The sequence below is a fragment of the Pan troglodytes genome, chromosome X (assembly GCF_028858775.2).
Source record: "Pan troglodytes isolate AG18354 chromosome X, NHGRI_mPanTro3-v2.0_pri, whole genome shotgun sequence".
NCBI lineage: Eukaryota > Metazoa > Chordata > Mammalia > Primates > Hominidae > Pan > Pan troglodytes.
Window position 1 is genome coordinate 145,861,273 of NC_072421.2, and position 1,120,943 is coordinate 146,982,215.

The following is a 1,120,943-nucleotide window of genomic DNA, read 5'->3' on the forward strand; positions in this document are numbered from 1 at the left end:
TCTATCAAATGATATAAAGCACATTTTATATCTTCTCCTGAACCTCCTTCTCTGCCCACAACTTGAGCAGGTCCATTCCATGTGCTGAAATGAACCTCCTAGCCAGGGCAAACACCTTAGCCTTGCCATACCTCCATCTCACCTTTAACTTGTGCCTTCTTGAATCTATCTTCTACTGATAATTTTCCATGTTAAACCACATAAAATGATAGCTATCCAATTAATTTAAAAGATCTAGGATTGAACAGAAGAAATATTAAGCTAATACACAGATTTAGAATCAAAAGAAATCAGGTCCAATGTCAACCCTCATAATAAGAGACCATGCTAAAATAAACCATAGGAGGTACAGTGCAAGTATTGGAGGGCATGACTACATTGGTTTTTTTTTTTTTTTTTTTTGATAATAAAAAGGCACCTAGTAGAGAGCCAATATTGGAGTCAAATTTACCTTATTTTCATGAATCTTTACACAACTATCTAAGCCACAGAACTTAAACACTTTATAGAAGCACACATGAGGTGCTTTTATTTGTAAAAATCTCCCCTACTTATGCAAAGAATATTGAATCTTATTTCCTTTCTATGTTTGGAATTCCGGCTAAGCTTATTTAAATCTTTACTGACTTACCTTTAAGCAGTATCTGATTTGAATGCTTCCATTGCCTAATGCTAATATTACATTTTTCTTGATGCTTTTGGTTTCGCCTTACTTCTTAGTCGGGTATGTCATTTTTAGAAATAGATGATCATAGTCAAAATAATGCAACAAGGGGTAAATATACACAGAGAAATGTTATTTTGCATTTTCTATAGATGATAAGACTATCCCAGGTATGCATGCACAGGACTAAGCAGGCATAATTTTCACCTTTTGAATATAGTATAATAAAGTCAATGCCTGATTATCTGTATGTACTGTATTTTTTTGTGAATTGTTTGCATTAATTTTAATGCCTCTATCAGCTTCCCACAACTCCATGCAACATTCCTCCAAATCAACTTCCCCCATTGACTGGAATTATTTACATTTTCATTTGCTGAAAATACTGACTTATAAAACACAATTAGGAAAGTAGGCTTAATTAAAAGACAAAGTATTCTAAGCTAAGATAGAGAACACATCCAAAGCCAAACAAATGACTTAGGGTTTTTGGACTTCTTGAGTTATCTGTACTACAATGCCCCTCTCTTTTATGGGTCATTGAGAGTTGGCTGTAATTTCCATTTGGTGTTAAATCATGAACGTATGAGTATATATAAGCCAAGAAGCATGTACATCATCCATATGGAGCTGTTACAGAAAATACCCTGCTGATGCTGAAACAGTGAAAATAGGAAGCCAATCTTGCTGGAACAGTAAAAATAAATGTGAAGATTGTGAAGATAAAAGACCAGAGTATAGAAAAGTTGACCTTAATTTTCTTATTTTTTTCTATGCTACTCATTGTTCTATTTTTCAAATAAAAATTGCTGTTGAATACAGAGATTTGCATAAAATTCATGAAAAGTTGCATGCTAGAGGGCAGAACAAGAGAGCTTTTCAGCATAAGTGCACATATTTGTATCTCTCAGAATAATTAGTCATAGTGAACCAAGCAAACTATGTTTTTACCGTGGTGAACATTGCAAACCATTATTCAGTTATCTGTGAAAACTTCAAATGCCCTTTTCAAACACTTTTTAAAAATAGAATAGTGAATCTGTGTATTTGAGAAAAATACAGATAAGAATATGCTATGTACTATCCAAGTAACTTATTAAGTCTTAAAAGAATTTTTCTTGGAGACTAAGCATCATATTTTGTAAAATTATACAGATTTAAAATGCAATAAGGTCATGTTTATCCTGCCGAAATTTGAAAACTGACATTGGTTTTAAACTTTGGTCAAATTTATTCTTGCTTTTTGACTGGGTCATTTTAGTAGTTCATTTAAAAATCATTCTAAGTAAAGTACAGTATTTGTTGTATTATTAAGGAGAATAAAGAGGAAAATCGAACAGTGAAATCTTTTTTATTTTTTCTATCATGGTTTTATTTGACTTTACATGGCTACATGGCTGAAATATCAAGGTTGGGTTATTTTTTGCATTATCTGTTTATCTTCCTTTTATAGATAAATAGCATTAGGATTTTGCTGTTGGCAAATCACCTCTTGCTTTTGATCATGATACAAGTTAACTCTCTAGCTTATGTCCAGCTAGAAAAAAAAAAAAGGAAACTAGCATAAGAATGGCAAATGCCATGGCTCACTCCTGTAATCCCAGCACTTTGGGAGGCCGATGTGGGTGCATCACGAGGTCAGGAGATCGAGACCATCCTGGCTAACACAGTGAAACCCTGTCTCTACTAAAAATACAAAAAAATTAGCCTGGCGTGGTGGTGGGCGCCTATAGTCCCAGCTACTTGAGAGGCTGAGGCAGGAGAATGGTGTGAACCCAGGAGGCAGAGCTTGCAGTGAGCCGAGATCGCGCCACTGCACTCCAGCCTGGGCGACAGAGCAAGACTCCATCTCAACAACAACAACAACAACAAAAAATGGCAAATGCCTTATTTATTGACAGAAAGAGTGGACCAAGACATTTGAAATCAGTTAATTCATCTGAAATAGTGGTCCCAGGTGGACCCAGATTTGAGACTTCAGTTCTATTTAGCACAACAGGGGTATAAACTAGTCAGAAATATATTATTTCAGAAACCTGAACCACAAAGTGGTCCAGGAAACAGCCTGCAAAGGTGGAAAGAGCAATGGATGAAGACTCAGGAAACCTAAGGTCAAGTCCTACTACTTTCACTAAGAAACAGGGAGACTTTGGCCAAGTCATTTCCCCTCTCTGAGCCTATGATTCTCATCTGCAAAGTAAGAACAATAATATGTCTTCTGTTTTCTTGGGAGGATAAAATCAAATCAAAGTTTTGCAAACAATAAAATGCCAGAGCTTTGTACTTTATTCTCAGTATTGAGAAAAAGTTTTGCTATTCTCCTATAAGAATGAACTATTGGTTGTTTATCTTTATGTCATGTGTAATATATAATTTGTTGTTGTTTAATAACTGTATAATGTTCCTATTCCACTAGGATGCCAGCTGGCATAGTTTACACTGAAGTCAAAACAGATAAATACAGAGATGAATCATATCAGAAAGAATAGTGGAAGCATTCGTAAGTGTTATATGTTAATGGTTATGCCCAAATCAGTTTCCATACCCAGTATTTCCATTAGGAATTTATGAAAAGTGGTTTGATTTCTTTGAGCTTCTAAATTCTATTTCGATGCCTTGTTGTTCCCTAATCCTAATTCCCTAATTTTGAAAGCCTATAAACCATCAACAGTCTTTACAATTCACGGACTAGAATATGCAGAGGGCACTGTGGGTATTCTCAAGTGGTGGCACTCAAAAAGGAACCAGGTCATTTTCTGTACTCATTTTTTTTTCAGTGACACAATGTTGCAGTGACATTATCAGTCTCTTAATCACTCAGTCAGACAATGTCACCATCTCTAAGCACTAAGCAAGCAACAGAGCACTATAGTTACGTAGGCTGTGCCTTGCTTGCATACTCCCTACACTTCCGCTGAGTACCCCACACCATCTTTCCAAATACACAAGTAGGGCTCTGTACCCCTTCCTTAAGCCAGAGGGTGTAAGTACAACAGAATGGTCAGAATGAGAAAAACTTTGAACTCCATATTTTGGTTATAGTAAGTAGTCTTAAAGTGTCAATGACAATTATTGTCATTTAGAAAGCATTTGGACTACAAGTATTCTTGGATGTCTTTCCTAGAACTGCTAGTGGCACCACTTAGCTATTTTGGAACCATTGGCATACACATTGTTGGCTGGAAAATTCAACAGCCATTTCCAACTGTCTTCTCCCTGCTTCCTACAGATGTTGGAAGGCTAGGTACTTATAGCTAGGTTTGGCCAGAATTTGTTTGAGACTTGGGGAAACTATTGTGGTTTCCTGATAACAAAGCACATGTGTCTTCTCCTTTTCATTCTTCCTGCTAAATTGAAGACATAATGTCTGAAGCTATAGCAGCCTTCATGTGACCATAAGGTGATAAAACCTCACCACACACACACACACACACACACACACACACACAAACACAAACCCAAAGGCCAAAACTTTGAGTGTAGCAGAATAAAGAGTTGGAAAGAGCCTGAATTCTTGAGGACACTGTTAAGCTGTTTGCTCAACAATGAGACTGCCTTACTTCATACTTAACAGTGAATATCCTCATAGATTCAAACTACTCATCATCCGGTATTAGTTACTTTCAACCTAAAGCTTTCCTAATGAATATAAGAAGTATTCATAGGGAATATTGCCAGTTTTAGAAAGGTGAATAACATTTTTCCTTAGAAATGCCCATGTCATCCATCACTTAGATTGCAAAAGCAAAAGATTAATAAAGTATATATGAAGGAGGAGCCTGACAGTAGAATTTTTTTATTAGACATCATTTTCATATCAAAAATTTTGAATTGTCCATTGCTAATGGAAAGTCCTCTCACCTCAAATTTAAATTCTTATCTTTTAATCTCTATTGAATTATAGCAATATTTTTGTTATTTTCTACCCTCCATAAAAGGGAGTAAACTTAGTATCTACAATGTTGGGATAAAAGGCATCTTTAAATCTCTAAAAAAAAAACATAAACAGACATCAAGTAGTAATTGTAGTACAGCAGCCTGCAACCTGCCTGCTAATGTAGCCTACAAAAATGACAAAAAAAGGAAAAAATGAATCAATATAAAAACCATGCCCTTATCATAGCTTAAGGACAGAGAATGCCCAAACTTCAAAGTAACTGTGAGTGAAAAGATAAAATTCACCTATTCCCAGAGTTTCATCTCTCTTGGTCCTGGCCCATGTCTGTCCTACTGTAAGGCTCTGTGGCCAGCAAAGGCAGACTGTAAACAAACAAACAAACAAACAACCTCAGGGAAGACAAATGAGGGAAGCTAGAAAAATGTGCTAAGTTTATTTTAAATCTACTTCCAGAAAGAGTAAGTCCACTTTAATCCCGAAAATACTAAAATAAAAAGTTTCTAGGAAGATGAGAACATGAACTATAAGGAGAGAACTTAAACTTATACATAATTAAAAGGGGCACATACGGTTTAAAGGAGTCAAGCACTCTTTAAGCAGGCAGGCATGATGTAAAAGAGCAGGCATGATATGAAGGAATTGGCTTCAAAACACATAGCTTTGGCAGGGAGAAGAAAAGTAAGAAGGAAAGGAAAAGAAATATTTGGCAATTGGGTAGTCAAAAGGAATACAAAGGCAAAGGGGGGAAATTTAGGGCCCTGCAAGACAAAAGAGAACCACATCATCTAAGCACTTACAACTCCCACATCACAACCAAAGTACCTGGTCCTTTCTATACTGACAAAAGAAGATGGCATTTAATTTGCAGTCTTATAAAAATAACTCAGTACCATAAAAATGAACAAAAGAAAACTGAAGTTAACAAAGCTATGACAGAAAATTAGGAAACAAAATATCATATATATGAACTGAGGAACCCCCCCCGAAAAAAAAACCTATGAATCATATAAAGAAGTAAGTCAACACACCAAATAGAATTAAATAAATTTAAACAAGCTTGTGAGGCTATAAAAAACTACCTTGAGTCAGAAAGTCAAACACTAAAAGTAGAAATGAACTAAACACTGGAAGAAATAAAGAGAGATGAGTAAACTCTGCAAATAAATGGAAGAAAAATACAAAATTATCTTATAAAAGAAGAATAAATTACAAGAGATCCAAGGGAGAAGGAATGGGTTGAAATGAAAATGTAATAAGGGGCATTGAAAAAAAAATGCAATAAGGGGCAGAGAAAAAAAAGCAAAAAGATTAAAAGACCACAAAATATAAGTAAAAAACAGTCAAAAGGAAGGTAGTGGAAATGGAAGAGAGGTAAAGAAGGAATAATATTTCTATTATTGGAGTCCCTGGAGAAAAAATGCAGAAACACTGAAACAGGACTAATATTTAAAACTATGAAACAAATATCTTCCCAGAAATAGAAAAATGCCTGAGTTGACCCACGAGTACTTAGGGAAATTAACAGAATTTTCAACTCTAAAACATGACCTGGTAACATGATTACATTTAAAAAATAAAAGTAAAATCTTCTAGGCCTCTAGGCAAAGCGATCGATTAACTTACAAAACAATTGGACTGGCACAGAATTTTCATAATCAACATACAAGCAGAACAGCAATGAAGCAGCATTTTGAAAATAAAATGCTCAATGAAATAAAGTATAAACCAATAATTGTACATATTAATACAATCAGGCTCTCCTTCAAGTTTCAAGACTAGAAAACCAGTTTTCAACATTCAATAATTTAAAGAATTTGATATTCATCACCTTGTTCTGTGGAATACACTAGGGGATAAGTTTCATCCAATCAAGTTATGACTGTGAAACTTCTGCAAAAGAACATATGGTGACATATTAAAACTATAAAAGTACAGCTAAGACAAAAAGTATGAGTGAGGGTGACATATACACACACAAAAATAATCTATTGTGATAAAGTGGAAATAATGTAACTAAAATTGAGAGGAGGAAGCGTGAAAGAAAAAATACAAAGGTCACTGCTATGTATTGAAGAATACAAATTGATTTTCTCTATTGTGTTTATTTTTTTCAATTGAATAGATCTTTCTTCTAATCTTTATTACTTACTTTCTTCTCTTAACTTTGCATCTAACTTGCTCTTTATTTTCTAGTTATTTAAGGTAGAATCAGGTTACTAACTTTAGATCTTTCTTCTTTTCTGATGTATACATTTAATGATATACATTTACCTCTGCGTGCTACATTAACTGCATCCCACAGATTTTGATATTCAGTATCAAAATGTATTCAGTTCAAAAGACTTTTTAATTTTTCTTCCAATTGCCTCTTTGATCTATGTGTTATTTAGAATGTGTTGTTTATTTTCCAAACATCTGGGTATTTTACAGATACCTTTTTGTTATTGATTTCTATATTAAGACCATTACAGTCCAAAAATACACTTGATTATTTCTATTCTTTCAAATGTGTTGAGCTGTTATTTCATGGTTCAGAATATGGCCTACCATGTGCACTTGGAAAGAATGTGTATTCCGCTGCTGCTGGGTAGAACATTCTATTAATATCAATGAGGTAAAGTTGGTTGATAGTGTTGTTCAGGTCATCTATATACTTTCCGATTTTCTGCCATCTTGTTTTATCAATAACTCAAAGAGGCATATTAAAGTCTTCCACTCTAAGTATGAATTTGTCTATTTCTCCTTTCAAATTGATCAGTCTTTTTGTCTCATGTATTTTGAAGCTCTGTTATTAGATGCATATACATTTTCTAATTGTTATGTCTTCTTGAAGAATTAACCATCATTATGTAATTTCCCTTTTTCCCTCTAATGATATTCTGAAGTCTACTTTGCCTGTAATTAATACAGTTTCCTTTTAGTTAATATTTGCATGATATATCTTTGTTCATCTTTTAATTTTAACTTAACCATTCATTTGTATTTAAGGTGGGTTTCTTATCAACACAAGGATATATATATATTAGTGCTAAAAGTCATAATTTAGAATACAAATATATGACTTATAAATATTTATGCACCAAATAAGACAGCAACCACCTTTATGAAGCAAAAAACACAGGAGATGGCATTAATAATGGGAGAGATTAATAAACTAATTCCAGTACAAGGCAGATCACATTGACAAAACATAAGCAAGGATAGAGAAAATCTAAACAACACAATCAATAAAGTGTATTTTATGGATATATATTGAATGTCCTTATAATAGCAAATACGCATTTTTCTGAATCAATTGTGGCACAGTCACAATACTGATCAATACTGGAATGTAAAGAATAGCTATACCGGCTTGGTTACATTTAGAAAAAGCTATAACAATAGTAAAAAGTAAAAATCAAGTAAAAATATTGCATGCAATACTCTAATCACAGTATAATGAAAGAAAACATTGTTATTTAAAAAGCCAGAAAATAGAAAAGGACCTTCAACCTGAAATTCAAAAAAATCTTTTTTTTTTTTTGAGACAGAGTCTTACTCTGTTGCCCAGGCTGGAGTGCAGTGGCACAATCTTGGCTCACTGCAACCTCTGCCTCCCAGGTTGAAGCGATTCTCCTGCCTCAGCCTCCCGAGGAGCTGGGACTACAGGCATGCACCACTATGCCTGGCTAATTTTTGTATTTTTAGTAGTGATGAGGTTTCATCATGTTATCCAGGCTTGTCTAAAACTCCTGACCTCAGGCCATCCACCCGCCTCAGCCTCCCAAAGTGCTGGGATTACAGGCATGAGCCACTGCACCTGGCCAACAACTCTTGAATATAAGAGAAAATGTAAATTGATGTTATAGAATTTAAAAATAAAATAATGACATTAAAAACATTTCTTATCAGAATCTATGGAATGCACTCAAAACAGTGAATTAGGGGATAATTCACTACATTATACACTTACTGATAAAAGTGGACATTTGAAAATAAATGAAATGCCCAGCTCTAAAAAACTAAAAGGAGAAACACTAATAAATAAACAACAAAGTAAACAAAAAAATGAACAAGGAAGAATGTAAAGTTAAAAATAGAAATTAATAAAGCAGAGAATAGAAAAAAGTAGGTCTAATTAATCATTAAAAATTATTGGGGATTTTTTTCTCAATGTTACCAAAACATCAAAATCAGTAACTAACTAAATAAAGAAACAAAGAAGGAAGTAAAATTGTGCAGAAAAAGAACTGATAAGAGGGAAGAAATTTAAATAAAATCTAAAGATACTACTTTTCAGACCTCTTTGTAAATACGTTGAAAACCTAGAAAAATGGGTAATTTTTAATGAAAATCCACTTACTAAAAATAAGCTCATTCAATATAGAAAACTTAAGCAGACCAATTTTCATAGGAATAGAGAAAGTTTTAAGGATTTATCTTATATTTTTAAAAAGTCACACTCAAATAGTTTTATAGAGGAACTCTACCAAGCTTTGAAATGTTAGATTGCCTCAATGGGCTATAAATTCTTTCTAAGCATTGAAAAGGAAGGAAAACTTTCTAATTACTTTCATGAAGTGAATATAACATAAGTAACTAAATCAGATGAATATAATATTAAGAAACTAAACTAGAGAATAGTATCACCTATGATTATAATGCAAAAATGATAAATAAAATATTAAATAGATTGCAATATCATATTATGAAAATAATATACCATAATCATGTGAGGTTTATTCCAGGCATGTAAGGTTGGTTCAACAATAGAATATTCATTAATATACTATATTAATAAATCTAAAAAATGCACAATTATGTCCATAGATGCTAAAAAAACCTTCAGCAAATTTCATTAATTTATAAAAATAAAACAAAACACTGAAGAAAACTAATTTAATATATGACAAAAGTGTTAAGTCACCAAGGTAAGATGGAATAAAGGACTTTCTCGTAGGTTGTTCTGGAAAAACTGGGAAGCCAATTGATGAAAAAGAAAAGATTAATTACATCCTCATTTCACATCAATAGACTCCAAATGGATCGGGATCCAAAGGTCGAAAATACAACCTTACAAGTACAAGAAGAATACTGAGAGAATTCTTCTTTAACCTTAAGGTAAACAAACTTTAAGACCCCAAATCCAGAGCCAAAAAAGAAAAGATTGATGAATTTGACTACATACAATTAAAAGATACATGAAAAATATTATATAAAAAGTCAAAGACATCTGATAAACAGGGAGAAATATATTTGCAACATATACTACAGACAAAAGACTTATATCCTTATGATATAAAAACTGTTAGAAATTGAGGAACAAAGCTTCTACACAACAAAAGAAACTATCAAATAGCAAACAAACAACCTACAGAATGGGAGAAGATATTTGCAAACTATGCATCCAACAAAGGCCTAATATCCAGAACCTAAGGGAACTTAAACAAATCAATAAGCAAAAACAATCCCATGAAAAAAATGGACAATGGACATGAAAAGACACTTCTCAAAAGAAGACATACAAATGGCCAGGAAATATATACGAAATGCTCAATATCATTAATCATCAGAGAAATTCAAATCAAAACCACAATGAGATACCATCTCACACCGGTCAGAATGGCTATTACTAAAATGTAAAAAAACAACAGATGCTGGCAAGGCTATGGAGAAAAGGGAATGCGTATACACTGGTGGTAGGAATGCAACTTAGTCCAGCCACTGTGGAAAGCAGTCTGGAGATTTCTCAGAGATCTTAAAATAGAGCTCCCATTCAACCCAGCAATCCCATTACTGGATATATACCCCAAAGAAAAGAAATCATTCCACCAAAAAATCATATGAATTCATAAGTTCATTGCCACGCTATTCACAATAGCAAAGACATGGAATCAACCCAGGTGCCAATTAATGTTTGATTGGAAAAAGAAAACATGGCACATATGCACCATGGAATATTATGCAGCCATAAAAAAGAAAAAAGATTATGTCTTTTGCAAGAACATGGATGGAGCTGGAGGCTATTATCATTAGCAAACTAATGTAGGAACAGAAAACCAAATACTGCATGTTCTCACTTACAAATAGGAACTAGCCATTGATCACACATGGTCATAAATATGGGAATAATAGACACTGTGGACAACTAATGGGTGTTTGGAGGGAGGGGTTTGGGTTTAAAAACCACCTATCAGGTACTATGATCACTACCTGGGTGGCGGGATTCACACTTCAAACCTCAGCATCATGTAATATTCCTATGTAACAAGCCTGCACATAAACCCCTTGTATCTAAAATAAAAGTTGAAATGAAAAAATTAAGGAACAAATGACCAAGACTTTGATAGGGATTGGGAAATAAGACAAGAAGAGGCAATGCACAAATACACACATACAAACACACACTTCCATACAGATACACACAGACACACACACGCTCTTCCTACTTCTGTCTGCCAGGACACCTGGGAGCAAGAATACCCCAGTAGCAATGAACACATCCAGTGCCCAGATCTTGGTCTCTAAACTCCTTGCTTCCGTAAAGGGAACCAGGAACTCTCAAAGAAGTGGTTGATTCTGGAGCTGGGGCAAAGAAAACACAAGATGATCCTGGAATATCTTGTGGTAATAAAAAATAAGGAAATGCTCAAAAAGGATGGATGCACATCAGAAGAAAACCACATTCCTTAATTAAACTAAAGAGCTTTTGCATGGCAAAAGGAACAGTCAGCAGAGTAAACAGACAACCCACAGAGTGGGAGAAAATCTTCACAGTGTATACATCTGACAAAGGCCTAATATCCAGATTCTACAACAAACTCCAACAAATTAGCAAAAAAATTAAAAAAAAAGTGGGCCAAGGACATGAATAGACAATTCTCAAAAGAAGATATACAAATGGCCAACAAACATATGAAAAAATGCTCAACATCACTAATGATCAGGGAAATGCAAATCAAAACCACAATGCGATACCACCTCACTCCTGCAGGAATGGCCATGATCAAAAAATCAAAAAACAGTAGATGTTGGCATGGATGCGGTGATGACCAGGGAACACTTCTACACTGCTGGTGGGAATGTAAACTAGTACAGCCACTATGGAAAACAGTGTCGAGATTCCTTAAAGAACTAAAAATAGAACTACCATTTGATCCAGCAATTCCACTACTGGGTATCTACCCAGAGGAAAATAAGTCATTATACGAAAAAGATACTTGCACATGCATGTTTATGGCGGCAAAATTCACAATAGCAAAAATATGGAACCCACCCAAATGCCCATCAATCAACAAGTGGATAAACTGTGATTATATATATATATATATACACACAAATATATATTAAATATATATTGTGATATATATGATATATAAATATGGAGCCAGCCCAAATGCCCATCAATCAATGAGTGGATAAATAAACTGTGATATATATATATATATATATATATATACACACACACACACACACACATATATATCATACATATCATGATATATATGATATATATATGATGGAATACTACTCAGCCATAAAAAGGAATGAATTAATGGCCTTTGCAGTGACCTGGATGAGATTGGAGACTATTATCCTAAGTGAAGTAACTCAGGAATGGAAAATCAAACATCTTATGTTCTCACTCATATGTGGGAGCTAAGCTATGAGAATGTAAAGGCTTATGAATGACACAGTGGACTTTGAGGACTCAGGGGGAAAGAGTGGGAAGGGGGTGAGGGATAAAAGACTACCAATTGGGTGCAGTGCATACTGCTCGGGTGATGGGTGCACCAAAATCTCACAAATCACCACTAAAGAACTTACTCAAGTAACCAAACACCACCTGTCCCCAGTAACCTATGGAAATAAAAAAATTAAAAAAAAAAAAAAGAAAGAAAGAAAATCAGATTCCAAAATGACAGCACTCCCAATGGCCAAAAATGGAACAGTTTGGAAATAAAATACATAATGATGATACTGGATTATAATTCATAGAATAAAATTAACATCCATGAATCCATATTGATATAAATAATTCAAAAAATGGGGAGACGGGTTGGGTAATTCATTCTAACAGAATAATACCAATTGATAAATGTAGAAGGAAAGAGAGAAATAGAAAATAACCACTAAAACATCACAGTAAGCTAGGCATTGTGGTGCATGCCTGTAGTCCCAATTACTTGGGAGGCTGAGGCAGAAAGATTGCTTGAGCCAAGGGGTTCAAGGCCAGCCTGGGCAACATAGCAAGACCCCATCTGTTAAAACAAACAAAGAACCAGCACAGTAAAGAAGAAATCTAGATGACCTAGAGTTTGTTGATGATTTTTTAGATATAACACCAAAGGCACAATCCATGAAAGAAAAAATTGATGAGCTGGGAATCATTAAAATAAAAAATATTCTGCTCTGTGAAAGACACTGTCAAGAGAATGACAAGGCAAGCCACTGATTGAGAGATAATATTTATAAAAAGAAATCTGATAAAAGACTGTTATTCAAAAGAAAACACAAAACAAGACTGAAATATGAGCCAAAGAACTTAACAGACATCTCACTAAAGAAGATATACAGATAATGAATAAGCATATAAGATGCTCCACATCATATTATCAGGGAAATACAAATTAAAACGATGAGATACCACTACACATCTATTCAAATAGCCAAAATCCAGAACGCTGACAACATCAAATGCTGGTGAGGATGTGGAACAGCAGTAACTCTCATTCATAGCTGGTGGGAATACAAAATGGTACAGACACTTTAGATGACATTTTGGCAAGTTCTTACATAACTAAACATACTCTTACCATAAGATCCGGCAATCGTGCTTCTTGTTATTTACCCAAAGGAGTTGAAAACTCATGTCCACACAAAAACCTGCACACAGATAATGTCTATTCATAATTGCCAAAACTTAGAAGCAACTAAGATGTCCTTCAGTGATTGAATGGATAAACTGTAGTATATCCAGATAATGGAACATTATTCAGTGCTAAAAAGAAATAAGCTATCAAGCCATAAAAAGATATGGAGGAAACTTAAATGCACATTACCATGTGAAAGAAGCCAATATGAAAAGGCTACATATTGCATGATTCCAACTGTATGACATTCTGGAAAAGGCAAACCTATGGAGACAGTAAAAAGACCAATGGTTGTCCAGGGTTAAGAAAGGAGGGAGGAATGAATAGGCAGAAAACAGGGGACTTTTAGGGCAGTGAAACTACTTTGTATGATACTGTAATGGTGGATATATGTCATTATACATTTGTCCAAACCCATTGAATGTACAATGCCAAGAGTGAATCCTAATGTAAACTATGGATCCTCGGTGATAATGATGTGTCAATGTAGGTTCATTGATTTCAACAAATGCACCACTCTGTGGAGGATGTTGATAATGGGGAAGGCTGTGTATGTGTGGAGACAGAAGGTATATGGAAAATCTCTGTACTGTCTGCTCAATTTTGCTGTGAAACTAAAAGTGTTCTAAAAATAAACTTTGTATAAAAATAAATAAATAGCTTTGGGCATATATAGTTTAAAAAGAAGTAAATACTTGCTTATCCCTAAAACTGGGGATGGTGAGAGCAAGCATGGAATAAGCAGAGAAGGGAATTCAAATTCATAACTATTAGGTTGGTGCAAAAATAATTGCAGTTTTTGCCATTACTTTTGATGACAGAAAGCCCAGCTACTTTTAAGCTAGGCACTGTTACAAATTTAATAGTCATTTTCCATTTCAACATCCCAAGAACCTGACTTGATATTTTGTAAGTGGACACAAAAGATGTTCAAAAATGTGTAGTGACTTGCTCAAGGTCACACAGCTCTTAAATTGGAAGATTTCTGGTAATACTTATTTTTTATGTTTATTTGTATTTTCTACATTTTCCTAGATTTAACATATATTTTGTTGGGGAATTTTTCAAATATCAAAGATATATTAAATTATTTGAATTTGTTTAGGTCTTTTAAAGCAATTGTTTAAATATTCCTAGAGTACTACATTAAATCAATAGAATTATAGAAAACTTGCTGCTCGAGCTATACTTTTTGCAGGTCAGTGAGCAGGTAAATCACTACTGCCTAGACATAGAAAAGGAAGGGATTGGGGATTCCAGTTGACCCTTGAACAACATGGATTTTAACTGTGAGGGGCCACTTATACGTGGACTTTATTCAGTATGTTACATCTAGTGTGCCCACCTCTCCTGCCTTCCCTTCTACTTCCTTCACCACTTCTGTCTCTGCCACCTCCCTTCTACTTCCTTCACCTCTTCTGTCTCTGCTACCTCCCTTCTACTTCCTTCACCTCTTCTGTCTCTGCTACCTCCCTTCTACTTCCTTCACCTCTTCTGTCTCTGCTACCTCCCTTCTACTTCCTTCACCTCTTCTGTCTCTGCTACCCATGAGACAGCAAGACCATCCCCTCCTCTTCCTCTTCATCCTCAGCCAACTCAATGTGAAGATGATGAGGATAAAGACCTTTATGATGACCCACTTCTGCTTAATGGAATAGTAAATATATTTTAAATATATTTTATCTTCCTTATGATAGTTTTACTAATACTTTATTTTCTCTAGCTTACCTTATAAGAATACAATATATAATATATATAACATACAAAATATGTTAATTTATTGTTTCAATTGTCAGTAAGGCTTCTGGTCAACAGTAGGCTATTAGTAGTTTAGTGTTGGGGCAGTCAAAGTTTATATGCAGATATTTAACTGTTCTAGGGGTTGGTGCTCCAACCCCTGTGTTGTTCAAGGGTCAAAGGTACTTTGAACCAGCTTAGTCCTCTATCATAACAGCCCCCCATAATGTAAGGCCTCCTCAGACTTGACAAACATGATGTTTAGGTCTTAATCAAACCCACTGATTAAAATGTTAAATTTGAATACAGAAGAGCTAATAGTGATCCCAGTATACCTCACCATAAGGACTTTTTTAGGTCCTGTGAAGAACTACAAAATCCGAGTCATTTTTGGTTATCAGCAGATAGTAAACTCATTTGGTTGTTCAAATCCCTCTCCTTCTTATGCTTCATTAGGTACTGACCCTTGACTCTCCATTGGAAAACACACTTAGGGAGACTGTGGGTAAAGGACTAGCTATAAGGAGACATTAAGCCGAAGTCTTCCAAAGCAATGTGGTGGAAAATGAGCTGTCAGTAAACCCTGGATCTTGTGTCATCCCGGCCCACTTTGTGACTTCAGCAAGGCTTTTGTCTTTTTGAGTCTTCTCACTTTCTAAATGAGGGATGTCCTGGAAAGGAGTGGAACATTACAGAGGAACAGGCCTCAATTTGAGTGTTGGCTCTGTGACCTATCAGCAGTGTGATGTTGAACAAGTTAGTTAAGTTCTTGAAGCCTTGGTTTCCTCACCTGCTGTGATGGTTAATTTTACATGTCAACTTGACTAAGCCATATGGGCAAAGATGTGAGGATAAACCGATTATTTTTATAGTCTCAAAGTATCTTCCACAAGGTATTTATTAATTACAAGGAGAAAATTACAGTGGAGAAAGCCAGCAGATACTTTATTAACGTTAATGCCACCAATGATAACATCACGAAATCCATGATGAGACATACTGAGAAGGTTACAGTATTACTTCTGTGATATTCTTGCCAAAAATGCATAGCCTCAATCTAATCATGAGAAAACATCAGATACACTCAAATTGAAAGACATTCTAAAAATAACTGACCAATATTATGAAAGTCAGGGACAGACTGAGTAACTATTTCAGACTGGAGAAGACTAGGGTGACAGGACAACTAAATGCAGTGTGGGATCCAGAATTGGATCTTCAGACAGAAAAAAAATGTCATGAGAGCAGAAAGTGGTGACATTTGGATAGTTTCTGCAGTTTAGTTACTAGTACTGTACCAATTGTAATTTGTATCAAAATACAAATAATTTGTATGATTATATAAGATATTTACACTAGGGGAGGCTGGGTGAAGGATAAATGGCAACTTTCTGTATTATTTTTGCAACTGCTCTGTATGCCTAAAGTTATTTCTTTTTTAAAAAAGTACAAATTAGAAAGACCTGCCCTTCTGAAGTATCATTCTGAGAAAAAATAAAGGAAAAAAAAGAAAAAGCATAATCATGTAAGTTAAAAAAAGACCAAAAACCCTGGACCTATCCCCCAGGAAATATAGTGAAAACCTGGGGTAAAGCACAGCCTTAAGCCTTCGAGAGGCTAAATATACAAACATAGATTCTTGCACTTTCATAGGTTCTGTTTGCTGACTTGAGTTGCTGCAATGGTTCTTTTATGATTCCTTGCTGTCTTTTCAATGTTGGTATGAATATATGGAGCCCTACATAGTTTGAATCAGGTGTAACAAGGACATCATCTCTGATTTCCCCACCCCTTTCAATTTCCTTCAACGGTTTTGTCCCCAGAATAGATTGCCTTTTCCACTTCTTCAAAGGGATATACCTCACTGAGAAGGTTTCTACTAATTTACATCTCTTAGATAATATAAGGCAGATTTTTGAGACCCAGTGGGGATTGGCCTTGGGAATTTCTGCAGAGAACCTACCCCAATCTGAATGCAGAATTAACCTCTTTTTATAAAAATTTTATATATATATATATTCATTTAAAAGGTAATACAGGAGCATTACAAAAATTTTTGGAAAACACAGAAAAATAGAAAAACAAATCACCCACATCTCACTCCCTCACCTCCCTCTGAAGACTATATTTACTTTTTGGTACATTTGCTTCCTTCCAGTCTTCTTCTTATGCATCTGTTTCATGTAGTTCAGACTTACGTTTATATGATTTCATACATTTTCCTTTCATAATAAAACATTTTTCAGGTTATTACAAACATAACTGTAATGGCTGAGTAATATTTCTTCATGTGGCTATTGTCTCAATCCTTTCTCCCCATTTTTTGATATTTCATTTGAAGGAATGCCTTGTTAGTTTGTGTGAGCTTGAGGAGTTGTGCTACTCTTCTAGAGGATTCTGACTACTGGTGTGTTTTCAGAAAAGGCATCGTGATGGAGAGGAATGAGCTCTAGGCTTGTAGCAGAAGACATGGGTTCAAATTTTGAGTTTTTAATAAAGCTTTTAAACTTCATTTGCTCATTGTTCTTTTCTGATCCGTTTCCTCAGTTGCAAAATGTCATAACTTATGCATAATCTTCAAGTTTCCCTTGAGTTGAAACATTCTATGATAAGATTATGTGTTTTCCTCTTGACTTGTTTGAGTTCCTTATATATTCTGGTCATTAAATCCTTGTTGGATGGATATTTTATAAATATTTTCTCCCATTCTGTAGGTTCTCTTTACTTTCTCTGTTTCCTTTGTTATGCTGAAGCTTTTTAGCTTGATATAATCCCATTGGTCTTTTTTTTTTTTTTTTTTTTTGCTTTTGTTGCCTGTTCTTTTGAAGTTTTATCAAAAAAAAAAAAAAATCTTTACCCAGACCAATATCCTGTAGTGTTTCCCTGATGTTTTCTTTTAGTGGTTCCATAGTTTCAGGTCTTAGATTTAAGTCTTTAATCCATTTTGAGTTGACTTTTTTGTATGATTAAAGACGGGAATCTAGTCTCACTCCTCTGCATATAGATTTCCAGTTTTCCCCGCACCATTTATCAAAGAAACTGTCCTTTGCCCAAAGTATGTTCTTGGCACCTTTGTCAAAAATGAGTTGGCAACAACTCAATAGTAAGAAACAAAACCAAATAATCTGACTAAAAATGGGCAAAAGACCTGCATAGACATTTCTCAAAAGAAGACATACAAATAGCCAGCAGGTATGTGAAAAGATGCTCAACATCAGTAATCATTAAGAAAATGCAAATCAAAACTACAATGAGATATCCTATCATCCCAGTTAAAAAGGCATTTATCTAAGAGACAGTTAGAATGGTTATTATAAAAAAAAGACAACAAATAGCAAATGCTGGTGAGGATGCAGAGAAAGGGAAGTGCTCATACACTGTTGCTGGAAATGTAAATTACTACAGCCACTGTGGAAAGCAGTATGGAAGTTCCTTACAAAACAACAGAACTACCACATGATCCAGCAATCCCACTGCTGAGTACATACCCAAAAGAAAGAAAATCAGTATATTGAAGACATCTGCACTCCCACATTTAGTGTAGCACTATTCACAATAGCCAAGATATGGGATCAACCTAAATATCTATCAATGGACGAATAGATAAAGCAAATGTGGTATATATACACAATGGAATATCATGCAGGCATAACAAATGAAACCTTGTCATTTACAGCAACATGGATGGAACTGAAGGTCATAGGTTAAGTGAAATAAGCCAGGCACAGAAAAACAAATATTGCGTGTTTTCACTCATATGTGGTAACTTAAAAAGTGGATCTCATGGAGATAAAGAATAGAATGGTGGTTAGCAGAGGCTTAGAGGTAAGGGGAGGTGGACTATAAAGAGAAGTTGGTTAATGGGTACCAAAATACAATTAGAAAGAAGGAATAAGTTCCAGTATTCAATAGTACAGTTAGGAGACTATAATTAATAACTTATTGTGTTTAATAATAATTTAAAATAGAAGAACTGGAATGTTTCCAACACAAAGAAAAGATAAATATTTAAGGTGATGGGTATCCCAATACCCTGATTTAATCATTACATATTGTATACAGGTACCAAAATATCAAATATACCCTCAAAATATATACTGGTATTATATATCAAAAAATTTTTAAATGTTTTTAGTCAAAATTTTTTATTCTGTTTTCAGCAATTTTTAAAATTTTACATGTCAATGAATCAATATTGATATTGATGTTTACATGTTAATGCTTCAACATTTATAGAGGACATGGTTATATAGTTCAAAGTGTCAGGAATTGCTACCTACATTTTTTGTCAGTAGGCATACTCTTCGGCACCTGGGACCTCTAAATGAACTCTTTACAATTTTTCTATATTATCCCCAGTTTGTATAGAAAGCCTCTGTTTACGCATCACAATAGCCTACATACTCTGAACCAAATTAATTGCTGACTGAGGTACTTTGGATGTCCAAGAGGAACGCTAGGCCCTTTCCTAATGGACTTATTGTTAGAAGTTTCTTCCTTATTTTATGTTTTTTTAAATAAATCTCACAGAGATTATAAACTTCTTGTTCCTATAAATGGTCCTGATGCCTGTTCAATCTTTAAAAAATGTTAACTATAAACAAAATTACTGCAGAAAGTTTCTATCATCTTTTTATCAGTGAACTTCTAGAAACTACACTTTGGTGAGTGCTATGTAATGGTTCTAACTGGCTGCTTGGAGGCCTGTAATAAAGGTTAATGCACTGAAAAACCTACTCATTTAAAATATGCTTTTGGTTAAAAGCAGACACTTTGGCCAAAACTGGGGCATGTGAAAATGGAAAGAAAATACTAGGTAACATTTCCATTCTTCATTAGCTCTTGAATATGAGATCAAAAGATTTTCTTCACACTCACATTTGCCTCTGATGTATTCGAGGTGAATGAGAAGAGTAAGCAAAAGTTTTGTCTGCTTCAGAGATAGAATATGGTTGCCATTTGACCTAGGTGAAACATTTTCCCATACACAATCCAGCAGATCAGAATGGGGAAGGCAGGATTCTATCGTCATAGAAGATTTGGGGAGGCAGAAGGGGGGCTGCATGTAGGACTTTACATATGCTACGTCAATGATACCATGTTGGAGAAAACACACATTACTAATGAGGATAATAGAAAATGAAAGTACAGCCAGAACATTTCCCATCCTAGTGCCTGCGGCCTTCTTTTGGGTTTTATTTTTTAACTGAGAATTACTTTGCCACCTTACACTCAATAGTGCCAGTATAATTTGTTCCAGGAAGGCATGCTTTAAATAAAGTGAATTGCATGTGTTTTCCAAGTAGAGCTGACCATTTTCTCTTTCAAGCAATGGTATGGCAAAGTGTCTACTTAACCTGGGACCTTAAACTGGGAGCTTAATGAACACTTCTTGAGGATAGTTGATTACACAGATAATCAATCCTCAAAAAAAGTAAATCATTCTCTTACAGAGTATTGGATGGAATTTTCATTTTTCTCCAAAGCATAAGTTTTTCCTTAATTTATGGTTCAAATGATAAATATTTTAAAACATAAAATGGTATAAGATGCAGTGGCTTAAGATTTCAAGACTGCATAATTTGAGTTTCAATTGAGACTTGGGGGATCTTCTTATGGTTTTGATTCATATAACTAGCTGTGCAATCTTGGTGAGTAACCTGAGCCTCCACTGGACTACAGATAATCAATAAGGTTCCTGGTAGTGCTGATATTCTATGATATTTTAAAAAACCCTATATGCTGGCAGAAAAGAAAAAGGCTATCTTGGGGCCATCACCCTGCTGAGAAATGTACATGACTAAAATGTCATCACTGATAAGTAAAGTCTCAAAGTATGGCCAGTTGACCTAAGAAGATGCTATTGAGTGAGGCACAAGTGCGACACCTGGAAGTGCAGCTGGGTGAGGGATATGGCCCTCTTCCAAGCTGTGGTCTCTCAGAAGATTGTGAAAGCATTTTGGCCTGGTTGGATCCCTCATAGCAATGCAAAGTAGACTATGGGGTGGAAATGGGCAGGCACTTTTTTGCCTGTTCACAACAGATCCCATTATCATTGGTGGTGGGTCCAGAGGCATCTCATTCATTGGGGAGGTTGCAGGTTTATGGAAGAAAGAGCCTGAGGGGGGCCACTGGGGTAGTGGTGAAAAGTCTCCTCAGCCATTTAACTGTTACAATCCAGGCCAACTCTGGGTCATCCTGATCATCCAGATCTGGTTTGACCTTTGTGAAAGGAGGAAGGATGAACCACCTAGTGGCAGAGAAGCATGGCCTCTTTGGAGCAGCAGTTCCCAGGAGGTGAAGTGATTAGGCAAAAGTTCTGGAGGCTGAGGCCTCTGCTCTCCTTTCACCCACAGAACAACACAGCCTAATTGTATCTCTGACGGCCATCACTGAGCCCAAGCATCAAAGTGTTCAAGAATAATTCAGAGCTTGAGGGGCTTACTGCATTCCATTTCCTGAAAATAAAAAGGCAGAAGCAGCTAAAAATTGACTTTAGGCAGTCATTTCATTTCTATTAATGACACCGCCAAGGATTTTATTGTTAGTAACTTATTAGAAAAATAAAAGTTTCTCACGATGCTAATAATCAGGATGCTTTAAACAAAGACACTGATTTAAATCCCTTTAAATGTTTCAGTATGAAAATCAATGATCTGAACTCCCTCCAAAAAATGATTACCACGTAGAAAGAAGTTTATATATCTTAATAAATATTACTTTAAAAGCATGAAAACTTGCAACTGGAACCCATGCCTGGTTAATATATACCCTTTTGTAAACAAACTAACAACAACAACAACAAAAACTAGAATAAAACATCCAAATATAGCTAGTACACTTAGCACTGCTGATGTCACCTAATGGGGAAGCCTCTAAGACATCAGCTCTAGGGATGATGAGAGCACACATTTATCTGGGGCTTTTTACCATTTACAAAGCACTCTCATATACATTAGGTTTCCTCTCTGGCCACTGGAAAAATGCTTGACTTCCCTCTGGAATCCAGTCCTTCGGCTCTGCAGAGCTGGCTCCAGGAAGAAACTGTTGGCAGCCACACTGCTGAATGGGTTGATGAGAGCAGCCCAGGGATAGCACTCGGAGCTCCAGGAAGTAGATTTCTCAATCACCATATCAGACATGGAGATTATTGATCTGGGCAATTCAGATGACTCTTCACTTTGCCTCCCTCATCATTATAAACTACCAATCTGCATTTGGCCATGGACTGGAGGTTATATAAAGGGACTTCAAATCAAGGAGCCATAGAATGCCAGAGCTGGACTGTTTCCCACTTCCTTAATTTATACACAAGAAAATGGAGCCCTCAAGAAGTTAGAAGAACTAGCCAGAGATTCGTCGTTGCATAGCAGCATAGTCATATGCAGAAGATAACTCCCTGTGGACACCTTACAGCCCACCAACATGTGTTCCCCAACAGTTGGCCAAAGAGGTTTCTTAGCCCTAGATTTATAATCTCCAGGAAAAAGCCCCATCTGAGTCTTCTTAAATGATGAAGCAAGAATTGCTCCACCATATTCTTGCTTCCTGTTGCCTATTAGATTGACTTTCATTAATACAAGGGCATGGCTCGGTCAACTGCCTTCCTCCAATTCAGCCACAGTTGAGATCAGGGAAATTGCACCATGAGAATTTTTTTTCTAATCCAACAGTTAACTGATGCCACTTCAGTCCCAAACTCCCAGGGTATTATAGTTCATCAGGGTGGCCCTGAGACTATAAACAACAATGTGGTAAGTAGAACAAGCACTGGATTTCATGCCCAGCCCCAGCTGCTCAGCTGTCCCACCATGTGCCCTTGGTGAAATCACTTTAACTTGTTTCCTCTACTGTCAAATGGAGAGTATGGTTAATTCTCTGCTTACCTCTCAGAGCTAAAGTGAGATGAAATACTTTGTGAATGCACAGTGGGGGTAGTATGGCAGTGTGGATTAGTACATGGGCTTTGCCAGCAAACCAGCTTAGGGACAAAACCTGGCTATGGCACTTATGAGCTCTGTGACTTTGAGTAAATACTCAGATTCTGTGAGCCTTGGCTTTCTCCTACAAAATAAGTAAGTACAATACTAGTATCTACCTCAGAGAATCATGCTGAGGAGTAAATGAAATAATGTATATACAATGCTTAGTACTGTGCCTGGTATATAGAGGCTCAATCAATGTTATCTCTTTTATGGTTATGCTAAATATGTAAAAGGAATTACAGCAACATATCATCTAAAATCAGAATAACGTGACCTTTCAAATACCATAAACCTAATGAAGCAGATGATTGACATAAGGTCAGATGGTGTTTGATATTTAGGACTTAGTAGGAATCCAGAGCCAGGGACTTTATAAGAGCTCTGAAATGGGATCATTACCTATGATAACCAGAAAACTCAAGTATAGGGTCTTTCAATCATGATGCATGATTGAGATCCAAAGTATAAATGGTAGAAACAGGAGTTGTGAAAAAAAATTACATATGCATATTCAGGAAGTTCAGAGAATTGTCCTGACCCAATTTGAAATCAACTCCTGAGATTGCTACCTATACAGAAGCTGGTTAGATAGATCCTGGAAGGGTCTACTATGTGTCAGATACCATCCTAGGCTTTGATGACATAGACTCAGGCCCTGCCCTCATAAGGCTTACAGTTTCCAGGGAGAACTGAGATTGAAATAGGCTGAGCACTGTGGCTCACGCCTGTAATCCTAACAGTTTGGGAGGCCGAGGCGGGTGGATCACTTGAAGCCAGGAGTTCGAGACCAGCTTGGCCAACATTGTGAAACCCCATCTCTACTAAAAAATACAAAAAAATTACTTGGACCTGGTGGCGTGTCCCTGCAATCCCAGCTACTGGGGAGGCTGAGGCAGGAGAACCTGGAAAGCGGAGGTTGCAGTGAGCTGAGATCGTACCACTGCCCACTGCACTCCAACCTGGGTGACAGAGTGGGACTCCGTCTCAAAAAAAAGAGAGAAAAGATTGAAGTATTTCTTTAGAAGAATCATTCTGGACATTGCAGCCCATGTGTGGAAACTGCCCCAAATTCAGAGTCATGTCACTCCATTCTAAACTCATGGCAGCACCAAGTGGCTCTGTCAGAAGAGGAGCCACGGTTATGAAAGGTGGTAGTCCCCATGGTGCCCATGGAATTCTTTCCAGCAAGCTTCCCCAAATGAGCTGTAACCTGGATCGTAATTTCTTCCTAAAAAGTAAGTCAGCCTGACAGCATACCAGGTCAGAAACAAATGCTTAATATTTTAAGTGGAAATCTGTGGTGTGACATGATGACATGTGTATCACACGTTGTCAATTTGTTCATTTCCTGTAACTGACATGCACAGTGCAACTTTCTTAAACTAATCCTAATTTTTAGACACTACCCGAACCTGCATGACAGTGCCTTTAGTACGACTGTACAAATGGAGGATTTCAAGTTCTTTGAAACAAAGATTAGTACCTGGAGACTACAAATTAAACTCCTTTAAAAGTAATTCAAGTCAAAAATCTCACTTTAGAAAATCTGAAAATCAGCATTTCTATAAAACCAATCCCTCTTAAAAACAATTTCTGGTTTTATCTCAATGGATTGGGGCATGGAGTCTCAGTTTTGATCCTTTCCTGTCAGAAAAGATGGCTTTCTGTTGGCCTACGGGTTCTCCCAGTAGGTTCCTTTTGGTTGGGGTTTTGTGACTAGGGGAAATTGGTGAGGCACTGGCAGGGGTGGGGGAGACAGTCAGAATGGGAGAAGCCAACAGAGGGAGAAGGCTCAGAGGGAGAGAAGGTTGTGCCTGCAGTTTCTAAAATATTCGGTTGAACTGAGAGTTCTGAAACTGGGGCCTGAGGTGGGTTTTGCTAGGTAAGAAAGGAGCTTTTCCAGCCAAAACAAAGGCATTAGGCTGGTGAGGGGGAGTATTCCACCATAGCTAAGATGCCATAGTGAGTGGAATGAGAGGGAAGCAACTGGATCCCCACCACAGGCTAGATGACAGCTAGATGACCCCAGTATGACAGCAGCAGTGGGCCCTCCCTCCAGATAGCCTTTTTATTTCCTCTTGCTACTGCCCTCCATGCAAAGTGCTTTCTCCACCCTCCTGCTAGCTTTTTGGTGGAGGAAGCATGGCTTGGATCCAGCATCCTGCCCACATATTTGAGGATTCATTGAAGAGCTGAGTTCTAGGGCCCCTGGCCCCATCAGAACCACGGATGCACAGAGTGAGGAGGGAAGGGAGAAAGCACACCTTGGATCAGAGAAGACAAAGCTTCTATCTTGCTCAGTAGCTGATGCTCAGTGAGCAGGTGCCAGGCCCGGGCCAAGAGGCCTCAGGGACAGCCTGGTCCCTTCAGTGTTGCCTGTCTTAACCTCATCTCTGTTTGAGGAGAGTGGCTAGGAAGTGGGGGCTCCTTCCACCCAACCCAACCTTCCTGCTTGGTTTTGATCTCAGGAAGGGAAAGCCCCTGCCCCTCATTTGAAGCAGCAGCCGGCACCACTTGTCTCTTCTCTCCTTCCCGCAGGCACTTCTGTTCATAGTGCTGCCTCTTGCTGGCTCCTTCTGCTTCTGCTTGGTCCTCCTGCTGATTGGGAAGAAAGTGCACCAGTGAGGTGATGGGGGGCTGGAACTCTTAAAGGGGCAGCTTTATTTCTGTTGAAAATTTGTTTGCCTGGCATGTTATTTTTTTTTCTATCTTTCCCCATTAAATACAATTTTGTGAGAAAAGTAAACCAGAAATAAAGTGACCATAATCACCATTTAAATGTTAATTGTAGATGTTCTGGCTTTCCTCTAAGGATTTTCAAGCAGATCAAGTACTAATGCTGGCAACGATCATCAGCAATCAAATCCAATTTGAGGATTTTTTACTGAAGGCATAAAGGTTGGGGGCCACAGATCTGAGCGAGGCCGTCCTTGTTGCTTTAAGGGCTCTCAGTCCAGGGCTGAATACTAGAATTCCATGAATAAATAAGGCACAGAGATAATTTGAAAATCCCCAGCACCATTTTTGCCAATAACTGTTTCTCCATAGAGTCTTTTTGACCAGAGGAGTTTACAGGTAGCTAAATCTACAAGCCACTTTGAGATGTAGTCTCCCCTTGGCTGCCCACTGGTTGATTTTCCATCAATCAACCAGTATCTGTTGAGGACTTGGTCCCATGCAAAGTAAATAGACATCTAAGCAAAGTCCCAGTGGATGCTTGAGTTGCAGAATCTTAGAGCCTTGTTTCTCTATGTTAATGATGTGCTTTCTTTGCCCCCGTAAAACAATGTGAAAGAGACCAGACCCTGGGCCCCTTGTAGCTCAAATGCTGAAGTCATTCATGCTTGGAGCTGAGGCACCTTCTACTGGCTCCAGCCCTGGAAGAGCTTCCCAGGTCCTAGGTTCTAATCTGGGATCCCCCTCTAGGGGAAATATCAGATCTTGAGCATTTTAATGTCTTAGGGTCTCTGTTTCTTCAGGAAAAAAATGAAGTTAAAAGCTATTTGGATGATTTTGGTAATATGAGATAATACTGTAGAAGCATATTCAAATAGAAGGGAGAATGTCAGAGAAGTATGAGCCAGAGGGCTGCTGGGTGTTTTATGGAGAAACTGAGGCCCAGATAAGTGACTTGCTTGGAGTCACACACAGAGCTACCGGCACCCTGCTCTGTCAGGGCTCAGTCAACTGTCCTTCCCAAGAGAGTTCTAGCCTTAGGATTTGAATAATGTGCCAATACTATTCCCTCTGTATAACGACACGAAGAAGGCAAATTACATGCCTAGGACTCCAGAATGCTCATGTCCTGAAATGCCAGAAACCGGTCCCGCCCCTTCCCACAGACCTTTCTCTGCACGGAGGCCAGGGAACCTTTCCCTCCAGGGAATTGGCTAAAGGGATCCACCCCTTCCTGGACCAGAGGTGGAGGTTGAAGGGAGTAGGAGGCTCGGTTAAACCCTCCACGTGCAGAAAGAGAATTTCAGGCCAGAAGGGAGACGGGCAGCCGGTGCGTGGGATACTGGGCACACACCCAGTGGTTTTCCCATTTCTCAGAGGAGGAGCTAGCAGAAGTCTTTTGCTCAAGGCACCTGGTGACCGTGCGAGGAAAGTGACAGTGGAACCCAGTTTAACAGTGTCCTAACCCCGAACTCAAGGACCACGCAAGGGCAGTCATTTGTTCCTATCCTTGCTGCCCACTGAATCCAGGGCCTATAGCTCGCTGACCTACTAGGTGCGCGCCTAAAGGCATGCCTGGAGGGCCTGGGTGCGGGCACGTGGAGCCACGGGGCTGGTGAAGGTGACCGCCTTCTCCTTCCTGGACCCGCGTGCTACGCACTACAGACCTGAGGGATGCTCAGGCCCGCAAAGTTTGCTCCACTACTCGGGGGCTCAAGGAGCTGTGCTTGAGGTGGCAGGGGGCGACCTTCAACCCCACGGCTGTTTGTGCTGTCTTTTCTAGTTCAAAACTAATTCCCAGTGGTGGGGGTGGGCTGGGCTTCAGAGAGGGGTCCCATTCCCGAAGCCCGCGTCCTGGTCCCGCCAGCCCACCTCCTGTATCCCTGCCACGGCCCCTGCGTCCCGGGTCCGGGTCCGGGTCGTCAGCTCTGTGGCCGCTCCCACTAGCTGATTTTGACAGTGGGGGGTGGGAGAGGGTTCCCGAAAGGCAGGGGCGGGCGCGGCGAGCCCCTGCCAGATCCGGGGATGATAACGTGCCTGCTCCATGTCGCGGCTTCTAGCTGTCCAGGCTCCGCCCCCTGTGAGTGTGTAAGTGTGTGATGCTGCCGCGGCCGCCGCCGCCGCCTGTGCAGCCGCTGCCGCCGCCGCCGCTGCCGCCCCGGCTGCCGCGCCGCGCCGCTGCCTCTGCCCCGGCCGCCCCCGCCGCCGCCGCCGCCGCCGGCCCGCAGCCAGCCAGGCGGGCGGCCCAGCCCGCCTGAGCCCGCAGCGGCTGCCGCCGCAGCGTCGGGTCGCTGGGTGCGCGGGCTACCGCGGACCGAGCGGACCCGAGTGGGCGACCAGGCGCTTGCCCGCCCAGTGCCACTGCCGCCGCTGCCTCTCCGGAGCACAGGACCAGACACCTCCAGCGCCCGCCGCTGCTGCCGATGCGGCCCGGACACTTTTAGCTGGGCGGGAGGGCTGGAGAGCCGGGCCGCCGAGAACCGCCAGCGAGCTGTGCCGAGAGCCGCGCCGACCCGCTGCGATCAGGGACAGGCGCCCGCCCGCCGCCGCCGCCTGGCCGCTATGGATCTATTCGACTTTTTCAGAGACTGGGACTTGGAGCAGCAGTGGTAGGTGTTGATTTTTGCCTTCTCCTTTGATGAGCGAGTCTCCTGGCGAAGTCTGAGGTTTTCGCCTTTGTTAAGAGGAGCTGGAGCTGTCGTGGGGGGCGCCCCGGACTCCCTCCCACTTGCTCTCAGCCACCTCTGGCCCCGGCCGCGCTGACTCCTAGGTCGGATGCCGGGGTGGGGGGAGGTGCGGGAAGAGGGAGGGATGCGGACCCGAAAGCGTCGCTTTGCGCTCCAAGTCTAAAGAGTTGCATTTGGCTCACATCGAATTCGGTGCCGCCCGAGGGCTGAACCGCACGACCTCCCAGGAGCTTTTCTCTCGGAGCGGCTTGCCGGTCTGGCCTCCTTGAGCCCCGGATGCCGCCCGCCCGAAATGCCTCAACTTTCCAGGTGCCCAACGCCCGCGGCGGGCCATGGGGGAAAGGCAACGGCCAGGTGCGGCCAGCAGCCCTCTGCTTCCTTGGGGGCCACCGCCCCCGCTGCCGCCACCTCCATCCCTGCGCTGCGCGGCGCGCACACCTTTCCTTCTGCCGACTCAGCCCAAGTTCCCTGCACTCCCGGGTGGAGCAGCGGCTTTGGGGGCCACCACTCAGGGGACCTTGGTTCGGGGCCGACTTCGGCGCTTGGCTTTCAAGACTGAGGGTTTTTGGAGTTGGCCCCCCAAATCCGCAGCTCTGATGTCAATGCACATTTAATTACCGGCTGGACCCCCTTCGGCCTCCCACTGGGAGGCAGCCGTAGTTTTTTGTAATGGACCTCCAGCTCAGATTCAAAGGTTGAGTCAGCTCTTCACAAAATACCCTAAACTTGTCGCTGAGACATTTTGAAAGATGGTAGAAAGGTGACTGGGGACCTGGAAAGTTGTTAACTCTCTTAGAGATGTGCGTGCGCGTGTGCATAAATACTGATATACATATCTATTAACTTTTCAAAAACTTCACCTACTACAAACATTATCACAGTTTATTTGTCATAATACTTAAACGTATCAGATTCCCCCCGCAGTCTAAGGAATTAGATGGGGAGGGGGCGCAGTGGTAACCCCTTAAAATTGCATTCTTGGTTATTGCCTTTTAAAATGTATTTAGAATGATCTGTAGTACCTACCAATAGTGCGAAATCTTTTGCAATGTTAAACTACTAGCGGCCGTTGGTTATGAATGCTGTGTATTTTTACAAGGATTTCCCCTGTTGATGTGATATTTTAGGCAATTTCCTTCTTTAAAAAAGGGTCATATGCTTAGCCAACAGCTTCATTATGCCAATCATGCCTCCTTTAGTTGCAAATCCAAGATAATCAGAACTTAAATACATTTTATTTTACAGCAATTCCGGATAAATCCTTGAAGCACAAATTATGCTGTATCAGTATTAATCTATAAGGCGTTTTGGATACCACGGTTTTATCAGCTCTGTAGAAATACATTGTTACATTAAAAAATGCTGTTATTTGAAAGTAAAAATTACAATAAAATTATTGCTCAATTAGATATTATGCTTCTGCACACAGCCTTTACTCTGCTTCACTAATTTATTTTGCAGACAACTGATAACCATAGCACTCTATTTGCATACAATTTGCCTAATATGTGGTGTGGGTTACATCGTTAATTTAACAGACATTGTTATAATTAATTTCATGGGTATAGTTCAAATGTTAAACATATACAAGGTATTAGGTTTTTAGAAACATGTTTTTTATATTAATTCCGGTTTAATCTTATGCATATGCAATTGCATATTTAAAGGGAATGGACTCTTTTATGTTTGATTTCTTTAAAAAAATGATAGGCTCCCTCACCCCTGTGGGAGGCTTTCTTTTTCTTATCTTAAGGAAAATGCAAAACCTTTTTTTCCTCCAGATCCCTAACTGAGACATATCAGTTAAGAAGCATAGACTTGGACACTTCGTGAATATTATGTGAAATACTGATTAATTAGTGTAACGCATCTGCATAAATAAGCCTGTCCTTTCCCTCTGTACATGATCCAGGAAAATTTCTCCTTCTTACTGCTCGTGAGTGGCACACTTCGTTATGCATCTCTGTTTATAAACATTTGTAATGTGGTTGTGCTTTTGTGTTTTGTATAGCTCCACAGAGAAAAGGAACATAAATGTGACAATAGTGGATGAACTAAAAAGCTTGACATTGTCTTGAGTGGAAATTGGTACCTTTCCCACTTCTCTTTGGAAGTCCAGAGCATGCCAGTTACGTGTTCATTATATGTTTACTTCCATTCCTTGGGAGTAAATAGCTACTTAAAGTGATGGCCTCCACTCCCCATGCCCCCAAGCCCCCAGGAGGGCCAAGAAAGGAAAAAAGACCAGCCAAGTTAACGATCTTATTTACCTTGAATTTATTCTTAACATTCACTTGTGGAACAGTAAGCTCTGAGCTGTCTCTACTGCAACCCTAGATGTCTGACAATAAATGGATCAGGACAGCTTAAAAACAAACTCATTTTCCTAGACATAATGAAGAAAGACTTTACATACACAGGCATATGTGTTATTTGCGAACACTTGACTGTAGTAAACAAAAAGTGTGTGCCCATTTATAAACACACACATTTGTTAGGGCAAATGCAAATGGAAAGGATGGGGTACTAATGATGCTGCAGTGTGCATGTTATGTGCAGTGTTTTGGAATGCTCACATGCCTAATGGAAAATACCACTGGATTTCACAAACTGCAAGAATAACTTAATGGGTCATGCTCTGGACTCGATTAAAGGGCCAAAGCTCAAGTTCTTTAAGATTCTTGGATGAATGAGCAATGTTCACCTGAGTCTGAATTTAATATAAACCATTCTGTGAAAGAAAAAAGATGGCACAGATGTCTGTCTGTGTGCATGAAAGACATCACTTGCTCTTAAAGAAAAAGATAAATTTTTAAAAAATCAAATTTCTTCATTTAAATCATTCCATAGACTTGTTTTTGGTAACCAAGTAAATGAATACTTGAGGTGACTGAAGATCAGGTAATGATGTCATTAATCCCCATTTAAGAGGGAAAAAAAGCAAATTCAGAGGGCCTACAAAATGTACAGCCTTTCAGTTCTGTAAGCACCTCCCACCCAGTATTGATTAGGTATTGCTTTGTGACAGGCCAAGGTTCTTTGTGGGGATGCTTACCTTTTCTTCATTGGAAGGAAGGAAAGGAAAGAAAAGAAAGAAAATACAGAAAGGGACACATTCTTAAAAAAAAAAAAAAGAAAAGAAAAGAAAAGAAAACCACCGTGATAGCAAAATCAGAACGTTCAAAAGCCTAGTTAAAATCGTAGTTAAGTGATTGTGACAGTGGCTGGCTTCTCACTGCAAGGGACAGCATCAATTGTTTGTAGTTTTTATGTGATGTCTCACAAATAGCCTAATTAGAGGCAAGCTTGCAAACGGGCAGTTATACAGGAAGAGACTTAAACTCACTAAACTGTTATATAAATAGAAAGTTCAAAGGTCTGTGTGGGGCTGTCAAGGCTGAGAAGGGGCCATGTGCCGGCCAGGCTTCTCCTCCTCCGGTAAAGGCAGCCCCCAGGGCCTGCCCCAGCAGTCCGAACTGCACTTTCCCCAGTTTTCTTCGACCTTGCGAGGGCGGGGCAGTGCCGGAGAAGGGGCGGGGGGCTGCTTTCTAGACAAAAGTGAACTGTTTCAGCTCCAGCCGGGCATGGCCCATGCACTGCAGCAACCCGGCTGCCTCCTCCTGTTCTGTGCGCACAGGTCTTCCGAGGCCTCGTTAGCTACAATCCTCCAGAAGAGCGGAACAGGACTGTTTATGGATGGGAAGGTGTGGGAGATGGGGGGAACACAACCTTTGCCAACTTGGAGATACTAGGGCTGTGGTGGGGTGGGGGGAGGGGAAGTCCTGTTTTGAATAAGGCCTAGAGATTCCCAGCATTTCTTGTTCTCTACCTCCATCCATTTATCTTTCCCGTTTTCCCTCTGTGGTCTCTTAAAAGGGAGACTGCCTATGGTCTGTTTTCTTTGCTAGTACAGTATGCATTCTCCCGTGTGTTTGAGCATTCATTCAACAAACCATTTTAGGTTGTGTTTCTTAAGGGAATGTGTGGGTAGGAGAAATTTAAGTTGGTGAAATTCACTAGTAAGGTCTCCTCCGCAACTCCCCAAACCCTCCAAAGAATAAAAGCTATCTCAGTACATCTTAAGAGGCACATCTATTGGACACGGAAGAAAATTATCTCATGGTACAAATCAGTTTAATGATACATGAATTGTTTTGCTAATGATTCAGTCAAGCATTTAACAGCTTTAAAATATACAAATCAAGGTAGAAAATGACTGCCTGGAAAATGAATCCATCATTATAGACATGAATGAGATTCCATACATTTAAGCATCCTGTAGATGGATACAAATTATATTGTATTTAAACATGCTAATTATTGTTGAATAGAAATGGCTTTAATGTACTAACCTTTAACATGAAATAAATGCCCGTGATTCTTAGCTAAGATTATTTTTGCATGCAAAATTTGCACTTATTTAACATAATTTCAAAATTGTAGAAGTCCAATGAAATGGCCTTCTCTGGAACAATTTAGAGCTGTGGCCTTAAGAGCTTGTAACTGTAGGTCATACCTCAAAGGGGAAAACTGCCATATACTTGATTAGCCTGTCATGTAGACAAAACAATTTTTGCTGCAGTGACTACATTTTTCACTTGTAATTTTGTTTTTCTTTTTCTGATTGCTGTTGGATAAAGAGAGATTTCAAAAACTTGCTTACTGATAAATGGAAAGAAATGTTACTGATTAAAGAACTCAAGACCAAACTTGAAGAAACCTTTTTGAGTGTGTGTGTCTGTGTGTGTGTGTGTGTGTGTTTTACCTGTGGTAGAACTCAACATTATCATTGCTACTATAATTTGAGTGTTTACTCTGTGCCACAAGCTTGGACTAAATTCTGTAAAGACTCAATTTCGTTTAATCCTTCCAACAACTTTCTGAGATAGGACCTGTTATGATCCCTGTTTTACAGATGAAGCAATGAAATCACACAGGTACTCACTCAGTGATGCAATCCAGGTTTCAGCATAGATGGAGCTGACTCCAGAGCCTGCATCATCAACAACTGACGTTTTGTCTGAACCTTTCCAACATGTGGAATGCTCTTCCACATGCTATCTCATTTGATCATTGTGAGTTAGAATGTTCAGGGGTTCTTGCCATTTTATTGAATGGCAAATTCATTCTTAGAGAGGTTGTGTGACTCACCTAAGTTCACACAGCCTGTTGGTAGTAGAGCTTGCTCAGAAAAATCCTCATCTGCCTATTTCCAAGTCAGGTGCCTTTCCACAAAAGATCATTGCCTATTATTTTTTGTGTGGATCCGAATATTTATTTAGCCGTCACTGAAACAAATGGATTGGATTGTGTATATTGTACTTGTGGAAAAAATCTGTGGAATTACCATGTAATTTGACCAGCCATGGAACTCTGCTTTTTCCTTTTAATTAGAAAGAGAACAGTCTATATACTGATACAATCTCTTAGCATGTCATTTATGGATGCCCCCTTCATGAAAATGTGAGAATGGAAAATTATATATATATATATATAAAGGAGACAAATCTCAAGTCCTTGAGAATTGTTCATTTAAATCTGAATGCTCAAATTTTGAAGATTTGATACTTGAACATAAAGAAGACCATGGTCTATTTTTTGGCTCATTTGGAGCCTCAAAACTGGAGGTGGGAAGTTGGTAACATTTCTTTCCAAAGCTTTCTAATCTTACCATATGTATTAATTGATTGGACCCTCACAATAACCTTAAAGGTTTGCTAGGATTGATATTTTAGCTTCATTTTGTAGATAATAAAACGGAAGTTCAGAGAGGTTAAGTTACTTGCCTGAATTTGCACAGTAGGTGAATAGTCTTAGGATACGTGTTTGTTGCTCTTTTCGCTGCATCACCACTGGTGCATTAAGTTGTTAATATTTAAATATCCACGTTGCTTCCTAGAGAATGGTGTGTCACCCTCTGGCATCATTTAGCACAGTGTTTTTCCATCAGAGGTACTCAATAAACATCTGTTGATTGATGTTACAGTCACATTCGACTCAAAGACTGTTCCATGCAAATGCAGGTCTCTTTCAAGGATAGTTACTTACTAAATCCTAGTGATAATACTGTCCCTCTGCCTGTGTGATTGTATATTAGTTATTTGTAATTCTTTTCATGTCTCTTAGCCAGTCTGATCTTTTTGCAGAAAATAAAGAGAATAACCAATGGATACAGAAGAAGATTAATAGGAAAAGGCAAAAATAGTATCCATGTAATTGGCATGTTTTTAAGAAACAGAATTTCTATGAATTCCAAGATATGTTTAGCCCAAAAGAAAAACGAGAGGAAAGAATATCTTTTAAGGTACAGCATTATAGGAATTAACGGACTGGTATTGTGTCTCAATCTGCATTGAGAACATTAATAAAGAATGTGTAACAAAAATCTGAGGAAAACATGAGTGGTTGGAGGGTTGGGATTCCTCCAGCTTTCCTTGAGTTTCAGTCTTTATGACTTGTATTTCATCATGAGAAGGCTGTTTTTCTACTTAACTGTAGCAGATCCACACCATAAATTATCATGACTGTTAAACAAAGGTCCAGCCCTGGGTTCTTCTAATGTAAAACTTTTATGTTACACTTTAATGAAATTTTATATGCATGTTCAAAGCAAGGCACACTTTACACCGTAGAGAGGGTGATGCACTGAATTGTTGAATTTATTTTGAAGTAAATCTTTTAGATGACCTTAGCGTCTAACATCTACCTACTTACTGAGCTGAAAAAAAGTTATCTGAGAGCTGAAAAAAATGACATGATTTAAGCAGAGCTGACAATAGCACTATAGCTAGAATGTGATTTTGATTATGGATTGCTTACTTTATGGGATGCTGTTTTTCAAACATACCTGTGTATTTTGCTTCATTTGAAAAATAAAATCAGCTAATGTTTCAAAGTAATCTTTGATTTGGTTCTTCAGTAGGTACGTTCTCTTATATGAAGGTGTAAAAGCCACACTTTGAGGAATAAGCTAAGGAAACAAGCTTTGTTTTCATTACAAAATCAAAATCACTCATCTGTTTATTTTTCCAATGCTTCTTTTGTTGGAGAAATAAAAGGCATTACTTCCATCCTATGGAGAACAGTTTGTTTTGTTAGATTTCCAAATAATAGTTCTCTGCATCATCTACCATCTTCAATGAAAACCAGATCTCAGTAGCAGATACTGGTTCACTTGGTGACCTTTATTAAACCATTTTCCTGGAGTCAGTTTTTGTGTTTTGTAGGCAACGTATCTCCTGGAAATAAATAGCTTTGAAATGGTTTCTTTTTTGTATAAGTAAAAAATAATATGCTACTTGTTTTGTAGTGGTGCTGAAATTGAAATCTCAGCTTTAACAATCATTGGAAGAAGTTGTTTGCTAAAATTGAGATGTCTTCTTGGTGTTTGGGTTTCTAGTATGGTTTGATCAAACCAACCAAGCAGATGGAATGTGTTGTTATAAGGTCATTTTAACCTGTAGACTATGGCAATATGTACATGACAACCTGACTATCTGTTGAACAATGAAAAATGCAATTACATAGGCTTTATTTCCCCCTTCAGGATGTCAGCCAACCAATTTTTTAATGAATTAATTTTCCAAAGGACTGATTGTTTTCATGCCAGGTCGGCACAACCACAGTGACTAAATTAGACTCAGTGTGATGGATGTTTCTGATGAAGTGCCGTGGAGAGTTCTCATCAATTTGCTATTATTTATTTGCTGCCAAAGTGCTTGGCTTTGGTGTGTAGACGTTAATCAGGTCGTAGAAGCTAGAGTTTTAAGGCTGGAGGGCCCCTTTGGATCATGTGATCCAAACTCCTCATTGTACACATAAGGAGACTGAGGCCCAGGATGGGAAAATGACTTGCCCAAGGACATCCAGTCAGTAATTGGCAAAGCCGGGTCAGGAGCCCTTGTACCCTGGTTCAGTGTTTGTCATCTCTCAAGAACTGTTTGTATTGCCTACCTACTCTGTGCCCAACACTCTGCTAGTCAGTCATTTTTAGGGAGAGATGAAAGGACCGTAGAAGATGACCTCCGGCCTCACAGAATTTACATTGGAATGTATAATTAGAATTAGGGAAATATTATGACATGGACTGTAAGTAAAATAGGAATTCTGGGAGAGAGAGAGAGAATGCAAGCTAAGTAGGCAAAACAGTCCTGGTCAAGGCCCATGAAACTCTTTTATTACTATTAGTGCAGTTCAGAGTGAAATGGAAATCCAGACATTTTTATTGTTTAGGGGACCCGGAGCATTGAATACTCAACATAAGACAATTGACTTTGGACTCTGAATTATCTGGTTTGACAGTAGCTCACATTCATCACATAATTGCCTGAGTCCTCTTTTGCTGTGTGAATGGAGTATTCTCGTTAACACAGACCAACATTTGCTGAGGGACAACCACAAAAGTCTCCCAAGAAGAGCTTTGGAAACATTTGTGCAAACATTCTTCAAAGAAATACCAAATGAACATGTGTTTTTTTCTGAAATAATTGAAACAAGTGTTTGTAAATTGGTACAATTGCTAGCAAAATGGCCATCTTTCAAAAGAAGGGTATATTGTAGCTCTTGAGATGTTCACAAATACATTGTTTCTTTTGCTCTTTCTCCTTTTCTAAAAATATAATTAACTATTTTGTTTGTTAGGTGTGTACCAATATTTTACCATTAGAATTTCTTTTTTCCTAAAAAGTGAGTTGGTGCCTTCGTACTGTGTGAATTGTGTTGACATCTGTGTTTACGATTAGCTGTTTGGCCACCAAGTAATTCTTTGCCTGGCTATGTCATTGTTCAAATCTCAACTCTATCTCTGGGAAGCTGCTAGTGAGCAGCAGACCTCCTGCTTCCTCCGTCCCTCAAACTCCCATACTCCTACCCAGTCTGTTCAGATGCCTGTCCTCTGTGCTTTCATACCTTCCTGAGCTGACTTCCACCTGGGCTGGATCCTGCTTTCTCCCTTCCCCAACTCTTCCCATGCAACTTTGTTGTTGTGAAAGATGAGAATGTGTCTTTTGTTTTTGTGTTCCCAGTCCCTGGCCCAGAATAATAACCTAATGCTGCCAGTTCAGAGTGCAGCATCATTCATTTATTCAGTTCATTCAGGCACTATGCTAGTTCTTCAAAATATTAAATCTAGCTGAGAAGACCTAAAAACAGTATTAATAGTAATAACTTAAGCTAATAATTACAGGTAACATTTCCTATGTTACAGGTTTTGATTTGTGTTATCCGATTTCTCTATTAACAGAGCAGGAAACTGGGGCAGAAGGGTTCAGCGACTTGCCCAAGGCCATACTGGTAGTATGTTGCTGAGCTTGAATTAATCCACAGGCCGTGTGAATCCTTAGCTTCTCTGCTAATCTATAAGGATACCCTAGGATAGATGCTATACTAGTGGCAAGCCCTGCTTGTGCTTGGGCGCTATAGTAGACTGGGCTAATGAGGACTTTACCACTCATCCTTAGTATTTACAAATTGGGTCTAAGTTCATTATCAAATATGAGGCATGACTTTCCAGATATCTACTCCAACAAGAGACACATAAGTCTGTTCCTCTTTGGTGTAAGTGGCAGATTCTGATCTTGGGAGGAAGGTATACTGGTTCATAAACCTGAACCTAATTCAAACTTGACAAGAATGTGAGCTCATTAAGGGTGGAGAGTTTTGTTGGTTTTATTCACTGCTGACACTGCAATGCTTAGAACAGTGTGTGGTGCACAGTAGGTGCTCAGTTATTTTTTGGTGAATAGGTAGATGGAATGATAGACAAAAACCTGCTTAATACTTTGTGTGATTAAATTTGTGAAGAGATAGCTCAAGAGGTGTAAGAATGAGGACCAAGAGAAGTGCTAAAATCACAATGAGCAGACAGGTGGGTACAGGTAGGTGTGTTGCCTTGCCTTCTGTACATACTTTTCTGAAATAGGATGCTTATAGAAATGTTATAAATTAAATGTTCTTTATGTGCATCTTGCCAGGAATACCGTAGGGAAGTCTTTGTTGATGAGCAAAATCTCTCCCAAACAGCCCTAAACTTATCAGATTTGTGTACAGCATTTTTAGATTTTAGATTTTTGTGTACAGCATTTTCTTGTCATGAGGTATACCTACATTTAATATCTGCAACAGTGCTTTAAGGGTAATTGTGCAGCCTTAAAAAAAAAAAGGTGTAGTAACTTGTTACCATCCCTGAATTGTAGCTTTCATCTAGTACAAAGGGGGGATAACAGACTTCAACATTTGCTGAGTATTTTTCTCCACGCTTTTGTAACGTTGTCTCCTCTTAGCTAGATGCCCGTTTGCTTAATAGTTCCCGCTTTGGAGGCTAACCTGGGATTTGAATTTTCCTAACATATATTTTTACATTGAACACATTTTCTATTTATGCCTCTGGAGGATTCAAATTACAATTTCATCCCAAGGATGTGCAGAAAAGTTTCCACACGTGCTGATTTTAAAGAAATCTATAAGATAATTTGGTAGGGAAAGAGGATTAGCATTTACAGAGCATTATGGCATATACTTTACAAACATCACCTCATTGAACAAGAACCCTAAAAAATAAGGGTTTTCACCCCCATTTTACAGACAAGAAAGATGAGAATCAGAGGGGTACACCCCTAACTTTCTCAAAGTCACATGATTAGCCAACAGCAGAGCCCCAAGTCCAACTCAGGTTTCTTGGGCCCAAAGACCACATCCCTTCTGCTATAACCTGCCTTCACAGAGTTGAAGATGAGCTGATAATGGAGTTTGTTGGGTACCTTCAATGTACTAAAAGTAATGTGGAAAAACACCCCTGAACATTATTTTATTATTTTCAAATTGCAAAATTAAAGGTGGCAGGATGCAGGTCAAGAAGATAGACAGAAACATGAGATGACAAAGAAATTTAGGAAATTTTAGTGGGAGTGAAACACCCAGCCAGTTAAATGAACCAGACTTTAAGGTACATACTAGGAGGACAGACTGTAGATAATTAATGGGTCTTTAATAAATTGGGTCTCATAATCAGAAATGAAACTTATCTGAATATTAATTACAGATCCAGAAAAAATGCAAGAGCCATGATGGACCTTTTTTAAAAAAATAACAGTTAAATGTTAACTATATCTCTTTTGCTACAATTAGGCATTTTGGCCATTTAGTTTTGAAGTTCTGTAACAGTTTAAACTTCAACAGTGCAAATATATTCAGACTGTAAGTGGTAAAACTTCCTGTCAAGAATGATGAAGACTGTTTTCATTGTATTCTGATTAGCATCATACTTAGAAATTACAGTGAAATGCCAATGAGCACTCTAATGCCATTGAAAAAGGACACCCACGACACACGTCTGCCATACATACTTTGGTAAGCAATTGCAGTGACTCATATACCTTGAACAAAAAATAGAAATTTGATCAACCTATTTCAAAAGGCTTGAAAGTTAAAGCGAATTCTAAATGTAGATTAGTAGCAAATGATGACAGCCAAGCCAGCATTACCTCAGTTGATTAATTTATAAGGATACTGGTCAATGATTTTACCCAACAGCTACGCATAGTAGAATCCTAATGGGATCTGTCTGTTAAAATTACATAAAGTAGGGCATTTGATTTATTTCATAGTTTCTCAGAGCTCAATTTTAACTTCATACAAATAATGCATTAGTCACCCAGGATAAATGACATGCTGAATACAGTTGTGATTTTGTCTGCTTCTCATAATCAGATTTAGCAAAGGATTACATCTGTCTCTGTAGTTTATTCCTATCCTAAACATTTGTAGGTAGAGTGGGATCTTTTCTCTTGTTTCATATCTCGTTAGATGACATCGGACCATCCAGCCCTTTCCCTGCCTCTGGGCTTCTGGAGTGTGTAAGGAAGATTCACTGATTTAGGGGTAGTACTAAGAACTACCACATCTACAGTGAGGCACATAGAAGGGTTTAAAGATGTTGCTACTCTAAATATATCATTAGGAGTATATCACTATCTATTTATATATTGCTGAACTATTTTATTTCATTTTTGAGATTTGGTTACATTCTTAAACCTGGAGTACATATTATTATAAAGCAAATTCAGTAAAATAACACTAAAATCATTCAAATGCGCTAAAGCAGGTGAAAATGTGGGGATCACCAAACTTTGCCTACGTGCCTATACTCCAAACCATCATCTCCCTCACCCTTGACCCTGGGGTTGGGAGAGTCTTTTCTTTGTGCTGTGAATGCTGCAGTAGCTGCTCCAGGGATGTACCTCTCTGAGCCTTACAGTGTCAACCCAAATATGATTTCAATGCCAAGACCTGGCTGACTTTTACACTCTGATCACCATTATTTCTGTCTTTTAGTAGCTTCATTGCCTTAATGGAGGACGGAAAGGTGAGTTTGCCCAACTGAAAAACTTTGAAATCTGTTCGGCCTACACTTGCACACCAAAATTAGAAGAAGGGGGAGGTTTTAAATTCGTGGCTGGCTGGAAATATGTGGGTTTATATTTTTAAGATGTAAAAAATATGATTAGGAGAAAGTTCTCAGAACTTCATGGACATCATGTAACTCTTAGAAAGTAAGGTAAATTATAAAATATGGGATAAGTTTTCTTAAATTGAACATAATCATAAAAATTCAAGGCAAAGCAACATATTCTGCAAAATTTATGAGATTTGAGGGTGGGGGAAGAGTTTGCAAAGCTTGACAACCTCCAGTGCATCTGACCTGGCACATTCCTGTTGGTAATGAGAACCTTATGGGGTGCTGGGCCTCGGTTTTCTTAGGCAGGGCCTGCTCCCCAAGGGTATCATAAATGATATGCGAGTCAGGAACTTCATGGCTCATGGTATTTCTCAGGGATATTTTAGTTAAGCTGTCCCACCCAGCTACAGTGGCAGAAGTTGGGAAGAGGGCCCACTCATAAATCTTTATTGAACTTTAATTAATTAATTAATTATTTGCCATTGTTCATAGGAATTTGAAAGGGAAAGACATATTGAATAACCATGCCTATCTGACTTTATAGAAATGGTCCAGGTTCTTGGGGTTAATGTGACTTTTATTATTTGATAGGCACGCATTTGTTTAACAATGACAGTAACCGGAAAACCACAGAAGTATAAATACCAGTAATGAAAAGTTCAATGCAAAGAGGAAAAAAAAAGAAGAAGAAAAAGTGCAATGCCAAAGTTAGGGCTATTTCTTCTGGTGTTTTCTTATGTTTTGTCTTTCCTTTTCTTTCCTTTTATTCCCACATGCCGTGAAAGTTTGGAGTTGGCCACAATCTCATTTGTGAATTTGGGCCTTCCACTGTAGGATGTGTAGGGTGGTCAGTCATGAAATGTGTATTTGTAAATACGTGTTTGTTCAAAGCAGTCTTAGCACCCGGATTTCCTGAACATAGTTCTGATATGGCTTTATTCTCAAAGGACTTCTAGCAGTGATGCTACATTTTGGTGGTGACCGTTGGAGGCAAGGAAATGTCCAAGTTGAATTGGTCTATGTGATGTTGATCCTTTAACTATGAGTGTTTACTGCCTTCCCTGGGAACTTGGAGCTTAGCCGACTTTAACAGCCATAGAAGACAAGCCTGATGTTACTTCTAAATACACAACCCTCAGTTCTCTATCACCTACCCTCCTCTTTCACTATCTTTTAAATTCCTGACATTTATTCATATAAACAGTTTAGTAGTTACTGTTTTATTTGGTTCCTTGAATAGGTCTGACAGCATTTGGAAAAAGACAGCTTATGATGTGGGCATCATGGTCTTATTTCACTGTCATCCTTTTAATTGTATTACTTACATCTGATAAATTTTCAGATTATTTTCTACCTTTTATTACTGATCTAGGATACTTATGGCAGTGTTTTGAAAGGTGAGAAACACAACACTGCTTTCTGAATTTTTTCTAAAGACTATGGTGCATTTTATGAGATAAATGTTTAAAAGGTTGTTATGAATGAGACAGCCTACACTGAATGACTGAGGAGACTGGACAAAATGAAACCTGATTTTAAAGGAAAAATAAGCCATTTTTACCTTCCGTAAGTTTACTTTGAAAGGGTAATAAACAAATTGTTTCCTCACTGGAAAAAAGGGAGGAAATAACATATTCGGGAGGCAGAAGCCTTTAATATCTTGCAGGCTGTTTGACTGTATTCTGAATTTCATGTCCAAAACTGTCGTTGCTAATGTAGATTTATGAACCATCATTTAAAAAAATCCAAGGAGGCATCTTGCATTTAAATTGTAGAATTATTAGACCTTAATTTTCAATGAAATGAAAAGACACTAGCAATTCGAGCTGTTTTGCTTTAGCTAATAAAGCCATACTTGTTTCTATTTCCAGTGTCTTATTTCCAGGAAGACTGAATTTTCATAAATAGACAATGGATAAGCAAGCCTTCTTAGCTTTAGTACTGATACTTTGTATCCCTCCATTATTTATTAACTGGACAATTAAGGCCCTCTGTGAGATACATTTTTTTTTCATAATGATAGTCTCCCATTTAAAAATAGAGTTGTAAAAATCATAAAAGCTATAACGATATAAAAAGAAATGTGATCAATTTTTATGAATCAGTGTGAACTAATTTCAGTGGTGTGCAGGCAAAATGGTGAATGCAGCTATGGCTCAGTTCTCGTGCAATGTATGATGTGTAAAGAAGAAAGGAGAATCTCCCGTTGGTTCTTTGCAATGGTTGCTCCTGATTCATGTCCCAGCAGTGGTATAGGATCTTAGAACTTCAGATCTGTAAAGGTCCTTAAGGGGGATGAGAGTGAGGCCAACCCCTAGTTCAGTCTCCCCACAAGTAATCATCCAGCTTCTGCTAGCCAAAAAACAAAAACAAAAACATAATGAGAATGAAACTGCCTCCTATGGTAGCAAATTTCTTCTTTTTTGGATAGGTCAGAACAAATTCCATTGTATGTGGGCAAAGAAGCCTTCTTTGAACTTCCAGCCCTTGGTTGCAGTTCTGCCCTGGAGACCACACAAAATAGTCTAAGCTCTTCAGTTCACGTCAGCCCTCCCAAGGTCAAAGGACAACTTGCCTATCTGTGTTCACTGTGTTCTCATTTTTTAGGGCAAAACGTCCCAAGCCAAGCTTGGAGAGACTTCAAGAAACTCTGTCTAGATATGCAGGTGGGAGGTGACTGGGCCCTAAAGGCTCTAACTCTATTTTTAGGTTACATAGAGCAGGGAGAGGCGTCTTTATCTCCTGCATATAAACTTTTTCGAGGGAACTTGGGCTGAGAAGCAGATATTCAACATCCTTTTCCCAGGAAAACACCCCTCCGGATATCCTCTCTAATTGCCACAATATGAGAACCCCAAAAGATCAAAAGGCTAACAGGAACGTTTCAAATAACTAATGTTGAAGCCTGATGCTTCCTGTGAAACCATACATCTCTCACTGTCACCATATTGGCATATACTTGGCAGATGACAATGGCCCTCAGAGTTGAGCAACTACTGCACGTCAGACACTCATCTGAACACTTTCCATACATAAACTATTAATACTTCCAGTAACCTTGCGAAGTAGTAGGCAAGCTTATTGCCATTTTTATGATGGGGAAATTGAGGCCCAAAGAGGTTGAGTCACTTGCTTAAGATCACATAAGTAAGTAGTAGAGCTGGGATTTGAACCCTGGCACTGTAACACTGAACTGTGATACAGCTTCTCAGAGATAAGTCTTGAGATGTTGCTCAACGCTGGCCCCCTCTGAACAAGCTACTACTTGGAAGTTATGAAAAGCCACTCTTCTGGCTGTGACCATCGTTTCATCCTGTAAGGGGGAGATTGGGTCCTAGTATTATTCATTCCACTCTGATACTACATCATTGAATAGCTACATTCTCTTTGCAGTCTATTTGGTAGCCGAGCACCAGCTTTGTGATGAGTGAAATCTTAAGTATAGTGCCTCCTGAAGAGAGGAATGGGCATTCATTCATTCGTTCATTCAACAAATATATTCTGGGTGTCTACCATTAGCCAGGCACTGGGGATATCATAGTGATATTTGTATAAATGGCCCCTGGAGTCAGACCATTAAATCCTTAAAGTAGAACAAGCAGTGGGAAAAAGTCCAATGTTTTTCTAAGATGCCCCAGATCATATCTGAAAATCCTTCTGGTGGCAGAGATTGTGGCACTTTAAGATGACAAAAACAGATACCCATTGCCCAATCCTACCCAGCCTTCTCTTCAGTACCACTGCCCTCGTTGCTTCATGCTGGAGATTTATGTGAATGAGATCAGCATAGGAGATGGAATTGGTCAAAACCACAGCAAATCCAATTTCAATGAAAGAGCTTGAGTCATCTGTCATATAAGGAAATGCATGGCACAGGGCATCTGGCTTTCTTTGTGGCTGCCAGGATGCCAAGCGGACCCAACACTCCCTTGAATGATTTTTTGTGTCTAGTACTCATTTTTTTCACTTGTTGTACAAGAGGCATCTTAAGTCAAAATCTAGCCCTTAGTACATTGTACCACATTGTTGATTACTGAAACCTTTCAGTCATTATTCAACAAATCATTTCTTGTACTGCACTATTGATTAGTTATTATAAAACCCTGAATTCAACTGTACAGTATTGGTTCTTTTTGCCAAAGGGACTCTAAATTAGAAAATAATTTTGATGGCTGGGCGTGGTGGCTCACGCCTGTAATCCCAGCACTTTGGGAGGCCGAGGCAGGCGGATCACGAGGTCAGGAGATCGAGACCATCCTGGCTAACACGGTGAAACCCCGTTTCTACTAAAAATACAAAAAAAAAAAAAAAATGAGCCAGGCATGGTGGCGGGCGCCTGTAGTCCCAGCTACTCAGGAGGCTGAGGCAGGAGAATGTTGTGAACCTGGGAGGCGGGGCTTGCAGTGAGCCAAGATCGCGCCACTCCACTCCAGCCTGGGCGACAGTGCACGACTCCGTCTCAAAAAAAAAAAAAAGAAAATAATTTTGTCAAATACTATTGTCACAGCTATTAATGGGGCATCCCAAGATGAATAGTTTCTTGCTACCAAATACCTTTTATAAATATTGCGTTTAGAATTGAGTCTAGAGATTCATCTTGACTTGGGGGGAAAGGTCTATTAAAAGGACTTTATATTCCATTTTGCTTTGGTCTGGTCTTGGCACGGGAGTGTGGATTTTGCTAGAAAAACCAAACACAGCCAGCTGTTTTCTTCCAGAGAGCCACCTTGACTATCAGTGTGGGTGTCAGATAACAGCCTTTGTGGTGAGAAGTGTATTGTATTTACTTGGGCGGTGGTCTCTAGTATTTGCAGTGCTTCATTGGCATGGTGTCTCACTCCTGCAAGAGAAGTTATCCACGACCATGGGTCATTTACTGTCTGTCAGGCGAGACATTTATAAACCAATGTCCTTTGTGTTCTGCCCTGAGCAATGACCCCTCATGTGACTGAGCTTTGATGGAGAAAGGAAAAAGTGGTGTGTTGTGTTTGGTCACTTTCCGCTTGAGTGGCAGTTACCTGGTAAAATTTAAGGTGGAGGAGTATGCATGTCTTGTGTTTAAGCAAAGACTGGATGACCCTTATTAGGAATGTTGCAGAAGGAATTCCAGCATTAGATAAAGGTTGAACTAGATGACCTTTGAGGTTGTTTGAGCTGCTGAGTTTTTATGATGCTTTAAAATCCCTTAGGAGAAAAGCTGCAGTGTAGACCATTGGCTGTGAATCCCAAGCTTGAAATTGTTGGAAAATGATGCTCAAATCAAATCACATTAAATTCACTTTAAAGTTTAGAAATATATGACTTAACAATATTTTGTCTGTTGTTGGTTGGAGTAAAGGGGAGAATAGGAGGAAGATTATTGCAACATAAAATACAACAAACCATGAAAACAGCATCATACATCAAAATTAAAATTTTTTTCTCAAAAAATTAAAAGGATTGGGAATGACTGACCTATATATTGCCTTATTTTTCTTTTTGGCTCATTTGTGAGCTCAACAACTCAAGCGTATTAATTACTGTTGCCTCCTATTGTCATTTTAATGGCACCTTATATAAATAGAGGCAGTGAAGCTAGTTGCTACTCTCCCAACACACCCCATTTTTTGCATTTCTGACGTAGTGCAGGGACCCTTCTCCATTTGGTTATTGGCATGCTTGTTACAGAAGTCAGTTAACTATTCTTCAGGTCAGAAGTGAGATGTTAGCATTCTCACAATGAAGAATATATGGTTATCTCCCTCTTATCTACTCACTTTCTGTGTGTTTTTAAAATAAAACCTAAGCATCTTCTTTGTTCATAGCATAATGGAATAAATATTACAGTCTTTGAACACATTCTTCGTGAAATCACTTGCAGCAATTTCTAGTGTTTGGTTTGTACTAGACATCTCCCACTCACGTAGACATGAAAATAATACGAAGCGGAAGAAACTACAAATGAAAAAAGAAAACCAGAAAGAGTGTTTACAAATTCAGAGAAGAATCTAAACTATTCTTGTGCTTATGCATTAACGGCACATACTGTGCACGTGACATCATTTAATGACATTAGAATGTGCCATTCGGAGACCCGAGGAAATAAGTTAATAAGAATGTTTACCTGTGCATATATACAGTGTGTATATATACATACATATGTACGTATACATACACGCTGTATATACAAACATATACAAACATATATATAAGCTAGTTGTAGAGTCTAGGCTTTTGTGAAACTTAAACTCTTAAGATATGTGGTCCTAATACCCCATACCACCTCTCCCCACTCCATATATACAAATAACCTTTCTTACTCTGTTAGCCTTTTTGTCTGGTTGAAGGCTGTTGTGTCTAAACATATTATGACATTTTGTTTTAAACATTTTTTTAGAATAAAATAATTAATGCTAGCTGCCCTGAAGATTTGTGCATTTAAAAGTAAAATAAAAGTATATAAATCTAGTTTACATCTGAGATGTTTCCAAGAGGGACTTTAACTATCTAACAATTAAAAAACTTGCAAAATCCCTTAATGTCCAAGATGGACACACCCAGCTGTATTCTGGGCCTGCTGCTTGTCTAGAACTATTTTCAAATGCTTTTGGATTCAGTGAAACCCGAAATGCATATTGCCTCAAGCCCTTTTTCCCTCTTTAACTTTGAGACCCCTGTGTATTTGGAAGGAAATGAAATACATATGTTTCTGATTTATTTACACTCATCAAAATGTTTTGTAAGAGCATTTGATGTTCTAGAAGCTTTTGTGAATTTTTGAAAATAAACTTTTGCAAACCTTCCTCACCACTCTCACTGCCGCTTTCCATAAAAAAGTCATATTTAGCTGAGGGTAAACAAATTGAAATGCCCAACAGGGTTGAGTTCAATTCTTTGTAGCTTAGGCAGAGTGTCCTGAGGGCTCCAGGTGGTAGGCACCGGGCTCCCACGTTTTTGTGCTGGCGTAACTGGGCTCAGCAGGTTGCAATACTCTTCTGGTTCTTCTTAACACTGGCCCAGCTGTTCTTTCTTTTGGATGCAATAGAAAGAATTTCCAAATAGATTTCAACTGAACAGAGAATTGACTGCTGTAACCAGAACTTTCACTGAACTCTGTAGAAGAAAGGCCTTTATCCTTATTTGTTATGTGAAATAAAATGTCTTAAGTGGGAATAACTTCCATATCTCACAGTGCCTTTTACTTCAGACTTTAGAGCTGTGTTAATAATTTTAATCGCTATACCTACAGTTCCTTCTTTTAAAAAAAAATTAAGGAATCTGATATACAGTAATCAGAAACAGTTTTGATCAATCTCTTTCATTGTGGCTGGTGGCTCTAGCCATTTTTGTAAAGTAATTTGTTTATGCTTACAATTACAAAGTGCTCTAATAGCCTTATTCTATAATGACCCAGACAGTGCCTCTGAGAAGAAGTCTTTGTGTGGAAGTCAAACAGTTTAGTGGAGCATAAAGACGGCAGACATTGCCAAGGCCAGGAAAGCCATTTATCAGTGCATGGCCTACTATGCACTGAAAATGAACTTGGATAGAAGCTACCTTAAGTCTACTTCCTTCTCACAGGGGTTTGGCTTGAGGGAAGCAGGCTTTCAGGGTTGCAGTCATATCAGTGCATCAGTGTGTCACCAGGTACCATTTGTGTGGAACCTCTGATAATGTCACTGTCACCATTCTTGCACCCTGTGCAACACAGAGGACTGGCCAATTACAAACCCAGGAAAGCTTCTAGTAATTATTCAAATTCATGGTACATTCAAGTATAACTTACAAACTGAATGTACCACATTCAGGTTCCACAGCTACCTGAAAAGCACACACACACACACACACACACACACACAGAGAGAGACTTTTGCCTGGATCTTGCAAAAAAGTTACCCTAAAAAATAATATGTCTACCTTTGGTGGTAACTAACACTGCAGCACATTTCGTAGGAGGTAGTTTTTGTTATCAAGATATACTTCCCGTCTATCTCATAAACCTTAAGAAGGTATTAGAAACAAATTACATTGCATAGTTTATATATCCATATCTCCAAGGATTTCTATATGTCAATAAAATGCCAATCATCAGATTTGTCCTGATGTGAAAGTCAGGGACAAAATGACCACCTAGCTTCTCAGTTGAGGGTACATGGAATTACGTATGAATATTTCAGATAAGATCAGATCTGATCATAAACTCTTATTTTTGTAGCATGCAAGTGTGTGGATAATGTGTAAAAAGGAAGACATAAGTCAAATGTGTCACATCTGAGATCTCTTGCACTGAGATTGAAAAGGCATTGCGTCCATGAAACAGCCCTTGTGCCGTCCAAAAGCACTGCTCCTTTCTCCTCAGTTGCATCGAATTTCTGTGGAACTCATACCATTGCCAGATTAGGGCAATCAACAGGGGCAGAGAACTTCAAATGAAACTTCCGCCACAGTGCAAGCATTTGTCACCATATTGTCGGTGAGCCAAAATCTTTCCCCTTTGTGCTGATGGCTAAACAAGAATACTCTCACAATCTCCCCTGTTGTTCTTTTTCTAAGTGTGCCCTGAAAAAGTTCTGATGCAAAATAGTCAAATCACAGCTGTTACTTGCTTGCCACCTGTCCTGACGACAAGAGGAAACATGGGTTGCACCTACTGGACCTAAAGTCTTCACTTCTTCTCCAAGGATTGCAGGTGTACAGCTCACTATATTTAACTATGTGGGCTGTCCCAGAGGGGGCTTGTGCATGCATTTGCATGGGCCAGAATGATCAGCTCTTGCCTCCAGTCCATCTGGTGATAGGGACAGTTTCACATTATATGTGTATTTTCGGGAACATTTTGTATTAAGAGGTGAGAGTGGACTTTCTGGGCATGGAATTGTTTGTTTATGGAAACAGGCATACATTGTGTCTACAAAGCAATAGGGAAAAGGCTTTGCGGGAAAACTTCAGTCCCTTCCTGCTTAGGGAACATGCTGTGGGAACCTTTTAAGTTTTTCTATTCACTATTTTACTGTTCTAGGTCTGCATTGAGTGGGAGTTAAATTTTAAATGCTCATCGGGTCTTTGCAAAGCCTTTTAGTATACAATTGCTGGTACAGTTGCTTATACAATTGTACAGTTGCACAACGATTACTTATGATTGATGTGTATTTAGATTGGCTTTGGCTAGGCAAGAGTGGTATCACAAAACCCTGCTCCAGTTTTGAAAAAAAACTACTTTATTAATATATTCCTATCTTGTTGATATTGTCATATTTATACGTTCATTTCTTGAAACTAAAGCCTTCTGGCACATCCATTTATAAACTATTCCAATAACTTAGTATAAAGATCTGCTCTACGTGATCACACATGTGGGCATGCAAACACTAATAAAAGGAGAAACTGAGGCAAGGAAATCATGCAAATTTCCTGAGGTCAAATTTTGTATTGTGATAGTACTGAGAATACGTCCTTGAAACAGGAATTCGACTCCAGTGACTAAAACACTTGCTCTCTGTAGCATCTTTGTGAAATGCAGGGGTGAGATATATGCATATATATCATCTTCATTAAGAGGAAAGTGAGATATTTATGGTAGCTGCTAATGTTAATATCAATTTTCAACATTAATAATAAAATGAGCAGAATGAAGCCAATAGATCCAGGTCCTGTATATGATTAAATTTATTTATTTTCATTTTTAAGTGAAAATGTTAAATCAATTGCATGATTTCCTTTGAATTTATAATAATGACATTATAAAACATATACATGTACATATACCCCATTCATGTAATTAAACAGATTCATCAAACATATTGTTGAAAAATCTTGGAAATGTGTGGGACAGAGGATTAATTAACTCAGAAGCATGTAAACTCTAAAAAGTTTGTTAATCTATTTTCATTATACATATGCTCTCCATGTATGATTTGTGACAGCTTAAGGACAGATGGCCGAGTAATTTACAACTCTGACTTCAATTATATACCGTGTTGTTCAAATGAAAATAGCTCTCTTGCAGCATAGATAGAGATGTTAGCAACCATTTATAAGACGTGTTTGGAAATTAGGATGAAAGACAAAGCCTGCTTTGTTTGATTTCATGCAAAAAAATTTAGAATGCCTGTTCATAAAATAATTTCCAAATATTAGTCTTTAGTTCTTGACAGTTTCAAAATTGTGCAAGTGTAAAATGGAATTATAACTGCTTTTCTTTTCTCTTTCATGTAGTTCATAGCAGATATTTCAACACTGTCGCTGCTCCAGAAAATCCTTGGATCCAGTTCCTCCAGATTGAGAAAGGAATGACATACTCTTTAGGGTAATCGTGTAGGCAGGGATGAGGAGAATGGTTGAAGAGAGAATTCTGTGTTTTGACTTGGAAAGGCACCCACTCCACCCTTGTATTTTCAAAGTGGCTCTTAGATGTCGGGCAGTATGATTCTCATTCAAAGCCTGGAACACCAAAGAAGAAACTCTGCATCTTGCCACTTAAACTTACTGTTAGCACTTCAGTACTGATGTACAGCTTTGGTTGAAGCCTCTCTCTCTCTCTCTCTCTCTCTCTGTGTGTGTGTGTGTGTGTGTGTGTGTGTGTGGTTTGAAAATTGTATCCCCCTTCAGACTATAACCTAGTCTTTTAATGTGCATGAGAAGGGTAAAAGTAAATATATGCCCCTATAGAGAAAAGGAGGTAATTTATTTATTGCTTTTCCATTTTTAATTTGCCCATTCTAAACAATGTTCCAGAAGGATTTGTATGACTTAATACTTTCCAGAAAATATTCTGTTTTTGTAGGCTAATGGTTCAGTTTACTTCTCATTTCTTCATTGCCTTTCAGATAAGTACTTCCACAGGAACTTAGCATTAAAATTTGCCTTTTCAAATGTACCATATGGAATTCCCAAAGGAAATAATTTTTAAAGTACCAGTCTCACTCAATTTGGCTGTAGAGCTGAGTTCTCTTCCTCTTACAACCCCCTTCCCCAATTTAAAACATTTTCATAAACTCAGAAACAGAGGAGCTAACAAGAATCTCTGGATCCATTAACATTCAGTCATGTAGAATTTCTCAGAATATTCCTATCTTAAAGAGGATGTGGAGACAACATTTGAATGGATGACATTATGTGTGTTTCAGAAGCCAGGTGTAAAGAGCACTTTTCCATACATTTTATATCTGAGTTACCAATGCCTCATCTTCCAGAGAGCAGGCAGTAGGCGGCATGTGTGTCCTGGGACACTGAGCTTGCCTTCCTTTACTAAGGGCTGTAACTGCCACATCACCATTTGGAGTCATGACTTGTAAAGTACTCAGTCTTCTTTGTTGACAACTGTTGTGGGCACCTCTCCCTTTTAAGTGTTCTAAAGGAACAAGTTCTGAGAAATTAGGTCAGTTGAATTTTCTAATATTTTTGGAATGTAAATTAACTGTACAAAAAGCTTCAACTGCAGTTGTAATTGTAGCTTGTTAAAAATGAAAAACAGAGATGTCAGAATTCTATTAGGAAAAAATAATTATAGTAATATTTTCCTGCTATATTGACCCTGCTAATTGTATAAAAGAAAGTACATTCAAACTTTAACTTATGTGTACGTGTGTGTGTGTGTGCATGTGCAGGAGAGAGAGAGAGGTGTTAGAGCCACCGGTTTGCTGAAGTAATAACTTTCCTTTTCTTCTTTTCTATAACCAAGCATAATATATAAAGAGAGCTTTGACATAACATTTAAAGTCTAAACTCCAGCCAATGTCAATATTATATAGCAAATATTGACTTTAATCAAAAAGGTCTGACTGATGTTACAGCTTATAAGAACAAACAAAATTGTAACACTTATCATTAAATTACCACTATAGAAATATGTAGATGATAATCTCAGCCCAGTGAATGAGCTGATTCTCAATAGATAATGGTCCCATTAGTCAGATATTATCCATTTAGCTTATCTATATTACTTAGAAATAGTTTATATTTAAATAACCAGAATAGAAGACTTCATAAATACACATTAGGTTGTGGGCTATAGATTTCAACACTATCTATCTATAGATAAAGCTATAAATAGATGAATATTGAATATAGTAATTTAACACTTAAGTAATTTTATAGTATCATTAAAAGGAATCACACTTGAGCCATTAATTGTAAGGATTTGAAATGTTAGAAAAAACAGTTGTGAAATTCACAGAGAAAGACAGGAAGAACATTCTAAACATCATCTATTTTGGAGATGGAAAACAACATTTGATTTCATGTATATATAATGTATCCCATAGTAGGGACTCAGTGTCAGTAGGCTGAGATAACATACGAGAAATCTGAAAGTTCTGACTGCTCTGTGTGCTTAGGACCTCCACAGGGTACCAGACTTTACCAACTTCAGGACTTCCACTAGTCTGAGTAGCCAGGGCACACCAGTCACAGCTCAGAGAGACACATCCTTAGGTTTGCTGAAAACACCTGTTTCTGAGAGCAATCATAGTATAATAGCTTTGACTCAATAAAGTGATCTTCCGTGAGCAAGAAGATCAGTTGGCAGAAACCGAATAGGAAATGTGGCACAAAAAACTTGGCACTCCACTATAAGAAATAACTTTACCTTTGTTAATTCATTTAATCGGCGTATTCTTATTTTATTTAATGAGTTATAATCCATTACTATCATCATTTATTTATTTATTGCTAAAATTTGAGGTAATTTTAGATTCACACATAGTTGCAAGAAAGAATATACAGAAGTCCTGTGTACTTTTATCCAGTTTTCCACAGTGGTAATATCTTGCGAAACTATAGTACAATACAACCTTGTTTTTTTTTTTTTTTTTTTTTTTGATGCACAAATTTTCCCAGACTTGACCAGTGGGAGCTGTTTCTAGCTGGCTCCTATGTCCTTTTGATTTTGAATCACTTCCTTAATTTCTGGAACAAAATACTTCAGGTTCACCTGGTACTTCCTCTGCTTCAGCCCTGGATTCATTTCTCTTAGAAGCCTAATTTCCTTTATTGGAAAATGGTACTTATAGAACAAGATATAGAACAAAATGGTACTTATAGAAAAGGGGATAGGTATACCTTTACTACCGGAGTGCCATTATTTCTAGGCCATCTCAGCAAATAGAGCTAGGAAATATATACACGTACATGCACATACACATACATGAACACACATCTATCTCTATTTCTATATCTGTTCATCTGTATATACAGTATATTAAAATATCATGATGTTATAATGATCTCACCAATTCCAATAAAACACCACATTCCAATCTTTCCCCTTTTCTTACCGGTAACTCCCTTCTCTAAAATTGAGAAATTTAGCTCACATGATCCACAATATACTTAGTTATTTAGTCAATCCTAATGTGCTAACCCCTAGCACTGTGAAAAATCAGTTCAGGTAAGAGTCATCAATGGATTGTAAAAGCAGTGGGTGAAAGTTTGAGGAGTAATGAAATATTTACATAATTTCTAAGTATTTCCCTACAAAATATTTATTAATTGCAAGGGGAAGAAGTAGCAAATTGGCAGTGGAGAAACCTGGCAGACACCACCTTAAGCAAGTGACCAAAGTGAGCATCATCAGGAATGAGACATGGAGACCTCCTGTGCCTCCTGATGAAATGCACTGAGGGGAACACAAGATCACTTTTGTGGCATTTCTGCCAATAGTACATAATCTGGATTTAACTATGAGGAAACATCAGACAATAAACCCAAATTGAGGCACATTCTACAAAATAAGTGCCCCTTTTCTTAAAAAAATGTCAAGATAGTGAAAAATAGAACTGGAGAAGTGCTCCAGGGTAAAGGAGGCTACAGAAACATGAAAACTAAATGCAAGGCATGAATTTAGATTGGATCTTGGACCCTTTCTTTCTTTTTTTTTCTATAAAGTATATTATTGAGACAGTTGGTGAAATCTAAATAAAGTTTGTAGGTTAGATAACAGTAGAATATCAACATCAATTTCCTGATTTTGATAATCATATTGTAGTTATGCAGGAGAATGTTCTTTTTTTAGGCGATACACAATGTTGGGTTTACGGGTAGGGGGCTATCATGACTGCCAATTAACACTACATGAAAGATATATAGGCTGTTTTAATATTCTTACAGCTTTTCTGGAAGTCTGAATTTTTTTTCAAAATAAAAATGTTTCAAAAAAACAAATGAGAAATGTTCCCCCGCCACCTCATCCTCATTCTATGCATTGACCTTTGTCATTTCCTGGACCAGTAATTGGGTCCCTTCTAAGTCACCTGAAACCATCTTGTTTGCTTGCCCTAACTCTAGTACTGGCTCAGATGAGCCTGCCTCTGTACCTCTGTATCCCATCTCTCCTGTTGATTTCTTCTCCTGACATCAGAAAACCATTTGAAGGACAGTATACACATTATCCTTTCCTTGACTCTTTTTAGCAGCTCTCCAATGACCATTTGCCTTTAGCTGACCCAAGAAAGTGATGCGCTGCTAACCATAGGTAGTGTCCTGTAATTGCAGATTTCAACTGTTTTCATATGCTTAGAGTAGCCTAAGGCAAGTAACAATCTGTGCTAGGAGAAGAGCAAAGACTACTGTAATTCACTTTACTTTTTAAATTTACCTCTGGAAAAGAAAGAACAAGAGAGCCAATAAAACTTGAGGGATTTGTTAATTTGTTAATTTGGTATTTGATTTGCCCTTACAGCTGTACCTCACCTTTTAGATATTTTTCTACTTTGGGAAAACTTTAGCACACTAGTCAATTATATATTATTTTAACTTCTCGAGGTGAGCTTCTCATTTAAAGGGAAACTGAGATCAATTCTTTTGTAAAATCAGTCATCACTTACTACTCTTGTTAAAGGAATTTTTTTCTGTGTTGATATGTCTTTAGTTGTGAAGTGCACATATATGTTATAGAAATTCTCATGGCGTTCCTGGTGTTCAGCCTTAGACCTTTGACAAACTCCTGGTAACATGGTCTCTTGAAAGGCAGAGTGGAAATTGGGGCTAGGCATGATGTTATGGCAATCATCTGGCTCAGGAAAGCTTCTGGAACTAGGGAGAGAAGTGCCTTCCCATTTACATTTTGGATTCACTCCAGTTCACATTTTGGATTCATTTCAGTTCATTAATTTTTTCCCTAAGCACTATAATACTTTAAAATAATAAATATTTCTAGAAGAAACAATCCGTTCTCAACTCACTTAAACCAGTGTATTCAAAAAGCCATATGAATGTTATTTTCATTCAGAAAATTACACATCTGGGTATGGAATTTGCTTCAACTTCAGCATGTTGAGTATAAGTGGTCCCTATTTTTTTTTAATAAAGGGCTTTTCTGTAGTTATCTGAGAACATTCATACAAATTTCTTTCAGATCATTGAAGTAAAAATTTTGATTTAATGCAGATAAGTTATTTTAAAGATTTTCCTTAAGAAACATCTTCTGTTTTCCTACTGTGCTCATAAAGTTGATAATCATAACTTAAGTTATATTGATACAAATTTTGTCCCAGATTCCAGATCTGAAATATCATCAATCATAAAGATTTATAAACAAACCAGTAAAAATAAGCCCATCTGTTTTCTACTCCAAGGGTGCTAATGGAGGTGCACACCAGTGTGATGTCCAGGACATTTTGTCTGCCTCCTTAGTTAATGAGAAAATCTGTGGTAGCCCAGTGCTGGCTTTGGTAGGTTGAGGGAGTGGACTGCCATGCATGACCCCATGACCCTTCCCATTCCATTGAAGTTTTTCTTCACCCATGATGACACGAGGCAGTGTGTTATCATTAAAGGGACACTGAGAGCATCTATCAGGCACCTTTTTTGTTCCTATGCAATGGGGCCTTTATGTACAAAAACAAAGTATAGGTAAACACAGCTACAGCAACTGGCTAATCAGTAAATGAGTAGATTGTGCTTGTGTTGACATTTCTGTTGTCAACCTAGTCATTTGTTTGTTTAAATGATGGTTGTTAACATATCAAAACTAAGCTTGAGAAAGTGATAAATTGGATACGTGTTTGTCCAATGGTTTCTGATGCAACATGATATTTTAGCAAAAACCTTCTGATGTGCGCAGATTCTCCGATGAGGTTCAAGGAGTAAATAAATTATTCTGAGGGTAGGAGTACTCCCACCACATGGCAACCTGCTTTGAGGCTTCTAGCACCCTCATCACCAGCTTTCCAAACCAAAGAATGAGGCTTCTGGAAAACCCACCCATATTTTACTAAGTGTCACCAGATGGTTGTAACGATTATTAAAACAAAATTGGAAATGGTTTTCCTCTGTTGTTGGGAATGAAGTGACATAAGTGGCTCTCTTGGAATGGCTAAAATGATAAGCAGCAAGTGGGTAGTCAGGAGTTTCTGGAGGTGCCCTGTTGCCCATTTGAATCTTAGCTTAACCATGTAATCCTGCGACTTTGGACAAGTCCCTTCCCCTCTTGGTGCCCTGGTTTCCTTATCTGTAAAAAAGGGTGGTTGTGCTTATCAGACAGGTTAATATGTGAAGGGGCTGAGAAGAGTGCCTGGCATGTGGCAATACCTGTGCCTACTTCATGGGGAAGTCAGGAGCATTAGATGACTTCATGTGTGTCAATTATCCAGGATGGTGTCTGACTCATATTGAGCACCCAAGAAATGTTATATCGCTACTGTTATCATTATTGTCATTCTCAGGTCATCTGTGGGCAGATTTGCCAGCCTTTTCCATTGAAGAGCAGATACTCAATATATGGTAGCTATTGTTAATATTATATAATATTATGCCTGGCACATAAGTGCTAAAAAATGTCAGTGTCACTACTATTTAAAATTGTTATCACATCATGAAAATGTCCAGGAATCTCCCATTTGGTTGAATTAAAACATTTTCCAAGTTAGGTGACTTGGCAAGTGTTGCCTTGGGGTGATTTTTGCAGACTGTTCATAACTCCAGTCTTTCATTCCCATCCCATGCCTTCCTCTTTTGATAGGAATTAATTCTATGCGTTGAGATTTCCTAAGTCTGGTGGCAATTCTTGTAAATTTGCTCCTTTTTTTTTTTTTCTTGCTTGCAATGTCTTATATAGTTAAGCTGCAATTCCCCACATCACCAGCAGGTGCTGAGGACTAACACATAATATGTTTCATTCTCGAATTTTTTAAGATTGGGAAGCTTGGAATTTAGGGAAAAAATAGTGTTATACTTAGGAAATGAGAATATTGGAAATTATATAAAATAAGTTGGACTACAACAAGTATATCCTATAGGTATGGTACCCTGACTATTCTTGAGAGAGAATTGAAAGCTTAAGACCATCCTGTTTTTGTCTGTTTAATCATTTACATTTAGCACATGTTTGGGTGGCTCTGCCAGGTGTTCAGCTGAGTGCTGTGGGACCGATGATGAGGAAAAAATGGAAAACAGACATTAACTTTGCCCTGGCTTTTTCTCTTTTTTAGGCATACAGACAGGAAAAATGGCCAGTGAATTGTTCATTAAGAAAAATATAACTTCTGTTTATTAAAATGGACTTTATTAAAATATATCAGAAAAATGAAAGCAAAAAATATATGGTAAAAGTATGAACATAACATTCAAATGCATCTTGGGATGATGAGGTAGAGGCAAACACAAGTCTTCCCCATCCCCCATCTGACACAGTCTTCACAAAGCACTGTATTTGCCAGGAGGACTGAATATTCGCCTTCACAAAAGAAGGCAATGAAATTTAGTACTGATCCAAATAAAATGAAATCCTATGTTCCAGAATTCTGAATATTTATTTTAGGTACAAGGTAAAGGGCAGGTTGGAAAAATGTGGCTTGTTTATCATCATTTCATAGAAGATACAGTAGGAAAACATTCAGCATTATGGAACACGAGATTTCATCTTCAGGAAAGTTGCCCCGAGTTCTACTGAGGCAAGAGGAATTCAAATATGCATTCATTTGTGCATGACTATTTATTATAGGTAATGCATGAAGTAGAAGGAGGAGCATGGGACCTCTCTGAGCCTCAGTGTCTTCATCTGTGTAATGGGGTTGTTGTGAGGCCCTAGGGCATAGTGTAGGTGAAAACGTTTGTAGACTATTAAGCAGCATACAAATGTGGAAGATGGTTAAGGGGTTAACGTTTTCCCAAATATTGAATTTATGTTTGTAAATGTATACAGCATCTATCTGTCTATATGTTAAGTTGGAAGTATTTGTATTTTTATTACCAGGAATCAGATATTTGACTGTTTTAACAGCTACACAAGTCAGCTGGATTTCCTCAGCTTTTATTTTTATGTATTTGTTTATTTTAGAATATTTGTATATACATATGAGAAGAATAAGTATTGATAGAAGATTATCTTTTTTTTTAAAAAAAGCAAAATATTGAACTAGCTCCTTCCTGTCTTATTTGTTCAACTGTTGTTAACATTCTTTAATGGGGGTTTTTAATCAGTTCATCATCATCACCAAAAGTACATCACTGAAATCTAGATTTAGTAAGCCCTACTAAGACAGAACATACAAATTGATATTTGTATGTTTTCTTGATTCCCATTTTGTGCAAGGCTAACTTAAGATGCCAGTGACTCACAAAACATATTGTTTAAACATGTTCAGATTGCTAACAGACCGTACTGTTATGCCTTTTAGATTCCAATAAACCATATGAAAATGCTAATTATTGAGTCTACATTAATTTGTATAAATTATGCAAATTGAGTAGCAATTAAGTATTACTGTAGTTGAGGTGGATTCCATGCCATTTTTTAACTTAATGTTGGACTGACACAGACTCCATTCACTAAAACAAATTGTTTTATTGTTGAGTGTTTACAAAGCAATTGCTGATGGTAATTGGTTGTAGATGACACTATTGTGCATTTCAGTAAGATTTATTTAACCATATGCACCACAACCAAAACACACAAACACAGGAAGAATGGTCAAGGAATGACTTTATGACAGTTCATTCAGAAAAAAACAGTTTCTGTCCATGAAAATAGGCATTCTTTAAGAAAGTTATTTTAGAAACAGACAAATAAGATAAAGGAAATCACTTGGAGAGATGTAGTTAAAGAACAATTGAAAGAAGTAGCATTTAGCAAGAAGTCAAGGCATCACATTCAGTGTTTTAAGCAGGATATTGGGAAGTAATTATAATTTTGGCTGCTTCCACAGTATATGGATGAGAAATTCAGCCCTGATTTGTTCAAACTAATTGTGTATACTTTTGCCATGGTGCACAATGATTCTATCCAAATTACTTAGACATAAACAAATATTGTAACCAAATTGTGAGCCTGGATGTGTGTGTGTGTGTGTGTGTGTGTGTGTGTGTGTATGTATTTAACAGTCGGTCAAACAGTGTCTTCATACTTTATCAAACATTAATTAGCTAAGTTATGAAGTGTTGGCATCTTGGGAGCAGCTTAGCCAATTTTTAGTGATGTTTCATAGAAGGCTAATTCTGGAAGAGATCATCTCAATCCATTATGTGGAAACCAGGAATTTGCAGTCATGCTCTATCACCACTGAACAGAACTCAAGGTCAATTATCTTCTGTCTCTGGGATTCAGAGTGGCTTTTGCAAATGTAAAGGTTATGCACATTGATGCAATAATTATGAAAGGAAAACAAATCTTTCCTTTCACCAAAAAGTGTTGTGTTAAAGTGTGCATAAATTATGATTCACAAATATAGTAATGGCTTTAAGGTTGAAATATGGTATCCAGGTGATTAGTAGATTGTGTTAACCTTTGATAATTTTTTTTTTTTTGAGACGGAGTCTTGCTCTGTTGCCCAGGCTGGAGTGCAGTGGTGCGACCTTGGCTTAATGCAAGCTCTGACTCCCGGGTTCACGACATTCTCCTGCCTCAGCCTCCCGAGTAGCTGGGACTACAGGCACCTGCCACCAAGCCCGGCTAATTTTTTGTATTTTTAGTAGAGACGGCGTTTCACCAGATTAGCCAGGATGGTCTCGATCTCCTGACCTCGTGATCTTCCCGCCTCGGCCTCCCAAAGTGCTGGGATTACAGGCATGAGCCACTGCACCTGGCCCGATAATTTGTTTTATGTTAGTTTCTCTAATCGGCGGTGGATTTGGAGAATCTAGATTGATGACAAGTGATCTTCCTGAAAATTGAACCAAAATAAAGAGAATATGTTATGAAATTTCTGCCAGGGTCATATTTATGCCATTATTCTAATAAGAACTTTAATAAGGCAGATCTAGAAATTGGTTTTACTGGCTTCATAAATTTGTCTTTCATAGTCTCCAACTCAATTTTCATTTGCTTTGACTTAAAATATATCAGCATTCTGAAAATTTTGAAGAGTGAATCATTAAATTCAATATTTATTACTTAATATCTTAATAATAAATGTTAAATCTCTTAATGGACTGTATTTCAAATACAGCTCACTAAGTCCTCTGGTTTTCTTTTAAAAACCATGCTTCAATGTAATTCCCATTGCCACTTTTGCCAGACATACTATTTCCCTGACAAATCTATTGAGGAAAAATGAAGTTTTAAAGCAAGGTCTGTGCTTGGAAAATCTAATTCACTCTAACTCACTAGGTCACTTAGAACCAAATGATTCAAATAGAATTCTACCTATAGCAAAACAATGGAAGCTGTACATAGGGATGTGAGTGAAAGCCTTGCTGCTTTTCTCAGATAGGATGATTGGGTGCAACAGTGGCCCAGCACTTAGCCACAAATCTGAAGACCCCTGCCTAGGACCAGCTTCATGGCTCTCGGCAAGCTGTCAAACTCTGTGCCTGAGTGTCCTCATCTGTGACTACCATGAAGATCAAATGATACACATAGGTGAAAGTTCTTTGGAATATGAAAAGGATGTAAAAATGACAAGAATTCAGACTTAGTTAATAGAGCAAGGCATTTAAAAGTTGGCATCACGTGTTTATTTTGGCTCAAACTGTGGCACTGCATAGTCTGCATTTGAATTCCAGAACTATCCATGTTGAGCTATGCAACCATGGACATGTCACATAGTTTTGTAGGCCCCAATTTCCACAGCTGTGAAATCGTGAAAATAACACTATCCACCTCATAAGGTTGTTGTAAAGGTTGAATAAAGTAATGTCTGGCACAAAAAAAGACTCTTAATAAAGGTTAGATGTTACTACTGGGATACATTGTATTAATGATGACAGAAAGAAAAACCACTATTCTTATTTTGCAAGTAATAGAAGATGTCTGACTAAGCTTTATTTCTTTTTGTATTCATTATCTTCCTTCCAGAAGTTTTGATCCTCAAAACTTTATTGAATTGTCCTGAGTATCCCACATTTGTCCATGTAGTTTTGTTTCATTTCTAAATCACATATCCAATCTTGTTACCTGCTTGCTGAATAGAATAGGATGGCTCCTCAAATGACACCCTGAGCTGTCGTATAAGGAAATGATAAAAGGTGTGGCTTTGTGGTCAGAGAGACATGGATTTGAATGCTAACTCTTCCCCTTACTCATCATGTGGCCTGGGTAAAGTTACTTAAATTCTCCATGCCTCAATTTCATCATTTGGAAAATGGAGGAAATCATAGCACCTAAGTCATAGGGTACTTGATTGTGAGGTAATTTACATGAGGACTTGGCGAATAATAGTCACTCAATATGAGAGCTGCTACCACCATCATTGTGGTTATTATGATGTGATTATTATGATTATTAAAAATTAAATCCAAACTCTTGAGTCTGACATTTAGAAGCCCTCTATAATGCGATCTACCTTTATTCTTTTCATTCCTTACAAAACAGTTTTTTTTGGTATTAGTATGGCCCAAATATTGCACGAGGCATACTTATATTAGCTAATCATTCATTATGTGTCTGAAATTCAAATTTAACTGGGCGTCCTGTGTTTTCATTGACTAAATCTGTCCACCCTACTCACACATCTATACCTCCCACCAGTACCTCCGCCTTACTTCCTGCCAGGGGACAGAAAGACTTCCAGGAAGGCAGAGTTTCCTAAATTTACCCATTTCTGAAGTCTCTACTCAAGGCGGCATTCAGGCCCTGTGCCGGGCATTGTAACAAGAAATATTTTTTATTATTTTTCTTTATTTATTTTTATTAACATTTGTTAATTCTTACTTCCCAAATATGTAGTGTATAGAAGATTGGTGGGCCTACTCACTTTCCCCATGGCTATAGCCTTAGTTACCCCAATCACTATCCTGCTCTGCAGCCCCCTAACTGTCATGGTGGTTCTCTGCCCTGGCTTCATCGTAGCTAGTGGCACCAGATTTTATGATGGTGTGACTCAGCATTGGCATGTTGTACAAAGCTCCTCTAGGCAATGCTGATGTGCAGCCAGGGTGCTGAATAATTGCTAGGCTTCTGCTTCAGGCTGTTCCTTCTGCCTAGAGTGCCCCCCTCATTCCCATTCCCACATTTTTTCTTTAAGAATTCGCACTTTGGGAGACCAAGGCAGGCGGATCACCAGGTCAAGAGATCGAGACCATCTGGCCAACATGGTGAAACCCCGTATCTACTAAAAATACAAAAATTAGCCGGGCATGGTGGTGCGCCCCTGCTACTCGGGAGGCTGAGGCAAGAGAATCGCTTGAACCCAGGAGGTGGAGGTTGCAGTGGGCCAAAGATTGCACCACTACACTCCAGCCTGGTGACGAGAGCGAGACTCTGTCTCAAAAAAAAAAAAAAAAAAGAATTCGACCATCCATTTAGACCCTAAACCGTATCACTTTATTCATCTTCCCCAGACTCAGCACTATCTGCCTTCCATCAGCAGGCAATCTTGTGCCTGGTTGTGGGTCCTGCAAGATTGGGAAGCCTGGAGGGCTGGGGGTGCCTGGTTGGATTTAGTGTCCCTTGCCCCAGTTCCCAGCACAGTCCCCTCAGCATTGCTGACAAGCCATTGATAGCTGCCCAATTGAAATGACTGCGATATAGAGGCCCAAACTTTCTATGAAGCTAATAGAGACAGAAACTCATTATAACTTTTCTAAGTACTTGTTTATGAAGAAACCTATGTAGATATCTAGTAATCATTTTATGCCAAATTGAGATAACTGTCAACTACCTGTGTTGAAACTTTAATAAAGAGAATAATAAATATCTTCATAGAAAACATTAACTATTATCAAGCTTTGATTTTTAGTTTTACGTTGCTATCCTAAGTCCGGTAAGGTTATTTCAAAACCCATAGAGGAGACATTGAAGTGACTTAATTGTTTAATTAGCAGTAGTGAACTTTGGGAATTTTGGTCTCTGTATGTGACTCCTAGACACCCATTGTGATATCTGCATTTTTGCTTAAAATAGATTAATAAGCCAATAGATTTTTTTTAGAAAATCTTTTCCCATTTCAGTGAACAGTGAAATCTGAATCTATAGCTTGCAACTGAAACTATTTTTCCCCAAAGCCATTGAGGGCTTTTACTCAGTCTGTTGTAAACAATTTATTGTTAAAGTCTTAGAATATTTGCATTTTAATTAAAGAAAATTTTAATTAAATTCTAAACTTTGCTCAGAAAAGGCAAGTTTGGGCAGCTAATGCATGGTAAGACGCCTATTCAGAGGTGACTTAAACTTCAGGAATTCTGTGTTTGGTGCCATTTAAATAGCAAAGGAATGTGTGTCTTTCTTGCTTAAAAATATTTCCCAGCGGCCTTTGGGGACCCTCCCCAGGAGCATACAAGAGGTTTGGAAAAGCTACAGACTGGTTAGATGTTGAGATGTTTTAGACAGACAGAGATGGATACAACAAATCTGATTGTCGTAGAGGTGGGGAAAGGGTTGGTGAAAGATGTTGCTTAGGAGAGAGGTACATATTAATAGGTACAAACATTTACTAAACACCTTCTATGTGCTGGGCACCAAGTTACCCTGAATTCAAAGATGAGTTTTGCCGAGATGATTTACGTGGTCCAGGTATAAGTTGATGAGAGAGCCTGCTCTGTGATGGGAGCTGTGGGAATGGAAAGGAAAGGAGGATAAATTTGTTTCTAAATTTTGATTTTTTAAGTTTTTTTTTTTTCTTTCTAGCTAATGCTTATATAATTGGAGCCTCTCGGATCCTGCCGTTATGCTCTAGGGCATATAGTTTGCAGTGTATGTTTTTGTTTATTTCCAGGACCTTTTACTGAGATCCATTCACTGTCAATCCCCTGGCTGCATGTGTTACTTTTCCTCCCTGCTGCTTAGCTCAGGGCTTCCGATAGAGCAGCTTCGTTTTGGGAGGTCAGGATAATGTTGCTGCCCCTTTGTTCTGTCCTCCTGAAATGAAGCGCTGATAGCAGAAGGTAAAAGGCAGTGGGTTAGGGAGAAGCAGAAATGGCCCCATCAGTCGCATCAAGATTAAACGATTCTCCCATCTAATGGTAGGAAATGAGGCGTTTTCTGCGAGCCAAACCCTGATAGCTGTGTCCTTGTGGTGCCGCACAGGACGTGCGGGGGTGTAGGTACTTTGTAATGAAGCAAGTTAAGAAATAGACTCAGACGTGGGCCATCCTTCCCCTCCCCTCAAGGGCAGACTTCAGTGTCATTGGACCAACCTTCTACGTAGTATCAAAACCTCTTATTCAGAAACACTGACGGGTATTTGACTGAATTCAAGAAAATGTACTGTTTCTAATCTTGTAACTGTTTATTAAGGAATAAAATCAAGCAAAATTATGAGGACATGTATTGGATGTTTCCCTGTGTGTAAGGCATTGTGCCTAATACAGTTGTTCTCAGGTATAGGTGAGCATTAGAGTCACTGGACTGCTAGAAGCGTGCAGATTGCTGGGCCTCACCCTAGAGTCTCTGCTTCAGTGTGTCTGGCGTGGGACTTGAGAAGCTCCCTTTCTGACAAGCTTCTAGGTGAAGGCCATGCTGCCGGTCCCTGGACCGCACTTGAAGTATGAGATTGAAGGGCAACTTACGAGGTCCATGCTTTCAAAACTTTAATGTACACAGAAATCGTTCAGGAATTTTGTAGAAATACAGATTATGCCTCAGAATATCTGGCGAAGCACTGACTAAATTTACCTGAAAGTTTAAGCAAAGCCTATTGATTTATTTGCCTGAAAATTGTGATTTATCAAAAACAGTATTTAAAAAGAAAATAAGCCTTTGATCACAAATAGCTACTGTTTCTTAAATCCTTCCTATGTGCAAGGCCTTGTGCCAAGTGCTTTGCATGTCTTGTCTTATTTAGTCATTACACTAACCTTATTAAAGTGAAGACAATCCCCGTTTTACAGATGAGAAAACTGAGGGCTCAGAGAGATTACTCAAGTCATACAGCTAAGTAAATGACAGATTCCAGATCTGAACCTAGGTGTGGCTGATTTTGAAGCCCCGTGACTTTTATACTACACTGTTTCTCTTAATAGCTACCCAAGATAGTTTCCACTCTGAAGACATTAATTTGATATTTAAACTGTCTACCCTACTGTCAGTTATGTTCCTTGCTGATCCTTCTTTGACTTGTCCTCTGCTGAGCAGAGTATTTATGGCTAGACCCAGATAAGCAGACAGGCTCTGCTAACCAGAAATTTAAAAAAAATTTTTTTCATTAAGCATGTGATGGGTTATACAGTTGTAATTTTTCTTACATTTTGGGCAAGCTTTAAATGTAGTATGCCCTATGAGAGTTACAGGAAGACAAAGTAATCTAATTCATTAAGCACTTATTATGTACCTTGTGCTTTAATATCTTTTTTATCTTGTAACTCTCTTAACCATCCTGAAGGTAGGAATTACCCTCCCCATTTTATGGATGATATTAGAGAAGTTTACTAACTTGTTTAGCATCACACAGCTAAACAGAGACTTGAATTGTGATTGGAAGCTGGCTATGTTAGATTTCTCAGCCATGCTATTTTCGTTAGATCATAGTGCCTCTCGGTTTCCTCATCTGTAAAATGAGGAGACTGATACTCATTATACAGGCAAATAATAATGTCTGACATAGATTAGGTGTTCAGCACATGGTAGCTATTTATTATTTTTATGAGAATCAACAAGAACTGGAAGCAACATAGATCCACAACATTGTACACCCTCATTTCTCTTTCTCTTGCTATTCTCTCCTCTTTCTGTTGTCCTCTCCCCTCCTCCCTTTCCCCACCCAACATTCTCTAAGATTGAACTATCTTTTTTTAAAAAAAAAATAAAACATTGAACTAGCTCCTTCCTGTCTTATTTGTTCAAGTGTTAACATTCTTTAATGGGGGTTTTTAGTCAGTTCATCATCATCACCAAAAGCACACCATTGAAATCTAGATTTAGTAAGCCCTACTAAGCCCTACTTAGGCTACAGTTTGGACACAGGGATTTTCAGGTCAGTAGTGTTCACCTTGACCCTCACAATTACAAAGAGGAGTGTCATTAGATTCCCATTAATTAAGGGTAAATGCTACCTGTCACTTTGAAAGTTTTGGTCTTAGAGTATGTCTGTATCTCTGCTTTAGAAAGACATGATTTAAGTTGCTAGATACAAGATGTCATTTCTTGTCTTTTCTCTTAGCCCTAAACATCAGCTTGCTTTAATTAGAAATAACAGTAAGGCATCTGCTGAAAGTATGTGCACTTTCATTAATCTAGGGTTACTCAAGAGAATGGCAAAGGGGTTTCTATATTACATTTGCTAATAAAGAGTATAAACAGTATTTCAAGATGAGGACTAAAATGAAATACCTAAAACCTTACCAGGTCCAGCTGGTTCATATTTACATTGCCAGAAGGAGGGATTAGAGAAGCACTGCAAAAGCGCAACACCTTCTGCATTCTTAAAATTAAAGGGACAAATTGTTATCTGAAATGAGCTGCAGGCCAGAGGGGGAAAGATAACCATATCAGCAGGAACAAAGGTTGTGGCTGACCAGCTAAAAAGTGACCTTTTTTTTTTTTTTTTCATGTTCTCAGAATCTAAAAATGGAATCCCATTAAAATGCATTAAAAATAGGAAAAAAAATAATATAAAAAAGCCAGTATAGTCGTAGATGCTAAATTTACACTTCCCACAACAGGGATTGTGCCTTAGTGTCATTCCCATCAACCCATCAACTGAGCTTCCCCCTAAGCAGACACCACTTCCTGGGAGTAAATGAAGCATTTTTGGGAGCTGCTCTCCCAGTTGGTCTCAGGCCACTAGGGTCCCATTCAGTTAGTTATTACTTCAGGACACTTACTGGTTCCCTAGTGGCCCCAAATAAATGATTGCAGCTCCTAAAAATCCTGACTTCCAGAAGTAGCTTGTGCATGAGGAGAATGTGCAAAACTCATGCAATGAGATAATTCTGAGGCTTCCAGAATCCTGTTACATCCAGTATAAAGCTGTGAAGCAGCCACAGTTGGTGTCTTTCGTTAGTAAAAATCATGGACATCCTTCAGGAAAGCAAAACTACCCTCTCACTGCTAGTTTCCTTCTCCATAGCCAAGACGCGAGAAAAAATAAATGTCTAAAAATTAGAGATCTTTCAGCTACGCCAGATGCCTTTGAAAAGAAACAACTCAGTCATTCAAACAGCCTGATTTTATGAGGTGACATTTTAGATTATGATATGACATTGCAGATTTGACATGATTGTGCTAATTGTGAGAAAATATGCTACTTTGATCAAACTAGAATGAAGGAAATAAAAAGACACTGTGGCTCAACTTGTAATAAAGAGCAGCTCATCCTCACAGCTTTGTGATTGTTGCTATAGTTATCTATTCAACATGGGATGCACAATACAGTTAACGTTTCATTACCAGTAGCCTGTTGCGTGCTTATTGTTAAAAGGAATTTAACATACAAGTTTTTGTATGTGTTGTTCGCCTAATTCTGATTCCTCGTGCTGACTGGCATGAGACAGGGAGCTGGATTGTATTAAACTGGTTTTATTGTGATGTGACTATGATGGATGTGACAAGGGCCTCTATTATTCGCTGGGGAGTGTGGCCGTTAATGAAGCCATTAGCTGAGCTAAGGCAAGTGAAGAAAATAGGGAAATTACCACTATTCTGAAGCCATTAAGTTGTAATCCACCACTTTCTCTCCTTACTCAAAAAGGCATCTTCTTTTTAAGGCCTCCCTGACTGTCCTTTAAAGATTCATTAATTCATTAACTTTCCAAGGAGATGGGGGTGGATAGCATAGTTGAAATTTTAATCAGTTCAGTGTATCATATTATTAACATTATGGCAGTGTCTGTGCTCATTGCTGGACCACATCAGGTTAATTTTAAACAAACCACATTACAGCAGATGTCTTTCTGTTCTATGCATAACAGAAGAGCTTCCATTTGTAGAGTACTTTAGATTTCACCATGCTCTTTTATGTTTGGTTGATACCCAGGGCAGGCACTATGTACCTCTGTTATACAGATGAGTGAACTGAGGCTTAGTGAGGCTAAAATAACCTGAGGGATGAAGATCAGCCAGCCACTAGATGGGCAGAAGTGGGTTTCACCCTTAAATTCTCACTGAACCTTTGTATTAGGAATCATGCTTTTCCCATGTATAGTCTCTGCTGGAAAAAAGAAAGCCTCTGGTGAGCACAAATCTTTTGAAAATGAATAACTTGTGTTTATTCTGTATTAAATGTTTAAAAATATTTATTTAGCTAATCAGGGATTTGCATCTTTTAAAAACAATGGCGGTGTGCTCTGTGCAAGTCATATATGTGATATACTACCCTGTGGGTGGTTTCAGTTTACTTATAAAACGTTTAGCTCAGTCAAGTTGGGTGATGTCTACTACTTGGCAAAGCAGAGTGTTCTTAAAGACACAAGCTTTGGCTCTACAGCCCTTAGAGAACCAACATTTCCCAAGCAGAAGTTAGGACAGTTTTTTCTTTAAAGGGATAGTGAGGTCAATTCTATGCTCAATCCTTGCCATGCTAAGAAAATTTGGGACCCAGAACCAGTGCCTTAGCACGTCCCCAAATTGATGCCTCTTCAAACCTATTTGTGTAGATATGTTGCACATATAATTGTTGCTACCTATTGCAAGGTCCAAATGGGTAAAGGATACACATTTTGATCTTCTATACTAGGATATTCTTGAGACCTCCTAAAAGGGAGCATGAAGAACTGAGGCTTGGCTGGCTGCTGGGCAGACCACTTTGCTTAGCAGCCATCCATGCAGACAGGTGCCCACAGGCTGAAGGGCTGTCAGGGGAAGACAGTCACAGGAAGGAAGGAAGTGGGATAGGAACTGAAACAAAGATTATTTCTCCTCATATATTTATGAGTTCCTCTACGTGGGCTAGAGCCTAGAGCGAGGAGAAACTCGGTATGTATTGTTAAACAGAATGGATAAAAGGAAGGGGACTGTGGCTTAAGAATTCATTGAGCAGTCTATCTTTTGGGTCATCCCCGTCTTCATCACAAGTAAGTCCACACCTGGAAATGGAACTTTTCCCTCCAAACCATAGAGTTGATCACCAGGGGGAGAGCTGTAATGAAATCTGTTTCTGAAACCAGTTGGCCTTACTGCTTCTGTGTGAGTTGGTGTTAGCAAATGGTTGCATGAAACCTTCCTGATGACTTACCATCCTCTAGAGGGCAGAGCCAGGACTGGATCCGGGCCTCCTAAATTGTAGACCCTGGTATTCAAAAGGGGGTCCATGGAACAGCAGCATCGACCTCTCTTGGTATAACTTGTTGGAAATGCCCAATGTCAGGTGCCAGCCAAACTTCCTGAATCTGAGTCTGCATTGTCAAAAGATCCCCAGGGAATGCATATGCACAATAAAGACTAAAGAGCCCTGCTGATAGGCTTGGTTCATTGAAATGTGAATCTTATGTGCAATGACTAAAGATTGTGTTCTTTTGCCTTACTTTTACAAAAGAAGAAGGGAACTGATCTTGATTGGACCCCCTACCCTGTGCCAGTAATTGAATGTGCCTGGCATCCTATATTTCTGCTTGTTCAACCTTCACAACTACCCTGGGAGATAAGCACTGTCTTCCTAATCTTATAGACAAGGAATTCTAAGCTGAAAAACAAAGTGACTTGCCCAAGGCCACAGGGTAATTGTCAAGGCTGGGGTTTGAACCCTAGTTTGTGTGATTTCAAAGCCTCCGCATGACAGCATGCTGTAGTAGAAAGCACAGAGAGAAAATCTGGAGATGCAATTGCCTAGTTCCTCGGGGAACATCTCTAGAGGATTGATTTTATTATTGTTGTTTAATAACCCTAATTATTTGAGTATATTTTTTGTAGTGGCTTACAGCATCTCTTGATAAACATGCAAGAATTGATATTTGGCAGTATTATGAAAAATAACATTGGTCTGTAACAGTGTTTTAAGTTTAGATACTTTTGTTTAATGATCTGCACGTCTTACTTTCAACTTTTTATTAACAGGGTTAAAGTAAGTGAACAACTCTTCTGCTCCTACCATCCATATCACTTATTTATTTTTGTTCCTCCATGTTCTGTGAAGGCAGAAGTCTTTTAAGCCTCAACAGCTAATTACCTCCCCTGGGAGAAAGCTGGGAAGACAAGAAACATCGAAAAGGTCAACTCAGTTTAAGCTGGTGATTTGCCACAATGTGAGGTGAGGTGGTCACTTTCGAACTTGGAGTGAATGGTCACTAAGCGGGGACCTTGCCAGGCAGCAAGATAAGGAACCTCCCAGGGCCACCCATTTACCTCAGGCCTTGTGTTTTATTTCATAGCCTGCTCGAATTCATTATATGGTTACATTTTTCCCAAACAAAATACTCACCGCTTAAATATAATCCAGTCCTTTCCAAGTTGAAATAATTTTGGGATTTGCCATTTGAATTACCCACAAGACATCTTTCCTATATACCCATGACTGTTTCTTAAAAGAATCCCAGCTGAGAAATGATTTGCTGCCCCAAGGAAACAAGCAGGTTTACATATCCCCATCCCCACCCCGCTTTCACTCTCTCTCTCTCTCTCTCTCTCTCTCTGATTTCTTCAACTCTTCCACTAGGGCCAATTGAGAATCCTCCCAATGTGTGAGTGTGCACACATGTGTCTCAGTTTGCCTCTGTCTTAGGGATTGGCGCTGCTGTAAAGCAGCCTTATAATGGGCAGATTTTCCTACATGTTGATTGTTAATGAGATTAATATTTTCTCCCTTGTTATGTAGGGCAATTCTGTATTAACAAGCTGTCATCTTTTTCTTTCTTACTGTGGGGCTTTCTCAACTGTCATGCCATCAGGCTCATGAGCCTTTCATGAGAAAGACATGGGTGTCTTATGAGTCCACTGAGCTCAGTCCACATGAACAGCCAGTCCAGTCACTGGCAGGATCTGTGGTACTGTGTTACAATCACCACAGTCATGAGTAAATTTGAGAGGAGATGCTGTGAGGCTATGCAAATATCCCATTGTTTCTTAGAGCTTCACCCACTAATTTTAGCATCCATTGATGAAAGTTGCCTGCAGGAATTATTACTATGGTGTTCTAATGATGATTTTCTATTTCCCTCCTTCCATCAACCTTTACTAATTTCTTCTGTGAAGAATCCCTTCTTCTATTTATGCATTATTCAATTTGTTTTTATAAGTTGGGAATCATGGATATTTATTTTCTTCTATGAGTTATAATCAAATACTGTTGTTATTTATTTTGTTGCTGAAATTGTTCTAGCTGTAGCTAGGGGTTTTCCACCCCCTTCATTTCTGGTTGAGAAACAGGCTGGAGAGGGGAATGCCTTGCCCAAGATCATGCCTTTGGAGACAGCACCAGGGTTAGAACACAGATCTCTTTTTGAACTCACAGTTCAGGCCTGTCTCCATTATACTGTGCCACTTTATGAAACACTGAAAAGTATCTAGGTACACTGTCTCACTTTGCTGTGCTTTTTGTTTATCTTTTGATTAATACAGTTTTGATTGTCCTTCGGAGTTGGGTACAGGAGGAAATTTTGGGTGTCAGCCTGCTGTGTTGGAAAGCCTTTTTGTCACAGACAAATAACTTCACTAGCTTGATCTACTGTAGAGTGGAATTTAAAATAAGCTGGATGCCTTTTGTATCCCTTTTAGGTTGTTATCCGATAATAAGACAGCATAGGTAGGGTGATCATGCATACTGGTTTGTCTTGAGTAGTCCTACTTAGTGCCTGTTTTTCAGGTGTAATCATCAGTAGTACCTTTTCCCCCTCAAAAGTGTGCATATTTTGATGATCAGTTATATGGTCACCCCAGTCCACTGGTTTTCACACTTTTGCTCCACATCAGAGTTACCTGGAGGGCTTAAATAAATTAAAAAAAAAGAGTCACCTCAAGGGCTTGTTAAACTACAGACAGCTGGATCCCACCCCCCAAATTTGTGATTCATTGGGTCTGGGGTGGGGCTTGAGAATGAGCGTTTCTAACACGCTCTAAGGTGCTGCAGGTGCTGCGTGATTAATGTGTTGATTAACATCAATAAATTTCTTAATATTGTAATATTTTACACGTTGACATGATGCTATGGAATAGATTTATATTAAAAACTCCTTACTTTTTCTACCTAGTAAATTATGTTTATAGAGATGTAGTGACTGACACAAAGGTAAGATAGTAGTAATAGCACTGCTAATTATATTGCTGTACATAAAAAATGACATCACTATTATCCAGCACTGTTAATAGTCCTAAATGGAGTTGGATATAGTACCCTTTTATTTGAATATACCCTCTAAATCTTGCTGAATCTTTTTCTTCCCTACAGATTTTAAATTTTGCATAGGCTCCATAGTTTTTATTTGAAGAGAAATGGAACTGGTAGGGGAGCCAGCATGATTTTCCACTCTTTATGGCACTGACTTTGGGATTGACACCTGCGCAGGTAGAGGACCTTTTTATCTGATAGGCTAAGGGCATAAACTGATCTCATGACTTTCTCTTTCATATAAAGGAGACACAAAAGATGCATGTGTGCATGCACACACACTACCAACTGTGATGATGACAACAAATTTCCTTTGTTTGCTTTTTCTTGGTAGCTTTTCGGTGACTGTCATATGCTTGCTTTCTGCATCACTTCCCCATCGTAGTAGAGGAGTATGTATGAAGAACACAATGTAAGAACTGAGTTTGAGACCCAATGTGTATCATTGTATCATGCTCTGTTTCCACATTGATATTTCCCTGACATTTCATTAATATTGTTTCATTAATACTGCTTCAATAGTATTATAAGCACAGCTCATTTTCTTCTTTGTGTATGCTGGAGAGAATCTCTTGGATGGGTACATCAATGGTTCTAATTATGTAATCAATAGTAAACCAAGTCTTGAGGCCCTGTGCCTCAGTGTTTCCTTCTCTGCAGGCCAGTATATTTAGTGTTTTTGTAGTATTGGGTTTAGATGTATGATACTGCTTTGTATTTGCTGTGGCCATATGCAAAAAAGATATTACTACTTTAGCACTGATTGGGTCTCAGTTATTTGTGTGTTATCATGCATGCATTTAATTGAGCAGCTACTACGTGCAAGGAGCTGTGAGAAATGAACATGAGGCCAAGATATTGACCTTGCCCTCAAGGAATTTACAGTCTTGTCAGAGAGATAATCCATACCCACAAACACCATAAAAAGCAGACAGAATTAAGAAGTATGAGAGCTACACAGAGATCATGACGGGAATTCAAAGAAAAAGTACTACTCCTTTCTTGCAGTGAAGGGTCCAGAGTGGCTCTGAGGTTCATTTTGTACATGAAGAGATGAGAAAGCACAATCTAAGTGGAAGATACAGGAGAAACACGGAAACAAACAAAAGAATATCCAGGGAACTGTTTGCAGATCCCTTTGTCTGGTTGCATGACACAGAATGTAGCAGAAAGCCATGAACTAGCTGAAAGTAAGAAGGATTTGGCTGGCTGCAGACAGGCAGTACCAAAACGTGAGGGCATACTAATTCACTGTGGGCCAGTTACTATGCTAGGGATCGTATATACCTTCTCTCATTTCATCCTCAAAATTTCTCTGAGGAAGGGAGTGCTTTTATTCTTTCCTTGTATTAAGGCCTATGAATATATTTCAGGAGAAGAGCTTCCAAAATACTTCCAATAAATATGTGGGATGGTTAAGCAATGGCACAACAAATTTAGTTGCCGTGACCTAGGTCTGTCCAAAGGCCCCTGTACAATTCAGAAGCTCTAAAGAGAGAAATATCAACTTCCCAAGTGTCCAGGTTTAATAACATTTGAACAAAGAAAAAGTCCTTCCTAGGAGACCTCCATTTCACCTGGAGGTATTTCCTTTCTATTAGTTCTACCTGTCTATCCACGTGTGTACCAAGAAGAGGGTCACTTTTTCCCCTTCATCCTGCACCTATCACTCTCCACTGCTCGTACCGCTAAGCTCTTTCATCATCCGACATTGACTTGTAATTTAACAGAGGCCATGTGCTAAGCAGGACATTGCAGTATTGGCTGGCCAGTTTGACTCAGCTGTCTTCCCACTGCAAGTCAATTGTTTTTGCCTGAAATTATTTCAGCAAGCTTTGTGCTGTATCTGTGTCACACTTTTGGCCAGTTTGTTAATGTAAGTGCTCCTTGGTAGTAGGAGTAAGATCAATTCCTGCTTTACCTACCTATGGCCCTTGGACAATACCCTCTACCCAGTGGGTTTCACCAACAGACACTTTGTGGTGGGCATATTGGCAAAAATGTTTGACTCCCAACCACTACTTCCCAAGGTTTTGCCATGCACAGAGCTCTCCTTATTTGCACAGTGGGGCTTTCTGTAACTGCAATGTCCATCCATGTCTAAGGATGCAGCCAAATAAAGAAGCTGCTTCCCTTTTATTTTTTTATTTTATTTTATTATTATTTTTTTGAGACAGAGTTTTACTCTGTTGCTCAGGCTGGAGTGCAGCGGTGCAGTCTTGGCTCACTGCAGCCTCCGCCTCCTGAGTTCAAGCGATTCTCCTGCCTCAGCCTCCTGAGTAGCTGGAATTACAGGCATGTGCCACCACACCAGGCTAATTTTTGTATTTTTACTAGAGATGGGGTTTCACCATGTTGGCTAGGCTGGTCTCGAACTCCTGACCTCAAGTGATCCACCCACCTCAGCCTCCCGAAGTGCTGGGATTACAGGCGTCAGCCACCGCACCTGGTCTGCCTCCCATTTACTTTAAAACATCTGTTTTAGTCTTCCAGTGTAGGCATGGTCATAAGGTGGGAATACCTTTAATAGTTAAAAATGGATTCTGACCAATTGGCTCATGAAATTAAACGAAGATAAATATACAATCTTCTTGGTATGTGTGCCGTAATATATACTGGCTAGATATATCTTTAATCATTTTTAAAGTATTGAAATATCATCTGTCATGAAAATAACTCTGCATTGCTATAAAATATTTGCTTTTTATGATTTTTTTGTTTTAGTTAAAAAGATTCATAGGCTAAAAGGAACTTTAAAGGTCATCAGATTTGTTCTCATAATCTAGGAATCGGCCATTCTAGGCGAGTGAAAATGTAGTTTGCTTCTAACAGTGTCCTGAAAAATAATTTTTCAACCTTGAGGTGGGGCTATGTCAACTATTTCCACATCCCATTCCTTGCTTGGAAATAGCAGAGACTCAACAAATATTCACTGAAAAAGCGAATGAGCCTTAAAGGAAATGCATTTAATTGGGTAGAAAGCAAATTCTGAACACATATTTGTAGAGTGAATGCATGGAAGGAGGAATGGACAGACAAGCCACTAGGAAATTTTCGGATATAGCTAACCTGATTTTCTCATGTTACAGATGAAATCAGTTTCTTCTTATTCAGTTTGCACAGTGTAAGTGAGTTTCCTCAACTAGTCATCATACCCTCTCTATTTGAAGGAAGTTATTAATTCTTCCCTCAGTCCCGTCTCTTCTGGCTGAGTAATCATAGCCTCGTTTACCTTTCCTCATAGGTTCATCTTCCCAAGCCTGTGAGAGTCTCTGTGGCTCTCTGATCCCCAAATGCATCATAATCCTCTCTCTGTTTTAGAGCCTAGGCCTAGATATGCCAATGTGAGATTTACAGAGGGATTAGTGAGCATTTTGTATCTAAACCTGGATGATGACAATCACAGACTTCATTAGTGCATAAAGAAAACCATAAGACAATAGGGGTTTTGTGGGATTTGTGGTGAGTTTTTTTCAAAATTATGTTTGACCACTCTTGGTCTTCTTTCCCCCAGTTGCTATTTCTGGAACTCACAGTTGTGATTAGACAGCATCAGAAAAGGAGGCTGCTACCTTTCACTCTTGGTTATTAAAAACAATATGTCTAATAGTTTATTATACATTTTCAAATAGCTTCCTCTAAAAACTGGAGAAAGATTTCTCCCGCCCCATACAATTCTGTGGCTCAGAGATTGTCTTTTAGCTAGAAATATTGATTTGCTGTTGTTTAGCCCCCAATGGATTGCTTCTTATCTCTAAGACTGGATTTTTGTTAGAATGAGAGTTGACAGAATTCAGATTTAGTCAAGTGAGGTGTGTCAGAGTTGGTAAAATGTTAAAGTTTGAGAACAAATTGGATATTAACTCAGGAAATTTTGTGTAAATTTTGTCAAAAGAAGTGATTTCAAGAATCAGGGCCTTTGTGGTGTATATTTGCAGAGAATAATTATTTAATTGCAGAAGATAATTATTTAAATGCCTGAGTCTCCTTTTGGGGGAGGAGAACTGATTTCCACAGATTTGTTTGTACAGATTCAGTCCTAAGGCAAACCTGAAATGAAAAATCAGTCCAAATTTTTAACAGAGAATTGCATCAGATTTGGTACATTCCTATACTGGATGATAATTAATTTTTCTTCTTTGTACTTTTTTGAAATTTCTAATTTTGTTTTACAGTGGCCCTGCATTACTTTTATACATGCTCATATAGCAAATAAAAAAAGACACAAACATGTATCAAATATGACCCCTATTTTATCAAATAAAAAAATCATATACAAATGCTCCCCCATCAAGCTATGATTTTTTGACCTTACAGTGGTTTGAAAGTGATAAGCATTCAGTAGAAACCATACTTCAAATTAGTAATTGAAATGCATTTTCAGCTTACAATATTTTCAACTTATGATGGGTTTATCGAGGGGCATCTGCGAATACGTATGTGCAGGAAAAAAACTAGAAGGAAATATACCAAAATGTATTGCGTTAATGGTTATTATCAGTGCTTGATAAGATTACAGGCTGCTTTCATGTATTTTTCATTCTTCTCTATATTGTTACAGTTTAAAGAACATGTATATGTGAATCAGGGTTTCTTAATCTTGGCACCACTGACATTTGCAGCCAAGTAACTCTTTGTTGTGAGGGGCCATCCTGATTATCATCCTGAGTTTCCCTGACCTAGATACACACTAGATAACAGAAACACCTATTCCTCCATAGGTGTGACAACCAAAAATGTCTTTGGACATTGCCTAATGTCTCTTGGGAGGGGGCAAAATCAGCCCTGTTTGAGAACCACTGATATAAATTAAACAAGTGTTTCTTTAGTAAGAAACTTTCAAGCCATATAGAAATAAAACTAAGGCTTAAATAACTACAAATAAGGTAAGCAACAACATGGCTCCCCTACACTACTCTCTTCTCTTTCCATTCTCAGTAGAATGAAAGTGTGGGATAATGGCCTGGTTGAAGTTTACAGAGTTGTCAGGCGATGAATGATTTTGATAAGCCACCAATTCCCTCCCCATAAAATAAATAGACTACATAAAGCAATATGGGCATAGAGATTTCTTATATGTTTAGGCACACAATTAGCACTTAATGTATGTTTGATAATAAGCAATGAAACTCTTACCAAATTAGTAGTAGAACTTATGGTCCTTCTCTACTCTAAACTCTCCTCCAGATGCTGGGAAGTGAAAAAAAAAAAAAAAAGAAGAAAGAAAGAAAGGAAAAGAGATTGGGCAAAAGTTGAGTTGCTTTCTGCCTGTGATCCTTGGAATCACAACTTTAAAAGTTTCGTTCTGGAGACCCTGTGTATTGCAAAGGTCCCATTCAAGGAGAGCACCTGTGCAGTAAAGGGTTAACCTAGCAAGCTTGGGGTGTTCCAACCCTGCATATTCCAAAAACAGGGCCAATCAAGGGCTTCTGGGAGATAACTTCTAGGTCCTTGGAATATTCTGCCTGATGAGAGGGTCTTTGTATACCTGGGGAGTTGAGCCGCACCAGATAGTTTATGCTAACAATGTGGGTTATGGTAGTGTCCTTGGGCCACTGTGTATCAGTTTGACCTCTGGAGGGGCTGGAGACTGAGTAACTAAAATCAGGCACGTGGGTGCTCCATGACTACTGACTAGTCCTCAATAAAAATCTGGACACCAATACTCCGGAGAGCTTTCCTGGTTGGAAATATTTTGTACATATTGTCACACATCATTGCTTGGGGAATTAAGCACTGTCTTTACTACTCTCCTGGGAGAGGAAAACTAGAAGCTTGTACTCAGTCTCTCATGGACCCCACCATGTGTACCTTTTTCCTTTGCTGATTTTAATCTGTATTCTTTCACTGTAATAAACCATAACCATGAGTATAGCAGTTTCTGTGACTTGAGTCCTTCTGGCAAAACATACTTGAGGGTGGTCTTGGGAACCCCTGACACAGCCACATGTCCTTTAACTCACAGAGAGTGATGGGGAAGGTCAGGGTTGAAGCGTGGTATGAAAACCCGAAAGCCTTGCCCAGTGTATGTCAACTCTGACTTGATGTACAGCTTGAACTGGCTATTTTGTCCTCTAGTAGGCAGGGTCTTCACAAGCCAGGTGAATGTTGGAACCCAAGGACCTGACTGGGGGGAAAGCTGCTCTTCATACCTGGGGTTCTATCCACCTGGGGAGGATATTGGTCAGTATCCCCTTCCCTGAGAATCAGACACATGTGTGCATTTGCCAGGGTTTCCCTTGCCAGGCAAGCATAGCAGAGGTATGGCCTTTAATTGCCTTTGGTTCTCAAAGTGTTCTGAGCAGTATACCTGAACCACTATGCTTGTTGGTCTGCTCACTTTGCTGTTTTGTTTTTTGAGTAGAGGGAATAGGTTTAATATTACAAAACAAGTCTTGGCTTGACAGCACAGATAGATGCCTTTGCATGAATGAAAAAGTCAAATCTGGGAGAATGGAGAATGGAAGGCCTTATAGCTTTAGATTTTTCTCTAACATGTTTTATTCAAAGCCTGTTTACCTCCGGATATGGAAATCGGGGACATCCTTTACTTAAAGCCTCTGCAGTGACAACAGCCTAAGTTAGGGCCCCAGCTCCATTCCAGGTATTTGTTGCTTGGTAGGAAGAAAATCAAAACAGTGAGAAATGAGTGGTTTTACCCATAGTAGCTTGATCCTGGTGGTCAGACAGGGAATGGCACCAAAGATCTGACAAATGGTGGGGATTTAAAAAATGCTCAGGATGGTTCTCCCCTCTGTGTCAGAACACATTATTTGAGGCTAAAAGGAGAGGAGACTCTTCTTTATGTACTTTTTAAATTGAACTGTAACTAATACACAATAAAATATATGGGTATTCAGTTCAGTGAGTTTTGACATTTGCTTACATCCAGGTAACTGCTACCCAAAACAAGACACAGACCAACTCTGTCCAATAGCAATATAATACAAGCCACATCTATAATTTTAAGTTTTTTTGCAGCCACATTAGAAAAGGTAAAAAGATACAGGTGAGATTAATTTTAACACTATATTTTCAATCCAGTGTATTTGAGTCATCATCATTTCAACACATAATTAACATAGAAATTATAATTAAAATTCACATTTTCTTTGTAACAAGTCTTTGTTACAAGCATATTTTATACTTACAACACATTTCATTCAGATGCCAATATTAAAAAAATTGTGGTAGAAAACACATAACAAATGTACTGTGGCCTTCTCTGAAAGGGGTATAAAGTGCTCAGGCTGTGAATGAGTACAGGCTTCTGGAACAGAGAGCTGTCCTTGGGTTTCACTTCCCAGTGACTTTGAATCCTGAATCCCTGTGGTCAGAAGGCAGACTCCTAGAACTTGATCTGAAGACCGAAACTGTACCTGAGCCTCTATCTGTGTCCTCAACTCATTCTTTGCTGTTTGTTTATTTCTTCCGTGTCCCCAGACCCTAACTTCCTTCCACTAATATTACTCAGAATTTGCCAATGAAGGACAATCTACAGGGTGCTCCCAAGAGAAAGGCATTGTAATCCCTGGAAGAACTTATAAGTCAGTGGAAGACACTTCCAGACACCATTAGAAACTATGACATAGCCCTCCGACTAGAGGAAGCCTATGGTTAGAGGAAGCTTCCTCAGGTTAGAGGAAGGTACAAACATGGAAGTATGGCTAGGAGTTGAGGATGCAAAGAGGAGGGTCTAAGAATGAATAGAGTGTGGATTAACTGTCAGATGGCCAGCTCTACTATTTATAGGCTGTGTCACCTTGAGCCAATTGCTTCATCTCTCTCGGCTTCTTTGCCATTATCTGCAAAACAGGGATAATACACATATTTACCAGAGCTGTCAAACATCAAACAAAAAAGAATATTAAACATTTGTTGCAATGACTGGCTCATTTGCTCACTCATTCATTCAACAGATATTTTAAAACATCAACCATATGCCAGGTGCTGGGCTAGTTGCTGGGGATACAGCAATAAAGTGAGGTAGGCGTGGTCTGTATTCTCTTAAAGTTTGACATCCAGTTGAGGAGTTAAATTAACAGTATTTATTATCATGGGGAGAGGCAGACATGAGAAAGGCCATGGTGCATGGTGCAGCTGAAGGAAAGTGAGAGGTTTAAATCAAGTTTACCTGTGCCTGGAGGGAGACAGGGCTGGAGGTTAGCAGAGGGTGATAAAACTGAAGGAGTTAGATTGGGTCCCCCATCACAGTCTCAATCCTGCTGAAAAAGTTTTGGAAATCTTCAATAAGTTTTCCAATATTTGGGATTATTCAAGTATTTTAATAAAACTAGAATAGACTATTGTTTCTTGTGGGGATAATGGAAGACACTCCAGTTTAATTTGCATTTGCCATGTCTTACCATCCTGATTTCAGACTCTTTAAGATTAGGGAGCATGCTATCCCTGAATCTTCCACCCAAACTGCTTTTGCAGTGTAGCTTAGACTTAGATTCTTCTTGACTCTCTGCATATGTTGGCCAGAACCGGGTCTGGCACAGAATGAATGTTCAATAGATGTGTGTTGAATGGCTGGATGGGAGAATGGATGGATGCCCAAGACGCTGGCAGAGTCAGTCTGGCTATTCCAGGCTCCTCCCACAGGTCAACCCCTGCCGAGAAGAGGCATCTTTCCATTCAACAGAAGGGGCCCTGGCCTAGAAGTTAAGATGTCTGGGTCTTAGCCCTGTCTCTGCCATTCATTTGCTTTGTGATCTTGGGCAAGTCACTTAACTCATCTGGGCCTGTTGCCCAACCTGCAAAACGAATGGGATCGCTTCTGTGTTTCACATTTCATGATCATCTGGCTCCCAAGGTTCATTTTCTACAGTCTCCTGGCCCCTGACACTCACATGTTGTGTAAGCTGCTCACTAGCCTATATTTTGTGGAACTGAGCTCAAGCCAATTAAAAACAGAGTACATTAACAAGAGTTTCAGTGAAGATGTCTGATCCCATTGTTGTTGCAAAGGATTAGTGAAGGGGCTGCGAGAGGATTATGGTCTCTGTTGAAACCTGTGTTTAATTATTCGTTCCTTTCTCTGTATTTTCATCATACACCCACTGAGTACTGACCATTGCTGTGCATGAAGAAGAGGAAGAATTAATCCTCATATGACCTCTATTTAAATGATACATTTTAGTTTTGACATAGAGTGATTCCAAGTTCTGCCCTGATAAGGCCAGTTTCCGCCACCTTTTCGATCTGTAACACGTTCTGCTTCCTGGTTTGAGCATCGGACTTGGATTTGTCAAGACATGTCCCTCAGCAATATCAGCATTTCTTTTTTGGGACAGTTACTGATTAAGCTCACAGCACTGGGGAGAAAGAACTGAACAGCTAGAAAGATGACAGCCAATGACTATAGGTTTCCCATCCCATTTTTGTCATCTCTCACAAAACTAAAATCACCATAAGAAATCTTTCTGCATATGTAAGAGTCTGTATTTTCAGCCTTGGAATATTCATTCAGTTTTTATGCATCTGATTATGCACATACCAATAACCCTCTAATTTATGGATGCTTGCTATTAGGTTTTGTTTAAATGAGTTCCTTCCAAAAGGAACCAGCCTTCTGTTCTAAAGAGACACGTAAACCACACGAGGTGAATTTTCCTACAACTGATTTCAAATGTGGAGTTTTCAGGGTGTAATTTAGATGTAGCTGTGGTGGTTTATGGCCACAGAAACTGTAGGTGTGTGTGTAGGAGGCTACATGGTGCTTACAAATGACTGGAAGCCAGAGAGCAGAGGGAGAGAGCCAGCGGTGGAGATTTTAGCTCAGTTTCACATCTCTACCCCAAGGCATTAGATGCCGCTAATTCTTCAAAAGCCAAAGATTTGTTTTACAGAAGAAATTCTGATTTGATTAAGATATTGCTTCCAGACCTAATGTTCCTTTAGCAAATCATGCCTACATCCATGATTAGAAAAAAACTGCATGTTATCTAAGCATAGAAAAGCCGCATGATTTGAAAGTATTCTACAGAAGTAACATTTAGTGTAATTACAGTACATTTAGATTAATTATAGCCGTGGTTCCGGGCGCCACCATACTTAAGGTTATATCAGCATTTTTGTTTTTAACCCTGCGTGGAGTAAGTTTATCCTCTGGCTGCATATTTTTTTACTCCAGAAAATATTTGAGTTCCACATAATGTGAGACCAAAATTGAATGGCCTTTTCTACTTTTAGGCTAACTTTAAAAAGATATAATTTCAGAGAGGCTATTCTCTTTAAGATTGCTGTTTTTCTATAGAATCTCAAAATAGGCAGAGATTAATTTTGAAAAAAATGAAAATGGTCATGATGCTTAGATAGGAAGTTGACTTGCTATAAATGGCTTGTGTTTCCCTTTGAAAGGCTTTCTAGCATTGGCCATGAAGTAAAACCTGGTTGACATTTAACTGCCATGTCTGTCCAGAACTTACCTATCTGACCTGAGTGTGTGGCTCCGTTCACATTGGGCCCTTAGGGAGGCACCATCTTATTCCAACAGTTCTACCTGACCAGGCAGGTAACGGTTTGAAATTTCATCTTTGTGAATGGTCTTTGGAATCTGTGGCTGGTTCTTTTTTAATATCATTTATTATAAACTCCAGATTTTCATTTCTTGATGGTAGTGGTGATTGTGATTTTTTTGAAACAACCAGAAAGTAATTTGGAGCAAGATTTGGTGAGTAAGGAGGCTGATAAGGTCGAATATAGGTTTTACTAAAAAATGAGCTGTGGCTCTAAGATAATGAGCCTAATTTTCATGCATGGTTCGTAACTGCAGCTGAAGGTAATTCCCTCAGAGCAGTTCTAAACATGGTTGAAGAATGCATGTCTCCTTGAGGGTGGTGTATAGTTTCCTCATAGTGTCGCTTCTAAGAGTCAGCATTTATTTAAATGTTAAATGTCTGGTAGTTTCTTTTATGAAGAGTCTCATTGTCTTATAGTTATACACCATGTAAATAAAGGGAGATTTCTTTAAATTCTAAGTATTGGACTGTAATGAAGCTAAAAATTGTTATGACTTACGGCCTATTTTGCTGTTGCTATAATAGAATACCAGAGACTGGGTAATCTATAAAGAACAGAGATTTATTTGTTACAGTTCTGGAGACTGGGATGTCCAAGATCAAGGAGCTGCATCTGGCAGAGCCTTCTTGCTGTGTCCTGCCATAGCAGAAGGTGGAAGAACGTGGTTCCTAACTGTAGCTGAAGGTAAATCCCTCAGAGAAAGAATGCATGAAAAAGAGAGAGAAAGAGAGAGAGCAAGGTGGGAGCAAGGAGAGTGCTGAACTCTTGAAGATATCACCTCTCAACACTCTTGCATTAGAGATTAAATTTCTAACTTTGGGGGAGACATTCAAACTATAACAACCTGTCACATATAATAAAGGCATTTCCTAAATCTATTATCTTTATACAAATCAATGGAAACATTCTCAAAAATATTTGTTAATGCTAGCTAATAGTTGGCATTTTATTGAGCACTTACCATTAGTCAGGCAGTGTGTTTCCCATGCTTTAACTGGTTTACCTATGACTTTTTGAGAACCTTAGAGACCCATCCTTTCAAATGGTGCCAATTATATTCACAGAGAGGTTAAATAACTTGTCCAAGGTACACAGCTTGTAAAATGCTGAGCTGGGATGCAAAGTCAGGCCAGTCTAACTCAGGGTCTGCACATTTTGCCACACCTGATGCTTCAATACATTTGATAAACACATGCATCCTGAGTAGAGCCACAGATTACTGCTTCCCAGCATTCTAGCTGTTCTCTTGGTTGATCAAGGCAAAAGGAAGGACTGTTCAGCTATTTATTACAGAGCAAGTTATATCAAATGAACAAAAGAATCAAGGCAAAAGCAGTGAATTTCTCCAGCCCTCGCTTGGTTTTATTTGTCTTTTCCCTTTCTATTTTGCCCTGCTAGGTTATATTTTACCTTTTCATGGTGGAGTTGTGCGGGCGAGTGGCTCTTATCAGGAACAAATGATGCCATAAATCCGGGCTAAAATCAATGAGGTTATGAGCTCTAAGAGTGAGATGCAGTTCTGTGGGCCCAAGTGTTTTCCCTTCTTAACATGCTGCACCTTTGAAGCCAGAAGCCAGAGGCTTGGGTGTTGTTCTATTCGCAGTTAGTTCTGTCATTTAGAGACATATATATAGCTGCTCTGTCACTGAGCTGGGTTCCCAATACCCATCTTCCCATTTTAAACCAGAGGAACGTCAAGAAGAAATAATAGAGAGTACATATGCTCTCATGCCTGTCTCCAAACGTATAAGAAAAGAGACAGAAAAGGAAGCGCCAAACAAAACCACCTTTTGGTAATAACACTGTAATGTAAAAATTATAGCCTGGAATTCTTGCAAATGGCTTCATCTTCCTCTCTTGGAGAGACTGGCACCATCTCTTTAGCCTTACTCAGCTAAAGGGAACTGATTTACCAGTGCCAAATGCATTAATTTAGTAAGAAAGAGAAAAATAGCAATGGATGCCATTCAATTTTCTGATGACTGGTTATGGCCATTTTATGAAGTACTGAATTCGCTTAGAGGAAACCCATGAACAGACACCAGGCATCCTAGGTAGTGGCTGTGAGCGAGAAACATGCCACTCAAATACTGTGTCTTCCATTCTCAGCTGTTGGTGCCCTTAGTGTGTGAGATAGTGGTAATAGGAGTGACCATTGAGATTTCCGCTCCAAAAAGACAGGTTCAATCCTGTAAGAGAAGCTAGTTTGGCAACTGGAGTTGGCCTATTCTAGTTGACTAGTTGGGAAAATGGACTTCTTTTCTACTCCCTCATCACACAGATTTCTTGGCTTGGGGAAGGGCCATTACTAGGGTCACAACATTTTAAAAATATCACTAATCAAGATGAATATTATTTTAATGTGGTATTTGTGAAAAATCAAGACGCATGCAGAAAAATCCACAATGAATAAACAATCTGATTTTTTTTTTTTAACTTTAAGTTCTGGGATACATGTGGAGAACGTTACAGGATTATTACATAGGTATACATGTGCCATGGTGGTGGTTTGCTGCACCCATCAACTCGTCATCTCCATTATGTATTTCTCCTAATGCTATCCCTTCTCTAGCCCCTCACCCCCTGACAGGCCCTGGTGTGTGATGTTCCCCTCCCTGTGTCCATGTGTTCTCATTGTTCAACACCCACTTATGAGTGAGAACATGCAGTGTTTGGTTTTCTGTTCCTGTGTTAGTTTGCTGAGAATGATGGTTTCCAGCGTCATCCATGTCCCTGCAAAGGACATGAGCTCATCCTTTTTTTATGGCTGCATAGTATTCCATGATGTATATGTGCCACATTTTCTTTATCCAGTCTATCATTGATGGGCATTTGGGTTGGTTCCAAGTCTTTGCTATTGTGAATAATGGTGCAGTAAACATACATGTGCATATGTCTTTATAGTAGAATGCTTTATAATCCTTTGGGTATATACCTAGTAATGGGATTGCTGGGTCAAATGGTATTTCTAGTTCTAGATCCTTGAGGAATTGCCACACTGTCTTCCACAATGGTTGAACTAATTTACACTCCCACCAACAGTGTAAAAGCATTCCTATTTCTCCACATCCTCTCCAGCATCTGTTGTTTCCTGACTTTTTAATGATTGCCATTCTAACTGGTATGAGATGGTATCTCATTGTGGTTTTTATTTGCATTTCTCTAATGACCAGTGATGGTGAGCTTTTTTTTCATATGTTTGTTGGCTGCAAAAATGTCTTTTTTTGAGAAGTGTCTGTTCGTATCCTTCACCCACTTTTTGATGGGGTTGTTTGTTTTTTTCTTCAAACTATACTACAAGGCTACAATAACCAAAACACCATGGTACTGGTACCAAAACAGATATATAGACCAACAGAACAGAACTGAGGCCTCAGAAATAATGCCACACATCTACAAGCATCTGATCTTTGACAAACCTGACAGAAACAAGCAATGGGGAAAGGATTCCCTGTTGGAAAAACTGGCTAGCCATATGCAGAAAACTGAAACTGGACCCCTTCCTTACACCTTATACAAAAATTAACTCAGGATGGATTAAAGACTTAAATGTAAGACCTAAAAATCATAAAAACCCTAGAAGAAAACCTAGGCAATACTATTCAGGACATAGACATGGGCAAAGACTTGATGACTAAAATGCCAAAAGCAACAGCAACAAAAGCCAAAATTGACAAATGGGATCTAATTAAACTGAAGAGCTTCTGCACAGCAAAAGAAACTATCATCAGAGTGAACAGGCAACCTACAGAATGGGAGAAAATTTTTGCAATCTATCCATCTAACAAACAGCTAATATCCAGAATGTACAAGGAACTTAAACAAATTTGTAAGAAAATATCTGATTTTTAAACAAAGACGGGATCTGTAACAGTGCCATTCTGAGCCATATTGAAGCCTGAGGCAAAAGGAAAAAATAAGACATTTCGATTTTTAACAGTATTGCATTAAAATTTCATTTATCTTGATGACAGTTTTTTTCTGGGGGGGGGGGGCACCTCCTGTTCTCCTCAAAGTCCAGCTCTAATGCTTTCTCTCTGGGGTTTTACCTGATTTTTCTCTGTACCCCTCACCACTTCAGTGTGAATGTATTTCACCTCTGGTCATCCATCAATACTTTCTGCAGATCTCCTTATGGTTTCTGCCATGGTAGACCATATTTTTTATGTATTTGAAGTATTTGCGTTTTTTGTAAGACAATGGCTTCCTTGAGGATGAAGTCTATGTCTTTTGCTTTTTGGATCCATAATGCCAGCCAGACATTTTGTAGGTAATAATAAACATATTTGTTGATTGTTAAAAACCAAAACATGAGTGAATGAATGAGTTAAATGAATAAATGAACATAACATTTGAGATTTCTTTTAGCATTTTATTAGTGGATTTACATTTCAACAATTTTCCTAAATATAACCTTGGGTCAGTTTTGACCCTTAATTTGGGAAATCAAAGTCCCCTGGAAAGAACTGGCTCTAGGGTATTTTCTCTTATAACCATCAGGCAGGGAGTCTTGTTTGCTAAATGGGTAATGATAAAGTCATCTTCATGAACCTATCCAAGCATTGAACTCATTTTCATTACATAGAAAACTCAAGAGCAATTCAGCATCAAATTAGTAAGTCTTAGGACAGAGATGATATTTTGCTGAGTGTCAGCTTTCAGTTGATGCTTCATTAAGCCTATCTGGCTTTATTCTAGGGTGTGGTCCTTATCCGGGTCCCTGCCTCAGAATCAGGAGTGGGGTGGGCTTCTCTTTCCAGATGCCAATCCTTACCTGTACCTCGTCTCACTCCTACTGAGCCAGGATCTCTACTGGTTGACTTCTTTGGTCCTAGAAGGAATGCAGTGGAATACACTGCAGCCCTTAGTAATCTAACCTAAATGGTCTGTGTGGCCAAGCTGTTTGGAAGCCTACTTTACTTTTTTGAGGGCTACATTTTCTTACCCATTTTTATGACAGTGATTCAGTGGTGAGTTTCTTTTAGCTGAAATGGTTCAACCAAGGGGAAATAATCTTTTTTACTAAAAGAAAAAAAAAAACAGAACCAGAGTGGGGCAAGTTATACAATATTCATGATCACTTCAAATTAGAGAAGTAAAAGTCAATGTTGAAGTGGCCCCTTGCATGTGGAGCTATTATGATTAGGATTCACGGTCTGTGAAATCTAATCCTAGTTGCAGGACACTGTGAAATTATTGAACTTACATATAGGAAAATGTTAATGAAAGTGGTGAGTTCCCACCCACTAACGTTGTTGCTTGTTTTAGAATTTAAGACAACAGTTATGCCAGCAAATGACAGCTTTGTTCTGTCTACCTGATGTCAAATGACTGGTCTGACTGATTTCTTTTTAAACCACATTTAATCAATTGTCAGGTCGCTTTGGCATCACACAGACACAGCCTGTGCTGTGCTGGGAGCTGTGTATTGATTTAGTGTTAAGAAGCCATGGCTGAATGGTGAGTAAAAGTCATGCAACACCAGAATATAAACCATGGAAAGAATGGAGACTCATAATCACAGACACTGCTGCTCAACTTTCCCAAGTTCTTCAGAAAAGTACAACCTCTAGTGTCTCCCCTGGGCTCCTTGTTTTCTGCAAGCAACTCTCCAAAAGATTTTAAACCTCACTCATAGCTACGGGTAACAAGCCACCAAAGGGCCTCAGTTTTGTCTTCTCATGTAAGCAGTCATTAAAACAATCTGTCTAACCATGCTTTCTTCCTTTGCTTCCCCAAGCCCTCTGGAAACCAAGGCTAGAGACATAGGTCAGCTTAACTATCCCAAAGAAAACCCCAAACAAACCTGAAGACAACTGAGTTCAGGCTGAAGGTGATTTCATTGTTATTCCCAAGAATAATAGATGTCTCCCTTCCTCTCTCTTCCTCTCTTTATTGCTTCCCCTATTTCTTTTCCTTTCTTGACCTCCTGAAAGGGGCCTGCCAAACTGGAGGCCCTGAACTAGGTACTGAGGGCTCAGTGGGGAACTTGATGCCTGGTTGCATGGAGTTTACATTTCAGTCAGGGTCTGCAGACATGAAAAAAGCCACAAAGAAAGGCACAATCCAGTTTCAGATTGCAATAAGTCATCAGAAGAAAGTAAAACAGGTTCCTGTAATGCAATTACAGAAGAGGAAGAGGCCGACTTTAGCCTTGGTTGTCTGAGAAGGCCCTGTTTGAGCCGAGGCCTGCAGGATGAGAGGAAGCTGGTCAAGTGTGGATCTTGGGGAAGCATTTCAAGGAGACAGCAGTGCAATTACAAAAGGCCCTGAGGCAGGGACATGCCTGGCTTGTTCACAGAATAAAACGAGCCTTGTTAAGGATGGTAACTTTATAGAGGATGAGGTTAGGGATGTAGGCAAGGATCAGACCTGTGGGTACTTCAAAGGGCCAGATAAGCAATTGGAATTTCATTCTACCTGCAATGGGAAGCGTTTGGAGGAGTTTAAGCATGGGCAGGGGGATCTGATTTACATTTTAAAGGGGCACATTGGCTGCTATGTGGGGAACAAAATGTAGGAAGGCAAAGAAGGCAGTGGAGGCCAGCTGGGAGGCTGTCATTGCAGTGGTGTGCACCAAGGTAGTGGCCATGGAAGGAGAGAGAGGTTGGAGGTGGAGTCCACAGAAGTTACTGATGGATCCTGTGTGTGTGTGTGCATGCTGGGGGTGATGGAGGTGAATGAAAGGGAGGAGTCCAGTATACCTTCTCAATTTTTGTGTTGAGCGGCCAAGAGGATAGTGGTGCCATTTGCTATGCTTTATGCTTATATAACTCGGACAGTCCATTGAGATGGTTTTTCACAAAGGACTAATCTTTGCCAAGTAAGTTTTATCTTTGGTGAGACAACAGTAAAATAAAACTATTTGCAGTACTCAAATGGTTGTCTTTTACTAGCAGATTCACACATTCATTTGTAGGATTTCTAACATCTGGGGACTGATTTTCAGCCTGGGTTATCTTCCAGACTGTGAGCTACTTGAGGGTAAATAAGACACTATATCTTATTTCTCCTGGTACTTCTAGTGTCAATGTCAGTGACCAGCACATGCCAGGTGTTTTATAAATGCTTGTTGAAAGGAAGAGAGGAAAGACAACTGACCCTCTCCAGAATTTGACTATCTTTTATTTCTAATGCTTATCATGACAATGAAGAGGACACAAAAAGGAAAATAAAATAAGGGCATCTCTGCAGATTAGGAAGAAAATTTCAATATATCCTGAAGGGAAGAAATATGATAGAACAAAACAACAGACATGCTGTAGATCACTTCTTCCCTCACTGTTGAAATATTCAATAAATCTATAGCAGCACTTACCTAACTGTCTGGTAGTATCTTAGTATTTAGGACTAAATTTCAACTCAGTTGATCCTTTGAATTCAATCCCAGATAAGTTTTAAATATATATGTTGTTCATGTCTGAGACACTTAGGATGACAGATATATTATCATTAGGCTATATTCAGTAACTAATAAAGAAATTATTAAGAAAGGGAAGTACAAAATGCCTATGTAATTGTAGAGGAGCTGCCTCATTCATTTGATGCAATAGAGTCAGTGAGCTGTCTGGAAGAAAAACTATTTTCCTCCAAAGCATTTGGTAGTTCCCTCTTGATTTGAAAAAAAAAAAAAAAATCAACGTTACTCTGCATGCCATTTTGGAGGCGTTTTGACATGGCCGAAACCTGCCTTTTTTCACCCCAGCCTCTGCTCTGCCATTTTACACCATTTTCCATTCTTAATTGCTTACTCTTCTGTGCCTTTAGTCTTGCTCTTCCAGTGGCCAGGAAGATATCTCCCTCACTTTCTCTACTTCAAGTAGCCTAATTATCCTTCAGTGCTCAGCTCAGATGCAGTCTCCCCTAAGCAGCCTTCCTGGACTTCCCCAGGCTGAATTCATACCTTCCTCCATGTTTCTTCTGCTTTGTATTATGTGCAGCTTTTATGGATGCCTCCTACAACTACATTGTATTTATCTTCCACAGTTCCTAGATAGCACATTCCACACAGTAATACTCAATAGAGGTTTATTGAATGCTTAAGTGGAATTGCTTTAATGTCATGGTCCTGTTTCTTATTGTCTTCCTCTGCATCAGAAGGAGGACATGTGGAATTGGCTGCTCTTTGCTTTTTACAGCAGGTCAAAATAAATGCAAGCTCTGACACATTACATGGAATTGAAATTAACAAGAAAGAGTATGATGCTTGTTATCAGTGGAATCATGGGCATGGTAGGAGAAAATTATGCTAGTGACAGGACTGCTAGTCTCAACCTAGGAAACTGGCAGTAGTTGGCTTTGTGGCTGCAGCCAAAGATTATACCATATTATATTAGTTGAATGGTTGAATATATATCTGTTCTTGAAGGAATAGTATGTAATCTCTAGTTTTTAAAATATATTTATGATAAGAACTCTGTTTCCCCTGTATTTTATTTTTCTTAGGTTGTTAAAAAAAACTACTGACATCTTTCAAACACTTTACTCAATATTCCCCCAAAAGCATCAGCAGCAAAAGTTTATGAATATTTTTATTAGAGATGATTTGGATTTTATTCCTGCAACACAGAGCTAGAAAAATTTTAAGGTCATTAGCCATAAGAGTTTTAAATACATTGTCATTTGAGTATGTTAGTTTTAGCTTCAAAGTTCTCTGTTATCTTTAGCTTTTCCCATTTTTAAGTTAATAATGATAAAAATAAATTTCATACTTATTAGCTTTTTTCATCCTAAGGTGTTTAACAAACCTTAGGGGTACAAATATAATGTGTAGCAATCCATATGCTTGCTCATAGGTTTATGGCCCTAAGAGCATCATTTGATCACAATTATTTTTGTTTCATTGACATTCCACACAATCAGCTGAAGAATTGGGTCCTAAGTTACTGGAAAAGTACAAGTAGAACCTCTTGTCTAGCCAGTTAACGTGTCTTTGAATATCTTTATTTCTATTCTTCCTTCCTTTCAACAACCCTTTGTTACATAACAGCTATGGTTGGGTTCAGAGCCCAAGACTAGGGGTATAAAGATCAACAAGGTTGTTAAAAGTTCATATATATAGATATAAAATATACACGCATATCTATGAGTTAGGTTAAAGGTATATATAAATATGTGCGTGTATAGTTAGAAGTATAAATGAGAAGTACATTGTCAGATGTGTATACATATCCTTAGTAATTTTAATTTCCTAATTGTTTACTCTCTGCCAGGCACTGTGCCAAATAGTTTATGTGCATCATCTCATTTAACACTTGCAACAACTCTGTGAGATATCATTATCGTATGGTGCAAATAAGAAAACCAAGACTCAGAAATATTATTATTATCTATTTTGCCCAAGTCTGTCAGCTAATAGTTGTCACAGTCAGGGTTGAAACCCAAATGTGTCTGACTTCCAAGCTCATTCTCTTTCCCTATGTTTGTAAGTGTCTCTGGTTGAATCAGATGCTGATTTCTTCCCAGAAGTCTAGATTCAGAATTAAAGGAACAAAAGAATGAAAGTATTAAAATGGTTGCTTGAATATCAAACCTGGATGGTCATGAATACCAAGGATCTATTTGTTTTATTTTATATATATGCTCTGGCAATCCTGCATTGGAGTAGAGAGTCAGTTCTCAGACAATAGTTCTCTATTTGAATCAGAGCAATGAAATGCAGCAATTCAGTGACAGTTGCATCCCCCTTAGGTTCCCCAACTGAAGACCACCTTCTGGCTGAATTACTTTATGGTGTGGTCCTTTTGGTACTTCAGTAGCTAAGAAAGTGTTTTCAGATTAATAAGATGTTGAAACACCAGATGAGCCATCAAGGGGCGTGCAAGGTCTCTATCCTTAAGAATCTCCATGTTGAGAAAACTGTTCATCCTAGATAGCTGAACCATTCACCTCTTGGGATCTTTGACAATTCTGTGATTTTTGCAAGACATGCACACTTATCAAGTTAATTTCACCTTAAGCCAAAATCTCCTTTGTAGCTCTTTATAACCAAAGTGCCAGCAAATCAACAAGGTGTCTCTGACAACCCTTGGACTGGATTAGACTCTCTATTAGGCACTTGTGGTACTTTTTGCTTCATAGTATTTCTTACTCTTATAGTTCAGTGATTATTTGTGTAATGCCTGTCTGCCATGCTGGACTATGAACTCCAGTTGGACACAGACTGTATTTGTAATGCTCAGTACTCCACCTTACCTGCGGTGCTTAACTTTGTGGCTGGCAAATAGCAGGAAGTCAATATATATTTATTGATGGAAGAATAAATGACTGAAATTTAATAGAAGACTGAACACATACAACCATGCAGCGGATTTAGTGTTGATTTATGCTACAGTGATTCTCATTCTTAATTTTTAAGCACACCCCTAGTTCAATACCTCTTTCATGACCTAACAGCTCTCGGGGTTTTATGTGATGGAGGGCAATTCTGTTTGCTTGGTGATTACAAGAGGACAGATACAATATTTACTAGCCTTAGCAATTCCTGAGCAAATGTGGTCCCTGGAGAAGGGAACATAGTAATAAAGCAGGGAAACCTAGCCGTTATCTTGAAGCAAAGCCACACAGGCATCAAGGCTGCAGCTCGCATTCCTGTGGTCTGGAGCTCTGGAGTTTTCAAGGGTTATTTATGGTGACACTGATGAGACACTTCATTTAAATACTGTAACTGCTGAAGTATCCCAGAATGAAAAACTCAGCTTACGGTGGAGTCAATACCTTGTTAATTCTTTTAACTCTCTGATATACCATTGTTTCAAGGATTTACACTAAAATACTTGAGTCTTGAGTCCTAAAATGACCCGAGAGAGATAAACTGACCATGGCTGCCTCCGGTACATAGGATTTGGTTTCTTAAAATGAAGCTCACTCTTATCTTTACTCAGCCCATTGTTCTTTAATTGGTCAAATGACGCTATAAATGAAGGACTTTGATAGCAAAAAATAAATGTTTTATACATTGCTAGAAAAAGCTTTAGGAGAAAATTTTAGCAAAAGAACAGATTCTTTCTTGTTTCTATAGAAACCAGTAGTGATCAGGAGGAGCGAGGTGTTCTTTTAAGCATACACATTAGTAAGGCCAGCTCAGCAGTCTCCAGCATACTGGAGAGCTGGAGTCAGAGACCCACTAGCTGGGGGAGTGCCTCTGTCTGAGTCCTTTTGATATCATTGGGAGTTGGGGACATCTTGCTGGAAATACCTGGTTCCTCATAGGCTGAGTAGGGTTGCAGTCCACAGTCACTCAGCATCACAGAGCCAGAAAGGTTTTTAAAGGAATCTCCTGTCAAAAGGGGAGGAAAAAGATAAACATAGGAAAGCTTTAATATCAGATGTCAACAGGCCTTTAAACGTGCTCTTTACCACTGAGCAATAAATACCCTGGTTGTGTCCTGACCAGATCACTTATAAACTGTCCAAAGTACGCATTCGAATCATTGGATTGTATGACAATTTGTTTCCCTTTTGGTCTGTCTACTTCCATAAAATCTTTAAAAAATGAAATTTGAATTAAATGTATCTTTTTAAGTTAAATTTCTAGAGCTGTTAGATTCCTGACAAGTGAATGTTGGACAAGACTTACAATCAAATTCCAAAGCAAATACTTTTCTAAAGCCTAATCAATACTACAGCTTTCAATGATTTCTCTAGTCTTTTAAATGAAGTTTAGGTCAAATGTAATGACAGGATGAAGCAGATGCATTTTGCTTCAACCTGACATGCCCCAGAAGGTAAGAGAAATATCTGGTAACTGACAAAAGAGTTTTCTGTTTGCTTGACATTTACTTTGTATGTAAACAATCCAGTATATTGGCGTGTCAATATATTAGTTAGTGGTGGCCTAAAACATGATGCGAATTTAGATAGTATTTCTTTCTGCTCACAAATATACACTCTTGATCAACAAGAGAACATTTATTGCAATCTTGCCTTGCAGTTGGCAGAGCAGAATGAATCATTTTGAAATATAAACTTCCTCAGATCTAAAATATATCACAGGAAAACACAAGACATAAGGGGAGTGGATTATGAAATAAAAGGAGCATATTTCATAGTCTATAGGTTATAATCATTAAAGATTGCCATTAGTAAGATGCTGGGCCAAATGTGTAAGACTACATTTGGTGAGCAGGTATGAAAAGCTCATGATTTCCTTGAAACTGTTCTTTGGAAGCAACACTGCATTGTGGAATGGTAAGAACTGGCCCCTTACTGGCTGTGTGACCTTGGGTAAGTCACTTTCCCTCTCTGACTTCAGTTTCCTCATCTGCAAAATGGTAGTAGTAAAAATGATGGTGATGGTGATAATGATCATGATGAGGAGGAGGAGGAGGAGGAGGAACAGAAGTAGGAATAGGAGGAAGAGGATTTCTCTATCTAGGGTTGTAAAATTTAGATAAGAAAATCTAGAAAACTCTGCATATAGAAGATGTACAATGTGAGTCATATTCCTTTCTACTTTCCCTAAGAACAAACCATGTTAGTACTTAACATTTCGCTTTTACCAAGCTTTTAGCGGTCGTTTCTTTGCTATTCAATGAGAACTGAAGTTTTGCTGAAATATGGGAAAAGTAACCAAACATCTCTAAAAAACAAAACAAAACAAACAAAAATACAAGGAGTAAGAAATATGCCATATGTTCTAGACACATTTTATTTCAGTTTTTTTCCCCTGGGTGTAGAGTTAGGGTGCAAAATCTATCAAATTCTTCTATTAATTTTAAATTAAGAAATGTGGAGATTTGCTATGTTAGAACCAAAGCTTTCCTGATTCTCTGAGGATAACTGTGTGTGTGTTTGACCTCTAGAGCTGAAGTCACGGTGTTATCCCCGTGTGACATTAGTGTTCAGAAGCTCTTTCTATGCATGGATAAATCTTGGTTGTCTAGCACAGGTTGTGAAACATAATAGGGGCCCATTAAATATTTGTTTAATGAATAAATGAAATTATTATGCAATAAAATTAAAAATGTAATGTTTACCAAACTAATCTCAGTGCATTTGTTTCAGTGATTTTTTCATACAATCATACGTGATATCAGACCACATGTAATATATATAAAAAGGATAGCTGTCAGTAAAATGGAAAGAATCCTTGTCTCCATCTCACTGGCTTGATTGATATATACTCATATCCAATATTTCCTATAGACAGGCTACCATAATTAATTTGATTATTCTTTCACATAATTTTGATGGATCAAGATGCAGACGATTTATAATTTCTACCAATCCAAAGTGTACAGTGTATGTTTATTTTGGTCTGTAATCTCCAAACAGTCATTGTCATCATCATCAAGCCTACTTTGAACCATACAAGCTACATAGTATCACATCTACATGGTTATAGACCCTCAGTATGCTTAAGATGAAATTTCATATCACCCAATAAGAAATCTTCATTATTTATTAAGAATGAGTCAGGAAGAGAAAGCAGTTGTGATTTCTTGGCTTATTTCTCTGACAACCTCTTCAATTTGAACCAAGCAATCATTACTCTTTTTTTAATACACACCACACACATAGGTGGATCAAGAGTTGAAGTCTCATAACATTTAGTAAAGTAGAAATACGCATCTTCGTAGAAGAAATGTGGAATGTGTACTTGTATTCTTCCTTTTCATTTCAAAGATAGTGCTGCTTACAACACTGATGATCTGGGCATGCAGATGTGACTGAAAGGGTCTGTGTAATGACAATCCTTCTACCTGAGACACAGGACGTTCTCCCTTTGCATAGGGCCTGGTGCTTTGTATTGGTTTCCTGGAGCTGCTGAAACAAAACACCACAAATTGGTGTGGCTTAGAACAATAGAAATGTTTTGTTTCCCAGTTCTAGAGGCTATAACTTCAAAATCAAGGTGTTGGGAGGGCTATCCTTCCTCCAAAGGTCCCAGGAAAGACGTGTTCCATGCCTCTTTCCTAGCTTCTGGTAACCGCATCCGTTCCTTGGATTGTTGATCCATCGCTCCAATCCTCCACCTTTACATGGCCATCTTCTTCCTGTGTCTTCCCATCCTCTTGCCTCTATGTGTGCCTATCTGTCTGTCCAAATGTCCCCTTTTTATAAGGATACTAGTCATATTGGATTAGGGCTGACCCTAAGACCCTCATCTTAACTTGATCACCGCTGAAAGATCCCTATTTCCAAATTAGGTTACATTCTGATGTGCTGAAGGTTAAGACTTAAACATATTTTTTTGGAGGGGGTGGAAACAATTCAATTCATAACAAATTTTCATACTAAAGTTTGTTCTTTGCAACTGCACCTCTGGCACTTGTGATATAGATGAAGCGTTAGCTCAAAAAACCCAACTGTATTCTTTGGAGCTGCTTTTCTGGGCAAGCCTGTGGACTACTTAATTGTCACCAAAGTTCTACCATTAGGCCACTTGACTTGAAGCCATGCTTCTGTGGATTCTTAAAGATGACACTTCTGCCCTCCTGCCTGTGATTGCTGTGCGTGATTAGCTGCAGCATTGCTTTCCAAATGTTCCAGAACTTGGCATTTCCAGTAATTTAGCTTGGACTGGTCTCTACTCTGCACCACCCGCTACCCCCAACTGCAGCTCATCTAGGTTCGTAAGTTTGACTGGGTCTGAAAGATATCAAGAAAATTTAAACTTTGGGGCACATTTTCGGTGGGAAAACAGATGGAAAAGCTGTATGGGAGTGTAAAGTAAAAGATTGTATTGATCAAAGAGAGGAATTCTAAAAGTCTTGTAGCTAAACTTATTCCTGTGGGAAAAGCTGCTAACCCAAATCCTCCTAGACAAATAATGCCAATTAAAAAAAGGCACTGAGTTCACTGGCTTAAAAGCAGGCATTCTCAAGATAGTATTATCATTTTAAAGCTTCTAAAAGCTTTCTGGGAAGCCTGAATCGGTTCATTGTCCTAAGGACAGATGGACACCTGATAAAGTATTTATGGCCCAATCTAACTAAGGATCAGCACAGGGTCAAAGGGCCAGTGATAATAGGACTAATATCTCTAGATCCACCTACATATAGGAAGCACTTTCTAAAAGTTATGAGAAAAAAGATTATTCAGCCTGAGGCATTAGCAACTATTTTGATTAAATATTGGTAGGGAGCTTAAAGGTCATCATCAAGTAAGTGAAAAGACACATCACAGAATGAGAAAAATATTTGTAAACCATAGATCTGATAACGTACTAGCATCCAGAAAAGACAAAAAAAAAAAAAAACTGTTACAAAATAATTCAATTAAAAATTGGCAAAGCATCTGAATAGATATTTATTCAAAGTAGATACACAAATGCTAATAAATACATGAAAAGACACTGAATATCTTAGTCATCAGGGAAATGCAAATATTAATAAAAACCATGAGACACCACTTCACACCCACTAGAATCACTATGCCCAAGAAGATACACAGCAACAAGTGTTGGCGAGGATGTAGAGAAATTAACACCCTTTGCTTGTGGAAATGTATTAAATAAAATTATGCAGACACTGTGGAAAACAATTTGGGAATTCCTCAAAAAGCTAAATATCGAATTTTCATGTGACCCAACAATTACGCTTCTGAGTATACATGGAATAATATTTAAGACATATGTCCACATAAAAACTTGTACTGGAGTGTTCATGGCAACATTACTTATCACAGCCAAAAGTGGAAATGACTCAAATATCCATCGACTGATGAATGGACAAACTAAATGTGGTCTATCTATACAAAGAATATTACTCAACCACAAAAGGAATGAAGTACTGATGTGTGTCACAACTTGCACTACAATTTGGATGAACATTGAAAACATTATGCTAAGTGAAAGAAAAAACAGACATAAAAGGTTACATATTATATGATTCAACTTATATAAAATACACATAATAGGCAAATTCATAGAGTGGTTGTCAGGGGCTGCTGGGAGGGGAGAATGTAGAGTGATTACTAATAGGTACAGGGTTTCTTTTTGAAGTAATAAAAATGTTCTGGAATTAGATACTGGTGTTTGTTGCACATCTCTGAATATGAAAGGACTACAGAATTATCGACTTTGAAATGGTAAATTGTATTATCTATGAATTATATCTCAGGAAAGTTTTTAGAAAAACAGTTTCACTAACTAGCTTTAACATTCACTGATGATTCTTTGAAACAGCAACTAGATATATTGTTTACAACTTAGACCAACAATTTTTATTTCAGAAAGAGTATTTTATCATTGGCATTTAGAATTGCTGCTGCATGGTGATGATAAATAGCAGACAGACTTAAAAATTGTTAGGGAAATTATGTTAGAAAACATTAATCACTCTAGTTTTGTAAGAATTCACCCAGCTTCCAGAAAAAGATACACAGGCTGGTTTCAGTGGTGGATCAACCAGCAATGACAGTCAAAACTTTGTAGTTTGCTGGCTTTTCGGTTGTAAGGTCAGCCATGTACTCCTTGAAGCCTCTGGAACCCTGATCCCCAGCACATCCACTAGAGGGGGAGCAAGGGAGACAGAAGAAACATGCAATGAGTGGTCTTGGGGTGGCTAAAAGCTTGGGGGAAATGCTATATGGAGTGGATAGGAATTTGAACTTCTAGACCAACGTATAGTTTCTGGATATTGTGAGTGTCTGTGGAATGCGATAATCGATACTAACCTCTTGGTCTTTAAAATGGTGATAAAGACTTTTTTTTTTGTTCTCAAGAATCACATGGAAAGCACCTTAAAATTAGAATCTGTTTGCATTGGACATCAGGGATCTTTTAAAATTACATTTTAAGAAAAAAACATGTGGAGGAAGGTTAAATTTGATGTGAACAATCCTTGAAAACCAACTGCAGACATTTAAGGTTAACATGTGTCTTATTCCCACAACATAGGCAACTTTAGTGTTTTTTGCAGTCATGGAAACAAGTTTGGGTTAAATGATATAGAGATTTGAAGCTTTACTCTTTGAAGTGAAGCTAAAAGATAGAACAAATGGAATATTTCTTGTATTTGGGGAGAAAGAAAAATCATGATTCCACAGTAAAGTTAGTATTAGCGGTCATGTTCCGATGTGACAATCCAAACTAGAAATGTGGGGCAAATTTCTATTTCTGAGACTCCAAATTAAAAATCTTGGAGCTGGATTTTTTCACCCTTAGCATCGTGTACTTTGCCTTGATAAGGAGGAGACAAAGGATAAGCCAACAATCTTTTAAGATAATAAATATAGAGAGATAGTTGAGATTTAACCCAATCTATATGTCTCACAGCAACATCAGGGGTTTTGATGACCTGAATCATCCAAAGAAAGAATAAATATTGCTCAGTAAGGATTTAATAACAACTAAATTTTTTTATTGTCTGAGTCATGGAAATCAGTAATCCTTGTCTATAGTGTACTGATGGCTCATGAAAACATTAATTCTCAACAATATATAGTCAATTCCCACCAATCCTAAAAGCAGATTATCTAATATGTAGATTATTTCTGGCCCTTCTGCCCTAGTGACAAAGGGAAAAGTCGGGCCTTTGTGAATGGATGTGATTGAATAGCTCTATAAGAGTTGGTGTCGACAAGGCCAAAGTTAGTGGATTCTTCATTATGATTCATGGCCTCTTGTAGTCAGAAACACCCAGCAAACTGAGCCATAACCACAGCTCTGGGTTTGGTTGCTTTGATCTTAGTCAATGACCTGGAAATCTTTCTTAATAATAGGAGCACACAGATTCATTCTGTAGCACAGCAAATTGTTTATTCTTGTTTGAGTCAAATTGTTTAGGGAAGGGGTTGTGACTGAGGATCTTACTTCTGGAGGCAAGGAATGGTGGGCTGAATTTATGGTACTTTTTCCTGCCCTGCCCTTGTGCTTCATGAAGATGATGGCACAACAGCTGTGGCCTTAGTCTTTACCCAACTGCTAATATCTAATAATAGTTACTACCATTTACTGGGTACTGGACTGTGACTTTTACTTACCTTGTCGTTTAACTCTCAAGAAAAAGCTAAGAAGTACACATTATTGTTTCCATTTCAGGGATGATGAAACTGAGAGTCTGAGAAGTCTGTATGTATAGTATCAGTAACTGCTTTCATTGGAATATTGTGCAGATTCATAAATACATACATAGTGCTGGGGTGGGTGTGTGTGTGTGTGTGTGTGAGTGTGTGAGACTGAGCACTGGGCACTGTGCCTGGGACAAGAGAAGCACTAAGTAAATGAGAGTCACATTTTTTTTGTCCGACATAGCACTGACTATTTTGCCAATGCCTACCTAGCAGATTCAATAGGTAATGGTTGAATTGAATTAAAATCTCACTAAATATTTTTCAGGTTGGCTTTCCTTCTGTAATTAGCTTTCTTACAATTTGAGTGGTAATTGGTTGATGGAAAGAATAATTAATAATAAAGGTTGTTTATTTGTGGGGTGAGCATTTATCACTGTTCTCATTTTCACTCTTTTCCATCAGCATTTAATTCACGAAAAGGAGTATAAGTTAACTATAGAGAAATTATATTACTGAATATTGAATGGCAATTACAATACATAATATGTTTTCCTTTTAATTAGCAAATAGACTGTTCATTATGTTTTAGATAATTGTTACATATCACTTCATTTTATTTCTTTATCATTTGTGGCAGGTGATTACGTTTCCACAGGGTATAATTTTTAATCACATTATTTTGAAATTTGATTGCAAGATTATGCAGTACAGAATTCAGTGTATTCAAATCACCCTGAATCTCTCACATTCTTTGCTTCTGGAAAATTTGCCCTTCTTTCTTCTTCCCTGAATATGTATGATAAGCAAGAATTCAAAATTAATGAAGCCCAGTACTGGTGTAAATCTCTCTAAATTGCTCATATTTAGAGATCTTTGAACTTGAACTCAGAAACTTCAACTTGTGTCCCATTGCAATAGCCATCTCTTTTAAAATCAGTCTTTTTTTGCTAATAAATGCAAATAATGTGTAAGTGCAAATAATAAATTTTATAATAAAATAGAATATAATATATAATTATTATCTGATATTATAATATTATATATATATAATAAATACAAATAATAACATCTCTGACTCCTCAAGGAGCTAAATAGCATGTGGTGTGTTGTTTCTAGCTTTCTTCTCTCCTGTCTTTGAGTAATTGAGCTGATCATGCCCATTGTTGCCTGCTATGGGATTGACACTGCAAGTTTAGCTATGACAAGAATTCAGTAGCAGTGTACAGGTTGCTTGAACACACACAGACCTCCCTGCTTCTGTTTTGGTAGTGTTTATAATGAAGGAAAGATCATAGGCAGCAGCACCTATTACAATTATTGTTATATTCAGGCATTGGCAGATATGGCACCCAGATGCTTTGCTGCAGTTTGTCTTAATAACTGGATTATCTGATTTCCTACAAGTTCTGCAATGACAAAGTGGCAGCCTTTGGGGGAAAGTTTCATAGAATGAGCACTGTTTTAGGCAAGGCAGCCAACTTAGTTTAAAATCAGATCCTATCAGAGGAATGAGCAGAGTCTACAATTATAGGTCATACAAAGATTGTGAAGATATTAAACGTGAAGCAAAACTCTTTAATTTCCTTACTTAATTTTGTTCTGAGGAGTTTAAATAATACTGCTTAATGCTATCAGGATGATGTCAGTACTTCGAGGAAATAACTTTCCTATTTAGACTTGGTCATGCAGTCTGTTTAACAGCTATTTCCTTTATAATGGCATGTTGCATTTCCCAGCATTCCTTAGGGCATGCAAGGAGAACGGCATGGTCTTCTTGAATAATTAATATGGTTTTCTGAGCAGTAGTCATGGAAACCCAAGCAGTGTCACATATTTGGATTATAAGAATTAGGCACATTTTGAATATAACGTTTAACCGAAAAGGTGGCTACCCACCAAAAACGAAAGTCTTTTTCCCAATTCCCCTAGTTTAGCGACATGAATGTGGTTTGGGGTGTGTGTGTGTGTGTGTGTGTGTGTGTGTGACAGAGAAAAACTAATCCTTGCTTCATAATACAATTATTTTTATATTTTTGTGTTTGAATTGCTTAATTGGTTCTCTTCGCTCTATTTTTGAATTCTCTGTTTAATTGAAATGTTTTCACATGCAAGCTTCTGTTTTCATACTTTATCTAGGGCTGCTCAGTCACAGGTTATTACTTTTTTATTAAAGAGAAAATGTAGAACTTAATTTACAATAAAATAGCATAGACCACTCACTGTCTTGAGTATCTCTAAGGTATCACATCCTTTCTAATGCTGCCCCAAACCTCTGATGTTATTAGGTTGTAAGATTTTCAAGTGTGTTAGACAATTGCTATTCATGAAAAAGCCTAGTGTTACTGCGAAGTTTCTAGACCTGCTCTATTAGACCAGTTGTATATATGGTTCTTTTATTTGTCTCAAAAAGTGTCTCTTCAGAATCAATATCGTCATTACCTTGGATGTGTGTGTGTGTGTGTGCACGCACACACGTGCGCACAAGTCAACCAGGCAATAGCAAAAAGCTATCATCCAGTCTTCAGTAATGGTGTACGTGAAAAGAATAAAAATAACTGGAAGTTATTTATAGAGTATAAACCCTCTGGTTTCATAAACCGTGTATGCTGCTATTTGCTCAGTTTTATTCCACAAACAACTGCAGTGTCTAAGGCTCCCAAACCTCTGCTTTCTTAGACTGATGAAGGAAGTGATTAGTAATACCATTAACAAATAACAGAAGAGTAAAAAGAATAAACGGAAGCAAAGATTTCTTTTTGTTACTACTTCTAGTTTTCTGCCTATTTAAAATTGTCTTTCTTACAGAAATGTGCCATCTCATGGAAGGAAGCCCACACATGTTTTAACTATTTTCTTTTGCACTTTCATTTGTTAAATGTGCGTAAATAGTGGGGATCTTCCTCGGAGCTCCAGATTTTTCTCTCATCTTACATTGATCCTTTCTCTATGGTGAATATGCTCCGCGGTATCATCTTTTTTCCCCCAAATGCCTTTGCAACAAGGTATTACTGTGTCTCACTTGCATTAGGGCCCACCTACTTTGCACCCCTGAGGCTGTGCCTGTGCTTTCGTTAGGATTCCAACTGCATCGCTGGCCAGGCTTCCATCCATCTGTTGATAAGTTGCAGCTCCTCTGCGATTCTTTTTGGAATTACCAGGCAAATACTGGACTGATGCTTCAGCAAATCCCCAAATTCTTTCTTTATTTTTATTTGGTCATGTGTTACACTTACTTTCACTCTTGGCCTTTAACTTTTCTGTGAACTGACTTAGTCAGAAAATTCCAATTGGAGGTGTCTTTTCTTATATCATTTTGCTTGTGCTTTTAGGTTTTGGAAATTTGTAGTCCTGTGCTTCTGAAGTTTACCTGTTTGCAAGGGCTTGTTGACTTAATCCCGTATTATCTCCACTTTATCCGTTAGGCTCTCTCCCTGACAGTCCCCTTGGTTGTTTCTTAAAGGCCAAACTCATTTTGATAACTTCCCAGCATCCTTCTTCTGCCTCATCATTTTTCTAGATTATTTCTTTGAGGACTCCACTTAAGAGTCATCTCTTCCTCTTTCATGGTACCAGCCCCTCCCAGTCTGAACCAAGTGCCCCATGTATAGACCATGGCATGACACTAATAGGTGTGTTGAAGGGATCAGCTTTTATGTTTCACCTGCTGCCTGAAAACTTTGAGGTTCTTGAAAACAAAGACTGTATGTTATTCATTTTTCTATCCTCAGACCTTTGTACATTGTTCATCACATAGTAGGTGCCCAATACATGTTCCTGGCAATGTTGGTCCCATGTTAAAGGTTGTTAGGCTGCTTCATTTTCTTACTGTGGATTATTTTTGTTATCTATAGATGCGTTCTGTTTTGGGGGAAAAAACATCATGGGATACTTGGAGACATATCTGTCATGTAACTAGCACTTTGCAGGGCAAAAATATTTGAATATGGACTGTGAAACATTGGTTGAACGAATTAGTTTTTTCTTTAATGTGTGGAGGGCATCCAGGGACATAAATGTTAGACTCTAGACTTTCAGGCGAATGTTTTAGAAAGGCACCCCTCCCCAGTGAAAATAAAGTCACCATTGTCACCTTAATTAATTACAAATAAAAAGGTCTTACTTTGAGATGGGTTCCACTAGAAAGGATGCCTTTTCCCAGAGGCTGAGCTCAGTTGCAGATTTTGTTTCTAGGCTACACATTAGCCACGCCTGTTAGCATGGCAGCTAAGTTGTTTTGAAGCATCAGACATTAGGGCTCTTGTAAACTTATAGAAAATGTGTCTATGATCAGGAATGTAAGCACTCTTTGAGTGATCCAGCAGCAGACAGAATCAAATAGTAATTTGGAATAAAAGCATTTTTGTTGTGATAATTAAGCACCATTGTTAGATTCCATACGCTGAACTGAAAACCCACGTATGTCTGTAATTGATGGCTGAAATGGTTGAATATAGCCTCCGTATTTGTTACCAGATTGGCTCCAATATATTTGGTCTGTAAATAACATTGGAGTAGTGCACACATCTATAGGGAGCTAAGTTTTACCTGAGATGCGCATGCACAATTTTCTCTGAGTTCAATGCAAGGCCAAACACAATTTAGTTTGGTGAATAACAGGCTTTTATCAGCAGCATGTATATCACAGCTGCACATGTTTTGAAAAATAAAGCGATTGTTGTCATTTGCCATAGTAAAAGAGAGTTGTCTGTTGTAATATATTCAAATGATGCTGTTAGTCATTTATGCCCCAACATAAATGCTGTTTCATGTTTGTTTTATTAAATATAGTAGTATTGAAAGAATATTTTGTTGCTCAAAGACCTACATGAAAACTGGACTAAATAAAATTAAGGAGCTATCACTGCATGCAGTGTGTGGAAACCAAGTAAGAAGTTTGATGTTTTGTTACTGTGACTGGAAAACTTGTCATGATACTGACAGCTGAGCTTTATTAAAGCATTTAATGTGCAAGATGGCCAAATAGACATGATAAAATATGAGGATTTCTTTAGAGTAAATAATTTGAGGTGCTATGAAGAACATGGAGGAGTGGCAGAATTCAGCCTGGAGTTCTTGTGTGTACTAAGAGTGAAAAAGGGAGGTAGGTCAGCGTCTCTTTTGCAGTCCAATTAAACTAATTTCCTTTGGGTCAGGCATCACTATTGTGCAGATAGTGCATGATTTTTAGAGATAACATGTAACTTTGCAACCCTCTCTGCTGCCAAGTTGGTAAGAGCTCAGAGACTGCAAACTGAGCTGAACATGCTATGCTGTTTATAAACCAAGGTGCATCTGTGGAAGTAGTACTTTAATACTTGTCCAAGTAGTGCTGCATTTGCCTGGATACACTTGCCCATTCATATCCAGGGGCTTTTTGCCCAGTGCCTCCTATTTGCCAGATGGCTGCTACTGGTTATGAGTCAGTGAAGCCTGTGGTTATCAAATTGAACTCAGCTTCTAGGAGGCTCTTAGGGGGCTTATCCTTGGAACCAGCCCATCCACCTTTTGTAAAAGAACCCCCAAGTAAAATATCTGTCATTGGATATTTATTTAAGGGGAAAATAGGTAAAATAAAATGAAAAATATTATCTTCCTATTCTTTTAGCCATGTCTCTTAGCACGGTAGCTAAGCTGTTTTGAAGCATCAGACATCAGAGCTCTTGTAAGTGTAAAGAAAATGTGTCTAGATCAGGAATGCAAGCACCCTTAGAGTGATCCAGCAGCAGACATAATCAAATAGTAATTTGAAATAAAAGGATTTTTGTTGTGATAATGAAGCACCATTTTTTCATTCAGATGAAGTTGTAGAAAAGACCAAAACAAAATTTTAAAGAAAATTATTTGAAGTTAGGCACATTTTTGAAGAAACAAGTTCATAACAGTTTTATATATATATATGTGTGTGTGTGTGTGTGTGTGTGTGTGTGTGTATGTGTGTGTATTTTTTAAAAATAAGCTCAGGTAAGTGGGTTGAAATAAAATAATTTTACTTCTTAATGTAAATAAATCAATTTTATACTATTATTATAGCTCTTAAAAAACTTTTTATTTTGACATACAGAAAGTTATAAGAATCATGGAAAGAATTCTCATATCCCCATTACCCAGATTCCTCCTATGTTGACATTTGTACCACATTGCTTCCTTCTTCCCTCTCTCTCACAAATATATACATATATGCACCTCCTACACACAAACATGTGTATATATACACGCATATATACGTATACGTATACACGTATATATACACATATGTATACGCATATATACACATACGGATACGCATATATACGTATACGTATACACACATATATACGTATACGTATACACACATGTACGTATACGTATACACACACATACACACATGTACGTATACGTATACACACATACACATGTACGTATACGTATACACACATACACATGTACGTATACGTATACACACATACACATGTACGTATACGTATACACACATACACATGTACGTATACGTATACACACATACACATGTACGTATACGTATACACACATACACATGTACGTATACGTATACACACATACACATGTACGTATACGTATACACACATACACATGTACGTATACGTATACACACATATATACATGTACGTATACGTATACACACATATATACATGTACGTATACGTATACACACATATATACATGTATGTATACGTATACACAAATACACTTTTTTCCTGACTTGTTTGAGAATAAGTCGCAGACATATTGAACATAAAGTTCAATGTATATTTACTAAAAATAAAGATTCTTTTACATAAGCACAGCATATTGATCAAAATCAGGAAGCTAACATTGGTACTAATCTATCTAAATACTTTAAAGGCTTTATTCAGATTTTGCCAATCGTTCCAATAATGTCCTTTAGAGCAAAAGAAAATCCAGGGTCACATGGTACATTGGGTTATTATGTTTCTTAAGTCTCCTTTAATCTGGGACGTTCCTCGCTCTGTCTTTGTTATTTCATGTCCTTGATATTTTTGAAAATACAGGGCAGTTATTTTGCAAAGTGTCCTTCATTTTGGGTTTGTCTTATTAGTTTTGTCTTTGTTAGTTTTCTAGTGATTAGAGTCGTATTATGTACTACTGGCAGGAATACCACAAAAGTGACGTTGTGTTCTTCTCAGTGCATCATTTTAGGAGGAACATTGTTGATTTGTCCCATTACTGGTGATGTTAACTTTGATCATTTGCTTAAGGTGGTAAGGTGATAGAAAGCTTGTCACGATAATGCCAGGTTTCTTCCCTATAAAGTTAGTATTTTTTTCTTTGTAAATAGTAAATATCTTGTAGGGAAGTACTTTGAGACTATGTAAATGATCTTGCTGCTCATCAAAATTTTACCCACAAACTAATTAAAAAATAAGAAGAACATATGAATATGCTAATTTCTTCAAAGAGCATATACAAATGTCCAATAAGCATATCTAAAGATGCTCAACATCATTAATCATCAGGGAAATGCAAACCAAAACCTCAAAATCAAAACCACCATGAGATACCACATCACATCTGCTAAAGTAACTATGCTTAAGAAGACACATAATAACAAATGCTGAAAAAGTGGAGAAGTTGGAATCTTCATTCATTGCTGCTGAGAACATACAATGGTATAGCCACTGTATAGAATGGTATAGCCACTGTATAGAAACAGTTTGGTAGTTCTTTAAAATGTTAAACATAGAGTTACCATATGACCCAGCAATTTTACTCCTAAGTATATACCCAAGAGAATCGAAAACATTTGCTCACACCAGAACTTGTACACAAATTTTTATAGCAGAACTAATCACAATAACCAAAAGGTAAAAGCATCCCAAATGTCTATCAACTGGTGAGTTCACAAACAAAATGTGATATATCCATATAATGGAATATTATTCAGCCACAAAAAAGGATGAAGTACTGATGCATGTTACAACTTGTACCTCAACTTGGACAACCTTGAAAACATTATGCTAAATGAAAGAAGGCAGACACAAAAGGCCACATATTGTATGATTCCATTTATGTAAAATGTGCAGAATAGACGAAGACACAGTGACAGAAGGTAAATTAGTGGTTGTAACTGTTTAGCGATGGAAGGATGGAGCACAACTGCTTAATGAGTACAGGGTTTCCTTGGGGTTAATAAATAGTGTTCTGGAATTAATAATGGTTATGGTTCCATAACCTTGTGAGTATACTAAAAACATCTAAATTATACACTTTAAAATAGTAAATTGTATGGTATGTGAATTGTATCTCAGTAAAGCCATTACAAAAACTGAAGTTTCCCTCACTAGATTTAGCATTCATTGACAATTCTGCTGAATCAATTATTATTGTGGTGGATGCCAAATGGTGATTTTTTTAAAAATAGGCTTTATTTTTAAGAGCATTTTTAGTTTCATAGCAAAATTGAGCAGAGGGTACAGAGATTTTCCATATGCACCCTGCCCCCATACATGTATAGCCACCCACCATAATAGTATCATGCATAGTAGTTTCTATGTCCTAAAAGTCCCTGCAAATGCTAAGTCCTCTTAGCAGATAGAGTTAGAAAATCCATGTGTATACATATGTTCATATATGCATATGTATATACACACATCTATTATATATTTTTTATCTTTCTTTCATACAGACTTCAATATAGACAAAGGCACACATTAAAAGCTACAAGTTTGTACTCATACTCTAATTTCCATCTGAGATAACAGGGTTCATTCTTTCTTTTTCCTTTTCCGTATTTATAACTCCTTTTTCTGACACTGAGAAACCTGAGTCCAATTATTCACTATATATTAACTAGTTAACTCAATTCTAGAATACACGGAAAAGTACTTTCAGAATTGCTAACCCATGACACTATGGAAAGGAGCCTACTAGCTAGTGTACAATATTTGCTTAGAGTTATTTTTGTCTTTAGCCTAAGGACATATAGTTTGAAGACTGTGTGCAAAAATCACTTACATTAGCTCTTAGTCGCCTTACGCCTCCACCCCCACTGTGGATATGTTTTTCATTTGAAATATACTTAAGTTTGCTTATTTCTGTTTGAATTCCTTTAAAATTTTGTTTTTTCACCTTTATTTTTTCTTTTCTTTTTGTAAAAAAAACACTGTGAAACATTAACATGCTTTCAAATGTCAGAACTTTTTCATTTAAAAAGGTATCCGGGATCTTACTCAACATCAGTTTATAGAGATCTTCCTCAGTTTAAAGCTTATTTTAATTAAATAAATCTCTAGTAGAGGAATTTTCAATAATGTATTGGTCTCTTTACAAGAAAAAAAAGTCATTTTATTTTCTGTTTTGAATTTTATTTTCAAATTCCTGGGTCTGAGAAACTGTTAAAATGGTGGCAGAGTATGTCCAAGGAAACATTAGCATTCAAGAGAGAAAACTAGGAAAATGACTGATGTAGTAATTAAATAATCAAGGAAGGTATTGAAAAACTGAATTTTATTGTGTCTGCTTGCCAGCTGTTAAAATGAGGAGCCCAGGTCAGCTTGACGTAGTTATTTGCCCCTGGAGTTAAATTAAATGATTTTTTTTTTTTTTTTTTTTGAGACGGAGTCTTGCTCTGTTGCTCAGGCTGGAGTGCAGTGGCCCGATCTCAGCTCACTGCAACCTCCACCTCCCGGGTTCAAGCGATTCTCCTGCCTCACCCTCCTGAGTAGCTGGGACTACGAGCACATTTTTTGTATTTTTAGTAGAGACGGAATTTCACCATGTTAGACAGGATGGTCCCGATCTTCTCCTGACCTCGTGATCCGCCCGCCTCGGCCTCCCATTGTGCTGGGATTACAGATGTGAGCCACCACGCGTGGCTGAAATGATCACTTTTTAACTCAATGCTTACTTAGTGGCAAGTGCTATTTAGGACATAAAAGAAACATGAGATTTGGCTGCTGACTTTACAGAACATCAGATCTAATTGGAGAAACCAACCAAACATGTACAAAAAGAAAATTAAATCTTTCCAAATTCAGGAAAATAGAGGTGCTGTTCCAGGATACTAAATAATTACTTGACTAAATGGATTGTCACTGCTTCCAAGGAAGCCCTGACTCCTCTGAGAGTAGTTCAAAGGTGAAGTACTCTGAGAACTGGATTGATCGGGGGATGTCTGAGGATGAGTTAGGGTTGAGATAATTTTTGGGAGGGCACATGGGTAGGTGAAAGGAACCAGGGATCTACTGCAGAAGGTAAGACAGCTACTGGGTACAAACATAGGTAGGACTGTCCAGTGGTTTTGATGAAAGAGCTAGAGCCAGACTCCCTGGATTTCACTATGGTCGTCCTGCCATTTATTAGCCCTACAATTGTGATCAAGTCACTCATTGCTCTAAGCATAAGTTACCCTCATCTATAAAATGGAGTGATAATAGTACCTGCCACCTAGAGATTTGTGAGACCAAAATAAGATAATCCGTTCAACTTTTAGCACAGTGCTTGGCACAGAGTACGCTCTCAATATACATTTGCTATTTATCATGCAAAAGCATGAGGGCAAGGAAGCATAAGATGTAATTTAAGAAGACTGAGTAGGCCGGGCGCGGTGGCTCACACCTGTATTCCCAGCACTTTGGGAGGCCGAGGCGGGCGGATCACGAGGTCAGGAGATCAAGACCATCCTGGCTAACATGGTGAAACCCCCTCTCTACTAAAAATACAAAAAAAATTAGCTGGGCGTGGTGGCAGGTGCCTGTATTCCCAGCTGCTCGGGTGGCTGAGGCAGGGGAATGGTGTGTACCCGGAAGGTGGAGCTTGCAGTGAGTGGAGATCACACCACTGCACTCCAGGCTGGGCGACAGAGCGAGACTCCGTCTCAAAAAAAAAAAAAAAAAAAAAGAAAAGACTGAGTAAACCAGTCTGATTGCATTAGAATGGTCAAGATGGGAGCAGTGGGAGTTAAAGCCCAAAATATATGTTGGGAACATACTACATTGTTGTGGAAGGAGCAGTATAGTAGTTAATACTTATATGCAACTTACTGTATGCTTGGCACTCATCAATGTGTTTTTATAAAATGTATATCAGTCCATTTCTGCCTCTCGCCAACCCTGTGAGAAAGGTATTATTATTATTATCCTCAATTTACTGGTGAGGGAAAATTGAGGCACAGAGATGCTAAGTAACTTGTCCAAGATCACACAGCTTCTAAGTGGAGAATCCTGGGTGCCAGGTCAAGGTGTATTAACTAGCCTTGAATTATAGGTTTATACATACTTGGAAAAACTTCTTTACCTCACTTCCAGAAGATGTGAATATGGAAGTGGAAGAATTAGTAGCAACAGTGGCAACGTTTATATTACCAGAAGATAATCTCAGCTGCGCCATGATGGAAATACATATTAGGCTTTTAGAATTTGTAGAGATTAATATTCCACAAGTGTTCATTTTAGGTAACATTAGCTTTCTTTCCTCTCATAAGTATACATTATTACAAGAGGATAATACTCAGATTGTTGAATTAGAGTGGTGATAAGTGTTTTAGTAAACCTATGGAAACACTTCTCAATCTGAGCTCTGTCAGTCTGCAAATTAAGCAAATATATACCCAGTTCATCTTTTCAGTGTAGTTTAAATATTTGAGACAAAGAATTCTTCAATATTTAGAGAATAGGACAGATATTGGACTAATAAGAGATGCTCCTCTGAATACTTTTACATATTTCATTGGTGACCAAAGTACTTTTTTATTATCTATATTATAATTGATATCAATAGACAGTTTAAACCATAGGATCACAGACTGATAGAGCAGGCCTTTAGAAATTTTCTGGCCCACTCTCTTCATTCGATCTAATGGGGTAGGCTTAGACAGCATCAATTACTTGCCCGAGGTCACACACTTAATACAGCCTCTCTTCCCTCCTTCCCTCCCTCGCTATCTCCTTCCTTTTTGGCTTCCTCCTCCTCTTCTTTTCTCCCTCCATCCTCCTTCCCCCTTCCATATTTTCTTCCAACAAACATTTGAAATTGGACACATTCTAGGTGCTAGACTCAATTCTGAGCACTGGAGACCCAACAATTTACGAGGTAAAAGTGTTCCTTGCTCTCATCACTCTAGCCTATACTCTTAATAACTATTTCTAGACTAGAGCTTATACACTACTCCATTACTCTGCTGAGGATTCACTGATTCAGATAATCTAGAAGGGGAGATACTTTCTGCATTAAACAAAAACAGTTGTAACATACAGCCAGCCTTTTGCATATTTTAGGGGATATGTACAAGAAGAGCTATTATTTTTACATTGATTCTAACAGTGTTTCCAAAGCCAGAAGGAGCCAACCACTCCAAAATTGAATGACCAATGGGAAATTACTTTTAAATATATTACTCATGATGAAAAAGCATGCATTTTAGTATATGAATATTTTATTAAGCAAAGTGCCTGTGACTGGCTCCAGAATTTTGTAATACTTAGTGTGAAATATGTAATAAATTGCATAATTGAAAAAAGAAAGGTGATTACAAAAACATGGCTTAAGGGGCTAATAACTCCTAGAAAGAGCACACCAATGCATAACTGCTTGAGCATTAGAATACTATATCTTGAAAAAGGCCTGTAGTGAAAGTTTGAGTTGAACCCTTAAAAGGAAACATCACGCTAAAGTTACCTTTATCTCTTTGCCAAAGGAAAGCGGTTGATTGTTGAAAAGTGGCTGAAGTTGATTGCATGGTCAGCCTGGCCCTAACGTACCCTTACAAATGAGACAGAAAATCCAGAGTTATATGCCCTCCAACTGAGAAAGCATATTTATTGACTTGAAGACATATTAGTTTTTCAGGCATGCTTAGAGATCTACTCTCTGTTTTCCTTAGGTATTATTCATTCTATGTATCTTCAAGTCCCGTAATTTCCCAGACACTCTGCATACTGTTTGCCCGTAGTAGGTGTCACATGTAGGTTTGCTGATAGCATTGATTTTGCATGGGTTTCAGCTTCCGCCAAAAGGCAGTCCTTCGAGCTCCTCTTTAGGGAGCATAGGTGTGCTTTTAACTGTGGTGGCTTCATTAGTCTTGGTCCCTTCAATGCCGTTAGTGGATTTTTAACAGAAGGAAACTAGCCTGCTCCCTTACTCTCTGCAGCACGGGTTCTTATGCAGTACATGTATTCACATGGGCCTTATACATACCACAGCTTTTCAAGTGAATGAAATGTCAACGTTAATCCAGAATTGGTGATATTTGTTCATATATGTAAAATGTAGACATTTCTAATACAATTATGTGGGTCTGTCAAAGTTACTCCTTGAAGTGACGTGTGTGAGTAGTGCCATTGCTTTAAGGGTGGCACTCACAAAACTGGCAGAGGCCATAGATGTGCAGCAGACAGTGAAGGTTTCACAGCTGTCACCTCATCAGGCCTCTTCTTTGTTAGTCCCTCCAACAAACCAGAGGGAAACTGTTTATGGAGGGCAGAGACGGGACTGATTCATGAATCCTGGATTCCAATGAAGATCATATTGAGTTTGTGGAGTCGTTCAGTGATTCAACTTGCAGAAACTATCATGTAGATTTTATTTCTCCAAAGCAATCATTCCTGTTCACATTTTTAAAAAAATCAAAATCTGAGTCTTACCTGATTGGTACACTTTCCTTCTACTGTGAAAGTTGTGCTTTAAGTAAAGGCAGCAATATCAAAACAGTATGCAATTTCTACTAGCTTACCAGTGTAGTCATGTTTGTATGGTCACCCCCATGCCACTGTCTTCTTCTTTTTGATCATCTGCTCTGGATTGTTTGAGAGAGCTTGAACCGGGCTAAACTAAAGTGACTCACAGCACTCCCTGGTGTTTCTATTGTGAGTCGGCGTCAGAACTTGTAGAACCGCAAAAACATACTCAGATTTCAGTTCTCCATGTTCACTTTAGAGATCACATGAGACACTATATGTTATTGAGTAAAAGAAACTGAATCCATGCCATGGATCCATATGGCATGTGGACAGTTAAGAGCTGAACTAGGTTGGCATTTGCAGCAGGGGAGTTGGAAAAGTGGCCTGATCATACCTAGCCAGCAGGTCTCTCGGTGCAGTGACAAGACAATCAAATTGGCAGGCTTTGAGAACTTTCCTCTTTCAGCATAAGGAGGGAGGGGGGCAGAGAGTCAGTGAGAGGCATTTAACTGTGCTGATGTGACTTTTTAAATTTGTTGCCACTGATGCCACGGACGTTAATTCTGGCAGGGTTAATTATGAGAAATTAAAAAGCTGCTCTGAACAGACTGTACCTTTCACACTCTGATAAAGCAGGCTCTGACATGAGAACATCTCTTCATTAATATCCATCCCCAAAGGGCTACTACATGCAGCATTTGGAATATGAATCTTGAACTTCCAGGGACAATGCAGGACACCATGGAGATAGGGTTCAGAGAAGGATGACTATGCTTCTTTTACATTTTCAGGAAAACACTGCAGTGCCTGCCTGGAAATCACCTGGCTGGTGACATTTGGAAAGGATAATTTATTTATTTGCTTGTTGGTATGTTATGAGTTTTGAAATATGATTTTAACTTCATTTCATGTAGACCTCACTGCATCAGGGCTCTCAGTGTCTCTGTGTAATTCATGCAAACACCAACAGGTAGGCTTGCAGAAGCCTTGTAATTGTTTACCATTTAGTATGTCACCCAAGTGGCTCTAGGGTATGCATTTGTTTCTCAGGAAAATTTCACCAGCTCCTTACACTAGGCACTTTTCCACCAGCCGAATATATTATACTAAATAGCAATCTTGTTACACCAAATACATTGCAGAAAGTAAACTGTGAAAAAATACCAGTATAAATAGTGCAACTCTAAGGCAGATGCTGGGGAAAAAATAAAAGCCTTCCTATACAATATGCTTAATTTGTATTATTGTAACCGGAAAGGCCATGTTTTGAAGGAAACTCACCTAGAAATGGAAGTAGGTAAAACAGTCAAATGCCGTAGCAGTGTTACCTTTCAGCAAAGATAAAGCCCTATTGTTCAATGGATTGGGAACTGAGAGCAGTCACAGAGCAGCTCTTCATGTTAGAGCTCTGTTCCAGAACACAAGTGTAGTTCCCCCTTAGTAAGGGCATCTGCTAATCATTACCACCAAACACGCAGTTGGAAAGACATTAAAATATATTACCTATTTTATACTGCAGAGCCGGCAGTGTGAACACAGAGCAGTTCTTGGATTTGCTGGCTCTCTGAGGAGCTGACAGCCATTGGCTGTTAGAAAAAACAAAATATGAAAATCCATCAATATGTAATTACCTCTTCTCTTTTGTCTGGAGATCATATTGCTCAAAGGGATATAATAAGGCACAACACTGTTATTCTGCCTCTGCATTCTGTTTCATGCATTTTCCTTCCTAGTGAGCGGGCACCTACCTAGGCCTTGCTTCTGATCGTCCACTAAGAGCTATTTGCATAGCCATAGTCTCTACATGCTTTTAGGCCTCCCTCCCTTTCTTCCTTTTTAATTTCTCAAGCCCCTGAGACATCAGTGGTTCTCTATGAGAAGCATCCTTGCCTCTTTATATTCTTAGCTAGGAAATGGGTGACAAACCCCAATGTTGCCTCATTCAGTACCTCAGGGCATCATACCACATGGAAGTGTTCTTGGTAGCACCCTAGTGGCTTTAAGAAATACCCACATACCCTTCTAGAAGAACCCAAGAATCATGAGGATAAGACAGAAAGGAGCCCAGGGGTTGCTAATTTCCAACACAAGGAGTTGCCTCATTTGTTGTATTTGTTTTCCTTAGGAAATGTTTCCTATTCCCAAGACCCAGTAAAATGAATATTTTTCATTATGATTTCATAGAGGGGTAAACATAGATGGGGAAAGAATCATATGTGCAAAATAACTGGATCGTAACTACTCTTGTGGTTTTTCCATTCAGAAAATACTTGTACACAGCAACTCATTGGAGGAGGGAGGTCGTGGTTTATTATATAATCCTGGTCTGCAATTTTCCTTAGATGCACAAGATGGTTGTTTCTGTTTCTCTTTGAATTACCCGTGTTGCCCTCTGGGTATTATATAAACGATGAACTTGTATGTTCATTGAAACATTAACAATCTTCATCCAAAATGTTTGGCATAATTTTTCTTCCTCTTGAACTCATTGCTTTTGCTGTGCTGCTGTCATTGGTAGTATCATCCAAATATAATATTGGACCTAAATGCCATCAGCAGACATGAGCCACAGGGAATAGGGCCATAGGTCATCATAATTATGTGAAATTTCTTGGGCACTGTTTACATGGAAGGAACACTTGACTATATGTGGAAGCTTGTCTACAAGTCAGTCTTCTGGCTTAACTCTAGGGTAAAGAGTTCCAAAGCTCTGGAGGCAGGAGACCTAGGTTCCAGGCCCAGCCCTGCTACTGATTTGTTCTGGGCCTTTAAGTTAATTAACCAACAAGAGCCTCAGTTTCTTTCTCTCCTTCAGGAATGGAGCTAATAATCATTTCTGCTCTGCTTTTGTTACTAAGCATCAAATGAAATGCTGTACAAGTGCTTTAGATACCAAAAAGTGCCACGCATATGCTGGTTATTCTTGTAGTTTGTATATTATTATCTAAGTCCATTATTTAATGGCTTCCAGACACAATCAACTCTTTCAAGGCATGGACTGGATTTATTCCATCATTAGCGAAGAAATTTCCTTTTCTGAGAGGGCCAAGATTACGTTTTGTGTAATCTTGCTTTCCATAGAAGTGACCACTTTCAAGTACTAATTTTACATGCACTTGAGCACTTGGCAAATAAAGTGAAACACTTTTTTAAAAAACATCTTTTCTTTTGGACAATTGTTGCAAAACCCTGATATATCATTTCTCATCAGGGTAAGGATATACACTGTTTTCAACTGCATTTCTTGTTTTCATCGAAAATGCAGCCCATTCACAACTTGTTCCTGTCTAAGGAAAAGGCTTGCACTGCTACATTTCCTCATTAGCTCTGCCTAAGACAAACTCCTGTGTCATGGCTAATGGAGCCTTTATGAGCTTTTTAGCCAAATGACTGATGTTTGCCTCGTTATGTCAGATCTGAGGGCACTCCTGGCATCTCTCTTTATTCCCTGTCTTACACCATCAATCGAGCAGCTGCCATGCACCCATGATCAGGCTGATTATGAAAATGTGCTCAGGAGCCTGATGACTCCAGTTGTTTTTTATCTGAAGAGGCCAGTAGATGCTGGCTAGAGCTTATAGTTATGTGAACAGCAGATTTTGTCCCAGGATTAGCAGGTGAGAATCACCGGAGCTGAGTCCATAGCAGCTAGGTGAGGGCCATGAAAACTAACATTGGTTTATTATAGAAGAAGCTCCTAGAAGGACTGGTTTTGGCCATTTTAGTCATTTTCCCATTTATCCCTTAGAAGATTATTTTGGCCTTTTCATTTTGGTTTCATGTCCTAGACAAGTTTATTATTCTCATGACCATGGGAAGAAAGCTTTTTAAACCCAAGGCCTGCTATAAAAAAAAAAAAGAGTATATTTTTCATAAGTGCACTTTTTAATGAAGATAAATATTTTTTATGGGGCACATCAAAATCCAGCTGTACCTTCATGAAGTTTCCCTGAATATATGATGACAGCTTTTATTTGCTGCTGAAATTAAAAGTGATCTGTGACCTTCTCTGATCCTGAGACTGTTACTGGCCTGGTAGAGTGGTCTGCAAATGATGGGGCTTGGGCTTCATTAGGGCACTGGCTTACTCCTGTGAGCTAGCTTGATGGGGTTAGGCCCTGAGGCACGTGGCCTTTGGATGGAGCTCAGCTAAGTGCCTCATCAGCAGGGAGTCAGCTCTATAACCTCCCAGCTGAGCCCAGGCAGGATGAGGTTGAAACAGCCTATTGTTTTTTCTCCTCTAGGCTTTTTTCCTTACCCCAAAGTAGCCCTGTGGCTTTTCTCTCTTTTCTTTCTTACCTAGTCTCCCTTTGTATCACCTTTTACTTGGAAAACCAGAAACCTGTATTATAATTTAGTTCAGAACCTCAGGTTGTTCTGAAGTGTTTGAAATAGATCGCTCTGCTGACCCTGGAGGGGAGCCCAGGCTGACCACACCAAAGGACATCCTCATGTGTTCAGGAAAACTTGGTGAGACTGTAGCTGGATCTTGATATGCTAATTTCTAGTCATTTCTGAGAAGCTGTGCATTCTCTAAACCAGCAAGTTCTTGGGGTGCTCAAACAAGTGAATGGGGGTAACAATTTTTATATTTGCTTAACACTTTTTATAATTAGTGTATCATGGTTGCGTTTCTAGCTACTGACAAGGAGTCTAGAACATGGGTGGAAGATAAAATACAATTCAAGGCCACCTGGGAGTGAAAGAGGAAGTTTGGCAAAGAACGTAAGTTTTGTAACCCTTGCCTAGTGTTAGAATCACCCAGAGAGGGTTGAGAACAAACCCATGTCCAGAATCCACACCTGAACAGTTAAGTCAGAATCACTTGGATGGACCCTGTATAGGAATGTTTTCAAAGCTTCCCATGTGATTTGAGTGTGCATGCAGCCAGAGATGAGACCACTGGTGTGGTAGAAGAAGCATGAACTTCTAAGTCAAAGATGGGAGTTTGAACCTTGTCTTGTCTCTGTGCCTTATTGGTACTGTGGACTTGGGAAAAATCATCTAACGTTTCTGTACCTCAGGATCTTCATCTGTAAAATGAGAATCAGAGTAATAGCTGCTATTTATTGAGTGCTTTCTTTGTACCAGCTATTGTGCTGAGCACATTACATGCATTCTTGTTTAATCTTCACAAAACCTCAAACAATTTGAGAGTACTGTAGTTATCTCCATTTTACAGATTTAGAAACTGAAGCTCAGAGAGTGTGAATAATTTGTCCAGGTTGTATGAACAATCAGCATGGAACCAGAACCCTTACCAGCTCGTGTTTACTCCAGAGTCCAAGCTTTTAACCATGATTCTAGAAAGAATGACCACCACCGAAACAATTTCTTCACAGGGATATGAATTAAGTGAGTTAATATATGTTTAAATACTCTGTAAACTGTGCATGGATATACATGTGGAAGTTGCATATTAGTAGTGGTAGGAGTAAAGAGAATAGGCTGGGAATTTCGGTTTATGAAACATCAGAGTCAGTTGAAAAGCTATAGACATGCAAGCAGAAGTGAGTGGGATGCGGCTAAGCATTTGTGGGCTCTTGTGGCTCGGTTAGAATTACAAGACAGCACTTTAGAACTGCTTAGCCTGAGCTAGTCAGGACTTACTCGGGTCTGGAATCAATTCAGAAATACATCTGGAACACCCTCCTGAGGACCTCTTTGCCTTTTGTTTATGTCTACTAAATTTCAGGTTCTTTCTCAGTTTACAGAAGTAACATCAGGCACATAATTCATGTTTTAAAAGAAGAGAGAAAGAGACGTGGTTGTCATATGTGAATTAGCTGCTTTGACTTTTTTAATAGTGGATTGATCACATGCCTCTAATTTAACTCCCTTTTAAAACCACACCAAAACTACAATAAGGGATTTTTTTTTTAAAGAAACTCAAAAGGACTGGAGATATGTGAGAGGAAATAACCAAATTTCAGAAGCTGGAAAGCATTTGAGCAAATATTAGCTGATTTAGCAGATCTGGAAATCCAAATCCTAGCAGTGGGAAAGCTTAGAATCAATACAGTTCACACTGCAGAACCTTCAAAAAGCCAAGGAATTGGTGATAGCAGATATCCCTTGAAGCAGGAGTGAAGAGGGTATAAAATATAGAGGATTGATTGAAAGCTGTGTAAGAAGTTAGATCCCCAATTCCTCTCCCTCACTCTTACTGCTCTTCCTTTCCCCAGCCTTGCAGAAAATGGAACTTTATTTTTTGGAGAGGATAAAACAGAGGTTTGTTGTCCTGGAGTACTTTTCTGGAAACATGGATTTTTAGTGAACAAATGCATACATCACCAGCTACACACAGGGACTGCCAGTTTGCTTCCACTAGAATGCTGGCAGCGAGGATTCACTGTGACATTCCAGAAAAAAAGAAGATAAAGAGAAAATTCCACAAGCCTCCAGAAAGAAGGAAGAAGGGAGGAAGGTAGGAGAGAGGGAGAGAATAGGTATCATGCAATGGGACAGAATAGCTTTGGATTTCACAGCAACACTTGAAACTCAAAGACAATCCTGAAGGAAAATAACTTCCACCTTAGTATTTCTACTTAGCCAAATTATCGTTAAAGTGGGAAGATAGGATAAAGACATTTTCAGACACTCAAGATCTCAGAAAAAAATTGACCTCTAACCAACTTTTTCTCAGTAACCTACAGAGGATGTATTTGTTCACCAAAGAGAAGGAATAAATAAAAGGAGAGGAAAGCATGTCTATAGGAAACAGGAGCCATAACACAGGAGAGAGGCCAAAGGAGTCTACCAGACAGTGGTGAAGAGAATCCCGATGTAGAGGGCAACCAGTTGAGGTTGAAGTAGGTCAGAAAGCTCTGAATGAAATTTATGAAGAAGATGAAATAGATAGCTAATGTGAGTAAATGTATTGACAGGATTTATGCAGCTAGTAGAGAGTTTAAGGTTGGATTAGTAATATGTGCATAGAAAAATGAGCCAAACATTAATAAAAAGCCAGTCATGATGATTGACTCCAAAAAGTTGCTCAGGAAAGGAAAATCCTAGTTTAGTACATGGCTTAGGTCTGAATAACATATACCGTCTAAAAATTGCAAAAATAAAAATTGATCTAACTAAACTTTTGATGTAAATATGTTGGGAAGATGGAGGGATGACAAGTATTCCAGTATGTAGTAGGGAAGGGGAAAGCAAGAAGGTCAACTAAATGCTCATTTTCCACAGAAGGAAGTCAATAGATAATACCTAAAAATAAAAAAATAGCAATCCAGTGTGTTTTTTTAGAGAAATGAAGGCAAATGCTCCAAGAATAAAATAAAGTTATAAGCAATTGCTTGTTGAGAAGAGGGAATAATCTAGGGGTGCAGTGCAGGGCTGGGAACTGCTTTGGGTCTTTAAGAAGCTTTGATAGGTAGTTGACTCTTGAAATCATCATATGTATACATCAATTTGATAAAAATCCCTAACATCTACTGTGCTCTTTGGCAAATACAACAATGAAAACTGCCTTGAGATAGAAAATGAAATGCACAAAGTAGTAATAGAAACTCCTTTCCTTGGTGTAGGAGATAAGATATATATACTCCTACTAAGCAGGTGATAGTTACAAAAGAAAGAAAGAAGTCCAACAGTAAAGAAGCAAAGCCTCCATCAAACTTTTATTTTGAAGGAAAAACAATCAAACACCAATGAAATGGGCTGTAGTACATCTGAAGGAACAAGAGCGCCGCCCGCCTCCAACCACTTCATGGCCACTTGTGCCCTGGTGTGACTGCCTAGTCAAGGGGCCAGGGAAGCTGCACAAAGACCCTTTCATCTAGCCAGGTCTCTCTCCTTAATTGCTTGCAAATCCAGTAGAGCTAACCCAAATACAATGGGTACTTGAGATGTAGCCTCTGAAAAGAGCATAAAGTGGGACGACTATGTTCCCATCTCCTCTGACGGTAGGAATCGGATTTCCCTGGAATTTCCCATTAGCCTCACTTTTTAGTATTTCAGCTCTCCCAATTAGGCCAAATAGTGATATGCTGAATGCTGGGGCAGATCCTAAATGTCAGTTAGCGAGGTTTAATGAAAGCAAAGAGCTCTGTGCACAGGAAAGTCATATTAACAGATATTTGTAGTCATTTGCATAATTGATGTGACTAAATAGTTTAATCAGGAGAATATTGGAAATATTTGTTACACTTTTAGCCTCCTTTTGTATTGCTCTAGGATAAAAACTGTGGAGATAACTGAAAGTATTGACTAACTCCTCAGGGGATGTGATATATCTTTTGACAATGAAAACTCCCAATAAATTCTCAGCACTACTAAGGAACAACTCAATGGACCATGTTAACACTTCCTATCTGTCTGTCACCAGACAACCACCAGGGGTTACTATAGCTAGGCTCTCTACAGAAAGAGTTATGACATCTGCTGGGGGGCAGATGAAGGGGTCTGGCTATTTTCTATGGTGAAGCTACAGTTAGTTAATTTGAAATTAATAATGCCTTAGTGGAGTTTACCAAAAACCTCTGCTTGTGGGGCCTTGCAACAAAGAGGAGAATGTTTAAGCCGAAAAATGCTTAATGTCTTTTAAAATCTCAAGTCGGGCTGTTTTTGTGTGTTACCCTATGAAAGGCCCTACGAGGCGGTGGAGGAGCTGAGGTGGGCAAAGAGGGGAGTGTGGTAATCTCAAAAAGCCCAGTGAGCTGGACAGCGATTTCCTTTCTCTGTGCCAGGTAAAATCAGCACATGAGCCCTTAATCGTTTGTTGTTCTAGGGTATTATTAAGTGAATACATTTTTCATGGCCCACCTGCTAGTGTAACTAATTAACAGCCATTCTCATTAATTACATTGATCAGGATCATAAAATAATTTCAAATTGCTGAGCATGATCAGCAGGACTAAAATGGTTTCACTTTAATCCCTTAATGATTTTTTCATGATTAATCAAACAGAATATATGTAGTTATTTGATCCACTTTTTTCATCTTAGAACTGCAACTCAGGGCAATTACAGTCGACATAAAGTTGATGCAAACAGAACTACGTTTCATGCAGTAGCTAATTAAGCAATAAGACACAATGGGGTGAGGGTATATGATTATCATGAGATAATCACCCCCCTGAGGAGTCACAGAGCAAAAGGTACAGTTGAGTACCTCTGCTCCCACAGGGCTGTGATTACCTTCGCATAACCACGTATCCCGCCGGCGCCTTATTGCTAATCGCAAACTCTTCGTTTTACACGGAAATAAACTGAGGAAAAATGACTTTCATCATAGGAAATGGCTTGCTGCGGTATAAAGGTTTCATGTATTAATAGTGACAACATTAATGCGTACTTTGGAAGGTGAAATAATCAATCATGCTGTTCTCACATCATCAATAGGAGTTGGGGGGATTTTAAATTGATGTTCATACTTTGAAGAGTATGTACATCTGGTAGTTTGGGTGTATGAAATGTAGTCTACAAATGCTCATACATCTAATAATTAATATTTGATTTAATTGGAAAGGTCTTGCTTTTAAGGTACTAGACATTTTTGAATGAAATTATAAAATAATAGTAAGGCAACTCATTTCCAAAGTCTAAAAAAGAGAAACAAATACATTTGCTAAATTTTGGCCATAATTCCTCAAATCACTGCCAGCATTAAAACTTTCACGCCATCTTCCAGCCAGCAACAAGATGTGACAATGGGAACACGAGGCCATTTAGGTGAAGGAGATAGTTCTGGCTCTGAGACATGGTTCGTCCCCTTCCCCCTCCCCATAAATGAATAAACAAAATAAAACCCAAACAAACAAAAACGAAGTAAAATGACCAATATCCTTCCTGTGCCATGGCCAGGTGGCAGGGTGAGAAGGCCCTGCTTCCTAGAGTGCCACCATCCCAAGGCACTAGCGTTCTCCTATCCTTGCCTGCACACTGCATGCCATGGGAAACCAGAATTCATTCCAACCACCAGACTTAGTTACTTCTTCATCTAGGAACAATAACGGTGTTAGAGCAGGGGTCACACAAAAGAAAAGCAAAATAAACAGATAAAAACCTACTACCCTTTCCAGCAACTTCCAAACAATACAGAGTAGAGATAGAATCTAATGGTTGACAAACATACCTTTGGCTACCCTGGCTGTGTAGTGTTTGCGTTTAATGTCTTGAACGATTTCGTTCTTGTTAACTATAAAGAGATCCCTTGTAAACTTTAATGATATTAATCAACTAAACTTCCCATTTATCATGAAAAATAACTATGTATCTGATTTATGCCTAAAACAATCAGATTTATTTCATTTCATGTTTCCCTTCTGTCGGGCTAAATAATTATGGCTTTCTCAAAAGTGGTTTCTTTAAAACTGTCTTTCTCTATTTTAACTCTAGAACGGTAACAGAGTAGGTAAATAGTTGTTGGCTTTTGAAGAGGTTCATCCAAATTTGCCCAAGTTTGTCTCAAAATTAGAATGCCTGGTTTAGCATCTGTGGACTTCCTGAAGGAAATGCAATCATGTACTTATTGTGACCCTGTGAAATGAATATAAATTGTGTCATATGCAGGATGCATTACTGACTTTATGACATGCATGCATTGAAAATTGAGTACGTCCTATATATAAAAGCATCCTTCAATTTCTTATATTATGTTTTTAAAGTAAGTCAGTTAACAATATGATGAATTGTAAAATATATATGTAAAACAACTGGACACCAGATGCAGGAATTTTCCTTAACATGTTGGTAAGTGAAGCTCTGTCTTTGAAAACAAGAGTCTCACTTTAACCTTGCTAAACATTCAATTCAAGCCATATGGCTTGATCAGTCCAAACATTTGACTTGATGTGGCTCTGCTTGGCATGGGGTTCTCTACCACAGAGAAGCAGTTTTTGTGGTCAGCGTTATGAATGACCAAGACTTTGCTGAAAAACAAAACAGGCAGAAGATATAGGCAATCAGTATGATCTTGAAACATTGGCTTCATACTGAGTCTGCTGGTCTCTCAGCTTATCTCGGGTTCACAGCAGCACTCAAGCTTACATTATGTATTACGAAGAGGAAATGTCAGTTATTAACTTAAGTAGCACAGGTACGAATTGTAAAAGGGCTTTTAAAGTGCCAAATGCTGGAAAAAGGAAATTAAATGTAGTTATTTATGATAGAGCTTTAGAAATACTTAGATTTGTTCTTGAAAGACCTGGCATTTAGATTTTAAATCATGTTCAGTCCTCGAACTTGAACAATTCATGCAAAAATAAGAATAAAGACATCTTCCCCTATAATCATCTAAGTGCATGTATGTGTATTTGGCCATGATTTCTGCTCCCCCATCCCCCAAAGCAATCAACCATCACAACTTTCTCCTTCAATAAAACATAACACTTTCTTCTGTCTGGTGAGTTGAAATGATGACAGGTGAAAAAATTGACAAGTGAAGGACATTTGTAAACCTCTTTCAATTGAGATCAATTTTTGGTTTTTGTGTATGTGTGACTCTTCCACATTTGGTGGATATCGTCTAGAGAGATCTTTGCACTTGTGAACATTGCAGGTGTTTTGATCTTTCCAAGCTAAGGAGACTTGGTAGTCTTGTGTGGAATTTAGCAACACAATAGGTCTTTAGATAGATAGTCCACATGGTATCAATGAAGTGCCATTTAGGAATTGCTCATTAGCCCAAACAAGTAGGAGGACAGCTTGGCGAGACAGATGGAAAAGGCTGCTTTAAGAAGGGATCAGAAAAGGCATTGCTCCTCTGCCGGCCTAAATCCACTAATCTGATGTTATTATTAGCGATAAGGAGCAGTAGCCAGAAGAAAATCTCATTCTCTACAAATGTCATTTAAATAGGACTCTGATATTTTGTGGTCAAGTCGACGGGCGTTATTCAAATACTGAGCACTTTATTTGTAAATGCAAGAGGGAAAGAAAAGCTTCGGTTCAGCAGTACTTAGGACGTCAGCTTACTAGTATTGATTAATCGTTCAGTAGTGGCAGCTGCTTCTTTATTAAATGTGCAGCTCACCATACAAAAGATACCAGGTGTAGGAAGTGTTTGTTGATAATTCACATTTTCTCACAATGTGGCAGAACCTACTCTTACTTGTTCAACTACTGTTCTTAGGAGTTCACCTCCTTCCATCTCCAGATGCCTGCCGCCCCCAAACTCCCTGTGCCTGCTCCCAAGTCAGTTAGTAGGCTGAGCCTCCTCCAAGCAGGCAGTGACTGCAACATTTAAAAAACATATTTGGAAATATTTTAAAAGTGTCCCAAGCTAAGTGTAGAGCAAATGCAAAGGCTCTGAGGTATGAATGAGCTTGGCAAGTTGAAGAAAGAGAAAGGAGGCCAGTATTGGCAAGAAGAGAGTAATTAAGTTGGAGAGTGGCATGAAATGATATAAAAGAAGTAGGGAGGACAGATACTGTAGGGCCTGGAAGGCCATGGAAAGGAGTTACATTTCATTCTGAGAGCGTTTCTTTTACATTTCTTTTTCTTTCCTTGTCATTGTTTTGCTCTTTGGGAAGATCTTGCTACTTAAGTACTAATTTCAATTATAGATGTAGCACATATATTGCTAATGAGTCATATTCTCAGAATTGTGAAACTACTTCTTACTTGGGGAATGAGGCAGCTTAAGAAGCTGAAAGAATTCTTTGAGACCACTAGAGGTACTGTTTAGCAAGATATCTGCTTCACAGAAATTGTACCCCAGCGAGGGCAAATATTTTCTGAAGTTTTCTAAAATATCTCACAGTCGGAGGTGAATTTACACTTTAGGAGAGCCTGGCATCTATGTAAATCGTCAATGAATTTATCCCAAATTCACCTTTAAGAAACAAAAGTCCAGTAAAAAAGCTTTCTAACTCTTTCCCATCCTTTAAGATCAATTTTAAGTTCATCTTCCTTTAGTATTATCCAGCTCTTTAAATTTTCTTGGCATTTAACTTCAGTGGCCCTCACTTGGCATTCAGTATAAATTAAGTGTGCATGTATTACAGGCATATCTTTTTTTTCTCCCTCCAATGAGAAAGTAGGAATTTCTTAAGGTTATATCTTTAGTACCTGAAATCCATATATTGTGAATTTTTGAGAACAATTTATTATAAAAGATTTTAAGTTCCATAAATCACTAAAATGTCTTATAAATGTCAATATTTTAATATCCCAGTGACAAACTCTATATGCCTCTTTCTGCAAACAGCATAAAAATGTTTTGTTAAATCCTATGTCCCCATTCAATAATGGTTTTATTGTGCTCATCAGGAAACATGGCCAATATATTGATTATTCATTCCTCATTAAATAAATTTCTTTTGAGTCATTACTGTGTGCTGCATATTCTGAATACTTGAGGATACAATAAATAACCAGACCAAACAACAAGTGATACTGTTATGAATTAAAAAACCTTGGCTACTAGACTAAGGATGCATGGGGTAAAGTGATGGAGTGAGGGCATTACCTTTAACAGGGTGCTCAGAGGAAGGCTTTTCAGAGGAGGTGCCATTTAAAAAGAGAGCTTGGAGAAAATTGTCCCATGCTAAGTGTATAGCAAATGCAAAGGCTCTGAGGTATGAATGAGCTCGGCAAGTTGGAGAAAGAGAAAGGAGGCCAGTATTGGCAAGAAAAGAGTAATTAAGTTGGAGAGTGGCATGAAATGAAATAAAAGAAGAAGGCGGGGACAGATATTGTACAGCCTGGCAGGCCATGGGAAAGAGTTAGATTTCATTCTGAGAGCAGTGGGAAGTTGTTGGAGAATTTAAGTCAGACAGTGGCAAGATTCGATTTATGCTTTTTTAATAAAAATGTAGTCCTCTTCCATATGGAGAATGGATTGGGGGGTGTGGGATTGGAGGGGGTGATAGCGGAGGATGAGAGAAGAGTTGGATGTTTATTATGGCAGTTTTCTAGGTGAGAGTTGATTCTGACTTGGGCCAGGGTCATAGAAATATAGATGGAGAGGAAGGGAATACATTTTGGAGGTAGGTAGATGAAATTTGCTCTTGGGGTTGAGTGAACAAAACGAACCAAGAAATGACTTGAGAGTGATTGTTGGGGCCATATAACGAGAAGAGGCTGAAGAACAGGCAATGTAGAGTAACAGTTAAGAGCTCCAATTTTGCCATGGAGCAGCCTTGGTTTTAATCCTTGGACATATTCTCTAAGCTTCATTTTCCTAATCTGTAAAAGGTGAATAATAGTAACCACTTCAAAAGTTTTTTTTTTTTTAATGGAATCTGTAAGGATTAATGCAGGTAAAATACTTAGCACAGTGTATCATAAATAATAAATGCTTAGTAGATAATTGCAAAGGAGTCTTAGGAGAGAAACAACTTTGGAAATTCATGTAAGTTATTTTTTTAATTACATAACTGATGGGACTTTCCCCTCTTCCAGTCTGAAGTTTCTGATTTGACACATTAAAAAGTCAAGAATATGTCTAGTGAGTCAAGGGTAATGTCAGCAGCACAGCTGGCTGTCTTGAAAGATTTGCCTCCACAAACCATAAGAAATAACAATATAGGAAAAGTAAATTCTACACTAAACCAAATTCTTTTAGGATAATTTGAAGACAGACAGTGTCAAATGTGAAATCACTATGTGTAAAGAGGAAAAAAAAATGTCACCAAATCTCAGTGTGTGATTTCATGATTCTTCCCTGACTCTGCTCTGATAAAAGACTTTGCAGTCAGCAAGGGGAGACTGAGAAAAACTTCAAAAAGGGTCGGTATGTGCAGAATTCCCTAAGTTCTTCTATGTTGAAAACTTTTATTTTCTCCTGTATTGGTATCTGAATAACAGACTGGCTAGATATAAAATCTAGCCACTTTCTTTCATTAGGTGTTTTTTTTTCCCCCATCATTGCCTTGGTTTTGAAAACTCTGATGCCAGTCTAATTCTTTTGTGTTCTGTAGCTTATTTTTATTTTAGGGGGAGACTTTGAGATGTTTATCATTATCTTTGAAATCTACTAGTTTTGCCACCAAATGCATTGAGCTGATCATTCAGGATACTTTCTCCAGATGCAGTGAGCCGTTTCAGTGGGTTGATTCAGATCTTTTTCTATTTCAGGAACATTTTCTTTTATTATAATTTTAATTATTAGCTCAGTTCCAGCATTTTTGTTTTTTTTTTCCAGGGACCCCAATAATATAAATGTAAAATAATTGTTTTTTGCCTTTCTTCCATTTACAATACATTATTCTGCTTCTTTTTGATTTTCTTATTTATGTAATTATCTTGGTTATTTTTCTATATTTCTTCGATGTCTCTTATTAAATTTCATTTGAATCTATTCTCCCTCGTGCACCTTGTAATTTATTCTTTATTTTTTAGATAACTTTGTCTATTTCATTTATTTATTGAGTTTCATTACTTACTTTTCGTTTATTCCTGGATTTTTTGGTACATCTCTAATTTTAGGTTTAGATTTCTGAGTCAAGGCAGATTTTCATATCTTCAAATGCTTTTTTAAGAATATTCTTTTTGAGTATTTTAAATCTTTTTATGTGTTGGTTTATAGTTTTCTTGTACTTTGCAATTGTTTCTTGGAAGATGGGTTTACTCAACTGAAATGTATAAAATTTCACTTCCTGTGCCATGACACATTCACAAAAATTGATTATATATTAGGTTTCATTGAAAACATGAATCATTTTTGTAAAGTACAAATAGTATAATACAAATAACACTCTCCAATTGCAATGCAATAAATTGAGAAACTGCTAACAAAATAAAAACTAGATTGTCACTTTCATCTAGAAATTTTAGTTTATTTTTTATTTTTATTTTTTAAGAGACAGGGTCTCGCTCTCTCACCCAGGCTAAAGTGCAGTGGCACGCTCATAGCTCACTGCAGCCTTGAATTCCTGGGCTTCAGCAGTCCTCCTACCTTGGCCTCTCAAAGTGCTGGAAGTAAACGCATGTGCCACTGCAAAAACTCCTGAATGAAAGAGGACATGCAAATTGAAATTACAGATTTAGAAGAAAGGAAAATAAAACACTACATATAAAAATCTATGAGATGCATTTAAAGCAAAGATTAGAGAGAGATTCATTTCATTGAACAATTTTACCAATAAAAATGAGAGTGGAAATCAATGGGAAAATGCCCAGTTCAAAATATTAGGAAAAGAATAACAAAGTACACCAAAAGAAAGCAAAAAGAAGGAATTTATGAAGACAAAATAGAAAATAATGAGGTAGAGAGCAGAACAATAGAGCAAATCTAATCAATAAATCAAAGTTCTGTGATTTTTAAATTATGCAAATAAACTATTAGCTAATTTAATGAAGAAAAAGAAGTAGAAAGGAAAACTATACAAAATAAGATATGACAAGAGGGAACTATCCTTTAGAGAAAAATAAGTTTTCAAAAATCACAAGTATTTACTTTTCAGATATCCACATAAAGTTGAAAACCTAGATAAAATCAATAATTTGCTAGAGAAATACACATTACCAAGACTGAGCTCACTTGATTTTAAAAGCTTAAACAGATCAATATCCATGAAAGGAATAGAGAAAGTTATGAATGAACTACTTCACAAAAAACACCAGGCCCTGATGATTTCACAGTTCCAAAACTACTCTGTGAATATTAGGGTTGAGCAAACTGTGAATATATGTTATTTGAATAACATATTAATATATGTGAATATACGATAATGAGCTTAGGTTTCTCACTGTTGGAAAAAGGAGTTACAAATAAGCAAAGGGGGAAGTCCAGATTGAAACTTGTGTTGGATTGTAATTGGAGGTATCAGTATGAACTCATGTTTGATAGGTGATAGATAAATAGATATAAACATGTATACATTCCCATTATTTCCTAGCTTGGTTTGCTGAGAGAGCCTAGAAGTAATGACATCCTCATAGTAATAAGCACACCTTGCACCCAGATCTTAATTTCTAAATACCATACTCCGATAAGTGAAATCAGGGTCTCTTGGTGAAGTAATTGAGTCTGGCACTGGGGCCAGAAAACTGTAAACTAAACCTATAATATCTTGTGATGCTAGAAATAAGGAAGTGTTGACAAACGATCAAGGTGTCAAAAGGACAAAGAACACAGGAGCCAGCACAAAAGAGCATCCAATGGTCAAATCATGGACAATTTAGATAACTAAATAAGCAGTGATAGTAACGGGTTATGATCCATAGAATGAAATAAATATCCATGAGTTCATACTGCTATGAATTAATGAGTGAGTGAATGAATGAAATACCAAGTCACCATTAGTGAAAGACCACTCTGTAATTATCGCAGGCAAGTTCAAACAATGAATATCAAAATCTATGGATGAATATTTGAGGAGAAACAGGGTGTTAGCATAGTCTGAAAATATCTCCCCCAAATTTAGACCAGTTAAAAAGGGAAAAAGAGTAACTTTAACAACTAAGATTATTGACATCTTGAACTCCCTGATGTGATGCACTGAGAAAAGTATGATAACTACAATATTACTTCTGTGATATTTGCCCAAAGGCATAACTCCACATATAATCATGATAAAACCTAGGATACACACAAATTGAGGAAACTTTTACAAAATAAATTACCAGGATTCATAAAAAGGCTCATGATCATGAAAGATGAAGAAAGATGAGGAATTAATTGTCACAGATTGGAGGAAACCAAGGAGACACAACTAAATGCAATGTAGAATCCAAGATAGGATTCTGTACAGAAAGAAGGACATTAGAGGAAAATCTTTTGAAATCGAGAAGAGTATTGTAGTTTAGTTCATTGTGTTTTATTAATGTTGATTTCCTTTTTTTTGATAATTCTATTAAGGTAATATAAGTTGCTAACACTAAGGAAAGGTAGTCAGAGAAGACACCTAAATTCTCTGTATTAAAGTCTAAAATTCTTTCAAAATAATTAAAAAAAAAAAAAGTCAAGTCAGCCTTGTGGATAGATTTGTAAAATTTTCTAAACCCAACCTGCTTTTTAGTAGCCTGCATATTTTCTATGGTGTTTCCAAGCCTTGTAGATGCTATAGCATGTGAAGGCTATATGCCAGATTTTTCAGTTTCTATACCATACAGGAATTACCAATTTTCAAACGATCACTTAGAACTAAAACTAGATTGTATGTAATTGAATCTTTGACGATTCAGTAGGCACTTCAGGACTTTGCAATACCTCTGGATCATGATTATAAACGTCAAATTATGGTTGTACAGCATAGGAGACTCACACAGAAGTGCCAATTAACAGAGATTCCTGGTTGATACAATGCCACATAAATGAGTGTTTTCCTAATTCAGGCCTGAATTAGTGAAAGTGAAATAAGGAACTTGCTCTCTTTTTTTAAAGCATTTACTCTAAACTCACTTGAGCTTGTTTCTGGGCATTACACAGCTCTCTTGCTCTAAGGCAATTATAAGAAATTGGCTTCGTGTGCCATGCAACATGTTTAGGGTCATAGATGACAAGATGTAAAGCAAGAAAATTGAGACCTTACTATAGGCTGAGTACTTCAAGATGAGGAAACAGAATCTCATAAAGGTAAAGTAACTGGCTCCCATGCTCACTAAGCTAGTAAAAGCTCTTGCCCAAATCTTCCAGATTCCGAAACTCAGGTTCCTTGAATTATCCAAGATTGTCTTTAGAATAGAGATATAAAATTATTTGAGAACTTGGCCTGTGATGTTGTTTTGCTGTGTCCCCACCCAAATCTCATCTTGAATAGTAGATCCCATAATCCCCATGTGTCATGGGAGGGACCTGGTTGGAGGTAATTTAATCGTGGGGGTGAGTTTTCCAGTGCTGTTTTCGTGATAGTGAATAAGTCTTACAAGATCTCATGGTTTTATAAAGGGCAGTTCCCCTGCACACACACTCTTGCCTGCCACCATGTAAGATGTGCCTTTGCTCCTCCTTCCCCTTTCGCCATGATTATGAGGCCTCCCCAGCCATGTGGAACTGTGAGTCCATTAAACCTCTTTTTCTTTAGAAATTACCCAGTATCGAGTATTTCTTCATAGCAGTACGAAAATGGACTAATACAGTCCATCTACATTAGAGGGCAACATCAAAGGGGCACACAACCACTCTATATAAATCCTGCAGGAATACCATTTCTCTCATCATTTGAAGATTTGTATCAATTAGTTTATGACAAGGAAACTTGATTTTATATTTAATTATAAGGAAAAAAATCTCTTTTAAAAATGGTTCTACAAATCTATCTGGTTTCTTTTTTTTAGAGAAGCTATATACTGGTAATGTGCCTGGCAGGCCATTGCTATCTCATCAGACCAAGAAGAGGGTTTGGACTCCCATTGTTGCCTATTTGCCATGTGCAGCTTTTCAACAGAATAATACAATGAGTATTCTGAGAAGTTGATGATACCTTGCCATATTCAGAACTGCTGCTAAAAGGGAATATTTAATATACCATGCAAAGAGGCAATTGTGTTTTGGAAACTAGAAGTCAGTGTAGAGCTATAATCTAGTTTTGTTGCACTTACCGAGGTCCAGGATAGAATATGACCCTTGAGAGTAGGGTGTTCTGTAAAAAGGGACAAAAAAGCCATGGTCTGGTATTGGATTATATAGTTTTGGGAGATGTATTCCAGGACTTACAGCACTGGTTTTGACATACCCCATTGTGTCAACAATTTTTTTTCCAAATGGCTTTATGAAGCTATCATAAGGTCCTCAAAGCAAAATTAATTTGAATTAGCATACACACAGTCACATAACTATACAGTACTTCTATAAAGAAATGGGAAAGATGTCATGAAATCTAAGAAGCACAGATATGGAATTGCATCTTCAGAATCCATGGAAAACTCTGGCTACCTGGTGACTTTTGTGTAGTTGCTTGGCTCTGGAGGAAGCTAAGGCTTATATTCTTTATTGGTAGGGGAGTCAGTGGAATACTTTATTTTAATTAATTAATTAATTTTTAGGGACAGGGTCTCACTCTGTCACCCTAGCTGGAGTGCAGTGGCGTGATTGTAGGTCACTGTAACCTCAGACTTAGCCATCCTCCCACTCCAGCCTCCCAAGTAGTTAGAACTACAGGCATGCACTACTCATGCCCCCATGCCAGCTAGTTAAAAAAAAAAAATTGATAGAGACGGGGTCTCACCATGTTACCTGGGCTAGGTGAAATATTTTAAACACTTCCTCAGACATCTCCAAAGTCTACATTTTACATTCTTGTCCTGAAATCCAATCTTAGTTTGTAATGGCGTATATGTGTAAAGATGCTTTTAACAACACGAATGTTTAGTGTGGCATAGAAAGTCCTTGAGCCAAATCCTGCCTTCAATGTGCACTTAAGTTTCCGTTAAAGGAGAGTGGCAACTGAGCTTATAGAGCTGAGGATAACAATTGAATTCTTTTATAAGAAATCAGGGTACTAGGAACTAGGATATTGAATTTCACTTTTACCCATGCTGACATTGACTTTCCTCTGGAGCATCACCAACTAGTGAGATCTAGTTCAGTTGCATGATTTTTTGTTTTTCTTCAGTGACCAAAATCCAGAGATACAAATCCAGGGCTTAGGGGGCTCGCATATAGATTTGCCATATTGCTGAGGGTCTGTGAGAGCTTAATCACTTTCATATTTTATTTATAAAGCAAATGTTCCATGACATTGAAACATTAAATGTATTATACTCAGTCATGTGCAATGTATAATTTTCTAAAATCTCTGATTAATTTAATATGGGTGATTTTCATTCTTTGATATGTGGCCTTGGTGTAATTTATAACAAGCTATAAATATTTGAAATGCCATGGAAATGTGGTTTGAGGAATAGTATTAACACCTGCCTTCTGTTCTAGTTGGGTTTTATTAAGTTCTGAATGTACATGGGTATGTTTCTGGGATATTATTTGAGCTGTGGTCTGTCTGTGTGTGTAGTGACTGGCTGAATTAAAAGGGGTTTTCCCTATTTTCTTAGCTTTTGATCTGAAACCAAGTCTAATTTTGGGAGTTTTATAGCAGCATTCCTTTTCTGTACTTTGTAATTCCCTGTAGAAGCAGAAATGCCAAAGTACTTTGCATGCTAACTCCTCTCCTTCTTACTCCACACACCCTTCCCAACTCAGTATGTGCATTATAACCAGGAAATAAATAACACGATCCCTGTTAAAGCCTGTACCCTGAGACACACACATTGGATATGGTCCTGGTGACATTCATCCTGTCATGGTATGGCTCAGCCAACCTGCCCAGGGAACTACAAGGATTGTCTTGAAATCTGATCCCTTCCTGCTTCCTTGGCAAGGCAGTTGAAAGGGGCAGCCTCTGAGCAAAGTGGCCTAAGCTTTGCCCCTCCCACATCCATCTTGTTCTTAGGAAGGGAAAGAGTGAGTGCAAAGCAGAGCCTGTGAAAGCTTTTGGCTTTCCCTGAGCACTTCCTGGTCTCCACTACTGAGTAATCTGAACCTCATGAACCTCACTTCCCTTATCTGTCAATGATGGGTGATAATAGTGCTTATCTCATAGGATCGTTTTAAGAATTAGAAATTGCCCATGTGAAGAGAGAGAGGGGGGTGGAAGAGTGAGAGCACTCATGCACACTTGGTACACAGTATGGGTGCATTGTTATTATCGCTGTAGTTCTTTCCCCTACTATTATTAATAATTCTAACTGTAAATGACTTGGTATTGAGTCACAGGTGGTGAAACTACCTGTTTGTTGCTCACTTGGCAGTTAACGGCCAATCCAGTAACAGAATGTGGGATTCCTGACTCCTACTTCGGGGTTTATTCTACCCGATCATGATGCTCTTTGCCCTCTTAGTATTCCATATTTAATGATATCTATGTTTTTGTGCATTTCCTTTCAAAACGATAAAAACCAAAGTGAAGCAAAACAGAAAACAAATATTCTTGCAAATAACATTTAGTGAGGGCAGAGGAAATTGTACTTCCCTTTTCTGTTTCTCCCCCTTTCATTCTGAGTGAGCCATAGTATTACACGTAAAAGTTGTGTAGCTGCATCTTTTTTCTTCTACAAGATGAGTGATTTATTATTTATGGAATTGGCTTGGGATTTATTTATGCAAGTGAACTTCTGCCATTCCAACTGCATTTCCAGTGGGTAATGTGCCTGGAGAGGTGTGGGGGTTGGTGACCAGGCCGCTGCTACAATCTGGCATTTGGGAAATGGCATCAGGTTATCTCCACTTAGTGACATTGGGCTCAACTGATCTTATCAGCCTTTCCAAAGACTGCTGTGTAATAGTTGAGGGTGAGAATAAAATATGTTTTAAAATATATTTTATTTCTCTATATAGGCATCACAATCCCTTTAAAAGGTATTCAGGGAGCTTGTTAAATGGGAAATAAAGCTAAGGAGGAAACAACGCTGAATGAATTATATTAGTTGACATTGAAAGCAGTAACTTATTAAAATAATGCTTTATAATTATTTTACTTAGCCCAATGTTTTTCAAATATTACTCTGTCTTCCCAGTATTCCTAGCAGAGACATGAAAAACAGGCCCATTTATCAACTATATGATGTGACGGTTAAATGGAAAGTTGGGCTAGATTTTCACTTGTGTGAATTTGCACCCTGGAAGTTGGACATTCATGATCAAGTGGTCTGGCAGGTAGGGGAAGCCCTGGGTGAATGGTTGTTGTTTTAGGCAGTGAGATATTTGGAAGGTAAGCTTTCTTTGGAGAAGCTGGCTTTGCTGTCTTGTCTCCAATTTGTTGAAATTAAACACTACATTCAGATAGTATGGTCTAATGGTTACAGTAATGTTTGTGAAGATGAGAAATGTATTTGTATACACATAAGATATATTAGTTTCCCATGGCTGCTGTAACAAATCATCACACACTTAGTGGCTTAACACAACACAAATTTATTTTCCCACAGTCCTGGAGTTCAGAAATCTAAAATGGGTTAGCAGGGTTACATTCCTTCTGGAGGCTCTAGGGGAAAATCCATGACAGCAACCCCTACCCAGTACGTTCCCAAACTCATCTTCCTTTGCTTCCTTAAAATTGCTCTTTCTTCAGACAGACTGAGACAATCACTGTGCCCTGAGTCGGCTGGTTGGACTCCTGTCTCTGAGCCTTACATAGTCTCCATTCTCCATCTTGGGAGGCTCCAGTTTCAACTCCTCCATGAAGCCTTGCTTGCCCACTCCAGCCTTCAAGAATTTCTCCTTTCCCTGAACCCACCCGTAGTGGGCCCAGCCACTCATTTGGCAGTTGTTAGGGAGTGTCTAAATCAGTTAATTGTCTTTATATATCAATGGGTCTTATTTTTCCAAATAATTATAATCTTGAGATCTGGGGCCATTCCTTGCACATTTGCATGCTTTCCACTCAGCATTTAGTACCTAGTAAGCCTTAAATACATATTTCTTGATAACAGCATGTGTGAATAGGGATTAACTTTGCAGGGCTTTTGTTCTGGGATTTATTTTCCTGTGCTATTAATCAGGCACTTCATGTCATTTAAATTTATTGACATTTAATTTCTTAGGAAACCCCCTCAGTCTACCATAGAGAATTATGTACTGACTCATTTTCATGACTGTGAAACTGTATGAAAGTTCATGTAAGTTTTGTGGTAAGCTATACACCATTTATAGTTCTGACAATAGCGACTTTTCCTAAGCCTCAGTCCATGTATCAGACTAGGCCTATTTAAAGAGAGTTCTTATCTATGGAGATTTTTCCTCCCTGCTTAAGATGTCTGAAACCTCTATTAACAAAGCCCTCTCTTCTTGTGCATTATACTTGTAAGGCATAATCTTTGTAATTTCCTCCAAGGATTTCCTCAATATGAAAGAGTAAACTGTTTTACCAAAGCTATTGAATATACATTGCTTTTCTAATAAGGTATTTTCCACCTGATACTGCTGTTGCTGCTGCCAAACTAAGAAGTATATGCAACCACGTTAGCAAATGAACATGCTTCTAAAAACAGACACTGCATATGTGGGAAAAACATTTCTAGAGACTTACAAGGTTAAAAGGAGACATGATCACCAGACCAATCCTAGGTTTGTGGCTTATGTAAGACCTGGTTGGTAAGCTGGTTATTGTCCTTGTGGCAGCCCAGTAACTGGAAGAAACAACATGCTAGCTAAGGCCAGACATTTTGTACAAGAGAATTTTCTGATTAGTAAGAAAAGATAACCAATGTGCAAATATTTGTGATCCAATTGGTGAAATTTCCCAAGTGCTTTTGAGACCTTGGAGAATGTGGCCTTCATGAAGTCATTCTTTGATTCTCTCTTTCCCCCTTTTTGAAACTTGGCTCTTGAAAAGGAGGGGGAGGGAAAAAGGAGGTGGTCAATCTTTTAGAGAAGTTACAAAATAATCACTGTAGTTGTGTCAAAGCTGCCCTTTGAGACTATAATAATGATCACATCATAGATTTTAAGGCAGTCTTTCACTCACAGTTTCTAAATTGGAGAGGCTTTTTCCAGGAGACTCAATAGTGACCATAAGGATTGTTGTTAGGCTTCATTATGGCCTGCTTCCATTTTACATCCCCTAATATATTAGGCCATAGAAATCAGAAGTGTGAATTCAGCCTTTCATTTATCATTGTACCTCCCCACTTATCGTTAAATCCTTAATTTTGAAGGCTCAAGTGGCCTATTGTGCTGGCAATTAGCCAATTGCAGGTGCAAAATCTTGATGGCATCCACAGGGAGGCCTTGGTGGGAATTGTCTGAAGAAATGGATCCGTCTTTATGCACTTGGATGCAGAATTTGTGAGGGGATGAGTGTAAAGAATATTAAATGCATAACAGATGACATCCCAGGAAAGAATTGCAAGTGAAAATGAATGTGAAATTGCTTGTCTACGGATTGATCTTCTTTGATTAGGCAAAAAAAGACCCTTCACTCTAAGCCCTTTACAATAGAAATACCCAGGATACAGTGGGAATGGAGACATTTAGATGTATACTCCATTGCCATCTGCCTAAAGAGTTCAATAATGGGGTGGCCTTCAATGCCTTTCCGTCTCCATTCAATACCAAGGCAGAATGTTCGGGCTTGGAATGTGAGCCCCAGCACAATTTAACCCCCAGCTTTATCTCCCATCACATGCCCTCATGAGCCCTGTGCTATAGTCTCCTGTTGTCATCTGAGCCATATCTCTCCCTCTCTCTCTGAATTTCCTTTCCCTGCTTTATATACTTTAACTGATCTGTAAAGATGCACATCAGGTCCTCATCACTTCTGAGAAACGTTTCCAGGTCATTCTAGCCAAAGATAAAATCTTTATCCACCACATTCCTGCTGCACTCTGTATCTCTGTTTTTGTACTTAGCCGTGAATTAGAGTGATTTATGTCTCATTGATGTGTGTACTCCTGTAAAACCTAGCTTGGTGCTTTGGCACTGGTTCATTAAATTAATAACAACTGTATATCCAGTTTAGGAAAAACTTGACATAAGAAAATCCTAGCACATTCTTCTAAATAAGATATGTAAGAATTGGCAACTCATTAACAACTTAATGGAGAGGCTAGGGGGACCATCAGAGATGGAGAGCTCAATTGTTAGGATAAACTACCAGTTGATGCAATTAGAAATGGAGACAGACCATTTTTAAAACTATAATCAAAGAGAAAGTGAGAATTGACTGATGATAGCTTAATTTACACACAATTTTGTGTATCTACAAGCTTTGCTTTATTTTTATTTTTTAGCTACACCTTTCTGAAATTTCTTGCATTGTTGTAGGTGGAAAGCTGAATTGGCCCTTTGAATGAGAGCAATGTCTGCTAATGCCATTTATGAATCTAATGCTAGAGGCCAGATTGAAGAAATGAGACACAGTATTCTATTTTCAACCACCTGGAGGTGTGATCCCTGCTTGGCAAGGTGAACATAGATGAGATGCACTTTTACCTCATCCTAGCCAGCAGGATTTGGAAAGACCAACCATCAGAGTCAGCAGATTCAAAACTACTATAGCAGGCCGCCTCCTCCATGTCTTTTCCCCCCTCCTTCCCTCCCTCTTTCCCTCCCTCCCTTCTCTTTCTTTTCCTTCCTTCCTTCCTTTCTTTCTTTCTCTCTCTCTTTCTTCCTTCCTTCCTTTCCTTTTCTTCCTTCTTTCCTTCTTTCTTTCTTTCTTTCTTTCTTTCTTTCTCTCTTTCTCTTCCTCTCTTTCTTTTTCTTGCCGTCTTTCTTTTCTGCCTTTCTTCCTCCCTTTCCTTCTTTCTTTTTCACCCTTATGTTTCTTTACAGGCAAAGATAAAGGACAAATCAGTTTTCCTTAATGAATAAATGACTCTATGCAAGAGAAAGGGGGAATGATCATTTAATAACTTTACATTATTTCCCCACACCTCCCTTATTTCTTTAGTCCCAAAGTGAACGTAAATTTCTGTTGGCTGGTATAATTTTTTGCCCGGCTCCAAAATGTTGTCATCGATTCTTGAAGGTTTGCAGCAAGTTTATATGTCTTTTGTCATCCAGCACAATTCATGCCTGCTTTTTCCTCCTGTGACTTCCATACTAGGGAGGATTAAAGCCCATTTTAGCCTAAGGAAAACAAAGTTAAGAGGGTAAAATATGCAGCATGCAGAATCAAGAAATGCAACAATGCACTCAGAAGCCAAGGGCTTACTCTCCTCAGCTAATGCACCATTTCAAGTCTCTGTCACTGGCCTTCTTGCACATAGAAGGTATGTGATAACTTTGAAAGAGATCGAATGGAATTTTACATTGACAGTGTCGTTTTGGTGGTTTAAAGTTTAGATGGAGTTGTCAAACCATTATCGTGGCTCTGCATCATAATCTCTAAAAGAAAATTACTGTATGTGAAATTAAAATGAATAGTTTCTGATTTTCCCATCTCTTTTCTATTCGTGCCTTTAGGGGGCCTTTAAGGACTAGAAGGCAGAATATTATGAAAGGAGATAGATATATTTATTCTACTCATGAGAAGGCCCAATGCTCTTGGCTTCGCCGCCTGTGAATCATCATGTCTTTCCTCCCTTGAAGGATAAATATGGCATTCATTCCAACCCATTTAGCCCATTATTCTTTTGTATATAAAATAGGTCCAATTAAGACATTCTTGTGTTAATTTCTGCATTCTATGTATGGGTAGAAAGAATTTAAAAATATCCATCACAGCAAATGTCTCAAAATGTTTCATGCATACTGAGCATACCACTCTTGCCCCCCTCCCCAACCCAAAGGCAATAATTCACCCAATCATGGAGATTTGTGATTTTGTGTTTTCCACTTACCTACATTAAGGCTCTGTGTATGCACAATTCAATATTTAGATGAAGCCATATATTTGTAAATATCTGGTGTTTTTACTAAAAGTTTTCATTTTTATCCAGATGTCTGACATCATAGAAAATCAGTCTAAGAATCTACTCTTTATATGTTAACTCATTCATGGTTATTCAAGCATACAAACAGAAAGAGACATGCTTACCTTGTTCTCGTCTGCATCCCCTGCCCCTCCTCAATGAGCGAGGGGGTGGGATCATCATGTTCTGAAGTGTCTCACTGAAATTTCATTATGTGTCTTCCACTGGTCATGGAAATTCATTAGACAAGCCACTCTGGGCTTTAATCTTCCATTTACTAGCCGTATGATCTTGGGAAAGTCATTGAACTTCTCTTTGGAGCTGGCTTCTTTAACTCATAAAAATGAAAAGAACCCAGGGAAGAGTTGGGATCTTATAATTGCCAAGACACCATTGCAACCCAAAGTTCTGTGAATTTCTTTACTTCTACCTTGTATGAAAATTAACAGTTGATGAATATTATTGTGCCAGTGTCCCTTGTGTTATAATTTAGCGTACTTTGAGGTTATGTTGACATCTTGTGTGTAAGTTGGTATACAATAACCAAAAACATTGTTTTCAAAATTTAAAATAAAAGGACAACATTTTCTTTTTTTTAATTTTATTATTATTATACTTTAAGTTTTAGGGTACATGTGCACAACGTGCAGGTTTGTTACATATGTGTACATGTGACATGTTGGTGTGCTGCACCCATAAACTCGTCATTTACATTAGATATATCTCCTAATGCTATCCCTTCCCCCTCCTCCCACCCCACAACAGGCCCGGTGTGTGATGTTCCCCTTCCTGTGTCCATGTGTTCTCATTGTTCAATTCCCACCTATGAGTGAGAACATGCGGTGTTTGGTTTTTTGTCCTTGCGACAGTTTGCTGAGAATGATGGTTTCTAGCTTCATCCATGTCCCTACAAAGGACATGAACTCGTCATTTTTATGGCTGCATAGTATTCCATGGTGTATATGTGCCACATTTTCTTAATCCAGTCTATCGTTGTTGGACATTTAGGTTAGTTCCAAGTCTTTGCTATTGTGAATAATGCCGCAATAAACATACGTGTGCATGTGTCTTTATAGCAGCATGATTTATAGTCCTTTGGGTATATACCCAGTAATGGGATGGCTGGGTCAAATGGTATTTCTAGTTCTAGATCCTTGAGGAATCGCCACACTGACCTCCACAATGGTTGAACGAGTTTACAGTCCCACCAACAGTGTAAAAGTGTTCCTATTTCTCCACATCCTCTCCAGCACCTGTTGTTTCCTGACTTTTTAATGATCACCATTCTAACTGGTGTGAGATGGTATCTCATAGTGGTTTTGATTTGCATTTCTCTGATGGCCAGTGATGATGAGCATTTTTTCATGTGTTTTTTGGCTGCATAAATGTCTTGTTTTGAAAGTGTCTGTTCATATCCTTCGCCCACTTTTTGATGGGGTTGTTTGTTTTTTTCTTGTAAATTTGTTTGAGTTCATTGTAGATTCTGGATATTAGCCCTTTGTCAGATGAGTAGATTGCAAAAATTTTCTCCCATTCTATAGGTTGCCTGTTCACTCTGATGGTAGTTTCTTTTGCTGTGCAGAAGCTCTTTAGTTGAATTAGATCCCATTTGTCAATTTTGGCTTTTGTTGCCATTGCTTTTGGTGTTGTAGACATGAAGTCCTTGCCCATGCAAAGACCCCTTGAATGTTGAGTGTTGCGTGTTGATGCAATTCACACTCGCCTTATGTTTACTCCTTGTAAAATCTTTCTTGTGTATACCTGTTCGATAGAATCAGCGTGTAAGAAGCTCATACAAAATATGTATCCTCAAGATCGTGTAATATTTGGTTACTAAAAAGATTCACTGCCAGAAGAGATACAACAAAGTTCCTCTGAATTATGAAGTAAAACTTTGATTTTAAAAATGTTGCTTTCCATTGAAAGGTATCTTTCCACAAGGGAGAACATGATGATAGATCTTTACACAGGAGTGACATCCAGGGAGAGCATTTAGGGTATATATACAATGAACCTTACTTATTTTCTCTTTCTCTCTCTCTGAGTGTATCTGTACATTTATATTTATGTGTGTATATATTTATGTATGAATAGCTATAGTTTATATTATTAGAAGATGAAAGTTATTTATAACCTGAATTATGTTATTTCTGTGACTAACTCTTTAAAAGTTCTAAATATCTGTTTGAGTCATTAAAAAAAATCTTATTTTCTTACCTAAGGGACACTTGAGGTTTATTGCCTGTGTTAGTCTGTTATCATGTTGCTATAAAGAACTGCCCAAGATTGGGTGATTCATAAAGGAAAGAGGTTTAATTGTCTCACAGTTCACAGGGCTGAGGAGGCCTCAGGAAACATACAGTCATGGTGGAAAGGGAAACAAACACATCCTTCTTCACATGGTGGCAGGAAGGAGAAGTGCCGACCAAAGGGGGAAAAGCTTCTTATAAAACCATCAGATTTTGTGAGAACTCACTCACTATCACAAGAACAGCATGAGAGTAACTGCCCCCATGATTCAATTATCTCCACCTCATCCTGACCTTGACACATGGGGATTATTATAATTGAAGGTGAGATTTGGGTGGGACACAGAGCCAAGCCATATCATAGCCTTGAGATTGAATGGATCTAATTTTAAAAAAATACCATTTCATTCCTTTACAAATATTTTCCTTTATGATGACATCAGCAGAAATTGATACAAGGTGGATTTTTGTAAGAGGGCTTCATGTTAGCTGGGACAGTTTATTTAGGCATGGTTATCATTTTCTTATGAAGGAAACAGATTGACCAAAGGGATTCTGCTATTCGTAGAAGTGAGCAAGTACTGAACGGGGAGAAATTTCTAGTCAAAATGGATGCCTACTGAACAAGACTTTTGGTACTGAAAGTGTATTATGTTGCACCTTTTGTCTTGCTCATGACCCTAGACCCCACTGCCTGATAACCACCAGAAGGAAAGAACTCCCTATGCCACTGAGTGAAGTTATGATGCAACCTGTCCAGAGACCAAAGAATATTAAATGAGAACACCCAAGGACACCAGAAAAAATGAGATAAACATTCTTTTCTTCCTGTTTCTTCCTCAGCTTCTTATATTCTATTTTCCTTCACTATGACCTATTATTCATCTTCAAAATCCCTCAAACTGGCAGTTTTGAAGGATTCCACAAGTAGCCTTGCATACAATCCCTCATGGCTTTCATAAAGACCGTGTCATTTGTCCTGCATGAGTCCCTCCTGACCTCTCTTATCCTGGGGCTACAGACTTTCTCCAAGATAGCTCAGGTGCTAATGTCAGCAAAACAAAGCTGATAATGATTGGTACTGTGTGTGGGAGTGCAGTCTGACTATTGAAACAGCACTAGAACAAGGACTTTGGACCAAATACATAGCTGAGCCCAGAGGTTGCATTATAAAAATGAAATCCCTCAACTTCCTTCCCGCACACACTTCACCTCATTTTGCTGGATGGCTCCAATGTCATTGATGAACATATTCTTTACCAGAGCTGTTAACAAATAGATTGAGAAAAAGTGGGTTTCATCTTTTATTCCTGTTATTAATCTTCCAAAAGTTGGTAAGATGTCCAGAAGATGAGAGATAGTTGGAAGATGGAATGCTGCATTAATTTAAGACCTCTGTGTTGATAGAATATTCCAGATATGCCTTCTGTAAACAACTGTATGGGAAAGATTTATCATAGTCCATGTATCTGAACTCCCAGTTGCATAAGCTACATACAGAAATCAAACGGATGATATGTACCCAAATATATAACAACAGTTTTTCTCCATCTTGCCTCCCTAGAGGACTTTCCCAAACCACAGTCTTGATGACTGCTATTTCACACTTTGGCTATGTGATTTTATGAGTTCTGTGTGATCTACCAGCATATTTTTGTTTGCTTTAGCAATTTTACCAAGAAATATGTAATTGAGATTATTGTCCTGACAAAGCATTTTCATCAGTGTGATTAGAAATACATAATTTTGAAGAGTGACAGTAATTGCCACCCCAATGTGTACGCACTTTTGAGCTTAGCTCAGAGGGACTAAGTCCTTAGAATGTCGATAACATGAGCGTGCAGATGTAGTCAGCATTGTCAAACTCCGGAGTTCAGTCTCAACAGAACTGTCACCAGGACTAGAGTCACAGGTGTCAGTTTTTCTTAGGGAAGAGTGTCTTGGGCCATTGGTTGCATAAAGTAAGGCTTGTCTCTCATTGCTACTCAGTAATCTAGTAAGTGATGTTCTTAGGAAGTCCATACTTTGTGGTTTGTGGCTAGCAAATGTGAAGGGAATGAGTTAGGTGGCAGGGGAGCTGTGTTTGTAATAAAGATTGTTTTCATTTTTCCAATAACTCTTCACCTTCGTACCATTGTTATTCATAATATGTGCCTTAGAACTCCCAAAATGTAAGGTAAGGACCTTTAAAAATATATCTTAATTCATTCATTTTAGAGAAACTGAAATGTACAAATTAGTGCATTTTATCTCTGCTGGTTAATTTCTGAATCCTTCATTATGCCCTGGGTTCAATTAAAAAAAATATATATATATTGTTCTTCTAGTGATTTTGGGGTTGTAATATAGACTGATCTTACTCTGGAAAAGACATTCTCATCAGAAGACCTGGATTCCAGGCTCTCTAATACTAATTTTGAGCATGTCTTTTTACGTATCCCTACCTTATCTTAGCTACTCCTCCCTACTGGGACTTTTATTTTTCCTCTAGGAGATTTCTGGAACTTGTTGCCTCCAAAGGAAAAGCAGTGCCTCTTTAACTCTGATTTTTAGCAATTGTAGTAACCACCCATTTCATGAAAACCTTTTATCAGAGCTGCCAACTCATACCATAAAGGATGGATTCACATTTTTCAACTCTTCTATTTTCTGGTCTGCCCTTTGTTGGTGATTTCAATGAGTATCAAAATAGAATCCTTGCACAAGTAACATAACTCTCAGATAGCAAAATGATGATAGAAAGCACTCTCAAAGGAGAGCTGTGCAAGGCAGTGAATGCCTTATGAGCCAAACAAGCACCTGAGTTTGGAAGAGACGATTCCAGGGAGCTGTCCTGGTCTAGCTGCCATAGCAGAAGTGATGGCAGGAGCTAAGGACATACCAATTTTTATGCTTTCCTGAATCATGGGATCTGTGATTAGAGCAAGAGCCCTTTTATTGGACGAGCTTGGGACAAGTTATTGGTTGGCTAATCAAAAAGTCATTTCAAGCAAGGAATTATTTAGAAATTTTAACATATAAAGCATTTTGTTTTAATGTGTATAATATATATACATTCATTTTCTAATTTTTGGTGGTCTTTTTTGGAGTATTGGATGGCTTATTGAAGTTCCATGTTGACTTTTTTTGTATAAACCACACCCTTTATCCATTTCCAGTTTAAGTTTCTTTGAAGTGGAACAGGGCTTACAGGCACTTGGGAAATGATCTCAGCAGTTTTTTAGTGATACATTTTAATCAAGTTTCTCTAGATATTCAGCTGAGTTTTTATAGAAACAGTAAGTCTGTTTTTCACTCATATTTAGTCAGTTTATCTTATATTTGTTTCAATTATGTAATCATAATAACAACTACAATTGGCATAAACTCTCCTGTGGTGAGAACGCAACTCAACTAACAAGAACATTGTGTTTCAGGCACTCTATTGAAGAGCCCATTAGCTGTGGATATTTAGCTTTTTTTGAGTAAAATGTGTTAGGATCATCCATTCATTTATTTATTATATTTAGTGAGCTACCTACTATGTGCCAGGTACTCTGCTAGGTGCTGGGAACATATTGGTGATGCAATAAAATGCCACTGACCAGAAGCTTACATTCTAGTGAGTGAGTCAGAAAGTAAACAAGTAAATATAGCTATAGAGGTTTGTCCTATTTACTTTAGTCTATTATGCATGATTTGCAATTACTAAATTATGATGTTAACATGTCAAGAGCATTAGGACTATACTGCTAATTTAACCTTGTTACTTTAACATCGTCAATTGTTTACTTGAAATCCAGCACCTGAGTGATTGAAAAGTTTCATATTCTCAAGCCTGAAAGAGTCAAAGTGAAGTGGGGCATTTTTGTCATGTGATACCTCCTGATGCTTATAAAGTAGATGCAAACAGCAGTTGAGGCAGCCCTTTGCGAAAGCTCTGACAATGATTTCTATTATTCAGTGCACATGGGTTGAGCTGTAGTAGTCAGGGTCCTTCAGAAAAAGAGAACCAGTAGGAGATAGTATAGTGTAGGTAAATAGAGGGAGAGAGAATTTTACTTTAAGGGATTGACACACAAAATTGTGGGAGTTGGCACATCTGAAGTCTGTAGGGAAGCCAAGAGGCTGGAAATTCAGGTAAGAGTTGATGTTGCAGTCCGGAGGCAGAACTTCTTTTCTGGGAAACCTTAGCCCTTGCTTGTGACACCTTCAACTGATTGGATGAGATCCACCCACATTATGGAAGGTTGACTTGACTTAGAGTCAACTTGTTGTGAACATTAATCACATCTACAAAATCCCTTCCCAGCGACACCTAAACTGGTTTTGACCAGCTGACTGGGGACCATAGCCTGGCCAACTTGATATCTGCAGTTTACCATCACAAGCACCTACTCTATAGGTGCAGCACTCAGTGCTGGGAGCTGACAGGCTCAGTTTCTATGCTCAAGAGCTCTAAGTCAAGACCGTCTGCCTTGAGTATCAGAACCCTACAATGTAGTAGGGAGTCAATTGCTATTGTCTCTTGCGATGTAGTCCCAGGCCAACCTGTGCCAGATTTCTGGCATAGGCTGTTTGCCTATTCCTGCCACTCTCCTTCCCATGCCACGTTCTCATTCACTTACTCCTTGAACTCAGCATATTATTTGGTAGCCATGGTTGTATAGTATTTTAACTGAGTTGTCACTAACCTTTTACTCCAACTACACTGTAAGCTCTTCAGGGACATTATGTGTTTGCATCCTGGCAAGGAGGCTGATGAAGATGAAGCAGGGGCTTGGTAGAAACAATTCAGGTGCAGTGTGTTGCCATTGATTCTAGTAGGAATTGCCCAGAGATTAAGAAATAAAAATAAAAAGTCATCAGATTAGTTCTAAAGGTTACAAAGATGGTATCATATAATATAAAGAAATCCACATGCTGTATTTTTCTGGGCAAACCATTGCTCTTTGCTGACCCTTAGTTTTCTCATATGTAAATGAAAGGGACAGATGAAGTGTTCTCTTTGCTCTAAAAGCCAGTGATTTTAATTGACTTCCATGCAGAAGACCATGAGTGTTATTTAGTATTGAAAGAATGGCAAACATTTGTTTTTTCTAAACCTTTGAAAGGCTTAGAGCTGGAAAGAAATTGTTCTTTTTAAGATCTGTGTGAATTGGTGTGCCTTAAAAAAGTGAAATGATGTGTTTGTATCTCCCATTCCACTGTGCCTAGCTTAGTGCCTGGCAGCAAGGAGGTGCATATTAATGTTTGAAGAAACTGACTGAAAGAAGAACTTAAATATTGGAGGGTTTATTTTAGTCCTAATATTTTATGTGAATGTATTATCACTTCCATTATATAGTTCATATATATGTCCCACTCAAACATTTGAATATATATATATATATATATATATATATATATATATATTTAACTTGGTCTAGAATTTAAACCACCTCAAATCATATGAGGAACAACAAGAGTTATGTTAATAAATATATAGGTAATAAAAATAAAAATAAACAGATAATCTGTTTGCATGGAAGACTCGTGTAGGTATTATGTATTAACATAAAATAACCACAGAGTTTCAAACTGCATCAAGCTAGAAAAGCAACTCCAGATTCATAGTCCCAAGTGTGAGCCTCTCCTATCCCAGTTCTTTTGAAAATTTCTGCCTCTTTCAACGTGAGGTTTCATAATTTGGCCAACACATGTGCCTTTAAAGCCTACAGGGTTGGTAGAAGGTCTGTGATGAGCTGGCAGTTTTGTTATTCAGATAGTGATTTTGTCACTGCAATTTGACAAAAACTACACATCTAATTTAATTTTTAAGATGTTTCCAAACCAGTAGCTCTAGACATAGCAAGCTAATGTCAAATAACATAGGCTTATTTTGTAAGGGCCAAGTCTTTAAATTTCTGACTTAGTGGGCAATTTTGAAGTGTCGAATAATGCATCTTCTCACAGTTAAGCTGCTTTGAATCAGCAGAGGTTTTGCAGTCCGCAGTCCCTTCCCCATCACCACGTCTAACCTCGTCACCAGCCACTTTTTATTTTGAACTCCTCTCCTTTAGCACCTAATTTTGTCATTCTGTATACACAAAACTATAATGATCTGGGTTAAAATGTGTTTGATTCCAACATAACTTAAAAAAAGCTTTCTCAGGATGTATCAGCATTGAAGTTGCTCCCATCTTTTAAAGCAATGCAGCCATATTACCAGCATTATTTTACTTTGTATACCTGCTTCAATATATATCTTATATTGCCTGTGCAGATATTTAACTTGCTGATCATAGCAAAATGAGTTTCAATTGATTTATGTATATTTTTTCTTTATGTATACATATACTTCTTATTGAACAATGATAACCAGAAGGAAAATAAGACTAGATTGTTGAAAATCAATGTAATTAGTGTTGATTTCTCTTTACATTTCTTTTTGTTTACATATCATTAGTATTTATAAAGCTAAAATAATATTCACAGTTACTTTCAATATAAGAGAAATTACTACTGCCAAAAACTAGACTATAGGGCACCCAAAATCCAGATGGGAAGTAAAATTTCTGTCACATGTCCAATTTTCCCCCAAATAGTAACAGTCCTTTTTATACTTGCACATCATCTGCATCCTAAACATGTATTCAGAAACATTGATGCGTCTAAGAATGGAGTTATAACAATTGTCCGAGGATGTCTGGAATTTAGTTTGTACTTAGCCCATAGCAAAATGCAAGTGAACATAAGAAAACCACTTCCAACATTTTGAGTCTCTAGTTATGAGCTCCATTTTCTCCATTGTTCTTTTTTTTTTTTTGCATGCTAATTAGATGAGTTTGTCTCTTGTGAATCTATCTCTGCAGGCTTCTGTACCATTTCCTTGTGTCTATGAGGGACCTGTCACTCTTCACTGACTTCATCTTAATAATTTGCTTTCCCTGGGGGCCTTGCTTGTCCACAGGGATTAGCTACTCCAAAGAAGGGATACCTAACTTGAGGCTGTAAGCTCAGCAGCCAGGCCCTGTCAATAGCTGTGAATAACTGACTTCTGGGCATTCAGCTGCACATGAGCTTCCAGAGGTGCAAGATTGATGTGTCCCCTGCTGGCTTAGCATGCTGGCCTGTCCTGAGACTAACGTGACTTGTAGAACTGTTACCTTGTCACTGACAGATTTGCTTAGTGGTGCTGACTTTTGGCCCCTTACTCCCCCCGCCAAAGAAAAGGTCAGTGCAGCAAAAGACATCTTCAAAGGACAGGAGAGTGGTCACTCTTTCCAGTCAGAAAGAGCATGTAGCTCAGTCAGCCTCATTATCGGTCACATCTGGCCTCCCACCAATTAGAGGATACTTCATTTAGTGATCTAGTGCTGCCTGTCCCTTCCTCCTCTGGACTGGATGGACATCAAAAACTTCAGATGCCAGTTACCTTTCTTTCATTTCTCTAGTCTTATTAATGTGTTACTTTAAAAAAGTCACACTTTCTTTCCTCCATCAGAAAAATGTCTTTGTTCCTAAAGATAGAGGATCCTTCAGCCACTCTAACTTAGAAGGGAAAGGTAAAATGCATTAGTTCAATTTAAGCACCAAAGACTGTTATCACCAATGACCTGTTTAAGCAGGGTGTATCATGGGGATTAATGACAGACTCAAGGGAGCTGATGACCCACAGCCAGACCAAAAGGCCATTAACCCCCATCAGTTATTTAATTCCTGGGGAAAACCCGTTTGGAGGTAATTATTGCTGTTATAAACTGGACAAAAAACAGAGGTGCACGAGTTATATTAATGAACCCTGATCATTTTATTTTATAATGTTAATCCAATAAAAAAGTAAATGGTTTTAAAAATTTGAGTTTCACTTTTTAATTTCTAAGGAAATGCTCCTTTGGAAAAATTGGTGGTGCCAAGAGAGGCCCAGCAGTTTGGTGGACTCTCCCCCTATTCTGTCTTCAATTCTTAATCTCAGACATGCTGAACTAAAGAGACATGGATGTCGGGTGGTATTGTCTTAGAGCAGCATATCTCTACCATTTACTCTTTGTGGTTATTTGTGTTAATATTTAGCCAGACAGGCCTTCTGCTTGCCAGCTTGCACCCAAGTCATTTTACTCTCCTGGTGCGAGTTCAGGTCTCTTCTTCACTCCCTCCTCTACTCCCACCTTTGTCAACCATATTTGGCAAGAATGTACTATGTCCAAGGTGCTGTGTTCTATTGGGTGTAGGTGACATGGATGCATATTTGATATTAAAGACAAAGAGGTTAGATGATAGGATTTCTGAGATGAAAGGGGGTGCATTAGTTTCCTAGGACGGCTGTAACAAATTGCCACAAACTTGGTGTCTTTAACAATGGTTATATTTTTTTCTTACGGTTCTGGAGGCCAAAAGTCTAAAATCAAGGTGTCCAGGGCCACACTAGCTCTGAAAGTTTTAGGAAAGAATTCTTCCTTGCTTCTTCCAGCTTCTCATGGTCCCAGGCATTCCTTGGCTTTTGGCTGCATTACTCCAATCTTTGTCTCCATCTTCACATGGCCTTCTCTGTGTCTCCAATCTCCCTCTCCTTTCTCTCGTAAGGGCACAAGTCAATGGATTTAGGACCCACCCTAAATTCAGAATGATTTCATCTTGAGATTCTTAATTTAATGCGGTGCTAAATACCGCATTTTCAAATAAGTTCACATTCACGGGTTCTGGGTGAACATATATTTTGGAGATCACTATTCAAAATACTATAAGACTGGGCATAGTGGTTCATGCCTGTAATCTCAGTGCTTTGGGAGACTAAGGCAGGAGATTGCTTGAGGCCAGGAGTTTGAGACCAGCCTGAGCAATATAGCACTCCATTTCCACAAAAATAAAAAATAAAAAAAAATAGCTAGACATGGTGTCATGCACCTGTAGTCCTAGCTACTCCAGAGACTGATGTTGGGGAATTACTTGAGCCCAGGAATTTGAGGCTCCAGTGAGCTATACCATGATCCCGCCATTGCACTCCAACCTGGGTGACAGAGCAAGATTCCATTTCTGAAAACAAAAACAAAAAGCCAAATGCTACAGGAAGCAAATTCCAGGCAGGATCATTAGAGAAGACTTAATAGAAGAAGTAACCTTTACATTTAGACATGTAGAAGAAAGGTTTTTCGAGGTGGAGAGAATATCATGAGGTCAGAGACACAAGACAAAGGAGGGATTGTGGCAAGGATGGAGTTGCAGAAGGATTGAATGGGGGTCAGCTTGCCCAGGCACAGAATGTAGAGGACAGAGGAGTGAGGGGCAAATTTAGGAGATGGGCATGGGCCATATTGTAACCATTGACCTGGGAAAGACTGAACACTGTAAAATAAGACAGGAGGCTTTAGAAATGCTTATAAGAGAAAGGTAATGAAAACAGGGCAGTAGCAATATCAATTGATAGGAAGGACTGGATTCTGAAGGTAAAATGAATGGTCTGGAAGCTTGTAGATTTCATAGATGGATGAATTAGTGTGAACAAAGAGCAGTAAAGGGAAGGAGGCAAAGATGATGCCCATATGTCATGTCTGTGTGACTGGGGGTTTGGTGAAATTGATTAAAGAAATGAGCAACACAGGACAAGGAGCAAGTTTGAGAAAAAAATTGTATCATATGAACTTTGAGACATTGGAGGGCCAGGCAGAAATGATCCTCTACTAGGTGAGATTTCAGGGCTTGAGTTCAAGGGGGTATCACAGGTGTCTTTTATGTAGATTTGGGTGTCTTTTGTGTAGAGCACCCTTCAAAGCTCTGAGATTGGCCAAGCTGGCCAAGGGAAAGCTTATGGTGTTCGAGAAAGAGCAAGCACAAGGAGAGCCTTGGGGACTTCCTCAATGGAAGGAGGAGAAGCCAAAGGTGGGAAAGGAGATCGTAAAGAAGAAGCCAGGGCAGCAGAATTCAGAGCTGGTGAGGCCCATTTTCCTGAAGCCAGGCAGGAAGGTGTCAGGAAAGTGGAACTGCTTTGAAGTGAGAGACTGGTGATGGGGGGACAACACTGTGAATGTACCTAATGCCACTGAGTTGGACACTTAAAAATGGTTAAAATGGCAAATTTTCTACTATATATTTTCTATTATATATTAATATACTTTAATTTGAATAAAATATTAATGTAATATACCAAAAAAGTGGAAATGATCAACAATGTCAAATACTGTGGATGAGTCTATGGAGATAACTGGGAAGAGAAAGCAAACTACTTTTAAAATATTTGCCAGAGAGAACCAACCATGATTAGAAAGGTTATTTAGTTATCCCCAATCATCCTGATTTAGTTGGCACTTTGAAAAACATGTTAGCATATTGGGTTACTTCTTGTGTTGAACACTTGGCATTATAAAAAATCATTGGTCTGGGACAGGTAGGTAACCAGAAAAAAAAAAAAAAAGAGAGATTTATTGGGCTATGAATGCATGGCCTCCTTAGAGCCAAAGTGGTCATACACATTGAAGCAGAGAAAGCTAGCTATGATATTTGTTTCTAGAAGTAAAATCCCAATTCTGATAGTTAATGATATGCTAATTGCTGTAAAGACATAGTGGCAGTTTCTTCAAGACTTTGACACCTTCTCCAGATTGATATAACAACTGCACTGTACTGGAAAGCTACATTCTGCTTTGGCAGATGAACGGTGGCAGTCTCTAGCAGGCATCTCTCATGGTTTGCTAAGATATCAGTTTGACTCTAACATTTTTTTTATGTGTTGGTTGGCATTGCCCATAGGAGTGAGCATTTGCTCTATAAGTAAATGTGACTTTTATCATAGTACTATTAGATATACTGAAATAAAATATGTATTTCCCAAAGTGTATCTCATTTTAAAGTAATTATCCAAGGAAAATAGAAACCTCATAAAGAATATTAATTGGCCTCAGGTGAATTACAACTATATGACAAGAGTTTGTGTGTGTGTGTGTGTGTGTGTGTGTGTGTTCTGAATGATCAGCGAGGTTGAAGGAATAGGGAGAAGATGATAATCTCTCTATGTCTCAGTTTTCTTATCTGTAAAATGAGGGGACAGGACAGTTTAGCCTCTGAAAGCGTACTTTCAACTGTAAATATTATGTGCTTCTAATATTGAGAATGGAACAGCAACAGACATGCCTAAAACTTTGAGATAAAGCTTTATATGCTTTCAAGTGGCAAATTGTTAGTTTACTTTAATGAATCCAAACTTTATGAAGTCAAATATTTGATTAATTGCATCATTAATCTGTTTCTATTAGCTGATTGAAACAAATTGTTTATTAATTTCCAGTTGGTAATATGTAAATTTATAATTTAATTAAAATCTCGTTATGTATTTTTTAAGACAAAAGGCACATTGGTACAGAGTTTGATGAGTGAGACACAGACAGTGCTATAGAATCAGTTCAGCTGCAAGAAAGACAATTTGTTACCAGGCTCTGTGCAGAGGGAGAGCTGGGCCTGGGGCCAAGCTACTGGGCCCACTTAGAATCACAAGGAAGCTTTTTATAGAATGTGAGTTCCCTTGAACACTGACATGCTTCCTCGGTGAGTCTGAAAATTAGAACTTTAGAAGTGAGAAGGCTTCTCAAGATTATCAGGCTCTAGTCCGGCTCCCTGTCAGGTATTTGAACCCACAACTCTTGAGCCTGTTCAGTGGGCCAAGCAAAGCTTGCTTCCCTGTGGATGGAACCAAACTCACCGTCATACACCTTCTTCTCTGTGAACCCCCAGGAAGTCTGCTTTATCTTCCCCAAGCTGTGCTTCAGAGATTGAAAGACAGAGCCCCTATGTGCCCTGAGTCTTGTCTTTTTAAAGGCAAAATATACCCAGGTTTTTAAACAAGTGTCCACAGAACAGCGTTGTGAGCCCACTCTGCTTTCCTTGAAGCTGATACATTCCATTTTACCTAGTTCCCTAGAGAGTACCAGACCCCACAGAAATGCCCCCTGTGTGGGGTCTTACCAGAGCTTCTCTGGTCAGGGTTACCAATTAAATGTATTTTCCGTAGAGACCTGTGTGCACGTTAGTGAAGCATCTTGATGAGGGAGGAGGTTTCTCACACAAAGGGCCTGAAGGTAGCCATTTCCCAGGGGGCATTAAAGTCCCTCACTGGGCTTAAAAATGTGCAGGGGCCCAAATCTTGGTGATTTGGTTTTGATTTTCTGGATAAATTTGGGGAGCAGTTATGAGTGAGATACCACAGATAAACATTTGCCTTTGCCTTTGTAGTGTAATTATTGACCATTTGGGGTAATATTTTTATTCCTTGTTTTCCTCAAAGACTTCCCTGATAGTTGCAGGTGGGAAACACTGAAGGTCACCTGGGTGCAGGTTCCAATGATGTTTCCAAGGTGGGAGACAGCTTGCCTCCGCCCATTGCCCTCACTCCCGCCTAACAGTAGAACGTTTAGGATGTTTCTTTTGGGCACTTCCCTCCACTGGAGGAACGGATCTTGCAGACGAATGTCCTCTCTTGCCGCTCCTGTGTCCATTCCTGTCCCCAGCCAGCCTGCCCTCCTTTCTATGTTTTATAACTTTTCTGGGCAGAAAGACAAGGAAACCTGCTGGTGGAGTCCAGAGAATACATTCATCCCTGCTAACCTTTACAGGTTCCCCTCTCATGACTGTTCATCAAATCTCTGGTTCAGCCTGACCTGTTCTTCATAGTTGCCATTCCACGGTTTTCCTCTTTCTGTGAGCTGAGGTTCTTACTTACCCCAACCTGGGCAGATGAATTCATCTTCTGTTTCTCTAAGGAGATCAAGGTCATTTGGCCATTTGGCATGAGTTTCATAATCTTTCTTCCTCTCCACCTGTCATAGTGATTCTCACTGCTTCCAAGTATTTGTCAATCTTCAGCCCCTTCTTACTTTCCCCCACAGAGTAAGAAGTATCCTGATGCCGTCCCAAATTGGTCTCTCATTCTTCATTCTGCCAGTGCATTTGAGCACCCACGAACAATGGGATGATATTTTCCTCTTTAGGTTAGTTGCAGGGTTCCAGAAGATTATACTTGTCTAAAGACTCAATACCAGAGAAGATATAGCCCAAATGGAATGTACCCTTTATCAGTCTAAGAAAGTAGTGAAATTATATTGATAAACGATTTGCAATTACATCTATAGAAGAGGAAAAAAGCTCTCAATTTTGCATACGATTGCTTTAAGAAAGTTTTTAGAGAGAGGAAATATATATGACTGTCATATATATATAAATATATATGACTGTCAAACACATACGTAGAAGTACAAGGGCAATGCGCAAGCCTGACTGATTGAACTGGGAAAGATATAGCAAGAAATTTTCAAATTCAGACAGTTTGGTACCTACACAGACTGTGAAGAGAAAAATAAGCCAAAGAGGCCAGCTCCCTATTATCCTTTCCCCACACAACAAGAAGGACAACAGAGAAATAAAAGGGGCCAGATGGCTGTAAAGTGAGTTGTAGGATACCTCATTGCTGAAGACTTCATTCTAGTCTGCAGCTAAGTGACATTTTTACTCAGAGCTCCATTGAAAGGCAGGGGGAGGAGGGCATGGGCCAGACGGGAGTTGTTGAGAAACCGGCTCATAACAGCCTTCCAGAGGAGTTAGGGAGGTAAGTGGGAGATAGCCTCAGAACAGCTCTTTTAATAACGGCCTAACATACTCTTGTGTTTTGGGAGATCACAAGGCATTCCACAAAGGCTCAGATCAGCTATGGTTCAAACTTCTGTTTGTGTGGATATGTGCAAGGTTGCCAGGGTACCATGCCAGAGCCATGCCCCAAGAACAGTAAGAGACCATGTAAGGCACAGATGAATAACATGTGTCTTAGTGTCTATTTAAAAGCCTACCTTTGTGAGAAGAGGGATTCTATTGAAATGCAGCCATCATTTTGGATTTCACTGGTCTATGAACCTGGTAGTGAGAGACTAAAAACGAATTTGTATTGAACTTGAATGTTAACTTAATAATCAAATAAATACCTTCATGTTTAATGCTTAAACAGAATTTCATTAAAATTTCTTTGACGTTAAGCCAAATTTTGAAGTGAATTGGAACTGGTTTGCATTTCTTAAATTGGTCTTTCTTTGGAAATAATGAAAAAGTGTTAGAGTCTTGGCCGAATTCCAGTGACTGTGACTCAACTTGTTAAAGTTAAATTTTAATATTTACACATTACATAGTATAATATTTATACTAGGCAACAGATTGGGTGTGTAGAATTCAAAATAGGATACACTTTGACTTGGAATTGCAGTGTGGTAGTCATTACACCCGGAGAATTGGGGGTTATCAAATACTGAGACTGAGGCAGCCCAAGCAAAGGAGTTTGAAATATAAACACTGCTAAGTGTGCAGTTCCAGCTTGTACTTATGTGTTGGTTTTCATGACAATGTGTGCTTTGTACTCTCGCCGATCATTGATTTTACTGTTGTTGAGATACTTAGGGGAAAGCTGGCTTGTACATGACACCATCTACTAGGTTGGATGATAATGTAGTCAGTGAGACTGCCAGTGACCTCCTCTCAGCCTGCCAGGAGCTAGGCTGGCTCACTACTGGAAAGTAGGAGAAGTTATGTAAAGATGAATGTAATCATAGAATCCCAGAATGTAAGAATTGCTTAGCACACTGGAAACTTTCCAGTACAAACTCCCTGTTTTACATGTGAGGAAGCTGAGGCCCAATAGGGTTAAATGATCTGCTCAAGGTCACTGAGCTAGTTAGTGATAGAAAGATGGAAACCCAGGTCTCCACTTCTAATCCAGATAGATTAACTACCCCTGAATAGAAACTCACATGTGGTTACCTGAGATTGATCTATTCGAAGATATAGAAATAAATAATGGAGAAACTCCTGGATCAAACATCCCTAGATTTTTTGGCAATGATGTTGTAAAGGGCATTCAAGAGTCATTTATAGTATAGAATGCAACTGGATGATACTGCAGTTCCTTTCAAAAGTCAGGGTTCCAGGAGTAATGTGAAAAAATAGCAGCAAATACAAGATGGTGTAGTATTAAACTCTGAGGTCTAGTGCCTAGAGGGCAAGGGACTCAACACAGTGCCCTTTCTCACCCAGTCACGATCATACACAAAGGGATTACCGGGCCAACTTGTTAGGTCATGGGCACCCTGAAACTAATCTTACTGCTTGTCTGAAAGAGGATTCGACACATTGGATGAAACGTGGGACAGTTTAACTGCATGACTACATGCAGCCTCTTCTACTCTGTGGTACTGTAATGTAAATCTGCCTGCCTCATCCCTCAATTGTGGATGTGCATATGCATGCGCACACACACACACGCATACACAAGCCTCATCAGCATTCACCGTACCCTTATATTCAGTCATATAATTGGCTTAATAGCGTCTTGTTGTCCCTAGAAGATAAAATTGAGACAACCACTTACAAAGAAAGCATTCTGTCAGTCACTTGGCCATTTAGTCTCCACATCCTTCTTTATTTAATAACTCTTTCTACCTTGTGCCAAACCTTGGGCTTTCTTTGGAGGGCTTCCAAGTTACTTTTTTCCTAAACTAATCCCACACAGTCTGGAATATGACAGCCTTTTCACATAGACTGGATTGCTTGCAGACACTATGTCCTGTTAAGTTTGTACTGATTCATGAGCATTTTAAGCGAAACTTCCAAAACTCATTTTATCTGTTCAGCCTCCTGTTTACAAACCACATGATATAAGAATGCTCTTTTCCCTTCCTCTTTCACCTTTCCTTTCTCCCATGAAAAAGTGAACTAAGATCAAGGGTCAGAATAACCCAAAGGGTGGTAGAGAGAAAAGAGCACTAAATGAAGAGTCAGGAGACTTGGGCTCTGGTCCAAGTCATGCCACTGACCGGGTGGATGACATTGGACAGTCGACTTCCCTTTCGTGTACCTGATCTTCCCTAAAATGGAAAATGATGCCTTTGATCTCAATACCCTCTAATAACCCTTTGATTGAAGGTTGTTTTCACGCTCAATTTTCTCCTGTTTTCAAGTTCCCAATTTGAACTACAATAAAGTGTTTCGCAGGTGTGTGGTGTCTTTTAGGGTAATTTTCCTTCTATTGGAAAATGTATCATCATCTCTATGGTTGCAATATCACTGAAACTCCTTATTATCAATAAAATGGATGGGTTAATATGTTAGATTTTATAAATGAGTAACCACAGATTTCATATGACTGTAATATGTAAACATGACAAATCTGTCTTTGTTGTGCTCAAGTAAAACGTAAGAGGGCAACTGGGGCCCCACTTATCTAGGGAAATTGAGCATCTAGTTATTTGAGGTAATTTAAGCGTCTTGTGTCAGACTCTTAAGCTACTTGCATATGAATAGAAAACATTTCCATGGTCACTTTTGGATGGTTACTTTTGCTGAGTTTTACAGAATAATAATACCTTACATCTCTATGTAAGTGGGACCTGTTCTCTCTTCTCTCCCTCTCTCAAACATCTAGTGTCTCTTCTCATAGAAATAACAAGCATAGAGATAAATGACGTGTATAAAGCAATTTGTCTTCAACAGGCATTTTCACATACCTTATCTTATTTGAGGGTCACAGCAATCCCCGGAGATACTTAACTGTTGAGAAGAGTCAGCCTTGCAGAGCTGAAGTGGCTCAACTCAGCTCTCATGGGCATTAAATGGCAGAGCAGGTGTGGATGACACAGGCCTTCAGGCTCTTCCCTTCCTCACCCAGTGGACACTCTTCATGTGTGAGGTGGTTCTGAGAAGAGACATTTGAAAGTTTTCATAAACCATTCTCATGCATTCATTTGCCTCAGGAAGAATTTTGAAGCCCTACTGTATGTCATGTAATGGTTTGAGGCACTAGGATGACCACAGTGAACAAACCATTATACCTGTGTTAGGCAAAATAATGCCCCGCCTCCCCCAAAATGTCCATGTCCATATATATATAATGTGAATACACTACAAGACAAAAGGGACTTTGCAGATGTGATTAAGTTAAGAATCTCTGGCTGGGGAGATTATCCTGGATTATCGTGGTGGGCCTAAAGTAATCATAAGGGCTCTAATAAAAGGAAGGCAGAAGGGTCAGAGTGAGAGAAGGAGATGTGATGAAACAAGTAGGGGTGAGAGAAAGAGAGATCTGAAGATGCTGTGCTGCTGGCCTTGAAGATAGAGGAACGGTCGCCAGCCAGGCAGTGAAGGTGGTCTCTACAAGCTGGAAGAGGCAAGGATATGGATTCTCCCCTGGAGCCTTCAGAAGGAACGCAGCTCTGCCAATACCTTGATTTTAGCTCAGTGAGACCTATTTCAGACTTCCTACTTCCAGAACTGAAAGAGAATAATTTTTTTGTTGTTTGAAGCCATTGCGTTTGTAGTAATTTGTTACTATGAAACTGATGTAATACCTGTCTCTAGTAACTCATTCTGTATTTGGGAGAATGGCAAATAAACAGCCCCATCAGAGAGGAATAAGTGACGTTGAAGAGAAGCTGCACAGTGTTGGGGACTGGAAACTCTGAATGCAGCCTGGATGAAAGGTGCAAGGCTTCCTCAAGGAGGCAACAAGGAAGATGAATCACAGATGTTTGGGCATTTCAGAAATTAGTGACTGGGGCACAGTTTTTTATGTGTCACTGTGCCCAGGGTAGGGCCACTCCAGAGGGAAATGAATAATAGCCTGAGGATTCTATTTACATTGAGGAGCAGGGGGCGGAGAAGTAGGGGGGCCCACCACTCATAGGATTCTGTATCCTGGCCCAGCATTAGTAGAGTTATCCTATCTGCTTCCATGGAATAAGCAAGCCCACAGCCTGGGCATCAATTATAGATCTGTGTAAAAGCTACATATATGCAATATGTATGAGTGTGTGGATATATATATATATAAATTTTTTTCATTTAGTACTCCCAGCATATATATCAGCATAATATTCGATATCCATTAACTTAGGGACACACTGTGGAATTTGAAACAGCTGAAGCTTGAAGTAGATCATATCCTTTCTTTCCAGTCTGTGTTGGATCATACATTACGATGAATAGAGGCAATTATAGGCAGATTCAATGACAGTGCTGCCATTTATTGGACTATAATTCCTCTAGCCAATCAGTGCTCTAAGTAACAATAAATTATGTTAAACTTCCAATATTACTTGAGCATGTCGAGGGCTATGGATCAATGAGTGTCTGATACTTGAAAAGCTTCAGCATTCAGTTCTTGTTGAATCTGTAATTAACAAATGAAACTAAACTAATCATAGTAAATTGTTCATTTGGCTACATTTTTGTTGTTGAGCACACTGAGTGCTGAGGAACAAGACTGTGAAGTGTTGCAGAGAGCATGGGCCTGCACTCTTCTATTTCAAGGTGCCCAACAGCAAATGAATGCATCTATCAAAGCATACGAATGGTGAGTTGCTGTGATAGAATGATTCATCCTTGCAGGATGCTGATTTATCTGGCTTGAACAGTATGTGTTAATAAGAGATTGTTTTATATTAAAAGGCAGAGTTTAATTTTGATAGATTGGCTAGCAATTTTCCAAGAAAATATCAGTAAACTGAGGGAGTTCTAAAAGTTGTGTGTGAAATGTGTGTGAAACAGGTAGAAAAAACTCCTGGTGGCTTATGTGAATCAAAATTTTTTCCACCTATTGTAAGTACCTTGGGAAAAAAAAAACAGACATAAAAGGCTTCAAAACTGCGCAGTTTAGATTTAAAGACACAGTTATTGGTAGATTGTCCCACTCAATTACTTAGTCTTTTTAGCTTTTGTGCCTGAAAAATGACTTCATCTTGTAAAAGGCAATTTACATTAATCCCGGAATAGTGCTTAGGATCTTTAAATATTTCAGAGAAGGGCACGCACTGGTTCCCACATACCAGCACACTGTTTGTGATGTTCATTAAAAATATTAGGGACCACAATGTTCAGAAACTACTTAGCATAGTTTTGTTGTACTAGTTAACTATGCACCAGTGATGCTCAATTGGGTCTTAGCATTAATACACTCATAATATACAGTGCACTGCTTCCATATGGTGCATTGGGTAGAAGCATATTAAACATATTACACAAACAGAGCTCAACACCTCACATATTATTGATCAACAATGCACCAATTAGACAATACAATGGTCATGAAAATCAACATTGGCATATGTGCCCCAGGTCCAGATTAAAGTAGATGGATGGGGAGAAATGAAAATAGAAAAGGGGAGATAATTAAACAGGATGGCATAAGGCCGCATAAGTTAGACTGTTACAACAAACCCAAAGGCACAGTTTTTTATTGTCCTGAGGCACAGCACTGAAACCAATATTGTTTAAGCTCTAAGTGACTTATTAAGTAGACCTAGAAAATTTCTACTTTTAGGCTAGTGCTGACCAATAGAAATATAATGTGGGCCACAGATACAAGCCACATATGTGAGTTTGAATTGCAGCCATATTAAAAAGGAGTATAAAGAAACAGATGAAATTAATACATTTTATTTTTACTCAATGTATGCAAAATATTTCATAATGGTGTCTGTATAAAATTATTAATGCTATATTTAATATTGTTTACATACTAAGCCTTTGAAATCTGTTATATATTTTACACTTACAGTACATCTTAATACAGACTAACCACATTTCCAGTGCTCAGATTGGCTAGTGGCTCAGATTGATCAGTGGAGTTTTGGATTATTTCATTACAATTGTATCTTATCCTCCGGTTTATTTTATGCTCCTTTGGATAACTGGGGTTTTTTTTTTAGAAGGCTGGGAGGGTGGGGTTGAATGTGTTAACTGCAGAGACAGAGCCTCAGAATAGTCCAGGAACTTGCCCCAGGTCACACAATCTCTAAATGGCAGAATCACTCTCGGAGGTCTTTCCACCACGTGACCTCCTCCTTCTAAAAGTCCATTCTTTGTATGTCCTTCCATATCCTTGTTTTCCATAAAACCACAATTATGATCTATTAGCTAGTCAATTAATAATGATAACCCATTGTATTAGTCTATTATTGTATTGCTGTAAAGAAATAGCTGAGACTGGGTATTTCAGTCCATTTTCACCCTGCTATAAAGACATTACCTGAGACTGGGTAATTTATAAAGGAAAGAGGTTTAATTGACTCACAGTTTCGCATGACAGGGGAGGCCCCTGAAAGTTACAACCATGGTGGAAGGAGAAGGGGAAGCAAGGCATGTCTTACATGGTGGCCCGGAGGGGAGAGAGCAGGGGAACTGCCACACTTGAAAACCATCAGATCTTGTGAGAACTCCCTCACAATCACGAGAGCAGCATGGGGGAAGCCACCCGCATGATCCAGTCACCCCCCAACCAGGTCCTTCCCTTGACACTTGGGGATTACAATTCAAGATGAGATTTGAGTGGGGACACAGAGCCAAAGCATATCACTTGGCGATTTATAAAGAAAAGAGGTTTAATTGGCTCACTGTTCTGCAGGCGGTTCACACATGGCTTGGCTTCTGGGGGAGGCCTCACGGAGCTTTTACTCATGGCAGAAGGCAAAGCAAGAGCAGGCACCTCACGTGGCAAAAGAAGGAGCAAGGGAGAGAGGGGAGGTGCCACACACTTAAACAACCAGATCTCATGAGAACTCATTCACTATGGCAAGTACAGCACCAAGCCATGAGGGATCTGCCCCCGTGACCTAAGCACCTCGTGAGATTTGGTGCTTTTTGTCAAATATCCAAACTATATCACCCAAAGAAAGCTACTCTCTAAAAACCTTAAAATAATGTCCCTTTGCTCTAACACTTAGGACCTCTTTCTACATTCTAGATGAACAGAATTTGAAAGCATTTTACAATGAGAGCAGGGGGTGGTATAGAAGAAAAATTAACTGCACCTGGACTCAGACAATCTGCATTCATATTCTGGTTTTGCCCCGCATTACCTGAGTGACAGTGAATGCTAAGCAGTCAGCCCTTCTGGGTCTCAGTGCCTTCATCTGTGAAATGGGAAGTCAGAGTGTCTGTCTGGCCTATTTCTCAAGATTGCTGCAAGTTTTGTGTAAGATCATATTTGTGTAAGGAATTGCTCAGTGAAAAGTACCATGCAAATGGAAGAGTCTGTTGCTTTTCAAAAGAGAAACATTTAAAAATCCCGGTATGCCCCATATTTATTCATTGTTTATTTGGTAATGACATCAATAATCTGTGAATTTACTCACCTTCAAAAAAAATTCAGCCATGACAGATAAGGCTAATATCATCTCAATATACCCCCAGCTCCGCCTGTCACTTGCTTAACTACCTACTGCTAGTTTGCTTGATACAAGCATTTAGTCAAAGAAAGAACATTTGTATTAAGGCCCAGTGCTAGATAGGAGACAAGCAATTGGTGCACACATAGTTTTGAATGGAAGGCTGAGCTGGTGACCCCAGGTAAGCAGAGGCCTCTCACCTCCACAACAGAAAACATTTGTGCCAATGGAATTGCTCCTGTGCTGCCACATATAACGTGTTTATTGTGTGTGTAAGGGTGTATGCATGTGTGTGTGCAGTGCCGAGGCTCAAGAATGAATTACGCACTAGTGGGTAAATCCAGTGGATCCACACAAGATGCAAAGGATAAACATGGCTCAAATTGAGTCCAAAAGAAAGAAGAAAAGCAAGCATTTTCTGTTTCATATTAATTGGTAGGATGTGGGCTTGTAAAATCCTCTGTGGCAGTATTTGGTGTGCCGAGAATGTTTTCTTTATTCAATGAGGATAGTAGAGGAGAAGAAAAATCTGCCACTAAACACTATCATACCACCTTAAGTAGTACTAAAGATAATGATTCTAATGCAGATAGAGAAAGGAGCTGCTATTTCATCAATGATAGTAAGTTTTGTTTATGAAATATTAAAATATTAAACTGCAAGGCATTGTCCATTTTTATTCACTGTTCTTCAGAGAGCAAATGCAAAGTTACAGAAGAATTTTATTAAAAATAGCTTGCCTAGAAGAAGCATTGTTAACCAAATTACTATCACTGATATCATTTACATGTGTCATGTTTCAAAAGAAGAGTGTGTTGTTTTAATTTGCTTTTTAAACACCACAACAAGGTCTCCAAACATTTAAATAAAACAGAAACAGTTCATTAGAACAGAAGAAAACTATCTGAATATACTGGTCACAACTTGCTTAAAGCATTTCTGACAGCAGCCCTCTGTTGAAGAGAAAATTGCACAAATTGCCAGTTATTATCATTTTTAATAAATAAGCCTTCTACCTTCTCCCTCCCTCCCTCCCTCTGGCTTCTATGTGATTGTGTTCAACAAGCATATTTTCAGTGGGACCGTTTCTATTACCAAGTGATTGAGCTCTGATTTACACATCAATTACCCACCTTCATGGAGATTTTCATGCTCCCCTAGCTGACATCAATGAAACATAACTGCGTAAACGCTTTATTTCATACCAGTTTTGGATAACTGAGACTGATAACTAATCATATCGAGAGACAACGTGCTATAATACACAAAACAATAAATATTTCCCTTTAAAAATCTCATCTATTCTTTATGAGTTAACCATTCACATGCTTATCTCAGTTGTCCATTTCTTCAAGGATCTTCCTGTCACTGCGTATCTCAAATGAAGTTAGGGTTTTACCCTAGAATACAAGCATTCGCAAAGGCCAAATTATCAGTTTCCAGCTTCCCCAAGGCGTAGAAATTCTTATTGTTTTCCTTCCAGTGTTGTAGATCTCTTGTTCACTCTTCCATGTTTGTCGCATGGTTTCATCTTTAATACCACTTCATTCATGTGTACTTGAATTAGCTGAAGTGTTCAAGTCCCAGCTGGAACACAGCTGGCTGATTTTGTTTCCTACCCCAAGCCAACCTGAGAGTGTTCCTATGGCACTTTCCTCATAAAGTTATAACATGTGTTACTCTGCACTGCAATTGTTTTGGAATGGATTTGCCTCTCCTGGGCTGTGAATTTCCCAAAAGCTTTTATTATGTCTTTTTTTTTCTTTTTTTCTGAGCACTAAACATGGTACCTGGCATGACATAGATATCCAGTAAGTGTTTGTTGATTAAATAGACAAATTAATGTATTAATTAATATTTTGTCAACATTTGTCACTGAACTTAGGTAGAAAAATATGTTAGCCTGTCATTTGTTCATTCATTCAGTTGAGAAATATTTATTTTGAGCTGAACACTGAGCTTGGCATGTTTCCAGATACATGGGCAGCAGAAATGCATTATTCCTCTCTAGTGACAGTTTCATTTAACACCCACAAGTTCTTTCAGACATAGCAGGAAAGGGGAGAAAGAAGAATGAGTTGGAAAGCCAAAGGAGAGTTGTGCTAGGTAGAGTAGAAGGGACAGGATTAGAATGAATGGAGTGCAATATAGAGTAAAAAAGACAAGGTCTAGATGATGTGCACACACTGTGAGGAGGCCTGGAGATTTCATTGTGAACCGGCTCAGAAATGCAGTCTGTAGGTGCATGCATTTGGTAGTTTGAAGTAAAGGTGTTGGCAGGGTTGGTTCCTTGTGACGAGTATTAGGAAGAATCTGCTAATTCTTCCTAATACCCCTGAAGTTTGAATGAAGTATGAAGTTTCTGGTAGTTTGTTGACAATATTTGGCATTCTTTGGCTTGTAGAAGTATCACTGTGATCTCTGCCTTTACCTTCACATAGAGTTCTCTCTGGGTTTCTGTTTTCACATCTTCTCCTCTTATAAGGATGCCAGTCTTATAGGATTAGGGGCCCGCCCTAGTCCAGTATGATTTTATTTTAACTAATTACATCTGAAATGACCCTGTTTCCAAATAATGTCATATTCTGAGGTACTGTGCATGAGAATCTCAACATAGGAATTGTGGGTTGATGCAATTTAACTCACAACAGGGTTACCCTGATTCTAGTCAGGCACCTTGTTAGGGCAAGAGGGAGAAGTGTAACCTAGGGAAGAGTCACACCTATAGGTCCACATGAGAAAGCAAGCCTACGGTCATAACAGTTTGCTGCTGCCCTACTTTCATACTCAGGCCGGGGCTCTGCAGGAGTGCATGGTAGAAGGAGGCAGGGCCAAAAGGTTAAGCCTATGGGGGGTAGAATTTGCCTGGGCAAAAATTAGTGAGTGCAAGTGGATCAAAGGGTTTGTTGAGATGTGAAAACAGAGTCAGCTTAAAATTGTCAATTATAAACTGCTCCTTAAGGGCATTAATTTCCTTAGTTTAAAAGTAATTAAGAATACTATTTCTGAGAAAATATTGTTTTAAATTAAGTAGTTATTGAAATTGCCTTGCTTATAGCTAAATGAAAATAAAACACCTTTTAAAAGTGTCACTTATGAGAAGCCAGAAGGTTATATTAAGACTTTGACTTGGAAAAGAATTCCTGATATTTAATGGGCGTAGAGAGGAAATACTTCAGGTAGCTTTTTCCTAATTTGAAAGACAGAGCTGATCTGTGTAAGTTGGCTGCAGAAGCAACTGGTATGGAACTTGGGACGTGGCGCATGGGATGAAGCCAGGACACATTGGGACAGGGCAAGGGCTCATCAAGAGCAGAGGGCCAAGCTAAGCCTTGGGCCACTGAGCAGGGTACTATGCCTGCCTCACTAGGGCAGGCAGGCCTGAGGAAAGAGGAAAAGGAGGAGGTGAAGGAAGAGGAAAAGGAAGACCTCATCGATGACATCAACTGTGTACTCCTGAGCAGCACCACAGATTCCATAAACTGAACCTTGCCTCAAGCCAGAATTCAAATAAACCGTGAAGTACTTTAGAGCCATCACAAGTATTCTAAGCTTGTCACTGCCTCTCTGCTTCCTTTCTCGTAAATCCATGGGACCATTTCTAGTTGTGGAAAGGATCCTCCTGAAGTAAATCAAGAATTAGATCTAGTAGCTCTTTAAAGCTCAGCATTAGTATCAACTTTGATTAATTTAGATAGGGAATTATAAATGAGATTGGTTCAAGTTGACAATAAAGAGTGAATGAAGAAATATTGGAAGAAACATGAAGAAACAGGAAATATATAAGAAATTGTTACCTCTGATTGGCAATGGGGAACAGGGTGGATGCTGACAAGAGTGGAAGTGGTAATGTTTTATGTCAATTTGATTTTTATGTACAGTAGTTTAAATTTTTGATCATATTCAAAAGTCATAAAATGTAAATGAATACATTTGCTATATTCACTATCCGATTACATATTTGCTTGGTTTTTGACATCCATTCAAGGCCCCTACTAGTCTTCAGGAAGTATTTTTATAAGCTTCCAAGTCATTCAGTTGTTTGCAGCTCTCTTGGTTTGGCCATGTTGAGTGTGGGGCACTTGTAAGGCACTGGTTTCTGTTACAAACGGGTCAATGAGCCATATGAAGTGATAGTGAAGCCTCATTTTTAATTAATAGGTCAGAACTAAAGTTATTTTAAAATGATTTTCTATAAAAATGGAAATCAGACATGTAATCTAAGAGCATGTTATTAGAGCAGAAAAGAAACTCAGGGATCCTTAGATATCTATTGTGCAATAGAGCTGTGGTAGGGTATGTGCATATGGAAGAGGACAAGGAAGTGCTTGACATGAGATTCAAGGAGATAAAATCAGACATTCCATAGTTGTAAAGGGATAACTGACACATTCTGAGCTGCTTGGGGGAGAAGCGAAGTAACACTTGTTGAGGAGATAGGCGCCCCTCTCAAGCAGTCAGGGATATTGGACCATATCTCTTAGCCAACAGTTATAGTGTATGAGGACAAAAGAATTCAATTTCACTGGAGAGGTTGCTTTTAGAGGACATTTAATTGGCATACAAAGTGGTTGATATGCTGAATACTGCTGCAGGCAGATGGGAAACTTTGGCTTGCTAGAGTCATGGTCATTCTATATGAAAGTGGCATTTCCATTAAAATGGAATCCCCTGAAAATGGAGTTTTAGTGCACTCTTACAATATTTTTGACAGTCAATATCCATTTGAGTGTCTACCTATGCTTGCTTTTCTGAGAAGAATGTAAACCATGCTCCAATAGCCCCTGAGAAGCCGAGATATTCTGAAGATAGTTAAGATCTTAGACATACCTTCTGGATCAATTGCACTGTGCACGTTGTGTGAGCAGGGCTTAAATATGTGGATGTGCCTCTCTGTGAATAGAGTGCCCTTCTCTTCTGTGAGTAAGACTAGAATCTTCTTTATGACCAAGAGGGTGGCCTCTGGATTCTGACAGCCCCAGCGGTTACTGTGTTTTTGTACCACTGACTAATTGTGTGGTGTTGAGCATGTTAACCTCCCTGTGTCTCATGTATCTCAGTTTCCTCATCCGCAAAATGAGGATGGTATACCACTTCAGAGTTTTTGTGAGGATTAAATAAGATAGTACTCATAAAAGTCCTGGAACAGTGGCTGGCATAAACAAGGAATCAACAGATAGGAACTATTAGTGTTATTGTTGTTCTTCTGCACAAGTCTATTCTTGTAATAACTGTTTTCACCTTCAAGGCACTTTTCCCAACATATACCAGCAATGTATATTTCTACATAGTAGAATACATTAGTTCCCTAAAGGTGTTTGGTCCTTGATTTTCCTTCATGAAATAAAAAGACAAATGATCTCTTCAGGTTAAGTTTGTCAGATTTTGATATGCCCAAATGGGTCAAATAAAAAAATTTATCTATTAATATAAAGACCAGGAGTTATTTTCCATGTGATGCCTGGGACTCACACTGTGAGATCCGGATGCAGTTGGTCCAATGTATGCCCTGAGCCTGGAGATTTATAAAATCTTCTCTGGATGATTCTGATAGGCAGCCAAAATTGTGAACCAAGTGATAGAAGAAATATTTAGAAACATTTACAATTTAAAGTTATTATTTTAAATTTCAGATCATTATTAATTTGTGAATTACATTTTTAAATTGACCAACTTAGTGTCTCTGTCTCAAAGGTCATATCTGAGTCTATAGAGAAAAATTTGTAAAGGATATCTAATGAAATTAACTTAATCTGTTACTAGAAAGACTTTAGACTTCAGCAACCATGAAATTTTGCTATGTTTTTACAGAGTAAAGAGGACCCAAAAGCTATAAAGAGATTTACATATCGCTTTATCAGGGTGTCAGTCATCTTATCTGTTAAATGTGAGCAGTCATTAGTAGTTTACAGAAGCCTTTTTTGATAACTATCATATGTAACCTTTACACTAACCATGCAGAGAAGACATAAAGTTGATTTTCATGTTCAAAGAAGGAAACTGAGGCTTTAAATGTAAAGCAATTTATTAATGAACAAGAAACTTGTAAGTGAAAGTGACAGAGCCTGTCCCAGATCATCTGAATCTGGATGCCATCTTTTTTGGACACACTGTAAAATTCCTTAAAGCTTTCTACCTGGGAACAACAGAATCTGTTTCTTTGATTGGCATCAGGTTAGGTTTTTACTAGGTTTTTACCACTTCTAAGTGTATTAAATTATCTTTGCAGCTTGAGTATTTGGTATTTGTTAGAGAGATGACAACGTCTTCTTGAGTGTTTGGTAGGCCAGTCAAAATAATTTTGTCCAAAGCCTAAGCCACACACTTTTTTTCAAAAAAGCAAATATGTTTTCCTTATGACATTTGCATTGTCCATTGCTTATTTATGTACAGAAAGGTTATTTGTGTTCAGTTGGAGGATGCAGTGACTTAAAAACCTCTGACCTTAAGGAGGGAAAAGTCTAATGGGAGACTTAGAGAATCCTGGTTAAATCATTAGAAGAAAACAAGATTGAGCCCTCTTAATGAGCACAGTATATCATAGGACCAGGAATATCCATACAGTGGAATATTATTTAACTATAAAGAGAAACGAAGTACTGACCCATGCTACAGTGTGGATGTACATTGAAAATAGTATGCTCAGTGAAAGAGGCCATGCACAAAAAACCACATGTTGCATAATTCCATGTATATGAAGTATCTAGAAGTGGCAAATTCATTCAGAGAGAAAGTAGATTAGTAGTTGCTTAGGGCTGGGCTGGATGGTAGGATTGCAGGACAGGATGATACCTGAAAGTGTACAGAGCCTCTTTTTGAGTTGATGAAAATATTCTAACATTATATCATGGTGATGCTTTCAAGACTCTGTGAATATGCTAAAAACCACTGAATTGTACACTTTAAATGGGTGAAATTGTAGCTATATTAGTTATATCTCAATCAAGCTGTTATTAATGAAAAGAGAGGACTAGAAAAGAAGCAAAGCAGGGGATACAGAAACAAGGTAGGAGGGATGGCTCTTGGGGGGTCTGCCTGACTTAATTGGAGGATGCTTAGACAGGCTTTGCAGATGGGCTGAATCTTTGCTTCCATTTTCAGAAATGGAGGGGATGAGGTAGTCCCAAGATGCTCCTACATTGAAATATTAAGCCTGTTTCTGCCAGGACTTCTGGACTATTGATGTCTACATAATTTTAAAAACCACAGATTTAAAGGAAAATCAAAAACAAATTGGAATGATCAGATGGGCAGCTGTCTAGAGCTAAAAACTTGTGTGTTTCTCACCTTTTCATTCTCTTCTTGATTATTTTTCATGAGAGACAGTGTTTGCAGGGAGATAGTTCATTTGCTGAAGAGAGTGGTGGTATGCTGAGTTCCTCATGAGTCCTGACGTTAAATATGGCTGAGGAGGTTCTACTGGTTTTAGAAATCCCTTTCCCAGGCCACTTACCTTCTATTCTTTTGCACACCTCCAGATCCAAGGTTCTTGTGTTTTTACTCTATATGTGTAAAATAATGATGGCCTGTTTTGAGCTGCTTTTCTAGTTTTGAATTTAGCACTTTACATAATGTGGGTTAAGTTTGAAAATATTGGATAGCAGAGATTTTCTTTTCTTAACAAAAAGAAGTTATGTAGAGATTAGATCAGTGTCAAATTCAAAATAGGACTAGGGATAGAAAAAGTATCACCTGACACTGTGGAACATATAACATGGATTAATATCTACACATGTTATAGAAGGCAGGGATGCATTCAGAAGAACCACAGGAAGTGAGTGATAGCTTATGTTTGTCCTTTGAGTGGATTAAATATGTATTTTTATGCTTTTGCAAAGGTATTAGCCAAATAAAGGTGTTTACTGTAGTTGGACTGGAAAACAAGTGAGGCTGAATTATTTACCTTCATGTACACCATTACTACAGTAAATCATATATTAGCAGTATTTTAAAACAAATTTATCATTTTAAAATATCAATTTTTTAAAGTTTCCCCAAGTGGCTTTGTAAAATAACCAAATTAGGTAAACAATGAGTATTAGCTTCATGAAATATATGAACCAAATGGACTGAAACTGGTTTTTACTCTCCCTCGCCCAGCCTCTTCCCCACAGATGCAGTTAATTTTTATAATCCCTTTAGGGTCTGTACATTTTGATATAAGGAAACTAGTGGTTTATCTATACTCGAATCTAAATTAAATCCCTAAAGTTTTTCCCTACTGCCAATTTCTAATAAAATGCAGTCCTAAGGAAAGGTGACCAATGGAGTGCACGTGAAACTCATCTTCATTCTGAAGTGTGATGGAAACACAGGAGGCAGAAGGGACAAACCATGTTGCTTGGGAATGTGAAAGCCTGAGTTCCAGCCTCCTAGTTCTCTGACAAACCCGCTGTGAGGCCCATTACCTTACCTTAGTTCTATTTCCTCATCTGTAAAATGAGGGCACTGCAACTAGATGATTGCTAAACTCTCTTCCTGTTATAAACAGTCTCTGTTGTAAAAGACTAGCCTGCATTGTCAGCCTGTGTGGGCTACCACTGTGCGCTAATGAAGACGGCATAATTGAACTTTCTAGATCTCACGGAATCTACATGTGCCCTGCATTTTATTGTCCCACCAATGAACCTGAGGCTTTTAATGAGCAAAATGAGAGTTATCTACATACAAGATAAGGTTCAAGTGTCTGAGAGAAGGAGAAGGCTAGGAGAAGATACTACATGTACTTGAAGATGGAAGAAACAGATTCAGATCTTCCTTTGCCACTAGCTTGATGACGGCTTGAGACAGCTCCCTCTGTTCATTTTTGGAGGGCCTTAGTTTCCTCTTTTGGAAATGAGGGCAGTTCCTCTGTTTGTGGTGGCTAGGGAAGCACACAGGTGGGTGAAATCACAGCTAATATAAAAATCCTGGGCCGGGTGCAGTTGGCTCATGCCTGTAATCCCAGCACTTTGGGAGGCCGAGACGGGTGGATCACCTGAGGTCAGGAGTTGGAGACCAGCCTGGTCAACATGGCAAAACCCTACCTCTACTAAAAATACAAAAAATTAGCCAGGCGTGGTGGCTGGTGCCTGTAATCCCAGCTACTTGGGAGGCTGAGGCAGGAGAATCGCTTGAACCCGGGAGGTGGATGTTGCAGTGAGCTGAGATTGCGCCATTGCACTCCAGCCTGGTCGACAAGAGGGAAAACTCCGTCAAAAAAAAAAAAAAAAGAAAAGAAAAAAAATCCTATGATAGAGAGAAGCTTCTCACCATCATGCCTTACACCAAGGTGATTAACAAAGTAGTTAAATGGAACTTGTTCTTCTTTCTGACCTTTTCCAGTCAGCTAGTGTGGATATCAATGAAATAGCGATTCCAAAAAGGTAACCTGGAGAGAGAGAAACCTAAGGCCTTTGGTTAATTCATAGTAAATTTGGTTTTGAGTGGTCAGTTTTTATATTATCATAATGTGACCAATTTTATTATATCCAGGAGAAAAAAGTTGGAAAAATATCCTAACTTGCTAAGAGTGATGAATCCTTGAGTTGAGCTTTTTGGCTTAACTTCTCAGTATGAACATGGGTTTTCATGCTGATTGATAGGATCAATTCATCCTGTCTTCATCACAGAATAAACTTGAATTGTTCATACCGATGATATGATGATTAATTCAGGTTTTTGGCTTGAGCATTTCTTTGTGGGCTATGGAGCTCTTTTTCCTTTGGAAAGCAGGCCTGGGTGTGTAAAGATGTATCAAATTATCAGGGGACAGACATATACTTTCCTGCAGCCTCTGCAGGGCTCACAGGTTCAAACACAACCTGCCTGAATCATAAGAAATTTAATTGAGTAGATAAAGAGGTCCTCATAATTATAAACTGCAGTAGGTATAACAAGAGGCTAAATACATAGCTGTGGTTTTAATTAGCTGGTGCTTCAAATTAGTAATGTTGGTTTCAGTCAGAAATCAGTGACGTTATAAACTGAAAGCCTCATCACCATGTAGTTCATTACTCATTAGACCTCACTGTGTGAAGCCTTCAATACAACGCCATGCTGAGCAAGAAAGGAAAAAGTTGGAGATATTTGGTTGCCTTCCAAGAGCAGTGGAGCTCTGTGGAGATTAAATTCATTCTCGCCAGAGATATGAGAATTAACTGTTCTTTGTTGGATGTGTTAACAAATGCAGCAGGCAGTTTTGCTTGCAACAGATAACACCCGCATGCACACTCAATCTGCTATTCAAATTTGTGTCTGGAATTTGGTAGCTAATGAACTGATGCAAAATGCAGCCAAGAGCCTCCTAACAAATCAAAGCCAGGGCTAAAGCACCGAAAGTGCCCTTACTGCTGATCGTTTGAAAGGTTGTCATGCAAGCTGAAGCACGTTTCCTTTTCTTCTCCTTCTCCTTTCTTTTTCCTTCAGGGTTTTAATTATATCTTTCCCTCGGAGAAGGAAGGTAGTTTGCAAAGCCAAGAGACCAAAGCACTTCAGTTCTCTTCATGGGAGAATTAAATGTGATCTATGGGCCTGTCATTCTTAGCTGTCAGGTGCACAAAATGAACAGATAGCTAGAAAACTGACATCCTGCTCGCATTACTCAGAAGGAAAAGACTTTGGTTCTTGTTTGTGTGTAGATACTAATCTGCTATGGAAAGCAAAGAAATTAAGTGTCCTTCTCCTTTGCAACAACCCTGCCCTCACTAAATATTGCTTTAACTTGTTACTCTACCCCCACCCCCATAACACCCAATCTTTCTTACATTTGGACAAATTGATGGGATTGGATTACACACAGCCAATTTATGGTGTTGAGGTACGGTCACAAGCGCCACACTTAACGGACTGAAGATGTTACTGTGCCTGATTGTTTCCATGTCAGTCTCAAACATGGAGACATTGAGACACACAGCAATTGTTTGGGGTTCTGAGTTCAACTTGTGAATGGAAATGAAAGATGATGCTAGAAAATCTAATACCTATGGAGGGCATCTGAGACTACAAATAATAGGCTGGCTTCCAGTATCTGGACTTGATATCTTCCTTGACAAGGCAAGGCCTAGATGTGGGGCCCTGGCTTTGGGTAGGACTCTGAAGGTTTTCTTTGCTTTACTCAGACAGTGATAACATTTGCTGGATATACTCGTGAATGGTCCAGTGAGCTTTAATGTACCTGACGTTTGTATTATGAAAGTGTAATGTGCATTTAAACATCCTATAAATGTTGTTGCTGTTTTTTAATGGAGAAATGAGTGTTCTTTATCCAGGAGATAAAGTTATCAAAGTCACTTTGAATTTGACCATTCAAGGATTCCTGTGAAGAAAAGTGGATGATTAAGTGTAGTGGCATTGTACACTCCATGTTTATCAACATCTAGTTAAGCTGCACAGATAGTTTATGTTCTAGGTTCTTTGAGCAAACTAGCCTACTAATGAAAGGTATTAAGGTTTCGGATATAGTCAAAGCCTGTCAACTGTAGTTTTATATCAGTAGATCTCTTATAATTCCTTTAGCTATTATGTTCATTTGCATGTCAATTATCTAATTAAGTCTTAACATGGGACTATTAACATGGGGAAGGAAACCAACATTTATCCAACACCTGCTAGGCATTTTATGTACATTTATGTAATTTAAATTTGCTCAGTGTATATATACTCACTTTGGGTAAGGTTAACATCAAAAGCATGAAAAAAGCCCAGTAAATAAAATAAGATACACCACTACGAGACTTAGATTATGGCTTAATTTGCAGTCTTGCATGATGAAGAAAATAATTGTTTTCTTAATAAGGAAGCATTCCATTCCATAAAACCAAAAGGCCTGGAATATATCTTAAATATTGTTTAGAAGCTTTTGATCCTCCAATGGGAAAGCCTGAAATGTGATGAGAGTCACAGTTAGTCTTTATAAAACATTTGTTCATTGAGGTCATTAAAGGCTTTTGACACCTCCTTTTTTTCATCCACAGTTAGTCATTTGTTATTCAAGTCAGACCCCTTTTTTTGTGAAGTTTCTCAAAAAGGCTTCCATTCACTTTTGAAGAAAACTGTGAGAAGACCAACACCACAACAACCAAACACAAAGAAGTGTAGGTGATTTGGTGATTTATTTTTTTGTGGACTTCTGAAAATGCCCTTAAATTCTCCTGTGAGTTCATCAAAACAAGCTCACTTTGGCTATGGGCTCAGGACAGAAATCCAATTTATCTTCAGCTCCGTACTTTGATAATTCCTTTCCCTTAGGACTTTGTGACATCTGTGGATTCTGAGCCCTAGGTAGTTGGCAACGCAATGTAACTTTAATTCAGTACCTTTCTGCACTGTGGGCTGACTTTTGGGGAGTATGTAATTGCTTATAATAATCAAAAAAGGACAAGGGAAGAGAATTTTGCTTTACTTGCTTGTCATGAATATCATTTCAAATAAGCAAGTTTTTGTTTTCTTCTTTATTCTGAAGAGCTGGTCAGGATCTTAAACTCAATAGGTGTAATGAAAAGGATTATCTGTTCTCTATGCAGTGTCAACTTGGGCAGCAAGTTGACTTGAATTTTTTTCTTATTATTGACAGCAAGGAAAATTTAAATGACTTGCATGATTAATTAATCTTTTTCTCTTTTTGTCTTTTCCTTTTCATATCAGTCACTATGAACAAGACCGTAGTGCACTTAAAAAAAGGGAATGGGAGCGGAGGAATCAAGAAGTCCAGCAAGAAGACGATCTCTTTTCTTCAGGCTTTGATCTTTTTGGGGAGCCATACAAGGTAGCTGAATATGTATGTAATTTTTCTTTCTGGAAAATGGTTGCTTGTTACATTTTTGAACTCACTAATCAACATTTAATTTATGTTTAAAGCACCCAACTCATTTCCAGGGGAATATATTTTACAAGTGAAATTTGTACATACACTGTATTTGAGGCAACTGCAAGTTTCTGACGAAGTCTTCAGAAACAAATTTCATCTTCTTTTGGGAGCACAGTATGATTGAAGAGAGACTTGTGAGACTTCCTGTCTCCAATGAGCCCCTCTCTGCCCAACACTTCCTACAGCAAGGAATGCCCCCTTGACACTTTCTACTGCTGTGATTGTCAGTAGGCAGCTCCTGAAGACTTCATCAGAATGTCAATGGAGATGTCTGTTTCTTTTCCCAATCAGTGTCATCCATTGCAAGGCCACTGTTTTTCTTTTCCATTTTAGGTTGTTAGCAGCTCTTCAGTGGTTTGAGTGCTCTTTGAAAATCATTGTTCTAGAATAAAGGAAAAAAGCCAATCATTTTTCCTGGTGGTTAATAATCATGGGTTAGAAGATTGTCTCAACCAGAGGGGGGTAGTATAGCTAGGTTGAATTTCTAGTGGTATTCTGACTAGTGTGTAGCTCCAATAATCATCAAACTGCTGTGTCTACAAGTATTGATTTTACAATGACTGCTTCTGAACTTTCTATTTGGGGTAGAGATGAGAGGCGACTGGGAAGAGATTATGATGGAAGAATCTTATTGAATTGCTGGCAGCTGGTTGGTTTTTATTGAAATGCAGTAGCAGTGTAATTTTCTGTAATAAAAATGATGTAAGAAGTACAACAATAGAGAAAATTTTCAAGAGCTGTGATTTTAGAAGAGTACCCTTTAAGGGACAGTGACTTCTGGAAAAGGAAAGTTCTTAAGGAAGACAGCATAGGCCCAAATACTACTTTGGGGTAGAGAGTAAGCTATTTGGATTGGTGACTGGTGAGACCAGGGTCTTGTTACCTTGTTCAAAGCAAGTAAGCAACTCTTGATTGAGACACTGCAGGAACTTTCAAGTTTGGTAAGCCTGATGAAGAAACTTAGGTCACCTAAGCTACTGGTTTTCAATCTGTCAGTAATAGTATGATCCCTAAAAAAGCAGTGTTCCCATATCAACAGGTTAATTTGTATACTACTTTGAAGGTATATATTTAGATATATAATTGGTTTAACAAACATTTATGAAGGTCTACTATGTGCTAGTCACTGCCTTACACCAGTGTACAAAGAGGAATAGTATAGTCTCTGTTTTCAAGGAGTTCCTAGTCGAGTGGCAGAGATCATTTGAAACAGTGATGGCATGCCTGCATGGTAACAGAGAGATAGCAAGGGAAAGATCAGCGAAGACTTTGTATTCAAACTCATTATGAAGAGCTTGAACATAATTTTTTACATGATGAAAAAAATCATTACAAATATTTAAGTCATGGTATGGCCAGGAAAAATGAACAGTTTAGAATGATGATGTTGGGCAGTGTGGACAGTGGGTCGGAGGGAGGAGAAACTAAGGAAAGATAAAGAAGCTATTGTAATTGATGAGGGAAGCTTATGTCAGGAATGATTTAAGGTAGAGTAAGGAAGTTGAAATTATGGAATTGGGTATCTAATTGCATGTGGGGAGTATGGAATAAGAATTAATGGTTCCCAAGTTTTTTATTTGAGAGGGTGGTGGTATCATGAACAAGTTGTTCAGGAGGAGAACATGGTTGCTGCTTGTAGAGAAAAAACAATTAATTTAGTTTTGAGTGCGTTGGCTTTGAGATGCTAGAGAGATATCAGGAGAGAGCTATCCAGAAGGCTTGGATATATGGGTCTGAAACTCATGGGAGTGGTCAAGGGAGAAGTTTAGCTGTTATTGTCTTATAGGTATCAGTGGAAGCTGTGAGAATGCCTACCATCACTGAAGAGATTATGGAGTAAAAAGGAGGACAAACAATTCTTGGGAGTAGCACCATTTAAGGGGTAAAAGAGGTGGTGAAAGCAGAGGCCAGGAAAGGAAACTCCAAAGGAATGATCAGAGTGGTAGGAAGAGAACTAGGAAAGAAAATTTAATAGAATCCTAGGGAACAAAGGAAGGATTTGCTGTGCCTCAGAGAGGTCAGGAAAGGTAAGAACTTTAAAGTGGCTGTTTGGATTTGGCAGTTAAGGAGTAATTGGTGACCTTATGGAGAGTTGTTTTATTTGTTGATGACAATGGTCATTGTGGGATGCCAAACTGCCGGGGGTTGGAGAATAAATGGGAAGTGGTTAAGTAAAGAAAGCGAGACAGTCAATGTAGATATGATCTTGAAGAAATGTTTTGCATGGAGGAAAAAAGAAAGAAAGATAAGTTAGAAGTAAAGGGAGGAATTATATAAAGGGAAGCTTTTTAGAAAAATGAGATAAACGTGAACATGTTTAGAGATTGATGGGAAGCAAATAACTTCAATGGTGAATGAGAAGGTGGAAGATACAGGAGAGAAGGGTGAGGCTAAGTTGAGCAAGGTCCCGGAGGAGATTAAAAATAATACAAGATGGAGAGCAGTTGAGGAATCATGAGCTATGGGGTAGAAGGTGGGAACAGAACATTAGAATGAGAACAAAGCAGGCGAGGGGAAGGAAGATTGGGGAAGTGCAAGAAATCAGGGCCTCCATTTTCTGCAGAAAACGGAGGAGAGGTCAAAGCACGGTAAGTGTCTTATCCTTTCTCAAGCTGAAGAAGGAATAAGGAGATAAGTTTTACATGTTATCTTTGGATGGGTTAGAAAAATGAGCTTTACTCAAAAGGTTTATTCTTAAAATCCAATGTCCACACTATCTTCAACATTATAATGAGGTGAAGAACTCTTGATTTATTCTCCCTTCATAATTTTAAGTCACGATGAATTGATGGTCTTGTACCTTTAAGGTAAATGCCATCTTTTCACAAGGCCTGTTATATAGATCCATTTTTTAAATGTTAGCAGTGTCTTTTTGAGTAGGCAGTTGAAAAAAATCTGTTATCAACATTTTCAGAAGTTTTGAAAGCCATCTGTCTTGATATTACAAGGGTACATCAAGTAGAGACATAGGTGGGAACATTTAGTATAGTGTGGGGCAGGGCCTATTGTGTGATTAGTAGGTTGTTACCTTTGTGCTTCCTGATGGGGAAAAACCTTGTTCTTTTTTTTTTTTTTTTTTCTGAGATGGAGTGTCGCTCTATCGCCCAGTCTAGAGTGCAGTGCGACTTACTGCAGCCTCTGCCTCCCATATTCAAGTGATTCTCCTGCCTCAACCTCCCAAGTAGCTGGAATTACAGGTGTGCACCACCATGTCCGACTAATTTTTGTATTCTTAGTAGAGATGGGGTTTCACCATGTTGGCAAGGCTGGTCTCAAACTCCTGGCCTCAGGTGATTGCCCACCTTGACCTCCCAAAGTGCTGGGATTACAGGCGTGAGCCACTGCGCCCGGCCAAAACCTTTGTTCTTAAGTCAAAACTGTGAAGGAAAAGAATAATGCTAGTGATTGGTGACCTAATAATTATTTTTCTTTCACCCTTGCTTTGATGATTGGTTGTTATCTTGAGCTGCATCCACATTCAGGTTTCCCTGGGAGAACACTGAGGAGTAACAGAGTACTAGAACTGATGTTGCACCTCCATAAGGCTCCCCAGACCAAGACTGGGCTGGATATCCTTGGAGTATCTGGACATGCCAGTGGTCATGGGAGTCCTAGAGCTGGCCCATGGTCCACTGGTAGAAACGAGGACATACCACAGCTCTTCCCTAAGGTAGCAGTGGGAGTGCTTATCAAATTTAGAATAAACATTCCTGATGGTGGGTCAAGACTTTCAGGAAAGTTCTTGCTACCCTGAAGCCTAAAACAAGGTCCAGTCACCTGTCCAATAGCGCCAGTGGTTCATAAATTAGCCAACATGAACACTGATCTCTAGGACCTATTATCCTTTCTTGGCAGAAAGATAAATGGTGATCTCTCATGTTCCTGGCTAATTTCTTTCCCTTCTTTTCTTTGCCTCTACCACTGCCAGAATGGAGAGAATGTTGGCCACCCCTAGATTTGGTTGGTAATAGGGAACTTCTCTCTTGGGCTGCTTTTGTAGCATATGATTTTCAAATTGGAGTTTGTGTTGTGCTTTTGAGAAGGATGTCTTCAAATGTGCCTGAAAAATATGAAGCCATTTGACTTGTCTAGGTTAGTGTACTAAGTTTGGTAAGGAACTGGCATGTAACAAGTGCATGCCAGCTTACTGTCTGCTAGGCACTGTGCTAGAGTTTTATGTGTATGCTCATTTAGTCCTTATAACAATGTGTGTGTTCATTTAGTCCTTATAACAACTGGGGTATGCAACTTTCCCATGTTTTCCGTGAGGAATTTTAACTCAGAGAAGCGAGATGGCTTCTTTGCATTTTCATATCCTTATACATGGCGAATTTAGACCTTGCATCCAGTTCTGTATGATTCCGTATCTGTAACAGGAAGTTATTTATCCTCTGACAGGATGTCAGAATACTTGATAAGCTTACCTGCTGGGTGATGGTGGAGAAGAAACTCCCTTTCTCTGATCCATAGGTTTTCTTTTTCGTTTCTGGATTGAATCATAGTAATTAATAAGAATAGTAATATTTTATGGCTCTTCATAGCCCAATGAGAATGAGGAAACTGAGGTGCAGAGAGGATTATTAAATGGCTTACCCAAGGTCATTTGTGTTGGGGCACATAGAGGTAGAGGCCAGATGGAGGCCAGAGCTACTCTGCTGACTCACATGGTTGTTTTAAGGATCACATGAAATAACCTGGGAAACCTTGCTTTGAAATCTGTAAGGTGCTACACAAATTCAGGTATTATCGTTATTATAATTAGAGTAAAGAAGTAAATAGAAACTTAGAGCTTAGAGAGATTAACTGCAAAAATACTAGAATTAGAAAAAGACAAATTACTAAATCACATGTTAGCCACAATAAAATAAAAGAAAAAAATGAGCTTCAAAACTTGAATTATTTTGCTACTTGTATTAAAAAGAAATACTAGGGTACAATAGCCTCCTAGCACATTAGTCTTGCATGCAATGAAATTATACTACTGATTTGTAGATAGCATTAGAAACAAACTGAGGGAAGTTTGCATTTCCTGAAGTAATGAGAGGCAAAAAAGCTTAAATGAGGGAATGCTGTTAGTCATGAGCCACAAACCAGACATGTAATTTATGCCTGAAAATACTTGGAAAATGCATTTCCTGATGATAGAGAAATTGTGATTACTTAGAAAATAATGGCTGCAGAGGTTACCTTTAAAGAATCAACCAATTATCTAGACCGGGAAGTAAAGAATTAGCCAAATTGAAAGAAGCATATAATTGATTGAAATGGCTGAATTTCATTTTTGTCATGTTTATAATGTTCAATCAAGATTACCAAGAATATTTTGCTCCTTAATAGGATTACTGAGACTCTGGAGGGTGAAAAAGAACATTTAGTATGAATCAGAAGTTGCTACGGTGTATAATGAGAGTACATTGTGTAGGTGTGTATAAATGTATTTCAGGCCCCATTGGGTTTTCTATCCAGTGGTTCTCATATCTCCATCTTGAGAAATTTAAAAGCTGATTGACAGTTACCCACCTCCAGTGGTGGGAAGGTAGAGTGCTTACTCTGGCGACCTGGACTGGACTACTAATTATGTGCTGATTGTTGAATGGTGAACTTCTTGAGGCTCTGTGTCCATGTGTCCTCTGTGCGTAACCCTGCCTCAGGAGGGTCTCAAATTTACCAGTGTCTGTCTTAAGAACTACTACAATAATTCCTACTTGTAGCCACAGAACATCTGTTATGCAAACCATATGGATCTTCCTTCAATCAGCAACTCAGAAAGCATCACCAGTGAACTCAACCTTGAACTGTGTGCTATACATTTCCTGTCACACGTCCTTCCTTCTGAGACAATTGCTCTATGAGGAAACTAGTCTAAGGGAGATGACATCCCTCTATTTCTCCAGGTTATCACAGCTTCACTCCTGTGTCATTACTGTGCAAGAAAGCTGCACGCCTGGATTGTATTAGCCTAGACCTCTAAGTCCACATGCAGGCATGCTTTCACTGAGTTAGTCATCATAAGAAAAAGCCACATGAAGACATATTTGCATCATTTTGGAAAATGAGGCCCCAAAAAGTGTTACATTGCTCAAGTGTTCTTGTAAAAATATCAGTGAGAGGAATTCCTTTTCACATTTTATTATCAGACAACCATTTGTCTCATTTAATGAATTAGGATATGCTTCTTTCGACGAAAGATAATTCTATAACCTACGAGCTTTTCCTTTTTGCCTTAGCTACCAGGAAACTCAAAGTTCAATTTAATGTTCAATCATAGTAACGAAGTTAGCATGATTTTTGCCTTCCATTATGTACCTTTGACTTCAGCCATTGCAAATTCTTTATTTTGATATAGACAGGGTATGAATTTTAATTTATCCTGTTCAATTCTGTAAAAATTTATTGAGTATTTGATTAGCACAAGACATGGTGCTACATCTTGGGTATATAAAAAGAAGTGAAATGTAGTCTCTGACCTTTAAGAACTCATGGTTTTATTCAAGAAAAGATATCATAAGTGTAGTATACACTGTGTAGTAGAAGGTTGATTTTCTAGACTTATTGAGAGAAATTTCAATTTTCCTCTAATTTTGTTCACATAGACACAGTGTTAGACATTGGCCAGTTTAGAAATTCTTTTAATTTCAAGTATATTTTTAAAACCTAGATATGGAAAACTATATCTAAGCTTGCTTCAGAAACCCAGATCATTATAAGTAAATGTCAATGAAGAGACATTACAAAGTAGGCAAGCTTCTCCCTACTGAGGACAAGATGAACCTCTTTTATTTACTCCTGAAACAAGAACAGGAATTTGACTAGCTTGCTTGTAAGCAAATGAGCTTTCACATTCTTGAGTCCTGATTGTGTTTCCCTAAGGAGACTACAATGACTTCTCAGGGCATGGAGGTATTACAGTGGTCTCTATGACACCTAGGGAGAAGGTTCTGATTTTGCAGAGCTCTGTTTCTGTGAAAGCCAGATAATGAAATGAAGGCATTCCAATGGGAAGTGAAATGGTATTGTTTTCCCTTGTTGAGTCAGATCATTGAATATGGCCAGATATCACTGTTCATGAGGCAAACATCTGACCCAAGAGGTAATCTGTTTGACAGGCCAAAACAACCTACAAATGTTTAAAGCTTGCATCAGATTCTTGTTGGACCCTCAGCACAATGAAATTTCTTTGTTTTAAATTTAGAGATTGAACAGGGAGCCTGGTTTTGGCTACTGTCCATGTGGTTCATTGTGCAACTCAGTTGAAGGAGACCACTATATACAAAGAGTTTATTCTTGTCTGGGCTAAAAAGTAATTCCTGCCATTAAAAATGACAAACCTAGAGACTTTTAGGAAATAAAAGTGACTTCTACCCATCTATAACTTTTAAATATATCTTTCAGATGTACTTTTGAAAACAGAGTGATTATTCAGCTGAGGATTATACAGAATGTTAATTGTTTAATCACTACTTCAGTACTAAGGTTGCGTATGATGCAATATATGATTGGAGGATAAGCAAACTAAAATTGACATATAGTTATTTGACTTCTAAAAATATCTGTCCCTGACAGAGCTCCCTTAGCATATGTTTAGCATACTTTTCCTTAATCTTTGAAATTTATATTTCTCCTATTGCCCTCATTTCTTTGGAAGTGTCTCATATGGTTTCACACACACATGGTATGAGTTAAATACTTTTTACGGTATATAGAGATGGTGCTGATAATGAGGCCAAGGTTACTGGTTTGATTCTCTCTCTGTTCCTTCTTGGTATCATTTGCTGGTTCCTCATCTTCTCTCAGTCTCTTAAAGGTTGATGCTTCCCAGGGTTCTCTGCCAATGCGTATCTTCTCATTCTATGTTTTCTTTCCCCAGACGACTTCACCCATTTCTAGCACTTCGCCCTCTAGCCATCTGCATATCCTCCCATCTTCACATACAAAGGAAAACACACAGCCTTAGACTGAGATGCTAGCCCTGGATAGGTATACTCCCTGTGTACACTAGGAGACTGGGCTGTGTTAAGGGCATGTGAAAAATCTTAGATGTTAAACAACTATCTTCAGCAGAGAGTGTACCAATGGTTAGATGGTCACTCCCTCCTGTGCACTGAAAATGTGCCCATGGCTTCTGGGACTTGAAGGCCACATAGGGTGGTATTTTTCCCATCCAGTGGCCCAGTTGCCAGATGGCTCCTTGAATACTGGTAGCCTTCTATCATTGCAACATCTTGGGCCAGGATAGTGCAGCCTAGGTACAAAAAGGTCCTTTGGCTTTCTGAATTCAGCAGCTTGTTTTGATAACCTCTTTGGCATATAAAGAGAATAAAGAAAGTCACTTTTGGGGGTGAACAACTGAGCTTTCATCAAAGTCATTTCCAAGTATACAGCTACCCACCATTTTTTAGTCATGATAACTTTGCTTTATGTATTACAAAAACCCATGCAGGAGCATAATTATTTTAAAAACAATCACAGCCATTTTAATAGAACAAATACATCCTACAGGGGGTGGTGTAGCTGGTATACTGATTGTCCATAAAATGAGTTGGTTGCCTCTCTAACTGCTATACATTAGGCTAACATCACTTTGAAAAGATAACTTTGTTTTGGTTTCCTTAAACAACAGTTTAAATACTTGAATAAATTTTCCTTAATCATTGAAAAGACACAGAAGGGCTTGAGTCACTGTTGATGAACAATTGCATCATTTCAAAGTAAATGAGTGTGAATCATCAATATGTAAACACAGTCATTCCAGAATATACAGGCAAACACTAGTAATTCATACAGTTCTTTGATTAGAAGGAATCAGATTCATTTTAGTCATGAGTTAGCTCAATTAGATGCTGTTTAATTCCATTCCTGTCGTAAACTTATTATAGTCATGGTAGCACAATTTAACTGATTTTCTTATCCAATAGCCTAAGCCTTTTTCATGGTATAATGTGGTGCAAAGGCTGATATGTCAAAAATTTATATAGGTAGAAAATTCCATTATAACTCCAATGATTGGTAAGCAGAAGTTGTTAATCACAATGTAGAATGTAGCAATTCAGCTCATCTGTCACAGAATAAGTTATTTTTCTAATAAAATTAATAAATGATGTAATTTAAAAGTTTTTCTCAATGAACATGTTTAAGGACTGGCTAGGGAGTATAAAAATGTTAATCATACCCGCTCATTCCAGAAGCTTTTTCAATAGTGTTCTTGATTTTTTTTCTTACATAGCACATGAAAAGCATGAAATTATATGGCAGCAAGACATATTTAAAGAACCCCGTATGATAGTCTACTTAGGGCATCTGTTTGAAACATTAACATTAGGAAACACAAACCTATTCATTCTCTCTCCTCCCACCCCCATCTTTTTGTTATTTTAGACAAACAAAGGTGATGCACTTGCCAACCGAGTCCAGAACACGCTTGGAAACTATGATGAAATGAAGGATTTGCTAACTAACCATTCTAATCAGAATCACCTAGTGGGAATTCCAAAGAATTCTGTGCCCCAGAATCCCAACAACAAAAATGAACCAAGCTTTTTTCCAGAACAAAAGAACAGAATAATTCCACCTCACCAGGATAATACCCATCCTTCAGCACCAATGCCTCCACCTTCTGTTGTGATACTGAATTCAACTCTAATACACAGCAACAGAAAATCAAAACCTGAGTGGTCACGTGATAGTCATAACCCTAGCACTGTACTGGCAAGCCAGGCCAGTGGTCAGCCAAACAAGATGCAGACTTTGACACAGGACCAGTCTCAAGCCAAACTGGAAGACTTCTTTGTCTACCCAGCTGAACAGCCCCAGATTGGAGAAGCTGAAGAGTCAAACCCATCTGCAAAGGAAGACAGTAACCCTAATTCTAGTGGAGAAGATGCTTTCAAAGAAATCTTTCAATCCAATTCACCAGAAGAATCTGAATTTGCCGTGCAAGCGCCTGGGTCTCCCCTAGTGGCTTCCTCTTTATTAGCTCCTAGCAGTGGCCTTTCAGTTCAAAACTTCCCACCAGGGCTTTACTGCAAAACAAGCATGGGGCAGCAAAAGCCAACTGCATACGTCAGACCCATGGATGGCCAGGACCAGGCACCGGACATCTCACCAACACTGAAACCTTCAATTGAATTTGAGAACAGCTTTGGGAATCTGTCATTTGGAACACTCTTGGATGGAAAACCCAGTGCAGCCAGTTCAAAGACTAAACTGCCAAAGTTCACCATCCTCCAAACAAGTGAAGTAAGTAATTTTTAAAGTTTTGTTTGGTTTCACTTTTTTTTAGTTCTCTGCTCTAACCTCTATAATCCAGTATTCACAAGCAGGTCTCATTTACCTTAATGAGCTGTATAGGATACTCTTCAAGTTCAGGGTCTGAATTTTGATCTTCTGTCACTTGTGACATAACTGATTAACACGCTGCAAATAGAGTTAAATCTCCATAATTTGGAATGACAGAAGACAAGGTCGGTCTGACTGAAAGAATGACAAGTTGGAGTTATAAAATAGTTTCATAAAATACAGTTGTGGTAATACTATGTATAAATTAATAACATTTGAGATTATAATTGGTCATAAGTAGTATGAGGTTCATGAGAAGATTGCGAGTCACTATATGCCTTCACTACTCAGTAGCATATTCTAAACCTAAAATACAGAAGTTCCTTAAAGTAGAAGAATGTGGAACTGTGGTTTGCTGGAACCTGAAGTAGAAGGCGTTCTTTAAGAATTTTAGTTTCTTGAGTGATTACAGAGCTATTCCTTGGCAAGATCTTAATGTAATCTCCCGTATCCATCAATCTTCCCTTCTGCATCTCCTTCCTCCACAGGTATCTACATAGCCCTTTTATTCTACTTTCATCCTTTCTGTCAAAGCAAAAAGCATTACGAGCAACCAAAAGCCCACTGGTTTAGAATGAGTAAATATCCTACCCATCTCAGGAATCATTGCCTTGTAAAAGAGAAGTCCAGAGGCACCAAAGCCTCTTCTAAGGAATGAATCGCTAATGATTGGATTCCAGGCCTTGTGGCCCCTGGGTGGGGGTCATGCATGGTGCTGCCTCTCAGACCCTACCATGTAAGCGGCTGTCTACTGCACCTCAAGCGTTTGATTGGAAGAAGCCACTGCCTTTAGATTGGATTCCTGTCACTGGTGACTAAAGGCTTGAAATAACACAGAGGAAGAAAGTAGGGTTAAATTCTTACTCAATAGGAGTGACAGGCAGTCTGTCTGAATGGTTGTAGATTCCAAGTTAGTGGTATCTGAGTTAGAGAAGTGTGACCCTATAAGCACCCTGGCTCTCCTTCCTTTATTTATCCTCAGCAGATGCGGTGATTTCAGAGGACGATGGGAACATAAAGGGAGGGAGGCCTGGGGCTGTTGACTATGTTTTCTGAATGTATGTTTTTAATATTGTTTCATTTCTGAGGCAGTTTTGCTTTTTGTATCATCATTCATCAAGTCTTGTCAAGCTTCCTCTTAAGTATCTCTCTAGTCTGTCATCTCTACCCCCACTGCCTTTGAACCACCTGTGAGCCTTCAGTGGACTGCTGTGAGAGCCCCTCTTGACTGGTGTCCTTCCCTCTAGTCTCACCTCTCTTCCATACCATCCATGCAGGCTCATCTAACAGGCAGATCTGACCATGTCACTCCCTGCTTTTGATTATTCAGTACCTTCTCATCACTTCCAGGGAAAAGTCCAAATTTCTTAGTCACACATACAAGGCTCTTCACCCTTTAGTTTCATACTCCTTTTTTGGCTACATATTTCACTACTTCTTCATGTGCAGTTGAAATCCCAGCCATATGGGACTACCTGTGGTTCCCTGTCATGTCATGCTTTATCACGCTTCCTTGCTTTTTGGCTTGCTGTCCCCTCAGCCTAGAATGTCTTTCCCCACCCTCCCTTGTCTTCCTGGTGAAGTCCTGTTTCTCCTTCAGGTCTGGTCAGTTGTCACCTTCTCTGTGAAAGCTTCCCTGATCCCCTCAGCTTAATTAAAAACTCCTTTGTCTTGGCTCCTCTAGCACCTTCTATATGCCCTGATTGGCACCGACTCCATTGTATTGTAGTGATTTAGTTATGTTTCTATCTCCTCTACTAGACTGTGAGCTCACTAAGAGCAAGGAATACCTCATTCTCTCTGTATCCCAAGCGCCTAGCAAATACTTAGCACATAGTAGATACTCAATAAATGTTTGTTGAATGAATGAATTTCAAAAATGGTTACTTGATTACATTTTCTAAGCCACAATGTTAATCAAATAACATGCACAAATGTGAACAATTGCTAGGAAATCCATCATGAGTTATATCTTTTTCAGTTGTATTCTGTCTGCCTGTTTCTTACTCTGTTCTGCTCCTGTTCTGTCACTGAGAAATCCTAGCCATAATTTCTACTGAATGACTTAATACAGGCTTTAATACTTAAAAACCAAAAAAGAGATCTGCTTTGAAAAAGTACAAGTATAATGGGAGGTGGGGATATCATTCTTGTTTCTTCTTTTGCCCTGGTATCTGCTGCTGTTCCCTCCTTACACAGCCAGAACTGATCTGGAAATAGCACTGCCCCATAAAGCAGTCTGTCAGCCTGTTTCCATACCTCATTAGTAGAGTGACAAATCACAGACCCAGCGAAATCCACTCTGTTGTAATTCTCTCTCTTATACATTCACAAAATGGCTGACCCAGATTCAGAAATGACTTCATGCTTTCACTCAGTGCTCTGGCACACCAACGAGAGGTACATTTTCAAAGACAGTCTGAGCTGTCATCAGCTCTGGAGACGATTATCCCAGGAGCAGCCTATGTGCTTGCAGCCTTTGGTGATGGTACAAACAGACCTTGCTAGAGCTCTGTATGAAAAATGGGCCAGGTGCAATAAAGTCATGATAGGAGATCGGTGAAGAAAGTATTTATTTTAAAATATGGGTTTCAAGGAAGGATTTGACAGAAGAGTAGAGAGAAGCTTAAAGCCCTAAAGTCAGGGGCATATACAGAACCCAAGGGTAATGTGAAAACCAAAAGTAGGAGGAAAGGAAAAGAGAGGTTACACGGCCCAACAAGAGAGCTTAGAAGGGTGCAGATTAAAATGCAGGCATAAATATAGACAGGGAGGAGCATTATGGAGCTTTGAACCTAATGGAATTTATGTGGCTAAAACTCTGACCAAGTCTGAAAATTCACCCTATTAAATCTTGATGCACTTTTCAAAAGCACTTAGCATTAGAATTCAGCCCCAGTTCCTGGCGCCAAGAAGTTTCAGGCACTGGGTTCTGGGTCTCTAGTCAGTGTAGCCGTCTTTGATGAGTGGTAGCATTACTCTGAGTTATTACCAAAAAGGCTTATCCGTGGAGCAATCACAGTATTTCTTTGAGTATTCTCAACTTTTTCCCTGGCTTTAGTGACAGGAGGTTGATGAGTGTTAGTGAAGTGCATTTGTGGGGAGGGTGAAGCAGGATGGGTTGAATGGCCAGAAAACAGACAACATTCTAAGCTATACAAATAAGCAGATAACATTATATTTATGAATTGAGAGATCACAAACTATTATTGAAATGTGATGTGCAAGTGTGTGTGCCCATGTTTCTTTATGTGTCCACATGTTGAGTATATAGTGGGGAAATTTTTATTTTTTATCCTTGAAACATTTCCATGCTTCTTAGAATTTCTGTATCAACAATAAGGATATTAGAAGTATAACCAACTTTATTGCAAAAGGTCAGCTTTTCAATTGAGGCATGTCATTTTAACAAATAGTTTGTTTAAAAACTTTATGTTGGCCGGGTGCAGTGGCTCACGCCTGTAATCCCAGCACTTTGGGAGGTTGAGATGGGCGGATCATGAAGTCAAGAGATCTAGACCATCCTGGCCAACATGGTGAAACCCCGTCTCTACCAAAAATACAAAAAATAGCTGGCCATGGTGGCACACACCTGTAGTCCCAGCTACTCGGGAGGCTGAGGCAGGAGAATAGCTTGAACCCGGGAGGCAGAGGTTGCAGTGAGCCGAGGTTGCACCACTGCACTCCAGCCTGGTGACAAAGCTGGACTCTGTCTCAAAAATAAATAAATAAATAAATAAATAAATAAATAACAAAACTTCATGTCATAGAGTTTATTAACATTCCTGGCAACAACAACAACAAAATGCTGATGTGTTCTGCAGTTGGGTTTAGAAGAATTTTCTCGGAACTGCATCTGAAAACAGTAAAAGGCCTATTTATATCAAGTGGAAACTGAGGGTTGCTTGCAGATGGTGCTTTATTAGGAAATGAATTTGTTAATAAACGTAGCTTTATACATGATTTCTTTACAGAAATTTTTGTTTATTTTTACCTTAGGATAAAAATCTGCTGGTGTAGACAGCTCTGCATTTTGGTGCAATTTGTTATTAGTATAGCTTGCCAAGTAAATAATCACATGCACATGAAAGGATTGATATCACATATTAAATGTCTCCATCCTAAGTCAGTAAGCTTTTGAAAGTACAAAACTAACGTGTAGAGTGTCATATCCCTAAAGGGCCATTTGCTTTACATGCTGCTCTTGGCTGTGATCTAAGGCTATCTGAGGCTCCAATTGCCACAAAACTAGTGGCCTTAGAAAACTTTAATAGAAATGGTGTGGGATTTGTCTGTAGCTTATTTTAGTGGTTAGCTTTGTCAACCAGCTGAAAAATTATTGCTCACATTTGTGACTGTGCCTGTTTTGTTTCACACCCTATGCAGTGAACACTGTGAGTATAATTACCTTTATTTATTGTGAGTTAGATAGTAAACTCAGGTCCCTTGTGTGAGAACTGCAGAGAATGCTAGGATATTACCATTGATGTTCTAGATATGTCCATGCAGCTACACAGAAATGAGACAGCTGCTTCAATGAATGGAAGGCCATCCAGTTGCTGTTTACAACTCATGCTAAGAATTTTTCACTTGACATATTAGTCTGTTTTCATGCTGCTGATAAAGACGTACCTGAGTCTGGGCATTTACAAAAGAAAGATATTTAATGGACTTACAGTTCCACGTGGCTGGGGAGGCCTCACAATCATGGTGGAAGGTGAGAGGCATATCTCACATTATGGCAGACAAGAGAGGAGAGCTTGTGCAGGGAAACTCCCCCTTATAATAACCATCAGACCTTGTGATACTTACTAACTGTCATGAGAACATCACAGCAAAGACCTTCTCCCATGATTCAATTACTTCCTATTAGGTTCCTCCCACAAAGCATGGGAATTATGGGAGTTACAATTCAAGATAAGATTTGGGTGGGGACACAGCCAAACCATATTAATCCACCCCCAGCCCCTCCCAAATCTCATGTCCTCACATTTCAAATCCAATCATGCCTTCCCAACAGTACCCCAAAGTCTTAACTCATTTCAGCATTAACTCAAAAGTCCACAGTCTAAAGTCTAATCTGAATCAATGCAAGTCCCTTCCGCTTATGAGTCCATAAATTCAAAAGCAAGTTAGTTACTTTCTGGATACAATGGAGGTACAGGCATTGGGTAAATACAGCTATTCCAAATGGGAGAAATTGGCCAAAACAAAGGGGCTACAGGCCCCATGCAAGTCCAAAATCCAGCAGGGCCGTCAAACCTTAAAGCTCCAAAATGATCTCCTTTGACTCCGTGTCTCACATCCAGGTCATGCTGATGCAAGAGGTGGGTTCCCATGGTCTTGGACAGCTCTGCCCCTGTGGCTTTGCAGGGCGTAGCCCCCCTCCTGGCTGCTTTCATGGGCTGGCATTGAGTGTCTGTGGCTTTTCCAGGTGCATGGTGCAAGCTGTTGATGGATCTACCATTCTGGGGTCTGGAGGTTGGTGGCCTTCTTCTCACAGCTCCACTAGGTGGTGCCCCAACAGGGACTCTGTGGCAGCTCTGACCCCACATTTCCCTTTCACATTGTCCTAGCAGAGGTTCTCCATGGGCGCCCCACCTCTGCAGTGAACTTCTGCCTGGGTATCCAAGCATTTCCATACATCCTCTGAAATCTAGGTGGAGGTTCCCAAACGTCAGTTCTTGACTTCTCTGCACCTGCAGGCTCAACACCATGTGGAAGCTGCCAAGATGTTGGGTTCCATTCTCTGAAACAACAGCCCAAGCTTGGCCCCTTTTAGCCATGGCTGGAGCAACTAGAATGCAGGGTACCAAGTCCCTAGGCTGCACAGAGCAGAGGGCCCTGGGCCTGGCCTATGAAACCATCATTTCCTCCTAGGCCTCCTGGCCTGTGATGGGAGGGGCTGCTGTGAAGACCTCTGACATGCCCTGGAGACATTTTCCCTATTGTCTTGAGGGTTAACATTCGGCTCCTTGTTACTTATGCAAATTTCTGCAGCCGGCTTGAATTTCTCCTCAGAAAATGTGATTTTCTTTTCTATTGCATTGTCAAGCTGCAAATTTTCCAAACTTTTATGCTGTGTTTCCCTTTTGAAATGGAATGCCTTTAACGACACCCAAGCCCCCTCTTGAATGCTTTGCTGCATAGAAATTTCTTCTGCCAGGTACCCTAAATCATCTCTCTTAAGTTCAAAGTTCCATAAGTCTCTAGGGCTGGGGCAAAATGCCACCAGTCTCTTTGCTAAAACGTAACAAGAGTCACCTTTGCTCCAGTCCCCAACAAGTAACTCATCTCCATCTGAGACCACCTCACCCTGGATTTCATTGTCCATATCATTATCAGCATTTTGGTCAAAGTCAATCAACAAGTCTCTAGGAAGTTCCAAACTTTCCTGCATTTTCCTATCTTATTCTGAGCCCTCCAAACTGTTCCAATCTCTGCCTGTTACCCAGTTCCAAAGTTGCTTCCACATTTTCATGTATCTTTTCAGCAGCACCCCACTCCTGGTACCAATTTCCTGTATTAGTCCATTTTCATGCTGCCGATAAAGACATATCTGAGACTGGGCAGTTTACAAAAGAAAGATTTAACGGACTTACAGTTCCATGTGGCTGGGGAGGCCTCACAATTGTAGCAGTAAGTTAAAGACACGTTTCTCATGGCAACAGACAAGAGAAGAGAGCTTGTGCAGGGAAACTCCCCCTTATAATAACCATCAGATCTCGTGAGACTTACGGACTATCACGAGAACAGCACAGGAAAGACCTGCCCCCATGATTCAATTACATCCCACCAGATTCCTCCCATGAAGCATGGGAATTGTGGGAGTTACAATTCAAGATGAGATTTGGGTGGGGACACAGCCAAACCATATCACTTGAGGTATATCACCAGTTTATTTTTTTGTGCATTCTTATGAAAATACAATAGTACTGAGTCCAAGGCTATATCTGGGCTATTTCCAAACCCATCAAAATGAAGGGATAACTTTATACTTTTAGGGTGCCAGAAAAGACTCTTGAACTTAGTATTTGTCTTATAGCTGTGTGGAATCTAGAAAGCTTTGTACCTTCTTCTCTGCTAGTCCATCCCCTGGTAGTTGCATTTTGTTTATGCTTTTTTACTAACTCTTCCAACTCACTGGTCTCATTGGTATTCAAATTCATTTTCTTATCATATTCCTCCTAACTTTCTCTTCATATTCCCCCTAACTTTAGTGTCTCCCTAAGCTAAATGAAGTTGTCTCCAACTGAACATGTGTAGTTGATAGTAATACAAATAGAATACCTGGCTTTGCATTCTTTGTGATGGGAAGGTTGGAGATGCTAAAAGAGAAGTGATTAGGAAAGGTGTCCTGAGGAGGGGAGACTGAGACCATTCTCACAATAGCAGGAGTGATTTGTCAGTCAGGGACACATAGAGGTAACCAGGGAGGGTTTCACAGAGAATGAATGGGAAGTTTGTTTTGAACTTGGCCTTTAATATTGGGTGGTATTAGAGTAGTTCAAGAGGAATCTGGAGAGCAGTTCATATGTGTGCATATTAGTCATATTAGTGATGGATAGAGATAATAGCATATACAGAAAGGGGAAGTGAGTAAAATGTGAAGTATATTCTAAGGATAAGCCAGTTTATCTGCAGCTGCGGGTATGTGGGACCAAAGTGAGAGAGCTCAAAAGCCAGACTGTCACTTATCTTGAATTTGTAGGCAATGTGGCAACCAGAGTGTAATGCTGAACTTGACACGCTACTTTCCCTGTCATCCTAGCAGACCTAGGAATTCTCTCAAGACCATTGCCTTCATCAATTCAAGCAGTAATTTCTGAGCTTTCCCAGGTTTGTTCTCTACTTCCCTACAAGAAAGGACATCTCAATTCTTCTCTTGTAACCATCCATTCTTTTTCAGTGTGCTTCCCCAAGGATTTTTCTAAAGTAATGCCGAACTGGCTATTTTATACCATACTTTTCTTCCCTTGGAGTCCTTGTCCTCCGTTCACCCCCTTTCTCTTCCATTTTTTTCATTGGCATTAGTCAAACTCAGAGATAGATCTCAAGGATGGCTTCTTAAAGAGTATGCAAATACTTGGGATTTTTTTCTTTCTTTTTCCTCAAGTCCTCTTCTTTCTCCTATGTATTTTTTTTTTCTTTTCTAAGGCTGTATGCAAGTGGTTCTAGCCATCAGCATCCTAAAACAATGTCAGTGATTTCAACATGCCATTGTGTAGGTAGATCAGAGTATTTGGTTTCAGTGCATCTTTCTTGGTGCACTTTGCTTTTAAAGCCTCTGTCATTGTTTAACACTTTTTTTGGTTGGAAAGAAACCAAAAGATTGATTTATTCTTACTCTGTTTTAACAAAATTTAATTCTTATGTTATACACATTTCTGTCATCATTATTAATAATGATGCAATTTAAAACAGCACTATTTGATAATTTTAGTGATTCTTCATGAGGCAGTTGAAAATAAATCTCTACTTTGGAAAGTGTGAAATATTGCAAAGCATAGTTTTAATGAGGTATACTGAGATGTGGGTTTCTCTTCTGGCCTGAACTTTGTTTGTAAAATTAAGAGAGTTATTTTGCCTTTCTAGGGCTTTTGTCACATGAGGAGATTAGACTAACTCATTGGTGGGGTTGCTTACAGCTCTAAATCTTCTCTTTGTAGTTAAGCCCAAACCTATCTTGTTTGTATAGTAATTTCAGCCATTATCTCCCCCACCCATAACCCTCTAGGAGTATCCACAGTAGAACAGCATGAAGGGATCTGAGCCCTGCCTGCACACATTCAGAACAGTTTCTGACTTTGTAAGACTAGGTAAATATGGGAAGACTCAAATTGGATCTTTTTAGGGATTGACTACCAATTCAGCTGGGGTATTCTTATATTTCACCTTTTTTTTTTTTAAGGTAACAGCTATATGCTGCATTTTACCAGAAAGTACCAAACTGTAGACTCAGCACATAGCCTCCTAATCCTTTTGTCACCACCCACTAAAATAATGAAAGATAGAGAACTCCTATTTTCACATTACTTCTAGGAAAATATTTTGACAGATTCAGTATGCAGTAAAATGGTAAGCTTTTGTTACGTGTGTTCCAAATCATCTTGTTATCACTGGATATATCGATTAGTTCAGTACTTTCTGAGCCAGTCATAAAAAAAGACTTCTCTCGTTCTGCATGAAAGAATAAGAGAAATTGAAAGGTAGATAACCATATTGATTCAACCCAAATAGTAAATGCAAGGGGCTTTAGACATAAGTCATAAATCTCTTTATGGGAGTTGTAAGTCTGTTTGGTATTTTCTATTTGACATGAAAGAAAATAATCTCTAATTAACCATCATTTTAAAGTGAACTATGCTTTGATTTGAGTTTATAATACAGGTGCCAATAACATAAACCTGTTACCTTTATACTTTGTAGTTTACAAATGCCTTCATATGTCTTATCTTGATCCAGTTCTAACGGGGTCTGGAATTATCATAATTTTCTTTTCTGCAGAAACTTAGTCTCGGAGAGGCTAAGCGTCACTTGCCTAAAGGCACACAGCCAGCAAATGGCTATGGCAGGACCAGGACCCAGGCTTTTAGTGATACTTCCACGTGGCATTTGGTGTATGGTGTGCTACTGTATATGTATGGGTTAATTTTCTAAAAGTAGCTCCTCTACTGGCACGTAAAGGGCAAGAGAATAATGAGCTGAATCCAGCTTAAGTTAAAATTCCCTTCTTAGGTTCATATTTCAAAAGTCTGGACCAAACACACCAAAAAGAGCAATTTTTCTTGTGGTATTACAGGTTATAGTCATGTGTTTTTCATTTACAAATATGGTGAGAAGTAGTGTTTTTGCAATATTCCTAAATGAGTAACATATGACACAACTTGTTAGAGGACTTTTTCTTGGTTCATAAAGTTTCTGAGTTTTTGTGTCTTTAGTGGGATGACTTTATCAGAAATCCTCAGACAACACAGCTAAAATCTAAATTTCTGTGGTTGAAACACAGCCACCCTCAAGAGAAACCTTAGATGTAAATGAGAGGTCAGTAAAAAGTGGGTATGAAACTAATTGCTATAGAGGGAGTAAGACTTCTCTCAATTGTTTGAGCCCCTGAAAAATAGATTAATTTAAAAAAACTGTCTAGGATCATCAAATTGCAAAAGTAGTTAGCAAGGAACAGACAGAATTTGTGACATTTATTCATAGACACTAAATGGGTGAGTGTCGCTCTACCTCAGCAAAAGAATGCAGATGGTCCATAGATAATCTACTTCAAAAAATAACTGTGAAAATAAATGAACTAAGTAGCTGTGAAAGTTCTCTGAAAAATGTGCAAGACTCTGCAAATGGGAGGCATATTAGTTTCCTGTAGCTGCAACAGAATATCACAACTGAGTGGCTTAAAACAAGAGATTTATTTGCTCACACTTCTGGAGACCAGGAGTCCAAAAAGATGCCACACTCATTCCCAATACTCTAGAGAGAATATTTCTTTGCTTTTAAGTAGCTTCTGGTGGCCCCAGGCATTTCTTGGCTTGTGGCAGCATCATGACAATCTCTGCGTGCATCTTCACATGGTCTTCTTCTAGGTGTGTCTCTCTGTGTCCTCTTCTTCTAAGGACATCAGTTATTGGATTTAGGACCCACCTTATATCCCAGATGATTCATGTCTAGATCCTTAACTACCTCCATCTGAAAATACTATACATATATCCAAAAAGGTCACATTCTGAGGTACTGAGTGGACATGAGTTTTTAGGGACTAGTATTCAACCCTGTATAAGAGAGGTCATTCTTCCCACTTTTCAGACTAAGAATAGAGGGAGTCTATGCTGTGCTCAATGTGAAAAGCCTAAGCCAGTCTTTTGGAGGGAGGTGGGCTTCTCCACCTCAGAACTGACTTCAGGTTTAGTCCACAATGCTTCTGAGCCAAATCTTTAAGCTGTTCAACTTGACTGCGACTATGAGAAAGACAATGGCTCTGGATAAACTGTTAAAATATAATTGTGCAAAAATGAGATTTAAAAATCTTTTAGGGAAGTATAAAGTTTCTTTTCACTTAGATAATAGATAAAAAATAATTTATTAGTACAAATTGACTTTTTTGTGAGCTAGAGCTAGGTGGGCAAACCTTTTCTGAAAAATAATTATTTTCTACTATACGGGCTATATGGTCTGTCTGTCACAAATACTTATCTCTGCTATTGTAGCATGAAAACAACCAAAGACAGTACATAAATGAATGGATATGGGTGTGTGCCAATAAAATTTGATATATGGATACTGAAGCTTGAATATCACATATGTCCATGTGTCATGAAATATTCTTTTCCTCTTTTACAAACATCTTAACAGTGTAAAAAATACTCTTAACTTGGGAGCCAAACCACATCAGGCAGTGGGCTGGATTTGGCTGGCAAAACTTAGTTTGCTGACCCCTGGGCTAGATCTAGACAAAGTTTCACACAGCAGAACACATTTTGCTTCTTGTGCCTATTATCAACAGGAAGATGGTTTTTAGAAAGTGGGGAAAGTCAGTTTTGTTCTTGTACAGAGCAAAATCCTAGAGTCAGGAGAGGTATCTATAGTCAAGGAAGAACTGGCCAAGGGAGTCGAGGCTCTCCCAGGTCTAGGCCTACAGACAGGTGGATGTAAATGTTGTGTACCCAGGATTTGAAATACTCTTTAACACCACAAATCTCACCCTCTATTCAAGAGAATCTTTTTTTCTTAGTGACTTATAGGGTGAAGGTCATTTTACCTTTTGCTTCCTTAGAATTAGAGTGTCTGGACTCCCAGCGCAGGAAACCATTTGCATACCCAGTCTTGGACTCAGAATCACAAGATGTAAAAGAGGTGGCCACAGAGATAACTGCTAAAAGGAAGCCAGCCCTATTATTTTATCTAAGGAGAAGGTGGCCTAGGCCAAACCCAATTGACATTCTGGAATCCCCTATAGATCAGAAGGACAAAAGCATGTATTTGACTTGGGTGTGGGGAGGTAGAGATTTCTAAGATTCTTGGAAAAACAAGTCCTCTTGTATAGCCTACGACTTTGAGTCAAATTAGGTGAAAGGGTTGATGGTCTGTGGCAGCCCCTACAGGCTTTGCATAGCTGATGTGTAGGGGTGTTTTAGTATGTGCATGCACGTATGCATGTGTTAGGTGTCCATGTGTCTCTTTGGGGAGGGGGTGCTGAGAAAGCCAGTGGACTTCTGGAGGAGGCTAGAAATTATGGCATTCTTGGTACTTTCTGAAATTTTTGCCCAGCAGGCAGGGAGATATCTAGGTTCCTAAGTGATGTAGAATGAAGGAGAAATAACAGACAGGATCTGTTTAGTTAAGGCTTTAAAGATGAGGTGAGGTTCAGCAAGGGCTTTGGGAAACACATGGGTTGATGGAGAAAAAAAAAAAAAAGGAGGCTGTATCTTAGATGTAATGAACTGCATAAAGCCTTGAAAGTTAGCGGGGCTGTAAGGTCCATGCTTCCTATGAATGGGATCATGTCACTCACATCTTAAAGTAGGTATCATAGAAGAATGCTCCAATGATGTTGCAGTTTCATGAAGAAGTTTGGTGTTGGGAGAAGTAGCTGCTATGCTGTATAGTTTCAAAGTCACTGTTCTCATAGAAAACAGGGTGAATTATGACTTCCAGAGTCAGTTAAGGAGATGGCCCCAGTTCTAGATTGAACCTATGCTTTGGCCTTCCTCTGCTTGTCAGGTTCTCTTATTCATCCAGACCTTGAAGTGAACTTACTGGGGAAGCTGATTTCCTCTGGGACATCCAGAAACGCCTTCCTTGGGCATCTGCTGGATATGGAGACCAGGATGTTCATCCTGAGTGGGGTCTGACTAAATGTTCTCTCCTGTGTGTTGAGACCCCCAAAACTGCCTTTCTGCAGTTCTACTCTATTTAACTTGAATAAATGTGGCCTTCAGATTCTTGGGAAGATAAGAAGCTCTAACTTCCCTTCCCAGTCAAGATTGATGGATAAAAAGGGCCTACACCAGAGATGTAAGCCTGAACCCACAATCCACATATATTGTAATAAATCTAGAAGGAGTGGTCTTATTCAATACTGGAGGAAAGCATTTAGCTCAAGGACAAACATTTTAAAAAACCTAGTGTAACATTTTGAGTGAGTAGTTCACACTGAGTTTGATACTATGAATTGTGATTTTTTTTTTTTTTTTTGAGACGGAGTCTCATTCTGTCACCCAGGCTGGAGTGCAGTGGCACCGTCTTGGCTCACTGCAAGCTCCGCCTCCCAGGTTCACGCCATTCTCCGGCCTCAGCCTCCCAAGTAGCTGGGACTACAGACACCCACCACCACGCCCGGCTTATTTTCGTATTTTTAGTAGAGACAGGGTTTCACCATGATCTCGATCTCCTGACCTCGTGATCCACCCGCCTCAGCCTCCCAAAGTGCTGGGATTACAGGCATGAGCCACCACGCCCGGCCTGTGATTTTTTTAAACTCTGAAAATATTATCTTACAGACTGTTGGAAAGATTCACTCGATACCTGTAAAATCCAGTATTTTCTTTTATTCATTCATTTACCGAATTTGCATTGAGTGCCCATTGTGTGCCAGGTACCATGCCAGAAGCTGGAAAACTGAGATGATGACATGTTGCCTTATCTTAGGTAGCTTAAGTCCAGGGATATAGACACAAAAACAGAAAAGCCACAGTGAAGTATAATAGAACAGTGTTTGGTATTCTCTTTAAGCAGACAAAGAATAGCTATCTGAGGTGTTTAGAAAAGCTTTTTCAAGGAGGTAGTAACTTGAGGCTAGCTCTTGGAGTATGATTGGAAGTTTTCTTGGTGAAGAAGTGGAAATATAAGCTTTCCTGCAATGTAAACCCACATCAAGTTGTAAATTGGCTTGATGGCTTCTGGGATTCATGAGACACAAGAGTCAGCTGTGTTTGGAGAGAAAAAGGAAGATTGGTTGGGAAGACTCGGGGCTTGGTATCACCTCTACATGATGGGGAGTCTTTTAAATCATTAAAAGGTAAAGGGTATAAGGTATAATCATGGTAAATAATGTTTCAGAAAAGCCATCTTGACAGTATGATTGGCAGGGGAGTTGGGGGAAGGGAGTAACATGTTAGGGCTGGTGAGATTCGAGGCAGAAAGATTGAAAAGGCTGTTGAAATATTCCAGGCCAGAAATGCTAGCAATTTGAATTAGGGTCATTTCTGAGATAGATTTTTAAGTCTGATTCAATGGAAATCAGTGATTAATTAGATGGGCCATTGAAAGGAAGCCCACATAGAGGAATTTAAAATGATGCTGAGGTTTCTAGCTTGGGCAAGCAGTGGATGGTGATACCATTACCCAAGATTCCTTTCTTTGACACTGAGAGCTTCAGAAAGCAGGTAAGTTTTTCCCTTTATCTCTTTTATTGTCATGCTGTCATGATATAGGCTTTGAATGTCATGATATTTGATTAATGTTTGCACAGTGCTTCTTGTTGTAAAGCTATGTACAAAAAATGATCATTTCCTTATGCTTCATTGAAAGATTTATTTCTTACAAATGGCCTTTTTGGTTCACCACTTAAAAATTAATGTCTTACCTCAGAGAGGTTTGATAGTACTTTAGAGAGCATGGGAAAATATGCTGAATATTTTCTTAGAAATCATAGAAGTGATAAGTTTCTATTAGTAATGCAGTATATTAAATATTAAATTATGTTTTGTCTTTTGTAGTTTTTGAAGTCAAATGAACACATTACCAGTTGAATTTATCTTGTACTGATAGCTGTGGACTTTTCTATGATACTTCCTGACTTTGTTTCTTTTAGACTGAAGCTGGCTACACAGGGAACATGTTTACAATGGAGAGTGGGAATGACTTTGCACTCAGTACTATTCTCTCCCTCAGTCCCTATGATAAAATATTGATGGAGAAATCGCATCCTTTGATTTTGGTGGAGTTGGTGTAGGGTTGTTCTGACTATCTGTATATAAATTGTTACCTCAAAAACTGTTTGACTCAGCTCCCCTGCCTTTATTTGGTGACCATGGACATTGCCTTTTAGTTAAGATCAGTGAATTTCTGGTGGTAGAAGCAGGAGGAAAGAGTGGAATTGAATGTACAATATTTTTGCACTCCATAGTTCCTAGGATTGCAATTATGTTTTTTTCAAATATAGAGAAATTAATCATAATGTATTTACTTGACTTTACTTATGCAGTCAGTCTCAGTTCTCAACTATTTGAAATACTCTGTAACTCCCATATACTTTTGTATTTGGAAATTGCTGTAAACACAGAGATTTTGAGATCTGAAAGCTTCACTTCTTGCAATGAAGAATATAGAAGCCTGGCAAGAGAAGGCCTCACCAAATGCCTCACCTTGGCTAATTACAGAACTGAGCCTTGAACTCTCCACCCACAAATCTGGGCATTAAGTGAAAAGAAAAAAAAATCAGCATTTTGAAGAACAGCTTATATTCTGTTAATTCACATGAATTGAAAGAGCAGTACTCTGAGAAAACGGAATCATTATTTTCTTTGAGTGGGGGCCAAGGAGTGGCAGTAAGACTGTGGAGGTGATAGTGGTACTATTTATAAAATTACAGATTCTTGATTCTGAGAGGGCTCTGCAAAGCCAGCCAGTCCAATTGGCTTAATAGAAACACATTAGTCTGCTTTTAGGCTGCATATTCCTCACTCAGGAATGAGAAACTCCTGAAAAGTCACAGGTGAAACCTTCATCTGAGAGAGCTTGCATCAAAAATAATCAAGTGCAGTGTGGAACTTGGCCATTTTCCATAACCCAAAGATACATATAAAAGTTCCTTAGTTGGTAGGCTCCAGCAAACATATTAGCCATATGAAAAAGCAACATCTAACTTCTATATTTTGACTTATGAAGGAAAAGGCCTCCCTGTCACATAAATATGTTCATTTCACCTCCTGTGGGGAAAAGAAAGGAAATTGTAGCTACAGTGTGTTATTGAATCTTCCTGAAATTAGCCTTTAGAGTTTTAGAGTTTGGTAAGATTGAACGATTGACTGCCAATGCCTTCCACACACAAAAAACAAAAAAGTATTCTATGTTTGCATCAACACTCGTTCAATGCTGAAATACAGCTAGTCAAAACCCATGTTAAAGTTTTTCATATATTACATAATGCCGCTGTATAATACATTAAAATACATACTGGATTGGAGATAAATTACTGAAGAAATACCAGATTTCGTTTGTAGGTTTTAACTGCAACATAATTCATTGTGTGATTTACATAGGTAGACATAAGTACATTTCTTTCCAAACTATATAGCAATATACGTATAAAAGCTATAAAGTAAAAAAAGCAAAACCATACTAGATGACTGCTGAGAAAAGATGAATGTTAATTTTTTAAGTAGCAATCTGATAGTAATTTTAAATAGCAATCTGATAGTAAACATGATACAAGAGGAAAGGTTTTACTAATAGACATTTAAAAATTATGTCTTCATAAATCAAGAGGATATATTACTTAGAGCTAGAAATAACAGTGCCGTGCTTCCTGTTTTGAATAAGCCATTATGCATTTTTGTCTTTGCATCCCTATTTAATTTGTACAGTGTTATTTATTCCAATAATTAGTGTTAACTTTCTTGGCAGTAGGCGTTATAATTACCTTTAAAATTTAAATGGGATAAAAATGCCTTGAGAACATGGTTTAGGAAAACTCTTAGTATTTATTTTCACTTGTCTCTTTAATTATTCATTTATGTAGTATTTGAAAGAAAATCTTGAGAAATGGAAGGCCACTGACAGAATTACTTCCCAGATGAGCAGACTTGGTTTTTCAGTTGGTTGGGTGACATTCTGGACTGCTGAGGCATTAGTGATGCCAAATGGAAGCTCTACTACCCGTTCAACATTGCCAATCTAAATACATTTCACTTAGAACAGCACAGGCCACTTTTTCTTATTCTCTTTCTTCTGAAAGTAAGTCATTATTTAAAATAAGCCATTATTCTGAAAATAAGCCATTCACATGACTTCTGATTTCAAATATACATATGCAGGTGATTATTTTCCTAAATATATAAATTAATTTGAAACTAGTTTATAATCTTGATAAATGCTGTAACTCTGAATAAGCATACTAGTCTCCAAGAAAATCAATGTTTCAAAAGGTGGAAGGGATAAATCTAGCCTGTCCTCAGCCATTAAAAAGTACACAAGCAATGTCAAGGTAAGGTTGACAGTATTCATTCGTTTATTATGTATTGAGCACATCTACATGCATAATATAGTTTTAATCTTTACAGGGGGATCCAAAAACTTTAGAAGAAGAGATGACTGGATTTTTGCCAATTCCAGTCATAATACCTGGCACAGAATAGGTGCTCATTAAATACATGCTGAATAAGTGAATACATCCCCTGGAGAGCTGAAGAGTTCATAGCATATCTGAAGCAATTAGACAATAATAATAAGAAAATGTGTATGCAGTTGTGTGATAACAAGTTATAAAATCAGGGTATTGCATGTGCAGGCCTTTCTTGAAGATGACGGCCCAGAGATTGACCAGAAACAAGTCTGACATTTGAGGAAGTTAGCCTTCTAGGTGAGAGGAGTTAGATAATCAAAGATCAAGAGTAGGAGTAAGCGTGGTTTCGGTAGGTAACAACCAGTCACTAAGTTAAAAAAAAAATCAACTTCGTTTGACCTTTATCAAGCACTTATCATATGCAGAGTATGGTGCTAGGGCTTTGAGAGACACAAAATTGGAAAAGATTGTGTTCTGCCTTCAAGAAACGTACGTCTAGCAGGACAATTTTGATATATTCACAATAACAGCAAAGCAACAAAATGAAGTAAAAAATCAGGGTTGCAGGAGAGTTCAGAGTACCCTGGGAGCCCAGAGCAGAGAGAGGTGCATGCTGGCAGGTGGATTTAGGATGGCTCTAGGGAAGTATGGTATTGGCATCTGCACTAAGCCCTACAAGACACTGGGATGAAATCATGGGCATTCATAAACTTTTGGGGACTTCATCCTTTCTGAGAAGCTGGTAAAATCTCTACCCCCATGTCTCAGAAAAATGTGACTTGGAAATACTCAAACCATTTTTCATGCAATTGCTTAGGCTTCCTGAAGTCAAACTGTGGACCTCCAAGGGAATCCGTATACCCAGAGTTGAGACCTTTGGGGTAGTGAGAGAAAACTTGCTTTGGAAAGGGATAGAGCCATATTTAAATTGCAACTGCTACCTTTAGCTTTGTGATTTGGACAAGTTTCTCAAGCCTTCAGAGTCTCAATTTCCTCATCTGTAAAACAAGGATAATAATACTTACTTGAGATTATTTTAGCATAGAACAAGTTAACAGAAATCACCGGATCACACCAGGCACCAAACACATTCTACTTTTCACAATACCTTGGGGCTGCTTATGTTTTATTGAGAGCAGGGGAGTTGGCTGCATAGCTGGGTTATTATCAAGTGCTGTCTTTTTTCTATCCTTTCCTACCAATTAACAGATTATTTGTATTTTAGAATAATCCTCAACATGCAAAACTTTATGAGTACACAGGGCGAAATTAACTGAGAAATATCCCACACTGGATTCTTAGGATAAGAACACCAGAAAATGAGCCTAAATGTTCAGTTGTAATGTTGATGATCACAGTGTGCTAAAAGGTGTGTGTGTGTGTGTCAGTGTGTGTGTGTGAGAGAGAGAATGAAGAAAGGAAAGAAGAAAGAAAGAAAGAAAGAAAGAGAAAGAAAGACAGAGAAGAGAAAAAGAAAGAGAAAGAAAGAAAGAGAAAGAAAGACAGAGAAGAGAAAAAGAAAGAGAAAGAAAGAAAGAGAAAGAAAGACAGAGAAGAGAAAAAGAAAGAGAAAGAAAGAAAGAAAGAGAAAGAAAGACAGAGAAGAGAAAAAGAAAGAGAAAGAAAGGAAAGAAAAAGAGAAAGAAAGAAAGAAACAAAGAAAGAAGGAAAGAAAGAAAGAAGAAAGAAAGGAAGAAAGAAAGAGGAATGGAATGTTAAAATGGGACTTTAGTAGTGTCTCTGTTTTTATTTTCCCCACCAGAGGGCTTTGGGCTTTCTTAGGCCTCAGGTATTTCCATCTTCATGTATTTCCCCATGGTTTGTTTTGATTTACTGATGGACGGCTCAAGATTTTGGTAGAAACATGCATACTCACAAAGAAACACACAAACACACACATACACATGCACAAAAGCATGCATAATAACAGAATAAAAGCAGCAGGTGACAAATACATACTTTAGCTGTTGTACAAACTTATAATGTAGCTTTACAAACATGATTTTTAGTGAAGAAATAAAAGAAGGGTAGTGATGGGTGGTTAGGTTTAGAATCAAAAGTTACTCAGCTGGTTGTTGTACAGGTGACTCAGTTTGGCTTTGTATACTGTGAACGTTTTGATTGCAGGGCTTAAAAATATGTAATCCTAATTTTAAGAAAACTAATGGAATAAACACTCATTATGCACACAAAAGCCCTTCCATTCAGCTTTTCATTGCTTTGCAGTTATTTTCTCCAAAATAAAATGAGTAATTATTTGGAAGTACTTTCAGCACATGCACCATGTGGGCTAAGCTTGTTCCCGACATCTGCAATCCTTTGAATGAAAGTGCCAAAGGCCTCCTGCCACCGTGGGCCACAGCCAAGTGTCATGTGAACCTGAGTCTCACAGGTTACGTGGGAAATAAAGGACAGCCAGACCAGCCCGCTTCTGGGAAAGATGCAAAATGCAGGAACTAGAGAACAGCGATGAGGTGTTTTTGGAGACTAGGCACCAAGTACGTATATCTTATGTTTAAGGATGGGTGGACAGGTGAATGGATGGATGGATGGATGGATGGATGGATGGATGGATGGATGGATTGATGGACATTTCAATCAAGCCTAAGGACATAGTAAGTTTAGGATCTACATAATGGCTCACCAGGGCATGCTAATTTACTTACATAAAAAAGGAATCTTTTTCAAAATATTATACTTGTGATTTGGTTTACCAACAGTTAACATTCTATATTTTTTAGCAAAAACGTATTAAAAATGTTCCTAACTTGTATTATTTGGATGTGTTTTTTTTCTTGTACTGTGAAATTCCAAAAAGTTTACTTGGATAGATAAATACCTAAACCTCATGTCTTTGGTAGAGTATATCAGGGAATTGTGGTGCTCAGGAAATGGCAGATATTATTCTCATTATTATTATTGTTAGAAGGACAAATAGTTCTAGAGTATCAGGAAATGAGAGTGGATATAGCGTGGTAACACTCATGTCTGAGGTGACCTGAGTAGAGACATCAACAGAGGACTTTGCCATCATCTAGCTGATGAGTTGTGTGGTCTTGGATTTTCTTGTGTTGGTTACACATACACTGAGCAGGTTGCGTCTACCCTCTGAGCTGACTTTCTCAGCTGTATCAGAGGGAGAAGTAATCTTTGCTTTTTACTTTCTTTAAAAGGCTGTGTGACTATGTCCTGAGGTTGTGGATTGTGAGTGCTGTGTAGACTGTGAAGTGTTTCGTGCTTGCAAGATGAGGGCTTCATACATCTTCAGTAGAGCTCCCCAGATGCTTTTATCTGTGCAATTAAAATTACATATGTGTTCTTTTCAATTTCTATAGTTGCAAAAATGAATGTATCAGTCTACGTAGTACTCAATGACAGAATGGATTTACTTTTAAAATACCATGTTTTGAGCTCTAGCTTTGCATATTTATGAACTTCTGGAGTTGTCCATGTGGATGTTTCCTATGCTACCCTGCTTTCTTGCGAATGAAGAGGTCTGAAATGCTTCTGGAGTACTTCTATGTCAGTTTTGCTTATATGCATTTAACATGTTGGTCTTACAGGGGAGACATGTCTTTTTTAAGTATAAAGTACGTATTTCTGGCCTTTTTCTTCCTTCTCTATTGATAAGTTGTAACTGCAGTTTTTGTTTGTAGGCTTTCCAAGCCTCGTGATTTTTCATCTGATTCAACCTTTCTCTTGACAAAACACCAGCCTCAAATGCTTTGCACATTCCTGGTCAAGGCTTAGACTTGCACCCTTCCCTACTGGCAAGAGACTTTTAGTTGGCTTGTTGCCTCTCGGAAGACTACTTTCATTGCATCACTGACTTTTTTTTGGCTTTGGAGGCTTGGGGAACTATTTAGAGCATTTATTTATATGAGGCAACATTGCCCAACAGAAAGTTACTTTCTGTGGACTTTCCATCATTAAGATGAATTTGTGCCTGGTATACATTAATTTCACCCATACTTAATATCTCAGAAGTTACCCTGTGAGACAGCCTGTGCAAACATTTTAAATGAAATAGATCTATGTACAATCTAGGTCTGAAAGGCATTAAAAGTTTTTAAAGTGTCGTCATTAGAGAAGAAGCTATGGAGGCTACTTTTAATAAGAGTTATGACAAAAGACATGTCTCTGACATAAGACCAACATGTTAAATGCACAGAAGCAAAATTAAGAATAGATTATTATTGTCATAAACTAATTAATGCATATTATTGGCCCTTACTAATCAGAGGCTTTCAAATTAGAAATAGTTAGCTCTGAGATTTCTGACATTTTTGAATTTAGCAATGTCCAGCAGTGATAATTTTGAAGGAAGCTATTGGTTGGCCTTTAAGTTTGTACCTTCAGCTTCAAATTCAGCAAGTTCATGCAATATTATATGGGAGCCTCGGTAGATTTTACTGAAAATGTGATACATTTCTTCAAAAAAGTTTTAAAAGGCAGTATTTCAAGTTTGATTGATAAAGGAAGTACCCATAAGTTAATGAGGCAGTCCCAGTTTCTAACCTGGGCCCTTTCTTATAAGCACAAATTTCTGTAACTGCTCAAAATAGCACTTAGGCACTTAGAACAAATATATACCTGGCCCACCTACACACCTATTTGATTTTCTAAATGTTGGAGCTAAGCTCCTAAGATTGCAAATGAACCTCAATAAGCAAGTATCAATGTAAAGAATAAGCACCCCAGTAGCTAAATTGAGAAGTGCAATTGTAATTATTTGGTGAAATAGAAATCAGGTCATTGCAGCTGCACATTGTCGTAGAATAAGCTCAAAAGGAAAATGTCTTCATTTTGACTAACATTGCCATATTTTAACTTTGGGATTGTTATAACTTGTTTTTTCACAGGTATTATCTGTATTATGTGTGTTTAGGAATCAAAGCAGTTCTTACATTTCAACAGCTAGGTAAAAATAAATGTGTGTAATTGTTGAAAAGTATTTTTAGTGTTTAAGGAGAAAGCAATGCTTTTTTGATTTAAGTAGCATAACTCAGGCTGGATTCCGCAGTAGACATCCCTGACTATAGACATTTCTGTAGGCAATTAAGTGCAAATTAAGCATGCTAAGACCCAAATTAGAGTCAAATCTGATGTGAGCCAATTTACTCTGAACCACAGTCCTGGAGTGAGAAGTGATCTGCTAGGTTGCTGCTTAGCTCAGATCTTGGTGCTACCTCCACTGGGACGGGAGGAAAAGGGGAGATGGAAGGAAGAACAATGACCAGTGGCTTAAAGTAATTTAATAATTAACTTTCCACATTGGTTAATTTGTGCATTATTTACACAAAACCAGAAAAACATTTTTAACCTAGTGAATTATCTCTGCCCATAGCAGGAATTATTGGAGGATGCCACAGGAATATACAGGGCTATTGAAAGCATCTACTTAGAGCCTTTAAAGCTTGAACCATGATAGCAGAAATGGTGACTTTATTTTTATAAAAACTTGAATTTTTGTTTTTTAAAATATTCTATTAAGCATTCAGTATTATCATTAACTAAATGACATTCCCAAACTCTAGAATGGGAGAGTAATTTCTCAGTGGAGAAATAGCTATTCTTATACATAATAAACAACAACGATTCTGGTGAAATACTATTGTAGATAGGAACCATTTAGGAGCCAATGTTCATGTATATGTAATAGTTTCAGAATCTAATGTTCAGAATTTCCAAATATCTCCCGTTTTCTGCATAGCTACCTCCCAGACCCGTATCAAAATATCACTTAATCTTCATTTTTTTTAAATTACCGGTCTATTTATCTCTTTTGTAAATTTTCAGGACTTTGACATAGAATGTGTCCAGGTGAAAATATATTACATTGTCTCTCTCTTTCTCTCTGTCTCAATCTCTTTCTTTCTTTCTCTCTCTCTCTCTATCTCTCTCTCACACACACAGACACACACACACACATACATACATATACACACACTCCTATCTGTAACCATTTTTCTTCTTTCTTTTCTTCTCAGGAGATTTTAAGCAAAAACAGCTATGAATTTTTCTATTTAACAAATGCCAACATGGAATTCAGTAGTATATTAACAGTGGAAATTTTGAAGTCTGTGAATTTTTTTTAGCAAAGCCTAAGTGAATCTGTGAGAACTAATAAACATGATAACAAAATGTTGCATCTCATTAATTGTTTTTATTCTGACAAATTCCTGATGATTTCATATATATTTGAGACAATCCAGAAATCGAGCAATGGGGTGAAACCATTGATCTTATTTTACATATGCTGAATGAAAGGCCCAGGAAGAGAGAGATGCCGTAATTGACAACAGTTCTTCTGACTCTCACATAAATGTATGCAGCAGCAGTGCCCTTGTCTTTTGTTCTTCCTTCATTTAGACTGAGTCAATCCATCAGCACACATTGATTGAGCACCTACTCTGTGCTAGATAGTGATAGGGTGACTGTATGAGTTATTGTTCTGAGCAGGACAGTTTTGAAAGTGAAAAGGGGCATAAACCAGTGAAACAGATGCCCGACTCCAGCTGAGGGACCTTTGACAAGTGACTTAGCCTCTTTCAGTCCATTTCCTCAACTGGGGATGATGATAATATATGTATCAAGTGGCATGTGTATAGTGCCTACCAGTACCTGCTACACACAGTAGGCCCTCCAGAAGGTTTTGATTTCTTCCTCTTTCCTGGAAGCATTCCTACTTCTGGAATCCTGGGTGTTTTTGTCCAATACTTAATGGCATTTACTGAATGCTGCCTCCTATTGGGGTCGTTTGGGTGCATGCCTGTATTCTGTTAGTGCTGTTTAGACCAGAATTTCTTGGAGAGCTGGGTCTATGTCTTTTTATCTTTGCATTTACTCTGATGCTGCTAGTTAATTAATTAATTCACTAGCTATTTATTGAATACTGTCATTTAGCAAATAATATATATATTTAAGATGAGTACAGAAAGATAGGCAAGTAAAACAAACCTGTGTCAAATGAAAAAATAAGAACCTGTGGAGCTTAAAGGATTGATATAGTCTCTATAGATACTTTAACGCTTAAGCAGTGGCTTGTGACTCTAGGGGAATTTTCCTGACTACATTCAGATGTGCAAAGCATCAGTTTTGTTGTCATATATGTTGGCATTTTCATTGGAACAAGAAGATAATAAATACAAATAACCATCTCTATATCATAGGGTTTCCTTTTTTAAAACCAACAAATTATCAGGTTTCAGTTTCAACTATTAAAACAATCTTGCCAAGAACTTATTTTTAAACCTGTAATTTTGTCAATTTTGAGATTTATTTCAATTTTTTTAGATGTCCAAAAAATAATTTATGCAGATTACAAGATCTAGTTTTCACATGAAGGTATCCTTGTTTCTTTATTTTTAATTCAAATCAATTAGGTACATATCAATGTGTTGATTTGGTAGCAGAAAATATAATATGTAATACCTTTCATACTAGAAAAAATGTTGAAGGGCATATTTTCAAATGTCATTTAGCTGATGAGATTTAGAGTTTTCTACATATTTACTTCTTAAGATGATATTGGTACTTAAGTAAGAGCTCATTATTTTAAAGCCTTTGATTTCCCTTCTGCTTGATCCTTCTGTGAAACCAGAAGCTTGTGTCTCTAGCTTCCTAGTCTCTTTTTATGCAATGTGGATTTTTTTTTGGTATGTGTAGTACAACCAAGGATGTCAGGAGGTGTGTCGCTTTGTTTAATACACATTGATGTTTAAACATTTAAATATTGCTAAAGAAAACCAGCTGGCAAATAATTTAGATGTATGTATGGTAAGTCATTCCTTTTTCCTCTTTCTCCGCTTATCCCCATCTCTTTCCCTTCTTTCTGTATTTGATAGCTACTATGCACTAGACATCAGATATGTATATGCAGCTGCCTTGTACACATCTCTATTTGGATGTTCCCATTGGGACCTCATATTCATAATAATTAACACTGAACAGCTGATGGCGCTACTATCTATGCCAGAAGCCTGGAATCACCTACAATCCCTCCCCCTCCCTCGTGTTCTATAGCCTATCAATCACCAAATCCTACCTTCCTCATTTACTTTGAAACTGTATTTCCAACACTTTGGCCATCACCTTACAACAGGTAAGCATCATGACTCAGCTGATTTCTGCTGCTGGTTTTCTTACCTCTGGCCCCACACTGCTGAACCCCTGCCTTCTCCACGTTGCAGCCAGACTGATCTCTTAGTGCCACCCATTGCCTAAAGAAAGAAGTCAAACCTCTGGAGATCCCCTTGTGACCTGGCCCTTGCTGCCCTTGCCAGCTTCTTCTAACTTACTGCCTTCCAGCTATATGAAGTGTGCCATCATACTTTTACCAGCTAATCTCAGTTTACTCTTGATATCCTTTGGGAAGACTTCTCAAAGCAGGTATTCCTCTTTTCTGTTCCTGCAGTTTTTGTAGTCCTTACGCCACTGAAACTCGTCTCACATTCTATTTTGATTGCCTGTTTACATATGTTACTCTCCCAATAGCCTGGAAACTCCTTGAGGGCAAGGAGTAAAGTGAAATTAATTTATCATTGTATCCCTTGTACCTAGCACAGAACGTAGCACTTAAGTAGGGGCCTAATAAATATAGTCATGAATCACTTAACAACAGGGATGCGTTCTGAGAAGTGCATCATTAGACAATTTATCATTTTGTGAAATATGATGGAGTGCACTTACACAAACCTAGATGGCATAGCATACCACACACCTAGGTTGTATGGCATATCCTATTGCTCCTAGTCTACAAACCTGTATGGCAAGCGACTATACTAAATACTATAGGCAACTGTAACACAATGGTAAGTATTTGTGTATCTAAACATATCTAAACATTGAAAAGGTACAGTAAAAATACATTATTATAATCTTATGAGGCCACCATGACATATGTGGTTGGTTGTTGACTGAAATGACTGTACTTGCTGTAGTGTTCCTTGTTGTATTAGTTTGTTAGGTTGGCTATAACAAAGTATGTACTACAGCCTGTGTGGTTTAAGCAAAAGAAACACATTTTCTCCCAGCTCTGGAAGCTAGAACACTGAGACAAAGGTGTGGACAGTGTTGGTTTCTTCTGAGCCCCCTCTTCTTGGCTTGTAGGTTGCCATCTTCTTTCTGTGTCTTCACATGATCTTCCTGTGCAAGTCTGTGTCCTAATCTCTTCTTGTAAGGACATCAATTAGATTGTGTTAGGGCCCACTCTGATTACCTTGTTTTGCCTTTATCACCTTTCTTAAGGCCTTATGTCCCAAAACAGTGACATTCTGAGGCAGTGGGGGTTAGGATTTCAACGTACAAATTTGGAAGGAGGCGACAAAACTCAGCCCATTGCACTTGCCCTTCAGATATTTTCAGACTAGTGCTTGATTGTCCTGAAGGCCTGTCTTACGAGATATGAATAGAAATGTTTGGAGTGGGATTTTCACAATGGCCTCCTGGAGTGTCTGTGGTTGGGAAGGTCCCAGGTTTTAAGTGTGTGTGGTCCCCAGGACCACTCCTGGGCAATGAGTTTCTCTTTTTCTAGTTCATGGATTCAACTGGTTTGATTGCTTAAGGAGCAATGATGATAGGCTGTGTTCAGGAAATCAGAGTTGAACAGATGTCTTTTGGTAATATTGGCTATACTGCCAGATCTGAGGGCTTTTCCTTTACTTTCAGTGCCCAGTGAATGATATTATAACTGTTTAGAATGTGACTATTATCAGAATGCAAACATGTTTGAAAAACTTTACCCTTAGCTTCTCTGAATTGACTTACTACTGTTAAGGCAAACTTGGATACTCAGAAAGTATTTGGCTGGCTTTGTTGCATTTTCACCTTCTTGATGAATGGAATCTATTAGTTATTTGCTTATTCAGAAACATGTAAATCATCTATAGCCGATTCTCTCTGTGTTTGACTGACTGACATTGTCTGCCATCTCTCAAGTATTCTTTCTGTATATAAAATCCTAGACTCCTGTGCAGTTTAAATATAAAATTAAAATGTTACCAAAAGACTCAGGTATTTTCAGCCTGGCCTGACAGCCCATCTTATGGAAGGCCTGTTTGAACTGATGGGCCCTTGATGTCAGCAGACCCAGACTTTTCCTTTTCAGGTCAGAGGAAAGAAAGTGTCTAGAATCATAGATCTTACAGAGAAAAGAGGCTACTTGCCTGCACTGCAGTTTGTAGTGAGGGACTGTTGTGATCAAATAATCAGGAAAGAGCATGCCTCAAATTGTCAGAATGTGTAATCATTTTATGCCAAGTCAAGGATAACTCAGTAACTGAGCAAAAAGCTTTTTGTTTTCCAGTTAACTAGTTAGTTACAACCCGCTCTCTGGCAGTGTGGACCATAGAATCATAGAACCACAGAGAATGTAGCAGTAAGGACCCATAGATACCATCTAGTCAAAACCTCATTTAGACATTTAGGGAAATTGAGGCCTAAAGAAGAGAATGAACTTACTCAGGACTATGTGTTGGGCCAGAGACTGAGCTGGCACCTGCATTTAGGTCTCCTGACCCTCAGTCCAGTCTCCTTTCTTCATTATATCAGAGTGTTTAGGCCTCTGCCAGCCATCTCACCATTTAGAGGCACTATGGCTTACCATCTCAGTTGAGAGGCAAGAATGTTTAGCAGTTAAGAGCATGTGCTCAGGGGCTAAACTGCCCAGATTTGTATCCCCTACTGGCTCTATGACATTCAGCAAGGCACTTCCTGTCTGTATGAGTTTGTTAGCATTACCAGAACAAAGTACCACAGACTTGGTGGCTTAAACAACAGAAATTTACTTCCCCACAATTTTGGAGGCTAGTAGTCTAAAATAAAGGTGTCAGCAGGGTTGGTATCCTCTGAAGGTCTCTCTCCTTGGCTTGTAGATAGCCACATTCTCCCCATGTCTTCTTGTGGTCTTCCCCTGTGTGTATCTTAATCTCTTGTTCTTAGAAGGGCATTAGTCATTTTGGATTAGGGCCCACCCATATTCCCTCATTTAATTTTAATTACCTATTTAAAGACCCTATCTCTAAACATAGTCACAATCTGAGGTAGTGGATGTTAGGACATTCATATATGAATTGGAAGGGGGCACAATTCAGCCCATAACCGTGTGTCTACGCCTCAGTTATCTTATCAACAAAACAGGGATGATAATAGATTCTACCCCAAAAGGGTGTGAAGATTAAATGAATTGGTCCAACATAGAATGCCTAGAACAGTGGTAGTGTGGGTTGTTAGTTCATAAACTGACAACAACAGAATCTAGGATTTTCATTTCATTCGCAAGTATGAAATCTAAGTGTTTAAAATGTCAAAACATTTTTCCTACTTTCATTTACTTATTCAACAGTTGTTTATTTTATATTTGTGTATCTTATATTGTGGTAGTTGCCATTCTGGTCTGAAGAAACTCATAGTCTAGAGCGGAGACACATGATTACAATGTGTACAAAGTGCAATGAAATCTGAGCAGGGAGTCACTAAGAAGAACTAATTTGACCTAGGAGAATCTAAAAGGCTTCCTGGAGGATGTGAGTGAGTAGCCAAATCATGAAGTGTGAGTAGGAATTGGTCAGCAAGCCAAATGCAGGAAAAAATTTAGACCTAGGGCACAGCATGAATAAAGTCTAGGGAATGTGGTGGTGAGTGGACCCAATGTAGTTTGGTACAGCTGGAGTATCAGCTGTGTTGGGGAAAGTGGTATGTGATGAGACTGGACATTTTGCCATGCTCAGTAGGTTAGACTCATATTCTGTACGTTGAAGCTGGCTAATAGTGATGGCTGACATTGCTAATTGATTACATCACTCATTCTCACTAATCCTGATTGAGACCTTAAAATCCATCTCAACACAGCTGTTTAGGCAACCATCACCACTCAACTGGAGTTGGCCTGTATCCCAGCTGTAGACAGTGACAATTATTAACGAATAAAATTAAGTCAGAAATATTCATTTTACCTAAAACTACTAGACTTGAGATTATTAGTTTAAAACTTCATAGTTCCTTAGGTTGCAAAAATGTTCTCTTTTTTTTTGCCTGATTTGTAGATGTGATAGGAACATTCCTTGGAAGAACTGTAAGTAGATAACATATAGTAAATTGGGTTTACAATGATTTTCTAAAAAAAGGAAAAAAGATAAAACTGTCTCACATTTTGATCTGAATTTATCAGGCTCTTGAAGTTCAATGAAATTTTCAGATACATCATCATATCATGACCATTGGAATCTTGGCCTAAAACTCAGCATCGGAAAGTTTCAAGGAATAATACGTCTTAGCGTTTTTGCTTCTACTAAGGGATACATGATTTTCCTCAAGAATGCAAACAAAGCACAATCTTTAGTATTGCCCTCTATCGTAATAAGGCAAGCATTTAGGACTGGATGTATTGGTCAGCATTACTGATTTGTGTCACAAGACCCACAGTATTCCAGAAAACTTGACCTGCTTTTCTGTGTGCCATCTTAATACTTATGTTTTTGTTCACAAAAGAAAAGGTTCCTGTTAGGGAGATAAACTAGATTAAAATGATTATTCTCAGTTTTGGTGAGTTGTATACAATTTTTATAAATCATGTGCTATTCATTTCTGGCAAGATAAAGTCATTTATTTTGTGTCATACATATAATTATATATAAGCATATAAAACTTACATGTAGTTGCATGTTCTATTTGCTTTCTTAGGTTTTCTCTTATATGTGTGCAGAGACAAAGGATGGTATCAATGAAGCCATCTCAGGTCAGTTTCTTGAGGAAATTGATTCTGAGATGAAGATTTTTGCATGTGGGAAGGTTCTTGGGGAGTGCATTTATGGTCAACACTTGTGAAGGAGTAAAGAAAATGAAATGACTCTTTAGAGTTGTCCTGAATGAGGCAAGGTGCCAGGGTTTTTGTTTTTGTTTTTGTTTTTGAGACAGAGTCTCGCTCTGTCACCCAGGCTGGAGTGCAGTGGCACGATCTCGGCTCACTACAAGCTCCACCTCCTGGGTTTAAGCCATTCTCCTGCCTCAGCCTTCCGAGTAGCTGGGACTACAGGCGCCTGCCACCAGGCTGGCTATTTTTTTGTATTTTTAGTAGAGACGGGGGTTTCACCGTATTAGCCAGGATGGTCTCGAACTCCTGACCTCGTGATCCACCCGCCTCGACCTCCCAAAGTGCTGGGATTACTGGCATGAGCCACTGTGCCCGGCCAAGGTGCCAGGTTTTTAAGCCCCTGCATCAACTAGTAATTGGATGTGGGCTGTCCCAGGAAGTAGGCACAACTTTGAGTCAGGAGCTTTCTTAGGGTAAGGGAAATTCTTGGAAAGGTGACTCAGTGGAGGGCAGCCAGCAGCCCACTCTCCCAGAAGATGAAAGAATTAGTGTTTCTGCTCAGAAAGAGGCAGGGATCTGGGACACTTGGAACACACCATGGACGTGTTCATCTGGACAAATATGAATATCCTTTGCATCTTATGGAAACCTGTTTTTACATTGATGGTGGTACATTTAATAGATGTTTAGCTTATGATTTCCCATGTCTAATTTTAGTTCTTCTACCACTTCTCTCCAGAGCGGTCTGATATATGCTTCTTTTGCTTATATTGTCTTCAGTTGACTCAACTTGATGTCTGTTTCTGGCTCTGGCCTCCTGGACTAAGCCACATAACAAAAGGCCATCATTTGCTGTATATTGATATAATTCTCCCTTCTGTACACATCAGATCTTGTCCGCCCAAGGAAAGGAAGTTAGATTGCCCAGAAACAATCAGTCGTTTCAATGGAATGCCTGTTCCTGGCCTCACCTGGCAATAAGTTATTATGTGGCATGAATTTACAATGAATTCAACTTCCTTTCCTCTTGCCATACTTCAAAGTGAAAGTAAAAAGCTGAGTCCCATTTAAGAACCAACCCAAATGTCCAACAATGATAGACTGGGTTAAGAAAATGTGGCACATATACACCATGGAATACTATGCAGCCGTAAAAAATGATGAGTTCATGTCCTTTGTAGGGACATGGATGAAATTGGAAACCATCATTCTCAGTAAACTATCACAAGAACAAAAAACCAAACACCGCATATTCTCACTCATAGGTGAGAATTGAACAATGAGAACACATGGACACAGGAAGGGGAACATCACACTCTGGGGACTGTTGTGGGGTGGGGGGGGGAGGGATAGCATTGGGAGATATACCTAATGCTAGAGACAAGTTAGTGGGTGCAGCGCACCAGCATGTCACATATATACACATGTAACTAACCAGCACATTTTGCACAGGTACCCTAAAACTTAAAGTATAATAATTAAAAAAAAAAGAATGAAACACCAGCAGACAGGAAGCTGTCCAATTGGCTAGGACCAACTTATTGATGATGCCTTATGAAGAAGGCTTTATTAGATGGAGAGGACTCTCAACTCAAGGGTGTGGGACTATTGCATACAATTTAATGTCCATCAACTTTGCTAGATAGGGGATGGAGGAGGGTCAAGTGGAGTTCATAAAGTTCAATAGCTACAATAAGTAAATTTTTTAGTGTTTTCAGTCTTAAAAGAAAACATTGGCTTTGTTGTGCCCAAATCATCTGTGGTTTGTTTGCATGTTTTGCTGCTTTAACTCCAAGAGATAAATGTACATAAGCACTATGTGTTCATCCTGCTAATGTCATTTAATTTAATGAGTTTAGAAAAATTACTTGATTAACCTTTTATAGTAAGGGTTTTGAGAATTTATGTTTACATTTTAAATTTGAAAATAAAATAATCTATCTTCAACCATGAACAAGGTATCATAAAGCACTTTTTTTTTTTTTTTTTTTGAGATGGAGTCTCGCTCTGTCGCCCAGGCTGGAGTGCAGTGGCGCGATCTCTGCTCACTGCAACCTCCGTCTCCCGGGTTCAAGCAATTCTCCTGCCTCAGCCTCCTGAGTAGTGGGGATTACAGGCGCCCGCCACCACGCTCGGCTAATTTTTTTGTCTTTAGTAGGGACAGGGTTTCACCATTTTGGCAAGGCTGGTCTCGAACTCCTGACCTCAGGTGATCCACCTGCCTCTGCCTCCCAAAGTCCTGGGATTACAGATGTGAGCCACCACGCCTGGCCTTCATAAAGCACAATTTTAACTACCATCCAGCCATTCCAGTTACCATTTGTGTGGGCTAGGTTTTACTTTTAGCTTCATTTCAACTTCACCAATAATCTTTTGAGAGCCTATTAAGTACAAATTGTATTTGTATGGTCAGGCCCCATCTGGTGACAGAGAGACTATGCATTTGGATGTTGCTGACACCTGGTCATGATGGAATCTGTGCCATTGGAAACAGAGGCCCAAGTATGTCTGAGATAATGACACTCTAGTGTAATGCATGTATATAGAATCCGAAGACAGGCCTGATGAATAACAATACCATCTGACAGCAAATAATCAACGCAGGAAATTTAGGCCACAACAGCTTGCTTGCTCTTTACACTGTCATGGTTGATTGGTTATTCTCATCACCCTTTGTTTAAAATCATTTCAGAATTAATTGGCATTCATTAACGAAAGTCTTTGCAGTGGAATTGCAGAAACAGTCATTAATGTAGCTAATAAACATAAAAAAGAAAAAAGGTCCTATTACTGGGTCCCTACAGGCTGTTAACTAACATTTTGAATAAGAATACATAAACATAAATTAAACATTTTTCAAACTGCTAAGAATGTGGGAATTTCACATGGTGGTCTGTAATAATGCTTTGAACTAATTTGTTCCTTTTTTAACATGTAGTTTAGAGAAAGTGATTCTGTTTAGAAATTATTATCGTGGGTGATCTCTCAGAGAAGCCAGGGCAAAGCCAAAGGTAAGCCATCTTATCAACCAATAGATTTTAACTAAAACTAGAGCACTCAAATGTAAGTATGACAATAACAAAGTCTAACATCATGGAGTTATTTGATCACTTAGTAGGTAGGTTTCTAAGGTATAAACCTTAATGAGATTTAGAAAAGCACTCATTCCACAAGACAAAGAAACAAATCTTTCCTTTCAAGAAGTAATGCTTTATTGATCAGGTGCCTCAGTTTTGGTTTATCAGTGTTGCATAATGTTGTATAATGTTGCCATTAGAACAAACTCCAGAGAACATCCACATTATTTTGGAATGATGAAATGGTGCCGACTTCTGTTTCAGTTCAAGGGCCTAGGGCTTATAAATATTTTCAAATTAGTTCTCACTCATAGGTGGGAATTGAACAATGAGAACACTTGGGCACAGGAAGGGGAGCATCACACACCGGGGACTGTTGTGGGGTGGGGGGAGAGGGGAGGGATAGCATTAGGAGATATACCTAACGTAAATGAGGAGTTAATGGGTGCAGCACACCAACATGGCACATGTATACATATGTAACAAACCTGCACGTTGTGCACATGTACCCTAAAACTTAAAGTATAATAATAAATAAATAAATAATATTTTCAAATTAGCTTCTGACTCATATCTTTATCTTCATATACATAGCTCTGGTTAACTCCAAAATGTGCACCATTCTAGCAGAGCCTGGATAGAAAATCCATCAAATTTTCTTATTCTTCTGTAACATGACTAGGCATTTCCAGTTATCCAAAGGGAAATGGAAAAAATGGCATAAAGTTTTAAAACTTTACTTTCCTATTTAAAGGATATTTGTGTCACATGTCAGTGTTGTGTTTTTAAGAACAAGACAAGGTATGGAGAGAGTCTGTGCTCTAACACCAAATACAGTAGAAACTCCCTTAACTCATCACCCAATTCAAAATTTGCAAGATTAACCAACACTCTCTGAACCCTGTGGGAAGTATGCTGACTGCTGCCCATGATATATACATTGTTGGCCAGAGGCAATTTTTGGGTAGACTGCCACTTCTGCTCCCAAAAGTTGAATTGGATGGCTAGTGGGGGCTAGTTGTGTTTGCTCCCAACCCTGTTAATGCCAGTCATACATATTATTGTAGTTATGTAATTAAATTTAGTATTGCATAAACCAAAGAAAAATGAGTGGAAAAGAAGAAAGTTGTTTCCCCTATAAAATGAATGTTTTGGAAAAGTTTAGTGGTATCAGTTTCCTATTTCTTCTCAAATGTCTTTAAGTTCCTACTCCACTTTCAGGAATCTCAAATGAGCAACCTTAGAGCATGTATTGTAGATGTGTATGTTGTGGAAATCCAGTCAGTGAGTCTGTACTCAAAGGCCTTGGCCTTGAGTTAAAAGATTTACAATTTTATGGATGAAGTTATAATATAATTTTTAATATACCAAATGTTGTGATACCCCATTTAAATACAATCCTTTGATTTGATGGCCAACTGAGGGTTATAATCAATTCCAGTTGAAAGAGCTTCTCCTCTAACTGGAGAGTATCACCATTGTAGGCTGAGATTTACTGTCTCAAATGAATAATCAGTATTGAGCGTTATAGATCTTGCCTTTATGTCCTGCTACTACATCTACAGCAGATGGGTCAGGCAATTTACCAATCCGATCTCCTCAGGCACATTTCTTTCCCTAGGCCATTGTTCATACCATTTTTCCTTATATACAATGTTCCTTCTGTCCCCACTTTTTTCAATCTTTCCCCTTCCTCTTCAACAGGAGACATTTATCTAATTCCTAGTTCCCATTAGAAAAAAAAAAGAGCCAATTTAGGTAAATTTATAATTCTGAACTTTGGTTATTTGAGGTTATTTGATGTATCATCTTCATACTTGAGTAGCTGAGGTCATGGGTCTGCAAGCACCTGGTGGGGTTGTTGTATACAGGATGCAACAGAGTCCAGCCCAGGGCTCTGAGCCTTTTCTACATGGAAAATGATTTTACTGCATTTATAAATGATATGACTATAGCTGGTTTGAAATATATGTCATAGCTTTAGGCTAGAAAAATGTTTTGTTAATGTATTTGAATGTAAAATACCAGGACAGGTAATTTATAATGGGATATTGATACACTTTTAACAAATTCCAGATCTCCTCAGAAGTGCAAATGTTGAATGTATTGCAACCATGTATAATTGTATTATGGCAATAAACATATACGTGTGTGTCTAGAGTACACATGTCATTGCAGGTGTCATAGTACAGTGGATTTGTATTGAACTTTGACTAAAGTCAGTCCTGATTTCATTTAAAAAATTGTGTTAACCTTTGGTAATTAGAATATAAAACCAGGAAGACTCAAAATTGTTAGTCTAACTTTTGCTTATTGACTAGAACATCTAAATGGCTTTAGGCATCACAAAAGTATAAAAAAGTGGCTTCCTATTGGGTCTTTGATCCATTTTAATTTATTTTTGATGCTGTATGCAGTTTCTGAATATCTTTTGTGGCTTGTAATAAAATAGCCACAGTGCAATTTTGCATGTATGTCAAGCGACGCGTGACCTGCTATGCAAATTTAATACCAAGGTGCCAAAGCTGAATTCATAATGTTTCTCAGCTACAGAGCTGTTTAAGGCAGTTTAGAAATCAATGAATATGTAATATGAAGGTGATAAGACCTAAATAAAAACCCTATTTATCTACTATGAAAAAGTATTTATACACAGAATACTTAGCACATGCAAAAAAATGGACAGAGTTTCCAATTATATGGTTTGCATAAACAAATGTTAAACTGCGTGCTCTGAATAGATAATAATGTGGCCAGTCCCTCTGCATTGTGCTTTAAACTTTGAAAATGTTTACAGATGTGTTTCCCCTCTTAAGATATAAATAAAACAAAATGTGCAGCTGAAGCAGTGGGATCTAGTCTGAGTTCTAGTGTTTTTGTTTTTGTTTTTTTTCTGTATTTTATGTTAGCCTAGATTCTATACTTGATATAGGGCTGAACTTCTTTAATACCAGGGTAAGCAGACATGTGTTTTATGAAGTCTTGTGCTTTATTTTGCAATAAGAAAGATCAACTGACAGTGATTGATTAAAGTGAGAAAATTCTAATAACCCAGGTTACTGTAGAATGTGTAATATTATTTGGATCTGAACTTCTGATATGCCACTATTTAAATCTATATGATGCTATTGTTTCTGTTGGAGTGGTTATGCCATAATTCTGGTAAACATTTGAGGAGTTTGTACAGTAGCTGACTACAGTGTGAGAAGAGATTAACAGGGAAGACAGGACTTGATTGATGGGAGTCAGTCCTGGCTTTTTATCATGGGAAAAATATATTTGTGCTTCTACCCAGAGAGAAGGATAAAGCAAGTGAGTGTGTTTTTGTATGTGCAATGTGTGTGCTTACATGCATATGGAAGTGCACATATGTATACCTGCACATGCATGCATTCACACATACACTCAGTCTGTACTGTTTATGACGCCCCTGCGAGTCAGATTCCAGACACATTTATATCCTCTGGTTTAGAGTAAGCTGCTACGATAATGACAAATAGTGTTTAGAGCAGTCAAGGAAAATGTAGGGGTGATATTTGAAAATAGCATCTATAATGCCATCTGGGTGGTGCTGATACTTTGGAGAGCATGGAATACACCTATCTAGAGGGCAAGTGCTCTCAAAACAAAGTCAGAAGAAGGTCTATATGGTAGGGAAAGTCATGACTCTTGGTAGATAATGATGAACTTTCACTCAGGGTCTGTATTTAGGTCTTTGAAGGAGGAAAATCAGTTTCTAGAAATTTAGCTCAGTTAAAGCCACAGTTGGTCCTTAGATAAGCTGCCAGAATAGACACCACAGCTAGAAAACTGATGGGTCCCTGTCTTTGAATTTTTACTTGCCATATGTTTCCTTTGGATAGCAGCATACTCAATAAGAATGCTTAAAAACCAGACAGTAATTCTAAGGAAGGCCAAAATAAAGAGCAAGTATAAGTATATCCGATCAAATGTCAATGTTTTAATGTTAAATTTTATTTAGATTGTTTTGGGCCATTGTATTTTCTTTTAAAAAGCTTAAACACACAGTAATTTATGCATTTCACCTGAAGGTTACATATCGTTTTACAAATGGGATGTGATTTCAGGCACTGTTCATCCTGTTTAAGAAATGGAGAAACTGTCAGGGTATGTGATGTGATTCTCAAAATATCAGTGACATATTTGGGTTGTGGAGACTGGTGAAATGGAGATGTGGCAATTACCAGGGTCATTTCAACAACGGAGACAGCTAAACTTGATAATTCAGACAAAAAATTATCTACCTTGGCCACTTTCGTTGAGCAGATGAACTAAAAAGTTGCCAAATCTCAACTTCCTGATGCTGTGTTCAAACCAGCCTTCCCTGCAACAGGACCAGGCAAGCAGGCTGACTCCCAGGGCAGACTCTTGTTCTACTTAGCTTAATTAAATGTGCCAGGCACCCGAAGTGGTGGAATTACCCAAGGGAGTATTTGAGCCCCATATTGATCCAAAGGAAGGGAGTACTGTTGAAGTGTGTGTGTGCGTGTGTGTGTGTGTGTGTGTGTGTGTGTGTGTGTGTGGTGATTGCGGGGGGATTCTATTCTGAAGTGCCCACCATGTTTCTAAAAGAGCCTCGGTCCTGACACTGAGGCACTCCATCCTCCAGAAGCTCTACTCCCCTGATATGTTCTTTCCAATAAGCTCTTCTGTCCTTGGCTTTTTGCAGATGCTGCCGTGAAGAGGAAGTTAATAACAGGTGTTTTGGAATATAACTACAGAAAAGCATTAAAAATTGTTGTTGTTGTTGTTTAGAAAGAACATCTGTAGACTCAATTATTTTTCAAGATTCTAATTTACTGCTGTGCAAACTACAGGGCAAATTATATTATATGTATTTAGCCCTACTCTGTTGCTATACTCCTGAGAATTTAATTGGCAAGCAAATGTCCTGTCAAAATGCCTTCTGTGGCTGGAAATCTTTCTAGCTCTTAGAGATTATAAGGCTCAAAATTAACTAGAATTCCCCTAATAAAATTTCAGTTTATGATTTGGGGCCTTTGCCCTTTGTATTCTGTGAGAACTTTTTGGTAGGTATGATGGGAGAGAGAGAGAGAGAGAGAGAGAGAGAATGTGTGTGTGTGAGTGTGTTTTGTGCCCATGTGCACATGTGCCCACACCATTATGGTAAATTGCCTTGGTGGATTCCACTCAGCTGTGTAAAAATCTGTAATTCTGGCAGGAACAATTATATCATGTCCATAATATTGAAATAGACCTCCTAGGTTTAGAGAAAAGTGGTTTTTCGCAGACAGAATTGTGTTCTAAGGGATGTGCTAGTAAGCATTTTGATGAGCACAAGCTTATGTGTGGAAAATGTTCGACCCATCTCTCAACGCCTGGTGGAACACTCACTAGTTTTAACATTTAAAGTGCTTTTTAAAAATGGCACTTTAAAGAATCATATAGGGTCCTCCATCTGTTCTGATATCCATTCCTTCATAGATAAGAAAAATATGTTCATTGTTCTAGAATTCATTGCCATGATAAATGACAAAATTTCCAGGGAATTTATATAATGTCCAAATGAGGAAAGCCAATCCAAGAAGAATCTGCATTGAAAATATAACCATTATTTCCAACCATTATCCATGATTTTGGATGTTCAAAAATAGGAACAAAATTTTGAAATTATTTTAATACTCTAGAGAATAGCACTATTTTCCTGAAGAAACATTTTTCTAGAATCGTTGCTTTAGAATGTAGTTTTCAGTGCATCTTTATTGGGAACACATTGTGGTACACTCACACACTTAGTTTTAACCCTGAAGTGTAATTTACTTGGCACTTAAATTGATTTTATTTGTGGTTGTATGTCTGTGAATTAGTCTGTAACTTACTGTGAAATTTGCCATCTCTGCCGTGATCAACCCATGAAATTTATCATCTGTCTCTCTGATTTACACAAAACTCCATTTATAATCATCAAACCCAATTTACAAGTGAACAGTATTAAACTAAAATTCTGAACATTGAAGCATTTTGACATTGTATTTGCTGTGCATTGAAAAAGTAAATTACAAGTGTGAACCATGTATAGATATTTTGACATTTATATTTTTAGGTTTCATTTGATCTTAAGTGTGCCATTATTGTGAATTCATTTGCTATTACTGGAAAAGTACTTAATATAATGGATTCATTAGGTATCCACGTGGATGTCACATTTTTTATATATGTTCTACTATAATTTTACTTCAATTCTGCTCTAGAATTGGTTGATGGATTCTCTCATAACTATAGTTCATTTCTAAACATCTAAAACTCCTAACTAAATTTTCTCATACTTAAAATTGTTTAGCTATATGGCTTGGAAATAGGAAATTTTACTTGGTCCTTGTCAGAAATATTGAGTAATGGCAGTTCCATTAGAATGGCGTTCATTGTTGATAACTGGGAACAATGTGGTGCAAATGGTGTTAAAGAGACTTTCGTGAGGAGGAAAAGAAAAGAAATGCCATTTCCAGGTAAGTTTTTCTGCATCTTTTTTGGTAAATGCCACCATACCGAGCCCTCATTTGTTCTTGTCTTTTCTTAATGCTTTATCTGTTCCTTCAGTGCTGCAATCAGGCACAGGTGGTTCCCTTCACCAAGTGAATGAATATTTAGTGCTGTCAGGAGTGTCCCATGAAAAAGCCCTTCCAGATATCTCCAAACTAGGCTGATTTGTCATTTCTGAACAGGGGATTCCTGTGAGTCACTTCTACACTTAAGCGAAACCTAACCAGCAGAATTACCTAACACTGCAGTTCAAGCCCATATGATTAGTGATGAATCTTCCTAGGGCATTTTAAACAAAAGTGGCTTCATATCCAATTGTACTGGAAAGGGCAGACAGTCTGCATCAAAGCTTTGGATTGTTGAGAAACAATAGCATACGGTTATGATTTTAGCTTGTTTGTACAGCTACAGTGAACTGTTTGCTCGAGATACGATTTCGGGTAAACAAGCCCCTCTAGACTCACTTGGAAAAGCGAACAAGTTCATTGAAACTCTTTGCCTATTAGGCTCAGGAAGAAAATTGAGGCTGAAATCTGCCAATATTTATAATAGAGTATTTGATTCAGTTGTTTTATCTTATAGTAAAACCAGTGAGAAGAGACAAAGAATTTGAGGGACCAGAACAGACAAAAGTACACATAAAAGTATGTTTAATAAAGGCATAGTGTCAAGGCATTTAGACCTCTCTATCCTACCTTCAGCATTTCCTGTTACCTTTAACAATGTGGTGATTCTCCACTCTAATATCAACTGCAATCTTCTAATTTCAGGAATAAATTGCATACAAAAGTTATTTTCATATTACAGGGCCCGGAAGACAAAGGAATGCCAAGCCTGGACCAAGATATTCAGATTATAATTTGTTTTCTTTTTCTAAATCCTCACTAACCATGAACCATTTCTCCCATTCATGAACTGGTAACAGGTGTCATGCCAAATGATTCTTTTAAAAATAATATCTGTTTCCCACGTTTCAGGTGTGTGCATATCCCAGGAAAAATAATTGTCTGATTTATATGGATCCCCCAAGGTACATTAAACTTGGATATTAAAACAGTAGGTTTATTCTAGGTGAGGCATGGATTTAGAAGTTTAGTTTTTGTTTCAGAGTTTTTGAGAGTAAATCTCTTGCTTTAGAATTACTGATGCAGTGGAACAGACAGCGTATCAATGGTTGATTCTAAGGTAATAGAATTTAATACAGCTCACTGTATGGTTCACAGCCTTTTCCTCTACCCTCTTCTTGCTACCTATGCTAATCCTTCCCAAATCCTATCTCCTGTCCACACTTAGATTTCTAACTTTATTTTATATTTCCACCTGGATACCCCACACATAGTAAAAAACTCACTAATTTTATTCTGAAGAGTTTCACTTATTAGTTATAATTATTAATGGAACCTTAAATAGGCCAGAAAAATAGAACTCCATCTTCTTTTTTATTGAGACAGGATCTTGCTCTGTTGCCCAGGCTGGAGTGCAATGGCACAGTCATGGCTCAGTGCAGCCTTGACGTCGACTTCCTGGGCTCAAATGATCCTTGCACCTCAGCCTCCCAAGTAGCTGGGACTACAGGTGCATGCCACCACACCCTGCTAATATATATATTATAAATATATGCCTATAATTATATATATATATTATATATATATTTATATATGCCTATGATTAGGGTGACTGCAAGTGGTTTTGGAACATAATTTATTTTCAGAAATTTTGTATGTTGGGTGAAATAGGAAGTATTGGAAATCCTATATATATGTGTGTGTATATATATATTTATATATATGTGTGTATGTATATATTTATATATATATGTGTAGATATATATTTATATATATGTGTAGATATATATTTATATATGTGTATATATATTTATATATGTGTATATATTTATGTATATGTGTGTATATATATTTATATATGTGTGTATATATATTTATATATGTGTGTATATATATTTATATATATGTGTATATATATTTTTTATATATATATATAAAATTTTTTTTTGAGACATAGTCTTGCTCTGACGTGCAGGCTGGAGTGCAGTGGCACGATCTCAGCTCACTGCAACCTCCACTTCCCAGGTTGAAACAATTCTCCTGCTTCAGCCTCCCGAGTAGCTGGGACTACAGGTGTGAGCCACCACACCCGGCTAATTTTTGTACTTTTAGTAGAGATGGGGTTTCACCATGTTAGCCAGGCTGGTCTTGAACTCCTGACCTCAGGCAATCCACCCGCCTCGGCCTCCCAAAGTGCTAGGATTACAGGTGTGAGCCACCACACCCGGCCTATTATTTTTATTATTATTTGTAGAGATGAGGATCTCACTATGTTGCCCAAGCTGGACTCCAACTCCTGACCTCAAGCAATCCTCCCACCTCAGCCTCCCAAAGTATTGAGATTAGAAGCAAGAGCTACCGTGCCCGGCCCCCATCTTCCTTTATAACATAATTTGTTTCACACAGGCACCCAAGTTCAAAACCCTACCTTCAACAGCCAATCCAGTACTGCCTGACAATTTACCAATTTATGATGCATTCCTCTTTGGATATTTTAAATATTTTAATTGTAACATATATCCCACTTCAATTCTTATTCTGATACTTCTACCTTTTCTTCTATAATGTGTATTCCTTGAATAGATCATTTATTATATTCATCATGGTATCCCCACTCCCCAACACAGTATCATTTACACAGTGAGTACGTCATAAATGTTTGTGAATCAAGTCAACTGGAATCAAATGGAATCCAAGTATATAATTGCACAAAGTCAAGGTGCCACAGTCAAGACCTCATAGCAGAAGCAGTACACTTCTTAGTGGTTAACATGGGATGTAGTGATCAAAGAGCAAACAGAATCTTAGCCAGGAGAAAGTGTATTATTTTCCAAAAGGGCAGTGATCACGTTGCAGTTGACTCTATACTGTTAAGACTGTGCCACAGGAGTTTACTGAGGACTGCGTGCCACAGTTAAAGGCACCATAAACTGGAATGAGTTGAGAAGAATGTGAGCAGAGGACTTTGAGCTTTTTCATGTGAAGCCAAGTCAGATAACTTAGGGAACAACGGAGTTTTCATCATATATCTGACAGTCTGTTGAATGGAAGGGAAGAGTAATATGGCTTGTTCTATGTGGGTATAAGGAATGAAGTCCCCATCAACTGATGAAAACTTCATCAAGGCCAGTATTGGCTGAGTGGTCAATAATGTGTGCCTCATCTTGAGTTAGAGGAAGTATGAGTTTTCTGTCACAGAAAGTGTGTAAAGAGAGGCTAGAGAAGCTCTTGAGAGGGGATGATTCATAGAGGAGTCAAGTATAAGATGAGGACCCTCATCAACTAGAGGTCTACAATTAAGAGATCCTTCTGACTGTGCAATCCTGGGGCTCTATACATTCACAGAATTAGGAGATCCTTCTAACTATGCAATCCTGGGGCTCTATACATTTGGGAGGAGCCCTCCTTATCATCTCATAAAATATTTGTGAACTTCAGTTTTAGTTGTACATTTTGATCCTCTGTAAATCAACTGCACTTCTTAAACCCTTAACTTATTTATTCTAGCTTCTGATATCACTCCCTTCACTTCAGTGCAAGAATCATTTGTGCTCTCCAGTAATTAACTCCAAAATCTTGTTTCTCAGAGCCTTGCATTAAAATTGCATTTTCAGAGGTGAGTGCTTCTGGTAGCCATTCTAGCTACAGTTCTTACTGGGAAACTATATGGACATGATGTCTGCCATTTGGGAACCTGTCCATTCAGCAAGAAAACAAGTGATTCACCTTTGCATATGGAGCAATAGAATTGTAGGCCAGAGGAACTGTTGATAGCTTCTGTCAAGGGTTCTCCCACCATTGAATCCACCAGCATCACTATTGCCAAAAAGCTATCTGCCGTGGTAAACTCAGCTATTTAAAACTTTGAGAAAGCTCACATGTCATACGACATTCATGGCACACGCTTCCACTACTGTAATACCTTCACTTTATTGGAGTTGTCCCAGATACATTTAAGTACCTGTGTGATTCCTTTTCCAGATCAAGAATGTTCAAATTAGGATCAAGAGGGTGTGTTGATGTGATAGCCCGCACCAGAATATAAGGATGCTCTTTCTTTGAGGCTTGGAATAAAATGAAAGAGAGATCACTTGAAATGCTTATGGCTTCCTATGCCCTTATTTCAGCTTTACTGACCATTTGCAAGGATGTTCCATAGTTCATGAATGCAACTCACATTTGAGTGTAGTGGGGAAAAATCATTGGCCAATTTAAAAAGTCATTGTCTGCAAATGTTTTGACTGAGTTATGCCTAAACAGAAGATTCTCTTTTTAGGATAGATATCATTCTTTCATCCTGTCTGGTGTTAGAGCCAAGCTGCTTCTTTCAGTAGTCTATCGTTTCTTTTGAGGACAGAGATTATGTCTTGTCTTTCACTATGTAGACATAGCTTATCAGAGTCTCTTGTACTCATAGTAATGGCTTTGGACCCATTTACTAGATTGAATGGTTTGAATTTGTTTTGGAAAGTTGTGATCTGTTCTAGTTTTTATTTCAGTTTTAGTTTCATAACAATAGCTCTGATTTGCAAATTGGAAGAATCTAGACTGTTAGAAGACTGTCAAAATAGAATGTGAATATACAGAGACACCATCTAATTCTCATTTCTAGGGATAGTAACATGGTAAGTTCTAATGTTGCCCTAAATACATATTTTTGAGGAGTTGAAATCATTCTGCTTGCTGTATTTGTACAGAGATATCTTTTATTCAGTTTTATCTATTCGTTGTAGAGACTAAAATCTGTGTATTGTAGGCATTAACATATTAATCTTTTTAAGTTCTCCAGAATAGAATCTTTTTGGCACTTTCATGTTTGGAAATTATAACTTGTAATTAGGCATATTATCACTTTATAGAAAAATAATATATCACTACAGAACTGAAAATAATATATATATTTTTTTCCTTTTTTTTTTGTCATTTGGGGGAAGGAACGTGTTTTACATTGAGTATCTCTTATTTGCCAAAAAGTGTGGGAAGTTTTTTTGTATACATCATTTCATTTAATTTTTGTGATTCTTTGAAGCAGGTGTTATCATCATCCCAATTTTATTAATGTTCAAACTGAGTCTCCAAGGGATTAAAGTATCTGGCTTGAGGTCATAGAATAAAGGATTTAAACTAAAAATCTGTCCAGTTTCCAAACCAATGTTTCTTTAAACTACAATAAATCCATGCAATTGGGCTTGTTGTCTGTGGCATCGTGCTTTGTATTAGTGTTTTACTTTTGATCCAATGTCATCATTAGAATTTTGCAATGCCTCTCATTTATTCTAAGAATAGCTCATATTTAAAGAAATGCAGAAAGAATGGCCACTCAAATTTTAATGGTGGTAATGTTAGAGGACAGAATTGCAAATGATTCATCACAAATATAAAATAAGCACATGAAATAAAAAGAACAAAGCATACTGTTGGAATTACCCTGCAGCCCCCTAAATCTTTTAAATCCTACTAACTTGCAACCACAATTGTTGGCTTATTCTTGTTAGTACTCCAGTATTTCAATTGTTGTTTTTTAATGCTTGCTCACTCATTGTTGCAAAATGTTCTGGTAATTGGATCTTTAAAAAATCTTCAGAATATTATAGATGAGCTTGTTTGCAAATGTGCACATATTAGAGTCTGAACTGTGCACTTTAACCATTCTAGAGATATTGAAAACATGCTAGAAAGTTATGTCATGGAATAAAAAGGAGCTAAATCAAAGATTTAAGCTGCCTCCTGTCACTCCATTAGAGACAACTACTCACATGTACCATTGTGGTCTAAGTGAAAGGTAAATCTTACAAGTAATAGCTTTATTCTCATATTCTTTGATCAGCTGAACTCAGTTGGAACTATATAAGCAACAAAAAAATCCCCAGCAGGTTAAATCTTTGCCTTTCTTCTAATCTAAATGAAAATATTACAGTCACTAGAAGTATGGCAATATGGTGCAAAATGGATCACTTCAGGTCAAGATTTCATGGGTCAACTTGTTTGTTTAAATGTAGTCCCAGATACTCGAGCGACTGAGGCAGGAGAATCACTTGAACCTGGGAGGCGGAGGTTGCAGTGAGCCAAGATCGCGCCACCGCACTCCAGCCTGGGTGATAGAGTGAGACTCCGTCTCAAAAACAAAACAAAACAAAACAAAATTAGACAAATGCTACATTAATGTTTGGGTGGTAAGATTCTATTTTGAAGTCTGAAGTTTGCAGATATGCCTATAGATTTTTGGAGTTTACCACTTTCTTATTCTGTATCACTAATGAAATATTTTAAATTACTATATATTTTACCATTTTTCTGTATTTAGTAAGAAATTTGCATTTTTGATTTGATGTAACAAAGGTTTTAATGTAATTTATGTTAGATTTTGCATTTTTTTCATTACCATTGTACTTTTAACCTGACGGAATGACTGATCTCTTTGTATTAGTATTGTGAATAATCATGTGAAATGTTTTGAGACAGAGTATTATATTTGTGAATATAATTTTATGGCTTTTTCACTTAGTAAGAACCTTTCTATTATTGTGGAAAACTAAGAAAATTGCTTTCTGCTGTACAATCTGGCATTCATTGTAGATTAAAGCTTATTTTTCTGTGAATAAAACTTATTCAATAAAATACTAAAAAAATTTTTTTAGGCTAATCAAATTTTGAATTGACTGCCTTGCCAAATGTGCCAGTCATTTAACTGCCTCCCTGACCACTTTTAACTTGAATGGGAAAAGATAGGATTAGAATGACTATTTTTAAGGATGTCTCTTACACATCCTTGGCACCTAGAACAGTCGTTGGCACACAATAAATGTCAATGTATTGAATGTATAAATTAGTGTGTTTAATGTGAGTGCTCACCAAGGGAAAAACACAATATGTTATTTGTCACCTCTGCAAAATTATAATCGTACCTATCTCATAGAGTTACAGTATAAGGATAAAATTATATAATCATGTTAAATCCTTTGAGTAGTGTATGATACATTGTAATCACTCAGTAAATATTACAGTGTAAAGTACATAGTAGAGGATTTGCTTTTTACAATGACTTTGCTGTTTGAACTGTGAGATACACACATACACACACTCGCAGGCAAGTGCACACACATAGACAGTGTGGCACGGTAGAAAGGGTAGCATACTAGTGGTCAGGAGAACTGGATTGAATACTTATTCCAAAGTTTGCATGTTCTCTGAAGTCAGGAAGGCATTATTACTTATCTCGCTTCCATTGTCTGGCCTGTAAAATGGGAATTGTAATACTTGAACTGCTGGAAGGCAGGGTTTTAAGATAAACTCTCTTTAGAGGGCTTTTCAAAGGTACTTAATGGCCCTGAGTCAATGATAAACCTAGTATAAATTGAGAAAGCCTAAAATAAGAATAGGTTCATGACCTATGAATACTTAATCTAAAAATCATCACTTAATGATGATGATCACAGAACCTAGAATAGTCATGGGCTATTTAAACTGGAAAAATCCCTTACTCAACAGATTCGGAAATGGAGACCCTGTTAAATAAAGTAAATTGCCCAAAGCCAGACACAATTTCTAAGAGGAAGATTCCAATTAGAAATTACGCATTCAACTAGTGATGAAATTGATCAGGTTGTTCTCATTGCATAACTGACTTGGATTAAAAAATGGCACAACAGAACTGAAGACAAATAAGGCTCTTAAAATATATGCAGTGATAAAATGGATCTCTTTCAAAATGGATGATTCTCTGCACCCTTCCTCTCTGCCTCCCTACATAGCAGTTTCCATCCATCACATAGGCAATATAGACTTGAGAGCAATACTTATAATTTTTCTAGGCTTCTGCTCCATCTTTCTGCTTAGACAAATGGAAACATTTAAATTCTTATGATTTTATAAATAACATAGCATTACACATTTATTCTTGTGGCAAAACATATATAACATCAAATTTACCATTTTAACCATTTTTAGTGTACAATTCAGTGGCATTAAGTATGTTTGCAATATTGTGTAACCGTCATCATTATCTATTTCCAAAATTTTACTTTTTGGTCACCTGAAACAAAAAGTCTAATATAAAACACATTGAGAAATAAAATATATGTTGATTTTTGGAAAATTTGTTAGAGTAGTGCATTAACCTCATGTAGATAATTTGCACAATGGGTTTATGTTTCTTTTTCTGTTAAATTCAGTTTAAACCATGATTTATTTGCCCTAGGTATATGTCATAGCCCTTGGAGGCAAATTTCACATATTTTTGAGTCTGTGAAATAGTACTAGTTTCATAGGTTGGGCCAAGGTCAGTTGACTGGATGAACTGTAAGAATTATCTATCTTAAAAATAATGGCTGGACTGGGCTCATTTTAATACTCTTACTGATCACCATTTTCATATATTGTTTAATTATTTAGAAACCTTTTTCTGTAATGAATTACACCTGATTAAATTATTTGCATTACCATGTGTTTAAATGTGCCAACCATAGTCAAATATTATCATTAAAATGCTTAATTTGCCAAGTATAGAGTCAAGAGCAACTCAGTAAATAAAGGATGAAGAAATTTTCTCTATGTAGAATAGTTTTTCCTTTGCTTGAATATATCATAGTTAAAAATTTTTCTAATGGAGAACAAAGGCTAGAATCCAATTCAGCTCTTGAAAAAAAATCATTTTGTAAAATGGATAAACTGCCATTTTTCTTACCCAGTGATTCATCATGTATTTCTAAATTCTGATAAGAATTGTTACAAGTCTTTTCTCTAGCATTATTAGAAAATCTACATTATTATGTATGACAGACCATGTCAAAATAATTGTGTGTGGGACTAGTCTAGGTTAAGGGGAATCGTATTTGATGTTACTAATTTTCACATTATTTCACCTATAAAAATTCTTCTAGCAGCAAAAGTTTTATTGCACTGTATTTCAGAGTCTCTAATTTATTCATGGGATAAATGTTTCATATAATGAATTTTCAAGTAAATGTATTCTGAAATTCATGCATAACCGTGCCTGCTCTAAAACTATAAAAATTTGGTTAAAATTGAGGCATCTCCTCATTCCCCTTGGAAAGTATATTGGGGAACCTGGAAGATTTTATGCTAATGAAGGCAATATGGTTCAGCTTTTCTTTTTATCCAATATATTTCTTTTATTGAGTTCAAACCATTGTCCTAATTAATAACTTTAAATGGAAGCACTTCATCAATTGTATTGAGGCACTACTACTGCTTAAAAGGTAGTATGTGCTAGGCCCATCCTGTGTCATTCAACACATGCCTTGTGATAGAGAAATATGTTCTACATTTTCTTCTGAATATTTTGTGTGGTTTAAGAGCCCTCTGCCATATGATCTTGTATCTGCCTTTCTTCCCTCACTCACTCCCTGCTTCATCTCCTCCTTTGGATTTTTGTAGTAGTGGTGGTGGTTGCTCATCTCGATGCTGTGCTACAGTCTGTGGACATTGGTAAGGAGCATCTCTCTGGTGTGATCCACACACAATAAACAGACATGAATACAAGTAATGGTTTAAAGTATGCAGTCACATCTGCCTCCATCTTCACATGGAAGGGTGGTCTGAGGTTATTCTGGCAGGATTTTATTCTACTATTTGTTCAATTTGCCAATGTAAGAGATAAACATAGGATTTGGAAGTATAGAGTCTATGTTTATCCTCAATACCAAGAATTCTTGTGCCTTGGGAATGTTGCCGTATGCCAAACCCAAGGTATTATATTTAAAGATTAAGTTCCTGAAAAACCCTCATTTTCAAAGAATAACATTATATTGCATTTGTAAAGTTGTAAAGTAGAATTTCATATATAAAAAAATCTGTATTCACTCCCCTCAAGACAGCGAAGAAGGTCACTTTTCCTAGGGAAAAGAACAACACAAATTTTAAAAGATCACACAGTGTATGTTTCTTTGCCTAGACAGCCTCTTTGGTTTGGAATCCTTCCCTGAAAGATGGGCAGTGATCAGACTGGGCAACCCCTCCCTCAATTAAAAATAAAGAAAAAACAGTCTATTATGTGTAGTTTTTAATGAGTATAAAACTCAATATGCAATGAATTCAATATACAATGAAATGTCAGAAATACAATATATAATGAAATGTTTCATTTGAAGAGAGAGGCTGTTGTGCATTTATACTCATTCATTCATTCACGCATTCAGCAACATTTATTGTGTACCTACTATGGACTGGTCACTTTTCTAGGTTCTAGGGACATAATAATGAATAAAACAAGTCAGGACTCTGCCGTCTTCAAACTTGCATCCTTGGAGCGGTGGCAGATGGGTATCAGAGAATAATGAAAATAAGTGTGTAAAATATAAAATATGTAGGATGATGACAAGTGCTATTAAAAACATGAAATCAGGGAGGGTGTTAGAGAATGGCTCAGGGGCTCAATTTCTAAGAGTGGTTAGGAGAGGCCTAACTGATGTGACATTTGAACAAAGACTTGAAGGAGGTGAGGAAGCAAGCCATGGACTATGTGTGGGAAGAGCCTTCCAAACAAGGGGAACAGCAAGTGCAAAGGATGTCTGAAAAATATAAAGAGGCCATAGAGGCTGGAGCAGAGTACTCAAAGGGGAGAATGGCAGCAGATGAGACAGGGAGGGGAAGGTTGTTTCCATTTTGGGTAGGTAGAGAACAGGTCTTGGAGCAGCATCTTGCAGACCATTTATAAGGGCCATGGATTTTACTCTAAGTGAGATGGAGAGCTGTTGAAGGGTTTTGAGCAGCACGAGTGAGGCACCTTTGCATGGCACTTTGGTGGTTATAGAAATGCATCAAATTTTGTCATTTCTCTTGATGTGATATAGTAAACTTCGATAATGGGATTTTATAAAACTCATGTCTCTTAGGGCTAGCACCTTCAGTGTTGGGGGAGGTTGGTCTTGCAGTGAAGAATGCACAATGTGCCCTGATTAAATAATTAGCAATAAATTTTACAGAAAATACCTTCAGTATAGGATTTCCAGTACTTCCTATTTCACCCAACATACAAAATTTCTGAAAAATAAATTATGTTCCAAAACCACTTGCAGTCAGCCTAATTATAGGCATCTATATCTCTTCTATCCATTGGCAGGAATAAACTTGAAAAGGCTGCCCACTTATTGAGTCTTGAGTCCAAAAATCAATGTGAGGTAGTCAGTTCTCAAATAAAAGAGATTGGGAAGAAAGCAGGAAGAGGATTGAAAAATTGGCCTCCTCAGAAATGCACGAAGGGGACATTTGCAGTCTTAAGGGGCATATTTCCTAGTAGCATGTCTTGTAGGGGCCCTACTGAGGTAAATGAGTTAATCTTAGTCTGTTTAAAAAGTTCCATTATAATGGTTCTTTCAGGGTATGAAAATGCAAAGAAGTGAATCTTTCAATGACCAGATGCATAGAAGCATGTTTTAAATGACTGCAATGTAATTGATATATGCTGCCATCAGTTGTGACCCAGGTAATAGTGCAGCTAAAATAATTTCAAGTGGGTCAAGATATCCCTGGAGTACTTCCTGCAGTGTTATAAAAATCTCCCAGCAATGTATCTTAAGTTCTGTAAATCATGTTAAACTTAATGAAACCTTCTGCAAGAGCATTCCATTTCTATGATGCATTTAACTGCAGTTGTTGACATGTTGTATCTTAATTGAAGAAATATGTAAACTTTTGATTAATTGCTTGTGGTACCAGGAATATAAAATATACTGACCACTTTTTTAAAGTAAGATTTAGGGTATGTGTCTTTATGTATAATTGATTACTCCCTAATTAATTAAAACATGCTCCTTTAGACTTTGTTTTCCATCTCAGACTAATATTTGCATTCCTATGTTGTGGATTTAGTTTATGATGCTTATTTTTTAAGATAGAAAACTCTGAAATTCAAGGCTGACCTGCAGTATGTTCATCATGTTTATTCTTACTGCTTTGGCACAGTTGAGTTTGATAATAATAATGCTAGCTTAGTTCAGTCAGATTCAGTGCCCTTGGAGTACCTACTCTGTGCAGTACTGTGTTTTGTGGAAGTCGTGCAGTGTCTTCAATTGAACAAGTATATACCATGGCTACAACACAGAAAATTTACTGAGAACCAAAATGTTATGCCAATGGCCTGTCGATAGTCTCCTTCCTCCTAAGATGTCGCCTCCAGAATGTCAGGAGCTTCCTCTGTCTCATTCACTTCTGTATCCCTAGCCAGATTGACACATCAAATTAACCATCATAGTGCTGGACACAGAGTAAATGCTTACTGCATATTTGTTGAAAGAATGAATAAATGTGAGAACAAACATTTGCTATGTACCTACTGTGTGCAGGGGTCTAGGCCAAGTAGGTCACAGTCCCTCCTATTGAGTAGTTTAGTCTTGATGATGTGGGAAATGAGGCTGAAGACAGAAATCAGAGAAACAAAAATAAAATAAAGGGAAGAGGAGAGTGAAAGTTCAAAAATGAGTTGATGGTGTCTGCCAGGAAAAACCAGGAATGCCGTCACTGCAGAGGTGGGGTTCAAGGAAGCATCCCAGGACCTTGAACAGCAGACCTTGAACACCAGGATGAAGCGTAGTCTGGCTGGGAGAATGCCGTTGATAGAAGCGCTAACAAGGGAAAGGACACATTATGTTTGCAGAGCAGCAAGTGATCTGAGTTTCTTATCAAGCAATTTATAAAAATGTAGGCATGTTCCTTATCAAGCAATTAGTAAGCATGTTCTTCTAGCACCTTTAATGTCACTAGATTTAGTTTCTGGTTAGGTGTACAAGCAAAGGGGAAGAAGTTCAGCAAGTAATCCATCAAGAAAGCCCCAGATCAACACATATATGTACACCATTCCACTCCCACTAGTGTGTGCTCGCTGGCACACACAGACATACACACACACATGCGTGCATGCTCCGGATGATTCCAAGCATAGCTCTCTCCTGTCGCTGCCAGACTTGACCTCTTCTAACGATGGGGAGCAGACCACAGAGAAGTCTCTTGCACATATCCCAATATGAGGATGATAGGGGCCATTTGAACACATATGTCCAAAGAGAAACCACGAGGTTTTAATTGTGGTCAAAAACATTCTACTTATAGACTTGAATCCAGATGGATGAATTCACTGCTCAACAGCATAGGTATGAATTTGTTTAATCAACTTCGTAAGAACCAAGTCAAGTTCAGATACACTTACTTTGCAGTCTAATTTTCTAGGGGTCCCAAAGTTTTAATACAATCATCTTCTCTGATTTCCCACAGGAAATGATGATCCCATACATTTAAAATGTTTTAATTATTCAAGGAATACAGGAATACATGATTAAACACAAACACTACAGATAAGCCTCAAGTGCCCTTTTGCTTCTGTCTGAAATTCTTGTCCCTTCTCCTGCTTTTGTAGGTAAAAACTGCTATGAATTTGATGCCTTCAAAGCATCATTTCTCTCTCTCTCTGTGTGTGTGTGTGTGTATTCACAACCACATTATATATATTATTTTGCATAGGTGCATTTTACATAAATGGTTATATATACATATATATGTGTATGTGTCTGTGTGTACATATATAGTAAGTGTTGCTGTTTTCAGCTAACTATATGTCATAGTAATCTACTGGCTTTAACTCAATCCTTTGACCAGCTGTCCCAAATTCTAGGCTATTAAATATGATAATGCACTGTTTATTGTACCATCCCCTTGTTGGAGGACACTGGAGTTGTTTCCAGTTTTTTGGCTGTTGGAAACAGTGCTACACTTAACACATTTCTATACTATACTCCTAGTGCCCCCAGGGAAGAATCAAAAGAGAGAACGTTGGACCCTACAACTTAATTTTAAACAAATGTCTTCTGATAGAAGAATCTATGCCAGTGTAAGATGAGCTTCCTTATTTCCTTAACTTCCTATTTCAGGTGATATGAATGACCTTGGTTGGGGGAGTGTTTCTAGATTTGTCATTATTGGTCCTACATATATTTTCCCATGACATACAGGGTGGCAGGCCATTTTCTCTCTGAGTTTACTATGGATGGCTCTGCTACAGTGTCTTGTTTTAATTACTCAAGGAATTACAACTCAAGGTGTTGAAACTGCATATCAGAGGGGATTTCTAAATGCAGGGAGCCCCTCTCTCAGTTACCTTATCTATATATACTCTTACATAGGAATAGTGACTTACTTCTTGCTCTCCCCACTCACCACAGATGCCTCTTGTGGCCTCTGTCTTCCTTCTTTTTCTCACAAATAGTTCTTGGACACCTTTATGTGCCACACACTATTGTAGACACTGGGGATCCATCAAGGAACACAGCAAACTAAATTCTTGCCCATGTGGAGGTTATATTTTAGAGGGAGGAGACAGATAATAAATGATAAGCACAATAAGGAAAGTATAGTATGTTCAAGCATGCTAAGTGCTAGAGGAAAAAAAGGAAAAGAGTCTGGCAATTCTGCAAAAAGTTAAAGATAAAGATATCATATAACTCAACAGTTACACTTCTAGGTATACATTTAAGAGAACTGAAACCATACGTCCACACAGAAAAATGGCACGCAGATGTTCATAATAGCATTATTCATAATAGCCCCAAAGTGGAAACATCTCAAATCTCCATCAATGGACAAACGAATACACAAAATATGGTCTATCCATACAGTGGAATATTATTCAGCCATGTAAATGAATGAAGTACGAATACATACCACAGCATAGATGAACCATAACAACATTAGGCCAACTGAAAGAGGTTTGAAACAAAACGTCACATATATTATTTCATTAATATGAAACATTCAGAAATTGGCAAGTCCCTAGAGACAGAAAGCAGCTTATCAGTTACCAGAGGCTAGGGGATGGGGAACACAGAGTAACTGCTTAATATGTAGAGTCTCTCCTTTTCGGGTGATGAAAATGTTTAAGAATCAGACAGTGGTGATGTTCACTTAACATTGTGAGTGTACTTAATGCCACTGAATTACACACTTAAAAATGGTTGGTGTTTAATTTTATGTCTTGTAGTGTTACCTAAATTTAAAAAAATGGAGCAGGTCAAGGAGGACCTGTATTGCAGAATTGGAGTGCAATTTTGAAGGGTATCACTGAACAGGTGCCATCTGAGCTGCAAACATACCAGGTAGCGGGGGCAGCCATTCAAAGGGTCATAAGAAGGGGCATTGCCTGGTGTGTTCAGAGAACAGGAAGGAGGCAATGTGCCTGGATGTGAGTAAAGGAAGGGCAATAGGAACAGAGGCAGCCTTGGTCTTCCTCATTCACCTGCTGTTTTAGACACCACTGGCTGCAATTGCCCACAGTTAGTTACCTGCCCAAAGTTGCAGTGATGATGGTACTGGCAGTGGTGAGGAAAAGAAGGGAAAAGGCAGAAAAATCACTCCAGATACTTCCCAAGGCCCAGAATTTGATCATACATTATTTCTTTTGACTATGAGTTTCCTTTACATGATATTTCCCCTTAGTTTTTTTTTTTTTAACATAGAATGCATTTTTCAGTAACACTTTATCTCATACAAAGGAGTGTGGACTTACCTTTTGTAACATCAGTGAAGAAAGGTTAAGGTTCCCAACAATTTAAAGGATTATTATTTCAGTGAATCTCTATGTGAGAATAAATTAAATAAAACAGACATGCAAAAGAAAAAGTGAATTCATTTAGAGAGAGATCATGTCCCTCTGTTCTCAGATGCTTTTGAAGAAAACATAATCATGGATAATCATCCACTGTTGCATTCTCAGGTCTCCTCTGACCCCACAAAATGAGCTTAGGGCCATCATTTCCTTTTCAGAAACACTTATAAATAATTGAGCGAGGCAATGATGTGAACTGGGAAGGGCAATGGACCTAGGACTAGAAGCGTGGATTTGGGGCCCAACACTTGTATTTATAATTTGTACAACCTTGGGCAAGACACCTAACCTCAGAGCTGCAGGTTCTTTATCTTCAAGTTAGAAATGATATCATCCCTACCTATCTAACTGGGTCGCCGTGAAGTTCATATGAATCAAAGGTATATAACTGCTTTGAAAAGTACAATTTCATAAATAGAAAGTACTACTATTAGTCTTCAAACATAAAAGTGGTTATCAAGAAAACCTAAAACCTCTCTCCTTCTATGTGTGTTTGCATATTTATAATTTTTTTTTATTTTATGATAGTACACATGTGGAGTCTCTGAGCCCCTTGAGAAAAGGGAAACCTGTTTTATTCATCTCTGTATCCCTGGCACTGAGCAGAGTTCTATACACACAGTAGGAGCATAGTTAGTTAGGCTAGGTTGAGTGAATGGATAAATAAACCAACTGTATTTTGAATTATTCTCATGAGGTAATGGTTTACAGTGTCCCACGATTTACCATGCACACTGTTTGATAGTTTGAGTATTCAGGTGTCTAAGAATGGATGGAGGAAGCTAACAAAACAGAGTTTAAATTGAGATGATGTCATAATTAGCTTATTTATTGTGACCTAGAATAAAGAACATGGTGATTCCACAACAGTTTTGGGGCAGTCTGGGATATTAAGGTGAGTTTTGGTTGTGGCAACCCAGAGGAAGGTTGCAGTGGCCCATCTATCTATCCCAGATGTAAGATATCCTTCACCCCTCTTTCTTGATCCATGAAGTTCAAAAGGAGGCACCAAGCATTTCCGTCCTTCTTCAGGATGAAGGTAGGCAATATGAGTTGGCTGTAGAAGGTCTACAATCAGCCAATGGCTTAACAAGTAGCTCTTCTCTCTCTTTACAAATGAGTCCTGATTACAGTGAGGTATTTCCTTTGGCTTAAAGCTATCCAAAGCACTGATTTAAATACAGTTCCTTAGAGGTAAAATTGTATGGATTTCCTTCTCACTAAGTAAGGAAACTGAGACAAACACCAGTTAAAGGCCTCAGGGTAGTCAGAATGCTTCACTGACTGTCCCTTTTGGAACTAAGGACAACCAGAGCATAATGGATTGGATCTGAGATTCTCACATCAGAAAGTGAACAGAAGAAAACTGAATGTCATTCTGAGACTTCAGTAAAGGATAATGTCCATTTTCTCGTCTACCAAATAGGGATAATTATCTCTAACTTACTAAGTGGTTGTGGGGATCAAAACAAACAACGATAACAAAACAGCCTATTTGTCTGCTATTTAAGTGCTCACATGTTCCAGAATGGATGGTGCAGGCCAACAACATGGGGCTGAGTTTGAAGTCAGAATTAGCTTCTTTATTATCAGCTAGATTTGTTGCTTTCTAACCAGCAACAATGACAACAAAACTTAGCATATGGAGGGGCCCAGCAGAGCTCCTGGCATGTAGTAGGTGCTCACTGAATGTTAAGAAATACAGACCTATAATGAGGGATGCTTGGCAATGGGTATGTAGAATGCTAAAGATAACCACTCACTTTGCCCATTTACATCAGTTAGACCATTGCCACCATTTGCACTCCCAGCCTCTTCCATTCCCCCAACTCTACTCTATTTCCCTCTGTGTTCTCTTGTGTCTTTCTCTAATTTTTTTCAACTCTCACTTTTTTTCCTCCCCTACTTTTTGCTTGGTTCCTCAGTGAGATCTATGAGCATAATATACTCCAACTACAGTAATTCACCTTGCTGAAGTGGCTGCTGAGTTCTGCTTTGAAGGAAATTTACTTATTTAATTTTGGTGGGGGGAAGTTGTGGCTGGACCACTTACAGAAATGTAGGTCTAGTTTTCTGGGAATGTTTAAAGAAATCATGCGCGGATGTACATTGTCTTCCTCCCTCTCTCCTTCCTTCCCTTCCTTTCTTCCTTTCTTCTTTCCTCATTCCCATCCTCCCCCTTTCTTCCTTCCTTCCTTCAATCAATCATATATCCATATTCATATATAGATATATATATTTAATCTTTTACCTGTAACTCTTGCCAATTCTATCTTCATTTTTCCCCTTTGGGCTTATGAGTATTTATAGTTGGTGCTCCATAAATGTTTATTATGAGTAACAATGATAATAGTGATGATAGAAAGAGCAACACATGTGCTATTCCTCAGTGCTTTTTATCTCATGTACAAAATTAAACACTAATGTTGCCATCAGTTACTCCCAAAAAGATGGTGGAAGCATATTTGTTAGTAATATTTTGATAATAACTATATAAACAGATATTTGTCATGCTATTCTGACTCCTACATCTTCATTCACAGAAGAGCATTTTATTTACATTGTCAAGTAAGAGGGTGGCAATTTAAGTGAGACTTGCAATTTATCACTTGCTTTGCTTTCCAAGGCAAGTCCTAGGAGTTGCATTTTTGAAATGGATCTAGAATCATTCTTTTCTAAGTGTTTTCAAATATACTCAGAAGGATAAAACAGATCTCTATATCCATATCTCATATTTCTATGGAGGGTTCATAGAGATATTTGTCCTCCATAGAGATATGAGATATAGATATTACCTGCACTTGCACCCTGGAATATTTTCCTTGCCTCAGGTAGTTTAGTTGATTGAAAGCCACCAGGGTTTATAACATGTCTGTCTAACTGCCTCTTGACATTATAGGCTTAAAGTCTATGTGTAAAGAATCCACTTGGTGGAGGGCAACTTTCTTTTGGGTGTATATTTTACAATCAAAGTGAGATATTCCAAAATGCAAAGGAAAATATATGTACAGAAAGAAACATGACACTGAACAAAATTGGACAAGCCTGACAAAAAATAGGTGTGGATAAATGAAAACTTGAACCTGGCAGTGAAGAGCACATGATTTGGAGTGGGCCAACACTGGCTCTACCATTTATTTGCTTTGGAACACTGGGGAAAGTCCTTCTCTGGTCCTCAGTTTCCTCACATGTGAAATGGGGATAATAATCGTCTCTACCTCATAGTGTCATTGTGAGTCACAAATGAAACAAATGCATGGAAAATCATTGTGCGGATAACATGAAATAATATTTATCTAGTGCTTAGCAGATAGAACATTGGATAAATAGGGGCAGTTATCACTATTATCCTATCAGACAGGTTGTCTGTGTCAGCCCTTCGTTAGGATGGCATCATCTGCCTAGGACCAACAGTGGAGGGCAGTGAAGAGGCATGATTTTATTTGACTATTTCAATTAATAAGTGTATCAGGTTGCTAGTGCTGCTGTAACATTGTACCACAAACCAGGTGGCTTAAATAACAAACATTTATTGTCTCATAGTTCTGGAGACTAGAAGACTGCAGTGATGGCAGGGCCATGGTCCATTTGAAGCCCCTAGGGGAAGATACTTCCTTACATTTTCCAGATTTTGGTAGCCCCGGGCGTTGCCGTAGCACTTCAGTGTCTGTCACCATTGTCACATGATATTCTTCTCTGCATGGGTGTGTGTCGATGCCCAAATTTCCCTCTTCTCATAAGGACATCAGTCATATTGGATTTAGAGTGCACCCTACTCTAGTAACTGTTCATCTTAACCTCACAAATTAATCTGCAGTGGCCCCGTTCAAAAATAAGGTCATATACACAGGTACCAGAGGTTAGGATTTCAACACATCTTTTGAGGGTGGGAACGCAGTTCAACTCATAACAGCAAGTATCTGTTAAGGTCTTATAGTATACTAGATGCTGATCTTGATATGGAAGGACTGGTCAGAAGGGCAGAGGAAAGAGGGCTTTAAATGAGGGAAATTGTGTGAGTTCTGGTTCAGGAACAACAACAACAACAACAAAAACCCACAAGATTTTGTTCAGCAAGTAACACTGTGTTGTCAGAGTATGGATTTCCCAGTGAGCATGGTGGGTAGAGTTGCTGAGAAGACAGGCTAAGTGACACGTATCCACGCCTTCTGATATTTGGGGTTGCGCTGGCTCTTTTTTTGTCTTATTCCCCCTCTTAAAGAATGGCCCTTCCCTCCACTCAGGCTCGCAAGAACTCAACCAGCGAGACCTTGTAATTTCCTACCTCTTCTCATCTTCATGTGAGATGTCCTCTTTCATCAATCACTGTAGGCTGTCAAGCTGACCTGTGCCTGCATCATTACTGCTTGGAACATGGCAATGACTTCTTTCTAACTTGTTTTTCTGTTTCCAGTCCCTTCTCCCTAGTTGGTCCTCCATACTATGGCATATCTGAACATGTCAACACTCTGCTAAAAACTCCATCAATGATTGTCCAACACTAACATGATGAAATTCAAACTCCTTAGTTTAGCATAAATGCCTAATATGCCTACTCCCTCAATTCTTAGCCATCCTGCAGTGCCATTACAATGAACTACCACTGTAGCATCTCAACTGCCCCAACGTGTGTCATGCCTCACTACCTTTGTATACCCCAGTCCTCTGGGCAATGTTCTCTTCCTTTCTCTCCCTTTACCATCTTGCTAGCTCTTTCTCAAGTCTTCACCACTCAAGTATTACCTTCTCCAGGAAGCCCTCCTTGATCTAGTGTCTAGTCTGAGATAGGTTCTCATTTTTCTCATGCTTCATGAGTATAGGGCTGTGGTCAATCCTCTACCTTGTCATATAGCACAGTGTACCACAATCCCTAATTACCGTGCTTTTCCACTCCACCACACAATGAGAAGTGTGGCTTGCAAAGGCCTATGGCTCATGTCTCTCTGTAGCCCCCATGCTGAGTGCTGGGCCTAGCCCAGGGCAGAAGGCCAATTTAAATGTTCATGGGCTGGACAGTAGAAAGGTAGCAGGCTAGCCAACCTCAAGGCCTGGGAGTTACCTCTGAGATGATTGATTCCCTAACGTCCTCTGGCAAAAATGTAGATCAAAATATCTCTTCTACCACATACAAACACTTTGATAAGGGAGAAATTTAATGCAACTGAGAGATACGGAGACAAACTTTCTAATTATACAGCTCACGGGCCTGGCATTTGGCAGGGATCATGTGAAGCATTCACTTTTCTCTATTTTAAGTCACCATTTCCCAAAGTTGAATTATTGAGAGCACATTAGGCAGAAGATGAGGAGTAAGAATAAAAAAAAAAATAACTTCAGTAGACAATCACCTTGTAAACATCTTGAGATGAGGCTGGCTATTAAACAGGAACGTTCGGCACCAACTGAAGCTCAGGCGAGTTTAGCCAAGCAAATCAATGCAAGTTAATCTTCCAGTGTCAGCTGGCTGAGTTTTGGACTAGTGATGAATGCCTTGACTGGAAAGATGAAATGCTGGAATGCCAGCCAGTGTTCTGACAGCTACAGATGGTGCCAATTACTGCCAGTGGAGCCTGTCCTGCTGTGAGCCCAAGATGTCTGATTTGTGGCCACAGGAAAATGAAAAAGAGGCCTTCCAGCTGGGCCTGTCACCTGTCCTTCTGTCCTTTATTGTTCTGTAACCAAAATTGTATTCAGGTTTGAAAACCTTTTTTTTTTTCTTTTTTTCTTTCTTTTTTTTTTTTTTTTTTTTTTTTGGTGATGATGGTTGGGGGCATTGGACATGGGGCGGAAACAGGAACAATGTTACTCATGTTAATCATACAGCCATGCTCATTGCCAAGCGTATGCCTGAGGAGGTGAAGCAAGTCACTACCAAGGTTGGCCACTTCTTCCCATCCCGTTCCTAGCAAACAAAAGACTGTCAATTAACCTGAAACATGGAGAAAAGCAAATGAAAATAGCCCCAAGGCTCATGATGGCCATGGGATTTTGTACACATAAGCATGATCTATCGTATCTTTTGAGGACGATGTTTCTGCTAGGAAGATTGCTGTGCCTCTCTCCTATGGCAGACCTCAGAACTGGGTTCTCCTTGTGTTTAGGCCATGGTAACAAATGAACTCAGGTACATGTTTGGAGTCTAACACCCAATGGCCCTCTACTGTGCTCATCCTTTGAGAGAGTAGGCTGCACTCAAACTTTAGAGGTATCCAACAATGATACCTTGGCATAAATTGCATAAATTGCATCCTCATTGTAAGAGTAACAATATAAAAAATAATAAAATCAACAACAATATCTGCAGTCACATTCATTTATTGAGAACTTATGATGAATAAAATATTAGACCAGGTCTTTTACCTACTTTGCCCTTAATCATTTTAACAAAATTGCCTGAGAGATATTACTATCCCATTTTACAAATGAAGGCACTGAGTAACAGAGAGGTTGAATGGCTTGCCCAAGGCCACAGAATTACTGAGTGATGCCACCTAGATTTGAACACAATTCTCCAAATCTTACAAGGGAGTACAACCAAGAAGTGAAAAGAATACTATTACTTTCATGTCGTATAGTTAGAGTAAGGTGTTCAATTCATGTTGGAATGAGCATAAAGGAGCTAACGCTAAGCGCTTTAGTAGTAGTGGAATAGCAATAGGGAGGACAGAAGCAACAGCAGAGTTAGTAATTAATACATCATTTAGACTTTTACTATTATTACTGTTAGCCAAGTTTTGCTTCCAGTAGGTCACCACTGAATATTATGGTTCTGGTCCTAGATAATGGATAGATAATACTAGGCACACGGGTAGTTTTTTTGTGAAGCAGGCAAGGACATAGGGTCAGCTGGTACCCAGTTTGAGTCAAGAAGAGACATCAGCCTAGTCTAGTTGTCAAGCCATAGGGTGGCATTTGACTCTTACAGCACACCTAAAGAAAGCCACTCTAGCCATATCCATCAATAATTCCATCAGTCCTTGGAGAACCCTTCGGAGGCAGTGTGAGGAATGGAAAAGTCAGTCCCAAAAGCCCTACCCCCACAGGGACCCTGTGAGCAGTGTCACTCCTGCATGGCCTAATCTTCTGCTCCACATCAACTGAACTCTCTTAACCTGGATGTTGTCCTCCATCCAGTGTGATTTCCTAGGAGGTGGAGTGGGTTCTGGGATCCTCTTACCAGGATTTGGTCTGGAAGATCAGGTACTCTAATAAAAGACCATTTCCTCCTTTAATAAAACATGGAGCACAAACAGGCTCCAGTGCCCTCAGAGGAAATCCCAAGACAACACAGTTTCTTAAAAGGCACTTCCTCCAACTTTGTGGGCAAGCAGAGATTAGAGTTTGGGTCCTAAGAAAACTTAGCTTACTAAGATATGGCTGGTGCCTCTAGAACACTTTTACTTCTCTGACATAATGTCCGTCTTTGATAAACTTTCAGTGCATTTCTCCCTTTTCCTGTTTTCTTACTCAACACAAATCGTCATTGACTGCACTTCGACGTTTCTTTCTGTCTTTGTCGAGACATCTGTGATCTCTAATTGATTTCTTCTCCAAAAGACAATTGATTATAAAAACTTAAGTGACTCAAAATTATTTTACTTGTAATACTTTAAATTATTATGGATAGTATATCTTGGCCACTTTAGTTTGCAGTCCTGGCTTTTCAAGATGGCCAAGAGTTTCTTGAAGAACTAGCAACAAATCAGAATGATTTTTTAGTTTTAAAAGAACTTTATATTTTTAAAAAATAGAGTGTTGAAGGGCTATAGGCCAGTTTTCCTCAGTAATTTCCATGTGGCGATTGTTTAGGGGTTTTCCAAGACCACCCAGTATTCATTGACTTGCTAGAAGGACTTGTGGAACTTAACATGCAGTCAAACTCAAGACTGAGAGACACAACAAGAATAAATATTACAGCAAGATCAATAAAGGAAAAGACACATCAAGAAGAGTCTTGAGGAATCCATGTGCAGGCTTCCTATGCTCTATCCCTGCCATGAGGGGCCGCACAGCAAGCTCTCACCATAGCAACAAAAATGCAGCCACATACGTGCAATATTTCTTTCCAGGAAAATCCATTTGAGACTTAGCGTCCAAGGTTTTTACTGGGGTCTGGTCACAGAGGCCCACTCTGCCTAGCAACTACCAAAATTTCAGATTCCCAGAGGGAAAACCAATTTAGGGCCCCAGGTGGGCAAAACAGTCTTGTCACGGAGGGGAAATTTCTTATCGGTATAGGGAACTGTTTACCAGTCAAGTGCCCAGACTTCAGCCGAAGACCAACCTTATAAAAAAGCCTTTCTAAGGAGAGCAGTCTCAGGCCTGCTACTTTAAACTCTGTTCTGCACATACCATCCTTTTGTTCCTTGGCCAAGGTATCTTTATAGCAAAATCACTATCAGTATGACCCCATTTGGCAGGGTGAGACTAACCTGCAGTATTGATCTCAGTCGTGTCTTTTAGGGGTCATGGATTTAGCCAGTTAAAACAAATCCCACCAATCACAAAGGTCTGTGTTAAAAAGCCAGGTGGCTTCCTTCTTAAGTTTTTGTATGAACCATTTTGATCTGGCCTGGGGTATTGATTTAGGTGTAGCACAGCTCTGGCAGTGTGTTGGCAGTTGACCCAAAAACCTTGCAAGCCTGAAGTGGTATCCAGATAGCCAGGGCACACACAAGAAACACAATCCCCCAGGGCACACATGGTCCCCATGCAGACACACAACTTAACAATTGTTAGGGCATCCTGGGCAGTACAGATTAACAGAGCCCCCAGTGTGGCCTCCCACCCAAAAAAGATGTGGCAGGCATCCTTTTTCTTGTGCTTTCTGAAAGGCGGAAGCAATGCTTTATAGTCAGATTTAAATGTTTATTTATTTATTTCAAATTAATAATGACCTATAATCATTGGCTTTATTTAAGCATAATAAAATGGAAATCTGCTTTTTTTGTTTTAGAGTTATCTGACTGGAATAACCTAACTGCTAAAAGCTTCTAAATTAAGATGGACAAAATTTTTTTTTCATTTTATTAAATATGTCCTATAGGAATTGAGCTATTTTGCTCTCAACTTCAAACACAAATATTTATCAAATTTTAAGATTCATTTAACAATCGAATTCTACCAGCAGACAAATAGCCTTATAAAATGACCCTCAGCATCTGGGAAGCATGTCACAGTTGTGCATGTTGTATTTCCACCATATCACTTTGCAGAATTGATAGTTTCTGCTCCAAATGACTATGAATGCTAAATTGCGCTCTCGTAAATGGGAAATTGGCTTATACATTAGAACTTTTGGAAATAAAGATAAATGGAGAGAGTGAAAAGGAGGTCAATGATGATACAGTGCTTTACACTTTGCAAAACACTGTCTCATAGATTCTCACAATTGTCGTCTGAGGTTGGCATTCTCATTGTCACTTTAAAAGTGAAAAAAAAAATGAGTTTGGAACACGTTGAAAATCACTCTAAATAAACGAGTAGCAATGTATAGAATTAAAGATAGATATTCTGACTCCCAACTCTACCTTTTGAGCTACTATTAATACCACATGGCTAGCTAGCTTTTAAGCCTTCAGCCTCTCATCTTGCTTCAGCATGGAAATTGTACAGCACTAGGGTAAGCCTAGCTGACAATTTGCTAGTGTTCTTTATAGCCTTATAGTGTCTCAAGGCTGATGTTTCTGTTGCAGATGTTCCTCACTTCTTTGATTCAAGATCAAGAGAGTCCCGATAAAAAGATACTGTATTTTGTATGTTTTCTGTAATTGATGGTGTTGATGTCTTTGGTGTTAATACATGAGTGCTTTTGAAGAGCCATTAGAACAGGGAAAAAGTTGCAAGACACAAGTCTCAACTTAACACTATTCCGAGACACTAACTAGTTAATCATTTGACTGTACATAACTAGCTGAGCTTGGGCGTGGCATGCAATTCTCACTCCAAAAAGAGCTGCTGCCACAGCGTCATCGGGTTTACTGTCCATTTTCCTTTGTTGTAGGCTGTTTCACAGCAAATCTTTAGCCTTAGCCTTCCCTGGGACTGGCTTCTTGTTAAAGAAATCTCTGCTGTCTACTGAACTCATTTTCATTTCCTGCCAGCAAGAAGAGAGGGGATAAAACTGGTGCAATCCATAGGCCATAGGCCCCAAGTGGACAGTTTTCTGTAGAGCTGAAGCAGACGATGGGTGGGTTTATGTAACATTAAACCCAGGTGGGTACTTACCCACTTTGCCTTGGTGCAACATGTTTTGGACTTGGCACAAATTAGTGTGTTTGTCTTTCATTCTACTTGCCTACTAGCCAGCAAGGATACTCTATTTTCATTTTGAAATTTCACCTGGCAGATCCTTAAAAGTCACCAGAGGACTTTTCCTGAGTAATAAAAAGCAACTTTTATTGAAAACTAATTACTTTTTCCGATGAATATGCCAGCTGTTTAAAAGTGCTGCAGTCATGTTAAAGCACATTTTAATAGTGTACTTGCAAATGCAGATCCAGGCGTGAAATGCTTTTTGACAGTAACTTGTAAGCACCTTATTCCAATATACCTCTATGCCTAGTTACATGCAGGTCTGGAAATCTGATAAATGCCAAAAAATATCCACTAGGTGAGTAAATCAGTTATTTGAAAATGGGCACATATTATAAAGTTCACTATATAACTAACAGGTTCCCCCTGCTTAGGAATGAAGACTGACAGAAGAAATGCATACCATTATTCATCGAGCAATTTTAAGCTTTTAGAAGGGAGTAGGACTGAATTACTTGGGAAGGTTGCGGTTATTCTGGGTATACTTGGGTTTGTGTGTCACTCTGCATCTTTGCCTGTGTCTACACACGTAGTTGTGTATTCCCTGTGTTCTGGGCTCCACACTAACCACTGAGATATGTATGAAACACTAAAATGAATTAAACATTGTCTTTGCCTGCCAGGAATTTACAGCTTCATGGGGTGAATCAGAAGAGAGACAAGAACAGAAATGTAAACAAGACAGAATTATGCACGTGTGAAATAGAGGCTTAAGGGATATCTTGGACTTACACAAAGCCTGGTGTACATTCTGACTTAAGGGACCAAAGAAGAGCGTGATAATAGAGGTCCCATTTGAGCTAGGTCTTCAAGGATGAAAATGGCAATGGTTAGTGGAATGTAGAGAAAGGACATTTTTCATTCTTTGAAGGAATAATAACAAAGACACCAAAGAATAAAGGGGCATGGTCTGGAAGGGAGAATAGCAAAGGAGATGAGGCTGGATGGAGCAGATGACAGAAAGTCTCAATGTGACACTACAGACGTTATTTTCTTTTCTGTTTAGATTTGTGAGAGGGAGAATGGATTTGCTCTCTGTTGAGTCTAGGCCTGTGAAAAGGGAACTGGCATACCCAGGCTTTCATTCTGGTGGAGAGTAGAAAATGAATTGGAGAGACAGGGAATAGACAAGACTAGAGACAGGGAAACAGACCAGTTAGGAGCTATAACAATAGTTCAGGGAAGGGACGACAAGGGTTTGAAAGGGGCATTAAAACAATTATCCAGTGAATTTAATCAATGCAGAGAGTGATCTGGCTAATTCGGGGAGTTGGGAAGGAGGCACTTTACTCTCAATTGCTTGTTTTTATTGGCTTGACTTGGCCAGATAATTGTCTCAACTTTCCACTTTGCTATGCCTATGTCACCGCCACTGTATAGTTTGGACAAATTGCTTAGTATCTCTAGGTTTCATTTTCACCAGCTGTAAAATAGTGATGATAATTCTTGCTACCAATGGTAATTACCTCATAGGAATGTTCTACGCATTTGTGTGAGTGGTAGCATATCCGTGGCATGCAATAATCATTAATAAGATTTCTAATACTTCTACTAATGTGCTTGAAGATCTTCTGAAAAGTCAACACGCCCAAATACTAAAACACTTGAAGTGATAAAAGGGTGACTCCATTTGGTTAAGCAATAATCCCTGATGGCCTCTCTTTAATTTGCAAATCCTCTCTGATTTAATTCAAAATTTTTATTTTATAACATAAATGTAATATCCAAAGTTGTCTTAAGAACCTTTCTAGGATTTTTGCAGCAGATTGGAGGCTGCTTTCCACCAGCTCCAAAGCTGTTCCAAACACCAAAGATTTCCTAGATGATGAGTTTGCCTGTCTGTCTGCAGGTAACAGTTGAAGTCCAGAGGTGTTTTAGAGTTTAGCAGTGTCCTTTATTGATGACCTAAGGACCCAGTGACAGAAATAAGTTTTGTTATTTTTCTAAATCATGATGAAAACTTTAAGAAAAAAATGCCTTTGTTGACTGACCTCAGACTATTGTAGAGTGTTAAGAAAATTAGGGGAAGATTTAGATGACATTTTCTTTCAGGAAGTCAGCCTACTCCTCCCCCAACCTCTACTCCACAAAACAAAACTGCACATTCATGAGATGCACATGCATTGACATGATCCGAACTATGTTCTTCAGAACATCTGGGCTTGGTTGGCCAGTATTAGCCGTACTTACAAAACAAAACACCCAAAGCCAATGTTGCATGTCAGTTCTACTACTAACAAGCAAACAAGTGAAACCATTCCTGGGGCTTAAAACTAGTTCACCAGGAAATTCAGGCAAGTGAGAATTGAGCTCCCCATTGCCAGTGCAGCTTTCTGATGGTGGTGTGGTCTCAGGAAGCCAAGCTGTGGAAGACAGAAGCTCCATTTCAGCTATTAACAGCCTAGATGTTGAAGCATGTTATTCCAGGATGAGGTGTTTGGCAGCCAGGAAGATTGTGTACATAAATCTGGGCAAGACTTTAAAGGCCTCTGTCTCAGATCAGCTCTTTCTGACAAGTCATTTCAGTGAGACCATTTCAAGGTATGGCATCCAGTTCCTTGAGTGACCTAAATCTCCCCGATGCTGCTCTACCCCCAAAAAGATCCCAAAGAATTCATTTCTATCTATGCCTAGCCAAGTGTCTTAGACCAATTTATAGAGACGAGTTCTGCTGCACGTGTCCACACCTCAGAGTTTAGCAGTAACAAGCCAGGCTGTATGTATCTTTTCCCAGCTGGTCTTGGCAAAGCACCAGTCCCAAAGGACCTAAACTGAAGTGGCAACGTTTGATTTATCTAAATGAGTTGCTTTCATAGGAATGGGAAGATTTTCTCTGTGAGTGTGTGGGGCTGGCCCTCACTTGATATCTGACTACAGGTTCACTTTTTATACTCCATCCCCAAGCATCTGGGAAATTGCATTTTCCTTCAAAGTGCAACCCCTACCTTTTCTCAGAAATAACAGAAGAAAGGAAGCATTTCGGACAAAGCACTTACTTTTGAACAAGTTAGAAAACTCTAAAATTTTAGAAGGAAGAGTTTAAAAACCACTGGATACAGAGTCAGAAGGCTCATGGTTCAAGAGAAAATTCTGCCATTTTAAAAACTACTGTGATTTTGGGGTAAGTCACTTCAGTATTCTGATCTTGTTTAGCTTCTTATGTATAGAATGGGAGTACCTAGTACCTGCTTCACCAGCCTCTCAGCATTGCTTAGAGGGCCAGAGGAGGTGATCCATGTACTCATTCTTTGAAAAATATAAAGGATTGCTTATTTGGAAGTTTCTTTTTGGGATGTGGTATGCTTTATGAGCAAAAGGCCCATAATTGTCCAGATTAACTACCTGTCACTAGAGGCAGAAATAATTCAATAACTCAGCAGCCCACTCTCTTATTCAAACAACACTGAATGACATGTTTGTGGCTTCCTTTTCCTTGTATATAAATAGCACCAGCTTCAAAATGATTTGATCTTTGGTCAAGAGGTTATTACTGACTCTGATTTAGAGATACAATTAACTTCCCATCAATAACTGTGTTCAACCTAAAATAATTATAATAATAAATATTATTTTCTTGGCAAGATTTTTGTCTGGAGGTAGGGTTCACTGTTTTACCCTTGTAAGTGAGCTGCTGAGAATGAAGTAATAAAAATTAGTTATTTTGACTACTCATGCAACATTGTCTGCCTGCTTGGCGTTATGTGTTAAGAACATTTAATTAAGGATGGGTGAAATTGTCATTCATTTATTTATTAAAATATTTGTGACACAACACCCACATCTCCAGTACTGTCATCTTAGGTACTAAGTACTGTAGGATTTTTCTGCCCTCACACGTTGTATCCCTTTAAATCTAGTATACTTTTCCTTCTTTTGTGCATTCATTCATTCATTCATCCTTTCATTCATTCATCTCCTTAATAAATATTGGAATGAACCCTTTTTCTGTCTGAGAAACTGTGTTAGGGCTCTGGAAGTTGGAACTCCGTAGGCTTGCCCATGATAAGACACCTGACACAAAGGAGACAATAAAGTAATTTTTATGAAAAATAAAAAATTAAAATATTACTGATGAGCAAAAATACATATTTTATCCAAGCAAAAGCCATACTTTCTGAAACTCCACGATTTGTGCTTTTGTGCTTGTACATTTTACTTTTTTTCCTTTACAGTGCTGCCACTGAGTTAACATATGAATAGATGCACAACCCACCAGTGGATATAATTAATGCTTGGAAATTGTGGCTTTCAGAAAGTCCCACCAAGCACAGGAAAATGTCTTAATTTGACAGTGGGCCTGACCAAATGCTAGTTTGTTTGGAAAGACAAAACTAGCCAGTTATGCAGTGTATGGTCTATAATCTGACAGAAGGAGACCAAAACCTACCTAGCTATTTCCATCCAGTGGCCTTGGTTCCAACAATAGTGCCATTTACAGCAAGACTATTAAATATCCTTGCATGGCATCACCTTATATAAACATAGTGGTGAGGGACCAGAAGCCTGGGGACAGAACATGTGCTGCAGCCCTCTGTCCACCCAGTGGGGACCTTCCAGGCCACATTAGACTCACACAGGGAGGGTGATGAAGTGCTTGCTCCGCACTTTATTTGCCTCTAGTTGTAGTCTATGGATTCCTTTCCTGTAATAGGCACTTGTTTGGCTACTGTACTTGAGCTGTTGTATGATTTCAGCTCAGGAGTTTGGATGCAGTAGCCGGCGAGGACTATGAACGTAGTAGTGAGAGACCAGCCATTGAAAATGGAAGAGGAAAGGAATAGTTAATAGGCATATATTATGTGCTTGGCACTCTGTTAGGCCTTTATGCACATTATCTCATGTGTACCTCCCAACAATACTATGAACAATACTATGAAGCTAGTATTGTATCCCTACTGTGTTGCAGAGAGAACAGCCACTTTCTCAAAGCCACACAGTAAAGCATGGAGCCAGGATACCATCCCAAGTATTCCACCATATGCTTTATTCAATTCGCCACACTGACTACTACATTATCTTCCTTTGTTGAATCAGGAAATGACGTATATGATATCTACTGAAGATGGGTCATTCTCTTGTTTGTCTTAGGCTAACCAGTGTCACAATTTTGAAAATGTTAACTAAAAACATTTTAGGAATCTTAAAAAGTCTATCTCAATATTTATGAATAAGAGTCCCCCTTCCTCACCACTTCCACCAAATAACAGAGGCAGTGAAACCCAATGTCTACTAAATGGTTCTTTATAAACATGTTTTTTCATAAATTTTGTGCATTTGTATTTTTTGTGTACCTTCAGCTGGTTTGAGTATGTACGGAGACACAGGTGTGAGAACTGGAAGAACACTGAAAGATCATCTAGCATGTTTGACAGATGCAGAAATTTAGATCCAGAGAAGGAGACTGTTATTCTCTCCAAAATCACCCAGCAAGCAAGTGAAAACACTAGAACTTCACCTTGAAGAAAATGTCATTGTGTGCCTATAGCTATAAATTAGGTCGCCCAGACTTATTAGGCATCGATTCATATAAGAATAGACCCTTAGTTTTGCAGAGGTTTGACAGATATGCACAAGTGGCTTGCTTGGGAATTGCATGTATCTCAGGCTTTAAAGCAAGAGATGGCATGTTATCTTTGATGCTGGAAAGACCAAAGACCCAGGAAAATAATTTTTCATCCAAGAATGTGCAAACAAATAGTTTCTCAGATTCTCTGATGCACAGTTCTCTTTGAGAGTCTGTGTATATTTATGCACATATCCACCTTTAGTTATTCTTTCTTTCACTCCTATGTTTAGCTTTTAGGAATTTAAACAATGTGCAATTTTTGTTTTGTTTTGTTTTGCATTTCATTAAGGCACATGAAGACTATGTTGGAACACTTGGGCTAAAATGTGGTTCTACCATATAGTTTATCAATTTTAAACAGGTCAAATATTGGTACATATGAGAATATTAAAATTTGTTGTTCTAGTACCTCCATCTTTTTTCCTGCTTATGTAAACAAATGAATGCAATTCATTGAGATTTCTTTATAGTAAAAGTAAGTGAATAGTACAAATAAGTTTCTGTTTTTTTTGGAGTACCTAAATATTTATTTTATTTTATTTTTCTTTAAGTTATTGGGGTACAGGTGGTATTTGGTTGCATGAGTAAGTTTTTTAGAGGTGATTTGTGAGATTTTGGTGCACCTATTACCCGAGCAGTATACACTGCACCCTATTTGTAGTCTTTTATCCCTCACCCCTCTCCCACTCTTCCCCGCAAGTCCCCAAAGTCCATTGTATCATTCTTATGCCTTTGTGTCCTCATAGTTTAGCTCCCACATATCAGTGAGGACATACAATTTTTGTTTTTCCATTCCTGAGTTACTTCACTTAGAATAATAGTCTCCAGTCTCATCCAGATCAGTGCAAATACTGTTAATTCATTCCTTTTTATGGCTGCATAGTATTCAATTGTATATCTATACCACAATTTCTTTATCTACTCATTGATTGATGGGCATTTGGGTTGGTTCCATGATTTTGCAATTGTAAATTGTGCTGCTATAAACATGCATGTGTGAGTATCTTTTTCCAATAATGATCTGTTTTCCTCTGGTTAGATACCCAGTAGTGGGATTGCTGGATCAAATGGTAGTTCTACTTTTAGTTCTTTAAGGAATCTCCACACTGTTTTCCATAGTGGCTATACTAGTTTATATTCCCACCAGCAGTGTAGAAGTGTTCCCTGGTCACCGTATCCATGCCAACATCTACTGTTTTTTGATTTTTTGATCATGGCCATTCTTGCAGGAGTGAGGTGGTATCGCATTGTGCTTTTGATTTGCATTTCCCTGATCATTAGTGATGTTGAGCATTTTTTTCATATGTTTGTTGGTCATTTGTATATCTTCTTTTGAGAATTGTCTATTCATGTCCTTAGCCCACTTTTTGATGGGATTTTTTTTTTCTTACTGATTTGTTTGAGTTCGTTGTAGATTCTGGATATTAGTCCTTTGTTAGATGTATACATTGTGAAGATTTTCTCCCACTCTGTGGGTTGTCTGTTTACTCTGCTGACTGTTCCTTTTGCCATGCAAAAGCTCTCTAGTTTAATTAGGTCCCAGCTATTTATCTTTGTTTTTATTGCATTTGCTTTGGGTTCTTGGTCATTAAATCTTTGCCTAAGCCAATGTCTGGAAGGGTTTTTCCAATGTTATCTTCTAGAATTTTTATAGTTTCAGGTCTTAGATTTAAGTTCTTAATCCATCTTGAGTTGATTTTTGTATAACGTGACAGATGAGGCTCCAGTTTCATTATCCTACATATGGCTAGCTAATTATCCCAGCACCATTTGTTGAAAAGGGTGTCTTTTCCCCACTTTGTGATTTTGTTTGCTCTGTAGAAGATCAGTTGGGTGTGAGTATTTGGGTTAATTTCTAGGTTCTCTATTTTGTTCCATTGGTCTCTGTGCCTATTTTTATAGCAGTACCACACTGTTTTGGTGACCATGGCCTTATAATATAGCTTGAAATCAGGTAGTGTGATGCCTCCAGATTTGTTCTTTTTGCTTAGTCTTGCGTTGGCTGTGCAGGCTCCTTTTTGGTTCCATATGAATTTTAGAATTGTTTTTTTCTAATTCTGTGAAGCATGATGGTGGTATTTTAATGGAGATTGTGTTGAATTTGTAGATTGCTTTCGGCAGTATGCTCGTTTTTATAATATTGATTCTACCCATCCATAAGCATGGAATGTGTTTTCATTTGTTTGTGTCATCTATGATTTCTTTCAGCAGTGTTTTGTAGTTTTCCTTGTAGATGTTTTTTTCTCCTTTGTTAGGTATATTCCTAAGTATTTTATTTTATTTTTGCAGCTATTGTAAAAGGGGTTGAGTTCTTGATTTGATTCTTTGCTTGGTCGCTGTGGTGTATAGCAGAGCTACTGATTTGTGTACATTAATCTTGTATCTGGAAACTTTGTTGAATTCTTTTATCAGTTCAAGGAGCTTTCTGGAGGAGTCCTTAGGGTTTTCAAAGTAAATGATCATATCATCAGCAAACAGTTGACAGTTTGACTTTCCCTTTACCGATTTGGATGCACTCTATTTCTTTCTCTTGTCTGATTACTCTGGCTAGGGCTTCCAGTACTATGTTGAAGAGGAGTGGTGAGAGTGGGCATACTTGTCTTGTTCCAGCTCTCAGAGTGAATGCTTTCAACTTTTCCCCATTCAGTATTATGTTGGCTGTGGGTTTGTCATAGATGGCTTTTATTACATTAAGGTATGTTCCTTGTATGCCAATTTTGCTGAGAGTTTTAATCATCAAGGGATGTTGGGTTTTGCTGAATGCTTTTTCTGCATCTATTGAGATGATCATGTGATTTTTGTTTTTAATTCTGTTTATGTGGTTTGTCACATTAGTTGATTTGCATATGTTAAACCATCCCTGCATCTGTGGTGTGAAACCCACTAGATCATGGTGGATTATCTTTTTAATATGTTGTCGGATTCGGTTAGCTAGTGTTTTGTTAAGGATTTTAGCATCTATATTCATCAAGGATATCGGTCTGTAGTTTTCTTTTTGGTTATGTCCTTTCCTGGTTTTAGTATTAGGGTGCTGCTGGCTTCATAGAATGAATTAGGGAGGGTTCTTTCTTTCTCTATCTTGTGGAATAGTGTCAAAAGGATTGGTACCAATTCTTCTTTAAATGTCTGGTAGAATTCTGCTGTGAATCCGTCTGGTCCTGGACTTTTTTTTTTGTCGGTAATTTTTTAATTACCATTTCAATCTCACTGCTTGTTATTGGTCTGTTAAGAGTATCTAATACTTCCTGATTTAAGCTAGGAGGGTTGTATTGTTCCAGGAATTTATCCATCTCTTCTAGGTTTTCTAGTTTATGTGTGTAAAAGTGTTCATAGTAGCCTTGAATGATCTTCTGTATTTCAGTGGTGTCAGTTGTAATATCTTCTGTTTCACTTCTTAGTGGGGTTATTTGGATTTTCTCTCTTCTTTTCTTGGTTAATCTTGCTAATGGTCTATCAAGTTTATTTATCTTTTCAAAGAACCAACTCTTTGTTTCATTTATCTTTTGAATTTTTTTTTTTTGTTTCAATTTCATTTAGTTCTCCTCTGATCTTGGTTATTTTCTTTCTCCTGCTGGGTTTTGGTTTGGTTTGTTCTTGTTTCTCTAGTTCCTTGAGGTGTGACCTTAGATTTTCTGTTTGTGCTCTTTCAGACTTTTTGATGTAGGTGTTTAGGGCTATGAACTTTCCTCTTGGCACCACCTTTGCTGTATCCCAGAAGTTTTGATAGGTTGTGTCATTATTGTCATTCAGTTCAAAGAATTTGTGAATTTCCATCTTGATTTCGTTTTTGACCCCATGCTCATTCAGGAGCAGGTTATTTAATTTCCATGTATTTGCATGTATTTGAAGGTTCCTTTTGGAGTTGATTTCCAGTTTTATTCCACCATGGTCTGAGAGAGTACTTGATATAATTTCAATTTTCTTAAATGTATTGAGGCTCATTTTGTGGCCTATCACTTGGTCAATCTTGAAACTTCCATGCACTGTTGAATAGAATGCGTATTCTACAGTTGTTGGATGAAATGTTCTGTATGTATCTGTTAAGTCCATTTGTTCCAAGGTATAGCTTAAATCCATTGTTTCTTTGTTGACTTTCTGTCTTGATGACCTGTCTAGTGCTGTCAGTGGAGTATTGAAGTCCCCCACTATTATTGTGTTGCTGTCTATCTCATTTCTTAGGTCTATTAGTAATCATTTTATAAATTTGGGACCTCCAGTGTTAGGTGCATATACTTTTAGGATTGTGTTATTTTCCTGTTGGACAAGGCCTTTTTCCATTATATAATGTCCCTCTCTGTCTCTTTTAACTGCCATTGCTTTAAAATTTCTTTTGTCTGATTCTAAGTATAGCTACCCCCTGCTTTACCCCCTGCTTGCTTTTGGTGTCCATTTGCATGAAATGCCTTTTTTCACCCCTTTACTTGAAGTTTATGTGGGTCCTTATGTCTTAGGTGAGTCTCCTGAAGGCAGCAGACAGTTGGTGACTTCTTATCCATTCTGCGTTTCTGTGTCTTTTAAGTGGAGCATTTAGGCCATTTACATTCAATGTTAGTATTGAAATGTGAGGTACTGTTGCATTCATCATGCTCCTTGTTGCCTGTGTACTTTTTTTTAGTTTTTTCTTTTTGGTTTTTAACTTGTATTTTCGTTTTATAGGTCCTGTGTAATTTATGCTTTAAAGAGGTGCTGTTTTGATGTGTTTCCAGAATTTGTTTCAAGATTTAGATCTCCTTTTAGCAGTTCTTATAGTGGTGGCTTGGTAATGGCGAATTCTCTCAGCATTTGTTTGTCTGAAAAAGACTGTATCTTTCCTTCATATATGATGTGTACTTTCACTGGATACAAAATTCTTGGCTGATAATTGTTTTGTTTGAGGAGGCTGAAGATAGGGCCCCAATCCCTTCTAGCTTGTAGGGTTTCTGCTGAGAAATCTACTGTTAATCTGATAGATTTTCCTTCATAGGTTATCTGGTGCTTCTGTCTCACCACTCTTAAGATTTTTTCCTTCATCCTAACTTTGGATAACCCAATGACAATGTGCCTAGGTGAGGATCTTTTTGTGATGAACTTCCTAGGTGTTCTTTGTGCTTCTTGTATATGCATGTCTAGATCTCTAGCAAGGCCAGGGAAGTTTTCCTCGGTCATTCCCCCAAATATGTTTTCCAAGCTTTTAGAATTGTCTTCTTCCTGAGGAACACTGATTATTCTTAGGTTCGGTCATTTATCGTAATCCCAGACTTCTTGGAGGCTTTGTTCATATTTTCTTATTCTTTTTTTCTTTGTCTTTGTTGGATTGAGCTAATTTGAAGACCTTGTCTTTGAGCTCTGAATTTCTTTTTTTTTTTTTTTTTTTTTTTTTTTTGAGACGGAGTCTCGCTCTGTCGCCCAGGCTGGAGTGCAGTGGCGCGATCTCGGCTCACTGCAAGCTCCGCCTCCCGGGTTCACGCCATTCTCCTGCCTCAGCCTCCCGAGTAGCTGGGACTACAGGCGCCCGCTACCACGCCCGGCTAATTTTTTGTATTTTTAGTAGAGACGGGGTTTCACCGTGTTAGCCAGGATGGTCTCGATCTCCTGACCTCGTGATCCGCCCGCCTCGGCCTCCCAAAGTGCTGGGATTACAGGCGTGAGCCACCGCGCCCGGCCTGAGCTCTGAATTTCTTTCTTCTACTTGTTCAATTCTATTGCTGAGACTTTCCAGAGCATTTCACATTTCTAAAAGTGTGTCCAAAGTTTCCTGAATTTTTTATTGTTTTTTATTTAAGCTATCTATTTCCTTGAATACTTCTCCCTTCACTTCTTGTATCATTTTTTGGATTTCCTTTCATTGGGCTTTGCCTTTGGTCCTTCCCTGATTGGCTTAATAACTAACCTTCTGAATTCTTTTTCAGGTAAATCAGGTGCGTATTATTGGTTTGGATCCACTGCTGGTGAACTAGTTTGATATTTGGGGGTGTTGAAGATCCTTGTTTTGTCACATTACCAGGGTTGGTTTTCTGGTTCCTTCTCATTTGGGTAGGCTCTGTCAGAGGGAAGGTCTAAGGGCTGAAGGCTATTGTTCAGATTCTTTTGTCCCACGGGGTGCTCCCTTGATGTAGTACTCTCCCCTTTTTCCTGGGGATGTGGCTTCCTGTAAGCCAAACTGCAGTGATTGTTGTCTCTCTTCTGGTTCTAGCCACCCAGTGAATCTACCCAGCTCCAGGCTGGTACTGGGGATTGTCTGCACAGAGTCCTGTGATGTGAACTGTCTATGGGTCTCTCACCCGTGGATACCAGCGCCTGTTCCGGTAGAGGTGATGGAGGGTGCAATGGACTCTGTGAGGGCCCTTAGCTTTGGTGATTTAATGCTCTGTTTTTGTGCTGGTTGACCTCCTGCCAGGAGGTGGTGCCTTACAGAAAGCATCAGCTGTAGAGAGGGATTGGTAGTGGGCTGGGCCCTAGAACTCCCAAGATTAAATGCCCTTTGTCTTCCACTACCAGGGTGGATAGAGAAGGACCATCAGGTGGGGTGGGACTAGGTGTGTCTGAGCTCAGACTCCTTGGGTGGGTCTTCCTGTGACTGCTGTGGGGGATGGGGGTGAGATTCCCAAGTCACTGGAGTTATGTACCTAGGAGTATTATGGCTGCCTCTGCTGAGTCTTGCAGGTAGTCAGGGAAGTGGGGGAAAGCTGGCAGTCACAGGCCTCACCTAGCTCCCACGCAAACTGAATGGTCGGTCTCACCCCCACTGTGCCTCCCCCAACAGCCCCAAGTCTGTTTCCAGAGGAAGGGCGAGACGGACTTGAAAACTTGCCCGAGGCTTTCCTCCTCTCAGCTGCTAAAGAAAAGGGCTTTTTAGTTCTTCACCCTGCCTGTGAAGTCTGCTTGCAGGATTCGCGCCCTCCCCTGGGTTCTGGCCAGGAGGCTTCTCACCCCATTCAAATTGTTACAAAGTCCAGCTAAAGAATTCCTTCTCCCTATGGAGTTTTACACCCTGCTCCTCTGGCCAATCTCTCAGTGGATCCCTGTGGTGTCAGGCAAGAATGGGCTGCTTGGGGACCCAGCGAGCTCTCAGGACCTTTCTGCTGCTTCCTCTACCCCTGTATTTCACTTGGCTCGGCTCTCTAACTTGACTCAGCTGCAGGTAAAGTTGGAAACTTCTCCTGGAAACAGACCTTCAGCTTTTCCTGTGGGAGTGTGTATTCAGGAGAGGAGGGTCTCCCTTTCCTACTTCCACAGTTGAGGCACTCACAGTATTTGGGGTGTCTCCCGGGTCCTGCAGGAGCAGTCTCCTTCCTTCAGAGGGTCTGTGGGTCCTCTCAGGATTGCTGGTTTGTTCTTGCATTCAATCTGGAGCTAAAATTCACAATGCTAGCCTCTGCATGCTGCTCTGTCTGGAGCTGCAATCTAGTCCTGCCTCCCATCCACCATGATCCCCGCAAGTAAGTTTCAAGTAGTGTCCATAAGTTACAATCAAGATGATAACTCCATACACTTCAAGCCAAGACTTCTATTAATCTTTTATATATTAAAATACAAATCATAATTTAGCAATGTTTACTGAACATATTTCTGCGAAGAAATCTCTTACTAGTTTCTGGATGAAAATTATACTTGATTGTGTCCTCCCAAAACTTGGACCTACCCATGTTTGTTAAAATAGGAAAGGAGAAAGTAAGATTTTGGTTTAATCATTCTATTATGTATGAGTTTGTAGGAGGTATTAGACATTATCTGTTTCAAGTACAATAAAAAGCTCTAAAATAAATGTAAGCATTTCAGTTTTAGTTTGCTGAGGAATATAGCATGCTATAGTGGAGTAATTACTGCATCAGAGTCAGAATCCATTGAACTTCTGTTTTTCTGTCTATAAAGTAAAAATGGGACTAATAGAATCCCTAAAATTCTATCACGTTGTTGGAAAACTTGCATGTGCTTTGCAGGTAAGGGATTTAAGAACGATATTTGCTGTAAAAAATGTGAGATGAGTATTATTTTCCCGCAGGAATAGGATGACCGGTTGCTAAATATCAGTGGGTTATGTTCTCTATTCCTAGACTTCCCATTTCCTTCATGAACTCTTATCAGTCCATCTTTCTGCAATCACTCAAGAGGTCTGTATGTGCTTTCCAAATTTCTTCTCTTGGCTTCAGAAATTTTATTTGGGTTTTGTTCCAGCTTATATTTTATTTGTTTATGTAAAACTTGTCTCTACTCCTCTTCCTTTTTACTTCTTTTTGTGATTTGCTGCTATTTTGTGTTTCTTGACAGAGGTAAGTCATGTATTGTTCACCTGTTTATAGCTCTATTTCTAGCCAGCTCCTTCTGTCTAAACGTTCAGGCTCACTTTCTCTCTCTAAAACTGACTTTAAAACTAATATTTTCTTTTCAGCTTGCAGTTCAGTATGTCTGTAAAGTTTTTGTGATACTATTTTCTCACGGACCAGAGATAAACAAATGGTATTACATTATAATGCTCTAATACAATCAACTGTTGCATGAATGAGGTGTTTTTCAATGAGTAACAATATTTGTCAAGCAGGTATAATTCCATTCTGACTAATGGAAAGAATTTTGTGTCCTTCAATTGATGAAAGTGAAGATTTTACAGATCAAAGTTTTAATTAAAAAAATGACTACTGAAAATTGCAATGCCTGCAAGTGTTTAAATATAGCATAGGAGCTTCTGGAGATACACATACACAAATAATTTTTCTTATTATGTACAGATATTTTGTTCTTCATGGCTTGTTAAACAATGAAAATGAACATTCGGTAATGATATTTAAATTTTGTTTGATGGGTGGGTATGTTTGTGAGTGTGTGTATCGTGATGGGGAGTGGGTGAGTGCACTTGATTTATTTCCTATTTTCTTCTTGTTTCTGCTCCTTGCATTTTGCTGGAGGACCCTGAATGCTTTATTTTCTCAACCATGTCTACTCCCCCAGTGACAAAGAACATTGAGGAACTACATGAATAGAAAAGGCAAGAGCTCTAATGAGGTCTTTAAAAAGGACTCCATTGGGTGGTCAGAGTAGGGTGTAATAGTTGTTTGATTTAAAATGAAGTCCTTAATGGCGTCTATCACTAATACATTCTGAATTGATTGTGGGAGTGTGGAATGCTTGCAAAGAATGGAGAAAACTGCCAAATACAGACTGAATTTGTTTGAAAGGCTTTTAAAAGAGGGGGCAGAAACATAAGTAAATATGTGTATATGAAATATATAGAAGGAAATGGGTAACTGTGTGCATATGTTACTATTTTCTACCGTGGTAGGATTTCTGTATAGAAACAGCCCAAGGAATCATATCTCTAATTTTTTACATTATATGCCGAAAGAAAGGTGTAATTAATGGTGCTAAGAATCCAAGCAGAATACCCTTATATTTTTCAAATTGATACCTTCTACCTCATCTCATTTAATGCTCACAATAGGCCTGTGAAGTAGAGGCTCCTGTGAAGATAGAGATCCTGAGTCTCAGCACGGTTAAGTAGCAGTCTGCCTTGGATTACACAGCCAATGAGTGGAAGGGCTGAGGATAAAACATGGCTCATAACCAAGTGTCCTTGTCTATTTTTTGTAATAAAATTGTAATATTTTATTATGATAATTTAGTTAAGAATCTTGCATGTATGTAAACGTGTGAAGAAGAAAACAAGTTAAGGCATAATGTCATCACCCAGCAATATCAACTACTAATGTTTGGTTTATTTCCTTTCAGATGCATGCATGGGTAGACAGAAGACAAGAATTGAGGTTATCATTGCAATCAGAGTTTTGCGCCTTGTTTTCCTCCTTGTAATACAATATGAGCTTTTCATCATGTCATTAGATAGTCTTTAGAATTATAATTTTAAACTCCCAATGCCTTTCTCCTGGTTCATGCCACCCCTTTTTAAAGGAATTCATCCATCATTGGTGACAGTCCAAAATGGAAAGATGACACATGCCAGCGATCTAAGAGCCTTCTAATACTCATGATCATATTGTCATGGGGAGGTGTCACTTTAGTGAGTTTTGTTTTGTTTTTATTTTTTGTTCTGTTTCATGTTTTTCACAGAGGGATGGAGAGAAAGGCCTCTAAGCTGTTAGGTTTTAAAGCAGACCCTGCTTCCATTTTTAATCCTAGACTTGTCATGATTTTCTCTCTGTGATTTATCTATAAAGTAGGAGTGCCCCTCACTGGTGAGGGAAGGATTCAATGAAGATTCAGGATCCCTTAATATGTAGGACTTTGGCTGAGGAAATAAAGGATAGGCTAGGATTTTTCAAGTTGTCTCTACCATGGCACAGGGAATAGTGAGTCTTGTGCCTGGCTCCCGAGTTAGGTGGATGTGTTGGTGGATTATTGCTCTTGTAAATATCCTTCTGTATATATCCTTTGGTAAATTAACAGGTGGTCAGCACTCCTAGGTTTCCATGTTCCTTTAATTCTCATTGCCATATAACTCAGAGCCAGTCATTTCCTCAATCTGGTTTCATCTCTAAAATGAAGATGTTGGATTAGCTGATCTCCTTATTCCTACAAGTTCTAAAATTGTTGTACATCTATTGTATGCTGTTCAGTAAATGGATGACCAGACATGAGCCCTCTAATGCAGCTCCACAGGCAGTGATGGGGAAGTAGAAAACATTTTCTAATTTCCATTAACCCCTTCCCCCATCTACTCTATCTCCGGAATTATATTTTTAGAAGCCAAGTGCTTCTTGACTTTTTGCAAAACAATATTTTGATGACTTAATTTAATATAGGTCAGCAACATATGGACTCTATTTTACTTGAAATGTCCACTGGTTTAAAAATGAAACAAAGATTTTGGCAAATGTTTTTAAAAGTATCTTGAAACTTAACCCAGGTTTTCCGTGCCTATGCCTTTATATGAATGTGATTATTGTTCTTGTCTCTTTAAATACTGAAGCCTGCAGTGCCTATTACAATTACATGTCCACTAAAGAACAAGTAGGCATCAGCTGACAATCATACTGCATTTTTATTATTATTATTATTGTTATTATTTTTAGACAGAGTCTGACTCTGTCGCCAACGCTGGGGTGTAGTGGTGCGATCTCGGTTCACTGCAACCTCTGCCTCTTGCGTTCAAGCAATTCTCCCACCTCAGCCTCCCGAGTAGCTGGGACTACAGGTGCCTGCCACCACGCCCGGCTAATTTATGTATTTTTAGTAGAGACAGGGTTTTGCCATGTTGGCCAGGCTGGTCTTGAACTCCTGACCTCAAGTGATCCACCCGCCTCAGCCTTCCTAAGTGCTGGGATTACAGTTGTGAGCCACCGCACCCAGCCCATAGTGCATTATTGAAAGGGAAAAACGCCTGCATAAGCAAGCACAGTGTAGCTTATAAATTAAAAAATAGTAGCCAAAGCAAAAAGAAGAAATATCAGTTGAAACAGCTACTTTATTAGTAATGTGTGATAGTGCTATAGGCAGACAAGTAGCAATAGTCTTCTACTTACATATATTCTTAATTAATCTTGAAACCCTGACAGGCTTTTCACTGAAAATTCCATTTTGCTCCTTTGGATATCAGACCCTGTTTGTAAGATGCTATTTAGTTTTCTCCTAGCTACAGCCTAACCTTTTCTCTCTCAAGCCTTTTAAAAATGAATATTTCATAGCATAATTTGCCTTCCTTTGTAACTAGAGTGTTTTGGAAAGCTACGAATAAGAAAACACAGGTTGCAAAGCCAGGCAGAATCCCTCCTCTTACTTCTATTGTATCAGTCAGAATGTTGGTTTTTCTAAAGGGATCAAAGCCATTTGTCTGTTGGAGCACATTAAACCCCTGCCTAAAGGATTTAGGCTACTGTTTTCTCTTCCAGAAAGGAATTACCACAACCATACAAGTCAGCATAGTAAGAAGCTAAGAACATTTTGTCAATTCTCCCATCCATTCATTCATTCACTCATTCTGCGTTTCCTGCAACTTCCTATCCTGGGCAGGAGACAGATAAGTAAATAAGCAGTGATGATACCAGGCTTTCTAATAGAGGGATGATGCAAGGAGGGGCTTACTGCCATCAGGCAAGTTTTCTCTAGCCAATTCCTTTCTGGCAGACTGGGGGCCAATTCACTGGTAGAGACTAGTTGGGATTGACATACCAATGAGGTAGAAACAGATTGTACCAAAGCATGGAAATGCAAAATGATCTGGCCCACTTTGGAAAGAAATTCAGCATGTGTAGTCATTGACATGGTGGCAGAGAGGTAGATGGACTGGGGACGGGGTTCCTAGATACAGAGAAGCATTAGATATTTGATTATTTCTTTAAGAAAAATACAAATAATTTTCAATGACCCCATGATTTCTACACGAAGCTCTCCTGACTCACACACCCAGAGACATTTATGTCAATAAAGGTTATTGTTGGCAGTAACCAAGACTCCTCATGAACTCCTATTCACCCTTCAAGACCTAGCTTAAATAGCACTTTTGTAAGGAAGCTTCCCTTGATCCTGACTTCATGTCCCCTCTCAGAGCACTGCTCAAACATCATCTTTTGCGCTAGGCTGACTTGCCTATATTGCTCACCATTGTATCTCAAAGTTCAACATGGTGCCTGGCCCCTAGAAGGAGCTTGACAAATAATTTTTGAATGAACAAAAGAATATATATTATGCCCATTAAAACTCTATGAAGGATACAGGTACAACCTTGAGCACTCACGCAAAAAAAAAAATATTGTAGCTAAAAGAGTAAATGGAAGTAACACAATTTGAATCTTTATTATAAGACATTTAACTTAAAAGCACCAAGTTGAAAGTTTTTGGTTTTTGATTCGTCTTTCAAAGCCCAGAGTCACTTTCCAAATAATCTGCCTGGGACTGTTTTGTTGTTTACACATCTCTTTATTTTTTTTCCTGCTGTTATTTTCATTAACAACAAATATTTTAATATCATACTAAACTGAGCTACATTAGATCAACTCGAAATCTTTTAGACTCTCAAAAGCTGGGCATTACATATTCAAAACAGGACCTAATGTTTCAGAGCTTCATATTCTACTATAATTATATGGTTCAATGCAAGTGATTATATCTCTTCTTCAGTAACGGGCTGAAAAGTTTTGGTTTGCTGGTTCCCTCATAATTTACTGCCTAGGTATAATAGGCCAGTCTTGCGGAAAAAAAGATGATAAATGATGCTGGCTAGGAATCATAGATTTATTAAATTTCTATCAAACAGTGCAACAAAAAAAATCTGCTTAAGTTAGAAATGGGCTCAAATTTTTTAATCAAAATTCATGAGTCCTGATGCTTGGTTCAGTAGGTCCAAGGAAGGCTTGAATTGAAGACTGATTAAAGAAAATAAAAGGCTTATTTGAAGTAATTTTTCAATGACGGCTTTTAATTGGATGTTAAATCAAATTCTTATCTGCCTTTCTGCAGATAGCACATTATATAAAATACAGTTAGCGGCACTACCACTGTAACGGATACACTGAATAACAATTGACTTCTCACTTTACACTGAGAGGGTAGAAGGGCTGTGTTTGTCAGCCTGTCAGAAATTAAGTATGTAAATTAATGCTTAAGTGTATGAATATGAATATGATTTACAAGAGGCTTGGAGTATTGTTGGGGAAAATACTGAAGTTTTTCTTTCCCCTTCAAGGTTAACAAGTACTCAGTGACCTTTACAGACAGCGTGCAGCCATGAGTGTGTTAGTGTGTGTACCCACCTGTGCATTTTGCCAGTGAGCTTGGGCTGGGAGCTTAAATACTCCCGAAGAGCAAATACCGGACTCATTCTCTAATGTCCCTTTCTGCCATCCATGAGTGTCAGCCCATAAAAGCAATTTCATTAGCATTTCCTCATTTTCCAATATAAGCAGTCAGTGTGGTACTAATAATGGGTCCTTATCCATCCTTTGCAGAGGATGGGTATTGTGCCCTGTGGAGGGAAGATGGGCTACCTTGACTGGGGGGCTCAGAGAGCACCCTGGCCAGCATATGTAAGCACTTGAGACCCTATTTGGGAAAAATGGTTGGCATTCCTGAAAAAATGCTTAACCTTTTGCAGGCCATAGTGGGGACGGGGATGGAACAAATTCATCTCTCACAGCTGACTGAGATGAGGTTGGTTTGCAAGAGTTAATGGAACTTTTGTTAAGTACTGAATTAACTCCCAGGATAGCGTCTGCAGATTGAGGGAATGGAGTTTGCATAGAATGGTTTTCTCACATACATTTTTAATGGTAGATCTTTAGTAGACAGCTCATTAATTTCATGATTCATTACCATGAATAATATCCTTTAGGTTTGGGAAAATTTTCTCCCATTTTTATTCTAATTTTTGGAGGAACTGTAAAAGCTGTGCTTCACAGAATTTAAAAAGGGGAAACCCCAGTACATAGTTTAGTTACAAATACATATTAGTTTCTCTGTTGCCCTAAACAGAATAGCTTCTATGTTGGCTTTCCATGTTTGAATACACACAATATCATCATTTTGCTGATTGAGAATTATTATTTAAACTAGTGAAATTTACGTTGCCTTCCTAAATAGTCTTTTTTTTTTTTTTTTAAGTTTAGAAACAGAGTCTAGCTCCATCACCCAGGCTGGAGTGCAATGACGTGATCATAGCTCACTATAGCATCGGACTCCTGGGCTCAACAGATCCTCCCACTTCAGCCTTCCAAGTAGCTGGGACTTCAGGTGCATGCCACCGTTCCCAGCTTGTCTGTTCCATTGCATATTTTCTTTACCACTTTTAGAGTAAAGTTATTTTAATTGACAAATTCTAAATTGCATTAATAATAATAATACCTACATCTGCTATATATTGAGTGCCTCATTTGGATCAGGCTGGTTACTTGATATTGATGGTTAACAGCAGCTTGTGGTGAGTCCTGTAGCGCCTGAGGAATATTCCAAGGCCATATGGTCAGAAGTGGCCCAGCAGGCATTGCAGCCCCACTTGGATTGACCCCAGACCCTACGTGCTGCACCATAATGTAGCATGCTTCTCTCCGTCAAATCTTCACAGCACTTGCAAGGTAGTTGGCATTAAGCATCTTTTACAGATGATGAAACTGAGGCTCAGGAATGGTAAGTAATCCAGAACACAATTAAGACATTGGTGAGAAATTTGAGCAAAAAGTATTTCCATTTCTACCCTTCACCCACTGCCTCCTCCTCACCTTACACCGTGAGCACTTTCTCCACCATGATGCTGAGGGCCTGCACCCCTTATTTATTTATTTATTTATTTATTTATTTATTTATTTATTTATTTTTAAGACAGAGTTTCACTCTTGTTGCCCAGGCTGGAGTGCAATGGTGAATTCTCGGCTCACTGCAACCTCCGTTCCCCGGGTTCAAGCGATTCTCCTGCCTCAGCCTCCCGAGTAGCTGGGATTACAGGTGCCCGCCATCACACCTGACTAATTTTTTTGTATTTTTAGTAGAGACGGGGTTTCACCATGTTGGCCAGGCTGGTCTCGAACTCCTGACCTCAGGTGATTTGCCTGCCTCGGCCTCCCAAAGTGCTTGGATTACAGGCGGAGCCAGTGCGCCCAGCCGCCTGCACCCTTAACGTTTATTCAGAGACTCCTATGCAGTCGTCTTTTCTGGGACCTCATCTTTGTTGGTTTTATTTTCTGGGGGGAATAGCATTTGACATTTTCCCATCCTTCTTTTGAAGACTCTTGACATTGTATTTTCTTGGCTGTCATCCCACCTGTCTGTCTGTGATTTGCTGTTTTTCCCTTCCATCCCTCAGAATGAGGTATCATTTCAGTACTTTAACTTTGAGCCTTCTCAGTAATCAGATGTAGTCATTCTCTTATCCAGTCATTTCTTACTGTGCCATCTCTCCCAGACTGCTGTCTCACACTTCTAGCCATGCTCTACTTGTGTCAGATTTGGATTTAAATCTGGATCCTATGCAACCCTGGAAAAGTCAATGAACATTTCTATGTCTCTTCATTTGTAAACTGGGAATAATAATAGTTTTTCATAGTGTTAAATGAAGTGTAATATTTATAGGGTTAAATAGTTCTTGCAAAGATTAAAAAAAATGAGATGGTGAAACTGGAGAACTGAGTACAGTGGCTTGCACATAATAAGCAGTCAGCAAATGGTAACTCTTGTTCTTGTTACTAGCATCCACTTTTGGGTCACATGGCACAACTTGCCTTGCATTGTCATTCTTAATGACCATATCTTGTCTCCGTGAGAGACCATGAGCAACTTGAAGCTGTAGATATCCATATATCATTCTGCCTCAATCAAAAGGTATATTCTTGTCTTGTCTTTTGATAACAAGCATTTAGAGTGGTTTATTTTCATTCTGTGAGCTGAGTATAACAATTTATACTTATTTCCAAATTCTCCAGTGTTTGCTGACTATAATTGAAACCACATAAAGATACTCTGTTTAAATCCCATAAGTAATAATTCTGTGCTAACAACATTTTTGAATATTTCAAGGAAATAGCCAGTTTCTCCAGAGAATTGCTAGTATCACCAACATTTTTGGTGAAGTTTCTGTCTTAGTTTGTTTACTTTTGTAGCCAGTTTGAAATGCTAGATGTGGACTGCTGTGGACAGGGTAAAAACCAACAACAAAGTTCTCTAGCTAGTTCATTACCTTCATTATGATGTATGTGAGAGCTAGATTATTCCCTCTATGCAATAGTTGTGTTTTCTAAATGAGGGAGTTGCTTTGGGAATGAGGGGCCTGTGGTACTTCTAGAGCATTCAGGATTTCCAGATTTGTAAACAGTTATGCACAATCTTATGATGCCCTACTCACCATGACAGAGAACATATGGCCAGACTGGCCTTTCTGTAGGAGAAAGCACATTACAGGATAAGAGTGTGCTAAGCAACCTGTAGTAGACAGGGCTTGTTCTCTGGAGAAATCTGCCTATTGTGATTGTGTGGGCATGTCAGTGGACACGAGGAGTTTCTGATTAGAAAGCCCATCTTGTCCTGGGTAGCCAAATAGCAGGTGCTTAAAAAATGGTGGTATTGACAGCCATCACCATTTCTTAACTAGGCCTCATGGATTCTGCCTAGTTAATTTGCCTGCTTTCTCTGACATGATTTATTTGTTCACTCTCCGTGCATGTTGCTTATTTCAACTGGGGTTGCTGTAACAAAGTACCGTAAACTAGAAGGCTTATAAACATTAGAAATTTATTTCTCACTGTTCCAGAGGCTGAGAAGTCCCAGATCACAGCGCCAGCAGATTTGATGTCTAGTGATGTCCTCTTACATTCTTAGTATCTTCTTGCGGCAATCCTCATGTGGCAGAAAATGCAGAAAAGCAAGGCAGCTCTCTGAAGCCTCTTTTATCGGGGTACCAATCCCATTCATGAAGGAGGAGCCCTCATGACCTAATCACCTCCCAAGGGCAACATCTTCTAATACCATAGTATTGAGGGTGAGGATTTCAACATATGAATTTGGGGGAATGTAAACATTCAGACTATAGTACATGTACTATTCCCACTGCCAGGAATACCATCCTATTTTCCCTGCTAATAATCGACTCTACCTTTGACAACAGAGCAAACAAGTTATAATATGAACTTTGTTAGTCATTGTCTTTTATCTGCTGCTGGGCTTTTCACCTACCTTTGTATCCAGTACTTACCAGGATGTCCTGAACCCAGGATGAGCTCTCTTAATGTCTGCGGAAGGAAGGAAGACAAGGGAGGAGAAGTGGGCAATTTAGTCAAACCACTGGGGAATCAAACAACTTGTTAATAATCCCAACTGTGGAGTTTGTCCATCTAGTTCTAGTCCTGAATAGCATCCCAATTTTTTAAAACATGAATTTCAAGTGAGAGAATGTCATGTTCACATTAGTATTGAATGAGCCACAGCACGTCCCTGATTTAATTATGTTGTGTGAAAATTTAAGTAGTGATGTAAGAACATATCGCTTTGGGGACATTTGCTGTTTTTTAATTTAACCTTTGTGGCAGCAGAAACCATCTCCTCAATGAAGACCCCTAATGAAAGCTGGCAGAAATTCGTGTTTTTATTTTAACTTCATGGAAGAAAAATAGTATGTTACTTACATAATGTTTCTAATTATAGCTTTTTCGTTATACTATTTTAATTGTCTTCTTAAATGCAATATTTGACATGCTGCCAGGAACTTCTCAATGATTTCTTCATTGAGCAAAGGGTTTTTAGACATCAGCTACGTTTCTTAAAACTGTACACTTTCGCAACATTAAAACTCAATCTTTTCTCCCAGAGTCATGTTGCATCTTATATTCCTCCCTTCCCAGGACACATCATGCCCCTTTGCATAAATATGGAGGGTGAGGTAGGGAGAACTTGAGCAGCCATTTGTAAGGCTCACTTCTTTTTAAGCTTTAAGACCTTGGGGATGTTGTGATGATATAGCTGTTTGTCTGTGGGGGAGGAAATAGGATTCAATGAAATGAAACCATACCAGAATCACTCAACTCCACATTTTTATAGTATGCATAATCTGCTTTTTTTCTGGAAGTCATGAAAGATGTTCTTTATTTCTTGTTTTACAAAAATAGCTGCCTCTGGGTATCGATAATACTAGTTTAAATTCTTCAAAAGAATCCATGAATTGTAACTGCTCTGATAGTTCTGCAGCTATTTTTTAATTTGTATTTTTGCTGAGAAAATTATAAGCTGTGGAGTAAATTTTAAGTGCAATTATATACCCCTGGAGGAAACTTTTGAGGCAGTATCATAAATGGACTTATGAGGCAACCTCCTGATAATATGGGACAGCTGATTCCATAACATATGCATCTGGTCTTACATGCTTTGGCACATTTTCATTTATCTCATTAAATCCATTCTGACACATTTTTCATGTAATAGCTTTTCTGATAACTTCGGTTTGTAAAACATTAATATTGTATCTTTTGGGGGAAGACAATGATGTCTCTGTTTTAATCTCCTGTAGCTATGATGTGTATCCTGCACTTTACCGAGTGGCAGAAGGCACAGCTTGTCACTGTTAATTGTGACTGGGATATGTTGTTGATGCTGAGACTCTATCCAATGTCCTGAACTGAAAAGTTTTCCATAGACCACTGACAAAAATAGGCCATGGAGTCTGTGTTCCTTCAGTTTAGTTCTACATTCCATGAAAGCCACTACTACCTGGCCTGTTGCTTAGCCTTTCAGACATCTCTCCCATTCCTTCTGAATACATAATTGGCTCTCAATCTTACTACGTATGTCTAGCTAAGGGGTGCAGAATACGAACTCCAGAGCCTCCCAATATTTAGGCAAATTCTTTTGCACTTGAGGGAGCAAGGCGGTAAGTGGGGGTTTGATCAAGAGCTTCCCATCCAATCAATCATGGCTATGATCAAAAGTAGACCACAAAAGAGGAAGGCATAATGATAAGATTCCAAATCACTGAACCTACTAAAACTATTTTCCAAATCCTATTAGAAGAGCACTAACATACAAAACACATTGATTATACAATAGATGCCATTATGCCACATACAATATGCAATAAACACAAGTAACCATGCTATGTAACACTTTTTATCTCTACTAATCTAATAAGCAAGCTCTAACAAGCATTAATTCAACAGTAAGTACCAATAATTGTGTTAGGCTTCTTAGAATCCTAAGAAACTTTGGAGGATTGATTTGGTTTTCCATGTATTTTTAAAGTCTTTTTTTTTTCTCTGGGAAACATGAGCTGATAACTGTTTTCTTCCCGTCAATACATTTCCCTGTAGCAAAGACCATCAGGAAGGCATGAAGAGGGCAGGAAATTTATTTGCTTTGAGGATCCAGAAGCTATCTATGGGCTCCTTCTAGGGATCCAAACATCTGACCTTTCTTAATCTCAACTAATGGAACGAGTCACCTTTCACCTCTTCTTCCTGTGTGGCCCCTCCCACTATTCCTTTTCCCTACACCAGGAGGATAGAGTCCTGTTACAGAATCCATTCAATGTTTGGATGTTGATTATACATTGTTGAAGGAACAATTAACCATTGTTACAAGGGGATGTATAAAGTGCTGAAAAGTGGTGACTTGTGATTAGAGGTGTTCCCCTTCTTTCTTGTTGAGAGACTGTTCAATTCAACTGTACTATTAAAGAACACAAGAGGAATAATACACGTAACCCCTGCCCTCCGGAAGCTCATAATCTATTATGAAGACTAAGATAAATATACAAAGGATTACAATGAAATAAATAACAGGACTCTTTCTTATAACATCTTTAAGGATTCTGAATAAGTTGAATGAAGGCATCAACATGCTGATTGAGTTCATGCCCTCATAGATGGGCTTTTCATGTTGATTGTAGTGGTGATTACGTTTTGTAACTGTCCTAGCGAGTGTAGGAGTCAAAGAGATAGATGAATATTTGAAACTTCCTGATTGCTTTTCATCTTGGCATCAGGTTATCATTTTACTTGCACTTATACCAGAAACTCCCATGTTCAAACACTTCCTTCCATATTATGTATTTAGCCTTATCTTGATTATGACTGAAACTGCGTTTGTCACTTTTGTTTTCAAATCATCGTGACGCTGAGACAGTTCAATGCTTTGTATGTGCTTAATTATGATATTGAGTTACAGAAAAACGTTTCACTTTTTTTTCCAATTTGCCTTAATCAGGGCCTTAAGTCTGACCTAGCTCTGAGTCTTGTTGTATTTGCTCCTCAGCGAAATAGCAAAGCAGTCCCTGTTCAGGTTACACTAAATCACAAAGTGATGTGGGGGTGACAGGTTCTGCAGCAAGTTAGAATCACATGCTGTTAGGTTTTTGCCTGTATGGATCAAATTCTTACAGAAAAATAAGAAAAAGTGGAGGTCACTGCATATGTCCAGATACTCTGAAGTGAAATGACAGCATTAGAGTGACAGTATCTTATTCTTCAGACAAAGGAATTATACAGAATTTCTAATTAGAAAATCAAAAATACTCAAACATTATTTAAATTATCATACGGTAAAATATCCAGTGATTATCTGTTATCTATCTATCTATCTATCTATCTATCTATCTATCTATCTATCTATCCATTCGTCCATCTTTCTGCTTCTGTTTACTGAGCCATCATATGAGATGTTTCATAAATTTTGCTTGGAACACCCAAATATCTTCCCTGAAACAAATATGCTGTTGGTCATCTGAGCCCTTTGCTCCTTCAAGGAAAATTAGTGGGGCAGAACAACTGAAGTTGAAACACTGGCTAGTTTTAATGTTTATAATTAGAGATTGTTTACAAGCTTGATGGACTGGACCTGAGCCAGGAAACTATTAAAAGAGGCTGGGCCCATATCATTGTGGAGCAATGTAGGATAGGGGATTCATATAAAATAGGCTTTAGAATATAACAGCCTGCATTCACATTCAGGAACTGTCTCTTTCTAGCTGTAAGGAAGATATTTAACTGCCCTGAGTCTCACTTCCATTATCTGCAAAATGGGAACAATAATAGTGCCTACCTTAGAGGGTTCTTTAGGATCACATGAAATAAACCATGTGAAGTGCTTAGCACAAAAATTGGCTGTGCTGTATATGTGCTAACATTTATATAGAGCTGGCTTGGTGTAAGAACGGCACTGGCTAAGATTGGTGGGAGGTAAGAACAGTTAGCAAATTAATACAGTGAGCTTCTCTCCTTGTGCTGTGCACCTTGAACTGGGAATGATCTCATATGAAAGACTTAACTGTGCTTTCCACTTTGCTGGTGAATTATGAGAATTCTGAACTTTATGATTTTGGAATGTGAACATTTCATTTGATAGTGGTGATTTGTGTCCTTTATAATCTGCAAATAATCAACCTATTTATTTGAAATTAAAAAGAAGACAATTCAAGAATTGACTTATTTCCCTCTGACATCTCGGTAGTAGTACATTTGAATCTTCATTCATTCACCATGTCTAACTCATATAAAAACCTGCCCAAGCATGATGAATGAAGGTATAGTTTTGAATTTTAAAAATAAAATATATGAAACAGATGTTTGCAGCAAGCTTCCTCACTTTCTGGATGATTAGATATACATGGTGCTGACTGAATATTTTGTGGGCTCATCTGGCAGCTTAAGCACAAAGTGCATGCTTGCAAGTTAGCAACTAGAATATAAGAAGTTGAGACACATAAATGTAGTAAGTGAATAAAAGTGGAACTTTTGATTTCTCAAGTCATTACATTTGACCTGTTGACCCCTGGTCAGGGTGGGAGTTCATAAATGACAGAGAACAACAACATAACATGAGCACATGGAGTCCAAAAAAAGGGTCAGGTGGGGAACATAATATGAGGAGGGTGAATTTTAAAATCATATTCAATTTAAATTCATTCTGATATATTTAGAAAATGTTCAGTTCTGTAATAATCTTACCTCAAGGTATAACATAGTACTGGCCGCCATGGCCAGGATTGTATTAAAGTTCCATTTGGTATAGACCAGGAGCTTACAAATTACAAATGCTTGTTTTTACAAATAAAGTACTGTCAGCACACAAATATACCCATTCATTTACATATTGTCCATAGTTGCTTTTGCACTGCAAGGGTAGAGTTGAATAGTTGTGACAGAGACCATACAGCCCACAAAGCTGAAAATGTAGTATTTGGTCTTTCGCGGGAAAGTTTGCTGACTGCGATTTTAGAGGAACAAGAAAAAAGTTATCAGACACATATATGCCTATATGTGTGTCTATGTATATGTGTGTACTGTATGTGTGTGTATACCCATATATATAAAAATACAATTTAAAGCACCGTATATACATATTAATTAGAAAATTATAAAGAGTACTATACCATGCTACTAGCATGGTAGTTGGCTCTCAGTAGGTGCCCAGTGAATGAGAGTTATTAGAATTAAAAATAGTCTGCATAAAAAATAACCTAGATTAGATCTTTAAAAAGTGTTTTGGATCAGCAAGGACTATTTTATAAAGAAAGTGAGGAGCAGGAAGACTTGTTCATTTCTGGTAAAATGAGAACTAACCCCAATCTTTACTCTTCTTTGCCAAAATTGAACACAATCATTGACTTAATAAGACTTAAAAATCCTCAAACCATTTTAAAAATCTATCTTTCACTCTTATTTTTGTTCTTATGCTTTATAATTATTCAAAAAAGTTAAACTCTCATGCATCTCTCTGCTTTATAAGCTGGGAAGAGAACCAGCAATATCAAAAAACAAAAGTCCGTTCTCATAACAACTGTAATTTTGTCAAAACATGCAATGTCCTAAATGCTACCACGGAGCTCATTCGGAGTAAATTCATATATTTAGATGAGGTCAGGTGACATTGATAACTAGCTGAGTAATCCATTTTCCATTTGGCCTGCTGTTATTAAAAAGTACATATTTGCATTATTTAGCATGATCCTATGTAGGGCAAAGCCTCACACTGAGCAATCTGGTTGATTCCTGTGTATTGTATTTGAGCAAAAGACCATGTAGGTAGGGGCAGAATGCAAGAAGCAGAGTATGAAGCTCTTGAGAGTAATGTATAGAACAATTTTCTGAGGCCAAATGTTAGCTTGGAAAATTTGAGAGAAGAACTGTCAATCTAAATGTCAGGTTATTTGAAACAACATGATTCTTAAGACACAGAAACACGTTTCTCAAATATTGGATAGCTGTTTTTGTGATTTTGCTTGTTTAGTTTTAAGGTTGGCCCTTTGGCAGACATTTCCTGTAACTTTTTTAAAATAAAAGTGATAGAAGTTGATTGTGGAACATTGGGAAACTGCAGAAATGAATAAAAACTAGAATGAAAATCACCCATAATCTCATGAATAAGCAATAACCACTGTAGATAGCTCGGTGATATCTATGTCTCTATCTGGTTATTTATCTCCCCAAAACAGAATCATAATATGTATGTGGTTTTCTGTCATGCCTTTTTGAGCATTTTCACTTATCATTAATTTTTAAAACTTGAAGGAAGACCTTCTATAAATATTATAGAACATGATTACATTTTTGATTTAACATTTCCCCTTTTGTTGAACATTTAGACATTTCCATTCTTTGGTATTGTAAATAGAGCTGCAATAAACAGCATTTTGCATGAATCATTTCATGCATATTTAGCTTTTCTCCCTTAGGATAAAATCCTGGAAGTGGAATGATTGGATCAGAGAGTATGAACATTTTTAAGTCTATTGATACATATTTCCCAACTGTCCTGAGATTCCCAACTGAGCTGGGATTATAGGGGTCCGCCACAACGCCCGACTAATTTTTGTATTTTTAGTAGAGACTGGGTTTCACCATGTTGGCCAGGCTGGTCTTGAACTCCTGACCTCAGGTGATCCACCCACCCCAGCCTCCCAAACCGCTGGGATTACAGGCGTGAGCCACTGCACCCAGCCAAGAATATGTTTTAAGGAGTACCAACAACAGTCCTGAATTTTCGATGCTAAACTCGGCAGTCCTGGGCAGATGAGAACAGTTGGTCATTCTATTTTGCTTTGTGTCGCCTAGACATAGGACTTAAATCCCGGAAATGTCACGACTTTGGGTTTAGAATTTGAGAGAATCTTTACAGAAAGCTGCATTTCTGTGGGAAAGTCACTCGTTTAGTTCACATGATCCTAGAAAATATGTACACAATTATAAACCATTCTACTTTCTCTTAGGTTTTTGTACTAGACTTAACTATGTGCATGACATTCAGGGTTCTGATTTCTTTTGAATTATGAAATAAACATGTTTATACCCAAACAAGAAAGAATGAAGAGTTGTATTTCCCAAGAAATATTGTAGAATGAGTTCAAGGATTATTACTGAGATAAGAAAGGTTGAATGCAGTGTGACAATGAAGGCCCAGTGAATTCAGAGAAGCAAAATGGTTCTGAAAAGTGACATTTTCTCACATAGTCCTCTCTGCTGACATTATTGTAACCACTGAATGCACAGTGCAAGCATGGTGTTGATTTTAAATCACAGTCAGAGAAATTGGGGCTGGACACGTTTTTCATTATGTTTTGAGGATAGAAGGATCATTATGTTATCCTAGGAATAGTTTTGTTAATGGAAATGCCTCTGATTCTCCCTAGATCTATCATAAATAGATTAAAATAGCTTCAGCAGCATTTATCCTGTGCTTCATTTCACTTCCACGATGTACTGTGATTATGACAATGCCTGAACTGTGTCTGAGAATTGTAAGTTACATTCAGCCTGGAATAAGAAATTATTGTCCCACCAAGTAAATCCAGTAATGCCATCAACTTTTTAGGCACATTGTGAAAGCAATTGTGAATTAATACTTGCTTTGAGCCACAGTAGACAGAGTAGAGAGTGGACAATTCACCTGAAAGAGCTTTTTCACTTTTCTAACAAATGCATCTGCCCAAAAGCCATTTTGACTCTTTTCATAATATTAATGTTTTAAAATTAAAAATAAAACATTGAAACTAAGTCATTTGTGATTTTCTTTGTTCCAATTTACCATAGTTGGAATTTTCATCAGATTGGAAAAATAATTCACGCCCAAGGTAACAGTTACTATGCCAGGTTTAATAACGAAGCTTTGAACCCACCCAAATCAGGATTTAGAATGGAAACAGTGACACACCTCCTGAAAGCTTTAAGCAGCATTGAATGGAGCTGCTTAAAAAGCCAGACTGGAGTTTTCTATGGGCCTTCTTAAAAAGAACTGCAATCCCTGCCTGGTTACAGAAAGCAGTATACAAGACAAATAAGAAATACTACCTTTCTTTCTTCTTTTCTGATAGAATTCACAAAAATTTCCTCAAGCTTTCAACAGTGTCTCTGTCAGTGGCTCCTCAGGAAGAAGGATGGCCTTCAGGCATCATCAAATATTCACAGGGAAGGAGGTTTTTAAGAATTGTAGTGCCAATTGCATGCTCACAGCTGGACTGACTCAATGGGTTATGAGACAATGGAAGGGCAAGTTTTTAGTGATATTGAGGAGAAGCAAAATCAGTGAAAATAAATTGGAAATTTCCGTTGTGTAAAACAGTGAAGTATGCTGAGGTATAGAAGTGCATGCCTAGAGTTTGTATTGTTCATCTATTTGAACAAGTGCCTTAAGTGAGGCATTGTTGGATAGTTTGTCAATATAATAAATAGTATACACAGCTTTTATTAAAACATGAAGTCATGTCCTTAGAATATAACTAGGTAAGATTTTAACATATTCCTGTGTTAAGCTGACATTCAATGCCAAGTCTAAAAATATTGAACATAAACACCTCTATTTGCCAATAGATTTAAGTGCAACTCTTCTGCATTGGGCTCTTTCCATGTTACCTCATCTATTTATGTGGCCCTAGAAAGAATGTGTGAAGAAAGCAGTCTTACATTTAAGAACACTATTCCTATGTATTCTGACCTCAGTTTCCTTATATGTAAAATGAACTTTATATCTCTACTATTTAATGAATTTGTTGTGACAATCAAGGGTTATGATCAAGGGTAACATTGATCCTGTGTTTCACTTTACTTCCTCAATGTACAAAAATATAGCTGGACGAAAGTATGGGTAGGTATAGCTTTGACCAGTATGGAAATATCTGGCTATTTGGAAACATTGAGAGATTTTTCTTTCTTTTTTTATTGTTTTAAACTACTATTTAGAACTATTATGTAACATTTTACAGATAGAATAGTTGGGGGGAAAAGTCACTGTACTTGTCACTTAGGCCTGTGGGTGTATATGGGGAGGTCATTTACAAACAATTACTAAAGAGGTAGATGATTTTGATGGCATATCACTCAACTGTCCTCCAGTTTTTTTTGTTTTTTTTTTTTTTAATAAAAACTTGGCCCATTATTTCGCCAATTGAAAACATTCGCAATCCAGTCTACCTTGATTTTCTGTGTCAACTCCCCATGGCTGATTAGCTCTTTAGACTGCAAACTCATTCATTTGTTTATTCAATGAATGTTTACAGAGTCCTGACTCTATGTCAGGCATGATATCAGGTGCTGGTACTACAGCAGTGAACACAACAGACACCTTCTGTATCCTCATGGAATGTAAGCTGTGTGTCTTTTCTGTTGTGGCTGCCCAAATGCCTAGCATAGTGCCTGTTGCATAGTAGATCTTAGTGAGAGTGAGATTTGCTGATGGGTGACAGATGATAGAGTGAATCAGTATATTATTTAAAAAGTGAGCTACAATAGTTCCCTGCAAGTGTAGACTTTGTAAGCTCCAAACACTATTCTCTGCCAATAATGAACCTCACTATATATATGTGCATGTATATGTGTGTGTGTGTATGTGTGTGTGTATATATATAGATAGATAGATAGATAGATATAGATATATATAGATATATATTTTAGGAGAACTGTTGATTATTTTTACGTTTTTAAAATTTCAATAGGTTTTGGGGGAACAAGTGGTGTTTGGTTACATGAATAAATTTTTTAGTGGTGATTTCTGTGATTTTGGTGCACCCATCACCGAGCAGTGTACACTGTACCCAATGTGTAGTCTTTTATCCCTCACCCTCTCCTACCCTTTCCCCTGAGTCCCCAGAGTTCATTGTATCATTCTTATGCCTTTGCATCCTCGTAGCTTAGCTCCCACTTATAAGAGAGAACATACGATGCTTAGTTTTCCATTCCTGAGTTACTTCACTTAGAATAATGGTCTCCAATTCCATCCAGGTAGCTGCGAATGCCATTATTTTGTTCCTTTTTATGGCTGAGTAGTATTCTATGGTATATATATATATATATATATATATATATACACATGCACACATATATATGCTTAGTGATATATATATATTATGTGTATACATATGTATATGTGTGTGTGTGTGTGTGTATATATATATATATATATATATATATATATATATATATATATAACATTTTCATTATGCATTCATTGATTCATGGCCATTTGAGCTGGTTCCATATTTTTGCAATTCCAAATGGTGCTGCTTAAGCTAGATCTGCCATGCATATAACATCTCATTGTGAAGATCCAGGAAAGCAAGTTCCCTCAGATCGCTGAGGATAGTTGACTGATTCTCATTTCGTGTACCCCATGCATCTTATAACTTCTCAGGAGCCCCTCTGTGCTCTGGCTGCTAGGGAACTGACTGCTCTTTGTGACCCACTTGGACTAAATATCCAGGCTCTCTAAGAAAGTACTTGTGCTACTTAATCTTGGCCTGATCTCACCATCCATATTTCTTACAGTTTTAAACATTATTGTATTGTGTTTATATCCACAAACTGCCTGACATCTATTTTGTGACAGAACAGGATTGAACATGTAAAATATAAAAATGCATGTGGCACGAGGTCACTGATCTTACAGCCCAGGCTGACGACACTTTTTCTGAATAGCTAACTTCTAGAACTCTGTGTTTGCTTTGCTGAATTACTGTATATTTTAAAATAAATATACCATGTCCCTTCTCAAAACAACAAATATTGATTTCAAAAAGCTTTTTTTAGTTTTGAGAATCTCAAAGCATTTTATAGGTTAAAGGTATCTAGACTTGACCATACTTTTCTGCTAAAATTTATCCAGCAGTACTTGACATTGTGTTGAGCACTGATAAAGTATTTAGTGAATTTAATTATACTCCATATTTTACTTCCTGGGCTTTTCCACGGGAGTACAAATCAAAATCAAAATCTTAGTCTCTGAGATATGTGTAGAACATGTTAATCGAGTATTAACCCTCAGGTTGGCTTTCATCTCTGCATCCTAGAACCAGTATTAGTTTTAGGATGCTATATTCCAAACAGTTTCTACTTGAAGGAATGGGAAGAGATTGCTGCAGGGGTAATTTCTTATCTTCCACCTGATTTTTTTTTTTTAGAGAGAAGTAGGTGATATGGCATGGTGACTCTAGTTATTAACAATGTGTTGTATACTTGAAAATTGCTAAGAGACATTGTAAGTGTTCTCACCACAAATAACTAATACGTATGTGAGATAATACGAAAAAACGAAAGAAAGAATAGAAAGGTAGGTGGAACATAAAAGAACAACAGCCAACATTGAGGAATATAGAAATCCACCTGATTATTTTTATGAAGTGGCACAGTAGAAAATTAGTAAGATAAATTGAGGATGAATGCAAGGATGCTCCAGTTCTGGACCTCCAGAAGGACAGCTTTGAATCTCAACTGATTTTTATTTCTACCACTGTTTCTATATTGGTGCCAGTTGGAAGCATAGCATGCAAGGTGTCACCCAATAAACGAATTTGGCCAGGGAATAAACTAACAACGATAACGTTTTCCTGGAAGCTAAGGGAGTAATTAGAGCAATGACTTTTAGAGACTTCATTTCAGAAAAGTTCATGCTTTAATATTCAAATAATTACATTAATCTGTAGATTAGTCAGCTGAAATATTAAATTTTTTGGCACAAGCTTAATGAAAATTGTCATAATGGTGCCAAAAAGAAATCTTATGGCTGCCTTTTAAATACCAAAGAAATTCTCCATTGTTGTGATAAAATACAGATGTGGCATAGAAAGAAACTTGCATGGTGAGCAGAAATAGAATATATAATTAGAACAAAGAGGGCTTAAATCAAATTAATCTTCATCTGACAGGAACAGTTACATTTACATCATTGAGTGCAAAGTCATAGCCAAAATTGAAATTAGAAACAGATAATTATGATAAGAGAGGACACTTATGCTGACTTTTCTCATGCATAATTGGAGAGCATACAAAATGCAATGCTGGTTCTAATTAGAATTAACATTAAAAGATGCCAGTTTTGATGAATTCTGGGTTTTGCCATAAAATAAGTTGTCTAAATAATTAAACTATGGACATGCAAATTTGTTTGCCTGTTTGTTGTTTGTTCAAGATACAACTTTAATAGTATCAGTGATATGAATGCTGTTAATTTCTTTTGTCAATGTCATATTGTAATTTTGTTGGCTTTGTTTTATTTCTATTTTTCTTGAGAATCTGATTTAATTCTTAAAAGTCCATCATTCATTTCTGTCTGCAAAGTCTCTTTTCATACGTGTACTTACATATACACGTGCCTTATAAAAATACAGAGTTTAATTGTTCACTTGGCATGTATGAAAAGAGTGTGTATGACAGTTTCAGAAATGCAGATGTCTAAAGACTCTGTGATACAATCCTGCTTTTTTCACCTTGGAGTTCAAATGTGCTATTTCTGAATGGTTGTACTCAAAGGGAAAATGCGCATCCCATTGACAAATTCTTTTTGAAATATTTCTTCCCGAATTATTTACTAGAATCAACCCCTTGACTGGGGGACTTTTCCAACAATCCTAGCAGTTGAGAAAAGCAGGGGCAGGTGTTGGCCATCATCTTGGGGCTTCATTAATTCATGGTAGGTGCTTCACAACTCTGTAGTCTTTGCTTTTCTTTCATTGTTGTCGTTTTTAAAAACTTTTATTCATAGAGATGGGCTTTCGCTATAGAGTTGTTGCCCAAGCTGGCCAACAACTCCTGGGCCCGAGCGATCCTCACGCCTCGACCTCCCAAAGTGCTGGGATTACAGGCATGAGCCACCATGCCCGGCCAATCTTAGCTTTTCTTTACCTCTTGTTCTGTTACTCTTTTCTTATTTTCTTTTTTCTTCTTCCCTTTTCCTTCTCCAAGGTGAAGCTTCCAGTCTCTTCAGTAGTAGTAGTGGGTTTGGCTGTTTAACTAAATCTCCAGGGGCTCTTGGGAGCAATTTCATTCTTTTCCATTAAATTCATTCTGTCATACAATGATGCATATTATTGTAGATTGTGAAACTCCTAATTTCATTTTTCTTGGAACTGCATGAGTTTCTGTCAGGAGAAGTGGACCCAGACCAACCAATGAAAATGCATTTCAAAGCTCCTTAATTCTTGATTTTGGATAAAGAGTTTTTCTCTGCATAAACAAAATAGATCTTAGTTGTATAGCATACAGCATTTCTGGCTAGGGTAACATTGAATGCCTTTCCACCTAGGGCTCTTTAAAACCCTGTGAAGGATTAGATTAAAACCTTGTGAAGGTTGTAGGTTTCCTTCCTAAGAAAGTCTTTATTTATTTATTTATTTTTATTTTATTTATTGTTATTATACTTTAAGTTTTAGGGTACATGTGCACAACGTGCAGGTTAGTTACATATGTATACATGTGCCATGCTGGTGTGCTGCACCCACTAACTCGTCATCTAGCATTAGGTATATCTCCCAATGCTATCCCTCCCCCCTCCCCCCACCCCACAACAGTCCCCAGAGTGTGATGTTCCCCTTCCTGTGTCCATGTGTTCTCATTGTTCAATTCCCATCTATGAGTGAGAACATGCGGTGTTTGGTTTTTTGTTCTTGCGATAGTTTACTGAGAATGATGATTTCCAATTTCATCCATGTCCCTACAAAGGACATGAACTCATCATTTTTTATGGCTGCATAGTATTCCATGGTGTATATGTGCCACATTTTCTTGATCCCGTCTATCATTGTTGGACATTTGGGTTGGTTCCAAGTCTTTGCTATTGTGAATAGTGCCTCAATAAGCATATGTGTGCATGTGTCTTTATAGCAGCATGATTTATAGTCCTTTGGGTATATACCCAGTATAGGAATGGCTGGGTCAAATGGTATTTCTAGTTCTAGATCCCTGAGGAATCGCCACACTGACTTCCACAAGGGTTGAACTAGTTTACAGTCCCACCAACAGTGTAAAAGTGTTCCTATTTCTCCACTTCCTCTCCAGCACCTGTTGTTTCCTGACTTTTTAATGATAGCCATTCTAACTGGTGTGAGATGGTATCTCATTGTGGTTTTGATTTGCATTTCTCTGACGGCCAGTGATGGTGAGCATTTTTTCATGTGTTTTTTGGCTGCATAAATGTCTTCTTTTGAGAAGTGTCTTTTCATGTCCTTCGCCCACTTTTTGATGGGGTTGTTTGTTTTTTTCTTGTAAATTTGTTTGAGTTCATTGTAGATTCTGGATATTAGCCCTTTGTCAGATGAGTAGGTTGTGAAAATTTTCTCCCATTTTGTAGGTTGCCTGTTCACTGTGATGGTAGTTTCTTTTGCTGTGCAGAAGCTCTTTAGTTTAATTAGATCCCATTTGAACGTCTTTATAAGCAAGGAGGATTCTGATCCGTCAAGGATTATTTAGAGTGATGCTGCCTGAGGTTTCTCCAATTCTATGACCCTGATCATTGTCAGATTTCTTGTTGATTTAGTGTTCTCTCAAAATTTCCCAGTACTCAGAAGTGCCAAAAGAAACATCAAAGTGTGGATTCTCTCTTGAATCTTGGTTGTAGTATCTTTCCTTAGCTTTCACATTTTTCTTTGAATTGTATTTTTATTTGTTTGGTTCATTTTGGTCTAAGGGCTGGGGTAAAGGGCAAAGGAGAAAGACATTTCATTTTAGGGACCACAGTAGAATGATACTTGAAATGCCATTTTAATATAACTTCTCAGATAACTGTTTTGTACAGGTAAAACAGTTGTTGCCAGGATGAATTATATAAATGATTCATTTATTGTATATTATGTTAAATAAAGGTAACATGGAAGAGGGAAAGGATTTTAAACATCCAAATAAAAATCATAATTTCTCATAAGAAGCTCCAGTTTTTATTGTTAATGTGGTTGGATGATGTATGTTAAATAATTGTTGATTAAAAGGTAGTTGTAAAAGCTAAACATTAATAACTTAAATAACAGGATTTTAGTTGAGAAGATGATGTCATGGAACAGAGTGTGATTGTGATGCAACAAGTGGCATCAATGTGACCATGTCAGGAAGATTTCTGTTTCTAAAATGCAAACAAAGCATTTCAAATGATAGACTCAAAAGAGCACTTTCAATTGAGATATTTAGTCATATAGGCTGATTTGCTTCAACCTGAATGCAAAGTTTCTCAGGGAATTTGCCCCTGAAAGCCACTAGCAACCTAAAGCTCAGTCTTAAGACAGAAAAGCATCCTAAACCCTGTGATTTCATAATATCCTTGTAACCACATGCTGAAAAACTAATTTGCTAGGAACTTAAAAGGGTTGACAAACAAATTACAGCCATCTTGATAGGGGGTGATTATTGGCATTACCAACTCAGTTGGGTATTCTTAATGAAATAAGACAGCTTTATTTTCACAACTTGCCTTGAAATGTAGGTGAAGGATATTTAATGCTTTTAAATTAGCAATATTATGTAGTTACATAGCACTTCACATTTGCACATATCATTGAAGTCAACTCCATTTCTTTTTCCTTCAAAGACTTCTGGGAAGTACGTCAGGATAACCAGGCCCATTGTATGGAAGGCATAATTGTAACATGTGCTCTATCTGATGAGCCTTGCCTATGTAATCTGAACTCTTACATACTATGGCCATCCGCCCTGGGAGGCTGACTGGTGCCTACTGCCGCCTTATGCCTCCTCCATGCTGTCACTTCTGCTTGGAATACTTGACTGTTTCCACTTACTTCCTCTGCCTGGTGAACTTTTATTCATCCTACGAGAGACTGATCAAATTTGTCTCTCTTCTGAAGTTTGTTCTGCCCCTTTTCAGCCCTTTTCTGAACCCCTCAATCACCCTCACCCCCAAATCCAGCAGTTAGTCCTTCTCTTTCCTAGTTCAAACTCCCTCTGTTCTGTTCTTATGGCTACTATGGCATCTATCACGCTGTAATATAGTGATCTCGTCACATATGCTTCCTGCACTTGGCTGGCCTGGGACATGTGTCCAGGTTACCTGCAAATGTCTCCTCTCCTGAAGAAGAAAACTAAGAGTCCTTAATTAAATGCAGTTCACACCTCCTTGACGTCACTTCCAGGCCTTCAGACGTGAAGCCTGCTGTTAACTACTCCTGCTGTTCTTGCTGACAATTTTATGGAGGATCTTTAAGGGCTTTCACACTGGGCCAAAAATGTGTGCATATGCATACACACACACACGCACACCCATAAACACAGATATTTGCAAGTTAATGTGATCTGCAAGACCTTTCAGTTTGAGAAGAATAATAGCTTTGGCTATAGAGAAGCTATTCCCATAGCTATCACATACAGAATAAATTAAAGTTACCTTCTAAGGCACAGGTTAGGGAGGGAAAACAGCATTTTGGGATCATTCACCAAAAGGTCTTTGCTGTGGCAGAAAGTTATGAGGACATGTTTTTGTTCATTGTTTTTCTCATTTGTTGTACAACTGGCCATTAAATTGTAGGTGGTTCCTCCCAGCCGACAGTCCCATCTGTGTCCTGGATGGTGGCAAGTTTGTGATGGTTCAAGATCAAGTTCAAGATTCAGATCAAGAATCAGATCTTGCCAAAATGTCACTTCTTTTTTATTTCAACTTTTCTCATTTAATTCCTTTGAAGTAGATGTTATTCTTCCTCATTTAAAGGTGACAAAATTGAGACTTTGAAGGGACAAGGAGCTTGACATGTGTACAGCTAGAGTTTTATGCCCATTGGACTGAGCCTTGAAACTGTGCAACCTCTCATTTCTTTCCACAGAATGGAGCAGGGACCCTGCTTGAAGAAAACTTGGTAGATGAAAAATGATATTATAAGACAAATACATTAGAGTTTTTATTTTTAAAAGGCTTACTATAGAAGTCTTTACAATTTGGACTTGCTTTGTGGAAGGCAAGATGTGCCTTCCTTCTGAAGAGGTTCCATTGAATACATTGGGTAAAAGGCAGCTATAGTGTCATGAAGGCTGCCAGCAGGCATGGAGTGTGAGTGGTTTTCATGAGTGTGAGTGGTTTTCATGAATAGCAAGAATACAAACCTGTAACAGAAGAAACTAAGGTAACAGGGTAACAGGCAGCAGGGACAATGATGTATTTTTATTCCCTATCGATAAACTGTTGAACACTTTTACAATACACTGTTCTTTATGTTCCTCAGAATGTGTCACTGGGAAGCTCAGTTGGAAATGTAGAGCCATTTCTTAGTACGTAATGGACTAAGACCTCAGTCTTGCCCCTCCATCCTCAACTTGGCTCCTGTTTCGCTCTGGGGTCTTTGGTTTCAATGAGAATCCAGAACAGACGTTCTGAATGTTTTGGGAGAGAGCCAGAGCCGCTGGAGTAGTATGGAAAATGATGCTTCTCAGACTCAGGACTCTAAATTAATAGAACAGATTCCAAACCCAGACCCCTTCTCCTTAACTTGATATTATATTTCAGACTGACTCCCAGGAAGAATCCCCAGATTTCCAGCTGCTGAAATGGGCAGTTACAGACAAAGAAGTGCATTTTGCAAACCAATAAAAATGGTTCCATAGCATTCTGATCTCTGCTGCTGGGGGCAGAGCTTTCCATGGAAAGATATGCCGTCTTTAGAAGTCCAGTTATCAGCAATTTCACAGGGGCCAATTCAAAGCCTTTCCAGATTATTCAGTCTTCCACCCATCTGACATACATTTGCTGAGTGCCTACTATATGCGAGTACTGTGCTAAACATCAGTGATGATGTGTGATGGGGGAAAAACTGCAAAGGACAAACATTTATCATGATTGGATTAGACACTGCCTTGGTGTGGCTTGCAGATTAGGAGAGAAAATCATGCGTGTGGCATGATATTCACACAAGCATCTATAGCTCAAGGTAGAAACTGCTAGGAGAGGTATAGATTAACTCCAGCCAGTGTTGCTGGGGATGGCTTCAGAAGCAGAAGATTATATTTGAGAAAAATCAGCAGCTCATTCTATACGTGGACATCCTGAATTTGAAAACTGATATTTTCTTATATCAAATGACACAAATAAAATTGTTACTCCTAGATACACTTTAATCCTGTTTGGCAGGGTCCCACACACTTGAAATATCAGTGGGATTTGTAATTGTAAAGTTGGGGGTATCATTCCAAGAGCAGGAGATACTACAAATGGAGGAAATGTTAATAAAAACATGGACAAAGAGGTAGAAACTTGTGCAAATTTAAATCACATAATAAGTGATATTGTACAGCAGTCCATAATCTATTGATAACTGGGAGGGATTTTCCTGGCTCCTGTCGTCTGGAAGGGCCTCACACAAGTCTTCAACAGAACATATGAAGAGCTGGGAGAAAGCCTCTCACTCCTTTGTGAGGATGGTAAAACATGTTTTAATGCAGATACTTCCTTGATCTGCTTATGATGACCTTTCTGTTGCTGAAATTATTTGAAGCTTAATATGGTGTAAATGTATTTCACTGCAGGAGTATTGGTGCAGAAAAGAGTTAACATCGCAGTACCGAAACTGCAGTTTCCTGAAGCGCCTGCTTACAAGATTGGCCTGTGGCTGGCCTCTGGGAATATGGCTTTGAAAATGTTCCCTAACGGAAAAATGTGGCTCACTGTGCCTCAATTGTTTGTACAAACGTTGTGATTCATGCTGAATACCTGCTTTCTTTCACAGGATCTGGAATTTTTGTACGTGCTAGGCAGAAGGTGCCTATGTGGCTAGTCCCAAATGTAAAGATTCAGTGCTAATTCTATAATGCGCTTCCCTGAGCAGAACTTCTCATGAGATGGAGAGAACACAAGGAAGCCCGCATATGGATTCCTCCAGACTCTGCCTATTTCTTTTTTCCTTATTTTCCTATCATAAGCCTTAGTCGTGAGTGAACTATATGTTGAATTCCATGGGTGTTCCTAGTGATTCTCCAAATGTGTGGGTGGTCTTATGGACCCTGCCAAACATAATTAAAGTGTATCTAGGAGTAACTATCTTCTTTGTGTTATTTGAGAGAAGAAAATACCAGTTTTCAAATTCAGGATGTCCAGTTATAGAATGTGCAGCTGATTTTTCACAAACAGAATCAAGACCTGCATTTCCTCCTTATATTCATTTTCTCCTTCTCTTTTCCATGTGTAATTGCAAGAGAATGGCCCCTGATTTTTATATTGAACTGCCTAGTAATGAGCATTCCTCCAACACACTGAATTCTCAGAAAAGAAGCCCTTTCAGGCTTGTGACCATCTTGTCTCTGTTGTGATTGGCAGTAATCCAAGTAAAGACAGTAGTAAATATGTTTTCTCCTTTCACACCAGGTGATCCTCAGTGAATCTGATTGTTGACTCATTTGCTCTCTCACTGTAACAGATGTTGCTTTTGGAGATGGAAATCAATGTTACAAAGTATTAACAAGGGGAGAACTTACAAGAAAGTGAACCTAAATGATTCTTTGCTGATTTAATACAGCCTGATCTTGGCCTGTTATGTCAGATTTTGCAAACAGATTTTAAAGGGTGTAATTTTAAGTAGGAAATTAGTTCTGTGACGTGTATATATGCATCCCAGATAGCCAAGAGTAGTGAAAGTAGGAAGACGAGACCCCAGTTTGAAATGTAAAGACAGATGGAAAGTTTACTTGAAAAAGAAACCTGCAAGATTCATGCAAGACTGGATGTAGGCAGGAGACTATTGGCCCTACAAATGTGTTTTTTGACCCATAATAGGTTACAGCCTGATTTAATAGGTCACATTTCACTGCCTTTATGGGCATCCTTACATCTTCTTTTCAGGGTAATTATCTCAACACACATCTGATGTGGCAAGGTAATTGACTCTTGCTTTTGTACAGTTATAGGTTAATGAACCAGACTGACTTTTTTAGACCAAATCACTCATGTTTTGTTTTTGAAATGAAATAGAAATGTATTTAGAAGGCAATGTTTGATACATTAAAAATTCTCAGATGGCTGACAACTTTGATTTCTCATCCTTTATGCATCACAGTGTGTAGCCATGAAGAAAGGATTATAGAGGCATCTGAAAGCAGCTTGGATGTTTGAAATTTAGAATCCAAGAGGAAAGAATGGCAAAATGATGCTTTTGATGAGTTTAACGTTGGCTGTATAGAACACCATGTGATTATTATAGAAGAGTGGCTTACATTTTCAAAGTTGTTTTTTTTCTTTCTTTCTTTTTTTCTTTCTTTCTTTTTTTTTTTTTTTTTTGACCAGAGCCCCCTATGATTTTCAGGTATAATATGTGGTTACTTTAAATTTTCAGTTAAAGTTCTTTCCAAAAGTCTGTTTCAGATGCAATTTGTTTGTCCTCTGATGAAGCTGCATAAATATTTCTTTATTAATAATTTCTAAGTGGAGGCAGTAAAGATATTGAAACTTAGAATTGAGATTGAGAAAACAAATGCCTTATCATTTATTTTACATTGTCATGGAGTTAGCCCTATGGAATCACCAACAAAAAATGAGCAGCAAATAATAACTAATAATTCAACCATTGATAAAGAAGCAACTCATTATGTATAGCATAATCATTTTTGTTTAAAAAATGCTTGAATAACATAGACACAGAGAGGGGAACAACACACACCAGGACCTGTTGGGAGAGGGAACTTAGAGGTCAGGTGCAGCAAACCACCATGGCACAAATATACCTATGTAACAAATCTGCACGTGCTGCATATGTATCCCATGTTTTTAGGAGAAATGAAGAAAACATAAAAATAAAGATAAAAAAGAAAGTAAAAAAATAAAAAATATATTGCATTTGATTAACAGAAAGAAAAACACTTGAATATATAAAAAATACTAGAAGACCATACACCAAGATGTTAAATCTAGTAATTTCTAAGTGAAGAAGCCATGGATTCTTCTTTTAAAATATATTTCCTGAATCATATTTAGATATCATGAAATTTTTGTTATAAGATGAAAGAAAATATATGTATCTCTTTTAAAAAGTAATAATTAGTGCAGGGAGGTCTGAAAATAATAGTGACTATATATTTCATTGTGGTTACATCTTTTTCCCCAAATCTTCATGAGAAGAAAGTAATCCTCCAAAGAATTCTGTTTCCAGCTCTTATTAACTAGCCTCTTAAAACCAGTTGAGGGCCAGGGCAATTTAACAAGCATTTGTGAAGAGGGTAGCCTCCTGAGTAGTAAATGAGATTCATCTTGGAAATATGCAAAATTTGGGAGAGAATTAATCAGAGTGACAAATGCAAACGATGAGTATGCTATAGAGATGTAAAGATGCTGTTCAAAAAGGAAGGAAGGAAAGGACGGAGGGAGGGAGGAAGGAAGGAAGGAAAGGAAGGAAGGAAGGAAAGAAGGAACGAAGGAAGGAAAGAGAGAAAGAAAGAAAGAAAGAAAGAAAGAAAGAAAGAAAGAAAGAAAGAAAGAAAGAAAGAAAGAGAACATTGTCAAAGGTTTAGTGGTAGAATTAGCTCTCATTTCAGGAGCCCTTAAAGCTGGGAAGAAGAGGATTCCAAATGCGCAGGGAACTGGGTCTCTTATAGAAAATCTGAGCTACAAGTTGTTCATTTTGCAAAATGTCAGAATCTAGGAGAAGTGTGACCACCATGCTCCAATAAGTTATTTCATAGACATTCTTAAGGTTTTTGGAGAACACCACCATTTCCAAGAATTTCCTCTGAATGAAGAATTAGGGCTCATCTTGAGTTATTACAAGTATAACTAGCAGCACATACTCATCAGAAATGCCAAGTCAGGGTGACTGCCTAGATCCTATAATTTTAAACTCACTTGCCATTATTAGTTTACATGCCAACTTTTCCCAAAAATGAATCAGGTCAGCCAAAAAGTTAAAATAATGTCAGCAAAAACAATTCAAACAATTCAAGTAAATGATTAAAGACTTATAAAAAATTATTTAGCGCAAGAGGAAAGAGACATACCAGGAACCTCACATACAATCACCATCCAAAGTTGAGTACTTAATTTAGCACTGGTAATCTTTTTAGCATGAGATAGATGTCATATCCTCCTTGTATGAGCACAGACTGACGTGGAAGAAAACAAGAGTTCGGAAAGATTTGTCTAACACCCTATAGATTCATACTGGTTTCCTGTGCTTGATGAGCACTTTAATAATTTTATCTCTTCCTCTCCTTTTCCCTCTTCCTTTCCACTCTGCTGAATTCATATTCTACATTCCTCTCTTATTTACCAGCCTCTCTGTGTGTTTCCCCGGAGATATACATAATTTCACTCCTGCTATTCTAACAAACATGGCCGCTGCTCAAAAAAAAATTCCTAATAGCAACCTGTGCAATTCTTCCAGAATACTCACTCTCTCCGTCTTACTTATATTTTTGTGAATATGTTGGTTTTGCTTGGGGAAAATTTTGTTTCTTTGGGCTCAGATCAGTACATGGGGGCTGCAGTTTATAGCTAACTGGACAGGCTGTTCTCTGTAAAACAGTAGCCCAATGCTGTGCTTATTCTTTGGTCAAATGGCAGAAAAGATTAAAAACAATGATTGTTTCATCATGTAATGAACTTATGGGATCTTTTGAGTGATTAAAATGAGTGAGGTGGACTTTATTGGACTTGAACCGGCAGAGTAATTTTTATTAATTGTGTAGTTAAGCTCTTTTGCTTGATTATTTGTAATTATGCATAACCAACACATCCTTATTTTGAATGTTTATTCATGCAAATGGATACACCTTTACTGAAAAGCTCTACAAAGTAGTATAGCCCTCTTTCTTCATTTAGATACGTTTGATAATCAGGGGATATATTTGTTATAAAAATTGATTAGGTGGCCAGGAAAGAGTCTTATATCTATCTTGGTTTATAATTTTTTCCTATAAGTTCTGTGTAATATGCATGTTTTACCTATAAGTTCTGTATAATATGCATGTTCTACTCTGGTATCTGAAAATAGCTTATAAAATTAGAACTATCGAAACAGACAAGCTGGAATAATAATGACCTGTGTGCTGGCATGCACTTTGCCTTCTTTGACAGCACTTGGTAAGTGCTATATAAATGTTAGCATTTATTGTTTTTACTTAAACTTTTCACATTGAATCTGTGAGGTAGACATGGTTAGCCCCATTTGCCAGTGAAGCAAAGTGAGGACCAAGGTTATATAGTTTCTCTATGGCAAGTGTAACAAATTACCAAAAACTGGGTAACTTAAAATAACAGAAATTTGTCATCTCCTAGTTTTGAAGGTTAGAAGTCCAAAATCAAGGTGACTGTGGAACTTTCCAGAAGCTTTTGGGGAGAATCTTTCCTTGCCTCTTTTAGCTTCTGGTAGCTGCTGGCAGTCTTTGGCTTGTGGCCTCATTGCTCCAATCTGTGCCTCTATCTTCACATCGATTTCTTCTCTGTATGTTTTGTGTGTCTTCTATTCTTCTCCTTGTGTCTGTCCCCAAACTCCCTCTGCCTCTCTCTTATAAGGATATGGGTGATTATATTTAGGGCCTACCAGATAATTCAGGATAAATGCATCCTCTCAAGATCCTTAACTTTTTTCTTTTCATGTACTTTAAGTTCTGGGATACATGTGCAGAACATGCAGGTTTGTCACATAGGTATACATGTGCCATGGTGGTTTGCTGCACCCATCAACCTGTCATTTACATTAGGTATTTCTCCTGATGCTCTCCCTCCCCTTGCCCCCCACACCCCAACAGGCCCGAGTGCGTGATGGCCCCCTCCCTGTGTCCATGTGTTCTCATTGTTCAACTCCCACTTATGAGTGAGAACATGCAGTGTTTGGTTTTCTCTTCCTTTGTTAGTTTGCTGAGAATGATGGTTTCCAGCTTCATCCATGTCCCTGCAAAGGACATGAACTCATTCATTTTTATGGCTGCATAGTATTCCATGGTGTATATGTACCACATTTTCTTTATCCAATCTAACATTAATGGGCATTTGGGCTGGTTCCAAGTCTTTCCTATTGTGAATAGTGCTGCAATAAACATATGTGTGTATGTGTCATTATAGTAGAATGATTTATAATCCTTTGGGTATATACCCAGTAATGGGATAGCTGGGTCAAATGGTATTTCTGGTTCTAGATCCTTGAGGAATCGCCACACTGTCTTCCACAATGGTTGAACTAATTTACACTCCCACCAACAGTGTAAAAGCATTCCTATTTCTCCACACTCTCTCCAGCATCTGTTGTTTCCTTACTTGTTAATGATTGCCATTCTAACTGGTGTGAGATGGTATCTCATTGTGGTTTTGATTTGCATTTCTCTAATGATCAGTGATGATTAGCTTTTTTTCATGTTTGTTGGCTGCATAAAGGTCTTCTTCTGAAAAGTGTCTGTTCCTATACTTGGCCCACTTTTTGATGGGGTTGTTTTTTTTTCTCAAAACTTGTTTAAGTTCCTTGTAGATTCTGGATATTAGCCCTTTGTCAGATGGATAGATTGCAAAATATTTCTCCCATTCTGTAGGTTGCCTGTTCACTCTGATGATAGTTTCTTGTGCTGTGCAGAAGCTTTTTAGTTGAATTAGATCCCATTTGTCAATTTTGGCTTCTGTTGCCATTGCTTTTGGTGTTTTAGTCATAAAGTCTTTGCCCATGCCTCTGTCCTGAATGGTATTGCCTAGGTTTTCTTCTAGGGTTTTTACGGTTTTAGGTCTTATATTTCAATCTTTAATCCATCTTGAGTTGATTTTTGTATACAGTTTAAGGAAGGGGGTCCAGTTTCAGTTTTCTGCATATGGCTAGCCAGTTTTCCCAACACCATTTATTAAATAGGGAATCCTTTCCCCATTGCTTGTTTTTCTCATGTTTGTCAAAGTTCAGATGGTTGTAGATGTGTGGTGTTATTTCTGAGGCCTCTATTCTGTTCCATTGGTTATATATCTGTTTTGGTACCAGTGCCATGCTGTTTTAGTTACTGTAGCCTTGTAGTATAGTTTGAAGTCAGGTAGTGTGATGCCTCCAGCTTTGTTCCTTTTGCTTAGGATTGTCTTGGCTATACGGGCTCTTTTTTGGTTCCATATGAAATTTAAAGTAGTTTTTTCTAATTCTGTGAAGAAAGTCAATGGTAGCTTGATGGGAATAGCATTGAATCTATAAATTACGTTGGGCAGTATGGCCATTTTCAGGATATTAATTCTTCCTATCCATGAGCATGGAATATTTTTCCATTTGTGTCCTCTCTTATTTCTTTGAGCAGTGGTTTATAGTTCTCCTTGAGTAGGTCCTTCACATCCCTTGTAAGTTGTATTCCTAGGTATTTTATTCTTTTTGTAGAATTGTGAATGGGAATTCACTCATGATTTGGCTCTCTGTTTGTCTATTATTGATGTATAGAAATGCTTGTGATTTTCACACATCGATTTTGTATCCTGAGACTTTGTTGAAGTTGCTTATCAACTTAAGAAGATTTTGGGCTGAGATGATAGGGTTTTCTAAATATGAAGTCATGTCATTTGCAAACAGAGATAATTTGACTTCCTCTCTTCCTGTTTGGATACACTTTATTTCTTTCTCTTGCCTGATTGCCCTGGCCAGAAATTCCAACACTATGTTGAATAGGAGTGGTGAGAGAGGGCATCCTTGTCTTGTGCCAATTTTCAAAGGGAATGCTTCCAGCTTTTGCCCATTCAGTATGATATTGTCTGTGGTTTTGTCATAAATAGCTCTTATTATCTTGAGGTATGTTCCATTAATACCTAGTTTATTGAGTGTTTTTAGCATGAAGCAGTGTTGAATTTTATCAAAGGCCTTTTCTGCATCTATGGAGATAACCATGTGGTTTTTGTCATTGGTTCTGTTTATGTGATGGATCCCGTTTACTGTTTTGCGTATGTTGAACTAGCCTTGCATCCCAGGGATGAAGCCGACTTGATCGTGGTGGATAAGCTTTTTGATGTGCTGCTGGATTCGGTTTGCCAGCAGTTTATTGAGGATTTTTCCATCGATGTTCGTGAGGGATATTGGCCTGAAATTTTCTTTTTTTGTTGTGTCTCTGCCAGGTTTTTGAATCAGGATGATGACAGTGTCATAGAATGAGTTAGGGAGGAGTCCTTTTTTTTCTGTTGTTTGGAATGATTTCAGAAGGAATGGTACCAGCTCCTCTTTGTACCTCTGGTGGAATTGGGCTGTGAATCTGTCTGGTCCTGGGCTTTTTATTTTTTAATTTTTTGGTTGGTAGTCTATTAATTACTGTCTCAATTTCAGAATTTGTTATTGGTCTATTCAGGGATTCAGTTTCTTCCTGGTTTATGTGTCCAGGAACTTATTCATTTCTTCTAGATTTTCTAGTTTATTTGCGTAGAGGGTTTTATAGTATTCTCTGATGATAGTTTTTATTTCAGTGGGATCAGTGGTGATCTCCCCTTTATCATTTTTTATTGTGTCGATTTGATTCTTCTCTCTTTTCTTCTTTATTAGTCTGGCTAGTGATCTATCTATTTTGTTAATCTTTTCAAAAAACCAGCTCCTGAATTCATTTATTTTTTTGAAGGGTTTTTCGTGTCTCTATCTCTTTCAGTTCTGCTCTGATCTTAGTTATTTCTTGTCTTCTGCTAGCTTTTGAATTTGTTTGCTCTTGCCTCTCTAGGTTTTTTAATTGTGATGTCAATTTTAGATCTTCCTCACTTTCTCCTGTGGGCATTTAGTGCTATAAATTTCCCTCTAAACACTGCTTTATCTGTGTCCCAGAGATTCTGGTACATTGTGTCTTTGTTCTCATTGGTTTCAAAAAACTTACTTATTTCTGCCCTGATTTTGTTATTTACCCAGTCATCATTCAGGAGCAGGTTGTTCAGTTTCTGTGTAGTTGTGCGGTTTTCAGTGAGTTTCTTAATCCTGAGTTCTAATTTGATTGCACTGTGGTCTGAGAGTCTGTTTGTTATGATTTTCATTCTTTTGCATTTGCTGAGGAGTGTTTTACTTCTATTTATGTGGTCGATTTTAGAATAAGTGCTTTGTGGTGCTGACAAAAATGTATATTCTGTTGATTTGAGGTAGAGAGTTCTGTAGATGTCAATTAGGTCCACTTGGTCCAGAGTTGAGTTTAAGTCCTGAATATCCTTGTTAATTCTCTGTCTCATTGATCTGTCTAATATTGACAGTGGGGTGTTAAAGCGTCCCACTATTATTGTGTGGGAGTCTAAGTCTCTTTGTAGGTCTCTAAGAACTTGCTTTATGAATCTGGGTGCTCCTGTATTGGGTGCATATATATTTAGGATAGTTAGCTCTTCTTGTTGCATTTTTTTTTGCTTTCAATTTGCTTGATAAATATTCCTTCATCCCTTTATTTTGAGCCTATGTGTGTCTTTGCACGTGAGATGGGCCTCCTGAATACAGCACACCAATGCGTCTTGACTCTTTATCCAGTTTGTCAATCTGTGTCTTTTAATTGGGGCATTTAGCCCGTTTACATTTAAGGTTAATATTGTTATATGTGAATTTGATCCTGTCGTTACGATTCTAGCTGGTTATTTTGCCCATTGGTTGGTGCAGTTTCTTCATAGTGTTGATGGTCTTTACATTTTGGTTTGTTTTTGCAGTGGCTGCTACCAGTTTTTCCTTTCCATATTTAGTGCTTCCTTCAGGAGCTCTTGTAAGGCAGGCCTGGTGGTGACAAAATCCCTCAGCATTTGCTTGTCTGTAAAGCATTTTATTTCTCCTTCACTTATGAAGCTTAGTTTGGCTGGATATGAAATTCTGGGTTGAAAATCCTTTTCTTTAAGAATGTTGAATATTGGCCCCCACTCTCTTCTGGCTTTTAGGGTTTCTGCAGAGAGATCTGCTGTTAATCGAATAGGCTTCCCTTTGTGGGTAACCCAACCTTTCTCTCTGGCTGCCCTTAACATTTTTTCCTTCATTTCAACCTTGGTGAATCTGATGATTATGTATCTTGGGGTTGCTCTTCTCAAGGAGTATCTTAGCAGTGTTCTCTGTATTTCCTGAATTTAAATGTTGGCCTGTCTTTGTAGGTTGGGGAGGTTCTCCTGGATAATATCCTGAAGTGTGTTTTCCAACTTGGTTCCATTCTCTCCTGCACTTTCAGGTACATCAATCAAACGTCCGTTTGGTCTTTTCACATAGTTCCATATTTCTTGGAGGCTTTGTTCATTACTTTTCATTATTTTTTCTCTAATCTTGTCTTCATGCTTTATTTCATTAAGTTGATCTTCAGTCTCTGATATCTTTTCTTCAGCTTTATCAATTTGGCTGTTGATACTTGTGAATGCTTCACAAAGTTCTCTTGCTGTGTTTTTCAGCTCCATAAGGTCATTTATGTTCTTCTCTAAACCAGTTATTCTAGTTAGCAATTCCTCTAGCCTTTTTTCAAGGTTCTTAGCTTCCTTGCATTAGGTTAGAACATGCTCCTTTAGCTCGGAGGAGTTTGTTATTACCCAGCTTCTGACGCCTACTTCTGTCAATTCGTCAAACTTATTCTTTGTCCAGTTTTGTTCCCTTGCTGGCGAGGAGTTGTGATCCTTTGGAAGAGAAGAGGCATTCTGGTTTTTGGAATTTTCAGCCATTTTGCACTGGTTTTTCCTCATTCTTCATGGATTTATCTACCTTCAGTCTTTGCTGTTGGTGAACTTCGGATGGAGTTTTTGCATGGTCATCCTTTTTGTGGATGTTGATGCTATTGCTTTCTGTTTGTTAGTTTTCTTCTAACAGGCCCCTCTTCTGCAGATCTGCTGGAGTTTGCTGGGGTTTTCCGCCAGACTCTGTTTGCCTGGGTATCACCAGCGGAGGCTTCAGAACAGCAAAGATTGCTGCCCGTTCCTTCCTCTGGAAGCTTCGTCCCAGAAGGGCACCCGCTAGATTCCAGCTGGAGCTCTCCTGTATGAGGTGTCTGTCAACTCCTGCTGGGAGGTGTCAGGGACCCACTTGAGGAGGCAGTCTGTCCCTTAGCAGAGCTCTAACGCTGTGCTGGGAGATCCACTGCTCTCTTCAGAGCCTGCAGGCAGGAACGTTTAAGTCTGCTGAAGCTGCGCCCACAGCTGCCCCTTCTCCCAGTTGCTCTGTCCCAGGGAGATGGGAGTTTTATATATAAACCCCTGACTGGGGCTTTTGCCTTTCTTTTAGAGATCCCCTGCCCAGAGAGGAGGAATGTAAATAGGCAGTCTGACTATACCGGCTTTGTGGTGCTATGGTGGGCTCTGCCCAGTCCAAACTTTGTGGTGGCTTTGTTTACACTGTGAGAGGAAAACTGCCTACTCAGTCCTCAGTAATGGCATCCCAGGTCGACTTCAGACTGCTGTGCTGGGGCATTGAGAATTTCAAGCCAGTAGATCTTAGCTTGCTGAGATCCATGGGGGTGGGATCCACTGAGCAAGACCACTTGGCTCCCTGGCTTCAGCCTTCTTTCCAGGGGAGTGAATGGTTCTGTCTCGCTGGCATTCCAGGTGCCACTGGGATATGAAGAAAAAGCTCTTGCAGCTAGCTCGGTGTCTGCCCAGATGGCCACCCAGTTTTGTGCTTGAAACCCAGGGCCCTTGTGGTGTAGGCACCCGAGGGAATCTCCTGGTCTGTGGGTTGCAAAGACCATGGGAAAAGCATAGTATCTGGGCTGGATAGCACCGCCCCTCACAGCTTCCTTTAGTTAGGGGAGGGAGTTCCCTGACCCCTTGCACTTCCAGGATGAGGCGACGCCCCATCCTGCTTCTGCTCGCCATCCTTGGGCTGCACCCACTGTCTAACCAGTCCCAATGAGATGAACTGGGTACCTCAGTTGGAAATGCAGAAATCACCTGCCTTCTGCATTGGTCTCACTGGGAGCTGCAGACCAGAGCTGTTCCTATTTGGACATCTTGCCTGGGGAGTCTTTAAGATCCTCAATCACATTTTTTCCATATAAAGTAATATAAGTTAATGTTCACAGATTCCAGGGATTTGACGTGGACATATCTTTTGGGAACCATTTTCTGATCTTCCACAAAGGATATCCAACCAATAAGTGACAGAGCTGAGATGATTAACTGAAATTTAGGTATCTTGATAGACAAGCCTGTGTTCTTCTAATCCTATAGCAAACTACCCCTATCTCTGCTCTAGAATAAATTTGGAGACCAGTCAATGTTACGTCTACATTTTGGAAGTTAGGAACTGAGTCCCCAAAAGGAGAGATGTTTTGATATCTGGTTAAGAAATATTAATAACAAACAAAAAGACAAATCAGATTCACAGTTAATAGAGCAGGATGGTTTTTCCCATTTCTCTTTAAGGAATTAAGGATTTTGCTTGGTATGTTTTATTTTAAAGACTTCTGGATATTATTTGGATTAAACTAAGCTAAAAATAATATTTTATTTTATTATGCATTTTAGTGAGCTTATTATCAGTAATATGTTTAGCATAAAATTTATTAGTGACATGCCCTTTAATTTAGCCTAATTGGTGCTAATTTAGTTAGATTGCATTAAATTACACCATTTAATGTAGTTATACGTGGGTCAAGAAATTTATTTCAAGAACTTGGGTAATGTTTCATGAAACTGAACAGTAAAAAACGGCATCTAGGTGGCTGAAAAATGCAATGTTCCAAAATAATAGTTTTCCTGAAGTCTTGTTAGAAAGGCACACAGATCTTGTCTTCCATCTCTACTCATTTTCCCAATCTGTAAAAATTAGCTAAAGTATAAATCAGGAAAAGGGGACTGACGCTCATAAGGATACTGGAATCTTTACAGACGATCCTTGCTCCAGCCTTCATTTCTGATTCACTGTGTTAGGGAGCAAATAACATTGAAAAAGAGAAAGAGGCTGTTTTCTATCCTCAATCTTTATGTCTTCCTTTTTGGATTTTGTTGGTTAGGTGATGGAAGTAGGATGCTACTGATATTTCCCCCTCGGTGGTATAAAGAAAAAAGCCAATTTATGTTCAGAAAACACATACACAAAAACAAAACACTTTGCCAATGTGCAGCCTGAGCCATTTTCTCAGACTCTGTTTTAACCACCATGAACCACCAAGAGGTTTGGGTGAGGTTTTATGAAGACATAAAGATCAAGGATGGGAAACAACCATTTTTTTTTTATTTTTTGATGTTATTTGTTACTTAACATAGCAAATCAGAAATGAAGGCTGGGAAAAGGTTTATTTGTAAAGATTCCGGTACACTTACAAGTGTTAATCTCCTTTTCCTGACTTGTATTTTAGTTAGTTTTTACAGATTGGGAAAATAAGCGGAGATTGTCTTTCAGGGGATCTTTCCTTGCCCACTTGTTCCTCTCATTTCTGTTAACTCTGTCAGTTCCAAACATCTCCTATAGACAACTAAATGGTTGCTGTAACACTACTGGAGCTCATTCTAGAACTTAATAACCATCCCAAGATATGATTTTTTTTTAGCTTGTCTCTAGAAGGAAGCATTGCCTTGGTCTTGAGGGGAGGTGGATCTGCAATAATCCTAATTTGACCCATAGGTGGCTTTTTCTGCAGTTTGCCTTCAGATAGCTAACAAATGAGGGCAGACTTGCAGAAGTATAGACAGATTTGACAGAGACAGAACACTTCTCTTAAGGGGACCTGTGAGAGTACAGGTGAACCAAGCATCAGATTCCACAGGCCTTTTGAACTAAGGGGGCATCACACAGTATTAGCAGTAGCCCTGGGTCTCTCCATGTGTTTGCAGCACAATTGAGCTGCTGCCTCTCCTCCTTAGCTTTCTATAGTTCTGGGAGCAAATGCCCCACAGCCCAATTGGTTTTGCCATTTTGCAAGTTAGAAACTCAAGCCTTCAGTGAATTTCCTCTCCAGTGGCTGAGGAGATACCAACATGGCTAGGGGGTGACAGGAGTTCAGAGTAGATTAAGGAAACTTCCCTAATGCCAGAGAACTTGGAAGGTGTGCCAGCCATTGCTGTCAATGTCCAACAATGCTGCCACCCCTAAGCAGACAGGCTGTGAGTACCACCTGGTTACTGCCACTGCCTTTTTGGGTCTCTTCCTTGCCAGAGGCAGCTGAGGTAACGTCTTTGTTCAGCCCCTAGTGCTAAGCTCTTGTGTTACTGAACCCAAGACTCAAGAAAAATGGGACTTAATTAGGAAAAGCTGCAGGGAGCCATCAAAGTGTCAGCAGCATTTTGAAGGAGAGACAAGAGGAAGTTGGGGATACTCTGGAGTCGGAAAGGCCAAAGGATAGTGTACAGGCTGGCAGCATTATGGCAGGGGTGCCTGTGTTGGCAAAACCCCAGGGCTGAATACCTTGATGAGGTGAAGCGTTCCCCAGTACCTAATGCTACGGTGCATTAAGGATGAGATAGTTCTCACTGAGTACTGTTCCTTGTAATAATAAAATTAATTTGACCATTTGGAACAAGATTTATAATGAGCCTCATCCAAGCCTCTAAATATGCATATTCCACTTTGGAACTGTACATAATTGCTCAATTGCACCTGCAAATCATGTTGTTAGCTCACTAATTATTCAAATAGTGGGGGCAATTCCACAATTGTGTATGTAATTGTGTTAATTGTTAATGCAGTTAGGTACAGGTGCACCGTGACTAATTACACATGCAGAAGCGGCTCCCAAACGGCTCACTGTCTCCATGCACGGGCTGCCCCTCTCGGAGACAGACATAAGTGGGTGACACAAACAAAGCCATAGGCCATCAGTGGGGGTCCATCTGGCAAGGCTTTCACTTGGGAGCCGCATATACATTTGGGAAACAATCAGGTCTTTGACTGAATTCAGCTGTTTTTGCTTTCGCTTCTCTTGTTCCCCCCCTTCCCCCAAGGCAGTGAGAGGCTTGGGGCACCGGGCTCCTGAGCTTGTGTGAGTATGTGTGTACGCATGCGCATGCACATATACACAGAGTCACACAGAAACTAGTTTGTAGGGCTCGCTCTACTCATCTTTTTGCTGATAGTTCCCTTGCCTGATGAGATTAGCTTTTAGTCCTGGATTTTATTACTATCTTTCTCTGTCATCCATATGGTTTCAGGAATCAAGTTTATCTGTACCCAGTATCAGGATATTTATGCCATTTTCAGGGTAAGAGATGCAGCCTGGGAGGTGAAATTTAGGTGATTTCTGGGACATTCTTATGGCTTATGTCAATGGGACCAGAATAGGGACTGCTGCCACATTTATACTTTACCTATTTCCTCATTTCTTCACCCAGGTCGGCCTCATTTTGTGGCTTGGTGCACAGCATTAGTAACAGCCTTCCTGGCTACAAGACATGTCTGAAAACTGGTGAAGTAGCTCTTCTGTGTCTGTGGGTCAGGGGCTGGTTGCATATCTCATGCTGTGGAAGGTATGCTATAGATATGTTCCCCAAATTTTAAGACTGACTTCTAGCAGCCATCAACATGTACTTATTGTTTTGACTTTGTGCTCTGTAAGCCTAGCTCTGGGGAACTGGCTCTCTCATAAGAATACCCTCCCTGCTATAAGGAAGGCAGGTCAGCTGTAAAAAATTAATTAGCACTGGCTTGGAAGCTCAATGCCAAAAGGAAAATAAGCCACACTTAAGACAAATCAGTCTGTGACTAAAAAAGGAGAATATTTTGAGGGAGCACTGAAGTTACGAGTAAGGGAATCCACGCAAATTGGCCTCATACAGGCAGAAGCAATTCACTCTGCATCACTGTTGGACAAGGAACAGAATTGACTCACTTCGTACCCAGGTCTCTGTCCCAGCAAGGTGCCCAGTGTAACATAGGGATAATGTAGAACTCACATCACAGGATCGTTGTGAATGTTAAATGAGATAATCTTTGTAGGGCACTTAGCACCATGCCTAGCCCATATTAAGTATTTAGTAAATGTGACTGTATCATTACTGTCATTATTGTTATTGCTGTAATTATTTCTACTGTTGTCCTTTTACTCAATAAATATGTGAAATTAACCCTGCACTGCTGTTGCCTCCCCACCCCACCCTGGCCAGTCATTAACTCTGCCCTCCTGCCATTGAGTATTGTTCATGCCTTCCTCTTGTCATTTTCTATAGTCTGCCTTGTAGTACAGGCATTCATGTATTTGTCTTCACCCACTAACTAGGCTATATGACTGAATTAATTTGCTAGGGCTGCCATAACAAAGTACCACAACTTGGGTGGCTTAAACAACAGAACTTCATTGCCTCACAGCCTGGAGGCTAGAATTCCAAGGTCAAGCTTTTGGCAGTGTTAGTATCTTCGGAGGACTGTGAGAGAAAATCAGATCCAGATCTCTCATTGGCTTGTAGATCGCCATCTTATCCATTCTTGTGTCCGCATATCCCCTTCCCTCTATGCGTATCTTTGTATACATTTCTACATTTTATAAGGCCACCAGTTATATTGGATTAGGTCCCAGCCTAGTGAAATCATTTTAACTTTATTACCTCAGTAAAGGCCCTATAACTAAAGAAGGTCACACTGTGAGGTACTGGGGGTTAGGAATTCAACATGAACTTTGGGGGAACTCAACTGAACCCAAACAATCACCATCAACAATATAGTCTGCATTTTATTTGTGTTTGAAACTCCTACAATGATGTCCAGTACAGTGCCTGGACTATATTTGAAGAAGCAATGGGCCTGATGTGGTAGAAGTTGACAGGCCTGGGTTCTAATCTCTTTTCTCCCCACCCACGGACCAGTTAGCCAGTCTGAGTCTAATTCTCTATCTAAATGTGAGGCTCCTCATTCCTACCTTAATGGGAGTAATAAGCACTAATGATTATATACATGCAAAGTACCCGCACATATTAGATGCTCAATAAAGTTAGTTATTACTCAAATTTTTGCTGAGTAAACTAACGAACAAATAATGTCTGTAGGAGTGATTGAAACCTACATATCTAGTCACAACTGTTAGCCAGAATTAAGTTTTTAACATCTTTCTTAAGTTGGCCTCTTTTTCATTTCCTTTCATGGTTTTTTACCTAGTCCGTGTGTAATGGAAAGAAATTAATGCCCTGGTTTGGAATGGTGTGAGCAGCCAGCCAACTTTCTGAACCAATTTTGTGAGGAACAATCAACATTGTGGCTGTGTGTGTGTGTGTGTGTATGTGTGTGTATACATACGTTTATTTGGACAGTCCAAGTTGCCTTTTTAGGTGTGATATTTAATTTGTGAATTGGAAAATCCAGTTTATCACTTCAAATTAAAATTTGTCTATTAAACTTCAGAAATGTATGTAATTTGTAAGAAAATATTCCCAATGACAACACTATATCTAAGGCCATGATGTCCAGTAGTTAGGAAACAGAAAATAGGCACTTGTCCAGAAACGAGGAGAATTCAAAGTTCACATTGACATTGTTCTTCATTATAGTTTCAGTTCAGTAACACAAGAGTGTCAAAATCAAATCCAATTTCCTTTTGCCTGCTCGTCTCAACATTGCAACAGTGGCTTAATGTGCATTATTTGCTACTTGGTTGACATAGATGGGAAAATCAGTAACACCAAACAGCCAACCTCATAATCACTGATTTTTTCACACTGTGTCAGTTGCAGTAAATCACAGAGATATAGATACGTATATTTGTCATGTTGAAGGTGATTAAAAGATGTTGAATCTGTAATCACTACAATGAAAGAGATTGTCATCAATAAAAAGACTCTAGAGCAAGGGAGTTATATTGATCTGAGCATAGGAATTTGCAAACTCTCTTTCTCAGTATCTTGCCCTTCCAGAATTGTAAAAGATACAGTAGCACATTTTGTGGAAGAAGGTTCATATTTTAGTTCAGAGCACTTTTTTCATTTTCAGCTTCCAGGTCCTAATGTGGACCTTCTCAGTGGATGGCTACATTGTCATTCATGTTATCTAAAAGTTGATCTATATCTCCCTACTAAGCTCAGCTTCCATGCATTTGGCCGCACATCCTAACTGGGTTAGGCATCATGGAAAAATCATTTGGAGGAGAGAGGGAGCTATAGAGACTGTTTATTTTCATTCAGAATTATCCACTGGCTGCAATTGGTTTCATACTAATTCTATAAAGCAGTATAGAATTGTGAGTAAAAATGCATACTAAACAACTTAATGCAATAAAAATGAAGCAAGAACACTGTACTTACATTAAGTTTTCTCTTTTCAGCAGTTACATAGAGCCACGTATCAAGAACATATGTCTGGGTGGGCCCCCATTAATATAAAATTTGCATTATTGCAGGTCAGAGGGTCCATCGCTATTTATATTGGGGCCTAAGCCAACATTATGTGTGCCAAGTCTGTGCACCTTCCCACTGTCCTGCCTCTGTTCTCACCACCCTCTTCTTTATGCTTGGGTGGTCATATTTTGAAATTTCCCCAGGACCAGTTTATCATGCAGTCACGTTTCTCATCACATCTGAAGGATGTTGTGCTTCGCATGGTAATGAGGCCCTCTTTGTTTCAGCTGCTGCACTGCTCTCAGTAACTCCCATCAGTTCCTGCAGTCTGAGGGCTAGTGCTGTGATGGTAGCGTGTGGAGGGTCTCTCAGGGAAAACAGCTTGCTTATTACTTGGTTGGGTTTTCAAAAACAGATTTAAATCAGTTTCAGGTTTTAAGCTGTTATGTTTACTCTGGTTTTTTAATGCATGAAAACAATTTATGAGCATCAGTTGCAAGCCTTGGGTGGTTATGTTTGTCCAGATTATTGTGCCCATGTATACAACTCACTGCATATTTTCAAAAGAGGCTGAACCAAGTTACCGACACTCACTTGAACATGTTCTAAAGAAAGAAATGACACTCCTGGATGGCATTAATTTATTTACGGATCTATTAACTGTGATAGTGTATTTCTCACCAGAATTGCTGAAGAATATTATTTTCTGTCTTCTTTCAAAGTGATTATTATTTGGTTTCAAATTGCTTTAAATTGCATCCAAAGAACATGTTTCCTCCATAGAGATATAGTCTGTCAATTTTATAAAATATGTGCCCATGCCTTATCTCAGCTAATTAAGCATCTAGTCCTGCAATTCTTATCTAGACCCAAGGAAATTATGAGAATTTGATGCAGTAAAAGGATGACAGGATTGAGTTTGTTTTCCCATTAGCTGATTATACCACGATTCCAACAAAATCTATGTCCCCTGAATTTGGACAGAAATACTGCCTATTACCAAAGATAATGATTTCACTGAAAAACTCTCTGAGATCTTATGAATCACACTTGTAAACTCATATAACATAGAAGCCAGAATAGACCAAATACACTAGAGAGGGAATCAGGACCCTTCATTTCATAGTGAGGAGACTTTAGCCCAGAGACCATAGGTGATTCACCAAAGGCACACAACTAGGTAAATGAAACTTGATTTAAAAAGTGGACCCTGACTGCCAGAATAAATAGAGAGGTATGGTCCCTGTGATATATTTTGAGGCTGTCAAAGGTTGCCTTGACAGAATGGAGAATGCCTGACAGGCCAACATTTACCAAGTGTTCTTAATGAAGGAATACCATGTTCCCCTGAAAGGAATCATCAATTGTAGAGTATTATAAAATGACTTTCTCTTGGCATTCTTAATCGGTATAATCAATACATTTTATCTCAATTTACAGTCTTACACATCTGGGAGGGGTGCAAAACCTGGAATACCTGCTTTTCCAGCCTTTTCAATTCATAGGTGAAGAACCTGACAGAGATCTAAAGAGGGGGAAGTATAACCAGGATATTCTGACCTCAGCTGCTGGGCTCTTTATTATGGGTCACCCCTCTTCTTTCACAGTGAACCTCCCATTTAAAAAATGGCCCATTATGAGATTTACTTATTGTCCAACTTAGCACTCTGAAAACAGAGAGCTGTAAGAATAAGTCCATTGATATGTTGAATTGCCCAAACAGTGGTACTGGTTGTCAAATGGTTAGCTCGGCCTTGCTGGTCAGAACGGCAATTATTAAAAAGTCAAGAAATAACAGTTGCTGGTCAGGTTGTGGAGAAATTAGAACGCTTTAATACTGTTTAATACTGTTGGTGGGAATGTGTATTTTTTCAACCATTGTAGAAGACAGTGTGGTGATTCCTCAAAGATCTAGAACAAGAAATACCATTTGACCCAGCAATTCCATTACTGGGTATATAACCAAATGAATATAAATCATTCTATTACAAAGATACATGTACATGTATGTTCATTGCAGCACTATTCACAATAGCAAAGACATGGAATCAACCCAAATGCCCATCAATGATAGACTGGATAAAGAAAGTGTGGTATGTATACACCATGGAATACTATGTAGCCATAAAAAGAAATGAGATAATGTCCTTTGCAGGGACATGGATGGAGTTGGAAGCCATTATCCTCTGCAAAGTAACACAGGAACAGAAAACCAAACACTGCATGTTCTTACTTATAAATGGGAGCTGAACAATGAGAACATATGGACACAGGGAGGGGAACAGCACTCACTGGGGCCTGTTGGGGGTGGGGTTGGGGGAGGGAGACCATTAGGAAAAATAGCTAATGCATGCTGAGTTTAATACCTAGGTGGTGGGTTGATAGGTGCAAAAAATCACCATGGCACATGTTTACCTATGTAACAAACCTGCACATCCTGAACATGTACCCCAGAACTTAAAATAAAAATAAAAAGATTGAGGGAGCATTTTAAAGGAGACCAAATTGCAAGGTCTATGCACTTTGAAAGCTTTGGGAGATAATACTGGAAAGAGCAGGTTTTCTCTCATTAGAGCTAAATGGAACCAACCAACCAGTAGTTAGTCCATTAGACAGAACTCGTGAGAAATGCAGCTTTTGAAAAATTAAGCTTTAAAATTCCCATAAGGAGGACCCATTTTACCATTAAATTGTCAATTGCAGGTCAATACATATTATTCTATGTATACTCTCACATAGACTTTCACATACGCAGAGAGAAACACTAAAGTTGCTATATTAGTCTGTTCTCATGCTGCTAATAAAGACATACCCCAAACTGGGTAATTTATAAAGGAAAGAGGTTTAATTGACTCACAGCACCACATGGCTGGAGAGGCCTCACAATCATGATGGAAGGTGAATGAGGAGCAAAGTCACATCTAACATGGTGGCAGGCAAGAGCATGTGCAGGGGAACTCCCCATTATAAAACCATCAGATCTCATGAGACTTATTCACTGTCATGGGAACAGCACAGAAAAGACCTGTCCCCCATGATTAAATTAACTCCCACCAGGTCCCTCCCATGACATGTGGGAATTATGGGAGCTACAATTCAAGAAGAAATGTGGGTGGGCACACAGCCAAACCATATCAGTTGCAAATTCAGAAATCCATAGCAGGTCAATTAATTGTTTTAAAACTTCCGCTCTTGAATTACTTGTCTTTATTCAACAGCCTCAAGATAATCTTAGCTTCTCGTTTGATTTAATCTGTTATGCAAAAAATAGCACGAAGTCCTCTTATGGCTGTTTTAATCAGTTGCTTTTTGAGATTTTATAAAATAGCCAATTGAGCTCCACATTGTATTTTTTGTATGATTAATTTGAAGTGATTGTATTGGCCATAGTGGTTATGAATGCAAGGAAATAATAATCTTATCTTGCTTATGTTACTGAGCTGGGTGTATATAACTTTATGCTCATCGGAGCAATGGACAAATTGGGCTCATCGAACTGCAACTTACATTTTCATGATCATTCCATTGTATTATATTGGTACAACAAAGGAATTTTGCAAAATAAAAATAATGAAACATCTTATATTTCAGTAGTGGCTACTAGATTTATATATACATATAAATATAAATTCCTATTTGATAATATAGTTGGGAACCAGTTTTTTTGTACAGTGATTAAGAACATGGGTTTGAAGTCTTACAGACATGGTTTTGTTTCTTGGCTTTATCACATATCAACTGTGGAACCTTGGGAAAATTACTGAGCCTCTATGAACCTCACTTTCATCATCTACACCATGGCGACAATAATGCCTGTAGCTTAGAGTTGTCATGTAGAATAAGCAAGATAAAGGATAGGCCTGGTACACCTAAATGCTCAAAAAGCATGTCCTATAAAAATAACCATTTATATACAAAAATTAGCCGGGCATGGTGGCACATGCCTGTAATCCCAGCTATTCAGGAGGCTGAGGCAGGAGAATTGCTTGAACTCAGGAGGCGGAGATTGCAGTGAGCCGAGAGCGTGCCACTGCACTCCAGCCTGGGCGATAAGAGCGAGACTCCGTCTCCAAAAAATAAAAATAAAAATAAGATATAACCATTCTTATGACTGTTTTAACACAAAAGTGATAACAAAGGGCCTTGCTGACACAAGTTATTTTCATTTTTGTACCTTACCTTTAACTCAGTATACTATTAAGCATTCAGTTGGGAAAATAATTATGTAAAATGGCAGTGCTAAGAGGGTCTTTATATAGAATTCTGTGTGCCCTGGAGGCATTTGTGAAAAAGTGTTTTCTCTAGGATGGACTAAGCCTGAAGGTTACTGTTAGGCTATGATTTGGCTGATGGCATGTACCACAATGCCTAATTAGGGAACCCCATTGAAAGCGATCATTTTCTCTTTGATGCGGCCTTTCCATTTAAAGGTTGAATATTAGGGTTACATGAATGAAACTAGACAAAAAAAGAAAGAAAGAAGACAGGAAATTTCCTACACTTTCAGAAACACAGCTCACAGACAACCTTAGGAAGGAGGCATGCCTGGGTCCTTTACAGGAGTGGGGCATTTGCAGCTGCTCTAATGTATATCTCCCCAGAAATTAATAAGTACTATTATTTTCTGCACTTAAATCATAACTTACAAAATAGGTTTATTCATCCAACTTTCTCTTCTCAGTACTTCCAAATTGCTAGCATTATATTTTCTCATCTCCTTGTTTTGAACATGGCTATGACCTCCTACACACTAGCTAACCTCACCTCTACAGCTAAAGATTCTAAGGAGGAGCTGCAGCCCTTTGCCTAACATAACATACCTGGAACTAGGCAAAGCTGTATTCTGACTTCTGGATGGTCCAGTCTTTGGCAGCGTGGGTGGGGGAGGGCAGGGCCTACACTGCTGGGTAACTGGAGAGCAAGTGCATCAAAAAGGTGCCCACAGACTTTGCCTCCCTTTTATGTAACTTCTGTTCTTGCTTTCACACTGCTTTTTTGGACATCTTTTTGTCACAGCTTTAACAATTACCCCATCATCACAGTATTTAGAATTTTTTGAAGAGATACTATGTTTTCAGAAGATACTGTTTTCAGAAGTAAGGTGGGGCACAACTCCTCTCCTCTCCTCCACCCCTGCTGCTTCCCAAGAGAATACAGAAGAGACTTTGTAGGACTTCCAATAGAAGAAGCTCGATTAGAGCTTCTTGAGTTGCTGAATTAAATCGTAATCAATTCAGTGGAACCAAATGGAATCATGAAGTAACAAATCCCCTGTCATGAGAGTCATGTCAGCAGTACTTGTATGATATGATGACAGGACTTGGATTGATCAGATGGTTTAAGGTTAATCCCATACCTTCCATTCACATGGTTATGTGACCTTGGGCAAATCATTTCACCTCTGTGCACTGTATTTGTCTTCATCTTTAAAATGGGACAGAAGGTAGAACGCTGGAGTATATAATCCCCGGGGCCTTTTCTCTGTCAGGAGCCTGTATAGGAGATGAGCGTATCCACTCATTTCTGGACAGGCAACTCAAAAGTATTCCATTGAGAATGAACAAGCAGCATTAGCTTTGCATGTGAATGATGGCACATTTATTATCAGATTTATTTCATGTATTACCTGTCCTTCCCCTCCCTGTCTTCCAACAGATTTAGTAGATCTCAGTCAGTTTTAAAGCTTTCGGCCTCTGCTGCACCTGTAGTAACTGTCTGCCAGAGGCAGCCCTTTTTCAAAGTCCCTATCTTACTGTAAGTAACCAGAATTTCTAAAGATGGAAGGGTTGCCCCTGCCAACTCCATTTCACTGTTTCTCTATTTCTTGAAAGGAGCAATGAAAGGGAGATGGTATCCCATGTTGAATAAGCAAGTGTCTGCCTTCATTCCAGCCTTGTCATGGCTCCAGTAAGCTCATTTCATCACAAATTTATGACTCCTAAAATCAATATTGACTGTGGATGTTGGGGGGAGGACAATTTTGAGGGCACATCTGAATTACCAGTGAACCCATAGGAATTCCCTTCAGTTGGGTGAAAAATGATCAAGAAACAAAAGCTAAAGGAGGAGTCAAGGAGTACAGCATCAAGGTGCTGAACTCATTGTTAAACCTGAGTCCTTAGTGCTTAGCAACTCTGAAGTCCTGGATGGAGGAAAGACTTGGTCTGTTTGTGATAACAGCAGGTGCTTTCCAAGGTACAGACTGTCTGAGTCATTGTAGAGGCAACATTCTCTCAAGATCTTCTTCACTTTCAAGTTTTCAACATGCCATTTTGCAGGTTCCTTTTTAGACTATCAGTATTTTGCCTTTGATGTTGATGGTCAGCTTGGAATTTGTAATAACATTATTTACCATATAACAGGGATAAATAATCTTTCATCTTGCAGAGGCAGGGGTGGGGGGTTCATGGCAGTTTATCAAATTGACTCCTGGATTGCTATGGCTCTAGTGGGAACTACATGGATAAATCTATGTTAAACAACAGCAGCATGAAATAGTGGAAGAAACACTGGATTGTTTAGCCAAAAACCCAGGGGCTAGTCTCCACCACCTCTGACTAGCCATAAAACTTCAGACAAATCCTGCAACCTTTTGAAGCCTCACTTCTTTTTCATCTTAAAAAATGAAACTCATTTTATCTTATTTGCCTACTTCAGAAGATTGTTGTAAGCAACAAATGATACTGGGAGGGGGATAACAGATGGAGAGGATGTGAAAGGACTTTGTAACCTGGCAAGGACTCTAAATTTCCAAGGAATGATTTCTATTAGCGATGGTCTTAGTAGCAGTAATTGAAGATATTCTTTATATCATCCTCATATATAAATTCCCTCATTCCCCTTTGTTTTCATATGCCACCAGGGTTCTGTTCTTAAAGTTTTGAATTAAGGGGTAAATATCTTCACTTTAAGGATTTAGGAGATGTCTCTCATGGGGTTAGATTATCATTTATAAAGAACTGAAACTGAGGATCTTGAAAATGCTAATTGTAAAGCTTATCATTACAGAGTAGATGTTAGATGCTGCCCTGAAACTTTGTAGCATCCTGATAAGGTATAATGCTTTCCTTTTCAGCATAGATTGCAAAATGAAGGGTAAAACATTTAGAAATTAATAAAGCATATTTATAAAAAATATACCTGGCCATGCGCAGTAGATCATGCTTGTAATCCCAGCACTTTGGGAGGCTAAGGCTGGCAGATCATGAGGTCAGGAGATCAAGACCATGCTGGCTAACACGGTGAAACCCCGACTCTACTAATAATACAAAAAAATTAGCCAGGTGTGGTGACATGCGCCTGTAGTCCCAGCTACTCGGGAGGTTGAGGCAGGAGAACCGCTTGAACCCAGGTGGTGGAGGTTGCAGTGAGCCGAGATCCCGCCATTGCACTCCAACCTGGGCGACAGAGTGAGACTGTCTCAAAAAAAAAAAAAAACAATATATATATATATATATATATATATATATATATACACACACACACACCTAAGTGTCAGACTAGATAATTTCAAGATTAGTGTGATCATAATAAATTTTTATTTACCAAATACCCTCAGCCTAGAGCTTTTCAGGTAACCAATTAAATGCACACTAAGTATTACTAATTGCATTATTTAAATTGGTATATTATTTTAGGTTTAGAAGGTCCCTCTTCTTCATGATAATGCATTTTCATGAAGAAAGACCTTAAAGCTGATTCTAAGATCTTCAAATAACACGTCATAGTGTAGTATATGTTGGTGAGTTTATTTATCTTGAGTTGGGAGCTTTTATAGATTCCAGCTATATGTCTTCACCACAAATCTTGTTGTTGTTTTTTTTTTTTTTTGTGCTGATGGCATGAGTGAGAATAAATGGAAGTTGTGGAGTCTGTGAAGGCCACTGGAGGGAAATTTCCCAATCTCCTAATATATCAGTGTCTCTTCCTGTCTGTTTCTGATGGGGTCCTACAGCAGGTCAACATCCTTAGGTAAAGAAAAGCTTCCTAAGAGTTAGCAGCAGTCATTGAAAGTAAATTAATGAAACCCTGCATCTGCTGATCTATTTGACAAGAAGAAATTCTGGCTGCCAACAGTTAGAAACCACTAGAAGTAATCTCCATTGGAAACCGGGCTTCGACTTTCTGCCCTGGGCTGCCCAAAGTATTGCATTAGACAATGCGAAAGTAAGTTGAACTTTGAATTATAATTTCAATGACTGTCTAGCGAAATGGATTCATGCTCTGACACTGCACCTTTGAGGCTGTGGGTTGGTTCACATAAGATAAAAATCTGTCTGGCCTGACAGTTGAAAAGGTCGCAAGAACGCTTGATGTCTGATGGTCTCAGTGTATTGCCAAATCTTGATTAAAATGGAAGACTTAGGAACAATTATGTTTTTTTCTTTCAAAATAATCTTTTCAAACAGAGCCATTTCTACATGTTTTGGCTTGAAGTTTATTGACTTAGCAAAGTATCGATTATATTTTCACTACCATTTAGCAATAACCTCATACTTAACATGAAGCTCTCACATAGTTGAGATACTTTGGCCTTGGGGCCAACACGTTATTTTTGAAAATGACATCTAATTGTCATTGTAGTATGTTTGGTATTAAAACTTGAACTATCTACATTTTAATGCTTCCACTTTAGCTCTAAAGCACGTTGCCTGTCATCTGTTTTCGTTATGAAAATACTTGCAGGAATGGCTTAACATTTTTACTTCTGTAGATCATGCAGGCTCTGTACCTGTGAAATGTGTAGCTTTTAATTTTAGATTAGAGACTTCTACTAGCTAGAGATTAACACAAGTTGAATCTTTCAAATTAATCTGCTTTTGGGCCACAGATTGACAGACTTAACAGACACGAGTCACCTTAAAGACTGGATTCTAAGCCAACCCGCTTGTTTTACATCTGGGAAAACTGTGACTTGCCCAAAGTCATACAGTTTGTCACTGAACCAATAGAGTTTCTTCAAGACAATCAGTTCAAGTATATTAAACAGTATCTCATGAAGTGCTAAAGGAATCCTGAGGGCAGGGACAAAGTGTTACATATAGATGTCCACCATACTCAGAGGAACTCTGTTCAGATTAATCTACCACATTTTCTGTTCTTAGCCAATTACATTTCACTATGCCAAAAATAAGGTACTTTCAGGAAACTACTTTCTGTCTTTTCCAAATGCCAAAGTCACTCTCTATCTGAATTTTTTCTCTTATTCAAAGTTAAGGTCCTGTCTTACTTCCTTGCTTGACCACCAGATCCATGGACAGTTTTTCCTTTCGTGACTTTCTATTAAAGTTATTGTCAGAGCCATGCATCTGGCTTTTTAAAATATGATCACCACATAAACTGGATTTCCAGGATAGCCCTGATTTCAATTCATTCTCCCCATAAATTGGTATTCTAGAAATTCCCATATTTGGCCATGTAAATCACGTCATGCAAGCTGACTTTGGTACCCACTGAAAGAAAATTTTTTTTCTGCCAATGTGCCTCATTTAGGGATCAAAAAAAGATATCTAACAGTGCTAACATGCACTGTAATTCCTCACTTTAGATATGCGGGTCTTGTCTACTCGTCTATAGTATACCCTCCCTGTCTTAGTCTGTCTTGTGCTTCTATAACAGAATACCTGAGACTGGGTAATTTATAATGAACAGAAATTTATTGGCTCACAGTTTTAGAAATTGAGAAGTCCAATATCAAGATGTCAGCATCTGGCACAGGCCTTCTTTCTGCATTATAACATGGTAGAAGGCATCACATGGAAGAAGTTGGAGGTTGGGGAGAGAGAGAGAGAGTGAGAGAGACAGAGAGAGAAGCAGAAACAAAAGAGTGCCAAACTTGTCATTTTATCAGGAACCCACTCCCATGATAATGACATTAATTTATTCATGAGGGCAGAGCCCCCATAGCCTAATCAACCCTAAGGGCCCCACCTCTGAATACTGTTACAGTGGCAATTAAATTTCAACATGACGTTTTGAAAGGACAAACATTCAAGCCATAGCACTCCCTGTGGACAGCCATTGTTTATCATGTACTGCATTTTACCTAATGCTTAGCTTAGTGCACTGTGCATACTGAGGGTGCAATGCATATTTGTCATTTGGGATTATTTCCTCTACATGAACAGATTTTCCAAACGCCAAATTTAGAAGTACTGCAACACATTAATTCTGGTCAAGAGTAGGTCTGGTTAGTTCATTAAGAGTTTATTTTATCAGTAATGTGTTGTGCTTGTACCTGAAATTATAAATGCCTGCCAGGTATCTGTTTATCCTACATACTTCCACAACTCAGAAATAATCAATACCTTGTTTTCTTGTGGATGCGAGAAAAGTTAGGATCACTGATGCTGGGTATATGCTGTCCACGTTAATTGGCATAGACCGTTAGGCTTCATAAACCATGGTACACCATGTATCACTCCTTCTTTGATCTTCAGCATAAAATTCAATGGGCTTGAGATGCTCCACAGAGCTGGCCCACATTTAATGTCACAGACCCTTTATGACACACACTATGTCTATTTCAGGGGTCAGTTTTTGCAGAGTGATTTTCTGGAAAAGTGCCATGCCCTTCCATGAGCCAAGAATTTCAGTGTCTCATAAATGGTGGACAGACAGGACCTTGGGGCCATCTCTCCAGCTAACAGAAGATACTAAGTAAGGCCCAGGGGAAGTTTAAGAAACAAACTTCTTGTGTTTGTTCTATTGATTTTCTTGCCAACAAGAAGTGTAACAAATTGTGATGTTTCCAAATAAAAAGCATCAGGAATAAGCTGCAATTTTATTGAGTGATTTCCTGGACACACATGCAGGTGCATTTTGGAAGAGGCTGGATATAGTCAGACACAGGTAACAAAGCCAGGTCACTTAACAAAGCAGGAAAGATAAGGGCCACGGTTGCAAATCATTATTTATAATCAAACAAAATGGTAATTTTGCCAACACTCCCTTCTCAAATATAAGACCATCATCATGGTAATCAAACTATTACTCTGACACAGTTTACTTATCAGGAGACCAATCTGAGATTGATGACCTGAAAATGGAGGTTGTCTTTCAATTCATTTGAAATGCAAACCGAGTAGACAACCTATACCTACTGTGGCATATTTTTAAAGCAAAATCAGGCACCTACATTGACCTCCTATTTACATTTCTTTGAGAAGAAAAGAAAATCACATAAAAGCTATCAAGAAACACATTTCACAGCAGGCAAATTAATTGGTTTTACAGTATTTGAATGGAGGGTTTGTCAAATAAAACATGCCGTGACAGTTAATAGTGTCATTTAGAGCCAGAAAATTATTGGCTTATTTGTTATTGGATAAAAGGAAGGCAAACATTTTGTATTAGAAAGTTTTAATGTGTTTAAAATCCTCATTAGGGATTAATGGACATGCTTGCTTAGCATAGCGCCTCATTAATTTGAGGCTAAACAGTTACTTCTGTGTTTCAATCTCAGTGTTGTTTCTTAACATTTTTTTTTTACTTCTCTTTAATTAGATCTTGCATTTGAGTTTGGTCTCTACACCATTGGAGATGTAGATTTAATTAATGAGATTTATAAATCTAATGAAAGTGAGTTATTCTTAGCTATCGTTTCATTTTAGTGAGCAGTTAAACCACATGTAAGTGGGCGCAGATCTAAGAGATTTCAGAAGTACAGAAAAAATGTGAACTTCCCTGAATATATTTAGCTGTGTCACTTGGCATTAATAGATAAAAGTGTTTTAATTAGAGTCATAAATAATAGGGGAGCTGGCGAGGATTCAGTTCCCATGCACATGGCTTGTTCTTTAGGATCATCACTGTCAAAGAAGAGCAATTGTAACTCTGTTTCTGTGGAATTTCAGTGTCATCCACTGGCAATTAAGACAATCCTAAGTGCGGAGTATAGAGAGTCAATAAGGCGCCAAGTTCGTTAGAGGTTAGTACAAAAGTAGAGCCACTTTCTATCAAGTGTATTCTGTTGTCACTGTTTTATTGAGGGCATCTGTGGGTATGATTTATAAAGTCTATTCCATTTACATTGCTTTAAGAGGAATTTAGTTAAAGGAAAAACTGATATCTGAGTTTTTGGTTTTCAAAAAGACGTTTAAATCATTAGTTATTTATTTGTAAGAAGACCATTGTAGTTTCTTTAGGGCGAGGGATTGTGAATGTCAAGGTAAGTCCTTTTTTTTCTAAAAGATTTTCAAAAAATAAGAGCCAAAGGTACATATTTAAAAGCTTCTTTTTTAAACGGGGTTATGGAACTTAATTTAAGACCCCATAATATACCTGTGGCAATGCCTTCAGAAATTACCAGAAAAAACTGAACTCCCACTTTTTTTTTCCCATGAGGAAGTCCTTGTATCTTAGACACTGTAAATGATTTGAAGAACTTGTCAGTCCAAGACACATAAAAGATAATCGTATTTTAAAATACTACATGATAGCAATCACATATTAAATGTGTAAAATGCTTGCTTGAATACAAAATATTTCAATGATTAAAAATAGCTCTTCTTTAAACAATTCAGAAACTCTGTCTAATGTTCTAAAGGAATGATTTCTCTCAGGAGGATATGAGTTAATCGAGTTCTCTGTGCTCCCAAAGAGACAGAGTAGCATTCAGTTAGGCCCAGGGGAGATCCTCAAGCCTTGGGGCTTAAATTTGGCCCTGGGCTTAATTTCATCTGGCCTTCTGGATAATATTACAGGAGTCACTACGGTGGAGTCCTGGTCATTAGTCCTACTCCTGCGCTTTCTGCTTATTGCAGTCAGAATGAAGCCTCTTCTAGATTAGAGTATTTGGAGAACTGTGAACTATGGTTAATTAATCAGTGTTGGAAAAAGCAGAAGCTAACAGTGAGGAGCAGTGTCACCTTCTTCCAAATCATCAGAGCTACTTGGCCTCCAACTCCCTTCTTTCTCCCCGCCTCCTTATCCCTTCTATTATACTTCCCTAGCAAGTCTATGATCCATGTTTCTGTTTTCGAAGACAACTATTCCAACCTTTCTTTTCTCTTCCAATTTCCAGTAACCACACCCCACTCTCAGCTGATGATCTTGCCGCATACTTCATAGAGAAAAATAAGATACAATCAGACAAGTACCATCTCATCTTCTCATCTTTAATTTCTCCAACCCAGCTGCTTATGTACCTAGGCACTCTGCCTTCCCTCCTGTTACAATGGAAGAAGTGTACAGAAGTGTCCATGTTCCTATTTCAGGCCAACCTCTTCAGTTGTGTCTTGATCGACTCCCTCCTTATCAAGGACTTTGCTTTTACAATCATCCACTTTCTCTTTTGCCACACTTTTTCCCTCTTCACTGAGTTCTACGCATCAAGTATATAAATATATCTTAATATCATCCCTCTTATAAAAACAAAACCAAACAAAAACCTTGACTCCACATCACCACTTTATATTATTTCATTTCTCCACCTCCTTTCACAGTAGGAATTGTTTATTCACTCTCTCCACCTCTGCCCCTTCCACTCTCTCCTCAATACACAATCAGGTTTACATCCCCACCATGCTGCTGAAACAGCTATGATCGAGGATACAAATGACCTAGATATTGCTAAAGCCAATGGCCTATTCTGCAGCCTCATCCTTATTTAATGGCCAGTTTTTCCTGGAAGCACTTTTTCTTCTAGGCTATTGTGACCCCATGCTTGCTTCCATACACACTTTAAGAATTCATTTTTGGCTTTGGAATACATGACATGTCATAGATAATATGCTATGCTATGCGGAGTGTGGCCTCCTGGCAAAAGGACTACTACATATAGCAAAATACATAAAATAGGAAAGAATAAAGCAGAGTGTTAATAAAATCGTAGAATCCAAAAGATGTGTGAAAGATCGCATAACCCGGTGACCAGCCCAAAGTGAAAGTGTTGTTATTCTGTGGCAACATAGGAAAAGTAAGATAATGATGTGTGTGTGTGTGCCAGTATGTTTGATGTTAGCATAAATTTAACTGTTCTGTATTTTGAACAAACTGGCCTTTATTCTGAGATTATGCCTTATTAACCTTTTGGATGTTATAATGTTCTTTTACAAAATAATAGTGCCAATGGTGGATTTTGTTTTGTAATGCCCTTATTGATAAAAGAAAAAGTTAGTAATCTTATACATATCCCTCATTATTTTTGTACTGTTATGTGAAATACAAAACACTGGGTACTCGGAATATATTCTCATGCCTTCACTGTATAGGCTGTTTAGGCTGCAGGCTGGCGAGTGAAGTGAATTGTCCCAAATTACACAGCTAATTAGTGGTGGAGCTTGGACACATAACTACTGTTTCCTGTCAGGTTTTTTCGCTACTTTATAAGATTTGTTACCTGAAAGTGAGATCACTGCTTTGTAATTGTTTACTTTCTCTATATTATGAGAGTGTGCTATGATCTTTGAAGAGGTCAAGAGCATACTACAACTTTAAAAACTCTAACATTTACTCTTTAATTGACAGAATTCAAAGGTGAACTTGCCTCCTGATATATCTTTTTTATGTATTTAGATAATGTATTAGTTCACTCTAGTTTGTACATCTCTAGTTTTGCAGTCTTCTCTTTTATTATGAGAGATTATTATGCACCTGCACACAAGACAGTCATTACCATTAATGGCAGTACACTAAGTAGGGATTAAGTGGAATCTAGATTTTGATCCTAAATGGTCTTTGGTTGCAGTACTAGGACTTTGGGACAGAAGTGGGTATCCTGTAGGCCCTGAGGAGTTGGCTGCTTACCTAGGAATTTCAGAAGGAAAAGACCAGGGCCAGAAGATCTGAGGATTGTAGGACAGGCACCAAAAGAAGAAAGAAGGTCAGGAAGAGCATAGGCAAGAGAGGGCAAGCAAGTGGGGTCAGAGTCACGGAGGCTGGCAAAGAGAAGTAGGAGACAGCTTGAGTCTGATCCCAGAATGATGGAATCATAGCAAGAAGCCTAGAGACTCTAAGTTGGAGATCTGTCCCTGTGGAACTGGGCTGGAAGACCCTACTCAGCCGGGGTATGAGTCTGGGTAGCTGCAGCAGCAGTAACCAGAATGGCCTCACTGACTAGCCCAGGGGACTTGAGACAGGGCATCCTTGAGGGAATGTGAGCCAGGCAGCAAGGTGCTTCCAGATAGGTTCTTGATTTCTAACAGTAATATTTCTAGATGTTTACCTTGTTTTTGTCGAAGACTGTAATATACCCTCATTCCCCCCATCTCCTTTTATAGCTCACTTTTCTATCGAAACTAGTTATTAGACCAAATAAATGAACAGTGAGTTAATGGCTATTCAGAGCCCACTGAATTAAGTACTCTTCACTTGAAATTCCATCTGCCATTAGGTACTCTCAGCTGATGATGGGCCTTTCTGCATATGCATTCCACCGTTGCCCATACCTAATGTAATCACTGAAGAGACGTCCTCATAATGAAGCATGTCACTCACCCCTCCTCCACCCTTCTCATCCCCACTCTCCCTTATCTCTGTTGTCATATCCACTTAAGTCCCATCTCCAGCCTCCTTTTTCACCTTTAATGAGAGCCAGCAGATGGAAAAGCAGCCTGAGACTCTTTACACACTGGGACCCTGAATAGGATTCAGTAATTAGCAACATTCATAAGATGTCATGGGAGCCAGTTTACAAGGCAACCAAACTATCTCCTCAGTGGTTCCAAGGCTCAGAGTACTGACACCCTTCTAAGGACTTTTGAGAGAACTTAGCATACAAAGTGCTGATGGAGACTTAACATGCACCCCCTACTAGGCTAAGGTACTTTTATAAACCTCACTTCATTTCAACATCACAAAAATCCTAGAAGTGGATTTTTAAAACTTTTTCTTACATAGGTAGGGATACAGAGGCTCAAACAAGTTCGAGTGGCTTGCCCAAGGTCATAAAGCAAGTTGAACTTCAGAAATAGGATTGAAATCCAGTTCTATGGAGCCTCAAAGACCAGGCTCTTTCCACTGCCCCTTAGAGCCCCCAGAAAACACAGTAAATTATCTCATTCATTTGCTCAAAGAAATAAAAGTTCATGGTTACCTTTTAGTTTTATGTTCATGTATGATTCCAAACAAAGGGTCATTTCCTGTATTTGGCTTAAAAAGACATGTGTTAAATTATTTTGATCTTCATGCTCTACTTTTTGTTCTTTTTGTACTTTTTTGGTGCATATTACCTTGTTTTACATGAAGTATTTTGACCAGGAGACTTACTTAAAAACTGGCCAGAAGCAGTATTTTAAAGTAAACACCAGCTCTTTGGATGCCCAGGATTTTTGCTGTATTAAAATGAAATTGGAAGATGAGCTGGTTAGCTGGACCATGTAACTGTTGTGAAATCGTTTTTGTTTTGATTAAAGTTATATTACCCGAGGACTTCTGTCTACAGCTTATGCAATATTAACTGTTCCCGTTTAATCATAGACTCATGAATACAAACTAGAATAGGGACGGTTAAGGTGAGGCAGGAAGCAAGGGACAGACAGATCCTAATGTGAACTGAGTTTGTAGTTTTCCAAATTCATTTTGGAAAACTGGGACTCCCTGGATAGAGACATAGGGGATTTCATAATGCATGCAAATAAGAACTTCAGAGGCTGCTGTCCTCTGTTTTTACAAATTACCAACGATGGGAATTACAAATTTTAAAAAGATTGAAAACTCATTTGGTAGTACAGTATCATAACCTGAGTTTTTATTTTATTAGTAATTCTGCGTCAGGGGACTTCTGTGTACCATAAATCAATCATGGGGATAAATGGGGAAGTTTGTTAATGAAAGTACAAACGGAATTAGTTTGGAAGCCACCATCAGTGTCTGTTGTGGATATTGGTTAACTGGGCCCAGTTATTTAATTTGCAATTAAACTTTTGATTTTTAAGTTTTACTTTGAGAAAGTGTTTGTCAAGGTGGAATATGCCTAGACTAGTGGACTATGATTGCCAGCTTTGTGGGACCGCCCTCAGGATGATTTTATGGGAAAAAATGACCTGTCTTCTCTCACAATCCCTTGGTAATAATATACTCAGAGGCATGCATTGAGCTCCTCTGGATTAACCATGTGTTGATCATTATTCTATTAATGTTTTACGTTAATCTCCATGTTTTCTATTAGTGATGGCTGCTGCTTATGTCTCTCAATGCCACTATCAGGGTGTTTTTCATATCTTGTATTACCCTAATCGCTAAGAAGTATGCTCCAAACTGATTAATTCCAGAATGATTAAAACATCCTATGCAATTCATTTATTGTTGCTGCAGTTAATTGAATATTTGATGATTTAAAGGTACCCTGATTATTTCATAAGATATGTATTTATCACCAGGCAGATAATTTGTGTGTGGTCTCTCTGTGGCTACATGGGGTGGCAGCCTGCACTGTCAGATGCAGAGAGGGTAGGCACTTGTGAGGGTTCTCAGTAAACTCACCACCTGCCTGATGTGCACCTCCCTTCCCTGGCCCTCAGAGGACCACGTCCGTGCCCAGCACAAGAGGGTCGTCTGGGGCCAGGAGTGAGAGCACAGCCTCCCCTGTGTGTCGTGCAGCTTGCTTTCTGCTCCAGGAGGAGGGGGCGGAGAGGGGGAATGAGAAAGGACGCTGCAGCTCTGAGTGGCTAACTTGCGCTTTGTGGACTATCTGAATACTCAAGAGTGGATTTAAAGAGAGGAGAAGGTGCCTCGGGAATTAAGCAGCAGCTTGGCAACTCAACGGGCAGCAGTTCTAATCCCAGTGCCACCACTAGCTCTCTTTCTCAGTCTCTGTCTTTCACACCTGTCCGAGTAACTCCTCCAGAATTACTGCGAAGACGTGTGGGTGTGTGTGAGAGAGAAAGAGAAAGAGAGTGCAAGAGAATAGCATTTGGGGCCGAGCCCCAGCCTTAGCTCAGCTTTCTTCCAGTGTGCAGAGTGACCCTGGTGCATCTCCGCAGGGGGCTCAGTGACTGAAGTGGCCTCAGGTGGCCCCATCACTTCTCAGCCATGTCGAATCCTTGGCCTCTCACTCCCATATGGAGCGAGGACTACGGTGGGGACCTCAACGGCTGGGAGCTTCTGTCTGACATGGCAGTGTCGGTGAACCCGGTAGGTACCCTTTCCCTGGCACTTAAATCAGACCTCCTGTTTGGTCTTGTCTGTTTCCCCGTAAATGTTGTCTCCTCAATTTGCGTGGAGTCTTGAAGGCAGAAATGATGCTGTCTTCAATGTCTTTAAATCCTCCCTCTTGGCACCATCCTGAGCACAGTGTGAGCTCAATCAGGATTTGTTGTCTAAAGAAATAAATGGGAGAGCTGATGAATAGGCGGACAGGCGAATGAATGCGATCCTATTACCCTTGTCATGACTACCTTACAATGTATGTCCCAGTGGGTTTCTAATTGTTTGTTTTCCTATCCCATCTAGACATTTAACTCTGAGAGAAAGAACCTGAGACTCCGAGTGATTTGTATTACCAACTCTCCATGCTTTGCACTGTGCTAGGCACGTAGGAAATATTTGCTGGTTAATTAAAAAGCACTTGCAGGAAGGAAAAGCACTTGCGGTTCAAATGTGGTTGTCTTACGGAGAAAACAGCAGTGGGCCCGGGCTAGATGAATTTGCGGAACTAGTAACTTCATGAGAATGCTGGATTTTAGTGTTTTCTAAAGAAAAATATCTAATCACTGAGTGTGAATGCATATTTATTTGACTGTTCTTGCCTTTAGAGTTCTCTGTCTGTCCTGAGTGCTGCCGACTCCAATAGTCAGTCATTATTAGATGTGCTGCAAAGCTCCAGAGTCCACAACTCTTTCTCTTCTGACAGTATTTCCTCCCATAAAGAAGTGGATATTTATATTTCAAAGAGTAGAGATGATATTTTCAGTTGGCAAGAGTGAGTCAAATCTTAGTTTGAAAAGACGAGAAGACAGGACTTAAGAAAAGTAAGGAGAACAACAGGACAAGGGGTAATGTATTGGGCTTTGCGGATTACAAAGCACATTCACATCACTTATTTCACAGGATGCTCACAGAAACCCCGTGAGATTTAAAAAAGGATGGGTATTACTATTATTCTTTCCTTTTCTTTTACATTTGGAAAAACTAGAACTCAGAAAGGTACAGTTATTAAGTCCTGTTCCCAAGTGGTAGGGCCAGGACTCCCTCCCAACCCTTTTGACTCATCAGCAGGTGCTCTTGCTGTGTCTGCATATCACTGATATATTTTCACTGTGATTTAAAAATTAACACTGATGTGTTTGCGTGGGAAAAGGCGAACAAAGACCTTTTCATGAGACTGGGCCATACATTTTTAGCCTAGGCTGCCCACTCTAATACAATACAACAATGATATTGAAGATTTAAGCCTTTCTTATAATCCTTTGACCTTTGTATTTGGGGAATGTATTTGTTAGAAGTTCAAGAACTCTCTTGGAAAATACAGTTGCTGCAGCACTGAACAATGGAGTGAGATTGTATTTGCAGTTGAGAATTACCAGTTTAGTTGTATAATCATATAAACATGTTAGACCAGCATCTTCCAGTGTATATTCTGCAAACATTCATTGTGTGGAATAACAGTAGTTATTAATTGGAAAATAAAACAAGCAAACAAACAATCAAACAACTAAAACTAAAAACCCAAGACTGAAGCCAAGGAAGTTGGGAATGTACTTTATTAAAAATTTTAGACAGGTGTCTCACAGCTTTTTATTTGCATCATGGATCTCCAAAGGGGGATACAATATGGGTTGCAGCATTTCCCATACTTCTTTGAACACAGAACCTTCCATTTTGCATAACTAGTGTCCATGGGATGGTCACCTTTTTGTACTTCCCCAGAGCTTATAGTTGTGCATTAACTATGTGATTCTTCATATTCACCTTCCTATTGAGCCTGTAAACTCCATGAGTGAGGAAACTGTGTCTCCTCTTGCTTCCCATTGTATCTCTGCCTAGCACCAAGTGGCACAGTCTTTGGCTCTCCAAAATTATTTGTTGAATGAATGAATGAATTGTGCTACACCAAATCACCAGTGGTTCTCTATATGAAACCTGTATTTTAGATTCTTTACAAGGTATGCCCAGCCAACTTAAGTCTTTTCTTCTACTGTTTCTTCTACCTAGTATTAGAGTATTATTGTTATCAGAAGGATGACTGTATAAATTTGTCATCCAAACTGGAGGACATTTTTGAGAGGGAAAGGGAATACTATCAATAATTACACAGATAAGAAGTGTAACCTGGGGCTATACTGGGCCATCTAGAATTGATAGCCCTTCATTATTGGTGACTGTCTCAGGCTGTCTCCCCTATTTGGGATTTTGGGCCTCTTGGAGCAGGGACTTTTCCATGTAGAAGGTCTTCAATAAATACTGGTTGTAATTAATACATGTACAGAAGTGACCATAATGCTGTTTGAAGATTTGCTGTATTGTTTAACTTGTAGTTTTTACAGGTGAGGAAATCTAGTGCCATATTCTATTCTTCATTTCCCCAAGTATAGTTGAGTCCATACTTCAGTCTGTTGGGGAGTTAATAATCGTCCTTGCAAGAGGCCTGGGCAATGTCAATGTAATGGCAGTGCTCTCTTAACAGGATTGGGCTTTCATCTTTCAAGGCAGTGAATGAGAGACCCACTGTTCTTACCAGAGCAGGCAGGAAGCAGATGTGATCGGATTGCAATCCTGGAGAGGGTGAAGGTGTGAAGGGGAGTTAGGAATGTTTGGGGGATGCCTAAAACCTGCACAGATAATGTAGTGATCAGCAGAGATTTTTCTAGATGGTTGCCTGACTCTCAAGTTCCTGATCATGCACTGTCTTACAGCTGGTTTCTTATTTTGTTATCTCGCTTCTTGCTTTCACTGACTATAAAGCACCTGCAGGAAAGGGCTATGGGCCTGACATGGAGTAAACCCTCAGTACATTTCTGCTAGTGACTTGAATCTTGATTCATTAGGAAGGTGTCACACTGGGAAAAATGGATCATGGGATTCACTGAGTATACTTCTGAGACTTTTTCTAACTGCCAAGGCAAGCATGCAATTTACACAGGCCGTTATCCTTAGTGTTTTGTAGGTGCCTAGTTGGACTCCCAAGTTCAAAAAGAACTCAATTTAATCACAAAAGTGTTTCGTATAGGCCTTATATTTTTAATGAATAATATACAAAAGTATGTCAGAGGGTCAAAGATGCCTTAAAGATCACGAGATCAAGCTCTCTTTGGATAGATGAGCAAAGAGAAGCCCCAGGGGATGGGGGATGGGTCAGTGCCTGAAAGCAAATCAGTGACAGAACAAGGAGTCACTTTATTTCTGCACCATGCACTGCGATCTTACCGCTTCATTAAAGTAAAACAAAATTAGCCATTTGCAGATATTCTTTTGTATTTAATAGGAAAAAATTGATAGCTAGATTTTCTTGCTTTACAGTTTGTCCTACAGAGTAAACTATTATACAAGAAGAAGAAGTAGATTGTGCCTAATGTTTTCTGTTTATTTTGTTTCAGGTAAGCCTTCCCAGTGATCCAAGCTGTGTTGAAGAAATCTTGCGGGTGAGTTTAAACCTTTATTTTTGTGCCTTTTAATAATGAAGCAATCTATCTGCTTAAGCTGTTTAAAGTAATTACTGTTCTGTTTCAAGGAGTTTCATGATGGGGAATCCTGACATTCTACTTCAAGACCCTTCTGCTTATTCCAGTGGCCTCATTTCTTGCCTGTCTTCTTTCCATTTTGTAATCAAGCTAGTCTTCTAATATCACTAAGCTTCTGCCCTATCCATTCCTATATCCTTCTCAGACAGAGACTTACCACCTTCTTTAGGAAACGTTCCCTGTTCAAGCACCATACCCTAAACCTTTGCCTTTTACCTTTCTGGGATCTCAGCTCAATCTCACTGCTGCTGCCCACTACGTGGAACATGGTTACCGAGATTGATTGTGGCCTATAATAAGGGGAAGAGATGTGGGAATGGGAGAGGAGGAGAAGATGAGAGACTTGAAAATGATGGCATGTTGTGGAAAGTGTTACTTATGGAAGTGAGTGAATGCCTTGAGGGCAGAACAAAGTTGAAAGAATGGCTATAATCTCTTCTGAAGTAAACAATCAAACCAAAAGAAGAAACCAAAGTTAAGCAAGAAAAACATATCTGTCTGCTCTCTCTGGCCATTGGCATCATAAGGCAGTATGGAATCTCAAGAATAGGAGTCATGGTAATGAGCTCCTGAGCTCCTGTCCTGGCTCTACCATTTGTCACTTCTGTGACCTTGGACAGATGACTTTATCTCTCTGAATCTCCTTTCCTCGTCTGTAAAAGAGGACAATAATACCTGCCCTAACTCCCTTATAGGCTACCAAGTGGTATATAAATGCTGGCTATTGTGATAAATGATGACCAGTGTAGTCATGTAAAAACCATGAAGGCTTTCTATCTGGGAAAGAAAATAATCTATGTGCCAGTGAAAATTTGGCACCCCCTTTCCTCAGTTACCAAAGTCACTCCAACTCCCTCCTGATCCCCCTCTCCCAGTAAGTGCCTTCTCAGCAGCCCAGTGTTTGAAGCAAGCCCTGAGAAAATGCAGCCAAAGGAATAGTCGAGAGCCAAAAGCTGTTTACCATTGAAATGGCTTGCCACCCGGAGTATACCTGATGTACACATTCGTGCACCTGTTGCAGCCCAAGAACATTGTTCTTGACTATTAAAGAGATGAGTCAGTCATATCGCTTTGATCAACGATGAGACTATATGGATTAGGGCAGGGGTTCCCAATCCCAAGTCAATGGACTGGTACCATGTGTTCCTCATGAGAATGTAATGCCTTGATGATCTCAGGTGGAACAGTTTCATCCAAAACCAACTCCCCACCCCTACTCCCACTCCCTACCCCCTCATCTGCGGAAAAATTGTCTTCCATGAAACCAGTGCCTGGTGTTAAAAAGGTTGGGGACTGCTAGATTAGGACTATGCTGACTACTTTGGTAAGATAAGAACCCAGCAACCCCTCAGTCATCTGTCTCAGGGGCCCGACGTTTTGGGTGGAGACGAGGCAGCTGTTATGAGCACCACAAAAGGAATGCACACTGGGAACTCAGGCCTTTCCCATTGGGAAAATACATTCAGTCCTTGCTCACTTGTCAACAGCCTTCCTTAACAGAAGGTAATAACATTGAAAGAAATGTCTTACTCTGCTCTAGATAGTAACCTTGTTATTCCTTTCTTCTCCGAGTCACGAGCATAAATAAACTCAGTGGCCTTTTTATAAACTCCCAAAGGAATGCCAGGCATATCTCAAAATCTCACTAATTTGTCACAATCGAAATTACGTACTTAAAAGCAACCCAGCCCTGGTGCCTAGGTGGTTATGTGACTAAATGCAGGAAGGAGGGTGAACACCTGGCTGAGGCTGGCGACACCAGTCTCCTAAAGGAGCCACTTAGAGAAACAACAGAATTTCACTTACACATGGAAAGAAAAGAAGCAGGTTGCCTTAATAGGCTCACAAAAGATAGCATGCTTTGAGAAAGTAACAAAAGTCCTTCTGTTATTCTTGAAAGAGAATCTAGAGAAATGTCTCTTTTTTTTTGAAGGGCTATAGATTGTATAGAATTCTTTTTTTTTTTTTTCCAACAACGCTGTTAATGAGTGGGCCTTCCTTTATTAAAGAAAGAATGTTTCATTCCCCATGCTTCGAATAAAAATAAGCTTTCTGAAATTTGTGTCCCCAATTTTATGACTAATTGTTAAATTTTTATAGACCACCTTGCATGTCACAATAGAGCATGCTTGTTGGGCTTTTTGTCTTAATTACACATTCATGTTCCTTTTGGTTTGAGGGCCTTAGAGGCCTGTGACGGGTTCCGCAGTAAATTTGTCACCTCATTCCCCATAAACCCCTTTCTTAGGGAAAAGTACATTTTATCTTTCTCCCTACCTCTCCTGGCCATGCTCGCTGCTTTTCAAACTAAGCAGAGGCCCAAACACTGTCATCTCTCCTCACTGAGGGGAGCTATGCAGAGGAAGGAGCACTAGCCCCGGAGTGGAGGAGCTGGCTTCCAGTTGCTCATGAGATTCCCTTATTTCCTAGCTGTGTTGCTTTTCAGTTTCTTCATCTAGAAGCATGGGCTAGTTATTACCCCGCCCATCTCTCTACCCACCTCCAATGAAGGAATATTTAAATTATACACATTGTTTGCATCTGCACCATGAAAATCTGAGTCCATTTGCTCTCCCAACTTTCCCACCTCCCTGATCCCCCTTTTTTCCCTCCACAGCCTGGCAAGCAAACACATACAAACCCACTTCATCTCACATGGGGACAGACTTCTTTTATTAACCAAATGCAACACAACCAGCCTTTCCCCACTCTCAGCCCCTCAATCCTCCAGGCTATGGAAATACTTTTGCCTTATGTGTTTTGTTATGGCCCCCTTTCTCAAAATGCTGTCCAAATTCAAGCCAGTTGGTTTCTCTTGAAAGCCCCTCTCACCATTCATCTGGCAATGTTCTCAGCTCCCCTTCAAACCTGTGGGTCCACTTTTCTTTCTTTGCCCCCCTGGGCAAAGTGCTATAATATGCTGGAGCCCACCTTGTCTGGTCTTCCAGCAATTTTCTTCTTGCCCTCATGCCCTCACAGATGCAATCAGATTATAACAGGCTAACTTGACCTGATGTGTCAACCTTATTTTCCTATAGCAGGTGACGGATTTTCAAAGCACTTGAACCTCGTTGTCTTATTTGGTCATAAGGAGTAAGGTAGTTTCTTATTATTTCATGAAATCGAAGTCCAGAGAGGTTAAATGACCTGCAGTCCAGGGTGGGGCTGGTATGTGGCAGAAGTAAAATGGTATCTGGCCTTTGTTTTCTAAATCTAGTGATCTTTGCACTACACCCAACTCTCAATCACCCTGTCACAAATCTAGAGTGAGAATCTCTGGATGTTAAACAAACTTGCTTCAGACAGTAGCTGACATTTCCAGCAACTTTAAGAATACCAGCAAACCAACATAATTTGAACAGATCTTAGAAATTAATTCTTCTTTTTTGTCATTCTTTAATATTTTGAATCTCATTTCAAATAATAATAAAACAATAGCAAATTTTCTTCTAATAATAAAACAACTGATAATAGTAATGTGTTGTCTATTGCATGTCAGGCACAGTTCATAAGCACATTATGTCTTTGAACCTTTACAATAACCCTCAAAAATTGTATTATTAGTCATGCTTTACAGAATAGTAAAGAGTGAAAGTCAGAGAGGTGAAGTAATTTGCCTCAGGTCACAGTTCTCCAAGTCTCTGACAAGAGTCATACTATCCGTTCTTCTGGTCCTGTTGGCTTATCTGAATTCATTCTTATTTAACAGGCTCCAGTCTGCTTTATGATTAACATTATAGTGGATTCAACCACCAATTCATTTCAGCTTCTGTTGTTTCCTCAATTTGTACAAATTCAGTTATGCCAGAATAATTTAAGTAGTTTTTTGAACAAACTAGAATTCACTGGCCTACAACACCTTTCCACCAAACTGACCTTCTCCCACAAAATGAGCTGTACGAATTCAGGTGTCTTTGCTCCTTTTCAGGCATATTATCGCTTATTGTGAATTTTACAAATCAGAAACTTAAAGGCAGCAATCTGTGCAATGCATCCCAGCTTTTACACTTGCTTCCGTCAGCATGCTGTTTACTCTTTAGAGTCAAGCTACCCTCACGTGCAAACGGAAATGAAAAATAATAACAGCTCTGGCCACAGTGATGGCATTTTGCAGTTACAATTCATCAATCATGTGAGGGATTCCTAGGCAGCTCATCTGTAATAATATGGGTACCAGCAGCAGCTTCTTTTCTGAGCTCTACGGGGTTTTATGGATCCTAGAGTAATCATTTCTGGAAGAGTTAAGCCAAGGAGAGCAGCATGCTCTAAATGCTACTAGCTAAGGATGGATGCTCAATGATTATTTGTTCTACAGTAGTATGATTTATTTGTTCATAGCAAGAATTTACTTTAAAAAATCAAGAAACTATCAAATCCTTTCTGGAATCAAAAATGCAGATAGAGCATTTCTTTTAGATTTGATGCTAAACAGATTGTCTCTCCTAGCAAAGCACCTTCTGTGGTTGATAATTTCATAGGCAAACATCTGTAAGGGTAATTCAGTGTTTATGAGGGATGCTGAATTTGCTAGCTAGGATTTAGGGAACTTGATTTGATAAACTGTATCTTCTTACAGATTTCTTCCTGCCATATGGATCAGGTTGGTAAACACCTACTTGGCCACCTCTTTTTGATTACAGTATGATCTGTGTTTACAGCATTCTAAATTATGGCAATTCTACTTATTAAGCTTGTGTTTTAGTTAACAGTTTTAGCATGGAAAAAAATTACCAAATATTTACAGGGCAGTGCTTGTTATTTTATTTTTATTTTTTAACAGGGAAATAAATGAAAAAGCCCATCTTGCAAGTAAGAAAAAAAAATGGATCAGGGAACAAAATTGGTCGGACAATTATGTCTGAAAGGAAATTTGATTATATTATCATAACTATGCAGCATAATCAAGCACCTTTCAGTAGAATTTCTTTTATAAATTTAACCAATAATTAGGCAATTGATTTTATATCCTGTCAAATTAATGTATAAATAATGTTCAACTTGGATTCATGCAAACGATTTTCTATATAGCTGTCTTAAATAGGAATCCTTCTGGAATGTTTCAGAAAGCATGTATCTTATTTGGATGTGGACTTTTAAAATTATAGTTTCTTGAAATAGTAATATAGTGTTCCGCCCAAGAAAGACAATTCCTAAATATAATTTAGACTATAATTAATGTTAACATTGATGGAGTCAAATAAATGAACTAACTAATGATTGTGCCCTTTGCTAATCTGATGACTAGTTCTTACCTAATGGCACTGGGAAATATGTAAATTTGTCAGCAGGTGAAAATGCCCTTGACTGGGTAAATTATGTGCAGTATTACCTTTTCTGAAGCTAATTCAAAGCACTAATGGACTTAATACGTAGCATGCATATGTGAGGTGAGCTATTCATGGAACCAAATTAGCTCATAAGAGATATTATCCATTATATGCCTCCTAGTAATCATTTCCTCTTTTCTCAAACACAAACCAACCCAGAAGAAAGATGCTAAATTTAATTATAACAACTTTATGTGAACAATGCAGGTAAGCCATCCAGTGTGCTTCCAAATGCACTTAGAACCTGTCAAGCAGTTTAAATATTTTTATATGGAATCTAGGGGTTTGCAGCTAATATATGAGGTGAATTTTAAATGATTTTACAGACGTCATTGGGAAAGTGAGTAATATGAGTAATGAGGTGACTGGGCCAGTGAATCATGGGAACCTGTCAAACATGGGGAGATGTCAGGGAAGAGGTGATATCAAATAGAAGTAACTTAGCAACCCAGCATTTAGCTGTCCAGAGAATGAGCAAGAGTAGCCCCTTTAAAATAGCTGAGTAAATTTATCAGTTCCTGTATATCTTAGGTATGCTATAAAAATAAGTCTGTTCTCTGTCAACCTGTTTCTTTTTGTGAATATGGTGATTTGTGATTTTCTATTGAATTGGATGAAAGCAGGTGAGAATTTAGGCCATGTGTAGAATTTACACCTGTTTTCTGTATCTTGGGTGTAAGGAGAGAGTAATGAAACAACACATTGGTTTGCCAAAAAGCATTCTAAGCTTATCTGAAAGAAGTAACAGCTTCCAACTGTTGTCTAAGAACCAGCATTTTTGTACTAGCTTTGCTAGTGGGATTGGGCTGGGGAAAGGAGAAGTAATGCAAGGAAGTTAACCATTCCACTTGCATCTGTGTAAAGGTGAAACCCGGGTCTCTGCAAAACACATTGAGGAAGTAGCCTCTTGGAATCAATTTGGTAGGCATCTCCCAGTTTTGAAATGAAAGAAAGAAGGAAAGAATAAAACAAGGCTTGTCCCTTCTCTCGTTTGTCATTAGAAGCATTCAGGAGAATGAGAAAAATAAACTGAAACTCCATAATTGATGTAACTAAAGGGTATCCATAAGCCTGACTCACAATTTATTTTGTGAAGGTCAAACAGGGAAGAAGCCAATAAGTGATTCCCATGGTCTTGGATTTGTGGCATAGTAGATGAAAGAAACACTGATTTTCAGAATAAGTGGAACATGGTGAAAAGCAAAAACAGTATTAGAATAATAAGAATGGGCATTAAAGTTGGAGATGGGAGCTTCCATGGACCAAGTTTGGGACACAGTCTTGAGAAGTAGGGAAGGCAGGACTGAATGAGAAATTACATAAATGATCCATATTTGTGGAAGGCACTTTGTTAGTGAGGCAAGGTGGATGAATGAGATGCTGCTTTGCAAGTAGCCTGTAGGGCTGATGTTTATTGATAACAGAGAAGTAAAGCCTGAAAGCATTTGGGCACACAGCCTTGTATTCCGAAGAGAATTCCTGCTAGTCTGGAATTCAGCCACAGCCCTGACTGGTCCTGGAAGAACTCTTGACATGAAAAAAAAATAGTAATAAAAAAGAATCACCACAAGATCTATGCAAAAAAAAAAAATACACAAAAAAGCATGTGAGAAAAGTGTACCAGAAAAACAATATTTTTATGGAAAAATTAAAGCTGTGACCAACATAGTGGCATGAATTTGTTAAAACCATGAAGCAATTTTATCTGAAAAGACAAGAACAAACTCAGTGATACAGGAACTTAAAGATTCTATTTAAAAAATAGATAAATCAGGAGGTGTGAATTAATGAATTATGAACAGAAAATCATTATAATTAATTAATTCAAGATCCTTTTCCCAAATAAAACAATAATACAATAAAATAGATACTTGGTTACTTAACGCCATCAAGAAAAAAGGGAAAACACTAATACATAAAACAAGAACTAATAAACAGAAATAACCTCAGATACAGAGAAAACTAAGAGAATAATGAGTAGCAATTTTCTCAGCTCTGTACAAATAAATATAAACCGGTGGATGAAATGGATGGTTTTTCTAGTGAAATGTAATTGACAGAGATTAACTCCAGAAAACACAGAAAATGTAAACAGGCTTATAGCCATCAATGAAATGAAGACTCTCCCCACCCCTTAACAAAAGCGTCACTCCCAGATGGGATTTCGTGAGGAAATTAAACTAAACTTTCACAAAATATGACAGTATAACTTTTACATGACATAGAACAAAAAGAAAAATTTGCAAAGTACTTTTTAGAAAAGCCAATCTAGCTTTTATTTTGATACTAAAATCTGACAAAAATAGAACACAAAAAAGAAAATTGCATAATAGTATCATTTATGATTATTGTTGCAAAGCTCCTTAATGAAATACTAACAAACAGAATCAGACAGCACTTTAAAGGATATACAATATCACCAAGTGGGTTTTATTCCAGGAGTGTAAAACTGGTTCAGTGTTAAGAAATCCATTTGTATAATGCCTTTTACAAAGAGAATAAAAAAAGAAAAATTACACAGTCATCTTCATTTAGATGAAAAAAGACACTTGACAAAACTGAATACACATTCTTGATAAAATAGAAATAAGTGGAAACATATTTAATGTGATAAAATATATCCACCTTAACCCAAAGGCTAGTATCACATTTCATGGAGAAACTCTGAAAGCATTCTCATTATAGTCAAGAAAAAGACTAGATGTTCTTTATACCACTATCATTTTATGTTTTTCTGGAGGTTAGCCAAGACAATTAAATATGTAAAGAATAAGAGGCATTAAAGTGAGAGATAATGCTTAAAATGGTTACTATTTGTACATTATACATATATTGTTTTCCTGGAAACCAGAAACAAATTAACTGAAAACACTATTATGACTAATACACAAATTCAGCAAAGTTGCTGTGTGCAAAATAAATGTATGGCAAAAAATAGTCTTTACATATAAAGCAAGCAACTATAAGATGTAATGGGCAAAAAAATCCTTTTACACCTTATGAATTGATGTAACAAGAATTGCGTCAGAGCTGTATAAACAAACTAAGTCACTATGAGAGATGCCAAAGAATACTTCAATAAAAAGGCATACAATTCCTGAAAAGGAAGACAATGTCACAGACGTTTGTGTTCTCCCTAAGTTAATCTTGGATCCTTACCTCACGCCATACAAAAACATTACTTCTAGATGTATTAAAGATTAAAAACAAAAACATAAAATATTAGAAGTATATATGGAAGATTTTAATTTATTTTTAATTTTCTGATCAAGTCTCATAATTAGATGGCAGGGATAAGAAGCAGTCAGGGGAAAGTTCAGAGGTTAGAGGAGACTGGAGAATGAAAGAGTAATTGAAAGAGAGAGAAGTCTCTCACTCTAAGGGAATATAGTAAGATTATGAGGCAACATCAAGGCTCCAGGTGATATTGAAGATATTATATTTATACAGGTTTCAATCTGTAGATTATATAATTTCCTCCAGTAGTGCTTATTTCATTACCCAGAGACCACAGGCTAATGGGTCGATGACAGCCTGGAGGCCTTAGAGAGGTTGAAAATTGCCCTGAATCATATATTCATATGGTTATGAAGCAGCTAACACAGAATTGGAACTCATGTTGGCCTGAATCCAAAGTACATACTAATAGTAGTACCACTTACCTAGCATTTTTTTGTACCTGGCACTGTTAGAAGAATTTCACATATAGTAACTCATATAATCACTATATCAATGCCGAGAAGCAAGTACTATTATCATCCCCTTGTTAGATAATGATGTGGAAGTACTCTGAGCTTAAGTGACTTTCTAAGTTTGACAGCTAACCAGTGGCAGAGCCAAAATTTCAAACCAAGCAGTTTTTGGTGATTATGAATAATGTGGGTATTAATAATTATATACAGATTTTTGCATGAACACATGTTTTCATTTATCTTTGGAATATACCTAGGAGTGGGATCGCAGAGTCATATGCTTAGAGTATGTTTAAATTTATAAAAACCATACTAAATTGCTTTTAGAGTGGCTGTACTATTTTGCATTTACACCAGCCAAGTATGAAAGACCACTTACTCAGCATGTACTTATTTCCCATTTGTATATCTTTTTTGATGAAGTGTCTGTTCAAATCATTTACTCATTTACTAAATCAGGTTGTCTATTACCTTATAAATGAATCTTGAGAGCTTTTATTGTTTCTGGACATAAGTCATTTGTCAGATATGTGATTTGCAAATATTTTCTCTCGGGCTGTGGCTTGTCTTTTCATTCTCTTGGTGATATCCTTCTAAGAGCAAAATTTCTTAATTTTGATAAAATCCAATTTATCTTTGTTTCATGTTATGGATTATTATTTTGCTGTCAAGTCGAAGAACTTTTGGGTTAATTCAAGGTCAAAAAAATTCTCCCATGTTTTATTCTAAGAGTTTTATTTAAGTCTTCATTTTGGATTAATTTTTATGTGTGATGTGAGGTATAGGTTGAGATTTACATTATGTTCCAGCACGATTTATTGAAAAGATTGTATTTAATCTTTCTCCATTGAATTGCTTTTGCATTTTTGTAAAAAGTCAATTGACCATATTTGTGTGGGTCTACTTCTTGACTCTCCAGTCTCTTCTACTTGTCTGTGTCCTTGACCTTTCACTAATACCATAATGTCTTAATTTCTGTAGATATTGTAAGTCTGAAAATAGCATAATGTGAATCTTCCAACTTTGTTCTTTTCCTAAAATGGTTTAGCTATCCTAGTTCCTTTTCCTTTCCATACAAATTTTAGATATATTATTTATATTTACAAAGAATTCTGCTTAAATGTTGGCTAGTATTGCATTACATCTATAAATCAATTTTGAGGGAATTAACACCTTTACTGTGTGCATCTTTCATCTCATGGATGTGGTCAATGTGCCTCTCCATTTATTTGGGTTGGCTACTCTATTTTTAGAGGGACACTGGTAATCTATAATCCCACTTTAGAAAATTCATGCTATGAGAAAAATCCAAGCTCCTAGAAAAACTATGTGAACAAAATTATTCATTACACAATTCTTTGTAATAGCAAAAAATGCTACTATATATTTAACAATAGGAGAATAGTTAAGCAAACTCAGATTTATACATTCAGAATCATAACCAACCATTAAAAAGATGGCTTTGCTGATGATGTAACAACATGAGGAAAAATTATGAGATAATGTTTACTGAAATAACCAGAATATAACATTTTATGTACTTAAGTATTATATCTCTATAAAAAATGACTAAAAAGAAACTGAAGGAAAATATTTTGAAATGATAGTTCTTATTTTGTTAGAGTTAGAATTATGGGTGAGTTTCTTCTTTTTTATATTTTCTCAATTTCTATAATTTATATTACTTTCATAAAAATATTTAAGAGGCAATTTACTCATGTAACAAACATGCATGTTTACCCCCTGAACTTAAATAAAAATGAAAAAACAATTTAAGAGTTATATTGCTGAACTAAAATGCACTTAGCAAAGAGTAACCAGGATAGTGGGTAGTTTCCAAACTGGAACGTCTAAAGAGATAGACTAGATTAAACAGCAGAAAATTGAACTAGAAGAGGGAGCAGGCTGTGGCTGCCTGAGAGACTACCCTGTGGAAGCAAGAGACTCAGAGGCTGCATTTGGGATAGAAGGCCTCAAATGGTGGGATCCAACTTTTGAGGGACACTTATAGAGGGATAAATATTAGGGCAATACAAGCAAGAATGTTCTGGGGGGTGGGGCATCATGGTTAAGACAGTAGAGCTCAGCTCTTCTCCCTTGCTGAATGTTTTTGGGTAAATTAACCTTTTCGTACCTCATTTACAAAAGTGAGATAATATGCCCTAATTCTCAGAATTATAGGGACAATTAAATGAGATGATGCATATGAAACCTCTGGGATAGTGCTTGGAGCACTCAATTAGATCCTTCCTTTCTCCCCTGTTCTAATTGGTAGATCTGTCCAAGGGTAGAAGGAGGTGAGGTCTTTGTCACTGAAAGTGTTCAATAGAGGCACTGTGCTCCCCCAGTACCTAGAGGATAAACTTCCAAACCCAGATCTTGGCAGTCAAAGTCCTTCCTTTATGTCACCACTCATGCCTACCTCACATATTGCCAATGCTCCCAACTGTGTGCCCTTTTCCACATCCATTGCAGACTTCTCCCCCTTTATCAAATGTGCCATCTCCTCCTCTGCCTCTGTGTGTTGCCCCCTCCCTCTGCCTGTGATCTCATCCACTCCTGTCTTTGTCTGGTGACCTCCTATTTACACCATGTAAGATCCACCACAGAGATCACAGATATTAATGAATTAATTTCTCTATCTGTCTTCTAGGTCCCCATAGCAATTTTTATATATCTACACTTGGCCTTTGTATGTGTGTATGTTGGGGAGTTGCCTCTTATGGTAGAATGTGAGGTCCATTAGGTCATAGTCTGTGTGGAAATCCTTATTCTGTCTCTTTGGCCAATTCCAGAAGGCCCCCCCACATACATGCACACAAAGGTGACAAGTGTAGGTGCATAAAAAGTGCATAGATTAGATGTAATGTGTTTATTAAATGACTTAAATTTTTAGAGGAATGGTTAGAGAAAATGACCTCATAGTGTTATTTCCACCCAAGGTACAATAATGATTTGATTTTCCATGAAAATATTACAAGTTAATAAGCAGATAATAGTGCTTATTGAGTAGAATAATTATACAAATATTAGGCATTTTAATGACTCCATTTCTTATTTCTCCAAATGATATATTATCACCATTTGTGTGCTTTTTCCATTGCCAATTTCTTTTTAAGAAGGGCAAAATGCCGCATGCAGCTCCAATCATTTAGATGTGTCTGGATTCTTGGAAACTTGACTACCCTATGTTCTCCTAGAAATGGACCGTGAGAGCTTGCTTGGAGGTTGTAGCAGGGAAGCACAGCTGCTCCTATACCTTTGACCTAAGAAGGATTCAACTCTATAGATAAGCAGTGGTAAGAGCGAGAAATGACACCCATCTAGCCAGCCAGATCAGTTGAATCAATCCTGACGTTCAGTGGGGTAACAGATGTCGCAGCCAGATAGTCATCACATCCTCAATTGCAAATTATTATTTAATACCATTGTTATAGTCCATTTTTAATATTGTTCCTCAAAATACAATAATGCTAGCATTATCAATTTAAACAAGGTACTGAATAAAGACAGGGCCCCATATGCTACTACAATGGGAGAGATTTTCAAATCTCTCAAATAATGTTTTGGCACTATTCACTGTGCTTATTATCACTGTGATCACAAGAAAAGAGCTTCCACAAGATGTGTTTTCTTCTCTAAAGTGATTCCTCCAGGGTGTGTGTGTGTGTGTGTGTGTGTGTGTGTGTGTGTGTGTGGCTGATAGCCTGTAAGTTGCTTCCATTAAACACTCCATTCCCCAAAGCCTTTCATTATTGGAATGAACACACTAACACGAACAGACTCATCCTGCTCTTTTCCTGGCAACATGTTAACTGGAAATTGCAGAATCATAAAATAAATAACTAAGGCCAATCATCTAAAACCAAGGTGTAAAAACAGCATCCTGGCTGTCTGGGCCTCTGATTATTTTCTATTCAACTCCCTTACTACTTCTCAGGACCTGTTGGGTTCAGAGGATACCTGAAAAGCTAGTCTATCCTCCAACTTTGCAGCCTCCTCACTGCTCTTTAATCCAGGAGCTCCCAGCACATCCTCACACCCCTAGTGCTTTTGATGCAAAAGTGAATAGCAGGTCTGACACCTGGAGAATCCACCCTGATGTTGTTAGAGCCTGGTCTGCTCCTGTCCTGTGTTACAGAGTGGAGACCATGCAGCATCGGCCTTTGAAAGAACTGGGATTAAGATGAAAACAATGTGCCAGTGACACTGGACCAGACATCAAGAGACCTCAGAGCTAGTTCTGACCCTGCCACTACCTTATTCTGTGACCCTTGGCTAGTCTCTTAACCATTGTGTGCTTCAGGTTCTCCATCTGTAAAGTGTTGAATTTTTTGCACTCTCCAGTACAGAAACACCAACCACATGTGGCTGGCTATTTGAATTTAAATTAATTAAATTTTAACAAAATAAAAGTTCAGTTCCTCATCCATTTCAAGTTCTCATTAGTTACATGTGGCCAGTGTTTGCCATATTAGACAACACAAAACTCAATATTTCCATCACTGTAGAAAGATACAGTGAACAGAACTGCCCCAGATATCTCTTCAGATTTGCTCTAGGTTTTTATTCTGAGTTTTATCATCAAATAAAATCAAATATTGTTTTACCTTCTAGACTGTGTATTCTAGACTGTGTTTAGAGTATATCTGATTAATTTATTTCCTCCTGAGTCTTATATACAATACATTGATCAAATTCAACTCTGGTTCTGAGCAGTGCCCCTACTATATAAGACAGAACAGAAAATAAGTCTGAGTAGGTAGAAAAAGATACAGCAAGTATTCCCACAAAAGAGAGAAGACCAGAGAAGTTTCAGGCATATGCCTGGTTTGTTGGGCAATGCAGGGACCCATGTACTCCTAACTCAGGCCTCAGACAAAGTGTCTTTCCCTATGTTCAATAACATTAATAATGCTTTCATCCCTAGGCTCTGGAAATAAGAGGGTACATCAGACCGTTGAATGGCCCTTTTAGGAGAGAAATGGTACTATAAAAACCCAGGAATTGATTCATATTTGCTTCCTCTCTCTCTCTCTCTCTCTCTCTCTCTCTTCCTCTCTTCCTCTCTCACTCTCTCTTCCCTGCACTCTTCAGCTTTTCCATCTCTTTAGACATCCACCTAAGGTGCATCATTAAAGGAAGTACCACAGCAGCACTTGGACAGCTCCAGTGGCTTAATTGTCCCATTTCTTCATTAAGGGGAGTTGCTTACCTACACCTTGCACAGGGGCTTGAGATCTGGATTATTAACGTTAAAATGGACTGAGTCCTGAGAAAAGCCATTCATTGTACAAACTTTCAGTTATGTAGGGTAAATAAATTCTGAAGATGTACTGTATTATATACTCAAAATTTACTAAAAGAGTGGACCTTAAATATTCTCACAACATTTAAACAACAAATAAAGGTAGCTATGTGAGTTGGTGGACATATTAATTAGCTTGATTATGGCAATCATTTTACAATGTATACATACATCAGAACCTCACACTGTATACCATAAATATATATTAATAATTTATTTTGTCGGTTATACCTCCATAAAGTTCGAGAATAAAAAGCCATTACTTGGAATGCATTCTGGTGACAAGGGAAATTTAATAAATTCGTGCCTCTCCTTAGGGATCGGCTTATTTTTACTGACTTGCCATTTGGATTGTGTGACCCTCACACTTGCCATTGGGTTGCGTGTGGCATGAGTAAGGGCAGTGGTTTCAAAACAATTATAAGTTGGGTTCTGTGGTTCATGCCTGTAATCCCAGCACTTTGGGAGGCTGAGGTGAGAGGACTGCTTGAGACCAGGAGTTCAAGACCAGCCTGGGGCAACAAAAGGAGACCCACATGTCTATAAAAATAAGTTAATTGGCTGGGTGTGGTGGTGCACACCTGTAGTCTCAGCTACTCAGGGAGGCTGAGGTAGGAGGATTGCTTGAGCCCAGGAGTTGGAGGCTGCAGTGAGCCACGATCACACCATTGCACACTACTCACTCTGAGGTGACAGACAGAGTGAGACCTCATCTCTAAAACCACACACACACACACACACACACACAAAATGATGATAATGTACTTCTTTATACCAAATTATAATGGACTTCCAGAAAGGTGAGGGAGCTTTGTTTCTGCTACATGATTGGAGTGTTCCCTTTTGGAAAACCTGTCCTATGGAGTATGGTGGTGCCCAAAGCCTAGAGCTCAAAGCCGGACACCTGGGCAGAGGTCCTTGAGCTGCATGACATTGTCTCCAAAACTCAGTTATCTGACCTATGAAATGAGAACAAGAAAAACTACTTCTCTGTATTATTGAGTGGATTAAATATGGTAACATACATGAAACAGTGAATTCTAACCCCCAAATACATACAAGCTCCTATTGGATTGTTATTGTGACTCTTCTTGTTATTCAGAAATTCCAAATATTTTCAAAGGGTAACTTTGAATTTCATATTTCAACCCTTCACAGACTCTCTATGTGATTTGGCCAAGGAGTTTAGATTGCCCCTGTGATTTTCTTGAATATTAAATATGTAAGCTCCTTTCATGTCTTTAATAGAGTAGTTTTTTTTTTTCATTTTTGACCACTCCATAGTTCATAAGGCACATTGCAGCTTTTCAAATTGTCAAATTTGTTTAATTAGCCCAGAGACCCTGCCCGGTTGGTTTTTGTCAGCTGTATAGCAGTCTCTGTGGGTGGCTTGCAAATCTCTGACCAGGGTTTTTTTTTTTTTTAATCATTTTGCACATTTCTTTCCTTCTTTAATACAAATCAAGGAGAGACTAGATGAGCAGGAGGCAGTGGTGGGGGTGGGAGTAGGAAGGCAACGTGCTGTGGCACTGGTTGCCAACTGGCTTTTGGACAAGAGTTACAAATTGATTACAAGTAACAGTTGGAATCCCAGGCCTGAGAGATCCAGGTTTGTGAGTGTGTTGCGGGTGGGGTAGAGTTCTCCTTGAGCTATTTATTTACTTCAAGACCGATGTTTCATTTGCACACTGAAACCTTCCTAGGTAAGGGTTTGACATTGTTCCCTTTGAATCTTCTATTTGGTGCTTTGCTAAATTTATAGCCAGGAGTAAACGTATTGATCTGGTTACCCAAAAAGATGTTTTAGGCCAAAAGAAAGGTAGAGGTTTAAAGAGGATTTAGAGACATCCACTGGCAGTGGATTCTCAGAGGGTTATTAGGGAAGCTTGCAAGGGGCGGGGGGTGGGGGTAATTGGAATGCACCCCTTCCTTATGGTGAGTAAATGTTTTGAAGTACAAATGTGGATGCCCTAAAAGATGTCAATGGGAAACTATTAATAAGAGAAACTTTTATAATAGTCTTCTTGTGTGATTGTTACCTTTTAATTAAAAAAAAAAAGACTTGGTAGTGAAATCCAATAATCAGATTGGATTGATGTTTAACAAATACTTAGTATAAAATATCAGATATGAATCAATAGCTACTTGTAGCTTATGCTGGCAAGTGGCTGTTTATATCAAGGCAGAGAGGGACCTGCTTTCCTGGGTTTAACATAGGATTGAAGCTTTATAGCATGCCTGTGGGGCCACATTTTTGTACATACCACTGGCCCCCAGTGTTCATATTGAGTTTAGAAAGTTCTCCTTCTTCATCAGTCAAATATCCTTTTAGAAAAAGATATGCCTCTCACTTGTGCTGTGATTTTGCCACTGTTAATATGGAATACAGATGCTATTTATTTTCTGTTATTTGGGGAATTGTAGAGAAAAACGAATCTGGGGAGAGGAGTGACTGTCCAGGCATTCAGAAATACTCAACCTATTAGGGGCTTGGAATACTTGGAGGGGGCTTTCTGAATCAATTTCACTGTGACTTAGTAGTGGTTTTGATGTTGTTAAATTCAGACTACTGCAAGGAATTTGATACCTCTGTTGGTTTATTTTTATTTTTATTGAGGGGTATCTGTGGATGGGGGGCGGGAGAGAGGGCCTGGTGTTCAGTAGTTAGACTGACATCTTGTGATAGATTTGTTAGTTAATTTCATGTGAATGGGACAAACCAGTTCTCTTTCCTGCCCCTGGCACTGTGATTCTAAGATTGAAATAGCTGTTTCAGAGGAAAGACAATTCCATGCAAATCATATTGGATGGAGTTTCAGCTGTATTAGCGGCCTGGTACCTTATTTTTACTGAGCTCAGGAATAATGAAAGACCAAAGCTATAGCCAAGTTCTTCACTGGAGGCTTCTTTCCACGAAAATAGATATTACTTCTTTATTCCCCAGCAATTGAGCTTTTGTCCCTTCTAAAAGTAGTTGTCATGAACTCCTCATTACCATTTTTCTTAACGTGATAAGTGTAAACTACAAGAAAGCTATCATGTTTGAAAAGCTACAGCAGCCCTTAGAAATGGAATACTAACATGCCTTGTGTACTTCTTTGAAAGGACTTAGACTGAGGATTGTGTGAAATGTATCCTTCTGCCCCCCTTTGCCTAGAGTTGTCATTCTCTAGTACCTTTCACTTATAGCATAAGCTGGCTTTCTAAAGGACTGCTGTGTTGTTGCATTGACACCATATCTCTCCAACAATGTGAAATCAACAAATCCCTTTGGCATTTCTGAAACATATAACAAATTGTGCATTATTCTCTAAAAAAAAATCAACTTTGATGGGCTTATTTTATTTCTACTTCGAATGGTAACTGGTAATTGTTATTACCTTACTTTCATTCCAATTATCAATACTCTAGCTACAGAGAGTACCACCAGACCCTGTACCGGGACCTAGTCTAGCCTCCCGGCTGTTAGATACCTTGCAAGGAGTATAGACACTCAATAAATGTTTTCTGAATGAATGAAATTAAATATAGATTATTAGAAATGGTGCTGGAGGAGAAGCCAATGAAAGTGTGTGAGTTTTATCAAGTTGGTTTGCCTGAGCTGGTGCTAAAGGAGCAAATTGGAAGGTAACCATTAAGAAACATCTCATGCTGTGAGGATATAGCATGTCATTCCATCTTTTGAAGTGACTGTGAAAGGAAAAAAAAAACATGGCTGTAGTATTATGAAAGCCTGGCGAATTATCTCAAATCAGTATATTTTAAGTGATGGTCGTTGGATGTAGTTGACGGCAAAATAATTTGAAACAGAAGAGCTGGAAATTCAACATTGCAATTAAAAATCACTTTTGAAAAGAGTTACAATGATCTGATGTCAAAATTAGCTTAAGAATGTAAGAAACAATTTCAAGGGTTAGAAATGTTAAGAACTGGCCCTCAAGAAACCCCAGAATCCTCACATACCTGAACTGGACCACTTAGAAAAAGCCCTCTAACTTGATTCCCTTTTTGATACTGCTCTTTGCAGAACACTTTCTCAGTGGCCAGTTCTTACATTTCTAAGCTTTGATATTGTGTTAATTTTGCCTGTACCAAACAAGGCAAACAATTCGGTGTTGTTCAATCTGATGACATTTCCTAGTGGGGTGTTCAGTCTTCTATTCTGACTGGTTCAACCTAATTTAGACAAAGACAAAGGTATTAATAAAGATTAAAATTTACAAGGCAATCGTGTTTAGGGAATCAAATACCATTAGTTGGATGGGCCATGGCCTGAGGTTGCTGCTGCTGAAACCTTTTGCTGAACTAAAAAGGTCTGGTTGAATTCTGCCCAGTATATCACTATAGTGTTCTGTTCCCTTGTATTTACCTTTGGAGACCTTTCTTTGCAGTGTCTGAATGTAGAATGCCTGAGGAGTAACTGGGCCAAAAAAAGTTGCATGAATAGGCCCTGCACATGGTCATATATGTTCTTGTTGTATTCAGTGGGTGAAATGGAATTGATTGCATCTGGCAATGGCAAGAAGATGGCTTGATTGATTGCCTGATTGAGTACACAGTGGAGATTCAGAATACTGATCACTATACTTCCCAATTGTACATTATAATGAGGGCTCTTTTTCAATGGAACCCTGGTTTGGGGGCTGCCAGGATGAAGGCAGCCAATGTGAGCTGAACTTTTTGCATGTACAGATTCTCCTCCTGGGTCCGAAGGAGAATATTTCCAGATTCCCTTAAACAACTGCCAGCACTAAAGAGTTTGAATACAGAATTCCATTATTTATTTGAAGAAACATCGCCAGGGTTTTTATACCATGCCATTTAAATCATAAGTTAGTGTTAGAAACTTTTAAAAGAATTGCATTTTGCATTGACCCATTGTTATGCCATGGCCAAGAAGTTATGTTTAATGTAACCGTTGATTTTACACTTCCTCTCTATGAGCACTTGCATGGAAATCAGAGGAGCAATCTCAGGAGACTGTCTTAACAGCATTCCAAACAGAAGAATATTCATTCAATTGAATGGAACAGAGTTTTGACCACTAGAAAAGCTTGGCAGGAATGGCTAGTGATCAAGCCTAGGAAAGTCTATGGTTCCACTGTTGTTAGATTTTCTAAGAGTTCAGCAAACAATCAGACAAATTGGGCTGTTAGCTGTCTCACTGTGAGACAATAGGCTCCCCTCAGCATGTTTCCCCCACCCCATCCCTGGGAGAATGACAAATTTCCTTAGTCAATTTAGTCAGCCGTGTTTATATGTCATGCAAAACAACTGCTCCAGATTCAGTTTTGCATCTTCTCATATATATCTTTGACTTTACAGAAGTAAAGTGTATGATTATCTGATTAGGTAAAGCAGTACAGATGGTTCACAACACCCACTCCGCCACCTTTTAGGAATCCCTTTTCACTGCTCTAGGCAGAGGACATTTCGCCTTCAGAGATGAACTGCTCACTGCCTTCTAAGACAGTAGGCTCCATGATTGGAAACCTCAAATGATTGGAAATTCTTTAGTAGTTTGAGCTAAAATTGGTCCCCTGATAACTTTACCCATACAGCCAGTCCTAAACTCTTGGTCCACAAAGCAGGTCTCAAATCTCTTTCATGTGAAAGACTTTCATGGATTTAAAGACACTCCTCACTCTCCCTTTTCTGTGGACTAAACTTTCCCTGTTTCTTTAATGTGTATGTATACATGAGATGAGCTTTCCAAGCTCTTACCATTCAGATAGCTGTCCCTTAGAGGTATTGCAGTATTCCCATGCCCCCACTGAGATGGGACATCCAGGAGAGCACTCTGAGAGGGCCCTGAGAGGAAAAAGATCAGTAGTTCTTCCCACATGCCCTACTTCCCTCTAAGGGAATTTCATTTGGAACAGCCAAGCTCCCTGACCCTGAGCAAAGGGCCCCTGTCCTTCCGAAGCCTGCCTGAGGGGGCCTAGTAGGAGAAACAGGTAAGTTCCTGTGTCTGTAGAGGCTGTACAGCAGCCTGGCTACATTCTGGCACACCACACTGGGAGCAGCAGCCTGTGCAGATCACATCCAGCCCCCTGAATCCTTTTACAAATGGCTGTGTGGCTCCCTCCATGGGCCCATCTATTGGGGGAACCTGCCCCCGATAATTCATCATTATTTCACATAGGTTCTTTTCTATTTCCATAAGTGTCGGCCTGTCTGAGAAATAAAGGGAGAGAGTACAAAGAGAGAAGTTTTTAAAGCTGGGTGTCTGGGGCAGACATCACATGTCGGCAGGTTCCGTGATGCCCCCCAAGCTGCAAAACCAGCAAGTTTTTATTAGTTATTTTCAAAAGAGGAGGGAGTGCACAAATAGGGTGTGGGTCACAGAGATCACATGCTTCACAAGGTAATAAAATGTCACAAGGCAAATGGAGGCAGGGCAAGATCACAGGACCAGGGTGAAATTAAAATTACTATGAAGTTTCAGGCATGCATTGTCATTGATAACATCTTATCAGGTGACAGGGTTTGAGAGCAGACAACTGGTCTGACCAAAATTTATTAAGCGGGAATTTCCTCATCCTAATAAGCCTGGGAGCGCTATGGGATACCCGGGCTTATTTCATTCCTTATCTACAACTGTAAAAAAAAAAAAGACAGACTTTCCCAAAGAGGCCATTTTAGAGGCCTCCCCTTGGGAATGCATTCTCCTTCTCAGGGATGTTCCTTGCTGAGAAAAAGAATTCAGTGATATTTTCCTATTTGCTTTTGAAAGAAGAGAAATATGGCTCTGTTGCACCCGGCCCACAGGTGGCCAGACTTTAAGGTTATCTCCCTTGTTCCTTGAACATCGCTGTTATCCTGTTCTTTTTTCAAGGTGCCCAGATTTCATATTGTTCAAACACACATGCTCTACAAACAATTTGCTCAGTTAACACAATCATCACAGGGTCCTGAGGCGACATTCATCCTCAGCTTACGAAGATGACAGGATTAAGAGATTAAAGTAAAGACAGGCATAGGAAATCACAAGAGTATTGATTGGGGAAGTGATAAATGTCCATTAAATCTTCACAATTTACGTTCAGAGACTGCAGTAAAGACAGGCATAAGAAATTATAAAAGTATTAATTGGGGGAACTAATAAATGTCCATGAAATCTTCACAATTTATGTTCTTCTGCCATGGCTTCAGCTGGTCCCTCCATTTGGGGTCCCTGACTTCCCACAACACCCATCTTAACCCTACTCCTGCTATTGTTGTCCATTTCCTATTAACACCCCCACTGCTGCTGCAGATAAGGGTGCTAATGCCCTGCCTGGCTTTGCTCTCCTATCAGGGAGGAGCAGAGCATCCTACAGGCTGGTTAGCAATTGATAGCAGATTGAAGGTCAAGGAAGGATTTGTTTGCTGTTCTCCTGAACCCTAGCCCCAGGGCAGCCCTTTCTAGGCATCCTAAGGGCACTTGCGCCTTATTCCCTTGCAACCTGGTGCTTAGCTGCTTCATTCCCCCTTTTCTGGCTCCTCACAGAACTGTCAGGAACCATGGATACAAAGGGTCTAAATCATTCATTCAAACAAATTAGGTTTTTCTGGTAAGTCATTAACACCTCCTCTATACACACACACATACACACACACACACATATGTGTTTTTGTAAATGCATAAGGACCTTTAGATAAAGAAACAGATTCAGCAGTCTAATAACAAGACCTCACTCACATAAATGTTTTCAGGTTTAATTTAGTTTTGGTGACGGAAAGATGCTGATGTTTCTTCATCCTTAGTCTGTGGTGATTTGTAAAGCTACTCAGTAGGATACCTTTTGGGAGTACACTATCTGTAAAGCAAAACTAAAAAATAAAAGAAGGAAGGAAAAGAAAAACTGAAGGAAGGAGGGAGGAAGGAAGGAAGCAAGGAAGGGAGGGCCCCTCCAATGGAAGTCAGACACCAAGGTTAGTTACCATGACTCAGTTACCATGACTTGTGAGTCATTTACTTCTGATTTCCTGTGAAAATATTGATAAACTTGAACCCAATTTTGCAGATGTATTCTTCTATTCAACCGTATTTTTATTTGAGCCACTCAGCTATTCACGCTTATTCTTAATCACAAGAATTTGTGAATACTTCCAAAATTGCATTTATTACGTTCTTGGTATTTTAGTAGAGGGAAGGGAGAAAGGTGTATGCAAGCTCCATCTTGAGCCTTGGGCAGATCCCAAGCTGCCTGGTTGCTAAGCCAAGGCATGCAGGCTCATACTGACAATGCCATAGCCATACCTGTGGGGCTGGTAGCAATGAGCTTTGAATGTGTACAACACTATATGGTTTACAAAGCCCTTACACAATTATTCATTTGCTTTCCCTTATGCCAAGCCTGTGAGGTAGGCAGAACAGGTAGAATCAGAGATGAACAGTATTGCTAACTGGGAGAACTAGAAGCCATCCAAGTCAAAGCCCACATGTTGTAAGCAGGAAAGCTGAGGCCCAGAATGGACAAGCAACTTGACCAGGGCCACCCACATAGCTTTTGGCAGAGCTAGGCTTGAGTTAAGTTCTCCCTATCTTAATACTTAGTCCATGTTGCTTTTGGGGCTCTCTCTGACTATAACAACAACAATGAAATATGTGAACTATCATCATCATTTGCATTCATTAAGGTGGTCATTTGAAAAATCGCCCTAATCATCTCTTCAGTTTGAGCTCTTTTACAGTAAGTACCTTAATATTTATGCTTAACCTAAACACACTATTTGAACAGCTACTATGTGCCAAGTATAATGATAGCCTGTAAAAGGGATACACACACACACTCGCACACACATAAACACACATGTGTGTTCAAAAACACTGCTCCTCTCACTTCAACTATTGAAGCCTTTTCCAAATGCCTAGCACAGTGACTTTCCCCACCACCTTATTCTCTGCACCTTTGCTCATTCCCCTCTCAAGGTGATTCGCATGTCAGGCAGTGAACGCTTCAAAAAGAGGTCCTTGACTTTATCATTTCCATGTCCCAGTGACTGGCTTATAATGGCTACACACGCCTGTAATCCCAGCACTTTGGGAGGCTGAGGCAGACTGATCACAAGGTCAGGAGTTTGAGACTAGCCTGGCCAATATGGTGAAACCCTGTCTCTACTAAAAAATACAAAAATTAGCCTAGCATGGTGGCACACACCTGTAGTCCCAGCTACTTGGGAGGCTGAGGCAGGAGAATCGCTGGAACCTGGGAGGCACAGGTTGCAGTGAGCCAATATGGCGCCACTGCACTCCAGCCTGGGTGACAGAGTGAGACTCCATCTCAAAAAAATAAAAAAAAATAAAAAATAAAAAATTAGTAGAACAAATGCAAAGAATCCACCAAACAGATCTGCCATTTGCTGTGTGACCTTGGACAAGTCACTTTACCTCTTTGTGCTTCAATTCCTTGTCTGTGAAAAGGATGTGAGGCTAATCCCTGCCTGTTTAGTTTCTGGTACAAAAAGACCAACCAATTACTTACTACACACTAGGCAGGAGAGATACAAAGGTGAATAAGGTGAGGCTTGTGACAACATACTAGTTACTTGAGATAACAGCTATTCAGGTAGCTGTGTGTTAGATGAGTACAGGATCCATTTGAGATTAGCAAAGCCTGGAACACAGACTGTCTTCTGCCCTTCAGCCTGTGGCATACCCAGCTTTCGTGTCTAAATTGGGCAAAGCAAGGATACCTGCAAGTGGTTTTGGATTTGTTTTGAGTCCTAGACATGAGCTATTGTTTGGATAATATGGTGGAAAATTGAGCCTTTTGTGATTTTGTGGGGTTTGACTTTGGAGTCTTCATATCACATTAATATAAGTGTCTTCCTATTGTTAGAAGTCATGTAGAATGCTCTATCACTTATGAAATCCATTCTTTGCCAAATACTAAAAGATAAAACAGTATTCCTTAGTCTTTTCTTCATTATCCATGTTAGTCAGTCTTACAGAGGGAGACATATTTGTTATAGTGGAAAGTGTGCACTCTTGTACCAGTAATCAAACTTCACTTGCTACTAAATGTAAGGCTGTGTATAAGTGACCTCACCTCTTGGAACCCCCATTACCTCAGTTGCCCGTTGGGAATATGAATCCTTGCTTTCTCTCTCTCTCTCTCTCTCTCTCAAAGGATCAAAGGATCCCAAACATAAAGCAGTGCTTCTTTGTGGAAGTTCAGACCAGTCTCAGATGTGTGTGTGTGTGTGTGTGTGTGTGTGTGTGTGTGTGTGTAACTTATTTTTGTTAAAAGAGAAGTGATTGTTGGTGTTGTGTACAGGTACTCATCATTGGATCCTGTTATAAAAGCTGTGGCAACATTTTGGGAGCAGGGGCTCATCCCTACCTGATGACTGGGTGAAGGATTAGTAAAGTTGGGTAAGAATGCATAGGTGTCTGATCTTAGGAATAGCAAGAACATAAACTAGATTAATATCCTTCAAGTGTTAATGAAAAGGATAACAATGGAATATCTGCTGTGAGTGTGCCACACTTTACAAGTCTAATTCATTTTGAGAAGTGAAAGAGCTTGCTTGCTCCGAAGTCCTTTGCAGAAGATATTCTTTCAGGAAATTATATTCCTTTCAACTACATCCTGCCTACTGTAATAAAATGCATCAGCGGTAACATGGACTCAGTGTGCTGTTTCATGAAATTTCACATTTTCAAATACAGTTTGAAATCAGTTGTAACTGAAAATGTAGAAGTTTGTGCAGTTCCATGTGGATTAGCTAACAGGGCAGTGCACTCCACTGGTAATTCAAGATAATCAGATTCTGCCTCCGAGTAAATACAGAAAACCTAGGGGAAAAGGTACACTTTTGCGAAGTGACTTTATTCTTCCCGGTGTCTGAAACACCTTTTAATAAACCCAGAGGCACACCTCTAAAATCAGTGGTGAAAGGGGATAAAACTAAGCCTCTAATCAATTTAGGCATACCCAGTAGTTGCTGAAAACAGACAACACTCCTTTTCCTGGAAGAGACTTACCTGCTGTTTTATTGACTCTGGCTAAATATGAACTATATTTTATTTATTTTGAGAAAAAAATTATTTTAATTGACAAAAATTGTATATACTTATGGGGTAAAACATGATGTTTTGATATGTGTATACATTGTGGAATGATTACATCAAGTTAATTTACATATCCATCACCTCACATACTTTTTTTTTTTTTTTTGAGATGGAGTCTCGCTCTCTCACCAGGATGGAGTGCAGTGGCACAATCTTGACACACTGCAACCTCCACCTCCCAGGTTCAAGCAATTCTCCTGCCTCAGCCTCCCGAGTAGCTGGGACTATAGGCGCGCGCCACCACGCCCAACTAACTTTTGTATTTTTAGTAGAGACGGGGTTTCACTATGTTGGCCAGGATGGTCTCGATCTCTTGACCTCGTGATCCACCCACCTCGGGCTCCCAAAGTGTTGGAATTACAGGCCACCATACCCAGTCCACCTCACATACTTTTTTTATGGTGAGAACATTTAAACTCTGTCTTAGCAATTTTCAAGTATACAGTACATTATTACTATTAAAAACTATAGTCACCGTGTTATGCAGCCGATCTTCAGAACTTACTCCTTCAAACTGAAACTTTGTACTCTTATACCAACAGCTCCCCCATCCCAAGCTATATATTTTAAATGATCTGACTATTTTGGAGACCAGTCTTAATCAGGAAAAACCATCTAAATTGTAAAAGAGATCACTGAGTATTTTTAAAACTCAGAGTAATTAGAATTACTGTTGTCACATATATTTACTTTGCGGCCAGTTTTGATGAATACATGAGTAGGATTTGTCATGAATGTTATCAACTGGATACAAATGCACAACTCAAAAACACTTGGAAGTAGTCTATCTCTTAAGTAGGTTAAGCATCTCCTCGAAATTGTGTATGCATTTTTAATGTAGTTACCTCCTCCTTTTTAAATAGTGCTAGGTAAAATTCAATCTTTGTCAGAATAATACTTACAAATTCTGCTTCAGCAGTGCCACTGTGAATGAATCTGTGAAGTATCTCCTTGCATTACAGCTCTTCATACATCAAAGACTCTTTTTGAACTGAGTAATTATAGAAGGAAAAAAAACCTTGTTTTAGTGCTACCTGAGAGTTCTTATTAATATTACCTTTGAAATGACTAATTATGTTACTTATAAAGACTGGAAAAAAAACAAGTATTATGTAACTTACTCATTAAAAAAGACTTTCATAAATTTTGATCCCCTCCATCCTTCCCCAAATCCCTACTTTATTTCTATCATGACTTTTTTTTTAATGCTTAATGGTTCTATATGAAAATGATGACTCCAACACATACTGACTCCCTCCTGCTTCACAAAACTTATCATCTTTCTGTTGCTGGGATTTTGAGCATGTGATTCAATTATCCTTGCTCTTAGCGTAAAGCATGTTGGCCACATGCCCTAAGACTCAAGTAAGATTTGAACAGCACCTCTTTCAAACTGAGTATTTGAAAGAGCTGAGAGGGTGCCCCTGCTGATAACAGAGGGTGGGAGCCTAAGGGGCTTTTCCTGTTTTGAGACTTGAACTCACAGATACACTGTCTATGTGTATGGCTGTGTGGAACCGAGCTACCAATCACATAGTAACCTTCTCTATGAATGAGAAAGAATTCCCCTCAGCGGCTTCATCTTTGCACGGAAAAACCCACAGTATGTGCATCATGGGTCACTAACTGTTGGGCTGTATCAAGAGAAGATGAGTATCAGAAGGCAGCGACAGTACTGTCCTCCCTTGAGCTGACAGATCACACCTGGAACAGGATACCATGAGTTACAAGAGCCCCAGGCAATCTGGAGTTCCTCCTGGAAGCACCAACAATAGTGACAGTGTACAGAAATTGAGCATTAGAAGAAAAGTTGAAGGTTCCCAATAAATGAATGAACAAGCTGAGAAGGTCTCAGCCTGGAGAAGAGACGATGCCAGGGAATAGGATTACTATCTTCCAACAACTGAAGGCTTGTCATTCAAAAGAAGGAGGAGATGCATTCTGTGCAGCTCCAAAGTACAGTCTATAAGTAGAAGTTCCTGGGGGACAAGTTTTTAACTCACAAAAAAGGAAGAATAGCCTGATCATGCTGTCTCAACATGGAGCAGGCTACTTCAAGCAGTAGCAAGCTCCCTGTCACTGGCAGTTTGCAAGCATCTGCTGGATGGTCCAAATGACTTTAAATTCACCTTAAATATTAGGTCAGTTAAGTTAGTATTTATAAAGGACCTACACTGTTTAGTGCTAAGAAAGGGCTTGATTTTTTAATTGCCGTGAAATAAAGTTCCTTTATTTTTCCTCATTAGGAGATGACCCATTCCTGGCCTACTCCTCTCACTTCCATGCATACTGCTGGACACTCTGAGCAGAGCACCTTTTCCATCCCAGGACAGGTCAGTTCTCTTCCTTCCTGCATTTTTCTTTGTCTTATTTTAATTATACCAATCTTCCAACTGGATTCTCAGTGGCAAAAATGGCCTTGGTCTTCTAGTGCCATAAAATCTAGACTCTCTCTCTTGCCCCTCAGAATAGCAATATAAAAATAATTTTTATTGAAAGTGAGTCTTTAAAACAAAATACACACAGATACCGGCATGCGTGTCTTACTCCATAGGGTGTTGCCACTGTCCAAGTCGCTGTGCCTAGAACAGATGAGACAGAGATTGAATAACTCGTCCCTTAAGAAATATCAAATAGATGATGGAACAGCAATGTTCAAGATTTTAAAGTTACAAAACCTGTACTCTTTAATGAACTGATTTTCATTTTTATCACCTTCCAGTTCTTGCTCACAAGCAGACAGATCTTTACAAAACACCACATCACACTGACAGAGCTTTATCTTCTACAGTTCTATTGTCAAATGTTTAGTATTATTTTTATTTACCTTCTCTCAGCAAGAGTTGCTTTATTGCCATCACTTTTTAAAATGTCTAGACATGGCTATTCTAACATACTTTAAAAATATATATAATGTCTTCCTTTCTTCCTCCATTCCTTTCTTCCTTCCATCCATTTATTCAGAAATCATTTACTGAGAAGATACAGTGGGCTTAAAGGTAGGGGTGAAGAAAAACCGTCTACATGCTATCACATAGATCACAAAACAATGTAGTAAATGTCTTCATAGAGAAGACAAGACTCAGAGTCGTATCAAACACTCCCCTGGGGAGTTGAGGAAGTGCTCACCACTGAGGTGGAAACATTTAGAGGATGATTAAGACTCTGACAGGTGAAGAAGGGGCCAAGAGAAGAATACCGCATGCATAAGACTAGTGTGAGCAAGGTCATGAGAGATGAGGGATCATGCTGTAGTGCATGGTGATATAAGGTCTCAAGTGGCAGGATTAAAGTTTGTGTGATGGGGAGTGGAAAGAGAGGAAACCTGGGCAAATAGGTGCATATTTGGAAAACGCCTTGGATACCACGTCAAGGAGTTTGGACTTTATTTGTGGAAGGAGAAACACCCAAAGGAGAAACCCTTAGATTTTAGGGTCATGATTTTGAAAGTAACACTGATCTAAACTTTGCTTAATGATCTTCCTTCACCTATGAAAGAGGTCAGAACTAAACGAACAGCTAATCTCACTGTCCCAGTATGGGTGTGTGCTATTCCTTTTTGCATTCACACCCACCCTTTTTAGGCTTCTGTTCTCCTTCCCCCTGGCATCTCCAGCAAAGGGAGTTATCCATCCAGTTCAGGTCCAACACTTGTACAGCAATTGCAGTGTTTTCAGCTGGGTTCTCCAATTTTGAAGATAATTTGTGCAAGTTGCAATTTTGACATTTGCAAGTGTATACAATAGAACTGTTGTTTAAATGGGCTTTTATAGTTAAGTGCACAATTTGAAATCAGGCACAGTTTGCATTTTCTGCCAATTATCTGTGCTACCATCAACCCCATGACAAAGGTAGAAGCAAGTGGACTAAAATGGTGAAAGCAAGAAGTCTACACACCCACTCCTGTCTCATTTGATTCCTGCCAAAACGTTGGTTTGAAAGAAAAGTACACTTTAAATAACAACCAACACATACAATGGCACCATGTGCCTCACGTCATTCTAAGCACTTAATATATAGTAAATAATTTAATCCCCACTACAACCCAAAGAGATTGGTAATTTTACTACCCCGGTTTACAGAGGAGGAAACATGGTAGTTAAGTAATGTGCTCAGGATTATCCAGTTTATAAATAAGGGAACCAGTACTTAGATCCAGGTGTTCCTGGCACCAGCGGTCATACTGTCTCTCTGTATATCTTTTATCACACAGGCCCACTGATGCCCCAGTTCAAATTGTATCTTCCAAAACATGGCCATCCCCATATGTAACAAAGGTGATTTCCCTTTCCTCAGTGCTTCCACCAGAATTAGGTGACAGCATCCTTTCAGAAAGCATCAGTTTCTTACATCCATGACAGAGCTTGCCCAGAGGAAAGAGTGCTGTCTTAAGAGCTGCCTTCCCAGCTGCTTTTAATCCTGGCACTGCCATTTGCTTGCTGTGTGGTCCTGTTCAAGTTCCTCTAAACCTCTGTTTCCCCATCTGTGTTGGGGCGTGGTGTGTGTGTGTGTGTGTGTGTGTGTGTGTGTGTGTGTGTGTGTGTGTATACACTATATAATCCCAATGGATTTTCTAGGTAAAATAGTTGATGATTCTGTAAGCTTACTAAAACAAATACAGTTGAAAATTCTCAACTTCCTTAAGCTTACTTATCAATTTCAAATTGAAAATGCCATGTTTTCTCATAGACGATGAAAAACCTCACAAGGAAGGGAGTAAGTGCATGCCAAGTAGAATTGAGAGAATAATCATATCCTCAGCAGAAGTTTAATAAAGTTCTCCTGGAGGTGAACATCCTCTAGAACAGAGGTTGGCAAACTATGGCCCATAGGTTTTTACATCTTTAAAGGGTTAACATTTTCAAAAGAAAAATAACATGTTATTCTGAATAATATTCACATGAGTGTGGAATTCAAATGTCAGTGTCTATAAATCAAGCTTTCTTGGAACCCAGTCACACCCACTTATTTACGCATTGTCCATGACTGCTTGCACACTACAATGGCAGAGTCCAGTTAATTATGACAAAGATGGTATGTCTCCCGATGCCTAAAACATCTACTGTCTGGCCCTTTGCAGGAAAAGTTAGCTGACCCTTGCTCTCGAATCTAGATCCTTTAGGAACTTCTGATTTTAGGATTATTGTCAAGGCTATTGCTTAAAAGAACCTCATATAAGTTTGTGAAAAGAACTTGGCATCATTATATTCTACTGCAAAAATTACATATATGACATGTCTATGAAAGAAATGCATAAAGCAAAGCCAGACATTTAAAATAAATTTGTATTATTTGTTGTGCATTAACAATTACTGTGAGAACTGTGCAGATTATTTCTACAACCAAGCTATTTCCAACTGGGGCTGGATATGTATGTAAAGTAACTTTGGTGATATACAAAGGTGTTTCATTTGTTTTGATTTGATTTCTAGTTTAAGAAATGTGAAATCCAATGCATAATAATCAAAACATCATATGTACCTCATAAACACATACACCTACTATGTACCAAAAAATTAAAAATTAAAAAATAAAGTAAAAAGAAGTGTGAAATTCAGTTTAACATTAAAAATTGTATCAAGAATAAATATCAGTTACTCCAATTCAGTGAATAACACAATCTTCCAGTTTGCTGTATGCATTGTTGCACTGATGGTCTGGAAGAACTGATTGTTTAGGTGTAAAGTCCAAAACATTTGGATGAAGGTTAAAAATTCAGGCATAAGACCAGTACAAAGATGGCCTGCATGTTTTACTCTCTGATCAGATATTTGGCTTAATTGACTTTGGAACTTGTCATTTAATTTCCTGGAGGTATACAAGCCCAAACTCATCCTGTACCTTTGTAATGAAATCCCTTAAATAGTAACAGATAAAAATACTTGTATATAGTTACAGAGATATACATGGTTAACAAGTCATTTATTTGACACTCTGGAAAATGAGATGTTCTGGATAATTAAAATTATTGGATAACTGAAGGTTATTATTCTATAGGAATCATGCAGTATAAATTATTTTGAAGTGTAATTAATATTTTCCTGACTTCTTTTAAAGATTATATCAAGCATGCTTTACTCTTTCTTGATAACTTATATATTATGATGAGTGTAAGTTATTGTAGTATGTGTAATATTATACTATGCTGCAATTATGTTCTCAGGGTCTATTAAGACAGGTGGGAATGCTTGCCTCTATATTAAATGACTGGAGATTCTTGTGCTTTTTAAGTTCAGACTTTTCTGTGTCATTTTTGTGGGCTCCTTTGCTATTGGTTTTCACCTGTCAATTTTCTCAGTGCCTGTGCCTCTAGAACTATTTCCCCTTCCTTGCCATCTGTGATTTGAAAATAAGTGGGAATCATTTGAGTCCTTTGTCAAAAGACAGTTCTCTACCAGGGAGAGCACAGAAGCCTCTGAGCAGCAAACTATATGGGCTTTGTGACAGACAGTTCTTTCTCTAAGAGGCCTTTTCTGCCTCTTGTTGAGTTTGTGGTAATCTTCTGGAGTGGTGATCTTGCCAGAAGACAAACCTCTTGAGCAACAGAATCATACTAAATAGATGGGAAATTTCACTTTTGATTAAAGCAAAGTGTTATAGTTCTTGCTTACTTTTTATAAAAGATAATGCTGTGAGCCTAGTTTTCATCTACAGGGGGTCAATATTAGGCTTAATAAATAGATTACTTGGAACAATGATTGATATAACTAATTCTTGTATTTACTTGAATTCATTGTCTCCAGTTTCTGGAATGCCTGTATTGCGGTTTGTACCATTTCTCTTCCATCCACACAGTGCCATGTGTGCTCTGAACGTTACTGTAATGCTTTTGCCTTCAAGTTTTGTCAGTATCCACACAGGTGTGCCACACTCCAAGCAAGGCAGCATGTGCAAATCTGGATTTCTCAAAACAGTGAATGAATTGTGTATAGTGTGACTTTCAAATCAAATTTAAATTCCTTTAAATAACACAGTCCACTAACATTTCACATTGCTTCCTATACTTCGACAGACTTGCAATGTAGTTTTAAGAACACTTCTTATATATAAAATGAGGTACATCTGTGCACATGTGTCATAGAAAGTTGGATCTGTTTCTATAAAAGGGAAAAACTGGGCAGATCTATTAATTATCATTTTGTTTACAGTTTTACAAAAAACATGATCATCTGTTTGAACCAAGTCCTCTTTATTCCTTTAGAGGCATCGTTTTCCAGCTAAGTGAGAAATTATACACTTCAATTTCACACATATGGGTCATTTGTTCCCATGTTACACACATTTCCAAATAGATACCAGTCTTACTTATAATTTTGATTAAATGGCAGTTATGATCATGTTGCATAATTTTGATTAAATGGCAGTTATGATCATGTTGCAGCAGGTTTGGCTGGCAAATGTTTATCCTTCAAATAGAGCTATAGACAAAAGCCTAATTAATGGAATTGTTAACAGCAGCTTCCTGTTTGCAAACATTAGTCAACTATATCTTCAGCAATAATTAATATACCTCTTACTCTCCTTGTGTCATTTAACTAATGTTTGTGTCATATATATTATTCCTTATAGGAATCGCAGCATCTGACCCCAGGATTCACCTTACAAAGTAAGTGGTTTTGAAAATCCTTCTTAGTCCAAACATCCATGTCCTCTGCTCCCTCATTTTTTCCTTTTTCCTACTTAAAATCATTAAAACATGAAAGAACAACAATAACAAAAAGTTATTTTAATTGTTAATTTTTAGCTCTCAGAAATAAGTGAGAAGATGTAAAGTTTGTCTTTCTGTATCTGGCCTTTTTCACTTAACATAATGACTTCCAGTCCCGTGATATATCTAACTGGTTCCCCCCTCTCTTTTTTTTTTTAATCTGTTACTTATCTCAAGAAGGTAACTCGGGGGACTGCATGTTTGGAGATCAATTTAATTCAGAATAATCATTTGACAGTAGGAACATGAACAGTAATTGTTTATATCTTTTCTTTTCAGAGTGGAATGACCCAACCACCAGAGCTTCTACAAAGTCAGTATCTTTCAAATCGTGAGTAGTTGGATCTCCAAATCAGGCCTTTTTGGGGATATTTGGCAAGGAAACAGTGCCTCAATGCTGATCTAATCTTGTTCTCTCCTCTGCTCCTTGAAACTATGAACCTTGACTCATAATAATATGTAGTTTGGTTGGGGTGGGGGGAGAATCAAATTTCCCATTGTCTTAGTCTACTTGGACTGCTATAACAAATACTATAAACAACATGGCTTATAAACAACAGAAATTTACTTCCCATAGTTTTGGAGCCTGAGAAGTTTGAGATCAATGCACCAGCATAAAGGGTATCTTGTGAGGGACCATTTCCTCATAGAAAGCTGTTTTCTTACTCTAATCCCACATGGTAGAAGGGGTGAGGGGTCTCTCTCAGGCCTCCTCTTATAAGGGCACTAATCCCATTCATGAGGGCTCAACTCTCATGTCATGATCCCCTCCCCAAATACCCATGTCCTAATACTATCACCTTGGGGGTGAGGATTTTAGCATATTAATTTTGGAGTAATACAAACAGATTATAGGACCCATAATAAGTAAATAACAGTAAAAGTTAATGAGATCACCATTAAGTTCTCTAAGTTTGTAAATACAGACCAGGTCAATACCTGGGATATGAAAACAACTGTGATTTCAGTGAAAAAATAAATCTCTAGATGGCTTGTTTCCCACATTTTAACTAGTTCAAACGCTGTATAGTATCAGCTAAAGACATTATTTTACACAATATTCAGTCACCACTGACTAGGATGGACGAGGGAATCTAAGCAGCCATGATTGGACATGAAATGTTGAGTGGATTGCTATGGCCAGTCAGCCCAAGACCTCACTATTTGCAGGTCATCAGGCACCTGTATATTAAAGGCAAACAAGGGCATCCAGGAAGAGCCGGAATAAGATATTACATGATGGTAGGTTGAAGTTCAGAAGCCAGGGCCCTGCAATTCATTCAGCACTGTCTTCATTTTTTATTAATGCTAACTGAAGGAGGGGTTTGGAAAACCAATTTCCTCATATTAACTATCGTAGATTTTCTAATATCCATTTGTCCAAGAGAGTATCAAGGGAGTATTATTTCTCTCACAACTTCTTTCATACCTAATAATAGAAAATGGAAGTCGATTTTTTTGTGTAATAGGCACATACTTGGAATTTTTCAAAATGAAATAATTTATGACATTCAAGTGGCCTAATGGCACACTTGAAGTGAATTGCTCACCTTTTGGAAGATCATGAATAATTGCATAAAAAAACTGGGAATGACTCCCAAATAGACTGAGGATTTGAGAAAGTAAGTGGCATTTCTACGTTCTTGGTGCAGTGCAGTAGCAAAGCCCCAAAGCCCTGACCCCATCACTGGTCCATTTATTTGCTTTTCTAGACTGATCTGTGCCTTCTAATTCAAAGTTCAATTTCAACAACCAAGAATTCTCAATTTTAAGAAGCAAGAAAAAACAAGAGAAGGGGATAATAAAACCATAATCCCGATTTAAGGACCGAATTATATGAAAACACAAAAATCAAAATCATCTTTGATGCTGTACGTTTTAGCTTTTCCACTAATCACATTTTGAATTGCCCTCCCCCTTGTTATTCTAGGAAACAATAGATCTAATCCTCCCTGCTTTCACTCCTGCCTCACTTCATCCCCATTAAAAAGTCAATAAGATTCACACACATACACATACACACACACACACACACACACACACACTCACATGCATTTAGGAAATCAACACAAGTTTCCAAACTTGAAAAAAATATAAAAATATATTTTCCTATGTAAAATTATCTTACTCCTAAAGCAAGAGTATTAGGCTCCCACTGTGAAATATGCTGCTTTCCATATATACCATAGAATGCAATGTTTCAGTAGTTTGTAACTAACAGAAATAAACTCGTCAATTGTGGTTTATAGTTAGAGGCTGCATTTCCAGAGAACAGCACTTCGTAGCACAGTAATATATAGTGTAGTCAATACAACTAAAATACTCTATATGAAGCATCAGTAAAACTAGAAGACACTGAGTCCATTTTATGAATGAGCTCCTCTCTTTTTGTCTGTTTGATCTAAAGTCCAAGCACCATCCATCAGATTTTAGCTGCAATAAGTTCCCTTCTTACCGTAGGGTATGGGTTTAACATAGGACAGATCAGAATTGTAATAAAGTTATTTTTATTTTTAGCTTCCAACTTATCGGCTTAGCCATTACTATCATTCTCCCACATTTAACTACAGTGTGCTTTTTAAACCACCTCCTAGGATTTTCCATTTGGCAGGGTAATCCTCCAGGTGATTAAGATTATTCTGAGTGCAGACAGACTGCTAATGCCTGCACCTTGGTGAGAAGCAGCCTGTAAGTCAGCCGTGATGCAGGAAAGACCCAAGGCCAGAAAGTGTCCCAAGCACACTCCTGACACTTAGTGCAGTAAAGAGAGATTAGAGTCTTGTAAAACAGAATCCCTTAATTACTGGGACACTTCATTACTTTTCCTCATCTTGGCCTGTTTTCCCTGGTTGACAAAATGCAGATCTTCCATTGGAGTATGCATTGTTTATAAGGACTATACACATGGGCACCAGGTCTGAAAACATTGGCCACAGTGTGCCTGAGTATAAACTTGCAACTAGCCAGTCTCCCTCTTTCTTTTTGACAATTACTGCTGTCTCTGAGCCTGACCCCAACAATATGACTGGCTTTTTGGAAAACTGGGTATTTTCCTTCTCAGTATAGTGCATTGGCATACAGTGCTTTTTATCAGTGTCCATTCATGCCATGACATCCTACCTGCTTCAGCTGGAACTCTGAATGCTTATGAGGCAAGAGTACTGAATTGGGGAAGTTTGGAGACCTAGGTTTAATCCCCTCCTTTGTGTCAGTTGTGTTATTGTGGGGGAAAGCACTGACCTAGTATCCAGAAGATATGAGGTTAAATCACAGGAGAATTTATTTTTATTTTAAACTATACAGACAGAGTCTGTTAAAGGGAATTAAACAAATTAATGAGTATATGTGTCTACACATGCAGGTACACCAACAAACACTTGTCAGTGTTCAAATTTAAGCAGTTATACTTTTTAGTAATTAAATCTAGCAACATAAAAATGCATTTAACTTTAATCATTAATACTTTCTGGAGGAGAAAAGACCAGAAGTTGGTCTCCCACCCCTCAGCCTCTATGATTCTGTGCTCTGTTACAGTCTTGGAACAGGCCCCACCTAGGTCTTCTTAATCAAACGGAGTTTCTAATCTCCCCCAAAAATGTCTCTGTCCCAAAAAAGAGGGTGAAGCGTGGGCATAAGAAGGTGAAATTGTAGTTCTCAGGGCTGTGGAGTTGTATGTTTACACAGTAATATCATGGCTGTCTATTCTGTCTCAAAGAGATCTTTTTATTTCAATGACAGGATTCAGACTGTGAATGGACTCACCAGACATTGTGTTGCTTTGTAGTTTCTCTTTCTTTTTCTTTGTTTTTCCCCAAGATAGAGTCTCGCTCTGTCCCCCAGGCTGGAGTGCAGTGGCAGGATCTCGGCTCACTATAAGCTCCACCTCCCGGGTTCACGCCATTCTCCTGCCTCAGCCTCCTATGTAGCTGGGACTACAGGTGCCCGCCACCTGTAGTTTCTTAATGAAGTTATTAAAGAGCAGTGAGGGAGAAAACAGAAACCAAGGTGAAGAACTTGGATTTTCTTTATTCAGTTGGATTGATTCATCCAGTGTATTATAAATCTTGCCACTTACCTGTCAGTTCAGTGGCCTTCCCAAATGCATGACCTTGTTGGTCTTTTATGGGACATCATACATAGGAATAGATAAGATGTTATTAAGTTGCCCCGAAAAGGACTTTCAGGCAGGTTCCATGAACTCAAGGGTGTACATCCAGTTAGTTCTTAACTTCAGTTTTGTGAGGACTGTTGAGGAGATGGCAGCTCCAAATATTAAGCTCCTTTGTAAAACTTGGTTGTTAGCATTTGGACTATGTCCAGGTGGAAACCATCCAGACCCCCATTTAACTGAGCAGCTCCTGTGTTTTAAACCATGCTGTCGAGAATGCCTGGATAGTTTCCATAAAATCTTAATATAGCCATAATGTTGTTTTTTTTTTATAAAACCAGTTTGCCAACTTATGGTATTAACTATATGTTTAAAAACATCCAAACTCTGGATCCAGAGAGTTGATGGAAGGTCTTATGGAGACAGATTGGTTGAGGCCAGCCTGAGTTTACATGTGGGTGGTTGTTATGCATGTCACATGAAGACATCCTTGATTGTAGCAATAGTTAGGAAGAGAGGGCACTATACTATCACAGGAATGACAGACACAAATAATAATTATTGTGCTGTTGAGAACAGGTGCCAGGTGCTTTTATGTACATTGCCTTATTAAACTTGCCAGGCATCGTGGAGGTGCTCCCAATTATTCCCATCTTACAGATGAGCAAAGTAAAGCTAGAATAACAGTCCTTCCTCCTGAAGTGTACACAGTCCAGTAGGAAGACAGACTGGCCATGCCCACTTATTTTGAATGGATATTTTGGCTACAAACATACAGAAGAGCCCTCTGAGTCATAATGCTCCTCAGTGAGAAAGTTTGAATGCAGGCTAAGGGCCCTGTGAGTTCAAAGCTGTCTCTCATCCTGCTGAGTTGCCTTTCCTCACGGGATTTGATAAGTTCAGGGATTTAGTATGCCAAAGTTTTCCTTTTGTACCTGGACACAACATTCCCACAACCTGGTGGGATGCAGTCCCACAAGAAATTATACCGCTCTGTTTTCGATGACACAAAACTGGGTCAAAATTGTTTTATGTAATGAAAATGTCATTCTTTCTAAAGTTTTCTGTAAGTGCTATGAAAATTTCATTACCAAAGAGAATAGAAAGACTGTGAGGATGTTTTCCAGATTGCTATAACCAATACAGGAATTATATTATTTTTAGATCAATTTTGAAAATATTTTTGCTAAAAAACAATTGATATTCATTACAACCCTGGCCATCCTTTTACCAAAGCCTTCATCACTGGAAATGTTTCCTTCGAGATTTTGATTTGAAATTTAAGAACTGCAATGCATTATTGCAGAGCAATAACCCACTTTCTAGCAATTTCATATATTCTTCCCCATGTAGATGTTTGATCTGCTACTTGGATGCAATTTTGGTAGCAAAGTGACTGTGTAATGGGGCAAGGAAGAAATGACTGTTATTTTCTTAATCAGATTAATTCTTAATCAGAATACATGATTTGGTACTTGGAATTTAAAAATACTGCTAATCAGTTTGAGGCTTATAAAAGCCAAACTAACTCTCCTGATAAACTGGTAATCTTGGTAACTTTACTAGTTGCAGACATTTTGGTTTTTAAATCAAGAAGTATACCAACTCTTGCTTTTAGCTTGTCTTGTATGCCCTGCATCTCTGAGCTTGCCAAATTTTCCTAAGGAGTTAATATATTTTTGGAAGTTCTCCACTGCATCAGGGGCAGCCACCTGGGAGCAGAGAAAACAAAATTTGGCAGCCTGTTCAAGCTGTGAATTAAAGGTAATTCACAGTTTGAAATGAATCAGCGTGTGGTCCTTGAGAAGAGTAATCAGACATCAAGAGGATTTTATGTTGAGGATTGTATATTGGCTAATGTGACAACAAGCAATATTGGCATTTGGAATGTTTGCATCAAGAAGCACTGAAGCTGCCGGGGCTTGATGGGTACCAAGATCTAAAATGGGGGCTCCCTTCAAAGAGAGCTGTAGATTTACATTTCTATCACAAAAGCTGAAAACAAAGATGGGTTGGCTCAGCCATCATAGTTGAAAGATTAGATCTGATTTTTGTGGTGGTGTTCATGGACCTAAGTCTATCATAGGATTTGTGTATCTCAGATGGCTTTTGAGACACCTCTCTAATGGAAAGCAAATGTCTCTCTCTCTCCCTCTCCCCACCTCCCCCCCTCCACCCGACCACCCCTCTCTCTCCTTCTCTCTTTTCTGTCTGGGAAAAGGCAAACATAGCTTCCTTTCTACTAGATTTCATTTTTTTTTTCAACAAATATGCATTCAGTGTCTACTATATGTAAGGTTCTGGGCTAAAACACTGGTAACTCAGGGTGAAACACTGCACATCATTGTCTCAAGGAATTCATGGTCTAGTGAAGATAAGACTAGCACCGACAATGCCAGCAACCCAACTAACTCATACTTATTGAGTGCCTACTATGTGCCAGGCACTTCCCATGCACTTTTTATCCTTACAAGCAATCCCATGGGGTTCATCATCATTATAGTGTACAGAAGTAGAAACCCAGCTCAGAGACATTGAGTGAGTTGCTCAAAGTGGCACAGTAACAAAGAGGGAGGCAGAACAGGACTGACTCGAGAACATATGCTCTTAACTTACACTAAAGCCATCCCATGAGTCATTTGGAGGTGGCTTTACTGATTTGCAGTCAGGTGTGATCTTGCCCAGGCATTAGGCCAAAATGGACTAACCACAATGCAAGCCAAAATGGCAATGCCATTTTGGTTTAAAACAGGGGAAGTATTAGATCTAAATATTATAACTGAGTTAGGTCTTGCATATACTACACATGCTGACATGGACACTGAAGACAGATCTGTCCTCAACTCAGGGCCTGCATCCAGATTGTGTCACCAGGACTCTAGAATATTCCCTTCAGTGAGGCTGAAGGATCTATTCCTGTAAGAGACTTAGACCATCACAAAAATAAAATTCATATAAGATTGATTTTGGTGGCATATCCCTTCAGAAATGTCCATTGTGCCACATTAAAGTGAAGAGAAAACTAATATTTGGGTCTATTTTTATAAGAGACTCATCCATTGCCTTTCATGCTTACCAACTTGTTTGATAATTAGAAAGTGGCTTTATATCCTCATGGTGAAATAATTTTCAAAAATATCCCCATCTGTTATCAACCACAGCGGCATATTTCCAAATTCTCCTCAGCATTTTTAAACAGTAACTGGGAGTGAAGCAAATAATGCTGGTGGAAGGCACTGAAATTAATAAGCAAGGGACCAAAGTTAAAAAAAATTCACTTGTATAATTGAATGTAATGTTGTGATAACACACCCCCCACACACACACACATGCATACATATGCTCTGTATCCCAGAACAGTAGGTCACTCTAATGTTGTCTGATCTAATGAGATGCACACATAGACATATGCACACTCTTTTTTCAGTTATTACATTGTAAAGTGCTATGATCAGAGATACTTTTCATGTGCACAGTGAATGATAATTTTAACACACTTTCACACAATACATTAGCCCATGTGAGTGGCACAGCATTCCTGTTAGATAGCCAATTGAAAAGAAACCAAGCATAGGGAGGGGAAGATATTTTCCTAAAGTCCTCCACCTAGGGAGTGGCAGGGCTGGGACTAGAAGCCAGGATTCTGCATCCTCAGAATATGCTGCCTTGTCCCCAGATTCCCCAGATGGCTGCAGGGCCAGAACTCATCAGAGTCCTGACAAGTCTTCCAGGCCCAGATGAAGAACATATAACAGCAGTGTAGACAAGCTCCATGGATTATGCTTAGAATTTATAAAGAAACAAACAAACAAAATCCAACTGAGACTGGAGTAGAAGAGAAGAAATATCTACTTCTGAACTATTCATTTTGTTTTTCCCTCCTATCAAGCATCTCACAAACAGCCAGATCCTTTACCACAGTTACGTTACTGGGAATGTTAGGTTTAAATAGTCTGCTCTTGACACCTTCTCAGAGTTGCTTAAAGCCCCTCCATTTTACACTGACGAGTAGGGAGCAGTGTTGGTAGAATACTGCAGATGCACACAAAATTACAGCTGTAAAATCAGTTGAAGAATCTGACAAATGCCTTTCTTTGTGGTTCATCCACCCGCTTTAACAATGTGGACCAAAAAAGGAAAAGGTCTCAAAGCTATTTGATTGACATCTACAAATATGCTGCCAAGACTGGAACAGAGTAGGTGGGATGGAGTAGATGGGGTTGGGGTAGGTCTTCTGAAAACCAAAAGAATAAAATTTATTTTCTTTGCTACCCTGTGGTTTTTTGACACTGAAGATCTACAGTACAACCCCATAGTACATGCCTTGTCCTTGCCAAAGGTTCTAGGGTACCTGAGAGAGCAATAAGTGAGAGAAAAGTATCCAGAGAAGAGTAGAAGCTAACGATTTAGCAACCTATAACTCTGACAGCTCCATTGCCTAATTTCTGGAGTTACTTGTTTTGGCATAAGAAGCCCACTTTATAAAGATTCCAGATGGAGATTTCAATTTTGTAACTACATAGAATATTTCTTCTTTTTTTCTTTTTTTTTTAACTTTTATTTTAGGTTTGGGGGTACATGTGACACGGGGGTTTGTTATACATATTGTTTCATCAACAAGTTATAAAGCCCAGTACTCAATAGTTATCTTTTCTGCTCCCCTCCCTCCTCACACCCTCTCCTCTCAAGTAGACCCCAGTATCTGCTGCTTGATTCTGTGTGTTCATAAGTTCTTAACATTTAGCTTCCACCTGTAAGTGAGAACATGCAGTATTTGGTTTTCTGTTCCTGTGCTAGTTTGCTAAGGATAATAGCCTCCAGCTCCATCCATGTTTCTGCAGAAGACATGATGTCCTTCTTTTATATGGCTGCATAGCATTCCATGGGATATATGTGCCACATTTTCTTTATACAATCTGTCTTTGATGGGCATTTAGGTTGATTCCATGACTTTGGTATTGTGAATAGTGCTGCAATGAACATACGTGTGCGTGTGTCTTTATGGTACAATGATTTATATTCCTCTGGGTATATAACCAGTAATGAGATTGCTAGGTCGAATGGTAGTTCTGCTTTTAGCTCTTTGAGGAATCACCATACTGCTTTCCACAATGGTTGAACTAATTTACACTCCCACCAGCAGTGTGTAAGTGTTCCCTTTTCTCCATAACCTCACCAGCAGCTGGTTTTTTTTTTTTTTTTTTACTTTTAAATAATAGCCATTCTAACTGGTGTGAGAACATAGAATATTTTTATATTTTTCAAAAGAAAAATCTTTTAAAGTACCTATTCCTCATAATATATGGAAATTGTCTAGGCCATCTAAAAATTGAAAGGGTCATTCTAGGTTTCTCCAAAATAATTTTTGTATATCACATGGTACAGAAGGAAACGAAGAAAACAATCTGGATGTGAGCAGTATTCTTGGGTAATTGCAACCACCACTTTTGGCACCTACTATATACCTGGCACCATGAAATATTTTATAAGCATCAGCTATTTCATGCTCACAGCAACCTCGTGAGATAGATTTCGCTATCTCCATCGCCATCGTCACCACTATCATCACTCCCAGGATTGTACTCTCAAGGGCTCAGAGAGAATGCCAAACACCTGTGGCTGCACAGCCAATGCTGGTAGTCATATTTGAAGTCAGGCCTGCTTGGTGCTCTTTCCACTGTGCAATTTCACTGGTTCACTTGTTTAATCACCTTCTAGGCTCATAATGTCTCTGAGAGGTTGATAAGATTAAACTGATTTTATGGAGAAGGAAATTTCGTCCCAGAACAGTTAAATGACTTGCTCAAGATCACACAGCTAGTTGTTGAGGGAGATGAAATTTCACTCCAGGATTCTTGGATTACAAAATTCAAACCTTTTTTAATACCCTGTTTGCCTCACCCACATAAAGTTTCAATTGAACTCTTATTATTTGTTAAATACGAAGGAAAAATAACAAAATAATCTTAATAATACTACTTTCTAGTTCTTTGGCATTATGTGTTTTCTACACATATTGTTATATAACACATAATATATATTGTTATATTGTTAAATCTTTTAGATTTGGTCTTCACTCAATTTCTGGAGCAAGGAGACAGGGGAGGGAGCCATTATTGTCCTAGAGAGGTCACAGATGTGGGGCATCCATTTCTGAGTGGCTTAAGTTCCAGCGCTCTCACTCCCCTGTCATGTGACTTGATGAATTTATTTGGTGCTTTTCTGAGCCTTTGTTTCTTCATATAATAAAACAGAGATGATATATTACTCAGACTCTGTAGTGAATTGTGTTGTCAACAGATGAGCTCATGAATGAGCTTTGCAGTCACCTGCTCTCATTGGTTCTCTTTCCATGTTAGAAGTGAGGAAAGTCATGCCCAGGTGACCTAAGTGAGGCGTCCCAGCTCACACAGGTAATAGTGTTGCCAAAGCTCAGTCCTGTTTCTTGACTCCTAGTTGAGTGCTATTTTTGCTAATCTTGGCCATTATTTTTCAAAAGTGTTCTGTCAATGCAGTTTAAATCAAAAAATCAACTGCCAATGCTATCAGAGAGCGATAGACTTAAAATCAATAACTATGTGTGCCACTCCTCTCCTAATTAGATATCCCCAGCATGTTTCTGGATGTTTCATGCTGCTGAGAAGAGTGACTGCATTTTTCCACTCAATTATACCCAAGGAAACATTGTTCAATTTAGTAATAGTTTTAGCACTTGTAGAAGAATTTGAAAACTTTAGAAAAATCTCATACGTTTTACAATCTCACTGTCTTAGAGAATGGGATTTGGGACTAGGTCTACCCTTTGTCTTCATGCTTTTATGCAGCGCTTTAAAATTTTGATATTGAAGAGGGCCTGAAACTGGGTGACCCGTGTTGCCCTTTACTACTGGATTAAAATTTCAGGTTGCTACTATGGTAACCGTACCTTGAAAATTAGATCCTGACAGAGTCACTAAGAAATGTAAAAGTGCACTGCTGCCATGAACTTTGAAGAAAGGTTGCATACAATTGTCAGCGACAGCCTCTTAATTGAAATAATCTGCCTTTCCCATCTGCTAGAAAGAGTTTGTGTGTCTTGGGGAGAAGGGACAAAAAGATTATATCTTGATGGATTTTTTAACACAAAAATGGCTGTAGTTCGAAGCAGAGCTGTTTTCTGCATGAAATTTAAATCAACTTCAGCTCAATTTATGCTATTCAGAAAGAAATGTGATACTCAGTATTCACGGTGGCAAGAAGCCAAGATACACAGTAAAGATGTAACGATACTGAGAGAAGATACTGCTGGGGATCTATCCCAGAAAAACCCCAGTGGCCCCAGGGTCCAAATGGCAACCTCTTTCAAACCACAGATTTCTGTGCCCAGGCTTCTGGGAAGTTGGGGAATGCAGAGCAGCCGCATGACAGACTTTCAGATCAAGAGGGCCAGCAGTCACTGATTTGCTTAGTGGCATAAAAGCTGAGATCATATTGATGCTCCCAGAGCCAGGGAAATGAAACAAGCAACATAGGCTCTCTTGGCATTCAGGAACATGAGGGTGAGTGGCACTTGCAATTTCAGGAATTCCTTTGTGCATGTCTTTCCCAAGGCAAGCACATCACGGTGTGTCTGGCTTTATAATTAGTTGTGGCTGTATCTGTGTTTCCATAACAGGACTTTTGTTGTTGTTGTTATTGGGCCTTTTTCTTTTCTTTATTTTCTTCGACATTCTTATAAAAGGATTTTGATTTGTGCTTCTAATGCCACACATAGAAAATGACTCTTTAACTCTCTGAAGGTCTCAAAAATTTCAGACCAAAAGTGATGTTCTCACTCTGAGAATGTTGGTATACTATTTTGCACACAACAGATATCAAATATTAAATCTATTGGACAATATCAAGTAGTTGGGACTGAGGGATGTGGAGCCATAGCAATTCTCACCACCTAGTGGTGGGACAGTACCTTGAGGGGTAGTTCTATCTAAAGACTTTGGGTAGAATCGCCTCTCACCTCATTTGCGAGTCTCTTCATTTTGGTTTGGTCAGCGTGGGTACTAAGGAGACTGTGATAGTGATGACTGAATTGTGATATACTTCCAAACCCAAGAAATGCCCATGAAAGCCCAACAAAGACATATCACCAGTCTTCTACCTGTGAGGACTGTGGAACCACAGGTAGCAGGATGTTTGACTCTCCTGAACATAATAGTTTCACAAATCTATTTACCTGAGTGGAAGGGGTGGTATCCACTCCCCTATTTCTTCAGCAGCCGGTACAGGAAGAACCTACTACACAACAGATAACCAGAAAATATTCTTGAGTGTAAAGTGAAAGAATGATCCAGAAGGTGTCACTTGCTCTGACGTAACTTTTTTTTTAAATATTGTATTCTTATATTTGTTAATCCATATTTTAAAAGTAGTATCGTAAGAAGAAATATGAATGCATGCATGTGTGCATATGTGTGCTCATATGTATGTGGCTGGAAAGCAAATACAATGCAGAATTTGAAGTGGACAGGCTCTGTAGCTGGAATGGCTGGGTTCAAATCCCAGCTCCACCATCTTTTAGCCATGTGATCTTGGTCAAGTTACTTAACCTCTCTATCACTCAGTTTCCTCATCTGTAAAATGGTGAGTAGTAATAGCACCTACATGATACGATTAAATGATTGAAGTGCTTATCACAGTGCCTGGTACATAGGAATTTTTTGATAAACACTTTTATTAATCATGTTCGTGATTATTGCGGTCATGATCACTGAGTCTTTTGAGTGAGTGCTGTTTGTACTACATTCCAATCTTCAGTCACTTGGGAAGCCTTTCACTCTATTCCCTGACTTGTCCCAGAGGTCTCCAGTTGGAGAAAGACCTCTCCAGAAAGAGCAAACCTGGACTACATTGAACATTTCCTCGGCTCACCTGCCTACCCCAGTCCCAGAGGATAAAAACAAAGAATGGCTAGAACGTCTTAAATGTATAGATATTTGGTACTAGGCACAGTCTTCTCGTTCTTGGAGCTCAACACAGCATCTTATCCCAGTCACAATTGTACTCTTAGTTTGTAGTTATTTCTAAAAATAAAAGCTAGGACTTATTAAGTGCCAAGCACTATGCTGAGTGTTTTATATCCACTAGCTAATTGACTGTTTACAACCCAGTGAGATGTAGACACTACCGTTACCCACATTTTACAAATGAAGAACTGGGTTTCATGACTTGAAGCTAAATTTTTATAGCCAGTAATGATGGATTCATTACTTGAACTTATGTCTGGTTGACTCCAGTAAGAGACCCCTTAACCCTGGCCCTGCTGCCTACCCATGGACTCTCCAATCTCAGAGTCCACCTGGACTTGATTGTCTTGGGAAATGGCACCACCTCCTCAGAGGTAGTGGAGCAAATACAAGAATACAAGAGGGAGGAAACAATGGAGGACAGGAATTTGGCCAGAGATATTCTCTGCTCCTGAGTCCCAAAACATCCTCTCACATTTTGTAAAATCACCACTGGGATAATTTGCTGAGTCATAATTTTTAATTCTGTGGTTCACATATATATGAAAAACTGCTTTTGAAATATATAACAAGCATGTTGTCAATTTTCTAATCAGGTGGAACAAATTCTTTTCTTTATTCCCAGTTTTTGCATGCATAAAGGAAGTCGTCTGAATAAGAAAACATGTCAATAAAATTTCATGGAATAGCCTCTGCCATTCTGTGAAATAAACATTCCATTCCCTTGCCTGGGCAAATTGTTCCTGTTGCTGCATATCTACTTCTGTTTCCTTGGTCTAAAAAGACACTTCAGACTCTGCCTTTAATTACGATAAGGCTTGACTATTAACCCTTGAGAATTAACCTTATTTTTGCTAGGAGGGAAGGTAAAATAACATTTAAATTGGTTTTGAGAGTAGGAATGGAATCTCAGAAGACACACTAATGTAGAATACACTGTATATCAAAATATATAAGTGCATAGTTGTAACAGTGGCTTAGTAAACATATTGCTGAGTGAACTATGAAAAATAATTCACCAAGGTACTGTTTCCCATACTCCTAAGCACTAAGTTAAGAGAGTAATGCCATAAAGTACATATGCACTGTTTAAAAATATTTGTGTGTTTTTTAAAGAATACTTTCTTCAGGCCCAATAGACGAATCATTTTTTCTTCCCTTGCTAAAATGTACACTGTAAGGAATTTAACTAAGTGGTATATTAAGTGAGGGTCTAAAATAGTTGTAGAAGATAACAATTCTGAGCAAAGAAATGTCTTTAGCAATTTGATTCTGAATGCAACATAAATTAACTTTATAAAATAGAATTAAAAGAAGTTCAGTTATAGCTTTCCAATTTTTCATATAATTTAGCATTTCATACTCATTGTGTTTGCTACTGGCACTTTTATTATAAAAGCCTGAAACTGCAGGTCAAATGAGTACTTATGTGGATATAAATACACTGATTTTTGTTTTTCAGAGAGAGATCTTTCTCTGAACAACATGATTTATCCAAGTTAAGAGACTACCTCTGTGGAAGAGCAACTCTCTTGAAAACCATTCTTTACATAAGGTTTTATGCAAAACTCCTAGAAACCTCTTCAAAAATTATAGAATAATAGGAGGTGTTCCTAAGCTTTCAACCCTCCAATGCTCTTGCTTAAATTTTAGATCTCAACTAAAGTAACTTGACTTTTCAAATTATGTTTCAATTCAGGTTTGTTGTCTTTTAATTCCATATTAAAAAGTTTAATGAGATTAGGATGAGAAGAGAGGGGAGATGATAAGGCAGTTCATTATGCACATCAAAGCATTTCAAAACATATCGGGTTTAAAGCCATTAAATAATTTCCCAAATTTGAACCTGTGGTATAAAACTCTTTTTTTAGTCTAATTCCAATAACGTAAATGGGATACATGAGGAAAGATTTCAAAGCAACGTTTCTTATAAATAGAATTTCAATAGCTTCTCCTTTTAAAAGGAAAGCAAGGGGTAGAGTGGATGAATCATGACAGTCTCCCATAATGAGAAAACAGAGAAAATGCACATTCACATGCCCACCCTATTATGGTGTAGTTTGGCTGCATGATGGTTATTACTGAATGATTATAATACACAATTTTACATGGGAGATAAAAAGAAAATCATATATAGATGTTTTCCCACTTGAAGCAAACCTCTCACAGAAATTCTAGCATATATTTCCATACAGATAAAAAGGTAGTTTTTCACCCTTAAAAAGAATCCTTCACTTTGAAAATGATTCACCATAGTTTCCCTCTAAATAGTAAGCTCATCTCATGCATTTACAATATGGTTTGATTTTCAAAACATCAATTTACATGCACTTTCCAGTAACAAATCTATTGTGCCATGTGATGCTTACTTGTATAGGATAAAAAAGCAAAAGTATTTTTTCTAATTAATACACAATATTATAAGGTACAACATACAAATATCAATTCGTTTTGTTCAAACTAATAATAAGTACTTGGAAATGGAGATGCAAGAAAACCCCACTTCATTCACAACAGTTATATGGATTTACATTAAAAAACTATAAAATAACACCGAAGTACATAAACAAGGTTTGAAAGAACTAGAAAGGTATATATGTTCTCATAGCAGAAGTGTTATAGTGTTATTTCTCCCAAAATTAATTTATAATGCAATTCCAATTAGAATTCCTCAAAATGATTCTTTTTGGCATGAGACAAATTATTGTATAGTTCATATACTAAAAGGGTAAATGCTCAACCATAGTAAATGAAAAGAAAGAACAGTAGAAAAGATTTTCATTACTAGATATATGAAAAAACTACAATACGCTTTAATAAAATCAATACATTATTAGCATGAAAATAGATACTAGATCAACAGAAGAGACAATTCAATCTCTCTCCCTATATATGTATGTAATATGTAACAACAGCATTACATTGATTCAAAGAGAAAAAAATTGATATGTAATGATGATACTGACACTACTAGGTCTCCATTTAGAAGAAAACAAAGGTAGTTTCCTATCACATTTAAATATATTAAAGTAGGAAGAGAATGAGAAAAAATAACTAATGGTTACTGGGCTTAATATCTGGATGATTAAATAATATGTACAATAAACCCCCATGACAGGAGTTTACCTACCTAACAAACCTGCACTTGTACCCCTGAAATGAAAATAAAAGTTAAAAAAGATACAAATATAAAATATAAAACAACAACAATGAAAATACCTTTAGTAAAAATGCTTGGAACTCTGTTTCTACAATCTAGGGGAGAGGGTCCTTCTTAATTAAGTCAGAAATCCAGAAGTTCTAAAAGATGAATAACTATAAACAACTGAAATATAACATTTGTATTGAAAAAGATGCCATGTTTCTATAAACAAATGGAATTTTCCTACATACAATGAAATGAAAGTTTGTATGAATAAAAATTAAGTTTTTATGAAGAATAAAATAAAAACAGAAAAACAAATGTAGACAAATATTTGTTTAAAAATTATTAAAATGTATAATTAAAAATTAAAATATTTAATTAAAAATTAAAAACACTATATAGCACATCTGACATGCCAAGCAGTATTCTAAGCTCTTTACCTGTTTTATGTCGTTTATTCTTTTTTAATTAATTGATTTTTTTTTATTATACTGTAAGTTCTAGGGTACATGTGCACAATGTGCAGGTTTGATGCATAGGTATACATGTGCCATGTTGGTTTGCTGCACCCATCAGCTCATCATTTACAGTAGGTATTTCTCCTAATGCTATCCCATGCACTTTCCAGTAACAAATCTATGGTGCCAAGTGATGCTTACTTGTATAGGATAAAAAAGGAGAAGTATTTTTTTAAAAAATTTGAGTCGATAGTTTATAGTTTGCTTGTCTTTAATATTAACTATTTATAGTCCAGCAGATTTTGCTAACACAAGTTGAGATGGAGATGCCACTGGCTGCCTAAAAGCTAATTCTGTAAAGCTCATTCTTGATTATCAAAATGCCGTATTTCAGCAGCAGCCGATCAAATACGGCCTTGTTCTTGTTCTCATGGGAATCTAATCCTTGAGTCCCTTCTTTCCCCTTAAATTTGTCTGGTTCACAGACACATTCCATGAGCTGAAAATCTAACAATAAATTGAGAAAATTAGATCAGTTTGCATAACATTTGAAAAGGAATGTAACCTTTGTTTGCACAATATTCACAGCCAAGGTAAAATGGACAGATCAGTAACTGGAAGTGTGGTGTAGCACCTCACAGAACATGAATTCTCTAAAGAACCCTGGCAACCCATGTGAAAATGTTACGTGGAATCATCATTTTGAATAGAGCAAAATAACGCTGGAAAAGAGCTAGGGCTGAGCTCTGCGGCATCATTTGAGATCTATGCATCCAGAAACTATAAGCACATCTTGAATACAGAAGACGCACCTCCCTGCTTTCACTGTAATATTTTAAATAGTGTGCTGGCTGGCTTTGCTTTTTAAAACAAACGTGTTTAATCTTTGTTAGGGTGAGGGTGAAACCACACAGGAACATTTACAGCAATATGTAAATTGACATTATATGGCTTTTCTACTCTCCTAAGAAACTTTATTAGGGGAAGTCACTTTTTTTCTGCATAGAAATAGCAGCCCCTAAAATATATCTAAGCAGTTAAGGCTTCACCCCAACAGCTTGAGTAAACACATTTTTTTAACTTTCCCATGGAATTCAACTTTGAAGGTTTTACATAAGGTAATTCTGAAGTGGTTGTACAGAGTTAATCCTGGATCTTTTATTTATAAAGCATTAATTTCAGACTTTTTAAAAAATGTAATTTTCTCAGATAATTTCTGAGAACAAATTGAGCTTCTAAGATTTAAAAAGAAAAGATCCAATTGTGTTTATTTGTGGCCACCAAGCAGGTCAGTGGGAGAATCATGTGTGTGTCACTAAGTGATTATTTTGAGAAATTGAGTATACTGACTCTCATCTTCTAATTGAAAATTGCGTTGCTGCTGTGCTTTTTTAAAAGTTACTTATTAATATCAGACAACTTTCCTTGGAAGCTTAGGCTATATGGTCTTATTTATGCCATGCAAATGATGTGAATAGTTGAGGCAAATAAAATCAGAGGAAAAGAAAATAACCTTATTTTTCTATCAATTATGTGTATGTGTGAGGCAAAATTATTTTAAGTGTGAAATATTTAGATTCTCTTTTTCTAAATCCTTTATCATGAAATAGTTACTATGAAATATTAATTGGTATTCAGCAAAAAAGGGAATTATATGATCCAACATATTTGGGAAACAGCGGGTTAAAAAAACTAACAAGTCTTTTCATTGTAGGAATTCTTTGAGCCTTTAATATGCAAATACTCACTGTGTTTCTACAAGAGGGGTGTAGAATATGAAGTGTTTTTCAAACTAACTTGGCTATAGAATTTTTTTTCCCAGAATCTCTACCAACATGATGTGGAATAATTTGGGCCTCTCCAATCTAGATAACTACACCATTATAGAGTTCTTTGTGCATAGGTAGACTCAGCTTCAATATCTACCTGGAGTATGGATGCTCATTATCTTTTATCTTGCCATCTTCACTCCACCTTTACTCCAGTTGCCCCGCCACATCTGAAAATACATTTTAAATCAAATATCCCTTATAGGCAGCTTAGTGAAATTACAGATAATTTGTATTTCAAAATTTTGGGGGCTTTATTTTTGTATTGATAATATGGAGGGTGTTCTGAAATTCCACCAACTTTCACCCAGATTTCTTTTGTGAGGAGCCTTTTGTCTGTTTTTTCTCCCCCCTCAGACCACCTGCAACTGTAAGTTGTCTCCGGGGTGGCTGGCTGGGATCATCTTCCTTCACTGTGAAGAGAAAAGCTGGCTGAATAGAGACAAAAACACTGCATACTCACTGAACATTCTTGGGAGATAATTTGCTGCCATGTTTTATAAAACCAGGGACTGGATGTGCTTAAGAGCTTTTTATTAAATATTGCCAAGAGAGATAATAGTCCTATTATTCGGGTGACTTTTGAGACCATTCTGAATGCTAGTGTTATTGAAAATGCAGTAATGAAGTCAACTCTCAAATCTAAGCATGTGGATCGTCCACTTCAGACTGTGTCTTCCCTAGCTGGCTTGTTGAGGCCACTCAGCCCAGCTCTGGGCTGCCTTCCTCTGCCCTCTGTGGGAATGTGTTTTGAGAATGCAAACACGCATAACATTAGACTGAGAAAAAATGCAATTAAGAAGATATTTTTTAAAAAATGATGGGAGGAGGTGATGCATTATACACAATCCAGAGTCTAAAGGAAAGGACTACCCATTATGCCCTCATTTTCTGTGCACTGCTTGGCTCTATTAACACCAGTAATCCAGAGCTGATACAGTCCCTCCGAAACAGCCAAATTATATTTTCAGCAAGGCCAAGAATGTGTCCTTTATTTAAGCACTTTCTTGATAACTGATCTATTATGAGAAGCATTTACTACATAGTTAAACTGGCAAGAACTAGAATTTCTGGTTTTCTGATCTACACACTTAAAGCAAATACGTTTCTGTGTACACAGTACTTCATTTAATTATCATTTTAATTACTTTATTGACTTAAACATTAGTATTGAACACATTTTACAACAACAATGAATACACAAGCAATTTATAATTGTCATTATTTCTTATCTCATTCACATTATCTGAAGCTTGATAGCAGATAATTAGTTGATTGAATATGAAAACACCCAAAATATTGTTGGGTAGCAGATATGAGCTCCAATTAGTTGACTCTTTCTTCCCTCACCAATTACATATTTTTTTATATTTATTTCTGGTATATACTTAATATTTATAATACGCATGTTTGGAATTTGTACAGAGGGAGATGGCTCAGTGATTGTATTTGGACTATATTGTAACAGCTACCTTATCATATCTATGAAGACAAATATTGAAATTTTTATTTCTGGAATTAACATTTTACTTTAGAGTTTCTCATTAATCATTACTTTTGTTTATTTTATGTATGGTGTTAGAGACATGATTTGAAAATATTTTTTCTCAGCAAACTGGGTAGGGTTAAATTTAGAAACTTGACAATAGAAGAACTATCTACAGAAAATACCAAAGATGAAAATGCAAAATGCTGAGAGGCTGGTACAAAAGTACAGTTTACAAGACTGTACTCTCCTTGAGGTTGGAAGCTGCTGGAGAAAAGTGGCTGACGGTCTCACACCTCATCTAGCTAAACTCACTTTCCATTATCTTGGTTACCTGCACTATGAAGTGGCCATTCAACTTTATTTAATGTTTGCAAAATCTGGCTGATTGATTGCCTATTCACTGAGGTCTGGGGAACCTCAGATTGAAACATTATCCAGGCAGTAGCAACATGTACTTTTTCAAGGGCATTTAAAGGAATACTAGTAAACTTCCGGTGGGTATTCCAAGTCTAGATTTATGGTTATTCTTTGAGGAAATACCAAGAGTAAGTAGAGATACCTGGCTTATCTTGTAAAATTGAGGTAATCATTTTGTAGGGATGCTTTTCACTGTTAGTTGAGCCTTCTCTTGCTGTTGCAATTTTATTTGTCCACAGGGAGAAAATGGGTAGGGTGGGAACAATGCTAGGAATCCGGGTAGCAGTGTGTGAAGAAATGTATGTTTTCATCTACAAAGAGAAGATAAATTAAATTCTTAGAAGTCAGAAGATTCTTATGTTTGCTGTAAGATAAAATTCTGCTGACAAATCCACCTCAGGTGGACCTGGCTTTGGGGAGGAAGGTCCTTAATTTGCTTTTCTCCCCAAATTCTGATGAAAGCCAAGAGAAAAATCAATTAACCAGTATCAAACTAGGGCTCAAAGATGCCCTGATGTGGCACTGCATGTTCATTGGTAAGCCTCAGTGTACTGTGAGCAAGTCGTCATCATTTGGTGCGTGGCTGATGAGAGATATTTAACTCAAAGAGAAGTGGCATAATCGTTGAATTTGACTCTGCCAGTTGACTTACCCTGAAAGCCCAGAGTGTATTGGCTTCAAATGGTTAACTGATACAATTTTCAACAGAATATTCTCCTCCAACTGGTTGGAGATCCAACTCAGTGACTTGAGATTAGCTGAAAGGTGGAAAGGCTTCTCTGCCTCTGTAACTTCTGTTTTAGCAATGGATAACTAGGAGTTTTGTTGGTGGTATGGTTAATATAGATAACAGGCATTTCTTTTGGGCAGGAGAGCCTTGCTATTTGAGGTGAAGCCCAATGGCTTGACTTTCCCCCAAATTCCACAAACACAACCATATAAACAGATTTTTTTCCCATGAACTCCATTCTAGTGTCCTAGAAACAGGTAGATTTATGCAGATTAATTTGGCATAGTACAGCAAATTGCTGCTGTGAGATATATCATAGAATTACTTCCTAGCTCAGGCTAGCTAATGGCTAGAATGAAATAAAACATAAAAATACATTTACATAGATTGTTTTATAAGTCTGATAAAGCTTTTTGTTACCTACCACTGGAACTGGACGTGTTTTTGCAAGCAGCATAAGGGTTGTTCATGTAATACTTTCATTATTTCCAGCAAGTGTAAAACAAAATAAAAACAAGAACATTGAATTTAGCCGCCATTAACTACCATTAACTGTAATTTTTCCTGACAAGCTCTCTCTCATCTGATGATGAGTGAAACGCTGGGAAAAGCCGACTGAAAAATTGTATAAACGTTGATGAAATATGCCCTTGTATTTTAAGCATGCCCAGTTCAGACATTTAAAATGGAGCAATTTATAATGTGTTAGCAGTCAGAACTCCATCATGTTTTAAATAAATTTATTTTTCTACTTCTTGTGAGACTCTAAGTCACTCTAAGAAGACTCATGACATTTCACTGTACAAGGTAGGTCACAAATTGAATAATGTGAAATAACTTTATTAGAGAACTGAAGAAAATGATATGGCAATAATGTGTTTTACAGTAAAATTTGATAGCCCTCTAAAGATCAATGAGTGTGTTTGTTTACTTTGAAGTGAAAGGACAAAGGCTTCATAATGGAATTCAGAGAAATGCCTGAATTAAAGGCATCATTGCCAGATAAAATGGCTTTCCTAGTCTGTGGTGAATTCAGAAAACCTACCACGTACTTTGCAGTAGAAAGAATAGCCTAGGTACTGTCTGTGATAATATGTCATTATAAAGCTGCCCTAGAATGAATGAAAGTCCTCTTGTGGCCACACAGAATAAAACAAGCTGCAAGTCACAAGGTTCTTGTCCTGTCCCAAACATTGATTGAAAGGGCACTTTATAAAGGGAGAAAGAAACAGCGGGGGCACCCTCATTTGCATCACCAAACCCTAATGATGGAGGCGCTTTTATGGACACACTGTGTACACAGAATAGGTTCAATTAAAAAGAAGCCATTTTACACTGGCCTTTACCCCACCAGGATTTTTTTTTAAAGACAAAACAAAGACCATTTATCTGGGTAACAATACATTACTTTAAAAAATGAGGCAGAGTGTAGAACATAGGGTAGGCAAGAGGCGTGGGTCTCCCATGGTTTTATCTTTGCCACTTCTTTTCTTAGCCAGTACACTGTAGACGTCATGAAAGCATATCTTTGTCAAAATAAGGTAAATATGAATGACGATTGGAGTAGGCAGGAATCTTGTAGCTGACCCTGACTAGGAAGAGCAAGATTCAGAACTTCACTTGAGTTTAAAATGAAGTTCCATTAGCAGGGACCAAAATGAATTGCTGTCTGATAATTCTGGCCTCGATAAAACGAGTTGGGCATTTGAGTTCAATGCCTATGGACAGATGTTCCACAGACAAAAAACGAGGCTCTTAATTGGCACTAATTAGCACCCTTGTTGGCAGGGAGAGATTGACAAGGTTATTTCTATGGCACTTCCCCTGCTGACTCCCATAGCTGTTCTTTCCAGGATAAGGGGAGAGCAATGTAGGTAAACTTATGCTCTTAGCCTTCAAGGATTATTTGTGCCCCCAAACAAAGACAGTCTTCGCATTTCTAAGCTGTCAACTTAGTAAGATTCTTTGCCTAGGATATACATTGGCTTTTATTTTTAATTAAATAAAGTGTAATTAGTAGGAAACAATCAATACGGTAGAGTGACAAGCACTTTTATGTTGGTTTGTTTGTCCCTGCTTAAAGAAGCAGAAGCAAAAAGAAAAAAAGAAAGAAGCTGTATTAAGGATGAGAAAAACAATCTAAGCACATTATAGATGTTAACACTAGTAGAGAACAAAGAAGGTGTTTTATACTGGCACAAATTCCTGCAACCTGCTGTGCAATACATCTTTTCAATGCTTTGTTTATAATCACCTTCATCTGTAAAATGGGAAAATGCCACCAGCCTCCCGAGAGGGCTAAAGTCTGTAAAGAACCTGGATGTCCTGGGGCATAAAGGTGTCTTATAATTATAAGCTATCTCTAAAATGAGTAGCATGCTGAAGGAACTGTGGCTGCATTCTAATATACATTAAGCAGAGCTATATGGAAGTATGCTTTAAGTTTCTGCAAATGCTTCTCTCTCTATAATTGCAAAGTTGAGAATTATGCAAAAGTAGTTATTTTGCATTTATTCAATTTAGTGCTAATAAGGAATTCAAAGAATGGATTAAAGTCATTTTTAGTAACTTGACAGATTTTTGTATACTGTAGCATGATGGTGTACATTGCTGAAGAGCTGGAGAGGCTCTTAAATCTAGACTAAGCCCATTTATTTTTCTAGGAAAACCGAGGGATTCGATATCCAGAACTAGATTCAAAGAATGCTCATCAACAACACACATGTGGTAGAAATCATGTGTGGGAATGGGGCAGCTGGATGGCAGGTTCCTGAGAAGCAGAGCCTGACATAGGCATTCCTGTGAATTAACTCTAAAGAAAAAGAAATCTGTAAGGAAGTGAAGAGAACAAGTGGGATGGTGGGCTTGGCTGCAGCTTGATCCCATGAGGAGTCCTAGAGCATGAACCAAATCACAGAGTTGTCCCACACTGAGGCAAGATGGGTCCAGCCGTTTGGCTGGATACTGGCTGAACGCATTCCTGTCATTTGGATAGGGGTTTCCCATCCAAGAGCAAAGTGGCTTTCCTTCTGCCAAGGGCAAGTATCTGGAGAAGGGCCCACCTGGAGGTCCCTGGAGAAGGACCCACAATAGCTAGAGCATCTGTGCACCAGTCTGGTAAAAGAGATGAGGGAAGGGCCATGCTACCAGCCTTCACTACAGGGCTAAGTTTGGTAGAGCCAGGTAGCTTCCTATCTAAGCAAGGCCTTTTGTTTCCTGAGCAACTTTCAGAAGAGCACAGTGTTGACAGAGCAGAATAAAGCCCATCCTTAGATAGTGAAATTTTTAAAAAGTATCCTTTGATAATTAGCAACAGTATGCACATAGATGAGCTAAGCAATATTTTCTTTGATGCGAACAGTCCTTCTTGAAGTACAAGAAGGCAACACAGATGTTCATTCGGCTTCTTATGTGTTCAGATACTATGGAAACAGAATTCCCAGTTCCTCAAACAAAACATTCTCATTCATACCTGTCCATACTTGCATGTGCCTCCTGTGTCATGCCTCTGCCTGTGGTACTCTGGAATCCTTGTCTTCTATTCACTTCTCAAGATTGCACACCAGCATAAATTCCTAGGTGAAGACTTCCTAGAACACAGGTCCACACAATGAAAAAGTCACTACAGAGGCTATGTAAATATTCCAAGTTCCAAAGACAAAGGGATTTCCAGTACTTCCTCAAGGCCATCTCTCATAGCTTAGATTTCCTGTCCACACCCTGGAACCTAAAGCCTAGGCTCCTCTCAGTTCACTCACATTCTTTGCCCCTGAAGGCATTTTCCTTGTCACCAAGCACCTACTACAATTGAAGAGGGTACAGTCAGTCCCAAGCAGCCCTACCAGGTTTCTCTTACCTCCTCACCATGGATGCCTGGTATCCCTTCCTCATCAGCATTCTCTGATGCTGACACTGGATCCCATCCAAGAGCCATACACTGTGCTGGTACATCACAATGCCAACCACCCTTTTTACATACTCTTAAAACAACCACCACCAGATTCCCCCAGCTCTTCTTCCCCCAAGGCCACAAAAATCTGCAGACTCCATGCATCCCAACAGTGATTTTCAGAGACTGTGACTTCTGTTGCCCTTGAAGAATCCTAATTAGGGGAATTGCCTGGCCGAAGTTATGCTTTAGAATGATTACTGAAGCCATAGTGAGAGATCTTGAAGGCTTGAAATAGGTAGGGATAGAGAAGAGAGGACAGACTGGAGAAAGGTATGATATCTGTGTTCCCATCAATGGATTTGAGTAACTGACAAGATGTGTGAAGTGAGAAAGAGAATAGAAGTGTTAAAATGATCAAGCTTGCTTGCTTGATAATTTGGGTAGGTGGTAATACAATAGAGATATCTTAGTCAATTTGTACTGCTATAACAAAATACCTAAGACTGGGTAGTTTATAAAGAAGAGAAATTTATTTCTTCACAGTTCTGGAGGCTAGAAGTCCAAGACCAAGACACCAGCAGGTTCAGTTGTCTGGTGAGCACGTGTTATCTGCTTCCAAGATAATGCCTTGTTGCTGCTTCCCTAGGAGGGATGAATGCTGTGTCCTTACATGCTAGATAGAACAAAATGGCAAAAATGGCTTAACAGGTTCCCTCCAGCCTTTTATAAGGCACTAATCCCATGTTTAAGGGCAGAGCCCTCATGGCCTAGTCACCTCCTAAAGGGTCCACCTTTTAATACTGTTGCACTGGGGATTAGGTTTCAACATGAATTTTGAAGGAGACACAAACATGCAAACCATGGCAGATGCAAAAGTAAAGCAGAAGAATTAACATGGATTAAACTCAAAAACATTATGCTAAGTGAAATATAATATGCTAAAAGCCACATATTATATGAGTCCCTTCATAAGACATATCTAGAATAGGCAAATCAATAGAGACAGAAAGCAGATTAGAGGTTGCCCAGGGATGGAGGGTGGAGGGGATAGAGGGATTGGGAAAATGATAGCTAAAAGTTACAGGGTTTCATTCTGGAGTGGTGAAAATGTTCCTGAACTAGATCATGGTGATGGCTGGACAACACTGCAAAGATACTAAAAAGCACAGAATAGTCCATTTTAAAAGATAAATGTTATATGTATTTTATTACAAAATAAGTAGATAGATTAAAAATAAAACAAAATAAATGAAGGAATGCATACATACATACATACTTAAACTGGTAGGAGGGACATGCCAGAGATGGTGAGCTCAGTTTTAGCTTTCTTAGGCTTGAGGCATTTGTGGAACATTGTGGTGGAACTGGATTTAGGTGCCAGGAGCTCAAAAGAGCGTTATAGCTGTCAGGGCTGTAAATACATTGCCTCAGCCCACCCATTTTGGAGAGCTGGGAAGGTAGGAACTGGGGCAAAGCCCTGTATTAGTTTCCTGGGGCTGCTATAACAGAGTACCACAAGTTGGAAGGCTTAAAGCAACAGGAATGTCCTGTCTTCCTAACTTCCAGATGTTAGAAGTCCAATAACAAGGAGTTGGTTCCTTCTTAGGATGTAAGAGAAGGATCTGTTCCAGGCCTCCCTCCTTGGCTTGTAGACATCTGTCTTCTCTCTCCCTGAGTCTCTTCACATACTCATCCTTCTATGGGTGACCGTATGCAAATTGCCCCTTTTTATAAGGACACCAGTCATATCGGATTAGGGATCACCGTAAGGACCTCAAGACCTTATCTCCAAATAAGACCACATTCTGAAATACTGGGGGTTAGGGCTTCAACACATGAGTTTTAGGTAGGAACGCAATTCACCCCCTAACAAGCCCATTTCCTGAATTTCCCTTTTCTGAATGGCAGCAATTTTAACGATCCTCCAGTTGCAGTAGTAATCAGCTGCACAGTTCTGTCCCATCCTACGTAGAGGGAATTTAGGGGTACTTACCCCCAAAACCACTCTGGAGCTTCTGTCCATTCTTCTGCAATCTCTGAGAATAACATGGACTTAGGGAGCTGACTAAGAGTCATCTGCCTGCAGTCATTTTCAAATAACATTGTTATTGCAATTACCAAGTTGAGAAAAGCCTGCCCAACCACTACTTGGGCAATTGATAAGGTAATGAAAAAAACAAACAGATTTACTTTTTTATGTGAAGACAAAATGTTTGTAGGAAGCAGCTCTCACATTCTTTGTAAGCAGCTCTGCTCTGTGGATTTTCTCCGCATCTTTGACCAAGCCTGGCTTGTGACCATCTTGTTTTCCTATGGTAGTTCATTCTCTGTTTCTGTGGTGGGACACTGTGCCAAGAGAACTCGCTCAAGACCAAGAGACAGATCAGGCTGTTGTTCCACATTTTCTTTCCACTAAATCACAGTTTTCTTTCAAGGGAAGGTGGCTATTGTGAAGCTGTCAAACTAGCTGTTAAATGGGTTGAAGTGAAGGCTCCTATTAACAACAGCAGCTATCTCTGTCACATTCAAGTTCTGCAGACAGTTACAAGGCAATTTGGCCCTGATAGGTGGGCTATTAAAAATAACAAAAGGCAAGAAGAATGAGAGAGGAACACCCTTTTTACTTCCTGGTCTCAAAACTAAGGGGGCAACTGAATATTTCACACATGGACCTAGCCTGCAGTTAGTGTGGCCTTCATAATCTCACAGGGACAAGGCATCCTCCCTCCCTGGGTGTTTTCCTTTAGCCAGGTCTGGGAATGGAAGGTGGCAGTGGGGGAGACAGCAACAAGGTCTCTATCAAGTTCAAGGCGGCCAAAGAGTTCTGAATGCTGATCATAATTGGAAACAGTGTCACTGGTGAGGGCAGTATGTGTGCTGTGTGTGTGTGGTTGTGGAGAGCGGGTGGGGGGCAGTGATGATGCCCTCTGCATGAGAAAGAGCAGTGTGGACAGTTTTACAGTGTCATATCCAAGACTGTGAAGGTTAGACGACAGACAACCGGAAGAGAATTAAAGGGAAATTATCTCTCAGCTTAAGGGAGCCCCAACTTAAATTGGATTTGTGAGTTAACATTTGCCTTACTGTAGGAGTTACATACCAGTACAGGGCCCTGATAGGAGCCTGGCTACCTAACCCCTCGTGTCATGGTTTGGAAAATCAATTAGCCAGTGAAGGACCCAGCCTTGCGTAGACTCAGCAGAGGAGAAACTGCTGCAACCCAGGCAGTCTGCACCTCTGACTAGCAAGAATGGACACCTTTTTCTTCTGTTGAAATAGATTCAGAGTCCCATTTTGCCTGTACTTAATGAATTCATATATAACATGATCCTTACCCCAGCTTCTTCTGTAATCACTAAAATGTGAGCCTCCTTCCATCAGCCCTCACATCATATTAGAGCAACTCATCCAAATTGGCAGCCCACATTAACCACATGCCTGCCTGTGGGTTTTATTGCGAATGCGGGCAGGTGATTTGTATTGTTGCGAGGAACATTGCACAGACAGATTCCTTCTTTACTACCCTCAGGTTTGGAAATTCCAAAGTCAGGGAGGAGGAGAAGAGTCTTTGCCCACAGGATCTTGGCTTGGTCTCCACCCCATCCAGACAGCTGTCTCTTTAATATAATGCTTTGTCTCTCCTGGAAAGGACAAAGCTCTTTTCCCTTGGTGAGGCTTCTGCTGGTCATATCAATTGCAGTTTTAATGTAGGGAAAAAATACAGTGAGAAAGAGATTAGGCAGGAAAAAATAGCTCTTTTTCTCTGTGTTTTTCTTGGCAGATATGTCTAGGAATGCATTGGAGACCTTCTGCCATACTTCGTTATGTAGGACAGTAAGCAGAGTGGTTAGGGACATGGGCTTTGGAATCAGGCCACTGTGGATTGCCAGACCAGCTCTCCGTTCTTCTCTTGTCCAGCTGTGAGACTTTTTTTTTAAAAAAAAGACGGCTCTGTTTAGATGCATATAACATAAAACTTACCATTGTAAACTATACAATTCAGTGTTTTCTAGTATATTCACAGAGTTGTGAAACCATCACCACTATCTAATTCTAGAATATTTTCATCACCCCGAAAGAATCTTCATAACATTAGCAGTCACTCCCCTTGCCCCATCCCCCCAAGCCCTGGCAACCAGTCTCTTTCTGTCTCTACAGATTTGCCTGTTTTAGACATTTCATATGAAAGGAATCATGTGATATGTGGCCTTTGGTGACTGGTTTATTGCACTTGGCATAATATTTTCAAGGCTTATTCATGTTGTACCATGTGTCAGTACTTTCTTCCTTTTTATAGCTGAATAATCATTCATTTCATGGATCTATCACATCATGTTTATCCATTCCATCAGTTCATTGACATTTGTGCTGTTTCTACTTTATGTCTATTCCACAATGGTTAATGATGTTGAGCATCTTTTCATCTGCTTATTGGCCATTTGTCTTTCTGTGTCTGTCAGTCTGGGCTGCTATAACAAGAATCCCATAGGCTGGGTGGCTTAAACAACAAACACTTGTTTCTCACGTAAGTGGTGGTTGGGAAGTCCATGATCAGGATGCCAGTATGGTTGGGTTCTCATAAAAACCCTCATCCTGATATCCTCACATGGTAGAAAGAGAATGAAAGGAAGCAAGGTCTCTTGGGTCTCTTCTTAGAAGGTCTCTAATCCCATCATGAGTATTCAACCGTTATGACCCAGCCACCTCCCAAAGACTCCACCTCCTAATATCATCACATTGTGGATTAGAGTTTCAACTCTATATGACTTTGAGGGAGGGGGACACACAAACATTCAGTCCACAGTGGTATCTTCTGTGGAAAAATGTATATTCAGATCCTTCAGCCCTCACATCGTATTAGAGCAACTCATCTAAATTGGCAGCCCACATTAACCACATGCCTGCCTGTGGGTTTTATTGGGAATGGGGACAGGTGATTTATACTGTTGAGAGGGACATTGCACAGAGACATTCCTTCTTTACTACCCTCAGGTTTGGAAATTCCAAAGTCAGGGAGGAGGAGAAGAGTCTTTGCCCATAGGATCTTGCCTTACTGCAGGAGTTACACACCAGTACAGGGCCCCGATAGGAGCCCGGCTATCTAACCTCTCGTGTCATGGTTTGGAAAATCAATTAGCCAGTGAAGGACTGGGCCTTGCATAGACTCAGCAGAGGAGAAACTGCTGCAACCCAGGCAGTCTGCAATCCAGGCAGTGTGCACCTCTGATCAGCAAGAATGGACACCTTTTTCTTCTGTTGAAATAGATTCAGACTCTTTAATTGGGTTACTTATCATTTTATTGCTGAGTTTCCAGGGTTCCTTATAAATTCTGGATACTAGATCCTTATCAGATTTATGACCCACAAATATTTTCTCCCATTCTGTGTTTTCTTCTTAACTTTTTTAAACCTGAATTTCCTCACTTGAACAGAGAAAATACCAGTATAACCTCCCAAATTTCATGGAAAGAGTCAATGAAGTGATCCATTAGCGCACTTAGAGAAATGAATGTCTGGCACACATTAAGCTTACCTCAATAAGTCTTAGTTATTATTAGCTAGTATTGGCTGACTTGGATTTATTGTGAGACAGAGGCAAGGTGTAAGCCCTCAAGTCATAATTGTACATCTGACAGGTGTGATGTGAAAGGTTCAAAGTGCTTTGATTGAACTAACATGTTATTCCTAGGATGATTGGAGCAATTTTATTTGAGGGACTACATTTTTATTCTGAATAGATTTCCTAGTTCTAGATATTAAATACTAAGTCTTGGCCAGTATTGGGGTCTGCTATTCTCCACGTATCTATATTTACAGTTCTTTCTGATTCTATCTAGACAGCTAGTTACCTATCTATCAAGAATGTGAGTCTATGAATAATAGGATAGAAATAGCCAAGTTCTGGGGCAAGTACTCAGAATTGGCACCCTCTTACCTGAAGCCAAATCAGGAAAGAATAGAGCTCCAATTTCACAAGATGTTCATCCACTATATGTAAAACCTACTCTCATGTCTCTCTGTTGTTGCTTAAACTGCTTTCTTCAACCAGAGACCTGGTGATTTCCTCTACAGTGATTCTTTTAAGGCTGCTTCTAAATACATTGATATAAGAACCAGGCTCCAGTTTGCCTTAATATCAGTAATAGTGGAAGCAGTGGCATTTATCAAGTGCTCACGACGAACTCTTTTCACATAGTATTTCAGCTAATCTTTGCAACAACCGTCCAAAGTTGTTATAACTAGCCTTGTTTTAGAGACGAAAAAAAAAATGGCGACTCAGAGAGGTCAATTAGTTTGCCCAGATTCGTACACTTAGTAAATGCAAGAGCACAGGCTGGACCTGTAGTCTATTCAGCTCCCAACCCTTTGCTATTTCCTTTACATATTGTTACCCCTAAGGAAATTGAATTACAGAGCCCTTGATTGTTAGACAACTGAGTTATCTCCGTGTTTCAGAATTAGAAAGCCAATCCTTTCTAATTCGTTAGTATATGGTAATACAGAACAGTTTAGATAAGTGTGTCATTTGTTGACAGTGGCCCTCCCTTTTCTTGAGAATCCTCCTCTCCGGTTCAGTTTTTCTTTATGAGTCAGTGGCAGTGCTAAGATGATGGCCTTACGTGTGTTCAGCAGGGTCACAGGAATAAGAAAGACTCATGGTATATTGGTGAGCTACAGAGAATTCATTTGCCGCAAGTTGAAATTTGGAGAGAGATGGCCAAAATGACTCAACATGGTTGGCTTTCCACATCAATGTAATTGTGCCATGTGCTATAATTTATAGTGTAAACAAGTTTCCTGCAAAAGCTAAATATATCATGCAACTCATTTAACATGCACAGAAGGAGCCATTAAATTATTTCAGTCCCGTTACTCAAAATGTTCAGAAAATTCCTCTGTATTAGAGCCAGTGCAGGATTGGCTCTGCAGCCAAGTGCATCAACATAAATGTTGAATTCTCAGAAGGAAATGCATGCCTCATACTGTTACTTAGGGAAAATATATGCCCAGACATTGTGGAGCCCCTTCTGAAACAATTCTCATTTTGTTAAAACAATACTATCAAATTTTCAATCAGGTTATAAAGCATCTCTGCATTTATAAAGCTTGCAGACAATTGTGAATATCAATAAAAAGGTGATGTGTTTTTAAAAGATTAATAATTTATGAACCATGGAAATGGAAACTGAGGCTTTTTATGTCATTTTCTAATTTTGTCTACCTACGTGGAGAGAATGCCTTGTGGAAGCCATATGTGATGCCTTAAAACTGTTTAAATTGGAGTAATTATCAGAACAAATGGTGTCATTGGATGATATTAGTCTGTTTGTGTTCCTTCTGTCTACCCAATGAATCAACATTAATACATATTTTTAAAAACATTTGAAACATGGTCATCTGTGGTTTCTTTTTTGTTTTAAGGTACGTTTAAAAATTGATCTAACCTTCCATACGTACTAAAATATAACTTAGATTGAGAGTTTGCAGTTACATATTCCTTATGCAAAAAGGGAGTATCCTTCTCTACTTAGCTGTTAAAGAGTTTGGATAAGGGATGGATATAAAATTTTGTCAAGTATATTTTTGGCCTCTATTGAGGTGATCATCTGGTTTTCATCATTTTATTTGTTGATGACGTGCTATGTTCTACAAATAGACATTTCATTATCAAAATGTTTTAGCACCTCTGGAATGATACTAGATTAATATTTGATGATATATAGTTCAGTTGCATTTTAGGTAGATTTGAATTTTCAAGATTTGAAAAAGTTGATATAGTAATATTAAAAAGGTTCTCATTATTAAAAACATGATCTACTTCTGTTTCTGGCATGCAAAAGCTATTTGTGGCAAATATACAGTTACTTTCCTTTTTTCGATTTTTACTTTAACATGAGAACACATTTCTCTAGTTTGCCTTGTTTCCAAATAAAATGACATCTGATGTGTCAGGATAATTCAAGCTCAACTATCTTGAGCCAGTAATCACAGATGATAAAGATTGGGTGATTCCTATGTGCTAGGGGTTTGAAGTGAGATATTGCATTTAATAGTTATAGCAATTCTATAAGACACTCAGAAGTTCAAGGGATTTGATCTGAGGTGACACAGATAGTCAGAGTTTGAACTTGGGTCTATCTGACTGCAGTGCAAGCTCTATTGCTACACTGAGCTTTTCAGTGCACTCAGTAGCCACACACAAGTCAATTAGCTTTGCAAAGTGGAAAGTTACTGGTCTCTGAGGACTCTGAATATTGGCTAGTTCTTATGGATGTGTGTGCCCTTGGACCCAACATGTTACATGATGAGCTCTGGCTAGCTTAGCATGCATGCATCACCCCAGCAGAGAAACAAGTCCATTAGCTATTGTTCTGTTTATGGTAATGATACTACCAGCCTTTGTTAGAATTTAAATGTGGACAGCACATTCACAATGAGACCTTAGTAAATGAGAGTTATGTTCAGCAGGTCACCAGGATCTGAAACTCAGGTCTTGTAAGGAGTAGTTATCAACTTACAGGGATGTCTGGTGGTGTGGGGGAGCACTTTTACCATGGCACCCTGGAGAACCTGCAGGTATCCAAATAGGCCACATAAGCAGAGGCTTGAACCACAGCTAATCTGAGCCTTGGTGGAACATCCAGTGATCCTCCCAGAACAAGAGAGGACAAGAAGATTGTGAGATGTACTTTAAGGCCATCCCCCACTCACTTCCCTATCTCCTTTGGAATGCTATCATGAGACAGTTTCCCATCACCTCCTAGGTTCCGTTGAGGAGTTTTCTGTCCTGCCCTCCACTGAATAGAACTCTAGCCTATACAACTGCTAAGCCAAAGTCTAAAATTGACTCCTCAGCTACAGTGTGTCCTATAACTTGGTCTTCAGTCATCTGGCCTCTTTTGGTTGGTATCCTCCTTTTTGGTGTGTGGGACAAGAGTCGGGGGTCAGCTGGCACCTTTGGCAATTCTTCTTTTATTTTATTTCAAGCCTAGTTTAGTAAGTACTAAACTATCTGTATCTAAAAGTGGACCTGCATCTTTATTGGTTGAATTAGCCAGGCCTTGGCCTTGACCTTGCCCTGTCTTGTATGTGTGTGTAACAGGAGGTACTCATACTCATCTGCTGGAATGCTCACAGGGGTCCTGGGCTACATGTGCCCAAGAAGGTCTATCCAGCTCTACAGAGTTAAAATACTGTCAATATGGGTTAGAAAGCAATCTACCTCTTCCCCTAAACCAGAGTGTGGAGAGTGATTTTGATGCAGCCAAAAGAGCTGAGCATACAAATCAGGTGGGATTTCTATAAATAACTGAGCAACAATGCTGTCAACATTTTAGTTGGGCCTACATTGTCAGGCCTGAATGTTTTGCTTAAATAATCTGAAATAAAATGTGAATTCTTTATGCATCAGCATAAGGGAAATCCTATTTCCTGTGTCAATTCAGGTAAACAGGCCTTCTTGACAACCTTTCTCTGGAAATGGGTTTGAGAAATGGTTTAAAGCACTCCAAGCTAAAGTGTTCTGTTATCAGCAGCTGAAAATTTGCCATGCATCACATAGGACTAAGAATTGGTCCTTGCCCCCATTGAGTTTAATGTAAGACACAATGGCTGTCAGCAGGTATGAGTTGTAGTGCACTTAACAGCGACTTAGTATTTCAGTTGTTTTGGACAGCTTCCTTAGATAGATATTAATGGACCAACTCCATAAAGGAGTTATTTCCTTAATCATTTGACAATTAGGAGCTGATGTGAAGAGATGAGTAATGAAGTACGCTTTGTGATTGTACTTTGGAGGTAGCCACAGGGGTTTTTTATATCTAATCTGCTGTAGTTGCTCTAAGAAGGTGAAGGGAGACTGAGAGGGGCAATTCCAAAAGGAATTCTGCCTTTCCTCATCACTTGAGAATGGAAGCTAACCAGTGACTGGGTTGGTCTCCAAAGAGAATGCTGAGTACTAGAGACACTCTTCTGCCTGATAGAGAAAGGTCCTAGCTTAAGTCCTCACTTGGCATCTGAGCCTTATCAAAATGAAGAGACATTTGATAGACAGGCAGCCTAGTGTGAGGGAAGGCTTTGATGTCTGGTGGAATTCCTGATTTAAATTCAGTGTTCTTAGACAACCTTGAATGTTAGGATCATCAGTGTCCAAATTCAGTTGACTCCAATTCTGAAATGTCTCTAGAATCTGGTCTCCACTATTTTTACTGTCTGTGCCCTGACCCAGGCCACCAACCTGTGTTACCTGGAGTACTACGATGGCAGTCTAACTGGTTTCCTTGCTGCCTCCTTCTTTCAGTCAATCTATATTCTTTACTTCCTGAAATCTCACCGGCAAATACCAAGCCTCGTATATGGTCTTGAATGAATTCCTATTCCTCCACTTGGATGACTTTCCATATCACCCAGTATGACTCAAAGGAAATTCTTTCAAGATGACTTGTACCGCCCTACCAAAGAGCAGAACATCAGCTATCAGGGTCCATACTTGAAATTTTTTTTAAAGATAAAAGATTCTGTGTTCTCCCTTGGAATTATCCCCGCATTTGTTTTCAGGCCCAGGTTGATCTACTGAGTTATGGTCTTCTCTGGGGAAATTCACTCTTAGATGTTTTAACACACACACTTCTAAAAAATGATACAAGACTGTTTCGTTGTGAGTAACATTTTCTTGAAAGCCATCTGAATTCTATTAGACACTTTGTCATTTGCATGATAACTTGAGTTTCCACATTGGGAGGACATTGTATAACCCAGAGAAATATACTAAGAAAATGAAAATCAAATCCAAAATAGTGACAGTAGAGCAGAAAATTGGTATTGTGATGAATGTATGTGACCAATTCTAAGGAATTCCAAGGTTGAAGAGGTGACAGTTGATTGATTCAAGTCATATACGTCAGGGTTCATACTATTAGCTTTGGCTTGTGTATACAATATAGACATAGATTCATATGTATCACATATGCACCCAGACAAAAGGATAGTTACTCTACTATTCTCCTACTGTTGTTTGAGAACTCAGCACTGTAGGCTGTCAGGCTATGTGGCACTTTCTGAATCTCTGAGATACATATTATTTTTATTCCCATTGCATAGAGGAGAAAACTGAGGTTCAGAGAGGGTAGGTAAATTAAGCTCAAGTTCTCTTATTAAATCCTATGCAATATCGATGGAGTCACAACCATCTCCATAAAATGAGGAATCTTAACTAGATGAGTTGTTTTTAGGCTTTGTTCCTGCAAATACCTGGGAGTTAACAAAACAAACTACTTTAATCTTATTTGAGGTTTCCTGTAAGGTTTCATTTGGCTACACAAGAAAAGATTTTTTGAGTTTAAGAGTTTGAAAATCATTGGCTTAAAGCAAGGGTCAGCAAACTCTATTTTGATAAAGACCTAGATAATAAATGTTTTAAGCCTTCGTTTGGTAGCAACTACTCAACCTGGCCATTGTAGCTCAAAAGCAGCCGTGGATGATATATAATGAATGGGAGTGGCTGTAGTCCAATAACACTTTATTTATGGATAATGAAATCTAAGTTCCATATAAATTTTTATGTGTCGTGAAATATTATTCTTCTTTTGATTTTTTTACACATTTAAAAATGAAAAAAAAAACTGTTCTAAAATCATAAGCAGTACAGAAACAGACGGAAGGCTGCTTTGGGCTGAGGCCTTCAGTTGGCCAATCCCTAGACTAGATGGCCCCTAAGGGAACTCCTAGTTCTCACACTAAGGAGCCCAATTAATCTTATGAAATACCTATTTTCTGAACCCCTTGGAAAGCCATCAGCTACAGAAGACAATCTTTATCAGGCCCACGTGCCCATGGCAGGATGCATGTTTAGACCCTGCCTGTGGGCACAGTGGTTGGCACTGGGCTAGGGGTCCACCCCTGATAGATCTTGGAGATTTGTTCCTATAGAGTATAATACAGATTTTCAAACTGGTTGTCACTGCCACAGCCCTCAGACAGGGATTCTGTAGGATTCCCAGTGAGGTGGTGGCCACTGAATCAAAGTTTTAAGTTAAAACCTTAGGAAAATGAAATGTAGCTCCTCCTAAGGGGAAAAAACAGCCTGAGCACCTTTACTGCAGGGAAGAAGAATGAATTCCCTGAAAAATATCACCTCCTCTTCCTTATCACCTGCCTTCCTACCAACAAATGATTCAATGCTGTGGAGACTACAAAGCACTAGATAGGAAAATATATAACTCTCTGAGTAATTCTAAACCAGTCATGTTTTATTTCTTTTAGATTACTTTATGAAGAGGAAGTGCCCTTTAAGGAGTCAAGAGGGCTAAGTTACTATTCTAGAAGAGGGACCAGAGTAAGACTCTGCCTAATGAGAACATGCAAGCCCTCTCTAGGCTGTGTTATTATCCTCAAAGTCAATTGTGTCATTCATTTGGGCCATCAGAAACTTACTCTGATTGCTATGAACTCTGGGGTATTTAGAAAGACAATAATAATTTAAACCAGTAACCAGAAGACCCCAAACTCATTGGGCCAGAAGTTATAGCTCTATGTTTTAGTTAAGAGCTTAAAACCTGAGTGTAATAGCCTCCTCCCTCTCCTATATGACAGAGGTAGCAACACTGGTTCTGTCTCCAACATCATTACAAGTCTAGTCTCTGAGTGTGGACTATAGAGAGCAAGACTCCAGCTGCAAGGTAGAAGGTACAGGAAAGCACGTGGCAACTCCTAACTGGCAGATCATTCTCACAATTAAAGGTATTGAACAATAGAAAGGTATTGTTAGCTACCTATCAGAAAAAACATGTATGACCATATGTTAGGAATGTTGCAGTTCTCTCCACTAGGTGACACAGTGACATGGTGAAAGAGACAGCACTCTCAAGTACTTCCAACTGGAAGAGTACATCTGAGAATCAGTCACCAGCATTGCAGCTAGCACCGTAGATACCTTGAAGCTGGAATCTAGCCAGTATCAAGTGCTGCTGTCTGCCAAGAGGAACACCATTTTGTAGTTCACAAAAAGGCACTGTGTAGGCTTGCAAGTCCTGAGAACAACTCAGTGTCCCAACGGTTGTTTCTGAGCAAGGATTCTGGATCAACTAGGAGCCTATTATGCCCAGTCTTGCACGCAAACTTCAGAGACAGATGTGTGTTGGAACAGCTTCCTGAGAGTGACAGGCCTAAAGACACGGTGCTCAAGGTGAGCACAACTTCAAGTGGGGGGTTGCCCTTGGTTCATTTCTCTGGATCAGCAGGTAGCTTCCCAGGTATAAAGGTCAGAACATCGGGGCCACTCATTTTTTTCTGAACTCTCACTTGGTACGGTCTGGATGTTTCCTCTTGCAACTGTCTTTCAAATTTCTGGGATAACTTAAGCACTCCAAGAGGATCTAAGAAAACCCAAGACAGATCTGATGGATTTAGGCCATTTCTAGAAGAGTAAACCAAAGCTCCGAAACTTTCCAAACTCCTTTATAGTCTTTGAACCTCTCCTTATTTGGTCATGGTTTCCAATGATGTGTGGGGCCTGATACCTCTGCCAGCCTCTAGGTTAACACATCAGCTTTTAAAAATTATTATTCCCACCTCTACAACAAAATTCCTTTGACAATAATAATAACAATATCAATAGTAACCAAGATGAAAGTGATAGCTGGTAGCTGTATTGGCTCCTAGGCAATTTGTATAAACTTTATTTTCTAATTCTAAAAATTGTCCAGAGTAGGTATTATTATTGCCCATTTTAACATATAGAAAATTGAGATTCAAAAGATCTTATTTACTGTATTAAAAAAAAAATCCGTTAGGAATTCCTGTATTTGAACTCAGATCTGTTTGGCTCTCGAGACCTTGCTCTTAAGTCCATGCTGACTCAACCAGGGGCTTCTTCCTGCAGCCTTCTATAATGTTTCAAGCCCTCTATTTTTCCCTCTTCAAAATCATCTAAGCATTCCACTATGTAAATTGGCAAGGTTTTTGGAGAGTGATCTTATGATTTTCTGGTTATCATTCACATGGGACCTGTCATGTCATAGTGCACTAGAATGTTTCAGTGCAAAGAGCCCTTGGAGGCCACTAGGTTCAGCTTGAAGCTCAGAAAACCAAGGACAAAGATCTTCTTTTGGTCCATTCCATCTCATCCAAATTTCACTATCTGAGCTTTTATAGGATCATCTCCTCAGGGCAAGAACTTGGTTTTTTGTTCACAGTTTTATAGATTATTCTATGTCTCAATACTACAAATTATAGGTCATAGTAAAACTAAAAACAGCATTTTTACACCAAGATGAACATTGTGGATGACTAGACCCTGAACAGACAACAAACTTCACTAAGGAGGTCTAATTGGTTCTGTTTTCACCTAATTGAAAAGTTGAAGAACAATGTCTGTTTTTTTTAAGATCACACACACAGGCATACATTTATATGAGCAATTTTTTTCACATTATGTGTCATGAATTTGTCTATGGAATTATAACCTCATGAAAAGAGATTACCATTTTTCTGCTGAGACGACCTTAACTGCATTGGGTGTGAATGGTGCTGCTATAATAATTAAATCTAAAATCTTTCATAATCCTACGCTTTCCCTAGAGTAATGTTCAGCATTAGCCAAGGATGAAAATGCAAACAAGTACATGTATATTCAATAATAAAGCTTAATAGGTCAGGGAAGAAGAGGAATGAAATGAATGCCTGGTTCCTCCAGAGATAACTAATAGTAATTTGCTTCCTAGTTACTTCTTTGACTTGTGTTTACTGGGACTTAAATGTATGCATCAGATTTTCCTTTATTAACATCCAAATCCATACCAAGCTTGTTGCATGGTGGGGGTGTGGGGAGGTTGTTTAATGTGGATCGCTATTTCCAGAACTGTACATTGGAGTGCATTTCATCTCCATGTTAAAAATCATATAATGTTGATTGGAGAGTAAAATAACTGCTGAGCTCAGACCTCTGTGCTCTGACTCTGGATGTGCTACTTCTACCTGAAGGAGAGAAACCAGAAGACCACAAGCACATTTCTACATCTGGCCTTGAGATGCCCTTAGACATTTCCCAAGTCATCATGGATTACCTTCAGATTGTTCAGAAAATTAAAAGGAGAGGAGCGAAGGCACACAGAAACTTCTGCTTCTGATTACTTTTTAATAGTATTAATGAAGTCCATTATTTCCAACTGAGATAGCTTTCCAAATTAATGGTGCCCCGCATTATTAGTTTTGTGCTTTCATAATGCACTTTCACATGCATTAGCTCCTGTTATGCTCACCACCACCCTCCTGTGATGGAACCAAAGTGTTATCCCATTGAACAGATGAGGGACACAGATGAACCTCAGAGCTGGTAAGTTACCCCAGATATCGGGGCTTATGATTAGCCAGCAATTGAGTCCCAGTATCTTGACTCCATGCTAATGTTTTCTGAGGTTTCTGTTATTGCTGTCAATTTTATTGAATATACCATCTTTTATAAGTTGTACACTCTAGGAAAACCTTGTATACTCCCAATTCTAGCTGGAGATGATCTAGGTTCCACGTTTGCCTCCGTGATTTCTAGCTGTGTGTTCACAAGCAAGCTCCTTAACCTGTCTAAACCTCAGAGTCTCCATCTGAAAAATGCAGCTGTAACATCATCTCCTTCATAGAAGTATTGTGAGGACCAAATTCCGTGCTGCTGGTCAAATACTTAGTTAGGACTTTCTCTGTCTCTGAAAATTGACCCTCTAAATGCAGGAATTATTTACCATTTCTTTTGCTGAATACTTGGATATAAATTAACACATAGACATTCCCTAGATGTATTGAGATACACACACACACACACACACGGAAAGTAAAGCCATTTATAATAACAAGCATAGGTAGTTTGTAAATATTTGAGTTCTATAGCTTATGAGAATGATACAGTCTTCATTTCCCACAATGTGTTGTAAAGAATTATTTGTTAAGAGTCAGAAGTCTGCAACTGCAAAAGAAATACCAAGATACATTTTTTCTCCTTCTCTAAGATCTTCAAAACATCCATTAGTCTCTTGAAGGACAGTCATAAATCCTGCAAATTTAGTTTATCCGAAAGCCACTCTAACAGTTGTCCTTCCCAGCAATCATCCTTTATATCAGTCTTTGGTTTGCAGACCTCAGTGTACACATTCTAGTGTTATGTGACTGAGCATGAAAGTGGGGGAGCTGTGCTTTTTTTGGAGAGTTATTGGATATCCACTCTGCCCTGACTCTCCTTTCAATATTTGAACATAACCTCGGAAGTAACTTTCCCCCTATTTATCAAATTAGAAGCTTCCTTTTCCCTTCTGGCTTCTCTTCTGGAAAAACACCCAAGTGGGATTACAGAGATGGAAATTTTAGGAGTGGCTCCAGCACTAACTATTAATAGCTGGGTGAGCTTCAGCAAAGCAATTCACCTCTCTGAATCTTTCCTTCCTTGTCTGCAAAATGAGGCCAGTAGACTCTATCATTTGTGGGAAGATGCTGTGAAGCACAGTGAGGTGAAAATGCTGCACCCTCTGCCCTCATGGGAATTACGGACTAGTGGGGAGAGATTCAGTGGAAAGCTGTGCTGTGATCCAGCTGGAGCTGAGGGTTGGGTAGAGGAAAAAAATATTCTTCCTGAGATGAGAGTTCTTTCTAGAAAGCTTTTGTACAGAAAGTGGGATCACTGGGCTACAAAGGATAAATAGGATTTCCAGAGGTAAGAAAGAGATTTCTAGCCCTGGAGCTGAGCCTGATGCAGAGCCTAGATGCAAGAAAGAGCAATATATGCATAGGAAATGGTCATTGGTCCAGAGAGGCTGAGACTGTCCCTTCTTGAAGCCTAAGGATGAGGTATAAAGTTATATATAATAAATAAAAATATGAACACCAATAGGTCTTTAAAGACAGTGTAGCTGGAATTTTAAGATAATAAGCTATTCGTCCTGCTGTAGCTCACACTTGGAGAGGATGCCACTGGAATTAATATCCCTATAGAAACAAAAGGCTTTGTGGCTCCATAAACAATCTTGAAAGTGCTAGTTCATCACCAAAATCCAGACCACTCATTTTTCAGGTGCCTTGCCTTAGGAGAGAAAGATTTCTTATCCACATCATGAGCTTACATCTCTCAGATCAAATTTTACAGGAAGAGATCGGTCATATATCAGAAGGTTAATGACTAGCCATTTCTCTCCCAGCTCTTTTGCGGCCACCCAGCTACCCAGCAGCAGAGGGCACTGAAAGGCAGTGCAGGTTCACTGTGCCTTTTACCTCCGTCATCCAGAGAGACCCAGCAGGCTTTGACAACAGCCTCCAGAGCTAGGGACGGTTATCATGCCCCTCTTCTTTCATGGGAAACTCTGAGCACCTTGTCCTGTAGAGATCCAGTGCCACATCCCACATACACAGTGATTGATCAGTACATTTATTGCACTTTTAGTAGTAAAAATGTATAGAATCCAGTCATCTCTGGAGATGCTGAAATAGTATTTTCCCCTTGATTTAGGGGAAGGTAGAGAGGGAAGATATGTGCAAATATGATATAAATATAAGAGCTCAAATATCTAATTAGCTGAAACAATCTTGGTTCCCTCTACACCTTTGAAGGATTTGCAGCTGTCAGATTGTAGCTCCAATACTTTATTCTCATTGCAAGATGTATCCGAGGATGATTTAGAAAATATGCCTTCTAACTCAAACACCACTCTGATCTCTTTGTAGGATGCTTGAGGATGACCTGAAGCTGAGCAGTGATGAAGATGACCTTGAGCCTGTGAAGACCTTGACCACTCAGTGCACTGCCACTGAGCTCTACCAGGTTAGAAGAGCTTAGGGCTTTGTTTTGGGACTAAGAGGGGAGCAGGAGGAACTGGAATGGCTTTGACATGCTTTGACATGCGCAAACTTCCCCATGCTTTATCTCTGGGCTTTGGAGAGAGGGAAAGAAGCAAAGATGAGCATAGTGTTCTGGAACAGGTCAAATCAGTTCAAACTTTCATTAAAGCTATAGGAAGGAGATGCAGAGCTCTTTAAAACTGCTTTCAACCCCCTCCCATCTCTCTCTCTGTTCCATACACAAATGCTGGTCAGTGGTAAGCAATAGAGATTGTCTTGCCCTCTCTTGGACTACTTATTGTCTTGGGTGAGGTATAATTTTCATTTGGTGACTCTGGTGTGAGGCTTGGAACCCATACTCATTAATTTAGATATAAATGTGATGCTTCATTCACCTTTCCCAGATGCACCATTTCAGAATGCAGCTGAGAATCAATACGCAACATCTTGCCATTAAATGAACCTTTAGGCAGAAGACATTTGGCAAAAACTTGCGGCTGCCCTTGTATCCTTCTATCCCACATTTTAAGCATTTACAGTATTTTACCACCAAATGAGATGGCAGGAATGTGTGTTTTCAGCATTTCAATGAGACTGGACTTTATGATTTGAAAAGGCCAAGTATCATGTATGACTCATGAGAATGGCAACCTAGTGTGTGGTGTCAATGATGCTTGCACATTTTCTCCTTGAGAGACAACTGTCTCGAATGTGGGGTCCTTCTGGGTGTGCTTATCACCTCAAGTGAGGAATGCAGAAGGATTGCCTTTCTTTAAATCCAGTACCTGACCAAGATCTTCCTACAGTGAAGTCTGCTACATTATAAAACAGACTGTTTAAAGGAATGCTCATGCACTCGTATTTCAAGAGAGTTAACAAATATGGAATTCCATGTTCATTGAACATTTCATGAGGAAGAGCCTACAAAGAAAAGCTTAGGAAAAATTATCAAGGCTCAGCTACTCTATTCTCATCTACAGCTGTTTACCACACTAGAACTCCTACCATTCTGGTATACTTTAAAAATCAAATCCATCTTCAACGTTATGTGGCCAAAACTTTTGCCTACTTTACTTTCTCCACTTTCTTGTGCTTGAATTTTAATAATATGTAAAAAATAATTGCATCTTTGCAAGTTTAGTGCTTTATCAAGAACAACCACAGGGTAAGTGCAGACTACATAGTGCTGGCCTAAGCCAATTTCACAACTGTTTCCCAAGGGCTTGCTGTACATTTACTGAATGCAAGCTGTCTCCCTCCTACTTGAGTTGGGCTTCATAGCAAATGTAAAATGCACACTTAATTTCCAAAAATTGTCATTTCTCCTTCACACATTTAATACGCCAATAGCAGGAGCATCATATTTGTAAGTAAAACAAAAGCAAAAATGAAAACATTCTAGATCATTGATTTTGACAGATAAAAAGTTGCCTTTTAATGGAAATGTTTAAAGTAGAATTCAATAATAATTGAAAGTAGATTTTGCACATTGACTTCCTCTTTATGTAATTATATGAATGTAATCTACTTTTTAACTTATAAAGTTATTTTCTGTATTTATCTCAAAATTGGCAAAGGGTCTGTTGGCCTGAATCATCTGAGTTTTAGGGTATGTTCACTGACTTTTTGTAAGTGCTGAGACTCTCAGATGATCAGGATTGGTGGGTTGGAACCTTTTTATGACATGTTGCCGCTAGTCATGATGTCTTCCTCAAAAAGGCTTAGGTTCTCAGTGAAAATTTGATGGGGAGATTGAACTAGGGGCTCTAAGGTGAGGCAAAATGACAACTTATTCCCTCTAGCTGAGTCCTAGGAGCAAGATGTAGGCACAAGGTTATAAACATTTGCAAATGAACCCTCCTTGTAGAGTTTGAAGATGAGTTACAAGGCCTGGAAGGCTATAGACCAAAAGAGAATGCTTGTGCAGTAGTGGCAGCAGTAATACTAGCAATGTTTGCAGAGCTCTGCTTTTAGGATGCATAATGTCGTTTTGTAAAAGTAAATGGGTTGAAATAATTTTCTTTTTTTATTGCGGCAAAATTCACATAACATAAAATTAACCATTTTAAAGTGTTCAGTTCTGTGACACTTAATACAATCACAAGACTGTGCGTCCATCCCAGTTCCAGAATTTTTCATCACTCCAAGTGGAAACTCCATACCCATTAAACAGTTCCTCCCCATTTCCCCCTCCCACTAACCCCGACAACTGCTAATCTACTTTTTGTCTCTATGGATTTGTCTATTTCATGTAACTGGAATCCTATAATATGTGACCTTTTTTGTCTGGCTTCTTTCACTCACCATAATGTTTTCTTGGTTGTTCGATGTCATGTATCAGTACTTCGTTTTGTTTTATGGCTAAGTAGCATTCCATTGTATGCATAAACCACATTTTCTTTATCTACTCATCATTTGATGGACATTTTGGTTGTTTCCAACTTTTGGCTACTGTGAATAGTGCTACGGTGAAGATTTGTATATAAGTTTCACATGGACATGTTTTCTTTCTGGTGTGTACCTAGAAGTGGAATTGATGAGTCACATGGTAATTCTACAGTTAACTTATAGAGAAATCACCAAAATCATTTTGTTTTAGATAATATAGTGCCATGCATATAACATAGTACTGTTCACTCATCTTTGAATTGGGACAGTCATACCTCCAGCACCATCATAAGGAGGAGTACTGAGACTACCGTATTTGGAACCACTCTTGCTCTATGCCAGGCACAAGCTAGGTGTGGTGTCTCATTTGAACCTTACAGCAAACCTTAGCAGTAGGTTTGGGCCTCCTGGCTGAGCAAAAGAATTGCGGAGTCGTTCCATTTGTGGCAGAATGATTGGGGAGAAAGCATACAGACAAATGAATTGGTCCATAAAACTGTGCTCAAGAGCCCAGACAACACTGCTGGTTTCAGCTGACATAATAGTTAGAAATGGCTCAGAACCCAGTGGCTGCATTCGTGCAGACATAGTCCAATAAAAAAGCCATTTGCTTTCTGGAGACGTCCCCAAATCATCTCATCCATAATCATCACACCTTGACTCATTTGAAGAAACTCAAATTATCCAGGTGTAGTGAGTACACAGCAATCTTTTTCAAACAGTATCTAAGAGCTTATAATGTGGGCTTAGAGCATAAGCATCCCCAAGAGAATACATTTCAAATACATGTATGAAAATGAAACACAGGATCAAGTTGTGTCAGCTTCTAAACTGGCATTTGGGTACCGAGTATCTTACAATCAGAACAGCCTCCCCTTTTTCTGCTACTTCCACCTTCCACAGCAGTGTTAGCCATGCTGAGCCAGGTGACAGGTCATGTGCACAAACACAAGCAGAGCAAGTAGGGTATGTTTAAATGCTAAATATTATTCCCTCAAATGGGAAAATGGAACATGAGTCCAGAATGGGGGAATTATAATATATAAATTAAAGATGCCAAATGGTCAGCCATAGAGACTCATGATCATAAGAAAACATTTTTAACAGAAGATTTTACCTTCGAATGACTCTTTAAAGTCAGAGATATATAATCACACATGTACATGGCTTCAATGAAGACACGATAGTGATTGCAGCCTGAAAATACCTGTTAAAACTTTGTGTTTTCTCTCCAGTCCTCTACTGCATTTGACTTTCTTGGTTGGGACTATTTGGGCAGCAGACATATGCATGCTGTTTTCTAAGGTGGTGGGACAATGCTGGGACAGTGTAGGAGAGTGTGTGAGAGTATAGCTGTATTGTTACACGGACATGGCTTTGAATTCTAGCTCTGCCACTCTGAAACTGGTTGACCTTGGGCAAAGACCTAAGTACCTATAAAATAGAGGTAAAAATAGCACCTTCTTCATTGGGTCATGCTGGGGATTCAATGATTAGGTCAATCAATACAGGCAAAAGCACCTGATGCTATGCTTAGCACATAGTAAGTACTCACCACTTTACGTGATAATAATCATCATTGTTATGGGTGCTACTAATGATCTAAAAAGCTTCACATTCTTTGAGATGCTACATATATTTACTTTCCCTTTTCTTGTAAGGAATGGGATGTTAAAGACAGCTGCTGGGTTTTCTATCCTGTATATGGCAAACTTGAATGAAAATGTCTGTCATCCTAAAGTTTATTAGCTGTGTGCCTGGCCATGAGTAATTTTAAATGTAGATATTAAGAACATAGTTTTTGGAATAAAGAAGCCTGGGGTTTAATCCCAGGCCTCAAATACTAGCTGTATACTAGCTGTATGGCATTGGGAAAGTTGTTTAACATCTCTAAGTCTCAGATCTCTTACCAGTAGACTGGAATAAACCAGCCTTGTCTAACTCATAGGAGTATTGTAAGGATCAAGTGAAGACAGTGTATAAGAAAATGCCTTGAACTACAAAATAGGTGGTTACTCTTCCTTGTGGTCCTTTTAAACATTAACTGGCAGCCCTCTCTTTAGTATCCATAGGGAAATAGACATAGCCCTTCATTTTGGCCTAGGTATCCATAGGGATCTGTTAGGAACTGCATTGCATGTCTTAACTGGCCCCCAAAGGCAGCCATCAGATATGAATGACCTTAACTTTCCTTTAAGCCCTGACAACTTTTAAACTAGAGATCCCAGAAAGAAAGGCTAGGTTGCCAATGATCTGCACCAAGTCCTCCAGGAAATGATGTGTCTCCAAAAGAGTTTTTCTTCCAAGGATTGGCATGGGTGGAGAGTTGATTCATACCCTTCTATTGCAGTTCTTACCTTCTCTTTCTGAGCTTATGCTGTGCCCTAGAGAAAGGCTTGAAGGCTCTTCTAGGATGCTATACTCACCTTGGCTGTCTCTCAGGAGCTATCCCTGAATGGGAGATAAATAACTATTTGAAGTTGACATTAGACATTGCAAACATCCAGAACAGTGTTGGAATTAGACATAGTGCTATGTACTTAGTGTCTGAATAAACATATGTGCTGCAATGTATTTTTTAAGTTTGATATCAATGGCATGGTTGAGATTTGGGGGCCACATGATGTCTATTACCTGGCTGACTACATTTTTTGCTTCTCAGCTGCCACTGGTGGCATCATAGATATAAAATCCAGCCCTGGCCTTCCCCATGAAACACTTATTGAATTTCCATTTTCAAGCCAGTCCTCCAGGGTAGGCAGAGATGGCCACTGGGGTTTGGCTAGGGAGTGGCCTGACCCAGGAGGACAGACGTTTTGGGAGTGGGAATATGTTATGTTCTCTGTATGCCCCTGCCTCATACCACTAAACCTCTGGTTTTTCTTTTTGTCAGTTTTTCTTTTCGTTTTTCTCGAGGTTAAAGGAACCCCTGAAAATCAGGAGTTAAACCTGGAATCAATTTTCATTTACAGCTGAGAAGCAGTTATTGATGCTATGCTTGCAGTTCAATAAAAGATCTAAAGATATAGACCTTGTGCTTCTCTTTCAATATAAGCAGCCTAATCAGTCTCAAATGTTTTTTTAACAAAGAAATTGTATCGACAGGTTTATTAAAATTGCTGTCTTTAAAGTTTTAAACTATCCGCAATTTGACTTATTCCAAAGGCTTCTAGAATGTGTGGCGGGCAAACTCCAAAGCTCCCTCCAGCACATGTTCTTAGAGCCAGGTAAACATCTGCTTAATGTCTAATTGAGTGATATTATGATGTCTGATTTCCACAGCCCTAAACATGTAGTCTGGTGTCCACAGGTAGCGGGATGGCTTGTGATGCCTGGGTTCTGAAGCCTAGTTAGATCTGGCCATGGCTGTCTCATGCCCCAGTTAGCTCACATTGGCATTAGAAGCAGCAGACTTTAGAAATCTAAAAGCCATAAAAGAGATGGGTCTTGTTAGAAACTTCCTTTAGGGCATTATAACATTAATAACATCTTATTAATATGAATTAGATTGAAATATTAGATGACTTCATTTAGCACAGTTAGAAGTTCAGAAAACATTTGATATGACTGAAAATGTTCAATTAGTGACCAGGTTCACTAAAAGACCCTACTTAAAGCTTGGAGTAGTAGGCTAGTGCTTTAAAAACAGAACTGAACCATTAAAATTTTCTTTGAACACAAAACATTCTAATGTGTTGTGTCTGGGCACGTGATTGTGAGTAGCTCCAGTGTACCCAATTTTATTTAACCCCATCTTATTTCTTTTTCTGCCAAAGAAGTATGCTGGTATTCTGTGAAATGTTCACTTAATTGAAAGCATATTAATTACTGGAGATGTATGGACTTTCCAACTAGACACTAGTAGCAGAGTTGCACCTTAAGCATATGAGCATTTACAGAAAACAATAATCTTCTTAGATCTTCCCCTCCACTTCATAGTTTTGTTTTTTCTTTTTTTAAATCTTCAGATTACTAATTACCGAACACAAAAAAGTTGCTTTTAATCCAGTTTCTTTAATCCAGGTCTTATATTTGATCCATTTTGATTTGTTTGTTGTTTGGTGGTGGTCATGGTCATGGTTGTTGTTCTTGTTGAGCGAGCTTACTGGCCTGGTTGCTATTTGAGAATTTCAAATGAAATAATTACATAGCCACCGAAGACCCAAACATTCTGGCAGCTTTGGGATGTGTTCCTGATACCTGTGATGCACACTGAACTTTCAGAACCTAGTAGCCACATTAACTTGAAAGCCCGCATTTATATTTTAAGTTTGCTAATGAAAAAGATGCAATGAATTTTACTCCTGCTATCAGCTGGCTCTTTTGAAGTTGGTGTGCTGTATAGAATACATTACTTGTGACAACAGATACTCTTCCCTGCTGTAATCGGTCCTATTTTGTAGCCACAGTTCTCCCTCATCATACTGAACAAGTTGTTACCTCCCCAAGGTTTCTCTGCATTTCTATTTACTTTGTTATCAGCAGAAAGGCTGGGGAAAGCCTCTTCAGTAATGACATCGATACGACACACACAGCAAGAGAGGTCAGCCTGTCAGAGCTCTAGAAACAGCAGATGGATTAGGATGAACCTGGGTGCAAAATAACTTTGATAGAGTCTTTTAATGTAAACAGTTTATCTGTCATTGCCTTTCATTGAAATCCCTCACAGAATGATAGCATTCGGGCCGTTAAGGTTACAGAATGTAGCTGAATAAAACCCATACATTGTCATACTCAAACTCTCCACCAATTAGAGAATGAGAGGACATTTTAATTTATTCATTAAAGACAGGAGAGTAAATAGGATAACATATAAGGTTAATAGAATAACATTGGCCTTCATATTCCCAAGATTGTATTTCCCATTTGGCTATATTAGCACAGAGACTAGATTAATAAGAAACTGCTTAGGGCTTGTATGATGTGGTTTTTAATATGCTTGAGACAAGTCTGTGACTGTTTAGAAACCTGTGTGCTGAATTTTTTTATTACAATTAGGTCTTCTCCTTTAGTACCAATTTTTTTGACTTGTAATCTATATACAATAGAATGCTCTGAGCATACAGAGATGCATAGAAGTGTAATGTTTTTATGTATTGTGCTTATCTCATGGTCAGTAATGACCAAATACTGGCTAATGTTTAATAAACTTTATGAATTATCCAACTACGAGCATTTCAGTTGCAAAGCCAATAGCTCTTTTGCTTAGCTTAGCACTTTTCTACAATGACCTTAAGTCAGACACTGGTGAGGGTATGTTGCTTGCCCCAAGATCCAAACAGAAACAAAAATGGATATGATCTGTCATTTCAAAATAGATAATTCTCATATATGACAGGGATGACCACAGCCTTTTCACCCACAAAGAGCACACAGCACATATATGGTTCTGTAAAGAGTGTGGCAGTGAGAGAGCAGCCACCTCTGGAAAGCTGGGGACCACTAAGTACAGATTTCAGTTGAAGTGCCTGGAGAAAAGAGTCCTCATCATGTTGCCCTTTCTGGGCTGGAGGAAGTGACTGGACATCACTGGTCCTTTCTTCACTCAAACCCCACCCTCTGTTTGGTCCAAGCACATTCTTTTCCTTAAGTTTCTTCATCATCCCAATTAGGGTCCTAATCCATTCTTGCAGCCTGGAAGTTTCACTCTGGAGTCATCCGTAAGTCAGTCCCAGGAAATGCACCATGTGTGCCTAACTTCATTGGTAGTTTCCAAGCCTTGAGTTTAATCAGGGTTCTAGAATATACCTAGAACAGTATGCACATCTCAAGCAAAAGTTATATAATGAAACACTTTGCCACTTTGAAAAAGTAAGATTTTGAAATTTATATTCTGTCTTGAAAAATTTACTGGGGCTTTGGTTTAGGGCTCAAGAATGCTTAACTCTACCCCCTCCCCCCCAGATATCTGTCATCTGCTAAAAAAGTCACCAGGCAGGCTGAAAACACCAAGGACCTTGTTCTGCCTGGAAAACTGAATTGATATTTTCTTAAGCAGCTATATTTACTTTTATCTTTATTTATCAAGAGCAAAGGGCATAAGCATTGTAAGTGCACAGAAGAGTTTCCAAATTTGAGATTAACCTATCCAACATTAACCATTCAAAATACAGGTGGATGGGCAGAAAAAAGAAACAAAACTTTCCAAAATGTATGGGGCCACATAACTCGTATTTCACACAGCAAAAATTTCATAGGAGTCTTTGGAACATTTTACTAAAAATGTATAAACTTGCTAAAGCTAGTTTATTGTTAATGGAGGTCGACTAAAGCTTCATATTTAACCCTGAATCATATATATGTGTGTGTTTCTCAAAAAACTAAAAATAGAACTACTATATGACCCAACAATCTCACTACTGGGTAGTTTTCCAAAGTAAAGAAAATCAGTATATTAAAGGAATACTTGCACCACCATGTTTATTGCTGCACAAGTCACAATAGCTAAGATATGGAATCAATCTAAATGTTCATCAACAGACAAATGGTTAAAATGTGAGATATATATATATATATATATACACAAAATTGATTACTATTTAGCCATAAAAGAGTATAAAATCCTGTCATTTCTGGCAACATTGCTGCAAAAGCAAGTAGGGCTTTAGTTCTTCCCCCTCCTGTGGAGTCTGCAGTCCGGATTCATGCCCTTCCCCAAGTTCTGGCCAGGAGATTTCTCAATGGGTTCAAATTGTTACAAAGTTCAGCTGGAGGTTTCCGTAGCCTTTTCCTGTAGCCTTTTCCGAGTGCCTCTAGCAGCCCTGCTAAAGGACCTCTGTGAGGCAAAGCTGAAATTGCTTACTGGGGGGGGCCAGCAAGCCCACAGGGCTTTTCCCACTGCTTCCTCTACCCCGGTATTTTGCTAGCAGGGGTATTGTGCTTACAATAAAAATGGCTACATTTTTATTGTAGGGATACAGGGAACCAAGTTACAATTGGCAACATTAAATTCACACAGACAATGAGGGAAAGAGAGTAAAAGTGTACAGACCAAGTGTGTTAATACCCATGTAATTTTATTTGAATATTGACATAAGTGACACCCACCCACCACCTTAAACACACACATATAAATGAAGTCTGCAATAACATCCTTTTGTCTTATTGACAACAAGTATGGCCATGCTACTATATGACTGTATTTGTGGTGTTCTGGCTGTGAACAGTGTACTCTGTGAGTGAGTGAGTGTGTGTGTGTGTGTGTGTGTAAGAGAGGGAGGGGGAGGGGAGAGAGAGAGAGAGATACAGAGATACCGAAACAAATAGAAATTCTGTGCATTACTGATTGGCACACCACTGCCCTCACCTATGGATGTGTCTGTTCCAATCCCATATGCTCTGTTGTGTTCCTCTGTGAAGAGTAGTGCAGTGGTACTTGTGATAATTCCTCAGAAAAGTGGAAGAACCTGGCCTCTTATATCCTCATTTTCCCTCTTCTTCTCCCCTCTGTATCTTCTCACCTCTGCTGCCCAACCATTCTTACCTCTCTAATATTTCTTCTCCCAGCCCTCACTTGGAGCAGAATCACAGCATGAGCTCAGGTTCTTAAAGACAGCAATTAGGTTCACCTTCAAGCCTCTGAGCCACGAACCTGCCTGGTAACGTGGAGAAAACTTTATAGTGAGTGAGAGCATCCCTATGACCAGGCATGTCCCAGAATCCCCGAGCCTAGCCTTCAGAATCCTCTGGGCATAAACATGGACTCGAGGGTCATTAAGTCTTAGTAAGTCTTTATTCCTCTTTACTGCATCTGCAGAGAAACAACGTGCTAGATACAACTCCTTAGCTCAGGGGAGCAGATGTGTTATGAAATGAGGGGAAGGGCACTATCCTGAAGAGGGAGGAATCTGTTTGGGGGATGATGTTAATTCAGCTTCCCTCGGGAGCCATGAAAACATTGATTTTGTACCATTAAGTCTTCACAGTGTGACCATGAAACTGTTCTCAGCAACTTTTCTGTTTTAATATATTTGTGTAAATCCTGATGTAGTTTCACAACTGTTACAATTGAGGCTTCAAAAGATGAAGGAGAAGACATCTAAAATAGGCACATTAGACTGTGTGGTACAACTCTGTTTATTGGCAGTGTGCATGCCTGCAGATAATGGCAGCAACTATCTTCCAACCCAGCAAGATTCTCCTTCTCAGTCTATAACTAATGGTGAACAGATACAGTATTTGGAGAGAGGCTTGCATGTGTTTCAGCTCTTTTGGCAGAAAGTGAAGAAAATTCCACATTTTTTTTCTGATAAAACATATTATATTGTCCCTTCCAGCCAGAGCAGAAGTAGTGTTTCCTGAGAGGCTCCCTTCCTGAATGATGATAGGGTGGACCTGATAGTACTACCAGGACATGCTACAGAGCCTGGTTTTCCTGACTAGAGTTAGAAATAGACTGAGGGAAAATTTAGTACATTAGACAATTAGATGGTATTTTTTGCCTCCTAGTTCAGACTATTTTGAGTTGTTAGCACAGAAATAGTAATGCTGTCTGTGGTCCAAGAGACATTCTGCTTTGATCGGCCATGTTCTCGTGTTCATTACTTCTCTTTTGATTAACGAGAAAGTAACTCCCTAGCTTCCTGTTTCTCCCTCATTGTGTCCATCTTCCTTATTGTATCCACATTTATCTTCCCAAATCAAGTCTGACTCTATCCAGTTTCTGCTTAAAATTCCTTCCCTTGAACCCTACATTCTCCATTGTATACTACAGACTTTATGTAATAAAGGGCAAACACCATTGTTGCCAAGGACATTGTTGCCAAGTCCTTCACTCAATATTCAATCACACATATATATGATTCAGGGCTAAATATGAAGCCTTAGTCCACCATATATATATATGAAAAATATATATATCCATATGTGTGTATATATATAAATACATGTATTTATATATATCCATATGTATATAATCCTTTTAGATATATGTGAAATACTCCTGTGTGTGTATTAAAATATAGAATACCAGACCTTAAAATGACCATAGAGAGTTTTTACTCCAGCTTTCTAATTTTATCAATAAGGAAACTGAGATACAAAGCAGTCAGTTAGTATTTAGTATATAAATAAAAATGTAGTCTCATTACCCAGAGTATAATGTGTTCCAAAGGGATAGGAAGCCTTATCACACTAGCAGGTTAATGATAAAGATATTTTATCAGTATTTCCTGCCAATTAGGTTTTTGAATACGTAACTGAGTACCTACTATGTACTAATAATACACTTCCCATTTCTTCCGGTTATGCATGGTAGGGAGAAAACCTCTATTAGGCATTGATTGTCTCTCACTAAAAGATACATGTCATTTTGTGAGGTGTGCCCCCTTAGCATCAGGGGCAAGAGGGCTCAGATTGGTTAGGGGATAGAAAATTGAATTTTCAAACCCACAAACCCCAGGGGAACAGAGTGACCAAGTGCCACTTACATTGGGCCTCCTGACTGGGGAAAAATAAACACCTCAATGCAATACTGAAGTGCTTGGCTGGCATCTGCATATTTACTCCACTTAGAGAATGATTAGTGTCAACAGATGACTTTGTGGGTGAAACATGCTTCTTCACCAAAGACAGTACATTTTTCATTAAGTTACAATAAACCAAACCTTAGTTATAAAGGAAATTTCCAATTGACAAATGGATCTTGCCAAAGGATTTTCTATCCAGCAACATAGCCAGAGTGAAGGGAGCAAGTCTTTATGGAGCGCAGGCACTTCTGAATGCTGTTATCACGTCATCTTTGGGCTGGATGCTCACAAAACTCTGGCTTCCATGGCAGTGAAATGCACATGCAGGTACAAGTAGTACCTGCTATTCAGTGGCTGTTCAACTGGCTGTGGCAGGGTCTTGAATGGCAGTGTGAGTGAAATTGATATTTACTCAATGAGCAATGGGAAGCCATGAAGGATTATGACAATGAGAGCAATGTGATCAAAGTGGAGCCTTAGGAGGATTCATCTTGAAGTAGAACATAAAATAGATTTAGAATAGGGAGACCAGTAGAGAAGTGAGGTGGCAGTGGCCATAGTCCTGGTGAGAGGCAATACAAATCAAGTTAGCAGTAGTTGCAGGAGGAGTGAGGAAGGCACAGGTAGCTACAAGCCTTCTTCCAGAAAGTGGGATGGGAAATTCACCCTGTGAATGCTGCTCCAGACTCCCTCCTCTTCGGAGTGTAAACAAGAGCCTTACATTCAGTTGCAGGATGAATTGAGATGCACATCAGCCTGGAGCTCAGCTCTTCCTCCAGAGGCTTATTTTTTCCCTCCATACAGAGCTTAGTGTCCTCTGGCACATTTTCATGCCCAGAGCATAATGTCCAGGCCTATGAGTTTGCCTAGTCATTCTTGATTCATTTATCTCATCAATGTTTAAGTGACTATTAAGTGCAAGACTTAGTTCTATCCACTGAGAACAAATTTTCCCCAACCTCTGCCTGTCAAAAGTATGTTCCTGCCCCTGTTACGTATAGCAAAGACCTATTTCATTGATTATTAGAAAAGAATGAATAAAGTTAAAATGTGGAAAGCCCAGTGATCTAAAGATAGGTAACATGTTTTTGCTTCCTAGAGGTTCAAGGTTCAAATACAGAATGTTTCCATGCACGTTTTCAGGCATCCATAATAATGGTTAGTGTTTTCCTAAAGATTATAATCCCTGTATGACAAGTCAGAAATTCAGGCATCCAGGTGTTGCAAAATCTTGAGTGACATTTTGTCCTCTTAATCTGCCACCCTTGGCTGTGTGTGCTTAATGCCAGCTGGGGTTTAGCCTACAGGATACATTGTCTTTTGCCATTTTACTCATTCCAGTGAAATCTATTTAAATGCTGTAATTAAGCGATTCATTTTTATATTTAAGCAAGTGCTGTCAGTATATGTCTCTTCAATTGTTTTAGCCAATTCTGTTGGTATTGATTTTAGGCCATCTGAATACCCTAATGATGAGTTCATTTGTTAATAAAAGAGTTTCTCTTCTGAACTTAAGCAATCGATGCAATTTACCAATACATGCTGCTAGGTTAGGGTATAGCTGTGCCCCACAGAACAATCATGTGAAAAAAAATTAAATCCAAAACAAAACAAAGAAACACAAAACCAATGCAATTAAGGTTTTTCTGTCTTTTTCCATGTTGTTGAATACCCAGTTATTTGAAATTATCTGAATGATTGGCTTTTCCCTTTTGATTAAGAAATGTAAAAACCCAGTTTGGATGTATCTGCTAGTAGAATGAAAGGAAAATGCATATGAAATGGAAATGTAAAAGGCATATAGAGCAATACTAATAAAATCACATTTTATGCTTGACTGACAGTATTATTATTGATTATGGAAGAAACGAAGACCTGAGTCCACTGCCACAATATCTCTAGGCCATCCAAATGTTCACTTTGACAGTCTCAACATACAGGAAACATATTGCATTAGATTTGTTTTCTGTAAAAGGAGGGGGATAATGTCATAAGTCTGACTGTTCAGAGCATGCTTCTTATAACCCCCAAAAGATTCTCACATTTTATATATATATATATATATAACCCCCAAAAGATTCTCTACATTTTCTATAAATATGTATTTTTAGTCCAATAGACATGTATATTTATACATGTCTATTGGACTAGAATAGCAATTAATTGAGTATAATCTCTGAGACAGAATTACCTTGCTAAAGAATTTTGAAGAAGTGTTATCATTATAAAGAAAATGGCTGGCAAGTTTTCTAAGCACCTTTTATGTCATATTTTATCCTTAAGGAAATATGATATCATGTATGCCACGTGGATGGGACTCAAGAGACAGCAACTGTCTTTCCTTCCTTCCTTCTTTCTTTCTACCTATTTTTTTGTAATAGTGCTATATGATATGGTTTATGTAATTCAACATGGTTCCTGGGTTACTTGAGCTTTAGTGCAGCACAAGGATTCTCTATATAAAAGAAAGACAAGGTTCTTATTTTCAGGAACATAGGTTTAGCGAGTGAGCAAATCTGAGCCTGTCTGTAGCCACATCATCCCTCCAAAGGAAATAAATGTGCTGATAATGAGAGAGGAGTCACCTCAGAAATGCTCCTTGGAATCAGAGAAGTTCCTTCTTCCTTGCATTTAATTTCTCAAGATACCCCATGACAGAGGTGGCCCATGTAGAATGGGAGCTTCAGGGCTTCCCCATCCTCAGGGTCCAATGTTAATAAAAAAGTAAAGAGCCCATCTGATGGAGTGAAGTGTGGAAGGAGGGGCTACTAAAGGAGAGATCAACTGGAAAATACGGAATCATCCTAGGCTTCCTTGGAAACACAGAGAAAGAGAGAGAAAAGAGAGAAAGAAAAGTAGAGAGAAAGAGAGGTCTGTAGAATCTAAACATATCAAAGTCTTCTGTGAATAGCACTTTCCAGACAGAAGCATTCTATTCACTCCAGAACCACTACTGATATGGAGAGTAGAAGATAGTGGTTCCTATAATCCTCATTGGAATAACTACGTAGGTTTCATACCACAATGTGGCCTCTACTCAGTAAGCCCATAAACTATCTGGCTGTAAAAATCTATGCATGAACAACTGTGTAGAAAGCAGTCACAATCAAGGTGCACTGCATTTGCATATCATGTTGCAGCTTCCAGAGCACTGTTGTCAATGTTGGCTACTCACAACCACCGTTGCTGTAGAAAAGGCAGGAATTATTATCTTTATTTTTAAAATGAAGAAACTGATGCTCAAAGGTGTTTAGTACTTGCCAATAGGGTAAGTGGCAAATCTGGGACTAGAACCCAGGTTTTTAACATTTCTGGCACAGCACTGTCTCCACTCTAGCCTATTACCTCTCATCACACCATACTGGAGTACATTCTCTAACATTTTAATTTCTTTTATTGTTTTTTTCTTATACTAGAGCTTCCTCAATTGTGAGATAAGTATCATGATAGGGAACCATGGCACCAAAGAAGGAGAATATAGGTTTTTAAAAGCATATAGACGTTATAAATTAAAGCAGCATAACTGTTAACTCTCCAGCCTCCATTTTCCAATCAGTTTAAATTACTTTAATGTATGTTTTTAAACTTAAAATTAGCTGCAATCCCAATATGTAACTGTCTTGATGTTTGGTGAATTGTGCTATGTCATTTCCTTTTAATTTTCCTCCTTTTGCAGTGTGTCTCACATTCTGGCAAGTGTATCTGGAACTTGGGATGGTCTTCTTATGTCCCATCATTTCAAAAGAGAAATTCTCTCTTTGTGTATCTTGTAGAATAATTCACATATCATTTGCACATAAATAATTAAAATTTTTTCCTCAAAGTCTCTTAATGTAATAATTCCTCATAGCATGCCTAAAACAACATCAAATTACAGTGAAAGCATAGTAACACATTGCGAGCTTTTTCTCATATGGCAAGGTTCTCTGCCATCATTTACTCTACCATCATTTACTTGCCATCATTTACTTGAGAGATTCAAGGTGATGAGCACACAAGAGGATGACACGAGGACATCTGACTAGAGCTGTTGGGACATCAGAATGATCGCAAGTTAATTTCCAAAGAAAAGAGAACCTCTCAGCATAGACATTTTCAATCAATAGCCAGGCAACCCAGAAAAAATAATTTGAAGGAAGTTATTTTCCTATGTTGGCTCTATAAAAAGATGTACGTTTCAAAGAAACTGGCCTCAAACATGATCACGTTCCTCCTGATCAGAGAAAAATAACTGGGTCTAATTGACAGTTCCAAAGCATAGAGCAGAGAGGGTATTTTCAAAAAACATGCCTCCGAATCAAAGGGAGGATAAGCAATGTCACTTTGATTTTTCCCTCTTCCTGTCTCCTGCCAGTGGCAAGCTCATCCTATCACATCCAGCATGCTTTAAAAGGAAACCACTTGAACACAGCACCCATTACTTTGTGATAACCTAAGTCTTCTAGAACAGACTTATCTGGATTCTAAGGGATTGAAAAAAGTGGATTCACATGATTTCCACAGTGACATGTCTTCAGCCTACTAGTATATCTTATTGCAAACCAGCCAGGCTTGGGAGAGAAAAGGGTTTTTTAAAAAAAAGGCAGATGTGAGTGTGCATGTATGTACAGACTGGGTCCTGCTGCTGTAGGAAAGGTGCATGGCAGTCCCCACTTCTTGCCAGCACTGCTTCTCCCTTTGTTCTTCTAACGTGGGAGAATCTGCAGGATGAGTGAGGTTCGCATCCTCTGTACATGGACTGCAAATGGACAGCAAATGGACAAGTTTTCATGTCCAAGATACATGTGACAGATGAGTTGGGCCAGCCAGACACATATTTCTTGTTTTCTCATTTTCACCTCTTACCTCATTCCTTAGCTTTTTTCCTATTCTAGCACTTGCCAAAATTCAACCTCAGGCGCAGATGGTGAGAAAATGATTTTTGCCTACCAAGCCAAAGAAAGTGCCCAAATATTAATGGTTATTTATCTAGAAACAGAATCTGAGACTTAGTAAATGGAAGCATGGATTTCCAGCACTAACATCTAAAATTTGGAAGTGTTTTATTCAGTTGTTATGCATAGAGGTCTTCAGTATGTTGAATATCACTTGTCACCCAGAATGTCAAGTCCAGAGTTAGATTATATGTTGTCTCTGCTAAAAGTGGTTGCCTCTGTATTCTAATTTACAGCAGTATTCTCTTCTCTGTAGCCCTTACCCACCTCCAAGATTCACAAAGATCCCCAAACAGATACTTTTTTAAAGGATCTGAACAACCCTGAGGTTGTCAAATGGCTGCTTCAATGCTCTTTTTATCAAACATAACGTCTATAGCCTGAAAAAGTCTACGGGAGTACAAGTTTGGTTCTGATTACATAATTATGCTACAGAAATATGAAAAAAAAATCATCACTGAAACCCTCCAGGTGCTTAAACAGTTTGATAGACTGTAGCCATTCTGCCATCAGCACCCCCAGCTGTGTTGCTTAGCAACATTTTAATTCCAGAAGAATCGAAGGAGATGAAATCCCTGTGGAGAAGGAAACAGAAATAAGAGGGCTGTTGACAGATGATCTGAGTTGTTTCTTCTAATATACTGTGAAGATCACTAGCTCTTTTCATGAATGATAAATGGACTGTACACAGATCAATGGGTTCAGCACTAAACTGGAACCAGGCTCCATGTCTAAGGCAATGCAGGCCGAGAGGCCCAGAGATTTCCTCATTTCTATGATTTGGTGTATATTTTCTTAAAGGTTCCACAGGAGGAAATTGATCTGAGTATTCAGTCATTCCTTGCCCTTCTGTGGTGTCGGCTAATAAAAATGATTTTAGAAAGGGACACTCGACTTTCTATCATGGTGGAAGTATGGCCAGATGTCAGTAGTAGTGCTAGGGTGAGCAGTTCCCTACCACAAATCTAAAAATCCAGGATATGCCCATGACCATTCCGTCTGCATCTGTTTCCTTAACCTGTCATTACAACCCAAGCAGGTCCAAACACGGTAAGAGTGAAAGGTGGGAAGAGAGGGACCCTAGTTATACACCCAGAAGTCCACTTTTATGGTCCCTGATGAACTTTCTAGGCAGCCCTCACAATATCCACCTCACAATTTCCACCTGTATTGGAAAGCTGCACTTGGACAGGTAACCATGTTTCCCAGGAGAAGAAAATTGCTTTCTGAGTCTCCAGTCTGCTTATCTACAGCACCTTGTTTCGGTTAGCTCCTTATGTTTCTGAAGAGCATTTTATATTGCTTATTGTTTTGGTAGCTAGTTGCAATGATTATGCCTGCTAATATTGTCTAATTGCATTTTTTCTTCTGTTTACAGGCTGTTGAAAAGGCAAAACCTAGGAATAATCCTGTGAAGTAAGTTATTATTTTTATTAGTTGCAAATGTTAATTTTAATGGACTCGATGCATGTGAAAAAATAAGGTCATAAAAGAGACCTTGGATTTTGAGTTAATCTCTATTCATGACAATTTAAAGACAAAAACAAAACAAGCCAAAAAAATCCTCCAATGAGCAGGGACCAGCTTATATTTTTCCCTGTGCTCCTGATGAAGAAATGCCCCAAGTTGTACCCAGTTTACATAAATTAATATGTGCAATCCATGAATAGCTGCCAAATACGATTATAATCATATTCAATACATAATACTTCAAGCCTTTGGGTTTTGCACATGCTAAAAAGATTACATTTTTAATTGCAAACCTTGGACCTATGACAGAGACATAAATGACTAAAAGTGTGCCAAGTGATTTCCAGCCACGTGGGGAGGTTTGGCACCTTGGCATCAAGGCCTCAATACTCTGTTAATGAAAAGCTCATAAAATATACTTAACTAAAGGCTTTTCTTTTTTGTTTTAGCTAACAGAAAGCAATTCCCAAGGCATTTTATGAGATACTCTTAAATCATAAGCAAGCTACACAGACCTCCTTTAAATATAGTACATCTTAGACATCCTGTCTCTTCCAGAAGGGAGACTTTCAAATTAAGAAGGATGGCTGTCTTGTCATTTGGTTTGTAACATCTGATTGCAGTGTTACAATGCATGCTAGTCCTGCCAGCTCTGTGGCTGAGGGAGGACTTTCTCTATTTGCTGGGCTGTTATAGGTCTGGTAATATCACATCTCAAGGAACTATGTTTTAATTTATTTTGGCTGACTTCCATTATAGTTGGTACCAAATACAGAAATGGAGAGTACATAGATTTTTAAGTTTCTGGGAGAATGGATCAGCTAATGCCGACAAGAAATGTTTTTGTTTTGTATAATAAAATAACTAAATTTCCAGAGCACCAGGGTAGCATTTAGCATACCATTAAATCCAAGCCCTAGTACGTTTTTCCAAAAGGTGTTGTGTACTTTGCTTTTAAGTTTCATTTTTCTTAGGCCAAAGAATATTCCCTATCAGGCTCTGTAACATCTAGAGGGGCATCCGTAGTCTGGAGATATATTATGTTGTAGTCTTATGGAAGTATTTGTAGTAGCTGAGGTTTTGTCAGGTCGTGCAGTTGGGGGTTGAAATCTTCTCTGCAGCCTGATTTCTTTTCCGTCTGAATGCCCTAAAGGCTCCTCCACTGTGAGCCTGTGGCTGGCAAGCTCGGAGAATTAGGGGATGGTGCTAATGAGGCCAGGGTCAGGGCTTTTGTCCCTGGGTGGGCGATTAGTGATCTTCTTTCCTGCAGTTCAACTGCACTCCTCCCTCCAGTCCGCCTGCATGCAGATGTGTGCCCCAGGTCATAAGGAGTGGGGCTAGGGCTGGAGGAATGTAAATCAAGGCCCTCAATGGCAAATGTCTCCAAGCTCCAGCCCTCCCAATAGGAAGTGATGCCCAAGTTGCATTTTTGCATGCATAGAATAGCCCATTGGCAGTGTTTGGGGTTGCATTTAATTCTATTATAATGGCCTAGAAGCAGGACCTGTTTTCTCTTTGCTCCTTGTGAGAATTTGACCCTACAGTAATTGTATTTTTATGAGTTCTTATTAATTCACAGTGCAGACTCTATCTAATGTCTAGCGTTTTGAGGAATGTTATAAAAAGAAGGAACAGAAACTAGAAGAGTCAAAGGATTATTGAGCTTTGTGCTTTAAATATATTTGAAAATCCGCTTAGTAATAAACCTAAGTCATAACCAACTGGTAGGTGTTTAGAATTGTCTTCTAATTAAGTAAGATACTGTTCTCAGAATGAGTTTGGGTTCATGATACCAAACTCAGCACTTGAAGAAGGAGACTTCCTCAAGACCTCAGCTCAGAAACAAAAACTCCACAGCAGGGTTCAGTTGCTCTGCCTGACAGGAGAACAGAGTCAAAGTTTTTAAAAAGTTTTATATATAGTGGTCCTTTTGCCATTTCTGATGACATGGAAGGCATCCCTCTTGAGGAAATCTCAACTGCACAACCCTACTATGCCCCCAATTCAGCAGGAAGCAGTTAGAGCAGTCGTTGGCCAACCTCCCCAACAGCACTTGGGTTTTCCCATTGAGAGGGGGACTGAGAGACAGGACTAGCTGGATTTCCCAGGCCAACTAAGAATTCCTAAGCCTAGCTGGGGAAGGTGACCACACCCTCCTTTAAACACAGAGCTTGTAACTCAGCTCACACCCGACCAATCAGGTAGTAAAGAGAGCTCACTAAAATACCAATTAGGCTAAAAACAGGAGGTAAAGAAATAATCAAATCATCTATCGCCTGAGAGCACAGGGGGAGGGACAATGATCGGGATATAAACCCAGGCATTTGAGCCAGATCAGGTAACCCTCTTTGGGTCCCCTCACACTGTATGGGAGCTCTGTTTTCACTCTATTAAATCTTGCAACTGCACACTCTTCTGGTCCATGTTTGTTCTGGCTCAAGCTGTGCTTTTCCTCACCGTCCACCACTGCTGAATGCCGCCATTGCAGACCCACCCTTGACTTCCACCCCTCCGGATCCGGCAGAGTGTCCGCTGCACTCCTGATCCAGCGAGGCACCCATTGCCACTCCCGATTGGGCTAAAGGCTTGCCATTGTTCCTGCACAGCTAAGTGCCTGGGTTCATCCTAATCAGGCTGAACACTGGTCGCTGGGTTCCACGGTTCTCTTCCATGACCCACAGCTTCTAATAGAGCTATAACACTCACCACATGGCCCAAGGTTCCATTCGTTGGAATCCATGAGGTCAAGAACCCCAGGTCAGAGAATAAAAGGCCCACCCCATCTTGGGAGTGGCCACCACCATCTTGGGAGCTTGAAGAACAAAGATCCCCCCGGTAACACTAGAGAATTTCAGTTACACACAATGCACTGGAACCCCAAATAGAGTAAAGATTCAATACAAGTTTACGGAATGAATAAGTAAACAAATTGGACATATCCCAGAAAACAGGGATTATTCCAGGAAAATAGGTTTCTTCCAGGAACCTAGCCTGCAGGCTTGGTAAGGCTGGTGGATCTCTTCTAGTAGAGTGTCACCATCATGTTAAAAGAACATGTGTATTGTAACTAACCAAGTGGTCCAGTCCTATCGGGCGAAATTCACCCCCGATATTTCATGTAGGTTCTTTTCTGTTTTCCCTAAGTGTCGGCTGGTCTGAGACATAAAGGGAAAGAGTACAAAAGAGAGAAGTTTTAAAGCTAGGTGTCCGGGGGGGACATCACATGTCAGCAGGTTCTGTGATGCCGCCCAAGCCGCAAAACCAGCAAGTTTTTATTAGTGATTTTCAAAAGGGGAGGGAGTGTACGAATAGGGTGTGGGTCACAGAGATCACATTCTTCACAAGGTAGTAGAATATCACAAAGCAAATGGAGGCAGGGCGAGATCACAGGACCACAGGACTGGGGCAAAATTAAAATTGCTAATGAAGTTTCAGGCATGCATTGTCATTGATAACATCTTATCAGGAGACAGGGTTTGAGAGCAGACAACCAGTCTGACCAAAATTTATTAGGCGGGAATTTCCTCATCCTAATAAGCCTGGGAGCGCTATGGGAGACTGGGCCTTATTTCCTCCCACAGCTATGACTGTAAAAGATAGCCACCCCCAAAGCGACCATTTCAGAGGCCTCCCCTCAAGGACGCATTCTCTTTCTCGGGGATGTCCCTTGCTGAGAAAAATAATTCAGCAATATTTCTCCCATTTGCTTTTGAAAGTAGAGAAATATGGCTCTGTTCTGCCTGGCTCACCAGCGGTCAGAGTTTAAGGTTATCTCTCTTGTTCCCTGAACATTGCTGTTATCCTGTTCTTTTTTCAAGGTGCCCAGATTTCATATTGTTCAAACACACATGCTCTACAAACAATTTGTGCAGTTAACGCAATCATTACAGGGTCCTGAGGTGACATACATCCTCCTCAGCTTTCGAAGATGATGGGATTAAGAGATTAAAGTAAAGACAGGCATAGGAAATCATAAGGGTATTGATTGGGGAAGTGATAAGTGTCCATGAAGTCTTCACAATTTATATTCAGAGATTGCAGTAAAGACAGGCGTAAGAAATTATAAAAGTATTAATTTGGGGAACAAATAAATGTCCATGAAATCTTCACAATTTATGTTCTTCTACCATGGCTTCGGCCAGTCCCTCCATTCGGGGTCCCTGACTTCCCGCAACACAGTCCCTGTTATTCTTGACTCATGCCACATGTAAAAATGTTCCTACATTGCTCTGGTTCTTTCTAGCTGTTCTTTTTCTGACCAGTTCCTTGTTTGATCTCATATCAAGAAATAACATTTGATTGTATTTTTGAGCATACAATGAAAATTGTGTACAGTTTTACTGGAAAACAGAGGCCCAGCGGCATCATTTACAACTCAAGTATGAACACAAATTGGTAAATATGAACATGTGTGTGGTTTCATATAGCCCTTTGGTGTAGAATTTGGCAAATGGTTGAAGAAAATCAAAAGAAGAACATTTCTTGACATGTGAAAATTATATGAAATTCAAATTTCAGTAAGCATAAATAAAGTTTTATTGGAACACAGCCACACTCATTCATTTCCATATTGTCTGTGGCTGCTTTTGTGCTACAATGGCAGAGTTGAGTAGTTGTGACATAAAATGTATGTAGCCTACAAAGCTGTACATTTTTACCATCTGGCCCCTTATAGAAAGTTTGTGGACTCCTGCTCTAGTTGGTGAGGTAGAAAAAAGCATTAAGCTTTTTTGTGATGCTGAAGGTTAAACTATCAATCCTTTCTCCTTTGGCCTTTAAAACAGTGAGTTTTAATGAGCCCTTATTGTGTGTTTAGGACTTTCTAGGGTTGATGTGCCACTTAATTCTCATTCAGAGCAAACAGATTCGCTCTTCACTCACTACCTTTGAAAATCATATGGATATGAGATCCATTGACAGGGCATTGATGCCTCAGAAACAAATGAACACATAGAACACATATCTAGGGCATACTGCTAGCCTTCCAAATTGTGTGTAGATGGATTTATTGCAAAGGGCATATTAATTTTCTAAAATTCTGTCACTTCCACATCTAACTAAGGCTAAATTAGCTTTCGGTTATGGTGCTGGTAAATAAACTTATTAGTGTATGGCTAGTAAGTTTCTAAAAGTTTTGCCTCCCTCCCCCTATTTCTTAACCACTCTTTCAATTTATTTTTAATACTTCCATGGTTGTAAGCTGCTTCTTTCGTTGCCATAGGGAGACTGTGATATACAGTAATTATGCTCCATATAAAAAAGAAATTAAATATATGCCTAGTGAATGTAAGCACATAATGTACCTGGATACACTAATGCCATTTCCTTGAAACATTAAATATTACCTCTGAGGGTAAGACTCAAACATGAGTGTTCTTAAGATCACTGATCAGGACAAGGGAAACCTGGTCTATTTCTCACTATACTGGAACCATACTGTTATCAGAGCTTGATTAGTATGTTCAAATTATGGCTCTTTAATGTGTCAGAAAGACTTTCACTTGTATTTTAATGCTCTGCAGCAGTCATCTCCAAGATTTCATTGTGACAGCAAGGCCTGAGAGATGTACAGATTTCTTCCACCATATGTGACTTATCACATACATTTTTTTCAAAAACACATTTCTGTTATTAAGACATATGTGATAGTACATTTCTGAAAATGTGAATTGCTTTTGGCTAAAAGCCATGCACTAATAAGTTGAGTTAAATCTAACCAAGGTTGACATCTGTTACCAAAAGAGAGAGAGAAAGAAACAGAGAGAGAGAGAGAGCATGCACACACTGTTGTCAAGCATAAAATTCTTCCCTGCTTTTACACTTTAACAACATTAAACAATGTGATGGTTGTCTTTCACAATTCAGGATCAGAATCCACTCTGCGTAGGAAATTACGTTTTTTTAGGACCTGATTCATCATAGATATGGTGCTTTCATTAGTGAAAATGACAAATAGCCACAAAAATTTTCCTGACTATGATATTTGCACATTATTCATTTATTCATCTGATGAATATTTATTTAGGTTCTACAACATTCTGGGAACTGTGATAGGTGCTGAGGAAATTAAAAGTAAATCTGACACAGGTCCTACCCTTGAGGAGTTTAGAGTCTAGCAGAAAAGATAAAATCGGTTTGTAAAAAATTAAATACAAGATATATGGGGAGAGAAATGTTTGTTAAGTGGGGAACAGATAAAGTACAGGGAGGCTCTAAGAACAAAAAATGCTTCTAGTTAACACTGTCAAAGATGGAAGGGACAATGGGGGAGGAGAAAACATTTGCACCAGGATTTTAAGGACTGCTGGTTTGCGACACTGGTGCTGAGGTATGGCAAGGGAAAGCAAGGAGCCCAGGATGCCTGATGGGGTGCAGGCAGTGAAAGACCAGGTTGGAAACCAAGGCTGAGTAGAAATGGTAGCTTAGGGCCCTCAGAGCTCACCCAGATGAAAGAGATTCACATGGTAGAGTCAAATGGCATTAAAGAGCTCTTCACTTGGTACTGAATGTGAATTATCCATCAGTCCCCTAATTATTAAACACAAAGGATTGATAGACCTGGGTTCTAGTCTTGAATCTGATATTAGTTTGTAGTATGAAATTGCATGCATCACCTCCTTGTTATAGGCCTCAGCTAGATTATTTATATGGACATTCCACTTCTTTAAAAAAGTCAAAGCCTGGAAATCTGTTTTATGATTATACTCATTTTAGAACAATATTAGCCCTGTTAGTTCGATGTAGATTCATGCATGCACATAAATTTTATATATATATATATATATATGTGTGTGTGTGTGTGTGTGTTTATGTGTGTATAATGCATCTGTATTTAACTCCACACACACACGTGCACACACATAATGCCTTTCCCCACCATTTTCACCTTTTACATTTGTGGAATAAAGGACAAGAAGACACATCATTAGAGTTTAAAAAAGATATCTTAGGTAGAAAATAAGTGTGGCTCCAAAGACACTTGGTAAAGCCTTTGAAATGGCCCCCGAGGACCAAAGGTAATTTTGCATTTGGAGTCCATATCTCTTGTGATGTTCTTGTATACATGCACATCACAGACATGCAGAATGTCAGTCAGTTAAGTCACCATTCTGAATAAGGCAGTGGAATCTGATTTGTGTTCTGCCAAACAAGTTTTGTGGGATTTTCTCCTTGAGAATAAAAGGCTCCAGCACCAAGAAGTTTTGGCATCTTCTATCATATCCCTTCCCTGGAGCATCACTGTGCACATTCACATAATGTAGGCTCAAAGAAGGAGTTCTGTTTAGGTTTGTCTTACCTAAGGATTCCCAAATGTGTTTGACCAGAGGATATCTTTGTCTGGCAGGGCAAATGTTTCATGAAACACAAAATCGAGTGTTGTTGCTAACAATAAAGTGGCTTCATTCCATTTAAAAATCTTTAATTCCACATTTGTTGGCAAGGTCACAGAGAAAAGGGACACTTGTACACTGCTGGTGGGAGTGTAAATTAGTTCAGCCGTTGTGGATAGTAATGTGGCAAATCCTCAAAGAACTTAAAACAGAATTACTATTCGGCCCAACAATCCCATTTTTGGATATATACCCAAAGGAATATAAATCATTCTACCGTAGAGATATATGCACGTGTATGTTCATTGCAGCACTATTGACAATAGCAAATACATGGAATCAACCTAAATCCCCATCCATGGAAGACTGGGTAAAGAAAATATGGTGTATATACACCGTGGAATACTATGCAGCCATAAAAATGAATGAAATTATGTAGTTTGCAACAACATGGACAGAGCTGGAGGCCATTATCCTAAGCAAAGTAATGCAGGAACAGAAAACCAAATACTGCATTATTTTTTAAAATTTTACTTTAAGTTCTGGTATACATGTGCAGAACATGCAGGTTTGTTACATAGGTATACGTGTGCCGTGGTCATTTGCTGCGCATATTGACCCATCCTCTAGGTTCCCTCCCCTAGCCCTCCACGCCCCCATCAGGCCCTGGTGTGTGTGTTCCCCTCCCTGTGTCCACGTGTTCTCATTGTTCAACTCCCACTTATGAGTGAGAACATAAATACTGCATATTTTTAGTGGGAGCTAAACAATGAGAACAATGGACACTACGAAAGGAACAACAGACAACTGGGCCTATCTCAGGGTGGAGGGTGGGAAGAGGGAGAGGATTAGAAATAAATACCTACCAGATACTATGCTTATTACCTGAGTGATGAAATAATCTATAAATCCAACCCCCATTACATGCAGTTTACCTATATAACAAACCTGCACATGTACCCCTGAACCTAAAATAAAAGTTTTCTAAAAAAAGAAAATGAATTGACTGTAAATGCTTAGATTTATTTCTCGATTCTCTATTCTGTGCCATTCTTCTGTGTGGCTCCTATGTCTCTTTTACAGTGTGACACTGTAAGTTGTTTTTATGGATTGTAAATGCCCTGAGACACAGTCCTCAATGAAGGTATAGGAAATTTTGGGGTGGGTCCCACCGAGTGAGATACATGAAGCTAAGGTAGTCCCCAGTGAGCTTCATCAGATCAGTGGGCAAAATGCCCAGTCCACTCATTTCAAGATAATGAGGCACCCTCAACAATGTGCTTCCTACATCCTCCCCAAACCTCTAGTCAATCTCTAACTGGCTCTCGCCAATTTAAGGACAATTAATGGAGAGATACCAATAACATCTCTCTCTAAATAGCTGCATAAAATAAATTGGGCTCTTAATGTTGTTCAGATAGACACAGTTGGATGCAACAGGTTCCAGCAATCATCCTCACAGCTAATGAAATTTGCACAAATGTCTGAACACCTTCCTTTTCATTGGTATTTGGATTTGTACCATCTAGGCAATCTCAGATGAGAAAACTGAGACCCAAAGAGCAAACTGCCCAGAACCCCAAGTTTCCAGGAACTCTACAGTTTTTACCAACTCCCTCTCAGGACACACATGTCCACTTTCCATGCCTAGAAATGTGTTATTGGTTTTTTCAGTTGTATTATGTAACTTTATTTAACAATTTATTTTCTTAGAACATGACACCAAATGTGTCAAAAATTAATGAATCATCAGATTTGCAGGTTCTTTAACAATTATGCCAACTTCAATTATATTAAATTTATATCTGTAAGGATAAGTTTCTTCAAAACTTCAAACACATTAGTTGCCAAATTACCATCACTCATATTTCCAAAAGTTTTATGAGAACCTTTTCTCTTTAGGTGTTAAATTAATACCCTAATAACCATAGGGATAAAATAGAAACAGAAAGCACCCATTTATTGGTGAATCTGATGGACCTCAACTAAGCCAGCAAATGTGGAATTAAACCATTTTAAAGGGAACTAAACCATGTTATTTTTAGTATCAACATTCATAAAATACTGCCTGGTCCACGTGTTAGTTTCTAACTCTGTCCTTCTTAGTGTTTGCTGTTTAGACAAGAATGGACAACGCTGTTTAATCTGCCCACATAAGTCAGCTCAGTTTTGGGTACATAAGAGTTACACCTAGAATTTTATTTCAATATTGCCGTGTAGTGATCTTTCAGTAAACTGTCAAAAATGTAGAGTCACATAGCTAACCTGCTAGAATTCAAGCAAGCCACACATTTGCTCTTTTAACAAACAATAATGATGTCCCTACTATGTGCCAGACACAGTTAATAGAGAGATTAGTTAAATAAGATCTCTACTGTGAGAGTCCCCACACACTGGTAGGGAAAGACAAAGCCATTACACTACAGAATAGGTCATTTGTATGATTGAAGCATGTGTAGCATTCTATGGGACAGAGATGAAGGAGGGAGTGACTGCTGAGAGTGAGCTCTCCCTATCTCAGCAGGAGCCCCCCAGTGAACAGTGGGGAGAGGCCTTTCAAGAGAGCAGAACAACATTTTCAAAAGGCACTAAGAGAAGAAAGCAGATGCTGTGTTGTGTGCAATGTCTGGTACTTAGAGGCAGCTGGGGCGGGGGGTGGCATTTTTCACAGTAGCGGAAAATACCAAGTGTGTGAGTTGTAGAATAGAAAAGAAAGGAAAGAGTTGTTGCATGTGCCAGTATACCTAAAGCATCACACTGCCAAATATTAATACTTGGGCCCTACTTTTGGTATTAGGAGGAGAGCAGTGTAGTGTGGGTGAAACTAACAAAATGCTGGAAAGGATTCTTTTATTCTAGAAAGTTAAAGGTTAGAGTTAGGGAGAGATTATAAGGTGCTCTTTTTAAACTGTTTGCAAATAAATAGACACATCAAATCCTTTCTGATTATATCTAGCTAATCCTTCTCTGTGGACTTTTATGTAAATCTCAGCTCATATAGAGTTCCTGTAAGCATTCAGCTGTTCCCTTGTGGCTTCATGAACCCTTGATTATTTCTTGCATTTTTCAAAATGTTTCTTTCATACAGTTCCTTTCACATTACACAAATGTCTAGGCTACACTAAGATATAGTATTTTAGGCATGACACAAAACACTATTATTTTAGCTTCAGTTTCTGAATTCACTTCACAGACATAAAATTTCTTTCTGAATGTATTTTTGTCAGCCCAAAACATAAGCACAGTAGGGCTATTTTTATTTCTAGGGAAATGATGCATGCCCCCATGGTGACTATAGACAGGGGTCCAAACAGTAAATCAGTCCTCTGTCGACCGCAGAATGCGTTCAGAGTCAAGAGCCTGAGGTAGTAAGTTATTATTCAGTTGACTACTAGTTTGGGGGGACTGAGAACTACAGAAATGACTCATTTTGGCCAGGGCCTCAAATAGGAAACAAATAGTATCTGCTTTCTTAAAGCTTTTGCCTAAATCAACAGGAGTTAACTAGAGAGCCACCATTGAAAAAGAAAAAAAAGTAAATCATTCTTCCACAAGAAAATGTTTTTATTTGTAGAATTTACAGCATAGGGGTATATTACATGTCATGATAATCCAGTTTTTATATGCACATGTGTTTATATACTCTATATCAGCATACCCTCATGCACCATGGTAATTTAAATCCAAGACAGAATTGTTCCCCTTGTTGGGGCAGGCAGAGGCAGCCATAACTAAAAGAAGGTCTCAAATCTTTTTCTCAATTCTCATTCCTTTTCCAATTTGTTTACTGTCTTCTGCACCTCTCAGCACCATACTGTCACAACAAGTGGGTCCCACGTACTTGGGGAAAGCATTTCAGAAAACTGTTGTGGCTTATATTCCTCCATGGAAGCCTGGCAAAGGGAGCTCAGGGCAGCCAAAGAGCTCCTTCGTACTCATTCATGTTTGCATTATCAAACGCTGCAGTGCGGTTGCTGGGGATCTGCTAATAATAGCATCTACATCTAAAATCACAACTTATTCATCTCTCTCACGAGCTGGAGATGTGTGTAACTTCCAACACTGGCTAGGTGAAAGTTTAACTTGACTCATACCATGTTGCGCAGGTTTAATAGCAAATTAGACATGTTAGAAAACTTGCTTTAAATATATATGTGGATGTGTATATATACTCTCTACATATACATTGTACACTCACATATAATTTAAGCTTCACCTATTTCCAAACAGGGATGTAACATAATTGAAACAAGATTGTAGAGGAGAATGTTTAAAGAAAACAGAAGAACCTATTTCCAAACACTGCAGAAACATCTGTTTACATATGTGATGGAACTAGAAAAAGCTATGTGTTTTTAAAATCAACACCCAAATAAGGGCCGCCCTTACAATGACACAGCAGAGCACAGCTGTGCCCTTCCTGCAATGATGCTGTTGTGGTGCACAGCCCGTTGGGAGATCCCCTTGGAGAGTGCGGTCAAACCATGTATGAGGTTGTTCTCCTGGTCTTAGTGTTGGGTAATAGACTTTTGAATGTGGTTTTAACTGTTTTTTGTTTGTTTGTTTGTTTGTTTGTTTTGAGACGGATACTCGCTCTGTCACCCAGGCTGGAGTGCAGTGGCGTGATCTCGGCTCACTGCAAGCTCCGCCTCCCGGGTTCACGCCATTCTCCTGCCTCAGCCTCCCGAGGAGCTGGGACTACAGGCGCCCGCCACCACGCCCGGCTAATTTTTTGTATTTTTGGTAGAGACGGGGTTTCACCAGATTAGCCAGGATGGTCTCGATCTCCTGACCTTGTGATCTTCCCGCCTCGGCCTCCCAAAGTGCTGGGATTACAGGCTTGAGCCACCGTGCCCGGCGGGTTTTAACTTTTAAAAACTAATCTAAGATGGTGATTCGGAGCCATGGATGTTGAAAACCAGTTGTAAATAAAAGCAGTTAATGTGGTTCAAAATAAGAATGATTTCTTCTTGCACATAGTGAATGCCTTGAAGAGGAATTTTACAAGGCTTTGAGCAGGAATAACAATATTGGACCACCGCTGTATACAAAATAGCATACAACCTATACACGCTCACTCTCTTTACCCTACTTTATTTTTTCTCTTAAGTACTCATCATTCTCTCTCTCTCACTCTGTCCCTTTCTCTCTCTCTCTCCATGTTTTGAAGTGTCACCTCCCACAAGAATGTAAGGTCCATACAAGTGAGAATATTGTTTTAGTCACTGCTGTAACCCTAGCATCTCAAACAGTAGCTATCATATAACAACAGCTCAGTATCTTGAATGAGTAAGTGCAAGCATCTAAGGATATCACTTTAAAGTTCAACCGTTCTAGTTTAGTTTGAGTATGCGTTTAGTCTTAGAATAAGTATGATTTTGTGCTGCCCTTTGGAAATCATACTGAACTAATTATTAACCATTGGGTAAATTATTTGCTTTTGTTGGAAAGGAATAGAGTTTTATTTTATAATAATCTATATTCCATATTAGCTTTATTCTGAGCCATCATAAAGCTAGTTTTACTGTTATTAATAGAGCTAGAATTTGACCCTCCAAGTGATTCTTCTGGTGTATATCCACCTTCATACTTTTGATTCATTCCCTCTACAAATTGAAAAGAGGAGGCACAGGAGTGAAGATGTCAGCCTCCCTATGAATGGGGGTTAGTGCATGCGTAGTTATATTTGATGTATGTCATTAGGCATTTTCAAGAATGATAGAAGTCAAATTTTCATAACATGGGACAAGGAAACAAAAACATCATGAAGTTAACAGTTGAAAACACATGCAATTTTCTATTTTTGAAAGGCATCTTGATCCTCAGAAATCTTCAGGATTGGACACACAGCAGCCAGTTTCAGAACCCTCACACTTGTCCTCTTCTTTGGAGTTATGAAGTCTGAGATGCATCTGATACTTCCCTTTTGTCCTTCCTGCGATACTCCACTATCACAGGACTAAAAAGCATTCAGCAGCTTTTCCCATTGGCCAATAGTTGGAGAAGTTGGATGGCTCCAAAGCTCTAAGGGAGCTGCCCTTAAGCAAGGCTTGACTCACTGTCACGGACGTTTCTAGCCACAAGGTCTAGGCAATATCTCTGCAAAGTGGTTAAACTAAACAAGCTTTCTTTAATTTTATATGCTTCTCATGAATATGTAAGTCATTAAATCCCTTGGTCACATCTCAGTGATGGGGTAAAAATATATCTCTCTTAATATTGAAGTGTACAAAACAAACAAACAAACAAACAAACAAAACCCAAGACCGTGTTACAGGAAATAACATTGCTACAAGGTTAATTTTGCCTCATACAGCGTTTCCTAGAACTGAATTGCCTGATCTCCTCCCTCAGGGGTTGCGCCAATGCTTGCAATAACCAAGGCTGATTTTATTGGAAAATCACTTCTAGATGAAGAACATACTCCAGAGGAGATTTTGTATGGGACAAACTGGTTTCTGGTGCCAGTGTCATGTTATCCAGGTTAGCACTCTTTGAGTTCCCAATCTTTCTGTTCATTCAGGCAGCACATTCATTAGCAACCCTTAAAACAGGGTAGAATAACTAGACATATCAGGGAATTTACTTTAAATTGTTTTCAAGACTTATTGGCTAGCAGGCCAGTATTCAAATTGTAGCTCTTAACATGCACATTGAATGTTTTACTAGTAGTGGTGAGACTCGCGGTAGTTTTTATTTCAGATGCTTAACAGATAACTCTTTAACATAATATAGGACACTCAAAGATCCTGCCGAATTGGGAAGAATTATGGAAGGTAGATTGATAGGAGAGAGTATGATGGTACTGAGTAGTGAAGATCTCATGTTACCTTTGTAGGCACAGCTTATCAAACAGGCATTTCCTGTTAGTTGGCTTTTTTAATTATAAAAAGAATCCATAGTTATCTTGACAGCACAGCGTAGCACAACTCACCCGGAGACACAAATTCGGAAATATACCCCAGCTTCCAAACTTCACCAAGTGGAAATGGAGAATATTATAAATGGAATACATTGAGCCTCCAGGAGGAAGGAAAGGGAGGAGGAAATTGATAGAGAAGCCACACATCAGCGAACTCTGGTGACCTTGGGATGACATTAATTCTAGAGGCTAGAGGACAGATACTCAAAAGCTGATTTGATTCAAGATGGGATACTTGGAGAAAAATCCAGAAAGGATAGTTTTATGAACAAGAGAGGGAAACAGCATATATCTCATCAAAGTACAGACTGCATCTGATCTTCGAGCTTCTTAGGCAAAACCTACAATAAGAAGGAGAGAAACGAACCCCCTGTTGTCTTCCTTTTGAAAGTCTCTCTGCCTGGGCCACTCACCAAAGCACAAGAAAACTTGTTCAGAGACAATGTACCTAATGCCTACTTCTAGATTTGTAATAATTCAGACATTAATGTAGAAAGCCAAAATGTCTGTCTATGCTGACTCATTGGTACCTTCCTTTTATGAATTTTGTGTCCAGATTACTATTATTTACTCTAACTGAGAGAGGGAAAGTAAAACAATTCCCAAGATTCGGCACTGACACAAAGCTTTTTAACTACTGATATAGGTGGCATATGGCTTAATACTTGGGTTTTCAGCAATCAAAAAGCAACCCTGTGCAATATCACCGTAGCTCAGTTCCCAGTGGGCATAAGAGATGATTAGATATATTGAGTTCTTTGTGTCATTCAAAGAATAAAGAATCTCATACACATTGGTGTTAGCTTCCTCTCACTTCATTTCAATTTTCAATAACCAGTGTCATCACTTGTAACAGTTTCTTCATAATGAAACCTCATGTCGAATTGGATTTGTCTTTCAAGTGAAAGCATATTGGGAAGCCTTCTGAAACCTGATCCTTGAAATAATTGTTACTGCTATAAAATTTTTACATATATATATAAATATATAATTTATTTATTTCAAATTCCCCAAATAAGAATAATATAGAAAATGAATAATAAAAACAAAATTATGACATTTGAAAAAAGTTATAGGTTCACTTTTCATATTTGACAAGTCTGGGGGAAGAAGTGCTCTGGTTAATCCAAATAATTTGGTTAATAGAGCTACCACATATAGAGAGAATGATTTTCAAGGAATTAGAAGGCTATATACCCTTAATAAAAAAAAAGAAAAAGAAACAATGTGATCCATAATATAATCTTTTCTAATTCAGAAAGACCATATAAGACTATCACTGTGAATAGTTCTCATTGTGCCATTTGCACAGAAATTCTGATTACTCAAAAGTTCTAGGTGTTTGGACACAATCATGCTCAGTCTCATTTTCCAGAACATCAAATTATGTTTTGGATTTGGTAGTTTGGTGTTAAATCACACCTTTGCTCTACGTGGCTTCCTACCACCTCAACAAAACTATAGTCAATCACACAGTGATGTAAAAAAAAACATATGGTAGTGCCTGCACAAATTCTACAGTGTCCAGGTTAAGTCAAGCATTGCCTAGACATTTTGTCTCCTACTTTCCCAACAAGAAGATAGTTGAATTGGGGTAGTTTTTCTATAGATTATAGATTATTGAGAGTAGAACTCCCCCAAGGCTTTTTAGTGGTATAGATGACTGAAATCCAGACATATTGATCCTTGTAACATTTGGAGTGACAAGGGGTAGGAGCCCTGAACCTCTTGACTGCAAACCATCATGTTAGTTTATCCTGACATACTATTCCAATTCTTTCCTTTGTGGGCCAATATTTGTAAAAGGTTAGGAATTACTATCCTAGGGATTTAGGTGTTGCATATCCATGTTCATTTTTGAAATTAAAATTCTATAAAGCAAGGTAAAGTACTCAGATGGTAAAAGCTTTAAAGTCATGGTTCTCTCTTCCTTCAGCCAATTTGATGAGCTAAATAAGCATTTCTTAAAGTATTGTCCATGAATGGTGTTTTGAGGGATGTCAATAGGTATTGTGAAGGACAAAAATGTGTATGTCTTTGGGGTGTGTGTGTGAGTGTGTGTGTGTGTGTGCGTGCGTGTGTGTGTGTGTATTTGGTGGAGGGTGGTTAAATAAGTATGGGAAATTCTGAGTTTTAAAATTTTTCTTCTAAGTTGAATTTTGAGCCCTTAATGTTACATTGTGCACCTCTAAGATGGGGGACGTAGTTTATTGTTGTGTTTCCATAGCTTATTTGACCCTAGAAGCTTTTTGCCTATGGAATATCAGAATCAACTTTGAGACATGCTGGAATGAGTAAAGTTGAGTTGTGTTGGTGATTTCAACGCATCAGTGGGTTAAGGAAAGTCATTGTCATGTAAGGCTACCCCTAACTGAGCCAGAAGCAAAAATGTCTTTAGGCAACATGTTTCTGGCATATGGAGCCACTGCAGCAAACCCTGGAAGGTTCACCAGCCTATCAATGGGGCCACTAAGCTGGACAGTGGTCCTAAGCAGGGAGTCTTTAAGCCACAGCCTCATTGCAAGCAGGTAAATTGAGCTAAAAAGTTGGAGATTTATGGTTCAACTAATTAGGTGATTATGAATACTCATATTGGCTAGGTCAGCATCGTTAGTAATGTCTATTCCTCTGTTAAAACTTTCCCCATGGTAGACATATAAAGTGGGGATTTTGAGATCATTACACAATTTTAACAGCTTTATTGAGATATAATTCACATACCATACAGTTCACTGATTTATACAATTCATTGGCTTATATATTCACAGATTTTTGTAACAATCACCGCAATCAATTTTAGAACATTTCTCTCACCCCCCAAGGGAGCCCTGTACCCGTTAAGCAGTCACTCCTCATTTCTCCCTCCAGTAAGCCTTGACCAGTAAACTACTTTCTGTCTCTATGGATTCACTTATTCTGGATATTTCATAAAAATGGAATCATACAGTATGTAACCTTTTGTGTCTGTTTCTTTCACTTAGTATGTTCTCAAAGTTCATCCATGTTTTGGCATGGGTTAGAACCACTAGCTGATTCTAACTAGGGAATGTTACTAGGAAAAAAAGAATGGTCTTCCCTTTTCTACATTCCAAATGTATAGGGAGAAGGAATTTGATGGCATTTTAAGAACATTGAGAGATATTGAAACAAAAGTAAATGATAACTTGATACATTCTGATGCTTAAGATAAAATGACTCTATTATGTGGATCCTTCTCAAAAGCATTGAACATCTTGTGGATTAGTTTTTAGTAAGCTGGTGTTAAGTATGAATGGTGTTCTTCAAGTCTGTAAACTATTCGTCCTACTTGCAAAACAAGGAGGTGGTGTGGCTATTGTATCACATATCTATGGCTTCCCAATTCATATTCTTACATCTGGCAATTTCCTATTTTATGAAATATTTTAATATGGCAAACTCATTTCAATTACACAGTCATTATAAGTTTTGCCAAGGTTGAGTATGGATCGTTTTGTGTTCATTAGAGCACAAAATTAGAATTTTCATTGCTGCAACCATAAACACCATTGGCACAAAGGATTTGAGCATTTTCTCATAAAATCTTGGACAACTGATAATTGTTGTTTTCCCTGTTTTTCAGCATATTTTAATTTTTTGAAACTATTTTCTGTATTTCCTCCCCTGGTATATTTCTTTTGGCCTAGAAATGATTCTCTTCCAAACGGATGATGTCGCACACGATGCATGAACTAGTGAACACAGAGAGCACCATCCCTAGAGTCAGGGGAAGGAGCATAAATTATTTCTTTAATTTTCTCAGCTTTAGTTGGTCCAAAGTCTGGCAGTTAGACCTGAGTAAGTCTGGAAAAACCGTCTGGCACACCTACATCTGTTCTCACATTTGCCAATCAGGATTTATCAAAAATCAATGGCTCAAAAACATGAAGCTCTTGAGAGGTGCTAATTTGTGGCTAAAGAATAATTCAAATGCAGCACCATTTGGTCTTCATGGAATATGGTTTCGATTTTGGGAAATTCAATGACTGTTTCATCTTGCTCTCTTATATTCTCTGTTAAAAGAAGGAAAACTGGAAAGTAGTTCTAATCTAAGGACTTTATTTCCCCTACATTTGTCCCTTTGGAAATTTGGAGTAACTTTGCCAAGGGGATTTAGATACATCAGTGCTATTTATTTATTAATGGTCACTCATACATCCCTGATCTCTTCCTACTTATCAGGATGTTCTCAGCAAAACACCAACACTTGATTCTGTTTTTCACTTACCATCCCTTTTCTCCAACCCTCTGCCTGATATTCGAAGTCAATCACCTATGAAGAAGGTGACTCCCATTCCTCTCCCTCCAAGGCAGCAAAGAGGAGATAACATTCATTATTCATTGCAATGTTTCCACTTTGCCAAGATGTATTCTCTTACTTCAAATTCAGAACAGCTTATTGGCTTCTGGGAGTTCAACAGCCATGGGTGGAGGAACATGTTCATTAGAGGAAGCACATGACTCTGCCAGATTTAACTGACAGATTTTGAAGCTGGAGCAAGCAATTGGCTGACACTCTTCAGGCATGAATGTCCTTTGGCTCGTGCTGTGCTCATTGTTACACAGGTGCTCCTTATAAAGTACGTGCACATTTCTAACATAAAACCAATAATGTCATTCACATACCAAAAACTATAGAGAGCTTATGCCCCCGTGACAAATTTGAGATGGGAGCAATCTACACTATGATGTATATGTATAGTATGATGCATATGTAACTGACTAGATTATACTTTGATACAGTTAGATTGCATTTATCAGACTTTGTAGATTTGGAGATTAAAATGATTTGCTTTTGAACCTCATATGCTTGGGACAAGAGGTTTTGTCTCTGAAAGCCAAAAGCGTCTTGTCAAAAGGTCGGTTCCTTAATATTGCTTCTAAAGTCAGCTTTATGATGTCAGGTATAGAGTACAAACATTAAACTCTACTACTGTTTGCAAAAATTTTGAAATGGAAAGATACCAAACCATATTTAGCTCACTAGTAAGTAAAACCCAAAGTGTGTGTGATATATAAAATATGGGCATATGTTAAAAAAAAAACATGATGTATATTAGCAGAGTTGAACTGGGTCCCACAGATACAGCATAGATAATAGAAAAATACTTCGACTTCTAAGAAAACACTCAATTGTTTGCTTTGTAGGATGTATATAGTCTTTGCCTAGAAGAGTTTTATTCTCTGTGAGGGAATCCACAGTGTACCAAATATTCCCTCTTGCAGGATCACAAATCACTTTCTAAATCCAACCAAAAGCTTCTCTGATTGCATGTGTTTATGAGGCTGGTGAGTGTCCAGGCCTTTGAAGAAGGAAGACTGTTTGGGTATATTTGTTACAGAAAAAGGAAGTTATGGAGGTTTCTCTGGAGCTGTTTATCTTTTGTGAAAAAGTAGAATATGTCAAAATAGAGCCACAGCTTAAACTCTGGCAGTTCCCAGCAAATAAACGAGGCCTAATTATATGTAGGACTTCAGCTCTATTTAAATCAATAATAACAATGGAAATGACCACCAGATTTTTAATTTTTCTATAAAAAGTGAATTGAATGTCAGCTTCATATACTTTGGATGAGCCTCAACTCTTCCTAGAGTGGAATAGCAACTATAGGAAATCAAAATGTAAAACCTTTTTACTATATGGACTTTGATTTTCTTCAGGGACAGAATTAACCACCAAAGATAATGATTAAACCTACCAGCTAATGAAAAGACAATAGTGAGATAGTGAGATTTGTAGAAAACTCATCATGTATATGCATGGGTGTGCATGTGTGTGGGGGTGTTTGTATACACTTTTAGCAAACATCGGTTTTCTTTCACTGGAGGCAAATCTGCCTAAATTCAGGGTTCTTACCTGAAGCCTATGCCTTCCATGCAGATGAACAATGCTAGATGTTATGAGATTATGAAAAATGGAGATAACTTGGACAATTAGTATCTCTTCCAAGGAAAACATTCTCCTTAATTTGATGCATGTGAATGGCAATGTGTTGAGCCTCTACTCTGCTAGACACAGTAGGGAATTCCAAAATGAGGAAGCCAACACCTGCCTATAGGGGCATTAGAGGTTAGGTGGGGCGGGATCAGGGAAAGGAGGAATTCAGACACACAGCTTCTTCTACTTCCAGATAGATGCCAACCCAAGTATGACACAGAATAACTTTTAAAATGTTAGAATTAGGCCAAAATTCCCCACAAATCCTTCTAGTTTCAACAACCTTTGGGTAATATAGGCTTACACTGCTTCTGTTGAGTTCTAATGTCTACACACTTTATCTACCTCACATTTTGCCAGAAGGTTCTTTGTAGGCTGAATATCAGCAGACAGCCCAGCCAGATCTACTCAATAAGTGAATGCATATAACAAGACACTTGCACAGACATCTAAATCTAACCATTCCATCAAACAGTAATAAAAAGTAAATCTGCATGATATTAGATCAGATTATTTTAATGATTTCCTTTTAAGAGCAGCTGTCCAGTTTGCATACATCCCTTCTTGAATCAAAAGAAGGGGGGGAATGCATGAGCACTATGGCTCCACACAGTTCTAATCCTGTCTAATCTGTAAATCCCTATCTGATAATGTGTAGCTTCCTGTCAGTAGATAGCCATAGGGATAAACTTAAGAATATTCAGCGGTGTTATCCCAAATCTTAAAGAAACCATTATACCGATGAGATGTTATCATCTTTATTTTTAGAGAAAATTTTGAAGACCAGAAAATAATTTGAACTTTTTAACCAGCTTATAGAGTTAGTGCCTAGAACACAGTAGGTATTTAATGTTTGTTTAAATGATTGAATGCAAGAAATATTAAAGAAAACCTCAGCCTATAGGACAACATTTCCACAGTGTGTGTTACAGGTACACTTGTCCCAAGGGATGCTAAGAAGTCAGCAGTTTGGTGTTCCAAACAGTTACTTCCATAACAGAATGCTGGCTGATGGCTCTGGCCTTGGGAGTTCAAGCCTCCTGTAAGGCTTTCAAAGAACCTAGGTTACAAGAGGCATAGCCTGGAGTAGTGAGGGGCACAGTGTTTGGGTTCAAATCCCAGCTCTGTCACTTCCTCACTGGGTAGTTTGGGGCAAGTTGCTTTAGCTCTCTTTGTTTCCCTTCCCTCATCTGTGTAATGGGGATAATGATAGAATGTGCCTTATAGTGTTGTGATGGAGATTAAATGAGGTGATATGTGTAAGGCAGCTGGAATAGTGTAGCTATGCAAGCCTTCGGTATGATGTTCATTCCCATATTGGATAGCCTACCAGCTGGGTTCAATGGCAAGAGTTCCATACCTGGTGTAAGAAGACCTGGATTTGAAATCTGGTTAGCTTTGTGGCCGTGGGCAATTTCTTTAACTTTTCTTAGCCTTAGTTTCCTTGTTTCTAAAATGAAATAATGCTTCCTATGACTGCTGTGAGGATTAAAAAAGAGAATTAAATGAGATTCTATGTGTACAAAAATCCCTGGCATATGGTAAGTGCTGGATAAGTATCTTCTGAGTCTGCTGGATGAGGGTCCTTAGAGCAATGGCCCCCACACCCAGCCACGCTTAAGCTGATCTGACATTCCTGGTATTTTTCTTGCCTTATCTTGCAGCTCTACTGCTTCCCATGTACTGTGCATTATGTAGAGAGTAAGTCCAGAGGTGGGGAAGCATCAAGGCTGTACTGGAAGTTCCATTTTAGGCCGAGGCTTGCTATGTCATAAAAGAAAATAACAAAGTATGTGTTGGTATCTTTTGCCAAGAGCGACCTAAACACATCAAAGCCTGACAGTTCTATTTATTTGGTCTCTTCTGAGATGAAAAGGGGTGAATGGAAATTCTTGCACTCCACCTCACACTGGTTGCATGAGCTCCCTCTCCACCACTGACAGTGGCCAGCTGATGGTATAGTTTAGGAGGGAGAGTCTCCCTCCACCCTAGTCATTACTCTTGTTGGGGATCTGTGTGAAATCAATTTCACTGCAGAGCAGGAATGGAAGTAGCCGTGAATTCCATAGTTTCTAAATGAAGACACAGCATATGGAGAATACAGAGTGGAATTTATAGCTCATAATTACACAGGATATGTTGTCGGTCAAGTCCATCTTGCTGGTGTTCACAGCAATCCACTCCTGCCCACATTAAAGCATTGCCAAATTGCAATAACCTCCTGGCCATTTTCCCAGTGATTGAACCTTGCACACCACTTCAATCCATATTCGTCGATTTTCGTCAATAAAATGAAAGCTTATTGGTGGATCTATTTGGGTGACCTCTTAGAATAAAAGCCTCAGTGTCACATGGAAAAAACAGCTTATGAATTCTGCTCTGATGCTCTAATAGAAAGAAATACAAAGCATTTAGCAGGTGCCCACCTCACAGTTCTACTTTTCCCCAGATATTTTCAGATTTTCCAACCCTGAGACCTAAGGCGTCACTTTCTCTAGTGATTGTGTTTGAGGTTTTTTATGAATTCTCATTATCGGTTTACCTTTTGGTGCCACTCTGAGTAATGTTAGGATTTTTTCTTATGGTATGCCTGAGACTTAAACTTTACAATTTATCCAGAAAGCTAATACATTTTGGAAAAAAGAGAAATTGGGACCTTGAGCATGGACATTTATCAGTAACTACTAATGCTATGACTAGTGAATTATTTAGAGAGAGGCAGGGAGTATGGCTGAGGCAGGGTTCAAGGCAGAGAATATGTGTTGGCAGAAACCTTATAGCAGTCAGACTAAATAAGCTTAATAATTTTCTTTTCTTATTTAAACAAATAACACTTTTACTGTAAATCATTCCTCCCTGTTTTCTTCTCTCCCTTTCTCTCTTTTATCTTGTTTTTCTTTTTTGCTGCATGTCTGCCTCTCCTTCTCTTTCCTGTTTCCTCACAGTCCTCTCTTTCTTTTCCTTTCCTTTTTTTTTTCTGTCGTACATTCTCACACTCTACCCACCAGGGCTCAAACTCCACTATAGTCTCATTAGACTGTAGTTTATAGAAGGAAAGTAAAGATACCTGGAGGCTAGGCTAAAGGGAAGGGTCCTCCAGCTATTCTCTTGTGCTCGATTATTATTTTGAACACTAAACAGCAATTCACTCACAGGCAAGAGGGATGTGGCATTCTGCATTCTACTGAGATGTTGACTTCTTTCATGGAGTGTCATGAACACTGTTTATTACCAAAGCACTGTCAAACTCCCTATTTTTGGAGATGGAATAAATGATGTTACAATGTTTTTACACATTCACTATTGAATTGTACTTTATTTAAATAAAACAACATTGGGGAAGGAATCATTAAGTATATCAAACTGGCATCTTTCAGGTGGTATTTCCATGTGCTGAGTTACTGAAATGAATGCAGAGATGATCAGGGATTTTCACTGTATTCCTGAAGATACAGATGGTATCCAGCATCTCCTCAATGAAGCCTTTGGCTCTGTTTTTCATAAGGTTCCCACTCTGTTCATATGAAGTAGTGTATCTTAAATATAAACCTATCATCAGGTTTAGCAAATCAATACCATAAGAGTGTGAAATGTTCCCCAGAACTCTCTACGAGGGCATTTCACAGTAAAAGCAATTGAAAAAGAAGCTGCAATGGAATATCTTATGAGATAGCCATTTAGATAACAAAAGGGCCATAAAAGTCACAAGCAGTTTGTGTGAAGCAAGGTTCATAATATAACCATACAGGACTGGAAAGAAAGAGGAAAATTGCAAACCAATTTGTGGTTATAGCTTTTTCTGTCAATTCTACTGGGATTTAAAACTTGTAAAAGGTAGAAACTTCTGCCAGCTTACATTATGTAGAGAGACTGTGATAACCATAATCACAGTAGCCAAACAAACACCAATTATTTGAAGCCAATAAAGTCTTTATTAACTTCAAAGCAATTAGTGCTTCTTGGATTTATTAAGCCACAGAATGAGAAGATGCCACCCAAGACCATTTGTCAGCAACAAATTTGGGAGTCATCCCGGGATGCTTCATTTACACATTTCAAAATGGTTTTGCAATTGAAGGATGAATACTTTGAAGTTGAGCAGAAGAAAGAGCGGCCCTGCTTTGGGGAGCCCATAGAGGCTCCAAGATGGCACTCAGAAGCAGGCCCTGTTTGGTATTTAATGCTGTCAGACAACCTACCATGTCCATCATTTCAGGCTCTGCACACCCAGCTAGCTTTCTCAAAGCAATTGCAGTAATAATTGCTGTCTATACTGAGGGCCTGCTGGGCACAACAATTTCTATATGCATCATCTCTAATCAGTTCATCGGCTCTGCAAGGCCTTATTCTCTTCTTATAGATGAGGAAACTGAGGCTGAGAAAAGTTAATTACTAGTAGTTGAGAATGGAACCCAAGGTTGCTTGGTTACCTCACTTGTGATCTTGCCAGGTTCCTCCTTCATTTGATGAGTCAGTTGATAGCCAGAGCCACACCACACACATTTTTCTACTTGAGTCACGTTGGCATTACCAAATTGAGACTAATCTTCATGTCCTCTTAGACTGGAGGCAGGAGCTGACAGATCTCCTGGCTATATGTAATTCTGTATTTCTTGCTCTAGCTTTAAATTAATCTCTCCCAAACAGTAAGAAAACTAATTAGATTACAATTGCAAGTCTTTTAGCATGTATCTTTATGATTCACTGTTGATTATAAGCTGATGCACAGCCAATCTATCCAGATCTTTATTTCCATCTGAGCAATAAAAGTAGTTTCTGGTTTCCCTTCAGTTAACATTTCTCTTTAAAGAGCAGCATTCCATTAATGAAGACATATGAAATGAAATTTTGTTGCTGCTGTACTCAATCTGATTTCTGCAAACAAATGAAAAGTATTACTGCCTCATTTAATATCATTAGGAAACCTGACATCTCATAATTATCTTTAGGTTGTAGTATAGCTGAGGCAAGAGTCCTAGTATTTTTGTGCCACTTGTGCATCACTGAAGTTCTTTCCTCAAGTGGCAAAACAGATTAGACCGGTGTTCTTGTCATCGGTCTATGTAGTCTTTCTGAGACCAGACGAAAATGTCTATTTCTGTGTTTTGCGAAATCTTCACTCACCCCAAGAATTCATGCCTGTAGAGCACTCTCAGCAGATCACTCACTAGTCGTAGCTTAGCTAAGAGTCTGGAACCCAGTAGGTATTATCCCCTTTCTTGGCTTATAAAAACCAAAAATGGGAGGAAACCCAGATTCAAGTTGTCCAGAGGAGTTCTGGAAGTCCCCAGGGCTCAAAGCCAGCTCTGAAAGATCCTACAAAATGAGTCACACTCTAGTACATGGAAGTCGGTGGGCATCCACTACTTGCTAAATTTATGGGCAGAAAGCACACTTTGCCTGAGTGTATGCTGCAGCATCATAGCCTTAGGCAGAACTGTGACACAAGAAGCTGGAGATGAGACAGACCTGAGCCATTCTGACACTGCTGTGTTTCTAGCTCTGTGGCCTCAAACTAGTCTAGTTTCCTTCAAGAGCATCATGATTTTTACCGGCAAATGAGAATAAGTAAATGGAAGTTACAATCTCTGCACTGGCTCCCTCACAAGGTCACTTCAAGGAACAAAGAGAGGATGTTCTTTGTCCAAATTATGTATAAGTGATAAGAGGCTATAAATTAACATGAGATTATTCTCATCATACAGTATCCAAAGAGGCAGGTAAAACATCAGGTCTCAACATGCCCTGGCCTACAGTAAACATTAGAAAATATCCTATGAATCTGGAAAATCTTTCACACTGAACTATACCAGCTTCCTTCATTAAAGGGGAAGCAAAGGCCAAAGGGGAAGCCCTGGTGGGGGCTGAAGTTGTGCAGGACACTTGCCATTTCTACACTGGAATGGAATTACTCAGGGGATAGCAGAAGCCCTCTGTGTTTCTGAGCCAGCCTAGGCCATTGTGAAATGTCCACTGTCCCAGCATTACCTCCCTGGCATAGAAACTAGTGATCACCTCAAATAGCCAGGGCCAATTAGCAACAGAACCTTGCCTGCAAGCCACTACATTTCCAAATGCTCTGTTCTCCATCCCCATTCACTACTGGCATTCTAAATGTCAAATTTCAATTGCGTTGGTCCCAAACCATGTATGTGTATCACAAATAAAGCAAGGACTCGTTGAGGCCTCTGGCTACTCAACCTGGAAAGATGTCTATCACCTTGCTAATCACTGACCTGAAGCTGATGAGGGTTTAAATAACACAGTGCTCCTGGTCCCATGGCCACTAAGGCAGTGCTATTTCTGCAGCTTCTGCTGGCTGACTTCAGATAGAGTCTTGGGATGAGTGATATTTTTGCAAACTGCAGATGCCTCTGAGTAATGGGTTTCATTCATTTCATCAAACACCACATTTTACAACTGGTTGTGCTAAGTGGACATTTAAGAATTCATATGCAGCCAGGCACGGTGGCTCACGCCTGTAATCCCAACAGTTTGGGAGGCCGAGGTGGGTGGATCACGTGAGGTCAGGAGATCGAGACCATCCTGGGTAACATGGTGAAACCCCGTCTCTATTAAAAATACAAAAAATTATCCGGGTGTGGTGGCACACGCCTGTAGTCCCAGCTACTCAGGAGGCTGAGGCAGGAGAACCGCTTGAACCTGGGAGGCAGAGGTTGCAGTGAGCCAAGATCACGCCACTGCACTCCAGCCTGGGTGACAGAGCGAGACTCTGTCTCAAAAAAAAAAAAAAAAAAAATCATATACAAGCGATGTTTGTGATTTGCATTCTCAACACTGAGTTATTTCATAGTATCTGCCCATTGCAGTGCACTGATATTTTAAGTAATATCTCTGCTTCTTAGAGTAAAAATTTTAAAATGTGATGGTTATTATAGTCATTATAATCCATTTATCAGAGTGGTACAGTTATAAATTGTACTGCTCCAATTAATTTGTAACTTTAGTCACTATATAAACACAAATCACACCAACTAGCATCATCTTATTTGCATGTTTTACACAATTTTTATCATCTATAATGACTTACATTGTTGAAATAGATTTGTTAATGTTAGAAAGACAAAAGCAAATTACCTTGTTTTCTCTTGTAACTGTTAATAAGGTGAAGGCTGAAATGCATGTTTTTATTCTGCTGTAGGTATTATGTCATATTTGGAAAGGAGTGGGGTTCTCTTTCTGAAAATGCATTGGGAAATTCTGATTTTGACTGGGTGAGTGCTGGAGAACTAGTTCAGAACACCATTATGGGAAGAATCCACTACAGAAAGAAAAGAGTGATGATCACAGTCTGTTCAGTCTTAAATCCAACAATTTGGACTGTTCATTTGCTACTTACATGTAATTGGGACTTTATATTTTCTTTGTTGCTGTTGCTGCTACTGCTGATATCAGGAAACACGTCTTAGGCTAACGTCATCCTCAGTATGGCAGATATGTAGTAGACTCCACTGGGAGCCAAAAGACTAGCACTCTCCCACCAAATCTGCCTCCAACTCAGGATTTCACTGTTGTCAATTCCCTTTCCTCTCTGGGCATCAATTTATGCTCCTGCTGAGTGGAGGAATAGATGAGACATTCTCCAAGTTCAGCTCTAAAAAGTTTGATGGGAAATTTTATAAATTTGGATCTGCTTGTGAGGATGAATCATGGAACTGAAGGTACTGCTTAGGTTGAGATCAGGTATAGCCTGTGCAACTTAATCTTCTGAGAATTTCTCAGATTGGAAACAAGCTAGAATTATTCTGGATTTCCTGGGGATTCACAAGAAACTATGGGCCTGCTGAGAGGCTACTGCTCCTTTGTGGGTTTGAAAAGAATGATTTTCTTGGGCATCTACCACTCTATTTGTTGTTCCCTTTTGCATAATAGGAAGAGCTTTGGAGTGAGGTAGACCTAGATATGACTGCTAGCTCTTCCAATTATAACTTGTGATCATTGGTAAACTTACTTAAGCTACCTAAGCCTCAGTGTCTGGGAACCAGCTACACATTAAGAAGCCTTTCTTGCCCACCTTCCAGCATCAAACTCATAAACACAGTCTCTCTCCGGTTGGGTTAACTGGGTTCCAGCATTATTCCTATCTCTTCAAAGAATGACTGTGAAGATTGAGAACACTTGTGTGAAGTACTCAACCCCCTACCACTGAGTAGTTGCTCAATAAATAGGTTCTTTTGTTCCTGTTTTCTGTTATTAGGGTTCACTTTGTCAGTCATTGAGACCATCAAGCTTACCATAATTTTGAAAACACACACTTTTACATCTATTCGCATTCATTCATTTGTGTATTAAATATTCATTAAATGCCTACTAGTTCTCAGGGACTGTTCTAGGAACTAGAGATACAGCAAAAAACAAAACAGTCCAAAGCTCTGCGCTAGTGGAGTTTATATTCTCTTGGGTGGAGACAGACAATAAACAATATGAAAGTTTAATGATAAAATATATTGGAAGGTGATAAATATTCTAGACAGAAATAAATCAGGGGATTGTGCTAGAGATGGATGAGTTAGAGCTGTAGTTTTAAATGGGGTTATCAGGGAAGGCTTTTCTGAGAGCCGCATCGAGCAAAGACCAAAAGGAAGTAAGGGAGTGAGCCCTGCAGAAATTGCAGGGAAGAACATTTCAGGAAAAGGAATAGCACGTGCAAAGGCCTTGAGGCAAGAGTATACCTGGTGTGCCTTAGAAACAGTGAAGAAGATAGTTCAGCTGAAGCAGAGTAAGCAAGGGTAAGAATGTTGGGGAAGGAGATCAGAACTTGCAGTGGGAATTAGACTGTACAAGAGCTGGTAGGCCATTAAAAAGACTTGGCCTAGATTGAGTGAATTGGCAGCTGCGAGAGAATTTCGAGCAGAAGAGAGATATGATCTGAATTATGTCATAATGAGATCACACTATACCTATTGTCAAAGGACTATGGGAAGGGGGCAGGGGTAGAAACAGAGAGAACAGTAAGGAAGCTATTACCATAAGCCAAATGAGAAGGATGGTGGCTTGTATCAGGGTAGTGGTGATGAGCGGTGAAGAGTGGATGGATTAGTGATGTATTTTGAAAGGAGAACAGATAAGATTTGCTAATGGAGTAATTGAATAGGGATACAGACAAAAAAGAAAAGTCAGAAACAATTCCATGAGTTTCAGCCTGAGCACTTGGAAAGGTGGTATTTGCTATTAGCTGAGTTATTTACTATAATTATTATTTACAGGTAGCATGATAACAATAAGACCATATGGAAATATTTAAATAATTTTTTTTCAATAAACAGAGTGGGAGAATGTTAGCTGCTTGTTATCTATTACCAATATTGAGGGGGAATGTCCAAAATATGTGAGATCATTTCTCCTTACACTGACCAGTGCTTCCTCCTTTCCTTCCCACCTGGTCATTCCTTTGATTGACTTTCATAAGTCCAGGCTAGAATTACATGCCTCAAATCAGTGGTTCTCAAACTTGGAAATCAACTATGGCGCTTGTTAAGAAATCCAGGTATGAGATCACCCTCTCACATCCGTGGAATCTGACTGCTGATGCATAAACACACAGCATTCACACACATCAAGTTGTCACATATTTTTACATGACTGAATCAGTCAAATACCTGGTTTGTGGTTGATCACCAGTCAGCTTTCAAAATAAAATAGCTGAGTGTTTTAAAGAAAACATTTTTTCTGTCCAGGTTATCTGTACTCATCAGCTTCTGTCCACCATCAAAGTAAAATGGCCATAACCGATCTTATCCAGATGGGGGTTTAGGCAGTTGATGGACTCACTCATGTGACCTTTACTTCCCTGAATGCAGTTTTGTTTGGCCTCCATTCCGCTTTTGACAGTTTCAAGAGCTGGATTAGTAAATCTCCAAGGTCTTCTACACCCATATGATTCTATGATACTGCGATTCTGCTACGTTGCTATGAAATTGTTATTAGAAGGCCATTTACCCCTTAAACCTGGGTATTCAAAGAACTAGAAACCTAAATGATGATGACAGATATCTTACTTAAATTTCATATAAGAATTAATTCCAAGTCAATTCAACGTAGCATAGTAGTAAAAGATCATACAGCCTTTGTGATCGGAAAGACTCTCATTCGAACCTTGATGCAAGTTGCTTAACGCCTCTACACCTCAGTTGCTTACCTATAAAGTGAAGGTAATAACAGCATGTGCACCATACTTCTATTATAAGGATGAAGTGAGGTTTCATGAAATGTAGTTAGCACATTACCTGACACACAGTATGTCTCATAAAAGTAGCTATCACCATCACCATCATCATCATCATTGTTATTAACTGAAGAATCATAGATAAACATGCATTTTCAATTGTCATTGAAAGGCGGAGAGAAGGCTGCAAATAATTTTATGAAAGCATATGTTTAAAGATTTTAGGACTAGCTCTTCAATGGGTTTGTCTGAATATACATATATGGATGGGTGATTGGTTGAAATAGAGCATAATTTTTCAAAGTGTGTTTAGGCAAAACAAAAACAACCAAAAAGCCTAATTTTTTTTTTCTAGCCATTTACTGGCTGTGATACCTTGGACAAAGTCATGGCACACATTAAGAACTCAACAAACAAAGTTTTATTGGTATTATCATTATTTTACATATATATATATACACACACACACACATAATGGTGACAAAAGAACCATGTTGGACAAAAAATATTTATATGCATGATGTCCTAATAACTTTGTTAGGTCTTACACTCAAGCGTTAGACTCAGAAGAGAGAGGAACATAACATATTTTGAAATTAGGTTTATATGAGACTTTCTCTTTATAAGCTACAGATTGTTGATAGGCTAACAATAAGCTTAAACTTGTGTCATTTGAAACTACACACACACACACAGACACACACACATATATATGAATCTGTGCATTCTTATACAATTCTATGCCCAAATTTCATATTCCTATCATCCTTTTCTATATCTGTAGCTCATTTTCAGAGGTAATTTTATTAGTGCTCTTCACTCTCATGGACAAATTAAGTCCAAATCAACACATACCAGACCTTCCTGAAGCTCTCAGCAGACACCCAACTTCGTGATCCTTGGTTTCGTGTGAAATTGCCTCCTCCTAAAGGCCAGACGGGAAATCAGGACTTGGAATAAGCACAGCTCTCCAGCTCTGCTCCTGCCTTGGCAATTTTGATGTTTCACAAGAATTGCTGTGTTTTTTATAAGAATGATAAAAAGGCAGATATAAAGGCAAATATCAAGAAGACTTCTGGCTGACAAAAGCAGAATTTGGAGAGAAATGTGAAAATAGTGACTTACTTCAGCAATAGAGGGAGTATTTTTTATACTTTAGGTTTTTTTTTTTTTTTGTAAAATCATGACTTTCTAGTAAATGACATCCTAGAAGATATTTATCAAAGCAGGAAAGCCGTGGAAAAGAGCACCTCGCATTCACTTTAATATTTTGCCTTTTCTTTTGACATTTTCTTGCCTAGAGATCTAATTCCATTAAATATGTACTTTTTTTGACTGGAAGTCTTCTTCGTGGATCTTTCAGATAAATCTTAAAAGTACATAAGGTCTGTAGGGCAGCTTTTTTTTAAGTGCAAATGGGACACACAATAGAATATTGTCTATGAGGGTTTCCAAATTATTTATACTCCTGCAGAAATTTACCTTGCATTTTCTGTGATAATAATAAGGGAAAAGGTAAGATTCCAATATGCCTTCTGTGGAGCACTGTCAAACCATATTAGTCCTATTTAATATCTGACATGCAGGAATTTACTTTGGCTGATACCCACTTTGATTGGCTTTATTAGGCATTGTCAAGGCTGTAACTTTGCCTGATGGACAAGGTAAATAGAAGTGTAATCAAGTGTCAAGTTAGCAGCGCACTCGGTAATATTCCATCATGCCTTTGCAAAGGGACATGGCTTCACTACTCTGCTTCACCATGACACTTCTCTAGGACTTTGGAGTGAACATGTTTGCTAAATTGGAAGATTACATTCCCACTGTGGTGAATTGGAATGTCTCCTAGTAGACTTCCAAGCATATACTGTTGCATCCGTAATTTCTTCTGTTGCTTTTATTTATCATTCCCTATGCCTCCAACTATTTTTCTGCATTCATATGAAATCAAACTCCCACCACAGGATTCACAAATGTAGGTTTTTAGAATGTCACATTTTATGGTTAGTCACTGTGGGAAACGGGCTACAGTTGAGGGGACCCAAAGTTGGAGTTGAGGGTAGGAGTAATCCAGATTTGGGTTATGCTCTGCAGCAGAACTACCACTTCATTACTACATATCTTCTAGGTGTGATCTTTTCAGTACATAAGAGCTTCAGTATATCAAGGGAAAATGCAAAGTCATTGAATAAAGTGAGTAGGAGCACTGAGAAGCTACGGCAGGGCTGAAATACTCAGGTTAATATGTGACATTACTCAGAGGCTCAGTAATGCAGTGCAGGCTCCAGCCTTCTCCTGCAAACCAGCTCAACTGATGGCTGCCGGCTAGGCTGGTAGTCCTATGGGATAGGAGAGGAGACCACAGTTAAGAATAGTTTTTCCTTTGCATTATAAAGGCAGGGAAAAAGTCTGTGATTATAAGGTTCTCTGCTTCCAAATGATCCATCTAAAAACTATGAGACTAGACATTAGAAAGACAAATATGAGGACCCAGAAGAAAGAAGAAAAGGAAGGGAAATAAAGAAAATCTTCTAGCCCTAAACACAACTAAATCATATCTCCAGTCCACCTTAGACCTCTGGTTTGTTAAAAACAACTTCGCATGAGAAGAGTTGATTCATTTTTCCCCCATATATATCTTACAGCTTTGGGTCATCTCTGGTCATTAGATAATTGTAGTAGCTTTACACAACTAATTTTTCTATTGCCAAAGACAAAGATGTGTTGGAATTTTTGCATGGTGGAGGAGATAGTGGGAATGAAGGGAGAGTGCAAAATATGTTGCCTTTGCAAAATTGTCATCGAAAGGATAGCCAGAACATAAATGATACTGTTTTGGCTTCAAAAGGGTAAGCAGGTGTCTTCAAAGTCCCAAATGAGCTGTGTACAAGCTTGTACTAACAAGCGCAGAATCAGGCCTGTTTGTTATTCACACAAACAGAGTGTAAACCATGTGAATTCCACAGTTCCCAGGATTCAGATGGTGCACAATGGTCCATAATGAGCAGCACCTGTGCTTACCTCAATTACCAGACAGTTCTCAACAGCAGCAGAAAGGGCTCACTAGAATTGTTTTTCAATAATAGATTTAGTTATGTCTTTCATAATTGGATTCAAAAGCTCAAAATTTCATTTTGCAACTTGTTCATAAAATTTGTATGAAAAAGTCTGGCATTTATTCAAAAGAAATAGTCTATGAAGAAAAAATTGCAAAACAGCCAACCGCTGGTAACTAAGCAGCCAAATTATAGTCCAAGCACTTGGCAAATACACCGTCTTTTTATTATTTCAGTAATTGAATTTCTGTTAAAGCATGGAGCATAATTTAACATGAGGAATTTATTTATAATACAATAGTGTTTCAGTAATAAATGCATTATGATTGTCACTTTTAATGGAGTCTTATGTATTCCCTCTGAGACTGTGTGGCAGACTTTGAGACAGCCACTGCACCAGTGTTGTTTGTAGACAATTGAATTAATTGGAGACATGGTCATTAACTCGACCTGAATACCTCTGATTGCTTCTGTAAATAAGGTTAGAGAGCAAATGGCTAATCTTCGTTGTCATTATAGATTCCTCTTACATTTTCACACTGCCTTGTATATTAAGATCATTTTGCTAAGCAGCTTTTGAGACTCTTCTTATATTTACAGTATAGTCTTGCGTGGCACATAACCATAATTGTATCAGACTTATATTACATTCTCCATATCTTTATAAAGCACGATACTAAAAAAGAACCTATGTTGAATCACAACTCATAAAAACCATCAGACCAATAAATGAATAAACCACAGTGTATAAACCATCGTATTAAAGGAAAGTAAAACCACACCGCAGAAGTTGCTTTGGTCTCCTCTTACAGATCCTCTTAACACAGAATGGTCTCCCAAAGATGCAATCACTAAAGAAAGAGCACAACAAGGAAAGCATTGATTAAAATATCTTTATGTTTCAGTTGATGTCATGCCCTTTCTTGCCCTTCTGTAACAACATTAGTAACATGCAAATCACAGGAGGTTAGGTTCTTTCTCCTTGTTCATTCTAGAATGGAGTTACATAAGAACTATTTCAAATACAGATATTAAAAACTTTTGAATATTTGACTTACCATGTTATTTTTGTAGCTTCATCCTGTTATAGGTATGCAAGATATTTAGAGGGGATTTGGAGAAAAAAATCTTCTCCCTTTATGACTCAAATAATTCAAAAAGTGCATATACTGGAAACATCTCTAAAAATGGACTTTCCAGTCATTTTATAATTCAGACATATTATAAAGGACCATTAAAAATGTACAGCGTTATGTTGAATAATGAGACATTTACAAGTAGGATACCACAAAGAGATGAAAAAGAAGGAAGAGGAGGAGCAGGAGGAGGAGGAAGACAAGAAAGAGGAAGGAGGAAAGAAAAGTAATTCTGTGCTTTTATTTTTCCCTTGGCAAGATTGAAATATACTGAATATATAAAAAAGATCATTTATACTAGCTCTGTATAAATTATCTATACTACTAGAAGAGTAGATCACTTCCTCATTGTTGTACCAAGCCACTGGAAGCTTATCAGTTTTCATGAGTTCCATGCCTAACTGAAAGTGTTGACATTTTCTTTGGATATTAAATGGGTCATGCCCAAAAGAGAAAAATAACGACCATTTCAATTATTTCAGACTTTTTGCCTTTATATATTCTTATTTTAACACTAATCTTTGTGTATATGATGGAAATGTTACATTTGACTCTCATACATATGAATGTGCATATGTGTATGCTAGTAATCATGGCTAGAACCCAAATGTGGGTTGTTGTATATACATTGGCTGGCAGCAATATCATTTTTAATAAATGACTAATGGCCAACATGTGCTGCAGAAGTCAACATTTCTGTCCTTAGCCAGCTAATAGTAACATTATTTTTAAATTAATGTTATGCACACCATTTGAAGGATGACACTTCTCCCAATGTTTTTACTTCTTAGCCAGCCATCTCAATTAGTGCTGAAATGATTCTACTCTCTTGGTATTAGCCATCTTGGATTTTAACCAACAGGTGTACACACTCTCACATATACACTCACTCAAATGCAGATTTGCACACGTGCATTCGTACATACATACATACACACACATTCATCCATTCACGAGGCGCAGGTATATATACACATGCACACACATATTATCTCTTGTTTAAACACCTTGAATTTAGGCACAGTTATCTGAAATGAGTATTGAAATATAATTATAGTGAAAGGGAACATTTTGGCATATAACCTTTCTGGAAAATATCTCTCTGCCAGTGTTTTGCCCAAGTTTCTAACTGGCACAGTAACATACCCAGGTTTTGTCATTAAGAAGCTGTAGTAGTATGGGACTCACAGAAACTGCACTGGATTTTGAGATGTTGATACCATCAGACTAGAAATTACTCTCATCTCACTAAAAGTACATGTCTCCCATGCTTTGCAAGTGAGAATATTTTGTTTATTTGTTTGTTTTGGACATTTAAACCCCACCCCCCAAGTTGTCAAAGCCTTGTCTACACTATAATCCCTTAGATGCGCATTTGTTTGAATTCAGTAGGTAGCATTGTGATTTGCTGTTGACATACTAAAAGGGCATATGATGTAACCTTCAGAAAATGCAGATTTCTAGATTTTTCTGATGAAGTGGTTGACCACAAATGTAATCTGCTTAACCCCAGAAGGTATTTTAATTCCTGTTTTAAATCCATTTTATTCTAAATTCTTCCTTCTTTGAAATTGCTAAATTTCCTAAATCCCTCTTAATAACGAAACCAAACATCCTGACCTTATTACCACCAGCCTGTTTGTCATCATCACAGGTCCTGCCAGTTCTTGGTGAAATGCCTAAGTTTGTTTCCATTTCTTTCTATGTCAGCATTTAATAGACTCTGTGTTCATTTGTAACACAGGATTGTCATTCCTCTTGCTATTGATCTAGTTGTAAGCCCTGCCATTCCACATACAGGAGTCAGTGTTGAGTAAGGCTGCCTGTCCTTAGCTATCTTATCACTGGTGGCCATGTACAGACTTCCTCTTGACGTCAAAGGCAAGTTGGGTACAATGTCAAATGAGTTCCCCTAACATGAGGAAATTGTGTTCCTCTTTTCTTTTCCCATTTGCACTTGGCCTCCTTCAATTTAACACTGATGAGAAGGGAGACTATTAGCTAGAAGGTAAGATTTTCAGGCAGACTAAAGATCTAGTATTTCCTATGCTGTCATTCAAAATAACAGGCATAAGAACTTCTGTTTAAAATAGCTGGACTTTTTGACTAGAGGGCTTTTGTGTAGAAGATTTATGATGTCAGCTTTAAATATGACATTGATAGTCTTTGGCAAAGAATGGGAGTGAATTTTTGTAGAAACTGCCTTTTTTTCTGATTGTTTATTAATGGTCTTTGTGATTTATAGTAAATGCTGGGGAGGATTTCCAGGCCCATTTATCATGAGAAGGGAACACCTTCTTGTTCTTAATGTGAGTGTGTCATAATTAGCAATGCATGTGGGCCAGGAGATTTAACTCTGCCTTTTCTGAAAGTCCTTCAACCTCATATTTAATCCCAAACTGATTGAATATTTTTTCTTCTTTGAGGAAATTAATTATGCCACTGGAAAAATCATCAACTAGAGAGGGAGTTGATAACAGGTACAATGTAGGCTGGGTTGGCTAATGTATCAAAATGACATGATTAGAGTAACTCACATCTTAGACAAATTGGAATAATGGAGTCATCATTCTAATTAAAAACAGGAAGGTCTGTTTGTATGTAGCATTCATTTTCAGTAAGAACCACACCATTTGTTTTTCATGTTCATGCATGTTTGTACACTCTGCGACCCATCAATGGTTGTTGCTCTAAATACCAACTACATTAAAAATATCCATCCAGATACTTTGCATTTTGTCAATGAAACCGAAGCTGAAGAAGGAGTTGGGCACTGTGTCATATGGCCAGCATCCATAGAGGCAGTGGAAAGGTTACAAATCCATCATCATGCAACCTATTTGCCTGATTATTTTCATCAAATTAACTTATGCTTCATGATGTTTTTGTGTTCCATAGGCTGGCCTAAGTACTGGCTTCTGTTGATAACCAGTAACACATAGACATTTCACAGTTAAGTATTGTTCTTTACCAGGTGACTTTGTTTGTGCTTCATTTCTATATATTATAAAGCCATCTGAAGTATTTTCTTATAACGAGAAAATTATATACAATTTATCATGCCGGTCACCCTGGGATAATGCAAAATGACTTTACATTCTGGTCCCTGCCATCAAGGAATGTACAATTTAGTGGTGCAGGTTAGCACAATGAAATAAAATCATCTGAGATTAATGAAGTGATAAACTGTGATGCAAAACAGGGAGATATCTGTAAGAATTAAAAAGTCATTAGCGATGACTTCATATTATTTGAATTTGAGCTTGAAAGATAAAGATTTAACCAAGCAGAAGAGAGGGGAAAAGTGTCACTGTAGATAGAGCAAACAGGATAAGCAAAGGCATGGAGGCAATGTGGGAGCAGAGAGGAGACAAAAGTTGCATTTGTGTTGGGAATAACAATCAGAAATAAAACTGACACTAAGGTAGGGTGTTGATAGAGATCCAACTCTGAAAACCTTATAGCAAAGAGTGTATATATCTGCCAGAAAGTCACTGTGAATTCTGAAATAGATCTCATGATACAACATATTATCACAGAGGGTGAGTATAAAAGAGCAAAGCTTTTAGTTCACCAGGGAATGAGGTCAAGGCAAGTAAGAAAAGAACATTGGATTTGCAGCCAGGCACGGTAGCTCACGCCTGTAGTTCCAGTACTTTGGGAGGCCAAGGTGGGTGAATCACGAGGTCAGGAGTTCAAGACCAGCCTTGCCAACATGGTGAAACCCCGTCTCTACTAAAAATACAAAAAATTAGCCAGGCGTGGTGGCACACACTTGTGGTCCCAGCTACTCAGGAGGCTGAGGCAGGAGAATTGCTTGAACCCAGAAGCGGACGTTGCAGTGAGTCGTGATCGCGCCACTGCACTCCAGCCCAGGCGATAGTGTGAGACTCCGTCTCAGAAAAAAAAAAAAAATAGAAAAGAAAAGAATATTGGATTGGCAATGATGAGTCAGGAAGAGAAGGGTTGTTGCTGGCAGTTAAGAAGCAGTTTTAGTAGCCAAAAGAGTTTCAAAGCCTAATTACTAGGCCTGAAGAAGTTTCTAGTGGTGAGGAAGTGGAACCAATAAGTGTTGACTTTGACCACATCTTTAAGACGTTTTCATGGTGGAAGACAGTCAGCGACTTTTTCCTGATTAGGAATGTATGGGCTAGTCTGGGTGACCACCCATAAGGGCTGTCTGTACATCATCCACTTCTCTTGGCAATATGTTGTGTTGCTGCCTTGGGAGGGTTAGATACAGCAATTTTGCAAGTTACAGTTTTTGCCATTCACTTAGATTTCTGATGATCGTGTTTACAATACAATTATGAAGTAAGATTCATTCAGTAAGGAAACTATATGACTTTTATTTCAGAAATTGCGTATGTGACTTTGAATAGGCCGACTGCAACAAGGTTTTCCTAGCACACAGCGTTGGTGTCCTTCAGTGTTTTCAACATCAAATTCTTACAACCAGATTCATTAGGTCAGCTGAAGAAAACTTTTTGGATTAATTTTGAGTCTTATTGCTTTCTGAGATGATTAGAAAGATGAGTTTTGTAGTGGGTTTTGATTGTTCTCATTGCCTCTAGCTTGACAGTGTTTAGTCGATGGTCACGGTAGCCTAGTGAATAGGTATCCTTGGATACCTGTTCCTTCTACCTTCTAGTGTTCTTGTGGCAATCAAATCATGGGAGTTAACTTGCTTGAAAACTATCAAGTGCTCTGCACTTAAAAGTATTCTGATCTTATTGATCCAATGATGATGATATCCTCTTGGAACCATAGAGTCACAGAGCAATAGGGATTTTAAGTGCCTACCCAAAGGCAGAGGATATGTCTGTGGACAGTCCTCCCTGAGATTTATAGAGAAGACTTCTTTGTGGCTTTACTCTAGGGTGTACTAAGCACACTAAGCATTTTACAGAATATGTGGTTGATAAAGCCTCTGGTCTTAGAAGCTTACCTTCTAAATCAAGTCTCTGTGATACATCAGGTAACAGATCAGACATGAAGGGAAGCAGACAATACTGATAAGGAGAATGGCATTGACCAATATCACAAAAGAGATGTAGTCTAAGGAGAGATTGGAAGAGCAATGCCCACTTCCCAAATTGAGCAGCAGGTCTAAGTACATTGAGTAATAGGAAAGAAGACATAAAGCACGGAAAAAAGCGGAGGATTATGCTAAGCCACTGTGAGACTATCTTCAGGAAGACCTGTGCCTGTCTAAGCATGCTTTGTACTTTCCTAGGGAATTCAGCCCGCCAGCTGCCTGGGTTCTCCTGACAAGCAGTTGGGCCCCATCTCCGGGCCAGCTTTTGGAACACAGTGGAGGAGATTCCTCCATGGAAGCAGTTTCTGGGTTTAAGACACCCAGTGGAAGTACACAGCCTGCTCCACCTACGATTTGTAACTGATATGATTCCTTATGGGAAGGTCTTGACCTTGTTGTAGACTCCTGGAGGCTGGCCCTTTCTGGGTTTCTTGTGAATGCAAGCTGCCACTCAATCATTCATTCTCAGCTTTGCAGAGGCCAGAGCTCACGGGAGTCAGTGTTCACATCCACTTGCTTGCCTTTCTTCTCTCCTTTGCTCCCATTTTTTAAAATGGGCTTTAAAGGCAAAAGGTACAAAAATACTTGGCTTTATATGATTTTTTTTCCCACCTGTTTGGCTGTTTGATTGAAACAGCTCTGTCTCATGCCAGAAAAGTCAGTGTGATTTTTTAAATTATTTCCATAGAAACCGAAATATCAGCTTATTCTTCCATATGCAAATTGCAATGCTTTGAAGACATAATGGTCCATTAGCCAACATTGGCCAGTCTTACTGGGACCATGCTGACATCCTCCATAGTGTCACCTCACCATGTACCATGGTGAGGTTGAATCCAGGTGCCTTTTTTTCATTCAGGTTGAATCCAGGTGCCTTTTTTTCATTCCTTTGAAATTGCAATATTGAAGTTAATCTCATAGTATCCTTAAAACTATTTTTCAACTTGATATGGTTTGGTGCTACATCTCCATATTCTCAGCTGTAAACTGGAAGTAGTAAGAGTATCTAATTTATCGTGTTGTGGTGCAAATTAAGAGAGAAACTGCAGGGAAAAGTGCTCAGCAGCCCAGTTCCTGGCATATAATGAACACTAGCACTACCAGGATGAATTATGCCCTGAATCCCCACTACGGCCATGGATATAGCCTGCTATGACCCTGACCCTTGGCTTGGGCAGTGGCAAGCCACCTTTGAACGTCATTAGTGATCCATAGGATGTGTTCACAGGAAAGAAACATACATGAAGTGAACTGCTGGTGTGGGCAAGTAGGTTCAGGAAAATGGTAAACTGATATCCCAGCTTATCAGAAGGAATCTGACAGAAATTGTTCAGGAACAATTGCCTAAAGAAAGCTTAAATTTCACCAAGTCAGATTAAAAATGATACAAGGTAGTCAACTTTCTCTGTTGCTAAAGGAGGACAGAATAATTATGAAAAAGTGAAATTCACAGTTCACCTTAAAATTGGGTTTTAGCCTTTAGTTTCAAATTCGTAACTCACCAACTTCTTTTTCTCCCAGTGGCTCCCATCTGAATAGCCCCATGTAGATATTAGCCTTGCCACGCTCAGTGTGGTCCACTGGGAGTTATCTGCATCACCTGTGATTATATTGGAACTGCAGAACTCAGACCTTGCCCTAGGCCTACCTAATTAGAATCTGCAGGTTAATAAGATCTCCAGGTGATTCCTATGCACATTAAATTTGGAGAAGGATGGGTTTGTGAGTTTTCTCACCTAAATTACCTCATCCAGCCCTCTTAAAAACCTATGTGATATATTATCCCCATTTTACAGGTAAGGAAACTGAGACCCTTATGTTAAGTGCCTAGCCTAAGGTCATACACTGATGAAGTATCCAAGGTGACACTCAAAAGCGGATCATCTGACTTCCAACCCTATGCTCTTCCCATTGTACTAAAACTGACCCTTTAAAACCAGTAAGGAAAATGCAGCTGTCTAGATATGTGGCAGTGGATTGAAAATGGGAGACGGGGCACAGGTAGGAAAAGTAGACGCCAAGTGCCTGAGTCTGGTCAATCTACAGAAAGGACAACTAAGCCCTGATTAGCTGTGAGTCAAACATGGTGCTGAAAAGCCATTGCCAAAATCACTCATAATTATCATCTCAGAAAGGAAGTAGGGGTTGAGTAAGTTAGAAGAAATAGGAACCAACAGCTGGTGATCGAAAAATGTAAAAAGCCGGTCATTTACAGTTATCATAAAAGTTCCAAACGGTCTGTTTGCAGCCTCTCTGGAAGATGTAACCTCTCATTGCACCATTGATGTGGCATTAATCTACTAGTGTCTTTTTACTCAGAGATCTGCTTCCCAGCACATCATTTAGCCATCAAGGTTCCCTTCCCAGGGTGGGCTTATATGTTTGGACTTCTCTGAAGGGAAACTAAATTTTACAAACAAAAGAAAATCTGTTCAGGTGTAAGAGGGTGCACTCAGAATTTTAATTATTTGGATCTTGTATTACCTTCCTATTGCTGCCGTGACAAATTACCTCAAACTTAGTGCTTTAAAACAACACACATTTGTTATCCTAGAGTTCTGGAGGTCAAAAGTCAGATGTGGGTCTCACATGGTTAAAATCAAGGTGTCAGCATGGCTGCATTCCTTTCTGAAGGTTCTAAGGAACAAACTGTTTCCTACTCAAGTAAGTTATTAGCAGAATTCAATTCCTTGTGGTTATAGGACAGAACTCTCCATTGTCTTGCTTGCTGTTAATTGAGGGCCAGTTCCAGCTTCTAGAGGCTGCCACATTCCTTGACTTTTGGCCTCCTTCGTCCATCTTCAAACGCCAGCATAGCAGGTCAAGTCTTTCTCACATGGCATCACTCTGGCCTCCTCTTCTGCCTCCTTCTTTCACTTGTAAGGATCCCCGTGATTACACTGGGCCCACTTGGATAATCCAGGATAATCTCCCCATCTCAAGATCCTTAATATTTACATGTGTGAAATCTCCTTGGCTATATAAGGTAACATATTCAGAAGTTCTATGGATCAGGATATGGACATCTTTGGGTCAGTCATTACTCCATCAACCACAGATCACTTCAGTCATTCAGGGCTTTAAGCAATGTCACGTATAGTAACTTGTCTGAGAAAATGAATAGGAATGAATAGGTGTGGACCTCCTTATTACTCTTTGCAAGTAAATTGAGGCGGCTCTATTTCAAACATCAGGATGAGATAACAGGACAAACATCTTAGTGTATACATGTTAGGCAAAGACAATCTTTTTATGAAGTTATATCAGGGTGTGGCCCAGATCATAACTGGACCATAATCGACTGTCGCTCATCAATAGCATCAGAGAATTAGCAGAAAATATATTTGATTGTGACTTGCTTGTGATGATATTGGGATATGAATTATTTTATTTTCAAATTGTGCTCGGGGGGCATCCCAAGGAGGTAGGGAAGCTGCTGGGGACATAGGCTCCCTCCCCTCTCCACATCCCTTGTTTCTTTTTTCCACCACAGCAATTCTGTTTTTATCGGTTTTATATATTATTCTTCTGTGTACACTTTCTATTGCTTTCTATTTCTGCATACACTATTTGTTGCAGAAATGGGCTAAGTGGATTTTCAGGGGACAGGGGAGATGGGGGAAGATTTCAAAACTGCTGACACAGACAAAATGGAATCTTCGCAGTCTCTAGCTAGAATAAGTTCAGGGTTCAGAGTGTCTGCCTCTGGTGGCCTAATGTGATGAGGCAGGCATAATGCTCCAGTTCTGGAACCCAGAGTTCAGAGACAAAAACGAAGGAGGAAGGAAGATAAGATCAGCTGCGGATGTTGATTCCTTTGCCTGAAGTTCATCTGATTACAGCTTAATGATGAAATCAAATATGAAACCATTCTAAATTACCTAATAGACATTTTATCCCAGTAAAACTGGAACACAGTCAAGCTGATGAAATTCATGCAAGTCTTAACTGAAGAGGAGAGTTTCATGTAGGACTCTCCCATTAAACATGTCTTGCTCCATGTCTTCGGCAAGTTCTGGGCCTTGTGAAATGTGTTGCCAAGATCAATATGTGGACTTGCTTATAGAATCCTCCCATGTACATTTCCTATACATAGTCTGGATGCCCACACAGCTTGTTGGAGCAGAATGGCCAATTCATCATCTCTGTTTATCTCCAGAGAAAGGGATTTACAGTTAAATTAGAATTAGACTCAAACAGCACTGGTGCAGGTGTTTGGCTTTCTGGAGGCTGTTAATCTGAATTAGTAAAAAGTCTGACTTATAAAATAGCCTACAGAAGTGCAGTTTTAATCCTGTGAGGTTTATACAATAACCCTGTGACTGATAGAGTACTGTAGAGACAGGACATTCCTAGACTTGCCTTAAGGAGCAGATTGGATTGCACAAATGCCTCCTCACATGTTTCTCATAAAGTCCATAAACAGCCTCACTTAAAATCCCCAATACACTTTAGGTTCATAAGGATTATAATCTTTGAATTGGAAGACACCTTAAATTTTGTGGGTAGTGGGGCCAGTGGTGCAAATGGTAAAGGAATTTGCCAATACAGTTGTAGGTAAAGAAAGGAAGATTTATTAAAGTATGAAAATATGTTGCAAGTTTGCAACAGCAGAGAAGGGGCTGTCTGCAAAGAGGCAGGGGCTGGAGGGAAATTTTACAGGGTCATGCTGGAGGGGGCTATGTGCAGAATGAGGTCATTTTGCCCATGAAACAGGGTCATTGTGCCTGTGGAATGAGGTCATTGTTTGGGATTAGCCATCTCTCAGAACAGTTGTTCATCGTTCTTCCCCACCTGGGCCCTCCTACACCTGGGGCCCCTTCCTCATTGTTGCTTACTTATCAGGACTCCATACTAAAGATCATCCAACCCCACTTCAGACCCACAATAAGGATTCTTCTCCCACATTCTTTATAGCCGCTGGCTATCTGCTCGCCTAAAGTGCAGGGTTCACTGGCATGCAAGGTAGTGCATTCTTTCTGTGGTCAGCTGTAAGTTTTTAAAAGTATTTCCTGATGTTGAGGTAAAATCTTCCTGACTAGATCTCCAACTCATTGGTTTTGTATTTACCGTGGAAGTTCAGAACAAGCCCACTCTTTCCCTGCCGCCAGGGCAGACCTGCACATTGTTTGAAAATTTTCAGTATATGTGCCTCTCCCCCAATCCCCAACCCAGAGTCTTCTTCAAGCAGAATAGTCGGTTTCTTCAATGTGGCCTTTGGCCTCTCCATCTTATCTGCATCTATTCATTAATTATGGTGCTACACATTAATCCCTTTATTGCAGAAGAGTCTGGGTGGTGTAAGCATAGAAAGACTATCACATATAGAGTCTAGGGTGCCCAGACTATCTCTTAAAGCCCATTTTTTTCCCCTGTCACTCTCAAGCTTTCCACCAGGGTCAACCGTGCCTGGAGAAGGCACCTTAAACGCCTCCCCAGCTTCTCTCCCAGTGGCCTACACTTTGATCACCTTCCCCAGCTTTGGATTCCCCCGCTAGGGTCACTGACTTGCTAAGCCATCTTCTCTGCCCCCAGTCTGGCCTATGACCATGAAGACCTAATGAATGGGTTTGGGATTAAAATGAAGCTTAGTTCTACTTGGTAAAGATGAATGATGAATACGATAGCAAATTCTGATGAATATGATAGCAAAATCTGATCTTTGAGAAGGTTGAGCAGTTGACTTTGAAGTCATTACAAATGTGGGTCCTTTGAGAAGTTTTGTTACATTGTAGTGAAGTTACTGAGTACACTTTTAATATTTACAGACTATAGAGTGGATGGCTTAATATAGCAAATGTTAATTATTTTTAGTATCAGACATTATGTTTGTTGTAATCACTAGCATTCTTTTTAAAAGCAGTTTATTGAAATATGAAAGTAAATGATGTGTGAAAAATAACATTAATACAGTCTTAGTGAATGAAGAATATATAAACTGTGCATTAGTTTTTCATCTCCTAGGCAGAATCAAGTATTACATGGGCTAGCTTTACTCATAGCCACTTTCATGTACATCTGGAAAATAAATTAGTAATGTATGAAAATAAATGTAGCAGAAGTGGAAATTTAACTAGCTGAACAGCTAACAGATTTCAGTGAAGAACTGAAAGTGACATATTATGATGCTTTGCCAACTTGAAAGTTCCATGGTATATTCCAGACAAGAATGTGGCCTTAAGCCAACTATTCAGACATTGATGTTTGTCCTGCTTTTAAAGACAATGTTTCAGTTTTGTACTCACTTTTTGTCCCTGGGAGCAGTCCCAACCGGGCACAAGGTAGGCCCAGAGGAAATGAGGCCCAGACTCAGATGTAAAGCTTACATTCCTTAGCAGACTGGCTGCATCTACAGTCTCCAGCAAGCCCATGAGCAGAAGATGGAGAGTAGAGGCACAGGAAAGGTGCTGGTGAGAGCAATTTTGCCTCCATTTAAGCAACCATTATTCCCTTCCACAAACGCTGGCTCTCCATTTCCAACTGTGCAACTTCCCAGAGAAAGCAATTCCTTTTCATTAACACACTGAAGTCCTTCACCCCTAGTTTGAGTTCTCATGGTGTCCTCCCTGAATTAAAGTCCACCCTCCTTCTTATCCCCATATCTGTATGTGTAAGTATAAAAAGCTGATGTACTTCTTGTTCTTCCTATACTAATTTCCTCTAAGTGTTCATTGTCAAAATTGACTGTGTGTGGAGTCCCACCTGAGAACACAGAAACAGATTTAGCTATAAAAATTCTTAGGATACATAATTTCAGGTCTCATTTCATTGGGTCTCAGTCAAGGTTGTCCTTATGTTTAAAACAGTTTTAATTTCATGTCTTTCTTTATATCTACTTATAAGTATTGTCAAATTTTCATATATGATTTCTATTTACATCCATAATTTCTTACACTTCTGAAATTCAAAAAGTTCTGAGAACCAATATTTTTTCTAACCTTGAGACAAACTCATTTGATGATAAAACCTGACCTAAACTGTTGTAAAGATATTTATTTAAAACATTTATGTATTCCTCTTACTGTGAATGTTACTGCAACAATAGTAACAAGCTTTATTAAGGGGTGCTTATCCAGATCCCACTGAGAATATTATATATGGTATATTCAGCATAGTACTTTTTAAAATTAAAAACATCCGAATACTAAAATACATCTGTTCTCAGAAGGGCTTTAGATAGGAAAGATATATACAAAACACATACACGCACACACACACACACACACACCCCAATTTTTCTACTAAATCCATGGAACTTTGATTTAGCTGAGGAATAAGTTGATTTTGGTAAATAAATCATCCCTGCTTCATGTGTATCACCTTAATGTATTTGGTTTTGAAGGAGTAATCCCAGAGATTTTTTGTTTCTTACAGAAGTTGCTAAAAAATTATCTAGTAAGTGGAACTCTATCCAGAAATATTCCAAAGTCAACCTAGAGTCTATTTTAGCTTAGTAATAGCAGGATGACCAGCTTCGTATTAAAAGAAATGAGTGCATAAATGTGAAATGATACTAGGAAACAGCCTTTTCTCTTGAGAATCATAAATGTGGATACAAATTAGATTTTATCCCTCAATCCACCACCCAGTATTCTCAGTGTTGCAGATGCTCTGTGTTATATTTAAAACTTCACTTGGGAGGAATTGAGGCCAAGTTAGCCTAATCTCTGGATTAGTCTCACTTAGATTTCTGTTCTCTCAATCTTTATTTAGTAACCGAAGACAAAAACAATTGATTAGATTTAAAGAGAACTTTGCATAAATAGGGTATCATTACTGACACTAAAGAGAGATCTACAAAGGAATGCAGGGAAATAGGAGCCCTGTTATAGGTCTCCTCCCTTTCCCCCCACTGCTGGAGAAAGACACACAGTTCCCAGGAGATACAGTAGTCTCCTTATTTCTTGTACTTTCCCTAATCTCTTGATGTACTTGACAGAGAAATGTACTTGTAGTTCGCATTTACTTAGCAGATAGCAGTTTAAAATGAGCTTTCACTATGTGAAAGAAAATGTCTACCTGGGAGATTAAAGGGCCAGTCTTTAAGGACACACGGCACAGGAAGTGGAAAGGCCCTCTGCACTGAGTAGTGACTGATGAGGAGCCTATGCTGGCTTTGAAGGGATCCTATTCCTTCCCAAGCAGCAGCTCAGTATGGCTCCAGCTCAGTGAGTGAGAGTTGTAATGTTGGAGAAGAGGCTCTAGTGAGGGCATGGGGTGGGGTCATGAACTCCTTTGGGTTCAGGCAATGAATAAAGGTCTGTGCTCCTTGAGCTGGGGGCTGGGGAATTCTTGCGGATCCTCTTTCTCACATTTGAACATGGGGCCACAGGACCAGGTGACCTCCAGGACCATACTGGGCTCTCTTGACTGAGCTGCTGCTTCAGATTTGTGGAATGCGAGGGAGAGAGCAAGTCAGGTTGCTGCTGCGTGCAAGAGGCTGCGAAGGCCCAGTAGATGGCAAACAGACAAACAGGCCCCGAGCACTCCCCTCCCCATGAGCTAACCTGATCTCCAAAGAGGGGTTAGGCTGAAGACACAGAGGGAGATTAGAACCTTCCCCCAAATTTAGAGACCCATTTCTGAGAGAAAGCAAAATTCAGTCCAAAGCAACAATGAGAAAAAGAAAGGTGATGGCATACCCCAGTGTGCCAAGATGCAGCTGAGGCTGACTTGTTATAGGACGCAGAGAGCAAACGATCGGTACGGAGGAGTATTAATTATCAATAAAGGCAGAGTAGCAAATGGTGTCACTTTCCAAATGCTTTGCTTGGTCAGCTTTACAAATTTAAAATCAATCATTACAGCTGGTTGCTCTCTTATGATCATAACTCCTTGTAAGAGTTACAAAGAGGTTATAAAAAGTATGGTGGAGGAGGCCTAGAAGTGTGTTGTCTCATTCCCTTATTCATGCACCCAACAGACAGAAATTGAGGACCAACTCTAGTCACTTTGGGGCTGAGCGCCAGGCCCTCAGCAATGAATATGCTCAGCACAGCTAGTGCCCTTTGAAGGAGCTGGGGGGCCAGGGTGCTAGGTGCTAGTCTTGGCTCTCCAACTAGCTGTGAGGCAGAGACCAGCTCCACCCCCTTTCTGAACCTCAGTTTCCTCTAATTAAAATGATAATTGAACTCACTCCTTCTTGGTAATAGAACTATATACCATATGTTTAGCTAAGATCAGAGCCCCTTGACGAACCTGTGGGGTATTGAACAAGGGGGCAACAAAAAATGAAAAACTACCTTAACTGAAAAAAATGGGACAGTTCAACATCTAAGGTACTACATCTATATCTGCATCCAGAAGGCATGCAAACTTGGCTTAAGGTTTTTATGTTGAGTGAGGGTGGCAAGGCTTTTCTGGAAGACAAGGCAGTGTGATGGAAAGCCAAGGAACTTGCATACACATAGGCCTGGTTCTCTTCAAACCTTTCAACTTGGGCCAGTCACTGGGCCTCCTAAGCCTCACGTTTCCTATCTATAAAATGGGAACGGTAAACCCCACTCTACCTGCATTTCACAGATCACAGGCCCTTCACCTGAACTGGGCTGTTTTCCATCTTATTTGAGAGTAAATGAGGCAATGAATTATGTTGTTTTCCTTTCAGCCCACCCTTGGCCACTCCCCAGCCCCCACCTGCAGTGCAAGCCAGCGGGGGTTCTGGCAGCTCCAGCGAATCGGAGAGCAGCTCTGAGTCAGATTCAGACACTGAAAGTAGCACCACTGACAGCGAATCTAATGAGGCACCTCGTGTGGCAACTCCAGAGGTGAGTGAAGGTGCCAGGGCCCTAACCATGATCTGCCTGTCCCACAGGCAGCACCCTCAACACACACACACACACACACACACACACACACACACAGTTTCAGCACAATAATTAATAATTAATTTAGCACGATAACCACTTCAGAAAAGTACCCAGATTTTTAACAGCACTTTTAAAAAGCATATATTCACATACTCCTAACATGCATACATTTTTTGCTGTGTGACTGATTTGCTGTGTGACTCACTTAGCTTCTCTTAGCATAGTAAAACTAGCATAGTAATGAATAGACTAGCAGCTTGTCTTCTGAGAGAATCAATGAAGCCAGTCAAGATCCAATTCTGGCCTTGGGGACACTAACCCTTACTCTAGATTAAAGTGATTAAAGTGTGAATTGCCACTTGGCAAGTAAGACCCAAGAAGTATGGCTTTCCTTAAAGGTAAAATGATTATTTAAATGTTATATGTTCTTTATTTTAATATGCATCCTTCAAGTGTGTTTGATAATAACTCACCAAAACATTTAACACAGCTCCATGAAATACTAAAATAATAATTTTGAAATAAAAGAATTTGCTTCACATCCTCTCTGAGTCCAGGATAGCCGCTCAATTTCCCTGAGCCTGCATTTGGTACAGCAAGTAAATTCCACCCTCAACCCCCGGCTCTTCATACACTTGTTTTTCAATAATCAGAAAAGAAAAATAGGAGACAATAATAATATTACTGCTATTAATAATAGAAATACCTGTTGAACATGGACCATGCATGTGCCAGGCACTGTGCTGAGCTCTTGACTTGCATTTTCTCATATTATCCTCATGACAACCTTACAGAGTACTTATTATTATTTTTGTTTTACAAGTGAGAGAATAAGGTTCTAGGAGGTTAAAAAGAACTTTCCCAAGACCTCACAGATAGACAGTAGTAGAGCCAGGACTGAAAACCCTGGTCCATGTGTATCCAGAGCTGATGTTCTCAACCTGAAAGCTCCACTGCCCACAGTGGCAGCTGATACAACTTCCTCAACCCTTGCCTGCCATTGCCTTGTGCAGGTTGCTATCACAACTACTCAAGTGTTTTTAATTCTGTCACCCTCTATTGGCTGGTACCATAAGCCTCAGCTGATGGCTTTCAAAAGAAGAGCTCTTCTAATAAAACTGATGGCAGAACTCAGAGTTAGGAATCAAGGACCCGAATAGTATGTATCATTGCCATGGTTTAGTGGATACTAATGTCTGCATGCATGTTCCTATAAATTGGTTATTGCCCATACACCGAGGAAAGCTCAGTGGTTTCTATTTTTTGGAAGTAAAATCTTTTTGTCCTTCAGTAAAAATACAAAAGGCCTGATTTGTTTGCAGGGAATGACAGCATCACATAGAAGGCACTGGCACTCTGGCAGCTGGAAAGCCTTTCCTTTTGAATTATACTTGAGGTGCGCTTACATTCCTTTCAGGATCAGAGACTATTACCTTTGCCTCCTGGTGAGAGGTTGAGTGATGATTCCCACAAAGGATTTTGGAAACAGGTTTCCCTCATTGGCATCCCTGCCAACCCACTGGAACATCTCTCTGTGAATAATTCTTTTCTTCCTGGCCAAAGTAGAGAATATTTTCAGAGAAGGAGTCAAAATGAGCTTAAATAAGTAGACTGCAGCTGGTTTGTATCTGGTTATTTAGGTCATTTGAATATTATGGATAGTGGGTATGTGCAGGTGTGTGTGTATGAGTGTGTGTATTTGTATATGTGTGAACAGTCACTTGACATCCAAAGCTTTTAGTAGTAGTCTCTGTACTCAGGGTTCTCTTGAATCCTTCCCAAGTGTAAAAATCATTCTTGCTGCTGTTTCTCAATCTGCAGCCTGAGCCACCCTCAACCAACAAGTGGCAACTGGATAAATGGCTTAACAAAGTGACATCCCAGAACAAGTCTTTTATTTGTGGCCAAAATGAAACACCCATGGAGACTATTTCTCTGCCTCCTCCAATCATCCAACCAATGGAAGTCCAGATGAAAGTGAAGACGAATGCCAGTCAGGTCCCAGCTGAACCCAAAGAAAGGCCTCTCCTCAGTCTCATTAGGGAGAAAGCCCGTCCACGGCCCACTCAGAAAATTCCAGAAACAAAGGCTTTGAAGCATAAGTTGTCAACAACTAGTGAGACAGTGTCTCAAAGGACAATTGGGAAAAAACAGCCCAAAAAAGTTGAGAAGAACACCAGCATTGACGAGTTTACCTGGCCCAAACCAAATATTACCAGCAGCACTCCCAAAGAAAAAGAAAGTGTGGAGCTTCATGACCCATCAAGAGGCCGCAACAAAGCCACTGCCCACAAACCAGCCCCTAGGAAAGAACCAAGACCTAACATCCCTTTGGCTCCCGAGAAGAAGAAGTACAGAGGGCCTGGCAAGATTGTGCCAAAGTCTCGGGAATTCATTGAAACAGATTCATCTACATCTGACTCCAACACAGATCAGGAAGAGACCCTGCAAATCAAAGTCCTGCCTCCGTGCATTATTTCTGGAGGTAATACTGCCAAATCCAAGGAAATCTGTGGTGCCAGCCTGACCCTCAGCACCTTAATGAGTAGCAGTGGCAGCAACAACAACTTATCCATCAGTAATGAAGAGCCAACATTTTCACCTATTCCTGTCATGCAAACTGAAATGCTGTCCCCTCTGCGAGATCATGAGAACCTGAAAAACCTCTGGGTGAAGATTGACCTTGACTTACTCTCTAGAGTACCTGGCCACAACTCACTCCATGCAGCACCTGCCAAGCCAGACCACAAGGAGACTGCCACAAAACCCAAGCGTCAGACAGCTCTCACAGCTGTGGAGAAACCAGCCCCTAAGGGCAAACGTAAGCACAAGGTAAGCTGTCTAAAGTGGCCTGCCAAGTGCTTGTGAGCAGTGTCTGTTTGTTGTCTAACTTGATCTTGAGTCTCATTTTCAAGGAAGCCAATGGCAGTGCATTGCAGATTTTGGCAAAGGTGATGATGCTTTCTGTGGGAAATGCAGTATTTGACATGACCAGAGAGGAAAAACTAGGAATGATCTGTAGCCAGTGGCAAGAGTGTCCATTATGGCATATGAGGGCTTATGATGTATAGGAAAGAAAAATATGAAGAAAGTCTCCTTACTTGGGCAAGGCACGCAAGTGCCCTCAATGTCCAAATGCATCTTCTAGGGCTTTTTAATTTCTCTGGACAAACATTAGCATCTCCACAGCCCAGTTATACTCTAAGTCTCCTGGGTCCTACCAACCACATGTTCTTCCCAGCCTGCTGGGATCACTGATCTATGTGGTAGGCTTGACTTGGGAAAATCTTACCTGCAGAAGGCTAGAGCTGAATTCCAAGGCTACAAAGTATACTCATAAGGTGAAATCCAGAGTGGGCCTTTTCATTTGAACTATGTCTAGAGAAATGGTTTGGTATCCAGTATGCTCATTCTGTCATATCTCCACATCTCAGGGTACTTTTTTTAGAGTGATGTTATCTCATGATGATATTCAGGTAATCTTATTTCTAAGGCTGCCACAGTGGCTAGAAAGGAGGTTCCCAGTCCTTTCTTCATTTATTCTGTCCCTTTCCAGGAAAGACTTAAGATTCCTTATTGAACTGCAGCCCCCACTGTGGCCAGGCCATCCGACTGACTAGGATGATGCAAAAATGATGGCAGTCATCATTCAGCTTGACTTTACAAGTTCCAAAACAGAGGATATTCTCTCTGAGTTGCATACCTAATGAGAGTACAGTTTGAGCATCCCAAATCTAAAAATCCAAAATCCAAAATGCTCCAAATCTGAAACTTTTTGAGCACTGACATGACACTCAGGAGAAATAAGTGTTCATTGGAGCATTTTCAGATTTTGGATTTTTGAATTTGAGATGCTCAACTGGTAAGTTTAATGCAAATATTCCAAAATTCAAAAATATTCAAAGTCTGAAACACTTCTGGTCCCAACTATTCTGGATAATGGCTACTCAGCCTATATTCCAAAATAGGGACCAAGAAGTCAAAGGCCTTTGCCCTACCACTGATTCTCCACATTTAGTGATGACAACAGTACAACCACAGCTGACAGTGTACCTTCAAAACAGCACATGCAAAAGTCCAAAGGTGTGCTTTGAACGTGGTTCATTTCCTTACATGATGCTCATTGTGTAAGCAACCTTTATATGTCAGCCATGATCCCCATGCTGCTTGGACAGGATTTATGTCACATTCAAGTTACAATGTTAGTTTCTAAACTACTCATTTGTGGGGGCATTGTTGATGGCAGAAGTGTCCAAAAATTGTATTAATAGATTCTCTTTACTTTTGTTGCGAGATTCCCATGCCACCCAGTCTTGACACAGAGGTTCAGATCACACAGTTGTACTCTCTCAAATGCCAGCTTCTTTGTAGGACTCGGCTAGGCAAGGTTGATTGCTTTTCTGTCTGATCAAAGGTGCACATTTAACTCACCTACCTAATCTAGAAGTTAAAATAAAAGCAAACTATGTATCTTGCTCATTTTTAGTGTATAAAATATGGATGTCTGAATGGTGCCATGCATTTCAAGCTCTGTGTATTTTTTTCCCTGTTAAAGCCAACAGAAGTTGCAGAGAAGATCCCTGAGAAGAAGCAGCGCCTGGAGGAGGCCACAACTATCTGCTTGCTCCCCCCTTGCATCTCACCAGCCCCACCCCACAAGCCTCCCAACACTAGAGAGTGAGTTTGCCCTGGCCCTGTCTGATGGCTTGGTATGATTGTTCAGACTCCTAAGAAATCCTAATTGAACCTGTTTGGGGGATCTTGCCCCAGAAGACTTTAAGGTAAAAAACAGGAGTCTCTCAGTCAAGGCCTGACAGCTGTCCCTGGCCACTGGTCTAACAAGGGTGTGATAAGGGGTAGAACATATGCTGCCAGAATTGGGGTGACTCCATGAGCTTTTAGCAACATTTCTTTACTCTAATTCAGATTTATCACTAAAATTAGTCAAAACGAACTTTTAGCACTCAGTGAAGGGTAAAAGGAAGTAAATAAATTGACAAGAAGCATCAAGAGAACCCCTATCACTTTAACCAGATCACCTGCTTCTACCCAACATTCAGTTCTGATGGTGATTACTCAGTTTCCCTGGAAAAGCAACTCCTTGATCTTGACAGAACGAGGCAGCTGCTTCCTCTTTGATGTCATTACTTAACATTGATATGAATCTTGAGGACCAGTAGCTATGTCCAGAACTCCACAGAAGCCAAGGGAATAAAAAAAAAAAAAAAAAAAAAAAAAAAAAGCTGTCTTTTCCTGACACAGAACTGTCCCAGGAGGAGGGCCACTCCCAGACAGCTCATCTCTCTGGCCTCCTCAAACATGTCATTCCAAGGAGCTGGCACCTGTTCTTCCTTCTCTCTGTGTGTGGAAGGTTCCAGAGTCCGGCAGGAGGCCTCCTGGCACCTCCTCACTCAAACAGCTTGAGTCTTCTTCAGAGAAGTCCTGCCTTCTGTTTCTGCCAAGCATTGTGACCAAGTTATTTCTGTCTTATAAATATCACTTAACTAACAATCATGTCAGCTACTTGAACCATTCTGTCTGAGTAATTATTGCCATAAATTCATTCAACATTAGAGATTACTTCCATCAAAGCCAGTTTTGGAGCCTATTAGCAGCCCAGAGCAGAGAGGCAATCTGGCTAACTGCAGCTAACAATTGATTTCACAGATTACAGTTTAACATCAGGGATATGGCATCAATCTGCTACAGATAAGATGTCGGAAATAAGTTATCAGCTTACATTTGTCTGGATCTTTGTTGTTTTGAGATGAAAGGAAAGAAAAGATCAATTACCACTAGATCTGGTTTAACTAATAAGGAGATTTGGGTCCTGGGCTGCCCCCTGCCCCCAGGATCAGTAGTTATTGGTGAGGTTCATCAGTATTCTCTGATATAAGTTTGCTCTGAAACATCCCTTCACATACATACTTGAAGTTCTCAGAACTAGAGACGCTTCCAGTGGAGCAAGCTGACCCCTTCACCTCAGGGTAGACCAGGCATGTGAGGAGGCATGCTCCCCTGATGGTAAGATGTGGTCATTCCAGAGCCCTCCTCCGTTGTTTGCAAGGAGGAAGGACTAAAATGGCATAGCTGTGGTAGCATTGTTCCCTCAGTTTCCAGGCTTGGACCAGTTTGGGCCATCCAGCCTTGCCACAGCCTTTGGTCCCCACTGCTACACTCTCTAGGTGACCCAGTGGCCTGTCGCCTTCCCCATCTTATAAAAGAGAGATGACCAAGTATTACATAAAGGTCTAGTCATTTGAGTTGCTTCTTACCAAATGTCACACTCAGGGTTGGGGTCCACCCCCAGCTGAGGTCTGAGGGGAGTGTGTGGATGTGGAGCAGGGAGCTTGGAGAACACTCAAGAGACAGCAGGTAAATGAGACATAGCTTTATTTAGCAGCTCCTTCACAGGGTGAGTGTTACATTTATACATTACACAAACAATAGTGGATGAGAGCCAGGTAGTGAGCTTCTGTGTGTTACGTCTTCATGGCTATGATTATATAAGACATGGGACTGTGCACTTGTGCCCCAATCCACTGAGTCATCTAGGCTGTTTACCTCAGCCTATGCCTGCTGCCCTATGCCTACTTGGCTGCAGCACAGCCATGTTCCTTACACCAAATGGTGTCTTTAATCCACTATCTTTACAATGTCTCTGCTTTTCTAGTAGGTGGGAAAGCAGTGTTTCCCTTGTAGCCTTTATCATTCAGAAAGAGCCTCAATTAGTTTCTTACGCCCATCAAACAGATGAGTTTTCTCTGGAAGACTTTCTGGAGTTGAAGAAGAATGAAGCAATGACTGACCTCTTAGGGGTCTCTTCCTGGGAATCCTCTCCTCAAGCTTTGCACCTTTGTGCCTTATTAACCTTTCAAACAAAATGGGAGACAACATTCACTTTTCTAAAGGACTATTCTAAACCTAACAAAGATTCCACACCAGACTATGACAGCTATAGTTCCCCATAGTTCAACAGAAGGACTCTCCTGGACCTCCCCTTCTTCTTTAGAGCTGGTACCTTCAGCAGGCCCTCTGAGGAATTGAGTGCAGGTGGTGATGCTCTTCTTTTGTCTCCTGTTCTACTCTGGCCTATTGGAAGAGGTACCCAAAGACGCAAAAGCTGCTTTTCTAGTTGTAAGTCATAACAATGACTGAGTGGTCTCTAGAAAATGCTCCCTAGGTGTCTTTCACCAAGGAAGTCCTTAAAGACCCCATGGTTCCAGATCATGACCAGGCAGATGTAAAGGGGGCCAGGTCATGGGTGCTCACTGTACAGAATGCACTGAATCCCCGCTGGTTGCTTTAGTGGCAGACAGGCAGGCATTGCATGACTGTAGTTGCCAATGGCAAATTAACTGCCTCTCAGAAGCAGCTCTTTCCCTTGCAGCCCCCAGTTTCTCCTCAGGCAGCTCAAGTAGTGGGGGAGTATTTACAGCTAATGAACCACCATTCACCTCCTGTAGATGCCACAGCAATGCTTGACATCCACACATATAAATTCCCAAAGGCCTGGTGCCTTTGTAATTATTACACTTAATGTGATCTGCTATTTGTGGAGCTTCCTCATGGACAAGAATCTTAATCCATATGTTCACCATCATTTTAATCAGGCATCACTACTATTTTAAAATGGTTATACATGTCAAAGCAATTTTTTAAATCCATTGGAAAGTATTTTTAATTAATTTTAATCAATTGAGGTAATGACAGAAACAGTTGCGTTTTTTCAGTTTCGCTACACAACAAAAAGTAACATAGGGCCACATTTATGAAACAAAAGATGGAGAAGATGGCACATATTACAATTGGCAATTTTGTGCAACACAGTGGAAGTGGGCCAAGGAGTGTGCATTGACTTCTATTTCAGGGAATCAGACCACTTGAATGCTTGTTCATCTTTGATTTGTTGCTTTGAGATATTGTAAATCTATATTTCTAGACACTGACTGAAATTGACCAAGAGGAAAACATAAATTCTTGTTGACTTAATTTGCTATTGAAAATTGTAGTCAATAATCATGAAAAGTAAATAGCTGCACAGTGCAATATTAGTTGTCTAAGCAAAGATTAAAATTCAAGTAATCTTCATTGATTAGTCTAAGACAGTAACTAAAATGAAAATCCATGACCCAATTACCATGTTAAGCAGCTAGCATAAGGTTTCAGTTGTTCTGTTTTATTTGAAGTCTCAGACTATTTGGTGGTGCCCATTTAATGGGCAGATAAATCAGTTTGAAAGCACAGGAGTACTTTTAAAATTGCAGATGTCTAGTGTGAACATGACAAAATAATATTTTTAAATGGAGTTTTGTAAAGTGGAGTACATCAGTACTTCAGTATAACAATTTAAGGTCAGAGGCTCATTATGCTTGGCGTTGGAGTAGAACATTCTGTATATACAATTTGCAATGTATGTCGCAATACTATTTAGTGCATTATTTATTTCTAAGTAATGCGTAAGCATAATATTTCTTAAGAAAATATTCTTCCACTGATTCTTTATTGTGCCATTTATTGCATGATTGTGCAGTTAGGTCCTAGGGCAAAATAAGTAGGAACCACCCTGAAAAATGATGGGATTAAAGTCTTCATTGTATTTTCCATAAAAATCTAATTAACAGCAATCTTGAAAAGTTGAAAATATCCTACTGTAGCACACTCCATTAGGCATTTACATTTGTCATGGAGTTCTGCTGCAAAGACATGAGTTTATTCTTGGATACATATGTATGCATATATCTATATTTATATAGAGAGATATCTATATCTATGTCTATGTGCATTTTTAGATATGCTCTTCACCATAGGTAGAGGGACAGCAATTAAAATATGACTTCAGCTTACAGTACTAGCATCATGGGGAAAATCAGAATAAAGAGAGAGAAGACTTTATGACACCCTACGCTTCTTGTTTTCCACAGAAATAATTCATCCAGGAGAGCAAATAGAAGAAAGGAAGAAAAACTATTTCCTCCTCCACTTTCCCCACTGCCAGAGGACCCTCCACGCCGCAGAAATGTCAGTGGCAATAATGGTCCCTTTGGTCAAGACAAAAACATCGCCATGACTGGACAGATCACATCTACCAAACCTAAGAGAACTGAAGGCAAATTCTGTGCTACTTTCAAAGGGATATCGGTAAATGTAAGCATCTTGGAAGAAATATTATAATTGCCAGGTAGAAACAAGTTAACCCAGCTCATCTAACTTGATCATTTGGCGATGTTGCAGGAGGAAGGGAAGAAGATGCAGAGGAGAAATATGACAGGCCTGTGTATACAAATACACAAACTTTCCATTATTTCTTTTTGTATAGTGCCTAGTATATTGTCACAAATCATTAGGGTTTATAAATGATACAGATGTTATTATGACAATGATAATGCTTAAAAGAATCTGCGAAGTCATTTCCACAAGGGCTAAAATCTACTGGGGAAACATGATAAATATATTAATATTTGCTCCTAGAAATATATCATCCTTCTTAGGGAAATCACTAGGCTTCTCTGATAGCAGTGAGCAACCAGTGCCTCTTCTTGGGCCATTCTTTCTAGTAATGATTTGAAATCTAGGAGACTTTGTGGCATAATTTTTGCCTTAGCCTGTGATTAAGACACTTAACTCTTGTATAGTGCTAGCACTGCAACAAATTTGCTCTATGACTCTGGGCCAATCATGAAACATCTCTGAGATAATAAAATGAGGGGATTTGACTAGATGATCTATAAAGCTTCTTCTAGCTCCAAAAACATTTGCAATTTTGTGCTCGCAGAGTCTTCTCTATTCCATTTAGGCATGAAGTCCTGTTTATTGACTCAACAGGTGAGTGAGTGTGGAGAGATGACACTTTTATGTAACTTACATGATCATGGCTGAATTCACCCATTTCCAGTCAGATGTGCCAGGACTGACATAAACGCTGTGGGTGGTGGATGTAATGTTTCAGGGTTCTTGCCACATATCTTGGCCATAGAGACAAATGACACTGTCTTGGGCTGGCCTAACTGTTTGGTCTAGGCCAATCAGGCTGTGGCAGTGGAGACACGAAGCTGGCTTACAAGTTTTTTACGGCTCTGTTTCCTTTAAAATGTTTGGGTTGAAAAAAAATCTTTATTTTCTTCGTATCCATCATAACAATTTGTAGATGCATAGGTTCTCAGCACATTTATATCAGTGAGATCTAGGTGGTAATAATTATTTTGTATTCAGAAGGTCCAGGATGAAGTGTAAAAGATCCACAGAAATATAAGAAATACATTTCACATTTGGCTTTTATCTTTAAAGTGACCCTGTTGACTATGGCAAGTGTCTGTGCATATGTGCATGCATGCACTCAGCAAACACTGAGGGCACTGGGCTGTGGGGTGGAGGGACAGTATCATAAATCAGAGATGGCCCCAGTGCTCAAAGAACTCTCAGTCTAAAGTGAGCAATGAGACATGTGCTCAAAGGACTAGAATACAAAATAGCTGGTGATTGGTGTCTTAGGGCAGGGATAGAGACAGGTCTCTGAATGGTCCAAGGAGGATTAAAGTACTTCTGGCTGTAGGCATAAGGTAGTTTTCCTGGTGGAGGAGGCGTTTCCTGAGTTGATCCTTAATAGATGAGTAGGGTTTAAAAATGAAGGGAAGTGGGTGAAGAAAATGTGGTCTATCCACACAATGGAAAAGGAAGGAAATCCTGTCATATTATGCAACATGGATGAACCTTTAAGACATTATGCTAAGTGAAATAAGCCAGACACCAAAGGCCAAAACCATGTGATTCCGTTGACATGAGGTCCCTGGAGTAGTTAAATTCATAGAGACAGACAGTAGAATGGGGGTTGCAAGCGCCTAAGGCAAAGGGTAAATGGGGAGACACTGTTTAATGGGTACAGAGTTTCCGTTTTGCAAGATGAAAAGAGTTCTGGGGATTCACAACAATGTGAATGTACTTAACATGACTGAACTGTACACTTAAGAATGGTTAAGATGGTACATTTTATTATATGTGTGTTTTACCACAATTATGAAAATTTCAAAAGGCAATAAAAATAATAAGTTGAATAAATTATCACCAGGTGGTAAAAAAAGAAACAAATGAATGGAAGGCTTTTTGAAATCTAAAACTTCACATGTATCATCAAATCAGGAAAGTGAAAAAAGCGGGGACATGTTCAGTTCGGTTGAAACTAAGGTTCATGGAAGGGAACAGTCAGAGATTGGGCAGAAAGCTGCAGCCAAATCAGGTAGGGCCTTGAGTGCCAGCAAAGGAGCTTCAGCCTTGAGTTTGCATTTGAGTGCAGAGCAGGGAGATGCTAGGAACTTTGTTCAGGAAGCTCAAGCTAGCAGACAGCAGATTGAGGGTGGAGGGAGAAGCTAGCTCGAGGGCTGGGAGTCCAGCCAGGAGACTCTTTGTTAGTCTCAGTGAGAAGCCATGAGGGCCTGCATTTTGAGGCTTTGAGGGAGAAAGGGACAAATTCGAGAGATGTTGGGGAGATACAATTAATAGGAGTAATTAACTGCAATTAACTGGTAATGTTGAGGGAGAAAAATTAAAGATGAAATAGAGGAATGGTTTTCAAGAAGAGTTCTAGGAGCATTATCATTTTTCAAAATGAAGTAATTTACAGAACTTCAATATATAAAGCTGATTAAAGCAGAGCAGCTCAGATGGAAGGAAAGGTGGGGAGTCTCTACCTTGCCAGTTTCAGTGCCACTAGCCCAGATACTACTGCAGTTCCCTGTGTAACTGTGCCAAAGTCAGTTTGGAAACTCTTTATTGACACGGAGAAATTCAGCTTTGATGACAGAGAAGACCATCCTGCCATTAACAGAAAGAGGAAACTGGTTTGATTAGTGATTTGGTTTGCCAAAAATTTGAGGTGCTAATGGCCATGTTGGTAGAATTGTCCTAAGATGGTCACTGTAGGCTGGAGCTTTGGAGATTGGGTAAGATTGAGGTTTCCATTTGGGTGTTACCTACCTACTGTTGAATCTGTGCCAACAACACACAAGATTGACAGATCATATCAAGAAAGAAGAGAACTGCGGAGTGAACTTTGGGGAACACCAACCTTAGAGAGATACCAATTCAGAAGAGCAGAAGGAAGAGGAGGCACCATGGGAAGTATGGTCAGACAGAGAACAGTCAGGAGAGTCCCACAGTTGCTGGGGGCGGGAGGGCAGAGTCGGCCACTTGAACATGGCAGGTAGTCTTGTGATACCACACTGTCGCATAATTACAGATCTTACCACCTCCTTTCTCCATCCTCTCTATAGCAATGACAGTTCAAAGCAAAGCCCTTGTAAGTATCTTACCCATTTGATTTTGGACCTGGTAGAAATGAGGCTTCACCATCCTAAGATTGCAAAACAAAATGGAGACACACTCACATTTCACTTAGCTAGAAACCAATCAAGCGCCTCACATGAACAAAAGGGCGGCTTCAACCTCAGTTCAGCCAGGGCAGGGATGATTAGAGTACAATTTCCTAGTATTTTGCTGGACTGTATCTGGTATTTTGCAGAGTGACCTGAGGACGTTACTTACCCTAGAGAAAGCTTCTGGGTTGGTTCCCTTATCAAAAATACCCACATCGGGGTCAAGGGATTTATTTAATACCTCTATCTCTCCCTCTCTTTGTCCATGCATCTCTTCCTTTCTCCCTCCCTCCTCCTCTCTCCTCTCTATATTCTTCCTTCCCTTTCCCCTCACATTTACCACTGGATTTAGACCTTTGCTGTGGCTGTCTTAATGGGATGGTGGAGCTATGTAATGGCAGCACCCAATTAGCTTGATGTTTGGTGTCATAATAGAACAGAAGCTCGTGATTCATGGCGTTCATAAAATATCCAGGGTCACCTATTTATCCTCAAGCTGCGTGCATTGTTTTCTTTCTTTTTCTTTTTATTTTTATTTTTTGCCTTCTTTCGTAACGTGCTTGACATTCAAAGCGTTTATGACAAGGTGTTTTAAAAAGCCGGACCTAATGGAAACTATTTGTCCTCCTTTTTCCCAGGAGGGAGACACTCCAAAAAAGGCATCCTCTGCCACCATCACTGTCACCAATACTGCTATTGCCACTGCTACTGTCACTGCTACTGCCATTGTCACCACCACTGTCACAGCTACTGCCACCGCCACGGCCACCACCACAACTACTACCACTACCATTTCCACCATCACCTCTACCATCACTACTGGCCTCATGGATAGCAGTCACCTGGAGATGACGTCCTGGGCGGCTCTGCCCCTTCTATCCAGCAGCAGCACTAATGTCCGGAGACCCAAGCTCACTTTTGATGACTCGTATGTTGTTCCAGATTATCATGGACAGTTTGGAGTAGTGAATGGGGGGTGGGGGTAGCATGGCTTTTCTAGTGCTGTGCATGTGTCACCCCAAATAAGACCTCAGCATCAAATCCTATACCCTTAAAAGTCCACCCCACCCCCTGCATACACACTCACCACTCTGTCCCCACCAAGAAATGTTTTTGGCCCATTTTAATTAAGCAGCATTGTTACTGTTCCAAAGGCAGGTTGTTCTGTCCTTTCCTATCCATGTCCTCACACATAACCAACACACAGATGTATAGCTAGGTTTTGTTTGATCTATTTGGACAACTGTAATGGTTGGGGTTGGAGCATGTGGTTATTTATCCTAATGGGCCATTATGTACTTCAGATTTCATTTACAGTATTATTTCAAGGTTGGTTATGATATGAATGACAGCATTAGTCTGCCTTTTTCAAGGCATTATATGGGAATAAATTTATAGCAGAAAAGGTTTGATGATTCAGTCTTTTACTGAAAAGATGAAGCATTGGTTTCTGAAAGAGCTTGTTTTGTTTATTTAGGGTTCACAATGCTGATTATTACATGCAAGAAGCTAAGAAGCTGAAGCACAAAGCTGATGCACTGGTAAGTTTCCTTTTTCTCATTGCTTTGTTCCTATTAAGGATTTATGTTTCAAAGGAAAACAAAGAAAGCACTTTTCCAAACAAATTTTCAGTATCACAGCCCACACCTGCCTGTCAACACATTGCTGCCCTGACATAGGGAGATTTGAACTAGTGAATTACTTAGTTCTGTAATTCCCAAAGTTCTCAGGGCTTGGTTATCATGTCATTTGTTTTCCCACTGTTCTTCCCCTTACCCCAACTTCAGAAGCTCAGTGGTATATACCACTGTCATTATCTTTCAAGTGAATTTGGAATGACTTATGAAACTTCCCTGGAAATGATGTGCTTTTTTGGTCCAGTAAGCCAGAACTCGTGTGGGAATGTGAGAGTTGTTTAGAACTGTCTAAATGGCCTCAAAAATTGGCTTTGGGAAAACTAGGCCTGAGGAAAAACTCAGCTCCTTGCTGCATTTGATGACATGTTTTCAGAGTGAGCCCCACAGTTAGGCTGGGGCCCCAAGCAGAGAAGAGAAATGCTGTCATCTGGATTTCTCAAGATACTTTGCCCAGCTGCCTCCGAGGGTTTTAGCCACCTAGATCAGTCATAAGCTCAACATTTTGAGTTGTTTGATTTGGTTGAGGCTCCTAACAGTGGGTCTCAACCACACATCACATTGAAAGCTTTAGAATAACTCTGATGCCTAGCCCATATCCCAGACCAATGAAATAAGAATTTCTGGGACTGGGACCCAGGAATGAGTATTAAAGCTCCCCAGGAGATTCCCAAGTGCAGATATTTGAGAACCACTGTCCTAGGGAAGGCCCTAAATTCAGGCTTCTCACTTTGACTAAACCCCATTGGGTTAAAAAATAGCATCCTCAAACATTGCATTGTGTCCTGCTAGGACTTAGTTGTCCCAGTGGTGTTTGATACTGGGAATGCTGTGATGAAATACCATGACTAGTGTGTAGCCAACATCAACTGTCCATGGTCCTTACATCTGCCTTTTCCCTACTTTCTGTCATTTCCCCACTGTGGTACAAATTGCTTCGTGTCTGCAGGTGACCTTTCTGTGGTGTAAATTGTTCCTTAGAAGCAATTTTCCCCTGCTCCTGCAGACAAAAATGACAAGGCAGGCTGGGTGCTAGCTCCATTGGAGATGCCAGGACAACAGTGCTGTGACCATTGTATAGGTGATGAGAGATTTGAAAGGCACTGGATGGTAATGCTGCTCCCTCAAAGACCAAAGGTTTTCTCTAAATGTCCTCAATTCTGTGGCACTACAGAGCACTCAAGTGCTCCTAGGGTTTGCCATCTGTCAAAATAGGGGTTAGGGAGCATACGCATGTTCCATTCACAAGCTGTTACATGAGCTGATGAAGACTGGGATATACATAGGAGACCATGTAAATGAAATGTTTGAAGAACTGAGAAAAATCGGTACCACAGACATATATACATATGATTATGAACTAACGTCACTCTACATTCCAAGGTTGTGTTTATATGTATGTCTTTCAAAGGATCACATTTGGCCTAATCCTTTTAGAATATGCATTCCCAATTGGGGAGATGCTGCCCCTATGGGGGCAAAAATTGGTTTTGGAGATGGGGTGAAAAGGTCTTAGTTATTGCAATGGGGTGTGACCCTCCAAAGGGCCACAGGGCATAAAGAGAGAATAAGTATATTTCTTGTATTAAAATTTCATTGGGGGTACATGAAAAAATACAGTGATCCCTCTGTATCCATAGAAGATTGGTTCCAGGACCCCCTCGGACACCAAAATCCTCAGATGCTCAAGTCTCTGATATAAAATGGCCATTTGCATATAACCTGTTCACATCCTCTAATATACATTAAATCATCTCTAGATCACTTATAATATCTAATACAATGCAATGCTATGTTAAGAGTTGTTATACTGAATTGTTTAGGGAATGATGACAAGAAAAAGTCTGTATATGTTCAGTGCAAATGGAACCATTCATTTTTTTCTGAATATTTTTGATTGAAGATTGGTTAAATCCATGGATGCAGAACCCACGGATACAGAGGGCTGACTGTATCTTAAAAATTCCTTGGTGGTGGGGGGGGGTGATATTGAAAAACAAGGTTGAGGAACACTTAGAGGAATGATATTTTTGCTAGGCTTATGCATATATTAGCCTGGGAAGCACCCTCATAGTTTAAGCCACTCATTTTATGGATAGGGAAACAGTCCCAGGGGTGGGGGGCATAACTTGGCTATTAATTGGCACTATGGTCATGTAATTTTCTGTCTGGACATCAGCTACTCCTAGGGAAGAAGGGGTTTAGGCTAGGCGATCTTTACAGATCTCTCCAGCGATTGGGTTGTGAATGAAAAGTCACTTTCAGAAATCAGGATCTAAGAACAATTTCCAAATGGGAGAGCCAGTGGAGCCAGATGACCTAAGGAAATTGTCTTGTAAGGCAAAAGAGAAAGTACCTAGTTTTCATATATGTACACAGGTTTTCACAAAATCCGCTTGAATTTGATTGAAACCGATATTTCTCCACAGTAGCTTACAGAAAGAAAACCACAGAATTCCTGCAGCTCATAAAAGCTGGAGAACATTTATTGTAAAAAGTCATTTACAATAAAAGATTCTGCAGGACCTCTAACCAATCATTTTATAGTTGTACTTAATCCTTTGCTAGAGACAGCTACTCTGCCATTTTGAGAATTGAAACTTTCACAGTTGCATAGAAAATATTTTGATAAAAGGTATACAAGAAAATTAAAACAGCTTAATCTGCATTATATTCCTTCTTTTACATAAAATACCATATTAGTGGAATTCTTACATCCTGCTATCAAAAATTGAAAATGTTAAATCCTGTTATAAAATACTCACTATAAAAGTGTCATATATAATATTCATTACACATAAAAAAGAAATCAGTATGTCTAAGTCAGTTTAATCATGACCATTATCAGGGCTAAAACCTTTGCAATCAAATTTTACCAAACTAAAATATTTAGTAGTACTATATTTTTTGGCTTTTTGACATACTATTTCAAACTATCATTTACAATGAAAGTGATGGGATTATTGTCAACAGTCATACTACAGCTTCTCATCTTTCATGACAATAGCATCAATTTGTTAATCTTCTCCTGAGAGTGAAATTGATGTGCTCACAAAGAGTTCTAAAGCAAAAATGTATGTGTTCATTGTCCATGAGACTTCTAAAAAGCAGCCCTTAGTTGCAAGTACTATCTATAGGACACTACAATGAGCAGATAGTTTAGTAAATTTCATGAATAGAAACTAGTTGAGGCAATGATTTGGATTCAGGTCCACCAAAAAGATAGCAATAACAGCAACAACAATGCCACAAACCACATATGATACCCTGCCTGCATTTTTCTCTTCTCAACTAGCCTTGGTGTCATGATGATAGAACCTTAAGCCGGTAACTTCATTGTTAAGACCAATTCATACATTGTCTTCTGTATCAGGGTTTCTTAGCCTGGGCACTGCTGACATTTTGGGCCAGCTCATTCTCTATTGTGGGAGCTATTTTGGGCACTGCAGAAGTTTATAAGCATTTCTGGCCTCTGTTCACCAGATGCCCCCTCTCCCCAGGGGTGACAACTGAAAGTGTCTCCAGACATTGCCAAATGTTCCCTGTGGGAAGGGGGCAAAACTACCCCCCAGTTTCAAACCACTCTTTTATATGAAGGAGAAAACAGAGAGTATTATCTTGACGAGTCATCTTCCTGTTTCAGTTCGAGAAATTTGGCAAAGCTGTGAATTATGCTGATGCCGCCCTCTCCTTCACTGAATGTGGCAATGCCATGGAACGCGACCCTCTGGAAGCAAAGTCCCCATATACCATGTACTCTGAGACTGTGGAGCTCCTCAGGTGAATGGCCTTTCTGCAATCATCTTCCTACACTCATTTCAGCTAGAATTAGAAGCTATGTTTTAAAAAATGTATCATTTCCACTTATTAATAATTTGTCCAAGCCATCCTCTTAGAAGTCATCATAATTAGTTCTTGCCATTTTATTAATATCATGGAAAATTTATAATTGATGGATGCTGACTTTATAAATTATCCCCTCCAGATGTTATAATGTGAGTGTTATAATTTTCAATATTCGTAACATTAAAATGGAAATGTAGTGGGTAGAAATAAGTATAATCATTTTACCGTTTAGCATTGACTTGTCTTTTCAAAGGTGCAGTTTTATAATTCAAAAAAATGGTGCTCTCAGGATTTCTATTACAAACCATGTTTTCTAAGAATTTTTATCTTGGTTATTAAAAAGGGAGGGGCACTGTTCCAACTCAGAGTTGGTGTTTAAGGCTGCAGGTGTGGAGTAGACTTTCCATGCATCTGGAATTAGGGAAATAGATGAGGTGGTAAGTAGGGACTGGCGGTACAGATGAGAGGATGAGAATAAGAGAGGGGATATTAACTGCACACATTATTGGTTTCATTTACATTTTAAATGAAATTTTCTGGCTGTTGGTCTTGGTGGTGTAGAAATTCTGTGTTATCAAAAAATTCATAGAAGAAGAGGAAGAAGAGGTAGAAGAAGAAATAATCCATTCTGGTGTTATCCAGTGATTTGCAGATATTTGTACAATAATTTAATCCACCCCTGAATAGTGGATAAGCACCATCGTTCACTAGATGGACTAAATAATCACTTTTGATTGATTGAGTAAGCAGTTTTTTACCTGAAAAGTCCTTATGTCCAGTCCCATCTGGCTTGATTAATCAATAATGCCAGGACTGGTTTATACTATCTATCTTGCTTGTACCTGCATTAACTGTTACAAATCTGAGGATATTTGTACCTAAATCTTCAGACAAACACTGGACAGATTTAGTGTGCATATTTTCCCAGTGACACATTCCAAAAGATAAAAAGAACTATTTTTTTAAAGCAACTCTGCTCACATAGAATCAGAAGTTTAGTTAGAGCCACAAAAGTAGGGTGATTATAAGGGCAGCTCTAGCCTTGCCTGCTGAGCCAATCAGCCATCTTTCTCTTTGCACTGCTCTGAAATGTAGGCACTGAGAAAAGTGTCAAGTATTTCTCCTTGACTTATTTTATATACTGTGAAAAGCACCACCACCATTCTGTAGCTTTCAAGGAGAAATTGATTGCCCAGTGTCTAGTCAAACTACCTGTGATTTTCAAAGATACACAAGATGAACATACTGGCAAAAATCATAAGGATTCAAAACTGAAGGGAAACATTAGTGAACAAACACAGGGACAATTCATGCTCTCTATTCATTCAAAAATGCAAATTAAAACAAGGCACTTTTTAAATTAACAAGAAAACGTAACAATGATAATATCTAGCACTAAAAACTACAGCAAAAAAAGGCCTAGCAGTGAACCAGACCTCTCCTATGCAGCTGATGGGAATGGAAATTGATTATTGTAAATTGAGGGCAATTTGGCATTGTGTAGGGAAAGCCATACAAATGAGTATTCATATCTTTTGATCCAGTACTTTAACTGTGGAAATCTGAGTTTTCTCTCCTGAAGAAAACAATTGTAAAGACTAGAACAAGTAATCGGTATGATGTTCAATTTGACATTATATGTAATAGCACACAATTGGAAGCACACCAAATAATAATAGAACAGTAATTACATAGTAGGACACTCAACAGAATACTTTGCAGTGATTGAAATACAACAATGACAGAGACTATGCAGCCGCACAAAATATATTTATTATATGATGTTAAAATAAAATCGAGCTGCAGAATAACATGCACACTACAATTATGATCATGAAAAGTTTGTATATGCATCTGAACCAAACTGGAAGGGAAATGAAATCATAGCTGTAATAAGTGAGTGAGATTATGGGTGATTTCCCTCTCTGCATATTCTTCTTTCTTATTTTCTTTTAACAAGACACATGCTGTCTTAAAAATATGAAAGTAAAATACAAATTTCATTTTATGGTAAAAGTGCAACGTGAATCATTAAGTAATTTTCTTTTAATTATTCACGAAAAAGTTATTTAGGGAAAAAACATGATTTATGTTTTATTATATGCTATTTTACTTCCCATAGAAGTTTATTTCAATGAAATCTGAAAGTCAATGGAGAATTTACGAGCATTCACTTTAAAGTCAGTGTTTTTAAACTTTATTTTGAGGTAATTGTAGTTGCACATGCAGTTGTAAGAACTAATACAGAGAGTTCCTGTGTATTCTTCACCCAGTCTCCCCCAATGGGAACATCTTGCTTAACTATATTACAGTATCACAGCCTGAACATTGACATTGAAACACTCCAAAGACTTCATTCAGATTTCACCAGTTTTGTTTTGTTTCCAACTTCACCATTTTTGCATGTACCCATTTATGTCTTCTCTATGTTTTACTTTTTTTATACTTTCTGTAAATTACATGTGTGTATAATATTTTTTTAATGAGAGGAATTTCAGTTGGGAATAAAATGAGTTAAAGCAACTAGGTCTTCTGGTCCATTTAAGCAATTGAAACTCCACTATCAAGTCACTTCAAATGTGGTTGCAATTAGAGGGTGAGTGTAATGTGAACATAGTTTTTAGTAGTGCAATATCATGTTGAAGAAATTTTTATTACTCTCTCCCCGACAGTATGCTGGCTACAGTGAGAGAGCCCCATTTTCTTCATTCAAGTAATTATAGTTGCTCTGAGCTCTGGGAATCTGCAATAGAAATGTATTTGTGAAAACAACTGGGGCATCACAATGACTTGACATTTCAGTGATCCAACTGTCAAAGAAAGCTAGATTTATTACATAATAAAAAGTCCTTTGCTTAATATTGCAACAAAGGAAGGGACCCACGTTAAATGTACAAGTGCCTTTCCTGGAAAATGTTCACTCAACGGAACTAGAGCAATAACCAGGAGAGCAAGGCGACTAGAATGCTGAGGAGGCCGAGTCTCAGGGGGTGAACCTGGGCTCCCCAGTGTTCTGCGGGGGAAGGTTGCTGAAAGCGAGGAGTCAGGCATGCCAGCTCAGTGGCCCTGCAGGCTTTCTGTCGCCTTCTTATAAATGAGAACTTTCAACTTCCTTCTGCCACACTGAACTCCATTACTTATTCTACTACAAGTACCTGTGAAATTGCATTAAAGCTCAGACAATGATTTTATGCAATGAATTGATTTTCAAGAGTCTAAATGCTCTGAATGGAATGTACTTGGCTAGAAGAAAAAAAAATGGGAACTACTCAACCTTTTATCACCCCAGTGCAGAACAGTAACAATTAAGGAGAATAGAAAGACAAAATATACAAGCATCATAAATTAAGGGTGCTTAGACCTTAAAATGCTGTGAAATCGACCTTCCTTTAAAAAAAAAAAAACCAAACCACTTTCAATAGGAATATATTCAAAACCTGAGCCATTAGAAAAGACCTTTTAGCTGTGTGATTGAGGTCTCCCTATGCTCATGTCAGACATAGTTATATATTATTTACCTAATGTGTCATAAACTGAACTGAAACTGACATTCTTGTCCACCTCTCATTGAAAACCAGTCATAGTATTTAGCTACAGTGTTCCTAGAAACAGTATTTTACCAGCATTTAGACACACACACACACACACACACACACACACACACACACACTCACGGTAATTCCACAGCATTGTCCTAAGGCTCATGATTTCACTGCTTTCTCCAGAGTTCAACTCTGTATTTCACATGAGTCCTCTTATGACATTTTTATCCTCATTTTGTGTATGTTTTCGGGGAAGCATGCTTTTGCCCACATGTACCAGTCAGTCCTCTTGCCCAGAACAAATGTGGGAATAACTCATTCAGGCAATCAGAATACCAGTGACTTTAGGCATTTCTGAAGGGTAATACAGATTCCACTTTAGCTTTTCTTTTCTCTTCAAAGGTATGCAATGAGGCTGAAGAACTTTGCAAGTCCCTTGGCTTCGGATGGGGACAAAAAGCTAGCAGTACTATGGTGAGTCCCATGGAGGCCACAAGGAAATTGCTGAAATGTCATGGAAGGATTTGAAAACTCTAGATCAACTTAAGCTGCTTACCCCAGATCATTACTCTTGTTTTCCATTAAACTATTAAAGGATAACTAATGGATTTCTTCAGTCACTGACTAAACATTTACTCTCCTAATTTATACCCTTATCAAAATGGGATTTTAACGCTTGCCCCTTCCCTCTTTAGAATTTCTTTATTTACTTATGTTTCTCAATCTAACCATAGGAAAGTAACTGCAAATTGTGAATCAGCAGTCTTCTTAACAGTTTATAAAGTTTCACTAAGCACTGGCATTAACAGAAGCCTTTCCTCATCACCACAGCTACCGATGTTTATCACTCCTCTATTTGAGAATGTTTAAGCTGAAGAAGGACCATGCTATGAAGTACTCCAGATCACTGATGGAATATTTTAAGGTAATGCTTATTTTGTATAATTTATAGGTACAGGATGATAAAATCACTAATAAGACACGACATGCAGGTTATCGAATGTCAAATGCTGCCAAAGGCTTAACCTCTCTCCTCCCTGCTGGCCATGGCCGTCCTACCCCTCCTTAAGGGCTCAGCAAGGAGTTTATGGCTGATTTGGTTCCAGGGAGAGAAGGCACGATGGTGCAATCCCCTGACTTTTTTCCAGACTCACCAAATGACCCTTGGCAGTCTCCTGGTTGCAGTGAGGAGTATGTCACCTTTTTGCTGCTCTGTGAGGTGGGCACAGCTTGTGGCTATAGGTTTGGCCAGTCTTTTGTTAAATGATAGGTCAGCCCAGGAATCTCTCAGAAGTGAGAGAAGTCACTGTGGCCACCCTGGCTCTATGTGCACGTCCACAACCCTGGAAGGCCTTTGTCCATGGGGAGTCTTGGAGTGCAGTAGTTGTAATTAAAAACAACTGATTGCTTTGGTTACCAAAACAAACAAACAAAGCCATATCGTAGGGAGCTGGGGCTTTTAACTTGTAAGCACACAAAATATAGGCAATCTCAAAATGCAATGCCAAAATTTGAGAATGAGCCCAGGTAAAAATTGCAAACAGCAACTTCATACTAGGCCTGGTCACTGTACCCTCCAACAACAGTCATGATTTAGAGTTGGGGAGACTCAATGCTCCTTCTGTTGGGGAGGTCTAAAAAGAAAAGGACATGATTTTTTTTCTTTTTTGCCAAGTGCGTGAGACCTCTTGGCTAAATCATACCAAAGTAGTTGTTTGAAATGAGCGAAAGTATGGCCTTATGTGAAACATGCAGTGAGTGGAAGTGCACAGCTTTATGACGACACTGTGGCACAGTTGGGAAAAAGAGCATGTTCCCCAGCTATTATGTGGTGTGGCCATAATGCCATAAGGCTAGTATTGATGTGGGTAAAAGGGAGTCATATACAACAGGCCCTCTTCTCTTCATATGCCTACACTCTTAACTTCTGCTTTAGAAAGTTCTTTATTGAACTTCAGTGGGCATCAGAATCCCCCAGAGGGCTTGTGAAACAAGAATGCCGTGCCCCAGCTCCCAGATATCTGATTCTGTAGGTCTGAGGCATGGCCCAAGAATTTGTATTGCTAATAAGTTCCCTGGTGATGCTTCTGCTGCTGTTCTTGTGATCACACTTTGAGACCCACTGATGTAATATTTGCCCTCTTTGGCCTACCCTCTATAGTTTACAGGGTATTGTAAAATTCCAAACAAATACTAAATAATTCATTCATCCAGGAGTATGTTGAGCCTTCTTGAGATTAAAAACTGGAGTCTGCAGAATGCACCTTAGGTGTGGGTCTACAAAGGTCCAGAGAAGTATGCCGTTCTCACTGGACTCCCGAAAATGCTGACTCTTTCCCTGACCCTCCTTTTGCAAAGGGGGCTGGGCTAGCAGCAAAGAGGCAGAAGATGAGCATCATTGGGGATGTAACTTCCGAGAGCAGGTCTGAGTCAGGCACAGTGCCATGAGTGTGAGTTGTGGCCATCTGTGCTGCTTGACCTTCCACCTGGCTAGGCCATTACAATGAGCCTGATACCTGTCCTGTAGTGGTAATGCTGAATGTCAGTTTTCCCTCTGATCCACAAGTGTGTGGTCTTGAAAATACAAGGAAGCCCATCCTTTAAACCAGCCCACTTCCATCAGAGGAACAAAGGCATATTTAGTATTTGATTGCAATGCAGCCCTGGACCAGTCACTTTGTTAAATAGGGAAGCTCTTTAGCCATGAGGGTTTGCATGTAAATAGAGCAAATCAAGGTGATTCCTGAAAACAAACAAACAAACGAAAATACTGCTTGGCTCTGACACATTCTTGGATTATTAGAAATGACAGCTCACTCTGCATCCCAGGGAAAAAGTTTGCAACTGGAGCTAAAGGTGAAAAGCTTACATGCACTCTGAAGAGCTTGTTTTGCAGAATAAATTTCAGATGAGGATAATTAAACCACTTCTTGGAGAACCGAGTCTGATTTCACTGGGCCTTTTAGTATATAAGATCTTTCATCAAGTGACTTTCATGGTCCTGATTGGAGCCCACTAATTATCCTAACCAGCTATTTTCATCGAGTATGCGTCGTGGTGTGCTGACGTGCACATACATCCCAGCTCTGCATCCCGAAATGCTGCAATCAATATTAATGTACTCTAAATCACACTTCCATCTGTTTCTGAATTAATAAAACACAAAATAGATGTCCTTATTTCCCTTTCTCTTCTCTCTCTCTTTTAGCAAAATGCTTCAAAAGTCGCACAGATACCCTCTCCATGGGTAGGCAATGGAAAGTAAGTATTTTCTGAAAATTGCTTTTTCGTGAAGATGAGTGATTCAATAGACCCCAAATATTTTGCATTGACAAGTCAGGAGTGAAGGTCAGTTCTAGAACTACAGTCATTTTTGTGCATACAAAATTCCAGCCAGGCTTCGGCTAATGGCAAGACAGAAAAGTTTAAAAAGATGTGGTTCAGAGTTATTTAACTATTTGATCTTTAAGCCAAATTATAGCCATAAAAATATCTGCTAATAAGATGGCAAGCACCATGCCATTTTAGGGAGGCAGGACAAAGTTAACTCCACTGCAGTGATTTTTCAATGATTCACTCAATAATGAAAGACCAATGAAATATTCATTGATATATGGTAAGTGCTGTTTAATAAAACCAAAGGCATAATAGTGCTGAAAATGTGAAGGCACTTGCTCAGCCAATTATCCAAGCCTTCATGATAATTTTTATATTAATACTAAAATGCCCTAGCCTAAGATAGAAAAGCATCCACTATAATGCTGATTGGAGGCTCAGGGAACTCACCTGCGCCTGAGGCCTTATTTAGAGTTCTATCTGTTTGAGACAGCTCAGTCTTAATAGCAGTGGAGTAGGGGCCCAAAAACCGTTGACGTGGTGCTGAAGCTGCCCTTGGCTTACAGGGTAAGCTAAGAGGGCTCCTTCCTCTATCTGGGCTTGTTCTTTATCGCTAAAATGAAGGGGTTGGACCCAATGCCCTCGAAGTCCCACTGAAGAGATGTCTCTTATAGAGAGTGAGTTCGAATCCCAGTTCTGTGTCAGCTGTGAAGTTAGCTAACTTGCCTGAGCATCAGTTTCTCCTCTGATTCCCAAATACCCCTCACCAGCCCAAGCCCACACCCCTCAGTGATGGGAAGGGAAACTAGATGACTGTGGACATAGACCGCTTTATAACTCCAAGCTGCTTTTTCAGTTTTTCATCATTTCAAAATTCCTGCATCTCTGATCAAAATAATTTCTTCAAGAATAAAACAGTCTCTACTGCCACTTTATAAATATCTAGAAAACGTACTCCAAAAGCAACGGGACAATGAACTCTACTTTGAAATCATAAAAACATTCAGTGCGAGGGAACAGATCCATTGAAAACTACACATTAACTCAATTACTTCACTGAAAGGAAGCACTGTTTAAAATGTTGAATTAGGTCTTACTCTTATATTGACGAACAAAAGGGAAAGAGTGCTTCTCTCTTAAGAGAAAAAATAAGTTCAGAAAATAAAAATAACCGGAGAAAGGCCCAGCTCTGTTTTCCCTGAGCACAGAGTAAAGTAAGGGCAAGGGCAGGTAAGCAGCTATTAAAGAATCACTGGGGAAAAAAGCGTTTTTTTAAAAAAAATTCTGAAACGCAAGAACTCAAACACAACCTAAGCTTGGGAAGTTGCATGAAAAGCCTCCTGAAATGATTCTTAAGCAGATTTTGCATGAAGAAAGCACATTCCCTTTGGTAGGCCACAGAGCTTTTGACTGAGACAACTCAAAACAGTCACTCAGGGGTTATGTCTCGTTCATTCAGCAAATGCTTTGCGTGCATCTGCAGCACGATGGGCTGGGGACAGAAAGCTGAATTTGATATGGTCCCTGCACTCCAGAAGCACACAGTCCAGTGGAAGGAGGTGACAGGTATGAACAAGGTGCTGTGGAAGCCTAGGAGAAGGAGCTTGGGCCTCCCTGCGTGACCAGGAAGGGCTTCTTGTCTGCAAGCAAGATTATGGCCTTGTTTCTCTGTGAATGAGGGTGGTGTCCTCCATGGAGGGCTCTCACAGCACCTTCCAGGAGCAGCACCCTCTGACTTCAAACCCTCCTAGGCTGGCTAGCAACTGGGGAAGTCAGCTGCCCAGAGGTGGTTAAGGGCTCTGCAGGAAATTATATGGAGAGATGAGCAGAGGGTTAAGAACAGACATTCAGGAACTGCTTCCATGGAAGCTGGAGAAAGAAAGTGCAAAGAAGCAATTGGAAGGAGAAGCAGAAAAATCTGCTGAGTTTACAGCAGGGGCCAGGAAACTTTTTATTTAAAGCACCAGACACTATATATTTTGGGCTTTGTGCTAAGAGGTGAAACCAAGGCTACTATGTAGAAAAATATGAGAGAAAACAAATTTTCACAAAATTTTTACTGATAAGATTCAAAATATAATAACAATTACGTATAATTTTTGAAATACAAGTCTATTGGTGAGAAGAATGTAAATCTTTTTCATAACATTTTGCTTAATTGGGGTTCAAAGTTAGTGTTCCCTCTCAACAAATCGATTGCAAATGTTCATCTTTCGCAAACTATTCAGAGCTTACAGGCCATACAGAAACACAAGATGGGCCAGATTTGCTGACTCTTGACACAGGGTTCTGGAATCCACATTGTGGAGAGTTTAAAAAGGCTGAGCAACAATTTCGAATGTCACAGAGAGATAATAAAAAGAAAGAAGCTGGGCAAACATGGATGGCAGGACTTTGAGGTGACATGGTGGAATGGAAAGAGAATGAAGAGAACGGGCTTTGGAGGAAAATGGACCTGCTATTAGATCCTGGCTTTTTGGCTCTCTGGGCTCTGTGGCCCTCAGGACGGAGCTGAACTTCTCTGAGGCCAGAAACAGTGGCAGCAGAACTTTCCCTGCAGAGTTATGGTGAGGCTTGGACAGAATATTGGTGAAGCCCTGAACTATGCTTGGCACATAGAGACTGTGCGACAAATGATGGCTGCTGCAGCTACTGTTGCCATGATTACTGTTGTAATTGTTACCTATTTAAGTTAGAAAAGATAATGATCCTACCTCTAGAATTCCCACAGCACTTGGTTAGCACCACAGTTTTGGCACTTACTCCAGATTGCCAGAAAAGAATGTAATTTGCTCCTCTATTATACTCTTTGCTCTTTTGCAATAAGTAGCCATCCATCCTATCATTCCCCAAATATTTATTGAGTGCCTACCTTGTGTGAGACACTCTGCCAGGCCTTTTGTAGACATATCCCCTATCCTCATGCTATATATGCTCTTCTCCTTCTACCTTCCAGAGCACTTTATATGTAGTAGATACTAAACAAAGAATAGAAGCAAGTCATTCATTTATTCAACTGGTGTTCATTGAGAACATATACGCCAGACACTGTTCTAGATACTGAAGTATGGCACAGAGTGAAATAGACAAAAAAAAAAAAAAAAAAAAAAAAAAACAAAAAAAACTGCCCTCATCAAGGTCACATTCTGTTGAAGGAGAAAGATAACAACAAACATGTGGCATACTAGGTTGTGGGAAGTGTCATCGAGAAAACTGAAACAAGGAAGGCAGGCAGAAAGGGCTGCTGAGGATAGGGGAGGGAGCAGTGGTACCATGCTGAATCTTGAGTAGGGATTTTAGAGAAGGATGATGGTAGAGAAAGCCATGGCAATAGTGGAGGAGTTTCTTCCAAGCAGAGGGATGGCAGCTGCCTCTGAAGCAGGAGGGAGCATGCCTGACAAGTTCAAGGAACAGCATGGCAGGGTGTGGCTTAGAGGTGAGAGGATGGTGGGTTGGACCAGGGTGGTAGTGGCGGAAGTGGTGGGAAGCATGTGCTTCTGTGTGCATGCTCATTTGCATGTGCCATGGAAATGTGGAGAAAAGGGTGAGATCTGCAAGCAGATACACACAAAGAACAGTAAGGGAAACCCCACGCAGTGATGAGAGCTAAGTCAGAGTTGGAGAGCACACTGAAGTGAGTGGGCCCTGCATCAGCCCTCTCTTAGCCACAGTCACAACTTCTTAGGCAGGTTTTCATTTAATGAGCACAAGGTAGTGTGCAGACATGTGCATCAGAATATGTCAGACCTTAGAGCCTGGTGTGAGAACAGTAACAATTGAAAACAGACACTTATCCTAGCTGTTCTTGCCTCCACCACTGAGTATTTAAAATAAATAAATTAGAGAATAGTAGGGAGAAAAGTCCCCAATAACACTTCAGTGTAATAAAGTAAAAAGGGCTTTTCAAGATGTATGTGGTAAAGAGAGATGATTTGGTTTCTCCTGTGACTCCTGGACATGATTGGAAATCATTGAATCCAACCTTTTCTTGCAGTCAAGAAAAGTAAGGCCGAGCAAGGAGAAGGGATATGCTCAGGGGCACACAGCAATTTTATGGCAGGGCCAGGGCTAGAGTCCACATCTCCTGGGATTCCAGCACCTCTTTCCCTGCACCATGTGGTCTCTCTTTCCCTTTTGTTTTCTTTTTTTCTGTCTTTTTTTTGGGAGATGGAGTCTCACTCTGTCACCCAGGCTGGAGTGCAGTGTCTTGGCTCACTGCAACCTCTGCCTCCTCAGATCAAGTGATTCTCCTGCTTCAGCCTCCCAAGTAGCTGGGACTACAGGCGTGTGCCACCAAGCCCAGCTAATTTTTGTATTTTTAGTAGAGACGGGGTTTCACCATGTTGGCCAGGCTGGTTTTCGAACTCCTGACCTCAGGTGATCCGACCCCCTTGGCCTCCCAAAGTACTGCGATTACAGGCATGAGCCCCTGTGCCTGGCCTTTTTTTTTTTTTTTTTTTTTTATGATACAGCCTTGCTCTGACTCCCAGGCTGGAGCACAGTTGTGCGATCATGGCTCACTGCAGCCTCAGTCTCCTGGGCTCAAGCGATCCTCTCGCTTCAGCCTCCCGAGTAGCTGCAACTACAGGCACACGTCACATGCCTTTCTAACTTCTTTCAACATTTGTGGCACATGACAACTTCGTCATTTTCTCTAAGAATTACAAATGAGAAAGTCTTTCTTTCTTGCCATAAATTGACATTTAAGAGTTAATGACTAACACTGGGGAAAAAGACTAGGAAATAGCTTTTGCAACCTACCACAACAAAGAAACCCAGCTTTCACTGCCTTTTTGTCATTTCACTGTCTTCTGTGCCTAGACCCCTTAGCTTGGACATCTCCTCATCCCACTCCTACCTTAAGAATAAATCTTTCTATCAAGAAGTGACGAAGTAGCTCAGAAATTATAAACATAGCAGAAACACTCTCGAACCCATTCACACCAGACAAGCACAGAGCAAGTGTGAGGATGAACTTGCTCCCTCAGACCAGACCAGAACATACCAGAAAATACACGGTTTGCAGAAATGGTCCAACTCTGTCCTATAGCTGTAGGCACAGCCTGTGTGAGTCTCAAGAGCATTGCAGTTGTAATTGTTCCCAGATCTAGTCAGCAGCATTTCAGCATTTTGGTATGCTACAATTGCTGTTTCCCCAAATCATCTGTATGTGCTGCCCGTCAGGGTGCACATCTGTTCTGGGAGCCACACTGGAAAACTAGAGTTGCCAACAATAGCAACTGGTAAGGGGGTGGGGGGTGGGGCAGAAGACAGAGTTCCTTGATTGTGTGATAAGGTGTGTTCAGAGGAATAATGAAGAGATTCTTTCAAACATGCAGACTCATGGAGTCCTAAAGACATCTTCCCTCCATTTCATTTACTCACTCATTATGTTCTGTCCTGAAAAATTGATGCGTTTGCCTGGGCAGATGTTCATAGTGTGACTGGAGGAGGATAGAGAACCAGAGCGGCACACAGACCTTGCTTTAGTGACTGTTCCTGGGCAAGCCTTCGGGTTCCTTAGGTAGCCAGATCTAACCCTGGGCCCTGGAAGAAAAACGACCCCCATGCTGTATACAGCCAGCAGGTGACTCCTTGTTGCGAATATTAAAGAATATAATGAAAATGTGTGTCTAAACACTGGTACTCTCTGAAGTGGAAACTCTGAAGACTTCTTTTTATAAATCAGCATGCAGGTAAATAGTCAGCAATTAACAGCCCATCTCTGTAGCATGTCTTAAAGAATCCTAAAAGAGAGAGAATACTACTTTTCCCAGCTTCCCAAATACTGCTCCTTGGGGGGCTGTAAGAATTGCACTTTGCTTATTGTGGTAACAGTATTTGGAGCAAACTGACATTGTGGTTTCCACAAAACACTTTGATGATAGACCAATATTGGACATCAAGTGTTTTCTAACTGCTGATAGCTGTTCCGGCAGCAGGTAGAGAAATCATCATAGCTCTGAGCTGTTTCTTTCTCTGAAACATCACAACACTTGTTATATGTATTCAAAGGAAGAGCTATATTTGTGGGTAGAATTAATGCCAGAGAAATATCCACCCAGCCCTCTCTGGTATTTGAAGACAAAAGCAGTGGTGTGCATGGAGCCCTCGGTGGTGGTCAAAGGCAGTGGAGACTTTGGTGTTTAATGTTAGAAAAGAAGAAGAGTGGGCCTCATTCTATAGTCTGGCACTGTAGCTCTGGGTGGCTTGGTCAGATGAGGCAGGTATGGGGTGGTAATAATCTCTGTATCCACTAGAGCCCCTGGAAAAAGCTATTGTGTTGACAAAAGCTATTGCATTGACAAAAGCTGTAGCTGTACTGTGAGAAGAGTCAGTGGGATGTCAGAACAAGCTCCACTCTGATGGGGCTTCACATGTGTACGCTATGCTAAACTTCACTCCAGCAAATGGCATTCTGATGAGATCCCAGCGTGATGGGGAAGGCCTAGAACCCCACTGTCACTCTTTCCTACCAGCCTAACAAGGCTTGTCTCTTTCCATTCCCCAGGAACACTCCATCCCCAGTGTCTCTCAACAACGTCTCCCCCATCAACGCAATGGGGAACTGTAACAATGGCCCAGTCACCATTCCCCAGCGCATTCACCACATGGCTGCCAGCCACGTCAACATCACTAGCAATGTGTTACGGGGCTATGAACACTGGGATATGGCCGACAAACTGACAAGAGAAAACAAAGGTATGCTCATCTGTTCTACCCATATAGCTCACAGACCATGATGGAGTTAACTTCACTTTGAAGGACTTGAGTTGTACTTGGTGGCCTTATAGCTTTCTGTCTCTCTGATTTCCAGAACTTAGATAAGGGAAGACAGAGTTCGCTCAGGGCTGACACAGTGACCTATTATTCCTGAGAGCATAAAAAAGCCCTGGAATTTTGTCCTCCTTTAAAGCTTAAACTAATTTGAACTGTGATGTGTTTTGAATTTCACTCACTGACAAAGATCAACACAGAGAAACAGAGGCAAAGACAAAAATAATGGTTTACAATTAATTATGATCCTGTTGGCTCCTGTTATTATTATTATTTTTTTTTTTGAGAGGTGAGGTTGAACTAAGGCCTTCAACCTTCAATATAATTATTAGCTCCAGTTGAGTACACGATAACGCAGCTTGCATTTGGAAGCAAGGGCCAAAGTTCAGCTAGTACTTTTCACACACCGATGGCTGGGATGAAGAATCAGGGTGCTGTTCATGATGACACTTGAACTTTGCTACAAAACAAATGCAAAGAGGACCCTGCTTTACCAGAGTGAATCCGTGGTCTTTGGTGACTCATGCTGACATCTGTGACCTTAGCTGTCATTGAGGATCACAACAAAGCCTCACTACCCTAATGAAGGTGGGAAGTAAAATTAAACTGCACATTTGTCCCAGCCATTCATTTGACTTGGCTGATTCTGGCCCAGCAGTCACAGACTGCTCCACACCAGTCAAGGTGGGGACAAATGTGGGCTACCCATTACTACTGTATCGCTGAGCATGTGGGGAAACCATCTCATTGGAATAGGAAGGATGCAGATTTTGCAACCCAGTCATTTAAGTTTGAATCCTACCTGGGTCATGCATTACCTGGGCAACCTAGGCAAGTTAATTAAATCTGTGAGCTGCTTCCTAGCTTCTGTCTCTATAATGGACATAACGGTGATGATGATGGTGAAACGTCCCAGATGGATGATAGAGATGGGTTGAATTAAATAATGGGTGTAAAGCACCTAGTATAAAATTCTGAGTTCAAGGTAGAAATTCTACAAAGATTTATTATCTTTCCTTACTCCATAATATTATGTATCTATATAACTCAAAGATTTTGTGGCTCACAAAGCACATTCCATAATTTGAGACCTCACCCCTCAATGCAGCTATAAATTTACACTGACTCCTGGGAATATCTGCATGTATTGGTTCCACAGGTTTGTGCAGCAATTTCTATGTGCCAGGAACTGCACTATTGCTTTATCATTTGTTGTCTCATTTGCCCTTATTTCATACATGAGGAAACTGAGGCTCTATGAGATTAAGAAACTCACCCATGTTATCACAGCTCTTGCTTGTTAGAAGCAGGAATCTAGAAGTGTCTGATTCCAGAGTCTCATTTCTTAATCAATAGGCTACACTGCCCATCTAGAGAGCAAGATTAATGACAGGTCCTCAGAGACATTTGGTGAGATCCCGAACCAGTTATCTGAGCAATGGATAATTATTAAATTGTCTACTTTTCTACACCTCTGGAAACTCAGAGACAACTGGCCTATACAACCAGACTCATCCAGGGGTTCTAGAATTGCAAGTGAAGATAGACACATCTTAAGATTTGCCTAGCATGTCTGCCTCTGCTATTTCTCTCTTATTTTGTATTAGTAACTGGAGGGCAGTTCAATATTTATGGATTTCCTTTATCATTGCATCCATTTTCAAAATCTGTTAAAAGTATTTCCTTCTAAATTAACTAACTTCAGGACTTTCCAGGAGCAATGTGATGGCTGTGCTGATGTTAGGGTGAAATGGTGTTAATCTTGTCATTAGCACAGTGTGTCAAAGAGTTGCTAAATTCCCTGTGTCATCTTGAATGAAAACAACTCCGTCACTCCACCAGCAGAGAGAAAATGTGTCCTGTTAATGCTGTCATTGGGGTTTTCAGTGGACTGGGGAGAAGACTAGTGTGAAATCTTCTGCTCAAAGCCTGGAGTTTCATACTTTGTCATTTCTGATCTACTTAGCTTTGGGGATTCTATTCACATCTACCTTGTCTACATAGAAAAGAGAGAACTGAAGAGCTTCCCTTTTGGTTGCAGCTCTGCATCTCACTGGAGACAACCACGTATTTGCACGTTTTTTACCCAGTGGAGATGGGTGAAGTTGGTTCTCCCAGTGAAAGGTCTCCACTCCTGCCTCATACTGCCCACCATGCAGCTGCAGATGGCTTATTGTAGAAGGTTCTGGTGCTGAAATGAGCCAATGGCACTTATGCTGCCCTCTGGCCTTTGGTCTAGAAGCTTACCTGCCCAGCTGCTTATACTGCTCATTTGGAGCAGTTATTAAAATGGTGTCTAATTAAGAATGCCACAGAGAGCTTTGTACAGAATACCCAGGGAACATCCTGGCTCATATGAGGCTCACATTCATTCAACAATGACTAGGTCCTTAAATGTTTTCCTTAATACTGTATTACATAGGAAAATATTTTAGATGCCAGAAATAATTTACTCTTTTATCAGCAGAAATTATTTTATTGCATAGTACAGGTTAAAAAGTGTCATATAATCAAATGAGGTTGACACCTAGAGAAGGATCCCATATGTTATATATAACATGAAGAGTAAATGCATTGTTTGATGAAATTCCATCTGCTGAGCAATCAAGCACATGTAACCCATGCATGGAAATCACTTTCCAAGAAGGCAGGAGAGCATCCCACGTTAGGGCAGTCTCCAGTCCTATCCCCTCACCCCACCCCCTGACACGGATTCCTTGCTGCCAGCCAGCACATAGCTGAGGCTGCTTCCTTTGCCAGAGAGCTCTCTCATAACTAAGTGCCAGGCAAATGAATTCGTACATGAAAAGGGAACACCTAGCTAGTTTTTAGAGATCATATAGTTTTTCCCACATAGTACTTCTATCGCCTAAGGCAGACATTCCAAAACTCCAGTCGCGCTAGTTAGTAGTGTAGCCTCAGGGCTGCCCCCTTCCCTAAGTGAACCAAGGGGAAATCAGCTGGGCATTCTTACCATTAATGTCCTAGGTCAGGGGCTGGAAAAGTTGTTAAGTGACAGATACTTGCAGGCCATTTTCCATACCCAGTGAAATTGGTAAGAAGACTTACAGAATCAAATTCCTCCTAGATGTTTATTTAGCTGTGGAGGCTGACGGCTACTATTAATGTCCAGATTCATGGGCCTTGTCTAGACCATGCCAAGAAAACTCAGTAAACTCGGTTCATTTAGACAAAAGGAAAAGAGGATATTTTCAATTCATTAACACATTGAATGACAAACAGCTTGACATTAGATAGACCATGGCTCCCTACAATTTTGTGTAGAAATACCCTTTTCTAAATATAAATGTATAATCTATGAAAACATAAATTTATTATGTACTGCAGAGTTTTTGGAGCTCACTAAAGATTAAAATAATAGGGCTTGATAAACTTGTGGAGTTTTGGTCTCCTAGTAGGCACTCTATAAATGTTTGTTGAATGAATGAATGGACAAATGAATCACATTTCCATTGTCCATGTGGTTGTGGTGTTGTGTGAAAGCAGCTTCTCAATGTGGTGCATATTTTCATGATATCATATAAAGGCCTAACTGAGAACTGCTCTGCTTTTCAGAATTCTTTGGTGATCTGGACACGCTGATGGGGCCTCTGACCCAGCACAGCAGCATGACCAATCTTGTCCGCTACGTTCGCCAAGGACTGTGTTGGCTGCGCATCGATGCCCACTTGTTGTAGTGGGTGTTCTCAGATCTCTAGCATCACGACCCATCACTCTACCTCTACCAGCGCACTGATGGTCACTGGTGGAACTCCACTCATTGGGGAAAGTTCTCTTTGGTTATGTTTGTTTTTATGCTTCTTTTGTTATCTGTAAAAAAAACAGAAGTCATTGTAAGTTGACACTACAACTTAAGGGCAGTGTACGTTTTATTACTTAGTCATTTTTTTCTTTTAGCATTTGATATGCATTTCTCAGATTCCACCATCTTTTTGTGCTTTGTGGAATGACAGTCCCTACAATATTGTTTTAAGCCCACACTACCCAAAACAAAGAATGGGAAGCACTTGTGATAAAGACAGGCTCCTGAGAAATGCAACAAGTGGTCTTACATATACATGAGAACTTAGACACAAGGGACCATCCCCCAAACTCTACTCTTATACCCAGAAAAGAACATATTTCAGAATCTGTCAAACTTTTGTGTATCCCACAGATTCAATCTTCAGGTGAGAATTTTCATTGTCAAAACCCACTGGTTAGATGTTGTAGCAACATCATAAAATCAAGAGTATCAAGAAAATAAATGAGCATAGCAATGCTACTCTTAAAAAGATGCTATGCCACACAACCAGAGGACTTTCTTGTTAGCATCCCTTTCCTGATTCCCTATTTTGTTAATTTTAATGATAAGAAGAAAGGGTGACATTTATTTTGACAAGTTTTAGGCATCAGCTGGCATCAGTGTTTTTCAACTCCATTATTTGAAGTGTAAATCCTCACCTGGGGTTCTCTGTGTGCAAAGCTGTCCTTTTGAGGAACAGTTTGGTTGATGCATGCCTTAGTAGCCAAAATGCTACACTCTAGACTTACAAGTGGGAGTTAAGAGAGGTCTGGAAAGTGTCCAACAAGGAATTCACACCTCTGCCTCCTTTGCAACAACATTTACACAGTTGGTAAGTGGGTCCATAACTGGCAGGATTTTTAAATTGTATTTTGCTCAAATCTATGGGAACAAAAGTCAAGTTATCACTACCTAGAAGTAATAATATACAGTTTTCTTCCTAGTGGCTTGAAAATCTGGACTTCCTCAATTATTATTCACATTTTCTCTCTTATAGGTTTTCTGTTTTCTACTTTCTTTTTTCTCTTATCTGTGTTTCCTTTTCCTTTGTTTGGCTCATTAACTTTTGACTGAATTACAATTACTCCTTTTATTAAAGTCCATATTATTGTGAATCATTTCCATGAAAATTTCTAAGAAAACTCCAAACTCTCTAAATAGTAGCTAACTTTTATTTTTTTAAAATGAGTCGTGGGGTAGTGCTTCACCTTGAGATGCTTTGAAAGAGCCCTAAACATTGGGAACCATTCACCTAATTTGGAGACATTTCTCACTGGTTGTGACTACCCCCTTGTGATCCTTTACATTCATTTTATGTCCCTAAACATCACAATGTAAATATCATTTTTGATGTTCCAGCTCACCAGAAGATTCTTACACTTGGGGTAAAAACTATCCGTGCATTACTTACTGGTAATTACCTGCTGGTATATAATTCCATGTAGCCTTTAATATGCTGGGTTATCAAATTCTGTTCACTGAGTTATGACCAGATAAATAATAGATATGCACATGAAAGATGCAAACTTGTGTGATTATTAAAGCAAGCCATGCAGGTCCATGATAGAAACAGCAGGTGATGACTCTGCACTCTCATTGTCAAGGTTAGATATCTCCCCAGTTGCAAAACAGCCAGACTTGAGCTGTGCTCTGGTCATCTTTGAGTTTAAGGCCTTTTGTTGTATAAGGCTGTGGAAGTTGTACTCCAATGGCTGAAGCCATGTTGTTAATATGGCTGATGGGAGCATCCCTGCAGCTGAACCCAGCACTTTTTATGCTCCCACTGTGGTTGAGCTTTATGTTTACAGTCTCAGCAACAACACTTATGCATCCACACACTCACAAATGAAACCTGAAAGAATCTTTTCTGAGCCTCTTAAAAGAGGAAAATGATAACATTAAAGACTCTGAACACCCAAGGTTGGTGTCACATATAAAAATTAAGCTGATGACTTTGCAGTGACTCAAGTTCTCTCTTTATCATGGTTTACCAGGTAGAGTGCCTGGCTATTACTATATAATGAAGCCCACTGGCTTGACTTGTAAGTTCAACCTAAACCACAATCCTAGACCATCATGGATTTAGGAGTAGATTCTTCTTGAAATCCCACATCCAGAAACTAGACATTAGAATGTTGAGGCAGTTTCCCAGAGAAACAAGCATATTGCCTCATGGATGAAAGACTTGTAGTTCTAGTTTCAGTGACTTGTTATATCTACTTACATACAACAGGGAGGCAAGAGGATTCTCTGTCATCTCTGGTGACTGAGTGTAAAATATGTGCCAAGTCTGCAGCACAGTGACCAAATCTGACAATCGAGCTCTGGATCACCACTTGATTATGTAGTAGACTCATTTATAAAGCAGCTTAGGAACTAATTAAACATGGAGGATGAATTACCTTCCTATCCCTTGAGATAAGACATCTTTCAGTTTCATGATTAAGGATTGTTGCTGTTTTATAGTTACTCTGTTCATCACAGTGTAAATGGTGATGCGTGTCGTAGGTGTGCAGCTATTTGAGGGACTAAGGGATGGAGATAGTCTGTCAAATGAATCTCTTCAGTATACCAGTTTGTGGGAGGGATATGAGACATGTGGATGGCAGTGAGAGATCGTGCCTCTAGATCTTGATGGAGGCTTGGTGAGACACACTTAAATAAGCACGTGGAGGTTAGAATAGAGGGCAGAGTAAAAGGAAGCTCCATCTGAGCAAGTACACCAAATGATCTCAGCCCTGCAACTTGACCCAGGTAGGGCCACCACTACGCCTTCACTTGTCACCCAAGCTCCAACCACAGAGAGTTTGACAAGTTTGTGTTATGATGTTGGCTTGGCTTTGTATTTTTAATTAACTTTGGATTTTTAGTGGTTTTGTCATATAACTGTCTGAGTTTGGTAGGTAGGATTACTTTGAAAAGGGTTTACTAGTGTGGTCCTCCGGGTAGAATTTAGCTGTAAGCATGTTGTTAGCCAGCCTGTAGACTGTTAATTACTTAATAATCTCATTGGGAAAATACTAGTAGTTTTATATTTGGATGACATAATTGGAAAAGCAGATTAGCTGCTACTACTTTTAAAAGACTTAAGGTCGGGATGCCTTTTTTTCCATGTAAGGAAATGAAAAGATCAAAATCTTCAGGCAATAAGCAAGTTGCAAAATTAGAAACCATTGGCTAAAAATGTGTTTTGTTGCGTTTCCAAATGGATGAATTTTCATTTGGACATTACATCACTAAATTCATTAGATTTTGTCTGCATTGGAAAGATACTCTTCTAGCATATCTTTCCCAAAGATATCTAATTTGGATTCGGTTTCATGCAAATTTGCATCCCGGAGGTTGAAGTTGGAGTTTGAGGTTGGAAAATATTTTTGAAGGCAGAATCAGTTGAGTTGTGAGGGTGAAGCCTCACATACTTCTCAACAGACATGATAAAATTCACCTGCATGAGTTGGCAGGTGGGAGAACCAAACTGGATCACTGGGTAAGACTACTCAGTAAAGCAATGAACTGCTTGCTTAGAGAAGCATCACTATCCCCATGGAGAAAAATGTGTGGCAAGATGATACGGCTACACAGTATCAAATGAATGGGTCAATTCAGCACCCCCAAATTTAATTCTGTGGGGAAAAATTATTGAGCCAGTTGTCAGTGTTCTGTTACATGACTGGCAGACTAAATTCTTCATCGTTGTTGTTATTGTTGTTGTTGTTTCTCATTTTCACTCGCACAGCCTTATTCTCATAATTAAAATCTAATTCATTTTCTCTTTAGTGTTAGTAGACTCCAACAACAGAAGTGGCATCTGTGTATTCATAATCAGCATTTACCCTGGCAGGAGACTAATCAGATAGGCCGGTCTCAGACATTAATCCTACCATCTGATATTTTTGGTGAAGGAAAAAGTATTAATTCTCTTTCCATCCTCCTCCTCAGAAATATAGAAGCCCTCTTTACCAAAATCATCACATTTTACTCTGTAATCTACCAGCTAAAAGAAAATTGCATTGTGGGGAGGGCAGAAAGGGGGTGGGGGGTGGGGGGGGGGGTGGAGGGTGGGGAAGCCCCACAAAGCCAGATTGCAGTTCTTGCCCCTTTTTGCGTCTGACATGAGATGTTAAAGAATTATTCATAGTGCTCACATTGGGTTAGGGGACACTGAACTGCTTTTTAGATCCATGATCAGTCATCATTCTTCTAAGAGATTGGAGCTTTGCTGTTTCATTAACTGTGCAGTGTAGACTAATGGTGTTTAATAAAAATCATTCAAAATTTCAAACTCTTTTGCCAGTGACCTCAATTTTGTTGGCTCTGTGATTTGTATCAGACTTTGAGGAGGGAAGGGGGAAGTGAAGGAAGCCTACGTCCAGGCCCCTGACAGGATGCTGCAGTGGCAAGCTCAAGCTCGCCTGCCTGCCAGCAGTTGCTGGTGAGCAGCAGCATGCAGACCAGCTGTGGGAAGCCTCCTGAAGAATGCCCCAGCTGATGCTTTCAGCTGGGAATAGTTTGCTCCTATTGGGGAACTCATTGTTCTCCAGTCTCTGCAGCAGGAAGCCAGCTGTCATATTCGGAGGGAATTTCAGATGCTTTACCTTTTTGGTTTTGTCCTGCATCACTCATGTGGCTACGAAAGTGTCTCTGAGAATAGAGCCCAGTGTGGTGACAATGGGTAGTCAAATGCACCCCAGATGCTCAAGCCCTCTTGTGGTTCTGCAGTGTTTATGAAATTGGGAGGAAGGAGACCCTGGACAGTAAGCAAAATTGGAGACACTCCAACGAGGCTAAGTTAATGCCGTGTTGCCCAGAACAAGATCTAGCTTCTCATTTGGTCAGCCTAGCATGCAACCAGTGGTGTGCTGGTAAAATGTTTAACAACCAGCTCACTGAGAATAGAAAGCACCTGGTTTGCACCATTTGCCAATTTCCATGGCATAAATACTACCACTTTAGATGATTTTAAGCTACCAACTGTGATGTCACTGAACACATGGTTGGAAAGAGATGCATGCAGTTGGCTCTTGCAAGCCTGGGCAAAAATGCTTCAACACACCACTGGATGCAGCCAGTCAGAGGGTTCATATTTAATATATGTGTTCATGTGGACACACACAGACACACACACAAACTCACCCTTACACACACACTTCGATGACTAAAACAATTACATAGTTTTAAGATATGAATCAATGTGTGAATGTAGAAAGCTTATGATAAGGCCCTAGAGGTATGGGTTGCCCTGGAAGCCTAGGTTTTAAGCAGGAGAATAGCTGAGAAGAATGAAGCCCTCCTGAGCTGAAAGGAGAGATGGATCAATGGAGATGGTTCCATCATCTCCTTCCATATCTCACAGGTAAAATGGGCACTCAGAAAACCCTCACGATTGATTTTTTAAAAAGATAAGTGAGTGTTTTTTATTTTATTATTATTGTCGTCATTATTTTGATTTACAAATGCTATTTGTAACTTTTACATGTAACTAGGATAAAGTATTTACGGGAACTCTATGGAGAATAGCACAATCCAGAATTTACTGTGTTTTTCTTTTATGTGACGTGGAAACTCAGTAATTCTCCCACCTTCACATTGTTGTTCATAAGAATTTTACTTTAGTTATTAAGGAATCTAAGTTTTTTGTTAACATTTGTTTTTAGTTAAAAGTATCTACTTACTGTTTTAGCTCTGAACTCAAACCAGAATATCCCTGTATCAATTGCATGACTAATATTCAGAAACAATAATCCAAACCAAAATAATTCTTTTTCCACCCAGTACGAAGAAAACTAAGCTCAGTAACAAGAAGGCATAAACTAAAGTATATAATGAGGCTTTCATTAAATACACACACACACACACACACACACACACACATACACTTTTTAAATTTTTAAATTAGGCCTCCACACATAAATCATTTTGAAAGTAGAATAGAAAATCTCAAAGAATTCATTCTCCTGGTCCTGTGCATCTTCTGCAGTTAATAAGAGGTTTGTATCTGGAAAGATGGAAGAACTTGTTCTAAAATCTTATTTTTCAAAAAAAAAAATTTCCATTTTCTCTCTGGGCCTGTATCCATGGTTGAATGTTAGCCCTGGAGGAGATCCATGTCTTACTCGCTCTTTCTGGCCCTTCTGTCTTTTGCCTCTGCAATTCTTTTTGTAGCTGGCACGATAGCAGGGACTGGGGGTCTATCCTTTCATGGTATTGCTACAATATTTGTCCTTACTGGAAAATGGTAACATCCGGGTCTGATTTAATTGGCATTACACTTACACAGGGACTCTGAGCACCCCCCTCACCACACCAGACAGTGGACCAGTTTTCACAGCTACAAAGAGCTAGAAATGTGTTTAACATCATCCAGTGCATCCCCTAATTCAAAACCATCCTCACTAATCAATCATATTCACCCATAAATATTACAAATGAGATTGATTCCATCTCAAGACAATTTGTCAAATACTTAATTTTCTTCCTGGATGATTCTACTTACTGGATATTTTAGAAAGAGAAATGTCTGAGATAAAATCCCTCACATTTACTCAATATAACAAATTACTGTTTCTACTCCTATTCTGAGTAGTGCTTCTGAAGATTGTTTGCTGTAGTGTTGTCTTTGATAAAATGAATGTCAGTAGTGAGCCTTTTAGAGATACCATGCTCAGAAATCCTCTTTGGGATCAGAAGATACCTAAAATTCTCCCCTTTTGCCCACTTGGTTAGATGAGTGATATATTCTTTGGATCCTGCAAAGAAGAGATTGGTTTCTTTTCTTTTCTGGTGGTGGTAGTGGTTGTATCTGTGGCTGTGATGGTTGTTGTTACTTGTCTCTCTCTCTCTCTGGCTCTGGCTTTTGCTTTCCTGCTAGTGTTCTTTCTCTTTCCAAACAAATAGTTAAATTAAATGTGAGCTTCTGAATTGTACTTGTTCATGCTTTTAAAACATAACAGATTAATAAAAATAGATGTGTCCTGATTTAAAACATGCCCCCTGGAAAGGCATGCTGTATTATGAAATCGTGATAATATAACTGCATTATTACATGGCAGTATAAATATTAGTCTGTTGAATTCATTTGTCCAATTGTATAACTTTGTGGAGCAGTGTTTTGACCTTTGATACATAATTTTGGAGCAAGTGGAGTGGTTGCAGGCAGATGAGACAGTGTTATATCAGAATTTTTCAATCAACTTTAGTTGGAGGCCTGGCAATTACAAACATCTTCAGATGTTTCTGTAACCATTATAAATATGAAAAAAACCTCTTCAAAAAATTTCCCATAGTACTTCAGTCAAGACTTTTTAGGTTTATCTTTTTTTTTCATTTCTCCTTTTCCTTTTCCATTATTTTTCGATGGGGTGGTTGTTATCATTGACTGAAGAAATATTTTGATTGCAATGATCTCTCTCTCTCTCTCTCTCTCCCCCTCTGTTCTTTCCTCCTTCCCTCTGTCCATCACCCCTCATTAAAATATTGAAATCTGGAGTCTTTGATAAATCTGCATTAGACCAGGCTATATGCTAGGAATGAAATCTGGGCAAATATCGATGGGTTTTCAAAGAATGCTCCATGTTCATTGGGCCCTTTCACACCCCACAGTGATAAATGAAAAGGATAGAGGTAGTTTTTGCAAAAGAGCACTTTAATAATATCCTCTGAGACCTAATGCAGTTTAACAAATGACTCCACCTATTTTTCCAGTAAGTAAATTGACTGAGACTTGCAAAATACCCCTGAGAGTTGTCAGGGGTGTCTTCTGCCTGGTCTATAGTGTGTGTGTTTGCTTTGTATCTAACAGGCACATTCACGTCTCGTGTACTCATATGAAGTATTTCCTAACATTCCCATTAGCCTGTATATAAGAATCAGAAAGATAATCCCAACATGTTGTAAATGAAGATGTGACCCTATAACCTTTCTCTTCTTCCTGGAAAAAAAGGGACATTTTCATGCATATTTTAAACAGAAATTTTGTATATTTAAGTGTCATAGAAAATATTTATTGAGTAACTGGGATACAAATGGGAATTTAATTGTCATCATATGCTTTGTGTGTGGGGATGCTTACCAACACCATGTCGCTGGACCATTGTGGCAAGCCATAACTGCACAAAGAGTACACATCGTCAGTGTGTGTGTGTGTGTGCGCGCGCACGCACGTGCGTGTGTGTGTCCCTGCATGTGCAACATGTCTAGCTTGCTGTCCTTCATGGGATTTTAGCTTTCCCTTCTTGAAAAACATTATTTTACACTTCCAGGAGGCCCTGGTTACATTACTATATGAAGGCAGTGATTTGAAATGAAAATTCCTTTCCTCTTGGAAGCTTTGGTCATAATATCATGGTTCAATTAAACGGATTCCACCGGACTTTGTGATGAAAAAGGCTCTGTTAAAATCCAATTGAGTTTCCAAGAGGAAATTGTAGTAGGTCAAGATGCATGAGAGGGAAGATGGAGGCCACCTCAGCTGGAGAACATGAGCTGAGTTGAGCCCTCAGTGTTGAAGTTGACTTGCTCCAAGCTGCAGTCTAAAACCCTGGGGCCCGTGCCTGGCCTATGCTCCCTCCCAAGTAAGTAGAGGAGCAGAACCATCAGGAACAGCCTGCCTGGCTCCTAAGAAGAAAACTTCCTGACGTCCTGTCCCCAAAGGAAGACCCTTTCCCCAAGGGCACCCCAGGTGGCCATTAAATTGTGATGATCATTCAGAAAGTGCCCCCTTGGCTTTATGAGAATCCAATTAGTCTTCTGAACCACCTTTTCTTGGGTGCAGATTTCCAGCATTCATGCTCATTGCAGATCCACCAACTGTCACTGTTCTTAACAAGCATGCTCGTCTTGTCAGAATTTCAGTAAGTTCCAATTTCCTGTACAGACCAGGGTAAACTGTTCTAACATCAATCAATTAATGAAATGTTATCTGGTTTTTAAAAGCTGGTTTCATGTGCTTTATGTGTATAAAACTATATCTGCCTGTGTGGCTTTGCATTTCAAATGTGTGGCGCACAAGCGTTTTGTTGGTGCTTTGTTCTCAGTACAGTAACTCTGTGTACAAACATTTTAATGTGGTTTTGTTGTTTTCCAACAAGATGTCTCTGTAAAAATGATATTGGCTGAGCTGGTGCGTTGGTTTCTCTCATAGAGGCATTAACTATACTGCCAATGCATTGAATTATTTAAAAATGCAAAATAAAATTTTTATGAAAATCTCATTTTAGACATGTAGATCATTCTGCTTAGAGACTTTCCAAGCCATAGTACCTTGTTATCAACTCTTCCACATTATAATACATAGCCAGTGCCCCCGCTTACATCAACAGCCATAAAACTGATGGCCATAAAGAAAATAACTCTCACAAAGCCAATTCATTTTATAAGAGAGAACCTTGGACCATCATTCAAAGCCCATTTAAGAGAAAATTGTAAAATATTTAGTTATCTGGATTCCTAGTACACAGCACAAAAAGCTTGCAAAGTATAAAGTTATAACTAGTAGATGCTGACAAAAGAGAGAGAATTATAAAACTAGACTGAAAACTTAAAAACACAGCTGGCAATGGCCACTTACTGCAGGGGTATGCAGCCAGTAGCCCTGGGAGGACAGCACAAGCAATAATTTCGGGTCACAATAATGTCTGAAAGTCATCAGGAAAAGGTTAAGTATACTCTTAACTAACACAAAAACTCATGCCATATATGTTAGAACTGTTTCCTTCAAAAAGATTTTCTGGACAGTTAAAGGGTAGGTTTCAGGTATCTAGAAATTTCATTTACATGAAATGTATTCTCTGGCCATGTAAAGTGAGGAATTGCAATGCTAAGACTACACGGCACAAAACACCTGTCAGTAAACGCAACATTAACAGCTTGGCTAGATTTCCTGTGAACAAATGAACTACACTTGGCTTGACCAGATATTTTGACTCTGCATAATCATAATCATAATCATAGTCCAAGTGTAAGCACGAATATAGCTAAATATGATTGAAACTCATAGTTGTAATATCACCACTGTGAATTCCAAATCCTTTCCAAAATGGAAAGGCCACAATATCTGTAAATATGAACATTTTTATTGTGAGATGATGGGGAAATATTTGAGCTGAGTAAATAGAGCTAAATGGATTATAAATGTGTTCTCAAGCAACCAAGTTGTTTTCTGCTTCTCTCAAAACAAACAGATACCATAAATGATGACCATGCCTGGGTAAAAGTATACACACATGCAGAGAAGAACTTAGAAGAAATATACAGAATGACATTTTAAAAAATTAGGAGTGCTGGCATTATGCTAATTGATTAGTTTTTGTGACATTTACAACCAGTAAGGCACTACTGGCCAGGCACTGTTTTAGCACTTTCTTATATATTAATGCATGTAATTCTTGTAAAAGCCCTATGAGATAGGTACTAGTATATCTCTGTTGTATAGATGACAACATGGAGACACAAAGAGGTCTTCAGGAAAGCAACTTTCCTGAAGTCACACAGCCAGGTGTGTGACCCCAATGTGGCCCCAAAGGCTTTAATCTTAACCACTATCCTCTACTACTTGTTGTTATTATTAATAATGCTACTGATTCTATAACATATATTATTTTCATTTTAGAAACAAAAGTAAAGAAGGACCACAGGCCCTCAGGAAGTGATTTCCGCTCAGTCTTTCCAGAGGTCTCTAAAGGAAAGGCATTGGGCCAATCTTCAGAAACACCTTTTCCTATGAAGACAGACCAGGGCACAGGAGGAGTCAGCAACTCAGAAAAAGTTTGGTGAGGTGGGGCCCCTTAGTCTTGGAAGTAACAAATAGAAGAAGAGATGGCACCACCTTACCGGCTGTCACTCTGGCTGAGATAAAGATCAGGCATTGGATTGGCAGAGCTATTTATTTATTTATTTATTTATTTATTTATTTATTTATTTGAGACAGGGTCTCATTCTGTTGCCCAGGCTGCAGTGCAGTGGCACAATAACAGCTCACTGCAACCTCCACCTCCCAGGATCAAGTGATCTTCCTGTCAGAGGTGTTTGAACCAGAGCAGCTCTATCTTGAATAGGGGCTAGGTGAAATAAGGCTGAGACCTACTGGGTTGCATTCCCAGGAGGTTAAGCATCTTAGTCACAGGATGAGATAGCAGTTCGGCAAAAGATACAGATCACAAAGACCTTGCTGATAAAAGAGTTTGCAGTAAAGAAGCTGGCCAAATCCTGCAAAACCAAGATGGCAACAGAAGTGACCTCTGGTGGTCCTGACTTCTCATTATACACTAATTATAATGCATTAGCATGCTAAAAGACATTCCCATCAGCACCATGATAGTTTACAAATGTAATGGCAACCTCTGCAAGTTACCCTATATGGTCTTAAAAGGGGAAGAACCCTCAGTTCCAGGAAGTGCCCACCCCTTTCCCAGAAAACTCATGAATAATCTACCCCTTGTTTAGCATACAATCAAGAAATAACCATAAAAATGGCCATCCAGCAGCTCATGCTACTGCTCTGCCTATGGAGTAGCCATTCTTTTATTCCTTTACTTTCTTAATAAATTTGCTTTCACTTTATTCTATGGATTTGCCTGAATTCTTTCTTGCATGATATCCAAGAACCCTCTCTTGGAGTCTGGATTAGGATACCTTTCCAATAACACTCCCACCTCAGCCTCCAGAGTAGCTGGGACTATAGGTGCGAGGCATCATGTCCAGATAATTTTTGTATTTTTAGTAAAGATAGGATTTCACCATGTTGCCCAGGCTGGTCTCTAACTCCTGCGCTCAAGTGATCCATTCATCTCGGCCTCCCAAAGTGCTGGGATTACAGGCATGACCACTGTGCCTGGCCGATTGGTAGAGTTTTAAAATCAGTTCACTTTAAGACAGGTCCAGCCCCACCCTAACTCCTACCCCTTGCCTCTGAGGTACAGACACTGGTTCAGAAGGGAAGTAGAACATCCCAGGGGAGTGAGTCCCCTGGGCTTTTGGCAGGATTTTAAATGAGGTTCTCACTGCCTGAATTAAGTGAGACATGTAAGAGGAAGAAAGCCCCACTTTCTTCCTCGTAAAATGAAGTTGGTCATATCCACCTTCTCCCTGCTACCCAGAGATGAGCAAGATGTTATCTAGACTGGTGTTTCCCATCCTACATTCTCTCTTGGAAACCCTGAGGTTTTCCAAATAATTTCTTCTTGACACACTGTCATTACCAAGGCCAAGAGACTTAATCCTCTGAGGGTGTAAGAGTAGTGAGGCAACTTCAAGGTTGCCTGTCTAGCAGGGGATATGCCACAAGTGGCACAGTGTATCACACAGAGGGCTAGGAATACACTGAGGCTCATGCTTTGGGGAAAGAATATGTTTAGTTTTGTGAGTTTCTCCAGGAAACACATTTTAGCTTAGGTGGGAGATTTTGTTTCAACCCCTTTTTAAGAAAAGGGAATAAAATTGTAAAAACGTTAGCTGTGATATGAAAGAGAATCTGTACAATTTGTTAAGGGAAATTTGGCCAATACGTTTCAGGTATAGGCATTTGAAATTGACTCATGTTATCAAAGCCCTTTGCAATTATGCAGGTCATGAGCTGGAGGTCTCCTGGGATTGACAGTCACACAAACTAGTGTGTGAGTTCAGGAGTTCAGTGAGAGGCAGGAAATGACTTTCAATCCCTGTCTTTCTAGCTCTGGGACTCTCCACCTTGAAGAAATACCGGGGGACTTTTAAAAATGCAAATGTCAGGCTTCCACCTCAGAGATTGATTCCATAGGTGTGTGTCAAAGGTCTCTGATATCTGTATCTTTTAAGGCTCCCTTTTTGGTTCTTATGTGAAACCAGGATGAAGAACCACAGTTCTAGGCTTATCAGAGAAAAGGCCCAGTTACCTATTTATCCCACCCACCTTTCTGCGGGAACAGGAGATAATGGTGCTTCTAGTGCTCTAGAAAAAACATCCCACAGGAATCCAAGCTCTGAGTATTCTTCTCCAGCGAAGGAATTTCCTTTCATGCTTTTATAACTCTCCAGGAATTTTCCAGTTAGCTCAAACCACAATGCACTTGAACATATTCTCATTTCCAAAATAAGATAAGCCCTGCAGCAGGCCATAGATGTAAGGGGACACTCATGAGGAAGAATGTACCTCTCTGGAAACAATTCTCTTCAGCATGGCTGGACCTGGGCAGAGGATTATGTTGTGGATCTGAGTTTCTCCCACAATTCTCAACTCTGAGGACACAGCAGTGAATGACCAGAAAGGATCCAGAAGGAACCTTCTCTCATAGAGGTTTATTTTAAAAGTCCTCCCTACAGTCTTCCCCTATGTTGTTTACATTTTCATAGCAGGCAAGGAATATTTAGTTCAAAAGCCCTGGGGACAAAATCAAAATTTTACACATCAAATTGTTTTAAATATAGCCAGAATAAGCAGATTTTTAGCAGTTTAGAGCCTGCTTGTTTTGCAACATCTCTTAGGCATAGATCAGATAACCCAGATAAAGACCATGGCTGCTCTTCAGAGCTGTCTGACCCAGAGACTCCCCACTGAGTTGCTGAGTGATATCACTCTTTCCCCTCTCTCTCCCCACTACCAGGTCCCTAGCTCTCCTCCCCTTCCTAGTGATGGCCTCTGGACCCTAGCATCTGGGAGGTCTGATTCTGTGAAGGACTTTCCCTCACCCCTCCACATGCAAACCTGTCAGTGTCATCCAAATAAAGCTTGTTGTGTGCTACTGCCACCTCACGGTGGTATCCTTTTCCTTGATCAGCCCCCAAATTTCCTCAAACTCACCACACCAGGAACCAAAAAAGGGCCTTGAAATGTCAACTGACAGGCGGAAGAGGCAAGCTTTATTTGGGGTCTCCTCCTGGAAGCCCCAAAGCATCCTGGCCACCCCCCTAAACTGACCAAGTCTTGGGCCAAGAATCACTAAATAAGTTCCATGATAGACACCAAACACATCCTAAAGCATTGCCCTCACTGAGAAAGAGCCAGCTCCTTCAAAGTATGGCCCAAACACCTCCAGTGCCCCGTAGGTGTGCCTTGCTCTGGACTTTAGGCCCAGCTCATCTCCCACACTCTGGCACAGAGCACCTTCACCTTGGCTGAGCTTTAAATCTTACTAATTCTGGGAGCCCATCCCAGAAATTCTGATCTAGTTGACTTGGATACTACTCTCTACCTCCAACCCTCAACTTCCGTAAATGGGTAGTTTGTAAGGTTTTCCAAGTAATTCTAATCAGCAGTCAGAACTAAGAATCCACTTTCTAGCCAAAGCTGCTTCATCCAGGGCTGTACACCTTACCCCCCACCCCCACCAATGTCTGGCAGTGGTTGACTGGATCCTTGAATATGGCCAAATTTCTGGGCCCATAGCCTATCTTTGGTAGATAATCAAAGGTCATTCAAAAGCCATTGGACATTTGGGCTTGGGAACTCATATGCAAACCTCGTGGTGTACACTTAGCATCCCAGAATAGTCTTAAAATCCCTGTGAAATCTGTTATTAATAGAAATAGCCACTGACAAAATAATCATAATCTTTGCTAATTAAACTGTCAAGTGTAAGTTGTAGTCCCTTATGAATTAAGCCATGCCAGTGCCTTCTCAGATTATAACCCTTAGTTTGGGGCAGAGAGGAGGCCTAGATTTGCATCTAAGCTCTAGGGAGACATGCACTGGTGTCCCATGATTCCATCAAGTCTTTGAGTGAAATAAAGGCTCTTTAAGAGAGACAGCATTGTTTAGGGCACATCTGGTTACAAGATGACTGAGAAAAAAGTTTCTTCCGTTTGGGATTTCAGATTTATATTTGACTATCCAGTTGAATCCACAGTCTTAATCAGCTCAGAACACAAAACACATCATCTGCAAGGTACAGGCGATGTCTTATGTTAGCTTCTGTTATTGGGTAACAAAGTATCACAAATTTAGTGGCTTAAAACAATGTATGCATTTATGACCTCTCAGTTTCGGTGGGTCAGGAGTCTGGGCACAGCTTAACTGGGTCCTCTACTCAGGTTCTCATGAGGGTGCAATCAAGGTATTTGCCAGAGCTGTGATCACCTGCAGCTCTGGGTCTCCTTTTACACTTCCTCGGGTTGTTGGCAGAGTTCATTTTTTTGCAGCCATGAAACTCAGGTTATCTTGCTTCCTCAAGACCAACAGAAGATGGGGCCTGTCCTCTAGACCCTCTTTCAAAATATCCCCTAATTCAGACCCACCCAGAATAATTTCTGTGTTAATGAACTCAAATTAAACTGATGAGGGTCCTTAATGACTTCTGCAAAATCCCTTCACATTTGCTGTATAATGCAACCTAGTCACACAAGTGACATTCATTGTCTTCACAGGTCCTGCCCACACTCAAGGGGGCTTATGCAGGGTGTGCATACCAGGGGGCCTGAATCTTATGGGCCCTCTTAGATTTATTTCTACCCCATTCCTCTTAGGTGCAAGAAGACTTCTCATCCTGCACAGAAGACTCTTGTGCCTTCCTATTATCCCTGGAGCAGTGGACCTGGAGCTACTTAAACTATGGCCTTGCCACCAATACCATCCTTTTCTCTGTGCCTTAGTTTCTCCAAGCAGAAAATTATTCAAACAACCCTTACTTCTGTGCTGCTTAAGGGAGCGTTATAAATTAATGAATTAATTGTGTTAAGCTCATTAGTCAGATGAAAGGTGCTATAGAAATGCAAATTATTGTTATTTTGAAATCTTGTGGCTGTCATCACAAAATTCGCACTTAGCTATTAGACACTGTGCCTTTGCCATCTATCAGCCCCCAGTTCACTGACAATGCTCATATTTTGCTTCAAACCATTAATTTGGAAATAACCACCTTGGTGCTCATGATGTGCTGATGAGGAATTATCTGCCCTGGGAACTTGCCAACAAGAATTATTAAAAAAAAAAAAAAAAAGATTTGCATTAGCTGAAGCTCAAAGAGGAGAGCCAATGAGGAAGAAGGAAGAATATATTCCCACTGTTTGCTTCTCTTACCCTCCAGAGATTGCACAATGGTTTCTGACATCTCTCACATCCCAGAGAGCCCCAACGTCCTGATGGGTGAGGTGCAGATTGACTCCTCTTTTCTTTTGACTATAGCTGCAGCTGCCCTAAGATGACGTAAGGTTTCCTGGCCAGGGGGCTTGCCAAGGACAACTTCCTTTTCTGGTCCCCGCTTTCCAAGCACTCCTGGAAGACCTAAGCCCTGCTCCCCACGTAGCATCAGACTCTTGATGGGGCCAAGTTTTATTTCTCTCAGCCTTCATCTATAGTCCCTGCCTACTTCCACCACTTCCCCTTGAGCTGTGCATATTCTCCTGAGCTTTTTCCTTGCAATCGACCCTGCCCTTGTTGGTCATGGGGGAATCTCTTATCTACAGGCAGATCCTTTATCTTTTCAGGAAACCCCTAGCCTGTCTCCAGCCCTAGAGGGTTCTCTTAAATCCATCCTCCTTAGGAGCACTTCCCAAGGTTTACCTCAGCCTCTGCCTCTCTGTCCTGCTGTAGGAGCCGATGGGTAGAGGCAGGATTGAGTGGGTGGGAAGGGAGAGGAAAGCAGGCCTTGACCTAGAAATACCCAAGTCTGAGGCCTTTCGTTTGTGCTCATCCCTAGCTAGTGCAGTACCTCTCACTCGCTGTACTGACAAAGGGCTGGACCCCAGCTGCTCCACACTCTTGAGGTCGTCCAGCCCTCCACTAGCTCCAGGAGACTTCCATGTAGCCAGTGGTGTCAGAGCTGTGCAGCTCAGCTGTAATCCTCCCAGGGACAGGCTGACAAGATTTGAATGTGCAGAGTTGTAGAAGCCAGCTGGGAATAGATCTGCCATTCTCCTTAGCTCTGAGCTGGAGAAAAGTTCTAACTGCTTGCCATGGAAAAGTCTGAAGAATTTCTGCCCTTGGGTCAGTTGTGCCTAGTTATGGGTTGAATTCACGTCAGAGTCCTAACTCATAGTACTTCAGAATGTGACCTTATTTGGACAGTCTTTCAGAAGTAATCATCAAGTTAAAATACACTCGTTAAGTTCAGTGCTAATCCAACATGGCTGGTGTTCTTAGACAAAGGGGATATTTGGATACAGATTCACATAGAGGAAGAAGGCCATGTAAATGTGAAGATGGCCATCTATAAGCCAAGGAGAGAGGCCCAGAACACATCCTTCCTTTACAGCTCTCAGAAGGAACCAACCCGCTGATGCTTTGATTTTAGACTTCCAGCCTCTAAATCTGTGACACACACACACATACACACACACACACACATACACACATATATATATGTATATTTGAGATGGAGTCTTGCTCTGTCACCCAGGCTGGAGTACAATGGCACGATCTCAGCTCACTGCAACCTCTGCCTCCTGGGTTCAAGCGATTCTCCTGCCTTAGCCTCCTGAGTAGCTGGGATTACAGGCACCTGCCACCATGCCTGGCTAATTTTTTGTATTTTTAGTAGAGACAGGGTTTCACCATGTTGGCCAGGCTGGTCTTGAACTCCTGACCTCAGGTGATCCACCCACCTCGGCCTCTCAAAGTGCTGGGATTACAGGCATTGAGCCACCACACCCGGCCTTACTTTATATTGTTTAAGCAACCAAGTCTATGGTACTTTGTTATGGCAGTCCTAGAAAATTAATATAGCAGTCATTCCTTTATTTGATAAGTAGTCATTATGTGCACAGTATGAGGTTCTGGGACCTCATGGGGAAGCAAAACCAGATACTCCCCTACCCTCATGGATCATATGGTCCAAAGGGAGAGAGAGCCATCCAGCAGGTATTTACACAAATAAATGGAAAATTGCAACTAAGATGAATACTGTGAAGAAAAATTGCCTGCTACTGTAAAAGCCTAGCGCATAATGGGAGGTGGGTGGCAAGTCAAGGAAGGCTTCACTGAGGAGGTGTCACTTGATCTGAAACCTGAAAACTACGTAAGCCTCAAGTAGACAAGGAAGAGAGGGAAGAGCAGTTCAGGCCTAGGGTGTACTTGGTACAAAGGCCCTATGCTAGGACCTGCTGCAGGCCCCCACACAGACTCTTAGATGGCCTTCCAACATGCTGTCACCCTTACAGCCCATGCATGAGTGCCATTAGCCATTGTCAGCTCTGCGAGGGCATACCCAAAGGACCCTCAATGGAGGATACCCATCACTAAGGGAGGAAGAATTCTGATGAGAAGAAGGCCTGGGAACTAATGCAAGAACAGACTTGCCCAAATACCGGCTTCAGTTTTCTGCCCTCTGAGTCCGTGACATATGCACCAAAGACAGCACAGGTGTCACATGATGGAGTCATGAGAAGGCTGGCCTTGGCTGGAATAGTCATTCTGCCACTTTCTGGTCAACTCATCATTTAACCTTTCTGAGTTTCATTTTTCTCACCTGTAAAATGGAGACAATAAAGTGCCTCCCAATTTTAACCCCATATAAAGGGTATATATAGCACAGGAGAAGTACTCAGTAACTACTACTATTAACCTACCAATTCTACCCATACTCTACTCCTCTACATTCACATATGGCATTGGGATTGTTTCTGGAAATGGGGAGTGGTAGACACACTATACCCATAAGATTAACCTTCCCTAGACCCCTTAGCAGAATACAGGTGGTAGGGTATGAGAAGGCAAGTCAAGCAGGTTGGGCCCTGTGAGGGGAGGTCGCCTCCAATTAGGCCAAAGGCCAGTGGAATGGGGATTGAGTAGTCAAGGAGAGGAGGCAGGGCCAAGGGAGCTGCTCCAGACCTGCCTCCAGCCCCAACTGGTCCTGGCCTACCACTTCTGGCCACGTAGCTATATTTCCTTACTGATTTTCAGGGACTGTAATTTATGGCTTGGCAAACTATGACTTCTTTGTAGTGGAGACATTGTGTTTGTTAGCATAATCATTTCGCAGAAAGAATGTCAATAAAGGCTGGGGAGTGAAACACAAAACCCCCCACAACCCCAATTGCTAAATAATTTCTGGAATGAGTTGTCAGGAACCTTTTATTTACTGATTTTGTGCATTTCATTTATTTCTGGCACAGGGCCAACCTTCCTGACAGTTAAGATTTATTGATTTAATTGCCTAGGGTAACCATGCAATAAAATCATCTCAAAGATAAATTTTCATGGCACTGTGCAGCATAGAGGTAATTTTTCAAATGCTACGGCTATATTTCTGCAGGTTACAGGTGCAAAATTTGCTTAAAGCTGGGATGTCTCATTATTGCAACTCAGGAACATTGGGGACCAGCTCTTTGGTGGAAATTCTATAGAGGAGAGAATGAGACACACAAAGAGACAGAGAGAGAGAGGGAAAGAGGGAGGGACAGGGAAGGGAGAGAGAGAGAGAGAGTGAATGAACAAGAGAGCACAGCCCTTTCAGGAAAGAAATGATATTTCCTTAATTGGTTCATATATTCAATGCCCATGAGAAAGTGGGGCTTCAGTTTAATTAGGAATGGGCTTGGAGGTTATTTACAGTGTTCTGTGGAATCATTTATTTCCAGCTGTGCGACACTTTGTATGGCATGAGCCTCACAAGGTAGATGATTGCCACTTGTGACATTCGCGTTTATTGCTTCTTTAGATCTTTTTATTTACCCTGTTAAAGTGCTCATATGGCTTCGAACAACGGGTAAATGAAAAACTCTGATTAACTCCCAGGTTAATGGTAACATTTCGGGAAGTCAGAAATAGCATAAACTTTTAACAATGTGAAATCTTTTCTTATCTCTCTTGATTTATTTTACAGTGTTTTTGCTTTGATTGCAGGTTTCAGATGGTGCCGTTTAATAGCTTATTAAACTTGCAGCCTAGCAGGTCTGCTGTTTGGGTAAAATTTTATTTTTGCTCAGGTGTAAACTTTTGGAGCAGATAGGGATTTTTTTTCCCACTTTATTGAATTCCAGTGACCAGAGTCTGGCTGATTTTCTCAGATGTTCTTTGTGTGATGCAGGACCATGCAGGAACCAGTCTGAAATTGTTGCCCTTGAAATTTCATCCTTGCCCATAGTGGAGAAGGATGACAACCTGGGATGGGAAGGGGAGCTTCAGGCTTTTCAGATGAATCTGAAAAAGGAGCCAAGAGCTATTAATATATGTTATATTTAAATTGAGCCCCAGCCTCCTCAATGCTCAGATGGTGAAACTGAAGCCCAGAGATTTAGGAGTACAGCTCCTAAAAGCAGATCTTCTGATGCTCAGGGCAAATAATCTCGTTTTTCTACTACCTATACCGCCCTGTTCACATTACTCACTGCAGTATAGTCCAAGTGCACATTAGCTTGGGAGACATCCCTCTCTTTACTTCAGTTTCTGTTTATAGATAAAGGGGGTTGGAGTAGATGCTCACTACGTGCTCACCTACCTCTGACTGGCTGTGATTCCACGGACATGTGCATATCTAGCCAGTCTTACTCCCACCACCTGGCCATTAATACAACTGAACCATTCTCCCCATGAACCATTAGACTTCATGAATTCAATATGCACATGTGCCAATGGCCCAGACTCACATGATCCACTGTTTCATGGCTACATATTCTCTTCCAATGGAGTAGGCTTTGCATGGTTCATAGCTTGTGATTTGCAGAACTACAACAAAGTGAAATTAGACTTTGACTAAAGAGGAAGCGATGGAAATACGAACTAAAATGAAGTGGTGAGCACAGCTGACCGTGCAGACATGTTTCCCTGCTGTAGCCAATGGCTGGGTGGAAACTAATCTGATGTGGGGGTGTCTGTGGCAATGTTTCTGAGGGTCAGTGCCAGGACTGGTTGCTAGGCACTGGGTCTGTGTGCGTGCATATCCACATAACCCACCCAGATGTGGAAAGAGGCCATTCTAACTAGGGTCCTACACAGGAGGGAGTGTGAAGAATGAGAGGCTATGTGAGCATTGAGGGGATCATACCAAACCTGGCTCAAGTGTCCTGACTGGCCCCTGCCCAGCAAACTAAGGTTTGGGGTGTTCCATATTTGCATTGCAGCAACAGCCTCATATCTGTTCTTTCTGCTTCCACTCTTGCCCTCTCTAATATACTCTAACTGTAGCCAGAGGCACCTTTTTAACATGCAAATCTGATGATGCCAATTCTCCATTTATAATCCTTAAGAGACTCCCCATCACTCCCAGGATAAAGTCCAGAAGCCTTGGTGCGATGTGACAAGACCTGAATGTCCTGGCGCCTGCCTTGCTCTCCAGCTGTCCTCTTCTAACCAATTACCAATTTCTCTACAGCTTCATTGAATGGGCCAGCGATCAACTCAGGTGCTCAAATGAAGCATGTGCATGCGTATGTGCATGCGTACCTGTATATGTGCACACACAAGCATGCACACACACACACACACAGACACACACACACACACACACAAACACACAGAGTTCTCCTTGATTTTCTCCTTTCCATAATCACTTATATCCAATCCATCAAGAAGTCCTGTCAACTCAACTTCAAAAACAAATTCATAAGCCATCTCTTTCCTTCACCTCCACTGCCTCCACGCTGGTTCAAGCCACCATTATCCCTCATTTGTTCAGTAGCATATTAAAGAGTCTTAAAAGTCTCCTGGAAAAGGAAAGCTCTTGAACTATGGTTAACCCTCAAGTTCCCAAATATATTTGACAATGACTTTTGTTGAACAACAGTTAACATTCACTCAGCAACTATTTTTTGAGGGCTTTATGTTATAAATTGTCTAGGTGTTGAGAATATATCATTGAAAACAAAAGGACTAATTCTATGCTCTTACAGAGCTTACATTCTATGCTCTTACAGAGCTTACAGTCTAGTGAGGAAGAAAGGCAATACACAAAATAAACTCTAGAACACCAGGTAATAAGTGCTGCTCAACTGGGACGAGAGGATGACTGGGAGGGATTCAAATGAAAACGCGCAGGGTTGGCTCTCCACAGGAGTACAGACAGTTCATCCATTGTGACAGAAGGGCATGCAGTGGACATTGGCACACACATCTGAGAATGAAATGTTCTAGTGTTCCAGGAAAATGTGCAGGAAATCCTACCTAGAGGATAATTGCCTAACTCAAAAAACTTCTTGCTCCAGCTGAGTTTTTCACTATATCTTAGCTCTTGTCAGCACTGACCCCTTCTTCCACCCCTCCAACATACTCATACGCCTCTCCACTCCAGCAGCACCCAGCTACTTTCCATTTCCCCAAAAATACCTAGTGAATTTCTTTACCCACACTGCCCTCTTTACTTGAAGTGCAGATTCCCCCCTTCTTTGTCTGGCAAAATCAGACTTGTTTTTGTATCCCTTATCTCTTTAGCAATTAGCACAAGGTCTTGCCTGGAGTTGATGCTCTGAAAATCGTAACTTGAATTGTTCTACCTTACTCTTTGCTTATTTAACTCTTCCCTTCCCACAGCCACACCATTGTTATTACTTTTCAAAGGAGAAAACTGAAGCCTCACCACAAGACTTCCCAGGCCAAGAGGCTGTCATGCCCCATTTGGACACACAAGGATGTCTTAAGGCCTCTGGCCCCCAGTGCCCCAGATATCCCTAAGAGGAAGCCCTATATGAAGAATGGGAAGCTCAGAGTTTCTCTGCCCCCTCCCCTCTACAAATCCTGAGAGGGAAGGCTCAGCTCAAACCAGCACTTCTGAGTCTCTGATTCTTTCCACTTGTTCCCAAGTTACTACAAGGGGGCATGTGAAAGCAATCAAGGTCCTTCCCCAGGCAAAGAAGACAATGGCCAATAAAGGGCTAGTTCTTGCCAAGAGAGTGGTTTGGGGACCATAGAAGGGCAAGGCTGAAAGTTGATCCCTTGTGAAGATTTCTATGAGCTTGTTAGGACCCAGTTAGTCCAAGGTAATGGGCGGAAAAATGAAGGTCTCCCTCATATGGAAGACGTTAAGATTATAAAGCAGGAAGTTCATGGTAGGGAGGATATTAAAAAGCACACATTGGTGCTAATTTGGAAACAGTCATTTGGAAGAATGTACAGGAATGGAGCAGATCTGGCAGTGCTCTCTTGTATAGAAAGCTGGGGGTATATTTCTCAACTGATCATCAGCCGGAAGTTCAAATGCACCAAAGCCTTTATGGCTCCGCATTAACATTTTAAAGTCCACTGGGACATTCATGTCTCTCTAATTAGAAAATTCCCATTGTCAGGGGTTCGAGGCTTCCAGCCTGACAGAACCACTAAGGACCTTTCCAATGTAGTGGTCTATCTGCACCTGTATAGAAGGAATGGCCAGTTTTCTTGGCTTGTCTATGCAGGGAATTTACCAATGAATTTGGCCTGGTGTGCACTACAGTGACCATTAAAATGTAAGCGTGACACATGTAAATTCAGGCCAGAAGTGTTTAAATAAACTACAGTGGGTAGAATCTAAAGCTGTTTCTGTTGCTGAATGGGTTCAACTCACAGGCATGTGTCCGTGAACACTCTGCTGATTTGCTATCACCTTCATGAGCCTGGTTGGTGTGCTGGCAGCAGCCAGGATAAAGCACATTTCCCATTGAATCAGGTCATTGCTATGGAGCCAAGCAAAACACATCACTTGAGGTTTCTTCTACCTATAGTAGTCCTTCCCCAGGGTACCTGTGTCTTAGCATGGCCAACTGGATCACGATGAGAGAAGCCAGTAGCATAAGCCCTGACTGCTGATTCAACAGCAAAGTAGAACATTGGAAGAAACTAAACTGGGTCTTCAGAGATCATCTCATTATCTCCACCTGGGTCTGGCTTCATATTGATTTGAGCTGCTCTGCCTACGTCCCAGCCCCCATCTTCTGTGAAGCTATCCAATGTCTCATTTACTCATATGCTCATGAGCTCAACAGTCACTGGACACTCACTATGTGACGAGCACTTTTGCTGGTCACTAAGAATACAAAAATGAATGTGACAGGCTCCCCTCCTCAAAGGGAGACAAGAGGCCCCCATAAAACCTGTGCTGAGAGACCTGTGGGTGGTGATGAGTACATAGCCACATGCCCCTTTCTCTATGTCAGCAGATGTCAAGCTTTATATTCTTAATAACTATTGAGGACCCTAAACAACTTGCATTTACGTGGATTATGTCTATCACTATCTACCATATTAGAAGTTAAGACTAAGATATTAAAAATATTAATTTGTTAAGTAACTATAAAATAAAAAATCAATCCAGTACATGATGTCATAAACAGCACGTGTTTATGAAAAGCAACTATATTTTTTCAAAACAAAAATTATTTAGTTAGAAGAGATGCATTGTTTTTCAGTATTTCAAATGTCTAATCTCTGCCTTAATGAAAGATAGATGGATTCTTCCACTTCTGCATTGAATCTGTTTGCAGTATGTTGCTCTGTTTGAAGTATATGAAGAAAATGCACATAGATATGCATTTAGAAAAAATAAAATTATTTTAATAGACCAGATAATTTTGAATATTCTTCACTGATGCAACGTGAAAAATCTCAACAAAAGGGGCTTTTTAAAAAGTTTAGTAACAATAAAGATCTAAAACCATATCAATGAATGATTGTACTCTGCTATGTTAAAATCCATTGATCTCTCTATCACTTTGAATGGATTTTTAAGCAGTCATGCTTTTGTAACACTGTGCACTGTTCATTTGGAAAGCATTGGTGCCCTGAGTTGCGTCTATCTTTTAAATGATGATACCTTTCATTATGTAATACCCCAAAGCCACATTTGTTAGTATCACCACTGATCTGATGGAAAATGTCTTTGGCTTTTGGGAAGCTGTCAAGCTCACAGTGGTGAATCTACGTTTTCCAAAATTCTAATTTTTGCTCGAAAGCTCAAATTTTGTCATTGGAAAGAAATTAATTTGTTTTTTTATTTTTGAAGTGGCAGGGTCTCTGTGTTCACTTTTGAGAAGATGTTTACTAAATACTTAAGTCTAAGTCACCGTAGATTGTCCCACGTAATTTCAAGTCAAAATGGGGTTCTATGAAAAAAAATTCAGCCAGTTCATCTCACAACTCAATTGCACAAGTGGTTTTCTTTGAGTCAACAATTGTACTATAGTGTATAACAAATGCTTTATATGTAGTTCCCATTTTGTCACATAGAATATTAAAAGGACCTGTACTCAAGGCTTGAGCTTTCATAAAATTAACAACTTTTTCTACTTCTTCAAGGACATTCTTAAGTGAAACTGTTTTTTTAACTTCAAGTGTGGCAGTGAAGAAGTCAAAAACTACTAGTGCAGTTTGGCATTACTGGTTTGATTTGTACCCAGGTGCCAGTAGTTTTACTCACTACTGCTTTTGCACCATCTGTGCAGATGTCAAGCCAGAGAAAAAAGCAAATAATGAAAATAGTTTTTACTTCACAGAATCTCCAAAAGAGTCTCTGGGTGCCCATGAGTCTATATGGATCACACTTCAAGAATCATTGTTCTGTTTAATTTTCATGCCACTCCCTTTAAAATGGGTGCCTACATTCACCAGACTCTGGGACCTGTGCCATTGAGTCTGCCTCTATGCATAAACCCCATCCAGTCTGCAAACTTTGTGAGGATGGGGTTCTGCTCATTGTTGTATTCATGTCATCAGGCACAGGGTCTGATATGTGGCAGGCCCTCCTTTAATATTTGTTGAATGAAAAAATGAATGAATGAATGAATGAATTGCTTGAGAGTGAAGCTGAATATAGGGTACTGTGAAAGGTTCACCAGGAGGTGGCTACTATGCTCTTTATTTCTCCACTTTTCTGATTTCTGTATATGTAAGAATGGACTATACCTCTCATGGAAGGGTAGTGCTTTCAGAGATGAGCAAAAGCTACATTTACAGAGCCTTCTCTGCAGGGAGTGTTTGCAGAAGCCCTAAAATTGCTAACTCAAAGGGAGCTTAGTGAGAAAAATGAAAATTCCACTCCTTTTCTTGCAAAGGCTATTTCATTTTCCATTTTAAGATTCTGATGATGCTGGCCTAATGGGGTCTATTGACAGAGGAGATGGAACCAGGAGGGCCCTCAGGGAGAGAAGGCTGCACCTAAAGGGCAGATTGGAGTGAATCACAATGAGGCACATAAAATTGGTCTTCTGAGCCACTCCACAGAAAGCCTTAGACATGAAAGCCACATTTGAAAACAAATCTCACATTTAAAAGGTAGCTCACATGGATCACAGAAGAAGCAGGAGCTATGTGCAAGAGAGAAAGCAACCCTCAGGGAAGTTTTCTCCTGTTCTGAGTTGTGTGTGAATTAGTCCAGCAATCATGACTGTGGGAAACCCTTCTGTCGTGTTCACTGTGGCCTAGGACATTGCCTGGCCAACAGTAGGAGCTCGATTGAATTAATTAATTAATGAATTAATGAATGAATGCTGAGAACTGTATAATCCAAAGATCACATTTTACCACAACAGGCTACTACTCTTTACAGACATCCACCTTACCTGCTTTGGTTCTGGTTTCCACAGGCTGAAATGCTATTCTTTGTCAACATCAACCTCACCCTACTCACCCGTGAGTCTCCATACGAGGCCAACCCCCTATGAAGACACTGTCTTTCTCAGGCCCTGACTCCACTTGCCATGGAAGAGTTGACCTTAGCTAGGAGCACACACAAGACTTTTTTCTCCCCATTCTACAGTTTAGAATAGTGCTGGAGAAGGGGCTGTCCATAAAGGCGGGGCTGCCCCTGGGATGTGCAGGGTCCTAGGCAAATATTTTTGTGGGTTCTTCTCTATATGAACAATTTAATGAAAACATGTACTGTGAAATTCATGGGCCCACATGAAGTATAGTGATTTGTTGATGAAGATTGAGCATTACAAGGGGAGAGGAGGTACTTAGTTGTCTGTTTACTGTGCCGTTAGTGCTTGTGAAGTTTCCCTATAGGGTTCAGGTTCCACATCTTCTTGCCTGGGCTCAGCAAGCATGCCTTTATGTTCCTAATTGTCTAATGCACCACACATGACTAAGGTGATATCTCCCACTGAGAAGAAAAGAGAGCATCGCTGTTGTTGCTCAGTGTGCCATGGCTCTTGAGCACCTACTTGTACTGAAACAGTCTAGATCTTCTTACCTCTACAGGCCCCTGATACCCTTAAGTTCATGCAGGCTACACCAAGACCCATGACACTGCCATTATCCACCAGGCTGCCTGTGAATATCAGCTCCCTGTGGACTCTCAGACGTTGTTACTGTGCTTCGTTGATGATGAGCACAAAGGCATACCTTCTCCAGAGTGTGCAGGAAAATGTGAACAATATATCACTTTATGGTCATGTTCAATATACCATTTGGCACTTTATAGCACACATGTAGAATGACACATCTTCCAACCATAGCCTCTCTTGAACCCTGGAGGCCATAATCATCGCATTCCTAGGATGGGATGTCTTTCCATGTTGACTGCACCCCTGCATTCTACACATGCCACCACAAGCAGGGAGGATGAGTGGCGGGGGCAGGGGCCCATTGGCAGAGCATGAAAAGTGATCACATTCATGTAAGGAATGATCATGACATCATCACATGATTGAAAGCAAAATAGGAAATTTATCAGAAAGGCCCATTGAAAAAGTGAGACAACAATATCAGAAGCTCACAGAGATAGAAATAGTTAACTCTATATGACTGCTTGACAAGTGCCAGAGAGCCCATAGAGTGGTGACCTGGGTGTCAGTGGAAGGGGTCATATCAGGTAAAAAACTCCTGCCACAACCTCCACCTCTGGTGCTATAGACTAGAGGTGGGCACACAGATGGGCAAAGACTCATGCATGGGCCCACACATGCAACTCAAGCCCAACTGGTGATGGTATACTAACAGGATCCTGGGGCTCTGAGCCTATCCTATGTCAGTCAAGTCAGCATGTCAGCATTATTCTAGCAGCCCAGTCTTGCACAATTTCCTGAAAGAAATGCCATACAAGACACTGGAACAACTTGTAGATATGAGTCCAGGAGCTCCAAAGGGGATCTAGATGACCCCATGATCACCTGTGCCCTGTGAGGGCACCACAGGGAAATCGGTGGAGAGTACACAGAGAGAAGAAATGGAGACTGGAACTTACATCGATCCCTGTTTGGGCTCAGGACGTCTTGTTCAACTGGCACTGCCAGTCTGTCTGTTCCCTCTCACTGGAAGGGGACTTAGAAACTTTCAAGGAAGGATTTTCCGGTGATCAGGACCTATAAAGGACCCAGTCCAGACTGGCAACACCCTGCCTGGATGATACTACTGGCCCTGTCTAGTCACAGGTACCAGATGGGGTCTCAGAAAATTCTGGAAAGCATTCCAAAGCAGGGGACCCCTGAGGAATAGGGACTGGACGAGAGGATATGTTTGCTCAGGTCTGAGGGTGGTATTGCAGCTAGAGACTGTATTTCTGAGCTCTCCTTGAATCTAGGTAGAGTTATAAGACTAGTTCTCACAATGGAATGTGAGTGGAATTAATGTGTAGTCCTTCCAGGCCAAACTAATAAGAAAAACAGAAATGATTTGTCCACCTTTCATTTCCATTTCTGCCAGCTGGTAGCAGAGTTCTCTGAGGCCCTAGTTGTGGCACTTCCACAAGATGGAAGGACCCAATGTCCCTAGATCATACGTGGAGGAAAGGCTGCCAACCAGCAATTTCCATAATGCATTGCCACCTGAATGAGAAATAAACTTCTATTGTGTTAAGCTACTGACATTTGGGAGGTTTATTTGTTAGAGAACCAAGTGTTATTCAAAATGTAAAGTTCAAGTTTACACGGGGCTTACATTAAGAGTGGGCATGATACAGTCTTAAAGCTCTCCAAATGTGTCTTCTAGCCTTCTGATTACCAGCAACCTCATTAAATCTGACATAGCTTGGGATTCAATGGGACTGTAGCAGGTGAAGATACAAAATGCCTAGAGGTCACAGCTCAGGGGACAAGGATTAGCAAAAGGGATGGGTCTGTCTTTTTTGTGTTTTGCATTTCTAGCTGCACTCTGCAAAACTGACACTTGCAGGTTCAGACAACTGTGTCTGAGCTTTCCACAAAAATTCTCCAATGTCCAGGAGCCCTTGTAGACGTAAGGGATCTAGGACAATGGTGGTTAACCCTGGAGCTAAAAAACTATAGAAAGGGGCTGTGCGCTGGGGCTCATGCCTGTAATTCCAGCACTTTGGGAGGCCCAGGTGGGTGGATCACTGGAGGTTGGGAGTTCGAGACCAGCCTGACCAATATGGAGAAATCCTGTCTCTACTAAAAATACAAAATTAGCCGGGCATGGTGGCGCACGCCTGTGATCCCACCTACTCAGGAAGCTGAGGCAGGAGAATCGCTTGAACCCAGGAGGCGGAGGTTGCGGTGAGCCGAGATCGTGCCATTGCACTCTAGCCTGGGCAACAAGAGCGAAACTCCATCTCAAAAAAAAAAAAAAAAAAAAAAAAGTATAGAAAGGTAATGAGGTTGATTTGTGCTCCCTGAATTTATTAGGCAGAGCTTTGATTGACTACATGATTTCATGGCCCTTCATAGTCTTCATTTTACTTTGAAATATAGCATATAGAACACTAATAATTGATGATATTGATTTAATGGGGGATTTTCATGAGGAATAGATTTTTATGAGATGCAACAGTACTTATTTGAAACATATTGACATTTTTAGTGCATGCTGAACAGCTTCCAGATTTACAGACTACAGCCTTATAATAGAAAAAACAACAATGAAGATCATTAGGAATCCTAAATTAAATTGGAAGTCTTTAAGAACTATAAAGTTTTAGTCAGAAAGTGACTGTCAAGAGGGTCCTAAGTATTAACTCTGGGATTTCCAGCCACAGCAATCATGCCTTAGAAAACAATAGAAATCATAGTTCATTTTTAGCTGTTTTAATACAGGAACTCATCCCAATGGGAAATGTCTTGGTTTTACTCCAAACCTGGGAGTTTTTAGCAAGTATGATCTCTTCTTTTGTGGTTACCCTGCTATCAAAGCCCAAGAAACACCGCATAGCTAAGTGATAGAGTTATATGAGCGAGACAGAGAGATAAAAACAGCGTGAAAAGCAACATCTCCATCATCAACCGGTTGTCAGCTTCTAAATATATCACTAGTCCCTTGAGGGTTGAAACACTGTCAGTTACTCATCTTTGTAAATTCTTCCAAGCAATCACAAAGTAAATCTAATTCAATAATATGCACATAGTAGGAATCAAAGGTCACTTATCTATTGACTTATTTATTCATTAAATGTATATTTCCTGAAGCCTACTCTGTGCTGAGCCATCGGGATGCAGAAAGAGATAAGTCTTAACCTTAGGCCTTCAGTTTCACATACAATGGCAGAGACAAACCACATCTAGTAGATTACCACAATCTAATTTGATCAGCATGAACAGAAATGTACTGTCATAGAATATTTAATGGTGTGAAGAGTGTTCAAAATATAGCAGACTACAAAAAGAGAGATAACAGTATCTTATCTAAATAATAATTTATATAATAACCTTACCTAAATAATAATAGATAATCATCATTATTTTTGTATAACACTGAAACAGTGTTATAATAATAATGTAAGCATATTTTTGCAAAGAAAAAATTGGAGACCTCTAATTAAGATGGTATTCTCAGTTCATATTCTGAACCATGTCCTACCACATCACCCTTTCTCCCTCCCTTTTCCCTTCCCATTCTTTAGACATACATCACTGTTAGATAAAATGTACAGAGAAAATTTTAAAAGAAAACAGCCACACTCCAAGACAGAATGATAACCCTTAATACAGAAAAGCAAAGTAGCACATAGGATGAAGTGTCCAGGATGGTGTACAAGGCATGGTTTTTAAAACAACCAGAAGTGCGTAGAAGTTTCTGATGTTTGATGAGGCACAGAAATACACTACACAACATGGAAAAGGATGCAAGGCTTGTAGCTTGAAATGAGGACTTGGGATGGTGCTCCACTCAGACATTTAAGCTGAGAGCCAAATCAAGAATGCAATCCCATTCACAATAGCCACAAAAAGAATAAAAATACATAGAAATACAGATAGCTAAGGATAAAGAAGTGGACTATATCTACAAGAAGAACTACAAAACACTGCTCAAAGAAATCAGAGATGACACAAACAAATGGAAAAACACTCCATGAACATGTATAGGAAGAATCAATGTTGTTAAAATGGCCATACTGCTAAAAGCAACTTACAGATTCAATGCTATTCCTCTCAAAATACTGCTGACATTCTTTACAGAATTAGATAAAAACTATCTTAAAATACACATGGAACAAATAAAAGAGCCCAAATTGCCAAGGCAATCCTAAGCTAAAAGAATAAAACTGGGGGCATCATATAACCCGACTTTAAACTATATTACAGAGCTACAGTAATCAAAACAGTACGGTACTGGCACAGAAACAGACACATAGACCAATGGAACAAGCTAGAGAGCCCAGAAACAATGCTGCACATGTAAAACCATCTGATCTTCAACAAAATTGACAAAAACAAGCAATGGAGAAAAGACTCCTTATTCAATAAATGGGAATGAAATAGTTATGGTTATGGTTATAATAGAATGGTTATGGTCATAATAGAAAGGCTATGAAATAACTGGCTAGGCATATGCAGAAGATTAAAACCGGACACCTTCCTTACACCATATACTAAAATAAGTTCAAGATGCATCAAAGACTTAAATGTAAGCTCAAAAACTATAAAAACCATGGAAAATAACCTAGGAAATATTATTCTGGACATAGGACCTGGCAAGGATTTCATGACGCAGATGCCAAAACCAATTGCAGCAAAACCAAAAATCGACAAATAGGACCTAATTAAACTAAACATCTTCTGCACAGCCAAAGAAGCTGTCAGAAGAGTAAATAGACAATGTACAAATGGGAGAAAGTATTTGCAAGCTATGCATCCAAAAATGGTCTAGTATCCAGTATCTACAAAGAACTTAAATCAACAAGCAAACAACAAATAACCCTATGAGAAAAGGGTAAGGGACATGAACAGACACTTCTCAAAAGAAGATATACAAGCAGCCAAGAAACATGAAAAAATGCTCAATATCATCAGAGAAATGCAAATCAAAAACACAATGAGATACCATCTTACACCAATCAGAATGGCTATTAATAAAAAGTCAAAAATAACAGATGCTGGCAAAGTTGTGGAGAAAAAGGAATATTTATACACTGCTGGTGGGAGTGCAAATTAGTTCAGCCATTGTAGAAAGCAGTGTGGTGATTTCTCAAAGAACTTAAAATAAAACTACCATTTGACCCAGCAATTCCATTATTGGGTATATACCCAAAGGAATATAAACTGTTCTACCATCAAGACACATGCATGCATATGTTCCTCGCAGCTCTATTCACAATAGCAAAGACACAGAATCAATGGTAGACTGCACAAAGAAGATGTGGCACATATACACCATGGAATACTATGCAGCCATAAAAAAGAATGCAGTCATGTCCTTTGCAGCAACATGGATGGAGCTGGAGGCCATGATCCTACGTGAACTAACACAAGAACAGCAAACCAAATACTGCATGTTCTTACTTATAAGTTGGTGCTAAACAATGAGAACACATGGACACAAAGAAGGAAACAATAGACATCATGGTCTACTGGGTGGTGGAGGGTGGGAGGACAGTGAGGATGGAAAAACTACCTTTTGGGTAGCAAGCTTATTACCTAATGAAGCACATCAGATCAATTTCATCTGGATTATTTCTTCTTTTGAGAAATGTCTATTCAGGTCTTTTGCCCATTTTTAAATATATATATACATACAAATGGGAGAAAGTATTTGCAAGCTATGCATCCAAAAATATACCAAATATATATATATATATTTTTCCTATTGAGTTGTTTGAGCTTCTTTTATATTTTGATTATTAGTCTCTTGTCAGATGGGTAGTTTGCAAATTTTTTTTCCCATTCTGTGGGTTGTCTCTTCACTTTGTTGATTGTTTCATTTGCTGTGCAGAAACTTTTTAGATTAATGTGATCCCATTTGTCCATTTTTGCTTTGGTCATCTGTGCTTTTGAGGTCATACTCAAGAAATCTTTGCCCAGACCAATGTTCTGGAGATTTTCCTCAATGTTTTCTTCTAGAAGTTTCATAGTTTCAGGTCTTAAATTTAAGTGTTTAATCCGTTTTGATTTGATTTTTGTGTATGGTTAGAGATAAGGGTCTAGGTACATTAATTTGTATATAATTGTTCAGTTTTCCCAGCACCATTTTTTGAAGAAACTGCCCTTTCCCTGCAGTATGTTTTTGATGCCTTTGTCAAAAATGAGTTGACTGTAAATGTGTGGATTTATTTCTGTGTCCTCTTTTCTGTTCCATTGGTCTATGTGTCTGTTTTTATGCCAGGACCATGCTGTTTTGATTACTACAGCTCTGTAGCATAGTTTGAAGTCAGGTAATGTGATTCCTCCAGCTTTGTTCTTTTGCTCAGGATTGCTTTGGCTACTCTGGTTTTTTTTTTTTTTTTTGCCAATAAATTGGAAAACCTAGAAGAAATGGATATATTCCTGGACATGTACAACCTACCAAGACTGAACCATAAAAAAATCCAAAACCTGAATATACCAATAACAAGTACCAAGATAGAAGCCATAATAAAAGGTCTCCGATCAAAGAAAAGCCGAGGACCTGATGGCTTCACCACTGAATTCTAGTAAATATTTAAAGAACTAATATAAGTCCTACTCAAACTATTCCAAAGAAGCAGCACAATTTCTGAAAGCCCCAAACTGGAAAAACCCAAATGTGTATTAACAATACAGATAAATAAATTATGCTGTAATTATATAATAGACTACTATACAGCAATAAGAATGAATGGTCTACTTCTACACGCAACAACATGGATGAATTTCACAAACAGAAGTGAATAGAAGCATCCAGATGCAAATCGGTAGAAAATGTATGATTCTATGTGTTTAAACTTTGAAAAGCAGGCATATTAATCTAAGGCAATAGAAGTTAAAAATCATGGTTATCTTTGAAGAGGTGGGTGTGGAAAATGATTGGGAGGGTACAGGAGAAGGGCTTCTGGATGTTAGTAATGTATTTCTTGATCTAAATGGTACTGACATAGATGTATTCACTTGGTGAAAATTTTTCAAACCATACCCTTATAGTTTATGGACTTTTATGTGTACAGACAATTTATAATGGACAAAAGACATCTAAAATTGCTAAGTGAAAAAATTAGAACAGAAAAAATATTTATATATTCTCATTTATCTAAAAAGGGGAGGAAGCGAATGCACGCAAACATACATACACACACACACATATCTGTGTGTCTTTGTTGTACCCCTGCTCCCTCCCCGCAAAAAGCATGGAAGGATAGCCATAATATTTTTAAAATGGCAGCTTACAGGAAAAAGTAAGTCACAAGTTGGGAGTATAGAGATGAAAGCCATGTCTCCTGGGGATACTTGGATTGTATATTATACTTTGGAATGATATGAATGTTTTACATAATTTTCAAGGATAATTGAATGAAAATGAGAACAAATCTACTCCTATAAACTGGAAACAAAATTAAACGAATGAAACTGCATATTGAGTTTGTGGCAGAGCCATACAGAAAGAGATTATTTCAACTGTCACTAATTGGACCATTCATCCCTAGCAGGATACACCCTAGGACAAAAAAAATGCCAATCAAACAATGACAAAAAATCAACCAAAGCAAAGTCAAAACCCCACAACAACAAAGCAAAACAAACAAGCAAAAGAGAACTGGAAAAAAAATAAACAGTTTTCAGTAACATTGGTAATAAAAATTATTATTGTTCTTTGAAACAATCACATATGTATAATTTATATATATAATTATACATATATAATTAACCTAATTAAGGAATTAGGTGAATCATGTCTTTAACAATGAGGTTTTCCTCTCCACAAAAAAAGAAATAGAAACATAAAATTAAAGAAACTGACTATAAAGTTTATGAACCTGATTTTGATTTAGAAGTATTATTATAAATTGAATATGTTTTTGGACTCTGATTTGAATAAACTAAGTGTAAAAAATTAAGAAAACTTGAAAATAAATTTGTACTATTACTGAATATTTGATAATATTAAGGAATTAATCATCATTTCAATTGTGAAATATTCTGTAATAAAAGTTTTTTAAAGTGTGTTTAAAATTCCAAGCAGTATAAATAAAATGAAACCCTCACCATCTACATCTAGACACATCATAATAAACTTCATGTTCTGATATGAAGGAAAAAGAAAAAATCTTAAAACACTATGGTAAAGGCAGTGTATTAGTTAGCTATTGCTGCATAATAGATTATCCCAAAGCTTAGGAGCTTAAAATAACAAACATTTATTATCTCACAGTTTTGGTGGCCCAGAAATCTGGATGAAGCTTACCTAGTTGACTCAGCCTTAATTTCTCATACAAGACTGCAATTAAGATGTTAAATGGGGCAGCAGTGGCATCTGAAGGCTGAACTATGAGAGACTTTGCTTCCATGTTTACTTATGTGAGCTTAGCAATATTCAGTTTCTCACCGGTTATTGGATTGAGGGTCTCAGCTCTTTTCTAGCTGTTGGCTAAAGGACTCCTTCAGTTCCTTGCTACATATAACTCTCATAAAAAGTTCACAACAAGGCAGCTGACTTCATCAGAACAACCAAGTGCGGGAGGAGTAGAGGGCATCTAAGATTTTCTCTAATTTAATCTTCAAAGTGACATCTCATCATTGTTGTCATATTCTATTCATTAGAAGAAAGTCACTAGGCTCAGCCCATACTCACGGGCAGGGGGAATACACAAGGGCACACATAACAGCAAGTTGAGATTCTTAGGCATCATTCATTTTAGACGTTGCCTACTACTGGCAGATGAAGAAGTAAAAATTAGACTCACAGTAGATTTTTCAACAGCAATAATGGATTCTAATGATTCTAAGATAATGAGAGAATATCTTCAAAGTACTGAAGTAAAATAGCAACCAACCTAAAATTTTATTCCAAGCTAAATTAGGTATAATAAAAGAGATGTTTCTTCAAGAGTCAATTTTTTAAAAAGAAAAGTATTTTTTAAAAAAAGATAATAGCTCTGGAGTAAGCACAGTCATTCAACACACCCAGGATTCTATGTCAAGATTAATTTGGTATAGAATTCAATAATAAATGTACAATAAAAGATGATTTTTCATACAAAAAATAAGAGAGTTTCCCACAACTACAAAGGATATATTTCAGCAGAATGAAGAAAAATGATGGAAGAAGGAAATAGTAGGATCCAAGAATCAGCAGAAATGATAGGAACTAAAACCTGTCACATCAGGGTGAAAAGGAAGCCAAATGCAGTCACAAAGAGATGAATTTTTTGAGACCAAGGAGAATCATAAATTTGATCCAGCACCTTGGGCAGCAATTTCCATGTCAACTTACCGAGGAAGAAATCAAAGTCCTTGGTAGGTTACATGACCAGCACATGATGCAAGATAGAGCTTCACCCTTCCACATACCCCTCCCAAAAAAAAACTTTGGGTAAGTCCCAGGAAATAGCTGGAGACATTGATATAAAATATTACTGAAATTTTTCCATAAAAGATGGACTTTCAGCCAGAGACCCTTTTTCTTGACCTATAAATATTTCACTGTGAGCTTCCCTTCTTGCTCCAAAATGAAAACAGGAAGGAATCAACATTTTCTGAGTGTGAGAGGCCTATGAAGCTACCAGAAGGAAAAAGACTAAGGGGTGCAAATAAAGAAGAAGGCCAGAAAGAAGGGACTCTCAGATTTCCATTCAAGATAATATATTTTTAGACTTAGGAAAACTTATAAAAAATAGGGCAAAACAAAATAAGATAAGATTGTAAAGATATACTTTCAAATGTTTACAATGATCATGTCTGGGAAATACATATATGGAAGTACATATGTGGAAGTATAGTAGTCCCTTCTTATGGAGGGATATGTTCCAAGACTGCCAACAGATGCCTGAAACCGCATATCATACTGAACCCAATATATACTATGGTTTTTCCTTATACACATGTACATATGATAAAGTTTAATTCATAAATTAGGCACAGTACTCTTGCACTTTGTGGTCATTATGAAGTAAAATAAGGGTTAGTTAAACGCAGGGACTGCAGTACCAAAATAGTGAATCTGATCACCAAGATGGCTGCTAAATGACTGACTGGCTACAGGTAGTGTCTACAGTGTGGAGACACTGAACAAAGAGACGATTGCCTTCCAGACAGAATGGAGCCAGACAATGCGAGATTTCATAACACTATTCAGAAAGGTGCACAATTTAAAATGTATGAATCGTGTATTTCTGGAGTTTTCTATTTAATACTTTTGAACTGTGGTTTACTATGTGTAACTGAAACCATGGATGAGGAGAGGCTGGTTTCAGTTACCCACTGGATATGGGGACTACTGTATTGGTGATTTTAATTTTCTTTCTTTTTTATGCATTTTTGTAAGTTACTACTATAATAACATATATTTATTATAATAATAAACGCCTCTCTCAAAAATGAATGAAGAGTAAGTTTTACAAAAATATTTTTATATTTTCTGTGTCCTGAGGGTTTGTCAGAGCATGTTAGAGATGGAGGAGTTGAACATGGTACAGGAAAATATTGTAAACGTGTCTCATCCCAGCCCTCCACCAGCATCAGTTAAGTATTGCACCAAATTGCATATAACTTCTTGTGAGAGTCATTAGTGCTAATCACCCAATATTTCTGGCTCTCTGTCTTCTAGGCACATGGTAGGATTGTACCTCCCCACCCTTCTTTGAAGTTAGGTTGGGACATGTGACTTGATTTGCCCACAAAATACGAGTACAAGTGACACTGTCACTTCTGGATGCAATTTGCTGCATAGTATTCCACTTTCTGAGGTAATCATGAGCTCACATACTGAGGTGGAGCCTCCAGAAGTCTGGGTTTCTGAATGGCTGCAATGAGCAGAGCCCCTCCACTGACTCATGTTGGATATATAGCATGAGTGAGAAACAGACCTTTATTGTTACTCCACTCAGATTTGAGAGTTGTTTGTTACTGCAGCACCTTCTAGTCTATCCTCGCTGATATATTTTCCTTTGGGGATATGAGAGAATCATATTAAAAGCCAGCTGTGTACCTCTCACAGCTCTATTACTGAGCACCTTCTGCAAAATTAATCATGCTTATCTTAGAACAGTCTATGAAACCTAAACCTTAACAATTCTTCTTAGGTATTTCTCATAGGATAGCCATCGTGCAATCAACAAAGGAGAAAGATATTAACCCCCTTCCCCACAATTTGTGGCTCAGGATTTAGCCTTCTATCTGTATTAATCTGTTCTTGCAGAACTATAAATAACTACTTGAGGCTGAGCACAGTGGTTCGCGCCGGTAATCTCAGCACTTTGGGAGGCCGAGGTGGGTGGCTCACTTGAGGCCAGGAGTTCAAGACCAGCCTGGCCAACATTGGCCAACATGGTGAAACCCTGTCTCTACTAAAAATACAAAAATTAGCCAGGTGTGGTGGCATGCGCCTGTAGTCCCAGCTACTCAGGAGGCTGAGACAGGAGAATCACTTAAACCCGGGAGGCAGAGGCTGCAGTAAGCTGAGATCACGCCACTGCACTCCAGCCTGGGCAAGACAGGGAGACCCCAACTTGAAAAAAAAAAAAAAAAAGAACTACCTGAAACTGGGTAATTTATAAAGAAAAGAGGTTTAATTGGCTCATGGTTCTACAAGCTCTACAGGAAACATGGTTCAGGAGGCCTCAAGAAACTTACAATCAGGACAAAAGGTGAAGGCCTTCACATAGCCAGAGCAGGAGGAAGACAGCAATGAGACGTGGGTGCTACACACTTTTAAACAACCAGATCTCATGAGAAATCTATTATGGGACAGAACTAGGCAGATGTTGCTAAACCATTATAAACCACCCCCGTGATCCAATCACCTCCAACCAGGCCCCACCTCCAACCAGGCCCCACCTCCAACACTGGGAATTATAATTCAACATGAGATTTGGGTGGAGGCACAAGACCAAACCATATCATATCATAGGCCAGATGTCAGTTGAAACCAGCATTCTCCTAAACAAATTAACTTGGGAACTAAAGTGGCTGAAATCCATCAAAATGGCCTGTAGCAGATAAAATGTAGAATATGGCATGTGGCAATAACAACCTACATGAGGTGAGGGAGACAGAGATGAGGGAGCATAAATCAACCAGCCATTTCTTCATGGAGGTACAGGGCCAGTGCCTGCACCAGAGAAAAGTGACATGGATCTTCCCAGTGTTGACAATAGAGGCTTCTTGGAGTAACACAAAGAGTATTGACTCAGAAACTAGGAGACCAAGGCTATAGTCTCAGATCTGCCACTAATTCACAGTGTAACCTTGGGCAAGTCCCTTGGCTTCTCTGTCTCCCCATTTGTAAGATGAATGTGTTGGGTGGCCTCTGGGCTGTAACACTCAAGTGCCTTCTGGAACTAGGCAGATAACACAAATAGGTTATGTGCTTCAACTGAGCCTACTGCAGTAGGCAGTGGTAGGAACTTAGATGAACACATGCCCTGCCTAAAGGAATAAAATTCAAGTTTTAAAAACATTTCAGAAGAAAGAGGAAAGTCATGTGTGGGTCTCATTTGACTAGTACATCTCTAGTCTATGATTGACCCCTGGTTAGTCTTGAAATATCTATCTATGCAATATTGTATTGTTAGGCCTTCTGATTTTTTCTGCTGACAAATTTTAGAACACAATGGACCCAGTATAGGCCTCCCACAATGTCTTCCAAATGATAGGCTTAAAGTCACCTGATGACTTCACCTTTAACTTTTAACACTTTATGCTTAGAAGATTTGCCCTAGTGGCCAGGGCTTCAGAAGGATCTATTCCTATTACTTACTCATGAAACGTCTCTAGTACTCACTCAGAAAAAAATCTCAGGATTGCTGTCCATTATGGCCTTCCTTTCCCCACACAAATGGCTAACTGCCTTGGAATCCCAGAGGCAGTGCAAGGCAGAGGGGAGAGGGAGAATAAAAGAAAATTGCTTTAAATGGGCTAAATATACCTATGAAGCAAAAAAGCAAATTTTCCTACGAGGCAAATGCATCAATTAAACCTTTCAATGGAAAGATGTTATTTATGTTCTCAGCATTAGTCTGTAATATATATTACAGAACTCTATTTACTCCTCTAATTAATATAAATGAGTGGTTACTATAGCAATTATTGCATTATATGATGCACATAAAACTCTGGCTATGCTTAGAGCTAGGGTCAATATTTTAAATCACGCTTGACTCATCATGAATCAAATATCCCTTTCTGGATATTCCAATGCACGAAGGTTGAGCCTTTATTAGTAATAATGGAATGTGGAATTAATGTAGCACATTTTATCTTCAAAGTGTTTTAACTATATTAACTAGCTAAATTCCACAGCATTCTCTCTGTGAGCATCTGTCTCTCCCACCTTTCAGATGGGGAACCACCATAACCACAACAGAGGTCTGTTGAAGGGCATTCCTCTTTGCTATGGTTTGGAAATCCAGGGTACAGAGTTTTATTATCCGTCTTAGAAATGACATAAGAAAGAAGAATTTACATCAAATCAGAATTCACAGATGCCTTTTGGTATGTGCCTGAGGAAAAGTGTCTGAGGAAATGTGAGAAGCTTGGAGTAGCCAGGTAGGGAGAAATGGGGAGGGGGTGGAGAAAGGGAGTGGATAAATTTGGCCTGACAGCCTGATGGCCTGAGACATACCAGGGAGGGGGATGGATGTGTAGCTCTCCTCTCTCATGCTTCTGTCTCTCAGCATCCTTTTCTGTGGCAAATCAATTCCCCAGGCCCCTGATGCCACGTGGCACTTACCATAGCCTGGAACTATGCTCTCTCCATTGCTTGACTGTCTGCTCCTCTGGGGCAGAGGTAGGCCTGATTCCTCTCTGCTCTCAGCAATGAGTACAAAATCTGGCACAGAAGAGGTGCCCGATCAGGGTCAGCTTCATGAGCATGCAGTCAGGGTAGCTCCCCAGGGCTCCAAGCTCAGAGCTCATAAGGGTTTTGTGCTTCGCTTAATGCTCAGTGGTCACTGTCTTGAAATTCTTAATAATTTCATTTGAATTTGTGTTTTATAAATGAAATCTGGTGAGACAATAAGGCCTCAGTTCACCTCCCACCAACCCCCTACCTCTCTGGAATAGGTGCTTGGCTACCTGCTCCTCTGACCCCGGTATTCTAGGGACCACCAGTCTTCTCCCTCCACATCACCTCCCAGAGATTATAGTTGCCCTCTGCCCCTGGCAAGGGCCTGAGCATGGAAACCAGGCACACAGGCACTGTGGAGTGTCAGGTGAGTCATGGCTTCACAGCACATTCAGCAACTAGGCAGGGATGAGCCTTGCATCTACCCCTGATCCGGGTACTGTAGATGCCCTGGAGGAGAGGTTGCAATCTCCAGCAGTTTCCTGTATGCTGTGGGTTGGGGTGGCCATCCAATGGGAAGGAGAGATGCTTGGCTTGGCTTCTCTGCTCTCAAGCACTCAGCCAGGGCTGTGTGTGTGTATATGTCTAGGAACTGGCAGGAGGGAGAATCTGGCTGCTGGTGGACCTCATAGGGTCCCCTGGGTATCTCTGAGGTTTGTACTCTCCTTGCAAGTATCTCTGTGGCCAACTGAATGTAGCATTAAATAGCAAATAAAAATCACCAGGACAGGTCAGAGAGAAAAGGTAGAAGAAAGAAAAGAAAGTTTTATATTTTTGGAACTTTAACAGCATTTCCCCTGAATTTTGAACAAGGGAACCATATTTTAATTTTCTACTGGGTCCTGAAAATTGTGTAGCCAACTTGTCTTCAATAAAGACTCATTAATAATAATAGGTATTTTATGTCAGGCAATTGTTCTGACTAGGTACTATGCTAGGTTTGCATGCATCATTTCATCTAATCCCTATGACAGCCTTATGAGGCAAGTCAATTTCTTACTACTTCCATCACTTAAGAGATTGTGTTCATAGGCATGTTAATCATCTTTTATGTGCCTCAGTTTTCTCATCTGTAAAATGGGCCATAATAGGTTAAAATACATGAAATTGTCATTTCGTACATCAGAAATGGTTAAATATTGGCAATTGTGTATGATTCAATTCCTCCTAGGAGTGCAGGGAAGATATAATGACATAACATAAAAGTATTGAGAAAAGTGCCCAGCCCATAATAATCAATTAATGGTAACTATAGTCGACTTTTATTAATAGTAATGATATTTTTAGTAGTACATGATTCTTCTTTTTATACATAAGGAAACAGGGGCTCCTAGAAGTTGGGTGACACAGCCAGAAACAGGTAAGTCTGAGATGGGAACTCAGGCCTTCACTGCTTGAGCTGGATTGCCCTGCTTCCATGGGTATCTGGAGAAAGCACCAGGCTCCTCCCATCTTGGTACAACCTTGGCCCAAGAAGTGTGCCCTGAGCTGCAGCCCTGACAGGTTCTGTGAATCCACCCTTAACACTGTCAAAGCCCTTACTAGCATTGCTTTTTCTCCATCTCTAAAATGAGAGAAATTTCCTCAACCTGAAAACACAGTGCATATATGTGTGTTGACAGTAAGAGGGCAGCTTGCCAGCAAGGTATTGTCTAAAGAAAATGAGTGTTTTCCTCTATTTAAATCCAGTTTTCCAAGGACAGACACGTCTCAAGATTTGTCCTCTCTGATATCTTCTTTCTTGGAGGACTCATCAGGATTATAACCGCGATTGATTTCTTTTTATTAGCTGAAGATGAACTGTAAAAGGGTAAAGGTTCATTTTGGATAAATCCTCAAAAGTTCGGAAAGCTCCCAAGACTCCTGCTGAACTTTCTTAATCTCTCCACAGCTTTACGTTCTGTGTAATTATCCATATTTGTGAAGGGTAAACTGCTCTTGGCTTCTTCATCTCTGTCACTTCCGATTGCTTGCTGGTCCCAGAAGCACCACTGCTCTTCGTAAGAGTCCCACGGTGCTTTCTTCAGAGCCCACACAAGGTCAGCATTGCCTGGGAAGGCAGAGGCAGTTCTTCCCTAAGGATCCCAGGCCTAACAAAGTGGATTCCATTTAAAAAAGAAAGCCAATAGTCAGGGGCCAGTGGGGAGAAAGTCCTGAAATTAAGAATGTTTAAAAAATGAAAGGCCCTTTGAAAATGAATGTGTTACTAAATCTTCCTGGGAAGTAAGACCTTAGTAATGGTTCCCATTTCTCTTACTTACTGAAGAGTGAACAAAAACATCTCTTCCACTCTCATTTCCAAGAATTTCCTGACAAAGTCATTCCAACAGTCTTTCTGAGGAATTTTGAGAGGCGTTTTTTAACCCCAGCCCAGTCTTAAGACAACACTGCCCCCGACCAGTGAGAGGAGAAGGCAGGTAAAGTGACCTGGAAATGCTTCACATCCAATCCTGTCCTTCCACAGAAGACAGTCCCAGAGGTTGTAAAGCTCACAGCACCATCTGAGAGTTAGGAGCCCTCAGTTCATGACCTGGCTTTGCCACTCACCCCCAGGGATACCTTGCCTCAGCCATTCTCCCTTTTGGCTTTTGGTTTCATCACCAGGAAAATAAAGGTTTGGATGCAATCTCTAAAGAACTCTTCAGTTTCAACACCCTACTTTAAAAATTTAGTTATGATAATATTAATGGCAATTACATAATAATACTACCTATTATTAAAAATCTATTATGTGCAATGCCACTTAGTAGCTAAGTGAACTTAGGGCAAGTTACTTAAACTCTTTGAGCCTCTGTCTCCTCATTTGCAAAATGAGGATGATAATAAGACTCACCTCCCACATAGGATTCTTGTGAAAATGAAATGAGTTAATTAATCTACATAAAATTCTCTATGCTTGGCACATTGGAAGGCCTCAAGAAATGTTATCTGTGACATTATTACTATCTGCTGGGCATTATGTTAGGTGCTTTGTACAAATTAGGTGGTCTGTGCACCTCCTTCAGTGCTAAACTAGCTACTCAAATTAGCTCATCTGGAGGAGGGGTTATAGGTTACCTGAAGAGTGATAGAAGTAACAGAATTAGTGAGAAAAGGGGTAGATTAGTTTCATGAAAAAAATTATGATTTTAACTATATGTTTTAAATGTCTTTATTATTTAGTCTATACTCAAATATAAGTGTCCTTGTGAACTGATGGAGTCCTCACAATAATTCCAGGGATCCACAACCACTGAGGTCCACGTTTCCCCCAACAGGAACAGCTTACCAAGACCATGTCAATTAACTTCCCACTCTAGCTTCTTTGAAGGGCCTGGTCCAGGCCTGGGTAGTGAAGAAAGCACACAAGTGTCCTTTGTCTTCATCCTAGTTCTGCTAGTCTCTAGTTCTGGACCTGAGAATGAGGTTAATCTCTGGACATTGTTTTCCCTGGCTAGAAAAGGAGGAGTAGACCAGCCAGATGGTCTTACAGGCCATTTCTACCACCCTAGTATTAAACAGTGCTAAATGAAATTTTATCCACAACTTATATTGATGCCTCTGTCTACTTGAAGAAAATTACTACCTTCCTAAGTAAGATAAAGTTTATATACTTCAAGGCTAGCAATCTCATGCCAGAGGGAGATTCTTGAAGTGAGAAGGTCTACTTTGTAAGCTGTATCTTGCACCCTTACCTAAAACCAGCCTCATTCGTTGTATGACCTCTCTGATTCCAGATGTGGCTCATGCACTGGCATTATTGGAAGTAGAGAGAGGGTATGGTGGTGGAGGTAGCCCCATCCTGTTACTCATCATTCTGGCTAGAGTATGGACATAGGACTTTGCACTTTACTACTTCACAGCTTAACGGAGACATGGCTGGAGCATTTAAGTAAGACTTTACTAAAGGCTTGAGAAAAACAACTAGAAAATTAACCAAAGTGAGCTAAGAATCTATATAATCTGTCTTGCAAGCTTAGTTTTACTCTCTAGGGAGCCCCTAGTTCCTGTTCCATTGTAGCTCATGGTCTACCTACAAGCTCAGCAAAAGCAATCTTGGCAAGCACCCAGAGGTACTAGCTCAGAGATCTGTACTCCCTAAATAGTAGACTGCAAAATATCCACTTAAAGAGTATTCAGGTCCCCTTCCCCTCTCCTGGCTTCCTCAAGGCCACCTACCTAGTTTTAGTTGTCTAAGAATCCACCTTCTTTAATTATAGACCCTGGGAATCAGAACAGAGCACTACCATGGACCACCCAGACAACTTGAATTTGATTGAAATGTAACATAGTAATAGCAATTCTTATAGCTGCACCAAGAACTAACATGTTTGAGTGTCTATTCAGGCAGTGTTCTAAGCAATTTACATGGGCTAATTTACTTCTCACAACAAGGTTATGAGGTTGATACTATTATCCTCATTAACAGATGAAGAAACTGAGGGCCATAGAGGGGAAATAACCCGCCCAAGGCCACAAAGCAAATTCCAGCAGAGTTGGGAATCCAGCCCAGGCAGGCTGACTCCAGAGTCTCCACGTTTAACTGATGCACTATGTGTGAGATACATCCAGAAACAGCCCAGGACTAAGCCAGTCCTGAAATGAATTGGAGAGAACAGTTCTCAACATTAAGCAATATGCTCAGGTCTAGTAGGTGTTAGATAAATGACCATCTTTTGAATGAGTACATAAGGAATTGCCTCGAACTGCTGACAGGCTAGAGGAGAGAGACAGGCACACAGACAAATAATGATATAATCCCATGCAAGCAAAGAGGAAAGTTACTGTCTTTTCTTCTCTTGAGTTTGGTATAAAGTATGAAAGAAGCAATTAGGTCCTTCTTCCAGGGCAAGCTTGCCAAGTCTCTCAGAGTGTACTGCTTCTATGAATACAGAGAGTATGTTGCTCCTCATTGTTTTGGTAGGCCACACTTGATATGTAATGTATGTAAGAAATTATTACAGAGCAAAGGCAGAATTTTAGAATATATAAATGTCTTCTCATCCATTAGGATGGCTACTATCAATATAACAGGAAACAGCAAGTGTTAGATGTGGAGAAATTGGAACCTCTCGGCACTGTTGGTGAGAATGTAAAATGGCACAGCTGCTGTAGATGACAGTATGGCTGTTCCTCAAAAAATTAAAAATAGAACTACCATATGATCCAGCAGTTTCAATTCTGGGAATATATCCAAAAGAATTGAAAGCAAGATCTCAAAGAGATATTCGCATACCCATGTTCATAGCAGCATTATTCACAATAGCTAAGAGGTGGAAGCAACCCAAATGTCTATCAACGGAAGAATTGATAAACAAAACATGGTTCATACATACAGTGTAATATTATTTAGCCTTCAAAAAGAAGGAAATTACCTCATATGCCACAGCATGAATCAACTCTGAGGATATTATGCTTAGTGAAATAAGCCAGTCACAAAAGACCAATATTGCATGATTCCCCTTATGTGAAGTCCCTAGAGTAGTCAAAGTCATAGAGACAGATAGTAGAATGATGGTTTCCAGGCATTGTGGGGAGGGAGAAATGGGGATTATTGTTTAATAGGTATAGAGTTTCAGTTCTACAAGATGAAAATGTTCTGGAGATTGGTTGCAAACAATGTGAACAGAGTTAACACTACTGAACTATACACTTATAAGTAGTTAAGATGATAAACTTGATGGTATGTGTATTTTACCACAAATGTTAAAAAAGCATAAACATAAATCACGGCAGTTGTGCTATAATCCTGATCAAATATAAAGGCATAATTTTGTGGTGATGCCCAAAGTATTGCTGACGTGTAAGGATCTTTGTTCACACTGATGCAACCTTGATTTCTAAGCATAACATGAAATGGCAGCCAGATGCACCTGGAATCCACACATGAAATCCACTTTGCCCTTTTTTTCTGTTTCTGCAAGTCTTTTTTCCATATTAGCACATTATTAGCAACACAACATGCCAACTGCCTAACTAGGAAGACATAGCCACAGTGTAATGATCAATGTGTTCAATAACCATGACAGTATTTATTCTGCAAGGGATAAAGACCATCAGAGTCTTGTAACAGGGCCCTAACATGGAAGCTATTGTATTCCCATTTAAACTGAAAAGAGGAATCTACAATCTGTGCTACATGTTAAACAACAAAAGCCCATGAAAGGCAATTAATGGCCCAGTGCAGTAAAGACTGGCATACCTCAGTGCCTGGCTACAGCAAGCCTTGTTCTCCACCAGTGTCTGGTCAAGGGGTCTTTGGGATAAATGGAGCCCAAGAGGCTTCTGAAGCACTCACTCAGCAAAGTCAGGCTTTATCTAATCTTTCCATTTGACAAGTTTGTCAATCACCGTGTACTCACTTGGGTGGACTCCTGAGAGAATCTCTGATTGAGCTCATTTTTAAGAACTGTTTAGTCCCACTGGGGAAGACATAACATGAAGTTTTTGAGTCCAAAAATTCTGGATTCAAATTGTAGCTCTTCCACTTAGTGGCAGTGTGATTGAAAAACTTGTTTTCCTCTGAGTTTCAGTTTCTTCTGTAAAATAAGAATAATAACACTATTGGGCGCATAGAGTTGTTGTAAGGATTAGTGGGATAATACATGTAAAGCACAACAACAGTACTTGGAATTTATTATTAATAATTCCATAATACATTATTGCTATTGTTATTATTGCTATTTTAATATTGTGCTCAGAAAATGAAGTGTCTAATGACCTTCCTGAAGTATTTCTGTGACTTAGAGTTCCTGGAAAAGAGAAAGGTGAATATCTTCAGTAACTGCTACATTGGGACATGGTTCAGTCAGTTAACAAGTAACTCCTGAGGACTCAAGGGGCTATAGCATAGTATTGTCCTGGAACACTGCTGAATCTTTACCTTGGTCTTCTCATTAGCTATATGGCTGTGCATTTAGTAGCTTCAATAAATGTGGCTGCAAGGAGATGTCAGAGCATGCACTGCCATGGCTCAGTTCAGAGATTTCTGCTGTGTCAGCACAGCAGAGCCCTCAACCACTACACTTCCCTATCACCAACACAGCATTTGCTAAGTAGCTTGGCTCAGAACCATTAGTAGAAAAACCTGAAAGCCCAAGTCTTCCTCCTAGAGCTAGTGCAGGTATTTCTTGATCAGCCTTGAATGGCCTGACCACCAGAGATGCCTGCCTTACCTCATAGAGATTAGCCTCTCCTCAGAGAATTACTAGAGTTTCCCCATACAAGTTAGGTGGTTGTTTGAGGCCCTGTGAAGGAAGGACGTTGCCAATCAGCACACCCACTGGCTAACATAGACTCCAGACTGCACCTGGTGTAGACCAAGTCTTAATTATTTCTAATAATTTTAAATAGAATATCTCATTCTGAGAGTATTTATCACGTGCTTAGACATGGTTCTAAACACTTTACATGTATTCCTTTATTTAATGCTCACAAGAACCCTATGAAGTAGATGCTCAAAGAGGTCAAGTCTTCTGGCTACTTTCCATAGACCTCAGCTGGAATGAGGCTCCTGCAGCTGATTAGTGTCCATCTCAGTTCATTTTGTGCTGCAACAACCGAATACCTGAGATTGGGTAATTTATAAGGAACAGAAATGTATTTCCTCACAGCTCTAGAGGTTGGCATGTCCAAGATCAAGGCACCAGCATCTGGTGAGAACCTTGCTGCTGTATCACTCCATGGCAGAAGGCAGAAGGGCATGAGAAAGAGAGAAAAAAGGGCCAAATTTGCCCTTTTATAACAAACCCACTCCTGCAATAATGACATTAATCCATTAAAGAGGGTGGAGTCCTCATGACCTAATCCACCTCTTAAAGGTTTCACTTCTTAATACTGTTACAATGGCAATTAAATCTCAACATGAGTCTTAGGACAAACATTCAAACCATAGCAGTCCCTCAAAGACTCAAATTACACTATATAGGAAATTCTGGTGTAAAGCCATATTCCCTATCCAAACAAACTTCTGTCTACCTATGAACTGAGGGCAACTAAGGTTAAGGTACAAAAAAGGAATCAGAAGTGTTTTTTTTTGTTTGCTTGTTTCTTTGTTTTTGAGATGGAGTCTCACTCTGTTGCCCAGGCTGGAGTGCAGTGGTGCTATCTTGGCTCACTGCAACCTCCACCTCCTGGGTTTCAAGTGATTCTCCTGCCTCAGCCTCCCAAGTAGCTGGGACTACAGACGTGTGCCACCACGCCCGGCTAACTTTTTGTATTTTTAGTAGGGGCGGGGTTTCACTGTGTTAGCCAGGATGGTCTCCATCTCCTGACCTCATGATCTGCCCACCTCGGCCTCCCAAAGTGCTGGGATTACAGGTGTGAGCCACCATGCCCGGCCAGAAGTGTTACTTTTGAAGTGAGTAATGGAAATGATTTGGAGTTTCAGCACTGGCACTATAATACTGAGATAATACGTGTGGAGTATATTAATAAGTGAATAAATCATATTAATGGTTTTTCAGCAAAGATTTATGTTAAATGACCCAATACCTAAACAAACAAAAAAGCACATTGGTAAGAAGAGATTTTCACTTTCATTTTGTGGGACCCAGAGCTCAGGAAACAGAGAAATAATTATATTGTTTTCCAAACCTCTGCTATGCCCTGAAATGGAAGTTGGAGAAGAACGGAGAACTCAGGAATAGGGAAGCATGATGCTTTGGGCACCTGGATAGTGTGTATCCAATGCAGTGAAGGTGGAAATTGGCTTTTGTCTGTCAAACCAGAAGAGGCCCTTGCAGACTCTTTCTTCCCCACTGGGCCATTGAACATGAAGTTATGAAATGACTGCAGCCCTCCCAGGGTCTTGCATCTGGCCAGAAACCCACTGAAAGCCTTGTCTTAATGCTATTTCCTAGGGAAGTACCTTTACAGGCAACTCAGCCCAGCCCTGCACTATTAGCTTCAGATGATCTGGGCAACGCAGATTTATCATCCTTAATCTAGTGGTTTAGTCTGATTCCCAGGAAAGAGCTTTGAATCCTGGTTTCAGTAAACATCTTCTCTCTAATCTGTAAGCTATTTATCAAATATGAATGCGCTTTTTGAAATGAGTAACTCATTTCCCTAGTGGTTTTGTTCCGAAAATAATTGAAAGTGACAATACAAAGAATTACACATAGAGTTGAATCATCATAAAGTAAATATAAAGTTGGAACTGCCCTTGGAGGCTCACTGTCTTGTGCATCTTCCTCTCTGAGGAGGCACAGACACTTCCATAGGCAGATCTATGTTCCATTATTGATTAGCTTTTAGACTCTTGTTACATATTATATTAGAATGGTTCTGTGAATAAAGAATGAATAGTCCACCCATACGTATAAACATTTTATGAAAGAGCTTCTAACTTTTTTAAAGGAAACCTCATTTGGGCAAAATTTGAGAAAATAACAGAAGCCATTAAACCCATCTTCTAGGTGACTTCTTACATTTCTATTCTGTTCTTTTCAGAAGGAAGCCAAAGATCACATTTACCCAATTTGGCCTGTAGGTGCACGAGTGTGTGTGTGTGTGTGTGTGTGTGTGTGTGTGTGTGTGTGTGTGTCTGTGTGCATGTCTGTGTATATGTACCCACCACTTTGAGCAACAATTTGAAACTAAGGCATTAGATGACATTCTAAAGGAGAAAAAATGATGTATGAGACTATTCTTTCTTTAAGATTAGCCATTAAAAGTATAAGGTTGATGTTTAAAGGGGGATTCAAGTTCAAATATTCTCGAGTTTAGCCAAAAACATCTGGCAGCACACTCTTACTACTGCTTCCTCTCCCTCTCCTGCTCTCCCTGAATTTTCCTTTCTTTTTTATGTAAGTGCAACTGCCTCAAAAACTGTATGGGTAAGGGACCAGTGAACCTTGGAAAGTTATGTTGGTTGCCAAAAACAAACCACTGAATGTGGGTCAGTTTATCCAGAGCACTATTTTGGCATTACCCAACTACAAAATCCTGGTTGCTACACTTACCTCCACTTTACTCATTCTAGAATTTATTCCCACTGGTTATAGCGGCACAGAATATAGCCCTTCAGGCTGCCATTGTTGTCCTCCAATAGAGAAAATAACCTTCCTGACCAGGCACTTGTTGATCAATATCTGAGCTTGTATATGTTTTATATTGTTGCTGTAACAAACTACTACACACTTAGAGGCTTAAAACAACAGAAATTTATTGTCTTACAGTTGTGGGGTCAAAAGTGAGACATGGGTGTAACAAGTCTAAAGTCATTGTGTTAGTTAGCAGGGCTGTTTCCTTTCTGGAGGGAGACTCTGCTTCCTTACCATTTCCAGCTTCTAGAGACATTCCTTGACTCATGGCCTCTTTTTCCATCTTCAAAGTCAATAGTGTCACCTTTCTCTTACCCTTCTTCCATCGTGACCTTGCTTTCTGATTATGGTCAGGAAAGTTTATTCACTTTTAAAGACTCATGTGATTAAAATGAGGGTCCACCTGGATAATCCAGTACAATCTTCCCATTTCAATGTCATTCACTTTAATCCCATTTGCAAAGTTAACATAGCCATGTAAGGTAATAGGTTCTGGATTTAGGACATAGATATCTGTGGGGGCCATTACTCTGCCTTCTGCAGAGCTCCATCATTTTTTTTTCCTTGTGATGGTGGTAATACTAGGAGAACCTCCCTACTTCCATTGGATCTGAAGAAAACAAGAGTTTATTCAATCTAAGAAACTAAAGAAAGAGCCTCCAGTGTTTCAGCCATCATGGTGGTCATTGAGATGCTCACTGTCTACAGCCTATCAGCAAAATGAGAAACTCATCTAGTTGGCTCAGATCAATCTGTACACTCAGGCCCTCTGGTGTTTGGGGTTCATGATACAGCCTGGCTACTTAATAGCTCTTCTTTCCTGAAATGAGAAATTGTTTTTTGCAGAGGTGGAAATTTTTGACTTCCATAAAATTGTACTTTTACAGTTGTCTGTTGTTCACAGATATATAAAGTATGTATACTTTTAACATAAAAACCACATTTTCTTCTGCCAAATTAGCACATACCATGCTTTTGCTTTCACTTGATAAATATATATTTTTATTTAAATGCCTACTAAATAGCAATGCAATTGTACACTGAAGGTAATGGAAAACTTAGCTGAGATGCCATAATCACCTTTTAAGTCAAATTGCTAGGCTTTCACTGAATCATGATTCCATGGCAGTTAAAACAACCGTAGGCGGCTGATGCTGAGAAGATCAATTGCATTTTTCAGCCCAGGGAAGTAATGTATTTGCCCCCCTCAAAAGGTGTTTAAGTAATAAAATATTTCACAATGCAAATTGGCTGCTGAGGTAGGGGAGGCAGTAATTTCCAGTGAGGTTTGGTGTGGGAGTTGATTTAGGCGCTACAACTCACACAGACAAATCCAGGCTGCCAAGTCTAGAGCATTAGCAATGTCTTATAAATTTGGGCAGTTCAGAATGTATAATTCAGCCTGAAAAAATAAACAATCCCTTTCTCCCCTTCACTTCCTGTGTAAATAAGGAAAATACTGACTTAGTTGCCTGGATAATTACAGTGCTGTAGGCCTGGCCTCAGGCAGTTTACAGAAGCGCCAGTAATACCATCTGAAAAGTGAAAAATATCAGGCAATCAACTGTTGGCTTTGTCAAATAACTGGTTTAAATGATTTCCTTACTCCTGTCCATTTTGAATTGAAGAGAAAATGTTAAGTTGCCTGAGGGGTTCACTGCATACACATTTGGGCTATGGAAGATGCTGACAAGGACACTCCTGAATGTCTGCTATTTTATACAGTGAGCTCTCCTATTCACCCAGTGACTCCCAGCCTTAAAACCAGAGACGACACCGATTCCCTCCTGTTATCCTACTTCATCAAGGAAATTGAAGCCAAGGGGCATGAATTCATCTCAATTTTATGCCCTCTTCCCATCTGCTAAAGTATTCTCTAGGCCCATTCTTACTTGTCTCCCTCTTATTAGTTGTATGAACTCGAACAAGCCATTTTACCTCTGTGAGCCTCAGTTTGCTCATCTGTAAATAGGGAAGATTTGAAGGCACACTATAACAGGTGCTCTAGGGAGTATGAGTGAAGATGATGATGGGAATGTGATAATGGGACTCTGCTGTGTCTCCTGAGGGAAGGAGGAAAATGGGGTGAGACTGGGGAGTTGCCTGCCTCAGAGAATCTCAGCTTGTGCCTTTCTCCACCTCTCACTTCTCTATCTCATCTCAACTCACTCACTTGAGGGCTTAGATGAGAGAAGGGGGAGGGGGAGGATATAATATAACTCTAGAACACACAATGGTGAACAGTTCTGAGAGAGGTCAAGTTGCCTTTCATGCTTCTTCCTCTCTACTGAGACAAGGAACGTGTATCAACAGATAAGTGGAACCGGAAGCACAACCATAAGTTTCCTAATCTAAACATGCAAACAAAACATGGTTTGTAATCCAGAAGCATTTCTCTACTACCTGGATTCCTTTCAGATTAGTGGATTAGGTGTTCAAATAGAGGCAGGAAAACCATAGGCTATGGAATCAGTGAGATGTGGTTTGAAGTTCTAGTTCTTCATGTACAAGCCTTTATAATACTGGGCTACTCACTTTACCTTTCAAAGTCTTGGTCATCTTACTTTTACAACGAGAATGAGAATTATAGGGGTCTTAGTCACTTTTAAACATATGGAACTATTATAATAGCTATTGTTGTGTTTTTAAAATAAGCTTTCTTAGAATAGTTTTAGATTTAGAGAAAAATTACAAAGATAGTAAAAAGAGCAATCATGTATTCCACATCAATTTTCCCCTATTGTTAACATCTTACACTAGTATGACATATTTGTTACAACTATTGATCTAATATCAATACATTATTATTACTAAGGTCCATATTAATTTTCTTAGGTTTTTTTTTTTTTTTTTTTTTTTTTTTTTTTTTGAGATGGAGTCTCGCTCTGACACCTAGGCCGGAGTACAGTGGTGCAATCTTGGCTCACCGCAATCCCCGCCTCCTGGGTTCAAGCAATTCACCTGCCTCAGCCTCCCAAGTCTTAGTTTTTACCTAATGTTATTTTTCTGTTCCAGGATCCCATCCGGGGTTACATTTCATTGTCATGTCTCCTTAGGTTCCTCTTGGCTGTGGCAGTGTCTCAGGCTTGACTTATTTTTGATAACCTTGATGGTTTTATGGAATACAGATAGTCCCCAACACAATGGTTTGACTTAAGATTTTTTATATTTATGATGGTGCAAAAATGATATAGAGTCAATAGAAACTGTACTTTAGTACAGTATTCAATGAATTACATGAGTTATTTGATACTTTATTATAAAGTAGACCTTGTGTTATATGATTTTACCTAACTGTTGGCTAGGATAAGCTATGATGTTCCATAGGTTAGGCGTGTTAAATACATTTCAACTTAATATTTTCAACTTATGATGGGTTTATTGGAATATAACCCCATCATAAATTGAGGAGCATCTGTATTGGTGAGGTATTTTGTTGAATGACCATAAACTGGGAATTGTCTGATTTTTTTTCATAACTAGATTGGTATTACGGGTTTTGGGGAGGAAAGCCACAGAAGTAAAGTGCCATTTTCATTACATCATCTCAAAAGAACATGACATCACCATCTGCCATCCATTTACTTATTTTTTTCAATCCCATTCTACACATACAATGGTTTCAGAATTTTTCATCCATACAGTAAAAAACAACTTCGCCAGTACAGTTCTTTTTGTCTTTAGACTTAACATCTCTACTTATTTCCAAAGTTGCTTAAGTCAGCAAATTTTCCCCTACCCCTTTTAGTGTGGTTATGTCACACATTTCTAACACAACTAGATTATTTTGTCACAGTCTGCCAATTTGGGTTCATAATCTCCCAAATGATTTTCTAAATGTACATACATTAAGATTCATACTTTGTACTTGTGCGGTGATTGACAAATACAGTGTCATGTGCCCACAACTACAATATAATACAGAGTAGTTGCACCACCCTAAGAAATCCCATAGGCTTCACCTATTCAATCGTACCCCCATCCCAAACCTCTGGCAACTATTGACCTGTTTTCTGACTTTATTTTGTCTTTTCCAGAATGTCATATAAGTGGAATCATATTGTGCATATTCATTTTAAACTGGCTTCTTTTACTTAGCAAGATGTATTTAAGATTCATCTATGATTTTGTGTGGCCTGACAGCTCATTCCTTTTCGTGATTATATAGTATTCTATTATATGGATGTACTACAATTTGTTAATTCATTTGATAATTGAAGATATCTTGGCTGCTCCCAGTTTTTGCTGATTATGGTTAAAACTGCTATAAATATTCATATGCAGGTTTTCTGTATAAACATAACTTTTCAAGTCAGTTGGGTAAATACCTAGAAGCACAATTGGATTTTATGGTAAGACTATATTCAGCTCTGTAAGAAACTGCCAAGCTGCCTATCAACGTGGCTGTACCAGTTTGCATTCCTACCATCAATGAATGAGAGTACATGTTGCTCCACATCCTCACCAGAAATTGGTAATATCTGTTTTTTGGATTTGGGTCTTCTAATATGCATGTAGTGGTATCTCATTGTTGTTGTAATTGGCAATTCCCTAACAACAAAAGATGCTGAACCTCCTTTCACGTGTTTATTTGTTATGTGTACATCATCTTTGGTGAGATATTTGTTCAGATGCCTTGTACATTTTTAAGTTGGGTGGTTTGATTTCTTATTGTTGAATTTTAAGTGTTCTTTATGTATTTTGTATACAAGTTCTTTATAATTCTGTGACTTGTCTTTTGATTCCCCAAACAGTGTCTTTTATGGAGTAAATTTTAAAAATTTCAGTAAAGTCTAACTAATGCACGTTTTATTTCATAGACCATGTTTTTGGTGTTATACGAAAAAATTATCACCAAACCCAAGGCCATGCTGATTTTCTCCTGTATTCTTCTAGAAGCTTAAAGGTTTTGCATTATGAACTTATCTTCTCATTTTTAAAATGTTTTGCATTTCACATTTATGTCCTTGATCCATTTTAATTTTATTTTTTAAATTTAGGGTGTAAGGTCTGTGTCCAAGTTCTTTTTTTTCTTTTTGCTTATGAATCCCAAGTTGTCCCAGCTCCATTTGTATTCTTTTAAACTGGCTTCTTTTACTTAGAAAGATATATTTAAGATTCATCCATGATCTGTATTCTTTCTCTGTTTGTATTCTTTCTTTATCAAACTGCCTTTGTGCTTTGGAAAAAATCAGTTGACTATAATTCTGTGTTTCCATTTCTGATCTCTCTATTTGGCTTTATGGATCCATATGCCTATTTTACACCAATACCACACTGCCTTGATTGAAGTTGTTCTGTAGAAAGTTTTGAAATTGGGTAATATGAGTCATCCATCTATGTTTTTCTTTTTCAGAATTGTGATGGTTATTATAGGTCATTTGCTTTACATATAAGTTTTATAATCAGTTTGCCAATATGTTTTCTTTTTTCTTTTTTTTTTTTAAAAAAGAAGCCCTTCTAAGAGTTTAAATGGGATTGTGTTGAATTTGCAAATCAAATAGGGAAGAACTGATATCTTTACAATAGTGAGTCTTCTATTCATGGATTATCTCTCAATTTTTTTGTATATTTGATTTATTTCATCAGTGTTTTGTAGTTTCCTGAGCTCAGATATCAAACGTATTTTGTTAAATTAATACCTTAGTATTTCATTTTTGCTATTATTATAAGTAATATATTTTAAAATTCAAATTCCAATTGTCCATTGCTGATATATAGGAAAGCATTTGACTTTTGTATATAGACTTGTACCCTGCAATCTTGATATACTCACATTAGTTCCAGGAACATTTTTTAATTTGTTTGGGCTTTCTACATAGAAAATCATGTATCTTCAAAGAAAGACACTTTCCTTTCCAATCTGTACACATTTTATTCCTTTTACTTATCTTATCGCACTAGCTAGGACTTCCAGTTGTCTTAGGACTTCCTATTCCTATGTTGAATTGGAGTGGTGAAAAAGGATACCGTTGCCTTGTTTCTTATCTTAAGAAGAAAGTATTCAGTCTCTCTCTATTATGATGTTAGCTGTAAGTTTTTCACATATACTCTTTATTAGCATAAGGAAATTCCCTTCTTTTCCTAGCTTTTGAGAGTTTTTATTATGAATATGTATAGAACTTCGTCAGATGCTTTGTCTGCATCTATAGTTATAGCCTCATTGTTTTTCCTATTAATGCTGTTAATATGTCAAATTGCATTGACTGATTTATTAATGTTGAACCAGCATGTATTTCTGGAATGAACCCCACTTGTTTATAATGCATTATCCTTTTTATATATTGCTGGATTTTATTTGCTAGTATTTTGTTTGGAATTTTTTGCATCTGTGTTCAGGAGAAATAGTATGTAATTTTCTTTTCCTAAAATGGCTCTGCATAATTTTCGTATTAGAGTAATTCTGGCCTCAGAAGATGAGTTGGGTAGTGTTCCTTCTGCTATTTTCTGGAGGAGATTGCGTAAAATTGATATTAAGTCTTCCTTAAGTTTTTTGTAGCATTCATGAAAAAAGACATCTGGGCTAGATGGTTTACTTGTTTGCTATGGAGTGTTTTAAACTACTAATTCAATTTAGTTTCATAGAGTTAGCACATCCAGGTTATCCACTTCTCATTGAGTGAATATTCTTGGTTTGTGTGTTCCAAAAGATTGGTTCATTTTATCTAAATTATCAGCTTTATGTGGACATAGAGTTGTTCATAGTGTTGTCATATTATCTTATTTAATATTCATAAAATCATTAGTGATGAAACTTCTTTCATTCTTGATGTTGGTAATTTGTGTCTTCTCTCTTTTGTCTTCATTGGCCTAGCTAGAGGCTTGTCAATTTTATTGATCTTTTCAAAGAACCACCTTTTGGTTTTGCTAATTTTCTCCCTTGTTTTTCTGTTTTTTATTTCATTGGTTTCCGGCTTAATATTTATTATTTTCTTTCTTCTGCTTACTTTAGTTTATTTTTTAATTCACTCTCTATTTTCTATAGTAGGATCTTGGGATTATTAATTTTAGATCATTTTTATTTTCTAATATTTGCAAGTAATTCTATAAATATCTCTCTAAGCACTGTTTTAGCTGTATCACGCAAATTTGATAAGATATATTTTCATTTTCATTCTGTTTAATAAATCTTTAACTTTCTCCAGACACTTCTTTTTTGACCGATGATTTATTTAGAAATGTGTAGTTTACCAAACATTTCAGACTTTTCCAGCTGTCTTTTTATTACTTTCTAATTTAGTTACATTTTTGTCAGAGGACATATTTTATATAATTTCTATTTATTTAGATTTGTTAATGTGTGCTTTATGACCAATAATGTTATCTATCTTGGTGAATGTTTCATGTATACTTCAGAAGAATGTGTATTCTTTTATTGGATGGATTCTGCTATAAATGTAATTTAGATCAAGTTGATTGATTGATAGTACCGTTCGGGTCATATTTATCATTACTGATTTTCTGCTTCCTAGATCTTGCAATTAATGACAGAGAGGTGTTGAAGTCTCTAATTGTAACGGTGGACTGATTATCTATTTCTCCTTTTAGTTCTATCAGATTTTACCTCATGTATTTTGATACTCTGTTACTAGGTGCATACATGTTAGGAATTGTTACGTGTCTTTGGAAAATTTACCTTTTAACATTATGTAATGTTTCTCTTAATCCCTGTTAATCTTCATTATTCCAAAGTTTGCTTGTCTAAAATTAAGAGAGCTACTCCAGCTTTCTTTTGATTAGTGTTCACATAAGGTAACTTTCTTCATCTTTACTTTTAACCTATTTGAATCTTCATAATTAATTTTATAAACAATATGCACTTTACCTTTCTATTTAAAATTTATTCTGACAACTTCTGCTCTTAACTGGCATATTTAGAGAATTCATATTGGCAGTGGTTATTGATCTACCATTTTTGCAACTATTTTCTTTTTATTTATTTCTTTTTCTCCCTCTCTTTCTGTTTTCTCTAGTTTTAGGTGAGCATTTTATATGATTCCAATTTATTCATTTTATTTGCATATAATTTATACATGATTTGTAAAAAATTTTAGTGTTGTCCTATGGTTTATAATATATATTATTAAATAAATAATCTATGCCCTCAAACAACACTATACCAGTTCACATAGAATACAGGTATTTTAGGCTGGGCATGGTGGCTCACGCCTGTAATCCCAGCACTTTGGGAGGCCAAGATGGGCGGATCACGAGGTCAGGAGATCGAGACCATCCTAGCTAACACGGTAAAACCCCGTCCCTACTAAAAAAATACAAAAAATTAGCCGGGCGTGGTGGCAGGTGCCTGTAGTCCCAGCTACTAAGGAGGCTGAGGCAGGAGAATGGTGTGAACCTGGGAGGCGGAGCTTGCAGTGAGCTGAGATTGCGCCACTGCACTCCAGCCTGGGTGACAGAGCAAGACTCTGTCTCAAAAAAAAAAAATAAATAAATAAAGAATACAGGTATTTTATAGCAGAGTAGTCTCGTGTTCTTTGTTCTGTCTCTTATGACATCGCAGTAATTCACTTAACTTATCCATTTGCTATAAACATTCAATAAATTGTTATTATTATTGCTTTAAACGAGCATTTATCTTTTACCAATTAAGAATAAGAAAGATATTGCAGTGAGAAAAGGATAGTCTCTTCAATAAATGGTTTTGGGAAAACTGGATAACCACATGCAAAAGAATGAAATTAGACACTCATCTCACGCCATACAAAAATCAACTGAAAATTGATTAAATACTTAAGCATAAGACAAGAAACAGTAAATCTACTAGAAAACACTAAAAAAACTACATGACATTGGTCTGGGAAGCTATTTTTCAGATTTGATCCCCCAAGTTGAAGCAATAAAAGCAAAAATAGACAAACAGAATCACATCAAATTGCTGGACACGGTGGCTCATGAATGTAATCCCAGCACTTTGGGAAGCCAAGGTGGGAGGATTGCTTGGGGCCAGAACTTTGAGACCAGTCTAGGCAACACAGTGAGACCTTGCCTCTATAAAAAATTTAAAAACTAGCCGGGCGTGGTTGTGCATGCCTGTAGTCCCAGCTACTTGGGAGGCTGAGGCAAAATGATTGCTTGAGCCCAGGAAGTCAAGGCTGCAGTGAGCCATAATTACCCCACTGCACTCCAACCTGAGCAACAGAGTGAGATGCTGTCTCAAAAAAAAATATATATATATATATCAAACCAAAAGGCTTCTGGAAAGGAAACAATTAGGAATGAGGAGAGACAGCCTATGAATTGGGAGAATATATTTGCAAGCCATACATCTGATAAGAAGTTGTATGAGAAATTCCAACAACTGAATAGCAAGAATACAAAAAATCCAATTAAAAAATGAGCAAGAGACTTGAATAGACATTTCTCAAAAGAAGACATACAAAGAAACAACAGATGCCGAAGAGGTTATGGAGAAAAAGGAACGCTTTTACACTGTTGGTAGAAATGCATTAGTTCAACCAATGTGGAACACATTGTGAATGTGGTGATTCCCCAAAGATCTAGAAGCAGAAATACCATTTGATCCAGCAAACCCATTACTGGGTATATACCCAAAAGAATATAAATCATTCTGTTATAAAGATACGTGCACATGTATATTTATTGCAGCACTATTCACAATAGTGAAGACATGGAATCAACCCAAATGCCCATCAATGATAGACTGGATAAAGAAAATGTGGTACATTTACACCATGGAATAGTATGCTTCCATAAAAAGGAATGAGATCATGTCCTTTGCTGGGACATGGATGGAGCTGGAAGCCATTATCGCCAGCAAACTAATGTAGGAACAGAAAACCAAACACCATGTTCTCACTTATAAGTGAGAGCTGAACAATGAAAACACATGGACACATGGTGGGGTACAACACACACTGGGGCCTGTCCTGAGGGTGGGAGGAGGGAGAGCATCAGAAAGAATAGCTAATGGATGCAGGGCTTAATACCAGGAGAGGGGTTGATCTGTGCAGCAAACCACCATAGCACATGTTTACCTATATAAAGAACCTGCATATCCTGCACATTTACCCTGGAACTTAAAATAAAAGTTAATGAAAAAAGAAGAAGACATACAATGAGCAATAGATATTTTTTAAAATGCTCAACATCACTAATATTAGGAATATGCAAATTAAAACCACAATGAGATATTATCTTACACCTGTCAGACGGCAATTATCAAAAAGACAAAAGATAACAAGTGTTGGCAAGGATGTAAAAAAGGGAACTCTGTACATTGTTGATGGGAATGTAAATTAGTACATCCATTATGGAAAACTGTATGGAGGTTCCTCAAAAAACTGAAAATAAAACTTCCATATGATCCAGCAACTCCACTGCTGGGTATATATTCAAATGGTATATCAAAGAGATCGCTGCATTCCCTTGCTTATTGCAGCACTATTCACAACACTAAATTACAGAATCAACCAAAGTGCCCACCAACAGATGAATGGATAAAGAAAATGAGGTATTATATGCAATGGAATACTATTCAGCCTTAAAAAGAAGGAAATTCTGTCATTTGTGACAACATGGATAAAATTGGAGAACATTATGCTAAGTGAAATAAGCCAGGCACAGAAAGACAAAATACACATGTTCTCACTCATATGTGGAATCCAAAACAAACTTACAGAATCAGAGAGTAAAATGGTGGTTACAGAGACTGGTAGGGAGAACTGGGAGATGATCGCCAAAGAGTACAAAATCTCAGAGAAGAATAAAGTATTTTTTGAGATCTATTGCACAGCGTGGTGAATATAGTTAATAATAGTGTATTTTACATTTCAAAATTGCTAAGAGTAAATCTAAAATATTCTCACTATAAAAAGTAAGTACTCTAGGTGATTGATATGTTAATTAGCTTGATTTAATTATGCCATATTTTAAAAATAAATTATAATATCACTTTGTACCCCATAAATATATACAATTATAAATTATCAATTCATAACAAAAAATAAGAAAAATGAAAGATTTTATTTTACCTTCATGTATTCATTTTATGACACTCTTCCTTCCTTTATGTAGAATCTAGATTCTGTCCAATATCATTTGGCTTCTGTGTGAATAACTTTTAATATTTCTTGCATAACAGGTCTGCCAAGAGTGAATTCCCTGAATTTTTGTTTATATAAGAATGTCTATTTCTCTTTCAGTTTTAAAGGATAATTTTGCTGAACATAGAATTCTATGTTGGTGGTTTGGGAGAAAATTCATCACTTAAAGTGTACAATTTAGTGGTTTTTAGTATATGCATAGCTTTTGCCACCATCATCACTGCCTAATTCTAGAAAATTTTCATTACCTTAAGAAGAGACACAATAAGACTACTGGTTAGCAGTCACCTTCCTTCCACCTCCCCCTGTCCTAGGCCCTGGCATCCACTAATGTATTTTCTGTCTCTATAGAATTGCCTAGTATGGATATTTCATATGAGTGTAATCACACAATATATAGCTTTTTGTGTCTGTCTTCTTTAAATTAACATAATTATTTCAGAACTGTAGCATGTTGTAGCATGCATCAAAACTCCAGTCCTTTTATGGCCAGATAATATTTTATTGTACGGATATACCAAGTTTCATTTATTCAGTTGATGGATCTTTGGGTTGCTTTCACTTTTTGGTTATTAGAAATAATGCTGCTATGAACATTTGTGTTCAAGTCTTTGTGTATGCATACGTTTTCAGTTTTCTTTGGTAGACGCCTAGGAGTGGAATTTCTGGATCATATGATATCCCTATGTTAACTTCCTAAGGAAATTCCAAAATATTTTCCACAGAGATTGCACCATTTTACTTTCCCACCAGCAATGTATGAAAGTTTCAATTTCTCAACATCCTTGTCACACTTGATGTTTTCTGTTTCTTCATCATAGCCATCCATGCAGGTGTGTAGTGCTTACTTACATTCCTATATCTTTTACAATGAATTGGCTGTACAAATCTGTTGTCTATTTTTTTATGTTGTTGTCTTCCACATATTTTGTGAGATATATCCCTAAGTATTTCATACGTTAATGCTAGTGGAAATGCCTTTACTTTTTAAAAATATTTTGATTATTTGTCCTAGTATATTAAAAAATGAATTTATATATTGATTTTTATCTTGCAACTTTGCTAAAATCACTTACCAGTTTTAGTAGTTTTTTTGTAGATTTCATTGGATATTCTACATAAATGATCAAGCCATCTGCAAATAAAAACAGTTTTAGTTCTTTTCCAAACTTGATGCTTCTGATATTGTTTTATAGTCTGATTTCATGGCCAGAACTTCAGTAAAACGGAAGTGAACAGCTTTTTCTTGATCCTTACATTGGAATTAAAACATTCAGTCTTCTACCATAAAGTATGATGTTACCTACTGGGTTTTTTAGATGCTCTTCATCAGTTTGAGGAAATTTTCCTTCTATCTCTAATTTGATGAGAGTATTTTTAAAGTAAAGAATATGTATTGGATCTTATCAAATTATTCCTCTGCATTTATTGAGATGATCATAAAGCTTTTCATTTTTAGTTTTTTAATAATATGAATTACATTGATTTTCAAATGTTTAACCAACCCTTCTGGTCTCACTTGATCATGGTACATTGATTTTTTATGTACTGATGGACTCTGTACTTCATTCTAGGTATTTTCTATATGTCATCAACAACACAAATTTCTCCTTCTGCCATGCCTAATTTGCTGTTAATTCCATCCACTGTGTTTGTCACCTCAGACACTATAGTTTTCATCTCCATAAGATCATTTGGGGTCTATTTTATGATTTCCATGTCTCTACCTATTTTTTGGGCATATGAAATACAGTTGTTGTAACTATTTTGATGCCCTGTCTGATAATTCTGAAATCTGTGCTAGTTCTGGGTCAGATTTGATTTCTCAAGGTAATTTTCATTTGATTTTTCTTAACTTAGTGTGGTTAAACATCTTTTAATATGGTTAAGACTGGTTCTATATCTTTTTTGTAAATTGTCTGCTCATGTCTTTTTTCATATTTTTCTATAAGGTTTTTGCTATTTTATTTCAACAATTTTTAAAGTTTTTACATGTTAGTGATATTAATGATCTAGGTTATAAATTTTCTCCAGTTTTTCAGTTGGCTTTTGAATTTGTTATGGTGGTTTTGTTCTGCTTTTTAAAATTTTAAGCAGTGTGATGCATCTTGGGTGAGTATACAACCAGCAGACACCAGAAAGTAAGTGCTGCAAAGGAAATCATGGGAAGCCCTGCTAACCCCAAAGGTTGTGTGCTCAGGGGACTTCAGGCAGGCCGAATCCGCTAGTTGATCAGAAATATAAGACCTATGGATAACTTCACAATCTCTTCTCCCTTTCCTTCAGGGCCAAAAATTTGAGTTGGAGACCCTCTAACTAGGGAGCTACATGAATATAAATTAATCACACAGTGCCCCATCCAAGAAACTGGAAGCTTGTTAGAGCTATTCATAAAAATGAATTCTACCAGTGTCTCAACTGTGAGGCAAGATCCCAGGAAGGTAGGATGCTAACAGTGACAGCAATAAAATAAGGTGAGAAAAGCATCTGGCTTGTGAGGACACATTTTCAGAAGACCTTTGCACCTAAAGGTCACACACCTCTGCTAAGGCAAGCTCCTCCATGGGAATACTCATCAGTCTTAGGTGGGAGTTTTCTGCATGCAATCTCCCAACATAACTTCTGGCATATGAATATCTGCCTCATCTCTCCTACGCTGTTAAAACCCAAGTCCAGTACTACGTCTGCTGAGATGACCATGACCCCAAGGTTTGAGATGAGATAAGGATACCCAGTGAAGCAAGTCTGTTTACTGAACACAGACTAAGGTCAGTGATTTCAGAAGGGATTATGAAAAACTGAGGAGAGTTGCATGGATGTTGGGAAAAGGAGATGGGATGGAAAAGTTTTCTGGTGGTAGCCATGAAGTGAGAAGTCTTCCATGTGCATAAGATAAAATTTTAGTAGGAAAATGGATGATTTATGTCTCCACAGACACTTAAATATGGCCACATCACCATGGGTGGATTGTAAGTAAGACATACAAAAACTAGGTAATGGTGAAGAATGGTAGAAAACAGAATGTAACACTGAATGGGGTGGCTGTGGAGAAAGGCTCGAAAGAGACATCCTCTCCTTGCCACGTGGTCCACCAGAAATAACATGGGAAGATAAGGACTGTGACAGGTAAGTCTGGAAGCTCTTTTGGGGGTACGAAAGAAGTGCTCCCTTTCTCCAACTAGAACATTATGACTTCCCTCACATTACCCCTTCCACGTTACCCCTTCCCGTAATAAGTTGTCAGGATAGTGCATTTGATATCTAAGCCTCTCTCCCTCGACCACCCAGGACTACCATTGGCTGGGCTGGGTAGTGGCTTACTGACCAATCAAAGCTCAGGGGTGAGGCTTGTCACTGTCCCGGGAGGGGTATATATAGGAAGAGCAGGCAGGCTGAGGTAGACCATTGAGACACACAGACATGGTGAAGATGACCAGGACACCATGAGCTTCCAGCCCAGTTGTGGAACAACCACCTGCGGACACCAAAGAGCCAAGGAAGAGGGAGGCCCATTCTCAACCAAAGTCCAAAAGTCCTATCAAGGTGAGGAACCCACCCAAGCTCCTCCTTGTCTTCCCCTTGACTCCTCCCTCCCAAGACTCCTACCCTGTTCTCGCCTGACACAACCCCCGCCCCAGACTGTACCGCTTCTCATGAAGCCCCTGTTCCCACTCCTCCTCCATCTACTTCCTTAAAACAGATGCCCTTCTGTGATCTCCTTGTTGTCCTTCCAGGTTCCCAAGACTACCCGAAGGAAAAAGGAACCCTTTGAGGAAGTTCCAAGAAAAAGGCCACTCCCTAAAAGACCACCTCTTTAAGAAAACATGAGAAAGAGAGCATGCCAACAGTATCTGGCCACTGTGACCAGCTGAATGAGGAGCTCAGTTAAAATGAGCCACAGCAGGACCAAAAAAGTGAGGAGACCTCCACCATCTGCAGCGTCTCCCTGGACAGCTAGTAATTTCAGGGCAAGGCCAGAGACCTCAGATCTATCTGAAAAGTCTCCAGAGGTCTGACCCCAGATAAATAGCCAACAGGGTCTAGAGTACATTCTATACCCCACTGGGTACACCCCATGGTGATGAAAATAAAATAAACCTGTTGTAAAATGATTTGTGTGTCTGCATGTTCTAGGATGGTGGAGAGGGAGGAAGGAGGGAAGAGGTGCTGTATGGGAAGGGAGGGAAGTGGATTCTGTGGGGTTGGGGTCAGACCAAAAGGTCCACAGTTAACCAGACATGGCGGATAATGATTAGGTAAGTGCTGAACACTGAAGACAAATTTCCTACTGAACACTTTCACCAATGGGTAAGGTGGAAAAGGACTTGGTATCTTTGCCTGTGGGGTTGGGGGGCAGACCCAGATGAGATGTGATGTGTGGGGTGACAATGACACTCCCCAAAAAAAGGCAGACAACAAAATCAACTGCAGGCCACCTACCTGATAATTGTGCTTCTTGCACTCTACCCTATGATGTAAGCACCTAAAGGCCTTCAAAAAACCCCAAATATCTTACCCTTCTAAAAGTTAGTCCAAAGAATTAAAATAGTGGTGTTTCTGGAGATGTCATACACAACACTGATTATGCAACTTTCTTGCTAAGAAAAAGGGCGGAGTAGTGGATGAACAAGGGAGTAGCAGTTGGGGGTAGTGGTGTGCGTTCCACGCAGGCAATAAAGTAAAGCACTATCTGCAGAGGTTTTGTTTTCTTTTCTTTTGTTTTGTTTTTTCTGTAAACATAAACCCCAAAAAAGTTATTGCTGTTTTTAATTATCACCTTCATACTCCAAAATTTTTGAATAATGTCAGATGTCAGTGATGAAATACTCTCCACTCCCCACAAAGTCTTTTGGTGGTCTAAGTTCTAGAAGTTTGGTGTGATTTATGTTGTATGTATATGTGTATGTGTGTTTGTGTGTGTATATATATGAATGAAATTATTTCATGTTACTACATTCTTAGCACTTATCCCTTAAAAACCAATGTATTCTTCAAGGGAGTTAATTTGGAGAGCTCCCTGTTATACAGATTGGCCCCCAACCCTGGCTGACAGTTACCACTGCTCCTTTCTGTAGCAAGTTTCTAATGGTTTGAAATGGCTTTAGGTCACTTTCAGTGCAATCCCTGTCTTCAATTCCTGTGTTGATGTGTGGAATACCTATATCTTATGTTGAAACAGTAGATTATAAACAAACAATGATAGCACAAAGACTGTAAGGGTTTACACTACCGCATTAACTTGTTTTTATTTATGTTTAAATCAGCAAAATGGTGTGAACTCTTAGGTGCAAAGTTTTGCTTGAGAAGTCCAAGATTTTCCTCTATTCGAGCATAAAATATTTTATACTTATTTTGAAAAAGTCTTCATTTTTCAAAAATAAAAAAATAAAAATAAAGTGGAATTTATTCTTTTTTAATTGTTAGTTACTTATTTTAAGACTATAGAACAAAGCAGGAAAATAAAGCATTACATTATTTGTGGTTACTTAAATTGTACCCTTTGCAGATGTTTTGGTTGCCTTAAAATATTTTTACTGCCTTAATTATAAATAAAAGTCAATAAAATAAATTTTAAAATATGTATATATTTGAAGCATTATTATTATTTTCCTTATATTATTGAAAATTTGTTCAATTAAGGAGAGAGTGTTAAAAAAATACTACTTTCTGGTATGGAATGCATTGTGTATGCTACTGGTGGGAGACTTTTTTTGCCAAAACGTTTTTTAATTCACCTGTAGTGTCCAGGCTTTATTTTGTATTTTTGCTGAGACCTTTCCCTTCAATTCCTGCTTTACTAAGAGTTTCTATAAGGAATGATTGTTGGATTTTGTTAAATGTTCATTCTGCATCTATTGTTTTCTTTTTTAGTTTGTTAATAAGGTAAATTACATTGGCTGATTTTCAAATGCTTAAGCAACCCTACATTCCTGGGAAACGTTTCACTTGATCATGTTGTATTATCCATTTTATATATGGATGAGTTCTGTGTCTCATTCTAGGTGGCTTCTACTTCTATGTCTTCAAGGTACACAAGCCTTTCCTTCTGCTACGTCTGCTATGTCTAATTTACTGTTAATGTTATCAAATGTATTTTTCATCACAAATGCTAGTTTTTATTTCTATAAGCACAAGCTAGGTGATATTTATGTCTCCCATAATTCTACTATACTGTTTGAACATATAGAATTCAGTTTTAATAACCATTTTAATGTCTTTGTCTAATTCTAAAATCTGTCAGTTTGGAGACAGTTTCCATTTCTCAGGATAGGTTTTTAAAATTTAAATTCAATGTTTCTTTCATTTTAAATTAGTCGTAGTCTTCTAAGGCTACTATAAGAAAATGCCATAAATTGGATGGCTTATAAAGATGGATAGTTATTTCTCACAGTTCTAGAGGCTGAGAAATCCAATTTCAAGGCAACAGCAGATTTGGTGTCTGTTGAGGGCCTGCTCCCTGATTCATAGTCAACTGTCTTCTTGATGTGACTTCAGATGATAGCAAGAGCAAGGAGGGTCTCTCTCTCGGACCTCTTTTATAAAAACACTAATCCCATTCATAATGGCTCCACTCTCAGGACCTAAACACCTCCCAAATGCTCCACTTCCTAATACCATCACCTTAGGTGTTAAGATTTCAACTTATGAATTTTAGGGGGACACGCATATTCAGTGTATTGCACTTAGTAAGGTTAACCAGCCTTAAATGTGGTTAAGGACTATTTCTATACCTACTTATGAATTGCCTGCTCATGTCTTTTTCATATTTTTCTATTAGATTTGGGTCCATTGTCCAAAAATTTGTCAGTCTTTAAAATTAAGGATATTAGCCCTCTAAGCTACACATATTTGCAGCCCTCTATATTACAAATTTTCCCCCAATTTGTCAGTTGTCTTCTGATTTATTCCATGTTGTGTTTTGCTTTTCCTTCTAAAATTTTAAGAAATGTAATGCATTTTGAGTGAGAAGGCAATCAGTGGACACCAGGAAGTAAATGCTTCACAGGACACCCTGGGAAGCCCCACTATGCCAAATAGGTGTGTGCTCAGGTGAGGACCACAAACTGGCTCAATTTGCTAGTCAATTAGGAACCTAAGGGCTGGGGTAAACCCCACCATGCCTTTCCTCCAGGTCCATAAACCCAAATGAGAGATCCTACTTGGGGAGCTATATGGACAGGACTTGATCACATAGTGTCTCCTTCAGGAAGCTGGAAGCTTGTTATAACTAGAGCCAACTTCGTAAGCATGCAACCTATATACTCGCACAGGGCCTGAAGCTTAGAAGGGCTCCGTGTACTTGATTTAATGCTCTACTGTAGGAGTCTTGAATTTTGTAATAATTTTTGAACAGAAGTCATATTTTCATTTTACACTTGCCTTGAAAATTATGTAATTGGTTTCTTCCCCACCCTCAGGCTTCTAGAATCGGTATTTCTGTGGTGAGTGCTAGACCTAGAAGTAAAAAGGCTTCAGTCCCATTGCGCTACTACTTCCCAGCTGCAAATAATTCTGTGACTTTTTCCTCCTATTTCACATGGGAAACACATAAAGACATAGAAAACAAATATGTTCCTCAGGATACTCTCCCCAGCAGGTCCTCATGCTGGCCTGTTGCGACTTCCAATCTGGCATGCATGCAAAACCAAGACACCAGCTGTTGGAGTCTCCTGTCTGCATCAGGAAAACTCATATGGAACTTGTTCTTTCACTTTCCAGTTGAACTTATACCTTGAAACCACAGGCAGCCTGGCAAGTAGGCAATATGGACTGACTCCCGGGAGTTGAAATCCTTGAATACTTTTCACTTCTAAGTTCTGAAATGAGGCCATGATCTGCTGGAGTATTGTGGTATCCTTTGCCTCTGAGTCAGAAGAAAGGAACTGGCAAAGGCTTTGTAGGTTGTCAGGACATCAAAAGTCCCTTATGACCTTTTTATAATTGTAAAGGATTCAGCAAGATTTGGATGAGATTTTGCCTCAAGCACTTACAAATTCTACCATGAGGAAAAAGTGATCAGCAAAATATGTTGGTCAGATATCAAAAGCAGCAGCATATAGATGACCCCAGATGAAACCTCACTTTTCTTTCCCAGGTATGGATCAAGCCAAATGAAAGTGCTTTATCTGTTTTGGAAACCTGGATTTTCACCATCTGGTCCAACAGTCATGGAAATCTGAGAAAGCAGATTTCAAACACTAGTGACCACATATTCTGGAGAATGAAACATTCAGGGCACCACAGGCAGCTTTTTTCATACCTTTGTTTTCTAACTTGTTAGCTAAAAGAGTTCTTACCTGCCATAAAAGCCATGTCATCTATGTATTTCATGGATGTTTCAAGTTAATAGTGACCCAAGTACAGCAAAAGGGCATTTTGTACCTTTTAGGAATTGCCTAAAGGTGTTCCTTTCTGCATTGCCTCTTGTGCTAAGCTTCTTCCAGGGCTGAAGATGAGCATGAGGGTCCCACTTCCTACGTGTCTTGTGGCATGACAGCTCCAAACCATACCAGCATTCCCATGTCCCCTTACATTTAGGCAACTTTTAAAAATGGGATTACCAGGAACTGCTGAAATTTGGAGGGAGATTGATTGTATTCATTCTGTGTGTTTAGAGGGGAAGCATTAGGACAAATTGGCTTGGCAGTTGTGGGACAGGTACCTACCATTGCCAAGACACTTCAATTCTGACCTGTGACAGAGTTCTTGGGAGAGCTAGCTGAATCAATCTCCCAGGGCTTTATTTGTGACATGTAGTGATAGAGGCTCATTCACAGGTGACAAAGATCTAAGCATGCTTGGCGAATGGAGTACTGGCTGGTCTGCCATGTGAAACAATGGAAGCAATCACTTTAGGGGTGCTTTAACTCTTTAGGCCCCTATGATATAATTTGGTGGTTACCTGATTCGTGAGCCACTAATGTCCTGATTTTTCACCAATAGAAGCAGACCCCTTATTTTGAAAAGACTGCTAAACACCGATTATCAGGCAATGATCTCTGAGGCAGGCTGCACCAGTAGCAGTTCCCAGCCCTCGTCCCAGCTTTCTCTCATTGGAGAGATCAGTATCCAGAAGTATACGACTCTCTGAAGTGAAACAGGTTCTAATCCGAAATAAGTAAACATATTTCCTCTTAACAAATAAAAATGCTTCAAACTGAGAAGGCAGAAAGGCAAACACAATTCCCTTTCAAAGACAAACAAAGCCTTCAAATTATGTGGTTCAACACGGTGTCTTTAAAGATCTTACACCACTTCTGCAATGTGCAAAATTGCTGTATATAAAAAACGCAACATGCAAAAAAAGTTTTAAATTATAATCCAACTCACACCCATTAGGATGGCCTTCAAAAAAACAAAACAAAAGAGAAAATAACAAGTGTTGGCAAGGATGAAGAGCAAAGGGAATACCTGTGCACTGCTGGTGGGAAGACAAATTGATACAGTCACTATGAACAACAATATGGAGTTTCCTCAAAAGCTAAAAATAGGACTACCCATGATTCAGCAATCCTACTACTGAATATCTATCCAAAGAATATAAAATCATTATATTGAAGAGATATTAACACTCCCACGTTCATTTCAGTATTATTTACAATAGCCAAGAGGTGAAAATAATGTAAATGTTCAACAAATAATGAATAAAGGAAATGTGTTATATTCATACAATGGAACATTCAGCCTTTTTTAAAAAAAACAAAAGTCCTATCATGCTACTATATGGATGAAACCTGAGTACATTAGATTAAGTGAAATAAGCCAATCACAGAAGGGCAAATACTGTATGAATACACATATATGAAGTATTTAAAGTAGTCAACCTATAGAAACAAAAAGTACAATGGTGGTTGCCAGGGGCTGGGGTTAGGGGGAAAAGGGAAGTTGCTGATCAACAGGTATACAGTTTTGGTTATGCAAGATGAAAATAAATTCTATAAATCTGGCATATAACAATGTGCATACAGTTATCTATACTGTACTGTACATTTTAAATTTATTAGAATATATTTGATGTTATATGTGTTTTTTTAACCAAAGTATAAAAAAGTAATTTACTTGCAGAAGCATCAATAGTAGCTGCAAGTGGCTGGCTGCAGTACGCTTGTGATGGGCCCAAATGATGCTTTCCAACTCTGAAAAACTCAGGGGATATAGAGGATCCAGGGCCACTCTAGGCACCCATCTTACTACCCTTCCAACTTCACCTATTTTCTCGTTATTTGTTAGGCTATATCACTCCTCTTCTTAAATGAGAAAACTAAGACTATATGTCTAGCAACATCTTGAAAGGCCACTTAAATCACCTATGTCTTTAAACAAAGCTCAAGTATAACATGGCCTTGAAGAGTGGAACTGGCAAGATAAAGACTGGGGATGAAGTGGGTAGCCAGGTGTCTTAGTCTATTGAAGTAGTTATAACATAATACCATAAGCAATAGAAATTGATTTCTCACAGTTCCAGAGTCTGGCAGTCTGAGATCAGGGTGCCAGCATGGTTGAATTCTGGTGAGGACCCTCTTCTTGGTCACAGAATGCTGTCTTCTTGTGTCCTCACAAAGCAGAAAGATAGCAAGCAAGCTCTCTGTGGCCTCTTTTATAAGGGCACTAATCCAGTTCAGGAGGGCTTTACCCTTAGAACAATCACATGACTCCCACAGGCTCCATCTTTAAATACCATCAAATTGAGAGCAGAGATAGCACCATATACATTTTGTGGGGGCACAAATATTCAGTCCACAGCACAGGGCTTTGAGCTTCACCAGTGAGCCTCATAGGTCATTGATTCTGCTGAGTCTGGGGCCAGTGATTCTCAGGATGGCTTCTAGCTGCAATTGATAATGTTCGATAAGGAGAGCCCCAGCATTTCAGAGCCAGAAAGCATACTTTACTGATTTTATTTATCTGCCATTCATGATTGTATTACTCCATTCTCACACTGCTATAAACAACTACCTGAGACTGGGTAATTTATAAAGAAAAGAGGTTTAATTGACTCACAGTTACACAGGCTATACAGGAAGTATGGCTGGGAAGGCCTCAGGAAAGTTACAATCGTGGCAGAAGGCGAATGGGAAGCAAGCACATCTTACCATGGCAGAACAGGGGAGAGAGAGCTAAGGTGGAAGCGCTACATACTTTCAAAACAACCAGATCTCGTGAGAACTCTATCACAAGAACAGCTAGGGGAAAGTACACTCCCATGATTCAATCACCTCCTGTCAAGCTCCCCCTTCAATACATAGGGATTACAATTCAACATGAGATTTGGGTGGGGACACAGAGCCAAAGCCTATCAATGATTCCGTCCCCTCATGCACTTGCTCAGTCATTCATAACACACACATTTTCATGCCTTCTGTGTGTCTGACACTGTGCCAGGCCCAGAGGGAATAGTAGAGAAAGGTGGCCAGAGGAGCACAAGAGAAAATCTTTTGACCTGGGCGCTAGACCAATATTTCTCTACCCAGAAAACCACAGATTTTTGAGGGGCTTTGGAGTTAATGAAGAAGATTCAGCATGGAAAGCAAGCACCAACTCCAGACTGAATAAAGAGTATAGGTGATTCATAGAGGTACTATAGCATAGTGGTCAAGAGCTGGGGCCCCAGAGCCAGACTGCTTGAGTTCAAATCCCAGTTCTGACATGTGGGTAGTTTCTTCATTTTGTCATGCCCCATGTTTCCTCATCTATATAATTGAAATAAATAACAATATTTACCCAAGAGTTAGCATATGTGAAGCATATAAATATTTGATTATTATTACATGTGTGCCACATTTTTTCAAATGTCTCTAGATGCTATTATAATAAATTAAACATAAACTTGTTTTAAAATGTAACCTAATGTAGCTTATGGTTATTCTGCATTTCCTCTATCAACTGATGCCAAAAAATATAAATATTTTCAAGAGAGGATATTGCTATTTATTTGTATGTACGAAACCAAAGATGGCACACCTCCTTGATGCCGTTGCCCCATGATTCTGGTGCTTTCCAGCCATTTCCTTACATAGACAGAGTCTAAGATTAGGAACTGGCTGGGTCCAGTTTCTCATCCCAGCTCTGCTCTGTCAAGCATTCAAAAACATTTATTAAGAAACTAATTATACAAGGCCCAGGGTGAAATACTACCTCTTACCTGCAAGCCCTGCAACAAATTATTTCTCTGCCTAAATATCATTTTTAACCTGTAAAGTCGACCTCTAACTTCCAGTTCGTTTTGAAAATTAGAGGAGTAATACATGTAAAATCATCTAGCACAGTGCCTGGCACAGAAACTATGCCCAATAAATGTATATTTTCTTTCTAACTCATGATATGACAGTTGAGAAATGGCTGCATAACCTGCCTAATCCTTTAAATATGAGAAATCATATTTGGTTTCATGATAGTCACAGAGGTGAAATGTACCCTGCTCTATTCAAGCACAGGTTGGGGATGGTATAAAAATGAGATTCCATAAAGCATATCCTGGCTATGGGCTGCTGCTGCCTTTTACAGAAAAGAATCCAGCACACAAACACTGGTTAGGAGAGACTCTAGCCTAGAAATGCTCAGTGGCTCAGAACTTAATCGGTTGGGTGTCAACATTCAGTTATGAATATGGCTCCTAAGGGTTTCTAATCTATATCAATGTCCTTTAGATAAACATGCAGCCCCCAAGGCCAAAGGTAGGAGGAGCATGGCTCTGAATTCTAGGATGAAGGATAGGAGGATGAATGGAGGCAGACCAGGAACATCAATTAACCCCAAACGTGTAACACTCATTTGTAATTTCATCCCTGTGGTTTACACGGCATTAGAGTCTATGCATGAAGAACATTGCAGTAAAGATGATAAATCCCTACCACATCAGAGATCAGGGTGACATGTGTTATGAGCTTCCTGGAAAAAGGTTACACATCCCCCAACCTGGCATAGAGGATACAGGAATGAACAATGGATAATGACCCTTCCCTCATGGAGCTTATAATCTAGTAGAGGGACAGATAACAAACACATGAATATACAATATCAGGTGGTGCTAAGCACTATGACGCAAACTGAATCAGGGCAAGAGGTCCATGACTGACATATTAAGTGAGGCTGGGGGTAAAGGTGCTCTTTTAAGATAGAGGGGTGAAGGAAACTGTCTCTGGGGAGGTAGCTTTGAACAGAGGGAAGTATGTGGTAAGGAAGGAAGCCTTGTGAGGATTTGGGGAAAGTGTCTCAGTCCGATGGCAAGGCAAGTGCAAAGGTTTTGAGGCATGAATGACCTTGGTGAGTCCAGGAGTAGCATGAAGAGCAGCATGGAGGTTGTGAGTAAGAAAAAGTGCAGGAGAAGAGGTCAAAATGGTAGTCAAGATACGACCACTTCTAGCCACCTCTGTCACTACTGCCATGGTCTAAGCCACCACCATATCTTGCCTGGATTCCAATATAGCCTACTTAACTGATTTCCCAGGTTCTGCTCTTGATCTCATTCAGTCCATTGTACTGGTTGTCAAATTTTGCTGTGCACTGGAATCACCTGGGGAGTTTTATTTATTTATTGTTACTTCATGTTTTTGAATAATGTCTGTTCACAAGTGGCAAAGCATTTCAAAGGCTAGTAGTGGCAGAATCAGGATTTGAAACTACTCAATTAATTCCTGAGCCTCTTCCACCATAGCTATTATAGTTTACTGCCTACCTGCAAAGTAAAGATACTAAATAGGTCACAATTACACAGCACCTACTATGTGTTGCTAGTCACTATCTTACATATATTAACTCATTCAATCTTCATGGCAATCCTATGAGGTCAGTTTTACTTTTAACCTATGATAAGGATGAGGAAACTGAGGCTCAGAGATGTTACACTGTTTACCTAAGTTCACACAGCTAGTACGTGGTGAGTTTGGTATTTGAACCCATGTAATCTGGCTGTAGAGCATTCATTTTCAAGAGAGTTCATATCACTACCAAGAGGACAATAATTTATTTTTCACAGGATGAAAAATTATTACTCTTATATATAAGACCCAAATATACATACAGTACCTAAATAGTATATTAGTCAATTTCTCCAGAGAAACAGAATAGGATATGTGTATATATTTATACAAAGATATAGATATTATAAGGAATTGGCTCACGTGATTATGGAGACTGGCAAGTCCAAAATTGGCAGGGTGGGCTGGCAGCCTGGAAATCCAGAAGAGTCAATGTTCCAGTTCAAGTCTGAAAGCCATCTGCTATAGAACAAGAAAGCACTGATGTTGCAAATGAAATCTAAAGATAATTTGCTGGGGAATTCTCTCTTGCTTGGAGGAGGCTTGGTCCTTTTGTTTTATTCATCCTTTGAACTGATTTGATGAAGCCTACCCATATCATAAAGGGTAATCTGATTTACTCAAAGTTCACTGATTTTAAATGTTAAATCCATCCAAAAACACCTTACAGAGGCACCTAAAATAATGTTTGACCAAAATATCTAGGTAAGTTAGGGCCCAACCACTATAACACGTAAAACTAACCATCACAAATAGATGTACAGTATATCTGTGGTATTAACATCTCATGGGGAAAGCAAATTGGATTTTTTTTTAAGTTTGAAAGGCTCCTTGAGTGGAGGGTGTATGGGCAATAATGAAAAAAGAGATTGAGAAACCCTGTGCTAGAGTGCGCCTTCAATCATCACAGTTTAGGACAGCCAATCAGCTAAAGAAACCACACAGGTGGACAAGTGGCTTAGCTATTATAACTGGCCAACTAATACTTATTGCCAGCATGTAATGTGCAGATACTATGGTTAGATTTTTACATACATGTGTAGGGAGTATGGGAGTATGGCTAACCACTGTCATGGTTCCAGCTTGCTCTATTTAGCTCCTTCCTCCCCCTCCAGGGGTAGGGGCTCTTACAGGTGTAGGGGCTACCTCTACTACCTAAATTCCCCTTCTTTGAGATCAAGGTGTCATGGGCATTATGGGCTGGTGTCCACTGAGATAATAAGGCAAGGACAGAACAAAACATGACTGGGCATCTCTCCTGCTGGAGTTCAGAACCCCACCCTTAATGTACAGATAGGGGTGGTGAAGAGGTTATAGGCTCTAGGTGGGAAGTTCATGGGCAAGCAAGACTGTGACTTGTGGGCCCTTTAAGACAACTTCACTGATATCAGATCCCAGGATTTTAGGGCCCACCCCAAAAGCGTTCTCACTTGTGCCTCACTGGGGAGCTGTTAAAATTTCCCATTCCCAGGTCACACACTTAACTAAAGCAGAAGACTTGTGGGTGGGAGTCAGGCATCAGCATTTTGTAACAATCCCCACGTGATTCCACTGTGTAGCAAAATTTAACAATCTCTGCCTCATTTTCAACACTGCTCCTAGAGTTATCTTAAAAAAAGAAGTCTAATCACACATTTCTCCCCTGCTTAAAACCCTCCAGTGGTTACCTATTGCACTTGAAGTCTACCTTTTTCATGTGACCTATAAGCCCGTCTCCCCGTTGTTACCTGAGTGCATTCCTCCTCCACTTACTATGCTTTAACTGACCTCTTTTTGTTCCTCAAAGATGCTGAGCTTGTCCTGCCTCAGAGCCCTTGTACCTCAACATTGGAATACTATTCCTAACCCTAACTCTTTTTGTTATTTAGATCTCATCCCAAATCACCTCCCTTAAGATTCCTTCCCTGATTCTTCTAGATGATTTTGTACACAGACAACTTTTATGTAAATGCTGTGATGTGCCACCAAGATTCCCCTTCAGGGACTGAAGAACTTGCCCCAGCTGGTGAGAAAGTTGTCAGTACTTGACTTTGGCTGGAAAGACTGTACCTTTTCAGGTGCAGCCTGCATCCAGTGACTTGCCACTGGTAAGGTTTGTGGGCACAGACACCTTGCTGTAATGTGGGACAACTCTGAAGGTCCATCCCAGCCTCAGCACTCCCCAATAGGTGACAGAAGGCTTGGCTGAGAATACGTCACAGCCCAAATTCTCCCTTGTCCAATTCTGCTTCTTCCCCTTCCGTAGCTGTTGATCCCAAGAGCATTTCCCAAGGATATTCTTGTACACTAATTTCCATCTCAGAGTCCAAGGTAACTAAAACTGCAAAGGTTGCTGCCAGGAGTAATCTGAGAAAGGAAACACTAACATGGCATTCTGGAGCTGGACCACCTGCCAGACAGTTGGCACCGTGGACCCCTTCACTGGAGATAGGTGGCACAGAAATAGCAACAATTTAATTGTTAACAATTTTACCTGTGGGAACTGGGATGTGATGCTTGTGGAAAGAAATTCACTAGCAAGAGTAGAATTGGTTGGCCTGTGTTAAGCATAATTAATGCTTTGGAGAAAGGTAACAAAAGGCTACAAGTGATTATTGTAGAAGGTAAAGAGGTTCTCATATCTTGCATCCAGAGAGCAGAGAAAGCTAAGACCCAGGCTTAAAAAATGAATCATCTAAGTAACAAAGCTCCAAAGAAGTTTAAACTCCCAACCACAGACCTGTTAGACCAAAGCCAGGGCCCTGATTGGGAAAGAATGGGACACCAAATCATAGTGTGGGGACACCTGGTTTGATATACCAGCAATCTGGAATCCTCAGGATTTCTCCCAAACCTTGTGCATATGCAGAAGTGGCCCAGTCTTTCCTAGAAATGCTGTTTCCTTTCCTGACGATGATTCAGAGGCCTCTCCCTTGAAAACGACACATGCATTCTCAGGGTCTGCCTCTGCCTCTTCTTCTGGCAGATAGTCCAATAGGGAGGTTATGTCACAATATAACCTGGCTGGGGGAAATGATGGGCCTGCTAGGGGAAGAAAGGAACTTGACCTCAAGCTGCTGGACCTAGTCAACCTGAACTAACCAGCAGGAGTCAGGAGAATGTGCATGGGACTGAATTCAGAAGGTACGGGATCAAAAGGAAGTCAGAACATTAAACTGGATAAAAGGTATTTATATGAGAGCACCAATAGACACAAGATTTAACACTCTGGCAAGGACCCTGGGAGATGATACGAAAATGCTGCCTAAGATGATGCTTAGAAATATGGAAAAAAAACAGTAGTCTGCACCAATTAAGGTAGAAATGCCAGAATTGTTGAGACAGGCAGTAGCAAAAGGAATTAAAGGCCCTGGGAAGTGGGCATGCTACAGTAGCTATCCCATGGAAGTCTGGAATTCCTACTGGACGAATATGTTGTACAGGAGGGCATGGAGGATATATCATTTCCCAAGGCCATTGGGAAAACACAGGAGAGAGGAACACCAGCATCACTATGGTCAGTGGTGGATTTCCCCTGCAGGACAGGGCAGATGGTAGTACAGGAGATCATAGAGATGAGTCTACTGATAGCAATAAGAATAGCAATAGAGGGCAGATGATAATATTTTACCATCAGAAGCAATGAGTATAATTACTGTAATGAGCAGCAAAATCAGAGTTGCCATGAGGACCTGACCTATAGAGAGCTATGGAGATAGTTAAAAAAACACAGTATCCTTAGGGACAAGCTAGATGGGCAGCCAGCAAGTGTAGCATTCAATCTATACAGTCAGAGGAAATCAAGGACGGGTGAACAAGAGGTTGTGGGCAGTCACACTGACAAAAAGTCAAAATTCCTTGTTTAGTTTCTACACCTGAGCAAATTTTCAGATCTGGAATCCACTGAATGGAGGCTGGGTCCCTGGGAGGAAGGCAGGTATATATGGTAATGATTCCTTTACATGTTCTCAAAAGGGACAAATGGTCATTTACTTGGATAACTGTATAGTTGTGAAAAGAGACTATCCAAACATTTCATAACATCCAAGTTTCTACTGATAACTAAGGACTTGAAACATCATGATGACTCTCAATTACAGCAGGGGCATATGAGGACCAGGTAACCAATGTAGCCCTGGCCCAGATCTGGCTCAACAATGTGTCCGCAGGATCCATAGACCCAAATGATAATCACTGATTCCTCTAGTTTTCAAATGCACAATTGGAATTGACATACTTGGTAGCTGACACATGACCTGAATTAGTTTCTTGGCCTGACAGATAAGAGGTATAATAGTGGATCAGGCCAAATGAAGCCCCTTGTGTCACTTGGGTTTATGGTAATCCGAAATAGGATAATCACAACAAAGACTTCTAGGGTTGAAGAAGAGCAAGGTCATGCCATCTATGGTGGAGAATTATATAACTTTTGTAAAACAATCTCTGGCATACTACCAGGCACTGATAAAGATGAAGTGTCTGATCATGAGTCATTAAATGACCATGGAGCCAGAGCTGCTCTACATGAGCTGGGTGATTTTAGACCCACCAAGTCATAAGGTTAGGTGTACTCAGAAGCAATCCATTGTAAGACCAGCTGATGGAGGAGGGAAAACACAGTTTCTTTCTTAGACTGGCTGAAGAAACAGGAAGCAAGCTGAAGACAGACCATAGCTGCATTGTAGCCCACTGAGGGGTGACCTTAAAAGAAGCAGTGAAGGTAAATCCTCCCAATGGGCAGAGCTTTGGGTGCTGCAGTTGTTCATTCACTTTATTTGAAAAGAGATATCCTGAGGTTATAATATGTAAGGAATCACAGGAAATTACCAATAGATTGGTTGGTCAGAGGCCTGAAAATAGAAATAAAAGATTGAGGACAAGGAGGTCTGAGATACGTATGAACTTGCAGAATTGACTACATGGGAACTCTTCCACCTGAGAAGACTGATACATTTGGCAAGTGCTTCATTTTGACAAGAATAAAACTATGTTCTAGAAATAATCTCAGACAGCACAAGAACATTTGATTTACCTACTGGCATAGGATTAAGTATAACATCACATCAAACCAAGGAATGTACCTTACAGACAAAGAGGTGCTGAAAAGAGTGCATGACCATGGGATCCACTGGTTATAGCACACCTATACTACTTAGAAGCTGCCATCCTGACAAAGTACAGCCTGATGAAGGCACAGCAGAGGTGATAGTTCAAAGGGAGTTACCCTCCAGGATACAGTGTACACTATAAATCAAGACCTTTTTATGGTTTTGTGTCCCCAGTGGGTAAAAAATACATTGAATCTAGATTCAAAGAGTAAAGGCAGGAATGGCCCTTCTTGTAGGATTGGTGTTTACTGTTTTCACTCTGATCTTTTGGAGAATTTGTGTTTCCTGTCTTCGCAACTCTGGGCTCTATGGGTTTAGAGCTTATAGTTCCTAAAGAGAAAACACTTCTACTAGGGGCACAGGAGGGAGAGATGCTATTGTAGAATAGAACTAGGAAAGAGTATGTGTGGAACTTAGGTGACCCAGTCAGTTGCCTAATCTTGATGGTGAATAGACAACATTAGCAAACATGGACTGAAAAGGTGAACAGGGATTCAGGCACTTCAGAGATAAGATCTCAATCATGCCACCACATAAGCCATCAAGACCAGTCAAAGTACTAACTGAGGAAAAGAAGAATTTGGAGAGGAGACTAGATGAGAGAGATATTGAGTGTCAGTTCTGGCCTCAAAATTAGTTGCAACAACAAGGGCTATAATTTGTCTCATAAACCCTCTTACAAATTTTTCCCCAGGAAAAGAAACTCACCAGAGTTCTGGAGTTGATGCTCCCAGAATTTCTATAAAGAAGGGGGTCCAAGTGGCAGAAGAGATGGACTCTAGTGGTTGTTAAAAATGTACAATCCAAATGTGCCTTCAGGACTGAAGGATTTATTTCCCTAGCTTCCACTGGAGCTGCTGGGCTTATAGTTTTCAGCTGTCAGCTCTCTTTGGAAATTGGCTTTAGCTGAACCTCTCCCAAGTTGATATCACCCTTCCTAAGGGAATTTGCACCCAATGACTGATAAATGTGAGTGTAAAAATGCTTCATCTTTTTGCCATAACGTGGCACAACTCTGAAGGGTTGTCTCAGCTTGGCACCCCCGTTGGAGTCAGGCCTTTGTTGAACAGTGTTACAGTTCAACATTTCCCTCTGCCGATCTTTCTTCCCTTTCTTCTCTACCCTTCCACAGTTGTTGATCCTGAGGTAGCTCTCTAATAAATTTCCTGTATACTAATCTTTGTCTCACAGTCAGCTTTATGGAAAATCCAACGTGCAAAACACACACACACACACACACACACCCTTGTAGTAATTCTCTATTATATGACCATTTAATTGCTCCACTAGAGTTACAATACATAAACTTTTCCTATGCATTTTTTGGTTGCCTATTATCTGTTTCTTCTAAACATGCATGCCACAAGAGCAGGGGCCGCACATTGTTTATTCACCATGACTGACTGTATCCTTAGTCCCTCCTTTGTACGTATATGTAAGGAACATAGTTATGCTACAGACAGGCAGGCATAGGCCGAGGTAAACACACTGCATGACTCAGTGAGATTGGAGTGCAGGCACACAATTCTGTGCATTATATAACCACAGCTATGTAGCCATAATATGGGAAGGCTCATCACCTGGCTCTGAGCCACTATTGTCTGTAGGTGTATAAATGCAGCACTGACACTGTGAAAGAGCTGCTGAATAAAGCCATGTCCCATCTATCTGCTGTCTCTCGAGTGTTCTTCCAGCTCCCTGCCCTCCATCCACCCTCTCCCCTCAGACCTCAACTGGGGCTTGAACCTGACATTTGACATAGTCAGCAGGATAAGGTGAGTGGGCCTTAAGCCCCTGAGGCTCCCGGGTTGGCTATGTGGCTGCAGAATGGGTTGTGGTACCCGGTGGCAGTGGTGCTACTAGGATGGGCCCCAAAGGAAACATGGGAGGTAGTGGAGGGGTCTCCCATGAGTGTGGAGAAAGCACTGAAGGAGCTGGAAGCACATAGCACTGAGAAGAAATGCACCTTCACTGGCAGAGTCAGATGGGTGTTTCTGACTGAACTGTGGGAAGTACATGTTCAGTCCCTGTGGGATGCTGCACAGGTAAGGGACCTTCGAGCACTAGCCACGTGCCTGGGGGCCCAAATACACAGCTTGGAGAAAAACCTGGGGGTAAGGGACATCCAGGCGCAAACAGGGTGCTTAGTGGTCCAGATAAACGGCCTGGAACAGGAGTTAGAGACTGCCGTCAGTGCGAACTTGAGCCTGTCCTCCTGGCCAGAAACTCCTGTTTGGTCTGATGCTGAAGAGGAGGAAGCTCCCTCACTGCGGGCTTACCTCATGATCCATCAGAAGGTAGAATATGAGCAGCCGATGGGACCTCAGGGGCGGGCTCAGGGACCCCCTACCGTGGTGGAACAGACTTCCTATAGTGCCTATACCCCCACTGAGCTGCGGGAGTTAGGCAAGCAATGTCAGCAGCGTCCGGGGGAGCCCCTCCCTGCTTGGTTACTCTGCCTATGGGAGGAAGGCGCTGACAGCATTTCCTGCTCTGCCTCTGAGATGGAGAAGCTGGTTTCTATTACAACTAACCCCTCCCTTTGTCAGTGGCTGCAGCTGAGCCAACAGTTAGCAAAGGGCAAAATGACCACAGTCTGATTGAGTGGCTGATGGCAGCCATACAAACTGTGTGGAACGATGCTGCAGAAATACCAGAAACTGTGAATAAATGGCAATCATATACAGATTTAATGCAGATACTCCAGGAGATGGGTATGTGGCAGGCCATGGTTGATCTGAGTACCCGAGGGCCAGATGATGAATGCTTTACCTCCCACATGAGGGATCTTGTGCTGGGCTCAGCACCCCCGAGTGCTTTTGGCTCTCTGGCCACTGTCCTCACGCTGTATGTGGGATGTCACGTACATGAAATGACTATGGCAGCCCTCAGGGAGGCAGAAGGCTATTGGCAGGACTGGGAAGTCCACGCCATAAAAAAGGGGAAGATGCTCACTCCACAGGTAATCACCCCATGAGATAAAAAGGAGCCCCAGCAGGTGACTTGCATGCAGATGTGGATTGATTTAATTTCAGATGGGGTTGCTCAAGAGAAAATTGGCAGGCAACCCAATGGAATGCTGTTGGCTCTGTGCAGGCAATTGTCCCCAGAGCAACAATTCCGGAAAATGCCCAAGAGGGGGCAAAACAATGTTGCTCAACCTAATCCCACTGGGATGCTTCAACTCAAGGACTATTTGCAGGCAGGTGAAGATATGGAGACTTTCCTGTTTGATTATGGAACTGACCAAGGTGCCTGGCTCTGGGGGACACCAGATGACCAGAGGCCATATGTAGAGCTGGCAATCCACTGGTCCCCCACGAATGTACAGTGGGTCCTAGCACAGGTAGATAGATACTGGTGCAGACTGCAGTCTTGTTTATGGGAACCTGGGCAAGTTTCCAGGCAGAGCTGCATGTATTAACGGTTATGGGGGCCAGTCAGTGAAGGTAAAACCTGTGTCTCTGCATCTTGGCATTGGTCGCTTGGCGCCCCACCTATACACTACATATGTCTCTCCCATACCTGAATATATTTTGGGGATGGACATTTTGCATGGTCTGAACTTACACCCATGGCTGGAGAATTCAGACTCCAAATCTGTGTAGTAAAGCCGGTACTGCGTGGACATATACATCACTGGCCCCAAGTTCTATCACAACACTGACGGGTTACTTCCACTCATCAACACCATTTGCCAGGGGGGCATATGGAGATAACTGAGACTATTAAGAAGTTAAAGGAGGTGCAAATAGTGCATGGCACCCATAGCCCCTACAATTTCCTGGTATGGCCAGTCAGAAAGCCTGATGGGACTTGACAGATGACAGTGGATTATTGGAAACTGAATAAAGTAACACCCCCTCTGCATGCAGCTGTACCTCCCATCATGGATTTGATGGACCGCTTGACAATGGAACTGGGAGAGTACCACTATGTTGTAGACTTGGCTAATGCATTCTTCTCCATTGACATTGCTCCAGAGAGCCAGGAACGGTTTGCCTTCACATGGAAGAACAATGAACATTCACCATGCTGCCACAGGGTGCCTAGCCCCACCATTTGTCATGGTATTGTTGCCATGGATTTGGCTGCCTGGAAATGTCCAAAAGGGTCCACTTTTTCCATTATATTGATGATATTATGTTAATCTCTGATTCTCTTGCAGATTTAGAAGTGGTGGCACCCTTCTGGCGGCAACATTTGGCAGCATGCGGTTGGGCTGTCAATGAATCCAAGGTCCAAGGGCCTGGATTGTCTACCAAATTCTTGGGAGTTATTTGGTCAGGTAAGACAAAGGCCATACCAGAGGCTGTCATTGATAAAATCCAGGCATACCCCCAACCCGCCACGGTGAGGCAGCTGCAGACTTTTGTGGGCCTCTTGGGGGTATTGGCAGGCATTTGTGCCCCATTTGGCTCAAATGATAAAACCATTGTACTGGTTAACAAAAAGGGGGGCTACCTGGGATTGGGATGATGAGGCTGAGACAGGCTTTCTGGCCGCCAAGTGGGCTATTCAGCAAGCACAGGGCTTATGAGTGATAGATCGGGGTGCCCATTCAAACTTGAAATACATGTGACTACAGATGGTTTTGGCTGGGGCTTATGGCAGCACACAAAACATTTTAGAATGCCAGTTGGCTTTTGGTCCCAACTTTGGAAGGGAGCAGAGCTCCACTATTCATTGATAGAGAGGCAATTAGCTGTTGCATATGCTGCCCTTCAGGCGTGTGAGAGCATGATGGGATGGGCTACAGTTGTCATATGGATGGCTTACTCAATAGCAGGGTGGGTATGCTCCTGAGTAACGACCCTCCACACTGGGATGACACAAACACCCACTTTAGCAAAGTGGGGTGCCTACTCAGAACAGTGAAGTACACTGAGTACAAGTCCCTTAGTAGCAGAATTACAAGAGGTCTTGGGGCCTATAGTCCTAATGCAAGATAAGGCCATGGGGCCTGAGGCACCCTAGACCTTGAGCCATCACTGTTTAAGGAAGGGTGCATCCCCCCACCCCCATTCCTGGTGGTGCAAGGTATATGGATGAATCCAGCCAGGGCGATGCTGCTGTCTGGACTGCTATTACAGTCCAGCTTAGTCCTGACATTATATAGTTTCATACTGGGTGTGGACAAAGCAGCCAATGGGCTGAACTCAGAGCAGTGTGGATGGTGATCACCAAAGAGGAGACATCTATGATAATCTGCACCAATAGTTGGGCAGTCTATTGAGGCTTAACTTATGGTTGACCACCTGGAAGTTACAGAATTGGCTTGCAGGCCATCAGCCCACTTGGGGCCAAACCATGTGGCAAGACCTTTGGGAAACAGGTCATCAGAAAGATGTAACTATCTATCATGTGTCAGGGCATATGCCTTTGGCCGCCCCCAGTAATGATGAGGCAGATGCCTCGGCCAAGGTCCAGTGGTTAGAGTCGGCATGAGATGTGGACTTGCAGCTACACAGGAAACTTGGACATGCGGGGGATAACCTGATGCAACAGGTCAATTGGTGCTAGGATCTGTCTTTGCCCCAGCAGGACATTTGCAAGGCCTGCCAGAAGTGACCAGTGTGTGATCAGGCATACCATAGACAGAGACAACTGCCTAGTGTAACACTACAAGTGGACAGTAGAGTGGATGTCCTTGACCAGATGGCAAATAGATTACATTGGACCACTGCCAAAATCGCAGGGCTACACACATGCACCGACTGCTGTAGACATGGCCACCAGCCTGTTGTTCACCTACCCTTGCAGGGTGGCCAACCAGCAACACACCATTCAAGCCCTGCAACACTTATGTGCCTTATACAGCCATCCCCTGACCACTGAAAGTGATAGGGGAACTCATTTCACTGGACAGCAGGCACAACAGTGGGCACAGCAGATGGTCATACAGTTGGGGTTTCATGTTCCTTATAACTCACAAGCCGCTGGCATGATTGATATAACAGACTCCTGAAGAACAGGTTACATTTGCATGTTACTCCCCTGTCTTTGCGGGCCTGGAGTTCCAGGCTGGACCTAGTGCTCCAAATCTTGAATGGGCGGCCACAGAAAGGTGGCCCAGCCCCAGTGGAGGCACTGTTACACCAGGCTGCCACCCCTATCCAGCTACAGATACACACAAAGGATGACCTGTTACAACCAGATATGGGGACAAACAGTAATCTGTTGTTGCCTGCCCCAATGCCCCTGAAGGCAGGGGGAGAGAAAACCTGATGTTGGCCATGTACCCTCCAAGCCCCCAATTGCAGATGGTTGGCTATCATAGCCCGCTGTGGGGAGGGCTTGCAGTATGACTTACATGTTACTCTTTGGGTATTTAATGTGTGACCTCCACAACTGACTGTTCTTAGGAGAACGGCCAGGGAAGGGACCCTCCTCCAGGGGACATATATGCTGTCTGTGTGGCCTATCATGAGCTCCCCTGCAACATTGGCATGGGTATAGAACCCAAAAGAACCACGGGGAGCTGAGAAGGTGTGGTACCATTGCCCAGTGCAGAAGCCCTTGGTGGCAGCACTGTTATCCAGAGATAAAAAGTTGACCTGTATTTTGCCTGAGGGACATGATTTACCCCTCTTATTACCTGTGCTTGCTTTGTCGTTTCGGCCATAGGTTGGCATGCTCCAACATCATTGTGGACAGGGCCCACACCTATGGCAAAGTGACCAATGTCTCCAACTGTTGGATCTGCACTGTCCTTCCAGCAGCAGCTGTAGACGGCCTGCCGTGGCATGTACATTCAGCTTCTGTGAAAAACTGGATGAGGCTAGAGACTTGGGGTCCCATGGACAATGGTTGGGATGCAACATGGCAAACTTTGGATAGGGGGCATTGCAAAACATGCATTGCAAAAAATGCCTGCCCCCTGGCTGACCCATAGCATTCATGATGAATGGAGCTGGCTAATGAGAGAACACATGGTGCCCCCATTGCAGGTACCATAATATATAGATCAACACTGGGGTAAAGTCACTGTGGGATGGTTGCCCACCGTGGCCTGTAAAAACATAACACATGTCACCACACCAAGGCTGTGGTGGAACAAACTGCCTTACCGAGGCTGAGCCCTGATGGACTTTGTGTCCCTGGGAGTTTATGGGTCTGAGGGGACACGAGATGGCCATATCTGCCAGCCAATTGGACTGGATGTTTTACTTGGCGGTGCCCTTATGTGCCTGCCACCGTACTTCCCTCATTGCCTAGGTGCCTGCACAACTGGAAGGTGCTACATTCCTGGTTTTCGCGAGTGTGGTGGGCCCCCTGGTGGCTCTACCCCTTAGCAATAACTATCATTGGAGCAGTTTTCATCACTGTAGAAATGCAGATTACAGCCCTTGCAGAACACACAGTTCAGGTCCTGAATTACACCCGAGTTGCCCTCCTTCTATTAATTGATGAGGTTGATCAAACCAGGAAGGTAGTACTGCAAAACTGGATGGCCTTAGACATAGTAACAGCTGACCAAGGTGGCACCTGTGCCCTTACAGGGTCACAATGTTGTACATATATCCCTGACAACCACCAGAACATAATAGCAGCTTTACAAGGGGTGTTACAGGAGATTAAGGTGATTGAGTGCCTTATTGATGACCCCCTACAGAGATGGTGGGCGTCTCTGGGCTCTAACCTACATTGGGCCCTAATAATAATGGGTAGTTATAGCAGGAATATTAGTGATAGGCTGTTGCTCCCTGTATTGTTGCTGTGGCCTATGGGTTCAGGGTGCCATCATATGTGCACAGGTCCCCACTAAGAGGACTCCCCCGGCCTAGGGGATGGATTGTAAGGAACATGGCTGTACTGCAGCCAGGCAGGCATAGGCCGAGGTAAACATCCTGCATGACTCAGTGGAATTGGAGTGCAGGTGCACAATTCCATGCATTATATAACCACAGCTATGTAGCCATAACATGGGAAGGCTCATCACCTGGCTCTGAGCCACTATTGTCTGTGAGGTGTATAAATGCAGGACTGACACTGTGAAAGAGCTGCTGAATAAAGCCATGTCCCATCTACCTGCTGTCTCTTGAGTGTTCGTCCAACTCCCTGTTCCCCGTCCACCCAGTCCCTTGGGACCTCGGCTGGGGCTTGAAGCTGACAATATAGTTCCTCAATACTTTTTAAAGAATAAATGAACATATGAATGATGAAAGACAAATAACACTATTTTAGAGGTCTGAGGTATGTCTCTTGCTTGTTTCTAGGGGCTCCTCAGCATTGATTTGGCTGAGGAAATGACAGATGCGAGACAGAAAAAGGGGAGTACCAGCCAGGCTTAATGAGAGACTGATAGCTTCCTCCACCCACTTCTACCAGCACCGTGAGCAGAACAAAGTCAGAGTTTATGACTTAAAATTAGGCCTCAGGAATGCAGGAAGGTATCCAAGTCCCTTGAAGAGCAGGAAATCTGGAACAGCCTGTGTGCTCGTTATTATCCATTAGCCACATCTCCATCTATACTCCACTCCAGAAAATTGATCTCTATGAACTTCAGACACAGGTTCTTTGATTACGGCTAACAGATGGGTGGCTAGTTAGGCAATTGGAGAGAACAATATTGGCATTTTTATGACAAGGTTTGGAGAGGTATGTGCCCATCTCAGAATGGGCACAGGGTGTTAAAATAAATGTGTCTTAGGCAAAATCCAAGAGAGCCAAAAAACTGAGTGCCCAAAGTGTGAGACAGGGAAAGCCCACCCCTGAACACACATCCTCCCTGGGGAACCTGAAAATCCAGATCATGGGAGAAGGATTTAACCTTACCTAGAGCTGAAACAAATTTAGAGAGCTGAGAGAAATATAAAAGTAGAAGAAGCAGCAGGAAGAGCCCTGCAGGCATTCCCAGACCCGAACGAAGCCAGTGAAACCCATTTCTGACTTTATCTCACAGGGATCCTTTGGGAGGCTTCCAGTGGAATTGGGGAAAGACCACAGGGAGAAGGAAACTTCCAGTTGAACTTTATAATAATTTTGACTGGGCGTGAATTTTCCAGGGCAGAATCCGGGGGTGCAGGGCGAATTGGAAGTGCAGGTATGAGCACAGAAGCCATGCCATGGAGGGAGTGAAGCCTGAAAGTCCTGTGGGGAGGCTTATAGCCTGAGGCAAATTCCCAGCCCTGCTCACCAGCTACCTGGATATAAACTCAGTGCTGTTGGGGTAGCACCACAGAAGTGAGATTGGCCTTTCTGGCTGTATGGGAGCTGGGTGAGGCCTGTCACTGCTAGCTTTCCCTCACTTCCCTGGTGGCCTGTATGAGGCAGCAGAGGCAGTCATAATACCCCCGGGAGTGTAACTTTATTGGCCTGAGAAACACACCCCATCCCCCACAGCACCTGCAGAAAGCCCAAGGAGACTCTGAGCTCAGGCAGGTCTAACCCTGCCTGCACCTGATTGTCTTTCTCTACCAACCCTGGTAGCCAAAGACAAAAGACATAATCTCAAAAGATGTAAGCTCTATGGCCCCACCCACTGCCTGAGAAACCCAGTATTTATCCAGGAGACCCTAGGGCAAGCTTGTATCCTCCCTATACTATCATAGCTGATGCTCTCTTGAAATCGCCACCTCCTGGCTGGAGGCCAACCAACACTAACCATTACAGCAGCTCATAAAACAACAATCCTGCCCCAAGAAAGGAGAAAACAACAGCTAACCTCACCACCTGTAACATCCTGGCTAGCCAGAGGTCCTGAGTCTGTCCACACGACAACTTTACTGCCAGGACAACCAGCATTTGAGAAAACCAGCACACGAAACAAAACTACAACCAAGGTCCCACGCAAAGTCCACTTCACTCCCCTGCCACCTCCACTGGAGCAGGTGCTGGTATCCACAGCTGAGAGACCTGAAGATGGATCATATCACAGGAGTCTTTGCAGACACTCCTCAGTACCAGCCTGGGGCCCAGTATCTCCACTGGGTGGCTAGACCCAGAAGAGAAATAACAATCACTGCATTCTGGCTCTCTGGAAGCCCCATCCCTAGGGGAAGGGGGAGAGCACTAGGTCAAGTGAGCATCCTCGGGATAAAAGAATCTGAACAGCAGCACTTGAACCTCAGATCTTTCCTCTGACATAGTGTACTCAAATGAGAAGAAACTAGAAAAATAATTCAGTAACATGAAAAAACAGGGTTAACACTCCCCAAAGATCACATTAGCTTACCAGCAATGGATACAAACCTAGAAGAAATCTCTGAATTGCCAGAAAAATAATTCAGAAGGTTGATTATTAAGCTACTCACAGAGGCACTGGAGAAAGGTGAATACCAACTTAAATTCATTTTTAAAATATTACAGGATAGGTTGGAGAAATCTCCAGAGAAATAGATAGCATAAATAAAAAAAAATCACAACTTCTGGAAATAAAAACACACTTATATAAATGCAATATACACTGAAAAGTTGACAATAGAATTGAACAAGTAGGAAAAAGAACTTCAGATCACAAAGACAAGGCTTTCAAATTAACCCAATCTGACAATGAAAAGAAAAAAGAATTTAAAAAAAAAATGAACAAAGTCTCCAAGAAATTTGGGATTATGTTAAATGACCAAAGCTAAGATTAATTGGTGTTCTCGAGGAAGAAGAGAAATCTAAAAGTTTGGAAAACTTATTTTAGGGAATAATTTAGGAAAACTTCCCTGGCCTTGCTAGAGATTTAGACATCCACATATAAGAAGCTCAAAGAGTACCCAGGTTATCTAAAGTCAAGATGAAGGAAAGAATCTTAAGAGCTGTGATGCAAAAGCATCAGGTAAGCTATAAAGGAAAATCTATCAGATTAACAGCAGATTTATCAGCAGAAGCCCTACAAGCTAGAAGGGATTGGGGTCCTATCTTTAGCCTCCTTAAACAAAACAACCATCAGCCAAGAATTTTGTATCCAACAAAACTAAGCTTCATAAATAAAAGAAAAATACGGTCTTTTCCAGGCAAGCAAATGCTAGGAGAATTTGCCACTACCAAGCCAGAACTATAAGAACTGCTAAAAGGAGCTCTAAATCTTGAAACAAAACCTTGAAATTCGCCTTGAAATTAGAGCATAAATCTTACAGAACCTATAAAATAATAACACAATTAAAAAACAAAAGTATTCAGGCAACAATTAGCATAATGAATAGAATAGTGCCTCACATCTCAATACTAATGCTGAATGCAAATGACCTAAATGCACCACTTAAAATATACGGAATGGCAGAATGGATAATAATTCACCAACCAAGTGTCTACTGTCTTCAAGAGACTCACTTAATACATAAGCACTCACATAAAGTAAAGAGGTGGAAAAAGATATTCCATGCAAATAGACACCACAACCTAGCAGGAGTAGCTATACATATATTTGACAAAACAGACTTTAAAGCAACAACAATTAAAAAGACAAAGAGGGACATTATATAATGATAAAAGGATTAGTCCAACAGGAAAATATCACAATCCTACATATCTATGCACCTAACACTGGAGCTCCCAAATTTATAAACAATTACTACTAAACCGAAGAAATGAGATAAACAGCAACACAATAATAGTGGGGAACTTTAATACTCCACTGACAGCCTAGACAGGTCATCAAGACAGAAAGTCAACAAAGAAAGAATATAAACTATACCCTAAAACAAATGGACTTAACATATATGTACAGATCATTCCACCCAACAACTGCAGAATATACATTCTTTTCATCAGCACATAAAACGTTCTTCAAGATAGACCATGTGATAGGCCACAAAACAAGTCTCAATACATTCAAGAAAAATAAAATTATATCAAGTACTCTGTCAGACCACAGACCAGAGCAGAAGTGAATGAAATTGAAACAAAAAAATACCAAAAGATAAATGAAACAAAAAGTTAGTTCTTTGAATAAACAAAATTGATAGACCATTAACAAGATTAATCAATAAGAGAGAAAATCCAAATAAACTCAATTAGAAACAAAATGGGAGATATTACAACTGCTACCACGGAAATAAAAAAGATAATTCAAGGCTACTATGAACACCTTTACACACACAAACTAGAAAAGTTAGAGGAAATGGATAAATTCCTGGAAATATACAGCTCTTCTAGATTAAAACAGGAAGCCATAGAAACTCTGAACAAATAACAAGCAGCAAGATTAAAATGGAAATTTAAAAATTGCCAACAAAAAAGTTCATAACCAGATGGATTCACACCTGAATTCTATCAGATATTCAAAGAAGAATTGTTACCAATCCTGTTGACACCATTCCAAAAGATAGAGAAAGAGGGAATTCTCACTTAATTATTCTATGAAGCCAGTATTATCCTAATACCAAAACCAGGAAAGGACATAACAAAAAAAAAAGGAAACTACAGACCAATGTCCCTGATGAACACTGATGCAAAAATCTTCAACAAAATACTAGCTAACCGAATCCAGCAGCATATCAAAAAGATAATATACCATGATCAAGTGGGTTTTATACCAGGAATACAGTAATGGTTTAACATACACAAGTCAATAAATGTGATACACCACATAAACAGAATTAAAAACAAAAATCCCATGATCATCTCAACAGATGCAGAAAAAGCATTTGACAAAATCCAGCATCTCTTTATGATTAAAACCCTCAGCAAAATCGGCATAGAAGGGACATATCTTATGGTAATAAAAGCCATCTATGAAAAACCCACAGCCAAAATTATACTGAATGGGGAAAAGTTGAAAGCATTGCCCCTGAGAACTGGAACAAGACAAGGATGCCCACTTTCACCACTTCTATTCAACATACTCCTGGAAGTCCTAGCCAGTACAATCAGACAAGAAAAAGAAATAAAGTGTATCCAAATTAGCAAGAAGAAACCAAACAGTTGCTGTTCATCAATAATATGATCAAATACCTAGAAAACACTAAAGACTCATCCAAAAAAGCTCCTAGAACTGATCAATGAATTCAGTAAAGTTTCAAAATACAAAATCGATATACACAAATCAGAAGCACTGCTATACACCTACAGCGACCCAGCTGAGAATCAAATTAAGAACTCAATCTCTTTTATAATAGCTGCAAAAATAGTAAAATACTTGGGAATATACCTAACCGAAGAGGTGAAAGACCTCTACAAGGAAAAGTACAAAACACTGCTGAAAGAAACAATAGATGACACAAACAAATGGAAACACTTCCCAATATCATGGATGGGTAGAATCAACATTGTGAAAATGACCATACTGCCAAAAGCAATCTACAAATTCAATGCAGTTCCCATCAAAATACCATTACCATTCTCAGAACTAGAAAAAAACAATCCTGAAATTCATATAAAAAATGCCTGCATAGCCAAAGCAAGACTAAGCAAAAAGAACAAATCTGGAGGCATCACGTTACCTGACTTCAAACCATACTACAAGGTCCTCATCTCTCACCTTATACAAAGATCAACTCGAGATGGATCAAAGACTGAAATCTAAGACCTGAAACCCTAAAGATTCTAGAAAATAGCATCGGAAAAAGCTCTTCTAGCCATTGGCCTAGGCAAAGGCTTCATGACCAAGAACCCAAAACCAAATGCAACAGAAACAAAGATAAATAGATGGGACTTAATTGAACTCAAAAGCCTTTGCACAGCAAAAGAAATAATCAGCAGAGTTAACAGACAACCCTCAGAGGAGGAGAAAATCTTTGCAAACTATGCATCTGACAAAGGGCTAATATCCAGAATCTATGAGGAACTCAAATAAATCAGTAAGAGAAAAAACCAAACAGTCCTATCAAAATTGGGATAAGGAAATGAATAGACACTTTCCAAAAGAAGACATACACATGGCCAACAAACATATGGAAAAACATATGAAAAAATGCTCAACATCACTAATGATAGGGGAAATGCAAATCAAAACCACAATACGATGCCACCTTTTCCTACAAGAATGGCCATAATAAAAAAAATTTAAAAAAAAAGAGATGCTGGTGGAGATGTGGTGAAAAGGGAACACTTTTATACTGCTGGTGGGAATGTAAACTGGTACAATCAATATGGAAAACACTGTGGAGATTCCTTAAAGAACTAAAAGTAGATCTATGATTTGATCCAACAATCCCACTTCTGGGTATCTACCCAAAGAAAAATAAGTCATTATACGGAAAAGATACATGCACATAGATGTTTATAGCAGCACAATTCACAATTGCAAAAATATGGAAGCAGCCCAAATGCCCACCAATCAACAAGTGGATGAAGAAATGCTGGTATATACATACCACAGAATACTACTCAGCCATAAAAAGGAATGAAATTATGGTACTTATACATGTAACCAAACATCACTTGTTCCCCAAAACCTATTGAAATTATACACACACACACACACACACACACACACACACATATATATATGTCTTACACGTGTTCTTGCCAAAGAGACTTGCCACTCCAGAGGAGGCCCCTGATAACCTGGTAGGCAAGATGAGACTTTCCCCAGCTACATCAATATTTGTTCAATAAGCTTGTGTACAAAGTGGCCACAGTGGCATGGATGAAGGCTATGAATGGGCTCCATAACATGGCCTTCTGCTCACCAGGCTTGACTTGGATACAGTCACTACAGGGTGACAAGCCTGTCAACAGAAGAGGCCAATGCTGATCTCCAACATGGTACCTCTCACTTGGAATGCTGATGTGTCCAGAGTTCGTTCCTTCCGGTGGGTTCTTGGTCTTGCTGACTTCAAGAATGAAGCCACAGGTCTTCGTGGTGTGTGTTATAACTCTTACAGTTGGCACAGACCCAAACAGTGAGCAGCAGCAAGATTTACTGTGAAGAGCAAAAGAACAAAGCTTCCACAGCCTGGAAGCGGACCCGAGCAGGTTGCCAGTGTTTATTCCCTTATTTGTCACCACCCACGTCCTGCTGATTGGTCCATTTTACAGAGCTCTGATTGGTCCACTTTACAAACCTCTAGCTAGCCACAGAGCACTGATTGGTGTGTTTTTACAGAGCACTGATTGGCGCATTTTACAAACCTCTAGCTAGCCACAGAGTGCTGATTGGTGCATTTTAAAATCCTCTTGTAAGACAGAAAAGTTCTCTGGGTCCCCACTCGATGCAGATGTCCAGCTGGCTTCACCTCTCACTGAGCTAATCACCTCATGTCAGGTTTGTTCTGTACCATCATGAAGGAAGCAGAAATTTGTCTTTGTGGGAACAAATATTTTTCTGAGCACTGATTTGCCTTTCAAATCCACAGCACTTCTTCCACTCCTACCATTTATGGATTTAGGGAATATTTTATTCTCCACCTTGTTATCACCCACAACATTGCCTCTTTTGACCAGAGAATTAATTTTGCAGCAAAAGTGGAGTCATTGTATTTTTCCTGTGGAATTCACTAGTGTTAACATGTGTCCCCTCACTCAGAGGCCTAATAGAAGATGAGACGGCCTACTGGAGACTCAGTGATAATGCCAGCAGGGAGATAACACTCTGCAAAATTGAGGTGCTGATCTATAGGATGCAGTATATGTTTTAAAACAGCATATAAACAGAACCAAAGACAAAAACCACATGATTATCTCAATAGATACAGAAAAGGCCTTTGACAAAGTTCAACAGCCCTTCATGCTAAAAACTCTAAATAAATTCAGTATCGATGGGACATATCTCAAAATAATAAGTGCTATTTATGACAAACCCACAGCCAATATCATACTGAATGGGCAATAACTGGAAGCATTCCCTTTGAAAACTGGCACAAGACAGGGATGCCCTCTCTCACCAATCCTATTCAACATAGTGTTGGAAGTTCTGGCCAGGGCAATCGGGCAGGAAAAAGAAATAAAGGGTATTCAATTAGGAAAAGACGAAGTCAAATTGTCCCTGTTTGCAGATGACATGATTGTATATTTAGAAAACCCCATCATCTCAGCCCCAAATCTCCTTAAGCTGATAAGCAACTTCAGCAAAGTCTCAGGATACAAAATCAATGTGCAAAAATCACAAGCATTCTTATACACCAATAACAGACAAACAGAGAGCCAAATCATGAGTGAACTCCCAACCACAATTGCTTCAAAGAGAATAAAATACCTAGGAATCCAACTTACAAGGGATGTGAAGGACCTCTTCAAGGAGAACTACAAACCACTGCTCAACGAAATAAAAGAAGACACAAACAAATGGAAGAACATTCCATGCTCATGGATAGGAAGAATCAATATCGTGAAAATGGCCATACTGCCCAAGGTAATTTATAGATTCAATGCCATCCCCATCAAGCTACCAATGACTTTCTTCTCAGAATTGCAAAAAACTACTTTAAAGTTCATATGGAACCAAAAAAGAGCCCGCGTTTCCAAGACAATCCTAAGCCAAAAGAACAAAACTGGAGGCATCATGCTACCTGACTTCAAACTATAGTACAAGGCTACAGTAACCAAAACAGCATGGTACTGGTACCAAAACAGGATATAGACCAATGGAACAGAACAGAACCCTCAGAAATAATACCGCACATCTACAACCATCTGATCTTTGACTAACCTGAGAAAAACAAGCAATGGGGAAAGGATTCCCTATTTAATAAATGGTGCTGGGAAAACTGGCTAGACATAGAAAGCTGAAACTGGATCCCTTCCTTTCACCTTATACAAAAATTAATTCAAGATGGATTGAAGACTTAAATGTTGGACCTAAACCATAAAAACCCTAGAAGAAAACCTAGGCAATACCATTCAGGACATAGGCATGGGCAAGGACTTCATGTCTAAAACACCAAAAGCAATGGCTACAAAAGCCAAAATTGACAAATGGGATCTAATTAAACTAAAGAGCTTCTGCACAGCAAAAGAAACTACCATCAGAGAGAACAGGCAACCTAGAGAATGGGAAAAAATTTTTGCAATCTACTCATCTGACAAAGGGCTAATATCCAGAATCTACAAAGAACCCAAACAAATTTACAAGAAAAAAACAAACAACCCCATCAAAAAGTGGGCAAAGGATATGAACAGACACTTCTCAAAAGACGACATTTATACAGCCAACAGACACATGAAAAAATGCTCATCATCACTAGCCATCAGAGAAATGCAAATCAAAACCACAATGAGATACCATCTCACACCAGTTAGAATGGCGATCATTAAAAAGTCAGGAAATAACAGGTGCTGGAGAGGATGTGGAGAAATAGGAACACTTTTACACTGTTGCTGGGACTGTAAACTAGTTCAACCATTGTGGAAGACAGTGTGGCAATTCCTCAGGGATCTCGATTCAGAAATACCATTTGACCCAGCCATCCCATTACTGGGTATATACCCAAAGGATTATAAATCATGCTGCTATAAAGACACATGTGCACATATGTTTATTGTGGCACTATTCACAATAGCAAAGACCTGGAACCAACCCAAATGTCCAACAATGATAGACTGGATTAAGAAAATGTGGCACATATACACCATGGAATACTATGCAGCCATAAAAAAGGATGAGTTTATGTCCTTTTTAGGGACATGGATGAAGCTGGAAACCATCATTCTCAGCAAACTATCGCAAGGACAAAAAGCCAAACACTGCATGTTCTCACTCACAGGTGGGAATTGAACAATGAGAACACTGACACAGGAAGGGGAACATCACACACCAGGGCCTGCCGTGGGGTTTGGGGAGCGGGGAGGGATAGCATTTGGAGATATACCTAATGTAAATGACGAGTTAATGGGTGCAGCACACCAACATGGCACATGTATGCATATGTAACAAACCTGCATGTTGTGCACATGAACTTAAAGTATAATAAAACTTAAAGAACTTAAAGTATAATAAAAAATAAATAAATAAATAAATAAAGCATTAGTCAAGATACGGTGATTTTCCATAGCCAGAATACACAGGTCTGGGAACCAAAGGGAATAAATAAAAATGACCTCAATCACTATTATACATTACATAAGTGTGCTTCCTCTCTCTCAAGCCTGCAGGTTAATGGGTTTGGAAGTGCCAGTACCCAAGGGAAGAATATTTCCACCAGAAAATAGTGGTAATGGTTCTCATTGTCAGGAGATTAGCTGAGCTGGGAGAGCCAGCTGAGCTGCCAGGTGCCATCGTAGCCAATTAAAGTAACAAGTTACAAATGAGTTAAGCCTCTAATCACTTACTAAGATGGTATTAGCAAGAGTCTAAACCAGAGTGCCAACTCCTTGTTTTATTTCCTCCTATGGAATGGCACACAAGTTGAGGGTCCAGTGGATCAGTGCGGATGTGGGAGTCATCTCACTATTGAAGGAGCCCTAAATAAAAGGCTCCAGTAGTTTTACGGGCCCTGGAATGGGGAATGGGAGAAAGAAGAGAGCTCAGAGTGAAAAAGTACTAGGTCCTGAGTCAGGGTGTGAAGTGTCTTCAAGGTTTTCCCCTCCTCCTCCCATAAGAAGGTCTCAGCAGAGACGCCTGAGAAAGGCCTCTGCCCAAGGCCTCAGATAGAGAGTCCGGGAGTTAAGCTGTCCAGGCTAGGAAAATAAATACGTAAAGATCATGACTGGCTAGAAGGATCTAAGGCCTTGACTTCAACTCTGTTTCTGTGCACCAAGTCTACAGTGAACAGGGAAGATTTTTATCTGCCAAGTAAACTCTTTGTAATCACCTATGGTCAGGCCTGAAATATCACACGTAGGTTTTTAAGCAAGAGCTGATGAATTAGAAGTTGACACTGCCTGCTGATCATTTCAGGTTCCCCAACATGCTGAACCAAGAGGTAGAGAAACAGGTGACCATACTGGGTGGGGTGATTGATCCTGATTGCCAAGATAAAATTGAGTTACTGTTACACACTAGCAGCCAGGAGGACTGAAAATGGACCCAGGTGATTCACTGAGGTCCTTCTAGCATTCCCATTGTCAATAACAAAAGTTAATATAAGACTGAGGCAATTCAATAAGAGTGAACCATTAAGGACTTAGACCCCTGTGGGAATGAAGCTTTGGGTCATCATGCCATGTAAAAATCCTTGCAGATATCAGAGAGTAGAAAGAAGGTGGAATGGGTACGTAAACAAGGCAGATACGATTTATCAATAGAGGCCTGATGATCAGCTACACAAAAGGGAACTATGGTAGCCATGTGTTTTGTATGAATTATTTCCCTCCCTTCATCCTGGTTCATTACAGGAAGAGTATCAGGTCCCCTTAATATTTCTAACTTCGTGAAGTGTGTTCTAGGCAGGAATATGAATAAAGATTTATGAACTTATGATACTTTGGCTAATGGGTCTTTGTTTTGAGGATAGGAGTTTCTTCATCTAGGCAAAAGATGAGACTAGGTGCTTCAAGGCAAAGTGGGCATGTAGGGTTTATTTCCAATTTTCCCACACCAAAATCCATCATCCACCCTTCTCTGTTCTTCTCTGTACCCCCATGAGACTGCCTCACCTAGACTCCCTAGCTTCTGGTTGAGTTTGGCCAATTCGAGCAACAGTAAAAGATAAGAGGGTGAGAGGAAAGAGGTTGGGATACTGACTCTCTCCTCACCTAGTCCCCACAGTGCCATGGATTTTCAGGGGCTGCTTTCCTTTACCCATGGCCCAACAGGGTAGCCCCTGTTCTATGGGTTTAACTCTCACTGAGCTGTAGTAATGATGTTATTACTCTTACCCCTTTAGGGCTTAGAGATGTAACAGCTTCTCACTGTTGCTACCCTCTGAGTGCCCCACTACTCAGGCATTGAAGAGTGTCAGTTCCCTTAACCTTCCCCATACTTTTATACATAGTTCCTTCATTAAATTCCTTTCAGTTAAACCCTTTTGCATATGCTCTCTCTTTGCTCCAGAATTCTAGCAAATACACATGAGGATGAGGATTTCTGTGATGTGAGATTTTATGGAGAGATAGGTTTATGGGAAGTTCTAAGATAAGGAAAGTAAAGTTGGAGAGGAATAGATGTCTAGAGAATAATGGCTAAAATCCCTCACAATGTTTCTTTTCTAAACTTCAAAAAGAATGTCACTACTTAGCTTTTTTTCTGGACAGCCATAGGCTAGGCTGGGAATAGTGGCTGGAAGTCCTAGAACTCTAGGCTTGCAAGCCCCTTTCTTGTTCATGGGTGGAAAAGTTGGAGTAACCTAACCCATCAGAGGGAGACTGTAATACTCTCTTTCTTTATTCTAGCCTCCAATATCTTTCGTGGCCTCATCCTTGTTTGCCTTTCTTTGATTATCTGATGAAAATCAATCTAAATTATTTTACTGACGTCATTGCTATTCCAGTTACAAGAAATTATCCAAGGAAGTTAAATCAGTAAATTTCGAAGGTGAAACTCCAAGTGCTCCTTACAGTATAACTCTCTCACTGGGTACAAATTTCAGTTTTTGTGGTGGAAAAGAAACAATGCTTAGTCCTAATGCCCCTTCCCAATAAACTAGTTATACAACTTTGGGAACATTTTCTAATGTATATGAGCTTCATATCGGACTTGTATAGCTCTTGCGGTTATTATAGGCTAATGAATATAAATCTTAGATAGGCCAAAAGTGAAAATGCCAAATGCACCCTTAGACTCCTTCTTAGAGGGTATCAGCTACCACCTACTGTATAGCCAGTTGTTATATGAAATATTCAGTAAATAAATTTATTGAGTACATGTTATATGCCTGGCACTGTGCAGAGCAAGTTATGCACATACCTCTCAAGAAATGAACAAGATATCCAAATGTGAACCCATTTTAAAATTCTTTTGGATGGATTGTTTTGAAGCAATTGCCAGATTCTTGGCCATATTCTTCCTCACTGGGACTCTCGGTCTCACTTTTACATTGAAAAGGCTTAACTACACATTCTAAGCTTATCACAGATGATAACTTATTCCCAGATAACTGGATCTATAACATACCTCCTCCAACATAAATTCATATCATTAAAAGGATTCCAGAAGATCTGATATATACATATCTAGATATGTATATATCATATATATATACAGGTATATACACCTATATATGTATACAGGTGCCCATTTCATGCACACACACATCTTTCCACTCAGCGATGATTATTATGATGAAAATTTACTGATGACTTATCATGTGTTCAATGTCATTCATTATGCTAGGTGTAGTTTACACATTATTTCATTTAATCCATATAAGTAGCCTATGTAGTAAATTCTGATTCTCATATTTTGCAGATAAGACTTAGTTTAAATGATTCACCCAAGGACACATAGATATAGTAAATGGTGGAGGTGGGATTTGAATTCAGTTTTGTCTGACTCCAAAAGGTGTCCCTGAACACCTTGCTCTACTTCATTTAATAGATGTGGCTGTGTTCCTTATCATATGACTCTCATCCTTCACTGAGCTATGGTTTGGGTAAGGTTTGTTTATCCCTACCAAAAGTTATGTTGAAATTTGATCTTCAGTATGGCGGTGTTGGGAGGTGGGGCCAAGTGGGAGGTGTCTGCATCATGGTGGCAAATCCCTCATGAATGGCTTAGTGCCATTCTCAAAGTAGCGATTAAGTTTTCACTCTGACAGGACAGAATTCGTTCTTGTGGCAATGGATTCGTTTCCTTGAAAGCGCATTGTTTTAAAACTAAAATGCCCTTCAGGTTTTGCCTCCTCCCGTGTGTCCACTTCCTCTTTGACTTTCTCTGACATGTTATAATGTAGCACAAAAAGCCCTAACTAGAAGCCAAGCAGATGCCAGCACCTCACTTCTTGAACTTCTCAGTTGATAGAACCATGAGCTAAATAGACACGTTTTTTGTATAAACTACCCAATCTCAGGTGTTCTGTTATAGCAACACTAAACAGACTAATGCAGGGTATATGAAAAAATGCTCAACATCACTAATCATCAGAGAAATGCAAATCAAAATCACAATGAAATATTATCTCTTTATCTCTCTCCTGTTAGAATGTTTTTTATAAAAAGGCAGGCAATAATAGATGCTGGTGAGGATGTGGAGAAAAGGCAATCCTTGTACACTGTTGGTGGGAATGTAAATTAGTACAATCACTATGGAAAATTTTACAGAGGTTCCTAAAAATAAAAATGGAACTACCATATGATCCAGCAATCCCGCTACTGGGTATATATCCAAAGGAAAAGAAATCAGTATATCAGATATGTCTGTACTCCTGTGTTCACTGCAGCATTATTCACAATAGCTAAGATATGGAATTAGCCTGAGTGTCCATCAACAGATTAATGGATAAAGACAATGTGGTATATATACACAATGAAATAATATTTGGCCATAAGAAGAAAATTCTGTCATTCGCAATAATATGGAAGAACCTGGAGGACATCATGTTAAGTGAAATTAGGCACAGAAAGACACATACTGCATGATCTCACACATATGTGTAATCTAAATAAGTTGATCTCATAGAAATAGAGAGTAGAATGATGGTTACCAGAGGCTGTGCTGATTGGGAGGGATGGGGAGAGGTTGGTCAAAGGATACAAAATTACAGTTAGGTAGGAGAAATAAATTCAACAGATCTACTTTCAGCATGGTGACTATATTTAAAGATGATGTATTCTTTATTTTTTTAACTTTTATTTTAGATATGGGGGCAGATGAGCAGGTTTGTTAATGGCAGTGAGCATATTACCCAGTAGGTAATTTTTTCAACTCATGCTCCCCGCTCCCTAATTTCCTCCCAACTCCAGCAGTCTGCAGTATCTATTGTTCCCATGCTTATGTCCATGGGTGCTCAATGTCTAGCCCCCACTTGTACGTTAGAACATGCAGTATTTGATTGTCTAATTGTGCATTAATTTGCTTAAGATTATGTCCTCCAGCTGCGTCCATATTGCTACTAAGGACATGATTTCATTCTTTTATATGGCTGTGTAGTATTCCATTGTGTATATGTACCACATTTTCTTTATACAATCCACCATTGATGGGCACCTAGGTTGAATCCATGTTTTTGCTATCATGAATAGCACAGCAATGAACACATAAGTGCATGCGTCTTTTCAGTATAATGATCTATTTTCCTTTGGGTGTATACCCAGTAATGGGATTGTTGAGTCGAATAGTAGCTCTGCTGTAAGCTATTTGAGAAATCTCCAAATTGCTTTCCACAGTGGCTGAACCAATTTACATTCCTGCCAACAGTGTATAAGTGTCCGCTTTCTCCACAGCTACACCAGCATCTATTTTTCTGACTTTTTAAATAGCCATTCTGACTGGAGTGAGATGGTATCTCCTTGTGGTTTTGATTTCCATTTCTCTGATGATTATTGATATTGAGCACTTTTTTCATATTTTTTTGGTCACTTGTATGTCTTCTTTTAAGAAGTGTCTGTCCCTGTTCTTTGCCCATTTTTTTTTCATGATGTTATTTGATTTTGCTTGTTGATTTGTTTAAGTTTCTTATAGATTCTGGATACTAGCCTGTTGTCAGATGCATAGTTTGTGAGTATTTTCTCCCATTCTGTAGGTCATCTGTTAACTCTGTTGATAGATTCTTTTGCTGAGCAGAAGTTCCTTAGTTTAATTAGGTTCCACTTGTCAATTTTTGCTTCTGTTGTGATTGCTTTTTGGGACTTAGCCAAAAATTCTTTGCCAAGGCTGATGTTGAGAAGAATATTTTCTAGGTTGTCTTCTGTGGTTTTTATAGTTTGAGGCATTACCTTTAAATCTTTAATCCATCTTGAGTTAATTTTGCATATGATGAAAGGTAAAGGTCCAGTTTCATTCTTCTGCATATGGCTAGCCAGTTAACCAGCATCATTTTTTCAATAGCAAGTCCTTTCCCTATCGCTTGGTTTTGTTGGCCTTGTGGAAGATCTGATGGTTGTAGGTGTGCATCTTTATTTCTGAGTTTTCTATTCTGTTCCATTTGTCTATGTGTCTGTTATTGTACTAGTACCATGCTGTTGTGGTTACTGTAGCCTTATAGTGTATTTTGAAGCTGAGTAGTTCTATTCTTGAAAAAATGCTAAAAGAGGCCAGGCACCGTGGCTCATGCCTGTAATCCCAGCACTTTGGGAGGCCGAGGTGGGTGGATCACTTGAGGTCAGGAGTTTGAGACCAGCTTGACCAACATGGTGAAACCCTGTCTCTACTAAAAATACAAAATTAGCCAAGCATGGTGGCGCACGCCTGTAATCCCAGCTATTCGGGAGGCTGAGGCACGAAAATCGCTTGAACCCAGGAGGCAGAAGTTGCAGTGAGCCAAGATCACACCATTGCACTCCAGCCTGGGTGACGAGAGAAACTCCAACTCAAAAAAAACAGTGCTAAAAGAGTGGATAAGTATTCTTATCACAAAATGATAACTATGTGAGGCAATATGTTAATTAACTAGATTTAACCATTCCACAATATATATATTTCAAAACATCATATTGTTCAAGAAAAATATCTGCACTGTGAAGTTTTTTACAGCACTATATTATCTATCAATTTAAAAATAAATACATTTGAACATTCTACCTAACAGTTCTACTCATCAAAGATTAATTTCTATGAAATGACTAAAACAGATACATATTTGTCACTTTTTCTCAAAAAGTTAAATTTGGTTTGTCATTCTCTGTGACCTGGGAAATGTTATAAAAATTGGATGAGCTAGCTCCAGCATTTTCACAGTTCTCAACTGTGAAAGCATAAATAAAAAAAAGAGTATTTTCTTCATGTATTGTTGAAATGAAGCATGTAAATGCAGAGAGAGTAAGCAAACTACTTCAAGACCCTTTCAAGCAACCAAAAAAGGACCCAAGTAGTCAATTCCATTCTAAGGAAAAGAGTGAGGCAGTTGCTAACCAGAGACCACAGGCTGACCCAGAGCAGAGACTCCAATGCCTCTGGCTCTGCCAAAAGCAGCAGAGGTAGCACATTGGAAGAGAATATTCCACCTACATTGGAGTGCAGCAAATACAGTGATCTCACAGTGCCATTGTCATGCATACCAACACACACTCACACCTTTTTACACCTGAACATAGATTTTCAGTAAATTCAACACTAAAAGTATGAAGGAAAGTTCAATGGATAAAGAATGGCCCAGAGACTTCAATTTCCCTTTATGACATACTAGATTATTCAAACAACCTTCCAACACTAAACAACAAAAGATTAATAACAAATATTTTTTAGCTTTTTGAAGATGTGATAACAGAGTAAAGAATTACAAGGTCAAAATCTAAAGGGAAAAAGAAATACACAAGTTTATAAAGAGGTAAACTGAGACCACTTTTGCTAAAGGCATATGCCAGTCTTCTCTAGTTTTAACTTGGGTTTTCTGAGGAGGCCAAAGGTCAAAACATAGGGCCCACCCAAAGTGGGAGGCATCAGACAGAATAATCTTTTTACTTTAAACTTGGGTTTCAAAGGGCCGCCTCCTCAGTGTAAAGATGAACCATGTGTAAACCTACCACTTTACCCCCAGATCACTGTAAAGAAAGTTGCCTTAGTACTAAGGGGGAATTCACCCTCAGAAGTAGTAATCATAAGCTAATATTAATAAAGATTCAAAGCCCAACTGGCCAAAGTCTGCATGATCCCAAACACCAAAAGTCATGAATTGAAATTAAAATGGTTCCAGGCTGCTAGTGACCCTGGTGACTGGCAGAAGCAAATGCAATCCTACTCTTGAGAAAAGCTTCACTGCCATAGACATCAAACAATTTCTATAAATAATTTTTAAAGGACAAGAATTAGAACACAACTTAAAAAACTAAAGAAATAAGGAATAATGAGAATGATTAAATAGTAAAAGCAAACAGTAGAAACAGACCTGAAAGACATTAGATATTAGAATTATAGAACAAGACTATAAAACAGCTATATTTTATATGCCTAAAAGTGCAAGTTTGAAAATACATACAGGAAATAGGAAACCATAGAAAAGCAGATGTTTTAAAAGATAAATAAGCTTTCTAAAAATAGACAAAATATGGAAAATACAAAAAAAGACTGTAAAAAACACAGAGGCTAGTGGAATAAGTGGGGGAGGGTTGGAAGGAAAAGAAAGAAAGGCAGGCAAGAAGGAAAGAAGAAAGGAAGGAAGAATATTGAAATAAATGAGGAGATGTACTATGTTCACAGAATAGAAGACTCTCATTGTAATATATTAATTTTCTCAAAGCCAATCTATAGATTATGAGAGGATTTGGTATATTGGATATCAACACTTACTATAAAACTACAGTAATTGAGACAGCATAGCATGAATACACAGAGAAATAAATAGACAAGGTGATCAGAATAGAAAGCCTAGAAATAGACCCACACACATATGGATTCTTTTTTATGTAAAGGTGACATTATACAGCACTGGAGAAAGAATAGCCTTTCCAATAAATGACATTGAATCAATAGGATGTATATCTGCAAAAAAGATGAAATTGGGCCTGTTCCTCATTTTATACATGAAAATAAATTAATTGTATCTTGTAGAGCTAAATATGAATGACAAAACCCTAAACTTGTAGAAATTAATATAGGAGAGTATATTTATAACCTGAAGATAGAAACAAAATTTTAAATAGGACACTAAAATCAATAAGCAATAAAGGAAAATATTATTAAGTTGGAGTACATTAAATAAATAATTTTTATCCAAAGACTTCATTAAAAGAGAGAAAAGGCAAGCAATGCTTTCTTCTTTGCTTTTTATACTTCACTATGCATGTAGTAGAGTGTTTATTAAAAATATAAATCAGATCCCATCACTCCTCACTTACAGCCTTCCAAACTTCTTATGCTAGCCAGCACTTTGTCTAGTATCACTCTCCCTTGTCCATTATAATTCAGCTACACTCCAAATTCCTTTCCTATCTCTGGAACTTCACACATACTATCTTTCTTCTACTCCTCAAATCCTTCTTTCCTTCAAATTCTTCAGGTATCAGCCTAAATGTCTCCTCCTTAAAAAAACTGTGTTTGACCAACTATTATGAAGTCTATTTCTACATTATCGTATCTTAGAACACCCTTGCTTTTTCTTTCATAGTACTTATAATGTATTTTCATTATATTAATCAGATATTTTACTTGTCCACTGAATTTCTGCCCTATTAGACCTAGATTCCAAAAATGTGTTGAACATGAATGGATAGATGGATGGATGACTGAACAATTCAGAATTTGCTTTTTACATTTGGTGAAAAGTCTCCATTTCCAGACTCCAAATCCAATAATTTTATTTCACCAAGTATCTTTTCTGGTAGGCAAAGGTTTAGTAATTTTTCTATCCACTCACTGATTCAATCATACATTCAACAAGCGTTTTAGAAGAGGCTATTTGGGTAAGTGGATGGTGGTTAAGCCATCGAATGACCACATTTATGAATGAAAAGAGAAACACAAGGGTATGGTGAGATTCTTATACACTTTAAGGACCCATAGAAATATGATTTGAGGGAGAAGTTTTCTGTATTTCAGTTGTGACTTTCTTTGCAGTTGTAATAGTGGGATAGTAACATGCTGTGTAATGTCAACTACCTTTTGTTCCAAAATTTGCAAATGAGTCATCAGTTATTTCTGTCAAGTTTTCTCAAGTATCATATAACAGCTGTATTTTGGAAATTACATTGTTTACTGAGTTAACTATTATATCTTGTGGTTGTCTGAAAGCGTGAACAATTTTGGCAGCATCTTCCAAATATACTACCTCTTTAGTAGGCATAGGAAACAATTAAGAGAAATTAAAATGTCTGGTGGTTATAAAACATGGCTGCAAATTATTTGACACTCTTCTCATTGAGTGATGGAGTCCATGCCCCCTCCGTTTGAATCTGAGTGGGCTGTGACTTCTTTGATAATTAGAATACGTCAGAAGTGACATTGTGTGACTTCCAAGACCAGTTTACGAAAGGCTAGACCAATCCTTCCTAGTTCTCTTGGAACATTTACTCTCTTTGAAAGCATCATCTCAGGATGCTCTCTTTCAGAAGACAGCTGTCATATTGTAAGAGGCCCCAGTCATATGGCAGGCTACATGTAGGTACTCTGGTCAACAATTTCGGCTGAGTCCAGCCTTCAAGACATCATAGCCTAGGCATTAGATAAATGAGGGAAGAACCCTCCAAGTCATTCCAGTCTTCAGCTATTCAAATTATCCCGGTCATATGTGTTCCCAGCTGAGGCCCCACAACACATGGAACAATCCCCACAGTGTTCTGTCCAAATTCTTGAATCAAGAATCCTTGAGTATAATAAATCAATGGTTGTTGGTTTTGACACTAAATTCAGAGTAGTTTGTTGTGTAGCAATAATAATTGAAAAAAGGTGATGAAATGAAAATTTTGGCTGAAGCACTGAAAAGTGGCAACATCTTAAATATGGAATTTTAAAAGATAAATAAATAAATAAATGCATTGTAAAAAGATAACAAAGCAGGGTGGGAATGATAGTTTGGAGGCAATAGTCTCATCTTTCAAGGATAAATTATTGGACAATGTCCCTGGGTTATAGGATTGTTCATATTTGATCCATAATTTAGGAAGGATCAAACACTCTATTAGTTTAATTATTTAAAGGTTAGTGTTCTCACATCCTCAGGCATCTCTAACATAGTAATCAGTATAGAAGTAAAAAAATATGTAGCCATAAACAACAACAAAAAAATAGATTGGTGGATAAATAGAAGAATGAATAGATAGGTAGATACAGCAAGCATGGTGATAAAATAAGTGTAGTAAAAGGTTAATTGTAGAATATGGGCATATGGAGGTATATTATATCTATAGCTGTGTAACAAATAATTCCAAAAGTTAGTGCTTTCAAACAGAAAACTTTCATCACCTCAAAATTTCTGTGGGTCAGAAACCTGAGTATAGTTTAGCTTATCTTCTGGCTCTGTCTCTCACAAGGGCTGCAATCAAGGTGTCACTGCTGCTGCAGTCATTTTAAAGCTTGACAGTAGTAGATCCGTTTCTAAGTTCAAGAGGTTGTTGACAGGGTTCAATGTCTTGCAGAATGTTGGCCAGGGCCTTTCTTGGTTCTTTGTCATATGGGCTTCTCTACAGGTCTACAGGACAGTTTACAACATGGCAGCTGGCTCCCTTCAGAGTGAGTCAGCAAGAGGACAAAATAATGCTAGCAAGATAGAAGTTACAGTCTTCTGTAGCCAAAATGTCACTCTCATATCATCAAGATGAACTTATATTTACTCTTAAAAAGTCAATGAAGCAAGTTCAATGGCTTAGAAAGATTTCCAACTGAAAGAGCTCAAATCAAAAGTGTTATTGAGCTGAAGGCTATAAACTATAAACTTCAGTTTTCTGAAATATTTCTTTATACAGAAGAGCAGCATTCTGCTGCTTTCCTGAAGAAGACTTCCCTGACCTATGAAGATTCCATCCTTCCTTATTAAACCCCTGCATTTTTGCTTCAGAGTGCTTGCAACCATGGCAATCCACCAAGCCTATGATTCCTACCTAGTGTTACCAGATAAAATATGGACTCTGGTTAAATTGGAATTTCAGATAAATACTTTTTAAAGGGTATGTCCCAAATAATGCATGAGATATATATTTAAAAGTATTCATTGGTTCTCTGAATGTCAACTTTAAGCATCCTATATTTTTATTTTCTAATCTGGCCACCCTGTCCCTCTAGATCTCTCCTGCTGAAGCCCGTGGACCTCCCACGCTCTCTCTCTTTGATTCCCCTGGGACTTTTCACCTTTCCACCTTGCAAGCCTGAAGGAAAGAGGAGACTGGGGTAGTCCAGGCTCCAGCTGCCAGAGGCTAGACAGGGCTATGGAATTGCTGCTGGCATCCACAATTAGCCCCGGGAGCACATTTTCCCATAGAAACAATAATCTTAATGGCGGCTGGCTTTCTAGTGCTATGGGCCCTATAGTCCAGCCATATTCTTGGTTAAATAGGCCTTTGTGGACTGGCCTGGGAACCTTCTCACCATTTGTAACATTGTTTCCATGGGAAAAATGCTTCTCAAGTTCCAAACAACTGACTTACAAACAAACTTTTGGAACAAAACGCTTTGCTAAATTGGAGAAGGCCTGTAGACTCTCCCAGAGTCATTCAAAGGCTGGTGACTTCACTCCAAGATGTTAGCAAAGTTTGGGCCTGCTTAGCATACCAAAGGGAGGCCACTGGGTTTGCTAAAGAAACTTTAATAAGCAAACAGACGAGATTGACAGATCCATAATAGACAAGCTGACTCTGTCTTTGATTGGCTCCATAGACGAGCATTTACACTGAATGATTTCCTTTAATCAAACACATGCCTTATCTGGACAGGCAGGACACTTATCCAACTAAGTGGGTGGCTATTAAGGAGATGGCAGGTACTCTGTATCTAATTGTACATTTAGCACCCTTTCACATACACCAACGCGCCAGAGGAAAGACAAGCTTATTTTTTCCCTCTATTGTCTGATACTTTCAATGTTTCATTGGTTCGTTCACCTTGATGAAAACAGAGCAATTATGCAGCTTTCATCTGCTTCTTTGAAAGGCATATGGAAAATTCTGCTTTCAAGAAAAAATTATTAATTCCACAAAAGTACTTCAAGGCATTCTGAGATGTGGTCTCCCATATTGCTGAAATTACATGCAGTGCTGCAGCATTTGCATAACAAATGTGACAGAATGGTTACTTAAGAGACTAAAACAGGAGGACTGAAATGTATAGAGATACCTCATTTCTCATTAATTATTATTCGAAATGAAATGTAATGCCACTAGCTGTAGTATGCCAGAAGTATAAGAAGGAAATATATCGTCATGTATTTAAAAATCCTTACAGAGTATAAAAATAATTAAGAAATTATGACACTACTGATCTTTTAGAAGCAATGTAGCCAACTGTTCATTCCTTTATTAATCACCAATTTTCTTCCTCTTTAGCACCGCACATTAAAGATTATTAAAGGGAAGAATACAAAAATAGAGGTAGGGAGAGATAATTTATATTATGTAGCAAAAGTATATTAAAACGTATCATTTTAATTAAGATTTTCACTAGGAGAGAAAGTCATATTTTTGGTCTGGTTTATAACAACATATAATTCGACTTAAAAGAATAGCAATGCATATTAATAATTATTATTGTTGATATTATTAATTTGCTCTAAAATTAGCTGTAAGTGATTCTTTTTTCTCCTTTGACCAGCAAGCAATCCCTATCATAAAACTGTGTTTACTGGGTGGTTGAGAGAGATGCATTCAGTCAGGGCTGTAAATAGGAGGAAGGTAGTGAGATTCTCAGGGGGAATGATGGGGTAGGGTGCTGCCTGTGTGGGAAAGCTTGGTCCATATGTCCCAATCAGCTGAGTTTCTGCCTTAGAAACTGGTGTGTGACCCTCATAGCTACTGGGCAGACATTGATGCCACAGGGGGCAGCAACAAATGCCCGTTTAAAGATGCTGGAAAGGAAAGTGGAAGTTAGAGTCACAAATCGCTATTCAAGTTCTAAATGGGCAATTTTTTTTTATCATGTAACCCTGAGCCAGTCAGATTCAATTACTTTTTTTTTTTCTTTCAAAATCTTTCCAGGCTTTATTAAAAATATCCAAAAGGTCTTGATTGTTATTTTTAAAACTATGAATTTGGAAACTGCTTGTTAACAAAATAAAGCAATCAACATAATCATTTATTCTGGTAATAATTATCATATAAACATTAAATTGTTTTATTGGTTGAATTGTGAGAACTCTAGCTATCACTGCTTATTCACAAACTTGATTTTTAATTTTATTTTTAAAGTTAACATAAAGTAAAATTGACTTTTGGGGGTGTATAGTCCTATGAATTTTAACACGTGTATATTTGTGTAACTACCAACACAATAAAGAAACAGAATAAATCCATCACCCCATAAAACTTCCCCCTGCTATTCCTTTATAGTAACAACTCTCCTACCCCTTTACAGTGGCACTCTCTCCCACCCTTCCCTGGCAACCACCGATCTGTTCTCCATCACTATAATTTTGTCTTTTCAAAAATGTCACATAAGTGGAATCGTACAGTATGCCACCTTTTGAAACTGTCTTCTTTCACTCAGCATGCCTTTGAGATTCATCCAAGTTATTGTGCTTAGCTAAAGTTCTCCCCTTTAATGGTTGTGTGGTATTCCACTGCATAAATGTACCACAATTTGTTTAACCAATCATTTACCCATTGAAGAACATTTGGGTTGTTTCCAGGTTTTGGTGATTATAAATATATCTGCTATGATCTGTGATTATGCATAGGCTTTTGTGTGAACACAAGCTTTTATTTCTCTAGGAAAGAGTGATTAACTGAGTCATATAGTAAGGATAAAGTTAACTTTATAAGAAATTGACACTCTATTTTCTAGAGCAACTGCACCATTTTGCTTTCCCACCAGCAACGTGTGAGAGTTTCAGTCGCTTTGCGTTCTTGTCAGCACTTCATAGTGTGAATATTTTTTATTTCAGCCATTCCAATAGGTTTGTAATGGTATTTAATTGTAGTTTTCATTCAAATTTCCCTCATGCGCAATTGTATTGAACATCTTCATGTACCTATTTTTCTGTGCTTCATGTGCTTCATCTGTGTATTTTCATCCGTGATGTGTTTGTTGAAGCATTTTGCCCACCTCTTTTCAATTAGGTTATTTCCTTAGTGTTGAGTTTTGAGAATTTCATATGTATTTGCATACATATCTTTTGTCAGCTATGTGGTTTGCAAATATTTTCTCCCAGTCAGTAATTACCTTTTAATTATCCTGACAGTGGCTTTGACAAAGAAAAATGGTTAATTTTGATGGAGTCTGATCTATCATTTTTTTCTTCTTTTATAGATTTTTGTGTGTGTGTTCTGTCTCAGAATTCTTTGCCTAAGTCCAGATTACAAAAATTTTCTGTTTTTCCCAAAAGTTTTGTTGTTTTAGGTTTTACATTTAGATATATGATACATTGTCTGCAAATTTCTGTATAAAGTATGAAGTTTAGGACAAGGTTTATTGTTTTACCTATGGATGTCCAATTAATCACTATCATTTGTTGAACAGGCTATCCTTCCTCCATTGACTTGGTTTTGTATCTTTGTCAAAAATCAATAGATAACATCTCTTACCTGGAACAGAGATCAACAAACTGTGACCCACAGGCCAAATCTCGGTCACCACTAATTTTTGTAAATACAGTTTTATTGGAACACAGACATATCCACTTGTTTATGTATTGTTTATGGCTGCTTTCATGCTGCAAGAGAAGAGTTAAGTAGTCGTCACAGAGACCATATGGCTTGCAAAGTTGAAACTATTTTCTATCTGGTCCCTTACAGATAAAGCTTGCCCCTTGTCTAGACTACTAAAGCAGCCCCTATAGTACGATGAGCAGGACTATCAGACAATGACTTTGGCTGTACATTTTGGATTGCCTGGAGAATGAACTAGTAGAAGCTGGGGTTCTGACTTCTCCTAGGGGAAGGGGCTGCACCAAAACTCAAGTTCCCATGGGACTGGTACCTTTTTCACTGTAGCAATGAAGACTGTAACATTCCATGGGTAATTGGCATTCCCAGACAACTCTTGTAAATCACCGCCACCTCAAATCCAAACTGCCTGTTGCTCAGCAGCTTGTATATTCCCCCATTGATATGACTGCTTCTTCACATTTACCCAATAAAAAGGGGGCCTAGCAATGGGGTACGTTCTCCTTACTAAGACCCAGTAGTGCTCTGGCTCTTGGCTTGCCTCTTCATGGGATGACAGGAGGATGGAGAGTCTGTGATTTATTTTTTTTTTCTGGCTGTTCTGGACCTGCAAATTTATTTTTCTCAATAAAGCCTATCCCTTAACCTACACTATGTGACTCTGAAGTTTACCCTGAAGGGTTATGCATGACAGCGGATCACCCGGATGAGATCCATCTGGCATGCCAGTTGGGGCACCAGAGAGACCCACCTACCACAACAGTCTCCTAACTCACCTCCCTGCACCCACATGGATTCTCTTTCAATTTCTTATTCACACTGCAGCTAGTGTGGGTCTTTCTAAACAAACCTGTCGAGTTACCCACCTTCCCCCACCAACCCAATTTAAGACATTTCAATGGCTTCCCATTGGTCTTAAAATAGAGCAAAATCATACACATAGCTTAATATGACAACATGGTCTGGCCTTTACCCTTCTCTCCAGCCTTATCTTCCACTATTCTTTCCTCTCTGATCTCCAGCCAAACAGTATTTTCTCAGTCACTTATAATAAATATGTTCCCTCCTGCTAGTAGGCACATCCTATTCCATCTAGCTGGAATGCTTTACCCTTTGCCTCTCCTATTCTTGAGAATGAATCAAATGTTTCTTCCCCAGTGAGGGCTTTTCTCAACCCCTAGTCACATTCCCATAGCATCAGGAAATCTAGGAAATATTTTACACTCATTTGTATGAGTACGTGGTTAGAGTCTGTTTTCCTCACTAGACTATAAGATTCATGTCTCTTTTTGGTCACAAGGAGCCTAGTTTATAATGCCTGTAATAAAATGGGTGTTCAATAATATTAGTTGAACATACTATTTTAAGTATAACATAGAAAAAGCTAAGCCTCAAAGAGCACATATTGTATGATTCTGCTTATATGAAATGTCCAGAAAAGACAAATCTAAAAAGAAATAACGTAAATTAGTGATTGCCTAGGGCTGGAGGAAGGAATGGTGATTAAATGTAAACTGGCATGAAGAATTTTACTGAGGTAATGGAAATGTTCTAAAACTGCACAACTCGGTAAATTTATGAAAAAATCATTATATTATAAATTTAAATTCCTGTATATAGTTGGGTCCTATAGCTTTTCAAGTTTATTCTGACAATCTCTTTTAATATGTATGTTTAAACCATTTGTATTTAATGTAATGGCTGATAGGTTTGGATTTGAATTCATCATTTATTATTTGTTTTCTTTTGGTTTTCTCTATTTTTCATCCATTGGTTTTCACGCTTCTGTCTTCTTTAGGTTTATTTGAACATAAGATATGCATGTCAATTTATCTACTGTGTTTTTGATTACACATCTGTGATTCTTTTTTAATTCGTTGCTCTAGTAATTACAATATACATTTTAACTTTTTATAGTCTACTTAGAACTAATCAATTGCCCCTTCAAAGGAATATAGAGCTCTCATCATCATATTGGTCCTTTTACCCTCCCCCATTTTATATTATATTAATAGTTGAGTTCTGTATTACACCTTTGTACATTAAAACCCAATCGGTATTATGATTTTTTTTTTTAGATGTAGTCTCACCCTGTTGCCCAGGCTGGAGTGCAGTGGCATGATCACAACTGACTGCCACCTCAAACTCCTGGGCTCAAGTGATCCTCCCACCTCAGCCTTCCGAATAGCTGGGACTGCAGGAACACACCACCATGCCCAGGAAAATGTTTTAATTTTGTAGAGACAGAGTCTCACTATGTTGCCCAGGCTGGACTTGAACTCTTGGGCTCAAGTAATCCTCCCGAACCAGCCTCCCAAAGTGCTGGGATTATGGGTGTGAGCCATTGTTCTCAGCAACTCTTGATTTCAACTCTTGAATATATTTTAAGAATCAAGATAAGAATAGTCTAATTATCATTTATGTTGCACTTCTTTCATTCAGGGTGTTTCATATTTCCTTTAGGTATCATATCCCTCTCGGAGTAAAGAACTCTTAGCAAATCTTTAGAGCAGTTATACTAGAAATAAATTCTCTTACTTTTCCTTCATTTGAGAATATCTGTATTTTACCTTTGTTTTTCCTGAAGTATATTTCCACCTACAATTCTGGAATGGCACTCTTTTCTTTTAGAACTTAAAAAAAATGTTTTGAACTTTCATTCTAGCCTAAATGGTTTCTGATGAGTGTCAAACATTCCCTGAGCAGTAACATTGTAGCAACTATTATGTTGGCTTGTTACAGTTCCACAGATTCAGCTAGTAAGGAGACAGCAAGTCCAAATGGAGTTAGACAGTTGTACTCACACTGATAGCATAAGCAAGATCAGCATGGTGTCAACTATCTGCATCCCTATTCCCACAGGATGACACTGAACTGGGTGGACCAGATGATCAACAATATAAGCTGAGGATTGCTCTGTCATGTAACAGCCAACTCTAGACTTTAGTTAAAGGGGAGGAGGCAAGGTGAATAGCCCTACACTTCACCAGAATCAGGGAGTTAGGATGAGGACCTTGCTCATGGCAGCCTCTCAAAAAATAGGGAGGCAAGTGAGAAACTTGCAATCACTCCTAATATGTTGCCTATCATACCATGTTTCAGAAAGATCACAGGATTAGGTCAAGGTATGGTTTAGCCTTGCCTGTGGAACCTCTGTGGAAATGTGCAAGATGGTCAGAGTGCCATGGTGGAGCTGTTCCACTGCGATAAGAAATTCACAGACAGGCAAGTCATTGTTTCCTTATAACTCACGTATTATATTTGTCTGGCTACAGTTGAGAATTTTTTCTTTATCTTTAGTTTTCAGAAGTTTTAATATGATATGCTTGGGCCTGGATTTTTTTTAGACTTAACTTGTTTAGATTTCACTAAGCTTCCTAGATCTGTGGGTTTATGTCTTTTATCAAACGTGGGCATTTTTCAGTCGTTATTTCTTCAAATTTTACCTGCATCATATTCTTTATTCTCTATTTGTGGGAATCCTATAACTTCAATCCCTCTTATCAGAAAAATAGATTTCCCTTTTGAAACCACCTTTGAAAAGTCTATGACAGTGAGAGAAATCCAACATGGCTAGCTCCTTCTTGGTTCTAGCTTCACAGGCTGGCTGTCTTCACTCATTCCTGGGCATTGGCCAAGCTAACTAAGCAAGGAATTTAGTTTATGGTTTCACTTGGAAGAAAGAATTATAATAGTCCCTTCCTAAAACTAATCCCCTCTATGTTTGGGGGCTGAAACAATCTTCATAAAACTAATGAAAGACCACAAGATTAGATTATGGGAAGGACGTAATTCTGCTAAAATATAGGCACATTTTCTATAATCTCTTACTGCTCAAGAGTCAATATGGCCAGACGTTATAAGATTTTTGACTTCCTTCCTCAATTGCTTCTATATATAACATCATTATTATAGAACCTCAGATTGGTCTTTTGAGATTTTTTTCAGACTTTTGCATTCTGGCAACTGACTCACCCCACCCAGACACAAGACTCAACTACTCCTATGGCCTCTACCCAGAGGTAGACTCATTGCATGAAGACCATTTTCCACACCCCATGACTGTGTCCCCAACCAATCAGCAGCACCCATTCCCTAGCCCCTTGCCTACCAAACTATCCTTGAAAAACCCTAACCTCTGAACCTTCATAGAGACTTACTTGAGTGACAACTCCAGGATTGCCTCTTGGTGACCTTGTGTTAATTAAACTCTTTCTTGAGCAGGAGTTTCTACTCTTATATCAGATAAAAGGCTTTAAAACAATAAAAATTAAAGACAAGGAAGGGCATCACATAAGGGTAAACAAGGATAAAGATAAACAAGAAGACATAACTATCTTAATTATATATGCACCTAACAGAGCACCCTGATTCATAAAACAAGTTCTTCTTGGCCTATGAAAAGACATAGACAACCACACAATAATAGTGAGAGCCTTCAACATCTCCACTGAAAGCTTTAGACAGATCATCAAGGCAGAAAACTAAACTAATAAAGAAGCTCTAGACTTAAACTCGACACTTGACCAATTGGACCTAATAGACAGCTACAGAACACTCCACCCAAAAACCACAGCATATACTTCTGATCTGCACATGGAACATATGCTAAGATCAACCACATGACCAGTCATGAAGCAAGTCTCAATAAATTCAAAAGCATTGACATTGCACCAAGCACACTCTCAGAACACAGTGCAAATGGAGAGAAAGGATATTAGAGTTTGAAAGAAAAAAACAGGTATTGCAATTCCACTCTCTGACAAAACAGACTTTAAACCAACAAAAATCAAAAAATACAAAGAAGGGCATTATGTAATGGTAAAGGGAACAATTCAACAAGAAGAGCTAACTGTTCTGAAAATACATGCACCCAATACAGGAGCACCCAGATTCATAAAACATGTTCTTAGAGACCTACAAAGAGACTTAGACTCCCACACAATAATAGTGGGAGACTTTAACACCCCACTGTCAGTATTAGACAAATCAATGAGACAGAAAATTAAAAGGGATATTCAGGACTTGAACTCAGCCCTAGATCAAGTGGACCTAGTAGACGACTACAGAACTCTCTACCCCAAATCAACAGAATATACATTCTTCTCTGTGCCACATGGCACTTACTCTAAAATTAACTGCATAATTGGAAGTAAAACACACCTTCACAAATGCAAAAGAACTGAAATCATAACAAACAATCTCTCAGACCACAGTGCAATCAAATTAGAATTCAGGACTAAGAAACTCACTCAAAACCACACAATTTCATGGAAATTGAACAACCTGCTCCTGAATGACTCCTGGGTAAATAATGAAGTTAAGGCAGAAATCAAGAAGTTCTTTAAAGCCAATGAGAACAAAGAGACAACATACCAGAATTTCTGGGATGCAGCTAAAGCAGTGTTAAGAGGGAAATTGATAGCACTAAATGCCCACGTCAGAAAGCTAGAAAGATCTCAACATCACAGTTAAAAGAGCTAGAGAGGCAAGACCAAACTAATCCAAAAGCTGGAAGAAGACAAAAAATACCTAAGGTCAGAGAAGTATTGAAGGACATAGAGACATGAAAAACCCTCCAAAAAATCAACAAATCCAGGAGTTGCCTTTTTGAAAAAAATAACAAAATACATAGACCACTAGCTAGACTACTAAAGAAAAGGAGAGGGAAGAATCAAATAGACACAAAAAAAATGATAAAGGGGATATAACCACTGATCCCACAGAAATACAAACTGCCATTGGAGAATACTATAAACACCTCTACACAAATAAACTAAAAATCTAAAAGAAATGGATAAATTCCTGGACACATACACCCTCCCAAGACTAAACCAGGAAGAAGTCAAATCCTTGAATAGACCAATAACATTCTCTGAAATTGAGGCAGTAATTAATAGCCTACCAATCAAAAAAGGCCCAGGACCAGACAGATGCAGAGCTGAATTCTACCAGAAATACAAAGAGGAGCTGGTACCATTACTTCTGAAACTATTCCAAACAATAGAAAAAGAGGGACTCCTCCCTAACTCATTTTATGAGGTCAGCATCATCCTGATACCAAAACCTGGCAGAGACACAACAAAGAAAGAAAATTTCAGGCAATACTATTCAAGAGATAGGCATGGGCAAAAATTTTATGATGAAATCACCAAAAGCAATTGCAACAAAAGCCAAAATTGACAAATGGGATCTAATTAAACTAAAGAGCTTCTAGGCATAGGAAAAGAAACTATCAGAGTGAACAGGCAACTTTACAGAATGGGAGAAAATTTTTGCAATCTACCCATCCGATAAAGGTCAGATATCCAGAATTTACAAGGAACTTAAACATGTTTACAAGAAAAAAACAACCGCATCAAAAAGTGGGCAAAAGATATGAAGAGTCACTCCTCAAAAGAAGACATTTACATGGCCAACACACATATGAAAAAAAGCTCAACATCACTGATGATCATAGAAATGCAAATCAAAACCACAACGAGATAGCGTCTCACAGCAGTCAGAATGGCGATTATCAAGAAGTTAGGAAACAATAGATGCTGGCAACGCTACAGAGAAGCAGGAACCCTTTTACACTGGGAATGTAAATTAGTTCAACCACTGTGGAAGACAGTATGGCAATTCCTCAAGGATCTAGAACCAAAAATACCATATGACCCAGCAATCCCATTACTGGGTATATACCTAAAGGAATATAAATCATTCTACTATAAAGACACATGCACATGTATGTTTATTGCAGCACTATTTACAATAGCAAAGACATGGAACCAACCCAAATGCCCACCAATGATAGACTAGATAAAGAAAATGTGTTACATATACACCATGGAATACTATTCAGCCATAAAAAGGAATGAGATCATGTCCTTTGCAGGGATATGGATGAAGCTGGAAGCCATGATCCTCAGCAAACTAATACAGGAACAGAAAACCAAATGCCACATGTTCTTACTCATAATTCAGAGTTGAACATTAAGAACACATGAATGCAGAGAGGGGAACAACACAAACCAGGGCCTCTTAGCAGGTAGTGGGTGAGGGGAGAGAACTTGGAGAATCAATAAGTGCAGCAAACCACCATGGCACACGTATACCTATGTAACAAACCTGCACATTCTGCACATGTATCCCATTTATTATTTTAGAAGAAATGAAGGGGGAAAAAAGACTAACAAAGTAAAAAAAAAGAGAGAAGAGCTAAATAAGTACAATCAGAAATGACAAAAATGACATTGCAACTGATCCCACAGAAATACAAAATATCCTCAGAGAATACCATGAACAATTCTATGCACACAAATTACTACCTCCAGAGGAAATGGATAAATTCCTGGAAACACATAATCTCCCAAGATGGAATCAGGAAGACATTAAAACCCTGACTAGACCAATATTGATCTATGAAATTGAATCAGAAAAAACAAACCTACCAACCACAAAATGCCTGGATCAGATGGATTCACAGCCAAGTTCTACCAAATGCATAAAGAAGAACTAGTACCTATCCTAGTGCAACTATTCCATAAAATTGAGGAGAAAGACCTCACTCATTCTATGAGGCCAGCATCAGCTTAATACTGCAAAAATCTGGCTGCGACACAACAAAAAAGGAAAATTCAGGCCAATATCTCTGATGAACATAGGTGTAAAAATCCTCAACAAAATATTAGCAAATCAAATCCAGCAGCACAACCAAAAGTTAATACACCATGATCAAGTAGGCTTTATTCCTGAGATGCAAAGCCAGTTTGACATATGCTCATCAAGAGATGTGATTCACCACATTAAACATAATTAAAACAAAAAACATATCATCTCCATAGATACTGAAAAAGCTTTAGATAAAATCCAGCAACACTTCACAATAAAACCCTCAAAAAAACTAGGCATCAAAGTGTGTCTGGAATTGGTGGGTTCTTGGTCTCACTGACTTCAAGAAGGAAGCCACGGACCCTCGCAGTGAGTGTTACAGTTCTTAAAGATGGTGTGTCCAGAGTCTTGTTCCTTCTGATATTCAGACGAGTCTGGAATTTCTTCCTACTGGTGGGTTCGTGGTCTCACTGACTTCAGGAGTGAAGCTGCAGACCTTCGCAGTGAGTGTTACAGCTCTTAAACGCAGCACGTCTGGAGTTGTTCGTTCTTCCCAGCCGGAGTTGTTCGTTCCTACCAGCCGGAGTTATTCATCCCTCCCACTGCATTCCTGCTGTTGCTGGCTTCAGGAGTGAAGCTTCAAACCTTCACAGTGAGTGTTACAACTCATAAAGGCAGCGCAGACCCAAAAAGTAAGCGGCAGCAAGATTTATTGCGAAGAGCAAAACAACAAAACTCCACCGAGTGGAAGAAGACCTGAACAAGTTACTGCGGCTGACTCCGGTGGCCTGCTTTTATTCCCTTATCTGGCCCCACCCACATCCTGCTGATTGGTCCATTTTACAGAGAACTGATTGGTCCATTTTACAGAGAGCTGATTGGTCCATCTTACAGAAAGCTGATTGGTCCATTTTGATAGAGTGCTGATTGGTGCGTTTGCAAACCTTTAGCTAGACACAGAGTGCTGATTGGTGTGTTTACAATCCTTTAGCTAGACACAAAAGTTCTCCAAGTCCCCACCTGATTAGCTAGACACAGAGTGCTGATTGGTGAATTTACAAATCCTTAGCTAGACACAGAGTGCTGATTGGTGCGTTTATAATCCTTTAGCTAGACAGAAAAGTTCTCCAAGACCCCACCCATCCCAGAAGCCCAGCCGGCTTCACCTCTCACTGGCACTGGCCATGGGACTTTGCAGCACCTAGCTCAGGCAGTCTGGTAGCCCAGAGGGAGCTCATCCGGGACAACCAAGAGGAAAAGAGGGGAAGCGAGAAAGAGACAGAGACCCGCCATCATGGCCAATGACCCCGCGAAGAGGGAACAGCAGTCCACACACAGGACCCAGCCTCCCATCAAGCCCAGCAGGTGCTGGACCCAGCCTCCAATCAAGCCCAGCAGGCGCCTGGCCCGCACACTGAGTGCGGAACCGCTGAACCCAGCCCACCAGGAACCCCTGCCGGCCCACAAGGGCCGGGCGCAGCCCCGGCTCCCGCCCACGCCTCTCCCTCCACACCTCCCTGCAAGCAGAGGGAGCAACTCTGGCCTGGGCTAGTCCCAGAGAGGGGCCCCCACAGCGCAGCAGTGGGCTGAAGGGCTCCTCGAGCACAACCAGAGTGGACACCCAGGCCGAGGAGGCACTGACAGTGAGGGAGGGCTGCTAGCACGTTGTCACCTCTCAAAAGGAACATACTTCAAAATAGTGAGCCATCTATGACAAACCCATAGCCAACATCATATTGAATGGGCAAAAGTTAGAACAATTCCACTTGAGAACTGGAACTAGAAAAGGATGCCCACTCTCACAACTCCTATTCAACATAGTACCAAAAGTCCTAGCCAGAACAATCAGGGAAGAGAATGAAATAAAAAACATCCAAATAAGAAATGAAGTCAAACTATCTGTCTTTGCTGATGACATGATTTCATGCCTAGAAAGCTGCTAAGACTCTTGACTAAAAGCTACTAGAATTGATAAATAATTTTAGCAATGTTTTAGGATACAAAATTAATGTACAAAAATCAGTAGCATTTCTATACACCATTAACATCCAGGCTGAGAGTTCAGTCAGGAACACGATCCCATTTACAATAGCCACACACACACACAAAAAATACCTAGGAATATAGCTAACCAAGGAGGTGGAAGAGCTCTACAAGAACTACAAAACACTGCTGAAAGAACTCAGATATAACACGAATAAACAGAAAAACATTCTAGGCGCATGGATTGGAAAAATCAATATTGTTAAAACGGCCATACTGCTCAAAGCAATTTAGAGATTCACTGCTGTTCCCATCAAGCTACTGACGTCATTCTTCACAGAATTAGAAAAAACTATTCTAAAATTCATATGGAGCCAAAAAAGAGCCTGAATAGCCAAAACAGTCCTAAGCAAAAAGAACAAAGCTGGAGGCATCACACTACCCAATTTCAAACTGTACTATAAGGTTACAGTAAGCAAAACAGCAAGGTGCTGATACAAAAACACACACAAAGACAAACAGAACAGAATAGAAACCTCAGAAATAAAGACACACACCCACAACCATCTGATCTTTGGCAAGGCTGACAAAACAAATGGGGAAAGGACTCCCTATTCAATAAGTGGTGCTGGAATAATTGGCTAGCCATATGCAGAAGAAGGAAACTAGACTGTTACCTTTAACCATATACACAAATTAACTCAACATGAATTAAAGATTTAAATGTAAGACCTCAAACAATAAAAATCCTAGAAGAAAACCTTCTCAACATCAGCCTTGGCAAAGAATCTTTGGCTAAGTCCGCAAATCCAATAGTAACAAAAACAAAAATTGACAGGTGGGACCTAATTAAACTAAATAACTTCTGCATGGCAAAAGAAACTATCAACAGAGTAAACAGACAATCTACAGAATGCGAGAAAATATTTGCAAATTAAGCACCCAAAAATGGTCTAGTATCCAGAATCTACAAGGAACTTAAATCAACAAGCAAAAAACAAATAACCCCATGAAAACATTGGCGAAGGACACAAACAGACACTTCTCAAAAGAAGATATACAAGAAACCAAGAAACATGAAAAAATGCTCAATATCACTAATCATCAGAGAAATGAAATCAAAACCACAAGGAAATACCATCTCACACCAGTCAGAATGCCTATTATTAAAAAGTCAAAAAACAACAGCAACCAACAAACAGATGCTGGCAAGGCTGTGGAGAAAAGGGAATACTTATATACTGTTGGTGGGAATGTAAATTAGTTCAGTCACTGTGGAAAGCAATTTGGAAATTTCTCAAAGAACTTAAAACAGCTACCGCTCGATTCAGCAATCCCATTATGGGGTATATACCCAAAGGAAAATAGATAATTATACCAAAAAGACATATACATTTGTATGTTCATTGCTGTGCTATTCATGACAGCAAAGACATGGAATTAACCCAATGTGCCCATCAATGGTGGATCCTATACAGAAAATGTAATACATATACACCAGGGAATACCATGCAGCCACAGAAGAGAATGAAATCCTGTCCTTTGCAGCAACATAGATGGAGCCAGAGTCCATAATCCTAGGTAAATTAGCACAGGAACAAAAAAACAAATCCCACATGTCTCACTTATAAGTGGGAGCTAAACATTGAGCATAAATGGACATAACATGGACCTAAACATATGTCCATAACGTGGACATAAACATGGGAACAACAGACGCTACAGATTACTAGATGGGGGAGGAAAGGAGGAGGGCAAGGGCTAAAAAATTACCTATTGGTACTATGCTCACTACCTAGATGTGATATACCCACGTAACACAACTGTACATGTACCCACTGTATACAAAATAAAAGTTGAAATTTAAAAAATACATACATAAGCTCTTTCTCCACTGCAAAACCACAGTCTCCGTGGATTGGTTTTGTCCATGCAGTGGGCAGGAAGAACCCATCAGGTAATTACACTTTCTCACAGTTTTCAGCACCTGGAGCCTTGCTGACATCACTGTTATTATCACCACTACTGTGGGACTGTCTGGGGGCTGAGAAGGAAAAGAAGAAAAAAAAAGTAAAATGAATCCTACTGCCTCTGAATATTAGTTATCCACTTTCCTGCTTCTTAAACCAGAACTATGTTTTTCCTGCAGTTCTGTCTAGGTCCCTACCTTGGACTCAGGACTGGAGATACTGGAGGGAAAAAATGGGAAACTCACCAACAGTTTGTTGGTACTTCAAATTCTCGTCTTCCTCATCAATCTTCCTGCTACCATTTACTTTTCAAAGCTCTCACTTAGCTGCTGCAGGTAATCTGTTTAAATTTTATAACTGTATTCACTAAGAAAGACAAGGTAGAGTATGGTTACTCCATCTTAACTCTTGAAGCCAGGACTTTCTCAGCCTCAATTTTGTCACCTGAGAACTGAAACCATCAGTGGTTACACAGCATAATTGCATTAAGAACGTGATCTTACTATTCCAGGAAATTCTTATCTGAGAAGATGAAATTGTATATAATTTTTGGTTGTTTCAGGGACTTCCTAAAAATTCAAATATTTGAACAAAAGAACACTCATCTAATTCTCATCAGGGCAATGGGCCCCTTCTCAAATTGGCAAGTCATTCAGTGCACTTTTTTTGTTATTGTTACACTTCAAGGCTTGCTTCAAAACTCTTACCTCACTGTGTTCATCAGTTCCAAATGATTGAAATATCACAAATTATTCCAATCCTAATCATGCTCCAGCGTTAAATTATCTATTCTAAATCAGACCCCCAGAGTCTTATGCATATCTTACTATTGACTACCCCTTCCTAGACATTACTAAGACAGGCAAATACTGATATCTCTTATTGCAGTATGAGATAAATGGACTTAGCCTGATCAATCAAAACATTATTATGGTGTGTGTATCATAATACATATAATATATAATATATATGTGTGTGTATATATATATATATATATATATATTCTCTTTTTCTGGAGAACCCTAACTGGGATGCATACCATTATATATACATATGTGTATGTGTGTGTGTGTGTGTGTGTGTATATATGTATGTGTATGTATATATATATATTTGTGTGTGTACCAGTTATATGTATGTGTGTTTGTGTGTGTGTGTGTGTGTGTGTGTGTATAAAACAAGGAATTGACCTGCCTGATTATGGAGGCTAAGTGCCATAATCTGCTGTCTAAAATTTGGAGACCAAGGGAAGTTGATGGTGTAATGTCAGTCCAAACTTGAAGGCTTAAGAACTGGAAGACTAACGGTGTAAGTCCTGGCCTGAGTCCAAAGGCCTAAGAACCGGCTCTGATGTCTGAGGGTAGGAGAAGACAGATGTCTCCACTCAAGCAGATAGGAAATTCTCCCTTCATCTACCTTTTTCCTCTATTCGATGGATTGGATGATGCCCACCCACATTGGTGAGGGTGGATCTTCTTTACCAATTGATCGACCAATTCAGTCTACCAATTCAAATGCTAATCTCTTCCTGAAACACCCTCACAGACACACCCAGAAACAATGTTTTGCCAGCTATCTGGGCATCCCTTAGCCTACCCAATTTGACACATACAATTAACCATCACAGATGTTTGTGTGTGTGTGCTTTTGTGTGTGTTTGTAGAAGTCAGCAATTGACAGACCTATCCAAAAATATTCTTGTGGGACCAATTTAGCAATTGAAAACACTTACCAGTTCCTCTACTTTCACAAAAATAGTTTAGACAAATCACTAAAGATCTTAACAAGAGTTTATATATCACAAATGAGAGACATGAAAATTACCCAGTTTATTTACACCTGGCAACCTTTATGGACTAGAAATTTCCCTGGATCTCACCATCCCAGCATTGTCAATAAGAAGTTTTCCATTTGTTTTGCCTTGTTACACATGATACCCAGAAGACAATTTTATTTTTCTACGTCCACTTCTATGTTCAACAACTTTCCTATATGAGAGTCATGTGGTTAGCTCCCATCTTCTGAGTATCTCTCAAGCTCCCAGACACCCACCTCAAAACACTTAACTTCTGTACCTTTTTTCTTTGAACCAATGTTCCTTGTTTTCATACGTACAAAACTATCACCTGTTCTGTAGAGAACCAAACCATAATTATTGGATGCTTGAACTGTAAATGCCACACACTAGTGTGTTAATATAGGTATGTGTGTAGTTAAATAAATATGTCTGAGCTAAAGGAAGAAAAATAACTCATTTGCCCTTAATCCAATTTATTTCCAGGCTATATGACTTGTCTGCTTTTTTAAAAATTTTGCCTAATATCTCAAAGGCTCTTCTCCCCTTTTTGCTTTTTATTTTAAACAAGACTGACATTAATGTCTTTAAAAGTATCATGTAAATATGTTATGCATGGTGTAACCAAAATGTGAGGCATTGCGATTTTAGAAACTGTGTCTTTAAAATTTTCCATTGCATTTTAGAAATATTTGGTGTAGTTTGTCATGTTGCAGTTTCCTTTGTTTCTCCAGCTTTTTTTCACTACCCAAAAGTCTCCACTCCTGCTAGACCATCTACTCCACTCTTCTTTCCATTTCCTATCTCGAATCCCCCTTTCTCTAATTACCTCTATCAAGTTTGACTCACATATACTTAAACAAAGATTGGCTTCTGGTAAAGTATATAGAAATAAAGCTATGTACACTAGAATTTTGCTTGAGGGGAACTCACAGTGGGGAAAGGATTTGTATAATTCCATTTTTTCTTTGGGGACTTTATCTCTGTTCTCTGGGCTTCTTATCAAACCAATTCACAGGGCTCTTCTGTATAATATTTGCATTTCCCTGTTTACAAATCACTTTGATATACATTTGATCCTTGTGAGAACTGCTTAAGACAGGGAGCAGCATTACCCTTCTTGAACAGATTAGGAAACTGAGGTTCACCCAAAAAAGGGACACCATGGACCACGTGCTAAACTAGGCAGATTTTCCATGTTTTAAAAAAAATTTACTCATTCATTTATTTACTCACGAAATATCTTCTGCACTCTTAGGCCATGTGAATTTCTGCGTTAGGTGCTAGGCCTTGATCCTATATTACTTTCAGACTTCTGAAGTATACAGATAAGACACCTTCCTTTAGAATTTGGATAATAAAATTCTTTTGCTTAGCTGCCTTTTTTATTTCTAGATCAAACCCCGGTGTATTTCAGCTCAACCCAAGTTGAATTAGAAATTAATGAAAGGAGACAGAAACAACACTAAATTGGAACTCAAGAGACATTAGGTATCAAACCTTACTCAGTCTTTCACTCTAAGTATGACCTTGGACAACTCTGTTTTTCTCTCTGAGCCTCAACTTTTCCATCTTTAAAGAGAGGCATTAGACTAAGGGTACGTACAGCTCTAAGAATCTGCCTTTAAAGATTCATATTAATTGGCTTTTACTATCTATTCAAAGGCCAGTGACTCTTAGTGGTGAGTGAGAACTACATTCCCCAAGGTGGGCTGTCAGAATCTCAGAGTGTGTGGAATTTTAAAAAAATGCTTTTAATATTATAATTGTGTATTTCAAAAAGCGAGAAAAAACCCTATCGGTTTTTTATTGAAACTTTCAAATGCAAACTTACGGTAGCCCTCTAGACTCGTGAGAACAGAGAACATAAATGGAATTTTTATAGTTAATGTAGGGTGGGAGGAATAGCATACTATCCTTTGACCTAAAGTGTCCGTAAGTTTTAAGAGGTAGAAAATGCTCTGCTTAGCTTGCAGGGGTGGCAGGCAGGGTTGGGGCAGGCGTCACAGACCCTGTGGCCACCGTTAAGAGTTTCTGGTGGGTTGCCTGCTGGGTGTCACTCCCTCCTCCTTCCTCCAGGTCCCTGTCTGTCTTGTGGGGAGGAAGCTTTTGCTGCAGTGCTCTCTCATGGCCACAGCAGCTTCCCTTTCTGATGGAGCTACTGATTGAATTACTGCCTGCTGCAAGCCAAGTGTATTATTTAACAGTCATTTACCTTGTTTCACTGTCTTCCTTTGTAGACAATTTAATCTTGGTTTTGATCTCCATGTTGTGCTTTTTCCCTTTTGGTCTCCTAACTTGTTGATTTCTGCAAGCATGCCCTTGCTGCCCATTCCTCCCTTGATTTCATCTCTCATTTCACCTAACCTGTCTCTCTTCCTGGGCACTCCTTCTCACTGTTTTTTATTTCCACTTTGCCAATTAGCACTTTGGTGTACACCCCCTCTCCCGGCTTCATCCGTAGCTTTTGTCTATCTAGCATTTAGCCACACATATCTTTCTGTCATATTCTTGCAGATTACTAGACCTGATGCATCAATTTTCCCCCTTTTTGCCTGAGAAAATAGTTACTCGCTGAATGATTGTGCTTTTCAAGCTTCCCCTACTTGAAGCTCACAAATTATCATTGATCAAAGACTTTCATTAAGTGCATCATTAAGCAAACACTATTCTTTAACACACCTGCAACCCGTCTTTCCCAGAAGAAGAAAGCAGGGAGAAGACCAGGGCAATTCCTTTGCTAAGTTCTTCCTATGAAGATAGCGTGAAGAGCAGCCCTTCATCTCCATGGGGCTGCTCTCGTCTCCACATGAGCACATAACTGGCAGTGACATAAATCAATTTTTTACGGATTAACACAGGCTTCCATGCAGAAGACAGGCAGGGCTCCTAGTGACTCGCATCTGAAGAATGCTCCTGATTTCTTTTCTTGCTCCCTTTAAAATAAAACAAATACAGAGGCTTGGAGTTGAAAGTCTCCCGAATGCTAGCAAAGCTCTGTTGAACGAAGCAAGTTGCCACGCACTGCTGAACTCTCTTTGCTCCCAGAAATGCCACTTGAGCCACCTTCCAAACCTCAGCCTCTGTGGCACCCCTTTGAAAAGGCATTGTTTCTATTTCAACTGCTAAATGTGGCCACTGACTCCTCATTTACCCCTTTGAAGCCCAGCAAAAAGGGGGAAATTGGAGGGAGGAAAGCACCTGGGAAAAGCCGCCCAAGAGCAAACATCAAAATGCCTACACCCTGCATGTGTTAGAAAAAAAAAAATCAGTGAAACCCAGTGGGAGCCAATAGCATGTGTTTCTTATTCTTAAAACCCCAGCAGGCTTCACTCTACCCAGACCAACTTTTGAAATGTAAAGGAGAAAAAAAGAAAGAGGAGATGATTAACAAAGAAGAAAAGCCATGCTTAGATGATGATTTTATTTCCCAGATACGCCTTTCCTGCCTCATTAATATACTTCTGGAGTGGATGAAAGTACTTGGCATCCAAAGCAGGTAGTAATGGCCCATCAAGAGATACCATGTCAGCTTCCTTAATGCTTTATCAAAGGTTTATTGAAGAATTCAGTCATCTTACTACTCTCACTGGTTTTAAAGAGTTACATGAAGACAAATGAAATGCCCCTCTCCTTCATACATTTTCCCTCAACCATTTCTGACAATATCTTTCATGTATAAATCATTCTTCCCTGATAGCATTTGGCTGGGCCTATCATATTAACAATGGGACCAAGACAATGCCAAAGGTCTGGGTAAATGCTTTATGTGCATTTAAAGATGCAGAAATGTGTTCACAGCATATTAAACCCCAGAGAGCAGTGGGCTGTTGTTCATGCTATGTACAATATTACTGGTGCTGAAGCAACTTGGGCTTTGTAAAGTGGCAAATATATTATTAGAAGTCTGTATAGAGCTGTAGTTGAGACTATATTATTAGTAACAACAAAATGGAAAAGCTATCTCTCACCAGTGGTTTTATTGAAACCCAGCTTGAATGGCTTTTGCCAGCTTGTCTCTGTGTAGTAGTGGAAGCAGATTTACCCAGGTGCCCAAACTTGAGAGGTTCAATGTGCCAGACACTAGCAGTGGGTCTAGTCTCTTGTGTATGAAAGGCCAACCCATTCCACCCACCCCATCATCATTCTGCCATTTCCTCTGGTTCCAGGCTTTGAACCATATTTGGACCCTTTCTCTGCCTCTCATCAGATGCTATTATGTCCCGTTGTTTCTCTGTCTTATAGAGTCTTCTACCTGCTTCAGCCTCTCTGGGGCTGCCCTTGCTTAGCACCTCATCACCTCTTGTTGGGATACTGTAATAATATCTCCAAGGGTCTGCATACCTGTGTTGTTCCACCCAAGGCACCATGGCAGTTTCCATCCTGAAATTCAGCTCTGATCACTTGCCTCCCTGCTCATCACTCCCATCACAAAACCCTAAAAGACTTCAATTTGCTTGCATAAGAAAGTCCCATTGCCTTGTCCTGGCATTTAAAGACATGTTCCAATGAGAACACTTGGACACAGGGTTGGGAACATCACACACTGGGGCCTGTCATGGGGTGGGGGGAGAGGGGAGGGATAGCTTTAGGAGATACACCTAATGTAAATGACGAGTTAACAGGTGCAGCACACCAACATGGCACATGTATACATATGTAACAAACCTGCACGTTGCACACATGTACCCTAGAACTTAAAGTATAATAATAAAAAAAATTGAAAATAAAAAGAAAATAAATAAAGACATGTTCCATGAGAATCCAGAAGCCCTATTCGTACCACATTTCCACACCAATATTTTGCTACTACAACCCTTCATGTAATCCTCTCCTCCAGGCAACTAAAATACTTGTTCTGCATACACCTAACAAACATTTCTTCCATATTTTACCCTTTCTTCCCACCCCATGCCTACATATCCAACTCTTCTCAATCCTTCAAGATATAGTTCAAAGGTCAATTCCCCCATAAAGTCTTCTGTTTCCCACAGCCAGAAGTGATTGCTTCCTCTTCTGACCCCCACTCAGAGTACTTGCTTTCTGCCTCTGTTGTGCTTTGTCACTCTCTAGCCTATATTTGAATAATTCCTCCTGTTACATGTAATAGCAGTTTTTATTTTATAAAATTGCTATGTATCTTAGCACTATGGTCTGAATGTTTGTGTCAGCCCAAAATTCATATGTTAAAATGCTAACTCTCAGGATGATGATGTTAGGAGGCAAGGCCTTTGGGAGGTGATTAGGTCATAAGGGTGGAGCCCTCAGAAATGGAATTAATGCCCTCATAAAAGAGGCCCAATGGACCTAGGTCACCTCTTCTACTTCTGTGTCTCTCTATAAGGACATAGAGAGAAAATGCTATCTATGAACCAGGAAATGAGCTCTTACCAGATACCAGTTCTGCCAGCACCTTGATTTGGTCTTCCCAGCCTCCAGAACTGTGAGAAATAGATCTCTCTTGCTTACAAGCCATCCATTCTATGGTATTTTGTTATGGCAGCCTGAACTAAGACTCTTTATAATCTGCTTCACAACTCTATCACGTAGGTAGGCATTATTATCCTAATTTCACAGATGAAGAAACTGAGACTGAGAATGATGAAATGAGTTATCCAAGGACCTACAGTTTGTGGCAGATTCAGGAGTTGAACCCAAGTTTATTCCTCCAATTCCAAGTTTATAACTCCTGCTTGTCAATATGAGGAAAAAATGTGGTTGAAGTTTTTTTTTTTTTTGAGAAATCAGATTTTAATTAGAATGATAGTTATTTGATTCAACTGATCCACTTGTCTTCCTCCTCTAAATGATTTGGGTGTGTGGATGTCATAGGACAATGGGAAGGATAAGTTTGAAACTGTGTTTTGCCACCTTTGGCTTATACGTTCTTGGTAAATCACTTTCCTAATCTGGTCTTCACTTTTCTGATGTGTGACATGGACATAATTGTGCTTACTGTCAAAAGACAAAATTACAACATATTTAGTTTAAAGATCTAATTGGTTTTTATTTGCAATCTGGGAATTTGGCAACACCTTATTTCATAAAATAGAATGACTGTCTCTGGGCATGACAGAACAATTGGTTTCTGTAGGGTGGGAAAAAGCAAACAGAACAATAAAAAAAAGCAGATTGCTCAACATCAGGTGGTTACCAGTCACTCTTCTTGTAAGGGTTAAAGAGAAGGGGATTCCCTTATTACACTGATTCAGGGAGATTGGGCTTTTTCGGATTGGCTGCTGTGAATCTCCTGTTTTCAGGAAATAAAAAAAAAAAAACTGGTCTATTTGGGGATCTACCTGCTTTCATAAAGTTTCAGTTTGATTGTTTGGCACTCGGCATAAGTGACTCCATTTTTGTTTGGCCTGGTTTGTTGGGGCCTAGTATAGGAGACTAGTCCAAAGCAATGGCCTCCCATTAACTTCAGCATTACCTAGTCAGAATTAAGAGGATAATGTAGTTGCCAGAGGATTGGTCATCACTGCCCCTTTACTTATGTGCTCTGGGTCCTCCCTGGGGTACTTTACACAGTTCCCTACCCACTTTGGGAAATAGGGAGCATTGAGATAAATACTCCTACCCCTGCCAGCAACTTTTACCTGACTCCTGTCCTAGGATAAATCAATGCAGCAGATTGTTTTCTGACCTTTTCTAAGTGAGATGTGCTCAGCAGTATCCTGAAGAGCCAGTTTTCTTTTTCAAAAATAACTTCAGGCAAATGGTAAGGCATTTATCCCCTGGATCCTGCTCTGCTCATAGCTCTACCCAGAGCACACCCAGGGTTGGGAATCAATCATTTGGAGGTAAAAATAACCACTATTTGATGCAAAAGACTAATTTGTGATAAGACCACTTTGTGGTGACTGGACTAATTTAACTCAATTGGCTAGAGCACAGTGCTCACAGGCCAAGGGTTCCAGATTGATCCACATGTGGACCACTTGACCCCGTAGCATGCTGTCCCATTCATTCCTCCAGGCAATTTGTCATAGGCCTTTCCTCTTTAACAATTATTGGGAAACTGAGTGATTGATTCAAAGTGGGAATAAATAATAGAGACAGAAATGAAAACAGAGGAAAATGGTAGGAACTAAAAAAAAGCTAAGTAAAGTAAACATAAAGAAATATATAAAAAACCAATCATTTTTCAAAGTGAATCCACTCATACAACTCCACCCAGGTCAAGAAATAGAACATTACCTGGATCCCAGATGTCTTCCTCATGATCAATTCCAAGCACTATTCTCTTCTCCAAGGGGTATCAATTTTCTCAGAAAGCCAGATCCAGAGGAGGTGAAACTTCTGGAAGGCAACCAGTATGGAAGACAAGTTACTTCACTTTGACTTTCTCATTTTTTCCCACTGTAGTATCAAAAAGATAATGCCTACCTTAAAGGCTGTTGTGATAATTAAATGAAGTCATGCATAGCTGTACAAAAGGTTCCTGACATATGATGTTTCGACTTACAATTTTTCAACTTTACAACGATGATGCAAAAGGGATATGCATTTAGTGGAAATGGTACTTTGAATTTTGATCTTTTCCTACTCTACTGATATGTGGTGTGATACTCTCTTGTGATACTGGGCAGCAGCAAAGAGCTGCAGTTCCCAGTTAGCCATGACATCACGAAGGTAAAGAACCCATACTCTACAGTGTACTGTATTGCCAGATGATTTTGCCCAACTGTGGGGTAACGTCAGCGTTCTGAGCATGTTTAAGGTAAGCTGGGCCAAGGTATGATGTTAGGTAGGTTAGGTGTATTAAGTGCATTTCCCACTTACAGTATTTTGAATTTATGATGGGTTTATCAGGACATAACCCCACCGTAAGTCAAACAGCATCTGTATAAACTTAATAGGTGCTCAGTGAATAGGTGCTGTTATTTTACCATCAGTATTATTGGTGAGTTTGGATGATGGATGATGCAGTGTAAACCCAAACTCAAGGCATGTGCACGGTGCCATCTACACTTTAATGTATCTCAATAGCAGCTGCTGCAAGAGATGTAGCCTGTGGCTGCTCTCACCAACAGATACAAGACCTGTTCCTACAAACCTCACTGAGGACCAGGCTGTGGATGCCGAAGAGTTCATTCTACCTGCTTCATTAAATAACTGATGTGTTTCTGGGCAATCAGGCCCAATCTCAGCCCTGCCACCTATAATTAGTTTGAACTGCAGGCAAATGCTGAACAGAGCCCAGCAGCAGTTCCTCAAGGGAAGGGCTGCAGGAGCAGGGTTGCGGAATAGAACCTAGAGAGTCTGAGGCCTGTAATGGGTAACCTGAAAAAGAATAGGGCGATGTGTTCAGAATGCCCTCAAACCATTTTTTGTGAGTTTCTATGATTTTGTTACAGTCATCTCTTTTTAGTTTTGTGTATTCTGATGAGTTGAGAAATGGGTCACCTTTTCTGTTCTTCTAAAGAACAATTAGCAGCAGGTGGGGATGGTGATTGGTTAAACCTACTTTTAAAAATTATGTCAATAATCATGGCTTCCATGAGCCTTTGCTTCAAAACACTCAAAAGAAAAAAAGCACTTGGTAATATCTGGTAGGATGTTTCTTGCCCTCAGGAGAAAGTAAAGCTATGGTCTTTGCTTTTTGGGCTTCCTTTTTACAATGCCTGATCATTCTCCCATTGAATTTTGTCTTATCTTTGGGCCCATCCGATGCCTGCAGGCATCAGCCCCTGTCCTCTTCCTACTATCTAGGATTCTTACTCTACAGGGATGGACACTCAGCTTGGGCTTTTCAGCCATGATTGTTCGAAGGCTTCTCTTTAGAAACTCTGGTATCCTGAGAAAACTACTGCTCTTTGAAGAGACTAGGTCCAGCTTATGCTTCTCCCACCTTGGGAAGCTTTCCTGGATGCACCCAAGCAGACTTGGTCCCTCCCCTCCTTGTTGCCACTCTTACAGGAATCTGGAGCTCAGCACAGATTCCTCTGCATTGAAATGTATTATTCATCTCTTTGTCTCACGTTCTGATCTCCCTGAGTGCTAAGAGTTATTTCCTTATTCTTCACTATATCTTCAGCTTTTAGCTCAGTTCCTGGCACATAAAGGTAAGCAGTAATCTCCCAGATTGATGAATAAATGTTTGTGCTGATCATACACTATGAAAAAATCAATTACCAGCTCTTTTTATCTACATTTTTCCTATAGAGTGATAATAAAATAATAATAATTTCAATAATAATTTCAATCTTTCTTACATTCAACCTAAAGTAGAAATTTGTTTTAGTGACATATCTCCTTGTATTAAATAATAACAAAAAAAGTTATTTTGCCCAGGCTGCCTTGTCTCTTGACACGTTTACTTGCACCTTTCTTTTCATATTCCCCAGTGGATATTCAGGTCTTCTAGGCCCATCACATCCCTCAACCTTAGGTTTCAATATTTTCCTATAAATTTTGGGGGCTTGAAGAGTAACATTCAACTCCCACTACAGCCAAGTATTTAAAGTTGTCCTACAATTAGCCCCCAAACTGCTTTTTAAGTCTTACATCACAGCATCCCTCTGGAGTTTGGGTCACACCAGACTACTCCTGTTTTTGTTACATATACAATCACCTTTCATGGCTTCACACCTGAAGGTTGGTCTTGTTGAAATGTAATCTCCATTGTTGGAAGTGGGGCCTTGTAGGAGGTGTTTGGAACATTGGGGGCAGATCCTTCATGAATGGCCTGGGCTATCCCCCTGGTGATAAGCGAGCGCTCACTCTGAGTTTACACAAAATCTGTTCATTTAAAAGTATGTGGCACCACCCCTCCATCTTGCTCCTGCTTTCACCATGTGAGACACCTGCTCCACCTTTGCCTTCTGCCATGATTTTAAGCTTTCTGAGGCCTCCCTAGAAGGCAAGAAGATGCCTGCAGAACCATGAGCCAATTGAACCTCCTTTCTTTATAAATTAGCCAATCTCAGGTGTTTATTTATGGTAATGCAAGAATGGCTTAATACAACACTTTTGTTCAAACTGGTCACTCCTACAACTCCCTTCCCTACCCTTTTGGCCTACTGCCATCTTACTGAGGTTCACATTCAACTCTAATGTCATCTCCACTGTAAAATAATTTGCCTCCTTCTCTATACTCCCATAATTCTTTTTATGCACTTTTCTGATCACAATTATCTTTTGTGTCTTACAATATTATTACTTGTGAGCCTGTCTGGTACCTGCCTAGTCTTCATAATCCTGTGCATTCTCCATGATAGTATCTATCGTACCTGCCCCAAGTGAGTGCCCAGAAGATTCATAATCTATGCCTCAAATGTAATTTTATTTAACATAGAATTTAAGAACCTTAAAATGTGCTTAGATAAAATCAAACAAATTATAATTTGAAAACAGGATTTCTCTATTAACTTTTCCTGAAAACAGTTTTACTTATCAGAAGAAAGCAAATTCATCATAATTAACTAGGAATCCTTTTGTAAGATTTCTCAAATTAGTAAAGATGTCTTAGCTGGATCATACAGCCCTCATTACTTGATCATATGTGACAATGATTCAACTGTCATTAAATAGCAATTAAAATATTTTCCTGATGATCTTTAATTGAACATGCATTTTAATATGTATTGATGGAACTCTAATGAGGACTACAGGCAGCAGAGTTACCACAGATCAGAAATCATTTTTCCCTAATGCCAATTATTGAGGATCAATTGCCATTTTCATCTTGAGATGTGATTTTCAGGTAAAACTGGCTCAGAATCATGAGCTGAATGTGAAATACTTGATTCTGAAAGGCAAGTCACAGAAACCATGCAATTTTTGGAGATTAAAAATGGTCTATTGCTTTCTTTGGGGTTGGCTATGAAAAGAAATCACCATGTATGGAATTGCTTTGCTTTGGGGGAATTGCTTTTGTACTTTAGTAGTTAAACCGGATTTATTTTCCAAAATGAACTCTTTCTCTCAACAATTTCTGAGGGATACCCTGTGAATGATGCTTGCACATTTGGCAATCAGTTGGCCCTTTCCCATTGTGCCACTGCTCATTCACAACCTTCCCATAAACCAAGCACTCAGGAGTCTCTTGATAATAAGAAAAAACGGAGAATGTACTGATGACTTTTCCTTCCCATCCAAGTTGGAAGGAAAGCCTGGTTGAGGTCTCTGAGCTGTTTTCTATCCATTTAGGTCACTTAACACCTTATCAAACTAAGTCATTTATTGAGCATTAAAATTAATGTCCAAGAACATTAAATGTAAGTGAACATATCCGGGAGATTTAATCACTCTGTCTAATCAACCTAAAGGCTCTAAAAGCTAAACAAGCAGTCTATGTGAGGAGTTACATCAGAAAGGTCAAAGGGTGCTGACTATCCTAACACCAGATCGCAAGCTTCAAAACAAGGGCCAGTCAAAAGTGACAGATTCTAGCCATGATGATGTATGGAGACCTTCTCGGGTGACCTGAGGTGTCAACTCACAATGTAATGACTCATCAGTGAGGAAGAACGGTGGAAAGGGAGCAGGAAAACAGTAATCTGGTTATGACATGTAATGTATGCCTAGAAACGAGTGTCAATTTCACCCAGACGGCCTTTTTAGCCTTGAAAAACTGAATCAACACAAATGAATGGAGTTCTGAAAGTTCAAAAGGTTTTCTTTGAGGAAAAAAAAAAGATTGCTTCCTTAAAATCAAGCAATCACTCAGGAGGCATACAACGCTATTACTTCCAAATGTCTCTCATTACCACTCAGAATATTTTTGTCTCAGATTTATGGCAGTTTGAGTTTGTTTTCCCTCAAACCTTTCTTTACCAAAGAACCCCTTTTAATTTGTAACTTGAAAAAAAAATTCCCCACAGACATTTGCAGACAACTGCTGCCTAGTATTGCAAATTCTGCTTTCAAATGGGATTCCATTTTTGCTCATTTTCAACCTGAATCCTTTTGTTCTGTACAGCGGAAGCATGCATTTCTATTTCCACTGCCTTTTGTACTTTTCTTATTAAGACTCCTAGCCCCTGTTTAAAAAATCAAGCGTTTTGAAGGCAGATTAATAAAAATCAGAAACAACAACAGATTTATGTTCTCAAGAACACACATAACCACCCTGATGTCACCAAGAGCAGTGGATATTGGAGGCCAGAGTCTCACTTGACAGACAAATGTATTCATTGCATCTACATCTTAGTCACTTGGGTTAAACAAAGGAACCCACTTAGCAATTCACTTATTGCACCCAAATTCCAAGGCTTGTTTCATCTTGGAAAATTTGCGAGGTTTCCAGATGCTGACAACACGAGACAGTAACTATGATGTCTACCGTGAGGACAAAGGGCAACCCTCAGGAAATTTATCATTATTGCCATGGCAATGATGGCTGCATAGGTGCAATCTTTGTGTTGGTTGGAAAGGTTTTAAAATGCAGAGTTTGTGAATTAAAGATGGTAAGACAGAGTAGCCCTTAGACAATCCACTGTATAATTAGCTTCTGCTGAAATTAAAGGCTAAGTGACATGTTATCTTGTTGTCAAGTTGAACACGATTGCAAGAGATTTAACATAAATCATACTATCCTCTTCCTGTATATAGCATTACCCTTAAAACACACACACACACACACACACACACACACACACACACAGATGTATAGATTCTGTTTAGAATAGGCCTGCCCTTCCCCTATCCTGCTGAATAAAATTTGCTACTTGTTTTAAAATAGCAGCTGTTTTTAATCAGCTCAATATAGATAAAAGCCAAACACCCAAAGAAGCCCACATGGAAAAGTTTCCTTTGAGTTGTAGCTGACGTTATTCTCCATATTTTTAGATTTAGCAAATATAGATCCAAGCCACTTTTAGCTATCTCAAATTTTAAAGAGTATTAGAAATATCCCACTTTATTTTTGGTAGGAGGAAGGTTTTTGTACCTTGGTTGCACTTAGGATTTGAGACTTTGAAATTATTCCCTGGGTTGAATTCCAGGTTGGGGTTGGGGCTGAGATGGGGATAGATCTGTTCAGGCTGGTTTCCAATTCAATCCTGTTTGCAAGTAGGGAAACCTGATCCTACCTACACAGGGCTCACTGTAAGAGACCTTTGGTTTTTTAGGTGAAGGTCTCCAATTTCTTTTTTTTTTTTAAGAGAAAACCTGGACTCAATCCATCTAAGCGAAGGGCAAGTCTTTTAGTTTATTTAAGTCTCAAATGGGGAAAAAAGCCCCCTTAGACATAACCCTTTGGTTACAAATCTATTGTAACCTTTTCCAGGCAAGTCACATTTCCCTCTCCAGTTTCCAATGTATAAATATGAGCGGTGCACAGGAACAGCCCTTTCCAGATCATTGAAGTATAAAGTTATTCTTCTATTAATACTGACCAAGATGGTATCCTTATTTACAAGATTCAGTACTCCTCCACCACTCCCACTACATACACTACTAACCCTTAATGGATTGTTGTCCTTGAATAAGACAACCTGACTCATCTGTGGAATGATTCACTGCTCCTTAGAGCATATATTATTCCAATTCTCAAGAGTTAAAACTGTCCAGACAGAAGTGAACCATACAAAAGGCAAAGGAAAAACAAATTAGTGGACAATCATCATGCAGCAAAAGAAAATCTAAATTGTGCTCCACAGACATGTGTATACTTCGCCAAAACATGGCAAAATTGAGTCAAAAATGGAATGTTTTTATTCTAAACACTGCATCAATCCAGAGGTTAATATAATACTTTGCTCCTTATAAACATGGCTGAAAGCTGTGAATACAACCTGGAAGAAAATGACCATAGACAAAAATGACCACAGCCGAAAATGAATGCATAAGAGATTGACTGAAAGGTTTAAAGCACTGTGTCTGTCAAGTAGGAAGGAGAAGGCCTCTCTGAGAGGAGAGAGAACTGTTACATCATTTGTGAATTGATCCTGTTGATTTTATGAGGTGTGTGACAGAGTTAGGAAATAGTTTATGCACAAATATATAGTCCACAAATGAACAGATATAGTCATATCATTTCTAAAGGACAGTATAGCATTGGTTAAATGACTATTTCCTTACTAATGACATCAACTTCAAAAATTGTTTCTATCTAGTACTGATTTTTATGAAGAGGATTTACAGCCAGATCCATATAATATATTATGCAAGGCAATTTTGTTGGAGGGAACATTGGATTGGCCCAGATCTGACTCAGCATCTTGCCTTCATGGGACTGGTTGTTAAAAGACCAGAATGAGCATTCATACGCCGTGTCCCAAAAGACTCCGGAATCAAGCTGCAGTGCTCCAGACAAAGGCTTCAAGGCATTTTTTAAAGATAAGGTAGAGTCGGGCCACCAAAAAAGGCAAGACATGGAGGCAGTGTATCCAACTGCCTGGGTTCAAATGCTGACTCTACTACCACTAGCTATGTGAATATGGTTATGTTAATGTCTCTGAACTTCACTTTCCACATCTGTAAACTGGAGATCACCATAGTGCCTACTTCAGAGGGTTGTGTTGTAAAAATAAAAGGAGATTACACACGTTAAGCACTTAGAAGAATGATGCAGTGTAAGCACTAACTGAATGGTAACTCTTGTTTTTGCTGATGCATAAAGTATTCTAGACCGTTGGTGGAAGATTTCACACACATGGCTGCATTTGAGATTGTACCCACAAGTTACCACTGGTCAAAATATAACCTAGCCTCCATATAAGAGTAGGAAAAGACAAGAGTGAGGACATAACTTTGTAATTGGCATCTTCTTTCTCGGCAACAAGTTCTTCTTATTTTATTTATATATTGAGCAACAAGTATGGCTCAGGCACAAAGAATAGAACAATGATATAGATCGCTGTGGTCCTTGAATGAGTGGAGCTTACAATCTACCCTGTGCTCACACTTGTGGCCCTGAGGGATCTGGAATGGCTTTTTGTCACTATGTGGAGACTCCTGTATTTCTTCCTCTGCAGCCCCCGTGGCTTGAGACACAAGTTATCAAACTATCTTCAAAATAACACAACTGACTGCTTTCAGAATTTCAAGATTTGCAGTAAATATTTGTGTGAAAATGAACAGGTTTGATAACTTCTATGATTTTTATTTATGTTTCTGTGTTTGATATTTTTAATCTGCCTAATTCCACAAAGGTTGTGACACAACGTAAATGATATACTCCACAATAAGACAAAAATAAGTGTGGAGGCTCCCCTCAACATAGCAGATTAAGCCCATCCTTCCTCATATTATTAGAAAATACAGAAAAATATGTTTTATAGGGAAGTAATAAAGTAAAGAAGTGCTGATAAACAAGAAAGACTGTCATTGGGAGACCAGAAATGTTAAGGAATCCCTGGAAGATAGAAAACAAATTGGACTGAAACTGAGACCAATGTACACATAGAAGATCTCTTCAAGCTCACAATCAATAGAATCAAGTAGCTGGAGAGGCTCTAGGGTTAACAGTTATGGTAATTAATTTGGGAACTTCTTCCAAGAAGAATTCTAGAAAAACAAAAGAGAGAGATGATGGAGGGAAAAATGGTAAGAATAATTAATATCTACTCTTAGAAAAGTTCAAGTATACAATGCATTATTAATTATAGTCACCATGCTATATGTTAGCTTTCCAGAACTTACTCATCTTAAGTTTGTACACTTTGACCAACAACCACACCCCAGACCCTGGCAACCACCGTTTTATTTTTTGTTTCTATGAGTTCAATGTTTTTTAGATTCCATCTATAATTGAGATCATGCAATATTTGTCTTTCTGTGTCTGGCTTATTTCACTTAACATAATATCCTCAAAGTTCATCCTGGTTGTCACAAATGGCAGGATTTCCTTCTTTTTAATGGTTGAATATATGTATACATATACACACACAATGGAATATGTATATATATGTATATATATATTCCTTATATATGTGTGTGTATATATATATTCCATATATATACAGAAAATGTGAGATAAATGTTTATCAGTGAATGCTTAGGTTATTTTCATATCTTGGCTATTGTGAATAGTGCTACAATGAACATGGGAGTGCAGATACCTCTTTGACATACTGATTTCATTGCCTTTGGATATGTGCCCAGGAGTGGAATTGCTGGATCATATGATAGTTCTACTTTTTGTTTTTTGAGAAATTTTCATACTATTTTCCATAATGGCGGTACCAATGAACTATCCCATCAACAGTGTATAAGGGTTCTCTTTTCTCTACATCTTTACCAAAACTTACATTCTGACTTTATTATAATAGCGGTCCTAATATGTATGAGGTGATATCTCATTGTGGTTTTAAGTTGCATTTCTATGATTATTAATAATGTTGAGCACCTTTTCATATACCTGTTGGCCATTTGTGTATTTTATTTGGAAAAAATGCCTATTCAATTCCTTTGCCCATTTTAAAATTTTGTGTGTGTGTGTGTGTTTGTGTTTTGTTTTTCTTTTCTTGCTATTGAGTTATTTGAATCCTTACCACACAAATGGTTTGCAAATATTTTCTCCCATTCTATAGGTGGCCTTTTCATTTTGTTGATTGTTTCCTTTGCTGTGCTGAAACCTTTTAGATTGATATAGTTTCATTTGTTTATTTTTACTTACATTTGTTGCCTGTGCTTTGGTGTTATATCCAAAAATGATTGCCAAGGTGACTATCAAGGAGTTTTCTCCGTATGTTTTCTTCTAGGACTTTTATAGTTTCAGGTCTTACATTTAAGTCCTTAATCCTTTTTAAGATGATTTTTGTGTATGGTATCAGATAAAGGTCCAATTTATCATTTTGCAAGTGGATATTTAATTTTCCCAAAACTATTTACTGAAGAGACTATCCTTTTCCTATTGTGTATTCTTGATGCCTTTGTCAAAGATTTGTTGACTGCATATGTGTAGGTTTATTTCTAGTACTATATTAAACAGAAGTGTGATGAGAGTGGGTGGGCATACTTATAGTGTTCCTGATCTTAGGGGAAAAGCTTTCAGCTTGTCACATTTGAGTATGAATTTAGTTATGGGCTTGTCATACATAGCCTTTATTATGTTGAGATACATTCCTTCCATAGTGTATTTGTTGGGATATTTTGTCATGAAACGATGGTAAATGGTGTCAAATATTTTTTCTGCATCTATTGAGATGATCATATGATTTTAATCCTTCATTCTGTTAATGCAGTGTATCACACTTATTTATTTGTGTACGTTGAGTCATCCTTGGATTTCAGAGATAAATCCCAGGTAATCATGGTGTGAGGTCCTTGATATGTGCTGTGGGATTCAGTTTGTTAGTATTTTGTTAAGGACTTTTGCATCTATGTTCTTCAGGGATATTGAACTTTCCTTCTAACTTTCTTTTCTTTTAGTGTCTTTCTCTGGCTTTGGAATAGAGGTATTGCTGGACTCTTCTTCAAGAGAAGAAGAAGAAAGAAGACACATCTAAACCAAGTAGAAATGAGAAAAGGAATATAACTGCATATAGCTGTTAAGATTTTATAAATTACAAGAGGATTAGAGGATTTATAAGCTTATTCCAATAATTTTGACAGTCAAGAAAGCTTCCACATGATGTAAATTGTTTCCCAGCATTTAAGGACATTGACAGTTTACTTTCAAGTTACACAAGGCTACACTACCTTTATATTTACAAAAGATAAGTTTAGCACCAAAGGAGAACCTATAACCATTCTCTTCTCTGAAAATAGATCTAAAATCCTAAGTAAAATAGTGGCAATCAATTGCAGCAGCTGATCAAGTAGGCTGTGGCAAAGACTGCCAGTTGCCTATGCATTATCCACTCTCCTGTTCTTTCTTTCTAGTAGAATCTTAATTTTATTTAGTAGGAAAATGTGCCCAAATGAAAAGAAAAAGAAAAAAAAGAAAAGAACAAAATTTCCAATCCTGCCTGTAGATATATGTGATGATGTAGCTAACTCAGTGCTGGAAAATGAGATGTAAGTAGAATTACTGAGTGGGAATTCTATGAAAGTCCTTAAAATAGGTACATGCAGGTAGCCTAATCTCTTTTACTTTCTCTCTCCCCTGTAATGAATACTCTGCATTTCTTCCTCCAGAATTGCTCTACCCTTTTCCATTCTGCTCTATGGCCCCAGGCCAACCTGTATGGATCTCATCAGTGTCCTTGTCCTCTGGCTTCTTGTTTGGGTTTGGCCAATGAGAGGCACCAGTAGGAGAGTGATGCTGGAAGGGCAGAGAAATCAAGATCTTTGTTCTCTGGGCTCTCTCCCTGTTGGGCCACAAGTTGACAGTGGCTTCTTATTTCTACCAAAGGCCACAGCTCTGATCAGGCAACCCTCCCTTACAACCATAGCTGCAGCTCTTTTTGCATTACTATAATCATTCCTGTCCCTTTCCCCTTCAAGCCAAGGAATGGTAATGGCTCCCTATCGTTGCTAACTCCTGGGTTTCTTACCATCCCTTTTTTATTTCTCTCTGCCCATATAATTGTAAAAAGTCCATCCATTAAATTTGATCATTTAACTCACCTGTTTTTTGCCAGGACACTGTCTTATATATTCATTCAGTCTCCTGTGTGGAACATAGATGTGTTACCTGGAGTTAACTTCTTTTGTGTTTCCAATTCAGCTATCACATTATTTCCTGGAGACTGTGTAGGCCAAAGTCTAGTTTGAGTGTATAAGGGTGATGTGGTAAATAAATGGATAGTAGGGATAGAAAGATGTGACGTATTATTATTTCATGTATTCCAATGGAAAGAATGCTTATGTTCCCCCAAAATGTATATGTTGAAATCCTACCCTCCTAATGCAGTGTTATTATCAGTTGAGGCATTTGGAAAGTGATTAGATCATGAGGTTGGAACCCTCATGAATATGATTAATGTTCTTATAAAAGAAACTTTAGAGAGCTCACACACCCTCTTTCTGTCATATGAGGACGTAGCAAGAAGATGATAGTCTGCAACCCAGAAGGGTGGCCTCATCAGAACCTGACCATAATGGCACACCGATCTTAGACTTTAAGCCTCCAGAACTATGAGAAATAGATGTTTGTTGTTTAAACTACTCAATGTGTGGTCACTGGTTATAGCATCCAGAACTAAGATGTGTATCAGCCCACCACATGCAATAATATGTCATCAGTTGACTTCTTCTTCAGGTGAAGATAATTAGCTAGTGATGGGAAAGAGTACAACTCTTGAAGATCAAGCCACTTGACCCAGTTTGTTCTTAATAAATTTCTATATCTAATCCTCCACATAAAACATCATGCCAGCTTAACCCTGAAGGGGTCAATTCAGATCCTTCACTGAAATGCCCCATTTGAGCAAGTCTTCAAAATCAGAATGGTCTTTACTGGCATTGTTTCAATGCAGTGAGGAAATCTTATCCTTCTTTTCAAAATCACGTGCAGCATCTTTCCCCTTGACAGTCAGCATACTTCACTGTAGAAAAGCAGAGTCTTAGATTCATTGTTTGATTCATGGCAACCTGAAAAGAAATGTAATCGAGCACATATTTTGATCGTATTAGTAACTGTCATTATTCCTTTCGAAACCGAGACAAGATCAGGAGACCAGTTGTTGACCACTAGTTATTTTCTATAAACAAACCTATGTACGCTTGGGCATTCAGGCATTACCTCTAATGTTTCATTTGGCAACACCCTTCCTTGATGTACACATTGCAGATTCTCCATCAGTACTAATCCAGATGCACTGTTTTCTCCAGTTTAAACAATCACTCATGAAATAATTATTAAGTAAATTAAGAAAGCCCCCTCCCCTTCTGTACTGTCAGTTGTCAGTGATAAATATAACAATAATAGAAGTGATTGAATTCAACAATCATATATGTCCCACACATATGCCAAGAGCTGATTTATACTCTATACATGAGTGGTTTTGTTTTGTGAAATATCTGCTTTCATGCACAAATGATAGTAATTGCTCTTTCTTTTGTTTGTTATCGATGTTTTGTAACATCCAACAGTGTCATCTAACACCTTTTTCTTCTTTCTCTCTGAGCAGTATATTTATCACTAAATTTGCAATGCTATCACAAACTTCTTGGTAATCAAGTGGCTTCACACCTGTGATGAAGTCTGAGTACGTGTTTGGCTGTATGAAAGAGACCAAAATTACCAGAGGCTTCTATCTTTTATAACAGTCTGGAGTTAGAAGATTCAGGAATGACACGTAGGCTCTGCTCCAGGAAGTCATCCAGAGATCTAGGCTTCTTCTAGCTTATTGCTTCTCCTCTTTTAAGTGCTGCCCTCACCCATGTGGTTCAAGATAGCTCACTACCACATCCACAATGCAGGCAGCAGATGGGAGAAAAAGGGAGAAGGCACAATGTCTCTTTCCTTTAATGACATACTCAAGTCTCATGAATCACTTGCCTTCATATTCACTGGCTAGAATTCAGTCACTTGGACACACATAGCTGCAAAGAAGCTAAGCAATTATACATTTGTTCTGAGTGTCCACGTGCCCAACTAAAATGTCAGAGTTTTTCTTTCTGCAAAAAAAGTGGAGCACAGATCCGGGTGACCTCCAGTAACCTCTGTCACTTCTTGATATTTCTACAAGCAGCAAATCCTTAAATAGTGCTCTTGTAGTTTGAACCTGTTCTTTGTGTTTAATTAATTACTGGAAAACTTAATAGTCCACTTGCATAACAAATATTTAATGTCATGTGTTTTGTTAGAAAAGGACATGAAAGCTGTGATGCCTTTATGCAACCATTTAACAATTTTTAATATTTTGAACAGTCATAAGCATGTTTTCTCATCACACTTTTCCTTTTCTCTCTTTCTCCCTTCCTTCCTTCTTTTCCACTTTCCTTTCTTCCTTTTCTTTTTTTTGCCTGCTTACATGAAATCATCCCAATCACACATTCACTTGTCCTAGAACATACAGATACATGGTCTATATTTGTACTTGAGTCCTGCTCACCATTTAAATTTACCACTTTATTCTGAGTTACAATGTTTTGGTTACCATTTTCATAAGTTTTTTATATACTTCATTAAACACTTTTAAGCCACTAATCTATTTTTGAATTGAGCTTAAAATCAAGCACAAGGAACAACAAAAAATACTGCACAACACCAATAAGCAATAATATACAAATGACATAAAAATATGAAAATGAAGAACTATCTTATAATTAATATTAGGCAAGAGAAGTTAATCAACTAAGTCCTTATAGTGGATGTGTGATTTTAAGACTATAATGATTATTAAGAACATTAAGACATTTCTGTAACAATCATAATTAATCTTACATTTCAAATCTAGGGAACATATGTGAATAAATTAATTTCATTGCTTTTTCCACTGAAACTAGGGAATGTTTTTGGAATCACTTGATATCCCATCAGAGATCTATGTTGGTGTTCTGAAGCCTGCACTTTGAGAAATACTATTTCCTTACTTAAATTGGCCCTGGTGTGGTTTGTATACTCATTTGCTCAGATCAACAAATCTGTTTCAACCTGGTATTGTAGCCAGAAAAAAAGATTAAGGCAGAAGAGTGGTCGTTCCTGTTATTTTATGGTGGGGCATATATTAGGAGTTTGGGAGCAAGAAAGGCAGAAAATCAGTACTATTTAACAAAATAATCTTATTAACAGGGATTTTAATATATCTGAAAAATCAGTGCCAGTCAGTGGTGTGGTGGATTACTAAGTCACCTTTGCTATCCAGTGGTTGCTTTTCTCTAACTTCAGAAAGATTTGGAGAGATAATTTAGATATATATTCAACCTAGATTCCAGTGATCCTTGAATTTTTAAAATTTCTGGCAACACTACTAACACGCTAACATTCTAAGACCAAAGTTCTCATGAAAAATAGAGATCAAAATGACTGTTAACCCACCATTTACCCTTTGCAGACTTTGTAGGATGGAAAATTTACTTGAGTAGAATATAATCAGTGAAAGGAAGAATGTCTCTGGCATGTGTTAAAGCTAAGGAAGACATGGCTTATGGATAGCTTTCATCTGGGGCCTGGAAAGCTGAGCAGATCATTTTCCTTGACTTCTTTCTCTTGCTCTTCACTGGATCACAACTTCACCAGGCCAGTGTTTGGGGGAGCCTTCTCCAAACTTATGGAGATAATAAAGTTGACATAGAGCAGCAACATCACATAGTTATTTTAAAATTTGTGAGAAATATGAAAGATTTTAAGGAGCTAGAGTAAGACTGATATCTACTTTAACTCATTGATCTCAATGGAGTGTATTTCTGACTGAACTAGAATTGTGAAAATTGACGGATCAAAAGGGATTTGCTTACTTCAAAAACTTTTTGCATCCATTCATCAAATTGGAGAACATCAGGACTACAAAAGACCTTAAATGGGCATATAAACCTTCCTCCTATTTTACTCCATCTGCTAGTTAATTATCCTATGGTACTGGTACTATGTAACACCAAAATGACCAATCACCATCTATATTAGTAAGATATTACCACAATAATGCTGCATAACAAGCTCCCCTCCTAAAACTCAGCACAATGCAATAATAGCTATTTCATTTGCATTCACATATTCGTGGATTGGCTAGAGATCAGCTGATGAAAGGCGGGCTCAACTGGGCTTTGCTCTAAGTTGTGGGCTGGATCCAGGTCTGTTCTACAGGTCTCTCATTTTCCTTGGGCAGTGGCTAAATGAGCATATTCTCATGGTGAAATGCAGGAGTGCAGGAGAATAACTTAACTTCACAAGCACATTTCAAGCTCTGTTAGCATCAAATCTATTAACATTATATTTGGCAAGGCCAAAATCAAGGGGGCAGGAAAATACACTCTACCTGCCACAAGGTTATGGCACAGATGCGGATGCATTAAAAATATTACAGGGCAGTGAAAAATTGGGAGCAATAATTTAGTCTACCACATCATCCCCATGTCTTTCAACTGTTTCTCATACGACATGATTCTGAGACCTCTCTCCATCCTGGGAGCTCTTCCCTTAGCATGATCATGTTTTTCCTTATTTCTCTGAAGATGTACTGGGCTCATGGCTATTTAATATTTCAGGCATGGTTGATAGTCAGCAGATACATACCAGAGGTCATCCCTTTATATTAGCTGTGGCATCTATTAGCTCTGGTTCCATGTATTGCTGGAACTATACACAGTAGAGCCAATTTATCACCACTGTCTTTGTGAAGGTCTATTTTTACATGACGTGAGATTCTAGTGACTTTTTTGGTATCAATATGTTGCTAACAAGTTATTAATTAGCCACCATACTCTTTAATTAACTATCTTAATAATAAAGTTTCCATTTCTATTCTCATTTTGCAGTCAGTTAATGCTTTGCTTAGGAAGAACACATCTTATAGAATATTTTATATAATCTATTGAAGTAGCATGTTTTTTTAACAAACCAATCAGAATATATGAGTGTAAGTGTGTGTGCGTGTGTGTGTATGTGTGTGTGTGTGCAAATTCTCCAAATGAAGAGTCTGTTTCAAAGTGGGAAGTCATAAACATATTCAAAATGTTTGTGAACATATTTTTGAATGTACAGTACCTGCCATAGCAGTATAAAATCCATGGGCATTCACAATAGATTTAGATGTAGGTCCTTGGAGACTGCACCTCTGCTTATATAGAAACAGTAGTCAAGGTCCTGTTTCTTACTATTCTAATGGGCATATTGTTAGATCTTATGGAAGAAAATGAAAAAAAAAACTGTTTAGCATAGCTGTTCTGTAATATTAACACCATATACCTTTTTTCAGAGTCCTGAAAAAGTACATAAGTGACTTTCAAATCCTAAAACAGAAAGTAGCGCCCAGAGATCGGTGCTATAATTAATGATCTCAAGATGGCTTAGCAATAATTCTGATCTATAAGCTTTTGCACATTGCTATTCCCCTATCAAAAGGTGGAGTGTTTTTCCCTCCCTTTGAACCCAGGCAGGCTTTTGTAACTGCTTCAACGATGTAGTAGAAATAACAATGTGACACTAGTGCATGAAAGGCAACACGACTTTCACCTACCCACCCCATTCCTCCCTTGAGATGCTTGTCTTTGGAACCTAGCCACCACGATGTGAGGAAGACAAGTAGCCACATGGAAAGACTATTTGTAGGCTTTAAAGCTAAATCCTGGGAAGTTTAGTCTGCTAGCTGACAGATGACGGTACCAGTTATCACACAATGTGAGTAAGTTAGCTTTCAGATGATTCCACCCTCCAGCCTTTCAGACAATTTGCTGAGGTTGAGTACAGCAGAGATGGGCATCCCTGTCAAGCCCTACTCAAATTGCAAATTGATGAGCAAAATAAATGTTTTCTGAGGTACCTGTTATACGGTAGATAACTGGAACAGAAGCAGGGCAGAGAAATCGGTCATTGGCTTGAGGGGTTGTGGGGACAACAGAGAGTGGAGATGGTGGGTAAAAGAGGTGTTTTGAGAAAAGCAGAAGAAAAATAATGAGTTTGGTTTTAAATATGTGGTGTTTGAGCTGCCTGAGAGAGGTAAACAAGTAGAGCTGTCCAGTAAGCATGTGAATATCACAAGTAGAGCTGTCCAGTAAGCATGTGAATATCACAAGTACAGCTGTCCAGTAAGCATGTGAATATCACAAGTACAGCTGTCCAGTAAGCATGTGAATATCACAAGTACAGCTGTCCAGTAAGCATGTGAATATCACAAGTACAGCTGTCCAGTAAGCATGTGAATATCACAAGTACAGCTGTCCAGTAAGCATGTGAGTATCACAAGTGGAAGAGTTTGAGGAGTCATCCCTCCGAAAAGAGTACTGGCCTGGGAGGCTACAGACAGGATCGCTCATTACTTAACCCCTAACTTGCTGAGAGACCATGGGCAAGCCCTCTTCCTCTCTCAGAATCAATACCCCTGATATACACTGAGAGAGATGAAATTTTAGGGTTTATTTTTGCTTTGCTCTAACAGCGTGTAACAGTGTTTATTATCAGATGCTTATGTATTTCTTGTTCTGTCACAGAAACATAATACAGTTGAAATCCTGGTGATCTTAAATAAGTTTAGCATTCAATGAAGATAATTCAAAGATCAAATTTATCATCTAAGAGCTTCTGAAAGAAAAAAGACATCAAATGTAACTTGGACTTCTCAGAGTAACATTAATAAGACTCTCTTATGTACTCATAGAATATAATTCACCTCAGAAAATCAACCTAAGGAAGCCCACATGATATGGGGTGTGCTGACTCTGTCACAAATAGAAAGGGGGTACTTCTGACCAACCCTAACCTAGGTATATTGGAATATGTGACCATTACTTTCAAACAGATTGTACATAATTCCAACGTTGACTCTCTGCTTTTATCATGGAGCTATTTCCAATATCATGTGTCCAATGTGGTTCTTAATCTTGTTGGAGTTTCCAAGATAGCTAGGGAAAGTCTATCCAGAAGAGACTTTCTTTACACAATTTTTCATGCAGTCATGAGGAGTTTACAGATCTCCTCTTCCAGATCATGGACTAGCAGGCTAAGCACCTTCAAATTAAGACTGTTATATTCTCTTTACCAGTAGATCAACTTCCAAACAACACTTACTGTGTAATCATGGGCAGGCTTCTCAAATTCCTTACCTACCCTGCTTTCCCGTTTACTGTTTTATTATAATCTTTTTAAAAATAGACTTTAGTTTTAGAGCAGTTTTAGGGTATCAGGAAAATTATGCAAAGTATAGAGTTTCTATACATCCCATTACCTCACACATGCACAACCTTCCCTATTATTGATATCCCCCACCATAATGGTACATTTCTTGCAACTGATGAACCTACATTGATGCTTCATTCTTACCCAAAGTCCATAGCTTATGTGACGGTTCATACTTGGTGTTGTACATTCTTTGAGTTTCAACAAATGTATGATGACATGCATCCCCATTATCATATTATACAGAGTAGTTTCACTGCCCTAAAAATCCACTACCTATTCATTCCATTTAAAAAATCAGTGATTTTTTAATGTCTTCATAGTTTTACCTTTTCAAAAATGTCATATAGCTGGAACCATATAGTTAGTAAAGTTTTCAGACTGGGTTCTGGGTTCTTTCACTTAGGAATATGCATTTAGGTTTCCTCCATGTCTTTTCGTGGCTTGACAGTAGTTTATTTCTTTTTAGTGCTGAATAATATTCCATTGTCTTGATATATCAGTTTGTTTATCCATTCACTGACTGAAGAACATCTTTGTTGCTTCCAAGTTTTGGCAATTATAAATAAAGCTGTTCTATTTCTAGTTTGATGATAGATTGTATAACAAATGGGTGTGACATTTTGTCAAATTCTTTTTCTGTACCTGTTCATATGATTATGTGATTTTTCATTTTTAGTCTGTTGATGTGATGGATTATCATTTATTGTTTTAAGGGCAGTAAATAAGCAGAAAGAATAATATCTACCTTGCAGTATCATTTTAAGGCCTAAACTGACTAATGCATGTAAAAGGCCTAGCCTTGCAAATGGCATGTAATAGGAGTACAGTAACTTACCATTTTCTTCTTTTTAATCCCTCCAACAAAGGTGTAAACTACTGATGCTCAAGCCATGATCCCCAATCTGCTCCCAGAAAAGCTCTAAATCTCCTGCCAGAGGAGCACCCAGGCACTTGGGAGGACGCTACCACCATGTAGCTACCTCAGCCTTCTGATCCTTGCTAACTTATCAAAGGGCAAGTTTTGTGGTGTAGTGCTCCTACAATATCTTCAAAACAATAATTATCAGCATCATCACACACAGTTTTCTTATGCTTAGCAGTGCAAGTGCCTGCAAGATCATTACATATTAACTGATAAACAGATTTTTTTGACCCTACAATCTGTGAAATATCACAACTGGTACAATGGAAGAAAAAGTCCATGGCTTAGAGTCCATCAGTGTTTAATTCCTCCCAGAGAGTGTTTGGAGAGATCCAGATTCATGTCAGTGACTTAATGGAGCTTTCAAACATGTTGACCAGAAGTAGGATGGACTCCAGTAGGAGTATTGTCCACAGTAAATTACATGCACACTTTGAGAATTGAGATAGCAAGAGATAAGCATTTTCTTAGACTGGCTGTCATGAAGTTCTGAAACAGTCACACTTTGAAGATTAAGGCTTGCCTACTCTATCTTCTGTACCCCCTCTGACTTTGTTGTATAAAATAGAATGGGTTGGGGGGTCACATGGAGTTGGTTAAAGCTGAAGTCTAGCAAAAGAATACGCTAAGACAGACATGGATCTTCCCTGTGTGTCCCAGAGCCAGGCCTGCCTCCTGAGGCGCCCTGCTAGAGGGCCTGTGTGCTTGTGGGTGTGGGTTGTGGTCTGCTGAGTCATTGCTCTTTATTATAATTACAACGAATGAGGCTGTTGCTTTACAGGCAATTTTGTGGGCTTTCCTGCAGTTTTACTAGTTAGGAAGTAATTCATAACTATGAAGACTCTGCCTTCTTCCTAAATTTATGTGCCTAGGGAAGGGAGGTGTCTTATGTCAGAGGCGCCGAAGAAACTGCCATAGCAAAAGTCAGTCCCCATTCATTCCATGCAGCAAACATCCATTGACAGCTCCCTTGGGGTCAGGCCCTGGGGTGGGGGTGGGAAGTTGGAGAGGCGGCAGGGTTGAAGATGACATAATCCATGCCTTCACAGAGCTTGCAGTATCATGGTGGTAACAGACATGCAAACAGGTCATTCAAAAGTCGAAGGCAAAGCCAAGAGAGACCTGGAAAATCACCAGAAAGCACCTGGGATGCTGTTCAACTAAAAATCCCCAGATAAAAATGTCTTCAATCCAGAAAAAGAAGGCCAGGTCTTCTTATGCCATTGCCCTATTTAAAAAAAAAAAAAAAAAAAACAACTTTCTACAGATACCCAGCAACTTAGAGAAAACAATTCAAACTTCAATTGTCACTTTACAAAACCTGGCTCCATCCTACCTTAGAACCTTATCTCCTCTGGCCAAGGCTTCATTCTGCCCCTATGTTTTCTCACTGCTATACTGTTTCCCCTGTCTTGTGGGGTTTTAAAAATAATCTTTAAATAATTTTTATTGTGAAAATTATACAACCTAGTGAAAATAAGTAAAACTGATGGTGGCAGCAGCCTATCTAGAGTGGCTGCTTTGAAGACGCCAGCAGCAGCGGGGAACGCATGGCAAGGGCTATGCGCTCTGTGGAGCCAGTGGGTGCTGTAAACAGGTGATCCAAGTGGGAACCCCACCAAGTTGGCATGGCAGGAGCCCCTGCTCCCGGGTGCAGCTGTAGCCACCCAGCCATGGCTCTAGACCCAGGCATCCCTGCACTCTTAGGAGCCCAGGGAGTGCCTGCTCCTGCTCCCTGGCCTCTCCCTGCTCCTGGTGTCTGCTCTGGTGTGGAGCAAAGTTGTGGTAAACCCGGCTGAGTGTGCACATGCTTGGGGTGGCATTGACATGCTAGCCCTCTGCTGCCTTGGCCCCCTCCGGACTTTGGGAACTGACAAACACAGGAGGGCTGAGGGGGGCTGAGGGGGGCTTGGCATGGGTCTACAGGCACTCCTCAGCATGGAAAGCCTGGGCACCATGGGTGGCATGTTGATGGCAGCAGAGGCAGACAGGTTCCTGGGGGAAGGGGCAGGTCCCCAGTGAAACCTCACCTTCAAGCCAGGCCTGAAGCCTGGGGCCCAGGGGCCAGGCTGCCAGTTCAGGTGGAGTCTACCACCTGGAGTGAGAATTTCATTGGCGCCTTTCAGACAATTGAATGGTGCTTTTTCAAGCCCACCCATGGCCACTCATGGACCGATCAGCATGCACTCCCTCCATTCTGAGCACATGAAAAGCCCCAGACTCAGCTAGATATATTTCTGCTAGGTTTTCTAGTTTGTGTGCATAGAGGTGTTTATAATAGTCTCTGAAGTTTTTATTCGTATTTCTGTGGAGTCAGTGGTAATGCCCCTTTGTCATTTTTTGTTGTGTTTATTTGGATTTTCTCTTTTATTATTTACTAGTCTTGGTAGTGATCTATCAATCGTATTTATTTTTCAAAAATCAACTTTTGGTTGTGTTGTTCTTTTGTATGGCTTTTCTCATCTCCATTTTGTTCAGTTCAGCTGCGATTTGGGTTATTTCATTTTTCTGCTACCTTTGGTGTTGGTTTGCTCTTGTTTTTCTAGTTCCTCTAGGTATGATGTTAGGTTGTTAATCTGAAATCTTTCTAACTTGTTGATGTGGGCATTTAGCACTATAAACTTCCCTCTTAACATTGCTTTAACTGTGTCGCAGAGATTCTGATATGTTTTATCTTTGTTTTTATTACTTTCAAAGAATTTCTTGGTTTCTGCCTTAATTTCATTGTTTACCCCAAAGTCACTGAGAAACAGATTATTTAATTTCCATTCTTTTTACTAATTTATATTTTTTTAGGTCTGTGGTCTGAGACTGTGGTTGGCATAATTTTCTTTCTTTCCTTTTTTCAATTTGTTGAGAATTCCTTTATGGCCAAGCATCTGTCCAATTTGAAAGTATGCGCCTTGTGCAGATGAGAAGAATGTGTATTCTGTTTTTGTTGGGTGGACCGTTCTGTACATGAGTGTTAGGGCCATTTGGTCAAGTGTAGAGTTTGAGTTCTGAGTATCTTTGCTAGTATTTGGCCATGATGATTTGTCTAATACAGTCAATGGGGTGTTGAAGTCTTCCACTATTATTATGTGGTTATCTAAGTCTCTTTGTAAATGTCTAAGAGCTGGTTTTATGGATCTGGGTGCTGCAGTATTGGGTGCATATATATTTAGGATATATTACATAATGACAAAGTGTTCAATTCAACAAGAAGATTTTGTTATCATTATGTAATGTCCTTCTTTGTCCTTTTTTATCATTGTTAGCTTAAAGTCTGTTTTGTTTGAAATAAGAATAGCAACTCCTGCTCTTTTTTGTCTTTCATTTGTTTGATAGATCTTATTGCATCCCTGTACTTAGAGCCTATGAATAACCTTGCGTGTGACATGGATGTCTTGAAGACAGTATACAATTGGATGTTCCTTCTTTATCCAACTTGCCACTCTGTGCCTTTTTTTTTTTTTTTTTTTTGAGATGGAGTGCAGTGGTGCAATCTTGGCTCACTGCAATCTCTGCCTCCCAGGTTCAAGCAGTTCTCCTGTCTCAGCCTCCCCAGTAGCTGGGACTACAGGCACACACCACCTCGCCTGGCTAATTTTTGTATTTGTAGAGATGGGGTTTCACCACATTGCTCAGGCTGGTCTCAAACTCCTGACCTCAGGCAATCCACCCTCCTCAGTCTCCCAAAGTGCTGGGATAACAGGCGTGAGCCACCACATCCAGCCCACTCTCTGCCTTTTAAGTGGGGCATTTAGCCCATTTATGTTCAAGATTAATATTGATAGGTACAGATTTGATTCTGTCATTGTGTTGTTAGCTGGTTGTTATGTGCACTTGATTGTGTAGTTGCTTTATAGTGTCAATGGTCTATGGACTTAAGTGTGTTTTTGCAGTGGCAGATACCAGTCTTTTATTTTTATGTTTAGCACTCCCTTAAGGACCTCTTTTAAGGCAGATCTGGTGATAATGAATTCCCATAGTACCTGCTTGTCTGAAAAAGGATTTATTTCTCCTCCACTTATAAAGCTTAGTTTGGCTGGATATAAAATTCTTGGTTGAAATTTGTTTAAGAATATTGAATATAATCCCCCAATCTCTTCTGGCTTGTAGGGTTTCTGAGAAAAGGTCTACTGTTAGCCTGATGGGGTTCTGTTTGTAGGCGACCGGCCCCTTCCCTTTAGCTGACTTTAACATTTTTCTTTTATATTTACCTTGGAGAATCTGATGACTATGTGTCTTGGAGATGTTTTACTTGTATAGTATCTCACAGGGGTTCTCTAAATTTCCAGAATTTGCATGTTGACCTTGCTGGCAAGGTTGGGGAAAATTTCCATGTATCATATCTTCAAATATGTTTTCCAAGTTGCTTGCTCTCTCTCCCACTCTCTAATGGATGCTGAAGAGTTGTAGATTTCATCTCCTTACATAATTCCATATTTCTCAGATATTTTGTTCATTATTTTTTTTCTTTATATTTATGTTACTGAGTTAATTCAAAGAACTGGTCTTTGGCCAGGCACAGTGGCTCACACCTGTAATCCCAGCATTTTGAGAGACCGAGGCAGGCAGATCATTTGAGGTCAGGAGTTCAAGACCAGCCTGACCAACATGGAGAAACCCTGTCTCTACTGAAAATACAAAAATTAGCCAGGCATGGTGGTGCATGCCTATAATCCCAGCTACTCAGGAGGCTGAGGCAGGAAAATCACTTGAACCCAGGAGGTGGAGGTTGCAGTGAGCTGAAATCGCATTACACTCCAGCCTGGGCAACAAGAGTGAAGCTCCATCTCAAAAGAAAAAAAAAAAAAAAGAACTGGTCTTCAAGCTCTGAGATTATTTTCTCAACTTGATCTATTCTGCTGTAAATACTTCTGATTATGTTATGAAATTCTTGTAGTGAGTTTTTCAGCTTTATCAGTGCAGTTTGGTTCTTCTTAAAATGGCAATCTCATCTTTCATCTCTTGACTCATTTTACTAGATTCCTTGAAATGGGTTTCAAGTTTCTCCTGCATCTCAGTGATCTTTGTTGACATCCAGATTCTCAATTTTATGCTTGTCATTTTAGCCATTTCATTCTGATTAACTGTTTCTAGGGAGCTAGTGCAGTTTTGAAGGTAAGAAGACATTCTGGCTTTTAGAGTTTCCAGGGTTCTTTCACTGGTTCTTTCTCATCTGTATGGGCTGATGTTCCTTTAAATGTGGTACAATTTGAGTATGGCCAGTTGTCTTCATTTCTGGATGTTTTCAGAGGGCTGAGGCTTTCTGAAAGGCCCTTATTTGTGGTTGAATTCTTGTCTTTTATTTCACAGGGGGGTATATTCACAAAGTATTTTGGCATTGAAGTTTGAGCTTCAATCCAGTAAATCCAGTAGATGGTGCTTAAGCATAATGGATGGTAGGTAGGCCCTTAGCCAAGTGTCTTCTCTGTATTTTCTTGCATTTGTAGCCATGCTCCCTCTCAGTGCTCTGAGAGTGTGGGCTCCTTTCCCCCTCAATGCTGGCTGTAGACGTCGGCTTGACACTCCCAGTCTGTGTACTGCAGCTGTGGGGCTAGCTCAGGCTTTTGTTCCCTCCCCAACTTGGGGACAGCATGGGCAGAGACCTTGGCACTGGCAATGGCAGAGGGCCTTTCACTTGTCCCTTGGTACTCCACCCCAGAGAAACACAGAGCAGCTACCAATCAGAAACATCAGCCTAGGGTGGGACAGCTGCATTGTGGGCCCAAACTGAGGAGCCCTGCCTGGTGAAGAGCAAGAGGGTGGGGGGCTTGCGGGGAAGACAGTCTGGCTTCTCTGTATGGTGGCTATGGCATGCTGGAGGTGCGAGTAAAGCACTCAGGCTCTTTGTTCCCTTCTTGGACTGGTGGTAGCAAGGGCAGGTACTGCTACATTGGCTGTCAGATACCTCTGGGAATTCCACCCCAGAGAGACACAAAACATTGCTAAGGGGAACCTTCAGGCCAGGGTGAGGTAGCTACACTGCAGGCCCATGCCAGGGGTCTTTCTGATAAGGACAGGAGAGAGGGAAATACTGGGTAGAAGATGGCAGTTTCCTGGCAAAGGCCCCACCCTCAAACCTGAAGACCCACAGCCCTAAATGAAGACAGACATTCCTGTTTTTGCACCCAAAAAGTTGCCTTTTGGCCCACCATGACCCCTGTCCTGCACCCATATAAACCTCAAACCCTAGGCTCCAGAAGCAGACCAGCAAGCCAGCAGATCAGCAGACAATGGCAGAATGACACAGCAGAGAAAGAGAGAAGAGGAGGATCATCTGAACACCAAGAGGAGTTCCACTGAAGTGGTTGGAGAGGAGTCCACTGGGGGACCAAACTCCAGGGGTATATCACCTTCCCATTCCATCCCCTTCTTCTAGCTCCCCATGCATCCTGCGGAAAGCCACCTCCACCACTCGGTAAAACTCCGCATTCATCCTGCAGGCCCATGTGTGACCCTATTTTTCTTGGATACTGGGTGAGAACTTGGGATACAGAAAGCTGTCACATTGGCCCTCTGCCCTTGCAAAAAGACAGAGGGCCTATTGAGCTGAATAACACTCAAGTAAAGCTGACACTGCTGCAGTGGCAATGGAGAAGAACTTGTGGGATTCTCTGCCTCTGGGATTTCCTCCTCAGAGAAATGCAGTGTTGCCACCCACTGAAATGTTCAGGCAGGGTTGACGTAGCTGTACTGGAGGCACAGGTTAGGAGGTCCACCCCAGTAAAGAATAGGAGGGGCAGGGACTCATGGGAAAAACTGTTTGGCTGCTTTTCCATAAGGCAGCTGTGGTTTGCTGGAGGCCTATGATAGAACTTAGGCTCTTTCCTCCCTCCCTCCATAGACTGAGGGCTGTATGAGTGGGGGCTGTGGCAGCTGCAACAATGGTGGGCCTGTCAGTTGCCTCTGGGACCTCCATCCCAGAGAAATGCAGATCTTCTATGGGTCCAAGTGCTCAGGAAGGGGTAGGGTGACTGCACTGGGGTCCTAGGCCAGTTGACTATGCCTGACAAGGTGTACCAGAGACAAGGCCTGTAGTTCATCTGCTCCTCAGCACCATGGGTGTAGTCACTATCCTGGGGGCATGCAAGCTGGAGCTGGGGTGCTTAGGGATTCAAGGACCTTGGGCTCCATGTAGGCCTGAGCAGCAGCTCTTTCCAGCTTCCATGCAGCTCTCAATTCAGTCTGGAGGCCCTGGGAGGAGGGAACAAGGGAGAATTTCCTATGCCCAGGATTGCAAAAGTCTGTGGCAGAAGTGTCAGTCTCTAGGGGTTCTCACTCATTTCCCATGGTGGTAAGCCTCTCTTGGCTCTGCACCAACCCTGAATGGGTGGCTGTCCTGTCTTGCTTTTCTCTGCTCTACATGGTTCACATTGCTTCTTTGATGACTCTCAAGAAAGCAATGTTCAGGATGTCCTCCTGAACATTCCAGCTGAAGAGCTAGTGTTAACTAGCCAGTCTCATCTGCTTTCTGTGAGAGTGGCACACACTAGCTACTTCTAGTCAGTCACCTTGTCCAAGAAAAATTTGAAGTTAAGATTTTAAGATATGAATTTTTTTTGGAGGGGGGCGGATACAAACATTCAGTCCATAACACTTCATGATAAAAACACTCAAACAACTAGAAAAAGAAGGGAACTTCCTCAACCTACTGCATCTATGAAAAACCTACAAATGTCATTATACATAATGGTGAGGGACTGAATGCTGTCCCCCAAGATCAGGAAGAAGAAAAATATGTTCACTCTTTCCACTTCCATTCAACACTGTACTGAAGTTTCAAGCCAGGACAATCAGGCAATAAAACAAAATACAGTATTCTGGCAGTCGTTCAAATTATTAAACATAGAGTTACCTCGTATGACACAAATTTCACCATCTCCTTGACTGTCTTTTTAATTGTCGTCATTCTAGTAAGTATGTAGTGGTATCTCATTGTGGTTTTAATATACATTTCCGTAATGACTAATGATGCCAAGAATCTTCTCATGTGTTTATTTGCTGTCTATGTATCTTCATAGGTTTAAAGTTTATTTAAATCCTTTGTTCATTTGTTCATTTAGGTGTTCATTTTCTTATTATTGAGTTTTGAAAGTTGTTTATATATTCTAGAATTAAATCCTTTATTAGCTATATTATTTATATGCTTTGCAAATATGTTCTCTCAGTCTACACCTTGTATGCATTCTCTGACAGTGTCTTTCAAAGAACAGAAATGTTTATTTTGATAAAGTTCAATTTATCATTTTTATTTCTCTTCTATTAATCATGACTTTGGTGTTGTAGCAAAGAAATCTTTGCTTAACTGAAGGTCACAATTTTCTCCTATGCTTACTTCCAGAAGTTTCACAATTTTAGGTTTTATATTTATGTCTGTGATTCGAGTTAATTTTCTTAAATGGTGTAAAGTATGGAACCAAGGTTATGTTTTTTGTGTGTGTGTTTTTCCATATAGATATCCAATTGCTCCAGCATCATTTATTGCAATGTACTGTACTTTCATCTACATTATTTATTTTATTGCCTTTGTTCTTTCATCTACATTAAATTGATCATATCTTCTGGTTCATTGATCTATTTTTCTATATTTATGTCACTACCTTGCTTTCTGTAGGTTTATAATAAGTCTTGAATTCAGGTGGTGAAAATCCTTTAACTTTTTTCTCCTTTTTCAAAGTTCTGGTTATTGTAGGTTCTTTGAATTTCCATACGAATTATAAGACCAGTTTGTCAATTTCTTAAAAGAACTGCTGGACTTTTAAATGGGACTATGTTGACTCTGTACGTTAATTTGGGGAGCATTGACACATTAACAATCCATGAATATGTTACAGATCCCCATTTAGTTATGTTTGCCTCAATTTTCTTAGCAATATTTTACAGCTTTCAGTGTACAGTTCTTTTGCATGTTTTGTCAAATGTATCCCTATATATTTTTAAGCTATTGTAAATGGTATTGTAATGGTATTGTTTTTAAATTTCAATTTCTGAATGTTCTTGCTACTATTTAGAACTACAATTAATTGTTGTACATTGATCTTGTATCTGCTAAATTCAATTATTAGTTCAAATAGTTTTCTTGCAGATTCAATCAGATTTTCTACCTAGATATACATGTCATCTGCAAATAAAGATAATTTAATTTTTATTTTAAATCTAGATGCTTTTTATTTCTTTCACTTTTCTTATTTACACTGGTGAAAACCTTCACTACAATGTTGAAGCAGTGGTCTTTAGCAGACTAAAGAATCCTTCTATTCTTAGTTTACTGAGCATTTTTATCAGGAATGGATGTTGGATTTTGTCAATGCAAGGTTAGCTGAACATTTGAAAATCAATGTAATTTACCATATTAACAGACTACAAAAGAAAAGTATATAATCACCTCAATAGGAAACATTTGACAAAATCCAATTCAATTTTCTGGAAGAGTTTGCAAATTGCTATTATTTCTTTTTCTAATGGTTAGTAGGATTCGCCAGTGAATCTACATGGCTCCAGAGTTGTCTTTGCAGGAAGGTGATTAACTACAAATTCAATTTCTGTAATAGATATAGCTTATTCAGATTTTCTATAGCTTTTCCAGTAAGATTTGATACTTTGCATCTTTCACAGAATTTTACCACTATATCTAACTTAGTAATATTATTGACAAAATATTATTGGTAATAGTCCCTTATTTTTTTTACCATCTAATGTATCTGAAGAGATGTCACCTCTGTCACTCCTGATGTTAGTAATTTGTGTCATCTCTATGTTTTCTTACTAGTCTGGCCAGAAGCTTATCAATTTTACTGATCTTTAAGAACTATCCATTTCATTGATTTTAAAAAATATTCTGCTGTATTTTATTTCATTGATTTCTTCTCTGATTTTTATTATTTTTTTTCCTGCTTAATTTATGTTTTATTTGCTTTTCTTAATCTAATTTTTAAATATTATTGCTGATGTAATTGATTTGAAACCTCTCCTCATTTCCAATATAAGCATTTTTTAAGAAGACAAAAATATAGCTATTTATTCTTTTTCAGTAAGTTTCATTACTACTAAGGTATAAGCGTTTAAATTGTTTGTGTAAGCAGTTATTCTTTTTACACCAGTTTTACATTTTGTACCACGAGTTACAACCTCCCACACAGCATAAAACAAAATATCATTTAAAATGTGATATCCTGGCCGGGCGCGGTGGCTCACGCCTGTAATCCCAGCACTTTGGGAGGCCGAGGCGGGTGGATCACAAGATCAGGAGATCGAGACCATCCTGGCTAACACGGTGAAACCCCACCTCTACTAAAAATACAAAAAAATTAGCCGGGCGTGGTGGCGGGTGCGTGTAGTCCCAGCTACTCGGGAGGCTGAGGCAGGAGAACGTGTGAACCCGGGAGGCGGAGCTTGCAGTGAGCCGAGATTGCGCCACTGCACTCCAGCCTGGGCGACAGAGCGAGACCCTGTCTCAAAAAAAAAAAAAATGTGATATCCTGCAAAAACTACAATCAAATTCACCAATTAGAATATATTGCATCTAAATTCAAAACATATTTAAATTTTTAAAAATAATTTCAACTTTTATTTTAGATTCAGGGGGTACATGTGCAGGTTTGTTACATGGGTATATTGTGTGATGCTGAAGTTTTGGGTATGAATGATCCCACAACCCAGGTAGTGAGCATAGTTCCCAACAGGTAGTTTTACAGCCCTTACTCCCCTAGCTCTAACCCCTCTCTTGTAGTCCCCAGTGTCTATTGTTGCCAACTTTATGTCCATGTGCACCCAATGTTTCTAATATAAACTTTTTGATACTTATAAATTTCCCTCTAATGACTACTTAAGCTGCATTCTACAAATTTTAATATGTCATATTTTTATTTCTGTTTATTTCTGGATACCTTATAATTTCTCTTTTGGGTGATTTTATCAACCCATTGGTTATTTGAAAGTGTGTTGTTTACTTGCAAATAGTTGAGGATTTTTCCAGTTATATTTCTAGCATTGATTTCTAATTTAATTCCATGTTGTCAAAGAACATAAGTTGTGTTCTTAAATTCATGTTCTAGAATATGATTTATTTTGTTGAATGTTCTGTGTACACTAAAAATAATTTGTATTTTGCTGTTGAGTGGAATGTTCTATAAATGTCAATTAGATTAGCTTGGCTGAGACTGTTGTTCAAATCTCCAATAATCTAATTGATTTTCTGTCTACTTGCTCTGTCAATTATTGATAGAGGGGTATTGAAATCTGTAATTGTGAATTTGTCTATTTTTCTTTGAAATTCTATTAGTTTTTGTTTTTTGAGTTTTGAAGCTCCATTTTAAGGTTTATGAACATTTAAGATTCTTATGTCCTCTTGATGAATGGACTCCTTTATCATTATAAAATTACTCTCTTTACCCGGTAATATTTTTGTTCTGAAATCTACTTTGTCTAATATTAATAAGGCCACTCCAGCTTTCCTTTCATTAGTATTTGCAAGATATTTCATTTTCTGTCTGTTTGCTTTTAGACGGTTTGTGCCTTTACGTTTAAAGTTGTTTCCTCCTAGGGAGCATATAATTGGCTCATGCTTTTTTTTAAATTGAATCTGACAATCTGTTCTTTAATTGGTATTGTGAAACCATTTACATTTAATCTTATTATTGATATGATTGTGTTTAAATTTATCCTTTTGATATTGTTTTCTATTTTTTCCATTAGTTCTTTGTTCTTTTCCCCCCTCTTTTCCTAACTTAGATAATCGAGTAAGTTTTTTTGTTTTTTTGAGACGGAGTCTCACTCTGTCGCCCAGGCTGGAGTGCAGTGGCGCAATCTCGGCTCACTGCAAGCTCCGCCTCCCGGGTTCACGCCGTTCTCCTGCCTCAGCCTCCCGAGTAGCTGGGACCACAGGTGCCCGCCACCACACCCAGCTAATTTTTTTGTATTTTTAGTAGAGATGGGGTTTCACCATGTTAGCCAGGATGGTCTCGATCTCCTGACCTCGTGATCCACCCGCCTCGGCCCCCCAAAGTGCTGGGATTACAGGCGTGAGCCACCGCGCCAGGCCACTAATGAGTAATTTTTTTTTTTTTTTTGAGCCGGAGTCTCGCTCTGTCGCCCAGGCTGGAGTGCGGTGGCACGATCTCGGCTCACTGCAAGCTCCGCCTCCCGGGTTCACGCCATTCTCCTGCCTCAGCCTCCCGAGTAGCTGGGACTACAGGCGCCCGCCACCGCGCCCGGCTAATTTTTTGTATTTTTAGTAGAGACGGGGTTTCATCGTGTTAACCAGAATGGTCTCGATCTCCTGACCTCGTGATCCGCCCGCCTCGGCCTCCCAACGTGCTGGGATTACAGGCGTGAGCCACCGCGCCCGGCCATGAGTAATTTTTATACTTTCATTTTATATCGTTTGTTTTCTTATTCATTATAACTATTTGTTATGTTTCTTTAGTGGTTGCTTTAGGATAGATTTATAGTATACATCTTTAACTTGTCACAACATGCTTTCAAGTGATGTTATTACCACTTAATGTATAGTATAAGAACCTCAATACAGTATACTTTTAATTGTCTTCTTCCAAGCTGTTTTATATTGTCCACATTACATTCTATAATACTTCTACATACATTATAAACCCCACAATACATTGTTATTATTTTTGCTTTAAATGGTCAATTATCTTTTACAGAGGTTAAGAAAAAAATGTCAATCATACTTATGCCAATAAATTTCCCATATTTTTCATTCTTTATAGATCCAGATTTACATCTGGTATGATATTCCTTCTGCTAAAAGAAATTCATTAAAAATTTATTGTCGTGCAATTCTGTGGGTAATGCGTTATTTCAGCTTTTGTATGTCTGAAAACGTTCTTATTTTGTCTTCATTGTTGAAAGATATTTTAGCTGGATTTGATGGCGAGTTTATATGTTAACTTGGCTAGGCTATATAATACCACATTATTCAAGTAAAGAGAATCTACTTGCTGCTGTTAAAATATTTTTTTAGATGTAGATAACATCTACAATTGGTTGAAATTAAGTAAAGGAGATTATCTTCAATAATCTGGATGGGCCTTATCCGATTACTTAAATGGCCTTAAGAACAAAACAGGTTTCCTTGAGCAGGAAAATATTCTGCTTCAAGAATGCAGCATCAGCTCCTGCCTGAGAATTCCCAGCCTACAACTCTGTTCTATGGATTTAGGGACTGCCATTCACCAAAACTGCATGAGCCAATTCCTTAAAATAACTAGCAACTCCCCCACTACCCCTCTCTCCTACTGGCCCTGTTTTCCTAAGAACACTCATTGGTATGCTGGATAAAAATTCTAGGTCACAGGATTTTTTCTTTCAGCATTTTAAAGAAGTTACTCCACTCTCTCCTCATTTGCATTTTTTCTGATGAGAAATGTGCTGACCTCCTTATTTTTACTCTTCTATGTATATTCTATTTTTTTGTCTGCTTTTAAGATTTTTTTTGTTTATTACTAGTTTTAAGTAATTTGATTATCATGTATCTTGGTATTAATTTACTTCATGTTTCTTATTCTTGGGTATGTTTGAGTTTCATGAAGTTGTAGGTGTATTAGTTCATTCTCATGCTGCTAATAAAGACGTACTGATACTGAGCAATTTATAAAGGAAAGAGGTTTTATTGACTCACAGTTTTGCATGGCTGGGAGGCCTAGGAAACTTATAATCATGGCAGAAAGGGAAGCAAACACGTCTTTCTTCACATGGCAACAGCAAGGAGAACTGCTCAGCAAAAGGGGGAAAAGCCCCTTATAAAACCATCAAATCACTCACTATAGTAATAACAGCAGCATGGGGTAACTGCCTCCATGATTCAATTACCTCGTATTGGGTCCCTCCCACAATACATGGGAGCTAGAATTCAAGATGAGATTTGGGTGGGGACACAGCCAAACCATACCATTCCACCCCTGGCCCCTTCCAAATCTCATGTTCTCACATTTCAAAACCAATCATGCCTTCTCAACAGTCCCCTACAGTCTTAATTCATTCCAGCATTAACTCAAAAGACTCATCCGAGACAAGACAAGTTCCTTCCACCTATGAGCCTGTAAAATCAAAAGCAAGTTAGTTACTTCCTAGATACAATGGAGGTACAGGAATTGGTTAAATACAACCATTCCAAATGGGAGAAATTGGCCAAAACAAAGGGGCTACAGGCCCCATGCAAGCCTGAAATCCAATAGGGCTGTCATTAAACCTTAAAGTTCCAAAATGATCTCCTTTGACTCCGTGTCTCACATCCAGGTCACACTGATGCACGAGGTAGGTTCCCATGGTCTTGGGCACCTCCACCCCTGTGGCTTTGTGAGGTACAGCCTCCCTCCTGGCTCATTTCTTGAGATGGCACTGAGTGTCTGTGGCTTTTCCATTTGCACAGTGCAAGCTGTTGGTGGATGTAACATTCTGGGGTTTGGAGGACAGTGGCCCTCTTCTCACAGCTCCACTAGGCAGTGCCCCAGTGGGGTCTCAGTGTGGAGGCTCTCACCCCACATTTCCCTTGCACACTGCCCTAGCAGAGGTTCTACATCCAGGCATTTCCATACATCCTCTGAAATCTAGGTGGAAGTTCTCAAACTTCAATTCTTGACTTCTGTGCACCAGCAGGCCCAACATCACGTGTAAGCCACCAAGGCTTGGAGCTTGCACCCTCTGAAGCAATAGCCTCAGCTGGCCCCTTTTAGCCATGGCTGGAGCTGAAGCAGCTGGGATGAAGCGCACCATGTCCCAAGGCTGCATAGAGCAGGGGGTCCCTGGGCCTGGCCCATGAAACCATTTTCCCCTCCTAGGCTTCCAGGTCTGTGATGGGAGGGGCTGCCGTAAAGGACTCTGACATGCCCTGGAGACATTTTCCCCATTGTCTTGGTGATTAACATTTTGCACCTAGTCACTCATGCAAATTTCTGCAGCAAGTTTGAATTTCTCCCTAGAAAATGGGGTTTTCTTCTTTATCACATAGTCAGGCTGCACATTTTCCAAATTTTTATGTTCTGCTTCCTCTTCAACACTTTTCTGCTCAGAAATTTCTTCTGCCAGATACCCTAAATCAACTCTCTCAAGTTTAAAGTTCCACAAATCTCTAAGGCAGAGGCAAAATGCTGCCAGTCTCTCTGTATAACAAGAGTGATCTTTACTCCAGTTCCCAAAAAGTTCTTCATTTCCATCTGAGACCACCTTAGCCTGGACTTTATTGTCCATATCACTCACTATCAGTATTCTGGTCAAAGACGTTCAACAAGTCTCTAAGAAGTTCCAAAGTTTCCCACATCTTGTCTTCTGAGCCCCCCAAGTCTCTAGTAAGTTCCAAACTTTCCCTATTTTTTATCTTCTTCTGAGCCCTCCAAACTGTTCCAACCTCTGCCTTTTACTCAATTCCACAGTCACTTCCACATTTTCAGGTATCTTGATAGCAACATTCCACTACCCAGTACCAATTTACTGTATTAGTCCATTCTGATGCTCCTAATAATGACATACCCAATACTGGGTAATTTATAAAGGAAAGAGATTTAAGTGACTCACAGTTCTGCATGGCTGGGGAGGCCTCAGGAAACTTACAATCATGGCAGAGGAGGAAGCAAACATTTCCTTATTCCAGTGGTGGCAGCAAGGAGAAGTCCACAGCAAAAGTGGAAAAAGCCCCTTATAAAATTATCAGGTCACTCACTATCCACAGAACACCAGCATGGGGGTAACCACCCCAATAACTCAACTACCTCCCGCTGGGTCCCTCCCATAACATATGGGGATTGTGGGAGCTACAATTCAGAATGAAGTTTGGATGGGGACACAGCCAAACCATATCAGTTGTTTTATAGCTTATATCAAATTTGAAAAAAGTTTCATTCATTATTACTTCAAATATGTTTTCTGCTTTCTTCTCTACCTCACCCTCTCTTCTTCCAGGAATCTAATTACATATATAGTAGGGTGCTCAAAATTGTCACACAGCTCACTGATGTTTTGTTCATTTTTCTTTATCTTTAGTCTATGTTTTTATTTTGGATATTTGCTATTGCTAGTCTTCAAATTCACTAACCATTTTTGATTTTTAATTTTTGTGAGCACACAGTAGTGGGGGTGGAGGTGTAAAGATTATTAATGGGTACAAAACAACAGAAAAAAAAAGACCTGTTATTTGATAGCATAACAGGGTGACTATAGTCAACAATAACTTATTTGTACATTTCAAAATTGTACATTTTTTAAAAAGAGTGCAATTGGATTATTTGTACCACAAGGATAAATGCTTGAAGGGATGGCTGCCCCATTCTCCATGATGTGATTATCATGCTTTGTATGCCTGTATTAAAACATCTCATGTCAACTGAGGGGCAAGATGGTCTACTGGAGACAGCCAGGAAGAACATCTGCCACCAAGAGACTGGGACATCAGGAAGATTGGCGCACTACTAGCAGATCGTCAGAGAGAAGGCATTGAGAGTGGATGGAGGAAAGACACAGATGCTGGAATGAATGAGGAGGCAGCTAGGAACCCTGAATAGTGATAAAACACACTGGGACTCAGTCCTGGTCCCCAATGACTCCTGGGGAATGGGTAAGTTAAACAGGCAAAGAACAACCCATTCTCACCACAGGCCCCTGGAATCCCAGCAGAAGGAGACCCTGTGGTCACCATGGACACTTGAGTTCACAGGGAAAGCTGCTTAGAGAAGTGTTAGGGGCAGAACTCCAGCTGGCGCAGAGCCCAGAGGGTTTAGTGTGGGAGAATCTGTAGTGGAACACAGCCAGGGAAGCCCATCTGCCTAGGCTCAACTTGCTCCTATAGAAGACTTTAGCTGTAGAGGAACTATGGGACCTGAACTCTGAAGGGTAGTCCTGCCCATGAGAGAGGCCCAGTCCAAGCTGAGCATGTGTCAGTCTGCTGGCCTCTCCTGGGACTCAGCCTGGCCATGCTTGCTTGCACAGCAGCCTCCGGTGCCCAGGGGGCATACCCCCTTGGGGCCTGCATCATAGCTTCTGAACTGGCAGACTATGCCTGACCAGCAGAGAGCTTCTACAGAGTGACCCCTATGGACATGCACCAGCCTGCCCATGCCCTCCGCCTACTGCAGCCTCCCCCATGTCACTTTGCCTGCATACACTTGCCCACAGCCACCTTCAACATCACTTTGCCAGTGCATGTTTGCACAGGTGAACTTTGCCTTTCCTTCTCTACCAGTGCAAATGTGTGTGTGCACCCTGTGGTGCCACTGCTGCCAAAATGAGTCCACCCCTGCCCCTCGTCCATCATACTGCCAAGATTCTTGTGTTGAACGCTGGCTCCCTAAAATGTTCCAGAAACAAAACCAGTTGACTGAACCCATCTTATATCATAATCAAACCTTCAAGGTCATCAAATAGGACAAAGGAAATAAAAAATTTCCTAAGGACAGCAATTTCAATGACTGATGGAACGTCAGTCCATAAAGTTGAGAATGAACCAGCACAAGAACTCTGACAACTCAAAAAGCCAGAATGTCTTCTTTCCTCCAACAATGGCACTAATTCTCCAGCAAGGGTTTTTAACCAGGCTGAGATGGCTGAAATGACAGAAATAGAATTCAGACTATGAATAGGAACAAAGATCATCAAGATTTAAGAGAATGTTGAAACGCAATCTGAGGAAGCTAAAATCACAATAAAATGATACAAGAGCTGACAGGTAAAATAGCCAGTATAGAAAAATAATGTAAGTGACCTGATATAGCTGAAAAACACACTATAAGAATTTCATGATGCAATAGCAATTGTTAACAGCAGAATAGACCAAGCTAAGGAAAAAATCTCAGAGCTTGAAGATTTGTTTTCTGAAATAAGACAGTCAGTCCCCGAAAGACATGGGGAGAAAGCAAGCAACTTGGAAAACATGTTTCAGAATACCCATGAGAACTTCCCCAACGTAGCTAGAGAGGCCAATGTTCAAACTCAAGAAATGCAGAGAATCTCCAAAAGATACTTCACAAGAAGATCATCACCAAGACATATAATCATCAGATTCTCCAAGGTTGAAATGAAAGAAAAAATGTTAAAGATAGCTAGAGACAAAGGACAAGTCACCTATCAAGAGAAGCCCATTGGGCTAACAATAGACCTCTCAGCTGAAACCCTACAAGCCAGAAGAGACTGGGGACCAAAATTCAACATCCTTAAAGAAAAGAAATTCCAATCAAGAATTTCATATCCAGCCAAACTACACTTCCCAATCAAATAAAATTCTTTTCAGATAAGCAAATGTTGAGGGAATTTATAACTGTCAGATCTGCCTTACAAGAGCTCCTGAAAGAAACATTAAATATGGAAAGGAAAGATCATCACCAGCCACTACAAAAACATACTTACATACATGAAATAGTCACACTATAAAGCAACCATACAAAGAAGTCTGCATAATAATAATAATAATACTTTGATGACAGGATCAAATCCACAGATATCAATACTAACCTTGAATGTAAATGGACTAAATGCCCCAATTAAAAGATACAGAGTGGAAAGTTGGATAAAGAAGCAAGACCCAATGGTATGCTCTCTTTGAGAGACCAATCTCACATGCAGTGACACTCACATGCTCAAAATAAAGGGGTGGAGGAAAATCTATCAAGCAAATGGAAAACAGAAAAAATGGGGGTTGAGATCCTAATTTCAGGCAAAACAGACTTTAAACCAACAATGATCAAAAAAGACAAAGAAGGGCATTATTACATAATGGTAAAGGGTTCAATTCAACAAGAAGACCTAACTATCCCAAATATATATGCACCCAACCCAGGTTCATAAAGCAAGTTCTTAGAGACCTTCAAAGAGATTTAGACTCCCACACAATAATGGTGGGAGACTTCACCCCATTGGCAATATTAGACAGATCATCAAGGCAGAAAATTAGCAAAAATATTCAGGACCTGAACTCATCACTGGACCAAATTGACCTGATAGACATCCATAGAACTCTCCACCCCAAAACAACAGAATATACATTCTTCTCATGGCCACATGACACGTATTCTAAAATCAACCACACAATTTGACATAAAATAATACTCAGCAAATGCAAAAATAACTTAAATAATACCAACCACTCACTCAGACCACGGTGCAATAAAAATACAAATCAAGACTGAGAAAGTCACTCAAAACCATAAAATTACATGGAAATCAAACAACTTTCTCCTGAATGACTTTTGGGTAAATAATGAAATTAAGGCAGAAATAAAAAGTTCTTTAAAACTAATGGGAACAAAAATACAACACACCAGGATCTCTGGGACATACCTAGGGAAGTGCTAAGAGAGAAATTTATCGCACTAAACACCCACATCAAAAAGTTAGAAAGATCTCAAATTAACAATCTAACATCACAATTAAAAGAACTAGAAAAGCAAGTGCAAACCAATCCTAAAGCTAGCAGAAGATAAGAAATAATCAAAATCAGAGCTGAACTCTGTGAAAGAAACCTGAAGAAACATTCAAAAAATCAACAATCCAGGAGCTGGATCTTTTAAAAAAAAAAAAAGTTAATAAGATGCATAAACCACTAGTTAGATTAATAAGAAGAAAAAAGAGAAAATCCAAATAAACACACTTAGAAACAACAAAGGGGATGTTACCACCGACACCACAGAAATACAAATAACCCTCAGAGACTACAAAGAACACCTCTATGCGCACAAACCAGAAAATCTAGAAGTGGATAAATTCCTAGACACATACACCCTCCCAAGACTGAAACAGGAAGAGATTGAATTACTGAACAGACCAATAACAAGCTCCAAAACTGAATCAGTAATAAATAGCCTACCAACCAAAAAAAGCACAGGACCACATGGATTCACAGCCAAATTGTACTAGATGTATAAAGAAGAGCTGGCACTATTCCTACTGAAACAATTCCAAAAAATTGAGGAGGAGGGACTCATCCCCAGCTCATTCGATGAGGCCAGCATCATCTGATATCAAAACCTGAAAACTATACAACCAGAAAAGAAAACTTCAGGCCAATATCCTTGATGAACATAGACGCAAAAATTGTCAACAAAATACTAGCAAACTGAATCCAGCAGCACATCAGAAATCCAGTCTACCATGATCAAGAAGGCTTTATTCCTGGGATGCAGGGTAGGTTCAACATATGCAAATCAATCAATGTAATTCATCACATAAACAGAACTAAAGACAAAAACTACATGATTATCTCAATAGATGCAAAAATGCTTTCAATAAAATTCAATACTGCTTTATGTTAAAAACTCTCAGTAAACTAGGTATGGATGGAACATACCTCAGAGTAATAAGAGCCATCCATGACAAACTCATGATAAACTCAAAGCCAACATAATCCTAAATGGGCAAAAGCTGTAAGTGTTCCTCTTGAAAATGGTATAAGAAAGGATGCCTTCTCACCACTCCTATTCAATATAGCAATGGAAGTCCTGGCCAGAGGAACCGAGCAAGAGAAAGAAATAAAATGCATCCAAATATGAAGAGAGGAAGTAAAACTATTCCTGCTTGCGGACAACATGATTCTATATTTAGGAAACCACATAGTATGAGCCCGAAAGCTCCCTAAGCTGATAAACAACTTCAGCAAAGTTTCAGGACACAAAATCAACACACAAAAATCACTAGCATTACTATACACCAACAACAGCCAAGCCAAGAGCGAAATCAACAATGAAATCACATTCACAATCGCCACAAAAAGAATAAAATACCTAGGAATCCAGCTATCCAGGGAGATGAAAGATATCTACAATGATAATTACAAAACACTGCTTGAAGGAATCAGAAATGACACAAACAAATGAAAAAATGCTCCATGTTCATGGATGGGAACAATCAATATCATTAAAATGGCCATACTGCCCAAAGCAAGTTACCAATTCAATGTTATTTCTATCAAATTACCAATAACATTCTTCACAAAACTAGAAAAACTATTTTAATATTCACATAGAAATGAAAAAGAGTCAGAATAACCAAGGCGATCCTAAGCAAAAGAACAAGACAGAGGCATCACATTACCAGACTTCAAATAATACTACAGGGTTACAGTAATCAAAACACCATGGCACTGATACAAAACTAGACACATAGACCGATGGAACAGAGTAGAGAGCCTAGAAATAAGGCTGCACACCTACAACTATCTATCTGATCTTCAACAATGCTAGCAAAAACAAGCAATGGGGAAAGGACCCGCTTTTTAATAAATGGTGCTGGGATAACTGGCTAACCTTATGCAGGAGATTGAAACTGAACCCCTTCTTTAAACTATACCCAAAAATCAACTCGAGATGAATTAAAGACTTAAAACTCAAAATCTATAAAAACCCTAGAAGGAAATCTAGGCAATACCATTCAGGACATAGGCACAGGAAAAGATTTCATGATGAAGACACCAAAAGCGATTGCAACCAAAGCAAATATCGACAACTGGGATCTAATTAAACTCTAGAGTTTCTGTACAGCAAAAGATACTATCAACAGACTAAACAGACAACCTACAGATTGGGAGAAGCTATTTACAAACTATGCACCTGACAAAAGTCTAATATTTTTCATCTATAAGGAACTTAAATTTACAAGAAAAAAACAAACACCATTAAAGAGAAGGCGAAGGACATGAACAATTTTCAAAAGAAGACATACCATGCAACCAAAAGGCATATGGAAAAAGGCTCAGTATCACTGATTATTAGAGAAATGCAAATCAAAACTACAATGAGATACCATCTGACACCAGACAAAATGGCCATTACTAAAAAGTCAAACAAATAACAGGTGCTGGTAAGGTTGTAGAGAAAAGAGAACACTTACAGACGTGCTGGTGGGTGTGTAAATCAGTTCAACCATTGTGAAAAGCAGAGTGGTGATTCCTCAAAGAGCTAAAAACAGAACTACCATTCAACCCATCAATCCCATTACTGAGTACATACCCAAAGGAATATAAATTGTTCTATCATAAAGACACATGCATGTATATGTTCACTGCAGCACTATTCACAATAGAAAAGACATGAAATCAAACTGCATAAAGACATATGTGGTACATATACACAATGGAATACTGTGCAGCCATAAAAAATAATGAGATAATGTTCTTTACAAAAACATGGATGGAGCTGCAGGCCATTATCCTTGGCAAACTAACACAGGACACAAAACCAAATACCATATGTTATCACTTATAAGTGAGCAGCTTAATGTTGAGAATGCATGGATACAAACAAGGGAGTAACAGACATTGGGACCTCTCTAAGTGTGGAGGTTGGGAGGAGGGATAGGATCAGAAAAAATAACTATTTGGGTACTAGGCTTAGTACTTGGGTAATGAAATAATCTGTAAAACAAAGGTCTGTAACATGAGTTTACCTATATAACAAACTTGAACATGTACCTCTGAACCTAAAATAAAAGTTTTTTTAAAAAATCTCATGTACCCCAATAAATATATACACCAACTATGTATCCATAAGTTCACTAATCCTTTATTCTGCAATGTCTAATCTGCTGTTAATAGAATAGCATCCATTGGGTTGTTATTGTCAGACATTATGATTTTATTTCTAGATGTTAGGCTTGGGTTTTTTCCATACATTTTGTATCTCAACTTAATATTTTTAATATTTCCCTTGGCTTCTTGAACATACAGAATATAGCTATAATAATCATTTAATATTATTGCCTATTAATTCTATCATCTGTATCATTTCTGAATCTGTTTTTGTTGATAAATTTTATTATTTTTTTCCTGTTTCTCTGCATGACTGATAATTTCAATTGGATGTAGACATTCTATCTTTTAAATTGATGTGTGTTGTATATTTTTGTATTCCTATAGTCTCAAGGTTTGTTTGTAAATTCACCTAAATTACTTGGAAATAGTGTTATCCTTTAAGGTCTTACTTTCTAGCTTTCTTAGGGGATCAGCGCAGCATTTACTTTAGGGTTAATTTTTCCCTGTGACTGAGGTAAACCTCATCTATGTATTCAACTTAATGTCCAATGAGTTATGAGATTTTCCACTATGGCTCTTGAGAACAAGCACTATTCCAGGAAATGTATGGACCCCATGGATAGTTCCATCTATAACTTTTTAGGTGGTTCTTTTCATGACCTTGGGTACTTTCATCACATGTATGCACTTACTAGTACTTGGTTGAATACTCATGGGGGACTCTGTGCAGATCTCTAGAGTTCTTTCTCTATGTAGCTTATCTTCTCTGGTATTTTACCCTGTGATCTCCAGCTGCCACAGCCTACCTGGACTCCTAATTCCTTCTTCTCAAATTAGGGAAATAACCCTACCTACTATCTAGCTTGAAGAATTTCTCTAAATAGTAAGCTAAACCAATTGTAGGCTATATTTGCTTCCTGTCCCTCTAGGATCACAGTTCTTCATTGTCTAATCTTTAATGTTTTGAGAATTGTCATTTCAGAGTTTGCCTTTGTATGTTATTTCATCTGGGAGGGAAAAACTAGTCCCTGTGATTTCAATTTACTTAAAAGCAAAAGTCTTCAGTAGTTTATTTTAATGGAAGAGGCTTGAGCATGTTTTAAGGCAAAGAAGAAGGTTATCATTGAGAAGGGGTGGTCTAATATTTAAAAAGGAGACAATCAATGGTGCTCAGTTGTTGAGAAGTCAGATGTGGATGGAATCTAGAATACAGATGGAAAACTATTGGGCAAAATTCACCCCCGATATTTCATGTAGGTTCTTTTCTATTTTCCCTAAGTGTTGGCTGGTCTGAGAAATAAAGGGACAAAGTACAAAAGAGAGAAATTTTAAAGCTGGGTGTCCAGGGGAGACATCACATGTCGGCAGGTTCCGTGATGCCCCCCAAGCCACAAAACCAGCAAGTTTTTATTAGTGATTTTCAAAAGGGGAGGGAGTGTATGAATAGGGTGTGGGTCACAGAGATCACATGCTTCACAAGGTAATAAGATATCACAAGGTAAATGGAGGCAGGGCGAGATCACAGGACCACAGGACCAGGGCAAAATTAAAATTGCTAATGAAGTTTCGGGCATGCATTGTCATTGATAACATCTTATCAGGAAACAGGGTTTGAGAGCAGACAACTGGTCTGACCAAAATTTATTAGGCGGGAATTTCCTCATCCTAATAAGCCTGGGAGCGCTATGGGAGACTGGAGCTTATTTCATCCCTACAGCTGTGACTGTAAAAGACAGCTGCCCCCAAAGCGGCCATTTTAGAGGCCTACCCTCAGGAACACATTCTCTTTCTCAGCGATGTTCCTTGCTGAGAAAAAGAATTCAGCAATATTTCTCCCATTTGCTTTTGAAAGAAGAGAAATATGGCTCTGCTCTGCTCGGCTCACCAGCAGTCAGAGTTTAAGGTTATCTCTCTTGTTCCCTGAACATTGCTGTTATCCTGTTCTTTTTTCAAGGTGCCCAGATTTCATATTGTTCAAACACATGCTCTACAAACAATTTGTGCAGCTAACACAATCATCACAGGGTCCTGAGGTGACATACATCCTCCTCAGTTTACAAAGATGATGGGATTAAGAGATTAAAGTAAAGACAGGCATAGGAAATCACAAGGGTATTGACTGGGGAAGTGATAAGTGTCCATGAAATCTTCACAATTTGCAGTAAAGACAGGTATAAGAAATTATAAAAGTATTAGTTTGGGGAACTAATAAATGTCCATGAAATCTTCACAATCCACATTCTTCTGCCTTGGCTTCAGGTGGTCTCTCCATTCGGGGTCCCTGACTTCCCGCAACAGAAAACTGACTTTATATGGGAGGAAGAGCAAATCCTGTGTTATAATAGGAGGGATGGAGAAGAGGATGGGTGTATATGTGGGAGGATTTTCCATTTAATGGGCTCTATTTTTCTATTAAATAGAAGGAAAAGACATCTGCTGAGAATGAAGAAGGTGGTAGAGGTTAGAGACATTTTAAGAGGTTAGAGACACATGTAGTTTTAAGAAAAGTTGTTGTAGAAAGAGGAAAATTGTTTGACCAGAAAAACATACAAGGAAGGTCAAGCCTTACTAATGATCCATTTAAGGCTCATATTCATAAATACATATTGGAACAAATCTAGCCTAATATCTCCTCTTGACCATGAATAGCTCAAATTCAACATATTCACAACTGAAAACATAATTTTAAAGTGACTCCCTGACATGGTTAATTGGATGAATGAAAAATTACATCTGTTGAAATGGTCAGCATAAGAGGAGGGAAAACTTAGAAGAGAGATGTGTTTAGTTTTGGACAACCCGAATTTAGGAGAAGTTAGTGACCACCAAGACCACCCAACTTCAGCTTCATGTAATAGATCACACTGATTCCAATGGCTACATTTAGTCATCAGTATTCAATACCATAATTATCTTGACAAAAGCCAATTGATATGGTTTGGATATTTGAATCCTCCAAATCTCATGCTGAAATTTGAAAGCTGAAGGTGGGACCTAGTGGAAGGTATTTGGGTCATGGGGGTGTATTCCTCATAAATGACTTGGTGCCATCTTCATAGTAGTGAGTTAGTTCTTGCTCTATGAGTTTCCACAGGAGCTGGTTGTTAAAGAGCCTCATACCTCCTCCCCTGTGCCTTGCCTCCTCTCTCTGCATGCAATCTCTGCACACACTGGCTTCCCTTCACCATCCAACATAAGTAGAACAAGCTTGAGGCCCTCACCAGATTCAAATGCTAGATTCATATTTCTTGTACAGCCAGCAGAACCATGAGCCAAATAAACCTCTTTTCTTTATAAATTACCCACCCTCAGATATTCCTTTATAGCAGCATAGGAACAGAAAAAGACACCAATTCAGTGAGTGGTAGCAGATGAGATGAGGTGGTAACTGGTCAGGACAAGGGCAGGAAGAGGAAATACAGACCAAAGAGCATCCTTAAAAGAGATAAATGATTGGAGCATGTTTAAACATTATTGGAGAAGATACAGTGTAAAGAGGAAAATGGTGAATATACATAAGAAAGAAAGAAATTATCATTGCTGTATGATTTTGTAAAATTGGGCAGGGATGGGATACATAGCATAGATGAAAATGTTGGCTTTATTATTTTTTACTGCCCACAATTATGCAGATAGAAGCTATCAATAAAGCAAACTACATGACATTACCATAGACCCCTGATTATAAGTGCCTCTGCAAAATGTGTGTGTTGTATCACTAAAAGAATCAGTGTAGGCATAAATGTTCCCCTGACATGACAGAAAATAATTTCCAAAGATAAAATAGAGGGCTATATTTTAGTACCTTTTTTAATTTGAGAAGCTTTCAGAAGTAATTGGCCCTGGTCAAAACTAAAGTTATCTTTGTAGACCTTGTAAACACTCACTACAATATAAATAAACAACACTCAGCAGGCAAACTTGGTCAGTTATTCCAGGGCACATTTGGCAGACAACTCATCTTAGCAGCCTCATATAGAATCAGACCTTCTGAGGAGTGTGAATGAGTGTTCCCTATGGCTGAAGGGAGTAACACCCACTCTGAAATTCTTCTAGGCCAAGTGTATTAGTGCATTCTCACACTGCTATAAAGCATACTATCTGAAGCTTGGTAATTACAAAGGAAGGAAGTTCAATTGACTCATAGTTCTGCAGGCTTAACAGGAAGCATGGCTAGGAGGTCTCGGGAATCTTACAATCAAGGCAGAAGGGGAGGCAGGCATGTCTTACATGGCAGCAGGTGAGAGAAGAGTGTCAACAGGGGAAATGCCAGGCACTTATAAAACCATCAGATCTCATGAGATCTCCCTCACTATCACAAGAACAGCATAAGGGAGACCACCCCCATGATCCAATATTTAATCATTTCCCGTCAGGTTCCACCCTTGCCACGTGGGGATTACAATTCAAGATGAGATTTGGGTGGGGACACAGAGCCAAACCATATAATTCCACCCCTGGCTCTTCCCAAATCTCATGTCCTCACATTTTAAAACCAATCATGCCTTCCCAACAGTCCCCTGTAGTCTTAACTCATTCCAGCATTAACTCAAAAGTCAAAGTCCCAAGTTTCATTTGAGAGACAAGGCAAATCCCTTCAGCCTATGAACACGTAAAATTAAAAGCAAGTTAGTTACTTGAAGATACAGTAGGGTACAGACATTGGGTAAATGATCCCATTCCAAATAGGAGAAATTGGCCAAAGCAAAGGGTCACAGGCCCCATTCCAATCCAAAACCCAGTGGGGCAGTCAATACATCTTAAAACTCTGAAATGATCTCCTTTGACTCCATGTCTCACATCCAGGGCATGATAATGCAAACGGTGGGTTCCCACAACCTTGGGCAGTTCCTTCACTAGCTGGTGTTCAGTGCCCGTGGCTTTTCCAGGCACATGGTGCAAGCTGTCAGTGAATCTATCATTCTGGGGTCTGGAGGACAGTGGCTGTCTTCTCACAGTTCCATTAGGCAGTGCCCCACTGGGGACTCTGTGTGGGGACTCCAACCCCACATTTCCCTTCCACATTGCTCTAGCAGAGGTTCTTCATGAAGGCTCCACTCCTGAAGCAAACTTCTGCCTGGACATCCAGGCATTTCCATACATCCTCTGAAATCTAAGTGGAGATTCCCAAACATCAATTCTTGACTTTTGTGCACTTGCAGGCCCGACACTACATGGAAGCTGCCAAGACTTGGGGCTTGGACACTCTGAAACAATGGCTGGAGCTGTCTGTACCTTGGCCCCTTTTAGCCATGGCTGGAGCTGGAGTGGTTGGGACATGGGGCACCAAGACCCTGGGCTGCTGTTTCATGGAGCAGAGATGCTCTGGGCCTGGCCCGGAAAACCATTTTTCCCTCCTAGGCTTCTGGGCCTGTAATAGGAGTGGCTGTTGTGAAGGTCTCTGAAATGCACTGGAGACATTTTCCCCATTGTCTTGTCTATTAACAATCAGCTCCTCATTACTTATGCAAATTTCTGCAGCCAGCTTGAATTCCTCCCCAGAAAATGGGTTTTTCTTTTCTACCACTTGGTTATGCTACAAATTTCCCATACTTTTACACTTTGCTTCCCCTTTAAACATGGTTCCAATTCAAACCATCTCTCTGTAAGCATGCATAACTGAACACTTTCAGAATCAACCAGGTGACCTCTTGAATACTGTGCTGCTTAGAAATGTCTTTTGCCAGATTCCTTAAATTATCTCTCTCGAGTTCAAGTTTCCACAGATCTCTAAGGCAGGGATGAAATGCCTCCATTCTCTCTCTTTTTTTTCATTATACTTTAAGTTCTAGGGTACATGTGCACAACATGCAGGTTTGTTACATATACATACATGTGCCATGTTGGTGTGCTGCACCCATTAACTCATCATTTACATTAGGTATATCTCCTAATGCTATCCCTCCCTGCTCCCCCCACCCCACAACAGGCGTCAGTGTGTGATGTTCCCCACCTTGTGTCCACATGTTCTCATTGTTCAATTCCCACCTGTGAGTGAGAACATGTGGTGTCTGGTTTTCTGACCTTGTGATAGTTTGCTCAGAATGATGGTTTCCAGCTTCATCCATGTCCCTACAAAGGACATGAACTCATCCTTTTTTATGGCTGCATAGTATTCCATGGTGTATATGTGCCACATTTTCTTAATCCAGTCTATCATTGATGGACATTTGGGTTGGTTCCAGGTCTTTGCTATTGTGACTAGTGCCACAATAAACATATGTGTGCATGTCTTTACAGCGACCTGATTTATAATCCTTTGGGTATATACCCAGTAATGGGATCGCTGGGTCAAATGGTATTTCTAGTTCTAGATCCCTGAGGAATCGCCACACAGTCTTCCACAATGATTGAACTAGTTTACAGTGTCACCAACAGTGTAAAACTGTTCCTATTTCTCCACATCCTCTCCAGCACCTGTTGTTTCCTGATTTTTTAATGATCGCCATTCCAACTGGTGTGAGATGGTATCTCATTGTGGTTTTGATTTGCATTTCTCTGATGGCCAGTGATGATGAGCATTTTTTCATGTGTCTGTTGGCTGCATGAATGTCTTCTTTTGAGATCCTCCATTCTCTTTGCTATGGCATAGCAAGAGTCACCTTTGCTCCAGTTCCCAGTAAGTTCCTCATCTCCACCTGAGACCACCTCAGCCTAGACTTCATTGTCCACATTATTATCTGCATTTTGGTCAAAACCATTAAACAAGTCTCTAGGAAGTTCCAAACTTTCCCACATCTTCCTGTCTTCTTCTGAGCCCTCCAAACTGTTCCAACATCTGCCTGTTACCCAGTTCCAAAGCTGCTTCTCATAAGTTGTGGAACTCCAGGATGTCAGTGAAGCACCTGTCCAAGAGGTAGCATATCATTGTAGTAAAAGCATGAATCTTGAAGCCACATTGCCTGAGTTCAACTCCTGACCACTGCTTACTGGCTGTGTTACCTTAGGTAAGTATTTTTTAAAGATATCTGCGCTTTACTTTCCTTATCTGTAAAACAGGAAGGGGGAGAAGTTATAGTACCTACCCCATAGGATGAAGATTAAATGAATTAATCTTTGTAAAGCACTTAGAGTAGTGTCAGGTACATGGTAAATATTTAGTGTTTGTTACATAAAAAGGAATATTTAAATCGGTGAAGAACTGCATTGTGAGAGAAATTCTGTCTACAAGATAAACTTTTATCTGGGTGAAAATATTGGTCACTGTAGTTAACTTTAATAGCATCACCAACTTGTCTATTTGCTAAGTTATATTAATCTTAGCTAAACTGACTAACCAGGTTACCAGGTATGTTAAACAGAGTACCAAAGTTTTGAAGTGGATGCCATAAAACTAGCAAAACTCTAGCAGAGAGGTATAAAAATTAAAGAAGTTGATATTGAACATGCTATTTATAGACACTATAGCTGGTGTCTGAGTTGTTCTTTAAAGTGAAAGTGTTATTCCATGAGAAAAGCAGATAATTCAGCTCATAACTCCAAGCTGAGACAATCAATGGACTTTGGTACATGGCAGAAGTGCTTTTATATGAACTTCCCATTTTGTCACATGGAATATTAAAAAGACTTGTGCTCAAGGGTCAATATTTAATATGACTAATAATTTTTAATGATTCATCAAGGACATTCTTGTGTGAAATTGGCTTTTTTTTACTACAAGCATGTGACAGTGAATAAAACAATGACTACTGACATGTTTTTTTTTGGCCACTGTATTGATTCACTAAAATCATGGTAAATAAATATGCTATAAAAAGTGATATTTCAAAATTAAAATTTCAGACAAAAACATCCTCCTGAATTTAATCAGCACAACAGTTTTTAGTAAAAACAAATATATATATATATACACATAGTGGAACAAAGTTGAATTGTGCATTAAGTCTAAATGAACCCAAACATTTTGCTTGGCATACATACCAAGTAAGAGGGATGAAGAGGTAGCTTCATTCTGTTATGCAAATGAGCTATTTCACATATTTCAACATGAAATGATTTTTCTTTATTTTCCTCTAAAGTTGATTTTCTGTTCTATAATTTTATTTTTAGATGCAGTATCAATACAAGATAATCATGAGTCCCTCCACCCCAACAAAGGAAAATAGATCAAGATTATAATGTATACAGAAAAATAAAGCATAATAAACCTTGATTACTTTAAACCTTATGTTCAGACTATATTTATTTTCACATTGTTGTTTATTACATACATATACTTATTTTCATTGTTTAATTATTCAATTTTCTTGTTCAGTATAGGTGATAATTGCTTATGTATCTTGGATTGAGATGAATGCATAATAATTTTTCCTGTTAAAATTAGTGGGATTTTTGTTTTCATTTAACAGCTTTTCACTCAGCAGCAGGGTTTTCAGGAGCAAATTAAAGCCATTAAATTAGGGATAGATATGTGCTATCTAGTATTTTAGTTATATTCATCAAGAGTGTTGTTCAGGATATCTAAGACATAATACTGTTGGAAACTGAAGTTCCCTAACTCCTCTTTAAATAAAAGTAATCAACTGACACATTAATGTAAGGGTGGCCCCATGTTGAATGTAATCTTATTATCACCATAAAATCTCATTCTCAAATAATGATCAGTTCACACTGACATGTATGTACACCTTAATTGATTTATATCCCTATACTTTTTCAAAAAGTTCTGCAGCAGTGTACAATGACATAATTTAATCAAAGCTCCTAGATCATTATCTGGAAAGTAGTAAGAACTCAATAAATGTTTGTTGTTATTGTCATTATACAGATACACACTGAAATCAGTAGGATAAAACTGGAAGATTAATTATATGCAAATACAAAGGGAAAATAAGCTAACATGAAGCTCTGAGAGTTATAGTGATTGAGCATTAAACTTCACTCGGATTTTCCAAGCAACTAGAGAAAAAGGGCTATAGAAGTATTTTCTGACAGAAGGAAATCTAACAATTCTTCAAGGAAATTAAACTTTCTCTTGGTGGTGTGGTTTTTATACCAGGGACTGTGAAAAACATAATGGACAATATCTTACATGATAGTTTTGTAGTAAATGCAGCAGATAATTTATCCATCCATTCATTTAGAAAATATTTTGTCATTTTCTTTGTGGCCAAGGGCATAACAATAAAGCACAACTCAATTAGGGCATCTCTATAGCAAGCTAAACAAATGAGGCCAAATATAAAGCTTTCCAGAAATCTAGATTATGAAGGTTAGAATTTACACTACCTAGTGTAACAATACCTACTAACAAAAAAACTTACTAACAAATAAACATGTTAGTAGCCATTGTTTTATTCAGTGTCTCATGCTTACAGTAAAAAAAAAAGCCAATTTCACATAAGAATGTCCTTTATGAATCATTAATTATATTAAAAGTATTAATTATATTAAATCTTGACCCCTGAGCACATCTTTTTAATATTCCATGTGACAAAATGGGAAGTTCATATGAGAACACTTCTGCCATGTACCAAAGTCCAGTGATTGTCTCAGACTGGAGTTGCAAGCTGAATTATCTGCTTTTCTCATGGCATTACACTCACTTTAAAGAACAACTCAGAAACAAACTATAGTTATTCAAATTTGGGTATTTAGCAGACATTTTCTTGAAAACGAACAAAATGAGGCTACTACTTCAAGAAAAACAACTGACAGGCCGGGTGCGGCAGCTCACACCTGTAATCCCAGCACTTTGGGAGGCCGAGGCGGGCAGATCACGTGAGGTCCGGAGTTCCAGACCAGCCTGGCCAACATGGTGGAATCTCATCTCTACTAAAAACACAAAAATTAGCCGAGTGTGGTGGCGTGCGCCTGTAACCCCAGCTACTTGGGAGGCTGAGGTAGGAGAATCGCTTGAACTGGGGAGGTGGAGGTTGCAGTGAGCTGAGATCGTGCCACTGCACTCCAGCCTGGCAGACAGAGCAAGATTCTGTCTAAAAAAAAAAAAAAGAAAAGAAAAGAAAAAAGAAAAAGGAGAAAAACAACTGATGGTATTTGTTGCCTATGATAAATTCCATCACTAAAGTGAAAATTAGAATTTAGAAAAATTTGAATCTACCACCTAGAATTTGACAGCTTTCCAGTACTTAAGGATTTTTATGAGTTGGGGGGAACATTAATGAATGTGAATTCCTGATGTTTCATACTGAAATATGTGAACATTTGGAAGATCTACATAACTCAGTGAACCAGTATTTTACCAAAAAAATCCTAATGTATAACACTAAAAAGTTATGCTTGAGTAAAAGATTCATTCAAAGTGTAAGCAAGACCAATGGATTTTTATATAACTGAGTATAAAAGATTCATTGATATGATTTCAGAATTCAGATTTTAACTTTTAAAAAGCTAACTTTTGGGGGTTTGATGTAATATCAAAGAAGAATGTCCACAATTATATAAAAAGGTGAATAGAAACCTCACTTTTCCTGCTATGTATCTGTGTGAGGTCATATTTCCTTTAACCAAAATAATATAATGCAACAGATTGAATACAAAAGCAAATATGAGAATCCAACTACCTTTTATTAAAGGAAACATTAAAGAGATTTTAAAAATATTAAAACAATGGAACACTCCTGACTAAATTGTTTTGTTTCAGAAAATATATTTCATAAAATCATGTTTTAATTATAGCAAACACTTTGTTATTGTTCTAAAATAAATAAATATGTAAAAATTGAATCAGTTTTAATTTTGAATATGGTAAATATTGAGAGTTATAAACCATATAAACAAAAAAATCTTTGAGTTTTTAAATAATTTTTAAGGGTGCAAAAATTTCCTAAACCTACATCATTTGAAAACACTGCTTTGGCAATAGATGTTTAAGCACTTTCTGGAGAAACTTATAAAACTTTAAAGACATTAAAGCAAACTAAATAAATGGAGAAATGGGTGGTGTTCTCGGGTAAGAAGACTTAGCATTGTAAAGATGTAATTCTCTCTAAATTGATCTATAGATTCAAAGCAATTTCAATAAAAATTGCAATTTTTTCCCAGGGGAAGTTACACTTATTCTAAATTTTACATGGAAAGAGCAAATGTCTTAAAACAGTCAATACCCTCCTAAAAAAAGAACAAGGTAGGGAGAATTAGCCTACTTAATATCAAGACATAATTTTAAGCTACAGTAAATAAGACGGTGCAAGATTGTCCCTGGGATAAACAGGTTAGTGTAAAAGCTTAGAGAGCCCAGAAAACAACCTACACATATATGGAAATGCTGTATGACAGAATAACATTGCCGACCATGGGTAGAAACACCATTCAAAATATAGTACTGAGACAACTGGCTATTCACATAAAGAAAAATATAAAATTGAATCCCTATCTCATAGCATAATACAAATTCAATTCTAAGTGGAGTAAACACTTGAATGTGAACTTTAAAAGTATTTAAACTTTTACAAAAATAATACATTTCCAATATAACCTTAGAGTGGGAAAATTTTAAAACAAGTCACAAAAGGCACGAATTATAAAGGGAATGACTAATAAATTCAAATACGTCAAAATTAAGAACTTTGGTTCATCAAAAGACACAATGAAGGGAATAGAAAAACAAGCTACAAGCTGGGTAAAAAGTTTTGTAACATGTATCACCTACAAATAATTAGCATCCAAAATGTATAAACGACTCTTATAAACCACTTAGAAAAATACACATAGCCCAACAGAAAAAATATATATATAGCACAAAAACTGAATAGGCATGTCCCAGAAGATGAAATACAAATGGCCCATACACTATGGATAGATGCCCATTCTCGTTAGTAATCAGGCGAATGCAAGTGGAAACCGCAATGACATATCATTTTACACACAAAACATTGGCAACTATTAAGAGGTCTGACAAAACTAAGTGTCAGCAAGGATGCAGAGAAACAGGAATTGGGTGCTGCTGGTGGGAGTGTGAATTGGTGTAGCTACTGTGGCATCATAGACATGTACTGCTCATCCCCCTCTGTTTTCACAGGGCCAGACCTGTATTGAGGTCTGAAGCTTCTCTTTGTCTACACCTCTGTCTCCCCTTTATCCTTCACCATTTCCCCAACAAATCTCTTGAATATCAAATTCCATTCTGGCAGATGCTTCTTAAAACACAAAGTGACTCAAGCTCTTTGGAAAATATCTTCACATTACCTGGTAAGGTTGAACCTGGCATGTTTTACAATCCAGTGACTTTACTCTTAAGTATGGCCTAGAAAAATTTATACCAGGAGAAATGTACAAGAATCTTCATAGCAGCATTGTACCAAATAGCCAAAACCTGGAAATAAGTCCAATTATTGATCACTGGCAGAATATGTAAATGAATTGTGGTTTATTCACACAGCCTGGGCTACTTTACAGCCTGGGCTACTCTGTTTATGGCAGAACTCCAGGGAAGGGGGCATTCACACAGGTTAAGAACCCATTACAGATAGATGCATCAACCTGGAAAACCTCAAAAAGGACAAAGTGAATAAAAGAAGCAAACAACAGAAAATTCCCTAGAGTATGATTTCATTCAAAGCCCCAAACCAGGCAAAACTAGACAATACATTGCTCAGGAATGTATGTATAAGCACAGAAACTAAGGGAGAAGTAGGGGTAATTCTATGATTTGGGTATCTTAATTTTTATCTAGAAGATGGGAAAAACAAAGAGCAAATGAGTAATCAATACAAATTCCGGAGAAAGGTTACAACTGGGGCAAGGAAGGAGGGACACGGCATAGAGGGGGTTTCTAAATTACTGGTAATATTTCTTAAGGTGGGTGGTGGGTAATTTTTTATTAACTATTATTAGTAGTATTGTTTTGTGTGCATAATATACTTCACAATATTTTGAAAGGGCTAGCACCTCCATGCCATAACAATTTAAAACAACCTTTTGGCTTATCTCTTCTTAAAAACAACTCCAATAACTCAGCATATGCTTTACTAGGTCGATGCGCTAAACCTGATTTGGGGAAAGGAAACAATAAGCAGTTGCTAATGACGATGTTCATATTTCTCCTCTTTACATAGTGAACATGTTCTCTGGAGAGCAGAGATAGTCACAACAGATAAAACAGGTGTGCTGCTGGATGCTTTCCTCAAGTCCCAATTAGTCATGCAGCAAAAGAAACACACAAAAAAAGCAGGCCTGTGTTTAAGTCGCTATAAAAGTAATTTTATAGAAATATCATGTGTGAATGCTTCCCTTTCAGAGTCAGAGAATTTGAGGAGGTGAGTTTGTGAGGGAGCTCCCTCACAAGACACGGCTAGCAGAAACAACCCCTTCCTTCTTCCTTCATTTTCACAGACACAGTGCGTGTAGGTGGAAGTGCTTCTTAACCAACCATTGGGCATCACTCTGGCTATGGCCAGATGTAGGAGCTTCATAACAAGCCCTTTAACATTCCCACTGGTCTGGGGTGAAGATGCTCCAGGAAGGTCTCTGTCAGGGACAGGAATGCCCCACCATTGAATGAGAATGGTCCAGAGTAATCCTGAAAAGACGGAATACATAGTTTCAAGCAGTCCAATGGCCCCAACTGCTGTAGTCACAGGCTCTCCTGTTAACTCCATTTTCCCGGTAATAATACCAAGAAGGCATTTGCAGAATTATCTCATCAAAAGATAAGAAAACATAATGGTGTTTCAACATATGTAATTTTGACAACAATCTCATGAAGCAGATACTTATCAACCCCATTTTACAGGTGAGAAAACTGAGGTACAAGAAGAGAAGTTACATGCCCAAGGGCACTCAGCTTATGAGTGGTATAGGTCTCCTAGCATTGGATCACAGAGCTCATTCACAGTCTCTGTCCCCTGCAGCATGCTACTTTCCATGTTCTGTGGACTGTGAGACCCAAGTCTGTCTTATCCATCCTTCTTTTCCATTCCCACCTACACTCACTTCTCTCAATCAGTCTCTCGGTACTTTTCTACTTGATTATTTGAAGAGCCTTTTGAAGGGTCTCTCCGCTCCCTGTCTCTGGCCTCCTCTGTTCATCCATTACATTGTCCATTGACTGCCTTCTCTATGTAGCCTCCATGTATCCCCACACCCCATTCTCCTTCCCTGAGCTCCTATGGCATTTTGCTTGAACCACTTTTGAGTAGTGAGTTTGTGCAGCATTGTATATGGCACAACTATATCCCCCAATTATAACACTTCTTATAACATTCTAGGCAATGCAAATGCACTTTTGGCCTTTTTAGCAATCGTGCTAGTTTTAGTCTCAGTGCACAGGAATTAGGAGTCATTCCTACTGGCAATAATTTGAAGCAAAAAAAGAGGGAATAAGAGGTAGAGAAATAAAAAGGGAAGTAAAGGGAAATGCAAAGAAGGAGTTGAGAGTCTTGCAATGAAACCTGAGGAGGAAAAAAAAGAAGTTAAGGAAAGGTTAAACAAGGCCAAGATCAATACACTTGGTCTTGCTGTTTTCCCATGCAGAACCAAGGCCAACAAAGACAGTGGCTGACCCTGCCAAGTGTAGCCTGGTATCTATTGATATAGTGCAGTAGTCCAGACATTAGGACAGTATATTAAGGTGGAAGCATGGGTAACCCCTCTACCACTGTAGAGTGTAGGGAAAATAAAGGTTGTTCAACGGAGAAGGGACCCAGAGATGGAAGTCTCCACAGCCTTAGATCAACCTAGAGGGGCCTTGAACATGATTCATAACCTCAGTCCCCTTAACCCTTTTTTTCATAAGGTCTAAATTTCTTCAGGGAAGAATAATTTTGTGTAATAAATATAATAATAGCAGTACAACACATTTAATATCTGCTGTGTTCCAGACACTAGACTAAATGCTTTCTGTACATTATCCCATTAATCCTCACAACATAAACGAGTTAGGTTAAGAAAGAAAATATCATTTTCTTCATTTCACAACAGAAGTAATATAGGTTTTACAGACGTAGTGCCTTGCCTAAGGCTACACAGTTGTAAGGGGGAAGTTCGGGGATTCTAACACAGAGGGCTGTGACTCTGAAGCTGGTGCCTTCACCCATTAGTCTTTGCTGTTTCCCAGACTGTGCTCCAGGGAGAGACTAGGGTGGTAATGGGGTACACTGCAAGTGTTATGGGAGGCAAGGAAAGGGAAAGACTGTTTCGAACTAAGTAAATCCATGAAAACTTTGAGGAGGAGGTAGGCTTCATTGAAATATATTGTCATTACAGGGGAGCATCTGTACTACTGCACTGTATCAGTAGATACCAGGCTACACTTGACAGGGTCAGCACTGTCAATTTCCTCCAGTCAGACACCATAAGGAGCATACTGTAGTTCAACAAATCAGAACTATTGATTTGTTGCAATGAGGGTGACCACACATCATGAGGAATTGTATGGTGCCACAAGAAGAGGAGGATAGACAGCACTTATAAGATTATCATAGGATCTGGGATTGCATTAAGTGGTTTAGGGAAAGGTTCAATGAAGTGGGACTCTGTTATGGATTGGATGCTGTGAGGAGTGGGGGTAATTCTATGATTTGAGTATCTTAATTTTTATCTTGAAGATGGGAAAAACAAAATGAAAATAAGTCTATAACTAGTTAAAAAAAGTAGCAGTTACTCATATTAGCCAGGATAGTGGGATATTTGGTTGGTTTTGTGCTTTGGACAATGTTTTTGTCTATGCCTGTGCTCAGACTTGTTTACAAGTAATCTTGATCCATCAAAGCCACAGAATGGCGTTATCTGATGTTGATGCTCTGTGTAATTGTTTATGCTTAACCAGAGAACACCAAGGTCTAGTTGTGAATGCTCAACCAGCTTTCAGATGTCAGAGGCTGCTTTTCTCTCTTTTAACACTTAACTTCTGTTCTTAGTCCTTCAGTCATGGGTGTCAGCTAGTTAAAGCCAAATAGATACCTTTAATGAGATAATACACACAAGGATGATAACTATCACTTACTGAATGCCAGGTACCATGATAAGTACTCTGTACACAATGACTTATTTAATTATATGCAATCAAGTAATGTAGTATTAAATATTATTATCTCCATACTTTTTATTATTGTGGTAAAAACATACAACACAAAACCTCCATCTAAACCATTTTTTAAGTGCACGGTACAATAGTTTTAACTATACGAACATTGTTGTACAACAGATCTCTATAACGTTTGAATCTTCCAAAACTCAAACTCAAACTCTGTACCCATTGAACAACTCCTATTTACCTCTCTCTATAGCCCCTAACAACCAGTATTCTACTTTCTTCTTCTATGAATTTGACTACTTTGGATACCTCATATAGGTGGATTAATGCAGTATTTGCCTTTCTGTGGTTGGCTTATTTCACTTAGCATAATGTTCTCAATAATATATCCTTAGCACAATACTTCATATGGTACAACCTGGATGAACTTGGAAGTTGTACCATATGACAGAATTTTCTTCTTCTTCAAGGCTGAGTAATATTTGATTGTATGTATGTACCACATTTTCTTTATCCATTTATCAATCAGTGGACATTTTGGTTGCTTCCACTTCTTGGCTATGGTGAATAATGCTGCAATGATCATGGCTGTGCAAATATCTCTTTGATATCCTGTTTTCAGTTCTTTCAGATATAAATCCAAGAGTGGAATTGCTGAATCATATGGTAATTCTGTATTTAATGTTTTGAAGAACTTCTGCACTGTTTTCCATAGTGGCTGCATCATTTTACATTCTCAGCAATGGTACACAAGGATTCCAATTCTTGCACATTTTTCTCAACACTTATTTTCCATTTTTGAATAGTGGCCATCCTAATGGATGTGAAGTGATATCACATGGTAGTTTTGACTTGCATTTCCCTGATGATTAGTGATGCTGAGCATTTTTACATATACTTGTTGGCCATTTATATATTATCTTTGGAGAAATGTCTATTCAAGTCATTTTCCCATTATTAATTGAATTATTTGGTTTTTGTTGTTGTGTTGAGGAATACTTGATATATTCTGGATATTAACCCCATATCAGATATATGCTTGCAAATATTTTCATTTCTTTCTTTTTTAAAAAAATATTTTAATTTTAAATTCCTGGACACATGTACAGGACGTGCAGGTTTGTTATATAAGTAAATGAGTGCCATAGTGGTTTGCTGCACCTATTAACCCATCACGTAGGTATTAAGCCCTGCATGCATTAGCTCTTTATCCTGATGCTCTCCCTCCCCTGGCCCCTCGACAGGCCCCAACGTGTGTTTCTCCCCTCCCTGTGTCCATGTGTTCTCACTGTTCAGCTCCCACTTACAAGTGAGAATATGCAGTGTTTGGTTTTCTGTTCCTGTGTTAGTTTTCTGAGGATCATGGCTTCCAGTTCCATCCATGTCTGTGCAAAGGACATGATCTCGTTCCTTTTTATGGCTGCATAGTTTTCCATGGTGTATATGTACCACATTTTCTTTATCCAGTCTATCATTGATGGGCATTTGGGTTGATTCCATGTCTTTGCTATTGTGAATAGTGCTGCAATAAACATACATGTGCATGTATTTTTGTAATAGAATGATTTATGTTCCTTTGGGTATATACCCAGTAATGTGATTTTGGGTCAAATGGTATTTCTGGTTCTAGATCTTTGAGGAATCACCACACCATCTTCTACAATGGCTGAACTAATACCCACCAACCATGGAAAAGCATTCCTATTTCTCCACAGCCTCACCAGCAACTGTTGTTTCTTGACTTTTTAATAATTGACTTTCTAACTGGTGTGAGATGGTATCTCATTGTGATTTTGATTTGCATTCCTCTGATGATCAATGATGTTGAGCTTTTTTTCATATGTTTATTGGGTGCCTGTATGTTTTCTTTTGAGAAGTGTCTGTTCCTGTCATTTGCCCACTTTTTAATGGGGTTGTTTGTTTTGTTCTTGTAAATTTGTTTAAGTTCCTTGTGTAGATTCTGGATATTAGACCTCTGTCAGATAGATAGATAGATAGATAGATGATAGATAGATTACAAAAAATTCCTCCCATTCTGTAGGTTGTGTGCTCACTCTGATGATAGTTTCTTTTGTTCTTTAGTTTAAGTAGATTCCATTTGTCAATTTTTGCTTTTGTTGCAATTGCTTTTGACATTTTTGTTATGAAATCTTTGCCTGTGCCTATGTCCTGAATGGTATTGCCTAGATTTTCTTCTAGGGTTTTTATAGTTTTGGCTTTTACATTTAAGTCTTTAATCCATGTTGAGTTAATTTTTGTATAAGGTATAAGGGATATGTCCAGTTTAAATTTTCTGCATATGGCTAGCCAGTTTTTCCAGCACCATTTATTAAATTGGGAATTCTTTCCCCATTGCTTGTTTTTGTCAGGTTTGTAAAAAATCAGATGGTTGTATATGTGTGGTGTTATTTCTGAGATCTCTATCCTGTTCCATTGGTCTATGTGTCTGTTTTTGTACCAGTATTATGTTGTTTTGATTACTGTAGCCTCATAGTACAGTTTGAAGTCAGATAGCATGATGACTCCAGCTTTGTTCTTTTTGCTTAGGATTGTCTTGGCTATGCGGGCTCTTCTTTGGTTCCATAAGAATTTTAAAGTACTTTTTCCTAACTACATGAAGTATGTTAATGGTAGTTTAATGAGTACAGCATTGAATCTATAATTTACTTTGGGCAGTATGGCCATTTTCATGATATTGATTCTTCTTATCCATGAGCATGGAATGTTTTTCCTTTTGTTTGTGTCCTCTCTTATTTCCTTGAGCAGTGGTTTGTAGTTCTTGAAGAGGTCCTTCACATCCTTTGTTAGCTGTATTCCTAAGTATTTTATTCTCTTTGTAGCAATTATGAATGGGAGTTCTTTCATGATTTGGCTCTCTGCTTGTCTATTGTTGGTGTATAGGAATGCTTTTGAATTTTGCACACTGATTTTTGCATCCTGAGACAGCTCAAGTTGCTTATCAGCTTAAGAAGCTTTTGGGCTGAGATGATGGGGTTTTCTAGATATAGGATTATGTCTTGTAGAGTTTCTGCCAAAAGATCCGGTGTTATCCTGATGGGCTTCCCTTTGTGGGTAACACAACCTTTCTCTCTGACTGCCCTTGACATTTTTTCCTTCATTTCAACCTTGGTGAATCTGACAATTATGTGTCTTGGGGTTGCTCTTCTCGAGGAATATCTTTGTGGCGTTCTCTGTATTTCCTGAATTTGAATGTTGGCCTGCCTTGCTAGGTTGGGGAAGTTATCCTGGATAATATCCTGAAGAATGTTTTTCAACTTGGTTCTGTTCTCCCCGTCACTTTCAGGTACACCAATCAAACGTAGATTTGGTCTTTTCACATAGTCCCATATTTCTTGGAGGCTTTGTTAATTTCTTTTTACTCTTTTTTCTCTAAACTTCTCTTCTTGCTTCATATCATTCATTTGATCTTCAATCACTGATACCCTTTCTTCCACTTGATCGAATTGGTTACTGAAGTTTGTGCATCCAGTCTGCCTTACAAGAGCTCCTGAAGGACGCACTAAACATGGAAAGGTACAACCGGTACCAGCCACTGCAAAAACATGCCAAATTGTAAAGACCATCGAGACTAGGAAGAAACTGCATCAACTAATTAGCAAAATAATCAGCTAACCTCATAATGACAGGATCAAATTCACACATAACAATATTAACCTTAAATGTAAATGGGCTAAATGCTCCAATTAAAAGACACAGACTGGCAAATTGGATAAAGAGTCAAGACCCATCACTGTGCTGTATTCAGGAGACCCACTCACATGCAGAGACACATATAGACTCAAAGTAAAGGGATGGAGGAAGATCTACCAAGCAAATGGAAAACAAAAAAAAAGCAGGGGTTACAGTCCTAGTCTCTGATAAAACAGACTTTAAACCAACAAAGATCAAAAGAGACAAGGCCATTACATAATGGTAAAGGGATCAATTCAACAAGAAGAGCTAACTATCCTAAATATATACGCACCCAATACAGGAGGACCCAGATTCATAAGACAAGTCCTTAGAGACCGACAAAGAGACTTAGTCTCCCACACAATAATAATGGGAGGCATTAACACCCCACTGTCAACATTAGACAGATCAATGAGACAGAAAATTAACAAGGATATCCAGCAATTGAACTCAGCTCTGCGCCAAGTGGACCTAATAGACGTCTATAGAACTCTCCACCCCAAATCAACAGAATATACATTTTTCTTAGTACCACATCACACTTATTCCAAAATTGACCACATAGTTGGAAGTAAAGCACTCCTCAGCAAATGGAAAAGAACAGAAATCACAACAGTCTCTCAGACCACAGTGCAATCAAACTAGAACTCAGGATTAAGAAACTCACTCAAAACCACACAACTACATGGAAACCGAACAACCTGCTCCTGAATGACTACTGGGTAAATAACGAAATGAAGGCAGAAATAAAGATGCTCTTTGAAACCAATGAAACCAAAGACACAACATATCAGAATATCTGGGACACATTTAAAGCAGCATGTAGAGGGAAATTTACAGGACTAAATGCCCACAAGAGAAAGCAGGAACGGTCTAAAATCAACTTCCTAACATCACAATTAAAAGAACTAGAGAAGCAAGAGCAAACAAATTCAAAAGCTAGCAGAAGGCAAGAAATAACTAAGATCAGAGCAGAACTGAAGGAGATAGAGACACAAAAAAACCTTCAATGATTAATGAATATAGGAGCTGGTTTTTTGAAAAGATCAACAAAATAAATAGACTGCTAGCAAGACTAATAAAGAAGAAAAGAGAGAAGAATCAAATAGACGCAATAAAAAATGATAAAGGGGATATCACCAGCGATCCCACAGAAATACAAACTACCATCAGAGACTACTATAAACACCTCTACGCAAGTAAACTATAAAATCTAGAAGAAATGGATAACTTCCTGGACACATACACCCTCCCAAGACTAAACCAGGAAGAAGTTGAATCCCTGAATAGACCAATAACAGGCTCCAAAATTGAGGCAATAATTAATAGCCTACCAACCAAAAAAAGTCCAGGACCAGACGGATTCACAGCCAAATCCTACCAGAGGTACAAAGAGGAGCTGGTACCATTCCTTCTGAAACTATTCCAATCAATAGAAAAAAAGAGAGAATCCTCCCTAATTTATTTTATGAGGTCAGCATCATCCTGATACCAAAGCCTGGCAGAGACACACACACAAAAAAAGAGAATTTTAGACCAATATCCCTGATGAACATCGATGCAAAAATCCTCAAAAAAATACTGGCAAACTGAATCCAGCAGCACATCAAAAAGCTTATCCACCATGATCAAGTGGGCTTCATCCCTGGGATGCAAGGCTGGTTCAACATATGCAAATCAATAAATGTAATCCATCACATAAACAGAACCAAAGACAAAAACCACATGATTATCTCAATAGATGCAGAAAAGGCCTTCAACAAAATTCGACAGCCCTCCATGCTAAAAACTATCAATAAACTAGGTATTGATGGAACATATCTCAAAATAATAAGAGCTGTTTATGACAAACCCACAGCCAATATCATATTGAATGGGCAAAAACTGGAAGCATTCCCTTTGAAAAGTGGCACAAGACAGGGATGCCCTCTCTCAGCACTCCTATTCAACATAGTGTTGGAAGTTCTGGCCAGGGCAATCAGGCAGGAGAAAGAAATAAAGGGTATTCAATTAGGAAAAGAGGAAGTCAAATTGTCCCTGTTTGCAGATGACATGATTGTATATTTAGAAAACCCCATCATCTCAGTCCAAAATCTCCTTAAGCTGATAAGCAACCTCAGCAAGGTCTCAGGATACAAAATCAATGTGCAAAAATCACAAGCATTCCTATACACCAATAATAGACAGAGAGCCAAATCATGAGTGAACTCCCATCCACAATTGCTTCAAAGAGAATAAAATACCTAGGAATCCAACTTACAAGGGATGCGAAGGACCTCTTCAAGGAGAACTACAAACCACTGCTCAATGAAATAAAAGAGGACACAAACAAATGGAAGAATATTCCATGCTCATGGATAGGAAGAATCAATAATGTGAAAATGGCCATACTGCCCAAGGTAATTTATAGATTCAATGCCATCCCCATCAAGCTACCAATGACTTTCTTCACAGAATTGGAAAATACTACTTTAAAGTTCATATGGAACCAAAAAAGAGCCCGCATTTCCAAGACAATCCTAAGCCAAAAGAACAAAGCTGGAGGCATCATGCTGCCTGACTTCAAACTATAGTACAAGGCTACAGTAACCAAAACAGCATGGTACTGGTACCAAAACAGACATATAGACCAATGGAACAGAACAGAGCCCTCAGAAATAACACCACACGTCTACAACCATCTGATCTTTGATAAACCTGACAAAAACAGGCAATGGGGAAAGGATTCCCTATTTAATAAATGGTGCTGGGAAAACCGGCTAGCCATATGTAGAAAGCTGAAACTGGATCCCTTCCTTACACCTTATACAAAAAATAATTCAAGATGGATTAAAGACTTACATGTTACACCTAAAACCATAAAAACCCTAGAAGAAAACTTAAGCAATACCATTCAGGACAGAGGCATGGGCAAGGACTTCATGACTAAAATACCAAAAGCAATGGCAACAAAAGCCAAAATTGACAAATGGGATCTAATGAAACTAAAGAGCTTCTGCACAGCAAAGGAAACTACCATCAGAGTGAACAGGTAACCTACAGAATGGGAGAAAATTTTTGCAATCTACCTATCTGACAAAGGGCTAATATCCAGAATCTACAAAGAACTGAAACATATTTACAAGAAAAAATCAAACAACCCCATCAAAAAGTGGGCAAAGATTTGAACAGACACTTCTCAAAAGAAGACATTTAGGCAGCCAACAGACACATGAAAAAATGCTCATCATCACTGGCCATCAGAGAAATGCAAATCAAAACCACAATGAGATACCATCTCACACCAGTTAGAATGGCAATCATTAAAAAGTCAGGAAACAATAGGTGCTGGAGAGGATGTGGAGAAATAGGAACACTTTTACACTGCTGGTGGGTGTGTAAGCTAGTTCAATCATTGTGGAAGACCGTGTGGTGATTCCTCAAGGATCTAGAACTAGAAATACCATTTGACCCAACCATCCCATTACTGGGTATATACCCAAAGGATTATAAATCATGCTGCTGTAAAGACACATGCACACGTATGTTTACTGTGGCACTATTCACAATAGCAAAGACTTGGAACCAACCCAAATGTCCAACAATGATAGACTGGATTAAGAAAATGTGGCACATATACACCATGGAATACTATGCAGCCATAAAAAAGGATGAGTTCATGTCCTTTGTAGGGACATGGATGAAGCTGGAAACCATCATTCTGAGCAAACTATCACAAGGTCAGAAAACCAGACACGGCATGTTCTCACTCATAGGTGGGAACTGAACAATAAGAACACTTGGACACCAGGCGGAGAACATCACACACCAGGTTGTGTCATGGTGTGGGGGGAGAGGGGAGGGATAGCATTAAGAGAAATGCCTAATGTAAATGATGAGTTAATGGGTGCAGCACACCAACATGGCACATGTACATATATGTAACAAACCTGCACATTGTGCACATGTACCCTAGAACTTAAAGTATTATAATAATAATAATAATAAAACACATAACAAAAAGGGATTATATCATCTACAAACAGAGGTTGTTTGACTTTTTCTCTTCCTATTGAATATTCTTTGTTTCTTTCTCTTGCATGATTGCCCTGGCCAGAACTTCCAATACTATGTTGAATAGGAGTGGTGAGAGAGGGCATCCTTATCTCATACTGGTTTTCAAGGGCAATGCTTCCAGCTTTTACCCATTCAGTATGATATTGGCTGTGGGTTTGTCATAAATGGCTCTTATTATTTTGAGGTGTGTTCCATCAATATATATTTGGGATAGTGCATATATATTTGGGATAGTTAGGTCTTCTTGTTGAACCTTTTCCCATTATGTAATGGTCTTCTTTGTCTTTTTTTATCTTTGCTGGTTTAAAGTCTATTTTGTCAGAAACTAGGATTGCAACCCCTGCTTTTTTCTTTCCATTTGCTTAGTAAATTTTCCTCTATCTCTTTATTTTCGGCCTATGTGCGTCTTTGCACATGAGATGGGCCTCTTGAAGAGAGCATACCATTGGATTGTGCTTCTTTATCCAGGTTATCATTCTGTGTCTTTTAATTGGGGCATTTAGCCCACTTACATTTACATTTAAGGTTAATATTGTTATGTGTGAATTTGATGCTGTCATCATGATGCTAGCTGGTTATTTTTCAGATTTGTCAATGTAGTTGCTTCACAGTGTCATTGGTCTTTGTACTTCAGTGTGTTATTTTAGTGGCTGGTAATGGTTTTTCCTTTCCATATTTAGTGCCTCCTTCAGGAGTTCTTGCAAGGCAGATCTCGTGGTTAAAAATTCCCTCAGCATTTGCTTGTCTGAAAAGGATTTTACTTCTTCACTTATGAAGCTTAGTTTGGCCAGATATGAAATTCTGGGTTAGAAATCCTTTTGTTTAAGAATGTTGACTATTGGCATCCAATCTATTCTTGCTTGTAGGGTTTCTGCTGAGAGATCCACTGTTAGTCTGATGGGTTTCCTGTTGTAGGTGACCTGGCCTTTCTTTATGGCTGCCCTTCACATTTTTTTCCTTCATTTCAACTTTGGAGAATTTGATGATTATGTGCCTCAGGGTTCATCTTCTCATGGAGTATCTTTCAGAGAACTGGAGTTATCTGAATTTCCTGAATTTGAATGTTGACCTGTCTTACTAGGTTGGGGAAGTTCTCTTGGATGATATCCTGAAGTATATTTTCCAACTTGGTTCCATTCTCCCCATCTCTTTCAGGTACCCAATCAGTTGCAGGTACAGTTTTCTTTACATAATCCCATAGTTCTTGGAGGTTTTCTTTACTCCTTTTCATTATTTTTTCTCTAATCTTGTCTACCTGTCTTATTTCAGCAAGATAGTCTTCAAGCTCTCAAATTCTTTCCTCTGCTTGGTCTATTCAGCTATCGATACCTGCGGTTGCATTTTGAAGTTCTTGTGCTGCATTTTTCAGCTCCACCAGGTCATTATCTTCCTTTCTTAACTGGTTATTCTGGTTAAAAGTTCCTGTAATGTTTTATCATGGTTCTTAGCTTCTTTGTATTGGGTTAGAACATGTTCCTTTAGCTCAGCAAAGTTCATTATTACTCACCTTCTGAAGCCTACATCTATCAACTCATCCATATCAGCCTCTGCCCAGTTCTGTGCCCTTGCTGGAGAGGTGTTGCAATCATTTGGAGGAGTTGAGGCACTCTGGCTTTTTAAGTTTTCAGTGTTTTTTCATTGATTCTTTATCATCTTTGTGAGTTTATCTAGCTTTGATCTTTGAGGCTGCTGACCTTTGGATGGGGTTTTTGTGGGAACTTTTCTGTTCATGCTGTGGTTGTTGTTGCTTTCTGTTTGTTTGTTTTTAACAGTCAGGCCACTCTTCCATAGATCGGCTGCAGTTTGCTGGGGTTCCACTCCAGACCCTATTTTCCTGGGTCCCTCCCGCACCTGGAGGTGTCACCAGTGGAGGCTGCAGAACAGTAACAACAGCTGCCTGATCCTTCCTCTGGAATCTCTGTCACTGAGGCACCAACCTGATGCCAGTAGGAGCGCTCCTACGTATAAGGTGTCTGGTGACCCCTGTTGGGAGATCTCACCCAGTCAGAAGGCATAGGATCCAGGACCTGCTTAACGAAGCACTCTGGTTACTCCTTGGCAGAGGGGGAGCACTGTGCTGGGGGGAATCACACTCATCTGGACTGCCTGGATTCCTCGGAGCCAGCAGGTAGAAAGACTAAGTCTGCTGATACACAGAGAATGTGGTTGCCCCTTCTCTCAGTGACTCAGTCCCAGGGAGATCAGAGGCCCTGGTGGCGTGGGCTCACAAGGGGGATCTCCTGATCTGTAGGTTGCACAGATCTGTGGGAAAAGTGTGGTTTCCCAGACAGGGTAGCATGATCTCTCACTGCCTCCCTTGGCTGAGGGTGGGAGTTCCCCTTGCCCCGTGTGGCTCCCAGGTGGGCCGTCACACCACTCTACTTTTCCTCACTCTTCATGAGTCACACCAACCACCTAGTCAGTCCAAATGAGAGAACCTGGATACCTCTGTTGACGATGCAGGATTCACTTGCCATTTTGTTCTTCTCTTCGTGGGAACCTCCGATGACAGCTGTTTCTAGTAGGTCATCTTGGCCCCTTGACTTTTGTTTTTAATTCTGTTTATGTGGTGTATCACATTTATTGATGTGCATATGTTAAACCAACCCTGCAGCCCTGGTATGAAACCCACTTGGTGATGGTGGATTATCTTTTTCACACGCTGTTGGATTCAGTTAGAATTTTTGGAGGATTTTTGCATTTATGTTAATCAGGGATATTGGTCTGTAGTTTTTGTTGTTGTTGTTGTTGTTGTTATGTCCTTTCCTGGTTTGGGTATTAGGATAATACTAGTTTCATAGAATGATTTAGGGAGGATTCTCTCTTTCTCTATCTTTTGTAATAGTTTCAGTAGTATTGGAACCAATTCTGTTTTGAATGGCTGACAGAATTCAGCTGTGAATCTGCCTGGTCATAGACATTTTTGGTGGCAATTTTTTTCTATTACCGTTTCAATCTTGCTACCAGTCATATGTCTGTTCAGAGATTTTATTTCTTCCTGGTTTAACCTAGGATGGTTGTATATCTCCAGGAATTTATTCATCTCCTCTAGGTTTTCTAGTTTGTACATATAAAGGTGTTCTTAGTCGCCTTGAAAGATCTTTTGTATTTCTGTGGTACCGTTTGTGATATCTCTCATTTTGTTTCGAAATGACCTAATTTGGATATTCTCTCTTCTCTTCTTGGTTAATCTCAATAATGATCTATTAATTTTGTTTATCTTTTCAAAGAACCAGATTTTCTTTTATTTATCTTTTGTATTTTTTGTTTCAATTTAATTTAGTTCTGCTCTGATCTTTGTTATTTATTTTCCTCTGTTGGGTTTGGGATTGGTTTGTTCTTTTTTCTCTACTTCCTTGAGGTGCGACCTTAGATTGTCTATTTGTGTTCTTTCAGACTTTTTGATGTAGGCATTTAATACTGTGAACTTTCCTCTTAGTACTGCTTTTGCTGTATCACAAAGGTTTTGATAAGTTGTGTCACTATTATTCTGCTCAAGGAATTTTTAAATTTCCATCTTGATTTCATTGTTTACCCTAAGATTACTCAGGAGCAAGTTATTTAATTTCCATGTATTTGTATAGTTTTGAGGGTTCCTTTTAGAGTTAATTTCCAGTTTTACTCCACTGTGGTCTGAGAGAGTATTTGATATAATTTTGTTTTTCTTAAATTTACTGAGACTTGATTTGTGGTCTATCATATGGTCTCTCTTAGAGAATGTTCCATGTACTGATGAAAAGAATGTATATTCTGCAGTTGTTGGGTAGAATATTTTACAAATATCTGTTAAGTCCATTTGTTCTAGGGTATAGTTTAGGTCCATAGCTTATTTGTTGACTTTCTGTCTTGATGACATGTCTAGTGCTGTCAGTGGATTATTGAAGTCCCCCACTATAATTGTGTTGTCATCTATCTCATTTCTTAGGTCTAGTAGTAATGGTTTTATAAATTTGGGAGCTCCAGTGTTAGGTGCAAATATATTTAGGATTGTGATATTTTCCTGTTAGACTAATCCTTTTGTCATTATGTAATTACCCTCTTCGTCTTTCATACATCGTTCAACTCCCTAAATCCATTTCAGCACTAGATAAGGTTAAATTCTTCTCCCATGATCTAGCTTTTTAGGTTCCCCACTAGTGATGTGTGTTCAGAGGCAGACATTTCCCCCTCTCATATGCTGGGAACTCACAGTTTTTTGGCTGTCTCATGGAGTTTGCAGCGGCCAGCTGCTACTTTCAAAGGGTCTGTGGATTCTTGCCTTTTTCTTGGTATATTCCTGTGGTTGTTCTTGGAGCAAAAAGTTCACAACGTGAGTTTCCACATGCTTTTCTGTCCTTCCAAGTGGGAGATTTACATTAGTTCTGTCTCCTATCTGCCATTTTTCTGGTCCTCCTCTTTCATTTCTGGTATTAGTTATTTGAGTCTTCTGTTTTCTTTCTTGGTATAGTTAAAAGTTTGTCAAATTTTTTTGATCTTTAAAAAAAAAACACAACTCGTAGTCCTTTTATTTTTATTTTTACTTTTTCTATTTTCTATTTCATTTATTTCTGCTCTAATATTTATTATTTTCTTCCTTCTACTAAATCTGGGCTTAGTTTCATTTTATTTTTCTAGTTCCTTGAAATATGAAGTTAGATTGTTGATTTGATATCTTTCTTCTTTTAATGTAGGCATTTATTACTATAAATTTTCCTTTCACTACTTATTTTACTGCATTCCATAAAAATTTTTGTATGTTGTATTTTTATTTGTCTCAAGATATTTTATTATTTTCCTTGTGATTTCTTCTTTGACCCATTGGTTGTTCAATAGCGTATTGTTTAGTTTCCACATATTTTTGAATTTTCCAGTTTTTTTCCTTTTTCTATTGATTACTACTTTTATTCCATTGTGGTCAGAAAACATCTTTGTTATAATTTTAATTTTGTTACATTTGTTAAAACTTGTTTTGTGGCCTAACATGTGATCTATTCTAAAGAATGTTCTATGTTTGTTTGAAAATAATGTGCATTCTGCTGTTTAGTAAAGCATCTTGTATATGTCTGTTAGGTCCAATTGGTCTATAGTGTTGTTTAAGTCCTCTATTTCCTAATTGATCTTCTGTGTGTTTGTTCTATCTGTTATTGAAAATGGGCTATTGAAATCTCATACTATTATTGTATTACTACTATTTCTCTCATCAGTTTTGCCAGTCTTTGCTCCTTATATTTGGCTACTCTGCTGTTAGGTGTGAACAAATTTGTGATTCTTCTATCTTCCTGGTAAATTGACACTTTTATCATTATATAATGTCTTTCTTTGTTTGTTATTACAATTTTTGACTTAGTCTATTTTAGCTGATATAAGTATAGACAACCCAGCTCCTGTAGATATTTTATTTTTGGTTAACATGGGGATTACATAAAATATATTACAATTATAATAATCTATTTTAAACCAATAACAATTTAACTTCAACTACATATAAAAGTCTATTCCTTTACCCTTCCCCCTCCACTTTACATTATCAATGTTACAAATTATATCTTTTTATATTTTGTATTCATTAACATAGTTTTATAATTATCCTTATTGTTTAAGCTCTTATATTTTAAAATTATATACCTGGATTAACAGTGATTTATGTACCATCATTACAATATTATAGAACTCTGTACTGATCTATTTATTTACCTTCACAGAATTTTATATTTTTGCATGCTTTTTTGTTGATGTTTAGTGTCCTCTTGTTTCAGTTCGTACAACTCCCTTTAGTATTTCTTATAAGGCAGGTCTGATGGTGAACCTCCCTCAGCTTTTGTTTAACTGAAAAGGATTTTTTTTCTCCCTCATTTTGAAGAATACTTTTGTCAGATTTAGTATTTTTGGTTGGCAAGTTTTTTTTTTTTTTAATTTCTGCACCTTAAATATATCATCCCAATCCCTTCTGGCCTGTAACATTTCTGCTGAGAAATCTACTGACAATCTTATTGGTGCTTCTTTGCACATGACAAGTTGCTTTTCTTTTGCTGCTTTAAAGATTCTTTCTTTGTCTTTGTCTTCTGACAGTTTGATTATATTGTGTCTCAGTGTGGATCTCTTTGGGTTCATCATAGTCGCGGTCCTTTGAGCTTCTTGGATTTGGATGTTCATTTCCTTCCTCAGATTTAGAAAGTTTTCAGCTATTATTTCTTCAAAGATGCTCTCCTCCCCTTTCTCTTTCTCTTCTTGCACTTTTTAAGGGATGAGCAGTTTGAGGCTGACAGAGATTAATTTCCCAAAGATACACAGTGATAATGTTGCAGAACTAAGTCCTGAATGAAAGACGATCTGAATCATGGACTCTGTGCTTAGTTAGCATCTGTACCCCATACTGCAGCTGGAAGTCAAGGAGATGATGAAGAACCATACAATCTGAGGCCATTCAGTGCAGGAGCAAAAAGGACTATGTCACTGAGTCAAATGGGAAAAAGTCTTCTTTTCTACTTGGTATTGTATTTACTTAGGAAAATTAACATATAGATAATTTTAGAATGGTTTACATTAAAATACATGTTTTATATGTAAATATGCTTTTAAAATTTAAAAAAGGATAAGCTTTAGTTTTTAAAAAATCACTTATGTGAGAGGTGCTTTTTAGCCTAGCTCTATCGCTATCTCACCTTATAACCTGAAGCAAGTCACATTGCCAGGAAGTGTTGACCTTGGATTTGAGCCTATGACTTCTCAGCCCTAATGCTCCTTTACAGGACAGGAGCCATGTGAAATTAAGCTTTACAACACTTATATCATACTATAGCATGTGGCCTGGCACTTAATAAGCCCTGTATCAAAAAATGCAGATACTCCAAAATTGGAAATAGTCACCTGTAGGACTTACGTGGCCCAACTCTTAAAGTATTTTCATGGCTGTGGTGATGTTAGGAGCACAGAGGTTGGTGGAGTCCTCACAGCTATCAGGGTAGAATAAGTCTTAGGAAAAAGGAAAAATGCTGAATGGGCAGAATACCTGAAAGACAGGACCAGAAGACAGGTGGGAGAGCTATCCCTACTTGCTAAACTGGTGAATCTGGAAAGGGGACATGTAAATAAGGATAGGAATCACTACAAGTTCTTGCACATTTCTTTCTTTCCTCTGTCTTGTTTCTTCCTTCTTTCTTCTTTCTTTCTTTCTCTCTTTCTCTCTCTTTCTTTCTTTCTTTCTTCCTTTCTTTCTCTTTCTTTCTCTTTCTTTCTTTCTCCTATCCTTCTAATCACTATAGAAAAACATGAGGAAAAAAATAGGGGGAAAACAAAGATTACGAGATATTCTCACAATCATTCTTACTGAGTTACACTCATTAACTTCCTTGCTAAATGGTATCCCAAATCTCCATATTCCAGTTATTTTTATACATTTATCATTCACTACTTTTTATAACAACATTATAACATTAATAGAAATCAAAAACAGACTACTGTACCTGCAGTCCCACCAGCTATATGAATCAAACAGGATCTCATAATCAGAGACAATCAGTTTTTGAGTCCTGATTTTGCCACTCCCTAGCAATGTGGTCTGAAGCTGCTCAGCTTCACTAAGCTTCACGCTCATCCTGCAGAATGAGCATGACAATAATGCCAACCACCCAGGGTTTTTGTAAGCATTAAATGAAATAATGTACTTAAAAGTACCTCATAACTGTAATTTACTGGGTACTTTGGTTATAATTACTTTTGTCTTTTATATTCTCTTCCCACTCTTGTCCATAAGCATATAGAACTTTCCCAGCTGCGATTGTTTTACACATAAATTCGTAACTTGCCCTTTGCTCTTATCATGGACTTGCTTGCTTGTTGCTATATCACCACTATCATCATTTTTAAGGTTGTAGGCTATGTTAAGTGGATGTACCAAATGTACCAAAATGCATTAAATCATTTCCCTCACTGTTGAGTAGTGTATCTATTCATGAAATTTTACTATATAGATAATAAAAATGAGCATCTTTTAATGGTTTGTAAGTTTTTGAACATCAACAGGACATTTAAACTCAAAGTCTCTAAGGGCTTAAGAAGTTTTTCTTCTGAGTGTGTAAATGGTCAACATCAGGCTTGCTGCCAGTAAGGCTTTCGTGAGCCAGAGCTGTTCTGTCACAAAGACAGTACTGAAGGACCCATAAATTGTGCTCGTGCCCCTGCAAAGACAGGAAACAAAGACAGAGTAGGGCCTGGGCAATGATTTCTCAGTGTGACTGTGTGAGTTACTATGCATATTGCTGGGAGCAATTATTTAGGAATCGGAATAGATGTAAACACAGCTTTCAAGCATCACAAGCAAAAGTCCTTGCCCAAAGAGGTTACTATTTAAAATCATCTAATTTGATGTGGGAACAAAGAGCAAAGCCACCCAGGCTTCCAGTCACAAAAAGTCTGGACATGAAATTAGTGCCATCAGAGAGGTCTTGCTAGGAGGCAGGTCTGGGGCAGGTCAGAGTTGGAAAAATGATCAGAAGGAAAAGACGCCAAAGTCAAACACCACTCAGGAGGAAGGAAAGGCTAGGAGAGCAGAGGCAGTTAGGTAAAGCAAGAGAAATCAGAATCTAACCCTAGGGGAAGAAGCTCCTTCAAAGCTACCTCATTAGGAAAGACTAGGTGGAGTGGAGAGAAATGGCCTCTCCTTTTAATGGAAAAAACAAACAAACAAACAAAAAAAGATGGTGACTGACTTCAGGAACAGGAAGTGGCCCCAGAGGACACAGACGCTAACCATCATATAAACCCAGGGAAAAGCCAGACTCCCTCCACTGTGACACATGGAAGAGGTGACGGGGAGTGGATGCAATCACAGACTAATTTGACAGTGTCATTTCCCTGCTTAAGACCCTTCAAAGGTTCCCCTTTGCTTTTAGGACAAAATCTGATTCTATGATATGGCTCACAAGGCCCTGAATCTTCTGACCCCTCCCTCTTGCCAGCTTCATGTCTTCTGACTGCCCGTTGTTCTGGTTCAAAGCTTGCTCTCTCAGTTCTTTGAAAGAGTTTTGCTTTCTTTCACTTTCAAACCTTCTTACATCCTGTTCCTTCTGCTTGCAACACTCTCCCTTCCCACTTTCCTCACCTAGCTAATTCCTATTCATCATTAGAGTCTCAATTTAAATGTCACTTTTTCCTGGAAGTATATGTTTATGCACTCCTTGGCATTCTGTGTATATGCTGTAGTGACACTGGCCACACTCTTTAGTAACTGTTTACTTTCCTGTCTCTGCATAATCTGTAAGCTCAAATGAACCAGGTACTACATCTTTCTTCGTCCTCGCTAACTCCCTAGTGTCTGGCATAGCGTAGGTACTTGATAAGTATTTTGAATAAAATAATAAATAGATGCAAGCAAATGAACCAATTACTTTTAGTTCATTCACCATTTACTGAGTGCGTAGTCTGTAGAAAGCTTTGTTCTAAAAGTAGTTAACAAGACAGCATGGTCCCCGTCCCTGTTTGAGCCCTCTGTCTAGGCTACTAGGAGCATAGACAGGCACACAAACAATCCAGATATAATTAATAATCCAAGAGAGATGCAGAGTGCTCTTAGTGAATGGGGCAGGCAGTCATGTCAAAGAGGAAGACTCCATGGAGACGAAAGGATGGGAGTTTGGCCTTGGAGGTCCAGTAATGCTTTAGCAGACAAAGAAGGGTGAGGAAGTGTGTTTCTGGGAAATAGAGTAGCTACAGCAAAGTCGTGGAACCAGGAAAGAATGGAAGATGTTTGGTGGACAGCGGGCAGGCTGGGTGACCACTGTCAGAGATATGTAATTGAGCTGTGAGATGAGAATGGAAGGCAGACAGTGGCCAGATCACAGAGGGTCGTATTTGCCAAGCTGAAGAAAATGGACTTTTAGCCCATAGTCAATGGGGAGATATATATATCATGTTTGAGCACGGAAGTCACAGGAGAAGAGCTGTTCTGTGGTTGATGGGCTAACTGCCAGAGGACAACAGCCTGCATGATTGGGGAATCCTCATTTTGTAAGAACCAAGCCTGGGAGAAAATTTTCTAAGAAAAACCTGCATTTCATAGTTTATAGTATAAAACTGTATAAATGTTTATCCAATTACAGAAGATATAGAAAGAATGTTGGCTGAATCCTGGAATACTTGGATGAAATGGGCTCATTTGGGGTCAAACTTATGATATGCATTTACCTGGCATATACCAACCAAACAGAATGGCTGCAATATAGGCACAGGTGAGAGGTACAAAATGGGTGCAGTGGAAAGGATGAAGGACAGGAAGACAGGTTAAGGTTCTAACTTCAGCTCTGCCTCTGGCTTGCTGTGCAACCTTAAGCAAGTTCCTTCTTCCCCTTGGGTCTCTGTTTTCTCTGCTAAACACTTTTCATTCTAATGTTGTATAGTCAGATGGGAATCTCAGAGTACACAGTTTAATTTCAGAAGATGTCCCATCCCAAGGCTGCTGTTAGCCTTTGTGAAAATAAAAGAAGAAGTGCCCCTCCCTCTAGACACTTTACTTACTTTAGTTAGACAACTTCTCTAAGAAATATACAAATCTTTTCCATCTACTAAGTGAGGGGCATCCCCTAGAGCTGTACAGTACACAACCTACACAATTGTCTGGCAACCCTAGACTCATACAGTACTCATGTCCAAAAAGAGAGGCTGAGAAAGTCACTGGGCTGACCCAGTAGACACATATTACTGTTTTAGAACCGATGAGGAAGAATGTGCCTTTTGAGGTGAGCGAAGTAGATTATAAAAAGCCTGTCATAAGCAAGAATAACAATGACTCCCATCAACAAGGCGATCGTGGCAGTCCTGCAGTCTTCCCTTCTCAATCCACCATGCAAAACTTTCTGCAAATGACTTTAGCCAGAGACTTACAAGCGGATGTGGGGCCGGGGGCATGAGGATTAGTTGAATAGCTTTGGGTGGCAGAAAAGGGATGCCTTTCTGGCTGGCCCCTATGTAGATGATGACAGCTACTTGAGCATGTCCTCTCAAGCAAGATATCCTCAAAATCATTTCAAAAGGAGCCTTACACTGTGGGGACTTTCACAGACACTTCAGACACTCAGACACAGACAGCAACAGTGGACTTGGCATGTAAGTCTACTGAATATTTTCAAGGACTGGTGTTTCTTCCTCCACAGAAGAAAGCTTTGTAGCACACGATGAGTACATTTATCTAGGACTAACTTATTTATCAGCAACTAAAACATGAAATTAGCCAGTCCTTAAAGGCGATTTTGTCTTTCTCTGCCTGATGCTTTAATAAATCATCCCAATCAAGGTCGGCAGGCATTGGGGGAAGGTACCACATTTGCTTTTCATATTCTCACATTCTGCATGAACAATCATTTTCCATTCAGGGCCTGTGATGACCCCCTTGAGACCGTCTGCATGATCTTATGATTTCTAGTTTCTGGGGGACTGGCCCTGTATTTGCCTTGGCAGACTATAACAGAAAACTTTCTTTCCTTTTTTTGGTTTCAAAATGTAAAATCCTGGGAATGTTTTAGAAACAGGCCTCTGACCAAGACAATGTTTCCACTGTAATAGAACATAACAGGGAAGGTTCTCATGAGCAGAATCCTTCTCCTTCTCTAGCCATATTTTTTTTAAAGAGTGAAACAGACTTTATGTGGTAGGTCATATTTCTATCAATCTCTCCTGCTGCCATATGTATGAAACACATTCCTCTTGTGTTGAAGGCCCAGAAGCCCCAGAAGATGCCATTTTTTTTTCTACCAAATAGTAAACTTACATGCTTCTAGGAGAAAGAAGGACTTAGATAGGATGGGGATGGTCCAGCTAATGGTCCAGCAATGGTCAATAATGGTGATGGTGACAGTCATTCTAAGGTCTAAGGTCAGAGGGGTCTTTCTCCTGGCCTGAGGGGGTGTGAAGGAGGACCTATAAGATGTGAACCTTAGCAATCTACTTAGGAAGATAGGCAATGTGCAAACTGGCCCCGGGCTCCCAGTGCTAGGCTAGCCATAGGTCTCTAGTAATTAGCCCGTTCTGCAATGGAAGGAGTGCTCCTGAGGATTTTAAAAACCAACAAGATATGAAAATTACTCACCACATTTAGGTTTTTGGTCTTCCTAGGTAGGCATTACATTAGCTGAATCCAAATTTCCTCATTGGGTATTTGTATTTTCTTTGAATTTTTATGCTGTAAAAAACAAAACAAAACAAAATAAATGGGCATTCCTGACACCGGGATCTGGAAATGAGGAAGCACATTAACAACTATCGTGATCTTAGAGAGCACTTTTTTTAATTTTAAAAATAATTGCTAAATTTTCGTGATGTCTTCAATAATAATTTCATGAATCAAGCCACCATTTATCTCATTTGATAGCCAGTTCCACATTTTACCTGAAAAAGGAAGCCATGAGGAAGCTCAAAATTTTGCTGTCTGCTAACTTACATTTTTTGCTTTTCCAAAATATTAACTCTTTGTGATGCTTTTAACACAAATGAAGAGAATAAATTTAGCTTTGACATTTTATCATGAAGTTAAGATACTAAAGGAAAATGCCAGAGTGCCTATTCTGGTGAGAAGGAGAGATGAAGAGGGAGAGAAAGAGAGAGAGAGGTGAATCTTTGAACTTTGGAGCCTCAGTTTTTCACTTGTAAAAACAAGGCTGTTAACACAGGTGGACGGTGGTGATTAGAACCAATGTATGGTACCTCTTCTCAGCGGCAGCCTGATTCATGACACCAGCTCTGAAGGAACTAATTAAAACAAAAAAATGGGACATCACTGTCTAACGATCATCTCAGTCGTTTTTTGAGGACCTACTATGAGTCACATGCTGGACTGGGTATGCATCATCAAGCCCTCTCAAGTCCTTTATGGACCAGATGAGAAAGACATGAACCAGCTAAAACCTTCTCTGGTTGATGCTTCTTCACATTAACTCCACGAAGTAGATATTATTATTTCACCCAATTTATGGATAAGGAAACTAAGGCTGAGGCAGGTCAAGCAATTGGCCCAAGATCACAAGTTAGTAACTAGAAAAGCTGTGCTTTTAACACAAAACCACGGAATGCCAGATTATCTGCTTTTCCCAGAATTGGTATGACTGAAATTTTTCAATGGTGTCATAGAATCAGAAATATTACAAAATATTACAACTGGAAGGGATCTCAAGAAATTATCTAACCCACCCATCTCTTTCCACAATTGAGAAAACTGAAGTTCACACTGAATAAGTGATTTGACCTCAGTCACATAGAAAATGATTGGCAGAGCTGGAACAAGAATGAAAATTTGCAGGTACAGGAGGGATGTTCCCTGGGGGAGCAGCTCTCCTCCATAAGACCACACTGCTCAGAAGAGAAAAAGGAGGGAACTAGCAGCCTAGGCTCCTGCCACCTGGCTCAGGGCCTGTCCTCTTCCAGCAGGGGTTCTTGACCTGCAAACTGTGAACTTGGATTGGAAAAAAGTTATGTTGTTAATTTCACCAGCTTCTAAGTAGATTTAGAATTTCCCCTAATTAATGAATATGGGTAATAAACCACAGCAGTATTAGCAGTACTTTTGACATGTTATCAAGATAAATTATAGATATTTGCAAATCTATATCTAGATTAGAGTAGTTGAACATATCTCAAAATGTCATTTATACTCACTACTCTAAAACTGTAGTACTTGTTCATAGCAAGGAGTACATATGTTACTGTATTACAAATTTGTTTGTAAAAACATTTTATAACTATATTTCAATATTATTTGTGTCTTTTGTAACCTCATCTATTTTATTATATTCATTTAAATACCATTTTCTGATATGGGCCTATAGGATTCACCAGACCACCAAAGGGGCCAGGGTACCAATACAGGTTAAGACTACCTGCCACATAGTAAACAGTGCTCTCATTCAGACAAGGTTAACCTCTAGGTGGGAGGACAACAGCAAAATCCTGTCTCACCAATAAATAACATTGTCTTCTAAGTCTCCAAATGTGTGTCTAATGACATGCCCCAAAATGGACCTGAAATCAGTTCTTCCCATGATTGGATTTCAACTTTACCCCCTTTCCTAACTAAACACAGAAGAAAGATCGTAATGAGCCAAGAACAGCTGAGGGACAAAGAAAGATCTTGCCCCTGCTACAAATGCTTTTGGAAGGCAGAGAGCTGGCTTTTCATACTCAGATCACGAACTCACCAACTAGCAACAGAGTGTATGTCCCCACTCCAAAAGTTCTGGAACACACAATCGCTGGGATCACAGGAGGGAAAAATGGGCTGAAGTAATTCTAAGAATTTCTCACTTAGGAGCACATAAAATGAGCAACAAAGTAATTAAGGGACATATCATTTAAAGGTCCCTGTTAAACTTTCTTTCTGGAGTTAACTGTGATTCCCAAGGCAGTCTGATGCTAGAGATGGCCAGAATATACCTGTAAATACTCAACTGCTGGAGCAATTATGAGAGCTAGCTGACCATTCCTCATTTGGGGAAACAACTGCCTAATTGCATCCTTAACTAAGTATTTGCAGATATTGTCAATACATGCAAAAGAGAAGGTCACTAAGAGCTATGACCATGAGCCTCATTATCACAATATGAAGTCCTTCTACAGCAACAGTGAGGAGACCCAGAAGCCAGCAGCTTTCCTGTGGATCAGTCATCCTGGTTGGACAGAGAGGAATGAAATAAGATAGGAAAAGTGAACAAACTATGTTATTCTCCAAGGGCCTGAACCAGGCTTCTGGAATGGTCAGCCTCAATCAGGCTTATGTAACTGCAAGAGAAGTGGCCCCAAGGTACCACATGAGGAATGAGACAGGGAGGGCAGCTGGCTCCCCTATTTTCAGACCTGGCATGATACAGTACTGGTTGAACACTTGTAAAGTTTGGTCAGACCCTCGAAAGCAACCCTGCCTTCATTAACGATGCATCACATGGATTGAACTGTGGCCATTGCTCTGAATTGCTACATCTGCCCACAGAGCTGACTGAAGATGTGACTTTTTAAAAACAACTGCAAAGCTCAAGATTTGGCTATAAAAAGCTTCTCTTCTCTTTTATAATCATCAAAGGAATTGGGGAAGGGTTTCACTTGACTGTGTCTGTCAGTACCATGATCACACTCACCTGTTGGTCAGACAGCTGCTTCCTGTTCACCCTGACAAATCAGAGACTCAAGAAATGCCAGAGGTGGGAGGGCCTTTGGAGCACATGAAGGCCCACTCCTCATGTATTTTTCAGATGAGGAAGTGGAGGGAGAGAAGAGGCTTGTTTGAGATCACACAGAAAGTTAGGGAGAGAACCGAGACAAGAATCCAGTCCTCCAGGGGCAGTGGCCAGGGTACCACCTGCTTGTCAATTGCTCCTTAATATGAAATGTACATAGATGGCCCCTGAAAGTAAATAATATGTGTGATAGAACATTGACGGATCCAAGACAAGTCGCTTCTGGCTTCCTCTTCCTCCTAAACCTATCCCAAGGAGCACTCAGCTGCACCCCAATTCTGATTAATACCTGGCAGATAGAATTCCCTGTACCTGCGTTGTCCCCAAGATTTCCTAAAGTGAATGCCATGGGAAAAAATGCATAAACTAATGATGGCTGGAGATGGCAGAATCTTGTGGCAGCCAAAGCCACAAAAACAGAGAACAACTATTTTCTAGGTATAAATATAAAACTCCTCTGGGAATTTATCTGAAGGAAAAGTGTTTCTGTAAAACTGAGTTTTAATCTAAATTATATTATTTGGAGCTATGTACATGTGGACTAATAAATAACACATAAAATAAAACGGCACTTTATGAGGAAGACTCATCCTGTATTTCAAGTATTTTCTCACTCTAAAATTTGTTATTTAATATGGACGCTTTTTGCCACAAAATGTCTAGAGTTTATTCAATATCTTTTATGTGCTTTACAAGGTCATTAGAGAATTTATTTGCTCTTTCCCTTACAGATTGGAAGGTGGGCAGTGATATATGAGGTTTCACATTTTATTTATTCACCAAACTGTTCCAGATGTGATCCCATCATTTATCCACTGACACATCAAACCTGCTGGGTGCCCTGCACACTGACCTCCTCCCAACGTTTTCTTTCATGCTCTTAAAGTTATAGCAGGGCTCACTTCGATGGGAAGACAAGAGAATTGCTATTTGGGGAGAGGTGGTGGCAAGAGGGAGATGATCAAACTTCAGTAATAAAACATTTAATTGCTTGGCTACAATTTGGAAACAATATCCAGGTGGAAAACTGACCCAATACCTTTCACCTAAACCACTGCTTCCTGCTTGCCCTCCACACAGGGCTGCATGCCTCAGATTTGGAATGTGCAGAATCTGAATAAATGGAATTGAGCAGGTACTAAATCATTTCCCCCTTCTGCAAGTGATTTGTCACCGTAATAAGCATTCTGAGGGTGATAGACCTTTTATTACTACACACTGTTAAGCAGAAAGGAGGCTGCAATGTATTCCTGGCACTCTTTAGGAAAAATAATTACCCCATGCAGACATTATTTAAAATATCGATTTAACAGAAAGAGTTATATTTAAACCCAAGTGCTTATTTAGTACGAAATATGAAACATTGTTATGTTTGCATTGGAGAAGATAATGGTGACTCATTCTATGCCACCACAGTCTCTGAGATGCAATCCACATTTTCCAAAACAACCTCTCACATATTTTGGTAGGGACAAAGAGAGAAAGAGGCTTCCCAAAAGAGGGTTTCTCATTTGGGAAGCCTCTCCATAATGCCAGTTTTATGTATACTATAAGCACTCATGCTGCCATCTAACATTTGAAAAGCATTTTATAATTTGCTTAATGATGTCATATGCTTTATCCTGTTTGATCCCTACAACAGCGTTATGAGGATTTCAGGGCTGATGTTATTAGTCCCATATTCCAGAGGAAAATACCGAGGCTCAGAGAGACTGAAATGATAATGAAAAAGTATACTATATATCTAGAATTGGCACTGTAGCCAGTGTTGCCAAACTTAGTAAAAGTGATTTAGCATATTACATGGTACATAGCTGTACTAAAATATTATTCATTATTTATTTGAAATTCAAATTCAACTGTGTATTGTGTATTTTATCTGGTTACTCTAACTGTAATGGGATGCCAAAATGAGAAGTCCTAATCCCTTCTTGCCTCTGGTTAGAAAAGTGTGGGTGACTGGCCCACAGTCCCATGGTAAGTAAATGGCAAAGTTGGAAATTCAGGTCATTTATTTCACCTCTTAGCTGAGTACCGACACTTGGGACCAGAGGCAGGAGAATGGGCACACGCTGTGGTGTTGTGACAGGATGTCAACATGCTCAGGCCAACAGAGGTGACAAACAGTTCTCTCAGGCCCTTGGAGTTCCTATGCACAGCTAATGCAATGATCCAAGGGCCATCTCTGCCTGGAATCACCCACACCTATCCAAATCCAAACTAACTCAACCTAACAACCACAGTACCAAAATGGACGGTTCTCTTAAAGTGGACATAAGAATATATGCTCAGTCTCAACCCAAAATACAGAAATGCACATCAAAGCAATGCAATACCATTTTTCTGCTTATCACAGTGGCAACACACTACACTATATTATACTTGGTGTGGATAAGAGGGGGAGTAAGAAAATGACCTCTTTTATACTGTTAGTAAGAGTATAAATAGAGATCATCTTTCTGGAGATTGATTTGGCACTATCCATGGCAATGCAAAACTCACCTACAATTTGACCCAGCATTTTCTAAGATATGACAACAAAAGCACAAGCAACTAAGATAGCTGATTATATGTGTCAAGTTGACTGGACTAACAGATGCCCAGATAGCTGTTTAAACATTATTTCTAGGTATGTGCGTGTGATATTGTTTGGCTGTGTCCCCACCCAAATTTCATATTAAATTGTACTTCTGATATTCCCCACGTGTCATGGAAGGGACCCAGTAGGAGGTAATTGAATCATGGGGGCAGATTTTTCCCATGCTGTTCTTGTTACAGTAAATAAGTCTCATGAAATTTGATGGTTTTATAAAGGGCAGGTCACCTGCACACACTCTTGCCTGACCCCAAGTAAGATGTGCTTTTCCTCCTCTTTTGCATTCCACCATGATTGTGAGGCCTTCCCAGCCATGTGGAGCTATGAGTCCATTAAGCCTCTTTTTCTTTATAAATTACCCAGTGGTGGATATGTCTTTATTAGCAGCGTGAGAACAGACTAATACAGTAAATTGGTACCAGTAGAGTGGGGTGCTGCTGTAAAGATACCTGAAAATGTGGAAGTGACTTTGGAACTGGGTAATAGGCAGAGGTTGGAACAGTTAGGAGGGCTCAGAAGAAGACAAGAAAATGTGGGAAACTTTGGAACTCCCTAGAGACTTGGAGGGCTCAGAAGACAGGAAGATTTGAGAAAGTTTAGAAATCCCTAGAGACTTGTTGAATGGCTTTGACAAAAATGCTGATAGTGATATGGACAATGAAATCCAGGCTGAGGTGGTCTCAGATGGAGATGAGGAACTTGTTGAGAACAGGAGTAAAGGTCACTCTTGCTATGCAAAGAGACGTGACATTTTGCCCCTGCCCTAGAGATCTGTGGAAATTTGAACTTGAGAGAGATGATTTAGGGCATCTGGTGGAAGAAATTGCTAAGCAGCAAAGTGTTCAAGAGGTGACAGAACATAAAAGTTTGGAAAATTTGCAACCTGACGATGCAGTAGAAAAGAAAAACCCATTTTCTAGGGAGAAATTCAAGCTGGCTGCAGAAATTTGCATAAGTAACAAGGAGACAAATATTAATCACCAAAATGATGGGAAAATGTCTCCAGGGCATGTCAGAAACCTTTATGGCAACCCCTCACATCACAGGCCCAGAAACCTAGGAAGGAAAAATGGTTTCATGGGCCAGGCCCAGGACTCCCCTGCTGTGTGCAGCTTAGGGACTTAGCGCCCTGCATCCCAGCCACTGCAGTCATGGCTAAAAGAAGCCAGGGTACAGCTCAGGCTGTGGCTTCAGAGGGTACAAGCCCCAAGCCTTGGCAGCTTCCATGTAGTGTTGAGCCTGTGGGTATACAGAAGTCAATAATTGAGGTTTGGGAACCTCCACCTAGATTTCAGAAGATGTATGGAAATGCCTGGGTGTCCAGGCAGAAGTTTGCTGCAGGGGTGGAGTCCTCATGGAGAACCTCTGCTAGGGCAGAGCAGAAGGGAAATGCAGGGTAGGAGCCCCCACACAGAGTCCCCACTGAGGCACTGCCTAGTGGAGTTGTGAGAAGAGGGCCACTGTCCTCCAGACCCCAGAATTTTAGAGCCACCAACAGCTTGCACCATGCACCTGGAAAAGCCACAGATGCTCAACCCCAGCCCATGAAAGAAGCTGGAAGGGGAGCTGTACCCTGCAAAACCACCGGGGCCAAGCTACCCAAGGCCATGGGAGCCCACCTCTTGCATCAGCGTGACCTGGATGTGAGTCACGGAGTCAAAGGAGATCATTTTGGAGCTTTAAGACTTGACTTCCCCCGTGGATTTCAGACTTGCATGGAGCCTGTAGTCCCTTTGTTTTTGTCAATTTATCCTGTTTGGACTGGGAACATTTACCCAATGCCTGTACCTCCATTGTATCTAGGAGGTAGCTAACTTGCTTTCTATTTTACAGGCTCAAGCTGGAAGGGACTTGTCTTAGATGAGAGTTTGGACTTGGACTTTTGAGTTAATGGAGGAATCCAGTGGGAGGTAATTGAAATATGGGGGCGGGTTTTTCCCATGCTCTTCTCGTGATAGTGAATAAGTCTCACAATATCTGATTGTTTTATAAAGGGCAGTTTCCCTGCACACACACTCTTGCCTGCTGCCATGTAAGACATGCCTTTTCTCCTCCTTTGCCTTCTGCCATGATTGTGAGTCCACCCAAGCCGTGTAGAACTGTGAGTCCATTAAACCTCTTTTTCTTTACAAATTACCCAGTACTGGGTATGTCCTTATTAGCAGTGTGAAAAGGAGCTAATACAGTGTGAGAGTGTTTTTAGAAAAGATTAGCATTTGAATTGCTAGACCTAGTAAAAAATATTTTCTTCAGCATTGTGGGTGAGCATCATCCAATTTATAGACAGCCTAGATAGAACAAAAAGGCAGAGGAAGGGCAAATTGACTCTCTGTGCTTAAGCAGAGACATCCATCTTCTCCTGCCCTTGGACATGGGTGCTTTTTATTTTCCATCCTTTGGACTTGTACCAGATCTTACACTATTGTTCCCCAGTTCTTAGGCCTTTGGATTTGGAGTAGGATTTACACCCACTCCCCATTCTTAGGTCTTTGGAATTGGAATAGGACTCACACCATTGGCTCCCTGGTTCTCAGGCCTTTGGGCTTCAACTGTAACTATACCATGGCTTTCCATAATCTCCAGCTTGCAGACAGTAGATTGCAGGACTTCTCAGACTCCATAATTACACAAGCAAATTCTACATACTAAATCTCTTTCTATATTTCTAAATATATCCCATTGATTCTATTTCTCTGGAAAGCCCCAACTAGTACAAAAGAAACCCATTTCTTCAGATTTCAATCAAAATATGTAACAATCTTTTTTAATTTTTGTAGCTAAGTCATTTTATCAAAAGCAAAAGACAGCTGGACTGTGTAAGTGGTAAATTTGGAGGTGTCAGCTTGAGGAGACCATGAAGAGATTTTGAAGGACTGACACTATTATGAATTGATCAGGAAAAAAAATTTTTTTTAATTTTCCAGTTACATGGTTAACCCTAAAGGCAAGAAAGATATAACCCTGCTAGTATAGCTTGCTATTTTATGAGGTAAAAGATGAATGGCTTTAATGAGCAAGCATTGAAACGTTTGAACTCTCCTTCAAAGAAAAGGGAAAATGAAAAGTAGTTGTTAAGCACGGACAACATGCAAGGAAGGCACTGCAGTAGACCTATGGCCCTAAGAGTCTGTGACCAGACACCATTTCCATGCATCTATCCACCAGAGTCCTAGTCTTGCTCTACCCTTAGGAGATCAGAGACACATGTCTAAAGTGCAAATCAAAAGAATATAGTAAAGTGCAAAGAGCTTCAGCCTAAGATTTACATTAGAGATTTACTGCTTGGATCTCAGGTAAGTGCTTTAACTTCTCTAGATCTTGATTTCCTAATCTGCAGCATGGGAATAATGATGCTCGTCTTATATCTCACAGGGCCAATACTGTGTTAAAAGTAGAAATAACAGGTGAGAATGTTGACAAAAGTAAAACCATAACATAGATGCCTGGTCCTGTAGTAATGAGGCTTGGACTGGAGAAGACATTAAAGGTATGTCTCAATTCTGCATGGGCTGGCCTCATGATCTTGGAAAATTATTCCATTGCTTTAAGGACTTTCTGGATAGGAGAACAGAAGAGCCTAGTTTGGCTACTATTCAGTCTCAAATATATGTAAGGCATTGGTTGTTAACTTTGTAAAAATAGTGATTTCAACCTTGCACTCCTATGTCCTCAGAAAAAATTTTCTGAGAGCTAAATTGCCGTGGATTGCAGATGATGCCACGTATAAGTGGTAGGTGTCTCATGTTTGAGGATCTCTTGGGATATGTTGAAGGCTAGAGTGGCATGTTCACTCCTCCTACTCATATGGCCCCTCTCAGCAAAAAGCCCATAGAGACAGCCTCTTTGGATGAGCATATCTAGCATTTTCTTTTCATGTGTTATAATTAGACTGTAATGATGTACCATAAACTGAATTTTTAAAACTATACCCTTAGTTTTGAGTAGACAAAAATGCTTTAAGTGTTGCATTACTTTTATATCTGCTTCACGTAAGTCACCTTTCTATATAAATTTCTTCTCTAAAGACATGATTCTTCATTTGTTGTCTGCTCAGGAATATTTTGTTCTTTGCAGTTGTCTACATTGTATTTAGCTTTTCATTAGTTTTTACTCTGGTTTGAGTAAAATAGAAGTATATTTTGCAATCTTTTTTTCTTCTTCTGTTTACAGGTGTTTTTATTTTGTCATCTTGGTAACAATATTTTTCAGATCTATTTGTAATCTTTTAATATCCACATAGTTTCTTCTACCATTTAAAAATGTAAAAATTCAACTACATGCTGAATTTCCTGAATTTAATAGATATTCTTTAGGAAATAATTTAAGTAATAAACCACTAAGCATGCCTCCCCAAAATGTAGGACTTTAGCTGTTTAAATTTACTTGTTCTTGGTTCTATGAATAATATAATATTTCAGAGTATCCCCAAAAGCTCTCCAGCCAAGGTTCTCTGAGGTTGCAGGGGGCCTATGTTCATCTCAGGGCTGTTGTGAGAATTACATGCAGCCATGAAGGGACAGTCTTTGTCCTCTATCCACATGTGAGTAATCATTTTTATCCATGCCGCTCACACATTTGGCAAGATAAATCAAACTTTCAATTTTGGAAGACCAAAAATGGTGGTATCAAGGAATACATCACCATGCTGTTAAACCCAGAGTGATGTACACCCCTCTCAGAAGGCAGGTGCCAGATTCATAATGTGAATAATCCTACTTATTACTGCAGAAACATCATTTGTTTGATTAGAAGTTGCTGCCCTAGTATTATGTAATACACAATATATGCAGTTCATTGCCTTTTTAAAATTTGAAGTTTGTAAAACTCTGAACCACACCTGGCTCCAAGAGTTTCAGGTAAGGGATAGTGGACATGTAGAGTATAGTGATTTAAAAGTTGGGCTCTGAAGCCAGACCTCCTGCCTCTTTTCTCAGCTTTACCATCTAATAGCTGTGTGGCCTCTGGTTAGTTACTTTACCTCTCTAAGCCTTGATGAAAATAGTGGAACCTAGTTCATAGGGCTATAAAAATTGAGTGAGGGAATAAACATAAAGTACTTAGAAAGCGCTTGATGTTAAGAATAATGATCTGGGGACAACTGACATAAACCTGGACTCCCCAGGAAGCCAGGCTCCTACACCATAGGATATATCAGCCATCATCAAAGAGGTGAGCTCTAGAGAATCTGGCGACACTGGTTGCTGGAAGACAGTGAAGGGAAACATTTACTGATAAAACTAAACCTCATTGCCATCACTTAGGGTCCCAATGTTTGATACCTGACATGTTCTTTCAAATCTAGGCTTGACTTTGCTATCAACTTACATTGTGAGCTTGAGCAAGCGACTCACCCTCTCTGGACCTTTGGATCATGAACGAGTAAATTAGATGATTTCCAAAGGCAGTCCAGCTGGAACACATTGACTCCAATAGGAACATACAGCAGAAGAACAACTCTGGTTGGGGATTTGAAAACCTCTCACTTGCTAATTCCTGGGGCCTAAGGCAACACAATCCTTGTTTTCATAACCCAGAGTTATGTCCAGGGCCAGACCAGAGCAGCAGATGGACAGACCTGACTCCTAGACTTTTGTAATTGATCAGGACACACTGTAATGAAGTAATTTTCTTGTCTTCATTCTCCATGTCAGCAGGGGCCTGTCTGCCATGTAGGAAGGGTGACAGAGTAATCTGAGCCGCCGCTGAAAACCTGCTTTTTCTCCACAGTTATTTCGCCTGCCACGAGCTGTGGCAGGCAGTGGGAAAGAGTCCAGACAAGCAGGGGAATTTGGATGCTCTCAAAATATCATACAGGAACTTTAAAAATTGAACTGATTTATGCTTTGTAATGCTTTCAATAATGTGTAAATGAAGTTAGAACTTGAATCTGAATTTAAAGAAAAATTTTATGTTACCAGACATGAAAGGGCCACAGAAAAATCTCATTGTATGATAACGCTCTCTCCGCTGTACCAAGAATTGCACTTTGCATAAATAATGGATCCTGGGGTAGAATGTGTAACATGCATTACTTTACAGCATCAAAGAATGCTCAAAATTACCTGGAGGTCTGAAAACTCCTCTGGGGCTTATGAATTCCTGGGTTCAGGCAAAGGCCTTGCCACTATAAATCTGGCATACAAGCTCTCCAAGCTCAACGTGCTGCCATGGAAACTTGACACATGCCTCAACCTTCTCAACTGAGGTATGGGCATCATAGGCTCATAATTTGCCCCAACCCAGACTCTGGATTAAGAAATAATCCACAGTCTCAGTAGGGATCTATGTGGAAGATAATACTTCTCCACCCAGGGACCCTGTGCCAAAGGTCAAGTTGTGTGACTCAGAGTAGCTGAGGCCCTAGAATGCCTCCCACACATACATTCTCTGAGCCAGTGGCCCATATTTTCCCCTAAGGTTTTATTGTCTTACATTTTTTTAACCTCAGAGAATTTTACAATAGCTATATTTGGGACAAAGAACATAAACATGGCTCCAGCAAAACCAGTTGCATATGGTATTGAAACAAAGACTTAGGGAGGAAAAATGCAACACAGACCTGAGTGTTGTAGCCTGTTTGCTAGTGTAACCGTCTCTGCCCATTGGGAACAGCTGGAAAAGCTCTCCTGAAACCCAGAGGCCCTGAGTTGGTCATAAAAATCCAGTTAATTTGTCTTCAGTCTGATTTGAGGTGAGTATAACAAACATCTCTGGGAGCATCATACTTCTGCCTACCAAAATCTTCAGCACAGCATTTGTAGGTCTTATGGAAACCTGCTAGTGGGGTCTGATTAGCATATCAAAAGGCAAAGGGAATTTGACACTTTCATTACTAAAATCTTTTTCTAGAAGTTAGCATTATGTATGCCTAGTTCTGAAGACTACTAGATATTGTTTCACAGTTGAAATATCATAAGTGAAAATACTAGGTAGAGTATAAAGTATTACATGGTATAGAGATGTCACATGGAAGTTCTGAAATTGTACAGTTTATTCCAGTTGGGCCACATCATGAAACTGGAGAGGTGTGATGGGTGCAGCATGAACCAGGACAGAGGAAAGCAGAGAGAAGGTGCTCCACACTGATGAAGCAGCCAGAGGAATGGGCCTTGGCAGTGGAGGGGAACATCTGGGCTCAGGCTCTAGACACGGTAAGTGTGCCTTTGCCTTGGCTGGGGCCAGTGGCAGGTTAATAATTTTGTGTTACAGTAAGGATTAGAGCACAGGTTATTACTACAAACATACTAGTGAGGCAGGCCTGGCAAAGAGAAGACTAAAAAGGGGCAAGCTGCTGTCAAGGAGTCCATGTCTGGGACCCCAGACCCATAACAACATTCTGGGGCTAATCCAAATCACCTGAGGCCCCAGTCTCATGACCAGTGGTCTATTTTTATGCACAAAGATTGTAGTCCCACTTACAACCAGCCCATCCGGTGTTAGAATGGTGATTATTAGTGTCATACAAGCCTGGCATACATACAGAACTTGTGCTTTTTAAAGCATATCTTCATCAATAAATTCATGTTTGCCTTCACACAAAAACATTTTAGGCAAGTAAGGCGGTTGTTAATCTTCACCTGCATAGAAAGCGAAAGTCTTACCTAAGGTCACCCAGCCAGCCAAGAACAGAGAAAAGTGGCCTATCCTCTGATCTCAGGTTTTTCGCCAGTTTCATGCCCTTTTTAAGGACTGACCCATGGAAATTTAGCCAGGTTTCTACTGGTGAATAGCTCATTTCCATAGGGCCTCCATATACTGGGCTGCTTAGGACCATGGCCCCTCCATTTTCCAATAGGTCTGCAATTTAAAAACTGGATTATGATGAGAAGCATCTGGAGTCTGATAAAGGCTAATTACAGTTAAGAAATATGAAAATTGAGAACTCAGGAGAAGATCAGCTTCTACTACTGCCTGGGCAGAATAATCAAGAAATTAGCACAAACTGATGGTGACCATAAAGAGACACTAGAGGATAATTGAAGTATTAACATTAAAGATATTCTGGCAAGTGGTTTGTCCCTTGAGAGTCCAGGCCGTCTTCCTTGCTACAGGACATAATACGACTGAAGAGCTTTTCAACAAAGCAATGGGGGCTCTGTAGGAGGGTTGCCTCATAAGCTTGGGCTGAGGCTGGGGCAGAGGGATGCTGGTTAATGAGTAGGCTTTTCTGCATGAAGCATGAGGACCCTGGTTGGGCCCCACACTTTCAGGGTTGCTCTAACAAAGTAAAGCAAGTACAGAGAATGGCAATCAGAGAGAAGGGTCTGAACTCACAGCATGGGAAAACCTTTAGAGATGGCCAGGCTTTTTGTTGGTTGGGCAATGGCTCTAGATGAATACAGTTGGCATTTTCAGTTATTTTAGTGAAGACATCGTGAGGAGAGGAGATTGTACATAGTCTCTAGACTACCAAAGGAATAGCTAAAACTACATTTAAAACATTTTTAACCAAACATTGTTGAGCTCCTTTCACGCGCCATACAAGGGACCTACGGTTTCCATACATGGTCTCATGTAATCCTCAGACCACCCATGAAGTAGGGTCCGATCTGCAAAACAAGGTATTATTCTTCTTTTATAGTTGGTAAACAGACTCAGAGAGACAAAGTGGCTTCCCCAAAGTCAAATGAAGGAAGACTGAATCTTGACATTAGTTCTGTCCTGCTCCATATACACTACTTCACACAGATCTTAATTTGACATAAGAAACACTGAACATTTAGACATATGCCACAATAGGACTCATGCTTCATGAGGTAATGAATTCACTATCATTTGAAACATTCAAACAGAAGCTGGATAACAATTGACAGATAATTCAGATATGTACAGGTTGGAGCATATGACCTCTAACATGCCTACCAACACTGAGCAGTTGGACTTAGCCACCTCTAAAGCATGTGTGAAGTAGGTGGGGTACACGTTGTAAATAAATCCCTCATTGATCCCCAGTAACTAGAAAAAAGGGAGATCGATGACTCACAAATCATTCTAAATCCTTCTTTTAGCCTTCTAATCCAGGGGCTATTCACTACCCACTTCACAAAGTTCCCTAATTTGACAGCAGCCTCCTGTTTTCTTACCCTTTAAAATAATGTAGAAAAATATCCATAGAAGAAAAGGGGGACAGATGTGATGTGCAGCTTAACATGGAGAACAATTTGCAGAAAGGTCCAGGGGAAAAAATAAGGTGGCCCACCATGACACAGTAACTGTCAATATTTTCACCAATTGACCATTTTCCAGAAGGCACAGGATCTTACTCAAGCTAATAAATTATAATATTTGTTCTCAAGCTACATAATACAATCCTTAAGAAGAGTACCTTTCACTCTAAACTATACCCGCCCCACCATCTGGTCGTCCTCCCAAGGAATTAGGCTCCAACATTTCCATCCAATCTCTGGCAAACCTTGACTCTGTGAACTCTGAACATGCTTACTGGCTGAGCTTTTATGTGCATTCTAACGCAATGTCATTTGGTAATATGATCAAAGCAGACACTTAAATAATTAACCTTGGGAATACAAGTATATGTGGAGAGACAATCAGTGTGTTATATCTTTATACCCTATCTATTTCTCCAGAAGGATTTTAGGCAGCCTAAGTATGATATCTTAGTACCAATACAATAAAACAAAATTATTAAACAAGAATAAAAAATAGAAGGGCCAAGTATTAAGGAGTTAAGGGGAGAAAAAAAGGATTATATGGGAAGATCTGGGTCAGAGACTCCAAATGCAGATGCCTAAAGGGGCCAGGCAAGTAAAATAAATGTGTGGGGCCAGGTTTGAGACAATTGAGATAAGTAGGGCCTGTGGAACTGATGAATATATATATATGCTCAAAAGCTATGTGTGTTCATGAGTCACTTAACAATAAGGATATGAACTAGAGTCACTTAACGATGGAGATATGTTCTGAGAAATATTTCATCAGGGAATTTTTATCATTGTGCAAACATCATAGAGGCTACTTACACAAACTTAGGTGTAAGTAGGTGGTATAGCCTGCTACATATCTAGGCTATATTGTATAGCCTATTGCTCCTAGACTAGGGAACAGCATTGAATCTATAAATTACTTTGGGCAGTAAGGCCATTTTCATGATGTTGATTTTTCCTATTCATGAGGATGGAATGTGTTTCCATTCGTTTGTGTCCTCTCTTATTTCCCTGAGCAGTAGTTTGTAGGTCTCCTTGAAGAGGTTTTTCCTGTCCCTGGTTAGCTGTATTCTTATTTTATTCTCTTTGTAGCAATTGTGAGTGGGAGTTCATTCATGATTTGGCTCTCTGCTTGTCTATTGTTGGTATATAGGACTGCTTGTGATTTTTGCGCATTGATTTTGTATCCTCAGGCTTTGCTGAAGTTGCTTATCAGCTTAAGGAGTTTAGGGGCTGAAATGATGGGGTTTTCTAAATATAGGATCATGTCGTCTGCAAACAGAGACCATTTGACTTCCTCTCTTTCTATTTGAATATGCTTTATTTCTTTCTCTTGCCTGATTGCCCTAGCCAGAACTTCCAATACTATGTTGAATAGGAGTGGTGAGAGAGGACATCCTTGTCTTGTGCCAGTTTTCAAAGGGAACGCTTCTAGCTTTTGCCAATGTAGTATGATATTGGCTACAGGTTTGTTATAAATAGCTCTTATTATTTTGAGATATGTTCCATCAATACCTAGTTTATTGATCGTTTTTAACATGAAGGGATGTTGAATTTTATCAAAGGCCTTTTCTGCATCTATTAAGATAATCATGTGTTTTTTTGTCATCGGTTCTGTTTATGTGATGGATTATGTTTATTGATTTGCATATGTTGAACCAGCCTTGCATCCCAAGAATGAAGCTGACTTGATTGTGATGGATAAGCTTTATGATGGACTGCTGGATTTGGTTTGCCAGTATTTTATTAAGGATTTTCGCATCAATGTTCATCAGGGATATTGGCCTGAAGTTTTCTTTATTTGTTGTGTCTCTCCCAAGTTTTGGTATCAGGATGATGCTGGCCTCATAAAATGAGTTAGGGAGGAGCCCCTCCTTTTCAATTGTTTAGAATAGTTTCTGAGGAAATGATACCATCTCTTCTTTGTACCTCTGGTGGAATTTGGCTGTGAATCTTTCTAGTCCTAGGCTTTTGTTGGTTGCTAGGCTATTTATTACTGCCTCAATTTCAGAACTTGCTATTGGTCTATCCAGGGATTCGACTTCTTCCTGGTTTAGTCTTGGGAGGGTGTATGTGTCTAGGAATTTATCCACTTCCTCTAGATTTTCTAGTTTATTTACATAGAGGTGTTTATAGTATTCTCTGATCGTAGTTTTTATTTTTGTAGGGCCAGTGGTGATATCCCATTTATCATTTTTACTTGCGTATATTTGATTCTTCTCTCCCTTCTTCTTTAGTAGTCTAGCTAGAGGTTCATCTATTTTATTAATTTTTTAAAAATGCCTCCTGTATTCATTGATATTTCGAAGGGGTTTTTGTGTCTCTATCTCCTTCAGTTCTGCTCTGATCTTAGTTATTTCTTGTCTTCTACTAGCTTTTGGATATGTTTGCTCTTGCTTCTCCAGTTCTTTTAATTGTGATGTTAGGGTGTCAATTTGAGATCTTTCTAGCTTTCTGATGTGGGTATTTAGTGCTATAAATTTCCCTCTTAACACTGCTTTAGCTGCATCCCAGAGATTCTGGTACATTGTTTCTTTGTTCTCATTGGTTTGTTTCAAAGAACTTCTTGATTTCTGCCTTAATTTCATTATTTACCCAGGAGTCATTCAGGAGCAGGTTGTTCAATTTCTCTGTAGTTGTGTGGTTTTGAGTGAGTTTCTTAATCCTGAGTTCTAATTTGATTGCACTGTGGTCTGACAGACTGTTTGTTATGATTTCAGTTCTTTTGCATTTGCAGAGGAGTGTTTTACTTCCAATTATGTGCTCGATTTTAGAGTAAGTGCCATGTGGCACTGAGAAGAATGTATATTCTGTTGATCTGGGGTGGTGAGTTCTGTAGATATCTATTAGATCCACTTGATCCAGAGCTGAGTTCAAGTCCTAAATATCCTTGTTAATGTTCTGTCTTGTTCATCTGTCTAATATTGACAATGCGATGTTAAAGTCTCCCACTGTTATTGTGTAGGAGTCTAAGTCTCTTTGTAGGTCTCTAAGAACTTGTTTTATGAATCTGGGTGCTCCTGTATTGGGTGCATATATATTTAGAGTAGTTAGCTCTTCTTGTTGAATTGATCCCTTTACCATTATGTAATGCCCTTTTTTGTCTTTTTTGTTATTTTTTGGTTTAAAATCTGTTTTGTCACAGACTGAGATTGCAACCCCTGCTTTTTTCTGCTTTATATTTGCTTGGTTAATTTTCCTCCATCCCTTTATTTTGAAGCTATGTGTGTCTTTGCATGTGAGATGGGTCTCTTGAATAAAGCACACTGATGGGTCTTGACTTTTCATCCAATTTGCAAGCCTGTGTCTATTAATTGGGGCATTTATCCTATTTACATTAAGGCTAATATTGTTATGTGTGAATTTGATCCTGTCATCATGATGCTAGCTGGTAATTTGGCACACTAGTTGATGCTGTCTCTTCACAGTGTCATTAGTCTTTATATTTTCTTCTGTTTTTCAGTGGCTGATACCAGTGTTTCCTTTTTATATTTAGTACTTACTTCAGGAACTCTTGCAAGGCAGGCCTGGTAGTGACGAATTCCCTCAGCATTTGCTTGTCTAAAAAGGATTTTATTTCTCCTTCACTTATGAAGCTTAGTTTGGCCAGATATGAAATTCTGGGTTGAAAATTCTTTTCTTTAAGAATGTTGAATATTGGCCCGCACTCTCTTCTGGTTTGTAGGGTTTCTGCTGAGAGATCTGCTCTTAGTCTGATGGGCTTCCCTTTGTAGGTGGCCTGGCCTTTCTCTCTGGCTGCCCTTAACATTTTTTCCTTCATTTCATCCTTGGAGAACCTGATGACTATGTGTGTTGGGATTGATCTTCTCGTTGAGCATATTAGTGGGGTTCTCTGTATTTCCTGAATTTGAATGTGGCCCTGTCTTGCTAGGTTGGGGAAGTTGTCCTGGATAATATCCTGAAGTGTGTTTTTCAACTTGGTTCCATTCTGCCCATCTCTTTTAAGTACTCCAATCAGTCATATATTGAATCTTTTTACATAGTTCCATATTTCTTGGAGGTTTTGTTTATTCCTTTTATTTCTTTTTTCTCTAATCTTGTCTGCCTGCCTTATTTCAGTAAGATAGTCTTCCATCCCTAATATTCTTTCTTCTGCTTGATCAATTTGACTATTGATACTTGTGTATGCTTCACCAAGTTCTTGTGCTATGTTTTTCAGCTCCATCAGGTTATTTGTTTCTCTCTAAACTTGTTATTCTAGTTAGCAGCTCCTCTAACCTTTTATCAAGGTTCTTGGCTTCTTTGCATTAGGTTAGAGCATGCTCCTTTACCTCAGCGAACTTTGTTATTACCCACCTTCTGAAGCCTACTTCTGTCAATTCATCCATCTCATCCTCCATCCAGCTCTGCACCCTTGCTGGAGAGGTGTTGCGATCATTTGGAGGAGAAGAGGCACTCTTGCCTTTTGTGTTTTCAGTGTTTTGTTGTTGTTGTTGATTCTTTCTCATCTTCATCAGGTTGTCTACTTTCGATCTTTGAGGATGCTGACCCTTGGATGAGGTTTTTGTGGGAACTATTTTTTGTTTATGCTGTTGTTGTTGCTTTGTTTGTTTGTTTTTCTTTCAATTCAGGTCCCTCTTCTGTAGGACTGCTGTGGTTTGCTGGGGGTCCATTTCAGGTCCTATTCCTCTGGTTTGCTCCCATGCCTGGAGATGTCACTTGAGGAGGCTGGAGAACAGCAAAGATGGGTGTCTGTTCCTTCCTCTGGGATCTCTGACCTCAAGGGGCACCAACCTGATGCCAGTAGGAATGCTCCTGTACAGGATGTCTGACAGTCTCTGTTGGGGTTTCTCACACAGTTGGGTGGCTCAGGAAGCAGGACCCATTTAATGTGGCATTTTGGATCTCCTTTGGTGGAGGGGGTATGCTGCACTGGGGGGAAACCCACTCATCTGTGTGCCTGGAGTCCTCAGATCTAGCAGAAGGAAAGACCAAGTCTGCTGATCTGTGGAGACTACGGCCACCCCTCCCACTAGGGAACCAGGCCCAGGGAGATCAGAATTCGTCCCTGAGCCCCTGGCTGGAGTTGTAGCTCCTGCAGGGAGGCCCTGCAGCCCTGGTGTTGGCTGCTGCCCCTCCCCCAAGGAGCTCGGACAGCTTAGACTGCAGGCAGCCACAGCAGTGGTGATGGTCACCCCTTCTTTGGGGAACTTGGAAGGCTCAGGCCGATTCTAGTCCAGTGGCTGTTGAGAATCTGCATGGCTCCATGGTTAAGATACAAGGCCCCAGCAGTGTGGGATCCTAAGTGGGATCTTCCGATCTGTGGGTTGCACAGTTCCACGGAAAAAGCACAATTTCCCAGTCTGGGTAGCATGCTCACTCACCACCTCCCTTGGTTGGGGGTGGGGGCTCCCCTGCTCCCCGTGGTTCTCAAGTCGGTGGCTGCATGACACTGCTCTTTCTTCCTCTCTGTGGGTCACATCAACTGCCTAGTCAGTCCTAATGACAGAACCCGGATACCTCGGTTGCCAGGGCAGGATTTGGACCCTGTTTTGGATTTTTTTGATTGGAGCCTCTGATCACTGTTGCTTCTAGTTGACCATCTTGGCCCCGCCCCACCAGCTCCTGGTTTTTTATACCTTATAGCCAGTCAGCAAAACCATGAGAGCTCTACCTTCAAAATATATTCAGAAGTTGAACCCTTCTCTTTCCCTCTATTGAAACCACTCAGGCCCAAACTGCCATCTTCTCTGGTTCACTTTATTGCAATAGCACCCTAACTAGACTCACTATTTCCATTCTTCCCCCAAACCACTTCAGTATAGTTTCAGTATAGCAGGCAGAATGGATCTTTCAAAATGTGTCATGTTTTTTCCATCACTGACACTTTCCACAGGCTCTTCATCTCATTCAAACTAAAAGTCAGTCTTTACAAGGGTCTAGAATGCCCTCCATGCTCTAGTCCCTTGTTGCCTATCTGACTTCATTTGCTATCATTCTCCTCACTCCCCTCTGCTGTTGCTCAAACAAGCTGGCCATGTGACTTACTCAGGGCCTCAGCAAGTGCTTTTCACTCTGCCTACAATTCTCTTTCCTCAGATATTCACGGGGTTTTCTCCTCCCTTCAGTTATGTTTTTACTCAAATATTATTTTCTCAGGGAGTCCTTCCCTGGCCATCCTGTTTAAAACTATCATCCTCCCCTCTCCTAAACTCCTAATTTTCCTTCCTGGCATTATTATTCCCAGTAGCACTTTTTACCAGCTAACATACTATATAAGTGACTTATTTACTTCACTTATTGATTGATTATCTGCCTACATGGGGGACAATCCAATCCTACATTGGGCATTGGAAAATAAACTCTCACGAGGGCAAAGATATAGGAATCTTTGTTTATATCATGACTCCATTCCCAGTGTCTATCATAATGCCTGACATTTAGTGGATGCTTAAAAAATATGTGTTGAATCATAAAGGATGAATAAATTCTTTTTACTGTTCCTTGATGCCTCAGCAAAAATAATAATTATCAGTAAATGTTACTATTTATCGAGGATCTGACACTCAGGTGCTGTATGTACTTTATCTCACTTAATCATCCAAATATTCCTGCAATATAAAGTGTATTATGTATATTTCACAGAGGAATAAAACTGCTAATAGACAGAATACAAGGTAGGAGGGAGGATAATAACAGCAAACAGTTACTGAACACGCACTACTAAGTGCTGGCTGCCATTCTAAGAGTTTATTATGCTGTCTCTCATTTAATACTCTTAAAGTGTTATTATTATTCCAATTTTGCAAATGAGAAAACTGAGTCATAGAGGTTTTGAATGACTTGATCAATGTCACACAACTGGTTAAAAATGGCCCTAGGAGTCACACCCAAGCATCAGACTTCAAGGCTCAGGCTCACATTTACCTATGTAACAAACCTACACAGGTACCCCTGAACTTAAAATGAAAGTTGAAAATTAAAAAAAAATTAAAAATGAAGAGTTACATTTTGGCCATGCAGGATATAGGATGCTTATGACACATCCAAGGGGAAATGTAAAGAAAACAGTTGACTACGCAAGTCTGCAGCTCAGGGAAAAAAGTCTAGACTAGAAATACCAGTTTGGAAGCCATGAGCATAAAGTTGATATTTAAAGCCATGAGAATGGATGTAATCATGGCTCCTTGTGTGTCTGTGCTATGCACAGATATATTGCAGCAAAGGTTGACTGGAGAAAGAAATAATACATCCCAAATGTATAAATGAAGCTTTCCTTTGAGATGAGCATAGTCCCAGCCTGTAGGTGATATTCTGGTTACTCCATGCTGAATTGGATATAGATCCTCTTTCTGTCAACATTGAAGAGCACCTCTCATTCTTTCTAACCCTCTCTTGGGACCACGAGTTTGAATTATCTGCATTACAGTTCTGTCAAAAACCCAGAGGAAGCTGTTGATATTCGAGAGTGCCAGTTTTACAGAATTCCTCCAAAATTTGAAAGTTTTATCCTCCTTTCATACCAGCGCACCAGGAAGCTACAGACCTGGTCTCTATCACTCTGCTCCCAGTGGAACTGCCTTTACAAAACTATAGCTTAACATTATGCATTTGGATTTTCCTGAGGGCCCACATAATAGATACCATATGTAAAACATCAGGACTTTTCTTAGGTAAAACTCTTGTTAGGTATACTATCCATTGTGTCATACAAGTTCCCTTAAGCAAAGACTTAGGCAACAATTTTTTCTTAGAGTTCTGAAATTTAAAAAACAAGTTTTCTCTCTTTATAGGCTAGTCTACTTCCTTTTGTGAGCAGCTGAAGGTCCTCTAGGCCATGATTTGTCCATCTTTGCCTTGTCTTGTAGGAACTTCAGGGTTAAATCCTTGCTTATCTTTAACAGTTTCTCTTCATCTGCATCAGGAGTCATAATCTGGGGTGCAAATGATGCCTACTGATGAATTGTGTACAGCTGGCTTTGTGTTTAAAAAAACTGCACTCATGTGTCACATAATATTTTGGTTAACAATGGACCACATATGAGACAGTGGTTTTATAAGGTTATGATAGCATATTTTTACTGTACCTTTTCTATATTTGGATACATTTAGATACACAAATATTTACCATACTGTTACAGTCGCCTACAGTATTCAGTACAGTAAAATAGTATACAGGATTGTAGTCTATGAGCTATGCTATTCCCATCAAACTACCATTGACGTTCTTCACATAATTAGAAAAAAACTGCTTCAAACTTCATATGGAGCCAAAAAAGATCCCACGCAGCCAAGACAATCCTAAGCAAAAAAGACAAAGCTGGAGGCATCACGCTACCTGACTTTAAATGATACTACAAGGCTACAGTAATGAAAACAGCATGGTGCTGGTACCAAAACAGACATATAGACTCATGGAGCAGAACAGAGACCTCAGAAATAAGACCACACATCTACAACCATCTGATCTTTGACAAACCTGACAAAAAAAAGCAATGAGGAAAGGATTCCCTATTTAATAAATGGTGCTGGAAAACTGGCTAGCCATCTGCAGAAAACTGAAACTGGACCCCTTCCTTACACCTTATACAAAAATTAACTCAAGATGGATTAAAGGCTTAAATGTAAAATCCAAAACCATAAAAACCCTAGAAGAAAACCTAGGCAATACCATTCAATTCATAGGCATGGACAAAAATTTTATGATGAAATCACCAAGAGCAGTTGCAACAAAAGCTAAAATTAACAAATGGGATCTCATTAAAGAACTTCTGCACAGCAAAAGAAACTATCAGAACAAACAGGCAACCTGCAGAATGGGAGAAAACTTTTACAATCTATCCATCTCACAAAGGCCTAATACCAGAATTTACAAGGAACTTAAACAAATTTACAAGAAAAGAAAACATCAAAAAGTGCGCAAAGGATATGGACAGACACTTCTCAAAATAAGGCATTTATGCGGCCAAGAAACATGAGAAAAAGCTCAACATCACTGATCATTAGAGGAATGCAAATCGAAACCACAATGAGATACCATCTCATGCCAGTCAGAATGGCTACTATTAAAAAGTCAAAGAACAATAGATGCTGGCAAGACTGTAGAGAATTAGGGAACACTTTTACATTTTTGGTGGGAATGTAAATTAGTTCAACCATTTTGGAAGATAGTGTGGTGATTCTTCAAGGATCTATAACCAGAAATATCATTTGACCCAGCAATCTCATTACTGGATGTATACCCAGAGAAATATAAATCATTCTATTATAAAGATACATGCACATGTATCTTTATTGCAGCACTATTCATAATAGCAAAGACATGGAACCAACCCAAATGCCCACCAATCATTGACTGAAAAAAGAAAATGTGGTACATATACACTATGGACTACTATGCAGCCACAAAAAGGAACGAGATCATACCTTTTGCAGGGACATGGATGAAACTGGAAGCCATGATCCTCAGCAAACTAACACAGGAACAGAAAACCAAACACTGCATGTGCTCACTCATAAGTGGGAGTCGAACTATGAAAACACAAGGACACAGGGAGGGGAACAACACACACCAGGACCTGTGGGGGGTGGTAAGGGGAGGGAGAGAAGGACAAATAGCTAATGCATGCAGGGCTTAAAACCTACGTGACAGGTTGATAGGTGCAGCAAACCACCATGGCTCACGTATACCTATGTAACAAACCTAACCTGCACATTCCGCACGTGTATCCCAGAATTTATAGTAAAAAAAAAACTTAAAAAAAAAAAAAAAAGCAGAAGTCAAGGATGATTTGAAATGTTGGAATCGGAAAGAACTGGTCCCAAATCCAGCTGCTGTGTTTGAATCCAAGTGGCAAATTACAGTCACTGCAGCAGGGGCCCAAAAGCACCTAGAACTCTGAGAGGGGTAAGTCTTCCCCATTTGGAACAGCTTTGGTCCCAAGAGGTTGGGGAATTAAACAAGAAATCAATAATACAAAGACATCAGGAAAACCTACAAATTTAGAAAAAAATGCAATTTAAAATATTCCATAAACCAAAGAAAAAGTCTCAGTAAAGTGTTAAAAATATATTTAACTGAATAAAAATGCAAATACAACATATAAAAATCTGTGGGATGCAGCCAAAGGTGCACATAAAGTATACAGTGCTGATTATTTTAGAAAATAAGAAAGATCTCAAATAAGCTTGCACTTCAAGATACGAATGTGACCAACAAACATATGAAAAAAAAGCTCAACATCATTGATTATTAGAGAAATGCAAATCAAAACCATAATGAGATACCATCTCACTCCAGTCAGTATGGAGATTATTAAAAAGTCAAGAAACAACAGATGCTGGCAAGGCTCTGGAGAAATAGGAACACTTTTACACTGTTGATGGGAATGTAAATTAGTTTGACCATTGTGGAAGACAGTGTGGTGATTCCTCAAAGATCTAGAACCAGAAATACCATGTGACCACGCAATCCCATTACTGGGTATACACCCAAAGGAATATAAATCATTCTGTTATAAAGATACATACACGTGTATGTTCCTCACAGCACTATTCACAATAACAAAGACACGGAATCAACCCAAATGTCCATAAATGATAGACTTGATGAAGAAAATGTGGTACAGATACACCATGGAATACTATGCAGCCATAAAAAGCAATGAGATCATGCCCTTTGCAAGGACATAGATGGTGCTAGAAGCCATTATCCTCAGCAAACCAACGCAGGAACAGAAAACCAAACACTGCATGTTCTCATTTACAAGTGGGAGCCGAGCAGTAAGAACACATGGACACAGGAAAAGGAACAACACACACTGGGGCCTGTTGGGGTGGGGGTGCAGTTGGGGGGGCTGAGCATCAGGATAAATAGCTAATGCATGCAGGGCTTAATACTTAGGTGATGGGTTGATAGGTGCAGCAAACCACCATGGCATACGTTTACCTGTGTAATAATCCTGCACGCCCTGCACATGTATCCTGGAAATTAAAATAAAATAAAATTTTTAAAAGATATGAAAAAAGCAAAAGCAAGCAGAAGAAAGAGGATAGTAAAAATAAGAGTGTAAATCAATGAAATTTAAAACTAACAATAGAAAAAAACAACGAAATAAAAAATTTAACAAAAATCAATAAAATTGATATCACCCACAGCAAGACTTATTAAAAAAAAAGAGAGAAGACACAAATTAATATCAGAAATAAAATGGGGAATATCCCTAGAAACCCTACAAACAATAAAAGGGAAGTAAGGGAATCATATGAACAACTCTATTTATATATATTTGGCAATTTAGATTAAATGGACCAGTTCCTTGAAAACCACAAGCTAACAAAACTTATTAAAAAGAAATGCACAAATCTATATAGTATTATAGTTAATAAAGAAACTGAATCTGTAGTTTAAAACTTTCAAAAAAGAAATGAAAAATTTATTAGCGAATTCTATTAAGCACTCATACAAGATATAACACCCATTTTACATAATCTCTTCCCAAAATTAGAAGAGGAGGAAACACTTCCTGATTCATTTTATGAGGCCATTATGTCTGCGATACCAAAGTCAGACAAACTAATTATAAGAAAAGTACAGACCAATACTCCTCATGAATGCAAAGTTCTTCAACAAAATATTAGCAAATAAAATTCAGCAATATGCAAAAAGAATTATATGTAAAAGGAATAATAATAAAGAAATTATAACATTGGTTCTATATTCAATCAATGAATGTAATCCATCGTATTAACAGTATAAAGAAGAAAACGTAATCCTAACAACAGACGCAGAAGAAGCATTTGACATAATGTAATATACATTTACAAGAAACACTTCCTCAACTGATAAGGGCATCTATCAAAAAGCCTACAGCTAGCATAATGTTTAATGGTGAAAGACTAAACGCTTTTCCCTTAAGATTTAAAACAAGGCTAGAATGTCTACTTTCACCACTCCTATTCAATATCTTACTGAAAGTCTTAGTGCAATAAAGAAGGAAAAAGAACTAAGAACCATACAGATTGGGAAGGAAGAAATAATATCGTCCCTATTTTATTTGGCATGATTGCTTATGTAGAGCATCCTAAGGTATCTACAGAAATCTCTTAGAACTAATAAGTGAGTTAATCAAAGTCACAGGATAGAATATCAACACACAAAAATCCAACATATTTCTAAATACTAGCAATGAAGATTTGGAGACCACAATTTTTGTAAATGCCATTTACAATAGCTAAAAAATATGTAGGTATAAATGTAGCAAAACATGTATAGAATGCGTATGCTTAAAATTACAAAACATTGATGGAAAACAAGACAACCGAAAGAAATGGAGAGACAAACTATGTTTACAGATTGGAAGACTCAACATATTAACAATATTTCCCAAAATTGTCCTATATATTTAATAAAATTCTAACTAAAATCCCAGCAGGATTTTTAATAGATACAGACAAGGTAACTCCAAAATTTATGTGGAAAAGAAAAGGAACCCAAATAGTGAAAACAATTCAAAAGAATAATGTTGAAAGACACACTATGCAGTTTTACAACCTATTATCTGCATATAGCTACAGTAATAAATACAGTGTGATATTGGTAGACATACAGATCAATGGAACAGAATTATGTCCAGAAAATGATCCACACAAATAAGTTCAATTGATTTTTGACAGAGGAAAGATAGTCTTTTCAAAAAATGGTTTTACAAAATTTGAACATGTATAGGAAAAACAAACATCTTATTTTACCTAACTTCACACCTTATAAAAATTAAATGGATCATCAATCTAAATGTAAAACATGATATTGTGAAAGATTTACAAGAAAACACAGGAGAAAAAATCTGTAAGCTTAAGTTATGCAATGATTTCTTAGACATGACCAATGGAATGATGCATAGAAGAAAAATTGATAAATTGGACTTCAGCAAAATGAAAAATTTTGCTGTGCGATACACTGTAAGAAAATGCAAATACAATCTAAAGACTTGTGAAAATATGTTTCAAATTATATATCTGATAAAGGAAAGAGACTCAACAATAGTTCAACAATAAGAAAACAATGCAATTAGAAAATGGGTTAGAGACCTGAAGAGACACCTTACCAAAGAGGATATATGAAAGATGAATGTGCATATGAAAACATGTTCAGCGTCGCTAGCTATCAGGGAAATGCAAATTAAAACCACAATGATATATCACTACAAACCTATGAGAAAGGCTAAAATAAAAAATACTGACAAAGTGTCAGTGAGCAACTGGAATTCATATACATTGTTGGTGGGAACTCAAAATGGTACAGCCACTCTGGAAAACAGGTTGTTTTGTTATAAAGTTAAACATGCACTAAGCATATAACCCACCTATAGCTCTCTTGAACATTTTCCCCAGAGATATTAAAACTTATATCCACACAAAAACATATGTATCTATGCTCAGAGCAGCTTATTTACAATAGCCCCATATTGGAAACAACTCAAATGTCCCTCAATAGGAGAATAGATCAGCAAACTATGATACATGTATACAGTGGAATGGTACTCAGCAATAAAAAATAAATTGTCATAGGTATCAACTTGGATGAATCTAAAAGGCATTAAGCTGAGTCAAAAGGCTAGTCTCAAGTTGTATTCTATATTATCCATTTATATAACAGTCTCCAAAAGGTAAAACTGTAGTGGTGAAGAACAATATATGTGTGTAAAATTCTAGACTCCTATTCTGTTACATTGAACTATGTGTCTGTACTTAGTGTTGGATTATGAGCGTCTCAAAGGAAACAGCCATATCACATTCACCTTTAAACTCCCAATACCTTGCACATAGTAGACTCTCTCTAAAGGTTGCTGATGAAAGAATGCTGACTTTGAAATTTCACATATGGAAATACAGGTGGGCAAATTCAGAAATAGAACCCAAGTCATGGCCTTTCACATCTGTACACCTCCATCTACCAATACTCAGAAATAGCAACTACTCCAGCATATCTTCTATAAGAATAACCACTCTCAGCTCTCCCTCATTATAACTGCTGTGCACAACAGCCAAGCTAAAGGATAGGCCATCACAGAAGTAGCCTTGCTCTAAGTAATTCCAAATCTTGATGAGCTAAGTTTTTGCTCAGATGATGAGGGGGACTTTCATTTGTTCATCAGTCTCCTTGGCTGGGAAATTTATGGTAATTGGCACGGTACCCTCAATTATACCGCAAATATTTTTCTAAAGAACTGCCAGTGAAATTTTTCAGATGGGTCTTTCATTATCTCAGATTCTGACAATTTCAGGCCAAATCCTTAGCATAATTTTATAGAAGTCACAGAGTGTCATTTTGTGAGTCTCGGCAAGTCATGTGTTATTTTTTTTATTGGCTTAGAAGTTTGTACGTTTTATGCTTTTGTAGTTTCGAGGCCAGAATACAGCAGCTGTCCATTTGCTCATGTTTATAAGGTTGGTAGCTGATGGTTACACCCATATATCCCATCAACATTTGTGGAGACTGTGGCAATCAGATATGGCCACATTATTCCATGTTGGCCAAACTTCATTCAACCATCCAAACCAATTATATGCCTAATAAATTAAAATAGGCCCTGATTCTAGTCTTGTTTGTTATAAACACATTCAAATAATCTTAAGGCAAATCACACAAAATAAATGAATTCAGCAAAAACAAATCCTTTTGCAAATTAACATTACACATTTATCATTTACCCATGCAGATAGCTAATCCTGCAAACCACTGTCTCCATGGAAGCACCTATCAAAGCTCGTACTCTCTGCTGCATATATTTCACATGGAAATCCCACACTTTCACATCCAGTCTATGGTCAGAGGCTCATGTGTCTGAAGCTTCATAGTGTCTGTCAGTCCATGCATCCAAGCTGGCTGGGTCACTGCTCTGGGACAGTATCCTGCATGCCAAATGATAAAATTAGTGAATTTAAATAAATAGAAACTACAGAAATTCTCAGGTTGTTTGTCAACTTTGTGTAGGTCACCTGCTGTTGCTTTGCAGGTATCCTTAGTTTGGTAGTTCTCAGTGTGAGCTGCACATTAGAATTACTTGAGGAGCTTTTTAAACACATCCATGGCCAGAATTTACACCAGAACAGTTAACTTTGAATCTCTGGAAGTGAGACTGGGCACTGATATAGTAAAAACTTTCCAGGTGTTTCCAATGTGCTGCTATAGTTGAGAAGTGCTTCTCTGGATGAACCACAGTTACGGACACTCCCATACAGTCATTGTGGACCTTGCTGCAACTCAAATTTCATTTGTAATATTCATACGCCAGAACGATTTGGTAAAAAATGAATTTTCACCTGGAAGTAGTTTGTCCTTCCAAAGGAATCTCTATTGGTAGAACTCTTGAGGGAGGAAGAAAAATTTGCAGTCAAATGTCGGCCCCCAGGCTCTCTTCATAGTCAGTCCCCCAAGTTGTACATCTTCTTAGGGATAGTTTTACTTCCTCCACTACAGATGTTTGGGTAGCTCTGAGCTGTGACATAAGTTCACTATGCCTACTGATAAGAGTGGCAAGGGGATGAAAGTCTTCCTCCAAGTTGTATTCTCAAAATGGTGTCCTTAGGGAGCCTTACAGAACAAGTCCTGTACCACACCAGGGCTGAAAAGTCAGCTGATATTTTGTCCCAGTCTCTTTAAATGACCTTAATTTACTAAGACAAACATACCTTAGAAGCATGTAAAATATCTATAATAATATAGATAATATATAATATTATAGATAATAAAATATCTATAATAAAATATAAAGATATATTCCATGTTCACAAGTGGGAATAATTAATATTGTTCAAATGTCCATACTGTCAAAAATAATCTACAGATTCAATGCAATCTCTATCAAAATTCTAGTTACATTTTTCACAGAAATAAAAAACGTCCTAAAACTCATATGGTAGCCCAAAAGATCCCAAATAACCAAAGCAATCTTGAGAAGAAAGAACAAAGCCATCGGACTGCCTGATTTCAAAATCTACTACCAAGCTATAACAACCAAAACAGCGTGCTACTGGTATAAGAATAGAAACATAGACCAAGGGAACAGACTAGAGAACCCAGAAATAAATCAACCCATTTATGGTCAATTGATTTTCAATGAGGATGCCAAGAACACACAATAGAGAAAGGACAGCCTCTTCAATAAATAGTGCTGGAAAAACTGGATATTCACATGCTGAAGAATAAAATTAGACTCTCATCCTATCCCATATACAACATTAAACTCAAAATGTATTAAAGACTTAAACACAAGATATGAAACTGTAAAACTACTAGAAGAAAACATAGGGAAAAGCTTCATGACATTGTTCTGGGCAACGATATTATGGCTAAGGACAGAAAAGCACAGACAACCACAGCGAAAACTGGCAAATGAGTTTACATCAAGTTAAAATAAAAAGCTTCTGCACAGCAAAGGAAATAATCAACAGACTGAAGAGACAACCTACAGAATGGGAGAAAATATTTGCAAACCATGCATCTGATACAGAGTTAATATCCAAAATATATAAGGAACTCAAACAACTCAATAGTAAGAAAGTAAGTAGCCAGATTAAAAAAATGAGCAAAGAACCCAAATAGACATTTCTCAAAAGAATACATACAAATGGCCAGCAGACATATGAAAAAATGCTCAACATTATTAATCATGAGGGAAATACTAATTTAACAACAAGGAGATATCACCACATACCTGTTAAAATGACTACTATCAAAAGACAAAAGATGAGAATTGTTGGTGAGGATGTGGAGAAAAGGGAATCCTGGGACACTGTTGGTGGGAATGTAAAGACATTATGTAGTATAGTACAGAGCTTCATCAGAAAACCAAAACTAGAACTACCATGATCCATCAATCCTTCTTCTGAGTATATACCCAAAGGAAATTAAATCAGTATGTTGAAGAGATAGCTTGTATTCTCACGTTCATTGTAGCATTATTCACAATAGTCAAGATATGGAGTCAACCTAAGTATCCATCAATGAATGAATGAATGAATGAATGAATGAATACAGAAAATGCAATACACTGCATAAATATAAAATAGAATACTATTATCCCTTTTAAAAGAAGAAAATCCTGTCATTTGGGACAACATGAATAAGCCTGGTAATAAATTTATAATAATAGCTAACGTATTATTGAATATGACTATTAATTTATTTAATATTTATAACTCCTTATTTCCCCCATTTTGTGGGTTGTCTTTTCACTTTCTTATTTTTTTAAGATTGGAGAGTTGCCTTTTATTTTTAAAGATCGGTGATTCACCTTTTATTTTTAATTTTTGGTGGTACGTGGTAGGTATATACTAATGGGGTACATGAGATATATTAATACAGGAATACAATGTGTAATAATTACATCAGGGTAAATGGTATAAGTATCACATCAAGAATTTACCCTTTCTTTGTGTTACAAACAATCCAATTTTAGTTATTTTAAAAGGTACAATAAATTACTGTTGGCTGTAGTCACCATGTTGTGCTCTTAAGTAATAGATCTTATTCATTCTATCTAACAATAATTTTGTACCTATTAATCATCCCCTTTCCCCATCCCCCCGATACTACCCTTCCCATCCTCTGGTAACCATCATCGTACTCTCTAGCTCCATGAGTTAAATTGTCTTAACATTTTTAGCAATGATAAATAAGTGAGAACAGGCAAAGTTTGTATTTCTGTGCCTGGCTTATTTCATTTAACATAATCACCTTCAGCTGTGTCCATGTTGCTGCAAATTACAAGATCTCATTCTTTTCCATGGCTGAATAGTACTCCATTGTGTATATGTACCACATTTTCTTCATCCATTTGCCTGTTGATGGACACTTAGGTTGCTTCTAAATCTTGGCTATTGTGAATAGTGCAGCAATAAACATGGGAGTGCAGATAGCTCTTCAATATACTGATTTCCTTTCTTTGGGTATATACCTAGCAATGGAATTGCCAGATCATATGGTAGTTTTTTAGTTTTTTGAGGAACCTCCAAACTGTTCTCCATAGTAGTTGTATTAATTTACCTTCCCACCAACAGTGTACGAGGGCTCCCTTTCCTCCACATTCTTGCCAGCATTCATTATTGCGTGTATTTTGGATAAAGCTATTCCAACTGGGGCAAGATGATAGCTCAATGTAGTATTGATTTACATTTCTCTGATTATCAATGATGTTGAGTACCTTTTCCTATGCCTCTTTTCATAGGAAACAGGCATAGAACATTTGTATGTCTTCTTTGGAGTAATGTCTATTTAGATCTTTTGTTCATTTTTAAACCAGATTATTAGTTTTTTTTCTGATTGAGTTAATATATTCCAGTTATTAATGACTTGTCAGGTGGGTAGCTTGTAAATATTTTCTCCCATTCTGTATGTTGTCTTTTCACTTTGTTAATTATTTATTTTGCTGTGCAGAAGGTTTTTAGCTTGATATTATCCTGTTTGTCCATTTTTGCTTTGGTTCCCTGTGCTTTTGGGGTATTACTCAAGAAGTCTTTGATCATTCCACGTGTCCTGGAGAGTGTTCTCGATGTTTTCTTGTAGTAGTTTCATAGTTTAAAGTTTCAGATTTAAGCATGTAGTCCATCTTGATTTCATTGTGGAATATGGTAAGAGATAGGAGTATAATCTCATTCTTTTGCATATGGCTATCCAGTTTTCTCAGCATCATTTAATGAAGAGACTGTCCTTTCTGCAATGTGTGTTCTTGGAGCCTTTGTCAAAAAGAAGTCACTATGGATGTACAGATTTATTTCTGGGTTCTCTGTTATGTTCCGTTGGTCTGTGTGTCTGTTTTTATGACAGTACCATGCTGTTTTGATTACTATACCTCTGTAATATTATTTGAATTCAGGTAATGTGATGCCTTTAATTTTGTTATTTTTGCTCAGTACGACTTTGGCTATTCAGGGATTTTGTGGTTTGATATAAATTTTAGAATTATTTGTATATTTCTGGGAAGAATGTCATTGGTATTCTGATAGAGATTGCATTTAATCTGTACACTGTTCTGGACAGTATGAACATTTTGACAATATTAATTCTTCCAATCTATGAAAATGAAATATCATTCCATTTTTTGGCGTCCTCTTCAATTTCTTGCATCCACGTTTTATAGTTTTCTCTGTAGAGATTTTTTTTTTTAGATGGAATTTCGCTCTTGTCACCCAGGCTGGAGTGCAGTGGTGCAATCTCGGCTCACTGCAACCTCCACCTCCTGGGTTGAAGCGATTCTCCTGCTTCAGCCTGCAGAGTAGCTGGGACTACAGGCGCCCGCCACCATGCCTGACTAATTTTTGTATTATTAGTAGAGATGGGGTTTCACTATGTTGGCCAAGATGTTCTCAATCTCCTGACCTTGTGATCTGCCTGCCACGGCCTCCCAAAGTACTGGAATTACAGGTGTGAGCCACCACACCCGGCCCATTGTAGAGATGTTTTTGCATCTTGTGGTTAAGTTTATTCCTAGGTATTTTATTTTATATGTAGCTATTATAAATACCATTACTTTCCTGATTTCTTTTTCAGATTGTTTGCTGTTGGCATATACATATGCTACCAATTTTGTAAGTTTATTTTGTATGCTGCAACATTACTGAAAATGTTTATCAATCCTAATAGTTTTTTGGTGGAGTCTTTAGGTTTTCCAAATAAAGATCATAACATCTGCAAAAAAGGGTAATTTGACTTCTTCCTTTTCAATTCGTATGTGCTTTATTTCTTTCTCTTGCCTGATTGCTTTAATTAGAACTTCCAGTAGTATGTTGAACAACAGTGGTGAAAATGGGCTTCCTTGTCATGTTCCAGATCTAAGAGGAAAGGCTTTTTTATTATTATTCTTGATCTTTGGGAGTTCGATTATTTAATGTCTCTGAGGTAGTGTTCTTTTGGTTAAATCTGCTTGATGTTCTATAACCTTCTTCTACCTGAATATTGATATCTACCATAGGTTTGCAAAGCTGTTATTATTCCTTTGAATAAACTTCATACCCTAATCTTTCTCTCTCCACTTCCTCTTTAAGACCAATAACTCTTAGATTTGCCCTTTTGAGGCTATTTTCCAGATCTTGTAGGCATACTTCATAGGTTTATATTCTTTTTTCTTTTGTTTTCTCTGACTTTATATTTTCAAATAGCCTGTCTCCAAGTTCCCTAATTCTTTCTTCTTGTTCAATTCTGCTGTTAAGAGATTCTGGATGTCAATTGCATTTCTCAGCTCCAGAATTTCTGCTCAATTCTTTTTAATTATTTAATCTATTTGTTAAATTTATTATAGGATTCTGAATTCCTTCTCTTTGTTATCTTGGGTTTCGTTGAGCTTCCTCAAATAGCTATTTTGAATTACATGTCCGAAAGGTCACATATCTCTGTCTCTCTGGGACTGATCACTGGTGCCTTATTTAGTTCTTTTGGTGAGGTCATGCTTTTCTGGATGGTCTTGATGCTTGTAGATGTTTGTCAGTGTCTGGGCATTGAAGAGTTAGGTATTTATTGTATCTTTCTCAGTCTGGACTTACTTGTACCAGTATTTTTTGAGAAAGCTTTCCAGGTATTTCTAGTGACTTGGGTGTGGTGATCTAAATCTATGTTAATTGCAGCCATGTCTGCTTCAGGGAACACCTCAAGCCCCGTAGTCCTGTGGCTCTTGCAGACTTATGGAGGTACTGCCTTGGTGGTCTTGGATAAGATCTGGGATCATTTCTTGGATTACCATGAAGAGACACTTGTTCTCTTCCCTTACTTTTCCCCAAACAAATGTAGTCTGTTTCTGCTTCCTGGAGCTTCCTGGAGCTGGAAGAGGGATGACACAATCATCCCCATGGCTACCACCTCTGGTAGTATGCTGGGTCAGACCTGAAGCCAGAATAGCCCAGGATCTCACCCAAAGCCCGAGTGACCACTGCCTGTCTACTGACTATGTTCACTCAAGGCCCAAGGACTCTACAATCAGAAGGTGGCAAATCCAGCCAGGCTTGTGTCCTTCCCTTCAGGGAAGCGAGGTCCCCCAGCCCCAGATGGGTCCAGATATGCTGTCCTGGAGCCAGAGCTTGGAGTTGGGGGCCTTCGGAATCTACCTGACCCTGTATTCTACTGCAGCTGAGCTGGTGCCCAAGCCAGAAGACAAAGTCTTTTGCACTCTCCCCTCCCTTTTCTTCAAGCAGAGGAGTCTGTTCCTGGGCCACCACTGCCTCAGGCCCAACGCAAGTACTGCCTGATTACCACTGATGTTCATTTAAGGCCCAAGAGCACTTCAATTAGCTTGCAGTGAATGCTGCCAGACCTCACTGTCCCCCTTCAGGACAGTGGGCTCCCCTCTGGCCCAGGGAAGGTCCAGAAATGCCATCCAGGAGCCAAGTCCTGGAATTGGTGACCCCAGGAACCCACTTGGTACTCTACCCCACTGTGGCCGAGCTGGTACCCAAGCTGCAAGACACAGTCTCCTTTACTCTTCCCTCCTCTTTTTCTCAGGCAGAAGGCATATCTCCCCCACCACAGCTGGGAATGTACTGGGTCACACCTGAATCCAGCACAGCTCTGAGTCTCATCCAAGGTCCATGGTGAATACTGCCTGGTACCACTGTTGATTATCCAGGGCCCAGGGGCCCTTTAGTTAGCAGATGATGGATTCTGCTAGGACTGGGCCCTTCCTTTCAAGGCAGCAGGTTCCCTTCTGGCCCAGAATTTGTTTAGAAATGTAATCCCAGAGCTAGACCCTGGAATGGCAGCCTCAGTACTCTCCCTGGCATCATATTATATTCTGGCTGAGCCGGTATCCAAGTTGCAAGTCAAAGCCCTCTTTATTCTCACCTCTCCTCTCCTCAAGCAGAGGGAAGTAGTCTCTCCTAGAGCTGTGAACTGAACTGCCTGGGGTTAGGGGAGGAGTGACACAAGTACTCCCTTGGCCTCGCTAGCTGGTGTCCCATGAAGTCATGTGCACCCCAAGTCCACTGGCTCCAAGCCCAGCATAGCACCAAGACTTGCCCAGAAATTGCAGTCCTTGTGGCCTAGACTGCCTTTCAAGTTTATTTAAGACTCCAGAGAACTTTAGCCTATGTTGGAGGAGCTTGCTGGAATCCAGGTTCCAACCACTGGGATGGACGATTTGCCTCTGGGTAGGGCTGGTCAAAAAGCTCTCTCCACGGTTGCTGGCTGAGTTCTGTCTTTATTGTTTTCCACTGTGACAGAGCAGCACTGAGTTCCAATGCAATGTCCCACAGGTGCTACACTTGCCCTCCCCCAGGCACACAGATTCTCTGCACCATGTGGACCCTGCCAGGGGATGCGGGAGGAGTGGTGTTGGCAATTCAAGACTATCTTTCCTATCTTCTTCAGTGCCTCTTTCAGTGACATGCAGCTAAAACCAGGTATTGTGATCACTCACTTGACTTTTAGTCCTTATAAAGGTGCTTTTTGTGTGTAGATAGCCATTCAACTTGCTGTTCCTATGTGAAGGGACAGTCACTGGAGGCTTCTATTTGCCCATCTTGCTAGATCTCCTCTGAGCTTTGCCCTTCACTTTCTTGATACTATACTTTGAATTGTAAAAGTTTTGCTTTTGATGAAGCCCAATTTATCTATTTTTTATTTGGATGCTTGTGCTTTTGGTGTCATAGCTAAGAAATCATTGCCTAGTGCAAGGTCACAAACACTTATCCTTATATTTTCTTCTAAAAATTCTGTAGATTTAGCTCTTACATTTAGATGTTTGATGAATTTTGAGTTAATATTTGCATATGGTATGAAGTAAAGGTACACATTCGTTTGCCTGAGATATTTAGTTGTCCTAGAGCCATTTGTTGAAGTCAGAATCCCCCAAAACTTAAAACTAATAGTCTACTGTTGACCAGAAGCCTTACAGATAACAAATATTAACAGTAAATTAACACATATTTTGTATATTATATGTATCATATACTTTATTCTTTGAAAGTAAGCTAGAGAAAAGAAAGCATTATTAAGAAAATTTATAAGAAGGAGAAAAACATTTACTAGTCTTTAAGTGGAAGTGGATTAACATAAAGGTCTTCATCCTAGCCAACTTCCTGTTGAGTAGGCTGAGGAGGAGGAAGAGGGGGTTGATCTTGCTGTCTCAGGGGTGGCATAAATGGAAGAAAATCTGTGTATAAGTGGAACCTTGAAGTTCAAATCCATGTTGTTCAACAGTCACATTTATATGCTTCTAGCTGCCATGCTGTCTCTCTCTCTGCCTGACTGTTCATCCGGTCTCCTGTGATGTGGGAATGAAGCATTGCCCTCCTGACTCGTTGTACTCTCCCTGTCCAGAAGCTGTAAGAAAAAAAAAAAATCTTTGAACTTACTTCCTTTTGTGGTGGTATATTGAATTTGTGCCTTCCATCTGATGAATCAGGGGCTGCCCCAGGTCAAATTTTCCCCAGAATGCCAGAGAGAACAAAAGGTCAGTCTCCCAGCTCCAGAGTGATGGTCATGCAGGCATAAACTGGACATGAGTCAGACAAGAGCCGCAAGGGCATCTGCCAGTATAAACAAGTTTCTCATGTGAGGGACCCCTTGGTTGCATGTTGAACAAGTAGGTATTAAGTCATTCACTAGGTAAAAAAAAATTATCTTATGAAAGGTACAATATAAACTCTAATGCCCAGCTTCTCTTCATTTTCCATTAGGGCAGGGTTACTAGTTGCTCTGGTACTGGAACCCTAATTTAGCTGGAGGCTCTCAAAACACAGTATCACATTGTCTTGGTTTCTGGAAATTTGTAGTAAGTTTTGAAATCAGAATGTGTGAGTCCTTCAAATTTGTTTTTCTTTCTCAAGATTGTTTTGGGATTAAAGTTCCCTTACATTTCTATAAAAATTTTGGAATGAGCTTGTCCATTTCTGCAAAAGATGGCAGCTTGATAGGAATTGCATCAAACTAGTATATTGATATGGAGAGTATTGTCATCTAATGCATATTAAGCATTCCAATCCATGAACACAGGCTGTCTTTCTATTTCTTTAGGTCTTATTTTTATTGTCAATTTCACTAGGCTATCTAATTGTGAACATACATTGCCAACATCTTCTTGATGGATTTACCCTTTATCATTATAAAATGTTCCTTTATCTTTAGTAATAATTTATTTTTGTTAAAGTCTGTTGTCTCTGATATTATTATAGCCATTCCAACTCTCTCTTTTTATCATTTTCATGGTATATCTCTTTTCATCCTTTTATTTTTCATCCTGTTTGTATTTTTGAATTTAACATGAGTCTTCTGTAGACATGATACAGTTGGATCACATTTTTATCCATTATGTCAATCTCTTAATTGTAGAGCTTAATTCATTTACATGTAACGTAACTACAGATAGAGAAGAACACAATTGTGCCATTTTGCTACATCTTTTATATATGCCATACCATTTGTTCTTAGTTTCCTCTATTACTAGAGGAAATTTGTGGTAAATAGATATTCTTTAGTGTACCATTTTAATTCCCTTGACACATTGTTTACTATATATTTTTCAGTTATTTTCTTGGTGTTTGCCCTGGGGGTTAAAAATAACACCTTAATTTAGAATAATCTTATTCAGATTAATACTCATTTAACTTCAATAGTATGCAAAAGCTTTGTACCTGCAGTTTCAAACTCCTACTTCCTGCTGTTATTGTGACAAGTTACTCTTTATACACTGAGTTCTCATAAACATAAATTTACAATTATTGCTGTGTGCAGTTGTCTTTTCAAATAACTAGAAAAAGAGGATTTACAAATTAAAAATTCATTTATACTGTCTTTTATATTTACCTATGTAGTTACCTCTACTGGTGTTCTTTTTTCCCACTTGTATTTGACTTACTGCTCTCTAGTCTCCTTTTATGTAAGCTTTAAGGATTCCCCTTAGCATTTCTTACAGGGCAGATCTGTTAGCAATGAACTCTTCCCAGAATCTTTTTTTTTTCTATGTTGAGATGTCTTAATTTCTCCTTCATTTTTGAAGGATAGTTTTCCCAGATGTAGAATTCCTGGGTGCAAGCATTTTTTTTAAATTTCAGCACCTTGACTATGCCATGTTACCATCTTCTGGCTGATGTGATCTCCAGTGAGAAATTAGCTGCTAATTTTATTGAGTATCCCTTGTAAGTGGTGATGAGTTATTTCTCTTGCTGCTTTCAAGATTCTATCTTTGCCTTTGAACAGTTTGGTTATGATGTGTCTAGGTGTGGATCTCTTTGAGTTTATCCTTCTTATAGTTCATTGAACTTATCGGATTACAGATTAATAGTTTTGTATAAAATTTGGTAATTTTTCAGCCATTATTTTCTCCCATACTTCTTTTGCCACTTTGTCTCTCTCATTCTGGAACTTCCATTATACCTATGTTAGTACACTTGATGGTGTCTCACAGGTCTCAGATGGCCTTGCTCTTTTTCCTTCACTCATTTTTCTATTTCTAAAACAGGATAATTTCACTTGTTGAAACTTCACAAAGCACTTGTGGACATGCATTCCCCAGCCTTTCTTCCAAGGCTTTTTGGTTAATCTATTGTTTGCCCTGATTATTATGCATTGCCTCAAGCAGCAAAAACTAAAACTTTTGCCTGTAAGTATTTTTGACAAATGCCCCCAGGGTAGCAACATGAGCAGTGGGGGAGTTCTGAGTCAGATGAAATAAAGAGAGTGCTTCTGGTTGGATCTTCCAGGGAACCACTAATAAAATAATGACAATTCTTTGCAAATGAAATCTCTACTCCCTCCAGAACCAGTGATATGGGCTGTTATATTTAAGGATAACTCTGAGCTGGTTAGTGAGGAATAGTACTAGGGTAAATGAAAATACCATAAAGCTTGCTGTTCTTATTGAGATTCAGCAGTGCATTTTTTGAATAAGTGCCCCCATGGGTTGCTGCAAGACTTGGTTAACTTTCAGAGTTACAAAAAAGTTGACTCTGATAATTTTTGCCAGTTTTTTAAATTGACTTTTTTGGGGGGCAGATTTTTGGAGTTCCTTATTCCAGCATTTCACTGAGTTCACCTTTTATACCATTTTTGAGCATTTTCTGTGTTACAGACACAGAAATATCTGTCTTTATAATGACCTCATTTCATCCTTGTAATAGCACTTTAATGTGGGTATCATTCTGCTTTAATAGATAGAAATTTATGATAAAATGCTCTAAAATTGAATTATATTGATAGTTGTAAAACTCAGTAAACAAGAGAAATCATTGAATTGTACACTTAAAAATGCATAAGAAAACTGAGGCTCAGAGACATGAGATTACACTTGGAAGTAGCAGAACTGTATTAATCTGTTTTCACACTGCCAACAAAGACATACCCGAGACTGGGCAATTTATAAAGAAAAAGAGGTTTAATAAACTCACAGTTCCACATGGCTGGGGAGGCCTCACAACCATGGCAGAAGGTGAAAGGCACATCTTACATGGCAGTAGTCAAGAGAGAATGAAAGCCAAGCCAAAGGGTAAACCCCTTATAAAACCATTAGATCTCATGAGAACTCACTCACTACCACAAGAACAGTATGGGGGAAACAGTCCCCATCATTCAATTATCTCCCACCAGGTCTTTCCCACAACATGTGGGAATTATGGGAGCTAAACTGCAAGATGAAATTTGGGTGGAGACAGGGCCAAACCATATCATTCCACACCTGGCCCCTCCCAAATCTCATGTCCACACATTTCAAAACCAATCATGCCTTCCCAACAGTCCCCCAAAGTCTTAACTCATTTCAGCATTAACTCAAAAGTCCACAGTCCAAAGTCTTATCTAAGACAAGGCAAGTCCCTCCCGCCTATGAGCACGTAAAATCCAAACCAAGTTAGTTACTTCCTAGATACGATTAGGTAAATACACCCATTCCAAATGAGAGAAATTGGCCAAAACCAGGGGTCTAAAGGCCCCATACAATTACAAAATCCAGTGGGGCAGTCAAATCTTAAAGCTTCAAAATGATCTCCTTTGACTCTGTGTCTCAAATCCAGGTCACACTGATGCAAGAGGTGGGTTCCCATGGTCTTGGGCAGCTCCAGCCCTGTGGCATTGCAGGGTACAGCCTCCTTCCTGGCTGCTTTCACGGGCTGGAGTTGGGTGTCTGTGGCTTTTCCAGGCACACATGCAAGCTGTTGGTGGATCTACCATTCTGGGGTCTAGAGGACAGTGGCCCTCTTCTCACAGCTCCACTAGGCAATGCCCCAGTGGGGACTCTGTGTGGGGGCTTCAACCCCACATTTCCCTTCCTCAATGCCCTAGCTGAGGTTCTCCATGAGCGCCCTGCCCCTGGATCAAGCTTCTGCCTGGACATCGAGGCGTTTCCATACATACTCTGAAATCTAGGCAGAAGTTCCCAAACCTCAATTCTTGACTTCTGTGAACCTGCAGGCTCAACACCATGTGGAAGCTGCCAAGGCTTGGGGCTTGCACCCTCTGAAGCCATGCACCAAGCTGTACCTTGGTGCCTTTTAGCCATAACTAGAGCAGCTGGGACGAAGGGCACCAAGTCCCTAAGCTGCACACAGTGGAGAGCTCTGAGCCCACCCCAAGAAACTATTTTTTTCCTCCTAGGCCTTGGGGTCCATGATGAGAGGGGCTGCCTCAAAGGTCTTTGACGTGCCTTGGAGCCATTTTCCCCATTGTCTTAGCCATTAACATTTGTCTCTTGGTTACTTATGCAAATTTCTGCAGCCAGCTTGATTTTCATGAGTTTTTCTTATCTATTCCATGTCAGGCTGCAAATTTTCTGAACTTTTATTCTGTCTTCCTTTTAAAACTGAATGCTTTTAACAGCCCCCAAGTCACATTTTGAATGCTTTGCTGCTTAGAAATTTCTTCCACAAAATACCCTAAATCATCTCTCTCAAGTTTAAAGTTCCACAAATCCCTTGGGGAGAGGCAAAATGCCACCAGTCTCTTTGCTAAAACATAGCAAGAGTGGCCTTTACTCCAGTTCCCAACAAGTTCCTCATCTCCATCTGAAATCACTTCAGCCTGGATTTCATTGTCCACATAATTATTAGCATTTTGGTCAAAGCCATTCAACAAGTCTCTAGGAAGTTCCAAACTTTCCCAAATTTTCCTGTCTTCTTCTGAGCCCTCCAAACTGTTCCAACCTCTGCCTGTTTACTCAGTTCCAAAGCTGTTTCCACATTTTTGGGTATCTTTACAGCAGTGCTCCACTCTATCAGTACCAATTTACTATATTATTCATTTTCACACTGCTGATAAAGACGTACCCGAGACTCGGTAATTTATAAAGAAAAAAAGAGTTTAAAGGACTTACATTTCCACATGGTTTGGGGGGCCTCACAATCATGGTGGAAGGCAAAAAGCTTGTCTTACACGGCAATAGGCAAGAGAGAATAAGAGCCAAGTGAAAGGGGAAACCCCTTATAAAACCATCAGATCTCATGAGACTTATTCACTACCATGAGAACAGTATGGGGGAAACCACCCCCATGATTCAGTTATCTCCCACTGGTTTCCTCCCACAACATGTGGGAATTATGGGAGCTACAACTCAAGATGAGATTTGGGTGAGGACACATCCAAACCATATCATGAACCATAATCTAAATCCAGGTCTGTCTAAGTTAAAAAAAAAAGTTTTTCTACATCAGGTGGCCTCCTATGGTGGGGTCAAGCTGAAAGCTTGCTAAATCAGAATAAAGAAGATATAGGGAAATTGCTACCAGTTGAGGCTGGAAGTGAGCACCACAGATGGGCCCACATTCCCACAGGGAATAAGCGCTTCCATAAGTTTTGTTCAAGTTATTATCAGATGAAACGTACAATAGGGAATGCATAAGTAAGGTGCAGCTGCACTAAGTTGCTCTGTGTTCTTTCCATGTGGCTATTACCCTGGCTTTCCAGGGATAAGTGTACTTTTTATAAAATTGATCTCTGTTTGTATGGAATTTTCTTTAAGGCCAAGTATAACATCTCTGACTTCACATAGAAAGATCTTGAAAGCCCTAGAAGATTTAAAGAAGAAAGTACTTTCTCAGAAAACCCTTCCTGACTTTCAGGCCAGGACAAACCCCTTCTTTATAGGCTGTTGAGGGTCTCTTAACCTTCCCTTTGGAGCACTTGTTATTATAATTTTACATGTATTAATATGACTACTGATTGTTTCCCTCATAAGACTTCAAGCTCCTTGAGAGTAGGTAAACTGACCCTCTTTTCACCTCTGTGCCAGTGTCTGACACAGAGAAGGTGCTCAGCAAATATTTGTGAACGAACTAACAGGAAACTTAGCTTCCTTCCTTTATACAGTCTGACCTTGAAATTAATCTCTTTTAAGAGGATAAAAGATTAAAAATATAGAGCATTGGTAAAAATAAATAAGATACAATATAGTAAAAAGAGACACAGAAGAAATAATCAAACCATTCTTATAGGAGTAGATCCAGGTCTTGCTGTGTCTAAACCTCATAGAATTTGAGGAACCCCTCTTTAAGAAAAAGAATTTCTGCCAAAATACATAATTGCTAGGACCCCCACCCAGTCACAGACATGGGCACAAATTATTAAGGTCCCTTATTATCCGGGCAAAAGCAGCTGTAAGATTCTGCCAGGAAGCTCATGCAGAGTCCACAGATGAACCCCACCTGGAGCCAAGACCCCTGGCTGTGGGCTTGCCTAGCATAGAGGGAGCATTTGATCTCCAGCAGCCATAGAAAGGGTGTGCTGCTATCCCACTAACAAGTTTCCAGGCAGCTGGCAGTGCCACCTTCTCATCAATATCTCTGGGTTCCAAGTACCCTAGGTTGCCTACTATGATTAACCCCTGTTGTAGATTGCTCAGGAGAGTCTTTTGGTTTCCTGCTCCCTAGAGGCACAGAGAAGAGGATACAGGCCTTCCTTTTGGAGAGAGAGAGAGATGAGGTGAAAAGGAATATTGTAAAGACTAGCAGCCTCCTTGAGAACAGGGAGTGCACCAGAGACATCACCTCTGGCTATGCTGGCACAGAGTATGGACTCAGCTAATATCTGTGGCATCAAAGTGGACACAGTCTGACAAAAAGAGCCACCTTCCAGTCTTGTTTCAATCCCAGCCCTCCAGCCTAGTAGGAAGCTGCAGAGTTACTCAGTGTCTGCTTGGCAATCACCAACGCTTCCTTCCTTCTTAGACCAAAGCTGCATCTCTCTGGATTAACTGAGCCACAGAATACACAGGCCTTTTGATATTACTTCAAAATAGTGTCCTTTTGCAGAAATCATGCCATCAATCCAATGGACATGCCTCCCTCTGCGAACAGTGAGGCCAGGGACAAATAAATGGCCAGTGCACATCATGAATCCCTCCGTGACAGGGTAGCTTGGAGAAAGGAATGGAGTTCAGCACATTTGTATAAAATAAAAACGGATGGGTTCTGTTCTGCAACAATCTGAATTTCAGCCACTCTGACATCTAAAAATGCCTTGCCCATCTTCTTCACTGTCAAATACTTTAGAGCTTGGGCTGCTTGTCAGGGCTTTTTAGTGGGAATATAAGCCTAAAAGGATACACTTTCAAAAGAATTCCTGCACCTTTCACTAACAGCAAGGCAACCAGATCTCCTAACTTCTGCAATTCAGGGCCCACCTGTAGACCAGCTTTATCATGCTCAGAAAAGGAAAAGAAGAACAAGGGCAATGGCCACTAGCAGGAGTGGAGCATCCAATTGCCAAGCCTTGAACTTGCTCCCCATTTGTCATTTCTCCATTTGTGTAACAAATATTTGCTGTACCCACAGTGACAGGCGACCCTGTGATCTCTCAGGAAGAGACCATATCTTGTTTCTTTTGTTGTAAATGATCATGAATTCAGGATGGAAAGAGTTGTGGCCCTGGCCCTCAAGGAGATCACAAGATGGCAAGGAGACAGATAACTAACCCAATTAAAATTAATTATGACCAGTATGGTGATAAAGATAGGCACAGGTGCTATGCTAACACATAGAGAAAACCCCTAGTCTCCAGGGATGGTGCAAGGTTTCCTGAATGAAGTGACATCTAAGATGATATCATAGAAGTGAAGAGCACTAAGCCTGACAAAGGCGGAAGGGTGTTGCAGGTTACTCCATCAGGCTTAACCTGTGGTTAGAGTGGCCCCAAAAGCAGTAGCAGGGGTGTTTCTGCAAGGGATTGCCCCAAACAGGGTCAGTTGGGATTCCAAAGAAAGAAGGACTAAATGCCACAGAGATCCATCCAAAGCATTTATTAAGAGAATTTACATACAGAGTTCTGTATGTAAATTTGAGCAGTCCTCAAAATGGACAGTGAGCAGAAGGAGAATTTCCACCTAGGTAGTCTGCAACAAGGGGGTTGGGCTATGGAGTTTATGTGAGGCTTTAAGTATCTAGCTCAGGGGGAGGGGCTATTTTTTGTTTGTAGCAATATGTTTGATTTTTTAGTTTTTTGGACTGTAGCCTAAATAAGTTTATCAGTGTTTGGGAATATTCAAGAACCTGGCTTGTGTTCAAGCCTGCAGGGAAAAACATGTAGCTGGCCAGGTAGCATAGAGGTCAAGACAATCTGTGTTCCTTGATCAGGAACACAGCAGGGAGTACTACGGTACTCTACACAGACAAAGGGAAGTACAAGGCCAAAGGCTTAGAGATAAATAAGAACAGGACACATTGTGGGGACCTAAAGAAACTTAGGCTGGCTAAAGAATCCAGTTTTGTCTGTCTGGCTAATGGCAAAGAAGCAAGATATGAGACTGGAGAAATAGGCAGGAGCCTGGTAATGAAACCATATTAAGAAGTTTGAATTACTATTGCAGTAATGGAGCTATTGAAAGGTTACAATCAATAAAGTAGCTGGTTAGTTTTCAATTCTGGAAATCCCTCTCTGGCTATAGAGTGAAAGGTTGAAGGAGGAGAGACTATCCATATGAAAGATGGTTTAAACAGTCCAAGAGATGATGGTTGCCTGAACTTAGGTGGAGACAGTAGGAATGGAGAAGAGTAGACAGATTCAAGAGGTATTTTCAGAGCTATATTCAATGGCACATGTAGGAAAAGAAACAGGGCTGGGTATTTCCATTCCCCAGGGCTTAAGTGAGAGACTGGAGACAGTGTCTAGAAGGGAAAGCAAGTTTAGATATGAGTCAAAAAATTGCTGCTACCAAGAGGTCCAAGGAGGCAAAAGCCAGGAGTAGGACTCCGAAGAGCAGGCCATCTTTCTGCCAGGGAAGCTATTGTCTGGGTAACCATTGAGGAGCAGGATCTAACTGATGGGAGATTGAGAGGGTCAAGAACTGGGTCCTCAAGGAATAGTTAGCTCCTGATAGCTAAGAAATAGGATCTAACACAAAATCTCACCATGCTGCTCCCATGCTATCTATTCCATTCAAGATAAGCTCAAAAACAGAAGGAAGCCAGGGCCCAAAGTTTATATGCATCAGTAGCTTCAGTCATCATTGTGTGGGGTAGGGATTCTGGAAGGGCTCAGTTGGCAGATCCTGCTCCACATGGCATCAACTGGGCTCACTTGGTGGTGTCAGCTGACAGGTGGGCCAATTTGCAAAATTTAGGATGGCTTCAGCCACATGTCTGGTGCCCCAACTTCTGGGGATGATTGGAAGTTTTCCACTCGGGGGGGATTATTGACCAGAATGCTTACACATGGCTTCAGGGTAGTTGGAGTTCATCCACAGCATCCCAGAGCTCCCAGAGAGGTGTCTCAGGATTCAGAAAATTGGTACGCATCACTGCCATTGTATTCTACTGGTCAAAGATCGTGTAGATATAGATTCCTCTTGATGGAAGGAATGCCAGCAACTTTGCATCCATCTTTAATTCACCATGAGACCTGAAAAGACATAAGGTAGGTAAGGTGCTTAGCATAGTGTCTGACACATAGTAAGCACACAATACAGGAATAGAATTTTTTGTAGCTAATGGCAAGGTTCAAGTGAAGAAAACCATGAATTGTAAGGTCTTTGCATAGTTCTCAAGCTACTATGGCTCTTCACTAGTTAATATGATCCAATCCAGCGCCATATTCTGCTCTCAATCCCTTGAGCAGTTTGATAATTACATCTTCTGCATCTACAGTTTATTTTATTTTATTTTATTTTATTTTATTTTATTTTATTTTATTTTATTTTATTTTTTGCTGAGAAGAAGAAACAAGGTTGTTGTAGAGAGTGGAGTCCATGTGCAAAAATTAAAATCTGTGTGTCAGCGTGTCCTCAAAATCAGTGGACAGGAGGGAAGAGAAGCAAAAGCATGCAGGGCATGCCATGGCAAAAGATTTGGGCTGCTGAGAGCCCCTGATCCACAAAGCTGCCATTGCTTTTGGTCCCAGGATTTAGTGCCAGACCCACAGAGATGTCGTGAGACAGTGAGACCTCCTGGCAGTGGAAAAGGTCATGTACCACAAAACATGAGTACCCTCCTGAAACTACCTTCCTATCCAAATGCCTCCTTGAAAATCCCAACTCAATTGAAAAAGAAAAATCTGTCAGTCCCGATATATTAGAAAGACAATTCAAGCAGCTGCTATTTGTATTTTATTTTTAGACATCTTTAATTTTTCCTTCAGACTGATCACAATTTCTATAATATTATTTCTTCTTCTAGGTCAAACAACATCTGTTGTATAAAAAAAAATAAACTAATTCACATTGTCGAGTTTACAACTTCCATTTTTATTGTGCTACAGCAATATCATGCAGTTATTTTATTTCCCCTCAGAAGAAGTCGTTATGGTTGATGGTGTCAATCGACCATAGATTAAAGGGTCCCCAAACAGACTGTGGCACATTGTTGAGGCTTTTAGTATCAATAATCCTTGAGTAGGCTCTGATATGATTAACTACAATAACTCTAAATGATCAATTCCTGTTTATTGTTAAAATGGAACTCTGCTTATGCCAAGGAATACCTTTCAGAAAGTTCCTTTCTACCACATTTGTGTTTCTTCCTGTCTTAGGATCTCCATTAAATAAGAAATCTGGGTGAAGTCACTTTTGCAGCTTGGTCCTAATCATGAGGAAGGGATGTTATTAAAAGAAGCAAATGAGCAAGTTTTTGACTAATGAGCAGGTTACTATAGCTAAAAATTACTAAAGAATTAACCCCCTGGCCTCCTTTCTGTTTGGTGCACATGCTGTTTGCTTCTTCGGCCTGGAAACCTCTTCCCCACCCCTTCCTTTAGCTAATGCCTACACATTCTTCAGATCTCAGCTCAATTGTCACTGTCATTTTAAATCCCCTCTCCCAGCAGAATAGGTAAAATCCCCTTACTCTACATTCTTGCCACACCATGTACCTTTCTGCCGGCACACTTACTACAGTTGCAATTTTGTTTAAATTTGTGAGATCATTCACTGAAATGTATACCTCTCCCACCAAACTAGAAGATCTGAGTAGAGGCACCATGTCTAATTCGCTCATCATTATATCCCTAGCACCTGGCACAATACTTGGAATATAGTAATCATTCAACAAGTATTTGATGAGTCATCAAGCTAGCTCTGTTCCTGTATCTGGACAGGCAGCTCTAGCTGCTGTGGCATACAGCCCCAGAATCTCAGTGGATTAACACAATAAAGATTTATTTCTCATTCACATCAAAATATAACATAGACTGGACAGCTCTCATTGGAGGCTATTTTCCATGTGATTATCTAGGGATCTAGATTTCTTCCATCTAGTGATGCTACAGTCTTCAACATATAGCGAGCCCTATGTAAAGGCAGGTTCTGCAATCACAGATTCAACCAACTGCAGACAGAAAATATTCAGAAAAAAAAATGAAAAATAACAATACAACAGTAAAAAATACAAACAGAAGAAAACAATACAGTATAACAACTATTTACATAGCATTCACATTGTGTTAGGTATTAAAAGTAATCTCAATATGATTTGAAGTATTGGTGAGGATGTGTGTAGGTTATATGCAAGTACTATACCATTCTATATCACAGACTTGAGCACCCACGAATTTTGGTATCTGCAGAGGTCCTGGAACTCATCCCTGTGAATACTGAGGGATAGCTATATAGTGTGCACAATCTCTAAAGAAGGGAACAAGAGAACATGGACAGTGGTATAAGGGATTCTATAGCCAGGCTTAGAAATGGCACACTCTCACTTGTGCTCACACTCCATCCAACCCGACCATAAGCAGGGCTAAGAAATGTAGTCTTTCTGTGTACCCAGGAAGAGAAAACAGGATTGGTGAATATCCAGTCCATCTTTGCCACATGCTGTTCCACAGCTTACCACCTTTTACAACAATGAATACCAATAAGAAATCAACAAACCCCAAAATATTGTGCTCACTTTCTCTCCCTACTCTTATACCTTACCTTAGCCATCCTTGATTCTAATGATTCCAATTAGAGTTGAGGGCTTTAAATCAATGGTGTCTTGGTTAAATATTGTTTAAGAAGCAAGTAGATACTTAAAAAACTGAAAAACATAACCAACCCAGGTCAGCTCCCTCATCAAAACCCTCTAATAGCTTCCCATCACTTGTCACAGACATACAAGGTTTTCCATGCTTTGGTTCTTAATACCTTTCCAGAAGCAAGCAGGAGATTTATTTAAGGTAACTTGTTTTATCTTGAATATTCATGCGGCTGGGTGTGGTGGCTCACACGTGTAATCCCAGCACTTTGGGAGGCCAAGGCAGGTGGATCGCCTGACATCAGGAGTTCAAGATGAGCCTGACCAACATGGTGAAACCCCATCTCTACTAAATATATATATATATATATATATATATATATATATATATATAAAATAGCCTAGCATGATGGCACATGACTGTAATCCCAGCTACTTGGGAGGCTGAGGCAGGAGAATCCCTTGAACCCGGGAGGCCGAAGTTGCAGTGAGCCAAGATTGCACCACTGCACTCCAGCCTGGACAACAGAGTGAAACGGTCTCATGAATAAATAAATAAACAAACAAACAAATAAATATTCACGTGAAATTTTTCATTCTGCTCCAAAATATACTTATGGGTATTTAAATTTAAACTGGCTCCCTAGACATTTCTAAACACAGTGATTGTTCCAGGAAGATGTCCTGCCATTATTCAGGTTTTAGAACGTTGTCTGGCGTGAGTGCAAAGGTTTAAGCAGCACAGCCCTTGAAGCCCTTAGAAAAAGAGTGTTAAACTGACTCTACTAAAAAGAGCCCAGCAGAGATGCTTCTGCCTGGGACCCTGTCTTAGTTTGCTTGGGCTGCCCTGACAAAGTACCACAGGCTGTGTGGCTTAATCAATAGACATTTATTTCCTCATAGTCCTGGAGGCTGGAAATCTGAGATCAAGATGTCAGCAAGGTTGGTTCCTCTCAAAGCTTCTTTCCTTGGCTTGCAGATGGCCACCTTCTCCCTGTGTCCTCACATAGCCTTTCCTGTGTGTGTGTCTGTGTCCTAATCTGTTCTTCTTTTCAGGACATCAGTTGGATTCGATTAGGGCTTACCCATATGACCTCATTTTACCTCTTTAAAGGCCTATGTCCAAATACAGTTACAATCTGAAGCATAGGAGGTTAGGACTTCAATGTATGAATTTGAGGGGCACACGATTCAGCCCCTAACAAACTCCCAAGGTAATCTGAAGAATACTGCAAGAAAAGGAAACTTCCCCTATGAATTCATTGCAAGAAACAAATGGCCCATCGCTCAACATACATACATATCTACCCATGTTTTGGCAGTTTTAGATTCAGAGCATTTTGATTTAGGGAATTTTTGCATCTGTCTAGTGGCTGTAGAGGAGTTTTGCGCTTTGTGACACTGTTTTGTAGTTGGTTTTTCCATAGCTGCTCAACATCTAAAGCAATAAAAGGGATTTGAATTGCAATAATTTGCCTTCTCTCTGTCACCCACAGTGCCCTGACTTGGTTGCCAAGCTTTTGAGAAAAATCACAGTTATACACACACTTTCTGTGCTGATACCTGCCACCCCTCTATTTGTTTTCTGATAAATATGCCCTTTCCCTGGAATTCTACTCAAATGCCAGTCTGTGACTGACTCTGGTGCCTGTCTTTTCCGTGTGTTATATGACAGCCCTTCCTGCATAAGAAGCCCTGCCCCTTCAGAGAAATGTGCTCAGAACTCAGTCTCCTCACTCTTCCCCCAGCCAGCACTCAGCTGCTGAGCAGAAATGTGTTTTGGGAATGCCAGTGTGACAATTACACAGGTACCTAGGAGAACCAAAAGCTCTGGTCTCAGCTGCATGATGGCTTCAGGGAAATTAAGTGCAAGCTGTTTGGTGAATATTTCTCCTTAGGACATCATGAAATCCCAGAGGTGGGGTGCGTGGACAGTGCCTGCCTGTTTCTTTCCCCCTCCTCCCCGAAGCTTCTAGAAAGAAGAAAGAAAAAACTGCAGCTTAGTATTTGATATTTTGAATTAATTAGAGCCCCAAATCCCACACCAGCCAGCAGGCTTCTTAATGAGGCCAATGTATTCATCTTCTTCAGGGATCATTACAGTGCCTCACAATGCCCTATGGGTTTCAAAGCACTACTGCACGCCACTGCTTCATCTGGGATCCACAATCACCTTGGTAGGTGGTCAAGACAGAAGTCATCCTTTCCATTCCTAGATGAGCTTTCAGGGATGTTGAGTCACTTTTTCAAGGTCACATAACTAATAAGCAGTAGAAACTGGATTTGAACTCAGCTGGTCTGCTACCAGGTTCCATGCAGTTAACCACTGCTGTTCTACACTGCCTCTCCAGAAAGATGCACGGCTGCCTCATGACAGAGTTATTTAGGGATTCAGAAAAAAATACAGAGGTTCAGTAAAATTTGAATTTCAGATAAACAATAAGTTTTTTGTATAAGTATGTCCCATAGTTATGCTTATCTCACAAATCGCATGGAAAATACTTACATGTACTAAACATTTATTTGATGTTTACCTGAAATGTAAATTTAATTGGATATTCTGTTTTGTATTTGCTACATCAGCCAATGCCATAGTCAGCACTATCCTAACAAGGCTGGCCAACCACCTGGCCTGACCAGCTCTACTCCAGCCATACCCATGCCTGCCTAATGCCACTTTCTTTTACTGACCCTGGCTTGAAGCTTACCAGCCATGCCTTCTCCATCCTCCTGACTTCACCTGCTTAATCTGTCCCCAAGCCCCAGACAGTCAGCATTAGCTTTGGTTCTCTCATCTGGCCCTTCCTTCCCACTCCCCTGAGCACCACTGTGATCCAGAAGCCTATTACCTCTCATCCAGATCATGACCAAAGTTCTTCCAGTTGCTGCATTCAACAGATGATTGGCAGACATTTTCTGACCAAAGCGCAGGACATTTATCTATTCAAAACTTGCTAAAGGCTCCCTAAGTTTCTTAGTGTGGCCTTCAAAGCTTTTTGGTTGGGGTCCAACTTGACAATGCCACCTCCTCTCCCCACCTCTACCACAGTTGAGTGTGGATTATAAGCCTCAGTCACACTGAGGACCCCAGTTTCCCACTTTTGTTTGCTTCTGTCACTCCATTGACCTTGAATCTCACCTCCCTTGGCATCCTCAAGTCCAGTTTGACAACCACTGCCTCCAGGAAATATTTTATCCTTTCCACTCACACAGCCATAAGTGATTTTGCCTCTGGCTCAACTCTCACAGTGCTTCCTAACCCTTTTTGGTACATGCCATAATATCATTCTTTTCTTGTTTTTGCCTATGTCTTAGCTCTTCTCTCCACTGTCTTACATTCCTAGAGGACAAGAGCTATTTTTGTGTTTTGTTTCTTCTCTAAAGGGCTTAGCACAGTTTCTGTCACATGATAGATGTTCCATAGAAATGTTTGGATATAAGTGAATGGCCTGATCCCAGAATCATTCTCTACTCAATGACACTTACTCTATGCCAACATTGGACCAAACATGGAATTAGAGTGATCACTAGGATCTGGGTCTTATCTTAAAGGCATACCATAAAAGCAAAACAACCTTAACTGGAATGAAACTAGACCACCCTGAAACCAATCTAAGATCAGTGTTTCTGCAAAAGAATCACGCACCCAACTCCAGAATGATTTGAAGAATAGGGGAGGACTTCACTGAATAACCCTTGAGAAGGTTGGAGAGTGTATGCAGAGGTGAGGACAAAAGTACATCTTACAACATGCAGCAAAATATTCTCTAAGTCCTCTTCCAATTCTCCATCCCAAACCCACTCTTTGTGGTACCTACTTATTCCATCTATTTCTCTCCCTTCTCCCCTAATGTCAAAAAGCAGCTCTCATTTGGCCTCAATGGTGCTCCATCCTCAATCCGGCACTCTCCTGGGATTTTGTGTGGTTTTGAAATATTGCTGCCTACTTTCTCATATTGAACCATTGAGCCCTTCTCTTGGTTTCCATGGCTACATCCCCAGGCACTACCTGCACAACAGAGTACCTAGAGAGGCCAAGGAAAAAAAAATAATTTTTTCCCACCATAAATTGATGAGACACTCTGTGAGGGCCTTCGAAAAGTATAGGGGAAAAAAAGGCCCAGAAAGAAGAAAAGCAAAGAATGGGAAGGAAGACCTGAGGAGGGGGCCGGAAGCCTGTACTGCTCCTTCATCTTTGATGACATTTTCTCTTCCAAGTCCTCCTTGCAACTTGTAGTATGCTGTCTCTAAAGTGGCCTCTATGATGACACCTAATGGCCCCATCTCTTGGTATCAATGCCCTGTGTCATTCTCTCCTCTTAGGCTTGGGCTGGACCTAATGACTCACTTAAAACAAAACCAAAGATGGCAGAAGTGATGGGATGTGATGTCTGAGATTAGGTTATTAAAAAACTCCAGTTTACGAGGGCTCAGTTCTGTTCCATTTGTCTATATCTCTGTTTTGTTACCAGTACCATGCTGTTTTGGTTACTGTAGCCTTGTATTATAGTTTGAAGTCAGGTAGCATGATGCCTCCAGCTTTGCTCTTTTGGCTTAGGATTGTCTTGGCAATGTGGGCTCTTTTTTGGTTCCATATGAACTTTAAAGTAGTTTTTTTCCAATTCTGTGAAGAAAGTCATTGGTAGCTTGATGGGGATGGCATTAAATCTATAAACTACCTTGGGCAGTATGGCCATTTTCATGATATTGATTCTTCCTATCCACAAGCATGGAATGTTCTTCCATTTGTTTGTGTCCTCTTTTATTTCATTGAGCAGTGGTTTGTAGTTCTCCTTGAAGAGGTCCTTCACATCCCTTGTAAGTTGGATCCTAGGTATTTTAATCTCTTTGAAGCAATTGTGAATGGGAGTTCACTCATGATTTGGCTCTGTTTTGTCTGTTATTGGTGTATAGGAATGCTTGTGATTTTTGCACATTGATTTTGTATCCTGAGACTTTGCTGAAGTTGCTTTCAGCTTAAGGAGATTTTGGACTGAGATGATGGGGTTTTCTAAATATACAATCATGTCATCTGCAACCAGGGACAATTTGACTTTCTCTTTTCCTAATTGAATACACTTTATTTATTTCTCCTGCCTGATTGCCCTGGCCAGAACTTCCAACACTATGTTGAATAGGAGTGCTGAGAGAGGGCATCCCTGTCTTGTGCCAGTTTTCAAAGGGAATGCTTCCAGTTTTTGCCCATTCAGTATGATATTGACTGTGGGTTTGTCATAAATAGCTCTTATTATTTTGAGATACGTCCCATCAATACCTAATTTATTGAGAGTTTTCAGGGCTGTTGGGGAAAGGATTCCCTATTTAATAAATGGTGCTGGGAAAACTGGCTAGCCATATGTAGAAAGCTGAAACTGGATCCCTTCCTTACACCTTATACAAAAATTAATTCAAGATGGATTAAAGACTTAAATGTTAGACCTAAAACCATAAAAAATCCTAGAATAAAACCTAGGTAATACCATTCAGGACATAGGCATGGGCAAGGACTTCATGTCTGAAACACCAAAAGCAATGGCAACAAAAGCCAAAATTGACAAATGGGATATAATTAAACTTAAGAGCTTCTGCACAGCAAAAGAAACTACCATCAGAGTGAACAGCCAACCTACAGAATAGGAGAAAATTTTTGCAATCTACTCATCTGACAAAGCGCTAATATCTAGAATCTACAAAGAACTCAAACAAATTTACAAGAAAAAAACAAACAACCCCATCAAAAAGTGGGCAAAGGATATGAGCAGACACTTCTCAAAAGAAGACATTTATGCAGCCAACAGACACATGAAAAAATGTTCATCGCTGGCCATCAGAGAAATGCAAATCAAAACCACAATGAGATACCATCTCACACCCATTAGAATGATGATCATTAAAAAGTCAGGAAACAACAGGTGCTGGAGAGGTTGTGGAGAAATAGGAACACTTTTGCACTGTTGGTGGGACTGTAAACTGATTCAACCATTGTGGAAGACAGTGTGGTGATTCCTCAAGGATCTAGAACTAGACATACCATTTGACCCAGCCATCCCATTACTGGGTATATACCCAAAGGATTACAAATCATGTTGCTATAAAGACACATGGACACGTATGTTTATTGCAGCACTATTCACAATAGCAAAGACTTGGAACCAACCCAAATGTCCATCAATGATAGAATGGATTAAGAAAATGTGGCACATATACACCATGGAATACTATGCAGCCATTAAAAATGATGAGTTCATGTCCTTTGTAGGGACACGGATGAAGCTGGAAACCATCATTCTCAGCAAACTATCGCAGGGACAAAAAACCAAACACCACATGTTCTCACTCATAGGTGGGAATTGAACAATGAGAACATTTGGACACAGGGTTGGGAACATCACACACCGGGGCCTGTCGTGGGGTCGGGGGAGGGGGGAGGGATAGCATTAGGAGATATACCTAATGTAAACGATGAGTTAATGGGTGTAGCACACCAACATGGCACATGTATACATATGTAACAAACCTGCACGTTGTGCACCTGTACCCTATAATAAAAAAAAAACAGGCAAAGAATAAAAAACAAAAAACAAACAAAAAAACCCCTCCAGTTTCCATCTTAGTGTCTTTGTCTTGCTTGTACTCTCTTGCTCTCTCTTAGATTGCTCCTTCTAGGTGAATCCAGCTGCCATGCCATCATTTGGAGGGGTCCATGTGCATGAGTTTGGACCCATTTCCCCACAGTTGACCCTTGAGATGACTGCAGCTCCAACTGCCATCATACTGCATGACATACCTTGAGCTAGTGGCCTCCAGCTAAGCTGCACCCAGATTTCTGACCCATACAAACTGTGAGATAATAATTGTTGGTTGTTTTAAGCCACTAAGTTTTGGGGTGATTTTGTTTGTTATGCAGCAATAGATAACTAATACACAGCTGAAATTTCCACATGCTTCACTGTGACTCAAGCACACCCACCCTACTTCATGTCCAAATGTCATTTTATAATGCTGCAGTTGAAATGATAAAGCCGGTGGTCTCCAGAGACACTTGTAGGGCTTTTATAGCTGTTACAAATTCTGCTTCATGAATCCCAGACCCATATGCAAATGTGAAGCTCAACCTTTGATAAGCCATTTGATTTCCCTTTTAGCTAATGAAGTGAAAATACACCATTTTACACTAAGATTAAATTGCGAAAATGTTTCACTCTTGTCCCCAGTTAGTTGTAATTAAAAATAGAAATGGAAGAACAGAAAAAGTCACTGACTCTCTTCTGGCATACTGAGCAACGGAAAGGGAAACTGTGATCCTCTGCAACTTCTAAGTGGAGGTAAAAGGGTGGGCATGGGGGAGCAGGGTGAGAGCGCAGGCCTGCCCAAACTGGCAAAGGGTGTGCAGTCATCCCCCAGCAGCTCAGAATGCCAGAAGAAATATTTCCCCATGCTTTCTGGGGAGGAGGAAGGGAGGGAGAGCATTCCTATTTCTCAATGTCTGCTTAACACAGAGCATCTTAACTTGGGGCTCACAAATACTTAGTAGGACATGATTGAGTTTTATAGGGTCTGGAAATTGCTGACACATAGTAAGAACTCAAACGTGTAAAAAAGAGAAATGTGTGTGTGTGTGTGTGTGTGTATGTATGGGTGAGGGAGGTGTTTAGGTATCTGTGTGGCTGAGACAGAGAGTGAGTGAGAGAGTGTATATGCACCTCTGTGTAGGTGTGTTGTGTATAGGGATCTATGTGTGAGAGATAAAATAGGTGAGAAGCATATATATAAACGTGTGTGTGTTTAGGTACCCACATGTACGAGAGACAGCATGAGTGAGGAAGCATCTATGAGCCTATATGTCTCTGTGTGAGGGTATTTGTGTAAGTATACCAATACTAGGGTTATCTATGTATGAGCTAGGGTGTATCTATGTATGTGTGGGTGTGAAAGTATGGGTGAGTGCTGGATACATATGAATGTGCATTATTGACATGAGAGAAAAGTGGCTCTCTGATTCTGTAATGCTTAAGAATCCCCTGGTCATCTTGTTAGGAAGGTCCTACCTCCCAAGATTCTAATTCAGTAATCTGGGGAGGGGCCCAGAAATCTGTAGGTTTTTATCCTGATGGTTCTCAGGCAGGTAGGTCCAGAGAGAAACACTAAACCCAGAGACCCAGAGTGAAAAGGAACTGTAAAAGTCATCATTCCACAGATGAGTAAACTAGGTCTGGAGGAGGAAAGTGGCTTGTTGCAGGCCACACAACTAACAAATGAAAGCCACGACGCAAACCCTGGCTTCCTGTCTACCAGCTCAGTATTCATTCAGCTACAGCAATATTTCTCCAATGGGAAGAGACTTGGGGAGAGAGTCACATGAGGGCTTTATTCAATGTCCCCCATCCCATATAGTGGCCCTTGAGAATCCTTGTCATAGTGAACATTTGTTTGTGTTAATTATATGCCAGGAGGGTGTTGGGGAAGAAACCAGGGCTTGATATCATATCACATCCCTGCTAGGACTACTGTATTAAACAGCAAAGGCAAAGCACATCCCTGTAAAGTGAGCCCTGTGTAAGGGGACATCCTAGCTGGAAGTCCAAAATATTCTACGCAATGAGCAGCTGGGATGAGGGGGCAGATACCCTCCTGGCAATAATTGGGCTCATGGATGATTCTGTCTTCAGAGAAACTGGGCGTAGCCAATGGCATTTCATAGGAGAGACCCTTCAAAGACATACTTACAAAAGAGCCGAGTGCTATTTTTAATTCAAACATCATGCCATCTAACAACCTCTCTCATTACCCTCTACCTCACCCATTCATCTCAGATGCTGAACATTGTCGGATGCTTTTTAAAAATCTAAGCACACTGTAGCCCCTGAGTTTCCTTTATCTGCCATGACAGCAGTGTCTTCAAAGAACTTCCGCAGGTTATTTTAAAATGACCTCCTCTAGCTTGGAGCTTAGTTTCCCAGAGAGCTTTCACTTCAGTGCTGGATGTGAGAGGGGGAGGACCAGGAAGGCTGATTCGGCAGCCCTGCTGAGGCAACAGTGAGCACTGGCAGAGAACTGTGTGTGGGGCCCAAAGAGTTAGTGGTAGTTGTGAGGGGAGGCTCTGCCTCTTTCATGAGCTGATGTCAACTCCTTAACTCCTGGTGTCTTCATCTCTGCAACAGCTTAGCCAAGGGAAGGATGGAGACACTTCACCCCTATCCTGACCATTTCATTTACCATGGTGCTGTAGACACACGGGGGCCACTAGCATGCCAGCAGCCACCACAGACAATAACTCAACAAAGAGATTGGCTAGGCCACAATCCCACAATCCATTGTTCTGTGCTCTTTCCATCCTGGTCATGAGGCAGGAGGCTAATAAACAGCCAAGCAATACAGGGCTGAGTCAAACAAAGACGATGAGGACACTTGAAGTCTCCTTTGTAGCTCAATAAAGGTTGAGCCAGTGGTGGAAAGCATCTCAGGGAAGCCCAAGCTTGCCACCTGAAGCATAGAGCTGTTGATTCCGCCTGGGATTTTCCCATTATTCACTGTGTTTCATGTAGGGATTAGCTGAAACCTGATTTCCTGGGCTCTCAGGCTTTCACTGCTTAGGTCCTTCCTGTGGAGTCTCACAGCCTTTTCCCTGAGCCTTTCAAAGACCTACACCTCTGTGCCTCTATATCGCTAATGCTGTACACTTCTCAGTCAGGATATAGCTCTGGAAGGCAGGGCTTCCATGTCATGCATGCACCTTGCCCAAGACCGTTCAAATTATGCATGTTTGGAAATATGTGTATCTCTGTTGCTGGGCAAAAATTGGATGCTCAGAGCCTCCCTCCACTGTAGGCTAGGATGTGTTACCTCTGTTGGTGGCCACATACTGCCCTGTGACATGGGAAATGCAGGGAAGCGAGCAGGATATCACCTCTCTAGGCCCCCACATGTCCCAGGCACAGGCATAAGATCTCAGTCCTCACAAAGATCCTGTGATTTATCCTTCAATTACATTTGAAGAAATTGAGGCCCAGAAATATTTGGTAATTTTCCAGTATAGCTAGTAAATTGGCAGAGCTGGATTGTAACTCAGATTATCATGAGGATTAAATGAGCTGGTGCAGGTAAAACCACAGACCTCCAAACAGTGCTAAATGGGAGCTCTTCTCACCCTCCTCTCATGCGGCAGTTCAGTTTTAGCACCAGCATAAGGAATTGCCCATCTCTGGGCCTGGGTTTCTGCATCCATCAACTAAGGGGATTGACTTTCCAAAGTGTGTTTCTCTGAATACTGTGGAAAGAAGAAAGCAACAAGGAGAGGGAGTGAAAGCCACCTCTAAAACCACGAGGCTTTCCTTTCCTCTTCAAGCAGCAGTTCTTAGACTGGGGGCAGTGGAGAGGGTTCAAGAGAGCTGCAGACCCTCCCAAACAACATTGTGTGCATGTGCCTGGGTGGATTTTCCGGGAGAAGGTGGTCATAGCTTCAATTCAGGGCCAACACCCAAAAGAAACTATTAAAGGTAAATCCTTTGAGAGGGAACCCAACATCCATTGGGCATTTATTCCAAGCTCAAGTTTCCTTATTACTGTAAAAGGCTAAAGTGATTTTTAAAAGCTGTACTTAAGAATTTGAAGCACCATTTGTATGTAGACTAAGTCAATCAAGAGAGGCCTTGGAATCAGATAAACTGGAATTCAATTGCAGCTCTGCCATTTGCTGGCTGTATAATCCTGGCCCAGTTACTTCAGTGAGCCTCCCTGAGCTTCACTGAGTTGACACGTAGTAGACATATCAACTGAGGAAAAGTATTACTACAACCTGGCACATGGTAGGCATTGGTTAAATGCTGTTGTCCTTTCTTTTCTTCTAAATCTAAATGCAAAGTAAAGTTTTAATTATTCCTCAGAGTTGGCAGAATCTCAACTCTGAAATAGTTATTATTGCTATTGCTGTTGTTAGCTAACAATTATGGAGTGCTTACTATATGCCAGGCACTGTCTTTAATGATGTTCATATATTTACTCATGAGACTTATTCACTACCACAAGAAAAGTATAGGGGAAACTGCGCCCCGTTATTCAATTTTCTCCCACTGGCTCCCTCCCACAACACATGGGAATTATGGGAGCTACAATTCAAGATGAGATTTTGGTGGGGACATGGCCAAACCATATCAGAAGTGCTCATAAACCTGGGCTTTCCTCAATCTTGTGGGAGGAGCCTGAACTCATCTCTAACCCCAGGACCCTAGGCTCTGGCAAGGGCTTCAGGTTTATGGCTAGACTATTGTTACCATGACACTCCCACTGCAGGCTGGACTCAACCTTATCTTCTGGACTCAGGAAGCCAGACACATATTAATTCCTGCCATTACAATCTCCACTCATTTATGCATGCATACATTCATTCATAAATAAATGCATTATTTATTTACTTGACATTTCTTTCCCTTTTCGCATCACTACCCTCCCCCCTTCTTTCACCTCCTTTCACTTCTGTCATTCTCCATAACACATGTCAACAACCTCAATGATATCTTTCAATATTTTTCTATATGCTCAAATACATTTGGGGCAGTTGATCATTGTTTTAGAAATCTGAGATCACAATGTATACAATTTCTGCACATTACTTTCCTCACTCAGAAATCTCTCCCAGAAATCTTTCTAGGTAAACTGGTAAAGCTCTAGCTTGGTTTTTTTTTTTTCATGCATGCAGTCAAATTCATCATCCAACTTAACTTTCAGCCATACGTAAGGGTTGGCAGTTCCCTGAATACCCCAGACTGTATCCCATCTCTATGCCTTTGCCCAACCTGCTCCCTGGACCTGGCAAGTACATTTCCCTATTGACCTGAAGGATACTTCCTCATCTGTAAAGACTCAGCTCATAGCAAATCTTTCCTGCCAACAAATGACCTGGCAGAAGTGACCCTGCTCTCCTTTGTGTCCTCAAGGTGCCCTGAACAGACTTCTATCCGAGAGTGTCTAAAATATTAAGTGATATATTGATATCTGTTTCCCCCAACAAGACTCTAAGTTCAGGAAAATAAGATTTGTCTGTTTTGCTCACTGCTGGAATACTGTAGGTACCCAATAAATATTCTGAGGCCAGGTGTGGTGGTTCATGCCTGTAATCCTAGCACTTTCAGAGGCCGAGGTGGGAGGATCCCTTGAGCTCAGCAGTTTCAGGCCAGCCTGGGCAACATGGGGAAACCCTGTCTCTACAGAAAATACAAAAAAAAAGAAAAAATGGCCAGGCGCAGTGTCTCATGCCTGTAATCCCAACACTTTGGGAGGCTGAGGCGGGCAGATCACCTGAGGTCAGGAGTTCGAGACAAGGCTGGACAATATAGTGCAACCCGATCTCTACTAAAAATACAAAAATTAGCCAGCCGTGGTGGCATGCCCCTGTAGTCTCAGCTACTCAGGAGACTGAGGCAGAAGAATCACTTGAATCCAGGAGACAGAGGTTGCAGTGAGCTGAAATGGAGCCACTGCACTCCAACCTGGACAACACAGCGAGACTCCATCTCAAAATAAATAAATAAATAAATAAATAAATAAATAGACAATACAAAAAAAAATAGCCAGGTGTGGTGGTATGCACCTGTAGCCCAGCTACCTGGGGAACTGAGGCAGGAGGATCATTTGAGCCAGGGAGATTGAGGCTACAGTCAGCCAAGATTGTATTACTGCACTCCAGTCTGGGCAACAGACTGAGACTCTGTCTCAAAAAAAAATTAGACATGATGGGTGGATGAATGAATAAATGAATGAGGATAACGAAAGCCTGAGCCAAAGGACCAGCAGTGGAAGAGGAGTGACATTGGTACACTTCAGAGCTATTTATGAGGTAGAACTGCCAAGACTTGGCAATTAGCTTAAGGGAGTGTTTCTTATTTCCACAAGAACATAATAAGCACTATGAAAGGTCATGTTTGTCTTGTTCGTGGTTTCCTCCCCATTGCCTAGATTGAATAGTGCCCAGTGCATAGTTGGTGCTAAATAAACATTTATAAAATAAATTAATCGCACTGGATTCAGGGATCTCCAGCCTGGGCCTTGTCCCTGACCCAGAGGAATAGACCCTTCAGCAACCCAAACGTCTCACCTTGCCGGCTCTCAAAGACTTCTGCTCTCTGCTTGCTCTCCTGTACTATCCAAATCATGACGCAAGATCCTTCTCCCTTGGAATCTTTCTGAAGTCCTCACCTCAGCTAGTCTCAGTTATTTCCAGCCCAAGCCTGTGCTGATGAATGACTATGTGTTTGTGTGTGTGTGCGTGTGCCCATGTGCGTATGTGCAGCTGTGTGCGTGCAAATGGTGTGGGTGAGTGTGAAGTAAGATTCCCAGTGGGGAGGCTCAGAATATTTCTATCACAGAAAGAGGGAGCAGAGCTCAGGGGTTATTCTTGGCAGCAGCAGAGAAAACTGATATTCCTGTGCTGAGGTGAGAGTGCTGCCTCACTCTCCTGTTGGCACCAGGTCAGAATCCAGGGTATGGAGAGAAGCCTTTAGCTCCAAGAAAACTCAGGAGGTAGACCTAACTGTGAGATATTTACCCTGAGTTGCCTTTAGGAACCCTGGAGTCCAGGTACAGGTATATAAAGGAAGAGAAGCCCAATCTTCAAGCCAAATCCCTGGGAAGGCTTCATCAAAAGAGGATCTCCCCCCATGCTCCTAGCCCCATCTATAAGAGGGGTCTCCAAAGGCTGAACATTGCTTGGGGGTAGCAAGGAATAGAGTAGTGAAGAGTGATTCCTTCTTGGGACAATGGCCACACTCCCCTGTAGTTTCTGCCATAAATCAAATTTAGAGGCCCAAGGAATTCATCACACTACAACAAAGCAATAGCCTAAGCAAACGCACTGATGATGACGAGTACAGAAATTTCCACAGGCTAGTAAGGAGCTCTGATATGTGTCTTGAGGGTACATAAAGAACAGACTGAACTGGATGGTAGGTCCCAGACCATGGTGTTCCTTGAAGGTCTTTTTGAAAGGTTTGGGCTTTATCCTGAAGGCAGTTTGAGGAGTAGGGGGTGTAATCCATGAAAGAGTTTAGGCAGGGAGGTGACATAATCAGCTTTTGATCTGCAGTCACTTTGGTGGCAATGTGGAAAACAGACTGGATGGAAGCAAGATTTAGGTACAGAGGAACAAAGAAGAGATTGCGAAGGTTTCACTGGCACCATATATATGGAGGGAACCTGGGAAAAGTGGATCATCAAGAGATGCTTAAGGGATAGACTTAATAGAACCAGGACAGTGGCAAGGGAATGTAGAGCAGGACTAGATTTCAAACAGATGATGGGAAATCGTGGAAGATGGGCCGGAGTTGAAGGAAGATTTGAAGGAAAGAGGCAAGAGTTGAGTCAGAGGTGACTCAAGCTTTACAAAGAGCCAGGAACAGAAAAGATAAACAAAAGGTGCTCAGGGAAGTGTTGGTGTGGTTGGAGGGCTTTGGGGACAACAGGAGTGCAGAAGCCTGTCTTGACCAGTTAAACTGGGGGTCTCAGCTGTCAGCCTAGTGTAAATGCCCAGCAGGCAGTTGGGAAGAGAGGTCAGCACTGGGAAGAGCAACCTGAATTTGACAGCATGAGATGACTCAACCCACAAGCCGGGCCAGTGCTATGTCACTGATCCAGAACACAGGCTCAGACAAATTGGACAATCCTAGCCTGCAACTTGGCACAAGGCACATGCCATGCTGCCTCCCAGCAACAGGTTCTGACAATCTAAAATCCACCTCCTATATGTATGGCTTGAAGGAGATGCATTTAACTTAGATTTGGAATATAAAATGTGTATACAACCATTTATTCCATTAGTACATTTACTTTCCACCTCAGAACTAAATGCCTCTACTAATTAAATACATTTATTTTAACTTCAGAAGCATTTATTTCCAAAATAAGGACACGTTAATTATCTGCAAAGTGAAATTAACCCCAGGATGCTAATCTATATATTCATCTGCCTGGATATGTGTTACCCATGGATGCCTGGTTGTGCTGCCAACCGTTGCACAACACTGTTCAACGCACTCTTACCACCTGCATCCCCATCCTTCTTGTTATCATCTTACTGAGAACTGCATGGTTGATGTGGAATGTGTAATTTAAATGTTACCACACTCATTCCAAACCTAAGAAGACTACAGATACAGGATTCACAAGCAGGTTCTGATATAATTCAAGGGCATTTTTACCGGGAGAGGAGGTAACTATCTCCAACTACCCTGAGGAGATTTTTGCTCATGTTTTATGAGAACTGACACCTTAATTCTTTTGTCACTGACATTTCCTAGACATGGGTACATATCTGTAATTCTCATGATAAGTCATTAGTATTAATTAAGCCACATCAATAGCATAATTTAGCTAGTCGGTCAACATCTTCTGAGAGCTCTCAGTGGGGGTAGCCCTAACTCAGAGCATTGGAGAGTTAATAAGGGAAAAGAAAATGCAAGAATAGAAAGAGTTTTCCAGAAAGATGGGCATTCTTGCCTTCACAGCCACTGGGGAGTCACTTGCAGAAACTTCAAGAAGGAGTGAGGTCTTCTTTTATGATATAACATCTGTTTTTCTCATCTGCACAACGGAGCAGAAATACCTTGCAACAGTCTGCCATCAAGGGGAGGAGCTTCAGAGAGAGTAGGCTTCAATGCCCCCAGGGAAAGACAAATGGAATGCAATTGGTTCCAGCAGGAATTTGGCAACTCTGTCAACCAAATTCTGGCCTTTGGTCTACCAAGTCTGATCAGTCAGAAGTGAAAAAGTAAGAGAGCCCTCTCAGTTAACAGAATGTCTTCTCTCTTCCTTCCTTTACATTCCTCTCTCTCCCTGCCTCCTTCCCTTTCTCATTCCTTTTATCCCATCCTTTCTTTCTTCCAGAATATTTTTTGAGCATATACTATGAGCATTTACTATTTACTTAGACACTATGCTAAGCAGTGGAGGGACAACAGTGAACAAATAAAAGTTCCTTCTTCTAAGCAGCTAGGATTCTAGTGAGGGGAGAGAATCATAAGTAAACAAATGAACAAACCAAACAATATGTCAGCTGGTGAGAAGTGTTATAAAAAAATAAATGAGAATACAGGAACAGAAGTGATGAGAGTGGATGGCATTTTAACTTCAGTTAGTTCCCTGTGCAGCATAGACATAGTAGAAGTCAGCAGGAAGGAGAATATTCCTACTCTTGGATACCCAGACTCATGAGGCATGCATGCAGTGTTAGTAGCAGTTGAAATAAATGTTGCATTTTTAAAGTGCTAGCTTGGTGCTACTGGAACTACATATTTTATACATCCAAATGGCTTTCCTAGCCAAGTACCATGTGCTCATGCCTACAAAAAAGACAAAGGCCATTACCACCTCCTTTTTCCCTTGGGCTAGCCCCAACTTGACTCCCCAAAGGAAGGCTCAAGAGCTTTAATTTGGAGATTCCCTGACTTCTGATGAGTGGTAGGACACATAAAAAGGAAATGCAAGTCAGAAGTTATGCTTCTGCTTCCATGAATGAGACGTGGGTTGGGCTCAAGGTGAATAAGAGGCTAGAACTGAATGGTTTGAGAGTGGTCCAGAAGATGGCATTGTCTAACATCAGGGTTAACTGTGGCTACATTGAAGAATTCCAAATTAGGGATTTAAACCCCAAGTCCTCTGGTCCCCTATGCATCCTTGATTGTAGTATGTAGAAGAACATGGATGTGCATAGGCCATTTTACACATAAATTTTTTAAATACACTAAAGTACACTAATATGTTATACACCAAGTTCAAGATGCTTGAACTTTGCTTTGCTTGGCAGCTGGTAGTTCTAAGAACTAGACTCAAGATGTGGGCATTATCAAATAGCTCCAATAAAGGAGGACAGAGGAAAGATTGCCTTCATATGCCCGTGGATGTCTACCAACTTGAAAGGATATATCATGCTATTGAGGTTCCTGTCCCTTCTTAGTGACCAGAGAAAATGGTAATTTAAGATGGAATTATCTAGAAGACTTAGCCTATGTAGATGACTATTATATATCAATCTGTGCATTTGTTTTGGCCCATCTCCTCCCAGGTTGATGGATGCAGCAAACCACCATGGCACGTGTATACCTATGTAAGAAAACTGCACGTTCTGCACACGTATCCCAGAACTTAAAGCATAATTAAATGAATAATAAAACTTGCTATGCTATAACTTGACAAAGCAAAAGACTGGAAAAAAAAGGGTGGTTTTTCAAATGGGATATTTTAGCCCTGAGATAAAAAAGAAACAAGCCAGAAGTATTAATAAAAGGAACAACAGAAGCTGCTATGAGTAAAAACAGAGCATAGGATTGATCATTACTTAATTCAACAAGCATATGTTTTCCACTCACATCACAGTTCAAATGGATTTTTACCAACCAGTCTTTCACTTGGTGCCTTGGGATCCTGGCTTCTCAAAAAAAAAAAAAAAAAAAAAAGAAGAAGAAGAAGAAGAAAAAGAACGAAAAAGAATGGATGCTTCATGATAATTTCATGTACTGCTGCAGCATTAGCGCCTAAATAATGTCTGGCTCAGAGTAGATACTCAACAAATATTTGTTGCATGAATGAATGACATAACTGCTTGCAACACATCTTTGGGAGAGCACAAGCTGCAGCCCCTTAAGGTACTGGGCTGCCTAGAGAGGGCTATTTGTTTTCTTATGATTCACTTTTGAGAGTTCTCTGTATAAATCTAAATATAAGTCTTTGTCAGGTATTTGCTTTGCAAATATTTTCTGTGCCTTGTCTTTTTATTATTTCATCAGCGTCCTGTAAAGGAGATGAATTTTTTTATTTTGTCCAGTTTATCATTTGGTTCTTTTATGGATTGTGCTTTTGGTGTCATATCTAAGAAATCTTTGCCTAACCCAAAGTCACAGATTTTCTTCTAAAAGTTTTACAGTTTTAGGTTTTACATTTAGGTCTGTGTTCTATTTCAGATTAATTTCTGATTACAGTGAGTTAGTGGTCAAGGTTCTTTTTTTGCATTTGAATACTCAATTGTTCCAGCATCATTTATTGGAAAGATTATTCTTCCAGCTCCATTCATGTCCCTGCAAAGGAAATGTTCTCATTCCTTGTTACAGCTGCATAGTATTCCATGGTGTGCATGTACCACATTTTCTTCATCAAATCTGTCACTGATGGGCATTTGAGTTGATTCTTTCTCCACAAACACAGCAATATTTGCAATAGCACACTACTGTAAACAATGTAAATATTCATCAATAGGGGACCAGTTAAATAAATTCCAGTATATTTATCCAGTGGAAATCCACGGCACCATTAAAAAGAATGTAATAGCTCTATACATACTTATTTTGAGCAATATTTATGCCCTGTTAAGTAGACGTAACATTTTAAATTGAAATAAAATTAATTTTCATATATTTTCCTGTTAACCATATGTTCACATCTTTTCATCCGATAAATATTCATTGAGATGTCCTTGTGTGCAGGCACTGTTCTAGGCACTGAGGATACAGCAGTGATATCTAGTGGGAGAAAGCAGACAATAAACAAATAACTAGTGTGATGGTTAATTGTATGTGTCAACTTGGCTGAGCTAAGTGATGCTCAGAAAGCTGCTAAAACATTATTTCTGGATGTGTCTGTGAGGGCGTTTCCAGAAGAAATTGGCATTTGAGTCAGTAGACTGAGTAAAGAAGATCCAACCTGACCAATGTGAGTGGCCATCATCTAATCCATTGAGGGCACAAATGGAACAAAAACGTCAAAGAAGGTAAAATTCTCTCTTTCTTATCTTGATCTGGGACATCTGTCTTCTCCTGTCCTGGGACTTTGGTGCTCCTGGTTCTCAGATCTTTGGACTCAGATCAGGACTTACACCATTGACTCCCCTGGTTCTCAGGGCTTCTGGTTTGGACTGGAACCACACCACTGGCTTTCCTGGGTCTCCAGCTTGTAGATGGCAGATCATGGTGCTTCTCAGACTACACGATAGTGTGAGACAATCCTTCATCCTGAATCTCTTTCTATATAGCTATATATCTCTTATTGGTTCTGTCTCTCTGGAGACCTCTGATGAACACAAGTAGCTACACACAAAATCTGATCATGATAAGTGCCATGGAGAGAAATAAAACAGGGTAAGAAAGATGTGGAGTGTGGGATTGAAGTGTTACAATTTTAATAGGGTGGACATGGACAGTTTTACCAAGAAGGTGACATTTGAGTAAAGACTTAAAGGAGGTGAAAATGTGAGTCACACAGACATCTTGGAGACAAGCATTACATGGTGAGGAAAAGCAAGGCCCCCAAAGCAAGAGCTGTTGGAGGAATTTCAAGGAGGCCAGTGTGGCTGGAACAGAGTGAGCAAGTGGAATGGAGTGGCAGGGAATGAGTGAGGGAGACAACAGCTCAGTAGGGCCTTGTGGGCTACTGGAAAGACTTTGGCTTTGACTCTCAGTGAGATAAGGAGGTATTTGAAGGAGTTTCAGCAGAGAAGGAACAATTCTGTTTATTTTTAGGAGCTCTTTATATATTTAGGAAATTACTTCTTTGTTAGTCATATATTTTGGAATTTGTTGTTCCCCATTTGTCATTTCTGTTTCTACATTTTGCTTATAATATTTTTCTATGTAAACCTTAATATGTACTTGGTTAAATTGATAAATTCTTTGCATAATTAATAGCTAGCTATTGTTGGCCTACCTATAATTAATTTTTGCTTTATCTAGTAATAGGCCTGAATTTTCATTTGGGATCCAGCCCTCTCCCTGACACTATGCAGGGCCTGGGAGACTAAAGCCTGCTGGAAATAACTCCAGCTTGGCCCTGCCAAACATTACAACACCTAGCACCTGCTCTCCCCACCATAGTGACTGATTTGGGCAGGAATGAGACCACAGCCACTCCAAGAGCCCAGCTGTTGGCTATCAGTAACATCTTCTCCTCTAAACAGGAGATCCAGCTATATTGAAGGCTTCCAAAATTACCCTATGTCTACCTGTCACAGGAATGTTCAGAGGACTAAGCCTCTGCCTTTCTCCACCCCATACTTACTTCATATGGAACTATGAATGGGCAACTTCACAATTTATCATTTACGTCACCTAGATGCAAGTCAGAGGGAGAAGCAACAAATCAGCAGTACCTAAGAAGTTCTCAAGTCCTCAAGGTGAACTTTACCTATATATACAAAATATATTTGCCTCTTTCCTTTAACCCTTTTTCTTACTCCCACCACTTTCCACCCAATGTGTAATAATATTAGTCACTTCATAGAGTCCTTATGAGAAGTTAAATGAGGAAATCATGTAAACCACTGAGGGCTGGCAACAAGTTCTGAATAAGTGCTATTGAGTTATGAGTATTATTATCTCCCTTGGGCTGGATTCACAGTGTCACCTCTTCTGGGACCATAGTAAGCCAATGGTTCCAGCTCCTTCTATTATGTCATTTTAATTTGGGGAACAGCTTAACATATTAGATGATCCTTTATGTGCCTGAGCAGTCTTTCTTTGATGGTATTTCTATGATCTTATGAAGAGCTAGATGTTGCCGCTCCATTTTATCTTGCTGGTGGCAGCTGGTGTTTAGCCAACTTGTCTTTTTTTTCTGTCTTTGTATTTTTGGTTTTGTTTTTTGGCAGAAGCCTGTGTTTTTCAGATTACTTTTTGCTTGTGTCTACTTTTTCCCACAACAATATTACATATTAAACTTATTGTATATTTAAGTTTATTTTATGCATCAAAAGTCGCATTGAATTTCTGTGCTATTGTGGGGCAAATTGACATCAATGTAATTTAACTCATTTTATCCCAAATTAGGCTATGTCTTTCCACATACTCAAATCTTCTTTTATGTCCCTCAACAGTTTCCTTCATATAAATATTGCATATTTCTAATTAAGTTTATTTTTCTAATCTCCATTTTGGATGTCTTAAATATAGTCTTTTCTCCCTTTGCTCTTTATCAAAGATCTGCAAACTATGGCCTGTTTTTGTAAATAAAGTTTTCTAATAAAGTTTAAATGGCCACTCCCATTTGTTTACATGTTGAGTATGGCTGCTTTCAGACTGAAATGGCAGAATGAAGTGGTCATAACAAGACCATATGGCCTGGAAAGCAAATATATTTATTATCTGGCAATTTACAAAAAAAGTTTGCCAACCTCTGCTTTATATTTTTGATCTAGTTGTTATTTGAAAATAAAGCTATTGATATTTGTATATTAATTTTTTACCCAGCTACCTTACTGTTTTTATTATTTAATAGTTTACAGTATTTCTTTTAGTTTTTCCAGGTGTAACATCTGTAAATATTAATAAATCTATTTGCTAATATTTCATTTAGCATTTTTATATCTATACTCACATGAGAAGTTTTCTTTAATTTTCTTTTGTGTTTATCAACCTGTGTTCACTCAGGAAAATGAAGCCACTTAAGTATACCAGGAGTGGAGGGTTTCATATAGAAATGAGGGCTTATTTGAATTTTGGGAAAGCTGATGAAACAGGTCAGCAGAGTTACTGCAGAAGACCAGGAAAGTTACACCTGGAAGGTTAGGGAAGCAGACACTAAAGACTTAAGCCTGAAGCATAGAAGTAAGGATCTGTCAATACTTATTGAGAAACTTCTGGAATTCTCAAGAACCTCTGAGAAATCTCCCATTCTGTGGCAATAAAGTGGTGGTACTCAAGCCATCACCAACATGGCTCATATGTCTCATTGCACTATGTCCAAAGACAAATGGCCTCTGCTTCTCTTCTGTCTCCTAAATCTCTTAAGATTTCCTCTTATTTGTTTAAGCCTAACCCAGAAGACTTACATGGCAGGTAATTCTGGGAAATGTATTCCCTTGTTTCTCCAAAGGGTTGGGGATAATACCAAGTTGACAACAGAAAATCTAGCACCCTTTTTAAGGTTTTGGCATCAGTGATTTCTTGGTGCTCTAAATAGTTCTTATGATTATTCCATGGGTGCTTAAAAAGAATATGTATTCTCTGATTTAAGAATATGTAATTGATTTAACTATTGATTAGATATTAATAAAATAGATTTTTAAATTACCTTATTAATTTGGTTAAGTCCTCCATGACTACTTATTTTTTGACTATTTGTCATGGAAAGGTGTAGCTAAATAAATATAGAACTACTCTATATGTGTTTCTAGTTCTCTCTGTATTCTCTACATTTTGCTTTATAATTGTTTTCTTTCTTAGAGAGAGGGTCTTGCTGTGTTGCCCAGGCCAGAGTGCAGTGGCATGATCATAACTCACTGTAGCCTTAAACTCCTGGGCTCAAGCAATCCTCCTGCCTCAGCTTCTCAAGTAGATGGGACTACAGAAGTGCACCACCACTCCCTGCTAATTTTTTTCTTATTTTTATTTTTAGTGATGGAGTCATGCTATGATGCTCAGAGTGGTCTTGAGCTCCTGGCCTCAAGCAATCCTCCCACCTCAGCCCCCTGAGTAGCTGGGATTATAGGTGAGAGGCACCATGCCTGGATTTGCTTTATAAATTTTGATATGTTACTTGGTGCATAGATATTCATTGCTGTTAGACCTTCATTATGTGTTGTACCCTGCCCTTCTTTGGTTCACTTTTCCTTGAATTCAGTCTTGTCTGATATTAATTTTCAGCTGTCTGCTTTCTTCTTATCTCCATTTTTCTAATATGCTTTTGCCTACTCATTTGCTTTCAATTTTTTCTGAGTCATTTCATTCTAGATGAGTATATTACAGTCAGTACTTAATTGGGTTTTTCTTTGTCACTGAATATGAGCGTCTCTTTTCCTGTGTATTGATAGGGTAGATATGTGTAGTACGAGTGTTGCAATTTTTTTAAAAACTTTGATTTCTCTCCTTTGTTTTATTTGGGGTCTCCGGTTATTTTTTAAGGTGTATAGTGTCATTTTATTTTTAATGTTTGCCTCTGTAAAAATAATTTTATAGGCTGTACTTAATCTTCTATTTATTTAGCTAGTTTATATTGACTCTTCAATAACAGTAGTAAATGTCCCTACTTCTAACTCCCCTTGCCCTCCACCTTTTAATTTTGTGGGGTATACTACTGGCTTAGTTTTTCTAGTGGTTAATTTTATACATTTAAATAGGTTTATACCTTTTAAACTTCAATGGCCACCTTTAAAAATATTTTGACCCCACCCACTATAAAAAATAAACATGCCATCTTACACGCACAATCTCACTTTCTCTCCCCTTACATTCCCTAATTTTTACTGGGTATTTTAATATTTCTTCATCATCATGGTTGATTACATTTACATGTATATTGCAGTGGTAGTTCCCATAATTGTTATAACCTTTAACCATAGTTCTACATTTATTTTTGCCACCGTTTTTCCCATTCACCTTTTGGTTCAACTTTATCTTCTAGTAGTGTCTTCAAAAAAGTGTTCTTGGAAACTACAGCCCATGAAACATTATTGCATATTTGAAAATATTTATCTGTCACCATTACACCTGAATGACAATTTAGCTAGCTCAAATTTACTGGCTCACATCATCTTTTTTTTGGTAATTTTTTAAGCACTTCTCTACTGTCATGTAATGTTGTATGTAGGATACCCTAAAGCCAACTTGTGTTTTTTTATTTTGCTGTTATAGTAGTTTGATCATTTTTGCCTAGATGCCCCATAGGATTATTTTTCTTTGTCTTTATTTCAGGAAACCTTACTAGACTATGGTTCAGTGCTGACTAGACATTTTTTTCCTTAAGAAACACCATGCCCTTTAGATCCTTAGATTCAAATCTTTTTTAATATCAGTACAGTTTTTAAATTTACATATTTGGATATTTTATACTTCTCTAGTTTTTTCTTCTTAAAGAAGAAAACATTAATTCTGTCTTTGCCTGTCTTCCATATCTACAATTTTCTTCTAATCACTTTTTATAATTTCCATTTCATTTTGTTCAATTGCCTCAAAGCTGCTATCTATTTTTCTGTTGTCAACAATCTGTACTCTTACATCAGCTAGTATGATAATATTGTGTCACCATTTACTACTATTTACAAGCTAACCATAATTTCTCTGATGATTTTAGTTTTCTCTTCTACTTTGTGTCCTAGATACAGGCAGCTCAATTTTAATTTTTGTTGCTTTTCTTGATTCCTTATACCTCTGCATTAAGCTCTTAATTCACAAATTACTTCCATTGTTAAGTTATTGAGTTCTTAAACAAATATTTGGTCATGATTTTCATCTACTCCACATCAAAATGTTCATACTGTGTAGGCTGTTTGCCTTTTTTTTCCTGCTATTTTCCACCATTTTGTGACATTTTTGTATGGATCTCCTTGTTCCTTTTTTATTATTAGTCATCCTTGAGTGAGCAGAAATCTTCCTAGAGGAGATATTTGAAAGAAATAGTGTGGAAGAGGGGCTGGGGCTGTGTTCTGCGTTAGTAGAAAATCCCCTAATTCTTAGAAAAATCCTTTATGATTCATGGTCTTGTGGGAGAAGGTTGTGAAGCGGGTTTTGTGAATGTGCTTCGTGTGCAGTAGAGAGTGACTGAGAGGTGGTTTAACCTTTCTTCTTAGCTCACAAAGAATGGCTGCTACAGAGCTGCTTAACACCCACAGTTTTTCTTCTACATGCTGCACATTTACAAAGATGGAGTATCCGTGAGTTTTCTCACTCATTCCTACCTCCCCTGCCATTTGAAAGTATCCAAGGAAGTTGGGGAGATTCCCTCAGCTAAACAGCCACCCAGATCTTATTGTTCCAAACAAAAAATTATTAGATTTGCCCTCTGAGCAGGTCACCTACTTTGGAGAATTTTGTGCTCTGCCAGCTCTCCTCAAGATTTGGAAAAGCAGTTATTTTCTATTGGAACCCCCATCACTCCAGTCCAAAGTTCACTGCATGTGACATCCCATCTTATTTGTCTGGTTCCTGATTATAGGAGTTTCCCAGTTTCAACAAAAATACTGTCTTTGTTTTTGTTTCTCATTCATTTTTCCCCAATTTTGTTTCGAAGGGAAAAGTAAAAACATTCTTACTCTAACATCTTAAAATTAATGTCTGGGAGGAACCTAAACTGCTCATTAATATATGCCATGCTGTATGTGATATGGCAGAGACTGCTACCTGTCCACCAGAATCTATTTATTTTTCTTGGATGCACAATAAGACTACATTTCCTAGTCTCCCTTGCAATTACATGTGACCATGTCATTAAGATTTAGTGGATGAAATTTAAGCAGAAGCAAGGTGTGTAAATTCTAGGGCTGGCCCATTACAAACTTTAACATGGGCACCTGTGTGTTTTTCTTTTTCTGCTTAATTGGGTTGGAGATAATCACAGTGATGCTGAAAGCCATGTGCTAAAGAAGGCAGAGCCTCCTTCTGCTTGGGCTCCTGAATGACTGTGTGGAACAGAGGCCCTTGCCACTCTTGGGCCATTCTGGATTGTTACATGCACAAAGAGTAAAGTTCTTTTCTGTTAAGCCATTAGATGTATGGGTTTATTTGCTGTTACAGCCTAGTCCAACCCAAATGATGTAGTGAGGGAGGCAGGACAAGGAAGAAACCTATTCAGTATGGAGTTATCCTTAGGGACAAGTTACAAAAATTATAAGGATCAGACACCACTGCTGGTTGATCCATTATAGACCAGTATAAGCAGGTGGTATGATTCCAGAAGGAGATGCCATGGTTGTGTGAGAGAGAGATTAACCATTCCTATAAACAGAAGGGTCAAAGAAAGTAGCCAGTCACCAGAATGCTTATATTAAGGAGGATTGTGACTACCTGTATATAAAGTATAGGAAGAAAATGGGGCAGGGCAATTAAGATGAATTGCAGACACAACTATTTGTGCATATTAATTTGAATTTAAATTTAAACTTAATTTAAGGATAATTTAAAGGAAAATCTTCCCTTACCTATTTCATGCTGAAGGGGTCTTTCAAGTTGTCAAACTCTCTCTATATAAATAAGACTGCATAATCCAGACCCTCCGGAATCCAGAGATGAATTGCATGTGGTAGCTGATGTGTGGGAAGCCCACAGAGCAGCACTTCTGGTCATTGCCATCCAGCTAGCTGGTGCTCTCAGAAGAATGAGATGAAGAGGCATGACTTTCAAGCTTCCTCTGCCATACAAGGTGAGTTTGGGTTCCAGACTTCTTCCTAGCCCCTGTTTCTGCTTCCTCTGATTTAATACCCAGTCACTGAGTACCTACTAAACACTCGGCAGTAAACTGAAAAGAACAGGGAAGTCAAAAACCTTTTACCAATGCCTGATGGGATAAAGACATGACCCATCCCTCAAAGAGCTTGTGGTCTTCCCATGGCAATGCCCTTCCTCCCTAGGCCAGATGGACTGTGAAGAACAGCAGTCTCAAGTGGATTTATTGGGAAGCTCGTGAAGACTCAGCTCAATGGGCCATGTTTGCAGGGGCCCCTTACAAGGCTCTGCACTTGATTTTGTAATTTTGAATTATTTTTCTCAAAAAGGCCTCCCAAATTATGTAAGCTTCAGGCCTTTAAAACTTGGATCTGTTCCCTTGAAGCCACATAATCTGATCAGAAATAATTTTCAGGGCTCATTGGGTGCTGGAGAATTCATGGTTAGATATTTAAATAAAAATGCAGAGAATCTATAGGACTTTCCAACTGAGACCAAGGCTTTTTTTTTTCTGGTAGCTTGACTGCCAGGAAACAGAAAGCGGGGCATCTCCACCTGCTGGCAGAAGACCAAAACTACACCATATTGCATTGACCGCAGACATCAGGCTTTGTTTCCTTTTAAGTGAATAGGTGAAATCAATCAAGCAAACTGGAATTAGGAAACAGAAGGACCACTCACAACCGTACCTCCACAGCAAAGCTAACACTTTCATTTTTAATAACCCCTTTCCAGCCCCTGTTTACATCAGTCACATTTTTGCATGGACATAATAGTGTTTCAGGCAGTCCTGCTCTAGAGAAGGCATTTGTTTCGCTGACCATAAGCATCTTATGTGCTTCTACATTGTCTTTATAGCCAGCTGTCTGAAGTTCTACATCATCTGTCAGTGATGGGTCCTGAGTAAACTCAGCAGTCTCCTCTAAGTAACTTGTATATATCCCTTTTATAAAGAATGCTGCAGTGGCCACCCTTAAGTATAGAACTTTGTCTTTCCCAGGCATTACTTACAGGAAACTGGGGACCAAATGCCACTCCATAGCATAGCTTAGGAGAAGTGAGATTCCAAAGGACAGAGTGGGCTGGCACATATGTAGTAGATGACTAGACAAATGAGAGTGAATGAGCGAGTCTGTTGTGAGTGGATGACACGCAATGCAACCCCAAGGGCCTGCTCCAATTTGCACAGTCCCTAAAACATCCCAGGGATCCAGTCTTATCGCAGTCTCATCAACATTGACAATAATCATTTAGAGAATTTTCACCATGAGACTTTTGACACTCTGCTCTGGGATTTTGGAGTTCCAACTGCTTTAACAATTTATACAGTCACTCAAACGTAGAATCCAGTGAATTATTAATGACAATTTTGCTCCGCATATTGAAAGGGCATTCTATATTAATCAATTATAAATCATGATAAATTGCTTTCTAAAAATTATACACTTGAAACCCAGAAATGTTCAAGCCCCTCACCAGTTTACATACATCCTTAACCGTGTCTTGTTAACTGGGTGACCAGGAAACAGAGAAAGGAGGATGTACTTAATGAATAACTGGCCAGAAGTCGGAAGACCTAGATTTTCTTCCTATCCCTTCCATAGATTTGCTCTGTGACCCTAGACAATTCATATGCCCCCTCTGTTACCATACTTTTAAGCTGAAGGGGTTATAGTGCATACTTTCTGAGGTCCTTCTAACACTGGAGATCTATGAGTTCATAAGATCACATAGAGTCTTGGACTTTTCAGAGATCACTAGGCATAAGAAAGCCCTCGAGGACATCCTCTTCCTAGATCAACCGCTCCAAGCTAAGACCTTAATGGGTCTACACGGTCATCCATTTATATAGGAGAGAGGATGGTACAAGCTAAGTGAAAGTCTGTTGTCAACTCAGGAACTAGGGTACAGTTCCAGCAATCAGTCTCCATGGAGGGTTAGCAGAGGTCTGGCCTAGCCAATTAGGGTTTGGCACTGCCATATGCTACTAGAAAACACATGCTTTCATGCCAGGCAACAGGGTGGGAAGTGCAATGCCATTAAGGACCATACCTTAGCCTACTTAAACTAGCCTGGGATTGAGTTACTGAGCTCAAAATACAATTCAGCACACTCTCCTGCCCACTGCAAGTCAGGCCAGCCCCTGGAGAACTCCAGGGACAAGGCAAGTCTGGAGTTTGTCCCCAAGGAACTCCCAGTCTAGTGGAGGAGATGGGCCCATAGCAGAGTTACAAATGTCCAAAATAAGAGCACAAATTCCTGGGTTCTTAAAGAGAGTTCAAGCAAACACACACACACACAGAGAGAGAGAGAGAGAAATTAATTTAGACAAGGAAGGGAGGTAGGGAGAGATGGTGCCAGCAATGGCTTCCTGAGGAAATGTCACTTGTGATGGGTCTTTTAGGTGAGTTGGACATTCATAGAAAGCAATCAAAAGGGCACAAGATAGGGTAGCTGTCAGGTAAACAAAACAAAACTGTATGCACAAAGGTCTAGAGGCAAGAAAGCATGGGTGTGCTTGCATAGCAATGAAGAATGTGGTTTGGCCAAAGCATAGGATTCACAGAAGGACCTCCCCAGGCCATCAGTAGTCTCTCCTTCGCAGGAGTCCACTGTGGCTGGACGAGGAACAGATCAAAACAGGTCTTGTTTGAGGCTTGGCCCAACAACAGGGCCAGCTGTTGACCAGGGCTTCCTTCACCCTTAGCTTTCTCTCCCCCTAGTGTAGTCAGAGACTCCAAAGGCAGTCCCAGAGTATTGTGCCAAAACAAATGCACATCAGGCTATTGTCATCAGGAGCCCTTGTCTTGTTCTGTTTGTTTTAAGAAGACATAAGTGAAATAACCAGGTCTCCGAAGAGAGGGCGGAATTGGGTTTGTCCCCAGGGAAAATGAGGTTTCTCCACCATGGCTGTTCTCCCCATGCAGCAGCGGCCAGGGGTCCCCAGCAGCTCTTTGCTCAGTGCCCCTGCTGCTAGGCCTGATGCTTCCTATATGGTCAGCTCAGATGCGCAACCCTTCTCCATTTTTATTATTTGAGCAATATAATCATTATTGCTTTTGTTACCCAAAATCTTATAATCACCCATTTAAGAGTAATGTAGGAATCATTTTTCTCTTTTATTTGATGAACTAATCTTTCTGGTTGGCTCTTGAGGTGGGAGGGGTGGGCAATGGGGACCAGCCTGCTTCATCTCACTCTTTCCTAGGCCTGCTCCTTAGGCACATGCCCCACAAATCCCACCTCCGCAGGTTGGAAAAGGGGCCCACAGAGGATCTCAGGTATCTGAGGAAGGGCCAGAGGCTATTTGGCCTGACATCCTGGAACATCACCAGCCAGGAGCCATAACTCCTTTAGGCTAGCCTGCCTGCAACTGGATCAGCTATAGCAAAAACGATTGATCTCACCTTCTAATTTTCAATGAGTGGGAGTGGCTGTCTCGAGTGCTGTGTTGGGAAGGAGTCTGAGGCAGCATCTGGACCCTGTGTAAATATGCGTTTCCTGTTATTGATGAAGCTTTCAAGACAAGATTTTAGAAAGCTTTGGCTCAAGTTGTAGGTTGTGGGAGGAAGGAATTAGTAAGAGCCATCATAAACTCAACATCTATTGTGTTCCAGGAGCTGTGACCACTCCCTTCTTTTTAGTCGGGAAGGTCAGGATCTCACTATGTCACCTAGGCTAGAGTGCAATGGTGTGATTATTGCTCATTGTAGTCTTGAATTCCTGGGCTCAAGTAATCCTCCTGCCTCAGCCTTCTGAGTAGGCGGGACTACTGGTGTGCGCCACCACACTCGGCTTACTTCTTCCTTTGTATCCTGCTGCATCGTTAGTGCATGATACCCACCACCCCCTCAGAGGCCCAGCCTAGTGCTGTCTCTCAGAAAAACACCCTTTGAGTCAACAGAGACAAACTTAGGGGGTGCCTGACTCCAAAGTCCAGGCCTTCCTCCTTTGAGGAACAGCATGGCTTCCCCAGGGAATATCATTCCACGGAGACAAGGCCTGCAGACAGATCTCATTTTCATCTGTTCTTTTACTAGCCCTTGGAGGATTTGCTCCAAAAACCTGAGGCACTGATGTTTACTCCAGCTTTACTTCCCCCATACCTGGTGAACAACTCTGGCCCAGCTTCCACACACCAAGGCCCATGGCTCTAATAGAGCCAGAGAGGCAGTCTCAGCTAAGAAGAGCTGTATCCTCCAGGGACCAGCAGGAACTTCCAGAGATATCCTACAAGCTCCAACTGCTGGGAAAAGCAGACTGGGGTCTTCCTCAGGCTCCACCAAAGATAGCCAAGTGGCAGCAATGACATGAGCACCTCATTCCTGTCCTAGACCCTGGCAATTCCATGACAGGGAGGCTCTGAATTCACCTCTGTTCCCAGGATGTGTGACATCAATGCACATTGTCATACCAGATACACCTGCCAAACTTCAGAACCCCTGGGAAGTGACCAGAATGCCACTGAATTCAACACCTTAGACCAATGAACATGACCTGGGTCCTGTAGGATAGGAGGCAGCAGCAGTGTATACCCAGACCTGCCCTCAACATCTCTGACTTTTAGGCATAGCAGGAACATTGGAATCTCTGCCCCCACTTTTTTAAAAACCTATTTGGATTCCACACACACAAAAAAATGATTTTGAAAAAGGAAAATTTCGCTCCCTAAAAACAAGAGTGAACATTTTATCAATTAAAAGTAACAACTCATTTACAGAAAGGGAACAGGCCCAGAAAAGAAAGTCCCTTTGCCTTAGTCTCACAGTTAGATTTTTTTATGGCAAAGCACAGACTAGAATGTATTCTTCCTGAAGCATATGGTATGGACTGAATGTTTGTGTACCTACCCCTCAAATTTATATGTTGAAGCCCAATCCCCAATAGGATGTAATTGGGAGGTGAGGCCTTTGGGAGGTAATTAAGTTATAAAGGTAGAGCCCTCATGAATGGGATTAGTGCTCTTACAAGAAGAGAAACAAGAGAGATGATCTCTTTCTTGACCACGTGAGGATACAGCTAAAAGATGATCGTCTGCAAACCAGGACAAGAGCCCTCCCTAGACAATCTATCAACACTTTGATCTTGGACTTCCCTACCTCCATAAATATGAGAAATAAATGTTTATTATTTAAGCCATCCAGTCTATGGTTATTCTGTTATAGCTGCCTAAACTAAGACACCATACTATCCAAGCACATTGACACAAGCCTATTTCATCCCCTGAGAGCTCTGCTAGAGGTTATGAGCTCATGTGACCTGTTGAGTGGCAGAAGTAAGAAATCAAGTGTCTTAGCTTGTTGAGGCTACTGTAACAAAATGCCACCAACTGGGTGGCTTAAACAACAGGAATGTATTTTTTTCACAGGTTTGGAGGCTGGAAATCTGAGATCAAGGTATTTGCAGGGCTGTTTCCTTGACTTATAGAAGCATCACCCCGATCTCTGCCTTCATGCTCACATGGTGTTCTTCCTGTGTGCATATCCATCTCTGTGTCCAAATGTCCCCTTTTAATAAGGGCACAGGTTATTAGGTTAGGGCCCATCCCAATTACCTCATCTTAACTTGATTACATCTTAAAAGATGATTTTCATCTAAATAAGATTACATTCTGAGATACTAGGGTTTAGGACTTTAACATATGAATTTAGGGGTTGTCTCAGTCTGTTTTCTGTTGCTTACAACAGAATATCTGAAACTGGGTAATTTATAAAGAAAAGAAATTTATTGCTTACAGTTGTGGAGGCTGAACTGTCTCTCTTTTTCTTTCTATAAAGCCACCAGTCCCAATTCCATGATAACCCATTAATCCATTAACCCATCAATCTATAAATGAATTAATTGGCCACGCACGGTGGCTCACGCCTGTAGTCCCAGCACTTTGGGAGGCTGAAGCAGGCAGATTGCTCGAGGTCAGGAGTGTAAGACCACCTGGCCAACATGGTGAAGCCCCGTCTCTACTAAAAATACAAAAATTAGCCAGGCGTGGTTGTGGGCACCCGTAATCCCAGTTACTTGGGAGGATGAGGCAGGAGAATTGCTTGAGCCCAGGAGGCGGAGGTTGCAGTGAGCCAAGATTGTGCCACTGTACTCCAGCCTCGGCAACAGAGTGAGACTCTGTCTCAAAAAAAGAAAAAAAAGAATTAATCAATTTCATGACGGCAGAGCCCTCATGACCCAATCACCTCTCAAAGGCCCCATCTCTCAATACTGCCAAATTGGGGTTAAGTTTCAACATGAGGTTTGGAGGAGACAAAATTTCAAACCATATAGCGGGGCTATGGACAAAATTCTACCCGTAATGGTAAGTATAATTAGAGGCCAGAGGTCAGAAATAAATAGTGAGGTCGCAAAAGCCCAAAGGGCTTTCTGAGTGAGACGGGTGCTGGAAAGGGGATAGGGAAGGCAGCTCTGCCCCTTGTTTTCCCAGTCTCTGCCTCTCTCGGTCGTTGGGGAGGAGATGAGAAGAAACGCTTTTCCCTCATAGGCAAGCACATGTGGCTAGACTTACTGAAGCACCAGTGGTAACAATGCTCTTATTGTCCCCTTCCTTCTCCGTCTTCCATGTGCATGTACTCACCAACAGGCATAACGGCATGGCCAGGAACGTCAAACTAGAAACCACCTCGAAGATACTAAACTTCACAAAGTGCTTTCCTTTTACAGTAGAATAAGCCAATTGTCCTTCAATGGACTGGCAGGACTTGTAGCTCTCAGCTTCTATAGCTTCAGGGATATCCACAGAATAATAGCAGTTGAATGTCTTTTAAACTCAATTGCTGGTTTTATGCAATCCTATTTGGAGAGCAAGTGGCCCAGAGAGAAGGGACTTACCCAAGGTCACACAGTGAGTTAGAGACAGACTTGGAACTCAGTCCCCAGTTTCCACCTTCTTATAAGAACTATCAGATCATGGGGATGCCCAAGCTCAATGTTGTTTTTTCTGTGCTACCCTCCTTCTAGCATGCCATGTTGCTTACCTCAGTGGAAAGTTAGTAACAGGTTTTCCCACCATATATGGACCCTAAAGATATTCAACAGGGACCTCCTAGAAATACTGTCTTACTCCAAAGAAGGGACACCTTGTGGTGGTGTGCGTGTGTGTGTGTGTGTGTGTGTGAAGGGTGTGCATTTCCAGCATCGAAATATGAGCTTTGCACTAGTTGTGTATCTCCACCTTCCCTGTCAGTTGTAACTTCCTACTTTTTGGCAGCCCGCCCTTGAAAACATATTGCCTCAAATCTCAGTGCTGCTTCTGCTCTGCTGGTAGGCCTAGGAATCAACGGCAAGTAACGACCTACTATGTGGAGGCCGTGAGAAAGATTTCTGAATGAAGTCCACCTGCACATGGACTTTATTGCAACTACACCGGCTGCTGAGATGGTGGGAGGGATTTGACTTTTTCTCATTCTTGATTGAATACCAAACAGATGACAGGGTAGCCAGGTTTGAGATCTTAGATGGTGAGTAAGGAAGGATCTAGAGAACACAATGTCCAAGCTCAGGTTCTAGGGAGCTGAAAGCCTGGAGTACAGCAGAGTACTGGCAGCTGCTTGTTACTCAATAGAAGCAGTACTCAGACACTCGGATCTCACTAACAGTCTCAAAGGATGACATGTTCTCCAGAAACATGGCCTCTTCTTTGGTGAAGTCATTGACCCTGTGCCAAGATGCTTGTCAATTAGCCATTTGACTAAAAGGCAATTCTTCTAAATGTTTCCTCAGCAAGACCCACGACACAAAATTTGTCTGGGGACACTTGCATTTGTCACCTTTCTAACTGCCAGCTATTATTAAAGGCATTAGAATAGACCTAGAGTAACTATTTCACCATTAACATAAAGATGGCTTTTAAGTTGTCCTGGAATAAAAGAAATTGTGAGACTGTTCAAATGTAAGAGGTCAAGAACCCAAGTGAGTGGCTGTTTCATTTTTTTAAGTATCTAATAATTTGCATGTAAGAGATTTCATACAATGAAATGAGTTGAAAAATGAAGGTGGGAATAATGTTTATCTTACCTTTCTAAGTCACAAAAGGTACTACAGAACTGAAATGTCATACCAGCTCAATGAATTTTTATAAGCTACCCATTTTGTACTGTCTGTTAAATAATACTGTTCTTAGATTCATCATCAAAAATCCCTCAGAATCGTTCTTATTTTAAAATCTAACCAGAAAATATAGTTGACATCCAACTCATCAGCATTCTTATTAATGTGTGTCAAGCTATATGGCAGGTCCTATACTGTGTACCATATATTTTATCTCCTGCATCCTTGGCAACAACCCAGTGCAGCAGATATTAACACCATTTTATAGCTGGGGAAACTGAGGTCCAGAGAATTGAAATATCTTGCTCCAAGTCACACAACTAATAAGAGGTAGAGCCAGAATTTGAACTGAGGTATTTCTTCTTTTTTGCTACTATCTGTTCAATAATCAACCAATAGTAGCCATGTGGCTCTGCATAGACTATGGTGGGAAATCACTTGGCCAAGGTTTGCTCCCCCTTTGTAGAAGATGAGAGACCGGTTTTCACAGCCATATAAATTGTGAAATGCCTCTCTCGCATAATCTCATATTTGGTCCCATTGACAAGCCAATCCAACATTTTCTTCCAATGAGACATAGAAAGTAGGAATATTTATTTATGAGAACGAGTCTACATCACCTTCCAATTAGGGGCTCACATGCCCTACTTGGGCAGCCTACCTCCATAACATTAACACCTTGAGATGACTTGTATCTAGAGGCATACCATTTGTATTTACTGAATAAATAAATGAGATTATTATTCATTATTACAAAGGGGGTGCTGCAAAAAGGGGGTCTCTGACAGTGAGCTGGGTGAGACCCAAATGAGATGAAAGAGTTTTAGGAATGAAACAGTGGGTTTTCAGGAGCAGTGTGTTTCTCCAGCCCCAAGACCCTTTATAGAAACAAATTTGTTTGGAACAGATTTGCTGTGTTGATGAATTCACCCATTATGACTTGGGCAACATGGGTGAGACAACATGTTCTCCTGGCACAAATGCCGATCTTAGATTCTCTTCTCTCCCTGTGGGTAGAAAGCATTTCTGAAAGAAATGGGAAACATCTGGGGAAAAATACAACACAGCGGTGAACATCAGATGCCATCCACCAGATTAGCTCCTGAGATACATTTCCTGAGGAAGAAGAATACAACCTTAATGCAATTAGATGACAATACTGCAAGCCAACCAAGAAGCTAAAAGGTTTAGGTATCTCCCTAAGTTCTAAGTGGCTTTGTGTGCACCAGTTTAACTTTCCACCAAGATTTTAGGAGTGTGACATTGGAGCCTATGAATTTAGATAGCTCATTGGTTGTGGGACACTAACCACGCACCAGTATCAAGTATGTTTTTAGATCCCTCAAACATGAGGAGAATTCAGGTAGAGTATTGCATGCTACCACCTACTGCAGACTCGGACACAGCTCTGAATTTCTATTATGGCCTTATTTATAACTTTCAGACTTCATTAATTTGGGTAGAATTATGATTTGGCTTTGGCTTTTTATTAAGGTTGTGTGTGACAAAAAAATTATGCTTTCAATTTGTAAAAGCAAATACCTACGTGAGACCTGTCATGGCCAGCATGAGCTGCAGACAGTCACGCTGATGGGGTTAATTGCCATTTTAAAATAATTCACTGCCTCCAGATTGATTCTTCTGTTTTTTGTCTTTACACAACATTACTGTTTCTCACTCTAATTATTCAATGCTAAGTTCATACTTCTGAAGCAGGAGATTGGAGTCAGAGGAAATGGTGTTTGATTTGTTGCCATGGAAACATCTCGCTGTAGATGGACTCTAATCCCATGACAACTCTCTCTCTCTTAAGAACCATTTTTTTCTGACATAATAAAAATCTGATCAAGGTCAGATTTAATAACCATCTCAATTCCCCGACTTTCTCCTGTATTTGGTGTCAGAGAGTCATTTTGACAAAGCGATGATTAAAAGAATTTTGCTTGCTTTCTGTATAAAATTATTGTTTATGCCTCTAAATATATAAACCTGGCTCTGTGTCACATTAATTTGCAGCCATACCCTTTGTTATTGCATAATTTCTGCATTTAAAAAGTTACTTATAATTGAATTGTTTGCACTACATTGGCAGATGTTAACATTTTGTGGTGCATTGTTCTTGCTAATACTTACATTAGGGGTATCAATAAAGCTTATCATTTGTCAACAAATGGTGTTTACAGTATTAACAAATGCCACGATCATTTATCTTTCAGTTTGTATTTTAATAATTTTCTGAACGGATTATCATGCAAGTATGCAGTTCATTGAGATGGGAACTGTGCAATGCTGCATTGAAATGAAATGAAATGCTTCATGTTCAGAAAGGTAAATGAGAAATTGCCTGCAGTGTGACCTTAAGCAAGGCCCTTCCTCTCTGGGCCTCTGTGGCCTCATCTGTACAATGAGATTTTAGACCACATGATCTCTAAGGACTCCTCCTACATCTGGCAGACCCTGATCTTCATCAGCCTTGCCGGGTAAGGGTCATAGGCTCCTGCCTGGACCCTCTTTCTGAGGGTTTTATGAATCCCGGGTCTGTAACCGGGTCTCCTACTTGCCATGCATATGGCACTTGGCCAGTCTGAAAGCTTTTAATTTGCTTCATTATAGCCTTACACTCATCTTGTGAAGGGGAAGGGCAGGGATTTTTAACTCCAGTTTATAGGTGAAGAGCCTGGGACTCAGAAACGTTAAACCACATGTTCAACATCACACAGCTTCTATTTAGTATAACTAGATCTCATATTGCCATTCTTTCACACGGTCAATGGAGTCATGTTAGTGAAACATTGCTAGGTATACAGATGCATCGAACACCATTTGTAGACAAATGATAAACTTTATTGATACCCCTAATGTATGTATTAGCAAGAACAATGCACCACAAAATGTTAACATCTGCCAACGTAGTGCAAACAATTCAATTATAAGTCACTTTTTTAATGCAGAAATTATGCATCAAACCCCTTTCAGATTCACAATTTTTTTTTTAAGACAAAGTCTCACTCTGTTGCCCAGGCTGGAGTGCAGTGGCGTGATCTCAGCTCACTGCAAGCTCCTCCTCCCAGGTTTACGCCATTCTCCTGCCCCAGCCTCCTGAGTGGCTGGGACTACAGGCACTGGCCACCACGTCCGGCTAATTTTTTTGTATTTTTAGTAGAGACGGGGTTTCACCGTGTTAGCCAGGATGGTCTCGATCTCCTGACCTCATGATCCACCTGCTTCGGCCTCCCAAAGTGCTGGGATTACAGGCGTGAGCCACCGCGCCCAGCCCAGACAATTTTGAATTCCAGCTGCACTTCTTACTACTTATGCATCCTGAGGGAAATTATATCAACTATCTGTACCTCAGTTTCTTTATCTGTAACAAGGGGAAGCTAACAACAACACCTCACTGGGCTTCGAAGTTAATTAAGGGAGATTATACATGTAAAGTGCTTACCACAGAGCCTGGCACACAGTAGGTGCTTATAATGGCAATGACAATGAGCATCATCATCACCTCCACTATCCACTCCAGAATATTACACCAAAATATTACAAATCCTGCTCAGTGGTCTCCACTGGCAGGGAGTAGGGTCCTCCCAGCTGTCCACCCTCTGACAGCTACCTTTACATACTCACTGGAGATCCAGGGGCTTTCTTTTCCTTTCCCAGGCTTTTGCACATTCATCATTCCCAACGACTACAAATCTTACAGAAAAATACCAAACATAAAATAAACCAGATGCCTACATGCTTAAATCATTCCATTCCTTGACAGTCATTCTGTAAACATGGTTCTGATCTCCCTTTAGACATAATGGGCCCATGATTTGTGTGACAAATGTAGCAGATGCAAATATTTTTCTTGCCTACTTTTCTGCTTTCCTTCCACGAGTCATCAGAGCTTGTTCCACAGAAATCTGTGAAAGTGTCATTCTCTAGAGTGAGAGTCTACATAAGGCCAGGTCACCTGAGAGACCATCATCCATCTGGACAGGGATTTTCTCCCATACTTGACTTGCTTTGCAATTCTATCAATGTCTGAATACACTGGCCTGGTGCAAGCCTTAGAGTGATGTAGAGGGCGGATGAACAACTTTTCATTGCTTAGGAGGATGCAGCTTCATCTACCTGCCTCCTAGCAAGGAAAACCTTGGTCCTCAGTACTTTAAATTGTTTTTCATACTTGTTCTTGTTTATCGGTTGCTGTGTGCCAAGGCATAGAAGACAACCCAATTCTGACTCTGGGGCCTCCATGAATTGTTCATGCAACTCTCCTCTCCTGGCTTCCCATCTGATACCCCCCAACACACACACACACACACACACACACACACACACACCATACTCACCTTAAAATAAGTGGCTTGGATGAAATGGCTTCCAATAAGCCCTTTTGTGCTGACAGTGGGGAAGTGGGTAATTTGTCTCAGCCACCCTGCTGGATACACGTCCAGCCAGCAGGACAGTGAATAATTGCTCTCAGGGCTACAGGCTCAAGGAGGGGCAAACATTGAGTCATTGTTGCCCACTGCTCTTGTAAAACTCACTTATTTTTCCATTTAAAATGAACCAATGAAGAAATACATTAAACAAGAAGTGAAAAGAAGTGAAATATTTTACAGACTTATAAGACTTATGAACAAGGTTTTGCTCTCTGAATGTTAGTGCAGAGAGTACACTAAAAATATACACAAGGTGGTAACTGGATTATACTCTCTTCAATGGCCATAACAATACCTTCCTCTCTGATGAGATTTTAAATAATTGAGTGAACTGTGGCAGGTAGTAACAGCACATAAGATGATATGGTTAGGCTTTGTGTCCCCACTCAAATCTCGTCTTGAATTGTAATCCCCATAATCCCCACATGTCAAGGGAGAGATAGGTGCAGGTGACTGAATCATGGGAATACTGTTCTCGTGATAGTGAGTTCTCACAAGATCTGATGGTTTTATAAGGGGCTTTTCCCCCTTCACTCAGCACTTCTTCCTGCTGCTTTGTGAAAAAGGTGTCTTGCTTCCCCTTTGCCTTTCACCATGATTGCAACTTTCCTGGGCCCTCCCCAGCCATGCAGAACTGTGAGTCAATTAAATCTCTTTCCTTTATAAATTTTCCAGTCTTGGGCAGTTCTTTATAGTAGTATGAAAAGGGAGTCAGGTAAAGAGACCAAATTTCTATTTATCTCCCAACTCCTACTCAGTCCTCCCTCATGGATTATCCAGTTGGATTTTGGGCTAGCCAGCCCGGTCTTGTGGCAAGTCTAAGTTTACAAAAATGTTTTAAAAGTACTACTACCTTTATAATATCCTCCAAATGGGTGATCTCTCCATTTACTATGCTACTTCCATGATTCAAACCCTCACCACTTCTCTCCTTGTCACTATACCAGCCTCTTAGCTGGTCTCTCTGCCCTCTGTCACTCTCCTTCCATTACGGAGATCTTGCTAAAACCTAACTCTCTCAAAAATAAAATGCACACCTTATTATGTCCTTGAAATCCTTTATAAACTGTCTACTCTTTTCAGAATAAATCTCAACCTCTTAAGGGGGGCCCACTAGGCCCACCCGATTTGACTCAACCCACCTTTTTGACTCAACTCTTCTGTCATGTGCCAAAGAATATCACCCTCTGGCTCATTCATCAATTAATTCATTATTTCTCTTCCTCTGCTTGTCCCAACCCTTGTATCTAGAAAAAGGGATCACTGGCATTAATTAAATACCTTCTATGGTATATTACCTACAAAAACGGCCACAGCAATCTCTTCCCTTCCTATATACACACAATGTTCCTCCCATCAAGTTAATTTGCTCTCCCCTTGACTCTGGAATACATAGCCCTGTGACTTGCTTTCGCTAATAGAATGTGACAGAAGTGACACTGTGACTTATAAGCTTAAGCCTTAAGAAGCCTTGGAAGCTTCTGTTTTCGCTTTTGAAACGCTCACCATTGTGTAAGGAAGCTCAGCCTAAACTACTAAATAACAAAAGAACACTTGAAGAGAGAGGCCCTGGGACCACATGGAGAGAGACAATCATTCATCCAACATTCAAGGACACAGCAATGAACACTCATAGGTCCTCTTATATGATAAGCAGAACATGGGCTGTGATCAAAGCAGAGAATGGGCTGCAGAGACTAGATATTTCAATTCTACCAGTTATATTGCCTGCGTGACCTTGAAGAAAGCATATAACTTCTCTGGATCTCAGGATCCTTGACTGTACAATGAATGTGAAAGGAATAGCTCTGCTTACCTCACGGGGCTATGATCAGACCCAGGTGAGATTCTGTGGCCTGAGTAAAGGGCTCCATCTATCATGAAGTGCTGAATCTAGGTAATGTGATGTCCCAGTTGGCTCAAGCAAGGACTGAGTAATCTGAGCACGTCTCCCAGATAATGTGAAGTGGGGACAGAAAGTTTGAGGAGGATTTCACAAGGAATGAGGAAAATATGAGGAAGTTTCCCCAGGTTATAAGGCTCAATTACAATAAAGAGAGACAAATCTGTCCCTTGATAACCAACCCAGCTGTGCCTGTCTCTATAACGAAGGTAGTAATGGTCCTTTCCCCGTTATTTACCCAAAGTGCCACTGCAGAGTCTAGAACAGGTTAGTGGACTCCCAGTGCTGAAAAGAAAATGACCAATCATATGGGGCTACCAGATATTGAACTGCTGTCAATTGCCTGGTGACCAAAGCCATGATTGTTCTCTCTTGCTCCCCCAGTTTCTCTACATTCCAGTCTTAATTTTGTAAGAATGCATGTCAAAAAATTTTATGGCAAGAACCAAGAACTGAAATAAAAGTCACCACAAGCAAATAAGAGCAATTGCTGTCAGAAATCACATGCAGATCGGTTTTGGCAAATATTGGGAAATGTCTCACAATGCTCCAGTGAGCACTGAGAAATGCCCCCAAAGAGACCCTGCTGACAGTATGGCAGAAAGGTACAGGTGAGGGCAAACAGCAGAAGGCAGGAGCTCGCTTCCACTTGACAGAAAGTTCCATAACAAAATCTCCACTACCTTTAATGATTAGTTTTCAGTTTTGCCTTCCTAATTAGTGATTTTCACCCATTCTCTTTGGAAAAAGCACACTGCACTAGAAGTCAGGAGACCCCTGTTGGAATCCCTGGTTTGCCTCCTACAAGCTGAGTGAACTTGGGCAGAGGCTTTGACTTCTCTGATTCAGTTTTCTCATCTGTGACATGGGGTGAATCTCCACCTACCCCACAAGCTTGTGTGAGAGAAGAGAGGGCAATGTAATTTGAAGGCTGCAAAATGCTAGAAAAATGGAAGTGATTTTTATGATTAAATCAAGACTCAGAATTTACACATTTGCTGCCTGCTCTCGAGGTTGAAAAATAGAGCTCAAAGGTCAAGTGCAATTCATTAAAACCTAATTAGAAGACAAATTGTCTTTCATTTAAACGTGATACAGAATACAGCTGCTTAAGGAATAAGGATAGTTTATTTTAAACTCTTTGTTTCAATTCAAAGCTTCCAGGATTTATGGAGCAGCTGCTCTGTGCAGGCCTTCTGAAGGGGACACAAAGAAGCAGAGGGCACCATGCCCACCTTCCTAGAGCTTGCAGTCCAATATGGATGAGAAGACAAGGCCACAAATAAACAAGAGACAGAGCATGCTTGGGGGCTGAAATAGCTACAAGACTAATGCCGTAGGCTAGGGTTCCCTTGTGTGCAGGAGTGTTATCTAATTGGGAAGAAGTTAAGACAGTACTAAAAGAAGGACTTGAAGGAGCAGCATGTGTGTTGGCAGAGACAGGCAGCAGACAGAAGCAAAGTAGCAGAGGTGGCAGAATGTGGGCCTAATCCAGAAACCCCCAGGGTCTGGCCTGGCTGTGGCACGTGTACCCCACAGACAAGCTGAAGACATGAGGCCTTTCCTTGAAAGCCAGGAAGATCAAACTCAGGAATTAGACCTTCAGTCAGTTGTCAGTGCAGAGTTGTAGACAGCACAGGATTGATCAGAAATGACTCCATGTACTTTGATTACCCTCTCTTGACTTAAATGACTCCAGAGTTTTCCTATTTCATTGTCATGCCCAAATGCAAGATTATACATACTTGATCTGACCTTGGTCTTGAACAACCCAGCTTTTTCACTCAGTTAGCCAGGCTTCCTTTCCTTCCATAATCATTTATTGAGCACTGTGATGGCTTTTTGATGTGTCAGATATTTTACACTCATGGGGACTCAGCTACAGTCCCCATTTAGTCAATCAAACATGAATCTAGGTGCTACGGTAGAAGGGATTTTGCAGATGTGTTTAAATTTCCTAATGAATTCACTTAAGTTAACTTAAGGGAGATTATCTTGGGTGGGCCGGACTTAATCAGATGAGTCTTTGAAAAGAGAGTTTAGGCCTTCCATGAGGCAGAGATTCCAAACAGCTCCTGCTCCAGGGTTTCAGCCTGTCCATGGTCTTCTCTCCTGACTGCTGCCTGTGGATAACAAGCTTCAGCCAGTGTCTGTGAAGTTCTAGCCTGCTAGCCTGCTTGTGATCTTTCCTTTCTGGCTGCCTGCTCTGCAGACTTCAGACTTATTTAGCCAGGCCTGACAATCACATAAGCTAGCTCCTTGCATACACACACACACACACACACACACACACACACACACACACACAAGTTGAGTATCACTTATCTGAAATTCTTGTGACCAGAAACATTTTGGATTTCAGAATTTTTACAGATTTTGGAATATTCGTATTATACTTACTGTTTGAGCATCCCTGATCTGAAAATTCAAAATCCAAAATGCTCCAATGTGCATTTCCTTTGACCATCATGACCACGCTCAAAAAGTTTTGGATTTTGGATTGTTTTGGATTTCAGATTTTTAGATTATGGAGGCTCAACCTGTATATAATACATAGTGTATATAATATATATTATGTAGTATATATAATAGTATAGTTTTATATATATATACACACACACATGCATATACATATATATTTAGAAAGAAAGAAAGATAGATAGATATGCTATGTCTGTGTATCTTACTGTTCCTTATGTTTCTTTGGTTGAATCCTGACTGACACAAGGAACTGCCCAGTACAAAACTCTGTGCAGGGTACTAATGGTATAGTGGTGAGCGAGACATAGTCCCTGTCGCCAAGGAGCTCATGATTTATTGGAGATGAAACAGGCAAGTCAACTGGCATTTCCAGATAGCAGATCAGTGCTGGGAAAGGGTGGCATGGGAGCACAAAACAAAAGGACATTTAACCTAAAATGGGGAGGTAAGGGATGCTATAGGGAGATATGATGACAAAGTAGAAACCTGAAGGATAAGGAATTTGCCAGATTAATGGGGAGAAATGAAAGGCGTTCCCAGCAGAGGAAGCATTCCCAATGCTGAGAACATCTTGCTACTCATTCAAGAAAATTCTGAAGTAAAATACTCTGAACTCAATAAATATTTGTGGGATTAATTACTTGATACACATAAGGGAAAAAGAAGACATTGCCCTGGGTAGGAATATAAGCCAGGACCAAGCATTGCTTATTGAAGTAAGGAAACAAATGAGAAACAAACAATTCCAGAAATTGAGAAGAAGAGAGAAAAAAGTAAGGTCTGCTAAGATCCTTTGAATAAGTAGTTAACCTGAGCACAGTCTAGGAAAGGCCCACTGGACTTCCTTCCACACGCAGAATCTTGCCTTTGATACTACACATCAATTTGTTGAGACCTGTACCGAAGTGACAGTGTAGTTATAAGATGAAAGAAGCCCCCGAGGTACAGAGTGTTGATGAATATAGGCCAAAGGAAGGTCAAGGTCACATGGTGGAAAGGAAGATCATGTCTGATAAAGGGGACTATATCTCCCAGAGCAAAAGACCTTGGCCGTATTCGTAGATATAGTCTTTCAAATAGTTTCAATTTTTATTCAAGCTTTTAATGTAATTATTTGGCAGTAATCCAGGAAACAAAATATAAAAACAAATGTAAAGGGAAAGAAGGTATGGCTGCCTTAAGTTTAAGAGAAAGGACTGATGCAGTGCAAAATGGAATCTAGCCTAGAAAGATAGATCTGATAATAATAGTGAAAGGTGTTTAAAAGTGCCTGACGCAGCTCTACAGAACAAGATTGGTGAGATATTGATCCCTTGAGGAAATGACCAAGCCCACCAAGCAGCAATCCCCAGGAAGGTTGCTCTAAAAAAGAGGAAAACCAACCAATCTTTTTTCGTGGTGGGTCAATTCTGCTGATTCAAGTGACATTTAGCTGTTGACTTTTTAAGAGTCTGAAACTATACTTAGCGAAAGAAAATTGCACTGACAAAAACTATGGACATAATAGTAGTAATACACCATGTTATTCCTCTTGTTTTTCTTCCAAAATCTCCGAGGTTAAGCATGCTTTATCCATCCACTTAACCATGCTTAATGCCAGGCACTAGAACTCTAGAGATGAATCTGTCGTGGTGCTTGCCCTCAAGGAACATTCTCCTGGAGGCTCCAAGAGATAAAAGTGGAGGAGAAACTAGGAGAAAAGTCTACATGGGACTCCAAAGGAGTCAGTTCTACTGAACAGGGGATGGTTCCCAGATAGAATGGCTGTTTGCCAGTTGGACAACCATCATGAAGAGGTGAGAATGTTCCAGGCAGAATGAGTCATGGGAGGCAAGATTCAGAGTCTTGAAACTTCTGGAACTAGGTGTATATCCTACTGGCTAGAGAGTTAGAGGGGAAGGGAGTGCTGAGAGGGAGGTAAGAGTGATCCTGTAACCAGTGGTTCTCAATTCTGTACATAAGAGTCACCTGGAAACACAGAAAATTAGCAATACATGGAACCCAATAGAGGCCACTGAGCCAGGATTTGTAATATTTTGGTGCAGACCAACATTGGCAAACCAAGGATGGAGACATTGAAGAATCCTTGCAGGGTTCTTTGATGATGAATGCCATGTTCATCAGACCTTGAATGATATTTAGAGTCTTAATAGGCATTTCAGCCACAAGTGTTTTCCATTAAAACCTTTACACGTGCTGACTGCTATTAAATTAAAAAAATTTAACCAGCCTTTTTCACAAAGCCCAAAGTGTATTTTCTGTGTAATTGTGTTGACACAACAGGGATTTAGTCAACTCAATCATGGAAATCCTCACTCTCAATTTCATGAACCTCTTATTTTTTTCATTTTTCCTACTTTTGTTTGCCATTGCTCAGTACAGAGGCCTTCCCTGTGACTTCCCTTCAGCATCAGCAATAGCATTCAAGAAACTGGCATTGCTCACTCTGAAGAGCTGTGGGAAAAAGAGGTAAAGAAGTGAGAACTTCTCCAAAGCTGTTCCAGGGGAGAGGGCTGCAGATTGGAAGTCCTGCATAAGCTGACGTCTGTGCTGAGAATGAAGGTTGTTCCAGAAATTGAGAAGAAGAGAGAAAAAAGAAAATATTTCTGGCACCATCACCAGATAGTTCTCAAATAGGTACACAAGTTACCCTTAAACATATAAAAAGGTGGTCAACTTACTCATATTAAGATAAATGCAAATTAAAGCTACACTGAGACTTCTGGTTCCAGGAAAAAAATAGGATTTTTTTCATTGCACACTTCCAGTAATGGGGGGGACATGGCATTTCTCCCTAAGTACAGCTGAAAACCCTGGACACTATATATAAAACAAACATGAGAAGATTTTGAACATCAGAGAGAAGGAGGCATTCCAGGACCTGGGCATGACATGACAGTGAGTTTCCTGCTTTCCCCCCCCCCCCCCTCATATATTCCACCGAGAGTGAAGAACCTGGCAATGTGGAAAGGCCAATAGGTACAGGAAAAAAGGAAATTTCCACAAAAGTCTACTTTCTTCAGCCAAAGGACCCGGAAAGGAGCAGCCACATTGAGACAAAACTATTGAACAACAGTCACTCAATTTTAGTCAAACATCACAGAAAGAACTATGGCCTCAGCCCCATTCCAGCCAACAAAGACTGAGTGGGGAGCCTAGACTTCCATCCTCATCACACTGAAACCAAGCACCACAAGAGTGGTGTCGCAGAAGGCCAAGTGATGAGCTGGGATTTTCAACTCCCTCTCCCCAGCAGTAAAGAGGCTGCCATCATGCTGTGTCACCAGAGGGCACATGGAGCCCATTGGTAACAAGAAGCCCCATCCCTCTTGCTACAGTGGTGTCAGAGGACACTTAGTGGAATCTATATTTTCACCATCATCCATTGGTGACAAAGCTACCCCCAATGGTGTCAGGGGAGACCATACAGGGAAGCAGAATTTCTACCTCTGAACAGCAGTAATAAGGTGTCCTTCCCACTCCCTGCTTGAGTGGTATTATTGAAGGTATCTCCTGCTGGCAGAAATCAACCCTGCCCCCCTATGCAGTATCAGTGGAGGCCCTGTGAAGGGTAGTAATGAGGTGTCTTTCCCCATCTGGACCAGGGATGTATCAGTGGAAGCCTGGTGGGGAGTCTGAATGAATTTCTACCTCCGTCCAGCAGTAATAAGAATCCCTGAGTGTCAACAGAGGCCCAGTGGAGAACCTAGGATTCCATCCTCAACTAGCAGCAATGAAGCAGCACTCCTGTTCTCAGTCAAGCTGGAACTCTATTAAATACGTTTGTTGGTGGTAATGGTATTTATAGGGGTGACAGCTCCAAAACTACTTTTTGTGTATTATGGAAATGAGCAAAGAATAAATTCATTAATGTTGTTGGAAACTAAAGTTCTCACTCTGGAAAAAAAGTTATATAAATATAAAATAGAGGAAGACAGAACGCTGAATTAAAACTAAAAGTATTATTATCAAGTTACAATTTAAAATTTGGGGTGGGTACGTGTGTGTGCGTGTGTGTGTGTGTATATATATATATTTCTATCTCTGTCCATTGAAAGAAGCTAGAAACATGGATGCCCTATTGACAATGAGCTCACCTAGCGACCAAATATTGGTTTAAACTCCCCACTCAAAAGAGCCAGAGCTTCTTGGAAAAGTGGCTGATTCCAGGCTAGGGCAGAGTAGGGGATCCCTGTTGAGGCAGCCACCCCATCGTAGTCAGTTGTCTGTTGGCATCTTCTGTGATAACAGCTGACTGGACTACAGGACAGTGGACCAAAAAGCCAAAGGAAAACCAGTCATTTGGGGCCTGAGCCTGATCGTGATCAGGGGCATCCCAAGAAGCCTCTCAATCAGGACTGCCTTGCTATGCTCCCTCAGTATTAAGTTCTCTTGAAGACTTTGGCCTGCCTCAACAGTGCCACAGGAATTAATAGAAAATGTTTGCATCCTCACCTGGGCTGAATGTTCAGCAAGGACTGGACATAGTATTAGGGACAGCCAAAGCCAGAGCAGCCCCAGAAGGGCTATGGTTCCCCAGTGTTCCCTCAGTGTCTCTTGAAGTTCTTTTTGGCTTCTCTTTTGGGAAACTCAGATGGTTCTTACAACAGAAAACATGGTCTCCAACAAGCTTGGGTGAGGCCTAATAGGGTTTGATCATTTTGGTTACCTGCTTTGGTTTTTGGCAACTTTATGTTGGGAAGTGGTTCTCACTCCTTCACGCAGTGGGAGGCTAGAATGGCCATCAATCTGGGAGGGAAGCTTTCTCAGTATCTTGTGTGATGTGTGCCAGGAGGAGGTGCCCACAGCTGCTCTGCTGGCACTGAGATGGGTCAGGGTGTGGACTCTGACCTCAGTAGTGGCTGGGCTTCTCAGTTGGGCAGTCCTTCCTTCAGCTGTCTATTTTTTAAGGAGCACTTATTTTGTACCAGCTCAAAAAATACTGAGAAGCTATTTTGTTCTGGGAACTAGAGGTCCAAAGATAAAGAAGTTGTGCCTTGTTCTTAAGGATCCCAGTCTTTGGCCATAGAGAGATAACTAAACTAACGAGTACAACATGGTGTGGAACATTCTGCAATTGAGGTAAGATCAAAATGCACAGTAACACTCAGGACCACCTTTCACCTCTTAGATTGGTAAAACTGCCTAGAGGAGACAGATACAAAGCAAATAATACCACCAAGCCTTGCATAATTACAAACCATGAGAAATGCTATGACAGGATGCTATTCTAGAGGGGAAAAAGCTGAGTTCAGTTTGGACATGTTGAGTTTGAGGGACCTGTGAGCTGGTACCTGCACTTTGTATTACAGAAGAGATGTAAGTAGAAATCTAGTCCAATGAATAAGGAGGCTTGATCTTGTACCTCTTAACCCTCTTCTCACTGGCAAGGTAAGTAACAGAACCAAGAGTTGCAAAGGATACAAAGTGCCCTTGGGCAATTGTGAATTAATTTAATAAATTTTATGCCTGATAAATTCAGGGCTATACTTGGGCTGGTAAATGACAGGGTCCTACAGATTCTCTAAGTGAAATACAGACTGCTGGAATTCCAAGGGTCTTAGAGATTGCCTACTAAAAATTCTTCACTTTACAGATAAGAAACCCTCAACCCAGAGAGCAGATTTGCTCAAGTTAATATGGCTGGTTTTTGAGATGCTACACACTTAGGTTTTCTTTAGTGACTTTTTGACCTTGGGCAAGCTCTTTAAGCCCCTTGTGCTTCAGTTTCCTCATGGTTAAATGAGGAATAGTGATAGCATCTACTCCATAGGCATGTTGTGCTACTTCTTTGGTGGCACTGGAGTCTGTGTCCTCTAGCTGAAGTCTTCCTTCAAAGGGTCAGCCAACCTAGTGAGTACTCTTGCAGGCAGAAGATGACTGGACCCTGTGTTTGCCCAGAGGCAGTTTTAGTATTAGGGCTTCCTGCACAGAGATCTGACATGTGGGGGAAATGCCTAGACTGCCATATCCATTGGATTACAAGTTGAATTGATAACAACTATAGTCATAACCATTCGCACTGAGCATCAACCACGTGCCGGGCACTGTGTTAGAGACTTTATTCATTGCATGGCTAACCATAAAACCAGTCTCACAAAGTAAATAGGATCATTCCTATTTTACAGAAGAAAGTGAAGCAAGTGAGAAACTAAATAAATATTCCAAGAAATATGACAAGTGACTATCCTTCATATATAAAAACTCTCATAAATCAGAAAGTGGAAAACAACACAAATGAGGCAAAAGACAAAAATAGACAATGATAACATATGCACCATATAGATTTAATAAACTTTAAAATGCCAACATGATTGGCAATCAAAGAAATGCAGATGAAAATAAGACAACATTATTTGCCCATCAAATTAGCAAAAATTTTAAACATGAAAATACATAAAATTGGCAAAGCGAATGGGATATGACTATTTATACACTTATGTTAAATTACCAACTGGTAAGACTTTTCTGAAAGGCAATTTGGCAAATTATACGAAAATCTTGGAAAATCTATATTGTTTGACTCAATATTTCTATTTACAAAAATGTATCCTACAGGGATAATTAGAAAAATGCATCCATTTGTGAATGAGAGCATTTGACACTATTATTAAAAGTCTAATTAGTCAACTAAACTCTGGCATATTTACGTGATAGAGTACAACTCGGCATTAAAATTATGTTTTTAAAAGTATATTGTTCATAATATAATTAATAAGCAAAATAAAACAGGATACAAAATATCCAGCATGACCTCAATCTTATGTTTGTACAGACATATACACTTAATACATTCATGCATATGTCTATATGTTCATAGAAAAATTCTGAAATAACTCACAAAAATATTTTAACAGAAGGATCTCAGGGAGGTAGGAATATTGGTGATTTTAAAATTTTCTTTTCTGCATTTTCCAATTTTGTTCAGTAACTTTACAATCAGAAAATGCATATATTTACCAAAAGAAAACCGTAAGTTATTCTAAATGAGTTTGTACCTCCTGGCCTGGGTAAATTCTGCCCCAAGGCTCATCATAATGACAGAATAATTAAAGTCTAGCAATCCTTGAGAAATTTCTCTTGTAAGAACAGGAATGATATTGGGACACTAGAAAAGACAACATTCTATCCCAATTTTACAATATGAGAAGGTGGCAAATTCTATAAATCAGATAGTTTAGTGGATTTATAACCAGTTGAATGACTGCCTGTATGCCTCAAATTCTAATTAACTCAAACATGTTAGAGGCAGGGGGACCTGAGGCCCATCTAGTGTAACAATTTCCAACAAACTCTTGGATGCAGATGTTGATGGCCTATAGATCAAATTGACAAATATCACAAAGCTGGGAAGGAAATAAACTATATCAAAGAGAATAAGGACACACAGTTATTTAAATGGAAGAGTTGGTGAAAAAATATGAAGATGAAGTTTAATAAAGATAGTGCAAAGTTCTGCACTTAGGTCAAAAAAGTCAATGTTTTTAGGGGAAGACCTGAATAAATGGCATTCATAAAAATGAATTGTGGGTTTTTAATAAGGACCAGTTGTATCCCAAACAATTGTGAGATGGGGCTGCCCTGAAGACCAGTGTCTGCTAGGGCTCTCTGAATAGAATATGCGGCTCAGAACAAGTGAGGTGATGAACCAGCCCAACTCTGTCCCAAGGAGACCACAGCTGGAGGGACTTAGTCAGTTCTTGGCAACAACATGCTCTCAGAGGGACATTGAATTCTTGAACTTTGATAAGAGTAGGTGACCAGCAAGGCAAGCTGGCTCATCTGTCACAGGGATTTTTGAACTGGAGATGTTTGATCCAAATAAGAGAAAGATTGAGCTGTGCTCAGGGATTTGGCTTACTCTGGGTGGTTCCAAGAGGATCTGAATAGGGTTCAGCACAAGGAAAGTCTTTGAATGGGTATCTGCTCCCGGAGGGAGTAACAGCCTGAATGGCCACTCAGGTGAACACTAGTTCACCTATACTGAAACAGGAGAGCTCCCTGAACCCCCTCGCATGACATGCGACGGGTGTGTAGCTTGTCTCTTCGGCCACCACACACTCAAACCCCTTACAGTGGGGGGAGCATGCAGACAGGCAGGAGCATGAACCAGGGCAAGTGTTTTTGGGCTCCAGTCCCATGGTAGTGTCTAGGACTGGGTGCCTGTGACTCCTGGAGCCCCAGTGAGCATGTTACAGCGCTTTTATTTTTAGCTCTGCTGTTTACAGATGGCTTAAGTGTTAACCAGCTCAGTGCCCTCTTGGTATCCAGGTCCTTGTCTGGCATCCAGGGAGAATCATGTCACACACAGACTTGAAGGATGGAGAATGCGGAGGTTTTATTGAATGGTGAAAGTGGCTCCTTCATCATTGGCTTCACCATCCCATTGGCTCCCAACAGGATGGATGGGGAACTGGAAAGGGGATGGAGTGGGAAGATAATCTTCTCCTGGAGTTTGGCCATCCTGCGGCTGATCTCCTCTCCAACCATCCCTGACTGAACTCCTCTCAACATCCAGACAGACGCTCCTACTCTTCTCTCCTCTCCTTCTCTGCCATGCCACTCTTCTGTTCCTCTGATCTTCTGCTCATCTTCTCGTGGAGCCTGGGGTTTCAGGCTTATTTGAGTACAGGATAGAGGGGTGTGGTGAGCCAAAAGGCTACATTTGGGAGCAAATTCAGAAATGCCCGTTCCCTTTTAGGGCTGCGGGTTTCCAGGCTTAAGGGTGAGGTCTTTGCTGGGGAAACATCCTATTTTAACCAGTATGTCCTTGCCTCCTGTCCATATCAATATGTCCTCCAAGATTCATTCAGTGAGCCATTTCCCTGATATTCGCCTAAATAAAAGCCCTAGTGTTATGTAGACCTACAAGTCTAGCAGTTGCTGGTCTATAATTATTAGGTAGGTGCAAAAGTAATTGCAGTTTTTGCAAATACTTTTAATGGCAAAAACCGCAATTACTTTTGCACCAACCTAATACTAAAATGTAGCTGGAAGGAGTGATCTATTAAAGTGACCCTTGCAAAGCCATGTTTGTGGTTCTTCCTTGGTCCCAAGATGGGGAGACAGGACAAAGTATACAACAAATGCTCTCCTAGTTTTCTCCTGTCACGAAAACCAAGCCCCACTTTCCAGGTGATAAGAATGGAGAAACAATTATCTAGTAAGTGGCTTGTCTCTTCCAGGCTTCTGTTCAGATCCATTCCACATAATTTCTAGAAAATGTTTCACAAATCATAGATGTATCAGGTATGTCACTTGCACAAAATTTTTCATTAGTTCCTCAGTGTCCGGGGGAATGAGGCAGCCCTCCCTTCTTTTAGCCAAGCATCTGAGGCCTGCCACAGTCTGTTCCTATGCTCACATTCCCCACACAGCCTCGGCTCCATTCCAATGAAACGGACTCCTCCTTCCCCTTTCCCAAGCATTCCCAAAACATTCCCACCTGCATACATCTGCTTCTGCTGTGTGTCAACCCAGAAGGGCTTCTTGCCCTGCCCTCCTCTCCACCAAGCTGATCCTCTGCTTCCCTGAAGGCCTACCCTACACTGCTGTGGCCTATCACCCCCTTTAGGCAACTAACCAAGGATACCAGGTGGCATATGCTCTCTCAGGGAGGCTTAAATCCCTCAACTTTGTATCCTGCACCCCAACACAGGCCTTGCTTAATAGATGTCTGGCAAGGAGGGCACAGATGTGGCAGTGCAGCCACAGAAATCTGGGAAGGTCATTAAGTAGAATAATATCCCAGAAGGGTGTGTATGCTCTTCTGTTCCCTATTATCCTGTCTGCTTGTACCTTTCAGGTCCTTGACAATTTATGGTGCAGCAAAAATCCCCTTAGAACAGGCTACATGAATTTGTTCAAATTATGTCATTGTACTGGAATTTGGGTGTGTTGAAGGCAATTCCAAATAAAAAAAATTACTGTCCAGGACTTAGGCAATTTTCATTCGAGTAGAATTTGCTTTGTCATGTCATTAACAGGAAAAAGATCTACTTAGTCTTGACGTTGCCCAGAGAATGAAGTGATAAACACCTGGAGAAAAATTATAATTACAGTTTGTAAAAGCTAAACATAGCCCTTCTAGTTTTTAATTAGAGTATATGTTATGTGGCTGAGGGTGACTGATGGATGGAATTTGGTGCCATAGGATCAGAGACCCGGAGCAGCATGGTCCTGTGTGTAGCCAAAAGCAAGTGACTATTAGATGACATAGCTTGTGATGCTAAGCCCTGACTATATATTTATATTTTGTGTATAAACATGATAGCCTCTCTTCTGTTACTCTGAGGAATCTTTGATAATTCACATGTGAAATTAAAGGCATCTTATTCATTCAGTTATTTATTATTCTCTGTAAAATGAGTTAGGAATTTGTCCCCGTGAATAATGTTAGCCATAATAGTTAATTTACTCCTATTCATTGGCAGTAATAAAAATGTACAAGGGGAGGCAGAAACATTATTATTTCTTGCTTGAAGTGCAATTTCATGTGGTGAGAAAAACATGTTAATATGCTGCAAAGTGCTACAGGAATTTAGTTCTCAAAGGAATGGCGGTATTAAATGTATTCTGACAAGAAGGAGCCTCGGAAGGGAAACATTTATCTTCATAAAGTCATTAAATTTACTGAGCAGCATCACATTCTTCCTGCAATCTGCTCACTCCATTAAAGGCGAAGCCGTGGAACTGGCTCTGTCACATGAGAGGCCCCTGCATTTCTGAACAGAGGAAGAATGGTGCTCTTTCTCCTAATATTGGGTTTCCCCCTCAAAACCAACAAGCTCACACACAGATCCACACATGGGTGCTCTGCTGCCTCTTTCCAAAACAAACAAATGAGGTACTGACAAGATTCTGCCTTTCTCCACGATCAGATGATTCTCCGTGTGACTAAGAAAAAAACAGATTTTGCAAAGCCTCCTGTTTCATCGTTCCAGGAGACTCTTGGCTCCGAGGGTGTTTTCCCATCCCACTGAGTTGGAGTCCAGGCAGCTTACACAGGTCAGGGTCGGCACGATAGCATGAGTTGTTCTGCAGAGCAGTTTTGTGTGTATGCATTTCAAAATCGAGGTATTCTTATTCATACACAATACATCAATCAGTGTTTTTGAAAATCACAGCAAAAGACAGGGCTCTGGTACCTTGGAGTTATACATTTCCCTTGTTCTTTTCAACAGATAGGTGTCATTAATGAGCTAAAATCACCAAGAAATGCAAACAGACTTCAGAAGCAAAGTCATGCTGTCAGCTTGGACACATGGCAGGGAATGAAAACAAATTGAATAGTTTTCAATAAATTATAATATCATTCCCATTCACCTGATACCTTTCTTCCCAACACTTTGCAAACAGCTGTTCTTCTGAGAAAAAGGACAAATATCTTGCCTGCATTCATGTTGAGAAAGAATGTAATTTCAAGTGCAGTTGTGGATAATGATTTTAAAATCCCAGCGCAAATGTATCTAGAGAAGAAAATGTCTCTAACTGAACTAAGAAGCTAAAGGTTCCTCCACACTGTACCACAAACCACAGCTAGGGCTGCCTAAAGACAAATACAGAAGAGTCAAGCCCTTTGTTTGGTGACATGAAAACCAAACCATTGAAGGGATCTAACTGTAAGCTCCAAGAGGTCAGAGACAATATATTTCTTGATCACTGTTACAGTACAAGCTCTTAACCCACAGGTGCTCAATATATATTTGTTAAGTAAAAGAGTGGATGCATAGATGAATTGCTCAGTTTTGCTCCAGGGGTTTGTAGGGTCAGATGGATAAATTCCTAATCTTGTCCTCCAAGCAATATTGGCCTGTCCAAAGGAAACTAGGTTTTATTAGCAAGATGAATTCTGACATGTTTAACCAGGTAGAGAGAATCTGCACTGACCAATTCCCAGAATTGGGATTCTCCATTCTGAGAGAAGAATAATATTTGTTGTGTCTAGCATGTGCTAAGTACTTGACCTGTGTTTTTACTGAATCCTTAGAACAGCCCATTTTACAAATTAGGACTCTTAAAAAGGTTAAGTAATTTGCCTAAGAGGACACAGCTAGTAACTGGTAGAAAACTACCTACAACTCATTCATTCATGTGCCAACTATCCAGTACAGGGCTTCCACATGCCAAGCCCTATTCTCAGTGCTGGTTTGACCACAGTGAACAAGAGAACACAGTCCTTGTCTTCCTGGAGCCAATGATCTAAAATTGGAGACTGTCATTGAACAATTAATATTCCACTTAATCACATGACTATACTGGTGATAAGTGTCAGGCCTCTGAGCCCAAGCCAAGCCATTGCATCCCCTGTGACTTGCACGTATACACCCAGATGGCCTGAAGTAACTGAAGATCCACAAAAGAAGTAAAAATAGCCTTAACTGATGACATTCCACCATTGTGATTTGTTCCTGCCCCACCCTAACTGATCAGTGTACTTTGTAATCTACCCCACCCTTAAGAAGGTTCTTTGTAATTCTCCCCACCCTTGGGAATGTACTTTGTGAGATCCACCCCTGCCTGCAAAACATTGCTCTTAACTTCACCGCCTATCCCAAAACCTATAAGAACTAATGATAATCCATCTCCCTTTGCTGACTCTCTTTTCGGACTCAGCCCGCCTGCACCCAGGTGAAATAAACAGCCATGTTGCTCACACAAAGCCTGTTTGGTGGTCTCTTCACACGGACGCACATGAAATTTGGTGCCGTGACTCAGATCAGGGGACCTCCCTTGGGAGATCGATCCCCCATCCTCCTGCTCTTTGCTCCATGAGAAAGATCCACCTACGACCTCAGGTCCTCAGACCGACCAGCCCAAGAAACATCTCACCAATTTCAAATCTGGTAAGCGGCCTCTTTTTACTCTCTTCTCCAACCTCCCTCACTATCCCTCAACCTCTTTGTCCTTTCAATCTTGGTGCCACACTTCAATCTCTCCCTTCTCTTAATTTCAATTCCTTTCATTTTCTGGTAGAGACAAAGGAGACACATTTTATCCGTGGACCCAAAACTCTGGCGCCGGTCACGGACTGGGAAGGCAGCTTTCCCTTGGTGTTTAATCGTTGCAGGGATGCCTCTCTGATTATTCACCCATGTTTCAGAGGTGTCAGACCACGCAGGGACACCTGCCTTGGTCCTTCACCCTTAGCGGCAAGTCCCACTTTTCTGGGGGAGGGGCAAGTACCCCAACCCCTTCTCTCCGTGTCTCTACCCCTTCTCTGATTTTCTGGGGCAGGGGCAAGAACCCCTCAACCCCTTCTCCTTCACCCTTAGTGGCAAGTCCCACTTTTCTAGGGGAGGGGCAAGTACCTCAACCCCTTCTCTCCATGTCTCTACCCCTTCTCTGCTTTTCTGGGGGAGGGGCAAGTACCCCTCAACCCCTTCTCCTTCACCCTTAGTGGCAAGTCCCACTTTTCTAGGGGGCAAGAAACCCCAATCCCTTATTTCTGCACCCTGACCTCTTATCTCTGTGCCCCAACCCCTTATTTCCATGCCCCGACCCCTTTCCCACTTTTCTGGAGGGTAAGAACCCCCGAACTGCTTCCCTCCATGTCTCTACTCTTCCTTTTCTTTAAACTTGCCTCCTTCACTATGGGCAACCTTCCACCCTCCATTCCTCCTTCTTCTCCCTTAGCCTGTGTTCTCAAGAACTTAAAACCTCTTCAACTCACACCTGACCTAAAACCTAAATGCCTTACTTTCTTCTGCAATGCCGCTTGACCCCAATACAAACTCGACAGTAGTTCCAAATAGCCAGAATATGGCACTTTCAATGTTTCCACCCTACAAGATCTAAATAATTCTTGTCATAAAATGGGCAAATGGTCTGAGGTGCCTGACGTCCAGGCATACTTTTACACATGGGTCCCTTCCTAGTCTCTGTGCCCAATGCAACTCATCCCAAATCTTCCTTCTTTCCCTCCCACCTGTCCCCTCAGTCCCAACCCCAAGCGTCACTGAGTCTTTCTAATCTTCCTTTTCTATAGACCCATCTGACCTCTCCCCTCCTCGCCAGGCCAAGCTAGGTCCCAATTCTTCCTCAGCCTCTGCTCCTCCACCCTATAATCCTTTTATCACCTCCCCTCCTCACACCCGGTCCAGCTTACAGTTTCATTCCGTGACTAGCCCTCCCCCACCTGCCCAGCAATTTACTCTTAAAAAGGTGGCTGGAGCTAAAGGCACAGTCAAGGTTAATGCTCCTTTTCTTTATCAGACCTCTCCCAAATCAGTGAGCGTTTAGGCTCTTTCATCAAATATGAAAAACCCAGCCCAGTTCATGGCTCGTTCGGCAGCAACCCTGAGACACTTTACAGCCCTAGACCCTAAAAAGTCAAAAGGCCAGCTTATTCTCAATATACATTTTATTACCCAATCTGCTCCCAACATTAAATAAAACTCCAAAAATTAGAATCTGGCCCTCAAACCCCACAACAGGACTTAATTAACCTCACCTTCAAGGTGTACAGTAATAGAAAAAAGCTGCAATTCCTTGCCTCCACTGAGACAAACCCCAGCCACATCTCCAGCACAAAAGAATTTCCAAATGCCTGAACCGCAGCAGCCAGGCGTTCCTCCAGAACCTCCTCCCCCAGGAGCTTGCTACAAGTGTCAGAAATCTGACCACCAGGCCAAGGAATGCCTGCAGCCCAGGATTCCTCCTAAGCCATGTCCCATCTGTGTGGGACCCCACTGGAAATCGGACTGTTCAACTCACCTGGCAGCCACTCCCAGAGCCCCTGGAACTCTGGCACAAGGCTCTCTGACTGACTCCTTCTCTGCTTAGTGGCTGAAGACTGACGCTGCCCGATTGCCTCGGAAGCCCCGTAGACCATCACGGACGCCGAGCTTTAGGTAACTCTCACAGTGGAAGGTAAGCCCGCCCCCTTCTTAATCAATATGGAGGCTACCCACTCCACATTACCTTCTTTTCAAGGGCCTGTTTCCCTTGCCTCTGTAACTGTTGTGGGTATTGATGGCCAGGCTTCTAAACCTCTTAAAACTCCCCAACTCTGGTGCCAACTTAGACAATACTCTTTTAAGCACTCCTTTTTAGTTATCCCCACCTGCCCAGTTCCCTTATTAGGCTGAGACACTTTAACTAAATTATCTGCTTCCCTGACTATTCCTGGACTACAGCTGCATCTCATTGCCACCCTTCTTCCCAATCCAAAGCCTCCTTTGCGTCCTCCTCTTGTATCCCCCCACCTTAACCCACAAGTATAAGATACCTCTACTCCCTCCTTGGTGACCGATCATGCACCCCTTACCATCTCATTAAAACCTAATCACCCTTACCCCGCTCAATGCCAAGATCCCATCCCACAGCACACTTTAAAAGGATTAAAGCCTGTTATCACTCGCCTGCTACAGCATGGCCTTTTAAAGCCTATAAACTCTCCTTACAATTCCCCCATTTTACCTGTCCTAAAACCAGACAAGGCTTACAAGTTAGTTCAGAATCTGCGCCTTATCAACCAAATTGTTTTGCCTATCCACCCCGTGGTGCCAAACCCATATACTCTCCTATCCTCAATACCTCCCTCTACTACCCATTATTCTGTTCTGGATCTCAAACATGCTTTCTTTACTATTCCTTTGCACCCTTCATCCCAGCCTCTCTTTGCTTTCACTTAGACTGACCCCGATATCCATTAGGCTCAGCAAATTACCTGGGCTGTACTGCTGCAAGGCTTCACAGACAGCCCCCATTACTTCAGTCAAGCCCAAATTTCATCCTCATCTGTTACCTATCTCGGCATAATTCTCATAAAAACATACCTGCTCTCCCTGCTGATCGTGTCCGATTAATCTCCCAAACCTCAATCCCTTACAAAACAACAATGCCTTTCCTTCCTAGGCATGGTTAGTGTGGTCAGAATTCTTACACAAGAGCCAGGACTGCACCCTGTAGCCTTTCTGTCCAAACAACTTGACCTTACTGTTTTAGCCTAGCCCTCATGTCTGCGTGCAGCGGCTGCTGCTGCTTTAATACTTTTAGAGGCCCTAAAAATCACAAACTATGCTCAACTCACTCTCTACATTTCTCATAACTTCCAAAATCTATTTTCTTCCTCATACCTGATGCATATACTTTCTGCTCCCCGGCTCCTTCAGCTGTACTCACTCTTTGTTAAGTCCCACAATTACCATTGTTCCTGGCCCGGACTTCAATCTGGCCTCCCACATTATTCCTGATACCACACCTGACCCCCATGACTGTATCTCTCTGATCCACTTGATATTCACCCCATTTCCCCATATTTCCTTCTTTCCTGTTCCTCACCCTGATCACGCTTGATTTATTGATGGCAGTTCCACCAGGCCTAATCGCCACACACCAGCAAAGGCAGGCTATGCTATAGTACAAGCCACTAGCCCACCTCTCAGAACCTCTCATTTCCTTTCCATCATGGAAATCTATCCTCAAGGAAATAACTTCTCAGTGTTCCATCTGCTATTCTACTACTCAGGGATTATTCAGGCCCCCTCCCTTCCCTACATATCAATCTCGAGGATTTGCCCCCGCCCAGGACTGGCAAATTAGCTTTACTCAACATGCCCCGAGTCAGGAAACTAAAATACCTCTTAGTCTAAATAGAAACTTTCACTGAATAAGTAAAGGCCTTTCCTACAGGGTCTGAGAAGGCCACCGTAGTCATTTCTTCCCTTCTGTCAGATGTAATTCCTCAGTTTAGCCTTCCTACCTCTATACAGTCTGATAACAGACCAGCCTTTATCAGTCAAATCAGCCAAGCAGTTTTTCAGGCTCTTAGTATTCAGTGAAACCTTTATATCCCTTATGGTCCTCCGTCTTCAGGAAAAGTAGAACAGACTAAAGGTCTTTTAAAAACACACCTCACCAAGCTCAGCCACCAACTTAAAAAATACTGGACAATACTTTTACCACTTTCCCTTCTCAGAAGTCAGTCCTATCCTCAGAATGCTACAAGGTACAGCCCATTTAAGCTCCTGTATAGACGCTCCTTTTTATTAGGCCCCAGTCTCATTCGACACCAGACCGACTTAGACTGTGCCCCAAAAAAAAACTTGTCATCCCTACTATCTTCTGTCTAGTCATACTCCTATTCACCGTTCTCAACTACTCATACATGCCCTGCTCTTGTTTACACTGCCGGTTTACACTGTTTCTCCAAGCCATCACAGCAGATATCTCCTGGTGCTATCTCCAAACTGCCACTCTAAACTCTTTAAGTAAATAAATAATCTTTGCTGGCAGGACTATGCTGAATCTCCTTAGGCACTCTCTAATCAGATGTCCTAGGTCCTCCCAATTCTTAAACCTTTTATACCTGTTTTTCTCCTTCTTATTCCATTTAGTTTCTCAATTCATCCAAAACCATATCCAGGCCATCACCAATAATTCTATATGACAAATGTTTCTTCTAACATCCCCACAATATCACCCCTTACCACAAGATCTCCCTTCAGCTTAATCTCTCCCACTCTAGGTTCCCACGCTGCCCCTAATCCCACTTGAAGCAGTCCGGAGAAACATCACCCATTCTCTCTCCATACCACCCCCCAAAAATTTTCGCCACCCCAACACTTCAACACTATTTTGTTTTATTTTTCTTATTACTATAAGAAGGCAGGAATGTCAGGCCTCTGAGCCCAAGCCAAGCCATTGCATCCCCTGTGACTTGCACGTATACACCCAGATGGCCTGAAGTAACTGAAGATCCACAAAAGAAGTAAAAATAGCCTTAACTGATGGCATTCCACCATTGTGATTTGTTCCTGCCCCACCCTAACTGATCAATGTACTTTGTAATCTCTCCCACCCTTAAGAAGGTTCTTTGTAATTCTCCCCACCCTTGAGAATGTACTTTGTGAGATCCACCCTGCCTGCAAAACATTGCTCTTAACTTCACCGCCTATCCCAAAACCTATGAGAACTAATGATAATCCATCTCCCTTCATTGACTCTCTTTTCGGACTCAGCCCGCCTGCACCCAGGTGAAATAAACAGCCATGTTGCTCACACAAAGCCTGTTTGGTGGTCTCTTCACAGGGACGCGCATGAAAATAAGTACTACAAAGAAGAAGCACACAGTGGTATGAGAACAAATAGTAGATGAAACTAATCTTATTTTGGGCAAGGATCAGACAGGCTTCATTGAAAAAGTGACATTTGAGCAATACTTTTAAGGATAAATAAGAAATAACCAGATCAAAAGAGCAGAAGGGGAGGGTATTCCATGCAAATGGATCATGTGGAAAGAAAGGCCTAGAGGTGGAAAAGAACATATATCTTCTGAGAGACCAAAAGGCAGCCTGTGTGACTGGAGGGCAGAGAGTGAAGGAACAAATGGCTCAGGATGTGGCTGAAAAAGGCAAAAGTGATCATTAGCTGTGTTAAGGATTTGATCTAATAATTGCAAGGTTCTAAGCAAGGAGGAAAATGTCCTAATAAGGTCTGCATTAGTAAGAATCACTTTTGCCAATGGATGGAGTACAGATTGAAAGCAGGTAAGGGGAGAAACTGACAGAGGACTCCTTCTCCTGGAGTTGGGAAACCAGGACAGTGAGGACTAAGCTCTGATTTTTTTCTTATCTTGCCCGAATTCTTATCTAAGGGGTCTGGGGAGTCATGCCCTACAAACCACATATTCTCATCAGATGGGTTTTATTCAACCCTATATATTGTGACTTACCTTCCAATTTGACTCCGGCATAACATTATTTGACAAAGAGGAAAATAAAAATATTTTACCCCAAAATATGTTTCTTTGCCATATTTTGAAATGGCCCTGCAAAGCCGTCCTTTGTGGTGAAAATTTACAGAGTCTCTATTCACATAGCTAGATCTTCTTCCAGGCCCTCCCAATCCTAAAGAGATTAAATGAGAGTCTAGCACCTTTTAAAGATCTGAACAGGAAGCATTTGTCATCTGTTGTCTCTAATGGCAACCACTATGAGACTTCAAAAGAAACTTGGTCTTCACAATCTTTTTTCTTAACCTGAACATTTCCTTTCTATTGATTGCAGGTCTTTAGACAAACTCGACCAATTGTCAACCAGAAAATGTTTAAATTTACCTATAGCCTGGAAGCACAGCCCCACCCCCCTTTAAATTCTTCCGCCTTTCTGGACCAAACCAATGTATTTCTCAAATGTATTTGATTGCTGTCTCATGTCTCCCTAAAATGTATAAAACCAAGCTGCACCCTGACCACCTTAGGCATATGTTCTCAGGACCTCCCATGGGCTGTGTCACAGGCCATGGGCACTCATATTTGGTTCAGAATAAATCTCTTCAAATATTTTACAGAGTTTGAAACTTTTCATTGATAACAATTGTCCAGATGAGAGATGATGTGGCTTAGGTTGGCAGAAAATAATGAAGACAGGAGTACATAGGAGAAAGATATTCAGGAGGTGCAATCTACAGAGCTGGGAGCAAGGAGAAAGAGGTACCAAGGATGACTCTCAGATTCTGGGCTGAGCAACTAAATAGATGACAGTACACCACTCTGAGATATGCCTTGGAGGAAGGAGAACACTTTGCCTAGCTGGCATATTTACTCCACGTTCCAGCAGAAAAACCTTTTTGACTCAACCACTGTGAGGACTCCATCCTTGGCCTAGTGATTTGCATCAATTTTAGAGGTAAAGTATCATTCTCATTCAGGAAGGTATCTGAATTGGTCGATGCAAGCTCAAATGACATTCCATGGGAAGACAAATGCCCATGTAGATTACAGACCAAGGGGCTTTTCTTTAAAAATGATGTTAATTGGGTGGTTGTAGCATTCGTGTTACCACCCATAAGCAACCCACCTCTGTTCAGCCTTTCTGCAGTTGTGCCACCAGGTTTCCCAACCCAACGGCACCTGATTTTCAGCACTGATGCTCATTAATAGAGAGTGCAGAAGGCACCAGTGATGAGCCCAAGTGTTTCTCTAAGCCTCACACAGTCTGTTCAATTTAGAATATCTGCCCTCCATAACTGATCTGGTGATCTGCCAGGCCATCTGAGGGCCCACAGAGGAGAAGGCATAAGAGGTTTCAAAAAAATGGACTGTGCAGAGCTCAATGTTTAACAGCCCAATGACTCTGTGAGACAGTCTATCAAGAACAAGTTGAGCAATCTTTGCCTGAACGGAATGATAGCAGGGCCCTTCAAAGAGGTACTTGTTCCCATAAAGCAAGATAAGATCATTTCCTTTAAGCACTATTTTATTGATGAGTCAAAAAGAGAACTTGACCTGGCCCCAAGCATGGATTTTTACAGCATCAAATTCCTACATACGTAGCATGTCTAAATAAAGAAAATTCTTTTATCCAACAAATATTTATGAGAAAATGGAAAATTAAATGTTCAAGAGTAACTCATGTCTAAGCAACATGGCCATCATTCTGCAGACCTTTCATTAATTACAATAATGCCCCATGGTTTCTAGAGGACTACTCCATGTGAGGCTCTGTCTCCCATCTCTCACTGTCTCCCTCTGTAGCCTCAGGTTGTCAGCCTTTTGAACTCCCTTCTCTGGCTTTCTGGTTTTGATTTACCTCTTGGCTCTTAACTCCAAATGCTTTTATAAAATCAGAGTTCCTCCACAATTTCAAAAGCAAGATTTCCCTATGATCCTCAGCTTCTTAAAGCTCTTCCAGCTGAGCCACACCCAGGAACAAGCTCTGAATAGCTCACCAGTAGCCTTTGAACCTAGCATTATTTTATCTGGTAGTGTGCACAGATATACATAGACATATACATGAGCACTGCTGCTCCCATACACGCTCCTTCCAATCAATCACCTTTCTCACAGGTCACACATGTCAGGCTCATATTCTCCAGGGAAGCAGAACTTGTGGCACCATGCTCTCACCAACTCATCTAACTAGACCCAGATGTGCCTAAGGTACCAGACCATGTATCTTGGGATAAATCTTAGGATGTGAAGAGTCAATCACTTTAGCAGTGATAGCCAAAGATCCCACTACTGCTAATGGTGGGGCAGAAGAGGGAATCTCCTCTGAAGCAGTTCCTGGGCCAGTAACAATGCTAGGACAAGGCAGACAATCCTAGTATATGGCAGACAGACCTTAAGGTAACCCCTGATTATTCCCATCTCCTGGTGTTCATGCCTTTGTATAATCTCTTCTCTGAGTATAAATGGTACCAGTGATTTGCTTCAAACCATACAGAATGTAACCTACAGAATGGGAGTCATGGAATGTCATTCCCATGATTACCTTGTTGTGTAGGACTCCACCATAGCAGACTAGAAGGAGGGATTCTCCTTTATGGCTTGATGAAGTAAACAGCCATGTTGAGGAAGCCCTTGTGACAAGGAAGGTCAAGTGGCCCCCAGCCCACAGTCAGGAACAAAAGCCAAAGACCTTCAGTCATACAGCCACAAGGAAATTAATTCTGCCATAAAACTGAATAGGATTGGAAATAGATTCTTCCCCATCCAAGCCTCCAGAAGAAACCTCAGCCCTAGACAACATTTTGATTTCAGCCTTGTGAGACCCTGATCAGAGGGCCCAGTTAAGCTGTGTCCAGACCTTTGACACACAGACACTGTGAGATAATAAATGTGTGTTGTTTTAAGCTGTTAAATGTCTGATAATTTGTTATGCAGTGATAGAAAACTAATACAAAAGGCCTAGAATCAAGGGCTTATGGAAAACAAGGAGTTCAGAATTAGTCAGTCCAGACTGACTTCAGGCTGTGTGGGAGAGGGGACAGGTGGAAGGAGCAATGGTGGGTAGAAGCATAAGAAAAGTCAGAGCTGGAAAAACCCTAAACATCAGCGCAAAGGAAACACCTCAGTCTGCCATCCCAAGCTCTTGCTGTCTTCACCCCTGCTTCCTAGCTTTGGTTCAAATATGCATACGTTGTATCCTCCATTCTATTCATTCAACCCAGAAATCCTGAGCACTTCTCATGTGCCAAGTCCTTCTTAGATCCTAAGAGGAGGAGACATCAGAAAGTCAAGGTCATTGTTTCTTAGGGGTTCAGGGAATGATCTTGGCTCCCAAAGGGAACTGATTGAGCCAGGATGCTTGTTTAAAATGCAATCTCCCGGGCCCTACCAGCAGAGATTCTCAGTAGGTAGGTCTCAGTCAGGGTACAGGCATTCATACTGTAAACACACGTCTCAGCTGACTCTTATGCAGGTAGTCCAGAGTCAATACATTAAGATTAAACACTGACCTATAGGGCCATCTGTGGGTTTCCAATAGAAGAATGACAAGATATAGCTTACATTTTAAGAGGCTCGTTTTGGCTGCTGCATGGAAAATGAACTGATGGGGATAAGGGTGGAAGCATGGGACAAGCAGGAGCTATGACCATGGTACAGGAGAGAAAATAGTGGCTGGACCAGGATAGAATCAACAAGGTTAGAGAGAAATAGATGGATATAGGCCATATGACAGAGGTGGAGCCAACAGAACTTGCTGTTGAGTTGAATGTGAGGAGTGAGAGGGGGAAGAACTGAGGATGATGCCATTATTATGATTATAACTACCAAAGTTACAAGTCTATTGTAGTCATCCCATAGTACAATACTTATGAAAGGGAACAGGTAAATACAAAATCAATTTTTCCCATCATAATAATTTAAGTAACTGATTGCAACACATTGATTTCCTTAAATCAATAGCTGTGTCCATCATCATGACTGAATCAATTGTTTAAATATCATTCCTCAGACAAAATAGCAAAAGCACCCCCTTGTTTATGAAGTGTATGACTTCTTTCAGAGAAGTCTACTTCAAATTGTTTCAAACTGTTCATAAAATGTTTCAAGAAGGGATCATAAAACTCTAAAGGCTTTCAAACTGGATAAGGATGCTCTCTTTTCTAAGAAGATGAGAAAACAAGTACAAAAGAGTTAAGTACGCACACAATTGCCATAGAAACATTTCCTGAGTGGGGTAGACTGATTTGGGAAACAATAATTTCTGTTGGGTACCTACTTTGTATGTGTGTGTTTAAAAAAAATTTAATCTCACTTAATCTTTATATTGACCCTGTGAGGTAAAGACCATTATTATCCCCATTTTATTCTCAGTACTTCATAAAGGTGGCAGAATGTCAAGGAATTATTAAACAAATAATAACTTTTACCTCACCTCTCCCATCCAAATAAATTCCAATTAATTAAAAAGTTACATTTTGGAAATAAATCTATTAAACAGTACATCAAAATATAGGTAATGTCAGATCATGGGGTGGAGAAAAAGTTTCTATACATGAAAAAAAGGTCATTTGTTTCTTAAGTTTTTCTTATGGAATGTTTAGGTGCAGATATTTTAAATATATATCTGTACTCAAATTTAATAGTGTTTTTCAAATGCTTCTTCAAAGTGGGAAAATATACAGCCACTATAACACAGAGCTAATAAACTCTTTACTGTGTGGTGGCTGCTTCAGCGTCAGACTGCTTCAAGCATGTTGGCCACTTGCTAGCTGTATGACTTGGAGCAAATTATTCTAACTTCCCCGTTCCTATTTTCAGCATCTTTAAAATGGGAATAATAATAGTACCTACCTATTTGCATTTTATGAGTATTTAAAAAGTTAATAAATATAACATGCTTAGAACTGGGCCTACCATGCCATAAATGTTCAATGAATGTTATCTATTAGTCTTTTTTTATTATGAAAATTACTACTACAATGCATTAAGAGAATAATCACAATCTCCAAAGAAAAATAAGCATACCTCATAAGAAATAATTTACAACTAAAAAATATAAATGACCAATAAACAATTCTAAATGTTCAACCACACTAGTAATAGAAGAACTGGAAATTTAAAAAGTAAGTAATATTTTTCACCTATCAATTAGACAAAAAAGAACATTTAATTATAATATTCTGGATTGGCACACACCTATAGAAACATTCACCTATACTGCTGGCCAAAGTGAAAACTGGTACAATCATTCGTAAAAGCAATTTAGGAGTAAGAACCTATACCCCTACAAATGACCAGGCCCTTTGGCTGAATGGCCTGACATCTAGGAATCCAGTCTAAGGAACTTATTACATAAACAAATATTCATGTGCAAGGAAGTCCACTGTGGCAGTTTTTCCAAAAATTTGAAAACAGCCAAATGTTCAACTGTAGAAAAAGATATTATGGTACCGCCATACATGAGAATAGTACGTTGCTGCTAAAAATCACATTTTCAAAAAGTATTTCATGATACATAGAGATATTCAAGATACAGTGAGTCAAAGGAGCAGTATACAAACCAGTCTGATCCCATGCATGGATACACACCTGTGTGTACAAAATATTCTGAAAGAAAATACACTGTAACATCAACTATGATTATCGCTGAGAGGTGAGATCAAGAGTAATTTTTATTTTCTTCTTTATGCTTATCTTTAACACATTTCACACAATAATCATGTATTATTTTATCAAGGAAAACATAATTAAAATAAATTTGTGTTTGGTGCTAGGATATTTGGAATCTTAAGAAATTCCAGGAAACCAGAACAGGTGAAACTTTATTAGATAAAGTTTTCTTCTTTGTAGTAAGTAATATGTTTAACTGATCTTAGTTCCAAGATCATCAGAGGTTATAGAGGGAGCCTTGGCACTGACTTCTCCTTGGTGATCACATCTTCTCTGGAACCAGGGAAAAAGAAGGGGGATCTTCCTGGAAGTAGTTTTTTTTGCATGGCAACTTTCTTCCAGGCTTCTAGGCTTTTCCTCCTGTCTGCATGCTCACTTCCTTTCTACCATGTTGTAGGTAGTGTGTAGCCCTTTCTCAATCTCTCTAGAAAAAAAAAATCTGAACTAGGATGCTGAGAAGCTTACTCTTGCCCTTATGTTGAGATTATTAAATTTGTTCTTTGCTATGTTTGGGGGTTGGTACTTGGATCTGATATCTTGGCTGTTCCTGATCTTAGCTCTGTCTGCTCGATCCAGGGAGTCTGTACCTTGAGTGATGTCCCTTGGAATAACAGAAACATTATTGCTATGGTTTGAATGTTCCTCTCCAAAATTTAGGTGTTGCCAATGTAATAGTGTTAAGAGGTGGGGTCTTTAAGAGGTGTTTGGGCCATGAAGAGTAATCCTTCATAAAAGAGATTAAGGCTCTTACAAAAGAGGCTTCATGCAGCATTCAGTTTGCTTGGCTTTTTGCCTTCTTTTCTCCAGATGATGCAGCAAAAAAGCATCATCTTGGAAGCAGACGGCAGCCCTCACCAGACAACTGGACCTGGAGGTATCTTTCTCTTGGACTTCCTAGCCTCCAGAACGGTGGGAAAATATAATACATTTCTGTTCTTTATAAATTACCCCATCTCATATATTTTGTTATAGCAACACAAACGAACCAGGCAACTATTTTTCTATGGTTTCTCTCAGCAAAGAGGTAGCCATTTGGCTACTTGGTAAGGACCCAGATTCTGTTTTCAACATTAACTATATATTTTCACTCCCTCAGGGATCCTTCTAGACTAGGCAAAGCCTTGGGCCAGGCTGGGACTAGGGCAGCATAAGTGTGGCACCTACTGGCTCCTTGAATTGTATGCTCTAGGTGCTTCACTTACCACACACATCCTAGTCCCTGCCCTGCCTGAAACATAAGACTAACATTTATCCCTAACAAAAAATGTTCAAAGGTTTAAAGTTAGAAAAACATTGATGGCAGACAGCTATTTTATTTCCTTTTTTCAACTTTATTGAGGTATAAACATTATATATATTCAAGGGTACATTGTAATGTTTTGATATACAGGCATATCTCATCTGCACTTCACAGATATTGCATTTTTCACAAATTAAAGGTCTGTGGCAACTCTATATCCAGGAAGTCCATCAGCACCATTTTTCCAACAGTATGCCTCACTTTTCATCTCTGTGTCACATTTTGGTAATTCTCACAATATTTCAGACTTTTTATTATTATATCTGTGATGAGTTATCTTTGATGTTACTATTGTAACTGTTTTGGGGCACTGCAAACCATGCCCAAAGAAGTTGGCAAAACTTATTGATAAATAATATGTGTGTTCAGACTCCTCCACTGACCAGCTTTTTCCCCATCTCTCTCCTTCTACTCAGGCCTCCCTGTACCCTGAGACATGCGATATTGAAATTGGGCCAATTAATAACCCTACAGTGGCCTCTAAGTGTTTAAGTGAAGAGAAGAATCATACATCTCTCACTTTAAATCAAAAGCTAGAAATGATTAAGTTTAGTGAGGAAGACATGTTGAAAGCTGAGTGATAGAGTTTAGACATGTGTCCCCACCAAAATCTCATGTTGAATTATAATCCCCAGTGCTGGAGGTGGGGCCTGGTAGGAGGTGTTTGGATCATGGGGGTGGATCACTCATGGCTTGGTGCTGTCTTCACAACAGTGAGTGAGTTTTCATAAGATCTGGTCATTTAAAAGTGTGTGGCACCTCCACCCCAACTCTCTCTCACTTGTTTCCGCTTTCACCATCTGATGTGCCTGCTCCCCCTTCACCTCCTTCCATAACTGTAAGCTTCTCAAGGCCTCCCCAGAAGTCAAGCAGATGCCAGCACCATGCTTCCTGTAAGGCCTGTAGAACTGAGTCAATTAAAACTCTTTTCTTTATAAATTACCCAGCCTCAGGTATCTCTTTATAGCAATGCAAGAATTGCCTAATACACAGAAATAAGTCAAAAGCTAGGCCTCTTGTGTCAGTTAGCCAAGTTGTGAATGCAAAAGAAAAGTTCTTGAAGGAAATTAAAAGTGCACACATGAATGATAAGAAAGCAAAATAGCCTTATTGCTGATATGGAGACAGTTTTAGTGACTTGGATAGAAGTTCAAACCACTCACAACATTCCCTTAAGCCAAAGCTCAATCTAGAGTAAGGCTCTAATTCTCTTCAATTCTATTAGGGCTGAGAGAGGTAAGGAAGCTGCAGAAGAAAAGTCTGAAGCTCACAGATGTGGGTTCATGAGGTTTAAGAAAAGAAGAAGACATCTCCATAACATAAAATTGCAAAGTGAAGCAGTAAGTGCAGATGGAGATGCTGCAGCCAAGTTATTCAGAAGATCCTGCTTAGATAATTAATGAAAGTGGCTTCATTAAACAATAGACTTTAAATGTAGGTAAAACAGCCTAATATTGGCTACTTGCCCATTTCACAGATGGGGAACTCAGACATAGAGAGGTTAAGTAATTTGCCCAAGAATGCACAGCTACTTAGTAGCAGAGCCAGGATTTGGGATGCAGGCAGTCTGATCCCAGAGCCTGTATGTCTAACCACTTTCTCTACTGCCTTGTACTATAAACACTTGCTATTGGCTTTCCACTACAGATAAAGCATGGAAGGGCAAATTATAGCCATTAGAGAGAATAGAAATGCTATAAGCCTTGCTGTTGGAAATGCAAAATGCAACCCCTTTATGGAGAAAATTTGGTAATATTTAGCAAAAGTATGTGTATTTGCCTTTTGACCTGACAATACCAATTCTATGAATCGATGCCACTGATATACTGGCCAAAATATGAAAACACATATATACAAAGCTATTCATTACAGAATAATTTGTAACAGCAAAAGTCTAGTAACAGTGCAAATGTTCAATAGGGGATCAGTTGAACAAACTACAGCGCATCTACACAACGGAGCACTATGCAGCTGTTAAATGAGGAAGAGCTCTATAAATAAATAAAGTCAGTGGAGAGAAATTTGTGGAGGTGATAGATAAGTTTACGGCCTTGACTGTGGTGGTGATGAACTAAGTAGGTGTGTACTCATCTCCAAACTCATCAAGTTGCACATATTAAATATGTTCAGCTTTTAAAACATGAAGAAGATCTCAATATACTGCTGTAAAGTGACTTCCAGGAAATTTTGTTAAGCTAAAATAAGGTGTAGAAAAATGCTAACATCATTGTGTCATTGATCCAAGAATAGAGGGATGCAAATATAATATATGAATATTCTTCTATTAAAACATTAAACAATAGAAGGATGAAACTTAAAATTTTTTGAAATGGTTGCCTCTAGAGTTGGATGGAAACAAGGTAGAGAGGAAAGAGATAGAAGCTAGACTTATTCGAATATATACTGGCTTGTAGATTTGACTTTGGAACAATGTAACCATGTTACATAATCATAAAACAACATTATAAAATAGCAATTCCTAAAAATTGAAAGCAAAATGACATAAACTAATCTAAATGTATATGTAGTTGATGACAGAGAGAAACTATTCCACATGACTTCTAAACACAGGAATTTGATAGTATATCCCTAGAGAGATTTATTTTAAGGACAAAAATAACTTTAAAAAACGTAAATTATTTACAGTAATTATGTTGGCAGTGGTAGCATTAGTACTGTTATTCTGAAACAGTTCTATTTGTAAGGTGAGATAAATTGAATAAGTAATTGTGTGATATTTTAATTCTATCAGTCCCTGTGGCCTTGAAAACTGGGATTCTTAGTGTGGGAGTAAGATGATATGGATGTAAGACTGCAGTTACATAAATACCCTGTAGCACTGAATTTGAATTGATATGAACTCATGTTATATTTAATCTTAAAAATACATTTCCTACTGTTACAATTTGTTTAGAATTTGTCTAGCCAATTTCCCGATTTTCACCAGAAATCCACCCCCATGGAAAAAAAATACATTTCTAGCATTTCCACTGAAATGCTCTAGAAACACTGACTGATCCAATATAAATGTATCCCCTTAAAATGCAGATTCTGGCCTTGAAATACCATTTCCCACTAAAAGAAATGAAATACCCTTAGAGAAATGGCTGATTCCAGATCTGGGTCAGGAAACGCGCCAGATGAGCATGGCATATCTTGTCCTACCAGATAACAAGGAAACTATAAAACTACTAGGGCTGTGGCAAAAGGACTCAGGAAATAACTTACTGGCCAAAGATGGCACAATTTAAGTATCAAAAATGACTGCAATTTAACACATTTAATATATTTAAATCCATAATTTTATTATAAAAAAATCTAGTTGGTCCCTTTTTTTCTGACGATAGGGAATCAACTTATTATTTTGAAAATTCATAATTAAAAGGAAAGAATCAGGTATTAGATCTGTATTCCCCATATGAACTATACTACTGGGCAACCAAATCATAGATGAAGAAAATTTATTTTTATAGAAGTATTCTAACTAATAAGTGAAAATATAACTAGAATTAGAATATCACCATTTTGCAATCACTAATAAAGTGATGGATCTAAACACTGAGAAATAATGTTTGCTATTATAACAAAACCTAAAGATCTACCTGCTGAAGGCGACAACCAACACTATATATGACACATTACTTTTGCCTCCTCCAAATCAAATCTGAATCAGATCAAGCCTATAGATCCAACTACCAATTCATATGAAATACAAAGGTCAGAGGAACATCTTAACCTATACCATGGGGATTCAATCAACAAAATCCAGATTGTGAGAACCTCTACAGGAAAAATGTTAACTTTTTATCAGAAAATAAATTATGAGAACCAAAAGATGGAAGAATTTCTTATAGTTTTTAAATATTCTAAAAGACAAATCAATCAATTATAATATATGGACTTTATTTGGATCCTGATTCAAAAAAGTGTATACTGTGTGTGTATATGTGTATATAATTGAAAATTTGAACACTGACCAGGTATTTGATAATATTAAGAAATTTCTGCTATATTGATATTTGATAATTGCATTTTAGTTATGTTATAAAATATTTCATAACTTTTATCGATACATGCTAAAATATGTATGGATTAAATTATACAAAGCGTGGGATTTGCTTCAAAATAATATAGGAGGGAGGAAGTAGGTGGAGCCAGAGATGCAACAAAACTGGCCCTGAATCGATAATTATTGAAGCTGGATAATGGGTATGTGGTGGTTTTTCATACTATTCTCTTTACTCCTGTGCATTTAAAATCTTTCTAATTTTAAAAATAAAGGTCAAGCTGTCTGGCATTAATTGGTAGACAAAGAGAAGGAAAGGTGGAGGAAGAGGTAGGGACACTACAATATTATTCTCATCCCAGAAAATAGAAAGCTAAGAAACTCTTTTTAAAAATGACAACCATTTAGTGGTTGTCAACCAAATAGAGGTCTACTATTTAAAGTTACAATGTAACTAATAAGAAATGTTATTATTTAAAGTCATAATGTAACTAATGAGAGAATTAAACAATAAAATATCCATGAAATTGTGGAAGATATATTAGTTATCAATTATTGCATGATAAATTACCCCAAAACTTATTTGCTGAAAGCAACAAACATTTTCTTGCTATTTCTGAGGGTCAAGAACCTGAGAGCAGCTTAGCTCAGTGGTTCTGGTTCAGAGTCTTTCAAGAAGTTACAGTCAAGCTGTTGGCCCTGGCTGTCATCTGAAGGTTTGACTGGAGCTGGGGGATGTTCTTCTAAGACAGCTTATTCACATGGCTGTTTGCAGGAGGCCTCAATTCCTTACAGACTGTTGACTGTAAGTCTCAGTTCCTTGCCATGTGGACCTCTCCACAGGACTATTTCAGTGTCCTCAATACATGGCAGCTGGCCTCAGCCAGTATGAGTGATGGGGGGCAGGGAGGGAGTGAAAGAGACCAAGGTAGAATCTACAATGTCTTTTATAACCTAACCTCAGAAGTGGCATACCATCACTTCAACCATATGATACTGGTCATGCAGCTCAACTATGGACCCTGGTACAATATGGGAGGGAATTATACAAGGATGTGAATAATAGGAGGTGGAGATAATTGAGGGCCATCTTGGAAGTTGACCACCTCCAAGAAGTGAAAGGTAGTATCCATAAGTGATTGTCTTTATAAATATATAAATAGATAGATATCACAATATGAATATATTCTTTACAGTTATAGAGTTAGCCAACAGAAAAGCTTAAAGCAGGTATAATTAAAGATGTCCACTACTAGGGTGGGGCAGGAGAGGGATAAGGTGTAGAAATATTGCTTTTTGTTTTAGTCCCCTTTATGCTACTTGATTTTTACCATGTTTCTTCATTCAAGTGTAATTACAAAATCAAAGTGACTTGAAAGGTGCTCCCTTACAAAGATAGTACTAAGTAAGTATCTTTGTATATACTTCCTTGATCTGAATTCAGAGGTCAGCGAGGGGCAAGCTCAGGAGTCTGGACCATAAATGGTGCTAGCAAAGATTAGGCAATAGGTTCAGGAAACAAGGATCGAGAGCCGGGCTCAACATAGAGCCACAGTCTTTGTGAATCTACCACTCCCAGGCACAGGGAACAAAATACCCCGACTGTCAAGCTCCAATAGGCATCCCTCAGAGGCCAACGTGGCCCGAGAAAGGGTCATCTCACAAAGCTTTGGATTTCAGATCAAGCCCACAGTAGCCTCTCTAGGTTAGGTGCTTTATAAGTGTTCTCTTGACCACCTGCGTGGAACAAACTATGACACAAGCAATGAGGAAATATTTTTGAGCTTCCCACACTTTTTTGGCAACTGCCATCAGGCCCCTCAACATCTCAAGATCAAACATTTAAGCAAGAAAGGAATCTGTCATCATTAGAAAGATCTGCCTACTGGAGCATCCTGCCCTTTGGTCCTCATGGGTAGGAGCATTAAGCTTTGTTTAGATTAGTTCGATGGCTGACTTGGATGGTGACTTAGACTTACCCACATTTGGACTCAGGGAGGAGCCAAGATGGCCCAGTAGGAACAGCTCCGGTCTACAGCTCCCAGCGTGAGCGACGCAGAAGACAGGTGATTTCTGCATTTCCATCTGAGGTACCGGGTTCATCTCACTAGGGAGTGCCAGACAGTGGGCGCAGGTAAGTGGGTGCACGTGCGAGCCGAAGCAGGGCGAGGCATTGCCTCACTCGGGAAGCGCAGGGGGTCAGGGAGTTCCCTTTCCTAGTCAAAGAAAGGGGTGACAGACGGCACCTGGAAGATCGGGTCATTCCCACCCGAATACTGCGCTTTTCCGACGGGCTTAAAAAACGGAGCACCAGGAGATTGTGTCCCGCACCTGGCTTGGAGGGTCCTACGCCCACGGAGTCTCGCCGATTGCTAGCACAGCAGTCTGAGATCAAACTGCAAGGCAGCAGCGAAGCTGGGGGAGGGGCGCCCACCATTGCCCAGGCTTGCTTAGGTAAACAAAGCAGCCAGGAAGCTCGAACTGTGTGGAGCCCACCACAGCTCAAGGAGGCCTGCCTGCCTCTGTAGGCTCCACCTCTGGGGGCAGGGCACAGACAAACAGAAAGATAGCAGTAACCTCTGCAGACTTAAGTGTCCCTGTCTGACAGCTTTGAAGAGAGCAGTGGTAATCCCAGCACGCAGCTGGAGATCTGAGAACCCGCAGACTGCCTCCTCAAGTGGGTCCCTGACCCCTGACCCCGAGCAGCCTAACTGGGAGGCACCCCCTAGCAGGGGCAGACTGACATCTCACACGCCCGGGTACTCCAACAGACCTGCAGCTGAGGGTCCTGTCTGTTAGAAGGAAAACTAACAAACAGAAAGGACACCCACACCAAAAACCTATCTGTACATCACCATCATCAAAGGCCAAAAGTAGATAAAACCACAAAGATGGGGAAAAAACAGAGCAGAAAAACTGGAAACTCTAAAATGCAGAGCGCCTCTCCTCCTCCAAAGGAACGCAGTTCCTCACCAGCAATGGAACAAAGCTGGATGGAGAATGACTTTGACGAGCTGAGAGAAGAAGGCTTCAGATGATCAAATTACTCTGAGCTACGGGAGGACGTTCAAACCAAAGGCAAAGAAGTTGAAAACTTTGAAAAAAATTTAGAAGAATGTATAACTAGAATAACCAATACAGAGAAGTGCTTAAAGGAGCTGATGGAGCTGAAAACCAAGGCTCGAGAACTACGTGAAGAAAGCAGAAGCCTCAGGAGCCAATGCGATCAACTGGAAGAAATGGTATCAGCGATGGAAGATGAAATGAATGAAATGAAGCGAGAAGGGAAGTTTAGAGAAAAAAGAATAAAAAGAAATGAGCAAAGCCTCCAAGAAATATGGGATTATGTGAAAAGACCAAATCTACGTCTGATTGGTGTGCCTAAAAGTGACGGGGAGAATGGAACCAAGATGGAAAACACTCTGCAGGATATTATCCAGGAGAACTTCCCCAATCTAGCAAGGCAGGCCAACCTTCAGATTCAGGAAATACAGAGAACGCCACAAAGATACTCCTTGAGAAGGGCAACTCCAAGACACATAATTGTCAGATTCACCAAAGTTGAAATGAAGGAAAAAATGTTAAGGGCAGCCAGAGAGAAAGGTCGGGTTACCCTCAAAGGGAAGCCCATCAGACTAACAGCAGATCTCTCGGCAGAAACTCTACAAGCCAGAAGACAGTGGGGGCCAATATTCAACATTCTTAAAGAAAAGAATTTTCAACCCAGAATTTCATATCCAGCCAAACTAAGCTTCATAAGTGAAGGAGAAATAAAATCCTTTACAGATAAGCAAATGCTGAGAGATTTTGTCACCACCAGGCCTGCCCTAAAAGAGCTCCTGAAGGAAGCACTAAACATGGAAAGGAACAAGTGGTACCAGCCACTGCAAAAACATGCCAAATCGTAAAGACCACTGATGCTAGGAAGAAACTTCATCAACTAACCAGCAAAATCACCAGCTAACATCGTAATGACAGGATCAAATTCACACATAACAATATTAACCTTAAATGTAAATGGACTAAATGCTCCAATTAAAAGACACAGACTGGCAAATTGGGTAAAGAGTCAAGACCCATCAGTGTGCTGTATTCAGGAAACCCATCTCATGTGCAGAGACACACATAGGCTCAAAATAAAGGGATGGAGGAAGATCTACCAAGCAAATGGAAAACAAAAAAAGGCAGGGGTTGCAATCCTAGTCTCTGATAAAACAGACTTTAAACCAACAAAGATCAAAAGAGACAAAGAAGGCCATTACATAATGGTAAAGGGATCAATTCAACAAGAAGAGCTAACTATCCTAAATATATATGCACCCAAAAAAGGAGCACCCAGACTCATAAAGCAAGTCCTGAGTGACCTACAAAGAGACTTAGACTCCCACACAATACTAATGGGAGACTTTAACACCCCACTGTCAATATTAGACAGATCAACGAGACAGAAAGTAAACAAGGATACCCAGGAATAGAACTCAGCTCTGCACCAAGCAGACGTAATAGACATCTACAGAACTCTCCACCCCAAATCAACAGAATATACATTTTTTTCAGCACCACACCACACCTATTCCAAAATTGACCACATACTTGGAAGTAAAGCTCTCCTCAGCAAATGTAAAAGAACAGAAATTATAACAAACTATCTCTCAGACCACAGTGCAATCAAACTAGAACTCAGGATTAAGAATCTCACTCAAAACTGCTCAACTACATGGAAACTGAACAACCTGCTCCTGAATGACTACTGGGTACATAACGAAATGAAGGCAGAAATAAAGATGTTCTTTGAAACCAACGAGAACAAAGACACAACATACCAGAATCTCTGGGACGCATTCAAAGCAGTGTGTAGAGGGAAATTTATAGCACTACATGCCCATAAGAGAAAGCAGGAAAGATCCAAAATTGACACCCTAACATCACAATTAAAAGAACTAGAAAAGCAAGAGCAAACACATTCAAAAGCTAGCAGAAGGAAAGAAATAACTAAAATCAGAGCAGAACTGAAGGAAATAGAGACCAAAAAAAACCCTTCAAAAAATCAATGAATCCAGGAGCTGGTTTTTTGAAAGGATCAACAAAATTGAGAGACCACTAGCAAGACTAATAAAGAAAAAAAGAGAGAAGAATCAAATAGACGCAATAAAAAATGATAAAGGGGATATCACCACCAATCCCACAGAAATACAAACTACCATCAGAGAATACTACAAACACCTCTATGCAAATAAACTAGAAAATCTAGAAGAAATGGATAAATTCCTCGACACATACACTCTCCCAAGACTAAACCAGGAAGAAGTTGAATCTCTGAATAGACCAATAACAGGATCTGAAATTGTGGCAATAATCAATAGCTTACCAACCAAAAAGAGTCCAGGACCAGATGGATTCACAGCCAAATCCTACCAGAGGTACAAGGAGGAACTGGTACCATTCCTTCTGAAACTATTCCAATCAATAGAAAAAGAGGGAATCCTCCCTAACTCATTTTAGGAGGCCAGCATCATCCTGATACCAAAGCCGGGCAGAGACACAACCAAAAAAGAGAATTTTAGACCAATATCCTTGATGAACATTGATGCAAAAATCCTCAATAAAATACTGGCAAAACGAATCCAGCAGCACATCAAAAAGCTTATCCACCATGATCAAGTAGGCTTCATCCCTGGGATGCAAGGCTGGTTCAATATACACAAATCAATAAATGTAATACAGCATATAAACAGAACCAAAGACAAAAACCACATGATTATCTCAACAGATGCAGAAAAGGCCTTTGACAAAATTCAACAACTCTTCATGCTAAAAACTCTCAATAAATTAGGTATTGATGGGACATATTTCAAAATAATAACAGCTATCTATGACAAACCCATAGCCAATATCATACTGAATGGGCAAAAACTGGAAACATTCCCTTTGAAAACTGGCACAAGACAGGGATGCCCTCTCTCACCACTCCTATTCAACATAGTGTTGGAAGTTCTGGCCAGGGCAATTAGGCAGGAGAAGGAAATAAAAGGTATTCATTTAGGAAAAGAGGAAGTCAAATTGTCCCTGTTTGCAGACGACATGATAGTATATCTAGAAAACCCCATTGTCTCAGCCCAAAATCTCCTTAAACTGATAAGCAACTTCAGCAAAGTCTCAGGATACAAAATCAATGTACAAAAATCACAAGCATTCTTATACACCAACAACAGACAAACAGAGAGCCAAATCATGAGTGAACTCCCATCCACAATTGCTTCAAAGAGAATAAAATACCTAGGAATCCAACTTACAAGGGATGTGAAGGACCTCTTCAAGGAGAACTACAAACCACTGCTCAAGGAAATAAAAGAGGATACAAACAAATGGAAGAACACTCCATGCTCATGGGTAGGAAGAATCAATATCGTGAAAATGGCCATACTGCCCAAGGTAATTTACAGATTCAATGCCATCCCCATCAAGCTACCAATGACTTTCTTCACAGAATTGGAAAAAACTACTTTAAAGTTCATATGGAACCAAAAAAGAGCCCGCATTGCCAAGTGAATCCTAAGCCAAAAGAACAAAGCTGGAGGCATCACACTACCTGACTTCAAACTATACTACAAGGCTACAGTAACCAAAACAGCATGGTACTGGTACCAAAACAGAGATATAGATCAATGGAACAGAATACAGCCCTCAGAAATAACGCCACATATCTACAACTATCTGATCTTTGACAAACCTGAGAAAAACAAGCAATGGAGAAAGGATTCCCTATTTAATAAATGGTGCTGGGAAAACTGGCTAGCCATATGTAGAAAGCTGAAACTGGATCCCTTCCTTACACCTTATACAAAAATCAATTCAAGATGGATTAAAGACTTAAACGTTTGACCTGAAACCATAAAAACCCTAGAAGAAAACCTAGGCAATACCATTCAGGACATAGGCATGGGCAGGGACTTCATGTCTAAAACACCAAAAGCAATGGCAACAAAAGCCAAAATTGACCAATGGGATCTAATTAAACTAAAGAGCTTCTGCACAGCAAAAGAAACTACCATCAGAGTGAACAGGCAACCTACAAAATGGGAGAAAATTTTCGCAACCTACTCATCTGACAAAGGGCTAATATCCAGAATCTACAATGAACTCAAACAAATTTACAAGAAAAAAACAAACAACCCCATCAAAAAGTGGGGGAAGGACATGAACAGACATTTCTCAAAAGAAGACATTTATGCAGCCAAAAAACACATGAAAAAATGCTCACCATCACTGGCCATCAGAGAAATGCAAATCAAAACCACAATGAGATACCATCTCACACCAGTTAGAATGGCAATCATTAAAAAGTCAGGAAACAACAGGTGCTGGAGAGGATGTGGAGAAATAGGAACACTTTTACACTGTTGGTGGGACTGTAAACTAGTTCAACCACTGTGGAAGTCAGTGTGGCGATTCCTCAGGGATCTAGAACTAGAAATACCATTTGACCCAGCCATCCCATTACTGGGTATATACCCAAAGGACTATAAATCATGCTGCTATAAAGACACATGCACACGTATGTTTATTGTGGCATTATTCACAATAGCAAAGACTTGGAGCCAACCCAAATGTCCAACAATGATAGACTGGATTAAGAAAATGTGGCACATATACACCATGGAATACTGTGCAGCCATAAAAAATGATGATTTCATGTCCTTTGTAGGGACATGGATGAAATTGGAAATCATCATTCTCAGTAAACTATCGCAAGAACAAAAAAACCAAACACCACATATTCTCACTCATGGGTGGGAATTGAACAATGAGAACACATGGACACAGGAAGGGGAACATCACACTCTGGGGACTGTTGTGGGGTGGGGGGAGGGGGGAGGGATGGCATTGGGAGATATACCTAATGCTAGATGACGAGTTAATGGGTGCAGCACACCAGCATGGCACATGTATACATATGTAACTAACCTGCACATTGTGCATATGTACCCTAAAACTTAAAGTATAATAATAATAAATAAAAAATTTAAAAAAAGAAAGACTTACCCACATTTCAAATTCACTGGGCTTTATAGACTTAAAACTTCTGAAGGTACTCAGGACCCTACTCTGATAGACCTTCAATGTCCTCCCACCACTCCACCTCCCATCCTCAATGATCTACAGCTGCTCAGAAGAACCTCTTGTTCCTAAAACAATGAAGATACACTTTTCTAAAAGAGTCTCTGCACTTAAAAGACTAATCTAAAACACAGTTTAATACGGCTATGAGTATTTAATATTATTATGGTTGTCAGTTGATTTAAATATTTTAATGAGTGGCTTTATTATGCTTCTGTCCTATTATGCTTCTGTCCTAAGGCTTTTGGCATAATACAATTGTAAAACTCCAATGTCCTTGTAGCCATATTTCTTTGGCATTTTAGTAGTTTGTGGAAAAGGTCCAAATCATGATTGTTATGGCTCACACCAACAGATGACATCAGCAGTGATTTTGTACAAAGAACCTTGAACTAGGTATCAGGAGGCATGCATTTAAATTCCATATCAAAACATCATGTTGTATACCTTCAGTATATGCACTTTTTATTCATCATTTATACCTCAATAAAGCTGGAGAAAATAAATAATATATACATGATGAAATACAGAACTAAACAAAGGGTATAACTATGTTAATAATTGAAAAAATGATGGATAAAAAGTAAAAATTACAGCTGAGTAAAAAAATTAATAAATTCCAGATCTGCCACTTACCAGCTAGGTGACCTTGCATGAGCTTCTTAGCCAGTGTGAGCCTATGTTTTGTTATCTGTAAAATTAAGATAATGAGCCTGACTAAAATAGTTTTTTGTGAATCAAACTGGATAACGTGAACATATTTTCTTTCTTTCTTTTTTTTTTTTTTTTTTTTTGAGACAGAGTCTCGCTCTGTCACCCAGGCTGGAGTGCAGTAGCACTATCTCTGCTCACTGCAACCTCCGCCTCCCAGGTTCAAGCAATTTTCCTGCCTCAGCCTCCTGAGTAGATGGGATTACAGGCACGCACTACCACACCCGGCTAATTTTTTTTTGTCTTTTTAGTAGGGATGGGGTTTCACCATATTGGCCAGGCTGGCCTAAAACTCCTGACCTTGTGATCTGCCCACCTCGGCCTCCCAAAATGCTTGGATTGCAGGTGTGAGCCACCGTGCCCGGCCGTGAACATATTTTCTAAACTATAAAGTGAACGGCACACAGAAAAGATTTACACTCCTTTGTACAAGTGAAAAAATATGTAGTAATTTGAAAAGCTAAATTCTAAGTTCTTTCATTCACAAAGACATACTGAGCTTCCACCATTCACCTAGGAGGAACTCTCCACCCCTTTTTGTCTCCAAGCCTGCTTGTATCAGCTGTGTCTGTGAGCAACACAGAGGAGCCACCCCATACCCATAGTGCCTGCACAGTGTCTGGCACAAAGGACACCTGATACACACTTACTTCACTGGAATGAACAGCCCTCCCTCCCACCAAAATTCTATCAAGCCTCTACTTCCAGGGCTCTCTGAAAGCTGCTGCATCCCATAGTCCAGCAAGATCACATGACTTACTGCATGGCCTCCTGCAGCTAGCCTTTACCTTGAGTCTATGAACATCAGCAATGGCATCTGACCACAGGCTCCCTTGTCTTGGATGGTAACTTGGAATTACCCACAATTCAAATTTGATTGGCTTTATAGACTTAAAACTTCTGCTCTTTTTATTAGAATTTGACCTCAGTATGGATCATAGGTGCTTAGTTTCTTCCTCTCTTAATTTTTAGAGATTAATTACTATAGTAGGAATTCTGTTGCTTTCTAAGATATTTATTCTTTTTAGTTTCATCCAGAACTGGAAAGATATCAAGGCGACAAGACTTGTGTATCAGTCACAGCCAGAGTCATTGGCAGATGGGACGATAGGTAAAATGAGACTGGACCCAGTTTGGGCCAACAAGTGGCACAGGAATTAGCAAAGGGTGACAAAGATTATATTGCTAGTAGAATTGGGCAAGGTTCAAGGAAGCCAGAAGCAGCAAGTTCAGTAGAGGCCAAGAGTTCTGTTTACCTGCTAAGAGAGGAGCAGACAAAGGCACTCAGATATCCTGGCAAACTTCTTGAAAGACAGAGCTGGTTAGACTGAGGATGTGTTCTGATTGCTGCCTCTGAGCTTCACTGTTAGACACTCGGCATTCAGTTCTGCTGGATCTTCAACCTCTTCCTCCAACCCCCATCACTTTTAGAGCTGGTGTTGGACCAACTAAGCCCAAAGACATAAAACGAAAGGGCAAAGATATATCTACAAATACAAATAAACACGATTGGTACTATTACTATCAAAGTAGAGTTTAAGGCAACAGTATTAAGCAGAAGAGAGAGATTTTATATAAATAAAACACACAGTTCAGCAAAAAGTAGTAAGCATTGTGAATCTTAAAATACCAAAGTATCCTGCATCGATTTTTTTTTTTTTTTGAGACAGGGTCTCGCTCTGTCACCCAGGCTGGGGTGCAGTGGCACGATCTTGGCTCACTGCAACCTCTGCCTCTTGGGTTCAAATGATTCTCCTGCCTCAGCCTCCCGAGTAACTGGGATTACAGGCACACATCACCATGCCTGGCTAATTTTTGTATTTTTAGTAGAGACAGAGTTTCCTCATGTTGGCCAGACTGGTCTCAAACTCATGACCTCAGGTGATCTGCCCACCTCGGCCTCCCAAAGTGCTGCTGGGATTACAGACATGAGCCACTGTGCCCAGCCCAGCTTCAAAATTTATAAAGCAAAGATTATAGAACAAAGAGGAGGACATGAAAATGGAGAGGAAAATCGGACCCACGTGGTGGAGGGACTTGAATACTTTGGAAGGAATCTGTACTCTATAGGAGACAGGAAACCAAGTAATCTCTCTGGTCCTTGGCTGTGCCTTTGATTTTCCTGCTTGTGTCAAGTTCTGTCTGTGAGCAACCCCAGGAAGCTACCCTGCATCCCCAGTGTCAGCCACATTGGACACAGAGGCCACCTAGGACATACAACTTCTCTAGAATAAATGGAAATGATCTCCATGACCCTGCTCCCCATCCAAACTAAATTCATTCTTGAAGATACATATCACAACCCATCTCTTATATCAAGCTTTCTTCCCACCCAGTATCCCTCATGACCTCCTTCTCCCAACTCTGAGCCCTTGGAACGATCATCAGTAAAACTCTTTGGGAAATTAATCACACCCTGCTTGTGATCTATCTTCTTCTGTGTTATCTATTTGAGCTATCGCTTGAATCTTGCCTTACCACTTCACTTTTCACAAACTTGTTTTTATCTGCCAGACTTAGCTATATACCTCAGAGGCCTGATGTGGTCTGATATTTTTTGTTGTTGTTTAGAGCAGCATCACCATCCTGCTAGAACAACTGCATAACTGCATATGTAGAGTGCTTTCTGAGAAAGCGGACTCTGGGACAGCGGGTGGATGGGCCTGAAAGGCAAGAGGCTTTCTCTGATAGGAACCTGCTATGATCATACAAGGCAGGGGTAAGGAGATTTTCATGGTTAATACTATATGTCACGTTGACATATGCCCATAGCATGCTCAGATATCTGATTCAAAACATTATTTCTGGGTATGTCTGTGAGAATGTTTCTGGAAGAGACTGGCATTTGAATTGGTTGACTGAGTAAAAAATATGGCTCTCCCTAATGTGGGTGGGCATTATCCAATCTGTTGAGGGCCTAAATAAAACAAAAAAGCAGAGGAAGATTGGATTTGTCCTCCCTCTGCCTGAATGCTTGAATGAAGAACATCGATCTTCTCCTACCTTCGGAGCTCCTGGTTGGTTCTCAGGCTTTCAGATTCAGATAGGAATCTACACCAATGGCCCTCCAGTTATCAGAACTCCCATTTATACCACTGGCTTTCCTGGGGCTTCATCTTCCAGACAGAAGATCATGGGAATTCTCGGCCTTCAAATCACATGAGTCAATGCCTTATAATAATGATAATAATTTCAGATAGATAGATGATAGATAGATAGATAGATAGATAGATACATAGATAATCTGAGACAACTGTTTCAGTCAGATACGTGCATTTGTGTGTGTGTATATATATTCTCCTATTTGTTCTGTTTCTTTGTGTCTCTGGAGAACCCTGACTGATACAGAGATGGTATTTGCTTATGCTAGAAGGAAATGATGCAAGTAAATTCTCAGGAAGAAACAGGGCTGAATGGGCTAAAAGGAGTGAGAGAGTCAAGGATATCTCTAGCTGATTTGGTTATGATCTGCAAGGTTCCAAGCATGGTGCTGACATCCATGACCCAAGATAAGCCCTCCATACCAAAAGAGCACTATTAGCCAAAGGCCATTTGCTCAGTTGGTTCAGGACCAAATCATCCACTGCTTCTGACCCATGTAGGGATGGCACAGGGGAGGAGGAAGGGTAGTTCAGCAGAGGCCCCTCTCATGCAAGCATTCTGCCTGTGCTCCTGGCACTTCCAGTGCCCCACCCTGCAGATTACCCAAGCCCGTTTCAGACCAAAAGATAAAGATCCCTATGGAGGAGTGGAACACCCCTCTGGCTCCCAATATCAAAGATTAGATACACACAAGCCCTGTCTAGAGCCCACCAGCTCTAGATGCCAGACCACAAAGGGCTCCTCAGAAAGCATGATTCTCCCCCACTCCCCTGGTGTGCTCAGCAGCAGACACGTGGCTCACCAGTGTAACTCTACCCCCACCCCAATGCATCTAAGGGCAGTCCTTCCTCTGCTGCCTGAATACAGCCCTCAGAAGCTGGCTTCTCCACATGCTCCAGGCAGAAGTAATGGTTCCCTCAAATCATTCAGTTTGTACTTCTCTGTGAAAGGCTGCATGGAAGAGGGAAAATCACAGGGACTTGAGAGTCAAAGAAACCTGGGTTAGTATCTTTGTGACCCTGAGCAAATCATCTCCCATACCTGGGCTACATACCCAACAGGTTGTTGCCAGGGTTAAATGGCACCTAGCACAAGTAAGCACCCAAGAAGCAGTAACAGTTATTGCTATCACTCTGTGCTGTGATAAAGTTAATCAAGGAAAAGTTCAGAAAGGGAAGCAATCTGTGAATGTCTGGAGTACTGAAACAGGCTTGCCTAAGGCCTGAGCAGAGCCTTAGCTTAGTCTGCCTCTTGCACAGGTGAGGCTCATAATTGCCCAAAACACCCCTACAGGAGACCCAGCAGGGTTTGAACTCCCCTTCCTGCTGGCCAAGCCTGGAGCCTGCATCTTATTTGCATACTGATTAACACTAGTTAGGAGAAATGCATGATCATGATCCTTGTCCTGTAAAGGCTAGGGAGAAACAAAGTCAATGTGAAGCAGAATAGTCTTTCAGCCAAATGGTATGCTTACTCCCTGAAGCAACAACTGAGGAGGGCTTTGAACTCTGCTGGGAGCTTGCTAGCATCTCAGGAAATTCTCTTGCAGGGACTGAAATTCTCTTGCAGGAACTGAGTCAATGAGCCATGCCCCTTCTGTGTGTACAGTTTCTAGCTTTTTTGTTTTTTGTTTTTTGTTTTTTTTTTGGAGACGGAGTCTCGCTCTGTCGCCAGGCTGGGGTGCAGTGGTGCGATCTCGGCTCACTGCAGCTTCCACCTCCTGGGTTCAAGCGATTCTCCTGCCTCAGCCTCCCGAGTAGCTGGGAGTACAGGCACGTGCCACCACGCCCAGCTAATTTTTGTATTTTTAGTAGAGATGGGGTTTCAACATGTTGGCCAGGATGGTCTCAACCTCCTGACCTCGTAATCTGCCCACCTTGGCCTCCCAAAGTGCTGGGATTATAGGCGTCAGCCACCGTGCCCAGCCTTCTAAGGCATTTTTAGAGCCATTTTCTCATCTGGTCCTCTAAATAACCCTGTGAGGTAGGTATGAATAAACCCATTTCACAGAGCAAGAGACTGCAGGCTCAGAAGGATAAAGAGATTAATCTAAGGTCACTCATATATGTATATACACACACACACACACATACACGCAGTTTCCAAGTTCAAATTCAAACAAGTCTGTCTGGAGCCCCCAGAACTCATGCTTTCTATCCCACTCCACTACCTCTTAGTACTTCCTTCTCTCTTCTTTACTACCCTGCCAAAAAAGTCTATCATTCTCTAATTTATTCTTCCTTTCTGTGGCTCCTGCTCACCTAGGAGTTTATAGCCACAGAATCTAGCCAAGCCCTCGGGCCAGAAAAATGAAGATACCTACAAGCAGTGACCTGGCAGCTTCTGTTTTCAACAGTTTAATTTCAAAGGAAATGGACCTCACTTAACTAAATTTCCTTTTCTATTTTTTCTAGCTATTAAAGAACTTGCATATCTAATAAATATTTAATAGGAATTTCCCTCCAGCTGAATTCAGGCCCCTCAGCATCTCATTACTATGTCTTAGAATAGTATCCTCATTGTCACTTTCTTAATTATGCTCAGAAAGAGTTGAATTGTGTGGCTGTTGGGATCAGAAAGTGATTAAATTCACTTGGCAAGACTTTGGATATCTCATTATGATCCTCATTTAGCATTTCTAATGGAGTTATTTTTTTTTCCCCAATACTGACTTGGGAAAGGCTTGTTCAGTGGAGCTAACTATTTCCCTAAGCCTTGCACAACTTCATACTGTGCCAGAAAAGATCAGAAGTTACTTCACACCTCATTTGCACTCCCAAGAAAAACAGCCATCCAAAGTACAATGATATAAGGCCCTGGAGAAAGGGGTGGGGAAGTTAGACTTTGAGACACTTTCCAGATCACTCAGTCTAGTCCTGTCTGATGGTTGAATCCCTTTTCCAGCAGCAGTATCAAAGGCTAGTCCAGGTCTGGCTTGGATTCCTCCAATATCAGGAAATTCACTTGGCCTTAAGGCAGCCTGCTCTCTCTTTAAAGGACTCAGTAAAACCTTCATTGCTTTCAATCATTGGTCCTCACACTGTTCTCCAGGTCATCCCTGGCTTTGTTTGAGAATAAATTATATCTCTCTTTTAGAAGATCCTTTGGTGATTTGGAGATTCATTCTAATGGCAACTTGAATTTTTTCTTCTATCAGTTAAGTATCCCCATTTCCTTCCTCCATTTCTCGTATGACGTGATTTCCAGTCCCTTTCTCAACTAAATAATACTCTCTTATCTTTCTTCTTCCCCCGCTTCCTTCCTCCCTTTTCTTCTTGAGTGCCTACCCTGCTAAGTAAAAGCTATAAAGGTAGATTCTGGACATAGAGCAGTGAATATGTCAAATACGACCCCTGCCCTCCCTTCCAGGGCTTAGAATCTAAGTGGAGAGAGAAACAAGCACACAGACCTCTACAATGGTGATGTAAGCAGTATGTGAGTAACAAGAGGTGGAGAAGTATCTGACATTTATTGAAAGTTGACTTTGTGCCCAGCTCCACGCGAAGTACTTTCTATTATTTCACTTATTCTTCACAATACCCCACTTCTTCAGAGGAGGAAACTGAAGCACACAGAAGTTAAGCAATTTTCCCAAGATCGCACAATAAGTAGTAGATCGAGGATATAAACCCATAGAATACACTGTTATCAGACTCTTTGAATATAGAGCCCAGATTTTGATTCAGTACCTCAAGAGTCCTCTGATCAGTCAAGAAAGCACAGCACTTCACGTCTGAATACTCTTTCTTTGCCTCCAGCTGAACTCCTCTTTCTTGTCTTGGGAGCATGACCCTTCCAAATGCTGGTTCCTTTAAATGTGTTGATAACAAAACCCAGAGATTCTGTTTGCCTATTGCTCATCTCAAGCAACCCCTCTGAGCCCTCTTCCACCCTGCCCCTCCCCAGCTTTCCCTCACAGAAGAGGTCCTGCTAGGCCCCTGCACCTAGGCCCACATGCCTGCAGGCCCAGTTTTGACCAAAAAGGATTGAATCCTGGAAGGGTGGCCTAAAGGAGGGTTCCGACTGATAGCCAGATGTTTCCCAACATCCCTGGGCCTTATTTTTGGAAAAACTTGTTTCTTCTGCACATGAATGAAATAGATACGACAGTGATAGTCACAGGTTCCAGCCCAAACAAACTGTGTATTCTACTCATGTCTCTTCTTTGGTTGAACCTTTCTGATAAAAGGTTGACATGCCAGGGGTGAGGCCAGTAGGCAAACAAGTTTAAAAAGGTGTACTCTGACTTCCAAGGAGAGGTAAGATGGAGCAGGGAATCTCCCTCTTATGGGTCTAGGAGCCCCCAAGCTGGAAATAAAGGAAAATCTTGAGCTCCTTCAAGGGAAATTCTAGGCACCTAGTTAGCCCTGAGAAGTAAATAAGCAACTAGATAAGCAAGAAGGTAATAGCAGCTTAAAACACTAGCCAAGGAAGTTAGAGTCAGGAAGTATTTGACTCCCCTCTGGTAAGATGGAACTGAAGACTGAACTCTGACCACTATTCTTTGTTCTAAATTTCTTCCTGAGGAGCCTGGAGGGAGTCACACCCATGAGCCAGAGCTATCATTATTTTCGGCTGATCCCAAATTTTTAAAGAATGCTTCTCTTCCTTAACCAATTGCAAATCAGAAAATCTTTTACTCTACCTATGACCTATAAGCCGCTGCTTCAAAAACAGCCCACATTGCCAGGTCAATCCTAAGCCAAAAGAACAAAGCTGGAGGCATCACGCTACCTGACTTCAAACTATACTACAAGGCTACAGTAACCAAAACAGCATGGTACTGGTACCAAAACAGAGATATAGACCAATGGAACAGAACAGAGCCCTCAGAAATAATGCCACATATCTACAACTATCTGATCTTTGACAAACCTGAGAAAAACAAGAAATGGGGAAAGGATTCCCTATTTAATAAATGGTGCTGGGAAAACTGGCTAGCCATATGTAGAAAGCTGAAACTGGATCCTTTCCTTACACCTTATACAAAAATCAATTCAAGATGGATTAAAGACTTAAACGTTAGACCTAAAACCATAAAAACCCTAGAAGAAAACTTAGGCAATACCATTCAGGACGTAGGCATGGGGAAGGACTTCATGTCTAAAACACCAAAAGCAATGGCAACAAAAGACAAAATTGACAAATGGGATCTAATTAAACTAAAGAGCTTCTGCATGGCAAAAGAAACTACCATCAGAGTGAACAGGCAACCTACAGAATGGGAGAAAATTTTTGCAATCTACTCATCTGACAAAGGGCTAATATCCAGAATCTACAATGAACTCAAACAAATTTACAAGAAAAAAACAAACAACCCCATCAAAAAGTGGGTGAAGGACATGAACAGACACTTCTTAAAAGAAGACATTTATGCAGCCAACAGACACATGAAAAAATGCTGTTCATCACTGGCCATCAGAGAAATGCAAATCAAAACCACAATGAGATACCATCTCACACCAGTTAGAATGGCAATCATTAAAAAGTCAGGAAACAACAGGTGCTGGAGAGGATGTGGAGAAATAGGAATACTTTTACACTGTTGGTGGGACTGTAAACTAGTTCAACCATTGTGGAAGTCAGTGTGGCGATTCCTCAGGGATCTCGATTCAGAAATACCATTTGACCCAGCCATCCCATTACTGGGTATATACCCAAAGGACTATAAATCATGCTGCTATAAAGGCACATGCACACGTATGTTTATTGCGGCACTATTCACAATAGCAAAGACTTGGAACCAAGCCAAATGTCCAACAATGATAGACTGGATTAAGAAAATGTGGCACATATACACCATGGAATACTATGCAGCCATAAGAAAGGATGAGTTCATGTCCTTTGTAGGGACATGGATGAAGCTGGAAACCATCATTCTCAGCAAACTATCGCAAGGACAAAAACCAAACACTGCATGTTCTCACTCATAGGTGGGAACTGAGCAATGAGAACACATGGACACAGGAAGGGGAACATCACACTCTGGGGCCTGTTGTGGGGTAGGGGGAGGGGGGAGGGATAGCATTGGGAGATATACCTAATGTTAAATGACGAGTTAATGGGTGCAGCACACCAACATGGCACATGTACACATATGTAACAAACCTGCACGTTGTGCACATGTACCCTAAACCCTAAAGTATAATAATAAAAAAAAGATATCCCAAATCTCTATGTATTGATTTGTGATTTTGCCTACAACTTCTGCTTTCCTGAAATTTATCCCCCTTTAAAAAACTCTTGCTTGCAAGATATCAGGGAGGTCTGGATTTGAGCATTAGCTGCCTAGTCCTTCTTGCTTGGTGCTCTGCACATAAACATCCTCTTTTCTCCCACTGCAAACCTTGATGTTAATATCTGGTCTTCATGTGCCCTTTGAGCAGATCCCAGTTCAGTTCTGAAACAGAGGCTACTCCTTGCATGAGAAGAATCAATCTGAAAACTAAAATGGGTCACCCCAGTTCTGTCACCAAGTTGCACTGTGAGCTTGAACAAGTCTCTTCCCCTACCTAGGTCCTTTATTTCTTAAATAATGAGTGGTTTAAGCAAGCCAACTTCCATGGGCCCCTCTAGCTTTAAGATATGATGGGTTCAAGTCCATTTATTAAGAACTTTCTCTTTCGAGAACATCTATAAGTGCCTACTAAGTGCAAATCCCTGTAGAGAAGGGGCAAACTCGATTCTGGGGAAGAATTATTGAGGAGCCAGAGGCAACCATTGTGATGAAAAATCTCAGCCCTCCCTAAGACCTCCTTTTTGCCCAATTGGTGGCTTTTTGCAAGCCTAGCCCCATGTCCTTAGAAGTACCAGTACCAAACAGCAGAGCATAAGGAGGAAGTTACAACCTCAACTATAAACTGGTTTCTAGTACCTTTCAGGCTACTCCCCCAGTAATAAGCCAGCTATCTTGACTCTGGGACTAGAGCTCCTTCTAATTTGCTTCTTCCCGAGAAAGGTAGGAGAATTAAATGCAATCCCTGACTTGCCAAACTCAAACTAAGATGACATTCCAAAAACACATGGAACCATTGTCAGTATTCACCACTATTAGGGTTATCATCTGTCCTCAAACAGAACAGGAGAGCAGAGTGCTGATATTTGGAAAGAAAAGGAATGCCTCAAAGTAATATGAAAAGGTATCATTGGGATTGGCCTGTCAGCTGAGAGCACAAAGACCAAACAAGCTGGTACCCCCTTGGGTGAATATACAGAGCCTGGCCCACATCCCCTAAGCACTAATGATGAGCACATAATTATTTCAGGGTTGATTAGACTTAGGGGTGCTCATCCATCTCTCAAAAGCTCCAATGGCCATAAGAAAGAAAACCAAAAAGGCTCTTTACTGGATTAAAATAAGGAAATAAAACTGCCAAGGAACCTAGACATTTTGGGTCCCTGAGAAGCCAACTTGCCATTAGAAAGTTGCTTGGGCAACATGGAGGCATAACTATAGATCCTTCGGATGGATTGTATCTATCAGGGGCTTGAATGTTTTCCTGGGCACATGAGGAAGTTGAACAAGGTGAAACAGAGGAGTTCCTTTATCCCCCATGTAGGGCGTGCCACAGGGGTGTGGGTCGCTTCTTAGGTGCCCCGCTGCTCAAACCCCTAGAGGGAGCATGCAGATGGGCAGGTCATGGGGAGCGCTTTGGGGCTCCGTCACTACCATAGCGTCTAGGGTAGACTGTTAACAGCTCCCGAAGCCCCAGTGGGTGTGTGTTTCAGTGTCCTCTTTCAGTTTTGCTGTCTGCAGGTGGCTTGTGTTAATCAGCTCAATTAGACCCTCTGCTTTATCTCAAAGACAGAGGGCTTTCTGTATCCCGGATTCTTGCCCTAGTGTACCAGAAAAATTGGACCACACATGGGCTTGGAGGATGAGTGAAAGGTTTTATTGAGTGATGAAAATAGCTCTCAGTGAGATGGATGAGGAGGCCAGAAGGGAGATGGAGTGGGAATGTAGTCTTCTCTTGGAGTCGAACCACCCAATGCCTGGACCCTCCTCCGACTGCCCCCAACCGAATTCCATGTTGCCCCACTGTTGATGGCCTGACGGCATCTGCTGGTGTCTGTCAGTGTGCTCTTCTGCTCCTCTGCTCCTCTCAACGCCCAGCTGCTTGTGCATGTGCCCGTTAGGGTCTCGGGGTTTTTATGGGCACAGGATGGGGGCATGGTGGGCCAGAGTGGTTTTGGAAAATGCAAAGTTTGGGCACAAAAACAGAAGTGCTTGCCCTCACTTAGGTCCGTGGCACAGGCCCAAGGGTGAAGCCATCTCCAGGGACACTGCCCTTCTCTACCCAGCACTTCCCTGCCCCCCTCCTGTATCAAAGGCAGTCTTGGATCTCCTATTCAGCACTGAAAATGCATAGAATAACCATAAGTTCTCAAGTTTGCAAATCACATCCCAGGAGAGTTCCATCTCTCCCTCTAGACTCAAACTCCCACACATGTCCTCTTCTCCACCTTCAGCATCTTGCACACCACTTTCACTTCTCAGTTCTCTGCCTTCCCGCCAATGCAGCCACCACAACTTGGCTACCAAGGCTTTGAAGGCAGGCTCCATTAAGTAGTCCTTGCTTTTCCCAGTTCTCCTTCCTAGGCCTCCATATTTTTTGTGTAGTCTTTACAGTGTAAAAACAGCCCTAAGTGCTAAGTTATCCCTTAGTACTGCCTTCGAATCTGCTTCTGCTGCTTTCAAGAAAAATGAAACATTTTACCAGACATTTGTAACTGAATAGAGTCTCTTATCCAATGGCCAAAACCTCTTATAACAGCTACAACTGATAAGCACATAGTCCTAATAAACTTGTATATTTGAATAAAGTCGCTTTGCTTTCATGACACTTTCCCACAGGCTTACCCATCCCAACCCAGCACTAACAAGGTGAAGACCACAGGTGGGCAGACTGGCACTGGAAGGGTACAGTATAGAAAGTCAGAGGACTAGATTCTAGAGCCTGGGCTGACCTTGATTAAGTAAATGACCTTGGATAACTCCTTTTGCTTTGCTGAACATCACTATGGCCCTCTTGTCAGAATGGGCTTATGGAAGACAGGTGACCAATGGGGTTTTTGCTCAAATCCATTTTACACTGGGCCCAGTGGGTTCCTGAACCTATATTGCAGTTATTTCCCCAGATCCAGATGCATAGTTAGAATAGACATATTCAGCAATGGCAAAATCCCCACATTTGTTCACTGACTTTTGGAGTGATGGCTGTTACAGTGGGAAAAGCCAGATGGAAGCCATTAGGACTGCCTCTACATAGAAAAAGAGTAAATCGAAATCAACCCTTGAAGGGATCTCAGAGATTAGTGCCACCATCAAGTACTTGAAAGATGCACAGGTGGTAATTCCCACCACATCCCCATTCAGCTCTACTACTTGACCTGTGTGAAAGACAGATGGATCTTACAGAATTGCAGTAGACTTAACCATGTGGTGACTCAGATTAGAGCTGCTGTACCAGGTGTGGGTTTCATTGCTTGAGCAACTTAACACATCCTCTGGTACCTGGTACGCAGCTATTGATCCGTACAGCTGTTCCATAACTGTCCATAAGGCCCACCAGAAAAAAATTTGCTTTCAGCTAGCAAGGATAGCAATGTACCTTCACTGTCTTACCTCAGGGATATATCAGCTGTCCAGCACTAGGTCACAATTTAGTTTGAAGGGAACTTGATCACCTTTCACTTCACACGATATCACACTGATCCATTACATTGATGACATGATGCTGATTAAATCTAGTGAGCAAGAAATGGCAACTAGTCTAGACTTATTGGTAAGACATTTACATGTCAGAAGGTAGAAAATATATCTGACTAAAATATAGGCATCTTCTTCTTCAATGAAATTTCCAGGAGTCCAGTGGTGTAGGGCACATCAAGATACTCTTTCTAAGGTGAAGGATAAGTTTTTGCATCTGGCTTTTCCTAACAAAAAAGAGGCATAGTACCTAGTGGACCTGTTTGGATTTGGGAGGCAACATATTCTTCAGTTGGGTATGTCACTCTGGCTCATTTACTCAATGACCTAAAAAGCTGCTACTTTTGAGTGGGACCCAGAACAGGAGAAGGTTCTGCCACAGGTCCAGGTTGCTGTGCAAGCTGCTCTGCCATTTGGGCCACATGATCCAGCAAATCCAATGGTGTTTGAAGAGGCTCCTATAAGTGAATTGCAGTGCAGGCCTTTGAGACTTGGGAGCAAGGCCCTGCCATCATTCACAGGTAACTACTGTCCTTTTGAGAGCAGCTCTTGCCTTGCTACTGGGCCTTAGTAAAAACTGAATGCTTGACCAAGGGCCACCAAGTTATCATAAAACCTGAGTTGCTCATCATGAACTGGATGTCATCTGACCACCAAGTCATAAAGTTGGGCATGTAGAGCAGCACTCCATCATTAAATGGAAGTGGTGTATATTTGATCAGGCCTCAGTAGGCCCTGAAGGCACAAGTAAGCTACATCAAGAAGTAACCCAAATGCCCAAGGTCCCCACTCTTGCTACACTGGCTTCTGTCTCCCAGCCTGCACCTATGGCTTCATGGGGGTTCTCTACAATCAGCTGAAAGAGGAAGAGAAGACTAGGGCCTGGGTTACAGATAGTTCTGCATAACGTACAGTCTCTACCCAAAAGTGGATAGCTTCAGCACTACAGTCCCTTTTGGGGACATTCCTGAAGGAAAGTGGTAAAGAAAATCTTCTCAATCGGTCAACTTTGAACAACGCATCTGATTGTGCACTTTGCTTGAAAGGAGAAATGGCAAGATGTGCAATTGTATACTAGTCCATGAGCAATAGCCAGTGGTTTGGCTGACTGGGCAAGGACTTGGGAGAAATGTGATTGGAAAATTAGTGCCAAAGAAACTTGGAGAGGGAGTATGTAGACAGACCTCCTTGAATAAGCAAAGAACATGAAGGTATTTGTGTCTTATGTGGATGCTTACCAAAGGGTGACCTCAGGAGAGCAAAACTTTAATAATTAAGTGGATAGGATGAGCCGTTCTGTGGATACTAGCAGCTGCCTTCCCCAACCTCTCCTGTGATTGCCCGATGGGATCATGAACAAAGTGGCCATGGTGGTAGGGATGGAGGTTATGCATGAGCTCAGGAACATGGTCTTCTACTTACCAAGGCTCACCTGGCTACAACTATGCTGAGTGCTCAATTTACAAGGAGTAGATACCAACACTGAGCCTCTGGTAATGGTACCATTCCTGAGGGTAATCATGAAGCTATTTGGTGGCAGGTTGATTGCATTGGATGACTTGCATCATGGAAGGAGCAGTGTTTTATCCTTACTGGAAAAGACACTTACTCTGGCTATGGATTTGTCCTCCCTGCATACAAAGATTCTGCTATAATTACCATCCATAGACTTATGGAATGTCTTATTCACCAACATGATATTCTTCACAGCATTGTTTCTGACACAGGAACTCATTTCACAGCAAAAGAAGTGTAGCAATGGGCTCTTGCTCATGGAATTCACTTGTTTACCTTGTCCCCACTATCCTGAAGCAGCTGGCTTGATAAAATGGTGGAACGGCTTTTTGGAGATTCAGTTAGTGCCAGCTAGGTGGTATTATCTTGCAAGACTAGGGAATGGTTCTCCAAAAGGCTGTAAACTCTGAATCAGTGTGTAATATGTATTGGTGTGTCTTTCACAGCCAGGATTTATGGGGCCAGGAATCAAAGTGTGGAAATGGGAGTGGTTCCATTCACTCTTACTCCTAGTTACCCACTAGAAAACTTGTTTTGAGATAATAATTAATTTTTTATTTTAATTTTGTGGATACATAGTAGGCGTGTATATTTATGGGTTACATGAAATATTTTGATACATTCTTGCAATGCGTAACAATCACATCAGGGTAAATGGGGTACCCATCACCTCAAGCATTTATGCTTTGTGTTACAAACAATCCGGTTATACTCTTTTAGTTATTTTAAAATGTACACTTAAATTATTTTTGACTATAGTTACCCTGTTGTGTTAGCAAATATTAGATTTTATTCATTGTTTCTAACTATTATCTGTGCCCGTTAACCACCTCTACCCTGTCCCATCTCCCCAACTACCCTTTCCAACCTCTGGTAACCATCCTTTTTCTATCTCCATGAGTTCAAATGTTTTAATATTTTTGCTCTCACAAGTGTATGAGAATATTTGAAGTTTGTCTTTGTGTGCTGGATTATTTCACTAAACATAATGACCTCCAGTTTAATCAATGTTGTTGCAAATGACAGGATTTTATTATTTTTTATGGCTGAATAATACTCCATTGTGTATATGTACCATATTTACCCATTCCTGAGTTGATGGACACTTAGGTTGCTTCCAAATATTAGCTATTGTAAATAGTGCTGCAAAAAAAACATGAGAACGCAGATGACTCTTCAATATATTATTTCCTTTCTTTTGGGTATATACTTAGCAGTGGTATTGCTGGATCATATGGTGGCTCTATTTTTACTTTTTTGAGGAACTTCCAAAGTATTCTCCATAATGGCCGTACTAATTTACATTCCCACCAACAGTGTACAAAAGTTCTCTTTTCTCTACACCCTCACCAGAATTTGTTATTTCCTGTTTTTGGACATAAGCCATTTTAACTGGGGCGATATGATATCTCATTGTAGTTTTTATTTGCATTTATCTGATTATCAATGATGGTGAACACCTTTCCCATACCTGTTTCCAATTTGTATGTTTTCTTTTGAGAAACAACTATTCTTACCTTTTGCCCATTTTAAAAATTGGATTATTAGATTTTTTTTTCCTATACAGTTGTTTGATATGGTTTGGCTGTGTCCCCACCCAAATCTTATCTTGAATTGTAGCTCCCATAATCCTCATGTGTTGTGGAAGAGACCTGTTGGGAGGTAATTGAATCACAGGGATGGGTTTTTCCCATGTTGCTCTCATGATAGTGAATAAGTCTCGTGAGATCTCATGGTTTTATAAAAGGGCAGTTCCTCTGAACATGCTCCCTTGCCTAGCACCATGTAAGATGTGTCTTTGCTCCTCCATTGCCTTCTGCCATGATTGTGAGGCCTCCCCAGCCATGTGATACTGTGAGTCCATTAAACCTCTTTTTCTTTACAAATCACCCAGTCTCAGGTAAGTCTTTATCAGCAGTATGAGAACAGACTAATGCAGTAAATTGGTACTAGGTAGTGGGGTGCTCCTATAAAGATACCTGAAAATGTGGAAGCAACTTTGGAACTGGGTAACAGGCAGAGGTTGGAAAAGTTCGGAGGGCTCAGAAGAAGATAAGAAAATGTGGGAAAGTTTGGAACTTCCTAGATACTCGGGATGGGGGGCTCAGAAGACAGGAAGATGTGGGAAAGTTTGGAACTTCCTAGAGACTTGTTGAATGGCATTGACCAAAATGCTGACAGTGATATGAACAATAAGGTCCAGGCTGAGGTGGTTTCAGAAGGAGATGAGAAACTTGTTGGGAACTGGAGTAAAGGTCAATCTTGCTATACAAAGAGACTGGAGCATTTTGCCACTGCCCTAGAGATTTGTGGAACTTTGAACTTGAGAGAGATGATTTAGGGTATCTGGCAGAAGAAATGTCTAAGTTACAAAGTGTTCGAGAGAAAGCAGAGCATAAAAATTTGGAAAATTTGCAGCCTGACAATACAATAGAAAACAAAAACCCATTTTGTCAGGAGAAATTCAAGCCTGCTGCAGAAATTTGCATAAGTAAAGAGGAGCCCACTGTTAATCACCAAGACAATGAGGAAAATATCTCCAGGTCATGTCAGAGACCTTTGTGGCAGCCCCTCACATCACAGACCCAGAGGCCTAGGAGGAAAAAATGGTTTTATGGGCTAGGCCTAGGGCCCACCCTGCTGTGTGCAGCCTAGGGACTTGGTGCACTCATCCCAGCCTCTCCAGCCATGGCTAAAAGGGGCCAAGGTACAGCTTGGGCCATGGCTAAAAGGGGCCAAGATACAGCTTGGGCCATGACTTTGGAGGGTGCAAGCCCCAAACCTTGGCAGCTTCCAAGTAGTGTTGAGCCCATGTGTAAAAAAAACACAGAAGTCAAGAATTGAAGTTTGGAAACCTCCACCTAGATTTCAGAGGATGTATGGAAATGCCTGGATGTCCAGGCAGTAGTTTCCTGCAGGGGCAGGGCCCTCATGGAGAAACTCTGCTAGGGCAGCGCAGAAATGAAATGTGTGATCAGAGTCCCTACACAGAGTCCCCATTGGGGCATTGCCTAGTGGAGCTGTGATGAGAGGGCCACTGTCCTCCAGACCCCAGAATAGTAGATCCACCTACAGCTTGCACTGTGCCCCTGGAAAACCCACAGACACTCAATGCCAGCCTGTGACAGCAGCCCGAAGTATGGCTGTATCCTGCAAAGCCACAGGTCATGAGCTGCCTAAGGCCATGGGACTCTACCTCTTGCATCAGTGTGACCTGGCTGTGAGACATGGAGTCTAAGGAGATGATTTTGGAACTTTAAGGTTTAATGACTGTCCTATTGGATTTCCGACTTGCATGGGGCCTGTAGCCCCTTTGTTTTGGCCAATTTCTCCCACTTAGAATGGGTATATTTACACAATGCCTGTCCCCCATTGTATCTAGGAAGTAACTAACTTGCTTTTGATTTTACAGGCTCATAGGTAGAAAGGAGTTACCTTGTCTCAGATGAGACTTTGGACTTGGACTTTTGAGTTAATGCTAGAATCAATTAAGACTTTGGGGGAATGTTGGTAAGGCATGATTGGTTTGGAAATGTGAAGACATGAGATTTGGGAGGGGCCAGTGGTGAAATGATATGGTTTGTTTGTGTCCCCACCCAAATATCTTGAATTGTAACCCCATAATCCCCATGTGTTGTGAAAGAGATCTAATGGGAGGCAAATGCATCATGGGGGTGGGTTTTTCCTGTGCTGTTCTTGTGATGGTGAATAAGTCTCATGAGATCGGGTGGTTTTAAAAAAGGGCAGTTCCCCACACACACTCTCTTGCTTGCCACCATGTAAGATGTGCCTTTGCTCCTCCTTTGCTTTCTGCCATGATTGTGAGACCTCTTTGGCCATGTGAAACTGTGAGCCCATTAAACCTCTTTTTCTTTACAAATTACTGAGTCTTGGATATGTCTTTATTAGCAGCGTGAGAACAGACTAATACAATATCCTTATATATTCTGGGTTGTTTTGTTTTGTTTTGAGACAGAGTTTTGTTCCGTCACCCAGGCTGGAGTGCAGCAGTGCGATCTCAGCTCACTGCAACCTCCACCTCCCAGGTTCAAGCGATTCTCCTGCCTCAGCCTCCCGAGTAGCTGGGACTACAGGCATCTGCCACCTTGCCCAACTAATTTTTGTATTTTTAGTAGAGATGGTGTTTCTCTATGTTGGCTAGGATGGTCTTGAACTCCTGACTTTGTGATCTGCCCATCTTGGCCTCCCAAAGTGCTAGGATGACAGGTGTGAGCCACCAAGCCCAGCCTATTCTGGTTATTAATCTCTTTTCAGATGGATAGTTTGCAAATATTTTCTCCCATTCTGTGAGTTGTCTCTTCACTTTTTTGATTATATCCTTTATAGATAGATAGATTAGATAGATAGATAGATAGATAGATAGATAGATAGATAGATAGATAGATAGATGATAGATAGATAGAGATTTATCATGAGGGATTGGCTCACATGATTATTGAGACTGAGACATCCTGTCATTTGCCATCTGCAAGCTGGAAGCCCAGGAATGCCAGTGGTGTACTTGATGTAATCTCATTTGTCCATTTTTGCTTTGGCTGCCCGTACTTGTGAGGTATTGCTCAAAAAATTGTTGCCCAGACCAATGTTCTGGAGATTTTCCTCAATATTTTCTTGTAGTCGTTTCATAGCTTGAGTTTTTAGATCTAAGTATTTAATCCACTTTGATTTAATTTCTATATATGGTAAGAGAGGGGCTTTGTTTCATTATTCTGCATATAGATATCCAGTTTTCCCAGCACCATTTATTGAAGAGACAGTCTTTTCCCTAGTGTATGTTCTTGACACCTTTGTCAAAAATGTGTTCACTGTAGATGTATGGATTTATTTCTGGGTTTTCTATTCTGTTCCCCTTGTTTATGTGTCTGTTTTTGTGCCAGCTGCATGCTGTTTTGGTTACTACAGCTCTGTAGTATAATTTGAAGTAGGTAATGTAATTTTTCCAGTTGTGACCTTTTGCTTAGGATAGCTTTGTCTATTCTGAGTCTTCTTTGTTTTCATACCAACGTTAAAATTGTTTTTTCTATTTCTGTGAAGAATGTCATTGATATTTTGATAGAGGTTTCATTGAATCTGTAGATTGCTTTGGGTAGTATGCACATTTTAACAATATTGATTCTTCTAATCTATGAATACGGAGTATCTTTCCATTTTTTGTGTTCTCTCCAATTTCTTACATGAATGTTTTATAGTTTTCATTGTAGAGATCTTTCACTACTTTGGTTAATTCCTAGATATTTAATTTTATGTGTGGCTATTGTAAATGAAATTGCTTCTTTATTTCTTTTTCAGATTGTTCACTGCTGGCATATAGAAATCCTACTTACTTTTGTATATCAATTTTGTATTCTGAAACTTTAAATTATTTATCAGTTCTAATAGTATTTTTGTGGATTCTTTAGGTTTTTCCAAACATAAGATCATATTATCTGCTAACAATAATAATTTGACTTTTTCTTTTCCACTTTGGATGCCTTTTATTTCTTTCTCTTGTCTGATTGCTCTAGCTAGAATTTCTAGTACTGTGTGGAATAACAGTGGTGAAGGTGGGCATCCTTGTCTTGCTCCAGATCATAGAGGAAAAGCTTTCAGTTTTTCCCTATCCAGGATGATACTATCTGTGAGTTTGTCATATATGGCTTTAGTTATGTTGAGGTATGTTCCTACTATTCCCATTTTTCTGAGGGTTATTATCAGGAAGAGATGTTGAAATTTGTCAAATGCTTCTTCAGCATCAATTGAAATGATCATATGGTTTTTGTCCCTCATTCTGTTGATATGATGTATCATATTGATTGATTTGCATATGTTGAACTATCTTTGCATCCCTGGGATAAATCCCATTTGGTCCTGATTAATGATCTTTTTAATGTGTTATTGAATTCAGTTCCACTGGCCTAGATATATTAGTTCCAAAAGGAAGGATGCTTCTACCAGGAGACACAATGATTCCATTTAATTGGCAAATAAGATTACCACCTTTCTACTTTGGGGTCCTCATGCCTCTGAGTCAACAGGCCAAGAAGGGAGTTATGGTGTTGGCTGCAGTGATTGAGTCACAACGTCAAGGGGGAAATTGGACTACTGCTCCACAATGGAAGCAAAGAAGAATATGTCTGGAGTAACAGTGATCCCTTAGGGTGTCTCTTAGTATTATCATACCCTGTGATTAAGGTTAATGGGGAAAAAATCCAGGTAGGACTATGAATGTCCCAGATCCTTCAAGAATGAAGGTTTGGGTCATCCTGACAGGTAAAGAACCATGACCAGTTGAGGTTGTTGCTGAAGACAAAAGGAATCCAACATGGGTAATAGAAAAAGGGGGTAATAAATACCAGCTACTATCATAAGACCAGTTATGGAAACAGGGGCTATAATTGTCATGAGTATTTCTTTCTTATTTTATATAAATACATTTGTGTGAATAAATTTAAACTTAGTGTGAAAAAAAGAGAATAGGGAAATACTAAGCAAATGTCTTTGTTTTGTTTCCTCTTGTATTCCCTTATCATGTAACATAAGATGTATTGAGTTTGTATTAGTTTTTAAGTAATGTTAATGTTACCTCATAGCATTTAAGTTAGAGGATATCAGAAGAAGAATAAACGTCACTCAAGGACTTCATCTCCTCTTATGGGAAAGGGATAAGTGTGTATTAGTTGCACAGAGAACAGTTGTATCATGTTAGCTGATTATGACTTTGTTATTGTCTTTATTTGGAGATTTTTTTTTTTTTTTTTGAGGCAGAGTTTCACTCTTGTTGCCCAGGCTGGAGTGCAATGGCACAATCTCGGCTCATCGCAACCTCCGCCTCCCGAGTTCAAGTGATTCTCCTGCCTCAGCCTCCCGAGTAGCTGGAATTACAGGGATGCACTACCATGCCAGGCTAATTTTTTGTATTTTTAGTAGAGACGGGGTTTCTCCATGTTGGTCAGGCTGATCCTGAACTCCTGACCTCAGGTGATCCGCCCTCCTCAGCCTCCCAAAGTGCTGAGATTACAGGCATGAGCCACCACTCCCGGCCTTTATTTGGAGATTAAGTATGGCTTAAGGAGATGCATACAGGTGTGAAGTTGACAAGGAGAGGAATTGTGATGGTTAATTTTATGTGTCAACTTAACTAGGCTAAGAGATGCCCTGATAGCTGGTAAAACATTATTTCTGGGGGCATCTCTGAAGGTACTTCTGAAAGAGATTAACATTTGAATTAGTGGACTGAGTAAAGAAGATGGCCCTCCTCAATGTGAGTGGGCCTCATCTAATCCACTGAGGGCCTAAACAAAACAAAAAGATGGAAGAAGGAGGAATTCATACTCTCTCCTTGAGCTGGGCTGTCTGTCTTCTCCTGCCTTTGGACATTAGCAATCCTGGTTCCTGCACTTTTGGACTCAGACCAGGACTTACACCTTTGGCTTCCCTGGTTCTCAGGCCTTTAGGCTTGTACTGGAAATATACCACTGGCTTTCCTGGACTTCCAGCTGACAGATGGTAAATCATGGGATGTCTCATTCTCCATAATCACGTGAGCCAATCCCTCATGGTAAATCTCTTTATAGGCCGGGCATGGCGGCTCACACCTGTAATCCCAGCACTTTGAGAGGCCGAAGCGGGCAGATTGCCTGAGGTCAGGAGTTTGAGACGAGCCTGGCCAACGTGGTGAAACCCTGTCTCTACTAAAAATTCAAAAATTAGCCTGGCATGGTGGCGGGAGCCTGTAATCCCAGCTACTAGGGAGGCTGAGGTGGGAGAATCGCTTGCACCCGGGAGGCAGAGGTTGCAGTGAGCAGAGATCAAGCCACTGCACTCCAGCCTGGGAGACAGAGCAAGACTCTGTCTCAAAAAAATACATAAATAAAACAAGATAAATCTCTTTATACACACACACACACAATTGGCTTTGTTTCTCTGAAGAACCCTGACTAATACAGTGTCTGTCTCTGCAGTGTGGCGAGAACAGACTTAGTTTGAAAAACAAACAAAAGAATAGGGAAGGAACTTAATCGGCAAACAGTAACCATAGCACTGTTCTAGATCCTTTACAAAGATTAGGTTATTTAATCATCATCACAATCATTTGCAGTAGATACCATTGCTATTATCATATTATAGGAGAAAAAACTAGGGCACAGAAAGGTTAAATAACTTGCCCCAGGTCACACAGTTTGTAAACAGCAGAGCTGGGATTAGAACCCAGGTAATCTAGCTCCAGAATTTGTACTTGCAACCAGGATGCTATGCTGAGAAACAGAGGCTGTTTTCAATATCCCTGATTTGCAATTGCTAATAGGCTTGAACTCCACATTCAGTGCTCTTTCCCTTACATGGCACTGCCTCTCATATAACTGTATGCTCACTGAAGATCCACTATAGAAAGTTACATCTGGAAGAACCTAAAAATCCTCAAGGCTTCGCTCAGACCAGAGATCAGTGTTTCTCCAAAGGAGTGTTTGATGTTCCTGTGAAGTTTCACAGGAGACTTGCTTCTGAGGTCCATGGCATTGATCTTATTCACAGCCTTGTTCTCATTTATCATGATTCTTTAATCAATAGATACTTCAGCAACTGGAACTTTGGGCTCATATTCATGGAGATGACATTTGGCTGAGGCCAGTCTCCTTTCAGACGACCAATACAACTCCCCTACCAGGGAGCAGATCCAAGACTCCTGCAGTTTCTGAGGCATAAGCCTTTTTCTCCACAGAAGGTGAGGCCAATGGTTCAAAGTTGTCACTTGGCTTTCGTATAATAAATGTCTGTCTTGGGAGATTAACGGACTTCATTTCCTTTTCCTTCATTTTATGTGGCCTACTTGGCTTGCAGGTAATTTTAACAGCAAGAAAAGGAGATGGAAACACCTTGTTGAAAGCAATACAGTGCTCTGTCGGTTCTCTGTAAGATATTTTCCAGAGGCTTTCTCCCCCTCCACTTCCCCTTCCGTGAGCAGGACTATAAAAGGCAGAGAGTGCCTTCTGTCAGAATCTGCAGCCTGGAAGATAATTCTCTGGGGAGACACACCAACTAACCAGTTCAGAGCACTTTCCTACCCCTGAAGCTTTAGAATATATTTCACAGCCTTCTCTGAATTCTCATATCTAAATACATGCAGGTAATAAAACTACCATAAAACAACAATGACATAGTTAAACAAAAATGCCTGATGGTTTTATTCTTTTTTATCCTTCATGTCTGGGAAGGAGAAACATCGTATAGGCACTTTAATGAGAAAGCCCCACCTTGAAAGTAGATGAGGCAACGTTTCCTGAAGCTTACATCTTGGTCCCACCTTTCAGAACAAATCATTTTAATTCACAATGTCTTCATCACTAAGGTCATCTTTGTAAGATCCCTCTGACAAGAAGCAAGTCTGCAACATGAAAAATAACTCCTGTGTCATGGTTTTTCCCAGCCTAAAAGAAATTCACACATGATTAGAAATTATTCTTTGTGGTAAATGGCAGGAAAAATACCTGGAAAGGTGGAAATGATCACAAATAAAACAGCTGAAAGAAGATGGTTAATTGTTGATTAAATTTTGACATTAGCTCTATAGATAAATAGCCCCATCAAGTGCTTTTTAGGAAGTGTCAGTACTGGCTTCTTTATGGTATTTAATCAGAGAAATAAAAGATGGAAGAAAATCCATTTTTATTAAGTTTCTACAGAGCTGAGGGCACAATGCTAAGTGCTTTCCTGCATGCTACCTTATTTAAGCCGCAGAATGCACCTGTGAGAGTGGTATTACCATTAACGTCAACAGATGAGGAAACCAAGGCTCAGAGAGGTAAGTGGTTTGCCAAAGGTCACATGACTAGGAAGTGGCAGAGCTGGGGTTCAAATATCATGTTGCTTTACTTTTTTCTGAGGCAACTATAGAGAGACACCATAGCAAATACAACTAATAATTTTGACCTACAAGAAATCTGGGGTTTCCCAGAGTCTGATATCCTTCAGCACATACTGTCTCTCCATCTAACACTCTCATTTAATGAGCAGGAAAATCCTTCCTAGGGCCCCCTGTACTTTGACTCAGTGACTATTCTTTGCAGGTATCCTTTGAGTTTTAGCTATTTGGTTAGTTTCATGATTCATTCTTCTGGTATTTTCCAGAGGCCACAGAATAGTTGGCCACCTCCATTACTCAGGAATATTTTGGTTTCAACTGAAAGTAACCAAATTCATTCTAGCCTAAGCATTCCCCCGCAAAAAAAAAAAAATTCCAAAAAGTGTTTTAAAGTAATATTTTAAAATAAAAAGTCCAAGGAAAGTTTGAAAATTCAAGCCCCGGGAAGGGCAAGAATCCTCAAAAACAATAGGAACCAGGAATTCAAATACCATCAGCTAGCTCACCCATAAGCATATGCACATTTCACTTGTAAATTCTGTGTGTGTGTTTATGTGTGTGTGTGCATGCAAACACACATGCACTAAAACTTTACAAGGTGTAGCTACAGACCTGATTCTTTTGAGGTTATGTTCAAAACTCTTACAGAAGGGAGTACATCCAGCTTTGGGATAGTGCCTACACTACTGAACCAAACAATAGTGGCCAAAGGGCAAGGTCAGAACATGGCCACATCAAAGATAATCATGTAAAAGGAGAGAGGCTTAGGAAAAAGTCATGATACAGGCAATCCTATTGAAGCCTGTTTATCAGTTTATAGATGAGCTACCCTTAAAAGTGCCCACCCTAGTCCAATTAGTTACAGTTGAGAATAGTCATGTTGTACTAAACACATCCCACTAAGGGCTACCCCTTGAGCTGGGGCTGAGCATGGGACAGGCACTCTACTACACATATTCAAAACCTATTCAGAATCTGGGAGCCACTGAAGCACTTAGATATAGCACTCAACCCCCTGACAGCCACAAGTAAGGGCTAAGACCCAGAAAAGCTGTGTGATACAAAAGTGATAATACACTCTTCACCTTGAGCCTCTTTTTTCAAGCAACGTTACTCAGGCCCTGGCCAGCTGACAATTCTGCCACAACCAACTCAAGGATCACTAAGGAAATACTCTCACAGAAAGAATTTGCCACAAAAAGACTATTATGAGCCCTATTCATCAGTCATTTAATTTCCATTCATTTTTCATATCCACAGAGATCATCTCTTGCCCACTTAAATTTGGCCTCCATTTCTTCTCCCATCACGAACAGGAGTGGAATTGGTATCTATGTTTGTTTTACCTGCGGTGAAGCTCAGAGATCAACTTAGCGCTCATTAACATCTCATCTCAGTTTCCTAGAGGAATTTTCTGTTCCATCTCTCATTATCAGAGACTGTAAACCAGTGGCCCATTGGTGACTCTGGTCTGCAGACCTGCACTGAAAGACACGCACAGTATTTTTAAAAATATGAATTACCTGCCAACATTTAGAACTTAGGAAATTTACATAAATGTTAAGTTTCCAGCTTCTCATGAAAACATGAACGAAATGGCCCCACTTGACCTCCCTCCACACAGAAGTTCCTCCTGGAAACAATCAGCCTAGCCTAGCCTAGGTATGGTTCCTAGCTCAGTATGGTTACTCACTTCCTTGGGGCATGTGCTCTTCGTATCACCCTCTGTTGTATTAAATCCACTTCCCTCAGTACCCTTACTTGCTACCTGCCTGGCCCCTGTAGGTGTTTGAGTTTGAAAGCCCTGCCTTCAATGATTTTTGAATTCCAATATTGGTAACAAGGCTGGTGTATCTTTCCATCTCAAATCATTGTTTTTGGAACGATTACTTATACTTTATAAAATATTATTTTTAAAAATAGATCAATACAGAACTTTTAATGGCTTTATAATACCTTTAGGATAAAGTTCAAACCCTTAGCAAAACATTCCAGAAAATCTTCATAATCTAACTCTAAACTGTGTTTACAAATCACAGCCCATAATACCCCATCATGTGTGCTCTGCAACAGCCGCATTCTGATGATTTCAGCCACTCTTCATTTCTTAGGCCCACCATTGTGATTTCCTGTCTCTGTCACAACTCATTCTCCCTCTGCCTAGAATACTCTTTGCCTGGTTGCCTGGCCAGCTAACTTTTAATACCATTGTATAGCCCAGATGCAATACCATCTCCTCTCCATAGCCCTTCAAATCATGTGCCTGTCCACGGTCACCTGCTAACCCATACAGTGCCTTAGTGAGAATTTTTAAAATACATCCCTTCCTTCAGACATGTTCCTTTATCTGCCAGAAAACTGCCCTAATGTAGATATTTTGGGTACCTACACTGTGGGTGGTTTCTACTTAAATTTGTCACCTTTGCACAGTGCATGATCTGCATGGCTGTACATAGCCATCCTGCTCTTGTCAGGGGCAATTTAGCAACTCTTCTGTGTTCCTACAGTAATGTTCCACACTTCTGGCATAGAATGAAAAACATCATAGTATAATGAACTTCCCACGTCTGTCATCCCTACAGACATGCATGCCATGAGTTCCTAGGGGGCAGGAACCACATTCTGATGATTTCAGTTTTCTCAGGACACATGGAGGGCAGTCCATAATGGGCATTGAATCAGTTTGTCAACTATTGAATTGCATACACCCAGCAGCTGGATAGACTGAATGGAAAGCAGCAAGATCAGTGTGTCCAAAGACATAACTAGAAAGGAGTGGAGGGTACAGTTCACAAAGGGGCCCAGAGACCCCCTTAGAAGCAACTAGCTTTGAATTGTTGGGGAAAAAATTAGAGATCTATAATCCTATTAAAAGAAAAACCAAGAAGACTGAACTAAAATGTGTTGTGTTATTCCATTCTCAAAATGGATTTTTCTTTATATTTTTCTAACTCCTAACACAATAAAATAGCTTCATTCTGACAGTCATCTTACTTAAATGGAAACATGATTTAACAAAATGATACTTTATGAGCTGTAAACCAAGCAAATATTTGACATAAAATGGAAGAGAGAGACAGAAAGGAGAAGAAGGGTAGGAGTGGCAAAAGAAAAAGAAAGAAGCCTGCTTCTAGGCGTGCACACGGGCCTGTTTTATAGTCATCACACCTCCAGGTAGGGCTCCTGGCTGGTCCAAGGGATAAGTGAGGAGAAAGAGGTCAAGCAGGTTTAAAGCAAAACACAGGATAAGCCACAGAGGTCAGTGCTATCAAGGTAGTAATCTTTGCTCAACAAAGACAACAGCAGGACCAGGGAGACCTCCGTGAGCAGAGACTACTGCTGACCACAGAGAACTTGAGATGGTGGGGCCTTTCTCTCTCAGCAGCCCAAGTATGTGGGCTGGACTTAGAGGGATCTAGGCCAATCCAGGTAGTATCTTGTCCCTCAAATATCAGGAATTATCCCAAATCAGCCTCATCTGAAGCCAGGGCCGCATCTTCCAGCTTGACTGGACTCACAGGGTCTTGCTGGGTCTAGCTCTAGAGTAACAATCCAGGCTATAACTCGCTCTTTGAAGAGCTTCCCTTCCTCCTGTGCTGAAGCTGAGGCTCAGTCTACTTATGCTGCAGCCTGTGGTCTACCGTTATTTCTCTTTCCCCTTTGCCCATGCCTAATTGGTAAAGGAGTCAGGAGTTGTTTTCCTTCACTACTGTGGCAAGTACCTTTAAACTTCCTCTCATCTGTCTTTGGCTGAAAGAGCAGTCTACTACCTTCTTGTGGACTGGAGAGACCATGATGATATGGTTAGGCTTTGTGTCCCCACCCAAATCTCATTTTGAATTGTAACCCTTTCCCCACAATCCCCATAATCCCCACGTGTCAAGGGAGAGACCAGGTGGAGGTAATTAAATCATGGGGTCAGTTACCCTCATGCTGTTCTGGTGATAGAGAGTGAGTTCTCATGAGAGTCGACGGTTTTATAAGGGGCTCTTCCCCCCACCTTTGCTCTGCACTTCTCCTTGCTGCCACTATGTGAAGAAGGATGTGTTTGCTTCCCCTTCTGCCATGATTGTAAGTTTCCTTAGGCCTCCCCAGCCATGCAGAACTGTGAGTCAATTAAATCTCTTTCCTTTATGAATCACCCAGTCTCAGACAGTTCTTTATGGCAGCGTGAGAACAGACTAATACACATGGGTTCCTTAGAGCAGGGTCTATTCCTAAAAATCAACCTTCCTTTAAGAACAGGACCAATCTCCTGCTCCACCCCAGTCCATTTTTCTTTCTTTCTATTTTTTTTTTTTTTTTAGATGGAGTCTCGCTCTGTTGCCAAGGCTGAAGTGCAGTGGCACGATCTTGGCTCACTGCAACCTCCACGTCCCGGGTTCAAGCGATTCTCCTGCCTCAGCCTCCTGAGTAGCTGGGATTACAGGCAAGTGCCAACATGCTCTGCTAATTTTTTTTTTTGTATTTTTAGTAGAGATGGGATTTCACCATGTTGGCCAAGCTGGTCTCCAACTCCTGACCTCAAGTGATTCACCCACCTCAGCCTCCCAAAGTGCTGGGATTACAGGCATGAGCCACTGCGTCCAGCCAGACAGGTATTATTATTACTCCCATTTCGATTTCACAGGTGTGGTCTAGAGTAGTTTGTTAACATACTCAAAGTTACATCATTAAATAAGTTGTGGATCCAGAATTTGAAACCAAGACTAAGCAAAAACTGAAGATCAATTGTAGTCCCTGTGGGATCTACTTAAAATGCAGATGCTGATTCAATGGGTCTGAGGTGGGCCTAAGATTTGGATTTCTGAAAAGCTCTCAGGAGATGCTGATTCTGCAATCCTCAGACCACAGTCAAGGCTCTGGAGTTTTCTGTATCCCAGAGGAAAAACACAATAATTATAGTTCTACTGTCTTAGAATCATAAAGACTTTTAGCCTATAGATCTTCTGTGATCCACCAGTCAGTGATGTCATGTATCAAAAGCTATGATGGGCAAGAAATGGGCATGATTCCCCCAACTTTCTTAGGAAATAACACAGAGAAGAAGCTAACAGGAAAGGAACCACCTCCAACACCGCCCCCCACCCCCAATTTATGGCCATTCAATGTTTCTTTCATCTCCCTCAAGCAAATCTCTTACCTCTGCTCTAAGTCACAGTGAAACCAGGACTAAGAATGAAGTTATAAGTAATCCTCTCTTTGAGCTGCAAAGCAAGCACTCGGATAGCTTACTCCTTTCACTCACAGCTGCTTAGATGGCCGCAGAGTACACACCAGAGGAATGTTAGGCTCTATATCGTAAAGAGCTCAGACCGACACAAAATTCCACTGAGACAAATCATCTTGCTAGCAAGGCCCATTTATACAAGTCTGGAAATCAGTGAATAACCAGGCAATTGCTATAAATGTGCCTTTCTTGAATGCGGTCTTAGAAAATGTCAGATGAACAAAGTAAGTACTTTCACGGTAGCAGAACGTCAGGTGAATGTTCAGCTTCACAAGAGTATTCACCATGACCTTCAAAGTTTTCTTAGCTAGTTTACGTACAGGTGAGCACCAAATCCTTCTTTAAAAAGTATGTCTCTTAACTTCTAGAGGTCACACTTCCAAACTGGAAGTTAACAATAGAGCCCAGTCATCTTTTTGTGGGTCTTTTTCTTTAGAAAACATAAAATAACCTTTCAAATGTTTCAGAGACATATGGACAATGAAACACTCCCATTTCTTACCCAGCCATTATGCAAGGAGCAAACCATAGATAAAGGCACTTCAATGTGAAATCTCAATAAACCCATTGCTGCCAGCAGAGGCAAGTATGCAAGGGTTTCAGCAGACTTTGATAATTAAGGGTATTTTATTTCCTCTAAACAATGTTTTTGTAATATCTCTAAAGGAAGGATTCTACAACTTGCCTGAATCTTCCAACGAGTCTCTGAGTTGACAACTAATAATTAACAAACAACGAATAGTGTCTTGCTGTCCATCACAGTGACTGGTACTGTCATCTCTGAGAAGAGGAAGATGTGCTAATGTGGCATGCTTCATAATACCCAACTTTTAGCTCAGCACCTGATGTGCTGGGCAGTCCATTCTCAGGAAAATTTGGCAAGTGGGGGTTGGAGGGACAAGTGACAATTCTCTGGAGCCATTCCAGAGAAGCCACTTGCCAAGAGAACAGAAATTCATGGCCCAGAAGCTCCTTTAATTCAGTTATTTCATCATCTTTCTTTGCAGTGCTACTCTCACTAACTTGGATCAATTCTACTCATACTTACTGAGCACCTGCATGTGCAAAGCCAGGAGAACTCTGGAGACTAACAGGCCAAGTGCTTCAAGGGATCTTGGCTGCTGAGCTGGGCTGTGATCAGTGGACACAGAAAACTAGTCCTGTTAAGTGTCACTAAGCTGTATGGCCCTAGTCCTGGCAGGATCATTTTCTATTCTCCCCTCTTAAGACATTACCCACCTCATTTCAAGATCTATGAGCTCAAATATACATACACATGTGGGCAGACCTATTGCAGTCTTTCCAGGTAACTAATATCCAGAGTTATCTACCTACCTGGCATGGAACCTGGCTTTTTTTAGGATGAGAGGAGAGGGAGCTGGGGAAATTTGCTCAAGTCACTTAGGGGAATCTGTCCAACCATGGGTATAACACAATCATGGATAACAGCAGAGTTAAGACACAAATGACTGCTATCTGGGGACCAGGAGCCTTGGGTTCTAGCCTCACCCTGCCATGGATTGCGTGACCTTGAGAAAGCCCCTCCTGTCTTCGAGGAAGCTGAAGTGCCTATCTGCTAAGAGAGGGAATTAGACTGGATGATGTATGCTCTTCGCTGCATTCCTAACCCTCAGCTCAGTACCTGAAAATGTTTATTGCCTGAATGATCTGCCACATGCTCTTCCATTGCTGACATGCCAGAACACTGTGGAATCATCCCCCCTGGTACTCTGAATCTGCCTTCACAGCTAGGCTATCTAATGACAGAATCTGCACTTGAATGGGGATTTAAAAAAATAATAAAGTGACAATCATCTGAGTTTCTCTTTTACTTTTTAAATCATTCCTCAGCTCACAGTTGCTTCCTCCCATCACCCAGGAGACAGAAGCTCACACCAATCATGCTCCCTTCACTGGTGGTACGTGCCACTGTACACAGAAATTGGTAAGGTCTGTGAACATAAGGAAAGCATTAGAGACAAAACCCTGAGTCCCATAATCCCCAGCTCAGACAACACAGCGCATAGCCTTGCTGCCAATTCGTACAAGGAAAGAAGGGAGCAGACAGAAGAATATTAACACTGTCAATCTGAATATGAGGGTTTAAAATTAGTAAAGGGAAAAATATGTCATTCATGATTCAGGCGGCATTGCCTATTGCTTTGCACATTCAATTCAACCAACAAACCACTTGGAATTCTTCATATCCAAAATGTCTACTGACAAAAATCAGTGCTAAGATCAAGCTTCAGTGAACCAAAAAGCTCACAGAGAAAATGGGGAGGAGAGGCTGAAAGGAGAAATTGAAATCACAGATTAAATTGGTGATTTCTGTAATTCTGTTTACTGATTACCAGATAATTCTGGATGTATTGGAAAGTGGCCAAAAACAAAAGGAAGAAAAGAAAAAAGAACCATGGCAAAATATGCCAAGGAGAACACCAAGCAGGCAGATTTTGTGACATTAAAAATTCTTGAGGCTGCTGTCACCTCTGTTCTGAAAATATAGCTGGAGGCTGGGATATAGCAGCAAGAGAGAAATCCATCACTTACATGACAGCCACCACCCCATGCCTTAGTCTTGTTGGGAGTGGAAATGGAACACCTGAGGGAGTCCAGTGAGCAAGACCAGGGCAGGCAGGCTAGTCATCACTCTGGGGGCTATGGGGAGGGGAAGGAGAAGGGAGAGAGGGGAGCAAGTTCTGGCACTTCACTGGGATGAAAGGATAAGAGTGAAAAGAGCATGCACTTGAAACCTATCCACTCACTCTCCTCAATACTCAGAATGTGGCAGGGTGCCAGGGAAGAAACCACAACACTGACCATGAGCAACGGAGCCCCAAAGGCTATAGGAGCTCCCTGACCACGGCCCCACCCCCCAAAACACACACATACACATTTTTTACATTAGGTGCAGCACAAATATTTGGAACAGAATCAAGTTTGTGAAGCTCAGTCCTACCTCTACCATGTGTTCTTTCTTGAGCAAATACCAGCTCCTCCCTAAATTCAGTGTCCTTAATTAGGGGCTACAGCAGCTGATCTCATAGGACCATCTGGATCTGTCATGACAAGGCTAAAACAAGCTCAGGGGGCATGGGAACACAAGAAGAGCCCCCTAATCCTTGCCTGGGCCAGGTGAAATTGAGGATAAGTACACCAAGCAGAGGGCCCAGCAAGTATCAGCAGGGTTGTCGTGCAATTGCAGTGGGCATGACAGAAGTTTCTAGTAGTCCTGGCCTTAGAGATACTTGATTAGCCCTGAACAAAGTGCGCATTACCCAAGTGACCAAAGGCATTCTTGCCTCAATCATGACAGTAATGTCCTAGCCGATGCAGGCTCACTCTGTCATTCCACAGACAGCCTGTCAGCATCTCATAATTAGGAAAAAATCTGTTTCTCCCATCATCAAGAAGCTTAGTTTTTCAGATAGCTGCCACAAGAGAGACAGTATTTCAAACAAAAAGGTTTTAAATATCAAAATCCAGATACTCCAGCAAGTCGCATCTCAACATCATGGCCTTAGATAACCCAATATTCTTAAACTTCCCCTCTTTGTGCTCAAGACAAGAAATTGCCCTTCTTTTTCCAAGATCAGAACCATTCAAACTTTTAAAGTAACACATGTCAATCTGGCTAGAAAGAACATTTTGCATTTAGCAAGAAATCCAACATAAAAGGCAAATATCTAATCAAAGTGAATGTCACTGAAATCATGACCAGCTACACACCTGTTCCTATAGGATATGCAGCAAATGGAAACCACTGTGACCTGCAAAATGAGTGGTAAAAGCTCTGGAATGGGTATTGGATGTTTAAACAAGAACCATCAAAAGAGCAAAAGAAACTGCCCACCTGACTTTCATTTTTGGTCTATAAATCATTGCACAGATGAAACACTGAGGGCTTTCAGCTACTAATCTTTTCCAGTGAGATCTAGTCACATGATTTAATCTGCCATATCTAAATAGTGAGACATCTTAACCTAAGCTCTCAATATTCAAACTGGCTAATTAGAGAAAGGAGAGTGGAGGCAAATCAAAGGGAGCAATAATATTTTTCCATCTGAATATGAAAAACCATAGTATTGTTTGCCACTAAACTTTTCTTACAAGACTCCTGTGCACAGAAGTGATTACTTCCTCCTGCAAGGACTTGAAGGCAAACAACTAAAGTGCTTCATTTATTTCCTTTCCTTGTCCATGCTTACTATACACAAATGAGGCTTCTGGCTCACTAGTCAAAGGGAAATAAAATGGAGGCCACTTGGTTAGAAAAGATGAATGGGGTTTCCATTGGTGTTCCCATGTTTAATAACAATTCCATTGGCAGTGTTTCTACTCTAAGAGTAACAAATGCTCATTATGAAAAATTTGGAAAATCTAGAGTATTGTACAAAAAGAGAAATAAGTTCTATCCCAAAATGACTAATGTAAACATTGATACGGTTCTGCTACGGTCTGAATATTCATGTTCCCCAATTATTATGTTGAAGCTTAATCCCCAATGCAATGGTATTAAGGGATGGGGTCATTTGTCAGGTGATTGGGTCAAGAGGGTGGGGTCCTCATAAACGGAATTACTGTCCTTATGAAAAAGGCCCCAGGGAGTTTGTCTCTTCCACAGTGTGAGGACACAGCAAGAAGGCATCGTCTATGAGAAAGTGGGATCTCACCAGACATGGAAACTACTGGTGTCTTGATCTTGGACTCCACAGCCTCCCAAACTGTGAGAAATACATTTCTGTTGTTAAGTTACTCAGTGTATAGTATTTTGTTATAGCAGCCCAAGCTGACTAAGAGTAACAAATGCTCTGTCTTTTTGGTTATAAATAAGTCCTGTTTGTTTTATAATGTTGTAATTGAACCGTGTCCACAATTGTATTTAAAAAATACATACAACTTAAGTATCTTTACATGTTACAGCCATCATTTTGAGAGCCACACGAAATGGATGTGATAGAGACAAAAAAGTGCACCATAGGTGGTTAAGAGCATGTGTTCTGGGATTAGATGCAGCTGGAGTCAAATTGCAACTCTACTATTTACTGGTTCTGTGGTCTTACATGAGTGATTCAACCTCTAAGCTTCAGCTTCCTTCTCTATAAACTAGGGATGACAATAGCAGAGTACCCATTATCAGGTTGTTTTGAGGCTTAATGAGATAATGCCATAAAATACTTAACACGGTGCTGGGAGTAACTCCTTAGTACATGTAGCTGATATTACTACTCTTACCATTTTTTAACTTATCCATTCTCTTACTGTTTACCATTGGATTGCTTCCAAATTTTCCATTTGGATAAATTTGCAATGTGTACGTACACAGTTTGAATTTTTTTCCTTGGCATATATTTTCCAAAAGTGAAACTCCTGGACATTCTATGGTCATTAATATGTATTTTCAAATTTGTTGGTTAATGATTTTGTCCTACTGGGAATCAGTGTGAAGATACTGCCAAGGACTGGAGAACAGAGTGAGACTAAGGGACCCTTGAAGTCCTTAAATATCTTAAGATTATGAAGGCCCTTGAGGACCACCAAGTGCAATCCTGCTTAGACTACTAATGGGAGACAGCTGCCTGTATCAATGACTTTGGCCTCATTTAAGATAGGCATAAACCATCAGAGCAATGTGCATATGAAGCAGCATGCGGTCAGGCACTGCGGAGAGTTTGTATCATCCATGCACACAGGCAACTGAGCATTTAACATTGAATCCTGTTCCATGGGTTCTAGCCCTATCCTGAAAGTCAGGAGCATCTTCTCACATCATCATCATCTCACCTGTCATCGTCAGGAAAATTTATAAGCATGGTAGTGGGGTAACCTGCCTGAAGTGCTTTTCTCCAACTTCTTGAATAGCCACCTCCTTCTCATCCTTTATGCCTCAACTTCCATGCCATCTCCTCCAAGAGTTGAGAACACCAAGTTTTGAGTAGCTATCTCACACACAATTCTGTGTAAATTAATTTCCTTCCAAGCATTCATCATGGCTTGTAATCATTTACTTGTTTGTTCACTTATTCGCAGTGCATCTCCCTAATTTGACTGTCTCCTTCAGGAGGGTTGGGACAATATTCAGTCTTGCTACTGTTGTACCCTTATTCCCCGGCTAGCAAAGGGCCTGGCACAAAGTAGGTACTCATGCTCCCATTACCTGTTTGTCTGATGCTCAGGGGCCTCTTGGCAACATAAGCAGCTTGACCTTGAGCTGGAAAGAGGGAATACAGAAATGAGGTACATATAATCCCTGCCTTTAAGGAGTGCCTATGGCAGGTTTCTTTTCACAGTCATCTTAGAAAGAACCAAGAAGCCCTTTTACAAGAGCTACATACTATAATGCTGAGGAGGCAGCTCGAAGCTGGAACTCAACAATCGATACCCAAACATAGGAATTGTTATTCTACCACCCCAACATGCGCACTTGGACTTTGCACCTGTGTAGATCTTTTCTGCTTTAGATAGCTCTCAAAAACATATTCCTCAGGAAGCCCTCACAACATCCCATAAGCCATGAGCTGAAAGGGCTGGTGAAGCAGAGCAAAAATAAAGAAAAAAATGGGGCAAGAGACACAGGGCCAGAGCCTCAAAACTGGGCTCTAATCCCAGTTGTGCCCCTTAGGATGAAGGATGGGTCATATCAACCCTGAGCTTCAGTTACCTCCTGAATAGTAGTAGATAGTACACTCTGCCCTGCCTTGTGGAAAGCCTCATTGACCATGTGTATGAAAAACAATAGTGCAACAGGGAGGTTAAGAGTTAGTAGAGAAAGCTGGAAAGATAAAGAATATGCCAGCCTGGTGACCCTCTGGGCCTCCTCTGGCACATATCAATGGTGAAAGCAGAGAAAGAACCACATCTTCTGTGCCTAGACCTGAACTTCCCTGGCAGAGGAATTTTTAGGCCTATTTAAATAGCCCACCTGACTTTCATTTTTGGTTGTACCTCCTCCTGAATGAACACCCAACAGCTACTTTGTTCTTCAAGGCAAGTTTTCTAACCAACTAGGCAGTATCTCCATAGCAGCCAAAAGAGATCTTTAACTGTTAAATACAAAAGCTCAGACAAACCACAAATGCCGTATTCACCTTGTCAGTCCTACAAAAAGAAGTTGGGGTTCTGTCAATTTCCCCTGCCACATACAGCTGCAACACTGGCTTATATTATTAGTTACATGCAGTATGTGTGTCTCTGGTTATAACAGATGGTGTTTGCACTGCACGCAAAAGCTCCGGATAGTCCAATAGTACAGCTATGGAGATTTTCCAAAGAGAAGACAAAACAACAACAGAAAATACTCCCACCAGTGAAAATCTGAAAAGTGCTTATCTTGCTTTCTACTTTGGCAAAATAGAGAACATCCGATTTCTGCAATAGCTTTACTGACTGAGAAAAACCAGCCTAGCACAGAGAGAGTGATGCCAATAGAAGACTACCTAAGCAGCATGCTGTCACCCTTCTAGAAGGGCTATTAGTTAAAAGAGGTGAAAGTACACAGTCTAGGCCTCCTTGCCCTGCCAATAGATCTGCAAGCTGCCAAGATTGCCAGCTCCGTGAATGGACTTTTCTAGATGGGAGAAAACTCTGTTTTAGTAGAATTCCCAGGGTTTCTTTCCTGCTAACTTTTAAACTAGAGCTTAAGGGATGCTGGAAACTCATTTTCTTCAACCTCCTTAATTCCCATTTGAGGCAACTGAGGCTTAATTATGAGAGGATATTTAGCCAAGTTTATGGCTGAATAATGACTTAGCTCTCTAAGCTGGTGCACCTCACCAGGCTCCTTACACACTTGGAAAAAAACAAAAAGAGCCTATTCATGTTTTACCAATTTCTCAAGACCCATTTGCTCCCACTTTTTCCTGACCTGCTCTTGTTCCAATACCCTTGCGACTCTTGCCTTCCTTGTGACTATAACCTTGGGCCTGTCTCTGGACCTTCGACTGGGGTCTGGATTTTGCCTCAAGCTTTCTGTAAAACACTAAGACTTGCCTCCCCATCATGACCCACAACTTTGGCTCCACTGACTCCACCCCACAATCCCAGCAATCTCATCTGAACCATGGCCCAGCCAGTTCAAGCCATGGCTGAACAAACTCCAACAAGGAGGAGATTCAGATAGAGGCAAAACCAAGTCAAAGCCCAGGTCTTCTGACCCTGAAACCAATGAACTTTCTACTACTTTCTACTACCTACTCCTTGCCTCTGCTTTACTGTTAGTTTTACATTCTGTATTAGCCAGTAAATCTAGCCCCTCTCCATTATATGAAGACAGTTTTCACGTCCCTGTACCACCCCAACCAATTTTCCTGAGCCTTCTCTCCTCTACATGAATCATCCACAGCTTCTTAAAACTGACCTCATAATTCATGGTTCCCAGACCTTCAGAGGGCTCATAAACTCAATCATCATCCTCTTTGAAAGAAAAAGTGATAATACTTTGGATCACCACATCCTTTGCTTTAGACAATCTGCTCATATCAATGCAGCTCTGATCATGGTCACATTTGCATCAGCTGCAAGTCATATTATACCAAGTTGTGGCCAATTAATACCCCAGGTTTACATTCAAAGTCAGAATTCTCCTTGGATATTGTTCAAATCACAATAAGAGAACAAAGGTGCATTCTCTTTTCTCTGGGGCCTCTATGCTGGGATTTTGTAAATCCAAGGATGCCAGAATCTATGTTTTCCACCAAGTGAAAAAAGCTCAACTGCAGTAGAAGAGTTTGAAGCCAGGAATAAATGAGCAGAGCTCTCTCTCTCTCTCTCTCTCTCTGTGTGTGTGTGTGCATGTGCGTGCGTGTGTGTGTGTTTGAAAGAGAGAGAGAGAGAACTAGTTCATACTAGCATATGAGCACACAGTCACTGGTGTTATCAGGTCTCCAATTCCCCAAATCACTGAGGTCTCCTGAGCTGCTTTAGTTCCTGAAGCTCTTCCACTTGTTCTGGGAGCTACACCAGTATTCTGCCAATACATTTTCTTGCATGCTTAAACAAGAAAGGAAGGTTTCTGTCACTTACAACCAAAAGAAATTTGATCCTGAATTTCCTAAAATCTTCACATTACAGGCTTCTTCTTGTCCATTATTCATTGTTTTATGGCCCCAGTGTGAAGCAGTTCCCTGTTGAATGAAACTTGAGATCAGGAATCTGGACAGCCAGAGGGGTCGAGAGAAGAGGGGGCACAGTAATGCTACAGACCAAGTATTCTGCTTACCACTTTGCTGAGCACCAGCCCAAGCCTTCTCTAGGATGCTCCAGTGATCCCTCCCATCCCATAAAGCTCAGATGAGAATGCGCAGGAGTCTATAATCTTGCTGTTTCCTGAAATCTTTTCTCCAGAAGGCAGACTTTGCGGAAGATGGGTTCCTGGGATAGACAAGAAGTTATTGGGAAAATTATAAGTCTGTGACACAGTGTGAATCTGTTTTGTTCCTGGGCCCTTTATGATGCCATTCTACCCATTTGTATTCTGCCATGGAGAATCTAAGAAATCTTGAGCTGAAGGTAGCAAAACTCATCATAATCAAGTTGAATCTCAAAACTGCCTTGGACTCCTCCTTTTAAAAAGTGTTCTGCGCACACATAAGAAAGGGATTTAGCTTAAGGCCCAGCAGCTAAAAAGTAAAACAAACAAACAAGAAATCCACAAAACTTCCAAGCCAGCTATTTGCTTATATGGGCAATATTGTACAGGAAGATCATTAATATGATGTTGGTTAGAGAGCAACGTTCCTGGCATTACTCTCCTCAGTGTGGCTAAGAGGCTCTCCAGCATGTACTATTAGTATCTGGAGGAACCATGGCCAGTTAATAGCCTTGCAGATATAAACTCACTCAGAAGGAATTATGTGCTTCTACTAACACAGTACTGTTGGAGCGAGCTTTGCTTGGTTACGTACTTGGCCACAAGCCTTCAATTCAAGGCATTACAACAGCACCTCACAAATTCACCTACCAGTAAATCTGTGTATTCTCTTATAATAATAGTAAAAAAACTACTAAAGAAAGATTTTATTGGCTTACTGATTTCCACTCTCCTGCTTTATTTTAGGAAATAATGATGTTTCTGGAACCACAAAAATATGAAAGCATGGGAACAAAATGTCACCTGTTTAACTATGGAAAACATAGTTCATATATTTAATATATATATAAAATAATATATATGTATTTTATAAATGTAATAGTGTACATTTATGTGATATGTATGTGTACATATATGTGTATATACACATATATGTACACATTTAGCACAGTAATTGATTACTAATCTTTTGGAGGAAATGCAAACTGTCCAGATGGCAATAATCTGAAGGAGTGAGAGCTACTAAATGGCTTTCGATTAAGCTGCTAAGTAAGAATGAAGAGGGACTTACAAACACATTTGGGTATACACCTAGAGTGAAAGAAAGAATTTCTCAGTAGATTTTTGGCCACTACCTTCCCCCTAAATAACCTTTGATGAAGCAGCCTGCTCACCTAGTTACAGATCATCTTAGAGCCCATTCTTAGCCCCTTGAAGCTATTTTAAAAAGCACAGAAAATAAATGGGTAGTGCTTATTAAATTAGCATTGATTTTGGAATGAGGCATTTTATAACTCCTTCAAAAATGGTGTCCCAAGAAAAGTGTGAGACAGTCACAGATAGGGACTGGGACTTTGACAAGTGTTCTAAGCATTGTCCTTCATATCATTGGTGCTGTACAACCAAAGCCACTTAAAGAATGGATTTGAAACTGCTTGAGCAAATAAGTTGCAGGAATAGATTAACACTGAGGTCTTCTGATGCTAGATTGTGTAGTTTGCTTCACATCCAAAAGACAAGTTGTAGATCTCTGCTTTCAAGGCAGATAACAACTACCCTTAATAAATGTGCAGTCATCCTAGAAACAGAACGCAGCCAAGTACGTGAGAAAGTGCGTTGGAAGAATGTGAGCCCTTGCTAAATAAGCAGTACAGACACAGCAAATGTCTGTCTTCCTCTTTCCGGAACTGTCCTGGCCTTAAATAACCTAGTAGATGGTATCCACATAAACCCCTGAAGTGTCCTAGAAATACCAACATTTCAGCAAATAGTGACAAAATTAAGTCAGTAATTGTAGCAACACCAACTTCAACAGGTTACAGAGATCACATCACAGATCACGTGTCCCTGGTCCTCTATTGATATTGATAACACAGTACTACGAATTTAAGAGGCATTTCTATAGTTTGTTGTTTTAGGTGGAGGTCTTTGATTATAAACCACCACAAGGAATTCTTGGTAACTTAAGCAAAACTGAGAAAGTATTAGATGGCCATGGGGAATTTTTATCAGATCATAGAAAACTGAAGAACTAGACTTGAAACAGACAGGAACCAGGAGCTCCAGAGGGTTTGGGAACACCCAGCAGCTTCAATCAAGTATATGCCACCACTGGAATTCATTCACTCATCCAACACATATTTGCAAGTACTTATCATGTGCCAGGCACATGATAACAGATAGAGGATGCTGTTATATCCTCTACATGGTGAGGATATAGCATTAAACAAAACAGACAACATTCCTCATTCTCAAGGAACATTCCTTCTGGTAGTGGGAGATATAAAATAGCAAAAACTGATAACAGTAGTAATATCTCCAACTTTTAAGCATCTACTGTGTGACTGGCACTGTGCTAAGTGTTTTACATATTCATACATTTATTCAAAAAATATTTACTGAGTCCTAGTATGCAAGAGAACATCCTAAGTAAGGGAAATACAACCATGAACAAAACTGATAAGAATCCTTGCCTTTGTGAAGCTGATATTGTGGTGAAACAAATAAATTCAAAACCCTCAAAGATTAAAATCTTAGGAAACAGCACACAATTGGCCATGCTGAGGTTATGTATCTGCCCCCAGCTTCATAAGGGCAGTGAGGGGGATGATCTGATAGAAGGAATCTCCATACACCCTGTCCAGCCTTGAAAGTGGGAGAACTGTCCCATATCTACTGCCCAACCAAGGCTGAACACGGTGAGAGAAGAGTCCTCAAAAAGAAATCAAGGATCCTGAGCAAAGGAAATGGAATGCAAGGCAGAAAAAACAAACCCATTCCTTTGCATAAGGCATGGGACAATGAAGACTACTTCATCTGGGCCTTATTAATGTGTCTTGGTGAAAAAAAAAAAACAGAAACTAGATTATATCTAGAACACAAAGTGAAACTATGTTTTAGACCACTTGAGCTTAATTTCAGCTCCATTATTTACAAGGCTATCTCTAGGACCATGGGCAATTACTTAACTACTCTGTATCTCAGTGTCCTCTTCCGTGCAAAGGGGGATGTTATTAGTATTTACCTAATAGTGATGTCATGAGGAATAAATAAGTTAATATTTGTAAAATGCTTAGAACAATGCCTGAAATACAGTAAGCATTATATACATGACTGTTAAGCAAATAAAGTAGAATGCTTAATTGATAGAAAGACATTCATGGCATATTATGTGAAAAAGCAGGTTGCTCAATAAGTACACAGCATAATCCCAATTCTTATATTAAAAATTAACAGTTATTAGAAATACCATTTGACCCAGCCATCCCATTATTGGGTATATACCCAAAGGACTATAAATCATGCTGCTATAAAGACACATGCACACGTATGTTTATTGTGGCATTATTCACAATAGCAAAGACTTGGAGCCAACCCAAATGTCCAACAATGATAGACTGGATTAAGAAAATGTGGCACATATACACCCTGGAATACTATGCAGCCATAAAAAATGATGAGCTCATGTCCTTTGTAGGGACATGGATGAAATTGGAAATCATCATTCTCAGTAAACTATCGCAAGGACAAAAAACCAAACGCCGCATGTTCTCACTCATAGGTGGGAATTGAACAATGAGATCACATGGACACGGGAAGGGGAACATCACACTCTGGGGACTGTTGTGGGGTGGGGGAAAGGAGGAGGGATAGCATTGGGAGATGTACCTAATGCTAGATGATGAGTTAGTGGGTGCAGCGCACCAGCATGGCACATGTATACGTATGTAACTAACCTGCACATTGTGCACATGTACCCTAAAACTTAAAGTATAATAATAATAAATTTAAAAAAAAAACACAACAAGAAATGAAACTTTCATTTTAGCTAATCCTGTAATACCTGCTACAGTAAAATGCTCTTTGCAGTTTTGTATGCATGTGTTTCCATTTATTGAAATTACTTTATATATAAGCATATATGTAAATGTTTACACTTATTTTATTAAAATCAAATCTATCAGGCTGGAAAAAAAATAAAAATAAAAAAATAAAAATTAACAGTTATTATAGAAGGTTATATATATAAGAAATATGTGTATCAAATAGTTCAAAGTATTTATCTCTGACTGGGGTTGGGTGATATGAATAATTTGTATTTTCTCATTTTTTCTTGTCTGCTTTTTTCAAATTATTAACTATGAATATGTATCACTATTGTAATTTTTAAATTATTAAAATATCATATTCAAACATGTATAAACACCTAAATATCACTAAAAGGGGATGTGTTGGCAGAAGGGGAAGTGACCAATTACAAGCATGTCTTAAACTGTTAAAAAATTAATGTTACGTAGTAAGTCACACTGAAATAATACAAAAGTCAGGAAAATTCCTTCTCAAAAATAATTATAATGAAGACCCTGTAGTTATTACTTGGAGGCGAATATTACATTGGAAGAAAAGCAATCACTAAGAAGAACCACACCTGAGTACTGGGCTCAATTATTCCTTGACAAAAGGCTACTGAAGACTCTCCTGCTTAAGTGGAAAAAGCCTAACACTCTTTAAAGAAACACAGAGTTCCTGGTAACCTGAGAGAGAATATCAAATGATTCAACATATATGTAATTGGGATCACAGAAATAGAAGGGAAGAAATAATTAGATAAATAGATAGATCTATAAAAGAAATAATGTCTGAAAATTTTCCAAATTTTATGAAAACAATAAACAAGAATCTAAAATCTCAAACAAAATAAACACACAAAAATTTACACTAATACATACCATAATCAAATTTTAAAATTTAATGATGAAAAAAATCTTAGCAGCCAGAGAAACAGACATACAGTTATTACATACAAAAGAACAAACATAAGAACGACAATAACTTCTCATCAGAAGCTATGCAAGCCAGAAGGCAATGGAACAAAATCTTTAAAGCACTGAAGAAATTGTTTACTTAGAATTTCAATCTTGAGAAAATATCTTTCAGAAATAAAGGCAAAATAAAGAATTCTCCAGTCAAGCAATATCTAATATAATTAATTATCATCAGACCTGTGCTACAAGAAATATTGAAGGAATTTCACCAAGCAGGAGGAAAATAATACCAGATGGGAAAATATGGATTTATACACAGAAATAAAGAGAATTGGAAAGTTTAAATATATGGGTAAATATTTTTTAAATGTCTTCACACTTTATTGTTAATTTACTTAAAAGCTAAGTGACTGTTTAAAGCAACAATAATAACTATGGATTGTGTGGTTAATAACATATGTAGAGGGAAATCTATGAAAATAATAGTGTAAAATAGAAGAGAAAATGGAAAAGTATTGTTGTAAGGTTTTTACAGTTTACATGAAGGGATATAACATCTTTTGAGGAAAGACCATGATAAGATAAAGATGCATATTGGAAATATTAGGGCAACTTGTGATAAGATAAAACAAAGAGGTAGAGCTAATAAGTCAAGAAAAGAGATTAAATGGAATGTTAATGAAATACCTAAATAATGCCAAGAAAGGCAGTAAAGCAAAAGCTGCACAAAGAACACATGGGGAAAACAGAAAACAAACAACAATGTATTTAATTCCAAACAAATTGAAAATACATTAAATGAAAATGATGTATTATAAGATGCTATCACACTGCAAAAATAATTAAATGCTCCATATAAAATATACAATTTAAATATGAAGACAGAGATAGAAGAATGGAAAAAGATGTAGCATTCAAGCACTGATCATAAGAAAGCTGGATTTTTATATTAACATCAGATAAACAAGACTTCAGAACAAAGAATATTGCTCAGGCTAGTGAGGAACATTTACATTTTATAATTATAAAAGAGCCAATTGATCAAAAATATAATAATTCTAAACATATAAATGTGTATAACAGATCTTCAAAATGCATGAAGCACTGACACAAAGAAAATGAAAAATAGGCAATTTCACAATTACATTTACAGATTTTGATATTCTATCTTCTGTAATTGATACAAGTATACCCTAAACATTAGTAAATATATAGAAGAATGGAACAACGCTGTCAACCAATTTTACCTAAATGGCATTTATAAAGCATTCCATCCATTCCCTAACAGCACAAAGCACATTATTTTAAAAGTCATATTGGACATTTCACCAAGATAGACCACATATTTGGGCCATAAATCATATCTGCATATATTTAAAAGAATTGAAACCATACAGAGAAGGTTCTGTGATGCTTAATATTAGGTGTCAACTTAACTGGATCAAGGGATTTCAAGATGGCTGCTGAAGCATTGTTTCTGGGTGTGTTTGTGGGGGTGTTTCCAGAGAAGACTGACATGTGAGTTACTGGACTGAAAGAAGAAGACCTGACCTCCATATGGGCAGGTACCATCTAATTACCGCTGGTGCAGCTACAAAAAAGCACATAGAAGAAGGGGGGACATTTGGTTTGCTTGCTCTTTTTTCTTTGTTCACTTTCTCTCTTTCTCTATCTTCCAGAGCAATATGCCCTTTTCATCCTTCCACCTTTGGATATCAGACTCCAGGTTCTTTGGCTTTTGGTCTCTGGGACTGGCACCAGTGGCTCTCAGGCCTTTGGCTTCAGACTGGAGGCTGCACTTTCGGCTTCTCTGGTTTTGAGGCTTTAGGACTTGGATTGATCCATACTAACACCTTCCCTGGGAGTCATGCTACTGGCTTCTCTAGGAGCCATGCTACCAGCTTCTATATTTCTCTAGTTTGCAGACAGCCTATTGAGGGACTTAGTCTCTATGATCCTGTGAGCCAATTCTTCCTAGTGAATTCCCATACACACACACACACACATGTGTGTGTGTAAATATATATATATAATATACATAAAATGTTTACACACACATGTATTTATCCCCTATTAGTTCTGTCCTTATGGAAAATCCTAACTAAAACAGGTTTCATGGCCACAGTGGAGTTGAATTAGAAATAAATAGCAAAAATACAAAAATATCTGGAAATGTCTCAAATATTTGAAAAATTTTAAAACCTACTAAATGTTACTTTTACTTCAAATCAAGACAAAGTATCATGGAGAGGAGTTATCCTCCTTTCTAAAACAACTAAAAGGCTAGACTGAACATGCAAATAATGGCACTCAAGACATTGGACATCAGGCAATGAAAAATAATTATCCTTGAAAAAAATGAAAAACAAATGAAGTGAACCCTAATATTGGCCCAGACTACTATTTGGAGAAAGTTTCAGAGTGCAACACAGAAAGGGGTAACTTAGGAAGCCTCCTTTAATTAAGTAGACACAGGTGGGAATCTGAGAAAATTAAGGTGGTTAGAGTTCATATGAGAGGGTACCAAAGAGGAGAGAGATGCACAGAGAAAAATTTCAGAGATCTGCAGTGGTCTCCCTCAAGTAATCAAGAGAGTGCTAATCTGTGTATGCAAGTGAAGAAACCGTGCAAGGCTAGGGAAATAACCACCCACAAGGATTGTAAAGAACAGTGCTCAGAGATCATACATATTCAGAAAAATTATCTACTGTCAATAGTCAATGTGTAACATCTTACAATTCAGGCAGCATTGGTTAGAACAGTAGTTCCCAAAGGAAGGCAATTTTGGCCCCAAGGGGACATTTGGCAATGACTGGAGAAATTTTTGGTTGTCACAACTGGGAGCATGCTACTGATATCTAGTCTGAAAGTTAAACAATGCACAGGAAAGCTCCCACCACTAAAAGTTATCTGTACCAAAATGTCAGTAGTGATGCAATTGAGAAGTCCTAGGTTAAAGTACTAAAAAGGTCTTGCCTCAGTAATAGTCAAAAATTAACCCTAATCCAGGCATGGTGGCTCAGGCCTGTAATTTCAGCACTTTGGGAGGCTGAGGCAAGAGGATCACTTGAGGCCAGAAGTTCAAAATCAGCCTGGTCAACATAATGAGACCCTATTTCTACAAAAGAAAAGTTAAAAAAAATAGACAGTCCTGGTGGTGCATGCCTGTTGCCTCACCTACTGGGGAGGCTGAGGCAGGACGATCCCTTGAGTCCAGGAATTTGAGGCTGCCATGAGCCATGATCTCACCACTGCATTCCAGCCCGGATGACAGAGTGACACCCTGCCTCAAAAAAAAAAAAAAAAAAAAAATATTAACCCTAAACTAAACTCTGTTCTTGTTCTTGTCCCAACTAAGAAAACTTTTGTTTCTGTAAGACCTGAAAACAAACAAACAAGCAAACCAACAATTTCCACAGAACTGAATCCCAGAGCAAAGATCAAAAACAAGCTCAATTTGTAGAAATGTAAACATATTAGTAACTAGTAAGGCAAAATATGCAATGCCTGGTAGCCAATAAAAATTTACCAGACAGGCAAAGAAGCAGAAAGCACAACCTACAAAACCTATTTTTCTTTTCATCAAAAGAAAAATCAATCAAAATTGACAGAAAAATTAAAAATATGATAGATTGATAGAAAAAGATATTAAACTATTATTATAACTATATTCTATATATTCAAGAAGCTGGAGGAAAGATTAAACATGTTAAGTAGCAAAATGGAACATATGAAAAGATCCAAACCAACTTCTAGACATGAACACTAAAATGTCTGAGATTTTTTAAAAAGTTAGTGGATGTGGTTAATGACAGATGACTCACTGGAGATGAAAAGATTATGAAGACATACCAATACACACAAATACACACAGAGTAAAAAACACTCTAAAATAAACCATGGAGTGAAAACTAACTAAAACATAAATAAATAATTAATAAACGATGGTGCAAACTGCCAGCAACAAAATATACATTCAATTGATGTCTACGAAAGACAGAGGAGAGAGGGGAAGTCCAAAAATATTTGAAGAAAAAATTGGCAAAATTTTTCAAAAGTTGATGTAAACTGTAAACCCACAGATCTATGCAGCTCAACAAACTGCAGCACAAGGAGCATGAAGAAAGCTATACTAAGACATAATCAAATGGCTTAAAACCAATGATAAAAAGAAAATCTTAGAAGCAGCCAGAAGGGGAAAATTTGACATATAGAGGAACAAAGACGAAGATAATAGAAAATTTCCTAATAGAAACAGGGAAACTAGAAAAGAGTAAAGCGAGATATTTAAAGTATTGAAATAAAAATAATTCAACCTAAAATTGTTTATACTATCTTAAACTATCTTTCAGAAATAAAGGCAAAATAAAGCTTTCTCTGACAGAAAAGTTGAACAGCAGATGTGTACTACAAGGAAGAAAAACAAAACCAGACAGAAACTTAGAATCTAAATAAATGAATAAAGAGTCCTGGAGCTGGTAACTGCATAAGTAAATATAAGTAATTTTTCTCATTATTTAAATCTCTTTAAAAGATCACTGGAATCATGAGATACCACTTCGTGATCCCCAGGATGGCTACCATCAAAAAGTCAGATACCATCAAGTGTTGGTAAGGATATGAAAAAATTCCAAGCTTCATAAACTGCAGGTAAGACTGTAAAGTGGTGCAGCCACGTTGAAAAACACTCTTGCACTTCCTCAAATAATTAAACGTGGTTACCACATAATCCAGCAATTCCACTACAAGGTGTATACCCAAAAGAAATGAAAACACATGTCCACCTGTATATAAGTTTATATACAGATTGTTATAGCAGCATTATTCATAATAGTAAAAAAAGCTGGAAACAACACAAATGTCAGTCAATGGATGAATAAACAAAATGTTGTAGAGCTAGACAATGGGATATTAATTCATTCTTAATAAAAAGTGAAGCACTGATATGTGCTACAATATGGATGAACCTTGAAAACATCATGCCAAGTTAAATAAGTCAATCACAAAAGACTACATACTGTATGATTCCATTCTTATAAATGTCCAGAATAGGGATCTAAAGAGACAAATAATAGAATAATTGTTGCTTAGGGCTAGGTATGGGGAATAGGGACGGGGACGGGGTATAGAGGGGTGGCAGATAAAGGATACAGGTTTTTTCCTTGAAGTGATGAAAACATTTTCAATTGACTGTGGTAATAAGTATATATTTCTGAATATAGCAAAAAACAGAATTTTACACTTTAAATGAGTGGACTGTGTAGTATATCAAAGACATCTCAATAAAGTAATTAGAAAAAGAGAATTGGCTCTTTTAAAGAAAAAATAAAATGTATCGTAGGATTTATAACATATTGAAATAAAATGAGATCACAAAGGCCAAAAGGGGAGAAATAGAAGTATACTATGTATGGTTCTCATATTTCATGTGAAACAGTATAATGTCACTTGAAGATAGATTGTGATAAGTTAAAGATGCATATTATAAAACTTACAGGAAATACTAAGTAACAAAACACTTGTTATAATTAACAAGCCCACAAAGGAGATAAAATAGAATCATAAAAAACTCAGTTAATCCAAAAATGACATGAAAGAGGAACAAAGAACAGATGGGACAAATAGAAAACAAATATAAAAATGGTAGATTTAAACTCAGCCATATCAAAAATTAGATGAAATATAAATATTCTAAACACCACACAAAAGGGCAGATAAATCAGATTAATAAAGCAGCAAAACCTAAATATATGCTACTTAAAAGAAAGCCACTTTAAATATGAAGACACAAATAGGTTCAAAAATGAAAGAGTGAAAAATGATATTTCATGCTGACGTCCAGCTGTCCAAAGAAAGCTGGAACAGCTATATTAGTATCAGGCAAAGTGGATTTCAGAGGAAATAATATTGCCAGAAGTAAAAAACGATCATTTTCTGATGTTAAAGGTATTGATTAATCAATATAATGTAACAATCTAAGAATTTATGAACTTAAAAACAGAGCTTCCAAATATATGAAACAAAAACTAATAAAAACTAAAATTAATGAGAAAAATCTGCCATTAAAATAGGAGATTTCAATATTCCTCTACTAATAACTAATAGAAAATATAAACAGAAAGTCAGCAATGATATAGAAGACTTGAACAACAAAATTAGTCAACTTAATCTAATTGCATTCATAGAACACTCCACCCCACAACATTAGAATACACATTTTTTTTTCAAATGCACATGACACGTTTACCAAAATAGGCCATATTCTGGGTTGTAAACAAGTCACATTAAATTTAAAAGGATTCAAGTTATACAAGCTATGTTCTCTGACACCTATAGAATTAAATTAGAAATTAATAAGAGGTGTGTACTTTTAGAAACTAGTAAATAATACACCCATGACTAGATATCTCTTTCAAATAAAAAAATCAAGAAGAGAAAGGTATCTGAAAAAATTCCAAACATTTGTAAACTAATAAAAAAAAATTAAAAATAAGAAAATTTTAAAAAATAAAAAAATAAATAACTCATGGATCAAAGAAAAAAAATTAAAAGGGAAATGTAAAAGTATGTTAAACTAAATGAAAAGAAAACACAATATAACAAAATTTGTGGAACACAAAGTAGAATTTGGAAGAATATTTATAGCATTATAGACCTCTATTAGACAAAAAGAAAGGTCTCTAATCAATGATATTAGCCTATTCCCTAACAAACTAGAAAAGAAAGAGAAAATGAAAAATAAGCAGAAAAAACTAACAAAGAACAGAGCAGAATCAATGAAATAGAAAATAGAAAAACAAAACAATAGAGAAAATCAGTAAAACCAAAATCCAGCTCTTTGGATCAATCAATAAAATTGATAAACATCTAGTCATGTTGATCAGGGAAAAAAGAGACAAGACACAAATTACCAATATCAGGAATGAGAAAGGTGACATCACTAAAGATTCTACAGATATTAAAATACTAATAAGAGGATATCATGTTTCATCATATGTAAATAAATCAATGTAATATGCCACATTAACAGAGTGAAGGGAAAATACGTGATCATCTTAATTGATGCAGAAAATTCATTTGACAAAACTCAACACGCTTTCATGATAAAGACATTCAACAAACTAGGAATAGAAGGAAACTACCTGAATATAATAAAGGTCATAAATAACCCACAGTTAACATCACATTCAGTACTGAAAGACTGAAAGATCTTTCTTGAAGATCAAGCACAAGACAAGGATGCACTCTTTTGAAATTTCTAGTCAACATAATACTAGAATTCCTAGCCAGAACAATTAGACAAGAAAAAATAAAATAAATCCAAAATGGAGGGGAGGAAGTTGAATTGTCTTTGGTCGCAGACAACATGATGTTATATGTAAAAACTCCTAAAGATTCCACAAAATACTGTTACAACTAATAAATCTAGCAAAGATGCAAGATACAAAATTAACATGCGAAAATCAGTGCATTTCTCAACACTAACAATGAACAATCTGAAAAGGAAGGTTAAAAACTAATTCCATTTACAATAGCATGGAAAATAACAGAATACGTAGGAATAAATTTATCCATTGAGCCAAAAGTCTTGTACACTGAAAACTACAATACACTGGTGAAAGAAATTAAGGACAGCAAAAATAAATTTTAAAAAATCTCTTGTTCATGGATTAGAAGACTAATATTGTTAAAATATTCATACTGTCCAAAGCAATCTACAGATTCAATGCAAACCTTATAAAATCCCAACAACACTTTTTGCAGAAATAGAAAAATCCACCATAAAATGCCTATGGAATAGGAAGGAACCAAGAATAGCCACAATAGTCTTGAAAAAGAACAGAATTGAAGGTCTCACACCTCCAGATTTCAAAACTTAGTATAAAACTACAGTAATTGCCAGGCACAATGGCTCACACCTATAATCTCAGCACTTTGAGAGGCTGAAATAGGAGGATTACTTGACCCCAGGAGTTTGAGACCAGCCTGAGCAACATAGGGGGACCCCATCTCTACAAAATATTTGAAAGTTAATTGGATGTGGTGGCATGCTCCTGTGGTCCCAGCTGCACTCCAGCCTCGGCAACAGAGCAAAACTCAGTCTCAAAACAACAACAACAACAACAACAAAAAAGCTACAATAATCAAAGCAATGTAGTACTGGTACAAAGACAGACATATAGACCAATGGAATAGAATAGAAATCCCAGAAACAATTCCTCACATACATAGTCAAACGATTTTCAACAAGGATGCCAAGACCATTGGATGGGGAAGGACGATCTTTTCAACACATGGTACTGGGAAACCTGAGAAAAAATTAAGTTGGACCCATACCTTACAACATATACAAAAATTACCTCAAAATGGATCAAAGGCCAAAAGAGCTAAAAACCTTTAGGAGTAAACATAATGGGAAAATTTCATGACATTGGATTTAACAATAATTCCTTGGATATGACACCAAAGGCACAGGAAACTAAAGGAAAAATAGGCAAATTGAACTACATTAAATTGTAAAGACTTTTGTGCATCAAAGGACGCTATCATCAGAGAGAAAATATAACCCACAGAATGGGAGGAAATATTTGCAAGCTATATATCGGAGTTAATATCCAGAATATATAAAGAACACTTATAACTCAACAACAAAAAATACATAAATAAATAGTAAACACTTTTGCCAATAAAAAATGGGCAAAATATTTGAATAAACATTTCTCCATAGGATATATACAAGTGGCCAGCAAGAATATAAAAAGATCCTCAAATCATCAATTATTAAAGAAATGCAAAGCAAGACCACAATGGGCTATCACTTTGCACACAGTAGGATAGCTATTTTTAACAAAGAAGAAGAAAAGAAAATGCTAAATATTACAGGATATGTAGAAATTACAGTCCTTGTACAAGCATTACTGGTAGGAATGTAAAACAGTGCAGTTTCTTTGGAAAATAGTATGACAGCTCCTAAATAATTTAAAAATAGTATTACCTTATGATTCAGCAATTTTAATTCTGACTATATTCTAAAAGAATTGAAAGAAGGCACTTAGAAAGATATTTGTGTACCCATGTACATAAAAGCATTATTTACATTAGCCAAAAGTTGGAAGTAACCCAAGTGCTTCTTGATAGATGAAGAGATATGTGTAATGTGATACTGTATACATAGAATGGGATACTGCTCAGCCTTAAAATGGGAAAAAATTCTGACACACTTTAAAACTTGGACAAACTGAAGACATTATGAAATAAGCAAGTCACAGAATGACAAATACAATATGATTTGACTTATATAAGTGACTTAGAGTAGTCAAATTCATAGAGACAGAAAGTAGAAAGGTTGTTGCCAGAGGCTGGAGAAAGGAGGAGTTGTTTAATGGGTACAGAGTTTCAGTTGTGCAAGATAAAAAGATTTCTGGAGATGGATGATGGTGATGGTTGCACAACAATATGAATTTACTGTATCTCACTGAACTTCACACCTATAAATGGTTAAAATCATTTGTTTCAAGAAACTTTTTCATTTCCTTCTTAATGTCTTCATTGACCCACTGGTTATTCAGAAGCATATTGTTTAATTTCTGTTTGTACAGTTTCCAAAATTCCTCGTTATTGATTTCTAGTTTTATTCCATTGTGGTCAGAGAAGATGCTTGATGTTATTTCCATTTTTGAATGTTTTAAGACTTGTTTTGTGACCTAACATATGGTCTATCCTTGAGAATGACCCATGTGCTGAGGAAAAGAATGTGTATTCTGGAGTTCTTGGATGAAATGTTCTGTAAATATTAGATCCATTTAGTCTACAGTGCAGATTAAGTCTGATGTTTCTTTGTTGATTGTCTGTATTAAAGATCTGTTCAATGATGAAAGTGCAGTGTTAAATTATCCAGCTATTATTGTATTGGGGTCTATTTCTTTAGCTGTTATAATATTTGCTTTATATATCTGGATGCTCCAGTGTTGGGTGCATATATTTTTACAGATATATATTTACAGATCTGTGGGAGCAAGGTTTTGGAAATGACTGGAAAGAGACAGAAGGTAATCTTGTAGAGTGATGGAAATGTTTTATATCTTGATGGTGGTTGTGGTTACACAGGTGTACACATTTGTCAAAACTCATACAACTGTACAATAAAATGCACTAATGTTTAATTTATGTAAAATACATTTCAATACATTTAAGGGTTTTCAAAAAAGTACATGTATTAGAATGGCCAAATATTGAAAACTGACAATACCAATTCTTGGTGAGGCTGTAAAACAACAATAACTCTCATCCATTGCTGGTGGGGAATACAAAATGATATAACCACTTTAGAAAGTTTGGCAGTTGCTTACAAAGCTGAACATAGTTTTACTATACAGTTCAGTAGTCATGCTCCTATGTATTTACTCAACTGATTTGAAAACTTGCATCCACACAAAAACCTGCATTTCAATGTCTATAGCAGCTTTACTCATAATCACCCAAAACTGGAAACAAGCAAGATGTCCTTCAATAGGAGAATGGATAAACATACTGTAATATATCCATACAGGTGGAATATTATTTAGTAATAAAATGAATGAGCCAAGAAACCATGCAAAGATATGCATGAATATTAAATAAATATTTCTAACTGAAAGAAGCCAGCCTGAAAGGCTATACTGTATGATTCTATTTATGTGACATTCTGAAAAAGGCAAAATTGTAGAGATAACAAATAAATCATGATTGTCAGGGGCTTGTGATGAGATCGGGGCAGTTGAATAGGTGAATACAGGGGAATTTTCAGGGCAGCAAAACTGTTCTGAATGATATTGCAATGGTGGATATATGACGCTATTTTTTCAAAATCCACAGAACTTTATATTACAAAGAGTGAGTCAATGTACACAAATTTAAAAAATCATTTGAGGTCAGTGGATCCCAAGATGAAATACAGAATGTGAAATAAAGAATTGAACTGTGATATCGTTTGGCTCTGTTGACCTAAAAGTTATGATACCTCAGTAGTAAGAAGCACCCAAATCTCATCTCAAATTATAATCCCCATAATCCACACATATTGAGGGAGAAACCAGGTGGGAGGTGATTGTATCATGGGGTTAGTTTCTCCTATGCTGTTCTCATGATAGTAAGTGGGTTCTCATGAGATCTTATGGTTTTATAAGGGGATCTTCCCCCTTGGCTCCTTATTCTTCTCTCTCCTGCTGCCATGTGAAGAAGGCCCTTGCTTCCCCTTCACCTTCTGCCATATAGTAAGTTTCCTGAGGCCTCCCCTGCCATGCAGGATTGTGAGTAAATTAAACCTCTTTTCTTTAAAAATTACCCAGTCTTGGATATTTCTTTATATCAGTGTGAGAATGGACTAATACAAACCGTATTACAAATGTGTGATGAAAGGAGATGGGAGAAAAGTTACCAACCTAAGTAACTTTGGAAATGAGTGTTTTTTGCTTTAGATTGTAGGACTAAAGACAGTAAGAACTGCACATAAGCCTTGTACTCTAGTTGATACATTTGTTTTCCACAGGGATATGGGTTAGCAAATTTGATACTACCATACATGTTTACTGGAATTCAACAATCAGGTAAATGGAGGCATATGGTGGGAGCCAGATTTCTCACAATTGGAGTGGGTAGGTACACATATGTAAAAGGACAAGGCTAGAATGACCTATGTGGTAATGAAGACTTGAAGACATCAGTAGGAGCTTATCTTCAGCTTAAATTATATAAATGTGGTTATATAGAGAAATATGGAAAGATATGTGCATGTAAATACTCAAGTTAGTGTATATACATATATTTTGTTGTTCTGTCGGCCTAAAAGCTATGATACCTCAGTAGTAACAAGTACACTTAGTGCCCAGATCTTGGTCTCTAATACCATTTTTCAATTAAAAGAACCAGTGCTCCCTGAAAAAATGTCTGATTCTAGGAATGAGTCAAGATATATTCAAGATGATCCTTGGGCATCCCATAGTACAACAACATAAGAAAGTACTAAGAAAAAAACCCACTACATTATACGGGTATGTCAAAGGGATAGACATGTCAACTGAAAGAGCTTCTGATAGGCAGAGATAGAACAAGTTAAAGAACAAAATAAATAACTTATTATTGGATTATAACCTTGTAAGATACAATTAATTTTAGCCTACTAACTTCCTTGTCTTTTGTTCTCAAACTCAACTTTCCTGTTCCTCCTTGCCCCTAGTTACTGTAAAACAGCCTATCCTTTCCCATCAGCTCCAATGAATAACTCACATCTGTTCCCTTGGTTACCTTCCCCCACCCACTGTTCTCCCGAAACTACATATCTCACATGCTCCACCTCTGTACCACACATCCCTCTCCCCTTCTATATTTAGAAAAATATGTACAAGTAGCCAATCGGGTCAGCTCAGATTGTGCAGTCTGACCCCAGCCCATGGGGGAGGGACACAGAAGTAGGGATTGTGTTAAGGATATAAAAAACTCCTAGTCTCCTTTGTTCTGTGTGCTCTTATGATCTTGACTGACGCAGGTAGCATGCTTCTGCAGAAGTAAATTGCCTTGCTGAGAGAATTAAACTTTTGCTTGAGCGCTGGTTTCACTTTGCAGCACCAAGCATTTATTCATAGAGGATTTTTATAGCCAACAACCTGAAGTATAACATACATGTGCATGAGTCCATACTTATGAAATCAAATAAGTGTAATAATAAATAAGAGAAAAGACACAAATCTTTCATGTAGAAGAACTAGAACTGATTCATACAGGTACTTTCCTCTCGATGAAGTGCAGCATAACTCCCCACTCCTTAAAAGTGACTTCCTTCCAAAGAGTACAGTGTGGAAAAGGAGGAAATAGAGTAACTTTATGGTAGACAAACCTAATAAACACTATTGCAACCATGTCAGCATCAAAAATTATGAGTCGTGTTGATAGTATGAACTTTTGATGTGACATGATGAGAATGCCACTTCATCTCTGTAGTCTTCCTCCCCAAACCCATAATCTCAGTCTAATAATGAGAAAAATATCAGGCAAACCACAATTGAAGGTCATTAAGCAGAATACCTGACAATTATTTTTCAAAACTGTCAAGGTCATGAAAAATAATGAAACTGTTAGAAACTGACACAGCCAAGAGGAGCCTAAGGAGACATGTTGACTAAATGTAATGTGTTATCTATTCTGAATAGGATCCTGAGACCCAAAAAATGGCATTAGGTAAAAAGTAAGGAAATCTGAATGAAGTATAAACCTGAGTAATAATAATGTATCATATTGATTTATTAATTGTGACAAATGCACCAAACTAATGTGAGATGTTAATAATAGAGGAAACTGGATATGAAATATATAAGAACTTTGTGGTATCTTTGCAATTTTTCTGTAGTACTAAAAGTATTATAAAATAAAGTTTATTTTTTAAAAATCTGATAACTGCCCCCATCACCTGAGATTCTGATTTAATTGATCAGTTTTGTGGCCTTAGCATTGGGATTTTTAAAGACTCCCTAGGTTATACTAGGATAGGCTTGCAGCCAGGTTTGAGAAATAGTGGATGAGTGCCTGAGGCTGAGGACACTGAGCAAGTGCCAGGAACCACTTGCATATTGACAATGCTTATTGGCCGTAATTTAATCTCATAAAATCATATTCCCTCAACAGATACCATCTCCCTGCTTCTTAGGATAAGTGAATGGCACCATACAAAATACACTGATGCCTTTAATATTGTTTTAGATTAAAGAGCACTATTCAAAAGAACTTTTGTGATGAAAATGTTCTACATATACACTCTCCAATATGGTAACCACTAGCTACATGTGGCTATTGAGCACTTGAAATGTGGCTAGTGTGACTGAAAAAGTGAAGTTTTAATTTTATTTAATGTTAATTAATGCAAATTTAAATATCAACATATGACTAGTGGCTACCATATTGGACAGCATTGCTCTATAAAAATGCAATCAGGTTCCTAAGAGACTTCTTAATGTTCTTTTTTGGGATATGGACTAATTTTTCTCATTCCGACTTTTTTCTTCCTACAAATTGGAGTCTCCTACTTTCTAGGAGACATTTTTACTTTAAAACAGCAGTACAAATGCTATGCCACTCCCCCAGATTTGCAATAGAAGGGTCTGGCATCATCCCTGGGTCACCCCCACCTGCAGTGCCTGCTGCTGGCTGCAGAAAGCAACCATTGTGCCCTCGGAGAAGAACGTTTCTTGTGAGCCCCTGCCCTGCCTCCCTTTCTTGAGTATTTTGGTTCCTTCTAATGCTAATTTTTCAACTGCTCTCTCTAGAGTTAATTCCAAACTCCTAAAGTTAAAAGGAAAACAGTTTCTCCTGATGGAGAGATGCAGCTGTTCTATTATTTGTCTTCATTTAAAAAATAGCTATCCCCCAGCCCATTACCATATCCATGCATTTCTACTATGCTGCACAGCTAATGACTACATTAAGCATTTGGAAGGTCTGCATTATTGTATTGCTGATAGCTCAGTGGCTGAATACAATTATACTATGGATTGCTTAGGCTGTTGGGGTGATGGGAAGAAATAAACTTTCTGGAGGGGCAGTGTAGATTCAGTGTTACCACGGTGGTGGGGTGCCACCGGAACTGCCAGATGTACATCCCTATTATTGAAAGCGAAAACCAAAGATGAGATTTTAGAAATACTGCTTCCATGTTGGGGCTACACGCATTATCACTTACACACTATAGAGGAAGTTCAGCTGTCTTTGTTTTTTAGTAGATATGGGGTTGTGTGGTTTTAATGATGCAAAGAAATGGAGGAATTATGGATTTTCCTAAAATGTAACAGCTTCAGCAGTCGAAGGCTGTCCCAAGGTCATTTCACTGATCAGGAAAAAATCTAAGTTATCATGAACAATTAGCAGACGACAAGAAATTGAGATTAGCATTAAAATTAGAAATTCTAAATTGGGAACTGATGGCCAGCAAGGCCTCACTTCCCCAGTTTTGCCGTATCCCTAGAACCAAGTTCAGGGTCCACAGCTTTAGGATTTTGTGTGTTTGCTTATTTTAACAGCTTCATTGAGATATAATTTACATACTATGAAATTTATTAATTTTAAATGTACAATTCAATTGTTTTTATTAAATTCACAATTGTGCAACCATCACCACCCTCCAGTTTTAGAAGATTTCTTTCACCACAGAGAGATCCCTGGTGTGCCCATTTATAGTCACTACCTATTTCCCCCAACCTCTCCCAAGACTTAAGCAACCACTAATCTACTTTCTGTCTCTACAGATTTCTCTCTTTTGGATAGTTTATACAAATGGAATCACTCAGATGCAGTATGTATAATAGTATTTTGTGACTGGTTTCTTTCACTCAGCATAATGTTTTCAGGGTTCATCCATGTTGTAGCATTTATTGGTATTTCATGTCTTTTTATGGATGAGTAATATCCCATTGTATGGATACAACACATTTTGTTTATCTATTAATCAGTTGTTGGATATTTATAGCTTGTTTACATTTTTTATATGTTATAAATAATACTGCTATGAACACTTGTGCTGGGATATTGACAGAGATATGTTGAATCTACAGATCAATTTGGGGAAAATTGTCCCCTTACCAATCCATGAACATGGAATATTTCTCTATTTAATGTTCTTTATTTCCTGTGAACTGTGTTTTGTATTTGCCAGTCCACAAGTCTTGTACTTCTTTTGTTAAATTTATTTCTAAGTTTTTTATTTTCTGGATGCTATTATCAAGTAGATTATTTTCTTAATTATTTTTACATTGCTGATTGCTAGTGTTTAGAAATACAACTGATATTTTTATACTGATCTCTCATCCTTTAATATTGCTAAACTCATTAATTAGTTCTAATAATTTTATTGTATGTGAATTCAGAGGATTTTTGTAAAAAGAATTATGTCATCTGTGAATGAACATATTTTTATTTTTTCTTTTCCAAGCTTGAAGCCTTTTATTTCTTTTCCTTGCCTAATTGGACTGGCTAGAACCTCCAGTATGTTGTTGAATAGAAGTGGGGAGAACAGACATCCTCACCTTGTTTCCAGTATTTTCCTGACATGCAGACAAAGCATTCAGTATTCACCTTAAGTATAATGTTAGCTGTACATTTTTCATAGAAGTTCTCTCCTATTCCTAGCTTCTTGAGAATTTCAATCATGAATGGTTTTTGGGTTTTATCAACTTTTTAATCCTTCCATTAAGATGATCATGTGATAAAATGGGGAAAGGACACCTGATTCAACAAATAGTGCTGGGATAATTGGCAGGCCACATGTAGAAGAATAAAACTGGATTCTCATATCTCACCTGATACAAAAATAAACTCAAGAGGGATCAAGGACGTAAATCTGAGACCTGAAACCATAAAAATTCTAGAAGACAACATCATAAAAACCTTTCTAGACATTGGCTTAGGCGCAGACTTCATGACCAAGAACCCAAAAGCAAATGCAACAAAAACAAAGATAAATAGATGGGACTTAATTAAACTCAAAAGCTTCTGCATAGCCAAAAAAAAAAAAAAAAAAAAAAACAGCAGAGTAAACAGACAACTCACCAACTCACACAGTGGGAGAAAATCTTTACAATCTGTACATCCAGCAAAGGAATAATATCCAGAATCTACAAGGAACTCAAACAAATTAGCAAGAAATAAACAAATAATTCCATTCAAAAAGTGGGCTAAGGACATGAATACACAACTCTCAAAAGAAGATATACAAATGGTCAACAAACATATGAAAAAATGTTCAACATCACTAATGATCAGGGAAATGCAAATCAAAACCACAATGTGATATCACCTTACTCCTGTAAGAATGGCCATAATCAAAAAAAAAAAAAATAGATGTTGGCATGGATGTAGTGGAAAGGGAACACTTTTACACTGCTTGTGGGAATCTAAACTAGTACAACCACCAGGAAAAACAGTGTGGAGATTCCTTAAAGAACTAAAAGTAGAACAACCATTTGATCCAGCAATGCCACTACTGGGTATCTACCCAGAGGAAAAGAAGTTATTATACGAAAAAAGATACTTGCACATGCATGTTTATAGCAGTAAAATTTGCAATTGCAAAAAAATGAACCAAGCCCAAATGCCCATCAATCAATGAGTGAGTGGATAAATAAATTGTGATATATACATTATATATATATACTATACACCATGGAATACTACTCAGCCATAAAAAGGAATGAAATAATGGCATTTACAGCGACCTGGATGGAATTGGAGATCATTATTCTGAGGGAAGTAACTCAGGAATAGAAAACCAAACACTGTATTTCTCACTTATAAGTGGGAGCTAAGCTATGAGGATGCAAAGGCATAAGAATGATACGATGGACTTTGGGGACTTGGGGGAAAGAGTGGGAATGGAGTGAAGGATAAAAGACTACAAATCGGGTACAGTGTAAACTGCTCAGGTGATGGGTGCACCAAAATCTCAGAAATCACCACTAAAGAACTTATTCATGTAACCAAACACCACCTGTTCCCTCAAAAACCTGTGGATATAAAAAATAAAAAAAAGATGATAATGTGAGTTTTGTCCTTCATTCTATTGATACGGTGTATTACTTCAATTGATTCTCATATGTTTAACCAACCTTGCATTTCTGGAATAAATCCCACTCATTCATTGTGTTATAATTCTTTCTATATGTTGCTGGATTAATTTTGTAATATGTTGAGAATTTTGCATTTATGTTTATAAGGGTTGTTGGTCTGTAGTTTTTTTTCCTTAATATTTCATTGTCTGGCTTTGGTATAAGAATAAAACTGGACTTTTAGAATGCGTTGGGAAGTCTTCCCTCAGCTTCTATCTTTTTTTTTTTTTTGGAAGAATTTTTATTAACTCATCTTTAAATGTTAGGTTAAATTCACTAGTGAAGCCTTCTGGGCCTGGGCCTTTGTGTGGGATTTTTTAAAAATGCTAATTTGATCTCTTCACTTGTTATAGGCTTATTCACATTTTTTATTTTCTATTCAGTCAGTTTTTATAGTATGTCTTTCTCGGAACTTTTCTATTTTATTTAACTTATCTAATTTATTAGCAAAATTATTCAAAACAATTAGTAACCTTGTTTTTGTTTTGTTTTGTTTTGTTGGTTTGTTTTGCTTTGTTTTGTTTTTGAGACAGAGTCTAGCTCCGTTGCCCAGGCTGCTGTGCAGTGGCGTGATCTTGGCTCACTGCAACCTCTGCCTCCCGGGTTCAAGCGATTCTCCTGCCTCAGCCTCCCGAGTAGCTGATTTTTATTTATTTATTTATTTTTGAGACAGAGTCTTACTCTGTCACCCAGGCTGGAGTGCGGTGGTAAAAGCACAGCTCACTACAGCCTCTACTTCATGGGCTCAAACAGTCACCACACTTCAGCCTCCCAAGTAGCTAGGACCACAGGTGTGTGCCTCCATGCCTGGCTAATTTTTAAAATTTTTCTGTAGAGATGGGGGTCTCCCTACATTGCCTAGGCTGCTCTTGAATTCCTGGGCTCAAGCAGTCCTCCCACGTCAGCCTCCCAAAATGCTGAGATTACAGGTGTCAGCCACTGCACCCAGTCCTTATTTTCGTAAGATCAATATTGATGTTCCCTTTTTCGTTCCTGATTTTAGTCTTTCTTTTCTCTTTTTATTTGTCAGCCTGTCTAAAGATTTTTCAGTATTGTTGATCTTTTCAGAGAATCAACTATTAATTTTGTTGATTTTTTTCTGTTTGTCTATATTCTCATTACTTTCCACTCTAGTCTTTATTTATTTCCTCTTGCTGGTTTTGGAATGTTTATGGATTTTTTTTTTTTTTAGTTTTTTTTTTTTAATGAAAGGTAGGTTATTGATTTGAGATCTTTCTTGGTTTTTAATATAGGCTTTTAAAGCTATAAATTTCCTTCTAAGCACTGCTTTATAGCTGCTTCTCACACATTTTTATATGTTATGCCTTCTTTTCACTCATCTTAATTTGTTTTCTAGTTCTTGTGATTTCTTCTTTGAATCGTGAGTTGTTTAGGAGTGTGTTGTTTAATATCTGCATATTTAGGGATTTCCAAATTGTTTTCTGTTAATGATTTCTGATTTAATTCTGCTGTTGTCAGATACTTTGTATGATTTAAATCATCTTAAAATTATTGAGGTTTGTTTTATAGACTAACATACGCCTCTCCTGGAGAACATACCATGTGTAGTTGAGAAAAATGTATATTCTCCTGATTTTAGATGGTGTGTTCTATAGATGTCTAAAAGATCTAGTTGGTTTATAGTGTTGTTCAAGTCTTAAATCACATTGTTAGTTTTCCATCTAGTTGTTCTTAGAGCTTCAGACTTAACTGATGACTATGAGTGACCTCTATTTGCTGTCATGTACACTTTCTCCAAAATTCATCACAACAAACCTCTATAGTGGGTAGTATTATGACTATTTTTACACATAAGAAAATTGAGGCTAAGAGTTTAAAATGGCTTCTCAAGGACAGTCATGATAAGTGGCAGAGCCAAGAATCAATCTGACATCTTCTGAACTGACATCCATTGTTCATTCTACTGTATCATGTTGCTCTTCATGCACACCTTCCCTGTTTATGAACTGAGTGGTCTCCAGTTCTGACTTTCTCCTGACATACTGGGAATCCCACTTGACTCTGGAAGACTGAAATATTCTGTGTAGACAGAGACAATCCTGAGGGCCTGGAGTAGCCATGAGGACCTCTTCTTGAAGGAAATGAAAGGTAAAACTGGTATAGAGAGTACCACCTTAAAAAAAAAAAATCCCAGCCTGTTTTCCTGAGGTTTTTCACAGTGACTATCATTTTTAAAGAAGAGGCCACTTACACTTTCACCAGACATGAGGCTTGGGAAGAATTTAGAAAACTGGTCTGATCTGACAAGACCCTAAGGCAGAAGAGCATATGGTGGCAGTGAAAGGTGAATCTGCTTAGGTCAGCTCCTAGCATTTGCAGGATGTGACAGTTGATTTTGTGTCAACTTGGCTAGGCTATGGTGCCAAGTTGTTGGGTAAAACATCAGTCTATATATTCCTCTGAATGGATCTTTTAGATTTAATATTTATATCAATAGACTTTGAGTAAAGCAGAGTACTCTTCATAATGTGGGTGAGCTTCATCCAGTAAGTTGAAGGCCTTAAGAAAAAAAGACTGAGGTCCTCTGTGGAAGAAAGAATTTGCCTTCAGATTGCCTTAAGATTCAAGCTCCAATATCAACTCTTCTTTACCAACCTACAAGCCTACCCTGCAGATTTCAAACATGCCAGTCCCCACAAGTGCATGAGCTAATTTCTTAAACTAAACCTCTTGGGAGAAACTTGACTAATCCACAGGGCTCCAGATAAGATTATAAATGCACGCTCAGACACCATATCTAAATATTTAAAATTTGTACTAAATATTTAAAATTTGTAAATCAAGCTAACAAACTGTTCTATATTTCTACCTAAACAAATATATGTGTACAACAACCTGGAAAGCCACATTCAAATTTAAAATCCTTGGATTCCTTAGAGTTCTGTACCAAAATATGGTGACATGAAGAGGACCAGACCCCAGCAACTGGCCCACCTGTCCCTCTTCTCTTCCTACTCTGGGTTCACCCTTCATTGTGAGGGGCCTTACACATGTTTATATGGGCCCCTATAGCCCATGCTTCTAAGTTTCATCCACACTCTCCCCAAATAACAAACAGCTGCCTCCTAGAAACCCCTTAAACATACAGGTAATCATACAAATGTGTGTGTGTGTGTGTGTGTGTGTGTGTGTGTGTGTGTCCCCAGGAATACAGAACCAGGAATGGAGTCTGTGAACTCTCTGGAAATAGGAATGGGCTTGTGAACATTTAGGCAGGGAATTCCAGCTTCCCAGGTGCCCACTCAGATCTAGAAGGTGAACCAAGGATTCTGTGTGGTTACATCTCCACAGGTCCACTGTCTCCTTTTCAAAGTAAAGTTCTTTAAAGCACAGAGACCATATAGGGGTTATTTTTGCATGTGTCTAAATGTGGTGCTAAACCTTCAAATCCTCAGGGGAGAAAGATAAGGTAGAGCAAATGGCTAGTGGTTCCAGGGCCTTGCCCACAGGAGGCGTTGCTCTTCCAAGGGCTCCTATCCAATCCTGAAAATAGAAACGGGAAGTCTGGGCAGTTTGTGCCAACAGGATAACCAATTAAACCATTTCCAGTGAGGCAAGGAGGGGAAACAATCTCAGAGGGAAAAACTCATTCGTAGGCTTTGCAAACCTAGACTACTAGTACTATGATTTGAATATGTCCTCCAATTTTTATGTGTTTGAAAACTTAATACCCTAATTCACATGTTTATTGGAGGTGAGACATTTGGGAGTTACTTAGGATTACATAAAATCATCATGGTAGCTTTATAAGAAGAGCAAGAGAGACCTGGTATGACGTGCATGCTCTTGCCCTCTCACCATGTGATATCCTACACCACGTTTTGACACAGCAAGAAGGCCCTCACAAGATGCCAGTGCCATGCTCTTGGACTGTTCAGCCTGCAGAACTGTAACAAATAAATTTCTTTTCTTTATAAATTACCCATTCTTGGGTATTCTGTTATAGTTACAGAAAATAAAATGAGACAACTAGTTACCTCCACTTTCCTGTCTTATTTTCTCCAGTCAGGTTGCAACCTGCATCCCAAAAATTTCATCCATAGACCTATGGTTTAATAGGTCTACAGGTCTCCAAGATCCTGTGGCTGGGACAAAAAGAAACCTATTCTGAGTCAAGGACTTCCTGGCTCAAGGATCTCCTCACTGGTTTATCCAAAGGTAATTCCCATTTAAATGGTTAGTGAACACCAAGACAACTGCTTAGTAGCTGTTCCCCTACTGGTATAGATTACCTAAAGTCTCTCCCAGAATAGAGTTCCAGCACATTTCCACCTTTCCAATGAGCTGCCAGGTTTGACTGGAGCCAGTAACTGTTTATTCATGCATGACCAGGCTGCTGATAGAGAAGTAGTGCAATGCAGAAAGGCATTCAGCACTGGACCACTCATGAATGAGTGTGCTTATGTGTTGTAATTCCCTTGGTGCAGGTGGGCATCTGATATTCATTCATTCAGCACCAAGGGCTAGGCCAGGGCTCAGGACCAACTCAGCAGCAGCAATCTGTCATCTGTCACACACCTTCTTGTGTTGCCTTTCTCAGGTTGGCTGCAGCCTCTGAGCCATGACCCCGTAACCATTTCAAAGATAGCCATGGACACTAGAACTCTGTTTCAGAAGCTTTAAGATGTCTCTAGGAGAGGGGTGGCAACCAAGTTATTTTATGCATGCTAACACCAGGTAGCACAGTATAAACAGGCACAAATTAGAAATATTTTGAAGAAAGAGAAGGGATTGAGTTAACCTATGAACAGTGATGTGGACAGTTGCTTTCATGAAAAAAGAAACATACAGCAAATGAGGCCCCAGCTAACTACCTATTGTATGTGTCTACATTACAAAGAGAGAGACAGAAAGGATTGAATTTGAGAGTGTGAAAATAAATAGGGAAGAAATGTGTTGGGCCACAGCTTCCCAGAGAGTGGCTCCCTAGGTCCCATTCACAGCACTGATTTAACTTCCTTCAGGATTTTTTTCAATGCCTATTTTCCTTTCCACTGCTCTGTTTAAAAAGAAATGTAATAACATTTCTTTTTAATAACAGAAAGGAGGTTATTTTTGATAAGTTTGGGGCTTTTAAACCACTAGTTCATTTAACAAACACTTCCTGAGTTATACTGTGTGCTAATCCATATGCCAGAGGTTGAGACTATCTTGCTGAATAGAATAATCATGGCTCCTGCTCTCATAGGGTTTACCTTCTATTGGATGAGAGTGAGAAAAACAAAAATAAACACATAAGTATAATAAAAATGTTATCAAATAATAATGCCTATGAAGACAAAGTGGTAAAATGGCCAGCAACTGTGATGAGGTAGTCAGAGAAGGCTTCTCTCAAAAGATAACCTGTGATCTGAGAATTGAATGATGAGAAGAAGAAATCTGTGTAAATACCTGGGGGAAAAGCATTGCAGGTAGAGGGAACAGCAGATAAAAATGCCCTGAGGCATAAATGACCTTAAAGTGTCCAAGGAGATGCAAAAAGAAGAAGGAGAAGAAAGAGAAGAGAATGAAATTGGAGAGGCAGGTGAAAATGGGCCATCTAGGGCCTAGTAGTCTATGGTAACATATTAGGATTTTATTGTAAGTAAAATTATAATTTACTGGAGGAGTTTATACATTCGCCCCACCTTCTTTTAATAATAGCACCTCAGTTTTTTATTGTAAATATCTTCTTTCCTCCATTGAAAACAGTCCAGTGGGACTAACAGTCTCAATGCTCTGCTAGATCCTAGCCAAAGCAGAAGCCTAAATCAATATGTATTTTGTCTAGACATGTTTTTCTTTTGATTTTATGACAGCTTTATTGAGATATAACTCACATATCATCCAATTTATTTATTTAAAATGGACAACTTCATGGTTTGTAATATGTTCACAGATATGTGCAATCCTCACTCCAGTTAAGAACATTTTAATTACCTCAAAAAAAAACCCTGAACTCTTTAGTTATCATCCTTCTACTCTCTTTCCTCTCCCTCTCCCATTCTAATCAACAACTAATCTACTTTCTGCCTCTGTAGTCTTGATTTGATGGACATCAAATATAAATGGAATCATATGCGATCTTTTTTGACTGGCTTCTTGCACTTACCATAATGCTTTCAAGGCTCATCAACACTGTAGCTTGTATCAGTACATTGTTGCTTTTATGGCTGAATAATATTCCATTGTATGTATACCACATTTTGTTTATCCATTCTTCAGTTGATGAACATTTGGAATGTTTCTATCTTTTAACTGTTACAAATAATGCTTTGTGGACATTTGTGTAGAAGTCTTTGTGTGGCCATGTTTTAAATTATCTTGAGTGAAAACCAGATTTGCTATCATATGGCCACTTTGTGTTGAACATTTTGAGGAACTACCAAACTGGTTTTCACAGTGGCTGTGTCAATTTAAATTCTCAACAAAAATGCATGAGGACTCCAATTGCTCTATATCCTCACCAACACTTGTGCAGGATGGACTGAATGTTTATGTCTCCCCAGAATTTTTATGTTGAAGCCTAATCATCAATGTGATAGTATTAAAAGTTGGGGCCTTTGGCAGGTGTTTAGCTGATAAGGGCTCTGCCTTTATGAATGAGATTAGTGCCTTTACAATAATAACTCTGGGGAACTAGCTAGCCCCCTTCCACTATGTGAGGATACAGTGGGAAGTCATGAACTATGAACCACAGAGTGAGCCCTCAACAGACACAAAATCTGACAGAGCCTTATTCTTGGACTTCCTAGCCTCCAAAACTGTGAGCAATAAATTTTTCTTGTTTATAAGTTACCCAATCAAAAGTATTTTGTCATAGCAGACCAAACAGACTAACACAACTTATTTTCCTCTTTTTTCAAAAATTACAGCCATCCCAGGAGTTGCAAAGTTGTACCTAATTGTGGTTTTGATTTGTGTTTCCCTGATGGCTAATTATGTTGAGCATTCTTTCATGTACTTACTGGCCCCTGTGTATTCTTTTTGGAGACATGTCTATTGAAATCCTTTGCCCATTTTTAATTGCCTTGCCTTTTAATTGTTTTTCAATTGTTTAACTGTTAAATTCATCAAGTATTGTTTCCAATCATAACAGTATGAAACTACAAATCAATAACAAGAAATTTTGGAAAATTGACAAATATATATAAAGTAAACAGTATGCTCCTGAACAACCAATGAATCAAAGAAGAAATTAAAAAGGAAATTTAGAAATATATTGAGACAAATGATAATGAAAACAACATATCAATCCTATGATGTGCAGCAAAAGCAGTTCTAGGAGGAAAGTTCATATCAATAAATGCCTACATTATAAAAAGAAAGATTACAAATACAGAGCCTAACATTATGCCTCAAGGAGCTAGAAAGGGAAGGAAAAAACTAAACTCAAATTTAGCAGAAGGAAAGCAATCAAGATAAGAGTAAATATGAAAACAAATATATTGTGGGTGCTATATTATTATCAGATATACAATTTGCAAAAATTTTCTTCAAAGACTTTAATTATGATATGCCAAAGATTTTACTCATGATGAATTCCAATTTACTTTTTTTAGTTGCTTGTGCTTTTGGTGTCATATACAGGAAACTATTACATAGTTCAAGGTCACAAAGATGTATACCTTTGTTTTCTTCTAAGAGTTATATAATGTTAGTGCTTATATTTAGGTTTTAATATATTTTGAGTTAATTTTTTTATATGGTGTGAGGGAGGAATTCAAATCCTTCTTTGCATGTGGATGTCCAGTTGTCTCAGCACCATTCACTGAAAAAAACTAGTTGATAGATCATAGATATAATTTTTACCATAGACTTCTCAATTCGGTTCCATTGATCTATATGTCTATCTTTAAGACAGTACCATATCTGTTGATTACTGGAGATTTATAGTAAGTCTTAAAATAAAGAAGGGTGTATCCTTCAACTTCCTTCTCTTCCAAAATAGTTTAAATTATTCTTTGTTCCTTGCATTTCCATGTGAATTTTAGGATCAGCTTATCCATGTCTAGGAGTATCTTTTTCATTCTTTTACTTTCAATGAATTAATGTTTTTGAACCTAAAGTGTCTCTTATAGACAGCTTATAGCTTGATAAAGTTTTGAACTAAGTTCTGCAAATCTCTGCCTTTTAATTGCAATGTTTAATCTGTTTACATTTAATGTAATTATTGATAAGGCAAGATTTATGTCTGCTATTTTGCTATTTATTTTCTATATGTAATTTATTTTTGTTTCTCAATTCCTCCATTACTGCTTTGTATTGTGTTAAATATATATTTCATAGTGTACAATTTTTATTTGCTGTCATTTCTTTTACTGTATATTTTTTAGTTATTTTCTTAGTGTTTTTCCTGAGGATTACCCTTAACATATCAATTTATAAAATTCTAGTGCAGATTAATTCCAACTTAATTTCAATAGTGTACAAAGACCTTACTCCTTTATGGAACTTTTCCTTCTTATACTAATATAGTCAAAAATTATATCTTTATATTTGTGTGACTCTCAACTAGATTTATAATTATCACATCATGCAGTAGTCTTTTAAGTCAAATAGAATAGAAATGGTATTATACTGAAAAATGCACTTATACTGGTTTAGATCACCTACATAGTTATCTTTAACAGTTTTTTAAATTTCTTTATATGGATCTAGGTTGCAATCTAGTTTTCTTTTATTTCTGTCTGAAGGTCTGCCAGTTACAAATTCTCTCAACTTCTTGTTTACCTGGGAGTGTCTTACTTTCTTGTCTTTTAATGACAGTTTTTCTGTGTACAGAATTCTTGGTTGACAGTAGTTTTTATTTTTTCTCAGCATTTTGAAAATGTTATCACAGTTTTCTGCCTCCATGGTCTCTAATAAGAAATCAGCTGTTGATCTCATTAAAGCTCACTTGTAAGTGATGAGTCACTTCTCTCCTGCTGTTTTCAAGATTCTTTCTTTGTCTTTGGATAATTTTATTATGCTGTGTACTGGTGAAGATCTATTTGTGTTTCTCATATTTGGAGTTCATTGAGCTTCTTGGATGGGCAGATTAATTTCATCAAATTTGGGATGTTTTTTCATTGCATCTTCAAATACTATATTAACATCTTTCTTTCACTCCTCTTCTGGGACTTCCATTATGCATATTTTGGCACACTTGCTATTATTGCACGAGTCACTGAAGCCTTGTTCATTTTTCTTCATCTTTTTTCTTTCTGTTCCTCAGACTAGAAAATCTCAATTGAACTAATTTCAGGATACTTATTCTTCTGCCCACTCATATGTGCTGTTGAGCCTTCCTTATGAATTTTTCATTTCAATTATTTCAATTCAATTATTTCACACCCCAGAATTTTTATTTGGCTCTTTTTAACTTATATTTCTTTACTGATGGTCTCTATTTGTTGTGACATTGTTCTTATACTGCTCTTTAGTGATTTAGACATGGCAAAGTTTAGCTTTATGAATATATGTAAATAGGAGATCTAAAGCTTTTGCCTAGTAAGTCCAATTTTGGGGCTTCTTCAAGGATTATTTCCATTGATTGCTTTTATACTTGTATATGGGTCATACATTCTTATTTCTTTTATGTCACATAACTTTTTGTTGAAAACACAAGAGTTCAAGTAATAATATAGTTTAGATATTTGCTCTGCTCAAATCTCATGTTGAAATTTAATCCCCAGTGTTAGAGATTGAGTCTTGTGGGAGTTGTTTGGATCAAAGGGGCGAATCCTTAATTAATGGTTTGGGCTATCCCCTTGGTGATAAGTGAGCTCTCTCTCTGAGTTCACACAAAATCTAGTCACTTAAGAGTTTGTGGCACCTCCTCCTCAACTCTCTTTCACTCTTGCTTTCACCATGTATGATGCCTGCTCCCCCTTCATTGTCTACCAGGATTGTAAGCTTCTTGAGGTCCCCCTAGAAGCTGAGCTGATGCCAGCACCATGCTTTGTGTAAAGCTTGATGGGCTGTGACTCAATTAAGCCTCCTTCCTTTGTAAATTATCCAGTCTCAGTTATTTCTTTATAGCGATGTAAGAACAGCCTAACACATACAAAAAGTTGGTAATGAGGAGTAGGGCATTGCTACAAAGATACCTGAAAATGTGGACACTACTTTGGAACTGGATAAAAAAACAGAGGTTTGAAGAGTTTGGAGGGCCCAGAAGCAGACAGGAAGATGATGGAAAGTTTGAGACTTATTAAAGACTGATTAAATAGTTATGACTAAAATGCTGATAGAGATACAGACAGTGAAGGACAGGCTTATGATGTCTTAGAAGGAAACGAGAAATTTATTGGGAACTGGAGCAAAGGTCAAGCATGTTATGCTTTAGTAAAGAGCTTGGCTGGATTTTTCCCATGGCCTGTGGACTATGAAAGTTTAAACTTGAAAGCAATGACCTACAGGATCTGGTGGAAGAAATTTCTAAGTGGCAAAGTGTTCAAGATGTGGCCTGGGTGCTTCTAACAACCTATGCTCAAATGTGGGAGCAAAGAAAAGACTTAAAATTGGAACTTATATTTAACAGGGAAGCAGAGCATAAAAGTTTGAAAAATTTGCAGCCTAGTCATGTGCCAAAGAAAAAGCTTTTTCAGGAGAGGAATTGAAGCAGGCTGAGGAGCAACCACTTGATAGAGAAATTTGCATAACTAAAAAGGAGCCAAGTGTTAATAACTAAGACAATGGGGAAAAAGCCTCTAAGGCATTCAGAAATCTTTCAGGCAGCCCCTCTTATCACAGGCTCTGAAGCCTCGGAGGACTGAATAGTTTCATGGGCCAGACCCAGGTTCCTGCTACACTGCACAGCCTTGGACACTGCTACTTGCATCCAGGCTGCTCTAGCTCCAGTCATAGCTCAAAGGGACCCAGATGCAGCTCAGGCTGCCACTTTGGAGAATGCAAGCCATAGGCCTTTGTGGTTTCCACATGGTGTTAATCCTGACGGTGCACAGAGGGCTAGAGTGAATGAAGCTTGGGAACCTCTGCCTAGATTTCAGGAAATGTATGAGTAATCCTGGGTGCCCATGCAGAAGTCTGCTGCAGGAGTGGAACCCCAGAGAGAACCTCTACTAGGGGAGTGTAAAGGGAAAATATGAGGTTGAAACATCCACACAGAGTCCTCAATGGGGCCCTGCCTTGTGAAGCTGTGGGAAGGGTGCCAACTGCTCTTTAGACCCAAGAATTGTAGGTCTTCTGGGAGCTTGTACCCTCAGCATGGAAAAGCTACAGTCAGTCAACTCCAGGCCTTGAAAGCTGCCTCAGGGACTGAACCCTACAAAGCCATGGGGCAGAGCTGCCCAAGTCCTTGGGAGCCCACTCTTTGCACTAGTGTGCCCTATATGTGGAACATGGAGTCAAAGACAATTATTTTGGAACATTAAGGTTTAATGACTGCCCTGCTGAGTTTTGAACTTGCATAGGGCCTGCAGCTTTTCTTTTGGCTTATTTCTCCATTTTGGAACAGGAATGCTTACCCGATGCTTGTACTTCCATTGTATCTTGGAAGTAAAGAGCTTGTTTTTGATTTTACAAGCTCATAGGTGGAAGGGACTTGCCTTCTCTCAGATGAGATTTTGGACTTTGGATTTTTGAGTTAATGCTGGAATTAGTTAAGACATTGGGGGGACTATTTCTCAATAGCTAAGTATACTTTAAAATGTGAGAGTGACATGAGATTTAGGACGAGCTGGGGTGAAATGATATAGTCTAGATATTCTACCCACCCAAATCTCAAGTTGAAATATAATCCCCAACGTTGGAGGTGGTGCCTGGTGGGAGGTGTTTGGATCACGGAAGCAGATCCCTCATGAATGGCTTGGGCTATCCCTTTGCTGATAAATGAGCTCTCATTCTGAGTTCACACAAGATCTGGTCTGTGGCCTCACATGTGACATTAAAAGTGTGTGGAGGCCTGCACAGTGGCTCATGCCTGTAATCCCAGCACTTTGGGAGGCCGAGGCAAGAGGATAACCTGAGGTCAGGAGTTCGAGACCAGCCTGGCCAATGTGGTGAAACCCCATCTCTACTAAAAATGCAAAAATTAGCTGGGCATGGTGGTGGGTGCCTGTAATCCTAGCTACTCAGGAGGCTGAGGTAGGAGAATTGCTTAAACCCAGGAGACGGAGGTTGCAGTGAGCCAAGATCGCACCACTGCATTCCACCCTGGGTGACAGAGCGAGATTCCGTCTCAAAAAAAACAAAAAAAGTGTGTGGCATCTGTTCCTCCCCCTACTCTCTCTCTCTCTTGCTCCTGCTTTCACCATATGTCTTCCTTGCCCCCCACTTCACCTTCCGCCATGATTGTAAGATTCCTGAGGCCTTCCTAGAAGCCAAGCAGATGCCAGCACCATGCTTTCTGTGAAGCTTGCAGAACTGTGAGCCAACTAAAGCCCCTTTTCTTTATAAATTACCCAGTCTCAGTTATTTTTATAGCGTTTCAAGAATGGCCTAACACAAATGATATAATGTGGCAATTCTTGAAATCAAATTATCCCTATTTCCTTGGCGGTTTTTGGTGTTGCTTAATGTTTGTTTGCTTGTTTAGTGACTTTTCTGAACTATTTCTGTAGTCAGTAGTTTTTCTTGTATGTAGCCACCACAAAAGTATCTATTCTTTTAGTTTAACAGTTGGCTAGTGATTGGACAGATATTTTCTTAACCATAGTAAGATAATGCTGCATCCCAAATTTTCTTAGCAAAAAATATGGCATATTCCATATTGGGGCTGTGGCATTTAAACACCATTATTTCCGTGTTTGGAAGTTTTGTCAAATTTTATTAGGGTTAGTTTTGGGTCCTTTCTTAGATCATTTAATTGCTTGTTACATAGTCTGAAGGAAAGCAAACACCACTATGAAATAGGTGGCCTGGAGATGGTTTCTTTGTCCACCTTTTATAGGAAGTGATACTGTCACCCAACACACATTACACTTCTCCCCATTTGTGTTCTGGCAACCTAAACCCTAATGTTATCCCCATGCACATATGCACAAATAGAAACACCAAGCCCATTTCTCTTCTTGCCTATGGGTTATAATGTTAAGAATGGAAATTTTTCTTCATTGCTCAATCCTCACCTAGTCCTTATCCCCAATGTTTGGCTCATGGTAGGCCTGCAAATATGTCTACCTGTCAGTATATAAACCTACTGGCAGGTCAACCCCCTCCAATTCTCCTGGACCTCACTTTGCTTCTGTGTCACAAACTTGCCTCTTCCCTTCCTTCTCTCTTTTCCCACAATCAGATAACTTACAGAGATACATACACATGTTCTGAAATAAAGGGTTTTTCATAACATGTTGATTTTGTTTTAATTACCACCATCGCTGTTTCATTATGCTGTTGTATCTTGTAGGAGTGTCATTTTTTTTTACAGCATCTTGGGCCTGGCCTGAGTGCTTTGGCTCCTACTCAATCTTTGCTAGTGGCCGAAACTTCTTGGCTCTTTTCACTCTTTTTACCTTTTGTGGAATTTCTGTACTAGTACTAGACGATTTTTTTCTTGAACTCCCATGATGCAGTCGTTTTATCACCCTCTGTATCTTCTTCACCTGAAAGGGCAATAGAGTGATCACAAAAGGACCTTGTGTTCGAGGAAGGAGATAGGCACTGAAGGAGAAGAGGAGCTTTGTAAAAAGGGACATGGGCTAATGAGGGGGTTTGTGCCAGGCAGGTAAAGCGTAGGAGACATAGGGGAGGGTGGATCAAGAGAAAAGCTTGAGTGAGGTGGTCTCACCTTGCCCCCTTTTCTGGCCCTGGGTTGACAGGATTTCTTCATCTTGTTCTTCCCTTTTGTGCTTGAGATTAATTGTTCTGTGCTTGGGTTTGATTGTTCCATAACTTTGCTAGATCCCTTCAATTTTCTGGTAACTTTAGCCATGTTGAAACCCCACAGTAGTCTTCTCTACAAGCATATAAAATGCCCATCATCAGGACAATGAGGAGCCACACCCTTTAGCTTTATTTGTTCATCTAGGCACTTCCCCTGGCCAGTAGGGGTTAAAGGAGCTGTAGACATCACAAAGCACTCTTGGCTTCTGCCTAATGGTGGGGATGCTGGGGAGATCCATGTGCTCTGGTTGGAGACAGGGGCATTTCCTTCACATCCCACTAAAAAGCCTTCCGAAAATAACCTGTAATCCCTTCTCATCACTTGTACAGATGGCAAGAAAAAAGTGATGCCTCCAAGTCTTTCTCCATAGCCACTCCCATTCCATTTTTATTTTGTTCTCTCCCATCCTTCATCATGACCTAATATTTTGGATATCTTACCTAAAATCTCTCCAAGAAAATGTGATTATATTTAAGTTTCTGTGTAGATATAAATCACCTCATTCCCCTTCAAAAGATTTATCTTATGCACCTTGAAGACAATTTCATTCTTGGCTACTACACAAAACTTCCCATCTCACCTTCTTTTTCCAATGTCTGTATAGACCTCTTCAGTTTTCTAGTTTCAGATTGACATAGCAGCTCTTATCAGTCATGAAAATATTGTGATACTGGCATAAGGACAGACATATAGACTAATAGAATAGAAGTAAGAGGCCAGAAATAAACCCACATATCTATGAAAAATTGATTTCTAACAAGAGTTCAAAGACAAGTCAGTGGAGAAAGAATAGTTATTTCAACAAATGATATTGTGGCAACTGGATATTCACATGCAAAATAGTGAATTTGGACCCTAAATCACATCATATACACAAATTAATTTAAACTGGATCAAAGAGCTTAATATAAGACCTAAAACTATAAAATTATTTGAAGAAAACATAGGCAAAATTCTTCATGACCCTTCATTCAGCAATAGTGTCTTATAGTATAACACCAAAGGCACAAGTAACAAAAGAAAAATTTGATAAGTTGACATCATCAAAATCAAAACCTTGTGATTCAACAGTTAAAATTAAGAAAGTGATAGACAATGCACAGAATGGGAAAAAAATTTTGCAGATCATACATCAGTAAGTGAAATTCATGTAAAATATATAATATAAAGAACTCTTACAATTCAATAATAATAATGTTACCCAACTTAAAAAGTGGACAAGGGGTAGGAAAAACATATCTCAAATGGCCAATAAGCAGATAACGATATAGTCAGCATCAGTAGCCATCATGAAAATGCAAATCAAAACCACAATGAGATACTGCTTTACATGCACTAGGATGGTAATAATAAAAAAAGGGCAGATAATAAGATTTGGTAAAGTTGTGAAAAACATTAGCCCTCATATCTAGTTTGTGGGAACATAAAGTGGTACAGAAGTTTTAAAATATAGTCAGCCAGGTACCCAAAAAAAGCTAAACATAGAATTATCATATGATCCTGAATTCCCACTCCTAGGTATGTACCAAGAAAAATGAAAATTATATTCTCACAAAAACTTGTACAGGAATGGTCATAGCAGCATTATTCCTAATGGCCAAAAGGTGGAAACAACCCAAATGCCCATCAACTTGAAAAATGGATAAATAAAATGTGGTATAGGAATATAACAGAATATTGTTCGGTCATAGAAAAAATGAAATACAGATATATGCTGCAACATGCATAAATGTGAAAATATTATGCTAAGTGAAAGAAGCCAGTCACAAAGGATTACATATTGTATGTTTCCATGGGTGCAGCACATCAACATGGCACATGCATACATATGTAACAAACCTGCATGTGGTGCACATGTACCCTAGAATTTAAAGTATAATTAAAAAGTATATATATAAAAGAAATATTCACAATAGGCAAATTTATAGGCAGAAAAGAGATTAGTAGTGCCTTAAGGTGATCAAGTAATGAGGAAATTTAGAGGTGACAACAAAGGGATGAAGTGGTGTTGTTTGGAATTATGAAAATATTCTAAAATTGATTGAAGAGATGGCTGCCTAACTCTGTGCATATATTAAAAGCCATTGAATTGTCCACTTTAAATGATTGCATTGTATAATATGTAAATTATATTTTAACAAAGCTGTTAAAATTAATATGAATTTTCCTCATGAAAGGAATTCAATAGGCTTCAGGCTGGATGTGGTGGCTCATGCCTGTAATCCCAGCACTTTGGGAGATCGAGGTGGGCAGATCACTTGAGGTCAGGAGTTCAAGACCTTCCTGGCCAACATGATGAAACCCCATCTCTACTAAAAATACAAAAATTAGCCAGATGTGGTGGCACATTTCTGTAGTCCCAGCTACTCGGGAGGCTGAGGCAGGAGAATCTCTTGAACCCTGGACGTGGAGGTTGCAGTGAGTTGAGATTGCACCACTGCGCTCCAGTATGGGCAACAGAGCAAGACGCCATCTCAAAAAATAAACAAACAAACAAACAGAAAGTAATTCAATAGGGTTTGAATCTCGGCTCTTCCACTTACAAGCTGTGTGACCTTAGGCAAATTAGTTTCCTTATCTGTAAAAGGGAGTTAATAACACCTACCTTATAAAGTTATTGTAAGGGTTAAATTAAATATTTTCAAACATGAAAATATGAAGACCCTAAAAATAAATCTGTGGACTCTTGAGAACATGTCTTTTGGACTCAAGTTTGAAAAACACTGCCACTTTAGTTCATAACGATCACAAATACCAGTGGTAATGCAGACGCTGAAGTCATGTGTCACAATTCATTTATGAAGTGGTGCCCCAAATAATCCAGAACCCATGTATGCATTAAAATGTAAATAGAACATTTTATACTTACCATAGAGAACTCACTGACCCTAACATTCCCCTTAAGAATATATGCACAACAATTGAAATTTTTATATACTGCTGGAGGAGGGAGTGTAATGTGTTATAATTACTTTGGACAACTGGTTGAGCCAGTATCTACTAAAGTTAAAAATATCCATGCATTGTTATCAAATAATTCCACTCCTAGGGGGAAGACATATATATATATATGTCATATATATATTATATATATTATATTATTATATATTAAATATATTATTATATATTACATATTATATAATATATATAATATATATTATATATTATATATGTCTTATATATATTATATATATTATATATTATATATGTCTTATATATATTATATACATCACATATTCTGATATATATATATCGCATATTCTGATATATATATATCAGAATAATAGATACATATTAACCTGAAAATGTATGAAGACAAAAGTATAAAAGTGCATAAATCATAAGTCAACACTCGTATGTAACCATGACCCTGGTTGACACTGCCAGCATCCCAGAAACCACCCTCACACCCTCAGATGTCTCCAAATCACTACTTCTCCTTCCTCCCCAAAAAAAATCAATCTTAACTTCTACAACATAGAGTAGTTGTGCTTTCTTTTAAACTTTATATATATGGAATTGTACAGCATATATATTTTTTATGCTTGGCTTCCTTTGTGCAATACAATGTCTATGAGGTTGATTGATACTGTGTGTATACTGGAGTTCAGTTTTGTCATTGCTGAATAGAATTAATTTTCATGTGACTGTATATGCATTTATTTATTCTACTATTGATGAACATTGAGTTTGTTTTCAAACGTCATGCAAAAACAAAATTGAAAAAAAGACATGTGCTGATAAAAGACCATGAAAATACTTCATTGCCAACAAATCAGCACTACAAAAACTACTTTTGAAAAAGTTCTCGTCATTAATCATTAGAAAAATGCTTAAATCAAAACCACAATAAGATATCACCTCAATTAAGTGGATTAAATTATCTAATCAAAAGATAGAGTGGTTAAATGGACCCCCCCAAAAAATAAGAGCCAATTATATGCTCCCTGCAAGAGACCCACTCTACCTTAAGGACACATATAGGTGAAGGAATGGGCAAAGGTATTCCATGCAAATGGTAACCAAAATAGAGCATAGGTGGCTATACTTATGTCCAATAAAATATACTTCAAGTCAAAACTGTCACAAGTGACAGATAAAATCATTATTTAATGATAAAGGGCTCAATTCATCAAGAGGACATAATAATTATAAATACGTATGCACAGAACATTGGAGCACCAGCACCTAAATATATAAAGCAAATATTAATGAACATTAATTAATAGATAACAATACAATAATAGTAGGGGATTTTGGTACCCAACTTTCAACAATGGACAGAAAAACTAGACAAAAAATTAATAAGAAAATACTGGAATTGAACTGCACTTTAGACAAAATAAACCTAACAGATATATACAGAACTTTCCATCCAATGGCAGCAGAATACACCTTCTTCTCTAGTCCACATGGATCATTCTTCAGGATAGAACACATGTGAGGCCACAAAATAAGTCTTAACAAATTTAAGATCAAATTCATCAAGTATTGTTTCCAACCATAATGGTACGAAACTAGCAATCAATAACATAAAATTTTAGAAATTTGACAAATATGTATAAACAGTATGCTCCTGAACAGCCAATGAGTCAAAGAAGAAATCAAAAGGGAAATTTAGAAATATATTGAGATAAATGACAATGAAAACAGCATATCAAATCCTATGATATGCAGCAAAAGTAGTTCTAGGATGAAAGTTCATATTAATAAATGCCTACATTATAAAAAGAAAGATTACAAATACAGAGCCTAACATTATGCCTCAAGGAACTAGAAAGGGAAGAAAAAGCTAAACTCAAATTTAGCAGAAGGAAAGCAATAAAGACAAGAATAAATATGAAAAATAGAAAATATAAAACCATAGAAAAAAGCAATAAAATTAAAAGTATTTTTCCTAGCTAAACTAGAAAAAAGAGAAGTCTTAGATATATAAAATCAGAAAACAAAGTGGTGATATTACAATAAACATCTCTGAAATAAAAAGAATCATAAAAAACTATTATAAACAATTATATGCCAACAAATTTGATAGCCCAAAGAATGGATAAACTCCTAGAAACACATAACTTCGAAGATTGAATCAAGAAGAAATAGAAGGCCTGAATAGACCACTAGCAAAAAAAATGAGGTAGTAATTTAAAACCTCCAGACAAAGAAAAGCTTAGAACCAGATAGCTTAACAGGTGAATACTACCAATCTTCAAAGAAGAATTAATACCGATACTTCTTAGATTCTTCAAAATAATAGGATGCATGGACTATTTCCTAACATATTTTATGAGACCAGGGTCACCTTGAAAGCTAAGAATACAAAGACAATGCAAGAAAACAATGCTACAAGCCAACATATCTCATTAACATTGATGCAAAAATCCCTAATAAAATATTAGCAATTGTATTTCAACATCACATGAAAAAGATTATACTTCATAGTAAAGTGGGATTTATCCCTGAGATCCAAGACTGATTTAACATTCTTGAATCAGTGTGATACATCACATTAACCAACGTAAGACAAACCCACATGATTATATCAGCTGATGCAAAAAAGTATTTGAGATATGGGAGGAAAATGGCAGATAGAAGACAGGACTAACATGCAGCTCCCATTTTGATGGACAAAACAGCATATGGAGAATCACACTGTGAATTTTTGATCCAAGAACCACTGCAGGAATATACCAGGACAACTGAAAGAATTCACAGATGCTTTGAAAGAAGTGGCTTGCCACGGCAAACTCCATGAGACAGCTGAAAAACTGTAAGTTCCCAAAGTGTGAGGGGTGGGGGTATGTACGCCTCCAAAAACACATCCCCACTGGAGAACCTGAAAATCCAAATCACAGGAAAGGATTTAACCTTACTTAGAGATGAAACGGATTTAGGGAGCCAAGCAAAATATAAAAGTAGAAGAAGCAGTGAGAAGAGCCCTGTAGGCCCTTCCAGTCCCCAGCTCAAGCCCAGGGAAGCCATTTCTGACATTATCTCACAGGTGTCCTTGGGGAGGGCAGCCAGTATAATCTGGGAGGGGCCATAGGGTGAAGGAAGCTTCTAGTTTAACTTTGTAATGATTTCAACTGAGCATGAATTTTCCTAAGCAGGATACAGGAATGGTGCAAATGAGAAGTGCAGATATGAGTGCAGAAGCTGCAGCTGATGGTGCAGGCAAGTGGGGAGGGGTGAAGCCTGAGAGGCCTGCTTGCTTTCTCAGCAGGGTGGCTTGTAGCCTGGGGCAAGATCTTAGCCCTGCTCACCAGCTGCCTGGATATAAACTCAGTGCTATTGATGGAGCATGGCAGGAGTGAGACTGGCCTTGCTAGATGCATAGGAGCTGGGTGAGGCCTGTCACTGCCAGCTTTCCCCTACTTCCTTGGTGACTTATATTACATAGCACAGGCAGCCATAATTCCCCTGGGATCATAACTCCATTGGCCTGAGAACCATGCCCCCATCCCCCACAGTGGCCACAGCTAGCCCCACCCAAGGAGAGTCTGAGCTCAGACCCACCTACCCTGTCCCACCTGATCATTTTTCTCTATCTACCCTGATAGCCAAAAACAAAAGACATAAATGCTTGGCAGCTCTAAACTCATAAACTATGGTTCCACCCATTGCCCAAGAAACCCGATTACTTATCCTGACCAATGTAGTGTAAGCTCATATCCCCTTCTACTACCACAGCTGGTGCTCTCTTGAGAGTACCACCTCCTGGCTGGTGGCCAACAAATTCAAGCCATTATGGCAACTCATAACAGTACAACCCTGCTCCAAAGAAGGAGTAAACAACAGCTAATTCAACTGCCTGCAACACCATGGTATGGCTAACCAGGGCTTCTGAGTCTGTTTAGGTGACAACATCACTGCTAGCATAATCAGCATTCCAGAACAACAGTTCACTGAACAAAACTACAGCCAAGGACTCCCACTGAGTCCACTTCACTCCCCTGCCACCTTCACCAGAACAGGTGCTGGTATCCGTGGCTGAGAGACTGGAAGACAGATCACAACACAGGACTTTTTGGATATATTCCCCAGCAGCAGCTGGGAGCCCAGTAGCCCTACTGGGTGGCTAGACCCAGTAGGACAAAAACAATCACTGCAGTCTGGCTCTTAGGCAGCCCCACCCCAAGGGGAAAGGGGAGAGCACCACATCAAGGGATCACCCCATGAGACAAAAGAATTTGAACAGCAGCCCTTCAGTTTGATATCTTTCCATTGAAAACAGTCTCCCAAATGAGAAGGAACCAGAAAAGTAATTCTTGTCATATGACAAAACAAAGTTCTATAACACCCCCAAAAGATCACACTAGTTCTCCAGCAATGAATCTAAACCAAGAATAAATCTCTGAATTGCCAGATAAAGAATTCAGAAGGTGGATTATTAAGCTACTCAAGGAGCTACCAGAGAAAGGTGGAAACCAACTTAAGGACACAAAAAACAATACAGGATATGGATGAAAAAGTCTCCAGAGAAATAGATTTCCCAAAGAAAAGACATGCACAACTTCTGGAAATGAAAGATACACTTTAGAGAAATGCAAAATACACTGGAAATGTTTGATAATACAATTCAAAAAGTAGATGAAAGAACTTCAGAACTTGAAGACAAGGCTTTCAAATTAACCCAAGCCAACAAAGATAAAGAAAAAAGAATTTAAGAAAATGAACAAGGCCTCCAAGAAATTTGGGATTATGTTAAATGACCAAACATAAAAATAATTGGTGTTCCTGAGGAACAAGAGAAATTTAAAAGTTTGAAAACCTTATTTGAGGAAATAATGGAGGAAAATGTCCCTGGTCTTTCTAGGGATCTAGACATTCAAATAGAAGAAGCACAAAGAATACCTGGAAAACTCATCACAAAAAGATCATCACCTAGGCACATAGTCATCAGGTTATCTAAAGTCAAGACAAAGGAAAGGATAGTAAGTGTTGTGAGGCAAAAACATCAGGTAATCTATGGAAAAAAAAAAACCTATCAGATTGACAGCAGATTTCTCAGCAGAAACCCTACATGCCAGAAGGAATTGGGGTCTTGTCCTAAACCTTCTTAAGGAAAATAATTATCAGCCAAAAATGCTGTATCCAGCAAAATTAAGCATCATAAATGAAGGAAAGATAGTCTTTCAGACAAACAAATGCTGAGAGAATTCACCACTATCAAGCAAGCACTACCAAAAAAAATGCTAAAAGGAGTTAAAAATCTCGAAACAAAACCTCAAAATACACCAAAATAGAACCTCCTTAAAGCATAAATCTCACAGGGCCTGTAAGATGATAATACAATGGAAAAACAAAACAAAACAAAACAAGGTATTCAGGCAACAAGCAGCATGATGAATAAAACAGTGCCTCCCATCTTAACACTAAGTTTGGAAGTAAAGGGCCTAAATGTTCCACTTAAAAGACACAAAATGGCAGAATGGATAAAATCCACCAACCAAGTATCTGCTGTCTTCAAGAGACTCACCTAACACATAAGGACTCACATAAACTTAAGGTATAGAGGTGGAAAAAGATATTTCATGTAAATGGAAACCAAAAGCGAGCAGGAGTAGCTTTGCTTATATCAGGCAAAACAGACTTTAAAGCAACAACAGTTAAAAAACAAAAAGAGGGACATTATATAATGATAAAAGGATTAGTCCAACAGGAAAATATTACAATTCTAAATATACATGCACCTAATACTGGAGCTCCCAAATTTATAAAGCAATTACTACTAGACATAAGAAATGAAATAGACAACAACGCAATAATAGTGGAAGAATTCAATACTCTTCTGACAGCACTAGTTAGGTCATCAAGACAGAAAGTCAACAAAGAAACAATAGACTTAAACTACACCCTAGAACAAATTGACTTAACAGATATTTACTGAGCATTCTAGCCAACAACTGCAGAATATACATACTTATTCCCCAAGACAGACCATATGAGAGTCCACAAAACAAGTCTCAATAAATTTAAAAAATTTGAAATTTTATCAAGTACTCTCTCAGACCACAGTGGAGTAAAATTGGAAATTAACTCCAAAAGGAACGCTCAAAACTATACAAATACATGGAAATTAAATAACCTGATCATGAATGATCTTAGGGTCAACAATGAAATCAAGATGGAAATTTAAAAATTCTTTGAACCGAATGATAATATGACACAGTCTATCAAAATCTCTGGGATACAGCAAAAGAGGACTACAAGGAAAGTTCATAGCATTAAATGCCTACATCAAAAAGTCTGAAAGAGCACGAATAGAAAATCTAAGCTCAAACCTTAAGGAACTAGAGAAATAAGAACAAACCAAACCCAAACCCAGCAGAAGAAAAGAAATTACAAAAATCAGAGCAGAACTAAATGAAATTGAAACAAACAAAAATAAATACAAAAGATAAATGAAACAAAAAACTGGTTCTTTGAAAAGATAAACAAAATCGATAGACTGCTAGTGAGATTAGATTAACCAAGAAAAGATGAGAGAAGATCCAAATAAGCTCAACTAGAAATGAAATGGGAGATATTGCAACCAATACCACAGAAATACAAAAGATCATTCAAGGCTACTATGAACACTTTTATGCACAAAAACTAGAAAACCTAGAGGAGGTGGATAATTTCCTAGAAATATACAACCCTCCTAGATTAAAACAGGAAGAAATAGAAACTCTGAATAGACCAAAAACAAGTAGCAAGATTGAAACAGTAAGAAAAAAAAATTGCCAACAAAAAAAAAAGTTCAGGACCAGATGGATTCACAGCTGAATTTTATCAGACATTCCAAGAAGAATTTGTACCAATCCTACTGAAGCTATTCCAAAAGATAGAGAAAGGGGAAATCCTCCCTAAATCATTCTACAAATCCAGTATTACCCTAATACCAAAACCAGGAAAGGACATAACAACAAAAAAAGAAAATTGCAGACCAATATCCCCAATGAACATAGATGCAAAAATCCTCAACAAAATATTAGCTAACTGAATTCAACTGCATATCCAAAAAAATAATACACCATGATCAAGTGGGTTTCATACCAGGGACACAGGGATGATTTAACATACACAAGTCAGTAAATGTGATACACCACATAAACAGAATTAAAAACCAAAATTCTATGATCATCTCAATAGATGCAAAAAAAGCATTGACAAAACCCAGCATCCCTTTATGATTAAAACACTCAGCGAAATAGGTATAGATGAGAAATATCTTAAGGTAATAAAAGCTATCTATGACAAGCCCACAGTCAACATTATACCAAATGGGGAAAAGTTGAAACATTCCCCCTGAGAACTGGAACAAAACAAGGGTGCTAATTTTCACCACATGATGAATAGAACCATACCTCACATAGTACTGGAAGTCCTAGCCAGAGCAGTCAGACAAGAGAAAGAAATAAAGGGCATCCAAATTAGTAAACAGGAAGTCTAAGAGTAACTGATTACTGATGATATGACTATATACCTAGAAAACCCTAAAGACTCATTCAAAAAGCTCCTAGATCTGATAAATGAACTCAGTAAAGTTTCAGAATACAAAATCAATGTAAAAAATCAATAGCACTGCTATACACTAACAGTGTCCAAGCTGAGAATCAAATTAAGAATTCAATCCCTTTTACGATAGCTGCAAAATAAAATAAAATGCTTAGGAATATACCTAACCAAGGAGATGAAAGATCTTTACAAGGAAAACTATAAAACACTGCTAAAAGAAATCATAGACAACATGAACAAATGAAAACACATCCTATGCTCATGGATAAATAGAATCAATATTGTGAAAATGACCATATTACCTAAAGGAATGTATAAATTTAATGCAATTCTCATCAAAATGCTATCATCAATCTTCACAGAACTAGGAAAAACAATCCTAAAATTCATATGGAACAAAGAAAGAGCCCACATATTCACAAGACTAAGCAAAAAGAACAAATCTGGAAGCATCACATTACCTGACTTCAACCTATACATGGCTATAGTTACCAAAACATCATGGCACTGTTATAAAAACAGGCAAGTAGACCAATGGAACAGAATAGAGAAACCAGAAATAAAGCCAAATACTTATAGTCAACTGATCTTTGACAAAGCAAACAAAACATAAAGTGGGAAAAGGACTCCCTATTAAGCAATGGTGCTGGGATAATTGGCAAGCCACACGTAATAGAATAAAGCTGTATCCTCATCTCTCACCTTATACAAAAAGCAACTCAAGATTGATCAAAGACTTAAATCTAAGACATGAAAACATAAAAATTCTAAAAGACAACATCAGAAAAACTCTTGCAGACACTGGCTTAGGCAAAGAGTTCATGACCAAAAAACCAAAAGCATATGCAACAGAAACAAAGATTTAAAAAGGGGAGACTTAATTAAACTCAAAAGCTTCTGCACAGCAAAAGAAATTATCAGTAGAGTAAACAGACAACCCACAGGGTGGGAGAAAATCTTCACAAGCTATGCATCCAACAAAGGAATAATATCCAGAATCCACAAGGAACTCAAATAAATTAGCAAGAAATAAACAAATAATTTTATCAAAAAGTGGACTAAGGACATGAATACACAATTCTCAAAAGAAGGTATACAAATGGTCAACAAACATGAAAAAATGCTCAAAATCAGTAATGATCAGGAAAATGCAAATCAAAACCACAATGTGATAGCACCTTACTCCTGTAAGAATGGCCATAATTTAAAAATAGATAAATAGATGTTGCCATGGATGTGATGAAAAGGGAACACTTTTACACTGCTGGTGGGAATGTAAACTGGTAAAACCACTATGGAAAACAGTGTGGAGATTCCTTAAAGAACTAAAAGTAGAACTACCATTTGGTCCAGCAATCCCACTACTTGGTATCTACCCAGAGGAAAAGCAGTCATTATAAGAAAAAGACATGTGCACATGCATGTTTATAGCAGCACAATTCTCAATTGCAAAAATATGGAACCAGCCTATATGCCCATCAACCAATGAGTGGATAAAGAAAATGTGGTGTACATATATGCCATGGAATACTACTCAGCCACAAAAAGAAATGAAATAATGGCATTAGCAGCAACCTGGACAGAGTTGGAGACTATTATTATAAGTGAAATAACTCAGGAATGGAAACCCAAATATCATATGTTCTCACTTATAAGTGGGAGCTAAGCTATGAGGACACAAAAGTGTAAGAGTGATATAATGAACTGTGGGGAATTGGGGGGAAGGGGCTGAGGGATTAAAGACTACACATTGGATGCAGTGTACACTGCTTGGATGATGGGTGCACCAAAATCTCAGAAATCACCATTAAGGAACTTATCTGTGTATCCGAACACCAGCTATTCCCCCAAAACTATCAATATAATAATAAGAAGAGAAACAAAAAATATTTGACCAAGTTCAACATTCATTCTTGATTAAAAAAAAACTTTTAACAATTTAGATAAAGAATAAAAGGTCATCAAAATAACAAAAGTCAATTATGAAAAACCCACAGTTAACATCACAATCAATGTTGAGAAACTGTAAACTTTTTCTCTAAGAACTACTACAAGGCAGGGTGCCCATTCTTGAAACTTTCATTCAACACAGTACCAGAAGTACTATCATGAGCAATTAGACAAGAGAAAGAATTAAAAGATATACAAATTGGGTAGGAAGAAATAAAATTATCTCTATTTGCAGATGACATGATACTATATGTAGAAAAACACAAAGACTCTGCCAAAAAACTGTTAGGCCTAATAAATGAATTCAGTAATGTTGCAAGTTATAAAATTAACAAACAAAAATTTATGGCATTTCAAGCTACAGTGATCAAAACAGCATGCTACTTGCATAAAAGCAGACACATAGACCAATGGAACAAAATAGAGTAACCCAGAAACAAATCCACACACCTACAGTGAACTCATTTTCAACAAAGGTGACAAGGACATACATTGGGGAAAAGACAATCTCTTCAATAAATAGTGCTGGCAAAATTAGATATCCATATGCAGAAAAAGGGATCTAGACCCTTATCTCTTACCGTATACAAAAATCAAATCAAAATGCATTAAATACTTAAATCTAAGACCTCAAACCAAGAAGCTCCCACAAGAAAACATTGGGGAAAATCTCTAGGACATTGGTCTGGGCAAAAAATAGTTGAATAATACCCCACAAGCAGACAACCAAACCAAAAATGGACAAATGTGGTCATAACAAGTTAAAAAGACTCTGCACAGCAAAAGAAACAATCAACAAAGTGAAGAAGCAAACCACAGAATGGAATAAAATATTTGCAAAGTACCCATCTGACAAGAGATTAATAACTAGAATATTTATGGAGCTAAAACAATTATATAGGAAAAAACCTACTAATCCAATCAAAAATGGGCAAAAGATTTGAATAGACATTTCTCAAAAGAAGACATACAAATGGCATATGACCTAAAACCATAAAACTCCAAAAAGAAAATAAAGGGGAAAATATTGAGATTGGCCTTGGCAATGATTTCTTGAGTATCACAACTTAAGCTCAGGCTACAAAAGAAAAAATAAATAAATGAGACCACATCAAACTAAAAAGCTTCTTCACAGCAAAGAAAACAATTACCAAAATAAAAAGGCAACCTACAGACTGGGAAAAATATTCACAAACCATGTATCAGATAAGAGGTTAATATCCAAGCTATATAAGGAACTCATACAACTCAATAAGAAGAAAATATATTACCTGATTTAAAAATGGGCAAATGGCTGGGCTCTGTGCTGGGTGCCTGTAATCCCAGCTACTGGGGAGGTTGAAGCAGGAGAATGGCTTAACCCCGAACCCAGGAGGTGGAGGTTGCAGTGAGCCAAGGTCGTGCAACTGCATTTCAGCCTGGGCGACAGAGTGAGACTTTGTCTCTAAATAAATAAATAAATAAAACCTGGCAATGGACTTGAATAGACTTTTCTCCAAAGATGACATTAAAATGGCCAACAGGTACGTGAAAAGGTGCTCAACACCACTAACCATCAATAAAATGCATATCAAAATCACTAAGAGATACCACCTTACACCTGTGAGGATAGTTATTCTCAAAGACACAAGCGATAACAAGTGTTGGCAAAAATCTGGAGAAAATGGGAACCTTGTACACTGTTGGTAGAAAGGTACATTGGTGCAGTCACTATAAAAAAAACAGCATGGAGTTTCCTAAAGTTCATCTCCTCTGTTGACGCATTGTGTCCAGCTTCTCACCTGAAGTCCAACACAGTGGGCCTCCACCTTGGTTGCATATTGGAATTACCAGAGGCTTAAAAATTACTGATGTCTGAGCTTCATCTCTGGATATCCTAACAGACTTTGTCTGGTAATCAGAAGAAAAGAAAACAGTTGATTCTAATGTATACACAAGATGGACAACCACTAATCTAGAGAGATTCAGAGTGGCGGACTTTGATGAAGTCTGCCAACAAAAGGGGCTAAGATAAGGGGTGCATTTTAAGGGGCTGAAATAAAGTGGCTGGCGAGATTGGAGAGGACATTGAATCAGCTGAGCTTGGTGATGATGGGGGTCAGGGCAGGGAGTCCAGCGTAGCTTCCAGGGTCCTGGCTTAGACAGCAGGAAGGATGAGGCAGGGAAGACTGGAGATAGGAAAAGTACTTGCAAGGGGAGACATATTACACTTGAGATGCCTGTTAGAGTTCCATATAAAGATGGTGAGTATGGAGTTGGACACAGTAGTCTGGAGCTTGGGGAAAGAGCCACTGCGCAGGTAAATTTGCATATCATTTAAAGGCTGAGGGATTGGTGAAACCACCCTAGGGAGGAAGTATAGAAAAGAAGAAAGCTCAGAAACAAACCTTTTGAGTACTCCAATACTGGCTTGGGAAACTAAAACACAAAGTGATTTTTAAAAGCAGCCAATATTTATTAGACAATTTGGGCCAAGCACTGTTCTAAAGGTTTTACTTGCTTTAACGCATTTAATCCTCTCAACAGGTCTATGAGTTAGGTCATAACTAACTCTAAAAGTTAATTTTAGAGAGAGAACGTTCTCCACTGAGAACTTTCAAGTTCAGTCCCTATTCCTTTCCCTTTGCCCCATATCTGAGCAAGACAGGTGCTTTGTCCCTTGGTACCAGTAGAAATCGCAAACCATTAAAAGACCAACCCCATGCGTAAACCTTCACCCCAGCTCCACCCTTAACCACAATAAAAACCCAAAGCCACCCACCACTACTTCACTCCTAATTCACTCCAGACAGAGCCTAAGGCTTTCTCTTTGGGGAATACTTTTGCTGTTTACTATGTGAGTAATAAACCTTATGCTTTTCCTATGGCTGCTGTAAATTACCACAAAATTAATATCTTAAAACAACAAAAAAATTATTTTCTCGCAATTCTAGAAGGCAGGAGTCCAAAATGAGTTTCACTTGTCTGAAATCAAGGTGTTGACAGGACTATACTCCATGCAGAGGCTCTATGGGAGGACCTGTTCTTTGCCACTTCAAGCCTCTGATGGCTGCTTGTATCCCTTGGCTTGTGACTGCATCACTCTAATCCTCAAAACCAGCATCTTCAAGTCTCTATCTGCTCGTCTTTATATTGGTGTCTCTTCCGTGTGTTTGTAAAATCTTTCTCTGCCTCCTTCTTATAAGGATACAAGTCATTGCACTTCTGTGTCACTCAGATAATCCAGGATAATCTCCCTATCTCAAGATCCTTAATCACAGAAAAATCCACAAAGACTCTATTTTCAAATATGTTGACGTTTTCAGTTTCCAAGGATTAGAATCTGACGTATTCTGGGGCTCTATTTCAGCCTACTGCAACATCTATTGGTGCCTATGTGTCATTTGTCCCAACATCCATAAACCTTTGGGGTGAACATTACATAGTGTCCAGCAGGGGATTCTAAGCCCTCAAACAAAACAATAATATTAGCAGTTCCCAGATGATTGAACTGAAGGAACACTGGAGGTTGGGGAATTGGAGAAAGATGGGTTTGGTTTTGTTTTCTTTCAACAGGACTACTCCCTCATTTCCTAGAAAACTCTTCAGTCCTTAACGGCAAGCCCAGAAGAAGTGAAAAGGCTATCTGGGGTACAATACGCTGGCTTGGAAGTGTTGGGGGGAACTAAATAAAGAGATGTCTAGACTCAAAGGAGCATACCAATTCATAATTATAGAATTAGCTGATTGCACTGTGACCAGAGAAAATACTCTGAATGCATTCAGGGAACTAGCAACTGTCTACAAAGCTGGAGTGGATTTTCAGGTCTATTTGTATGGAATTAAAGCTACAGTTGTTCTATATCATCCTACTTTTAAGAAGCAGCAGATATTCAATTTACATCAGTAGTTACCTTGACAGTAGTTACTTTTGAGTTCTGTTTTTCCTAATTATTAGGCTTACTCTGACATTTTGTTCTTTATAATTCTTTATCAGCACCTCCTGCAGTTTCCTGTGACAGTTTATCTAGTGCATATGATTAGTTGTATCCTTCAACAGTTTTCAATGAGTTTAGATTAAGTTCACTTTCCCCACGAAGTCAGAATACTGGGTCCACACTGCCACTAACTTACTATGTGACATAGAATAATCCCTTCTTCTATTCAGGTTTCAAGTTTTGCATCTGAACAGCAAGGGAAGTGTACGGCCCTGTTTGAAAGTGTACTGTCCTTTATGGCTGCTGAAGCATCCTAGACTCACCCCAGAGAGAGATAATTATAAACAAGCGTCATGATGCAAACGGAAACGTAAGCATGCCTCTTAAACCACAGTACTGCTGACCAACATAGGAGGCTGGTGCCTCTGCAAGGTCTCAAGGTGATCCTAAATTCTACTACATGGCATTAGGCATAGAAAGGCAATCATTCTTGGAAGGACTGTAACAGATCTCATTCTTGGCAATTACTGTAGGTGGGAATGAGAAAATTCTTTTATGTTGAACAAAAGCCTTTAGGTCTTTTCCAAGCAGTGGAAAACTGCCTAGATGGACACACCAAACCACCCTGATGGAAGAATTTGGAATGTCTAATTTAAAAAACAGGCACATGGCAATGCAATGAAGGCCTCTGCCTCTTTTCCATTTCTTTTCCTCTACCCTGCTTGCTCCACTGTGTTTAAATAATGTTCTCTGGAAATTTGAAAGCTTCACTGTAATCATTTTTATTAGGTTTAAGCAAGTATTAAATTAATTAGCAAAATACAGCAGTCAAATAACCAGCTTAATGTGCTCATGGGGTATACAGCCTTTAAAGAGTCTCTTTATTCCACTTGAATTAAGCCACCTCCCTCTAGCATAGGACAGTAAGGAGAGCATGGGTTTTGAGCCTGATAATGCTGGGCTGGAATCTCAGCTCTATTGCTTTCTATGTGACCTTGGGCAAGTTGCTTAACCTTTCTGGGCCTCCATTTTCTCATTTATAAAATCAGCTACTCATTATGTTAAGTGGTTTACATGAATTGTATCATTTAATCTCACAGTAACTTCTGAGTTGAGTGTCATCTGCTTTTTGCAACAATTAAGTGAGATCACTCAGGTGAGCATATACTCAGGTGAGATACTCAGGTGAGTACATAGTAGGTATTCAAGAAAATTGTAGCCAGTTGTTACTATATGCTCAGCTTTATGCTGTGGAAAAAAATCATGAAGTATTTACTCATCAAGTATAAATTGAACACATCATATGTGCTTATTTAAAAAGCAGAGAAGCAATGTCCAAAGGAAGACCATGACTCAGTTTCTGAATCTTGACTGGTTCTCTTTTTGGAAGGGTTTGAATGAGGTTGGATTAAACACCCCTGCTGGACAGATGAGCCCCAAGAGTCACAGGGCTAAATATAAACCAAATGAAAGGCAGACAAGACTTGAGACATTCAAGTAGTCTCTGCAAGAGAAGACAGGGGCTTGCATTCCTCTCCCACAAAATCTTTACAGCATGATCTCCCCTCAAGTTGGCCTCGATTGATTGACCACATCCCTCCCCTCTCACTGTCTGTCTCAAATGCTCCTTGCAGAGCTTGCCAACCACCTACTCTTTGATCTTCCTGGCCTTCTTCAGGTTATTCCCCAGTTCTGACGGAAGACTTACATTTACATTGAAATTCAACTCATCCTACAAGTTTGAATGGCACCCCCCTGAGGATGGTATCAAGATTGAAGATTGAGGCTTTATATGGCATATGGTGAAAATAATTGCTCTTTAATATAATGAGAACTGATTGGAGTAGTCTGATCCCTATTAAAAGCATCACAAATGTATGGTTAATTTTCTAAATAAAAGCAAGAGTGATACGTATGTAGTATGCATAAACCAATTATAAACACAAAGCAATTAATAAAATGTTAGCACTACCCATCAAATGTCAGCTTATTGCCAGATACCAATAATGTGTAACCTTAGGTATCTATATAATATACATACTGTGCTGCATAGATTAACATACAAATACTTTTTAATTACATGATTACCTGTGACTTATAGATTTATATATGAAGAAAACACAGTTAACTAATGAAAAAACTATAAAGATGGCTGAGGCACTAAATAGCCTAAATAATAAAGGAATGTCAGAGGCTAAAATATGGTACCAATAGCATCAGTAATTTAAAATGAGAAATGCAGGACTGCAGCCAAGATGGCCGAATAGGAACAGCTCCGGTCTACAGCTCCCAGCATGAGCGACGCAGAAGAGGGTGATTTCTGCATTTCCATCTGAGGTACCGGGTTCATCTCACTAGGGAGTGCCAGACAGTGGGCGCAGGTCAGAGGGTGCGCGCACCATGCACGAGCCGAAGCAGGGCGAGGCATTGCCTCACTTGGGAAGCGCAAGGGGTCAGGGAGTTCCCTTTCCGAGTCAAAGAAAGGGGTGACGGACTCACCTGGAAAATCGGGTCACTCCCACTCGAATACTGCGCTTTTCCGACGGGCTTAAAAAACGGCGCCCCACGGGATTATATCCGGCACCTGGCTTGGAGGGTCCTATGCCCACGGAGTCTCGCTGATTGCTAGCACAGCAGTCTGAGATCAAACTGCAAGGCGGCAGCGAGGCTGGGGGAGGGGCGCCCGCCATTGCCCAGGCTTGATGAGGTAAACAAAGCAGCCGAGAAGCTCGAACTGGGTGGAGCCCACCACAGCTCAAGGAGGCCTGCCTGCCTCTGTAGGCTCCACCTCTGGGGGCAGGGCACAGACAAACAAAAAGACAGCAGTAACCTCTGCAGACCTAAATGTCCCTGTCTGACAGCTTTGAAGAGAGCAGTGGTTCTCCCAGCTCGCAGCTGGAGATCTGAGAACGGGCAGACTGCCTCCTCAAGTGGGTCCCTGACCCCTGACCCCCGAGCAGCCTAACTGGGAGGCACCCCTCAGCAGGGGCACACTGACACCTCACACGGCAGAGTATTCCAACAGACCTGCAGCTGAGGGTCCTGTCTGTTAGAAGGAAAACTAACAAACAGAAAGGACATCCACACCAAAAACCCATCTGTACATCACCATCATCAAAGACCAAAAGTAGATAAAACCACAAAGATGGGGAAAAAACAGAACAGAAAAATTGGAAACTCTAAAAAGCAGAGCGCCTCTCCTCCTCCAAAGGAACGCAGTTCCTCACCAGCAACGGAACAAAGCTGGATGGAGAATGACTTTGACGAGCTGAGAGAAGAAGGCTTCAGACGATCAAATTACTCTGAGCTACGGGAGGACATTCAAACCAAAGGCAAAGAAGTTGAAAACTTTGAAAAAAATTTAGAAGAATGTATAACTAGAATAACCAATACAGAGAAGTGCTTAAAGGAGCTGATGGAGCTGAAAACCAACGCTCGAGAACTATGTGAAGAATGCAGAAGCCTCAGGAGCCGATGCGATCAACTGGAAGAAAGGGTATCAGCGATGGAAGATGAAATGAATGAAATGAAGCGAGAAGGGAAGTTTAGAGAAAAAAGAATAAAAGGAAATGAGCAAAGCCTCCAAGAAATGTGGGACTATGTGAAAAGACCAAATCTACATCTGATTGGTGTACCTGAAAGTGATGGGGAGAATGGAAACAAGTTGGAAAACACTCTGCAGGATATTATCCAGGAGAACTTCCCCAATCCACCAAGGCAGGCCAACGTTCAGATTCAGGAAATACGGAGAACTCCACAAAGATACTCCTCAAGAAGAGCAACTCCAAGACACATAATTGTCAGATTCACCAAAGTTGAAACGAAGGAAAAAATGTTAAGGGCAGCCAGAGAGAAAGATCGGGTTACCCTCAAAGGGAAGCCCATCAGACTAACAGCGGATCTCTCGGCAGAAACCCTACAAGCCAGAAGAGAGTGGGGGCCAATATTCAACATTCTTAAATAAAAGAATTTTCAACCCAAAATTTCATATCCAGCCAAACTAAGCTTCATAAGCGAAGGAGAAATAAAATACTTTACAGACAAGCAAATGCTGAGAGATTTTGTCACCACTAGGCCTGCCCTAAAAGAGCTCCTGAAGGAAGCACTAAACATGGAAAGGAAAAACCAGTACCAGCCGCTGCAAAATCATGCCAAAATGTAAAGACCGTCGAGACTAGGAAGAAACTGCATCAACTAACGAGCAAAATAACCAGCTAACATCATAATGACAGGATCAAATTCACACATAACAATATTAACTTTAAATGTAAACGGACTAAATGCTCCAATTAAGAGACACAGACTGGCAAATTGGATAGTCAAGACCCATCAGTGTGCTGTATTCAGGAAACCCATCTCACGTGCAGAGACACAAATAGGCTCAAAATAAAAGGATGGAGGAAGATCTACCAAGCAAACGGAAAATAAAAAAAGGCAGGGGTTGCAATCCTAGTCTCTGATAAAACAGACTTTAAACCACCAAAGATCAAAAGAGACAAAGAAGGCCATTACATAATGGTAAAGGGATCAATTCAACAAGAAGAGCTAACTATCCTAAATATATATGCACCCAATACAGGAGCACCAAGATTCATAAAGCAAGTCCTGAGTGACCTACAAAGAGACTTAGACTCCTACACATTAATAATGGGAGACTTTAACACCCCACTGTCAACATTAGACAGATCAACAAGAAAGAAAGTCAACAAGGATACCCAGGAATTGAACTCAGCTCTGCACCAAGTGGACCTAATAGACATCTACAGAACTCTCCACCCCAAATCAACAGAATATACATTTTTTTCAGCACCACACCACACCTATTCCAAAATTGACCACATAGTTGGAAGTAAAGCTCTCCTCAGCAAATGTAAAAGAACAGAAATTATAACAAACTATCTCTCAGACCACAGTGCAATCAAACTAGAACTCAGGATTAAGAATCTCACTCAAAACTGCTCAACTACATGGAAACTGAACAACCTGCTCCTGAATGACTACTGGGTACATAACGAAATGAAGGCAGAAATAAAGATGTTCTTTGAAACCAACGAGAACAAAGACACAACATACCAGAATCTCTGGGACGCATTCAAAGCAGTGTGTAGAGGGAAATTTATAGCACTAAATGCCCACAAGAGAAAGCAGGAAAGATCCAAAATTGACACCCTAACATCACAATTAAAAGAACTAGAAAAGCAAGAGCAAACACATTCAAAAGCTAGCAGAAGGAAAGAAATAACTAAAATCAGAGCAGAACTGAAGGAAATAGAGACACAAAAAACCCTTCAAAAAATTAATGAATCCAGGAGCTGGTTTTTTGAAAGGATCAACAAAATTGAGAGACCACTAGCAAGACTAATAAAGAAAAAAAGAGAGAAGAATCAAATAGACGCAATAAAAAATGATAAAGGGGATATCACCACTGATCCCACAGAAATACAAACTACCATCAGAGAATACTACAAACACCTCTACGCAAATAAACTAGAAAATCTAGAAGAAATGGATAAATTCCTCGACACATACACTCTCCCAAGACTAAACCAGGAAGAAGTTAAATCTCTGAATAGACCAATAACAGGATCTGAAATTGTGGCAATAATCAATAGCTTACCAACCAAAAAGAGTCCAGGACCAGATGGATTCACAGCCGAATTCTACCAGAGGTACAAGGAGGAACTGGTGCCATTCCTTCTGAAACTATTCCAATCAATAGAAAAAGAGGGAATCCTCCCTAACTCTTTTTACGAGGCCAGCATCATTCTGATACCAAAGCCAGGCAGGGACACAACCAAAAAAGAGAATTTTAGACCAATATCCTTGATGAACATTGATGCAAAAATCCTCAATAAAATACTGGCAAACCAAATCCAGCAGCACATCAAAAAGCTTATCCACCATGATCAAGTGGGCTTCATCCCTGGGATGCAAGGCTGGTTCAATATACGCAAATCAATAAATGTAATCCAGCATATAAACAGAGCCAAAGACAAAAACCACATGATTATCTCAATAGATGCAGAAAAGGCCTTTGACAAAATTCAACAACTCTTCATGCTAAAAACTCTCAATAAATTAGGTATTGATGGGACGTATTTCAAAATAATAAGAGCTATCTATGACAAACCCACAGCCAATATCATACTGAATGGGCAAAAACTGGAAGCATTCCCTTTGAAAACTGGCACAAGACAGGGATGCCCTCTCTCACCACTCCTATTCAACATAGTGTTGGAAGTTCTGGCCAGGGCAATTAGGCAGGAGAAGGAAATAAAAGGTATTCAATTAGGAAAAGAGGAAGTCGAATTGTCCCTGTTTGCAGACGACATGATTGTATATCTAGAAAACCCCATTGTCTCAGCCCAAAATCTCCTTAAGCTGATAAGCAACTTCAGCAAAGTCTCAGGATATAAAATCAATGTACAAAAATCACAAGCATTCTTATACACCAACAACAGACAAACAGAGAGCCAAATCATGAGTGAATTCCCATTCACAATTGCTTCAAAAAGAATAAAATACCTAGGAATCCAACTTACAAGGGATGTGAAGGACCTCTTCAAGGAGAACTACAAACCACTGCTCAAGGAAATAAAAGAGGATACAAACAAATGGAAGAACATTCCATGCTCATGGGTAGGAAGAATCAATATCGTGAAAATGGCCATACTGCCCAAGGTAATTTACAGATTCAATGCCACCCCCATCAAGCTACCAATGCCTTTCTTCACAGAATTGGAAAAAACTACTTTAAAGTTCATATGGAACCAAAAAAGAGCCCGCATTGCGAAGTCAATCCTAAGCCAAAAGAACAAAGCTGGAGGCATCACACTACCTGACTTCAAACTATACTACAAGGCTACAGTAACCAAAACAGCATGGTACTGGTACCAAAACAGAGATATAGATCAATGGAACAGAACAGAGCCCTCAGAAATAATGCCGCATATCTACAACTATCTGATCTTTGACTAACCTGAGAAAAACAAGCAATGGGGAAAGGATTCCCTATTTAATAAATGGGAAAACTGGCTAGCCATATGTAGAAAGCTGAAACTGGATCCCTTCCTTACACCTTATACAAAAATCAATTCAAGATGGATTAAAGACTTAAACGTTTGACCTGAAACCATAAAAACCCTAGAAGAAAACCTAGGCATTACCATTCAGGACACGGGCATGGGCAAGGACTTCATGTCTAAAACACCAAAAGCAATGGCAACAAAAGCCAAAATTGACAAATGGGATCTAATTAAACTAAAGAGCTTCTGCACAGCAAAAGAAACTACCATCAGAGTGAACAGGCAACCTACAAAATGGGAGAAAATTTTCGCAACCTACTCATCTGACAAAGGGCTAATATCCAGAATCTACAATGAACTCAAAAAAATTTACAAGAAAAAAACAAACAACCCCATCAAAAAGTGGGCGAAGGACATGAACAGACACTTCTCAAAAGAAGACATTTATGCAGCCAAAAAACACATGAAAAAATGCTCACCATCACTGGCCATCAGAGAAATGCAAATCAAAACTGCAATGACATACCATCTCACACCAGTTAGAATGGCAATCATTAAAAAGTCAGGAAACAACAGGTGCTGGAGAGGCTGTGGAGAAATAGGAACACTTTTACACTGTTGGTGGGACTGTAAACTAGTTCAATCCTTGTGGAAGTCAGTGTGGCAATTCCTCAGGGATCTAGAACTGGAAATACCATTTGACCCAGCCATCCCATTACTGGGTATATACCCAAAGGACTATAAATCATTCTGCTATAAAGACACATGCACATGTATTTTTATTGCGGCATTATTCACAATAGCAAAGACTTGGAACCAAGCCAAATGTCCAACAATGATAGACTGGATTAAGAAAATGTGGCACATATACACCATGGAATACTATGCAGCCATAAAAAATGATGAGTTCATGTCCTTTGTAGGGACATGGATGAAATTGGAAATCATCATTCTCAGTAAACTATCGCAAGAACAAAAAACCAAACACCGCATATTCTCACTCATAGGTGGGAATTGAACAATGAGAACACTTGGACACAGGAAGGGGAACATCACACACCGGGGACTGTTGTGGGGTGGGGGGAGGGGGGAGGGATAGCATTGGGAGATATACCTAATGCTAGATGAGGAGTTAGTGGGTGCAGTGCACCAGCATGGCACATGTATACATATGTAACTAACCTGCACAATGTGCACATGTACCCTAAAACTTAAAGTATAATAAAAAAAAAACAAAAGATTATAGAACTAAAAACAGAAAAAAAAAATTTAAAAAAATAAAATAAAATGAGAAAAGCAGTGCATAAGACCTGACACTCAGGTTTCAGATTACCATGACTAAAACAGGTTCCAAATTACAAAAATAAAATAAAATAAATAATAATCTGCTTAATTTTAATGAGCCACTGTACTGGGTTGAAGAGTGTCTACCCAAAATTCATTTCTACCTGGAAGCTCAAACTGTGATCTTATTTGGAAATAGAGTCTTTGCAAATGTAACTAGTTGAGGATCATATGGTGAAATCATTTTGGATTTAGGGTGGGCCCTAAACCCGATGACTTCCTTATAAGAAGAATAGAGGACACAGAGACACACAGGGAGAAAGCCATGTGAAGATGGAAGCAGAAATTGGAGTGATGCATCTATAAGTCAAGGAACAAGTCAAGAATCTTAAGAACCACCAGAATCTAGGAAAGAGGCATGGAACAGATTTTCCCTCTGAGCCCCCAGAAGGAACCAACCCTGCTGACACCGTTATTTCAGACTCCTGGCTTTCTGAATTATGAGAGAATACGTTTCTATTGTTTTAAGCTACCCAATTTGTGATAATTTGTTACAGCAGCCCCAGGAAACTAGTACAACCACCTTAACTTTGATATCAAAACCTGACAAAGTCCCAAAAATAGAACTGAAAACCAATATAATTTGAAAATATGGATGCATAGCAGCATAAATTCTAAATAAAATACTAGCAATGCAATTACTGAAGAATAAAAAGTATTAAAAGACTAGTTCACCATGACTAGGTAGGTTTTATGTTAGGCATGCATAGGTGTTCGATTGTTAGGAAATCTATGAATAGCACTCATCACATCAGTATCAAAGGGATAAAGTCATCTTGATATATGTCAGGAGGACATTTGTTAAAATCCACAAGTTCGTAAGAAATATTCTTAATAAAATGTGTTATAAAAACATTTCCTTAGCAAGACATATAATATACATCTGAATGTGTATATGTTTGTGTGTATATACACATATACTTTGCAGCTCTGCTCACTAAGAAGACCCCAGAAGCAATGGCCCTGGTAGCAACTAACACACCTAGTTCCCAGATTTTGATTTCAAAATACCATTCTCCTTGGAGAAGTGGACTGGATCAGGGAATGGACAAGATGAGCCTGAAGCATCTCATAGTACCAGAAAGTAAAGAAATGCTCAAAGAATGAAGGGATGGGGACATGCCAAAAGGACTCAAGAGCTAACCTGAAAAGGCACCCAATGGTTACAGTTCAAACAATTTGTGTGACAAAACAAATAACATAGTATTGAGTTATAACCCAAAGTATGAAATATACATGAGTCCATACAAAACGTAATTGAAATAAATAAATGAGGGAGAAAGGAAAGCTCTTTCATTTAATAAATATAGAAGGAGTAACGGAAACAGAAAAGCACCATTTGCAAACACCACAGTGATACTTGTTTCAAGAAAAACCATCAATGGATGCTAAAATTAGTGGATAAAAGCATGATGAAAAACAGGATGTTTACATATTCTCAAAATATCTCCCCACAGGATACTTATACTTACGAAGGGAAAATAGTACCTTGACAGTGGAGAAAGCAGGCAAACAACAATCAAAGTTGTCATCAATATTGGAACATATCGACATCATATCTCTCCAGACAGGATGCCCTATGAAGCCTCAGACAAACTCAAGTTGAACAACATTCTACAAAATAAATGGCTAGTTTTCTTCAAAAGTCTCAGAATCACTAAAAATAAAGACTAAAGAAGTGTCTCGGATTACAGGAGACTAAGGAGACCTGACAACTAGATGCAATGTGTGGTGATGGATTGGATCCTGGATCCCCCTCAAAAAAGATATTAGTGGGATAATTGAAGTCTGTATAATGTCTGTAGATTTATTAATAGTACAGATGGTCCTTGACTTAACAAAGGTTCAACTTATAATTTATTTTACTTTACATATGGTGTGAAAGTGATGATATACATTAAATAAAAACTGGTATGAAAGTGACAATATGCATTAAATAGAAACTGTACTTGGAACATTGAGTTTTGGTCTTTTCCTAGGCTAGTGATATGTAGTGCAATGCTCTGAGGATGCTGGGCAGCAGCCGTGAGCTGCAGCTTCCAGCCAGCCACGTGATCACGAAGGTAAACAACCCATATTCTACAGTGTATTAAATGCATTTTGTACATATATTTTCAATGTATGATGGGTTTATCAGGAGGTAACCCCATTGAAAGTTGAGGAGCATCTGTATTGCATCAATGATAATAAGCTGGTTTTGATAATTTTACTATGGTTATATAAGATGTTAATATTTGAGGGAACTGGATGAAGGGCATATGAGAATGCTATGCATTCTTTTTTGAATTTTTGTAAATCTGAAATTATTTTAAAATCAAAAGTTAAATAAATATTTAAAAATGAAAAATAATGTAAAAATAAATTATAGTGCACCTTATACAATGCAATTTTATGCAAATATTAAAATTAGGATTTTCTCAAAATAGTAGAGTGCCAATGAGGAAATTCTCACACTATATTAAATTATCATACTATATTTAAATTATATTAAATCCTACATATATTACATTATATATGTGCATTGTGTGAATTTTATGTTCTATATAATCCCAAATTTATAGAATATATTTATAAACATGCATATAGCAAATCAAGAAGAAGAAATTAGGTAATATTGGAAATTAGAAGACAAAATCATCTTTGCAGATGCTGTCGCACTCTACTTAAGACATGTAAGAGAATCAACTATAAGAACTACTAAGACAATTCAGTAGGTGGTTACAAAATAAATGTATAGGATTTATAGTACTCTATATGCCCGCAATAACATGTTAGAAAATACAATTTTAAAAGGAGATCCCATTTAGAAACAAAACCTATAGAACACTAGAAATAATACTTCCATTTTATTTATTTATTTATTTTATTCATTTTATTTATTTTAGAAATAATACTTCCATTTTAGCAAGAGGGATTTGAAATCCAAGTTAGTAAGGAGCTTGTATGGAGCTGGTACGATTGGTTAAATATGGGGAAAAATGAAGTGAATAGGTTTATTGCAATGCATGTCATTATAAATAATCTATGAATTAAATAGTTAAATGTGAAATATTTCAATACTGGAGGCAAATAAGCTAGAAATAAAATAGGTGAATTTTTAATCTCAGAGGAAGGAATAATTCTTTGAGCATAAATAAGAAGTTACGAAGGAAAAGATTATATCAAAAATTTTAAATTTATTTCAACAAGACCATAAATAAGAATAAAACATAAATGACAAATTTGAAAAAAAATATGGTTGTAATATTTGTGATAAGCAAGAATCAATACCTTAATGTATAAAGAGGTCTTAAAAATAAGCGGAAGGAAAGATCCCAACAGACCAAAAAATGGTACATAAAATTTTATTTTATTTCTCTAAAACTGGCAAAAAGGAAGTATAGTATGTGAAGTGAGTTTGGTGATGATACAGAGAGATAAGGCCATTTGCATAATATGTCGTGGATGATGATATAAATTAATACAATTTCTCTGAAGTGCCTACAGTGTTACTGTAGCACTGTGGCATAGTTTGAAGTTGGGTAGCATGATGCCTCCAGCTTTGTTCTTTTGTTTAGGATTGTCTTGGCTATTCAGGCTCTTTTTTGGTTCCATATGAAGTGAAATTTGGCAATATAACAAGAGCCTTAAAGAACTGCATTCACTGTGATCCAATAATTTCCAATTATCCTAAGCATATATCAGAACTGTTCCCAGAAATATGGATAACACACCCTACTATTTATAAGAGCAAAATATTGAAGATAGTATAAATATCCAAAAGTAAGGAAATGGTTAAATAAACTCTCATCTATCTATTTATAAGACAGCATACAGCCATGAAAAATTATGTCAGAATTAGTAATAAATGTACTTAGGAAATATAGTAAAATACAATATAATGTAAAGTAATAAAAATCATGCTGTAAAATAGTAATAAAGTATGATCTCAACTTTTTAAAAATATATATTTACAATATATAAATACCCCTAACATTTGGCCTACTTTGAATGTAACAAGAAAGTCTATTTTGAATATACTGGGAACCTGCTAAGAAGAAAAGAAATGTAAATATAATTTAAATTGAAATGCTGTGATATTTTAACAAAAGAAAATTCAATTATATGACTTGGAATCATGTTCGTGTGCATGTGTGCGTGTGTGTCTGTGTGTGTATGATTAATTCATTTATTCAATAAATATATGTTTTCTGATTTTTAAATTTTAAGTTCTGGGGTACATGTGCAAGTTATGTACGTTTGTTACATAGGCAAATGCACGCCATGGTGGTTTGCTGCACAGATCATTCCGTCACTTAAGTATTAAGCCCAGCATCCACTAGCTATTCTTCCTGATGTTCTCCCTCCTCCCCACCCACCCTCCAACAGGCATCAGTGTGTATGGTTCCCCTCCATGTGTCCATGTGTTCTCATTGTTCAGCTCCCACTTGTAAGTGAGAACATGCAGTATTTGATTTTCTGTTCCTGCATTAGTTTGCTGAGGATAATGGCATCATCCATGTCCCTGCAAAAGGACATGATCTTGTTCCTTTTTATGGCTTCATAGTATTCCATGGTGCATATGTACCATATTTTTTTATCCAATCTATCATTGATGGGCATTTAAGTTGATTCCATGTCTTTGCTATTGTGAATAGTGCTGCAATGAATATACGTGTGCATGTATTTTTATAATAGAATGATATATAGATTTATATTCCTGTGGCTATATACCCAGTAAGGGGATTTCTGGGGCAAATGGTATTTCTACCTCTGGGTCTTTGAGGAATCACCACACTATCTTCCACAATGGTTGAACTAATTTACACTCCCAGCAACAGTGTAAAAGGGTTCCTTTTTCTCCACAATCTCACCAGCATCAGTTGCTTTTTGACTTTTTAATCATAGCCATTCTGACTGGTGTAAGATAGTATCTCATTGAGGTTTTGACTTGCATTTCTCTAATGATTAGAGATGTAGAGCTTTTTTCATAGGTTTGTTGGCCACATGTATGTCTTCTTTTGAGAAGTGTCTGTTCATGTCCTTTGCCCACTTTTTAATGGGTGTTTTTTTCTTGTAAATTTAAGTTCCTTGTAGAAGCTGGATATTAGACCTTTATCAGATGGACAGATTGCAAAAATTTTCTCCCATTCTGTATGTCATCTGTTCACTCTGATGACAGTTTCTTCTGAGGTGGAGAAACTCTTTAATTAGAACCCATTTGTCAATTTTTGCTTTCGTTGCAATTGCTTTTGGCATCTTCATCATGAAATCTTTGCCCATGTCTATGTCCTGACTGGTATTGCCTAGATTTTCTTCTAGAGTTTTTATAGTTTTGGGTTTTACATTTAAGTATTTAATACATCTTGAGTTAATTTTTGTATATGGTGTAAGGAAGGGGTCCAGTTTAAATTTTCTGCATATGGCTAGCCAGTTCTCCCAGCACCATTTATTAAATAGGAAATCATTTCCTCACTGTTTGTTTTTGTCAGTTTTGTTGAAGATCAGATGGTAGAAGGTGTGTGATCTTATTTCTGGGTTCTCTATTCTGTTCTGTTGGTCTGTGTGCCTGTTCTTGTACCAGTACCAAGATGTTTTGGTAACTGTAGCTTTCTAGTATAGTTTGAAGTCATGGCATGTGATGCCTCCAGCTTTGTTCTTTTTGCTTAAGATTGTCTTGGCAAAGACTATACTTTCAGGAATCATTTCTATAGTTCGTTACTAGAGAAGTTTCTCTGAACGTGTAGAGCACCGCTTCCTTACACCTTATACAAAAATCAATTCAAGATGGATTAAAGATTTAAACATTAGACCTAAAACCATAAAAACCCTAGAAGAAAACCTAGGCATTACCATTCAGGACATAGGCGTGGGCAAGGACTTCATGTCCAAAACACCAAAAGCAATGGCAACAAAAGCCAAAATTGACAAATGGGATCTAATTAAACTAAAGAGCTTCTGCACAGCAAAAGAAACTACCATCAGAGTGAACAGGCAACCTACAACATGGGAGAAAATTTTCGCAACCTACTCATCTGACAAAGGGCTAATATCCAGAATCTACAATGAACTCAAACAAATTTACAAGAAAAAAACAAACAACCCCATCAAAAAGTGGGCAAGGGACATGAACAGACACTTCTCAAAAGAAGACATTTATGCAGCCAAAAAACACATGAAAAAATGCTCATCATCACTGGCCATCAGAGAAATGCAAATCAAAACCACTATGAGATATCATCTCACACCAGTTAGAATGGCAATCATTAAAAAGTCAGGAAACAACAGGTGCTGGAGAGGATGTGGAGAAATAGGAACACTTTTACACTGTTGGTGGGACTGTAAACTAGTTCAACCATTGTGGAAGTCAGTGTGGCGATTCCTCAGGGATCTAGAACTAGAAATACCATTTGACCCAGCCATCCCATTACTGGGTATATACCCAAATGACTATAAATCATGTTGCTATAAAGACACATGCACACGTATGTTTATTGCGGCATTATTCACAATAGCAAAGACTTGGAACCAACCCAAATGTCCAACAATGATAGACTGGATTAAGAAAATGTGGCACATATACACCATGGAATACTATGCAGCCATAAAAAATGATGAGTTCATGTCCTTTGTAGGGACATGGATGAAACTGGAAACCATCATTCTCAGTAAACTATCGCAAGAACAAAAAACCAAACACCGCATATTCTCACTCATAGGTGGGAATTGAACAATGAGATCACATGGACACAGGAAGGGGAATATCACATGCTGGGGACTGTTGTGGGGTGGGGGGAGGGGGGAGGGATAGCACTGGGAGATATACCTAATGCTAGATGACGAGTTAGTGGGTGCAGCGCACCAGCATGGCACATGTATACCTATGTAACCAACCTGCACAATGTGCACATGTACCCTAAAACTTAAAGTATAATAAAAAAAAAAGAAAGAAAGAAAAAAAAAGATTGTCTTGGCAATTTGGGCTCTTTTATTGGTTCCAAATGAATTTTTAAATAGTTTCTTTTAATTCTATGAAGAATATCAATGGTAGTTTAATGGAAATAACATTGAATCTATAAACTACTTTGGGCAGTAAAACCATTATCTGTTTTTGTTTGTTTCTTTCTTTCTTTTTTGTTTGTTTGTTTGTTTGTTTGAGACGGAGTTTCGCTCTTGTTGCCCAGGCTGGAGTACAACGGCATGATCCCAGCTCACTGCAACCTCTGCCTCCCGGGTTCAAGTGATTCTCCTGCCTCAGACTTCCAAGTAGCTGGGATTACAGGCATGCACCACCACGCCCAGCTAATTTTGTATTTTTAGTAGAGACAGGGTTTCTCCATGTTAGTCAGGCTGGTCTCGAACTCCTGACCTCAGGTGATCCGCCCGCCTCGGCCTCCCAAAGTTCTGGGATTACAGGCATGAGCCACCGTGCCTGGCCTCAGTAGGACCATTTTCACAATATTGATTTCTCCTGTCCATGAGCATGGAATGTTTTTCCATTTGTTTGTGTCCTCTCTGATCAGTGGTTTATAGTTCTCCTTAAAGAAGTCCTTCACTTCCCTTGTTAGCTGTATTCCTAGGTATTTATTCTTTTTGTGGCAATTGTGAATGGGAGCTCATTCATGATTTGGCTCTCTGCTTGTCTGTTGTGGTGTATTGGAATGCTACCGATTTTTTGCACATTGATTTTGTATCCTGATACTTTGCTGAAGTGCTTATCAGCTTAAGAAGCTTTTGGGCTGAGACAATGGGGTTTTCTATATATTGGATCATGTCATCTGCAAACAAAGATAGTTTGAATTTCTCTCTTCCTATTTAAATACCCTTAATTTCTTTCTCTTGCCTGATTGCCCTGGCTAGAACTTCCAATGCTACATTGAATAGGAGTGGTGAGAGAGGGCATCCTTGTCTTGTGCCGGTTTTCAAGGAGAACGGGCTTTTGTCCATTCAGTATGATATTGTCTGTGGGTTTGTCAGAGATGGCTCTTATTATTTTGAGGCATGTTCCTTCAATATCTAATTTATTGAGAGTTTTTAACATGAAGGGATGTTAAATTTTATCAAAGGCCTTTCCTGCATCTATTGAGATAATCATGTGTTTTTGTCTTTAGTCCTGTTAATGTGATGAGTCACATTTATTGATTTGCTTATTTTGAACCAACCTTGCATCCTGGGAATGAAGCCTACTTGATCATCATGGATAAGCTTTTTGATATGCTGGTGGATTCGGTTTGCCAATATTTTGTCGAGAATTTTGCAGTGATGTTCATCAAGAATATTGGCCTGAAGTTTTCCTTTTTTGTTGTTATCTGCCAGGTTTTGGTATGAGGATGATGCTGGTCTCATAGAACGAGTTAGGGAGGAGTCTCTCCTTTTCAGTTGTTTGGAATAGTTTCAGTAGAAATAATACCAGCTTTTCTTTGTACCTCTGGTAGCATTCAGCTGTGAATCTGTCTGGTCCTGGGCTTTTTTTGGCCAGTAGGTTATGTATTTCTTTCTCAATTTCAGAACTTGTTATTGATCTATTCATGGATTCAATTTCTTCCTGGTTCAGTCTTGGGAGGGTGTATGTATCCAGGAATTTATCCATTTCTTCTAGATTTTCTAGTTTATGTGCATAGAGGTGTTTATAGCATTCTCTGATTATTGTTTATATTTCTGTGGAGTCAGTAGTGATATCCCCCTTATCATTTCTGATTGTGTTTATTTGGATCTTCTATCTTTTCTTCTTTATTAGTCTAGCTATCTAGCTAGCAGTCTATTTTGTTAATTTTTTCAGAAAACCAGCTCCTGGATTTACTGATTTTTGAAGGGTTTTTCATGTCCCTATCTCGTTCAGTTCAACTCTAATCTTGGTTATTCCTTATCTTCTGCTAGCTTTAGGGTTTGTTTGCTCTTGGTTCTCTAGTTCTTTTACTTGTGATGTTAGGTTGTTAACTTGAGATCTTTCAAGCTTTTGAATGTAGGCCTTTAGTGCTATAAATTTCCCTCTTGACACTGCTTTAGCTGCACTCCAGAGATTCTGATATGTCATTTCTTTTTTCTCCTTAGTTTCAAAGAACTTCTTAATTTCTGCCTTAATTTAATTATTTATCCAAGAGTCATTTAGAAGCAGGTTGTTCAGTTTCCATGTAGTTGTGTGGTTCTTAGTGAGTTGCTTATTCTTGAGTTCTAATTTGATTATGTTGTGGTCTGAGAGGCTGTTTGTTATTACTTCAGTTATTTTGCATTTGCTGAGGAGTGTTTTATTTCCAATTATGTGATCAATTTTAAAGTGCCATATGGTGATGAGAAAAATGTATAGTCTGTTGTTTTTGGGTGGAGAGTTCTATAGATATCTATCAGGTCTGCTTGACCCAGAGCTGAGTTCAGGCCTTAAATATCTTTGTTAATTTTCTATCTTGATGACCTGTCTAATATTGTCAGTGTGGTGTTAAAGTCTCTGATTATTATTGTGTGGGAGTCTAAGTCTCTTTGAAAGTCTCTAAGAACTTGCTTTCTAAATCTGGGTGCTCCTGTATTGGGTGCACATATATTTAGGATAGTTAGCTCTTCTTGTTGAATTGAACCCTTTCTCAGAGGTTTTGTTCATTCCTTTTCATTCTTTTTTCTCTATTCTTGTCTGCCTGTCTTATTTCAGAAAGATAGTCTTCAAGATCTGAGACTCTTTCCTCCACTTGGTTTATTCTGCTATTAATACTTGTGATTGCATTGTGAAGTTCTTGTACTGTGTTTTTAAGCTCTAATAGGTCAGTTGTGTTCCTCTCTAAATGGGCTATTTTTGGCTGTCAGCTCCTGTATTGTTTTATCGTAATTCTTAGCTTCTTTGCATTGTGTTACCACATGTTCATTTAGCCTCAGCAAAGTTCATTATTACCCCCCTTTTGAAGCCTACTTCTGTCATTTCAGCCATCTCAGCCTCAACCCAGTCCTGAGCCCTTGCTGGAGAGGTGTTGCAGTCATTTAGAGGAAAAGGGGCATTCTGGTTTTTTGAGTTTTCAGCGTTTTCATGTTTTTTTTCTCATTTTTGTGGGCTTATCTAACTTCAATCTTTGAGGTTGCTGACCTTTGGATGGGGTTTTTTTGTTTTGTTTTGTTTTGTTTTCTTGTTTTCTATTTGTTTCTTTGTTTGTTTGAATAGTCAGGCCACTCTTCCATAGGGCTGCTGTAGTTTACTGGGGGTCTGCTCCAGATGCTGGTTGCCTTAATTTTTCCCATGCCTGGAGGTATCACCAATGAAGGTTATGAAACAGCAAAGACGGCAGCCTGCCCCTTCCTCTGGAAGCTTCATGCCAGGGGGGATGAAGGAGGTGGCTGGAGACCCTGGTTGGCAGGTCTCAGCCATTCAGGAGAAATGGGATCAGGCATCTGCTTAAAGAAGCAGTCTGGCTGCTTTTTGGTAGAGCAGCTCTGTTGTGTTGGAGATCCCTTGAGCCCTTGAATTGGGCTTTCCAAGGCCCACAGGTTGGAGCAGCTGAGAAGCTCAAATGGTCAAGGTAGTGGCCTGCTCTGCCCTCAGCCACTCCGTCCCAGGGAGAACACTAGCCGAGGTAGCCGGTGGCCCCCACTGGGAGGACCCCCCTTCTCGCCCCCCCACCACCCCCGCAAGGAGGAGTGGGATTGGGATCCCGCTTAAAGAAGCAGTCTGGCCATGCCTCCACGAAACAGCTGCGTCGTGGTGGGGAACCACCTCTGCCCCTGTTGGCTCGGACTCTCCATAGCCTGAAGGCTGGAACAGCTGAGTTGTACAACCAGCCCAGGTGGCAGCCCTCCCCTTCCCCGGGCAGTCCGTTCCATCTATTTAATAAATATTTATCAGATGCCTATTGTGTGGTAAGCACTCTGATAGGCTCTAGAGATACATGTTATCTCAGTCTGTTTGTGCTGCTATAACAGAGCACCACAGACAGTAATTTATAAAGAACAGGAATTTTATTTTCTCACAGGCCAGGAAGTCCAAGATCAAGGTGCCAGCATCTGGCACAAGAACACAAAATTCTCTTCATGGTATTTACATTCCGGTGCAGCAGATATATTAAACATATAAATACAAAAATAAATACTGTTTAAAATTACAGACTTAAGTACTTTGAAGAAATATTACAGGTTTACTACTACAGTACAAAATGGGCTACTGATTTGTTGGGAGGGTGAGAGTGATAGGCAGAACATACAGAAAGTATTAAAAGTTATTTTCCAAAATTGTAAAAGTGGTTGTTATTTTAATATAATCATTAATGATTATTAGCAATTCTTCCTTTTTATCATTTTTGCTATATTTTCCAAAATTTTAGCAATTAACATATGCTATGGTTTAAATGTATCCCCCAAAATTTATGTGTTAGAAACTTAACCCTCAATCCAACAGTGTCAGAAGATAGGACCTAATGGAAGATATTTAAGTCATGAGGGCTCTGCCCTCATGAATAGATCAATGCCATTATTAAAGAGAAAGTTTGGCTCCCTTTGGCCTCTTTGCCCTTCCACCACGTGAGTACACAGTGTTATGGAGCATACAGCAGGGAGACCCTCAAAAGATGCCAGCACCTTGATCTTGGACTTTCTAGCCTCCAGAACTGTGAGAAAATACGTTTCTATTCTTTATAAATTACGCAGTCTGTGGTACTCTGGCACAAACAGATTAATACAACATGTATTACTTTTATAATCTTAGAAATAAACAGTAAATGTAAAAGAAAACATAACAAAAATAAACTAGATATTTTAAATATTGCTGAATAGTTTGCCAAGGCCCCAAAAGTCATACTGTCTAACAAGGGCAAGCTGACCTTTGGGTCCTTGAGTACACTCACCCTAGTGGCCTGATGAAGTGGCCGCCAACATGAAGGAACACCTAAACAATAGCTTTGTCCAAACTACTCTTCGAGTTCTCTTGTAAAGTTGATGTCAGGACATAAATACCTTCATCATTTATTTACCTCAAATGCAAAAATGAAGTCTATTTTGAATATAATAGGGACCTGTTAAAAACAAAAATTTTAAAACATAATTGAAATTGAAATACTATGACATAGACCAAAAGGAAAATTCAGTTATATTATACTATCTGAAATCATCTTTGGAGCAACCTCCAATTGGATGAAAAAGATACTGGGATGATTTGTGTACACCGGTGTCTTCCTATGTTTATAGAACATAGATTCAAAAGAGAAATGTGACACATGCTAGATAGAAAGGAGTCTGGTTCAAATAAGGTGTGATTCTTAAAGATCAGTTAATGCAACCAGACAAAAATATATTGTAGCCCAGGCAATGCAAAAGTATGGTGTAGGACCATTTATCATAATCTCAAATTGAAAAATGCACAGTGAAAAAAGGACCAGAAATCAGAAGGCTTTTAATCAACTGATCTAGTTGCTGCAGTAACTAGGGGTAGGCCCAAATATTGTGGTTCTCCTGCTGGATGCACATATAGAATTGAAATTTCCTAGCCCATTTAGAAAAATTAACTTTAATCTTCCAATTTGGATTGATCAAGTCCTTGCTTCGGCCAGTGAAATGTGTGAGGAAGTGAGGAGTGGCCAGTATCACTGTGATCATGGAAGCCTGGGTAGGGATGGAGGCTCCAGCAATGAGTCATCACAATGAGCAGAGTTCCCGTGACCTGAGTCAGGCATGCCGCATGGCCAGTAAATATGTTTTGTTTTTTGTTTTTTGTTTTTTTCTTTTTGGGCAAGCCATTGAGATTTAGGGGTTATTTGTAACTACAGCAAAACCTGACCCATACTGTTATTAATGCAAACCACCAGCTGTCCTTGATCAAATTTACTTAAACCTTTATTTCTAGAGATAGGAAGTTTAGTAGCTGGTATCCAGCTAGTTACAAAAGACAGACTGTTCCAAGCTTCACAGGACAGTGAGAAAGAATAGCTCATAAAGAATAGCACAGGCTTTGAAGTCAGAAAAAAATTTTAAAAAGAAAAGAAAACTGTGTTCAGGTGCTGGCTACTACTACCTCAGCACAGGGACATGTCATTAACCTCTCTGAGCACCAATTCTTTTTCATCTGTAAACAGTATAATATTGGCAAGTATTTATCAGGGTCGTTGTAAAAATAAAATAAGTCAATGCATGTAAAACATTTGACACATTAGGTGGAAGATAGCGAGTGGTCAATACATGACTATCAATATCATTATTATTATTATTACTTCTCAGTATGTATTTATAACCTTACTTTTTAAAATACCATAAAGCCAATAACTTGTTAACTTTATGGCTCTCCACATGGTAGGGATGCACATTTTTTGCATACAAGTATACATTTCTTGATTCCTCTGTCCCTCCTCAATGGAAGAAAATAGTGTTGGTAGAAACAAAGTATCAGCCTCAATTTGTACATATACTCAAGTTCATGTAAGTCATTACAATGTGTTTTTGAGAGTTGCCACTTCACTGCTCTATAAAAAGCTTCCTGGAAAAAGTATTAACAGATGGCCTCTTACTCTCGGAGACTGTTAGTAGCACACCAGATGGCAACCCAAATGAGAAGATTCAACTTAAATTCTCCAAACTGAAGGAAATGTGACACTAGCTTTTTTAATAGGTGTGCAGCATTAGAGGTAGCAAAGAAATTATCGGTTAAAATAGAAACTCATTTTCTTGCCTTATTTCAATGTGGAATCCAGCCTTCATTGTCTTATCAGTTTGCAGACAGTTCACGTGAAACACTGGAAATAGTTTTCACAACATAAACAGAAATTTTATTTGAAATGACTGACAGATTTATGAGGTGTAAGGCTAGTCTAAAGAATGAGAATGCAAGGCAGTGCCCCAGGGATGAGTGCTCTATGCTGCGGACACTCCTTTCTCTCCAGGATCAGTCATTAGTTTGCAACATTTTGGAATTATTGTTAGAAATATTAGGTTTCAGCTCAACTGTCAAACTTTTGACAGGGAAGTAATAACTGTTTTAAGATACTTGTCATCCTTCCAGAAGTCCAACTCACCCACTGATGAATAAAAGCCTGGACTGGGTGTGGTTCCCTTCCCAGGCATTGGTACAGTACAAATTCTACCAGATGCCTTTGCATTCTGAAATAATGTTGTCCCATTAGGGTTTAAGAGAGGCCAACAGTTTTCATGTTAGGGTAGAGACGTGTCCTTCTGCCGTATTAGATTATATGAGTCAATGAGGATGTTTTGGCCATCAGAGAACTCCTAAATATAAACATTTTAAGAGGATTATGAACCAACTTTGGGGACAAAGTTGACATTCAACTATTCCATTCAAACCCCCTTGGATCTTCAGACATTTACACCAATGGGGGCACATTGTAAAGATAGTTTTTTGGCAAAGTGGCTGGAAATATGGTCCAATGCATGAATACACAACATTAAAATATGCATATACACTCTGAACCAGTCTTTTGGGAAATGTGAATCACAGCCTCCCTGACTACACAAAACTTTAACCGGGAGTTAAACCTGGGAATTTTTCAGCCTGGACCACTGCTGTCTTCTCCTGTCCAAGTTCTAGCTCAGGGCTGGGGTAGACACAAACAAAACATGACTGCCACAAACCAAATCAAATTTACAGGAACTCCTTCAACTTTTCTTGTGAGTTCCTGGAACAACTAGAGTCAATGAAAAGCACAGATTGGGTCCATCTCTGCTCTCATGAATCCTCCATACCTGTGGAGCTAAGATTGCAGCATCTTAAAATTAGAAGAAACACACGTGGCTCCAGGGCTTAAGGGAACAGGTACTGTCTAAAGAAAGAACGTATCAATTGAGCGGGCTAACCAGCATGGAAAACTGAATTCAAAGAAGCACAAGTTGTCATGTGTATATCCAGCACTGTCTAAGGGAGAGAGATCCTGGATCTGGAGGCCACTGAGAAGAGGATCTTTACTCTAGGACAGGGACAGATCACTGAGTTCCCTCATTGATGGAGTAAAAAGTTCACCCTCAGGCCACTCACCTCTCCAAGTAATATTTGGCTAAATGATTCTATTTCCCGTATCTCTGGATATTGAGAAGTGAACACAAAAGCATTCTGGTTATTGGAAAGAAGGAAGCCCTGTTATAAATTATTTTGCCTTATTCATCGCTTCTGTCTGGTATTTCAGTTAGCATGAGTCTATCCTCATCTCTGGCACCCCAAGACGGTTTAAAACTAAGAACCAGGCCTGAGAACTGGAGTTTTTAACCTGGAATCCATGGTCCTTTAGGACAAGTCTTTGGAAGCTCAGTGGACGCCCCACTTAAACTATATGTATAAATGTGTGTAGATGAGCATATAAGCATGTGGGAGTGTGGGGCAAACCATAGGTTCTCTCAGATTTCCAAATTGGTCCAAGACTCAAGAAAGATTAAACCCACTTCTCTAGAATGTGGTGACCTAACCAAGAAGGTTACTCAAGAAAGGTTAAACCCACTTCTCTAGAATGTGGTGACCTAACCAAGAAGGTTACTCAAGAAAGGTTAAACCCACATTCTCTAGAATGTAGTGATCTAACCAAGAAGCTGCTCTTAAGAAACCTTTCTTACCACCAACCATAACCCTTAGATGGCACCTATGTGCCTAAATGGCATCATCATTGCATCCCCCAAATTGCAACAATGCAATACCTAAACCAAGCCAGTCATGATAATTTTGATTATGTCTAAACATTGTCATAAAAGATTTTACCACTTTCCTCAGTTATTCTTCCTCAAACTCAAATAATTATCCTTTTATGTGCTACCAATTCCTTGCCTTACAGATGAGTTTGTGGTTTTTGTACTGCTAAGTCTTGGTATAATTGGCTGATATTTCAGGAATTAGAAGAGAGGTCTGGTGGCAGGCTAGTTCTGTTCAACCCAAAAATGTCTGAGTTTTATTTGCCATGTGATGTATTAGGGCTCAAAAAGAGGTTACATTAATCTCATAAAATTAAATAAAAACATGATTGCCAATTAACAGCGTAGGATAATGTATAAACATGCAAACAGATATCCTCTTAGACAAAGAAAGCATTTCATTAGAGCCAAATACACTGATGACAACATCACGTGCTTACCACGGTGGTGGATGCAAGCAACATCCCACAGAGACAGCCTTCCTCTTGGCTTCAGCATTGGCTGCCATCCAAAATTCACAGACTATAAACAATTAAAAAAAAAAAAAAAACTTTCCATAGAGAAAAGTTAGGGATAGAACTCACTTGGGGTCCCCAACTTTCTGAGGAAGTGCTCATGTCATAAGTCAAAGCAACATTTTCATCAGCCCAAGGTGGCAGGCAGGATAAACGACCTGGCCGTGAATGCACACGTTGAGAGGGAACAGTGAAAAGGGCCCTCAGGAAATACCTGTCGAATGCTGACTCCTAACCCAACAGGGCTGGGCTGGAGAGGAAGGCCCCATTGAAGGTGTTAAACCACAGTGGGAAGCTTAGCTCCTCCAATCCTGTCTCACTCCAATGAAACACAACGGCTTCATTGTTGACTTTCTGTTGAAACAAGTCTCTGGTTTTACCAGCAGCCTAGTTCAGGGAATGTGCTGGCTGGACTTTTATGTTATATAGAACTAAGAAGGTTGAGGATGGCCCTAAGTCAGGTCCTAGGCACTAAAGCCTAATGCTGGTCTAGTCCAGGGGATTACAATTTTCTCTGTGATTACTGCTGCTTCAGGTGAGCAGATGTCCACATATTTTACACCATATTTTTCTGAGGTGTTGATATTTTCTAGCTTTTGAAGATGTAAATTTGTGATGTGTGAAATGAAAAGTACAGTACCAGCTTCTTTGAAAACCTGAAAAAAAAATCATTTCAGAAATTCTTTCCTCTTGAGGTCACTGGGTTGAATCCACCTCAGTCTGGTTGTTACCAAACCGCATTACTAAGGTTTAATTTCTAAATACCAAAGTTTCAGGGCATCGAGAGAAGAGGGGAGAAAGTGGTACTGAGGCACTGAATGGAGACAGAGGGGAGATGGGTTGACCAGAACTCTCAGCAGCTAGGCCAATTGGGTTCTAGATTCCAAAGAAAGAGGTCCATTATTGCTGGGATGCGCAGAATTATTGTCCCAAATCCACTAGAAGCTTGTGGGAATTAACACTCTTTATTCTTTTTTTAAGCTGTGAAATATCTGCAGCGTGTTCTTGGGATAAAGAAGGAGAAAGAGTCACCTCCTCCTCCCCAGTGAATCACAGTCATGCCCTGCGCAAGAATGTATTCAGAGGTCTGGTCTCTGGGAGCAGAGTGGAGAGTGGAGAGTTAGAGGTAATGATGGGAACCCATTCGTAATGATAGAGTTAGGGATTAAAGAAGGCTATACATAATACAGATCTCCCCATGAAAGGAAGTATTTCTGGAAAATTTCATGGGCACTTTTGGATCCCAAATTAGAACTTCTTCTGTGGCAGTGATGGATGGAGAAGATCAAAACCATGTGAATCTGCAGATACTGGGTATTGGGCTATAGACTTTTTCCCACACACCAACCTCCAGTGCCTCCATCAGTTACAAATGGCTACGTGTTATTAAACAGTCGCTGAAACCACATATTAAATAAATACATATGCAAAGGACAAAGGGCTACTGAATATGTAAAGTGGCTGGCACAGTATAAAGAGTCAACACATGGTTGATTGATATTGCTATTATTGAATAATCGATTGAAACTGTGAACAAGTTCTAACACTGCACTGAGCTCCCTGAGAGCAGAAACCTCTTGGTATCTCCTACAGTACAGAGCACAGTTCCTGAAAGATCCCATTAATATGGTCAGTGTTCAGTGAATGTATTTCAGTGAATACATGGATTGAAAAGAAAGAATAAATAAATGAATAAAAGAAAAAACACTGCATCAGCATAACATGAAAAGAACATTCATCCCTCTTATTGAATCAATGCTGTTGATTTTACCTCCTGAAATTTTAAAAGACATTCTTCTACTTTTCTTTAACATCACTGCCACCATCCTATCATCAAGTCAAGCCTGGCCTCTTCAAAACTTTCTTAACTGGTCTCTCTTCCACCTATCTCAATTCTCCTTCCAATTTATGCTCCACTCTGAAGCTAAAGAGATATATTTAAAATTTATCTGATCATCCTGTCACCCTCATTCTAAAAACACCACAATAAGTTCATTGCACTTGGGACAAATACAAAACTCTTTATCGTGGTGTGACAGAATAAAGATGGATGCAAATTCTTTGCAACCTCACCCCCACGCAACCTCATTGAGAGGTGGAATCTACTTTCCCTCCCCTTTTATCTGGCCTGGACTTATTGACTTGCTGAATTAATAGAATGTGGCAGAAGTGATGTTCTGGGACTTCTGAAGCTATGTCACCATCTGCCCAGCTTTCTTAGAGAGCTCACTCTGGAGAAAGCCAGCTGTCATATAAAGAGGCCAAATGTCCTGAGATGGCCATACCGCAGGGTAAAATGCAGTGTGGAGACAGAGGTCAAAGAATCCTGAAATTTCAGATATGTAAGCAAAGAAGCCAACTGAAAAGTGGATTCTCCAGCCCTATCCCCCACAAGATGATGCCATGTGGATCACAGGCAAACCAACCAGCCACCCTTCCGAGATTTCTGACTCATAAAATTATGAGCAAAATAAAATGGCTGCTTTAAGCCACTAAGTTTGGGGGTAGTTTGTTATACAGTGATAGATAACTAGAACGAATGTCTTAAAAGATCACACATGACCCAGCCCCTGTTCTTTATCCCCAGACTTGTTGCATGCCATTATTCCCTCACTCCACATCCACCCGTACTGGTTATCTGTGATATCTTCTGTCTCAAGGCTTTGCACACACAATGTCTCACTGCCACATAACCACCGTTGTCCTCCACCATTTGTCTGACTTTTTCTTCCAGGTCTTAATATTATTTCTGGGAAGCCCTCCCTAAACCCCAAGACTATGTCAGGTCTCACTGTTCTACTCCCATAATAGCACTTGCCACACTATCTTGTCATCATTTATAGGTCTGCCTTCCTCTCTCAGATGAAAGTTCTTCAAGAACAAAAATTGTCTTCTTCATTAACCCAGCATTGAGCATACTGCTTAATACACATAGCTGCTCAACAAATGTTGATTAGTTAGCTGATTTGAGGAATGAATTAATGTATAGATGCATGATGTAATTCCTGGAGAAACAGAGGAACAAATGTCAGAAAATGCCAGGATCTAATCTGAGCTCAGTGATCCCTTTCTGGTGGACCTGGAGGAAATTATCAGCCTCCTCATGTGCACAGCACTTTAATGTTTGTAAGTCACTATTCCATCCATCATTTCATTTCCTTTAAGTTAGCCTCTTTGGCCTGTTTATCTCTCAAATGGAAACAATACTTACAAATTATCTGTCATATGGGAGGAATATTATAGAATTGGTATGAAAATGAAGTAAGATTATGAAAATGAACATGATTTTCTTTAAAAATACAATATTTTCTAATGGATGTGGAATATCTCCACAAATATATCCCATAGGCACCTCAAACTCAATGTATCCAAAACATCATCTTCCCACTAAACCTCCTCCTTCTTTTTCCTCTGTCTCAGAGATTGGCCCCACCACGTACCTAGTCACCTGAACCAAAAAGATGAGCATAATCTTAGAATCTTCTCCCTATTCTTCAGGATGGAAAAAATTGATAAACTCCATCCATAATTGAAAAACTCCAGCAGATAGCTCTCCATAATGGGATCTGTACAAAGGCATATCATCTAAGGCTGAAGTCTTTGTTGTATTTGAATCCTAAGTAAAATGGACTTTGAAGATTCACCTATCCTAAAAGTTCTCTAGACCAGGCAGAATTTGTAGTGTCTCCATGAGCAAAGTCTGGCTAGCAAGGGTTTTTTTTTTGTTTGTTGGTTGGTTTGCTTGTTTTTGTAAATATCAGGCCAACCCCTGGAACACTAGGACTACAGAGACTTTCCAAGATCAGCCAGTGCAACCCCTTCTCCATTTTACATATGGCAAATGAGGGCCAAAGAGGTGGAATGACTTGTTCCGGATCATTGCACAAGTCAGTGGCTGCCAATCCAGTGGCTTTCTTCCCATTGCACTAACATAGAAACAATAGCATTAAGTTACCACTTTAGTCATTTAAAATGGAAGTCTGGCTGAACAAGAGAAGGCAAAGGTGTATTTAGCAGAAACAGGGTAATAAAACATATTGAAGGGGAGGAATGGATCATCTAGGAATGTTATTATTCCTTTGTCCTTAAAAAGGGAATCACTGGCCATCTCTTCTAGAGAGTCAGCCACCTGAAGGCAGGCCCTCACTGGATGATCACCGATATCCCTTCTATCTATGTGATTTTAGTGAAGACTTGGTATACCTGAGTCATCAGTGCCAAGTCTCCCCTCTCACAAGAAGTAAACCGACTAATGTTTCCAAATGTGTAATACAATTTGGGGTCTGTTTTTCAGGTTCTGTTTCTGTGGTTGTTCTGGAATCTGATATCTGTATGTGGGTTGGAGGTGGGTCTGAGGGGTGAACAGTTGTTGACAGGGCAGGGAACCATCCTCTTTGTCTGTGCGATGCTGATGTCATTTACTTAAATAAGGGCTGAGAAGTGTCCACTGTATGTTGTGACAAGGTCATTTGGAGTGGAGCAGAGTGCAGTGATGGGAGTTGATGGCAATGGTCCGAAGGCTGAGTCTCAGCTATGGGGAAGTAGAAGACCAGCATAGCCACATGAGAGACTCATTCGGCTCCTGAGGAATAAGACAACCCAGGCAGTTGCTGCTGAAGAAGGCCACACTGTACCCAGATGTTGAGAATCCCTGTGGCTAAGACAGAGGAGAATACAGCATTATAATACATTTTGGACTTTAATTTCTCTGGATATAGAAATTCTAAGCTTTTGACTTTCACTTACAAGGAGAAGATATTTCAGTTTTGAACCTTAACTTCTTTAGGTCTTAACTCTAAAAAATAAGAAGATTTAATTGTGAGCTTTAATTTCCCTCCATGAATTAGATCATGGGGGAGGAGGATTACATGCAAATTCAGGACATCTCAATGTTGCCAGCACTTCATTGTTAGAGAATCTTTACTTTGCCATTTGACACCAATAAAGAATCTCTAAAGAGCTCTCCTAGATAAGATGAATGAACATAATTTGTAATGGAAAATAGGCAGTTAATTTTCATCCTTGACTATCCAGCAGTCTTGAAGTGAAGTTAATTTGCCTATTGTTCTGACCCATTCTAGAGCCTTCTGAAAGCAAAAATCTACATTGCTCCCCAAGAATCCTAGGAGGTTACTCAAAGGACCAATGGTTGGTATTGGGGGAGTGTGAGCTCAGGACTACTGAGAGACTACTAATCTGCCCTTCCTGACTGAGGAGGACAGCTGCACCTCAGATGACCTCAACAATAACACAAACTTGTTAAGAGAGCAAAAGCCAGGAAGGATTAACAGGGAATAAGAAGGAGTAAGAAACGGCGACAAGTAACTCAGTCTGTCAAGGAGATGAAACTAAGGGTTAAGGAATCGTCAAGAGGTGAGAAGGGGCAGTTATTATCCTAGTTTCTCCTGCTTTGCAATGTCTGTAGCAGTCTCTCTCTCCTTCCTTCCTCCAGACACCCCATGCACTGGAATACTCTATGTAACAGACTTACTTAAGGCTTGGGGATAGTGGAGGGGAATTACTGCACAGAACAGAAAAGGGAACAATGCAGAATTGAAGATTAGACATCTCAAAGTTCCTTGGTTTCCCTACCACAATGTTTGTCCTTGGGTATCTTTCTTCTTAGACTCCAATCTCCTCTCTTGTTGCTTGTGTCTGTTCTCTCTATAGAAATCATTTTCCTACCTCTCCTCTTGTACAAATTTCAGAGCCCCATCTCATCCACTCTCTATGACATTTGTCAGCAAACTTTTTCTGTAAAGGGCAAAACAGTAAATATTTTATGTTTTGCACACCATAAGATCTTTGTCATCACTGCTGAACTCTGCTTTTATGGAGCAAAAGCAGCCAAAGATAATGCATAAATGAATCGACCTGGCTGTGTTCCAATAAAGCCTCATTTACCGAAGCAAGTGGTGGGCTACATTTGGCCCTTGGGCCATAGTTTACCATCCCGTGCTCCAGCAGAAAATTGAAAATTGAAAATTCTCCTCAAGTTCTTCAGTTCCTTTATTACACATGGTGATTGAACTCTTCTTTATCTCAACTGCTCTCATTACGTTCTTCCTTCTGGGGCCTCCCTGTGTGTACTAAAGGGGAGTATAAAAAGCTTTCCTAGACCAAAGATCCTTTTATTTTTTGTCGAGGCACCTTCATTCCTTAGTGTGTTGGTCAGCTTTTCTGCAGTAACAAACAACCCCAAAATCTCAGTGGCTTACAAAGGAAACATTTATTTCTCATATACAGTATAGGTCACTGGTTTGGGTCAATTCTGCTCCATGTGTCTTCTCATTCCAGAACCCAGCCTGAATGATGCAATCTCCCTTTGGGAGATGATGTTCTTATTTCTGGCAGAAGGAAAGAGAAAGAATGCTGGCAGAAATCCACAATGGCTCTTAAAGCTTCTACTGGGATGTAGTCGGTTATATCCACTCACATTCTTTAGCTAAAGGAATGGACATGGCAGGTTAAAACTCCGTGGGACAGGAGTTTATGGTCCTTCCATATGGGGAGGAGTTTACTGCAGGTAACATGACAATCATAGATGATGTTTCATCCCCTTACAGGTAATTAAGGAGAGAGAATAAATAATACACTCTACCAGAGGTGTGGTAGAGTGTATTATTCTCTCTCCTTAATTACCTGTAAGGGGATGAAATGCAGAAGTTGTTTCACTTGTTCCATTTATAAAATAGCTTTTTTTTAATATAATGCGGCACTGAGGAAAAACTCTTGTCGCCCTCATTACACCCAGTGCTTTCTGAAGCCTTTATCAGCAGCACATTTACAGGTCCTGTGAGAGGATGGGACACTTCTGCAGATGGCTCAGTTCCTCCAACATGCGTTGATTCTTATGAGCTCTACTTACAGAAAGAGATCTTATCTCTGATTGGGAGACTCTGATATACTGATGAAATCAGCCAAACCTCATTTACGTATATTCTATGATTTTGGAACTTGTGATATAAGATACAGCCTAGCCTGGAATTTACCTTTGGAGTCTATGCCATTAAGGCTATTCACTAAATATTTCTGGTACTCCTTCTGGGAACCTGATCTCCAGAAGTTAAGTATGGATAACCGCATGACCATGTCACTCTCTGGCAGAAAATTGAAAAGGCAGCACATAATTCTCCATGTTCCTTGTTCCCACCATGGTGATTGTGAAAGCAAATTTTGACAAGAGGGCCTCTACCAGCCTGAATTCCTGAATGAGTGTGAGGAATGAAGCCCCCTGCTGATCTGCTTTGGAGAAATCATGTGAATAAGAAGTAGAACTTTGTTATGTTACACCACTAAGATGTGTGGGGTTGTTTGTTACCACAGCATAATGTAACTGATACCGACTAATAGACTATGATGAAAGAGTTTCCCACTGAAATTAGTATTGTAAACATAATTTCAGAGGTCAGACAATCTACTTAAGAAAGTACTTTTCCTCAAGTGCTTTAAAAGCACCTATTTACTTATGAATAATTGCCATATTGATAAAAAATCATTCTTTTCTCTTCATTAAGGCAGTTAGGTTCCTAAAGATACTTTCTCAATGTAGTATGAGTCATAGTATGAATTTAGTTTACAGTATTCAGTAATTCATTATGGATTTCAAGAAAGGTTTTCGGCCATATCTCTTTAATTTTTTAATCAAATATTTATTGAGCACCTACTAGGTGTTCTATATGTTTAGGTACTCTGCTAGATGTTGGGGAATTATTAATAAACAAGAAATATATGGTCCTTTCCTTCAGGGAGCTGGGAAACGTTCTGAAGGAAAATAAAAGAACATGGGGCTTTGAGAGTGTATAACATAGAACCTGACATGGCTAGAGGTGACAGAGAAAGCTTCCTGGAAAATATGACATCCTCACTAAGATTGGAAAGATGAATAGAAATTAGCCTCACATGGCATTTATCAGCAAAATCTTGATTAAATGGAATATTCATGAATTAGGGTATTTATGTTAATTTGAAATTATAGCTTTTGAAATAGTCTTTTTTATTTAAATGGTTAATATCTCATTTATAAAAACTAAAATTCCAGTATTTTCATGTCTATTTTTCTCATCTTACCATTAGAAATGAAATAATAAAGTTTGAGAATGCATGTTTTTCTCTATTTTGTAGACACTTTCTGTGTCCCACCCATGTCCCTTAGCCCTTGCCATTTCCATATACATTGGCCCAATTTCTGACTGTCAGTATGTGAGTCTCTGCCTAGACACTGTCTCTGACCACTAGTGTCAGCTTCACCTGCCCACATAGCATCCCTGTAGGATGAGGAATTGACCTCCACACTGTAAGCAGCTCTGGAACATTGACTGATGGAAATTAGTATATTAATGGCCCAATTCTTTCCTACTGTGGGCAGGGTGACTCTGAGGGATGTATTCTACTCTGGTACTGTATTCGTCCATTTTCATGCTGCTGATAAAGACACAACCAAGACTGGACAACTTACAAAAGAAAAAGGTTTATTGGACTTACAGTTCCATGTGGCTGGGGAGGTCTCACAATCATGGCAGAAGGTGAAAGGCATGTCTCACATGATGGCAGACAAGAGAAGAAAAGAGAGCTTGTGCAGGGAAACTCCCCTTTTTAAAACCATCAGATCTCATGAGACTCATTCACTATCATGAGAACAGTGCAGGAAAGACCCTCCCCAGTAATTCAATCACCTCCCACTGGGTTCCTCCCATGACATGTGGGAATTACAATTCAAGATGAGATTTGTGGTGGGGAACTGTGGGAATTACAATTCAAGATGAGATTTGGGTGGAGAAACAGCCAAACTGTATCAGGTACCCAGAGGTCTCCACAAGGATTCAGCTCTAGTTGTCCACAGTAGTAACTCACTTGACAACACACCCTTTATTGTCTACTTTCCCTTCCCTTTATCACTTCTTCGCCTTCTACCAATGTTTCCTGAGGTCACCTCTGTAAGGGTTGTTTTTATGTTTCAACTTGGCTAGGCAAACACCAGTATAGATGCTTTTGGTCAAACACCAGTCTAGATGTTGCTGTGAAAGTTTATTTTGAATGCAATTAACATTTAAATCAGTAGGCTTTCCTTGAATAAAGCAGATTCCCCTCCATAATGTGGGTGAGCCTCATCCAATCGGTCGAAGGCCTTAAGAGAAAAAGACTGAGGTCCCCCAAGAAAGTAGGAATTCTGCCTCCTAGCTGCCTTTGGACTTGAGCTGCAACATCATTTCTTCTCTGGGTTTCCAGCTGACCTGCACTTCAGATTTTTGACTTTCCAGCCCCCAAGGCCTTGCATAAGTTAATTCCTTAAAATAAATCTCACTCTCTCTCTCTCTCACATATACACACATGTATATACATATACATATACATATCTACACACACACACATATACGTATGTGTGTGTATGTGTGTGTATATATATAGTTGTGTATATACCATGTGGTGTGTATGTGTGTGTGTGCATATATAGATGCACACACACAGTTTACCCTTGAATAACATGGGTTTCGAGTGCACAGGTCCACTTATATAAGGATAAATTGACACCAATAAAATTTACACCAAGTGTGCCTGCCTCCCTTTCCACCTCCTCCACCTTTTCTACCTCTTTTACCCCTGAGACAGCAAAGTCAACTCCTCATCTTCCTCCTCCTTCTCAGCCTACTCAACATGAAGACAATAAGGATGAAAATCTTTATGACAATCCACTTCCACTTAATGAATAGTAAATTAATTTTATCATCCATACGATTTCCTTAATAACATTTTCTTTTCTCTAGCTTACTTTGTTGTAAGAATACAGTATATAATATATATAACCTATAAAGTATGTGTTAATTGACTGTTAATGTTAACCATAAACCTTCCAGTCAACAGTAGGCTATTGGTAATTAAGTTGTTGAGGAGTCAAAAGTTATACATGGATTTCTGACTATATGCAGGGTCAGCGCCCCAACTGCATCATTGTTCAAAGGTCAACTACATACACACATATGTGTATATACATACATATATGTGTATATGTGTATATACATACATATATGTGTATATACATACATATATGTGTATATGTGTATATACATACATATATGTGTATATGTGTATATACATACATATATGTGTATATGTGTATATACATACATATATGTGTATATGTGTATATACATACATATATGTGTATATGTGTATATACATACATATATGTGTATATGTGTATATACATACATATATGTGTATATGTGTATATACATACATATATGTGTATATGTGTATATACATACATATATGTGTATATGTGTATATACATACATATATGTGTATATGTGTATATACATACATATATGTGTATATACATACATATATGTGTATATACATACATATATGTGTATATGTGTATATACATACATATATGTGTATATATACACACAATATATACATATATGTGTGTATATACATATATGTGTATATATGTATATATACACACATACACACATATATACATATACACATATCTGTATATATACATATATACACACATATATGTATATATGTATATATGTGTGTATGTGTGTATATGTGTATATACACATGTGTGTGTGTGTGTGTGTGTGTGTGTGTGTATATATATTTTCCTATTGGTTCTGTTTCTCTGGAGAATCCTGACTAATAAAACCTCCCAAATAAACTTCTTGTATCTGAATCCTTGTCAGGGTCTGCTGCTAGGGGAGCTGAACGAAGACATCATCTTATAGATGAAGATTCAGATTCCACAGCAGAGAACAGGTAGGTGACTTGCTGAGGTCACAAGACTACTTAGATGTAAACCTCAGACTAGAAACCCTATCTCTTGACCTGCACTGCTTCCACCTATAAAGATCAGGCCAACACTTGCCTACTGATCCCCCACCCGGGTCCATGACAGCCTTTGTGGATTGGCCTTTTCCTCTGGGCCCAGTTGCATCCTCTGAATACACTGTCAGCAGTCTTTTGCAGTCAACAGGGCTTGGCATGCAAGAAGAAATCTACTTGCCATCCCTCTTCTGGACTGTATTCCAGTCCAGACTGAATTCAATTATGCTTTCCAAGCCTGCTCCACCTTATCCTACCCCACACATACTTACATGCTGATTGAAGCCTATTCCATTTCCTGATAGAGGTCCCCTCCCCAGCCCCATCAAAAATAAATAAATAAAACCCACACACATCAAAGGGACTGGAGCTTGAAATTAAGTATCACTCCTAGAGCCCAGATCTGATGATGCATTCACAGCTGAGGATCTTGCCCCAGGCTCCTTTGAAGCCTTTCAGCCTAGTGTGTGCATGGCCAAGAGTAGGTGGTACTCTGTGTTGATGGATTAAGAAAATGAGCAAATGAATGAATGTACGTCTTTAGGTAAAGTGAGTTATTTTGAAGTCTCTTATTCCAGTGGCCTTTAGGGGAACTGGCCAAGAAAAGAACAAAAAAATCACAATACTCGTTATTCCTGAGTCCTCACACGTGAGCTCCGAGCTCATTCAAATATTTGCCAAAGTGCTTACAGATGCTGCAACTTCTTTTGTTACAGAATCTAACTAAAGCCATTGATTTAGGAAAGTGGATTGGCAAGATAAACTTGGCAAAGATGGCAAACCCTAGCAGGTTAGTAGCAGCAAAACTAGCTGGTGCAGGGACTTCTGGCCCAGTCAGGTTTCTTTGGACTGTCTCCTGGGACAAAGCTGTCTACATTGGTCTGGGCAGCTCCTAGAAGAGAGAGCCTTGGACAGGGTCTGCATTTAGCCTTAGCAAACGTGTACCCCTATCCCCATGAATGCTGCAGCTCGGCAGCATACACAGCTGCAGCCCATCAAAAGAAGGATGAAAACCAAAGGGGCCTGGGCTGCATGTTGAGTGGGAAATGCTGACAGAGACAGTGGAGCCTTCAACAGAGGAAACGTTTTAGCAAACAAGTCTTGGCCTCTGCTCCCTCACCCCCACCTTTGACCCATCATCCTGTGAGAAGAGTGGCTCAGGGCCAGCTGGGGAAGCAAGGATGCTGGGAACTAGGAAATCTGAGTCCGGTTTTTCTTCTACATGAGTACGGACAGTTTGCCAAGGTCACTCAGATGGGGTCATTAACTGTGAATCAAAAGTCGTCTGGGCCAGGGATGAGGGGACCGGATTCCTAGTGTCAACATCACCACTAACCCCTAAGTGCCTCACCCAAGGTCAAGGGCTGTCCAAATGCATGACAATATTGCAGTAGTATAACCGTTCTAATACCTTGAGTTTAGTCTGAACAGTTCACATAGTCTGATCATATCCTAACAACAACTCAGTGAGATAGATAGTACTATCATGCCCTTTTACACGTGAGGAAACTAATTAAGGCTCAGAGAGGTTCATGCACTTACCCAAAGCCACACGGCCAGTCAGGGTTGGAGTCAGAATTCACACTCCAAATTCAGGGCACATTCTCATATGCCACCGTTTCTCTCACGAGCTTTCAAATAAACATTAAAAAGTGATGAAATACATATTTTTCACACATTTGTCAGGACCTATTCTAAGTGTTGAGAATACAGTGGTAAGTAAGATGCCACAAGGTCCTTGCTCTCTGGACTTGACATTCTAGCAGGGAAGTGTACAATGACCCATTAACAAGAACAGAACTCAAGTTCAGAAAATGGTGGATGCTATGAAGGAAATGAAGCAAGGTAATCAGAGGGAGATGTGGCAGGTCTAAAGACTTGATGGCCAGGGAATGAGGCAGATGGTGCTTTCCACAACCCAGCATCTTTGGAGGAAATCCTGCTCCCCTAGGCTGTATTTGTGTGAGTGTAAGAGCAGGTCCAGCTGTCCAGATCAAGGTCTGGCCGCTGAAGGTGATAACCTGTGGGGTGATCCCACATCTCCATACCTTCTGCCAGGAAGTGTTCCCCAGGCCTGGTCCTCATCATCCTGGAAGTGGCTGTCAAGCTACAGGCTGCCCTGGTACCACATAAGTCTGGGATTCTCTGCCCCTGAGGATGTCAGGAAATGTATATGTCTATGAGGTTGGAGGTGGAAGATCCTTCAAAGCCTAGTGTCTATAAAAAGAAGGAAAGTAAATGCATAAGACGTATATTGCTGCTCACAATGAACACAGCTCCTATGTCCAGAACAGCTGGCTTCTTACAGGACTGTAGAGTATGACAGCTGGGAAGGATGGCCCCTAGATGGGAAGACCCAAGCCCAGAAAGGAGGCTTATCCAGGGTCACCCACATGGCAGGGTCAGGATCAGGGTCACTTTCAGGTGGATCACACCCTTCTCCACGGCTCATGAACAAGGAAAAAGAGGAGAAGGCACACTTATGGAACAGATGCCAGACACTGCTCAGGCATCGTATGTTCTCAATACCCGCTCACTGAGGGCTCAAAAACCCACTCAAGAGGAGCACCTACTTTCCCCAATCCACTGAACAAACAGGCCCAGAGAAGGGAAGTGGCTTGCACAATGTTGTCCAGCTCTCAAGTGGCAGAACAGGATCAATCTGGGGCCACGAGGGCTCTTCCCTTGCTGTTGCTCTTGAGATCCCCCGGCATTTTTTTCTGGGCTGCCTGAATTGCCAAGCAGACCCCCAAAAGGGAGCCAGAGATTGGAGGCTCTTCAGTTGCTCTTGTTTATCCACCAAGCCATAAAATAGAAATTCCAGGGATGCAGGTCACCACCGACTCATGGAGAGCTCCACCCAGAGTGGAGAGCCTTGTGAGGAGTTGGGGGAGGTGAACATTAATATGTTGGGACCTCGGGAACTTAAGGAGCCCCAGGTCCGAAATGCTTGTTGTGCCACCTATGATACAATGAAAATCCCCCTCTGCTGCCCTCCACTTCCTTCTCTGGCTGCCCAGAATGAAGTCTACTGCTGGCCCAGTAGTCTAGGAAGTCTACCTGCAGACCCAGGTTCACTCTGGAACCTGGGGTGATCACACCAGGGGCAAGGCCTACATCAGCGCAGTGTGTGTGTGCTCCACCTTCCAGAACCAGGGCATGATGGCGCTTGGTTGAACTCAATAGAACTGAACTCTGCCTTTCAGTGAAGCTTGGACTAATGCTACTCGAAGCTCGTGTGCCTATGTAGGTATTAGGGTGAAGGCAATAACCAAAAAGTGAAAAATGGAACATTACCTCCAGTTACTGTACAGATCTCTTCCTCTGAGACCCCTTCCCAACAGGCAGGTCTAAGAGCCTATTTGTTCTCTGTGAGAACATGTGACACACATTACCACCCACATTGGAATAGAACTCTGTGCTCAGCTTCAGTTCTGACCACTTCCCAGCTCTGAGTGCCCTCAGGGCACCAGGGTACCTCCTTGCTACCTCACCGGAGTCACGCTTTCTGTGAAGGGAGGCCAGATTTTACAGATAAAAACACAGGACTCCCAATTAAATTTGAATTTGAGATAAACAATGAATAATTATGTCGTATAAATATGATCCATGTACTACGTGGGACATACTTATATTAAGCAATTATTTATTGTTCATCTGAAATTCATATTTAACTGGGCATCCTGCATTTTATCCAGCAGCTGTATTCCTGCGGCCCACGTGGTGGTTGGCACCTGCCGCCAATACTGCTTGATGGAGAAAATAGCATAATATTTTGCAGTAGTATTTGGGGATGAATACTATAGGCTGCAAGGGTAACATTTGTGCATTTGTGTCATTTTTGGAAGACGTTTCCATCATATATAAAGCCTGTGCCTCGTGGATTGCAAATGAGACCCAGTTCCAGAGGGGGGGTGGGAATGAGAAAGCAGTTAGAAAACAACCCCAGGGGATCTGAGACCCGAGCTTCATCTGCCGAGTATTTTATTCTCGTTAATTCATAACAGTGTCTTTAAAATCCTGGACTAGAATTTGAGAACAGTCAGTGTGTGCGACAGTCATTACTCCTTGGAGACACCCACTCCGCCAGCCGGGCGCCCTTCGTGCTTTCTTGGTGCCACAGCGGCCTCCAGTGGTTCTCTGAGGAACCACACGCTGTCTCCACCGCCAGGCTCCAGCTTGTCCCTAAAGCCAGGGCGGAAGGCGGCGGCGCCCTGTGGCTGCCCAGGGGCCTGGGCTGTGTGGCCGGATCAGAGCTGTAAGGCACAAATCCAAGTGCGCGCCGCCGTGGAAACAAAGCCCTTCCCTGTTGCTGTGAAGCTCAGACCAGACAGGGTTCTATTTCATCTTCCACGCCAACGTGTAACGTATCTGCTGACCCAATTTTACAGATGTTCTCTTCAAAACGGACTCGGCTTTGTGAATATTTTTCTCTATCAAGCTGTGGTGATAGAAATGTCAAAAAGCGGGTTGGGGGGGGGCTTGAAATAGAATGAGACACTGTTCTGCTCAGAATTGATTCTTATTCTATCAATTGGTTGGACTGGAATGAATAGTGGGAAAGGTAAAACCACTGGAATTAGGACCCCCTACCCCTGCCCAGTGCCTCTTACCGCCAACCTAGCAACAGCCTCGCTTCATTTCCTAGAAAGGGCGGCACCAGCGATCCATTATTGAAAACACGCGACTCCCATAACCTTGTTCATTTTCATATGTGTAGCTCAGGGCAAGAGGTTCTCTGCTACGGCTTCCCTTTGATTTGAAAGCAATACAAAGAATAAAGGAAAATCAAAACTGTGGCCATAGCAAGGCTGACGCTTGATCCTTCCACACACGTGTGCCCCCCAGTTACTACAAAGGCAATTTTCCAAACGGGTGGTCGCCAGCCTTCTTCCTTTCACAAAGTGATTTTCTGGCGGTTTCATAGCTTTGAGGTGGCTCCTTTGCACATCATTTCAGCTGAAATCTACTCCCTGGATCGGGAGACCCAAGAAGAGAAACCTTGTGGAAGCAGCAGTCCTTGCAGAAGACTGGACTTGGAGGTGGGCTGAAAATAGACTTGGTGGACTTGGATCTGAGGCTGCTTCCACTTGGCTAGCTGTGTCTCCTTGGTGGAGCTGCTTGCCTCCTCTGGGCTTTAAGCTCCCACCTCAGAATAAGGAGCTGCAGTGGTGCATGCCTGTAGTCCCAGCGACTTGGGAGGCTGAGGTAGGAGAATCGCTTGAGCCCAGGAAATCGAGGCTAGCTTGGGCAACATAGGGAGATCCTGTCTCTAAAAAAGCAAAAGGAAAATAAACAAATAAGGAGGTGGATGAGTGTCCTTCCAACTCCCAGTCTCTGATTCAAGCTACGGTACCTTTGGTCTTTCTCAAACTCTTTAAAGACAATTATTTTCATTCATTCATTTAGCAAACATGTAAGTGCCTAAATTTGCCAGGCCCTAGGTTAGAGGCTTAGTCTAGAAAAATGAATAAGAAATGTCCCCTTCCTTAGAAATAGGTCATTGCAAAGCAACGTAAGAAGTACTAGAGGGAAGATAGGAACTCAGGTTCTGTGCACTCTGCTGATGGGAGTGTGAATTTGTGCTACCTCTCTGGAGGAAATTTGGCACTAACTTCCAGATTTTCAAATGCAGACACTTCATCAATCAGGAGCCCTGGTTGTTTTACTGACTAGTTAATTTAAGCAGAAAGAAAGGTTTTTTCTTTTTTGTCTGTTTGTTTTTGAAAGGCTTGAGTAGCTCATAGAATCCCAGAGAAGGCCAAAGTCTCAAACCTAAAAAACAGGTAAGGACAAAGGTGACCAGGCAAGCTGCCATAACCACACAAAAACAGTTTGGTAACCATAGTGACACTACCAGTGCTGGACACTGGTGGTTAACATCACCGCAGAGCCTTCCTCTGGGGGAAGATGAATTCACACTGGTTCCTGCTTTACCAACTCAAGGAGGAAAGCATCTTGCGGAGTTGAGTCAAAGTCATATGCCTGCTCTCTAGCCACAAGGAAGTCATGGGAAAATGAGCTCCTGGCACTTTGCACCTCTGCAGTGGCAAGAGGGCTCTCCCTGCCTGCCACTCAAAATAATTGAGTGCAGAATTTCCCAAGTAGAGAAAGGCACTTAGGATGCTGGTGTCCAACATCATGTCAAATGTCCTCTACACATGCTTTTGACCCAAGAATTCTATTTCTACAATTTTATCCTTTAGAGATACATTAATGCACAAGTGCACAAAGATGGCTGCATGGTGATGTTCTCTGCATCATAGTTTGTAATAGAAATGACACTGGAAACAACCTAAAGAGTCAGCAATAGGAGCTTAGGGAAATGACAGAAAACAATGCGGCCATTATGAACATTGTATTCATTCATTCCACAAACATTTGTTGTGGGTGTTACTGTGTACTGGGCACTAGGAGGCAATGATGCAAAAATAGACACTCTCTACCCCCATGGAGCTTTCTGGGGAAACAGATACAAATGAAATAATTACACAAACCAGTGAAAAAGTACAACCAAGCTGAGGACTATGAAGAAGTGGTATGTGTGTGATGCAAGCTGCTATGCAACCTAGTCAAAGGCATCAGGGAAGGATGCCCTTGGAAAGGAAGGGTTAAGTTGGCCATGAAGATGGAGTAGGAGTTAAAACAAGGAGGTGTGGCAGGTCAGCAGGGGGCAAACCATGAATGGTCTACACAAAGGGCAGGTTCAGGTGTTTTCTGCTTGTCCTCATAGTAATGGGAAGCCATTGGGAGGGAGGGAGAGCAGGGAGGTACAAGCGGTAGGCAGAGACACAATCAGGTTTGCATTTTGCAAAGATCATATTCAGAACTGTGTGAACTTGTTTGCAGTGTAGCAAGAGTAGGAGATCAGTTAGGAAGTGGTTGCATGTCCAAGTGATAGGAGATGGCTTCAGAATGGTACCCGGTGGAGGTAGACACCTGGATGGATACACTGATACACAAAGTATCAGTGGATGCATGTATCAGATGGATACATGGATACACAAAGAGGTAAAATCCACAAGGCCTGGTGATGGATATCTCTATTCCATAGAGTTTCTGGGCTATCCAGGGCACTCTGTGAGCAAACAGAGTCATGAAACTCAAGGCTAGGAAAAGCAGCATCCTCAGTATTATCTTTTGTGGAAACACTCACATTTATTAGACGTCATGGGAGAGGAAGGAAACTCAGAGGTTTCTAGTTTTGTCCTCCAGGAAATGGCCTCACATGTTTATATGGAAATTCTTCCAATTTGTGTGTCACAGAAATTTGGAATTGGGGAAGCCCTTAAAAATCACACAGTGTGAAAAGCAGACTAGAGGTGCCATGCCACCACACACCCAGGTTGTAAAACAGGATGAAGAAAAACCAATAGGAGATAGAGTATGAACCATTTTTTTATATATGTATTATTCAGGGGAAGGACTATGCCAAGTAAACAGTGGTGTTAGATTATTTTCTTTGCTTTTGTATATTTTTCTAATTTTTCTGTGATGAATATGTAATACTTTTTCAACTGAGAAAAAATGCAATATTATTTTTTAAAAGAAATCACCTATTTAACATCTTTTCTATGGGTGAGGAAACTCAGATGGGAGGGTCTCTCCACTGAACAGAAGAAAGAGAAATCCAATCTACTACTACTACATGAAATGGTTTGTTATTAAATCTTCATCTTGATTTGAAAGCTCCTTGCAATCTTTAAAAATGTATTCAAGGCTATATGCAAAGGGCCAATCACCTGATATAGTCAGCATGCTATTTTAATAATTGAGCATGCATTCTCCAATCATAGAAGTCTCAGAGAAAGAGGGGATTTTAGTAGTTTTTCTTTCTGTAGCAAATGTTTGCCTATGTTAGAGTTTCTCGGCCTTGGAACTATTGCCATTTGGGCCAGATAGTTCTTTATTGTTCTGGGGGAGGGGGTGCTGTCTGTGTGTGATTCCTATCATCCCTGGCCTCTACACACTAGATGCTAGTAGCAGCCTTTCCCCAGTTGTGATAACCAAATATGACCCTAGACACTGACAAATGTCCCAAGAGGAGAACTGCTCTCTATTGAGAACCTCTTGCCTACGTGATGCTTACATACCTCAGATGACAGCTCACCACACTTAGGAGCAGGCTCCTTCAATGGTAAGCTGCTATGTTAGAAAGTTCAGCCTCTGTTTTTTAATTTTTTTTTTTTTTTTTTTTTTTGGCGGAGTCTCACTCTGTCACCAGGCTGGAATGCAGTGGCACGATCTCAGCTCACCACACCCTCCACCCCCCAGGTTCAAGCAATTCTCCTGCCTCAGCCACCCAAGTAGCTGGGACTACAGGTGCACGCCACCAAGCCTGGCTAATTTTTTTTGTTTTTTTTTTTTTTGTATTTTAGTAGAGACAGGGTTTCACCAAGCTGCCCAGGCTGGTCTCGAACTCCTGAGCTCAGGCAATCCACCCGCCTTGGCCTCCCAAAGTGCTAGGATTACAGGCATGAGCCACCACACCCGGCCGAAAGTTCAACCTCTGGATGGCCATCTGTCTCCCTGCAGGGTCCAGTGCTGGATCTTCCCTTGGGGCTCTAGATATCATGTGTTTAATCTCTCTTGCCTCTGATGGTTCTTCAGAAATTTCAAGATAGTGCCATGCTCTCCCCCCAACCCCCTGCTTTTACCCACCCGAGTCTTTTCTCTCCCCATTTGAACACTTCTTCAACTGTTCCTCACATGACATGCTGGGTCTCACCCATCTTAGGGCTGTCCTCTGAACAGGCTCCAGTTTGTCCACATTTCCATGACAGCTCCATGTTCGCAACTAAACACAATTCTCCAGGTGCTGGCTGACCGTGACACGTAGGCAGAGCAGCTTACCTCCTCCTTCCTCCTGGATATCCATTTATGTAGCCTGAGATGCCTTTCACTTCCTGGCAGCCACATCACACCGCATCCCCATTCTGAGCTGTTGGCCACAATGTAAAAGAGTTGCATGTGCAATACTGCTCCCTTGGGTCACCCCTCACTAGCACCTTGGTTCTGGGGCCTTCCTGTTAGGTCTCCATTTATCCTTTTCAAACTTCAGCAGTTTCCAAGAACTGGTAGGCATGCTTGCCTCTGAGGATAATAGGGTAGCTGGCAACAGGATGGAAGAGGAAATGACTCTTCATTGTATACATGTTTGTGCCTTTGTTTGAGACAAGGTCCCACTCTGTCACTCAGGCCAGAGTGCAGTGACATGATCAGAGCTCACTGCAGTCTTGAACTCCCAGGCTTAAGTGATCCTCCTGCCTGTGCCTCCCGAGTAGCTGGGACTAGAGGTGCCATGCCACCACACCCAGCTAATTTCTTTAAAAATTTGTGTAAAGATGGGTGTCTTGTTATGTTGCCCTGGCTAGTCTTGAGCTTCTGGCCTCAAGCAATCCTCCCTCATGTTTGTGCCTTTTAAACTTCGCACCATACATAATAAACAAGCCAGTAAATGAATACATTGAAGTTACTTCACCTGCTGAGATTTACTCAATTCTTCCAGCCTGCCTTTATCTATTTGGAAATGTATGTCTTCCAATGTCCTCACCAATATAAGAAGCACTGCCTTCCAAATTTTTAGTCGAAACCAGTAGGATAGGTAGAAAAAGATAAACTAAGGCTCATGAAGACACTAAGCCAAGACCACTAAACAGGCAAATTTCCAGTTGGAACCCCAAGAACCCACTAATTTGCTTCCTCTACCTTGTTGCTATTGCATATATGGTTTCCCTAAGCCTACCTAATTGGTCAGCCCACTTCCTCTTTCTTTCTGGGGAGTCTCTGTACTGTAACTGCAGGGCAAGCTGAGAGACATACCACTGCCCAGAGAAGTGTGTCTATGGTCAAGTGCAACTCACCATCTACCCTCAAGAATTCAACTCCCTAACAAAACCCACGCCACAGCTGCCTTGGCCCTCACATGGGGAGGAACAGGTTGGATACTTTAAGGGGGCACACCTGTACCACGGTATCAAGATCTGTTAAATGGCTCCTTTTATTTTAAGGCAGCACCAAGCGGTCCCAAACCAGCAGCAAGAATTGCACACACGATAATGGCAAATTTAATGTGATTTATTCATATAATAACTCATGCTGCACTTAACACAATACAAAAGTATGTTTTTCAATAGTGTAGAAGATGTGAATTCATAAAACCTGTAAGTTAATGAGTACTGAATAAAAATCACCTGCAAAAGGTTCTTTCAGAAACACACCCAAAACTACAATAAATTAGGGCAAGGGTTTTGTAAATGGCAGCTTCAGTCCTACTCCAAACCTTCTTACCCATATAAATCATAGTCCCTGACTTTTATAGAGGAAAAACCAAAAGCAGTTAACCCCTGGCCTTTGCTCCTCTCCTTGTCCACGTCCCAACTCTTGTTTCCTAGCATGTGCTGAATACACTACTAGACCTTGAGCTTTTGTTCCTCATTGGCAGTGGGAGCCCTCTTGCCTGGGCCGTCACATTACTCAGAGCCAAGTACCTGAGGGTTGGCTCCCAGCCACCTCATCTGGAACCAACTTGTCAGGTTTGTTCTCTCCCACCCAAACTCTTCCCCCATCAGAGGATAAGGACTATCACCTAGAATCCAGAATCAAACAAGGGCATCCTTTGGTGATTAGCACCATACATGACAGTGATGTCAGGCAGGGCATGGAGTAATAGCCGGGAAACTCTGATCCCAAAGAAAACCCTTGAGTGTGGGCTCCCCACAACAGACTGTGTTTTATCAGACACTCAGAGGAAAGTGGCATCTGTCCCATCAGGTGAGTTAGTGGACAGGGACACCAACGGGAGCTTTCAGTAACATGTGGAAAGGCAAGACCCAAGAGCAGTGAGGGCTCTTGGCCATTATGGCCAAAGGATTGGTGATGTGAAGGCAACAACTGACAGTCCTCTCTGCTTGAAGTTCTCATGTGCAGAAGAGAGAAACTGTCCTGAAGTACCAGGGGACCACTGAGTGCAGTGGGGCTGATGGCAGGTTCCACCACAACGGGCTATGCCTAAGGCCCCAAGGGACACCCTGGGTTCTACTTTAATCCCAGATCCCAGGCCAGGATTCAAGAGATTCCTCTGAAGAGCTATAACCTGCAGGATGGACTTGGGAAAGGAAAAGGGGCTGAGCCTCTATTTGGGAGTTTATACCCAAAGCGCTTCACACAGTAAGGTATGGACAGCTTGGGAACCTGACAGGCGGCAAAAGATTGGGCAGAGAGGGAAGAGTCAGTTTCCCTCTGTAGCTAGGGTGAGGCTGCTCCAGAGTCACTTGGTTACCTCCCAGCACAAACCCCAACATCTTAAGTGATTAAAGATTAATGTAGGTTGGGTGTATACCCAAAACAATTAAGAGCAGGGACTCGAACAGATATTTGTACATCCTTGTTGACAGCAACATTATTGCAATGGCCAAAAGGTAGAAATGACCCAAGTGGTCATTGGTGGATGAATGGATAAGCAGAACGTGGTACATACATTTCAGTCCAAAAAAAAAAAATTAATGAAGCAGGGCTGTGCAGCCATTACAGCTGTTAATCAAGAACTGTCAATGACATAAAAAACCAAGCTAACATTGTGTTAGATCAAAAAAACAAGATAGAGATTATATGTGGTAGTCTGCATGTATGTAAAGCTAAATATGTCCATATCTGCATATATGTCTTTAGGCAGGTAAAAGAATGAAAGGAAATATACAAATGTCAGCAGTGGGTATGTCTCAAATGCTGGGCTTCTTTTCATCTCCAGTTTTCACATGTTCCAGATTTTATGCAATGAGCATATATTACTCTGATAATGGGGTGGAGAGACACAGTAAGCATAAAACCAAACCCCAAACAATGCAAAGGAAAATGAATATTTATTCAATCTCCAGATTGGGGAGGGGTCTGTGTGTTTAACAGGAAAAGATACAGAAAAAAACCTATCACACAGGAAAAGATAAATATGTTTGATTATTTTAAAAGGTGAAACCCATAACCAAAATTTAAAGGCAAATTCACACAAGTGGAAATACAGATGCCCAACTATCGTACAAAGAGAACCATGATCAAGGTCACTAACAAGCAAAGAATTTTAAGTTTTTTTTGTTTTTTGTTGTTTTTTATTTGAGACGGAGTCTCGCTCTGTCACCCAGGCTGGAGTGCAGTGGCGCGATCTTGGCTCACTGCAACCTCCGCCTCCTGGGTTCAAGCAGTTCTCTGCCTCAGCCTCCCAAGTAGCTGGGATTACAGGCGCCCGCCACCACGCCCGGCTAATTTTTGTATTTTTAGTAGAGACGGGATTTCACCATCTTGGCCAGGCTGGTCTTGAACTCCTGACCTCGTGATCCACCCGCCTCAGCCTCCCAAAGTGCTGGGATTACAGGCGTGAGCCACCGCGCCCGGCAAGAATTCAAAGTTAAAACAGGTTACCACTTTCACCTATTACCATCAGGTTGCTTATTTTTGTTTTATGTTTTTTATTTGTATGCATGTTTACTTTATGTTTCAGTTTACTACCCCCTAAGGCAGCAAGAGAGCAGGAAGATAAGCAAAATAGAGATGTTTTTGACAACTTGGCACTGAGAGACTATCCTAAGGGAATAATCTGAAATACATAAAAACATTTTATTCACAAAATTGGTCATCACAGCATTATTTACAATACTGAAAATCTGGAAATAGCCTAAATTTCTAACAATTGAAAGAAGGTTAAGTAAATTATAAGACTACACAATAAAATATATTACCAGCAATATATCTTTGTGAAAATCTATAATAACCACACATAATACTTAGTAAAAAAGAACATAAATTACATGATAAAGAATATGATCAGAACAATGCAAAAAATTCACACCCCCAAAAAAGACAAGATATTATATGGCAATTTTGTGGTAAAATATTCATGTATTTGTGCTGCATTTCTAATTTTTCCGTAACTGACACATCAGTTTTATAATTAGGAAAAAAATACCTTTTTAAAGTAAAGCGAACACAAGATTCTTTAGCAATGTTCATTCCATCCCACAATAGAGTCTAGAGAGTCACAAAAACCTCAGCCTCCTTCGGGAGGGGGGGAGCTTGGTAGTGAAAAATGGTCATGAATGAATGGGTGAAGAGAGGGACGGGACAACCTAGTAGGAGGGAGGTAGGGATAGGCAAGGGAAAGGTGGGGACCAGTAGTCATACTGGTCAGCCAAGGAAAGGGGCATTGTGGAGTCAGGGAAGACTCTGACTGCTCAACAGAGGTCTGTCTAGACCCAGTAGTAGGCACTGACGGTGTTATCAAAGGACAGGATCAAAGAGAGATTTTAGGAAGACACGTGGATTATTTTAGGGACAGGGGAGGAAAGAGGAGGGGTGGGTAAACTACTTGGAAAGAAAGGGAGAAGGACTGAGAAGATGGCAATGGGAGTGGGGAGGAAGGGGCTGATTGCCTTTGTGACCTCACTACCAAACATACTTTGCTCACCTCCAGATAAGTCTTTGTGGGGCAAATGCAGGATAAAGAAACAGCTCATAAGAGGCACTTGCCAACATCCAACAAATTCAGTTCAAAACCACAGAAAATCTAGGAGTCTCCAAAGAAAATCACAGTCCTGCTGTGTTGCTGAGGCTGGAATACAATGGCACGATCTTCATTCACTGAAACCTCCGTCTCCTGGTTCAAGCGATTCTTGTGCCTTGGCCTCCCAAGAAGCTGGGATTACAGGCATGCACCACCACACCTGGCTAACTTTTGTATTTTTAGTAGAGACGGGGTTTCACCATGTTGGCCAGGCTGGTCTTGAACTCCTAACCTCAAGTGATCCGCCTGCCTGGGCCTCCCAAAGTGCTGGGATTACAGGTGTGAGCCACCGCATCCGACTTCTAACGCACTGGGTTTTAACAAGCCCCTCAAGTAGTTCTGATGCTCCCTCATGTTTGTGAGCCACTGAATGAGGGCCATGCAAAATGTCTAGAATCACTAGTTCTGCTGTCAGCTAAACCACATGAAAGAACCCCTGCTCATGTGAAAGAGAGATTTCTACAAATAAAGTGACGGGAGGACCACTAATAAGTTATGTCCAGCTTAGTGGGGTTGGGGAAAGGTTATATGAAGCAACAAAGATACGGTTTCTCTAAGCCAAGTAAAGGTAAAGAACTGTGGAGCAGGCGATAAAGCCAAATGCACTGAACTATGTCATAAGGAATTTACAGGCTGTATTGTAAAAGCCACAGTGAACATGATGACAGCAACAACGAGGATGAAGAACAGCAAAGAAAAAGCTGAGGGAAACCATCGACCAAAGCAAGCGGAGGCTCAAAAGAGAGACGAGCTTCAGGATCAGGAAATGAACAGGGCCCTTCAGTCACGGAGAAGTCGTTGTTGCCAGAACAGTCAGTCACTTAACTGCTTAGAAGATCACCGTGTTACCGTATAACCTCTATTGTAGGCTAATTAATTTTAAAAATCTGTCTAAAATTTACTGATTTTAATATAATATCTTGTCATTTTTGGCAACAATACACTGAAGTAACTTAATGTAGTTTGCTGTATTTTGTTTCACAAATATTTACCTGGAAACACTGGAGACTTTGTAAAGAGAAAATTACTAAAAATTACTCCTTCACTACAGGACAGTAGATATTTAATATTTATTTAGAAAGCTATTGACACTTCTGATGACTACTGATAACTGAGAAGATTCAACATGTTATAAATATGAGTTGTAAATATTCCACCCCTTTTGAGATTATATACACTAAGCTTTTTACTACCACTGGCCTTTCTGGATACTTTCATATTTAGAGAATATAGAACTACATTCTGGGAGATTGACAATGACCTAATATTACACTAATGAAAAGTCTTCACAGTCCTCAAAATAATTTAGAATTTAATGTTTTCTTTAATAAGCAATTAAGATGGAATATTTTCTGCCTCCTGAATAAATACATGTCTGTAATCAACCATCCCTAAAGAAGGATACTAATATATTTTGAGTGATTCAATCCACCCATGGATATAGTCACATCTTTAAATGTTTTCCAGTGTGAACAACAGTCTTTTAATAGATGGCTATTGAGTTCAAGGGTCATATTATTTGCTAACAAATTATTATTTGGGCCAGAAAGTATCTGAAAAAAGTTTAACCAAATTTCCTACACATCTCATATCTCTACTTTATTAAGCATTATTTATTATTTGATGTAAAAATTCTACATTAATTACTTCATACATATTTTATCTTGAGATTTTGAAATCCCATGGTCTTAGAAACGAAAGATAGACTTTAAGACACTGGCTTCTGCTATTTTTTTTAACTTTAGATTTGAAAAAGAAACATGGATTACATGTTAACATAATATTTTGAATATATAGGGCTCATAAGATATATTATTAAATTATAAACAAAATAATCAGGAACTTAGTGTGGTGCCTAGTTTGATATATGACTACTTTTTGAAATGCACTAAATTCCACAAATAATGAAAGTATTCTTTGTGTATAATGTTATGTTTGGTTATTATGCATGGTCTTCGTATCCAAAGGTATGACATAACTTGAGTTTGTTTGCTTTGTATTTATTCAGTAAATAAGCCGTAACTGTTTTAAAAAGAGGGAAATTTAAAAAAAAAACTGGTCCAATTACCAATTATAAATTTTAATAAAGACTAAGCGAAAAGGTTTGGCTGTTACATATTCTCAGGCCAAATTGTTGATGCATGTTTGGATTAACTAGCCCTCAGGCTGCTTCCAATATTATGGGTAATCACAAAACGACCAGCTCTAACTCCTCCTCTCACCAGCTGGAAGGGAGCACATCACATTTGCCATCCATGGTTGGCAAAACTCAAGGCATCAACAACTGGAAAAGATCTCCACCTTGGGAATCATTATACATATTGTGATCCTGCAATGGGTCAGAATCCACAAAATACAGTTCCCCTGCATGGATGTCAGAAAAGTTAGCTAGAAATTCATCAGGATTGAAGCCAATCCACACAGTGTACCTATAGTCTATGGTGCGTATGGAATAGCCCATGATCTTTATATCTTTTAAACTCGGCTTGTCAGAATTCCACTGAGGGATGTCTGAAGGCCGGGGATACTGGCTATAGGCAATCAGTTCACGGGGATTACCAGGGAGGTACGGATCCTCTTCCAAGTCACGGAATCGAAAATGCTTCAGAAGGTTCTTGCCTTCTCTGCACAGCTCAACGTGAAATGAAGGAACGGGGCAGCGAGGTGGAACCTGCAGTCCTGCAAGTCCAGCCAGCGTGGGAAAAAGAGACACAAGTTCCACAAGGTCCATGGATTGCCTGCCTGAAACAGGAAGTGACAGAGCAGAATGGGTTACATTATAAAAGCCTGCCATGGCCAGGCAGGAGCAGTAAAGGAACCTGTCTGGGCTCCATATGTTTTCTTTTTTTAATTTACATTTATCTTTAGCAACAGACGTTTAGAAACACCACCTCGGCACCTCACCCTGCATTAATTACTCATCCAATCAAATAGCAGGATGCAAAATTAGGGCCCCACGAGGCTGTTGGCGCTTTTTAAAACAACCTGAATTTTGGAACCACCGATTTAATAACTGACTCAGACAAGGATCATCAATTAAGGCTACAACCACTAGGTAAAAGAGTCTGTTGAAGAACAGGATATTCTGACTCCCACAGGATCACCTCACACATTACTCCCTTCTGGATGTCTGCATTAGAGTTATCTTTGCATTTTATTACGGTCAAATACACACACCATAACATTTACCATCGTAACCACTTTTTAGTATACAGTTCAGTGGAATTAAGTACACTTACACTGTTGTGCCATCATTACCACCATCTATCTCCAGAACTCCTCTTAATTTACACAACTGAAACTCTGTCCCCATTAAGTAACAACTCCCCTTTCTCCGTCTTCACCCAGCAACTGGAAACCACCATTCTACTTTCTATGTCTATGAACTGGACTACTCTAGATACCTCATAGGAGTGGGATTATACAGTATTTGTCCTTTTGTGACTGACTTTTTTCACTTAGCATAATGTCCTCAAGGTTCATCCATGATGTAGCATGTGTCAGTTTCCTTCCTTTTTAAGACTGAATAATATTCCATTGCATGGACGGACCACATTTTGTCTATTCTTCTGTCAATAGACATCTGAATTGCTTCCACTTTCTGGTTACTGTGAATAGTGCTGCTATGAACATTAATGTACAACCTTTGATTGAATACCTGTTTTCAGCTCTGTGGATATATACCTAGGAGTGGAACTTCTGGGCCATAGAGTAGTTCTATGTTTAACTCTGAGGATCCACCAAATTATTTTCCACAGTGGCTGCACCATTTTACATTCTTACCAGCAATGCACAAGTGTTCCAATTTTTCCATATAATCACTAACACTCTTAACACTTGTTTCATTCTTTTTTTTTAGACGGGGTCTAGCCCTGTCTCCAGGATGGAGTTCAGTGGCGCAATCTCAGCTCAGCTCACTGCAACCTCCGTCTCCCAGGTTCAAGTGATTCTCCTGCCTCAGCCTCCTGAGTAGCTGGGATTACAGGCATGCACCGCCACGCCCAGCTAATTTTTGTATTTTTAGTAGAGATGGGGTTTCTCCTTGTTGGCCAGGATGGTCTTGATCTCCTGACCTCGTGATCCACCCACCTTGGCCTCCCAAAGTGCTGGGATTATTGGCGTGAGCCACCACGCCCAGCCTTTCACAGCTTTTGTTGTTGTTTTTTATTAATAGCCATCCTAGTGGGTATGAAGTAGTATTTCATTGTGGTTCATCCATAAAGTCTAAATACTGTACTTTATATTGATTCCTGTTAAAATTGAAATTGGATTTGCACTATCATTCTGGCCCTTCTGGATCTTTAAGACAGTGCTTTATCATGCTTGATTTCATTTTCTAGACACTTAATTTTTAAGTAAAATAAAAAGAAAACAAGTAAAGAAAGTTGAAAAAGGTACCTTTACAATGGCAAGATCTGGCTGATGCTAGCTAGCTCTTTAACCGAGTGTTCAAACTTACAATACTAGTAACGCTGGCCATGAAGTGCCCCCACCATGTGACACAATGGGAGAATACAACAGCCCATGTAGCACACGTGTCAAAAATGTTACCCTGAATGTAGTCATGTGGAAGCAATCAGATAAATCCAGGCTGTGGGACACTGTTATAGGACAACTGGCCTGGATACTTATAAAAAGATGAGGTCAGGGAGATAATGGGGCCAGAACATGTAAGGCCACTGTGACGACTTTTACTCAGATCAAGAAGGGTACATAAGAGGCTCCTGTGCCGGGCTGTGACATGACTTGACTTGGGTTTTAATGGAATCACTGTGGCTGCTCTGAGGAGGAAAACCTCCAAGGGATCCAGGGCACAAGCAAGGAGACCATTTAGCAAGCTGTTGCAGTACTTCAGCACAAGACAGTGGCAGTCTGGTCCAAGACAGTGGCAGGCGAAGTGGTGGGAAGTGGTACACAGAGTCTGAATGGAGTGTGACAGGCTTTCTCACAGACTGAATATTGCATATGGAGTAAGAGAAGAACAGGGGTTGAGATTATTCCATGATTTTTTGGCATGAGTGACTATTCTCATTTCTTGAGGACAAGAAGAGTGTTGAAGGAAAAGCTGAAGATGAAAGATGTGAAGTCCAGCTTTGATATGTTAGGCTGGCTAAGTGGGAAAGACTATTGGAAACAAAAGTCTGAAGTTCAGGGAAAAGACACAGCTAGAGATAAAATTTGGAAATAAACTGAAAGGCCGTGCAGTTACATCAATTTCTAAATTGCTGAACACTTCCCAACAAAAGTTTCAGAAAAGATTCTCAACCAATCAGAAGATCTTTCCCAGCAAACAAAGGGCTAAAATCACGCCTTGAAACTGTTTAACCTTTCTATCAATGACATGAAAGAAGACAGGACATGCAGTGTACAAAAATCAAATGTGCAAAAAATAAAATTGGGTAGTATAAAGCAAGCTCAGAAAGATCCAGAAAGGCCCGAATGATGGTCCAGAACCAAGACAAATTTAAACAGGAATCAATATACAGTACAAGATTTAGATGTTAAGGATGGATTAAATGCTTAAGTCCAGAAAGGGGGCAATCTGGTTTAGCATAGTTCATAGAAGAGGCACTCCAAAAAGAGCAAACGTCATACGTCATTTCAGAGACAGTGTACAACCTGTCCCTGAAATGCACTGGGCAGATCAAGTCAGGATAGAACTCACAAGAACCCATACAGGTTGCCCACACATCCAGGAGGGGTATCTGGTCCAACTGGTATTCTGGAAGTGCTTTCTCAAACTGAAACTTTTTGGAAGACAGAGACCAGGACAACCACGGGTCTAAACACTACCTTGTGACGAATGGTTGAAGGGCTGGGGATTTCAGCCTAGAGAAGAGAAGATATTGGTGGATGGACAGGGTCGGGGGCATCAGTGCTGTTTTCAAAGCTTTGAAGGACTGGCACATGGAAGTCAAAGTAAACTTGCCCTTCACTGCTGGGGAGGGCAGAGTAGAATCACCTGGTAGATTTTACAGATCTAGTGGTTCACTAGATTGATGAGCTGTCAAAATGGAAAATGTGCCCCCCACAAAGAAGGCTGAGTCCCTACCAAAAGTGCACATCGAGGGAAAGGATTCTCCTCGTCTGTTACGGGGGCAGCCCCTTACTCTAAGCTCTGGAGCAGGCTCTTGTAGACTGTACCACAGCCCTCCCCATCTTGGGGATGCACCTGTTCCTTTGTCCATCGTCATCCCACAAGGCTCCTTGTGGACAGGGGCCATACTTGTCAATTCTGGTTCTGTCACTCTTTCCCCGCCCAGAGTATGGGAGATGCTCAGAAAGCGTGTGCTGACCACAAAATGTTGAGAAGAAATTCCAACACAAGGCAGGAAGGGGGGGTCTGTGTAACCCCCAAAGCCTATGATTCAATAAAGTGGTTCACATATAAACTAAAGGTGATCTTACTGTCAAGCAATATCACTTCAGCATATTTTATACCTGGCTCCATCAACTGTGAGGCGGAATCAAAAGGGTCGAGGTAAGGGAAAAGCTTCTCGCCTGCCTCCGGAAGTGAAGCCGTCCTTCCAGGAACATAGAACATCAGGGGAACATGGGTAGCAACATCAAAATTGCTGTATTTGGCCCATTCTCCATGTTCACCTAGAGCCCACCCTAGTTCATAAAAAGCACAGAATGACAGAAAATGAATAATCATCATACCACAGCTTGTTTATTTTAGATACCATTTCATTTCCTGTTGTAAAAACCAGAGGAAGTAGAAACTCATCACCTAGAAGAAAAATATTCACTTGGAATTACCACAGAAAGGGTTATTTCAACTGAATGCTGCTTTATTCAAAATCAGGTATTTGTCCTCATGAGGAAACCTTTAAAAAAGAAAAAATAATTAAATTCCCAAACTCAAATATCTTAACAAACTACTAGCAACATATACCTAACGTAGGACTCTGTGGCGGTTCCCACACATGCGTTCCTCCCCTGCTAAGACATGCTCATTCTTGACAGGCTGGGAACCCTGAAAGCTGTAGTGTCACCACTGCCCTGTCCTGTGCCTACCTGTCTTTTGACTCATGCCCTACGAGGTCAGGTTTTCAGTTTGGGGTATGTGCCACCTAACACTGAGCTGTGGAACTGCAACACACTCGGCAAATTCAAAAAAGACAAGGACATCTTCGTTGATTTTTAAGACATACCATAGATAGGGTAAACCAAAACCTCTCATTTCAGATCCTTAACCTCAATTAAAAACAACCCTTCATGCCTATTTAAAACATCCCTTGCAAAAGATGGTTTGAATATTCCAAGTTGGAAATACCCAGTCTTTTAAAGTTACAGCACCCTTTTTGATACAAAAAATGTGCATGACAGAAATTGTACAGTGAGTAGTGTTATAAAAATAACCAAACACACCAAAAGCTGCCACGGGTAAATTTGAGAAAGTGTTGAAATATACCGCACAGCATGAGACCTTGCTGGCTCCGTCTAATAGATGACGCTGGGGCTGCAAATGATGTCCCAGCCTTCCAGGGCCTGTGGTCTCCAGAACAGGGCTGAAACCTGTTCTGAGTTGACAGTGCTTTCCTAAGGAGACCCCAAGTTGAGAGGACCCTCTTACCCACTCATCAATAATCAAAGCAGACTTGATGCCCATCAGAGATGCCCAATGATTCCGGTGAGCCGTTCCTCCCTCTGGCTGTCAGTACTGGGGAGTATGGCGGGGACTTTCAGATAGCTCAGTGGAGCTCAGAAAGAGAGGGAGTTCCCCCTGACACCCGCCCCAGTCAGTAAGCCCCGGGGCCTGAGGGGCATCCCCACTGCTCGACCTCTCCACTCTCTCGGGGAGGACGAGGCAGCCTTGACCCACGAGGGCCGATGAATGGGTAGGTTATCGGCAGGCTCCTAGGCCACCAGCTTAGAGGTCACATTGTCCCTTTTAGATTCAGTGTGGCGGGAATCTAAAAGGTCGAGGATCGAGAAGCCTGCAGGATGGCAAAGTGAGGGACCCCGGCAGTGCGACCTCAGGAATCCACTCCCGGAACTCTGACTGGGGTGCCTGTGGAGGCTCTGAAGGTACAGCAGCCAGGCGCTCTGTGGCATTCTGAATACTGGCACGCAGCCTTCGGCCTCTGCCAGCTTTTGTGAGCTGCCCTGCACCAGGCAGAGGGGGCCCCCAGGCCTGGCACAGGGTCTGACACATGGCAAATGCTACAGAAATAGCTGTGGACCGCCTGACTGCAAGATCGTATTGAACATCTGGTGCCAGGCCTCAGCCTGTGCTGCTGCAGCCAGGAGCAAATACGGGGAAGTCTGGCTAAGGAGAACGCATGCCTGTGTGGGCCCCAAGGATCCATCTCCAGATCAGGAGGAACAAGAGCCCAGTGACCTTGACAGCCAGCTCAGGAGGTTTCTGGCTCCTGCCCCAGAGGCCCAAGATGAGGACGTGGCAACATAGGGAGGCCCAGGGAATGATGAGCTCAGGGAGAGGTGGCCAGACCACCTGAGACACCTGTTAAAGTGCACTTTCCCATGCCCAGAACTGCGAGCTCCTGAGACCAGTTGCAGAAACCAGCATGTTTTACTGGCTCCCAGGCGGTTCTGATGGAGGATGTCCCAGGAGGGGACTCTGAGATGGGCTATTTGTCATCTACGGCAACTGCCTCACAACAGAGTGTGTTCGTGGAGAAGAGGAAACTGGGCACTGAGGGCTCAGAAGCAGATGGCAGATAACCAGGAATATGTGAAAAATTATGGCACCTCCATATATAATAAAATATTACAGACATTTCTAAGGGAAAAGGTAGGCTTCTGAGAAATGACACAGAGATTGCCTATGACATTAAGTGTACAAAACCAGGGAACGTTAACAGTACACACAGAACAAGCAATCACATCTTGTGACATACATGTTACAAACATACACATGTATAACATATATCCCTGTGTGCATATGTGCACAACTGATGGCTGGCAGATGGATCCCTAATCCGTTGGCATCTGTTAGCCCTGAGCAGGTGGGAGAAAAGGGCAGGATGTTCTGGCCCTGAATTACATGCTCTGTATCCTTTTTTCTTTTCATGATAAGCAAATGTTATGATTTACTATTATCCTATTTCATATTTGATGATATGAAAATTATTTTCCTTTCTCTAAGTATAACAGTATTATGGTTATACTTCAAAAGAGGCAATATTTTTCAGAGACAGTGATCGGAAAATGGAACCATCTGAGATTTGCTTCGAAACAATTCAGAGATGGGGGAGTGGGTGAGGATGAGAGGAACAAGACTATGTGAGTGGGAAACGGGGGGAGCTGCTGTTTTATTCCCTGCTCTTGGAATGTTGAAGAATTTTAAAAATGCTTTTAAAAAGATAGTTTCATTTTTGGAAAAGTAGGAAACAGCCTTAGGAGGAGACAAAGACTTGAAAAGCCCAGGCTCTCGGCAGAGAAGACAGCGGGGATAGGGGTGGGAGGGCTGGAGCCAGGCGTGAAGAGCTTGCTGGGCTCTGCCAGGATTGTTCTGGATCCTCTCCACCCAAACTAAAAGTCCTCCAACCCTCCAGGTTAAAAATGGGGGTTACAAGAGCTCTGCCACACAAATGGAGGGTTCCTGCTGCATTCATCAAGAAAAAAAAAAAAAGTTGCTACAAGACCCTCCCCCACCCACCCACACCTATCCGTCAAGCATCTAAGATAGAGGTCTCCGGACTAACAAGCTGATCATAAAAATGCCCCAGGATCCCACTTTGTTTGTGAACCACTGGTTCACAAAAGAGAACACACCCATGTTTATGTCAATGGCAATTTTGCAAAGCATGTTTCACAGGAAAGTTCAGATGTTTTGACTCACCAGGGAATTTCAAAATGCTTACCATGATCCGAGGTAAATGCAATGATGGTGCTGTTGGCCAGCTGAAGATCGTCCAAAGCACTCAAGAGGCGGCCGACCTGTGTATCCAAATATGACACAGAGGCAAAGTAGCTCTGGCGGATTTTCCGCTGCAAATTAAAAAAAAATAAAAATGACAGTGACTGCAATTTAAATTGCCAAGGCATACAGAGATAATGCTTGCCTGTGCATCTCTCCCAATCCCTACCCCTTAGTTGATGCCCTTAATGATTTTCTCAGCCAAAATGTAACACTCCTTTCCCTACCATCAGCATCACTTCACCCACAGAGTCACAGCAAAATCTGTAGGTCTACAAATAAGATACATTTCTAAGCAAATCAGATTTCACTTTAGGGCACAGATCACAGTGGATGAATGTGTCACCTACTGCTCCTTTCTGTCTCCCTCACATATTCTGATGGGTTCCAAGAGATGAACATGTACACAGAAACTGATCCTTCAGTCCCTTGAAACACAGGCCCACACATGCTCTGATAAGGGCCACAAAGATACAATTCAGCTCTGTTAATTTCCTGTGGCTGCCATAACAAAATATCACAAACTGGGTGGCTTAAAACAACAGAAATGTATTGTCTCCTAGCTCTGGAGGCTAGAAGTCCAAGATCAAGGTGCTGGGAGGGCCATTCTCTCCCTGAAGGCTCTAAGTAGAAGAATCTTGCCTCTCCCTAGCTGGTGGTGGTGGCTGTCAGTCCCTGGCATTCCTCAGCTTGCAGCTGTATCACTGTGTCTCCATCTTCATGTGTTCTTCCCGTGTCTCTCTCCCCTCTTCTTTAAGGACACCGATCATATTGGATTAGGAGCCCACCTTACTCCAATATGACCTGATCTTAATTAATTACATCTGCAATAAACCTATTTCCAAATATGGTTACATTCAGCAGTACTGGGGGGTTAGGATGTCAACAGCCCTTTTCAGGGAAAAAAAAATTCATAATTTAACACATAACAGCAACCCTGACTGAGCCTTTTCCTCTGATCACTTTCTAACCCAACAGCAGATTACAACTGCATATTTTCATGAACTATGGCCGTTACGTGGAGCTCATTTCTAACAAACTGTCAGCAGGCAGGAGAAGAGCAAAGGAGATACCAGAGAGCAGCACGTCCTTCACAGTCCCTGAACCCAAGAGGCACTTTGGGAACAGCCAGATCATGCCCTGAAGTAAATGAGCCACCGGCCCCTCCTGGGCTGACTCTCATTCCCAACCTGGTTCACAAATGCTAAGGACAAAAATTAATCTTCCACCCCAAAGAGGGGTGAGAAGAGAGCCGTGACTTCTCAGACCAGCCCCTGACTTATCAGCTGGACCCACCAGCTTCTTCTCATCACTGCCAGGGTGAGGACAATCATGAGACTCACCCGTTCTCACTTGCAGTCAAGAGAAAAGATATACATCTAGCCTTCCAGCAGGATTATGCTGAACCCTGGCCTACTTATACTTTCTGGTAGATGAAGTCTTCAGTCTGAAACCTGTGGAACTTTGGTCCTCCTGGGGACGAAAGACACCTGTCAGGATGGCTATGTCCTATACAAAGGTATTCCCTCCTTCCTATGCTAGCCCCTGGACGTAAGGCAATAAGCAGACAAGGTCCTCACCCTTGATGAGCCACCCCATCCAGTGAGGACACAATCATGGAGATAAGAAAATGCTTAATTATCAGTGAGGCCTGCTGGGTCTGTCCTGCAGACCCTGGCCTATGGATGAAATGAGTACTCAGACACAGGTATGCAGCATAAGAGCAGCTAGGTGACTGCCTGGCTCTAGTGGCCAGAGAGCAGCCCCGAGAAGCTGGAGCTGCTGGCTTTTATTCAGTGCAGGCATAATGCCAAAAACCTAGAGCCAACCTGCAGGTAATTAACATTTATTGTTCCCCTTTCAGGGAACCTCGCAAGCACAGACGATCAAAGGTCAGTTCCTGGTCAACATAAGTAAACAAGCCTGTTTAAGATAAATTCTCCCACACTCCCTTGTACCTACTCCTTGCCCTCTGCCTCAGGGTTATAGAACAGCTATTCTCCCCTGGGGCTCTGCAGAACCTTCTGACCTTTCAGAAGGTTTGCATCCTTTCCCTATAGTTTTTCCCACCACTCTGACCGATCCCCCACAGAGGCCCAGGGGTGACACAGGGGAATAAGCCCTCAAATCTGCCTGGGAGATTCAGGGAAGGCTTCACAGAGGAGTTAGAATTTGACAAGAAGCACCTGCAGTCAGACAAATGGGGCTCAGATGCTCCAAGCAGGGGCTGCAGGGCACGCAACAGTGTGGAGTTGTGACAGAGCAGGTTGCATTTGGGGCCAATGAAAGGCCCATGTGACTGGAGAATCAAATGGGAGGGCAGAGGGGTGACTAGAAAGTTAGGTCTGGGCCAGATAATATGGACCTGGTGGGTCTATCCAGGGAGTGGAGACTCCGAGTTCTAGGCCAATGGAGTCACTGAGGTCTTTCAAGGCGAGAAATTGACATGATCTGGGCTTCAAGTTATTAAGAGTCCTGTTGCAACAGGACACAGACACAGATTCCAGAGGCTTTAGACAAAATGGTACTAGGCCACTGCTGGGTACATAAGAGGTGCTCACTACACTAGCTGAATGAACAAAACAAAGCAACGCCCACTGAGGTGGTCCAGAACAATGTGCTGAAGGATCCAGAGGACTGTGTGGATGTGAGAGGAATTCAGGGGCATCAAGCAGACATGGGGGCAGGGAGCAGAGGAGGAGGAGGTGTTGAGGAACCCAAGGGTGACTCCAGGTTTCACATTCAGCTGGTGGCATAATTCGCTGGCATTTGGGGGCAGGGGGCGCAAGAGGAGGAGGAGGAAGGAGAAAAGCAGGGCAGGGGTGATGGCCTGACCACGCGGAAGCCTATGGTGCTGAGGTCTCCAGGGTCATCTGCCTAGGAATGGCTCTCACAGGCAGGTCAACACACATATCTGAAAATCAGGAGAGACCTGGGCTGAAGGGGTAGTTCTGGAGTCATCTGCCAAGGCTCAACTGAGCCCAGCAGGGGAAGAAGAGGTGGAAAGGATATAGTGGGGGGCCTGGGAAGTGGCACCTAAGTGGCAGACACAGAAAGGATTGGGAGGCCAACAGTCCCAGAAGGGGTGGAGCTGGCCAACAGTGAGGAAGTGACACAGAGCTCAAGGAAGGTCAGGACCTACACAGATTTTACTGGCCACCAAGGTCAGTGCTGAGGTGAGAGTTTAGTGGATTGGGGAGGTGGAAGCCTGTGTAGAGGATGGTGAAGAACAAATGGACAATGAGGCCACAGACACAGCCAGAACAGCCCAGTGTGCACTCGCTCGGCCTTGGAGGTCAGGTGAAGGAGTGGAAAGCAGAAACAGGCAGGGGCAAGGGGGCTGGCACTTTTGCAGCTGGGAGGGATGAGAGTGGATGGAGAGGCTGCAGGGAAGGTAGGTGAGAAGGAAGATCTTGCTCATTCTGCTTGCAGACGTGGGAAGCAAGGACAGTGGTGGGGAGTTGAGGGAAGAGGCCTCGAGCCCAGAACATGCACACACAAAATTCCAGGTCTCAGTGACAGAGATTATTAATAGAGCCCATTCAGCAAGTACACACTAGGTGGCATCTGATCCTCTGAACGGCACATTAAGGACTCCAAGACTCAGAAAGGTTAACTTGCCCAGAGTCACACAGCTGATAAGGGGCACAGCCAGGATGCGTACCCACATCCACCCTGTCCGATCCCCTACCTCTGGCTGTCCACCGGCTTCCATTTCTACAAGAGGAAAGGTGCTATCCACTGAGAAATGGGGCACAGGGGTGGCAAAGGCCTGGAGGGGAGCAGTGAAAGGGAGTAGAGAAGAGGTCATGCAAACGGAGCAGCTGCAGAGGACAAGTGAGGTGAGCTGAGCAGAGAGCTTGCCTGGGCTGCTGGGGCTGGAGGCGGGGCATCTGAGGGCCTCCCTGCTTCGTGGGGGCATGGATTTTCTCCAGCAGCTTTCAGGACTTGGACTACAGAGCAGAGGGTGTGGCTGGAGTGTCTGACGATAAAGGTACTGCAGGAGGGCCAAGGATAAATGGACAAGTATGGTGAGCTGAGCGGCTGGGAAGAACAGTAAGTCACCTGCCACCAGGCCTTAGCTATTTAGGGAAGCAACAAAGCCAACAGGACCTGGACACAAGGGGGAGATAGAAATCCATACTCTAGCAATCCCCGTGAGGTAGAGCAAGGGAAGTGCTAGGAGAAGAGGTTGTGGTCAGTATGGTGACTCGGAAGGAGCAGGCAACAAACTCCTGAGTGTGGCCCCTGAGGTCACTGGCTCATGTAGAGATGAGTTAGAGGGCTGGAGCTGAAGAGATCCCAGAGCTGAGTCTCAAGGGTGCAGTGAGATGGGCTTGGATGCGGACATCCAAAGCTACAAGAGGACAGTGAGCAGGCCAGAGTTCAAGGGGAACACAGGGCTGAGACCAGCACATGCATGCATCAGGGAGGCCCTCTGAGTCATGCTGTCCACTGTGTGTAAGGAGGGGACTAAGAGAACTTGAAGGAGATAGCTCCGTGCAGCCGACACGGTCCTAGATACTTCTACATGCTCTCTTTGGTTCTTGCTGAAAATCTCTAAAGTAGGTGTTATCATGGAAAAACTTTACCTACCTTGTTTCAGTTTTATAGAGAAGAAAACTCAGGGAGGCTCAGGGAGGTAACATGACTTGACAGAGGTTAGGCAGCTGGTATGAGGTAGAACATGAATTCGAACCCACACTGCTGGGAACCAACAGATCCAACCATGGGGCTTTGGAGTTACAGTCCCTGGGGATGAATTGGCTCCACCCAGCACTAATTTTGTGCTGTCAGACAAGTCAGCACACCTCTCATGCCTTGAGTTTCCTCACCTAGACAACAGAGAGCAGGTACCTCACTAAGTCCCCATGAGGACTAAAGGCGATACCACACATGAATCAGCGCCCTTCCTGGCACACAGTCCATTTTGAAGGGTCATTTTAAGTGACCATCACTAATAAAGCATCCAGGTGCAGCCTCAGAGCCAGTTCAAGCCACTTCACCATCAGGAGCCCAGAAACACAAAATTAGAAAACAAACAGATGGATGCATTGCTTTCCAAACTCTCAGTGAAACAGGAATCAAATAGATTTGAGGAATGTACACCTCTCACCAACCAAACTCTTGTTGTGCAAACTCAGGGGCCAAGTAAGTTTGGATAGCAAGGGATATCTGTATGCAGTGGTTTTGTTCTGTGTTTGCTTTAAACAATACTCTACAGCAGAGGCTCTCAAACTTCTGATGAATCAGAATCACCTGGTGTGCTTTTTTTTTTTTTTTTTTTTTTTTAAGAAATGTCGGTTGTCAGGTCAAGTTCCACCTCCAGCTTCCAATTGTGTAAATCTGAGTGGACCAAGACTTTGCATTTCCAACAAGCCCTCCCAGAAATTCTAAGGCAGGTAGTCCAGGATGCACACTTTGAAAACACTGCCATCTTCCATCCGCTATAGCTTGCCTGCCACAGCATTCATGTGGTAAGAGAAGGGCAGGGTTCTGTGTGGAATATTCCAGAAAGAGCATTAGTCAATGTGTATTCTGCTCTCCAGGGAGAAAGGGTGACTGATGAGTCAGTGTGAGGATTCTAATTGTGTGGTTGCTCCGCCCCTAAATCATGGCAAAGGAATGCCGGACATCACAGCTGGGTGGCACTGGCCATGATGGTGTCCCAGTTCCCTCTGCACCAAGGGCCTGCTCACCAAGCCACCCCCTGAGAGTGACAGCTAGCCAGGATGGGCTTTCCCACAGAGGGAACCTGCAAGTACCAGCAAACCAAGCATTCTGGGCTGCTCGGGAGTTGCCCATCACTCTACAATTAATGAGCTGTCACCTGAACAGTATCCCCTGGGTTAGGAACGGTCACCCGGGCTGGTTCCCCACCTCTGTGTCCACACACAACAAGTCACCAACTCTCTGGACATTCCCTTCTTTAGAAAGTAAGACACTGGTTGGGAGAGTCCTGATCCAGGCAACACTGCCTGTGTCCTAAATACCTATAGGACACCTCCACCCCAGCACTTTGCCTGATAACTCACACAAAGAAAGCTCTTAATAAGACATTATAGGTGGAGTTGTGTCTACTGAGAAGAGTGGTTTCACCTACGACACTATGTCATCAGTGTCCAATACATCCCCAAACTATGTCCTTGATACCTGAAAGTCCACAGGAATTGGGCCATACGGCACACTGATGTTTAAGGCTTGGACGTCTTCCCGTTGCCTGATGTCCATCCAGGGGTTGTAGGCCACAGGGGGTAGGCCATCAGGGACCTCGGGATCGGGGGCCAGGGTGATGTTCTCCAAGGGATACAACTTCTGAAATTCCTTGGGGAAAAACACAAAGCCACAAAGTTGTCACTCTTTTAGCAAAAGCACAAGCTTGTGGCTCTATCACTGTCTATACTGCCTTTTCTCTAAGCCTGGGATGCATCTGAGTGGTGGCTCACTAGCATTCCCCACGTGCTCGGCCCTGACCTGGAAGTCCAGCCTTAAGTTACTCTCATGAGATGCCAATGGCAATGAAATCATACGACTTCTGTTTCCTACAAACTGAGCAGCAACAACTCTCTTCCTTCATACAAACAGACGCCCTTCTGTTCCTGTCCCCACCTCCTGCCTGGCTAGAAAAGTGTGGTGAGGTGTTGGGTTCCCAAAACCACCCTCAGGTTCAGCAATTCACTAGGGGAACTCATAGGATTCAGCATTTAGTCTCACTCACAGCTATGACTTATTACAGTGAAACACACTCAGCAAAGAAAAAAGGCACATGAGGCAAAGTCTAGAGGAAACTAGGCACAAGCTTCAAGTCCTCTTCCAGGGAAGTCACATAGGATACTTACTTCTCCCAGCAACGAGTTGTGTGACAATACATGTGAAATGCTGCTAACTAGGGAAGCTCATTAAAGCCTCATTATCCAGTTTTTATTTGGGGCTGGTCAGGTAGGTACTATCTGTCTGGAACATATCAAAATTCCAGGCTCCCAGAAAAAAAAAAACAAACCCAGGGGTTTATCATCAACCATAATGTTTGTCTAAACGGTTTAAGCATAGTAAGCCAATTCTGGGAATAGTGGGAACACTTCGGAAATCAAAGTTCCCAGATGCCAGCCAAGGGCTAGACTTATAAGCAGGCCTTTCAAAGAATCACAGCCAGGCCAGCTTTGTTAACTGTTTTCTGCAAAGAGGCAGGAGAGGTGAACCTCACAGCCTTCTTCTATCAAGGGGGCTGACAGCTCCTACTAGGAAAGCAAGATCCCCTGGGCCAATCAAAGCAAGATACCTGCAACATCAAAGAGCATACTGCTGGTCTCTACTGTCATTACATGTGAGGGGCATTCTCTGCAAAGTCAAAAGGATGGGATGCTCAGGCCCTCATAAAACATGATAGGGAAAAATGGAAAAGGATTCTAAAACAGAAAAGACTACATGCTCTAAATGACATACAAGCAAGTACAGGATTTGAGGTTCCAAGAAGCAATGCAGTGCTTTGTGTTTAGATGATCTAACCTGACAGGCTCAGGGGGAACAGGCAGTTTTTGAAGAGAGTTTCACATTCCCTGGGGCTGTTTTGGAAGGGCCATCCCTTATTACAGGCTTTGGCAGCCAGCTCTGATTCACTACTCTGTGGTGATCTCACCATCCAACCCAACATCTGCTCAATAAGTTCAAGGAAAGGAAATCAAACCCTCCAGTGGAGTGAAGCGGAAAGCCAAGCATTTCTTACAAGATTCTTACATGTTCTTGGCCTTGACTTCTAAATCCCATCTTTACTCCACTGAGGACACTAGTACCCATCAGGCAACCATGGTGCCTGGCGATGGCAGGATGTAGCCACCTTCCCTGTGCAAATCCCTCCCTCAACAAACAACACAGCTGTCGCAGCTGTGCTGGATCAGCCCTCAACCAGCTCTTCACCTTGGGGTATCTGAAGGGGATGTGTGGCTTATGATACCCAACGGCCAGGAAGAAAGGACTGGCTGACGTTTTCATCTTTTCCAACAACTGTATGGCTTGCTCAGTGCTCTGTTTGTCAGGCAAGGTGCCCTCGGGAACATCCAGCACATCCACAGGGCAAAGCAGGTTGGCATGGAGTTCTCCATCTGGCCCTCGACATGTCTTTCAAAACAAAATAATATAACATCAGCTTTTTAAGTGCAAGAAATGGAAGCCATGAAGGCTACACACACAGATTTAATGTTCACATAATCAGCCCTTCACGTGTTAGTCACTCAGACTGAACAGAGACATCAGAAGTAGAACTAAGACAGAAAAGTGTTTCTTGTTTTCCAGGCAGGGGCCAGAAATCCACTAGCACTTGGTTTCTTGCTACTAATACTCTTTCTCCAGATCATAACTAATTAAAAGAAACCCCGATAGACTAATTATAAAAAAAAATCCATCTCTAATTCAACAATAAAAAAATGCCAATTAAAAATGGGCAAAGGATTTGGATAGACATTTCTCCACAGATGATATACAAATGGCCAATTGAACATGGAAATGTGGCTAACATCATTAGTCATTAGGGAAATGCAAATCAAAACCACTTCACACCCAAAAGGATGGTTATAATTTTTTAAGATGGAAAATAACAAGTGTTGACAAGGATGCAGAAAAATTAGAACCCTCTCACATTGCTGGTGGGAATGTAAAATAGTGCAGCCACTTTGAAAGCCAGTCTGGCAATTCCTCAAACAGTTAAACATAGTTATTATACCCAAAAAAATTAAAAACATATGCCCATAAAAACACTTGTACAAAAATGTCGAAGGCAGCATTATTCCTAATAGTCAAAAGTAGAAACAACCCAAATATCCATCAAGTGATGAACTGATAAACAAAATGTGGTACAATAGACAATTATGCAGCCATAAAAAGGAATGAAAGGCTGGGTGCGGTGGCTCACACCTCTAATCCCAGCACTCTGGGAGGTGAGTGGATTGCCTGAGGTGAGGAGTTGGAGACCAGCCTGGCCAACATGGTGAAACCGCGTCTCTACCAAAAATACAAACATTAGCTGGGTGTGGTGGTGGGCACCTGTAATCCCAGCTACTCGGAAGGCTGAGGCAGGAGAATCATCGCTTGAACCTGGGAGGTGGAGGCTACAGTGAGCTGAGATTGCGCCATTGCACTCCAGCCTGGGTGACAAGTGTGAAACTCCATCTCAAAAAAAAAAAAAAAAAAAAAGGAATGAAGTACCAATTTATACTGTTATGTGGCTGAACCTCAAAAACATTATTCTAAGTGAAAGAAGCCAGAAACAAATGGCTACATAGTGTATGACTCTATTTATACCAAATGGACAAAATAGGCAAATCCATGGAGACCAAAAATAGTTCAGTTGTTGTCCCACGCTGGGTGCTGAGACAAAATGAGGAACGACTGGTAATGGGTACAGGGTTTCTTTTGAGAGCGATAAAAATTATCTAAGATCGATTTGGGTGATGGCTGCATAGCTCCGTGAGTATACTAAAAACCATTAAATTATATACTTCAAAAGGGAGAGTTTTATGGTATATGAACTCTATTTTAATTAAAAAATTAAAAAGAAAAAAAAAACCCGTTTCAAATTTCAAAGACAGGCTAAGGCTTGTAAGTGACAGGGTCCCAATCAACTTGATAAGGTGACAGTCCATGGAATTTCCAGATCTTCAGCTACACTAGGCACAGAATGAAACCTCCTGCTTTGCTTCCTAAAGTAGACATGCTGGCCGTGAGACCAAAGTTAGTTCTGACCATGATTTGTATACCACAAAGACCGAGGGGCTGTGTCAGCTGCTGTTCCATCTCAAAGAGTGTTGCCTTTTCACAGCCCTGCCTTGCTCACCCCACCCTTTGGCAGGACAGCCCAGCACCCGCCTCAGACCACTTGTTCATCATCTATATATACACGATTTGCAGCACTCGAGGGAGATTTAGTATTGTCAGACCCACCACTTTGAGAAGAAATGGGTAGGGGGCAGTTAGGGCAAGGACCTGGCATTCGTAAGTGACGCCACTAAAAAGAAGCAAGATGGCTTCAGGGAATTAAGATGGGATCTTCCCTATTCAAGCCACAAGCCAAAGGCCAGAGCTCACGGTTTTCACTGTATGCTGAAATGGAAAGCTGTCAAGAATTTAGAACAATACCTTCCACCTCACTTCCAAATTCTCACCCTTCCCAACATGATGTTTACTAAAACCTCAGAGATACATTTCATGTCTCAGTTCCCCAGCTGGTTTTCTGAGTTTCTTAAATGTGGGTTTTAGTTTCATTTATACATTTGGGATTCCTCTAAACCAAGATTTTCTTTGTAGGTTACTTTTTTTCATAATGCTCTAAAAATTCAAAACCCCTATCAGAGGTCTCAGCTGCTGAACATACACATTAGGTCAGAGACAGATACACGGCATGCCTTTCTCCCATTCTGGGCTGAGGCTCCTGGAGCTCAGCCTCTTTTCTCCCTCCCATGTCTCAGCATCTCCTACAACTCTCAGTCTCATCCAGCGTGAGCACTGGGGAGCTATTCAATGAGTCTGACACGTTAGAGCCCAAGGTTTTAGAACAAGTAGCACCCACCAGCTTCTAGAATGAAGCCACTGCTCCTGTCGGGCCTAATGCTGAAGATCCCAACACTTACTTCTGTCAAAACATTATCACAAATGAAACCCACAACTTCGTGGTATATAACCAGCTTCACAGAACATGCAGCATACCCAGTAGTTTATGTGACAAAGGAAAAAGTGGTTCCTCTTCAGAAATGTCCCTTTCACAGCCTTACCTTAGTGTTTTCATACTTCTCAGAGGAAGGATGATAAGGTGGAAAAGACCAGCTATACGGAGAATCATCGGTATGGTTAGAAGATATCCCTTGGAAAAAAAAAAAAAGGTTGTTAAAACATGATGAGTCTTTCAACACCCCACTCCCCATAATTAAAACTCTGTAAACAAATGGGCAAGTGGAACCTCCCTTCTTTGGGGCTCAGTTTCCTCATCTACAAAAGTCCCCTCTAAAGCCAAACTCTCTAGTTTCTATTTGAGAACTAAGCATCTGACTTCCTGGTCCCTAAGCCCTGATGATTTGTGCTAGGCTCTGTGGAAGGGACCCACAAGGACAAGATCAGTCAGCTCCTTAGAGCCCATGCTGAAACCTATCTCTCACCCTATGAAGGAGGCAGCAGAGGCATCAGCACCACCAGGGAGCCGATGGGGGCAGGAGAGGGAGGCTCAGGGAAGGTATGTGACTTACCTATGCTAACCAGATATTAGATAAGGGAGCCAGGACTCAAAACCTTGTTTTAGAATTCCAAGTTCAAGTGCTCATTCATGAAGCAGAAACCCACCCTTAAGCTTAGTAGTTTATAGTTTATTGGTGAAGACAGTATAACAGCACTGGAAACCAAGGAAGGACTGCCAGCTTTCAAAAGCATCGAAGTGCCAAGTGGGGGATCCTCCAAGCACAGAGGTTATTGTGAGTCAGGTGAGGACTGGCAGGGAGGACTTCTAGGAGCCAGTGAGGCCTGTGAGGGATCTGAAGGGAAGTGCTGCCTATAGTGGTTAGCTGGGAGTGGAGGGGATCACAGGCAGAACCTGGTGAGAAAGCATCAGCAGCAGTCACACAGTGGGACTCCCATAGGGAGTACCAGAAGAGACAGGAATGGAGAGAAAGAGGGCAGCGGGTGGAGGGCCTATGAAGACAGCAAGCACTGTGGAAAGAGCACACAGGAAGCCAACAACCACAGGTCCAAATCCTGATGCTGCCTCTTAGCATCCTTGCAATCTCTGGCAAGCTACTTGACTCCCATGAGCCTTCATGTCTTCCTTGGGAAATGATGATGATGATAAAAACCCACCTTGCTTGCTGTTGGGAGGATTAAAGGAGTGGCCAGCATGGTAAACGGTACATACCTGGCACACAGTGGTGGCTACTGTCATCTTGAAGCAGGCCCAATGCTAACAGAAAAAGGTCTTGGGAACAAAAATTCAGCTGAAAAATGTGTTCCCACAAGGGCTGCAGGGAAAGGTTTATTCTCTGAGAAGGACATGGTGCTTAGAGCCTGATGCCAAAATCCAATCATCAGGAGGGAGGAGGTCAAGCAACATCACTCAGTCCTTGCCTGGTTTCCCCTCCCAAAGCACAATCTCCTCCCTCTGCTGTGTTTCCTCCTCTCTCCAAAATCATCACTTCCCTCCAGCTGCATTTGGGCAAGGGGTATGGTAATGAGAACACCAAACTGCAGAAAGTTCTCCTGACACTGGACTTTTGGCTGTGCAATGATTCCTGACAGGTTCACCTCTGAAACTGGCCTGACTTAGTAGAGCTGAATGTCACTCTCAACCTGGGCTGGCCAGCTGAGTTCCTGCAGAAGGCTGCCAAGCCTGCCGGTGTAACCACTGAGCAAAGGGAAAGAGACTGAAAACATTCGTCATTCCCAAATGATAAGCATTATTGTCCCTATGGTGCTCTTGTTTTCCAATACTTTTTTCTCCATTTTTTTTTTCTCAAACACTCATGCATTACTTCTATAAATAAAAAGTTTTAAAGTTTGTTTGCTTTTCACTATCCCCATATTGGCATTAAAGAGAGCCAGTTTATCAGGCAGCATTTGAGGTAAGGAATGTCCGTCTCTGGGACCCTATAGATCCTGGGTACCAGATTACACTCATCTTTCTGACCTAATTCACAGAGTGGATAGCAGCCCCCACCTAAGCACAGCCCCCTCACTGGGCAATAAGTCAGCAACAGCAATGCTGGCCACACGGGAGGCCCTCAGGTGTCCTCACCCCACCCCTAGGTTTACTGACAGGTACCCTGCAGGGGAGAGGGTGGGGCCCTGAGCTGGACTCCACCCAACACTGCCACCTCCCCAGCCTGTGTCCTCCCTACCACCCGAGGAGCTGAAGGACCCAACAGCACACCCTCAGTGGTTTCTGAAAGGAAGCAAAGCTCTTTCTACCCTTTTTCACTTTGGGTGAAAACGTGGCTGGGTTGACAAGTCAGTTTTTTAGAAAGGAAGCACTGACTAGCGAGGGACTCGCCCAGCCAGAAGAGGGCTCTGCAAAGACAGCCCCATCCCCAGGATGGGAATGCTGGATTCAGACACCACAAACCAAGAGAACCCAGACTCTGGACATGGAGCAGTACCAGGGTGAAAGACTTTTCCCACCGACATGGTCACATAGCCATTCTCCTTGAAGTACTGGGGGATGGTGGAGAAGTTTCCAGCGTGCACCCTCCAGTAGGAGTTGAAGTCGTACAGGCGGGTGGTGTCAGGTCTCCTGCCAGTGAGGAAAGAAACGCGGCTCGGGGCGCACACTGCTTGCTGTTAGGGAGCAGAAGCAGAGGTAAGCATCGCCACAGCAAAACATGTCTGCCATCTCTTAGGTAACCAAGCAACCGCCCTCCCGAGGCCCCTAGCAAACAGCTTGGTAGCTGAGTCATGCAGAGCTCAAACCAGACACTGGGATTTGGGTGTCACCTAGGCAACAGACGCTTCCGGGAGAGAAAAGGGAAGCAATCAGCCCCTGAAACCAGCAGATGCTTATCTCCTCCTACGCAATGGCAAACAGCTTGGTAGCTGAGTCATGCAGAGCTCAAACCAGACACTGGGATTTGGGTGTCACCTAGGCAACAGACGCTTCCGGGAGAGAAAAGGGAAGCAATCAGCCCCTGAAACCAGCAGATGCTTATCTCCTCCTACGCAATGGCCTCCCCAGGCACACAGAGCGGCCAGTGTTGCTGGGGGCAGAGCCATGAGGGGGTTCAGGGAGCAGAGCCACCCTGGCTAGCTCTCACCTGAGGCCCAGTCTGCAGACCTGTGGGTGCCCTTCTGCAGCACCCCTTCCTTCTGAGCACCAGGCAAGCGCCCGTTCTGGGAGAAAGCTGGCCAGGGCTGCCATGAACACATCAGGGCCAGGGCGCACCTTGCACCCAAGGAGAAGGCCACCCTTGAAGGTCAAGCTTTCCCATGAGTGGAAAACCAGATTTTCTCCACTACCATTTTCCAGACTATGCTTCCCTCTAACAAGATGTCCCGCACAATCTGTGCCATCTGACAATAGCTGAAGCTCCCCGCCCCCAACCCTCAGTGCACGAAGCACCACACACCCACAGCTAGAAGTTCCCAGACATACCTGCGCAAAGGCATTCTGGAAGAGGAGGCTGTGGGATGCCAGTTGGTCAATATTTGGGGACCTCACCAGCTTATCCCCATAACAGCCCAGGGAGGGGCGCAGGTCATCCACGATGATGAGAAGAACGTTCAGAGCATCTACACAGGAGGGAGGGGCTTTGGTGAGGTAACCTGCACTGACACTGAACCCTCCCTCATGGTAGGTGCTAGGTTACTAAGAGGCCCAAGGCTGGACCCTGCACCTTAACAGACTAGCCAGGGAGGGCGCTGTGCCTCAGCAAGGGTGGGAGTGGGGCTCGAGGAGGAAGCCTGAGTCCTGGGTGGCAGGGTTAGGCTTTGGTCATGGCCTCCAACCTGGGTGAGGAAGCGAGATAGTGAGTGAAAGATGGTGGAAAGGAAAGATGAATTTAGGAAAAAAGGAGAATGATGTATGCAGGAAAGGACAGATGGTTGGATGGAGGAAGATAAGGAGGAAAAGATGAATAGCTGAAGGGAAGAAAGGATGGAGAGAAGGAGGGGAGAAGAGAGAGAAATATGAATGGACAGAAGGTAAAAGGGACGGATGGACCAATGGAGGGAGGAAAGGAGGGGGAAAGATGGATGGATAGAGATGGGAAAGATGGGGGGAAAGAGGAAGGGAAGCACGGAGGGATAGGAGGAGGATGGATGAATAGATGGAAAGAGGGAAGGGAGGGATGAAGGGACGGTAGGAAGGAGTGAAAAATGGAGGGAGGGAACGAATGATGGATGAAAGAAGGAATGGTAGGAGAGAGGAAGGGTAAAAAGAATGGATATAAACAAAGAAGGAAGGAAAGAAGGAAGGAGGAAGGAAGGGAGGGAGGAAGGGAGAGGAGATGGCAGGGAGGGCGTGGGCGGCACCTGTGGTCGAGTTGGCCTGCGTTTCGGATCCGAGGGCGACGCAGACGGAGCTCAGAACCAGACCCAGCCAGGGAAGGCCTCGGCCGGTCCGGGGTGGCGGCATTTCGGCTTCGACGCGGCCGCTTCGGAGCGGCGGGGACAGGCTGCAGCAGGTGGCGCAGTTAGCAGCCGCCGCCGCAGCCACAGAGACCTCCTCGTCGGGAACCCTTGAACACTGCGCAACACAGCCGCCGCCCGGGCCCGCAGGCCCGGGCGCTGGCCGCAGCGCGAGTGCGTCTGTGCGACTCTTCCCTGCGTCCCTCCCCTCCGGGGCGGGTTCTAGAGGTGCGCGTCATCCTGCGGCAATAGGCGTGGCCGAGAGACAGGCGCAGAGCGGGGGCGGGCCAGTTGCCTTGCAAGCTTCGCAGACCCAGCGGCCCGCAGGCCCCTAGGGGTAGAACTGCTAGGGGTATAGCGATTCAGCCACTGCCCTTAACAACTAGCAGTTACCCGTCTTTTTGCCTTTGCTTGTGCTATGCCTTTCACCTGGAAGCCCTGCCCTTCCTTCTTTTTATAAAAGACACACTTCTTGTAAGCCAGCCTCAATGCCATTCTCCTTCCATGAGGCCTTTTGAGAAAGTCCCTTCCTCCATCTAAACGGACTCCCTTTCCTATTCATTTCTTCAACTAATTCTTATTCAGTATCGCAAATATGTATACCAGGCGCTGTTGGTGGCACTGGGGCTCTATGACCCTGCTTTGGTGGAGCTTAAAACAATAAAATATATTGTTTTATATTTTATTATATAAAATATATAGAGAGTGTCGGTGGGCATACCCGGTCTGGAGAAAAATAAAGCGTGGGTGCGGGGCATGCTTGTTATTTTCTATGGGGTGGCCAGGCAGGGCCTCACTAGTGAAGTGGCATTTGAACAAAATTTTGAAGCAAGTGAGGGAGCAAGCCGCATTGAGGTCTGCAAGAAGGGTGCGCCAAGCAGAGAGAGCAGCAATTGTGGGGAGATGGAATCCTAGCCCTACACTGTACTGTACTGAATACTATTATACCGTCCTAATACTGCAAACACAGTTTGATTTTCAACTTCGAGAATCAATCTATAACAAAGCCCAGATGACTTAATTATGACTAAACAACAATGGACAATGGGAAGGTACAAATACAGCTGTGATGGTGCTGTGGTGCACTGCTCAGATCTCCCTTCAACACCAAAAATTTTATTTCCCTAGCTGGCTTGAGAGCTGTTAGCTGTCGTTAGCCCTCATCAGAAATTGTCTTAGAAAAAGATAGGTACCTCAGCCAAGGTCACCCCTGTTCTCAGGAAGCCCACATCAATGATTCAACTTGAAGGTACAAAGGTGCAGCCCCTTACCCCAACTTGGGACATCTCTGAAAGGCCATTTCAGCTTCAGAGCTCCCTGTGGGGTTAACTGAAGCCTGTTTTGAGACTGCCCACTTTCTCTGTCTGTTGAATTTTGATTTCTTCCCTCCCCTCCCCTTCTACAGGTGTTGATCCTAAGAGTACTCCCTAAGAAACTTCCTGCACATTACTCTCCATCTTAGTCAGCTTCCTTGGGAACCTGGCCTGCAGCAACAGTTGACAAAAAGCTGGGAGGAGGAAGGGAGATGGCAGGAAATGTAGGCACATTAATTTAGGGTTAGCAATTTAGGATTGTCTCCTTTGCCCCAGCCTATCGCAAAAAAATAATAATAATAATAATAATAATAAAATCAATAGTCGCTGTCCCCAGTTCATAGAAAGAGAAATACAGATTTAGGGATATTATTTAAAGATACAAAAGTAAACAATAGAAAACTTAAAAATGGCAATAAATCTATATAGTAAAAGGAGAAGGGAAAATGGCAGGGAGAGATGAAACAAAATTTGTCATGAGTTGATAACCAATGAAGTTCATTGATGAACACCTGGGGTTTATTATACTATTTTCTGTAATCTTGTATAGGTTTGATCAATTTCCAAAATCCAAGGTTAAAAATATGTACATAAAAAGAGGAATGGATAAGTGATCTCATCTATCATAGGAAGAAGTCAGCAATGTCTAAAGTTGAAAACATTAGAAAGTTGATATAGAAATAGCATAGTATTTAGAAAGACAGGGACAATCTACTAGAAGAAATGAAAGTAGAAACATTTAAAATGAGAACAGAAGAGGGAAGGTGCAGGGCAGAGGGCCTTTGCTTTGTATGGTATGTCTTTTGGTCCTTTTTGACTTAGGTGTTAGTGTCCTCCCCCCAAAAATTGTATGTTGGAGTCCTAACACCCAGTACCTCAGAATGTGATCTTATTTGGAAACAGGGTCTTTAACAGGGTAATCAAGTTAGAAGGAGGTAATTGGGTTGGGCCCTAATCCAATATGACTGGGGTCCTTATCAAAAGAAAAAATTTGGACACAGACACAAACACATAGAGAGAAGACATCCATGTGAAGACAACGGATTGAAGTGATGCATCTACAAGCCAGTGGATGCCAATGATTGCCAGCAAACCACAAGAAGCTAGGAAGAGGCAAGGAAGCATTCTTCTTCTATAGGTTTCAGGGGGTGCATGGTCCTGCTGGCACCTTGATTTAAGACTTCTGGCCTCCAAAACTATAAGACAATGCATTTCTGTTGTTCTAAGCCATGTAATTTGTAGTACTTTGTTACAGCAGCCCTAGAAAACTAACACTACCTATAAACAATTCAAAATTTAACAAGATTGATTGTCTCAGCTGGGATAGAAAATTATATATGCCACTTGGCACAATTGTGTGTGTTTGTTTTTGTTGTTTGTTTGCTCTGGTGTAAGCTCAAGGTTTTGCTGGGGCTCATAGCAGCAGAAGGACAAGAGTGGGAGCAAGTGGAGAGAGCCAGTAAGAGAGCAGTTCAGGTGGCTGACAGTGGTTAAGAAGACTGGTGGACTGGGGACAAACAAAGATCTAGGAGATGGGTGAGGATATAGAGAGGCAGCAAGGGTGTGAGAGTACTGGTTTTAGTCCCAGAATGAGACCCTGAAATTTAAGATTTCTGAGGTAAAACAGATCCTGGTGATTTAAAGGTCAAGGATGTGGCCTTGAAGCTGGGAGGCTGAGGTGGGGAGGAAGAGATTGCTAGAGGTTAGAGATGAGGAAGAAGTCAAGGGTCTGTGAGTGGCACAGGCTGCTGGTGAATACACTGCAGTCCCCCAGAATGATGACAGGACACAGGGTACCAAGGTCACCTGTGAGCCTGGTACCTGAGTCTTCAGTGAATGAGGGATAAGGGCCAATCAATGCTATGTAACAAATGACCACAAGCTTAGTGGCTGTAAACACTACTCATTTGTCACCTCCTACTTTCTGTGGGTCAGAAATCCAGGCACAGCTAAGCTGGGTCTTAGGTTCAGGGTCTCAAAAGGCTGCAGTGAAGGACTACATTCTCACTTAAAGCTCGGGATTGTGGATAGCACAATCCACAGGTGCTCAAGTCCTTTATATAAGATGGTGCAGTGTTTACATATAACATACATACATCCTCCCGTATACTTTACATTACCTCTAGATTACTTATAATTCCTAATACAATGTAAGTGCCATGTAAATAGTTATTATACTGCATTATTTATGAAATAATGACAAGGGAAAAAAGTCTGTACATGTTCACTGCAGAGACAACCACCCATCTTTTTCAAATTCAACAGTTGGTTGAATCCACAGATGTGGAACACATGGATAAGGAGGCTGATTGTAGTACATTCTACCCATACACAAGGGGTCACATACACTAGGAGGCAGGAAACTTGGGGGCCATCTAGAATGGCATCTACCACAAAAGAGCCCTATCTTGAGTCTCAACTCCAACAGATAACAGAAAATTTAATCTAGTCAATTCCACATTTTCCCAGTTACTTCAGGATTGTCTTACTAATTACCAATTATTGTTATCAAGCAATTTAGGATTGTCTCCTTTGCCCCAGCCTATCACCTAAATTCTGTGAGACTCTTAAATTCGGAGAGAGAGAGCAAGAGAGAAGAGAATCTGCTTGTTGTCAATGGCAACCTGTCCATGCCAGCATCCACTCCCAATGTACAATCCCATCCAGCGCTCAGAGATGGCATACCTTCATGCTGTCTTCCAATGTGGTGTCGTCATTCTAACCTGGTTCCTAGCTGCACAGTCCATGCCATTTTCTATGTGACATTTTTTGGAGACGTGCTCTCCCTCTCGCTCTCTCTCTCCCCCTCTCCCTCTCCCTCTCCCTCTCTCCCTCTTTCTCTTTCCCTCTTTCTCTCTCCCTCCCTCTCTTACCTCCTTGGAGGCACGGGAAAATTCAACTGCTTTCCCATGCCACTTTAGTGTCACAGGAAGCTCAGGGGACTGCTCCAGACACTTCTGCAGCTAAGATATGTGGATTTGGTGTGAGAGGAGTTCTAGGACTCTGGACCTTCTAGGGTACCATGCAGCAAAGGGAGTCCCCTTGCTCTTGGACTTCTACCCTACCCCCGCCTTTGAGCCTAACTCCAGGAGGAGGGGACAATGCACATTGGCAAATTGGTATATAGTCCCACACAATGGTAGGATGACGATTCAGGGGAGAATTCAAGATTTGTCTCTCATTCCAGATCCAGGGATCCTTGGATGGGCACCCCTCAAGGGCAGGCTCTGCCCTGTCCATTTACTACTGTGTCCCAGGGGCTAGTACCTTCGTGGGGTTTCAAGGGCTTGGGATGAGAACCATGATGAGAACTACCTGGATGAGGAAAGGGAGTGTCCCAGGCTGTCCTCAGCCCAATGCCAGTGAGGGCTCTCTCCCCTGCAGAGTCACAGGCAGGGCCCTGGACTCTGTAGGCACGTGAAATGGTGTTCCAAGGAGGAGCCTAACGTGGGCTGTGAATGTTACCCAAATGCGCTGGGCACGGAGGGCACTGTTCCCAGAAGAGACTATCTCAAGGTGCGTGAGGCAACGTGCTAGAACTCTGCTCTCAATCTGAACTCTGGAGAGTATAGATGGTCATCCATAGGCATCTAGTTCCGTAGCCAGGTCTGCGCTACCCTGAGGACTAAGGTGCAGCAGTAGCAGCCCTAGGCTCCCTGGGGTTCCAGAGGAGTGAAAGTGAATGGCAACACAACCAGAATCTGATTCTGTTTTACTTCCCAGGAAGAAGTGAAGCCGCATGGAGCATGAGGGGGCAGCCAAAGGGCTGGGCATCACAGAAGCCCTGACATTTGCTGGGCTCCTACCCTGCATCACATACTATATCAAAAACTTTAGGAGCTGAGATATTCTCTCACAATGGAAGAGGTTAGTCCCAGTCCCGTTTGCCTGTGGACATCTTGCATCGTCCTCTGAACAATCTTTCCCTTCCTTCCTCTTCTTTCCAGTTCTCGTCCCACCGTCTTCCCTCTCTTCTTTTCTTTTTTTTTCTCCCCTCAAGCCCAAGACTTTCCTGTCATGCCAGGCAATGATTCAGCCACTTCAGTTCTGGGTGGATGGATAGGCAGGGCTTAGAGCAGGCAACCCTCATGCTGTCAAAGCCAAAAAGTAGAGAAATTATAAAAGCCTCCACCAGGGGTTGCCTAAGCTCTGGTGTTTTGCCCCCACTACTTTAAAGGCGATTCGTTTAAAACAAAACAAAACGAAAAACAACAACTTACTTTGTAAAGCATAAGCTTAAAATAAGAAAAACAGAAGTGCCTAATCAGATCTTTGGAAGTATTGCATTGCACTGTCACTGAGTGATGTATGACTGGCTGTCTTTCTGTTTGGACTGCATTCATCTGAATGGAGTGGGTACATTGGCTACCGCCTTTTCTCCTGGTTTTCGCTGTTTCTCTTTGATCTAGAAATGATTTATTCTTACTCCCCCAGATCTCTTTATAAAGAACCACAGGGAAGGGAAACAATGATGGCCGTTTGGGAATAAAGGAGGGCTCTCACAGTTGAAGTTTTCTCCATCTGGGCTTGGGTAAGGAGAAGGGCTTCTGGTCCCTCAGGCCTGTCAGTCATATACCTGGGACCTGTCCCATGGTCATATAGACCAGACCCTGCACACCTGCAGTCTCAGGTTCTGACAAGCAGATATCTTGCAAAGCGGAGCCCACAGCTGGAATTCAAGGCAAAGCCCATCCCCTCTTGCCAGCAAGGCAGGAGTGTCCCTTCTGAAGTAAAAGCCAAAGGACAAGATGCACTGGGAAACACTGCAAAGACATTGCTCCTCGGCCTTTGGTGACGTTCCTCCAAGGTCCCCTCTCACAGGTGTGTTATGAGACATACCTCAGGCATGAGTGGACACATCAACAAAAGGAATAGCTAAACACAGCCTGAAATAGGACGCCTTCAAGGGGACAAACAGAAGTGTAGGAGGAAGGATCTTCAAAGACATGCCAAATTACCGTGACTCATTACCATGGCCCTCTTAAGATCAGTGCTCGCAAGAAGTCAGTAGTTTATGCCAAACAAGTATAGCAAGAAGAGCAACCTTGCTGGGTGGGTGAGGAAAATCAGTCCTCTTTTCTATGACATGAGACTAATTATTAAAAGAATTTCAATTTTGTCTTTACCAAGACATGAGTTCCTTATGTACTGCATGCTGTCTTCTGCTTTTTATTTGAAGAAATGTGGCATTTGGGAAGCAGCAGATGTCCCCCCTGTGGAATCAATGTGAAATGATATTTTTGTAACATCATTAAAAAGTCTATCAAAATGGGAAATTTCTCTAACACTTTCTAAGGGACCAATAAAAACACTCAGAGGAGGAAGGCTTATCAGCGGGGATTCTTGCTAAAGGGCAAGTGTATTCACATATGAAACATAGTTTTCAAAGTCCTCAGAGCCCACAGCTGGGATTTCTTTCCATCGAATCTTGGAGCCTAAGCATTGCAGTTAAATCCTGGGCAGGAGCAAAGCCTCGAGGCCCCCAGTCTTAACCCTTACTTTGTATCCCAATGCAGAAACCACCAGCTTGCCCCCAGCTGGCTGCCTGGTTCCCACCTTTCTGATTGATGGTGGCTAAGCAGTCACATGATAGGGCAGTCTAAAGAGTATAAACTCTGTTGGCACAATGTCTCACACCTGTAATCCCAGCAGGCGTGGGAGGGCAAGGCAGGAGGATCACCTGAGGTCAGGAGTTCAAGATCAGCCTGACCAACATAGTGAAACTCCGTCTCTACTAAACACAAAAAAATTAGTGTGGCATGGTGGTGGGCGCCTGTAATTCCAGCTACTTAGGAGGCTGAGGCAGGAGAATCGCTTGAACCCGGGAGGCAGAGGTTGCAGTGAACCGAGATTGCACCACTGAACTCCAGCCTGGGCAACAACAGCGAAACTCTGTCTCAAAGAAAAGAAAAAAAAAAAAAAGTATGAACTCTGGAATCAGACAGGCCTGATTTCAACCCTAGCTCCTCTGTGACCCTGAGCCACTGCTAAACTTCCCTGGGCCCCATCAGGAAATGTGAATCCCACAAACAGCCAGCAGAGGGACCCACTCCCAGCCTCCAGAAAGTATTCAATCAACTGGGCCTTTGTGAAGCAGGTTCTGCCTGCCTGGCCAGAGACTAGCTTGTGGAGTTCCAGATCCCAGCCTTCTTAGCCTGCTTCAGCTCCAGCCCAGATGAGGCAAAGCTGTAGCAATTGCTGGCTCTCCTGAGCCCCACATGGCTTGTATCATGGCTAGTGAACTTCAGAGAGATGCATAAGGGCCAGTGAAATATTTTCAGTTCTGAAGCCACAGCCTGTGCCATGTGGGGGTTTTCACCCTGCACTGAGGTGATGCATCTGGCTAGGCTCCAGGGCTTTGTGAGCATTTTCCTGAGGGCCCCATCTATGGCTACCATCATGCAGTGTAACTTGTTTTCAACATCAACAACGAGCTGCTCAAAGAATAAGTTCTCTTTTGAGACCAGCCTGGCCAACATGGTGAAACCCTGTCTCTACTCAAAATACAAAAATTAGCCAGGCATGGTGGTGCAAGCTTGTAATCCCAGCTACTCAGGAGGCTGAGAAGGAAGAATCACTTGAACCTGGGAGGCAGAGGTTGCAGTGAGCCGAGATCGTGCCACTGCACTCCAGTCTGGGTTACCGCGTGAGACCCTGTCTCACAACAGCAGGCTGGAGGCAGGGTGACATTAGCACTCTTCATACCACTGTCAGTCCACAGTGGGGTCCAAAGTCAAACAAAAGACCCCAACACCAGGAGTGTTTTGGTATTCTTTTCCGATAACATCTTTGTGGATCAAATTCATCCCAGACTTTTCAACTCATTGAATCCTCACTGCTGCCCGAGGGACTGTGCACTACTTTTCTCTCCAGAGTAGCAGTGCACAAACTGAGGCTTGGAGAGGGTCATTGCTGGCCCAAGGTCTCATAGCCCCTGGCTTCTTAATCACTATGCAACACTGCCACGGGCCAGGGCTCTGGGCTGGGCTGCTAGGCCCTGTGCTTTAAGGGTAACCATGATCTGCTCTCATAGGCAACCAGGGCACATGGAAGATCACAAGGCTGAGAGCAGGGGTGGATAGGCAAGAGAGTTTCCAGAACATAGGCTGTCAGAAAACCCCAATTTTACATGGGGGAAAAGTACATTTTACAATTCAGGATCCAGATTAGTTCTAAGTTATTACTGTTAGCTACCAAGTCTGAGTGAGTAAGCCCTGAGCACCACTGTCTAAAGAACTTTATGGCCCTACAATGCTGAGATGTGGGTTCTACCATCCTCATGTTACGTGATGAGAAAGTGGACGTAAGCTGTCTAAGGTCACACAGCTAGTAAGTGACAAAGGCAGGACTCAAACCCAGTTTCAGCTAGTGAAAAGCCACCTCACTTATCCCCTGTGCTCTACACAGATTTGGTGAAGAAGGAAACGACAGAACGCGTGACCACAATAAGCACCATGAAGAGACCCTGGGCCATGCACTTGCTACAAGCCAGATCCTGTGCTAACTATTTCAGTTTTGTGGCCAAGTCGTGTCACCTAGCCATCTTGCCTCCTTAATGTTCACCCAAGTCAGGTGCTAGTCATGATAAGGTCTGCATTCGGACTCCTGTCAGGGAGAAAAACGGAGACCACAAAAACAAAAGCAAGACTTCCCTTGAAAAGCTGCTTTCAGGCATCTTTCCATCCTGCCAAAAATTAACCACAAACTTCCTAGGGACAAAGAGAGCTGCCAGCAGAGTAATGTTGAGAAGGCTGCCGCACAGCATCCTGTGACTTCATCTCCTGCAATTAATTGTGTCTCCCACTCAGCACCTGTGAGGAACATGCTATGATAGTAGCAACTGGGTGTCATGACCACATTTCAAAATTGGACTCTTAAAGCAAGTGACACCCCAGAATTTTGTGGGTGGACCCAGGCTCTGTGTGATTGCACTGGGAGGCCACACAGAGTGCAGGATTTCCCGACAGAAGACTTTGCGGGCAGATTTCAGTTATCTGAAATGACTGGTGTACACACATGCTTGCCAAGGGCTCTTCCAATTTTTTTAGCCCTATGTTCAGCCAATTTCCTCCAAGGAAAACCGTGGATGGAACTAAATGAGATTTCACCCACTTGGTGCAATTTGGTCAGAGGGTGGAATATCCAGCCATCCAGGTTGACCCGGGGCAGGGCCTCAGTCTCACCTGTCCTGGGAAGGGTGTCCTCATGAGGTCAAGGCTGGAGAAAAAGCACATATCCAGGAACTCTAGCCCTCTGCAAGGCCTCAACAAATGGTGGCTCTTACTGGTGTTAGTATCACATATGCACAGATAATTTTCAGAATCCAGAAAGGGGATGAAGTGTACAGATCAGTAAGTAGCACCTCTCAGAGTCTAGCCAACACACTGACATTTAAGCAGTGAGATGTATGAATATTAATACAAAATATGATAAATGAAGAAAATTCAGTATTTTATAAACAGTTTTGTATCATCCATTTTAGGTTTTACTAGCAAGAGAATTTAGAGCAGGCTTATGAAAAAGCCTTGCCAGAGCTTTATGGATTAGGGTTTTGTGAATAACAGATCATGGGTCTGTATTGCCCTAGGCATCAATTTCCACACAGATCAAAAAAGAGGCTTCCCGCCTTACAGATTCCTGGTACTGAAATAGCCTTCAATTTTCAAACCTGTCAGTTTACCCAAGTCAGAACTCTCACTGCCTCCCTATTGGCCCGGAGCCACTACACATATTTGGTTATAAGCCATGGATGGAATCTAAGTCCCCAAACAGGCCATATCCTGTAGGACCTTCAGGACTGGAAACCTATGGTCTCACGGCTCTTCTTCCTTCTCTCCAAGCTGGAGGCTTTTCACTATCTGCCCATTTCCCATCTACAGGCTTTGAGGCTCAGGCCAGCATCCCCACACGCTTATTCAAAGGTCATTCCTGGGAAAACAGAAATGTATCTTCACCACTATTAGTAATACTGTGCTTTATAGTTTACAGATCGCTCCCACAGGAATCTCATCTCCCAGGAGACAGACTGAGAAGTTTCATTACTCCTGCAGGTAGGTGGTTAATATTGTACCCATCTTCTGGATGAGGTAATTATAACTCAGAGAGGTATAGTGACTTTCTCAGAGTCACACATCCATTGAGTGATGGAGCCAGGGGTCAATTCCAGGTTTATAACTACAAAGTCTGTGCTTCCTGCCCTACTTCCCCTGTGGAGGACAGGAGCCTGACTATCTTTATCTGGGTAGCTTTCTCTCTCTCTCTCTCTCTCACACACACACACACACATACACACACACACACATACACACACACACATACACACACACAAACTTTCCTTTATAGGACGAAATCTCATAGTTTACCAAAATCTCTAAAGCTCCCTTGCCAGCAATCCCTCAGTGGACTTGAACTGATGGTGCCAGGTTTGGGTCATGGGGTAGCATAAAAGCAGGCACCTCCATCAAAGCAGAGCCCCTCTTCCATTTACTCTCTTTCCATCATGAGGATGATTTTATCTCATCTGTCAGAGTGACCACTTCCTTTCATGGAGATGGCAGGAGGCAAGTTGCTAAAGAACCTGACAAAGACTTAGAGAAGCCTAGAAACTCAGTCCCAGGGACCATCCCTCCTCTACCTCCACACAGACTCACACACACACACCTATACTCACACACACTCCCAACAAATTGGGAGCCTACATCTCCCAGGCAGTTTCCACAGCAGAGCTGTGCTGAGAGCCCATGTCTCCCAACTCCCAGGACAGGCTCAGACACAGGAGCCAAATTCTTCTTGCAGCCACATAAAGGCTGTGGTGATAAAAGAGAGATGTTTGGCGAGGCACAGCATGAAGCAAATATATCCTTTAACCAAGTTCTGGCCTTACCCTTTGCAGAAAGATATGGAAACAAATAATCATTTGACTACAAGAATTGGCCCTGTGGGTTCTAAAGTGGGAAGTGGTGGGAGGAAGCCAAGAACAGGGAAGTGTAACAGTGACACTTGGACCCCTCTTCCCCCCTCATAGGTAAAGTACTCTGCCGATTCTGTTTTACCCATGTATCCGTCAAACAGGGGGTGATATCTGAGTCCTCCACCATTTTCTTAAGTGGGCTTGTAAGTGTCCAAACAGCAGGTGCCCACAGGGCAGGAGACAGCTAGGGACAGGCAGAAGTGTCGAAGCTTGTCCTTGGAGTCTATCCCACTTGGCCCCTAATACATGCCATGTCAAGCTCTAGTTCTCCTTCCCATTCCAAAAATTCCTTAACCTTTAGACCCTTTTCTTTCTCCTGGCCAAGTCACTTCTCTCCCACCTCTCCCTGCTTCCCCGAGGTCCGGGCTTATCTAGTCTCTTGCAGGAGCAGTTTCAAGAGCAGGCATCAGAGACTTTTGGTGTTAGGTCAGCAGTTTCCTTCAATCTTTGTTTTTGTCATAGTGGGGGCTGGAGGCATGATATTCAGGATAAAAGTAAGAGCAACATGTTGGGGGAGAATACACAGTAAAACAACCAGATCAAGTCTTCATGTGTGACCCTCCAACAGTCCTCCCACAAGTACAGCTTTGTAACCTCCAGAAAAAGATAGCCTCTTCTATCTTAGGTGTTTTATCCTAAAAAATAGGGGCTACATAGGCTCAAAGTAAAGGGATGAAGAAAGATCTATCACACAAACAGAAAACAAAAAAACAGCCGGGGTTGTTATTCTAATATTAGATAAAACAGACTTTAAACCAACAACAGTAAAGAAGGACAAAGAAGGGCGTTATATAATGATAAATGGTTCAATTCAAGAAGACTTAACTATCCTAAATATATATGAACCCAACATAGAGCACACAGATTCGTAAAACAAGTACTTCTGGACCTACAGAAAGATTTACACAGCTACACAATAATAGTGGAGGAGTTCAACACCTCACTGACAGCATTGCACAGATCATTGAGGCAGAAAACTAACAAAGAAATTCTGGACTTAAATTTGACACAAACAATTGGATCTAATAGACATCTACAGAATACTCTATCCAACAACCATAGAATATCTATTTTTTTCATCTGTACATACTCTAAGATTGATCACGTGATCAGCCATAAAGCAAGTCCCAATACATTCAAAAAAACTGAAATCATATGAAGCAGGTTCTTGGACCACAGTGAAACAAAAATAGAAATCAACACCAAGAGAAACTCTCAAAACCACACAATTACCTGGAAACCAAACTTGCTCCTGAATGACTTTTGTGTAAAAAACAAAATTAAAGCAGAAATCAAAAAAATTACTTTAAATAAATGAAAACAGAGATACAATATACCAAAATCTCTGGGATGCAGCAAAAGCAGTGTTAAGAGGAACGTTTATAGCACTAAATGCTTACATCAAGAAAATAGAAAGATCTCAAATTAACAATCTAATATTGCAGCTAGATGAACTAGAAAAACGAGAACAAATTAACCCCAAAGCTAGAAGGAAAGAAATAACTAAAATCAGAACAGAACTAAATGTAATTGAGGCTCAAAATCCAGACAAAGAATCAATGAAACAAAAAGTTTATTATTTGAAAAGATAAACAAGATTAATAGTCTGCCAGCTAGATTAACAAACAAAAAAAAGAAAAGATTCAAATAAGTATAATCAGACATAGCAAAGGTGACATTGTAACCCACAGAAATACAAAAGATCCTCAGAGACTATTCTTTTTTTTTTTTTTTCAATAGAGACAGGGTCTCACTATGTTGCCCAGGCTGGTCTCAAACTCAAGCAATCCACCTGCCTCAGTGTTGCAAAGTGCTGGGATTACAGGCATGAGCCACCGTGCCCAGCTGTTCAGAGATTATTAAGAACACCTCGATGAACACAAACTAGGAAATCTAGAGGAAATGGATACATTCCTAGAAACAGAGGAAATGGATAAATTCCTAGGAACAGAGGAAATGGATAAATTCCTAGGAAAACACAACCCCACAAGATTAAATCAGGAAGAAATTAAAAGCCTACACAGACCATAACAAGTTCTAAAATTGAATTAGTAATGCAAAAAAACCTGCCAACAAGACTGGGCACAATGACTCACGCCTGTAATCTTAGCACTTTGGGAGGCCGAGGCGGGCAGATAACTTGAGCTCCGGAGTTCATGACCAGCCTGGGCAACATAGTGAGACCCTGTCTCTACTAAAAAGACAAAAAAAAAAAAAAATAGCCAGGCGTTGTGGTGTACACCTGTAGTCCCAGCTACTAAGGAGGCTGAAGTGGGAGGATGGCTTGAGCCTGTGGGTCAGAGGTTGCAGTAAGCTGAATTTGCACCACTGTACTCCAGCCTGCGTGACAAAGCGAGACCCTGTCACAAAACAAACAAACCAAACAGACAAAAAAGAAAAACACCTACCAACAAAAAAAGTCCTGGACCAAATGGATTCACAGCCAAATTCTACCAGACATCCATAAAACAGAGCTGGTATTCATCCTACTAAAACTATTCCAAAAAACTGAGAGAGACTCCTCTTTAACTCATTCTACAAAACCAGCATCATCCTGATACCAAAATCTGGCAAAGTCATGACAAGAAAAAAAAAGAAGGCCTGGCACAATGGCTCATGCCTGTAATCCCAGCTACTTGGGAGGCTGAGGCATGATAATCACCTGAAACCAGGATGCAGAGGTTGCAGTGAGCCAAGATTGCACCTTGCGCCACTGCACTCCAGCCTGGGCGACAGAGTAAGACTCTGTCTCAAAAAAAAAGAAAAGAAAAGAAAAAGAAAACTACAAGCCAATATCCCTGATGAACATAGACACAAATATCCTCAAAAAAAAAAAAAATACTAGGAAACTGAATTCAGCAGCACATCGAAAAGTTAATTGTGCATAATCAAGTAGGCTTTATTCCTGGGATGCAAGATTGGTTCCACATACATGAATCAATAACTGTGATTCACCACATAAACAGAAGTAAAAGCAAAAATCATTATCATCTCACCAGATGCAGAAAAAACTTTTGATAAAAATCTAACATGTCTTCATGATGGGCAAAAGCTGAAAGCATTCCCCTTAAGAACTGGAACAAGACAAGGACGCCCACTCTCACCACTCCTATTCAACATAGTACTGGTAGTCCTAGCCAGCAATCAGGCAAGATAAAGAAATAAAAGGCATCTAATTAGGAAAAGAAGGGCTGGAAGGGCCGGGCGCGGTGACTCATGCCTGTAATCCCAGCACTTTGGGAGGCCGAGGCGGGCGGATCACCTGAGATCAGGAGTTTGTGATCACCCCAGCCAACATGGCGAAATCCCATCTCTACTAAAAATACAAAAAATCAGCTGGGCATGGTGGCGGGCACCTGTAATCCCAGCTACTCTGGAGGCTGAGGCAGGAGAATTGCTTGAACCTGGGAGGCAGAGGTTGCAGTGAGCCAAGATCGCACCACTGCACTCTAGCCTGGGCGAGAGAGCGAGACTCCATCTCAAAAAAAAAAAAAGAGGAAAAGAAGAAGTCAAATTGTCTCTCTTTGTTGATGAGATGATTCTATGCCTAGAAAACCTTAAAGACTCAGCCAAAAGTCACCTAGAACTGAAAATGATTTCAGTAAAGTTTCAGCATACAAAATCAATGTACAAAAATCAGTAGCATTTTTATACACCAAAAATGTTCGAGCTGGGAGCCAAATCACGAACACAATCCCATTTATAATAGCTGCAAAAAATTAAAATACCTAGGAACACATCTAACCAAGGAGGTGAGAGATCTCTCCAAGGAGAACTCCAAAACAGTGCTGAAAGAAACTATAGATGACTTAAACAAATGAGCTCATAGATTGGAAGAATCAGTGTTATTAAAATATGCGTATATCCACATTCTACAGATTCAAAATTATTCCTATCAAAATACCAATGTCATTTTTCACAGAATTAGATAAAACTAGCCTAAAATTTGTATGGAACCAAAAGAAAAAAAAAAGTCCAAATAGCCAAAAGAATCCTAAGCAAAAAGAATAAAGCCAGAAGCAACACATTATCCAACTTCACGCGATACTACAAGCCTACAGTAACCAAAACAGCATAGTACGAGTACAAAAACAGACACACACACCAATAGAAAAGAATAGAGAGCCCAGGAATAATGAAGCACACCTACAACAAAGTCTTCGACAAAGTCAACAAAAATAAGCAATAACGAAAGGAATTACTACTCAATAAATGGTTCTGGGAAAACTGGCTAACCATATGCAGAAGAATGAAACTGGACCCTTACCTATCACCTTATACAAAAATTAACTGAAGATGGATTAAAGATTTAAATGTAAGACCTAAAACTACAAAAATCCTAGAAGAAAATTCTGGACATCAGCATTGGCAGAGAATTCATGACTAAGTCCTCAAAAGCAATTGCAACACAAACAAAAATTGGCAAGTGGGACCTAGTTAAACTAAAGAGTTTCTGCACAGCAAAAGAAACTGTCAACAGAGTAAGCAGACAACCTACAGAACAAGAGAAAATACTTACAAAGTATGCATCCAAAAATGTCTAATATCCAGAATCTACAAGGAACTAAAATCAACAAGCTAAAAACAACCCCATTAAAAACCAGGCAAAGGACACGAACAGACGGTTCTCAAAAGACGACATACAAGCGCCAACAAACATGATAAAATGCTCAACATCACATCTGAGAAATGCAGATCAAAACCACAATGAGATACCACCTCACACCAGTTAGAATGGCTATTATTAAAAAGTCAAAAAACAGCAGATGCTGGTGAGGCTGTGGAGAAAAGAAAACACTTATATACTGTTGGTGGGAGTGTAAATTAGTGCAGCCACTGTGAAAAGCAGTTTGGAGATTTCTCAAAGAACTTAAAACAGAACTACCATTTAACTCAGCAATCTCATTGCTGGATATATATCCAAAAGAAAATAAATTGTTCTACCAAAAAGACACATGGACTGGTGTGTTCATTGTAGCACTATTCACAATAGTAAAGAGATGAAATCAACCTAAGCTTCCATCACCGGTGGACTGGATAAAGAAAATGTGGTGCATCTGTATCACCAGTACTTCACAGCCATAAAAAGATGATATCATGTCCTTTGCAGCAACACGGATGGAGCTGGAGGCCGTTATCCTAAGCAAATTAACGCAGGATCAGATACCACATGTTCTTGCTTGTAAGTGGGAGCTAAACATTGGGTACACATGGACATAAAGACGGGAACAACAGACACTGGGAACCGCAAGAGACGAGAGGGAGGAAGGATGTGGGTTAAAAAACTACCTATTAGGTACTATGCTCACTACCTGGGTGACAGGTTCAATCGAACCCCAAACCTCAGCATCATGCAATACATCCTTATAACAAACCCACACATGTACCCTCTAAATCTAAAATATTTATATAAGTTGAATGTTTTTAAAAAGAATAGGGGCTAGTGGGGCAATGATTGTACAATTATGTGAAGGTACTGAATGCCACCGAACTGGACACTTAAAAATGGTTAAGATGGTTACTTTTATAAGATATATATTTTAACACAGTTTCAAAAAGAATAGGAGCTGGGGACACTGTCCAAGCTCTGTTCGGTGGTATAACCCCCAGTGCCCCACAGGCACCACAGCTGCACATGGAGCTATGTGTTATCTTTCCTGGATGCTTCCACCACCTGAGAATATGTCAGTTTTGAGGCAGATGTGTTTGTTGGAGGACTGGGGGTAGGTATCATCTATATGTCTTCTCCCGGCCCTGTCCTGGAGCAGGGGCCCTTATGTAGAAATTGGGTACTTAGCTCTTCTGGCCCTCCCTGCACCCCATGGCATCCTTGGTGTTCCCCTGGGTCAGGGACTGAGGACAAAGTCATGGGTAGGCCTGTTTCTCAGCACTGCAGGTCATCATTCTGTCCTCTGTTCACTGCCTGTCTCCCTATTCTGACTCACAGCTGGACTCGCACCTTCCATGAAATCAAAGTTAGCTGCTGTTACTTTTTGCTTGGGAACATGTCCTTCCTGCCTCTGCCAATCTCTTTGACATCTAGGTGCTCAAGGGAAGCTTCCCTTGTAAGCTCTCTGAGGAGCCATAGGTTATTTCTGCAGAGTCCCTGAACTGCTCCTGTTCCACCCACTCTGGTTCCTTATTTTGTCCCCAACCACACTAACATGGGCAGTGTCTGGGCCTCCAGCTGTCAGCTTATATGTCCTATTCCTCACTCTCCATCCCATAGCTGTGGCCACCATTGCCTAGCTTGATTTTGGCAGTTTGTCCCTAAGACTAGCAGTCCCCAAGAAAGGTTCCAATACATGTGTCATCTCTATCTTTCACCCCCGAACTAGAATCAATGGCTGCCAAACATCAAAAGTACGAGGTAAAAATCCAATGGTCTTGTTTCTGGCCCACTGTGGGTATGCAACAGGAAATTCATGTGCGCCTTCACTGCTCTTTTTCTCAGGGACATTCTCCCAGCATGTTAGCAAGGCCCAGTTAAATTCCTCAGGGTGAGGGTCCCCTTGGAGAAGGGAGTGAGTTGGTGTGGATTTCTGTACTCAAGGTAGAGCACTTCCAATAACCAGGAGCTCTGGGCATCCCGCCCCTGATCTGGGCAAATCTGGCATGAAGTCTACACACTAAAAATAGCTTTCCCAGCACAGGAAAGCAATGGTAGAAGCTTCCTGATCTGGCTTGCACACCACAGGTGAAGTAATTGGTCACTTACCAGTGTCTCCCCACTTAGGTTCTAAAGTCCACTGTATCAAAGACATCATGCTAACAACTGGATGAGCAAGACATGGCAGAGATTTTAGAGGCCTTTGAAAGACATAAGCACTTCAGACAGTGGTAGATTAAGCCCACGAAAATTCAGAGACCTTCCATATCAATGAAGTATTTAAGGGGCTACTGGTCAGGGGCATGCTAGGACCACCCCTCCAAAGTCAGAGGCAAATGATTGTATCTCACACCTCCTACAACTAAGAAGGAAGCACAATGCCATGTAGGCCTCTTTGGGTCTGGAAGCAGGGGACCAAGGGGTGAAATGACCCCACTTATTATCTCTCCTAGTGATCCACATGGGAATTTGTGCTTCCTGTCCCCACAATACAGTCACCACTAGCCAAATTCATCTATTTAAATTTAAATTAAGATAAAATTAGTTGTTATTTTATCTGAATTTTAGATAATTAAAATTCAGTTCTTCAGACACACCAGGTACATTTCAAGTACTCAGTAGGCACATGCAGCTAGTGGCTACCTTATTGAACAGTGGATCCTGGCTATTCAAATGGAAATGCTTCCACCAGTAGACACAGTAGGAGTCCCACTGAATTACGAGCCATGGCTGATAACTGAATTACAAGTCATGGGAACCTTGGGTTCATTCCTCCTGCTATGGCTGTGGGACTAAGCAGGTGTAAAGAAGAGTAGCCACTCTGTCAGGGGTATTGGCTCTGATCATCAGGAGGAGGCAGGGTTGTTCTTACACACTGTGAACAGAGAAGTATATATTTGGCACCCAGGTGATCCATTTGAATGTCTCCTAATAATTCCCTGCCCAATTTTTATGGTAAATGGACACATGCAATTTCCACAGTCTGAGAAGGGCACGGGGACCATGGGCTCAGAACCAATCCTCAGGGATAAAGGTCTGTTAATCGACTAGCCAGGTCACTGAGAACGGCAGACATGGTGGCTGAGACTGAGGGTACTCTAGAATGGATAGTAGATGAAGAAGACCATGAGCATCAGTTGTGGCTTCAAAGCCAGCTGCAGTCATGCAGGCCATACACCGTCCCACTACCCTGCCTCATGTTCACCTCCCTAGGAAAAGGGCCAAGCCAAACCCTGGAGAAGTTATTCCCAAATGAGGGGAGCATCCTGTGTGAAGCAAGCCCATCTGAGGCCTGCAAGGCATGGGCTGTAGTCGATGCTGTGGTCGTTCCACAGCCCAGCCTAATGGCGGAGGTAATCATTCCACTGCCTGCCAAAGGTGTTGCTTGATGATGGCACATAACTAAGTCTCCCTCCAAATATCAGTCAAGGGGTCAATGAAGGGTGGAGAGTACCAACACCTGGACTCCAGCCTCTACTTGCAACATCTCTATAGAATCTTCCCAACCATAGAGCTCCCTCAGGGACTGACTGAGACGTCGATTCAACTGTCATAAAACAACTCCACTTTCCTCCCAATTCTACTTCCCTCACTCTATTACAGGTGGTTTCTTTTTTTTTTCTTTTTTTTGAAATGGAGTTTCACTCTTGTTGCCCAGGCTGGAGTGCAATGGCGCAGTCTCAGCTCACCACAACCTCCACCTCCCGGGTTCAAGCGGTTCTCCTGCCTCAGCCTCTTGAGTAGCTGGGACTACAAGCATGCACCACCACACCCAGCTAATTTTGTATTTTTAGTAGAGATGGGGTTTCTCCATGTTGATCAGGCTGGCCTCGAACTCCTGATCTCAAGTGATTCACCTGCCTCAGCCTCCCAAAGTGCTGGGATTACAGGCATGAGCCACTGTGGCTGGCTACAGGTGTTATTTTCTAGAGCACATGTCTTATCCTTTCAAGTTGCAGGGATGAACTAGTGAAGGCCCCAAACATTGACCAACTGGCATCCCACAGCCTCCTCTTCCAGAATGCCTTTGCGCAGGTATGTCTGGGAACCTCTAGCTGTGGGTGTGTGCTGCTTCGTGCACTGAGGGTTGGGGGCGGGGAGCTTCAGCTATTGTCAGATGGTACAGATTGTGCGGGACATCTTGTTAGAGGGAAGCATAGTCTGGAAAATGGTAGTGGAGAAAATCTGGTTTTCCACTCATGGGAAAGCTTGACCTTCAAGGGTGGCCTTCTCCTTGGGTGCAAGGTGCGCCCTGGCCCTGATGTGTTCATGGCAGCCCTGGCCAGCTTTCTCCCAGAACGGGCGCTTGCCTGGTGCTCAGAAGGAAGGGGTGCTGCAGAAGGGCACCCACAGGTCTGCAGACTGGGCCTCAGGTGAGAGCTAGCCAGGGTGGCTCTGCTCCCTGAACCCCCTCATGGCTCTGCCCCCAGCAACACTGGCCGCTCTGTGTGCCTGGGGAGGCCATTGCGTAGGAGGAGATAAGCATCTGCTGGTTTCAGGGGCTGATTGCTTCCCTTTTCTCTCCCGGAAGCGTCTGTTGCCTAGGTGACACCCAAATCCCAGTGTCTGGTTTGAGCTCTGCATGACTCAGCTACCAAGCTGTTTGCCATTGCGTAGGAGGAGATAAGCATCTGCTGGTTTCAGGGGCTGATTGCTTCCCTTTTCTCTCCCGGAAGCGTCTGTTGCCTAGGTGACACCCAAATCCCAGTGTCTGGTTTGAGCTCTGCATGACTCAGCTACCAAGCTGTTTGCTAGGGGCCTCGGGAGGGCGGTTGCTTGGTTACCTAAGAGATGGCAGACATGTTTTGCTGTGGCGATGCTTACCTCTGCTTCTGCTCCCTAACAGCAAGCAGTGTGCGCCCCGAGCCGCGTCTTTCCTCACTGGCAGGAGACCTGACACCTACGACTTCAACTCCTACTGGAGGGTGCACGCTGGAAACTTCTCCACCATCCCCCAGTACTTCAAGGAGAATGGCTATGTGACCATGTCAGTGGGAAAAGTCTTTCACCCTGGTACTGCTCCATGTCCAGAGTCTGGGTTCTCTTGGTTTGTGGTGTCTGAATCCAGCATTCCCATCCTGGGGACGGGGCTGTCTTTGCAGAGCCCTCTTCTGGCTGGGCGAGTCCCTCGCTAGTCAGTGCTTCCTTTCTAAAAAACTGACTTGTCAACCCAGCCACGTTTTCACCCAAAGTGAAAAAGGGTAGAAAGAGCTTTGCTTCCTTTCAGAAACCACTGAGGGTGTGCTGTTGGGTCCTTCAGCTCCTCGGGTGGTAGGGAGGACACAGGCTGGGGAGGTGGCAGTGTTGGGTGGAGTCCAGCTCAGGGCCCCACCCTCTCCCCTGCAGGGTACCTGTCAGTAAACCTAGAGGTGGGGTGAGGACACCTGAGGGCCTCCCGTGTGGCCAGCATTGCTGTTGCTGACTTATTGCCCAGTGAGGGGGCTGTGCTTAGGTGGGGGCTGCTATCCACTCTGTGAATTAGGTCAGAAAGATGAGTGTAATCTGGTTTCTGCACCTGGTCTCAGGAGCTCCCAGGTCTGGAAATGGGAAAGCGCACTTCAACAGGTGTCTCAGGTGGTCTGGCCACCTCTCTTTGAGTTCATCCTTCCCTTGGCCTACCTGTGCTGCCACATCCTCATCTTGGGCCTCTGGGGCAGAAGCTAGAAACCTGGGCATGGGATTTAACAGGCTGCCTGAGCTGGCTGTCAAGGTCACTGGGCTCTTGTTCCTCCTGATCTCAAGATGGATTCTTGGGGCCCACACAGGCATGCGTTCTCCTTAGCCAGACTTCCCCGTATTTGCTCCTGGCTGCAGCAGCACAGGCTGAGGCCTGGCACCAGATGTTCAATACGATCTTGCAGTCAGGCGGTCCACAGCTATTTCTGTAGCATTTGCCATGTGTCAGACCCTGTGCCAGGCCTGGGGGCCCCCTCTGCCTGGTGCAGGGCAGCTCACAAAAGCTGGCAGAGGCCGAAGGCTGCGTGCCAGTATTCAGAATGCCACAGAGCGCCTGGCTGCTGTACCTTCAGAGCCTCCACAGGCACCCCAGTCAGAGTTCCGGGAGTGGATTCCTGAGGTCGCACTGCCGGGGTCCCTCACTTTGCCATCCTGCAGGCTTCTCGATCCTCGACCTTTTAGATTCCCGCCACACTGAATCTAAAAGGGACAATGTGACCTCTAAGCTGGTGGCCTAGGAGCCTGCCGATAACCTACCCATTCATCGGCCCTCGTGGGTCAAGGCTGCCTCGTCCTCCCCGAGAGAGTGGAGAGGTCGAGCAGTGGGGATGCCCCTCAGGCCCCGGGGCTTACTGACTGGGGCGGGTGTCAGGGGGAACTCCCTCTCTTTCTGAGCTCCACTGAGCTATCTGAAAGTCCCCGCCATACTCCCCAGTACTGACAGCCAGAGGGAGGAACGGCTCACCGGAATCATTGGGCATCTCTGATGGGCATCAAGTCTGCTTTGATTATTGATGAGTGGGTAAGAGGGTCCTCTCAACTTGGGGTCTCCTTAGGAAAGCACTGTCAACTCAGAACAGGTTTCAGCCCTGTTCTGGAGACCACAGGCCCTGGAAGGCTGGGACATCATTTGCAGCCCCAGCGTCATCTATTAGACGGAGCCAGCAAGGTCTCATGCTGTGCGGTATATTTCAACACTTTCTCAAATTTACCCGTGGCAGCTTTTGGTGTGTTTGGTTATTTTTATAACACTACTCACTGTACAATTTCTGTCATGCACATTTTTTGTATCAAAAAGGGTGCTGTAACTTTAAAAGACTGGGTATTTCCAACTTGGAATATTCAAACCATCTTTTGCAAGGGATGTTTTAAATAGGCATGAAGGGTTGTTTTTAATTGAGGTTAAGGATCTGAAATGAGAGGTTTTGGTTTACCCTATCTATGGTATGTCTTAAAAATCAACGAAGATGTCCTTGTCTTTTTTGAATTTGCCGAGTGTGTTGCAGTTCCACAGCTCAGTGTTAGGTGGCACATACCCCAAACTGAAAACCTGACCTCGTAGGGCATGAGTCAAAAGACAGGTAGGCACAGGACAGGGCAGTGGTGACACTACAGCTTTCAGGGTTCCCAGCCTGTCAAGAATGAGCATGTCTTAGCAGCGAGGCATTTCAACGTCTTCTCAAATCCACCTGTGGCAGTTTTTGGTGTCTTTGGTTATTTTTATAACCCTGAATACTTATATACAATTTATGTACATGTACAAAAGGGACATGTACATTATATATTTTGATACAAAATATGCACAAGTATATATTTTGTATCAAAAAAAGGTTCTCAGGAGAATTCCACTTCCATAAAGCTGGAGTAGACATACTTTTCCCTATTCTTCCGACTAAGTGACCTAAAACCCCTTGATAATATACACAAAACAAACATAAGACTCTGAAAGGTGGAGTGAAGGCAGATCAGACGGGGACCTTGTGACCTGAGGAACAATGGAGTTAATTAGTTCTCTGGTGTGTCTCTCTCTCTCTCTCTTTCTTTCCCTCTCCTCTCCTTTCCCATTCCTCCCTTCCCCTCTCTTTTTCTCTTTCTTTTCCTCTCTTTCCCCTTCCCTCCCTTCCTCTCTCTCTCCCTCTCCTCTCCCCTTCCTCCCTTCCTCTCTCTCCCTCTCTCTCCCTCTCCTCCTCTTTCCCTCTCCTCTCCTCTCCCCTTCCTCCCTTCCTCTCTCTCTCTCCCTCTCTCTCCCTCTCCTCTTCTCTCTCTTTCCCTCTCCTCTGCTTTCCCCTTCCTCCCTCCCTCTCTCTCCACCCTCTTTCTTTCCCTCTCCTCTCCTTTCCCCTTCCTCCCTTTCTCTCCCTTCCTCTTTCTCCCTCTCTCTTTTCTTTGCCCATATATACCAGACATGGAGCTGAAGGAGCTGGGATCCAGAAATGTCAACAAACACAGAGGAAAGAAGAAAGAAGGAATGAAGGAAAAGAGGGAGGAAAGGGGGATGGGAAGGGAGGGAGGAAAGAAGGACCAAAGCCAGAGGACCAGGAAAGTTGTGACTTAGCAAGATAGAAAACTTTTAGACAGTGAGCTGCTTTACTCTAGTTAACGCCACAGAAATATAGTTTGATCCCCACTTCCACACATGCCAGCAAAGGCCAACTAGGGGGCTCAGTGTAACATGCTTGCTCAGCTGTAACATCCCTCCTGTCTACCTTGGTGCTGTCGGAGGTGGCCAATTAGGGAGCTGGCACTTTCATCCCTGCCAGGCAACAGCAAGTCCCCATCCCCTAAGGTGTCTGTGCAGGTGATATTGGATACAGTGCTGAAAAATATCGAACCCTCCCAGCCACAAAGGTATGAGTACAGCCCCAGATCAGATCCAAAAAGTCCACTCCTGCCCAGCAGAAACAAGAAGCCCCTCACCCATTTCAGGGATCAATGGAGGCCATGTGGCGAAGGTAGACTACTGCACTCACCACGCAGTAATGCAGCGTGTTCCTTCCCTTTCTTCTGCTGGAGTGATGTCAGAGGATGCCAGCTAAAACAAAGTTTAAATAACACCTTCAACCTACTAACATAATATGAAAATCTCTAGATTTCAATCAAAAGTTACACATCATACCCAGAACCAGGAAGATCTCAAATGGAATGACAGGATACAATCAAGAGATGTCAACACTGATGACAAAGATGTTAGAATTATCTGTAAAAAAATTGAAAGCCACCATTATATGCTTCATTAAGCAATTATGAATGCATTTGAAACAAACTAAAAATAGAAAGTCTCAGCCAAAAAATAAATAAATAAATAGAAGACATAATGAAGAACCAAATGGAAATTTTAGAACTGAAAAATACCATAACTGAAATTTTAAAAACTCTATAAAGGAATCACTGGCAGAATAGACAGAACAGAGGAAAGAACCAGTGAACTTGAAGACAGAACAGAAATTTCCCATTCTGAAAAATGAATAGAAAATACATGGGAAAACAAGATGGACAGAGCTTTAGGGACCTGTGGGACTATGAACAATGATCTCACATCTGTGTCATAAGGGTTCCAGGGGAGATGAGAAAAAGTGTGGGGCTCAAAAATCAAAGAAGTAATGGCTGAAAATTTCCCAAATTTGACAAAAGACATAACTCTGCAGACTTCAGAAGCTGAACGAATCCCAAAGAGAATAAATCCAAAGAAATTCCACACTAAAACACTTGAGTTAAACTTCTGAGAACTATTAAATAAAAACAAAAAAAATTAACTGAGCATGGTAGCTCATATCTGTAGCCCTAGCTACCTGGGAGGCTGAGGTGGGAGGATTGCTTGAGCCCAAAAGTTCAAGGTTACAGTCAGCTATGACTGCAATGCTGCTCTGCAGCCTGGGCAATGAAGGGAGACCCTGTCTTTAAAATAATAATAATAATGATAATCATTTAAAAAAAAAAAAGAAAAATCTTGGAAGCAATGCGAGAGAAATGACACCTTACCAAACCATGGATACCAAAAGGAAGTGGCACAACTTTTTTCAAGGGCTTACAGAAAATAGCTTTCACCTGGGTGCAGTGGCTCACACCTGTAATCCCAGCACTTTGGGAGGCCAAGGCAGGCGGATCACCTGAGGTCAGGAGTTCAAGACCAGACTGACCAACATGTTGAAACCCTGTCTCTACTAAAAATACAAAAATTAGCCATGCGTGGTGGCATGCATGCACCTGTAATCCCAGCTACTTGGGAGGCTGAGGCAGGAGAATTGCTTGAACTCAGGAGGCAAAGGTTGCAGTGAGCAGAGATTGCCCCATTGCACTACAGCCTGGGCCACAGAGTGAGACTCTGTCTCAAAAAAAAACAAACTTTCAACTCAGAATCTTACATCCTGTGAAAGCATCCCTCCAAAATGACATTCCATGGCCACATAGGTTTGAAAACCATGTTCTAGACTAACCAGTTCATTTTCTAGATAGCACAACTGAGATTATTCAAAGAACATACAGCATTTTTCCAAGATTACATTGCAGTCCCTTGAACACTGTTGGAAATCTCTGAAATTTGCAAAGCTGAGAGACCAAAAAAAAAAAAAAAATCTTTCATCAGTGTTGCTGGAATAATCTCCAACCTGTAAATGTAGAAGCAAATCTTGAGAACCTGAGTCCCAGAAAGAGACAACACAAGGTGCAAGGGTATGTCCCAGCAACAGCCCTGTGACATGAGTGGCATTTGTACCTCCTGGTTTATAGGAGTGGAGGAGACACAGAGAGACGAGTAACCAACAAGGTCACACAGGAAGACAAAGAGCTAACATTCAAACCCAGGTCTGCTAGACACCAAAGCTCAGGCTCTGGGCCTCATTGTTACATACCTCATGGCCATTCTCAGCCTTTGTGTGTGTCTCTATGCATTGCTCCAGCATATGAACTACAAGGACCCAGAGGATGCAAACAATGGGCTCCTATGTCAATGCCTGGGCTGACCCATACAGGCCATTTGTAAAGAAAATGCAAACGGTGTTGCCATGTTTTCATGGTACCAAGCATTAGGAATTTGGGTTTGTTTTAACATCCATTGTTCTATATCTGAAATCTGATGTAAAATGCCTTGGGAAAGTTAGAAAGATGAAGAAGGCAGGAATGGTTAGAGGAGGGAAAGGACAGAGGAAATAGTTTACAATGTATGGACATATTCGTCTTAGCACCTCATACTTACACTCACATCCCCCAAGAACTACACAGAACTTTCTGCCATGGAAGCCACTCACTGATCATGACTCTCATCACAGCCCACCTTTAATTAAAAGTGAAGTTGTATGAGTCAGCCAGCAGATGGCAAAATGAGGAACCAAGGAACATATGACTAAGGTCAAACATTAGCTGGTGTCATTTCATAAATGAAGTGGGCCTCTTTCCTAAAGCTTTTTCCAAGTATCATCTGCAAATGTCCCAGTTGGGTGCTACAACATGCAGAGGCCACCCTGTCTCATCGTCTTGTCTTCATCACCCACCCTCCTCTTTCAAAGGCAGTATGATCAGACACAGTAGACGGGGGGCCTATCCTACCAAATCCCACCTGGCCCTGGATGCTGCAGCTTAGGGCATCCAAGAGCCCACCAGGGCAAGCCTGCACTGTACCTTCTTTCTCTGGGTTGTCAGTGGCAGGCCACTCTGCTCAGGCCTGCCAAGTGAGGGTGGTACACTGGGCAAATCAACTTTCTGGTAGAAGCACAGGAACATCTGGCCCCAACACTCTTCTCTCCCTCTGCCCACCCCACAGTAATCCTCAGAACCTAGAGACCTAATGACAACTCTCCAAACTTCATTCTAAAGTCAGGAACAAGAATTGGAAACCTCATCACAAGTCAGAAGATTGAGACATGCTTAAGGTTACTACCTATGTGTTCAGATTAGCAAGGACAGGAGCACACTGTAGGTACCAACCGCTTATCCATGGAAGGCTGCTCCTGAGCTGCACTGGGCTGCATGTTATATTTGTGTGCCTGTTGTCTACAAACACTCCTATCCCATCAGAAGTACACAAGGGTTTGTCAGATGACTTACTGGCCACGAGTGAATCAATGAATTCTTCTCAGGAAGAGAACCAGTTTGCCTTTTAAAAATGCTGACAGTGAAACCCAAGTGAGGAAGCTCACCTGCTGCACCCAGCGTGCAGCCCACACTCCTTCAGTGGTCCTTTAGGAGTTGGACCCAATCTAGTTTCCCAGCCTCTTCTCCCATGACTTCACTCTACGAATGCGTCTGCTCCAGCCACGAACCTTCTCTGGGCTCCTCGAATGTACCTAACCGTTTCAGACTGTCCTTCCCCCATTTCCCACCTAACAAAACCCTTTTGACCTTCAAGGCCCAGCTCAAACACCCCCTCCTCTACGAAGCCTCCCCCAGCCCCCTGCCCAGAGTGAGCAGTTCCTTCCTCTTCACATTCACCTAACTCCTCTTGCCTGTAAGATGCCCCCTTACAAGTAACAAAGACATGAGTGTGCACCTACCTTCAAGGAGCCTCTTTCAGGAGGGGGCCTGGCTTCCATCTGCTTTCTGACATACTTTGCACGGAGATCTGCCCTCTCCTGCCAGGCTATGCTCACACCAATACCAAGAAATCACCAGACGCCCTGCCAGCAAATGCCCTGGAAGCACATCCCCTTCATGCCCCTGGCAGTCGTCTAATGCACACACAAGATCAAAGCAGCTCTCAGGTGGCCTGTTGCAGGGCACAGCACAGTTCTGCCTATGCCAAGGCAGATGCTGGGCCCTTCCCTATTGTGTTCAGCACACACCCATTCTCCAGGGCACCTTTTCTGGGCATTAATTTATCCAGTCAGTTAATATGGATTGCACAGCCTGCTATATGCCAGGTACCATGTGGACCCCATCACCCGTACCCAATGCAGGCCCCTCTAGTGGGCAACCCTTGCTCCACACCTCCCTGTTGGGCTGCTCGAGACTGTCAGGTCGGGCTCAACCTGCTCTCCAGCCCTGTTTCCTTCCTATCCCTTTCCTGAGTGTTAGTTAGCCCCAGTAAATCTTTGGCCCTGCCAACTCCCTCTCATGGTCTGCTTCCTGGAGGACACAATCTGAGACAGTGGGTTCCAGAGTGGTCTGAGAAAGCAGGTGGTAAAATGGGGTCTTGGTACAGGATTGCCCCGCATCTGCCCAACTGGCAACAAGGTTCCCATCTTCGGGAGTAGGTGGCACGCAGGCGGCTCCAGGCACAAGATGGCAGGCTAGTTGCCAGACCTTTGGTGTTAGAACTTTTGCTGGGATGGCCGGCTTGTGGAGAGGAAGTTCCTGGCAGGTGAGGAGATCCAGGCAGGGCGGATGCCTGGAAATGAAAACTCAGAGAACAGACAGTGGTGAGTATGTTTCCTGGATGACCCACAGGGGATTAATGAGAGACCAAGAGCAATTAACAAACATCTAAAAATTAAGCAGAAACACTGGAGTCTTCCTGGTGGTTTACAAAGTAGCCCCCGATCCAGGCAATGGGCGAGCAGCAAAGTCTGAAGAACAAACCCAGGACTTGCTAAGGTGGCTGAACTCCAAAGACGGGTGAACGCTCAGCCAAGGCAGGTCTGTCATGCCAACGACACCAGCCCTGTTGGGAAAACCTGCGTCCCTGATACATGGAACAGGCACATCTAGGAGAAGGTCTCTGAATATCTGGTCTCCCCAGATGCCCTTGAAACTTCTGAGTCCGCAGCATCAGCCCACCCCCTCCCATGAAGCGCTGCAGGCACCCTATCCTGAAGGAGAAATAAATAACACAAGAATTTTCCCCACAGGTGTCCTCCCTCCCAGGAGTGGCCCTCACCTTATCACTGGCTGCCAGGTAGGGTGACCAACAGTCCCAGTTTGCTGAGTGAATTGCAGTGCTAAAAGCCGGCGAGTCCCAGGGAAGCGGGAGGAATTGGTGAGCCGACTGCCAGACCCGTGACCAGAGTGAAGGTGCAGCACAGCGCCATGCAGGCAGGGTGTGCTGGGTCTGGGAAGGGGGAAAGCGATGACACCCTTGAGGAGCTGCAGGATCAGCATGCACCTGCAGCGGCCAGGGGGGGCCCCTGTGGGATGGGACCCGGATGCAGCTCAACCAGTGGGGACTTGGAGACACTCTGCTGCTCAACACAACCGAATGCCCTGGTAGGGAGCCGAAGGGATGGGGCAAACCCGTTGATGGCATGGGATGGGCAACAGTGATGGTCCAGGCCTGAGTGACGGTGAAAGGCCCGAATTGTCACGGCAGACAGTGAAGGAAGGGATTCAAAGGCTAAGCAAAGTGAGCTTGCTGGAACTGGACAGAAGAGGTGAGGCCAGAAGACACCCCGGAGGATCAGGTTTCAGGAGAGGACCCAGAGGACACATGTGTCAGCAAGGGCATCAGGAATGTGCTGCAGAGAGGGCGCCAGCATCCCTCAGAGATCCAGCGCGGGAATCCTCTGCAGGCCAGGGCTGACCACAGGAGAGTGTCTTGCAGAACGGGGCGCACCGAGAACTGGAACCTGATAAGGGTGGTGCAGCCTCGTCGTCCTCCTCGTTTCCTTCTCCTCCTCTCCTCCCCTCTTCCTCCTCTCCTCCCCTCTTCCTCCTCTCCTCCCCTCTTCCTCCTCTCCACCTTCTGTCCTTCTTTCTTCATTTCCTCCTTACTCTCCTCCTCCTCCTCATCCTCTCCTCTCTCTCCTCTTCTCTCTTCTTCTTCCTACTTTTCTCCTGCTCTCCTTCTCCTCTCCTCCTACTCCCCCCTCCTCCTCCTCACTTGCTCTTCTACTCCTCTTCCTCTTCTTCCTCCTTTGCTGCTCCTCCTCCTCTTCTCCGTCTCCTCCTCTCCTCTTTCTTCTCTTTTCTGTGTCCTCCTCTCTTCCTTCACCTCTTCTCCTTGGTCTCATCTCCTCCTCCTCTCCTTCTCCTCCTCCTTCCCTCCTCCAACCCACTCCCTCTCCTCCCCCTCCCCCTCCTTTTTTCTTCCCTCCTCCTCCCCTCCAGCTCCTATTCCTCCACTTTACCTCTCTCCTCCTGCTACACCACACGTTCACACGACCCTGTGAGAGTCAGGGCAGAAAAGGAAAGCTAAAAGGCGGACAAATGAGTGCAAGAGAGCAAAAAAGGGAACCCTCCCTAATCTAATGGGCAGGGCACTGGACGCATGCGAGCACCTCCTCTGTGGGAGAGGGGTCACTGCCTCCAGATGGAGGGGCAGTGGGACACTCCATGACCTCTGCGGTTACTTACAATTTGGAGTGCTTAAGTGAATACTGAGTTCAAAACAGCCCTGCAAAAGATGTAAGAACAAGCCCCTGAGCAGACGAGGTCTCTGAAATACAAAAAGCCAACATGGGGTTAGAGGCAGAATTCAGACAGAGCTCCTACCACTCCATACCAACAAGGCAAATGACTCAATAGAAAAATGGGCAAGCCAGGCACGGTGGCTTACGCCTGTAACCCCAGCACTTTGGGAGGCCGAGACGGGTGGATCACCTGAGGTCGAAGTTCGAGACCAGTCCAATCAACAAGGAGAAACCCCATCTCTACTAAAAATACAAACTTAGCCAGGCATGGTGGCGCATACCTGTAATCCCAGCACTCAGGAGACTGAGGAAGGAGAATCGCTTGAGCCCAGAAGGCAGAGGTTGTGGTGAGCCGAGATTGCACCAGCCTGGGCAACAAGAGCAAAACTCCGTCTAAAAAAAAAATGAAAAAGAAAGAAAGAAAAAGAAAAATGGGCAAAAGCCATTTCCTAGACGAGGAAAGCAGGCTGACCAAGAAGCATCTGAAGGGAAACCATGAATCAGGGTCAAAGCGGTCCCAGACTGGCTGTGCCCCGGAACACTAGGCAGAATCAAACGTGAACCCTCTCCACAGGAGGGCAACTTCCTCCTGGGCCTCAGAAACAAAGAAGCACAGTGAGGGGAGGTGGCTGCACTCTGCAAAGTGTCAGTGGGGAGGCAAGGGAAGAGGAAGGGGGTGACAGGCTCAGAAAACAGGAGGAGTTGCACGGAAATTAGGCTGAGCAAAAAGAATGCTTCTCTAGGGGAGCATGTGGGCAGAAGAGAAGGACTGCACAGCCGGGGATGCTGAGCACAGAGAGGCAAGGTGATGGCAAATTCGCAAGGGACAGCTCTAGCCAGGGAGGCTAGCCTGCCATGGAGGGAGAGGACAGAGCAGGAGAAGGCAGGGTTGGGGGCAGGGGGTGGGGGGGCAGGGTAGGGTAGGGTAGGGAAGGGGGGAGAGGGAAGGGGAGGGGAGGGGAAGGGATGGGAGGGGAAGGAAGGGGAGGCGAGGCTCAGAAGGCCACCGGGATGGACAGGCAGCTCTACAGGGGGCTCCCTGGTGATGAGGAAGGAAGGAAGACCTGAGCGGGGGCTGTGGTTTCAGGAAGGAGGCAGTATCCTGGGGGAGGCAGGCAGAGGGTACAGTCAGCTGCAAAGCAGGATCTTTGGAAAAGGCAAGGACTTCCTAAAAGAGATATGATGTGTGGCATGATAGGCATGCAAGCAAGGCCTGAAGAAGCAAGCAGAACTTGAGGAAACACACCGCTGGCCCCAGGAGTGGGGGTCAGTTGAGTGTGTGCTACTGGGGTGCAGCCAGGCACAGTGGTTTCAAGGGAGCACAGCAAGGAACCCGAGAAGGCCCCGCATGCCTGCAGTTGGCTGACTACTGCCCGGGACTCCAGAGCATCCACGGAGGGCCCCACAGGGGAAGGCAGGAGCAGGACGGGTCTAGGGAGGTGAAGGCCGACCTGACCTGCTAAGAGACGAGAAGAGAGGGAGGGGAAAGTCTTGTTCCTGCCAGGACATTGTTAATGAGAGGAGTGAGAAGGCAGCAGGTGAAGAGAGTGTGGCATGGAAGGCAGAAATCAGAGCGTTTTTGGGTTTGGTGCTGACCTGCTATTGGGAATGAAAATCAAGACTCAGGTGCATTCTGGTCCCTTTCTCAGGGTTAGCCGAACACCACCCACATCCCTGCCTGGCCTGTTGATGCCATTCTTCCTAGGCCCACTCACCGCTGCAGCTGCTTTACTTGCACTTCCTCTCCTCATCCGACCACAGATCAGACCTCTGCTGCTCGCTGCCGCCCAGGGAGAGTGTGCACCTACGTGCGCATTGCACCCCACTGCCCAGCACACCCAGGAGTGAGAGTGAGGAGCAGCTGAGAGAGTTGGAAAAGGGAGCCCTTATGTGGCCACCAAGGGCTTCCCTGCTAGCAGCCACACGGTGGCTATCCAGCTCATTATGCGAGTTCTAGTTCTTCAAACAAGAGGCCACGGGAGGAGCAACGGCCACCCACCATCCCGGGGATCCTCATTCATGATTTGAAACCACTCTAAGCAGGTTCTGGGGTGTTCGGCAGAAGCTGGCAACCATTCTTGGGGGGAAGGAACCCAGGAGGGGATGCTAGCATGCATAGGAATTGGAACTGGTGATCTGAAGGTCCCCTGCAGCCCTACGGCCTACATCCCATAAAGAGGGACCCTCTCCTCCTCACCTCATCTCCAGCATTTCTGCTTCCTCGAGCTTCTCCAGGGAGAAGTAGGCGCATCTCACTAGAAAAAACAAGAAAGCTGCCCTTTGCTCATTCAACACTTACTAAGCAGATACTGTGCCCTGGGCACCCAGTTTCAGAAATGAGTAAAACACCGGCCTTGCCTTCAAGGAACTCAAGAGACCCTGCGGCAGCCACAGACTCTTACAGAGCAATTACCACCCTGGGTTGCAAGAGCCTAACGTGGGGTGGGGACGGGGGAGGTACAAAATGCTATCAGAGCTGGAGACGAAAGTCTCTAATACTCGGGGTGGGGCTGTGAAGGTGACGTTAAAGTTGTGCCTTGAAGGAGGCCAGGAGCGCACCAGGACAAGGCCATGGGAACCGCCGGTGCAAAGCAGGGAGACCTGGAACAGCAGGCTGGTGGGGACCAGTGACTAAACAGCACAGCGTGAACCCAAAGAGTGTTCGGCTTAAGGGTGGGGAGAGCTGAGCCGACTCCCTGAACTGCTAGGACTTAAACCTGAGAAGGCCCAGCAGCGTTTTCACTAGAGGATTGCTGGGGACAGATTTGTGACTTAGAAACTGAGCCGATGGAATGTGGACGACAGACCTGAGGGAAGAAAGACAGAGGCCTCCAGGTTGGTCAGGGGGCTCATGGAACAGTGCAGGCTCCAGACCACGAGGCCTGAATTCTGGAAGTAGCAGCGGGGATGCAGGACGAGGAGCCGTTTTGTCTCATCAGGCACTCCAGAGGCAGGGACCCAGAACTTGGTTATGAAGTCAATGCGGGAGACTAGATAAGGGGAGGGACAGAGGAGTAAAGCATGGCAGCACTACAGAACCTGAGCCCGTGACTGAGATAGAGAAGAGAGTTTGAAAAGCAAGTTTGCCAGGGAAGTTGGGCTGTGTGCTGGGCGACTTAGGTCGGAGGAGGCAAGACATTAAGAGTGGGGATGTTTCTCATCACCTGCAAAAGAGACGTTAAAGAGACGGTTCCTCTGGACCCCACTGGCAGGCACTGACAGAGCGGCTAGGACACATGAGAGCAGGCCTGGGGGGCTCAGCCCTGCAAGACACAGCCTAGAGCTGCATGGACCCCAGTCAAGTGTTCCCGCCCTTCTTGCTGCTTCCGTGCCCTATGGGGGTAGACACTGGAGGTGCAGTTAGGTCGCGGCGGGCAAGTTTTGACTCTTGCCTAAGGGTGCATCACAGAAGGGCCTCAGCTCCCTCCCCCAGCTCCACCCACAGCTCCACCCCCAGTTCGGCTCTGCTTCATTTCACCAGCATCTCCACCCCCAGCTCCTCCTCCAGCAGCTCCGCCCCAGATGTTCCGCCCCCAGCTCTTCCTCCTCCCAGCACTTAACCAGTTCCACCCACAGCTCTTTCCCACAACTACGCCCTCCTCTTGCAGGCGGCTCCTCCAGAAGCTCTAACCCAGTTCCTGCTGCAGCTCCACCCCCAGCTTCGTTTCCCACAGCCCCACCCTGCTCACCCTGCACGTCCAGTCCCAGCTCCGCCTCCTCTAGCCCCGTCCCGCTTCTCCTACCCCTCTGCCCACCCCAGCACCTTTCAGCTCTTTCCTCCAGCTCTGCACTAACTCCTCCCCCGCCATTCTCACCCGCCAGCCTTACTCCAGCTTGGCTCCCCCTTCTCCAGCAATTTCCCGCAGCCCCGCCCCATCTGCTCCCACAGCGCTTTGCCACAGCCCCGCCCTGCTCCTCCTCCAGGAACGCCCGGCTTTCCCTCAGCTCCACGCTGCAGCTGAGCTGTGCACCAGGCCCTCCCACAGAGCTTTCTCGTGATTCCACCCTACACCTCCCCAAGCCCCCGCTCCCCTAAGCTGGTTCTCAGGAGTCCGAGGGGTCCTCCGGCAGCTGCTCCTCGCTCAGTTCTCCCATTGCCCCGCCCTGCTCTTCGCGGGGCTGCTTCCAAAGCCCCGACCTCAGCCAGCAGTTTCTCTCAGCCCCGCCCCTCCCTGCCCCGCCCCGCCCCTCCCTGCCCCGCCCCGCCCCTCCCTGCCCCGCCCCGCCCCTCCCTGCCCCGCCCCTCCCCTCCCTCTCCCGCGGCTGCTCCCAAAGCCCCGCCCTCGGCCCCTCCCCAGCAGTTTCTCTCAGCCCCGCCCCACCCCGAGCCCCGCCCGCAGCCCCGACCTGCTTCTCCTGTGGCTGCCTCCAAAGCCCCGCCCCCAAACCTTCCCCAGCACTCTCAGCCCCCCCCAGAGCCCCGCCTCTCCCAGCCCCGCCCTACTTCTCACGCAGCTGCGTTTAAAACCCCGCCCCCAGCCCCTCCCAGTGATTTCTTTCTCCCCCTCCCTCCTTCTCTCAGCGGACACCTGCCTCCCCCTGCTGATTCTCAAGAGTCCGCGAGCTCTTCCTGCAGCTTCTCCTCGCTCAGCTCTCCCACGGCCCTGCCCACAATGGTTTCTCTCAGCCCCGCCCGGCCCTGCCCCACACCCCGCCTCTTATCCCAGCCCCGCCCTCAACCCAGCTCCAAATTGTTTCTGTCAGTCCCGCTAGGCCCCTCCCCCAGCTCCGCCCTCCTCCTCTCAGCCCCGCCTCCACCCCCTCCCCAGCGGTTTCTCCCAGCTCCTCCCTGCTGGTATAGCAGCTCTGGGCCCAAAACTCCTGCCTGGTGTCCTCGTCCCACCCTTCCACTTACTCTTCCTCCTTCCCGTTCCTCTTCCTCCTTCCGGTTCTTCGTCGAGGCTGCCGGTCTCGAGGTCCCCTGGCCTTGGCCTGGTTGGCTGGCGCGCATCAGGGCCAGGTAAAGAGAATAGCGTTCCTAGCAGCCAGGGCGTGCGTACGTGCGTGATGTCGTCAGTGCGTGTCTTCGAGAATGCGAGATTCATAATGTTTGCTGTCTATATGCCTGGCTGAGTACGTGCCTCCCGCGTACGTGCGTGGTGTGCATACATGCGTGATTGCGCGCCCACGTACGTTCTTCGTGAAAGGGATGACGGGAGCTGTATGAAAGCGGAAGAGTTATAGACCGCTAACACCTGTCACTGGCCACTGGTTTCCCGGAGTTAGCGGCAACGACCTTGCAGCCTGGACACTAGCCAGGCGCTCCCTCTTCTCACAGCGGCCCACGTCTCCTTGCTTGGGAGCCCATCGTCCTGGCTCCGGTGGCCTCGCTGGGTCTCGGGGAGGCAGAGGACTGTTCTTTCCTGTGGCGAAAAGCCGGAGTCGGCCCTAGACACCCACGACTCGCAGGGTCCGTGGTTCCGGAGGCCGTGAGACCTGCCGGGGCTGACAGGTGCCAGGGCCCATGGTGCGGGAGCCTGTGTGCTCAGCCTTCTTGCGGACGGTACCTGAGGGCTGGGGTTTCCCTGGATGTGGGGCTGGGAACCCGTGCGGGCCGCGACCGAGGCGCCTTTTCCTGTCCCCTGCTGTCGGCAGGGTCTCGGCTCCGCTCCTTCTAAGCGCGTGTACCCGCGACGTGCGTCTGCGAGTGGAAAGCCCGTGTGCTGCTCCACACACAGCGGCCCCACCTCAGTCCGGTCTTCCCTGCCTCCCGTTGGCCCTTCTGCTGTGAGCTCGCCTGGACCTGAGGCCGGGCGGTGCACAGGTCTGTGGCCTGTGGCGCCGTGCTCAGCGTGACCTACCCAGAATTAAGCTGAGGACAATGGGATTTAGAGTCACAAACACTCGCCCCGTGACAATGGGAGGGGAAGTGTCATTTTTCTCCCTTCGAATGGAGCATGCTTGGCTGCAAGAATGCTGCTCAACATGGTGAAATGATTTTCTGCCCTGCGGGCTGGTGCACCCTGTGGTCCTTGACCCAGACAGGTGCGGAGGGTCCCACTGCTGTGATTAGCAGAACCAAACTGTGATGTGCACCTGTGTGTTACTGATAAGACCAGGCCTCCCAGCTCTTCTTGGTTTCCAATGCCTGCTAAGTACATGACCTTCTTAGGGCCATTAACCAGCTTTGCTGTCTTGTACTTAATGACCTTTCCTCTTTATCTTCCTTGTTGTGCAGGTAAAGAAGCTAAGTGGGCCGGGCGCGGTGGCTCACGCCTGTAATCCCAGCACTTTGGGAGGCCGAGGCGGGCGGATCATGAGGTCAGGAGATCGAGACCATCCTGGCTAACACGGTGAAACCCCGTCTCTACTAAAAATACAAAAAATTAGCCGGGCGTGGTAGCGGGCGCCTGTAGTCCCAGCTACTCGGGAGGCTGAGGCAGGAGAATGGCGTGAACCCGGGAGGCGGAGCTTGCAGTGAGCCGAGATCGCGCCACTGCACTCCAGCCTGGGCGACAGAGCGAGACTCCGTCTCAAAAAAAAAAAAAAAAAAAAAAAAAAAAGAAGCTAAGTGGAAGAGTGTTTCCTCCTCTGGCCGTAAAGCAGGTACTCTCTGCAGCACCAGGTAGGAGGGGACTCAGTCCCCTTCTTGCCTTTTCAGTTACATCAGTTCCTACTAGGGATTCCACACACACACAGTTGGCGTTTGTTGTGATTTTGTGGTGATGACGAGAAAAGGGTTGGCTAAGAAACTGGGCGGCAGAAAAGAGGCAAACATTCACTGTAGCCATTTATCCCGATGGAAGTGGCCAGGCCCTGTGGGGGACATTCAGCCTCCGTCAGAAGTAATCCAGAACCAAGGAACCTGGTTATCTTTGGTCACTCATCAGAAGAATAATCATGCTCAGGGGCCACAAGTGTGTGAGGAAATGGCACCATGGATGGGTTGGTGGAGGGTACACGGGTGAGTCTTTGTGGAAAGTCATTTGCTGGCAGATATCAGCATCTTAGATGGGCGTGCCAGGCGGCCGAGGCATTTCCTTCAGCATGTCTTCACACAGCGAGTGTTAGAGGTAATGTCATTTCTAGTGGCAAAAATGGGAAGCAACTTGTAACTCTCCATCAGTGGAGGAATGGTCAGGCAAATTATGAGACGACCAACAATGGGATATCACCCAGGCAGTGAAAAACAAGGTAGATGAAGATTGTCAGGTGGAAAGAATGGGCTTGATGTGCTGTCAAATGGCAAACTCGTGCCCTAGCCTGTGCAGATGTGTTGGGAAGAGCAGTTTGCCAAGATGGCTGAAACAAAGGACCATAAAGGGGCTGGCTTAAAGAACAGACAATCATTGTCTCGCAGTTCTGGAGGATGGAAGTCTGAAATCAAAGTGGTGGCCAGGTTCGTTTGTTCTGTGGGCTGTGAAAGACAATCTGGTCTGTCCCTTTCTCTTAGCTGCAGGCGGCTGGCCGGCAATCTTTGGCACTCATTAGCTTGTAGAAGCATCTCCCTTATCTCTGCGTTTATCTTCTCATGGTGTTCTCCCTGTGTGCGTGACTGTCTCTCAAATCCCCCTTTTCATAAGGACGCCAGCCACATTGGATGCGGGTCCGCCCTGATGGCTTCAGTCTCACTTGATTGCCTCTGTAATGACTCTGTTTTTATATATAAGGCCACATTTTGAGGTGCTGGGGTTTAGGACTTCAACATACGCATTTTAAGAGGACACAATGCAACCCATCACAACTGACAAAGGCTCTGAGGTAGAAACAAGCTTGGCATGTTCCCTCAGGGGATGGAAGGCCTGTGTGGCTTCAGGGTGGTGAATAAAGGGGAGAGGAGAGGACGTGGCTGGGGTGGGAAACCAGATCAGGAGGGACCTTGAGTGCCCTGAGAGGAAGTGTGGATTCTGTGCTAGTTGGGGCAGGGAGCCCTTGAAAGGTTTCAGTAGAGGAGTGACATAATCTCATTGTCCCTGTACCAAGATCATTCCGATGGCAGTGTGGTCACAAGAGTGCAGAGGACAAGTGCTGGGGCGGGGGTGCGGGTGCTATCAGGAGACTTCTTCAGAAGGCAGGGGGTTTTAGGGGATTGGATTGGGATTGTGGCCATAGAGATTATGGAAAGGGATCAGATTCAGTGTCGGTTTTGGACATAGTGCCACGGGATGTGGGCCGCAGATGTGGGAAAGAAAGGCAGGGCAGAGAGCAGCTAGGTCTGGGGCAGGAACACTGTAGCTGGTGATGCCACTCACAGAGGTGGAAGGGAGGTGGACTTGGTGGTGATGGTTGGGGTCCTGAGTATGTACGGGCCTGTCCACCTAAGGCTGAGTCTGAAGGGGGGTGGCCTGCACCACGGGATTCAGAGCAGGACGGTGAGCAACGTGGGGGTCCCAGAAGGAGGGAAGGAGTGTGCCCAGCCATGCTGGGGCTGCTGAGCATGGACTAAGATGAAGACAGGACTGGCATGAGGCCGGCCATGGGTGCTTGTGGGGATAGGTCAGTCAGTGGAGTGGGTGGTGGGGGGGTGGGGAATAAAGGGAGAAAGGTGGGGGTGGGGGCAGAAGGTTCAGAGAGGAAGTAGAGACTGCGCATGTAGACAGCTCTTCTGAGGTCTCGGCTGTTCAGGCTTGAAGAGAAGGAAGGCAGAGCGGGAGGCGCGCGTGTGCTCAGAGTAGGGATGCCGAGCGAGCATAGATGGTGGCTGGTGGCACCCAGGGCCCGGAGTGAGCCAGAGGAGCAGGGTCCAGAGCACAGCAGGCAACCGGCTCGGCCGAGGCAGCTCACCCCAGAGGCGGGAGAAAAGCAGGAGATCTGGAGCTCAGAAGGCTGCAGTGCAGATTGGGAAAGGAGTGAATACCAGGCAGCTTTGGCCCTATCAGGGCTTTGTCTCATGAGGGTGGGTATATTTTCTTAAAATCATAGAGCGTACTAGAGGTTGCGTTTATGTGTTGAAAGGAAGGACAGAGAGAGGAGTAGGGGCAGCTCAAGGGTGGAGTTCAGGGCCAGGGGGCGGGGCCACGGGCCTGAGGGGTGAGGGCAGCCACTATTTCTGACTGTTCTGTTAGGTGCCACGTACTGGGCTGGGTGCTCTTGGTGCCTTATCTCCCATCCTCACAGCCATGTGGAAACTGAGGCATCTCAAGAGTCTGTGACTGGGCTGAGGTTCTGGTTTCAAGCCCAGGGTTCCTTCCAAGGCACAGGGCTGTCCTCCGTGCAAGAGGAGGGGACCCTCTCCCAAGCCACACACGCAGGAGGCTGGGCAAGAGTTGTGGGAAGTCAGAGCCCATGTGACTGTGGGCTGGTGCCTCATTCTCCTCAGCCATAGAGTGGGCCTCACAGTACCACTGACCCTGCTGGGTTACTTGAAGATTCAATTTGATGATCCGAGGATCATGCCATCCCAGAGGCTGGCACGTGGAAGGCATGTGTGGGGGGTTGCCAGTTGTTCTGATTATCATTCTTCTTTTCTCAGCTCAGATTGGGACAGGGGCGTCTGCTGACAGTGGAGAGCAGTGGTGGGGGAAGGGGCTTGAGGAAGGTGGCACCCAGAGGGGTGGAGAGGAGATGTCTGACTGAGGGCCATCTGAGGTCACGGTGCATCCTGAGGACAGAGCTGAGATTGGATATCAACGATGTGGGCTCAGCAGCCCTGGAGTAGGAGCTGGGAAGGTCAGTGTCTTGGTGGCGGCAGGGCCAGGGCACTGAGAGTATTGGCAGGGCACAGCAGGGGAAAGGGAAGAGAAGCAGAGCGTGGGACTATCCCTCTGTGCTGGAAGAGGGCTAACACCAGCCCCGACTCTCCACTCTGGCTAGGCCGAGGGGGCCCTCTGTCCTCTGTGTTGCCCTAGGGCTCGGTGACCTCTGTCATAGCACTGACCACATGCTATCCTGCCTGTGCCTTCCTCTAGCTGTCCCCACCCTACTCCGGACCGCCCCAAAGACTCCATGGGATGGACCTGAGTCAGCCGAATCCCAGCCCCTTCCCTTGGGCCTGCTGTGGTGCTCGACATCAGTGACAGACGGAAGCAGCAGACCATCAAGGTCAGTGCGATTTAGGCCACCTGAGAGACACAGGGGGAAGGTCAGGCCACTGCCCATGAGCTTGAAGGGCTGGCGTGTGATGCGCTTCTGTGCTTCCGCAGGCCACGGGAGGCCCGGGGTGCTTGCGAAGATGAAGTTTGGCTGCCTCTCCTTCCGGCAGCCTTATGCTGGCTTTGTCTTAAATGGAATCAAGACTGTGGAGACGCGCTGGCGTCCTCTGCTGAGCAGCCAGCGGAACTGTACCATCGCTGTCCACATTGCTCACAGGAACTGGGAAGGCGATGCCTGGCAGGAGCTGCTGGTGGAGAGACTCGGGATGACTCCTGCTCAGATTCAGGCCTTACTCAGGGAAGGGGAAAAGTTTGGTCGAGGAGTGATAGCGGGTAAGTGACAATGTACCAAATGCGCAGACAACGCCTAGGGCTGCCGCCCAAGATCTTGCTTGGGAATTTGGGGGCTTCTCTTGTCATCTGAACTGATTGGCGTGTATAACACAGTTTCCTTTGGCACCACACCTTCAAAGGGGCGGCAAGGACCTTGGGCTGGGGGTTGGTATGGCTGGCTTCCGCAAGCTCTGGTAAATCATTTCTCCACTCTGGGCCGCAGTTCTGTTTCTGAGCTCAGTGAGAAGCCTGGTCAGGGCCATGTGCACGTGGTGTTTGTGGTGTTTGGCTGTGTGTGTTTGCGCATACATGCGTGAGTGCACATGTGTGGCAGAGACCATGAAAAGCAGCCCAGCCCGCCGAATGGGTCAGGTGGCCTCTAGAATTGGGCTGCCTGCCTGGCTTCATGAACCTGCCCCAGCCCCACCACTCACAGCACCCTGGGAAAGTCCCCTAACCTCTAGGTGACTGAGGCCTGACATCAGCACCTGTCCCCTAGTGACCTGCTCAGGCATCACCTGTAGCTTCGCAGGCAGTGGCTGGTGCCCTTCCAATCTGCAACCACTGCCCTCAGAAGTCTGGCTTGGACCTGCCTCTTACTTGTGTGGCTTCGTGAGGACAAGGCCCTCTCCTCTGCCTTTCTGGAGCCCTCCCTCTGCCTCTCCCAGCATTTTCTGAATCGGGTTTGGTTCGTTATCAAAGCTACGGAAGAAGGACTTGACTCCCTTCTTGTCATTTTGCTGATGCCGTCTTACTCTCTATTGATTGTGACTTTGAGTAACTGTGTTGTCACATGGGCAGGCCTTGGGCTATGGAAGTGAAAGGCATTCATGTGTATCTCTCTTTGTGTACAGGACTCGTTGACATTGGGGAAACTTTGCAATGCCCCGAAGACTTAACTCCCGATGAGGTTGTGGAACTGGAAAATCAAGCTGTACTGACCAACCTGAAGCAGAAGTACCTGACTGTGATTTCAAACCCCAGGTGGTTACTGGAGCCCATACCTAGGAAAGGAGGCAAGGATGTATTCCAGGTAGACATCCCAGAGCACCTGATCCCTTTGGGGCATGAAGTGTGACAAGTGTGGGCTCCTGAAAGGAATGTTCCAGAGAAACCAGCTAAATCATGACACCTTCAATTTGCCATGTGACGCAGACCTGTATACATTAGGTTAAAGATGAATTTCCACTGCTTTGGAGAGGCCCACCCACTAAGCACTGTGCATGTAAACAGGTTCCTTTGCTCAGATGAAGGAAGTAGGGGGTGGGGCTTTCCTTGTGTGATGCCTCTTTAGGCACACAGGCAATGTCTCAAGTACTTTGACCTTAGGGTAGAAGGCAAAGCTGCCAGTAAATGTCTCAGCATTGCTGCTAATTTTGGTCCTGCTAGTTTCTGGATTGTACAAATAAATGTGTTGTAGATGACTGGTTAGTGTTTGAGGCTTCGTTCTATGTTTTCCCCTGATTTGTTCTGGTCAAAACTCATCAAATGTGTAACTAGCATCCAGGCGACATTACAGAAAGTCTGGGACCTGGCACTGAATGTTTGCCTGGTAGTGACTAGCCGTTAATCAACCGACTCATCCAGGATGAAGAGGACGTCAGACTTAGAGCAGCTGTCTGTCCTTTCAGGTTACTCTCACTCTTCTGAAAGTGTCTGTCAGTTTCTGAAGCATGTGTGTTACCTGCATCACACAGCTACTTCCTATCCTAGCAATACATCCAAAATACAGCTCTAGTAGAGAGAGGTTAACTTGGAAATGTAATCAGTAGTGTTGTCTTATTTTGTAGTAATTTTTTTTTTTTTTTTTTTTTTTTTTGGTGATTTAGCAAAGTTTCTAGTTGTTATCCATGAGGATGATGGGCATTTCCCCCCAGGAATTGACTGCAGTGGCCCTTCTCTTCTGAGCCAGGATGTTATGGTGGTTGTACATCCCATGGCAGATGGGGTGGCCTGACTTTCAAGTGGGCCTCTTTGGAGGCCCCTGGATGCTAGGCTAGGGATGCTGAGCTGCTGACCAGACACTTCCTGGCAACATTGGGAGGGACCCATGAGGAAACAATCTCCTGTTTGAAGATACAGGAAGATATTGCCGGAATCAGGCGTCTATTCTTTCTCCTGACCAGCAGGCCAATCTCAGGGGACCAGGTCTTCCTGGGCTTGGCCTCGACACTTCCTAGCAACATCCTTTGCTGAGTGTGTGAAAATGCTGCTTCTCCAAATAAACAAGGACAATGGGGACCAAAGCCTGTCTTGGACAGGATTTCCAGCCTCCCCTGGTTTCTGCCAATGAGATGTATATAATATAGAAGGTTGAAAAAAACACAGACAACAGTTCTCATTTAAATTGTTTATTATTTATTTCCATGGAATTTTGTTTTTCTTTATTAAGACCAAAAATGTGTTTCTCATTAAAAAATGGCAACTTTTATGGGCCATTAGTGGCCTGTGAGTTCACGAATTCGCAGTGTTTCTGAACTGTTCACAGAGTCTACACTTGTAATCTGAGGAGCCTTCCTACTCCTCCTCATCGTCAGAGGGCTCATTTGGAGACATGACTGAGAGGGAGGCCAACAGAGCGTAGTAACAGATATTGTACAAAGACATTTCACTACCATTATCTGAGTAAACCAGACTACTAGGAATCCCTGTGCCTTCCATCCAGGTAGTAGCCGAAGATGTAAATGTGACATTCCCAGAGGTGCCCTCCCAACTTGGGCCATTTGGTTCCTGAGGGGGCCCATTTCCCAGGGGATGCCTAGTGGCACTCTTCTTGGACCACATGCCAGAGCGCCTGAAGGACTGGGTGCCACTGGGCCCCTGAACACTGGGGGCTCCCTGCTGACACATTTTGATTGCTGCTTTCCTGGCATTGATGTGATAGATACGTAGGGAGCGTCTTGTAGCTACCAGATTCTTTCTCTTTGTAGTTGGGACACGGGTCGCTTGCTGAGCGGTGTTTCTGCGGGCATCCTTTCTCTGGATATTCTCCAGGAGCCTGGGCTTGTCTCTCTGAAAATTGGAGTTGCAGTAGATCTGAAACAAAATGAAACATGTTAGTTGTTCTGGGATAAATTATTCCTTTCCCACCTCTCAAAATTATGATTTTGTTTTGCAATGGAGAAAAGAATGCTTTAAGTGGCAGCAAGTGTGGTTATGCTCTACAGCATGACCTGACTAAAGATAAACAATTCATGGATCAAGGCAGTAATATATAAATAGCATGGATTTTGATATTAAACTGCAACCCCGTAGAGGTAATATGCAGGTCTGCAAAAGATGATGCTTACATTATCTCTAAGGGGGTTGTAGTTTAATATCAAAATCCATACTTTTTAAGTTCTATACTTTTCATCTTTCAATAAACAATATTTCACATTTTCAAATGCTATCTTTGACACTTAAGCTCTTACAGTATATTATTTAAATTGGTGTCCTATGAAGATATGTTTGAGAAAGAGAGAAAAGGGATTACAGAAATGCTTTCTACTTTACCATCATTTTCTTGTTTCCTGGAGAGTTGCTTGGGCGTGTTTTGCAGAATCCATAGAGGTTCAGCTGGCGAATGAAACTCGTCAAGCTGTCTGTTTTGAAGATCCTCTCTGCACCTCTCCGTTGAAGAACCTCCCTCTGGAAGAGATCCTTGTCGATGATCACGGCGTCTCCATCATCGTTCCAGCTCACAGACTTGAATGTGTCTTCCTCCACAATCGTCCAAAGCTTTCTTGGGAAGAAGAGCCTAAAAAGGTTGTGGTTGTCTTCCACGTTGACCACGCGTTGGTTTCGGTCTTCTGGTGGTGAGTTATCTTGGGAGCCTGGATCTTGGCTCATGGCTTGGTCCTCGTGCCTGTCCAAAACCTCGCTGGAATCTGGATTTGGATCAGGTGAAGAACCAGATGGGCCCCCGCTTGTTGGCTCTCCACCAACAGATGGGGCCAGCTTGGCTTCATATTCCTGTTCAGTGTTCTGACTCGCCATGGAGCTACACCAGAATCAGGAGCATTTTGTACCCAAGGCCCTTATCACTGTCCTAGCAAGTCCAAAATGCCTTCAGTCAGAGTAGGCGTGCCCAATAAATACTGTCCACAAAATTCTAGAGTCTCGGTATCAGGGCAACCAGTGGCTTAACTCATCATCTGCTGTATTTGTCACATGATGTCACAAAGGTGACTCTCAGCCAATCTGGAGAGGGGGCCCTGGCCAGGTGTTGGGGGAGTAGACAGGTGGCATGGCCTTCAGCTTCTCCCTCTTCTAAAAGTATAAACAGGCATGGTTCAAGTTCCCAGAAAAGTCTCCCATCTTCTGACAGTCACATTGTGTCATAGGGCCAGGCCCCAGATGAGCTGAGAAACCATGGCTCTATGGCCACTCCCAACCCTGAAGACAGGGGAGGCCATTTGCTGGCCTCTAATTTGCTCAAGAGCCAGCCCCTAGTTATCCCTAGCTTGGGTTTCACCAAGACTGCCTGACTCAGATGGACCCCTCATGGGTGACTGCCTTCTAGGAGATGGTGGTCCCTACCAGGCTGTTTGGCCTGATCTGTGTGGTAGCACCCCTCTTTTCCAATCCCCCCCCCCATCTCCTTCCTGCTTTGGTCTCTTCCAGGTACTCCTAATGATTGGTTGGATGTGCTCCAGTGGGCCCAGATAAAGTGTTTCTTATTCCCCTTGGTCAAGTTGTCCCCAGAGTGGTGCTGTGCCTGAGCATGGTGGGAGCACTCCCCTCACTCCTCTACCACTGTGTTACCCAGAGCACCATTTGTGGTTGGATGGCCACATCCTCAGCTGTGCTTTGGAGTCTCCTGTGGAGCTCTGCTTGCCCCTGCATCTCACCCTCTTGCAGATCACAACAGGAGATTACCTTTAGTTTCATTTTTGCCCATAAATACTGTTTTCATTGCCCAAGACATGTTCATTTCTGAGGCCTGCTTTACACAGACTAGCCTAAGAAAAGTTTCTGCTTGTCTAGTTAGACCTGATTAAAGTAATCCATCACAAAAGTGCCATCATTATGTATTTGAAAAGAGATGAGCGTATGAGTGTGTGTTGGGGTGGGCAGGAGGAGGGAGAAAACCCAAATGAAAGCCATGTTCAACCCCAGATGAGAGGATACGACAGTCTTTTTGGTGATACATTTTCTCTAGCCATTAAAGACAACTTTGTTCTTAATATTCACTCTGTATAGGGAGACAGAGTGATACAGTGGAAAGGCCCCAGACTGAAAGGACCCTGGGTCCTTGTCCCACTGAGTAGCACCCTTTGCCCACTCAGGGTCGGCCCTGAGTGCGAAGAGGGTTGGAAGAGGCTCTTCCAAGGTGCTTTTCAATCTCAGGGCTCTCTAGTCCTTCATGGTGCCCCCAGTGCCTGAATGCAGGCTTGGTTCATGGTCACCAAGCTTTTTAAACAGGTTTACAAAGGTTTTGTTCAAGGACTCAGTGTAACCTGTAGGCACACACACTCTGAGGCTAAATATTAAAATAGAGGCCATTGGTGACATCTCTAAATGAGGATCCTTGAGTATGCAATTAGACAGCTGGTATCTTTCACTTACATACCGAAGCGCTTTTTCATAGGGGAATTCTTAAGACTGAGAATGACATTTTGTTGTGGCTTTTGCGAACTTATAAACTCTGCTGATTACTTATATAAAGGCTTTTGGCCACTGGGTGGGAGGGGAACGATCATGAAGAAAATTACTAGGGAAACTACACGGTGGCATTCAGCCAAGAGCTGGTATTGATTTGATTTAGTCACACTATGTCATGTGGCTTCTATAGGACCATTAGCGACCATTGTCCTTTGTTTTAAGTCACAGAATGTACACTGGGATTTCGAGTCTAAGACATCAAGCTCCTCTTGTCCCCTGGAGGGAATATTCAGGGCACTGACTTAAGTCTAGTCCAGAAGAGTCATGGTGGGAAATCCAGCCTCCTCCGGCTAAGCCTCCTCAGTCCCCAAAGATGAGCTCTGCAACCTTCCGCAACCATTCAGACATTCTTTATGAGTCACCTGCCACCTGCAAGCCACTTTGAGGAAAATGGTTGGTCTTCTCTTCCATGCTCCAAAAGCCCCTGAGATGGCCCCTCTGCGTTGCTGCATTATGAATAAAATCATCATGGTCAGGCGACCCAAGCAGAGCACAGCTGACTATGGTATGAGGACCAGTGGCCCTGTGGAAAGCGGTCTCAGTGCTGACTCGCTGCAGCTTCTTTGTAGCTATGCAGCAATCAAGAATAGTGCTGAGCTCTTGATGGTGGGGCCCCAAGGTATGAGGCCAGCCACAGGCCAAGACTTGCTGTGTAGGCCTTGCCTGTCGCACGATCCCCCAGGCCCTCTTCATCCTCCCCGTGGCCTCTCAGGATCTTCTTCCCTGCTGATTTCTCCCAGGCTCCAGGATGTGTCCCTGCAGTTGGTTCATCCCACCCCAGAGGAGTCTTTCTAAACTGTGGCTCGGAACTTGTCAGTTGCTTAGGCACCAACTCCTCACACCTCCAAGGCCTTCCTTTCCCAGCCTCGTTAGCCACTGGGCTGCTCTTTCTCACACACTCAGGTATCCGCCATGCCACCTGCCCTTAACCCTCCTTCACTCAGCATTTGCTTGATGCTGGGTCCTGGGTAAGACAACTCTCAACCTATTGCGGGATCTGGCCAGCAGTCTGCAATGCAACGGTGCTCTCTCTTTGTTCCCAGGCAGATCGGCAGGTCGAGAAATAATAGACACACGCAAGATAGCAAAATCTGGGTCCAGGGGGGTCACCGCCTTCTGCTCCCACGGTGCCAACAACGCACTGGATATACCGGCATTTATTATTAAGTTTAGTGAGAGGGCAGGGGAAGGTTAGTGAGGGATTTAGGGTCATTTGATTATGAGGTGAGATGGTCACATGGGGATGAAGTAATTCTTTAACATAACATCTGTATGCAGAAGTACAGTATACAGGGATAAGAATTTATGATATAGTGTGTGCATCAGTAGTTTCTAACAGAGCCTTAAAACAGAAACACAGTCTTTCCATGACCTATGATTAGCAAGATATTAATCAGCAGTAACAGTTGCAGCAAAAGCTGGTTACAAACAATCCATAGAAACAGGACGTGAAGCTAGACAACCGGTTAGACCAGAAATTCTCAGAAGGGAGTATGCCTTCACCCTGAAGAGGCCTAGAAGAGCCGTGGCAACGTGAGGGAGTTTGTAGCCCTAGCTTATCCATATGGACAGGTGCTCCTCATGCATCCGTTTATAGGCTCCCCACAAGGATCGCATTCCATTCCCAGAGCTATGAACATCTGCTTTTCTAGGCTAGGAATCTTGGTGATGTGAAACCTCCCTGACTGCACGTCCATTCATAGGCTCTCTGCAGGGGAAAGCACATCACGTGCTGTTGGCTCATTCTGGCAGTCCAACCTGGCATTGTCTTTACACAATCCTGCATGCAATTATGTATTTACAATAATCAGGAGCATTTCATCTTTTATTCCATAGCAGTAGTTTCAGGGGGTCTCCCTACATCAGCCTCTGGTTCCCTCTGGTGCTGTTTTCTGAGCACACTGTGAACTTCCTTGCTGGTAAGGGTGCTTGTGCTGCCTCCCCTATGGGAATGCCCTTTTCAACCCAGAAGTCACTCAGCTTCTCAGGGTCCAGGTCACTCCATGAGGTCAGCTGGCAAGGCTTATTCCCAGGGGCTGGCCTAGCACAGCTCTCCACCATTGGTTGGGTGGATCCCGAACTCCTATGAGGTTGGGCATGTTGATGAGCCGTCTCCCCTCTGGACTAAGAGGCCCATGAGGATGGCGGAGACCACAGTGCAAATGTGGCCCTCAATACATGTTGGATGAGGAAAGTTCTATGTCACCAGGAGCTCAGTGGGGTTTAGCATCCTTGGACATGGCTCCACATTAGAACAGTGATAACAGAACAATTCTTGTGAGCTCCTATTGAGACAGGAAAATAGGGTCTAGAAACAGGGAACTTAAGGCCACTCTGTGCTAACTTCCTAAAAGAGAAAACACCAGGGTCTGGAGGCAGGAAATCTAAGGCCAATTCACTCTGACTTCCCAAAGCTGGATCAAAAGGAAAATACCGGGGTCTGGGGGCAGGAAACCTAAGGCTGATTAACACAAACTTCCTAAAGCTAAACCAAAAGACAAAAACCCCATCTCTCCATGCTGAGTAACAAAGGATCAGAGGCTACTCTCCCTACAACCATCCCTCTTCCACCACATCTCAGATGGAAAGGGAGGGGAGGGTGCCTTGTTGACCGTGGGCCAAGCAGGGACCATCCCTTCATCTGCATAGGGTGCCAGTTCACCTCAGCCTTTAATTAGCCACAGACCAAATCCTTCATCCAGATAAGGGGTAGTCATTAAGAACCTCAAATAGGGCACTTAAAGCCCAGAAAACTTTGTAACTGGGCCCTTGAGCCACTTGCTCAGACCCACTCTCACCTTGCAGAGGGCTTTCTCACTTTAATAAATTCCTGCTTTCACTGCTTTGTTCCTGCATTTCATTCCTCTGCTACTTTATGCATTTTGTTCAATTCTTTGTTCAAAACGCCAATGACCTGGACAACTCATAGTCAATCTGCTGTGCTAAGTGCTCTGCTAGTCTGTGTCATTTACTGTGCACACCCATCTCTTGGGTGGATATTAGGAATGAGCCCATTTCTCCAGTGAGCCAAGCTAGGCCATGGAGGGGTTGAGCCATGGTGCAGGTTCTGCAGTGAGGAAGCAACAGGGCCAGAATAGGCCCACATGGTCAGACTCTCAGACTTACAACCTTACTCAAGTACAATGAGTGTTCCAATGATCTGAGCAGAAGAAGTTGTCTTTGTAAGCAGAAAATGGCTGAAGAAAGCAAAAACAGAAGACAGAGCAGATTAGTCATTGATGTGGTTTGGCTGTTTTGTCCCTCTAAATCTCATCTTGAAATGTGACCTTCAGCGTTGGAGGTGGGTTTACTGGGAGGTGTTTGGGTCATAGAGGTGGATCTCTCATAAATGGTTTGGTGCTGTCCTTGTGGTAATGAGTGAGTTCTCTGTTAGGTACAAACCACCCCAAAGAGCTTCTTGGTACTGCCAACACTCCCCGCAAACCTCCCCGTGCTGCCCACCCTTCCCCCAAACCTTTTTACATTTCCAAGCCCTTATCTAGGCACCGCAGTGAAGCCAGCCTGATAGAAGACTTTACCTATCAGGCCTTGCTGCGATAAAGCAAACCCCAATTACAAACCGTCCGGACCGAACAGGGGGAGGTTGTGGGAAGCATAAACAAACTTTACCTACACCCTCCAGTACCGTAAACATCACAAGGTGATATGTGGCAGAATTAACCAGCAAACAACCCTGGGATGCAGCCATACCAAAGGACTCCCTCAAACTCCCTGCCCCAATGTAAACCCCCTATTCTGTAAGCTTGGGGCTGCTTTGCTTGACTGTTAAGGGGGCAGCCGACAGGTTAATAAAGGCTTGCCTGAACTTGGGGCTCTCTCTCTCTCGTCCTTTCTCTCGGCTAACCTTACATTCTCACTCTCTAAGTTCACATGAGATCTGGTTGCTTTAAAAAGCCTGGCAGCTCTTTGTTCTCTCTCGCCATGTGATATGCTGATTACCCTTTTGCCTTCTGCCATTGACTGCAAGCTTCCTGAGCCCTTACCAGAAGCAGATGCCAGTGCCATGCCTCCTGTATGCCCTGCAGAACCATGAGCCAAAATAAACATTTTTCTTTATAAATTACCTAGCCTCAGGTATTCCTTTATAGCAATGCAAAACTGACTAACATATAAAATTGGTACAGGAGTTGGGTGATGCTATACAGATATCTGAAGATGTGAAAGCAGCTTTGGATCTGGGTAATGGGCAGAGATATCAGAAGATATCAGAAGAAGACAGGAAGATGCAGGAATGTTTCAAACTTATTGGAGATTTGTTAAGTGGTTTTGACCAAATTGCTGACAGAAATATGGACAATGAAGGCCAGGCTGATGAGGTCTCAGATGGAAATGAGGAATTTACTGGCAAAGGTCACCCTTGTTATATCTTAGCAAAGAACTTGGCTGCACTGGGTCCATGCTCTAGAGGTCTGTGGAAGTTTGAACTTAAGGGTGATAAATTAGTGTATCTGGCCAAAGGGATTTCTAAGCAGCAAAGTATTCAAGATGTTCCTTGGCTGCTTCTAACAACCTGTCTCAGATGTAGGAGAAAAGGAAAGACTTAAAGTTGGAATTTATAATTAAAAGAGAAGCAGAGCATAAAAGTTTGGAAAATTTGCAGCCTGACCATGTAGGGAAAGAAAGAGCATTTTCGGAGAAGAAACCAAGCAGGATGCTGAGGAACCACTTGCTGGAGAGATTTGCACGACTAAAAGGGAGCCAAGTGCTACTATCCAAAACAATGGGAAAAAGCCCTTGAAGGCATTTCAGAAATCTAGGCCCCTCCCATCCCAGGCCCAGAAGCCTAGTGGGTAAGAATGGTTTTGGGGGCCAAGCCCGGGGCCCTGCTGCTCTCTGTAGCCTTTGGACACTGCTACCTGCATCTGGCTGATCCAGCTGCACCCATGGCTCAAAGTGCCCCAGATACAGTTCAGGCCACTGCCTTGGAGGACACAAGCTATAAGACTTGGTGGCTTCCCCATGGTGTTATGTCTGCAGGAGAACAGAATGCAAGAGTGAAAAAGGCTTGACAGCTTCCACCTAGGTTTCAGAGGATGTATGTGTTGAAAAGCCTGAGTGCCCAGGGAAAAGCCTGCCACAAGGGTGAGCTCCTACAGAGACACTCTACTAGAACAGTGCTCATGGAAAATGTGGGGTTGGAGCCCCTACACAGAGTCCTCATCATGGTACTGCTGAGTGGGATTGTGGGAAGGTGGCTGAGAATGGTAGAGCCACCAGCAGCTTGTACTCTGAACCTGGAAAAGCAACCGGCACTCAACTCCAACCAGTGAGAGTAGCCATGGGAGCTGCACCCGCAGAGCCACAGGGATGGGTATGCACAAGGCCTTGGCATCCCACCCCTTCCATCACTGTGCCTGGATGCAGAATATGGAGACAAAGGAGATTATTTTGGAGCTCTAAGATTTAATGACAGCCCTGCTGGGTGTCAGACTTGTGTGGTGCCTGTTGCCCCTTTCTTTTGGCTGATTTATCTCTCTTGGAATTGGAATATTTACCCAATGCCTGGATCACCATTGTATCTTGGAAGTAAATAACTTGTTTTTTTATCTTACAGGCTCATAGTTGGAAGAAACGTGCCTTGAGTCTCAGATTTTGGAATTTTGAGTTGATGCTGAAATGAGTTGAGACTTTTGGGGAACTATTGGGAAGGGATGCTTGTATTCTGCAGTGCAAAAAGGATGTGAGATTTGTTGGGGGGTCATGGGCAGAATGAAACAGCTTGGGTATTTTGTGCCCTTCAAATATCATGTTGAAATGTGAACTCCAATGTTGGAGGTGGGCCTAGTGGGAGAGGTGTTTGGGTCATGGGGGTGGGTCCTTTATGAATAACTTGCTGCTGTCCTCACAATAATGAGTGAGTTCTCTCTGTCTGTGAGTTCACATGAGATCTGGTTATTTAAAAGAGCCTGGCAGCTTCTCCTTTTCTTGCTTGCTCTCTCACTCGCCATGTGATATGCCAGCTCCTCTTTTGCCTTCTGCCATGAATGGAAGCTTCCTGAGCCCTCACAAGAAGGCTATGATGACGCCATGCTTCCTGTACAGCCTGCAGAAATGCGAGTCAAAATGAACCTCTTTTCTTGACAAATTACCCAGCCTCAGGTATTCTTTTATAACAGTGCAAAAGTGACCAACACAGTTATTTCAAAGTTACTTTCCTTCTAGAGTTAAAGATGAGGGGACACGCTTATAACACTGACTCAGGTTGACTGAATCTTCTGAGTATTTTTGTATTTTTTTTTAATTGGCCCCTTTGAAAGTTCAGTATAATTATGTGGCATTCGGCACAAGTGACCCCATTCTGGTTGGGTCTGGTCAGCCAGGGCTTAGGGAAGGAGGCTAGTCCACAGCAGTGGCATCCCCTGAAGTTTGTTTCACACAGGCCCCTGAGTTAATGAGTCTTTCTAAAGGAGGCTTTGCTTGGTTTGCTTATCAGCCATCTTTCCACTCTTGCTGTAGACAGGGACACCTGGATGCTCATAATTTGCTTTTTTTTTTTTTTTTTTTTTTTTGAGACAGAGTCTCGCTCTGTAGCCAGGCTGGAATGCAGTGGTGTGATCTTGGCACACTGCAACCTCCGCCTTCCAGGTTCAAGTGATTCTCCTGCCTTAGCCTCCCGAGTAACTGGGATTACATGCTGGGATTATGTGCCAGCATGCCCAGCTAATTTTTGTAGTTTTAGTAGAGATGGGGTTTCACCATGTTGGGCAGAATGGTCTCGATCCCTTGACCTCATGGTCCACCCGCCTCAGCCTCCTAAAATGCTGGGATTACAGACGTGAGCCACCACGCCTGGCCATGGATGTTTTTAAAAATTAATTAATTTATCCTGTTGCCCTGCTCAGAGTAAAATATGCTGGTTTTCTTTTCTACAGTATCTTAAAAGCCTTTTGTAACAATGTTTGTGAGCAATTGTGTTAAAATTATTCTGAATTAATATCTAATGCTTGAACACACACACTGTGTGTGTGTGTCTGTGTGTGTGTGTTAAACTCAAGTATAGCACATGGAGCCTCTGTAGGTGATAATTCTTGCCTCTTGGGTTCCCTGGAAAAAGGAAGTCCATATGGAAAAGAGAGGCAGTCTCCAGGTAGAGATACATCTTCAGGGATTTTAAAGGAAGTTTTCAGCTTGTGTTCTATAAAAGCACCAAAGGTGACTTGTGTGTATAGCCCCTAGGTTGGAGGAAAGCCTTGCTGGTTTTTCTTTTTCTTTTTACCTTGCTGGTTTTTGCTGGTTTCATTGCAGCATTTCAGCTCTCCTGCAACACCACTGACATTTCTCTATTGTTTTTCTCCTCCACACTGAGACCTATTGGCTCAGAAGTCCACCAGCATAAAACCCAGATTTTCATACTTCTAAATTGTTTTCAACATAGCTCAACCAGGAAGATTGTTAGGCATTGGAGGCCTTCCTGGCTTTCATACCCTGGTAAACCTCACCCCACATGTGCTAACCATAGATAAGATGGAGCCTTGTGGTTAGAAGACCCCCAAGACACTGTCTAGCTGCTGAGAAACATCACTCAGACCCATAAGCTCCTTCTCCAATTTCCATCTCCCCCAGCAGTTCTCTTGCCTTCCTCCCCATTTGATGGTGATCCCACACCCATAAACTCTGGACAGTCTTTTACTCTGAGGATGTCCCCGCTTCTGCTACCCTATCCAAGCACCACCCAATAAAGTTGTTTGTGTGGTACTGCCCCTGGTTGGTCATAGCATTTTTCTTGATCAACCCCCTAATCCTGCACAGTGTGCAATGAACTCTGCTGAACTTGGAGTCTCGCACTTAGAGGGTGATGATTATCTGAGCTGAGGTGTGTGATTTTAGGGGGTCTGTTTGGACTGTTAAACTGATAAGGCCAGAAGGCCTTAGAAAAGCACACCAGGCAGCCTTCTCACTGGGACATGGAATGCTGCTGTTGTCTGGTCTTGAAGCATCTCAGCTTTCCTGCTGCAGTAGAAAACTCTCTGACTGTTTTGGAACCCAGAAGTCACAAATTACAATAGGCTTGTCTCGACTCTAAGCTAAAACCCAAAAATGTCCACTCTGGGCTGTTTCAGACTCATGTCAAGCTGTGCTGAACAGAAAGCAGGCATAGCTCGATGCACTGGAGGGGTCTTTGACCCTGTGATCCTGGTAGGTTTTGAACACCCCTCTCTGGAGTTTGAAGCTGTCACAACCTAGATGCTGTCCTGGACTGTCTGCCTCCCTTGCAGATGCCCATGATGAGGGGATTGTTCTCTGGTGGGGCCAGCGAGAGTGGAGCTGTTCATGAACACTGTATTTTTGATGTAGACAGGTTGCATTTTTTACTGGTAATGCTGTCAAAAGCTGCACATTGAGGGAGGGCACCCAACAGGAATTGTGATCCCTCTGCCCAATTGTGACAGATCAGTCTTAGACCTTCTCTCTGTGATGTCCACTGCTGGTGACTTGTGTCCAGCGATCCACATTAGTTTCAGTTTGGGAAAGTGGACAGACAGCCTGGCTACTTTCTTTCCTTGCTTCTGGCCTACAAGTCAGGCAGTAGGATTATCAAATGCAGCTGTGCCCAGGGAGGGATTATTATTTTTTAAATTGTTGTTCTACACTGCTCACTGCATGAATGAGCAGGATGAAAAGAGTAAACCCACTTTGGAATCTTTTGGAAATGCGGGATTTCTTCCTGACTGCTTCCTAAACATGATGGGCCTTTCTGTTCTCATGATGCTGTATGACAGTGTTTTTCTGTAAAAACAGTGTCATCTCTCTTTCATATAGCCCTGCCAGGCAAGAAGGCCAGGGGGAGGGTAAGAGATGACTGAAGCAATGTAAAGCTTTTATTGTTGAGTGGGCCATGCCGATTTTATAAGGATGGAGGAAAAAGAGAATGAGACATCTGTAGAGGTGTGGGAGAAGGCATTGTGATCTTGGTGTTTCAGAACTATTCCTGAAAGCTTTCGCCTCTTGCTGAAGGAAAACACCCCATGCTGCCTTTGAAAGCTTCTGCAAGTTTTCTGTATCCAAAATGATGGCCATGCCTGAGACCACACCTGACCCCACCGACTAGGGGACAGAGGAGGTGGCCCCAGCTTCTCCATGTTCCCCTTAGAGCACCTCCAGGTGTCCTCTGGATCTGTCATGCACAAGCCAAACTGTCTGCAAGGGAAACCAAGGATGGAACTGGATTATGTAGCCTGTACTGGAAAACCTGTGACTGGCAGGAGGTGCTAAAGTGGGAGGCCACAGTGTGGCACTGTTAACCTGTGCTGCCTGACTTAGGTACACCCTCTTGTGTTGCCCAAACTATGGTACACTCTAAGTTTGCAGGGAGACCATGTGTATGCTCGGGTATTGTACAGCTTATGTGCCCTGCCTGTCATCACACTGCCTCAGCCCTGGATGGCTTCCAGGTCAGCTCGAACTTCCTGTGCAGAGCTGTGTTTTACCTGAATTGATGCCCCAATTGATTGAATTGGCCAAGTATAAAGAAAAAGTACTGAAATTTAAGAGGGAAGCCACGTGACTGTCTAAGATACATCTCTTTGGTTAATGGGGTTTGTGTTAACTGGTTCAGTACAGGACCCCTAACAGGCACAAGTGACACCTATATGCAGCTTGGTTTCCACCCTGTTGTGTCAGGTCCTATGATAATTTTCCTGTAATGTGCCTTGGCCAGTGGGGTGCACTGTGAAGAAAAGAGTTCACACAGCAGGCCTCACTGCTATCTTTGGCAAAGCCTGCTGCTTTCAATGTTATCCATTGGCTGGATTCTCAGGACTTGGATTTGGGAGGGATTCCACCTTTCTCAGAACTGATCAGGGTGGTTCACTATACCCAAGCTGCTTATGCAAACAAAAAGCTGCACACTGCTTTCCTCCTGGGAGTCTGGAATTTTGGTTCATGCCAGGCAGAACTGCTTATGTGACCAGTGCCAAGTTCAACTCATGGATGATGAGGTTTTACTGAGCTCCACTGGTTGGCAGCATTTTACATGTGTGGTCACACCTTGTTGTGAGGGAATTAAGTGCGTTCTATGTGACCCTACTGGGAGATGAGATGACTCTGGAAACTTGTGTCTGGTCTCCTGCACTTCTCCCTGTGCACCCTTTCCCTTTGCTGATTGTGCTTGGTATCCTTTCACTGTAGTAAGTTGTCGTCGTGGGTAGGACTATATCATGAGTCCCATGAGTTCTCCTAGTGAGCTACTAGACCTGATTCAGTGGTCTGGGATCCCCCATTTCATTTTGGGGACCCTGACACACCTATCCATCCCTTTCGTCTCCCACTCCAGGGAATTTCAGATTAGGACGCTGCTGAGAAGAATCATAATGGCCAAGCTTGCTTAAGTGCTTCTTAGGTCTCAAGGACTGTTCTCAATGCTTTGCAAACATCCATAGATTCTATTGTTCCACCCATTTTGTGAAGGAAACTCCGAGTCCTATCTATGCAGCTTTTCTGTAAATCCAACTCTGTTCTAAAACAAAATGGTTAGGTTTCTAAAAAGTAAATAGTAACTAGAGCATTGGGGAAAGAAACCAGACTTGAAGTAAGATCAATATGGCAGTGAAAATTCCTGTACCATGTTCTCCTGTTGTATCTCTAAGCCTGGAGTCACAGTCAGCCCAAATATGAGAACTGCACAAGAGGTGTGGACAGGAAGACATCTATGAGAAAGATTTTGTTTACTGACCAAGAGCTAGGAAGACAGGCCTTTACAGCATACAGATAATGAGGGACAGAACCTTTTTATCTTGCTTGCTCTGCCTCCAGGCCAGCCTCTGTCCTGAATCTGTAACCTGTGGCGGCAGCATCAACCACAGCTGGGCAGGCACATAAACACTCCAGGCAGTGATTCCTACTCTCTGATAAGAAATTTCATCCAAAAACCCTGGAAGGATTGCAAGGAGGAAATGAAAAGCACTTGTGCAGGTCACAGCAAGGGGCACAGGCTAACAAAAAGACTGAGGCCTACTCATAGGTGTGTAGAACACTTCCTCTCCTCCACGCCTTACCACTACGTCAGGAGGGCTCCTGTGTAATAGCAGGAGAATGGCACTGAAACAACTGTGCATCTCAAACTTCACTTAAAAAGTCTCTGGGGAAACCCAAGATGACAGGGGCAGACCAAAAAAAATGGAAACCAGAAGAAAGTTCAACCTCTGATGCCTCTAGCTCCACAAAACAGTAAACACAGTCTAACTCTTAGTCAAATAAAAATAAACTATCACTGTAAAGGCCTATTTTCCTCAATTCCATTTACCCAGTACATTATATGTTTTTTAAAAATAATAGAAATGTTTCTTTATGGAGGTAATGTTTTGTGTGTTGATTTTTTTTTTATTGAACAAGTAATATTAAAAAAATGGTAATGGAACACACATAGTCCCACAACCTTTACACATATACCATTGCATTGTGTAACAGCAGTAGCAGTAGTAGCTAGCATTGATTGTACATTTACTGTGTGCAAGGCACAAGCTAAAAACTTTAGGAGCATTGCTTCCTTTAATTCCCATGACGATTATGTAAGATAGTTATTTTACTATCTCATTTTACGGATGAAGAATTTGCAAAACAAAGATAATAATGGGTATAGTACACACTTATAACCAGAGCATGAAGTCAACTTTGCATTAAGCTTCTTTCACTTAGTACAATGATGTATTTTCCATATTGAATAGACCATTCCAGTATATTCACATATCAGTTTTCTTCTCATTAGACATTTAGATCATCCCATTTTTCACAATTATATTTAACATTGTAGTGATCAATTTCATTTAGTGCTCGTCTTGAATTATTTTTCTTAGGATGGGGTCTCAAAAGTGATCTTCCTCAATCCAAAGGTAAAATCACCTAGCTTTGATAATAACATACTAAAACAAAAAACTTTTTTAAGAAAGCCCACATTTTGTCAGTGTTTATAAAACCAAATCATTCTCTTCATAGGTTTAGATAGTCATACATTTAAAATAATGGTACTGTAATTTTAAAATTATGAAGGTATTTTTATATAATTCAGTCTCATTGCAAAATCACTCCATGGAGACTATCTTCCAGGCAGCTAGGCACTTCAAGAAAACTTCCAGATTTATGAAGGCAAGACGTTTCTGCCTTCTTCTACTGAATTCACCCCCAAACCACAAGACAATGAGAACCAGAATCACAACTCAATTTTGGACAACACCAGAAGACATTTGTAACTCAGAACTCTGTTGTACAAGCAGAGGACAGTGGCAGGAAAAGTCAAACCAAGTGTCTGAAGAAAGGCTCAGGAACCCAAGGCACCAGCTACTGCAGAAGGTGAGCAAGAAGTGCAGGCTGAAAACAAGGGAGTTATGTGAGTCTATGTAAGGGACAGAGTCCCCCAATTTTCAGTCCTATTAGCAAGAAGCAGGACGGCATCCTTCAGAAAACTGAAAAGAGAGCCTCTGGATATAGAGTCACAAGGCACAGAGTGGGGCATGGTGTACCAGACCAGACCCAGGGGACTGGATGAAGTCTGCATCTTGAATGGAGAGACCTCCAGATGTCTGGTTTTCAACAACAACAAAATTACAAGGCATAGTAAAAGAAAAATAACATAGGTTGGAAAGAATGAGTATCACAAACAGACTCAGCATATGGCAGAGCTGTTTTGTGAAGCTAGAGGCATTGGAGGTTGAACTTTCTTCTGGTTTCCTTTTTTTTTGGTCTGCCCCTGTCATCTTGGGTTTCCCTAGAGACTTCTTAAATGAAGTTTGAGATGCACAGTTGTTTCAAATTGACAATTTTTCATTTATTTTATTTTTTATGGACACATAGTACCCATAGTAGGTGTATGTATTTATGGATTACATGAGATATTTTGATACAGGCATGCAACATGTAATAATCACATCAGGGTAAATGGAATATTCACCACCTCAAGCATTTACCATTTGTGTTATAAATAATCCAATTATACTCTTAGTTATTTTAAAATGTACAATTAAATCATGTTTTACTATAGTCACTGTTGTGCTATCAAATACTAGATCTTATTCTTTCTATTTCTTGTATCCATTAATCATGCTCACTTCCCCCTTCCACCCCCAGCTACCCTTCCCAGCCTCTGGTAACCATCCTGCTACTCTCTGTCTCCATGAGTTCAATTGTTTGTATTTTTACCTCCCACAAATAAGTGAGAACATGCAAAGTCTGTCTTTCTGTACCTGGCTTATTTCACTAAACATAATGTCCTCCAGTTCCATCCATGTTGTAGCAAATGACAGGGTCTCATTAGTTTTTAGGGCTGCATAGTACTCCACTGTGTATATGTGCCACATTTTCTTTTCTTTTTTTTTTTTTATTATACTTTAAGTTCTGGGGTATACGTGCAGAACGTGCAGGTTTGTTACATAGGTATGCACGTGCCATGGTGGTTTGCTGCACCCATCAACCCGTCATCTACATTAGGAATTTCTCCTAATGCTATCCCTCCCCTAGCCCCCCACCCCCTGACGGGCCCCAGTGTGTGATGTTCCCCTCCCTGTGTCTATGTGTTCTCATCGTTCACCTCCCACTTATGAGTGAGAACATGTGGTGTTTGGTTTCTGTTCTTGTGTTAGTTTGCTGAGAATGATGGTTTCCAGCCTCATCCATGTCCCTGCAAAGGACATGAACTCACCCTTTTTTATGGCTGCATAGTATTCCATAGTGTGTATGTACCACATTTTCTTAATCCAATCTATCATTGATGGACATTTAGGTTGCTTCCAAATCTTATCTATTGTGAATAGTGCTACACTAAACATGGGAGTGCAGATATCTCCTTCAATATAATGATTTCTTCCTTTTGGGTATATACCAACCAATGAGATTGCTGGATCATATGATAGCTCTATTTTTAGTTTTTTGCAGAACCTCCAAACTTTCCCATAGTGGTTGTACTAATTTACATTCCCACCAACAGTGTTCCATTTTCTCCACATCCTCACCAGCATTTGGATAAATGTCATTTTAACTGGCATGAGATGATATCTCATTGTAGTTTTGATTTGTATTTCTCTGATATCAGTGATGTTGGGCACCTTTTCATATACTATTAGCAACTTGTATGTCTTCTTTTGAGAAATATCTATTCAAACTTCAGATCTTTTACTCATTTTGAATTGGATTATTACACTTTTTCCTATAGAATTGTTTGAGCTCCATATATATTCTGGTTATTAATCCCTTATGAGATGAATAGTGTACAAATATATTCTGTGGGTTGTCTCTTTACTTTGTTGATTTTTTTCCTTTGCTGTGAAGAACATTTTTTACTTGATGTGATCCCATTTATCCATTTTTTCTTAGGTTGCCCATGCCTGTGCTTGCAAAGATTACTCAAGAAATCTTTGCCCAGATTGATGTGCTGGAGAGTTTCCCCCAATGTTTTTAGTCTTTTCATAGTTTGAGGTCTTAGATTTAAGTTTTCAATTCATTTTGATTTGATTTTTATATATGGCAAGAAATAGAGGTCTAGTTTCATTTTTCTGCATATGGATATCCAGTTTTCCCAGCAGACATTTATTGAAAAGACTGTTTTCTCCAACGTATCTTCTTGCCACCTTTGTCAAAAATAAGTTGACTGTAGATGTATAGATTTAGTTCTAGGTTTTGTTTTCTGTTACATTCATCTATGTGTCTGTTTTTATGCCAGTGCCATGCTATTTAGGTTACTGTAGCTCTATAGTATAATTTGAAATTGGGTAATGTGATTAATCCAGTTTTGTTCTTTATTAGTAGGATAGCTTTGGCTATTCTGGGTCTTTTGTGATTCTATATAAATTTTAGGATTGTTTTCTATATTTATGTGAAGAATATTATTGGTATGTTGATTGAGATTGCATTTAATCTATAGATAGCTTTGAATAGTATGGACATTTAACAATATTGATTCCTCCAATCCATAAACATAGAATATCTTCCTATTTTTTTGGTGTCCTCTTCAATTCCTTACATCAGTGTTTTATAGTTTTCATTGTAGAAATCTCACTTCTTTGGTTAAATGAATTTCTAGTTATTTTATTTTATTTGTAGCTCTTGTAATCAAGGATTACATTCTTGATTTCTTTTTCAGATTATTTACTGTTGTCATATAAAAATGCTACTAAGTTTTGTATGTTGATTTAGTATCCTGCAACTTTACTGAATTTATCAATTCTAATAGTTTTTTGGTGGAGTCTTTCGATTTTTCCAAATATAAGTTTGTATCATCTGCAAACAAGGATAATTTGACTTCTTTTACAACTTAGATGCCCTTTATTTCTTCTTGTCTGATTGCTCTAGCTAGGACTTCCAGTGATATGCCGAATAACACTGGTGAAAGTGGGCATCCTTGTCATACTGCAGATCTTAGAGGAAAAGCTTTCAGTTTTTCTCCATTTAGTATGATACCAGCTGTGAGTCTGTCGTACGTGGCTTTTATTGTGTTGAGGCGTGTTTCTTCAATACCCAGATTTTTCAGTTTGTTTGTTTGTTTTTTGAGACGGAGTCTTGCTCTGTCGCCAGGCTGGAGTACAGTGGTGCGATCTTGGCTCACTGCAACCTCCACCTTCTGAGGGGTGTTTTTTTAAATCATGATGGGATGTTGAATTTTGTGAAATGGTTTTTCAGCAGCAGTTGAAATGATTATGTGGTTTTTGTCCTTCACTCTGTTGATATAATACATTACATTGATTTATTTGTATATGCTAAACTATTTCTTGCACCCCTGGGATAAATCTCACTTGGTCATGATGAATGACCTTTTTAATGTGTTGTTGAATTTGGCTTACTAATATTTTGTTGAGGATTTTTGCATCTATATTCTTCAGTGAGATTTGCCTGTAGTTTTCTTATTTTGGTGTGTCTTTGGTTTGGGGGTATCAGGGTAATACTGGCTGTAGAATGAGTTTGGAAGTATTCCTTCCTCCCCTACATTTTGATTTGAAATGGTTTGACCAGGATTGGTACTAGGTCTTCTTTATTATATAAATATATATATTTATGCTTATAAATGTGTAAATATGTATATTTATGCTTATAAATATATAAATATGTATATTTATGGTTATAAATATATAAATATGTATATTTATGGTTATAAATATACATATACTTATGGTTATAAATATACATATATTTACATTTATAAATATATATACATATATAAATATATATATAAAATGTACATATATATTTATAAATATATTAATATATATAATATATATAAATATATTTATATATTAATATATATAAATATATTTATATATAAATATATATAAATATATTTATATATAAATATATATAATATATAAATATATTTATATATAAATATATATTTATATATAAATATATATTTATAAAAATATTTATATATAAATATATATTAAATATATAAATATATATTTATTAATATATACATATATATTTATAAATATATATTTATTAATATATACATATATTTATAAATATATATTTATTAATATATACATATATATTTATAAATATATAAATATATATTTATTAATATATATATAAATAAATATATAAATATATATTTATTAATATATAAATGTATATTTATAAATATATAAATATATATTTATTAATATATAAATGTATGTTTATAAATATATAAATATATATTAATAAATATATAAATATATATTTATTAATATATAAATGTATGTTTATAAATATATAAATATATATTAATAAATATATAAATATATATTTATTAATATATATTAATGAATATATAAATATATATTTATACATATATAAATATATAAATATATAAATATATATTTATACATATATAAATATATAAATATATAAATATATTTATACATATATAAATATATATATATATAAATATATAAATATATATTTATAAATCTATATAAATATATAAATATATATTTATAAATCTATATAAATATAGATTTATAAATATATATAAATATATATAGATTTATAAATATATATAAATATATATATATTTATAAATATATATATTTATAAATATATATATTTATAAATATATAAATATATATAAATATATATATTTATAAATATATAAATATATATATATTTATATATATAAATATATATATATTTATAAATATATAAATATATATATATTTATATATATAAATATATATTTATAAATATATATGAATATATAAATATATAAATATATAAATATTTATAAACATATAAAAATATATATTTATAAATATATATATATATAAATATATATTTATAAATATATATACATATATAAATATATATTTATAAATATATATACATATATAAATATATATTTATAAATATATATACATATATATATATATTTATAAAGATATATACATATATAAATATATATTTATAAATATATATACATATATAAATATATATTTATAAATATATATACATATATAAATATATATTTATAAGTATATATACATATAAATATACATAAATATATATACATATAAATATATATAAATATATAAATATATATTTATAAATATATATACATATAAATATATATTTATAAATATATAGAAATATATAAATATATATTTATAAATATATATGAATATATAAATATAAATATATATTTATAAATACATATCAATATATAAATATATAAATATATATTTATAAATGTATATAAATATATAAATATATATTTATAAATATATATCAATATATAAATATATAAATATATATAAATATATAAATATATATTTATGAATATATATCAATATATAAATATATAAATATATATTTATAAATATATATCAATATATAAATATATAAATATATATTTATAAATATATATCAATATATAAATATATAAATATATATTTATAAATATATATCAATATATAAATATATAAATATATATTTATAAATATATATCAATATATAAATATATAAATATATATTTATAAATATATATCAATATATAAATATATAAATATATATTTATAAATATATATCAATATATAAATATATAAATATATATTTATAAATATATATCAATATATAAATATATAAATATATATTTATAAATATATATAAATATATAAATATATAAATATATATTTATAAATATATATAAATATATAAATATATATTTATAAATATATATTTATAAATATATAAATATATAAATATATATTTATAAATATATAAATATATAAATATATATTTATAAATATATAAATATATAAATATATATTTATAAATATATAAATATATAAATATATATTTATAAATATATAAATATATAAATATATATTTATAAATATATAAATATATAAATATATATTTATATATATATAAATATATATTTATAAATATATAAATATATAAATATATATTTATAAATATATATAAACATATAAATATATATTTATAAATATATAAATATATAAATATATATTTATAAATATATAAATATATAAATATATATTTATAAATATATAAATATATAAATATATATTTGTAAATATACAAATATATAAATATATATTTTAAATATATAAATATATATATATTTATGAATATATAAATATATATATATTTATGAATATATAAATATATAAATATATATATATTTATAAATATATAAATATATAAATATATATATTTATGAATATATAAATATATATTTATGAATATATAAATATATAAATATATATTTATGAATACATAAATATATAAATATATATGAATATATACATATATTTATAAATATATATAAATATATAAATATATATTTATAAATATATATAAATATATAAATATATATTTATAAATATATATAAATATATAAATATATAAATATACATTTATAAATATATATAAATATAAATATATAAATATGTATTTATAAATATATAAATATATATTGATAAATATATAAATATATATTTATAAATATATATGAATACATAAATATATATATAAATATAAATATATATAAATATATAAATATATATAAATATAAATATATATATAAATATATAAATATATATTTATAAATATATATAAATATATATAATATATCTAAATATATATTTATAAATATATATTATATATAATATATATTTATAAATATATATTATATATAAATATATTTATAAATATATAAAAATATATAAATATATCTATTTAATATATCTATATAAATATATATGAATATATATATTATAGATAATATATATTTATAAATATATAAATATATATTGTATATAATATATATTTATAAATATTTATAAATATATATTATATATAAATATATATTTTTTTATATTTATAAACATATAAATATATATAAATATATAAATATATATAAATATATAAAAATAAATATATAAATATATAAATATATAAAAATATATATCATATATAAATATATATTTATAAATATATTTAATAATTATAATATATAAATATAGTATAATTATAATATATTTATATATCATAATTATAATATATTTATATATTATAATTATACCATATTTATATAGTATAATTATACTATATTTATATATTATAATTATACTATATTTATATATTATAATTATACTATATTTATATATTATAATTATACTATATTTATATATTATAATTATACTATATTTATATATTATAATTATACTATATTTATATAGTATAATTATACTATATTTATATAGTATAATTATAATATATTTATATATTATAATTATAATATATTTATATATTATAATTATAATATATTTATATATTATAATTATAATATATTTATATATTATAATTATATATGAATATATATTTCATATATATATATATGTATTTAGAGACGGAGTTTTGCCCTTTGTTGCCGAGGCTGGAGTGCAGTCGTGGGATCTTGGCTCACTGCAACCTCTGCCTGTCAGTTTCAAGCGATTCTCCGGCCTTAGCCTCCTGAGGAGCTGGGACTACAGGCTTGCGCCACCACACCTGGCTAATTTTTGTATTTTAATAGAGATGGGGTTTTGCCATGTTGGCCAGGCGAGTCTGAAACTCCTGCTAGGTCTCCTTTAAATGTTTGGTAGAATTCAGCAATGAAGCCAGTGGGTTCTGGGCTATTTTTACTGGGAGGCATTTTAGGTAATTAGCTGAGGTCGTATTTTCCTGGATGATCTTGATGCTCATTGATGTTTGCCTGTGTTTAGACATCGAAGAGTTAGGTATTGTATTCTTCACAGTCTGGGCTTATTTATACCCCTCCTTCTTGGGAAGGCTTTCCAGGTATTTAGAATGACTTGGGTGTTGTAATCTAAGCTGTTTCTGCATTAGGGGCCACCCCAAGCACAGTAATGCTGTGGTTCTTGCAGACTCATAGAGGTACCACACCTAGGTGGTTTTGGATAAGATCTGCAAGAATTCATTGGATTACCAAGCAGAGACTTGTTCTCTTCCTTTCTGTCAAACAAACAGAGTCTCTCTCTATCTGCTGAGCTGCCTAGGGCTGGGGTTGAGGTGACACAAGCACCCATGTGGCTGTTTTAGGCCGGAACTGAAGTTAGCACAGCACAGAGTCTTGCTCAAGGCCCACTGTAATCACTACCTGGCTACCACCTAAGTTCACTCAAGGCCCCAGGGCTCTACAATCAGCAGGTGGTGAAGCCGACCAGGCTTGCATCCTTCCCATTAGGGTAGTGAGCTCCCCCAGGCCCCAGGCTGGTCCATTAATGCCGTCCAGGACCTAGGGGCTAGAGTAAAAAACCTCAGAAGTCTGCCTTGCATTCTCCTCTGCTGTGGATGAACTGGCCGTCAAACCATGAGATACAGTCCTACCTGATCTCTCCCTTTTCCATAGGCGGAGGAGCCTCATCTCATGGCCACCACTTCTATAGGCCCATGGGAGTACTGACAGGCTACCATTGATGTTCACTTAGGCCCAGTGGCTCTTTAGTCAGCTTGTGGTGAATTCTGCCATGTCTGGAACGTACCCTTCAGGGCAGCGGCTCCACCTCTGGCCCAGGGCAGGCCCCAAAATGCCATCCAAGTGCCAAGACCTGGAACTAGGGACCCAAAGAGCATGCTTGCTACTCTACCCCACTGTGGCTGAGCTGGTACCTAAGGTGCAAGTGAAAGTCCCCTTTTCCCTTTGCTTTCCTCAAGCATAAGGAGTCTCTTACCATAACTCCCACAGTTGGCAATGTTCTGGGTGTCACCTGAAGCCAGCATGTCTCAGAGTCTCATGTAAGGCCCATGGCATACTACCTGGGAATCACTGCTGGTTATTCAGAGCCAAAGGGATCTTTGGTTAGCAGCTGATAGATTCTGCCTGAACTGGATACTTCCCTTCAAGGCAGCAGATTCCCTTGTGGCACAGGTTGTGCCTAGAAATGTCATCCAGGACCTAGGGCCTAGAAGGGGCCACTATTGAACAATGACAAGCCAGGAAATAACAAGTATTGGCAGGGATGTAGAGATACTGGAACTTTTGTGTTGTTGGAATGTAAAATGATATAACTGTTGTGAAAAACAATATGTGATTTCTTACAAAATATAAAATAGAATTACCATATGAATCAGCAATTTCACTTCTGAGTATATACCCAGGATTACTGAAAGAACACTCTGAAGGAGATATTTGTATATCCATATTTATGGCAGCCATATTCACAATAGCTAAAATGTAGATGCAACCCATGTGTCCATTGATTAAAAAATGAATTTAAAAATGTGATATATATGTATGTATATGCACAATTCTCAAACTGCAGGGTATATATATGTATACACACACACACACACACACGGTGATATTATTTCGCCTTAAAAGGGTAGGTAACTGTGGCATAGAATACAACACGCATGACCCTTGAGGACATTAGGCTAAATGAAAAAAGTCAGTCACAAAAAAGTACTGTATGATTCCACTTACATGAGGTACTTAGAGTGGTCAAATTCATAAGGACAGAAAGTAGAAAGGTAGTTGCCAGAGGTTGTGGGTAAGAGGGAATGGGGAAGTAATACTTAACAGGTAGAGTGTTTCAGTTTTGCCGGAGGAAAACAGTTCCTGAGATGAATGGTGGTGATTATGAATGTACTTATTACCACTGAACTGTATACTTAAAATTGTTAGGAGGATAAATTTTGTGTGTATTTTACCACAATAAAAATGTTTTATTAGAAAAATAAAATAAAATAATTCATTGTAACAAAAATGAAGAATGTCTTATTTAACTCCTCAGTAGATAGGACATGGCTGAGGAAACAAGGAAAAAGCCTGAAGAAATGAAAGCAGAAACTTTCAAAACTGGAATTCAAAGTGAAAAAAGGAAGGAAAAAGATGGAACAGAATATTCAAGAAATGTGGGACAACTACACATGGTGTAACTGTGCATAATTGGAATACCAGAAGAACAAGAAAAGGAGAAAGGAACGAAATAAATACTTGCAGTGGTAAAGGGTATAATTTCCCCCAAATAAATGACAGACATGAAAACACATATTCAGGAATCTCAAAACATCAAGCAAGATAAATGCTGAAAGTATATATCTATGCATATCATATTCCAACTGTAGAAAACCAAAGGAAAAAAACATGAAAGAAGCTGTCAGAAAAAAACTAGTGTGAGAGGAATCCCTTCTGTTATTTTCCTCTCTCTATTCTCCTGCCACTTGGCTACCTAGCCAGACCCTTTCAAGGGAAATGCACAGCTGTGTGAGGAGATGAAAGATCCATGTTTTAGCTAGAGGATCAGAGGGAGTCACCTGGGACCAAGTGAGCATGGAGGAGATCACTAAGAATAGCAAATGTAAGAAAAGGAACACACTAAATTGAGTAGAATTTCCCGGTCTCAACCTAAGGTGCCATGTAGAAATTTTTATATTTACCAAGGACTGGAGAAATGATTTAGGGATAGATCATCATTCAGCTCTCAGCCTTGGCCCAGGGTGACTCACAAACACTATGGATAGAAATATCATGGTACCAACAACATCTGAATATGCATTTTTTAAAGCACACATGGAAAACTCACCAAGGTAGATCATTTCCTCAGTCATAGAACAAACAACAACTTTTTAAAAATTCAAATCACCAAAAGTACATTCTTTGAACTTTATGGCATCAAATTAGAAAACAACCAATAGCATAAGTACAACAGAAAATTCTCAAACTGCAGGATAATTACACAACAAAATCTTCAACAATCCAAGGGTCAAACATAGTCTCAAGGAAATTAAAAAATCCATAGAACTAAATTAAAATGGAAAAGTAACATATCACAACTTGTAGGTTGCAGCTAAAACAGTTTTTTTAAGCCTTTGATTTATGGTGATGGTATAAAATTACATAATAGAAATCAATAAATTATAAACAAAAACCCATAGTAATGTAAAATAAAAACATGTTTATGAAGACCAAAGTGCCCCAGGTTAACTAAATATTAGTCAAGATTAAATGATCAGATAGACTTTATGATTCATGAACCATTTTTAAGAAAGCAATTTTTATGAAAAATGTAGAGAAACTGAAAAAATCATAAACTACAATTTAAATTTATGAAGTATAAATAAACAAAATGTTTAAATTATTTGAGAACTACCAAAACACCTCCTGAGCCCTCCATAGATGACCTCAGAGCACACTCAGAACTGGCTCTTTTGCTTCTCAGAGCATTTTCAGAGTCACCTTTTCCATGTGCCTGTGTACCACAACTGCCTAAGTAGCTTTTTTAAAAACATGCATTTCCACATCTAACTTTTTTTTCTTGTATTATACTTTAAGTTCTAGGGTACATGTGCACAACATGTAGGTTTGATACATAGGTATACATGTGCCATGTTGGTTTGCTGCACCTATCAACTTGTCATTTACATTAGGTATTTCTCCTAATGCTATCCCTCCCCCAGCCCCCTACCCCGCAAAAGGCCCCGGTATGTGATGTTCCCCGCCCTGTGTCCAAGTGATTTCATTGTTCAATTCCCACCTATGAGTGAGAACATGCAGTGTTTGGTTTTCTGTCCTTGTGGTAGTTTGCTGAGAATGATGGTTTCCAGCTTCATCCATGTCCCTGCAAAGGACATGAACTCATCCTTTTTTATGGCTGGTTGCAGCTAAAACAGTTTTTAAAGAGAAAACTATACCACATAATACTTATATTAAGATAAACAAAGATCTCAAATAAATAATCCAGGCTTGTACCTTAACAGAAAAAGAAGTAAACAGATTTATCCAAAGCAAGCAGAAAGAAAGAAAACAGGAAACAGAAATCATTGACACTGAAATCAGAAAAGAGATAGAAAAAATCTGGGAAACCAGAACCTGGTTTTTTGAAAGGACCAAGACAATGGATGGAACTCAAGTCAGCCAGACAAAGAGAGAAGACACAAGTTATTAAGGTTATGATGGAAACAGGAAATATCATGACAGAAACTGCAGACATGAGAAGGATAAAAATTAAATACTAAGAACAAATCTATGCAGAAAAATTCAAGAACTGAGATGAAACTTAAGATGAAATGAAATTCCCCCCAAACTCAAAATGTCAGAACTCACCTTAGGTGAAATGGATAACCTGAATAGTATCCTAGCTATTAAAGTAATTGATTTCATAGTAAAAATCTTTCTGAGAAAGAAATCTGTAGATCCAGATAGGTTCACTGGAGATTTCTTACAAATATTTAAAGAAAAAGCAACACTAATTTTTATACCCTCTTTCATAAAATAGATGAAAAATGAATGTTTCCAGAATCATCAGGTTAACATCATCGTAATATCACCAGGCTGACAGTATAAGCAAACAAACTAGGAAATACAAAGAAATGAACATACTCGAGGCCAATATGCTTCATAAACATCGATGCAAAAATCTCAAAGAAAATATTAGCAAGTAGAATTCAGCCATATCTAAACAGTGAGTTTTATCTGGGGAATGCAAGTTTTGTTCAATATTTGATAATTTATCAGTGCCATCCACCATATAAATAGACTATAAAATTTATGATAATCTTAATTGAAGCAGAAAACAGCATTTGAGGAAGTACAATATAATCGTAATAAAAACTCTGAGAAAGCTAGAAGTTTAAAGGAACCTATTCAGCAATGCAGTGGGATTCTTATCAGTGGAATAAATCAAGAAAAATAGGAGGCATTCAGAATGGAATGGATTATATAACATTGTAGCCTCACAAGACATGACTGTCTATGAAGAAAATCCCAAGGAAACTGCACAAGAACTCCTAGAACTAATAAGTGAGTGCAAGCAAGGTCGCAAGATAGATATAATGGCACTAAAAATGGAAAGTTGCTCTTGCGTTTCCTCAGGCTCACTGATTGTGTCCTTGGCTCTGTCCAGTCTACTGATGAACCCATGAAAGGTATTCTTCATTTCTGTTACCTTGTTTTTATTTTTAGCATTTCCTTTTGACTCTTTCTTAATGAGTTTCCATCTTTCTGCTAATATTACTTATTTGTTCTTGCATATTATCCACTGTTTCCTTAGAGCACACAGCATATTCCTCATGGTTTTAAATTCCTGGTCAGATCATTCCAAAATCTTTACCATATCTGAGCCTGTTTCTGATGCCTGCTCTGTATCTTCACACTATGGTTGTGTGTGGTTTTTTTTTTTTTTTGGTCTATTATTATACTTTGAAATTTTTTGTTACAAACTTGACATGATGTAGTGGGTGAAAAGAATGGAGTTAAATAGGCCTTTAGTGTGAGGTTTACCTTCATCTGGCTGTGTTTACTGTTTGCTGTAGCTGTAGGTGTCAGAGACTAAACCTCCCTGTGATGTCCTTCATTTTTCCTCCTTGGTTGTGTTTGGTTTTCTTTGGGAACCTGTTCAGTATGGTCTAGCATGCACAGTTCTTTCCGTTTTTTTCCCCCAGTTGACGTGGTAGTAAGCTGTGGAGAGAGGAGAAACTGTCTATCCTTCTATGATAGAAGGCTTGAGTCAGTATGCCCTGAGCTGTAGCTTTCACTAGTGCTTCTCAGTTTTGTTTTCTTTTCCCCTTAGAGATACAAGAAGGCTGGAGAGTGTTGTAATTGGATATTTCCCTTACTCTGGGTGGATTCGAGTCTGAAAAAACTCAATAGGTTAAACTGTAGAAAAAGAGTTTCTCTTGAGATCAGGTCTAGTTAAGAAGAACAGAACCCTCTGGGCATATTTGCAAATGACTGCTTTCCACTCCCCCTACAGGAAGTAGGGAGGGATTTGTCTCCGGTCTTTACTGGGACAACCCGATAGGGCTCCTGGAGATAAAACTCCCAAAAATGTGTTAGCCCCATTAAGATTACGCCCCCAGGAGTTGTTAGCTATCAAATTTACCTATGCTGAGCCTCCAGCCATTCATCTTGTGCAGAGGAGGTTTGCCTATCCTAGTACTTGTTCCTGGGTATTTAGCTCCTGGTCTCCAGGGTTGTGACTGTATCTGTATGTCTCTTGAACTTTGGGGCAGCAGTTTGCCCTATGGTCTCAGTTCTCTGAGGGATCAAAGAAAAGTTGTTTTTCAATTTATTCAGCTTTTCTCTTGTTTGTGTCAATAACAGAGAGACTTCAAGCTCCTTACATGCCCAACTGAAAACAAGAATGGACAATAAAGATGGAAAAAAACATTTAGAAAAATATCAGTTTTAAGAGAATTAAAAAATGAAATGCTTTGTTACATATCTAACAAAATATGTACATTATCGGGACGTTGAAACTACAAAATGCTGATGAAAAAAATTTCAAAGAAGGCCCAAATAATAAATGGACATACTGTGTTCATGGACTAGAAGACTCAGTGAAGATGTATCATCTATACAAAAGTGATCTATAGGTTCAGACAAACTGTGGTCAAAGCAGCAGCAGGATTTTTTTCTAGATGTAGACAAGCTGATTTAACAAGTGTGTGGAAATGCAGTGGAGCTTTGAATAGGTAAAACAATTTTGAAAACACAGAATAATAGGGAAATCATACTACCCAATTTTAAAATCTGATGTAAGCCTATGGTAATCAAGACAGTATGGAATTGGCTAATGGATACACACAGACGCATTTATATAAATATGGAATAGAATGCAGAGTCCTTCAATAGACCCACACAAATTAGCCAAAAGAGTTTTTAGAAAGGAGTGAAGGCAATTCATTAGAAAAATGTTAGTGTTTTCAGGCTGGGTGCGGTGGCTCACGCCTGTAATCCCAACACTTTGGGAGGCCGAGGCAGGTGGATCACTTGAAGTCAGGAGTTTGAGACCAGCCTGGCCAATATGGTGAAACCCTGTCTCTACTAAATATACAAAAATTATGCAGGCATGTTGGCTCACACCTATAGTCCCAGCTACTTGGGAGGCTGAGGCAGGATAATTACTTGAACCCGGGAGGCGGAGGTTACAGTGAGCTGAGACTGAGCCACTGAACTCCAGCCTGAGCGACAGAGCAAGACTCCATCTCAAAAAAGAAAAAGTTAGCATTTTCAATCAGTTGTATTGGAACAATTGAACATCCAACTATTTAAAAAAAAAAACTTTCACCAAAACCTCACACATTATACAAAAATTAACTCAAAGTTGATCATAAATCTAAATGTTATGTGTAAATACTTTAAAACCTTTAAGGAAAACATGGGAGGAAATATTAATGGTCTGAAGTTAGGCAAAGAGGTCTTAAACATGACACTAATAGCATAATTCATAAAGGAAAATATGATAAATTGGGCCTCCTCATAATTAAAACTTTTGCTCTGTGAAAAACTCTGATGAGAGCATGTAAAGTCAACCAAGAGATTGGACAAATATTTGCAAATCATATGGTCTTTTATGAAGATTATATAAAGAGTCCTAATACCTCAAAAATTAGAAAATACGTGTCACAAGACAAATTACACTATATTTAGCTCAATTATCTAATTGGCTTTTATTTGTGATTCTAGAATGTGCAACTGCTAATTCTATCAAATAGAGTGGGTGTTCTGATGAGCTAAGCAGAAGAGGTTGACTTTATATGCAGGAAAGGGCTGAAGAAAAGTAGAAACAAGGGACAAAAAGTTGACTGGTCATTTTGAAGTTGATTTCCTTATATGATAAAAGTGGAGAAAACTTTCTTTCCATGCCTGCTCGAGCACACTGGGCTCTTTGTCATTGGATGCTGTGACTCTCCTGTTTCTTTTTAATTTTTGGAAAACTGAACCATTTCAAAGTTCATTTTGATTATATGGCAGTTAGGATGAGTGATTCCATTCTGGTTTCGTCTGTTCTGCTGTTGCCTATCAATGGAGCTTAGTCCAAAACAATTGTCTCCCATGAATTCATTTAACACAACCAACCAAATTTCTTTTTTTTGGTGGGGGGGCGCCAAAAGATATCAATAGACACTTCACTTAAGTGAACATATGCATGACAAATAAGCACATGAAAAATCATTCTACATCACCTCTGTTAGGGAAATGCAAATTAAACCATGATGAAATACCATAATACTTATTTGAAAATGACTGAAACTTTTTTTAAAAAAATTGCTAAGTGCTAACAAGGATGAAGAACAACTTGAAATCTCATACATTGCTAGTGGGAATTATGATACAACCACTATGGAAAATGATTTCCAAATGTCATATCAACACACTTAGCAATCCCACCCAAGGAAAAAAGAAAAGCTTATGTTCACACAAAAGCTTACATACATGAACGTTTATAACATTTCTGGTCATATTTGCCAAAATCTGGAAATTACTCAAATATATTTCCATGGGTAAATGGAAAATGAAATTTTGGTGCATCCATACTATGAAATACCACTCAGCAATAGAAAGAAATGAACTATTGATACACAACAACGTGTAGTATATCAAACTCAAAGGTGTCTTGCTCTATGAAAGGAGCCAGTCTCAACAAGTTACATATTCTATTATTCTATTTACCTTATATTCTTGAAAGAGAAAAATGAAATGACAAAGTACAGATGAGTGGTTGCCAGGGTTAGGTGTGAAGGGGTGGGTATAACTATAAAGGTTTAGTAGGTGGAGGGGATTTTGGGGGGAGGAGGGTGATGAAAGTGTTACTATCGTGATTATGGTGGTGGTTTTATGAATCTACATATGAGCTAAAGCCCACAGAACAGAACACCAAAAGCCAAAAAAAAAAAACCAAAAATTTACTGTTTGATAACTTAAAGAAAAAAATTAAAAAGTAAGCTGCAGTGACTATATTATATAATTTTTTTGACTTTATAAGAAGGAAAATTACCATGGATAGAGACATTATGCAATGATAAAAAAGTCAATTAACAAGGAAGACACAATAGTCCTGTTAATTTACTTAAAAGCAGAGCTTCAAAATACACAAAACAACATCTAATAGAACTTAAAGGATAAGTAGTTAAATCTGCAGTTATATTTGGAGATGGCAATGCTCCTTTCTAAGTAATGATGGAAGAAGTAGACAGAAATTCTGCAAAGTTGTAGAAGGAATGGAAGAACAAAATGAACCAACTTGAGCTGATTGATTTTTATTGCACACTCCACAGCACAGCAGCAGGATATACAAGGTTTTCAAGTGTATGCGGAATTTTCACCAAAGTAGACCCTAAATGAGCCCATAATGAATTTAAAATAATTGAAAATGTACAAAGTGTATTTTAAAAATCTAGAATGGAATAAAAATAAAATATAATAAAGGAGATATCTGTAAAGTCCCCATGTAAATGAACCACATATATTTACTGATCTATGTTTTAAAAAAATTCTTGAAGAAAATTAGAAAATATTTTCAAATAAATGAAAATGGAAATATGTTTTAAATTTTGTGGAATTCAGCTAAGCGAGTGGCTAGAAGAAACATTGTCATTAAAAGCTTATATTAGAAAGTAACAAAGGACTAAAATAAAAAATCTAAACTTTGATCTTACATAATTAGAAAAAGAAAAGAAAGCCAAAGGCAAACAAAAATATGTGGATGATATAAATAAGGAGAGAACAATTAATGAAATAGAAATTTCAGAAGTTTCCAAAAAACAGTAAATGATGTTGATGGAACCAAAAATTATTTCTTTAAATAGATCACACAAGCTGAAATGTCTGATGTCAATCTGAGAAAAATTTTTAAAACGTAGTGGAGAAGTAATGGCTTTCAACACAGCTAGAAGTAAAGGACACTATATGGAAACTATTTTTTTATGACGACAGCACTCCATTTTTAGAGAAACTTGTGAGAAAACCAGATTTGCCTTAAAATTGTCTGAATTTTTAAGTGCCTACTATGTGACAGATGCTATCAAATGCATTAATCCATCAAATTTGAAGAGGATCCTGTAAGGTCAGCATGGAGAGTTCACCTTCTACACTCCATAGCATTTTCTGCACTTCACTTTGCAACACCATCTATCATCTCGGGAAGCTGAAGATTTCCTCCTTCCATCTGATGCAGGGGCAGAATCTTACCCATCATCTCTGCTACCCTCCATATGACTGTTCTTACCTGAACACATGTACAGGTGCCACTAATCACACTGAAAGCCAGCATGTTCCTAGAGGCAGATGCCAGACAGGAGGCAGTGGAAGGCTGGTTAATTATTCTTTTCAAATTCTAGTTGGTATGTCCACCAAATAACCATTTTTTCACCTCTGGGAGAAGCCCAGGTTTGGTAAGAATTCAGCTTTAGGAGATGGCTGCTTCTCTTCTGCTTCTTATGAGGGGGTGGATGTTCTGAGCACCATCCATCTCTTTGCCTGTTCAGTCTCCACCTTTGGATAAGAACCTCATTAAAATCCTACTGCAAATATCCATGTGGCTTCATGGATTCAGCTCTCTACTTTCAGAGCTGAATCTCAGGAACCAGGAAACCTAGAGCAAATATCAAAGTTTGCAGTGAAAGACTGAATGCCTTCTCCTAAGAACAGAAACAAGAAAAGGGTTTCCCCTCTCACTACTCCTATTTAGCATTGTAGTGGGATTCTTACCAGTGAAATCAAACAAGAAATATAAATAAGAGGGACCCAGAATGGAACATATTATACAACATTGTTTCTAACCTTGGAAGACATGCCTGTCTATGCAGAAAATCCCAAGGAAACTGCACAAAAGCTTCTCAAATAAGTGAGTGCAGCAAGCTCACAAGATAGAAGCCCAATATACAATAATAATATTTCCATGTGATGGCAATAAAAGTGGGAAGTTGCTCTTGCCATTTCTTCAGATTCACTGAGTGTGTCCTTTGCTCTGTCCATTCTACTGTTCAGCTCATCAAAGTCATTCTTCATTCTAGCTGTGATATTTTTCATTTTTAGCATTTCCTTTTGACTCTTACAGTTTCCATCCTTCTGCTGATATTACTTATCTGTTCTTGCACATTATCTTCTGTTTCCTTATAGCCCTCAGCACATTCCTCACAGTTGTTTCAAATTCCCAGTCAGATCATTCCAATATCTTTACCATATAGGAGTCTGTTTCTAATGACTGCTCTTTCTCTTCACACTGCATTTCTTGTGTATTATGGTTTGAAATTTTTTGTTGCAAACTTGATGTAATGGAATAGATAAAAAGAATGGAGTTAAATAGGCATTTAGTGTGAGACTTTGTGTTCATCTGGCTGTGTTTACTGTTTGCTGTAGCTGTAGGTGTCAGAAGCTAAACCTCCCTTTTGTGTCCTTCATTTTTCCTCCTTGGTTGTGTTTGGTTTTCCTTGGATACTTGTTCATTATGGTCTGACATGTACTGTTCTTTCAGTTTCATTGCCCTATTGATGTGGCAGTGAGCTGTGGAGGGAGGGAAAATGTTCTGTCCTCCTATGACTAGGTGTCAGGCTTGAATCAGTGTGCCCTGGGCTGTAGCTTTCACTAGTGCTTCTCAGTTTTGTTTTCTCCTTGAAGACACAAAAGGCTGGATGGTGTTGTAATTGGATATTTCCCTTCCCGCAGGTTGGTTAAAGTCTAGAAAAAACCCAGCAAGTTAGACTCTGGAAAAATAGTTTCTCTTGAGTTCAGGCCTTGGTAAGAAGAACAGAACACTCTGGGCATATTTTCTAATTAATTCTTTCCAAACTCCTTACAGGAAGTAGGAAGAGATTTTTCCCTGGTCTTCACTGAGAAAACCTGACAGGGCTCCTAGAGAGAAGATGTTGGAAACAGTGGTAGTCCCCTTAACATGGTTCCCCCAAGAGCTCTCAAACTTGCCAATAGTGAGCCTCCAGCCATTCATCTCGTAGAGATGAGGTTTTCCCATCTTGATACTTGTTCTTGGGTATTCAGCTCCTGGACTTCTTATCTCCAAGGTGTGACTGTATTTTGCCTGTTTCTTTAGCTTTGGTCTGGTAGTTTGCCCTGTGGTCTCAGTTCTCTAAGCAAATCTGAGAAAAGTTTTTTTTTTTTTCAATTTATTCAGCTTTTTACTTGTTTGTGTCAATGGAAGAGACACTTCAAGTTTCTTATAGGCTGAACTGGAAAAAAGAATGGACAATTAAAATTGGAAAACATATTTTAAAATATCAGTTTTAATAGATTAAAAAATAAAATGCTTTGCTATATAACTAATAAAATAAGTCCCTATCTGTGTGGAGAAATGACAAAATGCTAATGAAGACAATTCAAAGAGGTCCAAGTAAATATATGAACATACTATCTTCATGGACTGCAAGACTCAGTGGAGATGTGTGACCTATACCAAAGCTATCTGTAGATTCAAAGTCAATGCTGTCAAACTACTAGCAGGAATTTTTGTACATGTAGACAAGCTGACTCAAAAAGTGTATGGAAAGGCAAAGGATCTGGAATAGTTAAAACAATTTTGAAAAAAAAACCCAGAAAATCATGGTGGAATCATACTGCTCAATTTTAAGATGTAATATAAGCCTACAGTAATCAAAACAGTATGGAATTGGCTAATGGATACACATATAGATTAATGGAATAGAATGGAGAGTCCTTGAATAGACCCACACAAATATGGCCAATGGAGATTTTTAGAAAGGAGTAAAGACAATTCATTAGAAAAATGTTAGGCTTTTCAATCAGTGATATTGGAACAATTGAATATCCATATGTTATTAACAAAAAAACTTCACCAAAATTTCACACTTTAGACAAAAATTAACTCACAGTGGATCATAGACTCAAATGTTATACAAAAAACTATAACGCTTTTAAAGAAAATATAGGAGGAAATACTGATGACCTGAAATCAGGCAAAGAGGTCTTAATCATGACACCAAAAGCGTGATTCATAAAGGAAAAAGTGATAAATTGGATTCCTCAAAATTAAAACTTTTACTTTGGGAAATACATGGATCAGAGAATAAAAAGTCAAATGTGGAGTTACACAAATATATGCAAATTGTATGCCAAACAAAAGTCTTTTATGCAGAATATATAAAGAGTCCTAAAGTTTCAGAAATGAGAAAATGTGTCAAAAGACAAAATTACACCAAATTTGGTTCAAAAATCTAATTAGCTTTCATTTGCAATTCTATAGTGAACAACTTCTCATTCTATTTAAATAGAATAGGTGCTCCAATGTTGGCTTTACATACAGAGCAGGGCTGAGAAATGTACAAACAAGTCTTCAGCCTGGGCCCCATTCCCAGGTAAGTAGCTGAATTGGGGTTTTGTCTTGGAAATTTTCCGTAATGGCTAAAAGTTAAGATTAGCAAGTAGCTGGTCTTAATTTCTCCTTACCAATAGAGTACTCGGTAATCCTGTGCTATCTTTTGTTTTGCTTAACTGCCTTTCTCTTTTTCAGTTTGTTTTTTTTTTACTGTTGTTTTTGTTGTTTTAGTCTTTTTCCCAATGGATTTGGCCAACTCTACTGGACTTGGTCAAATCCAAAGGAAAGTTCCAAATTATGGGGAACAAAGTCTCTGAATTGGCTAAAATCATGCAGCTGAAAAAAAAGAAAGAATTTGATTACCTTAGGTGCATTATTTACATAACAAGGCCACCTTTTAGTAGCCAAGCCAAATTGAAAGAGCAATGGCTGTAGTTCAGTAGCTAAGATTCTGCTGTTTTTTCACATGACAGCCTCGGTTTGGTTCCTAAATCAAGTCCTTTCTGGTTTGATATTTTTGTTACATTTGAACTATCAGCAGTTTATCGCAGCCAAAATATGGTAATGAGATTTAAAGAATTTTTTTAAGAGCACAATTATTATGTCAGCTTAATTAAAAGCTAAGATCCAAGATGTATATGTGTGTGTGCCTCTGTGTGTGTGTGTGCCTCTGTGTGTGTGTGTGCCTCTGTGTGTGTGTGTGTGTGTGTGTGTGTGTGTATGTGTATGTTCAGAACAGGGATCTCTGAGAAAAACAGAAACAACAATTTAAAAAGGTAAATATATATGTATACACATACACCTACATATATATTATATATGTGTGTGTGTGTGTATGTATATATTGAAAAGGCCTTTATGCTTTCTTTCTCTTCTAGAATATTATTTTTTGAGAAAAAGCGTTTTTTACCATTCTCAGTCAACGGAATTCTGTTTTCTCCATTTACTTCTGCCAGTCTCTTTCTTCTTGCCACCGTCTGCTGCATGAGGGGCCTTAAATAATTTCAGGGTCTGTGAAATTAGATTTTTTTCTAATTTCAGAAGCGCTCATTAGAGCTCTTTAGATTTAATTTTTATATATTTAATTATATATTTTATATATTGATTTATAATCTATGTAATTTAATTTTATATATGTAATTGGCTTACAGACAAAAAATCACTTAAATCAAATACTTTATCAGAAAAATAGGAGCCCAAATGCTTTTATAAGTTTACTTAAGTAAATCCTTAATAAATAAGTTGGTTTTAAAATTATTGGTAAAATAAAATTAGAAATTTCTTCAGAGTGGTCAACATACATTATTGTTGGATTCATTGGTCTAGTAGTTTAATATTTAATATCTGTTAGGTGTTATAAATTGTCAAAATTTCGCAGGAGAATTGTAAAGCTTGCAGCCCACAAGAGAATTATTTTTGTATAGTTTTTTATAAATAAGGCACTGAATATTGTTGAGTTTAATGGGAACAGCTAAATCTTGAATATTGGCAAAATATACCATTTTTTTAACCTTAAGATTCTTACTGAGGTAAATACCTGAAATGCACGTGCTATAAAATGGTTAATAGGGATATAACTTTAAATGATGACTATCACAATTTTCATAAGCAATATAGTTAAACTATTGAAAAATACAATTAATTGATTAGGAAAATGTAATGAAATAAATGCTTGCAAATAAACCTCACGTAGTTTAGAATCTAAAGTTATATTGAGTTAAATAATAGATATTCATTAAATGGATCATTTCCAATTTCTTTAAAAAAATTATGGGGAAACATTTTTCATAAAAAATGTGTTCTTATTTAAAGGGAAATAAGTTTAGTCTAAATTTAAATGTTATTTAATGGTTATTTTTGAAACAAGGTAAAAGGAACCAGTAAATAAGAGAGATGTAAAGAAAGTTATAGATATAATAAGATATTTTGGTAAGAAAGGCTAAAAGGAGACTAATTTTATATAAAATGAATCTTGCATGGTAAATTTTTTGCCCTAAAACAAAATGACTGGTTATTTAAGAAAAAGGTTGTTTAGGATACAACAGGAGGTCCAAGAATGTTGTAAATGGTTTCTCTAAGCCATAATAAAGTTTGTAAAAAGAGCATTCATAAGACAGAAACTTTATGTGATCAAGTTGGCTATAACTAAAAAGAAATTATTTATAATTGTCTTTCTAGAGATTGGGTATTGATAAGGAAAAAACACTAAAACACTAAGGAATTGGTTAGAACAACAACATTTTTAAGGTATTGATTTATTATTAATAAAATTACAAGGGATTTTAATTTTTTAACTCAAAAGTTCAACTGTTATTGCATCTCACTGTTTTCAGCTTTCTCTCCCCTTTGAAAAGGGCTGAGATAATAACTGTCTCCTTTAACTTTTTCGTCAGCTCCTGTAACCTTTTTCCTCAGGTTTTAACTGCTGTTGTGGACTGATGCTGAAAGTGTTTCATTTTAAAGGTCTAAAGGAAATGTTTTCTTCCAGTATGATATTCTGTGCTCTTGGCTTTAAATTCTGTGAAACTAAGAATTTTCACTTATGACCCAGGACACACTCTACCTATTTCTAAGTACTATTTTCATTAGTTCTGACTTGCAGGTTATCTAAAAGGACTCCCCATAGGAAAAGCATTCACACTGCAGAAGGTTGTTTTTTGTTTTTTGTTTTTTAACTTTTGGTAAGTGGCCTAACAAACAAATTTTACATTTTATCAAAATAATTCCTATGTCATTGTTACTATGTTTTGATTTCCTCAGGAAAACTGAGATAAAAAATTAAGATTATTACATCCATGTAAGTTTCTGTATTTCTTTTTTTTTTTTTTTTTTTTTTTTTTTTTTTTGAGGCAGGGTCTCGTTCTATCGCCAGTCTGGAGTGCAGTGGCGATCTTGGCTCACTGCAACCTCCGACTCCTGGGTTCAAGCGATTCTCCTGCCTCAGCCTCTTGAGTAGCTGGGATTACAGTTGCCTGCCACCACGCCCAGCTAATTTTTTTTGTATTTTTAGTAGAGACAGAGTTTCACTGTGTTAGCCAGGATGGTCTCGATCTCCTGACCTCGTGATCCGCTCGCCTCGGCCTCCCAAAGTGCTGGGATTACAGGCGTGAGCCACCATGCCCAGCCAGTTTCTATATTTCTTTTAAAGTCCTAGTGCTATTAAGTTACAGGGCTTTGATTCCTGGGACTAAAAAGGATGCCAAGTCCTGCTAAAAGCAAAAGATGAGCAGAGGAAGGAGCCCAGGGAAGGAGAGAGCACAGGATGAACCCAAGTTCACTTTGATTATGTGGCAGTCAGCACCAGTGTTTCCATTCTGTTTTGGTCTGTTTTTCTGGGACCTGGGGATAGACCTTAGTCCAAAACAATGCCTCTTAAGAATTCATTTAACACAAACAACCAAATTTTGTAAATGGGCAAAAAATATCAATAGACACTTCCCCTAAGTGGACATACACATGACAAATAAGCACATGAAAAAGTACTGTCCATCTCATCTATTAGAGAAATGAGAATTAAACCATGATGAGATAGCATAACACATATTTGAAAATGATTGTTTTTTTTTTTTTTTTTTTTTTTGAGACGGAGTCTTTTTTTGAGATGGAGTCTTGCTCTTGTCGCCCAGGCTGGAGTGCAGTGGCACAATCTGGGCTCATTGCAACCTTCACCTCCCGGATTCAAGCTTCCCCTGCCTCAGCCTCCTGAATCTGGGATTACAGGCACCTGCCACCACGCCCGGCTAATTTTTGTACTTTTAGTAGAGATGGGGTTTCGCCATTTTGCCCAGTCTGGTCTCAAACTCCTGACCTCAGGTGATCTGCCTGCCTCGGCCTCCCAAACTGCTGGGATTACAGGTGTGAGCCACTGCGCCTGGCCGAAAATGACTGAATTAAAAAAAAAAAAAAGATAGTACTAAGTGCTAGCAAGGATGAAGAAAATCTTGTATGTTGCTAGTGGGAATTGTGAAATGGTACAACCACTGTGGAAAATGATTTGGTAATTTTTTTTTTCTAGTTTTGCAGTTTGTACTGCATTTATTGTTTAAAAACCTTTTATTTAATTATTTTTTGTTACTTCCCAACTTTTATTTTTGCTTTAGGGGTACATGTTCGTGTTCATTACATGGGTAAATTGCATGTCATGGGGGTTTGGTGCATCGATTTTATATCACTCAGGTAATAAGCATAGTACCACATAGGTAGTTTTCTTTGTTTTTGATTCAGAGTCTCACTCTCTCACCCAGGCTGTAGTGCAGTGACATGATCTCGGCTTATTGCAACCTCTGGGTTCAAGCAATTCTCGTGCCTCAGCCTCTCGAATAGCTGGGATTACAGGCATGCATCACCACGCCTGGCTAATTTTTGTATTTTTAGTAGAGATGGGATTTCACCATGCTGGCCAGGCTGGTCTCGAGCTCCTGACCTCAAGTGATCCACCCACCTTAGCCTCCCAAAGTGCTGGGATTACAGGCGTAAGCCACTGTGCCCGGCCAAGAAAGGTAGGTACTCCCATCTCTACCCTTAAGTAGGCCCCAGTGTTTCTTTTTCCCTCCTTTGTGTCCATGTATACTCAATGTTTAGCTTCCACTTACAAGTGAAGACATGTGGTATTTGGTTTTCTGTTCTGCATTAATTTGCTTAGGATAATGGCTTCCAGTTGTATCGTTGTTGCTGCAGAGGGCATTATTTCTTTCTTTTAATGATGCATAATAGTCCATGGTGTATGTATACCACATTTTCTTTATCCAGTCTACCATTGACAGGGATCAAGGTTGATTGCATGCCTTTGTTATTGTGGATAGCGCTGTGATGAACATTTGTGTGCATGTGTCTTTATGGTAGAACAATTTGTATTCCTTTGGGTACATACCCAGTAATGGGATTGCTGAGTGAATTAGTAGCTCTGGTTTAAGTTCTTGGAGAAATTTCCAAACTACTTTCCACAATGGCTGAAGTAATTTACATTCCCACAAGCAGTGTATAAATGTTCCCTTTCATCACAACCTTAGCAGCATCTGTTATTTTTTGACTTTTTAATAGTAGCCATTCTGACTGTTGTATAATATCATTGTGGTTTTGATTTGCATTTCTCTAATATTAGCAAGGTTGGACACTTTTTCATATGCTTGTTGGCCACTTGTATGTCTTCTTTTGAGAAATGCCTACTCTTGTCCTTTGCCCAATTTCAATGGGGTTGTTTGTTTTTTGCTTGTTAATTTGTTAATCTTCCTTAGAGATTGTGGATATTAGACTTTTGTTGGATGCATAGTTCGCAAATATTTTCTCCCATTTTGTAGCTTGTCTGTTTACTCTGTTTATAGTTTCTTTTGATATGCAAATTAGGTCTCATTTGTCAATTTTTGTTTTTGTTGCAATTGCTTTTGGAATCTGCATCATGAAATCTCTGCCAAGGCCTAGTTCCAGAATGGTATTTCTTAGGTTTCCTTCTAGGATTTTTATAGTTTTAGGTTTTTGAATTAAATCTTCAATCTAGTTTTAGTTGACAAATTAAAGATTAATCCATCTTGAGTTGAAACTGGAAGGGGTCCAATTTAAATCTTCTGCCTATGGCTAGCCACTTATTCCAGCACCATTTATTAAATAGGGAGTCATTTCCTCGTTGCTTGTTTTTATCAATTTTGTTGAATGTCAGATGGTTGTATGTGTTTGGCTTTATTTCTGGGTTCTCTAACCTGTTTCATTGGTCTATGTGTCTGTTTTTCTACCAATATCATGCTGTTTTGGTTAGTGTAGCTTTATAATACAGTTTAGAGTTGACTAGTGTGATGCCTGTGGCTGTGCTCTTTTTCCTTAGGATTGCTGTGGTTATTTACATTCTTTTTTTGGTTCTGTATGAACTGTAGAATATTTTTTTCTAATTATATGAAAGATGTCATTGGTAGTTTGATAGAAATAGCATTAAATCAGTGACACATATACACCATGGAATACTATGCAGCCGTAAAAAAGATGAGTTCATGTCCTTTGTAGGGACATGGGTGAAGCTGGAAACCATCATTCTGAGCAAACTATTGCAAGGACAGAAAACCAAACACCGCACATTCTCACTCATAGGTGGGAATTGAACAATGAGAACACTTGGACACAGGGTGGGGAACATCACACACCGGGGCCTGTCATGGGGTGGGGGCAGTGGGGAAGGATAGCATTAGGAGATATACCTAATGTAAATGACGAGTTAACGGGTGCAGCACACCAACGTGACACATGTATACATATGTAACAAACCTGCACGTTGTGCACATGTACCCTAGAACTTAAAGTATAATCAAAAAATAATAATAATAATAATAAATAAATAATAAAAAGAAAGAAATTATAAAAATAAAAAAATTTTAAAAATCAGTAAATTGCTTTAGGCAGTATGGCCATTTTAACAATATTGATTCTTCCTATCCATGAGCATGGAGTATTTTTCCATTAGTCTGTGTTGACTCCAATTTCTTTCAGCAGTGCTTTGTCATTCTTATTGTAGAGATCTTTCACTTCTCTGATTAGTTGTATTCCTAGGTATTTTATAATTTCATGGCTGTTGTGAATGGGATTTTGTTTTTTATTTGGCTCTCTTTGTGAATGCTGTTGACGTATAGAAATACTACTGATTTTTGTACATTGATTTTGTATCTTGAAACTTTGCTGAGGTTATTTATCTGATCTAGGAGCTTCTGGGCACAGACTATGAGGTTTTGTTGGCATAAAACTATATCATCTGCTAAGAGAGTTAATTTGACTTCCTCTCTTCCTATTTGGATGCCTTTTGTATCTTTTTGTTGCCTGATTGCTCTGACTAGGAATTCTAGTACCATGTGGAGTAGCAGTGGTGGGAGTGTGGATCTTTGTCTTGTTCCAGTTCTCATGGGGAATGCTTCCAGCTTTTGGCCATTCAATATGATGTTGGCTGTGCGTTTTTCATAGATGGCTCATATTATTTTGAGGTATGTTCTTTCCATGCCTAGTTGGTTGAAAGCATTTTCCAATGTGGACATATACATGACAAATAAGCACATGAAAAATTATTCTACATCACAGCTATTAGAGAAATGCATATTAAACCATAATGAGATATGGTAACATATATTTGAAAAAGATATTTAAAAGACATGGCCTGGCACTGTGACTCAATGCCTGTAATTCCAGCACTTTGGGAGGCCGAGGCGGGCGGATCACTTGAGGCCAGTAGATTGAGACCAGCCTGGCCAACATGGTGAAACTCCATCTCTACTAAAAAAAAAAAAAAAAAAAAAAAAAAAATTAGCCAGGCGTGGTGGTGCACGCCTGTAATTTCAGCTACTTCGGTGGCTAAGGCAGGAGACTCGCTTGAACCCAGGAGGCAGAGGCTGCAGTGAGCTGAGATCACACCACTGCACTCCAGCCTGGGCAACAGAGTGAGACTCTCTCTCAAAAAAAAAAAAAACGACAACGACAACAACAACAAAAAACCATTACTAAGTGCTACCAAAGATGAAGAACAATTTTAAATCTGATATGTTGCTAGTAGGAATTATGAAATAGTACAACCATTGTGGAAAATGATTTGATGGTGGTGGCTCCCTAAATCTACACATGGGCTAAGGCCACAGAACAGGACACATAAAGAAAACAAAATTACTGTTAATTTAAATAATGAAATTAAAAATTAAAAAAAGAAAGTTGGAGTGATTACATTGAGTAAACTTTTAAAAACTTTATAGGAAGGAAAATTACCATGGATAAATAGGGACATTATGCAATGATAAAAGAGTTAATTAAGAAAGAAGACATAATAATCCTGTTAATTCACCTAAAAGCATTATTTCAAAATACATGAAACAATTTCTGATAGAACTGAAAGGATAAATAGTCCAATCTACACTTGCATTTGGAGATTGCAAAACTCTTCTCTGAGTAAATGACTGAAGTAGACAAACTCTGCAAGGTTATAGAAGAAACTGACAACACAAAGAACCAACTTGATCTGAGTGGCCTTTACTGGACACTCCACAGAATAAGAGCAGAATGTATAATATTTTCAAGTGTGTGTGGAATTTTTACCAAGATAGACCATTAAACAACCCATAAAAAATTTAAAACAACCGAAATTGTACAAAGTATATTTTAAAAATCTATAATGGAATAAAATGTAAATATAACAAAGGACATACCTATAAAGTCCCCAAGTATTTTTAAATAAACAACACATTGTTACTACTCTATATTTTAAAAAATTCTTGAGGAAAACTAGAAAATATTTTCTGATAAATAAAAATGGAAATATGATGTTTTAAAATTTGTGGAATTCGGTTAAGGTAGTGCCTATGGAAACGTTTATGTCCTTAAATGCTTACATTAGAAAGTAACAGAGGGCTCAAATAAAACATCTAAAATTTGCTCTTAAATAACGAGTAGAGGAAAAGTACATTAAAACTAAGGCAAAGAAAGAGATGGGGTGGTATAGATAGGAAGAGAAAAATTAATGAAATTAAAATTTCAGGAATTTCAGGGAAACAATAAATGAACTTTATAAAACCAATAGTTAGCTTTTTTGATAGATCAGACAAGTCCTAATGTCTGATGTCAATCTGAGAAATTTAAAAAAATATTGTTGTTGAGAAGCATTGGCTTTGAACACAGCTAGAAATAAAGCCAACTACATACAAACTATAATTTGTCATGATAACTACACCCTTAATTTCTCAGAGAAGTTTCTGAGAAGATCAGCTTTTGTTTGAATTTCTCTTAATTTGTAAGGGACTGCTATGTGTCAGAAGCTTTCAAATGCATTAACCCATCTAATTTGAAGATGATCCTGTAAGGTCAGCTGGGTGAGTTCACCTTCTTCACTCCATAGCATTTTCTGCACTTCCTTTTGCAACACCATCTGTCACCTCAGTAGGCTGAGGATTTCCTCTTTCCATCTGATGCAGGGATAGAATCTTACCCACCTTCTCTGCTACCCTCCACATGATTTGTTCTTGTCTGAACACCTGTATAGGTGCCACTAGTCACACTGAAAGCCAGTATGTTCCTGGGGGCAGATGCCAGACAGAAGGCAGTGGAAGGCTGGTTCTTTTCAAATTCCAGCTGGCATGTTCACCAAGGAACAGTTTCTTATGTCCTAGGAGGAGCCCAGGATTTGTAAGAACTCAGCTTCAGGAGATGGCTGCTCTTCTTCTACCTTTTATCAAGGAATGGGATTCCTGAGCACCATCCATTTGCCTGTTCAGTCCCCAGCTTCAGACAAGAAGCTCACTAAAAATCCTTCTGCAAATATGCTAGTGGCTTAGACAAACTACTCTCTACATTCAGTGATGTATCCCAAGAACCAAGAGATTATGGGCAAAGCAGACTCCACTCACACCCCACTGGGAAAACAAAGAGTATTTAGAGGACTCCCAGGGAGAGAGGACGAGGTGTCTAAAGTCACAGTCCAGAATGGCTGTGGCTATGGGACAGGACTGAGGGTGCGTGGTGGAAAAGTCAGGGAACTTTTGCAGGGCTAGGAATGTTCCACGTCCTGGGGAGGGCAGGTGATTCTGTGCAGCCTCCAGAGGTAGCAGGGAAGAGCAAGCAGCGGGCTAGGTTCCCAGAGGTGGAACAGAGGGTACATGAGGGGGACCAGATGAAGGGTGTTGTAACTCAGGAAAGTGTTGGAGCCAGACAGAAATGCTGGCTAGGAGTGTACTTGTCCCATGTGCTGAAGGAGAGAATCCAATATGTGGATGAGCACTTGTAGGCTTTCCCATAACGTGTTTCATAGTAGGTGCTCAACAGAAAGCACCCAACAGTCAGCTCCCAGGGGAACCATCATGCCCCTAATGCTGTTTGATTCTCATTGTCACCTTCTTTTGGCCTGCTTTTACTACCTTGGCCTGAGGGTCCTTCTTTTTGTCACCTGAGAGACATGATGCAGTGCTGAGAAATGAACTACTTACTATTCAGGAGGTGGGCCTCAGGCTGGCAGGAATGGGAAGAGCATGAGCTCCAGAAGAATCACACTAGAGATCTGGTTCCAGCCCTATTACTAGCCATGTTATCCTGGGAAATGCCCAAGCCCTGTGAGCCTTGGGTTCTTCATCTGTGAAGCAGGTGTGATAAGCCCTGTTCAACAGCACTGTTGGAGTGTATGCAATGTAAATGATGCACCTGGCTCAGGGCCTGGTGTAATTTAGAAGTTTAAAGAATGGCAGATGACTATATTTCTACTATTTGACCCCAGGCCCTAGCACTCTGAGATTTTGTTCTTGTTGATTTCTCCAGGACTTATCAGAAAATATGCAGCTTATTAGGACCTGGAAGAATTACTTAGCCAAAAAAAGAAGTTTTGTCAATGAATTTCAGTAAGTTTACCCACTCAGAGGGTATACTTCAAAATTTCAGTGTGCAGGGGTCTTCCTCAACTGGAATGCAACTCAGAGCTCCTAGAATATGAGTCAAGAATAAACTCCTTCCCTCTCAGCTTCTTTTCCATCTAAACCACTATTTTCATTCATTATATCACCACCCCAAATCTTTTCCCTTGTTTTAACTGGCCAAATTGCACTTCAGATAAGCTAGTTAGAATGTTTCTTTAATAGAGTCAGCTCTGGCTCTCACAACCAGGAAAAAAAGCACCTGGCCAGTGGCATCTGGGCCTCACATCCCAGCAGATTCATGCTTCTCTCTCAGGAAACCCATGTGTATGATGGGTATCCATCACCAACTTCGTGTGCTGTGTTCAACCGCACTGAGACAAGAGTGCAGGACACCTCCCATTCCTGCCCCAGGAGGAGATGCCTCTCTGTTTCATCCACCATCCAAAAGGAACTGCTGAGCAGGTTTCCCTTCCAAACTTTTCTCTCGTCCTCTGAGAATCTGGCTCTGGCCCCACCCCACTTCATTAGAATCAGCTCGCCCAAAAGGTACTGCAGTTTCCCAAAGCCCAAAAGGCCTTGGTTCAGGGCATGTACACTCCACCACTTCCTGTTGCTCCACACGCTCATCCCTCTCTTATTTTTCCTTTAGATCTTAGAGGATACCTGGCCACCATAGTTATGTGGCTGCAGATACTAGACTCTACCACCCTAAGGTCAGGGGTGGGCCTGGCTTACTGTAGCATCTCCAATACTAACCCAGGGCCTTCCAAATAGCGGAAGCTCAATGAATATTTTGGGAAAAAATGAGCCAGTGAGCAGGGGGACTTATTTATTCATATTTAATTCAATTTCATTCTCAAAGAAGCCAAGCAAATTCAGGTACATAGGGTACACTAAGAGGTACAGGTAAGGCAAGAATTAACTATTGTTTAATTTCTTTATGTCTTTATCTCATGTATTTTACTGCTATGTTGTTTCACATTTCTAAAAAAACCTTAATCCTCTGCTCTTGTAGTGTCTGAATTCGAGAAATAACATGGGTTTCCCAGTATAAATGAAAAGCAAGACTCTTACTCCTAAACTATATAAAAAGCAGTAAGTCTGTCTACTGTCATACATAAAATGAATGTTGAAGTTCATTACACCATCCATTAGAAGGAACATTGGAACAATTCCAAAAGGAAACAAAGATAAACCTCCAAATCGCCCAATAGAACAGGAACTGAGAGATGGTCCACACTGTGTTCCCTCACACCCAACATGCTCCCCACTACTGAGAACTGTGACTGCTCTCTTCAAACATAGAGTGAAGAATGGGCCTCATGTAACAGAACAGGGAAAGTGGTGGATGTGGCCCTGGAACGTGCACTGGCCCAGGCCCTCCCACAACCTGCCCCACTGGCCCTAGCTGCAACTCCTGCTCAAACTCCTTTCTCCTCTCCCAAAGCCTCTTCATGCAGGGATGGGTAGGAAATGCGAACTCTTGCATTGACCCTGACCACATGCTCCAGGACTTTCACATAGCTGGTTTCAGCAAGGGCCCTTGGACCCCACAGGAACTCGTAGCGCACAGGATCACTGCCGGGCGCCTGGCGGTACTCCAGGTAGTTCTCCTGCACCCACTCTTGGGTGAGCAGCTTCCTGAGCTTCCAATAGACACTGTGCTCCCTCCCATCATACAGCCCCATCACACTCAACGCTTCCCAGATTGCCTCCTCCGGGGCGCGGCTGCCCTCCATTAAGATCATGCCCAGGACGATTATCAGGAGGCCGGTCTTGGGCGTACTCTGATCATCACCCAGCAGGCCATCATAGGAGAGGCCCAGGCAGGTGACAAGGATGTAGGAGTGGCCGGCAGGGTCCACTTCCTTCACATCAATGCCAAAGATCACCTGCATGCACTCAGAGGCTTTGCTGAAGATATCAGGAAAGTGGTTCTTGTAATTTTTGATGACACTCTCAAGCATTTCTGCCTTTGTGACCGGCTCCTTAATTTGATATTTGCGGAGCAGGAAACGAACTAACTCAGCCACTTTCTCATCAAGTGCTTCCCGGAACAGGGACTCCAGGTGAGCTGGGTCCGGGGAGGTGCTTGGCCCCTCCTCTTCATTGATGCTGGAACCCTCATCGGATTGGCTCCATAGAGTGCTGTCGGTGACAGTCAGGGAAGAGGAGGCACCCTCAGGACTCTGGGGAGGACTTGGTGACCCAGAATCAGTCACCTCCTCAAGGGTTCCCATGATCAGAGTAGAGGAGGAGGATGCAGCCTTCTGCTCCTCAGCTGTGGGAATCTGCACATCCATAAGCCCTGGTGCCTCTCCTTGGGCCTGAAGGCCTTCCTCAGCCTTGTAGCGCTGACTCTTCTGCCCAAGAAGCATGATGACTCAGGTCAGGGCAGCAGGAGAGTGTGGGCCGGAGCTGGGCAATTGAGACCCACAGGCCTGGGGAGAGAGGAAGCGTGTGAGAGGCCTCAGCTGGGTACTACACCCTGGATGCCCTAACAAAGGTCTACTTACAGGTCTTCTTCAGTGCTTCTCTGGGGCCTCCTGACCTCCTGGCTGGCCTGTTCTCTGCGAACCTGAAGGAGAAATTGAGAGGGCATCTCAGAGTGCAGCCTCCTGGCAAAGGCCAAGGCTCCAGGACTGACAAAAGGGCTGGTAGGGCCAGGAACTGTGGGGTTCCTGCTGTTCTGATGCCAGAGGGGCCTCTGGTATACATACAGGGGAAACACCACCTCAGCTTGACTGCTACTACTGCCTGGGCCTCTTATGCTCTGTGATTGAAGATACTGCCTCAGACCAAGACCTCACAGCCTGGTTCCTGGAGCTCCTAGAAGATAAATCGAGGGGAACTCAGGCTGCAGACTGCAAGCACAGCCCCAGCACCCCAGTGCTGTCAGGAGGGTGAGCCTGACTCTGTGAGCTCCCCACTATTTTATGTGGATGGTCCTTTCTGTGCTCATTCAGGGCCCTCATCTTTCTCCTGGCAGGGCCTGGATCTGGCCCTTTTGCTGGCCTGAGAAACTTTCAGATCAAGAGTTTACATCCCTGATATGGAAGACAAGGACATGAAGGGACCCACATCTGGCCCCACATGCCCAAGGCCTCCTGGGAAAAAAGCAATAGCTACACAAAATACAATGGGGCCCACGTGCCCTGTCCTAGGGTGAGAAAAAAGCAATAGCTACACAAAATACATTGGGGCCCATGTGTCCTGGGCTGACCTGAGGCCACTTCCTTAATCCAAGGACCTATCTCCAGGAGACACTGGAAGAGCAAATGAGGGGATTCCATCCACCCACCTTTCCCTGCACTTCCCATGGCTGACAGAAGGTGCAGGGTGGGGTTTGGTCCTGTGTGTTTGGTGAGTGGTGTCCTCTGAGTCCCTGACTCCTGGCAGGGCCTTGGACCCCCGCTCTGCTGACCTGAATGCAGTGCCCTCAGACCAAGGCCTTCTTCTCCCTGAGACCAATGAGTCTGGTATAACACAGGGGCCTCAGCTGATAGTCCTGCTCATGCTCTCAGGGGTGACAAAAGAGGCCGGGCAGATTTCTGTTGGGCCCCCATCTGTTTTTTGCCTGCTAGGAGAACCATCGAGGGTACCCTCAATCTTCCCTCAGTGTTGTCACCTAGACTCTTGGTAGATTCTTGGACCGCTGAGTCTGTTGCCCACATGGGGGTCCCTGTTTTCTCCTGAGTTGCCCTCTGAGAACAAGGTCCTCACTTCCCTGAGATCTCAAGAGAGAAATGAGGAGCCACCACATCTGATGACCACTGGGTGGGGTGTCCAGGGGTGACACTAGGATCTGTCCCTACTTGTTCTTGAGTGGTGGGTTCTAAGGTCTTCAGGAGGTTATTCATCTTTCCCCTGATGAAGCCCGCCCTTCCTCAACCCACAACACCCTGATATGAGCAGACATCTCCCCTTACCACCAAGACCTTATCTTCCTGCGTTTCCCCAACTTCCTGCCCACAGTACAGATGAGATCTCCACTTAGGGCCACCCTTGATCGGGTTCCCCCAGCGATAATAACCAAAGTTAGCCAGACTTTGTGGGGTCCCTTCTTTCCAGGCCAGGAGTACCCCCAGTCATCACAAAGTGAGCACATCTTGGGTCCTGCAGATCCTGTGACCCCGTCCCTCTGTTGAACAGGTGTGGCTCCCTCTGCTGAGCTGAGGACGCCCTTCAGACCCAGGTTGCTACCTCCCTGAGACCCAGGAGGCAGAAGTAAGGAGGCACTACATGGACAACCCTGCATGGGATTCCCACGGCTGACAGAAGTAGTAGGTTTCATGGGGTCTTTCTCTGTCTGGGTGTCATCCACGTATTCATATTTACTCCACGACAAGGCATGGCCCTTTCCTTCCTGCTGAACCGTGGATGTGTCTTGCATGCCAAGGCCACCATCTCCTTGAGGCCCCCTACCAGAAAGTGGGGGGGCCACTTCCCTTCCCCACTGTCCTGCCTTGGGTGCCCAGACCTGAGAGCGGGAGCAGGTTTCCTAGGTCCATGATGGGAGGTCTGCTGAGTCCTCCTTAAGGGCTCTGGGGCACCTCTCTCCAGTGATCTGAGACTCCACTCCTCAGACCACAGCCCTCTCCTTTCTGACACCCTGAAAATGCAGCAAGGATGCGCCACATGCAGCCACAGATCCTGGGACCTCCCAAGGCTGAGATCTCCACTGATCTGGAGTCCAAGGACCCCTGAGTCCTCCCTCTTCTTCTTCTCCTTGACTCCTGGCAGGGCTGTTCACCACCCCCCTGCTGACTTGAGTTTCAGTCCCTCGGATTCCTGAGGCCAAATGTGGAGGCCCCTCAGTCTCAGACAGGTAGGGTGGGCCCCCTGTCCTGGGGTCCTGGGTCCCCTCGGGCCTCCCTCATCTCCCAGCATAGCCTGGGCCCTCCCTCTGCTCCTCTGAGTCCGTGCTCATGAAGCCCCTTTGCTGCATCAGCCCCGGATGCGGACGTCAGAATCAGCGAGCCCGGCCGCCATGCCCGGCCGCCATGCCCGGCCGCCATGCCCGGCCGCCATGCCCGGCCGCCATGCCCGGCCGCCATGCCTAGGGCTTCCCAGGGCTGACAGTAGGGGCAGAGATGTGCTCTGTGGAGCCTCAGCCCTCCCTCAGGGTCCTGCCCTTGATGCCTGGCAGAACCTGGGCCCTGCCCTCTGCTAACCAGCCCTGCTCTGGTCACACCAAGCTCTCACTCCAGATTCCCCTGGGGCTTAAGCGCAGGGCTGGCGAGGGTTGGCCCAGCCAGACAAGTCTGCCCCCTGGTGGTCCAGGGCTGGCAGCAGGGGCGGCGCTAGATTATTTTGGGTCCTATATGAATGAGGGGTGGGGGCCTCCTCAGTCCTCCCTCAGGGTCTCACCTTGCCTCCTCACAGACCCTGAGCCCGCTTCCCTCAGCCGATCTCAAGCCGACCCCTCAGAACCAGGCCCTCGCTTCTCTCTGATCCCCGCGGCCACGTCAGTGGCGTCACATCCGTCCACCCAGGGCTCACCTGGGTGGACAACAGGGGCGGAACCGGATTCTAGTGGGGCGGGGGATGAGGGAGGAGCGGTTCAATCATCCCTCAAGGTTCTCACCTTGAGATCTGGCAGAGCCTGGAGCTCCGTACTCTGCTGATGGTGTCTGCTTCCCTCAGACCAAGGTTCTGCTTCCGAGTCCCCTGAGGTGGCAGTGGGGGGAAGGGTGTGGTGGGGGGACAAGGCTGCTGGGGTCTTTCAGGGCTGACATGAGGGTCTGAGCTGAATTATGTGGCCCCTCTATGTGGTGTGGGTGGACCCTCAGTCCTCACTCAGGAGGGTCCTCTTCTTGACTCTTGGCTCTTTTAGGAGATACTCTGTTTCTGTCACCTCTGAGCATTTGCACAGCTGCACCCCTTGCAGAGAATGGCTGCGGGTCCCAGGCCAGATTCTCCCTGTGGGTTTGCAGCACCTACGATTGTAGTGACCTCTGGGAGAAGAGGCACACCTTCCCACGGGGGCTCTTCCCCAGTTAGAAGAGGATTTTGCAAAACTTTTGTACTAAATGATTTATTTTTACACTGAAGAAACTGAGTAGCTGCAATAAATTTGTGGAAGTCCTGAGTTTTGAAGTTACCTAACAATTCCTATTCCACTTTAGTGATTTTCATAATTTAATTCGCATTCGTATAGTAAGAAACAAATTTTAAATCTATGCCAATTGTATATGTGCATTATATTTATGTTTATATGCATAAACACATATATGTATGTATATGTTTATATTATATATGTATAATTATATGTATGTACGTGTATATATCTTTACATATATTTATACATATATGTATGTCGACTATATGTACTTATTTTATCAAACAATATCTACTCATACAATGTGTGATTCACTCATACTATTCTATTTCTAGTTCATTATATATATTTGATTAAAATAATAGTATTTTGGAAGGTAGTCCTAACCTACTCTTTGTTTCTAGTTGTTATTGGCAGAATTCTGGAGCCATGGTGTCTCAATCAATCCAATTTTCCTGGTGTCCTGATATTACCCCTGGGCTACTGGCCTCGTGTTTTGAGGTGCAGACTCGGATCCTACACTGATGTGGGGTGGTCCTTTAAAACTTTTCCTGCAACTCACCCTGTCGTCTG

At 39.8% G+C, this 1,120,943-nt stretch overlaps 7 protein-coding genes and 2 pseudogenes across 60 annotated transcripts; 4 read left to right on the forward strand and 5 right to left on the reverse strand.

Moving 5' to 3' along the window:
- The first annotated feature begins 27,913 nt into the window (after positions 1–27,913).
- On the forward strand, positions 27,914–519,250 carry AFF2 (ALF transcription elongation factor 2). Of its 12 annotated transcripts, none has more exons than XM_016942631.4 (21): positions 27,914–28,421; positions 178,893–179,025; positions 188,491–189,351; positions 335,849–335,893; positions 363,628–363,714; positions 368,951–368,987; positions 369,369–369,420; positions 411,854–411,950; positions 430,135–430,172; positions 479,459–479,618; positions 481,482–482,492; positions 484,216–484,337; positions 488,585–488,807; positions 492,667–492,956; positions 493,506–493,569; positions 497,306–497,442; positions 501,453–501,524; positions 501,882–501,975; positions 504,259–504,311; positions 510,898–511,088; positions 514,740–519,250. In XM_016942631.4, the coding sequence occupies exons 1-21, from the start codon at positions 28,375–28,377 to the stop codon at positions 514,859–514,861; spliced, it is 3,936 nt and encodes a 1,311-aa protein (XP_016798120.2). In that variant the 5' UTR covers positions 27,914–28,374; the 3' UTR covers positions 514,862–519,250.
- Positions 519,251–933,081: 413,831 nt separating this feature from the next.
- On the reverse strand, positions 933,082–933,721 carry LOC107971095 (spermatid nuclear transition protein 3). Its single transcript, XM_016943252.2, has 2 exons — positions 933,540–933,721; positions 933,082–933,354 (listed from the first exon to the last, which is right to left on the reverse strand). The coding sequence occupies exons 1-2, from the start codon at positions 933,681–933,683 to the stop codon at positions 933,211–933,213; spliced, it is 288 nt and encodes a 95-aa protein (XP_016798741.1). The 5' UTR covers positions 933,684–933,721; the 3' UTR covers positions 933,082–933,210.
- Positions 933,722–964,030: 30,309 nt separating this feature from the next.
- Positions 964,031–964,103, forward strand: LOC112207267 (small nucleolar RNA U3; annotated as a pseudogene).
- Positions 964,104–997,122: 33,019 nt separating this feature from the next.
- On the reverse strand, positions 997,123–1,024,040 carry IDS (iduronate 2-sulfatase). 3 transcript variants are annotated; one of them, XM_016944365.3, is made up of 9 exons: positions 1,023,713–1,024,040; positions 1,022,835–1,022,971; positions 1,021,846–1,022,023; positions 1,019,482–1,019,570; positions 1,016,636–1,016,836; positions 1,014,875–1,015,045; positions 1,008,666–1,008,792; positions 1,005,274–1,005,447; positions 997,123–1,001,574 (listed from the first exon to the last, which is right to left on the reverse strand). In XM_016944365.3, exons 1-9 carry the CDS (start codon positions 1,023,813–1,023,815, stop codon positions 1,001,102–1,001,104), a joined length of 1,653 nt encoding a protein of 550 aa, XP_016799854.2. In that variant the 5' UTR covers positions 1,023,816–1,024,040; the 3' UTR covers positions 997,123–1,001,101. The 3 variants fall into 3 exon arrangements, with proteins under 3 accessions (XP_016799854.2, XP_016799855.2, XP_016799857.1); XM_016944366.4 differs by lacking the exon at positions 1,005,274–1,005,447 and having other exon boundaries at positions 1,023,713–1,024,015; XM_016944368.3 differs by lacking the exons at positions 997,123–1,001,574; positions 1,005,274–1,005,447 and adding an exon at positions 1,005,480–1,005,662 and having other exon boundaries at positions 1,023,713–1,024,027.
- Positions 1,024,041–1,030,341: 6,301 nt separating this feature from the next.
- Positions 1,030,342–1,059,477, reverse strand: LOC101057489 (uncharacterized). Of its 12 annotated transcripts, none has more exons than XM_063803919.1 (8): positions 1,059,288–1,059,477; positions 1,057,240–1,057,422; positions 1,056,630–1,056,687; positions 1,052,965–1,053,135; positions 1,050,349–1,052,748; positions 1,048,273–1,048,353; positions 1,048,127–1,048,188; positions 1,030,342–1,045,856 (listed from the first exon to the last, which is right to left on the reverse strand). In XM_063803919.1, exons 1-5 carry the CDS (start codon positions 1,059,475–1,059,477, stop codon positions 1,052,610–1,052,612), a joined length of 741 nt encoding a protein of 246 aa, XP_063659989.1. In that variant the 3' UTR covers positions 1,030,342–1,045,856; positions 1,048,127–1,048,188; positions 1,048,273–1,048,353; positions 1,050,349–1,052,609. The 12 variants fall into 12 exon arrangements, with proteins under 12 accessions (XP_063659989.1, XP_063659988.1, XP_063659987.1 ...); XM_063803918.1 differs by lacking the exon at positions 1,030,342–1,045,856 and adding an exon at positions 1,046,379–1,046,788; XM_063803917.1 differs by lacking the exon at positions 1,030,342–1,045,856 and adding an exon at positions 1,046,379–1,047,141.
- Positions 1,040,302–1,044,835, forward strand: LOC112206864 (iduronate 2-sulfatase-like; annotated as a pseudogene).
- Positions 1,059,262–1,069,795, forward strand: EOLA1 (endothelium and lymphocyte associated ASCH domain 1). 30 transcript variants are annotated; one of them, XM_063803939.1, is made up of 6 exons: positions 1,059,797–1,059,884; positions 1,060,611–1,060,978; positions 1,064,281–1,064,413; positions 1,064,515–1,064,796; positions 1,065,651–1,065,829; positions 1,068,338–1,069,795. In XM_063803939.1, exons 4-6 carry the CDS (start codon positions 1,064,544–1,064,546, stop codon positions 1,068,344–1,068,346), a joined length of 441 nt encoding a protein of 146 aa, XP_063660009.1. In that variant the 5' UTR covers positions 1,059,797–1,059,884; positions 1,060,611–1,060,978; positions 1,064,281–1,064,413; positions 1,064,515–1,064,543; the 3' UTR covers positions 1,068,347–1,069,795. The 30 variants fall into 30 exon arrangements, 28 of the variants coding, with proteins under 28 accessions (XP_063660011.1, XP_063660006.1, XP_024208863.2 ...); XM_063803945.1 differs by lacking the exons at positions 1,059,797–1,059,884; positions 1,060,611–1,060,978 and adding exons at positions 1,062,932–1,063,268; positions 1,063,845–1,064,041; XM_063803941.1 differs by lacking the exons at positions 1,059,797–1,059,884; positions 1,060,611–1,060,978 and adding an exon at positions 1,059,262–1,059,392.
- LOC112204049 (heat shock transcription factor, X-linked member 3) lies at positions 1,067,132–1,068,774 on the reverse strand. The gene is made up of 2 exons (XM_009439746.4): positions 1,068,292–1,068,774; positions 1,067,132–1,067,832 (listed from the first exon to the last, which is right to left on the reverse strand). The coding sequence occupies exons 1-2, from the start codon at positions 1,068,772–1,068,774 to the stop codon at positions 1,067,314–1,067,316; spliced, it is 1,002 nt and encodes a 333-aa protein (XP_009438021.2). The 3' UTR covers positions 1,067,132–1,067,313.
- A 45,339-nt stretch (positions 1,069,796–1,115,134) lies between the features above and the next one.
- Positions 1,115,135–1,119,789, reverse strand: LOC129138607 (melanoma-associated antigen 8). Its single transcript, XM_054676268.1, has 3 exons — positions 1,119,680–1,119,789; positions 1,116,826–1,116,887; positions 1,115,135–1,116,750 (listed from the first exon to the last, which is right to left on the reverse strand). Exon 3 carries the CDS (start codon positions 1,116,685–1,116,687, stop codon positions 1,115,731–1,115,733), a length of 957 nt encoding a protein of 318 aa, XP_054532243.1. The 5' UTR covers positions 1,116,688–1,116,750; positions 1,116,826–1,116,887; positions 1,119,680–1,119,789; the 3' UTR covers positions 1,115,135–1,115,730.
- Positions 1,119,790–1,120,943: the final 1,154 nt, after the last annotated feature.

Excerpts from the sequence above, each read along its gene's own strand:
- AFF2 (XM_016942631.4), top strand. The coding sequence starts at position 28,375 with ATGGATCTATTCGACTTTTTCAGAGACTGGGACTTGGAGCAGCAGTG. Across the intron at positions 492,957-493,505 it reads AAGCTCACTTTTGATGACTC|GGTTCACAATGCTGATTATT; the intron begins GTATGTTGTTCC and ends TTGTTTATTTAG. Across the intron at positions 493,570-497,305 it reads AGCACAAAGCTGATGCACTG|TTCGAGAAATTTGGCAAAGC; the intron begins GTAAGTTTCCTT and ends TTCCTGTTTCAG.
- LOC107971095 (XM_016943252.2), bottom strand. The coding sequence starts at position 933,683 with ATGGCTAAAGTTACCAGAAAATTGAAGGGATCTAGCAAAGTTATGGAA. Across the intron at positions 933,355-933,539 it reads GGGCCAGAAAAGGGGGCAAG|GTGAAGAAGATACAGAGGGT; the intron begins GTGAGACCACCT and ends TTGCCCTTTCAG.
- IDS (XM_016944365.3), bottom strand. The coding sequence starts at position 1,023,815 with ATGCCGCCACCCCGGACCGGCCGAGGCCTTCCCTGGCTGGGTCTGGTT. Across the intron at positions 1,022,972-1,023,712 it reads GCAGGCCAACTCGACCACAG|ATGCTCTGAACGTTCTTCTC; the intron begins GTGCCGCCCACG and ends CCTCCTGTGTAG. Across the intron at positions 1,015,046-1,016,635 it reads TCCCCTTCAGATACCCCAAG|GAATTTCAGAAGTTGTATCC; the intron begins GTGAAGAGCTGG and ends TTTTTCCCCAAG.
- LOC101057489 (XM_063803919.1), bottom strand. The coding sequence starts at position 1,059,477 with ATGAATCTCGCATTCTCGAAGACACGCACTGACGACATCACGCACGTA. Across the intron at positions 1,056,688-1,057,239 it reads CTCTGTCTTTCTTCCCTCAG|TGAGATGCGCCTACTTCTCC; the intron begins GTCTGTCGTCCA and ends TGTTTTTTCTAG. Across the intron at positions 1,053,136-1,056,629 it reads GCAGAAATGCTGGAGATGAG|ACCCAGCACACCCTGCCTGC; the intron begins GTGAGGAGGAGA and ends CCCCCTTCCCAG.
- EOLA1 (XM_024353079.2), top strand. The coding sequence starts at position 1,059,962 with ATGTGGGGCTGGGAACCCGTGCGGGCCGCGACCGAGGCGCCTTTTCCT. Across the intron at positions 1,060,197-1,064,280 it reads TGAGGCCGGGCGGTGCACAG|CTGTCCCCACCCTACTCCGG; the intron begins GTCTGTGGCCTG and ends GCCTTCCTCTAG. Across the intron at positions 1,064,797-1,065,650 it reads TGGTCGAGGAGTGATAGCGG|GACTCGTTGACATTGGGGAA; the intron begins GTAAGTGACAAT and ends CTTTGTGTACAG.
- LOC112204049 (XM_009439746.4), bottom strand. The coding sequence starts at position 1,068,774 with ATGGCGAGTCAGAACACTGAACAGGAATATGAAGCCAAGCTGGCCCCA. Across the intron at positions 1,067,833-1,068,291 it reads CAGGAAACAAGAAAATGATG|ATCTACTGCAACTCCAATTT; the intron begins GTAAAGTAGAAA and ends ATTTTGTTTCAG.
- LOC129138607 (XM_054676268.1), bottom strand. The coding sequence starts at position 1,116,687 with ATGCTTCTTGGGCAGAAGAGTCAGCGCTACAAGGCTGAGGAAGGCCTT.